A 1,153,433-nucleotide genomic window follows, 5' to 3' on the forward strand; every position below is an offset into this window, starting at 1 on the left:
CTTAAATTCAACCAAGGTATTGTAAAAAAAAAAAAAAAAAAAAAAAAAAAAAAAAAAAAAGCAAGGCAGGCCTGGTGCGGTGGCTCACGCCTATAATCCTAGCACTTTGGGAGGCCAAGGCAGGGCAGATCAAGAGGTCAGAGATTGAGACCATCCTGGCCAACAGGGCGAAATATCATCTCTACTAAAAAATACCAAAAATTGTTGGGCGTGGTGGCGCGTGCCTGTAGTCGCAGCTACTCGGGAGGCTGAGGCAGGGGAATTGCTTGAACCCAGGAGGCGGAGGTTGCAGTGAGCTGGCACCACTGCACTCCAGCCTGGGCGACAGAGCAAGACTCCGTCTCAAAAAAGAAAAAAAAAAAAAAAAAAAGCAAGACAAAACTCTCTCCCTTTTCTAGAAAAGAGCATGCCTGTGTGTGTGGCTGGCTGCGTGCCTACAGTTCATGTGCCTATTTCCGTTTTTGCTGCCCAAAGCAATGGACTGTTGTGTCATCAGGAAGTCAAGAGACACCTGCATTCTCTGCTTGGTGGTTCAGTGTCTGGGACGATACTGTTTCGTCGTTACTCTAGAGCAGGGGTCAACAAACTGCTTATGCAAAGAACCAAGCAGCAAACATTTTTGGCTTTGTGGGCTACATAGGCTCTGTTAACAACCAGTCAACTCTTACTGTAGCACAAAAGTAGCCACAGACACTATGTGAACAAATAGATGTGGATGTGTTTGAATAAAACTTTATTTACAAAAGCAGGCAGTGTGCTGGCTTGGGCCTGAAGGGCCCTGGTTGGTCAGCCCCTGTGCCACATGCTCTTTCATGCCTTTCAAAATGATTATTTATTAAAATGTGTTCATTATCCTATTCTTGTCCTTTTTCTTGTTTAATAAAAGTGTTAACTGATTTTAAAAAGACATTTTTCTAAAAGTCTGTTGTTTTTTGTTTTCAACACAAGGTCTTACTCTGTCACCCAGGCTGGAGTGCCGTGGTGCAATCTCGGCTCACTCCAACCTCTGCCTCCCGGGTTCAGGTGATTCTCCTGCCTCAGCCTCCTGAGTAACTGGGATTACAGGCGCTCGCCACCATACTCATTTTTGGTAGAGATGGGGTTTTTCACCATGTTGGCCAGGCTGGTCTCAAACTCCCAATCTCAGGTGATCTGCCGGCCTTAGCCTCCCAAAGTGTGGGGATTACAGGCATGAGCCACGGTGCCCAGCATAAATGTTATTTTCAAAGGCAAGTGTGGTCAGTGTAGGCGGGAAGTGAAACATGTATGCATAAACACAGCTACTTCAAAGAGCAGCGCGGTCCTTCCTCAGGCCCCTGTCAGCTCCACTGCATCCCCAGTCCCTTCCTGTGCCTGCCCAACCTGTCCTCCATAGCCAGGGCCTCCCCACCCGGCCCCCTCCAGGCACCACCTTCCTCCATCCCTCCCGCCTGGCTCTGGGGTGCGAGTGGCCAGCGGCCCTGAACTCTTCTCCCTCTTCTCTTTTCAGACTTGATGCAAAGAGTGGGCTAAGTCTGTGCTGACCGTTGCCCTGGAAACTCTTTTGAACCTGTCTCTTTCCGTCCAAAGATTCCGAGTTCCTCCTACAGTTTGCAGCCTTTAGTACCCTGCCCCTCCCTCCCCTGCCCTCCCTTACTTGGTTGTCTTTGTTCCACGTTAAATGATCGTCGTGGGTTTGGAAAGCTGCGGCTTTCTGTACACCATGTTTTACTCCCCAAAGGATGTCTTTTAGAGTCCGCAGAGGCCCGCGTGAAGGGCCCACCAGCAGCTCCACCGCTTCGCCTTCCACAAGGAGAGCTAAAATGCCGGTTGCTAAGCAACATACACGCGCTGCTTCTTTCCACAGTGTAGGCTTAAAAAAAATCGCCGTAAACATTTTGCCATATGATCGAGTCACGCGTGGGGAGTCGCGGAAATACACAGGACAGGCAGTTTGCTATCACCGTGTTCTCTCTCAGTTCTGTCTTTGGTCTGTCGTCCTGGGGAATGTCACACGGAGACCCAGGGGACGTGCCTTCAGCTGCCTGCAGTGGGTTAACAAGACCACAGGGAACTTCAGAGTGCAGGCAGTCCTCATCATTTGCAGATTCTGTATTTGCACATTCACCTACTCACTGAAATGTACTTGTAACCCCAAAGTCAAGACAGTGGTTTCACAGCCATTCTCGGACAGAGGCAGAGCGGTGAAGACACTGAGTCACCAGATGCATGCGTTCCCCGCCGAGATGGAGCGCGCGAAGGTCTGCCCTCACGTTCGGCTCTCATACCGTGCACACAGGTCCTTTTTGCAGTCTCCTTAGTGCTGGTTTTCATATTTTTGTGCTCTCTGGTGGTGATTTTGCTGTAAACAGCCCCCAAGAATGGTGCTGATGTCCTATTTAGGGTCCCTAAGCACAAGAAGGCTGTGATGTGCCTTATGGAGAAAATCTATGTGTTAGATATGCTTCTTTCAGGCAGGAGCTACAGTGCTCATGGGGGGTCTCGTGTTAACGAATCAAAAATATGCACACCCAGAAAAAGGAAGAAGAAGTGCACAGGGCAGCCAGCTTGATGTCACTACATTACATCCTTTTATCCGGTCTTTGGTATGTTTTCTTCCTTCCCTTCCTTCCTTCCCTTCCTTCCTTCCCTTCCTTCCTCCTTTCCTTCCTTCCTTCCTTCCCTTCCTTCCTCCTTTCCTTCCTTCCTTCCTTTCCTTTCCTTCCTTCCTTTCCTTTCCTCTCCCTCCCTCCCTCCCTCCCTCCCTCCCTCCCTCCCTTCCTTCCTTCCTTCCTTCCTTTCTTTTTTTTTGAGATGGAGTCTTGCTCTGTCACCCAGGCTGGAGTGCAGTGGCACAATCTTGACTCACTGCAAGCTCCACTTCACAGGTTCAGTCCATTCTCCTGCCTCAGCCTCCCAAGTAGCTGGAACTGTAGGCGCCCGCCAGCACGCCCGGCTAATTTTTTTGTATTTTTAGTAGAGATGGGGTTTCATTATGTTAGCCAGGATGGTCTCGATCTCCTGACCTCATGATCCACCCACCTTGGCCTCCCAAAGTGCTGAGATTACAGGCGTGAGCCACCGCGCCCGGCCAGTCTTTGGTATGTTTTCTTGGGGACTTACACAGGGTCACGTGGAGATAGGGGCATGTGCCTTTGGCCCATCTGTATGTGAGACCACTCTGGAAAGTGCTAAGGTAACACCTATAGTACATGAGGAAGCGATGGAAGAGATAAAAAGTGATTGAATGTGTGGATTTATCAGATGTTGAGAAAGTATAATGCAATAGATAGCATTGGTGTGAGGCTAGACTCCAAAGAAATTTAATCATGTTACCAAAGGGCAGGAAAGTATTAAACCCTTCTTGGCTAGTGTTTTATTTTAGAGAAATACTGAATATAATTCATTATTTTGAAGAAACATATTAAACAAAGCATCTTATTAACAAGGTTATGTATTGACCCATTGAAGAAACTTTTATCATCAGAGGTTCACAGAAACCTAAACCATATATTAGGTTGGTGCAAAAGTAATTGAAATGGGCCGGACGCAGTGGCTCATACCTGTAATCCCAGCACTTTGGGAGGCCAAGGCGGGCAGATCACCTGTGGTCAGGAGTTTGACACCAGCCTGGCCAACATGGGTGAAACTCCATCTCTACTAAAAATACAAAAAATTAGCTGGGCATGGTGGCACACACCTGTAGTCCCAGCTACTCCAGAGGCTGAGGCAGGAGAATCACCTGAACCTGGGAGGCGGAGGATGCAGTGAGCCGAGATCGTGCCGTTGCACTCCAGCCTGGGTGACAGAGCAAGAATCTGTCTTAGGAAAAAAAAGAAAAAAAAAAAGTAATTGAAATGACAAAAACCATAATTACTTTTACACCAAACTATATTTCCCCTAAGAACAATGGCCCAGTATTTACAAAATCAGTGTTCACAAATATTTTATAGAACACCGCTACCATGAATAACAAGACATGACTCTGTATGATCACAACCCAACCGAGCAGAACTCGCCCTCCACTACTCATGTAAGACCTGACTGTACGACCACAACCCAACCGAGCCGAACTCACCCTCCACTACTCATGTAAGATCTGACTGTATGAACACAACCCAACTGAGCAGAACTCGCCCTCTACTACTCATGTAAGACCTGACTGTATGAACACAACCCAACCGAGCAGAACTCGCCCTCTACTACTCATGTAAGACCTGACTGTATGATCACAACCCAACCGAGCAGAACTCGCCCTCCACTACTCATGTAAAGACCTGACTGTATGAACACAACCCAACTGAGCAGACCTCGCCCTCCACTACTCATGTAAGACCTGACTGTATGAACACAACCCAACCGAGCAGAACTCACCCTCTACTACTCATGTAAGACCTGACTGTATGAACACAACCCAAATGAGCAGAACTCGCCCTCTACTACTCATGTAAGACCTGACTGTATGATCACAACCCAACCGAGCAGAACTCGCCCTCCACTACTCATGTAAAGACCTGACTGTATGAACACAACCCAACTGAGCAGAACTCGCCCTCCACTACTCATGTAAGACCTGACTGTATGAACCAACCCAACCGAGCAGAACTCGCCCTCCACTACTCACTCACTGTATGAAACAACCCCTGCAGAACTGTACTCATGTAAGAACACAACCCAACCGAGCAGAACTCGCCCTCCACTACTCATGTAAGACCTGACTGTATGAACACAACCCAACCGAGCAGAACTCGCCCTCCACTACTCATGTAAGACCTGACTGTATGAACACAACCCAACTGAGCAGAACTCGCCCTCCACTACTCATGTAAGACCTGACTGTATGATCACAACCCAGCTGAGCAGAACTCGCCCTCCACTACTCATGTAAGACCTGACTGTATGATCACAACCCAACCGAGCAGAACTCGCCCTCCACTACTCATGTAAAGACCTGACTGTGTATGAACACAACCCAACTGAGCAGAACTCGCCCTCCACTACTCATGTAAGACCTGACTGTATGATCACAACCCAGCCGAGCAGAACTCACCCTCCACTGCCCATATGGAAGACAGAGCCCAAGATGCATCCAGGTGCAGTGTCTCTGCAAAAAATGTATTCCAGGAATGGGGTCTGGCTTCCTCGTTGAGTGTGCTGTCCATGAATTTCTGCTAGATAGACAACATTTTGAAGGGATTTAAACGTTCACAGCTCTTGCTCCTCCTCTATACCCCGTACCTCACCACTTTCATCACTGGTCATTTTGCTGGAAGGGAAGCCCTGGTATATTCTTACATTGCTCTGGAACTGAGCCTTAGTGAGCCCAGCGTCTCCAAACTCACACCTTAATTGGTCCCCGATGGGAAGGAAAAGCTATTGCTCTTACCCCACAGTCTTCCCTCCCTGAGGCCAGAAGCAGGTCACGTAAGATGGTCTGCTCTCTGCTGACAGTGGCCTGAGTCTCCCTCAGTGTCTGCTGAGCTGGATCGTCCCTCTCCAGGGAGCTTTGCAGGGGCTGGATGATGAGACATGGACGTGGGACAAATTCCTCTCATCTGGCATCGCAGACACAGCATAGATATATGAGCACGCGGCATGGGAAATAGGCTTCCTCATCCTTCAGGATCAGGGAACGTGCCAGAGATGCAATGACATTTGGCAGCAGTTGAGAGAACGAGTGCTGATGATGAAATAAGCAGAGGCCTTTAAAGGCAGGGCAGGAAAAATGTTGGGACGAGTATAGGAATAGAAAAACAACCATTTTTCCAGGTCAGTTCAAAGACTTAGCAACGCTCCCTGCAAACCCCAGGGCCTCATTATCACCACTCAGGGCAGTGGCCCCACACAGCACCTGCAGAGTCCCCAGAGGAAGCCTTTCCATAGGAAGTGCTGCTTTCTGTTGTGGATTGAGTGACTGGCTGGGCCTCTCTCTCTGTTTCTCCCCTGGTCTTCAGGAATAGGAATGCCTTTTCTTTCACTGCTCCTAGGTGCAAATATGCGAGTTAAGGGACAATGCCAATAAAGTGGCCGCAGCTTCCTGGCTAAAGGAACTGTGCAGGTGTTAAAAACCCATAGATCTTCAATCCAGGCCCCTGGTAGGGAGACTCCTTTTTGTGTGGGATTGTTTGTGTGTGGGAACCCTGGAGAAAGGCCACACGTGCAGTTAGCATGCCGAGTCACCAGTCACAGAGCTGTTTCTCCAGATCCCGTCCTCTCGTTTCTATTCCCAGGCCTCATTATGTGTAATGTCATAGACACACACGCACAGGAACACCCATCACAGCCAGGACAGAAGCGCCAAGGGAGGTGCTTTGCATGAATCCCGTCCTGGAGTTAGAAGCACTTGCTCAGTGCTTGCCAACTACAAATGGCCCCATGCTGGAAAACGATGCTAATTAGTATGCCATTAAAAAGGGGGGGACCACCACCCACAACAAAATGGCCATGTGCAGGCCTGAAGCCCTGCCCTGAGGACCACAGGGAAGCATGGCCGCTAATGCAGCCTAATTCACTTTGTTTGGCAGAGAGAGCAAGCTCGCCATGTTGCTGCGGGAGTCTCTGGGGAACATGAACTGCCGTACCACCATGATCGCACACATCTCGGCCGCGGCCGGGAGCTACGCAGAGACCCTGTCCACCATCCAGATTGCATCGAGAGTCTTGAGGATGAAGAAAAAGAAGACGAAGGTAAGGAGTCACAGCGGGGTGTGGTGGATGAGGGAGTCTTTGGAGCTGTGCCCTGGAACGGAGTCAGAAAAAGCCAAATCAATGTTGCCAATCCCTCAGCATCAGGAGATGCGACTTGGAGCTGACAGCACGTGGCTCAGGGTCCACTTTGGGGCAGGGAAACCTTGGGGCTGATACAAAGTCATGTCCCCTCCCCACACCTGGTGCTGGCCCCGGTCACCCAGCCTGGACCCCTGACCGGAAGCACTTGGTCCGCTTTTAGATTATAAATGGATTGCTACCTCAAGAGGAAAAACACTGGAGGGATGGAAAATACTGTGTTTCTCATGCACTGCCTTGGTCCTGTGTAGATGGAGACTGTGTCCCTCACGGGGTTGGCGCCAGAGTATTCTCAGCTCCCTGCTCTCAGGGCCTCTCCCCTGCTGCATGTCCAGGAGTCATTTCCTGGCTGCTGCTTTTGTCCTGGCAGTCAGTGGTTCCTGGATGATACCGAGTCTGCTAGAAATCACTGGGCTCATTTTCTCAGGCGGAGGCCAAGCCAGGACAGTGGCAGGGTGACCAGTATTTGAGGAAACTGTCGTGATCGCGGCCACTCAGTGGCAGGGGCAGCTGCTGATGTGGGGGCCTTTTTTTCTCCTTCTCCGTTTTGTACCTTTTTTTTCTTTAAATAGTGCTTCCTAACCAGTGTTCCATGGCACAGGGTGCCAAACACTGGTGACCCAGCAGCCCTTAGCTGGTGAGGCGGGGCCTGGATGGTCACCTCCTTTCCTGAGCAGCTTCTGCTTCCCCAGTGTGCCACACAGGGCTTCCCCTTCCCAAATGCAGCAGTGATGTGAGACTGGGCGCACTGGCATGGCACCCCCTGAGTGGCCCACATGTGGGAGGTCAACCAGGGTGGCCGTCAGTAGCCCGCGTCCAGTCAGGGGCCTCCACCACCTGCCACACACAGCTGGGCTCCCGGGGAAACTGCCATGACAGGGTCGCCACGTTAACTGCTCTCTCTCTCACAGTACACATCCAGCTCCTCCGGCGGGGAGAGCTCCTGTGAAGAAGGCCGCATGCGCAGGCCCACCCAGCTGAGACCCTTCCACACCAGGGCCACGGTGGACCCCGACTTCCCCATCGCTCACCTGTCCAGCGACCCCGACTACTCCTCCAGCAGCGAGCAGTCCTGCGACACCGTCATCTACATCGGGCCCAACGGCACGGCCCTCTCTGACAAGGAGCTCACCGACAACGAGGGCCCCCCAGACTTTGTCCCTATTGTGCCAGCCCTGCAGAAGACCCGGGGCGACAGCCGGCCTGCAGAGGGAGGAGAGCCTGCAGCCGGCAAGTCAGAAAGGGACTGCCTGAAGTGCAACACGTTCGCTGAGCTGCAGGAGAGGCTGGACTGCATCGACGGCAGCGAGGAGCCCAGCAGGTTTTCTTTTGAAGAAGTGCCTGCTCAGTGTGGGCCAGAGCAGGCAAGCAGAGGCCCCCCGTTAAGCCAAGCAGCTGGGGCAAGCCCACTGTCTGAGTCTGATAAGGAAGATAATGGGTCCGAAGGTCAGCGGACCGACAGAGAAGGCCCAGAAATCCCAGCCTCCAAGATGCAGAGGAGTCACTCACCTGTGCCCACCGCAGCACCCGCCCATAGCCCCAGCCCGGCCTCGCCCAGGAGCATCCCAGGCAGCAGCAGCCAGCAGAGCACCTCTCCACTCGTGCAGAGCCGCAGCCTCCAGAGCAGCCGGGAGAGCCTGAACTCCTGCGGCTTCGTGGAAGGCAAGCCCAGGCCCATGGGCTCCCCCAGGCTGGGCATCGCCAGCCTGTCCAAGACCTCGGAGTACAAGCCACCCGGCTCTCCTTCCCAGAGATGCAAAGTCTACACCCAGAAGGGGGTCCTACCATCTCCCGCCCCGCTGCCTTCCTCGGGCAAGGATTCTGGCGTGGCGTCTAGTGAGTCCTTGCTGCAGCCCGAGGTGCGTACGCCCCCGGTTGGAATGAGCCCCCAGGTTTTGAAAAAGTCCATGTCTGCTGGGAGCGAAGGGTTCCCGGAAACTCCTGTCGATGATGAGCAGCAGGCAGCTACTCCTCCAGAGTCCGAGAAGGAGATCCTGAGCACCACGATGGTGACGGTGCAGCAGCCGCTGGAGCTGAACGGTGAGGATGAGCTGGTGTTCACGCTGGTGGAGGAGCTGACCATCAGCGGGGTCCTGGACAGCGGCCGCCCCGCCAGCATCATCAGCTTCAACAGCGACTGCTCTGTGCAGGCCCTGGCCTCGGGCTCGCGGCCCGTCAGCATCATCAGCAGCATCAGCGAGGACCTAGAGTGCTACTCCGGCATGGCCCCCGTCTCCGAGGTCAGCATCACACAGTTCTTGCCTCTCCCGAAGATGAGCCTGGAGGAGAAGGCCCAGGAGGCAGGGAGCAGACGCTCTTCCATCAGCTCCTGGCTGAGCGAGATGAGTGCGGGCAGTGAGGGGGAGCAGTCGTGCCACAGTTTCATAGCCCAGACGTGTTTTGGGCACGGGGAGGCAATGGCAGAACCCGCGTCCTCGGAGTTCGTCAGCGGCATCCAGAACAGCGCTGTGGTGTGCAGAGAGAGGCCCAAGGCCAGCCCCGACAACTTGCTCATCCCGTCTGAGATGGGAGATGACTCTTTCAACAAAGCAACCCTCATCAAAGGCTGCAAAATATCCACCCTGGGCAAGGCCATGGTCACCATCTCCAACACGGCCAATCTGAGCAGCTGTGAGGGGTACATCCCCATGAAGACCAACATCACGGTTTACCCCTGCATTGCCGTGAGTCCCCGGAACGTCCAAGAGCCCGAGGCCCCCACTGCCACCCCCAAAGCAGGCCCCATATTAGCCCAGTCCCAGGAGAGTAAGGAAAACAGTAGCAAGAAAGAGATGACATTTGAGGACCCCTGGCTGAAAAGAGAAGAGGAAGTAAAAAAAGAGAATGCTCATCCCAGCGAAGAAGGGATTAGGTGTGAGACTGCCACGGGCGCCTCGAACGCGGAGACCAGAGCTGAGCAGGAGCAGGACAGAAAGCCCAGCCCGGCCGACAGGCTCAGCAGCAGCAGCGGGGAGGTGTCGGCCTCCGCCGTCACTGACAACTTCAGGAGGGTCGTGGACGGGTGTGAGATGGCCCTGCCTGGTTTGGCCACCCAGAGCCCCATGCATCCCAACAAAAGCGTCAAGTCCAGCAGCCTTCCCAGGGCGTTTCAGAAGGCCAGCCGGCAGGAGGAGCCGGACAGCCTCTTCTACTACTGCGCTGCCGAGACCAACGGGGTGGGTGCAGCCTCGGGCGCCCAGCCCTCCAAGGCTACCCTGGAGAGGAAGGTGGCTTCCCCCAAGCACTGTGTCCTGGCTCGGCCCAAAGGGACTCCCCCGTTGCCCCCTGTCCGAAAGTCCAGCCTGGACCAGAAGAACCGGGCCAGCCCTCAGCACAGTGCCAGCAGCAGCGGCACCAGCAGCCCCCTGAACCAACCAGCCTCCTTCCTGGCGGGCCTCCCAGATGAGCCTGGCGGCAAGGCGAAGGACGCCAGCAGCAGCAGCAAGCTCTTCAGTGCCAAGCTGGAGCAGCTGGCCAGCAGAACCAACTCCCTGGGCAGGGCGACGGTCAGCCACTACGAATGCCTCTCCCTGGAGCGGGCCGAGAGCCTGTCCTCCGTGAGTTCCCGGCTGCACGCAGGCAAGGACAGCACCATGCCCCGCGCAGGGAGGAGCCTGGGCCGCAGCGCCGGGACCTCGCCCCCCAGCTCTGGGGCCTCCCCCAAGGCCAGCCAGTCCAAGATCTCCGCCGTGAGCAAGCTCCTCCTGACCAGCCCCAAGGCGCGCAGCCTGTCCACCTCCACCACCAAAACCCTCAGCTTCTCCACCAAGTCCCTGCCGCAGGCGGTGGGCCAGAGCTCCAGCTTGCCCCCCGGCGGGAAGCACATGTCCTGGTCCACGCAGTCCCTCAGCAGGAACCGGAGCTCAGGCCTGGCCTCCAAGCTTCCTCTGCGGGCCGTCAATGGGCGCATCTCGGAGCTGCTACAGGGTAGCGCGGGCGCCCGGGGCTTGCAGCTGCGGGCCGGGGCCGGGCCCGAGGCCGAGGAGCGCGGGGCGGCCCTGGCTGAGGACAAGCCCGCGGCCGCGCACCTGCTCCCGTCGCCCTACAGCAAGATCACGCCCCCGCGGAGGCCCCACCGCTGCAGCAGCGGCCACGGCAGCGACAACAGCAGCGTGCTGAGCGGGGAGCTCCCGCCGGCCATGGGGAAGACGGCCCTGTTCTACCACAGCGGCGGCAGCAGCGGCTACGAGAGCATGATGCGGGACAGCGAGGCCACCGGCAGCGCGTCCTCGGCGCAGGACTCCACGAGCGAGAACAGCAGCTCCGTGGGCGGCAGGTGCCGGAGCCTCAAGGCTCCGAAGAAACGTTCCAATCCAGGTAGGCGGCTGGGCACAGGGACGCGGGTGAGGAAGGGGGCGGGTGGGCGAGCTGCCCGAACCCCACTGCCAGGCTGTCCCGTGCCCGTGGGGAGAGGGCGTCCAGGCCTGGCCTCTCCTTTCCCACGGCCCGGCACCCTGCAGGGCTCCACCAGGACATCACCGCGGAGGGTTCCTCTGTGAGAAACTGCCCGACTGAGTGCCGTCATCAGCCTTAGGACCGTGAATCCCTTGGTGCTCAGCAGGGTGGAAAGGCGGGGGCCCTGATGCACACGGCAGCGTGACCCACACCTGCTCGCTATGGGGGAAGCCTGGCTCTTCTGCCTTCCGTTCCCTCACCCCGTGCCCCTCTGCTCCACAACCAAGGATCCTGTGGACTGTTCAGCGCCTGTTGAGGGATCAGGTGAGGGTACCCACCCTCATGACCTAGTGGCTTCAGATGCCCCTTGTGTGAGGTTGGTGGCCTCCAAGACTCTGGCAGCCTCTCAGAGATGTGGATAAAGCACAGTTTGTCCCTTTGAAAGTGCAATGGTCGAGGCCCCTCCTCCACCTCCACCCCAAACATACTTGTGGACAGTCACGTTTGCACACCTGCCACAGGGGCTGCCGTGCCCCCCCTCCACACTGCACATACCATGGTACCTGAAATGCATGATTTTGGAGACAGTCTTTGCCATTTCTCTCTTTTTTTTTTTTTTTTTTTTTTTTTTTTTTTTTTTTTTTTTGAGAGAGAGAGACTCACTCTATCGCCCAGGCTGGAGTGCGATGGTGTGATCTTGCCTCACTGCAACCTCTGCTTCCCATGTTCAAGCGATTCTCCTGCTTCAGCCTCCTGAGTAGCTGGGATGACAGGCATGCACCACCATGTCTGGCTACTTTTTCTATCTTTAGTAGAGACGAGGTTTCACCATGTTGGCCAGGCTGGTCTCAAACTCTTGACCTCAAGTGATTCACCCGTCTCAGCCTCCCAAAGTCCTGGGATTACAGGCATGAGCCACTACACCCAGGCAGTCTTTGCCATTTTTAAGAATCTCCTATCAAAAGGCACATACTCCAGAAGAGCTAATATATAAAGCCCACTGACTTGTTAATTAGAGTTTTGGGTGGCACGTGACAGTCAGTTATGATGGGCAAGGAGAAGAGGGCCCAGGTCACAGCTGGTGGCCCTGGAGGTCTTGGGGTAGGTGAAATGAAAGGATGGTAAGGAGAGAAAAAGACAGAGGCAAAAGGTACCAAGAACAACTGAAGCTACTTGAGAATTTTGCCTGGAATCATCTCTGCTCTTAAGTGGCTTCCAAAGAAATTGCCCCTGCTCATTCTTTAGTCTAAGGGCTTAAAAAAACGAAATGAAACTTACGCAGAGCCCCACATGCAATTCTATGCCTTGGCTGAAGCCAGGGCGGCCCGGGTTCCTGCCCTCCTGGCCTGTCCTCTGCCCTCTCACTGCCCTTCTGTGCAACACTAGGCTCTTCACACGCTCTCAGAAGCCAGGTCCCTGCAGGGATCAGTGCCCGCAGCATCTTTGGAAGTAAAAGATGGGGTGAGTGACAGATGTAGGGTCTCCGCTTTCCTACTGCTCCAGCAACTGCCCCACAGGCTTGTTCTGTCAGTCATAGGGTGGCTTCTTCCTGTTCTCCCATCACAGGCGAGCACAAACTCTGGAATGTTCCAACCCAAATGTAAGGGCTGTGGTCAGTGAACATTATAAAACAGTCATCTTCCTAGAATCAAAGAAATCCACCTTAAGGGACCATGTAGGTATGCAGATGTAGTTTTATGATATGGACAGCCCCATCTGCTCACCTCATCACAGATGACAGAGCTTGGCCATGGGGATGTTAGGCTGTAAGCATGGTAGGGAATCATCGTGGCTGTCAGTACCTTGACGTCTATTATTTGCCAGGTGGGGTTCTTCAGTCTTTGATGCTCTTTGACTCTGCTTCACTTCACCCCTCCATCGCAGAGACAGCACTTGGAGCAGAACCCCATTTAAGACAAGTCGAAAAGGCAGAGCCATTCCATGTAACGTAGCGGCTGCTGTGTCTTATGGCCAGGGCCAAGGGCTTGAAACGTATTGATAGTAGTAAAAATAACAAGCAGGAAAGCAGCTGCCGGCCTTCCCAGTACCTGGTTAATGAACACTTGTTATTCTAATCCACGCAGGCTTGGTCTTCAAAGTCCAGACGATGTGTGGCCACATGGCCACGTATGTTTCAGTGTCCCACAGTGCTTTCATGGACTCAAATTTACTGTCTTGTTTCTACCAGTCCATTTCATTATTTCCGTGGCTTTCACAGGGTTTTTTTTTTTTTTTTTTTTTTTTTTCAAGACTTTTATTTTTTGGTTTGGCGGTTACACTGGAGTGAAGAGGAAGAAAAAAAAGCTGCTTGACGAGCAGGCAGCAGGCTCCGCGTATGCCCTTGCTCTGGGCTAAGTGCTTTCATAAATGCTGTCCTCTAGGAGTCTCTGGTTAGGTAAGGCTATTGGAGGAAAACGGTGTAAAATTAAAATGCCAGGGCAGGTGCTAGAAATGGGATTTCACGTGGAGTGCCAAGAGAAGACCTTTGTCATGAGCTGCTGTAGATCCAGGCTCCATGATGGATGTGGCAGTGGAGACGTGCTCGTTTCAGGTTAGGTGACCTTGTCTTGCTTATTTATGATTATTATTAAGAGAAACGGTGGCTGTCAGACGTGATCAGCATAAATCAAGAGCAACTTCTTTAAGAGAAGCTATAAAACTCCTCCAAGGAGATTCCTAACTAGATGGCTGGAGTTCACAATTATGAGAGGCGTTGGAACCAGAGAGGGACATCTTTTGTCTGAGACGGCTTATTTCCTTAGTAAAAACGAACTGGAATGATGGGGAGAATAACCTGGACCTCTCTGATTCCTTCGTAGGATGTGTAACAGCAGGAACGACCAGACATCACAATGGTTCGTTCTTGTCTTCTCATTCTTGGAGGTCCCTGTTGCTGCGTGTGCACGGGATTGGGCTTGTTCCATCGGCCACAGCAGGGTGCAGTGAATTCAGTTAGAAAGCAGGAGACTTAGGATCTTGAGCTGTGTGACCTTTGGGGAATCACTGTCCTCTTTGAGCTTCAGTTTCCTCATATGCAAGTCAAACGAGAGGATTGGTAGATAATACCGTGGTCTCTGAGCTGCCCACATCATAGGAGACTATGCAGATAAGTGAAATAATATTGATGGTCATGTGATGTCTTTTCCTTAGAGCAATCTGTAGTCGGTGGGATTTATTTTCAGTTGTTAAACGTTGACCAGGTGTCTTCTGTGCTCTTAGAGCGTGGTGATGTGGAAGTTTCTGGTGTGTGGGTGGAGGTGGAGGCAGCCGGCACAGGGGACAAGGCCACCGTAAGAAGTTTGTCATCTAATTGGAGAGAAAGGGTGAAAAGCATGGAATAGAGAACAGTGAACTGAGTGCACTGCCAGATGCTGAGAGGGGAAGTGAAGACCCAAGTGGAGAGAGCATTTAGACAAAGCAGGATCCTGCAAAAGGCAGAGGCTGCAGAGAAACGTTGGGATTGAGCTTGGTCCGGGAAGGTGCTTACAGCGGGATAGGCAGAGAGGGTGCAGGGCACTGAGGCTGAGGCAGGAATGGGACCACAAGCTCCCAGCAGCAAGAGCCTGGCCTGTGGGCAACACAGTAAAAATAACTCAAGCAAGGGATAGTCCCAACAAGTAGAGCAAGACACTGGGAAACATAAGCCCAGATCGAGTCACACCTGGAACATCTGGGAACTACAAGAAGAACAGTACCCATTATTCTATATTCTACATAGTTCTATAAGAAGATACAATATATGATTGTAGGTGGCAGTGGGGAGTCATTGCAGGCTCTTGACCAACGAAGTGATAAGGTGAGAGAAATGATGTTGCTTTGATTGATAGATTTTCATTGCTCCATCCACAGTTCCTTGCCAGCCCCTCTATGGTCAGCACCATGAAATTGCGTATAGCCCAGAGCCAAGAATGAGCCCAGGTGGGGAGGGAATGTGTGTCCTGGCCAGTGCGCATGGCAGCAGCTGAGGGTGTCAATCCGTGATACACAGTTGATGCCATAATTGCACCAGCCGAGCCCCCTACCCTGAGCCCCCAATCCTCGCATTCCCCGGTCCCCATCATCCATTATATGTTATGTCAATTCTCTCGTCTTCCTCCAGTCCCTGACATTGCACCCTCATCCTGGTGTGTTACTTCCTCGGACTCTTTCCCTTGCTTTCCTTTTCTTGGACTGGATGGGGAAGTCTGACCGGTAGATGAGCGCCTTGGCCTGAATTGAATTCATTCCCACTGCAGGGAGGCTCGGCACCAGAAAAGCCCTGCAGGGAGGGAGGGAGGGTCTGCCTGAAGAGAAGCTCCACAGGGAGGCATGGTGCTCTGGAATGCCCCAGACCTTGACCTGTCTGGACGTGAGCAAGGCCTGTTCTACACTTGACTCAGCCTGCTTGGTGCTGAGCACTGGGCTGGTGTCGGTTACCATTGGATATTATTGATTGATTCATTGATGGGCTGGCTGCTTGGTTGGCAGTATAGTCCTAGAAGTTTGCTCATATTTTTTTTCCTGTGTATTTCTCGTATCTTGTTCTGCTGGTGGTGCTTTAAGTGCTGAGTCTAATCTGCTACTTTGTCATTCTAAGCATCAGACACTGCCTTTCTGTTGGTGCTGAGTCAACATTACTGACTGATGGGCCTGTCTTGTGAGTTGTGACTTGCACCTGTAGTGAATTGAGCTACCAGCTTCAGTTCCCAGAGTGCTGCACAAAAACTTGTGACTAATTGCTCCTCACCAAGGCCCGAGGGCACCGTGGTTTGCTCTGCCAACCTCTCGTGTTCATTTGGTTCTCAGGCACATCCTGGTTTTAAAAAATTCTAGCAGCACAGTGGTCACCGGCGTAATGAAAATCAGAGGAAGGCAAGCTGCTTGCTGTCAGAGTTCAGATTTCCAGAATGTTTCCAAGAGAACCAGCCTAGAGCCAGTTGAGAGTAGGTTCAGAATGAGAGCCTTCTTGATTACACAGTTGGGGAAAAAGCAGGAAAGTCATTGATTCTCTCAGACACCAAGGAAGCTCTTCAGATGAGAACCCCAAGGAGAGTAGGTGGCAGTGATGCTGTGAGGTGGCACTGCGGTCCTGGGTGCAGGGTTCAGAATCTCGGAGAATATGGGAGGAAGCCCGCGCCCGGCATCGAGGAGAGTTTGTGGCGCTGGGGAACCTACCTCTTTCTCATCCCTGGCACGCGAGCCATTTGCCTTTTCAGCTACAACACGACAGCAGGCCACACAGCCAGCATCATTCTTCATCACGGAGCTGGCTCCTTGCTGGTCAATAAAATCACATGTATTGATTCATGTTCTCTTTCTCTCTGCTCTGATATCTACAGTTCCTTTCAATATTAGTGCTTCGTGCTTTTTTGACTCACGGTCTTCCTAGTGCCCACACTTTGAGTCGGAATGCAGACAGTGGGTGATGGAGCAGAAAGCTATGCTGGAGGGCTCTTGGGGGCAGAAGCATATTCCCCAGGGAGAGCTGAGAGGCCTCAGCACTCAGAACGCCCATGCTTCCCGACACTTAACCTCAGCAGCAGCATCTGCAGACTCGTGTGGGGGCTTCTGTCTGGACTCCGGGATGTTGAGAGTAGAAGACCCAGTGTCAGCTTCTCACGTGGGCTGTCAGCGCTGCAGGTGATCCAGGAAGATGGACTGGGATGGGTCCGCGACCCCTCTTACTGCACGCAGCTGTCGGCCAGGCCTGGAACGGGAGGGGCGAGGGGTGGGCTCAGCCTCTGCTAGTGGGAGAGGTCCTGGTTGGAAGTTTCCTTGAAGTATCAGTGTTGACTTTCTCAGGTCAAATCTGGACCATTTCATGCAGTAAATCTATGTTGGCAGGTATCAGCCTAAGTGCTTTGAACATACTGCACTTGTACATGCCTGGACCGGATGCCAGGCTGATGAGCAGGGAGGGGTCGAGAAGCAGGAGGGAGCCCAGCCCACCAGCAGCAGCAGGAGGCTGGCCCTGGCCGTGTGCTCCCCGATCAGACAGGTGGCATCCAGTGGGGCACCGCACGACTCTCGCCAGGGTGGGGCTCCCCCTACACCTTTCTTAGAGCTGATGGTGACCTGACCCCACTCACAGCCTGGAAGGAGGGGATCCCTGGCAGAGACTGGGCTTGGCAGAAAGCCGGGCATCTGATTGAAAGGTGGAGATGCTGGAGCATGCAGAAAATCTAAGAACACTTATTTATATGGGGCCCCAGACCAAGGTCCTCGGGTCGGTCTTTGCCCAGGGATGGCATATCAGTACCATCGCTTCCTGTGCCCTTTCCAGTAACGTGAGGGCACCACTCTGCCCCTGAACTGCCTTCAGGGCACTTCCCTCCATTTCCTCAGCCTGACCACATTACCCCTGCCCCAGTACTTGGCTTACCCTCATCATCACCTAAGTGAGGCTCACATGCACCTCTGGAGGGAGACAGGTGCGGGGAGAGGGAGCCTCAGCTGGAGGTGCAGGAACGGAATCTCAATCCATTCACGGGGCTGATGTTCTGGTACCTAAATTCAGAAGTTTACAAAAATCCAAGACACTTGTTCATTTGTGTGCAGGAAGAAGGCATTCCTAGCCCCCAAACCACACCTAACCTGACAGTGGGCACTCACTTCCCACCTTGGGAGGGATCGATGTGGTGAGGAAGTTCCAGGTTGCTGGATGGCATGGAAAGGAGGCATTGGGAATTAGATACCTGCCAGGATATTTTTATGAAGCTGTTGTAGCCCAGGGAAATGTCACTCTCCAGGTGTTTTTACTTTCTCTACTCCCATCTCACATGGTGCCCTGGCATGGGTATTGGCAGGAGATGGAGTGGTAGCCAGGCTCTAAGATGGCCCCCATGGTCTCTGCCTTCACACCCTCCTGCATTTCCCAGAGCTGGTCTCTGTGTCGAGTGGGATGTGGCAGCGTGACGGTATGTCACTTTCATAAGCAGGTTATACAAGACGCTGCAGCTTCTGTGCTGGGTGCCCCTCGTGCTCTCTTGGGTCACTCCCTCTGGGGGAAGCCAGCTGCCATGTCACAAACAGTCCCATGCAGGAGAGGCCTGCGTGGCAGTGAACTAAAGCCTCCCGCCGTGATGACATGAGCGAGCTTAGAAACGGAAGCTGCAGCCTCAGTCAAGCCTTCAGATGAGTGCAGCCCCAGCTGACTCCTGAGAGGCCCTGAGAACCTGAGAACCACCTGGCGAAAACTACTCCCAGATTCCCACCCACAGGAATATGTGAGATGAATATTTGCTGTTTTTGCCACAGGGTTTGGGGTTAATTTGTTACCCACCAGCCGTTTCACAGGTTCCTTCCATGGGACAGAAGCTAGAGTTGAGGCACAGAAAAGCTAAACAGTTTGCCAACAGTCAGCTAGCTTGATCAGACTGATTTAAAATAAAAAACCCAAAACTCTGCTCTGGTCACTTCCCAGGGTAAGTGTCTCAGACACTAAGGAGACAGACAGTTGCTTTATTCCAGTGGTCGATGTTGCTTAGTTTCGTTAGTTGGGGCCTGCACTTTGTTGGAAACTAAACGCGATTGTGTATGTGTATACATAAGATCAAATCTGGGCTCTAAAAAGTGAGGTTTTGGCCGGGTGCGGTGGCTCACGCCTGTAATCCCAACACTTTGGGAGGCTGAGGCAAGCGGATCACTTGAGACCAGGAGTTCGAGACCATCCTGGCCAACACGGTGAAACCCTGTCTCTACTAAAAATACAAAAAATTAGTTGGGCGTGGTGGCGGCGCCTGTAGTTCCAGGTACTCGGGAGGCAGAGGCAGGAGGACCCAGCAGGTGGAGGTTGCAGTGAGCTGAGATCAGGCCACTGCACTCCAGCCTGGGCGACAAAGTGAGACTCCCTGTCAAAAAAAGTGAGATTTAATATGAAGCAAAAGGAGCTCAGATCCCTGAGTTCACTTCATAGAGAAAATTAACACAGTAGTGAGCATTCCTTGTTGTCTTCTGGAGGAGACATGCTTCAACTGACATTTGTTCATCAACACTGCAGTCCCCTGTGCCATGCAAGAGTTTAGTCTCCATTCCAGGAGCCTTGTGTTTCACTAATACCCAGGGTCTCTTCTGCTGAGAAAGAAAGAGAATAGATACTGGGAGAGAGCACTGGCAGTGCTTGTCACAGTGTGTGAAGCATGTGAAATAGTGCCTGGCACGTAACCGGCGCATGTCAGTGCTGCTGCTGTTATAAGCAAATCGACAGTGTTTTCTGGAACTCCTGTAATGACATCAAACGCTCGGACCTTTTGACCCATCCATGCTGAGGATGTGCCAGTGTGGCTCACAGGTCTAAGCTGCATGTTTCACAGGTGGAACTAGGAGGCAGTTCTAAAGATTCCCCTGGGAGTTGGCTGAGCTAAAGCCCAAGTGTCGGCTTAGGGGAGGAGAGGTGGAGGTGGGTGGTGGGAAGTGGCAGTGTTTAGTCCTGCCTCAGATCCTGGGGTGCTTGTCATGACCTCATCTGTTACATCCACAAAATATTTAAAAGATTGAATTCAGGCTGGGTGTAGTGGCTCACACCGGTAATCCCAGCACTTTGGGAGACTAAGGTGGAGAGGATCACTTGAGGCCAGGAGTTCGAGACCAGCCTGGGCAATATGGCAAGATGTCATCTCCACCAAAAAAAAAAAAAAAAGCTGGGTGTGGTGGTGTCACCTGTGGTCCCAACTACTTAGGAGGCTGAGACAGGACAATTGCTTGAGTCCAGGAATTCAAGGCTGCAGTGAGCTATGATCGCACCACTGCACTCCAGCCTGGGCAACAGAGCAAGACCCTATCTCCAAAAAAAAAGAAAAAAAAATTGAAATTCAGAAAGACTAACTCTTTGAGCTTAATCCCCTCCTCAGGTTCTCAGAGACGGAGGCTTATCCCAGCACTATCCCTGGACACCTCTTCCCCTGTGAGAAAACCCACCAACAGCACAGGCATCCGCTGGGTGGACGGCCCCCTGCGGAGCAGCCAGAGGGGCCTTGGGGAGCCCTTTGAGATTAAAGTCTATGAAATCGATGACGTGGAGCGCCTGCAGCGGCGACGAGGGGGCGCCAGCAAGGTGAGGCAGCCTCCCCCACCACCCACACGGGGGCCCAGGCAGGGCCCTGGGGAAGACGGCCCAGACCCAGGCTTCCCAGCCGGCTTCTGGCTCGGGTGGTGGGAAGGGGGCTTCTGTCCCAGCAAAGGGCCTTTGGACAGAGGCTGTGGAGAGAGCCCCGTGTTTCTCTTGCTGAAATGTTGTAAAGGCTCCAAAGCCAGGGGTGGGGGCTGATGATCTTGGGGGCTTTTCTGGCTCCTTGAGGCTCCCCGTCTTAACCAGCCTTTGTCCATCATGAAACACCCACCACCTGCTTTCTCAATTTAAGAATGGCTTGTCATAGTCCAAGAATGGCCTGTCATAGTCCTACCTTGTGAGGTGTCTGAACTGACTGGCCTGTCGAGGCAGAAATGTGGCCGAGATCACCTGGGTCCCTCCCACACGTCTCCATCCCCAGCCTGTTTTCCGTCAACGATACTCACAGGTGCTCCCTGTGGCGTGGGCTGGGCGTGAGCAGAAGGGCCCTTTCTCCTCTCTGTCTGTGTGCTAGGAGGTCATGTGCTTCAACGCCAAGCTGAAAATTCTGGAACACCGCCAGCAGAGGATCGCCGAGGTCCGCGCCAAGTACGAGTGGCTGATGAAGGAGCTGGAGGCGACCAAACAGTACCTGATGCTGGATCCCAACAAGTGGCTCAATGAATGTAAGGCCGGGGTTCCTTCCCTCCCTCGCAACTACTGGGCTCCCCTGCTCACCAGGCCTGGCGCATAGCCCAGGGAGCCAGTGACAGAGGCTGCGTCCACCTCCTCGGTCCCAGGATGCCTACCACGTGGAGGAAGTTGCACCCAGCCAGCAGCCTACTCCCCGGGGGCAGGCGGGAGGGCCGGGGCAGCAAGAGGTGGTGAATATTGCTCTTGCAAGATTATTTCTCACGTGTCTCAGTCCAAAGCACCTGAAAATGAGATTTTTCCCCCTGCTTGTGGCGGAAGATCACCCAGACATGAAGACTGTTACAGATCTGCTCCTCGGCCCCAAATCACACTGCATATCTAGCCTGAAATAGACAAGAATTTATAGAGCCCTTAATAGGCTAGAGTGCACCGTCCTAGAAAAGCTGCGCAGAGGACCCAGAAAGCAAGGAAAACATTTTTGAGTGAAAAAAAAAAAAAAAAAAAAAAAAAAAAAAAAAAAAAAAAAAAACGACAGCCACAGGATTATTTCCATTTAATAGCCCAGGATGACCGTAACCATCTAATAACAATTCAGGACAATTTTGCTCTCTTTGAAAGATGGATTCAATTGTCTCTTACTTATTTGTTCCTGACCATTCCATTTAGCACAAAATAAAACTTCAATCTGGTCCCAGCTATTACACTGATATAGGAGCTAATGCTGGACGACTCAGTCTGTGGGGTCAAATACATTCCTGCCATTCAGGTTCCCTCTGCCTCCCCTTCCCATCCTGCCCTCAGCCTCTGGCAGGCCTCCTTTGTACTGCCCCTCCCCCGCACGGCCCCCACCCTCTTCCGGCCTTCCCTGGCCAGTGCGGAGGGCCTGCAGGCAGAGGCTGGAAGCTTAGGTTTATGTTCCAAAGCAGCTGGTTGAAAAGATATTGGGGTGAAACGGTCCTGGGTCAAGGTGCGGAAGAAAGTGGCAGGACTTGTCGGCCTCCCAGCCGTGCCGCCACGTGTAACCGCAGTCTCCCGGCAGCTGCCTCTCCCTAGGAAAAAGGTGCTAACATTTCCCTAAGGACTCACTGGATTCTTGGGACAGTCTATGGAGCATCCTGTAATAGTAAGTTGCAGCCTTTGCAGCTGTGGCCACAGGCATACAAACCTGCTTTGGCTGCTGGCTCTCTCACAGACTAGCTGTAGGACCTCGGGTAAGAAAGACACTTCACTCTGAGCCTTGACTTCCTTAGCTGTAAAATGGGAAAAATAATGGTGACTACACCACAGGGCAGTTGTGAGGTGTGGATCAGTACCTGTTGGTCCTCTTGGTGCTTATTACACTGCTTGGCCCAGGATGAGAGCTCAGGATCTGCTAGTAATTATTAGTATTATCCCAAAGTTCAACAACAGGAGACATTTCCTGGCCAGGTGTGGTGGCTCACGCCTGTAATCCCAGCACTTTGGGAGGCCAAGGTGGGCAGATGACTTGAGCCCAGGAGTTCAAGACCAGCCTTGACAACGTGGTGTGAAACCCCGTCTCTACCAAAAATACAAAAATTAGCTGGGTGTGGTGGCAGGCACCTGTAATCCCAGCTACTCAGGAGGCTGAGGTTGCAGTGAGCTGAGATTGCATCACTGCACTCCAGCCTGGGTGACGGAGTGAGACCCTGTCTCAAAAATACAAATAAAAAACAGGAGGCATTTCCTTCATGCCTGCTTGCCTGATGCACTGAGCTGGATCTTCGTTAGAAATGTGAGCAAAGACATGAACTTGTCCTGTGAGGGCATTTCATCGAGGGCACTAATGGGGAGGGCAGACGGGGCGAGGGCGTTGGTTACTGTCTGCCCGTGACATGCGCACAGGGCCCTGTGCTTATCCCCCCCGCTGTGCATACCCTTTTCCTTGCTTCAGGAATCCCTGGCCACTCCAAGATCCCAGGGGCCTCCTTTCAATCAGTTCCCTGTCAGTTCTCCTTCATTTTTGCTATTTTCATTAACATTTTATTTTTAAGAACTGTTTATGCCCAGGGCAGACTTGAAAATTATCTTCATCTTACAAAGTTGTGTTTTTTCCCAGGATGGGAACAAGCTGAAACATTAATACGTACGTGTTTAGCTGCTTCCAGGAAACAACCGCTTCCTTCTAGTCTTTGTACATATGTCAAAATCACTGTGTTTTTGATGCTGAGAAAGAAAATGAACAGAAAGCTACATGAAAGGGGAAACACAGATTGTTTCTTGAAGATGAATTGAAAACAGTAATGGAAAAAAGGATCAATGAGGCTGCCTGCTGACTGTTCCCTGTGGGCAAGAGGCAGGGGACTGGCATGGAAAGATCCATTTTTAGTTCTATTTCTTCGTTCTGATGCCACTTTCAAGGTTGTCTAGTAATGTAGTCTGATGTGGTCATAGAATGATGGCTCCTTTTGCTTTTTGTTTTGGTTTTTAAATATTACACTGGTATTCAGGGCCTTCGGTCTCCTTCCAGCTCTAGTCCTGGTTAACTGCATCAGCCTCAGTGAGTCATGTCACTGTCCAGCTCTCAGGGACCTCATCTGCAGAAAGAAGACACTCTGCAGACGTCAACTCTAATCCCCGATGTTTCCATAGTGTGGCATCATTTTCAAATCAAGTTCATGTTCATTGTCTCATTTTATCTTCACAGCAACTCAGGGCAGGCAGGGTAGGAATTACTACTCTCACATTCCTTTTAAGGACACTGGGTCAGCCAACGTGGAGGTCCCAGAGCTCGTCTCTTGCCTGGGGTTCCAGGTTTGGCTGCTGTCCATGCCTTTCCTCCTCGTACTGGGAGCCTGCTGGACCCCTGGAGCCTGGGCCAGGCAGCCCATCCCTCTGCCACCTCTAGACAAAGTAGGGGACTTGATGCCAGAAGGGGTTGATTCCAGATACTTGTTCTTCAGGCCTTGAAGGATACAGACTTTTTACTCTGTGCAGGCCTGAACATCAGGAAAGGTATCTGGGTTATAATCCAGAAACATCCTTTCATAAAAGGGGGCAGAAGTATAACTGTCACTCAACTGAGACCCCCAGAAGGGAGGGACTCTCCCCACCTCAGCTTGAAGTATTTACTTGATAGTGAATAGCGTGGTAGAGTCTCTCAAATCCTGCGATGGGGATGGCTGGAGGTAGGGGAAGCGAGAATGTCCCCGTGTTAGTCAGTAGAATCTCAAACACACGTTAAGGATCTAAACACTGGTAAAGAGTGTTCCGTTCCACCCAAAAGAGGCTGAGGATCGGGCAGGAGGGAACCCTGCGGTGGCCTAAGGCAGGCGAGTTAGACCTTTAGACCAAGGGGTAGATGTGGGGGTGGCAGCTCCAGGCTGAGCCATCGGGAGATGCTTCGCACTCTGTTTGCTCTGTGTCTCCATCAAGCTCTTCCTCTCTTGCAGTTGACTTGGAGCAGGTTTGGGAGCTGGATTCCCTGGAGTACCTGGAGGCCCTGGAGTGTGTGACGGAGCGCCTGGAGAGCCGTGTCAACTTCTGCAAGGCCCATCTCATGATGATCACCTGCTTCGACATCACCTCCAGGCGCCGGTAGAGGAGCCAGCCCCTTGTCCTAGCGGTTCCCCGCTCCCCAGGACTTCAGAGACGGTGCACGCCCCTAGGCCCTCTGTGCCGGGGCATCAAAGACAATGAATGAGGATGAAGGTTGGTGGCAAGTCTGGAGCGAGCGTTGAGCGAAGGCGAGTTTTCTTTTGTTTTCTGTAGGAAAGGCGCAAACGTCAAACACCCATGGAAGGAGAAAAGGATGGGAAGCCCGAGGGGTGTCAGCCCTGCGAGACTGAAAAAGCACTTTGAGGAACCTTACCTTGTTTGTACATAAGAACTGCTAGTGAACGAGACCTCACTCTTCTCTTACTTTCGTGAGAGAGGAGCGGGGCGGATGTAGGATTGCTGTGGAAAGTGAACACAACAACAAAAAGACCCAGAATGACTGATTAAGTGCCTTGCAAATCTTTATTATTATCCAAACATTTATGTTCATACTTTCTTGTGTACAGATGGTGCTAGTCAAGATGAAAACAACAAAACAAAAACATTTTGGAAATGTATTCACAGCTCGTTTTCTCTTGGTGTTTTATCCTATTTCTGACTTGCTGTTTCTAAGTAAGTTGTGTTTGTAGAGCTATTTCCTAATCGGTATTGCTTATGAATAAATGTTACCTGTCTTTTATGGTTATTCTGGTGAGGCCACTCAAACAGAACAAGAGGCTTCCTCGGCACGAGCCAGTGTGTGTGTTTCCAAAATAGGTTTGGAGCAGCAGGTGACCTCGATGCCACGTCCCAACAAGCAGCGTGGTCGGGGCAGACCCAGAAGGTTGATTGTGGGGCAGGTGCTTTAGAGAACGGGCGAGGAGCCGGGCGCTGCAGCATCGGGGAGGAGGAGTCCTTTGCGACCTGGGTCCTCCCTGCTCCTGGGAGGTGGGCTGTGTGTTCTGTAGACAGTTTGCCCCCCTCAAGTCCTCACACACATATGGTTCCTTGACCCACAAATCCACAGTTTGCCTGGCCCTCAAAATTCGTATTCATTTTTATTCCAAAGACTTGAAGGAAAGCTGGAACCAGTTCACCAGAGCTGTATTTTCTAGTGTTGTGAATTGACTAAAGTAGGATTTTCCCCAGCTGAGAGACCTCCTCAGGCTTGTTCAGAGACTTCACCTGTATTGGATTAGAACAAGGGTTCTTGAGACGGTACATCTTGTCTGTTGTCCAGAGTCCAAGGATTTCAGCTCTCCTACGTCCCAGAGCCTCTATGCCAAGAAGGGACGGGCTTGTCCTCTCAGTCTTTGCCCCTCTACCCAAAGGCAGAGCTTCCCTCCATAACTCCCACAACCCTGGATATCAGTCTTTGCCCCTACCCAAAGGCAGAGCTTCCCCTCCATAACTCCCACAACCCTGGAGAGGCAGAACATAGCTGAAGAGATGGATGTCCAGGTTTTGGCTCCCAATAACTCAGGACTTCAAATTTAGGTGTTCCTCCCTGTAACAATTCCCTTAGGAATTACACCCATTTTAGTGATTGATAGAATCCCCAGGTCCAGAGTGGTCAAGGGATTTGCCTGATCAAAGCTGTGGTGCTGATAGAACAGCCTGGAAGCCAGGAGTCCCTGCAGCCTTCACATCAAGGACAGTGCTTAGGCATTTGCAGAGTACGCTTCCCTTTTGCCCTCAAATGCAGCATATCTTCATGAGCCTGTTTCCAACTAGGCTGCCTTTATTAACCAACAACTCAGCCCCAGCCACTCCCCAAGGGGGGAAAAAAACGCTACATTTCTGGCTCAGTGTACCTCTGGACGCTGCAGCCCACACAGCTGGCTGAACTCGGTAAATGGGAACCAAAGTCTTGTGAGCTTCACGTGATCTGCTCCTTTGTTATCAGAACAGGGTTCAGGTGGCCCTGTTGGCGGAAGCCAGCTCCTGGGTCACGAGTCTGGCTTTGCACCTTTCCTAAGAGTCTGCTTCTGTACAAACAGGAGACATGCCCACATCTGCCAGCTGAACAGGCTCAACTGCAGGGAGAGGCTGCTCTGGCATGGCTCAGTCTCCCTTCTATGCATCTCCCAAGTCTGATAGGTTTGTTGCCCTAGGAAGCAGGACCTCCCTACGCTCCTGCGCCTTGACCCCATTCTGCAGGACAGTCACGTGCTCTGGGCTCACCTCTGGCCCTCACAGCACTTGTGTAAGTGAGTTTGCTTAACAGTAATATCTTTGGAAGCGTCTGGACCCAAAGGGAAGCCAATCCTTCGAGTTTTCCGTTGGGCAATCTCTTTTGGTGGCTGGTTTTAAACGTGTAGTTCATGAAAAGTCTTTAATTGGAGATTTTCAAAGGTGAATATTCTGTTTTTGTTGGAAACAAACTCATCTGATGGGTCATCGGTGAGCTTGGTTTTCGCCGCTGCCACGTCCTCCCCTGAGGTTCCTTCCATGCTGTGCCTCCTTTCTTTAGCCAGTGACAGAGCCTGGTGCCCTTGCTGGACTGAAACCGATGGACTCCTTCCGAGGCGTGTGGCACTCGGCTTGCCTCCTGCCTGAATTTATCCATTTGTAGCAACTTTATGCTATAACAGAAGCTTGAATAAAACCAAGAGTTCTCTTACCAAGTCAGACTGGCTTCCCAAGATGCCCATCACAGGACACCTCGCAGGATCCCGCAGGCCGCGGTGAAGGAGAATGCTTTATGTTGATGTTGATGTTGTCTATTCTCTCTCTCTTCTCTTTGCTTTTTTTTTTTTTTTTTTTGACCTAAATAAGCTGCAAACATGTTAATTTACCAATATTGATAAACCAGGTGAAGAAATCGGGCATTTTACATTATGATGTGCTTGTTCCTGTCTCTGCCGATAAACGGACGATGTTGATGATGAAGGAGGGAGTTCTGGCTGACCGTTCTGAAGCAGTCCGGGGCACGGAGTGACCAGACGTGAGATAGTTCCAGGTCGCCTCTCGGTTTTGGTGACACAGAACCCGAGGAGGCACGGGGAAAATGTCAAAATGTCAAAGAACCTATTTCTATTTCATTACCCACAAACGAAAGGACTAGAAAAAAATATTTGAAATTCACATTTAGATGCATAGGTCTTAATTCCTTGTCTAAAACCTGTCCTCCTCACCCCCTGCTCCAAATATAGGAGGCGGAAGCATTAGCAGCAGAGCAAAACTAAGATCTGAAAACAGGCAATGGTGCTATTGTTTCCCTGGGAGTCCCTCCGTGTCGCACTGCAGGATGGTGCTGCCTGCTGCGAGGGCGTGAGCGTTTGCTTCATCACGGGCTTTCAGTTCCCACCCGCGAGTGCAAACTTTGATCTTATTGTCCTTGAATTCCCCTCTGCATCATGGGGAAACTGTCTCTTTCATCTCTTCCGGGTTGGAAATCAGAGCACTCTGCCTGTTGTTTATTCGCCAGTTGCCGTTCTTAACATGGGGGAGCATTAGGATGCAAATGCAGAGACGTGTCCGTCTTGACGAAGGTGGGAATCCCTGAGCCGGAGAAGGGGCTCCCACATGAGAAGCTGCAATAAAAAGCCAGGCATCGCAGCGTGGGGAATTCGGCAGGCAGGAATCTGGCCTGGTTTGTCATAAATTAGCCTTAAACTTGAAGTCTACTATATTCTTAGAAGACGGCAGTGGCTTCAGTCCAGCCGCATCTACCATCCAGAGTGGAGGTTCAAAAAGTCTTATATGCACCTACAAGTCTCACGCTTGCTGCTCAGATTTCTGACAAAATCTCAGAGTTCTGTTTGTATTGACAAAAAATGCAGTTGTGCTCACTTGGGTGTGTATCTCATGTCCTTGTAAACCAGCCACCTTCTCTGGATCGAAGGCAAGGCTGGCAAGTCTGCGGATTTGTTCAGTGCAAACACAGCCGCCTATATCATTGGCCACTGCTGATTATATTGAGTGTTTCTAGGTTTTTTAGGTTTCTTATTCCAAAAAGGCTTTTAGACTGTAAAATGACTAAAGATGAGTTAATTTCCAGACTAAAAACGAAGGAGTCCTGCCTTTACTCATTGTTCTTTCCTGCTAGACTAGTAACCCGTTCTTGGAGCACACACAGAGTCCCTCGCTTCTAAAGACAATACGTCTTAAACCCTGAAACCTTGCCAGTGAGAAAGAGGTTGAAAGTCCTGTTGGCTATTAGCTGAGGCTAAGCCGTCTGCTGCCGCCGTCCCTGGGGCCTCCATGCTGCCACCGGGGTGTGTGGCCCAGCTGTGCCCCCACTGGAGGACACTCGTCAGTGCCACCACACGGGAGTCTGGGCGGGGAGGAAAGGCACACAGCCCACTTTTCTCTGCACCAAATGAAACCAAGCTGGGTGTTCAGTGCCCCTGATGCAAGTAAATGGGTCTCAGATTTTGGGGGGGCTGGGGGGCAGGCGGTAGACACAGTGTTTCTTTGGATTCTAATATCTCTTTTTCCACCTCCAGAAAGTATCTGGTGGGTAACAGCTCATAAAGTGCATCGCTTAGCAATCTTCCTGACAGAATGACACGTTTTAAAATTACGGGCTGTTCATTATCTCCATCACAATGCAAGCATGATTCTAATCCAGGAGAAGCTATTGTCATTTAAGCTCATCTTCTGAGAAAAATGTTTTTCTGAAAATTCCTAGAAACTAATTTATCCCTCTCTAAACAAACACATTGTGCTTTTGGGTGGCCGGAAGCTGCAGCAACGTCCTAACACCGGACACAGTGGGGCTTGGGGCAGTATCCAGCCTTCATTGCATACAATTCTTATTCTCTAAACACAGCTGCTCCCAAGGTCCACACGTGTGGAGGCGAGTACTGAAGCACCACACTCACACATCTATTCCATGCATACATAGAAATTACCTTCAACACTCAAGAAGCTTCCTTCTTTCATTCCCTATCCTGCTAACAGCCCACACTGTCATAGTTGATTTATGAAGAAGTTAAAATTTATTTGTGAACTCAGGATGTTGTTTTACAGCGTTGCGTGTGTTCTCTCATTTACGTATGCGTCGCCGTTGGAAATGTTATCCACGTGCCGTGCATCGAGGTGGAGGTTTGCTGGATCTGTCTGTGGCTATTTTTTTTCCATGTTTTTCTCACTCAAGCAAAGTCTGTTAGTGGAGACATGCGCTGGGGGATGGGGGGAGGACAGATAAATCAAGAGGATAGGGATTAGGATCCAATCCTCAATGCACAGGGCTTAGTTCAAAATCTAAGCTGTTTGTGTAGTAAGTAGCCAAATGGGAAAGACCCCTTCATTTTGAATTTGATGAGAATGGGCTTGGAAATCCACGTCCACCGGCTTGCATGGAAGAGGATCCAGCCTCTTCCCACTCGTTCCACATTAAATTTCTGAGGAAAGTTCTGACATTTTTAGTTCCCTACATTCCCTAAGACTCCCATCCAGCCCCTGGTGCTACCGAAGGGAGTTTGGGAAAGCAGCCAAGAGTTCCTTAGCTTGGATATGTATAGTACCTGTTTTTCTTTTGGTTTTTTGTTTTTCCTCTGGAAAAACCAAAGCACTTTAGTGAGTCTTACAACCTTAAGGCATTTTGTCCCCTCACTGGATCCCCAAGAGGCAGGGAGGGGCTGGGTCAGTAATCTCATTTGAGAGGTAGCTAAACCTAGGAGCAAAGGCCTTGAGCTAGGAGCAAGGACACTGGGCCGCCAGCTTGGTTGTGTTACTAGCTATGCAACCTTGGGCGAGCCTCTTCACTTTGCTGGGCCTCAGGTTCCCGAGTGGAAGACCAGGGGTGAGAACAGCTGCCCTTCTGGGAGAGCATAAAGAGAAAGTGGTATAAGTGATGGGAAGTGCTTCGAAGACTTTAAAGCTCTGTGTAGGAGCTGGGGGTAATCATTTACCGATGAAGAAACTGAAGTCTAGTCATTGATTGGCCCGAGTTCACAGAGTGGTTTTATAGCAAAACGGGGACTTGAGTCCAGCTTGTTGGATTCTTCCCATTAGATCATATTGCACCAGGCATACGTGGACATGAACAGATATCATTCCTCTAAGGTGTGTGTACATACATGGATGTGTGTGTACAGGAGATACCTGATGTGGTGAAAAGGCCATAGGACAGCAAACCTGAGTTCTCATCCAGCTTTGCCAGTCATCCTGTCCGGGATATACTTCCTAACTCCTCTGGAACTCAGTTTTCTAACCTGTAAAAGGAAGACATTGTGCTGGATGACCTTTGTGGTTCCTTCAAGCTCTGGATCTCGAATTCCATGATTAGTAATGTATGTATGTATATATAAATATGCTTATCTGTAGAAACGGGCCCGTTTGAAACGTGGAGGCGAGGCCTGCCCAGGTGCATTTATCGTGCCAGAAACAGCGAATTCCTAAATAAGTTCATAAAATCTTATTTTACAATTCAATGGTAGTGCTTAATGTTATTGTCTGAAATCCACTGTTTAACCGGATGGAAGACTGGTGCCATTTAAAACATTATTAGTTCACAAGTGTGTGCTGTTAAAATTCTTTAATAAAACTCATTTGTTATAGTCAGAAATTCAACTCTTCTGTACTTGGGCAGGTCCCAGCAGCCCCTTGGCAGGCTGGTTTTGTGCATGGGCCTTTGCAAGCTATATAAACGTTAGGTGTTGGCTTGATTATGATAAATATGAGCAGGCTCCCTGGAGAACAGTCCAGAAAAAAGAGTTATAGTTCTCACAAACTGGTGACATGAGTCCATTAAGCTGTGTGGCATTTTCCAGTGTAAAGACATTGTTTGCTGGCTACGATCTCTGACTTTCTGTGGCATATGAGGTGTAAAATGTTGTCAAAAAAGAATCTGGTGTTAAAATCAAACTATGGTGGCATTAAATGTTCACTTCTATTCTACCCAGAGTCGTGAATTCCTCTATCCAGTTTCTCCTTCTGTACCTCGGGGGAAAGCAATTCAAGAGTTAGGTGCTCCTCACTGCAGCACCACCTTGGCCCAAGTCTAGCCCCCAGGCCTCTCAGGACCTCATGGGATGAGGCCTGTCTAGTCGCCCTGTGGAGCTGGCCCCCAACAAGTTCAGCAGCTCAGCCAGGAGTGAGTGGAGGTGTCAGCTAAGTCCCAGAGTCCCTGGACTTGTGCTGCACGCCTGAGGGTCGGACGCTGGGAAAAGCGTGGAGAAGCTTGTGTTGACCATGGGATATTTTGTGTTGGCCTCCCTCAGTCCAGTGTTTCTGGAGCTCACATAAAATAAGGGAATTTGCAGTCATTGTAGATTGCTTGGGCCTGGATGCATGGGCCGCTGCTACACTGGTGCTTGGTCTCAGTTGTAACTGGGCACATTCAGGCAAGAAAGTAAAAACAGATCAGAACTAGAAAAAGGTCTCCTAGGGTAGCCCCTTCCCTTGAGGACAGTCTCCCTCCACTGCAGACATTTCCCTCCGAACAGCAATGAGGGACTTTCCCAGATGCTGGTGCCACATTCATCCAATCAACGGAGTGCTCCACAGCCCCAAGAGATAGGGCAGGGTGGCCACTCAGAGCAAGTACGTTTCACTCCTGGCGAGATCCGTCTCTGAGTCCCTGCCTCCTCCTGCGCCACGCTTGCCTGGACACACACATCTCCCAGGCTCCCTGTTTTTCTTCTCCCCAGATCCTAGACAAGACCTTCTTGGGCTCCCTTTGGGTCGACCGAGCAGAAGCCGCGAGGATTTTCTAAACACATAATAGCTTCAGCTAGAAGAGCAGGTGGAGGCGCTGCCAAACTGATCATCCCCTTGGAGAAGAGAACGGAAAGGCAGCATCTGTTACAGAATTGTTTCTAATGCCCTCACTCCTCCCAGTTGAAGACTCTCTCAGTGCTCTGCTGGCCTGTCACAGCCTATAATACATCTTGTCCCCAGTTCACATCAGAGCCTCTCATCTCTGGGAAGGATGTGCGTTGTGTGGTCATCAGAAGTAACTTCTCATTAGGGAAAAAACTATCCAAATATACAATTCTTAGGTATATCTGTCTCTCAAACCATTAAACTATCCAAATTGTTCTTTCTTTTATTCTTTCCATACTTTTTGATCCTGTTTCTGTCTCAGGGAGGACAGTGGCCATTCTGCCTACCTTGGCACCATGGTGCACTTGGTCAGACACCCCTGAGACTAGAAGGTCATAAAAAAACAAAACAAGGCAATGTCATTGTCCAGCAATGGCAGATCAGGCTATCCCTGCACCGGGCTGGAGAAAATGCCTCCGCATCGATGCAGAGCCTTTGCAGTGTCCGACGCTCCCACTTATTTTTCCAGCCGAAGGTGGTGTTTCTGGAAAACCCTTATAAATCTATAGGGCACTTGGAGTGTAAATGCATTGACCCGACAGTGGCTGCAGGGCTCCTAACACCCAGGAATGTTTCTTGTTCTATAACCCCAGCAGCTAGAACAGAACCTGGAACATAGTGGGTGCTCAACCAATACTAGCTGAATGAATGAATCGATCAATCACATTTGGGAGAAGAGACAACAACAAAAACCTGGGCAGGGGTCTGCAACATTTCAGACTCCCTGACAAGAGGACCAAAGGTCTGCATTTGCAAACGCCTGCTGGGATTAATCCCTAATTCCCAGTGGAGAAGGAGCACAAGGCCAGACCCATGCCCTGGGCCTATTACACACAACCGTGACCGCCACAGCCTTGGCTCAGCCTTGGTTTTCAGGCCTCCTAAAGCACGTTTCTAAGAGATGAAAAAGAGTCATGTTCGAGCTCGTGGATTCCTTCTCAACATGTACAAAACAATCGCTGAACAAACCTCACTGAACAGCACTCGCACTGCCCCAGACACTGTGCTGGCTGCAGTGAATGAAACCGTTTCCAGGCTTCCAGGACTCCGTGAGGTTGGGGAGCCGGGGCGGCACACAGAAACGCTGCTGCAAACACACAAACGTGCTCCCCTCCATGCAGGGCGAACCCTCCTCAGGGGCCCCTTTTCCTAGAATTTGGGCCCTTAGCGAGGCCTCGCCTCCAGAAGAGTCCCCGTAAGAAGGAGGCTGAGAGGGCAGTAAGTCAGGGAGGGAACGGGGACAGCCAGTGTTGCTTGCAAGTCACTTTATTTCTCCTGTGGAAGTCCAGCCCTTCCTCACTCCCCTACACCCCCGAGGCTTCCAGCTTCTTCCCGCAGCAGGCTGTTCCACACGTGCATTTGCCAAGAGCTCAGGAAGGGCGCACTGTGAGCATCCAGCCAGCTGAGGAGGCTGAGGAGGAGGGGACTGTCCCCTGGGCAGCCACCCCGCTGCTACCTGAGGAAGCTACTTTGGGGTCCACCTGCATGCAGGATAAGCAGCATGTCCTTTGTTTTTCATTTTAAAATTATTACATTGCCCCCGCTCAGCCCATCCTCTGTGCTCTCCGCTCTCCAGCAGGTTCTGGGGTGCAGATGTATATTACACACCTTTCGTGTGCTCAGAAGAAAAACTCAGAATAAAGGCCTTTATAGACCACGAAGATCTACAAACCCGCAAAGTCCCTGAAGGCCCAGTGGGAGAAAGTCTGCTGCTTTTTAAACTGCACTTTGAAAATATGGGAATTGAAAATAAAAAAACACCTTCATCTCACTCCAGAGAGAACCACTATTATTTAATAGACACACACATACGCACACAGACACACACACACACACACACACACACACACACAGGTGCATGCGCTTTTACAAATTTTGGATTATCCTGGATATGGTCCTTTTGGAACCCTTTTCCTCTTTAATAATCCTGCCATGTATATTTATTTCCCCAATTGGCACATGTGCTCTGACAACATGACTTTTAAGGTCTGCAGAATACTGCATCACGCAGACCGACCGACGCTCGTCTACGCACGGCTACTGTTCCCTGCTCTTGAACCAGTAAGACTGCTTCACTTTTTCACGATTATCAGTTACACTGTTGAACATAAATCAACACATATTGAATATAAATCTTTTTTTTTTTTTTAACCTCTCTGACAAGTCCGTAGGGATAAATTCCTGGAAGTAAAATAGCTATAACAAGAGGAATAAAAGATTACAAGGCATTTTACACACATGGAGAGTGGCTGTGCTTTAAACTGTCCAATCTCAATGATGATTAGAAGCCTGCCTGATGGCCCCAGATAGAGTCATCTCTTCCTCTCAACTTTTATTTCATTGATTCACTTATTTATTCATTCTACAAATATACATTAAGAAGCTCTGGCTGGGCGCGGTGGCTCATGCCTGTAATCCCAGCACTTTGGGAGGCCGAGGCGGGGATCACTTGAGGTCAGGAGTTCTAGACCAGCCTGGCCAACATGGCGAAACCCCGTCTCTACAAAAAATACAAAAATTAGCTAGGTGTGATGGAGCATGCCTGTAATCCCATCCACTTGGGAGGCTGAGGCACAAGAATTGCTTGAACCCAGGAGGTGGATGTTGCACTGAGCCCAGATTGCACCATTACACTCCAGCCTGGGCAACAGAGCAAGACTTCGTCTCAAAAAAAAAAAAAAAATTCTCCAACATGGGACAGTGTTCCTGTTGTAAGATGCACCAGGTTCTTAGTATATCCTTCATCATATTTTAATGTAGGATATGTTTATCTGTCCTTAAATATTAGGCACCAGGACTTGGCGCAGTGGCTCACACCTGTAATCCCAGCACTTTGGGAGGCCGAGGCAGGTGGATCATGAGGTCAGGAGATTGAGACCATCCTGGCTGACACGGTGAAACCCCGTCTCTACTAAAAATACAAAAAATTAACCCAGCGTGGTGGCGGGCGCCTGTAGTCCCAGCTACTCGGGAGGCTGAGGCAGGAGAATGGCGTGAACCTGGGAGGCAGAGCTTGCAGTGAGCCGAGATCGCGCCACTGCACTCCAGCCTGGGTGACAGAGCGAGACACTGTCTTTAAAAAAAAAAAAAAAAAAAATATATATATATATATATACACACACACACACACATCTGTATATACACACATCTATATATATACACACATCTGTATACACACACATCTGTATAAATATATATTAGGCATCAGGAGGGTAGGAGCTCTTTTTATGGCTCTCTGTGGTTAACACAATGCTGGGCACAAAATCAAGTTAAGATTCAGGTTTCGATGGCCAAAGCTATCAAAGGGAGTGGCATTTTACACACAGGATAGATATCCCATATGCTGGAAACACTTTTCTGGAGATTCTCACATGCATCTCAGCCCTTGCTGAGAACTCTTAGCTGAGGGGTCATGAAACCTGGGTGCTTGTTTGAAACTGCAACTTGTAGTTGACTTTGAGGGAGTCTCAGTGCATCTCCGGGCTCCAAATCCTCATCTGTGTAAGAGAAGTGAAGCCCAGTCTGTCTTGCCTAGTTTCCCCTGGGCTTGTTCTGAGGATGAAAGAAGATGCTGTGTGTAGAACCAGGTCATAATCCGGTAAGTGCTCAACAGACATAAGGTGCTGGGATAACATACACTTGTTCTGATAATTAGAACAAGAGTCCTCAGGCAGCCTTTACTTCTTTCCTAGGCTGTGCCTGCTGTACAGTTTCTTCATTCAGCACCTGCCTCATTCTCTCATGTTACTTTTTTTGGAGACAGGGACTTGCTCTGTTGCCCAGACTGGAGTGCAGTGGCACAATTATAGCTCACTGTAGTCTCAGACTCCTGGGCTCAAGCAATCCTCCTGCCTCAGCCTCCCAAGTAGCTGGGACTACAGGCATGAACCACCACACCTTGTTTTTTTTTTTTTTTGAGATGGAGTCTCGCTCTGTCGCCCAGGTTGGAGTGCAGTGGCATGATCTCAGCTCACTGCAAGCTCCGCCTCCCGGGTTCTCCCCATTCTCCTGCCTCAGCCTCCCGAGTAGCTGGGACTACAGGTGCCCACCACGGCCCGGCTAATTTTTTGTATTTTTAGTAGAGATGGGTTTCAGTGTGTTAGCCAGGATGGTCTCGATCTCCTAACCTCGTGATCCGCCCGCCTCGGCCTCCCAAAGTGCTGGAATTATAGGCATGAGCCACCGTGCCCGGCCTTTTGTTGTTGTTGTTAGATGGAGTCTTACTTTGCCACCCAGGCTGGAGTGCAGTGGCACAATCTCAGCTCACTGTAGCCTCTGCCTCCTGGATTCAAGAGATTCTTGTGCCTCAGCCTCCTGAGTAGCTGGGATTTCAGGCAACCACCACCATGCCCAGCTAATTTTTATATTTTTTGTAGAGATGGGGCTTCACAATGTTGGCCAGACTGGTCTTAAACTCCTGACCTCAGGTGATCCACCCACCTCCCAAAGTGCTGGGATACAGGTGTGAGCCACCATGCCTGGCCCCATTCTTTTAAAAATATCAGTGACTTCCATCTATTAGAAGTAGGTGGGGCTATACATCACACTATCCCTAAATCTTACTTTCATGTGGTTTAATAATTAATTCCCAATAAGTCTCAGCGGAGGGTTCTGCAATACGTATAAAACTATGGCAAGATGGCCGATTAGGAGCAGCTCCGGTCTGTAGCTCCCAGCGAGATCGACACAGAAGGCGGGTGATTTCTGCATTTCCGACAGAGGTACCCAGGTCATCACACTGGGACTGGTTGGACAGTGGGTGCAGCCCACGGAGGGCGACCAAAATCAGGGTGCGGCGTCACCTAACCTGGGAAGTGCAAGGGGTCAGGGAATTCTCTCCCCTAGCCAAAGGAAGCCATGAGGGGCTGTGCTGTGAGGAACGGTGCACTCTGGCCCAGACACTGCACTTCTCCCATAGTCTTTGCAACCTACAGACCAGGAGATTCCCTCCGGTACCTAGGCCAGCAGGGCCCTGGGTTTCAAGCACAAAACTGGGCGGCCATTTGGGCAGACACCGAGCTAGCTGCAGGAGTATTTTTTCCAGACCCCAGTGGCACCCGAAATGCTAGCAGGACAGAACTGTTCACTCCCCCAGAAAGGGGGCTGAAGTCAGGGAGCCCAGTGGTCCAGCTCAGCGGATCCCACCCCCACGGAGCCCAGCAAGCTCAGATCCACTGGCTTGAAATTCTCGCTGCCAGCACAGCAGTCTGAACTCGACCTGGGATGCTCGAGCTTGGTTGGAGGGGGAGTCCACCATTACTGAGGCTTGAGTAAGCAGTTTTCCCCTCGCAGTGTAAACAAAGCCGCCAGGAAGTTCAAACTGGGCAGAGCCCACCACAGCTCAGCAAGGCCGCTGTAGCCAGAATGCCTGTCCAGATTCCTCCTCTCTGGGCAGGGCATCTCTGAAAGAAAGGCAGCAGCCCCAGTCAGGGGCTGTTCCCCCACCTCCCTGGAACAGAGCACCTGGGGAAGGGGCAGCTGTGGGAGCAGCTTCAGCAGACTTAAACATGTCTGCCTGACAGCCCTCCCAGCATGGGGTTCGAGCTGTGCTAAGGGTAGAACTATCTCCTCAAGTGGGTCCCTGACCCCTGTGTATCCTGACTGGGAGACACCTCCTGGTAGGGGCCGTCAGACACCTCATACAGGAGAGCTCCAGCTGGCATCTGGCAGGTGCCCCTCCGGGACGAAGCTTCCAGAGGAAGGAACAGGCAGCAATCTTTGCTGTTCTGCAGCCTCCGCTGGTGATACCCAGGCAAACAGGGTCTGGAGTGGACTCCAGCAAACTCTAGCAGACCTGCAGCAGACGGGCCTGTTAGAAGGAAAACTAACAATCAGAAAGGGATAGCATCAACATCAACAAAAAGGACTTCCACACAAAATCCCCATCTGAAGGTCACCAACATCAAAAACCAAAGGTAGATAAATCAATGAATATGGGGAGAAACCAGTGCAAAAACGCTGAAAATTCCAAAAACCAGAACGCCTCTTCTTTTCCAAAGGATCACAACTCCTTGCGGCGAGGGAACAAAACTGGACAGAGAATGAGTTTGATAAATAGATAGAAGTAGGCTTCAGAGGGGAGTAATAACAAACTCCACTGAGTTAAAGGAGCATGTTCTAACCCAATGCAAGGAAACTAAGAACCTTGAAAAAAGGCTAGACGAATTGCTAACTTAAATAACCAGTTTACAGAAGAATATAAATGACCTGATGGAGCTTGAAAAACACAGCACGAGAACTTCGTGAAGGATAAACAAGTATCAACAGCTGAATCAATCAAGCAGAGGAAAGGATATCAGAGATTGAAGATCAACTTAATGAAATAAAGTGAGAAGACAAGATTAGAGAAAAAAGAATGAAAAGGAATGAAGAAAGCCTCCAAGAAATATGGGACGATGTGGAAAGATCAAACCTATGTTTGATTAGTGTACCTGAGTGACGGGGAGAATGGTGGAACCAAGTTGGAAAACACTCTTCAGGATATTATCCAGGAGAACTTCCCCAGTCTAGCAAGACAGGTCAACATTGCATTCAGAAAATACAGAGAACACCACAAAGCTACTCCTTGAGAAGAGCAACCCCAAGACACATAATCGTCAGATTGACCAAGGTCAAAATGAAGGAAAAAATGTTAAGTGCAGCCAGGGACTAAGGTCGGGTTACCCACAAAGGGAAGCCCATCAGACTAACAGTGGATCTCTCTGCAGAAACCCTACAAGCCACAAGAGAGTGGGGCCAACATTCAACATTCTTAAAGAAAAGAATTTTCAACCCAGAATTTCATATCCAGCCAAACTAAACTTCATAAGCGAAGGAGAAATAAAATCCTTTACAGACAAGCAAATGCTGAGAGATTTTGTAACCACCAGGCCTGCCTTACAAAAGCTCCTCAAGGAAGCACTAAATATGGAAAGGAACAACTGCTACCAGCCACTGCAAAAACATGCCAAATTGTAAAGACCACCGACACTATGAAGAAATTGTATCAACTAATGGGCAAAATAACGACCTAGCATCATAATGACAGAATCAAATTCACACATAACAATATTAACATTAAATGTAAATGGGCTAAATTCCCCAATTAAAAGACACAGACTGGCAAATTGGATAAAGAGTCAAGACCCCTCAGTGTGCTGTATTCAGGACACCCATCTCATGTGCAAAGACACACATAGTTTCAAAATAAAGGGATATTTACCAAGCAAAAGGAAAGCAAACAAAAACAAAAACAAAAAAACAGACTTTAAACCAACAAAGCTTAAAAGAGACAAAGAAGGGCATTACATAATGGTAAAGGGATCAATGCAACAAGAAGTGCTAACTATCCTAAATACATATGCACCCAATCCAGGAACACCCAGATTCATCAAGTAAGTTGTTAGAGACCTAAAAAGAGACTTAGACTCCACACAGGAATTGTGGGAGACTTTAACACCTCACTATCAACATCACACAGATCAAAGAGACAGAAAATTAGCAAGGATATTCAGGACTTGAACTCAGCTCTGGACCAAGTGGACCTAATAGATATCTACAGAACTCTCCACCCCAAATCAACATAATATACATTCTTCTCAGCACGACATCACACCTATTCTAAAACTGACCACATAATTGGAAGTAAAACACTCCTCAGAAAATGCAAAAGAATAGAAATCATAACAGTCTCTCAGACCACAGTGCAACCAAATTAGAACTCAGGATTAAGAAACTCACTCAAAACTTCACAACTACATGGAAGCTGAACAACCTGCTCCTGAATGACTACTGGGTAAGTAACAAAATTAACGCAGAAATAAAGATGTTCTTTGAAACCAATGAGAAAAAAGACACAATGTACAAGAATCTCTGGGGCACATTTAAAGCAGTGTGTAGAGGGAAATGTATAGCACTAAATGCCCACAAGAGAAAGTAGGAAGGATCTAAAATTGACACCCTAACATCACAGTTAAAAGAGCTAGAGAAGCAAGAGCAAATATATTCAAAAGCTACCAGAAGACACGAAATAACTAAGATCAGAGCAGAAGTGAAAGAGATAGAGAAACAAAAAACCCTTCAAAAAATCATTGAATCCAGGAGCAGGTTTTTTGAAAAGATTATCAAAATAGACCACTAGCCAGGCTAATAAAAGAAGAAAAGAGAGAAGAATCAAATAGACGCAATAAAAAATGATAAAGGGGACATCACCACTGACCCCACAGAAATACAAACTACTATCAGAGAATACTATAAACACCTCTACGCAAATAAACTAGAAAATCTGGAAGAAATGGATAAATTCCTGGACACATACACCCTCCCAAGTCTTAACCAGGAAGAAGTCAAATCCCTGAATAGACCAATAACAAATTCCAAAATTAAGGCAGTAATTAATAGCCTATCAACCAAAAATATCCAGGACCAGATGGATTCAGAGCTGAATTCTACCAGAGGTACAAAGAGGAGCTGGTACCATTCCTTCTGAAACTATTTCAAGCAATAGAAAAAGAGGGAATCCTCCCTAACTCATTTTATGAAGCCAGCACCATCCTGATACCAAAACAGACACAACAACAGCAAAAAAGAAAATTTCAGGCAAATATCCCTGATGAATATTGATGCAAAAATCCTCAATAAAATACTGGCAAACCGAATCCAGCAGCACATCAAAAAGCTTGTTCACCACAATCAAGTTGGCTTCATCCCTGGGATGCAAGGCTGGTTCAACATACACAAATCAATAAATGTAATCTAGCATATAAACAAAACCAAAGACAAAAGCCACATGATTATCTCAATAGATGCAGAAAAGGCCTTCAAGATAATTCAACACCCCTTCATGCTAAAAATTCTTGATAAACTAGGTATTGATGGAACATATCTCAAAATAATAAGAACTATTTATGACAAACCCACAGCCAATATCAAACTGAATGGGCAAAAACTGGAAGCATTCTCTTTGAATGCCAGCACAAGACAAGGATGCCCTCTCCCACCACTCCTATTCAACATAGTGTTGGAAGTTCTGGCCAGGGCAATCAGGCAAGAGAAAGAAATAAAGGGTATCCAAATAGGAAAAGAGGAAGTCAAATTGTCTCTGTTTGCAGATGACATGATTCTATATTTAGAAAACCCCATTGTCTCAGCCCAAAATCTCCCAAGCTGATAAGCAACTTTAGCAAAGTCTCAGGATACAAAATCAATGTGCAAAAATCACAAGCATCCCTACACACCAACAACAGACAAGCAGAGAGCCACATCATGAGTGAACTCCCATTCACAATTGCTACAAAGAGAATAAAATACCTAGGAATACAACATCCAAGGGATGTGAAGGACCTCTTCAAGGAGAACTACAAAACACTGCTCAAGGAAATAAGAGAGGATACAAATAAATGGAAAAACATTCCATGCTCATGGATAGGAAGAACCAATATCGTGAAAATGGCCATACTGCCCAAAGTAATTTATAGATTCAATGCTATCCCCATGAAGCTACCATTGACTTCCTTCACAGAATTGGGAAAAACTACTTTAAATTTCATATGGAACCAAAAAAGAGCCCACATAGCCAAGACAATCCTAAGCAAAAAGAACAAAGCTGGAGGCATCGTGCTACCTGACTTCAAACTATACTACAAGTCTACAATAATGAACACAGCATGGTTCTGATACCAAAACAGATATATAAACCAATGGAACACAATAGAGGCCTCAGAAATAATACCACACATCTACAACTATCTGATCTTTGACAAACCTGACAAAAACAAGCAATGGGGAAAGGATTCCCTATTTAATAAATGGTGTTGGGAAAACTGGGTCGCCATATGCAGAAAACTGAAACTGGACCCCTTCCCTACACCTTATACAAAAATTAACTCAAGATGAATTAAAGACTTAAACGTAAGACCTAAAACCATAAAACCCCCAGAAAACCTAGGCAATACTGTTCAGGACATAGGCATGGGCAAGGACTTCATGTCTAAAACACCAAAACCAATGGCAACAAAAGCCAAAATTGACAAATGGAATCTAATTAAACTAAAGAGCTTCTGCACAGCAAAAGAAACTATCATCAGAGTGAACACGCAACCTACAGAACGAGAGAAAAATTTTGCAATCTATCCACCTGACAAAGGGTTAGTATCAAGAATCTACAAAGAACTTAAACAAAATTACAGAAAAACAAACAACCCTATCAAAAAGTAGGCAAAGGATATGAACAGACACTTCTCAAAAGAAGACATTTATGTGGCCAAGAAACATATGATAAAAAGCTCATCATCACTGGTCATGAGAGAAATGGAAATCAAAACCACAATGAGATACCATCTCACACCAGTTAGAATGGCGATCATTAAAAAGTCTGGAAACAACAGATGCTGGAGAGGATGTGGAGAAATAGGAATGCTTTTACACTGTTGGTGGGAGTGTAAATTAGTTCAACCATTGTGGAAGATACTGTCGTGATTCCTCAAGGATCTAGAACCAGAAATACCATTTGATCCAGCAATCCCATTACTGGGTGTATAGCCAAAGGATTATAAATCATTCTACTATAAAGACATATACATATGTATGTTTATTGTGGCATTGTTCACAATAACAAAGACTTGGAACCAACCCAAATACCCATCAATGATAGACTGGATAAAGAAAATATGGCACATATACACCATGGAATACTATGCAGCCATAAAAAAGGATGAGTTCATGTCCTTTGCAGGGACATGAATGAAGCTGGAAACCATCATTCTCAGCAAACTAACACAGGAACAGAAAACCAAACACCGCATGTTCTCACTCATAAGTGGGAGTTGAACAATGAGAACACAAGGACACAGGGAGGGCAACATCACACACCAGGGTCTGTCAGGGAGTGGGGGACTAGAGGAGGGAAAGCATTAGGAGAAATATCTAATGTAGATGATGGGTTGATGGGTGCAGTAAACCACCACAGCATATGTATACCTATGTAACAAACCTGCACATTCTGCACATGTGCGCCAGAACTTAAAATATAATAAAAAATAAAAATAAAAAAATGAGGAGAGTTGATTTCAAATTGGTCTCAAAGAAAGATGGTGACACACAAATTAGCTTTGGTCATTTTAAATGGTATACGTGTATCAAAACACCACATTGTACCCCATAAATGTAAAACAATTGATTCCTCAGTTAAACTTATATTAATTAAAAAGATAGTGTGGTGTAAGCATGAGGATCAACATACAGAAATAGACTATAGACTCTCATCTTTAAGGCCCATTGATTTTTGGCAAGGATGCCGAGACAATTACATGGGGAAAGAAGAGTCTTTTTAAAACATGGTGCTGGGACAATTGACTATCCACATGCAAAAGAAGTCTGGACCCAAACATCATTCCATATACAAAAATTAACTCAAAGTTCATCATAAGCCTAAACGTAAGATTTACAGAAGGAAGTATAAATATTCATTTTCATGACATTAGGCAATGGTTTCTTAAATACGACGCCAAAGTGCAAGTGAGGAAGCCAAACCTAAACATTGAGCTTCATCAAAATTTACAAAATTTATATCAGAAGATGCTATTCAAAGAGGGGAAGACAATCTGTAGACTGGGAAAATATTGGCAAATCATATATCTGATAAAGTACCAGTATCCAGAATACCGAAGGAACCCTTACAGATCCACACAGACAGAATTAGATTAGCAGTAGGAAGCTGTTTTGGCGACTGGGAGGTAGGAATGGTCCATGCCTGCTAATGGGCCAGGGTTAGTTTTGGGGATGATGGAGATTTTTAAAATTAGATTGTCATGTTGTTTACACAACTCTGTGAATACATTTACAACTACTGAAGTGTTCATGTCAACTAGTTAATTATTAAGCAATCTAAAATTATGGTGGAAAGGGTTTGATCAGCAGGTCTGGTTTCCTCAAACCCAGCATACTCCTGAGAAAAAGGTTCTCTGCATGACTGACTTTTGCTTGATTGACGGTCCTTGAATATTCTGCTTGATGAGAAAGTTTGTCCATTCCTGAGTCTGTGGGCGACTCTGTACCAACTTGATGAGAAAATGTATGTTAATAATATGATTTATTATTATGTTAATAATATGATTTATTGTTATGGTGAACACCCTCCCCGCCCAAAATAAAAAAACAACTTTGTAAGCAAAGGAGCTCGAAGTGGTCCCACAGACAGTTCCCGTGTGCTGGGTGGAGGCCCCCTCTCCATCATCAGGCACTCACAGGAGCATCTGCATGAAGGGCTCTCCGGGACCAGCTCTGGTGGCAGGAGGAGCCAGGCCTGCAGCGTGCAGAGGGGACGCCTGGCCGAATGGAGCTCTAGACCTAGAACCTGGTTCCAAAAGGGACAGGTCCCTGGCATGCTGGATTCTTATACCCACCCATGAAAGGATGGTGGGCTTGTAAGATTTTTGAAGTCAACCACATATCCTTAACTCCACTTCTTTTACCAAAAAACTCCATTTCTAAATGGCCTATATGTTCATTCCTGAGCCTCCTGGTTAGATTTAGGTAATGATATTTAAAATGCTTACTACAGGGACCTCTGGAGTATCAATTCCTGAAAAGAGGCCCTCAGACGCTAACTAACCACTCCTGGATTGTGGATTCCAGATTATTACTGCAGAAGCTGACACACACAGACACACACACACGGTTTATACCAAGTCCTTTACTTTAAAATAAATTACTACTCAAATAATAGACCAGTATTCAGTATTCATTCTACAGCCACCACACCGGGGAGGGGCACCAGGCCCCATCAGCACACAGCTGTTCCTCATGCCCTGTGCGTCGGTGGGGGGTGGAAAAACCACAGAGGCCATTGCTCAGACCCTCTCCTGCAGCCACCATGTGGGTGTGGACCCAATTTGTCCATTTTCCACGCCAAAATGAAGCAGATAATAATACAGTTTTTGCCTAACACCGTGTCTCTGAGAAATTATGAATTATGGATTTAGGCAGCATTGTGCACTCACACATGCGTATCTGTCGGAAGTCAAGGCAGCCCTACCCTGGAGGGAAGTGCGGCTCTCTGGAGAGGAACATGCACATTGCACGCATGCCCAGCCTAGCCCTTCCGAGGCTGCTGAGGTGGGTGTCTCACAGGGCTTAGCTGTAGATGTTCCTGGGGTGAGCGAAGGTGAGGAGGGAGTGGGAGACATGATGAGAGCTCATGCCCCTGCTAGGAACCACTGCCCTACATCCAAACCAGCCACAAAAGGGGAGCACAGGCAGCCGGGTTACTGGAGCAGGTACACAGCTATAACGAGCAAGGTGTTCCTAAAGGCGGGCTCAGAATTCTCTGGAATGCTCCCCTGCTCCTGACACCAAGGTTAACCAGCTCCTCTGGGAGTGCGGACCCATCCGGGCAGAACCGTGGCCAGAGTGGTTTCAATGACGGGCTAAGGAGAAGTCGCCAGCCTAGAGGAGCTGCTGATTTATGTTTTACATGTATTTTTTTGAGAGTGGGTGTTTTAATTCTAGAGGAAAAAGGAAAAGAATATCTAGCTGTAGAAGCTAGACCTGCCTTGAGTGGGTAGTAGGCAAGCTGAGGTCTGGGTTTCTAAGTGGTCGAGAGGAGGCTGGAGGCCAGCAGGGGTCAGACGCTGAGAGGAGACAGATTTAACCCTCATCACAATTTTGCTCAAGCCCTGGGGTTCCTGCCCTACAAGTTTCCTTTTCAGAAGCCTGAAAACATAAACCAGGTTTACCAACATCCTCAATTCCCACCGGCCCCTTCTCTCCTGTGGATGTGTTTGGGAAGACAGGCATAGAGAATATTGCCATTCATCTCCTCCTGCTCCTTTCCTTCTCCCGCTTCATTAGCATCGCATGAATTTGACAGGTGTGCTGCCAAAGCCAGAATAAGCAGTTTAGACGGTGAGTGCAGCAGCAGCTCAGAGAAGGGAGCGGCTGAAAAACCTCAGAGCTCGTGCACCACCTCTTGAGGCCAGTCAGCCTTGCCCCGTCTCCAGGTAGCTGTGCTCCTCAACCATGACAAATGACTAAGAAGTTTCCTGCTCAGGGGAGTCCTGGGGGAAGGAAGGTGCTCTTTCCCTGCAGGTGCATTTGACACCACTCAGGTGCGGGAGGCGCCTCCCAGCAGCCTCCAGAAGCAGCCTCCAGAAGCAGCCTCCAGAGCCTGGGTCAGGGATAGCCCGTCTAGTATTCAAGCATGATTCAGCCGCCCTCCCTACTCCCGGGTAAATCTGTGGATGTGCAACGGAATCCAGCTTCCTCTTTCTGCACGGAATCCAGCTTCCTCTTTCTACACAACACACGTCCTTTTGGCTGTTCCTCTGGAGGACCCTAACACAGGCCACCGCCCCTCCATCGCTGCGGGCTTCCTTTTTCTCCAGTAAGCGCTCCCTTTGGAAGAGTCCAATAAGAACAAAGGAGAAAACCTCATTAGGCCCCTCCACATCAACACTGACTGCGTGAACCCTAATTACTGCACCTGAATTATTCTTTTCTAGTTGCAAAGAAGGAAATCTCTAAGGTCTTTATTAAAACCGACAAAACTTCTAAAGAATGGTGAAATGAGAAGGCTGGAGTCTTTTTTGCATTGGCAGGAGCATAAATAAGTCCTGAAGGCATCTGAACTCAACCAGGTCAGCCCAGCCCAGCCCAGCCCAGCCCAGCCCAGCTACCCCAACATCCGCCTTGCCAGGGAAGAGGAAGAGAATAGTAACTCAGGTTTACAGAGACTGTATTGTTGCCTTTGATCTTCAGCACCACCCCACTGAGGTAAGCATTAGCTCATACCTTTGGACAAGGGCAAGTCAGAATGTGAGAGGGAAAGTGAGACAGGCATTTGTAAAAAAACAGGGAGGAGGACTTGGTTGTTGTTTCATCCGTGTATTCATTGCACAAATATTTACTGGCTACCACAATGTGTCAGGTGTTGTGCTGGAAGTGGGGAGACAACAGCAAATGAGAGAGACAAGGTCCAAACCCTTACCTTATAGAGCGTATAGTCCAGCAAACATTTCTTGAAGGCCTGCACCTAGCAAGGCACTGCTGGCAAAGCCCAAGTGTACAGCAATCCAGCTTAAAGGAAGGTGATCCAACTTTGAAAGCTGCCCCTTCTGTGAGCGCCCTCAACCCCTCAAGCTTATTCTGCCTCACTCGTGATTGCTCTCCCTTCCATGGTCTATTGTATCGTCTTTCTCTCCCTATTGGCCTGAGAGCTCTTCCAGGGCAGGACCACTCTCCACCCAGCCCAACACAATGTCTGGCACCTGGTTCTTCAGGCACATTGATCCAAGGATGACCTGCAATGAGCCAAGCATGGTATCGGCAGCTCAGGCGACAGAGAGGGAAGAAACCCAGGCCCCTTCCTCCAGGGATGTGGAATCCAGTTGGGGGAGAAAGATAAAGAAAGAAGCAATGACTTTGATGTGATACGTTTCCTGGGGAATGACTAAGTGCCAAGCTGTGCAGAAGAAGAAATGCTGGCTGGGACTGGTGACTCACACTTGTAATCCCAGCACTTTGGGAAGCCAAGGTGGGAGGACTGATTGAGGCCAGGAGTTTGAGATCAGCCTGAGCAACAGAGCAAGACTCCATCTCTACAAAAAATGTTAAAAATTAGCCAGGTGTGGTGGCGCACAACTGTAGTCCCAGCAACTTGGGAGGCTGATGTGGGAGGATGCATGAGCCCAAGAGTTCCTGGCTGCAGACTGCACCACTGCCCTCCAGCCCGGGTGACACAGTGAGACCTTGTCTCAAAAAAATAAAAATAAAAAAGCAAAAACGGAGAGAGGAGAGAGGAGCGAGGAGGAGGAGGAGGGAGGAGGAAGGGGAGGTCGAGGAAGGAGGAGGAGGAACATAGCTGTAACGGGAAAACAGGGAGGAAAATGGAGGACGGAAGACATGCTCAGATACATCTTCATGGCTAGACGGTAAGTTCCGACTGGGCAGAGACAATGTCTATTTCCTTAGTACCTAGCAAAGGGTCTTGCATTGGGTAGACATTCAATATATTTTCAGTGGGGAATCAATTCCCATAATGGGGAATCTTAAGTCCTTAAAGAAAACCAGAATAGCAAAGAACCAAATAATGTTTAATGTTTTATATTGATTAGAAATGCATACTCCACATATAGCAAGTACAGACTCCCAGAGTGAAATCCCAGAGAATGGTTTTTACACTTATTTGCAATATGATCAGTCAATGCTCCTGAAACCTAATATGAATCCAATAACCATTTAATGTTAGATGTATGGAGAAGCTACTTAAATCCTAGGGTCATGTTGCTTGTCATTTGAGAGAACACCATTTTCTTGTCTTATTTTTATTCACAGTCGTGATCATACATGTATGTGCGGCCACACGAACACCAACATCAATATCTGGTTTTTGGAGTAGATTCTCAAAAGGTAGGAAATCTACCTGCCTTAAGAGCATCTTACAAAACTCAGCACATTACCACGCACAGATGCATTCAAATCATGAAATCTCTCAGAACGAAAAGTATTCTATGGGTGATGCTGTTCCCCCCCCCCGCCCACCAGGTTTTGCTTATTAATGACCCAGCCAGGCTTTCTCACACTGTCTTGTGCTAGAGGCATTGACTCCTCACATCTGAAATGTAAAATGCCTAGAAATGCCTAAAGGAGAAATAAAACAATCAAAGTGGTCGATGCTTAGAAAAAAAAGTCGTCCAATTCCCTCACAGTGGGTCACGCTTCTTAACTCAGCCACAAGGAAATCCCAGTTCATGCAAAAATAATTCTGTCTTCATTATTCCACAATCCGGTGGGTGTCTATGATAATTTGAGTACTCCTTTCTTGAAAAGAGAAGATCAGCACATGTGTCTTTAATAATACATTCCTCTTGGTCTTGCTGAAATGCTACATTAGTAACTGCATTTGATTGCGCTGGAACCTGGCTCAGGCCCCCTACTGATGCTCTTACAGGCCATTATTAATGCGTACCCCTTCAGGGGCTGTAATTTGGGACTCAATTTGCCATAAAATTGTCCTAAGTGTCACCTTAGTAATCGGAGATCACATGACCCATGAAACACATTGAAATGAAAGATGGCACCTCTTGGAAATGAATGTCAAATTTTCCCCCATAGTAAAAAGGCACTAGCCATTGTATCTGAAGTGGATTTCACTGTGCCTTGAGGTGGGGAGGGGTTACAATGTTCCCTATGCACATTCCGTGAGCGGGGCCTACCAGGCCTCGTAGCCTTCACCTATCACATATCCCGAAGACTCAACACACAGACTCTGGTAATTCAGCCATCCCTCAGGTGGATTTTGATGGTGCTTATCTTTTTAACCAAAAATCCATATGTGGTCTAGCAGGAGTTTTATCCTAATTCCAGATACAAAAAGGAGGTTAGATGTCAAGTCTGGCAAAACAAAAGGTAGTTTGATTCATCATTACGGAAATGCCAATCAAAACCACAATGAGACACCATTTTACACCTATCAGGATGGCTATTTCCAAAAATGCAGAAAATTGCAACGGTTGCCAAGAATGTGGAGAAACTGGAAGCCGTGCACGTTGCTAGTGGGAATGTAAAATGGTGCAGCTGGCATAGAAAACAGTGTGGTGGCTCCTCAAAAAAGCAAACACAGGATCACTATTAACAGGTGATCCAGCAGTTCCACCCCTGAGTACACAATCCAAAGAATTGAAGGCAGGGACTTGAATGGATGCCTGTGTATCAGTGTTCATAGCAACATTATTCATCATAGCCAAATGACAGTAAAAATGATCTACATGTCTACTGGCAGATGAATGGAAAAACAAAAGCGGATATAAGACATACGACAGAGTGGTACTGAGTCTTAGAAAGGAATGAAATTCTGACACATGCTGCACGTTTGCACATGGATGAACCCTGAAGACATGATGCTCAGTGAAATCAACCAGACAGAGAGAGACAAACAATGTGTGATTCCAGTTATACCAGATGCGTAGAGGAGTCAAATTCACAGAGACAGAAAGTGGAGCGGGGGTTGCCACAGCGGGGTGGGGGTCATTGTTTAACGGTATATAGCCTCAGTTTGGGAAGAGGAAAACATCGGAAAAATGGATGGTGGTGACGGCTGGAGAACAATGCGAATGTACCTAATGCCACCGAGCTTTCCATTTTAAAATGGTTAGAATGGTAAAGCAAACATTACGTACCTTTTACAACAAAATATTAGAATTTCACATGTAAATGGACGAAAGCCAAAGTGAATGCAATGTGGGAATACCCTGGACAACTCCAGGCATTTGGACGGCCACCTTGAAACTGTGCTGTGGATAAGGTAGGTCAAGACCAGGAAGCCTAGGGGAGAAGGTGGCAGGGATATTGAGCTGGAGAGAAGGGGAACTGTCTGCCTCTTCCTCTTCCCTTCAGAAAAGCCTGCAGTGGCAACTTGTTCACCTCCAGCCTCACTGCTCGGACTGCAGAGGACGCTGGCACTAGCACCTCTGTCTATCTCATGGGCTCTGTTGGAAACTGCAGTCAAATCAACTACCTTGCAGCCTTACTCTACAGTCGTTATTTTTGTTGTTCCTTCTGTTCCTGGTGAGTCTTGATTCTGAATTCAGTCTAGCAGAATGAGAGGGCCTGCACAGCGGCCCTGCTATAAGTTACCTTCACTCACAAAATGCAGGCATCCCCACCCTAGTTACAACACACGGGTAGCAACACGTCTTCAAATGTTCTAAAGCAGAGAAAAGAGCCGAGGGAACCTATAAGCTAGAGCACCTGCAGTACTCTTAGATGATTCTACCATTTTTAAAAAAAAAAATCTCATGATTTATCTGGTCATCTAGAGGGGCCAAAGTGTGATTATGATGCTCTTATGAACTTCAGAGCACTCCTAGAGGCCACTTTTAATGAAGTACAATCCTCCTGACTGGAGATTAAGTCAATATCCTTTATCGCACTGTTGAAAGCACTGAATATTTTGGTATCGATTCTCACTACTCTGTCTATTTCAAAAGAGGCTGAAGAAGCCGAAAAGCTGAGCAGCACTTCTCAGTTTCAAGAAACTAGGAGGCAAAAACTGGAGTCTAGGGCTCAACAATGAGTGCCTAATAATTCCCTCTACTTGGAGGCTGAGATCTGAAAGAACTCTGCCCTAGGAGTAAGGGTGACGGAAGTTGACTAAAACTCAGCACAAATTATCTCAATTCTTGAAGTGGAATTCTTGAAGTGATCAAGATTGCTAGGCTGAGGGAGGGGTGGAGCAGACTAGAAGGCTCCACTGATCGTCCCCTCAGCAGGAATGCCAAATTCAACAACTATCCACATAAAGAAAGCATCTTTATGAAACCAACAATCAGGTGAGCACTCACGGTCCTAGTTTTAACTGTGTATCACTGAAAGAGGCCCCGAAGAAGGTCTCAAGAAGACTCCTGAATTACCAGTGCCGCCCTTCCTCCATCGCCCAACAGTGGCCATGTGGTACAGAGTAAGAACCTGCACACTCAGGAGAGAGAACACAGAGATTAGGAGACTTCACACTGAACTCAGTACCGCCCTGTCACAGTAGAAAGCAAAACCAGACTGAACTCAACTGATGACCACCCAGGGAGGGAGCATTCAGATGAGTCTGGAGGGGAACTGCCATCCGGGGTGGGAACTTGAGTTCCAGCAAGCCTCGCCACCACGGGCTAAAGTGCTCTGGGGCCATAAATAAATCTGAAAAGCAGTCTATGCCACAAGGACTGTAACTCTTAGGCAAGTCCTAGTGCTGAGCTGGGCTCGGAGCCAGTGGGCTTGGGGAGCATGCGACCTACTGAGACACCAGCCAATGCAGCTAAGGGAGTGTTTGCGCCAGTCCTTCCCCAGCCCCAGGCAGCACAGCTCTTGGCTCCAAAGAGATCCCTCCATTCTGCTTGAGGAGAGGAGAGGGAAGAGTAAAGAGAACTTTGTCTTCCCTCTTGGGTACCAGCTCAGCCAAAGTTGGATAGGGCACTGGTCAGAGTTGTCAAGTCCCCATTTCAGGCCCTTCCTCCTGGATGACATTTCCAGACACACCCAGGGCCAGAAGGGAACCCACTGCTTTGAAAGGAAGGACCCAGTGCTGTCAGGATCCATCACCTGCTGGCTAAAGAGCTCCTGGGTCCTGAATAACCAACAGCGATATCCAGGTAATATCCAGGTGGTGGTAGCCATGGGCTGCCTGTGGAAAGGGGAGGAGAGAGTTGGAAGAGCTGTGACTCGTGGTTTGAGTGCCAGCTTAGCTGCAGTAGAAGAGACCACCAGGTATATTTCTAAGGTTTTTGGTTCCAGTACCTGGCTCCAGGACAGCACCTCTGGACCTGCCCAGGGCCTAGGGGAACCCAACGCCCTGAAGAGAACGACACAAGCCTGGCTGGCTTCACCATCTGCTTACTGTAGAGCCCCAGGGCCTTGACCAAATATAGGCCATAGTCAAGTAGTGGTTATAGCAGGCCTTGGGTGAAACTCACTACTGTGCTGGCTTCAGGTCTGACCAGTGCAGCCCCAGTGATAGCAGTCAGAGGGGAGCTTGTGTCACTTTACACCCAGCTCCAAGCAGCTCAGTACAGAGACAGAGAGACTGTTTGTTTGGGGGAAAGGAAGGGAAGAAAACAAGAATCTTTGCCTGGTATCCAGAGAATTCTTGCAGATCTTATCCAAGACCACCAAGGCAGTACCTCTATGAGTCTGCAAGAACCACAGTGTTACTGGCCTTGGGGTGCCTTGTAATACAAACATGACTTAGATAACACACCCAAGTCCTTTCAAATACCTCAAAAGCCTTCCCCAGAAGAACAGGCACAAAAAGCCCGGATTGCAAAGACTGTGACAAGTACCTAACACGTCAATGCCCAGACACCAAAGAACATCCACAAGCATCAAAACCATTCAGGAAAACGAGGCCTCGCCGAATGAACTAAATCGGCCATCGGGGAATGATCCTGGAGAAAAAGAGATGTGTGACCTTTCAGAGAATTCAAAACAGCCATTTTGAGGAAACTCTGAGAAATTCAAGATAACACAGAGATGGAATTCAGAATTCTATCACATAAACTGAACAAAGAGATTGAAATAATTAAAAAGAATCAAGCGGAAATTCTGGAGCTGAAATTGCAAATGACATACTGAAGGATGCATCCGTTATTGGCCTTAAAGAGGAGGTAGAGAAGGAGATAGGGATAGAAGGTTTATTCAAAGGGGAACAGAGAGCGCCTCAAACCCAGAAGAAGATATCAATATCTAAGTACAAGACGGCTACAGAACACCATGCAGATTTAACCCAAAGCAGACTACCTCAAAGCATTTAAAAAATCAAACTCCCAAAGGTCAACAATATAGAAAAGATCCTAAAAGCAGCAAAATAAAAGAAACAAATAACACGTTGGAGTTTCAATATAGCTAGTAGCCGACTTCTCAGTGGAGACCTGATAGTCCAAAAGAGCATATTTAAAGTGCTGAAGGAAAAAAACTTTTACCCTAGAATAGTGTATGTATCGAAAATATCCTTCATACATGAAGGAAGAATACATTCCCAGATAAACAAAGGCTGAGGGATTTCAACAAAGACTAGACCTGTCCTACAAGGAATGTTAAAGGAAGTATTTCAATCAGAAAGAAAGGGATTTTAATGAGCAATAAGAAATCATCTGAAAATACAAAACTCACTGGTAATAGTAAGTACACAGAAAAACACAGGATATTAAACATTGTAACTGTGGTGTGTAAACTACTCTTACCTTGAGTAGAAAGACTAAAAGATGAACTAATAAAAAAAACCCAAAACTACAACTATTCAAGACATAGACAATAAAACAATATATACATTTAAAAAGTTAAAAATATATAAATTTAATATAGAAATTTAAAAAGTTAAAAAACAGGGGATGAAATTAAAGTATAGCTAACCTAACCATTATTAGGTTTTTTGCTTCTTTGTTTATGTGAGCAGTCTTAAAATAATGGGTAATAAATATTATTTGTAAGCCTAATGGTAACCTCAAATCAAAAAGCATACAATGGATATGCAAAAAATAAAAAGCAAGAAATTAAATCCTACCACGAGAGAAAATCACCTTCACTAAAATACAGACAGGAAGGAAGGAAATAAGAAAGAGAAGATCACAAAATAACCATTGCATTGGGACTGCCTGGGTGGTCCATGCCCCCAGGAGAGTGAGGAAAGGCAGGGTGGGGCGACAGCTCACCTGTGAGTGGTGTGGAACCAGGTGAGCCTCACCCAAGCCAAGAAAGGCGGTGAGTGATCATATGACCCCACCCAGGAAACCATGCTTTTCCCATGGATCTTTGCAACCCGCAGATCAGGAGATCCCCTCATGTGCCCATCAAGGCCTTGGTGCCTAAACACAGAGCGGTGTGAACTCTTGCAGCTGCTTGGCCATGCACAAAGACCAAGGAGTTTCTTGCATACTCCACCCCGGGAATTCCGGTGAGACAGGAGATCTTCCATGCATTCCCCTAGGAAGGGGGCTAAAGCCAGGACACTAAGCAGCTTCATCCTGCAGGCCCCACTCCCACGGCACCTCATGAGTTGAGACCCACTGACTTGGAATTCTAGCCAGCCCATGACAGCAGACTGGAGCTTGCTGGAGGCGACCCAGTTCCCAGGTGGAGGGGCAGCTGCCATCTACGTGGCTCAAGTCAGACACTTTGGCCACCAGCTCTAGGAGTCTGTGAGGTCCAGACCAAAAGGAACTGGGCGCCATGACCCACAGTGAACTGCTGTGGGAGATCGTGGCCAGGCTGCTGCTTTGAGTGGGACCTTGATCCACCCCTCCTCACTGGGGAGCTCCCTGTGGGAGTTTCAGAAACTCCAGCCAAGGTTTTATGGACAGAACTCTTATCTCTCCCTGGGATGGAGCCACTGTAGGGAGGGGTGGCCACCGTATCTGTGGTTCAGCCTGCTGGCTCTGGAAAGTCCAGGTGATCTGGAAAAGAGGGGTTCCTCCCAGCGCAGCACACCTGCTCTGCCACGGGGCAGCCAGACTGCTTCTTTAAGTGGCTCCATGATCCCATTCCTCCTAACGGGATGAGACCTCCCGATAGGGGTCTCCAGACACCTCCTAGAGGAGCATTCAGGCCAGCATCAGGTCGGGGCCCCTGGGATGGAGCTCCCAGAGGAAGGAGCAGGCTGTCATATTTGCTGTTTTGCAGATTTCACTGGTGATATCTCTAGGTGCAGGAGGGTCCAAGACAACTAGGGTCTAGAGAGGACCTCCAGCAAACCACAGTAGCCCTACAAAAAGGGGCCCGTTAAAAGAAAAACAAAGAGAAAGCAAGAAAAACAACAACAACACAGACCCCATAAAAACCCCATTCAAAGGTCATTAAACTCAAAGATCAAAGGTAGATAAGTCCACAAAGATGAGTCATAATCAACACAAAGATGTTAAAAACTCAAAAGCCAGAGTGTTTCTTCTCCTTCAAATGATGGCAGCATCTGTCCCACAAGGACACAGAACTGGGCTGAGATTGAGATGGATAAACTGACAGAAGTCGGCTTCATAAGGTAGCTAATAATGAACTCTGAGCCAAAGGAGTATGTTCTAACCCAATACAAAAAAGAGAAGAATGATGACAAAACATGACAGGAGCTGATAACCAGAATAATCAGTTTAGAGGAGAACATAAATGACCTGATGGAGCTGAAAAACACAGCACAAGAACTTCACAATGCAATCACAAGTATCAACAGCCAAATAGACCATGCAGGGGGAAGAATCTCAGAGCTTGAAAACTATCTTGCTGAATTAAGATAAACAAACAAGAATAGAGAAAAAAAAAAAAAAAAAAGAAGGAACAAACAAAACCCCTGAGAAATAAGGGATTATGTAAAAAGACTGAACCTATGACTAATTGGGTACCTGAAAGAGATGAGGAAAATGAAACCAAGTTGGAAAACATACTTCAGGATATCATCCAGGAGAACTTCCCCATCCTAGCAAGACAGGCCAACATTCAAATTCAGTAAATGCAGAGAACCCCAGTAAGATACTCCATAAGAAAATCAACCCTAAGACACATAATCATCAGATTCTCCAAGGCTGAAATGAAAGACAAAATGTTAAGGGCAGCCAGAGAGAAAGGCCAGGTCACCTACAAATGGAAGCCCATCAGACTAATAGTTTCTTAGTGGAAACCCCACAAGCCATAGGAGATTTGGGGCCAATATTCAACATTCTTAAAGAATTTCCAACCCAGAATTTCATAACTGGCCAAACTAAGCTTCATAACCAACGGAGAAATAAGATCCTTTCCAGATAAGCAAATGCTGAGAGAATTCATCACCACCAGGGTGCCCTGCAAGAGTTCCTGAAGGAAGCACTAAATATGGAAAGAAAGACCATTATCAGCCACTACAAAAATACACTAAAGTACACAGACCAGTGACACTATGAAGCAGATACATACACAAGTCTGCCAAATAACCAACTAGCATCATGATGACAGGATCAAATTCACACATAACAGTATTAACCTTAAATGTAAATGGGCTAAATGCCCCGATTAAAAGACACAGAATGGCAAGCTGGATAAAGAGTCAAGACCCATTGGTGTGCTGTATTCAAGAGACCCATCTCATGTGCAAAGACACACGCAGGCTCAAAATAAAGGGATGGAGGAAATTTTACCAAGCAAATGAAAAGCAGGAAAAAGCAGGAATTGCAATTCTAGTTCTGGCAAAACAGACTTCAAACCAACAAAAAATCAAAAAGGACAAGGCTGGGCACAGTGGCTCACGTCTGTAATCCCAGCAGTTTGGGAGGCTGACGCCAGTGGGTCACTTGAGATCAGGAGTTTGAGACCAGCCTGGACAACATGGCAAACGCCCATCTGTACTAAAAATACAAAAATTAGCTGGGCGTGGCAGTGCACACCTGTAATCCCAGCTACTTGGGGGGCTAAGGCACAAGAATCACTTGAACCCGGGAGGTGGAGGTTGCAGTGAGATGAGATTGCACCACTGCCCTCCAGCCTGGGTGACAAAGACTCTGACACAAAAAAACAAAAACAAAACAAAACAAACAAACAAAAAAAAGGAAGTAGGGTATTACATTATGCTAAAGGGCTCAATTCACCAAGAAGAGCTAACTATCCTAAATACATACACACACACACACACACACACACATATATATGGTGCATATGTATATATATCTATATATCTATATACAGATATATATAGATAGACAGATAGATAGATAGATAGATAGATAGATAGATAGATAGATAGATATGCACCTAATACAAGGGCAACCAAATTCATAAAGCCAGTTCTTAGAGATCTCCCAAGAGACTTAGACTTCCACACAATAATAGTGGGAGACTTTAACACCCCACTGTCAATATTAGACAGATCAATGAGACAGAAAATTAACAAAGCTATTCAGGACCTGAACTCAGCTCTGGATCAAGTGGACCTGATAGATATCTACAGAACTCTCCACCCAAAAACAACAGAATATACATTCTTCTCATTGCCATGTGGCTCTCTGTCTAAAATCAATCACACAATTGGAAGTAAAACACTCCTTGGCAAATGCAAAATAAATGAAATCATAACAAACGGTCTCTCAGACCACAGGACAATCAAATTAGAACTCAAGATTAAGAAACTCACTCACAACCACACAAATACATGGAAATTGAACAACTTCCTCTTGAATGGCCCCTGGGTAAACAATGAAATTAAGGCAGAAATCAAGAAGTTCTTTGAAACTAATGAGAACAAAGAGACAACACACCAGAATATCTGAGATGCAGCTAAAGCAGTGCTAAGAGGGAAATTTATGGCACTAAATGCCCTCAAAAAGCTAGAAAGATTTCAAATACACAACCTAACATCACAACTAAAAGAACTTGAGAGCCAAGAGCAAACAAACCCCAAAGCAGGCAGAAGACAAGAAATAACAAAGATCAGAGGGGAACTGAAGGATATAGGGACACACACACACACAAAAAAATCAATGAATCTGAGTTGGTTTTTTGAAAAACTAAAATAGACCACTAGCTAGACTAATAAAGAAGAAAACAGAAATGAAGCAAATAGATACAGTCAGAAATTATAAGAGGGATATCACCACTGACCCCACAGAAATAAAAACAACCATCAGAGAATACTATAAATACCTCTATACACATAAACTAGAAAATCTAGAAGAAATGGATAAATTCCTGGACACATATACCCTCCGAAGACTGAACCAGAAAGAAATTGAATCCTTGAATAGACCAACAGTGAGTTCTCAAATTGAGGCAGTAATAAATAGCCTACCAACCAAAAATAGCCCAGGACCATATAGATTTACAGCTAAATTCTACCAGAGGTACAAAGAGGAGCTGGTACCATTTCTACTGAAGCTATTCCAAACAATTGAAAAGGAGGGACTCCTCCCTAACTCATTTTATGAGGCCAGCATCACCCTACTACCAAAACCTGGCGGAGGTACAACAAAAAAAAGAAAATTTTGGCCGGGTGCAGCGGCTCACGCCTGTAATCCCAGCACTTTGGGAGACTGAGGCAGGCGGATCACAAGGTCAGGAGATCGAGACCATCCTGGCTAACTCGGTGAAACCCTGTCTCTACTAAAAATACAAAAAATTAGCCGGGCGTGGTGGCGGGCGCCTGTAGTCCCAGCTACTCAGGAGGCTGAGGCAGGAGAATGGCGTGAATCCAAGAGGCGGAGCTTGCAGTTAGCTGAGATGGCGCCACTGCACTCCAACCTGGGCGACAAAGTGAGACTCCATTTCAAAAAAAAAAAAAAAAGAAAGAAAATTTCAGGCTGGGCATGGTGGCTCATGCCTGTAATCCCAGCACTTTTGGGAGGCCGGGGTGGGTGGATCACCTGAGGTCAAGAGCTCGAGATCAGCCTGGCCAACATAGTGAAATCCCATCTCTACTAAAAATACAGAAAATTAGCTGGGCGTGGAGGCAGGTGCCTGTAATCCCAGCTGCTGGGTAGGCTGAGGCAAGAGAATCACTTGAACCCACGAGGCAGAGGTTGAAGTGAGCTGAGATTGTGCCATTGTACTCCAGCCTGGGCAACAAGAGTGAAAATGTCTCAAAAAAAAAAAAAAAAAAAAGAAAAGAAAAGAAAAGAAAAAAGAAAACTTCAGGCCAATATCCCTGATGAACATCAATACAAAAATCCTCAATAAAATACTGGCAAACCAAATCCAGCAGCACATCAAAAAGTTTATCCACCACAATCAAGTAGGTTTCATCTCTGGAATGCAAGGTTGATTCAACACACACAAATCAATAAATGTAATTCATCACACAAACAGAACTAAAAACAAAAACCACATGGTTATCTCAATAGATGCAGACAAGGCCTTTGATAAAAGTAAACATCCCTTTGTGTTAAAAACTCTCAATAAACTAAGTATTGAAGGAACATACTTCAAAATAGTAAGAGCCATATATGACAAAACCACAGCCAATGTCATGCTGAATGGGCAAAAGCTGGAAGCATTCTCCTTGAAAACTGGCACAAGACAAGGATGCCCTCTCTCACTACTCCTATTCAACATAGTATTGGAAGTTCTGGCCAGGGCAATCAGACAAGAGAAAAAAAAAAAAAAGGTACTCAAGTAGGAAGAGAGGAAGTCAAATAGTCTTTGTTTGCAGATGGCATGATCCTATATCTAGAAAACCCCATTGTCTCAGCCTAAAAGCTTCTCAAGTTGATAAGCAACTTCAGCAAATTCTCAGGATACAAAATCAATGTGCTTAAATTACTAGCACTCCTATACACCAACAACAGGCATGCAGAGAGCCAAATCATGAATGAACTTCCATTCACAATTGCTACAAAAAGAATAAGATGCCCAGTAATACAGTTAACAAGGGGGAGTGAAGGACCTCTTTAAGGAGAACTACAAACCACGGCTCAGGGAAATCAGAAACTACACAAATGGAAAAACATTCCATGCTCATGGATAGGAAGAATTGATATCATGAAAATGGCCATACTGCCCAAAGTAATTTACAGGTTCAAGGCTATTCCCATTAAACTACCATTGACATTCTTCATAGAATTAGAAAACTATGTTAACATTCATATGGAACTAAAAATGAGCCTGTATAGCCAAGACAATCCTAAGCAAAAAGAACAAAGCTAGAGGCATCACACTACCCAACTTCAAACTATACTACAAGGCTACAATCATCAAAACAGCATGGTACTAGTACAAAAACAGACACATAGACCAATGAAACAGAATAGAGAATTCAGAAATAAGACTATATACCTACAACCATCTGATCTTTGATAAACCTGATAAAAATTAACTCAAGATGTATTGAAGACCTAAATGTAAAACCCCAAACAATAAAAATCCTAGAAGAATATCTAGGCAATATCATTCAGGAGATAGGCACAGGTAAAGATTTCATGACAAAAACACCAAAAGCAATTGCAACAAAAGCAAAAATTGACAAATGGGATCTAATTAAACTAAAGAGCTTCTGCACAGGGAAAGAAACTATCATCAGAGTGAATGGACAACTTACAGAATGGGAGAAAATTTTTGCAATCTAGCCATATGACAAAGATCTACAAGGAACTTAAGAGTCTAAAAGGTCTTAAACAAGTCTTAAGAGTCTACAAGGAACTTAAAAAATTTACAAGAAAAAACCAAACAACCCCATTAAAAAGTGGGCAAAGGGTATGAACAGACACTTCTCAAAAGAAGATATTCATGCAGCCAACAAATATATGAAAAAAAGCTCAGCATCAGTGATCATCAGAGAAATGAAAATCAAAACAACAATAACATACCATTTCATGTCAGTCAGAATGGCAAGTATTAAAAAGTCAAGACACAACAGATGCTGGTAAGCATGTGAAGAAAAAGGAACAGTTTTACACTGTTGGTGGCAATGTAAATTAGTTTAACCATTGTGGAAAACAGTGTGGCAACTCCTCAGAAATCTAGAAGCAGAAATACCATTTGACCCAGCAATCCCATTACTGGGTATATGTCCAAAGCAATAGAAACCATTCTATCATAAAGATATATACACACATATGTTCACTGCAGCACTGTTCACAATAGTAAAGACATGGAATCAACCCAAATGCCCATCAATGACAGAACAGACAAAGAAAATATGGTACATATGTGCCATGGATAAAAAAGAATGAGATCATGTCCTTTGCAGGGCCATGGGTGGAGCTGGAAGCCATTATCCCTCAGCAAACTAACACAGGAATAGAAAAGCAAACATTGCATATTCTTACTTATAAGTGGGAGCTGAACAAAGAGAACACATGGACACATGGTGGGGGAGAACAACACACACTGGAACCTGTTGGGGGGCATGGGGGAGGGAGAGCATCAGGAAGAATAGCTAATGAATGCTGAGCTTAATACCTAGGTGATGGGTTGATCTGTGCAGCAAACCACCATGGCACACGTTTACCTATGTAACAAACCTGCACATACTGCACATGTACCTCAGAACTTAAAAGTTGATTTTAAAAAAAAGGCAGAGTGGCTGAATAGATTTACAAAAAGACCCAATGTCCTGTTGCCTACCAGAAACACACTTCACCAATAAAGACACATACAGACTGAAAATACAGGGATGGATAAAGATATTCTGAGCCAATGGAAACCAAAAAGGGGCATGAGTAGCTATACTTACGTCAGACAAAACAGATTTCAAGTCAAAAACTATAAAGAGAAATAAAGAAGGTCACTATATAATGATTAAAGGATCAATTTGGCAAGAGAATGATTGTAAATATGACATGCACCCAACATTGGATAACACAGATATATAGACCAAATATCACTACAGCTACAGGGAGAGAGATAGACCCTAATACAATAATAGATGGAGACTTCAATTCCCCACTTTCAGCATTGGACAGATCTTCCTGACAGAAAATCAACAAAGAAATATGAGACTTAATCTGCACTATAGACCAAATGAACCTCATAGATATTTGAAGACTATTTCATCCAATGGCTGCAGGACACACATTCTTTTTCTCAGCACATGGATCATTCTTAAAGACAGACCATATGTTAGGTCACCAAGCCAGTCTTAAAACATTCAAAAAAGCTGAAATAATATGAAGTATCTTCTTTGACCACAATAGAATAAACTAGAAATCAATAATAAGAGGAATTTTGGAAACTACACAAACACATGGAAATAAAACGGTATGGTCCTGAATGATCAGTAGGTCAATGAAGAAACTAAGAAGGAAATTGAAAAATTTCTTGAAACAAATGAAAATGGAAACACAACATACTAAAACCTATGGAATACAGTGAAAGCAGTACTAAGAGGGAAATTTATAGCTGTAAGTGCTTATGTCAAAAAAGAAGAAAAACTTCAAATAAACAACATAACAATGTATCTTCAATAACTTGAAAAGCAAGAGCAAACTAAAGCCAAAATTAGTAGAAAAAAAAAGAAAGATTAGAGCAAAAATAAATGAAACTGAAATAAAGAAAACAATACAAAAGATCAGTGAAACAAAAAGCTGGGTTATTTGAAAAGATAAACAAAATGACAAACCTTTAGCCAGATTAAAGCAAAAAAGAAGACCCAAATAAATAAAATCAGACATGAAAATAGAGACATTACAACCAATACCACAGAAATTCAAAGGATAATTGGTGGCTACTATAAGCAACTATATGCAAATAAATTGGAAAATCTAGAAGAAATGAATGAATTCCTAGCCACATACAACCTACCAAGATTGAACTATGAAGAAATCTAAAACCTGAACAGACCAATAACAAGTAATGACATTGAAGCTGTAATAAAAAGTCTCCCGCAAAGAAAAGCCCAGGATCTAATGGCTGAATTGCTCAATTTTACCAAACATTTCAAGAACTAATATCAATCTTACTCAAGCTGATCTAAAAAAGCGGAGGAGAGAATACTTCCAAATTCATTCTACAAGGCCAATATTATCCTCATACTGAAACCAGACAAAGACACATCAAAAAAAGAAAACTACAGGCCAATATCACTGATGAATATTGATGTAAAAATCCTCAGCAAAATACTATCAAACCAAATTCAACAATACATTAAAAAGATCATTCATCATTAACAAGTGAGATTTATTCCCGGGATGCAAGGCTGGTTCAACACATGCAAATCAATCAATGTGATTCATCATATCAACAGAATGAAGCACCAAAACCATATGATTATTTCAATTGATAATCTGATAAAATTATCAATTGAAAAAGCATCTGATAAAATTCAATATCCCTTCATGATAAAAACCCTAAAAAATGGCTATAGAAGAAACATACCTTGACATAGTAAAAGCCATAAATGACAGACCCACAGCGAGTATCCTAACAAATGAGGAAAAACTGAAAGCCTTTCGTCTAAGATCTGGAACAAGACAAGGATGCCCACTTTCACCAGTGTTATTCAACATAGTACTGGAAGTCCTAGCTAGAGCAATCAGACAAGAGAAAGAAATAAAGGGCATCCAAATTGTAAAGGAAGAGGTCAATTTATCCTTGTTTGCAGATGACATGATCTTATTATATTCGGAAAAACCTAAAGACTCCACCAAAAAAACATTAGAACTGATAAATTCAGGAAAGTTTCAGGATACAAAATCAACATACAAAAATTAGTAGCATTTCTATATGCCAACAGTGAACAATCTGAAAAAGAAATCAAGAAAAAATTCCATTGACAAGAGCCATACACAAAATTAAATACCTAGAAATTAACTTAACTAAGGAAGTTAAAGATCTCCGCAATGAAATCTATAAAACGATGATGCAAGAAATTGAAGAGGAAACAAAAAGAGTGGAAAGATATTCCATATTCATGGATTGGAATAATCAATATTGTGAAAATGTCCATACTACTCAGGACAATCTGCAGATTTAATGCAATCCCTATCAAAATACCAATGACATTCTTCACAGAAATAGAAGAAACAACACTAAAATTTACAAGGAACTACAGAAGACCTAGAATTGCCAAAGTGATCCTAAGCAAAAAGAACAAAACTGGAGGAATCACGTTCACCTGACTTCAAATTATACTACAGAGCTACAGTAACCAAACAGCACAGCACTGGCATAAAAACAGACACACAGAACAGTAGACAAGAATAGAAAATATAGAAATAAATCCATACATTTGTAGTGAACTCATTTTGACAAAGGTGCCAAGAGCACATATTGGGGAAAGGACCATCTCTTCAATGAATAGTGCTGAGAAAACTGGATATCCATATGCAGAACAATGAAACTAGACCTCTTTCTCTTGCCATTTACAAAAATCAAATCAAAATGGATTAAACACTTAAACCTCAGACCTCAACCTATGAACTTCTACAAGAAAACATTGGGGAAACTCTCCAGGACATTGGACTGGACAAAGATTTCTTGAGGAACACTCTACCAGCATAGGCAACCAAAGCAAAACCGGACAAATGGGATGGCATCAAGTTAAAAGCTTTTGCACAGCAAAAGAAAAAATCAACTAAGGGAAGAGACAATGGGAGAAAATATTTGCAAATGATCCATCTGACAAAGGAATAATAACCAGAATATATAAGAAGCTCAAACAACTCTATAGGAAAAAAATTTAATAATCCAAGTAAAAAATGGGCAAAGAGATCTGAACAGACATTTCTCAAAGGAAGACATACAAATGGCAAATAGGTAAATGAAAAGGCACTCAACATTACTGATCTTCAGAGAAATGCAAATCAAAACCACAATGAGCTATCATTTTACCCCAGTTAAAACGGCTTTTATCCAAAAGACAGACAATAATAAATGCTGACAAGGATGTGGAGAAAAGGGTATTCTCATACAGTTGGTGGAAATATAAATTAATATAACCACTATGGAGAATAGTTTGAAGGTTCCTCAAGAAACTAAAAGTAGAGCTACCACATGATCCACCAATCCCTCTGCTGGGTATATATAGCCCCCCAAAATGAAATCACTCTATTGAAGAGATATATACACTCCCATGGTGATTGCAGCACTATTCACAATAGCCAAGCTTTGGAAGCAACCTAAGTGCCATCAACAGACAAATTGATAAAGAAAATGTGTTAAATATATATACACAATGGGGTACTATTCAGCCATAAAAAAGAATGAGATCCTGTCATTTGCAACAACACAGATGGAGCTGGAGGTCATTATGTTAAGTGCAATAGGCACAGAAAGACAAACTGCCTGTTCTCACTTATTTGTAGGAGCTAAAATTTAAAACAATTGAACTGATAGAGAATAAAATGATGGTTTCCAAGGACCAAGAAGGGCAGTCGGGCAGTGGTAGCAGGCAAGTAGAGATAGCTAATGGGTACAGAAAAAGAGAGAATAAGACCTAGTATTTGCTAGCACAACAGTGTGATTATAGTAAAAAAGAATTTAATTTTATATTTTAAAATAACTAAAAGAATATACTTGAATCGTTTGTAATACAAGGAGAAATGCTTGAGGTGACAGACACCCCCATTTAACCGGATATGATTATTATGTATTGCATGCCTCTATCAAAATATCTCATGTAACCCATAATTATATATACCTACTATGTACCCACAAATTTAAACATAAAATTTTGTTTAAAGCATTGCTACTTTGACTAGACCCATACCAGAAACAAATATAAATCTTATCTGGAAGATGATAACATTTTTCTGTCTTAATTATCTCAGTGATTTTTTATATACAATGTTTAATGCTCAATTAAAACATAATCAAAGATACAAAGAGACAAAAATAATATGAAGAAAACTTAAATGAAACACAATGTATGCTTGACACAGTTACACAGAGGCCTAGATAATGAAATTACCAAATAGAGACTTTAAAATGGATATGCTTAATATATTCAAAAAGAAGAAAGACAAAATTGAGAATTTTCACAGAAACTAGGCTGTTTAAAAAACAAAAATAATTTCCATAAATGAAAAATAAAATAGCTGAAATTAAGAACTAAATGGTTAGGCCTAACAGCAGCTTAGACTCAGCTGAAGATAACACTAATAAACTAGAAGAAAATTCAGAAGAAAATATCTAGAATGAAGTTTTAAAGTCAAAAGAAAGAAAAAATAGAAGAGGGTAAGAGACAAGGGGGCAGAGAAAGAAAGTCTAATATACATGGAATTGGAATCTTTGAAGAAGCAAGAGAAGGGGGTCAGAAGCATTATTTGAATAAATATTTGCTAAGAATTTTCCATTACAGATGAAATAAATGAAACCACCACTATTCAAGGACCCCTACAAACTCTAAGTAAAATAAATGAAAAGAAGTCTCAAATTAAACATCACAATAAAACTGCTGAAAGAGGAGAAAACAGATTACTATGTGGGGTAACAAAACAGATTACTATCAAAGGAGCAACAAGGCCGGGTGCTGGGGTTCAGGCCTGTAATCCCAGCACTTTGGAAGGCAAAGGCGGGTAGATAGCTTGAGTTGAGGAGTTCAAGACCAGACTGGGCAACATGTGAAATTCTGTCTCTACAAAAAAAAAAAAAAAATATTAGCTGGGTATGGTGGCACATGCCTGTGGTCCCAGCTACTGGGGAGGCTGAGGCACAAGAATCACTTGAGCCCGGGAGGCAGAGGTTGCAGAGAGCTGAGATTGCACCACTGAACTCCAGCCTGGGTGACAGAGTGAGACCCCGTTTCACACACACATACAAAAAAAAAAAAAAAAAAAAAAAAGAAAAAGAAAAAGAAAAAAGCAAAGAAAAAAAGAGGCAATAAAAGAATACCAATTGACTACTCAACCAAAACTATGAAAGTCAAAAAACAAAGGTTATGAGACTAGATTTTTTTTAAAAAAGTCACGCTATGCTGTTTACAAGAGACATATCTGAATGATAAAAATATCAAAAGTTTAAAAGTAAAAGACTGGAAAATATAACTTTAACTTGACTAGAGATTGACAAACTGCTTGTCAAAGTGGTTGTATAAATTTTACTTCCTTGTATAGGAGATCTTGTTACTCTACATTCTGTTCAACATTTGCACTGTCAGATTTTTTTAACTTCCAGTTTGATGAATGTATAGTAATATCTTATTGTGGTTTAGATTTGCATTTCTCTGATTACTAATGTAGTTGAACACATGCTCATGTTTTTTTGACCGTTTGGATTTCCTCTTTTGCCTGTTTAAATTTTCTGCCATTTGATATATTTACCTTTTTTCATCAAAGTGTAGTTTATTAAACATTCTAAATACTGGTCTTTTGTACCTTGATGGCTTGTATTTACATTTTTTAAAGTATGTTTTTTTCACTATCCTGTCTTCTATGAGAGAATCACATACTGGTCACTGATTCCAAGTCCAAACAATAGCTATGAGAGCACAAAACATCCTGGGCTGGTCTCCAAGTTTGTGTTGTAATTGAAACTTAATTAGACCATATCATATTCTGTCAGCCTGGTTACTTCTGCATGATGGGGTGTGCGCATCCATACATATGCATATATATATGACCAGTGAATTCCATGGACTTGGTGGTTCTGGCAGAAACAATGTGGGGATAGAAGACTAATCTCACACACACACACACACACACACACACACACACACAGGAATAGATATATTCTAATCTAGTAGAACAAATAATTTATCCTTTCAGAATGAAAACCATCCAACATAATTCACCTCAACCTGTTTCCAGATGGCAGCCTGGTTCCACTAGGGAATGGTGGACTTTTGGGGTTGGTCTCTGCTGTTGGCAAACTGGGTATTCTGCAGCGACAGCAGGTATATCACCCTTGGTAAGAGGAATCCACCTTATCAAATCCACAAATGGTCTCCATTCCTGTCTCCATGGTTACCTTATATATGACTTTATGGTGCTTATACATCATTACTATATATCATGTATATTAGATAGGAGTCTGTATGTATGTGTAACTTATATAAGTATATGGTACCTATATACTTTTTATATAAGTACATGCCTGGGAGGCTGCCATTCCCAAAATAAATAATCTTGTCCACCTGATGATTGAGAGACACCTCTGTATCTTTTACAGGAAAAATAAATGGGACACAGATATCTGCATATTTTGTCCATTTCAAGAGGCACACCCACATATCTCTTTCCTGTAACTCTTTGTTGCCAATCTTATAATATTTCTTTCTGGAGATTTTTTTTGAGACAGGGTCTTGCTCTGTCACCCAGGCTGGAGTGCAGTGGCGTGATCTCAGTTGACTGCAACCTCTGCCTCCTGGGTTGAAGTAATTCTCCTGCCTCAGCCTCCCAAGTAGCTGGGACTACAGGCACACACCACCATGCTCAGCTAATGTTTGTATTTTTAGTAGAGATGGAGTATGTCCATGTTAGCCGGGCTGGTCTCAAACAATCTTATAATATTTATGAAGTATCTGAACATATGGTCTAATCATTAGCCACTCCCATGTGTTAGTATGGATCTGTACCTCGAGTTTTTTATCCAGATGAGGCAGAAAACCAGATGTACATCTTGACCTTCTGCCCATTGGGAGGATTTACTTTTATGGTCTTTCAGTAACACTCTTGATAGTATAATACAACATTGGTCCACTTCTTGCTGAGGACAGCATATCATAAAGGACAATCTGTAAATGAGCCCATTATTTTTCTTTCTCTGTCAACTTATCATAAAGAATTTTCTATGAGGGCAAAAGTGTAAATTAAAGGAGAAACAGCAGTGCAGCAAGAACGAGTCACCTTCTCATGCAACTTACTCATGCCTTCATGACTGATTCAAACCTGATCTCTATATATACCATTTCCATTTGGTGATGGATTGTTCATATTCCAAATGTTGGGTCTTGATGAATCAGTTAATACCCACTCATGTTAGACAACTCTGTTGCAAACCAGGTGCTATTTCTCAAAAGAATTATCTGCAGAAGAGGGAGTGCCTTTGCTCCCAAATTCTAGGGATCTTCCTATTGATAAATGCCACTCAGTAAATGGGTCAGAGTAGCATAGTCAAATGGGGTCTCCAACACCGAAAAATCCAAAGTCCACAAGTGCTATGTCACTTTCTAATTGGTATATTCCAAAGGTGCAATAACTCATCTTTCACTTTGAAGTGAATAACCTTAAATTCTCTACAGTATTGTAATTTAGAAACTTTACTTCTGTGATGGGATTTTGGCACATATGGTCTTAGTAGATTGGTGAAGGAATTTACCATTTACTGTTCACCAGGCCAATTCAGCATAATGTCATCGATGCAGTGAACCAAAGTAACGTTCTGTGGGATGACAGAATGATTTAGATCTGGGAAGACTAGATTTTGGGAACACTGACATAGTCTGAAGGCAAAATTGTGAAGGTGTACTGCTGGTCCTACCATGTAAAAGCAAAGTGCTTCTTTTCATCCTTGCAAATTGATATAGAAAAAAATAATTGACTGAAGTCAAACTCTGATTTCCACTTTGCCTATACTAATTATAATGACTGTTCCCACCTTGTCTTTGGAGGTTAAGTTTGTCTCTCTGAGATCTTATCATTCTCAGCGAAACTAAAGAGCCCATTTCAAGACTGGCATCTCTCACCATCCTTCCTGGGTTCTGAGCCACCACAGAGTTTTTCAAGGATGAAATGCTCCTCTCATTAAAGCATTTTTTTTTTTCTTTTTTTGAGATGGAGTCTCGCTTTATACCCCAGGCTGGAGTGCAGTGGCGCGACCTCAGCTCACTGCAACCTATGCCTCCTGGGTCCCAGTTCAAGCAATTCTCCTGCCTCAGTCTCCTGAGTAGCTGGGATTACAGGCATGCGCCACCATGCCCAGCTAATTTTTGTATTTTTAGTAGAGACAAAGTTTCACCATGTTGACCAGGCTGGTCTTGAACTCCTGACCTCGTGATCCACCTGCCTTGGTCTCCCAAAGTGCTGGGATTACGGAGTGAGTCATCACACCCACCCACTAAAGTATTTTTTAATGCATTAGTAAATGGAGTGTCCTCTGGGGTATATGATTGAGTGCTACCTTGGAGTTGGGGTGGTTGTGGGGATTTGATAGCCATGATAAAACATTCCAACATTTTAATATCTTTAACTCTTTGTGTTGCCTCCTCTTCAACACACCAGGAAGTTGTGACATCTCAATCTCATTTAATGAGACAAGTTAGTCTAGGTTTCAGTCAAGCAAGCAAGCAAATTGTTAGAGTCAGTCTTAGCTGTCAGGCTACAACATTAAACCCACAATCTTTATTGATAAATTCAGTCTGATCCAGAATTATATTATATCTTCCTGGCTCTAATATCTTTAGACTTATTTCCTACACATATTCCCCAGGATAGACAAGCTATCTCTTCCTGAAGTAGTCTTCACATGGTATGAGAAATATGACTGTAGTTATTCATCTGGAGGCAATGAAGGGTGGTAGAGGTGGGTCTCGAGAAGAATAAGGGTATCCCTTGTGAAGTTAATTGCTTCTGGTGACATTACTACAGAATCTTCAGTCAAGGGAAAGAAAGCAAGTGTCTTCAGATAGGGGAGGTGGAACTGCTTTCTTTTGTAAGGAAGGCTTGAGGGTATCTGGGAATTCAAGGTGGTCAGTTTGTCCAATTTCACACAAATATTCCTCTTTTAAACTTGTTCTTTCCCTATCAATACCATATCGTTTATGTTAGAGACTTGATGGGGCTCTGGATTCAACTTTCATGGAATTCTAGCCACAACTACAAGAAATAATCCTTTTAGGGCTACTTTAAAAGTTTTCTGCTTCCTGATTGTTTTTTGAGCAGAGAACACTAAGTGTCTAGAACACTAAGTTTATAATGTTTTTCCTTTGATCTCTCCAGCATGCTCACAAACAGTGATTCCACTCCACAGTCTTTAAGTCATCCTGACTATAGTGCCAGTGAAATGCACTGCAACTTCTTTTCCTAAAACCTTTCTTCAGTAGGTACTTTATCCCAGGCGGGCAAAGGGGATAATAAGTATTCATGATGCCACTGCTCTCCATAGATTAACAGTAACTATTTTCACCAGCAATTAGGTCTTCACTACATTCAGGCTCAAAGAAGTCAACAACAGATCCCATAATCACGAGTCTGTTTCCTGGGACCCCCACTCAAGCTATCAGCTATGTATGCTGAAGTACATTTTGGAAAAAAGAGGGACTTGATACTGGAAACGACTTATAAAAGTGTTTGGAAGGTGGTAGTCCAAAATTTAGTAAGAGCAGAAAGCGGGTACCGTGCCTAAGCATGGAGGAACAAAATGTAGAAAGTAGTAATCGCCAGATCCCAGGAGCCTCTGCACAGCTTAGAATGCTAGTTGTCCATTTTCTTTCTTTTCCATTTCTTCTTGTAACACCAACCTTGTATCTGTGATCACTTTCCTTCCGCAAGATGTACAGACATTCTTAGCATTTTTTTTCCCAGTGTAGGTCTGTTAGTATTCAGCCTTCTCAGGTTTTGTTTTAAAATGTCTTCATTACAACCTCATTCTTGAAAGATACTATTTCAGAGTATACTATTCTATGGTAGAAGTTTTTTTTTTTTTTAATTTTTAATTTTGAAATAATTTCAGACATGAAAAACAGTTGCAAAAATAGTACAAAGATTTCCCATATGCCCTTCACCCAGTTTCTCCAAATGTGAACATTTTATATAATGATCAAAACCAAGACATTAACACTGATATGCAATACCATTAGGTAAACTACATATTTAGGTGAATTTTACCAATTGGCTCAGGATCCAATCTATAAATTCTCATGGCATATAGAGCTCATGTCTCCTTAGTCTTCTCCAGCACAGAGCAGTTCATCAGTCATTATTTTCTTTCACCAACTGAAAACACCATTCCATTGTTTCTGACACCCAGGGAGGCGAATGAGAAATCATCTGTGAATCTAACCGGCATTCTTTTGAAGGTAATCTGGTCTTTTACTCTGGTTGCTTTTTCTTCAGTTTTCTGTAAATTCACAATTGTATTTCTGTTATAGAATTTTTTTTTATCATGCTTAGGGGACACTGGACTTTAGAATCTATGAACTGGTGCTTTTATAAGTTTGGGGAAATTTTCAACAATGATATTCTCAAACCTGACCTCTGTTTATGATATTTTTCATATTTTTCTCTCTCTGTGCTGCATGATGGATAATCCCCTCTATCTGGAGTCTACTATTTTCCCTTCTCCTATGACTAATCTGCTGCCAAGGATATCCACTGCACTTTTTATTTCTATTATTGTATTTTTCATGTCTAGAATCTGTATGAGTCTTTTTCTAAGGTCACTTTTATTATTATTCTCTGTAGTTCAAAAAGCCTGTCATTTATTTAGTGAACTTAATTTTTTAACATACACATATATTATTTCCAGTTTTTGAAATGTGAGTAAGTTTGTTTCCATTGTCTGTTGCTTTCTTTGTACTCACTCATATTTTTTTTGTTCTTAAGTTTCTAATTATCATTGACCCATCATTTGCTGGTCTGGTAAAACGACTTGTGGGCTTTTCCAGAACCCAAGGTTAGGTATATTCTTCTCCGGTGAGGCTTTTCATTTGTTTCTTCCAGAGATGTGAAAACTTAACTAGTTGAGAAGCACCTTAAATCAGTTCAGAGACTGAGCTTCCTTGGTCAACCCAGGCTTTGCCTGTCTAGATTGCAAATTTACATAAGGTTTGGTCTTTAGGCATTAGTGTTATCGGGTCTTTTTTGGATCTCTCCTTTTATTAATAACTTATTGTACTTTTCAGCACCAAGATTTCCCTGAGCCATTTCTCCATACAGTGGGCGTTGAGTCATTTTGGGTCCCAGTTCAATATGGACAGGATCTCGTTTAAGTCTGACTACCTTATGGAGTTCATGAGTCTTAACTTCTGACCCTTTTTCCTCTAAAGTTTCTTAAGTTCAAGTACGTGGCACTGACAAATGCCTTTAGTGGACAAGCAGCTTTGGTGCTCTGCCATTGCATAGTTCACTAATCCCTCCGTTACAAGCTTTCATCCAAATATAAGCCTGAAATTTCTCTACTGGCTTTTAATCTCTCCAGTGTTTTACACATTATTTTGTATTTGTCAGCATTTTTCGTCATTTTTGATGGAGAGTTGTACTAAAAAACTCAGCATTCTATAATCCGAATCCACAGAGTCTCCAATCAGTTTTATGGAATCTTACTGTAAATTATGAACAGAGAGCCAATGGTCACCAGATATCTGAGGAAAAAATATATTTATATATATATATACACAAGAGATGAAGCCCAATGCAAACAAAATAGTGGCAATTTGATAGAAACAAGCTATGCAGTGAGGAAAAAAAAAATCAACCTTTACTCCACTATCATTAGTATCCTTAGAGAAAATATTGAATCCATAAAACAAGAACAAGATGGTAATCTTTTTTAAAATTGAAAGATAAAATCTCTTGAAAGTTAAAAATAATGCTAGTGAAGGTGAAAAAGTCCTATAAAAAGTTGAAAGGTAAAATGGAGGGAATCCTTCATAAAGTAAAGGAAAAATACAAACAGAAGAGACAAGAAAATTAGAGAACTAAAATCATCAAGTACCTTCATAAGAAATTATCCAGGGGAAGCAAAATTTGGGAGACTTACAGTCTTTATTCTACATTTACTTTCAAAATGCCAGGTTGGCATTTATCTTTACAATCATAGGGTTGTAAATAATTTTCTCTTAGAATTTTAAAGGTTTTTATCCATTATATTCTAAATTTCATGACTGTTTTTGAGAAATCTGACAGCCTTCTCCTTGATCTTTTGTAAGGAACTCCCCTTCATTTCCTCTGTGGAAACTTGCAAGACTTTTTTTGTTTACTGTGTTCTGAAACTTCGTGATTATGTGTCTTCATGTGGATTTCATTTTATTCATGGTACTGGACAATCAAGGTCCATTTCAATTTGAAAAAATTACATCCTTTAGTTCTGTGATTTTTGTCTTGCAATTATCTTTATTTCCTTTCCTCCATTTCTCTATTCTCTTTGAAACTCCTATTATTCATAGGATGCTAACAATAGTAGAGTTATATTTTGCTTTGTGAAGATTGTAAGAAAGCATGCTCATGTTTGAGTTCTGAATGGAGGGAAAATAGTAGATATAATCTACTAATTTTTTATTCTTGCATTTAAATTTGTACTAGCATGTGCTGGAAGGATAGAAAGGCAAGAAAGATTAACATATATTCATCCCAGGCTGCTGAGAAAACGAGTCACACAATAGGAGGAAATGAAAAACTCTTGACATGTTTCTCAACCCACGTGACATTTTATACACATGGACACAAAACCAAGCACACTGAAAATAAATTCACAATCAAAATTACAAAGTATGCAAGGAAGCTGTCTACTACAAGCGAAATACAACAAACACGATAAGCAAGAAGACTACAACACTCCCAAACTTTTTCACAGAAGAAAATTAAAAAGAATTTAAAGTATACAACTATATGTAAGGAAAAAACCATAAGACCTTATGAAAAGTCAAAAAGAATGTTTAGAAACAAAAATTATAGAGTTGAAGTGAAAGGTTCAGTGAATAGGACAAAAGCAAGTTCAACATACGAAAATCTCACTAGTAAAGTGGAAAACAGAGCTGAAGAAATTAACCATAATGAAAGATAGAGAGGTAGAGATGAAAATTTGAAAGAAACATGAAATGACAATATTTAAAATTGAGTTAATGAATTCTAGAATGAGAGAACAGAAAAAAAGTGAGGCAAGGCATATATTTGAAGAGATGATTTTTGAGAAATGTCTAGAATTGATGAAAGACTTGAAGCTTCCAATTCAGAAAAATAAAACAAACCCAGAGGAGGTTGTAGTATTGCTCACAATATAGCTTTGGAGCAAGAAACTAAGTTCACAGCAGAAATGTGGCCACAGAATGCACTGGTCCTACTGGTATTCCTTCATCCAGAGGCAGCTGACCTGAAAGAATCGTGGAATGATAGGACCCACTTATGTCATTAGCTGAGATTTGCTTATGCTTTGAATCATCAAGTGACATACAAGGCTGTTTCTCTTACAGGTAAAATACATGTTCTAGGAACCAGGAGGGGGAAGGGGTTGAGAGTGGCCTCTCACAGTTACAAATGTATTTGAAGAATTTTTGTTTCCTTTCCCTGTAACCTTTGGGTCTGTTGGTTTAAATGTCTTCGTTCTAAGAGAGGAATGACTCCTCCAAGGAATACAACAATGGTTCCGTTACTATGGAAGTTGAGACTGTCACTTAACTGACACTAGCCACTTTGGGCTCTTCCAGCTTCGGAATCAACAGATAAACAAATTACTGTTCCGGCTGGGTTGATTTTTCCTGCTATTGAATTGCTGCTCTGCAATGGGATGAAGGAGAATCATGCCCGAACCCAGGGGTTCTCAAAAGTACATCTTAGTAATTGTATTAACTAGTTCAATGGAAAATGGAAGCAATCCAAAAAGGTGAGGACATTAAGGACACAGACAGTTCAGTAAAGAAAACCGAATCGCTTCTCCAGGTAAAAAACCTTAACCAAGCAAGGGGCTGGCTGAAGACTAAAAGGTCAAAGAATTGGTAGAAGAAGAATTTTAAAATGTCAACTCAACTCATGAATATTTAAAAATCAAGGATCGTATGAGGAAAGTTGGTGATGGTTAACTTCACAACTGGATTTTTGTTTATCACACTTTTTTTTGAGACAGGGTCTGGCTCTGTGGCCCAAGTTGGAGTACAGTGGCATGATCTTGGCTCACTGCAACCTCTGCCTCCTGGGCTCAAGTGATCCTCCTGCCTCAGACTCCTGAGTAGCTGAGACTACGGGTGTGTGCCACCACACTTGGCTAATTTTTGTCTATTTTGTAGAGACAGAGTTTTCCCATGCTACCCAAGCTGGTCTTGAACTCCTGTGCTAAAGTGATCCTCCCAACGTGGCCTCCCAAAGGGCTGGGATTACAGGCATGAGGCACCATGCCTGGCCTAGAGTAGAGTTCTTAATGTTTTTGAAAATGCTATTCAAAGGAACTCAGGGCAAAAAATGAAAGCAAAGTCAAAAAATAAATGACAAACTGGGAGCCTAAATACCACAGATAAGGGAAATCTCCCTAATATACAAGAACTAAAGATCGAGGGGGGAAAAAAGAGCAAAAAACCCGAGAGAAAAATAGACAAAAGACATGTAAAGATTGTTCACAAAAATACAGACACAAGGAAAAGAAACTGTCAACAGCGTAAACAGACAACCTACAGAATGGGAGAAAATACTGGCAAACTATGCATCTGAAAAGGTCTACTATCCAGCATCAGTAAGGAACTTAAAGTTATAAGAAAAAGAACGCCAGTAAAAAGTGGACAAAGGACATGAATAAACACTTTTCTAAAGAAGACATACATGTGGCCAATCATAGGAAAAAAAACCCTCAACATCACTAATCATTAGAGAAATAGAAATCAAAACCACAATGAAATACATCTCTTACTTGTTAGAATGGCTATTACTAAAAAGTAAAAAAATAACAGATCCTGGAGAAGTTGTAGAGAAAAAGGAATACTTATACACTGTTGGTGGGAATGTAAATTAGTTCAACCATTGTGGAAGACAGCATGGTGATTCCTCAAAGACTTAAAAACAGAAATACGATTTGACCCAGCAAATGTACCCAGTATATACTCAAAGGAATATAAATTGTTCTACCATAAAGACACAGGCACGCACATGTTGACTGCAGCACTATTCACAATAGCGAGGACATGGAATCAACCTAACTGCCTATCAGTAGTAGACTGGATAAAGAAAATATGGTACATCTACAACATGGAATACTATGCAGCCATAAAAAAGAACGGGATCATATCCTTTGCAGGAACATGGATGGAGCTGGGGGCTATTATCTTTAGCAAACTCACGCAGGAACAGAAAACCAAATACCATATGTTCTCACTTATAAGTGGGAGCTAAATGATGAGAACACACAGACACATAGAGGGGAAAAACACACATTCGGACTTCTCAGAGGGTGGAGGGTGGGAGGAGGGAGAGGATCAGGATAAATAACTAATGGGTATTAGGCTTACTATTAATACCTAAGTGATGACATAATCTGTACAACAATCCCCCATGACGCAAATTTACCTATATAACAAACCTGCACAAGTACCCCTGAACTTAAAAATTAAATTTTATACAGATAGACAGACAGACACACAGACACACACTCAGCAAAGTATGGTAGCTCATGCCTGTAATCCTAGCACTTTGGGAGGTTGAGGTAGGAGGATAGCTTGAGGCCAGGAGTTCAAGACCAGCCTGGTCAACAGAGGGAGACCCTCCCATCTCTATTTAAAAAATAAAAAAGATTAAAAAGAAAAAGACACTCAACTTCACTAACTATAAAGTGCAAATTAAAATTACACTGAGGGGCCAGACACAGTGGCTCACACTTGTAATCCCAGAACTTTGAGAGTCCAAAGTAAGAGGATTGCTTGAGGCAAGGAGTCTGAGACCAACCTGGGCAACACAGTGAGACACTATTTCTACCAAGAAAAAAAAAAATTAGCTGGGCATGGTCGCATGCACCTGTAGTCCCAGCTACTCAGGAGGCTGAGGTAGGAGGATAATTTGAGCCCAGGAGTTTGAGGCTGCAGTGAGTTATGATCACACCACTGCACTCCATCCTGGGTGACAGAGCGAGACCCTGTCTCCAAAAACAAACAAACAAAAAACCCCCAATAGTGGGCCAGGCATGGTGGCTCATGCCTGTAATCCAAGCACTTTGGGAGGCTGAAGGCAGGTGGATCACTTGAGATCACTAGTTCGAGACCAGCCTGGCCAACATGGTAAAACCCTGTCTCTACTAAAAATACAAAAAAAAAAAAAAAAAAAGGAAAATTAGCCAGGTGTGGTGGCCCATGCCTGAAATCCCAGCTACTTGGGAGGCTGAGGTACTGGAATTGCTTGAGCCCCGGAGGTGGAGGTTGCAATGAGCTGAGATCATAGCGCTGCACTCCAGCCTGGGTGACAGAGCAAGACTGTCTCAACAAACAAACAAAATCAAAAAACTACCTTGAGATCCCATTTCTTACCCATTAGCTTAGCAAAAAATTCAGAAGCTGGACAACTCAATCTGTCAGTAAGGCTGAGAATAAACAGGCATGGTCACACGACTCCTCAGGAGGTGAATTTGACAATACCCTATGAAATGACATATGCATTTACCCTTTGACTCAGCAACTCTACTTGTAGCAAATTATCCTGAAGATGCATTTCCAGCAATGTGAAAAGACAGATGGCCGATATTATTCCTTATGGCATTATTTAAGATAACAAAATATATATCACACCTTTGTATTGACAGATATATGCCAATATAAATCAATAATGGGAAAACCCTAAAACTGAATTCAAAAAGAAACAAACTTAGATATTAAATTGAATATGTAATCATGCAGAAAGTAACAATTCAAGTAACTTTTAAACATAGTATTCTGATTATAAAAGTTTTTGTCTAAGGAAAAAAACACTGGAAAGGAATCTCGAATTTCACTCAGGCTTGTGTTGGTCATGGTTGTAGTATAATAATTTCAAAACTATTTTGTATGTATAAGGGAAGCACAAATATAGAAGGAGAAAGACGAGGAACCACCCCAGGTATTGGATTTTCATTGGTGGATTCATGATCTTAAAAAGGCCCAGGTTACGAGCAACCAGACTAGGGTTTCTAAATACCACTCCTTACCAAAAGAAATGAGATCAGTGAGGAGGTCTTTGCAGTGGCTGAGAAATGAGGTGCTGGGGCCTGCTCAGGGGCTGGGAAACAAGGCTGAAATCCAAAAGAGCACTTTGGGGGATGAACAGATAGAACGTTTCCCTCAGGAAAGAAGAGAGAATCAGTAACTGAGTGTCTGTGATGAAGAGTGGAAGGGCCACGATGGCACTGAGCTACATATGAAAGGCAGAGAACTGGTTTTTAACATGTTTTGAATCAATTTTGAATATGTTGACTTTGAGCCAATAGCTTTCAGATGTCAGATGTTTACGAACCTCCAAAAGTGAAGGAGGTGTCCCAATTTGGGGGTGGTGTTTCTGGTCCTTCTCCTCAACCAGTTTGATCTCTTACTTCAGGGACAGAGAGCGCTCCAGCGGCTTCCTGGTGCTTCTGCCAACGATTGCCTGTCATGGGGGTTACACGATGCCCCACAGACAACGCCCAGAATCTTCTCCCTGCAGGATCCCAGTGGGCTACTCTTGAGTGAGCGAACATCAATTCCCGCTTGGGGCAGAAAAGCATTTTCAAGACCTCACTCAGGGACGGGCCCCCATGCACGGAATTTCTCTTTCATCCCTGCAGCGAAGCCTGACTTGGGGCCTCTGTGGTTTGTGGCGTCTGGCTTCATCGGGCTCTGGCTGCCTCCCTGCCCGTCCAGCGCTCCTGCTCGGCTACAGCATGTCCTCAGCATCCATTCTGAGCAGGCTTCCCGGGCAGCCTTCCTCCCCCGCACTCCTGGCATTCATGTGGCATGGCTATAAATTATGCCCAGCGTGTTCATTTTTAGTTTAAATGGGTTCTCATCCCAGAGGAGCAACTAATGGCATCAAGTTACTGATGTGAAAAAGGCCTGCCGCTACAATGACTATGGATTAATGAAACAGCAGTCGTGGAGGCTGGGGTGGCCATAAATTGTCAGCCACTGGTGACATGAATTTTAAATTATGTTCTCCATCCCTTGCCCTTCTCCAAAATTATTTTGCTGCAAAGTTGTTTGGTAAATGTTTACCTTTGCTTAGATGTTTGCTTTCTATTAAAAGTTGCTGCAGACAGGGCCCCTAGCTCTTAGAAAACTGGAAGTGGAATGAGAGGGATTTAAAAGCCTATCATGCTTTCTCTAGGAGGCGTGAAGGCAAATCTCTTAATCCAGGATCATCACTGACTGATAAATTTCATTCAGAAAATTTGGCAAATACAAGGTTCTTTCAGTGAACGCTGCTCATCTGGCATGTAAGTTACTATTCCTACCTTCTGTTATGACTTTTTTCCTAATCAGTTTACAATGGGGAACCAGTACAATTCCCACCAGTGTTTTTGAAAGGTAGCAAGTCTATTTCTCATTTGATGAAGGGCCCCAGGGCATCTACTCATGGGCCATAGGGAGTCTCAGAATCTGACCCTAAAAGCAAATTGTTCATATGTACAGTTGGTCATCTGTATCTGCAGGTCCCGCATCTGTGGATTCAACTAATATCGGATTGAAAATATTCAGAAAAAAACTGCATTTGTATGGAACAGGTACAAACTTTTTTCTTGTCATTATTCCTTAAATACGGTATAGCAACTATTTACACGGCATTTACTTTTAGTAAGTATTACAAGCAATCTACAGATGGTTTAAAATACGCGAGGATGTGCAAGGGTGATATGCAAATACTAAGCCATTTTATATCGGGGACTTGAGCACCCGTGGATTTTGGTACCCAGGATGTCCTGCAGCCTATCTCCCATGGATACCAAGGGAAAATTATGTTTTTCTAGAAGGAAGGTCTGCAGATTCATCAAGTTCACTAAATGTTCTGTAACACCAAAAAAAAAAGTGAGGCTGACAATGGTGGAATGCACTGACGGCTCCAGTTTCTTCCCCTCCAAGTGTCCATGCCCTTGCAATGGTGCTCTGCAGCTCCTCTTGAAGAGCTTGTATCCATCCCTTGGTTCTTGGTTCTGGGGTGGCCTTGAGATTGGCTGTGGTCCACGGGATACTAGCAAATGTGATACAAGCAGAGTTGAAAAAGTGTTTGTACACTGGGGCTTGCCTACTTACAGTGCCCAGAACTGCACAGCCACTTGAACAGGGCTGGGCGAACTGATGAGCTACATGGTCCACTCACCTCCGCTTCCCAGCAGACCTACCTTCTAGCAACCACATACGGTGAGTGAGCCCACCAAGACCAGCATGCCTAGGCCAAACCAGAAGGACTGTCCGGTTCAAATTGCTGACTTACAATAACCTAAAAAAAGGTTATTTTAAGCCACTAAGTTCTGGGGTCTTTTCTTATGCAGTAAAGCTAACTGACTTGCTAGGTTGGGGAAGTTGTCCTGGATAATATCCTGAAGAGTGTTGTCCGACTTGGTTCCATTCTCCCTGTCACTTTCAGGTCCACCAATCAAACGTAGATGTGGTCTTTTCACATAGTCCCATATTTCTTGGAGGCTTTGTTCATTTCTTTTCATCATTCTTTTTTCTCTAATTTTGTCCTCTTACTTTATTTCATTAAGTTGATCTTCAATCTCTGATATCCTTTCTTCTGCTTAATCGATTTGGCTACTGATACTTGTGTACGCTTCATGAAGTTCTCATGAGTGTTTTTCAGCTCTGTCAGATCATTTGTTTTCCTCTAAACTGGTTATTCTAGTTAGCAATTCATCTAACCATTTTTCAATGTTCGTAGCTTCCTTGCATTGGGTTAGACATGCTCCTTTAGCTTGAAGGAGTTTGTTATTACCCACCTTCTGAAGCCTACTTCTGTCAATTTGTCAAACTCATTCTCCACCCAGTTTAGTTCCCTCGCTGGCAAGGAGTTGTGATCCTTTGGAGAAGAAGAGGCGTTCTGGTTTTTGGAATTTTCAGCCTTTTTTTTTTTTTGCTGGTTTCTCCCCATCTTTGTGGATTTATCTACCTTTGGTCTCTAATGTTGGTGACCTTTGGCTGGGGTCTCTGAGGGGATGTCCTTTTTGTTGATGTTGACGGTATTCCTTTCTGTTTGCTTGTTTTCCTTCTAACAGGCCCCTCTGCTGCAGGTCTGCTGGAGTTTGCTGGAGGTCCACCCCAGACCCTATTTGCCTGGGTATCACCAGCAGAGGCTGCAGAATAGCAAAGATTGCTGCCTGTTCCTTCCTCTGGAAGGTTCATCCCAGAAGGGCACCTGCCAGATGCCACCAAGAGTTCTCCTGTATGAGGTGTCTGTCAGCCCCTACTGGGAGGTGTCTCCCAGTCAGGATACACAGGGGTCAGGGGCCCACTTGAGGAGGTAGTCTGACCCTTATCAGAGCTCAAATAGGCAAAAATTTGAAGCATTCCCTTTGAAAACCGGCACAAGACAAGGATGCCCTCTCAGACCACTCCTACTCAACATAGTATTGGAAGTTCTGGCCAGGGCAATTGGGCAAGGGAGAGAAATAAAGCATATTCAAATAGGAAGAGAGGAAGTCAAATTGTCTGTTTGCAGATGACATGATTTTATATTTAGAAAACCCCATCATCTCAGCTCAAAATCTCCTTAAGCTGATAAGCATCTTCAGCAAAGTCTCAGGATATAAAATCAATGAGCAAAAATCACAAGCATTCCTATACACAAACAGAGAGCCAAATCATGAGTGAACTCCCATTCACAATTGCTACAAGAGAATAAAATACCTAGGAATACAACTTCCAAGGGATGTGAAGGACCTCTTCAAGGAGAACTACAAACCACTGCTCAAGGAAATAAGAGAGGACACACACAAATGGAAAAACATTCCATGCTCATGGATAGGAAGAATCAATATCGTGAAAATGGCCATACTGCCCAAAGTAATCTATAGATTCAGTGCTATCCCCATCAAGCTACCATCAACTTTCTTCACAGAATTGGAAAAAAGTACTTTAAATAGCCCACACAGCCAAGACAATCCTAAGCAGAAAGAACAAAGCTGGAGGCATCACGCTACCTGACTTCAAACTATACTATAAGGCTACAGTAACCAAAACAGCATGATACTGGTACCAAAACAGACATACAGACCAACAGAACAGAACAGAGGCCTCAGAAATAACACCACACATCTATAACCATTGTTTTGACAAATCTGGCAAAAACAAGCAATGGGGAAAGGAATACCTATTTAATAAACGGTGTTGGGAAAACTGGCTAGTCATATGCAGAAAACTGAAACTGGACCCCTCCCTTAAACCTTATACAAAAATTAATTCAAGTTGGATTAAAGACTTAAACATAAGACCTAAAATCATAAAAATCCTAGCAGAAAACATAGGCAATACCATTAAGGACATAAGCACGGGCAAAGACTTCATGACTAAAACACCAAAAGCAATGGCAACAAAAGCCAAAATTGACACGTGGAATCTAATTAAACTACAGAGCTTCAGCACAGCAAAAGAAGCTATCATCAGAGTGAACAGGCAAGCTACAGAATGAGAGAAAATTTTTGCAATCTATCCATCTGACACAAGGCTAATATCCAGAATCTACAAAGAACTTAAATTTACAAGAAAAAAACAAACAACCCCATCAAAAAGTGGGTGAAGTTTATGAACAGACACTTCTCAAAAGACGACATTTATGTGGCCAACAAACATATGAAAAATTGCTCATCCTCACTGGTCATTAGAGAAATGGAAATCAAAACCACGATGAGATACCATCTCACACCAGTTAGAATAGCCATCATTAAAAAGTCAGGAAACAACAGATGTTGGAGAGGATGTGGAGAAATAGGAATGCTTTTACACTGTTGGTGGGAGTGTAAATTAGTTCAACCATTGTGGAGGACAGTGTGGCGATTCCTCAAGGATCTAGAACCAGAAATACCATTGGGCCCAGCCATCCCATTACTGGGTATATACCCAAAGTATTATAAATCATGCTACTATGAAGACACATGCACACATATGTTTATTGAGGCACTATTCACAATAGCAAAGACTTGGAACCAGTCCAAATGTCCATAAATAATAGACTGGATTAAGAAAATGTGGCACATACATACCATGGAATACTATGCAGCTATAAAAAAGAATGAGTTCATGTTCTTTGCAGGGATATGGATGAAGCTGGAAACCATCATTCTCAGCAAACTAACACAGGAACACAAAACCCAACACCACATGTTCTCACTCACAAGTGGGAGTTGAACAACGAGAACACACAGACACAGGGAGGGGAACATCACACAATGGGGCCTGTCGAGGGGGTGGGGGACTAGGGGAGGGATAGCATTACGAGAAATACCTAATGTAGATGACGGGTTGATGGGTGCAGCAAACCACCATGGCATGTGTATACCTATGTAACAAACCTGCACGTTCTGCACACATACCCCAGAACTTAAAGTATAATAATAATAAACCTCGAATGAGAGAGAGAGAAAAAAAAAGCTAACTGATACAAGTACCAGACCAGACAGTGTCCATTTTGAAGATGGGGATGTGTCTTATTCAGTCTTTGTATCTCCTTTCCCTAAAAACACTGTAACCATTCAATATGTATATGTGGAACTGGGTAGAAATGGCCCCTTGAAAAGGCTGCAATTAAACCCCTTTTTCTCAAGGCTACTCAGTCAATCAGGAGGGATTCCAGTGCACCCAGGATTCCACTTCCACATTTTTATAAAATGGGCTTCAAAATACCTACCTTGTCATGCTCTTGTGGTTGTTAAAGATACTGTGTGCTTTAGAGATTCCCTGACACACAATAGATGGCAGCTCAAGCAGAAACAAGCTTATGGAAAGGCTTTAGAACTCATCAGCATGCAGGAGATTGTGCATTTTTTTTTATATCAAACTGGTCACTATGTGTTCAGCCTAAGAGGACTCCAGTTTCAAGTCTTCAGCTTTCTCTGTTGCAGAAGTAAGGTTGGTTCCTTCACGCTCCACCAGACATCCATGTGCCGTTCTAACAGTGCCTGGTCAGAGGACTCGCGGCGCCCTCCAGGAAAGATGGGGAGGGCTCCTGAGCGGGACTCAGGAATGTGGGTTTTGCTGCTCTGGATTCTGCCACCACCCATTTCCTTGCGTGTGAAATAAAGTGTGGATGACTGCATGCTCTGTAAGAATCCTTTCAGCTCTAGGAATCCAAGGGCTTCAGTTACCGCCAGAGTGTCACCTAAGCGTGAGGGGCTGCACTGCTCACAGGATCACTGAGCCATAAGAGAATTTACATGTCTAGGAGTGGAGAAAAAAAGGTTTTCTGTATTTGTCTAAAGCAGAAAGGCAGAAAAACAGGCCAAAGAATTAGGAAATAATAAAGAGGGAAAAGAAAGCAAGCAAGTCTGATTTGAGCTGGGATGCGAGAACCTTGCTTGCTGCAGGATAATGGAGCTTTACGCTCTGCAAACCACACTCACATGCTCACATGCTGAACCACACATTTGGGTAATTACAGACAAAATTTCAAGGAAAAAAAAGACATACACAAGGAGTTATAAAATGCTGTTGAGGAAGGTTTACACAAAGAGCTGTGAGACATTCGAAAAACTGGTTTTTGGCATTAAGACTTCCTATCCTTTTCTAATAATATCTAAAATGGCTTCCTCCTTTGTGTTGGAGATGCATTTGGAAGTAAATAACAAACACAAACATCATTTATCACAAAGAGCAAAAGACATCTCAAAATTCTGCTTCTTGCCAAAATGGACATGAAATTTTTGCTGGGAAGCAAATGTGAAAATAGTGACTTTTATCTAATTATCCCTACATGTATCCAAAAAGAAAGTTATAACTTATTTTGTCATGCTTGTAATAGGATTTTCTGTCTTGAATGTTGGTATTTTAAACATTAAAATCGCCAATGAGTAAGCAAATAAGACAATTACCAGATGGCATCCTCAACCAAATGTTTTGAATTTATTATAATCGTGCTTCACTACAACTAATGATTCTTGTGGTTTGCAAACAATGTCTGCCTTTATTTACCTGCACAAACACAGAAGAGAATTTCCAATAGGAGAGGTTTACACAGCAAACAAAGTATAGAGTGTGTGACCTCAATAAGGCATTCAACGAAGACACACGCCATCCTTCCCTCTGACTGGGTTCCCTTAGGATGCCCTGATGTTGGCGTCGCATTCTTCTAAAAGTAGAATCAAATCTTCAATCAGGCTGTGTTCTCTGCCATGTGTCACTCTCATAATATCAAAAGCCTAAAGAGAAAGGACGGAAGACAGATTAGACCCCAAAATAGGTGAGCTCAGGCCATTCCCCACCTTTACCCCATGATGCCAGGGGCCTGGTGAATCCCATAGGTTTACAGGGTGAACAGTCTTTAATGGGCCCACAGCACTGTGGTTCTCCCAGCTAGAAAGTCACATGACAAGGGTGATTTCTGAATGTGGTGTTTGGAAAGTAGACTATTTGAGTCATGCTTGGGCCCAGTGACCATCGATCTTCAAAGACTGTCAGTGCACAGGTTTGGTGGGTAGTTACAAGGGTAAGAAGAGTTACCAAAACGATTGAGTCATATGGAAGACCATGCTGCTACCATCTGAAAATTTTTCTTTACTGCATACTCCATTCATTTCTCATCTATATGCACCGGGATTATTATATACATGTATTCTTGCATTTTTTTCATATTATACTATAGCACTGGCATTTTGACAGTCCTCTCCTTCACTCCCCATATTTAGTCCATTACTACATCTTGTCAACTCTATCTCCAAAATATTGCTGAAATCTGTGTGGGCCTAAAACTACTTCAATAATAGAGTACAATAGAAGTAAAGTGACTGACTTGTGAGACTAGGTCAAAAAGGCCTCTGTGTTGTTCACTGGTCAGTATGTTTGCTCCCAGAGCCAAGAGACTCCATGCTGTAAGGAAGCCCAAGCCACACAGAGGGAGGCCGTGTACAGGCACTCTGGCTGGCAGTCTTCGCCGAGCTCATCTTTCAAGGCATTCTAGACAAGGCACCAGACATGTACACAAATAAACCTTCAGACGATTCCAGCACCCAGCTGAAGACTGCCAGATCTGTCTTCCCAGATGGAACACCAGACGTTGTAGAAAAGAAGAAAGCCATTCTTATGCTGTATGCAAATTCCTGACCCACAGAATTTGTGCGATAATTTTGCTGTCGTTCACTCCATTAAGTTTTGGGATGGTTATGGAACAACAAACAACCAGAGTATCCTCAAAAATACTTTTGAAGGACAGGGTTCCAAAATGGCCGAATAGGAATAGCTCCAGTCTACAGCTCCCCGAGTGAGCAACACAGAAGACGGGTGATTTCTGCATTTCCAACTGAGGTACCAGACTCATCTCACTGGGGCTTGTCGGACAGTGGGTGCAGCCCACTGAGCATGAGCCAAAGCAGGACGAGGCATCGCCTCACCTGGAAAGTGCAAAGGGTCAGGGAATTCCCTTTCCTAGCCAAGGGAAGCTGTGACAGACGGCATCTGGAAAATCGGGTCACTCCCACCCTAATACTGTGCTTTTCCAACAGTCTTAGCAAATGGCACACCAGGAGATTATATCCCGCACCTGGCTTGGAGGGTCCCATGCCCACGGACCCTCACTCATTGCTAGCACAGCAGTCTGAGATCGAACTGCAAGGCAGCAGCGAGACTGGGGGATGGGCGCTTGCCATTGCTGAGGCTTGAGTAGGTAAACAAAGTGGCTGGGAAGCTTGAACTGGGTGGAGCCCACCACAGCTCAAGGAGGCCTGCCTGCCTCTGTAGACTCCACCTCTGGGGGCAGGGCATAGCCAAACAAAAGGCAGCAGAAACCTCTGCAGACTTAAATGTCCCTGTCTGACAGCTTTGAAGAGAGTAGTGGTTCTCCCAGCATGGAGTTTGAGATCTGAGAACGGACGGACTACTTCCTCAAGTGGGAACCTGACCCCTGAGGAGCCTAACTGGGAGGCACTCCCCAGTAGGGGCAGACTGACACCTCACACGGCCGGGTACCCCTCTGAGACAAAGCTTCCAGAGGAACGATCAGGCAGCAAAATTTGCTGTTCAGCAATATTTGCTGTTCTGCAGCTTCCGTTGCTGATACCCAGGCAAACAGGGTCTGAAGTGGACCTTCAGCAAACTCCAACAGACCTGCAACTGACAGTCCTGACTGTTAGAAGGAAAACTAACAAACAGAAAGGACATCCACACCAAAACCCCATCTGTACCTTACCATCATCAAAGACCAAAGGTAGATAAAACCAAAAAGATAGGGAAAAAACAAAGCAGAAAAGCTGAAAATTCTAAAATCAGACCACCTCTCCCCCTCCAAAGGAACACAGCTCCTCGCCAGCAATGGAACAAAGCTGGATGGAGAATGACTGTGACGAGCTGAGAGAAGGTTTCAGACGATCACACTTCTCCAAGCTAAAGGAGGAAGTTCGAATCCATCACAAAGAAGCTAAAAACCTTGAAAAAAGATTTGATAAATGGCTAACCAGAATAACCAGTGTAGAGAAGTCCTTAAATTACCTCATGGAGCTGAAAACTATGGCACAAGAGAACGACGTAATGAATGCACAAACTTCAAAGGCCAATTCGATCAACTGGAAGAAAGGGTATCAGTAACTGAAAATCAAATGAATGAAATGAAGCAAGAAGAGAAGTTTAAAGAAAAAAGAGTAAAAAGAAAAGAACAAAGCCTCCAAGAAATATGGGACTATGTGAAAAGACCAAATCTACGTCTGATTGGTGTGCCTGAAAGTGACGGGGAGAATGGAACCAAGTTGGAAAACACTCTGCAGCATATTATCCAGGAGAACTTCACCAACCTAGCAAGGCACGCCAACATTCAAATTCAGGAAACAGAGAGAGCCCCACAAAGCTACTCCTTGAGAAGAGCAACTCCAAGACACGTAATTGTCAGATTACCAAAGTTGAAATGAAGGAAAAAATGTTAAGGGGACCAGACAGAAAGGCTGGGTTACTCACAAAGGGAAGCCCATCAGACTAACAGTGGATCTCTCGGCAGACCGATAAGCCAGAAGAAAGTGGGGGCCATTATTCAATATTCTTAAGGGAAAGAAGTTTCAACTCAGAATTTCAAATCCAGCCAAACTAAGTTTCGTAAGTGAAGGAGAAATAAAATCCTTTACAGACAAGCAAATGCTGACAGATTTTGTCACCACCAGGCCTGCCCTACAAGAGACCCTGAAGGAAGCACTAAACATGGAAAGGATCAACCGGTACCAGCCACTGAAAAACATGCCAAAACATAAAGACCATCAATGCTAGGAATAAACCACATCAACTAACGAGCAAAATAACCAGCTAACATCATAATGACAGAATCAAATTCACACATAACAATATTAACCTTAAATGTAAGTGGACTAAATGCTCCAATTGAAAGACACAGACTGGCAAATTGGATAAAGAGTCAAGTCCCATCAGTTTGCTGTATTCAGGAGACCCATCTCACACGCAGAGACACACAAAGGCTCAAAATAAAGGGATGAAAAAGATCTACCAAGCAAATGGAAAACAAAAAAAGGCAGGGGTTGCAATCCTAGTCTCTGATAAAACAGACTTTAAACCAACAAACATCAAAAGAGACAAAGAAGGCCGTTACATAATGGTAAAGAGATCAATTTAACAAGAAGAGCTAATTATACTAAATATATATGCACCCAATACAGGAGCACCCAGATTCATAAAGCAAGTCCTTAGAGATCTACAAAGAGACTTAGACTCTCACACAATAGTAATGGGAGACTTTAACACCCCACTGTCAACATTAGACAGATCAATGAGACAGAAAGTTAAGAAGGATATCCAGGAATTGAACTCAGCTCTGCACCAAGCGAACCTAATAGACATCTACAGAACTCTCTACCCCAAATCAACAGAATATACATTCTTCTCAGCACCATATCACACTTATTCCAAAATTGACCACATAGTTGGAAGTAAAGCACTCCTCAGCAAATGTACAAGAACAGAAATTATAACAAACTGTCTCTCAGACCACAGTGCAATCAAACTAGAACTCAGGATTAAGAAACTCACTCAAAACCGCTCAACTACATGGAAACTGAACAACCTGCTCCTGAATGACTACTGGGTACATAACGAAATGAAGGCAGAAATAAAGATGTTCTTTGAAACCAATGAGAACAAAGACACAACATACCAGAATCTCTGGGACACATTTAAAGCAGTCTGTAGGGGGAAAAGTATAGCACTAAATGCCCACAAGAAAAAGCAGGAAAGATCTAAAATTGACACCCTAATGTCACAATTAAAAGAACTAGAGAAGCAAGAGCAAACACATTCAAAATCTAGCAGAAGGCAAGAAATAACTAAGATCAGAGCAGAACTGAATGAGATAGAGATACAAAAAAACCCTTCAAAAAATCAGTGAATCCAGGAACTGGTTTTTTGAAAAGATCAACAAAACTGACAGACCGCTAGCAAGACTAATAAAGAAGAAAAGAGAGAAGAATCAAATAGACGCAACCAAAAAATGTGTAAAGGGGATATCACCACCAATCCCACAGAAATATAAACTAGAATCAGAGAATACTATAAATACCTCTATGCAAATAAACTAGAAAATCTAGAAGAAATGGGTAAATTCCTGGACACATACACCCTCCCAAGACTAAACCAGGAAGAAGCTGAATCCCTGAATAGACCAATAACAGGCTCCAAATTGAGGCAATAATTAATAGCACACCAGCCAAAAAAAGTCCAGGACCAGACAAATTCACAGCTGAATTCTACCAGGGGTACAAGGTGGAGCTGGTACCATTCCTTCTGAAACTACTCCAAACAATAGCAAAAGAGGGAATCCTCCCTAACTCATTTTTTGAGGCCAGCATCATCCTGATACCAAAGCCTGGCAGAGACACAACAAAAAAAGGGAATTTTAAACCAATATCCCTGATGAACATCGATGCAAAAATCCTCAATAAAATACTGGCAAACTGAATTCAGCAGCACATCAAAAAGCTTATCCACCATGATCAAGTGGGCTTCATCTCTGGGATGCAAGGCTGGTTCAACATATGCAAATCAATAAACGTAATCCAGCATATAAACAGAACCAAAGACAAAAGCCACATGATTATCTCAATAGATGCAGAAAAGGCCTTTGACAAAATTCAACAGCCCTTCATGCTAAAAACTCTCAATAAATTAGGTGTTGATGGAACATATCTCAAAATAATAAGAGCTATTTATGACAAACCCACAGCCAGTATTATAGTAAATGGACAAAAACTGGAAGCATTCCCTTTGAAAACTGGCACAAGACAGGGATGCCCTCTCTCACCACTCCTATTCAACATAGTGTTGGAAGTTCTGGCTAGGGCAATCAGGCAGGAGAAAGAAATCAAGGGTATTCACTTAGGAAAAGAGGAAGTCGAACTGTCCCTGTTTGCAGATGACATGATTGTATATTTAGAAAACCCCATTGTCTCAGCCCAAAATCTCCTTAAGCTGATAAGCAACTTCAGCAAAGTCTCAGGATACAAAATTAATGTGCAAAAATCACAAGCATTCTTATACACCAGTAACAGACAAACAGAGAGCCAAATCATGAATGAACTTCCATTCACAATTGCTTCAAAGAGAATAAAATACCTAGAAATACAACTTAAAAGGGACGTGAAGGACCTCTTCAAGAACTACAAACCACTACTCAATGAAATAAAAGAGGACACAAACAAATGGAAGAACATACCATGCTCATGGATAGGAAGAATCAACATTGTGAAAATGGCCATGCTGCCCAAGTTAATTTATACATTCAATGCTATTCCCATCAAGCTACCAATGAGTTTCTTCACAGAATTGGAAAAAACCATTTCAAAGTTCATATGGAACCAAAAAAGAGCCCACATTGCCAAGACAATCCTAAGCCAAAAGAATAAAGCTGGAGGCATCACGCTACCTGACTTCAAACTATACTACAAGGCTACAGTAACAAAAACAGCATGGTACTGGTACCAAAACAGAGATATAGACCAATGGAACAGAACAGAGCCGTCAGAAATAATACCACACATCTACAACCATCTGATCTCTGACAAACCTGACAAAAACAAGCAATGGGGAAAGGATTCCCTATTTAATAAATGGTGCTGGAAAACTGGGTAGCCATATGTAGAAGGCTGAAACTGGATCCCTTTCTTACACCTTATACAAAAATTAATTCAAGATAGATTAAAGACTTAAATGTTAGATGTAAAACCATAAAAACCCCAGAAGAAAACCTAGGCAATACCATTCAGGACATAGGCATGGGCAAGGACTTCATGTCTAAAACCCCAAAAGCAATGGCAGCAAAAGCCAAAATTGACAAATGGCATCTAATTAAACTAAAGAGCTTCTGCACAGCAAAAGAAACTACCATCAGAGTGAACAGGCAACCTACAGAATGGGAGAAAATTTTTGCAATCTACTCATCTGGCAAAGGGCTAATATCCAGAACCTACAAACAACTCAAACAAATTTACAAGAAAAAATCAAACAACCCCATCAAAAAGTGGGCAAAGGATATGAACAGACACTTCTCAAAACTTCTTTATGCAGCCAACAGACACATGAAAAAATGCTCATCATCACTAGCCATCAGAGAAATGCAAATCAAAACCACAATGAGATACCATCTCACACCAGTTAGAAAAGTCAGGAAACAACAGGTGCTGGAGAGGATGTGGACAAACAGGAACACTTTTACACTGTTGGTGGGACTGTAAACTAGTTCAACCATTTTGGAAGACAGTGTGGTGATTCCTCAAGGATCTAGAACTAGAAATACCATTAGACCCAGCCATCCCATTACTGGGTATATACCCAAAGGATTATAAATCATGCTGCTATAAAGACACATGCACATGTATGTTTATTGCGGCACTATTCACAATAGCAAAGACTTGGAACCAACCCAAATATCCATTAATGATAGACTGCATTAAGAAAATGTGGCACATATACACCATGGAATACTACGCAGCCATAAAAAAGGATGAGTTCATGTCCTTTGCAGGGACATGGATGCAGCTGGAAACCATCATTCTCAGCAAACTATCGCAAGGACTGAAAACCAAACACCACATGTTCTCACTCATAGGTGGGAATTGAACAATGAGAACACTTGGACACAGGAAGGGGAACATCACACACCGGGGCCTATTGTGGGGAGGGGGGTGGGGGGAGGGATAGCATTAGGAGATATACCTAATGTAAATGACAAGTTGATGGGTGCAGCACACCAACATGGCACATGTATACATATGTAACAAACCTGCACGTTGTGCACATGTACCCTAGAACTTAAAGTGTAATAAAAAAAAGAAAAAAAATTTTTTGTAATAAGTAAGAGATAAGCAATATGATCCTGCCCTGCCCAAATGGAGGGCGGGGTGGACTTGGGAGAAGGAAGGGACAACAGAACCACGGCATTTGATGTAAACGTGCCCAGGAAACTTGTAAAGATATGACGCTGGTGGCTGTTAATGCACCCAAAGTACCTGCAAGTGGCACTGAGGCTCTCAGCCTTAGCTACCCAGTAGGATCAGCCAGGGAGCTTCAAAAGAGACACCCAGGCCCAGACCCTCCACATCGACAGCTGAAGCCCGCTCTCCAGGAAGGAGGCCTGGGCCCCAGGAGATTCCAACATGTCCTCAAAGTTGAAACCAACTGATACAGCAAACTCTCAACAAGTAACAGCAACTACTCATTATTCAATGTTAATTTATAGCCAGCATAATTACCATTTTAATGGTTGTATATAATGAATTCCATCATGTTTATAGACCATTATTTACTAAGCTGCTTCTGGAAATTTAGATCACTTTCAATTGTTTATTATGATATGATGCAGATCTGCCAGAATATATTCTTTGCCTTTCTTGGGTATTTGCTGAAGAGCAATTCGTAGGAGGTGGAATTCTTGAGCATGAACATCTTGAAAACCACAGAGATTTTAGACCTTGGTGGTGATGTAGTGAGACACCTGCATTTTACTATTAGGCATGCAGTAAAACTTTCAATTCCATATTGGAAAAAAGCTGAAGCTTCAAGAAACAAAGCATTTCAGGTGGAGGGTACTTTCAACCTCTGTTTCTGGCTGTTTTCACCTCTTTAATCTTCCCTTTAGGCTCAAAAGAAAACAGGCAGAGAGAGGGGGGCTAGATTTCCTGCAGAGAGAGAGAAAAAAAGAGAGAGAGAGAGAAAGAAAGAGAAAGATGCTGGCGGTGGGAATTCACTTCCTACCCACGCGAGCAAGTCTGCTGGGTGGGTGCACAGCATCTGCCAGCAAATCCCCAGGCAGAGGGCTGTCCGGGAGTGCAGGGGAGGAGTTGGGACCAGCCCCCACCTTGCAAGCAGCCCAGCTCTAGGAGATTCCTCTGGGCAGAAGATTAAAAACAAATGTTTGATGCTATTCATGGAGCACATGCCTCATGTTTTATTCTCTTTTCTCCACACTGCCCTGGATCCTCCGCTGCTCTGGACATCTTAAGGTCTGAGGCAGAGACCTGTGTGACAGCACAATTGCGGAAAGAGAAGGTTTCTCCGATCAGAGAGGCTTCATGGGAAATTCTCTTTCTTGAAAGCACTCTTAGATGTCCTCTTCCCTTTTACTCAACAGAGAGCCAAAATGCTTGTGATCTGGCAAAGGAAGGTGAATGAGGCAGAATCACTGCCCAGAAAGATCTTTGCAGAGAGGGACATAACTCTCCATGCTGAAAAAGGCCAGGCCTAACCTGCTCAGCCTCACCTCCCTCCCTGCCCTCACAGACGCCCTCGGCTGTGTGAGGGCCTGGCCTTGTTGCTCAGAACTTCCAGACCAGCCTCTTTTTTGCCCCCTCCTGGTTACATTCCCCAGGTTGCCCATCTGAAGAATGATCTGTGCTTCTCTCTGACTTGACTCAGAGGCTGAATGACAAAGCCATCTTCTTACCACTTCGACAACGTAAGTTCATCGGCACGCTTCTGAACGTACTACAGACCCCAGTCTTCCTTCCTCGCTCTTTTCTTCCAGTTCCAGCGGTGAGTTTCACTTTCTCCTCTTTTGCAGCTTTAAGAATAAGGTCTACTCCTCAAGGGCCGAAGTTAACTGCCACTGATCCAGTATATTCCTGTTCATGGAAGGGGCAGACCTGCCCATCCCACAGTAGGGTAACTACTTCCAGTTCCTCAGTCATTCTGGAATTAGAGCCACAGCCAGGAAGTGGGAGTTGCCTGGCCTTCCCCCAGCTTCACATCCACTCGTCCCAGTCTGTTTCCTTGAGGAAAGATCAGAACGATCATCCAGTCCATAACAACACCCTCTTGTTATGGAAGGAAGTGCTTCCTGAGGTCACCTGACCCGAGAGTTAGGAGGAGGATGACCTCTGGGCTCTCAGGACTCAACCCAGTGCGTCCATTCCGTGACCACACAGGGGAGCCTCCCACTGTGAGCAGACTGCAGTGACCAGGGAGAGGCGCAGAGGCTGTCCTGGACACGGCTGCTGAGATGCTGCTGAGACACCCTGAGGGGACACAGGTGCCTTCCTCGTCAAGATGCTGCCGGTCGTGTTCTGCGTTCTCTTACTTAAAGGTGAATGCATCACCAGTAGCAAAGGGGAGCAGGGGCAACCCTGGGGAATGTGTGTGTAGTCTGAGATACTACGTTTAGAGGATCTTGTCCATACAGTGGCTAGAAACAGAGTGGGAATGGGTATGGGTAGGGGCAGAGAACTAGTCTGAAGCGACTGAAAACAAAAACAAAAACAAACTACTGAATATAGATTTAATTAACAAGCAAACATTGTACTTTGAGTGATGGGCAGATGTAGATGAGAAAGGGAGGGAAAAAAAGAGAAGAAGTAGGATTCAGTAATGAGCAAAATATGTTAGTGGCTGTGTGTGCGGGTGTGTGCGTGGATGAATGGCGTGACACAGGTCAGCAGGAAGCTGCAATTCAGACCTGGCGATGAGGACATCTGGTCCTTGTCTTGAACATCACCTGGGCCTATGGGTGAGCTGGGGCAGACAGTTCTCAGCGATGTAAGAAGAGGGCCCTGTGTGGCCCTAGGCACAGCCCTTCAGCACTGGGTGAGCTGGGGCAGACAGTCCTCAACCATGTACGAAGAGGGCCCTGTGTGGCCCGAGGCACAGCCCTTCAGAACAGCAGGAAGATGAGGAGGGCTTCCCCTCACATTACCATACCCCCAAAAAGTTACAATAAATTTCTGACAAACCAGAGCAATTGTTGCTAGTAGCTGTGTGTGTGTCTCCCTTCTCCTACCGCTCCCATCTGTCACACATGCGCATGTCAGAGAGGACAATTTTGGTTTAATTTCCTGCAGCAGCATATAAAACAGATTAAGGAAATATAAAATTGGAGCAGGCTGGTGTTGGGAAAAGCTTATCTCTTTCCATTAAATTTTATTTTTTTAATGGTAGCATTTAAAAAGAGCCTGCACATAATCTTCCACAGAGCACTCACTTGAAGCCTCCAAGGAGGGTGCCTGCTGCACCCACATCCAGACTCTAAATGTCACACGAGAAGAGCAGCATAGATTGTCTGCCACATGACAGGCATACAGTTAACTCAGTAATAGAGAAAGAGTCCCCAGACTTGATTTCAATTTCATCACATCTGCTTTTCTTTAAGTAATTTTAGAATTGTGGTCATATATTAAATAAAATGAATATCAAATCATAACATTGGAAACAATATACCTTTCCTATTAATTTTAATATGAATATATTAAGCTTATCAAGGATCTCAAACAGTTTCTACCGTGAGCTTGAGGAATCCAGTAAGTGACTTCCCAAGTATGATTTAAATATGGATATAAAATCAGAGAAAGAAATGTATGCATGATAAGAACCCCTAGAATCAAATCACAACAGGAAAAAATACAGCAGATTTCCTTATTCTGCCCATCTCAGAATGAAAGAAAAGCAGAGATGGCCAGATGCGGTGGCTCGCGCCTGTAATCCCAGCACTTTGGGAGGCCAAGACGGGCGGATCACGAGGTCAGGAGACTGAGACCATCCTGGTTAACACGGTGAAACCCTGTCTCTACTAAAAAAAAATACAAAAAACTAGCCAGGCGAGGTGACGGGCACCTGTAGTCCCAGCTACTTGGGAGGCTGAGGCTGGAGAATGGCATAAACCCGGGAGGTGGAGCTTGCAGTGAGCTGAGATCCGGCCACTGTACGCCAGCCTGGGCAACAGAGCGAGACTTCGTTTCAAAAAATAAAATAAAATAATAAAAATAATAATAATAAAAAGAAAAGCAGAAGGTGGGGCACAGGGAGGAGGAAGCTGGTCTGGGGCATTCAAAGGAGGAAATGCAAGAAGCAAGAGGTACAACACGTTAAGCAGCTCTGGAGGCACAAAAAGCCCTTTGCAAGGACAGCAGAGAATCCCAAAGACTTTGATGACCCACCTCAGCTCAGCAGCACCCCTGGAGACCCCACTCTACTCTACACCTTGGATAACCCTCCAAGTGTACATTCTGCTGGAGAAATCTGTCCTCTTGGGAGGCAGAATTTCCTTAGAGATAACATCTACCCATTCATTCACTCAATACTGTCTGAGCAGCTGTAATGAATAAAACGTGGCCCTTGCCCTGGGAGAAGCTCTGGCATAGTCAGAGGGACAGAAAGTAAATACCAGATCATTACAGTGGAACAGTGTGTGTTCAAGAGAGATGCAAAGTGCTGGGGCACCCAGAGGAGGGAGGAACCAGGTGGCCCACGGGACCCTCAGGAGGGGTTACAGATGTGGTGAGCTCAGGTCTGCGCTTTCCAGTGGTAGTAACCATTCAGAAGAAGCACTGCTGTTGTGCCACTGTTCAATCAATCAATTAATCAATCTTTATTAAGCCCTGAGAGACCCTGAAGAGGTTATGTTTCCTCAGCTAAATAATAAGACTGGACAAGATAAATTCTAAGAGCAACCCAAGTCCCAATGTGTTGTACAATGTGCTGTGCCATACACAGAGCTAGAAGGTGTGGATTTGGTTTTGTTTACAAATATTGCTACTGATTTCTAATTTAATTCCATTGTGGTCAGATAATTTACTATGTATTAACTTGAATGTTTTTATGTTTATTGAGATCTGTTTTATGGCATGAAAATGGTCTCTTTTTGTACTATAGTTACTTTAAAAATGTGCATTGTTATTGTTGGGTAAAGTGTTTTCTAAATGTCAGATCCCGCTGGTTGATGGTGTTACGGAATTATTTTGTATCCTTGCTGAATTTCTGTCTAGTCGTTCTACCAACTATTGACAGTGGAGGTTTGATGTTCCCAGCTGTGCTTATCTGTCCATTTCTCCTTTCAGTTCTATCAGTTTTTGTTTCTCATGTTTTGTAACTGTTATTTGGTGCATACATATTTAGTACTGCTATGTCTTTTGGTAGACTGGCCTTTTTTCCATTATACAATGTCCCTCTGTCTCTCATAACATTTTCTTTGCTCTGAAGTCTACTTTACTTAATATTGACATAGCTACTCCAGGTTTCTTGTGATTCTGTTTTTATAATATATTTTTTCCATCCTTTTGCTTTCAACCTATTTGTATAATTCTATTTAAAAAGAATTCTTACAGACAACATATGCTTGGGTCATGTGTTAAAAATCTTTTCTACTAATCTCTGTCTTTTAATTGGTGTATTTAGGCAATTTACACCTTTTACATAGACCACTTACATAATTTACAATGTTATTAATATAGTAGGGCTTAAATCTGCCATTTAATTTTTTGTTTTTCATTTGCTCTCTTTTTGTTTGTTTCTTTTTCCTGCATTCCTGTGGGTTAAACTTTTTTTAGAATTTCATTGCTTTTGAGTGTATTACTTTATATAGTTTTGTGGTTACTCCAGGTCTTATTATTTACATATATTATATATATATACACACACACTATATATACACATAACTTGTATATAATATACCTACGTATGTATATATGTATATATACACATATATATGTATATACCTTATCATAGTTTACTAGTGTCATTTTACCAGTTGAACTCAAGTGTACAAACCTTACTTTCCTTTACATTTTACCCTCCCCCACTCCCCCATTTGGAATACAATTGCCCTAAATATTTCTACTACATACATTTAGAATCATATCAGATAGTGTATAATTTTTGCTTCAACTATCAAACAATCTAGAAAACTCAAAGGGAGAAGGAAAGATCATTTTACTTACCCACATTTTTGCTGACCATGTTCTTTCTTCTTTCCTGACGTTCCAAGAGCCTTCTTTTATCATTTTCTTTCTGTTTAGAGAATTTCTTTAGCCATTCTTTTACAGTAAGTCTGCTAGTGATAAGTTCTTTTAGTTTTCCTTCATCTGAAAATGTCTTGATTTCTTCTTCATTCCTGAAGGGTATTTTTGCTGGACAAGATAAATTCTAAGGGCAACCCAAGTTTTGGGTTATCAGCTCTTTTCTTTCAGTAGTTGAAAAAAATATGCTACTTTCATCTGGTTTCTGTGGTTTCTGATGAGAAAAATCACTGTCATTCAAATTGTTTTTCCTGTACAGGTAAGTTGTCATTTTTCTTTTGCTGCTTTTAGGACTTATTTTGTGTGTGTGTGTGTGTGTTTAGTTTTCAGAAGTTTGAGTATGATCCACAGTCTTGGTGTGAACTGCTTTTGGTTTATACTGTTTGGGGTTCACTTAGCTTCTTGAATCTACAGGTTTATGTCTCCTGCCAAATTTGGAGAGTTTTCCACTATTAATTCTTTTCTTAAAAAACAATGTGGCAAAGTACACAAAACATTAATAGTTATCATTTTAACTATTTTTAACTCTTGAGTAGCATTAAGTACATTCACATTGTTGTGTAACCATTACTACTATCCATAACTTTTGCATCATGCTGTACCAAAACTGTGTACCCATTAAACAATAACTTCCCATCCCCTCCTCCCTTCGAACTCTGGTAACCACTGTTCTACTTCGGTCTCTAGGTATTTGACTGTTCTAGGTACCTCATATAAGTGGAATAATATGATATTTGTTCTTCTCTGTCAGGCTTATTTCACTTTGCATAATGCCTTCAAGGTTCATTTATGTGTAGCATGTGTCATAATTTTATTCCTTAAGGTTGAATAATATTCCATTGTATGTATATATCCCATTCTATGGGTTGCTTTTTATTCTGTTGATGGTATCCTTTGATGCCCAAAAGTTTTTAATTTTACCAGTTTGGTGAAGTCCAATTTGTTTATATTTTCTTTTGTAGACTGTACCTTTGGTGCCATATCCAAGAAATCATTACTATGTCCAATGTCATGAGGCTTTTTCCTTAATGTGTTCTTCTAAGAGTCTAGTAGAAGCTTTTGATCTTACGTTTAGGTCTTTGATCCTTTATATGGTGTTAGGTAAGGGCCTAACTTTACTCTTTTGCATGTGGATATACAGTTTCCCCAACACTATTTGTTTTACTTTATATGGTGTTAGGTAAGGGCCTAACTTTACTCTTTTGCATGTGGATATACAGTTTCCCCAACACTATTTGTTGAAGACACTGTACTTTTTCCATTGAGTGGTCTTGGCATCCATGTTGAAAATCACTTGACCATATATGCGAGGGTTTATTTCTGGGCTCTCTATTTTATTCCATTGATCTATATGTCCATCTACGCCAGTATCACTCTGTTTTGACTACTGTAGCTTTCTCATAAATTTTAAAATCAAGAACGGTGAGTTCTCCATGTTTGTTCTTCTTTTTCAAGACTGCTTTTGGCTATTTGGAATTCCTTGAGGTTCCATATATATTTCAAGATGTATTTTTCTATTTCTTCCCCAAAAAAGCCATTGGGATTTTGATAGAGATTGCATTGAATCTGAAGATCATTTTGGGTAATACTGACATCTTAATAATACTAAGTCTTCCAACCTATGAACATGAGATGTAATTCTCCTTATTTATGCCTTCTTCATGGAGAATAATTGAGTATGTTACTCAGTTTTGTGTTATTGCAAATGGCATTATTCTCTTAATTTTGTTTTCGAATTGTTGATTTTTCATGTTTAGAAATATAACTGATTTTTGTGAGCCAAGATTGCACCACTGCACTCCAGCCTGGGTGACAGAGCGAGATTCTGTCTCAAAAAAAAAAAAAAAAAAAGAAAAGAAAAGAAATACAACTGATTTTTGTGTGTTGATTTGTATCCTGCTACCTTGCTTAATTCACTTATTAGTTGTAACATTTTTGGGGGGTGTGTGTGTAATCTATAGAGCTTTCTCCATATGAGATCATATTATCTGTATATAGAGATAATTTTATTTCATCCTTTCCAATTTGGATGCCTCCACCGTTATTTCTTCAAGCACTTTTTCCACCTCACCCTCTTTTACTTCTCTTTCTGGGACTTCAATGTTAGATCTTTTTGTTATTGATCCTCTGAGGCACCGTTCAATTTTACTTTTTCTTCAGTATTTTTTTCTGTTTTTCAGGTTGGGCAGTTTCAATTGTCTTATCTTCACATTCACCAATTCATTCCTCTGTTTCCTCCATTCTGTTGTGGAGCTCCCTTCTGTTTATTTTGATTATTATATTTATCAGCTCTTAAATTTCTATTTGTGTCTTCTTTATGGCTTCTACCTAACTGAGGTTTTCTACTTTTTCCATTTATTTTGAGGGTGTTTGTAATTCCTTGATGAAGCATTTTTATCACGGCTGCTTTAAAATCTGTCAGATTATTCTAACATCTCTGTTATCTTGGAATTGGCGTCTACTAATTGCTTTGATTTTCATTAAGATTGAGGTCTTCCTGGTTCTTGTCACAGTGAGTGATTTTTAACCGAAGCACAGATGTTTTGAGTATTCCGTTATGAGACTCTGAATTTTACCTCAACCTGCTTTAGTGGCTTTCTCTGACATCGCTCCAGCAAGAGAATGAGGTGATGACACCCTATTACTGCCAGGTGGAGGTACAAGTTCATGTTCCCCATCTGACTCCTTGTTGCTACTGAACTTATACTTCCTGGTAGGTAAATTTCTGCTTATTGCCCATAATACGGCTTAATCACTGTGTTTGCATTTTAGCCGTTATTTTCTTTTCTCTTTTTTGGTTCAAAAACACACTCTTGGAACTATTATTCTCCATTTGGAGGTCAGTAGGAACCATTCATAAATATCAGAGCTAGGGGCTTCCAAACAACTCTTTGAAGGTGTTAGTGACAACTATGGAACATCGTCTCTGTGTGCCTTCTTATTCTACCTCTTTACCTCCCACCTCCCCACACGGTAAAGTATGATGTTAAGTATTTAGAGGAGGGCTTTTTAACCTAGACACCACGGACACTTAGTCCATGGAAGGGCTTCAGGGAGCCTCTGAAGCCGCCATCCACACCAAATATACAAAAGGTTGTGTATATTTAACCTTCTCTGGTTAGTCAGTGGCCCTCATCAGATTCCTAAATAGGGATACGACCAAAGAGGTTAAGAATCACTGTAGCAGATTAAGGCATGGGACCAACAGAAGTGCATGCTCTAAATCAGCCATTGCTGGGGCTGGAAATCAGGGTGGCTGATGCAAGAATAAAAGAAGCAATCTCTAGGACTTGCGGCCTTGTGCTCTCTATTTAGATGCAAAAAAAGCTAAAAAAATGCTCAAGATATAAAATACTTCAATAAAATTAAAAGAGAAGGGAAAAATTATGATACAAAAAGTTTAAATACAGATTTTAAAAAAATGGATACTGAGGGGAAAGAAGTCTAAGTTTTGGAGCCAGACTTGCTACAAAGCAACTCCACTAGGGCCGGGGTGCGGGAGCCTGCAGCATGCAGCGTTCACAGGAAAAAACCAGCTCTGATTAACAAGACAGCCCACATGGGCTGTCCTTGAGGTCCAAGAAGTCAAATTAGTAGTAAACAAAAGCCTTCTAAGAAATAAATGGAAAGAAATAAAAGTAGATTAGAGACAGGAGAGGGCAGGAGGGAAGCACTGGGAAGGGACCCCAGGACTGTCCCGTGGCAGCAATCAGAAGAATTTCAGCTGAGCCCAGTGGAAACGGAAGATGAAACCAAATCAGAGCTGGGCTAAGTGGATTCCTTTCCTGGAGGAGGCTGGAGCCTAACTGAATCTGTAATAAATCTCTGTGTCTGAAGCTCCTCTGATTTCTGTTCAAACTCAGTCTTCAAAAACCTTATTCAAGTGATTTCATTCCATTATTTCCAGGGTTTCTAAGACAAGAAAGAGCATCCCAGGGGTGCCTGTCTGAAGATGACATCAGTTTCAAAAGGCAAAGAGTATAGCCTCCCTTTTCCCTCTCCAGGTTACCCGAGTCCTGAGAAAGCTCAGGAAAGAAAGACTTTCTGCAGGAAGACACTGACCTGCTTCTAGACTCCCAGGTCATGTGAGTTTTCCTAGGGATGGATACATTCAGGCCATCCCTCCGCTAGCAAATGCTCAGCAAAGGTCATGAGAAGATCTGGTCCATTAACCATAAACAGCTAAACAGCAGGGTCGGGGGAGGCTTTTAAAGTCTTCCATCCATTACCAAAATCCATTCATTCAAGCATGTCTTTAACAGAGCTCGCTGTATTGGGGGCTTGTGTGTCTACGTTAGGTGGCACCAGAAGACACAAAAGGAATGTAAGGTCCCTTGAGGAATTCCCACTCACCTTGGGGAGCAGGCATAGAACATAACTGTTCACCAGAGGAACCACCGTGTACCCCAAACTACAAACACAAGTACTGAACAGACCCGCTAGTGGGAGAGTGATCAGAACAAGCGTTCCTGTAACAATACCCATCTTTAATCGTTTCAAAATGCTAGAGATTGGCCAGCACACTCTTGCGCATTGCCTCGTTTACTCCTCAAAACAACTCTGTGGGATAGCTATCAGCCTCCTTTTACAAATGAAATTATATTCAGAGATTAATGCAAATGGTAGGACTGGAACCTGGACGTACTGACTCTAAATCCTTGCACTCTTTCTACGACTCTGCCAGGAGTGCATGTTTGCTCCTTGGTTGATCATCAGACCTCGGCAAGAGACCCAATGACTTTTGTAGAGACACATAGCAAGTTTGGGTAAGGCCACCATTTAACCCCAGGCCTCATGACAGATAATCTGACGCTGCTCCCAGAATACCTTTCAACTGGCATCTATCGGGGTGCATGCCTGAGCTTCACCTTGGTACCAAGAGCAGGAAAAGCTAACATGATTACCAAGAGAAGCTTCTGAAAGAGGCGATGCAACCTCATCAGAAGAGTACGAGGGCAGCAGAACAGACCTGGGCATGAGGGATGGAAAGGGCAGTAAGAGGGTCATCAGAAGGGCTGGTGATGGTCAGTACCATCAGCCCAGGCCACATTATCCTGAAAACCCATAGCGAGATGTCTGTCTGGGTTGGTTCAGGCTTGTCCTCATAGCTGGGTGTTTTAGATGTCTCCTTCAAGAGTTCTGTACGCAATGGCAATGAACAAAGCTTCACGGAAAGAAAGAAAAGCAGCAATCTAAATCTTCTCTGATTTCTCTCCCTTATTTTCCCCAAGTTGGCAACAGGAGTTCGGCTAGAGCTTAAGGGATTTCTACACACTGATCTTACTAGACAGCCTCATCTATTTAACTGGACCAGTCTAGAGGGAAAGAACAGAGCCTTGGTTTCTGGCCTGGATTTAATGACTTGTACATGTTTATTTCCTCCATTAAATTGTACACACCATGCTGATTTTTTTTTTTTTTTTTTTTTTTTTTTTTTTTTTTTTTGAGACGGAGTCTCACACTGTAGCCCAGGCTGGAGTGCAATGGTGCAATCTCGGCTCACTGTAACCTCTGCCTCCTGGGTTCAAGTGATTCTCCCACCTCAGCCTCCGGAGCAGCTGGGATTTCAGGCACCCGTTATCATGCTTGGCTAGTTTTTGTATTTTTGTAGAGATAGGGTTTCATCATGTTGGCCAGACTGGTCTTGAACTCCTGACCTCAGGTGATCTGCCTGCCTCGGCCTCCCAAAGTGCTGGGATTATAGATGTGAGCCACTGCACCCAGCCTGGGTCTTATCCAAAGTAGCAGAGGTATTTGATCACCGTGTTGAATTAAATTGAACAAATACACCTGACTTTGGCTCGTGTGACTTCAGGGAGCTCTTGCATGTCTCCCAACCTGAGCGCCTTCATTTTCAAATAGGAAGGAATTCCTGTTTGTCCCGCTGACCTCATACAGCTGTCACCTGTCATGAGGACTAAGTATGATCACGTATCATGTATGTACGAGCAGTATTCATAGTTTCTAGTCCCATATAAACACAAAGGTCTAGTTTGATCACTTACAAACATTTGCTTGCAGGTGGCCCTGTGTTGGGTATATCATACATTAGCAAATTTCCTGTACATCATTTTTCTGTCAAGACTTTCACACAGTAAGCCCTTAATAAGGATCTTCTGTACCTCGCTGATTCGACTGGCTAAGTACCCCCAAGACCAGAAAAGGAAAGTTCTTCCTGAGGCTGCAACAGACAGTGTGCTGTTCTTCCCCCAGCCTGGGCAAACATGCCAGACATGATAAAAAGAACAGGAAGAGCTGAGTGCCTTCAGGAAATCTGAGTGTTACTCCTGTTGGCCACATGCTGACTTTATTTAAAGATCAAATAAAGGCACTCTGGCTAGCATTCGGCAAAAATGAGCACGGGGGAATCTTATTTTTAAGAATCCCTCAGGCATTTGTCATTTCTCTCAGGTCCATGTGGGCGGCTGCCAATGTTATGGGAGCAGCCAGCCCCTGGACACGCCCTGAGCAACCCTGATGCCCAATCCTTGCACCGCCACTCTTCCGCACACAAGGGCATGGCGGCCCAGAGGGTCCTGTTAAAGTGTCAAGTGCTTCCTATGATACCCACACGCCAGGTCTCCATATGACCCACCAGTGCCTGGCTAGGTGGGCATGTGAGCTCTCCTTTGGAAGGGTCACGGACTGGAGGAGAGGAAGTTCTGCTGAGGTGGGAAAGCCAGACAGCAGAGAGCCCTGGGCTCCTCTGGGCAGAGGAGACTCCCTAAGCAGGTGAAACTAACCATTGTGTTTTAACAAGGTATTCCAACCCTAAACCAGTTCTCCCGTTTAGTTTCTTGACACTTACTACTAGAACCATATTCACTGACCTCCTTCCCTTCCTCCTTCCTCCTTCCCCCAATAATGAATACTTCCTAAGTTCCAGATCCCTTGCATGGCACTGAGCTGGTTACCAAGACAACCACGAAGCCCTCACGCTCTCCTGGGGGCATGGGTAGGGGTGGCCATCAGGTATGCCTACTGCGATGTGAAAAGGGCTCTCCTGGCAAGGTGGGCAGAGAGCTGCAGGGGTAGGACGGCAAAGTAACACTGGAGTTAGGCCTTAAAGGATTACAGAGTTCTGTCAAGCCCAGGGGGTTGTGATGGGGAGGGCGTTTAAGGCAGAGGAAATAGCTGTGTGAAGATGGAGGAGTGAGAAGTTCAGGGTCACGCTGGGTCCTGGTGAGCAGCAGTGAGCACTGGGTGGGTGGAAAGGGAGACAGGAAGGGCGGGGAGAAGAGGCTGCAAAGCTGAACTGCCACAAAGATGGTCAAGGGCTTGCCGTGCAAGGGATATAGACTGTTCTGTGGGCAATGGGGAGGAGGCACAAACGAGTTGACCTTGTGGAGAGGGCACAGGAGCAGTGGTGTTCTGAGGCTGGTTTGCACCAGGGAGCAAGAGTAATTGTTAAGATTATTTTTACAAGAAGGTTGATTTCACATTTAAAATCAGCCATGGTTGGCATGCCTGCATCACAGAAATAGGCAAATGTCACAAAGCAGGTTTTTTTCCAGAGTGGTTGTTAAACATTTACCAGCACACATTGGGCATGCGTGTGTATGCATGCCCACATATGTAGAGCTGCTAACCAATAACAAAAGGGTTCAGCAACAGCAGAAAAAAAGGATGCCAGGCAGAACTACGTGAGATCTTGGCACACTCACCAGTCTGAGATTCTTCATTGCTTGGGGAAACATGCCTTGATGTAGCTGCAGTTTGCCAACTTTCATCACTTGAACCCCTCTGACGGGATGGCTTCCTGGGAAAAAAATCCTGGAAGAAACCACACAGCAAACAGTGTCAGCAGCTCTCACCTTTGCAGTCAGCATTTCATCAGGAGACTATGAAAGTAGGAGCAAACACCAGCTGTGAATGTCAATGAGGAAATTAGTTTTGCAATCCAGGAGAATGCAGTACTGAGGGGAATTAACACACAATCCACAATCGGTCTCCAGCTCCTCCACGTTTTGTGTTAGGGAAAAAAAATGATAGGACTAGAAGGTCCCCCTTATAAACACTAGAGAAGAGAAACAAAAGTTTGGAGCTCTGCGTTGATATTTGGGAGGGATGCGGCGGGGAGAACAGGTGCTAATCTTCTCCTCCAGGCTCCTCCATGAAGCGCTAGCACTAGCAGAGCCCTGGAACAGAAGATTGCCTCTCAATACATATTTGTTGAATAAATAAAGTTTTCATGATCCCCCAACTAGATACTACCACATCCCCCTTTTAACCGCAAAGCCCTTTGATTGAATCTCAGCTGTGGAGTCCATCATGGAACACCTTTCTTATAAGCACGTTTGTATTTATTTATCATCTCACTGGATTATAATGCTTTTTATCCAGGCACCCCATCTGCGTTCTCCATGACGTCTGACATGCAGGAGGAACTCCATCCATGCTGGACCCCTTTCACATAGAACAGAATAGAATACGGTGTTGTCGTGGACCAAAGAAAGGGCTGCACACACCTCCAGCTACCGGGTGTTTCAGACCCTGTGATGAGCTGTATTACTTCAATTCAACAAGAATTTACCACCTTGAATTTAACCAAATATGAGCAGTTTGGCCTGTTCTGGCACCAATACTCCCTACCCCTACTCTTAGAGAATACTGAGCCCCTGCTGTATACGCACAATTGTCTCTGGGGAAAATGCCTACACACACACACACACACACACACAACCACAGTTTAAATGAGCTTTTCAGGCCAGGTGTGATGGCTCCCACCTGTAATCCCAGCACTTTGGAGGCTGAGGCAGGAGGATTGCTTGAGCTTAGGAGTTTGAGACTAGCCTGGGTAACATGGCAAAACCCTGTCTCTATAAAAAATACAAAAATGAGCCAGGTGTAGTGGAGCAAGCCTGTAGTCCCAGCTACCTAGGACGCTGAGGTGGGAGGATCACTCGAGCCCAGGAGGCTGAGGCTGCAGTTTCACACCACTGCACTCCACCCTGGGTGACAGAGTGAGACCCTGTCTCAAAAAAAGAAGTTTTTTCCTTAAGGCTGAATCATCCCATTAGACACAAGACACATATTCCTGCAGGAGTTAAAACAAGGTTACATGATGGAGCATGAGTCAGCGCCCAAGCAAGGCATAACTTAATGTACACTAGATGCTCAAGTTTGTTGAACTGAACTGAGAAAATGATACAAGTATTGTGAAGACAAAGAGGTGACTGACGGCTGGACCGGGGAAGGCTTCCTGGAGCAGGGAAACTGGACTTACACTGGCTCCCAAGGATTTGGAGAGGCTTGGCTGGGTAGGAGAAGGGAAGTGTATCCCAACCGTCAGAGAGAACGAGCAAGGGCTCACTCTAAATGCGGCTTCTCCAGGGACAGAGGTGCCTGCCCACAGACATCAATAAGATAATACTAGAATCCATCAGTTATACAGGGCTTGCCATGTGCCAGGCACTGTTCCAACTGCTTTTCATCCATGAACCCAGAGAACCCCATCTAAGCTCCATGATGTAATAGTGATGAGGCAGATTTACCAGGAGAGACAGGTATGTTCTCTGACAAGTGCACACATATCTGCAAACCATTCCCTCTCGCTGAATCTTAACTCTTCCCCCACGAAATGTGATATGGAAACATTTGTTTTCATTCATGCTCTTAAAAAAGTAGAAAGCAGTACCTGGGAGGAAAGTATTTAAACCGACAGAAGATTGGGCATGCCTCTTAAAAAGCTGAAAAGGGCCTAGGCACAGTGGCTCACACCTGCAGTCCCAGCACTTTGGGAGGCCGAGGCGGGCAGATCACGAGGTCAGGAGTTTGAGACCAGCCTGGTCAATATGGTGAAACCCCGCGTCTACTAAAAATACAAAAATTAGCTGGGCATGGTGGCACGCGCCTGTAATCCCAGCTACTCGGGAGGCTGAGGCAGAACTGCTTGAACCTGGGAGGTGGAGGTGGAGGTTGCAGTGAGCTGAGATCGCGGCACTGCACTCCAGCCTGGGCAACAAGAGCAAGACTCCATCTTAAAAAAAAAAAAAAAAAAAGCTGAAAAGGGAGCAGAAGGGGGAACAACAAAGGAGACACCTGGGTCCTGGATTTTTCTTCATCACGTTACCTCTCACCCCTTACAAAATGAACATCATTATCTATTTGTGTAGAAATAACTTCAAGATTCCCAGACAAAGGGTGTAAGTGCAGGATGCCATTATCAGAGGGTAATTGCCCTGGTCACTTTCCTTGAAAAGCACACCTGGATTTGGGGTGTTATATTATTGCTATGAATGTGGCATCATTAAATTTAAAGGTCAAAAACTGATTTTACACTAATAATCACTCCACAAAGCGGATGTCTGTCATGTCAGTTAGAAGAAGCAAAGAAAATTTCAGTTCTACAACAGCAGAGAAAGCGGTGCGTCATTACGCCATGGCAGGTACCTGCCCCGGTCACTCGGATATTTCAAAATGAAGTAGAGCTTACTAAGGAGAGCATGAGGAAGCGCTTGTAACGGGGGACTTCCAAATAAATATTTACAGGGCAGTCTCACAGCTCTGTGGGGCTGCCGATTGCGGGCCTGGTTTTGTTTCTGGAGGCCTCCCAGCTGCAATACAGAATAAAACTCGTGATTTCTTGCTGGAGTATAGCTCCAAGGAGAACTGGTCAAGCTCACTCCTGCTGGGAGATTCTCCAAGGGTGTGGCCTTCCATCCACTTTATGGTGTTGAGCAGGGATGGGGAGAGAAGAGGGCCTGGAGGTAGTAGTCTTGACAGGACAAAAAGACAGTCATCTTTTTGATAGGACTGTCAAAAATAAAGACCAGGATTACAGTCCAAAATGAAGCAGCAATCAGGTGTGTCCAAGGACTGTGAGGACTAAAGCAGGAGTCGGAGTGAGAAGGTGAGGGGAAGGTGCACCTATGAGATGCTGGATTCCGGGTCCGGCCCCGTAAGCTATCTGCAGAAGTCCAAAGTGAGTCCCTGCCCTTGGTTAGCATGTAGTTTGCAGGTGAAGCAAATGAAATCATGATACAGAAAGGCGTGTGACAGCCACCTGACCAGGGCACAGACAATGTGTGCTCTGGGAGCAGCCGGGACCACAGTGATCAGTGGAGTGGCAGAGTCTCAGCGGGTTTCCACTGGAGATGATGATGGGATCCTGGGACAAGGGAAGAGATGGATGCTTGCTCTGGTGATGGGATGGGAGGCTGAATGCCAAGGGGCAGTGAGCATGCTGGTCCGGCCAGCAGAGGAGGGGAGTGGGAAAGGAGGTGCACTGGAAGCCAGGCTGTGCAGAGGCACACGCGCAAAGCTAGAACTCTGGACTTCCCTTGCCAGCAGTGAGGCACTACCAAAGCGGGCTGAGGATATTTCATCAGAATAGAAAACCAAGAACATTGGAAAACAGACCCTAGAGGAAAAAGACTTGAGGTAGGATGGTGGCAATATCAACAGAAAAGAAGGACTTGGTAAAAGAAAGGTTATGTGGGTGATTTAACAGAATATGGGGAACCAAGGGGGTGCAGTGGAGTCTGAGCTGACTCCGTGATTCAGAAATAGAAACACCTCCACAAAAACATACAAGCAAAGCATATAACGAAATCATTCAACAAGGCAGTTTGTTTGGGTGTTATAAATTTTCCTTTCATAGGTATAATGCTAGCAATCACATGTTCCAGAATGCTTGGCCTAGATTGGAAAAAAATGTTTTAGGTGTTTCTATGGTGAATAAGTGCATAAGAAGAAATGGGTTTAAACACGCAGAGAAAAGAAGGAAATGTGCACACCAGCTTTAACTCAGACCCATAAGCACCAAGATCTTACTGATATATTTCATAGGGAGGCTGAAGGTCAGGGAACTGGGATCTGAAGTCAAAAGGTCATGGAGAAGAAATATCTCAGAGATCCTGCCAGGCTGAGGTTGCTGATCTCTATTGGTTCTATGTGACGCAATTACCAATCGCATTATTCAGATAGCAGCTCTGGCATTTACAGGGTAGGAAAACGCCTTTGTTATTTAGGGCTACTGCTTTGGTTTGAATGTGTTCCCTCCAAAATGCAGATGCTGAAACTCAATGGCCACTGTGGCAGTGTTTGGAGGTTGGGCCTTTAAGAGGTGATTAGGTCACCAAGGCTCCTCCCCTTGCGAATGGGATCAAAGCCCTTATAAAACAGGTTTCACGCAGGGTTCAGCTTGTTTGCTTTCCACCGTGCAAGGACAGTGTCCTCCCCTCCAGACATCACCTTGGAAATGGAGAGCAGTCCTCACCAGACAACCTGCTGGCTTGGATTTTATGGCTTGAACTTCCCAACCTCCAGAACTGTGAGAAAAAAAAAAAAAATTCTGTTCTTTGTGAATTACCGTCTATGGTATTTTGGTATAGCAGCACAAAGTTAAGACAATTATTTTTAAAAAACTGATCCAAAATATATTACTGAACCTGAAAGGAGAACTTAATCTGCCTGTTTAGATTGTATTTTAGAGCCGCTAAATAGCTCCAGTTGTATGAATTTTAGCTGATAAATGTGGAATGAGGATGGAATTAGAAAAATCATTTTGCAACTCCTGGAGAATTATTTGGCCAAGGGGAGAAGATATCACTTGATGAAACCATTAGATAAAAGGATAGTAAAGAATTGTATAGTGGATGGATTAATTTGTTACCACCTGAATCCACTGATCAATCTTAGCATCACCAAAGTAGGATAACTAGACGCTGAGTGCCATCGGATGCAGAAGGAATTATTTTTGACTACCTATCAACTATCCTTGTGAAACAAAACAAAACCCCACACACTCAAGCTGAATCTAATCAAGCCTGCAAAGTTAAATCCCATTTCATGCGGAAAAACAAGGGACAGAGGAACAAGTAAAGCAGTCAGCTGAATCTGGGGTATGGGAAATTCTACAAGCCTGGACCCAGGATCTTCAACAAGTCAATCATAGCAAAAGAAAAAGATGGTAGCAGAAAAATACTATAGATTAAAAGAGATGTAGGAGATGTAACAATCACATACGAGGTGCAGACCTCGTGTATCCATACTCAGCCAAGACAACTGTAAAAAGGTATTTCTGAGATAATCCAGGAAATCTGAGCGTGAAACGGCATTGTGGATGGAAGAAAAAATGTCCACAATTTTTAGGAATACAAAACTGAGGTGCACATGAATTAAATGACCTAAAACCTAATATCTGAGATTTCACTTAAATCTAGTCACTCCTCTGTATGCACAAGATGCTAGTTCCAGGATCCCCACAAATACCAAAGTCTGTGGATGTTTAAGTCTCTTACGGTCAGCCCATGGTATCCCCAGGTTATAAATCCCCGGGTTATAAATCCCCAGGTTCAGCATCTGCAGGTTCAACCAACTGCAGATCAAAAGCACCGTTGGCCCAGCATATCCACATGTTCTGCATCCAGTTCAATCAAGCACAGACCACTCAATGCAGAAGGCATGAGTTTGGAGGGCCAACTGTATCTCCAGCAGATGCTCAGCTTCCAGCAATGGTGGCGCAGCTTATTTCAGACCAAGCAGCTTATCTGCTGCTGAAAACAGGAAAACATGGACCAAAAAGTATTTTTAAGAATCTGTTTGAAGGTATCAAGGAGGCACTAAGGCAGCAAGACCTTGAAAAGTCAGGATCACGGAAAGAATGGAAGCGGAACCTTGTATTCATTGGTGCTTTTCCCTTCGATGATCTTCTAGTAGACACAGGCTCACCAGCTGAGCAATGTTTTTGGCAGTCTCATAGAAAAGGAGACACAGAAACTGGAATTCAGGGATCAACAACGATAACAAGGAGCTCTAGTAAACATCCCTGGCTTTCGATTCTGACCACCAAAGGACTACAATCTATCTAGGCATAGTACAGTAACTCAGAAATAAAGCAGCCACTACAAAGAATGAATCGCTTCAAATCCTGATTGGATTAAGGTATGATCTCTTTCTCTCCTGATTCCCAGAAGCAAAAGTAAACATCTCTGAAGGAGACAACTTCATCCCCAGCCTCAACGTACCTCACATTTTCTGTATAGTGTTCTGCATTTGGTAACATTATAACCCGGCATACGAAAAGACAAGAACCCTCTGAAAACCAAGAGAAACAACATAGACAGTGAGACAGACCTGCAGGTACTGAAACAGTAAGGTTCTCATACACGGACTTTAACTCATAAATGTGTTTCAGAACTTAAATAATAGGTAAGAATTTTAGCAGAAAACCAGAAATTATGTAAAAAATAACCAGTGGAAGTTTTAGAACTGAAAAATATAAAACTAAAATTAAGAATTTAACCGCTTAGCATTAGATTAGTCAGAGCTGAGGAAAGAATTAGTGAACTTCAAGGTAGGTCAAATGAATATCTCCATGAAAAGACACAGAGACAATGGAATGGAAATAAACAGGGGCACAGGTCTCTTATGTGTCAACCGGAATCTCAAATGAGAGAAAGGAGAGAAGGGGCAGAAGCGATAGATAGATAGATAGCTGTAATGGTGGAACGTTTTCAAAACTAAAGACAGCAAGTCACAGATTCAAAAATGCTAAGAACTGCACAAAGACTAAAATAATTCAACAAAGGGAAAAAGAAGAAGGATGATGGATAAGGTAAGTGTGGCAAAATCTTGATAAGAATTACTGAAGCTGGATGATAGACATAAGAAAGGTCATATTACTCTATTTTTGTGAACAGTTGAAAATTTTCATAATCGGGGCACTGGATTTTACTTTTTCACTTTTAGAAATGATGGACTTTGGTAGATAGCCTCAAGTTTCAAAAGATTTGGAATTTTACTAAATTTTGAGCCTTCTGTAGAAATAAAATGATACATTCAATGAACAGTATACAACAGCCTTCCAATGTTGTTTCAAGACATTAGACATAGACCTGATAGCTAGAAAAATAGCAGAGGGAGCAACAGCCCACATTCAACATTAAAAGGCTTTGTTTTAGGTCTTAAAGTAAACGTAGAAACTCAGTGAGTGTTATGTGCCAGGAGTAAATGGGCAAAGAGGCAGGAGAGGCACATGGAGTCAGTCATCTGATGTTCCTTAGGCTCTGTTTAATTTAAAGCAGCAGTTTCATGGAAGTTATTTATGCCTTTGTGGTAGGATAACTTTATTTGTAATATGATACATTTTTGTTGCGGCCGGGGGGGGGAAGGTCCTAACATGAGGAAACAAAACCAAAGTGGGTGAAGGGGAAAGATGAGCCCTACTGTCAAGAAACCACCTCAGAACAAGGAGAACTATTTCTTACCATGACCTTAATTAACCCAGGCTGTTACTCTGGAGAGGTGCTGTTTCCCAAGTGGGTGATGATTCATTGCTTCTCCATCACCTCTACTGCTGTGCTCTGCTGGTGACAGGAGATCAGGGCCATGAATTCTTGTTTCCAAAAGAAAAAGAACTTGGGTTCCAGCCCAGACGGAACCCTCGGCTCTTATTTGGTCCATGATATGTGCTATTGGCTCCACCTCATTAAGAAAGATGGATCTGCACTCCCCCATCTCTACGTGAGTAACTCAAAGAAAATTCGCAGTGTCACACAGAATTGGACAATGTCACAGTGAGATTTTGTCTCACTGCAATGAAATTTTGATTGCATTTCTTTTACTCCATAAACTGAGATACATTCTACTTCTCTTAAAAACTTTCACCAAATAGGTCCTTCACTCAAAAGGTGGGGTTTAGGTCAGGCGCCATGGCTCACACCCTTAATCCCAGTGCTTTGGGAGGCCAAGGAGAGAAGACTGCTCCAGGCCAGGAGTTCAAGGGCAGCCTGGGTAACACAGTGAGATGCCATCTCTACAAAAGGAAAAAAAAATGTAATTAGTCAGCCATGCATGGTGTTGCATAGCTGTAGTCCCAGCTACTTGGGAGGCTGAAGTGGGAGGATCACTTGAGCTCAGGAGTTTGAGGCTGTAGTGAGCCATGACAGTGCTGCTACACTTCAGCCTCAGTGACAGACAAGACTATCTCTAAAAATAAATACATAATTTTTTAGAAGTAGGGTTTTCTTACTCTCATTATTTTGACAATTAAGAGTTACTTGCACATGATCCATTATTAGAATCTTTAATCAGATAATAAGAATAAAAGAGACTTTCAATTATCTGAAATGTCCATGTTATTCACACTTAGGAGCACAGAGGGTAGGAAAGCAGTAGATAAATTAGAATGAAGGAGATAACAAGATTTGGGCTGAAGACAGGGCTCTTCCAATTAGCTGAGTGACTATTCACAATTAATGTGATAAGAGATTGGAGAGCATCTGGAAATGTATACAATTCCATACAAACACAAACTAGTATTAAGTTTCCAGTGCTAGTAAATGTATGGTAATTAGTGGAATGCACTGTTACACCCACATGGAGATTACACGCTGGGGGAGGGGGGAATCACTAAAATAAAAAGCATGATAGCATCAAAATGGTTATTTTCCACAGCCAAAAACAAACAGACAAACAAAAAACCACTTGAACTACTTCTACATTTGCCTGTTTCTTTTAAAATACAAGTGGCATGGGCAGCAACACAGAGGAAAGCCTGGAGTAGTTGAGATGATTCTGGATGAGCATCCTCATTAAGGGAAAGACCTTGGTTCTTATGTTGAGATGATACTGGATGAGCGTCCTCATTAAGGGAAAGATTTATGTTGCAGATAGGGCTAAGCATCCAATAATGAACCAAACTTGGGTTTTGGTCTTTCCTTCTAGAAAACACACTGAGAAACTACTGCCTATATTTGTAACTTTTATGTTAAGCGTGTTCAATTATTTTCATTTCATTCTGGACTTAAAAGTTTCCTCACTCCCTTGCTCACAAGCAGGCTGGCTGGCAGAAGGGAAACCTCAGGGGCTGTGTGGCTGGCCCTCAGTGTGGCACAGGGGTGAGGACTGGCCAGCATCTTCCAGGCGGGCAGGACGGTCCTCCACTTCATGTAAACAGTTTCCTCTTGAAGACTCATAATAGTGATAATGGTGTCCTTTTGCCTGTCTCATATAAGACAGCACTATTTTTTTAGGGTATGAAACATTTGATGACATCTTGAAGGATTTCAGAAAGACTGGCTACCACGACTGAAGTATAAAATAACCATAATTTAGTTTAATACATCCTTGAGAAAAAAATGGTAATGAGATTTTCCCTACAGAAACTGCATTTATCCTGTAGTCTGTCCTTATTATGTGGGCAATAAAAGATAAGGTTCTGAATGTATACACTAAAGCCCTCAAAAGATGGTCATATCATTGAGGTCATCCCTCAAGAAGAAACTTACAGCAGAAATTTTACAATTTTCATAAAAGTTTAAATTTATTTGAATGTTGTAGTTCAAGTTTATAAAAGCTGGTTTACATTCTACTCCTAGAAATGCAGCAGGCATGGTAGCTATACCGATTCAATGGAAACATACTGAAAACAATGTAAAATGCTTGATGAAATATTCTAAAAAGCAGTAAGATGCTGGCAAAATAGTAAGGCACTGTCAGGCCAAAATGTGAGTGAAGAAGGACTCCTGACAAGTAAGCAGAATGGCCCAACTGCTGGTCTGCCTGGAGTCTCTGTCCTCCCCTGCTCTGCGGGGCTTGGGGGACCAAAGAGCAAGTCCACTGTCTCCCCAGCAGGATGGGGTCTAGCAGGAAATCCTTCCTTTTGGCCAACTTATTTGGAATGGTGAGTAAGACATGACTGCAGATAACAGAAGGAAACAGATTATATTCAAAAGAGTCACAGAGAGCTGACAGGCGGCTGCAAGAGTGGAAGCTGAAAGCCGGTGGAACGACATCTGCCATGTGCCGGAGGAAAACAAACTCCTCCACTAGAATTCTGCATCCCAAAAGACATCTTTCAAGAATAAGGTTGAAGAGCTGAAGGGTGCAGGCTTCTGATGATGATGAAAATGTTCTAAAATTGACTGTAGTCATGGTTGCACATATATTTAAATATATTGAAAATCACTGAAGTATACACTTTAAACGGAGAAATTGTAAGCTATATAAATTCTCTCAATAAATCTCTTAAAAAGGATAAAGACGAAATAAAAATATCTTTAGACAAAGAAAAATTGAAAATGTGTCACCAGATCTTCACAAAAGGAATTTCTAACATTCTAGGTAGAAGGAAAGTTATCCCAGATGGATGGTGTAAGATACAAGAAAAAACGGACAAAGAGAATGCTTAATATGGGCAAATCTATGAATACTGACAAAATAATTTTTGTGGGTTAACAATACGGTAAAAAATTAAAATACACAATAATTGTAGCATATACATCAGTTGGAAAAACGGTAAAAAATTAAAATACACAATAATCGTAGCATATACATCAGTTGGAGAAACAGATTCAAGCGTTCTAAAGCCTCTCCACATCCATAAAGCGCCTGAGAAAGTAACATACTTCCTTTACAATTCTTTAACAGTTCGTCTGTGACTTATATATCCTTCACAGTATATGATTTATTTAATAATTTTAAACATCTGAAAAACTGATTTAATGTTCTAATTTCTTAGTATAAAGCCACTTTGCCGAGAGCAGTCAGGTTAACAGGTAATCTAGGGATTTAATGATCTCAGAGATTGAGTGTTAAATCAATAAGAAAGTAACACTGTGGTTCAAAAATACCTACCTACCCTTCCCTTGCTTGGAAAGAAAAGATGAGAGTTACAAAAATTAAACATGAATAAAAATCTGCACAATTTACTTTAAAATAGAAGATGAAATATAGTTTGGCATCAGTGAGCTCACCAAGCAGTATGTATCTGTATCTACAATGTTGTTTAACACTATCCTTACGCGTTGTTGCTGACATATATAAATACAAACTTGTAACTAGTGTTACTGGAACTCTTATTGAAATCAATCACTACAGATGCCAAGTACTCAGAGCCCACAGACCTTGAAGAAGTCACAGGATGGGTTTTCCCAGCACAGGTGTTGGGAGGTTCTGGGAAGCAGAGATGTTCTCCTCTTTGAAGATTTTCGAAGAAAAAATACAGCCTGTTGTGGCAGAGTAGCTAGCACTGCTGAGAGGCAGAATCATGAGAAAGTGAGGCGATAGCAGAGGTTGGTAAACTTCACCTCAAAGCCAAATCCCAGGAGCAACATGCTTTTGTAAATAAGGTTTTGTGAGGACACAGCCGTGTCCATTCATTTATATGCTGTCCACAGTTGCTTTCAAGCCACAAGAGCACAATTAAGTAGGTGGATGTATGGCTTGCAAAGCTGGAAATCTTTACTACCTGGCTCTTCACAGAATAGTTGCTGACGCTTGCTCTACAACAAAGGAGCTACTAAAAATAAGAGGCGAGGAAGAGGATCCCTTACAAAAATTATCCTGTAAAGGACAACCATGGGTATGTCTTGGAAGTGGGGCTGCCTAGTTGTCTGTGTCACTAGCAACAATAATGGTAATTATAGTAACAGCAGTTCACGCAGTTAGTGCCTTTGCTTCATGTCAGGCACTGTCCTAAGGACTTTTAGTTCAATTTATTCTTTTTTTTTTTTTTTTGAGGCGGAGTCTCGCTCTGTCGCCCAGGCTGGAGTGCAGTGGCGCGATCTCGGCTCACTGCAAGCTCCGCCTCCCGGGTTCACGCCATTCTCCTGCCTCAGCCTCCCAAGTAGCTGAGACTACAGGCGCCGCCACCACGCCCGGCTAATTTTTTGTATTTTTAGTGGAGACGGGGTTTCATTGTGTTAGCCAGGATGGTCTCGATCTCCTGACCTCGTGATCCGCCCGTCTCGGCCTCCCAAAGTGCTGGGATTACAGGCTTGAGCCACCGCGCCCAGCCATTTATTCTTAAAAAAAAAAAAAAAAATCTTATTCAAGCAGACACTGGTAATGATGGTATAAAGTAATTAGTGATTCTTGTCCATAGAAAATGAGTACAAGACTAGTCAAAATTGCCAAAGGCAACCACTTCAGGGCATCAGAAATTGATCTAAGGTAGACAAAAAATTGAGAAGTGTTTGTTTTTTTAAAATAGCTATATTTTAGGGTAAGAAAATCAGGATTCTATGGTCTTCTTGCCTGAGGCTATTTCCATCTACCATTCACCCCCAAGTCAGCCTTAGAAGGAATGAGACCAGCTCTCCACATCACCTGGGTAACTGGGAAATTGCATGTACACAAGGGGGACCCAAAAGAACCTCGTCAAAAGTAAAAACCAGGGGAGATTTGAGGACCTTGGATGTATCTTCTCACGCACAAGTGACCAGCGGAGTGGAAGCCTTATAGGCTCAAGGTATTTCCTAGAGGTCCTCTGTGTCTTCTGCATAGCTTCGCGGTCTGCCCATATCACAAAAAAGAAGAAGAGTAAAACACTAAGCAAAGACAACACTGATGAGCTCCACTGCGCACTCCACACTCTGCAGCTGAAGTCCAAGCAAGTTACAAAACCATACACCACAAAATGCCCACCAACAACTCTCAGAACAAAACAGAATGCAGAGTTATAACACGTTATTTCAAATGTTCACTTCCCAACTCAAAACCAGGAGATATACTGTCTCTCCACCCTGCCCCCGCCCCGCAAAAAATTAAAGACAGAGGGCAGGATAATGATACAAAGTGTCAAAAGAAAGTATCAGCCAAGATATCCGTACCCAGAGAAACTGCCATTTAAAAATGAAGATGAATGTAGTAAAGATGAGTCTTTCTAAATTAACTTAGTGAAAGTGTAATAAAAATCCAAGCTTGATATTTGTAGATATAGACAAACTGGTTCCAAAATTTCTATGGAAACACAAAGGAATCAGAATAGTCTGAGCAGTTCTTAAAAAGAATAAAACTGAAAGGCTCACACAATCCAATTTTAAGACTTACTAGAAAGCCACAGCACTCAAGATGGTGTGGCGTTGGCAAAGAGATAGACACGAAATGAATGGAACGCAATAGAAATTCAAGAAATTGATTCACACAAACGTAGCCAATTATTATTTCTTCTTTTTTTTACAGCATAAGAACAACTCAATGGACTAACCATGGCATTTTTAACCATCCTCAACAACACCTGTTATCTACCTTTTCTATTATATCCATCCCAGTGGGTGTGCAGTGCTCTCTCACTGTGGTTTTGATTTGCATTTCCCTCATGGTTAATCATGCTGAGCATCTTTTCATGTGTTTATCAGCCATTTGGATATCTTCTTTGGAAAATGTATAGTCCAGTCTAGGAAGGAAAACGAACTTCAACCTGAACTTCATAACTTGTATCAAGGTCAACTATGAGGCCATGAACTCAAATAGATCATTGATCTAAATACAAACTTGTAAAAATGTTAGAAGACATAGGAGAAAATCTTCATGACCTTGAGTTAGGCAAGAGTTCTTATATATGACACCAAAAACATGATTCATAAAAGAAAAAAAATGGAAAAATTAGATTTCATCAAAATTAAAAGCATTTACTCTGTAAAAGATACATTTAAAAGATGGAGGCCTGGCTTGGTGGCTCACACCTGTAATCCCAGCACTTTGGGAGGCCGAGGCGGGTGGATCACCTGAGGTCAGGAGTTCGAGACCAGCCTGGCCAACATGGTGAAACCCCGTCTCTACTAAAAACACAAAAATTAGCTGAGCGTGGTGGCGGCGCCTGTAATCCCAGCTACTCAGAGGCTGAGGCAGAAGAATCACTTGAATCTGGGAGGCGGAGGTTACAGTGAGACAAGATTGTGCCACTGCACTCCAGACTGGGCGACAGAGTGAGACTATGCCTCGAAAAAAATTAATTAATTAAACTTTTTTAAAAAGAAACTATGTCTGATACCTATGTGTTCAGAGCTTTCTTTGCTCAGGCACCCTCTTCCTCTCACAGTCTCTGAAGGCCAGGTAAAAAGGCTAGTTCTTTACCCTCCCTCTAAACCAATTATGTGTCACTCCTTCTAGATTGTGGAAGTATATATGCATTTCCTTTACTTAATTATAGAACCAAATCCCTACTTAGAGGTCAAACCACTGTAGTTCCTTTAATCTTGTTCCCAGAGGAGACCCTGCAGCCATGAATAATCTTATTTCGTACTTATCAACTTGTAAGATTTTGACAGTTTTTGGTAATGCACAAACAGCCATAAATACTGCTCAAGCAGTATTTCTCCAAGGGAGGAAGAAAGGGAAAAAGATGAGGGAAGAGTAAACATTCATGAGAAGAAAGATTTCTCCCCTTTGGGAATCTGTTTATTTTGCCATCGTCAAAGTGAGTCAGGAATTCAAACACCTGACAGCACAGAAGTGGCAAAACCATTTGGGTTTGACTTGATGGTCCTGAGAAACTGCTGGCCATGCTTTTCAAATTCTACAAATATAATTAGTGGCTTGTTTGCTATTTTGGCAATTTAAAGCAGGGGGTAGGACTGCCTGTGACAAAATCAGTAACTGAATGATTAAACTAGATGCTCATAGTCAAAGTGGCATCTGGCAATGTACCTCTAATACAACATTCCCATTTTTAAAATACCTATTGAGATATAAAAACAGATTTAAATATAAAAAAATTAAATTCAACTTAAAACACTTTAAAACTAGGGCCAATGCCTGAGTCTAGAAAGAGACCACCTAATGCCAGAGTCTAAGAGGTCTTCTGAGCTACAATTTTGCTGAGGTCCATGCACAGTGAAATGCTATGAGGGTAAGACGGCCTGCTTGGAAAGAGTGACAAGGACCCTTCACACTGTCTGAATCATGGATCGGCAATCAAGTCTGCACCAAGCGAGAATCTGCACAACTGTCTGTGCACCATGTGGGGCTGGCTTCCACAGCCGACAGACTCACTCACTGTGGTCCCTCTCTCCTCAGCCAATTCAGACCTTTATTCCACAGACAGACTTTAACTCCTGGGAAAAAGCACGGTAGAGAGCAGAGAGAAGTGGTGGGAATGGCGTCACACTGAATACTGGCCTCAGCAGATCTCATACATAATGTGATAAGAGAAGGCTGAGATACGAGGAGCCTTGACAGAAGTACATTCTATAGTGTTTAGTTTTCAATGTACTTTGTTTCATGTGCCAGCAAAGCAAGATAAGAGAAGATGCCATTTCAGTCAACCAGTTCCCAATAGATAAAAACACCCTGGATTGTGAGAACGGGCTGTAGGCTGAGCATCTCCATCTGCTGTCCAGTTACAGATCTGATGAGGGAATCCAAAGAGCACTGAGTCAAGGGCAACGTGTGTACTATTTCCACCAGCAAACATTAATACTGAATGTTTTCACACTAAAATGGGGGAAAAGGCAAGGATGTCTGCCATCCATACTCATATTCAATGTAATACTAGAAGTACTGGCCAGTGTCATAAGGCAAGAAAAAAAATAACAGGATATAGAACAGAAAGGAAAAAATAAGCTGCCCCTATTTACAGGTAACATGATTGCCTACGTAGAAAATCCCAAGGAATTTTCAAAAATATTTTTAGATCTAATAAGTGAATTAAGTAAAGCAGCAGGACAAACTCAACACACGAAAATTAATCATGCATCTACAGACTAGCAAGATATACATGAAAACCAAAATAAACACAGTAATACAAAATTACTTAGGTATGAATTTAAAATTGAATACTTAGGTACACATCTAAAAATACCATGGACAGTATCTGTATACTAAAAGTACAAAACACAGATGAAAGATCTAAATAAATAAAGAGCTATACTGTGTTCGTGCATTGGAAGACCCAACATAGTGAAGGTGTCGATTCTCTCCAAATTGATATATAGGCCAATTTCTATCAAAACTCCAGCAAGAGTTTTTGTAGATATAGACAAGAGTATTGTAAAATTAGCATGCAAAGGGAAAGGAACTAGAGAAGCTAACACAATTTTGGAAAAGGAGTAAAATTGGAGATTCATGTGATCTGATTTCAAGTGTTTCTACAGAAGTACACTACTCAAGACCAGAAGTAGCAAGCACTAGTTCCCTTGCTAATTCTGGGATGTTCACTTACCACACTGCTCCCCTGTTCCCAGTTTTCCACTGTACTTTGGAAAAGCTAGTTTGGAAGCATTGCAGGAGAGGTATCTAAGCATCTGTGTATGTCAAATGGTTGTTCTCGTCATCTACTGCTATGTAAGAAACCACCCCAAAATGGAGTGGTATAAAATAATAACCATTTTCTTAAGGTCACATATTCTGTGGGTCAGAAACTCAGAAAGGGTACAGCAGGGATATCTCCCATCTGTTCTATTATATCTGGGCCTCAGTTAGGATGACTTAAATAGCCAAGGGTGTCTCAAAACAGCAGCAGCTCGAAGATCTATTTCCAAGATGACTTCTTCATTTTCACCTCTGGCCCCTGAGCTCAAGTGACCAAAAAATGAACTCAAGTAGGGATTATCGACAAGAGTACTTAAGTGGCCTCTCCTTTTAGGTTCTCAAAACATGGCAGCTTGGTTCTAAGAGGGAATGTCACAAGAAGGACCTTTCTGGAAAGCCGAGTTTTGCCAAGGACCAAGGCAGAAGCTGCAAGGGTTCATCTACCTTAGCCTTGGAAGTCACACTGATTCATTTCTGCTGCATTCTAGCAGTTACAAGAGCATCACTTAGGGAAAACGAGATTTAAGGGGAGAGAATTTAGACTGAATTTTTTTTTTTTTTTTGAGATGGAGTCTCACTCTTGTTGCCCAGGCTGGAGTATAGTGGCACAATTTTGGCTCACTGCAACCTCCACCTCCTGGGTTCAAGGGATCCTCTGGCCTCAGTTTCCTGAGTAGCTGGGATTACAGGCATGCACCATTGTGCCTGGCTAATTGTTTTGGGTTCTTAGTAAGGATGGAGTTTCACCATGTTGGCCAGGCTGACCTCAAGGTTGGATCAGGTGGATCGTTTGAGGCTCGAACTCCTGACCTCAAGTGATCCATCCTCCTCGGCCTCCCAAAGAGCTGGAATTACAGGCATGATCCATCACGCCAGGCCAGACTCAATGTTTGATGGGGAAACGATAATCTTACGTTACAGAGAGTGTGGAAGTGGAAGAAGAGATGTTGTAGTGGACATCTTTTGAAAATACAAATTGTCACAATGGTTACAGTAAAAAAATACAGAAGCATTTAAAAAAAATCCTCCACTAAAGTAATTTCCACTTTATCCAGGTATTATGTTATAACCTCAGAGCACCTCTAAGTCCTTTCAATCAACAGACTAAGTTTTTATCACTCACATGGAAGGTTCTATTATACTTGCAGACGCAATACTGTGCCTTTCACATGCTCCCTAACTAACAAAGTAGTATTAGTTTACACTCACTTCCCTGCTCCCACCTTTTGGGTGGGTGATTCCTCACCATGAGGATCCCTTTGCCCAACCGCTCCCCATCCCCTTGGTGTTTTCTTTCAAAGACAGGGCACCCCTCCCCCAGAGAGACAGCAAGCAAGTGAGAGAGACAGAGAGCGAGCGAGAGAGCGAGCCAGAGAGCAAGCCAGGGAGCGAGAGAGAGGGAGTGAGAGAGAGAGAGAGCAAGGGAGCGGGGGGGGAGGGAGTGAGAGACAGAGTGAGGGAGTGAGAGAGTGTGAGAGCGAGAGAGAGCGAGAGAGAAAGAGAGCGAGGGAGAGAGACAGTGAGAAAATGAGAGTGAGAAAGTGAGGGAGAGAGCAAGAGAGCGAGACAGCGAGAGCAAGAGAGAGAGTGAGAGCAAGAGAGACAGCGAGAGAGAGAAAGCAAGAGAGAGAAAGTGAGAGCGAGTGAGAGAGACAGCGAGAAAGAGAGCGAGAGTGAGAGAGCAAGTGAGAGCGAGTGAGAGACAGGCAGACAAGGTCTTGCTCTGCCACCAGCTGCAGTGCAGTGCTGTGACTATAGCTCGCTGTAACCTCAAAGTCCTTGGCTCAAGAGATCCTCCTGCCTCATCCTCCCAAGTAGCTAGGACTACAGGCGTATGCCACCATGCCTGGCTAATTTTATTATTTTTATTTTTTGTAGAAATGGGGTCTCGCTATATTGGCCAGGCTGGCCTCAAATTCCTGGCCTCAAGCAATCCTCCCATCTTGGGATTCCAAAGTACTGAGATTACAGGTATGAGCCATGATGCCCAGCCAGAATTTTCTAAAAGAGCCTTTTAGGATGCCGCTATACCACAGTTATATTTATTTTAACTTGTAGAAGTTTTTTTTTTTTTTTTTTAAATCACTGTTGGAGACACTAGATACTACATCTATTACCTAAAAACTTACCATGATAACTAGTTGAGAACAAAGCTTTGTAAGAATAAGCACTGAGCTGAGTTGGCATGTGGACAGGGGGATGGTGGCAACAGAATATTAAGAAGAGAAAGAAGGCTACAGAAACCTGGGTATGATATCAAAACAACAAAGATTATACCACCTAATAACTGTAAGTACAGTAAGTATGACACCTTTATACACCACAAGCCAAATTCACATCCACTGCTTCATTAATTAAAGCTGTACAGTATATTATTATGTTGCTAACGCAATGTAGAACCCAAGGTTCCAAGAGGCTCGGTGATTTGGCCAAGGCTGCACAGCCACGGAAGGGCTGAGACCAGAACTCAGCCTGTGCTTCCTGAACCCAGGCTCTCTCCAGTCCACGTCACTGCCTCCCTGAACCTCACCTAATGGTCGTGGACATGTTAACTTCTTATCATACAACTGAAATATTTCCAATCAATGCAAGAGCCCTGACACACTCTGAGACCACTGAGTATGAACATGCCAACAGCCCAGCATCACCCACCCCACAGCGCCCACCAGGTTCCACCTAATGGTCATGTACATGTTAACTTCTTATCATACAACTGAAATATTTCCAATCAATGCAAGAGCCCTGACATACTCTGAGACCACTGAGTATGAACATGCCAGCAGCCCAGCTTCACCCACCCCACAGCGCCCACCAGGTTCACACGTGAAGCCAAATTCATCCCTTCAAACAAACAAACAAACAAACAAAGTGTTAGAAAAATGTGAAACCAGTGAATCTGCCAGCATGGTTGTTTCACATAGAAAACCTGGAATCCAACATCCAAATAAACAGCAGAATACTGTTGCTACCAGCTGTGATTCCATTTAAGACACCATTTGTGGAAAATATTTATTACAGTCTTCCATTTTCTCAGCACAAAATCAAAGAAAACTGAGAAATGTGAAATGACGTTGTCTTCAAAACTCCGGTCATAGAGTAACTCAGCTCTCGTGGCTATTCTCCGAAGACGCTATTGATGTTCTACCAGGTCGATGGAGTAATCTAATTCGCCAGCAGGAAAAAATGCTGGCAAACAGAATTGTGTTCATTAGAGCAGTATCTTTACAACGCCTTCTTCCCCTTTCATTACTTTTCAAGATCACACATCGTGCCACAGGGCCGACCCACAACCTTGCTATGCCCTGGATATTTCAGTATTTTTTACAGTTGGAAGCAGATTTTTAATGCTTTTGCAAATTACAGCTCTTTTTGCTAAAATGGGCTCGTTTACGCGGCTGGGGAAAGGCGGTCTCTCTGCCTCCCTCTCTCTGAAGGCCTATGAGGCAGCTCTTCACACGCAGCTCCCATTACTTCAGGCTCATGAGTTCCTGCGGGGGCAGAGTCTCTTCCACAATCAGTTCATCAGACCAGGTGCTGGACCAGTTCACATCAACGTTGTGAAGTAAGCATCATTCGTCTTCACTCCCTTTCCATTCCTCTTAGTTCCTGACAATTTTTCTCTTTCCCTTGGGCTGAAGGACTCACCAACGGCCGTCTTAGTGTGGCCTCACAAACGCTGCCTTCGCCACAGCAGCTTCCCCCAGAAGTTCCCTCTTTACCCAGTCAAACTTCCAAGCCTCCTTTGGAAAATCTGATCTCATCAGGGTGTTTAAAAAAAAAAAAAAAAACACCTTATTAGATGAAATTACAGGTGTTAATGATTAATAATTTCACAGATGAGTTTAGATTTTGAGGGAGAAATTTTTACCAACTGAAAACAATTTTTAATGGGTAAAATTTGAGACAACACAACTACGTGCTGCATTTTCATCTGTGGGAAGGAAAAAGATTTTGGGGCACAAGCGACTCCCAGATTCTTCAAAAGCAAACCACAGAGAGTGGAGATTCATGTGTGTGGCAGAGGTCCAAGCACACTGTGGGGAGTCGACTTTCCAACTGGGCAATGTACTGGCCACGCACTCAACCTCGCTGCTGAGTGTCCTTTAAATCATTAGTCCTGTGAAGCAAATGCAAGATGCATGGATGGGCTTGAACCACCTGACCAGACTGGCACAGGGAACAGGGCGAGGAGAACGGTGAGCACAGGGAACAGGGCGAGGAGATCGGTGAGCACAGGGAACAGGGCGAGGAGATCGGTGGGCAGACTAGCACAGGGAACAGGGCGACGAGAACGGTGACCAGACTGGCACAGGGAGCAGGGCAAGGAGAACGGTGACCAGACTGGCACAGGGAGCAGGGCGAGGAGAACGGTGAGCACAGGGAACAGGGCGAGGAGAACGGTGACCAGACTGGCACAGGGAACAGGGCGAGGAGAACGGTGGGCACAGGGAGCAGGGCGAGGAGAACGGTGAGCACAGGGAGCAGGGCGAGGAGAATGGTGGGCACAGGGAACAGGGAGAGGAGAACGGTGTGCAGGGCACCTATGAAGCACTGCTTCTACTTTCTGAGCTGCTGGAATAGACCACAAGCTTTGTGGTCTGCATTCCTCTACTTCTACTCAGCATTCACATGACTCGGCAGGCCAGATGTTATTCCTGCCTCATGCCTACTAGGTTAAAGGAGGGGAGATGCTTTACTTCCAACTACTGAAATGAATCACAGATTGTTTAGAGCCAGAAGGAAGCAGAGATCACCTACTTCAACCCTGTTACCTTAAAGATGATGAAATAGCCTAAAACACCAAAAGCAATGGCAACAAAAGCCAAAATTGACAAATGGGACCTAATTAAACTAAAGAGCTTCTGCACAACAAAAGAAACTACCATCAGAGTGAACAGGCAACCTACAGAATGGAACCTACAGATTGCAGAAAATTTTTGCAATCTACTCATCTGACAAAGGGCTAATATCCAGAACCTACAAAGAACTCAAACTAATTTACAAGAAAAAAACAACCCCATCAAAAAGTGGGCAAAAGATATGAACAGACACTTCTCAAAAGAAGTTACAGACACATGAAAAAATGCTCATCATCACTGGCCATCAGAGAAATGCAAATCAGAACCACAATGAGATACCATCTCACACCAGTTAGAATGGCAATCATTAAAAAGTCAGGAAACAACAGGTGCTGGAGAGGATGTGGAGAAATAGGAACACTTTTACACTGTTGGTGAGACTGTAAACTAGTTCAACCATTGTGGAAGATAGTGTGCCTATTCCTCAAGGATCTAGAACTAGAAATACCATTTGACCCAGCCATCCCATTACTGGGGATATACCCAAAGGATTATAAATCATGCTGCTATAAAGACACATGCACACATATGTTTATTGCGGCACTGTTCATAATAGCAAAGACTTGGAACCAACCCGAATGCCCATCAATGATAGACTAGATTAAGAAAATGTGGCACATATACACCATGGAATACCATGCAGCCATAAAAAAGGATGAGTTCATGTCCTTTGTAGGGACATGGATACAGCTGGAAACCATCATTCTCAGCAAACTATCGCAAGAACAGAAAACCAAACACCGCATGTTCTCACTCATAGGTGGGAACTGAACAATAAGATCACTTGGACACAGGAAGGGGAACATCACACACTGGGGCCTGTTGTGGGGTGGGGGGAGGGATAGCATTAGGAGATACACCTAATGTAAATGACGAGTTAATGGGTGCAGCACACCAACATGGCACAAGTATACATATGTAACAAACCTGCACGTTGTGCACATGTACCCTAGAACTTAAAGTATAATAATAAATAAATAGCCTAGAAAAGTTGCCGTAGGCCCATTAAGGCCATGCAGCAAGCTCTAAGCCCCTCAGATCTATCAACTTTGGTACATAAAAGGTGCTTAATAAGTGTTTGCTAACCTAGTGGCCGGATTCCTGACATCTGCTTCCTGGTTTCATGCTCCTTTCACTGTAACTCCCTCCCACACCCACCATCCCCACTCCCACATTCTTCGTTCCAGTCTCTGGTGGAAAATAATCACAGACCATGCCAGAGTCCAGCATAAGACCCCAAAGTGAGTTAGGGGACAGTCCACTTAGTTATTTATGACTCTAATTACGTGCCAAGCAGTGTATCTTTTGTTCCTACCACAGGCTTCAGAAACTGGGCCAATTCTTTCTTCCTTCCAGGAGGAGGTATGGACCTAGGGGACTGAGGAGGTGGCTGTCAGGGAAGCATTCCTGAAGTTTCTCTATCACAGAGTGTCCTTTAAAGGTGATGTCAAGAACTCCTCTTGAAATACAGCACCAGGAGCTTTGGGAGTCCGGGATGCTTGCGGATGACGCCCCTTAATGAAATGTAGGCATGACAAGGTGTACCGTAGCACTAGATTCAGACCATGACAATGTGCCATCTTCAGGGACCTGAATTGCTATTATGATGTAAGTCCTTTCAGAGATATTTGTATAGGCAGCTCCCTAATGAGGCAAAGGTCTCCACCACTCCTCACGTATACATGTAAAATTGTTGCACAGAGGAACAGGGGCCTTTCTAACCAAACTAGCAGGGGCAGGAATGGCACCAGAACCCAGTATATTTTTGCACAGACTCAGGATTTTTAACAGTCTGCAATATTGCAAGCTATAAGCAAGGAAAGATTCCAATAAAAAAATATAGACCAAGAAGCAAGCCATAGTCAATATTTGATGATAGAATTCAATGAATGATTGGGGTAATACAAACAGGGACGACCCCAAATTCTTGATGTTGGCCTGAGCGTATCGTTTTTATTTATATTTAAGTACAATTGTGTGGTCTGCATTCTGGAAATTTCCTTGAAAGTAAATATTGGTGTCAGACAAATGAAGTCCAAAGAGAATTTTATAAGCCCTATATTTTACCTATTTCCACTATTTTCCAATTCGACTCAACGCAAATAGCTGACTTCTTTCACTGCTCCCACATTGTTGGCACAAAGATGGTCTATGGGTTAATGGATTTCCCTGCCCAGGGTTTGTACTTTCTAGCTGGCAATTATAACTCCTTACATACTATTGATTAAAGAAAAATCCCATCTCTGGTGTTGTATCCACCTTTGGAAAAGTGACACTAGAAATCATTGACCAGTTTATCCACGTATTTGTTCATTCATTCATTCACGCATTCACATTCCACATTCCACATTTACTGAGCACCCACTATGTGCCAGGCACTGCAGGGATACGCTGGGAAATCAGGGAGACCACGGTTCCTGTCCTCATGGATCTTACATCACTGTGGAAGGGCCAGACACTGGAAAGTATTAACAAGTCTGGTGAGTACTGGGCAGGCTTCAAAAGGGATCTATAGTAGTCAGAGCTACTCTAAACTACAGAGTCAGGAAAAACTTAGAAGAGACATTCTGTTTGGGGGCTGGTAGATGAGTCAAAATTAGACTGATGAAGAAATAGTAGGTGCAAAAATCCCTGAGGCACAAAAAAACTATACTGAGAATTCAATCAACTGATGGAAAGTCAAGAGTGTCCCAAGTATAGAAGGAGAGTTGCAGTGAAGAATGAATGAATGAATGAATGATCTACCCTATTTACCAGATTAGCGGAATCAATCCTGGTGATGAATGGGGCAACATGAGCAGGGCCCACTCTTACCTACCCACTGGGGCACTAGGGCCAAGTGAGGGGAGAGCCCCCAGAGTCAGGGTCAGCAAAGCTTTTCAAGGGCAGCGTCTGCATCTTGAGGGCAATTGTATTTTATACACTTGGCTCCAAACCAGGCACACAGTTAGCACCTAAAAAATGTGGATGCTTTTAGAAAAGACAGAGTCACAAGCACACAATTAGAGAAAGCCTCTTTTGGTCAGAGGGAGAGCCTCATTTCTGAAGGAGGAATTTTTGCCACAGATAAGCCACCATGGGGGATGAGCATACTCTTTGATTCTTTGGCTCAATCACTTACATGGACACTGCTAATTTTGCGAAAGATGACTGAACATCTTTACGGGTCAGTCCATATTTGAGACCTAGCTGTAAAGCCAAATTTGAATCCAAGACTGGATGACTCTGTTCCATCTACTCATCAGACTCATTCATTTCCACTATAAAATGATCTTTTTCTGCTTAATTTACTCTGCATTCCTTAGCAAACTGTACTTTTCAGTTGCAAAATATCACATCTACCTCAAAGCCCAGGGAGAATAAAGGTAGGTGATACAAACGACCTTTTTTTTGTGATTGTGGATATGAATTTGTTCTCTCTCCTAAGAAACGACGCGCAGGAACTGGGGAGAAAGGAGGCGGCCATGGTGAAGCTCCCCACGCAGGCTGCATGTCTTCAATAAGCCGCACCATGAAAAGGTACGTCCCTCCCAGACAAGCAGTTCTTCCCCGGTATCTAAGGGCTCAGTGATTTTGTCAAGCTGGCCACTCTCTTCTTCATCCACAGGGGACACCTTTACTAAACTACTCTGGGCATCTTGTGGGGAATAAAATCAGTGGGGAAAAACAGAGCCTGTTATGTCACCTCGGAAAAGACATCTGGTAGGTAGGAGATGCTTTCCAAATTCCTCTCGGGCACGAAAGTACTACTTACGACACTTATTAATGTCACGGATCAGTTTATCCTGCTAACGCCATGAGGATAAATAGCAAAACAGCACATGGAAACGGCAGAAGTCCCAAACTCAGGGCATGGTGACACTGTGTCTCTGTCAGTAATCGAGGTTTACGTGCTCACTGTCTGTGTTGTCCTTGAACAGAGCTGTGGAGCAGGGATGGCCAGACAGATGATCATTTTCTGTAGGTAACAAGTTTATCTGTCTCTTAGGAAAGGAATGGGGGGAGAGGACGGGTGAGAGAGAGGGAGCCTGTGCATGCTCATGCGTACATCGGCGGGTATTTGTTCTGTAGAAATTCAATTTGTTCAACAAAAATTCTGGTCTCTTTAGCTTTCAGCCAGATTGCTGCTGATACCCAGGGGTCACATGTGTTTGGAAGCCACTGCAAACCGCCTCCTCTTGCCTTCTCCGATTTCTGTCTCTAGAATTATCGCTGCCTTTTTCTCCGAGCTACTCCCTTCCCCATTATCAGCTCTCCTCTTATGCTTTCTGGTAGTTCTCACTGTCAGGCCAGGGACAGACCATCTGATTAGACTGTTTTAAACATTCTAATTTTAAACATCTGTGTGTGTGCGCGCGCGTGCACGTAAGCGGTATACGTATTCCCAAAAGGTTGTTCGATCAAATTTGATTATGTCCTCTTTCTGGGCTTACTCTCAAATATATATGAAAGAGTGCTGACTGTGTACCCAGGGAGTTTACAACTGAGCTGACTCATTCATTCATTCATTCATTCATTCATTCATTCATTCATTCATTCATTCTCTTCAAGGAGTATTTACTGAGAACCCACTATCAGCCTCTTCAAGGACTATTTATTGAGAACCCACTATCAGCCAAGCACTCTTCCAGGTGCTGGATACTGCTTGAGATGAGTGTTACCTCAATTAATCCTCACAGCAAGGTAAACATTATTACTCCCAACTTACAGATGACAAAATTGCATCTCACAGAACTTAAATATAATAATGGGCCTAAGCCACATTACTAGTACACTGCAAAACTGGTCTGTATCTAACGTGTGATCTTTTTAAGATGCTCTCAACTGCTAGCAGACAGGGATTCTCTTTGTAATCAGATTTTGTAAATTACCATGCCTAATTCTTCATGCCACAGTAGACTCCAAAGACAGACTTATTAATGATGACAGACTATGAGCAAGATCCTGATCACTTTGAGAACAAGCCAAAAAAAAAAGAGTTTTATTCCTCAACTTCTCAGTGAGCATGGAATTTTGACATTCTATTTGTTTATCCACTTTGGAGGTGCCAGGATAATGAGGAACGTTGTCTATCAACATATCTGTAAGCCAGGACTTCATTAATATTTGGTACATTGAACAGGTAAAATTGTCTATCGCTAACATACAGCTTCTTTACAAACAGTAGCTCTAATAAGAGGTAAGGGTGCAGGCATGATCTGCAGGGTTTGGGTGGAGGTAGGGAGAGGGTATGAGGGAAGAAGTCGAAGTTCAAAGACAATGAAGTCTTCTCGGGATTTCATGCTGGCTCAGCGGGGTCATCTCAGTGGCTGCTGCCATCCAGTACCATAATGATGACAAAACATGCTCTCCTAAGTTATAAAACACTGTGCTGAAAGTAAGAATTTCTGATAAAGCCTTGAGTTTCAGAAGAGTTGGCTCCTGTCCCTTACTGCATTTCTAGTTAGAAATATCTTCCATTTAGGCCAGGCGCGGTGGCTCATGCCTGTAATCCCAGCACTTTGGGGGGCCGAGGAGGGCGGCTCACAAAGTCAGGAGATCAAGACCATCCTGGCTAACACGGTGAAACCCCGTCTCCACTAAAAATACAAAAAATGAGCCGGGCGTGGTGGTGGGCACCTGTATTCCCAGCTACTCGGGAGGCCAAGGCAGGAGAATCGCTTGAACCCAGGAGGCGGAGGTTGCAGTGAGCTGAGATCGTGCCATTGTACTCCAACCTGGGCTAGACTCTGTCTCAAAAAAAAAAAAAAAAAAGAAAAGAAAAGAAATATCTTCCATTTGAAGTCTCACTTGCATGTTTTCCCCAGTGGCAGACGGTGCAACACTAATGTGACCATGCTTTCCAGAGCATGGCGGGGCAGGAATGAAAACAGTTGTAGGCACTTCCTCCCTACTGCCAAGGCTCCAGCTCCAGCTTGCTTCCTCCCTCAAATCTCCACCCTGTCACCCTGTAATGACTGCCGCCCAGAGGTCCACATCTCATTTTGCCCATGGGCAGCACATACTACAGTTTACCATCGCCTGCTTCAAAACAGGCCCTTCTTGGTCTCTCAATCTCTGTCCTCCCTTGCTCTGCCCAGTGCCCCCAACCTCTCACCTCTGTGCTGCCGGGTACCCGCCACACCTCTCAAACCCTGCCCTCCCATCCATATAGCTATCTTCTGCAGGGACTGCCCATCTAGCTTAGGCTCATATGCAACCCCCGACCATGGCCCACAGCCCCACATGACCTGGTTCATGCTTTCTTCTCTTTTATAAAGAGTTTTATCTCCACGAATGCTTTATCTGCCCTAAAGTCGACATTGTTTGATAATGATAGTTAACCCAGCTTTCCTCTGATTAATGTAGTCTTGATATATCTATTTCCATCCCATTATTTTTAACCCCTTGGTGCAGTTTTCTTCTTAAGCAGCATGCAACTGGGCTAAACAAAACAAAACAAACAAAAAAACCCAAAAACCGAAAAGCTGTCTCTTAATATTTAAATTTAATCTTAATCATTTACATGTATGGTGATATATGTGGATTCATACTCTCCTTATCATTTTTACCTAGTATTTTAGTTTCATCTTTCGGTCTCAACACGGGGAAAGTCGTTACTTTCACATTCATTAGTAAATTCTATTTTCTGACATTTCAGCAGTTTGTATACTCAACACTGTTCTACGTATTCTACAACTTCTGTCTGGGTTTACTTTTCTTGTTGTAATACACACTCTTAAAAAAGTATTTTAACAAGATTCTTTGTACCTCAAAAAAATGAAAATCTTTATTTCATTTTCACTTTTGAGAGAGAGTTTACAGACAGAATTCTTGACAATTCTTTGCTTCGGCACACCGAAGGCATTCCACGTGACCTGAGGCCACTGGCTGTTGAGATGTTCTCTCAGTCAAATTGAAATCAGGCTGTAAGATTCTCTGCCAGCGATGTTCTGAAGATTCGCCAGCGTGTGCATATTTACATTTCTTTATGTTGATACTACTCAGTACTTGGGGGTATGCTTTGAATTTGAGGGTTCATGCCTTTTAAAAACTCTGTCAAATTGAAAACTTGCTGGTCATTTGTTCTATTCTTTCTTAAATAATTTATTAAAAGCTTATTGGAGAGTCTCAAAATATCCCTCCTGCCTCAGCTGCTTTTGCATAATTTTTTTTTTTTATGTCTTTTTCCTCTGAACTGCATTCTGGGTAAATTCTTCACTACCATTTCTTAACCCAATATATCTTTGTGGGTTTTTTATTTCAATGACTAAGTTTTCATTTCTGAGATTTCTGGTTGGTTCTGCTCCTATTCTCCTATTCTTGTTTCATGTATGTTTGTCCCCAATCCCAGTGGATATTATCCATTGTTTTTTCTCTGTAAGGATTTGGAATATATTGAAAACTTTTATTCTATAATTTTATTTCCATATGGAGTGAATTTCTCTTCTGATTGTGAATCTCACTGGTTCTCTTTTTGATGCTGTATTTTTTATGTGTTTTGGAATTTAGGTGTGCATGTTCATTTCAGTGGCAGGTTCTCTCCATCTGTCTCTGTCCCTGTCTCCATTTGCACCTACCCCCACAAGTGTCTAGGCCCTCATTCTGAACATAATCTTAAATGCTAGCTGAAAGATCCTATCCCCAGTGATAGGGATATTGCAAATCCAGTCACTGAGCCAGCAGGTGGCTTGGCTCAGGCCCTGGTCAGGATCCTGTCTGGGGTCTTCTACCTCCATAGACTCATAAGCTTCATGTCAACCATCATTCCAGGCATAGGTCAGCAGTTACTTTTATCAGCTTCCTGTCGTAGTGAGGATGTCCTCTCTCATTTATAAACAGTCCTGGTTTTAAGTAGTGAGCCTGACTCCACTTCCCATTTCACAGAGTACATGTCTAGTCCCTGGTTACATTGCAGGAGCCAAATCCCCAGCCATTTTGCCTGCTTTATCCGAGAGCCAGGTAGCCAGTGGCTTCAGCTCCATCACTGCTTTGCATTCCTCTTCTTTTTCAGATTCACTTGCTTTGAGCCTAGCTGTATCTTTTTAATTTCCTGTTGTCATATTTTGTCTCTTGTGGTTTAAAGCACGATCTAACCATGCCAGCTCACCAAGAAGTTCCCTGACTTCCTCCATAACCTCATCTCATGCCTCGGGTCCATGCACTCCAGTCACCTCCTTTGCTATCTCTTCAGTTCTCTGGTCAATCGAGATTTCCCGCACCTCAGGACCAGACACATGCCTGAAGAGAAAGAGCCAAGCACTGAACCCTCTTATCCCCCTCTCTCCTTAAATACTATTCTCAGCCTTTTAATTTCAGCTTAAAATATAGTCTCAGAAGGCACTTTTCTGATGGCTCTATCTTAGTAACCCTATCTCCTAATTGTTTAATTGGATCCAGTTAATTGTCTTCAGAGCAAAGTTGCAAACAGTCATAAGATCACCCAAACCACAGCTTACAGGCCACACTTCTTTTTGGTAAAATTTACCTACACTACTGACACTGACAGTGGTGCTATCTACAAATATAAAGGTCAAGAACATGGACAGGTATGGCCCAATGTGAAAGACCGCAGACTTCTTGGGCTAGGAAGTCTGATTTTCTTTTCAAGACTCAGATGATGAAATTACCTGGAACTTACTTAAGGTATATGTCCAATAATCAAATAGTCTTGTTTCAATATTTTATCAAAAATAAAATATAATAAAACCTTATTGGGATGAATTGGGATGATGAAACATCCAAATTAATGGAGATTTGAAATTCTAGATTTTTAAAAATAAAATGGAGACTGATTTCTTGTAAACCTGTACAATAGCACAGAGTAATGGCTTATAAGACACTGCCAAATAGAGACCCTGCCAGGACCTACTTTAATGAACAGTAAAGAACGGTCTATGATTAACTATCTTTTTTGGGGGATAGCATGCTGTAAAGGCAGTATGAATGGGCTAGCATTTCCCCCATAATTTCCTGCATATTTATCATTTTCATAGGAAACAATTTTTTTTCCATCTACAGATGCTGGAAAACAGAATAACAGCTCTCTTTCTACACTACTATAAATTCAAAATCAGTAAGGCCAGATCAATGAAATTTGATATGCACAAAACTCTTGCATATTTTGACGGGAGTGTGGAAGAGGGCAGAATGTCGTCAAGACTCCACTCCACAGACATAGTCTCTGTATCTGCAGTTAGCTCTTTGACTACAACTAGATCATTGCTCCATTCTATTATCTCCAAACATGCTGCAACTACCTGTTGAAGCTGGGGAGGCTCCACATTTTTTTCTCTTTCTCCCACTGGCTCTGCAGAAGGCATCACTATTCCAATTAGTCTGTCAAAAACGAAAGGCCATGACTTAAGGTGCAAAACACCTATGAAATAATGATGAATTTGGAAGAACAGGAGGAGACGTATCTGTACGGGCTAGTGTACTCAAGAATTAGGCGACAGAGGAAATTGTTTCTTTGGTAGTATAAGTACAAAGTTTTCAAAAACAGTTACTACAAGGCACTTTCTATTCAAGTACCAAATTGTGAGATACAGAATATGAGGGGATTTGGTGAATGTTTTCCTTTGAACAAGGCTTTACTTCAGGTCCACATAGGAAATGGCCAACTCTAAAGAGGTTTCAGGGCAAACGCCCCCTACTGGCCAGTTTTCAAAGCTATGCCAAGACATTTCCTCTCAATTGCTTCCGGGTTCCAAAAACAGCTGGATCAAGACACCGGCGAGGCTCACCGCTCGTGGTCTGCTTCCCGTGTGTTCGAGGGAATTTTATTTTCAAAAGCTACAAAGCTTTTCACAATATGGGTTTAAGGATGCTCAGTACATGGGCATTTTGGGTTGAGGTACAGAAACCAGATAAAGCCTTGTTCATTTGCTCATTCGGCATCAAAGTGCAGCGTGTCCCAATGTAAATGAATCACAGTCTAGAAAGTAGAAACATTCCTTTTTTTAAAAAAAAAAAATGCAACTCTTGGCTGTTACTGGCTCTTTCAAATTCCAGGAAACCACAGAGGATTCTGCTGTGCGCTGCTGCAGGCCAGCTCACTCCTATCCAGCCCCTTAGCCTGGCCTGTGACATCACCCAGTAGTGCCTGTGTTGAACTTGTCTGCAGTCCCTGAGACCCCTCTCTGCCCTCAACCGAGGAAGCAATTTCCAGTGGGAGCCAGAGCGGCCTCAGCCCTTGGGGAAGGGTAGACTGAGAAGCCTTCTGAGTGAAGAATCTTGACCTTTCAACACACGCATGCATGCGCGCGCGCACACACACACACACACACACACACACACCCCTTGAGCCTTCCCCATGCTTAAGAGCCACCCAGCTTCTTAATCTGCCCACCCCAGAGCCAGGAAGAAAGAGGGAAATTTTAAGACCCTTGGACCCCGTTCTTTCTGATGCCCAGATGTGTTTTCTCGGGCTGGGCTTGTACTGGACGTGGCTGGACAGGAGCTGGGCAGCTACCCCTACGCTACCACTGTCATCTTTTCCTGTGCCTCCTGTTGCTCCCTTATTAGATGACCACTCAAAGCTTAATTCCTCTCTTATGTTGTTTGAATCTCTTCAGATCACCCTTCCGGCCTTCACTACCTGTTTTCTTCTTCCTCCCACTTTCTCTCATTCTTTTTCCCCTAGAACACCATCAGCCCCTCAGCCCAGCCTTGCTCAGGCCCCCAAGACCATGCCTTAGTGTTCCCAGCAGGCCCTGCTTCCAACTGGACTCACTGCAGCCTGATGATGTCCTTGTTACTTTTTCACAAGGCAAATATCCATCCAACAGGTACTCTTCTCTTTTCACCCCTGTCTGCATCCTCGATACTCTTCACAGAACAAGCCCCAGCTCTCTCCATAGCAGAGAACCTGCCTACTCCTCTGAGAGACGATAAATGTTCCCAAGGAGGAATCAGATCTATAGGTGACAGCTCCTTATTCCTATTAGGTGCAGAGAGGTTGAAGGGAGAGGGCTGGGCATCCAGCCTGCCCTGGTCCTCCTACACAGCTGTGCAAGGAGCACAGCGACAAAAGCCACGTCACAGAGAGAGAGGGGCAGAGGGGAGGAGTTGCAGCAGCTCAGCAGGAAGATCTGCCAAGTCCCACCATGTCTGATGCACTCAGTTCTCTAAGTTCTGATTCCTACACTCAGTCCTGCTCTCAACTGTGTAGGACCCCAAAAACTGGGTTCTCTAAAGGGTCTGAAAACAGCCAATCCACCACAATCACCAGCAAGTGCTGTTCTAGTCCCTCCTGCCTACCTTCTACTCTAAGAGTCCCTCTCCTCTCCTTTCCAATTAAATGAACACTAAATGGACTCCATTGCGTGAAGTCTGAGATATTATGACAAGAGGTAAACTTAGTTACTCTGAAGCAAACTAAATGATGAGTGAGTTTATGCAAACAAACATTTTTATGTTTTATTATAAAGTATAACGAATGTTAACCATTGAGTAAACTGGGCACAGCACATTGTTCTCTTTGTATTTTGGCTGCTGACGCTGGTAGAGGTGGCATCTGTCTGCCCTGGATTAACTTCTCTGTGGTATCTGCTAATGAACCAGTGAGGCAGAGAAGCTTCCTACAGGATCTCCCGATCTGGGCAGCACCTACCCCCTGCCCGCCTCATGCCGCAGCGCTGGAATTCACACCAATGTGCAAGCAGTCGGCATCACCTTGCAGCCACCCCAAGGTGGCATCTGCACTTAATAACAAACACCCTGCAAAAACCGCTGTGCAGCCGTGGGCCTAAAGGTACATGCCCACTTCATCGGCCTCATTCTGGGCCACTTGTCCCATCCCGCTTCCTTCACCTCCCCATGCCTGTCACCACCCTAGCTGTTGTGCAGGTTCTTGAGTGTGGCATTCTCCCACCTGCTACAGGGTCAGGCGAGCTCTTCTCTGAGGCTGGCCAGCCCCTCCACTAGTTCACTTTACTTTCGGAACTGGGCTCCCTTCCCATCACCACCTGTTTCTACCTAAGAGCAGGCCTTTCCATTGGAAGCTCTTCCAACAGTGTATCTTACCTTCCTAGCTCTTCATGCAGTTCATAACTATACACTGTATTTTGGTAATGATGTCATTATTGTCTCTCACACTAGAGTGTCAGCTGTCTAGTGATAGGGCTTATATATGCTGTTTTTTATTTTTAAAATAATGCTATATCTAATAGTGCTTGGCACACAGGAGGTACTCAATACATATTTAAATATCTGTGACATTAATGAGTGAATGGTAGTAAGGACACAGACCCAGAGACCTCAAGCAGAAAACAGACACGGCCCTATCATGCAGATGTCGCTATGTAAATAAGCCATTAACTTCTCTAGGTCAAACTGGCGGAGAGAAATGATATCTGTGGATAACAAATGATGAAAACTTTGTTCTTAAAGACTGTTTTGTACAAATGCACAAGAAAAGACTAAGATTTCTTTTTTCTAAAGCAAGTAGTGGACATCCCAACACCATCCGTGGGAAAATGAGAGGCATCCGTCACAGGGCCCCAGGAACTTGGGGAAGGATTCGGGCTGGCTGATAGTGACTCTTTTCTTGGCCAGTGTGGCTAAAGGGTAATACCACCTTCCCAATGAGAAAGAAACAGAAACTCCTAGCCGGGCATACTCCTGGTTAGCTGGACATGATTGTGTAGAATGAATTTTATGCAGTTTTCATTAAAGAATGTGGGGTGTAGTAATTCTCTACAAATGCTTTGTTCATTACATAAAATCCTGGGTTGAAAAAGCCCTCTAGATATTATGCAGGGATGCCAGAACTGACTGGGTCTTCTCTGACTTTTAAAGTCAAGTTTCTGGTGGACAAGCCAAATAAACAGCCCCACTTAAGAGAATTCGATCCTGAAGAAGTTTATTTTTGTCTGGGTGTGCTACATATTATACTAGAGCCAATTACAAATGTTTAAAATAGCTAAACTTTTAAAAATGTGTTTGATGCTTTTATATGTAAAGTGTTTTCAAAAACAATAATAGTGTCAATAAACAGAGTATCGGATTTGACAAGGTGGATTGCTAAGTGGTTGCAAACTGTTCCCACAAGACGCTGATGAGTGCATCCCTCTGGCCTGGAGGGCATGGAATCAGGCCATCATTTCTAGCCAGGGTAACTAAATTTACTTCTTGTCATAAATATCTCAGACTTCAGGCATTCAAGTCCAAGTCCATGATTTAGATGAAGATATTTAAGACATGTTTATCAAACCTGCAGCTGCTACGAAGCTCAGAGGAAGGGATAAGAGCCTTATAATCTTGGCCATGGTAGTTAATCCAGCAGACTCTCCATTTCCTCATCTATAAAGTGTGATAATGATTTCGATTTCATAGGGTTATTGTGAAGAATTAATGAGCCAAAGGTATATAAAGTGAACCAGTATAGTTCGTTAACTTCTTTTACACAAAGAAGAGCAGAATCAGGATTTGAAAAAAAATCACAAAAACTCAAGTTGGAAAAATGGGCTAAAGCTAATAATTCTATCAATAAAAAAGGGAAGTTCAGCATGTAGCTTTAAAACAAAACAAAACAAAACTCTACGGAAAGATCTACAAAAACAATGACACATGAATAAAACAAGTTGTTAAAAAAAAAAAAAAACACCACCAAAACACCAAAAAAAAAACCAAAACAAAAAAAAAAACTTTGAGTAATGTCACCAAATCATGTTCTTCCAAAATATAATAATGCCATTTGCAGAATCTTAAGACTTGTTATATATAATCAATCAGTCCTATTGATTAAAGGAAGGTTGCATGTTTTACAACTTTAGTACAGAGATTCCTGCTGAACTCACTTCAGGAATGTGTAAACAACATTGTTCCCAATGTATGCCACTGTGTTCTAGTTTATAATTACTTATTTAAAATAATTTGAGTTGCTCTCAGAGGAGACCTGCATTTAAGCAAAAAAATTACTGAACACCCACAGAATGGGGAGATTTGACTTGGCAGTGTTCCTGGCACGGAGTTCTAGAAGTTTTCAGTGGCCACAAGCTCAGCAGAAGACAATCGCTAGGAAGCCATTGAAGTCTTCACCTCAACTAGCACTAGTCCTAGGGCCAGAGAGCCAAACGCTGATCTCCCCTTCTCCCCCAGTCATAAGGCTACTCTTCTTCCTTTACTACAAAATTATGAAACTAGCTACTTGATATTAAGGTCACAACTATTTTTATTTACTTAATCTCTTGAAAAATGATTGGTTGTTTAAAAAGATACATTTTGCATCGCATACTTCCCCAAAGCAGGAGTACTGCAGTACTAAAGATGGAATCAACTATGCTTCAGCTACCCCTGCTTAGTGGCTTCAGGCTATAGCCTAGGGCCTGGCTTTGGGCTCCAAAGCTTTCTGGCTAACAAGGTGGTTCCAGTTTCCAGTGTTCCCTCATGGTGCCTGTTCGTGGCCTAAAATTCTGTGATTTCTTTTAAAACAACAAAAGTCAAGTATGAAGAGAGTCAGGGATGAATCTGCCGGAAGGCCAGCATTGCTCTTCAAGATAATGGAATAAAAGGAAGACAGAACCAGACTGGGAACCTTGGGCCTTGTCTTAAGCTCTTATCTTGGGCAAATCTCTTAAGTCATTGAGACTTGATATTCTCATCTGTAAACTGAGGAGCTGCTGGTTAGATCACTTTAAAGTCTTCTCTAGTCCTGAAATTCTATCATCTGTCAACTCCCTTAGCACACAGGCAACACTGGCCTTTATGAATTTGTGGACACCGCCTGCCTCTCAAAACTGCCAGAAATGAGTTAAAAAGCACCAATGTTCAGGACTCACAGGGCGGGCAGAGAAGCTCGACAGTTTCTAAAAGCATTTCCTCTCTTTCTTCATTATCTGATTCACAGGACCTAATTTAATGGTGAGATTCCGGAATGGTGTGCCGAAACCTCTGACTGTGACATGAAAGATGGTCATCTTGCACCTGGGATTCAGTTATGAATGGCTTGCCAGATGCGCAAGCACTCTGTCATTTGCCTCCAGCTGTTTATTCATCGTATTGGGGCACAGGAGAGGTGCTAGGAGCAAACCAACAACAAAATAAAAATATTAATTTATGCAAAGCTTTCTAGACACAACTGCTGTTGCTGAGAAACAATGACCACTACAAACCTGGTGTTTCAGGTTGAACCGTATGAACTGGCCAATTTCACAGGTCAAAAATGGTTGACTACCAACAGTTTCATATGGTTAAATACATACAAAGCGCCCCCCAGTGGCTGGGGAAAGTGGTACTCTGTAGGTCTTTCTCGGAGCACAACGATGGTCGGAAGAAGAAGGACGACAGCTCAAATGCAAAGCCTGGCCACGTGGAAGCTAAAAAGTTCTTATATAACAAAAGGACATGATAGAAATGCCTTCTAGAAGTACTAGAATTAGGTGGGAATTCTTAAGGAAAGGAAAATTATTTTTTCTAGAGTTAACAAAGGCTGGAAGGAAAATGACAAACACACAAACCTATCAGCTTAAGAAAATTTCTAAAATTTGATGTGCCTTATTTTGAAGCCAACAGAAGAGGGAACAGAGAGATGGAGAGAAACAATGTCCCACTGGATCCTTTGAGCACTGGATCTAACCATGCTTGAGGCCAGATATCCCTGGACTTTCCAATTACGTAAGTCAGTATCTTTTTTTTTTTTTTTTTTTTTTGAGATGGAGTATCATTCTGTCGCCAGGCTGGAGTGCAGTGGCACAATCTCAGCTCACTGCAACCTCCGCCTCCCGGGTTCAAGTGATTCTCCTGCCTCAGCCTCCCAAGTAGCTGGGACTACAGGTGCCTGCCACCACGCTCGGCTAATTTTTGTATTTTTAGTAGAGACGGGGTTTCACCATATTGGCCAGGCTGGTCTTGAACTCCTGTCCTTGTGATCTGCCCATCTCGGCCTCCCAAAGTGCTGGGATTACAGGCGTGAGCCACCGTGCTCAGCTAAGTCAGTATCTTTCTTATTAAAGCACATACTCATGCATACACACACAATAGTCCCCACTGCTGTGGTCTGAATGTCCCCCCAAATTAATGTGTTAAAACTTAATTCCCACTGTGGTGATAAGAGTGGGGCCTTTGGGAACTGATGAAGCCGTGAGGGCTCCACTCTTATAAATGAATTAGTACCTTATAAAAGAGCTCGAGGGAACTAACTTAGGCCCCTTTTCTGCCCTTCTGCCTTCTGCCATGTGAGGACACAGAGTTCATCCCCTCTGGAGGCCACAGCAACAAGGAACCGTCCTGTAGTTGGAGCGAGCAGCCCTCAGGAGGTGCTGAACCTGCCAGAGCCTCGATCTTGGTATCTCAGCCTCCACAGCTGTGATGAGTAAATTTCTGCTGTTTATAAATGACCCAGTCTGTGGTATTTTGTTGTGGCAGCACAAAGACACCCACCGCATACACAAAAGCTTATGATGCTGGACCAAAGCTTCTCAAAATGTTGAACTGAATCACAACAAGCGAGACCCATTTCATATCGAAAATTCCAAAAAGCTTTGGCTTCTAGTCTGATTCACAAATACATGGGGGGTCAAGGCCCAACCAGTTAAAACCCTGCACAGATAAATTGTAAGAGCCTGGCTAAAAGAAAAAAGAATTTTCTGGTATGTTAGAATGGAAAAAAAAAAAAAAAGTTTCTCACATGTGTAGATTTAACCAGTATGTTACTAATGCAGAGAAGGGAAGAATCAGGCTATTTTATAATCAAATGTTGAGAATGTAAGAGACAGGCAGGTTCATTATGTCCTCATCAGAAGCAAGAAGCTGGACGTCAGGTACACTGTGAAAAACTGCACAAGCCAAGACTCAAGACTGGATTAAAATTATCAAATTGTTATTAGATGAAAATTACTAGAATATCATCATCTTATCCTAACCATAGAGTATTAGAACAGTACTCAGTGTTTCTCATCAGTTTTGTCTATGTTCTGAGCTGGTTAAACATTTGCTGATGTGCAATTTGTGAAGTCACAGCCATCTGTTCATTTGTGTTCTTAAGTCTTCCTGCATAAATTCTGCTCTTTTACCTGTTTTGGGCAAATAAAAGTTTATTTTAATTTACCGCCAAAATCTGTGGCATAGGCAAGGGGTAAGTTGAAACCAAAAACTATTTTGCTTTTTTACCATCTATTAGTCATCCTTTGAAAATCAATATTCAATGCTCACCCCATTTGTGGCTCCAGGCAATCAAAAGAAAATTGTGTACGGTCCCCATTCGGATGATGATGCATTGTGCCATTATCCTGTGAGCTAATACGAGATTCGGTATCTGCTGTCTTATCTGACAAATAAGCCTTCAGAATCCAGACTTGGGCACATTATTTGAAGAATCTGCAGCTTTAATATAATTTATATTCCCAAGTTCCTTCTACTGCGTCAGTGTATGCAGCATATGACTTGAGATAGGAGGATAAAGAAACTAGAATGATTCTCTTCTTTCCTACCCCATCATCTGATCAATTCCAGACATTCCTTTCATCCCTGTGGCCATCTGTTACACGCTGTGTGCCTACTATGTGCCAGAGAACACGTTAGCTGCCGGGAAGACGGTTATGAAGGCGACAGGGTCTTTCTGGTTGTTCAACTTTTTTTGCCACTCATAAGGAAGATAAAAGAAAGAGAAAGAAGAGAAAGAATTCCAGTCTGGAGAGCTGTTAGGAAATATTCTAAAATTACTCCAAAGTGGGGATGCAGAATTAAAATATACCAGGAGAAAAAAAGAAAAACGCTGATGTTCTATTTCATGATCAATAACAAAAACAGTAACAGCTTGTATTTGTTGAAGGCTTATTTTGTGCCATCCATATTGCTAGGATTTGTCTTATTTAATCCTTATTACAATCCTGTGAGGTAGATACTACAAATCAATCCATTTTAGAAATGGGAAAACTGAGGTTCAGGGAAGTTAAATTCCACGTCTACAGTAAAAGATCTCACAGCGATGGAGATGCCGCAGAAAGCTACCTGCCTGCGACACACGAACCCTTCCTTGCTACGCCGTATTGCAGGAACTTGGGCCTGAACTGACACTTGCCAACTTGGGATATGTGTTATTTCTGAAGATGAACTTTCAAAATGGGTTAAAAGAGGGGGGGAAAGGGGGAGACATATCTTCCTAAAAGTTAGAAATGAACAGAGAAAGGAGTCAGGATTGAGGACAGCGTTGAAGGTGCTTTCTGTGGCCAGTCAAGAGTGGGGTGTGGTCAGCCTGCTGCTGCTCACACCTCCTCCCACGCAGCGCCCACGTGCTGCGTGATGCAACTGGGAGGCTTGCTGGGAAATGGCAAGTCCTGCTCAGGCAGACTGCAGTGGGCAGCCCTGACCTCCACTCCCGGCCGAACCGACCAGGACCACTCTCCTTACACAGAGGCCACGCTGCTGACCAGGTCTCTCTGGGGCCACCAGCCTCAGATCAGCAAAGGTCTTACAAAAGTGAAGAAACTGCTTATGATTATAGCTCTGCAATGCAAACGCGTTTTTACCAACAAAGAAAAAAAACGTTGGAGAACAAGAAAAAGAGGAAAAAAAAACATCTGGCCAAGGCCAGAAAGGGTCCACCCAAGTCAGCCTCCGAACTTCTGGGCCCAATGTTGACACCTTGTTCACTGGGCCCAATGTTGACACCTTGTTCACTGGTGACAACTCAGGAATGTACCCCAAATTGCACAATGCTACTTGAGGGAAGCAGGCCTGGCAGCAGAGAAGTAATTACTGGCACACATTAGTGAGAGCAATCACAGCCAACTCGAAACCGCACTCAAAAACGGCCTTGCATTCATGGACTGGTAGTTATTTCCTGGTTTCTAAGAAACCAAATAAAATTAAAACTCACCATTAATAACAAAACAATACTTTACAATCCCCCTTCCCTTTCAGAGACCCATCAGTGACTGCACCTGATCAAAGCCGAATTATTAAATGTCTATAGATTAATCCTGTAACTCTCAAGAGCCCAGAGTTTGTAATTTCCCTGGAAAAAAAAAAAAAAAAAACAGACGCACTCTACACCGTGAAAAATTTAATTGCACTTTAATTACCAGTGAAGCTGAATAGCATGAGATATGGGTGCCTTTAATTTTTAATAGTCATTATGATTCCAAGAGAATTTTGAAATAATTGAATCTCTTGGGAGTATTCTCCTCTTCTGCCAAAATCAAAATGAGAACAGAAAAAAACGTACAGGGTGATTCAAATTCTTCCAGATCATAACCCAGGACGGCCCCAGCAATAATAAACTGGCCGTTCCCAGGCAGCTGCAATGCACATTTTCATGATATGCTAATGCAGAAGTGGGTGTCCTGCAGTTGAGTTCTGGTACGTTAAGCAGATAAACGCTCTTGGCTGGGGTGTCACTTTTTTAAAATCAGATCTAAAGATGGCATACTTGTTTCTTTGTCTCTCAGAGCCTGGCATCAATATGGGCATGTATACCCCCACCTACGAAACACACACATGCACCTGGGCACCCGTACACACATACTCTTCCACACGCTGCCATGCTGCTTCAAAACATCCTTTCGAAAGGAAAAAGGGAAGAGGGTGACACAATCACATAAAGCTCCAACAAAAATGGAAATCAGCAGGTCTGAGAATTCGAAAGGAGGCAAGACACAGAAAACATCCTAGTGTGGGCACGATTGTGCCTGACCAGGACAAAAAGGGGACCATGAAAAGAGGATCCAGGCCAGGCCAGCACAGAGGCTGTTCCCAGGGCCACACTGCTCAGGGACAATTCCCCAGTGAGACGGAACTGCAGACTGTAGCCTTCACTTTCACTTCATCTGAGAACCAGCTGAGTCAGGCAGGAGCTGGCCTCTTGAGAGCTGGTGCAGGAGGGAGCCACTGGACTAGGTGAAGCTGGCCATGTCCCTTTCTCAAGCGCATGCTGGCCTTCTCAACTTGCTGAGGCTCTTGTGGTTTGTCTCTTGTGCAGTGTCTCTATTGAGGCTGCAGTGTGCCTCAGCCTCTTCTTGGGGATGCTGTCCCACCCCAGGACAGTACTTTTTATTTGGAAAGAAATTAGGTTGTGATTTTTTTTTTTTTTACATTTTTCTTTTGAGACAGAGTCTCATTTTGTTGCCCAGGCTGGAATGCAATGGCACGATCTCAGCTCACTGCACTCCTGGGTTCAAGCGATTCTCATGCCTCAGCCTCCCGAACAGCTGGGATTACAGGCGCGTACCACCACACCTGGCTATGTTTGTATTTTCAGTACAGATGGGGTTTCACTGTGTTGGCCAGGCTGGTCTTGAACTCCTGACCTCCGCCAGCCTCGGCCTCCCAAAGTGTTGGGATTACAGGCGTGAGCCACTGCGCCTGGCCGGTTGTGATTTTAAGAAGTCAGCCTGGGCTCAAAAGGCTTTTCATGAGGTCTCCAAATAACTCAGGGCTCTGTACTGCCTCTGGTCCCTGCTGCTCACTACTATCAAACACAAAGCAAGTATGGGCCTTGTTATTAGCGATCATTTGGTAAATCAATTACAATTTCATCTGTCAGGCAAATAAGAGAAGAAAAAACCTGCAGAACCATCTGCCGCTTTTCTCTTCTCCAACTGTGCACCCATTTCCTTTCTCCAACCCTCGGTCTGAAACCTGCACTGACAGACAGTGCTCCACCGGGATTTCGGGGATTAGCCTGTCTCTCTCAGGACCAGTAGCACCCGCCTCATTTGGGACCCACAGGGGAAGCAGCAGAAGTGCTTTCTTCCCAGCCCAGCGAGTTCACACGGAGGAAGGAGTAGAGTTCTTCTAACTTTGTGAACCAAAGAGGTGCCCCTCCCTGAGCACCCTGCTGCTGTTCCTGGGGATGGCAGTCTTAGTCACACACAGAAAAATACTCAGGGGGGAGAGAACGAGGAGAGCAACATCAGGAAGCCACTGTTTAGATTCCCAAGCAAAGACTGAAAGCTTGGCGTGGTTAGGAGGCAAGATGCAGACAACATCCTAGTGCGGGCACGACTGTGCCTGACCGGGACAAAAAGGGGACAATGAAAAGAGGGTCCAGGCTGCACAGAGGCTGTCCCCAGGGCCACACTGCTCAGGGACAATTCCCTAGTGAGACGGAACTGCAGACTGGTGGCGGAAGATTCTCTGTATTATCCTTGACAACTTCTTGTTGTAAAGATTTGGAATTAGCTGTACTGAGTCTTCAACACAGATGACAGGTTCTCTGTCATTGTCATTTTCACAAAGTCCCAGGATAAGGAGACCCTGCAGGTAGCTGAAATGCGGGTGCCCAATTTACCACTGGAGCCAAGATTCCGGTTTCAGAGGGGACAAGCAAGGTAAGTAACACTCGCTGGGTACTATCCATTTCACCACCAGAAACCAATTTCACCAAGTCTAACAGTTCTTCCTGCTGCCTGGCAGGAGGCGGCCTTGTCTCTTTCCACAATACTCTGGGAGTCCACCACAAGGCAGCAGAGCCTTCGAGTTAGAGCAGCTCTTTGGTACAGACGTCGCCTCTCTTGCTAGGTGAGGCCTCTCACCCAACTGGCTGGGAAAGGCAGTCACAGAACTCAGAACTGAGAGCCTGCAGCTCATCCTGGAGCTCCTCACGTATGAGATGGGCTCACTGTACAGCAATTTGCACTGGTGACCCCTCCCCTGGGGATGGTCCCCATGACTCTGGTGCCCTGAGGCAGGGCACCTGTTTCAGAATCCCCCACTAACCCTCCTTACTCCCTTCCCAGAACTCTAAGCATCCTTGTACAGATGGCATTGGTACTGGCAAGACTGTGATCTGTGAGTAGTCAGGAAGCCAGTCGACAGCACCTACTCTGTTATTCACCCAAAGCCTCTGTCTCCACTGCAGCCACTGAGTTGAAGGCTGGTGGGGGCAGGGTTGGGGGAGTGATTCAAGAACGGATCATCCCTCTGAACTGTGCTATGGACCTGAGCAGCAGTTTCAGGTGTGAAGAGCCTGGAAAAGGGAAAGCCTCTTAGAGCTTATGTGTCTAGCCTGGGTAAGTCCCAAGACCTGCATCAGAATTCTGTAATTTGAATGAGAGAACTGAGCTGAGAACTGCGGAGAAACACACACTTTTCAAAGCATTTCTCAACAGCAAATTGAAATATGGGAACGATGCTGCAAAGAGATGAGGCTCCAAAGCCACGTGGCCTAGGAGACGCAGGGAGTGCAGTCGCCACATTGAGGCTGACTGAAAACATAAATAACTAGGGAAGATTTTTTCAGTAGCTAGTGAGGTTATCAGATTCTCTGGCCAAAATCCCCAGTGCCATTACACTTCCGATATGATTTTCTCACCTCTCTCCAGGCTCACTGGCGCATCTTCCAATTCAACATGGCTTCTTGCCTCTGGAAGGAGAGCTAGTCCCTCCTGGAATTTGTAAGTGTGAAGGCTGCGTTTCAGCTGTCACGTCTGGCATATCACTGATGCCTACTCCTGTGGCCTTTCCAGTTTCCCAGTGTGATGCAAATGAACACTGTGCGGCAGGTAAACAGAGCGCTGAAGTGCAAAGTACAGCTCTTATTTATAGATCAAACACCTGCCATCAATTTAAACAGTAGTTATCTCTAACTTGAAAGTTTAGCTAGATACTGAATGCCCCCTTGAAGCAAATAATTTTGAAGCAGTTCAGGTATACAGATGTGTTTAGAGCCTACTTAAGAATGCTATAATTATCATCAAAAAGACAGATTCCATTAAGTATCTGTTATGCTTTCTGTATCTGTACTCCCAGACAGATTTGAAATGTTGAAAGTCTTGGGTTTCTTAGCACTATACTTTTAACGTTATTTCTTTAAAGTACTGGGCTCATATCTTCTGAATTTGGAAAAACATCTGATCAGAAGCTTTTAGAACAGTTAATGATATAATGTGGCCGTTCTTGTCATTTTGCCTTTACAACCACAGACCTATTTCCAGCCTCTCTCTACCAGACACATAAAAATTTCATATTTGGAGAAAGCTATTCTCCTAAACACAGATCAGTGAAGAGTGAACACATCCCTAATCACAAACGGCCAATAACCACTATTTCTTGAAAGTTAAAAATCAGGTGATGTGCTCTACAGGCGCTCTGTGGATACTGTTCCATTAATACTTTTGATGAACTCTTGAAAGTTGTCTTCATTTTACAGATGATGTAAACTGAGGCTCTGAAAGGCTAAGTATGCTGCCTGAAATCACCCACCTATAAATGGAAGAGTTTACATTTGAACATGGGTCTGTGTCCACTCCAAAGCCCGTTCTTCCTACTGCATAAAACACACTAGCTCAGTAGATGCTCCTCCTCCTTTGCTTAGATTGTTTCAGAACTGATTTTCCATTTTCAGGGATATAGGATGTCATTCTGGAAGGAGGTGATAATTATTTTCGGTGGCTTGAGATTGGCTTGATCTCTGGGATACGAGTCCCCTGGCCACATCGGCCAGTCACATGTGTGGGCAACTCACTTTACCTCGGTGGACCTTTTTTCTCATCCAGAAAATCATAAGGATGGATTGGAGGACTAAAGTCCAACAGTTGAAACTGTTAACTAGTTAAAACTGTTAACTAAGGATGGATTGGAGGACTCAAGTCCAAAGGTTAAAACTGTTCCTTTTAATTATACAATTCTGAGTGTACGAACTGCTTCACCTTCGCATTGAGGACAAGCTTGTGCTCAGGAGGGCCTGTATTATTTCAGATCCATGAATGTGCTGGCTCTCTTCGTGCTGGGGCTGCCCCCGGGGTTTGTAAACCTTCCCCCCACTACCAGGTACCACCAGCACTATCTGCTGGCCGCACAGAGGAATGAGTGGACACGGTCCGGAAGACACTGATCCTGGGCGTGCTCAACCACCACCGTCCTCTCAGCTTCCTCCACCGTGACCAACGCCACAACTGCTGCCCAACGCAACCCTAAGAGAGGGAGGGGTATTTCCTGGGAACACACACCTGGATGCAGGTCTAGGAAACCATCCCCTGGTCAGAGTAGCCCAAGAGAGAACAGGCCCGTGCCCAGTGCCTTGGTATGAATGAGAAACTCTTCCTTCTGGACAACAGTTCCAAAAAAAAAAAAAAAAAAAGAGAGAGAGAGAAACTCACTCAGCAGCAGGCACTGAGAAGAAGGGGGCACTGGCTCACTCAGATTGGGCTGGGAGGGAAGGCTGCATCATTTATCAGGATATAGTCCTGAATACCTCTTTTTCTTCTTTGGAAAAATACAGACTACTGTGGGTGAGTGAATCTCATCCAGTGGGCAAGTCAGCGTTTGGTTTGAGCAAAGAACGGAGGGGTAGTTGAGGTGAGGAGGAGAGGAAGCTGCGGAGGTGTGGTCATGAGACAGCTTTTTTTGTTGTTGTTGTTGAGATGGAGTCTCGCTCTGTCACCCAGGCTGGAGTGCAGTGGCATGATCTCAGCTCACTGTAACCTCCGCCACCCGGGTTCAAGTGATTCTCCTGCCTCAGCCTCCCGAGTAGCTGGGACTACAGGCGCCCGCCACCACGCTCAGCTAATTTTTATATTTTTAGGAGAGACAAGGTTTCACTATGTTGGCCAGGCTGGTCTCAAACTCCTGACCTTATGATTCACCCGCCTGGGCCTCTCCAAGTGCTGGGATTACAGGCGTGAGCCACCGTGCCCGACCAAGACAATTCTTTCATTTGAAAATGTTCTTTTAGATAAAACGTGTAAGGGTCAACATGCAACACACAGGCAAACCTCCTTCCCCCAGGTGCAAGCCCAGTAGCTGGCCTGAAGATAAGAGTTAAATGAATCCGGTCCCCTGAAAGGAAGGTTGTCTACTACAGAATCAGGCAAGAAAGGAAGCCATTCCCTCGCCTAAGGGCATTGGGAAAGGTACATGAATAGTAATTATCTGAAAAGAGATAACCAACAAGGAGTTAGAAGGGCAAGCCCCTATCTCACTAATCTACTTGACCTTTACAGCAAAAGGCTAAAGACTAGGTGGGCAACAGCGCTGCCTGTCAACGGGTTTACTGTGATTTCACAAAGCTCCACAGAAGGCCTCCAAATGAAGACTGGCAGGCTGGGAAAGTCTCTGAAACCATGAAGAAAATGGACTAGTGGAGGAGCCGCCCTCAAGAGAAAGGCAAGATGTAGAGTTCAGATGGCATCAGGATATTAAGCACCCAAACTGCTCTGTCTTTTAGGTGAATTCATGGAACCTTATCTGTACACAGATGAATCACTGGCATGAAATCAGCTAAAATATTCACTGTAGTTGCCTTTAGGTGATTGTAGATTTCTTCATTGTTTGGCCTTTTCCATGTATTTTTAAATGACAGCAAAATTTTATAATAAAGTTTTTATAATAAAGTTCTTTTTATAATAAAGAAAAATAAACAGAAGGCAAATTGCTATCCTCACGAATGTGGGAGCTACAAAAGGGATCCTCAGTCAAAGTGAGTGCCCTTCCTGTCTAGCCTGGGAGGAAAACATGACTATTAAATTAACTACTAAATATGATGGGAGCTGCAGTTCTGAGGACAAGGACCTGTATTTCTGGTATACTCCTGTTTTGAAGGTAAACAATTTAATAATTTCAGTGTATAGCTACCTCCAATTATCCAAACCACTGTCTTCATAGGAATATAAGAAAATTAAGGTAGATACCTGAAGCAGCACCAGGAATCAGGACAGATAGAGCTCAGCTTTTTAAAAGAAGATTCTTTCCTGGTCTTATTTAACTGGGGGCAAAAAAAAAAAAAAAAAAGCTATTGTTACACCACACACTTGTTTTAAAGTCTTGCCCTTCTAGTACTGACTACACACGGCCCCAGGGACCTGTGAAATGGATGCTACTGCAAGATTTTCTTTAAACAACATCTTGATCTTCTGTGCCGTGTGACTGGCATTGCAGAGAAGCTGCTCTTTCGAAAGGATTCAAGGTCACTTAAGCTTGAGCCGACTCTAAGAGCTCCGATGAGGAATCCACTTTAACATCTTCTACTAGACAGAATTTTGGAATTCCCAGCAGACACGTTTCCCTTGGCTTCCAGATCCTCTGAAATGACTTTATCCCTTATCCTACACCACACGCATGTGTGTGTGCACACACACACACTCTCTATCTTCACTGAAGGCTGCCAAGACATCTTCCTCACAAAACACACAAAACAAAGACAGCAGTCCATTGGCGCTCGAGATAAATGAAGGGTAAACTAAGCTCACAGACATCATGAGGTTAGGTGACATCAGAAAGCCAGAGCAGGACAGCGGTCTTGATCCATATGCTAAGTCTTTAGGTACAACCTCCAAGGAAAATGACTTTCAGTCAAGCCAAGCAACTATTGCTACCAACAATAAAACAGAAGATGCTTTTATACTCATGACCCCAGCATTGTTTCTCACAGCTACAAGAGGCCAAACATCCCAACCAGAAAAAACACCAACACAGGAAGCAACTGTTAACAAATGGGACATGAATGATAGTGGCAGAGCCAAGAAGAGCTGGTGGGTAACTAACGTGGAGGATTCCTGGCCTCTCGTTCAAGGGCACACACATAGACATGACCCTGCCATGCTCTCCTTCCACCTCAATCTCCATGGTCACCTAGTCCAAGCTGTATGCTCTAATTTTTCTCAAAGTGGAGCTTATGGGTAACCTCCATCAGAATAGCTGGGGAGCTAACTACACACGAATCCCAGACCAACCAAGGGGATTTTTAGAGACATGGGGCCTAGGGATCTGTATTTCTAGTCCCCAAGTGACTCTGATGCATATTAAGACTTGAGCATCACAGGTCAAGAAGTACACAGATCCCAGTTATCAACGGCAGCCAGAGAGGTGGTGCGAGAAGCAGCCCTGTCCCTGTAGCACCTCGCTGTGTCCTGCTCAGAAGCACGAAAACATCATTCTCAGATAAGAACAGAGACAAAGGATATGTCTTTAACACTTTACAGTCTACAAAGTTTCCACAGCCACTGTCTCACTGAATCAACCCCTACGAGACACAGGTGAAAAATCCCTATTTTTACACACTGAGAAATTATGGGCCTTCAGTGTTCCTTCACAGCCTGCTGCTAAGAAGCAGAGATCAGGCCTTGGACCTGGGTCTTGTGATCCCAAAGCCCATGATCCTTCCGATTCATCAAAGTTCCCCTCCAAGTGCCCACTGGGACTGCCTCGCAACACTCACCTTCTCTAGGTGAGCAGGTAAGTCGCGGCACGTCATTCCTTCAAAAGAACAGCGCACCTCTGTGAGAGAACACGGTATCTCAAGGATATTTTGGTCAAAGCCCTGGGGTGTGGGGCAGAAGTTAATGTATTCAATGAAGCTTATACAGAAAAGCATAATAAAGAAAGAAATTCTTTCCTGTAGTCAGCCTTCCTAAATATCCCAAGAAATCAAGAATTTTCTCCCAACGGATTACAACTGAGCATCTACTCAGAAGAGAAAATCAAGTGCGTTTCAGTTCAGACGGCAGCGGCAAACTCCCCACAGAGAGTACTCCTGGGGTGACTGCGGGGTGGACAGCACCCTTACTGTATCAATCAGGCCAAGGAGTGGGGCTCGCACGACCGTTTGCTAGAATGGAGCTCGGCTCTCAAACAGGATTCTCAGACACGTTTCAGAATAGCAAGACTGGAACAATGCGCTGCTCAGCTAAGCAACTGCAAAAGCCAGGTACAACCCATCTGCTCTGAGAGGTCCTCTTCATCTATGTAAAAATAACAAAAGCCACCACCAGCATGCCGCCAGCTGCTGCCTCAGTACGAGCTGCTCAGCTGTTTTACCACTGATACCATCTGGTGGTGTCCTCTGCACAGTGCTCACTTCCTCCACTGAGGATGACGCTTCACTTACCATTCTCTGCAGCGACCCCACCGACCTCCCATCCCGCGACTCTAGTGGGGCCCTTTCACTCGGCCCACGTTGTACTTGGCTCTCTCCATAGTTTCTCTACACTCTGTGATCAAAAGACATTTTTACACGTGTTATAAGCCTCTTCTAAAAAAATCTTCCTACAAAAGACTCTCTTCAAATCTCTACTAGAACAGGGCTGCATCCAAGTGACTCCTTAATAAATAGAATTGGATCATGGTAAGAAGACATGTCTCCTGCTCATGTTCTTGTCAGTTCAGAATGGGTGAGGCAAAGTGCTCAGACACTGTGCGAGCAAAGGGATTTTCAGTCTCTGCCTCCCTAATTATGACATTCTTTTTCTGCCATCCCACAGGCACAAGGGCCCTGACGGGGGAGTGCTCAGTTCTTTGGTGTGAAATATAGTGTGATAGAGGCCACTGGCTTCAGAGGAATAGAGTTGGACAAAAAAGTACAAAAGGAATGCAACCAGTAAAAGGAATGGCATTTAGGGAACCTGATTCATCTGTTCTACCTTGTTCAGGATGATTGCAAAATCCATTTCTCCTTCTCTGTCCCTGCTTCTCTGCCCTTCCCCTAAGCTTTCTTGCTCTCTCTCACAGGTGCGTGCTCGCTCTCGCTCTCTCGCTCTCTCTCTCTCTCTCTTTCTTAGGCTCTAGGCATCTGTCCCTGGAGAAGCACACCTTGGGAAGGCGATGAAACGAAAGAAGAGCACATCCTCCTTTAAACCCCAAACATCTAAAGTCAGTGCCGCACACTACTGCGATTTCCTGGGCCAACTGCTTTCTTCAGGCAAAGCTCCCATTCGTGTCAACAGTCTCAGCAGGATTTATCAAATTCAGCCATATGGACAATATTCACAGATACTCATTCAAGAAGCTCTCACAGTTCCAACTTCCACCTTGTTGACTCTCTCTCATCTGTTTTTCCCCCAAGTCGTTCAAATTCAGTTGTTGGGCAACCTTTCAGGGAAGCCTTTAAGATAGAGATTTCTCTTCTCTCATTGGGCAGAAGAGAGGACAGGCAAAATAGTGAGATTGCCAAATGAGGAAAGAAAGTTGGAAGCACCTCTCTGATTTAGTACCCAACTGATCCAGGATAAAACTGCACTATACCAAAAGCTCTGGCAGGGCACCAGGTACTATGGGGTGGGCAAAGTTCCCAGGTTTTACTTCCAGAGCTGACTGCACCAGGGAGAGCCACATGCTCCCGAAGGCACCGCATGCAGGGCATGGCATGGCTAGAATGACAGCAGACGTCAGCTCTGGACTCTTAAGGACCCAAAGGTCCAGGGTCACATTTGTTGTTTCATACCAGCTTCCTCCCCTACTCACGACTAGAGAGTTGTGGCTTCTGCCCCCTTCAATCACAGCCACTTGGGGGGTCTGAAAGCACGAGGGCCATGCCATCTAGCAATCTTCCCCAAAGTAGGGAAATGGCGGTACCCTGCACAAGCTTGGCATAGAGGTGTTCCCTCAAAATTATCTTTGCACAGAGTTGGAGGATGACCAAAATATAGGTTGCCATTTAGGCAAATGACATGAAAGAAGAGATGCTTCGTAGCTACGTATCTTTTCCATACTGGGTCCCCCTAAAGGTTAGCTGTACACATGAATGGATCGATGACTGGATGAAAGGACACATGAAAGGAAGGCACTGTTTTCTCAACCAAGCCAAGCACTAAGTAATCTTTGAAAATGAAAACTCAGGCCGGGCAGGGTGGCTCACGCCTTTAATCCCAGCACTTTGGGAGGCCGAGGCAGGCGGATCACTTGAGGTCCGGAGTTCGAGACCAGCCTGACCAACATGGAGAAACCCCATCTCTACTAAAAATACAAAAATTAGCCAGGTGTGGTGGTGCATGCCTATAATCCCAGCTACTCGGGCAGCTGAGGCAGGAGGATTGCTTGAACCCAGGAGATGGAGGGTACAGTGCGCCTAGATCACACCATTGCACTCTAGCCTGGGCAACAAGAGCAAAACTCCGTCTCCAAAAAAAAAAAAAAAAGAAAAATATTAGCCGGGTGTGGTGGCATGTGCCTGCAATCCCAGCTACTCAGGAGGCTGAGGCAGGAAAATTGCTTGAACCTGAGAGGCAGAGGTTGCAGTCAGCCGAGATCAGCCTGGGCAACAGAGCAAGACTCCGTCTCAAAAAAAAAAAAAAGGAAAATGTAAACTCGTCTTTAATTCAGCTTCACTCGCAGAAGAGCTTTAATACAATGACAGCCACCACTGCCACCTGTTGAGCACTCACACTGTGCTAACTGAGCCTCTCACACAGTTTTCACAGACCCCTTGAGGGTTATTACTGTGATGTGCAGATGAGAAAGTTGAGGCCCAGGGAGATGAAACAGCACGTTCAAGGCCACGCTGCTTCAAAGTGCAGCAATCTGGACCTCTGACCTTCCCCAGCTCCCTCTGACTCTACGGCCTGCTGTCAGTCATTAATCTTTACTGCCTTCCAGTGAGCCTTAGAGATGATCAACATAACAGAGAGCGACACTGAGGCCCAGACACATGAGGTGACACCCGTGGCTGCACTGCCCATTAGCTACAGAGCTGGGGTGAAGCCCTGAACTCATGATGCCTGGCCCAGGGCTCTCTGCTCCATCCCTCTTGCCTCGGGCCCACGTGACCTCTCCCCCATTCCAAATCCCATGGCTTCCTCAGGACCCAGCTCAAAGCTCTCTTCTAGACAGTAAAACCCTCCCAAACACGTTCCTGGTATTTCGCTCCTCCTCTGCTCTGCTGGCTGAATTCAGTTGGACACACGTTCTCATAGCAGCGTCATGTCCCACTCTGTGATCTTCCAAGGAGGGAAGTATGTTCCCCTTCCCATCCCGCCACCTAAGAGTGTCCTGGAATGTGGCAGGGTGCCTGATAAATGCTTTTTGAAGGGCTATGCCATCAATTTATGCAATCTAAGAGCTGGGTGGGGCCTGCCTTATCACTGTTATTTTCCAGGTGAGAAACTGAGACCCAGAGATGTGAGGTCACTCATCTGGTTACAGAGCTAATTAATGAGGAGCTGAGTCCAGAACCCAGTCTTCTAATCGGTCCTCTCCTGCTGCTGAGCCCATCTAACTAGGATTCTTTATCGTTTTGCAGCATCAGAGTTGTGCCCTAAGGCCTGAAGTGGGCAGACACAAAGAAAGAAAGGTTAAATTCTACATTTAGTAATTGTAAGGAGATATGAAAGTACTACCTTTTTATTTCCACAGGGAAAAAAAGATGAAAAGGAATACCGAACAGAAAGAAAGGAATACAAAGCAGTGCAGATTCCTAGTCTTTATCCACATATTAAATGGAGACTCTGTCCTTCTCCCTCTGTCCCCTCCCACCTCAATATTGCTTGCTCCTCAAGAAGGGCCAGGGAAAATGCAATTCTCTCCAGAGTGAAGTGTGGAAGACTGGAGAGGTGCATTAACATTTTATAACCTCAAAATTCTTCAATACATTAACATTATTAAAGGATTTCTGGTTCTTCGACATCTTGAAAATGAAATGACACCTTCTAGAAAATACAGATTCACCTCCATTTGCAGGTTTGCTGTATTGTTACAACCATCTACATATCTCTTTCCAATCAAAACAAAGGAAGTCACACACCTCTGAAACATTTTATAGTTCAAAAAACACGTGAACACATTATTTTTTTGATGATAGGTCATGATGTGCTTATTTTTTGACATTTTAAAAGTTTTCTTGTATGTTTAATAGACAAATAATAATTGTACAAATTTATAGGGTGTAGTATAACGTTTGGGTCCATGTATCCATTTTTATCACAGTAAGATGTAAATCTTTAGAGAAAACCTGATGCAGACAGAAGAGGTATCTCACACATATTAGGACATGGATGTTGGCTTTTCTGATTTATTTATTTATTTATTTTTTTGAGACAGGGTCTCGTGTCGCCCAGGCTGGAGTGCAGTGGCTCAATCTCGGCTCACTGCAACCTCCCTTCCCGGGTTCAAGCAATTCTTGTGCCTCAGCCTCCCAAGTAAGTGGGATTACAGGCATGTGCCCCCATGCCCAGCTAATCTTTGTATTTTTAGTAGAGACAGGGTTTCACCATATTGGCCAGGCTGGTCTTGAACTCCTGACCTCAGGTGATCTGCCTGCCTCGGCCTCCCAAAGTGCTGGGGTTAGAGGCGTGAGCCACCGCCCCGGCCAGTTTTTCTGATTCTACTCACTAGCTCACACTTACCCAAGAGTTAGTTGTCCTCTTCACCTTCTTAGCCTGTTTTTTTTTTTTTTTTTTTAACCTCTGCACTACCCTCCAGAAGGAAGACACTTTTTTTTTTTTTTTTTTTAAGATAGGTCCACAGATTTTAACATGAGATAGTATGAAAAGTTTACTTATATGGTTTCAGAACACATTATAACTAACCTGTAAGAAGCTAACTTAATCCTGGGGATTAAATAATGGAAGTATTGAATATTTAATCAATCAGCAAGTGTTTATTGGGAGCCTACTATATGCTGGGCACTATTCTAGGCCCTAGGGATATAAGATTAAACACAGCAGGGGGAGTTTCCATTCTCCTGAGGTTTACACCACACTAGGGCCCTTTCACAGATGAGACAACAGGCACAGAGGCAGAGCATAGTTAGGAAAGGTCATGAGAACAGGGACAGTTAACATTTGTAAAGCACCTAGTGTGCCAGGCTCCACTGCACCCTGTACTTTACCTCTACTGTCTCATCTACTCCTCACAACAACCTCCGAAGGTAGACCCTGTACTTTACCTCTACGGTCTCATCTACTCCTCACAACAACCTCCTAAGGTAGATATCATCATCCCCTTTTGATAAATGAGGAAACAGAGACTCAGAGAAGCTCAGCAGCTTACGAGGGTTCCTATATGCTAGGAAGTGGGAGTTCCAAGACTCATTCCCAGGTTTATCTGACTCCACACTGCCATGTCCTTTATGCCAGACCTGCCTGGGCACACTACATTGTGCTGAGTACTGAAAGATGGGTAGAATTTGGTGGCAAATAACTTGAAGAGGGGGCTGGCATCTCTAAGGGGTCAGCACTCAAACAGACCTGGGAGAATGGTTTGGAAGAATCACCAGTAGTGGACCGCTTAGCCTGACTGCTCAGGTGGGTAGGACAAGAGTATCTATGTTCTCCTAACACCTGTCCCTTAGTTGTCCCTTTTTAAAGGGAGCCTTTTCAACGCAGTCACTATGGGTGATGTTAGGAACCACCACATAAGGTATAGTTATCCCAATACTTCACTCCACACACACAAATTAACTCAAAGTGAATCAAGAACCTAAACATAACAGTTAAAACAATAAAACCCTTAGAAGACAGAAGAAAAATCTCCATGGCCTTGTATTAAGACAATGTTTTCTTAGATATAACAACAAAAGCATAAGCAACAATAACAAAATAAGGTGAACATCATTAAAATGAAAAACTTTTGTGCTTCAAGGAAAGTGAAAACATAACCCACAGAAAGGAAGAAAATATTTGCAAATCATACATGTGGTAAGAGACTTGTCATCAGAATATAAAAAGAACTACTACAACCCAATGATGTAAAGACAAGTAACCCAATTAAAATATGGATAAAGGATCGGAATAGACATTTCTCTAAAGAAATACTAATGGCCAATAAGCACATAGAAAGATGTTTGATATCATTAGCTAGCAGGGAAATTCAAACTGAAACCACAATGAGAAACTCCCACCCATCCACTAAAATGGCTAAAATCAGAAGACATATAATAACAAGTGGTAGCAAAGATATGGAGAGGTAGTCTCCATATTACTCTCATATATTACTGGTGGGAATGTAAAATTACACACCCACTTTGGAAAGCAGTTTGGCAGTTCCTCAAAATATTAAATGCACACTTACCATATGATCTGGTAATTCTACTCTAGATATACACTTGAAAAAATTTAAAATATATTTCTATATAAAAACTTGTGCACACATGTTCATCACAGCATAAATTCTTAATAGCTAAAAAGTAGAAAGAGCCCAAATGTCTATCACTTGATATATAAAATAAGTATGTAACATTCATAAAGTATTACTTGGCAAAAAAAGAAAGAAAATACTGATACATGCCACAACATGCATGAACCTTGAAAATATGCTAGATGAAATAAGTCAGCCACAAAAAAACAAACATTTTATTATTCTATTTACATAAACTGTCTAGAATAGGCAAATCTAGATAAATAGCAGATTAATGGTTGTCTAGGGATTCGGGGGCTGGGAAGATGGGGTGTGACTAATGAGTATGGGGTTTCTTTGGGGGTGATAAAAATGTTTTAAAATTGATTGTGGTAATGATTGCAGAACTCTGTAAATATGCTAAAAGTCACTGAGTGGCTTTAAATGAGTAATTATATGTTATATGAATTACATGTCAAAAAAGATTGTATATAACCTAGTATGAAGATATACTGAGAACTAGTGAAAGATGATCTCAGCAGTTTGTTCTCGTGCTGCTAATAAAGACATACCCGAGACTGGGTAATTTTTAAAGGAAAGAAGTTGAACGGACTCAGTTCTATACGGCTGGGGAGGCCTCACAATCATGGCAAAAGGCAAAGGAGAAGCAAAGGCACATCCTACATGGCGGCAGGCAAGAGAGCTTGCTCAGGTGAACTCCCACTTACAAAACCATCAGATCTCTTGAAACTTATTCACTACCAGGAGACCAGTATGGGGGAAACTGCCTCCATGATTCAGTCATCTCCACCTGGCCCTGCCCTTGACACGTGGGGATTATTACAATTCACTGTGAGATTTGGATAGGGACACAACCAAACCATATCAGTGATTGGGTAGGCAACCGGCCTGGGCATCATGTTGCTGTTTTTCTCCTGTAATTCCATAGAGAATACCCCTCTGGGGAAGTTTCTGGACCAAAAAATTGGTGACAGATAGTAATCAACAGATACTGCCCAGACTACTGTAGAAAGTAGAAAGCTTAGTGATAACAGATTTTCCTGGCAACACCCACCCACCAATAAGATTAACAGTTTGCCAGAGTGGCACAAGCTGTATGAAGATTCACTAAAATCTCACTTGAGATAGGCAACACCTATCTCTAAACTAGAAGAGACAGGTATTTCTTTCTTCTTCCTCTCCTAATGTCACCTCCTAGCTCCACAGTACCCATGTTGAGTTTTAGAATTGGCATTTAGAGCAAGACATAGATTCCTGGTGGGTGGCCTCTTATCAGCTGGTCCTGCCCCCCCTCCTCGCTACAGATCACAAGTGTTGGCCTGGTTTCAACAACCTCATCCAAATTTCACGTTTCTCTTTACCACACTAGAGCTAACCCCAAGTAAACAGCATTTGGACTTCAGAAATCTGGTTCCACGTTTGTGTGAACGACAGACTCCCCAATATTTTAGCAGAGGCTCACCCTCAGTTATTGTTTTCCATGATGACAGTTGTCTATCTTACTGAGACTAATAAATTACTGTCCTTCACAACAGAGGTACACAAAAGGCCTCAAATGATGAGCTGGCTAAAATAAAGCTGCTCTGTTCACAATGATGGAATGCTAGCCGTGACATATACACAGCAAGCAATTTTTCCTCATCTTCACCAGTGGGAAGGAGCTAGCATTTGGTGAAGACCTTTGATAAGTGCTATGGGTCCTCTCACACCCTTGGCCATGAATATTTCAGGGTAAACCAGGTGCCTGGGTAGCTTTCTCATGTGTTATTCTGCCACAGCAGGGGCAACGGCCCTTACAGTCTTGTCCCGGAAGAGCCATCAACAACTTGAAGTTTCCATCAGTGAGAAACGTACCTGCCTCCCAGACCACTTTCTAGCATCACGCACACAAAGGTTGTCGACGTTTGGACCAAGTTCGCCAGAGTATTTTTTCATGTGGTTGAAGTTGTTTTCAATGTTTTCCAGTGACTGGAGGTCAAGTCTGGAGCAGGGGCTTGTATTAATAGATCCTTTGTGAGGGGAGCTGCTGAAACGACACTTCAACTCGTCACTGACAAGGGAACAGAAAACACCGCCAGGCCAGGCTTTGTGGCCACCCCTCAAATTGGCCCTCAAAATGGCACTGATTCTGGAGATGGCCAGATGATTTAAGTGTGCGTGCATGTGTGTGAGGGAGAATCTTGGCTCCTAATTCGGGCGTTTTGAATTGGAAACTTTGCCAGACATTGCCCAAACCAACGGTCAAAGAGTACAGTTTGTTTTTTCCCTGAGTAACAGAAATCCGTTTCCTGAAGCTCACTGCCTTTCTTGGAGGAGGGAGGGGAGGCCTTTGCCAACTTTGTCTGCCTCCCTGATTTTTGGGTTTACTTGCTAATGAATGGGCAGGTCTGGGGCATCTTTTACCACATTCAGTCCGGGAAGGATCTGTCTGTCTCATCTAACCTAAATCCTGGCTCAATAATGCCTGGTCAAGAGGCTGGGTCTCACCCTTCAGGGCTTGTTTATATAATGAGTACCTCTGGGTTCAGATGGTCTCAATAAAACACGCCTGCCTAGCACAGTCCTTCTGAAACTTAACGGCTGCAACCCTGACAGCCTTCAGGCTGGGAATTTACCCTACATTGAATGGACAGGCAGCAAACAGGATGCAGCAGTCTTTCCCAAAGTGTGTTCCATGGAACTCCAGGATTCCGTGGGCAGCTAAGTTTGGGACAATGAATCTTACTTCTGCGATTCTAAGACATCATCAGTTTTAAGCTCCTCATCGATTTAATGGTTTTTCCGGAGAGTTGGGGAGAAGAAGACACCTGATTATAAGTAGTTTTGTTTTTAACTACACAATGAGAGTCTATATTTATCTAGATGAATACTCGGGCTTTCTTCTTTCGTATCTCAGTTACAGTTTGTATCTAATCACTCTTTGCCTTCCGAGTCTAAGGGTTCCCTGAGTCACTTTTGACCATTAGAAGTTATATGGAATCTTAAAGGGACAAGCTGCTTTTCATAAACTTATGATCTTGGTCTCTTTTGTATCCTTAGACTAAACAACATAATGTTGAATCCTGTAAAGAAATATTCAAGTTTCATGTTCCTTTTCTTTTTTATAAGCTTATAGTTTCGTATTTTCCTTAATTGAGTAACATGACTGAAAGGTACTGACTTTGTAAGCGTCAGCTGGAAGCGCCTGACAGATTCTTGGAGATGGAGTGATAGTTCTTCATAATGGGGGGATCAGCATTCCAAGAACTGTCAAACCACCTTCTTCTCACATTAAGCTTCCACTCGCCATTCCTAGAGATTTGGCAATCTCCGTTGCCTTTAATTACTGCCTGGAGTGTGGCAGAAAAAAAAAAAACCAACTTGCTTTTATAATGCTGATTCATAACAATGTTTTTAAAATGCACACTTTGGAATAACTTTAGATCTACAGAAAAGTTGCAAAGATAGTACAGAGTGTTCCTATACACCTTTTACCCAGTCCTCTGTTGCTAACATCTTACATTACCAAGGAATATTTGTCAAAACTAAGAAACAAATGTTGGTAAGTGACTATTAACTAAACCCCAGGCTTTACTTGGATTTCACCCGTGCATCTACCCAGGTCTCCTTTCTGTTCTGTCCTGATAACAATGCATTCAGCTGTCACGTAGCCTCAGTCTCCTCTGCTCTGTGGCAGTTTCTCAATCTTTCCTTGACAGTCTTGAAGCATCCTGGCCAAATATACTGTACAATGTACTCTGATCTGGGTTTCTCCCTTGCTTTTCTGAAGACTAAATGGAGGTATTTTTGTAAAAAACGCTGCAGAAGTGAAGTACCCTTCTCGTTACATCCTCTCACGGGCAGCCACACCGCATCATGTGTGATGCTAACCTGACCCCTTGGTTAAGGTAGTGTTTGCCAGGTTTTTCCATTGCAAGGTGCAGCAAGTGAAGGGATCTAAGTTAAAATTAGACTTTGGTGGACTCCCTATTTTAAGAACTCACTGGAGGTGCCCATCAAATGGGCAAGCATGTACAAGGACAAAGTTAAAATGTCCTTTAACTGCCAGGACTCATCTTGTGCCTGCATCTTGTACAGGCAGGGACAAGCTCAGCATCCTGGCCAGGGCCGAGAGCTCACTGGGGTGAGGAGGTGAAGAGCCAGACACACTCACTCTCGGGGTCTCACCCGCATGAATCCTGCACCCCATGCACCTCATTTAACTTGCTCTATGCCCATCCCTGCTTCTGACACTGATTCCAAAGTTTACTCTAATTTTAGAAACACTGAAATATAAAACTATGGGCTCTTTACTTTAGAATCAAGTGTACTGTAAAGGCTCCGGGACATCCTGCAGTAACCTTATCTAACCTACAGTTTCCCGAACTAATTTGATCACAGAGTCTGCTTTTCACTTAAGGTCCCTTCTTTACCTGAACCTATGAACAGAGGGGAAGGAACAGGGCTGAGCCAGCTGAATCTGCTCTGAGTCCCAGCTGCCTGACTGTGACAAGCTTCCTCATAAAGGAATGCCCTTTGGAGCCTCTGACATCCTCAGTCACAACTCTGATGCGTTTAAATGGATTTCTTTGACCTCTCATCCACCCCGGGAAGGCTGCGCCTGCATGCCTGAGAGCTGTGCACCGATACACTGACGGTCCTATGGAAGTGGCTGACCTTTGTCACGATATCCGGGAGTAAAAATGGTCCAGGCAGGCAGGCAAGCATGCAAACACTGAGGTCCCCCCATCCCCGAAATCGTATCAGAGCTGCTCACTGCACCACTGTGAAGGAGGGTGGGCTCACCACAGCCCCCAACTAACCTTCGTGTCCTTTAACTGCCAGGACTCATACATGACTCTAATAGAATGAACTTCTGTTCTCTGATACTGCATCTTAACGTCCGCTGAGGAACACAGTACTGGCAGGCGGGTAAGCTGAAAATTTAGGAAGCAAATGATGACAGACATCCTAGCCAACCTCATTGCACAGCTCCGAGCAGCCCCAGCGGGGCAGTCTTCCTGCTGGGAGGATCACGGCAAAACAGGGAGTAATCACCATTTCGGCCCATACGTGGGAAGCCAAAAAGGGAGATCCTAGTGTCATTTAGGCCTGGGCTCCACCTTTGCTATTGACAAGGTCTTTTAGGGTTTGGGGTTACATTTTTTTTCCTACTAAATGACAGCAGCATTTGGTGGGTAACATGCATACATGAGTGCATAGGGCCATCCATCAAATAAACAACTCATATAGTGAGTCTCCTGGGGAAGACATTCTCACATTATAGGAACATGGGCCTTTTCCATTATATGAGAAAGTGAACTTAGAGATACATAAGGGGAACTATTTCTTTTATTTTCAAAAATGTGTCACCTTTTACCAAAAGAAGAGTGGCACGGTAGAAAAGGCATGAGACTTGGAGTTGGATATGCTAGGGCTCAAATCCTGGATCCTGGCACAGGTTTTTTTGTTTTTTTGTTTTTGAGAAAGAGTCTTGCTCTGTTGCCAAGCTGGAGTGCAACAGTGCAATCTTGGCTCACTGCAACTTCCACCTCCCAGGTTCAAGTGATTCTCCTGCCTCAGCCTCCCAAGTAGCAGGGATTACAGGCGTGCACCACCATGCCCAGCTCATTTTTGTAATTTTAGTAGAGATGGAGTTTCACCATGTTAGCCAAGATGGTCTGGATCTCTTGACCTTGTGATCTGCCCACCTCAGCCTCCCAAAGTGCTGGGATTATAGGTGTGAGCCACCGCGCCCAGCCCCTGGGCCAGGTTTCTTAATTTCTCTGAGCTTCAGTTTTCTCATGGGTAAAATGGAGATAAAAATACGTACTTGTCAAGGATACTGTAGGGCTCAAATGAGATCATCTGCCTAACTATTTTTAGCCTCACACAGAAAATTAGTAACAAACATGGAATTTCCTTCCACTGCAAGCTCCCTTTACACTAGAGACTGTCTCCTGGTTGATACCAGATGGCCCGGTCTCGATTCTGCACGAGCTTGGTACTCCGACACCCCAGTTTTAGGAAGGCCTTGAGAACAATCCGCAGGGTCAGGGGACCTTTCTAACGATCCCATACACGCTCTGGATTGTATGGGATCATCAGGAAAACCAGGTATCAGTGCCCTGACGCAAGTCCTTCTGAACAATCCAGGATTTAGCAGGAGGCCAAGGTGTCTGATCCTCTCTGACATTATTCCTCCCGTCTGTTCTCTGTCCACGTGACTTGTTAGTGTTTACGGTGCCTGTGGGCAGGAATGAAGAGGACAGAGAAAACTTGCTTTGCTAGTTAATGCTCTCTCTTTTCTCAGAGAGGGTCGAGAGACAACAAAGGCTCATTCCTGCCAGAACCAAGAACCCCCACCTTAGCTCCCACCTCCTGCCAACCCTGAGCCACCATCTGACCCTCACAGACATCTCCAAGATCGAAAAATATCCTTTGGCAAAACAGTCATTGGCAATCTGGTTATTTTAACTACTTCTGTGGCCAGGAGAGAAGGATGAGAGTTTCGGCTGGATATAAACAGAAGCAGGAGCTTGAAGAGGATGAGAGAAAATGAAGCCAGTGCTATGATACAGTCCAGGACAGCCTGGTTTAAGTTTAGCTGAGGAGAAACTGAAGCTGATTTCCAACGAGGCTGAAGACCGGCATCCCTGTGCTCCCCTCCCATAGCCACTGGCCTCCCTATCCTCCGTATGGTCCAAAGCTGACCACGCACTCACTACAGCACCTTCAGGGCTGGCCACAGGGAGCCGTCGGCTTGCAAGACAAGTTCTTGAGAGAGGAGTCTGTGTTTATGAAGGTTAGTTCCAGGCTCAGCCAAAGGCCACCGAAGGCGCAAATGCTCCGAGTCGGCTGGGGTTTGTGAGTTCCATCTGCTGCTGGGTGCCTCTCTAGGGTGCGTATTTCTAGTCAGTGGACTGTCCTCAACACGGGAAGCCACTGACAGATGCAAGCTGGCCTTGCTTGTGGCATCCATTCTTCAGGGCTTGTACATGCCCTTATAAGGAAGTAGAACTCAGAGAGCACTCGCTGGCAGCGGGGGACGGGTCCTACACTCACAGCAATGTCCTCACTTGGTCTCAGGGATGGCTCCAATGTCTCATTTTGTGTCTTTACTGTCACCAGTGTTGATGAAACCTTGACAAGGCAAAGCACGTGTGAGCAGGGCCCCGGGAATTCAACCTCTAAGTGGATAACTTGGCTTCTGGTTTGCCAAGGAACCAGGGCATCAAACAGATGAAACAGCCTATTGTCCACTTCAACAGGCTTTTTTCAGGAGTGGGGATGATCTTTCAAATTATCCACAACTTAATTAATATTTTAATAGTCAATTAGCTAAGATATGGCATAGTCACTGACCAATCAGAAGAGATGTCAGCAGTTGGGCGTGGGGGGCTCACGCCTGTAATCCCAGCACTTTGGGAGGCTGAGGTGGGCAGATCACCTGAGGTCAGCAGTTTGAGATCAGCCTTGCCAACATGGTTAAACCCCATCTCTACTAAAAACAGAAAAATGAGCCAGGCGTGGTGGACACCTGTAATCCCAGCTACTTGACGGGCAGAGGCAGGGCAATCACTTGAACCTGGGAGGCAGAGGTTGCAGTGAGTCGAGATCGAGCTACTGTACCCCAGCCTGGATGACAGAGTGAGCCTCCATCTCAAAAAAAAAAAAAGAAAAAAAAAGAGGAAGAAGAAAGAAGGAAGAAGGAAGAAGAGATGGTAGCCACAGCTGAGAGAAGGGTCCTAGAAATTCTCTGTAGGGATTCTAGGGCATCCTCCCTGTTTGGTTCTTGGATTCTGGGAAAGTCCTCAGAGACAAGCCTGAGAGGCTGGGCAAAGGGGCTAGAGCAGTGGCTATTTACCACCAGGGAAGAGGCCTTCAATGGCCTGAACAAGCAGCAGTCAGCACCAGGTCTGGGTGATTCTCCATTCTGTAGGGGTGGGAGACGAGGGCAGGTACACGAGGGAAGCAGAACTGAAAAGCAGGCTCTGTAACCTTTGCATTTTTTATCACACCATGTTAATACCCAAGAGAGTTTAGTCTTCCCAAATCTCACTGGATCAATAACTTCAGGAAAAAGAATTTCCAGGAGCCAATTTCCACATTAGTTTAGGTGTTGGCAGGTCTTTGGAAACTCAGCCTGAGACACCCGGAGACTTCTAGTCTACCCCCGGGGAATTCAGTTCAATCCTCCGAAACACTCAGACTATCTCCTCTAGGCACCGCCAGCTCAGGTTTCCACTCAGAACACATACATTTGTGTCTGGGGAAAGGCAAGCATGAAATATACTTCACTGAAAGGCTGAAAAGCATAGAGGGTAAGTTAATTTTCAAAGAAGAAAGGAAGTCAACAGCCGAACACAATGGAATGTGTGATTCACCCCTGCAGGGCAGACATTGATTTTCCCACCAGGGAGTATCATCGAATTAGTTGGCAGTTGAAATATGATCTCTGACTTTTTTTTTCATTCCCCTTAGGTCCTACATTTTATTTTAAGACCATGAAGCAACGTGAGATTAAAAGTGTCATCCAGAAACAGAGGTGGAAAAGACGCAGTATTTCTTTTGTTCAAAGAAAATACTTTCAAAGTTATTTCATAACTAAAATTGCAGTGGCAGGTGGGTGGGCGCGTGGGTGGGGTGCACGGGCTTCCCTCGCTTGGTTCATGTTGGCCAGAGAGGAAGCCTGTGAGCTTAGGGGCACAGACGCCTCCCATGAAGAGTCAGCATCAGGGCTGCTCTGGGTGGAACCCCCATCCTGCACTGTTTCCAGTGGCTGGTGTCCTGGGAACAGGCATCAGTGGGCGGCCACACCTTCACCCTGCGGGTGATGAGGAGGGCTAACAGTGGGAGAAATCACTCAGGTAAGAAAAGTTCTCCCGCCTCCTAGATATGTGGCCTTGGGCGAGGCACTCAACTCTCTGAGCCACAGCTTTCAGAGCTCTCAATGGGGGCTGATAATTTCCGCTATATCTAGAAACACAGGTCTAGGTTTAGGTGTTCTGATGCCTAACATTTTGTAAACCTTAAGAATGCAAAGTTGACAAATGCGGAAATGGGAACAGGGTTTTCAAAGGGGCTCCTGCAAGTAGAAGGCCCACAGTTTAAGCCTCGTCAGTGTCACGGTGAGTCTAACTTTGCACACCTGCCTATCTCAAATAAGAGGTACGTCTATAAATGTACATCTCAAACTGTAATTCTATAAATACATGATGTTGAATTACTCTATACATATGTAATACTTAATACGTGCTATGCGAGGTGCAGGAAATAACGCTGTGCCCGAGACAGACAGTCCCACCCGTATGAAACCTATGATCCAGAGGTGCTGCATTGTCATCTATGGGAGGCAGAGCATCCCTGAATCCTGAACTTGGAAGTGAAGCCGATCACAGTGGAATGGCTCGACTGCTCATCTGCAGCACTAGCCCCTCTCAGGGCTCTCTGAGGTCCTGACGCCACACCTGGCTTTCTGGGAGGTGAGCTCTGCTTGACCTGGTTCTCTGCCATCTCCTTGCCAATCACTGTCTTCTCACTGACTCTCATTTTGAAATCCTCAGAGCACTAGGCCAGCCTTTCTAACCTTTACTTTCAAACAGGAGTGGACAGTGGTTGCCTGGGGAGGCGGGGGTGTAGTAAGAGAATGAGGGGGTGACAGCCAAGGAACACAGAGTTTTCTCGGGGGGGGAGGTCATTAAAATGTTCTGAAGTTGATTGTGATGATGGATACACAACCATGTGAACATACTAAAACCCAGTGATGTGTATACTTTCAATGGGTCAATTATGCAGTATATGAATGATAGCTCAATAAAGTTGTTAAAAATATGAATGGACAACCAAAAAGCATCTAAAATTCAGGAAAAGCTTGTAGCAAGAGAAAGCAGAATAAATAAACCAGGGGAAAAATGAAGAACACTCAGGTGATTCAGAAAAAAAAAATTTTGTAAACGATTAATTATCCTTTGAGAGACTCAAGAAGATGCTGCATCCACAAAATAAGAATAGGGAGCTATGAAAAAGGAACTATCCAAGAACAAGAAAGAGTTCTTGTGAATTTTAAAAACAGTAAGTTTCCTAAGATATAAAATTTTGCTTAAATATCTGCACAATGAAGTCAAGGATAATCCCTAGAGCATAAAGCAAAAGGCCCAGACACTAGAAAAAGAGAAATTTAACATATGACAACCAGCACTTTAAGAATGAAAGAACAGAAAAACAGAGGAAATGAAATTAAAAAGGAAAAAATAGAGAAAACTTTTCCCAGAGCTAAAGGAAGACAAGAATGTTTAAACTAAAAGGGTCTAGTCTGAATGAAAAAGATCCCCATGCCTAATACACCAGTGTGAACTCTCAGAACATCAAAGGGCAGAGCCTAAAACCGTACAGAAAAGATCAAACGGGTGACTGACAAAGGATCCAGAAACCACGTGGCATCAGAAACAGCAGATCTTACAAGACCGTGTAATAGGCTTTTAAAATTTTCATTGAAAATTATTTTGAATGGAGAATTTTATATTGTAATTCTCCACCAAGAACAAGAGTACTAAATCTCAATCTAATAGTGGGAAATCAAGAGATACTGCCTGAAGTTCTTGATGGAACAAGAAACAGAAATTTCAATATACCGTTTGAGGTGTCACAGGTTGCCAATAAAAGAATTAAAGTACTATTACCTTCATGGAAAACGACATGTAGAATAGAGAAAAGAATATAAGAAAAGCTAGATCTTTATTTTTCATACCTAGGAATGGACCACTTCTTCAGTTGTAAGAAACTGAAGTCTAAAAATAGTACAGGAGAGGTAACAAATGTAACTCTGAGAAGTATTGAAAACAGACATGGTTTAAAAATAAAAAAGTTGCTGCGAAGGAGCAAGTGTGAAAGGAAAACGGAGGGATCCCAGCAGGAGAAGGAACCCACTGCCTTTCTTTCTTTTTTCTTTTTTTGAGATGGAGTCTCGCTCTGTGGCCCACGCTGGAGTGCAGTGGCCAGATCTCAGCTCACTGCAAGCTCCGCCTCCCGGGTTCCCGCCATTCTCCTGCCTCAGCCTCCCGAGTAGTTGGGACTACAGGCACCTGCCACCACGCCCGGCTAATTTTTTGTATTTTTAGTAGAGACGGGGTTTCACCATGTTAGCCAGGATGGTCTCCATCTCCTGACCTCGTAATCCACCCGCCTTGGCCTCCCAAAGTGCTGGGATAACAGGCGTGAGCCACCGCGCCCGGCCTGCTTTTTATTTTAGAAATGAGATACAAGGCCATACTTGTTTTTTTTTTTTTTAACTAATTAATGGGACTTTTAAATACAGAGCCTAGAAGCACTGCAGAGAGCCAAGCCTTGGCATCTGGGTAGCTGTGCACTTCCAAAGTGTACTGCATCAAAGCGTTTCACAGATCGTGAGTTGTCCAATTACTTAAGTTTGGGAGATACTGTCATTCTTGATGTCACTTTTACAGATTCAAAACATATTTAGGTTATTAAAAGCTCTGAGAAGCTCTGTAGAAAAGAAACCATTTTGACTTCATTTAAATGCAGGTCAATTTGCTGAAAGACCAATTTGATGAACTGTTAATTTGCTGTTAGTAAATTTATCAACTTTTTTAAAATTAAGATTTAATACTTACAGTGGGATTGTTTTCAAAGTTTTGATAGGAATGTGCAAGTTGCAAAAGAAAATTAAATAGCCAAAAAGTGAGTAGAGCACACATTAATATAAACAGATAATTTTTTACAAATGAGATTCTTTAGGCTACTTCTGGTTTCTTTTGGACGTTTCTGGACATCATTTTTAACTTTGCTTAAAATTTTAAGCATTCTAAGGTTTATTTTCCCTCATTTCCTCCATGACCTACTAGCCTTTATTGCGTATTTCTAACAATTAAACATTTAAGTTAAATATAAATTCAAATGGATCTCAAGGACATCAGGATTTTAAATTAACTTAGATCTAATTCAAATTCTGAATGGACAAAAATACAAAATTAAGGTTCAACTATTTACAAATTGGTGAAAGAACATTAAAAATTCTTTACAAAATAGGATAACATTTTAAAGCATATAAAAGAAATAAAATGTAGTTGAAACAATCCTATCACATATGAAATGCCAAAACTTCAGGTAGAAAGGTTGTATTTCATATAGGAATTGCTCAAATGATGCCGAATTCTGTTGTCAGCCTTCCAGCATTTTAGAATTTTCTTTTCTACTGATGCCTCAGACAGGAAGCATCTTAATACTAGTTAATACACTCATGTGCCACATAACATTTCAATCTACCACGGACTGCATATGTGGTAATAGTGGTTCCACCAGATTATAATGGAGCTGCCCTGTACACCTATAACATTTTAAATTCTACGCCAAATTTTTGCCCTATCTTTTCTATGTTTAGATACACAAATACTTGCCACTATGCTACAACTGGCTACAGCATCCAGTACAATAATGTGCTGTACAGGTGTGTAGGCGAGGAGCAACATACAGTCTAGATGTGTAGGAGGCTTTCGTATCGGGGACAAACCCCACCCCGATATTTATCTTGGGTTCTTTTCTATTTCCTAAGCGTCTTTATTTGAGAAATAAAGGGAAAGAGCACGAGAGAGAGAAATTTTAAAGCTGGGTGTCCGGGGGAGACATCACATGTCAGCAGGTTCCGTGATGCTCCCCGAGCCGTAAAACCAGCAAGTTTTGGCCGGGCGCGGTGGCTCAAGCCTGTAATCCCAGCACTTTGGGAGGCCGAGACGGGCGGATCACGAGGTCAGGAGATCGAGACCATCCTGGCTAACACGGTGAAACCCCGTCTCTACTAAAAAAATACAAAAAACTAGCCGGGCGAGGTGGCGGGCGCCTGTAGTCCCAGCTACTCGGGAGGCTGAGGCAGGAGAATGGCGCAAACCTGGGAGGCGGAGCTTGCAGTGAGCTGAGATCCGGCCACTGCACTCCAGCCTGGGCGACAGAGCGAGACTCCATCTCAAAAAAAAAAAAAAAAAAAAAAAAAAAAACCAGCAAGTTTTTATTAGCAATTTTCACAAGGGGAGGGAGTGCACGAATAGGGTGTGGGTCACAGAGATCACATACTTCACAAGGTAATAAAATATCACAAAGCAAATGGAGGCAGGGGAGATCACAGGACCACTGGATGGGGCGAAATTAAAATTGCTAATGAAGTTTCGGGCATGCATTATCATTGATAACATCTTATCAGGAAACAGGGTTTGAGAGCAGACAACCTGTCTGACCAAAATTCATTAGGTGGGAATTTCCTTGTCCTAATAAGTCTGGGAGTGCTACAGGAGACCGGGGCTTATTTCATCCCTTCGGCTTCAAGCGTAAAAGGCGGCCACCTTAAGGGGCCCATCTACAGACCTACCCCTCAGGGCGCAATCTCTTTCTCAGGGATGTTCCTTGCTGAGAAAAATATTCAGCGATAGTTCTCCTATTTGCCTTCGGAAGAAGAGAAATAGGGCTCTGTTCTATCTGGCTCACCGACAGTCAGAAGTCTTATCTCTCTTGTTCCCTGAACATTGCTGTTATGTTTTTTCAAGGTGCCCAGATTTCATATTGTTCAAACACACATGCTCCACAAACAATTTGTGCAGTTAACGCAATCATTACAGGGTCCTGAGGCAACATATATCCTCCTTAGCTTACAAAGATGATGACGGGATTAAGAGATGAAAGACAGGCATAGGAAATCACAAGAATATTGACTGGAGAAGTGGTAAGTGTCCATGAAATCTTCACAATTTATATTCAGAGACTGCAGTAAAGATAGGCGTAAGAAATTATAAAAGTATTAATTTGGAGAACTAATAAATGTCCATGAAATCTTCACAATTTATGTTCTTCTGCTGCGGCTTCAGCCGGTCCCTCCGTTCGGGGTCCCTGACTTCCCACAACAGTTTCACGATCTAGGTTTGTGTAAATACATTTCATGATACTTGCGTGACAACGAAATCACCTAATGACACATTTCTCAGAATGTATCCCCATTATTAAGAAATGCATGACTATATTCAGAAAAGCATCTTTCATTGTCAGCAATACTGGATCAAACACTTAGGAGACAGAGCTACGAAATCGCCATGGGTAAACGTGCGTATCTGAAAACTGGGCTTTTTGTGGACTTGGTCTACAGTGAGCTGGCTTTTGATGAGTTGGCTTTCCGTAACTGATTTTCAGCAAACTGACCTGAAGCCATTTTATTTAACCTAGCTTTTTCCAAATTCATTTGACCAGGATTCTCCTTTCAAGTCAATGGAACAATTATCCTGACAGAACACACTCCGGAAACCACTACTCAAGAGGAAGGAAGTCATATGCGTGTACTACAGGCCCCAGCGAACAGCAAGCCGACTTCGATAATAATAATTAGAAACTGCTAACAGGGACTTAATGAGAAAAGAAACTTAACTTGTAACCAGATGCCATCCTTCTATAAATCGGCAGACCATATAGTCTATTCATTCATCTCCACTGGTGAAAAGTTCCACATTTTATGTTAATTTTTATTTTACTTTTTTAAGAGATGGGGTCTTGTTCTGTTGCCCAGGCTGGAGTGCGGTGGTACAATCACAGCCAACTACAACCTTGAACTCCTGGGGTCAAAAGTGATCCTTCCACCTCAGCTTCCCGAGGAGTTGGGACTAAAGGTGTACACTACCATGCCCAGCTAATTCTGTAATTTTTTTGTAGAGACAGGGTCTCTACAAAATGCCTATGTTGCCCAGGTTGATCTCAAACTTCTTGCCTCAAGGGATCCTCCCACTTTGGCCTCCCAAAGCACTGGGATTACAAGTGTGAGCCACCACACCCAGCTTATATTAATGTCTTTAAAATAAAAACATTTTCATAGAAAACTCATGGGTGGGAATGAAGTGTTTGCTTTTCTTCTCTCTCATCTTCTTTGGGTCTGAGAAGGCCTTACACAGCATGCTCCCATGTGGTAATACTCTCCCACTCATGATGGCTGCTGTGGGAAGTGCCAACAGAGAGGGCTGGTAGGGAAGAAAGCAACATAGGCCAGGGATCACACACTTACAAGCCCACTGGGGTAGACAGGATATGGATGAGTAAAGCTAGCCTGGTGGGGAAGTAGAGGAGACTCTGGCAAACTGATGGAGCATACACCAGGTTTAAGAAGGCAGGTGCCACCCAGCACAGCTACAGCTGCTTTGAGGATGTGGAACCAGTGTACCAATCTTCTGATTCCCCAGGCAAAACTAGAAATTTAGACCAAAAAAAAGAGAAAAAATCTTGCTTTTTAGAAGTTAGCAAATGTTTCATTTAAAAATCCACCATGTGGCTAATCAAAAATGTTTCATACATATGAACGTATATATATGTGTGTGTATGTATGTGCATATACACATATGTAAAACAAAGTGGCATCACTTACATTACCTCAAACCACCAAGTCACACAAAAAAATCCTAAGCAACCAAAGCTATACTAACTCATCAGGATGTTCTCTTGGAACCAGTCAAAGGAAGGAGACGGGTATGTGTGGTCCGTAATTTTATGGACCACGTAACTCATGACAAGAGAGGCAAGAGAATTGGAGCTGAGTTTGTTTTTGGACTTTATTTGTGTCTGAGACTACAGAAGTTTTGGAGGGTTTTGAAACTCAGAATCTCAAAGATAGAAGGGACATTAAAGCTCATGTGGGCAACCTCCTATTCAATAAAGGAATTATTTGGATACAATTTCAACAGGTGGTCAACTAGTTGGTACGTAAACACTTCCAACGATGGGAATCCAACATTCTTCAAATGCTCCATTATTGGGTACCTGAGTTGTTACAAACTGTTCTTCCGAATTTGCTGGCATTAAATGTGTCTTCCCCTAATTCCAAGTAACAGGTCCTAGTTCCTCCTCCTCTGGCCATGAGGAAAACGCTGCTTCCTTAAGACAGCCTTTTAAAATGTTTGGAAATTTACAGCAGGTATCCCTCTCCTTCACAGTCTTTCAACCTTGTGATGAAATACCTCCAGTTCTCGTCAGCCATTTCTCATCATATGGCTACAGAATTCTCCTCATCGTGGTCACCCTCAGCTAGAAGCTGTCTAGACGGAGTGATGGATGCATGTACCCAATCCTTTGATGTTGATACTATACTTAAAATAATGCAGCCTAAGGTTGGATTAGCTTTACGGCACTGCACTGTTCTCTCTGGACCCCCCCCCCCCAGATATATGTTATGATTTTTATGGTGTATGAACCAAGAAATCCAATCCAAATAGGCTGACAAAGTAAAAATAAAGTTCATCAGCCTAAGTGCTTATGCAACTCAACGGTACAGGAGTAAATGTGGTCTCAGGCAATGTTTAAACAATGTCATCAGGATCCCGTTTTTCTCTTTCCATCTCTCACCTCTACTTGATCAGTTTCTTTTTATTTTTCTTCTGATCTCTCTCTTTTAGTCCCAAGAAGCCTAACGGCCTGCAGCCCTAGGCCTCTGTGCTTCTTCAGTTGTGAGCAGTAGTTAAGGAGAAGTCTTCTTTCTTAATAGCTCAAATGAAAGGCCAAGAATGGATGACCATCACTGGCTGCAACATGAAGCCATCTGTCTAACATGGGTCACATGACCAAGGAAACATGATTTTTCTCACTTTAGCCAATCACAGACAGACTGCCTCTGGTCAATCACATACACACTACATGGCTAGGACCCATTTGAAGTCATAGTAAGAAAGAATGCAGAAATTAATGTTACTGGAACAACAAAAATATTCTACTACAAAACACTAGAAGAATTTCTCCAGCCTATTATTGAAGTTTATTTCCAAATGCAGACTTTTCCCTGTACCCCTACTCATTCTGTTGCCAAATGTTTCTGAGTAAGGAATTAATTTGAACTTTGGTTCAGCTCTCCAGAAGATTCTTCTCTACTTTGAATCCCTTCCGTATTTGATATCCATGACTTCCACGTATTCTTCTCACGAAGTCTTTGATGAAAATGCTGACTTAGGACCAAAAACCAACCTGAGCTTTGAGGCATATATCCCACTGCATATTTCCCCAAAGGGGTCTATCAATCTGTGAATGACTATGGTTCAGAAATAGCTATTTAAAAGGTTTAAATTAACCTCACTAGCTCATATGTTTCCATCTATAGGAAATGTACCAGGAGACACTATCGAATGCCTTGCTGATATCAAGGTGTACTCTTTTTGTAGCATTTCCAAAATCAACGCTACATTGTGTAGCATTCTGGCTGTATTACTTAATGCCTGTTGCCAGAAGGAGACAGCACACAGGGGAACTGGAGAACCTCCAGGGAGTATGTCACACACCGCCATCGGGTACATCAGGTCCTGACATAACTTCTCTGCTCCAGGTAGGACCTTAGCTGCCTTCTAGAGATCCATCTTTTCCTTTTCCAGCTCTCAGACTTCCTCCTAAACGGCTGGTTTGTGGTCTAGTTCAAGTGGGTCCTGGTGTTCCCTTGGAAATTCTAAGAACCTGCTCTTGCAAAGCTCCATCCGCATTATGTAACATAATGGCAGAGAGCTGCCGCTTCCTTCTTTCTCATGTATTAGAGTCTTTTTACTGGATTCTCTTTACCCTCTTTGAGTCTTTTTCTATCTGAAATTTTTATTAGACTATTTCTGAGTGGAACAGTACAGTGGACATCTATTCTTCTGGTTTGTCCAGAGCTCACCCACCCTCCTAGCTTTTCAAGAACGTCTGTCCCATTCCAAACCTGTCTTATTGGCAGGGCTGCCAGCACCTCATCTCCCCCGGTCCAGGCAGGGGTGGGCGTGAGACCTACTAAGGCCAAAGCCATCCATCCCAAATACATAGTCTTTAAATCTGCAGCTGGAGGGAACAGAACTTTTTCTTTTGTTACACGGCTAACAGAACATGAAAGGGGTGGGGGGAAGAAGCTGCTGGAAGCCATCTGTCTCACCACACTGTGGACAAGACTGTGAGGAAGAATGAGGACAGCATCTAGGAAGGGAAAGGAGGAGGGAGAGAAAAGACAGAATTCAAGAACAAGAAAGCAGACGAGCCGGACATCAGTCTGATGGCCCAGATTGCATCCCTGAATTCCGTCACGGTGATCTGCGGCTGGCTGTGCAGCTGTGTAGGCAGCAGATTCTACTCTGTGTGAAGTTACTCTCAGGTGAATTTCTGTTACTTGTATTAAAATGATCATCATAGAGTCACATGGTAGGAAAACAGAATGGGGTAGTGGAAAGACCACTGGAGCCCTCTGCAGTGTAGTCATAGTTTATACCTTTCTAACAAAGCCAATCTGGGTTCAGGCTGACTCAAATGCTTTTAAAAATTACAGCCAAAATAAAATAAACGAATCCATGGCCTGAGTTTGAACCTTGGCTCTGCCATGGAGTGGGCAAGTTACCAAGTCTCAGCCTCAGCCTCTGCCACAGAGGACAAGACAGGTTAACATCCTTCTTACTCTGGCTGTGAGGATTAGAAGGACAAGCAAGTTGATTGGTCCACAGTAGCCTCTTAATAACAGCAATTACTTTTCAGTTTAAAAAGTTGAAAGGTAGAGTCCTTAAAGTCCTTTCACCTACTCCCCTGGAAAGATGTTGCTAACCAACAGCTGGCAGATGCTTTTATGATTGTTGAATCCAGTTTATCTTACATTGGGAGGACATTATGGGGCCATTTCCAATTACAGGTGAGAGCAGATCTGTTCCTCTTTCATACTGAAGGGCAGCGTTAATGTGATTGGTGTCCTTCATGCGGCAAGAGCAATTTCCATTATCTGCTTCCCTCTTTGCAAAAGCAGGGCACTGTCTCCACTCCCCTCACTGCTCCCAAGCCCCTGCTCTCTCCCTGTTCAAAGGCTACGGCTGGCCACTCTTGCTACATCAGTTCCCCAGAACCTGGCTGGGCCATTTCATTTCCCTTAATACATCTAACAATAAGAATAGTACACATTTTTCCATTCTATCTCACGAGCTCAAGAGCTCTATACTAACCAGCCCAGAAGATACTTTCCTTGCTCTAAATAACTATAATTTTGGGGGTCATTTATACCCCACCTTCTTATTTCTTTCAAGGACCTCTTACTGCTCATTATAAATGACATCACCATTCTCTACAAGCAATCAAATATTATGAGGTTTGACAAATTAGTTTTATTTTTGCAATGGAACTGAAGTCCCATCCATCTATCCTTAGGGAATTTCTGAAAACTCCATATGAACTTTACTGAAAATACACAGATAGCATGTAAGTGTGCTGAGCATATTTTTATAACAAATTATGAAGTGTGTCCTTTATATAAAATTAAAATGGGTTTGAATGTGTTTGAGGCATTCAAAGTTTTATCCATCATTACCCATTTTTCAGGCCCACCTGATTTTCTTTTGGCTGCCTACAGGGGAAATGGGATTTTTTTTTTCCTACTTTCTCCTCCACGAAGTGAGAAAAAGACAAGACAGCAGCTTGGTAGCTGCAGGGGCAGCCAAGCAAGAGATTGATTCAACAGGAGAAATTCAATGCATCCCAAAAGATTCCCTAGGATTTGATATCCTGCTGCTTAGAGTACAATTTGTTGTAATAAGAAACTGAAGATTTTCTATCAGGAAAGTCAAAGTGCTCAGTGATGGCTTGTTCAAGTTTTTAAAAAAATTGAACTACAATGGAAAATGTTCTTATTCTGGAAATGCTTTCACAACGTAGGAAGCCTAAAGACAATTTCTCAGATCATACATATTGCTCATACACACTGGTGAACACAAACAAATGTTCTCCTGTTCAGGTGACCAAGCCCCAGGAGTACAGTGTGGCTTCCATCTTGTTCCAAAAGGAAGTTGTTTACACTGAAAGTCAGGCAAATGCAACAAAAAGTCTGTCTTTCTTTTTTTTTCTTTTTCTTTTTTTTTTTTTGGAGACAGGGTCTCACGCTGTTGCTCAGGCTGGAATACAGTGGTATGAACATGGTTCACTATAGCCTCGACCTCCATGGGCTCAAGCGATCCTTCCACCTCAGCCTCTCGGAGTAGCTGGAACTATAGGCTTGAGCCATCACGCCTGGGTATTTTTTCTGTGTGTGTGTGTGTGTGTGTGTGTGTGTGTATTTTTTTTTTGGTAGAGATGGGGTTTCATAATGTTGCCCAGGCTGGTCCCAGTCCTGGGCTCAAGTGATCTGCCCACCTTGGCCTCCCAAAGTGCTAAGCCTACAGGCATGAGCCACCGTGACTGGCTTTTTTGTTATTGTTAAGAGACAGAGACTGACTCGTAACCCAAGTTGGAGCATGTGGTGGTTCCCTGCAGCCTTGAACTCCTGGGCTCAAGGGATCCTCCTGCCTCAGCCTCTCAAACAGCTGGGACTACAGGTGCCTACCACCACCATACCCATCTACCTTTTTCATGTTTAGTAGAGATGAAGTCTCGCTGTGTCACCCAGGTCTGTCTTGAACACCTGCGCTCAAGTTATCCTCCTACCTTAGCCTCCCAAAGTGCTGGGATTACAGGTGTGAGCCGATGTGCCAGGCCCACAAAAGGTATTTCTTATGTCCTGGCCTGGGTTGGTGGCTCAAGAGCCAAGCAAGGTAGACTGGGAATAAGTGGGGTTGGTCCACAGGTGGGGGATTTTGGAATAAAGGCAAACAGGTATCCTTGTTGCAAGTAGGGAGCAGCAGCAGAGGAGAATGTAGAACGTAGACAGTGAGCAGAGAGAAAGTATATAAGCCAGAATGAAAGCTCTCCAAGGAGGATAGGCCGGACAGAAAAACAAATGGATTCTGAAGACAGACCCTGGAATTAGCACCTAAAACATTAGAGTTCAGGAAGCCTTTTAGGACCATGAGCATCTGTGGGCCGAGTGAAAGCTACAGCTAGGAACTTCTGTTTTCCTTGGATACTGCTGCCAAGGAGGCACAGGACTGGGGTCCCTCCAGGTTGGAGAAAAACTTTCACTCGGAAGTTATCCAAAGGTACAAAGTAGATTCTAGTGGCTCCTTCGTGGTCTGAACTTTTCCCAGTAGACTAAGTGCAAGCTAGAATGACTCATGCTGTCACAGGAAGTCCAGCAGCTCTCCTTAGCACATGGGAGCTTGAGTGTTAAAGGAGGGGATTGGATTATCAGAAAGAGCAGGATTTGGTGAAGGTCAAATGGAGGAAAGTGGCACTGGGAGGATATTTTACACAGTGCTTTAAAATAAAGGTTTGAAGACCTCCAGTTACCTTGAGGGGGTTTGAGGGGGCAGATCTTCCAGCTTCCAGCAGAGATGAGTTCTGTGTTGTATGGACCAAAAGGGGAGTCAGGTGGCACTTAGGAAACTTCTCTAGAACCCAGTGTTGATCATTGTACTTCTTACCAGAACTTGGGCCTCTCTAAGGTGACAATAGTGCAGGATTATCACTCCTGATTTGAAATTAGGAGCTCTGCTATTTACCTTTTTTTTTTTTTTTTTTGAGACAGGGTCTCACTCAGTCACCCAGGCTGGAGTGCAATGGTGTGATCATGGCTCACTGCAGCCTTGACCTCCCAGACTCAAGCGATCCTTTCACCTTATCCTCCCTGCTGGCTGGGACTACAGGTACATGCCACCACTCCCAGCTAATCTTCACATTTTTAGCAGAGATGGGATTTCACCGTGTTGCCCAGGCTGGTCTTGAACTCCTGGACTCAAGCAATCTGCCTTCCTTGGCCTCCCAAAGTGCTGGGATTACAAGGGTGAGCCACTGTGCCCGGCCTATTCGCTGTCTTGATGATGACAGAGAAAAGGTATGGGTTTCCTGGGTCCTGGCATAGCCTGAGGGCTCAAGAGCCAGGGAAGAATGTAAAAATGGGTGGGAATTATGTATAACTTGGGGTTTGGTGGGAAAAAAGGAACTGATATCCTTGTCCCAGGTAAGGATGGGAGGCAAAGGAGGAGCAGAGATGAGAAATGCGAGTGGAATCATGCTGTCACAGGTCACCCTGGCCAGATGTAAAGCCACCTAACTTCATATTACAGGCCTTCTTGGCACCACCCCAGACAGTCCTGGGGCTCTCAGAAATGCCACTACACAATTTTTGTTGATATTTAATCACTTGGTCAACGTACCTGGGTATAAAGAACCCGAGAGTGTTTTAGGCGGATCATCTCTCAGGGCAGAACCTCTATCTTACACATTATTTTACAATAAAGGTAGGTGAGAGTTGAAGTTTGATTCTAAAGCTATCCCAGGCTGGGTTCAGTGGCTCACACCTATAATCCCAGCACTTTGGGAGGCCAAGGTGGGAGGATCACTTGGGCCCAGGAGTTCAAGACTAGCCTGGGCAATGTCACAAGATCCTGCCTCTACAAAAAAAATAAAAATAAAAAATAAATTAAATTAGCTTGGTGTCAGGGTGTGTGCCTGTGGTTCCCCCCTCATCTACTCGAGAGGCTGGGGTGGGAGGAACGCTTGAGCCCAGGAGGTCAACACTGCAGTAAGCAGTGTTTGCACCACTACACTCCAGCCTGGACAACAGAGCAAGACCCTGTGTCTCAAAAAAATAAAATAAAAAGGAAATGAGGCTATCCTAAAATAGTGGCATAAACCAAATGATGATATTCCCCCGTCAGTGTCCCCTGGACTTCTGGCTTCTGGGAGAAGGCTTCCTCGGGTGGCCAACTAGCACCCACCAAGCTGGTCATGAGCACAGCCTCCAGCTTTACCCCAGTCACTCCAAAGCCTGAGCATGCTGGCCCTGGCTTCTGGGTACCCTTCCAGCTCAGAGGATGACAACGTGGAGCTAAAAGGGGGTTTCAGCTCCAAGAATGCATTAGGGAGGGCTTCGGGCTATCAGAGGAACCAACTTCTGTATATGAGGCTTTAAAGTAGTAGAATGATGAATGAAATCCTAAAAATCAATCAGGGACCCCCAAGAGAGATAAGTACTTGATCCACTGAAGGGCCTCCTACTCCAGCACTGTAAAAACCTTGTCTGTCACTGGCCAGGCCTGAGTTGGTCCAGCAATTCCTCCTCAGGGTCTCAAAGGCCTGGTTTTATGGAGCTGCTCACAGGTGCGCCTCAGCTGGCTGTTGAAGGCTCTCTGTAAGCTCCACCAAACGAGGACTTTGTATTGCCTGTTTTGTTTGCCACAGTGCATAGACGTAAGTAGGTCTCCATAAATATTTTTGTTGAAAAAAATGAGTAAGTGCCTGACCCAGGAACGTGAGATGTGCCCATTCAAATCCACCATGATCTATGCATCCAGGAGGCCATGCGGTAAGCTGAGAATCAGGTAGAGAAGATGGGCAGGCTTCTGTAGTCCAAATGATACCTCCTGCTCTGTCTCCTACCGGACAAGGCATATCTAAAGGTCACATTCGACTTCTTGCACACAAATAAGATTGAGGTTCCTACAGATATCTGATTTCCCAAAGCCCCACACCTGCTAGCATTGATGTGGAAAGACACACACAGACCTGGGGCAGGACGACGGCTGCACACTGGAGCTCATAACGGGGACAGGGGAAGGAACAAGCAGCTTCTCAGTTCTCTTGTCTGAAAGTGGATGTGGACTACATCCAGCATGCTTGCTACAGGAAGAGTTACCAGAATAAAGCTCAGGAGTGGATTCTGGCAATGCCATCCAGAGTGAAACAGAAGATGGGGTCCTCTGAAAGATGGTTGAGTAGTGGCCTCTAGTAGCCAGAGTGACAAACACTACAGAGATGTATGGCCAGGAGGTGACGGAAAGCACAGGCTGTGTGCATGTTCTGCCATGCACTGCAGCATGCTGGAAGCAACGAGCAGGCCACCTCCCCTTCCCCAGTAGGGGCTCCACATACATCAGCAGCACCCAATCATTTTGTTTCATCCTTAAGACAGATGGGAAATAGGCAAGCTAGACGAAGGCGTGCTATGTGAAGCTGCCAGATCACTTAAGCCTGTCTGCTGTCATCCAAAGCTCTGTCAGCACATGGAACACTTGTTCCAATGCCTGAGGTAACAGCGAGGGTCAGAAGAGCTGCTACATTCAGGAGTAGGAGAAGGCCCAAGGCATCCTGCCTCCTCTTTTCAGAGGTGTTGAAGGGCCAGAGCTGATGCCAGTTTCGTGCAGACTGTCCTAGATTTTTCTTCCAGAAGTAAGAGTACAAGGCTGGGCCATTCTCACACAACCAGGAGCCTCAGGGCTGGAACCACTCCACAAAGCTGGGCAATGAAGGTCTTTACCCAAATGTACAGGTGGCATCTCAGGCAAGGTGGTTAGGGTTAAAGGAAGTCAAGGTACTTTACAGGAGTAGATGGTTGAAGCAGAGATGGTCTCATCTCTCTTGTTCCAAGAAAAGAAGAGCCAGAGAAACTGGTCATAATGTTCTCCGTTATCCTCCTACCTAAACCCTCCTATTAGCTCTGGGTTATCCATAAAAGTAAAACACAAGTAATGAGGCCTAAGCGCAAGTCAGTGGTGTAATAAATATCTACTAGTCATTGTCACATCTTTTTTCCTTCTTCTTCATTTTCCCTCTTTCTCTATTTCCCTCTCCTTCACCTCCTTTCTCATTGTATTATTTTATGTCTAGATTCTGAATTAAGAAAGTCTTTCAGAATTAAATTTAAAAGGCTTATATTTAAAAGTTTTAAAAAATGCTTGGGTCTTGACGGCTCCTTCCCTCATTACTGTGCAGGTGATCACTGCCCCAGTGACCCAGTAAGAAATCAACCTTACAGAATGGACAGCAAACAGAAAGAGGCCCTGATTAGGCATGCCAGATAATTCAGTATTTCACACATATGAACACACACACATACAGAGCTCAAAATCGTGCATAGAGGGTCTTCCACTAAAGGTACTTTAACTGAAAACTAAAGCATGGAAAACACGATTAAGTGGCTAAAAGATCACTGTTTACATTAATAAGCAAAGAAGAAAACATTTATTCATTTATCAGGTGAAGTAATTCTATAAATCTCATCAGAGACAATGAAGGCAAACAACATCTGTGGAAAGAGTGTTGGATGAAGTTCAGATACTTATTTTCTCTTCCGGGGAGAGAACAGGCTCTGATTTGTTCTCTAGGTCCTACTCCATGAGCATGGTTTAGCAAAGTTCTAAACTAGATACAACAGCCAAGGACCCTGCCTGCGCTCTAGGAACGAGCTTTGTTGTCAGAGACAATGACACAAGCGTCCTCAGAGAGCAAGCTAACAACATCTGAGCAACACGGAGAGATACGGGATCCGGAGGGGCAGGCCCAAGCAAGGGCTGGGCACGTGACTGCACCGAACGCGCGCTCAGGTCCTCCCACGGTGACACGCACACGCTCGCTCAGGTCCTCCCACGGTGACACGCACCTGGGATGAGGGATCGTGAAGGGCAGGCCCAAGCAAGGGCTGGGCACATGACTGCACCGAAGGCGGGCTCAGGTCCTCCCCCTGTAACATGTACCCGGTAAGCTCTGCAGGCTTCTGTACCAGAATGTCACATTGACAAAAACCCTTGAAAGAACAACTGGGTTCTTCAGAAAAGCCTGCTTGAAAACAGCAGTAGAAGGTACTGTTATGAGGAGATCTTATAGTTTATCAACCTATCTTGCAAAGCTTCTCAAAAAAAGAAAAAAAAAAAATCCCCCGCAAAATTAAAAACTGATGGGGCTGCTATGTAATTAACTTGCAATTTCTCAGTTGCAAACCCCTGATTTGTAACCATGGCAGGTACACAAACTACCGGCTGCATTATACTTCCACTGTCTCCACCTGCCCCCATTTTTTCTGACAACACAGCACAGAAAACTATCTGAGCTGAAATCCCACTCTTATCAGCTTTCTTCTCCTTGGAGATTTCATAGCCCACCCCCCCTTGCCTCTTTCTCCGATCACAACTTAAGTCTCTTCATCATTCTTGTTCTTTTGCCTTTTTCCCCAGGTACATCACAAAAATGTCATTCCCACCAGCACAAAAATACAATTTATGGACAACAAAATTAATATCAACAAATCTCACCCTATAATGTGGGCTTTGATGAAGGAATTGATGAAGGCCCTAATAGGTTTTAAAATGGCTTTAGAACAGATACACTGGAAATCAGTGTCATCTCTTCTCATATTTTCTTGAGGAAAGACTGACATTTTGGTGTGTGTGGTGGGGGAGGTACAATTTGGAAATGGTTATCCAAATTTAAAATAAATATAACTTTTATTTTAAGTTCAGGGGGACCTAAATTTGATGTAGCAAGTTACCATTTAGGAATTTCTCCTACGGATTTACCCTATGGATTCAATTAATCATGGCATTGTTTGACATGGTACACATAAATGGAAACAAGAGAGACTGATCTAAACATTATGGTATATCCATGAGATGAAATACTATGTATCTGTTAAAAAGAATAAGGTGGAGCTGATCTAGGGAGGAGAGAAGAGAAGCAGAGAAGAAAACATTTATTCATTTATCGGGTGAAACAATTCTATAAATCTCATCAGAGACAATAAATGGCAAACAACATACGTGGAAAGAGTGTTGGATGAAGTTCAGATACTTATTTCTGGAGCTGATCTAGAGCTGATCTAGACAGATGTCTAAACTCTCTTGTAAAGTGAAAGAAGTGACAGAACATGGGCTAGGGAGTTATCCTTTTTTTTTTTTCTTCCTTCGTTTTCCCCCCACACTAAGGAGGACCTTTGGCTTGGCTTCCCTTCCCTTTTCTCTTTCTAATCTGCACTCCTCCATATGCCACCTTAACAGACATATTTTAAAAACCTATTGGAGATGAGTCTTTCCCCAAGCAAGACAAGCAAGAAAAAGGCAGAAGTGCAGGAGAAAGTGGAAGAGCCCACGTGAACAGTTCTGAAGGGAAGAGAGTCAAGAATAACTTGGAAAGCAGAAGAAAAGGAATGGGGTGGGGGGAGCGGGAGCTTTAAGAAAACATTCTGTGTATTATGATGGAGCCACTGTTCATGTTTTCTGAGAGACCCTGGCGAAGGTTAGGATTACTGTTGATTTTCAATCCTCTGACACCACGCTAAGACTGAGGTCTATGTGGCTCTGGAATATATTCACACTGGCCACTCTCACACAGAACATTTCCAGAAAGAAACTTTTAGCCATGCCTGTCTTTAAGGAGTGGGCCAACAGTTTGAAGATGAGGCTGATTTTTACCTTTCTGTCCTCTTAAATGGTCCTTCCCTACAAGCATATGCCAATCTCGCAAAAGAAATGAACACAACATGTGTGAACGTCCTGAGAGTCCTCTTCAAAGCCAGAAAAACCCTCTGTATCTCCTTATCACTCTCCAGTTCCGGAAGAAAAGTCAAATTGAATTTGTATTTGACAACATTTTAAAACAATGCGTTCAATTTTGTATTTTTCTCTCCTTTTTTGGGGGCTGGGTGGGGGCGGATTTACAGCCCATACACTGGTGCTACCAAAGGCCGAGTAGACTTTCACGGGTTAGTCTGGGGAACTCACCATAATCTGTCACCATCTTTAACAGGAAAATGCATGCCAAGTTCTGAACTGGCTAATTAACATTAGACTAAGTTAAACTTTTCAATAAAATTTATCAAATATTTTAAAATTATTTTCATTCTACTTAATGTTTGCAATGCTAAGGGACAGACGAGTTTGCATATACAGTCACATATATATGCCGATACTATCAGAAGACATGCTATGGGCTAATGCTAAATATTATACATTTCGTTGTATGTGATTTCTATCTTGTTTTATGAAACATGAAGGACCTAATGTTGAGCTGCATCATAAAAACTGAGTAAAATCTATTGAGTAAAAATAAATGACAGAGTAGCGAGAAGGGAGCTGAAGGCCATAATTTGGATAAAAATGGAATAGCAGCACTTTCTCCTCTAAGGTCAGCAATTAAAATTTAGCGAAGGTCAAGAGTGACAAAATCATCAAGAAAGACTTGACCTCCATCTAGTTGTTGCAAACAATATATTAACATTGTAAAACTGTTACAGCAGATGGCAATGCAATCATCCCTTGGTAACTCATGCCTAGCTAACCGTCTGTGACCTTGGCTAAAGGTCAGCAAAAGGCCCACCCCCAGCATCTGCAGGGAGCGGATGTGGAGGCCGAGAGCACCCAGTGTGAATTCCCTCGTGCACATGTGAGAGGTGAAAACCACCGCCAACTTCTTCATTCCTTCCTTTGTTCTAAAATTGCTAACGGCGTTGCAGGGTACCTGGCCTATTTGCATACATTCCTTATTTTTACCTCTGCCTGAGCTAAAGGGGAAAAAGGCAAAGTATGACAACATCTACCCTGCCCATTTCTCTTAACTTTGTTGGTTCAGGTTTATTTATAGCCTTTTCCTCAACTACAGCTTTAAAAGCAAATGATTCGTACCTCACTCATGTGAAGTGGATCAATGCAGATTGGATTTCTTGAAATACCACCAAAAAGCAGCTCCTCAACACACTCCAGGGAAGAGAAGCCAAGGGAGGCTTGGAAATTTGTCACCCAGTGTAAGAACAGAGCACACATTGACAGAGAGACTGTGACCTGCCAAACACCACGTAAATATAACCAAACATTTTCCAAACATAACGGACTGTATTCTGGTGGCGAGGACTTGGCCTCGCTTACAAGAAAGGCCTCTTTGTTTCTTTAAAGTCAGTCAAACTGCCAGTTACTTAAGGGGTAAGTTAGTGCCTCAAAGAGGCCCTGGTGGATGTGGGGAAGAGAAGGTTGCAAAATACATGCAGAACAGACACCTTGTAGGTGTGTGGTCTTCTTTATGGATGTGGTGGACCCATTTAAAGTTTCTGTGCTTCAGAGTGGCCTGGGCAGGGCAGGGCAGTCTGGGTGTCAAAAGGAAAGCGAAGATAAGGCAGAAGAGTCAGCGCAGCGCCAGCAGAGAGCCAGCGGCTGCTGATGGGGGCCTGGAGAAGAAAGGGTGTTTTTCAGTCTACGTCTTTTGGATGGAGTCTGTCCGTTCACCCAGAGGCTGTGGTTTGGCTTTCTCATAGCAAGCTGTGGAGTTCAGAGAGGTAACGCCAACCATCTGACCTGCCTCTTTTTGCAACACTAAGGCTCAGAGATGAAGCCTTATCTCTTTGAACGCAATCCATATTTTCTGAGAACCCACAAGATTGATCACACTCAGCAGGCATTTCACTGCTCATGGGAAAGTCTACAGTCTCAGCCCTCAAGCCAATCCCTTATACGTTTGATTAAAGCTGACTCACAGTCTGGATTCCAGAGCCGTTCACCCACAGGCAGTGGAGGAAACCACCTACAGAAGTCCAGGAAACATGCTCAGGGTCAGGCTGGTGCCACTGGCTGGCCAGGGACCTCTGCCATCCACCTGGCTGGTGGAGCCTCTGCCGCCTTCGGGCTCTGCACCAGGCTCCTGACTCATGCCTGGCTTCCTGACCAAGCACCTCATTTCTGGTTTCCTACCATTAGTCCGAACAAATATCCTAGACCTGGACTCACTTCTGTTCTTATGTTGACTCTGGGAACTTCCTCTCCCAGATGTCTCCTGAGAGTCTTCCTCTAGTGGGAACAGGAAGTACCCCGGGCTCTGACTTTTCCACCTGCCCCTCTTCACTTACAGCCTCTCCCTGCCCGTTGTCCTACGTTGCATAGGTCTGGTCCTGGATTCTCCCTCTGCTTCACCCCTTTGGACTGACACAGTATTTCCACAGTCTGCAAAGCTGGGAAATTAAAGATTTGCCCAGGATGGACCCCCTGTTCTCCAGGGACCATCTCCCTCTGCCATCGCTCCCAGTCACAGGTGCTTTCAAGGTACCTTCCCATCAGCAACCTTGCTCTGTGCTAGAGACTGAGCCATTCCAACCTCAGATTATGGTCCGCTGTCTCTGTGCCCTTCCCCTTGGGCTGCTCTCAGTCTCACCTTCTAGAAGGCAAATCAGGGTGCAACATCCACCAGCACCTAACTCTCAGCAGTTCAACACTACCCTCCTCAAAGCTTCTCTGAGATAAAAACATCTCAGGGCAAAACGCCTTCTGGTCTCAAGGAGCTGAGATCAGTCAAGAAGCAAAATCACCAATCGCTCCTTCACCTGACTCAAGGATAAGCTGAGGCAGGGCCATCTCCCTGCTGTCTTCCCTGGCTCACAAGGTAATTATGAAGACAAATGATTCAACTGAAAGCATAAATCCTGAGAAAGAGAAGGGACCAGGATTTACTGCCAGCCAAACCAAGGGCCCTGTATGGCCATCCTCCCCTGGACCAGCAGAGGCCAATGACACAGCCTCTCAAGCTAGGTCTGAGCCCGCGTTCCTCTCCAGCTCCCCCAGCACCCTGAGCCTGCCTTTGTCATTGCAAGCGCCACATCATATTGTAATCATCTGCTCCAGATCGAGACAGCATCTAATTAGTTTCTGTACACCCACGGTGCCTGACATGCAGAAGGAACTTTACAAATGATGAATGAATGCATAAGTGAATGAACAAGGGGGAATGAATAAAATAAGACTTGGTTTTACACAGTGGTTGAGAAGCAGCTGGAAATCCTCCATGCAAAGCAGTAATCGGAATGACTTCACGACACCGATCTTTGCCCAACGTGAAGACATCCCAGCCCTTGGGTTGCCCTCTCCCTGGGACTTGCCTGTACGGCTCCATGGTCCGAGTACCATAGAACAAGGCTTCCTCCAACAGGCCGAGGTTGATGCAGGCGTCCATGGCGCAGTCGAGCACCTTCAGCTGGTAGATGTTGATATCGGGAAGCCGCTCAGAATTGCTGCTGATGATCGCCTGGCACATGGCCAGAACCTGCTCCCACTCTGTTATTAACCTTAGTTAAGGATTCATTGTCTTCATCGAGAAAAAAACCAAAGTGAAATTAGATTCTCTAAAAGGCTGAAGAGCTCCCAAGCGCAGGAGGGAGGGAAGCACCCGTTACTTTTCACAGAGGAGCCGCCTGAAAACACACTTGAGAAACAAAAACACACAAGTGGCATCTCAGTGAAGTAAATTCTGTTTACATCAACAGACTAGAGTGTAACCAGGCCTGCGCTTTGGAGTTTTAAAACTTTCAGGCCAGGCGCGGTGGCTCACACCTGCAATCCCAGCATTTTGGGAGGTTGAGGCAGGAGGATCACGAGGTCAGGAGATCGAGACCATCCTGGCTAACACGGTGAAACCCTGTCTGTACTAAAAATACAAAAAATTAGCCGGGCGTGGTGGCGGCGCCTGTAGTCCCAGCTACTCCAGAGGCTGAGGCAGGAGAATGGCGTGAACCCAGGAGGCGAAGCTTGCAGTGAGCCGAGATCACGCCACTGCACTCCAGTCTAGGCGACAGAGCAAGACTCTGTCTCAAAAACGAACAAACAAAAAAACCCGAAAACAAACAAACAAAAACTTCTAAAGACCTGTTCTTTCTTCACACTCCTAGATGTGTTCTCTTTAAATCTAGTCATAAATAAATGCAGTCCTTTATTAAATTGGACTAAAGATTAAGTTAATTCGGTTTTAAATTATTTACTCTGTTAGCTTCTGTTTAAAAACTGATTTGAAATTAAAGATGCTTTAGAGAGATTCCTTTTTCAAAAGGAAGAGCTCATGTTTGCTTCTGTGTTATCTGAGTTCTGGGCATACATGAACCCAAATACACACACAACCCACAGGCACACACTAGGTGGAGCAATGTGAAGAAATAGATTTCCACGGGATCTCATCTTTTTCGATAATAAAGCAAAAGTGACCCAAGCCTATACTTAACCAAATAATTAAAATCTGTGTTATTTTAAACCCCCAAAATAAGAGACAATATTAGGAACGTGGCTTATCACATAAATTGCTGGCAAGGGAAACGATGCTTTAAAAAGGATGGGGAGAAGACTCAATATCCACTTCTCAGTAACACTGACTTTCTGATTAACTATGAGTCAATAACAATCTCATGTAGCCTTGGAGTGACTTCACTTTTTAAAACTGATATTCCCTGTCTTAGAGGGGCAGTCAGAGGACTGAGGACATGGTTTATGGAGCATGCTTTGAATCCCTCCCCAGTGAATTCTTTGGGAAACAGAGCGAAGGCGAGAGTGCAGGACCCTGGGACCTCATAGTTTCTTCACTGTGCACTGTTAGGCGAGTCGGAGACCAAGGAGGGTCCTGAGCTGGGACTTGCCCTACTCTCACTCCTGTCCCACCTTCACCCAGTGGAACTCCAAATTCATCTGCTTTGTATGTTGTCATTCCAGTGGGAGAAAAGGTTTTGAAGATCGGAAATGGCAGCCTAGCCTTCGACTGTAGAAAAGCTAGATTCAGATCTAATCTAGTCCTGTCATTTATCAGACTTGAGGTTCTGAGAAAGTCAGAGTGCTTAATGATACACCAGAAATAAAAATGACTAATGTCAATGTAAGAATGAGTAATATACTGTATGTAAAATGACGCAATTTGTCATGTGTCCTCTCATGAGCCTGGTGGAGTGCTGGGTGTCACAGACACAGTGGGGAACATTTCGTGGCATGCACAAGGCACACACGACACAAGCATTAGTGCCTTCCACCTTCCCTCTGTGACGTGACCTCTGAGCCTGACTGGGCTTAAAGAAAGTGGTTCAGTGGACTGACTTTAACTGAACTTCCCTTCATGCCCCCACACCCCTCCCACTCCCACATGACCTGGTCTCTTTACAATCCATGCTTTCTGTGCCATCCCCGGCCCCTAATTCAAAACCCTCTTCATGGAGGTCCTAACAGAGCATGCCCAGCCCTGAACAGCCAACCCACTGTGTATGCTCCCCTCTCTGTCCAGCAAAACCTTCGTCTTTGAGTGTCCATGCCCTTCTCAGAACATGGTTTTCCAAAACATTAGCAAATACTTCTAATAAACCAATCAAGCCATTCCTGACAGTGGAGACGAATACCTTTATGAACTTTCACAGGAAATATATTTTCTTTCCAGCAAAGGCTTCCCAGAGGCCCAATATCTTACTCCAAAAGATGAGTTCCTTGATGAGAATTTAAAGCACCACAATGCACAGCTGAGAGCATTTTCTGTCACACCCACTGCAATTTTAGGATGAGTCCTGTCTTGGAGGAATTGACCCTGATCCTAAAAAAGGTCCACTTCCTGAAGAAAAGTGAGTCCTTGATTTGCTTTGGCATTCATCTGACATGTATGTTCAAAGTTTGCTGAATGTATCCTCTAGAGGTTGGGGGAAGCAGTATCTTAGGCAATGCACTGATTTTGTAACAGATTGCTGGGCTAACCTCTGTGGCTTTTCATTCCAGGATTAGAGATTTGACGAATTATCAGGAGGAATGACTGTCTCTTACACAATGCTAGACATTTCTGTGGCAAGACTTGTACCTTATTTTAACATTGTGCTGTTTGACCTCCACGATTATTTGCCTGTTCATTTATGTATGTTCCCACTTATTCTAAAGAGGTTTGAGGTGACAGGCCTTAGAAGTAAAAGCCAGATGTGATGTTCTGCAGCCACTCATAGGAATGCATCTACTTTATCCCCCAGCAAGCTGGAAGGGACTACGTGCCAATTTTCCTTCGCAACACTGGCAACTGTCTCTTGGCAAACAAGGCAAAACCTTTCCTGCAAAGCACCCCAGTGAGCAAAAAAATGGAATAATTTTAACTAAGAGGCTTTTCCCCCAAGTTACTACTGACATGTATTTGCTCAAAGATTTAGTCCCTGGCATCTGTGTGGTGTTTATTACAAGTGACTCTGTTCCAGTAAGGAGCTGAGCTCTAGACCTAGCAGGGCTGGATAGCCTACCCAAAGAGAATAGATTCTTAATGGACAGAACAGATACCCTTTTTTCCTGAATACTTTTAAATGACCATAAGAGGATCAGGGGAAAAGAGAAAGAGAAGCACAGTAAATTCACTTGGGAATTACTCAACTTATTGAGATTCAGACTGTCAGTCCACAGAGTCTGTATCCACTTGATCATATTACTCTACTGCTTAAAAAATCATTGCACGGCCCCCTCTCACCTATGAAGTCTAATCTGTGCATGGCAGTTAAGGCCGTGCCACCTTCCCCTCCTCTCATACTGCACAGTCGGCAGCTTCTCAGCAGCAGTGCATGTTCTGTGCATCTGAACACGTCATCCCTTGTGTTGGACGCCTCTTCTCTTGGTTGGCCTGGTGAACTCCCACTAATCCTCCCAGACGCAGCTCACTGGTCACCTCCTCTGTGAAATCTTTTAACTTCCCAGAGTTGACTATTGTGTCTTTGACGCCGCTGTAAGTCTAGATCTTTACCAAAATATGTATTAATGGACATTTTACTACCCCGCTATGCAGGAGAGTAGTGAATGCAGGGCTGTGTTTTCTAACTTCTGTCTGAACCATCAGGTGAATGATGACCGGCAAGGTACTCAGCATACAGTCCGTTTTCAGTAAAACCTTGTACGGTTGAAACTGAACTCTGGCTGGGTTATCCGGGGGCCCCAATACCATGGCCAGGGCCCAAACAGAACGAGTGTACTCCTCTGCGCATAAAAAGCTCTTTGAGCCCATGAACAGGGGCCTCCTGTTCCAGAGTGGACTGTTTTCCCAGTATCTTCTATCTCATCATAGACAGGGCTTCAAATCCCTCCTTAATCTCAGTTCCACCCCTCAAAACCAGTTGTTTTAATACTTCCTACCTCAAACTGAATAGAAAATTCTAGAAATAATCGGACCAATACTATCACCTTCTAATCAATATTAATGCAGCCCAAGATCACAGTAGTAAGATGATATTATACTCTTAAGTGTTGTTAAATTTTGCTGTTTACTAAAGCCCTAATTTATTTTCACATGTTCTTATGCGTATTTACATATTTGAACTTTTTGATCCAAATAGAAATTGTATATATGTTCTTGTTATATTTCATCTCTTTAAAACTTGGACACCGTTTAAACATTTAGGGATCTTTTGAAGCCTTTTTTTCTTTTGAGATACAGATTCTATCATCCTCCCTCTATTATCCTCCCCATCTACGTCACTTTGGAGATTTCAGAAACCTGTCCTCAGTATCTTTGTTCAAGGTATGGAATTATGAATTAAAGAGGACCGAGATGGAACAACAACACTCCAGAATGACACTGAATCGTTTAACATCATTTTTTCAGTGTAGCTATTCAGTTAGTTTTGCTAACATCTAACATAAGTTTCTTGACTACTTTTCGTCAAATCCCTTTCTGAAGTCTCGATACAAACGTTACCACTCTCTCTGGATTCACTCGCTCTTGGAGAAACCCTGCAGCATCATGATGATCACTGCTTTCTTTTCCATTCCTTAGTAACCAGTCCGAGATTCTCTGCCAAGACTGCTAATCAGCTCAGAGGGCTATCAATTCAAAATTATGTCCTTCACCTTTACAACTGGAAGCCTCCCTCTACCTCCCTCTCTAGCTCTCTACAACTCTTTAAATAGCATTGTCAGCAAATTGGAAACGTTCTTAGTGCCTGGGATGTAATTTACCCCAAAGTCTCTGAATGACCTTTTGCAGTCTTTTCATCCACCTTGATCTCTTCCTTCGTGCCTGCTGTCTCCCTTCATCGCAGCTTTGCTCCAGTGAACTCCTCTACCAGCAGCGGCCTCCCTCTCAGCCTCGGCCTATCCAAATCCTGCCCCGACTCAGGCTATCTTTTGCACCGTAAAACATCCGTGGAGCCTTCCCCATTGACCTTTATCCTACGTGATCTCTCCTTACTCTGAACTTTGGCCCACCTGTGGTCATTACTATTCACGCCGAGAAAATGTGTCGTGCAGCAAATCCCCACTGCCACTGTAGTCATGCCTGGTTTAATACGAAGCTTCTGGGTCTGAGGGTCAATGGCACTGAATGACAAGGATTCTGAGCTATTCTTTCCTGGAGATGTCAGTGGTTATGGGAGAAGATAATTGAGGAATTTGTCACCTTTTACACGTAAAGAGACTAATACTTACTTTCCTACTACTATTGGGCCATGAGTGTTGATTATTACCTAAAGGTAGTGAGTTATTATTCATGCTGATCTTGCCACGATCTTCCTTGTCATTAGTCAAACCGCTGACCGGGGTTAGAGGTGCGGCCTGTGACCATGGAACAGAGTGAAAACCACTGGCTCATGGAGAGGTCAAACCCTGCCTTTGGCCTCATTACCACAGGGCTTCAAGGAAACAAGAAAACAAGAAAACAATCCCAACAGTCCAGCTCAACCCACAGGCGAAAGGATACTCCAGTGTGCCTTCAGTTCTTCAATTTTTTTCAGGGATTCTTGAACTTCCTTCCATACTTGCTCATCACCAGTTAGCATATCAGCATCCTGCTCAGGCCAGAAAAGGAAGACAAATAACCCAATTAGTAATAAGCAAAGGACCTGAATAGACCTTTCTCCCAGATATACAAAAGGCCTGCAAGGCCATGAAAAGATGCTTGACATCATTTATCATCAGGGAAATATAAAGCAAAGCCACAGTGAGATATTACTTGATACCCACTACCACAGCTATAGTCAAAAAGACAGGATAACGGCAAAGGCTGGTGAAGACGTGGAGAAACGGATACCCTCACACACTGCTCATGAGAATGCAAAATGGTAGCTTTGGAAAACACTCTGGAAGTTCCTCAAAGGGTTCAACATAGAGTTTTCATATTACCAATTAGAGTTACCATATTAACAATCCTACTCCTGGGTGTCTACCCAAGAGAAATGAACACATATGTTCAACAAAACTTGTTCACAAATATTCATAGCAGCGTTGTTTATAATAGGCAAAAAATGCAAACAACTCACAGGTCTATCAACATGGTATATATCCAGACAATGGAATATGATTCTACAATGAAGTACCGACACATGCTACAACATGGATGAACCTTGACTACGTTACGCTAAGTGAGAAGCCAATCACAAAGACCACACGTATGACTCCATGGATATGACATGTCCAGAAGAGGCAAATCCACACAGACAGACAGTCGATCAGTGGTTGTCTAGGGCTGAGAGGACTGGAGGGAACTGGAGAGTCACTGCTAATGGGTAGGGGTTTCTCCGGGGGTGATAAAAATGCTCTAAAATGGACACCATGCTAGCTGCACAACACTAAAGAGACTGAAAACCACTGAACTGTACACTTTAACTGGGCGAATTTCATCACGCGTCAATTATACCTCAATAAAGCTGATATTTTTAAAAAACAGAAGGGGAATAGGATAAATAGTTATTTGTTAGGAGACCTACAGCTAAAACCTTACTAAGAATAAAATACAACTACACCCATGTGAAGCAATTCTGACTCTTCCACCTAAACACAAAACCCCCAACACTGAAAAAATGCAGAAGAACATAAAATTATGAGCTACCACGTACGAAATGTCTGCCCTCCTATTTAGTAAGCAGGTCTTCTGTTTTCCGTTGGCCAGTGTACCTCTGGCATCTAGCACAGTGCCTGGCACATAATAGTTGCTTAATCAGCACTTGTTGAATGAATGACTGAAAACCACATGTGCACACAATGCTGAAGGCTTTACTGATATTGTCTTATCTTCACACAGTTCTTTTATGTAAGATCATATCCTATGGGGTAACACAGGCAGGGAGTGGGAGAAGTCTACCCTGGGTCAGGCAATGACTATTGTCTACAGAATACTGAAAAATAATAATAAAACCAACGAAAAGTACGTCTGATGTTTACTACGTGCAACAACTCAGAGGTGAAATATTCTTCCCCCCAGGTCAGAGGGTGCCTAACATCTTTCTCCCTAATATATCACTGATCCTACCCAGTTTATAGATGGCAAAACTGAGACTCAGTTCAGTGATTTTCCTGAAAATCACCAGCTTGGAACCAAAATTTCAACCCAGGTCTGTCTGATTCCAAAAGGCTATCTTCTTGGCAAATGTTACTCTGTTTACCACAGATGCTGCTATGGTCTTTTCAGCATGCTCAGCAAGTCCTGCTTCTTTAAAGTTTCACTAATAGGTAGCCACCAGCCAGGTGTGGCTATTTCAATTTCAATTAATTAAAACAATAAAAAACTCAGTTCCTCAGCTGCAGCAGCCACATTCCAAGAAGCTAACAGCCACATGTGGCTTTGGCTACCACACTGAACAATCGAGATACAGAACAGTTCACTATGTCACTGCAGAAAGTCCTGTGGGACGTGCTGCTTTCAGGTGGCTCGTCAGAGGGTAAGCACTCTTATAAGACACTATTCAAAACTAGGTGTTCAATATCCATGAGACTTTCAACAGGTGTCAGGGACAAGAACCATCCTAGGAGGTTATATGAAAGCAGGGCCAGCGTGGGGGTGACATAAGGGTGAGGAAGGAGGGACTTTTTCATACTCTAGACATCTCCCTGGAGACTCTTACGTGCCCGTTGAAGGAGGCTTATACAACGACCCCATGAGAGCCACTGCCAGAGTCAGCCTGTGTTTCTGGGAAGAAGAAACATCACTTAAGTGCGCGGGGGCAGAAAAAAAGGCTGGAGGGCACTACGAGCCACGGAAAACAGATCCTGAGACTCTCCTTCGCAGGCTGAGGCAGTGGGTGTGTGGATGAGGAGAGGGGAGCACTTCTGTCTGTGTAATTCGGCTTTGCGGGCCTCTGTGTGTACGTGCTGTGCCTGTGTGTGATATAGTAGAATGGTTTTGAAAAGGACACCATAGGTGCACTTTTTTTTTTTTTAAGGAAATTCTAAATACATCCCTAGGTTTCTGTACACAAACGACGGAGGAGATAAAATGCTCTTAAGACGGTAAACAACAGGCTGGGCGCGGTGGCTCATGCCTGTAATCCCAGCACTTTGGGAGGCTGAGACAGCAGGATCACCTGAGGTCAGGTGTTTGAGACCAGCCTGGCCAACATGACAAAACCTCGTCTCTACTAAAAATACAAAAACTAGCTGGGTCTGGTGGTACGTGCCTGTAATCCCAGCTACTTGGAAGGCTGAGGCAGGAGAATTGCTCAAACCTGGGAGGCGGAGGTTGCAGTGAGCCGAGACCATGCCACTGCACTCCAGCCTGGACAACAGAGCAAGACTCCGCCTCCAGAAAAAAAAAAGAAGAAGGTAAAACAACAGTCTCCCTCCGAATGCCTGCTCTAAGTCCATCGTCATCTCCTAAAAATCACCTCAGTCTCCTGTTCCAAAGCCTTCAGCAACTTCCCACAGCCTCCCAGATCAAGCTTACCCGTTAGATCTTGGCCGTCGTGGCCATTCCTGAGTGAATATTCCAGTTTTACATTTCACAACTGGCAGCTTAAACCCTAGACCTAAGCTTGCTAGTCTCTATGGTAAGCAGAATAATGGACCCCCAAAGATGTCCACGTCCTGCTCTCCAAAACCTGTGAATATGTTCGGTCACACTGCAAAGGGGAACTGAGTTGTAGACGGGATTAAGGTTGCTCATCAGCTGACCTTAAAATAGCTGAGAGTTCCCTGGACTTGCCCGGTGGGTCCAGTCTAATTACAAGGGTCCTTAGAAGTAGAAGAGGGAGGCAAACGAGGAGGTCGGGGGATGTGCTGTGTAACCAGAGGCTGGCAAAGGCAAGGAATCCAGTCCCCTGGAGCTTCCAGAAAGGACAACAGCTTTGCCCACACCTTGATTTTGGCCCACTGAGACTTGGGTCAGGCTTCCAGCCTACAGAACTCTAAAATAATCAATCGGAGCTGTTTTAAGATGCTGTATTTATGATCAATTGTTGCAGCAGCTATAGAAAATGTGGTCCCTGGCCGGGCGCGGTGGCTCAAGCCTGTAATCCCAGCACTTTGGGAGGCCGAGACGGGTGGATCACGAGGTCAGGAGATCGAGACCATCCTGGCTAACACGGTGAAACCCGGTCTCTACTAAAAATACAAAAAATTAGCCGGGCGAGGTGGCGGGCGCCTGTAGTCCCAGCTACTCAGGAGGCTGAGGCAGGAGAATGGCGTGAACCCGGGAGGCGGAGCTTGCAGTGAGCTGAGATCCGGCCACTGCACTGCAGCCTGGGTGACAGAGCAAGACTCTGTCTCAAAAAAAAAAAAGAAAAAAAGAAAATGTGGTCCCTAACATACCTTCCGCTCTTCTGGCCACTGGGGCTGTTTGTGCCTGGCCCTCTCTGTACCTGAAATTAGTCAGTCAGATCACTCATTTATTCCATTAACACTTACTGAGTACCTAACCAGGCAGTGTTCTAGGCAGTAGGGATAGAGCAGTACATAAATCAGATAATCATCATGTTCACACTGAAGAGGCAGGTGGAACACACAGTAAGAGAAGATACACACCTGCGCGCACACACACGCACACACACACATTTTGTTGGGGGAAAAACAGGGAAGAGGCATGGGGAATACTGGCACCAGGGAGTTCATTTTAAACAGGACGATTGGGGCAGGTCTCACTAAGATGGTATTTGAGTAAAGCTCTAAAGGAGGTGGAGGTGTAGGAGACAGGAGTTCCACGGAGCGGGGAGGGCAAGTGCAGAGGCAGAAGAATGCCTGAATATTCCAGGAACAATAGAGGCCAGTGTGGCCAGAGTTTGTGGACTGCAGTGTGTGTGCATGTCCTGTCTTCCCCACTTAATTGTCAACTCTTTAGAGCTGAATATAGGTCTTCTTCTTCTTTGATCCGGCCTCTCCCAAATATCCAGCACGTAACAAACGCTCTGCTGAATGTCTCTAGAATGGATCTGGAAGAAGTGAACTAACTTGGTAATGATTTGATGTCTCGGTGTTTATTTCAGTTATTCCTCACTACATCTTTGAAAGGCATCAATACCTGTAATTTACAAATGAGGTGCAAGATAGTCCTGAAGGTTACATAATTGGTCCAAATGTCCTTCTACCCCTGATTACCAGAGGTAGGATTCAAACCCAGGTCTGGCTGGCTCCAGTGCCCATTCTCTTTCTACTACCTTCATGCTTAAATTTTGTTTGTTTCTCTCCTGGACTTGCTTAAAAGGTGAAACTCATGTCTGAGTTAATACATTCAAAGTATCTTCACCCATGTTTCCTAAGCTCTTCCTAGTACTAGTACTTTAAAGAGGAGAGTAAAATCCTCCAACATAGAACCCACAACAGATCTCGTATTCTTCTATCAAGCAGGGTGAGACGGCAGCCCAGGGCAGAACAATTTCATATGGGAATTATAGTCACAACTACATTTGCCACCAGTGAACATAATCTGATTAGCTGTTCTTTCAGGTTAACCCTAAGCCTTTATTTGCTTAACAGAAGAGCAAGCAGGCTTTGAAACTGCTCCTAAACATTTAGAAACGATACCTCTGAGAGCATTTTACCCTGGAGCTAGACAAAGTCACATTCACGAACAGCTATTACCTCCCTGCAGTGTTCCACTACGGTGACTGCCTCTCAGGTTCCAGCTTCCCCTGACCCTACCCATCCACTGTGGCTGCTACTCACAATTACGTCTACACTGGGTCTGTCTCATCTCCCCTCTCTCCACCCCGGGCCGGAGGAAAACGTTCAGTTGCACAGGTGTATCAATAGGGCATGTGTACAGAAACAGAAAAACTACTTAGGGAAGCATAATTTAAATCTTCTACTTTTCTGATTTGCAAATAGGAGAGTAAATTACTATGTTTTTTATCACAGTCCCTGAGGTATAAAATTAGTAAATTTATATCCTTATTTTCATTATTTCATATCCAAACGCAAGGACACTTGATATAATTCAGGACAAAGTTATTCAGGAAAACAAAAATCTCTTTGAATTTTACTTTTACCACGTAAAAGGAGCTTGAATGGGTGAGTCCTGACATTTTTTTTTAGGGGATAGAAATACTCATTTTACATTCATTTAAACATCAAATATACTATTGCTGAATTTTCTACAAATGCTAAAAAGAATTCAGCCTAGAAGCAGAAGGATTCCTAAGAAAGTTGGCTTTCCTGGGAAATGACTGAGAGAATTAAGAACCTGCTGGTTCCAGCACTGGTGGCATCTCTGCCCTGACCCACTGCATGACCCTGGACAAGCCTTCCTTTTCCCGGCCCTCAGCTTCCTCGCCTGAGAAGGAGCAGCTGGTCTAGGTGGCCGCTACGGAACCACTCTAGTGATCGCAGCAGTGCAGAGCCAGTCTAGCTCCACCTCCGGCGACCACTCTTGCACAGCCCCAGAGAAGTCCTTCAATTTAAACAGTACGATCGTGGAGATAGTTCATTTCAGGCAGAACTGTGCTGCTGTTCTCAGGTAAGAACGAGTCTCATTTCTCCATTCTCTCTCTGACCGCACAAGACCCTTGACACTGCCCTCCCAATTCACTCACCCCATTCTTTCCCCTCACAGCTCCACCCCAAAATCCTACCCACGCCCGTCTCTGACTGCACTGCACCCACGCTTCCAGCTAAAATCGCCGTCCTGTGGCTTCTGTCAGGACTCGTAACGTGGTTTCCGCCGTTTCCTCGGCTCACCACTCCATTTAACTCTTTGGCTTTCTTCCCGTTTGTCCTTTGGGGACACAGCCCCTGAGGTCGTCTATCAGGAAACCTTCTCTGGTTCTGCCTTCTGGGTTAGCCTGGCCCTCCAGGCCCCTCTGCACACTCCCTAGCCCTGAGCTGACATGAATGATCTCCTGGGCTGCCTCCCAGGTATCCTGAGAAGGCCCTGAGGGGCCAGGACCTCATCATAGCTGTATTCCCAGTGCCCGCAAGGTAAATCACTCAGTAAATATTTGGTGATGGAGTGAATGAGAAGTGGTCTTCCACAACCCATGGGTGACAGTATCACAAGAATAAAATACCTCAACTCCACCACAACAAAGAGAATCCCAACCAAGACAACAGGTTGTTCTTTTCACAGCACGCGTCTACCTTGACTCTAATATTACCACACTAAGGTCAGATACGTTCCCACTGCAGCTGTGGGTATTTGTCAAATACTACAGCTGGCATTGGTCATCTTTTAGAGGCTAAGTGTGACACCCTCCCCCAGTGTAGGAAACCCCATGCTGACTCCGGACCCAGGCTTTCTGACAATCGCATCAAGGGTTATTTAGGGGAGTGGGCTCGGTTAACTCTCCTGGCTTCTACCTCAAACACCATCCTGAGTTTCTAACAGTGCTCTTGGCCCAGAGGTCCCTGGCTCCATCTATCCCTGGATGAATCAGTGAGGCCACCTACATTCCTTCATCCATAGCTGCTGAATCAATACCCTGGGATCATTTCCTTCACTGTAAAAATAGGTACCAGATGATATGAGATCATCTCACCACCACATAAAAGGGTATCACTCAACAAGGTTATATTCAATTGGCCAGACGCTTCCTTTGGGTTTCAGAGTAGGAAGTTTACGTGCCAGATACCAGTAGTCGCTGTCAATAACAAAGCTATGTTTCTTCCACAGGGAAAGTTTGAAGTCCAGCCAGTCTAGCTGAGTATAAACTCGGGAAAGTGGCCACTGGCTCTGTCGGGTTAAACATCACACAAATCCGCCCAGACCCACCTTGCAGCTCGAACACTCGAACAGATGTGTTCACTTAGCTTGCAAGCGTTTGATGTTGAAACTCTTATGCTGGGCCGATTTCAGATGGTTCTCATTTAAAAGAAGAGGAACAGGAGAAAGGTAATCTGCTTACCAGTACTTCCTGTTATCCAGGACTCATGCAAACTCTAATTAGGTTGAAAAGAGATGGCGTACAGGATGGAAAATAAAATTAATTAACACATAAACTTTTCCAGTAATTCAACAATTCGTGTCTTAAAAGGAAGCAAGGTTTTTAGTTTTTAAAGTAGAATGAGGTTCAAATACATTGTCTGCACTCAGGACGGAGATTGGAAAGTCCTGAAATTCAAAATTATGAGGTAATTTGCAGCGTCTTTGACTGAGGTAGTCTGATTGGGGCAATATACTTGGACTAGATTAATATCATTCAAAAACCTTTATGATTAACAGAAAACATCTTTGCTGGAACCAATTTCCACCTCCTTTGGCAAAAACAACTGCAAGCAGTTCAGATGTAACTCGAGGGCAAAAGTGTCTGTTTCATAAAGCGGAAAAATAGTGGCTAAAAATAGAGCATTCACTGTATCAACTACAGACCAGGCAGCGGGCATTATGGGCTGGGGAATAAGGAAAAGGAGGGAATGTTCTCAGGTGGAAGCACGATCAAATTGTAGTATGTTCTAATTAGCAATTAATCAGCAATGTACACAATGATTAACAGAACTTAGTGAAAAAGAATGCCAGGCTTGGAACCATAAGACGTGGAACGGAATCCCCGCTGCATATCCCTGCTGCGTGGCTGTGTAGTCTTGGCAAGTCCTTCAACTGTCTTGAGGCCGAATTTCTTCAGTGGCAACAATTTTCTAAGGAGATGCACCTTCTCATCCTTTCCTCTGCACCCTCTAGAGTTCCTTATATCCTAAATGTCACAGTGGCCCGAGTTTTCAATCCCCAGCCAACAGGAGGCTGACTAGAATCAGCTGCGTTTGGTGGGAAGGAAAAAAACGGTGGAGGAGGGAGCACATTACGACGTAATCAAGAACCAACTATGCTGTGGCCCCACATCTCTGCACATCCCAATCCCTTTGCCGGGAAGGCTCTTCCTCAGCATAGTCATCCAAGCAAACTTCTCTGATCCGACACAAACCACACCAGACAGCCTCTGACATCCACAGGCACAATCCCTGCGCACCTTCCACTGGCTTTCACGATGCGTGCTCTGCTGCCTTGCGGCAGTGAGTGTAACTGTGATGCAGACGAAAAGCATGTCCTCCAGATGCTGTCATCAGCCCACAGATGAAGTAAAATTGGCTTTGAAAGGTTATTTTTTCATCTGTTTCATGAAATTGTGGGATCTCAGTGCCTTTAACAGATGTCCACAAGCAGGACGTAGCAGGGCTTTGAATTCTGAGTCCAAGCAGCTGCTTGCATCCTCGCAAGAGCCCAAAGTTCCCGCCTCCTGCTGCTTCACCCACCTCCCTGAGCCGGCCGACCCCAGGGTGGATGTCCTCCTCTCAGATGAGAGAGCCATCTCCCTTCGGGCAGCCCTGTCACTCCCTTGGATCCAACTGAGGAGCACTTGGGCAATCAGGGGCTGTGAACCCAGTCCAAACACAAATGCTCGTGGCGAGGAGAGAAACTCATGCAACAGCTGAAGCCACTGGCAGCTCTGTTCCGTTCCACTTTACATTCCCACCGTCGCTGCCACCATTTGCCAAATGCCCATTTAGCTTTAGATCTCAGGCAGAAACAGGGCTCTCCTGCAACTACACATTTCTGCAAAGCCACACGTTCAAACCAACTGCAGTTTCAAGGTTCAGTCTCCAGCTACACAGAATTGCCAGAAGGAAGGGAATATTCCCTTTGTGGCTTCTGGGAAAGGGGCCACAGCCTTGAAAGCAGGAAGTCAGAACTTCTAGAACCACAAAAGGCCTTTTCCAGCTACAGCCTCAACACCTCCCCTCCCTCTGTGTGGGGTGTTCCCATCCCAGCGAATAAAACTGCTTCTCAGAGAAGTAAGCTCATGTGCTTACATAAAATCAAGTCAACCTGGAGAGAATAAAAACAGCATCTACACATTGAGGGCAGTTTGAAAGCCTACCTCTGTCAGTGGTGCTTGCTAAAAATGAGACTTTTGCAGAAAAGCCTTTTGTAGAAAACTAGCATGATGGGCTGATATACAAGGGCAGTTAAACACACATGAATACTTTTAGGAAGGAGACACTTGCTTGCACCCTCCCCCCATACTGGAAAGATATGTTCCTGATATGATAACATATAATGGGGATTCGATGATGCAGAGGGCTATGAGCTCCACTTGCAAGTGTATATTCGGACAAATTCTTTTCACATCTGTAGAGAGACTACCAAATGGACGGCTTAGGCTGCCGTAAGGCCATACTCACAACTCCTACCAAAGTTCTGCCAATACTGTTGTGTAAACACTACCAGGTGGGAGGTTTGAGATTCTAGGAAAAATGCAAAGATTTTGTGGGAAGACTGTTCTCCTGATAATAGCCATTAAGATAAAGTACATCTCCAAATTTCTGGGTGAGTTTTGTTGTAATGAAGACCAAAGCCGTAGCCCTCATCTCCTTTAATCTGCCAAATCTCCATCTTTTATATTTTCTTCTTTGGGGACAGATGCTCTCATTCTCCTCTGCAAACAGTTAAAAATGCTTTAAGCTGCAGCAGAACAGATTCAAGTGAGGTTTAAGGGGCAGGGTCCTGATGGCAAAGGTTAGGATAACCTAGATGTGGTCACTCCAGAGACATTCAAACATAGCATGAATGATAGCTTGATTTGGGTTCTGTGCTGCTGGCATGTAAGACTGTGTGACAGGCAGCACTATGAACGTGGAACTAAGGAGGCCGGACCTGGTCCCAGCTCTGCCACTGGCCAGCTGTGAGGCCTGGAGTCTAACAGTGCCCCCTGGCTCTGCTTGCCCAGGTGAGAACTTGGTCAGGGTTACCATCGAGATGCAAACGAATCCTTCCACTCCATTAGTTGCCTATGTCTAAAGTATATGTTGTCCATGAAAAGAGACCTGAAATTCCGATAGAGTTACTGGGGTTTGTGATTGTGCAACAATTGTAAACCCCTTTGTTCTGATTTGTACCTCCTTCCATTTTAAACTGAGTTTTCTCATATATAAACAACCCCAGCCACAGCACAGAGAGTCTACAGGACCGAAGACAACACTCAACATGGTGCTACCTTCTGCCAAACCAAGAATTTGACAATGGTTATTTAGCTCACATATTCCCTCTAACATTTGTATGTATAATGATTACAGGCAATATTCCAAGCTTGGGTAAACATGGTATTTGCTTATCTGCTAAAGCAAGCACATCAGATTATTTCATCTGTGGTTCTGAATTAAAGGAATAGTTTAGCTGGGATCCACAATGACAGCTTCACATAACAAGTCCCTGGGACACAAGTCTAGACATAGTTTTTTAGGAGGTAATCTTAGGGGTCATCTAAAGAAATGATTTAATTTGACATTAGAACCTCTCTCTTAACATCAGTTAATGGAAGGTTCCAGAGCTTCCCCAAGTCTTCAGAGTTGGGCTGCAGAAATTACACAGTTTTACAAACACTTCATAAGGCAGCGCTGAAATCCTCAGACCATGTGTCCAACAAGTCAGAAGTTCAAAAGAAACATGTCACTGAGGGAAAGAATTACTTGAATCTCTCAGCCTTTAAAAAAAAAAAAATCTAGAATTGTATTTTGTACCTCAGTGGAAAAAAAGCCAGTGTTCCTTCAATTATTCTAAAACAAACAAAAAATTCCGTAGTCTGTGAATTAATCCATACAGAGATCTGTCCCTGGAAGCTGAAGCGGGGGTCACCCCAGAGGGCAATCACTTGGCCTAAAGGCCTGGTGAGGAGAACACTACTTTTGAAAGTTTGGGAGGAGACGGGGGTGACCAAATTCCATGGTACAGCTCTTTTGTGCCCCCCCCACCCATCCCATATACATGAGAGAGACTACACAAAATCACCAGGACTCAGATGCTCTTGCAAGCAACTTTGCGGCCCGTGGAAGTGAAGTGCTGGCTGACGGCACGGTGAGCCTCTTCCTGGCACGCCACCAACAGAAAGCACATGTCTGCGTTTTCGATTCCAGTAAACTCCAGGCTGGCCCTCAGCCAGAGGACCTCTTTGTAATGTCAAAGATAAAAGCACTGGCCATGTTTGGCACCCTGCCTCCACCTCCATTCTCTTGTAACCCTCTCATAAACCAAGCATGCATTACTGTTAACAGAGTCTTCCAGACAAAGGTCTGATGGAGCTTCATAAACATTACCAGATGGCGATCAGACAGGTCCCTACTTCACAGGAAGAAAATGAGGGACAGGGAGGGGCGAGGGATTCCACTCAGGACATGCTGGATATTATGGGGAAAGCTGGACACAGATACTCAGATATACACTCAGAGTACTCTCGCTACCAGAGAACTGCTCACTGAGCCACCCGAGTCGTGCACATCCTCCATTAGAACCTGGCATGTGGACATCAAACCTCAAATCTGTCCCCAACAGTATAGGTATCATCTTTGTATTATTATCTGATGAAGTTTCTAAATTTTGGATGTTCAAAATGGCTTTTTGGGTATACGAGATGATATAATTCTTTCTTCTCATACCCCTAATATTCTTCCTCTTGCCCAAGGGCATGCGATGATGCCAGTCACAGAAGATTTAGGAAATGATTACCTTTTGATGAGTTTTTGTTTTCATTTTGTGTCACATTCACTGTGGGCCAAAATTACACAGCCCCAGCTGTTTGCCTTTACCATTTCTGTTTTATCCTCCATTTAACTTTTTAGACTTCTCTGAAAGTAAGATTTTTAAGGTTTGTAAATGCTTACCAACTCAAGGATTTCTTTCCTGGAGGTAAACAAAATTAAAAATCCCTCTTGCTCTGTGCAAGAACAAGGGGTACCCAGACTTTCATTCAGAGGACTTAACATGTGAAAGTCTCAGTTCTTCATTGCCAGTGGAAGCTGGATTGCTCAGGATGCGCTTTTTAAAATATATTTCAGAGGCTTTAATTCACTCCAGAGGGCTGCAGAGGGCTGACTTCCTCCCCTGTGCTACCAAGAGTGCACAAACACACAGATACCCACAGACATGCCCACATACACACACATCCCAGGCATATGCTTTAAGGGATACTGAGGGCTCCGACTTTCCCTCAAACTGCAGACCTGTTGTTCCTCCAGCTTTGGCTCTCCTCTTTGACATCAGGGCCTAGTATGGTGGGTATATACTTAGAATCACCTGAAGAGCTGTTAAGAATACAGACCGGGTTCCATTGAGGCAAATGACATCAGCATCTCTTGGGCCAAGGACCATCAGCGTGGCCTTTGCTGCCTCGGCTGTCGCTCGGAATCTCTGCCATCGTGCTGCCACTTCTCGTGCCGACGTGGGTAAGACTTGCTGCAAGTACTGATGGTTTTGCTTCTCTTTTTTCTTGTCTGCTCAATCTACAGTTCTGTCTCCCATGTTCTCTGCTTTTGCACAAATAGTTTATTTACAATAGCCACAAAAGTGACCAAGTCCGTGGCACTATGGGGAATAAATCTCGTACCCTTCAGGTGGTCTTTAGCTCAATATATGACAACATCTCCCCAGTGCACCCCGGGCCAGGTATTGGATCTGAGAAGACACAGCTGAGATGTGGCCTCAGCTTACATTCCAGTGGTTGAAACGGCCAGATAAAAGTGTCATTTCTAAATACCGCACGTGTTAACAGAGAGGTAAGCCCTGGGGCTATGGGAGCAGAGACAGAGCCCTTTGCCCAGCCAGGATTCAGGGAAAATGTCCTGGAGAAGAGGATGAGTGAGTCCAGGCTTGGAGACTATGGAAGTATTAGATGAGGAAAGAAGAGCAGGAAGGCCAGTCCAGAGAGAGAAAGCAGAGAAAGAGGTCCATGGGGAGGCCACGCTGGTGGGTGCTTCTGGTCCACTCACACACCGCAGGGCGGTGCTGCGGAGACGCGGCAGCACCCTGGCCCTCTGCTGCCCCACTGGGTCTGCAGTTACTTGCTGTTCAGAGGCTGCTTTTCCTGAGTTAGAGGCTCTTTTCCCCCCTAAGCTGAAGGCCTTCTTCAGAATAATCCCACAGACCCAAAAACAGAAAGCTGAATTAAACGGTTCATCGGGGGAAAGGGGTGGAGATCAAAGTTTAGACATGAGGTAGAGAGGTAGGGAAGGGGCCAGAGCAAAGAACGAATTTGATCTCGTGTGGGCAACACGGAGACGTGGGGAGATTTTTAAATATAATCACTGTGGTTTTCAAATATTTACCTGGAAAATACCCTGGCAGGTGGGAGGGACTGAAGGCGGAAGGCGTTAGGTAAATGTTTCAACAATCCAGAAAGAGATGACATGAATCTGAATAAGGCGGTGGCCTTAGCAAGAGAGAGAGGAAGAGAGAGACTGAAGAGAAAAGGAACAATTCAAGAGAGTGTAACAAGATGATAACCTGGAAGTAAGTCTGTGGAGAGTAAAGGAGGATTCCAGGACAACTGCCATGCATCTGGCTTCAGTGACTGAGCGCATGGCGAAGCCTTGCAGTGAGATGGGGAATGTAGAAAGTGTTTAGCAAAGGGACGGTCGCTGTTAGACATGCTAATATAAGATGTCTGCAGAGAACCCAGGTTGAGTTGCCCCACAGGGAACGGGAAATATGAAACTAGACCCAGAAGACAAGCGAAAGTGAGAAATGGCGATTTGGAAGTCAATGCCACGCAGGTGGAATCTGAAGATACAGGATAGAGGAAATCACCCGATCCAACAGGGCCCAAGCATTTCAGGGGCAAAGTGGGAGAAGGAAAGGAGGGCACAGAAAGGAAAGCAGAGTCTTCCTAGGAGGAAGAAGGAAGGGACAGGGAGTGTGGAACTCAGCAATGGCATCAATGGGGAACAGACTCAGAGGAGGCCACCGGATTTGAAATCAGGGGCTCACCGAGGACATCAGAGAGAGCGCGATTCAGGGAATGATGGTGAAAGCCCATCCCTGGGAGTTAAGAGAAAACAAACAGGGTCATTAAGTGTGCGGGCGACTCAAGGGGTTTCACAAATTAAAGAGGAAACAATGGTTAGACGCAAACGCTGAGCTGGGAAACGAGTTTGTTTTTTTTTTTTTTTTTTTTGAGACGGAGTCTCGCTCTGCCGCCCAGGCTGGAGTGCAGTGGCCGGATCTCAGCTCACTGCAGGCTCCGCCTCCCGGGTTCACGCCATTCTCCTGCCTCAGCCTCCCCAGTAGCTGGGACTACAGGCGCCCGCCACCTCGCCCGGCTAGTTTTTTGTATTTTTTAGTAGAGACGGGGTTTCACCGTGTCAGCCAGGATGGTCTCGATCTCCTGACCTGGTGATCCGCCCGCCTCGGCCTCCCAAAGTGCTGGGATTACAGGCTTGAGCCACCGCGCCCGGCCTGAGTTTGTTTCTTCTAACAGGAAAGTGTGGGGAGGTTTATGCCACAGGGAAGGAGTCAGTGGACACGGAGAGGCAGACCCCAACAGATGTGGCAGCGAGGGGGGCGAGGTCCACCAGGAGGCAGGGGGTGGGGTCAAGAGCACAGGTGGTGGAAGCGGGTGGTGGGGACATGGCTTTGGCAAGGAGGTCCCCATTTCCTCTAAGAGGAAGAGAGAGAGTGGGTGCAGATAAGTTGCGTCTGGAAGTCAGCAGGGTGGGAAGCTGAGATGGGCTTTATGCCCGATGGACCCTACTTTTTCCCTATCTAGTGAAATCAAGAGACAACAGAGGCTTAGGAGGACGGAGCAGTGGTGAGGGTCTGGGAGTGCTATAGAGAACGGGTAAAGGGGCCAGCTGAGGACAACTTGGCCAGGAGGAAGCTCAGCTGAGGGAAGGCCAGGAGCAGCCCCAGCACCCGTCTGCAGGACCCTGTGATCCTCACAGCAGCACCGCATTACAGGGGCCTGAACCGCAGGAACACGCTGTTGATGTCATCAGCGGCTGGAGACGGACAAGGCAGGGATGGCAGGAAGAGGGAGTTGAGCTTGGGAGTGGAAACAAACATGGATTCCGACAGAGAAAGAGGGGAAGCTGCCTAGGCTAAGATTTTCAAAAGAGTAATGCCCTTTTTCTCCAACTACACTTTAGCCTGTGAAACCAATTTGTGTTTGTTTGTTGTTTGACCTCCAGGAAGAGCAGTGTTATTTCTGTAATCTAGGTTTCGTGTTAACACATTTGAGAACTGCTTGCCCATCTCTCCATTTCCATTTTCAATGTAGCTGTAATCTTGATAACGAGGGCACAGTAGTCATTAAACTACTGGAAACTATGAGTCTGTCAAGTGCTTGACAGTTGCTTAGGTTCGCATTTGCTTTATTCATTTCTAGCCTGCACAAGGTTCACGTTCTAGAACAAAATCTGAGCACACTGCTGACAAACAGCTGTTATGCATTTCCCAATAGGACAAGATGACCTACCTCACAGGGTTGGCCTAAGGGCTAAATGAGATAATATGCACAGTGCTGTGCATAGCAACTGGCTCACAGTAACCGCTCAACTCACGTGAGCTGTCCTGTTACAGAAGAGACGGACAGCAGGCAGCAGAACAGTGCCCCGGAGATGAAGAGTGTAAGAGGACAACGCTGAGTAACTGAGGTGATGAAGAACGCTTCAGTGCTCCCTGAGCAAACGAGAAAGCATGGAAGAGACAGAGTGGCTGCTCCGAGCGTGCGGGAAACATCCAGAGATCACAGAAAGCTACTCAATTCTTAGGGTTTTTCCTTTCTCCCCAAAGAAACTATTCTTCATCGGGAGAAAGCAGAATAGGAATTTTAGAAAAGCTCACGTGTTTAATTCCAGATGAACTATATTCCAGGATAGTGAAAGAACTTGGTACATATGGTCATGAAACTATTCTTATTCCTCTCTGAAGAACTGAGAGAAAGGGAATGGCAGCAGAAGACCAGAGTGACAGCAAATATGGTCTCAAGAAAATAAAAACAAAACTCTGTAATGGAAGTCTTCAAGCAGGTAAGTCACTGTCTATCTCTGACCAACGCTTACTGAGAATTTTAAAACATGGTATTTCCTAGAGACAGCACAGGTGCGTTGCTGTTCACACTGGAGACAGCGCGGTTGCTGTATACACCTCTGCTCTCTCTAGTGAATGCCATTCTTGCGCCTGCAGCACCAAGAACAAATCCTGCCAATCTGAACTCATTTAATTCCATGGAGATTATATAAGTATATGGGGGGAATATTACCAACACCATATTGTTCAATCTCAACAAGGATTTGTTAATATCTTCATTATAATATTCTGGGGGTAAGATAATGCGATCTGGTTAGGATAAGAAAGTATATATACTCTTGTTCAGCCTGGCTGGCTGAACAACCAACCATATCTTAGGATTAACTGATGTCAGGCTTGAATCACTCCTTGGTAGGAATCATTTTCCTTATTTTATAGACATGGGTGAGTTTCAGAGATGGCTAACTGCAGGCCAGATAACAACATCATTTACTGAGGATTTATTGTGCTAATCACTTTAAACGCTGTTATCTTATTTAATCATTTCAACAAAGTATCAGGTAAAAACCAGTCCAGTCCTTACAGAAGACAAGACTCCAGCTGAGAAAGATAGGTTAGCCTCCACAAGTTCAAATAGCTAGAAAGTGGCAGAGAAGGACTTGAACTCCCAATTGTATAATTCAGAAACCTGACTGTTCTCTGCTACACCACACTGCCTCAAGTATTCAAGTACTTGAAGACGGGTAGGTGGGATAAGAAACCTATTTCCTCTTTATTGCTCCATGGGGCAGAACTAAGATCCTGATGTAAGTGGAAAGAGGTAGCTTTTAGTTCATGAAATGAATTAACTTTACAATCACAGTTGCCCAAGAGTGGAACAATCTGCTCAAAAAGAATGTGGTGCGATCTCCACTAAAAATGTTCACAATGAGAATGGACACCCACCCAGGACAGACGGAGCACGGAGACCCACCCAGGACAGACGTCACGGAGCACGGAGACCCACCCAGGACAGACGTCACGGAGCACGGAGACCCACCCAGGACAGATGGAGTACAGAGACCCACCCAGGACAGACGTCACGGAGCACGGAGACCCACCCAGGACAGACGGAGCACGGAGACCCACCCAGGACAGACGTCACGGAGTATGGAGACCCACCCAGGACAGACGTCACGGAGCACGGAGACCCACCCAGGACAGACGTCACGGAGCACGGACACCCACCCAGGACAGACGTCACGGAGCACGGAGACCCACCCAGGACAGACGTCACGGAGCACGGAGACCCACCCAGGACAGACGTCACGGAGCACGGAGACCCACCCAGGACAGACGTCACGGAGCACGGAGACACCCACCCAGGACAGACGTCGCGGAGCACGAGACCCACCCCACGTCCAGGCACAGACGACAGACGTCGCGGAGCACGGAGACCCACCCAGGACAGACGTCGCGGAGCACGGAGACCCACCCAGGACAGACGAGACCCACCCAGGACAGACGTCACGGAGCGGAGACCCACCCAGGACAGACGTCGCGGAGCACGGAGACCCACCCAGGACAGACGTCGCGGAGCACGGAGACCCACCCAGGACAGACGTCACGGAGCACGGAGACCCACCCAGGACAGACGTCGCGGAGCACGGAGACCCACCCAGGACAGACGTCGCGGAGCACGGAGACCCACCCAGGACAGACGTCGCGGAGCACGGAGACCCACCCAGGACAGACGTCGCGGAGCACGGAGACCCACCCAGGACAGACGTCGCGGAGCACGGAGACCCACCCAGGACAGACGTCGCGGAGCACGGAGACCCACCCAGGACAGACGTCGCGGAGCACGGAGACCCACCCAGGACAGACGTCGCGGAGCACGGAGACCCACCCAGGACAGACGTCGCGGAGCACGGAGACCCACCCAGGACAGACGTCGCGGAGCACGGAGACCCACCCAGGACAGACGTCGCGGAGTATGGAGACCCACCCAGGACAGACGTCGCGGAGCATGGAGACCCACCCAGGACAGACGGAGCACGGAGACCCACCCAGGACAGATGTCACGGAGTATGGAGACCCACCCAGGACAGACATCACGGAGCACGGAGACCCACCCAGGACAGACATCACGGAGCACGGAGACCCACCCAGGACAGACGTCACGGAGTATGGAGACCCACCCAGGACAGACGTCACGGAGTATGGAGACCCACCCAGGACAGACACTGTCAGGGAGATACTTGCCCTGGGTGGGTGGGGCCTTTAAGGGCCCTTCCAATCCTGGGCTTATAGACCCTTATGAAATGATTCTTCTAAGTTTGTTAATTATAAAAATATACAGATCTCCAACAGGATAATGGGGATATTCATGCGTTTGACCAGATTAGAAAACTCACATATATAAGTATACTACCAAACCAACACTGTGTTACTCAAGTCTGGTTTCATCAGCTCTGGAATGTGTGCGTTCTTGGAAGAGGAAAGAACACTGGGACACGAACTGCATGCAGAAAGGAATCGATCATGATGGTAATGAGAATATATATCCTGTCTTTCCAGGGGGTGGTTTGGTTTACATGTGAGTTTGCAGGTCTTGGTATGGGGAAATAAAATAGGCCCTAATCAGTATTACAAAGTGTTGGAGGAATAGAGGGCAAGAATATCCCTTCCTGACAGCCCATTGTTTAAACTACCATGAAACTGTTTTATGAGTAAAAAGTCATTTTGAAGCATCAAGTAATACAGATTTTTGGCATGTCCTATAGAGCTTAACTCAATGCTAGGCAAATAACAGTATTTATTCACATATTCACTCATGCAACACAAATGTTATTAGGTACTGTATTAGGCACTGAGGACAAAATACAGAACAAGATTGATAGGGTCATTATTACTTTCCTAACAAGTAAGCAAATACACAGCAAATAAAAAAATGATACGTAACATTTGCTAGTGCAATAATGGAAATAAAGACATTGCAGAAAATAACGAGGAGGGTAGCATCTGATTTTCACAGGGTAGTCAAGGATCTCTCCCCAAGGAGGTAAGGTTGAAGCCGCAAGCTGAAGAACGATGATGAGCCAGGCAAGCACAAAGCTACAGAAGATAATTTTGGACAGAGGGAAGCCAAGTGCAAAGGGCCCAGGACAAGAAAGAGCTCGGCATGTTCCAGCCGTGAGCCTGAGCTGAGACTGGGAAGGTGAACGGGAGCCGGGCCGCACAGGAGCCTGCTGGTCTGTTAGGGAGGCTGGATCTCCCCTCTTAAGAAAGTGGAAAGCTGCTCAAGAGCTACCTCCTGAAAACATTCTCTGGCTTTTGTGAGAAAACTAAATTCCAAGGCAACAGTGTGGAAACAGGCAGACCGCTTAGGGAGGCTCTTGCCGTAGTCCAGACCAGAGAGAACAGTGCTGAAGAAATACTCACAGGACTACACATGTTGCTGGAAGGGGAGAGAGGCAAGAAGTGACAACTGACCGCTGTCAATCATGAGGTCTTAACGTAGCCTCATTCTGGCTTGCTGCTTGGGAAACACTGGCTGGATTGATTAACCCAACTGTGGTTGCCACAAACAGCAGCTGCTAAACCTTCTTCTGGTTTTCAACAAAAGTCCCCCATATATCTTATGTATTCTCAGCTCCCTAAGTCATCAAACCTTCATCTCATCTGAAAAGAGAGCCTATCTGTGGCTTGAATCACTACAATGAGCCAAAAATCCATTTATAACGTCGGGTAACAGTTCTAAATCTATTTGTAATCATGTGGGGGTGAGGGGTGTTGAAAGGAAAAAGCGAATGAAGTCTGAGAAACTAGCAATGAAGTCTCTCAGTCAACAATTTAATGACTACAAAAGAAAGAGAGAAATGCACTAGTGGACCCTTGGGCCCCAGTTCTTATTCAGTCACACATCTGTTCTGCAGTAGAATGAGGGAGTTAATTACTTTTCTATGACATGTATGTATTTTGTGAGACACTACATTGCACCAGTTAATAATGATCTACCTTCTGTTGACACAAAACGTTTAAATTAATAATAAAAAAAAAAACCTAAATGATATATCACATAGCAAAGCACACTTCACTGAAAGCCTGGATGGCAGGAGTAGTAATTTTCCTGGGTAGAAATAATTGAGATGAGCTTATGGTAGCATGAAAAGCTCAATCAATAAAGAGACTTATATGGGCAAACTGTTTTCAAGAGTCACACTTTTTAGAAAGGGTGGGCTGTGCTTCGCTAATAGCTAATAGAGCAGCACTGTGATTGTTAGAGAAAGAAACTGAGACCAATGCCCAGTAATTGCCCATAATTGACAATATTAGTAATTTTCCATTTGAATCTGTCTGTTCAATCTTTAGGGTCAGAAAAGACAAATGTGAAAAGGGTATAAACAGTCCCTTGAAGCTCTATTAATACTAAAAACATCCTTGTGCTCTTCACTGAGTGTACCCTTGTCACTAGATACTAAACCAACTGCATTATGGAAACAATTTTTTCCAAACTGTGTAAGCAATATGAGATGACCTTGAAAAAATCAAGATAATATGTAAAGCAGGCTCCCAGCACAAAGATGGAAGACGTATTGTAAATAAACTTGACAAGAGTGTCTTGTTCAAGTCTCGAAACCGCCCAAAGAAAAGTCAAACCCACAACATCCGGTAATTATTTTGCTATTTTCCACTTATTTTGAGTTAAAGAACCAAAGTCTACCACTTTTCTTTCATTTTAAAATTTGTTCTCACTTCTTTCTTAAAAAACTAGGGGGAAAACCCCAAAACATCAGGACTGGAGTGAAGAAGTTTATTTCCTGTATAATAATTTGTTTCTTTTGGGGGTGCCAACACTAAAAGACTTTATTACTTCTTTCTGACCATTCAAGCCCCTGCTCTTCACTGTCCTTCATAGTTGAAAGCAGCCTTTACCCATGCAGGCCCACGGAGCATCATGAAAGGTCCATGGACCTGACACTGTAAGAATTGAAGTAGAACTCTAACAAGGTTAATCCTTTTCTAATTCTTGCCTGTTTTTGGCTTTTCAGGGAGCTTCAGATACTAGGGACTTCTTCTAGGTTATTGAGTACGTAGTAGATATTTAGTAAATGCTGGTTGATTGTCGTGGGAAGCAACAGATAAAGGTGAAAATGGCCAAAACTTAGAGTAGGTGATTTAAAAAAAAAAAGGCCAATTTTATAAAGTTTCATTATTTTTTTCCTTTGGTGGTAGGATGTCTAATATTTCTATTTAATCTCAAATATTAAATTTACACAGGGATATCCAGGTCAGAGGATTACAGAACTTGAGGACTAGGGAGCTTTTAAGGAACGCAGAGATCAGATGAAAAAGACTGTTCTTAGAAGACCCATACAAAACAAATGCCACTGTATCTTTGTACAAAAGCCCAGGTCAGTACATTGAATCCACATATCTACAGCTGAAGTCTATTTCCCCTAATCTTAGTGAAGACTGAAAACTATAGATCTTCCTGACCATGATGCAGTGTGGTTGTCTGGGGTAAATACCCGAAGTTCACTGTCTCATGCCAGGGTAAATGAGGGTGCAGATACACAAAGTGATTTTTAGAACAGAGGTCTAATGGGCAAAAGAAAGAGAAAAGAGAATAAGGTCTCTCTTCTGCAGGGACAGAGGGGCACTGGAGTGGTCCTTCCGGTTTTGTGGTGAAATGCACTGGGGTTTTTATAGACGACAAGCTTGAGGAGGCGGTATCTGATTTACATAGGGCCTGAGAGATTGGTTGGACTGGGTGTGATGTTTGCATAGCACCTGAAGAAGCTGGCCATCCCACCATAATATTTTATTATGCAGGTCTTTATGTAGGAGGTAGCCATGTTGTCTGTTTCTTACTGTACACGTGATTGACAAAAGGGCAGATGGTGCCGCCTGAGAGGTGAAGCCAGCACGACTTCCTGGGTTCAGTGGGGACTCGGGAGAACTTTTCTGTCTAGCTAGAGCATTATAAATGCATCAATCAGCAATCTGTAAAAACGCACCAATCAGTGTTCTGTGTCTAGCTAAAGGATTGTAAACACACCAATCAGCACTCTGTAAAAACGCACCAATGAGCGCTCTGTGTCTAGCTAAAGGATTGTAAACACACCAATCAGCACTCTGTGTCTAGCTAAAGGATTGTAAATGCACCAATCAGGACTCTGTAAAATGGACCAATCAGCAGGATATGGGTGGGGCCAAATAAGGGAATAAAAGCTGGCTACCTGAGCCAGCAGCGGCAACCCGCTTGAGTCCCCTTCCACACTGTGGAAGCTTTGTTCTTTCGCTCTTCATAATAAATCTTGCTGCTGCTCACTCTTTGGGTCCACACTACCTTTACGAGCTGTAACACTCAATGCGAAGGTCTGTGGCTTCACTCCTGAAATCAGCGCGACCAGGAACCCACTGGGAGGAACAAGTAACTCTGGACGTGCCACCTTTAAGAGCTGTAACACTCACTGCAGAGGTCTGCAGCTTAAGACCTTAAGTCAGCGAGACCACGAACCCACCGGGAGGAACAAACAACTCCAGACACGACACCTTTAAGAGCTGTAACACTCACTGCGAAGGTCTGCGGCTTCACTCCTTAAGTCAGCGAGACCACGAACCCACCAGAAGGAAGAAACTCTGGACACATCTGAACATCTGAAGGAACAAACTCTGGACACACCACCTTTAAGAACGGTAACACTCACTGCGAGGGTCCGTGCCTTCATTCTTGAAGTCAGCGAGATCAAGAACCCACCGGAAGGAACCAATTCTGGACACACCGCCATGTTGAACATACCTGGTGCCCAAGCAGCCTTTTCTTATTGGCACAGCTGCCGGCATTCATCCCTGCAGGCCTCCAGCTTGCTTGTCTAGGTCTGCAGCTCAATTTTACAGGCTGCTGTTTGTTAGAAAAGAAGTGATTTGGGGACTGCTTTTCATTAAAGGGAAAACCTTACCGAGGACTTCCTGACCCTCATTATAACTCCTATATCAACCAGATAAGGCCCTCCCTTTCTCCTGCAGGCTGAAGAGGTTGCACATCCTTTATCTTTCCTTAGAGTCTTATTTTTCTACAGTGTTTCTCTATTGAGGTTCTCTCTGTCCCTTTTTAAGTTATGGGGCCACTATATAGTTCTATGAGGCAGCTGCATAAAAAAGCTCATGGTCTTTTGTTGAGCTGAAAGGCAATGATATAAAATTAAGGAGGTTAGTATTCACAATTTTTACAGTGATTTTAACTGACCTTATTCATAACATGAAGTAGTTGTAAAAAGTAGATATTCATTTAATATGATGTCAAACTAAGGCAATTTTCCTCATCCTCTGAGGCGGCTTGTTACTCCCATTGGAGTATTCACCCATGCTAAATGCAACCTAATTGTTTAGAAATAATTAACATGTTTTCATTTCAGTTGTAGAAAACATAATTTATTAATTGGCTGCTACTTTATGTTTTCCATTTTAAAAAGCACAATAAATAAGAAATTAGCATAAGAAGGTATTGAAAAAATGCCAAGATCGACTAAATTCTGAGAAAAGCAAGATGATTCCAAATTAAGGATGAGTAAATTTATTACATAAAGGAGTTTAATGACAAATGTGGAGACAACTGTTTTATGGGCCGTTAGCTACAGCTTTCAAATTTTAAATGTTATAGACAGGAAAGCATTATCAATGCTTTAATAATTCCAGGATTCTAATTTACATATCAAAACAAGAGACAGAGAAAGCCCACATCTCTTCTTACTTGTTAGAGTTCTCAGGGTCTGAAAATGGCTTGTCAACAAAGGTTGAAAGAAGAGGAGGCAGAAGATATGCTGATGGCTGCAACTGAAGCAATACAGTATCCTAATTACCAGGAAGTACAGCTAGCTTAGAGACCATCACACCCTCGCCTCAGCAATTAATACCCAGTACAATTGGTAAACGTTCTAATCTTTAATTGAAGCACCCAGAAACAGCCTGTAAGCAGATGAGTGTTTGAAACAAACCATTTGCCATATCCCCGGGTATTAATCGAACCTAAAAGCATCTCATTCTTTGTGGGGGAGGAAGAACGCTGCCATCGCAGATATGCATAAGCAGTTCTCTACAAGTTCTTCTTCTGGGTGTAATGATGTGAGAACCACGCTAATTTCCTGGCCTGACATTTGAATTGTTTTTTTCTTCTTCATGCAACCATTTCTGACTTCTTGGTTCCACACACACTTACGTTTTTCTGGCTACTGCTGGTCGAAAGGCAGCCCTCACTGTTCTAACAATGGCTTCCCATCCCTCCATGATGAAAATACAAACCCTCTGCCCAGCATAGACCATCCCTCGCCCCCACTGCTGGCCTTTACCAGCCTTTATCCTCCAACAATACTAAACCATTAGCAGTTCCCTGATGCACTGTATTCTCTCAAGCCTCTGGGACATTTCACAGGGTGTGTCCCTGTCAGAAGCATGTGAACCAGAGCAACTCTGTCTCGAATAGCGGCCGGCTAAAATGAGGCTAAGACCTACTGGCGGCATTCCCAGACAGTTAAGGCATTCTAAGTAACGGGATGAGATAGGAAGTTACCACAAGTAACAGGTCATAAAGACCTTGCTGATAAAACAGCTTACAGAAAAGAAGCCGCCCAAATCTTACCAAAACCAAGATGGCGATGAGAGTGACCTCTGGTCGTCCTCACTGCTACACTCCCATCAGCACCATGACAGTTTACAAATGCCATGGCAACGTCAGGAAGTTACCCTACATGGTCTAAAAAGGGGAGGCATGAATAATCCACTGCTCGTTTAGCATATCATCAAGAAATAGCCATAAAAATGGGCAACCAGCAGCCCTCGGGCGGCTCTGTCTACGGAGTAGCCATTCTTTTATTCCTCTACTTTCCTAATAAATTAGCTTTCACTTTATGGACTCACCCTGAATTCTTTTTGTGTGAGATCCAAGAACCTTCTCTTGGGGTCTGGATTGGGACCCCTTTGCAGTAACATCCCCAGACTGAATCTCTTTGAAACTATCTCAATGAAAATTCCTACACAACCTTTACATCTCAAGTCAGTGTCTCCTGTGAAGTCTTTCCAGACTCACCAGGGGTTTTCTTCTCTTTCGTTGCCACTATGCTTCAAACAGGCTTCCAGTAAAATAACTGTGTGTCTGGGTATGTATTTCCACGTTCGAATGGAGCCACCTAGTTGGCCTATGATATGTCTCATGTCATGAAATATTTGAGGAAGGAAGAAAGGGACCAAAGAAGAGAAACAGAGGGAGGGAGAGATTCAAGCAGGTTTGCTGAAAGACTGGAGATGAAAATAATAATTGTGGGTGAGTAATAAGCAAAAAAAGGAGACTTAAGTCTATTTAAGCCCTAAGCAATATAAGAAGCATTATTTCCAGAGAATTAGTTTTCAAGCCATAAACAGAAAAGGCTTAATCCTAATTCTAGTCCTTGTTGGAGTGAGTCAGGGCTCCCTGGACTCTCCACAGTAGCTAATGCTTCAGTCTCTTCTTACGTGATGGACCTGTCACGGAGTCTCACCCAAGTGGGTTGTAAAAGCATTGGCCAATGTCAGTCTAGGGTCTTGAACGGACATTTAAATATAGTAAATTATTCAGTAGTAAAGCCAACACAAAGTATTTTTCCTGTTTACATTTCTAGAATTCTACCATCTAAAGGGCTTGAGAAATTGGATAAAGATAGTATGTTAAGTGTTTGAAAATGAGTAAATAAATGGAAGTGATTTCTCAAGAAAAACAAATAAGGGTAAATAAATAAATTGGTCTAAAAGTTCCCTCTGGACTTTATTTTACCTTTATTTACCTTTTAAACTTGCTTCCACAACCAAGGGCAGTACCCACAGTGCTCCATCAAAAGAGCACTGCCCCAGAATTATGACACTTGGATTTTCTGGGCCGAATTGTCCAGTGTCACTCAATTTGTGAGTGACACAAGTCATTTCTCCTCTCTGCAAAATGATGATATTGACCTAGATGCCTAATGTTTCTTCTAGCTATTCAAATTTAACTGACTCTTTCTGACAAACCACTTAGCTTCTGTGATATGTGATGGATCTAAGTACAAAGTATGCTCTCATGTCTACCTTTAAAGCTCTGAAGGTATGCAATCAATAACATGTAGAAAGAGCCCAATCTGAGTGTCATTTCCGCAGGTTTTGAAGAGAGAGTGAAGAAATGCATGTGTTCTCCATCAACCATGTTTATCTGAAGCCCAACAGCAACTTTTCAGAGCAAAGGAAGAGAAAGCGGAACCGCATTTGGTCACCTACCATTCCTAATACACGGAGCTGCATTACATACTCCCTGTAACTTACCAATGCCAATGCCACCAATTCCCCAGCTTCATTCTTCCAAGGATGCAATGTCACTAGAGGGCGCAGTTAATGACTATATAAATAGTGAGCCCCAAGATAGTTATTGTGAAATTCAGCCTCTTTCCATATTCCAACAGTGAGCTATTAGTGGAACTTTGTGTGGCAGAGACCTATAGAATTCCAAAGTTGGGTGATGTCAAGCATGTCATGTTTTTTAAAGGCTTTCAGTATGTACTATGGACCAAAAGTAAAAGCCTTCAAGTTATTTTTGCATGGCACCATGTTCTCTTAATTTCTACAGAGAGTGAGATAACAGAAGTGACTAGAATACCTTTTCCTCCTTCTAAGACATCCTTCCCATTGACACTGGAGGGGCCAACTACAGGTTTTAATGAGAGCCCACAGCTGCCCACACCCACTGCAGAATGGGATACTCTCCACCAGTCCTGCAGCCTTGAAGTTGTTGTGACCATTGAAGACGCCTGTTTTCAGACTTAAAGTCAAAGTGGGGTGACCTCCAACACCTACTGTAATGAAGGAATAAATGGCAATAGAAGCATTGCCTGGTCTCTGTCCCATGGCATTTTATTATTTGTTTCATTGTGAGATTCCAAGTATGGTCTCACTCAGCAAAGAACAGTAATTATTACATGGCAAATTCTGAAATAGACATCAATGCAATCCCTATCAAAATACCAATGACATTCTTCACAGAAACAGAAAAACTAATTCCCAAATTTATATGGAACCACAAAAGATCCAGAATAGCCAAAGCCATTCTGAGCAAAAAGAACAAAACTGAAGGAATCACATTACCTGACTTCAAATTATACTACAGAGCTATAGTAACCAAAACAGTATGGTACTGGCATAAAAACAGACACACAGACCAATGTAAAGGAATAGGGAATCCAGAATTAAATCCATACATCTGCAATGAACTCATTTTTGACAAAGGTGCCAAGAACATACACTGGGGAAAGGATAGTCTTCAATAAATGATGCTGGGAAAACTGGATGTGCAGAAGAATGAAACTAGATCTCTATCTCTCACTATGTACAACAATCAACCAAGATGGATTAATGACTTAAATTTAAGACCCTCAAGCTATGAAACTACTAAAAGAAACACTGGGGAAACTCTCCAGGACACTGGTGTGGGCAAAGATTTCTTGAGTAACATCCCCAAAGCACAGGCAACCAAAACGAAAATGGACAAATGGGATCACATCGAGTTAAAAGCTTTTACACAGCAAAGAAAACAAAGAAAGAGACAACCCACAGAATGGGTGAAAATATCTGCAAACTATCCATCTGACAAGGAATTAATAACTAGGATACGTATAAGGACTTCAAATAACTGAATAGGAAAAAAATCTAACAATCCAGACAAAAGATCTGAATAAACATTTCTCTTTTTTTTTTTTTTTTTTTGAGACGGAGTCTTGCTCTGTCCCCCAGGCTGGAGTGCAGTGGCCGGATCTCAGCTCACTGCAAGCTCCGCCTCCCGGGTTCAGGCCATTCTCCTGCCTCAGCCTCCCGAGTAGCTGGGACTACAGGCGCCCGCCACCTCACCCGGCTAGTTTTTTTTTTGTATTTTTTAGTAGAGACGGGGTTTCACCGTTTTAGCCAGGATGGTCTCGATCTCCTGACCTCGTGATCCGCCCATCTCGGCCTCCCAAAGTGCTAGGATTACAGGCTTGAGCCACCACGCCCGGCCTGAATAAACATTTCTCAAAAGACAACATACAAATGGCAAACGGGTATAAGAACATCCCGCATCATCAGAGAAATGCAAATCAAAATTACAATTAGATATCATCTCACCACAGTTAAAATGGCTTTGATCTAAAAGGTAGGGAGTAACATATGCTGACAAAGATGTGGAGAAAAGGGAACCCTCGTACACTATTGTTGGGAATGTAAATTAGTACATCTACTATGGGAAACAGTATGAAGGGTCCTCGAAAAACTAAAATAGAACTACCATTGGTCCAGTAATCTTACTGGTAGGAATATATGCAAATGAAAGGAAATCAGTATATCGAAGAGGTATCTGCACTCCCATGTTTATTGCACCACTATCCACAATAGTGAAGATTTGGAAGCAACCCAAGTGTCCATTGATAGATGAATAAAGAAAATGTGGTACATATACACAATGGAGTACTAATCAGCCATAAACAAGAATGAGATCCTACCACTTGCAACAGCAAGGATGGAATGGGAGGACATTGTGTTAAATTAAACTAGCCAGACACAGAAAGACCAACTTCACATGTTCTCATTCATTTGTAGGAGCTAAAAATTAAAATAATTTAAGTCATAGAGATAGAGAGTAGAATGATGGTTACTAGAAGCTGGGAAGGTAGTGGACAAGGGAGGGAATGGGGGATGGTTAAGGGGTACAAAAATATAGTTAGACAGAATGAATAACATCTACTATTTGATACAACAGGGTGACCAAAGTCTACAATAATTTACTGTACATTTAAAAATAAATGAAGAAATACAATTGGAATGTTTGTAACACAAAAGAAACGATAAATGTTTGAGGTAATGGATACCCCATTTATCCTGACGTGATTACTACACATTGTATGCCAGTATCAAAATACTTATCTCATGTACCCAGAAATATACATGCCTACTATGTAGTCATAAACATTCGAAATTTAAAAATACAAAAATAAATAATGTTTACAAAAGAGGTATTGGTCTCTTGGGAAATAAACTGCAGAGAGAGCCCAGGATGACATCCACTTTGTCCAGGAATCTGGGGGGAGGGGAGTGATGACCTGGATGTGACTCTGTGCAGTGCCACTCATGCTGTCTTCTTACTCAGCTGAACTTCCCTTCTTTCTACTATGCACACCCCCTCAGTGACAGCAATGTCAGGAACTGTAGGGGTGAGGAGGACAGCATGAGTAGTGACGAAGGACAGTGACATGTCCCCTAAGTCTGGACGAAGGTCAGCTTACTTCTCAGGAAGGAGAGCCCAGGTTAGGAAGTGCAGGGGAGCAAGCCAAGAAGAATACAAGAATGAAAAACGAGCTGAGCATGGTGGCTCACACCTGTAATCCCAGCACTCTGGGAGGCTGAGGCAGGAGGACTGCTTGGTCCCAGAAGCTGAAGACTAGCCCGAGGAATACAGTGAGACTCCATCTCTACAAAAAAAATTTAAAAATTAGCAGGGCATGGTGGCACACGCCTGTAGCCCCAGCTAGGAGAAGGCTAACATGGGAGGATCGCTTGAGCCCAGGAGTGAGCCATGAACACACCACTGCACTTCAGCCTGGTGAAAAAGTGACACCCTGTCTCAAAACAGAAAAAAGAAAGAAAAAGACCAACCACCCCAGCACAGTGACCACTGGAACCAAACCAAACCAGAGTCACTAGGCACAAAAAATGGGGGGGAAGAAAGTAGAGACAACTAAAAATTGGAACAGGAGGAGTTAAAAAGCTGTTAAGAAAAGTATGTGAATAATTCAGAGACTCTGATCAGCATATGATGGGAAGTGAGGATGCTGTATTTCTTGGAACCTCCCAAATAGACTATTTCCCCCAGATCATTCAGTAATAATTATGGCTACCATTACCAAGCATCTCCCAATCTATACACATGTTATCTAATTATCTAATTGAACCCTTAAAGTAGCTTTGCCAGGTTTAGTTGACAAAAGAGAAAATTAAGACCATCATAGGGAAGGTAACTCGCTGATGTCAAAGGGTTGGTAAACAGCAGACACCAGAACCATCTATCTGCCAAGCATATGCTCTTTCCACTGTATCAAGCTGTCCTCTCATCCACCATTTGGATTTCATCTCTCTGGCCAGCTGCTGATACTCCAGAACTAGAACCCAACTTCTGCTAAATCTAACTCTGTACTCTTTCTATAATATCCTATGGCTTTAAATAAGATATTGACTCAGCAAATGGTACTGGAATCACTGGCTATCCAGATACAAAAAAGAACACTATGCATACAAATAAATCAACTCAAAATGGATCAAATACCTAAATGTAAAACCTAAAACTATAAAATCTAATATGAAACACAGAAGAAATATCTTTCTCCTCTTGAATTAGGTAAAGATTTTCAGCTATGACTTCAGAAGACTGATCCATGAAGGAAAAATACTGATAAACTAAACTATTTCAAAATTTAAAACTTCTGCTCATCAAAACTTCTGCTTTTCATTCTGTGAAAAGAATGAAAAGACCAGCTGCAAACTGAGGAAAAAAATATGTATAAAACATATGTCCAATAAAAGACCTGTGTACAGGATAAGAACTCTCAAAACTCAAGAAAACACCCATTTTTAAAAATAGGCAAAGTACAGATATATCAACAATTAAGATGTACATATGACACACAAACACGTGAATAAATACAGTACTGCAAATTAAAACCACAATGCAATGTCACTAAACTAAATTTACTAGAATGATGAAAAACAAAAACAAAATCTGACAAAAACAAGTGCTGGCGAGGATTTGGAGTAACTGGAACTCTGATTCATTGCTGGTGGGAATTCAAAACAGTAGGGGCTACTTTGAAACACAGTGCAGCAATTTCTTATAAAGTTAAACATGTATTTACCATAGAGCCCAGAAATCCCACTCCTAGGTATTTCTCCAAATAAAATGAAAATTTATATTTGCACAATAACCTGTATGTGAATGCTCACAGTGGCTTTGCTGACAACCACTAAAACTAGAAAACAACTCAAATATCCTTCATTTAGAAAAACAAACTAGAAAATATCCACATAATGGAATACTACTTGGCAATAAATATGAACCAACTATTGAGATTATATATTATAAATGTGTGTACAAATAACATGGCTGAATATCAAATGCTAAGCAAAAGAAGCCACAATGAAATGGCTGGTTAATGTATATGATATTCTGGAAAAGGTAAAATGGTAGTGACAGAAGATTGGGGTTAGTAGGTGCAGGGAGTCAGGGATAGAGATGGATACAAAGCAGTATGAAGGAATTTGGGAGTGGTGGTGATAGAACTCTTCTGTATCTTGATGGTGGTGGTGTTGGTTGTGGTCACAGACTATATTTATCCAAGTTTGTAGAACTGTACACTAAGAAGGGTGAATTTTACTGAATGCAAATTACACTCTAATTCTTTAAAAAGATAGGGAAGGTCTATCTGTTACTCTTATCATTATAGAAACAGCATAGAGAAGACGTTAGGGCTATACCCTTGAAAGCTCCAGTTGCCTCATCTGTAAAATGGCAGTAAGAGTAACCCTAACTTTGATATGGTTGTAGAGATAAATGAGATGAAGCATACAGAGAACTCTGCAGAGCACCTAGTGAGAGATGAAGCCAGCTGGACTTCCTGGGTCCAGTGGGGACTTGGAGAACTTTTCTATCTTACAAAGGGATTGTAAAATGCACCAACTGGTGCTCTGTAGCTAGCTAGAGGTTTGTAAAATGCACCAATCAGTGCTCTGTAAAAATGCACCAATCAGTGCTCTGTAGCTAGCTAGAGGTTTGTAAAATGGACCAATCAGCACCCTGTAAAATGGACCAATCAGCACTCTGTAAAATGAACCCATCAGCACTCTGTAAAAGGAACTAATCAGCAGGACATGGGTGGGGACAAATAAGGGAATAAAAGCTGGCCACCCCAGCCAGCAGTGACAACCCGCTCGCTCGGGTCCCCTTCCACACTGTGGGAGCTTTGTTTTTTTGCTCTTCACAATAAATTGTGCTGCTGCTCACTCTTTGGGGCTATGCCATCTTTAAGAGCTCTAACACTCATGGCAAAGGTCCGCGGCTCCATTCTTGAAGTCAGCAAGACCACGAACCCACCGGAAGGAGCCAACTCCGGGCACACTAGCACACAGTAAGTGCCCCCGAAGCTTTAGCAGGTATTCTAATTTCCAGTAGTAGCTGAAGAAGAGTCACTTCATTGTACAACACTTCCTGAACACTACTGTGTACCTGTGTACCATGTGTTGGGCTAGGGACGATACTTGGTACACAAGAACACATACTCTGTATCACATTAGCTGCCATCCCTCAATCTATCCTCGGAGCTGGAGGCTTATGAAGCCCCAAAGACAGTAGAAAAGAATGTGTGTGCAAGAACTGGAAACGTGAGACAGAATTCAAGTCACCACAAACTGGAGAGACCGTCTTTTACCCGAGGTGGACTTCTGGACGTAACAGAGCCACATGAAGGAGCCTGGTGAGCACAGCTGCCTGTCCTCCGGGCGGAAGGCAGAGACGAAGCGCCACATCCTGTGATGTGGTGAACACCACAGTCCAAGGCAAACACAATAGCGACATTGTTTATTTCTCGGCCAGCTTTACAGCCCACTGTAGCATGCCCAGAAGCCGCTCCTGGTAGGTCAGAGCAACACTGCAGATGGGATTATGTGGTTATGAAGTCAGTAACTCCTTTCCTTGATGAAACATGAACTCAGACAGTCGTTCACTCTGGGGGAAACCCATTTTTCTCCTTGTCTGGAGAAGCAAGACACAGGTAACAGGTAGTAATGTTAGGTTTTGACTATTTAAAAATGGGAAAGAACACAGGCGCACACACTTCAATTCCCTGTCAAATCTTCCTGCAGACAACATAGTTTGGTTATGATGAAAACTTTAGAAACAGGAAACATTCTGCTTAGATTGTTAAAATTGAGAACAATGCAGAGCTGGTTGGGCTCATCATCCCACCAGGAGACAGTTCTGCTTACAATTAATCTAGCAAAATAGAGTCAGGCAGCAGCAAAAAAAAAAAAAAAAAAAAAAAAAAAAAAAAAAAAAAAAAAAAATTCTTGATTTACTAGTGACCTTTAAGTAAGAGCTCACATTTCAAATAGACTCAGTCCCATAAAAACCTTCTTGGGCTGAGAACTTTTGTTTCCTTTGAATATAGCTTTAACGCTAACATTCCTTCATCTCTTCTTCTTCAGACAGTCATTGTTTCTTCCCTTCACTCAAACCTGCCTCCGTTCCCCGGTTTTCACGGTTTACCAGGCATAGCCCAGGTGATGTACAGCACACACGGGAACCGAGGCAGTGCCCGCACAGCACCAGCACGAAGTGCTTTCTTCGTAGAAGCTGGGCTACCTCAGGGCTGCCTACCTCACAGGTGTGTGGAGGGTCTCAGAAGGACACGAGGGAAGGCAATTCTGTGTTGCAGAAAAAGAGTTTTTCTGAAAAGAAGCTGAAATAATTACCAGAGACAATAATTAGCATTGCTTTACATTTACAGAAGAAACTAAGAGGAAGTAGGCTTAGAATTGTAGCATCAGGGAAAGAGAAGTTTATTAAGGCTTCTCGCCACTACGGAACCATTTATTAAACTGTTTCCAGAATGGATACATTTTCACAACGATCCTACTCAATCTCTCTTCATAGAAGGCTCACGCTAAAAGAAGATATAGATCCCCTGCTCCACAGATGGCTGACACTGGGTAAAAGATGCACACATACTTGGAAGCCCTCGGGAAAATTAGATCATTATCTTCTCGTTTTTTCTTTGCCTCCAAAGACTTAGATTCTTACCTATGTACTCGAAAAGCCAACTGCAGACTTCCTATCAAGATGCTGTAAGTTCAAACCTTGAAGTGCTCCCTTCTACTCCAAACCCATAGTAATGACAGGTAAAATATAAAAACAGCAACCAAAAATAGCTTTGCCAAGTCAAAAAAAAAAAAAAAAAAAAAAGAGGCAATTATTTCCCTGGACCAAAAATAGAACAGAAATGCAAAGCAATAAACAAAGCTGAAGCTCCAGGGCCTGAGGTCTGGAAGTAGGTGGCAGTGGGTACGAGCTGAGTCCTGGTGGTTAACAGAGAATCCAAATGTTTCACATAAAAATGGTGAGTACAGTCAGCCTTGAAGCTTAAAGCCAGAGAATGGGGTGAGGCTACCCTGCTTCAAAAAAGAGGCCAGGAAAAACAAAACCAGGGCTGATGATCTGTTCACCTGTGCTAGATATTTACAGGAAGCTGTGGGCCTGAAGGGCCGAACAGAGCCACGCTCTCATATCTAGGTACAGAGCCATGATACCCACCATCTAGGCAACCACTTCGCACTAGCCCCAGCATCACCGGGGCGCGAGAGGTCCAAATGCCATTAAGTTCTGGTTTTGAATTGGAGGCTGAGGGGCTTGGGGGAGGCAAAACTACCAGACAGAAGGGAAGAGCACAGAAGGAGAGAAAAGAACAAAATGAAAAACCTGTCCACTAAAAATGAGCCTGCCATACAAAATTCCAAAACACCGGGTGAAATGCAATGCTAAGGAAGATAACCAGCTGAAAACCATCAGAACATAAATTCCCTCCAGCAAAATAAACTTCATGGAACTAACACTTAAAAGAAGTATGATTAGAATACCCAAAGAGATAAATAATGTAGTAGCATGAAATAAAAAAGAAGTTATAAAACCAAAATAGGCAGAAATAAAACACAAATAGAGACATGAAAAAGAACAAATTTGAAATCTTGGGAATAAAAATTGGTCTTTAAGCTGAACCAGTACGTACAAAGTATCCCTAGCACCTGACTTAAGGGAGCTCTACATTTAAAAACACGGACGAAATGCCAGAAGCTAAAATGGGTTCTCCCTGAGGAGTAGGTCGTGGGCAGGAGCAAGAGAGGAAAGGGGCCCCACTGTTTTTAACTGTGTTAGAGTACTTTAATTTTCCTATATATTACTATTATATTTTCCTACTGTATTACTATTAATAAAGTAACAGATACATGTATTACTTTAATAAAAAATCAAAATAAGAAATGTAAAAGCCCATTTGCAAGAAGTAACACTAGTGAAGGATTACCTGCAGGATCTGCATCATTGCTTTCCTCCATAGAGACTAAATTGTATTCTTGGAAAGAAACAAACCATCAGAGAAATATGACCTTAGATTACATAATTTTTCACCCTTCTAGTTACCTCTTTTATTAGGAAGTATTAATTTGGCTGGGCACAGTGGCTCACACCTGTAATCCCAGCACTTTGGGAGGCCAGGACGGGCGGATGACTTGAGGTCAGGAGTTCGAGACCAGCCTGGCCACCACGTTGAAACCCTAACGCTACCAAAAAAGTATAAAAAATTAGCCAGGTGTGGTGGTGTGCACCTGTAATCCCAGCTACTCAGGGGGCTGAGGCAGGAGAATCGTTTGAACCTGGGAGGCAGAGGGTGCAGTGAGCCAAGATCGTGCCACTGCACTCCAGCCTAGAAGACACAGTGAGACTGTCTCCAGAAAAAAAAAGAAAAAAAAGTATTGAGAGTATGTCATTCGGCTACATTGAAGAATATGATAAAAATCGGTTATTTCACTCATTGTGGAAGTCCAGTAAGAATGCTTTGCGAGGGCCTCAGGCCTCAGTGCAGGGAAAAACTGCTCTGGCTGTTTTCATTCTTAGGGCCACTGGGAATTTTGGAAGTAGTCCTTCAGGTTTGGCTGCTGATACATTAAGGGTAAATTCATCATTTATTTCTAGCTGTTATACATTGCTTCTTGGCCTTTTGGTTAAGCTCAAGTGTAGTACTTCTAGCTATTACTTAAAGGATCACATGGTATAAATTCTGGATACTAAACTGCTTTCATCTGATTCTTTGTCACTTTTATTTCTCAAATGAAAATAAAATGTATGGCTGTTGTATTACATATCCAAGTAGATACATATATACATGTGTATGTATTTCTGTGAATGTGTGTGTGTAAGCTACTTCAAAGTCTTTTGGGTGGAGGAAAGGGTATAATTAGATAAAGGAAACTGGTATTTTGCAACAGAAAAAGGCCACAAAAGTAGGTTGAATGTTAGGACCACAACTTTAGAAAGCAATGAATGGCGACTTATGACTATGAGGTTGATTCTGAGCAGTAAAGATAATGCTAAATGCTTGAGAATTTCTGAGCCAAGTAGAACAGTGGGCATAGTGGTATCTGAGAGAATTTACTTAAAACCGTGCGTGCCGTGGATGAAAAGAAAGACATTGAGAGCCAGGTGAATCATCAGAGGCTATTTCAATAATCTGACGGTGAGGCAACAGAGCTTTGGATAGATTGACAGACACGGTGTTTTAAAAGAATTAACTCTAACAGGACTTAGGAAAGAAAAATTGACATGGCAAGTAATTACAGCTTGTTTGTTTTTTGCAACAAGGCATGTGACATCCAAAGCAGCATGCTACGTTCTAGCCACAGACTTATGGAAACAATCAATTCCATTTGGTCTGTTCAGCTTCTATTGCCTTGGATTCTGACCTGGGCAAGCCATGAGAACCCAAATCATTTGAAAACCTCCCTTAGAAGGTAAGGTTTTTTTCCCCCCCAGAAATTAAGCTGCAGCTGATTACAAATGACAACTCTATATATGCAAATTATACTCGCTATTAAAAGGGTTCCTGCCTTCCTGAAACAAAATACTGTGCAAGTCCAATAATATGCAGATGTTGGCCCATAATAAATATTGCTTGATGCAGAAAATGGATGAGATGAATTTTCCAGGTTCCAAGAAAAGCAGAAAAATAAGCTTGGAAACTTCAAATCTACGAACTGAAAATTAATTTTGATTGAACTAATATTGAATTTATGATCTTTTGGGAACGCACTAAGCTGAATTTACCTCTGTATTATTTTTTCAAGGCAAATGGACAGTACAGATATCTCAGAGGAGTGTTTACATCACTATACAGAACAAAATTCTCAGATAAATAGAAACTTAAAAATACAACTGAAAAATTAGTTGCAAACGAAGTTTATATTCTCATCTAAGTACATAATCTATTCTCTTCCACTAGAAAACATTTCATGGAAACATGGGAAAACAGGAGTGAGGAGGGGCCCTAAGGCTGTCTGGTGTAATTCTTTCATGTTACAGAGGATGGAACGAATCCAAAGAGGTTCAATGACTTGCCCAGGACCATTCAGTTTGTTAGATACAGCATGGACTATAACCCAGCAGAGAAATCAAGTACTGTTTTCATGACACCATTTGATCCATCTCAATATTTTAATGGTCAATGTTATATGTTAACTTGAGTGGGCCACAGGGTGCCTAGATATTTGGTCAAACATTATTCGTCGAGTGTCTGTGAGAGTACTTCTGTATGAGCTTGCCATTGGAATCCACAGACTCAGTAAAGGAGACTGCTCTCTCTGATGTGGGTGGCCCTCACCTAACCAGCTGAAGGCCTGAGTAGAACCAAAAGGCCAAGGTTCCCTCAAGTAAAAGCAAAAGGGAATTCCCTCCTGGCTTACTGCTTGAGTTGGATTTATCAGTTCTTCTTGGAACGTGGGCCTGCCAGCTTTTGGAATGGAACTGACACCACTGGCTCTCCTGGTTCTCAGGGCTTCAGACTCGTCCTGAAACTATAGGCTCTTCTGGGTCTCCAGCTTGCCAGCTGCAGATCTTGAGCCTTCTCAACCTCCATAATCACATGAGACAATTCCTTAGAATAAATCTCTGTTTCCCCACCCCATCTTGTTGGTTCTGCCTCTCTGAAAAACCCTAACTTTAATATTAAATGAACCTTTAGCTCAATAGAGTAAAGAAAATGGTCTCAGTGGGTATGGTAGACATTGTGAACTAGCTACCCAAATCCATTTAACACGCCTCTTTTCTCTTGTCTTCCTCTTGTATAAAGGCTAAAAAGCTAAAATACAGTTCCTAGCCTCTTTTACAACTAAAGGTGGCCATATGACACCATTCTGAACAATAAAGTGAATGACATCATTTTGAGCAATAAAGTGTAGGTAGATATCCTTAGGAGGTGTTCCCTTTGCCTCTTATTACCCCATATTTTTTCTCCAGAGCTTAGACACACTGACTGGGATTTGGAGGCAGCAGTCATCTTCAGACCGTAAGGACAAAGCCACTTGCTAGGGATGACTAAGGAGGAAGACAGAAGGATTTCAGGTCCATGATGAGATCTATGAGTCACTGCTGTCATCTTGGATTACTTCTCCAAGAATTTTTAGAACATGCACCCCCCACCTACTAAAGCTCCTTTTAGTTGGGCTATCTGTTATTTATAGCCAAATCCTTTCCCAATATACTATTGCAGCCCAGATGTCACCTGTTACAATAAAACTAAAATGACTATGACCCCAATTTTAATAAAACAATCATTCATTCATTCAAGAATTTTCTGAAGATCCACCATACTCATGGCACCTACAAGGAACTAAATTCAGGAGCCTTCTCATTTCCAACCAAGGATGCTGGTGGAAAGCTAGCTTGCTAACATTCCAGATCACGGTCTGGGAAGAATCCCAGGCAGTTTCCCGTGATTTTTGGCATTCTTGCCTGCGGCAAAAGGCTAACAATAAAGTGGACTGAATCTTCAGGACCTATTAGATTCCACTTTTCCCACTTAATTCCCTTATTTCCAAAAGTTCTTCTTAAGGCAAAACGAATCATGTTCCCTGACTCCTGCAGCATTAGAATGAGCTCAAGGTCCTTTCTCATGCAGTGAGAGCAGCTACCTCTCTCGATTCATGTTGCCGCTGGGAGTGACAGTGAGTTGTGGTATACTGGCAGGAGCATTAGATTTACTCATGAGATCCGGGCGTCAGACTTGGTTTTGCCACTTTTTCCTTTAAGTCCCGGGGTAAGTCTTGGTTAGATAAGTCCCAGAGGCCTATCTCTGAACCTTTCTGAGTTTCATTTCCTCATTTACTTATAATTACTGAGACCAAGAAAGATAAGAATTACAAAAGAATTCTAACAATGTAAACATTCTTCAAAACTAAGATTTCTTTAGACAACCCGATTATGTGAAATATTTCATATATTGGACCTAAAAGTAAGTAGGTCCAACATGAAAAAAGTATATGAGTAACAGAAGAAAAGTCCATTCATTATCTTCATGGCATTTATTTTGCCTCTCCTTTCTCAGGGTAAAAGTTGTTAGACAAGTGATCTCAATCTCATAACGTGCTGCAGGGGAAAGCCTTGTGGGGCAAATGTTAAAGAAATAGAGACGTCATCAAGATGGCTGACTAGAGGCAGCTGGCACTCATCTCCTCCACCAAAAAAATCAAAACCAGTGAGCAGATAACCACAGGTTAAGCAAAGCATCTAAGAGGGAACAATGGAATTCAGCACAAAAGGGACAGCGACTCTCCAAGGCACAGAAAACGAGAGAAGGTAACCAGCAGTCTCAGCCAGGATTGGCTCAGAGCCAGGAAAGGCTCCCCCTCCCCATTGTAGAGAAAAGGTAAGCAAGAGTTCTCCAGCTGTCCACATTACCACCACAGATGCCCGCCATCCTAGCCACAGGAGAGCTGCTCATCTTCACAGGCCCTGAGCCTAGTATAGGGAGTTGGCTGGAGTCCATCGTGGAATTGTTCTCGAGGGCATTCATGCTGCATTCTAGTCACCCCTCAAGACCCAAGGTGCTATGACATGGTACCATTTTGAGAGCCCAGCAACCACCAGACTACATCCTTCCCTGGACCCCAGAAGCCCATTCCACATCCCTGGAATGCCACTGATATTCCCCCACATCCACTCAGAGGGCTGCAGTATCATGAGGCCAGCTGGACCAAGTGGTACGACCAAGTACATGTACGGTGTCCTGTACTCTAACCCACATTGTGTCCTATACCCTGGGGACCAGGGGAACCAGTGCACCAGGAGGCTGCCCCCAAGACAAATGGAGCTGAAGCACATATTTCTCAAAGCATGGGAACTGCCTGTCTGGGGTCACTGCCACCTACAGTGATGCCACCCTTCCAAGGACAAGGCCACCACACACCTGTGCATGCCTTCAGGGGGCCTGAGGACCAGCTCTCTGGGGCACAACGCCCAGAGGTCCCATCTGTACACTATCTGGGGGCTGGAAGATAGGCTAAGCCTGCACATGTCTGCACATGGCATCAAGGAAATTGAGGACAGGACTGGGTCAACCCATCTCCAGTTGTGCTATATGCACCATTACAATGCCTGTTGATAGACTCATGTCATTTAGACACCTAAGGACCAGAATGCCTGGCCCACTGCCACCATCACCAGTACCCACACGTGCCACCCAGGGGCCCAAGAACCAGCACACCTGGTGTCTCCATCCCCAGCAAAGGTTGCCTAAGCCTCCACTAACAACCACAGCCTAAGCCACTAAGGAACTTGTGATCACTGCTGACACTGATTATGGATAAAGAAATATGGAGACCACACTACTGTGCCCACCCAGAATCAGAGCAAAAGAACTCTACCCAACAAATACCGTAAATATATCTACATGAAAAAGTCATTCTCAATGAAAGCCAATCCAAAAACTTAGAAGAAGCAATTATGACACCAGATATACAAATGTAAGGACACAAGAAATGTCAAAAAGAAAACATGACACCTACAAAGGAACACAATTCTTCAGTAAAAGATATCAAACAAAAGGAAATCTATGATATGCTTGAAAAGAAATGTGAAATAATGATCTCAAGGAAACTCAGTGATATACAAGAGAACAGACAATATGAAAAACTCAGAAAAGCAGTTAATGATCTGAGTAAATTCAACAGAGATATCATAAAAAGAAGCAATAGAGAAATCCTAGAACTGAAGAATTCAATGAACAAAATTTAAAAATATAATCGAGAAGCTTCAACAATAGGCTAGATCACGAAGAAGGAATTTCTGAATTGAAGGCAGATCTTTTGAAATGACACAGTCAGTCCAAAAAAGGTGAAAATATAACAAGAAAGGACGAAGAAAGCCTAAGTGACATATGGGACATCATAAAGTAAAAAGTATTCAAATATTGAAATTTCCAACAGGAGAAGAAATTTTAAAAGTCAGAGAAAACAGAGGTGGAGCAAGATGCTGGAATAGAAAGCTCCACCGATTGCCCCCACCCCCACAAGGACACCAAGTTAACAACTATCCACACAGAAAAACCCCTTCATGAGAACCAAACGCCAGATGAGCCTTCACAGAACTGGGTTTTCACTTCATACTGCGAAAATGGGCACTGAAGAGAGAGAACAAGCTGTCCTGAATCGCCAATGTCACCTCTCCCTGACCCCCAGCAGTGGTGCGTGGTGATAAGAGTCTCTCTGGGTGCTAGGGAAGGGATGATAGAGTTTGGCTCTGTGTCCTTACCCAAATCTCAAATTGTAATTGGGACTTACATCCCCTGAAATAACAGCCTGAGCTGTACCTTGACCTCTTTTAGTCACAGCTGGAGCAGTTGGGATGCAGGGCCCCAAGTCTGCACACTGCAGGGGGGCTCTGGACCCTGCCCATAAAACCATTTTTTTTTCCTCCTAGGCCTCTGGGCCTGTGATGGGAGGGGCTGCTGTGAAAGTCTCTGAGATCCTCTAGAGACATTTTCCCCATTGTCTTGGTGATTAACATTAGGCTCCTTGTTACTTGTGCAAATTTCTATAGCCTGAATTTCTCCCCAGAATATGGGTTTTTCTTTTCTACCACATCATCAGGCTGCAAATATGACTCCATGTCTCACATCCAGGTCACATGGGGATTACGGGAATTACATCTTCAGTTTATCCCCATAATCCTCACAGGTCAAGGGAGGAACCTGGTGGGAAGTGACTGGATCATGGGGGCTGTTCTCGTGACAGTGAGTGAGTTCTCATGAGATTTGATGGTTTTATAAGGGGCTCTTCCCCTTCTGTTCTTCATTTTCTCTCTCATCTGCCACCACGTAAGACATGCCTCTTCCTCTTCACTATGATTATCAGATTCCTGAGGCCTCCCCAAGCATGTGGAACTGTGAGTCAATTAAAACTCTTTTCTTTGTAAATTACCCAGTCTCAGGTAACATCTTTATAGCAGTGTGAAAACAGACTCATCCGAGGAAGAATACAGCAATTGTGAGGCATTGAACTCAGTCCTGTCCTGTTAGAGGAGAAAGGAAAATCAAACCAAACTCATCTGATGTTGCCCACAGAGGGAGCACGTAAACTAGCCCTAGCCAGGGGGGAATCTCCTGTCCCAGAGGTCCGAACTTGAGTGCCCGCAAACCTCACCACCGAGGGCCAAAGTGCTCTTGGTCTCTAAGTAAACTTGAAAGGCAGTCTAGGCCACAACGACTGCAACTCGTAGGCAAGTCCTACAGCTGAACTAGGCCCAGGGACAGTGGACTTAGGGGGCATGCGACATACTGAGGCACCAGCTGGGGCAGCCAAGGGAGTGCTGGCATCACCCCTCCCCTAGCCCCAGGGTGCACAGCACCTGGCTCCAAGAGAGACCCCCTTCCTTCTGCTGGAGGAGAGGACGGGGAACAGTGGGGAGGACTTTGTCCTGCCTCTTGGATACCAGCTCAGCCACAGCCGGATAGGGCACCAGCAGAGTGATGAGGCCCCCATTCCAGGCCATAGCTCCCAGATGACATTTGCAGACATACCCTGGGCCGGAAGGGAAGCTGCTGCCTTGAAGGAAAGGACCCAGTCCTGCCAGCATTCATCACCTGCTAACCGCAGAGCCCTTGGGCCCTGAATAACCAGCAGTGACTCCCAGGTATTACATCGAGGGCCTTGGGTGAGTCTCCGGGACTTGCTGGCTTCAGGTGAGACTCAGCCAGCACATAACCGGCTGTAGCTACAGGGCAAAACTCCTTCTGTTTGAGAAAAGCAGACAGAAAAGTAAAAGGGACTCAGGTACCAACATCTTAGGTACCAAGAACCCCAAGAGTGGGTTCCTGGGGTCCCTGATTCCAAGACTTGAGTCTTAGCATTTCTGGGCCTGCCTTGGACCATAGGGGAGCCCTCTTCCCTGAAGAGAGAGTCCCAAATCCCTGCAGCGTTCACCACAAGCTGACTTAAGAGACCTTGGGCCTTAAGGGAATGTTGGGGGTAGTCTGGCAATACTCCATGTGGCCAGGAGTAAAGGTGGCTAGGGTGAGGTTCCTGTGCCTTTGGAAAAAGGAGGGAAGAGTGAGAAAGAGTGAGTCTTACAGTTTTCGTGCCAGCTCAGTCGTAATATAAAAGAATACCAGGTAGACGTCTAAGGTTTTTGACTGTAGTCCCTGATTCCCAGACAGCACTTCTGGACCCACCTAGGGCCTGGGGGACCTCATGGCCCTGAAGGGAAGGACATAGGCCTTGCTGGCTTTGCCACCTGCTGATTGTAGAGCCCCAGACCCTTGAGCAAACACAGTCAGTAGCCAGGGAGTGGCTACAGCAGGTCTTGGGCAAGACCCAGCACTGTGCTGGCTTCAGGTCTACATAAAAGCAGAAACACAGAACAATGGAACAGACTAGAAAACCCCGAAGCAAATCTACGCACCTATAGTGAACTCATTTTTGATAAAACTGCCAAGAACATAGAAAAGACAGTCTGTTCAATAAATGGTGCTGAGAAAACTGGATAGCCATGTGAAAAACAATGAAACTACACCACTATCTCTCGCCATATACAAAAATAAAATCGAACGGATTAAAGACTTCAATCTAAGACCTCAAACTATAAAACTACTACAAGAAAATATTAAGAAAAATCTCCAGGACACTGGTCTGGGCAAAGATATTCTGAGCAATACCCTATAAACACAGGCAACCAAAGAAAACATGGACAAATGGGATCACATCAGGTTAAGAAGCTTCTGAATAGCAGAGGAAACAATCAGCAAAGTGAAGAGACAACCGACAGAATGGGAGAGAATACTTGCAAGCTACCCATCTGACAAAGGGTTAATCACCAGAATATATAAAGAGCTCAAACAAATCTACAGAAAAAACAAATCTAATAATCTGTTCAAAAGATAGACAAAAGATTTGAATAGACATTGCTCAATAGACATACAAATGGCATACAGACATATGAAAAGGTGTTTAACATCACTGTCAGAGAAATGCAAATCAAAACCATAATGAGGTATCATCTCACCCAAGTTAAAAGGGCTTATAATAACAAAGACAAGCAATAACAAAAGCTGGTGAGGATGTGAAGAAAAGGGGACCCTTGTACACCGTTGATGGGAATGTAAATTAATACAACCACTATGGAGAACAGTTTGGAGGTTCCTCAGTAAACTAAAAATAGAACTACCATAGGATCCAGCAATCCTACTGCTGGGTATATACCCAAAACAAAGGAAATCAGTTTATTGAAGAGGTATCTGCACTCCTATGTTTGTTGCAGCACTGCTCACAATAGCTAAGATTTGGAAGCAAACTAAACGTCCATCAACAGATGAATGGATAAAGAAAATGTGGTACATATACACAATGGAGTACTATGCAGCCAGAAAAAAATGAGATCCAGTCATTTGTAACAACATGGATGGAAATGAAGGTTATTACATTAAGTGAGATGCCAGTCACAGAAAGACAAACATATGTTCTTACTTGTTTGTGGTATCTAAAAATCAAACCAATTGAACTCATGGACAGAGAGAGTAGAAGGAGGCTTCCCAGAGGCTGGGAATAGTAGATGGTTTACAGGGGAGGTGGGGATGGTTAATGCATACAACAGAAATAGAAAGAATGGGTAAGGCCTACTATTTGATAGCACAATAGGGTGACTATAGTCAATGATAACCTAGTTGTATGTTTTAAGATAACTTAAAAAATGTAATCGGATTGCTTGTAACTCAAAGGATAAATGCTTGAGGGGATGGATATCATATTTTCCTTAACATGCTTATTTCACATTGCATCCCTGTATCAAAACATCTCATGTACCCCATAAATATATGCCCCAACTATGTACCCACCAAATTTTTTTAAGTAAAAGAATATAAAGTCAGAGAAAACCTATTTAATTAAATAACAGCCAAAACCAAAGGAATTCATCCCCACTAGACTAGCTCTAAAAAAAATTCTTAGGAGAGTCCTATTTCCAGCAGCAAAAGGACAATATTTACCATCATGAAAACACAAAAGTAGAGAACTCACTGATAGAACAGATACACAAACGGGAAAAAGAAGGGAATCAAATGTTATCACTACAGAAAACTACCAAACTGTAAAGGCAAACAATACAAGAGGAAGAGGAGAACAAAGGATTTACAAAACAGAAAACAATTTTTTAAATGTCAGGAATAAGTCCTCTCATATAAATAACCATAAAAGTAAATGGTTTAAATTCCCCCAATTAAAAGATTGACTGGATGGGTAGGAACAACAACAAGAATCCAACTATATGCTGCCTGCAAAAAATCTCACTTCAACTGTAAAGACAGATTAAAAGTGAAGGGATGGCCAGGCATGGTGGCTCATGCCTGTAATCCCAGCACTTTGGGAGGCCAAGGCGGGCAGATCATGAGGTCAGGAGATCGAGACCATCCTGGTCAATATGGTGAAACCCTGTCTCTATTAAAAATGTAACAATTAGCTGGGCATGGTGGCACATGCCCGTAGTCCCAGCTACTCAGGAAGCCGAGGTCATAGAATCCCTTGACCCAGGGAGTCGGAGGTTGTGGTGAGCTGAGATTGTGCCACTGCACTCCAGCATGGTGACAGAGTGAGACTCCATCTCAAAAAAGAAGTGAAGGGATGAAAAACAATACTGCATGCAAACAGAAGCCAAAGCTGAGCAGGAGTAGCTGTAGTGTATCACACAAAATAGACATTAAGTCAAAAAACAGAAAGACAAAAAAGGTCATTATATAATGATGAAAATATCAATTCAGCAAGAGGATATAACCATTGTGAACATATGCACCCAAACTGGAGCACCCAGATATACAAGGCAAATATTATTAGGGCCAAATAGAGAGACCCCAGTACAGTAATAGTTGGGGACTTCAGCATTGGACAGATCATCTAGACAGAAAATCTACAGAAAAATATCACAATCTGCACCACAAAACAAAAGAACCCAGCAGATGTTTACAAAAAATATATCCAACAGCTGTAGAATATACTTTTATCTCATCAGTAAATGGAACATTCTCCAAGATAAATGATACATTAGTCCTCTAAACAAGGCTCAACAAATTTTTAGAAATTGAAATCATATCGGGTATCTTTTCAGACTACAGTGAAATTATTGGGGGAACCCCACCCCTGATATTCAACGTGGGTTCTTTTCTATTTCCCTAAGCGTCGGCTGGTCTGAGAAGTAAAGGGAAAGAGTACAAAAGAGAGAAATGTTAAAGCTGGGTGTCCGGGGGAGACATCACATGTCAGCAGGTTCTCTGATGCTCTCTGAGCCATAAAACCAACAAGTTTTTATTAGCAATTTTCAAAAGGGGAGGGAGTGTACGAATAGGGTGTGGGTCACAGAGATCACATACTTCACAAGGTAATAAAATACCACAAAGCAAATGGAGGCAGGGTGAGGTCACAGGATCACAGGACGAAATTAAAAATTAAAATTAGTGAAATTAAAATTACTAATGAAGTTTTGGACATGCAGTGTCATTGATAACATCTTATCAGGAGACAGGGTTTGAGAGCAGACAACCAGTCTCACCAAAATTTATTAGGCGGGAATTTCCTCGTCCTAATAAGCCTGGGAGCACTACCGGAGACTGGGGCTTATTTCATCCCTTCAGCTTCGACCATAAAAGACAGCCACCCCTAAAGTGGCCATTTCAGAGGCCTACCCTCAGGGCCCATTCTCTTTCTCAGGGATGTTCCTTGCTGAGAAAAAGAATTCAGTGATATTTCTCCTATTTGCTTTTGAAAGAAGAGAAATATGGCTCTGTTCCATCTGGCTCACCGGCAGTCAGAGTTTAAGGTTATCTCCCTTGTTCCCTGAACATCGCTGTCATCCTGTTCTTTTTTCAAGGTGCCCAGATTTCATATTGTTCAAACACACATGCTCTACAATGATCTGTGCAGTTAACACAATCATCACAGGGTCCTGGGGTGACATTTATCCTCCTCAGCTTACAAAGATGACAGGATTAAGAGATTAAAGACAGGCATAGGAAATCACAAGGGTATTGATTGGGGAAGTGATAAGTGTCCATGAAATCTTCACAATTTATGTTCAGAGAATGCAGTAAAGACAGGTGTAAGAAATTATAAAAGTATTAATTTGGGGAACTAATACATGTCCATGAAATCTTCACAATTTATGTTCTTCTGCCGTGGCTTCAGCAGGTCCCTCCGTTCAGGGTCCCTGACTTCCCGCAACAGAAAAAAAACTAGAAATCAATAAAAGAAACTTTGGCTGTACAAATACATGAAAATTAAACACGCTGCTGAATGACTACTGGGTCAATGAAGAAATTAAGAAGATGATCAAAATCTTTCTTCAAACAAATGAAAATGGAAATACAACATATCAAAATGTATGAGTTACAGCAAAAGTAGTGTTAAGATGGACGTTTATAGCAATAAACACCTACATAAAAGAGGTAGGAAGATTTCAAGTTAAAAAGTCTAACAATGTATCTCAAGGAACTAGAAAAACAAGAATAAACCAAAACCAAAATTAGTAGAAGGTAATAAATAAAGATCCAAACAGATCTAAAAATAGAGATTAAAGAACAATACAAAAGATCAATGAAACAAAAAGTTGGTTTTTTGAAAAGATAAACAAAATTAATAAAGAACTTGCTAGACTAACCAAGAAAGAGAGAAGACTCAAGTAAAATCAGTGAGGAAAAAGGGGATGTTATACCAGATCCCCCAGAAGTTCAAAGCATGATTAGAGACTGTCCGGAACAACTGTATGCCAATAAATTGGAAAACCTAGAAGAAATGGATAAATTCCCAATCATACACAAACTACCAAGATTAAACCATGAAGAAAACAGAAAACATTAACAGAACAATAGCAAGTAATGAGATAGAAACAGTCATAAAGTCTCCCACCAAAGAAAAGCCTAGGACCTGATGGCTTCACTGCTGAATTCTACCAAACATTTAAAAAAGAATAAATACCAATTCTACTCACACTATTCCAAAAAACTTAGGAGGAGGAAATACTTCCAAACTCATTATATAAAGCCAGCATTACCCTGATACTAAAACTAGACAAAGCCACAACAACAAAAGACTAAAGGCCCATATCACTGATTAGCATAGATGCACTTTTTTTTTCAACAAAATACTGGCAAATCAAATTCAACATTAAAAAGATCATTCATCATAATCAAGTGGGATTCATCTCAGGGATGGAAGGATGGTTGAACATATGTAAATCAATAAAGGTGATACATCACATTAACAGAACCAATGACAAAACCATATGATCATTTCAACAGATGCTGAAAAAAATCTTTCAATAAAATTCAATGTGCCTTCGTGATAAGAAATCTTAACCAACTGGGTATGAGGGAAACACGCTTCAGAAACTAAGGGCCACATATGACAAACCCCAAGCTAGCATCACACTGAATTGGGAAAAACTGAAATCCCCTCCTTTACCACATGGAACAAGACAAGGATGTCCACTTTCACCACTCTTACTCAACACAGTACTGGAATTCCTAGCCAGAGCGATTAGACAAGAGAAAAAGTTAAAGGGCATTCAAATTAGAAAGGACGAATTCAAGTTAGCCTTGTTCACAGACAACATGATCTTACATCTAGAACAACCAAAAGACTCCAACAAAAACAAACTGATAAATTCAGTCAAGTCACAGGATACAAAATCAACAGACAAAAACCAGTAGCACTTCTATACGCCAACAGCAAACATCTGAAAATAAATAAAGCAATCCCATTTGCAACAGCTACAATAAAATAGCATAAACACCTAGGACTAAACTTAATAAAAGTGAGATAGCTACAATAAAAACTATACAGTACTGATAAAAGTGAAGTTAACATAATTGGAAAGATAGCCCATGAGGATTGGAAGAATACTGTTAAAATGACTGTACTATCCAAAGCAATCAACATTTTCAATGTAATCCATATCAAAATATCAACGACATTCTGCACATGAAAAGAAAAAGGCAATCCTGAAATTTGTATGGAACAACAAAAGCAATCCTGAACAACAGGAACAAAGCTGGAGGCATCACATTATCTGACTTCAAAATGCTCTATAAAATTACAATAACCAAAACAAACATGGTACTAGCATAAAAATGGACACACAGATCAGTGGAACACATGAAAGAACATAGAATCCAATCCACACATTTAGTCAATGGAGTTTCAAGAAAGTCACCAAGAACATACATTGAGAAAGGAAAATCTGGATAGCCCATATGCAAAAGAATGAAACTAGACGCCTACCTCTCCCCATATACAAAAGTCGTATCAAAACAGCTTAAATATTTGAATATAAGACCTAAAACCATGAAACTACCGTAAGAAAACATTGGGGAAACACTTCAGGACATTGCGCTGGGCAACTATTTATTGAGCAAGACCTCAAAAGCACAGGCACCCAAAGCAAATATAGAAACATGAGATTATATCAATCTAGAAAGCTTCTGCACAGCAAAGAAAATAATCAATGAAGAAACAACCTATAGAATTGAAAAGAAATTTGCAAAGTATTCATCAGACAAGAGATTAATAACCACGATATATAGGAACTCAAACTCAATAGCAGGAAACAACCCAATTAAGAACAGGCAAAAGTCTGATGAATTCATACAAACGGCCAACAGATATATAAAAAAAAGTTCAACAATATTAATGGTCAGGGAAATGCAAATTAAAACCACAATGAGATCATCTGCCCAGTTAAAATGGCTACTATGAAAAAGTAAGAAAATAACAAATGCTGGCAAGGATGTGGAGAAAGGGGAAGGCTCACACATTGTTGGAGGAATGTAAATTAGTACAACTACTATGGAGAACAGTAAGGAGGTTCCTCAAGAAACTAAAAACGCAACTACCATATAACCAAACAATCCCAGCGTTGGATATAGATCCAAAAGAAAGGAAATCAGAATATCAAAGAGATATCTGCACTCCCATGTTTATTGCTGCACTATTCAAAATAGCCAAGGCATGGATCAACCTAAGTGTCTATCAATAAGTAAAAAAAAAATTCAATATGTATATATATATAAATATATACACACCCACAACTGAGTATTTTTCCTCTATAAAAAAGTAATAAAATCTTGTCATTTGCGGCAACATGGATGGAACTGAAAGACATTACATTATGTGAAATATGCCAGGCACACAAAGACATATCTCATGTTCTCACTCATACATGGGAACTAAAAATAAGCTGATTTCATAGAGAGAGTGAATCCAATAGTGGTTTTGAGGCTGGAAAGAGTAGTAGGTAGAGGGATGAAGAGGGGTTGGCTAATGCATAAGAGATTGCAGCTCAATAGAAGGAGTAAGATCTAGTGTTCAGCTGCACAATAGGGCAACTATAGTTAACAATAGTTTAAAATAGCTAGAAGAGAAAATTTAGAATGTTCCCAACATAAATTTTTGAGGAGATGGATCTCCCAGTTACCCAGATTTGATCATTACACATTGTATGCTGGTATCAAAATCACATATACCACACAAATATGTACAACTATCATATATCAATAAAGATGTTTAAAAAGCAATAAAGGGCATTTAACTTGGAAGAAATCCCATTGTCCTCCCTTTGCAGACAACATGACCTTATATATAGAGAAACTAAAAGACTCCACCCAAAATACTCTTAGAACTGATAAATTCAGTAAAGCTGCAAGACACAAAATCAACATGCAAAAATCAGCAGTGTTTCTATACACCAATAATGAACTACCTGAAACAGAAATCAAGAAAGTAATCCCATTTACAATATCTACCCACCCCCCAAAAAAAGATACCTAGGAATAAATTTAACCAAGGAGGTGAAAGGCCTCTGCAATGAGAACTATAAAACATTGATAAAAGAAACTGAAGAGAACACAAATGGAAAGGCATACCATGCTCATTAATTGGAAGAATCAACATTGCTAAATGATGATACTATCCAAAGCAATCTACAGATTCAATGCAATCCCTATTAAAATACCAATGATATTCTTCAAGAAATAGAACAAATGATTCCAAAATTAATATGAAAACAAAAAAGACCCCAAATAGCCAAGGCAATACTGAGCAAAAAGAACAAAGCTGGAGGCATCACACTACCTAACTTCAAAATATTCTACCAGGTTATACTAACAAAAAAAACATGGAATTGGTCTAAAAACAGACACACAGACCAATGCAACAGAACAGAAAACCCATCATTAAATCCACGTATTTATAGGCAACTGATTGTCAACAAAGGCACCAAGAACATACAGTGGGGAAAGGACACCTCTTTAATTATTTGTCATCAGAAAGATGGATATCCATGTGCAGAAGAATGAAACTAAACCCTTATCTGTCACCACACAGAAAAATCAACCAAAATTAATTAACTATTGTGAGCCTGGAAACTATAATACTAAAAGAAAACATAGCAGAAACACTTCAGGACATTGGTCTAGGCAAAAATTTTATGGCTAAGACCACAAAAGCACAGGCAACAAAAACAAAAATAGACAAATGAGACTGTATTAAACCAAAATGCTTCTGCAGAGCAAAGGAAACACTCAACAGAGTGAAGAGACAACCTATAAAATGGCAGAAAGTATTTGCAAATTATGCATTCAAAAAGGAACTAATATCCAGAATATACAAGGAACTCAACAGCAAAAATATCACAAATATTCCAATTCAAAAGAGGGCAAAGGATCTAAATAGACATGTATCTAACACATATACAAAAGGCCAATAAAAATGCTTATCACCAACCATCAGGAAAATGCAAATCAAAACCAAAATGAGGTGTCATCTCACCCCAATTAGGATGACTATTACCAAAAACACACACACACACACACACACAAAAAAAATTAACAAATGCTGGCAAGGATGTGGAGAAAACGTACTCTCATACTAGGCTGGTGCAAAAGTAGTTGTGGTTTTTGCCATTAAAAGTAATAGCTACCCGCTCCCCCAAAAAGACACCTAAGAATAAATTTAACTGAGGAAGTGAAAGGCCTCTACAATGAGGCCACTGCCATTACTTTTAATGGCAAAAACTACAATTACTTTTGCACCCACCTAATAGTACAGTCATTATGGAAAACAGCATGAGGGGTTCTCAAAAAACTAAAAATAGAACTACCATACAATCTAGTCATTACAGTACTGGGTATTTATCCAAAGGATAGAAAATCAATATATCAAAGGGATACCTGCAGCCCCATGTTTACTATAGCAGCACTATTCACAAAAACTAAGATAGGAAATCAGCCTATGTGTCCATCAATGGAAAAATGGATAAAGAAAATGTGGCATATATACACAATGGAATATTATTCAGCCATGAAAAAGAATGACATTCTGTCATTCATGGCAACATGGATGGGCCTAGAGGACACTATGTTAAGCAAAATGAGTCAGAAGCAGAAAGATAAAATGCTCCGTGTTCTCACTTATATGTGGGAACAAAATAAATTGATCCTATGGAAGTAGAGAGCAGAACTGTGGGTACTAGAGGCTAAGAAGGTGGGGAGAGGTTGGTTAATGAACACAAACTTAGGAGGAACGAATGTGCTCATCTGCAGCACTGCAGGGGAGATATGGTTCACTTTATTGTATATTCTCCAAATGCTAAAAGAGGATTTTGAATGTTCACAACACAAAGAAATGATAAATATATGAGGTGACAGATATGCTAATCACCCTGATACGATACTACACATAGTATACACATAATTATCACTCTGTATCCCACAAATATGTGCAAGCATTATGTGTCAACTAAAAACAAAAGGAAAAAACTATAGGGATAAAAAACAGATCAGTGGTTATCAGGGGTTGGGGTAGGGGTGGTAGGGTTGACTATAAAGGGACACGAGGGCACTTTTTTGGGAAATGAAACCATTCTGTATCTTGATTTTGATGGCAGTTTCATGACTGCATTTGTTGAAATCATAGAACTGTCTAATTAAGTAGGGTAAATTTTTCACATGTAAATTGTACCTCAACAAACCTCATTTTATTTTAAAAAAACATTTTTAAAGAAATAAACTAGGTAAAACTTGGTGTATGTTGTTTACTGAGCAATAACTTGTCAATCATAATGTAATTCAACCTGCTTACTACATATGTTCTACTAGCACTCTGTCCTTCACCCATCCTTTTAATTACATGTTTAATGCCTACATTCCCACGTGACTCTAAACTCCATAGATCCTTGCCTTTGGTTAAATCTCAGCTTGGTGGGTGACAAAAGTTCCAGGAAACAAAATATATGCAGTTTGATGAGTTACTTTATGTATCTGTTTCCTACCATGTACTGAGGGTCATTACTTTTGGGTTTATGAAACCAAGGTGGGGTTCTCTGAAGATCATTGAGATTTTGCCATGGAAGTGTTTCAATCTGGTTCCATACTACATACCTTGTCCTGGGTTTGGCAACGGAAACAGTCACATTCAAAGCAGTACTGGTCCCTCAGCTGCTTCCGGCGCTCCTCGCTGGTCATCAGCATATCCAGGTAGCAGATGGTGAGCTGTGCAGGCCAGAGAGAGGGAAGCGTTGACACATCTGCTGTGCTCATTTCTTTAACAAATGGTTACTATTATTGCTAATTATTGGAGTAAAACTTGTTTTTATTATAAATCAGAAATGTAAGAGAGAAGTTACCACTCATAGTTTCTCTACCCAAATAATCACATGTAAATTTTTAATCTACTTCAGTCTTTGTTATGTGGTAAGTACATATGGATCATATATTTAAAGAATGGGGCTTATGATCTCTACCCACTTTTGTATGTTACTTTTTTTTTTCACTACAGTAAAATATCAAAAGCTGCTGTATGTTTGGTATTACTAAGGTTTGCTAATAAATTCTATAACCATTAGCAATCAGAGAAGCCAAATTAATCCTGGCAACCAAAAGGGTGGCAGATGATACAGCCAGATTGCTCTTAAATTCTAACCAATTCTATAGCTGCCTCATGGAATTTAAGGTCATCCAAATTTGGTATCTTTGAAATGAGAAAACAGTTCTCTTACTTGTAACTAGGTTTAAAAAAAGGTAGAATAATTTCCAAATAGGGGAGAGTTTAACTTGAGAGTAGCACCGCTGATGGAAGCATTTAACTGACTGCCTTACTCCCTTTCGGAGAAGCATCCCCTGCCTCGGAGGGTGCGGGTTATGAATGAGAGGATGTATTTAAAGGACTCCTCAGACACGCTCTAACGCTGAGTCCCCTTTAAGTCACTGGTCTTTAGGCAACATTATAATGCTTAAAGCATTTTGCACTTGATTAGATCTCTTATGAAAGTCTAATTCAAAATCCGGAAGACAGAATGCTTGATCTTCCCGTCAACCTGTTCCATCTCGGCTGGAACATTCCCACTCTCAGTTGACAGTAACTCATCTTTTGTCTTATCCAAGTTGAAGCCTCAGAGTTATCCTTGACTTCGCTCTTTCCTTTACACCTACCATCCAATCCACCAGGAAATTCTGCGGCCTCTACCTTAAAAATCACCCAGAATCAACCACTTTTTACCTTTTTCAATGCTACCACCCTGGTCTGAGCCATCATTACCTCTTACCTGGAAAAGGTAACAGTCTCACAACTGTTCTCCCTGATTCTTTCTCTAGACACCTGCACTCCACCCCCTAGCCAGAGTGGTTCACTTAAAATATGTCAGATAACATGTTCTGTTCGAAATATCACAACGCTTCCCCACTTTGCCTGAGTAAAGGTCAGGTCCTTCTAACTCCCCAAGTGCAACTCAAGTATGGGCCCTGCATTGGTGCTAGTGCACACTGTGGGTTACCAGTCCATGATGAAATGAGTAAAGAAACCAAGTCAATATTGAGAAATGTTTTTTACTAATTTGGTAAGGGTAATTTTAGGTGACTAACAACAAAACACTGGGCTTTTTTCTTTTTTTTTTTTTAATACGACAGGGTCTCACTCTGCCACCAAGGCAGGTATGCAGTGGCATGATCACAACTCACTGCAGCCTCAACCTCCTGGACTCGGGTGATCGCCCCCCTCAGCTTCCCAGGTAGCTGGGACTACAGGTGTGCACCACCACACTGGCTAATTTTCTGTCTTTCTTGTAGAAATGGAAGTTTCGCCATGTTACCCAGGATGGTCTTGAACTCCTGGGCTCAAGCAATCCTCCCTCCTTGACTTCCCATGGGATTACAGGTATGAGCCACTGCACCCAGCCATTTTATTTTACGTTCTCTAAATTTTATTTTTCTAATATTTTCACTAGATTTTATAAAAACACTGGTCTGTAACAGACTAGGAAGGAAAAGAAACACTGGTCCTTCGTCGTAGGTGGTTAGAGAAGCAATGGCTTCACATAATCCCACCTGTTCCCTCTCATTTCCCACCTCCCTTGTTGCTGCTCCACCAGGCTGGCCTCCTGTCTGGCTCCACACACACTCCTACCTCAAGGCCCGTGCACTGGCTGTTCCCTCTGCCCTTCCACCCTGTCTACTGTGCCGACCTCATCGCCTTTGAGTTTCAGTCAAATCCCACTTTCTCATTCAGGTCTAACCTCAATGCTCTATTAAAGGTAACAACCCAATTCCCTTCCCTTCTCTAGTTTTTTCTTTTCCTGTATCATGTATCAGTTTGTACCATACTGTATAAATTACTTCTTTGCTTTGAAAAGTAGAAAGTAATCATGGGGGTATGTGTGGTGGGGGAAGAAGTGAAGACTTTAGGAGAGCAAGAAGGCAGGATTATCCACTGAAGGAGAAGCAAAAAACGCCCCAGAGCAAAAAACTCCATGTGGTTTTTCTTATACTTAAAGCATCTCATGTCTACAAAGCATGACCTTACTTGTTTGAAATCATGGTGGGGCAAAGGCGGCCATCCTCTTTGGCAGACAACGAAGCTTTGGGAAGGACTCTCTCAAGCTGTCGGGGTGATGGTGGATGGCTGGGCTGGCCAGCCAGATCTGTGAAATCCACCATGGCCATCACCAAGGGGACAGCAGCCACAGGCTGGCTCTCCATAGATTCTTCACATTAGGCAACCACAACACGCTGCTCCATAAACAGAAATGAGAGTATCTGCCCCGAAGAGATGCAGATGATGATGTTGCTGAGTATCTACTGTTCGTGGCGAGGCAGCATTGCACAGTAAAAACTAGCAAAGGTCTTGGGTTCAGGTACCACTGAAGGCTGCACCCAGATCTCTTGATTTCAGTCTGATGCTCTTTTTCCTTTAACATGGCTGCTTCTCATACTTGGCAGGGAGAGAGGGCTGTAGAAGAAGCTGGCGTCTCTTAAGGCATTTCCATAGCACCCTCAAACCTAAAATACTAACACCTGTGTTAGGGAATGTTCGGTGGCAACTGAGATCCTTCAGCTGAGACAACAGTCACTTTTTGATTTTCTCCATGTTTCTCTTGCTTCATGATCTGAAGCCAGGGTTGCCTCTGAGGCACAGAGGGTCACCACAGCGGGCAAGTTCCTCTCATTTCTAATGAATGCTATGTTCCAAATTCCAAATAACCTATTTCCAAGCACACTTTTTGAAACAGCCTATGAGTTAGTCTGGGACAGTAGATATATTCACCTTATCCTAGCAGGCTCTGTGGGTCCCAGTGTCCTTATAGGAGGTGAAGGAGCAAATGAGTCCATCCCTATGTCCCCTCTTGGGTTAACTCTAGGACGCTAATTCTGAACCCAGCCCAATGGCTCTTAGTCATCAACTCCCATTATCCAAGCAGGTAAATGGACAGTAGTTATTGGGTGATTACAGTATGTCCAGCATGAAGCCACTAACTCCAGGGCCTGTCACACCAGAAAAAAATGTGCTTGACTAACCTAAGACTTTATTACAAGGGCCAAAACTCATTAGTGATCTTTTCAGGCAGTGAATGGGCAACAGGAGACTAGTTAATTCATTTAACCCCAATAAACCGACTCTGAAAGCCTCCCTCGGCATACTGTAACTGCCTGAACTACTACCTGGACTATGCAATGGCTTTCTAACTGGCTTCCCCGCCGCCTTCAGTGTACCTTTCATGTTCTAAACTGCTTTGAGAGGGATCTTCCTAAAACCCACATGTGATCACGTCATTTCTCTACATGAAAACTTTCGACGGTTTCTCACTGCCTATGAATAAAGGCACACAAGGCTTTCCCTCAGCTAATTTTCTGTCTGCCTTTCTAGTCTCCATGTCTCTCCCTGAACCCCAGCCTGTCACAGTTATGTACATTGCTAGACCTCTGAACACCATGCCAACACGTGTCTGGGCATCACTGCCTAAGCGAGCCTCTCCTCCACACTCAGATGCCAACATCGTGTGTCTGGGCATCACTGCCTAAGCGAGCCTCTCCTCCACACTCAGCTTACTGAGAGCCTCTCATCCTCCAGGCTTGGTTCAAATACACCTCCTTCCTATGGCGACTGCCCCATTACTTCAGAGAAAGTGGCCCCTTTTTGTGCTTCTTATATGCCAATGAAGTCTGCAGAGTATCTGGTTATAAACTCTGAAGGGCTTAATGGCAAAAATATTTTATTCTTATTTTTGGGAAAAAACAGCCAGATTACTAACTGGTAATGACAGCTAAAAGCATGTTATTAGCCAAAGATAAAAACTTTTATTAAAGACTCATTGACTCACCAGTTGTAACGGAATATCTGCTCAGTAAATGCAGGGCTCATTTAGAGGGAATATATATATGAAACTTGGCCATTGATCAGTAGACACTTTAACGGCACTAAACAAAATTGTATTAAAATATTAATGCCACTGACCACTGCTTTGCCATTTTCGTGCAGCTCTTAGAGAAAATGCAGTAATTCATTTCTGTCATTAGAGTAATATAATGAAGGAGATTTTCTAGATCTTGAATACATAGTTTACATTAAAATCTCAAGAAAAAATGAACTCCTTTTCCATGAAACCATCTTTTCATTGACTACAACTGAGTGGATAAGATAAGCAAGTTAAGGCCCGGCGCCATGGCTCACGCCTGTAATCCCAGCACTTCGGGAGGCCAAGTTGGGGGCATCACGAGGTCAGGAGATGGAGACCATCCTGGCTACTATGGTGAAACCCCGTCTCTACTAAAAATACAAAAAATTAGCCAGGCATGGTGGCGGACGCCTGTAGTCCCAGCTACTCGGGAGGCTGGGGCAGGAGAATGGCGTGAACCCGGGAGGTGGAGCTTGCAGTGAGCCGAGATTGCGCCACTGCACTCCAGCCTGGGCGACAGAGCTAGACTCCCTCTCCAAAAAGAAGAAGAAAAAAAAGACCAAGTTACAATTAGACCTTGTTTCATTTCTAGAATTCCGTGATCACAGTTAACAAATGTTTCTGCTAATACTGGCTCTGAACTGGAAAAAAGCCTGAAAAATATAACTTCTTTTTAAAGTCAAACCAGAGTATCATTGTGTCTCTTCTTGTTTCGCACATCCTGCTAATTTTACCTTCTAAACATTATATTCTTCAGATACCCTGTCACAAGCCACCACTGAGCTCCCCCTGACTTCGGGCTACCAATGTTATCTCTTCCCTGGATTATTACATCACCCTGACCCTCATTCTCCCAACCTTGCCTACACATAGAAAAGTGGTCATACAAAAATAGGCAGTGGGGAAAGGACATCCTATTGAATAAATGGTGCTGGGACGGCCGGCTAGCTATATGCAGAACACACCTACCTTGCACCATATATAAAAAATTCAAAGATCAAAAATGTAAATTTAAGACCACAAACTTTATGAACCCTAGAAGAAAACCTAAGAAACACCATTCTGGACATCAGCTTTCGGAAAGAACGTATGACTAAGTCTTCAACAGCAATTGCAACAAAAACAAAAATTGACAAGTGGGACCTAAAGAGTTTCTGCACAGCAAGAGAAACTGTCAACACAGTAAACAAACAACCTACAGAATGGGAGAAAATACTCACAAACTGTGCATCTGACAAAGGTCTAATACCCAGAATCTATAAGGAACTTAAGCAATTCAACAAGCAAATAACCCGATTAAAAAGTGGGCCGAAGACATGAGCAGACACATTTCAGAAGACGACATACCAGCAGCCAACAAACATGTTTTTTAAATGCTCCACATCACCAATCAGGGAAATGCAAATCAAAACCACGCAATGAGATACCATCTTACACCAGTCAGAACGGCTATTACTAAAAAGTCCAAAAATAACAAGTGTTGGTGAGGCTGCGGAGAAAAGGGAACACTTACACACTACTGGCAGGAATGTAAATTAGTTAAGCCACTGTGGAAAGCAGTTTGGAGAGGAGCTTAGAACTACCATTTGAGCCAACAATCCCATTACTGGGTATATACCCAAAGAAAATAAGTCATTCTACCAAAAACATCCATGCACTCACGTATTCATCACAGTACTATTCACAATAGCAAAGAAAGAGAATCAACCTAAGTGCCCATCAACAGTGCACTAAAAAATGTGGTACATATTCACCATGGAATAGTATGCAGCCATGAAAAAGAATGACATCATGTCCTTTGTGGCAACATGAATGCAGGTAGAGGCCACTCTCCTAAGCCAATCAAGGCAGAAACAGAAAACCAAACACAGCAATTATAGATTTCTCATAAATTGTGGAAACAAATATTTAGAGAATCTATCAAACCACTCACCCAATGTTCTCACTTATAAGTGGGAACTAAACATTGGGTACTCATGGACATAAAGATGGCAGTGACAGACACTGGCACTACTAGAGAGGGAGGTAGGGTAAGGGGTGAAACACTGCTGGGTACTATGTTTACTACGGCGGTGAAGGATCCATCATACCCCAAAGCTCATGTCGTGCAATACACCCACACAGCACACCTGCACATGTGCCCCCAAATCTAAAATACAAGTTGAAATAATTTTTTAAAAAATCACAATTAGGTTACTAAAGCATTCTTTTGGTTTAATTCAAAAGGTAAATGAATAATTATATTTCTTTTACACTTATCCATTCTTAAGAATGGGACAGGGACTTTTATAATGAATTTAACAGTGAAATCACAATTCAGTAATTTATTGAATGTAATAAAACCCTGTTAAAAGTAATTTTATCATCTTAAGCCAAAAACAAAAATCAAACTTTTATGGATTTATATTCAACAGCCTAAACCTGAAAGCACCTGCTCATTGCACACTTCAAGGTACCTTTCTGTAAAGTGAAACTGGTCATAACACTTTCAGCTTCAATTTCAGAGGAGCATGTGTTAGAACAAAGACTGCTTATAGAAAATGTGAATTTAAGAATGGAAAGTCATCTGTGTGGATGTCATCATGGACCAACACTTCTACACACAAACCAAATGTTATTCAACAGATTTAGCGATCTTTCTTGCCAAGTCCAAACATCAGCCAGACCACCTCCGCCAAAGACCAATTCTTCTGCTTTGATACGTGAGATGAGATCTATTTACTATACTTTTGATAGATTCAGTAAATATTTGTTTCCACAATTTATGAGAAATCTATATTGTTATATAATTTTTTTGACACTCACCATCTGAGCTCTACTTTTCCCTTCAGGAAACTCTAATCATAAGTGGAAGAAGAAAATCACTATCTATTAAGTGTCATGTGCTGGGCACTGTCCTAGATAAATAATTTGTGACTTTGATCCTGAGAATGAAGCTTTAGTAACCCCCTGAACACTGCATAGTAGTAAGTGTAGCACTGAACAAGTAATTTCCCAGTTTAAACCTTACATTTTCTTCCATAAAATAAAAAAAAATATGTAACATTATCTGAGTTTTCTAAGATTCCAAAGATGGTACAGACTACTTAGGTCTTATTCAATTTTGTAGTCCTTGGGTTTTGTTTTTTGTTTTTACCTATTAGGCGTCATCTATTGCTTCCTAAATTGAATTGCCCTATAAACGTCCCCTATCATCATAGCCATGGTTGTATATACAAGAAGTGAATGAAAGGCAAAGGAAACATCACATTTCAATCATATAGGTTCAATGACTTGAGACAAACTCACACTACAGCAACAGTGACTGAGGTAAAATTGAATGTACACTGAGTAAAAGGTTTAATTTGTGATATCCCAAATCTAACTCAGCAATTAGCAGAATTGTGTGGGGTTTTAAAAATTTTCTTTAAATGTTCTATGTACAGTACGCACAATAAAAAACAGTAACATTTGTGAACATGCAGGAAAAAAAAAAAGAGTATCTGGCCACACAGTTCCCTTGCTGAAACCCTTCAATAATATCCCATTGCCCATCCTTCTTCCTTCCACAAATATTCACTGGGCGCCTCCTATAAACCAGACAATGTTATGAAACCTTCAGCTAAACCAAGGTCTGTAATGAGGCCCCCAGGGGGTTTGTCAATCTGATCCCTACATATTCCCTCAACTTCAGGTCACATCTAAATTCTTCAGTCTATTGATGAGAACTGCTTCTTGCTCCTTGAACTTACCATTCTGTCCCTGGCCTCTGTGTCTCTGTCTACAATGCCTTTTCCAGCCTCATCCAACTCTAACACCATGGATCCTTTCAGAGTCTAGGAGTCAGTCCTCTGGAAACATCCCTTAGCCACTCTCCACCCCTCCCCTTACTAATCACTTGGGTGCCCCGGCTCTGAGCTTCTATAAGCCCTGTGCCCATTTACACCACTGTGCATCTTAATTCTATTATTGTTTATTGTATCAGTTTCCTCAACTATACCTTGAACTCTAGAAGGCAGGGCTGGGTCTTAATAATCTTTGTATTAGAGAAGGTTTCTAAAACTGCTACCCAACTCCTGACATCGAGTAAACATGCAGTGAATTTGTTTAATGGTTTAGCAAATAAGATGACTAAGAGAAGAAACAGACTGTCTTAATGCCAAAAGACATCAGATTAAGACTGACATTAGGGACACTAATGAGTTCACCTTCTTTCAATCACAGTTCTCCCAGTTGATATGGCTCCAGAGAATGCTGGCGCCAATGGCATTATTCATAACAGCCACAAGTTATTTTAACCACAACTCCCATAAGACTGCTTTGGACTACCCAGCTTTCCTCCCTGATTCATGTTTTATAAAACTATCAGACCAAATGAATTTCATATTTAAGATAATTTTGAAAAGGTAGCCAACAGCAATCCAGTCAAGTGAGCCATGACTTAAATGATATTACACATCTCCCTCTAGGAGGTGGCTGAATGGGGAGACAAAAATCCAAACTCAAAAAAAAAAAAAAAAAAGGCCCAATAACTCCGCATTACAATGGAGAGCCTTAAACAGCAAAGTATTATAATTGTTGCTGGATGCAAGGAAACTGTACAAAGAGGGTCCAAAGGATGGATTTACATAGAGAGAAACAAGGGGTAAGAAATTTCCATGGCAACTTCTGTTATCATAGACCTTGGGCAATTTTCCAGCTCTCCTTGTGTGAGGTTTGAAATGCTCCCACCTTAAACTGGCAGTAGACTGGCTTTCATATTCCCCTCCTTTCAGGAGCCATGGGACACCCCTGAGGACTGCCAGTCATTTACAGATGTCTGAGATTCTATTCCAGCTTTTTTTTTTTTTCTGAGACGGAGTTTCACTCTTGTTGCCCAGGCTAGAGTGCAATGGCGTGATCTTGGCTCACTGCAACGTCCGCTTCCCAGGTTCAAGCGATTCTCCTGCCTCAGCCTCCTGAGTAGCTGGGATTACAAGCGTGTGCCACCATGCCTGGATAATTTTTTATATTTTTAGTAGAGACAGGGTTTCACCATGTTGTCCAGGCTGAATGCAAACTCCTGACCTCAAGTGATCCACTTGCCTTGGCCTCCCAGAGTGCTGGGATTACAGGCATGAGCCACGGTGCCCAGCCCTATTCCAGCTCTTATTTTATCTTTAAGAAGTCTTGTTAATTTACTCAACAAATGTAGATTGAGGAATTTCTGCCTCAGTTGCTGTTGAGTCTTCCATTGTGAAGCCTATATTCTGACACACAGATCCCAAATAGCTCATATTAAAATTATAGGTGCCCTAATGAACACTAAAACCAAATGCAAAGTTCATGATACGAAATTATCAACATGTCTAAATTTTTTTCCCAAGGAATTTTAACTTTAAAAAAATTAATACATAATATTTATACATATTTATGGGGTCCAGGTACCATTTTGTTACATGCATAGGATGTGTAATGATCAAGTCATGGTATTTGGGTTATCCATTACCTCACGTATTCACCATTTTTGTGTGTTGGGAACACAAAAATGTCTAGACTTACTCCTTCATTAATTTAAAGCTAATATTTGTACAATAAATAGGAATTACCCTCCTTAATCAATGCCTCAAAATGTCTCTTCTCATGGCTCTCCCTCCCCCTACCTCTGCCCAAGGGGTCAGTGTGAAAGGCATAGGACATATTTTAGTTGTTGGGGGATGGCTACAGGCATTAGTTAAGCACAGGCCAAGGATGCCAAGTCTTCTCCAATGATGCAACAATCCCACACAATGAAAAACTGTCCCATTCAAAATGGCAATAGCGTCCCCACAAGAAATACCGCTGGTCATGAGAGTAAGCTCAATATAATACAGAGTCAATTCAACAAAAAGTTTTCAAATGCCTCCTGGGTGCAAGGCAAAGTGCTAAGAGATACAGAAATAAGACACAATTGTCTATCCTCGTAAAGCTCATAAATAGAGAGGTCTCCAAAAGAGCCATAATAACGTGCCAAAGATGTATTAATAACCACTATAAGGGAGAACTTCCTTCTAACATGGGAAATCAGGGAAAGAGTCATAGACGAGACGGTGATTGAAAGGGTATCTTAGTCCATTTTCTGTTGTTTTAACAGAATACCACAGACTGGGTACTTTATAAATACATTTCTCAGTTCTGGAGGCCGGGAAGCATGATGCCAAGAGCATGGCACCGGCATCTGGGGAGGGCCTTCCTGCTGTCTGATCACATGAGGAGGTGGCAGGAGTGTTCTCTATCTTATAAAGCCACCAATCCCATCATGGGGTTCCCACCCTGATAACCTTATTTAATCCAAATTACTTCCCAAAGACTCCACCTCCACAAACCATTAACAAGAATTTGGGGATAAAGTTTTCAACAGATGGAATCTGGGGGACACATTTAAATCATAACAAAGGGTCTCAAAGGGTGCATAATAATAAGACAAATAGCTATAGTGGACAGAGAGGACGATGAATCAGGGGAAACATTGTTCGGCAAGACCTACAAAATGGAATGCAGAAATGTTTATTAACAAGCTGGTATATATGAAGGACTTGTGGGGAGAACCTTCTTTTTGTTGAGAAGATGTCTTGCTAAGTACCACAGGGGAAAATATCTGAGTCTGAAGGGCTTTACACTGAGTGGAAATGTCTTGTATTAGGCAAGAGGAAGGATTTGCTTGTTGCTCCAGAGATGGAAAGAGAAAGATGTGAAAACGTGAAAGCAGCACCAAAAGACAAAGTTTTATTCAACTAAGTGAAAAGCAACCATGGGAGAATGACTGGCAGCCGAGCCTAGGAAAATATAAGAAACTTTCTTTGTTGTTTCTGAAAATTCCAACCAGTTCTAACTGCTTTTGTCAGGTTACTTGGTTTTTTAAATTTGCAAAAACATCATCATCATCGACAACAGCAGCAGCCACTCTTCAGCCCCAAAATGAATATTGCTGAAAATAGTGGTTTCATCTCTTACCTGCCTTGAAGTCCTTTGTGGCCCCAGAAAAAAAAAAAAAAAAAGAAAAACCAAATTCTCCATCTCACTGACATATATCCCAGTATACTTCATTCACTGGTCCTAAAATCTAGAAATTTAGCAAGTAGTTGTGTAAGAAGTGGTTTATTCCACTGAAAATCAGTTTGGGGAGAATCTGGTCAAAGCCAAATCCCTGTCTACATAAAATATGGTACCTCTGAGTTTAAGTTTTATTGGCTGAGTGCTACATAAATGCAATAAAAGTTTTCGATACTGTTTTCCTTGCAATAAATATCCACTTTAGCAAATTGGAAAGGAGAAGGAAATGGGGTTCTGGAACGTGTAAATATCTGTAACTCAGAACTCAGCACGGGTAGTCATTGTGCAAACCCGTGCAGCCTTAGGTCACAGCCCTGGAGCAGGCCGTTGCAGCTGCCTTGTGAGAAGGTTCTTCACCAGAGGAGGCTGGCAGCACAGTCTATCCAACTGGAGGGTCAAGGCCAGTTCACTGCTGGAGGTCATCCTCCCTGTCCTCCATCCCCTTTGCACCTTTGCTGGAATGATCACCTAGAGATGCCGGTTTGAAAAGTCCCAGTGTCAGCCTGAGACAGTATAAGCTGTTTGCTTGTTAACACAAAGTGAACATGCAGAATTACCTTCAAAATGTAACTAGTGGCCTTTTGGGTAAAGAAGTCCTGGGGACCCCACTCACAAACTGGGATGCCCTCCCTGCCTACGGAAGGATATGAGAGGCTGCTCAGCTGTTGCCACTGAGGAGATTTAATGACTTCCCTGTGTGTGCATAAAACACACACCCTCTGTCACACACAGACACCTCTCTGTCACACACATAGGACAGGAACTGACTTCCCTGTGTGTGCATAAAACACACACCCTCTGTCACACACAGACACCTCTCTGTCACACACATAGGACAGGAACTGACTTCCCTGTGTGTGCATAAAACACACACCCTCTGTCACACACAGACACTTCTCTGTCACACACAGGACAGGAACTGACTTCCCTGTGTGTGCATAAAACACACACCCTCTGTCACACACAGACACCTCTCTGTCACACACACAGGACAGGAACTGACTTCTCTGTGTGTGCATAAAACACACACCCTCTGTCACACACAGACACCTCTCTGTCACACACACAGGACAGGAACTGACTTCCCTGTGTGTGCATAAAACACACACCCTCTGTCACACACAGACACCTCTCTGTCACACACAGGACAGGAACATTCATCATCCAGAAATACAGTGACTTCTCCCCTAAAAAGTTAGCCCATTTGTAATTTGGAGAAGAAAGGATAGGCTGCTGGGGAGAGCTGACTGTACTCTGAGTACCCTCAGTGGCAGAAGGACAATGGAAAGCTGTCCCCTCAGGCACAATCGGTTTTAGGGACGGGCCGAGCTGAGACGGTCTTTGATAGGAAAGAAGACCAGGGTGGGAAGCATGAGTTTCCTTACCTCCTCTCCCACCTCGATGTCCCGGACGGCTCGCAGTAAGAGGTGGGGCCCATTGAACACAATGGAACAGTTGGGGTCACAGCTGTGATTGAGCAAAGAGATACTGGAAGAAAAAGGGGGAGACGGTCACAGCTCAGCAGGTAGAGTCGAACAACTCAATCTAACAAATGCAGTGAGTAAAAGAGACCTTCCTTTGTGGGGCAGGAGCAGGTGGGGTTGACGGGACACCAGGGACTCAGTATTTGTGGGGCAGGAGCAGGTAGGGTTGACGGGACACCAGGGACTCAGTATTCAGGGTACATTCACAGAAATGTCACTCGCACACTTCCTAGGAAGTGCAATTCTCCCCAAGATGCAGGCTAATTAGGGAATTCTATCATTTAATAATTAAAAAATTTTCTGAGTCCTTTTTGGGGACTGGGGCATAGTTGATTGATTAGATAACAGTCAATAAAGCAGCCAAACATGGTCAGAAAAAACCTGACTCACAAAGAAATACTTAGAGGGCTGGGTGCGGTGGCTCACGTCTGTAATCCCAGCACTTTGGGAAGCCGAGGTGGGTGCATCATTTGAGGTCAGCAGTTTGAGACCAGCCTGATTAAACATGGTGAAACCTGTCCCTACTAAAAATACAAAAAATTAGCCAGGCGTGGTGGCACATGCCTGTAGTCCCAGTTACTCAGGAGGCTGAGGCAGGAGAATCACTTGAACCCGGGAGGTGGAGGTTGCAGTGAGCTGAGATGACACCATTGCACTCCAGCCTGGGTGACAGAGTGAGATTCCATGTCAAAAAAAAAAAAAAAAAAAAAAAAAAAAAAAAGAAAAAGAAAAAAAAAAAATACTCTCAGACATAATGGGATGCAACAGCCAAGATACCACTGACCTTTCCCATAGGATCTCATTTGTTGAGCTCCTTTGGAGAAATGATGGCCTTTGCTAGAACATCCACATTGAAGAATAATTAGGAGTATTTGCTCCTAAATAGAGAGCTGATGTTATTTTGTCAACTACATCCTGATGCATCCTGGGCCACGGTCCAGTCGTTTTGTTACCTTGGAGGTATATTTCTTACCGTCTGGGAAACACACTGGATTTAAACTGCTATGAGAAATTGACAATAACTAGAATGAGCACTTATATGTAGAAACACTTTCTTGCATTTGAGCATGTTCATCACATTTCATCCTCACAACGATCTTATGAGGATCATTTACCGGTAAAGAGGCTGCTGCACAGAAACTCAATGGCTTGCCCAAGGACATACAACTAGTAAGTGGCAATGGAATTTGGACCGGGGCCGGAACTCAGAGCCCACGCTTTGAATCATCCTATGCTACTGCCTTTTGAGAACCACCTACCAGTAGACCTGACCTACGGTTAATCACAATGGTGAGAAATAAGAAAAAAGGCTGAATTCTTAGGTTCACAATTATTAGAAAGTCTAAATTTGCATTTGGACTCTTATGGCATAAAAACAAAATGAAACTGGGCGTGACTATAGTGCTTGTGGGAAGACAGTTTCATAGCTCAGTGGGAAGGTTCAGCTCAGCAACGGCTGGAGAGCGCGTTCAGGGGCCAAAGCCTCAGAGTTTTCTTGCCCCCTTGAGTGAAGGGGCTCAGAGTACGCCAACGCGAAAGACAGAATGAACCCAACTGATGCGTACGGCAAATCCGGTGAAATAATCACGTGCTTCAGCTCAGGAAATCGGGGAATAACCAAAAATCAGCCTGATGGCTAATTAGCACTCACCGTCCTCAACTTCTTCACCCAAAGTCCCCCTGAGAATAAGAATTTAGTTCTGAGATCTGCCCCTTTGTTAATACCACAGCATATAATGTGGGATTATAAAATTGTTTTCCTTAAACTTAACATTTTCCATTTTATTTTTTGGTAATTTATTGCTAAGTTTTAAGCTTGGCTCTTGAACAAGCGCTGAAGCTGCCTTTGTAACTGCCTCTAAAGGGCTGGGGATTTGGTGGGAATGAAAGTGTGTCTTCCAGAAAATGAAGCACCATACACCATACCTAGGATACAGGCCAACACCAACTTCCTGCATCTCGGCATTACAGATGGTGAAAGAGTTGCAGATCACCTGTAAAAACAAGGGGGAAAACCATCAATATTACCAGAGTCACTTAAGAAACTTCGTAGCCAAGAGAATGAAACTTTTCAAAATCAAATGTAGGAGCATCTTAGTAGTTGTGTAAGAAAGATCCAAGCCAATCATGGATGCTCTTTGATTTACAACAGAATTTATCTGGGATATACTCCCCCTAACAACATGAGTTGGTTAAGTGCAGAAATACCAACTTCCTGGGGGGGGGGGGGGGAAACCAGACTTAAACCAACACGAAACCATTAATTTCAGTATCATTATCCACTACACCCAAAGTTACAGTTACATGAAATGTTCGAAATTCAGAATACAAATAAGCTATTTATTGAAAACCAGACTCCTACAGTATCATGATTTTTTCACTCAAACTGCATGCAGTTTCCAAATGCCACCGTGTATCTGTTGAGTAATGGCAACTTGTCTCTTACTCCCACAAAAAGCAAAGTATTGGCTGGGCGCGGTGTCTCACACCTGTAATCCCAACACTTTGGGAGGCCAAGGCGGGCGAATCACGAGGCCAGGAGATCAAGATCATCCTGGCTAACACGGTGAAACCCCGTCTCTACTAAAAATACAAAAAAGTAGCCGGGCGTGGTGGCGGGCGCCTGTGGTCCCAGCTACTCAGGAGACTGAGGCAGGAGAATGGCGTGAACCCAGGAGGCAGAGCTTGCAGTGAGCCAAGATCGTACCACTGCACTCCAGCCTGGGCGACAGAGTGAGACTCCATCTCCAAAAAAAAAAAAAAAAAAAAAAAAGGCAAAGTATCCCGAGTGAGCCTGTAATGCGATACACGTTGATGAAGACCACAGGGAGCACCGGAGGTCATTTAGTCAAGCCATGGCATTTACTAGGAGTCCCATCACTAGGTATACGGCACAGTCCTATGTCTTACGTGGGGATGGAGCGAAAGCAGTAAAAGACACAATCGCTGTGCTCAAGGAACTTAAAAACCTCGTTTGTGAAAGAAGGTTGATGTATGAGGTCACACAGAACCATGGAAAGAACACTGGACCAGAATCAGGGTATCTAGATCCTGGCTATAATCACCCCTTCAGACAGGTGCGAGGAAAAGAGCAGTGAAGAACAAAACCAAAGTCCCTGGCCCTGTGGAGCTCAAGTTCTAGTTGAATAGACAGATTTAAAAAAAAAAAAAACCCAACGATAGAAAAATGTCACTTGTAGATAAATGCCAAGGAGAGAAACAAGGTCCTTGCAGAGAACAAAAGTTGTCAAGAAAGCTCTTTAGGATTAGTTGTCATTTAAGCAGTGACCTGAAGGGACTGCTGAAATGAACGTGTGTATTTATAGGCGATAAAGGTTCATATCAGGAGAAAGACCAAGCGTAAAGGCCCTAAGCTAGGAATGCCCGTGGTTACAGGGCAACAGCAAAGAGGCTAGTGCGACCAGGGCAGAGTGGGTAAGTAGAGGGGCAAAATACGAGCTCAAAGAGGGAGTGAGGTCATTTAGGGCCCTACCGCCACGTTTGGGTTTTGCTCTGAAGGAGACAGAAAGCCACTGGATTTTGAGCCAAGGCGTGAAGGAGTCTGACTTCTGCTTTCAAAGGATCGTTCTGGCTGTTGTGTAGAGAATGGGCCATAAAAAGGTGAATGGAAGAGGAGAAAATGGTTAGGAAGTCACTGCTGGAGCCCAGGTGGTAGACAACGGTGGCTTAGAGGTCAGTGGTGGGAGAGGTGGGCGGCACAGCCAACACGACTCACTGCAGGACGGCATATGGGTAATGAAAGAAGTCAGGATAATGCTTGAGTTTTTGGCCTGAACAAGTGGAAGATCATAGCTACCATTTATTAAGATGAGAAAGAATTTAACAGGAACAAGTTCAGTTACAGGGAATTGAGGGGAAGTCCAACAGTTCTGTTTTGGTTAGGTTACATTTGAAATCCAAGCAAAGACTAAGAACGAACAATTGGAGTTCACGAGAGGCCTTGCGCCTAGAGATATAAATTTAGGATGAAACATGACAAAGGTCATCAAAAAACAGAAAAAGGAAAGAGGCTAAACATTTGAGATGAACCAGAGACTACAAATGGATGCTGACTTGTTATAAAATTTCTGTGGAGGAAAAAGTGATGACAAATTTCTCAAATCAGGTTTACATGATAGAACACGAAGCATGAAAACGCGTTGAGTCCTTTGAGACTCTTCCACTGCTCCAAACAGCTCTTACATGAAATCTGGTGCAACGTATCAAGATTTGGCTTTTTTTTCCTCTAAATATGTGATAAAATTGCAGTTTCAAATCAAGAGAAAAATTGTACATACATATTTGTAAACGAGTACTAAATTGCTTTAAGGACATCTATTTTGCATTAAGCAGCAACAGTATATTGTCTATATATACTTATGTATAAAAGAGATGGTAAAAATATAGGACAAAAACTCCCATGTTTAATTTTTGAAATTTTAAACATTTTCAAATGTGTATAATTTGGGGAGGGATATATGTTTTAACACATATTTTACAGTATAATGAGAACTTCAGTCGAAGTAATCCACCAACAACAAAGCCAGGTCAAACACATCTCATCTGTTAACTTCTGAATCAAACCAGCATGGTTTTTTCCTGAACTATGAAGCAAATTAATGTTTTTCAAAATAGGAAAAAATCTTTATCAGTTTTATTCCATTGGTTTATTCTGATGGATTCTGATGGAATGTTTAAGAAGGAAAAGCTAACAAAGGCAAATGTCAGCTTGTCTGTCTTCCACTGGGAAACTTTTCCTGATTTCCTAAGATGACTTTCCTCGTTAGCAGCATTTATCATACTGGATCATTATTTGCCCATTTACTTGCCATCATACACAACTAGATCATAAAATGCTTGCAGGGCAGACATAGTGTTTCATTCATCACTCTAGTCCTGTACCTGGCACAAAGCCTGGCAAACAGAAGACACTAAAGAATGTATTTCTCTTTTTTAGAGACAAGGTCTCACTCTGTCATCCAGGCTGGAGTGCAGTGGTGCGATCATGGCTCACTGCAGCCTCGAACTCCTGAGCTCAAGCAATCCGCCCTCATAGCCTCTGGGGTGTAACTGGGACCACAGGCCAGCACCACCACCCCTGACTAATTTTTTAAAACTTTTTGTAGAGAGAGGAGTCTTGCTGTATTGCCCAGGCTGACCTTGAACTCCTGGCCTCAAATGGTCCTCCCGTCTCAGCCTCCCAAAATGCTGGGATTACAGGAGTGAGCCACAGCTCCTGGATTTCATCTATACTAGTCTGAGTGTTATGTGTTAGTCTTTCTCAGCTAGTATACAGAAGGTTTAGTGTTTTGCCTACTCTCACTTTTATTTAAAATGCTGGTTCCATTCAGTACTATCTCAATTAATAACCTGACAGGAAATATTTTTGACACACACAACTGAGAGCAACAGTGGATATGCGGAAGCTCTCAGGTTTTTTTTTTTTTTTAAATGAAAGAGTAGGTAGATAATATGTCCATGTGTGCCCAGTAACTTGAAAGGAATTGCTCTTTATATCAATAATTAAAAGAATGGAAATAAAGCCCAGAAATAAAAGTTTAAACATTTTTCAAAGTATTCTCTTTGTGAAAACAGTTTTCTTAGGGAACTGCACAGGTTAAAACAGTAAATGAATGCATATGTCACAAAAAGATAATATTTAGAAAAGTATATTAATGGTACTATTTTAATAAAAATAAATGCAACTGGGTTAATGAATTCATTCTAAAAATTAAGCTTGAGTATTACTTTAGAAATTTTTACTGTTTCTTAAAACTGTAACACATATTTAAATTATTTTATTATTGCATGTAATGTTATATTTACTTTTCAGAATTTTTCCTTTAAACTAATTGAAAGCCTTCATATCCAACATTATAGTTTTTCTAGACAACAACTCTAGTGAGTTGTCATTGAGTCTCTGTGTTTTATAAAAACAACTACAGTGAAATTTAAAATGTTCTGTGAACCAAATTCTTATGTCATTTGGTTCAGAGTCTAGGTCCAGAATCTGACATTTGAGTTCTGAAGTTAACAATTCCCCTGCAGATTAGACACAAATAGCAAAATCAATACCAACACATAAAGTGAATACCTCAGAAACCTTATAAAATAAGTGTATTACCATGTATTCAAATTTCATATTTTTCTTGAAATTCTTAGGACTAAAGGCTTTGTATTGTAGCAGCAGTTAAACTGAGATATTTGCAACACAAGAGAAATCACTGGTATGCCACTATCTTGCAATGGTAAAAATCAGAACAGCCATAAGAAAACTCACCACCAGTCAGAGCTGAGTAATTCTACACCATAACTCAAGAACCCAGCCACTTCCCAGCCCCGTCCCCCAATTACTGAATTCTACACAGCCTACTTCAAATAATCCTTCCGATTTCCAAATATATGTATAAATTTTAAAGCATTTTAAAAAGAAGGGAATTCCGTTTCTGAACACAACTGTACAGTGGTTTCTTCCAAGACAATCTGCATCTCCTTTAAAACTTCTCTGTCTAAAATGTTCAGCATTTTTAAAGCATATTTAAAAAGAAGGGAATTCCGTTTCTGAACACAACCATACAGTGGTTTCTTCCAAGATAATCTGCATCTCCTTTAAAACTTCTCTGTCTAAAATGTTCAGCACAATGGTTGGCACACAAGACTTTAGGCACATCAAGTTTACTAATTAGAGGGACTAAATGTGAATTTTCAAAACGGAGTTTAATGCACTGAGTTTTATTAAACTCTGTGGACAGAAAGACTGGAAGGAGGAAGAGTTGACAGGTATGAAAACCAAAAGCAGAGGTTTTTACACGACATAATTGCCTCCGCTCCCCAGCCCCCCCACTCCTAGAACTAATATTTCTCTAACTTTAAAAGCATAATAAGTATTTTAATCAGGGTATATTTTTCTCTACCCATAGAATATGACAGGTTATTAAGTACAGATTTTTTCCAAAATCTTCTCATAAACCTTAAGAGATTAAAAATTTTACCTCCCAGTCCCTCCTATCTGTATGGCAAATATTTATCCATCTTTCAGGACTGAATTCAGGCCCTTGCCTGTCCCATTCCCTCTTTTGGTCACATAGTTATAATTTTTGCTCGCCCTAAGGCTAAAGGGTTTGAAATCTCCAAACCAGAACAACAGCGGGAGAACCAGGCTGGCGAGGGAGGTCAGCTCAGGAGAGAGAACCAGGCTGGCGACGGAGGTCAGCTCAGGAGAGAGAACCAGGCTGGCGAGGGAGGTCAGCTCAGGAGAGAGAACCAGGCTGGCGAGGGAGGTCAGCTCAGGAGAGAGAACCAGGCTGGCGAGGGAGGTCAGCTCAGGAGAGAGAACCAGGCTGGCGAGGGAGGTCAGCTCAGGAGAGAGAACCAGGCTGGCGAGGGAGGTCAGCTCAGGAGAGGAGAGGCTGTACTTCCCCAGTGATGATTTGCAAATCCCAGGATCCACAAAAGTGTTTCCAGAAGGTTTACGAGAGTGCAGGTGATTTCAGCAACGATTCCAATTTCAATTAAAAACAATCGATAATGGAAACGAGGACCACACTTACCAGGAAGTTGCTGGAGAGTCTCGTGTTTTACCAGTGAGTATGCTTTAAAGTTGTGGGGGCAAAGGCCCATGCTCACAGCTCAGTCACCAAGCTGCATCGTCACTACATTGCTCGTCTTGTCACAGTTTGACATTATAGAGTTTTCTATTGTTTCTTAGTCACGTTATTTCATTTGCAAACCCAATGGACCCCTGATTAAAGACAGAAGCAAGTAGGAGATATGACCCCAAAAGCATAACGTAGACAAATGGGGTTGCATCAAACGAAAAAGCTTCTGCATAGCACAGGAAATGGTCAAGAGAGAGACAACCCACAGAGTGGGAGAAAATATTTGTAAACCATATAATGGATAAGAGGTTAATATCTAAAATATATAAGGAACTCAAACAACACAGTATCAAGAAAACAAATCAACCAATTTTAAAATGGGCAAAGGATTTGTGTAGACATTTCTCAAAAGAAGACATACAAATGGTCAAAAGATTCATGAGAAAATGCTCAATATCACCAAATGCTCAATCATTAGGAAAATATAAATAAAATCATAATGAGGTATCACCTCATACCTGTTTCATCAAAAAGACAGAAGATAAATGTTGGTGAGGATGTGGTTGGTGCGGATGTGGAGAAAAGGAAACTCATGCACACTGGTGGAGTCTACGTTAGTCCAGCCATTAGGAAAAACTGTACCGAAGTTACTTGAAAACTTCAAAATAGAACTGCCATATAATCAAGCAACCCCATTTCTGAATATACATCAAAAATAAGTAAAATAAGAGATATCTGCGCTCCCACTCTCACGTACATTGTGGCATTTTTCACATTAGCCAAGATATGGAATTAACCTAAGTGTCCAACAAATGGATAAAGAAAATGTAGAATAGATACACAAATGGAGTAATCATCAGCCCTAAAAAAGAAGGAAATTTGTCATTTGCAACAAGACGGATGAACCTGGAGGACATTATGTTAAGTGAACTAAGCCAGGTACAAAAAGACAAATAATCCATGATCTCACTTATATGTGGAATATTAAAAAGTCAAACTCATAGTAATAGAGTATAATGGTGGTTACCAGAGGCATGGGCTGGGGAGAGAAATGGGGAGATGTTGGTCAAAGCGTACAAAGTTTCACCTTCTTCACAGGAGGAATAAGTTCTTGAGATGAGCACAGCATGGTGACTACAGTTAATAAACTGTATATATATTTCAAAGTTTGAGAAAAAATTTCAAATGCCTCACCATAAAAAATGACATGAGGTAAGGGATATGCTAAATTAGCTTGATGTAATCATTCCACCTTGTATACGTTTACCAAAAATTCACATTGTACTCTATAAATATATACAATTATTTGTCAATTAAAAATTTAAATAATTTAATAAGACAGAAAGCCAAGATGTTGAACAACAAGGGAAAATACCTAAAATGATAATTCCATAAATTTGTCTCAAGATGTTTTATATCATGACTTATCGGGTTGAAATTCTTATAGAACATCTCAAGACATCTCTAACATTTCAAAAAATGTTAGAAAAAGAACATACTTTGAATACATCATCTTACATTTTGCAGATGGCATGAAGACTACGAAAGTCCCCAGTGTATTGTTTGAAATGTGCTTGCACTTTGCTACCTAAAACCTTTCTTGTCTTATAATCTAGAAAAACGACATAGAAATCATGAAACATAATCTAGCTGATTTATTAAAGAGTAAATTATAAGAATGTTAAGCATCAGCTCATGAAAGCAATATGCAACCTAAGGTCCAAAGCAAAAGTACTTCATTTAAAAATTTCTGTTGATGAAGGTCAAGCGCAGTGGCTCACTCCTGTAATCCCAGTACTTTGGGAGGCCAAGGCAAGTGGATTGCTTGAGCCCAGAAGTTTGAGACCAGCTTGGGCAACACGGCAAAACCCCGTCTCTATAAAAAATACAAAAATTAGCTGGGCATGGTGCCATGCACCTGTAGGTCCAGCTACTCAGGAGGCCGAGGCTGCGGTGAGCCATGATCATGCCACTGTACTCCAATGAGGCTGTGTCTCCCTGCAGCAAAAAAAATTGTGTTAATAATGTTTTTACAAAACTAATTTACAGCAAGTTAAACCATGTAATCTCACGTGATAAATGAGAAAACTAAAAATTTGTCTTTATATACTATGATTATTATTAAAGATTTTACACATTTACTTTACAATACAAGCCAAGTAAAAAATATTACTTAAGATAAGTTCTTTATCCCATCACCTATGACAACATACTTGGGAATTTGTCTTTCTAGACTGTGGTACATTCAACTGTTTTCACAACTGCAATGGTGTCTGTCCCATTTCAGGTTCTGGCCACAAGTAAGTCTGCAGTTCACACGAGACATACAAAACACTCAACGATCACTTGTCAAGGCGAAAATCAATATCAAGACCAATATCACAAGGAATGGCAATCATAAAGTTGTGCTATTGTACGTCTCTCCCACAGTCAAACTGCCAAATGTTAGCAAATGAAGCCCCTTTAGATAACATGATTGCTTTCTAAAATCCACACAGATTTTCATTTTCTAAGAGCTTTACTCACAATAGAACTTATAAACAACTGTCCTTGATAAGAGAAAGCAAAATAGTCACAAATTTGTCCACTGCTCCTTCCCTGAGCTGTTACCTGGCATTTCACCTCCTTAAAGCCATCAGATGAAACAAGCACTTTCTACCGATGTCTGTCAAATACGTATAGAAGCATAAAGCTCTGCAACATCAATACGTAGAGAAGTACAAAGCTCAGTAACACCATTTTCACTGTTCTGTTTTCCTCCCACATCCTGAGGTTCAGAAATACTATGAAATTACATAATTTATTATAAGACATCGTTATAGATTTCTATAGCTCTGCAGTCACATTCTGTTCTGCTACCGATTTCATTTAGATGTGCTCCACTCCAAAAAGTTTCACAATGAACTGAACTTTCTCCCATGTATCACACTTAAAGATTCCTTTGTTCAGCTTAAATCTTCAAAACACTCTCTTATATGATCCTGTAGTTTCATTATTCTCTTTCCAAGTAAGTGGTGTGGAAATCCACCCCCAGCAGTACCAGGACGCTTCACTGTAATCTCAGTCCCAGTACTCAATTCCTAAATCAAGTATGCTACGTGCTGTAGAGCACCTGACTGAAGTTGAATTAGATATGGCAGCGTGTGGCTCAAATTATCTGTTTTTCCATCAAATTAATGGAGAAAAGAAAACTACAGAAAAATGTTACACGTGAAAGGTAAGACTGCACACTAATCAACTGCCTAATGTAATCCCCAAATGAAGGATACCGTGTGTGCTGAGGTTCCTTTCACTATGTAGAAATTAAGGTGAATATTCTCTCCAGGTGAACTTTTGGCAGGCAAGGGTTTGTCATACCGATGATGCCTGACATCTCAGGGAGTGAAACGCAGAAGCAGGTATTTCACATGACAGCAGGTGAAGCGTGCATGACTTGTGTACAAGCTGTGTGGGCTCACATGAAGGCATTTTGGGGACTAGTGCGTGGCTGTTTCTGGCAGCCAGTGGCAGCCTAGATGGGGAGCACCTCAGTGGGCCAGTGCTTCCTTGGTTGCCCAAGCACGCCTGATCCCTGGATACTGCCCAATAACCTAGTGGGCAGGGGCCAGAGAACAAAAAACATGGATCAGATGAGAGAAAGTCACAGCTTTAATGATGTGGTCCAGAGGCATCAAGAAATACGTCTCTGAGGTCAGACAGCCCCTCTTTTGATCTCTCCAGGTATGCTCCTTTATTTTTGGAAATAGAAGAAGACATAAAAGAGGAAATTCATCATGGCTTCATTCCAACCCTCCACTGTCCCTTTGTCTGGAGGTAGCTCATGATTCTTCCCTCTCCTCTTCCAGGCACTTTTATAGATGGCCAGACACACAAATCACACTGGTGGGAGTTCAACGCGAGGACATCATCTGATCATTTGTCTTCTCTCCTGGTACCATGTTCAACTAGTCACTATCATGAATATATCAATAGTACCGTTCCCAGCCTCTTTCCTGACCAGATTCCTGAGCTGGCAAGTAGCTAAAACACCAGCATCCTGCCCCTACACCGCTTCAGTGAGTCCCTGCAGCAATTTGCAAGGAAGGTTCCCCTTTCCTGACTCAAGAGTTCATCAGAATGTGAAGAAAAGAGAGGAGTTCAAGACCATCCTGGCCAACATGGTGAAACCCTGTCTCTACTAAAAATACAAAAATTAGCCAGGTGTGGTGGCCTGAGCCTATAGTCACAGCTACTCAGGAGGGTGAGGCAGAATCACCTGAACCCAGGAGGTGGAGGTTACAGTGAGCCGAGATCACACCACTGCACTCCAGCCTCAGGGACAGTGAGACTCCATCTCCAAAAAAAAAAAAAAAGAATGTGAACAAAAGAGGTAATTTAGAAAAGTAGATTAAACATTTTCTTTTGTGATGGACACTGCTGAAAATACAGTTTGACAAACTCTTCTTAGCTAGTTAGAGGGACCCTCTTGACTAAGAAAGCATTATAGAAGTATCAGTTTAAAAAAGATAAGACAGGCTGGGCATGGTGGCTCACACCTGTAACCCAACACTTTGGGAGGCCAAGGCAGGTGGATCACGAGACCAGCCAGGCCAATATGGTGAAACCTTGTCTCTACTAAAATACAAAAAATTAGCTAGGCATGGTGGTGGCGGGTGTCTGTAGTCCAAGCTACATGGGAAGCTGAGGCAGGGGAATCACCCGAACTCAGGAGGCAGAGGTTGCAGTGAGCCGAGATCGCGCCACTGCACTCCAGCCTGGTGACAGAGGAAGACTCCATCTCAGGAAAAAAAAAAAAAATAGCCAAACACTGGCCTAGAGGAGACGGGCTGACTGTTGGGTCCAGATCTAGTCCCCATCAACTTTTCTAGTCTCTTCCCTAGTGTCTGCCTTTTCATGTTTTCCTCTCAATTTTCCTGTCTTCACATCTTCATGTCTCCGCCAGGTGGAACAGTCCCACTGCTTAGAATGTTCTCCCTTCCTTCCTCTAACTACTGAAATACCACTGGTCCCTTAAGACCAGGTTCAAAAGTCTTCTCCTGTGGGAGGCCTTCATGTCACTGAAAAAGAAGGAGAGAGGGACAGCGCAATCACCGCGGCTCCAGTCGGTGCCGGGGAGAATGGGTGGTTGGACTGGGAGGGATTCTCCACAGTGGAGCATAGCAGCTATGGCAATTCATGGGCAGACTGTTTCTTTAGGTGGGTCGCAGATCCGTCCCTCTTCACCTTCCCCTCCAGGGATTTCAGCAATTCTAGCCATGGGTTTACAGACAGAACTCTGATCTCCCTGGGACAGAGCCCTGCGGGCAGGGGCAGCTATGGTCTCTCTGTTCAGCTGACTTAGTCTTTCCTGCCTGCTGGCTCTGAAGAGTCCATGCAGTCTGGACAAGGGGAACTCCCCCCAGCACAGTGTACCTGCTCTGCCAAGGGGCAGTCACACTGCTTCTTTAAACAGGTCCCTCATCCTGTGCCTCCTGACTGGGTGAGACCTCTGAACTGGGGTCACCAGATACCTCCTACAGGAGCATTCTAGCTGGCATTAGGTCAGTGCCTCTCTGGGAGCAAGCTCCCAGAGGAAGGGGCAGGCAGCAATCTTTGCTATTCCGCAGCTTCCACTGGTGATACCTCTAGGTACAGGAAGCACCCAGGTGAATACTGTCTGGAGTGGACCCCAGCAAACCACAGCAGCCCTATGGAAGAGGGTCTTGACTGTTAAACAAAAAACCAGAAAGCACCACTACCACCAACATCATCAACAAAAAAGACTCCACAAAAACCCCATCTAAAGGTCAGCAGCCTCAAAGACTGAAGGTAGATAAGCCCACAAAGATGAGAAATAATCAATGCAAAAATGCTGAAATCTCAAAAAGCCCGAGTGTCTCTTCTCCTTCAAATGACTGCAACATCTCTCCAGCAAGGGCACAAAACTAGGCAGAGTCTGAGTTTTGAAATGACAAAAATAGGTTTCAGAAGGTGGGCAAGTAATGAACTTCACTGAGTTAAAGGAGTTTGTTCTAACCCAATGCAAAGAAGCTAAGAACCATGATAAAACATTACAGGAGCTATTAAGCAGACTAACCAGTTGAGAGAGGAACATAAATGACCTGATGGAGCTGAAAAACATAACATGAGAACTTCACAATGCAACCACATGTAACAACAGCTGAGGAGACCAAGTGGAGGAAAGAATTCAGAGCTTGAAGACTATCTTGCTGAAATAAGGCAGACAAGATTAGAGAAAAAAAGAATGAAAAGGAATGAACGAAACCTCCAAGAACTATTGGTTTATATAAAAAGACCAAATCTACAACTAATTGTGGTACCGGAAAGGGCCGGGGAGAACAAAACCAAGTTGGAAAACATACCTCAGGGTATCATCCAGGAGAGCTTGCCCAACCTACCAAGACAGGCCAACATTCAAACTCAAAAAATCCAGGGAACCCCAGTAAGATACTCCATGAGAAGAACAACACCAAGACTCATAATCATCAGATTCTCCAAGGTCAAAATGAAAGAAAAAAATGTTAAGGGCAGCCAGAGAAAAAGGCCAGGTCACATACAAAGGGAAGCCCATCAGACTAACAGCAGACCTCTCAGTGGAAACCCTACAAGGCGGAAGAGATTAGTGGTCAATATTCAATGTTTCTGTTTGTTTCTTTGTTTTGAGACAGAGTCTCACTCTGTCGCCCAGGTTGGAGAGCAGTGGAACAATCTTGGCTCACTGCAACCTCTGCCTCCCAGGTACAAGTGATTCTCCTGCCTCAGCCTCCTGAATAGCTGAGATTATAGGTGCCGCCACCATGCCCAGCTCATTTTTTTTGTATTTTTAGTAGAGAGAGGTTTTCGCCATGTTGGCCAGGCTGGTCTCCAACTCCTGATCTCAAGTAATCTGCCTGCCTCAGCCTCCCAAAGCGCTGGGATTACAGGCATGAACCACTGCACCCTGCCTCAATATTCTTAAAGAAAATAATTTCCAACCCAGAATTCCATAACTGGCCATACTAGGCTCCATAAGTGAAGGAGAAATAAAATCCTTTTCACACAAGCTAATGGTGAGGAAATGTGTTACCACCACGCCTACCTTGCAAGAGCTCCTGAAGGAAGCACTAAATATGGAAAGGAAAAACTGTTACCAGCCACTACAAAACCACACTGAAGTACACAGACCGATGACACTATGAAGCAGCTATATCAACAAGTCTGCAAAATAACCAGCTAGCATCATGATGACAGGATCAAATTCAAACAAAACAGTATTATATTTAAATATAAACGGGCTAAATGCCCCAATTAAAAGACACAGAATGGCAAGCTGGATAAAGAGTCAAGACCCATCAGTGTGCTATATTCAAGAGACCCATCTCATGTGCAAAGACACACACAAGCTCAAAATAAAGGGATACAGAAAAATTTACTAAGCAAATGGAAAGCAGAAAAAAAGCAGGCATTGCAATCCTAGTTTTTAACAAAACAGACTTTAAACCAGCAAACATCAAAAAAGACAAAGAAGGTATCACATAATGGTAAAGGGTTCAATTAAACAAGAAGAGCTAACTATCCTAACTATATATGCACCCAATACAGGAGCACCCAGATTCATAAAACAAGTTCTTAGAGACCTACAAAGAGATTTAGACTCCCATACAATAATAATGGGAGACTTTAACACCCCACTGTCAGAATTAGCCAGATCATCGAGACAGAAAATTAACAAAGCTATTCAGGATCTGAACTCAGCTCTGGATCAAGTGGACCTGACATATCTATAAAAATCTCTAACCCCCAAAAACAGAATATACATTCTTCTCTGTGCCACATGGCACTTACTCTAAAAATTTATCACTTCTAATTGTTTTACTAATTGGAAGTAAAACACTCCTCAGCAAGTGCAAAATAACTAAAATCATAACCGTCTCTCAGACCACAGCACAATCAAATTAGAACTCAAGATTAAGAAACTCACTCAAAACTACACAACTACATGGAAATTGAACAATGTGCTCCTGAGTGACCCCTGGGTAAATAATGAAATTGAGGGAGAAATGAAGAAGTTCTTTGAAACTAATGAGAACAAAGAAACTATGTACCAGAATCTCTGGGATAGAGCTAAAGCAGTGTTAAGAGGGAAATTTATGGTACTAAAAGTCTATATCAAAAAGCTAGAAAGACCTCAAATTGACATCCTAACATCACAACTGAAAGAACTAGAGAACCACGAGCAAACCCCAAAGCTAGCAAGACAACAAATAACCAAGATCAGAGAGGAACTGAGGACGGACACACACACACACACACACACACACACACACTTAAAAAAAATCAATGAACACAGGGGCTGGGTTTTTTAGTTTTTTGGGTTTTTTTTGAAAAAATAAAATAGGCCACTGGCTAGACTTAAAAAGGGAGAAGAATCAAATAGACAATGAAAAATGATAAAGGGGATATCACCACTGACCCCACAGATATACAACCAATCATCAGAGACTACTATAAATACCTCTATGCACATAAACTAGAAAATCTAGAAGAAATGAATAAATTCCTGGACACATACACCCTCCCAAGACTCAAGCAGGAAGAAGTAGAATCCCTGAATAGATCAGTAACATGTTCCAAAGTTGAGGAAGTAATAAATAGCCTGCCTAGGACCAGACATATTGACAGCAGAATTCTACAAGAGGTACAAAGAGGAATTGGTACCATTTCTTCTGAAACTATTCCAAACAATTGAAAAGGAGGGACTCCTCGTTAACTCATTTTATGAGGCCAGCATCATCCTGACACGAAAACCTGGCAGAGATACAACAAAAAAAGAAAACTTCAGGCCAATACTCCTGATGAACATCAATGTGAAAATCCTCAATAAAATACTGGCAAACCAAATCCAGCAGCACATCAAAAAACTTATCCCCCATGATCAAGTAGGCGCCATCCCAGGGATGCAAAGCTGGTTCAATATTTGCACATTGGTAAACATAATTCATCACAGAAACAGAACCAGTGACAAAAACCACAAGATTATCTCAATAGATGCAGACGCCTTTGTTAAAATTCAACACCCGTCATGTTAAAAACCCTCAATAGGCCGGGCGCGGTGGCTCAAGCCTGTAATCCCAGCACTTTGGGAGGCCGAGACGGGCGGATCACGACGTCAGGAGATCGAGACCATCCTGGCTAACCCGGTGAAACCCTGTCTATACTAAAAAATACAAAAAAACTAGCAGAGCTAGGTGGCGGGCGCCTGTAGTCCCAGCTACTTGGGAGGCTGAGGCAGGAGAATGGTGTGAACCCGGGAGGAGGAGCTTGCAGTGAGCTGAGATCCGGCCACTGCACTCCAGCCTGGGCGGCAGAGTGAGACTCCGTCTCAAAAAACAACAACAACAACAACAACAACAACAAAAACCCCTCAATAAATTGGATACTGAAGGAACATAACTCAAAATAATAAGAGCCATATATGACAAACCGACAGCCAATGTCATACTGAGTGGACAAAAGCTGGAAGCATTCCTCTTGAAAACTGGCAAAAGACAAGGATGCCCTCTCTCACCACTCCTATTCACCACAGTATTGGAAGTTCTGACCAGGGCAATAAGGCAAGAGAAAGAAATAAAGGGTATTCAAATAGGAAGAGAGGAAGTCAAATTGTCTTTATTTGCAGACATGATCCTATACCTAGAAAACCCCATCGTCTAAGACCCAAAGCTTCTTAAGCTGATGAACAACTTCAGCAAAGTCTCAGGATTAAAAAAAAAATCAATGTGCAAAAATCACAAGCATTTCTATACACCAACAGACATGCAAAAAGCCAAATCATGAATGAACTCCCATTCATAATTGCTACAAAGAGAATAAAATACTTAGGAATACAACTAACAAGGAAAATGAAGAATCTCTTCAAGGAGAATGATAAACCACCATTCAAGGAAATCAGAGGACATAAATAAATGAAAAAATATTCCACGCTCATAGATAGAAGAAATCAATATTATGAAAATAGTCATACTGCCCAAAGTAATTTATAGATTCAATGCTATTCCCATTAAACTACCATTGACATTCTTCACAGAATTAGAAAAAACTTTTAAAATCCATACGGAACCAAAAGAGAGCCTGTAGAGCCAAGACAATCCTAAGCAAAAAGAACAAAGCTGGAGGCATCACGCTACCAAACTTAAAACTACACTACAAGGCTACCTTAACTAAAACAGCATGGTACTGGTACAAAAACAGACACATAGACTAATGGAACAGAATAGAGAACTCAGAAATAAGACTGCACATCTACCACCATCTAATCTTCAACGAACCTGACAAAAGCAATGGAGAAAGGATTCCCTATTTAAAAAATGGTGCTCGGGGAACTGGCAGCCATATGCAGAAAACTGAAACTGGACCCCTTCCTTACACCTTATACAAAAATTAACTCATGATGGATTAAAGACTTAAATGTAAAACCCAAAACTATATAAAAAAAAAAAACCCAGAAGAAAATCTCGGCAATACCATTCAGGACATAGGCATAGGCAAAGATTTCATGAAGAAAACATCAAAAGCAATTGCAACAAAAGCAAAAATGGACCCATGGGATCTAATTAAAGAACTTTTGCACAGCAAAAGAAACTGTCATCAGAGCAAACAGCCTACAGAATGGAAGAAAATTTTTGCAATCTATCCATCTAACAATGGTCTAATGTCCAGAGTCTACAAGGAACTTAAACAAATTTAAAAGAATAAAACAAAAAGCTCCATTAAAAAAATGGGCAAAGGACATGAACAGACACTTCTCAAAAGAAGACATTTATGTGGCCAACAAACATGAAAAAAAGCTCAACTTCACTGATCAGAGAAATGCAAATCAAAGCCACAATGAGCATCTCACCCACTCAGAATGGTGATTAAAAAGTCAAGAAACAACAGATGCTGGCAAGGCTGCAAAGAAATAGGAATGCTTTTATATGGTTGGTGGGAATGTAAATTTCTTCAATCATTGTGCAAGAGTGTGGCGATTCCTCAAAGGCCTAGAACCAGAAATACCATTTGACCCAGCAATCTCATTACTGGGTGTATATACCCAAAGGAATATAAATTATTACACTATAAAGATACGTGCATGTCTATTTTCATTGCAGCACTATTCACAATAGCAAAGACAAGGAATTAACTCAAATGTCCATCAATAATAAACTGGATTAAAAAATCATGGTACATATATACCATGGAATACTATGCAGTCATAAAAAGGAACAAGAGCATGTTCTTTGCAGGGACATGGATGGAGCGGGAAGTCAATATCCTCAGCAAACTAATGCAGGAACAGAAACCCAAACACCACATGTTCTCACTTATAAGGGGGAGCTGAACATTGAGAACACATGGACACAGGGAGGGGAGCAACACACACTGGGGCCTGTCAGCGGATTGTGGGGTGGAAGAACATCAGCATAAATAGCTAATGCATGCTGGGATTAGATTAATACCTAGGTGACAGGGTGATAGCTGCAGCAAACCACCACAGCACACATTTACCTATGTAACAAACCTGAACATCCTGCACATGTACCCCAGCAGTTAAATTTTAAAAAGGAAACAGCACAGCAATATTAAAGATAGTACTGCCTAAAATACCACAATTAGGTTTTTTTCTCTGAAGAGCCAGAAAGGAGATACAGGAAGAGCTGAATAGAAGCAACAGAGAATCTGAACAGGAGAGCAGAGATGGTCTCAGAGCTGTTCCAAACCTACTTGTCCTCAAAGCTCTCCTCCACCACATTCCTCCACCCCATGTGGAGGCCACCTGAAAAATCACTCAACACACTGTTTTCTATCAAACACAGGTCTTTACACTAAATCCCACATATGTTGTCCATGAGAGGAACATCTGACGTTCCCACGCCACTAACATCTCGAAGCACTTCACCTCACCTCTTCCAGTTCTCCAATCCCCTCACAAAGAAGATGTGAGTACAGTAACTTCATGAAAGAAAGGATAGGAGAACTCAACAGACTCTTTAAGGCTACATGGTCCTATGTTCTCACGCATCAACAAAATTTAGTTTGTCAAAACAACCTTAGCAGAAAACTCAGTTATGAAGGAAGTACGTACAGGCAGATTGGGGGAGGGGGTTAAGCTAAAGGTCAGGTCTGAAACACAGTGTTGGACCCTAGACCCTAGACCTAGATCTGTTCATTCATTAAGGGTCTACTATGTACCAAGCACAGCGCTAGGCACTAGGAAGAGGAAAAATTGTCCCTTTTAAATCATGTCGCTATTATTTCACTGCCCAAGTAAAACAAAAATGTAAAAAACTCCCCACTTCCCTCTAATTTTGACAAATTTTAGCCTTCCTCAGCCAAAGATTATTTTCCTGACTATTGGCCATATTTCTTTTTAAGTCACTCTGTCAAAACACAAGTTGCAATAATGCGGGGTAGCATCGAATCTGTCAGATCAATTTAGAAACAAATGAGTCTGCTGCTCTTCTGTGGCCCTGGGAGGAGGGCTGGTCTCCATGTACTCTCAGATCATCCACAGGAAGAATTGCTGGGGATTACTGAAGACCAGCGGGGAAGCGTAAAGTAAAATGGATGGCCTTTGAATTTTCCACTCTCCCATTGTCTAACTACAGCCAGCCGCCATTCCCAAATTAATGCCACAGAGAGAGGGATATTCTCTCCTAATGCAGCCCACAAAGGTAAATCAGCTACAAAAGAGCAAGTAGCTAAAGGAAGAAAGAGAAAATGAAGCCTTGGCAGTCTGTCATGTGAATGCCACAGTATTTGCAGGAATTCATACATGGTACAACCAGAGACAGAATAGAAAAGGAGGCTTCCCTCCCACCCCGTTCTCCTCCATATCCCCCAAAATGAACTCAATTGTTTCCTGTTTTGTGAATGCCTTCTGCCATCCCATGTCACCGTATTTTAAAACATCAGGGATTCAGTTGCTTTATGTGGGGTAAAATGTGTTAAATGTGCCATTTCTAAACCATTTACTAATAAGATTTTATTAGGAAGAGCCCAAAAATAAAGTGCTAGAATTTACCAGAAAGCTGTAAAATGGAGGGACTGTGAGGATTAAATGAGAAAATACGTGTGGGCCTTGGAATGACTCAGGGCATATAGGAAGCTTAGTAAATGGTAGCAAGATCATAATTATTACCACAGTTTGGTTAACTGTAAGACCCACTCAATAAACAGTCCACACCATTATGTTACGTACCACTAAGAAAAAACACTAACAATTAAACTCTATCAGCCTGTATATTATAAATCAGATATCTTAGAATTAATGAAATGCAGTATCAATACGTATACCTCTAGGTTTCTGGAAGAATGTAAGTCATAGTGTAGGTAACCAGTGACAAAGATTCTAGACTTGGTCAAACTTTATTCATGCTTCTGAATCTCCTACGTCCATCTGTGCAGTTCCTTGAAATTCAGTTTGGGCAAAAGAACCGTGCCTCGCCGGTTTAGCCAGAACCCTCGGTACTCAGCATCTTCAAGTTCCTCATTCTCCACCACCCTCGGCTGATGTCTGATCACCCTGGCCTGTCTTCAGCCAAGAATCCAGTTAGGTAAGAGGCGCCTCAAGATGACTGAGGAGACACATCTGGAACTTGCCTCCTCCACAAAAAAGAACCAAAACAGCAGGACAGAATCGTAACTGCAATAGATCATCTAAGAGAGAACAGTGGAATTCAACACAGAAGTGACAGGAGATGCCTAAGGCAAGAAAGGAGAGGGAAGCAAGGCAGCCTCTTTGGCTGGGACCCCGAAGAGGCCCCCGACTGTGTGGTCAGAGTAAGTGAGAGACGCCCAGCCGTCCACATTCCGACATGGACTCCTGCGATCTGAGCCACGGGAGAGCCCCTTATGGTCCCTGGACTAACAGAGTGCTGCCCGGAGACCACGCCGTGGCACGGCTCCAGGCATGGAGCTTGCGCTGGGCCCCACAAACTGCTCGCGTCCTCAGCAGCTACAGTACAGCACCATTCTGAGGGCCCAGCTTCCACAGGCAGTATCCTACCCTAGGCCCCAACAGCCCTTGAATGTCCACATTCCTGGAGCCCCCTTGATATCCTCCTCCAGTCACTGCCGGCTCCTGCTGCTCCCGGGACTGAAACACAAGCCACTGGCAGTGACCCTGTGGCCCCAGTAGCAAGGCCGCCATGCGTGTACAAGTATCCTAGGACAGGTTAACCCACCTGCAGCCACCACCTAGGACCAAAGCACACACTCCTCAGGACATCTGGCCCAGTTCTACCAACCCCAGTGCCCAAGCCATGCAAAGGCCTGGGGATCTCCCTACCCCATCCATCCACCACTGTGGGCAGCTGAGCAGTTCCCCTGCAAGCCTGAGGATGGGCCTACCCGACCTGCCACTACCACACCTAGCATCCATTGCATGTGCCAACTGCAGTCCTCGGCACTGGCCTGCCCAGCCCGGTGCAGCCAACACCAACACCGGCCACTTGGGAGCCAGAGGATCCTCCTGCCATTGCCTATGCCATGCCCACTGCCCAGACGCCCCAGGACCCTCCTACGCAGCACACTGATGCCACCACCAGCACCCAAGCAAGCCAGCCGGATGCCCAAGAACTGACCTGCCTAGACTTGCTAATGTGGGTGCCAGTGTCCACAGCTTCGAGGCCAAGGACAGGCACATCTGGCCCACCACTGCCACCATGGGGCCCAAGGACTGGTGCACCCGGGGTCCTTCTCCCCAGCAAAATTTCACTACAGCTTCTGCTAACAACCACATCACCCAGAGCCACTGAGGAAATTATAGACACCACGGATGCAATACAGCCAAAAAAAAAAAAAAAAAAAATACATGGCGACTACACTACTGCTTGCACCCAGAACCAAAGCCAAAGTACCCAACCCGGGCTGGGTGTGGTGGCTCACGTCTGTCATCCCAGCACTTTGGCAGGCCAAGGCGGTGGATCACTTGAGGTCAGGAGTTCAAGACCAGCCTGGCCAACATGGTGAAATCCTGTCTTCACTAAAAATAAAAAAATTAGCCGGGCATGGTGGTGCATGCCTGTAGTCCCAGACACTTGGGAGGCTGAGGTGGGAGAATCACTTGAACCCAGGAGGCGCAGGTTGCAGTGAGCCAAGATTGTGCCACTGGACTCCAGCCTGGGCAACAGAGTGAGACCCTGTCTCCAAAAACAGACACACACACGCACCCACACACCCAAGCAACAACAACAAATGAAAAAACACAGTGCCCAACCCAAACACCACCATAGATCTGTCTTCAGGAAAAGTCCTCCCCTCTGAATGCAAATTTAAAAAACTGGAAGGAGCACAAGTCACTGTCTGTGGAAGAGAAAATAAAAAATAAGTAAAACAAAAATTAAAAATGAATAATTGGAAGAAGCAATTGTTAGACCAGAAGTGCAGCCATCAATGTAAGGACACAAGAAACATGACAAAAGCAAGGACGTATGACTAAGAAATATATTAATTCTGCAGCAACAGATTCCAAAGAAAAAGATATTTAAAACTTTTTTTTTTTAAATTAAAAAAAGAATCGGCCGGGCGCAATGGCTCACACCTGTCAGCCCAGCACTTTGGGAGGCCGAGGCGGGCAGATCACGAGGTCAGGAGATCGAGACCATCCTGGCTGACATGGTGAAATCCCATCTCTACTAAAAAAATACAAAAAAATTAGCCGGGTGTGGTGGCGGCACCTGTAATCCCAGCTTCTCGGGAGGCTGAGGCAGGAGAAAGGCATGAACCTGGGAGGCAGAGGTGGTAGTGATCTGAGATCGCGCCACTGCACTCCAGCTTTGGTGACAGAGCGAGACTCCGTCTCAAAAAAATAAGAATCCTGACCTAATCCTGTTAGGTCAGGTTAGCCAGAATCCCCCTTACCCGGATATTTCCTCTTGGTAATTTTCCATCCACCGACCCTTACACTGCCCCTTGGCTGCCGATTCCCACGGGCCCACAATGTATTTGGAGCTGAGTCTAATCTTTCTACCCCAGTGCAAGACCTGGTTGCAGTGGTCCCTATACCTATTGCCATGGTCCTGAATAAAGTATCCCTTACTGTGCTTTCATAAATATGATTTTTTTTCTTTAACAGTAGGATCTGAATACAGGTTTTGTGTGTCACCACAGCCACACTAGGCCCTGAACGTCTGACCACCCCCTGTTCTTGGAACCTCACCCACTACACGGATCGGGGTGCTCTGGCCTTCTTGACTCTTAACATTGCCGGGAAGGATTCACCACCACTTTTAGCGTCATAGTTCTTTGCTTTCACCATTCCAAGTCAGTTATCATAGAAGAGGTGATCGTAAGTCACTCAAAATCCAAAATATGGCTGATACAAAGTTACATTGCTTCTGCCAAGTCAGTGGACTTGCCAAATGTAGCCATACTCTGGAGGTGACTTCGTGCAGGAATGTTCCCAGCACCTTCTATCCATGCTCAGTTAAGCAGTGCAATTTCCCTCGGCACAGAGTTTAGTTATTTTCAAACCTAAACTCCCATTTATTTTTCACCGATCACACCGTTCTCTCTAAATAACAGAGTAAAAACCCTTATGCAGATAGTTTGGGTAGGGAAACTGGGGATGGATTTCAGTCACTCATTAGCCTGACAAGTCTTTGAGCCAGGGATTGAATTCTCTGGAGTCGTAGTTGGCCGTTTGTTATTGAAAGCACCGGCTCTCAAGATCACTGGACATATAAGGTAAGTGATGAAGGATACACAACGGCATTTAGAGAAACTGCACCAGAACTGAAGAAAAACAAGGAGGCACATTGTTTCTGCATCACTCTTTATTACCTGCAAACCAGGGGGTGGGTAATCTAAAATACCAGCCGAGTCCGGCAGCCAGCGGTCTGTTGCATTCCTTGCTTACAGAAAGATGTGGGAGTGAATTATCCACTCGATGGTTGCTTCACCATGATGCACATTACACGTCAAATCTCTTTTAAAAATATTTTTCATGATATAGGCAGTTCCTGCCTACTCCAAGTCTGATCGTGCTGCTTGTGATCTGACTGTGAGAACTCTCCACTTTTCCTCTGTGTTGTCCTTTTTCATAGTCGCTGCTTAGTAATCACTTCTACCAAGAAACATCTCAACTTTCTGATGTGTGAGGTTCCACCAGTCACCCTACTCTTCATTATTACAAACAAAAGTTCTCCTTTTCTTGAGTTATAGACAGATTTAATTGGTTATTTTTAATAGAAACTAAAATTCCAATGATCCTTTCTTTCCCTCTGGCTTTATTTTGCCCTAATGCTCTGTTTCCCCCCTACATCTAAATGCAAAACAGAATATATTCACTAAAGGAATCAGGGTTTGAAAATTACAGCAAACATAACTGAATTTGCATATGTGAGGTTTCCAATTTTGAATTCAAAGACAATGAATAGCAAAATAATTTAAATTAGAATTAATCTGCTGTTTCTGGGGGAAAAAAAGTTACCAATGACAGGAAAAGAAATGTTGGTTTCAAAGAAAACAAAACAGAAATACCCCTAAATAAAGATTACTATATATCAATTATACCATGATAAAGCTGGGTGGGAGGGAGGTTATTACTGTAAAACCTATTTGAAGGGGGAAAAATTAATGAAAACATTATCAATAAACGACTAAAAAGCTGAAACGTAAGGATCACTTTGGGAAATGAAGCAAAACGGAACACCAGGAAACACGGCATGAAAAGAAAAGGATTAGGGGAACAAATGAGTTGATGACAAAAAAGTTACAAAGACCAGGAGGAAAAAGAAATATGAGAATTACCGATTGTAATAAAGAAAAAGACTGACAAGCACAGAAAAAAAAATGATGTTTTTATGGCTGCTTGATGATAGTTCAGTCCATTGTCAACCTAACTCGAATCAATCAGAAAGCCGATCCTCGGAAGCAAGTGAATGAAGAGGCCTCTAGGCAAAGGCTGAGAGTACTGGTTGATGGGCATCACTGTTCCCGTTGTTCTAATCTAACTTGAGAAGACTGTGATACTAGCTCCGCAAATGCTCCTGTTAATGGCATGCACCCTACTCTTAGCAGGTCTCACATTCTGTGCAAAAACGCGCAAAGTCAACATAGCATGTTTTATAGAGTAATGGAGACAGATCAGGTTTTTACTAAGCTAAAGGCAGTTACAGCACTGGCTACGCACTCCAGCAGAACGCTGCAAAAACGCTTTACTAAAATGATGAGCCTGAACTCCCCAAATGCCCTCAAGTGCACACAGAGTTGTGTCTCCGCAAAAGCCTCTAAACTACCCCGCAAGGTTTCCTTCTGCAGGGCATGGTGTGTATCTAGATGCTGTATCAAGGTGAAGACCAAATATCTTTAGTTTTCATCAAATACTAGATTCCAAACAGAAAGGTAATTATCAGACAGAGTAGGTGGCAATTAGAGGCTGAGCGGGAGGCTCTAAGAATCTAAAAGGAATTTGTTGAGCATGTAATCATGAAATCCCCAAAACATCCCCGAAAGTGATAAAAACAAACACCTTTGGGTAAAGTGTTATTTTCCCCAAGAGGAATTCAAGCTAGTTAGATCTCTTTGGTCATAATACATACTATCAGTGTATCTGGACAAAGAAACAAAGCATGATTGCCTTTTCCTCTTCTTCTTCTTCCATAGTTTAGATTTACTACAATGGGAAACTTCACTGCACATTCATACCAACTAGACCAAAATCTTTTAATTAACTAAAAACATTTTTTAGGATGTAACTCTGAAAAAAATAAAAAGGAGGTGAGAAAAAGCAAATACAAAGTAAACTGGCTTAAAAGTAGGGTTCAGTTTTTTTGTTTTGTTTTTGAGATGGAGTTTCAGTCTGTCGCCCAGGCTGGAGTGCAGTGGTATGATCTCGGTTCACTGCAACCTCCGCCTCCCAGGTTCAAGCAGTTCTCTGCCTCAGCGTCCCGAGTAGCTGGGATTACAGGCGCCCACCACCACACCTGGCTAATTTTTTGTATTTTTAGTACAGACAGGGTTTCACTATCTTGGCCAGGCTGATCTTGAACTCCTGCCCTCGTGATCCACCTGCCTCGGCCTCCCAGAGTGCTGGGATTATGGCATAAGTCACCGCGCCCGGCCAAGTAGGGTTCAGTTTTTAAAAATAAACAGCAGCAACAACAAAAACCCCACATGTACTTTCAAAATTATGTTCTGTGATTACTCTTGTGCCAGATTCTTCAAACACAGGACTTCTGACAAATGAAGCCTGTATGTTCAACGCTGAATAAGATTAAAATGTGTTTAGTTCATTGTACCTACAAAACACAACAGAACTTCAGCAAGATTTTCAACAATGATTATTGTAATTTTAAAAAGGATTTTCTGTGTAACTTTGTTTAAATCTGATAATCCTCTTTACTTCAAAAAATTAAAGAAAATGAAAGTAATACTTATAAGCGAAATGAAACTAACACGAAGTTTATCAGGCACTTTTACACATTAACTCACTGATGTAATTAAATTACAAATAAATGGTCAGCGTCCTAAGGGATCAACAGTGTAATTAGGACAAGTATATTGTCCTTATACCATTTGCCCTGGTATAAATGCTTGTAGTAGTCAAACATTGTTAATCTTTCTCAGACAAGTGTTTTAAAGATGCTAGTTAAAATGTAGTTGGTAGCTCCTTTCCTGAATCAATATGGCAATTACACAAATCAAAATTGCAGCTCAAGATGAGCCAGAGGAAACAGTGAGGAACAGGCCAAGGAAAAAAAGGAAGAAAAAGGGAAGATAAAGAAAGTGGTAGACCAGGTGCAGTGGCTCACACCGGTAATCTTAGTACTTTGGGAGACTGAGACAGGCAGATTACTTCAGCCCAGATGTTCTAGACCAGCCTGGGCAACATGGTGCAACCCTGTCTCTACGAAAAATGAGCGTGGTGGCGCGCACCAGCAGTCGCAGCTACTCAGGAAGCTGAGGTGGAAGGCTCGCTTGGGTCCCCAGGAAGCAGGGGTTGCAGCGAGCCAAGACAGCACCACTGCAGTCACTGTCCAGCCTTGGCGACACGCCAAGACTGCCGCAAATTAAATTTTTAAAAACTGGTAGTTTATTCCAAATTCATTTACTAATCAAATCGTATCTCTGTGTCACTCTCACATTCAGCCCTTTCTTCCCATTTCTGCTGCAGGTATTTGTCTCATATATTCATCATCTCTTACTTGCAAATTTCCAAGTCAGTCTCTCTGGTCCCTGTCTTTTTCCAAACCATTCTTTAAACTGTCATCAGATAAATCTTTCTTAAAAACAGATTTGATTTTACAGAAGAGAAACAGGAGCTCTACCTAGTAGTTGCAGAATAAAGACAAATTCTCTCGTGTGACATCAAAGGCCCTCTATAATCTGCTCCCATCCTACCTTTCCCTGTACCCACACGTATTTTCAGTTATCCTGGCTTCTCTGTCATTCCCGAGTCAGGTTGTGTGTCCATGTGATGCTTTGTTTTTGTTTTTGAGACGGTGTCTCGCCCTGTCACCCAGGCTGGAGTGCAGTGGCTCGATCTCGGCTCACTGCAAGCTCTGCCTCCCGGGTTCACGCCGTTCTCCTGCCTCGGCCTGCCAAGTAGCTGGGACTACAGGTGCCCACCACCACACCCTGCTAATTTTTGTATTTTCAGTAGAGTCAGGGTTTCACCGTGTTAGCCAGATGGTCTCCATCTCCTGACCTCGTGATCCGCCCGCCTCGGCCTCCCTAAGTGCTGGGATTACAGGCGTGAGCCACCGTGCCCCATCACCCGTGTGGTTTTATGTCTTTTTTTTTTTTTCTTTTTGGGGCATATGATCACCACTTTATTCATAGCTTCCTCTTTTAAAAATACCTTTTTCGCTACTGTTAGCGCTTGTAATTTTACTCATCCTTTAGGATCCAGCTTAAATGTCACCTCCTTCAAGAAACTTTCCTACATCCTATTAATTTTACCTGATACCTGAGTATTGATAGAACAGTACAACATTCTTTGTGCTCCATTCCATCTCATTCCTTTTCCACTTTCCAGAGGTCATCATTACCCTAATTGTACGTTCTGTACTCCTTGCTTTTATAATAGTCTCACCCATATGTATGTGTGGTTCTTATCCAGTTTCGCTTTCCACAGTTTCAGTAACCTGCAGTCAACCTCAGCCCAAAAATAGGTAAGTATGGTGCAGTAAGATATGTTAAGAGCCACCACATTCACTTAACTTTTATTACAGTGTATTGTTATAATTGTTCTATTTTAATATTATTGTTGTTAATCTACTGTGCCTAAGTCATAAATTAAACTTTATCATAGGTATGTATACAAAAGAAAAAACAGTATACATGAGGTTCAGCACTATCGATGGTGTCAGGCACCCTCTAGGGTATTGGAATGTATTCCCCATGGGTAAGGGGGGACTAAACAACATATTGTATGTTTAGCTTTGCACATTTTTAGCTACTTACAGATGGAATCATACCGCATTTATGATTTTACAACTTGTTTCAGGTTTTTTTTGGGGGGGCTCAACATTATAGTCCTAAGACTCATTTATGTTGATGCGTGTTGCTGTATTTCATAGCTGACAGACCTCTTGATGTGTGCTCCAAGAGGCGCTTATGAAAAGAATATACATAGTAACACTGTTTGTAAATGCAAAAAATTACAAATGACCCAATGTTCATTACTAGGTTATACACATAAATAACATTATTTTCTATTTTTTTTATTTTTCAGAGATGGGGTCTCATTTGTTGCCCAGGCTGGTCTCAAACTCCTGGGATCAAGAATCCTCCCGCCTGAGTCTCCGCAAGTACTGGGATTAGAGGCATGAGCCATTGTATTTAAACTCTTGGTATTTTCTATACTAGCACCTACTAAAGCATAGGGCACATAGTATACTCTCTACAATAAATGCTTTTTAAGATAAACAAATTTGAGAAGAAAGGTTATGTCTGATTGCTTGTGACTTCCTCACCCACAGAGGCCGGCACAGGCTCAGATGCTCAGTTAAGATCTCAGATATTCAACCACAAACCACATTAAGGTTTTGTGGTTTTGTAACTTAAGGCTAGCAGTGGACAGGCAGGAAATAATCTGAGCTGATACAAGTGAGGGAACAAAACAAGAAGTGTGATGTGTTGGGTGCCTACCCCAAGCTAGGCAGGCAGAGCATTATTTTTTATGAGGTTAATTCCACCTGCTTACTTTTGAGTCCTACAAACCACTGTAGTTCACAAGAATTCCTTTCTTCCCTTGTGACTCACTGTCTCCCTATCCTCAACTAATTCCCTCTCCCTGTCTTCATCTCCCTCCTTCTACTTCTCCTCCTCCTGTACTTCCCCTACTCCCCTGGGTATGAGCCTGCTACGGTACTCTGGGAAGGATTTAGTGATGGTGGTAAAAATTGACTTCTTGATTTCCTTCCCTGCCTTCCCATCTAAAGTTCTGACTTCCAGCGAAGTCATCTTCCAGCAACTTCTTCCATTCTGTTAGAGCAATGATTTGTCTCTCACTATGCCATCCTTTGGTTTGAATATTGCATGCCCATCTTACAGCAGTTGATCTACCCTGCTTATTGCCTTTTTGGCATATTTGATGCCAGCTCTTCAGCAGAACCAAACCCCTGGAAAACTGATCACCATCTCAACAAGTTATTAAACTAATTCTCATTTTGCTAAACTAGAAACTAATCCTCAGGCTAACACTGCCAGAGAAGACACAATGTAAGACAAATTACACCAAGCCACCAATAGGTGTGTATTTATCTGCAGCACCAGCCAACTACTCTCAAAATAACTGATACAGAAAATGATGAAAATATATTAAATCCAAAAGAAGATGACTGCCAACTAAAGTTTTCCCATGAAATTGAGTATTATTCACAGTTCATCTCACTCTATTTTATTATAGTTTAGACCTGACTAGCTAAAAAAAGACCATTGCTTTGACACACAATAGATGTAAGAATAAAGCTTACATGTCACCCTTTCCTTCATTCCTGTTTTCAATATTCAATCTTCCCCCTTTCCCTTTCGCATCACCCACTATACTCACTTCCTCTGTAGCATTTCTCTCTCCTCTCTTAGAAAAGATCCTCGGAGGAAATTAAAGTGTGGCCAGTCCTTACTCTTCAACCTCAACTTCTCTCAGCATGCATTTCTCTGAGCTATCGTTTCACTAAAATAACTCACCTCTTTCTGAATCTTTCCTAGCATTGCTGTATTTCTTACACCTGCTTGGATTAATGCCCACTTGCTGCTCAGGATATATTGGGTCTACACTTGAGTAGGCACAAAACCCTTTTTCAAACAAAAAGTATCTGTCATATCAATACTGTTTCCTCCATATATGTCAACGAAATCAAGTAGCATCCCTGACCTTTTGTCTACTTTCTTTCTCTTCGAGTATCCTTATCATCTAACTCTTAGCCTGGTAAAAGCAGGATATGTGAAAAAGTCGTAATTCCTCATTATTTTCTCTATCAAGCCTTAATAAGTAATAAGGGAAACCTTTACTTCGGGCTTACCTTCACTCCAAAATGTAGAATTGTGTGGTTAGGTTTAAAAAATGACAGAATTCTCAAAAGAAAATGTTAATCTAATGTTAGAACTCATAGCAGACAAGGCAGGGACACTGAATGTAATTATTACAGAGTCTTTGAGAGGAAAAAAAAAAAGGAGGGGGGGAAACAAGCAGGTTTTATATTTGCAGTGAGCCAGGCACGTTATGAGGTGCTTGTCTAGATTCTTTATTTTTTTTTAACCACAAAAGTTTGGAGAAGTTACTATCACCCTCATTTCGCAAACGAGGCTTCTCAGGCTCAAAGAGGCTTAAGTGGTGCCAGATATTGAATCCAGATTTTTCTGATCCTCATGTTCCAAAGCAGGACGAGTTAAATCTGAAAGCATCTTAAGAGGAAGGAGCTATAAAACAACATTCTGACAATACAATCATACATGATGCAGACCGCTTCTCAACGAAGGCCCTTCACAATCTGGCTTCTGCATCCTTTCCTCACCCTTCCTCTCATCACTGGCCACGGATCTCCCTTTTTCCAGCCCTACAGAACACCGCACGCCGTTCTCTGAAGTGCTGTGCTGATGAATGTACTTTCCACAGGCTATTCCGTTCAGGTGACTGGCCTCTCTCTCTTGCTTAATCTGTCTCCTACTCCAGAACTTAGCTCAAGGGTTGCCTCCTTCAGGAAGCTTTTCCTCAATCTCCAGTATGATTTAGGTTCTCCTCTTCCATAGCAAAGTACATACCCCTACAACACCACTTACCCCACTGAACCATCATTGCTGATTTACTTGTCTGTTTCTTTTACTACTAGGGTTATTCCTAGAAACAATGCGCAGTTAAGCCACGTGCATCAAGTCCCAAGGATGGCGGTTGATTCCACAGGAAAAGACTGATTCACGTGGCTTCGTTATTATTGCCTCTTTGTTATGAAAGCAGACAATTTAGTCAAGCGACAACAATCTATTTTTCTGCCTGAAAATGACCCTGATATGAAAAACAGCGAATAGTTCCAGTGATAGAAATGGACCAGTCTGAAGAATGGGCATAGGGCCGGGCGCAGTGGCTCACACCTGTCATCCCAGCACTTTGGGAGGCTGAGGCAGGCAGGTCACTTGAGCTCAGGAATTTGAGGCCAGCCTGGGCAACATGGGAAAACCCCCATCTCTACAAAAAGAAGACACAAAAATTAGTTGGGTGTGGTAGTGTGTGCCTACGGTCCCAGCTACTGAGGAGGCTGAGGTGGGAGGATCACTTGAGCCTGGAAGGTGGAGATTGCAGTGAGCTGAGACATGCCACTGCGTTCCAGCCTGAGCGACAGAAGCCAGACCCTGTCTCTAAATAAATAAATAAATGGCATAAGTTAGCTTTATAAATTACTTTAATCCTGAATTCATAGAATAATTACACATCTAGAGCAATTGCTTAACTTTTTCAGATAGACTTCACATTTTTCAGAGAGACAAAGAATTACATAGGCGTTTTCACATCTGGAAGTTCATTACTCCCATGGGACCTATTCCACAGGACGGCCGAAAGCTAAAGGTCTCTTGTGTATTATCTAGCTCCTTAAAATGGCAACATTAAAAAAAAATCTAACCTCCTTCTCCCCCAAATCAACTCAGTTTGTTGAAATTCTTCCATAGGCCTTAAAACTACTGAGCGAAGGCAGAGTTAGACAAGGTTTAAATGTTTGTAGGCATCTGAGAAAGAACTGAAAACAATCAGAAAGTAGAGGTGGTGGTCTACTCTGAATTCTCCCTCAGGCACCACCATGGGCACTCCTCTGTGCCCATCAGCAGAGCCGCACATGCCCTCCCTTCTCACAGAAACAGGGTCAACTCTCATTTCTAGGAACACAATTTTCAACCACACAGTTCTCTTCCATTTTCTACTTTCCGGACATGGGTCTGCTAAGAGAAGACATCTGGGTGAGAACTCCAGTTTTAAGGGGAAAGAATCTTTGGAGAATGCACTTCATCTTGTCAGCACCTTGAATCTAAATTTCCTTCTCACCCTTTCACCCTAAAGTATCAGCTTGCATCAGACGCAAAGGAAGACGCACAGCTGCACGTGCTCAAGATGACTAAGGAAGGAAAAACAGACAAGTCGCTAATCACTCTCCAAACTGGACGCCCAAACAGAAGAACCACCCTTCTCTTCTACCTGTTGTTTCTGGAATAGTTTATGTCAGGAACGGAAAATTTAAACACTGTCATATAGTTTCATTTTTTTTTCCACTCTAGTTCTTAAAAACATCCTAGATGTTAAGATGTGTAGCCTAGGACAGTGGTTTTCACACAATGCTCTAAGGGACCTTTGGAGCCAGAGACACAGAGGAGGTGTCAATAGGAGGGGTCTGACGCCTCTTCGACACATGTTACTATCATTAACATTTATTTTGAGAATGAGAATGTAAGCTCCATGAAAGCTGGGATTCCTGTTTCCTCACTGCCATCACCCTGTGCTTTCAACAGGGCCCAGAATACAGTCAGCTGCTATATAAAAGTTTTTTGACTGAATAAATTGCATGTTTATTACAGCTGGGAACTGATTTAGCTGATTTTCACAATAACCCTATGAGGCATGTACAGTAGTTATCCTCACTTTGCAGATGAGGAAACTCAGGCCCAGGGGACCCTGGCAGCCTGGCTTCCGAGTCCCTCTTCTAAACATCATACCACAGGACGCAGTCTCCCCCGTGAGCCAGCAGATTTCATCTGTTTTACATATGAGGTTTCCCACCATTTGAAGAAAGGGTTGATGTTGGGGGTCGGGGGGAACCACCAACATTTAAAAATCACCAGCTTTATGGTGAAATCCAAAGTCTGCAAGTAATAAATCTCATTTCTTGCTCTGTTTTTACCGCCACCCTTGGGACTTGATGCAAGTGGCTTAACTGCTCATTGTTCCAGGTTCCTCATCTTATTTTATCACTTATCTTGCAAGATCACTATACATGAAATGATTAGAGGATCCTGATGTTGTCCAAAGTGTAATTTTGCGGATGTTGATCTCAGAATTGTGAAACAAGGACATGGTTGAGATGATCACTAAACTCTGTCTAAAGTTCAACGCCTCTGTCATTAAAGACCTTGCACAGTGCTGTCCACATGGTTATTTTATTCCTCAATGTCCCTGCCAACTAAACAAGCCTTGTGATTTTAGGTTTGGTGGCCAGACAGCCTGGCTAAGCTCCTATCAACATGTCAGCCAGATGAGGTGAAGAGATGGAGAAACAAACGTGCACATGGGTTGTGTCGAACAATAATGAGAAAACAGAGACCAAAAATCTTGTGCCAAGGTTTGACCTCAACAATTGCAAAACCAATCATTGCTGTGTTTCACTATGTTTCTAGAAACATCCATAGAGGAAACACCATAGTCGGCCTGAATGCATGATAATAGCTTTCATGGGCTTACTTATGGCATTTTAAATAGAGAAAAAAAAGAAAAACCAAGTTTCGGATCTTGCCAGAAATTGGGGTTTTACTTAACTATAAAACAGTCAAGGGGATTTCATCAGGTAAGACGTGAAGTCTTTCTTTATAAGCTCTTACAAGACTAGAGACCGCTGGATTGCCACGCCGTCACTGCTGCTGGCATTGTGCTCAGAAAAATAAAAATGTTCAAAGTCCTGTTTGTAAAAACAGGATGAGACTTCTGGTTTCTGATCTGGTATGTAAGAAGCTTAGAAGTCACCATTCCATCCTAACAACAAGTAGAAAGCTAAACTAAAAAAAAAAATCAACCCTTCTTCTTACACATTTGAGGTGCTAGATATATTAGCTTAATTATTACATATCGTATTAAAAATTCACAATACCACTTGTATCTTACAAATATACATAACTATAATTTGTCAATATACAGTGTTGAAAAAAATTCTTAGTTCTGCCAAAGAAATAAGGTCACAGGACAAGCTGCTGCCCCCAAATCTAGAGAGACTGAGGGGCACATACAGAGAATTACAACTTCCTGGAACAGAAACCTCCGTGGTAATCAGTTCCGGGTGAAAACCCCAATTGTATCGACATACTGCTGGGGGTGTAGAATGAACAACTCTTCGTGAGTTTAAAACTCCAGAGGTGCCCATGATGGGGAGCAGGGAGGGATGTGCTTTTGGGAGTTCTTCTTCCAGGAGCTCTAGCAGGGCCTCACAGTGAGTATCAGAGAAAAATCCCCTTATGCTTCCAACAGAAAAAGGAGGAAAAGAACCATTTTGAAAAGACACCAGAGATCAGCACCATAGGAAAAGGAAAAAATAAAAATAAAAAAAGAAGGCCGGGTGCAGTGGCTCACACCTGTCATCCCAGCACTTTGGGAGGCTGAGGAGGGAGGATCACGAGGTCAGGAGATCGAGACCATCCTGGCTAACATGGTGAAACTCCGTCTCTACTAAAAATACAAAAATTAGCCAGGCGAGGTGGCGGCGCCTGTAGTCCCAGCTACTCGGGAGGCTGAGGCAAGAGAATGGTGTGAACCCGGGAGGCGGAGCTTGCAGTGAGCCAAGATTGTGCCACTCACTCCAGCCTGGGCGACAGAGCGAGACTCTGTCTTAAGAAAAAAAACAAAACAAAACAGAATTATGTTCTTAACAAGGTTTGCCCTCCGGAGACACTAACCAGACCCTAACTTGCTGGGGCTTTAGCAGAGCCTAACGTACCTGGGGAAGGAAAATACCCAACTCCAGCCCACTCCAGTTATCCTGTCCCACAAGAAAACAAACAGAGAAGCACTGAGTGAGGTTCACAGTCCAGGGCCACGGGCTCTCTAGAAGACTCAGACCCACTCACAGGACTCCAGCAGAACAACTCCGTTCTCTCTGAGCGAGTCCACTTGGCATTACTATAAAGACGTAACCAATGCTGGGTAATTTTCGAAGAAAAGAGGTTAATTTGGCTCACGGTTCTGCAGGACATACACGAAGCAAAGTGTGGGCATCTGCTTCTGACGAGGGCCTCAGGAAGTTTACCATCATGGCAGAAGGCAAAGAGGAGCCAGCATGTCACATGGTGATGGAGGGAGCAAGAAAAGGGAAGGACGTGCCAGACTCTGAACAACCGGCTCTTGTGTGAACTAACAGAGCAAGCACTCACTCATCACCAAGGGGAGGGCACCACGCCATGCATGAGGGATCCACCCCCATGACCCAAACCTCCCACCAGGTCCCACCTCCAACACCGGGGGTCCTATTTCAACATGAGCTGTGGAGAGGACAAAACGTCCCAACGTATCACTCCCCAGCCATTTAGCACGACGTCACTGAAGAGCCATTCACCACAGCTCTTTTCACCCAGAACATCCTGACATCCGTCTTTCAGCAAAAACTTAACTGACATGCTAAAAGGCAAAAAACACAGTGTGAAAAGATTGAACAAGCATCAGAATAAGAGTCAGATATGGCAGAAATATTGGAATTATTCGACAAGAGAATTTTTGAAAATGAATAAGCTAAAGGCTTTAATGAAAAAAGGACATGAAAGAATAGATAAATGTAAGCAGATGAAAATTCTAAGAAAGCAAAAGAAATGCTAGAGATCAAAAACATTATAACAGACTTGAATAGTCCTTTTGACCAACTTATTAGGAGAGTGAACACAACTGAGGAAAAATCTCAGCTTGAGGGTATGACAACAGAAACTTCTGAAATGAAAAAGCAAAGAACAAAGATTGAGAAAAAAAAAAAAGAATATCCAAGAACTATAGGACAACTATGAAAGGTACAACACACATATAATGGGAATATTAGAAAGAGAATCAAGAGGGAAAGGAACAGAAGAAATAGTAGTATTCAAAACAATAATGACTGAGAATTTCCCCAAATTAATGTCAAACACCAAACCACAGATCCATGAAGCTCAGAGAACACTAAGCAGGATGCCAGGAAAACTACCTCTGGGCATATCATATTTACACAATTAAGAAAATCAAAGATAAAGAAAAAAAATCTTTAAAAAAATACCCAGAGAGAGGAAAAAAAAAATACTTAAGCGGAGGTAAAAGAAAAACTTTTGTTTTCTTATTCTTAATTGATCAAACACACAATATCTTCTTCAAATTAATAGCAAACATGTACTCAATTACATATGCATATATATGCTTATGTATAAGTGAAATAAATGAAAGTGTTGATTCCAAAGATGGGAGGAAGAATTGGGAATATTTTGTTATCGTAAGATATTTGCACTACTGATAAAGCAGTTTAATGTTATTTGAAAATGGACTTGGATTAGTTGTAAGTGTATATTGCAAACTCTATGGCAACCTTTATTTTATTTTATTTTATTATTTATTTTGAGACAGAGTCTCACTCTGTCGCCCAGGCTGGAGTGCAGTGGCGCAATCTCGGCTCTGCCTCCCGGGTTCACGCCATTCTCCTGCCTCAGCCTCCCGAGTAGCTGGGACTACAGGCGCCGCCACCACACCTGGCTGATTTTTTGTATTTTTAGTAGAGACGGGGTTTCACCGTGTTAGCCAGGAAGGTCTCCATCTCCTGACCTCGTGATCCGCCCTATGGCAACCATTTTAAAAAGTAAAAAGAAGTATAATTGATATGCCAAGAAAGGAGAGAAAACAGTAGCATACAAAATCCAGCTTTATTCATAATTTCCAAAACTTGGAAGCAACCAAGATGTCCTTCAGTAGGTCAACAGGTAAACTGTGGTACATCCAGACAACAGATTATTATCCATCAGTAAATAGAAATTAGTTATCAAGCCATGAAAGGACATGCTGGAACCTTAAATGCATATTACTAAATGTAAGAAGCCAATGTGAAACACTTTATACGGTATGATTTCGACTGTATGACATTATGGAAAAGGTGAAAGTATGAAGACAGTAAAAAGATCAATGGTGGCCAGGGATTAGAAGGGAGGGGAGATGAACAGGTGGAACACAGATCAATGGTGGCCAGGGATTAGAAGGGAGGGGGAGATGAACAGGTGGAACACGGAAGGCTTTTGGGGCAGTGAAAAGTCTGTATGACGGTGTCACATTGAAGACATGCCACTCTACATTTGTGCAGACTCGCAGAATGTACAACACCAAGAGCAAACCCTAATGTCAACTTGGGAGTCTGAGAGATAATGTGTCAATGTAGGTTCATCAGCTTTAGCAAATGTACCAGTCTGGTTTGGGATGTTGATAATGGTGGGAGATATGGGTGGGGTGGGGAGTGGCCAAGGGTCATATGGGACATCTCTATGCCTAACTCTGCTGTGAACATAAAACGGCTCTCAAATAAAAAGTTTATTACTTTTTTTTAAAGGATTTTTACACAACTGAGCCTTGACATTTTCCTTCTTTCTTCTTCATAATTATTTTTCCACATTATTTTGCTATTTTCTTTTTAAATGTTTGTTTATTTCAGAGACAGGGTCTCACTCTGTTGCCCAGGCTGAAGTCCGGGGTGCTATCACAGCCAACCGTAACCTTGAACTCCTAGGCTCAAGCAATTCTCCTACCTCAGCCTTCCCACTAGCTAGAACTACAGATGCCTGCCATTATGCCTGGCTAATGTTTTAGTTTCTTTGTAGACATGCGGTCTTACTATGTTTCCCAGGCTGGTCTTGAACTCCTGGCCTCAAGAAATCCTCCCACCTTGGCCTCACAAAGGGTTGGGATTACAGGCACATGTCACTATGCCGGACCCAATTTTGCTATTTTCTAGCATAACATAATATGCACACTTTAAACATGAAAAACAAAGGCAAAAAGAAAAATAAATGAACAAAAGTTCTCCAATCATGACTAAAATCATGGACTATTTCCTTCTCATCTTTTTTACAGGCAGATTTTTAAAAATATTAATTAATGGAGACTATCCACCAGAGTGCTCAAGATCTGGCCCTTGGGAAGCTAGGCTTTCAGATCATCTCGAGTCCTTCTTTCCTTCTTACCCCCAACCCTCTGCTGTGCCTGGTGCTTAGAGCCTCTCTCCAGAAACTCACTCTGAAGATGAGGGGGCCACATTCAAGGCCGTAGGGAGTACAGGGGAGGATCTGATGCAGTCTTTCAAACCCTCCTTTTAAGGTCCCCATATGAACCTATCCCTCCTCAGGACCTCACTTCATTAATTTCTGAGATTTTCTGGGCAGGAAATATGCTTGCTTCTCATGGATACCCAGCACTTTAAGCACTTAGATCTCACCTAGCTCCCCCCGTTAATTCAGTCATCAGAACTCCAACTACTTTTTGTCTTCATTATTGGGGATCAATGTGTTATAATGACATTCGGTTCCATCAAAAGTAGACTTTGTTTTTCCATTCCTCATTCTCCTTGCCATTCTATGGTGATGGATGATTTCTGAGAGAATAAAGAGGCAGACATCTTTCTACTCCATCACAATTCTTATTCTTACATGGTATTGTAATACCATATTATCTTTAGTAATCTGGTTTATAATATATTTCACTGTCTGGTAGGAACATGGTTATTTCCAATTGACTGAATGTTTCTGAAAAAGTCTTTTCTATTTGTCTTTAAAGTTATGGGCAAGTTACCAGATAAGTTGCAAAGAGGTTCAATATCCTAAACACCAATTTTCACCTGTAGACCTTCCTATCAATTCAGGCAATGCTGGGCACATACCTGATGATCAGGACCTGTGGAGTGATTGTGAACAAGCCATCCGGGAAAAGCCAAAGGCACAGGGGCGTTTGTGGAAGTGTGGCGTTGGCCCTGAAAAGCTGTTGTACTGTGAACTTGTTTCAGTCTGAGAGGCAAGAAAGGTTGGCCTGTGATCACTTCCGCTGTCTACCCAGTGTGAAATGTGTTGAGAAGCATCTGGAACAGACTTAGTTCAACTGGAAGGTTCATGAGTGGGCTGCATCCTGGAACCCTCAGACCAGAGGGCAAACGTAACCCAACAATGCTTCTTAATTAAAGGAACAGAGACAAAAACCTACACAGGGATAATGGCAGAGCATTAAATCCAAATAATTCCATTTGTGACTAATTCACCCAAATAAAATAGCAGAAAGCAGCTTTCAGGGGAATGGTTAATTTAAGGCAACAGGCAGGAGAGTGGCACGAACTAATATTTTCCTATTTCCATTGCTCACTTATCACTTCCAGTGAATATTTAACTTCTGAGCATCCACTTTGTGGCCTAAGGATGTTCCTGAATTCCCCGAATTTCACATCCTTGACCAGTACACTACAGTATTTATTCACAACCCTGGGAAGGATCTGTGGGAAAGTGACTGTTCCCTGAATCAAACACATGAAAATCCAGATTTCTTTACTCCCTGACAGTTTATATAGATAATGCCACTTTCCCCTCAATTTATCTCTACTCTGTTTCAATCTACACGCTGCTGTCCGAACAGTATTAGACCACAGCTCCGAGCACCTTAAGCTCCCCGCTGAAAAATGGCCCCCCTCTGCTCACCAGCTCCATGCTGAGGCTTTCGCGTCCTTCTCATGATATAACCCCCATCTACTGAGACACTCAGTTACCCTCACATGAATCTACTCTCCACTCCATGACTAAGCTGCGGCGTTCTCACCTCAGTGCCTTTGCCTGGGCTGTGTCTTCCATCTGAGAGGCCCTTTACCAGACTACCAGAATGAGAACTCTCCTCCAAGGCCCAAGCGCCCCCATTTTACAACAATAATGGTTAGAACTTTTCATTTCAACAAAATGATGCAGAATTCACATTACATTGAAAAAAGGCAGGTAGTGAAGGAAATTCAATTTACAATGAACAATGCATCTCATCTAAACCACTGTGAGGTAAAGAAAATGTAAGGACTTTAAAGTCAGATATTCATGAATTTTGCTCCCTGGTCTGGCATCTTTTAATCTTATGACTCCGGACAAGTTATTCAAACCTTCTGGAACTGAGTTTTCTCCTCCATAAAATGGACATCATGGTACCTGTGTCACAAGTGTAGACTGTAGACAAACCACACGTTTCCCATATTCCATTTAATAATCCTGTGCTGCCCTCGTCTTTCCTGTGTTGTAAATTTGAGCCTTCTCAGGCCTGTGTCGTTCTCCTCTGCTGTTCACCAGTGGAGGCTTAGCTCCCAGTGCTGCTGGACGATGCCTCCGTACACTGTTGAGGAGGCAAGGCTTTCTCTTCCTATCACCGATAATATTCTGCATCACAGGACTGAGACCTGCAGGCTTCAGAGATTACCACTGTGTCCTGTGAAGGCAGCCTCTGAAAAGTATGTCATTCTGATTTCCTTAGTTAATAATGTGTCACTCTGGTAACACTATTAAATGGGTCTCTATTTTCTCAACACGTAAGTACTTGTGAGTTCTCTGTTAAGCCAGAAGGGGAGGCAAAAAAAAAAAATAATTTTGCTAGCTTTCTTATTTAAATTGAGAGCCTAGGATCAATTAAAATTAACATAGGTTCCCTGTGAGAATTAACCACAATAATTAATGACTATTCAGCGGCTAGAACATGCAAGATAGCCAGTGTTAATGAGAGCATCAACAATAATACAACTGCACAACTTCTAACGATAATGACGTGGATACTGCTCTGCCAGACCTTCCAGTCCACAGGCCTTTGAGGCTATAGCCAAGACTTTTCTGTACTGGAGGGGTAAAAACCACTAAGCAAAGCCTCGCTTGTCTGAGTCAGCTGAGGCTCATAGCCAGGGTATTTGTCTGACCCTGTTTTCAGTGCTGAATTTGCCGTCCTGTTGCAAATCAGTCAGCACAAACTCAGAAACATACCCGTTCGTTTACTTAACAGCTCACAATCCTTCAAAGGGCAAAGTGGTTTGAGGAAATCCAAACTAACCAAGGGGGAAAAAGGCCAGGAATACGGATTCCTCTGCTGAAGATAAATGGTATCTATCAAATCTGCACACAAATTCCTGAATAAATCCCAACAGCATTCCTTCATGCTGTTTTGAAATTCAAACCACTTTAAGAAAAGAGCAGGTGTCTTACTTTTTGACACACCAGTAAGTCTTCACTCCATCAGAATGCTATTAGCATTAGTGGGAGATTTTATTACCTCTCTCTAAGTGTGTGTAAAAACCAAATGTCTCTAAAAAGTATTATTTTTGTTGACATTTATCATAAAGACTATTAAAACAACATATAAAAATGTCAATGTTGACTTTCTTCATAGAAATAGAAAAAACTACTTTAAATTTCATATGGAACCCAAAAAAAGCCTGTATAGCCAAGACAATCCTAAGCAAAAAGAACAAAGCTGGAGGCATCACGCCACCTGACTTCAAACTATGCTACAAGGCTACACTAACCAAAACAGCATGGTACTGGTACCAAAACAGAGAGATAGACCAGTGGAAGAGAACAGTGCCCTCAGAAATACCACACATCTATAACCATCTGATCTTTGAAAAACCTGACAAAAACAAGCACTGGGGAGAGAATTCCATATTCAATAAATGATGTTGGGAAAACTGGCCAGCCATACGTAGAAGACTGAAACTGGACCCCTTCCCTACAACTTCCACAAAAATTAACTCAAGATAAATTAAAGACTTAAACATAAGACCTAAAACCATAAAAACCCTAGAAGAAACCCTAGGCAATACCATTCAGGACACAGGCATGGGCAAAGACTTCATGACTGAAACACCAAAAGCAATGGCAACAGAAGCCAAAATGGACAAATGGGATCTAATTAAACTAAAGGGCTCTGAACAGCAAAAGAAAAGTATCAGAGTAAACAGGCAACCTACAGAATGGGAGAAAAACTTTGCCATCTATCCATCTGACAAAGGGCTAATATCCAGAATCTACAAGGAACTTAAATTTACAATAAAAAAACACCCTATCAGAAAGTGGGTGAAGGATATGAACACACACTTCTCAAAAGATGACACTCTTGTGCTCAAAAAAATATGAAAAAAGCTCATCATCACTGGTCAAAGGAATGCAGATCAAAACCACAATGAGATACCATCTCACACCAGTTAGAATGGCGATCATTAAAAAGTCAGGAACAGATGCAGGAGAGGCTGTGGAGAAGTAGGAACACTTTTACACTGTTGGTGGGAGTATAAATTAGTTCAACCATTGTGGAAAACAATGTGGCAATCCCTCAAGGATCTAGAACTAGAATTACCATTTGACCGAGCAATCCCATTACTGGGTATATACCCAAAGGATTATAAATAAGTCTGCTATAAAGACACATGCACACATATGTTTATTGCAGCACTGTTTACAATAGCAAAGACTTGCAACCAACGCAAATGCCCATTAGTGATAGAGCAGATACAGAAACTGTGGCACATATACACCACGGAATACTATGCAGCCATAAAAAAGGATGAGTTCATGTCCTTTGCAGGAACATGGATGAAGCTGGAAACCATCATTCTCAGTAAACTAACACAACAGAAAACCAAACACCACATGTTCTCACTCATAAGTGGGAGGTGAACAATGAGAACACATGGACATAGGGAGGGGAACACCACACACCAAGGCCTGTTGGGAGGTGGGACAATGGGAGGGATAGCATTAGAAGAAATACCTAATGTAGATGACGGGTTGTTGGGTGCAGCAAACCACCATCACACGTGTATACCTATGTAACAAACCTGCACATTCTGCACACATATCCCAGAACTTTAAGTATATATTTTTTTAAAAAGTCAACATGTCATTTGAATAGCTCATTGCACCCAAACTAGCTATTGTACAATTTTAGTTTATACGATCTATTAACAGAACACACACTCTCTAGTCTGATTAGAATGCATTATTCTTCCTGAGGGAAAAACTGAGCTTAGGTTGTTCTTCTCTCTGGGACATCCCCTAACTAGATGTCCCTTGAAGGCCAGCAGGGACTCCACCTTTTACCTCTAAATCTCTGGAGCCTACCTTGGTGCCTGGTGCATAGCAGTCACTCAATTCATGGTTGCTGGGTTTACTTTTTTTTAAAATAGCAGCTATTATTTAACAGCACGCTGGTTTGTGGGAGCCCCTTTGCTTATGTGATCACTAATACTTAAAACAACTCTGTGAAGATTAATCCTGCCTTACAGACAAGGTATCTCAGATTTAGGAAGATTCAGAAACTTGTCCACAGCTACATACGTGGGAAGTGAGTAAAAGATTCAAACTCCACGAACACTATGCTGTACAGAGTCTAGTCACCCGTAGTCACTGTTGATCTGGCCATTTCTTGGGCACCACTGGCGCCTCCTACAACTGTACCAAGTATGAAGCAGGCACTGATCTGAATGTATGCTGACCACAGACCATGCCCTAGAATGTGAGTCCCTGGTACAAGACTGTTTTCATCTTTCAAACTCCTTTCTCCTAACAGCAGGCAAGAAAACCAGTTTTTGATTGATTAGAACTGCACTCTATTTTCATTCTGACACCACGTCCTGAGACACCTTAGCGGGCTAGTAAGTCTGGTGGTGGGAGGCCTGTTCCTGGAGCCGCAAGTTAACATACGTGAATTTCCTCTGTGAACCCACATGGCTCTATGACAACAGTGTTCAGTGGTATCACGCTGGTAGTTAACATACGTGAATTTCCTCTGTGAATCCACATGGCTCTATGACAACAGTGTTCGGTGGTATCACGCTGGTAGTTAACATACGTGAATTTCCTCTGTGAACCCACACGGCTCTATGACAACAGTGTTCGGTGGTATCACGCTGGTAGTTAACATACGTGAATTTCCTCTGCGAACCCCACACGGCTCTATGACAACAGTGTTCAGTGGTATCACGCTGGTGAAAAGAGCGCAGACTTTTTAATCAGATACAACAGAATTAGAATCCGCACCTCCCCCTTACAACCTGACCATCTAGGGCACGTTGAGTTCATCAACCTCCCAAACTTCTAATTCCTCATCTGGAAAGGGTACAGAATAATCCCCACACTGCGGGATGTGGTGAATGTTGCTAGGTGTTCACCAGCATCTGTTCTCCCTTGCTCCCAGGGCACAGGCCTGAACTACGTTTCCAGGTTCCTCCCTCAACCCCCGGAATCAGGCACAGCTGCATGACTAAGTTCTCTCCAACCGAGTGGAAGTCAAAGTGTTGGGAACTGCTTCTGGAGCTAAGCCTTGAGACTGGGCGGGCCCTGCTGGGCTTTTTCCACTTCTTGTGAAGGCCTGAGGGGCGGTGGAGCAACACCATGGAAGGAATCCGGGCCGTGAATAACAGCATGGAGTGGAGTCACCCACCCACCTGGTACACACATGACACTATCAGTGAAAAAGAAACAAATGTCTATCTCCTTTGAAGATACTCAATTATCACACGTCTCTTTGTCATGAGAACCTGGCCTTACCTTTGCCGACAGTGTATTTCCACCTATTATAATGCCTGGCACAAATGAGGTACTCAGTAAACAAGTGATATCATTGCTGCTGCCGTTCCACTACTGCCACACCGACCATGCAGAGCAGTTCCTTTCTCACACACAGTGAAGACTCCCTGACCACAGACACCAACTGCTGCCCTTAGCTACAGAGAGGAAAGTTAATGAAATGAGGATGGCTCTGGAGGAAAACAAAATCAAAACTTTCAACTCTAGAAGAAATAGCTTAAAGCACATGCCCTATTGAAGGACACATCACTTAGCTAAAGCAGCCATAATCGTTGTTGCTTTTGTTAGGTATTATGTTTCTGAGGTTATAGCAGGAAAGCTTATAGACACAGCATGAGAAGGGATTTTAGGAAGTCATATAATCAGGGTGTCCATGTTATACACAAGGCGTTCACCCAATCTGCAAATATTTATTACACTATTCACCAAATACTTGTGAAACCAACGAGGTACCAGGTATTTGCTAAATGATGGAGGTACAGATACTAGCCTCTCCCTCAGCTTTCACAAGAGTTTTATCCAAAAAAAATGAAATAAAAATAAGTAGCTCATTGCGTACATGCGAAAAGGGGAAAAGCAGAGGAACAGAAACTATCCATGTTGTGAGGGGGCGGTGAGAGAGACAGCAAACATACCAAAGAATCTTGCTTTATTTCTCAGTGAAAAGAATTCTAGTCCACCCGTCAGTTGCTCATGTAACCAGACGCTGTCCAAGGAGCATGGGACCGTCCCAACTCAAGGACAAATGTCCCCACTAGCCATGGCTAAAGGACACTTCCCTTAATAATGTCCTTTGATTGGCACAAGGAAATCTACTTATGTGAGTACTTTTCGGGGGGTTCAGTGAGTCACTCACAGACCTATTTCTCACCAAGTCATTCAGAAACATAAATGCACGGGAAAAATAAATTTTAAATATGATAGGACTTTCTGGATGTTAAATTAACTCAATTTCAGAATATTTTCTCACATGAGAGTAATTCTGTAAAGTAGACTTTTGCATCTTCACAAAATCATCATCAGTACCTGTGCTTCTAGGTGTAAACTGTTTCAGTCAAGTCACAAACTAAATCAGGGCCGTCCTCCAGACGCTGACTTTTGCTAACCGGCGCCACTGTCTGTTCAGGCTCCCTCCTCTCCTCTTCCCACGTCTCTCAAAGCCGCTCCCGCTGTGAGTGTCCCCACTCTGACACTCGTGTACTGGAAGACTAGTTTTCAATGAGCAAAAAGCTCTCTTTAAATAACATTTTTCAAATTTAGTATGACTAACTTCTGCCCCCAAACCTACTTGTTAGATGGGAAGATTCATTCGCATCTAATCAAACCCAATGCTCTGGCCAGAAACATGAGATTTTAAAACCTTCCCCCTTTTCTCTCTAATCCACGTCATCCAATCTATCAGTCATGACAATTCTGACCCCAGAATGTATCTTGAATCTATTTCATTCTTCCCATTTCCTATGCCAACGGCCTAGGGGAAGGCCCGCCGTCCCCGGCCCAGGGAAGGCCCACTGTCTCTATCCTATGTTATTGTGACACTCTTAACCTCATCTCATGCTTGACCCCTCGAATCCATTCTCTATATACTTCTCTAGAAAGAATGAGAATCACCTTTTCACAAACATGAAGGATTCAGTCACACCCACATTTCACACATTTCAGTGGTTTTCCACTGCTTCGGAATAAAATTAAAACTTTTTCAAATGGTCTAAGGCGGCTCTGCTTGATCCAGCCTCTACTACACAACAGCCATCCCCACTCTTATAGCTTTGCTCCCTCATGGCATGGCTTTAAATGCCACCACTGGATGAAACCCATCCTTGATTACAAAACCGAAAGTAGGGGCTTGGTGCAGCGGCTCACGCCTGTAATCCCAGCACTTTGGGAGGCCGAGGCGGGTGGATCACTTGAGGCCAGGAGCTTGAGACCAGCCTGGGCAACATGGCAAAACCTCGTCTCTACTAGAAATACAAAAATTAGCCAGGTGTGGTGGTACGTGCCTGTAATGCCAGATACTCTGGAGGCTGAGGCGGGAGAATTGCTTGAACCCAGGAGGTGGAAGTTGCAGTAAGCCGAGATCGTGCCACTGCATTCCAGCCTGGGCGACAGAGTTAGACTCTGTCTCAGAAAACAAAACAAAAAACCCCAAAACTTAAAGATTCTCCCTTGCATGAGAATCTTACTTGCCCTCCACTTACCACCATTTGTAGTAATTCCCCTGTTTCCTTCCTGCCCTGTTATGAACACCTCTGAAGGTAAGCCCCAGGCAGGGAACATACTACTATTATAGCGCACGCAGCTGGCAAGCACTCCTTCTCCCTTTCTCTGTTTGTGTACATGTATACACAGCGTGTCTGTGAGGGAGATACTAATAATATTCCCATTTTACAGATAAAGGAGATGGAAGCATATGTGAAGCTCTTCCCTCCCTCAGGTCACAGAGGCAGGTGCAAGCCCAGACAGTCTCACCCCAGCATCCTGGCTCCTGTCACCTGTCACTTACCATCACTATACACCAGCACGCCTGGCTGTTTGTAGGAGCTCAATCAACACTGGCAGAAGGAATCATGAAGTAAACTCTTCCAAGTCACAACATCCAGAGACATTTGGTTCCCGTCTAGGTGCTCTTACCCATTCCTGGCTCTACTATTTATGCTGGAATGTATCTTCTGCCCCTTACTAATTGTTAAGTTCGTCTACAGCAAGAATCATGATTTATCCATCTTCACGCCTCTCATGATACCCAATAGCAGGCGCTCAAAAAACTTTTCCTAGTGTGTGCAGGTATTGAAAACGCAGTAGAAATTAACCACAACGGCAATAAAGTAAAATTCAACTAAGAGTTCCCATAAAAACTGAGTACAACAGTCACCATTCCAGTCATTTCTAGAGCTGATGTGAATCCAGAGCTACTCTGTGTCTCCAGAATTAACAAGCTGCTTTACAGATTGTGTCTTTCCACTTCATGAGTGGGTAGAAATCATCTTTATTAGAAAAAAAATAAGTGAGGCAGGGCGAGAGGCAGAGAGAACTATTTCAAAAGCTTTTCCCTGTCTGTCCTAAATGCTCCAGAGCAGGCAGGTACGCGTCGAGTCCAGCGTTTCAGAGTCTGGCCGGTCCATCACAGGCCTTTGCAATGAAAGGCAGAGTGGCCTCATCCAAGCCTTGCCTCCTGTCAGCAATGCTACCTGTGCGGCCTGTCCCCCTTACTTCCCAACTCCTCTCCCATTTCTCATTTCTGCTCCCATTTCCCCTTGTTCCTTCCAACACTACGAAGGCAAATTACGGGGCTCAGTACTGAGAAGTCCTTTCCACCTTATTGATAATGAATTTCTTTCCTGGGAAACACCCGGGCTTTTCCCAGACTACAAATTCAGGACAGTACAGCCTAATTTGAGGTGTCCGTCCACTCTCGACAGGCATGCACTGTTAGAAGCACGTGACCACTGCCACACCTTGGAGAGCCCTCCTATGGAATGTGGCTCTCTGCTCCGTGAGTGGGAGGAAATCACGTTTAGTGAAAAGAGTCTCAGCATCTTCATGAAAGAAACCTAGATAGGCGATGAGTCATTGAAGCCCTCTCTCTCTCTCATTACCATCACCACACAGAAATATCTTGAAGAAAGGACGAGTCAACTCAAATGCCCAAGGAGGGCAATGGCAACAGAGATTTGGGAATACCTTCCAGGGTAAAAACAACTAGGATGGGCTGGGGGTGAATAAGGAAGTTCCATCCTGTCTAGAGGTGTCTGTTACCGGGTGAATTATGTTCCCTCCAATAAGATTACGCCAAAGTCCTAACCCCCAGTACCCTAAAATGTGCCTTCCTCAGAAATAAGGTCACTGTAGATAGAATGGGTTAGGAAGAGATCACACTAGAGAGTAAGTAGGCCCCAAATTCAGCATGACTGGCATCCCAATAAGGCGGCCGCCACGTGCAGACGGACACAAGGAGAGTTCCACACGAAGACGGGGGCAGAGACTAGCGTGACGCAGGTACAAGCAGGGAACACCAAGGACAGCCTGCTGCCGCCAGGAGCTATGGGAGAGGAACAGAACAGACTCTGCCTCAGAAGGAATTCACCCTGACAACAGGCCCTGACTTCAGACCTCCAGCCTCTAGAATTGTGGAAAAAAAAAAATTGTTTTAAGCCACCCTGTTTGTGGTATGTCACCATGGCAGTTTTAAGAAACAAATACAGCATCCCAATTCAGACTTAAACACAAGACGACCAAACCCAGGCCCTGGCAGCCAGATGGTCTCTAATCCCAACGCTCACTATTCAGTGGGCAGTCACATTTCTGTCAAAAGCTAAAATGCATTACAAAACTTTTTCTGGTTAAACAATGCATTCTCCTGGATCTCACACATCAGCAGAATTATCTTCCAGATCCCAGGGCTGAGGAGCGAGGCTTCTGCAGTCAGACACCGGTCTACTGGGCGTCGCATGCCAGCCCTGCCACTCGCCAGCTGTGGGGCTTTGGGAGCTCTGTGCCTCAGTTCCCTCCACCTGTAAGGGGGGCTGATGGTGAAGTCTGCATCAGAGGTAAGGATGCAGGGCACACTGGGAAGCCTGCTGAATTGCAACGAGGGGGAGAACTCAGCAACCCACGCAGCGTGGTCTCCATCACAGGCCGCAGCACTGGATTTTGCTTTATTGTGCATGATCTCTCATTTGCTTTAGTGTGAACTCATCTAGGACAGGGTCCAGGCCTTGGTCACTTTTGCTTTCCTTGCACATGTGTGGCATGTAGTCAGACACGCCTCAGGAATGAAGGCAGGAATGGACTTCATCGATTCCACTCCTGTGACTGTGAGATCCCTGAGGGCAGGACCCAAGGCCTACATCAACCCTAGAGCCCAGCACCAGGTAAGTGGCCACACAGAGGGCAACGGAAGTCACCGTGTTGGAAGGACGTCTGTAGATGTGTTGCTAACTCCACCAAGCTAGGATGGGAGCAGGAATTAAATGCTTCATTCCAATTTCAAGGTCTGAGTTTGTCTGCTTCCTTTCTGCTTATCACACACATGACATGTAGAACAAATTAGGGTGATGCTTCCTCACTGAGGACTTTTGGGAAACCTATTAAATCCAAGGTAGAAAAAATAATTCAAGAACATGACAAATGCAGCTGTCAGTAATTCTGCAACAGGCAGCAAACGCTGAGAAACTCGCTTATTCTCTATGGCTGCTGACGTTGACGGGAGAGCTGCTTTGCAGTCTGGGAAACAAATCCCTACTCCAGACTGTATGATATGGATTCTATCCCACTGTATTGGCATTGTCTAGACTAGCAGTCAACACAGTCCATGGTACCACGGCCACTGTTTTTGTAAATAAAGTTTTGCTGGTACTCGTCCCTGCCTTTCCAGTTATGTACTGCTTATGGCTGCTTTTGAGCTATAAGACAGAGTAAAGTAGTTTAAGGTGGTATCACCCAGAAAGCCTAAATCGTTCACTATCTGACCCTTTATAGGAAGGTCTGTTGATCCTAACTTGGAGCATCCCACTATGATTACACTTACAATTAAGCTTGAAGAGGACAGAAACCTTGTGGATCTGGGTCAGACCTAGCTAGACGACGACCTACCTGATTTACAGTAGGTGCTCAATACATCTGCAAAGAATAAACATGAGGCCAAATAAACATTGAGGTTTTATGACAGGTAGTGGCAACAGCACACAGTCCTAAGGGGATGCCCCCTGGGCTAGACCAGGGTCCTGAAGCTCTGGCCTTTTTGAGAGGATGAGGATGTGCCGCTACTGGGTGTCCCTTGGTTAACTAGCTACCCGAGAGCCCTCTGGGAGCAGCGGGCTGCACAGACAACCAGGACATCTTCATTCTAAGAATTCAATAGCATTGAGCTGTCAGGACAGACTAAACCTAACTCAGAAGCACCTTTCAGAATCCTTTTTCTATGTATATACGTTTACATTAGAACTGTTTTAAGGGAATAAACACTTTGCAAAGCAGTTTAAATGTAAAGGTTCCCTTATACAGCTGAACCCAAAACAGCTGTCAGAAACCAAACATTTATCAATACAAATGTCCAAGGTACCGAGTGAAAAAAACAGATTTTTAGATCTAAAAGAAAAAGTCCAATCTATCCTGCCATAACAAAAGCAAAGGAGGAGACAGAAAAGCCAGACGTTTGTGAGGATGATGCTTTCATGTTAATACTGAAAGCATGTGTAAGTTCTGGCTCCAACCAAGTTGTTTACGGTTAAAGTAAGAAGAGGTCCTTTAACTTGGGAAACGATCACACAGACCTTGTTGCAGAAAGAAAGAATTCCATACTATTTCTCTTTTTCTATTTTGTCCTCTCACAGAATTGTTGCTTCCATGCATCAGATCTTCAAACCAGGCTTGGGCAGGAAAGTCTCCCAGCCCTCCCTCCAGTCTGGCTCTGGCTGCAGACCCACGGTCACGGGGACCTTGAGCATGTGGGGTTTTCTTTTTGGAGGGTTTGTAGAACTGTAGCTCTTCACATAATCCAGAGATATTTTTCCTTTAAAATTTTTGGGTAATGCTGAATTCCATCTTTAAAGAGGTGGAAGTTTTAATAACACAGTTGTAATATAGTAACATTTCGATTTTTTGAGACAGGATCTTGTTCTGTCACCCAGGCTGGAGTGCGGTAGCACAACCACAGCTCATTGCAGCCTCCACCTCCTGGGCTTAAGTGATCCTCTGGTCTCAGCCTCTGGAGTAACTGGGACCAGAAGCATGTGCCACTGCAGCTGGCTAATCATTTTTTGTAGAGATGCAGTCTCCCTATGTTGCCCAGGCTGGTCTCAAACTCCTGGGTTCAAACAATTGTCCTACCTGGGCTTCCCAAAGTGCTGGGAATACAGATGTCAGTCACTACATCTGCCCCACATTTATATTTACATAGAAGTAGCATCCTATAGTCTCAATTTCTGATCAAATGTGAAACAATCAAAATGTCAGTCTGAGAGCTGATCTAATGTAATAGTAAAGACTCATTTACAGGTTAAATACTTCCATCAAAGAAATCTTAAAATAACATTTTCTAATTCAGGTTTTTTTTTTAACTAATCCCCTTCTAAACCCACTTAATTTGTATTTAATTCATATTCCCATTAATAAAATCAAGGTCAGAAACATTGCATCAACTACAGTTGTAGTTAATAAAATCAACTACAGAAACATTGCATATTCCACTAAACTGTGTTTACAATATCAACAAAATCTATTTACTCCATAGAATGAGCAAAAATTCAGACAAGAATTGACTCACTGGATTTGCTTTGAGAACTGTTATATTCCATTGAGAAGTAGGATTTCCTTATTTCTTTTGTAGCCACACCTTTGGAGATGTGGTCAAGCATTCTTTACACAAAACAAGAAGCACTTCCAAAGTGGTTCAAATTTAAAGGTTCCTGTATACAGTTGAACCCAAGACTGGTGTCCGAAACCAAACATTTATCTACACAAATGCTCAAGGTGCTGAGTGAAAAAAAGATTCTTGGATCTAAAAAGTCCGATCTACTCTTCCATAGCAAGGAGCCGGGGCTCTGCATGATGGTAGGTGACTTCCAGCATGATCCTTCCTCCCACGCTCCCAGCTGAGAACACCTCACACTGAAGGTCTTACAGACCCTGGCCTTCTTTTGTGGCAGCTTTCGGGACACTGTTTCCAGTTATAACTTTTCAGACTTTCACCCCTCGGGGGTTGTGTTCTCATATCAGAATATAAATGCATTTTCATCAAAAGGAAAGAAAATAGAAAAAGAAAATGACTAGTTACAGCAAATTCATTATTTCCTCTAAAAACTAGACACATCAAAATGCTGCTGCTTTATCCAAATTCTTTACTATATTGAAATCATGAAAATGAAACGACAACCAGCTTTCATGACCAGCTAAGAAACGCATCTGATGAGATCAAAAGTCCAGCAATGACCCATGACCAGATGCCCACAGCAGATTTTTAAATTGTTTGACTTTTCTTCTTAAAAATCTACGTCCTGCTTTTTCTCTTGTTCATTTCAAACCTCCTGTGTGGGAGTGTTAATAAAATCTAACATCTGCAAATTCTCATATTGGTTTGATGAATCCTTGCTCAAATATTCTCCTTTATTCTGGCTGTAAATGATGTGATCTCAGCAATCTCCTGAAAGTATCCAACGATTTAAAAGCCCCGTTGAGTTCACAAACAAACAAAAAGCCCCCTAACACATCAAGACTGAGTCTCCCAACATAGGCTATGATGGAATCATTTCAGTTTTAAGGAATCAGTAGCAAGAAGAACAGGTAGCTCCTGCTAAGAAAGGGTCAGGAGAAAGAGTGGAATGAGGGAAAGAATAAAGGTATGTTTCAGCTTAAAACTAATCATATTCTAGCTCAATTAGAATGCAGCATGTCCAAAACCTTAAATGGGTATTTCATTTGAGTAGACTCAATGAAGTCTAACCTTTTTTTTTTTTTAAGATGGAGTTTCATTCTTGTTGCCCAAGCTGGAGTGCAATGGCGCAGTCTCGGCTCACTGCAACTTCTGCCTCCTGGGTTCAAGCAATTCTCCTGCCTCAGCCTCCTGAGTAACTGGGATTACAGGCACATGCCACCACACCCGGGTAATTTTTGTATTTTTAGAAATGGGGTTTCACTATGTTGCCCAGGCTGGTCTCAAACTCCTGACGTCAAGTGATCCGTCCACCTTGGCCTGCCCATGTGCTGCGATTACAGGCGTGAGCTACTGCACCTGGCCCAACCCAACTCTTATCTCAGCATTCAGTGGACAAAACTGCTACCTAGTTCAAAAAGAAAAATTATGTCATCAGGAGCAAACTCCATCAACTTCACACCATGCACCACAAATCCATTTGTACCTGCGCCTGCAGAAGCACCTCCCTGCCGTGCAAGGGCGTGTGCACTCAGCTGGGCCCTGGATGCCACCTCTCCTCTTCATCTTGGACAGGAGCTCTCCAGCTTGAGTGTTCGTGAGAATCACCTGGGAGGCTCATTAAAACGCAGGCTGCCGAGCTACAAACCCAGAGTTTGTAATTGAGTAATCTGAAGTAAGGGCTGGTAATTTACTTTTCTAACAATTTCCAGGTGATGTTTATACGATCCCAGAACACACCGAGAACAACTAATCTAAGACCTGCTACACCGATCATCCTCTCCTCATCCCAGACTTTTGAGTCTCTCCTTTCATATTGCTTCTTTCCTTAAGCATATAAACATGTTCAAATTTGTCATTTTAAAACATAAACAAAAGTCTCCCTGACCTCACTGGGAATGTAGTGTATTTCCCTTTCCTTCTGTACACACATAGGTTCTTGAGAATGTTCTCCACACACCACTTCCTTCCAACTTCTCCTTGCTCTGTCATCTATTTGCCCTCTCAGCTCTGCTGAATGTGCACATCTCATGACCCCACATGAACTTAACAGTTTCCAGGCCAATGGATCCTTCTGAAGTCCCTGCCTTACCCTCTGCCCTATCTGCCATCGCTCACCTGCCCACACAGCATTCCCTCCTCCCTTGGATCTTAGAACCTCTCCCTATCCTGGATCTCCTACCACCTCCTTCACTGCCTTCCTTTTGGTCTCCTTTCCTGTAGTATCTGCTTTTCACCATCCCCATAAGTGCTGGGGATCCCTTGGGACCTGTCCTCGGCTCTCATCTTCTCATGCCATACATTTCGCCGGAGAGTTCTCATCCACGCCTTTCACCTATAATCTATATCCTAATGGCTCTCAAATCTAGACTTCTCTCCTAAACTTCAACTATATAGAATGATCATCAATTAGACAATTCTGTGTCCAACAGGCCTCTCAAAGTTATCAATGCTTAAAAGTGAACCCATTAATTTCTACCTCGTTCCCATTCCCCTTCCTTTATTTTTTTACCCAAAAAAATGGCTCCTCCAACTACCCAGTCATGCAAACCACCTTTACGTCATTAAGGAAAAACGTATCCTTATGTCTCAAGCACAATCATATCCCAAGTGCCATCCAATCCACCTCTTAACTCTATCTCAAATCTGCTCCCTTATTCCCATCTCCAAGACTGTTGCTCCAATTTGGGTCAACATCATCTCATCTGGACCAATGTAATGCACCCCATTCAGGCCTCTTAAGTTCTCTACTCTGCTGACGTAATCTTTCAGTCTTACAGGATAATCCTCTCTGCAGAATTCTTCAATGGCCCCCCATGGCCACTGAAATAGTGTCAGCTCTTCGGCATGCCATTCAGCTTTTAACACTTGGTTCTTCTCTTTCTTAACAGCATTTCTAGTCACCTCCTTCTCCTATTTTAAGCTCCAATAATATAAAAAACTAGTTAATGATATCTTTGAATGTGGCATGCTCTCTTACAATGAAAACTTCTATATATTTTATTCCCTCTGGTTGGAAAACTATTGATTAAAATCCCTGCACCAACATGTTCTTTCCAAAACCTTCCCCCAGTGTTCGTGACTTTGGACTCCTTTCTGGCTCTTATTCCACTTGAAACTCCACCTGTTTCCAAGCCTAACACTGCGCCATTCAAAGGTAAATCCTTGAATCCTTAGTGCTGATAATACCTATATCATCAAAATAGGAGCCCTGCTAAAAAGTACTTTTATATAACGTGTCAGTGATTCTGAACAAGGAAACACACTCCCCTGGCCGTGCAGTAAGCGAGTCTACCAAACAGTTTAGGATCATTTTTAGTGTTTCATTCTCCTCCTACAGAATTTTAGATGACCAACATCACATTTATTTCGTCTCAACTTTAACATGTTTAGTCTCTTGTTTACTTCATTTCTTCCAGGAAGAAATGGAGAGAGGACCCACTGAAATTCAGCTTGGGGATATGAGGAATCTGGTGAAAGATTTTCTGGAGTTTTCTCATTACAACAGTGTTTCTTTTCTAGTCATTAGAAGAATGAAGGGAGCCGAGGGAAGCTGATACTTGGGAGTTTTACATTTTCTGTACCTCAGTTTGTTTTCTGCCATTTCAACAAAAGACAGCTACTCCCAAATACATTTTTGCTATATGCAACTCTGCTGTTATTCCTGTAGCCGGTCCAAGTTTTTTAGATTACTCACACAGCCCCCTAGTGAGCCCAGCTGCTTTTATACTATTATGATACCATAAACAAAATTATATAAAATTTTAAGGCCAGTAGTAAATGCCTCCATTAGCTGACTGGAACATGTAGCATTTGGGCATTTTCATGGTCTTCAGTGAAGGTTTTACTGCCCTGAAAAGCCCACCCTGTACATTATCTAAGAACAGAAAGTCTCCACATCTCCACTCTCGGTTGTTCCAGCATAAAGGTGACCCCCCCACGCCCACATGCAAGGCTGGCAAGAACGGGTCACCATCAAAGAGAATATGCTAAGTGCATTGAAACAGGCTGTGTACGATCTTCATCAAGCTTCAGGTAGTTAAAGCCACGCCTTACAAGTATTTTTAAAGAGAACTGGTATAGGTAGATACAGCAAATGAACCTGTATTTCAGAATCAAGAGACAAATGTAAGTAGAACTTGATGAACATATTGGCATTTTATGTAAATGTCAAGGTACACATTGTGGAACAACTGGGCTCTCTGCTGGAGAGCTTACCTCGTTCCACATGAGTCATCACCTGTGGGTGAACAGGAAACGCTGACAGATCTACACGAGATAAAACGGATCATAGCAGTCTTGGAATCAACACACTTTCATGATGAAACCAACTCATATTCATGCCTCCAGATACAGCTTCGGCATGAAACCAAGTTGAAGAACGTCCAAATATTCTTTAAGAATCCAGATGTTCCCGTAATCAGCCACTGATCAATTTCCCAAGAGAAAAGAACTTAAACAAGGACGGGAAATTCCAAGATGTTTAATATCCAGAGGATATGTGCATCCAGATAAACGTCACACTCAGACCACAGGAAGCTATAGCTCTACTGTTCACTGATGTAGTCAGATGTCTAGAACTTTATGCCAGTATCTACCCCCCACATACCATTACTGTTTTAGAGATAAATTAGCAAACACCAAAAATTAGAGGGAAAAAAGATCTAGAAAACAAACAATTGAAAAGAACTAAAGAAGCCAGAGCCAGGGAAGTTTAACAATCATTAGTAACAGGTGATAGCCATTGAAACTTTCCTACGTTCCTTTGGCTTCACGCTAAAACTTCGTTTTCTTAACTTATTCCTCACGACGATTTTTAATTTAAATTGATTATTCCCACTTTATAAATATGAAAACTAAGGCTTAGCAATATTAAGAGATTTACCCAAGGCATACGACTTGTCAACAGTGGAGACGGAATTTGAACTCAGCCTTTCTGATTCCAAAGCCCCATCACTTAAGCACCACACGAGAGCCTGGAGCAAAGGCTCATGGGTGACCCCAGTCTTCAACATCTGAGGGTTTGTAATATGGAAGGCAGAAGAGATTGGTTGTATTCTAAAGCAGGAGTTCTCCAAACCTGTTTGTACTGGAGAATCATCTCTGACACTCAAAAAGAAAAAAGAAAATCACAGCTTCTAAGGTCCTACTCACAGATTCTGCTTCAGTTGATCTGGCACAGAGGTCAGAAAACTGTATTTTTATAATGCTCTGCTGGGTTTGAGAATCACTGCTCTATACCTCAGAACTAGAATAAATGCAGAGGAATTACTAGGGGGCAGGTTTGGCTTTACATTATTAAACAGACAGACAAACCAACCAAACACACCCACACACACCCCGCCACCCACACACCAGTCCTAACCACAGGGCTACACAGGCCTCCCGCGCCCAGTCATAACCAACAGAGCTTCCCAAATGGAGCCGTAGCTGCCTCCTCCAGCACCACGATGTAATGGAGAGAACCACAGGGCTACACAGGCCTCCCCCGCCCAGTCATAACCTACAGAGCGTCCCAAATGGAGCTGTAGCTGCCTCCTCCAGCGCCACGATGTAATGGAGAGAACCACAGGGCTACACAGGCCTCCCCGCCCAGTCATAACCTACAGAGCGTCCCAAATGGAGCTGTAGCTGCCTCCTCCAGCGCCACGATGTAATGGAGAGAACCCAGTCTCCGGAAACAGAGGCTGCCGCTTGCAGTTCCGATTCAGCCATTCTTAGAGCTTTGGTCAAGTTATTTTCTCTGAGTCTCGGTTTGCTCAACTGGAAATTATTGGAGAACACTTACCTCAAATAACTGTTAAGAATTAGAGACAATTAGGTAAAATTCAAAGAACCATGTCTGATGTGGCACCTGCCCACTTGAAATGTAACCATCTTCTTCTGTAGCTTCTGTAGCAAGCCTCCGTATGTGGACAGCGTGGGCCGCCTCTGCAGCACCCCTTCCCCTTATTCCCACCATTGTCCCACCCACTGACGTGGCCATGGCCTATTGGCTTCAAGCCCAGGTTTTAGCAATGGGCTCTGACTGGCCTAATCCAATCAGCCCACACCTGGCCCCCATGCTCTAGCCACAGGCTGTGACCAGAGCCCAGGCCAATCAGCAAATTGTGTTCCCCTGGCAGAGACCAGCTTGGGAGGAGGTGAGTGTGTGTCCAAAATCAGAATGAACTCAAAGACTTTTGTTTGACAGTAGGAGGAAAGGGAGTATGTCCTCTTCCAGAATGTAGGACATGTCAGCCTGAGGGCTGACACTCAGCAGCCATTCTGCCACCAAGAGCCTTTATCAAACTATGTCTGAAGCCCAGGCTATCTCCATATTTTTGAGATCTGTGAACCAATAAATTCCCCTTATCATATTATTTAAGCCTTGTGGTGGTTTTTCTATGGCCAAGGTTGAACACCCTGTAACTTATCCAGAATCCCTTGGCTGGGACTGGTGAGATGTAACCACTTAGACCATTTCTAACTTTATGATTCCATGACTTCTTAGACTTTATACAATTAATACCTGTCTTCACATTGACCACACTTCTGATGACTGGTTTCTGCAGCCTGGAACATCCTGTTCCCCCTTCTCTTCCTAGGAAATCCTGCTCACCTTTTAGGGCCCAGCTGAAATGGGTCCACTGCTGCAAGATCCTTGAAGAAGAATCAGTTAATCCATCTTGCTGGGCACTCCCCCAGCACTTGACTGTTTCCTCTCTTAGCCTTAATTTCACTGGGTACTTTTTTCACTCCTATCTTCACCTACATTTAGGCTGTGTGCACCTTGAAGACAACATCCCCGTCCCCAGGCATTACTTGCTAGCAGGTCACTGTGCAGCAAAGTAGCACAAATCCAGCTCGCTGCACATGTCCAACGCCTAAGACGAGGCTGGGCCTGCAGCAGGCTTGCAAGAAACAGCCACTCATTCATTCAGTGTCACACGAGCAGTTAGCTGGATACAAAGGAGATGCTGCACATGTCCAACGCCTAAGACGAGGCTGGGCCTGCAGCAGGCTTGCAAGAAACAGCCACTCATTCATTCAGTGTCACACAAGCAGTTAGCTGGATACAAAGGAGATGCTGCACATGTCCAACGCCTAAGACGAGGCTGGGCCTGCAGCAGGCTTCCAAGAAACAGCCACTCATTCATTCAGTGTCACACGAGCAGTTAACTGGATACAAAGGAGAAGCACAGCGAAGGCTTCTGCCTTAGCCTTCCAGGTGTCTGACCTTGTACCTTGAAGGGATTAGACAGTAATACGTTCTCCATCTTGCACTGCTGATTTCCAATGACAAGTGGGGTTCCCCCACTCCCACAGAGGATTACAGGTCAGCTTAGGTATGGTAGGGTTTGGGGACTGGAGGTGGTTTAGAGTTTTTTCCAACCTTATTAAACTTACTCAGAGCTTAGCATCTATTAATGAAATTATGTTTTCTATAATAAAAGTAGAGAACTCAAATCCTATAGATGCCCTGACCTTCAGATATCAAAATTCAATTTTAAAAAATATTACACATACCAAATACAATATATCTATTCTGTGACCTCTTCTCTGACACCAACAACTGTAAATTTAATATCATCCTATGTTACCTGAGGTAGTTGAAAGGTGTTTCTTCTACGTTTGTTGTATTTAGCTTTTTCCTCTTTAAATTTTATTATTTATTTTTGAGACAGGGCCTCAGTCTGTGGCCCAAGCTGCAGTGCAGTGGTGTGATCATGGCTCAATGCAACCTTGACCTCCTGGGCTAAAGGGATCCTCCCGCCTCATCCCCCCAAGTAGCTGGGACCACAGGGATGTGGCTGGGACTACAGGCGTGCACCACCACACCTGGACAATTTTTTTTATTTTTTGTAAAGACAGGGTCTCGCTATGTTGCCCAGGTTAGTCTCAAACTCCTGGGCTCAAGCAATCCTCCCACCTGGGTATCCCAAAGTGCTGGGATTATAGGCACGAGCCACCATGCCTGGGCAGCTTTTCCTTTAAATGAGAAAAGTGGTGAGAGAGAACTGTCTCCTAGTCCTAATTCCATTTGGTCACACAGCTATCTAGACCTTGAATAAAATTTCTGCATCTGACATGGTTTCAGTGGCTGCAATGAGAAAGGAAGTATACAGAACAAGGTAGGAGTAGATTTGTTATTCACACTCCAACACCTGATTACTTTCTCAAAAACTAGGATATTTCCTGCAACCCAGATTCCTCATTGACAGGAATCATCTCCGTATGAAGGAAGGGATCAGGAGCCAAGAAATAAGAGTGGCCTCTAGAAGCTGGAAAAGGTGAGGAAGCAGATTCTCCCTAGGGCGTCCCGAAGGAACCAGCCCTGCCAACAGTCTTGAATTTCAGTCCAGTGGGACTCATGTTGGACTTCTGACCTACAGCGCTGTAAGATAACACAAGTGTGGTTTTTAAAGCCACTGAGTTTGTGGTAATTTGTTATGACAGAAACAGAAAGGGAGTGCACTGACTTTCCTGCACCAGTGGCCACTAACTGGCATCTACACTAGTCCCTTTTCAAACAGCAGGGCTGTTTAAAAAAATTGTTATGTTTATCAGACATGAAGCATAAGCAGAAGTCACAATCATAAGTTGAAGTCAATTAGAAAAAAGAAAATATTAAAATTTACCAGAGATCCAAATGAGAAAAATTCAGTATCAAACATTCCTCTTATATTCACAAAACAGACCTGAATACATACATACTTTAACTAAAATGATTTCTTTTCTATATGTGGAAAAAATGCACTTATTCATTAATTCAACACATAATTTACAGAGCCTCTCCCACCTGCCAGGCACTGTGAGGAACCCTGCGTGTTTCCTGCCTTCAAGATGCTCGCCATCTAGCTGAGCCAGGGCAGGTGTGGAAAACATTTTCACATTAGTTCATTAATGCTAAAATAGGAAATAGGAAGAGAGCCACAGCTTAAAAGTTACGTCATTACAGACAGAGCTACCAGCAGAGAACTAAGCCATGTGCATTTGTTACTGTTTCTGAGCAGCTGAAAGCAACCAGCTAAATTACTTCACACAGTTCTGAGGGTCAGGAATCCGGGAGTGTCTTAGCTGCATGGTTCTCTCTCAGGGTGTTTCAGGAGGTTGCAGACAAACTGCCAGCTGGAGCCACAGTCAACTCAAAGACGGACAAAGGCTGGGGCATCTAAGCTCACTCCTGTGGTTGCTGGCAAACCTCAGTCACTGCCCGGCTGTTTGCCAGGGGCTTGGGTTACTTGCCAGGAGGGCTGCCCCTTAGAGCTGCTACAAGAAGGCAGGTGACTTCTTCCCCAGTGACCTGAGAGAGAGATTCTGACCAAAACAGAAGCCAATGTGTTTTACAACTGGATCTCAGAAATGGCCTGCCATCATTTCTATCACATTCTATTGGCCACACACACCAACTGTGATACAATGTGGGAGGGGAGTACCCAAGGGTGTGAACCTCAGGAGGCAGGAATCATTGGGATCAGGTTGAAGCCTGACTTCCACGCCATGCTATTCCAAAACATTTCAACAAAGGAGCCATGTAGTAAACCAAGCATGGTTCTAGAATGGCGGTCATGGGCTCTGGAGTAGTCGTGGATCGGCTACTCTCCAATGTATCAAGGCCTCAGTTTCCATAGCTGCAAAATGACAACGGAGTCCCAACTGTTAATAAAACACTGGGAGGCAGGAGGGCCGCTGCTTCCACACTCAACCTTTACTGGGTGGTCATCATGTTCCAGACACTGTTTGAAGGTTACACCCTTATTAACTCACTTCCTTCTCATTATAACCCTCTGAGGTGCTTACAATGTTCACCGCTGTGTAAGAGCTGAGAAGACTGAAGCAAAGAGGGTTCATCCATTTGCCAAAGCCTCACCATTAATAAGAGGTAGTCAGGATTTGAACCTAAATGGTTTGGCATCTAAATCCCCATTATAAGCCACTGTACTCTCTAACAGAGGGTATGGAAATAATGCAAGTCAGTAAACTATTTACAAAATCAGCAGCAATACTAAACTTTAAAAGAAGAAACCACATTTAAAAATTTGGTTAAAAAGTAGACAGGAGCCAAGCATGGCGGTGCTCACCTATAACTGCAGCTACTAGAGAGGCTGAGGTGGGAGGATCACTTGAGCCCACGCGTTCAAGACCAGGCTGGGCAACATAGCAAGACCTTGTCTCAAAAAAAAGATAGATAGATAGATAGATAGATAGATAGATAGATAGATAGATAGATAGATAGATAGATAGATAGATAGATGGATAGATAGATAGATAGATAGACAGACAGACAGACAGACAGACAGACATAGATTCCATTTACATGAGGGACCTAGAGTGGTCAAACTTGTAAAGACAGAGGGATGGATGCTCGGGCTGGGGGAATAGGGAATGGGGAGTTAATATTTAATGGGTACAGAATTTTAGTTTGAGATATTGAAAAAGTTCTGGGGATGGATGGTGGTGATGGTTTCACAACAGTGTGAATGTATTTAACGTCATTGAACTATATACTTATTTAATTGGTTATATAATTTGATTTAAATGGTCAATTTCATGTTATGTATGTTTTACCACCATCAGAAGAAGACATTAAACTACAATATCTGATATTCCATCCAGGGGCTTCCTCAAAATGGAAAATCCCCATGGCTAATCATTTCAGATGCTTAGAAAATCGTTTCGTTCTAAGGTGCAGAAAGGAATCCAAAAGGACTTGTCTTTTCTGGTTGGTCCATCATCTTTCTCTCAACTTCTTTTCAATAAAACAATAAAATAAAATATGAGAAGAGCTTCCGTTACTCTTCTCTCTCCCAAGTCACATAAGTAGCAATTTTTAAGTGTGTTCCATTCCTAAAGCCAGAAAAATCTGCCCACACAGGGTGCTTCACAGCATAAACATCAGGAATTACTCTGTGGTTCTCATTATTTCTACCCTTCTCTGATGTGCCCTGTGTGTTTCAAGAGTCAACAAAATGAAAGTGAAGGCATCAGCTGAGAGGGACACTGGGCTTTCGGCAAAGGGACACACGATGAGGTTACTGTTGTCCATGTGTCGGACGGCTGGAGACGCTGTGAGAGTTACTCTCTCCGGAGGTCAGCACCTTGGATCTATGTCCTGGTCTGTCCGTGTGTCGGACGGCTAGAGACACGGTGGGAGTTACTCTCTCTGGAGGTCAGCACCTTAGATCTACGTCCTGGTCTGTCCGTGTGTTGGACTGCTGGAGACACGGTGGGAGTTACTCTCTCTGGAGGTCAGCACCTTGGATCTACGTCCTGGTCCTGCCCTCACCCTCTGAAATAAGCATTTTCTCCCAGGACATCAAGGAGCTGTGGAGCTCCAAGCATTTTCCTCACCACCCTGGCCATCTCCCACGTTTAGGAGGAAACTTATACTTCCATGGGGCCTTTGCTTGCCTCATTTCAGAACTGCGGGAGGGCCTACTCATAAAATGACGTTTTATGCCCTTAATTAAGAGCATATGTTGAATTTACCACTCTTATTATCCATCTATATGCAGATCACAGTACTAGGTGGTATGAAGTGAGACTGAGAAAGTAAGAGATGAAGAAACTTAAAAAAAAAAAAAGAAAGAAAGAAAGCCGTAAAAAGGACACAGGTAAAATCTAACCTTCGGCTGGGCACCATGGCTCACGCCTGTAATCCCAGCACTTTCAGAAGCCGAGGCAGGCAGATCACAAGGTCAAGAGATTGAGACCATCCTGGCCAACATGGTAAAACCCTGTCTTTACTAAAAATACAAAAATTAGCTGGGGGTGGTAGCACATGCCTGTAGTCCAAGCTACTCGGGAGGCGGAGGTTGCAGTGAGCCGAGATCGCGCCACTGCACTCCAGCCTGGTGACAGAGCAAGACCCCGTCTCAAAAAAAAAAAAAGAAAAAGAAAATCTAACCTTTGAAAAATTGAATGATTAAGACGTGAATAAATAAAACATCACTCGCCTAGATGTTTCTAATGTCCACTAAACAAGTTGTCATGCTTGTTAAAGCTACAGACCACAGGTGGCTTCACAAACCTCAGGACAACCTGAGAAGCAGCCTGGTGCTACACGGAAGTCACTGGACTGGTGTAGAAACAAGAGGTCCAAACCCTGACTTTCGCATTAATTCATTTATTGTTTATGATGACGTCCACCCATATGACAAGTATTTAGCCTACGTCTGTTTATACACCTGAGAAATGGAGAACAGTAACAAATGCCTGAGGTTGCTCTGAGGATGAAACAGGTAATTTATGCCAACGTGTTTGGTAAATATTTACAGATGATACAATTATGAACTGTAGGGCTGGATGATATTTCAAGATACCAATTTGTGCTCTTCTCTTTGCATCGCCTCTTTCTTTTTCTCCCACAGATCAGACTCTGCTCGGTGCCTCGGGGAGGCATGTGGCAGTAGAGAAAGCAGAAACCATCTGCAAAATCTGGGATGCAGTAGCGGGTGGGCGAGAGAATAAAGCAGCCCGAAGGTCGACGGAGCGGGGGCCTAGGCCCCAATTCTAAGCAGGGCTGCCACCCAGAAGCCCAACTTCCCCAGGAGGGGGATTTGGATGGACAGAGACACAAGCAACTCCCGAGTCCTGTGTGTGGTAAGGATGCATCCGAGAGCCACCAGACCTGCGCGGGAGGGCGGGCTAAGAGAGCCACGCCGCTAACAGCGTGGTCCTGGGGATAAGCCCAGAACGCTGAGTGGGGAGATTAAGTTTTCCACCACAGCAGTAGAAAGAGAATCAGCGCCAGAAATTGGGCAGATTTATACAAAAAGAAACGAAACGTTATTTTTGGCACATTAGAGTGCGGGGACTGAGTTTTATACCCATTATAATACTTAACTTCCCAACACCTAAAATCTTTCTGGCAGTTAACACTGAATTCCCAATGTAAGAAATGGTTCTTGTTTAACTTTATAAATACATATATGTAAGCCATCTTCTCTGACTAAAAAGACCACAGATTGTGCTTCTCTAATGAAATTGTGAAATGATTTTCTATATGTCGCTAGCCACATAGAGGACGCTAAATGAAAAGCTGTTGGCCGATGGGTGACAAATTGTCCAGGGCAGCTCATAACTTCCCTAGACTCTTGCGATCAATGGCACACACCTGCCAACCAGTGGGCTGGGGTTAGGGGTATAGTGTGTTGTGATGAATGGAGCTTTTCTCCATGCAATGCTAATGGGTTTATATAGAACAGAATTCATGACACAGGTGTTATTTTAAACATTGTGCTCTAATAACCACTTGAAAATTGAACAAATACATACATACTCATTAGGCCAGGACCTTATCTATCAAGTTACCGTCTGCATTCCCAGAGCCTCGCAGAGTACTAGGCACAGAGTACAAATTCAGTAACTATCTGGTGAGTGTTAACTCACAGAAGACACAACACTGCCTCTCCCTTAACCTCTGAAATGCAAAGTAGAGGTGTAACTCCAACAAATAAAGCCAAGCCCAGTATTTAAAAGCCCAAAACAAATCAAGTGCACCACACAGAACAAGAGCTTTCCAGTGTCTGTCCAAACCGGGGACACCTACAGAAACTCAGAAAGTTCAAAGCCTATGGGAGGGGAATGCGGGAGAGGGAGAGGGACTGATGGACCAGCCCCGGCTTTACGCTTCCTCTAGCTCCTCCTCTTCTTTAGCAAGGTGCCTCTGTGCTTTCCGTGAAGAAGTTGGCCCCAGAACACGACGTGCCTCTCAGGGAAGTTCTGATTTATGAACTGGCACCGAGGCGACGTCGCTGGTGTGGAACACCACGGCGTCTGTGTCTAGGGTACGTGCATATGCTGCGTTTTTCCGCAGGTGCCTCGCAGTCTGCTCTGGCTCTTAGGGCTTCCGAACTCAGTTCAGGGCATGGATTTTAATTAACGAAATGAAACACTGGCCCTACACAATGAGACACTTAATGAATGTATTTAACGATGCCAAATACGGGGAGCCCCTTTAGGGAGAGAAGCAAAAGGAACAGGAGAAAAAGATCGATTTGTTAAAAGACACTCAAAGCGACTGCATGTTAATCTAAGACAGTGGGGACGTCATCTGGGGGGTGGTCCCCGGAAAATCAACTTCATTGTGAAATGAGAAGTATGAGCATCTTTCTTTTGACTGAAATTCATTGAGCGTCTATCGAGCTGCTACTTTAGCACGCTTGCTGCTGGGAGACACACAAGATCTCCTTCCTCCTCAAGACACATTTGATAGACATTATTTGATAGACCTCACTAAGAAAAACTGTTTTTTGGCTAGCAATGCACTTTCGCCTCACATGATTTCACTTCCTCTGAGCTGTGAATCCGCAGTGGCAGGGATTCTCTCCCCTGAGGAAAACCAGGATGCGGGCTGGCTGGCTGGGTGGGGTGGTGGGAGGCAGCAATGTGCAGGAAAGGACTTCCTCAGGCCAGCAGGCTATGCAGTAGCACACAGGAGCAAGCTCCGCACCCACCGTCACGATTCCCAACCCTTCCCAGACCTCAGCACCTCCACCACCACCAGGGAAACAAGACACAGTCACAGCAGCTGAGAGCACTTTAGGACAAAGGGGGAAGGACAAAGGCAGGCGGTGAGGATGGTCAGGGAGTGATCAGAACTGCTGGGAGAAAGACCAGCCATTGCCAGTGTGTCTTCAAGTCCTAAACTTCCCTGGAGAGATCACAGCTTCCTCTGGCAGATGCCCAGACAAGAGGTCACGGATAGGCACTATCCTGGCAATGCCCAGACAAACCAACCTCCCTCTGATTCCACTGAGAGGTCTGACAATAACACAGTTTTGTAGACAAGGAAACTCAATGCGTGGCGTTCCTCCAGGGAAAATGCTGTGCTGGACCAGGGCCAGGGCCTGCCAACACCTGCGAGCAGACGAATTCCAAAATGTACAGTCACAGGCTGGCTCCTCTGAGGCTGGGCTCACAGCGTTTCATCAAAAGAAATAAAGATAAGGAAGTATCTTCCTGCTAAGTAGCTTCCTTCTTCGGTGGCACCCCACTCGTCTCTCACCCACCCTTGGGAAGGGAATGGAGATCATTAACCCTGGGTAAAAAGTACAATGAGACTTCATTTTCTGAGCTCCCAGAGGTTTTGGAACCTACGGAGACATGATTCTTGCTGAATAAATAATTCTAAGTCAGTGACCTGACTAGGGACTCATGTCTGAAACACAGCTTGATCCTTCAATTTTCAAGCGTTCCTCCTTTTATTTACGAGCCAATATTTCCATGTGACAACCACATGCCCATCCCATTAGGAGGGCTATTACAAAAGAAATGAACAGTAAATCCTGGTGAGGACGCAGAGAAACTGCAATCCCCGGGCATTGCTGGTGGGGATGAAAGTCCTGCAGCTGCTGTGGAAAGCAGTCTGGAGGCTCCTGAAAAAGTTAAACTCCCAAACGATCCAGCAATTCTGCTTCTAGGTATATGCCCAAAGGAAACGCAAACAGCGGCTCAGCAGATACTCTGTTCACAGAACGTTACTCAATTTCCAAAACATGGAAACGACCCAAGCATCCACCATTGGATGAACAGAAAAAATGTGGTGTAGACACAAAACCTTATTTTGCCATAAAAAGGAAAGGAATTCTAATAATGCTACGGCTGGAGGAATCTTGAAGAGATTATGTTAAGGGAAAGGAGCTGGACACAAAAGGACAAATACTGTGTGATTCCACTTATGCGAGGTTCCTCGAGCGGCCAAATTCACAGAGACACAAAACAGATTGGTGGTGTCAAGGGCTGAGGTGAAAGGGGAGTGGATGAGGATTGCTTAATGGGGTAGGAATTTCTCTGAGGTGATGAAAAACTTAGAAATAGATATGGTGCACAACCCTGTGAATGTAATTAATAGAATGTAATTAATATCACTGAATCATAGACTTAGAGATCATTCAAATCACAAGTTTTATGTTAAATATATTTTACCACCAAAAGAAGCCCACAAAAACAACCAAACATGAAACCAAACTGTAGAGAAGAAAGTGAGGTGGAAATAAAAAAATCAAAATAAAATAGAAACAAAGAGCTTAAGAAATAAAAGGGGAAGATTGCAAAAAGCACACAGAATAATTACATTTAGCAATGCTGCTATATTAACTGCATGTATGTAGTATTTATTCTGTGCCAGGAATTGTTTGGGGTGCTATACATATAACAACTTGTATAACCTTCAATGGGAACCCCTTGATGTAGGTTTTTATTATTATCCTCATTTTAAAGTTAATAAATCTGAAAAACAGCAAGGTTAAGTATCTTGCCCAAGATCACAGAGCAAGACAGTGGTGAAGCCTAGATTTAAACACAGAAAATCTTGACCCAGAATCTATGTTTTTAAACAACTAAGCTGGTTGCCAGTATAAAAGACCTAAGAGTGAGTCAAAAAAAGAAAAAAAGAAAGAAAGAAAGAAAAAGGAGCTTAAGAATAGGGATGTATCAACAATTACGTGTTACCTAAAGCAAGAGACAGAGAAAGAGAGATAAAGACTAATGAAACGAACATACTGCATTCTTATTTCAAAAGTGAAATACTACTTGCTCAATAAATAGTACAGAGTACTACTGATCTTTTAGGCTCACCAAGTCTCTCCCAGAAAACAAACAATAAAGCAGAAAGAGCATGGAACTTGAGGTTATAAAATCTGGTTTTAAATCCTGGCTCAAAGACTTCCTTTGCTTACTTCTTCATTTAGCAAGTATGTAACGAGTACCAGCTAGGCACCAGGGAACGTGCTGGCTGGTTCACTCAAGGTTTTGAATCCTAGTTCCTCTTTTATAAAATTGGAATAATATGTCTACCTTACAGGGTTGTTAAGAAAGCTAAATGAGATAGGCTATGACTGTTTTGTCTCCTGGTTTACACTCAGTAATGGTTGACTGAAGATGTTTTCTCTTGCATAATTTCTCAGAATAAAAATTTGTGATGATGATAAGATACATAAATCATGCGGCTTGGGTTTTCAATGGAGGCATTGTGACTGCCAGGCTGTAGACAAATATACACAGCTATGTGGCTCCTTGTGCCCCACCCTCTTTCTTACCCTTAAGCTGGCGAGATGATGATACATGGCAGGACACCGATAACTGTCAGGTTTTTTCTGTTCTTCCCAGAAGGGGTGGGAAGGGACAACACAAAGGAGAAAGGAAAAGGAGAGAGGAGAAAAAAGGAACATGGAAGGAAAAAAACCAGAATGTGAAGATGGAGATAGGATACTACTTCCTTCCCTTCTCTCCCAGTGGGGTAGAAAGGGCTGTGGACTGTAGGGGGCTCCCACCTTCCATTTCTCTCTAGAATGTCCCATAGCATCAACCATGTCCCTAAATCAAAATGACACAAACCTTCACCAGACTCTAAAAAGCCCCTTTGGACCACACAGGACTTGTCTCTGCCTCCCCCTCCCCTGGACACCACCATTCAGAGTTCAAGGACGACCTTTTATCTTGCATCATGGCCAAAACAGTTATTAAGGAGTTTCATTTCTAGGGTGCTCAGTAATCAAGATAACAGAGACTAAAATACAAGGCCTACAAGCCTTACAGTCATCACTGGTGATTCGCTGAGTTCATCTTGTCAAGTAAACTGTAAGATGCTGGAAGACAGAGAACATATCTAACAATATATCTATCAGTGAGCATTTGCTAAAGCCACATCTTGACTGACGACACACACAGTGTTTGGAAACAACAAGATCACATTTCTACATTCCACATAGATCGAAATCTAGCTAACTTAGAGACTGCTTTACTTCATGCTAATAACGTTTTACTTATTTTCTAAAGTTCTGTGATGATAAGAAAAAGCTCAGGCCGGGCGTGGTGGCTCACGCCTGTAATCCCAGCACTTTGGGAGGCCGAGGTGGGCGGATCACAAGGTCAGGAGATCGAGACCATCCTGGCTAACACGGTGAAACCCCGTCTCTACTAAAAATACAAAAATTAGCCAGGCGAGGTGGCGGGTGCCTGTAGTCCCAGCTACTCAGGAGGCTGAGGCAGGAGAATGGCATGAACACGGGAGGCGGAGCTTGCAGTGAGCCGAGATCGCACCACTGTACTCCAGCCTGGACGACAGAGCGAGACTCCGTCTCAAAAAAACAGAAAAAAAAGAAAAAGCTCACCAATAAACAGCCCATTTACACTACTGCACTCAAGTCTGAGGAAATAAGGCTGGGGTCCTGCACCTCTGGTGAGGAGGGAAACTAGACTGATGCAAATGATGCTCTAAGGTCAACAGACAGAACCATATTTAGGATCCCATCAGGCTAGTTCCAAATGCTGCCTTCCCACCTATTCACCTGAAGTTCCTTGTAATTTGTTAGTGTGAATTAAATGACATCTCGGAAAGTGTTGCTTCTGACTAGTGAGAAAGTTTTATGTCAAGAGAAGATGAATTGCTCCAAGGAGAAAAATATGCCAGGCAAGTCCAAACACGTCTGCCTACCTACAAGTATGACTGCTACAGGCACCTCCTCCTCTTGCCAGCCCATCTTCAACCTTACAGGGTGCAGATGTTTGCAAAAGTTTCTCCTTGCGCCAGGTACTATGGAAGAGACAGTGTCTGGCTTCATCCTGGAAACCATGGGATATGTGGCATCCACCATGTTTTGGAGATGGGCCGTTTTTACATTAGCCACCCTTGCCAAAATCTAAGCAGCATGGCTGCTTCTCATCATGTGGTCGCTGGCTCTGCAAGCTGTGGTTTGAAGACGGAAACAATAATAATCCTATACATAAATGACTAACATTTTACGGGGAAGACAGAAAATAGTTTAAATGTTTTCCATGATCCTCTTTTTGAACTTCAAATGATAGTCAAACAGGGGTCATTTCCCTGGCTGATAATTTTCAGAATTGCAGACCCTACACTAAATAACATTCACAGATGGTTCCTGTCTTTAAATGTCAGTGCTCTCCCTCTTGGGAGCTGACAGCTACTCAGAAGAGAGCATTAAAGTGGCCAGAAAGAGATCCCGGGATCCTGTGGATCTCTCTTTCCTTTGTTCAAAATAAGAGATTTTGACGCATTCTCTGGCCGCTGTCTTCCAGCTCTGGTTTCCAGCTCTGGTTCTAGGCGATCCCCATGAGATCACAGATACTTTGTATACTTTCCACATCCACCACTGTAACTGCAGAGTCCCTATCTTCCTTATGATTGTATTTACTAGAACCAAACCCATCATTGTTGAGACATCGCCAAATTCACTGTAGGAACAAGTCATGAGTCCACTGAGAAGCGCATGCCAGCTGTGAGGAGACTCCAGCCTGACGGGCAAGATGACCACCTCCTTTTTTTTTTTTTCCTTTTTTTTGAGACGGAGTCTCTGTCACCCGGGCTGGAGTGCAGTGGCGCGATCTTGGCTCACTGCAACCTCCGCCTCCTGGGTTCACGCCATTCTCCTGCCTCAGCCTCCTGAGTAGCTGGGACAACAGGCATCCGCCACCTCACCCAGCTAATTTTTTTGTATTTTTAGTAGAGACAGGGTTTCACCATGTCAGCCAGGATGGTCTCGATCTCCTGACCTCGTGATCTGCCCGCCTCAGCCTCCCAAAGTGCTGGGATGACAGGCGTGAGCCACCGCGCCCGGCCTATTATTATTTTTTAGAGGCGGGGTCCTGCTCTGTCACCCGGCCTGGAGTGCAGTGGTGCAACCATGGCTCACTGCAGCCTCAACCTCCTGGGCTCAGTGATCCTTCCTCCTCCATCTCCCAGAGTGCTGGGATGACAGGTGTGAGCCACCGCGCCCGGCCGATGACCACCTCCTTTTGAAGTAGTTCCCAACCCATCATTCGGCCTCGCTGCATGGCTCACGTGGAAACATCTCAGTTTACCACCGCACGATGTAAGTGCGTCCTACACTCATCAAAGAGAAAAGAAGTCTGAAGGATAAGGCAGAGAAGAGAAAGGTTATAGGTAGGAGGACTGGTGGGCAGGTAAGAATAGGATGGAAGAGGTAGAGGGAAAGACGGTAAAGGGGCAAAGAAAAGCCAAGTGAAGATGTGCAGGCACACAGAAGAACTGAACCCAGAACGAGAAAGGTGAAAAACTCTATTATTCCATGGTGCTCCAATTCACACTTCATTAGGCTTTGGAGGATCCCAGCAGAAGGTTCTCATCTGCTGCTCAAACCTCTGGCGGGGCAGCAGGTGTATCTACGCGACCACAGCGCCATCTAGTGGACAGGGGGGACTTACCATGACCTAAGCGAACTCTCTTAGGACTAATTCCATATTGCAACAATTCCAGGCAATAAATACAGGTGACAGAATAGACTGAGGAATACGTACAACTGAAGTTCGCACATTTTTATGTCCTATGGATTATCTCCTCTCTGAACAAGTGTAGAGTAGCTTTACAGTCCACATACTGAAAGATTCCCTCCCCATTCCATTTTTTACTTCCCACCCTATTTTGAACAGCTCAGCTATCAAACAAATTTTCAATAAGAACTACATTGCCTTTAGGTGTACCTTTTTCAGCAATGAAAAACTACCTTACTTATTATTCTAATGACATCTATTTTCAGCATCTCTTTAAATTACATATAATCAAAGTCATGAAGCATTAAATTTATTATAATATGTAAGATAAATATCTCACACATCTAGTCATTAAACACTAATATGTATTTTTGTTGCCTTTCTTTCTCCACGGTTTTCCTATGTAATTCTCTTAAGAACAACTATAATACAGTCGTGTAAATCTCAGTGATTTATTACACAAGTGATTATCCTAGGAAATATTGGGACCCATGACATGGGCCCCACAATGTTACTCTGTTACGTAAGCTCAGGTATGAGTTCCGGGAAGCCACAGAGCGTGGGAGCAAAACCACGTGCTTTGGCTCAGACCTCGACTGGAATTCGGGCACCACCACTTACTAAGTGACCTTCTCCAGCCTGTCTCCTATCTGTAAAACGGGAATGAGCCTACCGACTTCATAGGATTGCTGTGAGGATTAAATGGAAATAGGTATGCAAAATGGCCAGCACAGTGCTAACATTTAGAAGGTGCTCAGTATGTATTAACTATCTTTCTACTGCCCAGTCCCTAAGAGATCTACCAGAGAAATAATTCTCATTTTTAGTCAAGCTACCAAATAAGACTCCTCATTTCTGATTTATTTTATAAAAATGCAAAAAAGAGACAGAAGAAAAGCCTTCCAAGATTCTGATACCATTCGCCCCAGTTTTCACTTGAAAGTCAACCCATTAATGAGCACCAGGGTGAAGATGGAATTCTGCCAGCCACAGTACCTGCAAGAGCCCACAACACACTTGACTTCCATTCATGTGCACTACAATCCTGTGGGTTAAAGGGCCATAAAAGTTGTCCTGGTTTTTCTTATACTTCAAAGGAAGCAATTTAATGGCCATGAATTACAGCCTCCCGATTACACTGTAACTATGAAACACGACTGTTGTGGTATGATTTCCAGCCTGGCTCCCTCACCAAAGGAACTTCAAGGTAAGAATTTAAACAAAATAACCTTTCCAGGCTTTCATCCAGCTTCCTCATGCAAGAGACTCTATCCTTGGGAACCCAGAGAATGTATGAGCACACAAAGGGTTACGTAGGGTTGAGGCCAGAAAGAGGGTGGTCTAGAGCGTTGTGTTGGGGCAGGGCAACCCAGAAAATGCAGGGCACTGTTCCCTGGGGAGGCCGATAAGCTACAGACACCATAAGAAATACAAGAATGGGGATAATATATATATATATATTTTTTTTGTAGACAGGATCTCACTCTGTCACCCAGGTTGGAGAGCAGCGGTGCGATCACAACTCACTGCAGCCTCGACCTCCTCGGACTCAGGTATCCTCCCACCTCAGCCTCCTGAGTAGCTGGGACTACAGGCATGCACCAACATGCCGGGCTAATTTTTTTGTATTTTTTTCTAGAGGTGGGGTTTCTCCATGTTTTCCAGGCTGGTCTCAAACTCCTGGGCTCAGACCATCTGCCCATCTCGGCCTCCGAAAGTGCTGGTATTATAGGCATGAGCCACTGGTACTGACCTAATTTTAACATTTTAAGGGAGAAACATCACATTAAGAATGTTGTTTAAAAAGAAAAACCTCAAAAATGTGGGTTCTGCCTCTCTGACTGCCATTGCTTAATTAGCCAAATACAACAGCCAAAACTATTTCCATTGCCCTATGACTCAGTAGACAAGTGTAAATCTTTCTCACAGCAGCAAAGCAAATGCTTACAGCCGGGAGGCAACCACGTATGGTGGAGGCAACACTGTACTTGGAACTGGATTTGACTTTCAGTCCTGGTTTCTCAATTAACTAGCTCTCTGACCTTGGGCAACTTCCCTGGACACTGGTTTGCTCATCTAAAATGGGGATAGTCACCTGTCTCTATAAAGGGCTACCATTAACTTAGACGATGTGAGGATAAGCAAATCAAAACTTTCGTGGTATGTTCTATTCGTCATCTCAGCCGGAATACAGCAGGACCTAGGACACAGGTCCGGTTTTCTGCAGAGTCATATAGGCACAGTGTAAGCATGTACAGGGACATCCTTACAGTGATGTTATAAAAGCAAAACACAAGCGCCTGCTTCCTGCAGAATCCTCTCACAATAGAGAATCCCATGAAAACTGCAAAGGAGATAAAGAATGGAAACTGCAAAGGGAAACCAGGTCCTTCAAACCTCCCGTCAGGAGTCCCTCTCAATCATGACCAGACGTCGTCACTGAATGCAGCGCCCCGTCAGAACCAGCACACACATGGAGCCGCCGTTAGACGCCAGAACATTTAAAGACGTTCCTCTTCAGCTGGCCTCCATATGAGATGTGGAGTTTGAGAACCTAATTGTTCCCAAGCTCTGTGAATGGGTTTTATAGACTCCAAAGACAGCTGGATATTGAAAGGGTGAAAGGAAGGAGAAAAGGCAGGATCTTGACATTTGGGAATCAATTCTACTATGCTGTTTTAAGATTGGTTTTAAAAATTAAAGACGGTGATTTGATGTTTGTGTTAAAACCACAACCATGTCCTGATGACTAAAAGAAATCTGACCTATATGTCATGGTCCCCCAAAGCCCCAAAGTGGATTTTAAAGTTGTTAAAGTAAAAATCTACTTTGTAGGAAGAGTCCACCTTTCTAGTCTATGTTAAAACTAATGAGCGAGTTGGAGGAGCTGGGGTGTCGGAGGGGCTGGGGTGTCAGAGGAGGGCTGGGGTGGAGGGGAGGGGTGGGAGAGGAGGGGCTGGGGTGTCAGAGGAGGGCTGGGGTGTTGGAGGGGCTGGGGTGTCGGAGGAACTGGGGTGTCGGAGGGGCTGGGGTGTCGGAGGAGGGCTGGGGTGTCGGAGGGCTGGGGTGTCGGAGGGGCTGGGGTGTCGGAGGGGCTGGGGTGTCGGAGGGGCTGGGGTGTCGGAGGAGCTGGGGTGTCGGAGGGGCTGGGGTGTCGGAGGGGCTGGGGTGTCGGAGGGGCTGGGATGTCGGAGGGGCTGGGGTGTCGGAGGGGCTGGGGTGTCGCAGGGGTGGGTGATGGAGGGGCTGGGGTGTGGAGGGGCTGGGGTGTTGGAGGGGCTGGGGTGTCGGTCGGAGGGGCTGGGGTGTCGGAGGTGTTGGGGTGTCGGAGGGGCTGGGGTGTCGGAGGGGCTGGGGTGTTGGAGGAACTGGGGTGTTGGAGGGGCTGGGGTGTTGGAGGGGCTGGGGTGTTGGAATGTCCGGGGTGGAACAGGGCAGACAGGGGTGATGAGGAACAGTCCAGGGATGTTCAGGCTGGACCCACCGAGGTTCCTCTTCCTACCAAAGGGAACTGGGATGTGCTCCCCGTTTCCCAGATGGAACTCCTGGGTGATAATGTGAGAAGCCCTTACCGCACATCTGTCTTTCCTCATATATTTATAAAGTTTGGGGGAAAACTGGAAAGTGATACACAGCCCCTGTATAATTCCAACTTACTCTCAAAAAAATTTTTTTTAAAACTAAAAAATAAAAGGAAATCAGCTGCAGCCTTCCCGATGTGTGAACAAAGAGACAATTTAAAAGCCATCAAGTGCCAAATACTGACCTGTCTCACATAAAAAAATGCCCTGTCTCTCAGCCCACTGAGAACAGACGGACACACACCACAGGGAGGAGAGCTGTCTCGGAAAGAGCCCTCAAGGCAGACCCCACAGCTATATTAACTGTACTTCACGGAATCGTGAACACACAATCGCAGGGCTATTGAAGACTCCATAACACACAAGATCAAGGAGCCCGGAGCCTCTAAAACATGAAAAACAATTAGCACTACGAAATCTAAGAGCGGACACAGCCAGAGCTTGAGAAAAGGCGTGGACAGGAGCTGGACTGCTCATTCCTGCTCATTCTCCCTTCCTTCCTGTTACACGGTGATGTTCTGAGGCGCTGCTGAGAGGGGCTTCCTCTCCTGGGCCAGAACTGACGCTAAGGCCCGAAGCTGAGGACAGAAAGTGATCAACTCCCCACATTCTAAAGAGGCTGTTGGAGAAGCGGCCACAACTAGGGCCTGACATCCTCCTCCAGGGATTATCAGGCAGCACTCTGCTGTCAATCCCACAGGACCGTAACTTGTCCTTCCCAGTCCATAGAGAGCAAGACTCTGAAGCAGGTGAGTTTGTCTTTGGCCTTGTGGGAGGTTTCCATTCAAGAGGAAAACTGATGCCATGCAGGATGGGATGAGGTGCTTTCTCTTCTCAGAAGGGAAAGATCTGGGTGCCTCACAAGAGAGAGTCCGACGTCAGCTCCCTGGTCGATGGTCTACTTGCAGAGCCAAATCTCTGATCTCACCTTAATAAATGAGATTCATTCATCTGGCGCTCTGGGTTTCATGTAGGTGGAGAGGTGGAAGAGTTAGGGGAATAAAAGGAGATGAAAGAACTGAAGAAAAGGCAGAAGGAGGCCACGCACGGCAGCTCACATCGGTAATCCCAGTATTTCGGGAGGTCTAGGTGGGCGGATCACTTGAGTCCAGGAGTTTGAGACCAACCTGGGCAACACGGTGAAACCCCATTCTACCAAAAATACAAAAAAACAAAATTAGCCAGGCATGGTGGCATATGTCTGTAGTCCCAGCTACTCCGGAGGCTGAGTTGGGAGGATCACGTGAGCCTGGGAGGTTGAGGCTGCAGTAAGCCCTGATCACACCCCTGCACTCCAGCCTGGGAAACAGAGCCAGACCCTGACCGAAAAAGAAAAGGCAGAAGGACACGACAAAAAATATACCGTGGGGCAACCTGTACTCAGACGTGGGACGCAGGATTAAATGCAATATACCGTGGGGCAACCTGTACTCAGACGTGGGACGCAGGATTAAATGCAATATACCGTGCGGCAACCTGTACTCAGACGTGGGACGCAGGATTAAATGCAATATACCGTGGGGCAACCTGTACTCAGACGTGGGACGCAGGATTAAATGCAATATACCGTGGGGCAACCTGTACTCAGACGTGGGACGCAGGATTAAATGCAATATACCGTGGGGCAACCTGTACTCAGACGTGGGACGCAGGATTAAATGCAATATACCGTGGGGCAACCTGTACTCAGACGTGGGACGCAGGATTAAATGCAATATACCGTGGGGCAACCTGTACTCAGACGTGGGACGCAGGATTAAATGCAATATACCGTGGGGCAACCTGTACTCAGACGGACGCAGGATTAAATGCAATATACCGTGGGGCAACCTGTACTCAGACGTGGGACGCAGGATTAAATGCAATATACCGTGGGGCAACCTGTACTCAGACGTGGGACGCAGGATTAAATGCAATATACCGTGGGGCAACCTGTACTCAGACGTGGGACGCAGGATTAAATGCAATATACCGTGGGGCAACCTGTACTCAGACGTGGGACGCAGGATTAAATGCAATATACCGTGGGGCAACCTGAACTCAGACGTGGGACGCAGGATTAAATGCAATATACCGTGGGGCAACCTGTACTCAGACGTGGGACGCAGGATTAAATGCAATATACCGTGGGGCAACCTGTACTCAGACGTGGGACGCAGGATTAAATGCAATATACCGTGGGGCAACCTGTACTCAGACGTGGGACGCAGGATTAAATGCAATATACCGTGGGGCAACCTGTACTCAGACGTGGGACGCAGGATTAAATGCAATATACCGTGGGGCAACCTGTACTCAGACGTGCGACGCAGGATTAAATGCAATATACCGTGGGGCAACCTGAACTCAGACGTGGGACGCAGGATTAAATGCAATATACCGTGGGGCAACCTGTACTCAGACGTGGGACGCAGGATTAAATGCAATATACCGTGGGGCAACCTGTACTCAGACGTGGGACGCAGGATTAAATGCAATATACCGTGGGGCAACCTGTACTCAGACGTGGGACGCAGGATTAAATGCAATATACCGTGGGGCAACCTGTACTCAGACGTGGGACGCAGGATTAAATGCAATATACCGTGGGGCAACCTGTACTCAGACGTGGGACGCAGGATTAAATGCAATATACCGTGGGGCAATCTGTACTCAGACGTGGGACGCAGGATTAAATGCAATATACTGTGGGGCAATCTGTATTCAGACGTGGGACACAGGATTAAATGCATTAGAAAAGAACCAGCCAGAAATACATAAAAATGACAGTAATCAGTCAGTTAACAATCCATTCCCCGTGGATAATAAGGCTGTGATTTTTACACGAAAAAAAAAAAAGTGTTTAAGTCATAGTCCCTACTACAGGAGCAACAGCGTGATGCCAAAGAAAGACTACTGTCCTAGGATGACGGCCATCTGGAGGAGGTCCTAATGGTGTCACAAGCTATGTGACAAAAATGAAGTCCCTTCATTTCTCTCAGCCTTTCCTCACCTGTAAACAGGCCAAGAATGGAAGGCTGAAATAGTCAGAGGTTCCAAACCTCAATGGTAATGAAGAAACGTGACCTGTGCATAGTATTCAGAAAGACCTTAGAGAAATCGTGCCCTTTATCCACAAACGCTCAGAGCCTGTGTTGGAGAAACAGCAGTTACCACTTGCCTATGATGTCTAAGGGCTCTTGATACATCTTATAACTCTATGTAAATAAGAAATAAAGGTGGGCCTCACTGAAAGCAGTCCTCTCAGCAGAGGACTGGCTTAGCCTGAGTTTCTGGGAGGGGAGCTGCCCTCTGGGCTTCCCCTCCCTCAGCCCATTAACATTTCTGTACTTAGAAGTCGGCTAGGATCCTGGAGGGCGTAAGGGCTGTAAGAATACCATGACTATTTTTAAAATTTTGAAAAACAAATACTAGAGGCTCTGGCAGCAACAGTGCTTGGGGAGTAGCCGTACCTCTGAAAGTTTTCCTTTCCTTTCTTGAGCAACCCTGGGAGGGAGCTGTTTAATGAGGAGCCGCAACACCGGAGAACAAAGCAGTAGTGTTTGCACACAAAGTGTGGTGCTGGCAATTTTCTCGGTTTCGTTTTTTCATGCTGCCAAAGTCATTTGTTTTGAAAATAAGAGCCTCTCCTTTGCCCTCAGCATCCCTGTTGAGACACTAAACCACAAGATTAATTCTGTTTAGGCCTGCAGAGTGCGGTAAATCCTCTGAGACACCTCAGCACCTTCCTCAGGTGAGACATTAGAGTTCGGGGATGAAGAATTCGGCTCCGGAGTGAGAGACTCAAGTTCAAGTGGCAGCCGTACCACTTGCTAGCAGTGTGGCCTTGGGTAAGTCACTTGGCTTCAGTTTCCTTCCCTTAGCTGCAAAATATGAAAAACAGGCCTGCTGCGAAATGCCTGGCCCATAGTCAACACTCAGTACATGATAACTACATAAAATAATGGTGGTAAAACCAGCAATCAACAGGTGTGCATCATTGGGCCATAATGTGAAACCACACTCAAAGCACGTGAATGTAGCATCCTTCAGGGTGCTCACAGTGCTGCAGACTGTAGGAGCAAGGTTAGCAATACAGGTTGGAATTCATGTATTGGGGGCTAGACGAACATACACAAAGCAGAGGTGATTTGTCTAGGTTGTTTTTGATGCAAAATAGCCTGAAGCTAGAGGACGTCACCTACTCTTATTTAAAGTGTCCCTTCTATTTCTAGGAAGAGTCTGCAATCCTAACTGTAATGCATTTTTGTCTAAACTAAGAGTCTTCACATTTTTTGAAGTCACAGAAATATTTGTGAATATATGTTTTTAACTGGAACATCATTACTCTGTAACATATATGTGTGTATATACACATACACACATGTACATAAGAGGGTAACAAAGCAAAAGATAATACTGGTTTGTGTATATATCATATAGTGGAAAGAATATTAGATTCCAAGTTAGATCACCTACTTCCAATACTGAAGATGGCCAGAGCCTTAAGGCAAGCCTCTCTAATTAGGTCTTAGTATTCTCATTATTTAAAAAAGGAGAAAGACACTAAAATACCTTCAAAATTATTGTTGTGACCACAGGCAGAATAACTGGAATGAAGTAGAAGAAGCTATCTGAATATGATGTCTCATGTAAGATCTTTTTTTTTTTTTTTTTTTTTTTTTTTGAGATGGAGTCTTGCTCTGTTGCCCAGGATGAAGTGCATTGGTGCGATCTCGGCTCACTGCAACCTCCACCTCGTGGGTTCAAGCAAGTCTCCTGCCTCAGCCTCCTGAGTAGCTAGGATCACAGGTGTGTGCTACCACGCCCAGTTAATTTTTGTATTTTTAGTAGAGACGGGGTTTCACCATGTTGGCCAGGCTGGTCTTGAACTCCTGACCTCATGATCCACCCACCTCGGACTCCCAAAGTGCTGGGATTATAGGCGTGAGCCACTGTGCCCTGCCAAGATTGTGTTTATTATAAAGTCTGTTATAAAGCTCTCTGGTATTATTCCCAATAACAAAAACGCTAACAAATAAAAATAAAAAACAGTATTTTTGGCTGGGCACAGTGGCTCATGCCAATAATCCCAGCACTTTGGGAGGCCAAGATGGGTGGATCATTTGAACTCAGGAGTTCAAGACCAGCCTAGGCAACATGGTGAAATCCATCTCTACTAAAAATACAAAAATTAGCATTTGAACTCAGGAGTTCAAGACCAGCCTAGGCAACATGGTGAAATCCATCTCTACTAAAAATACAAAAATTAGCCGGGCATGGTGGCACACGGCTGTAATCCCAGCTACTAGGGAGGCTGAGGCAGGAGAATCACTTGAACCCAGGGGGTGGAGGTTGCAGTGAGCCGAGATCACGCCACTGCACTCCAGCCTGTGAAACAGAGCAAGCCTCCATCTCAAAAAACAAACAAACAAACAAAAAACAAAAAAAAACCCCAATATTTTTAAAACTAACAGCGGAAATCGTGTTTGTGAATGTCATAAGAAGTTTCTTTCCTTCTTATAGTTCTCTGTTGAGAAACAATACAGAATCATATGTTCTGTCTATTGGGGCAACAATTCAATCACAGCAGGATAAAAATGGACTTTTAAAAAGTGACCCCTGCTCTTGTTTTCTCCTCCCCTTCATCAGTTCACTACCAGCCCTGAGCGGAGACGGAGCTTCTCCGCGCAGAGAAAGACCTAAAGCTCTAGCATGATGTACTCATCGATAAGAGTTGATCAACACGTATCCAGAGCCCAGTGATGCCAGGAAGAAAGCCTAAACACAATGTAATCAACTCCCTCTCTCTTTTCTTCATTTCCTACAACTTTGGTTTACCCACAAATGAGTGCTTGCAGGAGAAATCTGAGTGCATTTTTGGCAAGCAGCTCACTGAATTATCTTTGCTTATTCATCAAATGAACAGTGTGATGGAGAAAGTCCAAATAGGAAAGACAAGGGGAAGCGGGAAAAAGTTAATTTCCCATCCCAAAATATTTCTTGGATTAAAAGGCAAACTCATCCAATCTTAAGGTTTAGAGGGCTGAAATAATTGTTCCATGATGTAGCTGTTAGAAGGCATTAGATTTTGACTATGGCATGGTGTCTGTGGATATCTGTGTCATCCATTTAGATATTATGTGCTGAATATCAAAAACATTAAGCTAAAGAAGGTTAAGGAAAGATGGTGTTTCCTCAAGGAAAGCTGTGTTTATCCTAGTTTGTCTCTCCCAGGAAAATTTGGATACTTCCTTTCATAGGAAGGACATATAACACGCTTCCAGAGTCACGAGGCTTGAAGACGGCCAAAGACGTCATCTTGTCTCCACACGCGGCCCAGGAAGAGTAAATTCTAGCACCACGTTGGGACTAGAAATCTACGTTGTAAATCGTATTACCGATTTAGAGATCTAATGGCGTATTAGCAAGACAGGTTTCAAACGCATCGACAAAATAACAGGCAGAAGGAGCCTCAAAACTTTTCCAACCTGAATTCCCCATTTCACAGGTGGGGAAATCAAGGCCCTGAGAGCTGAAGAACTCGCCAAAGGTTGAAAAACACTCCTCAAACACCACCTTCCTCCTCTCTGGGACTTCATATTATTTCATTTTCTTTTACTATTCTGCCTGAGCTTTGACTTTCTTGAATTTTAAATACCAATATAGAAATCAACAGCTGGTGTCAATCCTCAATAAGATGACTGAAAGTTTATTCCTCATGGTTTAGCATGGTCAGAAAGTGAACACTACAGGTTTGGTCTATGTGCCTGTAAAATTTAGAAAAAGGATGTAAAAAGGAGGGAGAATTTAAAAACCACCTAGACCATTGCCGACGCTGTGAGTGGGAATTCCTCCTCACAAAGGGCCTGGTGCAAGCTCCCTCTTAGTTAGCTGCCTTCTGACCCTAGTTTTCAACAGAGTTCATTAACTCTGTTACAACCACTAAATTATGCCGTGGTAATTCACATAGGAGAAGGGCATAACTAATTAATATGGGTGGGGGGGCACAGGTTCTAGCATTAAAGTAGATTGATAACTCACTGAAATCCGCATGATCACACACAAACCCCTTATCTTGCTAAGTTTATGCTTGTTCCACTACACAAACTGAATACCAGTTCTTAGTACCCTCAATAGCTACCCTTTCCTCACTTCAGAAGAACTAAGCTTCTCATCCGACACCCAAATGAAACCGGTATTGGCTCTCAGTATCATTATCCACCGATATTGGCTACCAATTGCTTGCTCGGTGACTGAACATAAGCCACCGATGCTAGCCCCCAGTACTTTCCTACCTTTTCATCCATCATTAGCACAAGAAGAGAAATTCCTTTTTTGTCTTTTTGAAGGAAAAACTATACAAAATAGAAAGCCTTGGGCTCCATTATATAAAGCGTTGGAAACCACACACAATGACAATAAAGACCCAAGCACGTTTTCAATAAGTTATTTTCCTCTTATTTCACACTGTGAAAACCCACATTGGATAGACTATTTTATAGCAAACGTAGCGGGCTATATCAATAAATAAGGAGCTAGAGTTTCCATGTGAGGAGAGAGGAGAAATCTACTCCCAGCATTTGCCCCCTTCACGGGTGCAACAGAACTCGGAGCAGTTCTCCGGTTTAAACAACAGGTGGCAGTGTCATTTCTACATTTTCCCTGGCAAGAAACCTTTGCAGTTTTTGATTTCACCTTCCAGGAGGCATTAACAGTTTTGTAACCGCCTCTATGGATAGCGTGTGCATATGTTCCTATGTAGTAAATGCAAATGCATGCAGGAAAACATTGAGATTTGTGTAAATGCAGTTTTACCAAGTGCCACTCTCCCCATCCCCACGCCCCTCCCCACACAATAGTCGATGCACAGGCATCATTTCCCTGGAGGAAACAGCACAGCAGGGAAAAGGCAGAAGGAAAGTCGACTCCACCACATATGTTCTGATCCTCGAATATCATACACTTGTCTGTCACCCACCCGTTGCTGCCACACACACAACAGAAAGGATACGTTACAAGGTCCTGGGGCACACTTTAGGAAACTGACTGAGAACGCGAAGTTCTGAGAAACCTTAATTCACATCAGGAAAAAGCACTTTACTGACTATTTTTGGTAGGCGCTGCTTTCACTCTTCTGCTACAAAAGAGCCATGCTTAATAAGTGAAAGGAACCAACAGAAACGGGAAATACATTTCCACAAGGAAAACACAGAATTCAGGACCATTCTCACATGTGCTGAGAAAACAAGCCGCATTTCCTAGGGTTTTTGTGTGAGCTTCAAATAGGAGAAAAGTGCCATGTCAAGAATCCCTCGTTCAATACCTATAGCTCAGGTTTTAATGCACATGCATTATTTTATTTTAATATTATTTTTGAGATAGAGTCTCACTCTGTCATACCAGCTAGAGTGAAGTAGCACGATCTTGGCTCACTGCAACCTCCACCTCCTGGGTTCAAGTGATTCTAGTACCTCAGCCTCCCGAGTACCTGGGATTACAGGCACGCGTCACCATGTCCAGCTAATTTTTGTATTTTTAGTAGAGACCAGGCTTCACCATATTGTCCAGGCTGGTCTCAACCTCCCAACGTCAAGTGATCCATCTGCCTCAGCCTCCCAAAGTGCTGGGGCTACAGGCGTGAGCCACCGCGCCTGGCCACATAATTTTATTAGGTAGCAGCAGGTACTCTGTGATTTCTAGCCTATAATGCAACAGTTATTGGTTTGATATGTTACATTTATTTAATTTTGAATCTGTGGAGTTTTTTTTAAAAAGCAATTTAACGATGAAAATCTTGTCAATGCAGCAGGGATGAGATCAAACTGACTGATGGGTGAATCAGCAGCCTAAAGGGACATGCCAGGTATCAGATGGTCTGGCACGTGTAGCTGGAGAAGTACTCAACAATGTATTTTGTATAGAAGACGATGAGCAGATACGCAGAGAATTACACAGAAAATAATCAGCTGCACTAGAAAGAGGTGATGTGCGTTTTTTTGTCCTGTCCCTGTCACATAGCATCAAATGTCCACATTCCTGCTTTCTGAGAAGAGAGGGCTGGAAAAGTAGCTTCTGGTACAAGAAGAAGCAGCTTTCTGGTACATGGTACACAGAATCTTATTGTTTTATACATAGAAAAAGGAGATTACAGAGGAAAAACTTAAAACACATCACCTGGAGTTCGGAGGCATTGGAGGGATTTGGCTTTCATCAGCAATTTTGCATTAAAAGCAAGTATCTGTCAGCCGGGCGCGGTGGCTCAGGCCTGTAATCCCAGCACTTTGGGAGGCCAAGGCGGGTGGATCACGAGGTCGAGAGATTGAGACCATCCTGGCCAACATGGTGAAACCCCGTCTCTACTAAAAATACAAAACTTAGCTGGGTGTGGTGGCGCATGCCTGTAGTCCCAGCTACTCAGAAGGCTGAGACAGGAGAATCACTTGAGCCCAGGAGGTGGAGGTTGCAGTGAGCTGAGATCATGCTCAAAAAAAAAAAAAAAAAAAGCCAAGTTCCTGTCGTAAGCAACACATGGTCAAGTGCAGCCCACATGATTTCCTGGTGACCAGATAATGTTGCATTTGTGCTTTCTGTAGGAAGTGGGGTTTCATGAAATAGCATGAACTATGAACTATGAACTATGAACCAAGAGTCATGGACTTACCGCTGACTCTAGGACTTAGTAGTGTGGCTAATTAGAGTCGCAATATTAATCTCTCCAGGTCTCCGCAACATGGTGAATGATACCATAACAGATCTTTCTAAAGCTATTGTGGATATTTTTAAGGGATTATTTATTCATAGTAGGTGTCTGATAAGAGCTACTTTTAGACTTTTGGACTTACAGATAACTTCTTTTAATTTCCTATTAAAATACCCAGGAAAGTACAGAATCCAGTGTTGGGGCTCAGAAACCAATACCCTAAAATATGGCACTTTGACATCCTGAACTGAAGAAGCCTCCAGGTCTGTCTGACCTTCCCCTTTACCCATCGTCTCTCAATCTTCTCTCTCTCCCAAAGCAGAGGACGAACTTGTTGACTGGAGTTCCCTTATCTGCCCAAACTCCCAGACCTGCCACAGAAGAAAACAGTCACCTCTGGCTCTTTCCCTGAGTTTTCAGTAACTGAACTATCGCAGGAACACAATGAAACCTGTCAACACACCTGAACCGACTCCTGTCTGCTTTGCGGGCCCAATAGATGGCCCCAGGCCATGGTATGTTCTTCAAGCCCATTGAATTCCCTAAAAATCAGTTCCTACCCGGTTAAAATCATCCACCCATCCCCATCTCCCTTTCCCCTAAGAAGAAGGGTGTACATACCCTTCCCCCAGGGCGTGGTGTGACTCCTCAGTGTGACTCTCCCTCATGCACATTAACAAACCTGTATGCTTTTTTATGCCTTTAGCAGCTGATTTTCAGCAAAACTTCAGAGGAAAAAGGGGACATTTTCCCCTGGCCACTCCACTAGCCACAGTCCTATAAGCTAAAGATAACAGAAGATCCCCTATCCAACAGTCTCAGGAAAATTTCCTTTCAGTTCAGTATTAATCACCGAATGTTCTACCGTCTAACAACTGTATGGCATTTTAAAAAATGTTTAACTGAGGTTAAATATACATAACATAAAATTTGCCATTTTAAGTATTTACTTCAGTGGCTACAAAGTACATTTATATTGTTGCACAACCACCACGACCATCCATCTCCAGAACATTTTTCATCTTCCAAACCTGAAACTCTCGCCCATTAACAATAACTCTCCCTCAGGCCCCGGTGCCCACCATTCTGTCTCTATGAATGACACAACATTAGGTACCCCACAGACGTGGAATCATGCAGTATTTACCCTTCTGTAACTAACGTATTCCACTTAGCATGTCTTCAAGGTTCACTCATGTTATAGCATGTGTCAAAATTTCCTTTTTAAGGCTGAATTCCATTTTATATGTGTCACACATTTCGTACATCCGTACATCTGTTGACAGACATGTGGGTTGCTCCCACCAATTGTTTCAGTACCTGCTTCCAACTTTTTTTTTTGGTGAGGGGGCGGGTATATACCTAGAAAGAGAACTGCTGGATCATATAATTTATTTCTAACTTTCTAAGGAACTAGAGAGCATTTTGAAGTCTGAGATCGAGGCCTACACAGTCATTCTTGCTAATGGAATGCTGGAGTCCTGAGCTCGTCATGGCTAGGGTGATCCCGTCAGTGATGGATACAGACCAGAAACAGAAAAGCATTGACATGAGGTCTATAAAAAATATGTATAAGCCGGGCACTCTCGCTCACACCTGTAGTCCCAGCTACTTGGGAGGCTGAGGTGGGAGGATTGCTTGAGCCCAGGAGTTCAAGGCCAGCCTGGGCCACACAGTGAAACCCCATCTCTTAAAAAAAAAAAAAAATAGAATAGTAAAAGGGAAAGGAAACATCATGCTAAAGAAACAGAACTGGCCAGGCACAGGGGCTCACACCTGTAATCCCAGTACTTTGGGAGGCCGAGGCAGGTGGATCACCTGAGGTCAGGAGTTCGGGACCAGCCTGGTCAATGGTGATGAAATCCCATCTCTATTAAAATACAAAAATTAGCCTGGCATGGTGGTGGGCGCCTGTAATCCCAGCAACTCGGGAGGCTGAGGCAGGAGAATCACTTGAAGCCGGAACGTAGAAGTTGCAGGGAGCCGAGATCATGCCACTGCACTCCAGCCTGGGCAACAAGAGCAAAACTCAGTTTCAAAAGAGAAAAAGAAAAAAAAAGGAAAGAAAAAGAAACAGAACAACAGCACACCTGTGAAAATCTTTCAACAAAGCAAACACAAGAAATCTTGCCCTCGGTAGGACAAAGGAAGAGGGGCCAGGATGGGCTGAGATGAGGGCAGAATGAGGGAGCACAGCAAGCTAACTAAGGTCAAAGAAAAAGAAAATAAAGAAGCTGGAATTATGTTATTGAGAATAAAATAGACATTGGAAAGAAATAATGGAAAAACAGTTCAGCCAATGTGTGGCCATTCAGAACCATCCCGCCTTGTAGGTCTAACACTAAGATGATGGGAGAAGGGGCTTCCAATCTTTACTCTATGTTTTGTTTTTTTTTTTTTACCTAGTTAAGAACCCATTGCATTTACAGTTATCAACAAAACTGTTCGGCTTAATACCATAATACAAGTGTCTTTCCAACGTTTTTTGTTCCCTGAGGACAGAATAACAAATGTCAGAACATGAACATTTTTAGGGCTTCTGATACATATTGTTGCAGAGTATCAGCAAGGTACGAGGCCATCAGCACTGCCACCATTAATTTCTATTCTTTTTCTTATTTTGAAAGAATCTTAAACTGAGAGAACAGTGCAAGAATAGAATAGTACAACTTATTTTTTCTTAGCTATTTGAAAGTTAGTTGCCAATACAACGGCCCATCACTTCCAAATTGTGTATTTCTTAAACACAATGACATTGTCCTACACCTATGAAAATCAGGAAGTTAACATGGATACGTTACTACCATCCAGTCCTAGGTTCACCAGTCATTCCACTATGATCCTTTTTCACAGCAAAAGGTTCTAGTTCAGAATCAAGGCTTCTGTTTGCTTGACTTTCATGAGCTTGACACTTCTGAAGATTAGAGGCCAGTTATTTTGTTGTATAAGGTGTCTCAGTTTGGGTTGCTTGATGGTTTTTCGTGAATAGATTCAGGTTCTGCATCTTCGGCAGGAACATCACAGTCATGGTGCAGAGTTCTCATATCCGATCATGTGGTACATAACTTCGGTCTGATTACTGATGCTATTAATCTTGATCACTTGGTTAATGTGTTATCTGCCAGACTTCTCCACTGTCAAGTTTCTCATTTTCCCTTTGTAATTCATAAAAATTGGGGAGTGGGAAGAGTTACTATGAGACAATGTACGTATGACATTCCTCATCAAACTTAGGACTTTAGGCACTGATTTATTCAGATCAATATGAACTCACAAATTCCTATTTTATTCAGTGAGTTATAACCTATTACTATCATTATTTTGATACTCAAATTGCCACTCCTATGTCCTTCTGCTATATCCTCATCTTTGAGCATTGCCTTACTTTATGAAACAAGAAGACATGCCAGATTCGTCTTCTACCTTCCTCTGTCCCAGCCCTGGAATCAGCCATTCTTCCAAAGAGCACATTTAAGTAGAGAACAGTATTTAGAAGCCAAAGTCTCAGACTAGGTGTGCACTAGGTGTGACAGCTCCCAGCCCTCTCAGTGGACAGAGCCGGGAAATATATGTATGTGGAACACACAGACACAAAGATCTGCATCTATGTTTATTTTTACGCAGCTCGTGATCTCTGTGGAACACCAAGAGTTCACACCAATCTCGCTAATGAACGGAGTTTTATCCCAGTTCCTTCCCTTTCCGGAACAACAAGCCATGTCTCTGCTGCCCTCTCCTGCCAGGCGCCAGCGTTACCATGTGATACTCTCACGTCCCCTGAGTTCAGACACTCAGTTTCGGGCCAGTGTGGCTTCCCTCTCTGCCAGGACCCCACGCTCCACAATCAAGGCGCTCAACTTGCTCTGCCTCATCTCATGACTTTTGAACTGCGCTTTAGAGAAACAGTAAGAACAAGGCATTATCAATTGTATAGATGTGTCTGAATATTGCAAATGTTTGCCATCATATTTCTGTGTAAAAATTGTGCTTCATGTGCTTTGTCTATTTACCTATATAGACCTTACTGGTTTCGTTTTTCTTTCAACATTTTTTCTTTGTTTAGAGATAGGGTCTTGCTCTGTAATCTAGGCTGGACTACAGTGGCAAAATCGCAGCCGGCTGCAGCCTCAAATCCCAGGGCTCATGCAATCTCCCTGCCACAGCCTCCCAAGTAGCTGGGACTACAGGTGTGCACCACCACGCTGGCTTTTTTTTTTTTTTCCTGTAGAGACGGATTTTGCTATTTTTCTCAGACTAGTCTCAAACTGCTAGGCTCAAGCAATCTTCCTGCCTTGGCCTCCCAAAGCACTGAGATTACAGGCGTGAGCCACCATGCCCAGCAGATTTCTTCTTGATTAGTTTATGCTCTGTGTGTGTTAAAGGTAGCAATACTTTGGCTTAAATGTTGCAGATGATTTCTTGATATCTTCTTGGGTTCTTCTTTTTTCTTAATAGAAAATTGTATGTTGTTGATTTAGACAGCCTGAACCCCTTGCTACTTTTCTATTTCCTCTGAGCCCCATTTTTCTCTGAGTTTTTTGCATTCTGAATTTCTCCATTCCTCTACTCCAGTGATTCTCAGTCAGGGGTGATTTTGCTCCTCCCCCTGTAAGTCTGGCAATGTCTGGAGACATTTCTGATTCTGAAGACTGGGTAGGAAAGTATGACTAGCATCTGGTGGGCAGAGGCCTGGGACACTGCTACACACCCTGCAATGCACAAGACGGCCCCGCGACAAAAGGTTACCCAGCCCAAAGTGTCGCTAGTGCCAAACCCTGCTCTGGAGTCTCTCTAATGCTTCACAGTTATTCTTTTGATTTCTTCCAAAACAAGACATTGAAAAGAAAGGCTAAAATAGGAATATTTTTAACGTAGGCAATGACTTTTTCTAAATCCTAGGTCTGAGTTACAAATATCGGTCATAGAACCTTTTAGAATCCAAAAACGTTGTCAAAAAGACCAACCAAGAAAACTCTATTTTTGTTATTTCCACAAAAGAAGGTCGTAGCTGTGTTCTTGACATAAAGAGACTCACCTAATCCATAAAGTTTTAAATCTGTGTTGCCATATGGTCAAGAATTCATATCTAGATGACCTAGGTCCATCTGTGCTATCTTAAATGCCAATGAAAGAAAAATGCAATTAATAATTTAATTTTTTCAAATCCTATAAGGCGAGTACCAAGGTACTAAATGTAAATATATACATACATATATATAAATGTACATATATAAAATACATATTTTAAAAATAAAGAATGGTATTAAAAATAAAATCATTGCTTTCTTGGAATTCAGGCCTTTGAAAGAAAATACATATATAGCAGCATGACATGAAGCAACTTAACAAGACATGTAAGATATATCAGAAAGAAAGGAGATTTTTCTCTTCACAAACACAATATATATTTTCTTGGTTACAGACGTGTTACTCGCCTGCCAGAAGAGTTTGCTCTCATTTTCACAAGTATTCAATTCTCAGAACCACAGGATTTCACAGCCTCCTCTACCCAATCGAAGCAGTGTCTTACGGTGTCCGTCTGAACGTAATCCTATCCTACTGATGGATTTGACATCTATTTCTGCCACCATTGCACAAGAACACAGCAGACTGCTGAATGCAATAAGACTTATCTAGACACTAACAGCCAAGCAAAATCTATACTGACTTCCTTTTCTTCAGCACAATACCTTTTAAAAAGTACCATAAGTAAAACAGTGTTCTCTTGGACACAGGAAAGGGAACATCACACACTGGGGCCTGTTGTGGGGTGAGGGGAGGGGTGAGGGATATAGCATTAGGAGATATACCTAATGTAAATGACGAGTTAATGGGTGCAGCACACCAACATGGCACATGTATACATATGTAATAAACCTGCATGTTATGCACATGTACCCTAGAATGTAAAGTATAAAAAATAAATAAATAAACAAATAAATAAATAAATCAGTGTTCTCAAGACCTGTGATTTTCAATGAGAAATTGCTAAACACATTAGGGAGGCTTCTTGCGGTCTTGATTTCCTAATGAGCTATGGGAACTTACATAATGAAGAGAATTCTTCTTGCCTACTTAGGTTTCAAAAGCCTACAAAGTCTGTAAATTCTGTTTCCTTTCCAACAAACTAAACCTAATGTGGTATTCGAGACTTTAACCTCTCCATTTCAAATGTTTTAGTTTCAGTCCTGACTCATTACAAGAAAGGAGCCTGTTAGAATAGCAAAATAATAATGATGATGAAATTGTAGCAATAATGATAACAGTAGCTAACACTTACTGAACTAAGGCTTACTGTGTCTCAGATACTATTCTAAATGCTCTATCGGTGTAAACTCACATAATTCTATGATAAGCTACAGAGCAGATCCTCATCATAATAATCAATCCCATTTTATAGACAAGAAAACTGAAGCCCAGGACTGTGAATAGTTTTTTCTAGGTTAGAAGCAGAATTGAAATCAGAAAGCCTGATTGTAAAACTCACGGTCTTAACCACTTTTCTGCCTCTCTGATTACCATGCTCTCAGCTTTTAACGTGACTGAATCTGACACTCATCATTCATTACACCATCAGACCTACAGCTCCCTCTTCTTAAGGCCTATCTGCATGAGCATGTACCTGTTTATACAGCTCCCAGTACCAATGCGTAGAGGTTTGTCTAAGTAAACAGCAAATTTGACTGTAAAAATAAAAACGAAACAGAATATCATTTGCTTTGTAAAGGTAACGATTAATTATTCTCAACGCAATACCAGAAACGTGACAATCACAAGGTAGTCACCAATTTATCGGAGAGAAAGAAAGCACGAAGTAGATCTCTCCGTCTCTGACAGAAGTTCCTTTCTTCACCTCGGGTAAAGATCGGGAGTCCCCCTTCTACTGCCCTTGCTGCCACCAAACAGCAAAGTTCAAGGAAGACAGAGGAGATATGAAGCCTGGTGACGTGGGTGCAGAATTCTACTATGTCTTTTTGTTTCAGTACAAAATATAACTCTACCCTGAAGAAAGACTTAGAGCTAATCTGCCCGTGGTACAGACGGTATGTTCTGATTCCTGATCACCCACACTGCCCCACAGAGCCCCTGAAACAGACTGTCTGTAGTCAGGTAATGGGAGGTGACGCAGTGGCCTTACAGGACTAATGTCCATAGACTTGGGTTCGTACAGCCACAAAAATACCTGCCTGGCCAACGAGTCGCCCAGTCTAGTATAAAGATTGGTCGTGCAGATGTGTGGAAAGACAGAAGTCCAGGAAATGCTTCTTGGAAGGCAGGATATTTATTTATTCATCATTATATTCTTGATCAGCCTCCATACACCCTGATGTAATTATCACTCCATTGATGAAAAGCTATCTCAATTCAATTCTATTGCTTTCTCAGCAATACAGGCAAAAATTTTACATATCAAGATTTTTGTTTGTATATTTTTATTCATTTTTCAGCAAATCAAAACCCATTCAAATGGAAAATGGAAAGATGGAAAAACGAAACTGCGCATTTCAATATGATATCGAGCATAGGATATCAGCAGCTCACTTTGTGAGCCCTATGTTGCTTCGACGTTCTATCTGTGACCTCTTGGAAGGTTTGACTGGTAGGAGCACAGCACTTCAAATGGTGACATAATCAGGGTTTCCTCTCCTGGGTTTAGAGGGACACTGATAGCTGGAAACACGAACATCCACAGCAACTAAGCGTAAGCACTGCTGAACACAGCCACAGACTGTGGTCCTTGGTTAAAGAAATGGAAGTCTAAATCAAATGACAAGAGAATTCAAATTCATGATCATTATGAAGCAAACGCGTTGCTGTATTTAAGACATTAGTCCCTCTGAGAGGCTGTCACCTCTTTGCATACGTCAATATGGGCAAAAATTGTTTTCAAAAGCCAGGTTGGTTCTCAAACATAAAAATGCATCTATCAGAGAAAAATGCTTTCTCAAGCATCACTACACAAAGATGTTCATTACAGAAATATGTGTTATGGTGGAAAATGAGGGCCAATGTCTATCAATAGGAGATGGAGTATGAGAATTACAGTGCACAGTGAGGGGTAAGAACGTGGGTTCTGGAGCCACGCAGCCTTGCTTTAAATCCTGACTTTGACACACACTAACAGTGTGACCTGAGGCAACTGACATAACCTCTGTAAATCTTGGTTTCCTCGTCTGTATATAAAGAGTTCAGTAAAACACCTGACATATACGAGCTCAATAAATGTTAGCAATTATTATTATGCTACGTTATTACGCTATGTATATGGACATTTGGAAAAGATAGGGCGGTATCTACTAGAGTAGAAAGATGACCTGGGTCATTGTTGAGTAGGAAAATGTTACCAGCAAATTGTAGATGGGTATAACTGATATAACTCTACATGTGCACATGTTGTGTGGATACACATGGAAAGTATTCGGGGATACACACCAAATTGTTCCAATAAATCCCCTTCAAAAATTAGGAGTGGCTGGGGAGCGGGAGGGTTTCACTTCTGCACTTTCCAGGGTGCCAGAGTAATACCACCTCACAATAGTACACAGCAAAATAACAGCCTTCACTCTAGATTTTCTTATCTAAATTTGAATTCTGTGAAGAATTTTCCATTTCCCCTTTTCACATCAGGATAGAGAATGCAATTTAGAAAGAGTGAGATCACTTGTTAGACTGTACGATTTTTAAGCATCAATAAAGTATACCACTGAGCTTCTCTACCAACCCATTCTCTGAACTTCCCAACCAGTGTCCCTCTCCATTTAGGACACAGGCAGGTTTTCGTTCCAACTCACAGTGTAACTGCCCCGCTTTCAGTATCCACGGTGAATGAGAACCGCTGAGACACAAGTGCCGGGAATTAAAGAAGCATCTACTTAAAAAGCAGGCTCTTCTAATCAGTGAGAAGAGTCTCGAGAGATGATACGCGGAAGGCACTGGGGGAGAGCGGTGCTGGAATGTCGGCATAACTGTGGTCCTTCAACACCAGCAAGGAGAAAACAGAGATGAGATAATACAGCTAGCTCTAGCAGATGAATCAACTGTGTCTTGTTACTAGATTCGAGAATTTAAAGATATGATGGAGAATATTAAATGTCTGAAAAGGACCAAGTGAAGCTGCTTGAATCATTTTCCCTTCACAGTTTGCACTAGAAACGAGTTTTCTTTCCCGTTTTCCAAAATCATTACAATTTTAGCACTGTCAAGAAAAAAAAAAAAAAAAAAAAAACAGGACTTATGTTTTGTACTTTTCACAGTATAGAGGATGGTGGCGAGAATAAATTGTTTCACTTTGGGAGTTATATTTACTAGAAAAATGAAGCTATGGCTTTCCACTTTAAGACAAAGAGAGGGACATACCACAAAAAGGACGGCACGCTCAGGGGCTATAGGGGTGTGAGTTCAAATCCTGGATTTCCGCTTCCTAGCCAGGAATCTTTGGTGAGTCATTTAACCTCAGAACCCACTTCACAGGATTATTACAAAACTGTGTGTGCGTGTGTGTGTTGCTGAAAAATATTACCTGGTACTTAGTACACACCTAGTAGTTGTTACTACTATTTCAGAGAGTTCTGTGGATGGCATATACTAATGATTTGGTTAAAAAACATAAAGAATAAAGACAGTTAATTCCTTCAAAATTATTATATGACTATCACTGTTAGGTGGGAGGGGATAAAATGAGGAACTACAGAGATCACTGAATTTACAGCAAATGTCCTCGCCAGGTAACCTAGAGGTCAAACTGAGAGGAAAACCAGGTTGCTTCTATCATAGTACAATATTTTTTCATACTCCATCAGATTCTGCTTTTTGCAATATACTATGGAAGCGAGAAAATAAGAAATATTCCAGGATACAGTCACAGACGTACAATACAGCTTACATTTTATCTTTTCCCCAAAAAAGAAGAACCTCGTTCTGCCTGAACAACAAAAGGTTAAAGATATATTGGTGGACAGCATCTGGAAAGGAAAACACAGCCAATCTAATTCAGAAGAAACAGATTGCCCTGAACATGACAGTGCCCATCAGAAAGGGAGCTGTGCCCTCCAGCCAAACGTGTGCCAAACACAGACATCTCACATCCCTCTAAAAACCGAAAAGAGGCACCAGTACTGTGAGGGTCATTTTCTGGAATTCATTAATTGAATCATGAAGGGAATTAGGTCAAAATACTCATACCTCAGAAAAGGCTGGGTCCAATACACTAGGCTAGCCCACAGCAACCACGAAGAAAGTACGGACAGACATTCCCAGGACTTGGTGTCTTTGGAAAGAGAGAGACTCCAGCCATAAGCTTAGCAATGCACCATCCGGATGAAGGAAGTGAGCACGGTCTCTCCCTTTGCCATCTGAGTGATGTGTGATTAAGCTGAATAGAGACACAGAGTCAGTGATGTTACTGGGAGGAAGCAACGGAACGTTCAGTGACCTAAGGTACTATACGTGAGAGTCCCAAGTGTTCCAAAGAAAAACCTGGCCCAGGACAGTGGCTCACACCTGTAATCCCAGCACTTTGGGAGGCCGAGGCAGGTGGATCACCTGAGGTCAGGAGTTTAAGACCAGGCTGGCCAATATGGTAAAACACTGCCTCTACTAAAAGTACAAAACTTCGCCACACGTGGTGGCGGGAAGTCCCAGCTACTTGGGAGGCTGAGGCAAGAGAATCGCTTGCACCCGGGAGGCGGGCTGCGGTGAAGGCTGAGGGCGCAGTGAGCCCAGATGGTGCCGCTGCACTCCAGCCCGTGCGACACAGTGAGACTTCATCTCAAAAAAGAAAGAAAAGAAAAGAAAATGAAAACCCACAACAGAAAAAAAGTTTCTCTTTCTTCAAAACAGTCCCTCTTCTGACCTTCCCTAGGTCTTACAGAAGAGAGCATAAAGAAGTCTTAGATCAAATACTCATTTATATCACAGACTTCTAAGTAATTACCTGCATCTATAGGATATACAGAGTTTAATCACATACCCTTGAAAGACACACTCCACTAAACAAAATTATAAGCACACCTCATTGTATGTGCTGGGTTTCACTCTGCTGATTTTGCATTTACTACAAATTGAAGGTTTGTGAATCCTTTGTTGAGCAAGTCTATTAGCACCATTTGTCCAATAGCGTGTGTTCACTTCATGTGTCTGTTGTCGCATTTTGGTAATTATCATAATAATTCAAACTTTTTCACTGTTCTGTGTGGGATGGTTACCAGTGTTCTTTGACGTTACTGCTGTAATTGTTTGGGGGCACCATGAACGGTGCGCCTATGAGACAGTTAACTTCATCGATACATGTGTGCATTCTGACAGCTTCGCCAATTTCATTCCCGTCTCTCTCCCTCTCCTCAGGCCTCCATATCCCTGAGACACAGCAGCATTGAAATTAGCCCAGTCAGTAACCTCACAATGGCCCCTAAGTGTTCACGTGAAAGGAAGAGTTGCACGTCTCTCGCTGGGATCCAAGAGCTAGAAATGATGAAGCTCAGTGAGGAAGGCATGTCGAACACTAAGATCAACTGAAAGACACGCGTCCTGCACAAAACAGTCAGCCAAGTTGTGAATGCAAAAGAAACGTTCTTGAGGGAAATTAAAAGTGCTACTCCAGTGAACACACAAACAATAAGAAAGTGAGACAGACTTATCGCTGATACGGAGAAAGTTGGAGTGATCTGGACAGAAGATCAAATAAGCCACAACATTCCCTTAAGCCAAAGCCTAATCCAGAGGAAAGCCCTATTCTGCTTCAATTCTCTGAAGGCTGAGAGAGGTGAGAAAACGACAGAAGAAAAGGTGGAGAGTAGCAGGGGTTGGGTCATGAGGCTGAAGGAAAGAAGCCATCTCTGTAACATAAACTGCATGGTGAGGTGGCAGCAAGATATCGAGAAGATCTAGCTAAGACGACTGATGAGGGTGGCGACCCTGGAAAGCAGACTTTCAACGTAGATGAAACCGCCTTGTGCTAGGAAGAGATACCATCGAAGACTTCCGTAACTAGAGAAGAGGTCAATGCTTGGTTTCAAAACTTCAAAAGACAGAATGACTCTCTCGTCAGGGGCTAATGCCAGCTGGTGACTTTAAGTAGAAGCGAATGTTCATTTACCATTTAAAAAATCCTACAGCCCTTAAGAACTGTGGTAAATCTGTACTGCCCATGCTTGTCCATGGTAATAACAAAGCCCGGGTGACAGCATATCTGTTTATAAGCATAGCTCACTGAAGAGCTGAAGTCCACTCTTGTGACCTACTGCTCAGGAAAAAGATTTCTTTGAGAATGTTACTGTTGATTGACAATGCACCTGGTCATCCAAGAGCTCTGATGGAGACATATAAGAAGACGAATGCTGTTTTCTTGTCAACTAACACAAAATCCAGTCTGCAGCCCACGGGTCAAGGAGTAATTCAACTTTCAAGTCTTATTATTTAAGAAATACATTTTGTAAGACTATAGCTGCCATCAATATTGATTCTTCTGATGGATCTGGGGACAGTAAATTGAAACCCTCTTGGAAAGGATTCACTACTCCAGACACCATTAGGAACATTCATGCTTCATGGAAGGAGACCAAAATACCAACATTAACGAGAGGTTGGAAGGTCGATTCCAATGCTCATGGATGACTTTGAGGGGGTCAAGTCTGCAGTGAAGAAAGTAATCAGAAACGAAAAACAAGACATTACAACTGATACCACAGAAATACAAAGGATCATTAGAGACTGTTACGAACAACAATATTGACAATGCTGACAAACTGAAAAACCTAAAGGAAATAAATTCCTGGACATACATAACCTACCAAAATTGAATTAGGAAGAAGGAGAAAACCTGAAAAAATCAATAATGAGTACTGGAAGTCTTAGCCAGAGCAACCAGGCAAGAGAAAGAAATAAAGGGGATCCAAATAGGAAAAAAGGAAGTCAAATTGTCCCTCTTTGTGAATGACATGATCCTATATACAGAAAAACCTAAAGACTCCACCAAAAAAACTCTTTGAACTAATAAGTGAATTCAGTAAAGTTGAAAGATAAAAAATCAATATACAAAACTATACACCAATAACGAAGTAGTGAAAAAAGAAATTAAAAAAGCAATTCCACTTACAACAGCTACAAAAACCTAAATAAAATACCTACGAATAAATTCGTTGAAGGAGGAGCGAGAACTCTAGAAGGACAACTATGAAACACTGATGGTAGAAACTGAAGAGGATACAAATGGAGATGTCCCATGCTCATAAGTTGGAATAATTAATTTTGTTAAGATGACCATGTTACCCAAAGCAATCTACAGATTTAATATAATACCTGTCAAAATACCAAATCACACTCTTCACAGAAATATTCTTTTAAATCCTAAAATTTGTACGGAATTACAAAAGACCCTGAATAGCCAAAGCAATAATGAGCAAAAATAACGAAGCTGGAAGTATCACACTACACCTGACTTCAAAATATGCTACAAAGCTATAGTAGCCAAAACCACGTGTCACTGGTATAAAAACAAACACAGAGACCATTAGCACAGAACAGAGAACCTAGAAATAAACACACATATTTACAGCCAACCAATTGTAAAACATGTCAAGAAACCAGACTGAGGGAAGGACACCCTGCTCAATAAATGGTGTTGGGAAGATTGTACATCCAAAGCAGAAGAATGAAAGGAAACCATTATCACTATATACAAAAAAAAAACTCAAAATGAATTAAAGATTTGAACGTAAGACCCAAAACTATAAAACTACTAGAAGAAAACACTTCAGGACATTGGTCTAGGCAAATATTTTATGGCTAAGACCTCAAAAGTACAGCCAACAAAAATAGACAAATGGCACTATATTAAACTAAAAGGCTTTTGTACAGCAAAGAAAGCAATCAAGAGACTGAAGAGACAACCTGTAGAAGGAAATATTTGCAAATTATAAGTTCAGCAAGGAAATAATATCTGAAATATAATCCAATTAAAAAGTGGGCAAATGATACGAATAGAAATGTCTCAAAAGAAAATATACAGGCCGGGCACAGTGGCTCATGCCTGTAATCCCAGCACTTTGGGAGGCCAAGGCAGGTGGATTACCTGAGGTCAGGAGTTCGAGACCAACCTGGCCAACATGGTGAAACCCCATCTCTACTAAAAATACAAAAAATTAGCCAGGTGTGGTGACACACGCCTGTAATCCCAGCTACTTGGGAGGTTGAGGCAGGAGAATTGCTTGAGCCTGGGAGACGGAGGTTGCAGTGAGCTGAGATCACACCACTGCACTCCAGCCTGGCTGACAGAGTGAGACTCTGTCTCAAAAAAACAAACAAACAAAAAAACAAAAAAAAGAAAGAAAAAGAAAATATGCAAACGGCCAGCAAAAATATGAAAAAATGGGGTTCCAAGATGGCCAAATAGGAACAGCTCCAGACTACAGCTCCCAGCATGAGCGACACAGAAGACGGGTGATTTCTGCATTTCCAACTGAGGTCCTGGATTCTTCTCACTGGGGTATGTTGGACAGTGGGTGCAGCCCAGCAAGTGAGGGCCAAAGCAGGGTGAAGCATTGCCTCACCCAGGAAGTGCAAGGGGTCAGGGAATTCCCTTTTCTAGCCAAGGGAAACCGTGACACACAGCACCTGGAAAATCGGGTCACTCCCACCCTAATACTGCACTTTTCCAAGCATCTTAGCAAACGGCACACCAGGATATTATATCCCGCGCCAGGCTTGGAGGATCCCATGCCCACGAGGCCTCCCTCATTGCTAGCACAGCAGTCCGAGATCTAACTGCAAGGTGGCAGTGAGGTTGGGGGAGGGACATCCACCATTGCTGAGGCTTAAGTAGGTAAACAAAGCTGCTGGGAAGCTCGAACTGGGTGGAGCCCACTGCAGCTCACGGAGGCCTGCCTGCCTCTGCAGACTCCACCTCTGGGGACAGGGCATAGCCAAACAAAAGGCAGCAGAAACCTCTGCAGATTTAAATGTCCCTGTCTGACGGCTTTGAAGAGAGCAGTGGTTCTCTCAGCATGGAGTTTGAGATCTGAGAATGGACAGACTGCCTCCTCAAGTGGGTCCCTGACCCCCAAATAGCCTAACTGGGAGGCACCCCCTAGTAAGGGTAGACTGATACCTCACACAGCTGGGTACCCTCTGAGATGAAGCTTCCAGAGGAACAATCAGACAGCAACATTTGCTGTTCAGCAATATTCACTCTTCTGCAGCCTCCGCTGCTGACACCCAGGCAAATAGCGTCTGGAGTGGATCTCCAGCACAAACTCCAACAGACCTTCCGCTGAGGGTCCTGACTGTTAGAAGGAAAACTAACAAACAGAAAGGACATCCACACCAAAACCCCATCTGTACATCACCATCATCAAAGACCAAAGGTAGATAAAACCACAAAGATGGGGAAAAAACAGAGCAGAAAAGCTGAAAATTCTAAAATCAGACCACCTCTCCCCCTCCAAAGGAACACAGCTCCTCGCCAGCAACGGAACAAAGCTGGATGGAGAATGACTTTGATGAGTTGAGAGAAGAAGGTTTCAGATGATCAGACTTCTCCTGAACTAAAGGAGGAAGTTCGAACCCATCACAAAGAAGCTAAAAACCTTCAAAACAGAGTAGACAAATGGCTAACCAGAATAATCAGTGTAGAGAAGTCCTTAAATGACCTGATAGAACTGAAAAACATGGCACGAGAACCACGTGACAAATGCACAAGCTTCGGTAACCAATTTGATCAATTGGACGAAAGGGTATCAATGATTGAAGATCAAATGAATGAAATGAAGTGAGAGGAGAAGTTTAGAGAAAGAAGAGTAAAAAGAAACAAACAAAGTCTCCAACAAATATGGGACTATGTGAAAAGACCAAATCTACGTCTGATTGGTGTGCCTGAAAGTGACGGGGAGAATGGAACCATGCTGGAAAACACTCTGCAGGATATCATCCAGGAGAATTTCCCCAACCTAGTAGGGCAGGCCAACATTCAAATTTTGGAAATACAGAGAACACCACAAAGATACTCCTCAAGAAGAGCAACTCCAAGACACATAATTGTCAGAATCACTAAAGCTGAAATGAAGAACGAAATGTTAAGGGCAGCCAGAGAGAAAGGTCGAGCTACCCACAAAGGGAAGCCCATGAGACTAACAGCAGATCTCCCGGCAGAACCTCTACAAGCCAGAAGAGAGTGGGGGCCAATATTCAACATTCTTAAAGGAAAGAATTTTCAATCCAGAATTTCATATCCAGCCAAACTAAGTTTCACAAGTGAAGGAGAAATAAAATCCTTTACAGACAAGCAAATGCTGACAGATTTTGTTACCGCCAGGCCTGCCCTACGAGAGCACCTGAAGGAAGCACTAAACATGGAAAGGAACAACCTGTACCAGCCACTGCAAAAACATGCCAAAATGTAAAGACCATCGATGCTAGGAAGAAACCGCATCAACTAATGAGCAAAATTACCAGCTTACATCATAATGACAGGATCAAATTCACACATAACAATATTAACCTTAAATGTCAATGACTAAATGCTCCAGTTAAAACACACAGACTGGCAAATTGGATAAAGAGTCAAGACCCATCAGTGTGCTGTATTCAGGAGACCCATCTCACGTGCAGAGACACACATAGGCTCAAAATAGAGGGATGGAGGAAGATCTACCAAGCAAATGGAAAACAAAAAAAGGCAGGGGTTGCAATCCTAGTCTCTGATAAAACAGACTTTAAACCAACAAACATCAAAAGAGACAAAGAAGGCCATTACATAATGGTAAAGGGATCAATTCAACAAGAAGAGCTAACTATACTAAATATATATGCACCCAATACAGGAGCCCAATACAGGAGCACCCAGATTCATAAAGCAAGTCCTTAGAGACCTACAAAGAGACTTAGACTCCCACACAATAATAATGGGAGAATTTAACACCCCACTGTCAACATTAGACAGATCAACGAGACAGAAAGTTAAGAAGGATATCTAGGAATTGAACTCCGCTCTGCACCAAGCAGACCTAATAGACATCTACAGAAATCTCCACCCCAAATCAACAGAATATACATTCTTCTCAGCACCACATCACACTTATTCCAAAATTGACCACATAGTTGGAAGTAAAGCACTCCTCAGCAAATGTAAAAGAACAGAAATTATAACAAACTGTCTCTCAGACCACAGTGCAATCAAAGTAGAACTCAGGACTAAGAAACTCAATCAAAACCGCCCCATTACATGGAAACTGAACAACTTGCTCCTGAATGACTACTGGGTACATAATGAAATGAAGGCAGAAATAAAGATGTTCTTTGAAACCAATGAGAACAAAGATACAACATACCAGAATCTCTGGGACACATTTAAAGCAGTAAGTAGAGGGAAATGTATAGCATTAAATGCCCACAAGAGAAAGCAGGAAAGATCTAAAATTGACACCCTAACATCACAATGAAAAGAACTAGAGAAGCAAGAGCAAACACATTCAAAAGCTAGCAGAAGGCAAGAAATAACTAAGATCAGAGCAGAACTGAAGGAGATAGAGACACAAAAACCCTTCAAAAAATCAATGAATCCGGGAGCTGGTGTTTTGAAAAGATAAACAAAATTGATAGACCGCTAGCAAGACTAATAAAGAAGAAAGGAGAGAAGAATCAAATAGACGCAATAAAAAATGATAAAGGGGATATCACCACCGACTCCACAGAAATACAAACTACCAAACTACCATCAGAGAATACTATAAACACGTAAATTCCTGGACACATACATCCTCCCAAGACTAAACCAGGAAGAAGTTGAATCCCTGAACAGACCAATAACAGGCTCTAAATTGAGGCAATAATTAATAGCCTACCAACCAAAAAAAGTGCAGGACCAGACAGATTCACAGCCGAATTCTACCAGAGGTACAAGGAGGAGCTGGTATCATTCCTTCTGAAACTATTCTCATCAATAGAAAAAGAGGGAATGCTCCCTAACTTATTTTAGGAGGCCAACATCATCCTGATACCAAAGCCTGGCAGACACACAACAAAAAACGAGAATTTTAGACCAATATCCCTGATGAACATCAACGCAAAAATCCTCAATAAAATACTGGCAACCCGAATCTAGCAGCACATCAAAAAGCTTATCCACCATGCTCAAGTGGGCTTCATCCCTGGGATGCAAAGCTGGTTCAACATACACAAATCAATAAACAGAATGTAATCCAGCATATAAACAGAACCAAAGACAAAAGCCACATGATTATCTCAATAGATGCAGAAATGTCCTTCGATAAAATTCAACAGCGCTTCATGCTAAAAACTCTCAATAAATTCAGTATTGATGGAACGTATCTCAAAGTAGCAAGAGCTATTTATGACAAACCCACAGCCAATATCATACTGAATGGGCAAAAACTGGAAGCATTCCCTTTGAAAACTGGCACAAGACAGGGATGCCCTCTCTCACCACTCCTATTCAACACAGTGTGGGAAGTTCTGGCCAGGGCAATCAAGCAGGAGAAAGAAATAAAGGGTATTGAATTAGGAAAAGAGGAAGTCAAAGTGTCCCTATTTGCAGATGACATGATCGTATATTTAGAAAACCCCATCATCTCAGCCCAAAATCTCCTTAAGCTGATAAGCAACTTCAGCAAAGTCTCAGGATACAAAATCAATGTGCAAAAATCACAAGCATTCTTATACACCAGTAACAGACAAACAGAGCCAAATCATGAATGAACTCCCATTCACAATTGCTTCAAAGAGAGTAAAATACCTAGGAATCCAACGTACAAGGGATGTGAAGGACCTCTTCAAGGAGAACTACAAACCACTGCTCAACGAAATAAAAGAGGACACAAACAAATGGAGGAACATTCCATGCTCATGGATAGGAAGAATCAATATCATGAAAATGGCCATACTGCACAAGGTAATTTATAGATTCAATGTCATCCCCATCAAGCTACCAATGACTTTCTTCATAGAATTGGAAAAAACTACTTTAAAGTTCATATGGAACCAAAAAAGAGCCCACGTTGCCAAGACAATCCTAAGCCAAAAGAACAAAGCTGGAGGCATCACGCTACCTGACTTCAAACTATACTACAAGGCTACAGTAACCAAAACAGCATGGTACTGGTACCAAAACAGAGAGATAGACCAATGGAACAGAACAGAGCCCTCAGAAACAATACCACAAATCTACAACCATCTGATCTTTGACAAAAACAAGAAATGAGGAAAGGATTCCTTATTTAATAAATGATGCTGGGAAAACTGGCTAGCCATATGTAGAAAGCTGAAACTGGTTCCCTTACTTACACCTTATGCAAAAACTAATTAAAGATGGATTAGAGACTTAAATATTAGACCTAAAACCATAAAAACCCTAGAAGAAAACCTAGGCAATACCATTCAGGACATAGGCATGGGCAAGGACTTCATGTCTAAAACACCAAAAGCAATGGCAACAAAAACCAAAGTTGACAAATGTATCTAATTGAACTAAAGAGCTTCTGCACAGCAAAAGAAACTACCATCAGAGTGAACAGGCAACCTACACAATGGAACCTACAGATTGCAGAAAATTTTTGCAATCTACTCATCTGACAAAGGGCTAATATCCAGAATCTACAAAGAACTCAAACACATTTACAAGAAAAAAACAACCCCACCAAAAAGTGGGCAAAAGGTATGAACAGACACTTCTCAAAAGAAGACATTTATGCAGCCAACAGACACATGAAAAAATGTTCATCATCACCGGCCATCAGAGAAATGCAAATCAAAACCACAATGAGATACCATCTCAAACCAGTTAGAATGGCGATCATTAAAAAGTCAGGAAACCACAGGTGCTGGAGAGGATGTGGAGAAATAGGAACACTTTTACACTGTTGGTAGGACTGTAAACTAGTTCAACCATTGTGGAAGACAGTGTGGCGATTCCTCAAGGATCCAGAACTAGAAATACCATTTGACCCAGCTATCCCATTAATGGGTATATACACAAAGGATTATAAATCATGCTGCTATGAAGACACATGCACATATATGTTTATTGCGGCACTATTCACAATAGCAAAGACTTGGAACCAACCCAAACGTCCATCAGTGACAGACTGGATTAAGAAAATGTGGCACATATATACCATGGAATACTATGCAGCCATAAAAAAGGATGAATTCATGTCCTTTGTAGGGACATGGATGCAGCTGGAAACCATCATTCTCAGCAAACTATCGCAAGAACAGAAAACCAAACACCGCATGTTCTCACTCATAGCTGGAAATTCAACAATGAGATCACTTGGACACAGGAAGGGGAAGATCACACGCCTGTTGTGGGGTGGGGGGAGGGGGGAGGGATAGCATTAGGAGATACACTAATGTAAATGACGAGTTAATGGGTGCAGCACACCAACATGGCACATGTATACATATGTAACAAACCTGCACATTGTGCACATGTACCCTAGAACTTAAAGTATAATTTTAAAATATGAAAAAATGTTGGACATCACTAATCACCAGGGAAATACGAATCAAACTCATAATGAAATATCATCTTACCCAGTTCGGATGCTGGTGAAAATGCAGAGAAAAGGTGGGAACACTGTTGGTGGGAATGCAAACAGGTACAGCCACTATAGAAAACAGTATTGCATTTCCACAAGAAAACTAAAACAGAGCTACCATAGGATCCAGCAATCCCAGCACTGGGGTTTTTTTTTCCCCCCAAAAGAAAGGAAATCAAAGGGATACGTACACCCCAATGTGTATTGCAGCACTATTCACAATAGCTACGATACAGAATCAACCTAAATATCCATCAGTAGATATTTAACTCCATGAAACACATACAAGCAACACCACCTACTTCCAGGCATGAAATATTAACGGATAGAGCAAATACAGTATACAGACACGATGGAATACTACTCAGCCACAGAAAAGAATGGATCCTGTCATTTGCAGCAACAGGAATGAGCCTGAAGGACATTATGTTAAATGAAATATGTCAAGCACAGAAAAACAAATATCACATGTTCTGGCTCTTACGTGGGAGCAAAAAAGATGTTTTGCGTGCTCATCAGAGTAGAGCTTGTGGGTATTGGAGGCTGGGAAGTGGAAGAATGGGAGGGAGGTTGTTTGATGGATACAAAATTGCAGTTACATAGAGAGGACTGAGTTTGCCTGTTCTGCGGCATCGTATGGTGAATATGCTCAACCGTATTACATTTTCCAAAAAGTTGGAGAAGAGTATTTTTTCATGTTCACAACACAAATAAACGATAAATATTTGAGGTGATGGATATAGTAATCACTCTGATTTGATCATTACACATTATATACACATATGAAAATATCACTCTGCTTACCATAAATGTGTACAATTATTAGGTGTCAACTAAAAAGGAAAAGAGGAGTTGCACCATTGCCACACCTGTCACACAGAAGATCATAAATACACACCTGCACACAAACTATGGAATTTACCATGTATCATTGATGTCAGAGCCCTAAAAAGCCTTATTATGCCTCTTGACTACAGTTTTCAAACTTTTTTTGCAGTGGAACACTTACATCAAACAATGTTACGTAAATCCCAAAATAGAATCCCCCAATAATAGTGATCTCATGAAATCAAGGCCAGGCATATGGACGCGTTTAGTGGGGGTGCACGAGCATGCCTGTGCTTGTAGGCAGAGGACAGGGCTCCTTCCCCAAAACATTGTTTGAAAAATCACCGATATACTACAAGCTTCTTTTTCCCAGACAAACTTAATATGGAATCACCTGGCAGGCAAGGAAGTTGCTTATACAGAAAGTGAGGGCTATACACTAGACCTTTTATGTGTATGTTTCTAGCAATGTCTTATGACACCACTATATAGGGTTTTCATAGGAAATCACATAAAGAAAGGACCATTGATACGATAATCATTAAAATACATAATACTAAATGATCTTGGTAGCAAACTAGCTGTCAAGCAAAGAGGGATTATGGGCTTAACCAGACCAACTTCTGTAATCTTATTTACGTATTAAATATATATTAAATATCAAGATCAGAAACCAAATGAAGTATTAACTGGCAAATTCCATTATTACAATAGAAGTAACATTGATCCCTGGAATTAAAAATTATTTCAGATTAAAAAGAAGTTATGGGGCCGGGCACGGTGGCTCATGCCTGTAATCCCAGCACTTTGGGAGGCCGAGGCAGGTGGATCATGAGGTCAGGAGAGGAGACCATCCTGGCTAACACAGTGAAACCCCATCTCTACTAAAAATACAAAAATTAGCCGGGCATGGTGGCGGGCACCTGTAGTCCCAGCTACTTGGGAGGTGGAGGCAGGAGAATCACTTGAACCAGGGAGGTGGAGGATGCAGTGAGCAGAGATGGCACCACTGCACTCCAGCCTGGGCAACAGAACAAGACTCCATTTCAAAAAAAAAAAAGAAGTTACAGAAGAAGCTGACTTCAAAGGGTTTTACTGCTATGAAGATAAAATTAGGTTGGTTTCATTCTAGCTTTATTGTAGTCTACAGAGACTAAATTGAAATCAGCCATTTTAATTCAGAAACAATATTTAGGCTACAGAAAGCAGAGTGATACCCCCCCTGCCTTTGTTTAAAATCTCTGAAACAGAAGGGATATTTCCTGTAGCAGCATAAATTACACAGACTCTAAAGTTACGTTGAAAAGACCCTTACACCCTTGCAGCAATGTGCAATTTTGTGGTTGTAATTTTCTCAAACTGCTTAATAAAACCTTCTCCTTTTTATTAGAAAAAAAAAAAAAGGATACACAAAATACCAATAACTCCATAAAAGACAGACAAGTAAAATCACTCCACTTTCAGGTATGAAGTATTAATAATTAACTGTTGGTCAGGCAAACTGAGTTAGCACTCTTTTCCCACAGGACATCTTCCTGTCAAAATGTCACCCAGAAATAACCCTGCAGGTTACAGAAGGGGCTGCAATTCCCCACAGTGCATCTAATAACCATAAATGGCCTCAGAGTTTCAGTACCTGTCATGATCAGATCATCCAACACCTGGGAATCCCTCACTCTCCCCCGCCTCCATCCACATATTTGCCACTAACACACCAATAATTGATAGTATCTGCATTTCTGAGAATCGCCAGCCATGAGCAGCCAGCCCTAGCACTGAAGGAGAGACAGATGGCAACCAGACAGAACGGGATGGACAGCTCATATCAGAGTCCTGGATCTGCCCTTGATTCACTGCGCGACAACCTCCCATCAAAGATGGGATCATAAAGCTCAATGCCTTTGCATTCAAATGCAAGGAATCCTAATTTGATTATATCCACCATGAACTCCGGTGTCTCCTGTACTCATATTTTCTTTCTGCTCTTTTGAGGGAAAAAAATCATATACAATATTGTTACTATGAAATCATCTTCTCAGTTTTAGTGATTCAAGGTCAGGTGAAAACAGAACCTTCAGGTTCCATTCCAAACAGTGTTAACACGTAAAAGGTTATATACTTTGGCAGAGTCCTGATGGGAAAAGATGTAGTTTTGGAGAGCTCAGGCAGACATGGGATCAAGTGCTAGCTCCACTACTTAACTAGTTATGTAATTTTGGGCATGTGAACTACTCTGGGCTTTAATTTCCTCAAATGTATATAATAAGAAAGAAGAATGTTAAGTATGTATGCATTAGGGATCGCTGCAAGTTGCAGGCTAAACATGCTAAACACGCAACTACCATACAGTCGAGTAATTTGCCTTCCTGAGCATTCATCCCAAAGACATGAAAAACGTATGTTCCCATAAAACCTGTGCATGGATGTTTACAGCAACTTTATTTATAATAACAAAAAACTAGAAGCAACACAGATGTCCTTCAGAGGGTGAAAGGTTAAACTCTGGTCCAGCCACACCATGGAATACTACTTGGCAATTAAAAAACTAACTAGGGATGGGGCTGGGAGCAGTGGCTCACGCCTGTAATCCCAGCACTCCGGGAGGCCAAGATGGGCAGATCACAAGATCGAGACCATCCTGGCTAACACGATGAAACCTCGTCTCTACTAAAAATACAAAAATTAGCCGGGCGTGGCGGTGTCTGTAGTCCCAGCTACCGGGGAGGCTGAGGCAGGAGAATGGCGTGAACCCGGGAGGCGGAGGTTGCAGTGAGCCGAGATGGCACCACTGCACTGCAGCCTGGGGACAGAGCGAGACTCCATCTCAAAAAAAAAAAAAAAAAAAAAAAAAAAAAAAAAACTAACTAGGGATAAGGGCAATGACCTGGATAAATCTCTAAATGAAAAAAAAAAAAAACCAGAAAATACTGCATTTTCTATGTATATAACTTTCTTGAAATGGCAACATTAGAGAAAGGGAGTAGAGATCAGTGGCTCTACAGGTTAAAGAGCAGTTGGGATGGAAGGAAAGTGAGTGTATCTGGATGGAAGGAAAGTGAGTGCATCTGGATGGAAGGAAAGTGAATGTATCTGGATGGAAGGAAAGTGAATGTATCTGGATGGAAGGAAAGGGAGTGTATCTGGATATGAGGAAAGTGAATGAATCTGGATGGAAGGAAAGTGAGTGTATCTGGATGGAAGGAAAGTGAGTGTATCTGGATGGAAGGAAAGTGAATGTATCTGGATGTGAGGAAAGTGAATGTATCTGGATGGAAGGAAAGGAAGTGTATCTGGATGGAAGGAAAGTGAATGTATCTGGATGGAAGGAAAGGGAGTGTATCTGGATGGAAGGAAAGGGAGTGTATCTGGATGGAAGGAAAGTGAATGTATCTGGATGGAAGGAAAGGGAGTGTATCTGGATGGAAGGAAAGGGAGTGTATCTGGATGGAAGGAAAGTGAATGTATCTGGATGGAAGGAAAGGGAGTGTATCTGGATGGAAGGAAAGGGAGTGTATCCGGATGGAAGGAAAGGGAGTGTATCCGGATGGAAGGAAAGGGAGTGTATCTGGATGGAAGGAAAGGGAATGTATCTGGATGGAAGGAAAGGGAGTGTATCTGGATGGAAGGAAAGGGAGTGTATCTGGATGGAAGGAAAGGGAGTGTATCTGGATGGAAGGAAAGGGAGTGTATCTGGATGGAAGGAAAGGGAGTGTATCTGGATGGAAGGAAAGTGAGTGTATCTGGATGGAAGGAAAGTGAGTGTATCTGGATGTGAGGAAAGGGAGTGTATCTGGATGGAAGGAAAGGGAGTGTATCTGGATGGAAGGAAAGGGAGTGTATCTGGATGGAAGGAAAGGGAGTGTATTTGGATGGAAGGAAAGTGAGTGTATCTGGATGTGAGGAAAGTGAGTGTATCTGGATGGGAGGAAAGTGAGTGTATCTGGATGGGAGGAAAGGGAGTGTATCTGGATGGAAGGAAAGGGAGTGTATCTGGATGGAAGGAAAGTGAGTGTATCTGGATGGAAGGAAAGTGAGTGTATTTGGATGGAAGGAAAGTGAGTGTATCTGGATGGGAGGAAAGTGAGTGTATCTGGATGGGAGGAAAGTGAGTGTATCTGGATGGAAGGAAAGTGAGTGTATCTGGATGGAAGGAAAGTGAGTGTATCTGGAAGGAAGGAAAGTGAATGTATCTGGATGGAAGGAAAGTGAATGTGTCTGGATGGAAGGAAAGTGAGTGTATCTGGATGTGAGGAAAGTGAATGTATCTGGAGGTGAGGAACGGGAATGTATCTGGATGTGAGGAAAGGGAATGTATCTATAAAAGGGCAACAGGAGGAATTCTTGTGATGATGGAAATGCCCCGTTTCTTGACCATATCAAATGTCAAAATGTCAATGTTCTGGCCAGGCGCAGGGGCTCACACCTGTAATCCCAGGACTTTGGGAGGCTGAGGCAGGCGGATCACTTGAGGTCAGGAGTTCAAGATCAGCCTGGCCAACCATGGTGAAACCCCGTCTCTATTAAAAATACAAAAATGAGCTGGGCATGGTGGCGGGCACCTGTAATCCCACCTACTTGTGAGGCTGAGGCAGAAGAATCACTTGAACCCAGGAGGCGGAGCTTGCAGTGAGCCGAGATCGCACTACTGCACTCCAGTCTGCGTGACAGAGCAAGATTCTGCCTCAAAAAAAAAACTAATTAATTAATTTAAAAATAAATTTAAAAATTTTTAAATTTATTTTATGTTCTGGTTTTGATAGTTTTACAGTTTTGCAAGATGTTGCTATCTGAGGAAACTAGATAAAGATCGCAAAGTTCTCTCTGTATTCTATCTTACAACTGCATATGAATCTATATCTCAAAAATAAAAGGTTTACTTCAAAGAAATTAAAACAATCATATTTCAGAGTATCACTGCAAAGATTAAATATATGGAATGGAGCAATAATTTAAAAATTATTACATATATGAAAAATTGCCTAGCACAGACAGTTCTTGGCAATAACAGAATCTCATTAGATGTTCATTTCTTTCCTCTAAGAAGTTGTACATAGAATGCGTCCTAGTAGATTTTTATTCGTGGATCAAATGAAAACATAGCTCCATGAAAAGGGTCTGATCATAATAGACACACTTTTTAGTACATTTAGCCTTTTTTTCCCTATGAATCTAAACTTTGGAGAAGTATTATTTCACACTAAATAACATCCATATTCCTACAGCAAAACTGTACAACTCAGATACCAACTAATTTCTTCCACCAAAAAATCTGAGTAGTGGAGCAGGTAGTAGGAGATTATGATTCAGGTGGTTAAGAGTCACAGTCAGAAGAGATGAATCAAGGCCAAAAATTAATTGGCATATGCTCTTTTACAGACAATGAAGAAAGACATGAAAAGAATAAAGCTTGGTTTCACGTGCTCAAGAGTTCACACCTAGTTAAGACAGGAAAAGTCTCATATATGAAGACTCAGAGAACAAGTGGAGAACAGACCATCAGTGCAAAAAGTCTGCAGAAGAGGGAGGTGGGCAAGGCTGGGGGCAAATGAGTGCAGAAGAGGGAGGTGGGCAAGGCTGGGGGCAAATGAGTGCAGAAGAGGGAGGTGGGCAAGGCTGGGGGCAAATGAGTGCAGAAGAGGGAGGTGGGCAAGGCTGGGGGCAAATGAGTGCAGAAGAGGGAGGTGGGCAAGGCTGGAGGAAATGAGTGCAGAAGAGGGAGGTGGGCAAGGCTGGGGGCAAATGAGTGCAGAAGAGGGAGGTGGGCAAGGCTGGGGGCAAATGAGTGCAGAAGAGGGAGGTGGGCAAGGCTGGAGGAAATGAGTGCAGAAGAGGGAGGTGGGCAAGGCTGGGGGCAAATGAGTGCAGAAGAGGGAGGTGGGCAAGGCTGGGGGCAAATGAGTGCAGAAGAGGGAGGTGGGCAAGGCTGGAGGAAATGAGTGCAGAAGAGGGAGGTGGGCAAGGCTGGGGGCAAATGAGGGAATTGGGGGCTGCTGGCTCCACACAGTACCATCAGACTGTGTGAAGAACTGTTGGCAAATGCATGACCTTGGCCTTCTGAAAGGTTACGGCAAACCTTAGTACTTTGCCAGGGTTGCAATGTAATCCCACCTTTCCCAACCATCCCCTGCTGCCAGATCCCTGCCGCACAGATTTGCTTGTATCAAGCTCCTGGTTACTTTATAAGTGAGGGAAGACAAAATACAGACACACAGACACCTCCCTCCCCCAATATAGGCACACGGTATGAAGAATCATAGTGCTCTGGCCTCAAAAATAAAATTAGGAGCAAAGTCTGTGGCAGAACAAACGTCCCCCCAGCCTCCCACCCTCAGGAGACATAATCACCCGGGAGGCCCTGTTTAAACTCAATTCTAAGTTAAGGCCTGAAAGGATCCACACACTGTCCAACTCTTTTTCATGCCACAATGAATATAGTAAACATTTCTTTGTTTCAGCAATCAGAACCTGGCAATTTGCTATGTCAACCCCCATCCCACAGCCACATGTATGAAGAACATATGCTTTCAGAATGGCGTTTGTGATCTAAATGCCATCTTGTTACAAGCCTCCCAGCTAGGAGTGTTCCCTGTAAGCCGCTGTTTCTGCGTTGAAGTAAATGGAAAGGAAGGAGGGTCACAGCCCTGCAGCACATTTCCCAGGATGACTGCTGTGCCACTCACGAAATGAGCCTTTTGACGGACTCCCACAGCAGGACAGGACTGTTGTTTCACGAGGTGAGCTACCGGCAGACAGATGTATCCGAATGGCATTAATTGGAATGTCTTGTCACAGGATAGCAGAATTTCAATTTCTCTGTGGATACCTGCGCGCTACACATGGTATCTGGCAGGTGTAAGAACCTCATCTCTGATTGCCTATATTCCCAATCTCTTTTCTTTGCCTATTTTCATGCTGCAAAGCAATTATGGCTGAAAATCAGTCTGCAACATGCGCTCATCCATATTCAATTCTTTCCACTTCAGGCAAATCTTGCCCGGAAAAAAAATAATAATAATAAAAGAGACAGACTTAGAAATCCAGATTTGTCTTATATTTTGATCCTCTGATTGTCCAAATGTTTACTTGCTGACAATCCACAATTTTCTGCACATCAAAATAAATATTCAAAAGATGCAGCTCTAAACAACTAAAGCATGTACCTGTCTTAAGTGAAAAGGAGGGATGACACACCTACAAAACTTTCAATAAATCGAACCAACAGATGGGAGCAGCCAGAATTAGTTGAAAGTGCAAATGACAGAGCATTTAAAAAATATACAGTGTCATTGATTTTAAGTATGTTGAAGAAAAAAATTTAAGAAACAGTACCTGGGACTTATACCAACAGGCCACGGTTAAAACTGGGCTGAAGAGGAAACAGGGCTTCCTCATGGAAGCCATTCGAGTTACCACTTCACATGGGATTTGCCGATCAGCTTCGCAGATCTTATTCGATAGTTATTGAAAGCCACAGGCAGGGACTAGAATTTTGAGCTGTTTCTCAAATTTTCAGATGAAAGCTGTTTACCTGGCCCATAAGATGATTTTAAACTTATTTTAATCAGTATTCAAAAGACACAACAGGATGACCACGCCGCCATCCACCCCGGCAGTCTCCTTCCCCAGAGGCATCTGATTTCATCATTTCTTGGGATTTTATTTTACACATATACAAGAAAATGTTTTCTGTCTTCCTATTCTTCATTTTTACACAAATAACCATATACTATACATCCTATTTTATTTTCTCTGTACTCTTTTTTTTTTCTTTATCATCATTTAGTTATAAAAGTCAAAATGGAGACAAATTCTCTGTACTCTTAATGGCGTAACTTAGTGCTGATTTCCTGAGGGGACACAAAGAGCTTCTTCATCCTTTTTTATGGCTTCAGAGTATTCCCTTGAATGGATGGAGCATAATTTATGTAACCAGTTCCCTACAGATGGACATTTAGGTTCTCTCCATTCTATTCCTATTACAAATAAGGTTGCAATAAATAACCTTACACATAGGTAATTTCATGTATTAGCTAAAGTATCTGTGGGATAAATTCCTATAAATGTAATTGCTGAGTCAGAGATATATGCATTTATAATTTTGAAAGATATTACCTTCATATATACATTATCTGTATCTTTATAGTACCTGTTTCCCTATACCCTTGCCAATACAAGGTGTTAACATCCTGCTGTTTGCCAATCTGATAGGTTAAAAGTGACATTTCAGTATCATATTCATTTGCGCTGCTCTGATTATGAATGAGTTGAGGAGCTTTTCATCTGTGTCCTAGGAAGCTGACCCCTGAGGACAGCATTACCTGGACTTCCTCCTCTGATAACTTCTGGGAGGCACTAGCAGGAGGTTAGCAAGTGGAAGGAGAGAGATCTTTCCCATGTCCATCCTGCTTCAAGGACGTATTTCTCACAGCGGCCACATCCTCCATGACGACAGCCTTCTTCGGATGACCCATCTGCTCCGCTCCGGCAAGGCCGTTCTCTCTCTTTGTACCTGCCTTCATTCCCAGGGATAGTAATAGCTTTCCGCATCTGCTGGCCTCTGAGTGTCACACCATTCCTTGCTTGTCCCCAGAATCCTGCCCTCACCTCTGTACGTTGCCCCATTTGTGGAGAAATCTGTTTGTTATTGCTTTGTTTTCCTGAGACACTAAGAAGCATACCTCCTGCCATTTTTCTACCGGTTTGTTGGTCTTTTCATATTGATTTGTCATTGTAGCAACTCATTATTCACCAGAGCAAGAGTTGGCAAACTTTTCTGTGAAGTGCCAAATAATAAATATTGTTGGTTTTGTGGACCATAAGGTCCCTGTTGCAGCTACTCAATTCTGCCACCACAGGGTGAAAGCAGCCACAAACAATATGCAGAAATGAGTGTGGCTGTGTTCTAATAAAACTCGATTCATAAAAACAGGCAGCAGGCCAGATATGGGCCTTGGGCTGTAGTTTCCAACCCCAGCATTAGGGAAATTATCTTTTCTCTGAGATATAAGCTGCAACTATTTTTCTCCCAGCTTAGTTTTTTACTTGTCTCATAGTGGCTTTGCTATGCAGAGTCTTAAAGATCTTTTATTTAACATGGTGGAATTTATCTGTAATTTATGGCTTCTAGTTTTTATGTCAGATGGAAATCAAAGAGTTAGTAAAACCACAAGAAAGTCAAAGAAGAAAGACTGCACCTTAAGCTAGTCAGCCCGTGCTACCACCAAGAGTCTTCTCAATGAGACAACTACTCACCCTTCTAAGACAGAATTATCAAACACTCTTTCTTAAAAAGCAAATAAACAAATGAAAAGTTTCGACGGAAGGCTGAGACACAAAATGGAGCGAGCATCCTGGTAGAAGCCAGGAAGTACCGATCCACGAGGTGCCTCGGGTACCTCTCAGGCCACTGTATTCTAGACGTTATAAAACACTTCTCTACACAAATACGAATACTAGCCAAAGAAAATTAGAAAAGTGTTTTCTAGGTGATCGCCATATAAAAATTCAGCAAATCGTCCATTCTATCAGGCTTTGCCTAGCTCCAACATCTCTCCTATATCGGTGACACGGTGGCATCTGTTAGGGTTCTGATCACTGGGGCATCTCTCAGGGTTTCCACTTCATACCCGTACTTCTGTTCCTACATGGGTGTGCTCCAGGGTCTAAAGGGTCTTAGCCTTCGTTTGTAATGAATTTAGGTTTTACATTCTATAAATTAAAAAGAAATATCTTTATGGAATTTTTTTAAGTAGAAACAGGGAAAGTAAAATGTTGCCAATTAAAATACACATTATTTGCATAAACTAGGCAAGACTTTTAGGAAAAAACCACTGGGGAAAGGATGCGAAAAAGAACAAACAATAAACAAGAATTGGCCTTTCAAGTCTCTACCAGAGTTTAATATTTTAAAGTCACAATTGCCTTTCCTTGCTTTCTCCTACCATAGAGAAGCAGACACAGTTATAAGTGAAGCAACAAAACACAGACTGTGGCAATTTTGAGGTTTCAGCATGGATTTGCATCCTAAAAAATACAAATAGCCATGTGTAATAACAATTTAAAATCTCTCTTGTTGAATTATAAAAATTATCCTGGCAATTGTAGTTGGTTGATCTGTCCTGACCACAACAAAGTTATTCATCTGTATATGCTCTCATCCCCATATACGTGCATATTGAGACGTGTATTTTATTTATATGTTCATCCAGAAGTAAACATAGGTATATGCAGATATACACCCACCACACTTCACTATACTGTCTACAACATGCATATTAGAAAATGTGTATTTTCCGAAACCAACATATAAAACCAAAGTGGCAAAGGCTTTGGGGAATAAGAAAGACATAGCTCGGTAATAAGTCTAACATCTATGAATGATCTGTAGCAGCCTTTGAAATGTGCTGTATCCCTCAAACTGATACTACAGACTGAGATTTCATGTCTCCATTTACACGAATTGATTCAATAAATTCTACTAAGCGCCAATGTGTAAGACTTATAGCATGTGAGATTAAAAGAGGAGGAGTAATGGACAACAGTTTAGTTGAGCCACAAGATGACAAACATGAGTTACATGGTAGTAAGGAGGGGAGAACCATCCAGAGAAAAGCTGTGGAAAGGAGTTTTCTCGATTGATTAGGTCATGCTGTAATGGAGGCAAGGTCGCAGGTTCAGTCCTCTCTTTGCCAATTACCTTAATTGTATTTCAAAGACACAGACCAGGCCCAACAGTTCTCAACATCTTGCCACTAGATGGAAAGGGATATGAGAAGAAGAGCGGCTGAGCCCAAGTTGATTTCAAGTACTAGAAAAGTAACAACATTAATCCAGCATGGATTAGTACCATTGTCCTCGCATAAGTTACGGTTTACGTCCAACATGATCTTTAATCATAATTTGTATTCCTAGATGAAACTACCAATAAAAATTGCTACTTGCATATTTCCTGGGCCGTCATGAGGTACTCCGAAACACTTTTTCTAACAGTCTCCACCACCACATTGGTTTTATTGCGTTCACTTCATAGTTGAGAAAATGACAGATTCAAAAAGATTCAGCGATTTCTTCAAGGTCTTGTGACTGCTAAGTCACATGTTGAGGATGGGACCCCAAGTCCACTTGATTTGAATGCCCCAAATCCTCTAACTGCAGAAAGCTTCAAGTTATCTGCGTGTTCCGGAATGCACAGCTACAAAGAAAAGCTAGTATTTCCCTCTAAATTCTATCTTTAAATAGCTCATCATTTGAATGTGTAACACTCCCCAGCGGTACAAACACTTCTAAGATGTTTCTCTGGATTCACAGATATATACTAAATATTTTAAGAATGGAGAAGAACTTAGATTGGAAACAAATTAATAATGACAAGAAAAAACCTGTGGAGGAAAATCCATGGGAACGTATCAGAATAGAACTGTAAGTCAAAAGCCACATACTCGGGATTTGTAAAAATTCCTAACTGCAGATTAAGCAATGAGGAGCTCGGTACCTTCAACAGGTTCACACTCCACGCCACGGAGCAGTCCGTGGCAGTGTCTGCTCTTCGCGAATACTGTTCAATTATCTACCTCCACGTAAGGACTTCACATTATTCGTGAACCGATTCTAACACAGGAACCTCGTATGATGTCTTAAGTTCGGAATATTTCTCCCCGATCACCCCACAAGAAATCAGAGCTGCATTCATCAATCATTCTCTTTTATGGTTTTCTTTGTATAGAACCACTTTGCACCCTTTTTGGTAAGTTACCTCCTTCTTGATCTTCAAGACTAAACCCAACACACACTTCGAAGGCTTCCTGAACCCATTCTAGTATGGCTGCCCTGTTTTGTCTTCCCCCAACCCCAGGAACCCTGTATTTACCTTCAACAAAGCTTTGACCGCACATTCTCTGCTATGTTTTTTACTGGAGATTAATTTTTTTACTAATTTCGTGGAGGCTATTTCCAGGGACTCTGAATAGTGCCTACTCTTAGTAAATACTTAATATACAGTTAGGCATAAACGAAAACTGGAACGGTCCGAGTGGCCTAACACGATTTCCAGAAAACACTGGGAAATGTTTCTGTCTCTTTTCTTCAGCCATTGTCACTGCTTCTTTACCCCCACCTCCATCTACACATAAACAAACACATGCGAGCACCTGCACATAAGTATGCACGTGTACACACACACATATCGTCGATTATTCCCTGGATTAACTCTGCTTCATCTACTACCTTTCGTGTAAAAAAAAGACAAAGGAAGAAGTTTAAGAATTTGTGATATTCACAAAAAAATCACATAATCTGCCAAAGTCTCATCAAGCATTGCTTTTATTCAAACTAATATTTATTGAGCACATACTACTATGTAAAGCACTAGAAGCAAATCAATTCAAACGCTCATATATTCTGAACACAAAATGCTCGAACACCCACTACAGACGTTCAGAAAGATCCAAAAAAGCAAAATTAAGCGCTGCCCATATTTAAAATAGATCTTGAGATAGAACCAACACTACCAAAACAAGACGACTATTTTAAGATGAGGAAAAGCTGGGAACACAGGAAATAATCCCGTGGAATATGAGTGTGGCTCTCAGCCTTTGGACAGATCATGGGAAAAAAAAACAAACACACGTGGTCTCCTGCAGGGCACAGGTTCGTGGTGAAGAATCAGTGGTGACTTCGAGCGAGATACCAGATGATAATTTGATAAATGCAGTTTACCTTTAAAATCTGATTAAACAGCATTTATGATGAACATGCTTAGCCAGTGATGAATAATACGTGCAGTAAAGCACAATAGAAAGTAATTGTCTGAGGAGGTAGTTGTGCCCTGGCAGCTTCCCAAAGCTCTCACAGGGTGCCTTCCCCCTCCTCCCAAACACTGGAGTTAGAGGCAGAGCTCTGCCAGAGGCGAAAGCCTGGCTACAGACAGTGGACTGGATAATGATTCACACCAACACTTTCTGGGATCTCCAGGTAAAGGGAAGCCTGTGCGTACAATCACCTTTAGGAATATTCAGGACTAGCTCTAACTGCTGCAGAGTCCGCACGTGGTTCCTGGGGCAGTTTATTTTTCTCTCACACCTCAGTGAAGTTATTTCACAGCCTCTGTAGTCTAAGATTTCAATTTTTAAAATGGGGAGAAATCATTCCACAAAATATTATATATTCCAGTTTTCCTCTAATTCAACAGTTCTATAAATAAAGACCTAACCTGAACTGATGCACAGTGTATTTTTCTAAATTTAGAGGAGTTTTTTGTACCCAAAAAAAAAAAAAATTCATTACCTTGATTTAGTTCTCAGTGCAAATTACAGTGATGCCTGGTTCAATTTATAGAAAATAGTTTAAACAAGTCCATGTCCATACACACCAAAATAACATGTTCTGGGTAAGATCCACAGTTGTTCATACAGTAAACATGAGAACGCATGTAAAATGGAGATATTGTATGATGTCTATTTTACCTTCAGAGAAATGTGCACAGTGGTTAATAATGATGCCAGTATAAGAAATTGCACATAAATGGGTTGTTTGGGGAAGAAATTTTGTAGGTACATAAAACCAGAACTAATATACATCAGTCAGACTCTGTCTCATGCTTGGCAGAGATCCTAGAGGTCACTGGTCACTGAGAAAAAAATAGTTACAAACTGATTTCCAGCCCAGTTAGCAGTTTTACCAGAACTCTTTATTTTGATCAAGGCTGCAGAAGAGAGGTAATGAGGTCCCATATGTATAGGTGTACAACAAATTAGGTCAATAAATAAGTCTATTAAAAATATTTAAATAGGAAAGGTAAAAATGACTTAAACATGATAAGAACAATTTAGCAAAATTCAATAGCAAACTTAATGCTAAGTGGTGAAGTATTAAAGCCATTTTTTATTAAAATGACAAACTGGACTAGGATAACTATTATTGACTCTTTTTAAAATATTGCTTTAAGAGAATAAAATACCTAGGAATCAAACTTACAAGGGATGTGAAGGACCTCTTCAAGGAGAACTACAAACCACTGCTCAACGAAATAAAAGAGGACACGAACAAATGAAAGATCATTCCAGATCATGGATAGGAAGAATCAATATCATGAAAATGGCCATACTGCCCAAGGTAATTCATAGATTCAATGCCACCCCCATTAAGCTACCAATGACTTTCTTCACAGAATTGGAAAAAACTACTTTAAAGTTCATATGGAACCAAAAAAGAGCCCGCCTTGCCAAGACAATGCTAAGCCAAAAGAACAAAGCTGGAGGCATATGTTACCTGACTTCAAACTATACTACAAGGCTACAGTAACCAAAACAGCATGGTACTGGTACCAAAACAGAGAGATAGACCAATGGAACAGAACAGAACCCTCAGAAATAATGCCACACATCTACAACCATCTGATCTTTGACAAACCTGACAAAAACAAGAAATGTGGAAAGGATTCCCTATTTAATAAATGGTGCTGGGAAAACTGGCTAGCCATATGTAGAAAGCTGAAACTGGATCCCTTCCTTACACCTTATACAAAAATTAAGTCAAGATAGATTAAAGATTTAAATGTTAGACCTAAAACCATAAAAACCCTAGAAGAAAACCTAGGCAATACCATTCAGGACATAGGCATGGGCAAGGACTTCATGTCTAAAATACCAAAAGCAATGGCAACAAAAACCAAAGTTGACAAATGTGATATAATTAAACTAAAAGGCTTCTGCACAGCAAAAGAAACTACCATCAGAGTGAACAGGCAACCTACAGAATGGAAGAAAATTTTTGCAATCTATTCATCTGACAAAGGGCTAATATCCAGAATCTACAAGGAACTTAAACAAATTTACAAGAAAAAATCAAACAACCCCATCAAAAAGTGGGTGAAGGATATGAACAGACACTTCTCAAAAGAAGACATTTATGCAGCCAACAGACACATGAAAAAACGCTCATCATCACTGGCCATCAGAGAAATGCAAATCAAAACCACAATGAGATACCATCTCACACCAGTTAGAATGGTGATCATTAAAAAGTCAGGAAACAACAGGTGCTGGAGAGGACGTGGAGAAATAGGAACACTTTCACACTGTTGGTGGGACTGTAAATTAGTTCAACCATTGTGGAAAACAGTGTGGCGATTCCTCAAGGATCTAGAACTAGAAATACCATTTGACCTAGCCATCCCATTACTGGGTATATACCCAAAGGATTATAAACCATGCTGCTATAAAGACATAGGCACACGTATGTTTATTGCAGCACTGTTCACAATAGCAAAGACTTGGAATCAACCCAAATGTCCATCAATGAGACTGGATTAAGAAAATGTGGCACATATACAACATGGAATACTATGCAGCCATAAAAAAGGATGAGTTCATGTCCTTTGGAGGGACATGGATGAAGCTGGAAATCATCATTCTGAGCAAACTATCGCAAGGACAGAAAACCAAACACCACATGTTCTCACTCATAGGTGGGAATTGAACAATGAGAACACCTGGACACAGGGTGGGGAATGTCACACATGGGGGCCTGTCGTGGGGTGGGGGGAGGGGGTAGCGATAGCATTGACCTAATGTAAATGACGAGTTAGTGGGTGCAGCATATCAAACAAACTTGCACGTTGTGCACATGTACCCTAGAATTTAAAGTATAATAAAAATATGTATATCTATATATTGCTTTCAATATTTTGGCTGGTGTAAGAAGAAATTTTATATACATATACGTAGAAAGTCATCTTTACTTACAGATAAGATTACACAGTTTGAAAATCCAACTTTAATAAAAAATCCAACTCTAATAAGAGAATGTACTTAGATACAAAGATGTAAGACAAATATACAAAGAAATCATTAGTTTTATCTGTACCAGAGATAAGTAGCTATAAAATCAAATGAAAAATATTTTATTAAAAGTAGCAACTTATATCAAATGCAACATAGGATAAATTTAACAACAAAATATATATAAACTCTATATAACAAATAGAAAATATTACTGAAAGATATAAAATATCATATGAACAAAAAGATAAACATATGTTCCTGAAGAGGAGGCTACTCTCTTAAAATGCCATGCTTTCTAAACTTAATACATACATTTAATTCCATATATTCCAATTAGAAGCCAGTGGTATCTTTTCTTCTTGAACTTGGTAAAGTAAGTTTAAAGTTCATTTGCAATAACGTCCATACAGAACAGTAAAGAAAAGTCTGCAAAAGAATAGTGGGAGAGGAATTGTCTTGCCAGATACCAAACTTACTACACACTATAGGGAAAAAGAAAAGAAAAGAGAATGATTCTAGAACAGGGACAGAAAAGTTGAACAACTAACCAGATAGCACAGAAAAAAACCCAAGTGTATGACAACTTTAAACCAAGTGTTAAGTCATTCAATTGTGACTTCTCAATTGAGTGGGGAAAAGCATCATTTCTATAATAAAAAGGCATTGGCATAAGTGCATCTCCACCTGTGGAAGAAAGCAAGCTGGATTGTACTACTTCAAACCATACACAAAATAATTTCTAGATAGACTAAATGTTTCAATCTTAAAAATTATTCAACAGCCTGGGCACAGTGGCTCATGCCTGTAATCCCAGCACTTTGGGAGGCTGAGGTGAGTGGATCATTTGAGCCTATGAGTTCAAGATCAGCCTGGGCAACATGACAAAACTCCATCTCTACAAAAAACACAAAAAAATTAGCCAGGAATGGCAGTTTGAGCCTATAATTCTAACTACTCAGGAGCCTGAAATAGGAGGATTGCCTGAGTCCATGGAGGTCAAGGCTGCCGTAATCCATGGTCCTACCACTGTAGTCCAGCCTGGCAACAGAGTGAGACCCTGTCACGGAAGGAAAAAAAAATGTGAAAATAATGTACAGCTTTGATACAAGCAAAGATACCCAAGCCAGGAAACCCACATGGCATTTTTTTTAAAAGAACCTACAGAGTCATATTCCAGTGTAAAAAATGTAAAATGTGTTAGTAACTAAAGTCAAGAGACAAGTGACATCCTAGTGAAAATATCCATAAAATGTTGAACAAAGTGTTGATGTCACAAAGAACACCTATAAATCGATAAGGAAAAGACCAAAAATTCAATACGAAAATGAAAAAATGAGTAGTACACGTGAATCACAAAAAAGGAATTGCAAATAACCAGTCAGTATATAAAATGGTCTTCGACCTCAAGAAAATGCAAACTCACATTAGTTAACACTATTTACCCAGTAGATTGGAAAAACATTTCATTTCAAGCATTTCATTGATAAGATACATTGCGGGTGAAATTATAATCCATGACAAACAATATTTCTTGGGGAAATCTGGCAACACCTTCTAGAATATAAAATTCACATGGCCTTGAAGAAAAGAAAATTCTACTTTGAAGAGTCTTTTCAATCAAAATAAAAGGGCCATTGTGCAAAGCTGTATACACTAGAATGTCTACTGCAGCCATATTTTAGTGACAAAAAAGTAAAAATACTGGGTCCATTAAAGGGGGCATGACTGAATATATCACATTACAGCCATTCTACAGAACATAATGTATACATTATGCAAAAAAAACCCCATATTTTCCTGCAATGAGCTGTAATATAGTATACAGTATTAAGGGCTCTATGGCTGGGCGCGGTGGCTCACGCCTGTAATCCCAGCACTTTGGGAGGCCGAGGCGGGCAGATCACGAGGTCAGGAGATCGAGACCATCCTGGCTAACCCGGTGAAACCCCGTCTCTACTAAAAACTACAAAAAACTAGCCGGGCAAGGTGGCGGCGCCTGTAGTCCCAGCTACTCGGGAGGCTGAGGCAGGAGAATGGCGGGAACCCGGGAGGTGGAGCTTGTAGTGAGCTGAGATCCGGCCACTGCACTCCAGCCTGGGCGACAGAGCGAGACTCCGTCTCAAAAAAAAAAAAAAAAAAAAAAAAAGGGGCTCTAGAGGCTGGGAGCCAGACAGCCCATTCCAAGTGTAGGCTTCACCACTTCCCAACCTTGTGAGCTTCAGCAGCCTCCTTAAGTTCTCTGGACCCCAGTTTCCTCAATAGCCAACAGGGATAATGATATGGACTTCACAAGGTTACTGCAAGGCTCAAATGAGATGAAGTATTTAAAGCAAAAAAAAAAAATGTGTTCTTAAAATCAATTTCAGGAAAATTAAGTCACAAAGTAATGTCTGTTGTGGGATTCCTTTTTTGTCAAGATAACAGATCTTATCTCACTTACTATTGCCTGGACAAACCAAGACATTGCCCATCTGGGATGGTTTTTGTCCAAACGGGAGGCGATAGTTATTAATTAAGGAAGCGAGATTGGGTTTGGACTGTGGCAAACGATGAGGGGATTTGGCTAGTTCTTAGTAAAAGGAGACCATAGCAGGCATGCAGCACCATGTACAGATGCCCTAAGAGACTGAGAAACAAGGAAAATAGGGTTGGAGGTATTTTGAGGGGAGGAGCAAGTGTGAGCATGAGCCCGACCCTGAGATCCTTCAAGAGCCCAGTTCTAGGTGCAGGCCACAAGTATCCTGACAACAAGCGACTCTGTGCTTCTTGGACTCTGCAAGCGGAAGATTTATTGAAGCCACCTCACAAAAAACAGAGTCGTTAAATACATACTATGTGTTTTAAACACAAAAAACATAGTATGTATTTAACTTATGTCAACTGAGCTGTGCCAGTTCAGCTAGGCTAGGCTTCCGCCTGTAACTGAAAAACAAACTAGCATTTCAAGTAAAATGAGTGGAAAATATAAAAACACATTGTAAATTATCATTTTCTAATACTTCAGTCAGCTTATGAGATTCCTCCCACACCTACTCAGTGGTTCACAAGCCCTCGAAGGGAGTGCACACTGCATAACCCATCTGAATGTTTCAATCATTACTTACCACTTAAACAGCCCACTAAGAAACAGTGGTTTCCACCAAGATAAAATATACACATTTTTCGATAGAAGTAGTAAATACTGAACAAAGGCAAACAGAAGTTGACTATAATATCAAAAAGTAGTACCATTTAGTATTAGTCTGAAAGCAAGTAGTGAATGCATTAATGTAACCAATGAACAGCCTTTCACAAAATGCATAGAGATTAGAGCCATAAACTACAAGCTAATGTTCTTTTCACTTTGAAATGAAAGATCAGAGGTTCCATATAGACTTTCATTAAATTCACAGTCTAGAATTTTTCTTTCTTTCTCTAATTAGGAGGATCATGCAAAAACCCTGAAGTAGTAGTCCCAAGATGATTCCAGCCAGGTAGCCCAGTGCAATACACACAAAAATAGTTCACAGAGATAATTTTACCCAATTATGAATTCAGAGGGACTCAATGTACAACATATTTCTTAAGACACAGCTACAAGATAGAGTAGGGCATCATCCATGAAAGGATGAGCAAAAGATGAGGGTCTCAAAGTCAAGCCAAACTGGGTGGTTTTTCACCTGGAATAACATAAGGTAGTTTACTTAGAGGAACAGTCTCAATCACTGTTGTGGAAGAAAGCGAAGGTATATAAAGGAAGAAGAGGTTCTAAGTGTCAGGTCCAACATAAATGGTGAGGCCATAAAAAGTAAAAGGAATTTCTAGGCCAGACATGATGAAGATGAGAAACTAAGGGGTATGAAGATAACCAATTGGGTCTTTGTAAGCAGGTTAGAACTAAAATGGTGAACACTGAGACTGCCGGAAGATTTCTGTTGTGTTGTACCAGTTGTAGAGTGTGTTTGTCTGATTATGCAGGTGCACACACGTATGTAAACAAGCTGGGAGGTGGTGAAACAGGTGTCCGTTTCATGGCTTAAAGGAGTCAGGCAAAACCAATGTTCCAACTAAATATTAACTATCAAATTACATTTTAATATTGTCCCTTACTGAGTAACAATTCAGGATTGCTTGGGACCAATATTAAACTGATTGAAAACATTATCCAAGTGGGGATAAGCTGTGAATGTTATTAGGATCATATGATGAGAGGGAAAAGGATGGGCAAATTCAAGGCTACAGATACAACTTGATTCAGAAAATATGAAATTATGAAGATGAAGACACACCAAGTACTATTCTTTGGAAAGATGAGATGTTTGTTAAGCAGAGCTTAATATTAACTTCTTTTTTTTCTTTTTCCTTTTTTTTTTTTTTTTTGAGACAAGGTCTCACTCCGCCACCCAGGCTGGAGTATAATGGCGCAGTCACAGTTCACTGCAGCCTCGACCTCCCAGGCTCATCACCTCAACCTCCCAAGTAGCTGGGACCACAGGTGTCTATCACTATACCCAGTTAATTTTTGTATGTTTTGCAGAGACAGGGTTTCACCACATTGCACAGGACGGTCTCGAACTCCTGGGCTCAAGCAATCCACCAGCCTCGGCTTCTGAAAGTGCTGGGATTATAGACATGAGCCACCTCACCTGGCCAATACTAACTTATTTTTTAATATAACAGACTAGGGAGTAACACAGAAGTTGGTCCTCATATCTAAAACATAGTAAAAATACTCTTGAATATTTACATTCAAATAATGTAACTAAGACTAACACGAGTCACTTTCCCTTTTCCGATCAATTTCTAGCTTAAATGCTTATCCCTGATACCAGAAAAAATTGGCAATTAAACTGTAGGCCATAAAATTAATTTCTTCTGCAGTACAAAAAAAAAAAAAAAAAAAAACAAGAAAAATGTAATTTCATTTCTTTTTGACCTAGATTATGCCAATTGCATTAGATGTTTTATTTCCCATATGTATCAGAATGTTCAAATACTATCTAGGCTACTGAAAAGACTATGAATCATTCCCAAATGGTGCTCTCCCCAAACAACAAACTTCTCTTATTAATCATTCTGAAACTGTAGCTCACAAAAAAAAAAAAGTGAGCAAAATTGGAAGCAAGAGCCTTCCAAAATTAAATGACCAACTAAATCAGATGGGCAGATTTGAATTTTTTTTTCATCAGGCACTGCTGGCATGATCACAACATTTAAAATACCCAAATGATTCTGCATAAATCTAACTCATCATCTTTCTTACAAAAAGTCCAGCTCTAATGAAGTCCATAATGATCTGGATAAAATACACTTAATTAGATTATAAACTGCAACATAAAACAGCTGCATCATCCCTTTTAACATTTTTCTCTCTGAAGATCAGAGGATTGAAAGGGGGTTATAAAACAGCCCATTCATGTTTCCCATCTTTTAAAGGAAGGAAAAAACCATTAGGCAGAATTAAAGTTCCAGACAACTTTTAACAAGTGACATCCAAGTAGGCCACATTCTTAGACCTCCTCAGAGATGCAGGGAATGATGATGGAGTCAGGTGACCAACACATCAGTGGGATGGCATGCCATCAGACAACTCTGGGGAATGCTAATGATTTCCTGTGTGATGCTGATAGTACAAGATGTACTTTGTGCTTGATGGTAGGTATCTAGATGAGACAGACAAGAGGAAAAAAAAAAAAACAAACCAAGGCTAATTAAAATGCATTTCAAAGATAATCCTAACATGATTTTCTAACAATAAGCAAGTCCGCTGTGAGTTTGAGACGGTGAATTAAAGACGAATCCATTCATCCACAAATACAGCTATCCACTCATATAATTTATATGTTTATTTTTGGTTGACGGAGACAGGAGGTGAGAAACAGGCATGCAACAATTGCTAAAAAATGTCTTCAAATATTTATCTACAGAATTCCCAAATGTGTTATCCTGACTACTAGAGACTAAGAGCATGGCCTTTGGATTGAGCAGATCTCCTTTGAATCCCAGCTCTGTAACTCTCAGGTGCGGTTATGACATCCAAACACAGTGAGAACAATCCATATTCAGGAAGTAATTATGGGGGATTAAGTGTAAGGCACTTTGTACCTTGCCTGTCCTAGAATAGGTGTTCCATACATTAAATCACAATCAAAACAGACAAGCACATTCGGGATAAACTAAATAAGATCTCTAAATAAATGAAAGGGCCGGGCTCAGTGGCTCACACCTATAATCTCAGTACTTTGTGAGGCTGAGGCAGGAGGATCGCTGGAGCCCAGGAGTTGAAGACCAGTCTGGGCAACATGGCAAGATCCCATCTCTAAATAATAAAAATAATAATAATTAGCCGGGCACGGTGGTATGCACCTATAGTCCCAGCTACTGGGGAGGCTGAGATGGGAGGATTGCTTGAGTCCTAGAGGTCAAAGCGAAACCTCGTCTTAAAAACAAAAATTTAAAAAAAATAAAGGAATATACCATGTTCATGACTCAATATTAAGATGTCAAATCTCCCATAAGTGATCTACATTTCATACCATTTCAATCAAAATAGGAGGCTTTTTAAAAAGCTAACAAGCTGATTATAAAATGTTTATGAAAAGGCAAGTGAAAATAGCCAAATTAATTTTAAAAAGAGAAAAAAAAAGTTAGAGGGCATATACTACCTGATTTCAAGATTTACTAAAAAGCTATACTGATGAGAATGGTGTGGTACTGATGCAAGGATAGAATAGTGAGGCCAGAAACAGGCCTATACAAATATGGGCAATTGATCTCCAACAAAGATGAAAAGGCAATTTGATGGAGAAAGGAAAGTCTCTTCAAAAAAATGATGCAGGATCAACTGTACATTTGTGTGGAAAATCAAGTCAACTCTTATATCCTAACATATTCAAAAGTTAAATAAAAATGGATTATAGTTGGGCATGGTGGCATATGCCTGTGTTCCTGCTACTCGCGAGGCTGAGACAGGAGGATCGCTTTAGCCTGGGCGTTTGAATCCAGCCTCTATAATGTAGTGAGATTCTATCTCTATGGGGAAAAAAAAAAAAAAAAAAGATTATAAATTGAAATGTAAATGCTAAACTAGAAAACTCCTAGAGGAAAATGTTTGTGACTTTCCATAAGAAAAGATTTCTTAAACAAAAGAAGAAAACACAAACTATAAAAGTAAAACTTGATCAAATGAACTTTATTAAAATTAAAAACTTTGGCTCTTCAAAAGACGCCATTAAGAAAACAAAAAGACAAGTCACAAGTAAGGAGATAATATTTGCAATGCATATCTGACCAAGGACTTGTATCCATGTCATACAAAGAACTCTTACAACTCAACAACATGAAAACAACCCAAAATAATATAGGCAAAAGATTGAACAAATACTTCTCAAAAGAAAATATACAAATGGCAAAAAAAGCACATAAAAAGATGAGCAGTAGCATTAACTAATTAGAAATTGGAATTAAAAACACAATGAACTGCCACTGAGCTGAGCACGTATTAGAACGGCTGGAATTAAAAAGACTGACAATAGTAGGTTTTGGTGATGATGCTGAGCAACTGGAACTCACATATACATGGGAACATGAAATGTTACGACTACTTCAGAAAGCAGTCTTGTAGTTTTTTATATAGTTAGACATAATACTAACCGTATAACCTAGCCACTGTGACCATAGATATTTTCCTAAGAAAAACATATGTCATACCAAGATTTGTACATGAATGTTCACAGTAAATGTCCATCAGGAGGTTAATGGATAAATAAAATGCGGTATGTCTATACAACATAACACTATTCACCAACAAAAAGGAATGAGTTACTGATAGGTCCAATGATATGAATACATCTCAACACCATTATGTGAAGCAAAAACAGTTGGATGTAAGGGTACATATCGATTTCACTTTATGTAAAATGCAAGTTGATGTACAGTGACAAAAAGGAGATCACTAATCAGCTGGGGCTTGGGGGTGAAGGATAGACTGAAAAAGGGTCCAGGTACAAAGAAGATATATAGATGGCCATTTTTATGCACATAAAAAGATGCTTAACATTAGTAATCATTAGGAAAATGCAAATTCAAAACCATGACAAAATACCACTTTAACACTCATTAGGATGGGTATTATTAAAAAAAAAAGAACAAGCCGGGCGCGGTGGCTCACGCCTGTAATCCCAGCACTTTGGGAGGCCAAGACGGGTGGATCACAAGGTCAGGAGATCGAGACCATCCTGGCTGACACGGTGAAACCCCGTCTCTACTAAAAAATACAAAAAATTAGCCGGGCGTGGTGGCGGCGCCTGTAGTCCCAGCTACTCGGGAGGCTGAGGCAGGAGAATGGCGTGAACCCGGGAGGTGGAGTTTGCAGTGAGCCGAGATCACGCCACTGCAGTCCAGCCTGGGCGACAGAGCGAGACTCCGCACCCCCTCCAAAAAAGAAGTGTTGGCAAGGATGTAGAGAAATTGGAAGCCTTGTGCATTACTGGTAGGAATGTAAAATGGTGCAGCTTTGTGGAAAACAGTCTGGCAGCTCCTTAAAAAACTAAATATAAGCTGGGTGCAGTGGCACATCTACAGTCCCAGCTACTCCTACTCTGCAGGCTGAGGTCGGAGAATCATTTGAGCCCAGGAGTTCAAAGCCAGCCTAGGCAACATAGCAAGACCTAGTCTTTAAAAATAAAAGAAGACAAGAAGAAATTTTAAAAGATAATTACTATGTGATCCAGCAATTCCACTTCTGGGTATATAACCTGAAGAACTGAAAGCACAGATTCAAATAGGTATTGGCACACCTTTGCTTGCTACAGCACTGTTCGCAATGGCCAGAAGGTGGAAATAACCCAAATTTCCATCAACAGATGAATGGATAAATAAAATGTGGTATATACATACAATGCAGTATTATTCAGCCTTAAAAAGGAAGGGAATTCTGATCAATACTATAATACTGATGAACTTTGAAGACATTATGCTAAATTAAAGAAGTTAGACACAAAAGGACAAATATTGTATGATTCAACCTATAGAAGTACCTAGAACTGTCAAAATCAGAGAGACTGGAAGTAGAATGGTGGTTGCCAGAGGCTGGCGCAAAAGGGGAATGGGGAGTTATCATTCAATGGGTTCAAAGTTTCGGTTTAGGATGAAAAAGAAAGTTCTGGAGATGGACAGTGGTAATGGTGGCAGAACAACAAAAATGCACTTAATGCTACTGGATTGTACACCTAAAAGTGGTCATAATGGAAAATTTCATGATATATATATATTTTACTACAATAAGGAAATAGTAAAGAAAAAAGTGGCACAGAAATATTTTGGAAGTAATGGAAATGTTCTATATCTTGATTGTGACTGTGGTTTCATGGGTGTATAAAACTGTCAAAATTCATCCAATTAAATAGATTCATTTAACTGCATTAAATTATTGCTCAATAAAGTTGATGAGGGGAAAAAAGACACTAGCAAATTAGCAAGAATATATTTTATGTCTCTCCTCCCTGCCTTTCCTCATTTCATCCTGCAATGCTACCCGTTTTCTATTTCACAGGAAGCAGGAGAAAAACAAAAAGACGGGGGCGGGGAAAAAATTCATTCAACAAATACTTAGATAACATCTGTTTCATATGTTACTCCAATAAGCCTGAGTATTACAGGTTTATGGATGAGGAAACTAGGCTTGGTATGAAGCCGTTTATCTAGGTCACACAGAGATTAAGTGGCAAAGCTCAGTTTGTAACCCCTGAGTTTCTAAGCCTTCACAAATGTGCATTGTAAAAATGTTCTCCCTACGTGTGATGTCGCCAGACCTACATACATAAGGGGAAATAACAAGAGGCGAAGCCATGAAAATTGTGCACTATCAACAAGATAAAATGTGTGGCAAAAATGATAAATGTTCAAGGTGATGGATATGCTAATTACCCTGATGTGATCATTATGCATTATATACATATATTGAAATATCCCTCTGTAGCCCATAAATATACATAAACTAAAAAGAAAAAAGGACATAACATATATGGAAAAAGGTACTTCTGTTCACATTTAAGGACTGGTTGCAAAGAGTTCCTGAAACCTTTGTCTTTTGTAAGTTCTCCTTACTTAACTCAACAATTGAGCATACAGATTAAGAACACACACTCCACAGTCACACGTCCCAGGTCCTGTCCTACTGCTGTGACCTGACGTGATCTCCCTTGGCCTCAGTTTTCTCAACTGCAAAATGCAGATTGTAACTGTAACTATCCTGGGTGCAGTAGCACCTGCCTGTGGTCCCAGCTACTCTAGAAGCTGTGGTAGAAAGATCATTTGGCCCCGAGTTCAAGTCCATCCTGGGCAACACAGTGAGACACTGTCTATAAAACTAACAATAATAATAACTGCATCTACCTCAAAGGGCTTTCGTGATGATTAAACAATGGATGTGAAGGGCTTAACATAACGTTAGAGGCATACGAAATTCTCAACAAATAGTAGCCTCCTTCTTCCATATAGTCAACCTGTAACAGCTATGGTCTACCTGGAATAGCTAAGTACAGATAGAGTTACATGCAGAAATGAAAAAGAAAAAGCTAGTTTTACAGGTAGTGGTTTGAATTCATTAATGTCCTTCCTTCCTTCTTTCCTTCCTCACACTCTCTCTCCCTTAAAATGCATTACTGTTCCTCAAAGATAGTTTTTGCATTAAGAATGTATGATGGACACAGATGGCAAATACGCGTATGAAAAGATGCTCCACATCGCACGTCATCAGGGAAATGCGAATGAAAATAACAAGAAGATACCACTACACACGTATTAGAATGGCCAGATCCGGAACTCTGATAACACCGAATGCTGGCAAGGGTGTGGAATAACGGGAGCTCTCAGGCACCACTGACGGGAATGCAAAATGGTGCAGCCACTTCGGAAGACAGTTGGGCAATTTCTTACAGAACTAAACATACTCCTCACACAATCCAGAAATCTTGCTCCTTGTTATTTACCCAAAGGAGGTAAAAACTTACGTCCACACAAAAATCTGCATGTGGATACTGACAGCAGCTTTCCTCACAACTCCCCAAACTTGGAAGTAACCCAGATGGCCTTCAGAAGGTGAATGGATAATCAAATTGTTGCACATCCGGAATGGAATACTATTTAGCACTAAAAATAAGTGATGCTATCAAGCCATGAAAAGGCACAGAGGAATCTTAAATGCAAATGAAAGAAGTCAGTGTGAAAAGGCTGTATGATCCCAATTATACAGCATTCTGGAAAAGATAAAAATTATGGAAACAGTAAAAAGATCAGTGGTTGCCAGGGATCAGAGGAGAGAGAGAGAGATGAACAGGCGGGGCACAGAGCACCTCTGTATAATACCATAAAGGTAAATGCATATCAATATACATCTGTCCAAACACGAATGTACACCACCAAGACTGAACGCTGACATAAACTGAACTTCGGTGACAATGAAGTGTCCACCGAGGTTCATCAGCTGTCACAAATGTCCCACTCTGGTGAAGGATGCTGAGAATAAAGGAGGCTGTGTGTTGGAAGTTGGGGAGGAGGGCAGGAGGGATATGAGAAATCTCTGTACCTTCCTCTCAATTTTGCTGTGAACCTAAATTTGCTCTTTAAAAGTTATCTTTTTAAAAAACATGTATGGTAGAAAACCATGAATGATGAAAGAAAACCCCATTCAGTAACCTGAAGCAGCACATTATCTTATGAAATAATAAATGATTCATTTATCTTTGGCAGAATTGGGTCATTTTCCTGCCTTTCCCTTTCTAGGGAAATAAAATTTTTACACTTTCTCAAACATTTGGAAGATTGTCTTTCAAAAGCCAGTACAAGAAAGCTTGAAGAAAGCTTTTTATAGTCACGTATAACAGCTGGCAGTCTAAAAGCCATATACAACATTTTGCTGTTCTACAGAAATTATAGCAGCTCACAAAAGCAAAACCATTTTTATTGAGGAAACAATAAAAATTGTTGGAAACTTTCAAAATTAAATAGTATAGAAGGACTTTTATTGTAATAAAAGTAATCTATAGATAATGTTTCCCATAGTTAACAAAGGCGCCCATTTACCTCCTCAAATCCACATTTCTAATGGACTGCAAATTCACTAGCGGTAAAAGTAAATGAGGAAGGCAATAGATCCTTTGGGTCTGATATTATAGCCAAGTCAAGTGGCAGGCCTTTGCTAGATTTTCTAAGCCAGCAGAGGCAGGGATAATAAAACACATTTACCTAGAGAAAAAAATCATCAAATTAAGATGACTGTCTGTATTCTATACTAACAGAAGAATGTAAAGTAGTTAAATCCATTGTTCTGAAAAACTGAACAGAGATTTGACCAGCTGGAGGCGTTTTTGTCCCCCGCGACTCCACTGACATTAGGACCTTTTTCTCATATTTTATCATCAAGCATGTTGTGCCAGCCGTCGCCATGCCAGAGTGCGCGTATCTTGTGAGTCTAAACTGAAAACAATGTATCTCAGACGTTATCTTAGACTTGAGGCTGAGGAGTAGATGGATTTAAGAAAATAAACTATTCCTTTCCTTTCAAAGGGTCTTAAAAACTTTTGAGAAGCTTCAGGAAAAAGGCAAATAAGATACGATTATTTTGTGGCATAATAAGATTTCATTTTCTGAAACTCAATTAGGAGAACTAATGAAGAAGATATGTGCTCCTTGCTTGCAGAAGCCAGCTTAAACTGGTAAGAGCCTAATTACTCACAATATTTGTTAAGCGAAATCCATTTATGTTGGAACAGAAGGCATTTAAGCATTAATATAAAAGTTAAAATAGAGAAGACAGTACAGAATAGTTAAGTTACAATTTCAAATTTGACAGTGTTGACAGAGCTACTTCAGAGACCACTAAATATATTGCTTGAAAAAAAACAGGTTGCTGGGGCATAATGGCTCACACCTGTAATAATCCCAGCATATTGGGAGGCCGAGGTGGAAGGATCACTTGAGCTCAGGCTCAGGATAGACCAGCCTGGGCAATATTGCAAGACCTTGTGTCTACTTAAAAAAAAAAAAAAAAAAAAAAAAACACTTAGCCAGGCATGGTGGCACATATCTGTAGTCTCAGCTACTTGGGAGGCTGAGATGGCAGGATGGCTTGAGCTCAAGAAGTTGAGGCTACAGTGAGCCACGATTGTACCACTGCACTCCAGCCTGGGCAACAGAGCAAGACTGTCTCCAAAAATAAAAATAAAGGTTGCCTTTAAAAAAAAATTATATATCTGACAAGATCTCCATATATAAATATTTCATTTTAAACAGCTAATTGAAAAGTTCTATACATTTACATGTGAGAACATTTCATAAGGTTTTACCTTATCCTAATCATAACTCTAAATATTCCATTTAACGACAAAAATGGCATAACATTCCCAAAGCAGCAAAATGCCTTTCTTGATTTCTGAAGATAACAAAGGAAAAAAATAGAAAAAGCAGAAAAGCAATAAACTGTTATTCATTTTAATAAATTTTTTATGATCCCTCAGTCATTACTAAATTGGAGCATATGATGATTTCTCCTTCGGTTATCATTTTTATTGACAAGTTTTTAGCTGTTTTTTCTTCATTTGCAAAATGAGTCCTAGATCTTAAGTCTGGTGTAATCACTCAGCTCCCATAAAGAAAGACATCCAGGACCCACTTTATCTTCATGTTACTTTTCTAAGCCAGCCCATCAAAAGTCTGAGGAGACAGTCACTCTTACTGCTACTGAGAATACCAACTGGTTTAGTGTACACTACTGGCTGACTACACAGCATGTATTCCTTCTTTTTCATTCCTAACAGAATCCTCACTTTATTCAAATATTCATTCTCATTACAAATAAATGTTTTAGGCCGGGCACGGTGGCTCACATCTCTAATCCCAGCACTTTGGGAGGCCGAGGTGGGCGGATCACGAGGTCAGGAGTTCGAGACCAGCCTGGCCAACATGGTGAAACCCCATCTCTACTAAAAGTACTAAAACTAGGCGGACGTGGTGGCGGGCACCTGTAGTCCCAGCTACTCAGGAGGCTGAGGCAGGAGAATGGTGTGAACCCGGGAGGTGGAGCTTGCAGTGAGCTGAGATCGTGCCACTGCACTCCAGCCTGGGCGACAGAGCCAGACTCCGTCTCAGAAAAGAAAAGAAAGGAGAAGGGAGGGGAGGGGAGGGGAGGGGTGAAGAGAAGAAAAGAAAAGAAAAGAAAGAAAGAAAGACAGAAGGAAAGAGAGAGAGAGAGAGAGAAAGAAAGAAAGAAAAAGAAAGAAAGAAAGAAAGAAAGAAAGAAAGAAAGAAAGAAAGAAAGAAAGAAAAGAAAGAAAGAAAGAAAGAAAGAAAGAAAAGAAAGAAAAAGAAAGAAATGTTTCAAGCACTTAAATTCTTGATGGTAAGAACGGGGAAAAATAACTGCAGAAAGACATATGAGTAAGGATCGGTAGGTACCATATGACTATTTCAGCAAACACATATCAACTGGAAAAAATGTGCTGATGCAGGTTCTTTAGGATCAAATGCGTGGTAGGGAAATCCACATCAAGTCCAATAAAATGGTAAAAGAAAAAAAGAAAAAGCCAGGCACAGAGGCTCATGCCTATAATCTCAGCACTTTGGGAGGTTGAGGTGGGAGAATCACTTGAACACAATTCAAGACCAGCCTGGGCAACACAGCAAAACTCCCTCTCTACAAAAAAAAAAAAAAAGAAAGAAAGAAAGAAAGAAAGAAAGAAAGAAAAATTAGCTCGGCATGGTAGTGCATGCCTGTAGTCCCAGCTACTCAGGATGCTGAACTGGGAGAATCGCTTGAGCTAGGTTGAGGCTGCCCTGAGCCATGATCGCATTATTGCACCCAGCCTGGGCGACAGGGTGAGACCCTGTCTCAAAAATAATACTTTAAAAAGTTAAAGCTAATAAAACAGAAGCAAAAAGAACAAAACCCCAGAAAGCGTGATGTGAAAGAACCTTCTGATTCCTTTGTGACGAAAGGAGAGCTGACTTGAGAGACCCGTGCTGTTACAAAGACCTGCACTGCCTGAGCAAGACGTGGTGCTTCTCAGGGTTTCTAAGCCCAAGACTGAATCCTAATTTTTCTTCATGGAGGGAAAAAAGGCCACAACGTTACAATATAAAAATCTGAAAAAAGGGAAGTGAATTGATTTTTCATCTACTTAATAAAATGACTTATTTGGCTCATATTTCCTTAGGATCTCAACAACCTCAAGCCAAACTCTTCACAGATTTTCAGGGCAGCACAAATGAATCCCACAGGTTAAGTGAAGAGCTGCTCATGAGGACTAAAATCAGGAAAGAGCCTTAGTTCATCCCTGACTTAGTACAACATAAAGATCGTCACCATTCATTGTTCCTGAGTAGGGAGAAAAAATCCATAGAACATTTCCCTGAGATCATAAAGAGGTTAGTCACTGATTTGGGGATCTTTATAGTCTACCATTTGAGAATGACTTGGCCTTTCTGCAAGAAAAAATATCCATCAGGAGTACCACCGAAAATGTGCTGAACTTAAGGCACCTCTCCAAAGTGACTGCAATTACACAACTCCTAAGTCACTGAAAACACTCTGGGTTTTAAACATCTTGTGACACCAGAAGAAGACAAAAATTGCCCTAGTGATGATGAACCTAATAAGCGGTGTGTCTGTTTTGAATTACAATTTTCCCAATTACAAATGCTAGTCATTTTGACCACTAACCCAAGAATGCCTTGGTTAATTTCTCAAGGACAAAATGTTTACATATTGGTATATTTCAAACATTTCATTTTTGAAATGAATGCTGTTTTATTTTTCAAAGGCAGATGTCTTCCCTAGCCAGTGTATTTATAACCTCTTTGAACATTTGACCCATATTCCTAAGCATCCTTGTGGCATTTAAAATGCCTAACCAGTTCCAAGTGTTCAATAAGGTTTCAGCAAATGCTTGCTGAATGAATTAATTAATGAGTGAAGAAGGTATGTCGAAAACAACTAGATTTTCCTTGTAATTTTGAAATGGAAAACATATAGTAATCAATGCTAGCTCAAAATAACCCTAGTAAAGCCAACATAAGTGACTACCTTGGAAAACTTACAATAGAATGCATCACTGCTTCCACCCCCAAACCTGCTACCAGTTTTGCATTCTTTATCCAATGCGAGGTACCACTATTTCAACAGTTGACTGCATCAGAAAGAACCCAAGACTGCCTTCAATTTCAGTTATCTGCCAGGTGGACTGTCAGGGCTCGGCGCACAGTCGCACTCACAGCTGCAATTGATTACGGGGAAACAACGCCAAGCGGACTCAGCAAGCAGAAGGCCACGTGGGGAGAAGTCTGGGGAAACAGAGTGTGAGCTTCCAAAAGCCTTTCCCTAGTGAGTCACTGAGGGACTGAAGGGGCTGCTGTAGGTAGCCTCTGATTTTGGACTCCTGGAAGGAGAGCAGGTGATCAGCATAAACCATTATGTTTACACAAACAGTTTGGGCACTGTGGGCCACTCTTATCAGATCATGGGGAAACCCCTCCTGAAATCTGTTGCTAGATGTCAGCCAAGGGCCAAACTTGTGGGCCTTCCTTCCTTCCTTTCCTTCCTTCCCTCCCTCCACCACACCCCCCTCCCCTCCCCTCCCTTCCTTTTCCCTCCCCTTCTCTCTCTCTCTCTCTCTCTTTCTCTCTTTTTCAACACTGTCTTCCTCTGTTTCCCAGGCTGGAGTGCAGTGGTGCGGTATCAGCTCACCACAACCTCCGTCTCCCAGGTTCAAGCGATTCTCCTGCCTCAGCCTCCCGAGTAGCCGGGACTACAGGCACATGCCACCATGCCTGGCTAATTTTTGTATTTTTAGTACAGATGGAGTTTTGCCATGTTCCCTAGGCCAGTCTCAAACTCCTGACTTCAAGAGATCCACCCGCCTCAGCCTCCGAAAGTGGGGGATTAGAGGCATGAGCCACCACACCCAGCCCAGGTCTTTTCAAGGATAAGCAGTTTAGGCCTGCTACACTGACTCTTCTCTGCACAATGACTAGGCAAGAAACCAACGAATAATCCCATTTCCTACTTCTTCTTCACTGTCCCTCATCTCTTCTAGGCCAAATCCTGTCAATTTTGCCCCCGAGTAACTTCCCTGTATTCCCTTTTTCCCGTCCTCACTATCAGGCTTTAATCGAGGCCTCCGTTCTCTCTTGCTCGAATCACTGGAGTTCTGTCTTGTCTCCTGCCTATCCTTCCATCTATTCTCCACAGGCTCTTGGCTGGGAAGGCTTCCCACTGCCCTCAACCTCCCGAGCATTGTGGAACAGGGCCTCTTTCTGATGTGCCCAAGTTTTCTGTCTAATTTCTCAACACTTTCTCCCTTCTGTACTCTCTGTTCTAGTCAAACTGAACTATTACATGCAGTTCTCAGAAAGCATGGCACTTGCTTGCCCTTGCCACTTTGTTCAGGCTGCTTGTCCTCTACCCAGAATGCATTTCCACTTTGCCTGGGTTAAGAAGTACGCAGCCTTTAGAAGTCAGCTGAGGCATCAGCTCAAACCTTCCCCAGATATCCCCGTCTCCCAGTCTAATACCTCATGCCTACTCCCCTCCATGGAATTTATCCCACTGCACTGCAATTTTCAGTCTATTTTATTGATCTATCCCCTATACTAACAGTGTGTCCTTAAAGGTGGGATCTGTGCATCCCCAGTGTCTGGCATGGTCACTGACAAATTGTTCATGTTCAATAAATATTTCTTGATTGAATAAATGTCACAACTTCAGCAGAGTTCCCCTGAAGTCAGCTCCATTCCCCGGCCTTCTAGACCGGACTGAACTTAACACGATTTTGGCCCAGACACTGGGAACGGTGCATTGTTCACGTTATCCTCTTTGCATTGGCTTTGTTCAAAAGCTAACAGCCAAATATGGGGTGGTCTTCCTGTGAACGTGTAGGTCCACAGAGCCTGTCATTTGTATACTAATTACACTTTTGATTTCAGCTGACCTTCCCCAACCTCTTACTCTGATTACTTAACTTACACTTTATTTCTATCTTTGCATGTGTGCATGGTTTTTTCCAAAGCTTAAATTCCTTCTGGACTAAAGCAGGATATAAATAAATATGTATAGAGTCCCAAAGAGATGAAAACACTATCCCATTGTTTAAAGGAGGTGAAACCTCAGTTTTTCTCAATATCCCATTCCTGGCTAAATCCAAAGTCTCCTAAAGCACAACTTACAAAAAGAGCTATTTTCCTCCTAGTTCTTCAGCTAAACTTCATACAATTAAGTTACTAATTAAAGCAATGCACACGTGCACCCATATTTTCTTCACAAGACTTAGGAGCAAGACTCAAAGAAGTGAGGCCAGATGTGCACCTACTTTATCCAGTCAATGTGCTACTGAAAAACTGTGTAAAATGAGTTGTTTAAATAGAATCAAAATGTCAGTTTACTAGAGATGCTCACTATTTAAAGAAACACCATGGCAACTCCATGAAGTAATTATGGCGGAAGTAATCACCCTAAAACTTATCTGCCTTCCAATCCCAGATTTACATGCTGAGGCAATTTTCAAGTATGATTATTGGGAAACCCTCCTCAAGTTCTACTGTGTATAAACATGCTGTTCTCTTCATTTGTTTCTTCACCTATAAATGTAACTCAAGTTAATAACCAGCCAGAAAATTCAAATTAATATTAAATACTGAAACACTGTTATCACCAAATTCACACCAGAAATTATTAGCACTTCAAACATGAGAATGTTCTCAAAGCCCTATGAATTCTCCTTTCTACCCCCACTGGACAAACATGCCTTGACAACCTCCTAAGTAAAACATTCCTTCCCTACCTGTCAATGGATTCCACAAAAGTAAGGCAAAGTCCTTGCGGTCAAAGAACTTATAGCCACTTAGAGTTCACTCTTTTTGTTCGTCTTCCTGTTTCTCATTGTTATATCTGTTACTAACATTAAACTTTTTTCTTCTTTAATCCAAATTTTCATTTTGTTTTTTTCTCCATCTGTTTTTGTTTTATAAACTGCCACTCAGGAGTTAACTTTCATTAAATTTGCCTTATAAAATTTCTACCAAAACCAACTAAAAGGACAAGAGAACATAGGACAGTATACGCAGAGTTTAAAAAACCTTAAGGAAGATTAAAAGCTCATCACCATATAAATGCCTAGAGTTATGATTAGGCCCTACTAATTTGAACTTTGGGATGAAAACTCCTTATTAATTCATTACAGATTTGAATTTTTAAGGCAACTCAGTTCAACTCACCTCAAGTACAAATACAGTCATTCAAACTGAGCTAATAAAAGGCAGCTAAGTGGACATCCTAAAAGGTTTACTGCTAATGAATGAACAGATTGGCAACTAGCTTCTCAACAGTTCAGATGTAAACAAGACATTTACAAAGCCGCTGGAAACTGTTCCTTCATGTAGGTTAAGAACGAGTCTTCCAATATTTTTTACATTACTATTCTTATTTTTCAAATAATTTTTTTACAAACAGTGAAAAGGAGTGTCTAAAATTCTCAACACTGCTGAATAAGTACAGACTGAAACTATCTTATAAATGAATTTGACAATGACCTGTGACCTAGAGGCAAAAGCAGACAGCCCTGTTTAAGCTGCTCAATAAAATTTGAGCTAAACTCGAAATGTAGAAGCAAATACTTTCTAGACAATCTGATAGATCAATGTTTTAAAATCCTTGCTAATTGCTTAAAGTTTTCATCCTTTTGTAATCTGCTCCTCTTGTGTACTTAACCTACTCACAGGTATTGATGTTAATTCATTAGTTCCCTCGGGGTGGGCAGGGCAGACTAGTATCTGAAAGCATTGATGCGTAGCTTCCTGGGTCAGGGACACATAAATCTTTTCATATAATTGCATGTCGTTTTATGTGTTGCTGTCTTCCTGCTGGGAAAGATGTTAAAATATTTAAGGCTTACTATCTGGTGTGATTGTGACTGTATAATTAAAGTCTGGGATAGGAGGAGAGAACGGCAGAATTCAGTACTTTATCTCAGTAGGAACAGTCTTTCTTTGAAGTGGTAAACTTTTAGAGCGTCAATAAAAGCAAAAATTCTGGTGAATAAGAGCTGGTAGAGTCCTTTCGAAGTCGTGTGGCACCGTTTGGTGACAATCTAGTGTACTGACGACAGAGCTGAAAGAACAAGAAGGGCTGTGTGTGCCACAAAGAGCACGATTGTCTTCAGTGATAAAATCAAGTAAACATTCTCATCAAGCTAAAATATACCCAGCTCTAATACAGCAACTGTTTACCCATTTCCATATTTGTCTACATACCAGACAGCCAGTGGGGGAGAATGGTTTTATTTTGTTCTTAATTAGAACAGTATTTGGAGCTGGAACTATCTAATGGGCAAGTAAGCCAAACATTCTCTCATCCACTCACTCCCTTCAGCATTCTTCTCTTACCCCTATCTTCTGGACCAAAAAATAAAAAAATCTCGTCGGTGGGGAGTGGGGAGTTGCGGGACAAGGTATGAGTTGGGGAGAGCATCTGGATTTTATCACCGGGTGTGTCAGGATTTGCAGTGTCTTGAAATTCTAAATCTTCATGTTGCTGTGCAGACTTGTGCCTCCTGGTACAAATAATAGATGTGCCCCCACACACGAATGCCCTCCCACGGCCCACAGCCTTGGGGCACTCCAAGGAGAGTGAGTTCAATACCATAAGTAAGGGCGACTCGCTCCTGGACGTGAATCTAGCATGCAAGATCATTTTCAATAAACACATAATTGCACAGTGACTTGATTTAAATCTACTCTATTATTTTCTTTGAATGAGGAGCAGATGTGTAACAGCAACCTGGAACAGAAAGTGGAGCTTTCAGATGCATGCTGTTATACGTGCACCAAGCTCAGGAGAGGCTGACCTCCGTCAGCACCATGCGGCAGGAAAACCGCAAATACTCAGGAAGGCCACACTGTCCAGCATGGACTGAGCAGCTGCTGAGGGAAGGGGGGCAAATGGTCCTCAGCAAGGCCCTCCTCAGAAGGAACGAGAGACCGTGTGGAGGGTCCGTGAGAATGAATTTGTGGTTTGCAACTGGTTCGTCACGTCTCGCTCGAAATAAGGAAATCCAGTATGTGTGACTGTTTAGAAAAGCAATTAAGGACAGTTAAGTCTTTCTTGGTTAATTAAGTGATTTTCATCTGGAGGTATGTTTGGAGGAAGGAGCCTCCTGGAAAGTAGGATCAGAAAGAAGTGTTTAGTGTGAAAAAATCAGTTCCAGATGATTTTGTGTATATGCCTTGTGTTTAAACTCAGACTGTTAAGTCTAGACACTGGACATCAAACTACAGGTCAGCAAAAAAAGAACACCCAAGCAGCAAAAAGCTGTCATTTCACTGCCACCTTTATTAAAAGGGTACAAATATGCTTGCTTCAAATCTATGTTTTATAATTCTCTTCTTTATAACAAAAAGTCTTCTGACAACACAATCAAAAATGAACAGTCAGAAGTGATGATGATCTAAACCTAAACGGTTAAAGTCTTTGCTGATGGATACAGCTCGGGAGGAGGAGATGACCGGGAGGGAGCGGAACGGCTGAGGGAAGAACAAGAACGTAGAGACAAGCACAGGGTGCCCGCAACTTGCTTCCAAACCCCTACCACAGTTTCCTCATCTCTACAAAAAGTATAAACATGTACATGAGTTTATTGCTCATAATAATGAACTACAGGAGCATTTGTTATTGTTACACTAATGAAAACCACAATAAAAAATACTACTCCTATTAGTAACAAATCAAAGAATCTCCTTAATATGAAGTCAGTGTAAACAGCTCCTGGAGGGGGGCCAGTTCCGCAGGCTTAACAGCCATCCATGTGCAAAGTCATCAATCTGGAATTACCAGTCATACCTCCAACTTATGCCTTCCCTTATGCCTTATGTCTTACCTCACGCCTCTGCTGAAAATGCAAATGAAAAGATGGTCTCCCTTTTCAAAAATGAAACCATCAAAAACCAACACGGGAAGGAGAAGAATCACTGACTAGGTAGGATATGTCTGCTCAGAAAACAAGGTGGCTGTCATCTGAAAACATAACATAATAAAGGCGGCCAATGACACAGAACATCGTTCAGATTCTCTCCGACTTAGGCCGCAGCCGAAGCACAGACGTAACTCCCCCTCAGTCAGGCAGCTCATCTGCGTCTAGACTCCGTATTCTTAGTCATGACCTTGGAGCTGCCTCATCATGTTCTACCAGGAAAATGAAAATTGTGAAACAGAAAAATCTTGATCAAAGTGTTTTAATTTGTAATAAAAGAAAACAAACTGAGAATTTGCAAAAGGTGTGAAAATTTTCTTCTGTGTGAGGAAAGCTTCATGCCAGATATCTTAAACTCAACATTAATATCCAACACATTTCACATCAAACGAAACAATACTGCCATGGGAATTATGCTCCTCAGTCAGATAAAAACCTCAAGAGCAGGCCTGTCTGCCGATGTTCATCACTAACCTACAGTGTACCGTGTATTTGTTTTTGCCAATAAACTACGCTATTGCCAGAGATTAAACATAAGTTCCTAAATGCATGTATGATTGTAATTACTTAATATTAATAAGCCGAACTGATAAACACAATCCCAAATGAAGAAACAAAGTCAATATAAAACAGAAAGATGGCATTGTTAAATCCCAGAAGACGTCGCCTCGAGCTTTTCATCAGCCATTTGCAAGTTCATCCCTATCCAAACCCTTTGTGGCTTCCTCTGAAGAATCCCGAGGCCGAGGCCGCAGTCCGCTCACTCCTCCAGCTGCCTGCGAAGGCTGAATTTCATCTGGGGTTGGTGGTGGGCAGGACGAATGAGACTGTTCTCATTGTTCCCAGCAATGCTTAGACGGGCAGTGAGCTATTGCACCGCCTCAGATACCATAATCCCCCCAACATTCTCCCGTGTGGAGCCTTAGTTTGAGGGGAAAGTGAGTCTCAATGCCCGCTCCCCTCTCTCCATCAATGAGTCAGGCCTGTGGAGTGGGGGCCACTTCTTAGGCCTAAATCTGTGTTCAGAGGGTGGATCCATGCTTTCAGAGATGGTTGCCCCCCCCTTCCTAGACCATCTTTAAGGGGGAGAGGCGCAGGAACTTAGAGAGTCAAAGACTACCAAGAGACACACTGAAAACTAGTGAGGTGGGAGCTGGCGATTTCCAACCTTATGGCGACAGCACTCCCTGGTCCCCCTTCTTTTCATTTCCCAGGACCGCCATCCTGAGGGCTGAACTGGTAACATTCATCTCACCTTTACAGATGATCAGGAAAATGCCACAAGTGAGTTTAATTCTCAAAGGAGAAAGAGAAAGTAGTATCTGATATTGATTAGGTCCAAATATACTCTCTAGGTGTTTCAGCCAGAAATACATCTGGGCATTTCCGTAGCAATCTGTCAGAGACTTTATCCATGTATCCATTTCAAAATAATGGGCTTTTAGGTGTTAGTTTTTATTCATTTCCATTTTGTCTTTTTAAAGTGACATCCAAAATGACGAAAAGCTTCAGGGCACTACAACATCATAAGACAATCTTCCTATATTCCCTTCCCCAAAGTACCCGGAGATCAGTCCTCCTCACGAAGAGGTGAAGCACTGACCCGAGGATCTGTCACAACCCCAATCAAAAAGCAACAGATCAAAGTGAATGGCAAGATAAAGTGGAGAGGGAGCCATTGTGTCTACATTCACATAAGCAAAGTCGTAATTAGTGACAAATCCGATTGGAGGATGGTTTTAATGGGATGCACCTTTTATGGCTTTCGAATGCTTAGAGTCAGCAGAACAAGCCACTACTTTGTTAGATAAAGAAACACAGATAAAAATGTGTAATTGGTATGTTTTAAACTGGTACTTAAAAGCTATTTACCTCTTAGTTGGGACAAATATTCTTTTCAGTCATTAATTGGTAACCATAAATTTTCATTCTATTCTTGGCCTAATTATCACAGATTTCAACTAAGTAGGCTCCAAAACAATGAGGCTTTACTGGTTCAATCAGGAATACTTGTTGAAGGGTTTCCTAAGAAGACTACAATAGGATAAATTAACTCTATCAGTAGAAGCACTGGAATGTAGAATATCAAATAGAGTAAATCCATATGTAATAAACATAGATATCTAAGACATATAAGTAAAAATAAGAATGTTGCAGATATATATACAATATGGTGCTGCTTATCAAAACTACACAAAACAATTTTGTGTCTGTGTGTAAAAACGAAATTGTGGGAGTGGGTATGTGTAATGCTAAAGGTGACGTGCCAAAATGCTAGCCATGGCTACTTATGGGAAGGAGGGTAGGACAGGTGGGAGAAAACAGAGATTAAGGACAATGATCATAGGGGATTTTTGCCTTTGTTATAAAATGTTTTAAATTACTTAAAATAAAGTTATTGTGTTTATACATTATTTGTGCAATTAAAATGTTTTAAAATTTCAGATTTCTTTATCCCCGCTATAATCACAGTAGTGATTTCTGAGTACGGAAGAAGCCTAGTAGCTAGGGGTGGTGCCAGTTCTAATCCCAAAGGACACAATCCTGAATGCTATCATCCCTGAAAATATTGGTATACAGGTCTTTAAAACCAAAAAAAAGTCCTGAAAGTGAAAATTAGCCTAAAGTCTAAATCTCTGAAATCGAAAAATCCTGAAAATCATAATCCCCAAAAACTAAAACCCCAAGTGCTGCAATCCTGAAACCCAGGTTCTGGGGAGGGGATTCGAGGGTTTTCATCGTGCTCGCTGTGGCTGCATCTGGGGAGGGGATTCGAGGGTTTTCCGTTGTGCTCACTGTCGTTGCATCTGGGGAGGGGATTCGAGGGTTTTGCATTGTGCTCGCTGTCCTTGCATCGTGTTACTTCTGTCATGTTAGACAGGACTATTATCTTCTTGTTGTTGTCATCTGGAAATTAGGTATGGTTCACGGTGTGTACAGGTGCCAGATTCACAAGGGGTAGACTTGTAGACTTAATTTTCAGTGTCAGCTTGACTGGATTAAAGAGTATCTAGTAACTTGGTAAAGCATTATTCTGGATGTGTCTGTAAGGGTGTTTCCAGAGGAGATTCGTACATGACTCTGAACAGAGTAGGTGGAGATCTGCGCTAAATGTTGGCGGGCACCATGCAACCAGCCTTGGGCCCAGAGGAACACACACAGATGGTAAAAACCGCTTTCCCTCCGAGAGATGAGACAGACTCCTCTTCTGCCCTGGACGTAAGAAACATAACTCCAAGCACCCGCACTATCACAATGTTGCTTTGTGTGTAAGCATGGTGCTCGTACAAAAAAACACCGAAACTTCTTCAATAAATGAAGAAATGTCTTTTTTCCGTGTCTCCTTTTGTGAAAGATAAAATTTCTTGAGACCTTGGCTCTTTGAGTGACTGTATTTGTGGCAGTGACTGGAGGTTTTTGACCCATCTTAGCAAAACCTGTATGTCAGGATATTTTTGATGACTGCAGTTACAACGAGGGATGCATACAGTTTCCAACCACAGTAATAAGCTTTCACACATTTCACTTTTTGACCTATTTCTTTTTGAATACAGTTTGTCTGTTCATAACTGTAATAACTGAGTGGCTTCCATTAGTATATCTGCATTTATGGATGGTATTGCTGCCTATTTTACTGTGTAAAGTGGCCTATAATGTGTTCAGTCATGTATTTAGATCTCTCTAAAATCTTCTTTTAACATTGTAATAAATGTATTTTAAGTATTTTTAAAACTTTATTCCACAATTATACTTTTGAAATTTTGGTCTCTGAGGATTATGATTTGGGTATTTTAGAATTTAGGGATTTTAGGCTGGAGCTAGTGAATCACACCTATAACCTCAGCACTTTGGGAGGCCGAGGTGGGCGGATCGCCTGAGCCCAGGAGTTCAAGACCAGCCTGGGCAACATGGTCAAACCCGAACTCTACAAAAAACACAAAAATTAGCCAGGCATGGTGGCTCATGCCTGTAGTCCCAGCTACTTGGGAGGCTGAGGTGGAAAGATTGCTGGAGACTGGGAGGCAGAGGTTGCAACAAGCCAAGATCACGCCACTGCACTCCAGCCTGGGTGACAGGGCAAGACTCTGTCTCAAACTAAATAAATACAAAAAAAAACAAAAAAAAAACACTAGACTTTAGGGATTGTAATCTTTCGAAATTTCAACATTTGGAATTATGGCCTTAAAGACAGCGTCTCTCAAGACTATGGTCCAAACCTCCCTAGAGGTTCTGGAAAGTACCTTGCCAGATACTACAGAAGTGCCATGATTCCATTCTGGTGCAACCATATGTCCATGTGTCAGGCACAATTTCCTAAGAAGAAATCAAGCGTAAGAGACGGCAAATTGATCCTGGCCTAGGTCAAACTCGTCCAACCTGCAGCCCAGCATGGCTTTGAATGTGGCCAAACACAAATTTGCAAACTTTCTTAAAACATGAGTTTTTTGTGTGTGATTTTTGTTCTTTTAGCTCCTCAGCTATCATTCATGTTCGTGTACTTTATGTGTGGCTCAAGACAATTTGTCTCCTTCCTGTGTGGCCTAGGGAAGCCAAAAGATTAGACACCCCTGGCCTAGGTCAGTAGCACCAGAAGGATATCTAGATAAGATCAAACTAGATTAATAAGTGGTCTGCAGCTCCAAAGCATTGACTTTGACCAGAACTTTTGAGATCCTTAGACTAATTCCTAATAAAGCAAGTCTTACAAATAAAAAAAATTATCTCCCTTTTTCATTGGTTTACCAAAAAATATATAAATAAATAAATTTTTAAAAAACTGTGAACATACACACTAGAAGCAACAGCCATAATAAAGCTTCCGGTAATAATGAGGCAGCTCCTCCCATATATAACATACCAAATATAACAACTATAAACTCTGGATTACACATTTAAAAAAACTAACTCAAGGTACCAGACAGCGGCCAAAAGCAGACAGAAACTGGAAGGGAGTTAACACTTGAAAATAAATGAAAAATACTAGATGAGTTTCTTGTTTATAAAGCTTTTTTAATTGAAGCCAGAGCTTTTCTGCCTGTGCCAGCTGGGGCAACTATAAGCTGGACAGAAATCTGCAGCTTCTTAAAGAAACAGAAGGAAAGTGACACAAAAAAAATCCCAGTGAGGGCCACACAGTCTACTGCATAAATTGCCTGAATCTCTGGGTGACCCCTAATATCCACATGCGTTGAGAAGAGGCCGAGCAGTCCAGAAAACGCTAAAAGAACTGAAAAGTGATTTCAGTTGCTGCCCTTCACAGGAGTAACAAAGTTGGAGCATATGTCTGCCAACATAATAGCATGCTAAAGCTATATATATATCTACACACACACACACACACACACACACTCTCTCTCTCTCTCTCTCTCTCTCTCTCTCTTCAGAGGATTATCACAGAATCCAGAAATCTATAACATATTTAAAATGTTCTGAATAAAACCCAAAATTACTAGACATATCAGGAAAGAGGACAGGGTGACTCATTCTCAAGAAAAAAAAAATTTAATCAATAAAAACCAACCCAAAATAGCCCTACTGCCTCAACAACCAGATAAGAATGTTTACAGTCAGCTTTCATCACTATGCCCAAGGAAGGACAGGAAAATATCCTTGTAAGGAATAAACAAGAAGCATCAACAGAGAATCTTAAAATAGTGATATGAATAAAATGTGAAACGAAAAATAATCCAATAAAACCGGAAGAGGAAGAGCGAGATGCAAACAAAAGAACCAGAGAGACGGCAGTGGTAAGAACTCAGTCTTACATGATAAGAACTCAGCGTGACATTGCGGGCTGTGAAGACAGAAGGATGGAGCCGTGAGTTACAAAATGCAGGCAGCTTCTCTCCCAGGTCCTCCACAAGGACGCCTTGATTTGGCCTGGTGGGACTAATTTTGGACTTTTGACTTCCAGAAATTACGATTAAAATTTTCTATTTTCTTATGCCACTAAGTTTGTGGTACTTTCTTACAACAGCAATATGAAACAGCAATGTGCTGACAGAGGAGAAAAGAAACTGCCAATCTAGAATCTTCTATCCAGCAAAAAATAGTCTGCAAGAATAAAGGCAAAATAAAGACCTTTTCATATAAAAGAAAACTAAAATAACGTATTGCCAGCAGACCCGTACTACCGGAGGTGCTAGACGAAGTCCTTCAGGCCGCAGGACAATGAGACCAGACAGAAGCCTGAAATTTCATGGAAGAGTGAAGGGTGCTGGAAATGGTAAACACGTAAGGAAGTATAAAATAAGACGCTTTCTCTGAATTTCTTTAAAATATATACAGCTACTTAAACAAAGAAGTAAAATGTTGTATTGAGGGAGCTTTAAAATATGCAAATATATATGACATCTGTAAGATTGAAGAGTTCATATTTTACATGAAATGGGACAATGTTAAATTTAGACTGTGAAAATTGAATTATCTGTTTTATAATCCTAGAGAAACCATTGGAAAAGAACACAGGGACATATAGCAAGAAAAAAAAAAAAAGCCTAGCCAAAAGAACTTTGGCAAAATAACCAAAAGATAATATATAATAAATTTTTTTCATGGAAAATAGTTTTGGAAATGCTACTATGAAATCTCAGCCAGCAAATTCCATTTCTTGTCAATATATTCATCCGCATAAGAAATGGTATGGGATACATCTGTAGATTTAAACACGCACATAAACACACAAGTTCACAAAAATGGTCGGATTTTCTACTCCTCATTCAATTAAAAGAGAAACTATATGAAGAAAACACCAAAAGACAAAATAACAAATCCGTCTCTAGTTCAGTTCTCTGCTCCGTTCACAATTCTCACCAAGGAAAGAAAAATTCAAAGAAAAGACAGAGCTGGCACTTCATTTGCTATAGATAGTTAGCCAGCAATTCTTCAGTGTTATCCGCACATTCGCCCACATCCAAGTGTACTGCCAACGGACCAACGCAGAGAAGTGCTGAGTCAGGTTCCAGTGTGTTTCTAATATATCCCATGTTATTCAAGACAGAATCAAATTTTGTTTCAATGTGACTCTTCTGGGTTTAAAAAAAAGTTCAAAATCTTAGACTTAACTATATAGTCAATTAACCAGTACATAAACAAATGACTTTGGTACACTAATGCTGATAGCCAAAACAGTAAAAAATAAGTCAAAGGCATGTCACTTCCTTGCTCTTTCTGGCTCATTTATTTTAACTGCTCCCACTAGCATTCTGTCTGTTTTGTTTTATGTTTTTGTTGGTGGTGGTGGTGGTTTTTTTTTTTTTTTTTTTTTTTGCCAAAGTCAAGCTAGATTAATATAATTCTCTTCCCTTTGGAAGAGATAGAAAACAGAACAAAAAAAGAAAAAAATGCTTTGCTTCACAGTGAGTCAGTATTTATTGAATGTATTTATTGCAACACAGTGTTTATTGAAATACTATCATTTGCCAGGCACAGAAGAAAAGATACATAAGATGGCCCCTGATCCTCTAGCACTTAAGTAAAATACATAGGATATATATACATAATAGATAAAAAAACAAAGCTGACTGTTTCGTGAAAGCAGAAAGGAGAGAGACAATCTTTTTAGTTGGAGAATCAGAAGGAGTTTGTCCTTGCAGGATGAGCTTTTCAGGGGTAAGCTGGAGGTGGGGAACCACAAGCAGAAATCGGAGACCAGAGAAGTGTAGGACAATTCAGGGAAAGGTGATTGGCTGAGTGTGGCTGGAGCATACAGGCTAAACTGGTGGAAGCTGTGAGAGAAAACACGGCATGTGTAATTGTGGTGGCTCTTGAAGTCAAGCTAAAGGTCTTGAGCCTTGGTTGACAGGCAGTGAGGTTCACAGAAGATTTTTTTAAATTGTGGAGTAACATTTTTCATCATTTACCAATAAATAGCCTCTAGAGGCATTATGTGCCAAAACTATGCAAACAAGCAGGAGTACATCAATGAATCCCACAAAGCCCCACCTCAAGCAGACTGCAGTAGAGTAGGGAGTTAACTATGTAAAGAGAACAACAAGTTTCAAAGCCTTAGTGAGGATTATGTTATACTTCTGTCTAAGCAAACAGGGCAGGCCTGGGATTGCCTTACCAAATTCAAGCTCCCAGCCTACATATGATACATACATGAAGGAATAATTTAAACTTTAAAAAAAAAGAGAGAAGAGGAAACTTTTCTTTTTCTGTAATCAGAATACCTGTCCTCCAGGAAAAGGTCATAAAACGGTGCAAAAGAACACCACAGGACTAAAAAAAGATTTTTTTAATGTGGCAATACAGGATTTCCTTTGCAAATTCTCCAGGGTTTTTCCCGCTCTGGCAAAGACGCCACGACTCTATGTGCCTGTAATGTCCTGATTCTTCCTCTCTATAATGACAGTTCTCATCCCACGGGATTCAAGTTACCTGTTTATGTATCTGACACCTCTGCTATTTTATCAACTCTCTAAGGGAAGGAATTGTGTTTTATGAATGACATTCTCATTTTTAAAAAGAAAACAGCAGTTTGTCAAATAAAAACAAAATCTACTATCTTCCTTTCTTTAAATTTTCAAAATTAGCTCAAATAAAAATATATTATTGTTGACATTCAGTAAAGTACATGTTGGAAGCCTCTTTCAAAGTGACTTTCATAAAACAAGCAGAAGATATCACACAGATACACACATAACACCTTTTAAAATTTGAAATAATATAAGTGTTCTTACTGTAAAACGTGGGACAACTTTTATCTGAAGCACTCAAAAATTTCTCCCCTGCCCCAAACACTCCTTATTGGGCTACTGTTATCCCAATTTCACTCTTAGAAGACTTAAGCAGAAAAAGCATTAAATAAAATTTATGGGAGGTCATTGATTTGGACTAAGCTCCTACACTAGGCCCCAAGACACGAAGGCAAAATGGAGTTACTCAGACTCAAGTTCCAAACTGAAACCAACTTGTTTAACCTGAGAAAGTAGGGGAGAGAAAATAGTCGAATTCCCAACCAGGCCACTTTTAGGCACCATGATACAGAAGGCTTCTTCTGTTTTAATCTTCTATGAAAAAGTAACTTTGAAATGACCAATGTTCTTATTCCACTTCTGCTTCTTCAGCCGTTTTCTGCCTACATAGACCATCTCCTCCCGCGAGGATGTGAAGTCCATCCATCTTTCAAGGTCAAGAAGTTCAGACTTTATTAGGAGGCAATGGAGAGTCAAAGGAGAGTAGTTCAATTCACTTGCTAGAGAAGTGGCTGAAGGCGCTTCCACGACTGCAAGCACAGCAGCCATAAGAGGTTGATTCAGCGACCCATATAATGGTGGCCTGAATTAAGGGACTGGCAGTGGGGCTGAAGAAAAATGCCTAGTTAAAAGAGAATAGGAAGCAGAACTAACCAGATGTACTGACTGACTAAATGTAAAGATAAGGGAGAGGGAAAAGTCAACAATGACTTATAGGTTTCCTCTAAATAGTCATTAAACGATTATGTACTGAGCACCAAATATCTACCATGGTTCTAGGTACCAGAGATGCATCAATGGACAAAAGAATGTCTTGTTCTTATGAAGGTTATACTTTAGCAGAAGATAGACAGTAAACAAATAAGACCTCTACAAAACCTTCTCTGATCATTCTTTTTTTTTTTTTTTTAAGTGAAAAGAAAGCAACTTTATTAAGAAAGTAAAGGAATAAACAGCTTCTCCACAGGCAGAGCAGCCGATCTGATCATTCTGGCTGATACTGGCTTCTTTCGTCTTAGGTGTGCCAGACTACACCACACATTTTGGAACTGATGGCACAGAGTAGATTCACATCATATACACAGCTTCACTGGGAGTCCTTCATCCTAATGAAGCTGATAAAGTCTGAAATAGGACATCCATGTTAAAAGAATGTCTGAATGATTCTAAGGATTTTTCTGGCTTCTGGCAAAAAAGTAAAATATTGTTTGTACTTCTGAACAATTTAAAGAATTTTGAAAAGAACTCTGACTACTTTTTTCACATCATGTAATGAAGCTTGATGTATTTATTACTTGGTGGTGTGATTTAGAAATGTGATAAAGTTAAAGTCTAACTTATTTCCCATCCAAACTTCCCAAGTAGACTGCACTGTATTTTTTGTTATTTTTCTCTGATTGTTGTACATGAGTAAGTAAAACTCGTTGTGTAAGTTTCCACAGAGTTTACACTCATGGGAAACAAAACCTGTGCCTTGCGTATCACCATCCCCCGACTGTCTGTCTGTCTGTCACTCGCAGAGTTCAAGGCACATATGAAGTGCTCAATAAACAAGAGCTGACTGCAGATCAATGAGGCTTAGTGCACAGCCTTATTGCAAACTGTGGTCTCCAATGCAAAAACAAAATAAAACAAAAATCCCACAACTAAAAACAAAGTAGGGGATGTTAACAATAGACCAAGGATATGAAATCTGTCTCATGAAAGAATAAAGATTTCACACAGAAATCACAAATGTTGGTATTAATTTTAAATGACATTTGTCAGCCATAGAAAGTAATCTCTAATGACTCATGATAGAGCCGTTTAACGCCCAAATAATTAAAAAAAGAACTGGAGAGGTAACCTAAGGGCAGGTAAGATTAAGTAAGGAAAATTTCAATCTGTGTGAGGAAGAGAAGGCTTTAACTTTTGAACCTTTTGGGACAATTTGGAACATCAGTCCTCCAAACCAAAATTCAACTTTATTTATCCTACATATATCCTTTATTTAGGATTCCTAAATTTAGTTCTTTCTTCATGAACTCTTAAATCAATCTCCTAGGGCAGGGGTGCCCAGGGGTGCCCAGGGCTGCGGACTGGTACTGGTCCATGGCCTGTTAGGAACTGGGTCACACAGCAGGAGGCGAGTAGCGGGTGAGCAGGCATTACCACTGGAGCTCAGAGCAGTGGCAGCATTCGATTCTCACAGCAGATGGGCAGACGTGACCACTGGAGCTCAGATCAGTGGCAGCATTCGATTCTCATGGCGGGTGAGCAGGCATATCCACCAGAGCTCAGAGCAGTGGCAGCATTCGATTCTTACGGGTGCGTGAACCCTATTGTGAACTGGGCATGTGAGGGATCTAGGTTGTGTGCTCCTTATGAGAATCTAACTAATGCCTGATGATCTGAGGTGGAACAGTTTCATCCTAAAACCATCCATCCCTGTCTCATCGCCCCATCCATGAAAAACTGTCTTCCACGAAACTGGTTCCTGGTGCCAGAAAGGTTGGGGACCACTGTCCTAGGGCAACCTTGCTTGTGTGGGTAAGTTCTTTAAGAAAACAGGAGAATCTAGGAGAAAAAGAACTCTTATTATTGTAAAGAGAAAGACTACCAAGGACTCTTCTCTTACCGTACAGAGGAGGAAATCCTTACTACGCCTTAAACTTAGTGTCCAAGTTCAGTATACCTTTTTGATATAAAATATACAGAAAAGCTTAATATTTTATTGATCTTAGTGTATTATCTATCTCCTCCCTCTAGAATGTGAACTCTATAAAGGCAGAAATTTTTTATCTGTGTTGTTAACTGCTGTTTCCCCAATATCTACCACAACGGTTAACAACACTAGGTGGCCAACAGTAACTAAGAATGGACGAAAGAATCAAGGCTTGGATAACTAAACAGCTCGTTTATGGAATGCATGAATCCTTTCATAAGGATAATTAGTGTGTGTAATCAAAAGCAAAACCCTTCTGGAAGAAGTCCATCACCAACGTAGGTAAGTTACCACTTTGTGTGATTAGCATAAACTATCAAACAATGCAACCCACTGAAAGGAAAATGTGGGACAAATTGAACTCCTATGACCTTAGCTTTGATGAAGGAAAGATTTACAGAGCATCCATTGATTTCTCTCTGGGAGGAGTGTGGTTACCTTCAAACTCTAAATCCCTAAGTCAAAACCTAAAACCTAAGAGCTGAAAGACTTCTCTGTATTTAAGCAGGCATCCTGTTTTCACTCTGTGGGTATCTAAATAGAAGCTTCAAAAGGAGACTCTGTGCATGTGTTTACAAACAATAAGAATGCTCAAATATAGAAATAGAAGACGTTTTGTTGTTTGTTTCTAGTTTTTATTTTTTATTTTTATTATTTATTATTATTTTTTTTGAGACAGAGTCTCACTCTGTCACCCACACTGGAATGCAGTGGTGTGATCTCAGCTCATCGCAACCCCTGCCTCCCAAGCTCAAGTGATTCTCATGCCTCAGCCTCCCGAACAGCTGACACTACAGGCGTGCACCATGTCACCTGGCTAATTCGTTGCATTTTTAGTAGAGACAAGGTTTCGCCATGTTGGCCAGGCTGGTCTCGAACTCCTGTCCTCAAGTGACCTGCCTGCCTTGGCCTCTAAAAGTGCTGGGATTACAGGCATGAGCCACTGCACCCAGCCCCTAGCTTCTATTTTTTTTAATTACTAGTGTACCAGCACAGGATTGAATACACCTCTCCTTCTGCTAAAAAAATTTAAAATAACCTGAGCAGAGTAGCTCATACCTGTAATCCTGGCACTTTGGGATGCCAAAGGAGAATGATTGCTTGAGGCCAGGATTAACACTGCAAGACCTTATCTCTATATAAAAAAAAATTTTTTAAAGAAAGAATTTAAAATAGAAGTATTTATTTCTTTCAAGTTAGCCTAAAGGCCAAATTGACCTCCTGGATATTTGAGGAGTTCTGAAACCACCTTTGCCAAGATCATGACGGTGAGAGAAATCTGGCATGGCTAACTTTATCTTGCTTCTAGTCTCACAGGCTGGCTGCCCTTGCTCATTCCTAGGCACAGGCCAAGCTAACCATGGCAGGCAGCAAGGATGGTCCTAGTCCCTGCCTAAAACTAAACCCCTCTTTGCTCAGGGACCAGAGTCGATTCGTAAAACTAATGAAAGCCCATAAGATTAGCGTTATGGGAGAGACCTGAAATTTGTTAAAATGTAGGCATAGTTTCTATAATCCCTTACTACTCAGGAGTCATGTGGCCAGAGGTCAAAAGACTTGTGACTTCCTCAATTGCTCCTACAGATAACATTACTATTGCAGAACCTAAGACTGGTCTTTTGAGATGTTTCTCAGACATTAGCGAGCTGACAACCAACTGACCCGACCTGGACCTGTGACTTACGACTCAGTTGGTCCTGCGGCCCCCACCCAGAGGCACACTCAGCATAGCAGGACCGTTTCCTGCCCTCCTATGATTTTATCCACAACCAATCAGCAGCACACATTCCCTAGCCCCGTGCCTGCCAAACTGTCCATAAAAACCCTAGCCTCCGAGTCCTTGGTGAGACTGGTTTGAGTGATAGCTCCAGTCTTTCCACATGGCTAGCTCTGCATTAATTAAACTCTTTCTTTACTGCAATATCGTGGGCTTGGCGAATTGGTTTTGTCTGTGCAGCAGACAGGAAGAGCCAGTTGGGTGATTACAGTTCCCTTCACACAGGATAAAAGTTCCTAAACAATAACACAGCTAATCTCACCTACGTTTCCGGTAAGCTAAAACTATGAGGCCTTTCCCTTATTGAGACCCAAGTCCCACTCTCTGGTCCAAACAAATAAACAAAAACCCACACAATACACACATAAAGGTCATAATTTGTATTTTCTCAAGAATCATATAACTCACTATAAACCAAAGCCAAACAAAACCAACCAAATTAAAGCCTTTATTAGTAAAAATTATGGAAAATTTGAAAATACGTCAAAAGATTACCTTTATATTCTTTTAACATCATATTGGACCACAGTCTAAATAGGCCCACACAAGCATTTTTTTTAATACTGTAGTATTGTTTGACTTACTACTTATTATCAATCAGGATAAGGACTGCTAAATAACACATTAACTTGCAGATTTTTGTCCAAAAGGATGTAAATAATTTTTGTGTGATAGAAAGCTCCAAAGACAACAGTTGTATTGCCCTGGAAGACACTAACCAACTTACAATTCCTTTTTTTTTCCTCTTTTTTCTTTTCTGGAGACAGGATCTCACTCTGTCACCCAGTCTGAGGCTGGAGTACAGTGGCACAATCACAGCCCACTGCAGCCTCAACATTCCGGGTTCAAATGGTCCTTCCACCTCAGCCTCCCAAATAGCTCGGACTACAGGCATGCACCATCATGCCCAGCTATTTTTTGTATTTTTTGTAGAGATGGGGTTTTGACATGTTGCCCAGGCTGGTCTTGAACTCCTGGGCTCAAGTGATCCTCTTGCCTTGGCCTCTCAAACTGCTAGGGTTACAGGCATGAGCCACTGCACCCAGCCCAGTTTACTAATCTTACAATCTTATTCTAGCATTCTGTCAGTGTCTGTATATAATTTATCTGTGGAATTTTCTGGGAATCAGCATCACCATTATGTTGATTCCCTCATTCATCAGGCAAATAAATTTATGACATGCACTTACTATGTATTTATGAGGATCACTGTTTTACCTCTTTGAAAAACATATTTTGATATCTTTAAGTTTTGGTATATTGTCTTCTTAGATGCCTACAGAATATAGGAAAGGTAAGCTGTTATTGGTCTATCATTGGCAACAAAAGAATGTAAATTGATTGCATTATTCATTCTTCAGCAGGCTGATTACTGATCCTATAGTAATACCATTGAATTATTTAGTAACAAAAAAAATTTAGCAAATAATTACAAATTAGCAGTGACTACCATATTCTTTAGAGCACATTATTTCACCCCTAAAGATGCACATTAATATTTTATGATTAGAGTACCCAGAAGACTACATAAAAGAGCACAAATGATCACTAAATGCTGCCTCTATCTGTGTTTTACTCTTTTTTTTTCTTTTTTCTTTTTTTTTTTTTCTTGAGACGGAGTCTCGCTCTGTTGCCCAGGCTGGAGTACAGTGGCGCAATCTCGGCTCACTGCAAGCTCCGCCTCCCGGGTTCATGGCATTCTCCTGCCTCAGCCTCCTGAGTAGCTGGGATTACAGGCGCCCACCACCTCTCCCAGCTAATTTTTCTATTAGGGTTTCACCGTGTTAGCCAGGATGGTCTCGATCTCCTGACCTTGTGATCCGCCCGCCTTGGCCTCCCAAGGTGCTGGGATTACAGGTGTGAGCCACCGCGCCCAGCCCTGTGTTTTACTCTTAATGCCGCTTTAAACCTGTACATCCTAAAGAATATCGCATTTTCTCTTTTAACAATGTTAAATTTTATCTCCAGCAAAGAACGTGTTACACTATATATATAGTAAATTTTAAATACTTCAATATAGAAGTATTTACAGTGTGATTTATGTGTATTTGGGTTAGTTTCCATTCACACCCTAATGGTATTAGTTAATATCTGAAGTACCCTAATGAGGAATTAATCCAGGGGTGGATCCTCTGACACACTGCAACCATCTGCCACAATTGTAGAGGTAGCTACCGATGGAGTCCAAGACACCCTACCCCAAAATGTGGTACTTTGACATGTTCGATATGTTAAGCGGAAGGATTTGAGAAAACAGACCTTCCCCCCGCCTTCTCCCCTGAAAAAGGTTATAAAGTCTTTCCTAGGTTTTATGACCTTCCCCTGAAGCAGGTCAAAGGACCTTAATGTGTGAGGTGCCCTCCCTATACCCAGAAGAAAGGGGCGTCCTTATCTCCAAACACACAGTGACATAGAGACCGGAACAAATAGGTCTTGCTGAGCGTCCTCCAGTTTATAACATTCAGCTCATCCCCCTGCTTTGTCCTATCATATTTCTCCAAGACTCGCCACTCTTCATCAAACCTGCTATGAAACAAGCTCACGTTTAACTGCTTCTTCCGGTCTTCATTTCCTTATGAAGTCTCCCGTGTCACATAAAACTTAAATAAATGTATAGGCTTTTCTCTTGTTGGTCTTTTATTATAGGGGGTCTCAGCTACCCAAAATGAGTAGCAGGAAAGATATTTTTCCTCCCCTTTGCTACAAAAAAATTTCAAATATCCTTGTTTCTGATCAACCTTAAAGGGTTTGATAATTTACATTATAGATAAAAATTTTTTTCCTTGGTGAAACAAGGGGTGTTTAAGATATGTAGATAAAAATAGTAGGAAAAAAAATAATTAGTTCATTTCCTTTTGCCTTTGCTTGAACAATGTACAAGAATCTAGCATGCCCAATGGCCAGAATAGCAATAGGTTGCAATTTGCCTGTTACAGTCCCAGTTTACATTTCTTATCCCAACATAATTATTAAGAATGTCCTCTTTGGTTCTCAAAGCATTCTGCTTTGCACCACAAATAACACGGACACTCCACCACAGCATGGATGGAGCCGGAAGTCACCATCCTCAGCATACCTTTCTTAAAGGCCCCCTAGGCTTAACACTAGGATGGAACCTGCATGGATGTTTGTCAGAGAACTGCTGCTAGGTTAGCTGAATTCTGAAGCTAACGTACTGTTTCCCCTGCTTCATGTGAATCTTTCTATGATAAATTTACAGAACAAGTGGTGTGACAGTTTTTGCGCCTGCCCAGTAAATGTTTGTATCTGTGCATGAGTCATTCTGAGACTTGCTTTTATTATAACACACTGCCTGGGACTGTGCTTGCAGGTGAGAAGACCTTCAGTTTTCATTTGCTTCTATCTACTAGAGGCTACAGATACATTTTCTATTTTTTTTTTTTTTTACACATCACTCATTAGATTCATTTATAAGTACTTGATGCCTTTTATTTTTATTTTTAGATTTCACTAAAATAGTTTAATCAAGTCACCAAACAAGCAAAAAACAGGGGGAAAAAATTGTCAGAGAGAGAGAAGGGAAATCAATATCTAGTTGCTACAATATGTTACCTAAAATGCCCAATTTTCTTTTTTAATTTTTTAAATTTTTATTTGTAAGTTCTGGGATACATGTGTGAGATGCGCAGGTTTGTTATATAGGTAAAAGTGTGCCATGGTGGCTTGCTGTACCTATCAATCCATCACCTGGGTATGAAGTCCAACACACATTAGCAATTTTTCCTGATGCTCTCCCTCCCCTCGCCCTTCCGACAGGCCCAGTGTGTGTTGTTCCCTTCCTTGTGTCCATGTGTTCTCACTGTTCAGCTCCCACTTATGAGTGAGAACATGCGGTGTTTGGTTTTCTGTTTCTGCATTAGTTTGGTGAGGATGATGGTTTCCGGCTCCATCCATGTCCCTGCAAAGGGCATGATCCCATTCCTTTTTATGGCTGCATAGTATTCCATGGTGTATATGTGCCACTAAAGCTCCTCTATCTATCTTGCAGTTCCTTGCAGATGAAAGCCCTCCCATGATTCAGAACAATTACAGCTTTTGGCCAGAAGAGACCTCAAATTCTTGCCCTTACATCTACAAACCCATGAGCCTATTTCTAGATCCTTCCTGTTATTCTTATTATAGAGGGAATAAGCGTCTCTTGCTACTTTTTATCACTAGACCAACATCTTTCTTCCCTACTAGCTTATAAATTTCATGAAGCCAAGACCGTTGACTTCCTTAATCATCTCTAGAACCCTGGGTTCTAGCACATTTGGTACTCATCAGTTAGTCAATATCTGCTGAATGAGTAAATTTTAAAAAGTATTGATTTCTCCTCCAGACTTCATTAGTTGCTCTTCTCCTGTTCAAATAGTGGGAAAGCAAACGCAAGGAAAAAAAATCTCAGAGACTCGCACAAAAACAGCTACAAGGAAAAAAAAGTTGTTAGTTGTTTTCCATGGTATCTATGACACTTTTTTCTAAACAAATAACGTGTTCTGTCCAAAACACTTTAGTCTACCAACATAGCAACTCTATGTGCAATAATGGCAGGACTGCACCTGATACTGCATCTTGATTTTAACTTTCAACAAGTAAAACAAATGCAGTTTGCAAAGCAGAATTCCAACACTGCTGTCATTATGGCTTTAGAAAAAGTACCATTGACAAGGCTCACTCTAGATTCTACATGAAGACTTCAGTGGACTGAAACCCATTGCTCAGTACTCCAACTGTTAATCAAACCACCTCCCAATTCTAACCAACTACACTTATAGCAAGCAAATCTTTAAAAGTAAACATAGAAAAATATTATTTTTATCTAGTCCCACAACGACTTTCTAACTAAGCTTTTACTGAAAAAACATCTCACCAATAGGGAAAAAAAAGAACCATCACTGGTTTAGAATAAATGAGATGCTCTTCTTCCTCTATGAGCCTCTATTGACCCATGAATTGGTCTAATTTCTGAAACCTCCAGTGCAGACTGTCCCTACCTACAGCGAGCGCCCATGCACTTATGAGCAGGAAACACTCATCTGACAAAGCTCAGAACTGCCACGGAAAGGTAACCCAGGGAAAGCACATCAAAACACGGAAAGGTAACCCAGGGAAAGCACATCAAAACACGGAAAGGTAACCCAGGGAAAGCACATCAAAACAGGAACACACACACACACACACACACACACACACACTCTCTCTCTCTCTCTCTCTCTCTCTCCCCCTCTCCCCCCCCTTCCAAACCCCCCTTCCTTCTCTCTCTCTCTGTTCAGGAGTTCTCAATTTCCCATTTCTCCCAGCTTAAAATTTAAGAGTAATGAGGGAAATTCCATGAAGCAGTCCAACTAAAATTTTATTTTATCCTAGAGGTAAGTCTGAGGACACTATTTCTTATTTCTGTTTTCAGTACAATATCCCCAAAGTTTGAAACACTGGCTTTGTATAAGTCACAATACACTTCCTATATCACATCCCCTTCTGATAATTTCAGAAAGCTTATAACTTGTATGGGAGGATGGCAAATGTTTTTATTTTTGTGAAATATATGTGTGCACACACACATATATATTTTATATCCAAAAAAGTTTTAGCTACATTTTTAGTTGCAGAGGCTTTGAATTCATTGATTATTGTGTAGGTAATGACTTGAAATTATGTTTATTTAATTTGATCTTTATTTTTTTGAGGCAGGGTATTGCACTGTCATTCAGGCTGCAGTGCAGTGGCATAAACACGGCTCACTGCGGCCTCCTGGGTTTAAGAGATCCTCCTACCTCAGCCTCCCAAGTACCTGGGACCACAGGCATGCACTACCATGTCCAGCTAATTTTTGTACTTTTTTGTAGAGATGGGGTCTCACCATGTTGCCCAGGCTGGTCTCAAACTCCTGGGCTCAAGTAATCCTCCCGCCTCAGCCTCCCAAAGTGCTGGGATTCATGTGTGCGCCACCAAGCCAGCCAATTGACCCTACTTTTAGAAAATTCAACACATAAAGATTACATTTCCCTGGAACATTCTTTCTCCTATCACCAAAACATTAGGCATCAGTTACATTTCCCATGCGCATGAGTAGCACTTATGTTATTATATTTCCTAATAACTATTTTAACTATAAATTTTAGATCCAGTGAATTATTTTGGAAAAGATGCAGATCTAACTTCTCCCTATTTCTAGCCAGAATACCTTAGATTCCTGAAATCCCTTCAGTTGTGCCTTTAAGACGGTGAAAAAGGAACATTTGAATCTTCACAAACCTTCACAGAAGCTTGTTGAAGATTTTGGTTTCTAAAAATATTTCTATTTCACTTGATCCTGATTTTCATGTTATATTTCTTTTGCACACCCAAGAAAACAAGTTTTCAACTACTCAACCAAAAGTCTTTATCTCCTGGTGGGATGAACAGGAGATGAGTAGACAAACTTTTAGACCTTTACCGGCTGCTCCTACCCCAAATGCCAGCCACTCACGTATGAAAGTTTCCTCACCCTCCAAACTGCTCAGTTCCCATGATGCTGCTTTTAAAACCTATGTCTGAAATTGGTGTTTTGCTCTTTTTTTTTTTTTTTTTGCTGGGGGAGGGGTGTTTTTACAAGGGATATTTGGGGGAAATGTGGGTATGGAGAGATTTTCTTTCCATTTTCCACTGGCTGACACTGGAAGAATGCAGTCAGTTTTCCTCTGTTCTTTTTCTCCCTCTGTCCTCTTGGTACCAAAGCAGTCGCCATCACAAATTCCATTTTTCATTCTATTAGTGGATATGGAATTATCTAGCATTATTAAGAATAAGGTGCACCGGGCACGGTGGCTCACGCCTGTCATCCCAGCACTTTGGGAGGCCGAGGCAGGCGGATCACAAGGTCAGGAGATCAAGATCATCCTGGCTAACACGGTGAAACCCCGTCTGTACTAAAAATACAAAAATTAGCCGGGTGTGGTGGCGGGCGCCTGTGGTCCCAGCTACTCAGAAGGCTGAGGCAGGAGAATGGTGTGAACCTGGGAGGCGGAGCTTGCAGTGAGCCGAGATCTTGCCACTGCACTCCAGCCTGGGCGACAGAGCCAGACTCTGTCTCAAAAAAAAAAAAAAAAAAAAGAATAAGGTGAAACTGTCTCAAATGCAGGCTTAAATTGCAAAATGACAAAACATGTTAAAATACTAAAGTACAAAAGATACAGAAAACTTCTACAAAGGTGTATATGAACAAACTGTCCAACATACATAATTCTTGCATAAGCACTATGTCCTAACCATACTGAGAAAAAAACCAGTTCCAGAAAAATTAAATCAAAATAATCACATATAAGAGCTTCTCTCCTGTAGCACTTCAGTGACAGCTGAAAGTTGGTCATCAAATGGGCATGGAAGAAACAGAGAATGCCATCTTCTTTTTGAACGAAATCCTGATATCCACCAAGAACTGAAATTGGGTCTTTTCCACTTGGAAGACCGCTCTCTCTATAGAGAAAGAGACAGCTGTTTTTCTTTCTCTTTTCTTTTTCTTTTTTTTGGACAGAGTCTCGCTCTATCGCCCAGGCTGGAGTGCAGTGGCCGCTCTCTGTCCATCTCCTGTGCTGCAACCTCCATCTCCCAAATTCAAGTGATTCTCCTGCCTCAGCCTCCTGAGTTGCTGGGATGACAAGTGTGCACCACCACACACGGCTAATTTTTGTATTTTTAGTAGAGACGGGGTTCGCTATGTTGGCCAGGCTGGTCTTGAACTCCCGACCTCGGAATGTGCCCACCTCGGCCTCCCAAAGTGCTGGGATTACAGGCGTGAGCCACCGCGCCCGGCTCTTTCTCTTTTCTTTTGCCTCTTAACCCCGCTCCTAAACTCCTCATGTGTGTTCATGTCCTAAATATTCCTGACGTGAGATGACGAACCCTGGGCATGTACCCCAGACAACGCAGCCACTTCATACTGGGAACCTCGTCCGGGAAACCAAGGTACAGCATTCATCGAAATGGTGAGTAGAGGAACGGACTCCAACTCTGCCCTTTCATTTCAAGGCTCTCGGCCTCTGTGTTAGAACCAAATCAAGTCAATAATGGGCATCCGTCAGCCAGTTAGAAACGCAGTTAGCACAGCTGCTGTTCAAAGACTGGGATGCCAGGCGCACTGAGGAAAACATGCAGACTGTCCCAGCACCCACGGGTTGCTGGGCATGACGGCCATGTGTGAACAAGCTTCCTTTCACGAAGGACTTAGCCGTCGCGTGAAGCTGGAAGAGGTTCTGGAGCAACTGAGGGTTTCTGACTGGGGCTACAGCCCGGTATTATCCAAATCCTCCTGGACTGACCCCAGCCCTCGCACCGCTCGATGGGGTGTAGGCAACAGGATCCCAACTTTCCTATGTAGTTTCCGCCTTTCCCGTCTGCGGCCACCATATCTCCTATCTTTTCCACTCAGAAGACCCCTCTCTCTATAGAGAGAGCTGATTTTCTTTATTCTTCTGCCTATTAAACCTCAGCACAAAAGAAAAAAGAAAAAAAAAAGAACTGAAGTCGGTTCTGGACTCATCCATGGAAAATGTGCTTTAAATTTGGCTGTGGTGTTCTCCAATGGTCAAGGAGAATATGCTATTGATTTGTGCTCTGGCATTACCACTGCACACTGACGGGCAGTTCTTTTAAACACATACTTGAGTGGTTTAGACAATGTCTGTGTACGACTGAAGCTTCGCTTGAAATCCTAGTTCTTGGAAAAATATGAGCTCAATGAGCTAAATATAGTGCCGACAGGCATGAGTGATTAGCATGGTGCTAACTCTGCATCAGGAATATTAACTTTGTGTTTCAAATGCTACTTTCATCTTAAAACTCAAAGGTTTTTTATATAAACATTTAACAATACTTGTAGCCTTTCTATTGGGCATGAATTCAAAACAGACAAGAAAACGGGTGTCTTAACCACGTTGTCGCTGCTCATCACCAGCAAAACCATTAATAATCACAGACACAGAGATCTGGATATGTCCTCTAGTCATTTAACACAATTTTTTTTCATTTAAAGTATATGTAGCTTTTACTCATAAATATTATATAAGATTCTGTTATCCACTCAAATCTTACTTTAAGAAAAAGGTCAATTTAGACTAAAGGCCATGTATGTGGTATTATACATCGCTTTTGATAAAATCTGATTAATTATAAGGCGTAATCTTACTTTTTCAGGCTGAGGGTCATTTTAAGTGCTTATTTTTTCCAAGGAAGTGAAGAAAAAATGCTGAAATTATTTCAAAATTCTTACATGCACATTTAAACTGCTGTTCGAAATTCCCCAAGACCTATCGGAAAAGAGAAAACCACAGGAGAACTAGAAATAAACCTATTTCCATTCTTGGAAAAACCACCTCGTACATTAAACAATTTCATGCTTCTCATAAAAGCAGGCAAACAGGCCAGTGGAATAGAATCGAGAACCCAAAAACAAATCTGCATATTTACAGTCAACCCATTGTTGAAAAGGCACCAACAACATACACTGGGGTAAGGACACCCTCTTCAATAAATGGTGCTGAGAAAACTGGATATCCATATGTAGAAAAATGCAAGCAGACCTCACCTCTCACCATATACAAAAATCCAATCAAAATGGGTCAAGGATGAATGTACAAAGCTATGAAGCTACTAGAAGAAAATATTGGAGAAATGCTTCAGGACATTGGCCCGGCAAAGATGTTTTTTGGTAAGACCACAAAATCACAGGTAACAAAAACAAAAATAATTACATAAAGCTAAAAAGCTTCTGCATAGCAGACAAAACAATCAACCGAGTAAAGAGACAGAATGGGAGAAAATATTTGCAAACTCTCCATCTGCCAAGTGATTAATAATGAGACTATATAAGGAACTCAACTCAGTAGCAAAAACCCCACCAAAAGCAGGAAAAAAAATGGGCAAATTAACTGAATACACTGAACAGACATTTTTCAGAAGAAGACAAATGCCAAACACATACATGAAAAAATTCTCAACACCGTTAATCATTATGAAATGCAAATCAAAACCATAATGAGGTATCATCTCACCCCAGTTAAAACGGCCATTTTAAAAAAGACAAAAAAGAACAGATGCTTGCAAGGATGTAGAGAAAGGGGAACGCTCATATACTGTTGGTGAGAATGTAAATTAGTACAGCTGTTATGCAAAAGAAAACATTATGACTGTTCAGTGAAAAGCTAAAAATAGAACTACCATGTGACCCAGCAATCTCACAGGTGGGTGTGCATCCAAAACATCCAAAAGAAAGGAAATGAGTGCATCAAAGAGACACCTGCACTGTCATGTTTATCACAGCACTATTCACAACAGTCAAGATACATAACCAACCTGTGCCCGTCAATAGATAAATGCATAAAGAAAATAAAATGTGTGTATATGTGTGTGTGTGTGTATATATATGTGTGTATGTGTATATATATATATTCCATCATATATATATATGATGGAATATTACTCGGCCGTAAAAAAGAACAAAGTCCTGTCATTTGCAGCAACATGGGTAAGCCTGGAGGACATTATGTGAAGTGAAATAATCCAGGCACAGAAAGGCAAATGTCATACGCTCACTCACACGCGGGAGCTACAACAATTTGAGGTAGAGGAGAGTGGCGGTCATCAGCAGCTGGGAAGAGTAGGCGGGATGAAGAGAGCTTACTTAATGGGTTCAAAAATACAATTATTACTTACAATTATTATGTATCAATAAAACTAATAAATTGAAAATGATTTAAGTTCCTAAAACTTGATAACAACACCTCACAGTAATAGTTTTTCAGTTTATTTTTTAAACATTCCAACAGAAATTCTATTAGCATGAAGATAAAATTCTAAAATGGTATCAAAGGGTTCTGTGCATATTTGGATACATTTAATATATAAAAACAATCCCATTCATTGGCAGTCCCCTTCTTACCCACCAAATACTTTTTTAAAAACAGAACCACACAGTCTATACAAATTCCTGGTTTACTAAAATGGGTGTGGCGTGTGTGTCACTACCCGGCATGTATCCCCTATGCGGACAGGGGCAGAACTGTGTCAAACTCCCAAGACCCACTTGGCCATAAGGGAGGTGGGCCCAACATGTCCTAGGGGCAGAGCTGTATTCTCACCACAAGAACTACTCCAGCCGCTCTCATGGCGGAAGCTGACTGGGGGAGACCACCAAGATGATGCCGTGTTTGTGTTATTCATGTGACTTCCAATCAAAGGAAAAAACACTACCATGAGGGCTGGTGATAATGTTATGCTGAAACTAACAAAGACAGGGGAAGGTACCTCACGTGCCAGGTCCTGTGCCTGGGACTTTAATCCACACCAACTCCATGTGGGAAACGCAGCAGTCTACCCAGCAGTCTACCATCCTAGGTGGGCTCTGATAGGTTAAGTTCTACGTGGGAAACACAGCAGTCTGCCCTCGGTGGGCTTTGACAGGTTAAGTAACTTTCTTAAACTTACAAGGTAAGAAACAACACGGTAAGGACTGAACCATAAGCCCAGTCCTTGTATTTCCCCTGCTGTGCAAGACTATAGCATTTACTGTGGTATCATTATGACTTAGTGTATCGGGACACTTGGGGCTCTCTCAGGCTCATCTTCTAGAGACACGTCCCCCGCCTCGCCACCACCACCAACTGTCCATAACCTTGTAGGCGTTTAAAGCCCTCTGGGATGTAATAAGGTCAAAGAATCGCCATTCAATGCCCAGGCAGACAAAGAAAGGTCCAGAGTCATTGCTTTTTCTATAACACAACTTAAAGGATTGTATCTGGCTATCCCTCAGGACTTTAAAGTCACATATCACGCGAGCCATACTTCATTTCTTCAAGTCTAAATATCCCTCCAGAAATACCAGAAATCGGTATCATAACAAACCTAACACACATCACAGTTCCCATTTTTCATATCTAATCTGCATCTATACCTGCTGAGCATATCTCAGAGCCTCTCTCCAGTTTCCCTCCTCGCCATTCACCTCCCGGCCGTGGTGGACTTTCCCCTCCTGTGGCTCTGAGTGTTTGTCGCAAGTCCCGCGTTGGTATCTCTGTTAGACTCTCCGCCCCTCCCAGTGCCGTCTTGATCCTCTTCTGCTCAGGCGCCACCTTCTTCAAACAGCCTTCTCTGGTCCCCTCAGCCGAACTGCGTGCTCCTCCTCTGGGCTTCCAAAGGTGCCTGCACGTATCATCACATCCGTGATGCCCAGCATTGGAATGTGTTTGTCTGTCTCTTCCCACACCGTGGGCGTGTGGGTGGCTAGCACAAATACAACTTCATACATCTTTCCTTAACAGGAAGCAAAACAATTCGAAACAGGAGGTAGACTGTCCAGGAGAAACGGGAAGGAGCCTACAACCATTTAGCATCTCTTTATAGCTACTCAATCATTAATTTCACAAATACTTATTGAACTTAGACTATATGCCAGATAATCTGCTAGGCACCCCAAGTGCAGAAGTGAGTGGACACAGGGGGAAACGACACAGCAGAGGGGTCAGCACGCAAACATAACTAGGCAGCGACAAGGTGCATACGAGGTTCTTTGGGAGCACAGATTAGGAAGACAAAGCACGTCTAAAGGATTCAAAGAAGACCGCACAAAACCTGGACGCCTGAGCTTCGAACTGATGCATCAGTGGGAGTTAACCAGTAAAAGACACAAGGAAAAGGCAGACTATGACAGCAAAAACACCAGTCAAATCAATCAAGTCATTACCAGGCCTTAAACCCAGCTGCTTTCTTTTAAAGGAGAAAAGCAGCCTGAGCAACACAGTGAGACCCTGTTTGTACAACAAATCAAAACTAAGCCTAGCATGGTGGCACATGCCATAGTCCCAACTACTCAGGAAGCCAAGGCAGGAGAATCGCCTGAGCTCAGGAGCTTGAGGCTGCAGTGAGCCATGATTATGTCACTGCACCCCAGCCTAGGCAACAGGCAAGACCCTGTGTCAAAAAAATAAAAGTAAACAAATAAAGGAGAAATGGCCTGAAACATCAACTTCAATCCCATTTTTCATAGAGCAGGACCATTATTAAAACCCCCTTGAAATAGTCTTACAAACACACTTTCCATCAAGCCATGATTATAGTATTTTCTTCAATATTTATTGGAAATTATATAAAATATTTCCCCCATGAACAGTAGACATGCAATTCTGTGAGGATTGAGTAAATAAAACCAATATATATCAAACAGTACCTTTTCTGCAGTTGAGAGGTAAGCAAAAGCATCCTCTGTTTAATAAACAAGAAAAAAAATGTTAAGGAAGAATGTAGAATAGGTTGCCACCAAGTATGCAAATGCATTCATGCTTAATACCTATTCTTAGCTCAAGTTTCTAGAGGTTGCTTTGTTCCTCGGGCATGAAATCTCAGAGCATGCAGAATAGATTATCTGAAATATTAAATCCTAAACGGCTCTTGCCAGTGGACAACTGTGGGCTCAGCAGAACCTCTGTGTAGACAGTCTGATTACCTAGTTGTTCAGGCCTCTTTGCTGGCAAAAAGTATAACTGAATAAACAGAAAGATCTGCAATGCCTCAGCGCTCAGAGAATTATGACAATGGGAAGAATGAAGCTCTGAGGTCAAAATCTTTTAAACAGCAATAATCCTTGCACTACATCAGACACCTGGCAATCTCAGTCCATTGTACTTATGGGAATGCTTTTTAGATGCTCTGATTCATACAGGTACTTGGGAGCCTGACCAAAAAGACCTAACTAGAATACATTGCAATTCTGAGTCTCAGACAATGTATATGAAAAAGACACCAGAAGTAACTTTTGTTGAACAAAAGGATTCGTGGCTCTCGCAACTGTTTATCATTGTAACTCTATTTCCAGATATGTTTATCATGTAACTCTGTTTCCAGTTACATGACAACAAGTACAGTTTATGGGAAGAGACACGTGCAACAACCGCCAAATGACCTGTCCATCTTATCAAAGACAACGAAATGATGATTCCCTGCTAGTGTCTAGATATTATTTATCCAAGTCGTTGATTTGTAGGTGTTCATTCCATTTTCTCATACACAATCCAGTAATCCATAATCCAGTAAAAGACTCACAACATAGACATTCAATTTACAGTTGTTGCACAGGGTCTATTAAAAATTCTTTCATTACGAAGTATTTATTTCCTGGATTCTTAAATATTCGGAAAATGCATAAAACACATGAAAAACATAGTTGTTCAAACAAACAAACATCATTCTGATCTCATGTTTTCTTCCCAGGAACAGAATTCACAGCAATCCATTCCCTTTAAATTTATTGTTTTCTAAATTTGTGCCAAGCACTGAGGAGCTCAATGCTTGGCACCAATTAAGAAAACAGTAACTAGGGAGTGGGTTATAAACTATGTTGAGTCCCTGTTCTATGCCTCACTCTGGGTGAATTCAACCGTCTGAAGGGATAGCAAAGTCAGAAGTACGTGGCAAGCAGCAGGCTGCCTAGAGGGCTGCAGCTCAGACAAGGTTCCAGGAGAGACAGTCTCCCCATCTTTCCCAGGCCAAAATGTTTTCCATGTCATGAAGGTCACCAGTGGTTGCCAATATGCATATACAGACTGTATTGGCTTGGTCACAGTTAGCTGGAAGAGCTAACGCTCTGTAGTACTCCAGAGTTCTCAAATAGACCTGCCCAAAACCTCTCATTCCTCTGTTCCAACCTGTAATTCCAACCCCAAATCCCACCCCAGTTTCCAACCAGTGCTTCCACCGAGAGGGCTGTTCCACTCCCTGTGAAGTCCCACAACACCTTCTGCTTCGTGCCGAACTCAGACTCGGATATCTACCTCCTACCTATCACATCAATATGATGTAGAGGAATGTCTGGGGCCCTAGACCTAAATCACCTTGTCTGGCACCTGCATCAACCTTCCTTAGTGACAATCTTAAATCTAGTTGGTTTTCTTTGAGAATTTATTTCCTTCCCAAATATACTTCTGTGATTAAAATTATGTGGTGTCAGAAGTTTAGTTTCGATTGTATTTTACAGACACCCGTCTACGTTAAATTTACCTTCTTGCTTTTCCACCATCCTTAGTTTTGTTGTAGTGTTTTTGTTGCAACTCTGTGTTTCCTTCCTGTGTCTAGTTATTTATAAATTACCATTAAACTGATTTTTATATTTTATTTCCATCAAGATAAATAAGATACAAATACGTGCCCTCAAAAAAGTTAATGATCAATCGGAGAAAAGTGTATCTATACCCGCACCCAATAGACACCATAATCCAATGCACACATGCAAATTAAGAACAAGAAAGATGATGGAATTAGCTCCAAAACTGCTAACCTTCACATTAATCTGCCTCTTGAATGTCAACAGTTTATTTCAAATATTCAGTCACTGTCAGTCTAAGAAAGTCCTAAATCCAAAGCCCTGTGGGAATGACGTGAGTTTCCTGGTGTCCCGCACATGTTCGAAATCCTGCTGTGTTCAGAGGGTTCAGAGAGGCCAAAAGGCACCATCCATGGACTTTAGGAGAAAATATTTTGTATTTTGTGCATTTAGAAAAAGCCCACAATTTGAACGTTTCAGTATTTAAAGCCAATAAACAAGGAGCTATTATTTAATTTTAAAAATCTTTTTTCAAATTTCCCTGGAATATTTTATTTCATTTACAAAATAAATGTATGAAGATGACAAAATCTTAGAACTTTTTCAGGTTGAGTGACTTACTTTATACTGTTCTAAATTTTACATTAACAAAATTACGTTCATCACTTAGAATGTGACATTGTATTTAGAAAGTCAGCTTCCGTTGTCCTATTAAAATGGCATTTAGATTATAAGTATGACATTATACTCAACTTTTCCTTTTTTTTTTTTTTTTTTTTTTTTTTGAGATGGAGTCTGGCTCCGTCGCCCAGGCTGGAGTGCAGTGGCCGGATCTCAGCTCACTGCAAGCTCTGCCTCCCGGGTTCCCGCCATTCTCCTGCCTCAGCCTCCCGAGTAGCTGGGACTACAGGCGCTGCCACCTCGCCCGGCTAGTTTTTTGTAGTTTTAGTAGAGACGGGGTTTCACCGTGTTAGCCAGGATGGTCTCGATCTCCTGATCTTGTGATCCGCCCGTCTAGGCCTCCCAAAGTGCTGGGATTACAGGCTTGAGCCACCGTGCCCGGCCTCAACTTTTCAAAAACATAATTGTTATATAAAGATATATATATACACTCACACACACATTTGTAATCCTTTCAGGCTTATGCATAAATACATGTTAAAATACTGAAAAGCAGTTCCAAAAATAACTAAAATGTCATTTGCCAAACTACTTTTAGGCTATCTCTGGGAATAGTAGAATTTGTGGTCATTAAAGGAACAAAATGTTTCCTATTTTGCTTTTCTCCCACCCTTTTCCAGCCAACCTCTTCTAACCAGTCTCCATCTTTAAATAATGCTAGAGACCTACAATAGTTTTCAACTATCAGATTTAAACTCTTTGGTTGTATCAGACTGGTAAGTTGAAAATAAATGGTAATAGGCAGTTTGTGTTGGGCCTATCAGGCAAGTTGTTTCTTCAGAATAATATTCAATTTGATACACATTTTGAAACAAACAATTACTTTGTTTCAAGGCTTGCCATGAATAAACAGTTCTCTTAAGTTATTAGTGAAGGGACAGCAACAGTCGACCATTTTATCTACCCATCTGCTTCTCTGCGGCAACAAACTGATTTCCATGGGACACTTGAATAAAGCAAGGCTGTCTGTCCAAAAGAAGTAGAACTATGTCCTCAATAGGCAATGGAACAATGACTGACACTGAGTCCTAGTGCTATCACCAATATCCCGAACAATCCGGCTTTAATCCCAAAAAAGGTACAAATACAATTTAAGACTAGTTTGGGTTTGGTCCCAATGGGGCTAAGAGAAACGACTGATTGTTGAACACTGGATTCCCTGACAACTGGAGAGAAAAAATTAAAATTCCAACATGATGATGTTAATAATAATTTCATCTGCAGCACCATTCAGGAAGCTGATTAGATGATCCTAACGGGTGATTTAAAGTGAAAGAGAAAAACACCCTTGGCATAATTTAATAAGATCTTCAGACTGAAGCATATTCAAGGGTTTCACGAAAGACCTTCTCATGGCCTTTTAATAGCTCTTTCCAATTGCAATTAACTTGTTAAATGCCAATTCTCATTACCTCCTCAGAAATCCAAAGGCAGTCCTTTCTGATTAAATCATTAAATAACTGTTAACAGCACAATGACTAGTAGGTATTTATGGACAGCCCGGCACTGATATGCAGCTTTCAGTTCTCCATGCCAAGAGAAAAACTGGAGTGGGTGATTTCAAATCATAGTAAATTCTATTCATCTTCGGAATGTGCTAGGTTATATTTACCTAACATATTCACCCTTCTTAATTGTTTTACTGGCACTAGTATTTAGATTAGGAAGACAGGCATGGTGGCTCATGCTGCTAGTCCCAGCTACTTTACAGGCTGAGGTAAGAGGATCCCTTGAGCCCAGGAGTTCAAGGCTGCGGTGAGCTATGGCGGCACCATTGCACTCTAGCCTGGTGACACAGCAAGACCTCAACTCATTTAAAAAAAAAAAAAAAAAAAAAGTTTATTTTAGATTAGTATAACCTTTTCATACTCTCAATAGACTGCAGAAATGACGATTAGAAGGGAATTCATTTTTGTGGAAAAGCCAGGTAGGTACTGGAGAAATGGGAACACATGTCAACTGTGACCTCCACTGCCTGGCAGCATGACGAGTCCGATGGCCCCACTCAGGAGTCACTCAAAGGCCTGTGGACGTCTCCACCGGGCCATTACCACACCAACAGGCAATGGCTACGTTAACCCATACCAAAGCTCACTTTTTCCACAGATCTACCTGCAACCTTTGCTTCCCCTCCTCCCTGACTGCTTGCTGACCCCCAGGACTGGACAAACCTGGCTCAAGAGACCAGGGTTCTGGTTCAAAGTTCAAGCTTGTCACCATCCTCCCAAGACAGAAGACGTTCACCAAAGAGTTGGAAAAGGTCAGCTCTGCCACGTCCTCTTTCCTGTTGCACTTTTATTTCTTGTATTCCTGAGCATCCTGGGACAGTGCTCCTCTGAGAAAATGAATACAACTCTCAGAGGACGATCCACAGCAAACCCAAAGCCTCCTTTGCTTACAAGTTATAGAAAGATCCCATGAATACTCTATTCTCTATGCAACTTCTTGTCCATGCAGTCTTACCGTGGAGGAGGGTATTATCATGGAGAAAAATAGACTTTGACTATTAAAAAAATAATAATAATAAAATAAAGCATAATCAACTAAAACTACCATTGAACTTATGCTGTAGGTCACTACAGCAAAGAAATGATCAAGTTTCAGTATCTTCCAGAAACTAGATAAGTTGTTATAGCTTGTTTAAATGAATATATCACTAATAATATGCATTTTGAGGGGTTTTTTTTTTTAACAGATTAAGAAGCTTGTAATATGTGAAGTTCTGTCCACAGTTACCTGAGATGTTAGGGTTGATTGAGCTTAAAATACTTACTTCCAATTAGAAGCAGCCAAATACAATTTTTTATGTGAGAAAATAATTGCAATGCTACCATGACCCTTTATTTTCCCAGGGCTAACGTCAGAAAACAGAAACAAACATAAAAGTATCACATTCATGTCAATGGCTTAGTGAAGACAGGACGTTATTCTTTAAATGCTGCTTAAAATGCGCCCAGACTCTGCCCATTTATCTGCACCTCTTCCAGCAGAGCGTCTGGCACAAAGTGAGTGTTCCTTCAATCTCTGCCATCCCCATCCACACCTTTCACCTGGCAGGAACTTCCCTAACTAAATGCTACCTGCAGTATTTTTACTATACTCTCAATCATCATGGTACTGAAAAGCTTAGTTCATAACTGTCTTTTTATACCTTAAAAAATATGGCTTATGTAAATTTTATAAATATCATTTAATTACACACTGAAAATGGTATTTTATGGCATGTAAATTATGTTCATATGTGGTTAGGTTCTTGTTCTCAAGTTACTTCATTTTGCTTCTTTTTCCTTAAAATTTATTCAACACAACAGTTCAAGGATGAAAAGATTCCCTCTTTTTCTTTAACATCTTTTCACTCTTCCCGCTAGGGAAGCACAAGATAAACATTAAGTGACACAGAAATGCCTTATTCTGTCTTTTGAGCTCAATGCCCTGAAAACAGCCCAACCTTCCACCTTTTATGTGTGTTGGTAAATTTGAACTGAGGAATTAAACAGGCTGCAGGTGTCTGAAATTCTCTTTGTTCGGCCTATGTAAATACCTCCATTATCCGTTTTAACAATCTATTCTGAAATGATGACTCCCAACGTTCCATGCGGCTTTGATTTCGCCACAGACCTTTGCGTCTGAGTACGTAACTGCCTGCTGAGGACCTCCAGGCACCTCGTATGGTTTCTAGAGCTGAACTCACCATCCTTCTTCCCAGCACACACAGGCTCTCAGCGATGCTTCCAGTATGTACGGAGCTCAAGCTTGAACCTGCGTCACCTCGAACTCCTTGCCTCTCTCCTACTTTCTGGCTTGAATCCACCTCGATGTCCTACCAATCTTACCTTCTAACTATTTATTAACTCTTTAGTCTGTCCCCACTATTACTGCCCTAGTTCAGATTCCAAATACTTCTCACCCGGACCACTGCACCGCCTCTCAGGTGTCTCCCTCATTCTCTACATCTCAGATCCCCTTCTCCATAATGGCCAGTACAATCCCACTAAGCCTCCATTTGGTCGGTTAACTCCTGCACTTAAACCCTTCAGTGGCTCTTCCTCTCTTTCTCACTCAACCACAAATTCTCACATGTCATATAGAACCCAGCCTCTGGGAATCTGGCCTCACCCATCTCTTCCTCTAAACCCTACAATCCCTTCTTGGAATGTCTCTCTTGTTTTCACAGGCTAGCACCTTCTCATCTCTTAACAGTATTCTAGGCCAGGCATGGTGACTCACACCTGTAATCCCAGTGCTTTGGGAGGCTGAGGCGGGAGGATTGCTTGAGGCCATGAGTTGCAGACTGGCTTGGCCAACAAAGTGAGACCTCATCTCTCAAAAAAAAAAAAAAAAAAAAAAATTAATCCTACTTCGGAGCCTGAGGTGGTATTAAACCCAAGTGTTTAAAGCTGCAGTGAGCTATGATCATACAAGTACACCCCAGCCTGGGTAACAGAAGGGGACCCTGGGTAACAGAACAAAACTATTCTCCTCCAGTGGCTTTCATGGCCTCACACTCTTAGCAAGATTTGCTAATTTTGCTACAGCTCCTGTAAGCCTACCTACCCTGACCACATTTCTGTATTTAAGTGCCCGGCCTCCACTTTAGCACGTGAGCTACCTGACGGCAGGATTTTCTATCCCCAGCTGATAATACAATGATTCACACACGGTAAGCTGTCAATAAATATTGAAGAATGAACAAATGAATATAGAGAGTTCAAACATGAGGACTAAAGGTCTGTATCAGAAAATTGTATCAAGATTCTAGCTGCTAAAATATAGAAGACTCTATCACATTCCCCAAGACCAATTTATATTTTTCCACTGTCCTTAACTGTAATTCTTACTCTCTCATTCCTGACATCATGTTGATTATTTTGAGAATATTAAGGCTATCGAGAGTGATGCTTCTCTCTCCTCTTGTATGCAAACATTATCTGTATCTTCATCCACAAGAAATATGTCCCTCCCTGTGATTCAGTTTGTCCATGTAAAAAAAAAAAAAAAAAAAAAAAAGCTCATGCTCGTCACCTGGCCTCTCTCTCTTCCCAAACCCCACCTATCTACTTTCACCTCTGAGACAGCCCTTAGATTTACTCCCTCCTCTAAATTCCCAGAGCCACTGCTATAGTTGAGGTCGTTATCGTCTCTCATTTAGACTATTTTGACAACCTCTTAACTAACCTCGCCTCCTCTAGTCCCTCCCTATAAGTAACCCACTTTTTATGCACCTGGGCTCTAACCAACACTGATCATGCCTTAAAATCTTCTCATGTGAGTAAGAAAAAGCTCAAAATTATTAGTGTGAAAATCAAAGCCTTATACTGTCTTGCTTCATTCTACCTTTCTAACCTCACCTCCCGGGGTGCATTCTAGAACCCGCCACTCTGCTGATCGCTTCTCCGCAGGCCGCCGTGTGCCATCTCTCTTCACTGGTGCTCATGCTTTTTTCCTTTGACTTCATCCCTCTTTCACCCCGAAAACTCCCTACTCATCCTTCAAAAAAACCTCGTTCAAGGCCGGGCGCGGTGGCTCAAGCCTGTCATCCCAGCACTTTGGGAGGCCGAGGCGGGCGGATCACGAGGTCAGGAGATCGAGACCATCCTGGCTAACACGGTGAAACCCCGTCTCTACTAAATATACAAAAAACTTAGCCGGGTGAGGTGGCGGGCGCCTGTAGTCCCAGCTACTCGGGAGGCTGAGGCAGGAGAATGGCGGGAACCCGGGAGGCAGAGCTTGCAGTGAGCTGAGATCCGGCCACTGCACTCCAGCCTGGGCGACAGAGCGAGACTCCGTCTCAAAAAAAAAAAAAAAAAAAAAAAAAAGCAAAGCGAGTAAAATAAGAAACTCCAGTGTACCAGAACCAATTTCCTCCTATCTACCTTCCATATTTGCTTGAGACCTTTCCTCTCCATAATAAAAAAAAAAAAAAAAAAATTTATAGATTCAGTTGAAACCACCTCTATGTCCTTCCCCAGCCCTTGTGTTCCCCCTCCCGCTCCTGTATCATTTTTAAAAGAGGCTACGGTCAAAGGAAACGCACAGCTGGATAGTAAAGCGATAAAAATAGTTTTTAATCAGGACTTCAGCAACAGGGGGAAGAGATCTCCGTCAAGACCCCAGGCTGAATTCCAAATCCAGCATGGGCAGGTGGGAATTTATAACCGAAGGGCAGGGTGGCAGTCGGTGCATAAAACATTACTAAGAGGCCAAATCACAGGCAAGGGGAGACGCCGGCTACACCACCCTAACGGGATTCTTGCGAAGACAGACCAAGAGGACCAGACATCTCCCGAGGGAGGATGAGGAACCCGGCCAGACGCTGAGAGTGATCAGATATGAAGGACCGGGGTCCCGGCTGAACTGACTCAGCAGGGTTCTTGCTGAAATGAGATTCTCCAAGGAAGCACACAGACGGGCCCTGGTGGGGACAGAGTTCAGGAACCTGACTAAAGTTTAGAAAAGCAGAGAATCTTTGTCAGCACCAAATCCTGTTTAGGAGTATGAAATTTTCCTGTGGAGGATTAGGGTAATGTTTTCTTTCGCGAAAAAACACTAAAACTGAACAATGATCAATGCTATTGTGCAGACTCTAGTCTGCTAAATATTAAGTAAAAAGGTGCTGTGCCCCCTTGTCTTTGACCCTTTCAGCCATAAGTCATACAACTCAACCCCTGAGCTCCAAGTGAAAGGCCCTCTGCTGCCCCACGCTGTGGAGGGAGAAACACCGTTACTGAAACGTCTGCAGGTTGGAAAGAAAGGCTAAAGAGCATGCTGCATGGCTGTAGAAAGAATAACACAGACAACGGATCTATTACTGATAAAACAGACTAAGAACAATGGGCTGATGAGACTTAACTAAAAAGATGCTTATTCCAATGTTAGAGGTTACCTCGGCGAAGACACACAGAGAAAAGAAATGCCCGAAACGTCAGGTGGCAAGTAATGGGCTTTCCATGGTTAATCAAACGGGCACTGCAATGCCAACACGCCTCCTGAAACTCAAACCCTCCATTTTTGCATTGCTGCCAACTCGTCTCCAAAACATCCACTGCTAATCAAACTTGTTTGGCTGCCTCCTTATCGAAACTTTACAAAACTTTCATTTCAGCCTCATGAGCCCTGCAGCTGTAAATTAATTGAATAAAATTTACAAACATTACGCAGTGAGATAAAGCACTTTCAAAGTCTTCGCCCTGTTCAGTTGACTTAGCTGCCTCGCACGCCAGTTTTGCTTGACATGAGTTCAGAGTCCCTGGAAACCTTCCTAATCCTACTCTTCAGGCCTTGTGCCTATTCATGGAACCATGTTAACCCATAGCCGGAAAATTAATAAACCTCAGATGGGTTTAAGCACTCAAAATACTCCTGATACTTCTTGCCATTCATCATATTGCAGACATCCTTTGCCGTAGGAGAATCCTCCTCAAAAGACCACAACAGCAGCAGATAAAATCCCTGAGGTTATAAGCATACAACAAAATGTCTCATTTAAGATTACCGCAGTCGGAGCCCAGGAATTAAATTTGCTGAAGGTGCAATCGCTTATGCCTTAGTTTATTTTTTTAGTTTTTTATTTTATTTATTTATTTATTTATTTATTTATTTATTTACTTATTTTTGAGACGGAGTCTCACTCTGTCGCCCAGGCTGGAGCGCAGTGGTGTGATCTCGGCTCACTACAAGCTCCGCCTCCCGGGTTCACGCCATTCTCCTGCCTCAGCCTCCTCAGTAGCTGGGACTACAGGCGCCCGCCACCGCGCCCGGATAATTTTTTGTATTTTTAGTAGAGATGCGGTTTCACCATGTTAGCCAGGATGGTCTCGATCTCCTGACCTCATGATCCGCCTGCCTCAGCCTCAAAACTGATTTCTGAACTTACCTATTTCTCAAAGACGGTGCAAAATTATCACGATTTTTAAACAGCAAGGTGAGTAAAACTGATTGCCTCTGTATCTGCCAACTGTACAGATGAGTCAGCTAATCAGTGGTTACATACACTGACAGAAAAGACAGAAAAGACCATTCACTTTCTGAAATGAGAAGTCCTAATATACCGAGGTGCATTACGTCACTTAGGATTTCCGTGGTTACGAAAGAAGAATTGAAACGTCTTCCCTCTGGTGGGTTTTCACAGCACAACTGCCACCGCTTCCAGCTGAGGTCTAGTCTCTTACCTTCCCTTCGCATCCATTTTATCAGCATCTGGAAGCCCTCTGGCCTCTGTGGAGCCATGGGGGCAATGGAGGCAGTTTCAAAGCTTCTGTCTTGTGTCAGAAAACCTGGGTCTAAAACCACCTCTGATATAAACTACTAAGGGACTTGTACAGATTCCTTAAACTCTGCAAAATACAGTTCTCAACAGCAAAGTGAGGGGAAAAACAGTTCTCAAGTGGGGTTGGTATGAATTGAAATAAGAGAAAGTAATACAAGGGTTGGGCACACAATAGGCTCTGAAAAAGAATTGTGAAATGGAAATGTATCTATTTTTCCTTTCTTTACAAAACAAACAGAAAATGGAACCAACATATCTCACTGCAGATTGCTCTTTAAATATGTGACCTTATACCAAAAGCATACAAGGTCACAAACAGATTATTTTTATAATTTAATCACAGAAAAGACTAGAATATCAGGTAGTTGGTGGCTACAGAAGGGACTGCTCCCCACTCAAGCCAGGAATGTATAGAATAAGTCCTTGAAATAAATGCTCAGGTCTTCCCTTAGTAATTCTGCACAGTGGGGAAATTAGCTCATTCAAACAAAGTTTATTAAATAAATAAAATCCCAGCACTTGCCTCTTTAGACAAACACCAGATGGAGACAATACAAAAGATTGCTAATGCTTTGGCAAATGAATCACTCTTCCAAATACCATTTACAAAAGCCCACCAGACCTCCAGCCGTGATGATGCCATCGGAACCCCTATGGTAATTATTAGTGTATTTAACTCAAGACCAGAAACATGAGTAATTCTTAAAGACCCCAAAACTTCCATATAAATAAATCTAGAAAGGAATTACTGTTTACACCACAGAGCCACAGGTTCAAATAGCCAAACTTAAAGAAGAAAAAACATACATGTACGTATCTACTTCATCGTGTAATCTCTGAACAGTAAGAACTTTATTGAGTTGTCACCAAGGAAAGAACAAAATCTAAGATGGGTAGTTTCTGGAAAATGAGAGCCCAGAGAAACTTGACCATAAAATGAAAATTATAACGGACTTACAGAGCTGGTCTTCTTTGGGTTAAGAAACTAACGTCTTCTTGTGCAAAAGAAGAATTCAAAAGAGGAATTCTTATGTAGATGACGGATGTATCCATGTCTAAACATCTAACATCTACCAAGCACCTACTACATAACCAAGCCCCGTGTCAGGTGCTGTGGAATCAGAAGAACCATTAAAACTTATCTCCAACCTCAAGAAGTTTCTAGTTCAGGGAAGTGACTGACAATCATAATACCGAGGCATAAGTGCTATGCCAAAGAGGGTCACGGGTTACGCTAAGAATACAGGTATCACATCAGAAAATTACCGTACTTACAATCTCAGCAAAGAGATTATACCCTCATACAGTTAATGTCATCAACATCCATCCAGTCTCTCAAGCTCACCCTCTTCAACAATCTTCGCTTTACTGAGTTCTGGGTGGACCACTTACATATCATATGACTTACATATCACACCAGTGGATTCTGACATCACAACCACTGCCTGCTCCCTAAAACTCGCCCTCCACCGTCTATTCTAAATGCTTCCCAATCAGTGTCCCCATTCTTCATTCTACTCACCGCTTAGTTACTAGAAAATTTTTCTCAACCATGAATCTGACTTCACTCCCTTTGTTGAAAACCTCCTGCAGTTCCTGTTGGGTACAGGATAAAGATCAGACAACTTAGTATAGCCCAGCTCAGTCCAGCTAGCAAAGCAAATACCGGCTTTATTCCCTGCAAGCAACCTAAGACAAAGACAACCACACTAAACTCAGTATTAGCAGACCACTGTCCTCCCTGAGGCCTCCACTGCTTTGCACACACTCTTTCTCAGAAGGTCCTTTCCCCTCCTCCTGTTGGTGCAGCCAATTCTTCCTATTCCTTCTAATGCACCATCTTCTGTGTAGTCTTCTTTGACCCTAGGTAGGGTTACATCTTTGCACAAGCAAGCTGAGCTGTGTCCTGGCTCCCCGCTGCAAGACAGACAGATCTGGTGCTCTCTCTCTTTCTTTGGGCACAAGCACGCCTGTACAGTGTCACCAGGGCAATTATACCTTTTATAGACAATAGTGGTGAAGAGCCAAGTGATGGCACTCCCATGTTATGGCTACATAGCTGTGTTTACTTTGTACATGGAGTTGTGCACCTGCGCTACAGATTCGCTGAGTCACCCGGGATGTTCACCGCAGCCTATCCTGTCTGGCTGCAGTACAGCCATGTTCCTTACACCTACTAATTCAAAAGTACTGTAATTCCATTTTAAGGGTTCTAAACCATGAACATTAATATAATTTAGGATTTTAGATATTTCTCATTTAAACTTAGGAGCAAACTCTGCATTAGGACATTTCTCCTTTCATTGTCCATAAGATAAATCACCAAATCCTTGCACAAAGAGAAACAGATATAAACTGTGTCAGAAATAACAGGTGAGCCTTACTAAGGACGCTGACCCATGCCTAACATGTTAGTATAGCATATGCATATATATCAGAAACATGCCATGGGCTTTCATACCCTTACGATAACTCATTGTAAGTTTCATCCCCCAAAGAAGGCAACTTACATACTTAGGTTTTTCTACATAGAATCCAGGTGTTTTCACCAGTGATGCTCTCCAAGGGATGCCATCATAGTAATCAGTCTTGCCAGTGCCAACTTCAGTTCTACTAAATTTAATGCCCCCTTATTTTGACTCAGGAATAAATTATCTCAATGGCTACTTACATGGTCCACTATAGCAGAAAAAGAAGGCCACACTGAGCAAGCAGTGGTCCCTTCCATGCTATACAAGCAAGAAATGCCTATGATGACAGACTTGAGTGCAGTCTAAAGAATCTTTTGCTTTGCCTTAACACTCTACTTTGGAATATCCTTGCTCAAAAAGAAGTCTACCCAAGGTGTGTATCTTTCCTTTTAATAAGCCCTTTGGCCTCAGGAGGACTGGTTTCATTCATGTGGTGACGTTTTTGCACAGCTTAAGACTCAACTGTATGATCCTTCCTTCTGGGATCCTAGAAGGGCACGCCAAAGTCCCCTCAAATCACCAACACAGCGCACATCCCCCTTGCATTCCACAGCGTTCTGCTAGTGTGTGTAACACCACAGTGACAGCTCTCTGGAGTGGAACAGTGAGAGTGCTTTTTCCCAGACTACTCCACCTGTGAGGTAAACGGTATCGGCAGCACTAGGTCCGCTCAGTCTACGGCTCGTACAAGACCTTGCTTATGACAGACTTCAAGAGCTGCTTATGAGCCAGCTGTTAATTCATACAAAGTGCACAGAAATTCTTTCTGGAGCGATATTAGTTGTTTTACATTATCCTTAACCTTGAAAAGGTTAGTTTTTCAATGGGGGATGATTATCCTGGATAGACGCACACCCCCTACAAACGTGAAACTGGCAAATTCACTAAATATTTCTCAAGAGCCACCAAGCTAGCAAAAGTAGCAACTAAATAATATTATATACTCTGCCCTTCAGAGCAACCTTCTTAACGCTGAAGTGTTTAATTCATAGAATGACTGACTTATTTTCAATAGAGTGAGGCTGTATTGCATATTGTAACTCTCTCCAAATCTATACTTATCAGCTAATTCTTCAACAGGTAAGATCAATGACCACACAGAAAGAGAAGCATCCATTTTTCTTGACGCTGTCAAAGTTTGAGCTGTCTCCCCCAAGGTTTCCACTAACAGTTACGAAAAATTCAGTATCTGTCAATTTTGGAAGAAATTTAAAAGTAGTAACATGTTCTTATACATCTATATTAAATTTTCAGTATAATTATTGTATATTTGGATTACTTTATTTGCTTTCCTCCAAATCATTTATTTACTAAATTCTCCTAAATTAGCTTAATAATTAGGTTTCCTTCAGGAGAAATCCGTTGGTTATACACATAAATTGCTAACAAAAAAGGGATCAGAGCTAAATGGATCCACTTTTTCCTCTTTCATATACTATAATACAAGGCTACTAAAGAATTTACAGTGTGAATAATGTGTATTTTGAAATCCAAGCTTAGAATAGTAGTATTTTGTTTCACTATCAAAAGACAAAGCAAAAAAATAAAAAATAGGTTACACTAATGTACTTTTAAAAATATACCTGGAAAAGAAAGGAAACCATTTCATTTAATGCTGTCTTACAGAACAGAAATGCCAATGTATTTTTACAGAAATAATTCAGCATCTTGAAGTATAAGTAAAAACACTAATGAAGACGAGACTTTGTAGAGTTATTTTATACAAATAGAATAAATTTAGGTGGGGCACAGTGGTTCACGCCTGTAATCCTAGCACTTTGGGAGGCCATGGCAGGCGGATCATGAGGCCAGGAGTTCGAGATCAGTCTGACCAACATGGTAAAACCCCGTCTCTACTAAAAATACAAAAAAATTAGCCGGGTATGGTGGTGGGCGCCTGTAATCCCAGCTACTAAGGAGGCTGAGGCAGGAGAATCACTTGAACCCAGGAGGCGGAGGTTGCAGTGAGCCAAGATGGTGCCACGCACTCTAGCCTAGACAACAGAGTGAGACTCCATCTCAAAAAAAAAAAGAATAAATTTAATAAAAAGAGACTACCCCATTGTTTCCACTAAAATTGCTGCCAAGGGAAATATACATCTTAAGGATCAAGGCTTAGAATTGCTTTTCACCTGTTAGAATAAAATCTGTCAGTAATCTGAAGAAACACAAACAATCAGCGAATTCTAGTTAGATGACCACAAACTAGGTAAATCACTAAAACGTGTCACATGAGGATAAAGTTAGTCTTGGTAAGAAGAAATGTTTAAAATAATTTTTTCTCTTAGATGTTTGCTGACAGATAAAATGGAGAACTTCATTTTCACCAAGTAATCCAAAGTATAAAGAGGCATCAGTATAGTGCTGTATTGCTTTCGTTAAAATGGTACAGGGAGGAAAAGAGAATATCTTCTAAAATTCCTTAAATGGGAAAGTCATAGTTTATCACATCATATTATCACTTTCTAGTTACACAGTACTTGTTTCTCCCACAGACAATGAAGTTCCTGTGGACAGAAACGTCTGCTTCCTGCTTATCCTGCATCTCAGCATCTGAATGGCCATGACTGGAACACAGGCCGACTCTATAAGCATGGCAGTTTACAATCTCACACTCGAATCTTTTAGAAGAAGAGTCTGGATGACAATAAAAGTATCTGCTGAGAAACGACCACCTCACTCTACTCTTTTCAGGCTTCCCATTCTGCGCTGAGTCACCTCAGTAGGCCTAAGTGTGGCCATCCTCTTAGCACTCCCTGGAAACCTATTTAAGAATCCACAAAAGAAGGAGAACACCACCAGGCAGATTGGTGATGATATTTCTTGGGGAGGCTGTGCAGTTTTTCATAGTGAAGCCTACAACTTAGATTTTCAGCACTAACAGAACTCCATTATCAGGAGGAGAGAAAAGTACTAATTTCAGATGGGGTCTGACCGGGGACAGTTGGAAGAATCTATACAGAGACATTTCAGTGACCAGCCAGGATGTAATAATGGAAATTGGATTTACCCCTCCATGCGTTAACACCAACATCCAGTTCATGATACTGAACAAGAACAGCAATCACTAAGAGACTGGGAAATAAACACAAGGACCGCTCCAATTTATTAAGAAAGTTTCCAGAACACAGTGAAGGTAGGTAGTGTGGAGTCCTGACAAGGTCTGTTAGCAACAACAAGGAAGAGGCCAGCCCCAGATCGGGGAGAACAACTGTTCTGAGAGACAGCTAATCACAAACAACCTGCTTGTATAACATCCTGTTCCCAAATACCTTGCTCTGCATATACCCCAGCAGTATAACCCTCTCTGCACATAACCCCTCCACATGGCCCTAGAAAACTTCCTTTCAGTCCCTGCCTCTGGGCAGACAGCCTCTTCTCTGCTGTGCTGGCCATTGCTTCCTTGCAACCTACTTTCCTGCTAATAAATTTGTTTCTGTTGTTGTTGTTGTTGTTGTTGTTGTTGAGATGGAGTCTCACTCTGTCGCCAGGCTGGAGTGCAGTGGTGTGATCTCGGCTCACTGCAACCTCGGCCTACCAGGTTCAAGCGATTCTTGTGCCTCAGCTTCCCGAGTAGCTGGGATTACAGGTGTGTGCTACCATGCCCGGCTACCTGTTGTATTTTTAGTAGAGACAGGGTTTCACCGTGTTGGCCAGGCTGGTCTGGAACTCCTGACCTCATGATCTGCCCACCTTGGCCTCCCAAAGTGCTGGGATTACAGGCGTGAGCCACCGCACCTGGCCTAAACTTGGTTTTAACTCACATCTGTTTCAGTAAATTATTTTACTACCCGTGAAGCCAGCCTTAGCCGGTCACACTCACAACAGGCAGAAGCCAGGTGGAACCTGAAGGAGCCCCTGAGTTAAGGTGACAAAGTTGAGAGTATAGGGAGACCAAAAAAGGCTAGAGTTTACAGGTCAGAATACCAGAGAGGAAAGAACTGCACAGGGAGAGAAATCAACAAATCTGCAGAAGGTTAACCTTAAATATTCCACAGAGTACTCATCAGCACATGCACAGGAAGACACTGCCTAAAGCTGGGACAGGACCAACTGAAACAGTTAGAGGTAACAGTAGCAGGTGCCAGGTATGGCCAAGAATAGTGCCCGCTCCTATCAACCAGAGTAGAAAACCTCAAGGTTCAAGGGGTATTGAATAGAAGACCCAAAGAGCCTTGCCACAGTGACTACACTAAATATTGCTCCAGTCCCACCTAAGAAAGGTTAAAAGCATGATCCCTTCCCCTACACACACTAAATAAAACTGTTTCCAAGTAACTTCACTGTGTTACAGGGGGAAAAAAAAGCTCAAGAATAATTGCAGGGATAGAAAAATAGCTAGTACCCAAAAAGATAAAATAACAACATCTGGCATTCAGTCAAAAGTTACAGCTTCAAGAGGGCAAATACATGTGCAGGGAAACAGCAGTATGGTTTCACCAGGCAGCAGTGCATTTTCACTGGACAGTTGTCCCTAGTATCATAGATGAGGTCACAGATGACAGGAAAAAAAATTGTTTCTTGAAGAAATCAGACCGATTACTTTTATACAACTGGCACTCATCCAATAACAACCACCATACAGAGAGAGAATGAGATGACTAGTATTGATTGGAAAGAGATAATAATAGATAAGCCACTAAGTACTTTCAGTAAGAATTAACTGTAATCCTGGCCACGTGTGGTGGCTCACACCTGTAATCCCAGCACTTTGGGAGGCCGAGGCAGGCAGATCACCTGAGGTCAGGAGTTCGAGACCAGCCTGGCCAACATGGTGAAACCCTGTCTCTACTAAAAATACAAAAATTAGCTGGGTGTGGTAGCACGTGCCTGTAATCCCAGCTACTCAGGAGGCTGAGGTACAAGAATCACTTGAGCCTGGGAGGCAGAGGTTGCAGTGAGCCGAGATCACGCCACTGCATTCCAGCCTGGGTGACAAGAGCGAAACTCTGTCTAAAAAAGAAAAAAGAAAAAAAGAATTAAGTGTAATCCTATACCTCAAGCACCCTGAGATGGACACACACACACACACACACACACACACACACACACACACATTTTCTGCTAATACTATGCCATGCTATAAATCCTTACCAGTAGAGTTAACGCTTCACTTCTCACTTTGTAAATCACATTGAGGAGGTTTCTTCCACAGCTCATCTTATAAAATGGGGCTATACCAAGTCAAAAGATTAAATTTATCAAAACATAAAACCCACATAATGGATTTGGAACAGAACTGCAGCTGTATCTTCACTGGCTGTCCTGCAGAGGAAGACACCATATAACTCAATGACTCCTTTTTTTACTTGTAAGTCAGTGGAAAGAGGCACTAGTTTCCTGTTAACCACTAAACATTGTCCATTATCTTAAACATCGAATACATCAAAATACCAGATGGGCTTTCAGTGAGAAGCCCTCAGTTATGCTATCTTACTATCCTTTTTTTTTTTTTTTTTTTTTTACTAGTCTCGCTCTTCGCCCAGGCACAGTGGCCGGAAAAGCAAATACAGCATATTAATGAGTTTTTTTTGAAATAGAACAGCCAGGATGGTTTCGATTCATACCTCGTGATAGCCTCCCAAAGTGCTGGGATACAGGCTAGCTAGCCAGGCCCCCATCAAAAGAAATGCATATTAATGAGAAATAGGCAAATTACTAGCTAGCCAGGCCCATCAACATGAGTTGGCCATCGTTTATAGAAAAATAGTACTGCTTTAATTAATCACCACATTTTCAAAGGTTAAGGGCATGAAACCAGTCAGTCAGCTTAGACCTTGTTCCTTTCAACAAATGGGAAAATAGTCGCAGGCAATACTTTAAAAATAAAACAAACAAAAAAAATTAGACCAGTAACTGACTCCAAAACCAAAATTCAGTCAAAAGGCATTAACTTCCCTTAATTCTAACAAGAAATGAAATGATTTTCCTTCAAAACTCTTACTCCAGTGGATAAACATATTAGAATGAACTGCAAAAACCCACTAGAGCATCTGCTTTTCTATAAACACATAGAATGTCTACTGGAAAACAAGCCCCACTGAAAGCTGTAGTGAATTACGAATAATCCACTCTACACTTGCTTGTCAGATCTTAGAACAAAACATACAAATATATCCACTTCGCAATATCTGTACAAGTGAACGAGTAGAAATCCGAATCGTGTTATCCGAAAATGTTTTACAATCATTTTTAGAATTTAATAAATAAAAGATATAACTTTCCACTTTCATTTCCTTGTAGTATATTACATTGCACAGCACCTTCCATGAGAAGGAACCAACACTGATGTGCGCTTTCTAGTTGGATTCTCTGCTGCCCCCTTCTGCTTCAACAAAACACAGCAGGCAGGCTACCCAGATGCCAAAACACCCCTCAGAGCCAGGTTTCACAGCAGAAACACATCCAGGATGCCTGACGATCTCATTTTTTAAAAGCATTTTCATATTACAATTGAAATTATTTCATGTGCTTTCTGAAATCTGACCCACGTATCTAGTTATGCAAACTCGGTAATGACAAGGCAAGGCTTCCCTCCCACTCCTGATCCCCAATGCTCGCATTCTCTCTCTCTCTCTCTCTCTCTCTCAATCTCTCTCTCTCTCTCTCAAAGTTAGAAACCCACTATGTCTTGCAGGTAGTCAGAAACTTCAAGAATCTTTTATTTTAAGTTCCGGGGTACATGTGCAGATGTGCAGGTTTGTCACACAGGAAAAAGTGTACCTAAAAATTTGGTTCTTTCATTTCTGAAAAACAGTAGAATAACATTATTTCTTTGCACTGGTCAAATTACATATTCCGTCCATGACATAATTTTTTTTTTTTTTTTTTTTTTTTTTTTTTTGAGACGGAGTCTCGCTCTGCCGCCCAGGCTGGAGTGCAGTGGCCAGATCTCAGCTCACTGCAAGCTCCACATCCCGGGTTCACGCCATTCTCCTGCCTCAGCCTCCCGAGTATCTGGGACTACAGGCGCCCGCCACCTCGCCCGGCTAGTTTTTTGTATTTTTTAGTAGAGACGGGGTTTCACCGTGTCAGCCAGGATGGTCTCGATCTCCTGACCTCATGATCCGCCCGTCTCGGCCTCCCAAAGTGCTGGGATTACAGGCTTGAGCCACCGCGCCCGGCCGACATAATTTCTTTCTGCTAGGAACATAAGAACTAATAGTTACAATATCATGATCATCACACATAGTACAAACAGTATAGGTCCTAGGAGGCGAAGACGAATAACTGTGTAATGCTGACAGTGAACTTTTAAAGGTAAGGGACTACACGAACAATACTGAGTCTGAAAATTCTCAGCAACGAGGTATATAAACCTGAAATGCTAAATAATTTCACAAATAATTATTTTAAATACACAACAAAGGATAAATTCAAGGTAAAAATAGTAGCTTTTAGTTTATTTTTCCAGAACTCAAATGTGAGGCCGAAAAAAGTCAAAGCAGAAAACATCATAAATGATAACTTTAAGGTTATTCAAAGGGTGGGAAATATTTTTAAAGCAGGTGAGATTTTTCCAAGCAGAAAGTGTACCAAATACTGAAATCACAGAAGATAGAACTCAACTCCATTCCTCATCTCAAATGCACTGAAGACCCATAGAGACTCCCGAGAAGCCTACATTAAATCCCATCAGGAAGTTACATGTGCAGGTACCATGTGCAATATGGGGCACCTGCACCCCAATGATCCAAATGAATCAAGCTACAACCTTCACTTACCCTTACTCAAGAATGTCAGCGATGGGAAACATTAAGCACACAGACTGTGAAGTGCTCGTTTCTGCTGGTTTCATAGCCTTTCCAACAAATCCTCCATCCTCTGCCAGGGAAATCTTTATAAATCAACATCGAGGAGACACCTCTATGCGATGGAAAATGCCAGCTAGCCTGAAATACCCATTCTCCCTTCTTCCTTCAGACTCTCCATTTTTTTTAATGTGTGCTAAAGAGAAGTGTTGTGTGAAACTTCATCGGAACTTAAACTTAAAAGGTATGAGGCATGTGCTCTTTTTGGCTCTTGCCTTTCTTTCTCAGTGCAGAGGTAACGGCTGGTGCTCCAGCAGCCACTTTGAACCATGCAGGACCTTAAGGGTGAAAGTCAGGTGCAGCACAAGCGAAAGCATGATTGACATCTGAGGACCTTTTAAAGATCCTACTCCAGACCTGGAATATTTCCCTCTAGATGTCATTTATTTTTATTTTTAATTTTATTATTTTATTTTTCTAGAGACAAGGTCTCACTCTGTTGCCCAGGCTGGAGTGCAGTAGCACAATCATAGCTCACTGCAGCCTCAAAATCCTGGGCCAAAGCCATCCTCTCACCTCAGCTTTCCAAGGAGCTAAGACTACAAACGCATGCCACCACGCTTGGCTGAATTTTTTTTTAAATTTTTGGTAGAGACAGGGTCTCGCCATGTTGTTCAAGTTGGTCTCAAACTCCTGGCCTCAAGCTCTCCTTCCACCTTCGCCTCCTAAAGTGCTGTGATTACAAGCGTGAGCCACCATACCCAGCCTAGACATCTCTTGTATAAGAGCATAAACTGTTGTATCTTTCCGCCCCTGTAGTTGGGTCTCTGTCTTACAGCTAAGTCCAAGCTATAACTAAAACACTAATTTTTTTTTTTTTTTTTTTTTTTGAGATGGAATCTCACTCTGTCGCCCAGGCTGGAGTGTAGTAGCATGATCTCGGCTCACTGCAACCTCCACCTCCTGGGTTCAAGCGATTCTCCTGCCTCAGCCCCCTGAGTAGCTGGGATTACATGCATGCGCCATCACGCCTGGCTAATTTTTGTATTTTTAGTAGAAACAGGGTTTCACCATGTTGGCCAGGCTGATCTCGAACTCCTGTCCTCAGGTGGTCCATCCACCTCGGCCTCCCAAAGTGCTGGCCTTACAGGCGTTGAGTCACCACAGCTGGCCTAAAACACTCACTCTTGAACAACTCTCTATCACCCATCAGAAGTTCTAAGCCCTGCTTCCTTGCCAGTTTCCTCTCCTGCCATGCACAACATACACTATTTTTCTTAAGAATTCTATTATCTGTGTAGGAGAGGAAAATGTTTCTCTTCTTACCCATCAGTTCATGGCTGAGATCCCTATAACAAAAGACAGACTGACAAGAGAAAAGCATATACATTTATTTTAATGTAGGTTTTAAGTGATCCAGGAGCCTTTAGACATGAAGACCCAAAGAAGCAGGGAAACTGGTGTATTTTTATGCTTAGGTTTCGTGAAGACCAGACAGTTATGGGGAAGTGTGATTGGACAATGGGAATATGATCTAACGGTAATAAATTGGGGGAAACTTAGCAACGCCTGTTTGTTCACATTCTTCTTGGTATCTCTCTGTCTTTGAGGATAAGGATGTTCCCTTCTCCACGTATAGAGAGTGCCTCTGGAATGAAAGATTTACAACTTGCTTCAGGAGATAAGGAGGAAGAGAAGATAAGAGCGACCTTCTTGCTTCTGCTGTTTGTTCTAATGCCGTATTTTGGGGTAGCATGTCCTGAACCCCATCACTTATCATGCTCCAAATTTTCATAGATGAGGGGTTTCACTGCCTGAGACCAGACCTTAATCCACCCTCTGCTGACCTACTAAATTCCTAGTCCCCCTTCCTCAATGCAGGGGTCCCTTCCTGTATAGTCTTTGCCGGGCCTCCCTCCCCAGCCCTCCTATGGCCCTCCTCTTCAGTCTTCCTCCTCCCTTCACAGCATCCCATTCACAGCTTCTACCTGTTGGATTCCTAAACATCTGTATATGTGTCTGTCTTCTACAAATCAATGGGCTCTTGAGTTTAGGGAGTATGCTGTGTCCAGTTCTAGATCTTCGGCCCTTGGCATACTGCGATGCTCAGAACGACACTGGCTACATGGCCAACATTTAGGGAGTACGCTGTGTCCAGTTCTGTATCTTTAGCCCTTGGCATACTGCGAGGCTCAGAACGACACTGGCTACATGGCCAATATTTAGGGAGTATGCTGTGTCCAGTTCTAGATCTTTAGCCCTTGGCATACTGCAAGGCTCAGAACGACACTGGCTACATGGCCAATATTTAGGGAGTATGCTGTGTCCAGTTCTACATCTTCAGCCCTTGGCATACTGCGAGGCTCAGAACGACACTGGCGGCCGGGCGCGGTGGCTCAAGCCTGTAATCCCAGCACTTTGGGAGGCCGAGACGGGCGGATCACGAGGTCAGGAGATCGAGACCATCCTGGCTAACACCGTGAAACCCCGTCTCTACTAAAAAATACAAAAAACTAGCCGGGCGAGGTGGCGGGCGCCTGTAGTCCCAGCTACTCGGGAGGCTGAGGCAGGAGAATGGCGTAAACCTGGGAGGCGGAGCTTGCAGTGAGCTGAGATCCGGCCACTGCACTCCAGCCCGGGCGACAGAGCGAGACTCCGTCTCAAAAAAAAAAAAAAAAAAAAAAAAAAAAGAACGACACTGGCTACATAGCCAATATTTAGGGAGCATGCTGTGTCCAGTTCTACATCTTCAGCCCTTGGCATACTGCGAGGCTCAGAACGACACTGGCTACATGGCCAATATTTAGGGAGTATGCTGTGTCCAGTTCTAGATCTTCAGCCCTTGGCATACTGCGAAGCTCATAATGACATTGGCTACATAGCCAATATTTTGATTTACAAATAATGGGCCACAGGCCAGCCAAACTTGAATGTGATTTATTCTGTGAAATCATCTCCAACCCAACCATCCCTCCTGTGTGCTTCCAGACACTCTGTACAGACCACCGAATAATGTATTTGGGGTTAATTATGTACACATCTGTCTCTCCTGCTAGGCTGTGAGATCCAGAAGGGCAGGGACCACCTATCACAAGAGCTGGTACCCTCACCTCTGAGCACCGTGCCCGGCTTACACCACCTGCTCAGTCAGTATTTTCTCGGTGTTGACAAAAATGACTACATGAAGGATGGCTTTCTTTAATCTCATGTTCATTCCACATTTCTACAGTGGGGATACAAAAACGAATAAAACACAGTTCTTGCTTTGAGAAAGATACATTCTAAGAATATTAGAAAACATGAATACAGCTTTTAAGACAGAACATCATGTAGTGTCTGCAATCTCTAGCCCCTATTATATACTACACTTTAAATATTTTGTGATATAAAGACAAAACAAAAGTAATATTTTACTAGGACATTAGTCTAATACATAATTTCTCTTGCTCTATGAGTATTTTTTAAAGCCACCTAGTAAATGTGTTGCAACAAAGAACCATTTGGAAATTATTCACGCTCTAGAAAACTGAGTCAGATCATGGCTAACTGATGGTCCTCTCTCGTGTTTCTTGGTCTGTCTTGCATTTAGGGTTATTTCTTTTTCTTTACTTTTCACCATTACTATGAATTTTGAAATTCCTTCCATTTTGGAGGGAAAAAAAAAAGTTTTCCTAATTATTGTTCATTATAACTGTAATCTTTTAAAAATGAAAGAGTCCAAAATTCAAATAAATGTCTGTTAAAATGAACAGAAGTTGACTTAAGATACAGTGTAGTTTTTAGTCTACCTATTTAATTTCAGTGTATTCTCAAAGAAGTAACAGTGTTGATTATCTCTCTTTCATGTCCTAAACTTAATAGCAGCTCATACCGAACCCATCTAATGGAAGGATAAAGACTTGCCCCTCAGGGGAGTAACTACAAAATTACTGTTGCAGGAAGTAGGAAGAATACATGCTGGAAACTGGTTCTAAAATGAGTAATCAGTGATGTCATTACAGGGAAGAGAGTACAGTGTTAATGACAGACTGGGAATGTCATCCATGACAGGAGCATCACAATACAGCACAGAGATTACTACAGAGTTCTCATCACATAAAATATCACAAGATAATTAAACTTTCCATGTTCAGAATGAAGCTTCAGTTAATACCACACCTACATCCTCTTTGATGATAACATATTCCATCTCCAAAGACCTGGAGTGGTATTCAAAAATAGTTCAATTTTAAAGGGAAAACTCTCATTCTCCAAAATCTCAAAAATATACATCCCTTGCAGAATGAATGGGAAGAAAAGACTAATTAAAAAGAAAAGAATTTCTAAGATTATTTTGAGATAAGTAGACACACTTATAAAGAATGTAGGGCCAGGAATGGTAGCTCCTGCCTGTAATCCTGGCACTTTGGGAGGCAGAGACAGGAGGATCTCTTGAGACCAGGAGTTCGAGACCAGCCTGAGCAACATGGCAGGATCCCATCTCTATGAAAAATTTAAAAAATTAGCCAGGAATGGTGATGAACACTTGCAGTCCCAGCTATTTGGGAGGCGGAGGCAGGAGGATCACCTGAGCCCAGGTGTTTGAGGCTGTAGTGTGCCAAGAGCCGAGATCACACCACTGCACTCCAGCCTAAGCAACAAAGTGAGTGCTGTTTCTCAAACACACAGAGTCACACACCCTTATGAAGGTGTATTCCTATATGACAAAACTAAGAATTCTGAAAACTACTGCTTGCTACCATATGACAAATTACCAAGACTCCAAACATCTGTCATGTATTTCAAAAATGATTCACTAAATATTAATCCTATTACATGTTAATGAAATATCCCTAGTTGCCAAGTAATTTTCAAAAGTGCACCAACTAATTAAAGACCAAATCACATACTTGACTAAAGGACACGTTTCATTTAACTCTTAGCTGAACCCTTTCATTGAACTCTGGATTGCTCAGTAACCAAATATAAGACGGCATTGTGTATGGTGACCGGGCCAAACTCAGCTGATGTCCTAACCAAACAAACATGCCCCTGCTCTCCAGGACTAAGTTCACATCTGCACTGAAAAACACAGTGGCAGGTACAGCCATTATTAACTTCAGGCAAATCGCACGGCTCCCAAAAGAGGTCCATTTTAAATCAATGGTCACAGAACTTCTTCATAGGAAGTTTCTGTCAAGGGAAAACATACTTTGAGGTTTTTGGTTTTGCTTTGATTTCCATGAAACACTATCTCTATAATACCCAGTGGAGTGCAGTTAAAGGGAAAAATTAAGAGGCGATAACAGACTGTCCTTTACAATGAATTATCCTCTTTTACCCTGTTCTCTCACTGAAAATTGAATAACAATTACAAAGTTCAAAATCACAGAAATCTGAAATTTTAAAGTATCAGAACACCTTTCAGATAACTGGAGCTGAGTATGTTCAAAACAATCCAAAATTAAAGAGAACTTCAAGGTGCAAGTAGTTGATCATCTAAACACAAGAGCCATCTGAGGCAACAGCCTACATCATTCTGCATTGGCCCTGCATGGTGGCTCACACCTGTAATGCCAGCACTCTGGGAGGCCGAGGCAGGAAGATCATGAGGTCAAGAGATCGAGACCATCCTGACCAACATGGTGAAACTCCATCTCTACTAAAAATACAAAAATTAGCCAGGCAACGTGGCCTGCGCCTGTAATGCCAGCTACTCGGGAGACTGAGGCAGGAGAACTGCTTGAACCTGGGAGGCGGAGGTTGCAGTGAGCTGAGATCACACCACTGCACTCCAGCCTGGGCAACAGAGTGAGACTCTGTCTCAAAAACAAACAAACAAACAAAATACACAAATCATTCTGCATTGACTTTCCTAATGGTGGCAGTCCTTGGGTTGCATCTTTATATTTTTGTCCCTAATAAAATTGAAGCTATTAAAATTGTATTACATGCTTGTATTGTTTTACATAAGGTAGTATGCTAAGTCCAAAATACCTAATTAAGACATTACAAAGGGATGCATGCACACTGTCCCTTTTTTTGTTGTTGTTGTTTTGTTTTTTCCTGAGAAATGAGCAGTTTTACAAAGGAACTATCAACGAAATGGCAGCCCTAGCACCAAAAGATGGGACTAGTTCTGCATCAGCTGCCATCAGCCTTTCTTCCTGTCAGCGCCTCCTACAGGTCATTTCTGTCATCCTTGTCACTGTATCTACGAATATACCACATTTTCTTTATTTTAAAATCTCTCCATTTAAGGTTCTTTCCACAAAAAAAAAAAAGTTGTGTTTGTATTTACCTCACTGCCAATACTTAAACCATATTTTGTGTATAACAAAGTCTGTAAGTGTTGAATTAATGAATTATCCTATCACTATTATTGCAAAAGCAACAGTTTTAATAAGTGATAAACAGTCTCTTTAAAAAGTACCTTTAGCCTGTGTTCTAGTCTCAATATTGTCACTAATTGGCTGTGGATTTAAGGCAAGTCACTTAACCTCTCTAGTTTGTTTCCCCGTCTGTAAAATGTGGAGTTGGTCAAAGTGACTATTTAAAAAGTTCCAAATGAATGAATGAATGAATGAATGAATGCATAAATAAATAAGTAAATAGAAAGAAAGAAAGAAAAAATGAAAAGTTACTCCAGTAATAAAGACTACAGTTCTATGAGGTTTTTTAAAGGTTTTATCAATCAAATCACTAAGTCTTTGAAGGTAATTAAATTGCATAAAATCCAAAGATGCTGTCCACAAATAAGGTGAAGTTTGAATAGAGCCAATTTCCTGACTTGTATCCATCACCTATTAAGTGCAAAACACTGAGCCAGGCAATGTAAGTGCAAAAAAATGCATTAGACTATCCCTTGGTTTTTCCAACCTAATGAGGTAGATGAATGAGTAAAAGAGTAATTACAATGAAAGGCAGATGACATAGGGCTGGAGAGGGACACAAGCAGCATAATTTAAGACAGAAAACAACCGGTGTGATGTCTTCAGCTAGAATATATCCTGGTTGAGACTGTATCTGATGATCACACACAGAGACCTGGACGGGCCTCCCCCCAGGCCACCCATGACACTGTAATAGAGTGATCTACTTAAAACAAAATCTGGAATTTCCCTTATGGATTTATGATGTCTTAGTGATTATGGAACTTTGCTATAGTTAGTAAAGATGTTGATGGCAGCATATTTAAAACTTTGAATAATCTTCCTTTAGTACTTCAGTAGAATCTGCATCCAATGCTCTTCAAAAACCCCTGCATAATGAATACTATTTAAGTCAGTAGACTATAACTCTCATCATTTTTATTTTATCCGAAGAATATGCACTGGCTCTTTGTTGCCTGTTACGCCAAATTCAAATTCCTCAGACAAAATCCCACTGTAGCTATGTGGTAAATGGGGTAACCATACTATGTATGACAAGTTTCTATGACAAAAAAACTTGAGATTTCTAGAAACCAGGTCTTTCCGATACCTCTTCACTTTGATATAGATAGACCAAAGAGGAATGAACAAATAAAATTTAAATTTTTTAACCTATTTAATATTTTTAAAGTAATCTACTGAGTATAGAACAATTTTTAAAGTTCAGCCGAGGACCATGATTTGTGAGCTGGAAGGAAAGACATACTTTGATGGAATGGTAACATACAATAAAAGCCACTTTGGTAAAGCTAAGAAGAATAAAAGAAAGCATGGCAATGGCAAAACAACAGTGATGTGATCAGGATCAGAAGTGGTGACAGGGATCCTGAATAACAGACAAATGTAGGTGATAGGGCTATGAACCTTAGATGATGACAGAAAGGAAAACAGCCAATCAAGCAATCAGCCCATCAACAAAATACCACCACCAACAAAACATAATCTGCAATTAGAGGAGCAGTAAAAAGGAGTGGCAACTACCTATCCACTGTATCCGTTTTACACACAATAACCTTGGAGGAATCTATAAGATTTATTGGAAGGAAGAGACTGGGGGGTTAGAAACCATCGGAATAGCATTTCAGTATCCCCAGAAGCTATCAGCCAGCCATCTGGAAAGTGCTTCAAGCAGAATAATACCAGAGCGCTAAGAAGCGTTACTTATACGTGGCGCAGAGCCGTGCCAAGCTAAATCATGGAGCGCCAGGGCACTGCAGCTTGGATGGGATCCCCATTTAGGCATGAGCACTGCAAAGGAGCTTTAGATCAGTGGTTCTCAGTGGGGGTACTAGGGCCATTTTCAGTATTTTTCACGGTCACAATGGCACGTGGCACACTATAGCCAGGCCTCCTAGACAGGACAGTCTCGGATAACAAATAATTACCCAGTATCCTGCAAGTCTTTCAAATGTTCCACCAGATTTGCTGGTAGGTGAGAAAATCCTGTTAATTCTTTGAATATAAAGCCTAACTGTATTTTACTTCCAGACACCAGTGTTTCTTGCACTGTTTAATAATCACTGAATTATCAAGGAATGCAACATCCTTAAATGTGAATTGAAGAGGAATTATACTTTGCGTTGTTTGCAATTGTACTAAGAGTTGTTCATCATTATGAAAAACCATGTCAACAATTCATGGCATTTAAATTACCAACACAATACCCAGGCATCAATCTACATACATAGATGTTACATTTGTAGGACTCTATGTATGTTTATGTATATACTTATTTAGTTCTTATTTCAAAGCTTCCAACAGAAAGAAAAGGTTTTGCCAATACTCGGTTGAATGTTGTTTTACTCCTCTTTAATCCAAATATATTCATTGCAAGTAGGTCCAAATACCTGATGACATCATTTTATCTCAAGGAATAGTCAACAAGTAAGCATTTACATAATAAAATGCACTGAAAGCTTTCTCTTTTCTTTATATTAAAATTGTAACACTATTTTAATACTTACATTTATGTGCAGAGGTGGTTATATTATTAATACATTTCATTTCAGAAATAAAGGGGATATTCCAAAACATCTTACAAAGATGCAGCATTGAATCTAACAGGGTTAGACTGAATCTAACAGGGTTAGTAACCACTGCTTTGGATGCACAGAGAAACCCTAGAGAGTGGATTCCAATGGATCTACACAGGAAAGTAAAGCGCAAAAGTACCAAAAGGTGATGCTAGCTCTGAAAAGGAAAATATCATTTGCTCATGATTAGAAGACAGAAATACAGATTAATGCCATCTAGAACTCTGAAAGGGCAGCTTTTCCTGTTCTTTGAGGATGCTTGGTTATTGTAAGAGGTAACAGGGCACCAGTTCCCATGCCACCCTGAGTCAACTACAGCATCAAACCACAGACTGCACAAACACCTCAATGTTTCTCATTCACAGAAAAGGCGGGAGCTTTTTTTGTCAATAACTTCGACAAAGGGGAGTCCAAGTATTTTCAGAAATACTGGCGTTTCAGTGTGATGATACTGCATTGGAAAGTTGGATAAAGTAGACAAGATAGTTGAGAAGTCCTGAATCTGTAGAAGAATTCTGTATTTTGCTTTAGTATTTTCTTTTTAAGGAGCTTATTTCTTTTTTTTTTTGAGACGGAGTCTCGCTCTGTGGCCCAGGCTGGAGTGCAGTGGCCGGATCTCAGCTCACTGCAAGCTCCGCCTCCCAGGTTTACGCCATTCTCCTGCCTCAGCCTCCGAGTAGCTGGGACTACAGGCGCCGCCACCTCGCCCGGCTAGTTTTTTGTATTTTTTAGTAGAGACGGGGTTTCACCGGGTTAGCCAGGATGGTCTCGATCTCCTGACCTTGTGATCTGCCCGTCTCGGCCTCCCAAAGTGCTGGGATGACAGGCTTGAGCCACCGCGCCCAGCCTTAAGGAGCTAATTTCTAGTTTGTTTTCTTCAATTTCTGTTGTCTGTAAACAAAAAGAACTAATTTCCTTACTGGTCTGATCCCTAAACTCAGTGCAGTGGAATTGAGTGAAATATGGAAAGGAGGCCGGGTGTGGTGACTCACACCTGTAATCCCAGCACTTTTGGGGGCTGAGGTGGGCGGATTACCTGAAGTCAGGAATTCAAGACCAGCCTGGCCAACATGGCGAAACCCCACCTCTACTAAAAATACAAAAAATAGCTGGGCATGATAGGGCATGCCTGTAATCTCAGCTACTCAGGAAGCTGAGGCAGGAGAATCACTTGAACCTGGGAGGCGGGGGTTGCAGTGAGCCAAGATCGCACCAGTGCATTCTAGCCTGGGCAACAGAGCAAGACTCTGTCTCAAAAAAAAAAAAAAAAAAAGAAATACGAAAAGGAGATGAGATTATATAGCTAAAATGAGTGTAAACATAGATTATACTTTCTAGTATTAGTATTTTAATTATTAATATTAAGTATGCATTTATTATTATTGTCAAGTTTTACAACATGCAGTAAGGGTAGAAATGTAAGCATAAAGCAAAGTCCTATTTGGTAGAACAAAGTCCTGTTTGGTAGTAACAATAACAATCAAATACCTCCAAGTCACTGTTGAAATGTTGTCTTCTCCATGAGGCCTAATGTGACTTTCTATGTAAAATTGCAAGTTGCCCCAATTCCTGCACTCCTCCTCCCAATCTCTATTATGACGTTCAGTTTTATTTCACAGCTGTTACCAATTTCTAGCATACAATGTAATTGGCTCCTTTATTAGGGTTATTGTTGTCTCCTACCTCTAGAATACATTCCTGTGAGGGGAGGAACTATTCACTATATAGTCCAGCATGCTGCAAAGTGTCTGGAACAGGGTAAGTTAACCAGTATGTATTTGTGGAAAGAATGAACAATAGCACATACCATTTACTGAGTGCTTTCTATGGGCCAGGCACCTTGATTAGTGCTTTACATAGAAATCTTATTTAATTTTTATTATAAAAGCCTGCAAGGTAAATATTATTAATCCCCACTTTATAGATGAACAAACTGGGATTTAGAGAGAGTGAGGCAGTCGTTCTACATGGTACAGCTAGTGAGCAGTGGGGCCGGCCCTTGAGCCCGGGCAGTCTGACTTGAAAGCCCATTCCATATTCGCCACAACAGAAACTCAGTACAGCTGAGATACTGTTTTTCTCCCTTTAGGGGGTGAAAGGAGTATCTGGATTAGTCAGCTCCATTGTGCGTGTGTGTGTGTGTGTGTGCATACGTGTGTTGTGTTTTCTTGGTTTTGTTTTGATTTGTTTTGTTTTGAGATGGGGTCTCACTCTGCTGCCCAGGCTGGAGTGCAATGCTGCAATCACAGCTCACAGCAGCCTCAACCTTCCCCGGCTCAGGTGATCCTCCTACCTCAGCCTCCCAAGTAGCTGGAACTACAGGCGCACGCCACCACACCCTGCTGATTTTTTTGTATTTTTCGGGGTTTTGCCACATTGCTCAGGCTAGCTTCGAGCTCCAGGGCTCCAGCAATCTGCGCCCCTCAGCCTCCCAGTGTGCTGGGATTACAAGTGTGTGACCCGCCCCACTGCTGATCCCATTCTTGTTCATTGCGATCCTTCAAAAACCATGTGAGATGGAAGTCAATGTGCAGGCAGGGGATGGTGGGAAATCTTTGTGTTTTCAAAATCTTTCCATTTTGCTATGAAACTAAAACTGCTCTAACAAAATTAAGCCTTTAAAAATAATATCTTCATGCACTTGTATTTCTGAATAGTTCAATTTGGGGGTCATGAAAGCTTTAACAGGTAATGTTGACTTCACACCTTTACAAACATGAAAGATTTACACCTAAACATTACATGAGGTAAAAGGAAATTTATTCATCAAATACAGTAAAAGTAAAAAAAAAAAAAAAAGGGGGGGGGAATTAAGGATAGAGCAAAGCATGGTTGACCTCAGCTTTTTTGTGAGAGTTTCTATTTTCTTATTTGGTGAAACTATCTTTGAGGGACTGACTTTTCGACATTCAGCGCCGTTTCCTTTCGACTCCCGGCATCTTTGCTGCACATTCACTACCCAAAGTAGCCCAAAGGGAACCAAGACAGTCCACAGCTATTGTTCTGCCATTTAATCAAACCTGAATAAAGAGCCTGTACACATAAGGAAAGTAAAATGAGTCAAGGGACTCACTAGAGTTTACATGCAAGAGGCTGCCATGGAGAGGACTCATCTGTTCACGTAACATGAATCATTTCCCCATCAAGTTGAGAAAGTTCTGAACACATTTCTTTCTCTTTTTTTTAAAGACTGAAAAATGGACATAAGCCCATAGTACTTGTTAGCTAGTCAAGAAAAGAGTGTACGCACTAAATTTGTGCATAGAAACAATTATGATCCCACAGCAAAAAATACTTCCTTACCATGCTCTTCAGAGTAGGCATTTTGAAAACTGAAAATTCTGGCAAGTCAAACATATAACTGTAGCTATGTCTGCTTCTATTTAAAGGCAGAGAGAAGAGGAAACTAAGAATACTGATTCCATAATTTCAGAATGAGGTGCAAGTGCAATATTGGAAAGAATATCCTCAGAAAACAGGTTCCCCAGAGGCAGGTGACCACAGCAAGTCATCAGGAGAAAAATTTTTTATGTTCAATTTTTCTATCATCATAGAATTCATCCTATCATAAGTGGAGGGAACTCTTCACCTTGAGAGGCTACAATTTAGGATGAAAGCTTTAACGTTTAATATGTAGACAAAATTATCACTAAAAACATTTAGGCTTGTCCAACTTTTCATGAAGTTTCCAGGCCTCCATATTTTCAGTGTTATAAACAGTGTTATGAGTAATTTCTTAATTGAGCTCCCACTTACAAGCACTGAATCCATTTTATGTCTCCTGAAAACCAAAATATTTACATTAAAATACAGGCAGGTCAGATTGACTGCCTCCCACAGGAAGACCATTTATGCTAAAAAGTGCTGATTCTTATGGAGTGACTACCCTTTTAAAATTAAAAACTGCATCAGTGAAAGAAAATTACAACCCATATTTATGCAAAAAGAAGATAGAAACCTTAAGTAAAAACAGGGTATTTTTGTTTTCAAAAATCCAATTTTTATTCTCGTTACATAACAAAGAATTTTAATGTCTCCCTAATCACAAAAAGGAAATGCTGTTTGGATGAAAAGCAGCAGTTATATGCCACTCATTCCACTCCAGATAGTTCTGACCTTTCTGTAAGAGACCAGTTCTGTATTTTTCCATTTCTCCTGCCTGAACTATCGCACTGGCTTGAGAGTTGGGCTCCTTCCTTCCAGTCTTGACTCTCTAATCTATATTTCATGCCATTAACAAGAATTATCTTTCTAGATCGTCATAATCATTTCATTCTCCTGCTTGGAAACTTTAAACAGCTCTTTACTTAACAGAGAATAAGGTCCAACCTTCATTCTAGAGCACGGAAGAAATCCCATAATCAAACCTCATCTTTTTTTTTTTTTTTTTTTTTTTTTTGAGACGGAGTCTCGCTCTGTCGCCCAGGCTGGAGTGCAGTGGCCGGATCTCAGCTCACTGCAAGCTCCACCTCCCGGGTTCCCGCCATTCTCCTGCCTCAGCCTCCCGAGTAGCTGGGACTACAGGCGCCTGCCACCACGCCCGGCTAATTTTTTGTATTTTTAGTAGAGACAGGGTTTCACCGGGTTAGCCAGGATGGTCTCGATCTCCTGACCTCGTGATCCACCCGTCTCGTCCTCCCAAAGTGCTGGGATGACAGGCTTGAGCCACCGCGCCCGGCCTCAAACCTCATCTTAACACTGCTAGTCCTGTACATTACACACGCTCTATGCTCCAAGGACTAGAAGCAGATAAAGTCCTTTCCATGGGCTCAGGAACCTTCCTTGTGTGGCTTCCTCATTCCCCCCACTTGGCTGCCACTGAAATTTGAAACCAGCACACGTTCTACTTTTCCCATGAAGACAGTTCCAGTCCTCACAGTCATAATGACTTATGTCTTCCGTTGCATTCCCAACACACATACATTTTATCTTTAAAACGACGTTTATTTTATCATGATTAGTAGTATCATAGGGTTTGCCTCCACTGCCCTATTTCCCTCTATCGTATGAGATCAAAGGTCTTAGCGTGTTTAATTCCAGATTATTATAACAAAACACTATGTACATGATGGTGGCTCAGGAAATGTTTGCTAAATGAAAGAATGAATGAATCATGTAAACATCCAATCAGTCAATCAGTAAGAAGGAATAAGGGTGAAACACTGAGTCAAAGACAGGACTTTGAGTGCCTGCACTTTCACTTAGAAGGACCTTAGGTTCTTATTCATAAGGCTGACCATGCCTGCTCTACCATGAGAATAACAATGAAAGTGAAGGGGTGGCCTGCCCCTCCACACCTGTGGGTATTTCTCGTCAGGTGGGACGAGAGACTGAACTGAGAAAAGAAATAAGACACAGAGACAAAGTACAGAGAAAGAACATTGGGCCCAGGGGACCGGCACTCAGCATACGGAGGACCTGCACCGGCACTGGTCTCTGAGTTCCCTCAGTATTTATTTACTGTTTTCACCATCTCAGCAAGAGGAATGCGTCAGGAGAGCAGGGTGGTAGCGGGAAGAAGGTCAGCAAGAAAACATGCGAGCAAAGGAAGCTGTGTCACAAATAAGTTCAAGGGAAGGTACTATGCCTGGATGGGGACATAGGCCAGATTTCTGCTTCTCTCCACCCAAACATCTCAGTGGAGTAAAGAATAACAAAGCAGCATTGCTGCCAACATGTCTCACCTCCCGCCATAGGGCGGTTTTTCTCCTATCTCCGCCCTATGGGAGGAACAAATGTACAATCGGGTTTTGAACCGAGACATTCAGTTCCCAGGGGCAGGCAGGAGACAGTGGCCTTCCTCTATCTCAGCTGCAAGAGGCTTTCCTCTTTTACTAATCCTCCTCAGCACAGACTCTTCATGGGTGTCGGGCTGGGGGACAGTCAGGTGTTTCCCACCCCATGAGGCCATATCTCAGACTATCACATGGGGAGAAATCTTGGACAACACCCGGCTTTCCAGGGCAGAGGTCCCCGAGGCTTTCCGCAGTGCAGTGTGCCCCTGGTTTATCGAGAATGGAGAATGGCGATGACTTTTACCAAGCATACTGCCTGTAAACATTTTGTTAACAAGTCACATCCTGCACAGCACTAGATCCCTTAAACCTTGATTCCATACAACACATGTTTTTCTGAGCTCAAGGTTGGGGCAAAGTTACATTAATTAACAGCATCTCAGGGCAAAGCAATTGCTCAGGGTACAGGTGAGAATGGAGTTTCTTATGTCTTCCCTTTCTACATAGACACAGTAACAGTCTGATCTCTCTTTCTTTTCCCTGCATGAAAGAATATATACTTCCGTTATTTCATAGTCAACCCAAAATGATCTGAGATGTATCATATATTCCCAACCCTGTGCTAAGCACTTTGAGAGACAGAACATAAATTTCAGCTATAACTCTTACTGATTGTTTTTTATCTATTGAAATATTCCCTTCCTGACTACACAAATTATTTCTTTAAAAAGGTAAGTTTGAACTACAATTTTATGATTTATGCAAGGATAATGATTAAGTCTAACATAAATAGAAGTCTAGAACTGGTTATTAAACAATGATGAACACATGTGAAGACAAGGACCAATTAAAAACAGAACATTTTCATTAAAACACTTTATATGAAACTAAATATTTTCCCTTTTTTTATATGGTTGTAAGGCTGAAGGTCAGAAAAAGACTATAATGTTTAAATGAGAAATTCTTCATGTCCTTCTGAGCACAATGAAGAACCACAGGGGCATGATATCAGTTATATTTCCAACATACCCAAAGAATATACACCAAAAAATGAATGTTGAAATTCAATTTTTAGCACTATCTCTAACGGGTTGTTATTAAGTCCTGGAGTTGGGACAATCCTACTGAACATGCCCATCAGCAACTTGGCTGAGATCAGGAAAGGTATGCCTACCACATATAGAGATGACATAAAATTGGGAGACATAGTGAATATATTAAATTTATATATTTTAAAAAGCTTTACAAGAAACTCATCAGATTAGAAGACAGGCCTAACCAAACAAGATTACATTCCCCCAGATTAAATTCCAGGTTCTGAATTTATGTTTTTAAAAAATTAATTGGGTTATGAAAAAACAATCCATGTACATGGATTAGAAAACTATATGGTTAAATAATTTTTAACAAGAGTCCTAAGACCATTCAATGGAGGAAAGGACAGTCTTTTTAACAAACGGTGTTGTTAAAACTGGATATCTACATGCAAAAGAATGAAGTTGGACACTTTCCTTACACCATATACAAAAATTAAAACACCTAAACAAAAGACCTAAAACTATAAAACTCTCAGGAGAAACATAAAGGAAGGATTCATGGCATTAGCTTGGGCAATGATTCCTCAGGTATGATACAAAACACAGGCAACAAAAGTAAAAGCAGATAAAGTGGGCTACGTCAAACTCAAAACTTACATGTATCAAAGAATACAATGAACATTGTGAAAAAGCAATCTACAAAATGGGAGAAAATACTGGCAAATCATTTATCTGGTCAGGGTATAATATCCAGAATATATGGAAAATTCCACAACTCAACAACAAAAAAGGAAAAAGCCAATTTTTAAAATGGGGAAAGGACTCAAACAGATATTTCCCCAAAGAAGAATTACAAATTGCCAACAATCACGTGAAATGATGTTCACCATCGTTAGTCATTAGGGAAATGCATACTGAAACCATAATGAGGTTGCCACTTCACATTCACTAGGATGGCTACTATTGAACAAACAGAAAGGAAGAAATGGCAGCAAGGATGTAGAGACACTGAACCCCTAGGGTACTGTTGGTAGAGATAGAAAGGTGCTATAAGAACTACAAAAAAACAGTATGGCATTTCTTAAAAAAAAAAAAAAAAAACTAAAAATAATTACCATATTATCCAGTAATCCCATTTATGGGTATACATCCAAAAGAATTGAATAGTATCTAGGATAGTACCTAGAATATATAAAGAACTCTCAAAACTCAAGTTCGAACAACTGAACATTTGATTTAATGCAGAAAAGATGACTTTCCCAAAGCTTGTCATTTAAATCAACCCATGGCATGACTGAGGGAAAAGCAGAAATTTTTATGAGCATGTTATAGTTTTAAATAATGTGATCTTCTTGAACTGTAATATTGATGTAATTCTAAGTGACAGGAGCTGTTTTGAATTTCCAGCTCTTACTGCCTACTTCAGCACTAACCAAGGTACCAAACAGCAGCCCCTGCAGCATACATGCTAAGTTTATACATGCTAATCTTACATATCGTAAGATTCCATTCCCAGGCTCTTGGAGTTACTGAAAACATCTGTTGGTCCAATTCCCACCAAGTAGGGAAAGGATGAGAATGTTTCCCATAACAAATCTCCATACTTTACTAAATGAAAAACCCGAAAAAGTAAATAGATACTTCTAAAGACCTGAGCGTTGTTAAACTTATTATCTAATGATAATATCTCATTGTTCCTTCAGTTTTTAATGTAGTTTTCCTTAGTTGAGAATTTACATGAAAAGAAGGGCCAAAGGGGCCTGTCACAACCGCTTACCTCACCAGCAACTACCTTCTTGGTCCATGTCATCATGACTGGCTGATACTAATGGAACAAGGCTTTACTAAAGGGCATCAGGAGAAACATCTTCTTAAGGAAATTTCAGCTTTTACATTATTTTATAAAAAGAAGGAGAAAGAGGGAGAGCACATGTGTGAGCAAGCTGAATGAACACGCTCAATGAACTCAACTACTACTAAAAAAAAAGCTTGAAAACATTTCACTATTTTATAATAGCCACGGCTGAGCCAGCAAATGACACTGCTGTAGCTATTATTTATATAATTAAAATTATACCCTAACATTTCATTTTAAAACTCCATATTAAACCATTGCCATATTTACACTAAAAGCACTTCAAAAGAAATGTATTCTTGTTATGGTCAACTAATTAAAAGTGCATTATATTTGGACCAGAAGAACCTATTTCCATGCACAGGCTAAAGACAGCCCAGGGAAATGACTAGTGAACCTTCAGATAAGATGACATTTTAATTTTCCTTTATATATCACATCTCCTACACCTAGCTTCATAAGCATGTCAGCTCACTTTGTCGCCTGCAGTATTACATTAAGAAAATGTTTTTATTTTCCCACCTTTTCTTCTAGAAGTGGCATATGACTGACATTTCAGGAGGAATAGCCTTTACTTGGAAATATTCTCTTTTAGAAATAGTACTCCAAAAGTATACTCCAACCTAAGCTCCACTTAAACATAATTTAAAATGCAGCTTTTTATATAAGGCATTTATACATGTTTATTAAATGCTTTATAATAAACACTTATGTATTCAATTCAGCTAGATCATGTAGACAATTCGTAATCTAGATAATTTATAAATTTTATACACAAAATTTAAATTATATACCTGTGATTTTCATAACATAAATTAACACATACTATTTATATGCCCATAGCAGGTCCACTAATATGCTTCAGAACCCAGGAATCCATTGAGATAATACGCAAATTTTTTATCTGTACATATATGTGCACAGTTTCGCAAAAGAATCTGTGAATCAAAAGAAGTTAAGAACCACTGGTTTATTCCCCAATGGCCATAATATTATTTAAATATAAGCAGCATCTCTGAACAGGAGACATAGGACCCTCTGACTTATAGAGGGTTCAATAACCATGCAGCTTTCCATTTGCATCTACACCCATATGCAACTGAAATCCATGGACCACATTTTCTTCCCCCACCTTTTAATGACCCATTTTTAATTTCCACTTAAATGCTAAAAAATAGCTACTTTTAAAGGGTGCTTGTTTGCACAACACACCAACCTAAAAATTACGCTCCCAAGAAAACATTCCCAGTCAAGCTAAAAAAAAAAAAAAAAAAACTTAGCATATATGCTACAGGGGCCACTGTTCGGTACCTTGGTTAGTGCTGAAGTAGGCAGTAAGAACTGGAAATGCAAAACAGCTTCTCTCACTCAGAATTACATCAATATTACAGTTCAAGAAAATCACATTATTTAAAACTATAACATGCTCATAAAAATTCAAAAACTGGCTCTTTTTTCTGTCATAATATACTGAAGAGCTACAATGATTCAGTCATCTACCTGAAAGCTTTTGTTTCACATCTTTTTTAATGGGTCTCGCTACTCCTCTGTAAATGGTTTAGAGTAGGAACTTTGGTCTCATTCATCCTTCTATATGGAGCATCAGACCCATTACCTGCGAACACAAATGGCAATTCAAAAAGTTTTTTATTAATTAATATTGTATGACCTAATTAAATCCTAAAAATTTAAACTTTTGGAAGCCATCCCAATGTGCACAGCTTAAGTATGTTCTAAAATGACACAGGGTCAAAAGTAAGCCATCTTAGGGACATGTGTCAAATTATTCCACACAACTATTGCTTCCAGTAACATTCTTTGAGTCATCTCAAGACAAGTCCATGCTAGCAAATATAGAAGTCATTAGGCAAAGAATGTAAATTTGCTTAAGATGCAGAGGCAAACGTGATCCCAGTATCAATCACCTTAAAGTTTCATAATTAAAATGAGTTTGGCGATTGTCTCAGGCACACACATACACACACACACGCGTATATATATATAATGTATACATATATGTATAATGTATACATATTATATAAGAACAGAGAAGACATATACAGCTAAAATTATTTTCATACACAAACCAAAATGAAATTTTAAATAAAAGAGAAGTATATAAGATCATACAAGTAGAAGGAACTGCTAAGAGTTATCTAGTTCTTTTTTTTTTTTTTTTTTTTTTTTTTTTGAGACGGAGTCTCGCTCTGTCGCCCAGGCTGGTGTGCAGTGGCCAGATCTCAGCTCACTGCAAGCTCCGCCTCCCGGGTTTACGCCATTCTCCTGCCTCAGCCTCCCGAGTAGCTGGGACTACAGGCGCCCGCCACCTCGCCCGGCTAGTTTTTTTTGTATTTTTAGTAGAGACGGGGTTTCACTGTGTTAGCCAGGATGGTCTCGATCTCCTGACCTCGTGATCCGCCTGTCTCAGCCTCCCAAAGTGCTGGGATTACAGGCTTGAGCCACCGCGCCCGGCGAGTTATCTAGTTCAAACTCTGGCCCATTACCTTTCAAGCATTCAAGTAAGTTTTCTGTGTTTTTTAAAGGCCTCTAGGATTATATAATGTATATCAAGTATAAGGCTTTCCAAAATCATCCTTTATTCACTTATGCAAAATAAGAAAGAAAACAATGTGAGAAAAGCTGAGTATTCCCAAATCTGGCAGTGCCTGCTGATAACTTCTCACTGTTAGATCAGAGAGTTATTGGTACTGTTTGTCATTCATGTCCTGAAACCTTCAAGTACACCATGAACTGCACATGTTTCCAAACCAGCATTTCAACTTAGCACCAACAGACTGGAGTCAATAGCATATATAACACCTTCTGCAGAATGTAAAGCTCTCAGGCCAGCTCGAATAAAAAGGTAGCTGTGCCTTGATTTGTGGTTATCATCCTACAATAACATAAAAATGAGCTATCCAGGTGAAGAGTAGCTGTCCAGTTTTTAGTTGGCTACCCAGCCCCAGTTCCAAAAGCATAGGTCCGTCACAGTCAGATTTTAAAGTTGAAAGAAAGGCAGACACCTCAGACACCTCATGGAGGAGCCCGGAGACAGTCCTGAATAACGCTGCCCATCTGAGATGGAACATTCTTTTGTCATGTATGGGGGACTTAAAGGAAAAAACGACTAATTCTGCAATGGCAAAAGAACAGTGCAAAAATAATGCAGGATAGAAGCAGGGCCTTGGGAATATATCCAGGAGTTGGAGGAAGAAGGTGGGAAGAAGGTTGAGACAATGTACAGCACAGGCTCTGCGGACTGGGCAGGGAGAACGTAACAACCAGTAGGCAACTTTAAGATAAGGAATACAGTTAAATGAATGAATGAGTGAGTAAATGAATGAACGAACCAACATAGGAACCAAGGAACATACAAATAAAATGAATGAATGAATAAGTGAATGAGTGGGCATATAAATGAATGAAGTTGATGAATGGTAGGGTGGAACTAAGATGCAGACAGTCCTAAATGTCAGGTAAGGAGTCTGAATTCATCTGAACAAGCAGGATGAGAAAGACATTTCTCAGACTTCTGCAGAGCACAGCCTGCCCAACCGTATGCACAGACCTAACTAAAAGCAATGAGAGTTCACGGAAAGTTTTTACCTCCATGAAATAAGTCACTGTGGAAGATCATTCAGGGAACACTAGGCAAAGTATAAGAAACAGAAGTCTTAAAACAGGTACAAGGACTACGAGCTAAGCCACTGGGTTGTTGATTTTCTGATCATGCATATACTGAAATTTTGGATTTGGGTTTTTTTAATTGAAATATGTCATGTGCTGTAATATTCATGCTTTTAAAGTATACAATTCAGTTGTTTCTCATATAGTTGCAAAATTGTACACTCATCACCACTATGTAATTCCAGAATATTTCACCACTCCATAAGGAAACTCTGGACCTATTAGCGGTCACTCCCCATTTATCCTCCCCTGAGCCCATGGGATTAACATGTTTTAATCTTAATATGAATTTCTCCTTTATATATCTCCCCATAGTGCATATAAGGACAATATAAGGATATTTGCACAAAGCAGACTCTCAGTAAAAGGTACATGAGTATCTGCCAAAGAAATACTGTCAGAATTCAGGAATCATCAAGACAATTTTCTTTGCTACCCACCTGATGTGGCATTTTTACTCTCACAAGGTGGCAATTTTCAAGGTTCATTAAGTTTTTTAAAGTATCACTTGGTTTCCCAATTGCAAAAGTTTACATTGTTTTTCTCCCCATTGGATACCATAACAACCTAAATATAGTGGCCAGATCAAAAGACGGTAAAAGTAGATGGTGCACAACGAATAGCCCAATTCAGCAACCACAGCCTTAGATCACGATCGATTTTTTTCCTCCAACCAGCAGAGTGAAACAAGTTCTAAGAATGCACAGGTGTTTCTCTGCAAGTCCCTAGGTGGAAGTAGTGGGTTATAGGCTTAGCTGATTTTTTTTTCCTATTTTAAAGTCATTTAAGAAGGTATTTCCATCACATTTGGTATAGAATTCTATTGAATTTTGGAACGGCTCTTTGGTTTGGCAGCACATTTAAAGAAAAGGAAATCTCCAAATTCCTCTCAGAGATTATTACCCTGAATTTTAGAAGAAATCTCATTTAGGCTTTGTATGTCATCCCCCATTACACACGTAAACACATATTTTTTTTTATCTTATTTCTGTTAAAAATGTAAAATACCTTTAACTATAAAAAGATATTCCTTAAGATAACTAAATCCAGCTGAATAAAAATATAATATGTGTGTCTTACTCGTTTTCCTCATTCTGCGAATAGGGCCAAGGGACTAAATTCACACACACCACTGATGTTGCACACAGTCCTCCTCTGTCCCATCCTCACTCCGCCCGAGTGCAGCACTATGAGAATAATACATTCTCTTCATATATATTCGCTCGCTACTTATGAAAGATATTTGCATTAAAACAACTGTTTTCATAATACTAAGCTTCCAGGATTAAAAAAAAAATAAAGTTCCCCTCGCAAAAAAAAAACAAACAAAAAAAAACCAAACCTGACTGCATTTTGGTCAGTTCACCTCTTCCTATAAAGTATTTCAAAACTTTATCTTTCTTTTTTTTTTTTTTTTTTTTTGAGGCGGAGTCTCGCTCTGTCGCCCAGGCTGGAGTGCAGTGGCCGGATCTCAGCTCACTGCAAGCTCCGCCTCCCGGGTTCCCACCATTCTCCTGCCTCAGCCTCCCGAGTAGCTGGGACCACAGGCGCCCCCAACACACCCGGCTAGTTTTTTTTGTATTTTTTTAGTAGAGACGGGGTTTCACCGGTTAGCCAGGATGGTCTCGATCTGCTGACCTCGTGATGCGCCCGTCTCGGCCTCCCAAAGTGCTGGGATTACAGGCGTGAGCCACCGCGCCTGGCCAACAATTTATTTTTAAAAAGAGTTTAAATACTTTGTACAGTACCTAAATGTCTTTGTATTGCTCTCTACAGACAAATCATGTGGAAAATATTTTCTAAATGCTCAGGTGTGTCAAGTTTGCTAGACACAATCTAATCCCTTTTGTATCTTCTCTCAGTAACTCAAGGCTCTGTGAAGCTGCGGACAGTTAAGACAACAGGGACCCAAGGGACGCAGCCTTCGCCATCAGTCACAGCAGCCACCAAACCCCCGGCCTGAGCTACACAGAGGAAGGGGCTTTTATCTTCTTCCTACAGAATGCCTGAATACGCTCAAGGGATCCTCCATAAATAATTTATTAGCAGCAAAAAGAATATGGTCTAATCAATAAGGAGTAATGGCGAAACTCACAGCAGGTTCAGGGGACTGACTGGGTGTTACATTAATGTCTGATTAAGCTTCCTGGGAAATTTTAATTGTTCATAGACCAAAGACCTAAAATTAACCTTTTAACCTTCTGTTACAAAGGGTCTTTCTCAATGGACCAAAAAATGTTTATAAAATATATCTAACGAAAACAGGAGGCTAACATGAGTATTTCAACACATAGATTTTCTCAAGATCACACAGGAAAACAGAGTTAGAACTTAGTTGACTTCATTCTACCCAAACCTTCCTAATTCAATCATATTGTCTAATAGTTAATGATTATTTTCCGGTGGGTGTTATAAGGGCTTTATAACACACTTTCATTTCTCGATGATCAATTCCCTATTTTCCAGGAAAGGAATTTGGAAAACTGTACTCTTTCTCTCTTTTTCTAGTAATTACCTTCATCAGTTCATAGCAAAACAAACTGCATGCCATAAGCATTCAAGAAGCTGAGTTTGAAACACATGTCTTCAACAAAAATGATAAATTCTGATTTTATAATTATACATGCAGAATTTTAAATTAAAAATTGTTGATATGTGCTAATATTACACAGAAAATCCAAGATGGTTAACAATGGTGGGTTACAGAAGGCCTTAATGATAGACTTATTTCTCTAATTTTGCTTTGTTCAAGCTAATGTTAAAAGAATTGAATATTTCATCACACTCTGAGAAGACAGCAAAGAATCCTGCTGGCAAGTAAAGAGTAGCTGACCTAAGCTTTTCAATATGCCATGGACAATACTCACAAAGATAGGAATTACCTGTATTTCACTCTGCAGTGATGTAGCTCTCCCTTTCATTAAGATATTCTTTTCATCATGTATTGGTTGATCGAAGACAAAACATAAGAAAGGACAAATCATTCTTTAGTTACATAAGAATCTTATCTAAAGCCAAGATCTCTTTCAAAGGATGAATGAAGAATGCACATATGTACAAAATGAGAAGACTTGCCAGCAATGGCCAACGAGGTACAAATGCCAGGTTTCTGCTGAAATGCTCGGTGAAACAGGTAAAAGGATGATGGGTTCTGGGCCTCAGGACCTTTCGCTTCAAATTCCAGCTCCACTGCTTTGGATGTGTATGATTTTGGCCCAGAAACTTTTCTCTAAGCCTATTTGCCCCTCTGGAAAATTATTAATAATATAAAATTATTAATTTTATATTAATATTAAAATATTAATATAAAATAATATTGTACAAGTATTCATCTTGTACAGTATTCTTTGGGACTAAGAAAAAATAAAAGACTTACATTTTCTAGCAAACAATATAAGCTCAACAAATGTTAGCTTTATTACTAGAACTAGTACCAGTAGTATTAGTACTACTAGCAGTTATTGCAACTGTGCAACAGAGAACTGAGAAGTGGTAACAGTAATGCTTCATGTATCCACCATCTTCATAGAATGAACTGCTCCACAGTGGATTATTTTCCTATTAAAGTTCATACTTTAAAGCATCAAACCTTTTTATCCCATGCATTTGGAAGGAAATGCTATTTATTTATTTATTTATTATTTTTTAGAGACAGGGGTCTCACTCTGTCACCCTAGCTGGGGTGCAGTGGCACAATCACAGCTTACTGCAGCCTCAAACTCTTGTGTTAAAGTCATTCTCCTGCCTCAGCCTCCCAAGGAGTTGGGACTATAAGCACATGGCCATCATGCCCCGTTAGAGATGGAGTCTCACTATGTTGCCCAGGCTGCTCTTGAACTCCTGGCCTTAAGCCATCCTCCCCTCTCAGCCTCCTGAGTCGTTGGGATCATAGAATTGAGTCACCAAGCCCAGCTGGAAGGAAATGTATTTTAAATGCATATCATGGTCACTGGCTTAGCAGAGAGGAGTGTATCTTCCTTGGTAATTCAGGACCACCTTTAGGATCAACACTCACTGTCTTATGTAACTTATGACAGTAGAGGTATTGTCAGGGGCTACCCAAGTGGGCAGGCTTCATTCAGGTGACCTATCCATTCAACTGCTATGTTATTCTTGAAGCTGGTGACTCTGTCAGGAAAACTCACAACAATTCTCAGAAAGGTTCATAGGACACTAAATGTCTTAGGGTCACATGGAGCTAATACATAAGGGAGCAGTCACTTGAACCCAAAAGTATCTGGCCTGGAAATCAACTCTCTCTAGCAACCCATACTGAACTCAGCAGTCACTGTATACACGCAGCAGAACCGGAAACTCCGCAAAAGATCTAGCAGGATTTGAATTCCACATGATATGAGCAAATGTTGAACAGGATGACAGGATACAGCTATCAAAAAGCCTAATGGTAAAACAAAGACAAACAATTATTTCTCAAATTTTATAGTTTGTGTGGATATTCAAAGGAATTTTAACGTCTTAAGCACACCTTGACAGAGTGGTGCATTCCTATGATTACTTACTTTCATTTTACTGTCCTAAATTCTCTCCTTCAGAGTTATGGTAGCTAACAAAAGCAACAGTAGCATAATGTCTATTAAACACGTACGGTGTGCTAGAAACTGTGGCAAGTCCTCTACAGAACCACAGCCTCCTGAATGTACTCAGAATTCTGAAGTAAATGACTAACATGCCAACGTAAACACATTTTTTGAAAAGTCTTCACTTAAATTTATTAAACAGTCCAGAATCCATAAACCAATGTAAAAACATTCAAGATTTTCACTAGTAAATACATCCCCTGGACTACAGCACTAGTTCCTGGTGAAACCCTGGTGATTGAGTTCTGCGTTCAGTGGCGAACGCAGAGTCGAGCTGGAAGCAATGAAAGACTTACTTTGAAACAAAGTTAAGTTTCCGATAAAGAAGAAAAATTATGCTTAGGTTCATTCTTTCTCTTTTTCAAAGTTTTCCTCTTCCTTATGCTCGCATTTAAGAAATTACCTTTCAGCAAAACGAACTTGCTCAGAAGATGATAGTCACTAACAACCAGGCGTCCCCAGCCTCGAACCTAAGTATACCACATTCTTTTTCCTTTCCTTCAGTACCAGAAGGATAGCTCTCTTCTCGATTCAGTAGTCCCCCTTATCCTGAGGAGACGCGTTTCAAGACCCTCAGTGGGTGCCTGAAACCACAGACAGTACTGCGCCCTCTATACTCCATGCTTTTTCTTACATATAGCCTGAAACCACAGACAGTACTGCACCCTCTACACTCTGCTTTTTCTTATATATACATACCTATCATAAAGCTTGCTTTATAAATCAGGCACACAGAGTAACAAAAATAACTAATAATAAAACAATTATAATAACAGACTCTTTACAACCTCACAGATAGACTCTTTCTTCCGGTAGATCTTAGCAACCTCAGCATGTGCTTTTTTTCTTTTCTTATTAAATCGGGAACTTTCACCTTTTCATTTAAGGAAGCGCTTTACAGCTTCTCTTTGGCATAGCCACATTGACAGCACTACCCTTGCACTTTCCCTTACTACGTCAAATAAGGGTTCCTTGAGCACAAGCACTGTGGGCTGTGAGACTGCAATACTCCATCTGATAACTGAGGGTGACTGCTAGGTGGCTAATGGGTAGGTCGTGTGTACGCGTGGAGATGCTTGATAACGGAATGATTCACGTCCCGGGGGATACGGGATTCCACCATGCTTCTCCGAACAGTGCATGACTGTAAACCTATGAACTGTTTATTTCTGGAATTTTCCATTTAATATTTTTAGACTGTAGTTGACCACAGGTAACTAAAAGCACAGAAAAAGTGAAACCTCAGATAAGGAGGGGACTGCTATACTTTCAGTAGAGAGTTCTTGTAAGTATATCGCTCTTTTCTGGACACCTACAAACACAAATTGGCCAGAATATCATGAAGAATGTTTAGTGTGAAGACAAGTAAGAAGGGCTTGGTGATCTTAGTTCCAACCTTTGGCAGTTTCTTCGTGGAGATAAACACGAGGTAGGAAGTTCTGTGCAAGTCTGGTTGTGCAACCGGCCTCTCTTAATTGTGTAAGATCCATATGGAATGGTAAGAAATAACTGCCACCACAATGGACAACAAAATTTCACTAATGTGAATTAACAGGCAAAAAAGCTAACCTGGATTACATTACCCTTTTTAATGGAAATACAGTTGTAGTATATTTAATACACACACACACACACACACACACACGCATCCTCCAATTAGACTAACAGTGTAGAGGGTCTTGGGACCTGCTTAAAGGATAGGGACTCTTAGTGAATCATGCATTACTGCATGAAACACATTCTTCCCAAAGGCTTTATAACAGGTGCCTTTCTTTGTAAGTTCAAACAGTTTCCTTGCAGTCTTGGGTATACAATAGGATTCTAAGTCAGTTCTCTCCATAACACATTTTGAAAGAAAAAAAGTCAAAGCAGGACAGGCATGGTGGCTCACACCTGTAATCTCAGCACTTTGGGAGGCCAAGGTAGGTGGATAGCTTGTTCAAGACCAGCCTGGGCAACGTGGCAAAACCCCATCTCTACCAAAAATACAAAATAATCGGCTGGCTGTAGAGGCATGTGGCTATGGTCCCAGCTACTTAGGAGGCTGAGGTGGGAAGATCACTTGAGCCCAGGAGGTCAAGGCTGCAGTGATCCACGATGGTGCCACTGCATTCCAGCCTGGGCTACAGAGCAAGACCCTGTCTCCAGTCAATCAATCAACCAACCAATTAATCAAGCAATCAAAGCAGCACTATGTGAATCATCATAAATGTCAAATTAGTAAGGTCTAAATTCCAGATTCTGCTTATTCATGCTTTGGGACCCCATAAGACATTCTCCCAGCCTCTATGCTTCTGGACCCTCCCATCTGTCAACACCATTGATCTACATGTCTAGATGAACGCTCTACTACATCACCCCACAGAAGGGCACAGGATCAAGATATAGAACATTTGATTTAATGCAGAAAAAGTAACTTTCCCAAAGCCTTGTGCTTTCCAGTCAGGCATTCGTTTCCTCACAGAACAGCAGCATGGTTAACAAACAGCTTCTAGAAGCGCCTGTAAAGACTGATAAATTTAGCTGGAGGAAAAGCTGGAGATTTTCTTCTCCATTCCCTGACTGTACTTATAAGCTACTTACTGCAGCCCAGCAAGGCTCTCCTCGCCTGGATGGCCAGCCTCCCGGTAGAGCTGACAAAAGCTGACGGATCCACCTGCCAGAGGATTACTAAAGATCGGGATGCTGCTACCGCCATGTCCCTGGCACTCTTCAGGGAAAGCCCGGGTACCAATGTCTTCTCTTATTCATGGCAAACTCTGATGTGGAACCAGCCTAAAAATTCTAACACAGCCCCTTCTCAGTTAAATTTATTGAATGTGTTTTTGGTATTTGAAGCTCATTTTTATGTTTCCAATAATGTCAGTATGACTGATCCATTATTATTAAACTACAGTTTTTAATGAAACTCCATTTCACCATAACATCTAAAATACTGCAGCCGAATTTGATTAATTATACCCTAGAAGAAAGTAATAACAGATTCCCTATTTCAAATACAAAATGGGAAGCTCCTGTTTCATTCTTCTAATTATATGAGAATGGGCAAAGTAATATACCCTCCCTGTCAACAAATTTCAGAAACTTGCTTTTATCTTTTTATTTTTCCTCCAGTCAGAGTCCTTGTTAATGACAGGAGCATATCATAATTTAATTAGCTGACACTGACTGGCAGTCTACCCACTTCTTTTTAATTGGAATCATTTCATAGAACTATCCATAAAGGCCCGTTTTGCATAACTAATAACCTTCATAAACAAGACCTCTGGAAAACTGCTGACTTTAATGGAAAGAGATAAAACATTTGGACACAGGCACAGGTTCCTACTTCACGGAAGACTAGGGACACAGAATTTACTCTGCAATGCATATGACAGAGCTAATTCAGGAAGCGTGAATCAGGTTTCCCGGATCTGGATAGCAAAAAAAATTCCAGAAAGTCAACTTCCCCATCGCCTCACAAAAGCATCCTAATAGTTGTGTATAGTGGAAAGAACACAGGCTTGAAAATCTGAGTTTTTCTTTCTTTTTTCTTTAGACAGGGTCTCACTGTGTTGCTCAGGCTGGAGTACAGTGGCTATTCACAGACTCAATCATAGTGAACTATAGCCTTGACCTCCGGGGTTCATGGGATCCTTCTGCTTTAGCCTCCTGAGTTGCTGAGACTACACATGCCTGGCTCAGATCCAGATTTTAATCTGAGCTACAATGTGACCTTGATCAAGTTCAGAAACTTCTCTGGTTCTTATTTGCAAAATGAAAGCGATATAACATCTAACTCAAAAGGCTGTCAGGAATATTAGTTATAACGTATGTAGTGTCAACAGGGAGTAGTTCAATAAATAGCAGCTTTTATTCTCACAATTATTACATATTAAATTTGGCTAATAATACTGAATTGTTGGGATCATATTAGATAACTTTGTGCAAGTGCTTAGACAATTAAAAGGCAATATAGGCATCTGAGTTTCACTGGATTAAAGACAAGTTTTAAAGTGCTGTTCTTACATTTTACTTGTTTTGATTCTTGATTAACTGCTATATACTCACCAAATGTTGCTGCCTTCAAGGAACCTGAGATCTTTAGAGCACAGGCTTGGGAATCAGGTGACCGAGTGTGAACTCAGCCCACTTTCTAGCTGTGTAACATTCTGTCAGTAGGTAAGCTGCTTAAATTGACTTTCTGACCTGAGAAAAGCAGCTAATGAAAACAGCATTCATCTCACAGACATCCTGAAGGTTAAATGAAACCATCCATGTAGACTGCTAAGCACAACGCCTGGCACAAACTAAGTGGTCAGTATGCACTAGCAATTACTATTGAATTAGTGACAATCCAAGGTCAAGTCTGATACAGATTTGATTGTAAGATCCACATGGAATGGTAAGAAATAAATGCCACCACAATGGACAACAAAATTTCACTAATGTGAATTAACAGGCAAAAAAGCTAACCTGGATTACATTATCCTTTTTAATGGAAATACAGTTGTAGTATATTTAATACACACACACACACACACGCATCCTCCAATTAGACTAACAGTGTAGAGGGTCTTGGGACCTGCTTAAAGGATAGGGACTCTTAGTGAATCATGCATTACTGCATGAAACACATTCTTCCCAAAGGCTTTATAACAGGTGCCTTTCTTTGTAAGTTCAAACAGTTTCCTTGCAGTCTTGGGTATACAATAGGATTCTAAGTCAGTTCTCTCCATAACACATTTTGAAAGAAAAAAAGTCATAGCAGGACAGGCATGGTGGCTCACACCTGTAATCCCAGCACTTTGGGAGGCCAAGGCAGGTGGATAGCTTGTTCAAGACCAGCCTGGGCAGTGTGGCAAAACCCCATCTCTACCAAAAATACAAAAAATCAGCCCGGTGTAGAGGAGAGATGAGGAAGTGAGGCTCAGAAAGGTCAAAGAGCCCTCTCTACCAATATTAAGGAGTAGAGGAAGGAATTTTATTCCAGGTCTGTCTGACTTCAAAACTCATATTCAACTCTAATGCTTTTAAATCACTCTTAAACCAGGCTCAGTCATTATTTTCTAATATACAGTTAATGAGTATTTACATGCTGATCAAAGTGCCAGTTGTTGAGGATATAATCGCAAGAAGGTAGACGGTATCCCTGCCCTCAGGAAGCTTACCTATCTGGGAGAAATAGATAAAGGGCAAGACAAGAAAGCATGCCATGTTCTCTGGTAAGGACAATACACCACCCTAAACGTGCACCATGCAGGGAGAACAGGGAAGTGTATAAACATGAGCAGTTTAGAAGAATCCAGGTAATAAAACAGCTTATGTTACCTTACACTTTGACCTTTTCTTGAAACTAAAATTTCTAGGGATTCCCAGCAACCCAGGACATTTGTATACCAAAGAATCAAGCTAAAGAACTGTAAATGGACCAAAAAGAAGAAAATGCTTATGGCCTGACCTCAGTAGAGCACGTAACTGCACACGTGAGTTAATGGCAAGAGTCTGGGAAAGAGACCTCTGTCCAAACAAACCTCCTTCTCCGCCAAGTGCCAATACCCATCCTTCCTGCAGCAGTTAAAGAAGAGACAGTGAACACAAATGGCTTTTCTCAGAACGGACGGTATGCAGACCCGGTGCATGGTAAGGCATAAAAGACTAACAGAAGACCGTCCTGGGGGTGAGTTCTGAGGAAGACAGAACAAACTAGAAGTGAAGCGGAGCGTGGAGAACCAGTCTAGGAAGCAGAGAATAGAAAGGAGGCAAACTGCCCAAGAATCGAAATAATGGAACCTACACACCCATGCTAGCCAGAGCCACATACTCTAATTCACCTAGAATTGGCACAACAGCACCAATTCTGAGGAGGAAGGGGATGAATGGGGGAAGAGAAGAAAGAAAGCAGCAGCTGAAAATTTCAAGAATTCTCTAAGCTGTTCCTCCCTTGGTGAAGGTGGACGGTGTTGTCCGTCTAATCACTGCAGCAAACTGACACAGGGGCCTGCAGACGGCTCGGTGTGGCTTTTGGAGTTGGAGACAGGCCGTTTTCTTGTTAATCGGCAGGCAGGCGTGATAGTGCTTGGCAGAACACAATCTGCTCGAGAATAATTAGATTCCCCCTCACTTCTTGCATCGGTGGCGGAAGCACCCGGAGTATTTACAATACACCATTTTGCTTCCATCCGAGTCCGTATGTTCGCAGGTCAGGATAAAACTGAGGCTGCACAGCACGTTTTTCACCGTAAACAAACGCTGCCTCGGCAAACCCTAAGGGAAGGGCGGGGATCTTGCTCTCTTAATTTCCCAGTCCAAGGAAAGGCTCGCCTTCAGGAACAGCAGCCGCTTCCATGATTTATTGCTGAGAAAGGCCACACCTCTGAGGATTCATGTCAGGAGCCACAGGTACAGCCAACGGAGCAGCCCTCATTTGGTATGAGACAGGGACAGAAGCTAGAAAACAGCCTCCATGAAGAATATGCCTTTATAACATGTTGAAAGTCACGTGAATCAGGACGTGCTCTGTGGTCATAATTCCATCTACCGATGGCAGCTGCTGCTGCTGCAACAGGGAGGCCGTCTGGGGCTGCACACGCCATGGAGGCGGTGGGAGCCTCGCCCCTTCTAAGCTGGGGAGGGGCTCCGGGGGTGCCACTGCAGCTGCCCAACCGTGGCTGCAGACCAGGCCTCCTGCTCTATGCAGGAGGCAGGAGTCCTGCCCTCCTGGGTGAGGCTACAGCTGCCCGAACTGCGGCTGGAAATCCGAGCTTCCCTGAGCTCCTGCTGGGGGCCGGGAGCAGACAGGACCTGCCGTCCCGGGTGGAGCTGCAGCCTCCCTGCTGCGGCTGCAGACCTGGGCTCCAGGCTCGGTGGAGCAGGCAGGAGCCAGGGACAAGCAGGAGCCCCGCCTTTTCTGAGCTGGTGGAGCATGAACTCCCCAGGGGCAGACGAGACATCTCTGCAGCCTGCACCCCGGAGGGCCCGGGAAGACCCGCCCTCCCTCATCCCTGCAGGCTCGGGGGTGTCTGTTCGCGCTGCCTGGTCCCCTCTCCTCTCCAGGTGCCTGCTCTGATCTCCGACCGGGGTTGGGGCCGAGCCTGGGGCAGCCGGAGGCAGACAGATTCTGGGTGGAAGGGGGTAGTCCCCGTAGGCCCCTCCTTCAGACCAGGGAGGGCCTGAAGGCTGCCGGCCAGGTGGCCAGTCCAGGACCGGAGTGGGGACTTGCGGTGCCTCCTCTGGGCGCCCATGGAGGACCACGGGCCAATCGGCAGGAATTTCCTCCCCTCTGAGGTCCATAAAAGCCTCAGGTTCAGCCAGAGCAGGGCACCTAGAGACAATGGGCGAACCACCTACATGAGAGGAGCCACCCTGTCTGCTGAGAGCCTCAGAGGCCTGCAGAGATGTCTGAACGACCTGCTTGTGGAGAGAAGCCACCATCTCCAGGGCCTCCTCTCTGCTGACAGCTCAACACTCCACTGGATGACCTGCCTACAGAGAGGAGCTACCCACTGTGGGCTTCCTCTGAGCTGTTCCAACACTCAATAAAGCTCCTCTTCATCTTGTTCACCTTCCACTTCTCTGAGTACCTCGTTCTTCCTGGACACAGGACAAAAACTCAGGCAAAGGTGCCACCAGCCACAGAGGTTTCCGGCCAGAAAAGCAACACCCAGAAGATAACACAACACTACGATTTGGCAGCAAAGAATGGAGGAAAATGGAGGGAGGAAGAGAAGATGGAGAAAAATCTCTTAGGCATACATGCCTGCTGTTCACCAAGCACTGTGCAAGGCGAAGTACGCAGGCCATCCCCAAGAAAAGGTGACAAAGTGACTTCTGGAATGAAAAGCACAACTGCCATCCTAACCCCTGCCCCACGTTTTCCAGGAAGCAACCCTTTACTTGTTAATAAGCAAGGAGACAATGCATCTGTTACAGCTGTGCCATCAGAGGACACCAGGGCAGAGTTCCCGCAGCACTTAACCAGCCTAGGGCACTTGAGGGCTTAGCCTGGTGTTCTCAGGTGAGTGGCAGGAAAACCCCACAACTCAGGGCGGGTCCCAGGACAAATGCGGCTGATGTCAGAAGACTGTGTTTGGCAATGCAATTAGAGACAAGGAGTAGATGCCTCATTTGAGAATCATTTCTCTAAAGAAAATTCTAGAAATGTGAGGGCAGCTGGAGGAAGATGTGGGGTCAGTAGAGGTGAAAAATACTCAAGGCCTGATTTTGAAAATACCTCTTGTTGCATTTGATTAAATGATTAAAAATTAGCACTAAAAAGAGCCATGGAGATGTATATCAAAGCCCTTCTTTGCTCTGTGAAGAAACTGAGATGCAGAAAAGTTGAGTGACTTCTTGTCTGAGACACCCAGCTAATGAAGAGCCGGGCTGGGCTTAGAATTTAGGAGTCACATCCCCATCACGGGCCTCTGCTCCATCCACCACAATGACATGTTTCTCACTCTGCTGTCACTGATCTTCAGTTTTAGTTTTAGTTTGGTCTTTACTAATACGTTTCAAAATACCCTAAAGAGAAAGGTATCAGATTAACTAGAAGAAGTGATAATTTTTTTTTCCTTTCAAAAGGAAAATTTTAACCACCTTCACCAACAAAGGGATTAAGTCTGCTCTGTGATGGAATTGCATTAAAAATAATGAGGCAGATAAAAAAAACTTTTATTATTTTAATGAATTCAAAAGCTGGAAGCATCGTTGAGATGAGCAGTGTGTTCACTGCCCTGATCCAATGTTACCATGTTTTAAAAATTATTCTGGGTAGAAACTTTTCTGCTACATCAGACAAAAACCCCAAAATATGCCAAGTAGACAGAATATTAAATTAACATCAAATCCTCATCCCTTTCAAAATAGAGATAACTGTTCTAAGGACCATTCTTGAAAGCCCTACCTGTAAGACACAAAACTTGCTCATATGCAAAGATCATCCCTCTCTCTACAATGTAACCCAAAGATTCCTCTGCCTACCATTTAACCCATGTCCTAAGACATTTATGATTCTATACATTCTTTATCTGAATCAACCATTTACTTCTATAGGTATAAGCAAGTTCATTTAATCTCTCTGTTCTTTTGCATCCACAGCTATAGAAAAAGAAATTCCATTTTTTAACTTACCTTACTGGGAGTGATTCTATAGAAGAAAACATCACAGTAACATTTAGCATAAACACAAATCTGACACTTTAATGTGATACTCTCTTAAGTCTCAGAAGAAAATAACATAATCTTCTTTCCCAATTTCAATTCAATGTTCATAGAAATGTTACTCAAAGAGGCCGGGCGCGGTGGCGCAAGCCTGTAATCCCAGCACTTTGGGAGGCCGAGACGGGCGGATCATGAGGTCAGGAGATCGAGACCATCCTGGCTAACCCGGTGAAACCCCGTCTCTACTAAAAAAAATACAAAAAAACTAGCCGGGCAAGGTGGCGGCGCCTGTAGTTCCAGCTACTCGGGAGGCTGAGGCAGGAGAATGGCGTGAACCCGGGGGGCGGAGCTTGCAGTGAGCTGAGATCCGGCCACTGCACTCCAGCCTGGGAGACAGAGCGAGACTTCGTCTCAAAAAAAAAAAAAAAAAAAAAAAAAAAAAAAGAAATGTTACTCAAAGAAAGTACACTACAAACTACAATATTCCATTCTTTTTTTTTTTGAGACAGAGTCTCACTCTGTCACCCAGGTTGGAGTGCAGTGGTGCAATCTCGGCTCACTGCATGCTCTGCCTCCCAGGTTCAAGCGATTCTCCTGCCTCAGCCTCCCAAGTAGCTGGGACTACAGGCGCCCACCTCCACGCTCAGCTAATTTTTGTATTTTTAGTAGAGACGGGGTTTCACCATGTTGGTCAGGATGGTCTCAATCTCTTGACCTTGTGATCCACCCACCTCGACCTCCCAAAGTGTTGGGATTACAGGCTGAACCAAGTAACTTTAATTTCTTTGACCTTCAGTTTTACATCTGTGAAATAAGGATAACAAACCTATATTGAAAGACTACTGTAAGAAAGAAAAAATAAAATACTACTTGAAAAGGACCTAACCTATAGTCTCACATTCAGTATCTACTCAAGAAACAGTCCTCACTCCACCAGTAGACAGATTCAAACATTACTTGATTAGATGAACAAATAATTTTCCTTAACTACCCAAGTATCGTTAAGGCCCGTTTCAACGCCAAAAGTAGACTCAATACCACACAGAGGTATTTTCAGAGCCTAGTTGTGCATTCCCAAGGACTGAGGCGTATCTAGGCCTGTGTGGCATTCTAGTAGACTTGCTCTCCAGTGACCTTCCTGTGGCAGAAGCCAAGATCTTCTGGAGAAAGTAATGGGAAGAAGTAAATGCTTACAGACTCGGTCAAAAGAAAATGGAGAAATAGAAGAAGGAAATTTCAAGTGGACAACTCCAACCCCCGGGTCAGAGGTCAGCACTGTGGGATGTAGGGGCCAAAACAACAACAAATGAAGAACTGCTTCACTGAGAACGCGGTTTCTGGGAGTTTGAGGCGGAACTACTTCCTCTGGAGTCTGTGAAGCAAAATGGGATCCCCGGAAGTGAAGGGTTCAGCCCAACGGCTGCTGGAACAGAACACAAACAGGAAAGTGCCTGGGTGACAAAATCAGAGAGGATCCCGGCAGGCAGCCCACATCCAGAAGAGAGAAAAGGCACCTGGGACACCTGGCATCTGGAGGGCAGGGATGGCAACGTAGAGAAGCGGAGGGAAGAGAGTGTGTGTTAACACATCCTGGGGACAAAGGTGTAGTCCACAGATGGGCCGCACGGACCCTCAGAACTGACTTGGAGGAGCTGCCATTGGCTGTGTGAAGACAGAGCATGGAAGTACTGTGTTGGTGCTATTTTCATCCTAAACTATTATAAGTTGGTAAAGCACGTTATGTGCCTTGAGACTAATGCCACCTCAGTCTAGCTGCTCATTCAGAACAACGTGGAGAGGAAAGCAAGGGAACCAATATTCTCCATGCACTTACTGTGTTTTAGGCACTGAGTGAAGATTGTTCTCATTGAATTCCGTAGTATTTCATTCTAAAGAGCAGACAAACAATTTCATTTGATTAGATACACTTCCTCAATAAAGGCTTTTGAACGAAAGCAAATTTCATTTTGCTGACCAGGCTATACTACGTGAGTGTGTCCTTATAGAAATCAATTAACCTGGAATTAACATTACGTATTTTTGTTGTTGTTTTCAAAGACAGAGTCTCATCCTGTCATCCAGATTTAACCTTTCTCAGTCACATCTGCAAAATGGGGATGGTAAAAATAGGTAATGATAGGAGCTATTTCACACTGTTTTGAGGACTGTGTTACTACACAGTAAGGTGCCTGGCACAAAGTAAGCACTCAATAAATGTTAGCTGTTTTTATGTTTTATAACACCAGGCTGCTAAGCTCTGATGGAGGAAATCATGAAACAAATTCTGGGGAGTGTTTCGTCTACATATCTGATGTCCAATTTTCTCTCGTAGCTGCATGGGGCCCTGGAACCGTATCACATGGTCCGGAAGTTCTCTCAAACTTCCAATTCTACTCAAGCACCAAGCCTCTGCGTGTGTGCATCTCCCTCAGATGATCTTGCTTCCAAATTCACGGAGAAAACGGAAGCCACAGCCCTGTTACCAACTTCCTACCCAACCCCCATAAAGAGCATTATCCTTCTCCTTTAAACTCTCCCCACTTTTGAGAGGAACAGTCCTCCTACACAGACCATCCATTCTCCTGTGTTCCACATCCTCTCTGTCTCCTACAATCATAACCTGGACTTCCTTATCTGCAGTCTCATTTACTTCCCATTCACCACTTCCCCTCAGCCTAAAACCCTGCTGGAGATAGGGAGGGAGGGAGAGAGGGAGGGAGGAAAATATATTTCATTCATATTTTGATTGACTGACTGACTTTCAGGGTTTCACTCTGTCACTCAGGCTGGAGTGCAGTGGTATGATCATAGCTCACTACAGCCTTGAACTCCTGTGTTCAACAAATCCTCCTGCCTTAGCCTCCCCAGGAGCTGCACCACCATGCCTGGCTAATTTCTTTTTTGTTTTGTTTTGTTTGTTTTTTAATAGAGACAGGGTCTCAGTATGTTTCCCAAGCTGGTCTCAAACTCCTAGCCTCAAGCGATCCTCCTGCCTTGGGCTCCCAAAGCCTGGGATTACAAGTGTGAGCCACCTCTCCTGGCCTAAGTCTTATATTTTAACCAATCCCTCCTTTAACCTCATTCACCTCTAGCTACAACACTTTATTTATCCCTTAATAGCCAGGTTGCTAGAAAAAAAACATTTTACACTTGCTATCATCTCCATTTCCCCAAATTTCCAACCTCCCATAATATGTACTGTGACACCATTAAGCACTAAATCTACCCTGGCTTTGAGTTCCAGTGACCTCTTAAATACAAAGTGCACAAGACTTTAATCCTTTCTGCTTACTGCCCCATACATGAATGACTCCCACTTCTACATTACTGTGGCTTCATTACACTGCAGGTTTACTAAAGGCAATCCATCCATCAATCTGGCATAGCTCTGACTATATCCAAGCATATGGTATTGCACCCAGCCTACATTCACTGAATGCATCAATGGAAATAATGAGGGCCTTGAAGACTCCAACGGCTTCAGTGTGCTATCCACTCTGGTTCTATCTCTACTAACCACGGAAAAAGTTAACATTTCTCTTACTAAGTGAATGATACCTTTGGCAACGTAAGATATAAAAGGTGTAAGGTTCTAGCTGATCCTACTCCATACAGCTCCAGGTAAGTAATCTGCCCCAGTGAGAAACGTGTTTATACCGGCAAAGTGCTTCAGGGCTTAAGTCTTCCGAGTTTGACCCCTGCTCACGGCACAGAAGGAGGATGCCCAGGAAACACCATAAGGCTATTCGAAATTGAAACCAATAGCCCTCCTAGTTTCTTTTAATAGACTTTCAGATGCAGTGTTTTCTGCTTTCCTTTAAAAACAGTAGAAGAGTAATTAACATTTTGTAATTTTCAAAGCAGTTGTGTAGGAAGATTTCCTGATCTATGAAAGCCCATAAATTTGACAACAAGAAGCATCACACCAGAGAAATAGATCTTGGTTTATTGTTCCCCACACTTAATTAATGTATTACAATGACAACGTAGGAAATAAATGAATTTACCATCAAAACGAACAGAGTGTGTGTGTGTGTGTGTGTGTGTGTGTGTGTGTATACATTTTTTTTGGGGGGGGGGGCGGAGTCTCGCTCTGTCGCCCAGGCTGGAGTGCGGTGGCGTGATCTCGGTTCACTGCAAGCTCCGCCTCCCGGGTTCATGCAATTCTCCTGCCTCAGTCTCATAAGCAGCTGGGATTACAGGCGCCCGCCACCAGGCCTGGCTAATTTTTTGTATTTTTAGTGGAGATGGGGTTCACCGTGTTATCCAGGATGGTCTCGATCTCTTGACCTCATGATCCACCCGCCTCGGCCTCCCAAAGTGCTGGGATTACAGGCGTGAGCCACCGTGCTGGGCATAAAACAAACAGTATATTAAACAAGAAAAATGAATTTAGGAATTGGCTTTCTTCCCTCCCAAACTCCCTTACTCTGCACAAGTCATTTCTGATGAAGAGATTGAAAGAAAACGAGAAATTTAATAATGAAAAACAGTAGTACTACTAATAACAATTCCAGCAATTATTCCGGTATTATTTTGAAAAGAAAAAAAGTATTGCTTAATCTTTAGCTTTTGCTTCACAGCAAATTCCAATCCTTTCAGGACACAACCAATAGTAAGCAGATAATGTTCGTCCCTTATTTCCAGACATTTCTTGTTTCAAAATAGCAACCCAAAAGGAAGACTCCACTGATTGTTTGTAGATATTCTGATTGAAGAAAAATATAAAATTTCAAGCCCATCAACCCGTTCTGCTCTATAATAATCAAAAACTGGCTTTACAATAAAAGGTTATCAAACCAAATAGTCTGATCATCACATAATTTCTCATGAAAGCTGAAAAGGAAATACAATCATTCTCTTATTGGTTCATCTTTCACCAAACACTTATTGTACTAAATGCTGGCGATACAGAAGCGAAGATTACTTCACGCCCTACAGATGCTCACAGTCACCACCAAAAACTACACATCTGGTCAGGTACGGTGGCTCACGCCTGTAATCCCCGCACTCTGGGAGGCCAAGGCAGGTGGATCACCTGAGATCAGGAGTTCGAGACCAGCCCGGCCAATATGGGAAAACCCCCTCTCTACTAAAAATAGAAAATAAAAGAATTAGCCTAGTGTGGCGGCGGCACCTGTGGTCCTGGCTACTCTGAGGCCGAGGCAGCAGAATCGTGTGAACCCGGGACGCTGAGGTCGCAGTGAGCCAAGATCGTGCCACTGTACTCCAGCCTGGGTGACAAAGCCAGACTATGTCTTCAAAAAAAAATCCACATCTAAGAATCATGTTTATCTTGAGCTACGGAATTCGAAGGACAGAATTTTTTTCAATTAATGTTAAGGTCTGGAAGTTTTCCTTTGTCTCTTAACCTTTGGCTCACATACCTAATTTGGTTACTATGTGTTTACTACATGCAAAAAGACTTTCTTGGGTCTATGAATCATTTCTAGTAAACGAAGCTAATAATAACTTTTCATCAGAAGGCTCTTTGTCCCATTTTTGCATCAGAAACGGGCAAGAAAAAAGTGAAACAAAATAAAACAACAACGTGAAGATTTTTTAAAATCCTGCCCCTGGGATGTTGATGAGGGCAGAGACAAGCAATTTACCTGCATGCAAAATTAAGTTTTATAAATAATTTAGATTCTAAAGAAAGGAACTTTTAGAATGACATCTGCTGATACTCTAAAGCTTATAACTTTGAGTTATTGGGAAGGTAAGAACATATTTTCCCCATAAAAATAAGTTCTGTATCATGGTTATGATCCAAGATGAACTCACAAAAACCTACATTTTGGGTTCCTTCGATAAACATTAAAAGCCTGCTATTTGTGAGGCACCAACTGTTAGGGATATAAAACCACATAAGACCCAACCTCTGCCCACAGGAGCTTAACAGTCGAGTGGAGGAAACTAAATCAACGTTTGCAAGAAATGCTGTGTTTCCTAAAATAGCCACAAGGTGTTTTGGGGAGCAAAGACAAGGCGCACCTTGATCAGACTATGAAAGGGAAAGTCACAGAATGCTTTCTCTTAAGAGGTCATGTGTGAGCTGAATTTGAAGGCTGATTAGGAATTACCCACACTAAAAAGGAAATCACAGGTAAAAAGGTCAAACAAACCGTATTTAGTGATTTGCTGAATCGTGGAGGTGGGTGACACAAAGGGGTCTAGAATGAGTCTCGAATGACTCAGGTGTCTGGTTTGGATGAACAGTTCAACGTAGGCACCATTCACAAAGAAAGGGATGCTAGGAGATACGAGGGCGAAGATGAAAAGGTCGTATGCAGACCGCAAAGCTTAAACCTTCACCTCACATCTGTTTGAAGAGCAGGGGCATTTTACTTAGTGCTTACCTCAGCGAACCCAATGAGTAGCGAAGCCTGGGGCGAGGGACAAGAGCTGCCCCTGGCATCACTGCCTGTTACCTGTCCCTTCGGGTGCCCCCCGCCTCCGCTGTTTGGCCTCTGTTTGTAGCTCGTGTTTTGGCCTTGCCAGCAAGTGTCCTTCAGGGAGGTCTGGCTACTCACAGTTTACAGACGAGAACACTGAGGCAGAGCGATCACTAACTCGACAAGAGAAAACAACCAGCAAATGGCCCTCTTGTCCCAGAGCCCACGTTCTTCCCCAGAACGCTGCCTGGCTTAAGAAACAGCAGCAATTCTGTTTCTTATGAACTCATGAGCTTCCCAAAGACAGACTCTCATCTGGTCAGCATTGTGGGTGGATCATAAGCAAACGGATGCCAGCAGACATCCCTCTCAAGCTATTCCTTTTAATTCTGTTCTTTGTCAGATGCAAAAGGCCTAATTCAATATTAGAATTCCTCTATATCCAGTATCAGGTCACCTGGATCGCTTGTCCTAAAGGAATATAGTTCCTCCTCGCCACAACAATAAGCTTTGTCTTCCCCCCGCCATTGGTCAGCTTCCTTCCTTTACATTCTGCTACAATCTGTTGTTGTGGTTAATTACACAAGAGACTAGCACAGTCGTATCAATCCCTAGTGGAAGTGCTTTGAGAATCTGCAAACCAGACCATATATTATGGGGCTTCCACATTTTCAAGTGTCACAGGATCGCAAGCGTCTGATCACGGCATTAAGGATCCAGACCTGTGGTTCACATGAAAGATGAGCTTCCTAAAGAAATACGTTGCCAGTGAGACCCCAATAGGTTGAAGATTGCGGGAAGCTGAGATGCTTAAATTATTCTAGTTAATGGGCTTATTCCCCACTGGTTGTGCAGACTGAACGGACAGTTGCAGGTGCAAACGGAGAGGTAGACAGACCTTTAAATAAGTAAAGAGCCAGGGAGCACTAGCTGTGGAAGCACAGGTTTCAGAATGAATTATTAAAGCCTGCACAGCTCCGCAGCTGAGGGTGTGACTGATTTCTAAGTGAAGACATCTTATCCTGAATGCGGCTACTTTCAGGCAAAAACAGACTCCTTCTTCCCCGGACTCTCTTTCTCCATCGTTGGTGAAAAATGAAACAGCTCTGTTGGTTTGTAATTGATGTGTCTGACACCAAAATTCCATTCTATGTACTTCCATCCTCTGAGATACACAGTACGGGAAGAAGATCGTCTTGACAGGCAGAATAGCAGGTTTTGACACAAAGTCATTGAGATACATGTGATGGAGAATTTTCTACTGAGACAAAACGCAGTTCTATTTGAAAGTTTACCACACATTTCAACTTTCACTTTGAAGAAACACTTTAAGATAAATAAATAAATAAATACACAATGGTTAAAAGAGGAAATTGGCTTTGTTTTTTTTAAGAACTACCCAGTAGAGTAGAGCATGCCTTTTTATATTTACTCTTTTTATAAAGCTATTTACTGAAAAATATGGAAAGGTAGAAGGTGCTTAGAATGTCTAGCGTATAATAAGTGCTCAATTTATTGATGTGAATCATATTTACACATAAATATACAGACAAACCAGAATATGTAAATGTGAAGGGATATAATCACCCCAACACCATGAATTCCACCTTAATTTTCCTCTCCCTGACAAACTACTGATTAAATTGTAAAAATTGCTCTTTAATCTAGATAGCATGTTTCGTACGCATTTAAGAAACGTTTACTGAGCTCCTGCTTTATACCAGCCTAGTTCTCAGTACAGGTAGAGCAATGAACAAGATACATGAGGTCCTTATTCCAACGGAGCTTAATTCTACCCAGAGTGAGATACACAGTACCGAGAAGTAAATAAATAGGAAGATATTTTCAGATAATGTTCATGATGTGGTGATAAAAAAACAGAATACCACAAGCGTGTGGAAGGCAGAACTACTTCAGAGGGAATGACCAAGGAAGGCGTCTTTGAGGCAGTCACATTGAACGGAGTCCTGAAGACGGAGAGAGCCAAGCATTAAAAAAGGTTTTCTAAAGTGCTGGGGGGAAAGCATGTGTATTAGCCAGAATTAAATTCCCTGCTTTCAACAGAACACCAAATAAAATGATTTACCCACAGAAAGGGTTCTTTTTCTCACTGGAGCCCCACGACGCCATTAGGCAGCCAAGCTCCTTATACCTTTGTCTTTGCCACCCCTGGTGTGCAGCTCACCAGAGGGCCGCTGTGCTGAGCAGTGACTCAGCCTTCCAGTGATGAAGAATGGGGAGGGCTGAAGGGCAGGTGCCCAGCCAGCCTGGTCAGTCCTTCCTATCAGCAAACAGTAGCTTCCCCAGAAGCCCGGCCCATAAATGTTTCACTTAATCGCCCTAAACTGTCCCACAGATACAGTGAAGCCAAGTAAGTGTCTTGCTTTCAACTGGCACGGATGGGCCTTTTTTTTTTTTTTTTTTTTTTTTTTTTTTTTGAGACGGAGTCTCACGCTGTTGCCCAGGCTGGAGTGCAGTGGCGCGATCTCGGCTCACTGCAAGCTCCGCCTCCCGGGTTCACGCCATTCTCCTGCCTCAGCCTCCTGAGTAGCTGGGACTACAGGCGCCCGCCACCGCGCCCGGCTAATTTTTTGTATTTTTTAGTAGAGACGGGGTTTCACTGTGGTCTCGATCTCCTGACCCTGTGATCCGCCCGCCTCGGCCTCCCAAAGTGCTGGGATTACAGGCTTGAGCCACCGCGCCCGGCCTGGGCCTTTTGTAACTCAGAAAAAACAACAACAACAACAAGAAAAAATTGAAACTCTGTTAGCAGGAAGAAAGCAAGAATGGGCACTGGCCTGCGATAAGCCATGTCTGCTGAAGCATCCTAGGCGGGGCCATGGCAAGTGCAAAGTCCACTGTAGGATAATAGGTCCAGCTTGTAAAACAGAAGACCAGGGTGTAGGAGTGCAGGGAGCACGACTGGAGCACAGCCCAGGAAGACTGTGAGTGACATGGAGGGAACACGACTGGAGCACAGCCCAGGAAGACTGTGAGTGACATGGAGGGAGCACGACTGGAGCACAGCCCAGGAAGACTGTGAGTGACATGGAGGGAGCACGACTGGAGCACAGCCCAGGAAGACTGTGAGTGACATGGAGGGAGCACGACTGGAGCACAGCCCAGGAAGACTGTGAGTGACATGGAGGGAGCACGACTGGAGCACAGCCCAGGAAGACTGTGAGTGACATGGAGGGAGCACGACTGGAGCACAGCCCAGGAAGACTGTGAGTGACATGGGAGCCAACGGCACTGAGGGCTTGCCAGGTCCTAGAGCGGGGGGAGTATGTTTTTTTTCTCCGCACCCCCTCCCCGCCCCGCCTCGCCTCCCAGATGTGGTCTTGCTATGCTGCCCAGGCTGCTCTCAAACTACTAAGCCAACAGATCTTCCTGCTTCAGCCTCCTGAGGAGCCGGGATTACAGGAATACACCACTCTACCTGGTGGTGTTACCTTGATTTTACAAATAATGAAGTAAACGCAGTAGGTTAAGTTGACTCAGCTAAATTCACAGATTAGGAATGAGAGGAGACACAATTATAACCCAGCGTGATCCGACTCCTCAATTCATGCCTGTAACCCCTGTACTCTGCCGCTGTCTTCGTATCCCTGCTTTAACAATATGCCTCTGAGTATGAGCTGACAGAATTCTTTCTTCCAAATCCATTCCGGTTATTACCTACTGTCCTATTCACTCACATTTATGAGAAGTGTTTATTTGTTCTAATATTTTCATTTATTTCAAAGTTTTAGACAGAACTCTGTTTTTCTCCCCCTACCTAATATGCATAGAAGAAAAAAATATTAAAACGGAAAATGACTACCTTCATCTGATGCTAAGCATTAGGGGTGAAAATTCTTATTAGTGGGAAAGGAAATCTCTATACTGCTCCTTCTCACTCTGAGATACCTGGGGAGGGAGAGAAGACAAGACTGAACTTTCAAAGCTCCTGCCAGTTCTTCAGTGCTGAAACATTAATGAGCCTCTGAATGCGCAAAGGTGGGCCCAGAGCCGAAGGATGTTTGAGAGTTAAATTGCTCTGCATAACGAAGGAAAGGTAATTGAGTTTCCTGAGGAATTAGAGAATCAAGAGGTCGAGGAGAAGTGAGAAAGGCAGGGAGCTATGAAGGTGGCCGCTCTCTGACCTCACAGGAAGTCTCTCACGATTTCCACATTACCAGCAACACTATTCCCAAATTCCTGCTACAGAACTGATACCAGCTCTCCCATGGGGGACAGCACTGAGTGAGGATTCTGTGGGTGGCTCCTGTCGGTAAGCATTGGGGAAATACTTTCAGATCACATCCAAGATAAACCATTACTTTCAAATCTGGGATGATTAAATAGAGATGGTGAATGTAAAAGAACCCCGTGAAGCCTGGCAGAGCTCCTCTGATATTCTCCAGAGCAGTAGCAGACAGAAGCTGGGGCTGCTTGCGTACTCCTCTCCCCCTGAACATTATTACTAGCATGTGTGCTGGGACTGTGAGACGATGCCATCGGACAAGCGAGACGATGCCATCGGACAAGCCAGGTGTTCCAGCGACTGCTCTAGGTAAGCCTCATTCTCTTTGTTCACTGGCAGCTCCACCCTGCGCCTCAAAGCAGAGTCCTCTACCAATGAACACGCAGCTTGCCTGGCACACCTGGCAGAGCTCACCTGCATGCCGCCAAGCATGACGGACTGCCTTCACTGTGGTTACAAAGGCCTATTTACCCAAGAGGTTTCTTCTCTGGGGCCTTGTGGCTTTCAGTGGGAATTTCAAACTCACCGAAGACTGAGTGACTTACAGTTTTTTCTGTGTGCTAGGCTGTTAGATTGCTTCCATGTCTACATAGGCTGCCCTCCATTTCGGGTGTCCTCTCTTCCAGGCTGAACCCGTTTTCACCAGACTATCTTTTATGAGTTCTTCAGAAATTCAGGCGTCATTTCTCCAGGAAGCTTCCTCTGGCCTCCCCTTTTGATTTCGATGGCCTCCTTCATGTTCCCCAGTCCCCTGTCTATGCCTCCACCTTGGTATATCGTGCTCTAATGTAATCATTGATTTACTTTTCTATCTCCGCGAATAGATGGACCCACAGAGCCTAGCAGTAAACCTGCAACAAAGTGGTTGTTTGATCATTCTTATCAAATGTATGGCTTAAAAGTATTTTACTTCTAAAATGCAAAAAGAGAATCAAATACAGGTCTGGCCAATGAGAGTATATTTCAAATGACAGGCAGGAATACGTCTTCCCAAATCCTGATTTTTCCTTTAATGCATAGCTCTGACTTACCTGGCCTCTATCCAGACCTTCATATTACTCTTCTCTAGTTAAGCCAATAGCAGTCTTCAAGCCAAAGCCTCCTAGAAGTAGGAGTTTGCCAGGCAGTAGTGCACGTGTATTGGTTGCAGGAGGGTGAAAAAAGTATTACAAAGATAACAGCCTGGGTGCAAGCTTGGAGAGTTTCAGGAACAGAAGAGGACAACGTGGCAGAGCTGTGGGTAGAGTAAGTGAGGTCAAAGCATGTTGATGTGTACCTGGCTGGCTAAGTGACAGTCATTTCTTGGTGAATCTATCAGAGGACTACTATACAACCTGAATCGCTGGGAGCAAGGTATCTAATGTGAGAAAGAGTGAAGTAATGCTACACCGCAATGACCACTGACTGAAACGCCAACAACTCCAAGTTGGCTAGGTGAAGAGAGAGTCTTACCTTAATTACCCTAAAAGAACATTCTAGAACTAGGTTAAGCTAACAAGAATAATCATATGTGGGGGGTGTTTCTGGGAAAAGAAGTCTGTCAGAGACAGGCAGAAGTGTCAAATGGAATGTGTCTCAAAGACAACCTAAGTTGACACCATATAAAGTATTTCTGAAGATTGCAGCCAACTGATCTGAACTTCACGGCCACGTAAGGCATATTCATTATTTTTAAACTAACAGAATTGGTGTGCATGTTCTTGAATCACTTAAAATTCTTATCTCCTCTTTTTAAGAATCTGGAATTTCACAATGCTGAGGAGTCCATGGTTTTCAGGCATCATTACAAAATAACCAGCACTTCCTAACAGCTGATGGCAGCAAAATCTGAAGCTTATGATCATACTTCTCAGTTACAATGCCTACTTAGGTATCACCGCAAACCTTTCAGCACAATACAATGTAAGGGTTATTCAGAGGTACAGAGATGAGTGGTAGGGTCAGGATTTCAACCATACCATATACCTGCATAACAAACAACTCAGACTTACCTCACTTGTTACTAAATACTTGCTTTATGGAAGGGAAAAGTACTTTCAGCTGAAATGGTAGAGCACAACCAGCTTAATATATATCCTAAGTGGCTTAGAGGTTAAGTACATAATCCCTTCAGCAGTAGCCTCAACTACATTTCTCTTATTGTAGCTAGCTCTTGCACATTTAATCACCTTCATCTGTGTTGTTAACTTGAAGTTTTAAATATGCATATTCCCAGAACACATCAACTAATTTTCATAATTCTTTCATTTGAAAATATCCTTGGAACATTAATGGTTGAAGAGATAAAGGATGCCATGTTCCTAACAGAATGTATTGTGACTCTTACACTCAGTGACTGGCTGTAACTGGGAAACTCAAAACCACAACTATATATGGCCATAAAATGACAACGAAAATAGTTCATTCTATAGTTGTAGGCTGCTTGACATTTTCCAGCTTGCCTTGATTTTATAAAAAGAAATGACCTTGAAAATAATTAAGCATATCAAAGGGTAAGGCTGTAGCTCACTGAAACACAACAATATGTTCATGTCTTTATAACACTGCTAAGCATTCATGAAACAGAAAGAAGTTTTATTACTCTTTAACCAATTTCTACTTTAATTTTATAGGCTTATGCATATTCACTACGAGGCCATTCAAATCTTCATCTACCTGCATTCTTCTGAACGTGGAAATAAAGGCAATCAGGAATCTGCCTGCTAGACTCGGAACACATCAGATTTTGCAAGAGGCATCAGGGTCTGGTTGATTCTTTTTCTTTCCAGCCTGTGTTTAATGAGAGTGCTCTCAATAAAAACACAAATTCAGATTAGATTTCTGCACTCAATATTTATTAATTTAGATGCTCTTTAAAAGAGCATGTAAGCATCTTGATAAATAAATTTAGCTGCTGTCACTTTCTAAAAGGAACAAGTGCAATTAAAAAAGAAACAGGAAATCGGACATGAGATGGAAGGAAAATGCTTCTAAGACCTGAATGCTATCAGCCCCACTGCATACAACTGAGTGTGCTCCCTGCAGTGTTGCAGAGGGCTCAGAGAAGTCACAGCTGGCCACACGTTAGGACCTTGGGCAGAGGAATACTAATAGAGGAAAGTCAGAATGTCCAAGAATGGAAGACCAAATGCTCGGAGATCTGGAGACATCCTAATAAAAGGCATATTCAGGAGGGAAGGCGCCATTTTGAGTTAGTTCAAGTTCTCTGCTGGGTTTCCTCCTCTACCCCCACCCTAGCGGAGTCAACTCGGGCCACAACATTTAAATTAAAACACAAAATGTTTAGCTGGTTTCTCCCCACTTGAAAAAGGGCTGACCTGTGATCCCAGGTGAGAGAAAAAGAGGTGTATAAAAATAAGGCTTCTCAGGAGGCCAAGGCAGGTGGATTGCCTGAGGCCAGGAGTTCGAGGCCACCCTGGCCAATATGGTGAAACCCTGTCTCTACTAAAAATACAAAAAAATTAGCCAGGCGTGGTGGCGGGTGCCTGTAATCCCAGCTACTTGGGAGGCTGAGGCAGGAGAATCACTTGAACCCAGGAGGCGGAGGTTGCAACAAGCTGAGATCATGCCACTGCACTCCAGCCTGGGCAACAGAGTGAGACTCCATCTCAAAAAAAAAAAAACATAAATAGATAAAAATAAAAAATAAGGCTTCTCTCATGAGGTAATGGAATGCCTTCGAGATCTGCTATTTCCAAACCACCAGGACCAGCCCCAGTGAGCCAGATCCTTAATGTTTAAATCCTTCCTCTTCCTACAACACATGGATGGTGGGAATGTAAGTAACCAAGGAAGCCAGGCCCAAAGAGAAACTTCCTGGTGCCAGGATCTTTCAGGTAAGCCATTCGTTTTTTGTTCGTACTGGATATGTGTGCCATGTGCCAGGCGCACAGTCCTGAACAAGACTGATAATGTGTCTGCTCTCATGGAGTTTATATTCTTGTGATGGGTGACAAGTAGTAATAATAAAGGATTTGGGGAAGAGTATCAGTCCTCGAAAACATCTATTTATCAGTCCATTCCTTTACTTAACATAGGCTACTGTTGTGCAACAGGTTCCATGCTGGCTGCTAGAAGTACACAAAGGTCATTAAAATACAAGCTAACTTTGGGAGTCAGCCACACAGAGATGGTGAATGAAGCTACAGGAATCAGTAAGGTAACCTACAGAAAGTGTGTAGAGAACAAAGAAGGTGGGGAAAGAACTCCACTGACAGGGAAGACAGTAGTGCAGGAAGAAAACTAGGAGAGTGTGGAGTCACTGAAGGCCAGGGAAACGTGCTTCCGAACGGGAGTGGTCCACAGGACACATGGCAGTTAGAGTCTCCAGAGGACTGAGCAACATGGAGATTGCTGCTGATCGCAACTACAGCAGTTTCAGTTGAGTTAAGGACCTGAACGCCAGACTACAGTGGAGGCGACAAGAAGTAAAAAAGGAAGACTAAAAATGGAAATAATTTCAGCAGTGATTGTGAAAGGAGAGATGATTCAAAGATAAGTAGAGACAGAGGTGGAGCAAAGGCATTATTTCTTTTTTTTCCCCTCCCTCCTTTTCATCCTTCCTGAGACAGAAGACATTTAGCCACATTTAAAGGCTAAAAAAAGTGAAAATAATTGAGACTAGATGACTAGTAGAGTGAGGTCCATCAAATAATAACAGAGTGAGCTCTAGAAAACAGGAAGAGGCATCCTTTCCTTTGGGGATTTCGGCCAGAAAAAGAGAGGTTTGCTGATGCTTTGAGGGGTGAGGAGAGGTGAACGGTTAAAAGTTGAAAGAATCTTCCACCTTATAGCCTTAGGCCAGGAAAATTCCCAGGCAAGATTGTGTGCAAGTGAAGAGGCCACCATGTGTCAGTCACAGGTTTCCAAGGTGAGCTTAGTTGATGAATGGTAAAAGTGAATACAGGTCGGGGAGTGGAGAAGGTGGCTTGATTATTAAAGTTACTTACAGATATACATATATATATATATATATATATGAAATTTTTACAATGAGACAATAAAGTAATATTTGAGTAACCATAATTCAGACATTTTTAAGTAAAAATGTCCACTTCTTACTGTAAGGTGGGGGAGAGGAGGCCCTGGCAATGCAGACATTGCTGAATCAGTAACTTCAATAACCTAAGAGGGCTGTCTAGAAGTAAATGCATCTACATGTGCACATCTGAATGGGAGAGATCAGGAATGTAGGTCAACAAGGGTCATCCGCAGTGACCCACACCCCCATCACCTACACCAGGCAAACTGCTATGCAGCACTGTGGCCTACGTTCCCCCCCAATCCCCGCTTTTTTTCTTTCTTTTTTTTTTAAGAAAAGTACTATCTGTTTTCTTGCAACTCCTCAAGGATTTAGTGCAGTGTATACGTAATGCTTCTGGGCAACTTGGAAAATAACCTGAGAACATCAAAAGTCTATATTGAATGTGAAAAATTCTTTGAGCACAGGCTGCACAAGGCCACACACTGCCACGTTCCCTTCACAGTCCTAAAGAAAAAAAAGGTACATATTTGTACAGGGTTCTTTCAGATGCATTTCTCTCACCGGAATCATTTCTCCAGTGTACGTGACTGAAACCTACCCTAATGAGGAGGATAAGATCACATGTAAGTCTGGTAACACCCTACTCACCGTGTGAAAAAGCATTTTATCTGTTGGTGTCACCAAAACGTAAGCCCTGTATTTGCTGAGTATCCTAAATCAACATACAGCTTTCATATTTTGTCTGTTCTCCTGTTAATTCTTAAAGGTTGTTGGTTCCTGGAGTCTGGGAACCAAGTCAGTCATTGTCCTTGCACACACGTAAAGTGCTCAAGATAATGTTTGCCTATGACGGTGTCTGTTTAACTTGCTGTTGGCCCAATAACATGCAAATATGTGCTCCATAAAAGCTGCAAACGACGGTAATACCTGAGAGCTAGGGGCCGCGGGATAACTTCGTCACTATAGTTTTTGTTTTTTGAGGTGAAACATAAAATTAACTATTTTAAAAAGAACAATTCAGTAACATTTAGTGCATTCACAGTGATAAACGACCACCAACCTATCCAGCTCCAAAACATCTGGATCACTCCAGAGAAAAACTCGGTACCCACTGAAGGCAGCTGCTCTCGGATGCCCCTTCCCACAAGCCTTGGCAACCACCCATCTGCACTCCGTCTCTATGGGTTTGTCTACTCTGAACATGTCGTACACATGGGATCATGGAGCACGTGACCTCTTGTGTCTGGCTCCCTTCATTAAGTATCATGTGTTCTGGGTCCATCCACGCTGGAGCACGTATGGGTACTTCGTTCATTTGACAGCTGAATGATATTCGACTGTGTGCATAGATCGCAACTGGTTTATTCAATCACCCAACAACGAACATTTTGGCTGTTGCTACCTTTTCACTATTGTAAATACTAACACTATGTACAATATATATATGTGAATTTGTTGAAGTACCAGTTTTCCATCCTTTTGCGTGTGTACACGGCAGTGGAATTCCTGGGTCGTCATCAACTTTTTAAGGAAGTGGATTCCACAGTGGCTACAACACTGTAATTCCTATCAGCAATGCATAGAGTTCCAATGTCTTCACATCCTTACCATTTTCCATTTTACTGATCATGGCCATCCTACTACATTTCATCCTATCACATTTAATAGTAAATGTGAAGTGGCACCTCATTCGGTTTTTTTCTAATTTTTTTTGGAGACGGAGTTTCACTCTGCTGCCCAGGCTAGAGTGCAGTGGCATGATCTCAGCTCACTGCAACCTCCACCTCTTGGGTTCAAGTGATTCTCCTGCCTCAATCTCCTGAGTAGCTGGGAATACAAGTGCACCCCACCACGCCCAGTTAATTTTTGTATTTTTAGTAGAGACAGGGTTTCGCTGCGTTGGCCGGACTGGTCTCAAACTCCTGACCTCAGGTGATCCTTCCACCTCAGCCTCCCAAAGTGCCTGGCCTCATTGTGCTTTTGATTTGCATTTCCTTAGTGACTAATGATGTGGAACATTTTTTCATGTGCTTCTTGGCCATTCGTATGTCTTCTTTAGAGAAATGTCTATTCAACTCCTTTGCTCTTTCATAAACTGGGTTATCTGTCCTTTGGTCATTTTTAAGCAAGCCACTCCAATATTCTTCTCTAAGCATACTCCTTTAAGCAGACAAAATGCAAAACAGTGCAGTTGTTATGAAGCTATGCTATGAAACCAGACTGCTTGTGTTTGTCCTGCAACTTAGTCACTGTGGGGCCCTGACAAAATTATCTCTCTGAGCCAAAAAATCTTAAGAGTAAACCTCATGGATGTGTGGTAAATATTAATCAATGTAACACACATACCATGGCATGTGACACATAGAAAAGCTATAAAATGTTTCAACAGCCAATAAAAGTATGTGCAGATACCACCTTCCTGTAATTACCTGTGTACTTCCATAAGGATGGGAAAAGTGCATGAGCCTCTACCAGATTCAGCCATGTAAGGGTAGAAGGAACTTCAGGGAGGAAGTCACAGTTTTTTGCCTCCATGTTAAGACAAAAACAGCTCCCAAATAATGAAAAGCACTGTGCAAAATATTAATTTTTAAATATATTTTTAACAACATACGAAAGGCATTCTTCCACTTTTGCAAAGGAGGCAGAACCAAAATCTGTGATGAAAATTTGGCTACACAGACACTCAACAGGAACCAAACCTTCTGCCATGTCACACATTCCTGGGAATTAAAAAGAATGGAGAATGTTTACAAGCTGCTGTACTTTATAACTGTTATTTCTTTGGAATGATTCTTACACTGTGAGAGGAAAATAAGCCACAGTATATTGCTGAGAAGTATTAAGACCCATTCCTTTCTGTACACACAAAACGATTCATTGCGCCCGGAGGAACCACGCCACGCAGTCCACCCGCTTGGGTCTAAAAGTCCTGTGTATTGCTCTGACAAGTCTACCTTGCTGCCATTACGCTTTTGCCATCATTAGAAAGGAGTGTTCAGTAAAACAAATGACGCCTATACAATGTCAATGTACAAAGGCCCCTGTGTTCCAATTCTATCCTACCCTTGACAAACAAAGGCTCTTTCAGGGTAGAGGGTTCAGTATCACCTGCCATATACTCTGGTCCAATTAAATTTCCAATTTGTAATATACAATTTTAGACCTAGAATTCTTTCTGTCCTTTGACATTGCTTTAATACGAAAAGAAGTCTCCGCTTCACTTGAATTCCTTAGAGAACTTGGCTTTTCTAAAAGCTTGTGTGTCTGTCCCTATATCCCTTCCAGCTACACCAAATTTAAACCTCGACAGACTAATTACATCGGATAGCAATCCAAGCACTCTGCCAAAGACAGATGCCAAGGCCCAGAAGTCACGGATAAGTTCATGTTTATTTTCCATAGTGCAAGGAACAGATAGGACGGAAGAGGTGGTCAGAAATCAGTAAACTAAGACGAAAAACGCCAGAGTTAATTTAACAAATAAGGAGAAGGAAAATTAGCAAAAGTCAGTTACAGGGCAAAAGACTTTCTTTCAAAAAAAAACAAAAAACAAAAAAAAACCTCTAACAATATTGTGAAAAGGGCAAGCTTAACAGCTGGACTATCTAAAAAACAAAATAACGTTCCTGGAGCAGCAAACAGAAGTCCTAGATTTGTCACTAAAATGCTCTTGCTTGTCCCAGATCACAGGTTAAAAAAAAAAAGATACTTCAGGGGCAGAATAACAATGGACAGCACTGCGAGTTTCAAGTTTGAGTTCCAGCTCTAAAGATACAGCAAGGCCGGGGGCGGTGGCTCAGGCCCGTAATCCCAGCACTTGGCCAAGGCAGGCTGATCACCTGAGGTCAGGACTTTGAGATCAGCCTGGCCAACATGGTGAAATCCCATCTCTACTAAAACTACAAAAATTAGCAGGCATTGTGGCACAAGCCTATAATCCCAACTACTCGAGAAGCTGAGGCAGGAGAATCACTTGAACCCAGGAGGTGAAGGTTGCAGAGAGCCAAGATTGTGCCACTGCACTCCAGCTTAGGCAACAGAGCAAGACTGCCAAAAAAAAAAAAAAAAAAAGATACAGCGAGAAATCTTTGGTCTAAAATGTACCTATAAACTAATTCTTCACAGATTATGGAAATATTTTTGATTTTCAAGTTTTGATAACAAAACTAGAATGTGTTACAGTTTAATTCTGAGTCTGTATTGTTCTTGGTTTTTGATCATTATAGAAAATATAGAAACCACAGAATAAAAGAAAAGAGAATGTGATATAGTACAACTTAAGAAAAAATAATTTCAATGTTTGTCCTCACTATCAAAAACAATAACTAAATAATATATTTTTCATTAACCTAAAATGAAAAAACATCAGAATAGTGTGATATATTATGTATGTTATACAATCCAACTAATACTACAGCATGGTTAGTTTCCATATTACTAAATATGCCACATGGTTGCATTTAACTTCTCTTTACATTTATTTATAATTCATTTAACCACTCCCACACTGATTTTTTTTTTTTTTTTTTTTTTTTTTTTTGCTATTAAAAAAAGTACAATTACTAGTTTCACCAAACAAGGATCACTATGGATAATTTTTTCTTAATTTTAACTTTTCTTTTTTTATTGGCCTACTTAGGAATTATACTATGAGTAATTTTTGGCTCGATAAATATTTCTAAATTTGCTTGTCTCAAAATATAAATCAATTTACACAAAAACGGAAGTAATACGAGACTGCCTGTTTTAAACTCTCCCTGAGATTTGGGCATTAACATTTCTTGTTAGTTTTTGTCAAATGGCATTTCACTATTTACCTTTCATTCTTCCAAAGGAACACTAAAAAATTACCTGGAAAAGTGCTTTCGAAAAACGTAGTTGAGAAAGACTGACATGTCATGATGTTCAGTCTTATCATCTGCAAACATACTGTGTTTTTCCAAGTAATCTTCTATATTTCTCACATTTCTTAAAGTTCGTAGACTTCTTTGTATTTTCCTGCAGTCCTTGTGGCCTCTAAATACTGTATTGCAAAACTTTTCAGTTTTTTTATATGCAAAATTCATGTTATTTTCCAAACGACCCTCTGATCTTTTTTTAAAAAACAACAGAAGATTATTTTCTATGGTTTCATAGTCTACAAATGACTATTTTCAGATTATCAATTTCTGAGTATACTTTGTTTCTTTCTGTACATGTTATGGTTCTCTGTTCTAGTTTTTTAAGTGGTTTTGATCTCTACTTTGGTCTACTAAAGTTTCTTTGTTCCCAAGCATTGACTGAGGTAGAACCAATGTTGTCTGTATACAATCAAGAATCAATTTTGGTAAACGTTTCAAAGATAATTGAAAAAAAGGTATATTTCTTTTATAAAAGATGTCAAGTTTATCCTATCAATTGTTTTTTATTTTACATTATTGTTATATGACATTAATATAATCCCTCCTTTCTTTCCATTTTAATTTCTCTGACTCACGTTGGCATATCCTTTTGCTTTAAATCATAACATTTTAGACCACTCTTTTTTTCAGGGGGATGGAGGTAGGGGGTGCAGGTGTCATCATCGGTAAAGAGCTTACACCTGAGAGTACTGGAGTCACGTGTTGTTAACAACAGAGACACCTGCCAAGAAATTCATTGTCAGGTGCTTTTGTCCTTGTGTCAGCATCACAGGGCACACTAATGCAAACCTAGATGTATGGACTACCACACATCTGGGCGATATGATATGGCCTATTGCTGCTAGGCTACAAACCTGAACAGTATGTTCTTGTACTGAAGACTGTAGGCAGCTGTAATACAATGGTAGGTATTTATGTATCTAAACGTATCTAAACATAGAAGAGGTACAATGAAAACACAGTGTAAGGTTGGGCATGGTGCCTCATGCCTGTAATTCCAGTGCTTTGGGAGGCCAAGGTGGGCGAGTTTCTTGAGGCCGGGAGTTTGAGACCAGACTGGACAACACACCAAAACCCCGACTCTAGAAAAACTTTAAAAATTATCCCAGCATGTTGGCACACATCTGTAATCATAGCTACTCAGCAGGCTGAGGCAAGAGAATTGTTTGAGCCCAGGAGTTCGAGGCCGCAGTGAGCCATGATCACATCACTGCATTCCAGCCTGGGTGACAGAGTATGACCTTATCTCTTGAAGAAAAAAAGGTATAAAAGATAAAAATGGTACACCTATGTAGGGCACTGACCATGAATGGAGCTTGCAGGACTAGAAGTTGCTCTCGGTGAATAAGCGAGTGGCAGGTGAATGTGAAGGCCTAGAACACTTGCTGTTCTCTCCTGTAGACATTATCAGCGCTGTACACTCAGGCTACACAGGCCTAGAACACTCACTGTGCTCTACTGTAGGCTTTATCAACACCACACACTCAGGCTACACAGGCCTAGAACACTCACTGTGCTCTACTGTAGACTTTATCAACACTGTACACTCAGGCTACACAGGCCTAGAACACTCACTGTGCTCTACTGTAGACTTTATCAACACTGTACACTCAGGATACACAGGCCTAGAACATTCACTGTGCTCTACTGTAGACTTTATCAACACTGTACACTCAGGCTACACAGGCCTAGAACACTCACTGTGCTCTACTGTAGACTTTATCAACACCACACACTCAGGCTACGCAGGCCTAGAACACTCACTGTGCTCTACTGTAGGCTTTATCAACACTGTACACTCAGGCTACGCAGGCCTAGAACACTCACTGTGCTCCACTGTAGGCTTTATCAACACCACACACTCAGGCTACGCAGGCCTAGAACACTCACTGTGCTCTACTGTAGACTTTATCAACACCACACACTCAGGTACGCGGGCTAGAACATTCACTGTGCTCTACTGTAGGCTTTATCAACACCACACACTCAGGCTACGCAGGCCTAGAACACTCACTGTGCTCTACTGTAGACTTTATCAACACTGCACACTCAGGCTACGCAGGCCTAGAACACTCACTGTGCTCTACTGTAGACTTTATCAACACCACACACTCAGGCTACACAGGCCTAGAACACTCACTGTGCTCTACTGTAGACTTTATCAACACTGTACACTCAGGCTACACAGGCCTAGAACATTCACTGTGCTCTACTGTAGACTTTATCAACACTGTACACTCAGGCTACGCAGGCCTAGAACACTCACTGTGCTCTACTGTAGACTTTATCAACACTGTACACTCAGGCTACGCAGGCCTAGAACACTCACTGTGCTCTACTGTAGACTTTATCAACACTGTACACTCAGGCTACGCAGGCCTAGAACACTCACTGTGCTCTACTGTAGACTTTATCAACACTGTACACTCAGGCTACGCAGGCCTAGAACACTCACTGTGCTCTACTGTAGACTTTATCAACACCACACACTCAGGCTACGCAGGCCTAGAACATTCACTGTGCTCTACTGTAGACTTTATCAACACTGTACACTCAGGCTACACAGGCCTAGAACACTCACTGTGCTCTACTGTAGACTTTATCAACACCACACACTCAGGCTACGCAGGCCTAGAACATTCACTGTACTCTACTGTAGGCTTTATCAACACCACACACTCAGGCTACGCAGGCCTAGAACACTCACTGTGCTCTACTGTAGACTTTATCAACACTGTACACTCAGGCTACACAGGCCTAGAACACTCACTGTGCTCTACTGTAGACTTTATCAACACCACACACTCAGGCTACACAGGCCTAGAACATTCACTGTGCTCTACTGTAGGCTTTATCAACACCACACACTCAGACTACACAGGCCTAGAACACTCACTGTGCTCTACTGTAGACTTTATCAACACCACACACTCAGGCTACACAGGCCTAGAACACTCACTGTGCTCTACTGTAGACTTTATCAACACCACACACTCAGGCTACGCAGGCCTAGAACACTCACTGTGCTCTACTGTAGACTTTATCAACACTGTACACTCAGGCTACGCAGGCCTAGAACACTCACTGTGCTCTACTGTAGACTTTATCAACACTGTACACTCAGGCTACACAGGCCTAGAACACTCACTGTGCTCTACTGTAGACTTTATCAACACCACACACTCAGGCTACACAGGCCTAGAACACTCACTGTGCTCTACTGTAGACTTTATCAACACCACACACTCAGGCTACGCAGGCCTAGAACACTCACTGTGCTCTACTGTAGACTTTATCAACACTGTACACTCAGGCTACGCAGGCCTAGAACACTCACTGTGCTCTACTGTAGACTTTATCAACACTGTACACTCAGACTACACAGGCCTAGAACATTCACTGTGCTCTACTGTAGACTTTATCAACACTGTACACTCAGGCTACGCACAGAACATTCACTGCCTACTGTAGAACACTGTCACTCAGGTACACAGGCCTAGCTCACTGTGCTCTACTGTAGACTTTATCAACACCACACACTCAGGCACGCAGGCCTAGAACTCAGGCTCTACGCACTGTACACTCAGACTACACACTCATTCACTGTGCTCTACTGTAGGCTTTATCAACACACACACTCACTCAGGCTAGAACACTCACTGTGCCTATCAACACTGTCACTCAGGTACGCAGGCCTAGAACACTCACTGTGCTCTACTGTAGGCTTTATCAACACCACACACTCAGACTACACAGGCCTAGAACACTCACTGTGCTCTACTGTAGGCTTTATCAACACCACACACTCAGGCTACGCAGGCCTAGAACACTCACTGTGCTCTACTGTAGGCTTTATCAACACCACACACTCAGGCTACGCAGGCCTAGAACACTCACTGTGCTCTACTGTCGGCTTTATCAATGCTGTACACTTAGGCTACACTACATTGACTAAAAATCATTTTCTTTCTTCAGTAATAAATTCATCTTAGCTTACTGTAACTTTTTACTTTATAAACTTTTTTTAACCTTTTGACTCCTGTAATAATACTTACCTTAAGACACAAACACATTACACACATTGTTCAGCTGTACAAAAACATTTCCTTTTTTTATAACCTTATTCTACAAGCTTTGAACTATTTTTAAATTTTACTTTTTAAACTTATTGTTAAAAACGACGACACAAACACACACACGTCGATGCCTACACAGGGTGGGGATCACGAATAGCACTGTCTTTCACCCCATATCTGATCTCACTGGAAAGTATTCAGGGTGAATAAAGGGCATGGGGCCGTCAGCTCTTATGACAACAACGCCTTCTCCGGAGTACCTCATAAAGGACCTACCTAGGCTGTTTACAGCTAATTTTTTAATTTTTTTTTTTTTTTTTTTTTTTTTTTTTGATACAAGGTCTTGCTTTGTTGCCCTGGCTGAAGTGCAGTAGAGGGATCATAGCTCATATAAGCCTCAAACTCCTGGGTTCAAGCTATCCTCCCACCTCGGCCTCCTGAGTGGCCAGGACTACAGGTGCGTATCGCCACACCCGGCTATTTTTTGTTTTTATTTTTTGCAGAGACAGGGTCTCATTATGCTACTCAGATTGGTCTCGAACTCCGTGTGCCAAGTAATCCTCTCATCTCAGGCTCCCAAAGTGCTGGGGCTCCAGGCATGAGCCACTGCACCTGGCCAACTTTGTTTTTTTCAGTAAGTAGAAGTAGTGTGCTCTAAGGATAAAAGTATAATATCACATAATAAATACATAAACGAGCAACACGGTCACTTCTTATCACTATCAAGTATTATATACGGCACAGAATGACATGTGCTACACTTTTATAGACCTGGCAGTTCCGTGGGGTTTTTTAATACCAGCTTCACCACAAACACATGAGGAACGTGTGTTCGTGTTGTGCTGCGAAGTGATGACAGGCGGTGGAAATTTTTCCGCTCCAATATAATACTATGGGACCACCACTGTATACACAGCCCATCCTTAACCAAAACATCATTATGCTACCATGACAACATTTGTTTGGTTTCCTTGTTTGTTTGTTTTTAAGACAGTGTCTGGCCCTGTCGCCCAGATTGGAGTGCAGTGGCGCAATTACAGCCCACAGCAGCCTCTGCCTCCCCGGCTCAAGAAATTCTCCTACCTCAGCCTCTCAGGTAGCTAGGACTACGGGCACGTGTCACCATGCCTGACTACTTTTTGTATTTTTAGTAGAGATGAGGTTTCATCATGTTGGCCAGGCTGGTCTCAAACTCCTGAGTTCAGGTGATCCTCCCGCCTTGGCCTCCCAAAGTGCTGGGATTACAGGTATGCACCGCTGCACACCTACATTTGTTTCTTAACAGTGGATCTATTCCAGGAGAGTGGAGTCTCAACAATTACTAATTATTCGTTATAATATATCTGCCTTTCTTCTTCACACTTTCATCTGGTAAGCACCTGATAAATTGAAATAAGGTTTTCTCTGATCACCAGTCAATGAATCTCTGCTACTTTTAGAATTAGAAATACCTAAAATATTACAATACTTTCTAAGGTCATGAAAATCTGTTAGGTATTAATGAGAGTGTGGGTTACATGAATATGCATTTATCTATACTCAAATATAAAATTATATCCTTAAATATACACATTTTATCATTTATACAATATACCTCAAAGTTCAGAAAGTATTAGGGGGAAAAACTAAGTATAGCTCAGGAGTAACTGCGCCCGTGCCCTCTGCAGACAGCACACTGGCGATACAGACAAACATTAATCCATGTATAAAATCATATTTGAGTACAAAATATTGTGTCATCATATTTTGTAACATGGTAAATATCCCTTTATATTGCACCAAAAATTAGAGTTAGGCTTCAAGATTTTTACATACCTTATTATAATAAACTTAGTATTATCCAACTGATAGGAGATAAAACAAAAAGCACCCCGGGAGAAGTTTACCATTCACGTAAAATAAATGCTTTGGTTTTTGAGATCTAGAGTAATAATTATCTGCTTATTAAACAAAAAGGTTATCTTTTCCTATAACCTTTACAGTATAGAAGTACTCCAGACTTGAAAATCCCTCTACCAGCTGAGGATTAGAACACTTTAAATATTCAAATCTAACTACTTAAGTTTGAACTACACTTTCCATCGCAGATCTGGAAGCAGTCTATGAACTATCAAGGAAGACGGGTATTCACAGGGTGGTCATTCACTTAATTTGTGGAAACAGAATCTCTTCTAATCTCTTACGATTTTGCTGAATGACATTTGCTAGGGGAAAGTTTCAAACATTTATTGGAGATACTCCAGGAAAATAGAGGGCAATTTACCAGTATGTGTGATTGTCAAGTGGGAGAATATGTCAATCACCTAATTACCATTATTCATTAAGGAGGGCTTTCAAATACATTGTAAATGACATGTGCGTAAAGTAGCCATGAATTTCAAGTATATTATACTGTGCACAACAGAGAATAAAAACTTTTTTCAAAATACGTAATTTACTTAAAGGAGTTTCCTTTTGAAACGCAATTTGTACTGACCCAAGTTACCACATCTTCCATGGTCCTTTGAGAAGAGATATTTATTCAAAAGCAGCACGATAATGGAAACCAAGTGTTTTACTCTAAGCTAATGTTACACAAAATCACTAAGATAATTTTTATTTCGTTCCAGCACTCTACTTTCCTTTCCACTGAGTCCTCCAGGCCTCAACCCAAACCCCCTCACCAGTAACCATAAAACAATAATTCTTTTTTATGTGATACTTAGTCTCAGAAACAAACTATGGAGTCCCAAAATCAGAGGTCAGCTGACAAAATTAGCCTTCCTCAACTACGCCCATAAGTACCAGTGGATCCAGGCCATTCCCACATCCATTCACCACTGTCCAGTTCTTAAGGACTATAGTTGGCTCTTCAGCGCCCTTGGCAGAAACGGATAAACATTAAAACGCAAAACAATATTTCGAACTGAACTGATACTGTAACAAAAAAGTAACATTTGATGCTTGAAAACATTGGAAAACACATGGTCTGACCCTCAGCAACAGGAAAACATATTCAAAGCAATGAGATTAGTGCTGATATAGGCTTTTGTTTGTTTGTTTTGAGACAAGGTCTTGCTGTCACCCAGACTGGAACGTAGTGGCACAAGACCACAGCTCACTGCGGCCTTGACCTCCCGGGCTCAGGCAAGTCTCCTACCACAGCCTCCTGAGCAGCTGGGCCTACAGGTGCGTGCCACCATGCCTGGCAAATTACTGTATTTTTTGCAGAGACAGGCTTTTGCCATGTTGTCCAGGCTGGTCTGAAACTCCTGAGCTCAAGCAACCTGCTCACCTTGGCCTCCCAAAGTGTTTGGATTACAGATGTGAGCCACCAACCACACCAGCCTGTATTGGCCTTTTGTTAATGGCACTGGTAATATTGGCTCTTCCCCTCAGAGGGTGAGGTTAGCCACTCCTGAGCTAAAAGAATGCATACATAACATACAAACATAATGTATGAATCCCCAAACTATAGACTTTAACCCAAATTGGTGAAATATAAAGCAAAAGGAAAAGAAACTTTAAATTTTTTTTTAGGCCTGCTATTTGGATATTACAGGAACCACTGTGATTTATATTTGGCCTTGAGGGTATAAAGATCTATGATTTTATTCACGACTTGGTTAAATCTTTTCAAAACACAAGAGTCATCTATTCATAATATTAAGAAATGAGGTGATGAAAACCTTAATACACTCTGCTAATACACTGTTCTCTTCCGTGGAAACATGTAGGCGGATGTTAGGGACAATCTCGCGATTATGAGCAAATTTACAACTTCAATGCTGTCTTCTTAAATTACATGCCATCAATTACAATCCAAACATCATTTAAGAATTTGTAAGTTTAAAAGGAGAACAAAACCGGCCGGGCGCAGTGGCTCACGCCTGTAATCCCAGCACTTTGGGAGGCCGAGGCAGGCGCATCACGAGGTCAGGAGATCAAGACCATCCTGGCTAACATGGCAAAACCCCGTTTCTACTAAAAATACAAAAAATTAGCCGGGCGTGGTGGCATGTGCCTGTAGTCCCAGCTACTCAGGAGGCTGAGGCTGGAGAATGGCATGAACCTGGGAGGTGGAGCTTGCAGTGAGCTGAGATCGCGCCACTGCACTCCAGCCTGGGGGACAGAGTGAGATTCCGTGTCGAAGGAAAAAAAAAAAAAAAAAAAAGGAGAACAAAACAAAACCCCCAACAACTCATTATTATTTAAGCCAGAGTTGCACAGAGTTACCCTTTCAATTGTCTGAATAAATTCTAGACATGGCAGAGTCTACTGAATAAATAAAAACTATTGATAATCCCACTCCACTCTACAGAAAAACAAAAAAGCACAAACATGAAATCAAGAGACCACACCGAAGTAACATCATGGAGAAGAATAAACATTTTCAGGACAGAAAATGTTGAAGAAGAGCAAAGAAGAACAAAGGTAGGTACATTGAATGAACAAGGAATGAGCATGGAACCGTTGAAACGTGGGGTCTAAAAAGGCTGTGGGCTGCTTTCTAAGTAAAGCCTAGTCCAAAAATGTACGTCTTGTGACCAGATCAATTTCCATTCCTTCTAGAAAGATGGAAGAGATAAGCAAAATACGTAGAGCTACGAGGACAGAGTGGTTAATGATTAGTACACAGAAAAGTTGCTACTTCGAAGGATTTAGGTATTACGTAGAGCAATTAAAGAATTTCTCCAATGACATCAATCTCAACCAGACAGACGTTCTCAACATTTCGCCCAGCAACTCTCCCAGACCATCCTCACAGCAGGCTTAGGAAGGGGTACTCTCCTGCTTCCTGCTTTCAAAAAGGGTGCTGCCTCCATTTAGTGATGTTTATAAAAATGGCAGCGGTTTCCTATTTGAATGTTAATTATTGTTGTGACACACAAGGTAATTTAACTTGCTTCGGTAATTTATTCATCCTTCTAATTAGATGTAGTTATTGGAAAATCTTCCAGAGTGTAACAACAGTTCCAAAGGTGAAATGGCAGGAGGAGGGAGCTTTCCCATAGGATCGCAGCTGTAAACCTGGGCTGGGTGTTCCACTGCCAGTCACTTGAATGAACAATGCCAGGGATCAGAGATGGTCCTTCCGGAATCAAGCAGGTGGCACCCGTCACCTTCAAGAATTGGACAATTCAAGAGGAAGGTAAAGTCCCAAAAGATGGTTGGAGCTACTCTGAAAAGAAGATGAAAGACTGAACTTGAATGAACCGAGGAACAATACCACACAACACCATTGTAAATCTCCTAGACCGGGAGTCATTTACATACAGTTAAGAAATGCTGTAGACAGAGTATAAGCCAAAAATACCACTGAAGTGGGAGAGGCTCCACTGCAGTTACTTGCTTTGTGGAAGTATTTTCGCGCTTGCCACATCATACCTGCCCAATCAGTATTTACAGAAATAAGCAAATGAATGAATGGACAAGTGCATGCATGGCTACAGAATATTAATAGGCAGATCCACTCCATCTCTCTCATTACAGCCTCCTCAGCAAGCAGACCTTTTTTTCTTAATTTGAAGATCCCAAAAGTGAGCGAGTTCCAATAAACAGAAATTTCTTTGTCTTTAATAAAACTGAGCTGCCACTGCTGCTTCTGTGAGGTCTAAGTGCCGGCCTGTAACCATGTTCTACTGCTAGCCAGAAGGCAAAGACTGAATCATATCTGTAACCAAAAAAAAACCCATTAGACTCCAATCAATGCAGAGCTGGTGGCTGATGACTGCAGGATCCCTGTGAGGAGCACGGATTGATACTGCCAAATGGATACATTAACTGAAACTACTCAGGCCTTAGGGGAATGGCCAGAGGCCCCTGTAGGGAACAGTTCAAGTCAACCTTTTCCTGCTTCCATTGTAGGATGGAGGATTCAAGGGCTTAGACTATATAAACCAGTTCAAGGCCATGCAGGAACCTATGCAGAAATACTCAAACCTCTATTCCCAAGAGGAAGAGGAGGAGGAGAAGCAGCCCGCAGAACAAGTAGAAGAAACAGCTTGAGAGGTCAAGTGAACGAAAGCCACAAGGCACTAGGCTCCAGTCCTTCCACTCCAGAGTGATATGAACCTTCGCAAAAGGCCTTTCACTTGCCCTCCAAGAAACTGTCTTTCCTTCTGTTGTCCTCTTCACTGTAATGCACAAAATAACTTATTTTGGTGATGAGGGGTCTTGATCTCTTGACAAATCCACTGAAAAAATGGGGGTTGTATGTATGCGTGTCCTACATATAAATCTGTCAGCAAATGTTGCCACCACTGAATTCTATATTCTCAGATTGCCCTCAATTTTGCCACTCGGAAGTAACGTGCTGAATAATCTCAGCAACCAAAAATCATCATCCAGGAATGTTTCTTATGAGACAGCTGATTTATTCTGATTCATCAGATCTCTTTTAGTAGCTTTAATACCCCTTTGGGAAATGCAATAGAAAGAAAAACATCTTTTAAAAGTGCTGGAGTGAGGCCACTTCTCCTAGAAGATGGTCAGATACGCATCTCTCAAAACACATCTTAACCCTGAGAATATGAGGGGTTATACTACCTTTCATTCCTGATAAATTCTGGTTTCCATGTTGGCATTGAGCTCCGTGCTTTCCATGTGTGGAGAGTGGAGGTTTGGACCCTCCCATCCACAGTCTCTTTCTAAGTGAAGGGAAATATTAGTTTTTGCTGTTCCTTGTTATTCCAAAAGCTCTGGTCTGGGGCCCATGTTCACACTGGCCCTCCGTCTGGTCAGATGCAATGTTCTTCAAAGGTGGGGACCTACTTGGTATCAGAGTAGCAGCCAAAAGAGGAAAAGGCGTGAATTAAGTACTCAGTTAAAAGGAAACATGAGGCCAAGCATGGTGGCTCATGCCAATAACCCCAGTACTTTGGGAGGTCAAGGCGGGAGGATCACTTGAGCCAAAGAGTTCAAGACCAGCCTGGGCAACATAGCAAGATCCCATCTCCAAAAAAAAAAAAAAATTAGCTGGGTGTGGTGGTGCATGCCTGTAGTCCTAGGTAGTCTGGAGGCTTAGGTGGGAGGATCACTTGATCCCTGGAGGTTGAGGTTGCAGTGAGTCGTGATTGTGCCACTGCACCCAGCCTGGGTGACCCTGTCTGAAAAAAACAAAAAAGAAAAAACAAAGAAAACAGATTTCTAATATAGATATATTAGAAAATATGTATCTACATATAGTAGAAAAAATATATATGCACATATATTAGAAAACATATATACATATATGTATATTAGAAAACAATCTCTATATGTGTGTGTGTGTATATATATACGTACCCATACATACATGTATAAACTACTTATTCTATCTTATACCTTCCACTCGAGGTCATGAAGATTTGATTTTGGAGACTGATGCAAATGTTTGCCACCTGATTTTAAAACTCAGGACGGTTAGGCCAGGTGTGGTGGCTCATGCCTGTAATCCCAGCACTTTAGAGGCCGAGGCAGGTGGATCACGAGGTCAAGAGATCAAGACCATCCTGGCTAACATGGTGAAACCCCGTCTCTACTAAAAATACGAAAAAAAATTAGCCGGGCGAGGTGGCGGGCACCTGTAGTCCCAGCTACTCGAGAGGCTAAGGCAGGAGAATTGCTTGAACCTGGTAGGCAGAGCTTGCAGTGAGCCGAGATCGCGCCACCACACTCCAGCCTGGGCCACAGAGCGAGACTCCATCTCAAAAAAAAAAAAAAAAAAAAAAAAAAAAAAAACCCACAAAAACTCAGGCGGGCAGAAGAGAATGGGTAATCACTATAACTAGTTTCCAGCAAGAGATGCCTCGCTTTATAAACATTCCCCAGAACTGACATTAACAGAGAATGAGACGTAACGAGCCATAAAGAGATGTGATGTGTTTTAAAAGCAACAAAATATCAGGCAAGGAATATATTCTGCTATAATATGTACATCATATGGGTTCTATTTGTTTCCTAGAGATAAAGTGATCACTTAACTACGAAAATTACTATCATCCATCTCGCCACATGCATTCCCATCCTTGGGAAGCGGTAGGAACCACGGGCCTCCATGATGTCTAAACAAGTGCTCTTGTGAACAGAGGTTTCATTCCACTGAGAGAAATGGCTATGCAAAGCAGTGTCTCAAGAGAGCAAGGCAAATCAATGTCTCACCTAGAGTATATTTTAAAAATTTGTAATACAAATGATTGCACTGAGGGACAAAGGTTTTCCTGTACTCTCCCTCCATCCGACCTTCAAACAGATGCGCTAGTGTCAGCTCCAGTAGAAATAAGAGGTATCCTTGACATTATCCTCGGCTGTGATGTAAGGAATCTGTGTGCTTACAAAATTAACGCCAAGTATTTCAGGCTGTCAGCTGACATCCTCTCCACTCCCCAGAGCTGAGACTATTCAGTAATGGCAGTACATCTGACATCCTGTCTGACATCTACAGGACTCGAGAAATTCCAAGAAAATATTATAAATTCTATCATTTCATGATTCACACTTTGTGCAACTGAAGATCTCCTCTACACAAAAACACAGGACATGTCAGAACACCCCATAGGTATGTGATTTTTCTTAACTTGTATGGTTTCATTTATAAGAAAATTCAGTTACTGAATTATGAAACAGACACATGGGGTCTGCTTTGGGGATCTTGTCCTTAAGATGAGTTCAAGAGGATGAATGATGTCCATCTCTGAGACATATTAGTGCTTCTACAACCCGTGTGCCAAGCACCAGTGGGCTAACAGATCCTCCAGATACACAGACACAACTTAAAGCAGAGAAGCCAAGTAGAGAGATTTGAAAAATGAATTCTAACACCAGCATACTAGATTCCCAAATAAATTGTTTAACCACACTGTGCCTTCATTTCCCCAATGATGAGGTAGAGATAATTACCTTTGCTTATTTCACAAGGGGGGCATTTTTAATAATAAAAAGAATTATTTGAAATCTTCAAAGAAAGAGCACTATTTTAACCTACTTACATAAGAAACAGAAAGAGAAAATTGAGTTAACCATCTTATAGTCTGCCAAATTAATCTAATTTTTAAAAAGAGAGACTGAGTGAAAACTTATCGCTGTTGTTCTCATCACAACTGAAATCCAACACATTAAAGACAGAGTGAAAGAGATCAACTTTTAAAACTTTTAAAACTCCATTCCTGGTAGCCACAAACACTCTTATCAATTCCCCACCAAAAAACCCTCCTCACCGTCTCCCTTCCTTCCCCTTTCTCCTATTACCTCAGCCTTCACTCCACTTATTCTTCACATCTCTCGGCTTGTCTCTCACCTCTTCCTCCCTGATAATTATAACCTCACTCCCACTGTCACACATAGAACTGATCCAGAGGGGACTTGAGAATTATTCTGACCAATCTCCCACACAGTAAAAAGGGAGAACTGAAGACTGAAGTGATACCGTAATAGGCTCAGGGTCAGGTAGCCACTTACATGCAAAGCTGGGTTCTCACCTAGACATATGACTCCCAGTCCAGTGCTCTTTCCAGTACCCCACATGACAGTCTACCTGGGCCTGTTCACCAGCCTGAGTCAAGAAATACATTTATGAAACAGTTACATGCACTTTGTTGTTCTCCCACCATATAAAGCGTGTTGAGTCACAATTAGAAAAATAAAACTGATGACAGCAATCAGAGGAGAATCCTGTATCTGGAAGACACCTTAAAACTTTCACCTTCATTACCCATAATCCATCTTATCTAGGAAGTGAGACTCAAGAGGTCATTCCCACAATGCCTTTCCTCCCCAGACACTCATTCCAGGGTTCAACATCTCTTCCATTGGTCAAGCCTAAATCCTTCCTAATGATGATACTGAAGCAAAATCACAACACCAGGTTTTCCAGATCTGGCTGAGAAGACACTAAGTGAGCCCCTAAGTACAAATGAGCACATACTTAATACAGAGAAGACACAGTTAGCACATTGCTAAATTTCTCTACACCCTTATGTTTAGCAGATTAAATAATTGTAGCTCCTTTAACTTTATCTTCTAAATATATTTTTGGCTTTTATCTAAGGCCCCTTTAAATTGTCTATGTTGCTTTTTGAAAGCTAGAGTCCAGAACCAAGGACAGGTAGCTAAAGTGTTTCATATAAGAGAAACTCCATCAACAAAAGGATTGCAAAGTCTGTACAAGCCAACCCAGGGCAATCAATGACATCTGCATGTAAACGAGCCAGTTTTCCAGACAATACTTTTCAATTAGACTAACTTACAAACTTGAGGAATAAACAGTTTTCCAGACAATACTTTTCAATTAGACTAACTCACAAACTTGAGGAATAACTTGAGAAAACATCAACTGAGTCTTCAAAGCATTTTCAAGCACAAGCCCTAACACAGTTTACTGGATGCCATTTAATTGGGCAGCTCTAACCATGTAGCTAAATATAAGAAGGTTGGCATAAGAGATACAAAAACCCAACAATGTCCAAGCTAAATCCCTTAAACATTGTCAGAACGAGGCTAAGAAGAAGCAAGGTGAGAAATCGGGGAAAATGCAAATAGGAATTCCATTTCCTACAAGATGAAGAAAGATAATTAAATAAAAATCCTGACTAGCTAGGGGAGTATGTCCAGCAGCCAAAAAAAAAAAAAAAAAAGTAATTATTTCATGTGTGCTCCTGGTATAAAGTCTTGAAAATAATAAGGCTGCTAAATTGTATACATCAGGGAAGTGAAGTAGTAGCTCAAAAGATTATGAAAATTGAGATTTCCAAACTGAATTTGAAGAGGAAACAGGTAAAATGAGGTCAGGACATCACAGATGAGAAAGAAGCTTCTACTATGTGGCTGGCTGTTTTAAATTAATAACCTGGAACATTAGCAGGTTTAAAGTCCCATAAAAATGACATGGAGGGAGAAGTACATGCGGTAGAAACAGTGGTGTTTACACCTTCATCATAGAAAGGTATTATTAAAAGGATTTACAAGGTGCTAACGTGATACATATCAAAGTCAAAGCACTTTAATAAATGATGAGAAAAGGCATTAGGCATGGAAGTAAAGCCGAAGGACTTAAAATAACTCCACCTTTCCACGCACTAGATTATATTAAACCAAGTAAGCCACTCCAAGATCCACAAAAGATCAGGTTTTATTTTTCCCTAAGAGGCAGTATTCCCAAGAGCACCAAACCAGTAAAGGCGGTTAGGCAGAAAAACCAAGAGTTAAAAGAACATAAAACACTAGTCCTTTCTGGGATATTGCTACACATGCTGACAGAATCTAAATATATATATCATGACCCAAAGAGGTCCCAGGCTTAAAATCCAAAAAGAAAGAAAAGCAGGTATATTGCCCTTTTTTCCTACTGGGAAAACCTTGTAACCACTGAAAGATTAGAACAGATAAATAGTAATGGGTCAGTATAATTAGTATCTTCTAATTACAGAAGCACCCAGATTGGCACCAAACTCACCCACTCTTGGCTGTCTTCAACAACGACCAGGCCTCCTCTGGGGAGATTACCTCTTGCCATCCTCAATCTGTACCTCAGATATGTGGCTTCTTGCTTCTAACAGTATCACAGATTATGGACTAAATGTTTGTGTCCTCCCAAAATTCTTATGTTGCAGCCCTAACCCTCCGGATCTATTTGGAGAAGGGGCTTCTCAGACAGTAATTAAGGTTAAACGAGGCCATAAGGGTGGGGACCTGATACAACAGGATTAGTGTCCTGAGAGGTAGAGACCAGAGAGCTCACTGACTTGCTCCCTTCCTCCCTGTGTGCTTGCATGAGGAAGGGCCACGTGAGGACTCAGCAAGGAGGCACCATCTGCCGGCCGGGAAGAAAGTCCTCACCAGAAACCTAGTGGGCCAGAACCTTGTCTTAGGTTTCTAGTCTCGAGAACTGTGAGAAAATAAATTTCTGTTTTTTAAGCCACCCAGTCTCCCAGTCTGCAGTGTTTTCTTATGGTAGCCTGGGGTCACTCAGACATACTACCATATTAATGCTTACTAGTGACTACCCAAACAACAGGGATAAAAGTTTCAATTTGTTTCTTACATTTCCTAATGCAATGCTCTGTAAGGCTGGATGTTTTAGAAATGCTTTTTGAACTTAATAATGGTTTTAAAAAGTCACAGACTTCAATAACAGCCATCATTTTCTATAAGCACTAATGGTGTTATATGCCAAGAATTTTTAAAGGCAAATAAATTTTTCTTCTTATCTAAAAAGTTGCCTGGAGAATGCTCACCCTTCTTTTACTTACTACTGAAAACCGTCAATAGCAATGCAAGCAATATAATTCTTTTTTTTTTTTTTTTTTTTGGAGACAGAGTCTCGCCCTATCCCCCAGGCTGGAGTGCAGTGGCGCGATCTTGGCTCACTGCGATCTCCGCCTCTCGGGTTTAAGCGGTGCTCCTGCCTCATCTTCCTGAGTAGCTGGGATTACAGGCGCCTGTCACCAGGCCCAGCTAACTTTTGTACTTTCAGTAGAGACAGGGTTTTGCCACATTGGTAATTCCTTTTTAAGAATTACAAACACCAAAGTATCTTGTATAATAGTAATCTATGTGCACACGTGTGCTACATATACCAAAAAGAACTTATGCAATTTTTACATACATAAGATACTTTAGTTCCTTGATTTTATGCCATTTCACCTAAATATTAACAAACATAGGACCGTGGACCTTGGGCTTAGAGAATATTAAATTGTAGAATCATAGAATCATAAAACCATAGAATCACAGACTAGAGGTTTGTCTCGGTCAAACCTCACTATTTTTTATTTTATTATTATTATTTTTTTTTTCTGAGACAGAGTCTCACTCTGTCACCCAGGCTGGAGTGCAGTGGTGCGATCTCAGCTCACTGCAACCTCCGCCTCCCGGGTTCAAGTGATTCTCCTGCCTCAGCCTCCTGAGTAGCTAGGATTACAGGAGTGTGCTACCACGCCCAGCTTATTTTTGTAATTTTTTTTTAGTAGAGACGGGGTTTCACCATGTTGGCCAGGATGGTCTCAATCTCTTGAACTCATGATCCACCCACCTCGGCCTCCCAAAGTGCTGGGATTACCGGCATGAACCACTGCGCCCAGCCAAACCTCACTATTTTTTTTTAAATGAGGAAAACCAGAGCTCAGTACTTTGCTCAAAGTAACACAAATAATTCCCAGAATTCCCAGGATTGTGGGGTTTTTTTTACTGTATTGTTAAGAAATAATTTTCTGTAAAGTAAAATAATGATTCTCAAAATTAATAAACACATATGAAAGATTTAACTCACTAATTAGGGAACCAGTAAGATGCTAAGTCTGATTTTGAAAAGAATTCAAAGAAGAAACAAATAGATAAGCTTCAGAAATGCCAGCAAGATGTAAAATTTGCAAAACTAGTCAATACGCATAGGACCATAATCTATTGCATTCTCCAAACACAACTGGCATTGTACGGACCAGAACCAGGTGCTTTACGGTCTATTTTTTATAGCATGCACAATTCTAGTACAGCTCAGAGACAGTGAGAGGCAGAGCTAATGTGATGGTTGAGCTAGAGAGACAGAGTTTTTGTTTCGTGGTTTTTTTTTTTTTAAATCATTTCAAAGTCTCTCACAACCTGTCCTCACAGTCTCTTGCCACGTACAAGTACTCTGAAACTAGAGAACAGCATGGTGGGTGAGTTTAAAAAACAGAATTTAAAATTCTTAATTGCTAACTTTCTGAAAGCCTTCAGAAGAAGACCCAAGTTCATTTCATACCAGCCCCAAAACCAAGAGACAATGAAAACTCGGCCTGTGAGAGTCCAGCACCGTCCGTGTGGACAGCGCTTCTCCTCTCCAAACGACCCCTCTGAATACATACCATAATCCCAGCAGGGCAGGAGGTTCGCAACAGCGGCTCCTCAGCTGAGTGGTGGGAAAGGTCGTATGAAATTCCGGTCTTCTGCTTCCCAGTCTCACCCTCTCTCCACATCACAGGCATGGTTGCCTCACAGGAGAACGTTTCTAAAGCCCCTTAGAGTCATTATGCAAGAGGTCTCACGGAACTTCTCATTGTGACTGAAGAAACGTAAAATGAGGAAACACAGGAGAAGAAACGTCTGCTACACAAACATACAAAGTAGGTGTGACGCGCTAAATAGGTGGGTGATCGAGCTCAACTCCGACCCCAGTTCCACAGCTCCGGTCAAAAGATCTGCGTTGAAGAAAGGAGACACAAGGTGGCTCACGCCTGTCATCCCAGCACTTTGGGAGGCCGAGACGGGCGGATCACGAGGTCAGGAGATCGAGACCATCCTGGCTAACACGGTGAAACCCCGTCTCTACCAAAAATACAAAAAATTAGCCGGACATGGTGGCAGGCACCTGTAGTCCCAGCTACTCGGGAGATTGAAGCAGGAGAATGACATGAACATGGGAGGTGGAGCTTGCAGTGAGCTGAGATCGTGCCACTGCACTCCCGCCTGGGCGACAGAGCAAGACTCCATCTCGAACAAAAAAAAAAAAGGAGAAACAAATGGGAATGAAGAGTGGAAAAGGTATCAAATGAGGACTCAAAAGCACTCTGAGAAAACTGTGAGGTTCTTATGTACTGTGTTCAGGTAAAGAAACACAAGACATAGACATGAAGAGAACAGAACACAAGGAATAATTTTTAAAACTAATTTGGCACAAATTTTTTTCTTTTAAAATGCTCGAGAGGATCATTGCAGAAAACACAATGGTAAAGCAAAGTAGCTGAGGGATTTTTCAGTAGCTCCACTGTGAAAAAACAAGCACATCTTAAAACTACAAGCTTTGAAACTTTTACATTTCTTAATTAAAATATTTCCGGATTCAGTTCATTTCTAAGCAAGACTGAAGCCCTAAAGAGACCAGTAAATTTTTATTCATCATTTTTGAAACGAATGTGATTGACAAGTCATTGTTTGAATAGGAAACTATGAATTAAACAAACAAGCAAACAACCAGCCCCACAGTAATGGAACCCATTCCTTGGAGATAATGACGACGCGAAGTACAAGAAACCCATTTCGAAGCACTCGTTTCATGTGAGCACTTGTTGATGGAAATATTACTAGCAAGTCCCCCTGAGAACAGCTCTCTTCATTGTGGTCTCAGGAGCCTTGGTGGTTCACATTCCTCACATGCACTGAGGGCGGTCTTGATAAAAAGTATCTAGTAGACCTCTTGGTGTCAAGTTGTAAGGCTTGAACTTGTTTGGGGATTTTTAAGAATGTATAATAAATATTGATTTATTAATTTACAATAAAAAAACGAATGGGTGAAAGGACCGGACACTGAGCCTCTGACCTTCATGTTTTCTCCCTGCATAGGAAGTCAAACTATAATCAGAATATTGTTGTGTCTGGCACCACAGCAAGAGCAACAAGTTGCATAAACCGTGAAGCACAACAGACTATTCATTCATCCAGCACGTCCTGGCCTAGAGCTAGAAATACAGCAGTGAACGTGAGCAATCAGAATCCAGACTGGCCTCTGAAAAGAGGATCTCCTCGCCACAGGATCTGTGCAGTATGGTCCTAGTTCTAGCTTTCTCTGGCCTAAATAATGCCTCATGGAGCCCTGTGAATATTCACTTTACTGACTTTTAAAAAAAAATTCATATAACATAAAATTTTCACTTTAACCATTCTAAGTGTACACTTCAATGGCATTAAATTCAAAACGTTGTGTAACCACTACCACTATTTCCAAAAGATTTTTGTCATCCCAAACAGAAGCTTTGTAATAAGTTTGCTTTTTAGAAGTGCTACAAGTTACTAACATTTGTGGTTGACATTTTTTTTTTCAAATATCTATGTTAAGCGCTCGACGATAAGCCTGCCCATAATGTGTTTCTTTAAGAGGTCTGTGGCCAGGCGTGGTGGCTCATGCTTGTAATCCCAACACTTTGGGAGGCCGAGGTGGGTGGATGGCTTGAACTCAGGAGTTTGAGACCAGCCTGGGCAACATGCTGAGATCCCATCTCTACTAAAAACACAGAAAAGAGCCAGGCATGGTCGTGCACATTTGTGGTCCCAGCTACTCGGGAGGCTAGTGAGGAGGATCACTGGAGCCTGTGGGGCAAAAGCTGCAGTGAGCCAAGATTGCGCCACTGCACTCCAGCCTGGGTGACAGAGCGCGACCCTGTCTCAAGAAAAAAAAAAAAGGTCTGTATGCTTCTTTAGCCATTTATGTTAAAAATATGAAGTGTTTCACAAATTTGCATGTCACCCTTGTACAGGAGCCATACTAATCTTCTCTGTCTCATTCTAATTTTTTAGTATACGTGCTGCTGAAGCACGAACTGGCCATGGGGTTTCGATTTTATAACCCCATGTTTTCCAGAAGGCAAACTTCTAAGTTCTTAAAGAGAAAGGCACCTCACTGCCACGTCCTCGCTCCCACCCCACTATGGTGCGGTTTCCTCTACAATGCACACCATTTCACAACTCATACAAATACCTAAAGAGACGCTATCATCAGCTGTTTAGAGATAAGGAAGCTGAGACTCACAGAAATGACATTTCTCAAAGCTACTCGGGGAGCAAGGGAGCAACGCAAGCGTGGGTAACGGCTATTCCACATTGGAGCATGACTGACTGGATGAACGTATGTGTGTTTTTGCTATACAGCTAACATTAACTGGTTCTAAGACTGAATACTGTATTAAATTTGTTATTAAAATACATACTCCTGTAACAAGAAGGGACATGTAAGACAAAACAGGAAAGATGAAAAGCTTTTAAAGACACAGGAGAGGCTAAAGAAGTGATTTTTAATGGATATACTCTGGGAGAAATTCTCAACTATCTCCCTCTAAATGGGTGATATTAGTCACTTAGGTGGCTGCCTTTTTTTCTGAAAGCTGTCAGACATCTCCATGGGCAAAATAAAGAAAGAGACACTCTACAGTTTATTGATGTACGTATCATGGTAGCACTCTGTGGTTTTAAGACAAATTGAAACTCCATCATATGCTGCTTTTAAAGCCCAAATAACTAAAATAAAAACTTCCAAGCACAGCAAAGGCAAAATACTGTCAGTTGTATGTGCTTAGGAGACACATGCGTCTTTTTCAAGCACATGTTTAAGGGAACTGGCACAGTAACAAACAAGGGGAAATACGGAGCCCAGTTTTAAAGTCAGGATTCTGTTTTTGTGGAGTCTAATTTATTTCAAGAAATCCAAATTATTAAATTCACCTCCTACCTGAGGAAGGATCTCAAAGGAAAGGTAATACAGGCTAGTCATCCCTAAATGCCAAAGTCCAAAAGACTAGTATTTAAGACCCAAGTCTATCACTTACTAAGTGTCAGATCTTGGCCATGTTACATAATCGCTCTCAATCTGTTTCCTCAAAATAATACCGCTTAACAAAGGATTAAGTAAAATAGTGCATATAAAGCACCACACACAGACCGTAGCGTATACTGAGAGTTTTATTTCAGCATTAGAAAGCATAGGAGGCCAGGTGCAGTGGCTCACACCTGTAATCCCAACATTCTGGGAGCCCAAGGAGGGCGGACCACAAGGTGAGGAGTTCAAGACCAATCTGGCCAATATGGTGAAACCCCATCTCTATTAAGAATACAAAAATTAGCCAGGCATGGTGGCAGGCACCTGTAGTCCCAGCTACTCGGGAGGCTGAGGCAGGAGAATCACTTGAACCCGGTAGGTGGAGGTTGCAGTGGGCTGAGATAATACCACTGTACTCCAGCCTGGTGACAGAGTGAGACTCTGTCTCAAAAAAAAAAAAAGAAAGAAAGGAAGCATAGGAAGTGGGGGAGTCGCTGAAGCACACTGATTTAAATTACTACTCAATTAGACTAAATTTTTTAAAAATCATGATTTTCTTTGTCCCCCTCCCCAGCTCACACACAAAAAGCCAACACTACTAAATAAGAGAAGATAGTCGAGGTCAAGACTTTTAACTTGTTCTCCAGCTATTATTTTTCCCTCCCTATTTCTATTTTGGATTAAGGTATTTTAGGAGCCCCAAAATCAAAGTAGAACAGAAGAAAGAAAGCAAGAGAAAATAAGAAGCAGGAACTAGAAAAGCCAGTATCAGAAAAGCATACAGCATTTCCTCACTATACTAGCAAAGCTTACCACGCAATATTCAACAGGTAAATCCTGATGGCTGGCTGACACTGGGTTCAAGACACTAGTCCACACGCTCCACATACTGAATACCCGAAGGTAATTCAGAGAGAAACTGAGGGGGGAGATGGAGAAAACGAACCTCGCGGTTCATTCTGTGTGTCACTGTCTTACACGCAGGAGTTTCAATGCTTTGGTACCAACTAAAAACCAACTATCAGTTCTCCATGGAAGCAGCAAAATATAAAAACATCCTTGAAATCAGTACAGGGCCCTTCTGCTAGGGTCTGGTGATGTGGTTTTGAGATTCTTTGTCTTGGATCATTCCTCATTTGTTGGACCCACAAATAATGGTCCTGCCTAGAACCATCACCACAAGCTAGAGTGAAAAATGCCAGAAGACTAGGCTAGTGGGTAAAAAACTCAACATTTTTCCTCATGATTAACCTTGGGTGGCCTTAACAAGTTATGTAAGGGTTTGTTTCTACAGAAAGACACTGCATTTTTAGAACATCTCTAGGCACAAAAATTAGTCACATAACTGAAAGACAAGAAAATTTTAAGCATATATTATAAATAAATGCGAATATTAGGGGTGTGTATCCAAACATATGAATAGCTCTGAAAAGAATAAGACAAAAAGATCAAACATACTTGAAATCAGAGAGATGTCGTTTGGGAACTGAACTCTCGCCATGAACAGGAGAAAACCAGAAAGGTCTTCATGAGTTCTGCTATCTGTTCAACCATTCATTCATGATGTGCTGCTGGAAAAAATCACGAATGTCTTCAAGCCTCATTTTCCTTATCTGTATCTGCCCAAGATCTCACTGGGTTCTTGTAAGAATCAAATATGACAACACAGTCATTCCTGAAGTGCGACCGCAGACGAGCAGCATCAGAAAGCCGGGAACTTGTTCAAATGCAGTTGAGTCCCACCCAGCCTTAATAAATGAGTTATTCCGATGCACCCTGAAGTTTGAGAACCACCGCACAAAACAGATACAATCTGAAACATCTTAAAACACTGGAGTGTTGTTACTATGGAAAAAATTTAAAATAATACATTGAAGATTTTAAGAACTTTCACTTACAATTGGATACAGAAGAGGCTATGTGTGGCTTTTGTTATTGTTTTTGTTGTTGTTGAAACAAGGTGTCACTCTGTCACCCAGGCTGGAGTGCAGTGGTATTATTATAGCTCACTGTAGCCTTGAATTCCTGAGCTCAAACGATCCTCCTTCCTCAGCCTCCCAAGCAGGTGGAACCACAGGCATGTGCTATCATGCTCAGCTAATTTTTATTTTATTTATTTACTTTATTAATTTATAAGAAAAGAGGTTTAATTGAAGAAATTGGCAAAAAGAAAGGGGCTACAGAACTCACGCAACTTTGGAACCCAGCAGGGCAGCCATTAAATCTTACAGCTCCAAAATAACCTGGCTCATTTTTTATCTTTCTTTTGTAATGATGAAGTCTTGCTATGTTGCCCAGGCTGGTGTTGAACTCCTCGGCCTCCCAAAGTGCTGGAATTACAGGCATGAGCCTAACCTATGTGTGGCTTTTTTTAAAGCTAAGATTTGCAGTTAATATAAATGCTACAATAAAATAAAATCCAAAATTATGGTATCTCTCAATGTTAAAATGCACTATTATTTCCTTGTAACTTTAAAAGGATTGAGGGAAAATAAATAAAATTAGTAATGATGGTAATGATTACATATTCTTTAAAAGAGTAAATATGAGACTAAATGTATTTCAATCCAATTATTAATAAACAAAGAGTAAACTTGAGATTAGCTCTCTCCAGGGAAAAAGGAGAGCAATAAGTCCTCCTGGGATCTTCCCATCTTCTTGGCAAGAGTAATGCATTCATTGCTTTTAAAAAGGTAAAAGGTAAAGTCAAAAAATAATAATAAATGTAGTTACAAAAGATGCATTTCAATTGATAAACAAGGCTTTTAATGTAATGATTATAGGAAATCTTGGAGGAGTTCTAATAAGTAGAGCCAAATTAAGAACAAAATATGCTAAGAAAACAGAGAAGTCATATTAAGATTGTTTTTCATTCTATATTCTAGTTAAATCCAATAAAACAGGTTAAGACAAACAAAAGTATTCCTCATGAGAAATATCCTTAGGTCCCATTTATCGTCGTATCTCGTTTATTACATCCAGTTAAGAAAATACAGTACTACAGCCTCTGACACATTAGAGACAACCTGAGAGTCACACTGGTAGAAATATACACATCTGAAAACATTCTGGGGTGAAAGTAAGGAAGAAGACATTTGAAGAATAAATTAACATTTAAAACACAGTAATAGAAATAGAAATAGTTCAATGAAAAGACTTGTCCATAAAAAGCAAAATTACCAACTCTCTGGAGATTTAAATTAGACTGTACTGATGAATATATTCTTCAGAACATGTTTATTTGTATGATTTTTTTATGTACCCTTCAATAAAACTCTGGACTACGCAGGATACTAGACTAAGTACCTGTGGCAAAAGAGGCAGCCCCAGCCGTGGCCTTGTGGTTTGGCCTGATGTACAGAGACAGCAAGGCCCCTCACTCAGCCACCACTATCACACTGGCACCCCACGTTTCTCTCCAGGCTTCTTCCCCACAGTACAAATCCGATCCAAATTAGCTGCTAGTCATAATCAGCAGAAGGGACGGAGAGGCCTTAGCGTTACATTAGACACAGCCCTAGTGGTCTTCTCTTACTTCCTCAGAGACGGCCTCCACCAGCAGCACGTTTCCTGCAAATCTACAATCAGGTCTTCCGAGCTGCAATCGGCTACTACGGTACTCGCAGCTCTCCAGGTACTCACGCTTCTTTTCCTCCCTCTTTAATTCTAGGCCTTCTTTTCTTTCTTCCCTGACTTTGTGTCCCCTTTCAAACTTTCCCTTTTATTCAAACATACACCGAAATGGCAAAAGCAGCAAAACATCCTAAATCATGCTCACTTAAGCCACCGCTGGGGAACAAAATGGACACAAACTGATCATTATGTTCTCTCTCACGTGGGGGTGGCACACAATTAAGAGCGGTGTGCTGTTTTTATGTACCTCTCTATAACTGCAGCTCTAAAGGTTCCTCATTCCATTATGAAACGTAAGAGGTACATGAGCAATGGCACTGTATTGGGAAAGTTAAAACAAAAGATTTATTAACCTCTGGGTGGTTGTTTTAAAAACGTATCATGTGGGTCTACACACTTCCTCAAGGGAAAAGTGAACATTTTTTTTGAACATTTTATATGTTACAGTTTTTGTGGGTTTTTGTTTGTTTGTTTTTTGAGATGGAGTCTCGCCCAGTCACCCAGGCTGGAATGCAGTGGTGTGATCTCGCCTCATCACAACCTCCACCTCCCGGGTTCAAGTGATTCTCCTGCCTCAGCCTCCCGAGTAGCTGGGACTACGGGCACACACCATCATGCCTGGCTAATTTTTGTATTTTTAGTAGAGACGGGGGTTTCATTATGTTGGCCAGGCTGGTCTCGAACTCCTGACCTCGTGATCCGCCCGCTTCGGCCTCCCCAAGTGCTGGGATTACAGGCGTGAGCCACCGCGCCCAGCCGCATGCCACAGTTTTTCACAGACGTTATCTCACAAGTAGACATGCCAAACATAGCCATGCACAGCTGTGCTATCCAAAAGGTCGTCACTAACCACATGTAGCTATTTAAATTTAAAACATAATTAAAATTAAATTTGAAATCCAATTCCTCAGTCACATTCAAAGCATTTCAAGTCTCTGATACATGAAAACGGCTACTGACTGCCACACTGCACAACAAAGAGAGAACATTTCCACTATCACAGAAATTCTATGGCACAACAGCGATCTATGTCTTTCTCCTGCAGGAAGAGTTTCCACAGAAGTATCTGAAGAATTACACTGGGTCCCTCGGGTACAATGAAGATTAATTCTCTCACACTAACACCGTAACTACAATCCGTATACTGTGCTCTCTTGTACCTGCAGGCAGCTTTTCACCACTGCCAGTTGCTACGCTACACTTGGCCTGCAGAGAGCTCCAGTCTGTCACAAACTCTCACTACATCCTAACCTCTCTTGAATGTCTGGCAAAGGTTTGGATCAAAAAAGACATCACATTTTTGCACATGTGACATAATACTTATAGTTTCCTGGAAATTTATTGGCCCATATGAAATGTGATCCCCGGGACAGTGACAAAACTAAGTTTATGCTACTGAGGTTTTACTTGCCTGGGAAATATAAAAAACTTTTGTGACTGTGAAGTCACTAAATAACCTAACAGTTTAATAATGAGGGCAAAAAATATTTTAATGGGTATAATGTCATGATGAAACCACAGAAAAAGCTATACCTGAAATACAGTTCAATTTTGGTTAGATTTCCTTTACAGTCTCATAGGATTCATGTGGCACGGGGCCTCTGTGACAATAGGTAAATTTTCATAAATGCTTACGCACATCTGGACTCTATTCCAGTGACCTACAAGGTAATACATCATTCTGTCAGTTTCAGAGGTACGTTCACATCCTCTTCTCCCAAACCAGAAATCGCCCAGGAATTCCTAGACCATATGACATGTTGCTGGAGGAAAATATATATACAGACACACAAATGCACACACACACACATACACACACACACACACATGCACTGAAATAATATTATAACCATTCACCTTTCTTCTAAATTTTATCTTCTGTGGTAAGTTTCCCTGTGTTGACAACGAATGCCTCTCACTAGACCGTGCAGGTCACTGTAACACAACATCACATACCTGGATTATTATGATGGGTGAAGGGTTCCTACATATACCTCAACAGGAGGTTAGGAAGCCCTATGAAAACTCAGATTTTTGCTTCATTTTTAACCAAAAGCGTTCAGAGCCTCTGTCAATACCAGCTGTTACAGTGGTCGGCTGCCTGTGATAACAGGCTGCCTCTCACCTGAAAGGATGAAGAGGTGTTTCTTAGAGTTATATCTTACCATACAGAGGAGGATACTGTCTTTAAAGCTAGTGAAAATCAATTTTACTGTCATTTCTTTATTTAAAAACACCTCCCTTTGCAGAAATATCACTGAGATGTCATGTTTAAATTTTTTTCTACTTCATATTATTTATAAGCCAATATTTTAAAGATTTGTGGCAGTTCTCTAGGCCAGGGCAGGGGTGACATCTGCTCTGAATACATCTGATATAGTCTCCTGGTTGTCTCTAAATATCCTGTTTTGACTGATCAATGCTTGTACAGTGCTTGTTATTAACTACTCCTGGGTACAGACACTGCTGCTTCTCTTTTTCCTTTGTGTAATTAAGATAGTAAGTGTCCAGCAAGAAGCAAGATTCCTAGGGGTAAATTCAATTACTGTCCCATTTGTATTTCTAATTCTAATCCAAATTAAATAAATGAAATATCCACTGTAAAAGAGAAGCACAAAAGGCAAAATCTTCACAATCATCATCCAGGGAATCACTGCTTTGTATAAAATCATTAAAAATTATTTTGAAAAAATAATAAAAGCAAGTTGACTGAGACAATTATACAATTCTAAGAAATGTTTTTAGAAATGTTCTTCTAAGTATTGTTCTTTTTAAATTTTATTTTTGGCAATTCTCGACTGTAACTACAATACAACATTCTTTCCCCAAAGAAAAACAAATTTAAAACAATTTATTTAATACCTTTGGTCACCAACATTTAACAGAAATAGTTGCTTAGTAGCAGCTTAAGCAGCTTAAAAAATTTAAAAGTTAAAACTTTTACATAGGGCCTAGAAGCAAAGAAAACTCATTAGCAATAAGCATAAGTAGTGCCTAAATCTTGTTTTCTAAAACTATTCTCCAGTAAAAGAAAACAGGGCACACTGAAGAAATGGCTGCTTCTAGGATATGAGCAGGAAACATAAAAAATAAGCCTGAAGCATCTTGTGGTGCCAGAAAGTGAGAAGGTGCTAAAGGAAAAAAAAAAAAAAAAAAAACTCCACAATGATAAGGATATGTCAAATGCACACAGAAATCAACCGAGAAAGTTCCCTGCAGCCAAAAGTTAGAATATTTTGGGCAAGAACATAAAGTAGTGTTGGCTTATAACTAGAGGTATAAAATAAATTTTGTATGAATACATACTAATATAAATAAAACACAAACCTCCCGTTCAGAGGAATTCCAAATAATTTCCATATTAAATACTCCTCCCTCAAGGAGGTGGAACGTGGCTCCCCACTCCTTAAGTGCGGGCGGAGCACGGTGACTTCCCTGTGAAGAGGACAGTGTGGAGGGAAAAAGAGCAGCTCTGCAGTGGCGAAGCCTGACAAACGCGAGCTCAGCCAGGTGATCGAGGCCAAAATCAACAAGTCAGGTTGACAGAGCATATTCCAGGTAGGATGTAAGGAAAATGACACTTTATCTCTGAGGTCTTCCTCCCCAAAATCCAGAACTCCACTCTAACCATGAAAAAAATTTCAGAGATTACCTGCTTTCCACGTGAGGTACGTTCTACAAAATACCCGACCAATATTCCTCAAAACGGTCAAGGATCATCAAAAACAAAGAACAAAACAAAAAACAAAAACAGAACAAAAAACAAAAACAAATGAAAAATTGTAACAGCCAAGAGAAGTCTAAAGCAACATGAGGAACAAAAATCATGTGGTATCCTGTGTGGCATACGGATACAGACGCTGGGTAAAAACCAAGGGAATCTGAATAAAGTATGGACTTTGGTTAGTAACAGTATATCAGTATTGGTTCATTAATTGTAAAAATGCACCATACTAATATAAGGTGTCAATAGGGAAAACTGGGTACAGGATATATAGGGGAACACTTTGTACTATTTGCAATTTTGCTGTAAACCTATACTTTCTAAAATTTAAAGCCTATTTAAAAATTTAAACAATCTTTCCAACACTAAATCATACTGCATACACTTAAAAATATTTGTTTGTTTGCCATTGTAATTGTGGCTAAGAGTGTGAGCTAGGATGGAACTGCTTGGATCTGAATCCAGTTCTCCTTTCTAAGTTGATTTTTACTATTAAGAGTTATGTGCTTGACCTGTACATAGTATATAGCTAACACGGGCCCATTCTGACATCAGTTACGTTCAGCAGTCTTTGCTTTCCCAGGAAGAGAAAACAAGACAAATAAGGCCCAATCAGCCGAAAGCTTCTTATCACAGGGTAGCCATATTCAGTAAAGAACCAGGTAACATCTGCTGAGTATCACAGGCACTAAACTTGGGGCAAACTGGACCCCCATTCACAGTCAAGGCAGGTTCTCTTTCCCAAGAACAGATGTAACCAGCAATGTGATTAATGCCTCCGGGCAAAGTGCAGGACTGATTTTAAGAGCTGTCAGCAATTTCACGATATGAACTCTGTTTATTTCTAATATTCAAATGAGCTCAACTAATGAAATACTATTTTATGTTTACAAGCAAAAAGAGCAGTAAAATGAATTTGATGAAAATATCTGAAGACACATTCAATAAGAATGACCAGGGTATATAGTATGTTATTCATCTTTTTGGAAGTTTACATGTTAAAAGATTTACAACTTCTTTCCTACCATTGAATGCTTCTTAAATGAATATTCATACAGCAATTGCAGTGGCTTTTTTACTGTCTAAGATAGTCATTAAAGGCTTGTCATCCTGCCCCAAAAATGCCTCTGGTGCTTCTAAATTATTAGATCTTCGTCTACTGCTTTGAATGTTGTAATTGCAACATAAAAATGAGAAATAAATTACCAGTATGAACAATCAAAGGTCACGGTTTTCAGCAAAAGCTTAGAATGTTATAGTGGCACCTACTTTTTCATACAAACTGTTGAGAGTATTTTTCTTGACCAGACTGAGTCAATAAAAAGATGCGATTAATGAAACAAATGAAAAGTCTGGGAGCAACCAGCTATTCTTTAAACAGACTGTAAGTAACTAACGGGCATTAAAGGGCTTTTTAATTTAAATTTGTGCTCATTATTCGACATTTATTTTAGATTCAGGGGGCACATATACAGGCTCAAACACGGGTATATAGTGTAACGCTGAGGTTTGGGGTAGACATGACCCCATCATCCAGGGGGTGAGCCTAGCACCCAACAGGTAGTTTTTCAGCCCTTGCCCCCGTACCCCCTTCCCCCTCTAGCAGTCCCAGTACCTACTGTTCCCATCTTTACATCCATAATTAACACTTTTAGAGTTAGATTAACTGTCACTATACCTAATACCAAATTTACTGTGGGATTGTGTCTCAGGCTATGCTCCACGTCTGCTACTACGCTCCCATCACATGTACTCTGAAGTCACTGAGCTGAGCACACCCCGAGATCAGGGAACCTGATATTTCTCTTCCACGAATGCACTCCAGCACCTCGCACTGGATACACAAAGAATAAAGGAATCACTAAATAGTTCCTGTCTTAAACAAAAGAATGAATCTGCTTGTGGAATTATTTCCAATTCAGTGTACCAAACAGGGAACTTTGGTATACAGCCAACCAGGTATTTTAAGTTTTGTTTTGTTTTGAAAACAGTATTTACTGCGAGGGGTTAGAGCAGTTACAGGCCTCTAAACAGAGATTACTGGATACTCCCTCCCTTCAGGACAATGTTTGACACATTTGCAGTATCTTGTCAGATACAAAATTAAGAAGTGCACACCCGACTTGCTGGCTTCAGCAGGGGTGGATGCTCAGCAGGAGATCCTGACTGACAATGACACCAAGTCTTTATCCAAAGGTGGATGTTACACACAGCAAACACAGAGATGCTGTTCCCAAAGGAGAACCGCATAGACACTGACAAGAATGTACACGAACGCCCGCTGTGATAGAGAAGATAGAGGAGAACAGCGTAGACGCTGAGTCAGAATGTGCACAGACCAATGTGATAGAGAAGATAGAGGAGAACAGCGTAGACACTGAGCAGGAATGTGCACAGACCAATGTGATAGAGAAGATAGAGGAGAACAGCATAGACACTGAGTCAGAATGTACACAGACCGCTGTGATAGAGAAGATAGAGGAGAACAGCGTAGACACTGAGCAGGAATGTGCACAGACGCCCGCTGTGATAGAGAAGATAGAGGAGAACAGCGTAGACGTTGAGCAGGAATGTACACAGACCGCTGTGATAGAGAAGATAGAGGAGAACAGCATAGACACTGAGTCAGAATGTACACAGACGCCCGCTGTGATAGAGAAGATAGAGGAGAACAGCATAGACACTGAGCAGGAATGTGAACAGATGTCCACTGTGATAGGGAAGATAGAGGAGAACAGCGTAGACGCTGAGCAGGAATGTACACAGACCGCTGTGATAGAGAAGATAGAGGAGAACAGCGTAGACACTGAGCAGGAATGTACACAGACCGCTGTGATAGAGAAGATAGAGGAGAACAGCGTAGACACTGAGCAGGAATGTACACAGACGCCCGCTGTGATAGAGAAGATAGAGGAGAACAGCGTAGACACTGAGCAGGAATGTACACAGACCACTGTGATAGAGAAGATAGAGGAGAACAGCGTAGACACTGAGCAGGAATGTACACAGACCATTGTGATAGAGAAGATAGAGGAGAACAGCGTAGACACTGAGTCAGAATGTACACAGACCGCTGTGATAGAGAAGATAGAGGAGAACAGCGTAGACACTGAGCAGGAATGTGCACAGACGCCCGCTGTGATAGAGAAGATAGAGGAGAACAGCGTAGACACTGAGCAGGAACGTACACAGACGCCCGCTGTGATAGAGAAGATAGAGGAGAACAGCATAGACACTGAGCAGGAACGTACACAGAGGCCCGCTGTGATAGAGAAGATAGAGGAGAACAGCATAGACACTGAGCAGGAATGTACACAGACCGCTGTGATAGAGAAGATAGAGGAGAACAGCGTAGACACTGAGCAGGAATGTACACAGACGCCCGCTGTGATAGAGAAGATAGAGGAGAACAGCGTAGACACTGAGCAGGAATGTGCACAGATGTCCACTGTGATAGAGAAGATAGAGGAGAACAGCGTAGACACTGAGCAGGAATGTACACAGACCATTGTGATAGAGAAGATAGAGGAGAACAGCGTAGACGCTGAGCAGGAATGTACACAGACGCCCGCTGTGATAGAGAAGATAGAGGAGAACAGCGTAGACACTGAGCAGGAATTTGCACAGATGTCCACTGTGATAGAGAAGATAGAGGAGAACAGTGTAGACGTTGAGCAGGAATGTACACAGACCGCTGTGATAGAGAAGATAGAGGAGAACAGCGTAGACACTGAGCAGGAATATACACAGACCATTGTGATAGAGAAGATAGAGGAGAACAGCATAGACACTGAGCAGGAATGTGCACAGATGTCCACTGTGATAGAGAAGATAGAGGAGAACAGCGTAGACACTGAGCAGGAATGTGCACAGATGTCCACTGTGATAGAGAAGATAGAGGAGAACAGCGTAGACACTGAGCAGGAATGTACACAGACGCTCGCTGTGATAGAGAAGATAGAGGAGAACAGCGTAGACACTGAGCAGGAATGTACACAGACGCCCGCTGTGATAGAGAAGAGAGAGGAGAACAGCGTAGACACTGAGCAGGAATGTGCACAGATGTCCACTGTGATAGAGAAGATAGAGGAGAACAGCGTAGACGCTGAGCAGGAATGTACACAGACCGCTGTGATAGAGAAGATAGAGGAGAACAGCGTAGACACTGAGCAGGAATGTACACAGACCGCTGTGATAGAGAAGATAGAGGAGAACAGCGTAGACACTGAGCAGGAATGTACACAGACCATTGTGATAGAGAAGATAGAGGAGAACAGCGTAGACACTGAGCAGGAATGTACACAGACCGCTGTGATAGAGAAGATAGAGGAGAACAGCGTAGACGCTGAGTCAGAATGTACACAGACCGCTGTGATAGAGAAGATAGAGGAGAACAGCGTAGACAATGAGCAGGAATGTACACAGACCATTGTGATAGAGAAGACAGAGGAGAACAGCATAGACGCTGAGTCAGAATGTGCACAGACGCCCGCTGTGATAGAGAAGAGAGAGGAGAACAGCGTAGACGCTGAGTCAGAATGTGCACAGACGCCCGCTGTGATAGAGAAGATAGAGGAGAACAGCGTAGACGCTGAGCAGGAATGTACACAGACGCCCGCTGTGATAGAGAAGATAGAGGAGAACAGCATAGACACTGAGCAGGAATGTGCACAGATGTCCACTGTGATAGAGAAGATAGAGGAGAACAGCGTAGACACTGAGCAGGAATGTACACAGACCAATGTGATAGAGAAGATAGAGGAGAACAGCGTAGACGCTGAGCAGGAATGTACACAGACGCCCGCTGTGATAGAGAAGATAGAGGAGAACAGCATAGACACTGAGCAGGAATGTGCACAGATGTCCACTGTGATAGAGAAGATAGAGGAGAACAGCGTAGACACTGAGCAGGAATGTACACAGACCAATGTGATAGAGAAGATAGAGGAGAACAGTGTAGACACTGAGCAGGAATGTGCACAGACCAATGTGATAGAGAAGATAGAGGAGAACAGCGTAGACACTGAGCAGGAATGTGCACAGACCAATGTGATAGAGAAGATAGAGGAGAACAGCGTAGACGCTGAGCAGGAATGTACACAGACGCCCGCTGTGATAGAGAAGATAGAGGAGAACAGCGTAGACGTTGAGCAGGAATGTACACAGACGCCCGCTGTGATAGAGAAGATAGAGGAGAACAGCGTAGACGTTGAGCAGGAATGTACACAGACGCCCGCTGTGATAGAGAAGATAGAGGAGAACAGCGTAGACGTTGAGCAGGAATGTACACAGACGCCCGCTGTGATAGAGAAGATAGAGGAGAACAGCATAGACGTTGAGCAGGAATGTACACAGACCACTGTGATAGAGAAGATAGAGGAGAACAGCGTAGACGTTGAGCAGGAATGTACACAGACCATTGTGATAGAGAAGATAGAGGAGAACAGCGTAGACACTGAGTCAGAATGTACACAGACCGCTGTGATAGAGAAGATAGAGGAGAACAGCGTAGACACTGAGCAGGAATGTGCACAGACCATTGTGATAGAGAAGATAGAGGAGAACAGCGTGGACGCTGAGTCAGAATGTGCACAGATGTCCACTGTGATAGAGAAGATAGAGGAGAACAGCGTAGACGTTGAGCAGGAATGTACACAGACGCCTGCTGTGATAGAGAAGATGCACGGGATGGGAATAACCAATGACTCCCCAGGAACTGCAGTAGGCATTCTGCTTTTCATATATATGATTTGATTCTCCAAACAACCCTATGAGGTGGGTATTATCAACCCCATCTTACTAGAGCTGAAAATGAAGTTCACCAAATTTAAGTTACTTAGCTGAAGTCATGAAATCAAACCTAGGTCTCTCTATTCTCTTCTACCTCCCAACCGAAAAAAAAGTTCCAAGTTTCATATCAAAGCATCACGTGAAACGTTAAATCCATGAAGTCTCAGAAATGCAAGCATCTTTGAAAACAATGTTTCTTGACAACAAGGACTTCTTGCCCTCATATTATCAAGGTTTTCTCACCACATATATAGCAAATATTTTTCATTCAATCAAAACATGTTGTTTGCTTTTATATAAACCTCAGTCTCCATGGCTATGGACAGAAAATGGTGATACCAACGTGACAAGTACAATTCTTAAAGACAAATTAATAAATCTGTTCATCTCTACAAGCTCAAGAATCCCCTCTAAGTAAGTCTATCTGTCCTTATATATGGCAGTGGTAACAAGAGATACCAGGTGAGAATACGGACACGTACACAAAAATCGCTAATCTCTAACGGCAGTCAACCTTATTAATAGGGGGTTAAAGTAGGAGCATTTTTTTATACCAGTGCAAGCCCAGCTCTTTTCTACCATGCAGAAAATGTGTGTTCATCTCTCTAGATCAGCTTACGCACACGAATGCTATTTTGTTTATTATTTGGGTCACTATATCTATAACCTAAGCAGATGGTATATGCATTTTATATGAATTATTTAATTAGGCCATCAAAAATGTGGCAGTACCAGCTGTTACTGCCTGCTGACCTTGGTAAAGGAGGAAAAAGAGGATGACAGTGTTCAGATGAAACCCAGAAATGAAATGTTTATGAAAATCTCAGTTGCTCTAACTTACCACACTTCAAACCAAGAAATGTCAGTTGAAGTCTAGTAATCCAGCTCACATCAATCACCTACAGGTCCACTGGCTTTATTAAAAACTATTTTTAGGCCGGGCGCAGGGGCTCACATCGGTAATCCCAGCACTTTGGGAGGTCGAGGCAAGTGGATCACTTGAAGTCAAGAGTTTCAGACCAGCCTGGGCAATTTGGAGAAACCCTGTCTCTATTAAAAATATAAAAATTAGCTGGGTGTGGTGACTTGTGCCTGTAATCCCAGCTACTCAGGAGACTGAGGCAGGAGAATCACTTGAACCCAGGAGGTGGAGGTTGCAGTGAGCTGAGATCGCGCCACTGCACTCCATCCTGAGTGACAGAGTGAGATTCTGTCTCAATTAAAAAACAAAACAAAACTATTTTTAAATGATTTATACTGATATATACATAGAAAAACTGGAAATATGTACTGCAAAATAGTAATTGTTATCTCTAGATGGTAAGCTAGTGGGTGATTTTTATTTAATACTTTTACTTAAAGATATTTTCTATAATGTAATTTTATGATTGGAAATATTTTTAATTTTTAAAAAAGTGACATATACATATCAGTCCTTTCATTTAGTACTGTAGTTCCTGAAACACTGTCTTAAAAATCCATTTTCCTCATAAACTTGATTCCTTCTCATTTATATATGACCATTTTTTTCATTTTTCATATCTCACCTCCCTATCATTGGCCTATGAAGCTTTCTAATCTTTTAGTGCCTAGTTCTTTTTCCAACCCAGTCAGAGGACTCCTGCTACTGCAAACTCCAGGCTGGGCCTCGACCCTGCCTGCAAGAGTTCAGCTGGAACCAAGTCACCTCCTTCCCCCTTTCCTCAGAGGCTTTTCCAGAGATTTCTCCCTTTCCTCAGTTCCCCTAACCCACCACCATCTCCCTCAAATCATCAAAATTTGATGTATTAAATCCACGCACAGTCTCAGAAATGCAATTCTTCCTTGAAAACAACAGTTCTTGACAACAAGGACTTCCTGGTATCACGCTAGCTAACAAAATATACTCCAAATCCTTTTCCATTCAATACATGCATGATACTTGCTTATGTATAAACCTAAAGCCTCCATGGCTAGTGAGGCAATATGGTGATACCACAGTAACAAACCCAACCCAATCACTCCTCAACCTCCTCACACAGAAAACACATGGCTAGTGAGAGAATATGGTGATACCACAGTAACAAACCCAACCCAATCACTCCTCAACCTCTTCACACAGAAAACACATGGGTAGTGAGAGAATATGGTGATACCACAGTAACAAATGCAACCCAATCACTCCTCAACCGCTTCACACAGAAAATAAAGGCTGGAGGCCGGGTGCAGTGGCTCACGCTTGTAATCCCACCACTTTGGGAGGCCAAAGCAAGCGGACTACCTGAGGTCAAGAGTTCGAGACCAGCCTGGCCAAGATGGCGAAACCCACCTCCTACTAAAAATACAAAAATTAGCCGGGTGTGGTGGTGGCGCATGCCTATAATCCCAGCTACTCGGGAGGCTGAGACAGGAGAATCACTTGAACCTGGGAGGCAGAGGTTGCACTGAGCTGAGATTGCTGAGATCGCTGAGATCGCACCACTGCACTCCAGCCTGGGCGACGGAGCAAGACTCTGTCTCAAAAAAAAAAAAGTAAAGAAAAAGAAAATAAAGGCTGGAGACTTAAGAACTTTCTCCAGTTTGCTTCCCTGGTCCACAGCAAATACCTCTGACCCCAGGCCTTTGTTTCCCTCTCACTGGTCCTTCAGTGAAACTAACTCAATAAATATCCATAAAGCTTTAATCCAGATGTGTGCAAGATACTGGGGGTTTGTTCAGCCACCATCAGACACAGTCTCTGCTCCATCAGTTCTCTCCCCGTTGTGGCCTCCAGCAGCTCCGCACGTTTGTTCGCTAGAGCTGCCATAACAGAATACTACAGACTGGTGGCTGAAACAACGGCAATTGATCTTCACAGTTCTGGAGGCTGGAAGTTCAAGATCAAAGTATCTGTAGGTCTGGTTTCCTCCGAGGCCTCTCTGTCTGGAGGGGCCGCTCTCCTGCTGCCTGCTGACACAGCAGTCCCTCTGTGCACATTGCCACTGGTGTCTCCTCTTCCTACAAGGACACCAGTCATACTGGACGAGGGTCGACCCTAAAGGCCTCATGTTAAATCACCTCTTCAAAGACCTTCTCTCTAAATATGGTCACATTCTGAAGTACCGGTGGTTAGAACATAACATAGGAATTTGTGGGGACACAGTTCGGCCCAGAACACACTCTCCTTCTCCTGGGTTTCTCACTGGCTCCTGGCTCTTCTATCTCAGTCAATAACATCCTCAAATCTTTTTCATATTTAACACACCAACAACCCACTCCTAGTCCCGATCTTCCCCCTGTTCTATCTGGCTGCTTCCCATCACTGCCAGAATGTGAAAATACCCTAAACTAGAAGTCTCATACTCAAATAGAGAGGAGCCAGGAGAATCCTAAACGGACGGGACGGAGAACAAGAGAGTACTCGTGCTGCTAAAGGTGGAGGTCACTGTCCATTGCCAGCTAACTGCAGTCAGCTGTGAAAACAGAGCCCACGGTACCTACTGTGTTTTGTAAGAGAATCCAGCAATATATGTATATGTAATTTTCCAAGTTTTATATGCTGATAACAAAAACAGAAACTCCCCCCAAAAACTGTGGGCGGGCCAAATAAAATAGGTTTATAATCTATTTTTCCCCTATTATTTCCCTATAATCTCTTAAATTCACTTTCCCCATTTCCTGACCTGTCATTCATCCTCACATTAATGAAAACAGGCTTCTTTGCACCAATTCTTTTTCCCAGACCCCACTTAAACAGCGACTACTGAAGCCGCCGTATCTTACCTGCCATGCTTCCCGTCTCAAGTGTGGGCTCCTTGAGAGCAGATCCTATGTCCCTATGCTTCCAGTGCTGAGCACTGTGTCCGGCACAGAATGTGGGCTCAGTGAACGATTACTAAATAAACTGGCTTATCTCTTTCTCTAGAACAACCCAGTGCAATGGAGGAACGATAAATCAAAGAATCCTACCTTCAGTAATTTTGTCAAAGCTCACGACTTAATTTACCTATTTGCTTCACTGGTTCAGCAAGATTCTGGACCATCATGTCATATATATACTCTTACATGGCACGACAGCTTAAAATCTCCACTTGTCCTTCAAATGGCAAAATTTGGCTTCCAAAGAGACAAATGCTGATATTCTCTTGTTTACCCAAAAGGTCCATTTATCTGCATGCTTAACATTTTAGAACACAGTCAATCATCAGAAGGTAAGAAAAAAATTCTATGAATTGTCAGAATAGGTGATTAATGCTCATTCATTAATTTCACTCATAAGCAAACTCTTCAGGCCTTGACTCAGAATCTCCTGGCTTTTAATTTTTCAACTATTCTAACATAACTTCATTTCCAGGAGAAATATATCAGGGCAGAACTATCTTTTCAATCTGTTAGCCTGACAGCCAGACCTAATTCCTGAGATACCAGTTTGCTGCTTTGCGGAGGGAGTTCTTTTGAACCCACTGTGAACTACACTGAATTTGGCCTGTTCTCATCAATCACTTTATTCATGAATGGTCAAAATTACTCCAGAAGGGTGGAGTCTATGAAGATGACGATAAAAGAAGTTTTTGTACTTAAAAGGAGGCAGTGATTAAAATCATGGAATTTAGACATAAGAAGACAGAAACCTTGAGTGGTCCTTACAAGGAGATATAGTTCAGCTATCACAATTAGCTCAACAAAATACTTGGGTGTCGTCTTTCTAACAAGGTTATTTTCTTGACCAGGAAGCTTCCAGTGTTCCAATGCAGTGCTCCAGACCCTCTTTTCTTTCACTATAAATGTGGGCACAGTCTCCCTCCTGGAGTCCTTTCCCATGACATATCCAGTACAGTCATGCCCAGCATAGCCACATCTCTCCAGAGGAAAAGCAGAATGTGAGGGATACTGTTCACTCTCATACATCTCTGTGTTTGTTCAATCCAGGCATAACAGGAATTAGACAGGACTAGATTAAAAGTTCCCAGTTCTGGCCGGGCGCGGTGGCTCACGCCAGCACTTTGGGAGGCCGAGGTGGGTAGATCATGAGGTCAGGAGTTCGAGACCGGCCTGGCCAAGATGGTGAAACCCCGTCTCTACTAAAAATACAAAAATTAGCTGGGTGTGGTGGTGAGCGTCTGTAGTCCCAGCTGCTCGGGAGGCTGAGGCAGGAGAATTGCTTGAACCCAGGAGGCGGAGGGTGCATTGAGCCGAGATCATGCCACTGCACTCCAGCCTGGGTGACAGAGCGAGATGTCATCATTTCCTCATCTGTAAAGTGGGGATCATAATATTAAAACCTACAAAAGGTTGAAAACATACTAAATTCAGTAGTATGATGAATTACCCATCATGCCATCTTCAGTTTCCACATCTCAGCTGAGGTTTTCCCTGATGTTGCACATGTGGCAAGGATCAGGCTTTCTATAGAAAATCTTGAATGAAGTAATATTCCTCTGCTATTTTTAGGACAACTTCAATTAGATGTGGAAATACTAGGGAAAAAAGGGTAGTCTGAAAATGTATTTCATAAAAATCTAGATACAATTTAAGCCTAAAATAAATTTAAAAAAAAAAGAAAAACAAATTAGGGAGGCTGAGGCAGGAGAATGGCGTGAACCCAGGAGGCGGAGCTTGCAGTGAGCCGAGATCACGCCACTGCACTCCAGCCTGGGCTACAGAGCAAAATTCCGTCTCAAAAAAGAAAAAAAAAGAAAAATTAATCCAGATGATATATAACTAAACATCAAAATGGGGAAGGAAAGAAGGAAGGAAGGGAAACCTACATTGAAATCTATTCTACCATAAACCAACATGAACATTTCTTAGAAGCGCCTAAGAGGAGTTCTGGGCTCTCTTAAGTAAAAGCAACACGAATCCCATGGGTAAAGAAACCTGTAGTAAAGAGGCATTTAGACTCAGTGAATCTCACAGAGATATGAGAAATACAGTTAGGGTCATATGGAATGTTCTAGTGGTACCAAAAGCCACACACAAATGACAGAAAAATTCTGCATAGAACTTGTATGCTTGAAAAAAAAAGCTACAATATTATTCTTCTCTTGCTACAAATGCAAAACAAACAAAGTCAATAACCAATTCTATTTCTAGATTTTTATCCACTGTGCTGCATAAAGGCAATTTGGGGACCGTCTGAACAGAACTCCTAACTCAGCACCTTCTCAGACAAGTAAATTTGTCATTCTAACCAATACGTAACTAGTCATACTATGGCTAAGAGAGCACTTTATATTTAATGCTTTAATAAAACTCTGAAAAGGTTGGGGAAACTTTAAAACCCTGGCCACTTTAGAGTAATTATGTGAAATTTTAATATAGTTCTATAAACTGCATAACAGCTGATTAACAACTATAAAAAGTTAAATTCACAGAAAAATAATTCATATTAATTATTGAATCCACTTTTCAGAAGCAGTGATTCACCAAAAGTGCTGTCGGACTCAGAAGCTTTCTGAAGGAACACAGTTGAGTTCCCTCAACATTTCATTACTGGGCATTAGCAGGGAACGCAATTCCATGCCAAACATATAAGGCAGGTTTTAGGACTTCACCTTAAACGCACATAATAATGAGTAGTCACTTCTATAAAGATACTGGATATTGGATATAAAAACTAAATATGTGTTATTTGACACACCTAGTCTCTATGAATAGGCTGTACCACATACAAAACATCTGAATTCTTGTGTGTAGGTCATTCACATTTACTCCTCTCTTTTAAATTCGTCTTTATCACCGTGAGATCCTCATGACTTATCGTCTGGATGCATGTTTCTCTTTTATTTACACTGGCTCTTCTTCCGTGTTCTCATCGTTATCAGCGGCCCATGTTAGCAGGTTAATCTCACTTTGTGAGCCTGAAGATCTCTTAGTGCTCCAAGATGGAACTAGTAAGGATGTGTCTTCTTATTTCCATCTACATACAGCATAAGCAGTGAAAAAGGTCAATGGACTGGGAGTTACTAAATAAAGGTGACGTGGAAAACAAATCATAACATAGGAGTATAAGCTAAAGGAAAGGGCCATGATGGTGATATCTATCAAGGACACTTACAAACAGGAAAAGACAAAAGGACATACAAAGAAACGTTGTAGAACTTAGCTAAAGCAGAAAAGAAAAAAGGAAAGCTCCAAAGTCTACAAAATTATAACAACAATGGGATATGAATCATGTTTTTTCAATTCTAAGTGGAAGGAAGAACAATAAATGACATGTGCCTGCTAGGGGAGAATTTGCTTGAGAAAGTTTTCTCATTTTAGATTCACTTTTGGGGTAGATGAGACTTTTTCCCTATATCTATTCCTCAATCTCCAGTCTTCACAGGAATCGCATTAAGAAGAGACAGGGGCTGGACAATAAAGAACCTGGGGAGCAGTAAATTTGGGGGTTATTCTTTTGCATTAATTGGTCTAGTTAACCAAGATGTGCAAACTGCCAGAGCAGAAGTAAATCTACATTCTCAAAGTTTTTTAAAAAATGAAGAGTGACAGGGAAGTATATGCCTCATTCTAGCAAAGTCATATCTGAAGAGAGAGTTGGGAAAAAGGGTGAGATATGAAATTTGTGTCTATATGATGTAAGATAATTTTAGAATGATGGTTATTATCTCATAGGCTAAATGAAAGCACAGCTGTCTCTCTGCAGGCACATTTTGATTCTGCAACGGAGCTCCTACAAGAGCCATCATAATGCCAGCAAATTAAACAAGGAGACTTTGAAAGGCCCAGTCGCTGTGAACAAGACTGAGGCTATTTCACTCACTTCACATGGTGAAGTGCATTACTAAGAGCCGATATGACTGTAAAACGTACCAAGACACTATTAAGCTGAAATGAATCTGAACATGTGGATAGTTCCCTCCTCACTAATACTTCATTGATAATAGAGTTAAATATTCTGAATAGTTCATTTCTAAGGGATTACTACACTTCCCTAGTACTCAAAATCATTTATGCCTTTCAACTTATTTGAAAGGTTCAGTAATAACGCCTCAAATATTCATGGCTTGTCATATTCTAAATACTGAATTCTTAGATGCAAATACCCAGCCCCTATTAGGGCTAATGGAAGCGACACGCTTGTACCAAGGGAAAAACATACCCATCTAGAAACCTGTTCTCTGCTGCTCATAGGCAGTCATGTTGCATTTCCTCCCGTGGATGATATAAAAATGCATTACTATTTATGCAGAACCATTCAGGTGTTACAGGCACTTCTATAGCATCCAAGAATGCATTAGCCAAAACCAACTGAAGTCGTTTTTTGGCTCATGGTCATTCAAGCTGAATCAATAATATTAAACAGCATGTGGGATGAGGGAAAACCAAGTGTAAAGCAACATTAAAACCCCTTTCTACTCAAGCATAATTCATTTTGATCTTTACTACTGGATTCAGCTAAAGGTCAAACCACATATGATGGTTTAGATTCAGAAAATATATTATTTCGCTGTTGACTATCGTCTGAAATGAGGGCAACTGATTTAAAAATGGAAGCAATTTTAAAAATTTAAATGGAATAAAAATGTCTCCATCACAGAATATACAAATTAAGTCCCACTATTGATTACTGCCAACATTTTAAGCCTCCCTATCATATTGGTAATGTCTTCAGTGCAACTTAATTTTCTTCATATTGTGTCATATACATTCAGTGAACATCATTCCAGTGAGGGACCAAGAAAGAGGTCAGAAATGGTTGTGATGATAAATTACGGACCTTAATAACTTCTGAACAATTTTAAATGTAAAAGTCATCTATAAGTCATTTAGCTTGATAGATGGATGGTTAATTAATTATACAGACTAATAAGAACCATTAATTATTAATCTGTACTACAATATGGCATAAGGCCAAGATCTTAAACATGGTCTGTATTAAGACCAAAACTCGGATTCAGAGTATATATAACAAGAGGGGGGAAAAAAGAGCTCTATTAGAAGACCGTATAAGCAAAAATCACTTAAGCTTTATAAGCATAGAAGGTTTTATTAGAAGATTGGTCAGATTCATAATTGACAGGTCACTGAAATATTATCAGCATTGGGGTGAAAAAAAAAAAGGTAACTGGTTGATTTGGATGTTTACTTGTTCTTTTGTTTTTTGTTTTCAATGAAAGGCAGTTTGAAATTTCAGTCTTAGTGGTTTGTACTGCAGAACACTGAGATCAAGACTTGGGTACTTTTGTATACTTGCATTTCTTGCTCTTGTGTGAGTCCCAAGCAGTGATGGGGGGCTATGCTTCCCCACTAAGGAATAATCACAGCCCAGTTTCTGGAAAGAACCCAAACTAGTCTAACTCCAGTGAATCAAGAGCAAGTCCAAAATGGAAACAGGAGAACCAACCTGGGAGGGAACACACTGAACCGGTAAAACCAGTCAGTGGTCTCCCTGTTCATGAATTACAACTGACGAATGACATCTAACCTGGTAACTCTGTCAAAATCTTCACTAATCCTTCGACTTCAGTATTTCTCAAGAATGACTCTTCTACTACCAATATCAGAATCACCTAGTGAGCTTGCTTAAAATGCATATTCCTAAGTTACTTTTCAGACCTCTAGTAACAGGACATATTCCAGAGGTCTGGAAATAGGTAACAGACCTCACCAAGTGTGGGGCTGAGAAATCTTTGAACAATCTGCCCAGGATATTCCAATGGGCCCTAAAGTTTGAGAGTCACAATCCTAAGAGGATGCTCTTCATTACACCACACTGCAGCAATGGTTCCTACCATCACACCTACAGTGCACATGTCAGCCGCGTAAGAGATGCCAAACTCTTAAGTGTAACAGGGTGCCTTGAATATTCCCTAAATATGTGAGGACATAGGCATGACTGGATGGATAAATGCATGAAAGAGAAAACTAATAGCACTTCTGATATAAAATAGGAATTCTGATTCCTTTAGAATTGGCTCTACAGCACTTTGGGAGGCCGAGGGGGTGGTTCACCTGAGGTCAGGAGTTCAAGACCAGCGTGGCAAACATGGCGAAACCCCATCTCTACTAAAAATACAAAAATTAGCTGGGCATGGTTACGGGCACCTGTAATCCCAGCTACTCGGGAGGCTGAGGCAGGAGAATCGCTTGAACCCGGGAAGTGGAGGTTACAGTGAGCCGACATTGTGCCACTGCACTCCAGCCTGGTTGACAAGGGCGAAACTGAAAAAAAAAAAAAAAAAAAGGATTGGCTCTACAAATCCCTTCGCAGCTCTCCAAAAATCCCCAAAGAGATCCAAATTTCTCACAGTCTACATATCTGACCGTGTGATCTTAACTTCTTAGGTCTTGACCAGAGAAAATTGAGAGGAAGGAGGAAGTGCAGGGCTTCAATTCTGATTTCCAGAAGCATGAGTGCAGCACTGGTTTCTACCCCGCACGGTGCGCTGGCAGACACCACCACTGTCCCAGGCTCATCTGCTGTGAAAATCGTTGCCTAGCAACAGCAATCAATGCTGTATTTCCTCTTCACCATTTTCCTGAAGATTGAGACACTGCTCCAAGGTATTATTTTCAAATACCTTCTGTTTCACGGACCAAACATGTTTGTTAATTTTTCTATTATAGGGGAAAAAAAATCATGAACCAAATGGGTCTAAGAATCCAGGAAAGAGGAGTGAGGGAAGGTCAGTATAACACCAGTGCTTTGGGACTTGTTTGATGAAGAAAAATTCTTTGACAGCTCATTGACTTTATTTGCTACACCCTTTCACTCTGCCATTTTAGAACTGATTTCTGCTACCTCATGGGATATGAAAGTCATTAGCATGAATTATCATTCTAAATGCAGATCCACAAGGTACTGCCATAAAACACAAAAAGCAAATGATTTTCAGAGACTGGTTGAATACACATCTCACATCTCTGTTAAAGCTCATGTCTTGGTCGTACTCTTATTAACCAATAACAAAAAAATGTTAAAAATTTTAACATCTCTACACCGATACCACAATATATAATTCTTTCAGATGGGCAATGTTCCTGCTAAATTAATTGGTACCTGTGATGAAAGCATACAGACAATACCAATATTTACTTTAGGAAAAAGGTAGAAAAAGTACAGAAGAGGGAGTCAAAAGGGGGAAGAGGTAGTAATTTTTATCAATATGTCTTACCAAAAATGAGACTTAGGAACTTTACATGACATTTTCCAATAAAGAAACTTGATATTTGCTTGAAGTATATATGTGCAGATGTGTTAGTAAGTGGTGGAATCCAACAAGGTGGATATTGTGTGATATTTATTTTTCATGTTTATTGAACATCTACCATGTAAAAATTCTATGGGTAGCATAAAGATGAGTAAAATGTAATCCCTGTACTATCTTGTGGTAGAAAAAGTCACATAAATACAGAAGAATAGACATTACTTCAGATAACCACTCAAGTATTTAGTAACAACAAATGTTCCACTTAAGGTGGATTATATCTACCACAGACAAAATGAGTAAATTAGAATCAAAAGCTTTTATTTTTTTAAAACATTCAATACTGGTAAGGATGTAGTGACATAAAAATGTCATCATCTGCTACAGAAGACACTGGGCTGGTAAACTAAATCAACTTTTTTGAAGACAGCTAGTGATATGCAACAAAACTTTTAAATATGCAAATTTAAAATGCTGACACTGTAACTGTATATCTAGTAAAATATTTTAAGGAAATAAAGGTGCCAACAAAAGATATTTATTTCTGCTACATTTAGATAATAAATACTAAAATGCTGAATATGAGAAGAATGATTAAATGCATAATGGTAATAATTATATGATAAATGAGTACCATTAGGGTATTCAAGAATATTTTATGAAAGGAAAGAATTCCTATAATGTTAACAGGGAAAACAAAAAAGCAGCCATACATAAATGCATAGAAAAAATAGTGGAATAAATGAAAATGCTAATGATTGTTGGTGATTTTTACTTTCCTCTCTTTATTTTTTTCTATGCCTTTCTAGGTTTTTTGTATTGACTATCTATGCATATTTGGTCACCAGAAAAATGTCTCAATAAATAAAATCTATCAGTCTCATTTGACTTCCTATTAACTGATCTGTTTTATTTCAACTCAGAACTTCAACTCTCACTGGTATCAAGTACTGCCAAGTTGAATGATAGTACTCCTAAGTTTCCCAAGCATTTTCAGACCAGCAGTTTTTCATTTCCATAAAGATCTAATAAATTTGGTTAATATTTTCCACAGAGAACAACTGTAATAAAAGCATAAAATTTAAGTTAATCTAAAAAACAAGTATGTACCAAGCACAAGGCACATGAATACAGACAGGACGTTCTTGGGTTATGAGGAATGGATTTCAGTAACTTGCTCTCCCTTCAGTATCCTTCCAGAAGATACGGGGCCTCCAGGTACAGCATTTCTCTGGTGTCAGAATGTACAATCTGTCTACAAAAGGAGCTCTAGTATCATCCAGGGCAGGGGATGACACTGTCTACAACTGCTAACCATCTACCATCAGATAAACTAAAGAGTGGAGGATGCAGAGAAATGAATAAAATTAAAAGAATTCTGTCAAGGGAAATTAGTATTCTTTCAACCTTCCTCTAAATCTCATATGATGTAGACACAGATACACATGACATTACATGCTCTTTTTGTCAGTTACCTGTGACTATGGATGCTGACAGAAGCACTTTTCTAAACCCAAGCACCGAGGGCCAGACTTTCCAGTGCTTACACAGCAGCATATATGTTAATACCTGCATTATCAAAGGAGCAAACTGAAGATTTGGAATGGTGAAGTACGTTGGCCAGGGTCACCCAGCTCATCCGCAAGAAGACAAAACTCAAGTGAGTTTTGAGTCAGTTTATCTCCTAAGTCCATGTTTCTACCATTATAGCACAAGTGACATTTGAGAAAATGGATAGGAGAAAGGCACCCACTGCAAAGGAATCACATGAGCAAAACAGGGAAGCAGAAATCAACAGGAAATTCTCAGGCCCTGCACTCAAAGTCTGCTAGAACAAGGGCAGGGGAACACTCAGCTTCCTGGTTTGTTCACCCAACCTGCCCTGTCTACTGCACTTCCATGCCAGGATAGTGGCCCTGCTGGAAGGTCAAACCAGTCCCACTCTGACGCTCCCCTCCCTGGCTCCACTCACTCCAGCATGATGATCATCTCATGATCCCTGAGAAGATCTTAGCATCTGTAATGGCCACTGGCCAGTGAGTAAACCCCAGATTTAAACCTGTCTACAAATAAAGAACTAGTGTGCTTTTCCGTTGCTTTCTCTCGTTGAATACAGTTCTTTCTCTTCCTTCAAGAAGAACCTTTCTGGAGCCCCCTGAATTTCCCAGTTCATCGTCTCTGTGAACTCCGGCTATCAAGAGCTCTGCAGAGCTGGTTTCCATAAACTGTCCTGTTTGGTGACTCTCCTATAACACCGAAAGCTCCCTTCTAACACCGAGAGGCAAAAGATGGTCATGGTGTAATCTTTTAGGTACTGTTCCAGAAGTAGTCAAACTGTGGTTCTTAATGTTTGTGTGTGTTTGTTTATAGAAATGGTGGTATTGGTCTAATGGAACACTGGAACTTGGTCTTTACAATGGCAAGTTGCGGATGATAAGGTTGAAAAAAACAAGAGAGGAGTCTAGAAATCCAGTCACAGATTAGATTTCACATCCTAGGTCACAAAACAGTTGGGAGATATTATATTTGTAAAAGCTTTATCTGGTAAAAGAATGCAAGATAACCAAAGAGGAGAGGAGACAAATGTCATAGCAATCTAGCTATGAGTTGTGTACTCTGTGCGAGAATGGTAAACCAAGCATGGCAAGATATCTCAAAGGAAAAATGAACAGAATTGTCAATTAACTGTATATGAGGTAAAACAAAGGAAAAAAAACAGAGATGAGTTTCGAAACCAATACATTGAAGTTCATAATATCAGCTCATTTACTTAAGTGAAATATATGAAGGAATTGTTTAAAATAAAAAGTAAGGAATTTTAAAATTAGCATGCCAAAGTAAGTAAATATGGAATCAATATGCCCCCAAGAAGTAAGGCTAAGAGAGAAACTGCTTTAGATCAGTTGTCTCTTTCAGGAAGAGAGAAGGTTCTGCCCTATCCAACATTTTCTATAAGGACAAGAGAAAACACTTTTTCAATCTTCCAAAGACAGCTACCAGAATATTTAGGAACAGTCCTAAAAATCAAGAAACAGAATCTTCTGAATATGGAGGAATGATCATTAAAACAAAGAGGAATGGAGAATAGTGAAGCCATTTTGCAGCTAAACTTGCTGAGCCCCCAAATTATCTGCTCATGTGTATGTTAGCAGTACCAGAAAAGCATATATATATATATGTTCTATTATCAAATACATTTTTTCACTTTCTAGTAAGTAAAATTCAAGGAAAGACTTACTTTTCTTTATTGATATAGATTTTTACCTCCCCAGAAAATGCTGCCACTGAGCTTTCTATTTTTGTTCATTCCAATTAAAATGCAGTGATTCATCAGTTATTATCACAATAGCCATACACATGTTGAAGAGAAGCTCATGATTATAATCTGCACAATTACTGACTGCTAGATAGTATGCCTAAAGAGTGTTTGAAAGAGCAGCTTCATTTCCGACGGAGATCAGGACAGTAATAAAACAGTTTTGCAATCTTTTCACTAAATACATCTTTGTTTGCATGGTCTATGTATATTGTCATGGGGCAGGTGCAGGAAAATATAAAATATAAATACTTAAAATCCTACTGAGCTGCTGTGAAGTCAGTGACAAAGAAAAACACACACACAGGGGCTTTATACATGTAGTTAAATACATAAATAACTTTGAGATCATCAGAAAGAGTCAGCACACCCATGTTTCTTACTTGGCGCTCATTATTATTCAAAGACACCATATTTTTTTTACTGCTGAGCCATCTTAAAACTTTATCAGGCAACATTAAATTCATCAAGTCTTAAGCCCTAAAGAAAGTTACCAGGAATGAGCAGTAACATTAAGTTAGCTTTGCATTTAAGAAAAAATATTTATCCATCTGTCTTCTCCCACAAAGTCATTTGGATCACTCTTAATCACCATCATTCTCTGTCCTATCTTCATGCAGCTGGGTTGAGCAGCAGCAGACCACAAAAAGGGGTCAGCGGAATTCAACTGTCCAAAGAAATGTCCAAACTGGTTCTGTTATGTAAAGCCAATGTCACTTTCTTTTTTTAAAGGAAGTCCTGGGGTGTAATCTTGCCTGAGATGAGTCCATTGACATGACAAAAATCTAAAATGTGTAACTATTTGGATGAAAGTCAGTGTGTATCTTCCACTTGAGAGGTACGATTCCTTAAAAGGGACATAAAAATATTTTTTCTATTGTATACCCTAACGGTCAATAACTCACAAGGAAATCGAAGAGAGAGCAAAAGATGGAGCACTCTGGACTAATATGAAAAACAAACTCAAGGCCGGGCACGGTGGCTCACACTTGTAATCCCAGCACTTTGGGAGGCCAACGGGGGCAGATCATGAGGTCAGGAATTCAAGACCAGCCCAGCCAACATGGTGAAACCCCCGTCTCTACTAAAAATACAAAAATTAGCCAGGTGTGATGGTGCGCACCTGCAATCCCAGCTACTCAGGAGGCTGAGGCAGGAGAATCACCTGAACCCAGGAGGCACAGGTTGCAGTGAGCCGAGATTGCACCACGGCACTCCTGCCTGGGCAATAGAGTGAGACTCCATCTCAAAATTTAAAAAAAAGTCAAAAGTACACTTCAGAAAACACCAAACAATAAAGTACATTTCCATATCGGACAATATGGTGACCCAAACGACCCAAATAGACACACTGACAAATATCCTTTAAATGCATCACTACATTGTTTGTATCCTCATTTGGGGAAAAATATGCACAACATATTTAGGAACAAGTGGAAAAATCTAAATATGGATTAGATATTACAGAAAATATAAGCGAATTGTTATTAATTGTCTAAGATGTGCTAGGGCACTGTTAGAAAGGAGAATGTCTTTGTTTTGAGAATGCTAACAATTAATGAATCTAGGTGCTACATTTCTGGTTGTATTCCTTCACCTTTTCTGCATGATTAAAAATATTTATAATAAAAATACGAAGAAAAATAAAGGCATATAAGAAGTTGTATTTAAAAAGAGAAAATTAAAATAAAATTCATTATTTAAGTGATAAGAAAGAAATGTCTTTAGAGTATTAAAGTCAAGTAACAAGATGCCAGGCCGGAAAGTAAACTCTGAAGCTAGCGTTCTAACTGGAAACATTGAGCTAACCTGAGGTCTGAGGTTTACTCTTGACAGAGACATGGGCACAAAGCACTTGAGGCTGTGTGTGGGCCTCACACAGACTGGAAAGTCTAAACCTAAACTGGTGAATAGACCCAGGATTTTCCAAGGACTATATTCTGTGAGTTAGAATAATTGTAAAGTAGAATAAATTTATTCCATAGGAGGGAGAGCAAAGAAGTTGTCAATCTAGACCCTAAACACTGGATAGAGGGGGATAATTATTTTCCAGAGTCATAAACAGAAGTTGGCATCTAACCAAGCTTATAGCCTAAAGTTATATTATCTTTCTGGGAAAAGAAACCTCAAGCTCAGAAATTAACCTTAGAAGGATCCAAGGTTGTTAATGCCTTAGTTATCCATCAGAACAAAAGGCAAATTCACTCAGGGTGAATGTATCTTCAATCCAGGCCTCAAAGAATTTCTAAAGAGCACGAACTTACAGCTTAAAAAAAAAAAAAAATCACAAGCCAGGGTAACATAAGAGACCCCATCTCTATGAAAAATTAACTGGGCGTGGTGACGTGTGCCTATGCTCCCAGCCACTTGGGAGGCTGAGATGGGAGGATCGCTTGGGCGCGGGAGGCAGAGGTTGCAGTGAGCCAAGATTGTATCACTGCGCTCCAGCCTGGGCAACAGAGCAAGACCCTGCCTCAAAATATAAATAAATAAACTAACAAACACTCACAAAGAAAACAAAGAAACAAAGACCACTGAACGAGACTCAGCAGAAGTATTACATTGCTGAATCAACTCACAAAGAGCTTATAATTTGGCATTATCAGAATTTAAAGTAAATATGTTTCAGATATTTAAAGGAATAAGAGATTGAAAATATGAGGAAGGATAAAGAAATTTTTTTAATGTCGAGCTAGGAAAAAAATACCATCTAGAAATCATAAATATAATCGTAATTAAAAGTGCTAATATAAAAATTGGCAACAGTTTTTAAATCCCACAACGTCAAATGCTGGTGAAGATTTGGAACAATGGGAACTCTGATCACAGACGGTTCAGTACAAATGAAGTCAACTTTCAAAAACAATTTGACATTATCTAGTGAATACTGCAATAAGCATACTCATGGCCCAAAAATTCCATTACAAGTTATATAGCCGAGAAAAACTCCTGTACATGTTCAACGAAGATAAATACATGAATGCTCATGGCAATGATGTGTGCAACAGTTAAAAACAGAAAATAAATAAACTATGGTCCATTCATAAAATAGATAATGATACAGCGATGAAGCTGAATGAGCCGCAGTTGCAAGCGCCATCACGAATAAATCTCAGAACACTGGGTCAAAAAAAGAAAGTAGACAAGAATACGCACACTCCGACATGAGTAAAATTAAAAACATATCGAATTGTAACACATAAAAAATTGCTTTCAATACATACAAGAAAACCTGTAAAGAAAAACCAGTGAAAGAAACATAAGATTCAAGACAGTGATTATTTCGTGGGGTGGAGAAGGAGACAAGAGAGAGGAGGAGTTGTGCAGCTTTAAAAGTAGTGGCAACAGGCCGGGCGCGGGGGCTGACGCCTGTCATCCCAGCACTTCGGGAGGCTCAGGAGATCGAGACCATCCTGGCTAACCCAGTAAAACCCCATCTCTACTAAAAAATACAAAAAATTAGCCGGGCGAGGTGGCGGCGCCTGTGGTCCCAGCTACTCGGGAGGCTGAGGCAGGAGAATGGCGTGAACCCGGGAGGCAGAGCTTGCAGTGAGCTGAGATCCGGCCAGTGCACTCCAGCCTGGGCGACAGAGCGAGACTCCTCCATCTCCAAAAAAAAAGTAGTGGCAACATTGTCTTTCTCAGACTGGTTGACTGCTATGCAAGTTGTTTGTTTACTGTTACTTGTACCTTATATTTAAGATACTTTGCGTTCAATAAAAATTATTTAACAAAACAAAAAAGCAGTAATACTCATGGGTATCTCAGCCAAAAGCCTGAAGCTATACTAGTTCTGCACACAACAAACATGCTTTAGAGAAAGAGGAAACTAGTGACATTCAGGAAGATCAGAGCAAAACAATCACGTGCTTCTGGAAAACACAGGATACTGCGGGAAGGAAATGACCAACGTTCTCAATCCTACCCCGTTTCCAGGGATGTAGATCGCCATTTCACAGAGCACCAATAGCCTTATCTGTATGCCTAGGAGTTGTCAAGCCTCTCTTTTACATAGGTTGGGCTTAAGTTAACTAAAACTCCGGATTTTTCCCTCCAACTATTGATAGGGGCAGGGGGCAGATAAATTCCAGGCAGAAAATGGTGGTCGCCAACAAAACCCCACCTTCAAGCCTGAAACCACGGCCCAAAGTAGAACCTACAACCCTGTTTCCCCGCTTGAATGTTGCCTTTTCCAAAACCACCCATGGGCACATCCCACCCACCCGTGTGCCTATAAAAACCCCAGAACCAGCCAACAGAGAGAGGAGAAGCACCTGGACATCAAAGACTGAAGCTGGATGTCGGAGAGAAGCAGCCTGACTTCAGATGGAGCCTAACGGGGTAACCCTGGAGAAGAATCTGGCCAGAGATGACCGGACTTCGCGGGCAGAGTACCCTCCTGCCCCATCCCCTTTCCAGCTCACCTTGCCACTGAGAGCCGCCTCCACCGGCGATAAACCTCCCCGCATTTACCATCCTTCACTTCATTCGTGTGACTTCACTTCTCCCACATGCCAGACAAGAGTTCGGGAACCACGAGTGTGAATACAAAAAAAGCTGTCACCGTGACCCTTTGCCCTCGTTAGCGGAAGGCATTGGCCTCACACGAAAAGGCAGAGGGTCCACTGAGCTGTGAACACACAAGCCGCCCACGGAGAGCAGAGTAACACTCCCCGTGCCGCCCACGGAGAGCAGAGTAACACGCCCCGTGCCGCCCACGGAGGGCAGAGTAACACGCCCCGTGCCGCCCACGGAGGGCAGAGTAACACGCCCCGTGCCGCCCACGGAGGGCAGAGTAACACGCCCCGTGCCGCCCACGGAGGGCAGAGTAACACGCCCCGTGCCGCCCACGGAGGGCAGAGTAACACGCCCCGTGCCGCCCACGGAGAGCAGAGTAACACGCCCCGTGCCGCCCACGGAGGGCAGAGTAACACGCCCCGTGCCGCCCACGGAGGGCAGAGTAACACGCCCCGTGCCGCCCACGGAGGGCAGAGTAACACGCCCCGTGCCGCCCACGGAGGGCAGAGTAACACGCCCCGTGCCGCCCACGGAGGGCAGAGTAACACGCCCCGTGCCGCCCACGGAGAGCAGAGTAACACGCCCCGTGCCGCCCACGGAGAGCAGAGTAACACGCCCCGTGCCGCCCACGGAGGGCAGAGTAACACGCCCCGTGCCGCCCACGGAGGGCAGAGTAACACGCCCCGTGCCGCCCACGGAGAGCAGAGTAACACGCCCCGTGCCGCCCACGGAGAGCAGAGTAACACGCCCCGTGCCGCCCACGGAGAGCAGAGTAACACGCCCTGTGCCGCCCACGGAGGGCAGAGTAACACGCCCTGTGCCACCCACGGTCCCGGTGCCGCCCACGGAGGGCAGAGTAACACGCCCCGTGCCGCCCACGGAGGGCAGAGTAACACGCCCCGTGCCACCCACGGTCCCGGTGCCGCCCACGGAGGGCAGAGTAACACTCCCTGTGGGGCTTCTGGGGGCGCAGGCACTCCCAGCCCCCAGATGTAGCTGCGGGGCCAGCACAGAGTTGGCTCCTGCCAGCGCCCAAAAACCACTCACCCAGGCTGCTACCCTCACTCACCTGCACGCCCCGTTTCGTGAGGGGTGGAAGGCGGCAGATTGGAGCGAGGGGGGTTCACTGCCGGTGCCGGAGCGGCGGGCGGACTCCACTTCCCACGCGGTTCACTCCCTCCTGTGAGGAGCTGAGAGCTGCGGGTCAGGAAACAGAACCCCCGGTGGCAGGTCCCACGCGGGTGTCAGGGAAATATACTGCTTCACCATTGCTGCTCATTCGATTCCAAACATAATGACATCTAAATGCAATCTTCTGGCATTTATGTTCCTCTAAGCCCAGCCTTAAATTTAGATGATGAAAATCTTAAATTGCCCCAAACGGATGCTACCTCCTTCCACATCTGTTGACCAGGATACTGATGGTAGTGGCCATTCCAGACGACCCACTGCTACCATCACACCAGCTTCAGCCAGGAGGACTGGCTGGGCCTCCACACTCCACAGAGCAGGGAGAAGACCCGCCCCTCGCACCGACCCACCTCCCCGACCCACCGGGCACCTGCAGCCTCCCAAACCACCGCTGCAGACCCGGGCACCTGCAGCCTCCCAAACCACCGCTGCAGACCCGGGCCTCCCACTCCACGGAGCGGGTGGGAGCCCCACCTGCCTGGGCACGGCTGCGGCCGACCAAACCACAACTGTGGCCCCAGACATCCCTGCACTTTGGGACGCCCAGGAAGGCCCCCACTGCCCTCGCAGTCTCAGAAATGCCTGCTCCCCCTGCCTGGCTCCTCTCTGCTGTCGGTGCCCACTCCGACCTCAGAGCAAAGTCAGGGCTGAGTCCGGGCACCAGGAACAGCAGCAGGAGGCGGACGGCTTCCCGGGCGGACGGGGCCGGGGCCACGGTGCGGGGACGGACGGCTTCCCGGGCGGACGGGGCCGGGCCACCAGTGAGGCCCCATTGTCAGGTCAGGAAGGGCCTGAAGGCTGGGGGCCGGGCTGCCAGTTCTGGGGAATGGAGTGGGAACCTGTGGTGCCTTTTCTGAGCTCGCCCATGGCCGCCCATGGACCAATCAGTGTGAACTTGCTCCCCTCTGAGGCCCGTAAAGGCCCCAGGCTCAGTCAGAGCTGAGCAGACGTTGGGATGACCAGCTGCAGCGAGGACCTACCGGCTGCAGAAAGGATCTACCCACTCCAGGGTCTCCTCTCCAGACTGAGAGCTGCGGAGATGGGACTCCCGGCTGCAGAGGGGGGCAATCCACTCCAGGGCCTCCTCTGCTGAGAGGACAGAGAGAGGATGGGATGACCAGCTGCAGAGAGGAGCTATCCTCTCCGCCTAGAACTGCAGATGACGGGACAACCTGCCTGCAGAGAACAGCGTCTTACTCTAGGGCCTCCTCTCCACCGAGGGCTGCAGACAAGGGAACAACTAGCCAAAGAGACAAGCCACCCTCTCTGCTGAGAACTGAACAGTTGTTGGGATGACTACCAGCAGAGGGGGCAACCCTGTCTGCCAAGGAGCCGAACACTCGTCGGGACATCCTGGCTACGGAGAGGAGCTGCCCACTGCGGGTTTTCTCTGAGCTGTTCTATTGCTCAATAAAGCTCCTCTTCATCTTACTCACCCTCCACATTGCAAACCTCATTCTTCCTGGTCACAGGACAAGAACTCAGGACTCACCAAATGGTGAGGCTAAAAGAGCTGCTGTAACACAAACAGGGCTAAAGCATGCCCCTTGCTGGCCACACTGCAGGTGAAGAGAAGGAGAGAAGAGCTGCAACCCTTCAGGTAGCCCAGACCTGGCGCTCCCTGAGCCAGGGCTCTGAGCCCCTCTTTGGGGCCCTGTGGTTCCTGACATCTCCAAGTTTCCAGGATGTCACCACATTCCCCGGTGCCAGACAGGAAAGCTGCTTGCAGTGCACCTGGTCCAGCCACAGAGAGCTGGTGCTCATGAAGCACCTGGAGCTGCCCACACCACAGCAGCAGCTGCTGTGTCTGACTGCACAATGGGCGGACCCCACATTTGCTCACACACACCCCTCACCACTCCGGCCTGACTTCAGACTCCCTCAGAAGCATGGGATCCAGGCTGGTAGCATGAGCTGAGCGCAGCCTGCCAGGGAGAGTGGGTGGAGCAAGCCCAGCAGGTCCCAGCAAAGTCAGGCAAGGGCATCGCCAGCCCCAGGTTTCCGACCGGAAAAGTGGCACCCCAAAGACCCCATGATAACATGACTTATGTCCTGTTATATTGCCTCATCACAATTCACGTAGGGTTGAATCTGCTATTTTGACTGTTTGTGATGTTTTGGCTAGCAGCTGAACAGATGGGCAGTTTTTCTTCAGTATGAATATTTGCCAACAATTGGAAGGGTGTAAAACTCGTTCTCAAAGAAACCCAAACATAACTACAAGGAATCTATCAAACAAAATATCCACCCACTGCTGTATTCAGAAATCCTGTATAAAGTGACAGCGAATTAAAAGAACACTTTGGTAATGTGGCCAAATTAATGCTACTAATAATCATAAAAGAACCTGACATTTGTATAGGTATTGTGTTCATATTCATCTGATTCTCATAGCTCTAAGAAATAGATATGATAGGCATCATTACTGACTTTATTACAGATAAGGAATAAAGCACAGAGAGATCCATATTACAGAAAATAGACTGAATTCAGAAATGAGAACAGGATTTCAGCCAATCTGTGCCTCATTAGCTGTGTAATCTAAACAAGTAACTTAATTTCTCACAGCCTCCATCTCCTCATTTGAATACAAGCACAATAAGACCTAATTCACAAGGTCCTTCTGAGAATTATATAAAATATATAAAAGTTACCAGCAAGAGCACCTGTCATAGAGTAAGTTCTTAATGAATATATCCTTCCTTAATTTATGAAATCCCCCTTGACAAGAAGAAGTCAAAACTTTTATCATTACTCCTTTCACAAAGGAGTCAAAGGTGACTTCAATTGAGGGAAAAAGAAAAGTTTAGACCTAAAACATTAATATAAACTGAAGGATGCAAAGAACTCCATGTTCTACAGTCACACTTCAGTGGCCTCTCATTGTCTCCTGAAGAAATCTACAGAATATAACGAGTGGGTCACCACGCAGCTTAGAAGGGGCAGAGTTATCCTACAGTAATAACCATGGTACATTTGATGCTAAATCGTATATGCGCTAATATTGTAATTTCACATCTAATACATGGATATCTTTCCAATGAAGTTAGTTTATTCCCCATAGCATGAAGACAGACGAAGTTAGTTTCCTATAGCATACAGAGAGCCCTTGACAGGCATTGTCACAGATTTCCTGTTTCTGATATCAGTAATTTGTAGATTCCTTTCGGAAGCTTCCAGCAAAGAGCTTTTACCCATCTGCCCAATCCTTTGATTCACGGCAGGGAGGGGAACAGAGGTCTCTTCAGGCAAGAGTCTCCTGTACCCAGGGCTGAGGAGAAAAGTGACCGTAAGGAAGACGTGGGGCTCCAGATGTATTACCACTCACAACTGTTTCCGTGAGCCAAGAAGACAGCAGTGTTGCCAGATAGTGAGGGTGTTCTCAGAATGCTAACAGGACTTGCTGATGAAGGGGATGGTGGTGGGGGATGATAGAAAGAATTAATCAAGGGTGATGCCTTGATTTTGGTCCTGAGCACCTGACTGGGGGTAACTATTGAACTGGAAGAGACAGAAGCAGCCTGAGTCTCCTGTAAAATTCAGACACCTTCCAAACTCCATAATTTTAGCTTCTTGTTCCTGGATCTCTTGCTTTGGGGAGGCATATAGCACCTTACAAAGTATTTACTCATTTTGTCATCTTATGTATAGACTGAAAATGGAGTCAGTGTCACCAGAAAGGTGACACTCGTTGCTTTTCTTATGGACCTACGACTACACTGTAGGTATTGAAGGTACACAAAGATTTGACCAAACCTTAGAGTCACTTTGTAGGACTATTACCCCTTCTCTGTTTTCCTCCTTCTTCATTAATTTTTCCCTTACCTGACAAGCACAGCTGACTGGAATTTTGTACACTAAATGGTCCTTTCCAATATGGAATACTTCAGTAATTACAATATGCTGGAATCGCTAAATTCTATAATTTCATTTGGATGAACTTAATCACATCATAGCACTCAGTCTGGCTTATTTTCATAATCAGCTTCAATTATAAACTAAAAAGAACTGAAGGATTCTTTTCATTTTAAAGACTTCTCATTGTAAGAGGATTCAGATTCTTTTATTTACAAGCATGCTTCCGAGCATCTTTCATTCGACACATTTTCTCTGGGGGTTCTGTTTTTTCTTTCTTTGTACACTGCCTACCAGAGGGAACAAGACTGGCAAAAGGACCCTCTCCTCATAAAGCTGAGAGACAATGAACAGGTAAACAAATAAGTGAACAAAAATACTTCAGATAATGCTAAATCCTCCAAGGAGAATATGATCTAGTAGATGTAAGGGGAAGCTCCTTTAGACTGAGTGGTCAAAGAGGACCTTTCTGGGGTGGGGGTGACATTTGAACTGTGACCTGCAGACCAAAGCAGTACAAGCACAGGAACTGGCAACTGCATGGGTTCTGTCTGAAAATGAACTTGATAGGTTAAAGGGACAGAAAGAAGGCCAGTGTGGCTGAGGTGTGGTGAAGGGGATGTATCCAAAGTATAACAATACATCAGAGAGGAAACCCAGGGGCAGATATATTAGTACTGAAACTGGAAACCCAGGGGCAGATACATTAGTACTGAAATAGCATAAGGGATTCACACAGTATTCTAGGTGTAATGGAAGTCGATGGAAGGTTTTAAGGGAAGGTGCAGGGATTATCTAATTTATATTTTAAAAGGTCATTGTGAGCACTACTGAGAAAGATTATAGACAAGCAGGAAAGGAAGAAGAAGGAGGAAGGACAGAAAGAAGACCACTATGATTGCTCAGGCAAGATACGATGTTACGTTAGACTATACTGGTGGCAAAGAAAGCAGGGGAAACAGACTTTAGACACATTTTAAAGAAAATGTTAATAGGACTTGCTAATGAATTCAATGGTGATGGGGGTGACAGAAAAAAAATTAATCAAGAATAATGACTAGATTTTTGTACTGAGCGCTTGACTGGGGGTAATTATTGAGGTGGGAAAAAAAAGCAGCAGGAAAAGGAAGATGGCAGAGGGAGCTGAGGAATCAAGAGTTCTGCTCTGGCTATGTTGAGTCTGAGATGCTTCTCAAATATCCAAGTGAGGATGGCCAGTAGACAGCTGGACATACGAATTAGAGCTCAGTATAGCAATCAGGGCAGCAGATACAATTTTTTTTAGTATATTGGCATCAAAGAGGGTATTTAAAGTCATAGAAATAAATTAGAATCCTTTAAGGAGAGCGTTTCTTTAATGAGAAAGAAAGGAGAAGAAAGCTCAGGACTGAGCCTTTCATAATCCCAGTATTTAAAGGTTAAACAGAGCATCAACAGCCATCAAAAGATGTTGAAAAGAAATGGCTAAACAGAGGGAAAAACGAGAAGAGTGTGGAGTAGTAGGAGCCACGATAGGGGTCAGTTATGTGGAAGACTGCTGAAAAGTTAAAAAAAAAAAAAAAAAAAAAAAAAAAACCACCAGAAACAAAAAAACAGAAAAGACACCAGATTTGGCAAGACTAAAGGTCTTTGGTAAACCTTATTAGAACCATTTTAATGAAGCGTCAGAAAAGAAAGTCCCATTAGAATGGGCTGAAAAAAGAATGGAAGGTGAGGAAGAGGGGAGAAGGAAGAGACAATAACTATACAGCAGTCTTTTCAGAAGTTTTGCACATGTGTGTGAGAGAGCTAGAGCACATGAGAGTGAGCCTGCACCCGCACGCACTTAAGACAGGTGACAACAGAAGTTACTGAAAGACACTGTCTCTGGAGCATCTTTCATCATCTCCCTTCTTTGTTTTCCTCTTCGAGTCATTCTGCTGAAGTTCCTGAATAAACCATATGGATCTACAACACACATACATCTCAGGCCCAGTATCTCTTTTGTTCAATCTCTCCATCATATTTTTCTGTCAAATCTACCCAGAGGTTTTGGGGAGGGATTCGTATCAACTATATTCTTCATTTTTATAAATGTGTGCAAAATAGTAGCATTCGATAAATATTACAAGATTCCAAGCTAGACGTATCTCAAGGGACACAACACAAAAGACGTAAGATGCTCCTCTACCCGGAAATGGTAGAAACTTCATTATGAATTCAATTTCCAAACTATTTCCCATAATGAAGGCCAATGTAAGATCTAGTCACCTTTGACAAGATCTGTTTCCATAACATGTTTATTTGCTCTTTTTCACGCTGTCTCCCAAACTGTTCTCGGAATTTTCTTCTTGCCTAGAATAAACTTCCATACACCCGCCCTATAAACCCGAACTGAAAGTGTAGCAGTTTTATCTTCATAAATGTTTTGGACACTATGCTGACAGAAAAAGAAGAGGAACTAAATGACCTGTGAAAGCACCTGTTAGTTGCTTCATACTGATCCTGAATTTCTAAATGTATTATAAATGCATTTCACAGCATTCCATTAACTTGTCAGAGGACTTTCTTTTCCACTAAGCACACTTTGCATGAATTAAATATCATTCTTTTAAATTTACATAAAGACAAGTTAAAGACAAGGCTATGTACTACAGACTTATTTAATCTACATGAGACCTAAGATATATTTTCATCAATGAATGGCTGTGATAGAATAATTATAAATTACAGAAAATAAAACATTCAGTTAATGGTATAGTTTGCCTAGAATTGATTTTTTGATGCTGATTATATGACTCATTAACCTACTAAAACTTTTTCACTCAAGTCACTGTAGCATCTGCCACCCTTTGTGTTAATGTTTACACATAAAGATCACACATTTTTGATGTGTCCACTTTCCTTCAAATATGGGTTAGAGTGGAACTGGGAAACAGAATCATTTCCAGTCTTTTTACACCTTTGTTATTTTGATTTTTAAATCTACATTTGGAATAAAGAGCAACTCTGCTCCAAGAATATCATACTAACCTCTGAATAAAGTGGAGATGTGCAAGTACTCCAAAAAGGCAACAGAATTAAATGTATTTTCTATGAAAGACATTAAAACCAAAAGTATTTAATAATTTTCATTATGAACTTTAAAGCTCAAGAAGACCTTATAAATCATCTAGTTCATCTTCCTTGGTTTCAAAATCTGCTCTTAAATTTATTTAGCATTATTAGAGTATTAGATGAAGTTATTTATTCTCCCTAATTTTAATATTGATAATTAATCTTTAGTAAATGCTTGTGATTTTTGACACATTAAACTCTATACCTCAATAATTCAAACAGTCTTCGATCATGAAGAATATTAACCTAGTCCAACTTCCCATATATTTCATAGTCAAATGGTAGACCCTGAGGTGAAGCGGGGAATAATTTCACGAGAACACATCACAATACATGGTTGGATGTAGTTTTCACTTTTTCTTCTACTAGAAAACTAAGTTTCTGTTTTGGGAAGTGCTGGCTGTGTGATCTACCTGTCTATGCTTTAATTTCAGCTCATGAACTGGGGGGCCCTCAGGAGGATTAAAGAAGACAACTTTGGCCAGGCGCGGTGGCTCACGCCTGTAATCCCAGCACTTTGGGAGGCCGAGGTAGGTGAATCAAGAGGTCAAGAGATCAAGACCATCCTGGAAAACATGGTGAAACCCTGTCTCTATTAAAAATACAAAAAATTAGCTGGGTGTAGTGGCGGGCGCCTGTAGTCCCAGCACTCAGCAGGCTGAGGCAGGAGAATCACTTGAACCCGGAAGGCGGAGCTTGCAGTGAGCTGAGATTGCACTCCAGCCTGGGCGACACAGCAAGACTCTGTCTCAAAAAAAAAAAAAAAAAAAGACGAAGAAGAAGACCGCTTTGAGTGGTGGATGAAACTCCATCCTAAGATTCTGGGTGGAGAACTGGGTCCCATTAGCATCTTATTAACAGTTTGAACTTGATCGGGATCACTAACCTCTCCAGCTACTCATACCTATATGCATAACATGAAAATAATACTAGTTTCTACATAATTATTCAAATAATTTCCTAAGGTGTCATCGAGCTCTAAAAATCTGTGATAAATATTTTCATAAACTAGATTTGGCATCACAAGCTATGTTATTTACATGTACCTAACACCACATTTCCCTATTTTATTTTTATTCTTTATTTTTCTGAGACAAAGTATCACTCCATCACCCAGGCTGGAGTACAGTGGCAGATCTCGGCTCACTGCAACCTCTATCTCCCGGGTTTAGGCAATTCTCCAGCCTCAGCCTCCCAAGTACCTGGGATTACAGACACAAGCCACTATGCCTGGTTAATTTTTGTATTTTTAGTAGAAATGGGGTTTCACCATGTTGACCAGGCTGGTCTCAAACTCCTGACCTTGAGTGATCCGCCCGCCTCAGCCTCCCAAAGTGCTGGGATTGCAGGCATGAGTCACCGCGCCCGGCCTCACATTTCCTTATTTTAACATTTACTTCAGAAGGCTCTAAAGCAGGGCAATTTAACTGGCTTCCATGTTTAATTATCATTAAAAGTTTATCTTGTAGGACTCTCGGGATTGTGTCCTTTTTAAGACAACACAAAGTTTATAGAATAATGGACTGTGTGGTACTCCTACGCGAGGCTCCAACATTTTGAGGCATAAGAAAATCAAGTAACTGGTTCTGATTTCCACTCTCCTTTGTTGCCTTTTTTAGCAATAGTTGGTGGCACTGGCCCTGATCTCTTTCCTGGTCCATTGCCTATAGACCAAGCTGACAGCAGCATAAAACCCGAAACAGCCATAACTTTTTAATATCTATTAATAGATACATTTCATGGTAGCTGAAGTGACAATCTAGGATCCTTTGATTAAGAAGTTCAAACTCTTTATTCTACTGCTACTCCCTTCTGTAGCAGTTTCTCAGAGACAACAAGCTGCTGCCAGCAGCACCATCACTTTATTACAAAAAACCAAACCTCCATCATCTAAATACAATGTTTTTTCTAAAAAAAAAAAAGCCTTCTTTTTTTTTTTTAGTAGGTATGTTATTTTTAGATACTTCCATTGCTTTAAGAAGTTCCCATCATCCTTGGGACAAAAATCAGAACATCTTTGGGATGACAAAACTAAAAATGAATAAATAGATAAAGTGGAATTTTTGAACCAACTTTTTTTACATTTTCATATAAATTTTGAAGCTACACTTCACTTCATTTAGACCATGAATAACAATGTAATGGGCTGTAACAATTTCTACAAATAAAGCTACACTACTTGTTTCACCATTCACTAAGGATGACTATTACTCTAAATGTTCGATTAGTTCTTCATTTATTTTAAAATTAAATTCATTATAAAAACAATGTTAGAATATCACCTAATAAATTTTCTTTGCTCACCTTCAAAAATTCTACACTATCGTTCTCTTGAGAAACTCTCCATTTGGTTTTTGTTCCTCATCTTATCATCCTGCAGTAATTCTTTGAAATCCACTTGTCTTACTAATTTAAAAAAAAAAAGAGATTAGTGTCTATTTAAGTCAAATAATTAGTAATAACCTGTAGAATAAGTTTGTGATAGAAGGTGTTACAATGTTTCAGTCTACCTGCCACTGAACAAAATAATACCAATAATTTACTTAATCCTATTGAAATTAAAATTTTGAAACTCTCTTTATAGAAGGATAATGTTTACAATTGCCCTTTATTCATCTTATAGAGAAGATGCAAAGTTAAATAACACACTATCATAGTCTGTTTTTGCTGTTATAATAAAATACCTCAGACTGGGAAATTTATGATAAACAAATTGGCTCACAGTTCTGGAGGCTGGGAAGGTGCTGGTATCCAGCAAAGGGCTTCTGACTGTGTCATCTCGTGACAGAAGACAAGGGTCGAGATACAACAAGGGGGGCTGAATTCACCTTTTATATTGACACCAATCCCACCCATGAGGATGGAACTCTCACAGCCTCATCACTTCTTAAAGGTTCCACCTGTTAATGCTGATACAGTGGCAATTACATTTCAACATGCATTTTGGAGGGACAAACATTCAAATCACAGCACATGCCTTTCAAGTATTTTGAGGTGTTCAGAAAATGGCAAGATACTAGAAGTATTTTAACGTCTTCCTAAAACATTAAACCTAAAACAGACTTGTATCTACCTTCAGCTCTAAAAATCTGGGCCTTAAAGATTTTTCCAAGTGTTAAGCAGGTGGACCCCAAAAGTGAGGCACAAACTTCACATTATCCAATTACATGACAACTTTTAATATCACAGTATTTAAACGCTAATCTGATAAATGTGTGAAGATTTTCTAATCTGGTAATTCACCAAACTTTTAGGAACCATGACTTTTCCTAAAGCCGTGACCTGGTTTTCTTCTGAACTATGTGCTATTCTGTATATAATGCTCGACATTTTTACAATTGCTCCAAGTGATCAATTCATTAATTCTCAAACGACATCAATCTTTTTTTCACATGTAGGGAAACAAAGGCAGAAAGAGAAAGAATAGGCCATTTCCCTTTAATACGCACTTGCCCACCAGAAAGATTTAGTTTGCATAAACACATTCAAGAAAATAAAAATTCTTTTAATCAAGAATAATGACTAGATTTTTGTACTGAGCACTTGACTGGGGGTAATTATTGAGGTGGGAAAAAAAAGAAGCAGGAAAAGGAAGATGGCAGAGGGAGCTGAGGAATCAAGAGTTCCTCAGCTTAAAAGAAGTACATAGGAAATGACAACCTAAGGAAAATGGAAAAGTGAAGAGAGAACCAGGAGTTAGGCTAGAATGCTGCCCTATCTTGTGCACTGCTAAATTTGGAGAGATCCAGTAGTCAGTCCAAGGTACCACACAGGCTAGACTTGAACTTCTGGGCTCAAGCTATCCTGCTGCCTAAGCCTCCAAGTAACTAGGACTACAGTCGCACACCATCAGAACCTGCTTGTTGGACTTATTTTTATCAAAGAATAGTATCATAATCCTTGTGCCTCTCTTGATTGAGAAGAAATTCTCCCAGAGCAGAACTGTTCTATAGAACTTTCTGCAATAATAGAATCTTTTTTATCAGCACCATTTAATATGGTAGCCACTGGCCACACATGGCTGTTGAGCAGCTGAAATGTGTTTAGTGCAAGAGAAGGACTTAATTTTTAATTTGATTTTAATTATTTAAGCAGTCAAATGTGGCCACGGGTTATCGTATTTGATAGTGCAGTTCTAATACATACGTAGAGCAAATCAATTTCTCTCACGGTAGTATCTGTCTCCGTTACTCAGCTTCCTAACTTTGATAGAACTATTTATCATATGATGTACATTTTCAACTAAATACTTCCATTTAGATAAGTCTCCAATATATTCTATCCCAGAGAATTTTTCCAATTCCAGACTTAGTATACTTTTGGCCAGTGAGTTCTGTGGGTTTCTGCTAAGCATGGTATTTGATGTGCTCAGATTCTTGTCTTCATTCACTCCTGAGAGCAGTCTTTTATTCTCTAAAACTATCAATCATTCTTACTCTTCTCTCTCATCCCAGCCGACATGCCACTTTCAAAGAGGTACGTTTTCTCTTGTTTCCTGCTTTTTTGATTTAGCTGTGGACACATGGAGAGCGTAATAAACAGGTTGTCCAGAAAGGAGCTTCTGTAGTCACTGGGCAGTAGATATCAGCATCAGCAATAGATCCATATAATAAAATAAGGAAATAGATATCCCTACTATATGGAAGAGTGTAATACATAAAAGCATTTAATATAACAGATTTTATGCACCAATAATTTTTTACAGTATTCAGACAAGTTTCTACATAGTAACTATAAACGACATGTTAAAAATTATTTTCTGGTCATTGCTATAATGTACACACACATTCCAATGGATACACAGAAAAAAGAAATTTCTTTAAACTGCAAGGGAAAAATCAAAATAACATCACGAAATACTTCATAATATCCTAGAGATAACATCTCTTACATTTCAAAACTGCCTTAAGTCATCTGAGGCTCCAGTTGTTCACCAGAAACAGCACTTGACACAAAAAGCCATGGCGTGAATGCTAATCACTGCTTTGGGTACAAATCTGTACAGATTACATGCATGATCCAATATGAGCCAACTTCTCACAGCAAATCAATGTTTCAAAAGGAAGGGCACAACCAGTGTTGATTTTATGTTAAGGAGAGGAAATCAAACAAAAGGGGGAAAAGTGACATGAAAATCCTTATGCTCCAGTTTAGTTTTTCCTTGGGGGCACTGAAGAGATTTTAGGAAATGGAGCCTAATTTTGCTATGGTGACGGCTGGAACACTTGAGATCACAGTCCAGGAGAAGCACAGCATTCATTCTCTCATTGCAGCACTTTGATCCTTTCAGAGTCTAACTTAAAAGCCATAGTTTTTAATGCAAATGAGACTACATACATTGCAATTCGGGAATAATTAGAACATCTATATTTATAATAAATCCAATGCCTGATTCTTCCTTTGGAAGCTCTTTTGTGACATGAAGCTTACTCAGTGGTTAGGGGGTTAATGAATGAAATGGATCACTGGACTGAAAATAAAAATCACTATTTAAAAAGAAGGCGACACCAGGAGAATTAGGCACTACATAATACTGTAACCACTGAGAATTCTCAATAGTAAAATAAAGCCCTGTAGTCCCAGCATTTTCATTAGTTTTCCAGTAGTGCTGGATGCAGTGTGAATTTCAATGAGGTGGGAAGCAGTGGCTGCTCCCTTTAAAGAACATATACCACACACAGGAAAGAACATATACCATATACCACACCAAGGAAATAACATATACCATATACCTCACAGAAGAAAGAACATATACCATATACCACACCCAGGAAAGAACATATACCATATACCACACACAGGAAAGAACATATACCACATACGTCACAGAGGAAAGAACATATACCATATACCACGCAGAGGAAAGAACATATACCATATACCACACAGAGGAAAGAACATATACCATATACCACACAGAGGAAAGAACATATACCATATACCTCACAGAGGAAAGAACATATACCATATACCTCACAGAGGAAAGAACATATACCATATACCTCACAGAGGAAAGAACATATACCGTATACCTCACAGAGGAAAGAACATATACCACATACCTCACAGAGGAAAGAACATATACCATATACCTCACAGAGGAAAGAACATATACCGTATACCACGCAGAGGAAAGAACATATACCATATACCACGCAGAGGAAAGAACATATACCATATACCTCACAGAGGAAAGAACATATACCGCATACCACGCAGAGGAGAAGCACTCCTTCAGTTCACACTGTGATGGCTATTGGCCTATCCATGCCATTATGTATTTTACATTTGAGTATCTTAAAATATTTCATATAATAGAATATTGCATTTTACTTGCAAGAAACGCTAATCACCTAGCATAATAAACCATGCTACACTGTAAATGTTAATTTAAAAATAATATATGCAAATCAGTTAAAGCTAGACAATAAACCTCTGTAACTACACAATTTGGAACTAGAATTATATATTGTATTTAAATATATCTATTTAAACCAATTCAAAAGCAACATAAGGAGTGACTAAAACCTGTACAAAGGAAGGAAAATCAGGTTATTACCCATGAGATTGCTTCAGTTCAAAAGGAGAAAGCAGGAGTGGGTGTGAAAATGCACAGATTACTGAAAAGTGGAATGTGGCGTTAAACCAAATCTTACAAAATGGACTCACGTTTTACTTTGCACTAGGTTCCTATTCTCCTAGTATCAAAACTAGTAGGTCTTTTGAGCTACTAACTTAGTAAAACTAAAAGTCAAACATTTCACTAATAGACCTGCCTCTAAGTATAAGGTTGAGGCAGAAGGCATACAATCATAGAAGAAAAAACATGAGTTAACAGAGCTTTCCCCATTGTAATTGGAAAGTGTCATAAATCCTATATTAGTTTCTGACCTAACCACCCTATATTTAGTCACTCCAGTTCCCCAAAATTGAAGAATTATTCTCAATTTCTACTGGAATATAAATAATACATCACCTTCTAGCCAGATAACTATATCCTTCCTAAATACATTGCAAAAGTGTTATCCATTGTGGAGAATGTAGAATTATAAAATACAACCCCACTCTCTTACTTATAATCCGGTTAGGAATACATAACTATAAATATAAACACAGTTGTGGGTCTCAGCTGGGCAACAGTAAGGCTCTGCAGGATGACTAGATAGACAGGTAGGTAGACAGACAGAAAGACATCCGGGTGAGCCATCTTCAGCTCGCAGGCAGTCTCAGACTCACAGCAGTACCACTTCAAAACAGAGCTTCCCTCCCCAGCATTCCATACGCCCCACGTTATGCTAGAACCTCTGTTTGAATTTTTCTTCTAGAGCAAATTCCTAACCTCTCCTCTAGGAAGGGGAGGGCTGGGGAAACAGCCCGTGGGGTCTTTTCAAGGGGTTCACAGACCCTTACAAGCTCTCAGCTCTCTCTACAGCTGTGCTGTCTGTGGAAATCATGAGCCACTGAGTGGCTACTGGGCACCTGAAATATGGCTAGTGCAACTGAGAAACTGAATTTTTTATTTAATTTAATGAACTTAAACAGCCACATATGGCTAATGACTACAATACTAGAAACAAGATATAAAACATTTCCATCATCACAGAAAGCACTACTCCACAGAGGAAAGACTTATAATAATTGGATATACACATCCCTGAAAAACATGGTATATAAAATTTTAGAACATGAGGGCTCATAAGGCAGAACACTGAGACCCCATACAATATTATAACCAAATCCCTAAAAAAGTAATAATTTTTAAAACTAACACCATTTTTAAAAGACATTTAATTCTTAATAAAGAAATATTACGATAAATAACTATACATTTAATTATTTATTTATGGATAAATGAATGAATGAATGAATGAATGACAGGGTCTCACACTATCGTCCAGGCTGGCGTGCCCTGGGGCAGTAATAGCTCACTGCAGCCTCAACCTCCTGGGCTCAGGCAATCCTCCTGCCTCAGCCTCCCAGTAGCTGGGATTATAGGCACATCCCACCACACCTGGCTAATTTTTTAATGTTTTTATAGAGACGGCGTCTCCCTATGTTACCCAGGCTGGTCTCGAATTCCGGGTCTAGCGCAATCCACCCACCTCAGCCTCCTAAAGTGCTGGGATTACAGGTATGAGTCGCTATGCTCAGCCAACTATACGTTTAAAAGTTAAAGTAGCTTGAAAGAAGGCTGTAAGAAAGGCAACTAAATTCTGAAAACGCACAAAGACTGGGAATAACTATGACCAAACCAAACGAGAGATAAGGGGTCTCGGGCTCACTGTGTTCCTCCGTGCCTCCACCTTGCTGGGCTGTGCTGGTGTTGACTGCACTTTGGATTTAGCTGCTACTACTTGATAAAGAAAACCATTAATACATCAAGAAAAATCACTCAATAAATCAAAGAGATGGTCACCTTAATAGCATCCCCCTATTTGTCAATTCTATATGAATTAATTCTTGTGACAGAAACATGAGTAGGAGCAGAAAAGACTTCATTTGGCATACATGTTCTCTATGTGTGTTCCCTCATACTCCCTGATATAGCTGGTCACAGCTCCACTCCCATCTCAGTCTATCAAAAAACTATGCCTGTTGCTCAAGGCTTTTCTCAGTAGATACCTTCCCCTTATTAAGCCTTTCTGGATCATCGCCCCCAAGCAAGATATGAGGAAGACAGACTTTTTTCCCCAAAGATATTTTTACTCATACTTCACATTTAAATTTAAATTTAAATTTAACATACTTATCATTACTGTTTTATTAGTTATTATTAGAGGTGGCTTAGGAGGGCTGCTGGAAATTCAAGGGGGAAAACTAAAACTTCCCAAGGCTTTGTAACATCTCTTCCGGCTGGATTTTAGTCCTAACTCTGCCATGAGCTTCCTGGTTAATCTCAGGTGAGTCACTCCCTCCCCGATTCTGGGCTTCAGTCTCATTTTACAAAACATATTTATTATTGTAACTTTTAAATGACTTTTTAAAAGCCCCTGTAAACCTCCAGTACGTATAGAACTTTAAAAAGTTGAAGTAAGAATAGACTTCTAGACTTTTTGCCACATGAATATATACAAAAGCATTTTAAACTGAAATAGATCATGCCATCCATACTATACTGTGACTTAGTTTACTGTATTCACTTAAAACTTGATTTCAGTACACAAAGAAATCTCCTGCAGTTGTTTTACCTGCTGCAGTATTAGAAAAAAAAGTAATTTAACAATCCCCTACTGATTAAAGCACTATTTAAAAGTTTAAGCTTTTCTTAAAACTGGGAAAGTAATACATGCATTTTTTTTAAGTATTGAAAATTTTCCTTTTCCTAATACACTCTTTCCTGGGTGATAAAATTTTCTAAGAGTATCTTCTGTTTTTTCATTCTTCTGATAGACACCACTGGGGTTTCCTTCTCTGTTTTTAAGACAAGGTCTTGCTCTGTTGACCAGGATGAAGTGCAGTGGCATGATCTTGGCTCACTGCAGCCTCAACCTCCCAGGCTCAAGCAATCCTCACACCTCAGCCTCCTCAGTAGTTGTTTTTGTTGCTGTTGTTGAGATGGGTATCGTCGTGTTACCCAGGCTGGACGCAAACTCCTGAGCTCAAGCAATCTGCCCGCCTCAACCTCCAAAAGTGCTGCGATTATAGGAGTGTGCCACCACACCTGGCCAGGTTTCAACGATGCATTCCTATATTTATTTCTTGATTTTTGTTATAGCATTATTTTACACTGTCAGTGCTTATTTTTAAGCCATTAAATTCTATTCCATAACTAGATCCCAGTCCTCTGTGCTTTCTCAGCTGATTTTTGGAGACTGAGAATCAACAGGCAGCATTTACAATATTATAATTATATATCTATTACTCACTGCAGAACTAAGTATTGTGGAACAGCTCCACAGAGGAGGAAATGCAATCCTATGCCATTCAACTTCTCCTGTTTGAAAGAAAATATCCCAAGAGTCAAAGTCAAGTAGATTTCATTTTAATTTTTTTGCTTTTCTTCACTTTACCTGCAATTCTTACACCTCAGATTATCTTCTTTCTTGGATTCCTCTACCATTTCATTGGAGAAACTCCTCATATATATTTTTTCATATAAGAAGCCTAGATAATTATATAATAAATAGCTTATATTCATGCATATTTGAGTATCATTGCCTTCTTACTTAGCAAATAGCTTTGGCTACATGAGATTTTTGGTTCAAAGTTATTTTCTTTCAGAACTCTAAAAGTTCTGTTCCATGATCTTCTGGAATTAAATGCTGCTTATGAGAAATTTGATTTCAGTCCAGTTCCTGGATGTTTTGTCACTTATTTTTTTCCCTCTAGGGGAATATGTAGGCATATATATTTTTTTATTCCGTGGAGTCCTAAAATTTTACTAGGAATAATTGAGTTTTTTACTTTTTTAAATCATGTGATCCAATACATAGCGAGCCCTTTCAATCTGAAAAATTACAAGGTTTTTTTCAGCTTTGTGAAGAATGCTTTTATCATTTCATTGATTATTTCCATCCCTCTATCTTAACTATCACCTGCCTCTGGAAATCCTATTAGAAAGACATTGGTCTTCACAGATCTTAATCCCCAAATCTCTTATTTCCCAAATTATCCATTAATCAGTTATACTGTATATTCTACATATGAATATTTTGGGAGGTTCCCTGAAGTTTCCTTTCAAAAATCAGTCTTTGGCTAAATCTATTTTATTTGTTGGCCCATATATCAAATGTTTTATTATGCAATTGTTGTAATTCTTGGGAAGAGTTTTAATGATTTCAATATTGTTTTGAATCTCACTTTGAAAGGTTGATGTAGAAAGAATTGTTACTTGATGGACAAAGAACACAAGAGATTGAGAGTTAAAATCAGAAAGAAATTACATTCTAGAGGTTTTGTAAAAGCTGGGGTTTTCTTTCTTATTTTTAAAAAAATGAATAAAAGCCAACCAATCTTTGTTGGGCATGGTGGCAAATGTCTATAGTCCCAGCTACTTGGGAGGCTGAAGCAGGAGGATCGCCTGAGGCCAGGTGATTATATACACATACACACACACACACACACACACACACACACACGAGTCCCATGTAAAAAATATTTTATTTCATGAATATCTCTTGCACATGGGAAACTGTCACAAAGCACTTTCTTCACCTTTTACTGCACTCTAAAAATAGACTATACATAAAAGAGGTTAGTTACAGTTCCCGAGTCCACTACTCATCACTCATTTCCTGTACCTAAAGGAATCCAAGGACAGTTACATGCAAATTCATTGTACTTTTCACCTTTTTGAGGGACCCCATTTTATAGGTATCTTGGGTCTATTTGCACATCAGAAATTTCCACTCTGAAATGCTGACATCTCACTAGAGAGAAGGATTCTACTTGTGAATGGGAAAAAAAAAAATCCTGACTTTTTAGATCATTTTCCCTATCCACTCTGGATAATACCACTGTATAAACAGAATTTGATGCATGCAAAGCAGCAATCTGAAAGGATTGGTAGTACACACTAGAAGTACTTATTATAGTGTTTGTAAATGCCTTATTAACGGCAAAATAGCATTGAAACCATCATGGTATGTACCCCAGCTAACTCAGTTTGACAGCGAAAGATGCTACGTCAGTCTGTTATGGCAGATATAAAACACATACCATAAGAGTAGATCCTTGGCATATGTAATCAAAGTTACTTTTGCTTTGCATTTTCTAGTTGTATAAAAAGGGGACAAGAAGCACTCCTAACATTGTTTTCACTGGACTTTTTCACAGTGCCTTCTGTTGCCTACTATAAACAGTTAAATATATCCTCTTTTACTATCTAGCTACAACAGTTTTCTGTATATAAAAATTTTTCCACTCTATCATGAATTGGGTTTATATGGACTCCATCTAAACATTATTCATGAACTATTCTGAACACATACAAAATGATACCCCAATGATCTTCAAAATGCTGAAGTTTCAATTTTCGTTAATTCTGCTATCAGGCCAGGCAAAGCATTCATCTCAGTGAGGCAGCCTGCCTCTTAGGCATCATTAATGTTTTAGACTTTCATAAATTCCGCTACGGCTAAATAGACCAGGAACCTGAACTCCATAGAGTTCCTAAAAGAATTCAGCAGCTACTGCCTTTTTTTTTTTTAAGTTTTATTTCCAAGATGAAGTTTAAAAATAAGAATAAAAACTGGAAACAGGCCAGGCCTGGTGGCTGAGGCCAGCCGGTCACTTGAGCCCAGGAGTTGCAGACCAGCCTGGACAACATGGCAAAACCCTGTCTCTACTAAAAATACAAACATTAGCTGGGTGTGGTGGCACATGCCTGTAATCCCAGCTACTCGGGAGGCTGAGGCACAAGAATCTCTTGAACCTGAGAGGGAGGGGCTGCAGTCAGCCAAGATCGCACCACTGCACTCCAGCCTGGGTGACAGAACGAGACTCTGACTCCAAAAACAAAAAATAAAACAAAACAGAAATACTGGGAATAAAAGTATTTTTGAAATACATAGATCCTCTTTTATTAAGAGGCGGATATCACACACTTAGGAAATCTCAACCCTAAAAGAGAGAAATGAAATAGAAATTTTACACATCAAAACAAAAGTTAAAATACTTCAAAAATAAGAGATTTTTATCTAAGAAATTAAAATTTCAGATTTAACATGGAAAATATCTGAAAAATATTGTGATTATGAATAAGCCTTATGACATTTCTGCATCACTCTTGACTTATAGACCTATTTCCCTAAATTAATATTCATTCTACACCAATGAACCACTAAAGGCCTTGTTCATCAAGATTCCAGAGGGGATTTCTATTCATATTTTGCTATGAATACACCAAACTGTACGAAAAGTTAGTTTTTTTCCATTTCTGTAAACACAAGTTTAATAAAACACAACCACAGATAACACACGAGGCCAATGTCTCAGTCAATTACCAACTTAGCCATGCTTTCCTATCCAAGAAATTAATTTGGTTTTGGTGACAGTCGTGATGAAATAATTTATTTACTTATTTTTCAATTGGTTTTCATGAAATATTTGCTCCAGCTTGTTCCATGTAAGTTTTGAAAAAGATTACAGTATTTTGTTGTTCTTATAAACTAAGACATTGAGTTCTATCAGACAACTATCTTACTTTTATTCTAGCTGCCAGAAAAGTCGCAGCTAAAGTTTACATTCAATTATGGTGGCTTTCTTTAGTTAAAAAAATTAATAAAACTTTCTTCTCTTCTCTTTTACTACCTAACTTTTGCCTTTGTTCTAACGGTATGATCCTTGCTCTTACTGTATCTGTAGTTTTATTTTAAGTAAGAAGTGAGGACTCTGGACATTGCTCTAGTTATTCAAATGAGATTCTATGTGGAGCATAAAAACATATTTTTCTACTAGAAAGTGAGTCTATTTGAATAGTTAGGGCTTCTGTTGTAACAGAAAGGGTACCAGTCCCAAGTAATGAATTTCCGAAATGAAGTCATTATCAGAAGTGGAGTATATTATTTCAAGTGAGTAAAACTTATGAAGAGTGAATTGTTCATATTCTGCATTATGTAGGTATCTGTTATGGTCAAGGAAGCTTGAAGCTTCAAATTCATAAATAAATTACATCAAATGCAATAGGAATACCACCTACTGGACACGTTACAATATGCATTAATAGTGTATTTATGATTTTATTTAATTTCTAAAACGGCCCTATGAAGTTATTTTTAGCATTTTCATTTTACCTATGTGGAAACTGAGCCACAGAGAAGATGCCCAAATAACAGTATTTCTGCAAAAATCAAAACCCAATTTGCCTGACTCCAACATGTACACTGTTTAATGTAATTCTAGTCTCACAAAGGGATGAATTCAATTATTCAGATAATTAAAATGTTTTTTAAAAGAAAATAATATTTAGCACATTTCTTGGTTAGGTATATGTCAAAATACCAAGATACACATCAAACTACTAAATAAACAAAGACTCAATGCTCGTTTGTAAACAACTCCCTTATTAGATCTGAATGTTACAGAATTGGAAACTTCCTTTGGCACCTGATCTGAAGCCAGGTCACTGCTCTGTAGTCAGCTGTGTTGTATGGCTTTGCACTGAGCCCCACAGGAACCACAATGAAAAATTAGCTGCTCAGCATAACAAATTGCCAGATGCTGGACTCGAGGAGGTAATGACATTTCAAAGTATGTGTGCAAGCGTAGAAGGAAATTCTGAGGTCCCAGATCTCAAACTTCATGTGTTATAAGCAAAACGCTAAAATCTCAAGTTCCCTTTTTAAAAATTAATTAAATATATAACATAACTTTTTGTTTGGCAAAATGCTTCCTAAAGTAAATAGAAACGACAGTTAACACTTTTTATTTTCTAGCTAAGAGTCACCTATTGCCTTCAAAAAAATAAATTCTCTTAGTAGATTACAAAATTTGCTTCGAAAAATTTTGGAAGACTTCTATCCTTAAAAAATCCAGGTGGTAAGAGAACCTGGATAAGTATGGCCTGGATTAGCGAGCTGTTATGAGAAAACACTATCTCAGCAGTAAGTTTTCATGAGTGACGAGAACATACCCTTTCCTGCTTCACTCTCCCCTACCACCAGAATCCCTCTTACCACCTTGCTGAAGCCAGCGGTTGCAGAGATTCATTCTGTTGATGCAAGGCTGGGTCTCAACTGAAATAGTTAACAGGGAGAGAGCATATCTCTTTTGAAATTGTATTTGGAGTAAAAGGTTCAGATACTGAGTCACTGATGAAGTGTTTGGGGGAAATTGTTTCATAAAACTGAAAAACAACCATAAGAAAATAAGGTTGGAGCCAATATGACAAGAACTGATGATTTAACGATTCTGCCCAGACTGTTCTGACCACGTAATCAAATCATGCCCTCTAACCAACACAAGACACACAAGGAAAGTCTGGTCACAAAACAGATGCTGGCCTCTAACACACTCATTTTTGAATTTTGAAGGGATTTCACAAGATTTCAAATCTGCCCAGATCATCTCAAAATTGTTTACTTCTAAACTTGAAATGTCTCCAAACAGAGACTTTTTGGAAAGTAATTTGGGCAGGTCGTTTGTTCCCATTATCAATTACTGGTCAGTATTTACGTAGTTCTCTTCCAATGTCAAAGCTGCCCCTGGCCTTCCTCTTGCTGATGCTCTAATTGTGTTATTAGTCAGGCTCCAAAGCCTGAGTGCAGCTCCATCTACCACATCCTCTGGGCCAGTTATGCAAGCTCTCTTTTTTATTCATTTATTTATTTATTTTATTTTTTTATTTATTGAGACGGAGTCTCGCTCTGTCGCCCAGGCTGGAGTGCAGTGGCCGGATCTCCACTCAATGCAAGCTCCGCCTCCCGGGTTCCCGCCATTCTCCTGCCTCAGCCTCCCGAGTAGCTGGGACTACAGGCGCCCGCCACCTCGCCCGGCTAATTTTTTGCATTTTTAGTAGAGATGGGGTTTCACCGTGTTAGCCAGGCTGGTCTCGATCTTCTGATCTCATGATCCGCCCGCCTCAGCCTCCCAAAGTGCTGGGATGACAGGCGTGAGCCACCACTCCTGGCCGCTCTCTGACTTCTTTTACGCAATTCACAGTGTTTCTTGGAGGGTCAAATAAGATCAAGAACAAGATGAGAAAACTACAAAGTGCATTAAAAAATAGGTGACTATTGGGATTTGTTTTTAGTATTTGATTTTTTTACAGTATGATAATTGCTTTTGGTTTGTTCGTTTTTGAGACACAGTCTCACTGTCACACAGGCTGGAGTAAAGTGGTGCGATCTCAGCTCATCGCCTCCCATGTTTAAGTGATTCTCCTGCCTCAGCCTTCCAAGTAGCTGGGATTACAGGCACGCTAATTACATGCCCGGCTAATTTTTGTATTTTTAGTAGAGACAAGGTTTCACCATGTTGGCCAGGCTGGTCTTGAACTCCTGACCTTAAGTGATCTGCCCGCCTCAGCCTCCCAAAGTGCTGGGATTACAGACATGAGCCACCACACCCAGCCTGATTATTGTTTGATACCCCACATAAAACACCAAAAATACAACATAAATATGGAAACTATTAAACAATTATTTCAGGTTTTAATTCACAAAAAAGTGCCCAGTATGGATCCTAGGTTTTGTTTTGTTTTGTTTTGTTTTTGTAATTTCCTAAATGTACTGGAATAAAATATTTCTGAAAAAAAGCTCTATAAAAACTTTCAATTAAGGTCATATTTGATCATCATAGTAGTACAGCCAGACAAAACACTTTTACCTAAAGTAACATGAAAAATATAATTTCTCTTTCACCCTTAAAAAATGTGTGTTTGTATTTATGTACTTCTAAAACTTGTTTCTTATCAACTAATAAGATCAGGTCACATTAAGTCTATTGATCTCAACTTTCACTGTAATATCTGCTTTGGCAACTGTTCCTTAGGTACAATGTTCTCCGAACTCAAAAGTTATTTCCCCATTGGATAAGTAATTTCGTACTGTTTATATTAAACTTTATCTCTTTGCTTCTAAGAGCAGTTCCCCGAGGTAGTCAAGTCTGATCCATGTTAGCTTACTTTCAAATTAAGTCACCTTCTGGCCTGACACAATTATAGAGCACATTAATAACTGCAGGCACCTGCAGAATACATTCAAACGCATTCCTTTCCCTCCCTCTCTCTTGATATATACCTGCAAAACTGTCTAAAAATCCTATAAAATCTAAAATTCAAAAATGGTCTTCTCTATATTCCTATGTTCCTCCTTACTGATGTCAGGTTCTAACACTCTGTCTTCTAAAATCTGGCAACACTATCTAAGCCCTTCTCACCCTGTGATTACTGTGACTCTGCTGAAACCTCATTTTCATAGCCCAACATTCAAGTCTTCAACTGTTGCTTGACAAACTCAGTTGTCATGGGATATCCACCTAAAGCAAACAACTAAATTCAGTACACTATTTTCAGTGACTGCAAAACTGTAATACACAATACAGACATTTTTCACATAAACTAGGTGTAAAGATACAATGCTCACACTTCATATGAGAATATTTTATTTCTAGAAATAAATCTTCACCAGTCCAAACACGTAAGTTTACAGAAAGCCAGTAAGACATCATTACATTTATATAGCACCTTGAACACTACAAAAGCTGCTCACTGATAACATAAGAAATAATCAATAGGCTTATAACACTGCCAAAATGGTAGCAGAGTATTATGTGTCTATTGAGTCTGAAATTAAATTGCAATTTAAGGTCCATCTCTTAAAGCTATACTCATGTATTTAGAACTCTATCAAACAAAACCAGAAAAAAATTACTTTGACGTACAGCTTTTAAAGATGACTATGAAACTTTGGACAATAAATACAACTCTCCCAAATCAAACTTGTAAAGGGCAACCATCTTTTAATGATAGTTAATTGCTTTAAGAGAGCAATAAACTAAAATGTAAACCAAAAGCCCACTATCCTACGTTCTTTTAAAAATTACATACACCAGCAACATTTTGAGACTCAAAATTAATTTATTTCACTCAATCTTAGGTATAAGTTTGGCAATTTGTTTCAGATTATATTTTTTTCTTTAATTTTTTTGGGGTACATAGTAGGTGTATATATTTATGGGCTATAAAAGATGTTTTGATGCAGGCATGCAATGTGAAATAAGGATATCAACAAGAATGGGGTATCCATCCCCTAAAACATTTGTCCTTTGGGCTAAATATCATTTCTTAATGTCAAGAAAATGGACAGACAGAACCAACATCGATTTGATGAATTAGGTGAAAAAAGTCCATCTGAGTTGGGAGCAGGGGTTGTGCTCCTGGATTTGGGTTGTTGGAGCAGCATCAAAAGGCTTCACAGGGGAACATTCTTTTCTGATCAAGGAAAGTAGCGGGGGTGACTTCAAATGGCAGTGACTTTACTTGGAATATTTACAAGTAAGTTGCAAATATAAAACATCTTCCACAGAGTGTTACTTTGTAATCGGGGCTCATCTCAAGTGCAAGAACCTCCAGCCTACAGCTTTGGTAGATGCCTCAAACACTGTGCCCAGCCACTCTGAATGGCTTATATACAATGATAATAAAAGAGAACGTACTGTTTGTTAAGTGCCAGGCACAACGACAGGCATAGTACCAGATAGAAACTATTATTATAACCATTTGACAGATAAAAACACTAAAGCACAGGGAGATTAGTAAATGTGCCCAAGGTCACATAGACAGTAAGCAGTATGGAGAAAACATATGTATGATTGCATTGACTCTAAAATATTATAAATGTATTCTGTTAAAGGTTTCTGCTTAAAAAAAATCCATGCGTTTATTAAAAATAGCTTTTTTCTCAGATTCACTTACAGCAAGACTTTATTACATATTAACTTATCACTGGGTACAAACCACCCAGTTCTCAGGAGGTCTGTCCTGATTACTGTAAGGACTGTTGTATATGAGGTAGAGGCATCTCTTCATTATTATTATTTCCCAGAACTTACAGGATTTGTGTATAGCAGTTGTAGACTATGCCTGAAATAGTTATATTCACATAACACTTAATAATGACATTTAAGTATTCACTAACAGAACAAAGCCTGTTACTATGGTAAATAAATACACACTGTTCTGTTACAGAGCATAGAAGTCATCAAGTGGATAATGACACTAAACTTGTGACCTGCCAACAGCATAAAATAATGTTTAATATTTAATGCCATGTGATGACAATATTCAACCAAACACGTATTTCAAATTACATGTTATTTGACATTTCAATTTCAGCACAAAAGTACTTCTAAAACGGCTGAAAATATGTGCCTGAAAGTGGTGGTTTAAATTTAATAAATTTTTCTGGGATTGTTTTGTTTTGAACTTTAATTTTAGAATCAAGGGGATACATGCACAGGTTTGTTACTGGGGTATATTGCATGATGCCATGGTTTGGAGTACAAATGAGCCCGTCACCCAGGTAGTGAACACAGTACCCACCAGTTAGGTTTTCAACCCTTGCTCCCTCCCTCCAACCTCTAGTAGTCCCCAGTTTCTGCTGTTACCATCTTTATGTCCATGAGTACCCAATGTTTAGCTCCCACTTCTAAGTGAGAACATGCGGTATTGGTTTTTTGTTCCTGTGTTAATTCACTTAGAATAATGACCTCCAGCTGCATCCATGTTGCTGCAAAGGACATGATTTTGTCCTTTCTTAAGGCCACATTGTATTCTGCGGTGTATATGTACCACATTTTCTTTATCCAGTCTACCGTTGCTAGGCACCTAGGATGATTCCACGTGTCTGCTATTGTGAATAGCGCAGTGATGATTCTTCCAATTCATGAGCACGGCATGTCTTTCCACTTGTTTGTGTCGTTTCTCATTTCTTTCAGCAGTGTTTTCTAGTTCTTGTAAAAATGTTTTACTTCCTTGGCTGGATGTATTCCTAGGTGTTGTACGTGCGTATCTCTACTGCAAATGAGACTGGATTCATTATTTGGCTCTCAGTTTGAACATTATTGGTGTATAGAAACGCTACTGATTTCTGCACACAGCAATGAACATGCGAGTATTTGTCTTTTTGGTAAAATTATTTGTTTTTTATCTTTTGTTTTTTTTTTTTTTGAGATGGAGTCTCGCTCTGTCGCCCAGGCTGGAGCACAGTGGCGTGATCTCAGCTCACTGCAAGCTCCACCTCCCGGGTTCACGCCATTCTCCTGCCTCAGCCTCCTGAGTAGCTGGGACTACAGGCGCCCGCCACCTCGCCCGGCTAGTTTTGTTTGTTTGTTTGTTTGTTTTTGTTTTTGTTTTTGTTTTTAGTAGAGATGGGGTTTCACCGCGTTAGCCAGGATGGTCTCAATCTCCTGACCTCGTGATCTGCCCGCCTCGGCCTCCCAATAATTACTTGTTTCCTTTTGGATATGTATCCATTAATGGGATTGCTGGATCGAATGGTAGTTCTGCTTTAAGCTCTTTGAGAAACCTCCAACGACTTTCCACAGTGGCTGAACGAGGTTACATTCCCACCCACAACGTATAAGTATTCCCTTTTCTCTTTTTCTCTGCTGCCTCACCAAAATCTGTTGTTTTTTACTTCTTAATAATAGCCATTCTATTAAAAAAAAACTTTTTCAGATGTGTAGTTTGCCAATATTTTCTCTCATTCTGTAGATTGTACACTCTGTTGATAGTTTCTTTTGATGTGCAGAAGTTCTTTCATTTAATTAGGTCCCACTAGTCAATTTTTATTTTTGTTGCAACTGCTTTTGAGGACTTAGCCATAAATTTCCCAAAGTCAATGTCCAGAATGGTGTTTCCTAGCTTCTTATAGTTTCAGGTCTTAAATTTAAATCTTTTACCCATCTTGAGTTAATTTTTCTATAAGATGAAAGGTAAGGGTCCAGTTCCGTTCTTCTGCCTATGGCTGATAAGCTGTCCCAGCACCATTCATTCAACAGGGAGTCCTTTCCTCATTGCTTATTTTTGTCTGCTTTGTCAAAGATCAGATGGCTGTAGGTGTATGGCTTTATTTGGGGGTTCTCCACACTGTTCCACTGGTCAACGTGTCTGATTTTGTACCAGTACCATGCTGTTTTGGTTACTGTACCCTTATAGTATAGTTTGAAGTCAGGTAATGTGATGCCTCTGACTTTGGTCTTTTTGCTTAGGATTGCTTTGGCTACTTGGACTCTTGTTTGGTTCTATGTTAATTTTAGCATACTTCCAATTCTGTGAAAAATGACAGTGGTAGTTTCATAGGAATAGTGTTGGATCTCTAGACTGCTATGGGCAGTATGGCCATTTTAGTGATACTGATTCTTCCAATCCATGAGCATGGAATGTCTTTCCACTTGTTTGTGTCATTTCTGATTTCTTTCAGTAGTGTTTACTAATTCTTGTGAAAACGTTTACTTCCTTGGTTAGATGTATTCCTAGGTGTTGTATGTGTGTATCTCTACTGCAAATGAGACTGGATTCATTATTTTGTTCTCAGTTTGAACGTTATTGGTGTATAAAAACGCTACTGATTTCTGCACACTTATTTTGCATCTAAAACTTTACTGAAGTCATTGATCAGTTTCAGGAGCCTTTTGGCGGAGTCTTTGGGACTTTATAAGGTATATAATCATATCATCTGCAAAGAGAAATGCCTTCACTTCTTCTTTTCCTAACTGGATGTCTTTTCTTTTTTTCTCTTGACTGACTGCTCTGGCTAGCGCTTCCAGGACTACGTTGAACAGGAGTGGTAAGAGTGGGCTTCCTTGCCTTGTTCCAGTTCTCAAGGACAATGCTTCCAGTTTTTGTCCATTCAGGATGATGTTGGCTATGGGTTTGTCATAGATGGATCGTATTATTTTGAGATACGTTCCTTCAATGCCTCGTTTCTTGAAGGTTTTTATCATGAGGGGATTTCGAGTTTTGTCAAAAGCTTTCCCCGCATCCACTGGGGATGATCATATGATCTTTATTTTTAATACTGTTTATGTGGTGAATCACACTTTTTGATTGGCATATATTGAACCATCTTTCCTCCCAGGAACGAAGCCTACTTGATCGTGGTGAATAAAGTTTTTGATGTGCTGTTGTACTTGGTTTACTAGTGTGTTGTTATAGATTTTTGTGTTTATGTTCATCAGGGATATGGCTTGTCATTTTCTTTTTTTGTTGTGTCTTTGCCAGGTTTGGTATGACGGTAACACTGGCTTGGTATAGTTTCAAAATTGGTAGCAGCTCCTATTTGTATAATACATCTGGCAGAATCTGGCAGGGAATCCATTTGTCTGGGGCTTTTTTTTTTTTTTTTTTTTTTTGGTTGGTAGGTTTTTAATTACTGATTCAATGTCAGAACTCAATAATGTTCTCTTCAGGGTTTCAGTTTCTTCCTGACTCAATCTTAGGAGATGGTGTGTGTATTAGTCAGGGTTCTCTTAGAGGGACAGAACTAATAGGATGGATGGATGGATGGAGATAGGTAGGTAGGTAGATAGATAGATAGATAGATAGATAGATAGATAGATAGATAGATAGATAGAAAGGGGAGTTTATTAAGTATTAAGTTACACGATTACAAGGTCCCACAATAGGCTGCAAGCTGAGGAGCAAGGAGAGCCAGTCCAAGTGCCAAAACTGAAGAACTTGGAGTCTGATGTTTGAGGGCAGGAAGCATCCAGCACAGGAGAAAGATATAGGCTGGGAGGCTAGGCCCATCTCTCTTTTTCACGTTTTTCTGCCTGCTTTATATTCCCTGACAGCTGAATAGATGGTGCCCACCACCAGGTGCAGATGAGAAGAATGTATGTTCTGTGGTTGATGAGTGAAGTGTTCTGTAGATGTCTATTAAGTCCAATTGGTCAAGTGTTGGTTAAGTCCAGAATTTCTTTGTTCGTTTTCTGCCTCAGTGATCTAATACTGACAGTGAGGTGTTGAATTTCCCCACTATTACTGTGTGGCTGTCTAAGACTTTTCCTAGGTCTTGTTTTATGAATGTGGATACTCCAATATTGGGTACATATATATTTAGGACAATTAAATCTTCCTGTTGAATTGGATCCTCTGTCATTACGTAATGCGCTGCTTTTTTCTTTTTTACTGTTGTTGGTTTAAAGTTTGTTTTATCTGATGTAAGAATAGTAAGCCCTGCTCTTTTTTGTTATTCATTACTTTGAGCATATAGGTGTTGTTACCTGTGAGATGGGTAACTTGAAGACAGCAGATGACTGGGTCTTGTTGTTTTATCAAACTTGCCACTCTGTGCCCTTTAAGGAGACTGTTTAGACCATTTACAATCAAGATTAATATTCATATGTAAGGTTTTGACCCTATCATGAAATGGTTAGCTGGTGGCTTTGTAGTTTCTATTATGCGGTGGCTTTATAGGGTCTGTGGGCTATATGCTTAAGGGTGCTTTTGTGGCAGCAGCTGTTTCCATATTTAGAACTTGATACAGTTTGAATCTCTGTCCCCACAAAATCTCATTCCTGTTTTTCTAGTTTCTTTAGGTGTGGTATTAGATCATTAAATTGAGATCTTTCTAACTTTCTGCAGTAGGTATTTAACACTATAAAATTTGCTCTTAACACTACTTTTGCTGCATCCCAGAGATTTTGGTACCTGACCTCATGTTAAATTGTAATCTCCAGTGTTGGAGGTGGGACTGGGTGGGAGGGAGGTGTCACACCACTCCTCCCTCTCCTGCTTCTGCCTTGTAAGACGGCTGCCCCTCCTTTACCTCCTGCCATAAGTAAAAGTTCCTTGAGGCCTCCCCAAAAGTAGATGCTGCCATGCTTCCTGTACAGCTTGCAGAACCATGAGCCAACTGAACTTTTCTTATAAATTACCCAGTCTCGGGTATTTCTTTTTCTTTTCTTTTTTTAAGACAGAGTCTCACTTTGTCACCCAGGCTAGAGTGCAGTGGCGCGACCTTGGCCCACTGCAACCTCCACCTCCTGGGTTCAAGCGATTCTCCTGCCTCAGCCTCCTTAGTAGCTGGGATTATAGGTGTGCACCACCATGCCCGGCTAATTTTTGTATTTTTAGTAGAGATGGGGTTTCACCATGTTGGTCAGGCTGGTCTCAAACTCTTGACCTCATGATCTGCCCACCTTGGCCTCCCAAAGTGCTGGGATTACAGGTGTGAGCCACTGTGCCCAGCCTCAGGTATTTCTTTACAGCAACGCAAGAACACACTAATATAGAACGCCTTTAAGGAACTCAAGTGAGGCTGGTCTAGCGGTAACAAATTCCCTTAGTGCTTGCTTGTCTGGAAAAAAGGTTTTATTTCTTCTTCATTTATGAAGTTTCATTTGACAGGACATGAAACTCTTGGTTGTAACTTCTTTACTTTAAAAATGCTGAAAATAGGCCCCTCAACTCTCTTTGCTTGTAAAGTTTCTGCTGAGAAGTCTGCTGTTGGCCTGGTAGGGTTCCCATTGTACAAAATCTGACCCTCTTCTCTAGCTGCCTTTAAGAGATTTTTCTTTAACACTGACCTTAAACAGTTTGATGACTATATGACTTAGTGATGTTCATTTTGCATAGTATCTCACAGGTGTTCTCTGGATTTCTTCTGACTGGATGTCTACCTCTCTAGCAAGCTTAGGGAAATTTTCTTGAATTCCTCAAATTAGTTTCCCAGGTTGCTTATTTTTTTTCCTTCTCTCTCAGTAATGCCAATAATTTGTAGTTTTGGTCACTTTATACAATCCCATATTTCTCAAAGACTGTTTATTTTATTAAATTATTTTTTCTTCCTTTTTGTCTGACTGATCTTCAAGTTCTGAAATTCTTCCTTCTACTTGGTCCAAACGATTAATAAAGCTATTAATTGTATTTTTAATTTAATAAATTTTTAATTTTAATTTAATAAATTTTAGTAAAGATTTAATTGTATTTTAAAGCTTTCAATTGTATTTTTAAATTTCTTAAGTGAGTTTTTCAATTCCAGAACTAGTTGATTTCTTTTTAAGATATTTATCTCTTCCTTCATTCCCTGGATAGCTTTAGAAGCTTCTTTGTGATGATTTTCAATCTTGTCTTGGATCTCATTGAGCTTCCTTGCAGTTCATGCTTTGAATTCTTTATCTGTCATGTCTGAGTTTCCATTTTGGTTAGGAACCATTTTTAGAAAGCTTGTAGAATCCTTTGGTGATGTTACTACATTCAGATTTTCATTGGTGCCAGTAATCTTGCGCTGGTTCCTTCTCAGCTGAAGGTGCTAGCACTTCTAATTTTTGTAATTATTTTCACGTAGGTAGGATTTTTCTTTCTCCTTTCTTCCTCTATAATATTACTGGGGTTTTTTTTCTTTCTCTTTCCCTTTCCTCCACTTCCTGCGGGTATGACTATAGATTATTTTGGATAGGATCTTTTGGTTTTACTTCTATCTTTGCTCTGTCTTTGGTTTTATTTCTACCACTTCTTTTGGTAGGTTTTGTATCAGTCTGTGCAGTTCAAATCTACATGCCAGTAGATGATGCTTATAGGTAAGAGCCAGTTGCAGCCAATGTAGCTGAATATACACTTGATCCCTGTTTACTGGCAGAAGTTCTCTGTTGCCTCAGACAATGGGCTGATTCATGGAATGCATAGTGGTCTGACTCCCTGCTCAGCGCCAAGGGCATGGGGCCAGACTGGTCAGGTCCACCTAAAGGTCCCCTGATACAGGCACAAGCACCAGGACTGACAGAGAATCCAGTGGGTGGCTACCAAGTACCCAGAGGTATGCCTAGGGATGGAGCTCCTCAGTACCTGCACAGGAATGGGAAACCTCTTCAGCATCAACTTCTCTACACAGGAATGGGGGATACTCTAAACTCCAAATTCAGAAGAGCTCTGCCTGGGTATGGAGTATAGTGGGCTCCCCCTAAACCAAGATCTCTGCATAGAAGGGGTAGGGTGACTCGAGCTGCTGAACCAGGCAAGCAGGTGTTCTGAATACCCAGAGATCTGTCTGGGCATGAAGCAGAGAGAGTCCCCCTACATGAGGATCTCTGCACAGGAAGAATGGAGCAGCTTGGGCTGCTGATCCAAGTAAGCTTGTGCTCCAAATGCCTGAAGACCTGCCTGGGCATACAGCAGAGAGGGTCCCACTGTACCACAAGAAGAGGTGCGTGGCTCAGGCTGCTGAACCAGAGAAGCAGGTGCTCCAAACGCCTGGAGATCTGCCTAGGTGTAAAGCAGAAAGGGCCTCCCTACACCAGAATCTTCTTTTTATCAACCAGACACTGTCACAGAGGCTGTTTGCCAGTGCTCTGCTCACCAGGATCTGGGTGTCCTTCGTGATTCCAGTGGATTCCCATTTTCCTTCTTTTTTTGTTTTTTGTTTTTTATTATTTGTTGGTTTGTTTTGTTTGTTTGTTTTTTGAGACACAGTCTTGCTCTGTCACCAGGCTGGAGTGCAACGGCACGATCTTGGCTCACTGCCACCTCTGCCTCCCGGGTTCAAGCGATTATCCTGCCTCAGCCTCCTGAGTAGCTGGGACTACAGAGCTAATTTTTGTATTTTTAGTAGAGATGGGGTTTCACCATGCTGGCCAGGATGGTCTCAATCTTTTGACCTCATGATCCACCTGCCTCAGCTTCCCAAAGTGCTGGGATTACAGGCGTAAGCCACCGCGCCCAGCCCTATTTTCCTTCTTGAAAAAAAGCTCATACAGTTTATCTTTATGCACTGTTTAGCTATTTCCAAGTGGCTGAGGCATGCTACAAGCCTCTTATCTGCCATCTTAGAGAAACAACCTGCACTTTATAAACGGACAGGTAAATCTTCGTTGAGAGAGAAAAATAAAGGAAGCAGCTTGTAGAGTGACCCAAGTACCGTCCTGAAGTTGCTCTCAAGGAAAGTAAGAAAAGTAGCAGCCCAAAGCCTCCCCTTAGAAAGGCGACTTTTCCCACAGAGTCTTGCCTTCTGGCTGGAGGTCGTCTCTTTCTGGTTTTTTTAATGTTACCTTATAGTCACAGCATTTTATGCTTTAATGGTAATTCACATTTAATTTTAGAAAACTTTTATTTTCTTAAAGATATAATCGTTTATTATATTTACATATTGAATGTCTTCAATGACAATAAATATAGGAAGGTCATCAACATGACCCATAGAATTTAAACAATTACACATAAAATAATTGGTGTAGAAGTCAAAATTTTTTAAATGGTTAGCTCAGAAAATACAGAAAGTTCAAGACACATGAACTGACCTTAACAAAGAAAAACACTGCTTTGCTTCTATTATACTTCAAAAAAAAAAAAAAAACAGTAATAAGAACAACAACAAAAAAAAATCAGTTCTCTGTTGCATGGAAGGAAAAATATATCATTTTCTCTTTCTGTGAGGAAAAGAGGAAAATCATATTTAAAGCGAATGACATTCTGTACAGATGGGCATAAACAGTACCCTCTGTCTCATGTACACCACATCCTTTTCTTATCACTCAGCTTTATTTCTGGCAATTCTCAAATAGGAGAAAAAAGTTACAATAAATCTGTTTGTAAGACCCATATTGTGTATAGGATTAAGTGAAAAATAAGCTGTTGAAATTCCAATACCTACTGATCTCTTTCTGTGGCCAAAGTTTCTCTAACAACATTCTGCTGCTTTTGTTTATTCTTCCACGTTCTCTTATTGTTAGAGAGGGCAACTGATTTTAAAAAGTATTTGATAGTATTAAAGCAATAACTTTATGCCGATTTTCTTTGTCACAGAACAGAATTAAATTTGAGGGCAGACGTGAGTAGATATAGAAGAGTGTATGATTTTTTTAATGTGTGTTTTCTTTGTAGAGTCCAAAAGCCCTGTGGATTGTTGGTGAAGTTCAGGCAGAATAAAGCAAATACAGGAACGACGACATGGTGGATAAGAATCCGATTTTAAATCTTGACATTGCTGGCGAATGAGAATAATGTGTTACTTATTTTTCACTCTATGACTAACAATTATTAAATATCTAATATGTACCAAACACAGTTCTGGACATATTCCCATATTCTAACTCGTTTAGTCTTGACAACAGTCCTTCTGAGGTAGGTTTTATTCCCCTTCATTTCAGATGACGAAATAAACTCGCAGACATTACTAATTTGGCTGATTTAGACAGACACAGTTTCAATTTTGTTCTTCCTTTCAATTAACATATATTTCTTATGTACTTTCTGCTTGTTCCAGGCACTATGCTTGGCACAGCGTTTACCATTTCTCTTTCTACTAAACCATATAACCAGTCTCTGACACCCAGCATGGTACCTTGGTCATAATAGGTTCTCAATGAAGGTTCACTGAATTATTTGGTTAATTTACTTGTCTCTATAAAATAAACATTTACATAGACATTTGGGTCCAGGTTTATATTATCTTAAAACATCTTGTAATTCAACACTAAAACATATATTTTAAAAATAATTTTAAAAAAGAGAAAATATTTCATTGATTATAGACATCTAGGAAACCCAAGTCAGGTGGCAAATACCGGCACTGAAAACTAACAGAACTATGGAAAGGAAGTGTGGCACAGCATGATGCACATACTCTCAACTTAGTATGTAAATAAATCATACATTCTTTAATTGTTTCAAGAATGTGTGATTTGAATACCTAATTCTATTACAGATACCACATGGGCATGGTCTTCCAATGTTTGTGCATGTACTCAAGGCATAGTGCATAGGGTTGACCAAAAAGCAAAACTTAACATAAAAAAGGTAAGTAATGCATGGATTACTTTGTAGTCAAACATGGAAAAGGGTGAATGTCAGCTCTGCCATTTACTGGCTACCTTATTTTGAGGGTAGTTATTTCACTTTTCTGAGCCTGTTTCTGTACTATAAAATACAGATAATTCTAACAGCATCTACTGTGCACTCAGAGATTACGGTGACGACTAAATGACAGGACGTATGTGAAATATTTGGCACATACCCAGGTCAGAGTTAGGGCTCATTAACAGTTAGCTGTATATTAAAACAGAAAAGTTAGGGAGGCTGGGAAATAAATTTTCTGGTAGGCATGAGGTGGAGCAGACTACATAATGATCGCCTTTGTTTTACTCTCTAACCTTTAAAGCTCCTTAGTATGCAGGAAAATGCCTGCTTCTGAGTGAGCTGATCTTCATACCATCTTATTTATCTTTCATAATTCAAAAATGCCCTCCTTAAAACACAAATACTTTTTCATACTGTCATTCAAAATAACTGCTTATGATATAACTTAATTGTAAAAATGGAAAAAGTATTGATTTCTTTTTGTATAATTCTATATACCTTCAACAAATTATGCCTTTTCATTTTCAAAGGATAATACCAATTCCTTCCAAAGGCACGATCAGACCTAAATAGTGGTTACTTTGAACATTTCTTTTAAGTCCCAGAAGAAGAAATTGTGTTAACCACTTCTTCATGTCTTAAGTGAAAAGTGTGTAAGACAGTAACTGTCTTAAATAATTGCATTTCTGCTTATTAGGTATAATTAATATTTTATCCCCAAAATACTTTAAGCCAAAAGAATTCTTTAGATATAAGATGCCTACACAACCAACAAATCAAGCTTTTAATTTCTGAGTTCTAGCCAAAAGACCATATTGCCTAAGAAGAGCAGAAATAAATGTTTTTTGTTGCCTTTTTTAAAACTGTATAACCTATATACAGATAGAAGGAAACTCAGATTTCGAATACAGGCTTCTGAGGGAAATCAAATGAATACAAAATTTATTGTATGCTAAGCAGTAACTCTTGTTTATTCTACACTTGAGACTGTATATTCTTTTTAAATTCGTATATCCATTGTTCTGAATATAATCATTCAATACCCTCATCTTCCTAGGGGTCCAGTTTAAGCAGCATTCGAAGCAAGTAGTAGTAGAAAGGAACAAAGCATAAGCCACAGCAGTGCTAAAAATGTTGCAACTGATTTAAAAAAAAAAAAAAAAAAAAAAAAAAACAATTAGTTGGGTGCAATGGCTCATACCTATAATCCCAGCATTTTGGGAAGCCAAGGTAGGAGGATGGCTTCAGCCCAGAAGTTCAAAACCAGCCTGGGCAAGATGGTGAAACCCTGCATCTTGGGGCTGATGAAAGATGGTAACTTTTCTATATTTTTTCAATATGATTTTATTCTCACATACCAACAACATTCTAAGATGTCTTACAAAGAATAGCTTTCATAATCCCATGGCCTCTAAAGCAATACAGTGTTTTATAAACATTCTATGGGAATTGCAGGTACTGTCTCCATAGCCCAAGAGTATGCAGTCTGAACCAAATCCTTTTCTGTCCACACCTTGAAGTGCTTCTTAAATTCCTAAGATCTAACTGGTTGCTTCTCTATTACCTGTTAGTGGCTCTGCTATAAAAGAAAAAGTGAAAGTAAATATCTACAAAGAAAGACAGTGGGGATAGGGACAATAATAATAATCACTATTTACTAAGTGCTATGTTCTAAACACTACATGGACTTTGTTACTTAGTTTTTGCAATTCTCTGATGCGTACAGAATCAGTCTTATTATGAGATGAACAAATTTAGTTTCCAACTGATAATTGTGAAGAAATAAAAAACTACAGGAGAGTTATTTTTAAATCAAAGGTGCATATGAAGAGAAGTATGCTAATGAAATAATCCTGCTAGTCTTTCTTTTTTGATTTTGTAAAATATTAATTGCTCTTGCACTGTTCTTTATTGACAATGGATTAGACTGAAGCTTCTGGTCAGTGTATCTTTGTTAGTTTTTGAGACAGGGTCTTTCTCTGTTGACCAAGCTGGAGTACCAGGATGCAAGCATAGTTCACTGTAACCTTGAACAGCTGGGTTCAATTGATGCCACCTCAGCCTCCCAAGTAGCTAGGATGCGGGAGTATGCCAACATACCCAGCTAATTTTTGTATTTTTTGTAATAGACAGGGGTCTCACTTTGTTGCCCAGGCTGGTCTTGAACTCCTGACCTCAAGCAAACCTCCTTCCTTGGCCTCTCAAAGTGCTAGGATTACAGGCATGAGCCACTATAGCCAGTTCTATTTTGGTTTTTGGTTTCTTTTCAAAGAAAAAATTCTCATTTTGTGAAGTGTGAGCCAGCAGAGAGAGACAAGAGGCTGACTCCAGAGAATCTGCAGTCTTCATTCTTGAAAAGCACATCTTTCAGGGATGATAGCTATTGGGATATTCACATGTCAGCGGCTCTCAATATAAATATAAAACAACAATAAAAAGTCAGCAAATCAGCAAGAGGAATAAACATGTCAGAAATATTGTGGGATCCAGTGACCATCACATATCTTAATAATGAGCTCATCATCCAGCCTGTATGAGCCTTCTCCTGTGGGAGCATCTTGATGAACCAAAGGATCAAGAGAAAATACTCCCTCAGTGCTTGCTTTTTAAAGTAGGATTATATGAAAGTAACTGAGAATTACTCCCATCCCCTTACATTGACAATCTTCCAGTTAATGAGAAGATGGATTTTCTCCCCAAGCTATTGGGTTTGAGAATCTTCTGTTCTGTGTTAGCTAATCTCTCATGAATGTTTTTAACACTGAAGGTCCTTGTATTTGCTATTACAAAAAAGCAGGTGCAACTGACTTACTTCCTTAGAATTTTGAGCTTGCAATAATCTGTTCAAGATTCCACTAATCTTTTTAGTTCTTGTTTGCTGAACACCTGATTTTAAAAAGGAATCACACAAATCCCCTTTAACCACTCTTCCATTTGAGTCCATTCTTCATAGTCATCTACTAAACTTTGTGTTTACAATGTATCAAAGGTTATGATTCCTAGGAAGTTCAACTTTCTTTTTTCTGGAAAAAACAGGGAAAGAACTCTATTTGGAATGTCATGCCCTGTCCATCCATCCCACCTTTTTTTAATCGGGCAACTTTATATTCCTCCTACCAGGACCAACTCTAATGTCCAAACCACCTAACAGAATTAATAGTTTCTTCCTCTGTATTCCTAAAGTATTTTGTTCACATTACTATGAGAGTATTAATATATTGAGTATAGAAATGTTTTTGTATGCAGATAATGAAGTCTTATTCATCTTTATATGTTCAAACTGTACCTGGTACTCAGTGAAAGTTTGTTGAATTATTTTATTAATGTGATTCCAAATCCCTAAGTGATAATCTTATTTAAGGAAAATACTATAACACTGAATAGTCTTTGAAACGGTAATGAGAAATACAAAAATTAGCTGGGCATGGTGGCGCACGCCTATAATCCCAGCTACTAGGGAGGCTGAGGCAGGAGAATTGCTTTAACTGGGACCCAGGAGGTGGAGGCTGCAGTGAGCTGAGATCGCACCAGTGCACTCCAGCCGAAAGAAAGAGAGAAAGAGAGAGAAAGAAAGACAGTAATGACAGAGAAAATACTTTTTCGATTAAAACCTCAGAAGACAGTATGATCCCAAGTTTTAAAAAAAAGTAAACTGCAGAAAATAATATTTGTTTTCCTTTTCTTATTCACTTTCCACAGCTTCTTAATTCTCTCCCATTAAATCTTATTGAGGTAATTTTATTTATGGATAGTTATATCTAGTTTTATGAGCCTAGTAAATACCCTGCCCCAAAGTTACAGAATATTTATCTAGTACTGGATAATGCAAAATTCACTTTGAAACTTTTTATTAGAATATTTGCTTGCCTGATTAAAGATGGAATAGAGCAATATTATAATAAATTTGCACAGCCTCAATACAAAGGAGCTAAGAGAGAACTGAATACATATATACTTGGCCAAAGAAGACAGACCATAATTATAAACATAGCCTAGATACATACAAAGCAAATAGTCATGTGTTAACGTATTGATTGAAGGTGATGAACTGAAGTTTTATCAATTAACAAAACACTGCAAGCCATATTCTGGGCCCAAGTCTAAAAATAGAAAAAAAGGTATTATTTTATGGTTTATTTTATTTATGGTTATTTTATGTTATTTGATTATTCCCAGTCCATAGGCACATCCTTAAAATTTCATATGAACACTTTGGGGAAACATTTTAAAATTTTCATTTAATCTTACTCCTTGCCCTCAAATGCCAGCAAACTGTTCCTGGTATATGGAAAACAGACCTTACCAAAGAATTCACCGTTTACATGTGAAAGCCTTTGCTTGGAATTCCTCCCCCTCTCCTGTCTCCCTGTTGAAATCCTGTCATTCTTTAAGGGTCGGACATTGTGCTTATATATTGTCGACCACATCTTCTGAGCCTGTCTTGCAGCCCCTTCCTGGATTATAACTCTAAGGCAGAGACTGCACCTTAGGTACCTGAGCATACTGTTGCACGCTCAACAATATTTGATGAATTGAAAGTAGGCTTTTATCAATTCATAAACATAATCAATTATTTTATCAATTCCAGCTCATTTCAACAGATTTCTATGCCCAAGGTCTAGGGTCCTTTGTCTTTGTTCTGTCAATCCCTAAAGAAGCAAGATAATTTCTGCCTTTTTCTATGAGCCTGAGAGAGGACAGGCCTCACTCATTCACCATTCCCAGGTATGCAGTAGTGTAAAATAACACACACTGAGTCCAAGGTATCACTTATCACCTGGGGACTGTATTGTCAGAGGTGAGTGAACCAGAACAGCTCCATCTTGAATAGGAGCTGGGTAAAATGAGGCTGAGGCCTACTGGGCTGCATTCCCAGACAGTTAAGGCATTCTAAGTCACAGGATGAGATAAGAGGTCGGCACAAGATACAGGTCATAAAGATCTTACTGATAAAACAGGTTGCAGTCAAGAAGCCGGACAAATCAGACCAAAAGATGGCCACGAAAGTGACCTCTGGTCGTCCTCACTGCTACACTCCCACCAGCGCCATGACAGTTTACAAATGCCATGGCAACATCAGGAAGTTACTCTATATGGTCTAAAAAGGGAGGCATGAATAATCCACCCCTTGTTAAGCATATTATCAAGAAATAACCAGCCGGGCGCAGTGGCTGACGCCTGTAATCCCAGCACTCTGGGAGGCCGAGGCAGGCAGATCACAAGTTCAGGAGATCAAGACCATCGTGGCCAACATGGTGAAACCCTGTCTCTACTAAAATACAAAACAAAATTAGCTGGGCATGATGGTGCGCACCTGTAGTCCCAGCTACTTGGGAGGCTGAGGCAGGCGAATAGCTTGAACCCAGGAGGCAGAGGTTTCAATCAGCCAAGACTACTGTACTCTAGCCTGGTGACAGAGTGTGATACAGAGAGAGAGAGAGAAAGAAAGAAAGAGAAGAGAGAGAGAGAGAGAGAGAGAGAGAGAAAGAAAGAAAGAAAGAAAGAAAGAAAGAAAGAAAGAAAGAAAGAAAGAAAGAAAGAGAGAGAGAGAGAGAGAGAGAGAGAGAGAAAAGAGAGAAAGAAAGAGAAAGAGAAAGAGAGAGAGAAAGAAAGAGAAAGAAAGAACGAGAGAGAGAGAAAGAAAAAGAGAGAGAAAGCAAGAAAGAAAGAGAGAGAAAGAAAGAAAGAGAGAGAGAGAAAGAAAGAAAGAAAGAAAGAGAGAGAGAGAGAGGGAGGGAGGAAGGAAGGAAGGAAGGAAGGACCCAAAAAAAGGGGCAACCAGCAGACCCTAGGGCTGCTCTGTCTATGGAGTAGCCAATTCTTTTATTCCCTTACTTTCATAATAAACTTGCTTTCACTTTGCGCTCTGGACTCGCCCTGAATTCTTTCTTGCGCCAGATCCAAGAACCCTCTCTTGGGGTCTGGGTCGGGACCCCTTTCCTGTAACATATTTCTCTGTCCTGTAACAATGTCACTGTTAATAAAATGATCCAAACTTCATCACCACGAACCCAATTAACCTGAAGTAGCTGAAGAGTAAAAAGTTACAGGTTCTCATTACTAAATTAGAATCAGTAAAGAATAATAAGCATGTAACTAAATCTAATTAATAAAATCTCCCCCTTTTCCATCCCACTAAATGCCAGTAATCCCACTGTAATCCCACCATACCATCTAAAATATATGCTTCAAGGCCCAGGGTTAAGGCCCAACTTCATGAAGCCTCCCAGTTTCCTTTGTTTTCTCTGAAACTGACTGATACCACCCTTTCCAGATCTCCCACTTTAGTCAGTAGATCTACTAACAACATAGCAAGAGCCTGTGTTAGTAACTCAATAAATACTGAATTGAATGACTTCTATGTTATCACTTTATAAGAATGAATATAAAGATTAGCTGCTGGTGATAGAACCACAATTAGAATCCTTATCTGTCCAATTTATACTTTCATACTCTTTCCCCCACATTCCAGTATGACCCTGGAATTTATTCCGTCAAATATTATTGTTTTCTGTTTTTTTTTTTTTTTTTTTCTTTTTCTTCTTGTCTTGAGACAAGGTCTTGCTCTGTTGCCCAGGGTAGAGTGCAGTGGTGCAATCACAGCTCACTGCAACCTCACCCTCTCGAGCCCGAGCCATCCTCCCACCTCAGCCGTAAGTAGCCAGGACTACAGGCATATGCCATCATGCCTAGCTAATTCTTTTTTAATCTATTTTGTAGAGAAGGTGTCTTCAAATGCTGCCCAGGCTGGTCTCAAACTCCGGACTCAAGTGATATTCCTGCCTCAGCCTCCCCAAGTGCTGGGATTCCAGGCGTGAGCCACCACACCCAGCTGTCAAGTATTATTCTTGAGTGACTTTGTACATGAGGTTTACCTTCCCAAGAACCATGCAGGTTCCTGGAGAATGACCTCCAACACCAGAGACAGATTTTTCAAACTGAAATGGTACTCAAGTTGGTTAATTTCAACAGATTGTCTCTTTTGCTAGGTCATTCTCAATAAATCTTGGTTGAATACATTAATAACATTATGACAAACAAAGATTAACTTCAGACCCTGCCCTCTTAATCCCTGAAAGAACTGGACATTAGCCCTACCCACAGGAAGACAGTGATAGAATTTTCTTTAAAAATATATATAGCATATTATATGAATTAACATAATTATTTATTCTTGATGCCATGCATTTATATCAAACCATTCCTTTCTCAAGGCCTAGATGCATCCAAAATCCTCCTAGATTGAAACTCTGTTTTCATTTTTTATTGCAATAAAATATGCATTAAAAACTTACTATCTTAACCATAGTTAAGTATACACTTTAGTGTTACTAAATCCATTCATAATGTTGTACACCATCACTACCAACCATCTCTATAACTCTCTTCAACTTGCAAAACTGAAACTCTAAATTCATCATGCAGTAACTCCAGTTCCCACCTTCTTTCTAGCCTTTGGCAATCACCATTCTACTTTCTGACTCTAAGATTTTGACTACTCTAAGTATCTCATGTAGGTGGAATCATATAGTATTTGTCTTTAATGTGGCTGGTCTATTTCACTTAGCTCAATGTCTTCAAGGTTCGACCACGTTGTAGCCTATGTCTTAATTCCCCTCCCTCTTCATGCTGAATGATATTTTATGATATGTATGTATGTACCACATTTTGTTTTTAGATAAATGACATGAGGGTCGTGTCTACATTTCAGTCACTGTAAATAATGCTGCTATGAACACTGGCATACAAACATCTCTTTGAGATCATGCTTTCAATTATTTTGGGTACATACACATAAATGGAATTGCTGGATCATATGGTAATTCTATTGTTAAATTTTTGAGTTCCCGCCATACTGTTTGCCACAGCGGCTATACAGTTATACACGCCCACGCAGTGCGCAAGGCTTCCAATTTCTCCACATCCTCTCCAACACTTATTTTCTGGGGTTTTTTAAATAGCAGTCATCCTAATTTGAGTGAAGTGGTATCTCACTGTAGTTTTGATTTGCATTTCCATCTTGATTGGTGATGCTGAGCAACTTTTCATGCGCTTATTGGCGTATCTTCTTTGGAAAAATATCTACTCAAGTCCTTTGCCCATTTTTGAATCGAGTTGCTTTTCCATTGTTGAGTTCTTAATTATATATTTTGATATTGATCCATTACCAGATATAAGGTTTGCAAATATCTTCTCCCATACTGTGGGTTACCTTTTAACTGCTGACATTGCCTTGTGATGCACCAAATTTTTTAAATTTTCATAAAGAACAATTTGTGTATTTTTTTCTTTAGTTGCCTGTTCCTTTGGTGTCATTCCCAAGATACCACTGACAAATCCAATGTCATAAAGCTTCTGCTCTATGTTTCCTAAGAGTTTTATAGTTTGGGGTCTTACATTTAGGTCTTTGATCCATTTTGAGTTGATTTTTGTTTAAAAAGTGACATAAAGGTCCAACTTCATTTTTTTGCCTACGGATTCTGGGTTGTCCTGGCACCATTTGTTGAAATGACTGTGTTTTCTCCATTGAAAGGTCTTGGCACCCTCATCGAAAATCGTCCGACCATATAGGTGAGGTTTTACGTCTGGACTCTCCAGTCAATTCCATTGGTTTCCATGTCTGTCTTTATGCCAGTAACACACTGTTTTGGTCACAGTAGCTTAGTAAATTTTGAAATCAGCACATTGAGTCATCCAGTTTTGTTCTTTTTCAAGATAACTTTAGCTATTTGGAGTCCCTCAAGATTCCATATAAATTTAAGATTTTTTTTTCTTTTTCTGCAAAAAAAAACATCATTCAGATTTTGATAGGGAAAGCATTGAATCTGTAGATGCCTTTGGATAGGTAATGACATCTTAACAATATTAAATCTTCCGATTCATGAACATGGAATATGTTTCCACTTATTTATGTTGTCTTTAATTTCTTTCAGCAATGTTTTTCTGATTCTCATTGTATAAGTTTTTAACCTCTTTGTTAATTCCTAAGTATTTTATTCTTTTGGATGGAATTGTTTTTGTAATTTCCTTTTCAGATTGTTCACTGTTTGCATACAAAAAAGCAACTGATTTTTGGGTATTGACTTTGTATCCCACTACTTCGTTTAATTCAATTATTAGCATTGATAGTTTTTTGTGGAATCTTTAGGATTTTCTATGTACAAGATCATACCATCTATGAACAGAGATAATTTTACCTCTTCCTTTCCAATTGGTATGCCTTTTATTTCTTTTTCTTGCCTAATTGGTCTAGCTAGAACTTCAGTAGTATGTTGAATAGAAGTGGTGAAAAGCAGGCATCCTTATCTCATCCTCAATCTTAAAGGAAAAGCTTTCAGTCTTTCGCCACGAAGATGTTAGCCATGGGTTTTTCATATATGGCTTTTATTATGCTGAAGTAGTTTCTTTTTATTCCTTATGTGTTCAGTGATTTTATCATGAAAGGGTATTGAATTTTGTCAAATGATTTTTCTGCATCAATTCAGATGATCATGTGGGGTTTTTTCCCCCTACAATCTGCTTATATGATATATTACACTGATTGATTTTCACATTTTGAACCATTCTTGCAGTCTGGGAATAAATGCCATTTGGTCATGGGGTATAATCCTTTTAATATGCTGCTAAATTTGGTTTGCTAGTATTCTGGTGAAAATTTTTACATCAGTGTTCATAAGGGATACTGGTTTGTAGTTTTCTTTTCTCATACTATCTTTGTCTGGCTTTGGTAACAGGGTAATGTTGGCCTCGTAATAAAAGCATTAGGAAGTATTTCTTCCTCTTCAATACTTTGGAAAAGTTTGAGAAAGTTAGTATCAGCTTTTCTATAAATGTTTGGTAGAATTTACCTGTGAAGCCCTCCAACTCAGGGCCTTTTCTCTGTTGGGAGATTACTGATTACTGATTCAATCTCCTAACTAGGTATAGGTCTATTCAGATTTTCATAATTTTGTCTTTGATGATTTTTTATTTCCAGATATGTGTCCCTTTCATCCAGGGTGTTCCATTTGTTGTTACACAACTGTTCCTAGTGCCCTCCTATAATCCTTTTTCTTTCTGTACAATAGATAATAATGTCTCTGCTTTTTTTTTTTTTTTTTTTTGAGACAGAGTCTTGCTCTGTCTCCCAGGCTGGCGTGCAGAGGCACAATCTCAGCTCACTGCAGTCTCCGCCTCCTGGGTTCAAGTGATTTTCCTGCCTCAGCCTCCCAAGCAGCTGGGATGTACCACTACGCCCAGCTAATTTTTGTATTTTTAGTAGAGATGGGGTTTCACCATGTTGGTTGGCCAGGATGGTCTCGATCTCTTTACCTCGTGATCCGCCTGCCTCGGCCTTCCCAAATGCTGGGATTACACACGTGAGCCACTGCACCTGGCCATCTTTTTTTTTTTTTTTTTTTTTTTGAGACAGAGTCTTGCCCTTGTTGCCCAGGCTGGAGTGCAATGGTGCGATCTCAGCTCACTGCAACCTCCGCCTCCTGGGTTCAAGCAGTTCTCCTGCCTCAGTCTCCCGAGTAGCTGGAATTAACAGCACCCACTACCACACCCAGCTAATTTTTGTATTTTTAGTAGAGACAGGGTTTCACCATGTTGGCCAGACTGGTCTCGAACTCCTGGCCTCGTGATGCACCCGCCTCCTTAAGTGCTGGGAATACAGGCGTGAGCCACTGCGCCTGACCACTAATCTTTCCTATTGTTTTTCTATTCTCTATTTCAGTTAGCTCTGTTCTAATGTTTACTATTTCCTTCCTTCTGCTAGCTTTGCATTTAGTTCTTCTTTATCTAGTTCTTTCACTTTAAAGTTAGGAAACTCACTACTTTTGGCATTAACTTCTTTATCAGATGTTTTAGAATTAAACCTATCAATCATGTCATACTTTCCTCAGATTCGTAATTGCATGATGTAATAATCCTGTGTATTCAAGTCAAAAGACACAGGGACTCTAAAGCAACTTCTTCATGCTCAGAAAGCGTATTATTCTTTCCTTTTGTCTCTATGTATCCTATAAGTCATTAGATACAAAACAGGGAGTTTCAAGGTTACTGTTAGAGAGCATATCGTGAGTCTAATGGTTAATTACTTCCATATTATCTACGTTTTACAAACCTCTGATGTAGTCTTCCTTTGGTTTTATTGTTCTAAGCTTCACATCTGGGCTTCTTACAATGCCTGATTTTTATAGAAAGAACGCAGTCATATAATAAAAAACAGTGATGTGAGCACACAGACATTCAACCCAGTGTTTTATCTGGGGCTCTGCTCCAGGCCACTGCTGCTGAATGCTGTGGACTCCGTTCTCCAAGTGTGCATATTTGTTTTGTGCGTTAAAATAGCTAAATTATTACATATAATTAAAACACAGAACTTTTAAAAATTCTGTAACTCGGGATTTTCACTAATTCAGGTTGAGTCCCTCTATCCAGTCCAAACTGATCCAAATTTTCCTGACTAGCCCTTAAGAACCTGTGAAATAAAATGCCTCCTAACAGACACAGGCCGTCTGAAGGTCAGTCAAATCCCATGGGAATACGACATAAAGCATCTTTCTCTGACAACAGAGAGCCAGTAGCTAAGGTCTCAGCCTTGTTCTCCTCATCTCTGCTTGGATCAGAATTCGGTTTTTCAAATAATGTAAACGTTAAGCCAAAAACACAGGCAACGCTCTACGGGGTCAGTCCTGGGACGAAGAATACCACATTTTATGGAATCTGCCTTGACGATCGTATTTGTACGCAAAAACTCAACGACTGCTGTGGCTGGGACACCTCAGAGTTGTTCCTGCTACATTCATGTTCATCCTTTTGATTTTTGCATGAAGATTTGTTTGAGAATTTTTAAAAATTGTATATAAAGACATTTTTAGGAAATGTGAGCTGGTGTCCTCCTCTCATTCCTTAGAACCAGACAAGAAGGTAGCAACAGTGAAGACAAAACACAAAGGGCAAGAGCAGGGATGGGCAATTGTTTTCTACAAAGGGCAGGATTCACAGGCCAAACCATCTTTACCACAACTACTCAGCTCTGCTGCTGTAACGAGAGACAAGACGTGATACATACATGAATGGCATGGCTCATTCTGGCACCCAGGCTTGTCGCTTGCCTGCTCCTGGCCAACAACAAAGATACTGAGTCTGATGCCCAAGTTCGAATACTAACTGTTTTTTACTAGCTGTGTTAACATCGGCAAGTTATTTAATGTCTCTAGTGTAGTCTGATGCCCATGTTTGAATACTAAGTCTGTTTTTTCACTAGCCGTATTAACATTGGCAAGTTAGTTAATGTCTCTAGGTCTCAGTTTCCCAGCAAAATGGGGTTAATGAAAGTACTAATCTCATATGTCTAATACGGAGATTTGCATATAAGCCAATGTGTGTAAAGTGATTGGCACATGGTAAATATGTTTACTACATTAATATGTGATTAAATATACATTAAACAGGTGTCATTTTGTGAACTTGTAAACAGTTGAAATAACGCATTCAGCTCAGGCAACTTTGTTTCAAAAAACAAAGTGCAAGGTTTCAGAAAAGAAGATATACAAATGACCAATAAGCCTATATAGAAAACACTCAACATCATTTATCAAGGAAATGCCAACTAAAACCACAGTATAATGTCCATGCACACGATTACAATGGCTAAAATTAAAAAGAGACCACATCCAATGTTGGTGAAGATGTGGAACAACTGTTGACTGGAATGCATAATCATTTTGGAAAATAGTTTGGCTGTATCTTATTTTAACATGGAAAAACAAACAAACATCACCAACAACAACGACGACAACAAAAACGCTCTTACATGACCCAGCAATTTCACTCCTGGTATTTATCCATGGGAAATCAACCATATGTCCACCCAAAGACTCATATGTGAATATTCACAGCAGCTTTATTCATAATACCTCATCAGTGGAGACAACACAGATGTTCATCAGCAGGTGAATGGATAAACAAATTGTGTTATCCCAATACAGACTACTTCTCAGTAATAAAGAGGAGCAAACTACCGACACAAACAACATGGATGAACCTCAGAATCATTATGATAAGTGAAAAAAGTCAGACCAGAGTCTATAATGTACAGTTCCGTTTCTACGAAATTCAGAAACAGACAAAAGTCATCTATGATACAAAGCAGATCAGTGGTTGCTGCGGTCAGAAGTGTAGGAGGATTGACACCAAAGGGACATATGGCAACTTTTGGGATGATGGAAAGTTCTGCATCTTGATTGCCATGATAATGATCGTATATTATATTCATGGTATACACATTTGTTAATACCCAAAGTATATACTTAAAGTTTATTTAAATAAAAAGGTATAAGGAAAACAGAAATGAGAAATGGAGTACAACTGCAAGCAGCCAACTTTAAATGTGAGTAAGGAGCTCAGCACAGACCAAACCAACAACTGGGATTTTCAAGGCCTCAGGTCGGCCTGGAGGCCCACAAATGCTGTGAATGTGAAACCCAGGAACAAATCTCCTGGGCTACTCTCATGTGTGTTGACTTCCCTTTCCATTTCACCTCTGTGTAAGAGAAAAAAAAAAAAAAAAGCTGGGAAGACAAACTTTAAGTTGGCCCCTCCCCAAGACACCCGCTACCCCCTTGGGCTGTTCATGCTTTTGTACCGTCCCCTCCCCACGCCCCTTCTGTATGGGCAGGATCTGTGACTTGCTTCTTTCTAACAGAATACGGCAAAGGTATGTGTCACTCCTGCCAGTTACATTTTATAAAACTCCATCTTGCCAGCAGATCTGCACTAGAACCTCTTCTTGCTGCCTTAATAAAGTACATGGTCATGTGGGGAAAGCCTACACGGCAAGGAACTGTGAGTGGTCTCTAGGGACCGTGGGTGGTCTCTAGGAACTGTGGGTAGACTTCAGCCAAAAGCAAGCAAGAAGCCAGGGCCCTGAGTTCTACTGATGCAAGGAGATAAATTCTTTCAATGGCCCAAGTGGGCTGGGAAGTGGCTTCTTCCCCAGATTTCCATATGAGAACACAGCCCAGATGAAACCTTGACTAGAGTTTTATGAGACCCTACATGGAGGACCCAGCTGCGTGTGGACACTTGACCCACAGAAATCATAAGATTAAAAATTATATGCTGCTTGAGGTTACAACGTATGTGATAATTCATTATACAAAATAAAAAATATAGACAGAGGAGAAGATACCTAAATGGTTAAAAATAAAAAACAATACAGCCAATAAAGTCGGCATTTTCAGAACACAACTGCTAGGCAGAGCTGCCCGACTGTTGTCAGGATCATGCAGCAACTTCTTTAACAAGTAATGCTGCCCTGTGCTCCTTCCTGACACCGTGACAGGAGCAGCCACTCCAGTCCAGCATCCTCTAGGCCCGGACGTGCTACTACCCATGAATCACAGACTTCACCACAGTTCTAAGAGCACCGGAGAACAACACCTACGGTCCTTTAAAGCCAGTGCCTTATTCCCTTCTGTGGAGACACACACCCCTTGGCTCTAAGTGGCCCCAGTGGACATGACACAACAATCCCAAAGAGCCACGTAAGCTACAATGTAAGACCGTTGAGACCAGCTGGGCACGATGGCTCACACCTGTAATCCCAGCACTCTGGGAGGCTGAGGCGAGTGGATCACCTGAGGTCAGGAGTTCAAGACCAGCCTGGTCAACATAGCGAAATCCCAACTCTACTAAAAATATAAAAATTAGCCAGGTGTGGTGGCATGCACCTGTAATCCCAGCTACTTGGGAGGCTGAGGCAGGAGAGTCACTTGAACCCAGGAGGCAGAGGTTGCAGTGGGCTGAGATGGCATCACCTCACTCCAGCCTGGGTGACAGAGCGAGACTCCATTTGAATAAAAAAATTAAAAATTCGCTGGGCATGGTGGCTCACACCTGTAATCCCAGCACTTTGGGAAGCTGGGGGGGGGGTGGCTCATCTGAGGTCAGGAGTTCGAGACCAGCCTGGTCAATATGGCGAAACCCCGTCTCTACTAAAAGTACAAAAATAAGCCGGGCATGGTAGCACGCTCCTGTAAGCTACTCAGGAGGCTGAGGCAGGAGAATGGCTTAAACCCGGGAGGCGGAGGTTGCAGTGAGTCGAGATCACGTCATCATCATTGCACTCTAGCCTGGCGACAGAGTGAGACTCCTTCTTAAAAAAAAAAAAAAAAAGAGAGAGAGAGAGATTGTTCAGACCAACGGTTACATGCATGGGGTTCTACTCTACAGCTAAAGAGGAAGTGGGATGCAAGACAAAGGCAGTTATTTAACCTCTATAACATATTTAGCAGGAAGCCCAAATACACAGGGAATGTTGAACAGGGAAGCACAGAGTAGGGAGAGAAAGGATGACAGTGTAGTACCATGGGGAAGAACAATCCAAGAAGTGTGAATTGCTCTGCCAAGGACAGCCCTGCCTGGGATGCATCACACAACTTCTCCATAAAACCAGGGTTTATGATCCTTAAGGCGTCTTCCAGGTCTAACAGTCTATCATTCCACATTATATAAAAATCTTTAGTTGAACAATTATAGTACCTTGGGGGGAAAAGTGTACTAAGGCACCAAGAAAACGATTTTATCTGCTAAGAGTACTTATTGGTGGTAAGGAAGATTAGCATGCAGAATTCTGAGTTTAGCACACAATATATTCTTAGGATTTGGGAGCCTAGTCTTATAAATGTGAACGCCATACATTAGATTGCAAAGAAAAGGCCATTCATATCCACTAAGGTAACAAAGGAATATATATAGTAGCATGAGGTGATTTAACTTGAAGTTTAATGTCTGCAAGTAATCATTTCATGTTGTTTCTTATACCTATAACTTGGAAAAATTGACATTTCATATGCAAGCTATAACTAAAACTAACTTTTCTTTATAACCAGCTAGGAAAAACATAGGCACAAAGCGTTGTTTTATAAAGCCTACCAAGTAACTAAGATCAAAGAAATGCACATGATGCAGTCAGGCTTTTTCTAGCGCTTGTCAGTACAAACCAGTTAGTGGAGTAAATCAGTTTGGCTGAAAGTCCTATGCTGCCATGTGCCAGACAAGAGAGCTAAACTATCCACGGTCCATAGTTTATCTTGTCATTAATAATCTTCATCATCTACTTAAAAATCTTAGAGAAGCTGGGCACAGTAGCTGCTTGGGAAGCTGAAGCCGGAGGACTGCTTGAGCCCAGCAGTTCAAGTCCAGCCAGTGCAACACAGTGAAACCTCCACCTCTTTAAAAGAATGTTAAACATACCTACCTAAATTTTTGGCAATCTCCTACTGTAGCTTGAAATTTTAAAACTTACATTGAGACTGTACATTTCTGTTTCTATTATCATTCCACTTTACAGAGAATTAAAAAAATACTGTGCTTGCAACTTAAACTGGTATTAAACTGACCCCTGCTGGCCTCATCTTTTCTGTTTCTGCATTTATCAGATGCTGCAAGACCTAACTGCATTCTACAGTGAAACCTGTATTTGATCAGGCTGCCACCTCACAAAAAAATCGTGGGACAAAGATGGATTGTTGCACCAAATTCCAAATGGAAGGATGCCTTCCTCAGACCTTTGTCTATTTGCAAAAACCTAGCAATTAAAATCATACTAATATTCCAAACAAGTCTCTCCTACAGCCTATGAATTTATTCTAAAACCGAATGCACTCAATAGACATATACAGATTTCTCAAAGACTGCGGGTAAGCAAAGATTCTTCTAATCACAGCACCTGCCCTCCAGGTACTTACAGGCATTTACGAGTCATTGAAAAGATACATTTGAGAATTCAATTCTAGCATAAGTTTGGACACCACACAGGTGAGAAGGAAGTGGGGTCCCCATTGAGCCCGTAGTAGAGCCTGCCTCACTGGCACCAGGTCACTTGAGATTCATTATGAAATGGCCCAGGAAAATGTGTTCTCTTCCGTCTTTGTGAACTCACTGTGCTGTATGAATTATAATGGCTGCCATTTACTGGCAACCTACTATGTGCCAGAGACTACGGTAGGTGCTTTCCATACACTGTCACATTTACCCTACTCAGGAACTCTGTGAGATAGCTGCTTTTATGCTCAAGCTTGTTTCATGGGTGAGAAAAGCTCTGTTAGAGCTTTTTCTTTTAAAGAGATGTTTCTCCTCTAAAAACCAGCAAACACCTTGAGCACAGGAAATTATGTTATTGTCATCTCTGTATCCTCAGAACCTTGTATAGCTCAGTAAAGGCACATAGTAGGTACTCAAAACACGTCTGCAAAACATACGAATGAAAATATTATTGAATGAATACAGCTACTAAATACATACTATGGGCATCATCTATGCTTAGGCACTGAGAAAACAGTGGAGGAAAAGAAAGAAGAGGGAAAGGCTTTGATTCCTGAGCACAAACACCCTTACGTGACTATGGAAAGAAAAGAAGAAGCTCCAAGACGTAAGTGAACAGAATGCTATGTAAATACAGCTCACACTACTAGTCAATTCAAAATCAAACAGAAAAAGGACTTCTAAATCAGAGGACAATGACACACTGGTGCTGGGCTATTGGAAATGAAACCTATTAAAGAGGAAGAAAGAGAGAGGAGGTAGAATGTCGTTAAATTCCATTCTGTTTTCATAACGTACCTACAAAACCAAATGATGTGAAAAGTACTTCTGCAAGACGGGGACTATGTGAATCCAGTTTTAAAGGTCCAGGTATGTATACTTCATTTATGTAGATCATGGCACAGTAGGAAAGACAGATGATAAAAACAAATATAATGTAGAGGTCTAAAAATTCTGTTTCCTGGTCAGGTGCAATGGCTCATGCCTGTAATCCTAGCACTCCGGGAGGCCAAGGTAGCAGGACTACTTGAACCCAGGAGTTTGAGACCAGCCTGGGCAACATGGCAAGACCCTCATCTCTACATAAAAAAGAAAAGAAATAAACGAGCTGGGCCTGGTGGTGCCCACCTGTAGTCCCAGGTACTGGGAAGGCTGAGATGGGAGGACTGCTTCATCCCAGGAGGTCAAGACTGTGGTGACCTACGGACCAAGGTGGCATGGCTGTGCTCCAGCCTGGGCAATAGGGCAAGACCCCGTCTCAAAAAAAATTTTTCAAAAAATAAAAGCTGCATGCATTTTTCTTTTGTTTTGCTTACCTATCATTATTTTTCAACATCTCTTTTCTTGGTACTTCAGACAGATGACGATAAATGAAGTACAGCAGTTAACTTCTTTGTTTGGATACAAAAAATCTTCTGCATCAACAATATTGTTACGTAAGCACTTTCAATGTTGCTTCTAGCAGATGAGACTTCTGCGTCAACATATGTTATGGGGAAAAATGATAAAAATTTATTCATGACTAGAATAACTGAACAGTCAACAAAATCTGGCTAGAAAATGTAATAAATCAACCTGGTTTGTTGCAGTTGTTAATTATCTAAAGTAAACCGAAGATCCAATCTCCCACTCCAAACAAGAATAAATAATCCCAGATTCTCAGCATTGTCAATACTTTCTATATCATCCTACCACTGCTACAAACTTATTCCTTAAGAGTGATCAGAATTTAACTTCCTCTGCCTGCACCTTCCCTGAGACAGTAAAAGCTACATAAGAAATAAGGAGCTCTAAAGGCTCTTCTGCTCAACAATGGCACCTCAAAAATCTAAAATTTACTGAAGGAGCATGTAACCCCCCTAGAAAATAAAACAGTGGTCAAGCTTTTGGGATCTAGATTCAGGATTGCTTGGGTTCACACCACAGTTCTACAGATATAATCTTGGGCAAGTCATCTACTTTCCTAAACCAGAGATAATAAGATTACCAAGAGTGTAAAAGTGAGTGATCATATGTACAGAGCTTAGCATTTTACCTGGAACCTAAGTGTTTGATAAGCATGAGCTGTTACCATTACTATATCCCCTATGCTACATCCCTCCCAAAGTCCTACCATTGACTTGCAATCTGAACAAAGAGAAAGGACCTCAAAATCCTTACTCTAGCTAAACTGGGCTTTAAATGTGTTACATGTGTCCATCTTACTTTCCTTCTTCACCACGGCTGCCTGCCAATAATCACAGCCATGGGAAAGCTTCCCTTGCTCGTGCATAAATAAAGTTCTCATTCATATATACCTGTGTATGTTTAATTACGGTAACTAGAGGTCTCAGATTAACTGATATGGTTCTAATTCCAAGTATTTGAAACTCTTAATGACACTTGCTTCTGTGAGACTAGAAAAAATATAATTGCCACAGCGATAACATCTAAAGCCCAAGATCATTTCTACCAGAACTTACAGCACTCACAGAAATGGACCAGGATCTGCTTGCAGTATCTTTTAGAATTTATATCTCCCACTGACACAGCCCAGTCATAAACAAAAACTGCAGCACATTCCAGGTTTCACACCCCATGACAATTGTGACTTATACACACAACCTTCAGGTACACCATTCATCCCAATCATTGATTTCAAAATAACAAAAGGAAGTCAAGCATTTAAATGTAGCACATTAATATTTGACTAAAATAGCAAATCAACCAGTAGAAAAATCAAACAAGGGTAAATTACTCATGAAAAAACAACTACATGAATTTCTCAGAAACGAAATCTTGCTGGAGAGGTACATGCCGTGTCACCTGCAACCGTAAGTGCTTCCTCAGAGCCAGTATCAAAAGCACTGGTGAATGTGCTGCAAAACAGCATAGCAGCCTGTCAGATGCTGCATTTCAGCTACTTGAGCAGTTAGATTAAGCTTTCCCAACAGGCAAGTGCTGCAGTACTTCTGCGTCTAGCATCTGGTAACGGTGCAAACGCAGAACAAAGAAAGCAGCAGGCTCCGAAATCTTTCAGCTGTCCTTTGACCGTCTGCAGCACTTAAACACTTCAGGGTTACCAGGTCAGCAACGTGATTTCTCTCAATACCATGAAACATGAGCAAAATCTCCATTCTCTGAGGTTTCTAAATCTTTTTTTTTTTTTTTTTTTTTTTTTTTTTTTTTTTTTTTTTTTTTTTTTTTTTTTTACTTTTTCTGATTGTATTGAGATAATCAGATGATTTTTCTCCTTAAGGGAGTATAGTAAATTGTATTAATAGGTTTCTAATGTGAAACCAACCTGACATTATTGGGAGAAAACACACTCTGGTCATGTTGTGCTGGCTTTTAAATTTAGTTGCTGGATTCAGATTGCTAATATTTTATTTAGGATTTTAAAAATTCATTTTTATTAGTGATATTGACTAGTCACTGCCTTTCCTTTTTTTTTTTTACACAGGTTTTGGGGGAATGGGTGGTATTTGGTTCCATGAGTAAGTTCTTTAGTGGTGATTTGGGAGATTTTGGTGCACCCATCACCCGAGCTGTATACACTGAACCGAATTTGTAGTCTTTTATCCCTCACCCGCCTCCCACCCTGTCCCCCAGGTCCCCAAAGTCCACGGTATCATTCTTCCGCCTTTGCATCCTCAGAGCTTAGCTCTCACCTATGAGTGAGAACACACAATGTTTGGTTTTCCATTCCTCAGTTACTTCACTTAGAACAACAGTCTCCAGTTCCATCCAGATTGCTGTGAATGCCATTAATTCATTCCTTTTTATGGCTGAGTAATATTCCATCGTGTATACATACCACAATTTATCCACTGGTTGACTGATGGGCATTTGGGCTGGTTCCATATTTTTGCAATTGCAAACTGTGCTGGTACAAACATGCGATTGCAAGTCACGTGGAGGACAATGAACTGGATCTTCATCTCTCACCTTACACAAAAATCAACTCAAGATGGATTAAGGACTTAAATCTAAGACCTGAAACTATAAACATGCTAGAAAAAATAAATAAACATTGGAAAAACTCTTCTAGACACTGACTTAGGCAAAGACTTCATGACCAAGAACCCAAAAGTAAATGCAACAAAACAAAGATAAACAGATGGCACTTAATTAAACTAAAGAGTTTTGGAGCGGCAAAAGGAACAATCAGCAGAGTAAACAGACAACCCACAGAATGGGAGAAAATCTTCACAATCCATACATCCGACAAAGGACTAATATCCAGAATCTATAAGAAACTCAAACAAATTAGCAAGAAAAAAACAATCTCACCAAACATTGGGCTAAAGATACAAATAGACAATTCTCGAAAGACGATACAAATGGCCAGCAAACATATGAAAAAATGCACAACCTCATTAATGATCAGGGAAATGAAAATCAAAAGCACAACACAATATCACCTTTCTCCCACAAGAATGGCCATAATCAAAAAAAAACTTTTTAAATAGAAGTTGGCGTGGATGCTGTGAAAAGGGAACGTTCTGCGCTGCCGGTGGGAATGTAAACTAGCACAACCACTATGGAAAACAGTATGGAGACTCCTTAAAGAACTAAAAGTAGAACCACCATCCAGCTATCCCACTACTGGGTATCTACCCAGAGGAAAAGAAGTCATTATATGAAAAAGACACTTAAGGTTTCTGATTCTAAAGTAAAGCCTCCATCCCACAAAAAGCTTAATAAAGAATAATAACAAAACCTTGCTTTGGCAGCACTTTTGTTCAAATTTTTGTTTTTACGTTCCAGGATACAGGTGCAGGATGTACTGATTCGTTACACAGGCAAACACAATACGTTTTTTCTTTTTAATCTGACAATCACAAATCACCACACAGCTCCCATCAATGCCTCTTAAAAACAAATATTTTCCACTGTCTTAGGGAACTCCAAATTTCTTTAAAATTCATCATACAAATTATTTCCTCAAGTTTTCACTCAATGAAAACTCCTGAGTGTAACACAAGACTGACATTAATTCTGTACTCAAACCCTCAGAAAACTAGTGCTTGTTTTCTACAGACTCCCTGAAGGTCTTTTAAAAATTTTTAGAAATGTGTATGTGGTAATGACTTGCCAATATAAATGTGAATACAGAGACACTGATTTTGTTCATCTCTGTATATCCACCTAGTATAGGGCATGGCACATACCAGACACTCAATATTTATTAACGAAAGAGTAGGTAGATCTGCTGCCTCTCAAACGTTTGATAATCAGACTTTTGAATTCCAAATTTCAAGTGGAGAAATTTTCTCCATTGACCATCATTATAAAACTGTAGTGGTATATCTTGGGAAAATATATGACCTCAAGACATAATAAAATCTTTTTTTTTTTTTTGAGACAGAGTCTTGCTGGAGTGCAGTGATGGAATCTCAGCTACTGCAACCTCCGTCTCCCAGGTTCAAGCAATTCTCATGCCTGAGCCTCCCGAGTAGCTGGGATTACAGGTGTGCGCCACCATGACTGGCTAATTTTTTGTATTTTTAGTAAAGACCAGAGTTTCACCATGTTGGTCAGGCTGGTCTTGATCCCCTGGTGTCAAATGATCCACCTGCTTCGGCCTCTCAAAGTGCAAGGATTATAGGCATGAGCCACTGTGCCCGGCCAAAAATAACATTTTAAAAAGCAACAATCATTTTAGAATTTCATGAATATCAATTGATGAGAAAACATTAGTGAAAGTCCAAAGTTGTTTTAAACTTGGAAAATATTTTCTAATATATACAGTTTTTGGAATAATAATTAGTTCGATAAGCTAAAGATATCATTTTACAGTTTCATTACAAGTTTAAAAAGCTTTTGTATTAAAACCCATGAATATAATCACTATTTAATGGTTTATATTTTCTAAAAATGTGTTTGGCATTCCATCTGTTAAGTTAGGACTCCAGAAGAACTGACCGCTATGTCCAAACAGGGTTGGAGAGAGACAAGCTGGGTTTAAATTGTGTTTCTTTCACTTGCTAGGTGACCTTGGGCCAGTCATACTAAACCTCTCTTTGCCTATTACCACATCTCTAAGATGGAGATAAAAATACTAAGTTTTGAGAATACCATTCTTGAAGTATATTAATTACATTTGGGGAGTTTTCGTGTGGTTCCTTACACCTGACCCTGTCTCTATTTGGCCAGGGGCATCCATCTGCCTATGGGATATTCAGGTTTATGGAAACAGGAATACAAAGAGAAAGATTCAATGTCCAATTATGACACCTGTAAATCAATATTTTCAGTCAACAAGCAAAATTTTTGACAGTCAAGCCTTGTCAAGAGAAAATGTGCTTCCTAAATTCCTAAAACACTACATTTTAAAATTAAGACTGAAAAGGGCATGAGAAGCTCACCTTGCTTCCGTGAGCACAGCTGCAGGGTAGAACCACCTAGGAACGCCTTTGAACATTACAAGGCCTGGGCCCCCTGCTCCCCAGACATTTAGATTGGTCCGGGCTCAGGAACTCAAGCATTGATAAGTTTTTGAAATGCCATCAGGTAATTCTTTTTTTTTTTTTTTTTTTGAGACAGAGTCTCACTCTTTCACCCAGGCTGGAGTGCAGTGGTGCAATCTCGGCTCACTGCAACCTCCACCTCCCGAGTTCAAGTGATTCTCCTGCCTCCGCCTCCTAAGAGTTAGAATTACAGGTGTGCACCACCACGCCCGGCTAATTTTTGTATTTTCAGTAGAGATGCGGTTTCACCATGTTGGTCAGGCTGGTCTCGAACTCCACCATCAGGTCATTCAAATGTGCAGCCTGGATTTAGAACTGCAGCTCCACAGAGAAGCTTCCAGTTTGGTTCAAAACTACGATCCATACACAACAGGAGGGAAAACCCAGACTAAGACTCCCCAGAGTGGAGAGACAGCAAGAATACAGGCTAAGGCTAGTGCAGGCACAAGACTACATAACCAACCACCTGGGGCAGAAGTGAATCAGGACCGTCTGCAGCCTTGCTCCCATTGTCATGGAAGGACAAGGAAGGGAAAAGGCAGAGTCGAGCATTTACCTGAAAAAAGACAAGCTACCCAAGAACTTTAAACTAGAAGAAGCAGAAGCACCATTAAGGGATAAGTCTGTCCTGGTCATGTACATTCCTTATGTAACCACTTCCCCAGTTGGGCTGAGGTAGAGAAAATGTACTTCAATTATAAAATATTAAAAAGCCTGGCCAGGAGCGGTAGCTCACGCCTGTAATCCCAGCACTTTGGCAGGCTGAGGCGTGTGGATTACCTGAAGGTCAGGAGCTTGAGACCAGCTTGGCCAACAAGGTGAAACTCTGTTTCTACTAAAAATATAAAAAAATTAGCCGGGTGTGGTGGCGCATGCCTGTAATCCCAGCTACTAGGGAGGCTGAGGCAGGAGAATCGCTTGAACCCAGGAGGCAGAGGTTGCAGCAAGCCAAGATTGCGCCATTGCATTCCAGCCTGGGCAACAAAAGCAAAACTTCATCTCAAAAGAAAATAATAATCTTAAAAAGCAATTGTTAATTAAAATTATCCAAAACGTGAAAAAAGAAAAAGACGAGGGAGCTGCGTGCCCTTCTCGTATTACTCTGGAGCACTGTTTAACAGCTTCACCCGAGGATTATTTAATTCCCCAGAAGAATGCCAAAGCATTTGACTTTGTTACTTGCTGTCAGAGCACAGACACTGTGAAACTACAATGTTAGCTTATAGATTTCTGTCCAGTAGCAAGGAAAACTCTAAAAACTGTGGTTTTATTGCTTGCAGAACATCACCAGTTCTGTCTCCAATCTAGCAATCCTATTCTAATGCCTAAAGATCAGTTCCTTCAATACTCTGGACCCACATTAACTCTACCTGGTTTCCTCATTAATAAGTTAATAAATCTTTGGCATTTTGTTTTATATTTCTATGAGAGTCAGGTTTTAACTTTTCAAAAAATGTACTTTGATACTATATTTTCTTTGCATGACTGGTAGGTAAATCTAGCACTCGCTGACTCTGATCTCAGGGGACATTTTATCAGATAACTCGAGGGCTTGCTGCAGGACACGGCACTTGGTAAATGCTCAGTAAACGTTACTGTTGCTAGTGGCTAGAGGAGATTTTACCTGCCTCTAACAGTCACCATGAACTCACCAACAGGGGTCCACAACCATAACCCAGGGCAACCCCAGGTAAGTGGACACACAGACTTCCTCAGTAGGAACCATTCCCATATGTCACAAATATAGGGAGCCACTCTGTTCAAAATAATTCCCAAACTGTCAACACAGATAGTAAGACTCACTTGTATATATGTATCACAATGAGTGTGTGGGCCTATGAGGAAAGAACTATCATAACTTAGCAAAATCTAAAAGTACACAGATCTAAAAGAAGCCACCTCCTTAGTGACCAAACGTATGCTCCTCCATACTTAAAGGAATATTCAAACGATGTTAAATTATATGATGACAGGAGAAACAGCAACACAGCAAAATAACTACATTAGCATATGAAGAGAGGAAATTGGATGGGGAAAGACCTGAGAATTTTCCAGCAAAAGCTGGAGAAAAGGGAACTAAACCATCTACATTCCATAGTTCACCTTCAATCACTAATAGTCATTATTACCCATTAAACGATCTAAACTTTTGGCAAATTTCTACTGTCGTTTGAAATTTTAAAAGCTTCTTTTTGGACTGTGCATTTCAATTACTGTTCTCATTTCACTAGACAAGAGAAGATCTGAAAACCCTAGTAAAGTTATCAGGGAAGAGATATATGGTTAATTTCTTAAATTATGAACTCCTTAAGTATGACTTTTGTACAAAAAGTTTCTTCATCAATGAGGTGCACCTGTAAAAACAATTACTTGTCTAACCTCGGAATTGGCCTCTAGCTTCAAGGCTTAACTTTAGAGCGTGAGAGTTTCAGACACGTCAACGCACTTTCGAGGCCATAAACACTGGGTAATTTTTCATGACGCTGCTTTTCTTTCAAGTGTCTGGAGTTTCGTTTTCCTAATATCAATAAGCAATATCACAACTAGCAAGGCAAAAGGAATAAAAGCACCTCAACCTCACACAATGAACTGAAAACTTTATATTCTCTCTTTTTTTTTTTTTTTCCTTCACATCCCATCTCTTTTACCTTGCCCAGCTGGGGGAAAAAAATCTAGCTTCCTTCTGAACTAAACACACATAATTAGATACACACAATCTTAATTTACCACACTGAGGTCTTCATCATCAACTACCCTAGCATCATTTTCAAAGCAGCTGAAAGAAAAGTAATGATTTATAAGCCAGCTCCTGAGGTTATATCTATTTTAAAACACGCCAGTTTCAACAATATAAAATGCTTTCCCATGTTTAAAAAACAAGACTATTTGTTACCTTGTGACGGGACAATTAAACAAGCTTTTAAGCATGATAAAAAAAAATGTAGGTTAATAAAGTGGTCTTAACAAAAACAAAACCAGGATTTGAAAACATTGGTATTTCCATATTCTACAGAATACTGATGACTAGATGGGCAGGATGAGCATCAGTTACAAATTATGTATACAGCTTGCTAACAAATGAGGGAAATGTTTCCCTTTGGTTTCTTTCCCGACTATTTGTAAAATAATATTCACATACAAATTTGCAATTCAAATTTGATGTCTTATGAGTACATTTTGCAGATCATGCTCTGAGAGGAAGACAGTGAGCTAAGAGTTGCATGGAAAGTGTAATTTGCTGCTGGCTTTTAGCCAGAAACACTAGACCAAATGTTTAGAGACCACCAGGCACCTAAGCAAGCCCAGTGCATCTGGACTTCTCAATACTAGTTATTGCTGTTTATTTATATGTTAACCTCCAAATAAAAGACCAAATAGAGTAATATCTACATTACACATTCATACATCTTAAAATGTATTTATTTTATTTACAGAGTACAGAAAAGGAAGTGATTTGCCGTCACTTTGAGAACACTTGCAACAGTAACAACAAGAAAAACCAGTAATTTAAGCAACACTAATAACTGTGTGTCTGGACCTATGTTCAACTGTCATTGACACATTAAGTATAAGCTTTTATTTTCATACTTGAGAAAACATGCCAAGTATTCAGTATTTATAATCATACTTAACTTGCAGAATGAGGAAGCTAATTACAGTAGAAAGAAGAAAATATTAGCCTTGGGAAAAAAACGAATGTGATTATCACACAGGTAGGTAGTAAAGGAGCCACTGCTACCTCCCATGACCAATCCAATACACCTGTATCTTAAACTCACTATAACTGTCACGTATTAAAGCAGATATGATCACTGTGTGGATAACTATCTTGCTAATAAAAAGCCACTCCAACACAGCCGTCACTCCAGCACAGCACAACATAAATTTTGTAGGGGTATGCTGCAGTAAACCCTGTGGCACAGTAAAAGGAACGACATGTTACAAGCTTCCCTTAGACAAAAGACCACGAACACGTATTGCCAACCTATTACTTGAGAGCATTCGGGGGCAAAAGAGTCATGCTGAAATAGAAGCCTCTACACAAGAAAGGAACACAAAGGGCTGAGCAAACAACAGGAGGCTTAGGCAGGGAGCATGGGAGACGCTGACAAAACATAAGGAAAGGGTCAACATATAGCCATGTTCAAGAACGTAATTTTAGTTAATGCTAAGTATTACGACTGAAAACTGAAACATGGGCTGGGAAAATCTGCGGATGAAATCCAGGAAGATCACAAAGAGCCATTCCAAACCACCGTATTTGGTGGCTAAATGTATCTCTACTGTATAAACACGGTACCATAAAAAACAACAACTAGATCATGTATGATGCTATTCCATACATGCTGGTAATTATGGGGCCAATTTGCATCTCCTCACCAAGAAAGCACTGTGAATCCCCAAACTACATCATATCACCCCCTGAAATAAGGTACGGGTCCTTGACCTAGTGGATGATCTCTCCAGGAGGCCCCAGCACTGACAGATATCTGCTGAACTGTGCTTGGTCATGTAGTCCGAACGACAAATCATTCACTTCTGTTACCTCGTCTACATGTAGTATGTACTTGAATGTTTTGCCGGCACCCTAGAGATCTGGAGCTTTTAGAAAGCTGCTTTACCATAGGGGTGGTAAGTGTGCTCAACATACACCTTTGATTAAACTGTAACTTATTTTAAGCCAGTATCAGAAGGCAAGCTAAAAAATTAGAGGACTGTAACTTCTAAGTAATATAACACACACATTAGCATTCACCCACGTGCTTCCACTTTGGCAGACATGGAGCAAAAGCAGCCTTCCTACTAGTGAGACTACTCCAAGAAACCCCCACCCCACACAGTGGAAAAACCCACCAGAGTCTCCGAGGAAGAGTGTCTACCCAGGATTCAAGGTTAATTCCTTTGCTCTCACCTTCTCAGAAATATCACTTCATCATTAATAACCTTTTGCCCACTTACCTTTAAATCTTCATCTGTGCTGGCTCACACCTTCAAATCTCTGCAAAACAAGCAGAACCAAAAACTCCACACGCCTATTCAGTGCCCTATTCTTTTCTTCTATTCATCGTCAGTGTCTCAAAACGATCAAGCACTCATTACTCTAAGGTTCTCTAGCAAAGCTCACCGACGGATTCCCCATTATTGAATTCAATGAACCTTTTCAGTCCTCACGTTAACTGACGTCTCTGCAGCACGTGAAACTGTTGACCTCCATGAAGTGCTTTTTCTACCTTGGTGTCTACGATATCTTTCTCTCCAGGTTTTCCTCCCACTTTACTCCCTCTCAATCGCCTTTGCTGGCTTCTCCTTTCCAGCTTGCTTCTTAAATGTTCCTGTTCCAAAGTGTTCCATCCACACTGCTGCTATCTTCTTTACTACCTACCCTCTTCCTACATTCCTTCTACCTCCACGGCATTAGCCATCATCTATATACTCTAGAGAATGTCCTCCTCATTGCTAAATACCAGCGTCCCCAGCACAGAGCACTCACTCAGTAAGGTCAGATGAAAGCCTGATGAACGATAGACAATTACAGAAGCAACCAGGGCCTACCGTGTTTCAGAGTTAGCTTTAGCAATTTCTAATTCCATGACCAGATTAAATCTATCTACAAATGGTCAGTCTTAATGAGGGCCGACTACCATTGCCTGTAACTGTTCAGCTAACTGTTCATTTAGTCAACAAACATGCAGTGCCTACTATGTGCCGGCACAGTGCCTACTATGTGCCAGCTACATGATAGGCAAAAGAATTCGTGGAGAAAGCCCTGAAAATAGAAACAGACAACTCTTTCTGAGTCCATGTATACATCTGTGTGTGATCTGGGCAAACCAATTAAGCTTTTTATTTTTTTTTAAGACAGAGTCTCACTCTGTCATCCACGCTGGAGTGCAGAGGTGCGATCTCGGCTCACTGCAACCACCACCTCCCAGGTTCACATGACTCTCCTGCCTCAGCCTCCCAAGTAGCTGGAATTACAGGCACCCACCACCACGCCTGGCTAATTTTTGTATTTTTAGTAGAGACATGGTTTCACCTTGTTGGCCAAGTTGTTCTGGAACTCCTGACCTCAAGTGATCCGCCCACCTCAGCCTCCCAAAGTGTTGGGATTACAGGCATGAGCCATCGTGCCCGGCCCAATTAGCCTTTCTGCCTACAAATGTCTTCATACATAAGGTGAGAATAATATATCTATTTTACAGGGTTACTGTGGAGATTAAATGAGATAATACATAAATCCAATATGTTGCATATTACTTATTTGTTATTCACTGTGAATAATATGCAATAATAAATATTTTATATACTACTTTGTTAAAACAAGCTTATCAGACAAGTTAAGACAGGAAATTAGTATTCCTACTTAGAATATGCATTCTATTAGTATTCTAATAGCAGCACCGGAACCTAAGCAATCTCCCCAAGACCACTCATGCAGTCCATAGGTGGTAACCTTCTTTGGTGTCAGCTGGGATTCTCTTTACTGAGCATCTCTTACAGATCTCACTGCTGCCCAGCAGCGTAAAAGATCCTGCCCAGAAAAGGGTCTACAGTTGAGAAACCAAAGGTCCTAAGATAGTAGCTGAGGAGTTGATGAGCAAACCAAGTGTTTATTTTCTTAATAAAGAATAACAGTTTTCTGCTTGGACACAGTCTAATTCCAACTATAAGAGACAGCATAATGTTTTCAGTCAGGGAAAGGTCTCCAATGTCATAAGTTTTGCTTTAACAAGAAAATTCTAATATTAAAAACTGTCAGGTTGCCATGGTAACAATCTATTTGCGATCAAGATGCTGGTGGTATTCTGTTATATTTCTCTCAAGGAAAAAGTAAACTAGATGTAGCCAAGGAATTTAATAAAAGTATCTGTTGGACCAAAACCAAGATATGACTGTTTTTAGGCAATATGACAGGATTTAAATATACAGCAGGAGACCCTCAGGTTACAATACCAGTTCCATCAATAAAATTAAAAGATTTTGACCTTGACACCAGTACAAGATATAGCCATATGATCTGGAAAACTCAATCCTCTGAGCAAGAAAAATAAATCGTTAAACAACCGAGATGACAGGCATGGAACAAGAAAGTCAAAATTCATCAAAAGGAGAACAAAATCAATCCTCAAAGGAGGTATGAATTATAAAGACTAAATTTCTCACAGAAAACTCAAAGGTTTGGTTTGGGTGTTTTGTTCTGCTGTTGTATGTATGCATGTATGTATGGAGAGGTAGGTTTTGCACTCTAGGACATTCTTGGATGTTTTTCACCTTCTACTTTCATCTAGAAAATGTTAGAAGGACATATTCAAAATGAACTGATTCTAAACAAGAGAGGAAGGAAGTTACCGTTATTAATTAGGCCGTTCTGAAGTCTGGACATGCAGGCTATTTATGCAAACAGAGAAATTTTCTACACAACCACCAAAGCCTCAGTCACGCCTATGAAAATCACACGGATATTCTCTCCAGTTAGACTTTTCAAGCACTTGTTTCTACAACTATTCAAGAAATGGTCACATTTGCCCCCACAACTTTAGCCATGAACAACTCATTTCGATTTGTTAATAATTTTACAGAACAGTATATGTATGCTGAATGTCTAGAATGACAACCAGAATAAAAATTGCAACTCCTCTGGCTTCAACAATAAATTGGCTTTACAAGAAAATACCTACATTCATGACAGAAGAAACTGGCTAACTCTTTCCTTAACCTATACAGTTAATGCAGATTTATATATAAATAACATTATATGCTTTTTATAACCTATATTTTTATAAATGTATATTTATATATAAAATAACAAATGATTTTCTGAAACAGCCTTGAACATTGTGTGTAATCTCATTTTCTCTAAGTCATTTTCCTTCTGCTTTCTCTATAAAATCGGGGCACTGTCCTCCAGCCCTCTGAAGAGACATCTGTTAAAATCACAGTGAAGATTCAGCATACCTTATTTTAAATTTTATGAAGTTCAGATAAAATTTTAATACAATATATTCCTATTTATTTAAATAAATTCCTATTTAAGTGGTTAATAAATCATTTATGTATTATGTATCTGTACTGTACAGAGTACAGATAACATATTTTTGTCGAGATATTGTTCTTAAGGATCACAGAGACGCTGGAAATGTTTCTAGGTTGAGGAACTTAGGTAGAGGAAGATAACATTAGATAAATACAATAAAAGAAACTCATGAGTGATACAGATTTGAAGAAAAGTGCTAGATAATCATCCAGACTTTAAATAGTTTGGGTAATGATTCAGGGACATAAATGGCCAGCAGTCAGAAATGGAGTTGGAACTCAGGAGGGTGGTCTGACACTCAGGAGGGTGGTCTGACACTCAGGAGGGTGGTCTGACGCTCAGGAGGGTGGTCTGACACTCAGGAGGGTGGTCTGATGCAGAGACAAAAATTCACTCATTCACAATTAAGTAACAGGTGAATCTATCTAGGAAAACAATGTGAAAGAGAAAGTAAGAAAGAGAAACGGGGACTATCTTTGAGGGACGCCAACATTTCAAGATCCATGGAGACGAAACAAACCCAGTGACAGAGGTATCTTCAAAGTCATAAAAGACGAGTTTATAAAGGAAACAGCCAAAAATACACGCCTCAGATAAGTCAAATAGGACACAGGAAGAGAACAAAATACTATATTCAACATTTAGGATGTAACTAGTTACCTGAGTGAACTCACTTCAACACAGTAGTAGAGACGGCAGCTAACCTTCAAAAGGTTAATGAGTTAGCAGGGAAACAATGCATCCAAGAATTTGTCTTACGTTCTAAAATCAAGAACCCTCAACAAACAAAGGTAAGTGATTCAGGCTTACATAATAACCCTTCCTAAGTTAAAAGGACAACAGTATTTGTTCAATAAGGCCAGAACTTGAAAGTACTGGCTTTTAATGAAAATGTTTTTAACCCTAAACAAGAATAAATTTATTGACTAGAATATTTTCTGATGCATCAAATGTCAAATATTCAATTATTCTGATGTATAAGTACCAGAGATTCACTGTATTGACCAGAGAATGCTGCGAATCTACCCAAGATTCACAATGCTTTTTAATTAAATTAAGCAATTTTTCCTTCTAAGACTTCCATCTCGGTTCTAAATATGTGTTATCTCCATTCATCCTTGTCTCACAGGACAATGATCTCCATATTTTAGAGGTAGACAGCTTTACTTTTTGGTTCCTGTTAACAGGACATCTTGGATTTAATTGCCAATGTTATTTATGAATTATAACTGTAAGAGTGCTTTTCAGGATGATGAATATTCCGTCATCTTTAATTTTTACGAGATGCTGAAAATGAAGGGGGATGGGACAGTCTAGCTGCTCTTTTCCTCTCTTGCTACACCCTCTTCTGGAAAGACAACAAACAACATAAGCTTTTTCCTTTGTCTACATAAACCTGCAGGTTCAGACAGTGCCACCTGCCAATGGCTATAGAGACATAAGAAAAGAACTTCAGAGGGGGAAACCTTCATAAAGAGCAAGAACACACTTACTGAGGTAAAAAATAATAATAATAAACAGAAGCTATTACAGCAGGAAAAAAAGAATAAAACCTAAGTGCGTACTAATATCAAGAACTACAGAGGTGGCAAATTGAAACAATCTAAATACTGAATATTAATTTTGTTTCTATGACCAAAGTCATATTGAAGCTTACAAACCCAACCTAATGCCTAATGAATTCATTTAAGTTCAAAGTACGTGAATGTAAAATAAAGCCGTATATAAGAGGCTACCTTGTGTTTTCAATACAATTTAAATGTCCTTGCAGGAGCTGCCGCATTTGTTCCCAAGTATTCCTTCATAAAATACCAGACACAAGATGGAGGTTTTGTACTAATAAAGTAAAAGGTATACTTCCACCAGGTAAAAACTTTGTAGACCTAATGACTTTAAAAATAAGATTGTACCAAAAGCTATCTTTATATAATGATGATGACTAGACCACCAAGAATATGTGACATTCCCTGTATATTATACTCCATCATATAAAAAGGAACACCTCTACTTTTAAAAGCCACAGAAAATGTCTAGGTCTGCCTAGAACTGTCATGGCCTTAAAAATTTCACAGGAAAAAAAAAAAGAGTCAAAGTCTCATGGTTTTATTATGCAAAACTTCATGATTTAAAACCCACCAGAATCAAATAACTAAAAAATGAAAATGAAAATTACAAAGAGTCATTACTTACATCACTTTTAAGATTGGCAAGGATAAAAAAGAGGAACAGTATCCCATACTAGCAAAGTTGTGAGCAAGCAGTGCTCTTGCACAGGGTTGGTGGAGTGTAAATACAATATATATTAGAGCACAATTTGGCAACATATATAAAAATGTAAAATCTGTTCCTATAACTTCATTTCTACTAATTTATCCTATGTAAAAAACAGTTTCATATGCAAAGATATATGTATACTGATGTTCCCTACAGTGGAAAAAAATGGAAATACTTCAGTAGCGTACTGGTTAATTAAATTTTAACATGTTACATGCAGCCAACAAGTGTATGAAGAAAAGCTCAACATCGCTGATCATTAGAGAAATGTAAAGCAAAACCACAAGGACATACCATCTCACACCAGTCAGAATGGCTACTGTTAAAAACTCAAAAAATAACAGAGGTTGGTGAGGTTGTAGAGAAAAAGGAACAGTTATACACTGTAGGTTGGTTAGTTCAACCATTGGGGAAAACAGTGTGGCGATTCGTCAAAGACCTACAAACAACCACTATTTGACCCAGCAATCCCATTACTGACACATACCCAAAGGAATATAAATCATTTAGTATGAGGACACATGCACATCTATGTTCATCGCAGCACTGTTCACAATAAAAAAAGCATGGACACCCTGAACGCCCATCAACGGTAGACTGGATTTATAAAATGTGGTACATATGCACCAGGGAATACTATGCAGCCATAAAAAAGAAGGAGATTGTGTCCTTTGCAAGAACATGGATGGAACTGGAGGCCATCATCCTTAGCAAACTAACATAGGGCAGAAAACCAAATACCGCATGTTCTCACTTGTAAGGGAGAGCTAAATAATGAGAACACGTGGACACATAGAGAGGAACAACAGACACTAGGGCCTACTTGAGGGTGGAGGGTGGGAGGAGGGAGAGGATCAGGAAAAATGACTACTGGATACTAGGCTGAAAAATGACTACTAGGGACTAGGCTTAATACCTGGTGACAAGATAATCTGTACAACAAACCCTCATGATACGAGTTTACCTATAAAACAATCCTGCACATGTACCCCTGAACTTAAAGTTTAAAAAAAACAAAAGTTAAAAAACTTAACATGTTCATACAGTGGAATAGTATACAACCATTAAAAAATTACATGTGGTACGATTGTAGCTGTGTATATACTAAACAAAGACATAAATCCGGACCCAACTGCTAACAGTGCTGCTCTCTGAGAAGTAAGGTTTCTAGGGTACTTGGATTTCTGATGTGTGCTTTTACTTACTTTAACTTTTCACGATGCACATAGTTTTTTTAGAGACCTCAATAAACATTTCAAATAAGGGATAAAATGTATTAGCACAGTTGAAAATTAGACAGTGGCTTTTGTTTGTGTTGAAGGATCAAGGGGATTTAGATGTATTAAAGGTAATGTGATGGCTGTTTATAGTCTGCTGTTGTTATTACCAAAGAGATTTCCAGAATACCCAAAATTGCCTTCTCAGGTGTATGGGTAAGGAGAGCGGCCAGCAGTGTTTAAAGTGGTACCTGAACAAGAATGCTATCGATCTTTGTGGTGGTGTGGGATGCCAAGGTATGAATCTGGAATTTTCAAATGCCTCTGTGCTTTCCAGGTACTAAAAGCAGGAACTCTAAAATTACAGACACCTAGGTTAAGGACCAGTTCTACCACTGACTAGCTATGTGGCTCTGGGCCACTTCCTTCATCTTCCTAAGCCTCAGTCCTGTCTCCTGGAATAGAGGGATAATAATAGTACATACCCCCATAGAACTGCTGTGAAGATTTAAAATATAATATATGCAAGCCACAGTGCCTGGAATACAGCCAGTATTCAATGTTGGCTCTTATCCTTCTCAAAGCACATCAAGTTTGCTTTTTCATTACTGATTACAAAGACCTCAGGAAATCAAAGTCTGGATTTTATTGCAAACAAAATAGAAACAAGGGATATTAACCTCAGATTGGATAACAGAAAACACCCGGCCTGTCAGTGAAGTTCATTTTCTTTCTAGAATAATGATACTCATCCTAAGGGTAGTTCGGCTTTGTAGAGATGGAAGTCCTCACTGACTATCAATACCAACCCTGACTGTGTGACAAGTATTAAAATACTACCAGTACCAAATGTGCACATGGAAGACTAATGGAGAGCAAAACCCAAATCTGCCTGTTAAGCATCAATGAGAACTTAAGGGAAAATCTGAACAAAGTCTTATGAACCAGTAAAATATAAATAGACAATGAAAAAAAAATTGAAACTACTCCCTAGGATCAAAACACTAACACTTCCACCCTTCGACAGATTCAAATCAGCAAACATTTATTAAGCATTTCACGGCTCTCAAGAATGTTCAATTCTCGTGCAGGAGCCAAGATGAACCAACAAGTAACTGTGACAGAAGACAGGATGAGATGGGTGCTGGGAAAATTCCATAGGTGCCTGAAATGGAGGTAGTACACTTCCTGCAGGGACAAGGGAAGACAACAGAGCCACCGTGGGAATGGTGTTCAGGTATGAGTACAAACGAGACGGCCACGAATTGAGATTCATTCACCTAGCAAGTCTGAAGTAATGAGAAGATGTTTGAATAAGCTGCACGCACACATTTTATACTGCCTATTGAGAGTCTGTGTTATGAGAAATACTATGTCAGGTGCTCTAAGGGAACACAGTAACACTTCTGACATCTCCTACGCTTTACAATCCAGCAGGGGAGCGAATTGTGCGTATTGTATTGTGAATTCCCCAAGGCAACTGATGTGTCTTTTTTACCTTTCTATTCCCATCCTCTTGCACAGTTCCTGCAACATCACTGGCACTAAATAAATGTCTGGCAAATGAGTAAATAAATAAGTGACTATAATACAAAGCGGAGCATTATATGTGTCACTGATCATCCGTATTAGAGAAGTTTAAGAGAGGGACAGAAAGTAAGCAAGGAAGCTGCACGATTTCTGTCATCTCGCACTCACTCCCCATATTCCTCTGAAAATCATCCCTTCCTCATTATCTGTCTCTGTGTTCCCTGGGAATGAACTCCCAGGGAGGGCATGCAAGCTAAGGCAAGCACATAGACATTCTCCTGATTACAGCAATTGGTTCAAGAGTGCATACCCGACCCAAGCCCCGCCAGTGAAATACAATCACTGCCAATCTTGGGGATTATGCTTAAGCAACAAAAAAATAAGTTACTTTTCCTGTTGAATTTGGAGCTGAGAGGATAAAAACCTAGAACTTTGGGCCGCTGTCTTGCCACCATAAGAAGAAAGGCTGTCAGAGAATTGAGGCAACTCACAGAACGAAAGCCTAGCAATGGGGGAGACCAGACCCTAATAACATCGTTTGAGCCCCTGGCCTTAGCAACGCTGAAAGGAGGCATTTTTCAGTCATAGCCAACAAACTCCTTTTGTGCTTCATTCAGTGTGGGCTGGATTTTTCTGTCTTGTGAAACTGTTTTCATGAAAAGACTGAATTAGATTTCATCAGTGAAAACCACGGTGGGTTTTTAAATAGAGAAGGAATTCAGGTGAAAAAAACTGTATAAACAATAAGTGAAGGAAGAAAACAGAAGACTACTTCTGTTATAATGTTATAATGATATATATAATATATATTATATATTATATCTGTACTATATATTATATATATATATGTAATATATAATATACATTATACATATACAAATATATGTAATACATATTACATGTAATATATATTTGATATATTATATTACATATATGTTATATATTGCATATATGATATATTACATATATAATATGTTATATATTATATATCTCAATTTTAAGTTCAGATTAAGACTGAATAGAACGGGTTAGGATTAGCGAAGTAGGCTGAGTATAGCAATTGGACTGTTCACGCCTCACTAGAAGGAGTGGATGCTACCTAGCTCAAGCAAATTATTGCGATGTGGAAACTGACCCAGTACAGCCACAACTCCCAGTTTTCCAACAAGTGGAAATGGACCCAGTATAGCCACAACTCCCAGTTTTCCAACAAAAAGCTAAATCTAGACTTTACAAGTACCGGCAGGAGTTAACAGCAAAAGAATGAATTTATAGCAACATACAGAACAAATAAGCAAGTCTATGAGGCAGGATCCAGCAGTTAGATTTGTGACTCAGAGGTTACTTAAATGGCCAAGAAAGTAAAATCAAATCCATATAAAAGGTACGTGGACCCAAGTAAAGGTTTCCCAAACAACACAAACATGTGGGTCTTCTAAGGAACACTATATGACAAGAGAAAGAAAAGAGAATTGCAGATATACAGAAAAAGCGATGGAATGAGTAGCTACAACGCTGAGCTCCTACCACAAAAATAGCTGAAGAGTAGACAGAGTCTATGCTCTCAAGTCAGGCTGCCTGAGTTCCGAGCCACGCTCTCCTACTTTGTTGTTCTGCGACTCCTTTGACCACGTGTCCTCAAGTATAAAATTCTGCTAACAATAGTGCCTGCTTCATAGAGTTGCTGTGAGGAGCACATGAGATGATACTTACTGTGGCTGGCAGAATTTTAAGATGGCCCCAAGATTCCTGTACCCCTGGAGTAGACACTCTGTATAATAAATGAGTGCTGTTTCAAGCCACTAAGATCATACATTCACCCCTCAGTATTGACTCGAGCACCCCTGTGGAGACCAAAATCCACAGGTGCTCAAGTCCCTTAGATTACGTGACATACTATGGGCATATAGCCTGTGCCTATCCTCCTGTATACTTTATAGATTTATAATACCTAATATAATGTAAACACTATATAAATTAGTTATGTTCTTTTTTAAATTTTCTATTATTCTTATTGTACTGTTATTTTTATTTCAAACATATTTTATTTGTGGTGATTCAACCTATGAAGAACGCAAAGATACAGATGGCCGACTATAGTAATTTATTATGTGGCAATAGAAAAATGTGTACAGTGATAAAGTACTTAGAACACAGCTTGACACACAGGAAGACCTCAATAAATATCAGCTCTTATTACTGGATTCCATTTAAGTCTATATTCTCGTACATTTAAGATAGCATTCTAATTACAAAAATTCAGTTTGTCCATATCATGTTTGCTGGCACAGAAGATGCACAAGCAGGCAGACACATCCCAATGATACAAAGAACTAGGGCAAGCAATTCACTAAAAATACTTTCTATAACATGTGTATTGAGAGTGCTTTTAAAGTGATTTTGTAGAAAGAAACTAATTATTGTGTTCTTCTACTTTAGACTGGAATCCAGTTGGAAATAAGTTCAGGATATTCAGTGATATTCTATTAACCTAAAAACAAAATATAACATCACAAAGTTATTTGTAATGCATACACTGTCAACAAATACTTAGCTGAGAACAAAGCATAATAATTTCACTGGTAAATGAAATTATAGTTTTATGTATGTGATAGTATTAAATAAAGGTACTATGTATTTCAGATGCTAGTAACTAAGAAAACACGTCATAATACAAAATACATTTGGATGAACTCCTAAATAGCACATGCACAAAACAAATATTAGAAATCTACATAAAGCAGGCAGCAAAATATAATGAATTTGAAGACATTCCTATGGACATAGCCATAATACATATAGAAATTTATTTCAGTTCAAAAAACTAGTTCAAAGCACATAGCAAAAATAACAAACGTGAAAGACTTTCAATATAATGTGTACATAGGCCATAAAAGTACATATTTCTCTGAACATTAGTAAATGGCCAACTGAAAATATGATAAAAATAGACTTCAATGAATACATAAGCACGAAAAAAAAAATAGAGAGGAAAAAAATATCAAAAAGATTTTTATGTTTACCCTCAAAGCCAAGTAGAGCACAGCCCAGAGCCTGAAAACCCACCTACTAGCACTGCTAGAGTTGAGAGTTTTCTCCTTATCCCAAGCATTTATCCTATTAGCCACACAGTCACCATTATCTTTAAAACACCCCCCTGCAGCCTAATCGCTGTAGAAACCTTGACATTAAGTTTGAACTTAATGTTCTGTCACTGTCTCTGCTGCTTTTTGAGCCACCGGCTACAAATTAATAACTTTATATGTAAAGAGGAAAAGCCCCGTGATAAATCTCTGTGGGCTGCGGCTTGTTTGTTTTTAAAAACTGCCAATGAGACATGAGACTTTCATCTTTGTTGAGCTTTACGTTCCTGGACTCCATCGTTAAGAGCAGCCTTGATTGCTACAGTCCACCAGGAACAACTGACATACACCTGCGTGTCTTACCTCCTACAACAGGCACAGAAGATGGAAGCTACTCCTCATACATTATTTGGAATAAGGAGCATGTGTTACTGTACAAAACAGTATGTATTGCCTAACGTAAGTCCCTTTTCCTGAGGTTGCCATAAGCTTCCGTGAGAAGGTGTCCTAAAACTCTCACAGTCATTGCTGAATCCAAAAGGGTTCAGAGCACTCGTTTTGATCGGCACAGACCTCATTCAGTGAAACAATGATTAACGATTCTGTTACACATTTTATTCTAAAATCTTACAAGACGATACAGAATCGCCTCCAGAAAAATGTTGAACTCCAACAACAATTTAATAGAATTATAGAAAATCTCATTTCAACACAAGCCTAAGCAGAAGAGCTTCCTTGTTATCTTCAATGTAACACAAATCATCTTTTTAACATAAAATATTAGGACTCATGCTAATTTCACAGCTTTGTTACATTAGAAAGAAATGTTAATGGTCACTTCAGGCTGCATCCATTTTATAATATACAGATAAGGGATATTTTCTCGTAAGTATGCTTAAAAATGAACATTAAAGAGGGATAATGTGAGACCGTGTCAAATAAATAAATAAACAAGGATGATAAAGGAAATAGAGCTATTTGAAGAAGATTATTTGAAATAACACATGGGCTTCCATAGTCATATTTACAGAAACATTCTAACTAAAGTCAGACTTTGTATTAATCACCACAGAATTCTTAATTACAAAATCTAACATGAAGGAATAAAAAACATGTTAAGGTTCCTTTCTTTAAAAAGTATACAAAGTTAGCTTGTCCTACAATTTTCAGTCGTTATCTTATCTTGATAAGTGAGTATGACTTTTACCCCTGTTTAATTTGCTCTCGATGTCTCATGGCAGCGTTTAACCATGACATCGCGAAATTACTGAAGTTCTCACCTCGAAGCTTAGGAAGAGCTACTGCTGGTAGGTGAGCCAGGAACTCACACAACTTACAGCCGATGTGCGGAAGCCTCTTGGTGGCACCACAAAAGGTATTTCCGCTCCTGTCTTCGTTACAAATCAAAACTGAAGGTTTATACACAAAATATATTTCCGCTCCTGTCTTCGTTACAAATTAAAACTGAAGGTTTATACACAAAATATATTTCCGCTCCTGTCTTCGTTACAAATTAAAATTGAAGGCTTATACAAATTGAAGCTAAATTTAAAATATTCAGCAGGATTCCAGCACTTTGGGAGGTGGATCACTCGAGGTCAGGAGTTCAAGACCAGCCAGGACAACATGCAGAAATCCTGTCTCTACTGAAAATACAAAAATTAGCTGGGCGTGGTGGCGCCTGCCTGTAGTCCCGGCTACTTGGGAGGCTGAGGCAAGAGAATCATTGGAACCAGGAGGCGGAGGGTGCGTGGGGCCAAGATTGCGCCACCGCACTCCAGCATGGGTGACAGAGCAAGACTCCGTCTCAAAAAAAAATTAAACAGAGTGCATCTTCAAACTTTGTGCCATTTTTTCCCCTTGAAATTAAAAAAAATTAGAAACTGGGACAGATACATTTTTCCTATTTGAGTGCTCATGAATAAAACTATATTTTATACTCTAAAATTAAAATACTTTAACAGCATGGTGGAACCACTAACAGATATGGCTTTCCAATAGACAGTCACTTTAGTGCTTTAGTGTAATACTTAAGAGATCACACAACATTCATAAAAATAAACCTATATCTCCAATTTATTATGGTATAAGTATTACCATACTTATTAAATTTGTACACCACTTTTAAGGTGTAATACTGTAAAACTCTGCACTACAAAGGATTAACTGAAGCAAACTCACTCAGATGAGATCATTTTGACCACTGTTCTTCTTCACGCTAGACATTTTCATTACAGAACAAAACAGTCACAAGTTTGCTAATCCTAAATGACTTGGCAAAGCCAATCCTAATGACAAGGATTTTGCCAAGTCATTTAGGATTTAGGTGACTTTGTAGTTCCTTGTGAGATACAATACTTCAAAACATACTGGCGGATCCTCAGACCAATGACCGGACATCAATTCAGATGGAAGGATCTTTGAGATTCAAACATAGGGGAGATGGATTTTTCTTAAGAATGAAAAAAACAATAATAATAACTCAGCTTTTCATTCAGAGCAATACATTCTGAGAAACAACTTATCATTTTGGTAAAAACAGCAAAAGCCTAATCACTCAGTTCTATTCTGGAGTATAAAACAGTTTTCACACTTTTAGTCCACATGAAAAATAGCTCCACTGAATTTCTAATTGCTAAATTTAGTGCTGAATTTGTCCTTTTATATATTGGCCACCTCCTTTTTGAAACTCTCTTCTTTCACGGATCTCAAACCACCAGAGACCCCGACCCCTGAGTCACCTCAGGCGGCTCCTTCTCTTCATTTCTTTCTAAAAATCCCTCTCGGTTTATTTTGAAAAACAGAAAACAAAAAGCAAAATGAAGAAAGGCCTACAGCCGCGTTTCCCATGTGAGGAACACTGCTCTCATACATTCGGGGACTCGTATCAGGGAGAGAAAGCGGCATGAGGAGGGCTCACAGGGGGAAGTGAGCCTCACTAGAGCAGCCCCAGGCGTAAACTGCGGGGGAAACCTGAAATCAACTGCTTCTAACCCAAAACAGGCGCATCCACCAAGCATGAACCAGCAGCAAGAAGCTCTTGGCATCCGGAGTCGCAGTGATCTCATCCTCAGCTCTAGGTACCGTGATAGCCTATTTGCAATGGTGGCTGTTAAATTCTAGGAAGTCAGCACTGACTCTTCCACCTAGAATATCTGCCATTAAAGGCCAAAATCAAGCGCTCTCCCCACCCCAAACCTCCACCTTAGGTCTACCTACCACCATTATTGCAGTCTGCTGGCGAATACTGTGAGCACCTCCAGCGTACGGAACACGGCAAGCAAGATTTATAAAACGAAGGCAACACAGTTTTGCTTTCAAAGAACCTTCAATGTAACTATTTATATATTTCTTTCATTTATCCTACCAGACAGGGCAGAAATGAAGTATTCATTATCCTTATTTTTCCACGTGGTGCTGTGAATAGAATCAAAACAAACTTGTTGAACTGAAATTTATTAAGCTGGTTCTTTCTGACCTAAAAGAGCCAAGTAAGAATCCCACTGCTTTGTTTTGGCCCTATTTGTCCACTTTTTCAATATGCCACAGAAATAAAAGGAATGACAAGTCAAACCATTTTTCCTCCACTTCTTTACTGCGAACAAATAATACTAAATATTATAATAATATAATACTAAGTATCACAGTGATATAAAGAACGAGAGAGAGTTTCGTCCCAGAAGAAGGCCCTCCTAGCCGACTGCAACAGCAATCTCTAGAAAACCCCCTACCAAACTGACAAATTCAAAACAGCAATACCATATGATACTTAAGAGGAAGAATGGTTCACATTTAAAATTTATGATAGCACAAAGGCACTCCAGAATTTTATGTTCAGTGTACTGAATAGAAAGCAGCTGTTAGGCAAAGAATGATTAAATGACTTCAATATGGGAGAATTAATCACATTTTCTTACACTCGGGATTCTGCTGTCACTTAAAAACAAAGATGGAAAGGACTGTAATGTCAGTATTTTTAAAAACAACATCTAAATTAGCATCTAAACTAGTATCCATCTAAAAAATATAAAATTACTTACGTGCCTAAGATAATAAGATTTTATTATCAATCTAAAAAATATAAAATTACTTATGTGCCTAAGATAAGATTTTAAAAGCTTATTTACACTAAAAATTTTTAAGAAGCATCCATTCTATATTAATATAATTAGCAGAACATCAAAGGTGCCTCCAAAACCAATATATATTTTTTAATTGTTAAAGAAAAGTTTAATACTAGCAAGCATAAAGTCTTCTCATGGGCTTTTCATTTCACAGAATAGGCTAAAATTCTAGCAAAACAATGCATTTATCAAAATACATTATCACATTATGCCACAGATGGGAAAACAGAAATATAAAATACATGCAGACAAGAAAATAAAAGCAGACACTTGGATTATTATGCTCCTCCAGCCAAATGAAGGTATAGTGAACTGGAGAGTTTGCCACAAACGGGAATAGAATAAGCAAAAACTCCAATACGTCAAACACATCAGAAGTGAATAGCTGCCTGAAAATGAATGACCCTGAAAATACTACCCTTACTTCCTCTGTTTACCAGGTAGAAAGTTTCAGGATTCTATTTTGTTTCTCATACTCTGTGTCTACTGTGGTCAATCAAAAAAATCTACTGAAGTTACTGGGCTTTGAAATTACATTCAGAAAAAAGCAAGCTGGACTGTGGGATAGGTACTTATCAATGAAATGCTCCCAAGGACACTAACAAGGTTTTGGAAAAGAGGAAGCCACTTGCTGAGACATTGCCTTCATGGCCAAGAGTCTTTAACAGCCAATTCCATAGCACTCTTTCTGTGAATTATAATTTAGAAAGGCAGATCCCACCCCATTCTAGAAGTATAAGTGCAAAAAGGCCCTAAGAATCTGGTGAAAGCCATTAAAGAAGTGATTTGTCTCTGCAAAAGAAAAAAGAAAAAGATTGAACTGACTACGAATGTGCCTTACTTTATGGAATACCAGACACTACGTGAGGAAATCTAGGTTTTCAAGACAGAGCAATGAGCTTGCCAAAATAAATCTTCTTCCACAAAAAGATTCATAATAGAACCCTATTAAACTCTAAATTTTCCCAGTTCATATAACCTGGTATATTATTTATAAACATTATAAGCAATGTTTTCAGGAAAAAAATCTGCTGTACAATACCACACTTAATTCTATGTTTATCACTGTGCTATAAAGATAATTAGAAGTAATTAGTAACTTGGCAGCTCCAATGCACAAGATCTGCTTTTTTCAGAAACCATTAATCCTTTGATTCTTCATAGAGGACAAGAGCAATCAGAGGCAAGTCCACCCGAGAAGAGAGAATGACATGAATGGACTGGAAGAAAAGAGCTCCAAAATGTCTGGACGTGAGACACTGACATTCATTTTCAGCAGCCATTCAATCCTGATGGACTGGAGCTTTTAGTTCTTCCCATTAGTGATGAAACGGCCGGCTTAAGATACTAGCACCTAACTGGAGGAGCAAAATAATGGAAATTCCTGCCCTTTCTCTTACCCGCTTATATTTTACACTTCTGCTTTCCCATTCCCGTCATCATGGGGCATGTCTAAGAGAGCTGTGAAAGGTTTCCTAGAAAAGGCATCATGTTTAAATGAAATTTGCCAGGCAGAACTGAAGAAACTGTATGAGCAAAGCTTGGAAGAAGAAAAGGAATCCTGAGTTTTAGGAGAAAGGACAAAGAGTAAGATTTTGTTTGTTTTGTTTTGTTTTGTTTCTGAGAGGGAGTCTCCCTCTGTCATCCAGGCTGGAGTGCAGTGGTGTGATCTCGGCTCACTGCAACCTCCGCCTCCAAGGTTCAAGCAATTCTCCTGCCTTGGTCTCCTGAGTAGCTGGGATTACAGGCGTGTGCCACCACGCCTGGCTGACTTTTGTATTTTTAGTAGAGACAGGGTTTCACCATGTTGGCCAGGTTAGTCTCGAACTCCTGACCTCGTGATCTGCCTGCCTCGGCCTCCCAAAGTGCTGGGATTACAGGCGTGAGCCACCGCACCTGGTCTAACTGTGAGGCTTTAAAGAGTCTACTCAATGGATACTGAAGACTGTGAGTAAATATGTGACCTACGGAATGATCACACTCACTGAGAGCTCTGTATTATTTTGTAATTGAAAACACAAGTTGTTTTCAAAAGAACTTTTAAATACCAAGATGATGGAAGTTAAACATTCCTTGTCATGGAGAAAATACCCTTCCACTCCAATAAACTAAAACATAACTTTTAACTACACAGAACATAATGTCTTGTTTCCACAAAATGCTACATACTTTGCAAGATTCTCCTTGCTGACTCTGAGGTGGCAGAAAGTGACAAATATCATCCCAACCTTACCGATATGAGGAAAATATTTTTAGCACCAAAAAAAATCTTTGTAGCATCATCATTGCTCTAAAGAAAAGCTAGAAGCCTACCATAATGATTAGCAAACTCATATACGTATCTAAAGGAAAGGATTTCCAAAATGTGATCACATCCTTGTAATCATCTAATTATCAAACTCAGCAGTGTCAACAAAGCAGAAGCCCATCAGCTACTGCTAATGATTCTTCTCCAAAGCTACATTTCTACCAAATCAGAACAACTTACAGGTAGAAGCTCATTAGCCTTAGGAACCAAAGGAACACAATGATTTCCACCCTTCTTTGCACACACACACACACACACGCACACACACGTACACACACATGCACACGCACACTCCAGCCATAACTAGGCCTTACTGAATTGTCATTAGCTTTCATGGCCTCTCCTTCATGTATATGAGCAGCTTTACGAACTGATTCAAAAATACGCAGCCTTTCAAACATAATTCCCTATCTAGAGAAACACCCTACCGACATCTATATCTAGAGAAATACCCTGTGGACATTTATTTGCTAATGTCATAGCAACAGTGCTGCAGATATCGTCAAGCTCTGGTGGCTTGAAGAAACACACTGACAGTGCAGCAAAGGGAAGGAGCTAAAGCACAATGTCAGTGACAATACAACGTGAAGGAATGGGGGCATAAAGGCAATGCAACAACGGGAGGACCAAAAGCATAACACAAGCCATGGGGGGAAAGCAAACACTGACTGAATCTCTGCAATCTACTGGTCACTACGCCAGGTGCTAGGAAAACGGTGAGGACCCCAAGCTGCTTACAGTCTATGCCAGCAGTCAGCCGGTGAGGACCCCCAAGCTGCTTACAGTCTATGCCAGCAGTCAGCCGGTGAGGACCCCAAGCTGCTTACAGTCTATGCCAGCAGTCAGCCGGTGAGGACCCCCAAGCTGCTTACAGTCTATGCCAGCAGTCAGCCGGTGAGGACCCCCAAGCTGCTTACAGTCTATGCCAGCAGTCAGCCGGTGAGGACCCCCAAGCTGCTTACAGTCTATGCCAGCAGTCAGCCGGTGAGGACCCCCAAGCTGCTTATAGTCTATGCCAGCAGTCAGCCGGTGAGGACCCCCAAGCTGCTTACAGTCTATGCCAGCAGTCAGCCGGTGAGGACCCCCAAGCTGCTTACGGTCTATGCCAGCAGTCAGCCGGTGAGGACCTCAAGCTGCTTACGGTCTCTGCCAGCAGTCAGCCGGTGAGGACCCCCAAGCTGCTTACAGTCTATGCCAGCAGTCAGCCGGTGAGGACCCCAAGCTGCTTACAGTCTATGCCAGCAGTCAGCCGGTGAGGACCTCAAGCTGCTTACAGTCTATGCCAGCAGTCAGCCAGCTCCAGGAATGCGGCAGGAAATGAAGGTTGCAGGGTCCTCAAAGAATCAACAGACATCTTTTCACAAGAGATTAAATGATCAAATCTGGGGTTTTTTTTAATTATCTCTAATGGCAGAATATAAAAATGAATTGAGATTCAGGGAAAGAGTGACAGGCAAGGACATGACTTAGAGGCCATGTAGGTGAGATCAGAAGGATCTTATTAATAACTGGGACAGTGACAAAACAATATAAAAATAAAATAATAGAGTCAAGAGATATTTAAAAGCAGCATAAGCAGGGCATACAGAAGGAGGGCAGGGAAGAATCAGACGCTCCTGGCAGGCTGGCTCAGGAGATTGCAATGTCGAGAGAAAAGACGGAAAAGGTGGAGAAGCAGTATGCTGTGCTGAAGCAAAGGCAGAGTTTAGGCATTGTACACGATGAATCTAAAGTTAAAACAGGTCACGTAGATGAAGATTTTTATTAATATATAGAAAATATGGAATGAGCTCAGAAACACAGGCAGGCAAGTAAAGCCAAGGCAGTAGAATATTGTCCTTCAACAGGTAACGAGAGACAAACCAGCAAATAACTTTTAAAACAAATTGGTGAGACAGGCAGAAGGAGAATGATGAGCAGGTTAAAAGATTTCCAAAGGTTAAGCAATATCACACCTCAAATCTGCATACCTTGAGATTTAAGTGGGTATTGTGGGTTTTGGTTTGTTTTTTGTTTTTTTGAGACTGAATCTCGCATTTTACCCAGGCTGCAGCGCAGTGGCACAATCTCGGCTCACTGCAACCTCCACCTCCCAGGCTCAAGCGATCCTCCCACCTCAGCCTCCCAAGTAGCTGGAACTACAGGAATAAGCCCACGCAGTTTTTGTATTTTTTTGTAGACATGGGTTTCGTCATGTTGCCCAGGCTGGTCTCCAACTCCTGAGCTCAAGCGATCCGCCCACCTCAGCCTCCCAAAGGGCTGGGATTACATGCGTGAGCCACTGCACCTGAGCAAAGTGGGTATTGTTCTATAAAATCTTGGCCAAATGGGAAACAAGAAAACCCACAGTATAGTCACCTCTTATTACAAAAGACTTCTGAGGCCCCCAGACAATATATCTTACCAACTTCTGCTCTAATCTGAAAGACCGACAGCCACTGAATGGATGTGAAGGAAGAAAAACAGACCCTAGGACACGAACCAGCAAGTCACACCCACCTCTGCAGATGCCGTATTGGCTGAAGAAAACGCTGCCACCCGTCGGGGGAGGAAAGGGAATTCTATTAAGGATATTTTTAATTCTGATCCTAATTCAGGTGATCCTAATTCAGGTGATCCTAATTAAACAGCTCTGCATAAACAGTGTCTTGATAAATTTTTCCTGTAAGCATCAAAACGAAAACCAAATGTCGATTCAAGGTTGAAATAGCACCCACGACTGCCAAGTCTGGTCACATGCAGCTCCAATGCTTTTCTTTTACTTGACAAGTATTTCTTCCAAAATGACATTTTTAAATTATTTGCCTATGTCATTAATATCAAGGGTAAATGTTAAGGTCAAATAAACATCCCTAAAAGAAAAAGAGGCGTTAATAAGGCCGAAGAGTATTTTCTTATACACTGCATATATAGCTCATTGCATAGAAAATGTTTAAATCTATAAATACATGTATCTATAGAATCATAGGGAAAAACACACCCAATAATGGCTTGAAAACGATACAGACTCAAGCTGGAGGGCTCCTGAATAATTAATGTTTTAATATGCAGTACTACAAGATTGTAGAATGCAGATTTCAAAAGGTACCTTAACCCCATGCAAACTCCATGTCAATTATCTTTATTTTCACATCCAGTTGTGGCAACATCAGCACAGACTCATTTGATATGAATAATCCACCCTCCTCCCACTCAAACCACCAGCATTTATTTAGATTTTATTATATGAAGGACAGTGGTATGTAAGACATGATGTACTACCTGTATAAAAATAGCAGAAATCTTGATTAAATAATTTACAGCTTTGCCTAGAACAATACTTTAGTATAACAGAATATTATCAAATATTTTTTCTGTCACTCTGGATTTTGCTAAGGCTTGTAATAGTCCATAATGAGGGCTCTAACAGAGAATTAATACAACACAGAATGCAGCATGGTGGAATGCAGAAAATAAGAAATCTGGAATAAAGAGAGCCATGTTAAACATGTTAAAGCTCTGTCTCTTTTACTTAAAAGTAGTGTGACCTTACACACCTTCTCATCTGGAAAGGCACAATACCCGTAACTCAGAGGGCTGTTACAGGAGATAACGTGAATATATACATTAAAGTACTTGGTAGAATAAAAAATTAAAACAAAGGAGTGCAGCACTAGGAAACCTGTGATCAATCCGTCAATCATCCCTTGATCTGTTGATGTAAGACGTGTACCAGTGTCTGATACTCATTTGCTTCCTGGCAAGTATGGGCCAAAAAATGGGAAATACAAGACAAACCCACATACTCAAATATGTAATACAGCAGTTCTGTTTATAACTGAGTTACCTGAAGGGAAGGCAGACAGCTGGTTTGGGAAGCCACCATCATTTAAACACGGACATACAGAATCTCTGAGTTGAAACTCATCATTAGACAAGCTAATCTAGTTTCAAATGTCGAATAATACTATTCCGTAACTTACTTTTAATTTTCTGCCTTTACACAGATAGCCTTCAATATAAGAAACAGAAATTGCTGAAAGGTTGTCTGTAATTTAACTTGTTTGCTGTATCACGTTTTCACTTCAATTCAGCAGCTAAGTTCTGGAGCACTTGGGCATCAACTGACAGCAACGGCATCAGACTGAACGCAGAAGACCTCGGTTCCAGGTTTCTTCCTGTGCCTGGGTGACTACTTACCCTGCTCGAAGTCACAACTGATGTATTCTGTCCTGTGGCTGGGTGACTACCTACCCTGCCCGAAGTCACACCTGATGTATTCTGTCCTGTGCCTGGGTGACTACCTACCCTGCTCGAAGTCACACCTGATGTATTCTGGAGAAAGGGGGAGGAGAAAACGTGGGAGGGCTACGGAGTCAGAGAGATTCTGTGATCTCTTCAGCCCTAAAGTGGTATGATTTTATTTTGCTTAAGAAAGAAAATGGGGACACGTGACCTATTTTCACGAAATGTATAATCTAAGTGGGAACCTAGGAAAAAAAGACAGACAACTTAAAAAGTAGGGGATATTCACAGTTGCCAAATGGTTGGCATAGAAAATAACAGTGACGACCGATTCTACAAAAGGGAAAGCTCAATCCGAGCCAAACAGATTTCACCAAAGACCGGAGTGGAAACCTTCAGAATAAGCAGGACCTCCACAGAGAGGGTGAGGGAAGGTAAACCACACCCTCCCATGATGCACCAGAAGTATCACAAACTCACAAATTCAAAGAGCGCCTTCCATATCATCTAGGCCTACCTTCTAGAGATAACCCATCCTGATACGTAATTCCAATCCTCAGTGACACACTTCTAGGAAGAAGTAGCTGCCAATTGTACCACCGGGGCACCTTGATACCTTGTCGGAGCACTCTGATTAGAAAGCTCTTCCGGGCAATTAAACAGTGTTTCTGTCCTTTCTTCATCATGCTGTGTATACAAACATTTATTTGAATATGTCTCTTTAAACATGTAACATTAGGTACTAAACACAGAAACTGTAATGAAAGTCAACTTTTGAAGATAGAAGGAAGACTCTTTTCCCCTTTGATTAAGACGCTTTGAAAAAATCTGGTCTGGCGAAGCCATCCCCAAACTCACCTGCTTGCCCTTATAATATACCAAGTCACCTTATTTTCCACACCAAATGGCAATGTCTGATTTCGGCCCCTAAAAAAATCACTGTTTCTGCCTATTACAAAATTTAATAGAGTAGTTTATCACACTTTTTCATCACTATTAGTATCATATCTCTAACATGTTTGTTTTTTCCTCCCATGAAAGGTCCTTCTTATTTGTAATAGAAACGGCGAAATCACAATTTAAAGTTTGAGGGCAATAATCCACAATCTAAGAAAAATCAAACAAAAACTTTGAACCTGAGTTACATAACCAAAATATTTCTATTAGCAAATTTTATCTTTATGTTTCATTTCAAAACAAAATATAACACCTTTAATTAAAAACCAAAAACAAGTTGGGCATGATAGCACATGTCTGCAGTCTAGGCTACTCAGGAGACTGAGGCAGGAAGATTGCTTGAGCACAGGAGTTTTAGGTCAGCCTGGGCAACATAGCAAGACCCTGTCTTCTTTTTTTTTTTTTTTTTTTTGAGCTGGAGATTCACTCTTGTTGCCCAGGCTGGAGTGCAGTGGTGCAATCTCAGCTCGCTGCAACCTCCCCATCCCAGGTTCAAGAGATTCTCCTGCCTCAGCCTCCCAAGTAGCTGGGATTACAGGTGCCACCACCACACCAGGCTAATTTGTTTTTTGTATTTTTAGTAGAGACGGGGTTTCACCATGTTAGTCAGGCTGGTCTTGAACTCCTGACCTCAGATGATCCACCCACCTTGGCCTCCCAAAGTGCTGGGATTACAGGCATGAGCCACCACGTCTGTCCAAGACCTGGTCTTTTAAAAAATTTAAAATTGAAAAAAAAAAAAAAGAAACAGCCAAGAATGACAGTTTAAAGTATTAAGACAATAAAGTCCCCACAAAACAACCGGAGTGTCCTTACTGTACCATTGAGTTAAAACATTTTCAAAGTTATTGAATTAAATTGGCTTAGAGTAAAACAAAAATTAACTCAAAAAACAATTATTGTATACGTACTGTGCTCAGAAATGTGACTGGCAATGTAAACTGACAGAACCGATGGCTTTTTAGAAAAAAACAAAGTATTTCCGAACCTTTGTTAACTAGAGAATTTTCTCCCAGCACATCCTATTTCCGAGTGTGTGCGGAAAAATCTTCTGGCTTACAAATGGTAATTCAGGGGTTAGCAAAGAAAGCCCAGAGGCCAAAACGGGCCCACCACCTGCTTAGTCTGCAAGCTAACGATGTTTTCTTACATTTTTAATTGGTTGGAGGGAAATAGAGTATTTTTGAATACGTGAAAATTACATGAAAATCAAAGTTCAGTGTCAATGTTTCTTTGGTATACAGCACACCCATTCATTTATGTATTGTACAAGGGGCCTTTCAGGCTACAGTGGCAGAGCTGTTACCACGATAAGCACGTGAGGTAATGCATATGTTAATTTGCTCCGTTTAGCCACTCCACAATATATACGTATTTCAAAACATCACAGTGTACATGATAAATATATAATTTTTATTTGCCAATTTAAAATAATTTTTTTAAAGAAGCAGCTACCACAGAAACCATAAGTAGCATTCTACTACAAATTGTCATGAGGCCGTTGTAACTCACTTTTGTCTCCTGTCTGGAAAGCCTAAATATTCATCATGTGAGTTTTTAAAGAAAAATTTTCTTAAAACCTGGAATAATTCATATAGCTATTCATCATTCCTTGAAGAACTTGAAGAACTTAGTATAATGGCAGTCGCTATGAGTCAGAGCTATCAAGTAACTTACTAGATTTCTTGAATTCTATCATGATATTAGTGTTTCTTTTTGTCAAGTCTCATATATTTATATAATGTATTAATTTTAAAAAATATATATCTGGGCCAGCTGTAGTGGCTTTAGTCTGTCATCCTAGCCCTCTAGGAGGCCAAGGTAGGATCACTTGAGCCCAGGACTTCAAGACCAGCCTGGGCAACACAGCAAGACCCTGTCTCTACAAAAGAAAACAAAATATTAGCAAGGCATGGTGGTATGTACCTGTAGTCCGTCCCAGCTGGGCAGGAGAATCACTTAAGCCTAGGAGTTCAAGGCTACAGTGAGCTATGATCACACGACTGTACTCTAGCCTGGGTGACAGAGCAAGATCCTGTCTTTAAAAATAATTTTTTAATGAAATGAAATAAATAAAACATAAAAACATTTATCAAAGTGTGCTCCACAAAACGGAAAAGGGATACTGTTTTCTCACATTCCTTCAATCAGTCAAAAATCAGAGACCTACTGCATGCGATGAAGGTTGCGAGGAATTCAAAATAAATAAGATGTAACTCCTAGCTCCATGTAATCGCATTCTAGTAGAGAGACACAGTACTCTAGTAGAGATTATTGCCACTAAAGGAAAAGCCAAAGCAATGACGGTAACCTTTGCTATTTCATAATGTCATACAGACACTTAAAAATATCACCTCTGTCTGCATTAACGGCAAGTTATACACTCAAATACATAAAGCAACAAGGCTTGACAAACACATTTATCCATCAATACTTTCAAGCAAAGCATCAGCCTTACATAGGCAATTAACCTCCATCAACACAGGTATAAATAAAAATGCTGATTAAGAACTTACTAATTATCCTTCCCAACGGCAGAAGTTTAGCTGGCATCTGGTTTTTAACTATGATAAATATACACCAACTCATCATAGGTTATTAACATATAAGTGAAAATAAATATTTAACCAAATGGCTATAAATGAAGAATAGGATAAATAAATATCATCATTAAAAATCCAAACAATGAGTTGCTTTGTTTGAAAGCCCGAGTGTCCTACAAACATCACTTTCTTTGAAGGTAAAGAAATATTTCTGAGAATAATTGTCTCCTTAATCAACTTCGAGATCAATCTGTTGTAATAAAGACAAAATATATAAATCATAGATGCATGACACCATTTCATAATTAAAATGCCAGGATCTGCCTGCAGTTAAGCATCTTAGCTGTTTGCCTGCTTCACTTAACACCAGAAGAGAAGTATAATCCCAACAGCTAAGTATTCTAGCAGCTGTTGTGAGCAAAGCAGAGAGACGTGGCATGTAGCAGTTACTGCCACACGTATAGACACGAGCACCCCGGTGATTGGAGGTTAGCAATCCTGGTGTGTCTGCTCGCTTTTAGTGTTAAATAATTTAATGGCATATTTTTCCTTAATGGAACCCAGGCACATCTGATCAGTCACTGGGATCATTTAGTAATGCAGTCAAAGTTATCATACCGCCATTTCACATCAACTTTGTAATTAGATAATCCATCACTTTATTAATTCAAAAGATTGCTTTCTTTACTACTTTATAGCAGGCTACAGTAGTGAAACCCAACAGAGCTCATCAACAAAAAAGGCTCTAAAATCGGGTCCTACGTGAACTTGAAACCCTCCAGTGACAAACATACACACACTCCTGACCTTTCAAAACAACAGAGGTGATACGCTTCCCACAAATTAGCCCACCAACAACAGTGAAGTAATAGAGCACCAGTGTATCCAGAATGGGATGGTTAACAGGACTGAAAATTTAAGATTAAAAACTGAATATAATATGATCAACTTTGTTCTCGCTTTTTATTGAGGTACACTGTTCACCAGAGGATGAAAAAGATACACGAAAAAGTTATTTAGTAATTTTTCCTCCATGCTGATTTATATACTTCACTAAAATTATGAGGGAGGTTACAGCAGAATATCACATCCATTATTTATGATCACTCTAAATGTAAAGGCACATACCGGCCAAACGCAAGCATGTAATCTGGAATATAATATCATGATTTTCTCTTGCCTTATTCCTAACATACCACAAAATATTAAATCACGATTTCTCATCATATTATGAATTAGTAAGATTCTTGTTTTAACACCTTCTCCACCGCTTCCCCAATTAAAAAAAAGATTCTCCAATGAAAAAGAATTTACTCAGAATGAAACTGTAAAATTTAAATATCATAGTACCAAAAATACCCTCTAAAATACTCACTTTCCAATCTATGTAACCAATGCATATTGCAAAACCAGCTACAGCTAATATAATTAAAAATTAGATTTTGGAAAAGCAAGCTCTGGAGGTCACATACGTGCCCTAAAGAACAAAAATAACATGCTACCAGGAGAATTATTAATTTGTTTGAAAAGAAAGACGGAGGGAACCTCTTCTCAAACAGATGTGGAATTTCTAATAAAAAAATTCTGTGGCCGTTGCACAACATTATAAAGTTCAACAGTACTTTGCAGAGCTCCAGAAACACTAACAATGACATATGTTTTGTGGTCAGGAAGGTCACTTTTATTCTTGTTGCTGCCAATCTAATGTCTGTTTTTGAAACATTCTATGCAACTAGTCTATTTTCTATGTACCACATTTCTAATCAGCCTGTCAAATACATTTTTAGAAAAGAAAGTTATAAACCCAGAAAAAAATATGTATATATTTTTCTAGAACCCGGTACAATAACCCCTAAAGTCTTTTATGTGCATAAAACATAATCTCAAAACAAATTCTACTGAAATTGAGACTATCAATAACCATTGCCAATAATTATCAATGGGCATTTTAAGGGATAGAATAGAGAAATACAATACATTCCATGTCATTTCAATTAATTAAAACATGACAACTAAAGCACCCTTAACTCCATCCTTTTAAGACGCATGTGTGAGAAAGATTTTGGTCATCAAGGGAAGCCTACGTTTACCTTTCCTACATGAAATCCCAAGAAACTACTTCGATATTATGGAGTTGCTATGAACGTTGGCAACAGTAAACGATTTCTGTCCACAATGGCTATGACTGAAACCAAGCCAGTTACTCGGGAAAAGACATCACTGCCTGTTTGCAAAATTTCTTCTCAACAAAACAGGTAATTCTCAGTATCTCAAGAGGCACCAGCACTGGGCACAACTGTGTACAACCATCTGAGACTCTGGTTTACAATCAGTTGCAGACTGTACTCTTGGCTAGATGACAGCACAGGGAGACATAAAACACTGAAGTTCTATAATCCAATAAACATAAAGCCGGGAGGTGGGAGCAACAGTAGTAGAAATGAATAATATGTGTCAGACACTACTAAGTACCTTATAGTTGATCCTCATTGAGATCTATGAAGTAGATATTAGTATTTCCATTTACAGAAAAGAAAATTGAGATGGAGAGCATTTCATTTACCTGACTGAGGAAAACGACCTAACCATCATATTATTCAGCCTCCCATTTAAATTTGGCCTCTCTCTAACTGTAATTTTTGTTTGTTTTGAGTTGGGGTCTCACTCTGTCACCCAAGCTGGAGTGCAGTAGAGCAATCATGGTTCTCTGCAGTCTCAAACTCCTGGGCTCAAGCAATCCTCCCATCTCAGCACACCGAGCAGCTGTCTAATTGTAATTTTCTGACTTTTAAAGCATATTATTTATGCTTAAGAGTATATACATTTTCTATATTCATAGCAAATGTTTAGGACCCAATCAGTACACTGAATCACAGCATTTGTCAGGCCATGACTAATCTTTTTGAGACAGGGTCTCACTTCGTAGTCCAGGCTGGAATGCAGTGGTGAGATCACAGCTCACCGCAGCCTCGACTTCCTAGGCTCAAGCAATCCTCCCACCTCAGCCTCCCAAGTAGCAGGAACTACGGTGTGTACCACCATGCGCTCAGCTAATTTGATGGCATCTCGCTATGTTGCCCAGGCTGGTCTCCAACTCCTGGGCTCAAATGATCCTCCCACCTCAGCATACCAAAGTGCTAGGATTATAGGAATGAGCCACTGCACCTGAACAATAAATCCATTTCAAAACCTAACAGGTGCTGGGTGGGGTGGCTCACACCAGTAATCCCAGCACTTTCAGAGGCCGAGGTGGGCAGATCACTTGAGGTCAGGAGTTTGAGATCAGCCTGGCCAACATGGCAAAATCCCCATCTCTGTTAAAAATACAAAAATTAGCCAGGCGTGGTGGTGCGCGCCTGTAATCCCAACTACTCAGGAGGCTGAGGCACAAGAATCACTTGACAGCCAGGAGGCAGAGGTGCAGTGAGCCGAGATCACGCCACTACACTCCAGCCCAAGCAACAGGGTGAGACCCTATTCTCAAAAGGGGAAAAAAAAAAAAAAAAACTCAAAGGAAATTTTGTTTGAAAATGGAAGTGGGGATTAAAAAAAAAAAAACGTGTGCAGTAGAGAGAAGAAACGGCTCATAGAGATGGAGACATACATCTTCTCATCTCTAAACAATGTGAAAAAGAGTCAGCAGAAATGAAATTGGCCTTTATTTTTTATGAGCATATAAATAATCACATCTCCTGTGTTCATCTGTATAGCCTCGGTGCAATTCCTACCCTTTGAACACCTTCATTTACTGTGTGTGGAAATTATCACCACCATTCAGTCACACACCCCCCAGCCACACACCCCCAGCCACACACCCCCCCACACCCCGCAGCCACAACCCCCAGCCACACTGCCCCCCCCAGCCACACCCCCAAACACACACCCCAGCCACACACCCCCCAGCCACACCCCCAACCACATACCCCAGCCACACCCCCAACCACACAATCCCTGGACACATCCCCCAGCCACACACCCCCAGCCACACCCCCCAGGGAACATACAATCTAAGTTTAAAAAAAAAAACTATGCAAATAAAGCTGCAAGTAATTTGCTCTAGCCTCTCCATCCACCAGATTATCACTCAGCATCCCCTCCTCTAGATAAACTCTGGGAGTATCCCTACCCTCACTTTCTATGACATTTAGTACAAAACAAACATTTTAAACATCAAGCTCTTATTCTAACTCTACTATAATTACTAAATATAACTGAAATCTGTATTCCACAGGTAACAACTTCCTTTGAAAACCTTCTCCAGAGGAGGTTAATATATTTCCCTCAGGAGGTTGGAGGAATCAACACCCCTCACTCCCCAGTGGCCTTTCTAGACGGCTGTATGTCACTGTTTCCCAACACCATCCTCGCTTTTGAAATGCATGTCAGTTTCTACTTCTGATATGAGGTTCCCCTTGATACCCACCCCTAGAAAAATTCCTCCTTCCTATGGCTCATGTGACTCAGTTTTTACAGCCAGGAAATGAATTCATAAGTGGACAGGATATATTTATACAGAAAACTCCACAATCAAACCCCAATTGCTATTAGGGTGCGTGTGTATTAACACTGGTGCTAAGAGTCAGAGTCAGACTAACACTGGTGCTAAGAAGTGCGGTGAAAAGGACGAATATCTGGGAAATGACCGGGAAAATGACTACAAAAGGTCTCGAGTAACAGAACAAATTTTCCAAGTAAAATTAAGGCTTACGCAACAGATGCAGGTTCGGCATTGAGAACCTGGTCTGACAGGAAAGACACACCATTTTTCCGCCAGAAACTCCAGTGTTCAAAATGCGAGCTGCCAACTTTTCAGGCATTAATCATGAGTTTCCATTAGAAAAAGCCATCAGCTCACCAGACAATGAAATACACTCTCAGGATTAAGAACGGTCTCATCCTCCCCGACTCCTTACCTTTCGGGGAAAGTGCAAGTTTGATAAAGATATGCATGTTCTTCAAGTAAGACTTTTGACCTGATGAAGTTTTCTGCCTTGACAGACAATTTTGAGATTTAGAATTAGCCACATACTTCTACAACCCTGTATCAAGAGGACTTTGTACACACTAGACCTGCAAATAAACAAATAAAAGTCTGCTGAGTTTGCTAAGCAAATTCAAATCCAACTAACAAACACCTCTCAGCGGGGCAAGAGACTTGATAAGAAAAGACTAATTCTAATGAAGGTGTAAAACTCCAAACAAAGAGAAAGAACATCTGCGTGAACTGTAAGTATTTAAAATGACAGATATAGAATGAGTCTGAAAATTAGGGAAACCAGCTGATAGAAACATGAAGATTCGGCCGGGCGCGGTGGCTCACGCCTGTAATCCCAGCACTTTGGGAGGCCGAGACGGGCGGATCACGAGGTCAGGAGATCGAGACCATCCTGGCTAACACGGTGAAACTCCGTCTCTACTAAACAAAATACAAAAAATTAGCTGGGAGTGGTGGTGGCGCCTGTAGTCCCAGCTACTCGGGAGGCTGAGGCAGGAGAATGGTGTGAACCCTGGAGGCGGAGCTTGCAGTGAGCTGAGATCCGGCCACTGCACTCCAGCCTGGGCCACAGAGCGAGACAACGTCTCAAACAAAAAGAAAAAAGAAAAAGAAACATGAAGATTCATTCCACTAGTCCTTCTATTTGTGTGTGTGTTTGAAAACGTCCGTAATTTAAAAGTCAAAAAAATTAAGACATAAGCAAGTTTAGAAAAGCTCTCAGAGTTCCATATGCCTTCAATGACAATCAGAAGGGCTAAAACTGGCCGGGCGCAGCGGCTCATGCCTGTAAACCCAGCACATTGGGAGGCTGAGTTGGGCAGATCATCTGAGGTCAGGAGATAAATTTTGTATTTTGTAAAAATACAAAAAAAAATTTTTTTTTACAAAATACAAAAATTAGCCGGCGTGGTGGCAGGCGCCTGTAATCCCAGCTCCTCGGGAAGCTGAGGCAGGAGAATCACTTGAACCCGGGAGGCGGAGGTTGCAGTGAGCCGATGTGCCATTGCACTCCAGCCTGGGCAACAAGAGTGAAAACTCCGTCTCAAAAAAAAAAAAAAAAAGATGGGCTAAAACATAAGCTTAGTACGTCTATTATCTGCACAGAACCTGAATGAATGTAAATGAGAGGAACCAAAAGAAAACCGTAAAACAAGATCTTGTTTATTGAGGCCAGGTAAAGCCAGGCTTGTTGACGGCATAAATTCAGAAGTCAGCAGCTTCCTCTGTATGTACAAACTGCCAGTCAGGGATAGCTGCAGGTTGACCCGCTTTCCACAGCCTGATGAACTGACTTTTGAATTGACGCTGTGAAGGCGGCTGACTTTACCTGGCCTCAATAAAGGAAACCCTGTTTGATCTTGTTTTTCTGTGGTGCCCATTTCTTCTGATTAATTAATTTTCTATCAAAGTGAAATGAGGAGAGGAGCAGTAGACTGGGAGAAAAATCTCTGCCCAGGGATCTTGACCCAGTTCCCATGTGCTTGATGTGATTTGTACCATCACACACCGTCAACATTCTCATCTCAGTGACTCATCCCTGAAAGCTGCAGGATCCATTTAGGTTAATTTAGGATCTTTCATGAACAAGGAAGGAGAAGGAGTCAGGGGGCGGGAAGGAGGGAGAAGGAGTTGCGAGGCGAGAAGGAAGGAGGAGTCAGGGGACGGGAAGGAGGGAGAAGGAGTGGGGGGGGGAAGGAGGGAGGAGGAGTCGGGGGGCTGGAAGGAGGGAGAAGGAGTCGGGGGGGGGAAGGAGGGAGAAGGAGTCAGGGGAGGGGGGGAAGGAGGGAGAAGGAGTCGGGGTCGGGAAGGAGGGAGAAGGAGTCGGGGGGCGGGAAGGAGGGAGAAGGAGTTGGGGGGGGGGGAAGGAGGGAGAAGGAGTCGGGGGGGAAGGAGGGAGAAGGAGTGGGGCGGGAAGGAGGGAGAAGGAGTCGGGGGGGGCGGGAAGGAGGGAGAAGGAGTCGGGGGGCGGGAAGGAGGGAGAAGGAGTCGGGGGGGTGGGAAGGAGGGAGAAGGAGTCGGGGGGCGGGAAGGAGGGAGAAGGAGTCGGGGGGGAAGGAGGGAGAAGGAGTCGGGGGGTGGGAAGGAGGGAGGAGTCGGGGGGTGGGACGGAGGGAGAAGGAGTCGGGGGGTGGGAAGGAAGGAGAAGGAGTCGGGGGGCGGGAAGGAGAGAGAAGGAGTGGGGGGGAAGGAAGGAGAAGGAGTCGGGGGGGGAAGGGGGGAGAAGGAGTCGGGGGGTGGGAAGGAAGGAGAAGGAGTCGGGGGCGGGCAGGAGGGAGAAGGAGTCGGGGGGCGGGCAGGAGGGAGAAGGAGTGAGGGGGGAAGGAAGGAGAAGGAGTCGGGGGGGGAAGGAGGGAGAAGGAGTCGGGGGGTGGGAAGGAAGGAGAAGGAGTCAGGGGAGAGGGGAAGGAGGGAGAAGGAGTGGGGGGGGGAAGGAGGGAGAAGGAGGGGGGGGGAAGGAGGGGAAGGAGTCAGGGGGCGGGAAGGAGGGAGAAGGAGTCGGGAGGTGGGAAGGAGGGAGAAGGACTCGGGGGGTGGGAAGGAAGGAGAAGGAGTCAGGGGAGAGGGGAAGGAGGTAGAAGGAGTCGGGGGGGAAGGAGGGAGAAGGAGTGGGGGGGGAAGGAGGGGAAGGAGTCGGGGGGCGGGAAGGAGGGAGAAGGAGTCGGGGGGGTGGGAAGGAAGGAGAAGGAGTCAGGGGAGAGGGGAAGGAAGGAGAAGGAGTCAGGGGAGAGGGGAAGGAGGGAGAAGGAGTCGGGGGGCGGGAAGGAGGGAGAAGGAGTTGGGGGCGGGAAGGAGGGAGAAGGAGTGGGGGGGAAGGAGGGAGAAGGAGTCGGGGGGTGGGAAGGAGGGAGAAGGAGTCGGGGGGTGGGAAGGAGGGAGAAGGAGTCGGGGGGTGGGAAGGAAGGAGAAGGAGTCAGGGGGCGGGAAGGAGGGAGAAGGAGTCAGGGGGCGGGAAGGAGAAAGAAGGAGTCGGGGGGGGGTGGGCAGGAGGGAGAAGGAGTGGGGGGGGGAAGGAAGGAGAAGGAGTCGGGGGGTGGGCAGGAGGGAGAAGGAGTCGGGGGGGGCGGGCAGGAGGGAGAAGGAGTGGGAGGGGAAGGAAGGAGAAGGAGTCGGGGGGGGAAGGAGGGAGAAGGAGTTGGGGGGGGGGGCAGGAGGGAGAAGGAGTCAGGGGGGGGAAGGAAGGAGAAGGAGAGTCGGGGGGGGGAAGGAGGGAGAAGGAGTCGGGGGGGCGGGCAGGAGGGAGAAGGAGTCGGGGGGCGGGAAGGAGGGAGAAGGAGTCGGGGGGCGGGAAGGAAGGAGAAGGAGTCAGGGGAGGGGGGAAGGAGGGAGAAGGAGTCGGGGGGCGGGAAGGAGGGAGAAGGTCGGGGGGGTGGGAAGGAGGGAGAAGGAGTCGGGGGTGGGAAGGAGGGAGAAGGAGTCGGGGGGTGGGACGGAGGGAGAAGGAGTCGGGGGGGTGGGAAGGAAGGAGAAGGAGTCGGGGGGTGGGAAGGAGGGAGAAGGAGTCGGGGGGGGTGGGAAGGAGAGAGAAGGAGTGGGGGGGAAGGAAGGAGAAGGAGTCGGGGGGGGAAGGGGGGAGAAGGAGTCAGGGGGTGGGAAGGAAGGAGAAGGAGTCGGGGGGCGGGCAGGAGGGAGAAGGAGTCGGGGGGCGGACAGGAGGGAGAAGGAGTGGGGGGGAAGGAAGGAGAAGGAATGGGGGGGGAAGGAAGGAGAAGGAGTTGGGGGGGGAAGGAGGGAGAAGGAGTTGGGGGGGTGGGCAGGAGGGAGAAGGAGTCGGGGGGGAAGGAGGGAGAAGGAGTTGCAGGGCGAGAAGGAAGGAGAAGGAGTGGGGGGGGAAGGAGGGAGAAGGAGTTGGGGGGGGTGGGCAGGAGGGAGAAGGAGTTGGGGGGGGCGGGCAGGAGGGAGAAGGAGTTGGGGGGCGGGAAGGAGAGGAGTGATTTCTTCTAAGGACAAATTTATAAGCAGAAAAATACAAATTAAAAACATTAACAAAACTTTCACCAGGAAGTACAGAAGCCATAGGCTATTGGCTGCTTTCCTCTGATTACTAACCCATATTTTAATGCAGAAATCACACATCTAAGGCCAATGATGCCCCAAAATCTCAAAACTGCATATGTTTTACTTTTCTAGCAATAACAAATACTATGTGAGAAGGGTAAGCACAGTATTAAAAACTGGTCCACTTAATCACAGCAACAGAATTTCCCCCATACAACATGGAAAAAATTTCATTATAAAATACATGAGACTAAAATCTTTAGAAAGAAGAACTGGGATAGTAATTCACATTTTATATGTAGCAATAGAAAGTATTTTAAAATATTTCTCATGGATATTAATAACATCAGTAATTATCACTAGAACATTTTCCAACAATAGAAATAATTACCACAGAATAACCACAAACTTAACACTAGCAATGAGGTAATAATCATCACAAGGTATATTTTTGTCTTTCAGTAGGTGATCATGTTTGTAGTGTTTAACAAGAAAAGAGCCTTGTGCACTGTACACGATACTCCTATAGGTTATAATTTTCAGAAGCATATGAAATACATGAGGAAGTTTTCAGATGCACTGTAAGTAACCAATAAATTTTGAAATCAATTTTAAATTATAGATAAACCAGAATATAATGCTAAGATGATATTAATCAGAAAATCATAAAAATGTACCATACAGAATAAAAATACGTTTGAGAAAACCTAGAATCAATCTCCAGCAATCAAACCAATTACATTTAATTTTTCAGAAAACAGTAAATTTTAAAACATGCCTTAAAATATTAATGGCATAAATCTATCTTTAAATGTGTGCTTACAAATTACAAAATAAGTGGCAAAATTGTCAAAAGTAAAGTTTTACTTGTTATTAAATTGTGATCAACATTAAAACAAATGCAAACACACGATATGAGAAAGCGAGGACAGCAGATCCATAGCAGTGAGGGGAGTGTTTCTGTCTTCCCTATCCCAGGGTAAACATCAAGAATCAATCATTTCATACCTACGGGCTCGTGAAGAAAAGAAAAAAAAAAAAGAATCAATCATCGCGCTCTTCCTCCGTAGGCCAAGATAAACCCTCGGAATCATTTTTTTAAAAAAACTTCAGGAGGCCGGGCATGGTAGTTCACCCCTGTAATCCCAGGACTTTGGGAGGCCAAGGTGGGTGGATCACCTGAGGTCAGGAGTTCAAGACCAGCCTAGGCAACATGGTGAAACCTCGTCTCTCCAAACAGAAAAAAAAATTAGCTGGGCGCGGTGGCTCACGCCTGTAATCCCGGCTACTCGGAATGCTGAGGCATGAGACTCGCTTGATTCTGGGAAGCGGAGATTGCAGTGAGCCGAGATCGTGCCACTACACTCAAGCCTGGGCGACAGAGCGAAACTCTGTCTTAAAACAAAAAAGAAAAGAAAAGCAATGGATTTCAATAAATTTTTCTTTTCAAAGACAGGCTCTATGCTTAAACCACCACCGTAAAGCTCAATGAATGCAATGCAATGGCAAACAAGTCCATTCACAAAAAATAATGGGATATGCTCTTCTGAGAAAAGAAAGCATGCTCTTTCTTCCAAGGGTACACTTTGAGAACTGACAATGAACATACTCAGGCAATAACAAGAATATTAATAAAACAGAAAACTTCATACCCTTTTCAATGCACACAATACATTCTCTCATTCTCTACTCACTATGATAAGGGAGTAATACAAGGCATTAAGGGTCTTGAACTTCCTGTCAAGATTCTCGACATTTTTGTAACCAACGACAAAATCAGGAGCGAATGGCTGATGTATGGAATTAGCAAAGAGAGCAAACTTAACACTTACTTTTGCAAAGGCTTCAAAAAGGTCAAAGGCAGGTGGCAGCTGAGAGGCATCCTGTATTTCTTCTCTCATGAAATGTTGAAATGTCATTACAAGTTGCCTGAGGCCCTCTTTCTTATCTTCAGTCAGTTTGTTAATATCTTTTTTAAAGAGAAAATAAATAGCACAATCTGAAAGTAAACTTTTAAAGGATAATTTTCAAGTGTTCAATGCTGGCTGTTAAACCAGATATTTCCTACCTTACATTGCATTCTGACAAAGGGCAAATACATATTGTTTTATCTTTTGCCAACTAAAAATGATGCATATGTTATCAATTAAATTCTGCCAAATTTTGTCTGCAGCGTAAGATCAAACACCTATCAAAACATAAGTGTGCATATATATGAAAAAGCATTAAAACCAAAATCAGTAAGCTTGTGTGTTACCAGATTTTCAATATCATTCTGTACACACATACAAACAATTATAAGTTCATATTAAGTCAGTAAAGTTAAGCAGACTTTTCTATGAAATAATTTACAACTAGGTCATGACTAAACTAATAAATAGCACCACCTCTAAGGTAAAAAGACAGAAAATGAGAACTAAGAAGTTCAGATAAAGTTCAAATAGGTTAAATTTGTCATGTGGTTAGTACAGCATGAATAGAACAGGGATCAAGCAAAGCAATTTCAACTTCAAGTTATCTGAGCTGAATAAACAAGATAAAGGAGCCCGGCACAGTGGCTCATGCCTGTAACCCCAGCACTTTGGGAGGCTGAGGCAGGCAGATCACTTGAGATCAGGAGTTCAAGACCAGTCTGACCAACGTGGTGAAACCCCATCTCTACCAAAAATACAAAAATTAGCCGGGCGTGGTGGTACGTGCCTATAATCCCAACTACTCAGGAGGCTGAGGCAGGAGAATCACTTGAACCCAGGAGGTGGAGGTTGCCGTGAGCCAACATTACACCACTGCACTCCAGCCTGGACAAAAAGAGAGACTCCATGTCAAAAAAAAAAAGAAAACAAAGACAAAAAACAAGATATGGTGTGGCATCACTCCAAACAGAAGGAGATGGTTCTAAAACAAAAGAAGAAAAAAAAAGTTCTAAAGCCAATACTACCCCCTTTAAATATCATTTTCAATTATACCACAAATGGGGTGTTAAGGCTAAAAGTATATAACAGGTCAATCACTAACGTTTGAGAGTATTTCACTTAAGGTCATGTGTATGACACTATTACTGAGAAGGGCTAATGTGAAGAGCAAAACCCACGGTAACAGATGTTAATTATCTAGCAGTAAAATATAACAGGAAAATTTGAATACTTTGCTGTCTTTTAAAACTTGAAAAGATACATCAAGTTGAACTATAGCATAACTCTGTTGCTTATGCCTATGCATATTCATTAGATTACTTATTTGACAGAATAATTAACCCAATGATTTCTTAAATAATAATTTATTATCATGGGAACTTAGGATCCCACAACCTTATATAAGTCTGTACTAGTTCATCTTCTTGTCTCCATCCAGAAGAATTGAACTGTGCAGCAAATTTACTCTATGTGCCCTGGCTAGTTTTGAGTTGAAATCACTTACAACCTCAATGAAAAGGATCTGTACCAATACAAAAGCAAAATGAAGCCTGCCTTTGCTTAACACTCAGATATGGGAAGCTTTTTAAGTCCTCCCAAGAAGGTGGATAGCTACATGGTAGTTTCGGAGAAGAACGATGCTCAACACTGCCCTGGAGACTGAATCATCTGTACATTTTACCTTCCTTAATATCTAAAAGATCAGTAACCCTAAAAGCTCCATGGAATCCCCCTGTTCACTAAATCACTCTTCTCTGACATCAAAAAGAAACCAGAACAGGAAATTAAGAGAGAGAAGAAGGGAAACAGGAAGGAAAAAAAAAACAAGAAAAATTATTTTGTTGGCCGGGTGTGGTGGCTCACGCCTGTAATCCCAGCACTTTGGGAGGCTGAGACGGGCGGATCACAAAGTCAGGAGATCAAGACCATCCTGGCTAACACGGTGAAACCCCGTCTCTACTAAAAATGCAAAAAAATTAGCCAGGTGTGGTGGTGGGCGCCTGTAGTCCCAGCTACTCAGGAGGCTGACGCAGGAGAATGGCGTGAACCCGGGAGGCAGAGCTTGCAGTGAGCTGAGATCACACCACCGCACTCCAGCCTGGGCTGGAGTCTCAAAAAAAAAAAAAAAAAAAAAGATTTCGTCAACTGGACTAACAGTTACACTACCCTATCTAACCTGAACATCTTTATGGCGCTTTACTAACCCCTATCAGGACAGAGCTACTCCATGATAAGTGGAATAAACCAGCATGACAGTTGTATATAAAAATAAATCTTGTCAGGTTTGCATCACATTATAAAGAAACAGAAAAACAAAGTTAAAAATAAATCCGTTCACCAAGTCAGCAAACAAATCATAGAAATTTTTTTTAAGATGCTGACAGATAATCACTTACTTGACTCCAGATCATAAAATGAGTAAAGCTTCTCTGATTCTGAAGGCGTTCCATCCATCTGTGAAGGAAAGGGGAAAAACGCCAATGACAATTTCAACTGTTCCAATATAAAATAAAAATCTAACTTGTATCTTCACTCAACAGTTTAATCTCCAAATGCAAAACTGTTGTACAAGAAGTTCCCATATTTTTATATTCATAAAACTCTCTATAAAATTGTATACTGGCCAAGAGTCAGTAAACAATAGGAAAAGGTGGGGCATGGGAGCTCACACCTATAATTTTCCCCAGTACTTTGGGAGGCCAAGGCAGGCAGATTGCTTTAACCCAGAAGTCCAAGGCCAGCCTGGGCAACATGGCAAACCTATGCCTACAAAACATACAGAAATTATCCAGGCATGGTGGCATGCACCTGTAGTCCCAGCCACTCAGCAGGCTGAGGAGGGAGGATCACTTGAGCCCAGCAGTTCAAGCTTGCAATGAGCTGTGATTATGCTACTATACTCCAGCCTGGGTAACAGACCAAGTCCCTGTCTCAAAAAAGAAAAAAAAGGGAAGAACAAATTGGGAGCCTACAATAATTTGAGAAAGATATTCACGCTAAAGATGGGTAAAAAAATCTGAAAGGCTTCACCACAGCAGGATTTCACAGAGTTTACTATTTTGCCACTTATGAAAAAGGGCCGAAGAAATCACTTCAATGAATTCTAGGAAAAAAAAAGGTAAGTACTCTTCCAGTTCATACTAATTATCTATGCATGTCTTTCTTGAAGAGGCAAGTAGAAAATGACATACTTGCCCTGTGCATTAGTTCACAATAGACAAGTTATAATGGCAATGTAACAGAGATTACTGCCATCTCATATCACAAATACAGAACCTCCTCCATCTTTATTCCCACAAGACAGCAGGGCCTTCAGAGAGGCTGTGCATTTCTTCACTGCTACGGATTCCGTTATTAACAGGAAAAGAACAAATTTTTTTGTCTTAAGACATTCCCTGGAATAATCTACCTTCTACCTTAACATGGGGTTAATTTCAGACTTAAATAGGAATAACACAGGCATACCTCATTTTCTCATACTTCACTTTATCGTGCTTTTCAGACATTACACTGAAGATTTACATCATCGAGCAAGTCTATCGATGCCATTTTTCTAACATGTGCTCACTTTCTGTCTATGTGTGACATTTTGGAATTCTCACAGTATTTCAAACTTTTTCTTATTATTATATCTGTTACTGTGACCTGTGATCAGAGATCTTTGATGTTACTACTGTAATTGTTTTGGGGCACCACAAAACATCCCCATATAAGACCACAAACTTAATCAGTAAACGTTGTATGTGTTCTCACTGCTCTGCCGACCGGCTCTTCCCACTGTCTGGCTATTCCCCTATCTCTTCCCTCTCCTCAGGCCTCTGTATTCTCTGACACAACAATATTGAAATTAGGCCAGTTAATAACTTTACAATGACCTGTAAGTGAAAGGATGAGTCGCACATTTCTCATTTGAAATCAAAAGCTAGAAATGAGTAAGCTTAGTGAGAAAGAAATACTGAAAGCTGATAATAGACCGTAAGTCAGGCCTCTTGCACCAAACAGCCAAGTTGTCAATACAAGGGAGGGTTCTGAAAGAAAATGAAAAGAGCTACTCCCATGAACACATGAGTGATAGGAACCCACGACAGTCTTATTGCTGATCTAGAGAAAGTCTGAGTGGCCTGGATGGAAGATCAAAACAGCCACAATATTCCCATGAGCCAAAGCCTAATCCAGGGGAAAGCCCTAACTTGCTTCAATTCTAGGAAGGCTCAGAGAGGGGAGAAAATTGCAGAAGAAATTCTGGAAATTAGCAGAGGTTGGTTCATAAGGTTTAAGGAAAGAAGCCATCTCCATAACATAAAAGCACAAGGTGGCCAGGTGCGGTGGCTCACGCCCATAATCTCAGCACTTTGGGAGGCCAAGGCGGGCAGATCACCTGAGGTTAGGAGCTCGAGACCAGCCTGGCCAACATGGTAAAACCCTGTCTCTACTAAAAGTGCAAAAAAATTAGCCTGGCATGGTGGTGGGTGCCTTTAGTCCCAGCTACTCAGGAGGCTGAGGCAGAAGAATCACTTGAGCCTAAGAGGCAGAGGTTGCAGTGAGCCAAGATCACGCCACTGCACCCCAGCCTGGGTGACAGAGCAAGACTCCATCTCAAAACATACATACATACATGCATACATGCGTAATCTAAAAAATTGCAAGGTGAAGCAGCAAGTGCTATATAGAAGCTGCAGCAAATGATCCAGGAGACCTGACAAAAATAACTGAATTTGGCTACACTAAACAACAGATTTTTAATGTAGATGAAACAGTCTTATATTGGAGGATGTCATTTAGGACTTTCATAGCTAGAGAGAATTCGATGCCTGGCTTCAAAGAACAAGTGGACTCTTTTTTATTGTTATCATACTTTAAGGTACATGTGCACAACTTATAGGTTTGTTACATATGTATACATGTGCCATGCTGGTATGCTGCACCCATTAACTCATCATTTACATTAGGTATATCTCCTAATGCTATTCCTCCCCCTCCCCCCCCAAAATAGGCCCTGCTGTGTGATGTTCCCCTTCCTGTGTCCAAGTGATCTCATTGTTCAATTCCCACCTATGAGTGAGAACATGCGGTGTTTGGTTTTCTGTTCTTGTGATAGTTTGCTGACAATGATGGTTTCCAGCTGCATCCATGTCCCTATGAAGGACATGAACTCATCTTTTTTATGGCTGCGTAGTATTCCATGGTGTATATGTGCCACATTTTCTTAATCCAGTCTGTCATTGATGGACATTTGGGTTGGTTCCAAGCTTTTGCTATTGTGGACAGTGCCACAATAAACATACGTGTGCATGTGTCTTTATAGCAGCATGATTTATAATCCTTTGGGTATATACCCAGTAATGGCAAGTGGACTTTTTTTAGGGACTAATGCAGCTGGGGACTTTAGGTTGAAGCCAGGGCTCATTTACCATTCCTAAAATGCAAGGGCCCTTACTATTTGTGGTAAATCTACTTCGCTGTGCTCTACCAATGGAACAACAAAGCGTAGATGACAGCACATCTGTTACAGCGTGGTTTACTGAATATTTTAAGTCCACTGTTGAGACTTACTGCTCAGTAAAAAAGATTCCCTTTAAAATGTTACTGCTCATTGACAATGTATCTGGTCACCCAATAGCTCTAACAGAGATATTTAAAAACTCAAATGTCGTTTTCATGCCTGCTAACACGACCGTCATGCTGCAGCCCATGAATCAAGGAATCATTTTGACTTTCAAGTCTTATTTTAAAACTGTATTCCATTAGGCTATAGCTGCCACAAATATTGATTCCTCTCATGGATCTGGACAAAGTAAATTTTAAAACCTTCTGTAAATGATTCACAATTCTAAATGCCATTAAGAATATTTGTAAATCATGGGACGTCAAACATCAACATGAACCAGAGTTCAGAAGAACTTGATTTCAACCTTCGTGGATAACACTGAGGGGTCAAGACTTCAGTAGAGGAAGTATTTGTAGATGTGATGGAAAGAAAAAAGGAACTGAAACAGAGAAAGAAACTGTAGATGTGATGGAAAGAACAAAGGAACTGGAATCAAGATGAAAACCTAAGAAATACCTTTCTATACATGAGTCCTGGGAAAGAATTTATGACTTAAGTCCTCAAAAGCAATTGCAACAAAAACAAAATTGACAAGTGGGACCTAATTAAACTAAAGAGCTCCCACACAGCAAAAAAAACTTGCAACAGATAAACAGACAACTTATAGAATCAAAGAAAATATTCACAAACTATGCAGCCAACAGAGGTCTAATATCCAGCATCTATAAGGAACTTAAGCAATTCACCAAGTAAAAAACAAACAACCTCATTAAAAAGTGGACAAAGGGCCACGACAGTGGCTCACACCTATATAATCCCAGCACTTTGGGAGGCCAAGGTGGGAGAATTTCTTGAGCCCAGGAGTTTAAGACTGGTCTGGGAAACATGATGAAATTTCGTCTTTCCAAAAAAAAAAAAAAAGGAAAAAACACAAAAACTAGTTGGGCGTGGTGGGAACCTGTGGTCCCAGCTACTCGGAAAGCTGAGGTAGGAGGATTGCTTCAGCCCCAGAGGTTGAGGCTGTAGTGAGCCATGATCACGCCACTGCACTCCAGCCTGGGGCAACAGAGTGAGACCCTGTCTCAAAAAGTAAAAATAAAAAGTGGGCAAAGGACAAGAACAGACACTTCTCAAAAGACGACATACGAGTGGCCAAAAAACATAGGAAATGTGCTCTCCGTTACTAATCATCAGAGAAGTGTAAATCAAAACCACAACGAGACACCATCTCATACCAGTTAGAGTGGCAATTAATGAATCAAAAAATAACACAGGGCCAGGTGCAGTGGTTCACGCCTGTAATCCCAGCGCTTTGGGAGGCCGAGACGGGTGGATCACAAGGTCAGGAGATCGAGACCATCCTGGCTCACACTGTGAAACCCCGTCTCTACTAAAAATACAAAAAACTAGCCGGGCGAGGTGCCGGGCGCCTGTAGTCCCAGCTACACGGGAGGCTGAGGCAGGAGAATGGTGTGAACCTGGGAGGCGAAGCTTGCAGTGAGTGGAGATCGCGCCACCGCACTCCAGCCTGGGTGACAGAGCAAGACTCCATCTCAAAAAATAAATAAATAAATAAATAACACAGGCTGGCGAGGCTGCAGAGAAAAGGGAACACTTGTCAACTGTCCGTGGGAATGTCATCTAATTCAGCTGCTGTGGAAAGCAGTTTGGAGATTTCTCAGAGAGTTACCATTCAACTCAGCAATCCCATTACTGGGTATATATCCAAAGGAAAATACGTCACTCTACCAAAAAGATGCATGTACTCATACGTTCATCACAGTGCTTTTCACAATAGCAAAGGCATGGAATCAATCTAGGTGCCCATTAACAGTAAAATGGATAAAGAAAATGTGATACATAAACACTATGAAATATTATGCAACCATTAAAAAGAGTGAAGTCATGTCTTTTGGAGCAACATGAATGCAGTTGGAGGGCATTATCCTAAGTGAATTAACATAGAAATAGAAAACCAAATACCACAGGTTTTCACTTATAACTGAGAGCTAAATATTGGGTGGACATGGACACAAAGATGGGAATAACAGACACTGGGGGATGCAAGGGGCAGGTAAGGAGCAGGAAGTGGGCAAGGGATGAAAAGCTAGCTACTGGGTACCATGCTCACTACCTCAGTGATGGCATCCATCATACCCCAAACCTCAGCATCATGCAATACACCCATGCAACAAATCTGCACATGTACCCCTGAATCTAAAACAGAAGCTAAAACGTTTTGTAAAACAGAGAGAAGTAGAACCTGAAGAAGTAACTGATTTTCTGCAACCTCATGATAAAACTTGAAAAGATGAGGAGTTGCTTCTTATGAATGAACAAAGAAAGTGGTTTCTTGAGATGGAACCTACTCCGGGTGATGCTGCTGTGAGGCATCATATGTTACAGTCAAATCATTTGCAAAAGGAAGAGGCAATCAAGGCGGCAAATTCGACTGTTGTCTTATTTTAAGAAATTGCCACAGCCACCCCAAACTTCAGCAACCACCACCTGATCAGTCAGCAGCCATCAACATCCACCAGCGAAAAGATGATGCACTGAAGGCTTTAACGATCCTTAGCACTTTTAGAAATGTATTTTTTAATTAAGGTATGTACACTGTTTCTGTTGGCATAATGCTATTGCACACTTAATAGACTACAGTGTAATGTCCACATAACTTTTATATTTACTGGGAAGCCAAAAAATTTGTGAGACTCATTTTATTGCAATATTTGCTTTATTGTGGTGGTCTGAAACTGAACCTGCAACATCTCTGAGGTATACCTGAAAATGCAACTGCATATGCTCATTTAATCAAAACCCAGCTATGTTTCAAGAGTTTTATACTCACAAGTTTGAAGACAACTCTGCCAAGAAGCCGAACGGAGTCTGGAGGGTATCTGGGTTTGCAGCTTTTAAGGCATTTGCATTCCCGTTTGTGGTCCGGCCAAGCTTTTTTCTATTAAGACAAGAGTGGGGAGAACATAGGTGACCTAAAATTTAACTTTCATTTATACTGCTTTTGAACATCGAGAGTCATGAACATTAAATTTTAATAGTCAAAATGTAACTGCACAATAGAAAATAAAAGCAATATTCTAAATCTGAAAATAATCCAGGATGAGTCTTTGCCAAGTATGCAATTACTATGCAAGGACATTAAAAGCTTCAGCTTCACCTCTGTGCTTTCATTTGTCCCCTGGTTATAACCTGGCTAGTGGAGCCCAAAGAAAGAGCCATTCTAGCTTACTTAATAATGTATAAGATGGTCTTTGAACTGATTACACAGGATTCAACAATAATCATTTTGAATACAAAAAGAAAATGTCACTCCAAATTAGAAAATAAAATACATGGTTCAGAAGACTCAAAACAGGGATGACAGCCTTCTGAATTTCTGTGCCGCTACAAAAATATCAGGAGGGCTAACATACCCCCAAATATAAAACCTCTTTGTTTTAAAAGCAACATAAAAAGAGCTGTTCGCTAAAATCATGACATGTCCAGTTTGTCCTGGATGTGTCTAGGTTTGTATCTATGTCCTGGCTTAAATATTAATAGTGCCCCTTTTCACTCTGAAAAGTTCTGGTTTTGATGACAAACGATAGGGTCACCTAAGCCATGATCCTAGCCGTGTGCTGGTCTGGCTAAAGAGACCACTGAGTCAGTTGCCAGTGTACGGATGAACGGACTGATATCCCTGAGCTTTGGATCAGAAAGGCCATGGCTGTTTTCACACAGAATCACTTTCATATGGAAATAAAATCCAGGTCCTCTAATATGTAGCCCTGGTGAGAAGCAGCCTCAATCAAATGTCTCTCACGTTATATTCTGAAAACTGGAATTTCCATTACTGAAATGCCTGATACCCCTACTCATTCTTATTTCAAAAATTAGAAATCTGCTCCCCAATTTCTGGGTCTATAAAATCCTCCTTAAAGGGACTGCTGTCACTTCCACCTGCAGTAGAAACATACAGCACAACCAAAAGTTTCAAGAGCTGCAGCTACTTCAAAACTGTGACTCAGGTTCAATGTCAAGCCAGTATTTTGCTCAGAACGACTATCCATGTCAACTTGCTGGGTGACAGCTTGGTCTGTCTTCTATTTCTTAGCAACCCAAATGGTGGAGACGTTGTTTCTAACAGGTGTGTCACTCCTTCCATCAATGCTACTCACGGTTGCCTCACTTCCTCTGTGACAACGCTCTCAATGTGCTGTTCGTAACTTTTGTTTTGGTATTTACACTTCACTCACTTCTAAACAAGACCGAGCTGAATCAAAGTGAAGATGTGTTATGAACTAAGACTGCAAAACCAGAAACAGAAAATATTAAAATTATGGAAGGAGGAAAAAGGAAAGCACGCTAGCATCTACTTAGCATTCTACAAGGTACTAGACACATGACTAAGCAAGTAACAAAGCACGTTTCATTTGATTTTCATAATAATCTAAATGGTAGGTATTATCCCTCTATTAGAGATAAAGAAAGGCTCAAAAGCTGATATCTAACTATCAGACTGTCTAAATATAAAGAGAGTAAAAATTCTTAGCATGCTAAACATGAGAGCTGAATAATTTGTGCATTACATTTGAGTGTTTGTACATTTATTTGAGTTGCCTCACAAGCAAGGCAAAAAAGAAGGCATGATGGTTTATGTAATTCTCAACTGACAGAAAGTAAAAACAAATAGTTTCACCAAGATTCAATCACAGGAGGGATTTATTCCAAGAATGGTAATCAACACACTGAACAATGTCCTTAACAACAGTTCACAACTATAATGGCCTTTCATATGACTCTTAATATCAGTACTCACTGAAAAGCATAATATTAAAAGACAACTCAGTGAAACAACAAGCTTCTGTTGATCAGGGGGCTAGTCCCGGACTAGCAATTAGCAACTACCAATATGTGTTAAGAGGCCTAAAATATATATGGTACAATTGTCAAGTAAGTTTTAAAAACACAATATCATGTTGACCCTATTTAGAGATTCAAAATATACTTAGCATCCTAAAAGTTCTAAATGCACTAAAGAAACGTGTATAAATTATTTAACACAGTTTCCCATGCTTGTTATTGTCACTCTTTAGGAAGTTAGGTTGGTATTCACTGACTCAGATATACATATATATATATATATATATATACATATTTTTTTTTTCACCCGGTCTTTGCATGTGAGTGGGTTAAGCTAACAAATTTACATTCATTTGCACTCACAAGAAACAAGAGTGTGGACTTTTTTGGTTTTTCACTGATAGAAGGGAGAATCATAAGTTTGGCGGAAGTTTTCCTTTGATTCTAGAAGCTGAGAAACCTGTCAGATGCTCTCCTGGACACAGTGTGTAGGCAGGAACAGATAACACAGTACCAATGGGTCTATCAGAAAGTACCTTAGGCTCTGTTCAAATGCCTCTGTCCAGCTGAACAGGGCTCGCACTCAGCAAAACAAGGCAGAGATAATTTGAGGCAAAAGAGCTTAAGAGCAGATTTTAATCAATGCTCATTTTAGCTACAAGAGATTAGCCATAACCCCTCTGTTAAAACCTAATTGAGCAGCTCAGCCTCCTGACAGCTTACCAGGGTGAAATAACTACAAAATGTACACCAGATAAAAAACAACTCATCAGTTAGATGACAACATTTGGAATTAAACATCCAAATTTTGGGAAATTCCTGTTAAAACAACTTTAGGTCCTTAACATAATTGATATTGAGCTCTTATTTCTCAACAATAACTAGAAACTAGACAAAATGTTTCTTAAACTTATTCCTAGATCATTGCCTGAAAATATACTCATTTTCTCATTTGCTTCAGCAAAAATATGTTCATTATTTCCATCTAAAAGCCAAATCAGATCATTTAGGTATAAATAGAGAAAGCAATCATACCACTTAAAATTGGTCTGTAATATGGTACCACGTATCAGCCCATTCCTTTTCTTTTTATAACATTAACTGCTAAAATTTATCATTCAGCTTCACCTATCATATCTCACCATAAGGGCTACAAATAGAAGCATTCCACAGAAAAGGCTTACAGAGAACTCTTTGTATGCAGCCCCTTTCGACATTGAAGCAAAACGTGACAATCATACAAAAATAAAAGGCATTATCTTCACTCAACAAACTAACCTTGGTCAAGACCTCAATGGCACATTTGTCATATATATTTGCCAATTTCTCAAAAGACAACCATCGTGATTGACATTTTTTCCTATTTTCTTACACTACTTCCAATACAGGATATAATTAAGATTTTGCTGATAACATTGGCTGTTGTATTTTCTGTTATCATAACTGAAAATTAACAATGATGTACAATAAGCATAAACTGGCTTGAGAGACAAAGGAAATTAAAATATTGCATTAAGAAGCAAAAACAAAAGGAGACAAGAGTTTTATGATAAAAAAAAGGAAATGACATCTATAACACAATTCTTTCAGTGCATGCATGACTCAAAAAACAACTTCAGAATGTATACATTTTCATAATGTATTTTATAGTATTTATAACAGTTCACAACATAAACTAATTAACCACATCAATAGTTCTCAATGGGAGTGACGCCTATCTTGAGGGTTGTTTGAGAAATTTATGGTGGTATTTTTATTTGTCACAATGTTTACGGAAAATTACAGGCACTTAATGAGCAGGAACCAAAGGAGCCAGACGTTCTGTGTAGGACAGTCCTACAAAATTAAGAATTATCCAAATCCAATGCAACTTTTTTTTTTTAATTTTTATTTTTTTGAGACGGAGTCTCGCTCTGTCGCCCAGGCTGGAGTGCAGTGGCCGGATCTCAGCTCACTGCAAGCTTCACCTCCTGGGTTCTTGCCATTCTCCTGCCTCAGTCTCCCGAGAAGCTGGGACTACAGGTGCCCGCCACTGCCCCCGGCTAGTTTTTTTGGATTTTTAGTGGAGACAGGGTTTCACCGTGTTAGCCGGGATGGTCTCGATCTCCTGACCTGGTGATCCACCCGCCTCGGCCTCCCAAAGTGCTGGGATGACAGGCGTGAGCCACCGCGCCCAGCTCCAATGCAACTTTTAAGTGTCCTACCAAATTCTATGAAGGTGGAACACTCGTTTATAATTGTCTTAGCCTAGAACTAAATCTCCTTTTACATTTAAAAACAAAGAGCTTGTTTTTACATAATCCTAACAGCACTGAATTTTCTAGGTAAATCAAAGACTGTATTTTAAGAATTTTACCTAAATTACTCAATTAAAGTCATATCACTGAAGGCAACACCACTTAGAATATGTGAATTACCAATACAGCACGCCTTCTGACCCGCATCTCTACTTCCCTTCTCACAGTGACTCTATGTATAGGTGCAAATATGTGACTAATGATGTCTTCCAGTCTAATCATACCTCAGCATTTACATACTAAAATACATATTATTTTATCATAGGTTTTAATTTTCTTTTTCCTTATATTCCAATTTTGGCACTATATTAATGCTTTGAAAATATGTAACTAGATACATTGCATTACCTGTATAATTTCAAGACAGTAGAGAGGGCAATAAAAGTATTTCTCATACAAACGGGAGTTGGGTCTGAAAAGAGCCGAGAAGCCCAGATCTGGAACAATGCTACAGTTATACATGGCGCACACATACACAAGAACGTATTTTTAAATACAGAGCCTAAGACCCACCCTAGGGATTCTGACAGTACCCATGAGAGAGAATCAAGCGTCCCACTGCAGGGCTGCTATGGTTTCAACGTGTACCTCAAAGTTCATGTGCTGGAAACGTAATTCCCAGTGCAACATGTTGAGAGGTGGGGTCTTTCAGAACCTCAGCGCTCATGAACAGATTTAATGTCACTATTGCAACAGTGGGTTTGTTATAAAAGCCAGTCCGGCCCTTTCTTGTTCCCTCTCGGGAGCCTGCTCCTGTCACGTGATACCTTCCGCCATGTTAGGATGCCGCAAGAAGGTCCTTACAGATGTAATCCTTCCATCTTGGACTTCCCAGCCTCCAGAAACACTAGCCAAATAAACTTCTATTGTTTATAAATTACCCAGTCTTGGGGACTCTGTTAACAGCAGCACAAAAACAGATCAAGACAAGGGCATTCCATGAGTAGCTAAAGTTGAAAAACCACTGAGCTAAACTAAATCACAAAGGAGGTCATATATACTAAATAGATGAAACAAAATACAATTCTGTAATTATCATTGAACTATTGCTCTACAGAAACAAATATTTTATAATATTAAGGTGGAAAAAGTGTTTCTAAACAGAACACAAAGTGTAAAAACCATAAAGGAAAAGAAATATATATTAAATTACATAACAATAAAGAATTTTTGTATAACGGGGGAAGAAAACCAGAAACAAGGTTTAAAGGTAATAAACCATGAAAAAAATCTAAAAAATATGTATATAGACATAGTGTTAAATGTCTCCAGTATACAAAAAGGTCTTACAAATAACTTTTGAATATTTCAAAAAATATAAATAAAGGTAAAGGAAATGAATAGGAAATTCATGACTGAAAAAAAGAAACCAATAGACAAGTAATACAAACCACACCAGTGCTCAAAGAAGTGATAATAAAAATTAGATAACATAGGTGTCCCAGTAACTGGGCAAAAAACAATATAGCTGGCAGTATTTAGAAACATCTGGGATTTGGGGAAATAGGCATTTTCCAGCCTTGTTAGTAGAGTTGTGGGTTGCTCTGATCTTTCTGATGGGTATTTAGTAATGAATATCAAAATTTTAATGTGCATATTGTTAATACAGAAATATTATTCATAAAGTAATTTATTTTAAAAAAATTTAAATAGTATAAATAAATAAATTTAAGAATGTTCCAGCAGAAGCAACATAGGGAAATCCAGTCTCTACAAAAAAAAAATTTTTTTTTAGTTAGACAGACATGATGGCATGCACCTGTATTAACGGCTACACCACAGGCTAAGATGGGAGGATCACTCCCAGCTACGCCAGAGGCTAAGATGGGAGGATCACTCCCAGCTATGCTGCAGGCTAAGATGGGAGGTCGAGACTACAGTGAGCCATGGTCACACCATTGCATTCCAGTCTGTGTGACAGAGCGAGACCCCAGGTCTCAGAGGAAAAAAAAGAATGCTCACAATAAAAGATGATTAAAATACTGAAAGTTAATTTTTCCAGCTTTTCCTAAAAGAAATTGCTATTTTTGTCTTTCTCTTTATAGCTTTCCATTACGATTTAAATTTTCTCCAAAGACCATGGAGTTTATGAATAAAAACAAATATAATTTTATGTCTAGTAACTGAGAATCAGGGAGAAGTACTTTTATATGAAAGGGACAGCAAAATTATGGTTTAATAGCTTAACTTTTTAATGTTTATTTTGGAAATCTGGTTGCAACTCAAAGCATGATTGAATGGGTTAATTTTTAAATGTTAAAAAAAAGCTTCAATGAATTGTTCTGTAATGCTGACGCAATCTTTTTTAATTCAGAGACTCAGTAAATTGTTTTATCAGTTTAGCTATATTCATGTCTGTTTTTCTTAAATGAGTATAGTACCAATTAAGTACACCTTACATGAAACAGGTGTTCAATACATATTTTATGATTTATTCTAAAGCCAGTACCATTAAGGAGGTAACATTTACTATATATTATCATTATTTGAAATTAAGGCCATACAAAGAGAAATGAAAGCAGACTCTTACAATTCTTTCTTTGACCAGTAAGAGATGGTCTTGATTACATGATTACAAAAGGAGTGTACTGATGAGATGCTACACTAATAAGAGAAAATCAATTTATTTCTTCTTTCTTACGCAAAATAACATTTGCACTATTATCATAATATTTCCCTCTCCTCTTTAGATACAAAGTCCCTATTGCTCACTCAAGAACCCATTTAAATGCTGTTAAACACTGAGCTTTGGTTGGAGTGGATATCCATTTCAGGGTAGGTCATTAGTGTTTGGGATAGAATGTAAGAAGGGTCATCCGTATTGAACCTTGGATTGGGTAAAATATATCCAATTCATGACATCAGCTCACCAGGTATTTATTCTATAAGAAGATTAGATTCCAAGATTTGTAAGGCAGTCTTCCAATGATAAAATTCTATGAGTCTGTGATATCCATTCCTAACAAACATCTGAATTATGTCAAAACAGGTTTGAAGCCTGCTCGAGTTAGGCTTACAATCATCGAAAATCTGCAACAGTATTTTCCTCAGATATTTGGTCATTAAAGATGAAGAAGCTGTCTTTAAAAATATTTTAAAAAAGAATTTTTTGAGCCCACTTATTCAACAGTTTCATATAACATTAACTAAACATCTTCTACGTGAAATATCACAATGATTTTTTTCCTACATATTCAGGACTCCCTCCATTCACAATCATCTACAGAGGTTTCCTATGGGCAAAACTTAGGATAGCTGAGCTGCCATGCAACTTGCAGGAAATAAAAGATACTCAACAGTTTTCCATTCACATCCAGTTTGCTTGATAGCAACTTGCAGGAAATAAAAGGTACTCAACAGTTTTCCATTCACATCCAGTTTGCTAGATAGCAAATAAATAATGCCTCCTTCTTTTCCTTGAAATGTAGTCCAATATTGAATTACAAATTGTCAGATGCAAGCAGATCTGAAAAGCTAGAATCTGGGAAAAGAAAAGCAGGTTGTCTCACAGCCACAGTTGACTGACAGGTATTGATGAAGATCTTGCAAAAAATCTCCTTAGAGCACACTAGAGATTAGTGATAGATATGAGACTTATCACTCTGAAAGTTTACTGAATGCTGTATCAAATGTAGAGCAAGAGCATCTTCTCACTAGTCTTAATCAAATTAGATAAACAGGGCCAAATATAAAGAAGGAATGTGGCATGAAAATGGTCTTAGGGCATAAGATTGACAAGAGGAAAAAAAAGAACAAGAATCAATGATTACTTCTTAGGCAAATGGGAATTACGGTCAATCATCATCTAGAGCAGGGTTCCGAAAATACATGGCCTACAGGTAAAATTCATTCTACATTCTTACATTTATGTAAAATTCAAATTCATGTACATTCTAATTCGTGCTACGTTTTCAATAAAAACAGGGATATAGCCACACTCATTAGTTACATTCATTCATTTCATGCTACATCAGGGTTGAACACGTATGACAAAAATCATATGGCCACAAAGCCTAAAATATTTACTATATAGTTCTTTACAGACAAAGTTAGCCAATGCTTGATCTAATGAGGGATCATATGAAGATGAAATGACTTAATGGATAGTTTGGCTGGAGAACAAAATAAATCATGCACTTCCACAGACTTCCAAACTTATTTGGAAAAAATATCTATCCTAGATTAATCAAAATATCAACACCAGCTTCTAACTGAATACGGTAGGTGGCGCACATGTATTTTACTTCCACAGTACAAGTAATTATCAAATTTTTTACTCCCAAAGTGAACTGAAGCAGCCATCAATGGATGAGTGGCGGGGAGGGATGTGGTTAGCCTCATCTGAGAGTGAAAAAATGGTGGTAAGAGGACAGGCTGCAGAAGCAGGGTCAAAGAGGCTACCCATAGGGACAGTCCCATCTGAGAGGGAAGGTCAGCCTGACAAGCAGATTCTAAAAAGGATCGAGAATCAAAGACTGTATACTGGGAGAATGGAATTGAAAAATAGATAAGAAAGAGAAAATTAACCACAAGTCTGTATACCAAAGAGTCTCAAAACACCTCTTCTCTACTTTTGGCTTGATTGAGTAAGCAACGGAAGGTTAATGTACAGAATCTTGTTGAATTTGATGCTAAGATTATCTCTGATCCAGATTATTGCTATAGCCTCCTATTTGCTCTTCCTGCCCTGACTCTTACCCTTCTAGAATGGCTTCTTCAAACAATAGTCTAATTCTTTGAGTGGCTTAAAAATTGTGATCACTGTATTACAGAAAAAGAAATAAAATCAATGCACATTTAATGACTCTGTGGTGACCAATATGTTTCAAACTACTTACTTGAAATATAATTTACATTATTAAATTATATTTAGGTTGGTGCAAAAGTAATTACTTTTAATGGCAAAAACCATCATTATGTATAATAAAATGTATCCATTTTAACAGTATAGTTTGATAAGTTTTTGTTTTTTTGAGATGGGGTCTTGCTATCTTGTCCAGGCTGGTCTCTAACTCATGAGTTCAAACAATGGAACTTAGCCTCCCAAAGTGCTGGGATTACATGCACATGCCACTACACCCAGCTTTGATAAGTTATGACATATATATATCTCTCTCTCCATATAACCAACACCAAAATTAAGCTATAGATGTTAGTACTCCCCAAAAGTTCCCCTGTGCCCCTTACCTTCAAGTCCTCCATCCCAGGCAACTCAGTGGTTTCGTCTCTATAATTATAAGATTAGTTTTGTCTAGTCTAGAACACTATTACTTCTTTTCATCTGGCTTCATTCACTCAACAGAATGTTTTGAGATTCACTAATGTTGTGGCATGCATCAGTAGTTTGTTGCTCTTAATGGACAAGTAATAGTACAGTATGCATCTCTTTATTCATTTACCTGTGGATGAATATTTCACTTGTTTCCAGGTTTGGAACATTGAACAATTATGTACAAGCTGTTTTTGTAGACATAAGTTTTCATAACTCTTAGGTAAATAACTAGGAGTAGAACTGCTGGGTCACATGGTAATTACAAACCACTAAACTTTCCCAAAACGATGATAACGCTTTACATTCCCACCACCAGTGAACAAGAGTTCCAGTTGCTCCATCACCTTGCCAACACTTGACAAGGTCAGTCCTTTTAATTTTAGTCTTTCTAGTGGATGTGTAGTAATATCTCATTACGGTTTTAATTTTCATTTATCTGATGACCAGTGACAATGATTATCTTTTAATGTATATCTTCTTAAAGTGTCTCTTCAAATCTTTTACCTGTTTTACTGGGTTTTCTTACTACCAAATTATAAGTATTCTTTATACATTCTAGATACAACTTCTTGGTTGGAGGGAGAGAGAGAGAAGGAGAGAGAGAAAGAGAAAAGGAGGGAAAGAGGGGGAGAGAGATGTCTCAAATATTTTCTCCAAGTCTATAGTTTGTCTTTTCATTTTCTTAATGAAGTCAAGGAGCTGAAGGGTTTAATTTTTATGAAAATCAATTTATCAATTTTTCTTGGAGGCTTAGTGCTTTCTGTATTCTACATAGGAAATTTTATGTACCCCATATCCAAAGAGTTTCTCCTATGTTTTCTTGATTTTATAGTTTTAGCCGTTAAGTTTAACCTTATTAAACCTAAATCTTATTCAATCTAGTGAAGAATTGTTGTTACTTTTATCATTTATTTTCCATGTGCACATCAGCACAATTTGTTGAAAAGATCATCCTTTCATTATTGAATTATGTTGGCACCTTTGTTGAAAATCAACTGTGTGTAAGGCTATATTCTTTATATTTTTATTTCTGAATACAGGTTAAGTATCCATTCTTCGAAATGCTTGGGACCAGAAGGGCTTCAGATTTTGGATTTCCTTGGATTTTGAAATGTTTGCATTATACTTACTGGCTGAACCATCCCAAATCTAAAAATCCAAAATCCAAAATACTCCCATGAGCATTTCCTTTGGGTGTCATGCTGGTGCTTAAAATATTTGGGATTTTGGAGCACTGCAGATTTTTTTATTTGGGATGCTCTACTTGTATTATGATGTGTTGACATTTTAAACACCTTTCTGACTACAGAGAAGACTGCTCCTGCTCCTCCCAGGGACAGCCAATTCTAAGAAATAACAAAGAGGGAGCCAAGGTGGGCGGATCATGAGGTCAGGAGATCCAGACCATCCTGGCTAACACGGTGAAACCCCATCTCTACTAAAAATACAAAAAATTAGCCGGGCGTGGTGGCGGCGCCTGTAGTCCCAGCTACTCAGGAGACTGAGGCAGGAGAATGGCGTGAACCCGGGAGGCGGAGCTTGCAGTGAGCCGAGATCACGCCACTGCACTCCAGCCCAGGCAACAGAGCCAGACTCCATCTCAAAAAAAAAAAAAAAAAGAACGATAGAATAAGACCTCTCCTCTTACATCTTGCCATCACACTACTAAAGGCCTATTTACAGTGGTTCCTTTTACATCATGTGTAGCTATAAAGAAAAAAGTATAAGACACACTGTATTAGTACATTCTCATGCTGCTATGAAAAAATACTCGAGACTGGGTAATTTATAAAGGAAAGATGTTTAATTGACTCACAGTTCCACAGGGCTGTGGAGGAAACTTATAATCGTAGTGGAATGGGAAGCAAACACATCCTTCTTCATATGGCAGCAGGAAGGAGAAGTGCCCAGCAAAGCAGGAAGCCCCTTACAAAACCATCCCATCTTGTAAGAACTCACTCACTATCAAGAGAACAGGATGGGGGATACGGTCCCCATGGTCCTGGTCCCCACCGGGACACATGGGGATTATGGGAACTACGATTCAAGAGGAGATCTGGGTGGGGACACACCCAAACTACGTCACATACTAAAGGGCAAAAAACATAGTTTGAAGAGACAGAGCAAGCATTAGTACCAGACTCAGATATGGCAAGGATGTTGGAATTATCAGACTAGGAATTTCTGAGAACTATAATTAATATGCAAAGGACTCCAGTGGAAAAGGAGACAGCATGCAGGAACAGACAGGAGATACAGGCATAGAAACAGAAATTCTAAGAACCAAGAACTGCTAAATCGAAAACACCAACAGAAAGAGAGAATGCCTCTGGTGTCTTATTGGTAACTGGACAGAGCTGGAGAGAAAAATCTCTGAGCTGAAACTATCTCAATACAGTAACCACCAACATTAAGAAGCAAAGAGAAAAAAGACTTTATAAAAAAACAGAACATCCGAGAACTGGAAGGATTTTACAAAAAGGTACAAGATAGGTGTAATCGGTATGTCAGAAGAAGAATAAAGAGAGAATGGAACAGAAGAAATACGTGAAGTAACAATGACTGAGAAGTTCTCCCAGATTAACGCCAGGCACCAAACCACAGATCCAGGAAACTCACAGAAGACCAAGCAGGATAAAAGTCCAAAAATCTATACCAAGGCATGTCATTTTCAAACTACAGAAAATCAAAGGTTTTTTAAAACACTGAGAAGCCAGATTTTTATAGCTAAAGATAAGTATATGTCTGTTTCAGATATTCATAGATACTGAAATGGTTTCAGTAACATGTCATTTTCTAAAAATATCAAAATACTTGAAAGGTGTGTGCTATGGTTTGAAGGTCTGTACCCTCCAAAACTCATGTTGAAATTTAACTACCATTATATCAGTGTTAAGAGATGGGACCATTAAGAGGTGATTTGGCCATGAAGGCTCTGTCCTCATAGGCAGGATTAATTCCATTATTTGATGCCTTCTTGTCTCTTGGCCCCTCCACCTTATGATGCCTTCCACCATGTGTTGTCACAGCAAGAAGGCCCTCGCCATATGTAGCCATCTTAATATAGAACTTCTAAGCCTCCAGAAATGTGAGTCAACAAATTTCTGCTCTTCACTTATACGCTGACGGTAGGAATGTAAATTAGTTCAGCCACTGTGGAGATAGTCTGGAGACTTCCCAAAGAACTGAGACTTGAACTACCATGTGACCCAGCAATTCCATTACTGGGTATATACCCAAAGGAAGATAAGTCATTCTACCAGAAAGACACGTGTACCTGTATGTCTATCCCTGCACTGTTCACAATAGCAAAGACAAGGAATCAATCTAGGTGCCCATGATTAGTGGACTGAATAAAGAAATGTAATATATATATACCATGGAATACTATGAAGCCATAAAAAAGAATAAAATCATGTCCTTGGGCCGGGCACAGTGGCTCATGCCTGTAATCCCAGCACTTTGGGAGGCTGAGGCAGGTGGACTGCCTGAGGTCAGGAGTTCAAGACCAACCTGGCCAACATGGTGAAACCCTGTATCTACTAAAAATACAAAAATTAGCCAGACATGGTGGCAGGCGCCTTAATCCCAGCTACTCAGGAGGCTGAGGCACGAGAATTACTTGAGCATGGGAGGCAGAGGTTGTAGTGAGCCTAGATTGCACCACTGCACTCCAGCCTGGGAGCCAGAGTGAGACTCTGTCTCAGGAAAAAAAAAAAAAAAATTATGTCTTTTGCAACAACATGGATGCAGCTGGAGGCCATTATCCTAAGCAAAGTAGCACAGAAACAGAAAATCAAATACAGTATGTTCTCACTTATAAGTGGGAGCTAAAACTGGGTATACAAGTATATAAATACGAGAACAATATACATTGGAGAATATAAGGAAGGGGAAGGAGGGGGTGGTGCAAGGGTTGAAAAACTACCTTCTGAGTACTATGCTCACTTCTTGGGTGACAGGTTCAACATACTCCAAACCTCAGCATCACACAGTAGACCTCTGTAGAAAACCCACACATACACCCCCAGAATCTAAAATAAATGTTGAAAACAAATTAAATAAATTTGAAGAAATAAAAAGAAATTTGTGTTCTTTATAAATTACCCACTTTCAGTTATTCTGTTATAGCAGCACAAAACAGACTAAAATAAACACCTTACATATAGTGGAACAAAGAATCACAGCCAACTTCTCAGAAGCCATGTACAAGAGAGTGGAATGAAATAAAGTACTGAGAGGAAAAAAAAACCTACTAATCTGGAATTCTGTACCCTGTGAAATTACCCATCAAAGGTGAAGAAAAAATAAAGACTTTTTCAGGAAAACAAAAATTGAGGAACTGTATTGCCAGTAGACCTGCCCACATGAAATGTTAAAAGAAATTCTGTAGAGAGAAGGAAATGATAAAGGTTAGAAACTTAGATCTACATAAAGAATGAAAATCAAAGAAGGAATAGATGAAGGTAAAATAAAAACTTTCATTTTTCTTATTCTTAATTGATCTAACAGATAATAGTTTGTTCAAAAGACTACTAATAGTATCAATATATTTAATTATGTATGTTTATGTATAAGCTAAATAAATGACATAAGAGAGGGAGCAGGGGCCGGGCGCAGTGGCTCAGGCCTGTAATCCCAGCACTTTGGGAGGCCGAGGCAGGTGGACTGCCTGAGCTTAGGAGTTCAAGACCAGCCGGGGCAACATAGCGAAATCCCATCTCCACACAAAATACGAAAAGTAGCCAGGCATGGTGGTGCATGCCTGTAGTCCCAGCTATTTGAGGGGTGCTGAGGAAGGAGGATGACTTGAGCTGAGGAAGTCGACGCTGCAGTGAGGGGCGTTCAGGCCACTGCGCTCCAGCCTGGGTGACAGAGTGAGATCTCATTTCTAAAACAATTTTCTTTTTAAAGAGAGGGAGCAGGAATTAAAAGTATTTTGTTATTCTAAGTTACTTACTCTACCTGTAAAGCAGCAGTGTTGAGAGTAAACTTGGGTTCGTTTTAAACGTATACTGTAAACTCTGGGACAGTCATTAAAAAAGGAACCTAGGTTCATTTTAAATGTATATTGCAAACTCTGGGGCAATCACTAAAAAAGGAGATTATATATATCATATATACATCTGATATGCTAATGAAGAGAAATGAAATCATACAAAATGCTCAATTAAAACCACAAAAGGCAGAAAAATAGTGGAAGACAACAATGGGAACAAAGAACAAGGGCAACAAATAGAAAACTGATATGATAAACATTAACCCAACTATATCAATAATCACTCTGAATGTCAATGATCTAAATGCATCAATTAAAAGACAGGGATGGTCACAGTGGATCAAGACACAAAACCCAACCATAAGTCATCCACAAGAAACCCATTTTACATATAAATAGATTAAATAAACACGGATAGAGAAAGATATACCGTGCTAACACTAATTAAACGAAAAGCAGAAAGAGCTACATTAATTCTAGATTTCAGGCTAAATGTCACCTCTACAGGAAACCCTTCTGTATCCACCTACACACAGGTGAGTCTGTGCTCAGCCCAACCACAGTCAATCATATAATCATGGGCATCTGTCACTGTCTCTCTACTCCATAACAGAAGCTTTACCAAAGTCAGGATCTTATTTACTGGCTCACTGCCTATTATTTATCATACCAACCCCCAGGACTTAGAGCATAACAATCACTCTAACTCCTGTGTAGAAACTAAATTAGAAGTGGGAAAGAATCGTAGTAACCCAGAAAAGAGACCATGGTAACAGGTAGTACTAGAGAAGGAGACCATGGTAACAGGTAGCACTAGAGAAGGAGACCATGGTAACAGGTAGCACTAGAGAAGGAGACCATGGTAACAGGTAGCACTAGAGAAGGAGACCATGGTAACAGGTAGTACCAGAGAAGCTGGCGAGAAGGGAACCACTTCAGATCTTTAGGTAGTGAGATAGTAAAATCAGCACAACGTGATGATTAAACGGATGTGTGGCCAGGAAAGGATGAGAATCGGAGATGACACCTGGCAACTCAGACTGCTGGGTGGCTGGAAAACATGAAGGGAAGGGGGTCTAGGGGAAGATAATGTACTCAGACTTAGACATGTTACCCCAGAGACACCTGTGCAACAGCCAAGTGGAAATCAGGAGAAAGGAGGCTGGAGACGGAGTCCTGAGAAGGAATAATATACAGATGCCCCTTGAAGTCATGGGAGTAGATAAGATCACGCAGCAGGCAAAGGTAAAGGGAGAAAAGAAAAACTTCCGGCTCCAGACACCTGTGGAGGTCAAACACTGAAATACGACCAAATCGACCAAATCGTTTTAAACTTTATGTAGCATTTCCTTTGTGTTTACAGGTAGATACAAAGCTGACTTATCTACAGTACATTCCATGCAAAGCCTATCAGTTTGAGGCCGAGCACAGAACATTTATGAAGTAAACAAAGCTTGACTTCCTTCCTTATCATGGCCTTGGGTATGGCAGTCTAGAAACCAACTTATTAAATCACTCTGCTAAGTGCTTACTAATGCGGGATTAATTTTCTACCCATCAAATAGGAATCAAATCAGTCTACAACTAAGCGTAAAATGTAAACCCAAAAATACGATTCACATTTTTAAAGAGGTCTGTAATTATCCATATAAAATAGAGCTTGTATCTGCTAAAACAGTGCTTTTGAAAAGTATATAAATTACCACTTCATGTAGTGCCTAACTGCTTATTTTGCTCAGCAATTAATTCATTCAACTAGAAATGTATATATTATAAATCAAATTAAATCCTGAAAAGGTAAAATAATACTTGGTGAATTACTTGAAATTGACTTACTTGCTATCACCATTGCTGCCATTTTTTGTTTGGAAAATGCTTTTTTATAAGAAAATTTAGCCTGCTCCTCCTCTCCGATCTTGGAATCATGTGTGATGTTCTGTTTATGCCAATAGAGAAAAAAGACTGGACCTCCTTCTATTAAATTATATGATAGACACCTCATAACAAGGTAGAGACAGGAATATAAAGCCACTGATGACAAAAACCTTTTGACCAGTAACAGAAACAGTACTGTACACAGGAGTAAATACATATGTCGATGTGTACACTATATATGATGCACAGACCAATAGTTTGGTATATATCCTCCATCCATAAAATAGACACATTTGGATTATCTCTGAAAAACAGAAGTAGAAGTGCGGGAAGGAAGCTGGAGACTTTTATGTTTTACTCTGTATGAGTCTATACGATGTTTTTATAGGAAAACATATCCTTGTATTGCTTATGTTTGAAAATGAAATGTGCACCGGATGTGGTGGGCTCATGCCTCTAATCCCAGCACTTTGGGAGGCCAAGGCTGGTAGATTGCCTGAGCTCAGGAGCTCGAGACCAGCCTGGTCAACATGGTGAAATCCCATCTCTACTAAAATACAAAAAAATTAGCTGGGCGTGGTGGCACACGCCTGTAGTCCCAGCTACTTGGGGAGGCTGAAGCACCAGAATTGCTTGAACCTGGGAGGTGGAGGTTGCAGGGAGTTTAGACGGCGCCACTGCACTCCAGCCTGGGCAAGAGTAAGACTCCGTCTCAAAAAAAAAAAAAAAAAAAGAAAAACGAAAAAGAAAAAGAAAAAAGAAAGAAATGTGAATACCAATAGCACTGACACCATCCTGTGGGCACAAGGCACATGTTACACCCTGCAGTACCCCAATAGCCTCTCTCAGACAACTTGATGGCATGGTCCCACACATCAAATGCTAAGCTAGTGAACCAAAATCACGTCCCCCTGGGGAATACATATTATGGATTTTATACTACAGATTTACATCCTCTGTATCAATTTCCACTCCAAGTGCTTTTGCGTTCTGTTCATTACTGTTCACAGTTCAGTCTGTCATTTAATTTTGCGCAGCTTTGTGGGTATCCACAATAATTACAATGTTTAATGCTGTATTTCAAGGTTGGGATAAACACAGCAGTTTAAATGCATATGTTCTGTCCAATCTTTAACTCCCCCTCCACACACATACAAATATATACTCTAGCTGTTATTATATATATCCTTCATCTTACTAGCTGTTTTCCCGTTACCTTCCACAGTATATCTGACAGTGACATTATTATTGATGCTCCAGTAAACAGCTAATATATGTAGTAAAAACACATGCACTACAATACATCAAAATGACATACCCACCCACCAAACTCCTGCTACTCATTCTAATCAGATAATGGCTTTTCTCCTCCTTGAGTGTACTACAAAAGGATGAAGTAGTACTAGAGGAAAAATACTCATAAAACAGGGGAAAAAATGTTTTATTAAGTAAACTGTTTATTAAATGTTTTATTAATAAACTGCTTAGGTCATTGAGATTAGAAAGCAAGTTTGCCTAGATTTGTGTCAAATAATAGGATAATTTGTCGCTTCTCTATGTACTCTGTTTAATCTGAAGTTCCTAGAAACAAATAGCTGAGCTTCACATGAATAAAACAACCAGAACATCACCATAAAACAACTTTTCTGGAACGAACACTGTATAAAAAGCAGTATTAATGTTTCACTTTTTGCTTTTAGTTACTTCTTGTTGGTAACAATCTTACATAAATCAGGGATCTTTCTAGCTTTGACAAAACTTTTGTATAAAAAATTAGGTGGAAATAATACAGTCATTTTGAAATTTCTTATCCTATTTTAATTAGAAAGTATTATACTGGCTGGGCATGGTGGCCGACACCTGTAATCCCAGCACTGTGGGAGGCCAAAGCAGGAGGATCACTAGAGCTCAGGAGTTTAACATCAGCCTGGGCAAATAGTGAGATCTCGTCCCCATTAAAAAACATTTTTTAATTAGCTGGCCATGGTGGCATGTACCTGTAGTCCCAGTTGCTCAGGAGACAGAGGCAGGGAGATCGCTTGAACCCAGGATTTCAAGACTGCAGTGAACTTGATAACACCACTGCACTCCAGTCCAAGAGACAAAGCAAGACTGTCTCCAAAAAAAAAAAAAAAAACCCAAAAGCCAAGAAACAAAAGAATAATACAATATATAACGAAAAACTAGACCTAATCATAATGTTGGAGCAAGAACAGAATTTAGGTTTAAAAGAGCAGTTAAAAGTCTGAATACCTGAGTTTCATTTCTGAAACTTCAGAGCCTACTAGTTATAGAATATTTGGCAAGTTGGCTGCCTCTTTGTCCTCATTTTCCTTATTAATAAAATGAGCATAATAATAGTACCTAATTCTCACAAGAGTCTTGGAAAACCAAATGGAATAATACAGTGCCTGGCACATAGTAGATGCCTAATAAATATTAACTGTTATTGTCAGTACAGATTCAGAAACTGAGGCCCACACAGTTTGTATTTTCCCTGAGATAATTTAACCAGCAAATGCCAGAATTAGCATGAGAACCTGGAACCCCTGATATTTTTGTACATTTGATTTCTTTTCCATTAAGACCACTTTTTGTGTAGTCTCAAGAAATTACTTTCAAAGGAGAAAATGAGAGAGAAGAAAATCCCTGAGACAAGCATGGCCTCAATTTAAAAGAAGGAAAGAAGAAATTCTGGAGGTGTGCATATACAAAACACAAGAAACAAAAAGGATGAGTGGAGAGTGGCGGGGAGGAGGCAAGTGACACAGACATAAAACCTCTAATTAGACTTTTTAATAAGATGTAACTCATTAGGACATAATTACATTTCTTATTAAATGATTAATCATAAGGTTAGAAGAAAAGGTCATGTTGAATGTTAATTATACATCCTTTCAAGAATTTCAAAGATGTTAACAACAGTACTCGTGAATTAACTCAAACTCTTGGCAGGAAATTTGGCATTATCTTTAAAAATTCAAAAGGCATATATCCTTTCAACAATTGATACAATAAGAAGAATTTATCCTACTGTTAATTTGGGGAAGTGTGCAAAAATGTGCAAGACAGGATGTGAAGTGCATTACTGGCAATACCAAATATTATAAAAGTTCTAAGTATTCATCAGCAAAGAAATTGTTATTATGGTCAATTCATACAATGAAACATATGGGATACAAAATGTTCCTCAAAGTAGATTGATAAATGAAAAAAAAAAAAAATCAAAGTACACAAGAATACGTGTACTTTATATATACAAACGTATATTTGTTTTTTTAAACATAGGATATAGATATACAAACATGTCTGCACAAGCAAATGCTACAAAGACATATGAGAAACTTAACAGTGGAAATGAGAATTGAAGTCAGGGGGCAATAAGATGGGGAGGAATAGACATTTACTTTCACATAGTAGACATATACACACACACCCAATTTTTCATCATATATATTTAATATTAGTTTTAACATTTTAATGTCCCTGGCGACCTGTGTGACTCAGTAGGTGAATAACAAGTAAAAGTAAGTTAAAGGCTGTAAAGAAGTAGACATAGGCAACAGGTATAGTGAAGGACAAATTTAAGAGTAAATAATTTGAAAGCCTCACTTATATATGGCTGAAAAGTCTTACCTGACACTTAGCACTACAGTATTTGGCGACGCGGCACTGAGAGCATCGCATCAGCTTTTCCTTCCTGTGGGGAAAAAAAAAATTCTGCGTTAAGAAATGAGTGGGAAACATACTAGCTAGTTGAAGAAAGAAAACATAAGCCAACATACGGACACCAGCATGTTCTGTTTACTCCACTATGCTCAGTCCCTTAAGATTTGGATTTTCACACTGATGAGCCGGCCTCCTCTTGAACCTTCCATGTGAGACACTGACAGAAAACTAAGTCCTTTGGTCTCACAGAAGATGGCAGGGAAGAGGCAGGACTAGCTTGCGGCTCCCGATCACAGACTGAGCAGCGTGTGGGGACTCACACTGTGAATTTCTGATCCAAGAACCACCACAGCAACATACCAGGGAAACTAAGAGAATCCACAGACCCTTTGACGGAACTGTATCGCCACCGCAGGCTCCCTGAGACTCTGAAAAGATGTGAGCCGCTTGCTTGCTCAGCAGGGAGGCTGGTGGTCTGGGGCAAGTTCCCAGTCACAGTCACCAGCTGCCTGGAAACAGACTCCGTGCTGCTGTGGGGACACGGTGGGAGTGAGACCAGCCTTCAGGACTGCGGGCTGCATGGAAGCTGGATGAGGCCTGTGACTGCTGGCTTTCCCCCACTTTCCTGGCGGCCTGTGTGACCCAGCAGAAGCAGCCATAATCCCCCAGGGAACATAACTCCGTTAGACTGAAAACCACATCGCCGTCCCAACAGCAGCCGCAGCAATCCCGGCCCAGGGAGAATCTGAGCTCAGACACCCTACCCCTGCCCCCGGTGGTCTTTCTCTACCAGCCCTGGCTGCCAAAGACAAAGGCCATGATCTCTTGGGAGCTCTATGGCCCTGCCCACCACCTAAGAAACCTGAATACATAACCGGGCAACCTTAGGGCAAGTTTGCTTCCTCCCTACAGGACCACAGCTGATGTGTTCCTGAAGGCACCAACCCCCGGCTGGAGGCCAACCAACACAAAACCAGCCCACTGAACAAAAACACAACCAAGGACCCTGTAGAGTCCACTTCTCACCCCTGCGCCCTCCATTACATCCCAGGACTCTCAGCAGTCACTTCTCACCCCTGCGCCCTCCATTACATCCCAGGACTCTCAGCAGTCACTTCTCGCCCCTGCGCCCTCCATTAGATCCCAGGACTCTCAGCAGTCACTTCTCGCCCCTGCGCCCTCCATTACATCCCAGGACTCTCAGCAGTCACTCCCCAGCACCAGCCCAGAGCCCAGCAGCTCCACTGGGTGGCTGGACCCAGAAGAGAAAAACAATCACTGCAGTTCGGCTCTCGGGAAGCTCCATCCCTAGGGGAGGAGGGAGAACACCACATCAAGGGAGAACCCCTTGAAACAAAGGTATCTGAACAGCAGCCCTTGAGTCCCAGATCTCTCCTCTGACATAGTCCACCCAAATGAAAAGGAACCAGAAAAACGATCTGGTAATATGACAAAACAAGGCTCTTTAACAACCCCCCAAAAGATCACACCAGCTCACCAGCAACGAATCCAAACCAAGATAAAATATCTGGATTGCCAGAAAAAGAATTCAGAAGGTTAATTATTAAGCTAATAAAGGAGGCACCAGAGAAAGGTGAACTCCAACTTAAAGAAATCAAAAACTTATACAGAATATGAAAGGAAAATTCTTCAGTGAAATAGCATAAATAAAAAACGATCACAACTTCTATAAACCAAAGAAACACTTACAGAAATGCAAAATGCACTGCAAAGTCTCAGCAATAGAATTGAAAAAGCAGAAGAAAGAACTTCAGAGCTTGAAGACTGGCTTTCGAGTGAACCCAATCCATCAAAGACAAAGAAAAAAGAATTTTTAAAAATGAGCAAAGCAAGAAGTTTGGGATGATGTTAAGCAAGCAAATCTAAGAATAATGGGTGTTCCCAAGGAAAAAAAAGAAACCTAAAAGTTTGGAAACACTATTTGAGGAAATAATCAAGGAAAACTTGTCTGGCCTTGCTAGAGCTCTAGACATCCAAATACAAGAAGCTCAAATACCTGAGAAACTCATCACTTAGGCACACAGTCAAGAGGTTATCCAAAGCAAAGACAAAGGAAAGAATCTTAAGAGCTGTGAGGCAAAAGCATCAGGTAACCTATAACAGAAAACCTATCAGAGCAACAGCAGATTTCTGAGCAGAAACTGTCAGAGGCATGTGAACCAGGGCAACTCCATCTTGAAGTTCAAAAGGCATATGGTGGCACACAGTGAGTAAAATGAGGCTGAGACTTACTGGGCTGCATTCCCAGACCGTTAAGGCATTCTAAGTCACAGGATGAGACTCAAGTTGGCACACGATACAGGTCATAAACACCTTGCTGATCAAACAGGTTGCAGTAAAGAAGCCAGCTAAAACTCACCAAAACCCAAAGTGACCAGAGGTCACTGGTCGTCCTCACTGCTATGCTCCCATGAGTGCCATGACAGTCTACAAATGCCATGGCAACATCAGGAAGTTACCCTATATGGTCTAAAAAGGGGAGGCATGAATAATACACCCCTTGTTTAGCATATCATCAAGAAATAACCATAAAAATGAGCAACCAGCAGTCCTCGGGGCTGCTCTGTCTATGGAGTAGCCATTCTTTTGTTCCTTTACTTTCCTAATAAACTTGCTTTCACTTTACTCTGTGGACTCACCCAGAATTATTTCTTGTGTGAGGTCTATGAACCCCCTCTGTAACAGAACCCTATAAGCTAGAAGGGATTGGGGTCCTATTTTTCACCTCCGTAAACAAAAAAATTATCAGCCAAGAATTTTGTGTCCAGCCAAACTAAGCTTCATAAATGAAGCAAGATACAGTCTTTTAAGACAAATACTGAGAGAATTCGCCACTACCAAGCCAGCACTACAAGAACTGTCAAAAGGAGCTCTAAATCTTGAAACCAATCCTCGAAATACACCAAAATAGAACCTCCTTAAAGCAGAAATTTCACAGGACCTATATAACAATAACACAATAAAAAAAAAACATACAAGGTAGTCAGACAACAGACAGCACAATGAATAGAATAGTACCTCACATCTCAGTACTAACGAACAGCACCATGAATAGAATAGTACCTCATGTCTTAGTACTAACGCTGAATGTAAATGACCTAAATACTCCACTTAAAAGATATGGAATGGCAGAATGGATAAGAATTCACCAACTAAATTTCTGCTGTCTTCAGGAGACTCACCTAACACATAAAGACTCACACATAAACTTAAAGTAAAGGGGTGGAAAATGACATTCCATGCAAATGGACACCAAAAGTGAGCAGGAGTAGCTATTCTTACAGACAAAACAGACTTTAAAGCAAGAGCAGTTAAACAAAACAAAGAGGGACATTATATAACAATAAAAGGACTAGTCCAACAGTAAAATATCACAATCCAAAATATATATACACCTAACACTGGAGCTCCCAAATTTATAAAACAATCACTAATAGACCTAAGAAATGAGATACATGGCAACACAATAATAGTGGGGAACTTCAATACTCCACTGACAGCACTAGACAGGTCATCAAGACAGAAAGTCAACAAAGAAACAATGGACTTAAACTATACCCTACGACAAATGGACTTCACAGATATTTACAGAACATTCTACTCAACAACTGTAGAATATACATTCTATTCATCAGCACATGGAAAATTCTCCAAGATGGAACATATGATAGGGCACAAAACAAGTCTCAGTAAATTTAAGAAAATCAAAATTATATCAAGTACTCTCTCAGACCACAGTGGAATAAAATTGGAAATTAAGTCCAAAAGGAACCCTCAAAATCATGCAAATATATGGAAATTAAATAACCTGCTCCTGGATGATTGTTGGGTCAACAATTAAATCAAGATAGAAATTTAAAAAGTCTTTGAACTGAACAATAACAGTGACACAACTTATCAAAACCTCCAGGATACAGCAAAAGCTGTGCTAAGAGGAAAGTTCAGAACATTAAATGCCTACATTGAAAAGTCTGAAAAAGCACAAACAGACAATCTAAAGCCACACCTCACAAAACTGGAGAAACAAGAACAATCTAAACCCAAATGCAGCAGAAGAAAAGAAATAACAAAGATCAGAACAGAACTAAATGAAATTGACACAGACAAAAAAAAAATGCAAAAGATAAATGAAACAAAAGGCTGGTTTTGAAAAGATAAATAAAACTGATAGACCATTAGCAAGATTAACCAAGAAAAGAAGAGAGAAGATCCAAATAAGCTCAATTAGAAATGAAATGGGAAATATTACTACTGATACCACAGAAATACAAAAGTTTATTCAAGGCTACTATGAACACCTTTACACGCCTAAACTAGAAAACCTAGAGGGGATGGATAAATTCCTGGAAATACACAACCCTCCTAAATTAAACCAGGAAGACATAGAAACTCCGAACAGACCAATAACAAGCAGCAAGACTGAAATGGTAATTATTTTTAAATTGCCCGTAAGTAAAAGTCTAGGACCGTAAGGATTCACAGCTGAATTCTGTCAGACATTCAAAGAGGAACCAGCACCAATCCTATTGACACTATTGCAGAGGACAGAGAAAAAGGGAATCCTCCTTAAATCATTCTATGACGCTAGTATCACCCTAGTACAAAAACCAGGAAAGGACCTAACAAAAAATTAAAACTACAGACCAATATTCCTGATGACACAGATGCAAAATTCCTCAACAAAATACTAGCTAACTGAATCCAGCATCACATCAAAAAGATAATTCATCATGATCAAGTGGGTTTCATACCAGGGATGCATGGATGGTTTAACATCCACAACTCAATAAATGTGATACGCCACATAAACAGAATTAAAACCAAGAATCACGTGATCATCTCAACAGATGCAGAAAAAGCATTTGACAAAATCCAGCATCGCTTTATGGTTAAAACCCTCAGCAAAATGGGCATAGAAGGGACACACCTTAAGGTAATGAAAGCTATCTATGACAAACCCACAGCCAACATTATACTGAACAGGGAAAAGCTGAAATCATTCCCCCTGAGAAATGAAATCAGACAAGGATGTCCACTTTCACCACTTCTATTCAACACAGTACTGGAAGTCCTAGCTAGAGCAATCAGACAAGAGAAAGAAATCAGAGGTATCCAAATCAGTAGAGGAAGTCGAACTGTGGCTGTTTGCTGATGATATGACTGTATACCTAGAAAACCCTAAAGACTCATCCAAAAAGCTCCTCGAACTGGCACATGAATTCAGCAAAGTTTCAGGATACAAAATGAATGTACACAAATCAGTAGCTCTGCTATACAGCAACAGCAACCAAGTAGAGAATCAAATCAAGAACCCAACCCCTTTTACAATAGCTGCAAAAAAATAAAGTAAAACAAAATACTTAGGAATACACCTAACTAGGGAGGCGAAGACCTCTTCAAGGAAAACTACAAAACACAGATGACACAAACAAATGGAAACATGTCCCATGCTCATGGATGGGAAGAATCAATATTGTGAAAATGACCATATTGCCAAAAGCAATCTACAAATTCCATACAATCCCCATCTAAACACCACCATCATTCTTCACAAAACTAGAAAAAAAAAATCCTAAAATTCATATGGAACAAAAAAAGAGACCACATAGCCAAAGCAAGACTATGCAAAAAGAACAAATCTGGAGGCTTCACATTATCCAACTCCAAACTATACTACAAGGCCGCAGACACCAAAACAGCATAGTACTGGTATAAAGATAGGCACAGTGAAACAGAATAGAGAACCCAGAAATAAACCCAAATACTTACAGCCAACTGATCTTCAACAAAGCAAACAAAAACATAAAGTGGGGAAAGGATACCCTATTCAACAAATAGTGCTGGGACAACTGGCAAGCCACATATAGAAGAATGAAACTGGATCCTCACCTCTCACCTTACACAAAAATCAACTCAAGATGAATCAAAAACTTAAATCTAAGACCTGAAACCATAAAAATTCTAGAACATCGGAAAAACCCTTCTAGACATTGGCTTAGGCAAAGACTTCATGACCAAGAACCCAAAAGCAAATGCAACAAAAGCAAAGATAAATAGACGGGGCTTAATTAAACTAAAAAGTTTCTGCACAGCAAAAGAAATAATCAGCAGAGTTAACAGACAAACCACAGAGTGGGAGAAAATCTTCACAATCTATACATCCGACAAAGGACTGATATCCAGAATCTACAAAGAACTCAAATCGGCAAGAACAAAACAATTCCATCAAAAAGTGGGCTAAAGACATGGACAGACAATTCGCAAAAGAAGATATACAAATGGCCAAGAAGCATACGGTAAAATGCTCAACATCACTAATTATCAGGGAAATGCAAATCAAAACCACAATGTGATACCACCTCACTCCTGCAAGAATGGCCATAATCAAAAAATCAAAAACATCGATTATTGATATAGATGTAGTGAAAAGGGAACACTTTTACACTGTTGGTGGGAATGTAAACCAGTACAACCACTATGGAAAACAGTGTGGAGATTCCTTAAAGAGCTAAAAGTAAATCTACCATTTGATTCAGCAATCCCACTACTGGGTATACCAAGTCATTATACAAAAAAGATACTTATACTTGCATGCATTTATAGCAGCACAATTTGCAATTGCAAAAATATGGAACCAGCCCAAATGCCCATCAATCAACAAAGAAAGAAAATGTGGTATACATATACCATGGAATACCACTCAGCCAAAATAAGGAACAAAATAATGGCACTTGCAGTCACCTAGATGGAATTGGAGACCATCAATCTAAGTAAAGTAACTCAGGAATGGAAAACCAAACATCGTATGTTCTCACTCAGATGTGGGAGCTAAGCTATGAGGATGCAAAGGCATAGGAATGATACACTGGACTTTGGAGACTCAGGAGAAAGGTTGGGAGGGGAGTGAGGGATAAAAGACTATACAGTGGGTACAGTGTACACTGCTTGGGAGATGGATGCACCAAAAGCTCAAAAATCACCACTAAAGAACTTATTCATGCAACCAAACACCACCTGTTCCCCGCAAAAACCTATTGAAATTAAAAAAGAAAAAGAATCTCAAAGAAAAAATAATAAGGCACGGCCCTGGACCCATAGATCTCCATGTACTAAAGGAGAATGATATTGTACACACCCCCAGCCCCCGACAAAAAAAAAAAAAAAAAGTCCTTTTTTAAAACTTTGGTAGAATATACATAACATAAAATTCACTATTTTAACCACTTTAAGTGCACAGTTCAGTAGCACTAACCATATTCAGATTGTTGTGCAACTATCACCACCATTAATGTTCTTTTTAACATAAATTTAATTAAAATTTAGAGACATTTCCAATTAGATTAAAACACTTCATAAAGATACTGACTGATCTCTCCATATCAAATTCAAATCTAGTCCATAAACTGGTGAAAAGTATTCTATATCCTTCCAATAAAAAAATGTTGTCTTAAATTATCATACAGTTTAATTATGAATATACTCCTCCTGAGAAATGGTTTTAAAATTCCATTTAATTCAATTACTACTTTAGACATACTGAATTGAGATGCTTTAACGTTATCTCCCCCAAATCACCTGGGTAACAGAAAAGCAGATATTTTTAAAAATCTGTATTATAAAATAAAAATAATAAATCAGATGGTAAAATTAGCAGTGACAAGGATCAGACAGGACTGTGTCCAGTTTCAAGGTGGTCAAGGGCACTAAAAGTCAACCTGTAATACTAACATCAATGACAAAACAGAACAGCTCTTTCTAAGCACTTCTGATATGACAGGCACAGTATGAAGCTCTTTATATCTATTAACTCACACTAAATTTGAAACAGTTCTGTATAAGCTAAGCAGTCTTATTATGCCAACTTTAGAGATATTTCAATACATTTTCAAAAGATAAAAAATAGATGGAGTAGTACACACTGCTAAGGCATCATACCATAAAGTGAAAGTGGCAGATGATACTGAAAGGATAAAAACAGAATCCTGCAGAGAAGCAGAACTTGAATACATCAGGTACCTCACCCCTGAAAGAACAGAAGTGAGTTATGGGGCATAAAACAAGGGAAGTGGTTAAAAGTCTAAATAAAGCAACATCAAAAAATTCCATCCACCCCCAAGTGCAGAACTCTAGCTTCTAGATATCAATACTCCAGGCAACAAACCAAACCCAAGCAATGGGCCCTAAAGTTCTTGCTTGTAACCACACACTATACTACCATTCTTAAATAAAACTGGATCAAATCACATCAACATTTAACTGTTCATGAGACACACTTCAAACCAAAGGACATGCAGTGGTGGCATGAAAAGGATATGTCAGGCAAATATTAACTGCAAAAAAGCCTGTGTAACTACATAAGTTTCGGAAAAAAAGAGACTTGAAGGTTAAATGCATTAATAGAGATAAAGCCAACACACGATGACAAAAGACTTCCATCACCAACTGTTACATACAAAGTAACCAATCTACCCAGTCTCACAATGTATAAAGTATACGTCACAGATCTCCAAGGAAAAACTGACCAATACACAGTAAGTTAAAGCAGGGCCTGGAATATAGCAGGTACCATATAAGAGTTAGATTATCGAGAGAAGCCGCTCCCGATGTTTAACGTGGGTTCTCTTCTATTTCCTAGGTATCTCGGATGGTTTGAGAAATAAAGGGAAAGAGCACAAGAGAGAGAAATTTAAAGCTGGGTGTCCAGGGGAGACATCACATGTCAGCAGGATCCCTGATGTTCCCTGAGCCGTAAAACCAGCAAGTTTTTATTAACGATTTTCAAAAGGGGAGGGAGTGCACGAATAGGGTGTGGGTCACAGAGATCACATCCTTCACAAGGTAATAAAATATCACAAGGCAAATGGAGGCAGGGCGAGATCACAGGACCACCGGATGAGGCGAAATTAAAATTGCTAATGAAGTTTCGGGCACGCATTGTCATTGATAACACCTTATCAGGAAACAGGGTTTGAGAGCAGACAACCTTTCTGACCAAAATTCATTAGGTGGGAATTTCCTCATCCTAATAAGCCTGGGAGCACAACAGGAGACCGGGGCTTATTTCATCCCTTGGCTTTGACCATAAAAGACTGTACACCTTAAAGGGGCCGTCTATAAGCCTACCTTCAGGGACCATTCTCTTTCTCAGGGATGTTCCTTGCTGAGAAAAAGAATTCAGCGATATTTCTCCTATTTGCTTTTGAAAGAGGAGAAAAATAACTCTGTTCCATCTGGCTCACCAGCGGCCAGTTCAAAGTTACCTCTCTTGTTCCCTGCACATCGCTGTTAATCCTGTACTTTTTTAAGATGCCCACATTTCATATTGTTCATACACACATGCTCTACAAACAATTTGTGCAGCTGACACAATCATCACAGGGTCCTGAGGCGACATTCATCCTCCTCAGTTTACGAAGAAGATGACGGGATTAAGAGATTAAAGACAGGCATAGGAAATCACAAGGATATTGATTGGGGAAGTGATAAGTGTCCATGAAATCTTCACAATTTATGTTCAGAGATTGCAATAAAGACAGGCGCAAGAAATTATAAAAGTATTAATTGGCCGGGCGTGGTGGCTCAAGCCTGTAATCCCAGCACTCTGAGAGGCCGAGACGGGCGGATCACGAGGTTAGGAGATTGAGACCATCCTGGCTAACATGGTGAAACCCCGTCTCTACTAAAAATACAAAAAACTAGCCGGGCGAGGTGGTGGGCGCCTGTAGTCCCAGCTACTGGGGAGGCTGAGGCAGGAGAATGGCGTGAACCCGGGAGGCGGACCTTGCAGTGAGCTGAGATCCGGCCACTGCACTCCAGCCTGGGTAACAGAGAGAGACTCCATCTCAAAAAAAAAAAAAAAAAAAATTATTAATTTGGGGAACTAATAAATGTCCATGAAATCTTCACAATTTATGTTCTTCTGCCGCAGCTTCAGCCAGTCCCTCCATTTGGGGTCCCTGACTTCCTGCAATATTAGATATTATAAATTCTCTTTCAGAAATTCATAGATCAAGAAGATAAAGAATAAGTAGATAAAGAAGATAAAGAATAACACCAGTCTAGGCAACATAGTGAGCCCTCATTTCTACAAAAAAAAAAAAAAAATTAAAACATTAGCCGGGCATGGTGGCACAAGCCCGTGGTCCCAGCTGCTTGAGAGGCTGAGGTGGGAGGATCGCTTGAGCCCAAGAGATTGAGGCTACAGTGAGCTGTGATCACACCACTGCACTCCAGCCTGAGCAACAGAGTGAGACCCTGTCTCAAAAAAAAAAAAAAAAAAAAAAATTAGGAATCTAAGAATATTACTCAAGATTCAGTCAAGATTTGAAAACAAGAGAATTCTGGGGAAATGATGGCAGTGATGTAATTTTTTAATCTCCTTGACTCTCCCCATAAAAAAAACAGAGCAAATAGGACAGCAAAACCTAATCACTACTCCCCACCCTGGAAAACATCAATAACAAAACTCAAAATATGAGTGGGTGGAAAAAACTATGAGTGCTTCTGAGAGCAGAATTAAATCAGTATCTTTATTGTAGGAAACAAGGCAACTTAGCTTCCAACAGACATGTAAACAACAGGCCCCACATTGCCAAAAGATGTCCAGCACAGAATGCCGGGCCAATCTGAGAACTGCAGCCAAAACCGGGAGAGGGTTTTCTTTAGGAAACCTCTTTAAGACGAAATCCCCCGGCTGCCCTGAACCCTGCCTTCCTTAGACCTGGCTCCTCAGATTTTTTCACTTCCCTCTCTCTTGCTAAGTTAATCAGAGGCTATGTCTGATGGCGAAAAATAACAATCCACGAATACATACAAAATGTTTGTTCCTGGTTTTAAAAAATAATGAGCAGAATCAAGATACCTGAGAGGCTTAGGCGATGAACAGCTAGCAAATATCAATCCTTCATTTCCTCCTCCCCCCCATAGCTACCAAACAAAGGCTATAATAAATGTTGACATAGAAGTTTGGTAAACTAACAAGATAATTCAGAGTACTTGAATAATTTATCTGACATTTAATGTGTGATGATGAAAGGAATGAAAGAAATCAGGCACATTCCTCAGCCCCGGGCTCAACTTCCCGAGCCCAGTACAAACACATCCCCCCATATATCTCTCAACTTCCCGAGCCCAGTACAAACACATCCCCCCATATATCTCTCAACTTCCCGAGCCCAGTACAAACACATCCCCCCATGTATCACTCAACTTCCCGAGCCCAGTACAAACACCACCTGAAAAGTCTCCGATAAGGACACAGCCGTTCGTGGATTTACTGAAAGTGCGGGAACCAATAGAAAACTGCTAAATGTATAACTTAAAATGTTAACCAATTGTAGTGCTGTAACCAAAAGAATTCCTTTGTTCCTCTGTAACTTGACGTATCCTATTTACCTCGGGCTATAAAAGGCAAGCACTTGCATTGTTCGGGGCCCTCCTGTATGCGGTGGAACGGAGGGACCAAGTTCGAACTTGTAGTAAAAGATCCTTGCCGCTTGGCTTTGACTCTGGACTCTGGTGGTCTTCTTTGGGGAACAAACGGTCTGGGCATAACAATGGCAATTCCTTAACATGAGTTATTTAAATGTTTGGGATTGTTTTTACATATTAAATGACTAAACAAACAAATCTAAATTCTTAGTTTCAAAAAAAAAGGCAAGTTGAGTCCAAGAAAAAAGTTATGCGTGCTTGACTAAACCAACTACTGAAACTTTGATGCGTTACTGCTTTTCTCTTTGGGGCATGGTTCAGAGCAACAGCACCCTGGCAAGGCTCCCCTGCAGAGAAAAACTTGGGCAGCAGTGACAGGGAACAGGAAGTTGGCAGAAACACGGCCACCAGATCGTACAAGAAAACCTTCTTTTTCTCTTTTAAAAAAAAAAAAAAAGCAAGATGGTCACAACTGTAATTTCAACCTCAGTGACACGCCTGGGGAATACAGAATCGTCTCAAAAAACAAAACAAAAAATCGGCCAGGCACGGTAGCTTACTACGCCTGTAATCCCAGCACTTTGGGAAGCAGGCGGATCACGAGATCAGGAGTTTCAGCCCAGCCTGACCAACATGGTGAAACCCCGTCTCTATTAAAAATACAAAAATTAGCAAGGCGTGGTGGTGTGCGCCTGTTATCCCAGCTACTCAGGAGGCTGGGGCAGGAGAATCACTTGAACCCAGGAAGTGGAGGTTGCAGTGAGCCAAGATCGTGCCATTGCACTCCAGCCTGGGTGATAGAGCGAGACTCCATCTCAAAAAAATAAAAAATAAAAAATAAATCACCACACGTCATTTCAAATTGAACAACAAAGCCGTATTTTGTGGGGGGGGGGGGGAAGAGAAATGCACATGTCAAATCAAAAACATAATTAATTAGCAGTTTATAGAAAAAGGACCACTTATTTTAGGGAGCTTCAGAGGCTAAAACAAGAAACAGTGAATGGAAGTTAGAGGAGAGCAGATTTTACCCAAATTATAATGATTTTTCTGGCAACAGCACCTGTTCAGAAGTTTAATGCAATGCCTTGAGAAGCGTGGGGTGCCCAGTGACTTGACATGTTTAAGGAGAATCTAGTAGTAAGTATTTTGCTAGACATGAGGTGAGGGAATTTCCAATACTGAAAAAGAGGAGTTAGAGAAGTTTTCTTCCAGCTCCAAAATTGTTTGGCTCTGTTTCTCTTGTGCAACCAATAAATATAAACTAAATTTGAAGATGACATAAGTTGTGCATTTTTTTTAATACTTTAAGTTCTAGGGTACATGTGCACAACGTGCGGGTTTGTTATGTATGTATACATGTGCCATGTTGGTGTGCTGCACCCATTAACTTGTCATTTACATTACGTATATGTCCTAATGCTATCCCTCCCCTCTATCCCCTCTCCACAATAGGACCCAGTGTGTGATGATCCCCTTCCTGTGTCCAAGTGATCTCATTGTTCAATTCCCACCTATGAGTGAGAACACGAGGTATTTGGTTTTCTGTTATTGCGATAGTTTGCTGAGAATGATGGTTTACGGCTTCATCCATGTTCCTACAAAGGACACAAACTCATCCTTTTTTATGGCTGCATAGTATTCCATGGTGTATATGTGCCACATTTTCTTAATCATTCAGTCTGTCACTGATGGACATTTGGGTTGGTTTCAAGTCTTTGCTATTGTGAATACTGCTGCAATAAACATACATGTGAATGTGTCTTTATAGCAGCATGACTTATAATCCTTTGGGTATATACCCAGTAATGAGATGGCAGGGTCAAATGGTATTTCTAGTTCCAGATCCTTGAGGAATCGCCACACTGTTTTCCACAATGGTTGAACTAGTTTACAGTCCCACCAACAGTGTAAAACTGTTCCTATTTCTCCACATCCTCTCCAGCACCTGTTGTTCCCTGACTTTTTAATGACTGCCATTCTAACTGGTGTGAGATGGTATCTCATTGTGGTTTTGATTTGCATTTCTCTGATGGCGAGTGATGATGAGCATTTTTTCATGTGTCTGTTGGCTGTATGAACATCTTCTTTTGAGAAGTGTCTGTTCATATCCTTTGCCCACTTTTTGATGGGGTTGTTTTTTTCTTGTAAATTTGATTGAGTTCTTTATAGGTTCTGGATATTAGCCCGTTGTCAGATGAGTAGATTGCAAAAATTTTTTAGCAAAGTATAGTAGTCTCAGAAGAGTAGAGAACATGCTGTTTGCAAAGTGTTTGTCTAAAAAGTCCATCCAGAACTGAAGTTTCTGAATGAAAAACTGCAACCTCTGCCTCCCGGGTTGAAGCAATTCTTATGCCTCAGCCTCCTGAGTAGCTGGGATTACAGGTACACACAACCACGCCCAGCTAATCTTTGTATTTTTAGTAGAGATGGGGTTTCACCATGTTGGCCAGGCTGCTCTCAAACTCCTGACCTTAAGTATCTGCCCGCCTCAGCCTCCCAAAGTGCTGAGATTACAGGCGTGAGCCACCGTGCCTGGCCAAAAAATAATCTTAAAAAAGTAAGTTAGGAATGTATCCGTCACAGAAAAGTGATTTTTACCTTTTTCCTCTTCATTTCAAAGATGAATATTAGTATTGTACCTCCAAATAAGAGAAGATATTTATATTATTTTTTACCAAAATAAATGGGATCGTTAGCAACCCACCCTCTTCAAAAAAAAGCAAAAAGGAATCCCCTATCACTTGATCATACAAACCCTGACTCTAGAGAATGGAGTGTCATATCAAAGACAATTCTTAGGTAACGCAGTGCCTCAGACACAGTGGTTCATGGAGCACAAGTTATGTCCTCTCTTCTGGGTACAGGCTGGGCCATAATTAGTTTCTCCAACAGCTTAAGCTACTGAAATGTAAAAAGAAAAATAAAAACTGGGCAAAATTAATTGTTCTTCCAGTCTTCCAGTATACAAATTAAAAACTTAGATACGAGTATAGCAGGAACAACCATCTCTAAGAAATTTTTTTAAAGTGGGGAAGGAAATTAATTGGATCCTCAGATCTCAACTATAGGGATACTATTTTAGGGACCATCTCTCTATCCTTCTTGGGTGTCAAAGGCAAAGAGTCTCTCCGTATTTAGAAACTCTGCCCTAAAATAATAAAACCAGTGACCAGACAGAAGGAAGGAAGTTTCCTGGAATGGATATAGAAAACAGAAAAGTCCTAGTGACTCCCAAACTCCCCCCAGCCCTGGGACGTGCAGAATCCACTTTAAACTTCTCATGGAGAAAAAAATTCATTGACAACACATTCCTATATAATAAACGCCTTATTCAGCGCTCCTTCCTAGTAACGTGTTTCCCTAAAAGTCTCTGGGATGGTTAATTACTGAGTGTCAATTTGATTGCATTGAAGGATGCAACATACTGTTCCTGGGTATGTCTGTGAGGGTGTTGCCAAAGGAGATAAACGTTTGAGTCGGTGGGCGGGGAAAGGCTGACCCACCCTCAACCTGCGTGGGCACCACCTAATCCGCTGCCAGCGCAGCTAGAATAAAAGAATAAAAGCAAGCAGAAGATCGTGAAAAGGCTAGACTGGGTTAGTCGTCCCACCTACACCTTTCCCCCGTGCTGGATGCTTCCTGCCCTCAAACACTGGACTCCAAGTTCTTCAGTTTTGGGACTCAGACTGGCTTCCTTGCTTCTCAGCCTGCAGAGGACCTATTGTGGGACCTTGTGATCATGTGAGTTAATACTTAATAAACTCATATATATAGATAGATAGATATTCCATTAGTTCTGTCCCTCTACAGAACCCTGACTAATACAACCATTTAGCAGTTGTGTAATACTAAGCAGTTTAACCTCTGGAAACCATTGAACTAAAATGAGAATCAATAATACTAATAACATTACATGGGTGCAATGAGATTTAAATAAAACTTAAAAACTTAATATCATGCTTGGTTCACAGAAGTGCAGTAACTATTACTCATTATCATCACAGTTTTATTATTATCATTTTAAGATTTTTAAATCGCCAACTTTCAAGATGTTTCTAGATGTCACCTGAAATATCTTAGTACTAACAGATTAAACAATATTAATATATTAACTAGTTTAGCCACTGTACAAATTCAGAATTTTATAAACCTTTGAATGTTTACAATCCTTGGAATATTTTTCCTAGTTATTTTTGGGAAAATTTCAGAATTTTTAAAAATTAAAGTGATTACACCCACCATCCACCTATCAAATGGCTGTTAATACACACCGGTAGATGTGGTCAAAATTGTACAGACTCATAGGAAAACAGAATTGATTTGGATTCATTTTTCTTTCTTTTTTATTTTTGAGGCGGGGTCTCGCTCTGTTACCCAGGCTGGAGCACAGGGGCGCAAACACAGCTCACGGAAGCCTCTACCTCCCAGTCTCAGGAGATCCTCCTCCCTCAGCCTCCCGAGTACCTGGGACCACAGGTGCATGTCACTACACTTGGCTAATTTTTAAATTATTTGTAGAGACAGGGTCTCCCTATGTTGCCCAGTCTAGTCTCAAACTTCTGGACTCAAGCAATTGTCCCACCTCAGCCTCCCAGAGTGCTAAGATTAGAGGAGTGATTAGATTAGAGCCACTGCACCCAGCCTTGGATTCCTTTGTCTACATTCCATTTCGTTTCACATTTCTAACACAAAGTATAAAACAAAAAAATGTAATGGTGAGTATTTCTAGGAAAATTAATCTATATTCACTGGCACCATATACCTTCCTGGGAGACACACAAGCACCTTAAATCCAGCACTTTGGGAAAAGCACAGCAAAAGATGTGGACCCAATTAGAATCAGAGAGGCAGACCAGCTACTTGAGTACTCCCCTTCCACTGTCGTCAACCCTCTAAATTAAAGCTAATGTCCTCGTGGAGCCTGTGCCATCTGATAAACATAAACCCCAGGTATGAATTCAACAAGTGCTCAGCAACCGGCCACCGTGGGCATCACCGCGTAACGTCCCGGGTGGATGACAGCAGAGAGGGTAATGCAGTCACTGCTTCTTGGAGATGGCAATCAAGAAAGACAGATCAACACACATCACTTGCAGAATGAACCATAATACAAAACCACATCTTGAGAAATGACACAGACTATACAGGACCCCAGTTCAGGTGAAGGAAAAGTCATAACTTTTTTATTCATAACTTTCATAACTTTCATAACTTTCTGATGAATAAAGAGTGAGCGGCAGAGAATGGTGGGACTATTTTGGGGGACAAGGAAAGAAAATGTTTTAGCAGTTTCGGGTTCAAAACATGCAGTACTTACTAAGGGCGTACCCTTGTAACGTCTCGTAGCCTCAATTTCCTCCTCTGCAAAGTGGGAATAAGTGACTCACGGGACTGCAAGGCAAACTATGAGACGATCTACATGGAGCGCCTGCTAACACAGCACCGAGCAAAGCATTTAGTGCAGAGTTAAAATGGAGGCTGCTGGGTGTATTCTGAAATTGCTCAGGATAATTTTTCCATCTCTATGCCCTATCAGAAAAGCTTCTTCTCTATCTCTTCCACGGTTGCCAAAAACCAAAGAAAGCTACATCTACCTGTGCCACAAATGCGGTCATCTCCACCCAGGTACACAGACCATTTATTAATACCACTTTCTGAAACCCACATGTACCCAGACTACTTGGCTCTAATTTCAAATTGTGACGAGTATCCTAAGTATTTGATAACTCAATCTACATTCACTGAAGTCATAATTTTTAATGTGATCAGAATAACTGACTTCAAACTGGTCTAATTCAAGAAGCTCTAACTTTAAAGTTGTAAAAATGCTTTTTGAAGGTGGCATTTGTACAAAAAAATCTGAGAAGACTGTTAAATATTCAATAATATTAAAAGGCAATTGCGACTCCTAACGTTCTGTTTGCTCTAGGCAAGGAAATGTCCGTCACAAGGAACAAATTAAAACACCACGGTCCCTGTGTTTTAAAACAACATGGTTTTAAACTCTCCTCATCATACTAACAGTATTTAAAAGATTATACACTGCACGTGTTAAGTCACTCGGACAGCTAATAATTAGAAATAAGTGAATTAAGAATCAGTATTAAAGTACACTGGCTTGTTTTTCAGGTAGAGCACACCAAGTAGACTGGAGAAAGCTGTGACCAAGATGAACTGCAGAAAAGGAATTTTTTTCCTAGTAACAACACCCATCCCTATATAGGCAACCTCTTCAGTCTAGTCTAGTAACACAACCCTGATCATCTAAGAGATGTGTTCAATTTCCCTAAGTCTTCTTGAAATCTAAAATAATAAAAAAAAAAGAGTAAGAAAAAAGTCTGATTTTTCCCAAAGATTGAAATCAAACACCCTTTAAGTATATAACTATTGCTACTACAAATATCACAGTAAATACATTTTTTAAAAGTACCATGGATAAAATTTCAAATAAGGTATAAGAACATTTGATCAATATTTTCATAAATATACTATGACCTAAGCCTTCAAAATGGCAAAAGATGCCCACCTTGAGTTCAGTTCCAGAAAATATTTTGTCACTCTAGAAAAATTATCTCTTCTACTTCCTCCAATCAGAAAACAACACATCAGCACCATTCTTCTCCTTCAGCTTTGGTGGTGGGAAAATTAAAAACCAAATTCACTAATTAGAGTTGTTTGTTCATTTCAGAGGCCTGAAGGCATCTTCTCCTTCTGCCTGCTTTAAATATTTGCTCTTCTATTTTACAATTAAGTATAATACTTTGTTTAACTTTTAACTATAAATTGCCTCAAGTCTCCTTGGAAGTAAGCAATGACAAAAATCTCAATTAATTCTCTCTTTTGGAAAATAAAATGATACTTTAAGCTTATAAAGAAAGACTAGCATGCTACCTAGTTCCTAAGTAAAGAAACCTTCAAAGAAGAGGCCTTAAGAGACGTGGAATTAAATGTTACAGCTGCAAGTGCACTATAATTACAAATTCTCATCGATTTTTATTAAGAGGTCAATCATCTGCTGATAGCCATGGAATGAGAGTTAACAGGGGTTGGTGCAAGGGTTTTGATGCCTGCTGGTCCTCCGCTAGTGAGCATGTTGTATGCCCAAGAGAAGGCTCTCCATGGCCCTAAAATACCACTCAGATATTTTTCTTATCAAACACCCATCTGAGTTTGAGAATATCTTTTTTATTCTATTTTTTTGGCACACATCGGTGGTAGCAGCCAGAGAGTTTAAGAATACCTTGAGATGAAGTGCAGACATCCCTCTAAAAGGCTATGACTCTACATCATTTGCAGCTTAGTATGAATCACTTTATTCACATAATCTTATGTCCTTTTTCCACTTAGCGGAGATTTTAGGAATACAAATTTTGCATAGAGTAGGTAGAGAAAGGGGAGTTAACAGTGATGAACATTTTAAAAGTCTAGAAAGAAGAGAGGAGAAAATGCAGTATAACAGAAAGGGAGTTAGAATGTATGAGAATGTTTCATTCCATAAAGTTTTGATTCAGGCCCAACATGCTCTCAAGTATGAAATACAGAAAGTACAGCGAGGAGGAAAATCTCCAAGAGAACTGAAGAGAACTGTACCTTAAGCCTGGCTGCTTCATTTATTGCTCTCCATCTACAGGCAATGAATAAATTTATCTACCCTAAAGGTATTCTAATCGTAATAATAAAAGCTACCTAGTATGTTGAATTTTCATATTACATGTACGTTGTAAAATTAAGTTTCTCCAATGTATAAAAAAGACTGAAAAGAAATAGACCAAAATATTGCATTTTTTCTTTAAGTGATATGAATTGGGGTGATTTCCCCCTCCTTTTATTTTTTCCCTTTTTCAGTTTTATATAACAAGATTATTTTACCTCCATGATCAAATAAACATAAACATTAATGAAAAGGAAATATATATTATTTAACAGCCTTAAATTGTGTCTGGTCTAACCCAGGGCATAGAGAAAAAGACAGACAGACAGACAGATAGGCATGTCAACTTTAATTACAATTTATTCCAATGTTTAGAATAGTAAACAGAAATATATACTTTATTCAAACATAATTTAAACTAAATATTCTCTATTAATTGAATTTATTTCTAACTGGCATTAGCTACAAAGGATGTTATCAAATGAAATATTTCTTAGCTTTTGATAACATGAGAAGCTGACAACTTACAATAATAAAATCAGTATCATATGTTAAATACAAAAATCTAACAGTTCTGGATTTAATATATTCCATAATATAAAAAGCAATCATTTCAGAAAAGAAACTGTTATTAAAAAGAAGAAAAGCTTTTGCCATATGGAACTTGGGTTACTCTGCCTTTTTCTGAAAAGATGTCTCAGCTTCATCTGATGGTTCATATTTTATCCTTTTCTTTGACTTACATGAACTTGAAGGTCACCCAGATAAAGTAAAACTTTATTCTTTTATGTTAACTTTTATTTGATTTGGAGTTAGTCAATCAAAACATTACTTGTTTGAAAATACAGACATGGAGAAATCTTTAACAAGAGATACGACAGAAATCAAAGGCTATTCCACAAAACAACCCTGCCGTTCATTCGCTGATTCATTCTTTCAACAAAAATATACTGACCGCCTTCCAAATGCCAAGCACTTAATTCGAAACACGGCGGGCGCGGTCCACAGTTTACCCAGAAACCACCCCGCTCTTTCCTACCATGAGGAAATACTGTGATTTGCTGAGGTAGCAAACACAGAGCTCTCGATTTCAGGGAGAGGAGATTGCCAGAGCCAGGGGAATAAATCATGATTAATCTAAACTTTAAAAAAAAATGTACGCCTCATGGCCACTGGCCACTCTAAGAATAAGCCGTGTGGCCCGGTTTTGGCTAATGACCTGTAAACAGGTGCACGCACTTCTCATTATTCATACATTCCATATTTGCAAATTCACTTATTCACTCACATTTATCTGTAACCCCGAAATCAACAGTCACAGCACGTCTGCAGTCAGTTGTGGACAGGAGAGCAAAGGCCAAAACTTTGTGTCGCCCAGTGTGTATGTTCCCGGCTCTCAGTCAGACCAGGCACTGCCTTCCCGGCTCTCGGTCAGACCAGGCACTGCCTTCCCGGCTCTCGGCCAGACCAGGCACTGCCTTCCCGGCTCTCACAGTGTAAACGTCCTTTTCACAGTCACTTAGTGCTCTGTTTTTCTCATTTTTCTCGATTTGACTGTCTAATATGGCCCCTAAGCACAGTACCACAGTGCTGTCTCGCGTCCCTAAGCACAAGAAGGTTGTAACATGCCTCAGAGAGAAAATACATGTGTCAGATAAGCTTCACTGAGGCATAAGTTGTGGTGCTGCTGACCCTGAGTTCAACGCTAATGAACCAACGATATATATTACATAAGGTGGCCGGGCATAGTGGGTCACGCCTATAATCCCAGCGGGAGTGGGAGGCCAAGGCTGGTGGATCACTGGAGGTCAGGAGTTCGAGACTAGCCTGGCCAACAGGGCGAAACCCCATCTCTACTGGCCGGACGCAGTGGCTCAGGCTCATGTCTGTTATCCCAGCAGTTTGGGGGGCCGAGGCGGGCGGATCACCTGAGGTCAGGAGTTCGATACCAGCCTGGCCAACATGGTGAAACCTCATCTCTACTAAAAATACAAAAATCAGCTGGGCGTGGTGCCTCGTGCCTGTAATTTCAGCTACTCGGGAGGCTGAGGCAAAAGAATTGCTTGAACCTAGAGGTGGAGCTTGCAGTGAGCCGAGATCACGTAGTTGCACTCCAGCCTAGGCGACAGAGCAAGACTCCATCTCGAAAATTAAAAAAAATAAAAGAAGGTGTCTTTTAAAAGAAACACATAATAAAACAAGGTTATGTACTGATCAGGTGACAAATATGTTGTGACTAGAGGCGTTCAGGAACCTAATCCTGTATAGCTGCTAGAAGCAAAGAATGGCTCAGTATTGGCTAAGTCAGTTTTCACAGTGACTTTATAAAACATAACTACTGGAAATAATAAAAATGAACTGCACGTCTAATGAGAGACTTTTTACCAATTCTCAACCTTCTCAGCACAAGACACACCATGAGAATAAATGCCACCACTCTGTTACATCAAACAGCCAACTTTCAATTTTTGGATGAGAAAAATAAGTTAACTATTTGCTTAAGCCACCACAGCGGAAGTGTATTCACAAAGATATAGCAAAATGGTGCTTCCTCCTTTTCAATAAATAGTACAGTGGTCCTGAAAGACCACAGCAAAGACGTTCTACATTCTAGAATACCAAGTCTTACGTATGCTGCTTATTTTCTAGTCAAATAGAATAGCGCCTGTTAACACTTATATTTCTGCCCTTGAAGATTAAGGTCAAAAGATCGGCAATAATGTGAATTAAAATCTAATTTTATTTTCTTTTTTTTTTGAGACAGAGTCTTGCTCTGTCACTCAGGCTGGAGTGCAGTGGCATGATCTCGGCTCACTGCAACCTCCGCCCCCTGGGTTCAGGCAATTCTCCTGTCTCAGTGTCCTGAGTAGCTGGGATTATAGGCGCCCGCCACCACGTCTGGCTAATTTTTGTATTTTTAGTGGAAACAGGGTTTCACCATGTTGGCCAGGCTGGTCTCAAGCTCCTGACCTCAAGTGATCCACCAGCCTCAGCCTCCCAAAGTGCTGGGATTACAGGCGTCAGCCATCACACTCGGCCTTAAAATCTAATTCTTAATAAAGTTTTGCACTTTATTATTAACTTAGAAATATGCCTAGCTTCTCAAAAAATTCTATTTTATTTGACACATGATAAAGGAATGTCTGGAAAATAGATACGGTCTGATTAAAATATAAATATGATGGTATAAATATTACAATATTACATATATACACACACACAGAGCTCACAATGTGTCTTACCATTCCATATTGATAGAACTTACCTTTTTTTCTTTTTTTTTTTGAGACGGAGTCTCGCTCTGTCGCCCAGGCTGGAGTGCAGTGGCCGGATCTCAGCTCACTGCAAGCTCCGCCTCCCGGGTTCCCGCCATTCTCCTGCCTCAGCCTCCCGAGTAGCTGGGACTACAGGCGCCCGCCACCGCGCCCGGCTAGTTTTTTGTATTTTTTAGTAGAGACGGGGTTTCACCAGGTTAGTCAGGATGGTCTCGATCTCCTGACCTCGTGATCCACCCGTCTCGGCCTCCCAAAGTGCTGGGATTACAGGCTTGAGCCACCGCGCCCGGCCGATAGAACTGATCTTATATTCATATTAATGGACATTAGTGTTGATAACAATGTTTTAAGCTATTATAAACAGAGAGGGTGCAGTAGCTTTGGGAGGCCAAATCCCAGCACTTTGGGAGGCCGAGATGAGCAGATCACTTGAGGTCAGGAGTTCGAGACCAGCCTGGCCGACATGGTGAAACCCCATATGTACTAAAAATACAAAAATTAGCCAGGCATGGTGACACACGCCTGTAATCCCAACTACTTGGGAGGCTGAGGCATGAAAATCACTTGAACCAAGGAGGGGAGGTTGCAGCGAGCCAAGATCACGCCACTACACTCCAGCCTGGGTGACAATGCGAGACTCTGTCTCAAAAAAAAAAAAAAAAAAAAAACTAAAAATAAATAAACTATTATAAACAACATTACAATGAACACATACTTGAACTGTGCACTTACATAATTCTTTCCAAAACTTTTTGGTCTCAGTCCTGACTTAAAAATTACTTAAGGATCTTAAAGAGGCTTTACTTAGTTCGACTGTTTCGATCAATATTTAATGTATTACAGATTAAAATTAAGATGTTAAAAAAAAATAATGTATTGGCTTGGAGTGGTGGCTTACGCCTGTAATCCCAGCACTTTGGGAGGCTGAGGCTGGTGGATCACCTGAGGTCAGGAGTTCGAGGCCAGCCTGATCAACATGGTGAAACCCCATTTCTACTAAAAATACAAAAATTAGCCAGGCATGGTGGCGTGCATCTGCAATCCCAGCTACTCAGGACGTTGGGGCAGGAGAATCACTTGAATCTGAGAGGTGGAGGTTGCAGTGAGCCGAGACCGCGCCATTGCACTCCAGCCTAGGCAACAGAGGCTTGATCTCAAAATAATAATAATAATAATGTATTAATTCATTTAAAAATAAGAATCCTATTACATATCAACATATTTTAATTAAAGATAACTATATTTTTCAAAACAAAAATAAGTTAGTGAGGAGAATGGTAATGTTTTACTTTTTTGATAATCCTTTTAATGTCTGGCTTAATAGAAAGCAGCTAGTTTTTTTTATGTTTCTTCATTCAATCTACTGCAGTGTAGCTTCTGGAAAATCCACAGTATACTCATGAGGTAATGAGAATTAAAAAGGGAAATAATTCTTTTTTTTTTTTTTTTTTTTTTTTGAGATGGAGTTTCACTCTTGTTGCCCAGGCTGGAGTGCAGTGGCGCGATCTCAGCTCACCGCAAACTCCACCTCCTGGGCTCAAGCAACTCTCCTGCCTCAGCCTCCGGAGTAGCTGGGAGTACAGGCACCCGCCACCACACCTGGCTAATTTTGTATTTTTAGTGGAGATGGGGTTTCTCCATGTTGGTCAGGCTAGTCTTGAACTCCCGACCTCAGGTGATCCACCTGTCTTGGCCTCCCAAAGTGCTGAGATTACAGGCATGAGCCACCACGCCCAGCCATAATTCTGAATTATCATGAAAATAGTTTTCACATAAATCCCTGAAAGGCCCACGGCTACTTCCAGAGGTCTCCGGACTCCACTCTCATTCCATTTCTTTAAAGTATGTATTCCTAGAAGTAAAACTGCTGAGTTGTAAGAAAGCACAACTTGAACAGTTTTGCATATTGACAAACAGGCCTCCAAGGCAGTTGGAGGAACTGACACTCCCACAGCCGCATAATGAGATCTACCTTAAATCTGTATCTTATCACGTCTTGACATTCTGCCGGTCTGATGGGTGTAAAATGTTATCTCAATGTGCTTTCCCTTGTTATTCACCACCCATGATTTCTCTTTTATCAACTGCCTGTTCATAGCATTTGCACACTTTTTACTGAGTTTTCTTAGTGAATTTAATCCTTTGCTGAGTACATGTTTTACAAACTCATTTCTCACAGACTGTGTCTGTATTTCACAACTAGGCACTATGAAAGAATATAATACTGTAATTAAATAACTTACACTAGTGCCACATGGCCCGGAATTAAAATTTAGTTGACCATTATGATAGTTAATAATGAATGTCAACTTGATTGGATTGAAGGACTGATCCTGGGTGTGTCTGTGAGGGTGTTGCCAAAGGAGATGAGCATTTGAGTCAGCGGGCTGGGAAAGGCAGACCCCCCTCAATCTGGGTGGGCACAATCTAATCAGCTGCCAGCGCAGCTACAATATAAGCAGGCAGAAAAATGGAAAAAGAGAGACTGGCCGAGCCTCCAGCCTACATCTTTCTCCCATGCAATGTGTCCTGCCCTTGAACATCAGACTCCAAGTTCTTCAGTTTTGCCACTCAGACTGGCTCTCTTTGTTCCTCAGCCTGCAGACGGCCTATTGTGGGACCTTGTGATTGTGAGTTAATACTTAATAGACTCCCCTTCATATATATATATAATATATATAATATATACACTTAATAAACTCCCCTTTATATATATTATATATATAAACTCTCCTTTATATATATTATATATATACTTAAACTCCTCTTTATATATATTGTATATAATATATAATATATATACTTAATAAACTCCCCTTTTTATTTTTTTTATATATATATATATATATTCCATTACTTCTGTCCCTCTAGAGAACCCTAACACAACCATTTAGCAACTGTGTAATACTAAGCAATTTAATCTCTTGAAATCACTGAACTAAAATGATAATAAATAATAATACTAACATTACATGGGTGTAATAAGAACAAAACTTTTAAAAGCTTAGTATCGGCCGGGCGCGGTGGCTCAAGCCTGTAATCCCAGCACTTTGGGAGGCCGAGACGGGCGGATCACAAGGTCAGGAGATCGAGACCATCCTGGCTAACTCGGTGAAACTCCGTCTCTACTAAAAGTACAAAAAACTAGCCGGGCGAGGTGGTGGCGCCTGTAGTCCCAGCTACTCGGGAGGCTGAGGCAGGAGAATGGCGTAAACCCAGGAGGCGGAGCTTGTAGTGAGCTGAGTTAGCACCACTGCACTCCAGCCTGGGTGACAGAGCAAAGACTCCGTCTCAAAAAAAAAAAAAAAAAAAAAAAAAAAAAAGCTTAGTATGGTTCTTGGCTCAAAGGAGTGCTCAGTAACTATTACTCATTATCATCACAGTTTTATTATTAAGATTTTTACACTGCAAACTTTCAAAAGATGTTTCTAGATATCATTTGAAATATCTTAGTACTAACAGATTAAACAATATTTATATATTAAACAGTTTAGCCATTCTAGAAATTCAAAATTTTATAAAGCTTTGAATGTTTATAACCACTGGGATATTTTTCCTAGTTATTTTCAGGTCCTTCATATATCTAACAATGAAAAATTACTGAATCAAAGTAAAGTAACAGTTGAAGTAAAAGTTATTCACTGAAATAATCATGGGTATAGCAAATGGTAACTACTTCTTAGCCTGAAAGTAACCAAATATGAATATAACAACAATGAACCTAATGTTTCTGGAAAAATCATTAATCAACCTGACTTTTAAAAGTTTTGAAAAGGCCGGGTGTGGTGGCTCACGCCTGTAATCCCAGCACTGTGGGGGGCCAAGGCAGGCGGATCACTTAAGGCCAGGGGTTCAAGACCAGCCTGGACGACATGGTGAAACCTCATCTCTGCTGAAAATACAAAAATCAGTCAGGCATGGTGACACACACCTGTAATCCCAGCTACTCAAGAGGCTGAGGCAGAAGAATCGCTTGAACCTGGGAGGTAGAGGTTGCAGTGAGTCAAGACCACACGACTGCACTCCAGCCTGGGCGACGGAGCAAGATTCTGTCGAAGAAAGAAAAAAGAAGAAAGGAAGAAAGGGAAGAAAGGAAGAAAGAAAGAAAGAAGAAAGAGAGAGAGAGAGAGAGAGAGAGAGAAGAGAAAAGAAAGAAAGAAAGAAAGAAAGAAAGAAAGAAAAGAAAGAAAGAAAGAAAGAAAGAAAGAAAGAAAGAAAAAAGAAAGAAAAGAAAGAAAGAAGAAAGAAAGAAAGAGAAAAGAAAGAAAGAAAGAAAGAGAGGGAGGGAGGGAGGGAGGGAAGAGAGGAGGGAGGGAGGGAGGAAAGAAAGAAAGAAAGAAAGAAAGAAAGAAAGAAAGAAAGAAAGAAAGAAAGAAAGAAAGAAAGAAGAAAGGAAAGAAAGAAAGGAAAGAAAGAAAGGAAAGAAAGAAAGAAAGAAAGAAAGAAAGAAAGAAAGAAAGAAAGAAAGAAAGAGAGAAAATGAAAAGTTCTGAAAAGTCAACATCCATACCCAAATAGATGGAAAACTTCTATACATTTTTCTCTTATCTCAGAAAAAGATTCAGAGATAAAACAGTGCATTAAATACTTTTATTTTTCTATCTGGATGATAAGGAAGGCTGAGAAAATCTTACTGCATCAACTTCCTCCTCTCCTATACACATTAGGCTAATATTAAGAGTTTTCAATACAGGAGAAAAAACATAATTAACTCTTTTCAGGTAAAGTAACCCATTTCACTAAAAAGCAATCTCCCTGTTTATAGCTCATTTATAATAATCCTCAGACATGGAAATTTGTAACTGATCAACCTTGACTAAACTAAAATATTCCCAATGGCAATAAACTATAACATCTATTTCCCCCTAGAGAAAATGAGAACGAAAACAATTTTTGAAATGTCATTACTTGAATGCTTTTTAAAAATTGTGATATTTTAAATGGAAAATGTTAATTATCTTTTAAAGGCCTTCTTTTGAATGCCATATCCTTTCTATTGTTGCTGTTCTTTCATTACTGGTCCCATAAACACACTAAGAGTCTTCTTGTATCATGGCTCTGGTAGGTTCTGGATATACAAGGATCAATAAGACAGTTCCTGTTTTCAAAGACTGTTGATGCTACAACAGAAGCGGAATAGCAGGAGCAGCAATAACGCTGACCAAGCACCTATGATGTGATGTCAGGTTCTGTGTAGATACCTGTAACATGGTAGTTGTTGAGAAGTAGGAATCTTGAAATTGAGATATCTGAAGTAACAGTTACTGTCCTGGGGGATGGCTACGGGTCTAGCCATGGGTTCTTGTCCTAGGCTATGGCCGTGAGAAGAGGTAGCTAGGGTAAGGTAAAAGCAAAGAGAACTGGAAGTGGGGACAAGGAGCCCAGGTGTCAGGTGGATGCTCAATTCACTAAGAATGATGCTGTCACTAACGATAAAGAAAGAAAAAGTGGGCCATGAATGTTACGGAATAACTGGAAGGTGAGGTAATGGGAAGTAGAATGACAAATGCTTCAGAGGAGCTGGTAATTTTGAGGAAGAGGAAAAATGGTGTAAAAGGATGAAGAGGAGCAAAACAGACACTCCCTGACTCTCCAGGCCTCTAGTCGTAAAGGACTTACATCTCACTGGCCAGAACTCAGTCACATGGCCCCGTCTAGAAAGTTGGAACATTCAATTCTTTAGCTGGGCTTACTGCCACCTCAAATAAAACTGAAGTTCTTTTATTAAAGAAGAAGCGCCCAGCAAATACTTGCCAGATAACCAGCAGTTTCCCCATAAAAAAAGAAAACAGAACCTATTATTATACCTGACATTATTTTAACAGGTATAAATGATAACCTTGGGACGGCACTGAAGTGATTAAAGGCACTACCTGGTGAGAAACACAGGGGAACACAGACCAAGTTTATTAATGCTTTTGTGTAAAGTTGCATACATAACCTGCAATCTGAAGATGTTCTCATACCATGAAGGAAGACCAATGAACTCAGGCTGACTGGTAAATGTACTGGAGGCAACAAGGACTTCCTCAGAGGAGTGAGCACCTCCAGTACCTCTTTATATCCCCATCCGTGTCTCCCACAGTGCCCTGCATGTTTTATACAGTGAATAAATATTTGCAAAAGGAACAAATGTGTTTACATATGGATGTACTTTCAACCAGGCCTTCAAGACCAACAATTGTTGACACCTTCAGAAGAAAATCAAAGCAGCCCCTGCAGCCTCAGACCCCTCCAGCTGTCACCTATGGGATCCAGCCTCCAGGCCAACCACAGGTTCCAGGCCAGCTCCTGTGGCCCCAGACCCCTCCAGCTGGCACCTATGGGATCCAGCCTCCAGGCCCACCACAGGTTCCAGGCCAGCTCCTGTAGCCCTAAGATTCAGATTGGAACCCACAGATTCCGCCTCCAGGCCCAGTCCAGCACCATGTCAGCCCCTACAACTCCAGGTTCCAGGCTCACTAGAATGCCAGGTCAGCCCTCACAGCCCTAGAGTCCAGGCCAGCACCCATGGACCCATGCTCCAGCAAACCCAGGACCCATGCCCACTCCACAGACTCAGAGTCCAGGCCTGCCTCAGTAAACTCAGCACCCACAGGCTTAGGCACCAGGCTAGCATCTGTGAACCCAGGCTCCAGACCAAGCCCCGTGGACCCAGGCTCACCGCAGCACCAGGCCAATCCTAGGCTCTAGGCTGGTCCCTGTGACCCCAGACTCTAAAAGACCCAGGATCCAAGCCCATTCCAGCAGACCCAGGGTCCAAGACCACCCTGGTCGACCCTAGTGCCAGGTTGCCCCACAGATCCCGGCCCTAGGATTGCCCCTATGGACCCAAGATCCAGACAGCTCCCCACAGGTCCAAGGCCCAGGTCTCTTCCTGCATACTCAAGCTCCAGGCTCACCCCAGCACCAGGCTAACCCCCATGGACTCAAACTCAAGGCCCATCCACACGGACCCAGGCACCCAGACAATCCTAGTGCCAGGCTGGCCCCCACAGACTCAGGCTCAAGGCCCACTCCAGGGCCAGGCTGGCCAGACTTCAGGCCAGCCCCTACAGACACCTGCTCCAGGCTCGCACCCATGAGTTCAGTCAACAGACTCACCCAGTGGACCTCACCACCAGGCTTCCCTCATGGACCTAGAGTCTAGTCCTTCCCCAGCAAACCCAAGATCCAGACCTGTCCCATTGGGCCCAGGATCCAGACCCACCCCCATGGACCCAGGTCCCAGGCCCACCCACCTATTCACCCAGGCACAAGGCTAGCCTGCTCAAGAAGGTGAGTTGGTCCTCCTCCCCTCAGGAGGCAGAAAGAAGGCAAATTACCTTACAGGCATGAGAGACACCAAAGGAATCATCAACTTGGCCTGTTTACACAGCAAGATCTACCAGCCGGGAGAGCATTTGAATGACTGTTGGGGATGGGTAGATCAGAGATCTCAATATTCACTAAAAAGAATCTTTCTGAGAACATTCTCCTCCCAAAAGGGCAGAAGGCCACAACTACTGAAACAAGAAGCCTGACTTCATTTCAGAGACTGACTCCACCCCAGACCAATGAATCAGAATCTACATCTTAATCAAATGTCTAGGTGATTCATATTGCACTAAAGGTAGAAAAGCACTGGTCTAATATATAACAACAACAACAAAAAGCCATATCTGAAATGGAAGTATAGACAATTATTTTGGATAGGAAACCTCTTTGGTTTAAAAATATATTATCCTTTAAACTGTAGGCAGCAAGAGGTAATACATAAAAGTTGTTATGATGCTTTTTGGAAGATGATCAAAATATCAAGATGGGGTCAGGCACAGTGGCTCACGCCTGTAATCCCAGCACTTTGAGAGGCCAAGGTGGGTTGATCACTTGAGGTCAGGAGTTTGAGACCAGCCTGGCCAATATCGCAAAATCCCATCTCTACTAAAAATACAAAAATTAGCCAGGCATGGTGGCTTGCGCCTGCAGTCCCAGTCATTTGGGAGGCTGAGGCAGGAGAATCACTTGAACCTACAAGGCGGAGGTTGCAGTGAGCCAAGATCGCGCCACTACACTCCAGCCTGGGTGACAGAGTGAGACTCTGTCTCAAAAAAAAAAAAAAATCAAGATGGTTTACCCCTGCTCTATACACTCAGACACACACTCAGAATACACTCAGACACACACATACACACCCACATATATAATATTACGTTTCATCAAACTGGGACAAAGAGAAACTAATCAAGAGAAGTACAGCATTGTAATCAGTCTAATTACTTAACAAGTTGAAAATTAAACATTGGTACTCATTTTTTTACATAAATTTTTTAAACCTGGAAAAAGAATGTCTAATTTATGTCACCAACATGAAACTTCAAATGTGAAATATCTAAGGTTTTAGTAAATCATGCAATATAGAGTAATAATTATTGGTAAAGGATAGGAATATAGCCAAAGAATAGTAGGTATTAAAAGTACTCAGACTAAAAGAGAAGTACGAACGTACTACCAGGTACGCAAGACAGATTCATGATCAGGGGAAAAGCAGGCAAGAATAAAGGCCAAAGTGAGTCACCAAGTTCTGAAAGTAGTACACAGTGCTCTCAGGACCACAGACAGCATATGCCAAACACTTATTATTTTCCTAATAACCTGTTACTCCTAAAAACTTTAAACTGGTTTTTAAGGTCACGTTTCCCCTCAGTGGAGCAATTTTGAAAGAAAGTGAGAAGTAAAAATAGTAAACGCTTTTAAAACATGTTTCAAAGCGGATTTTCCAAAATACATCTGTCTTTCCCAAAAGACAGCTGCCAATACAGTCTGGCATCCCTGAATGTTTAAACTTACAGATAAACTATGTAAGTCACAATGGAGTCCTCCACTCACTAGGTGACTATTTCACCGTTCTATTTAGCGGTTTCCTCATGTGTTCTTTACGTAGCCCCCTTCAACTAAGGATGGGTCCATGTCTCTATCAGTACCTGGTACAGGAGCAAGCACATAACACGTGCTCTACAAGTACGTAGTGGATGAATGAGGGATTCAGATAGCTCAATTTAATGGCAAGATTTATAAGAAAGACCACATAGGTTCATACAAAAACTGCCATCCCCACAGCCAACGCTCATTTCACACTGAGTACTTTGCAAATGTTTTATCACTGATCATAGGAGAAAACGACTAAGAATAGTAGCAAAAACTTGAAGCTTAATATTATCATCTGAATATACAAAACAGCACTACTAAAAGGCATTTCGGGCTCATCAAAGGACAAACCATTCAACCGAATGGGTACAAAACAGATGACCTTTCAGTACAACCCCAGAAGGATCTCTGGACACACACCCCAGCTGTTGGTCCACAACTGCCAAGCGTAAGCATCTCGTTGTGCTTATCTTTCCTCTTGCCCTTTTGCCCATGCATTTGCTTGGTTAATCTACCAAAGTTAACAAATACCTACTTTCAGCAAAACGCTGCTCCTTTTTCTTAGGCCAGAATAAATGCCAACATGTTGGTTTCTCCTGCCATGTTACATACATTACAAGCTTGCTAGCTTTCACTCTATTATTGACAGCTTCAATACATGAAGAGGAAGTGCAAGATAAAGCAGAAACATTTATAGTCAAGGGAAACACAAAGGCATTACATCAAATTAAAAGAGATGGAATGGTGAGTCTGATTAGAGTCAGAGAGTAGACACCTGTGGGGGCTACAGACATTTAATAGGATAACCTGATAAAGAAGGTGGTGTCAAAAGATACAGGTTGTCGTAGACAAGACAAATATTTAAAAAAAAAAAAAAAAAAAAAAAAAAAGAGGACGGAAAATGGAATGACTCACTTTCACTATATATGTATCTCAAATGAAGTATTTTCTTCTGGGTAAAGTAGAAAATAAAATGTATCTATTTTGGAGCAATATTATAATATGGAAGCTGAGAGATCATTATCCTTCAGATATCTTTTTCTGTCAGGCTAAATAATGTGTTTCTTCATCTTTCTCTAAAATCAGGTCTCATAAACCTTCAAAGTTTCCATTTCATGTATAGTTTGAGACTAAATTTAGAAAAATCAGGTCCCATAATGTTCTAAACAGAGACGGACACACACAAAAAAAGAAAATGTAACCATTGAACAAAATAAGATTATATTTAGAAACAGAATTTTTTTTTTTTTTTTTTTTTTTAGACAGAGTCTCACTCTGTCGCCCAGGCTGGAGTGCAGTAGCACGATCTCGGCTCACTGCAAGCTCCACCTCCCGGGTTCAAGCGATTTTCCTGCCTCAGCCTCCCGAGAAGCTGGATTACAGGTGCGTGCCACCATGCCCAACTAACTTTTGTATTCTTAGTAGAAACTAGGTTTCACCATGTTGGCCAGGCTGGTCATACCTGCTGTGTGGTATGACCTGCCTCAAGTGATCTGCCCACCTCGGCCACCTAAAGTGCTGAGATTACAGGTGTGAGTCACTGCACCTGACCTAAAAATAGAAATTTTATGTATATATGTCAATAAAAGTATCACAACTACTGTCCTTAAAAAGCCTAGGTTTGGAATAGAAATTATAATGGAAAACATACTGTAACAGCTCAGTAAAAGATAACTAAGGTAGTTCATTGATTCTCCTATTTACTATCTGTCAAAAGACATTATTTGTAGTAGCTGAATTGAGCTGATTTTCTTCATACCTCAGAAATATTTCACCCATGGGACATTACATAATATTCTCTAGGACTTACACAGTGATAAATACCTGACAAAATTTATAATAAAGAAATCTTTCATTCATACATAAATAAAAAATGAAACAAATTAAAATCATGCAGGATAAAGCTTAGGTACTTTCTGCCTGAGAATTTTACTGGATAAAATCTTATAAAACTGGGTTTCTCTTATGTGCTCAAATGTTGAAAATTTATCTTTTGTCTCCAGGATGTCCTTCACACTGAATTTAATTGGTAAATTATTTAAACTATGTGCATAACACAATACTTACTTGAAAATAGATCTGAGTTAATGATGGGCATGTAACATTTGAGACACAGAACTACATGTGAATTTTAAGTATTAGGAATAAATTGAAATACTTAGGATATGCCCATTTCCTAAGTATACTTAGGATACACACATTTCCTAAGTATTTCCATTTATTCCTAATACTTAAAATTCACATGGCACTAGGGGCTTTTAAAGTATTTTATAAACATTAAGAACTTAAAGACTTACTGCATTTCTGCTTCCACCTCAAATCTCTGTATAGTGCATTAAGTCATATTGCAAGGAGAGAAAGGACCCACCTTCTGTAACTTAAAATTAACACTAGAAACGTTTCCAGTAAAGGAAATAAAAAGAATTATCTGAGTGAAAGAATTCAGTGAAGAACCCTGTATAAATAGTACTGCCCTCCAAACTGTGCATCATATTGTCTATGAACTAGAAATAAAATGGACATGGACCATCAAAAGTGGGAATTGTGTAGAGCAGTGCTTTTCAAACAAATCACTTTGTGTAAAACAGACACAATCACTAAAAGTGCAGATTCTCACTCAGTAGGTCTGAAAGTGGGGCTTTTCCGCACTTGTAACAAGCTTCCAGGTGGTGCTGATGCCTCCTGTCCATGGGCCGTACTTTGAGTAGGAAAGCAGTAGAATACATCCATCTGTTTTCTTTTTTTCCCCCACTCTGTCGCCCAGGCTGGAGTGAGTGGCGCGATCTCGGCTCACTGCAAACTACGCCTCTCGGGTTCACACCATTCTCCTGCCTCAGCCTCCCGAGTAGCTGGGACTACAGGCGCCCGCCACCATGCCCGGCTAATTTTTTGTATTTTTAGTAGAGACGGGGTTTCACCGTGTTAGCCAGGATGGTCTCGATCTCCTGACCTTGTGATCCACCCGTCTCGGCCTCCCAAAGTGCTGGGACTACAGGCGCCCGCCACCGCGCCCGGCTAATTTTTTGTATTTTTAGTATAGATGGGGTTTCACCATGTTAGCCAGGATGGTCTCGATCTCCTGACCTTGTGATCCGCCTGCCTCGACCTCCCTACGTGCTGGGATTACAGGCGTGAGCCCCCGCGCCCAGCCTAGAACACATACATCTTATCTGGAGGTGCGACAGCCCAGTGCCAAAAGACCACCAGTTAGGTTTATTGGCTTGCTACAGCAAAAGGAGAATGCGTACTCTAGGAAACTGGGCATTTTTGAAAAGGGGAGTTAAAATGAACTTGTTACAGAGTTTGTGTTTTCTGCTGGGTGATATGGGAGAAGGTAAAGAAAACAGAAGTCTGTTCTGAATTCAATGTTGTCAGGAACCAAAGATTACTAGTAGACTAAACATTTTAATAATTTTTATCCAGGGAGCAGGAGGAACAAAGAGAGGCTAGAGTTGATTAAAAAAAAAAAAGCAATTGTCAGCCAGGTGCAGTGGCTCATGCCTGTAATCCCAGCACTTTTGGGAGGCTGTGGCAGGAAGATTGCTTGAGGCCAGATGTTCCAGACCATCCTGGCCAATACAGTGAGATTTCACCTCTGTTATTTTTCAATTGTTAAAAAAAAAAAAGCAATTGTCAGTCACTCATGTTACTGAGGAGCCGATATAAGAACTGAGACTGACCCAGGAACAGCAGACTATGTTTTACCTCTTGCTCTGTACGGGCAATATGACGATGAAAGAAAGGGTGGGAGAAACGGACCACTCATTACGTAGTTTACCCCTCCCGCCGTGTATGATGTGAATCCGTGTATGATGTGAATCCTATGTTATACATTATAGGATTGGTATACAATCCTGTTATACAATGTTATACTTCCTGATATCAAAAAAAAAAACCTTTTTGTGCACAAAATATGAAAAAGGGACTACACAATAAACAAGAGTCTTCGAGGTATAGGCCAGTACATTAATATACTTTGGGGAACTACCTATGTTATATGACTCATGAAAAACCCACAAGAAAAGCAGATAAGAGAGAATACAGCAAGCAGACTGCTTTGCACAGCGGTAAAGGGCAGTGCTCAGAAATACTATTAAGAAATAATATTACCATTTAGAAGCTTCCTTTAAATGAAAACAACTGTGAATAAATATCCCTTCTAACCACTGCATGAGGCAACGTACTTAGCATATGGTATACAGTATGGGCTTTAGACATGGACTGAGAATCTTGGCTTCACACTTAATATTTATAGGGCTGAGGACAACTTAGTTAACTTTTCTAGCTTCAGACTTCTCATCTCTAACATGGAGGTAACACTGTTAACTTTGTTTTAAGGAGTAAATAAAATAAAATATGCAAAGCATTTAATGTATTAAGTACCTCACAGTTGGCCCTCAATAGCATTTAAAGGGAACACGGTACCAAACCAGATTCAAAATGCCAGTTTAACATTTATTCATTCCACAGATATTTGTTACCATGTGCCAGGCATTGTGTTTAGAAAGAAATGTAATATTTTAAAAGCACCTGGCTTCCTGGAGTTTACAGTCTAGCATAAAGACAGTTAATCTGACAATAGAAAGCACAGGATGTCACCAGAACACAGAGCAGAGAGACCTAAAGCAGAGCAGCAGTGTGAGGCAGGGAAGGCTCCTTGGAGGAAGAGAACCTGAAGGAAAAGAGTTCTGAAGGACTTCTAGTTACAGCTATGTGGAGAAGTCAGTAATTCGTTGCTATATAAAACAACTATAAAATTGGGAAAAAATTATATTAAAAATAACATTTCAGAGCACCGAAAATAGACCAAAGTGAGAACAAATTAAAAAGCATTCATTCTCGAAAATCACCTAGAGGTTGAAGTTAGTTTCTAGGGGACCTCCTTGCCTCAGGCTGCTTCTATCCTACACTCAGCTGTGGTGGTGAAAACTATAGTTTGACAAACTTGGGGCTGTCTGCAAAAGCCAGTATCTTTGCTACCAGAAGAGGCAGATCTGATGTAGGATGGGGGGCAAACTCCAGGTATTTACCAGCTAAAGTAGCATATGTGGTGGGAGACAAAAAGGGAAAACCATACCTTTGCTCCCTAATGCGATAGTCCAAGCTGGGGGCAAGCGGCAGGAGGAGCCCTTGAGCCCAGGAGTTCACAGCTGCAGTGAGCTATGATCATGTCACTGCACTCCAGCCTGGGTGACAGAGCAAGATTCTGTCTCCAAAAAACAACAACAACAAAAAAACCAAGCAAACTCTCTAAGAAGGAATACTGGAAATTGTTGATATGTAGGTAAATATAAAAGCCTGTACACTATATACTGTATTTTTAATTTCCTTATAAATCCTAAGATTGGCCTAAGATAAAAACCATTGTTCAGTGTATAACATATATAGATGGACAGTACGTGACAAAAATAGCACAGTGTAGGGTGCAGGGGGCAATGAAGCTATATGGGAACAAAGTTCCCATACTTCACTAGATCAAGTAACTGTAAAACTTTCAGATTATGATATGTTCAAGATTCATCCTGTAATCCTTAAAGCAATGCTATCCAACAGAAATATGAGAACCATAAATATAAGTCACATATATAATTTTTAATTTTCTAGTAATATTTTATAGGTTTTTTAAACATGAAACTTTAATAATATATTTTATTTAATCCAATATATCCAAAGTATTATGACAACATATAATCAATATGAAGATTATGAATACTTTACATTCCCTATTAAGTCACTGAAATCTGATTTATATTTCACTTTAGTACACATAAATTCAGACTAGCCACATTTCAAGCGCACAACAGCCACATGTAGCTAGTGGCTACTGCAGTGGGCAGTACAGGACTACAGCAAACACTAAAAAAAAAAAAAAAAAAGAAAAAGGATGACTTTTTAAAAAATCAACAGATGAATTAAAATGGTACACTCCAAAAATATTTAACACAAATGTAATAGACGAACAGAGGAAAACAAAAAAGACATGAAATCTACAGAAAGCAAAAGTCAAAATGGCAGACATAAACCCAACCATATCAAAAATTATATTAAACATGAATGTACCAAACATTCACATCAAAAGGAAGAGACCATCAGACTGGAGTTTTAAAAGCAAGATTCAGCTGGGTGCAATGGCTCATGTCTATAATTTCAACACTTTGGGAGGTCAAAGTGAGAGGATCACTTGAGGCCAGGAGTTCAAGACCAGCCTGGGCAACTAAGCAAGACTCTAACTCTGAGAAGAAAAAAAAAAAAAGGGCACAGTGGCATGCACCTGGAGTCCTAGTTACATGGGAGGCTTAAGTAGGAGAACTGCTTGAGTCCAGGAGATAGGGGTTACAGTGAGCTCTGATTGCACCACTGCACTCCAACCTAAGAAACAAAGCAAGACCTTATCTTGAAGGAGGGGAAGGGAAGGGGAAGGGAGGGGAGGGGAGGAGAGGGGGAGAGAAGGAAGGAAGGAAGGAAGGAAGGAAGGAAGGAAGGAAGGAAGGAAGGAAGGAAGGAGAGAGAAGAAAAAAGAAAGAGCGAGAGAGGAAGAAAGAAGGAGAGGAGAGGAGAGGAAGAAAGGAGAGAGGGCGAGACAGAGGAAGGGAGAGAGGGAAAGAGGAGGGGGAAGGAAAAGAGAACAAAAAATGCAAGACTCGACTATATTCTGTCTATAGGAGATATATACTAAATTCAAAGATACAAACAAATTCAAAACAAAACAAACCAGTAACCATAAGAATGCTGCAGTGACAATATTAATATCAAACAAAAAATGCTTTAAGTCACAAATATTACTAGAGACAAGGAGGGACATTTGATAATGGAAAGTAACACATTTCATAGTGAAAAGCTAAATATGTAAAAAGGAGAAGAATTTTCTGAGCATTAAAGGCCCAGAAGTAAGAGAGGTGCTTTCCTATTTGGTACCGCCCTCTCCAGCTGTTCATATCATATTCCCAGCTCCTATCAGCACTAGGCATGGCAGCAGTCCTATAATTCTCATCTTACCCTGAACATTCAATGTCTTCAAATTCCTATGCCTTTGAACATACCCTTGCACTATCCATAACACTGACCTCAATATTTGCATCAGAAACTCCCACTCATCCTTCAGGTTTCAGCTTATCAACCAACCCTTCTCTGAATACTTCACCAAAGCCTGCAAATACCTACAATAAAGCACCCATTGCTCTCCAACTATCACTTGAATTTCCCTCCAGACTTTCATCCCTTTTTTTTTCCAGTTTGCAGTATCAGGTTCTATCACAAAACATGACACATAATAGGCATTCAGTAAATGCTTGCTAAATGAAGGATAAATGAACAAACGAACAATTGAACACATGTAGGATGGACCAAGGTTAGTGAAAATGGGAGCTGAAGATTTTTTTCACAACTCACATCAGAGGAATTAAAATAGAGTGACCAGGAAGCACTAAACACATGAAAGAATTACTTTAAGCGGTAATAACGATAATAATAACCAACATTAGAGGAATATTTACTGTGTGTCAGGTACTGTGCTAAGCTAAATATTTCACATATATTAATTATTTCAACCCCCATAATAACTCCATTATGAAGAGACTACTTTTGAGGGGTTTTTTAGACACAAGGTCTCACCCTCTTGCCCAGGCTGGAGTGTGGTAGTTCACTGCAGTCTCAATCTCCTATGCTCAAGCCATCCTCCCAGCTTCACCTCTCGAGCAGCTGGGACTACAAGAACACACCACCACATCCAGCTAATTTTTTACTTTCTGTAGAGATGCGGTCTCACTGTGTTGCCCAGGTTGGCCTCGAACTCCAGGCCTCAAGTCATCCTCCCACCTTCACCTTCAAAAGCGCTGGGATTATAGGTGTGAGCCCACCACGTCTGGCCTTAAAGGCACCAGTATTTAGAGATGGGTCAACAGCAAAAGAAAAAAAAAAAGTCAATTAGAATAAAGAAACATTTCACTCAAAGAAGATATACAAATAGTCAATAAGCATATAAAACGATGTTCAATGTCATTAATCATTATGGAAATACAAATCAAAACCACAAAGATAGGCGACTTCAAACACACTAGAAAGCTATAGTTAAAAAAAAAACAGAAAAACGAGTATTGGCAAAAATGAGAAGAAAGAACCCTCATACTTGCTGGTGGGAATGTAAAATGGTGTAGGAAACATTTTACATGGTTGTCCTACTAGTATCATTACTAGATGATGTAGTATCCTACATCATCGTGTAGGAAACATTTCACATAGAAAACAATTTGGTAGTTCCTTAAATACTGAGTAATTATATAATCCATATAATGAGAACAAGTTTTCTTTTAGGAAGAAGGAAAATGTTCTAAAATAGGTGATGGCTAAACAACTCTGAGACTACGTTAAAAAAAAAAAAACACAGAGCTATACAATTTAAATGAGTGAAGTATATGAGATGTGAATTATATCTCAATGAAGTTCTTTTTTAAAAAAGCTAACTTAAAAAATTTTAAGCTTGACCATTATAATATAGTTACTCAGTGGCAAAACCAGAATTTGAACCAAGGCTGCCTGCTCCTGTGCTCAGGATTCCTACATACATCACAAAATTACTAAGAGAAGTATCATAATTAGCTCATCTTCAAAAGAGACTTCATCTATTTATCTCAACCAAAGCAATACATTTTAATATAAGCATTTTGTCTACTGACATAATATTTTTCAAAAAGTTAAACAGCATGATAAATTTATAATATTAACTAAAATTACAGGCTAGGCATAGAATTGCCTAGTGGCTCATACCTATAATCTTGGCACTTTGAGAGACCAAAGTAGGAGGTCTGTTTGAACCCAGGAGTTTGGGACCAGCCTGAGCAACATAGTGTGACCCCCATCTCTTAAAAAAAAAAAAAATTTAATTAGCTAGGCATGGTGGCAGGCACCTGTTATCCCAGGCACTTGGGAGGCTGAGGTAGGAGGATTGCTTGACCCTGGGAGGTGAGGCTGCAGTGTGCCGAGATTGCACCACTGCACTCCAGCCTGTGCAAGAGAGCAAGACCCTGGCTTTAGGAAAAAATCTAAAAACAATTGTCTTATTTCTAGTTCTGAACTACTTTCTATGCTTTGGTGACATCTATGGTTAAAATTGAAAACTACTATGGCTAGAAAGAAGCAAAGGATTTTTCCATATGGATTCCATCTTTCTTAGCTTTGCTTTTATTTCACAGAAACATAAAGTAAGGAAAATCTAGTCAGTTAAATTACTCCTCTCTGGTGTCACATCCTAATAAATAACTGTTATCCTTATGTCCTTCAAGGAAGAAATGATACTAGTAGGACAACCATGTATGTTTTTTGATTACTCTTATCAGTACTTAAAATATTAGGCAAACTAACTCATATATAGCACAGCTATGTAGTATGTATAACTGATAAAACCCAAGATCTCTAACATGTTTGAATGTAAGTATCAATTTCCTTTAAGAATATAATTCAAACAGCTGTTTCTGACGAATATACACTGTGAGAGAACTCCTATGTACCTCCTTGCCATAATGAAAGGAAGTTTAACCCCACAGTACACAAACCTCACTGCACAGACAAGATCCTGACGTCAGAACACCAATACTGAGGGGCGTACAATGTAAACGTGCAGCAGTAATCTATGGCAGAGGCCAAACTTTAATCATTTCCACCAACCTTTAGAATTCTGCTTTGGATTTCACTGGAACACAGGCTTTTGACAGAGAAACCAGAATATTCCAAAACAACAAGTTACCAGTATCAGGCTCTTAAGAGTAATTCCTATTGTTGTAAAGAGACTGAACAACGAACATCGCAGCAGTCAACTCCCAAACTTAGCTACGCTTTATTATATAAGAGGCTCCCGAACTCAGCTATGCTTTATTATGTAAGAGAGGCTCCCGCCGGGCGCGGTGGCTCAGGCCTGTCATCCCAGCACTTTGGGGGGCCAAGGCGGGCGGATCACGAGGTCAGGAGATCGAGACCATCCTGGCTAACACGGCGAAATCCCGTCTCTACTAAAAACACACACACAAAAAAAATTAGCCGGGCGAGGTGGCGGCGCCTGTGGTCCCAGCTACTCGGGAGGCTGAGGCAGGAGAATGGCGGGAACCCGGGGGGCGGAGCTTGCAGTGAGCCAAGATGGTACCACTCACTCCAGCCTGGAGGACAGAGCGAGACTCCGTCTCAAAAAAAATAAAAATAAAAATAAATAAAAAATAAAAAATAAATAAAAAAATAAATAAATAAAAAATAAAAATAAAAAAAGAGGCTCCCGAATTTAACTATGCTTTACTATATAAGAGAGGCTCCCGAACTCAGCAATGCTTTAAGAGAGGCAATTCGGTCACTTGTTGGGCAGAACCTCCTGGGACAAGCAGTCAACACCAAGAAAGCAATTCCTGCTCCCTCCATTTTAAAACAGAAGGCTGTATTTTTACCACTATCCCCAAGCAACCAATCCAGAACCAAATAGCATGGATCTTTTGGAATGAGGAAAGTTCTAAATATATTAATAATCGAATCCACGAATATAGCCAAAGTCCAAGAGTAGAAATATATCTTATCATTTTGCTCCATCCTTCAGATGTTTCCATGAAATGTTTCAATGCTGTCTCAAGAGCAACCTCAATACCAACATCACTCATGCAGTCCAAGTGGAAATGTTCTGTTTCTTCTATTTTCCTTCAGCCTGAGACAAACTGATTCTTTTCAAAGAGTCATTTCAATCATCCTCAGGGGTTCTCTTAAAGTAGACAAGGCAAAACCACTGGCTGTCATAGGAACCCCCCGCGGCGGGACAGGGGAGAGGAACCCCCCGCGGTTGGACGGGAGGAAGGAACCCCCCGCAGTGGGACAGGGGAGAGGAATCCCCCGCGGTGGGACAGGGGGAGGAAGGAACCCCCCGCGGTGGGACAGGGGGAGGAACCCCCCGCAGTGGGACAGGGGGAGGAAGGAACCCCCCGCAGTGGGACAGGGGAGAGGAACCCCCCGCAGTGGGACAGGGGGAGGAACCCCCCGCGGTGGGACAGGGGGAGGAAGGAACCCCCCGCAGTGGGACAGGGGAGAGGAACCCCCCGCAGTGGGACAGGGGGAGGGGGAGGAACCCCCCGCGGTTGGACGGGAGGAAGGAACCCCCCGCGGTGAGACAGGGGAGAGGAACCCCCCGCAGTGGGACAGGTGGAGGAACCCCCCGCGGTTGGACAGGGGAGAGGAACCCCCCGCGGTGGGACAGGGGAGAGGAACCCCCCGCGGTGGGACAGGTGGAGGAACCCCCCGCGGTTGGACAGGGGAGAGGAACCCCCCGCGGTGGGACAGGGGAGAGGAACCCCCCGCGGTGGGACAGGTGGAGGAACCCCCCGCAGTGGGACAGGGGAGAGGAACCCCCCGCGGTGGGACAGGGGGAGGAACCCCCCGCGGTGGGACAGGGGAGAGGAACCCCCCGCAGTGGGACAGGGGAGAGGAACCCCCCGCGGTGGGACAGGGGAGAGGAACCCCCCGCAGTGAGACAGGGGAGAGGAACCCCCCGCAGTGAGACAGGGGGAGGAAGGAACCCCCCGCGGTGGGACAGGTGGAGGAACCCCCCGCAGTGAGACAGGGGGAGGAAGGAACCCCCCGCGGTTGGACGGGAGGAAGGAACCCCCCGCGGTTGGACAGGGGAGAGGAACCCCCCGCGGTGGGACAGGGGAGAGGAACCCCCCGCGGTGGGACAGGGGGAGGAAGGAACCCCCCGCGGCGGGACAGGTGGAGGAACCCCCCGCGGTGGGACAGGTGGAGGAACCCCCCGCGGTGGGACAGGGGAGAGGAACCCCCCGCGGTGGGACAGGGGAGAGGAACCCCCCGCGGTGAGACAGGGGAGAGGAACCCCCCGCGGTGGGACAGGGGAGAGCAACCCCCCGCGGTGGGACAGGGGAGAGGAACCCCCCGCGGTGGGACAGGGGAGAGGAACCCCCGCGCAGTGGGACAGGGGAGAGGAACCCCCCGCGGTTGGACAGGGGAGAGGAACCCCCCGCAGTGGGACAGGGGAGAGGAACCCCCCGCAGTGGGACAGGGGAGAGGAACCCCCCGCGGTGGGACAGGGGAGAGGAATAGGGTGGGACAGGGGAGAAACCCCCCGCAGTGGGATTTTAAACCCCCCGCAGTGAGACAGGGGAGAGGAACCCCCCGCGGTGGGACAGGGGAGAGGAACCCCCCGCAGTGGGACAGGGGAGAGGAACCCCCCGCGGTGGGACAGGGGAGAGGAACCCCCCGCGGTGGGACAGGGGAGCCTGTAACCCCCCGCAGTGGGACAGGGGAGAGGAACCCCCCGCAGTGAGACAGGGGAGAGGAACCCCCCGCGGTGGGACAGGGGAGAGGAACCCCCCGCGGTTGGACAGGGGAGAGCAACCCCCCGCGGTGGGACAGGGGGAGGAAGGAACCCCCCGCGGTGGGACAGGGGAGAGGAACCCCCCGCGGCGGGACAGGGGAGAGGAACCCCCCGCGGTGGGACAGGGGGGAGGAACCCCCCGCTCCGGACAGAGAAGAGGAACCCCCCGCAGTGGGACAGGGGGAGGAAGGAACCCCCCGCGGTGGGACAGGGGGAGGAACCCCCCGCGGCGGGACAGGGGAGAGGAACCCAATCACTGCCTCTATGCTCTGCCACCACCTGGTGGATAAGAGAAAGAAAATCACATAGCAAGAGCCTGCAGACATCGTAACACCTATGTTAGGCACCTAAGAGGATAGGGTGGCTTTTAAAACCTGATTTTAAAATTACAAGGTTAAATATCTGAGGTAGACAACCAGAAAAAAGAAAAATGTTTAGAGGAAGAGCTTGGTCAAAAGCCTTTATGAGAGTGAAGGTTACTGTATCTCATCATGTAAGGGGCCTTAGGAACACACCCCAAATTATTGGGCAGTCTAGAAAAATACTATTTACTTTAAGATTGGGATGGAAGTATGAGTTGCTCATATATAAACGATAGAAATAAATTAGGTTTTGCAAATTGGGCTTTATAGGTATACTTACATCAATATCCTACTGGTACATGTCTCTATTTTCCTTGATCCTATACTGTTTGGGAATTTTAGTGTTAACTTCTTAGCTAGCTGGTTATTCATTATTCAAAGTTTTTTTGTTCCCAGTGTCTCATTTACTAATTATATATCAAACCACAAAGCTCTTGAAGTTTCTGCTCCCTCCTTAGCACCCTATCTGGACCATCAGCTAGCTTCTGGATCAGAACTGGATATACATCATCAACCCACACTACACTAATTCAGGATAACTTTGATAAGACCAAAGAACAAACTATCATGCAACATCAGTTTATTTTGATACTTCAGATAACCAGTGCTTTCATATACTCAATGATATGGTTTGGCTCTGCGTCCACACCCAAATTTCAAGTTGAATTATAACCCCCAGTGTTGAAGGAGGGGCCTGGTGGGGCATGCCTGAATCACGGGGCACACTTCCCCCCTTGCTGTTCCTGCGATAGTAAGTTCTCATGAGATCTGGTTGTTCTCCTGCCAGCCGTGTGGAGATGTGCTTACTTTCCCTTTACCTTTCACTATGACTGTATGTTTCCCGAGGAAGCAGAAGCCTGAACGGCCTACAGAACCATTAGCTGATGAAACCTCTTTTCTTTGTAAATTACCCAGTCTCCCAGGTGTCTTTATAGCAGTGTGAGAACTAATAACAAGTACAAACACTATGGCTTAACCACAGCAACAATATTTCTTTACCAAGTCTGGTTGAAGATACTAAAGGAGTGTGTCACTGTGATCTAAAATTTCTAGAGATTAGGAATCCTTAGAATGGATATGCTCTTCGGAGAACTGTACCATCTATTTGCCTGTTCATGGATCACTACCAGTCTGTGGCCCATTAGAAACCTGGCTGCATGACAGGAGGTGAGTAGCGGGCAAGCAAGCATTAGTGCCTGAGCTCCACCTCCTGCCTCCCAGGTTCAAGCGATTCTCCTGCCTCGGCCTCACAAGTGGCTGGGGCTACAGGCATGTGCCACCAAGCCCAGCTAATTTTTTTGCATTTTTAGTACAGCTAGGGTTTCACCATGTTGGCCAGGCTGGTCTTGAACTCCTGGACTCAAAATGATCCACCTGCCTTGGCCTCCCAAAGTGCTGGCATTACAGGTGTGAGTCACCATGCCCAGCCCCATATTTTATTTTTATTTATTTATTTTTGAGGCACAATCTCACTCTGTCACCTGGGCTGGAGTGCAGTGGCATGATCACTGTTCACTGCAGCCTCCACCTCCTGGGCTCAAGCAATTCTCCCACCTCAGCCTCCCAAGTAGCTGGGACTACAGACGTGTGCCACTATACCTAGCTAATTTTTGTATTTTTTTTATTTCTTTGTACTTTTGGGTTTTTCCACGTTGCCCAAACTGGTCTCAAACTCCTGGGCTCAAGCGATCTGTCCGCCTCAGTTTTCCAAAAGTGCTGGGACTACAGGCATGAGCTGCCACGCCCAGCCTCTCATTTTTTACAGATACTACTGAAAAAAACTACTGTGAAAAAGAAACAAAAGTGAAAAAGACACAGGCCTATCCTTAATGACCTTATGTCCTACCAAACTATAAGTAAGCCATACCATCTATGGATTTGTAGCAATGTGTCATCCTGTCAACTTTATTCCTGAGGCAATAAGATGTATTAACATTGGCTTTCAAACTATTTGTATGAACAAACATAAAACTCAAGCACAGAAATTGAGTCTGATCTAAAAATCAGCAAATTATAATTATGAATTTGCTACATTCTCACTGTATCCACATCCTCAAAACTCTGACATTAGCAAGCCATTAAACAAGACCGCTAAGATCACATTAATCTTATACTAAAGTTTTGTGCTAAACTTTTCATCTTTCTCTGTTTCATCTTTCTCCTTGTTTTCCCAAAAGAAAAAAAAGATCAAAAGTTATATATTTCAGATATATAATCCTAAAAACTGCTCAATTGCTAGGTGACTAATTTTAAGACACTGTCATCAGTTTAAGAGGTCACTCGTTCATTTATTTATTCATCTAACGTTTATTTACCCACATACTGTGATAGGCAGTGAGGAATAAGCACAGAACAGAAACAGCGCCTGCCTTCACAAACCTTAGTCTAGCAGGATAGTAATTTAAGAAACTGAAACAGTATATTAAGTGCCTTTTACAAATATTCTTTGCAGCTACACCAGCTACCACTTGCATTTCAACATTTTATTTCAAAGCCATTATTTATTTGTTTGTATATTTGATATGGTATCTTGTTAGGTTGCCCAGACTGGTCTCAAACTCCTGGGCTCAAGCAGTCCTCCTGCCCCAGCCTCCCACGTAACTGCGATTACCAGCACATGCCACTGTGTCTGGCTCCAAAACCATTTTTTAAAATTACTTCAGTGTTAAGACAACTTTAAGAAACAATATCATGGTTGGTATCAGTCATTAATTGTGCCATTTTATGACTTCAATCTTTTGATGCAGTAGAGTTTCCTTGCCATTTCCAATAGAAAAATCCTTGCCCCTTTCAGGCTACTGCAGTTGAGATACAAGACTTGAGATATTTTTCTAAAAGAAAACAAAACAAACAAAGCAGCCAAGAGAAACAATAACAGCCATGTAATAAAAGACCCAATGTACTTTATTCCATTGTCCCAGGCAAACAAAAAAAAACTATGAATTATACAGTATACAAATGTGTTTTCTTTGGAAAACACTGAAAAATAGGAAGATTCATGTGGAAAGAAATTACTTTATTCCTACCACTCTTTTTCAGACACACTCAAAATTCATAAAATTCACAAAATCTGAAGCTTATAAATCAAAAGAAACTGGTCATACATCATGAACACAATATTAACTTTTTAAAAAGTATTTGAGGCAGCTGAACATCATCACAGGATCTGAAGGCTCATTTCCTTAGATTAATTCAGTGATCATTTTCAAAGCAACGCTTTTTATGAAAGCTAAAATAAAATTTCTAGGTAACCAAGGAGAATCTTTCAAATGGAAAAAAGTTGACGATATTAAACTCTAACAAATAAGGTATGTAGGCGCAGGCATGGTGGCTCACACCTATAAATCTCAGCACTTTGGGAGGCCAAGGCAGGAGTATCTCTTGGGCCCATGAGTTCAAGACCAGCCTGGGCAACATAGTAAGACCTCATCTCTATTTAAACTCTTTTTTATTAAAAAAAAAAAAAAAAAAAAACAGAGTCTTGCTCTGTGGCCCAGGCTGGAGTAGAGTGGTGCAATCTCGGCTCACTGCAACCTCCGCCTCCCAGATTTAAGATATTCTCCAGCCTCAGCTTCCCAAGTAGCTGGATTACAGGCATGTTGCACCACACCTGGCTGATTTTTGTATTGTTAGTAGAGATGGGGTTTCACCATGTTGGCAAGGCTAGTGTTGAACTCCTGACCTCATGTGATCTGCCTACCTCAGCCTCCCAAAGTGCTAGGATTACAGGCATGAGCCACCACACCCAGACTTAAATTTTTAAAAATAAAAAATAGGGTATGTAATAATCATATAAAGTTCTAAAACATCCAGTAGCAATGTTTTTAAATCCCAGTAATTCCGGGGTTTTTTTTTTTTTTTTTTTTTTTTGGAGACAGTTTCTCTCTTGTTGCCCAGGCTGGAATGCAGTGGGCACGATCTCGGCTCACCACAACCTCCACCTCCCGGGTTCAAGTGATTCTCCTGCCTCAGCCTCCCGAGTAGCTGGGATTACAGGCATGTGCCACTATGCCCGGCTAATTTTGTATTTTTAGTAGACACGGGGTTTCTCCATGTTGGTCAGGCTGGTCTTGAACTCCTGACCTCAGGTGATCCACCTGTCCCAGCCTCCAAAGTGCTGGGATTACAGGCGTGAGCCACCATGCCTGGCCTCAAATACTATTTTAAGATTATTCATTCATAATACATTGTAGTCTGAAATAAGAATAACCTCTCTAAACAGTCCATATGACCTTCATCCTCTCTTTTTCCAATATAATGGCAAAAGACAGAGTTGTGATATTTTTACTGTAATCATAGAAACATCAATTCAACATATATAGGATTAGCATATCAAACATTTCAGCAAATATCAAAATACAGATGTTTCTTCATCCTGATGAACAAATTCATTATTAAACTTGCCAACTAGTTTCCAAATTTATAAAAAACCATAATAAAATGTGAGGCAAAACTGCTGAAACCAGTTAAAATGAGTCTCGATCGGCTAAAATGATTAACAACGCCATCTTAAAGATGATCCCATATCTGACCACATGATACCTCTGTGATTTCGGGGCACAAATCCCTCTATCCATCAAACTAAATAGAAGGGTCAGAGAGGTTAATGGAGACAGAGTGTCTGTAATAGACTTCTGCATTTCATTCTCCACTCAATATGCTCCAATCATCATTGAACTATTTGTTATGTTCTTATGAATCAATGCTCCCTTCACAGTCAAGATAGAGGCTAGAAGCCACTGTGTGAAGTAATAAAGCTTCCCTTTGCAAATCCTCATCAAGCTGATCTGATGATTAAGTCTATGTGAGGCTTCATAAACAACTGAAGTGCAATCACAACTTTAATTAGAAGCTCAAATGGCACGGCTAAACACCTCAATAAAACGTGAGCAAGGACAACAGCCACCTGCAAGGAGCAATGCCAACTTCCAGCCTCCATTTACTATAAAGAGATTTTTCTCTATTCAGCTGCAATCACTTGGGCTATATGAGCTCTGGCCTAGCAACAGCAGTCAAACATTTAAAATCATGAAAATAAATTTTAAATCTATACTTAAGTTATATGATGCACTCACTGGTGGCAGTTAAAAATGTCACAGACTGAATAAAAATGAAGCTCACTCATTTGCTAGGCTGGTGCCCCATTCTACCCTAATTCTCCATTAAGATTCACCATTAAAAACAAACAAAACTCATATGGCAAACTGCTGATAAACCAGTTTACTCTATTTGTGGCTGATTAAGGGTGATCCCGGACTACATGGCTTTTTTAGTTCTTCCCTGACTAATAGAAAATTACTAGAAGAGCAAGGACTGGCCAGGCGCGGTGGCTCAAGCCTGTAATCCCAGCACTTTGGGAGGCAGAGGCGGGCGGATCACGAGGTCAGGAGATGGAGACCATCCTGGCTAACACGGTAAAACCCCGTCTCTACTAAAAAATACAAAAACCTAGTCGCACGAGGTGGCGGGCGCCTGTAGTCCCAGCTACTTGGGAGGCTGAGGCAGGAGAATGGCGTAAACCCAGGAGGCAGAGCTTGCAGGGAGCTGAGATCTGGCCACTGCACTCCAGCCTGGGCGACACAGTGAGACTCCGTCTCAAAAAAAAAAAAAACGAGTAAGGACTACACAGAGCTACCTGCATAAATTACAGTTGGCCAGGTGCAGTGGCTCAGCCTGTTATCCCAGCACTTCGGGAGGCTTTGGTAGGAGGACTGCTTTAGGTCAGGAGTTTGAGACCAGCCTGGGCAACATAGCAAGGCCCTGTGTCTTGTAAAAAAAAAAAAAAAAATTTAATTAGCCAGGCATGATGGCACATGCCTATAGCCCCAAGCACTCGGGAAGCTCAGGCAGGAGGATTGCTTGAGCCCAGGAATTAAATGAGATGGCATTAGTGATGGTTGCATATACCAAGAAAAATACATCCCAGTTTCCTTCTTTACTCCCTCTTTTAAACATATATCCTGTCTTCCTAGTTCATCTCCTCTGGTCTCTCCTTCTATGAGATATGGATAATTTATTCCCTATCCTTGCTGCCTTCTAACAGTAATACAAGAGAAGGTATAATCAGTGGTAAGAACATTTAACTAGGAAATAACCCAGAAGTCCACTGACAGAAAAACTGATAAAGTGTGGTCTGTGCTATACCATAGAATATCATAAAGTGGTAAAAATTAATAACTAATGCTATGTGCAATAACACAGATACAAGCTGAAAATGTAATGCTGAGGATTTTTAAATTTCCTAAGACTACATTCGGCAATGACACCATGTATAGGGCTCAAAAACCAAGAAATATATAGCTGTGTTCAAGCACACGTACATGTGTGACAAGCACAGAAAACATCTCAGATACCCTGAATCGAAGTCAAGGGTCTCACAGAGATTTATGCAGGTTTGGACGCACACCTGACTTGGAATGCATGCTGCTCTGCACATGGACACATCCAACACAACCAACCTAGTGTCGCTCTAATGCTGTTAACTTTTAAAATGAAGCCAGCCAGCCAGCGTGTCACCCTCCATTTACCTATCTGAAATTCAAGTCACGACGATAGCTGTAAGTGGACATTTTTTGCTTTTTGTTCTAAAAGCTCTAGCCATACCCTGGTGGCCACCGCTGCTGAGGCCACAGCACCACATGGGGCAGCTGTGAGAGGCCAGCAGTTTCGTTTTCGTGTGTCGAGGCCTTGGCTCAGGATCCCATCTGTGCTGACTTCAGACTGAAGGGAATGCATTTCCTCCAGCCTGAAAACTGAAACATATGCTGCAATAATGAGAGGTTCCTTGAGTCAGTTCAGCTGCACCCAGGATGGTGAGACTGTGCTGTGAGGACACTAGAAGACTTCACATGCGGCACCCACTTGCTAGACAAAGACAGACACGAAGACACGGCCACAAGGCCTCTATATCCAAAAAGACAGAAGTCGGTCCCATCATCTGTACGTATTATGTCTATATCTGCTTGCAGACTCTTGCTCCTGCTAAAAAGTAGAGTGAGGAGTTTGCGAGTTAAAGAGACAGAACTAAGTCAACAAAACTGCAGCATTTAGAAAGCCCCTGCAAGCATCTGACCTCTGCGTCCTCTTTGCTCGATGTCGACTCGGACTCTCCAGTACTGGCCACATTTGGCTATTTAATGTAAATTCAATAGAACTGAAAACCATCGTCCTCGGTCACACTAGCCACATTTCAAGTGATCGAGAACCACATATGACTACTGGCCGATTACCGTTTCGGACAGAGCAAGCATCAAACCTTTCTATCATCACAGAAAGTACTTTGGGCAGTGCTGACTTACACGCGAATCCACTTTTTTACTTTTATTATTTTGATTGACATATAATAATTGTAAACATTTATGAGGTACAGCATGACTTTTTTTTTCCAGACAGGGTCTTACTCTGTCACTCAGGCTGAAGTGCAATACTGCAATCGTGGCTCACTACGACCTCAACCTCCCAGACTCAAGTCTTCCTCCCACCTCCGCCTCCCAAGTAGCTGGGACTACAGCCTCCCAAGTAGCTGCACCACCACACCTGGCTAATTTTTATATTTTTTGCAGAGACGGGGTTTCAACATGTTGCCCAGGCTGGTCTCAAACTCCTGACTCCAGTGATCTGCTCACTTCAGCCTCCCAAAGTTCTGGGATTACAGGCATGAGCCACCATGCCTGGCCATACAGTATGATGTTTTTATACATATACACAATGTGTAATGATCAAATCAGAGTAAATTAGCATATCCACCACCTCAAACATTTATCATTTATTTGTGTTGGTAACACTCAAAATCTGCCTTTCTAGCTACTGGAAAATATACAATAAGCTGTGGTTAACAGACACTAATCCACTTTTAAAACAAAACTAAAACCTCCACCAGCATGCTGAACATCAAAATCCCAGAGTTAGCCAGAAAATGTCAAGGATTAGTCACCCAGCACAATTAATCTGAGATGGTTCACAGGCTTGGATGGTTGAGGCTTCTTGTCTTTATTTCATTGTTTACTGTCGCACAGTGATTAAAAGAATGGACTCTGAGGCCGGGCGCGGTGGCTCAGGCCTGTAATCCCAGCACTTTGGGAGGCCGAGGCAGGCGGATCATGAGGTCAGGAGATCGAGACAATCCTGGCTAACATGATGAAATCCCATCTCTACTAAAAATACAACCGGGCGTGGTGGCGGGCGCCCGTAGTCCCAGCTACTCAGGAGGCTGAGGCAGGAGAATGGCGTGAACCTGGGAGGCGGAGCTTGCAGGGAGCTGAGATCGTGCCACCGCACTCCAGCCTGGGCAACAGAGCAAGACTCCATCTCAAAAAAAAAAAAGAAAAAAGAATGGACTCTGAAATTAGATGGTTTGAGCCCGAATCTCTGCAATAGTCTATTAATTATTCAAATTCTCTCATTCTCTTATGTTAAAATGGGTTTGTTCTTTTTTTTTAATAGAGACAGGGTTTTGCCATATTTCCCAGGAGCTCAAACTCCCAGGCTCAAGCAATCCATCTGCCTCAGTTTCCCAAAGCAGTAGGACTACAGGTGTGAGCCACCGTGCCCAGCCAAAATGGGGATACTAATAGTATCTACCTCATAGATTTGTTTAAAAATTAAATGATACAATGTTTGTAAATCTATTAGTACCATGCTTGGCATAGAGTAAGAGCTCTATAATTGTTAGCTACTAACTATTATCCTTGCCAAAAGGAAGGAGAAGGAACACATGAGGCTGAATTTCTGAATTTTGTCCATTAAAAAATTTTGGGGCTCTGGTAACAATGTACTATAAGAGAAAATCAACACACATAATCTTTTTCATCTTCAGTCTCGTAGTTTAATAATTTCCTTTCTCACCTTTAAAAAGCCTGTCCTTGCCTTTTCACTCGTCTCGTCTCCCTCCAGTGCACCATGTCCATAGTGCTGCGTGGTAGACGCTATTCAAAGCACGTGACGTGTACCAGCTTAATAAATTCTCACAACAATCCTACGACATAGATACTCAATGTGCCTATTTATTTTCAAGTGAAAAAACGGAGACACTTAGAGGGTAGGTAACTCGTGCACGATCACATAGCTAGTAAGTGGCAGTGCCACTGGATCCAAATGCAGGCAGTCTGGATGGAGAACCTCTGCTCCATCACAGCCATCGTGCAAAATTGCTTCGATACGCAGCAGTCCTCCCTTCAAAACAAACAAGCAAAACCTTTCCCAAGCTATCGACCTGGTAATGTTATTATAGTTTATTCAATTAGATTGGCATGACAGGCAAGGAGAAGTCTCTTGGGACTTGGATGTGACAGCAGCTTTCACTGTCCTGTCTTCTGACTAAATCCCCTGGGGGATGTGGATGGAATAAAATTCTGCTATTCGGAAGGATTGGCATTGCCCCCTGGGAGGTCTGGAAATTGGTGAGGATAGTTTGGTTTTCACAATAATTGTGGGGCACCGTCAGGATTCACTCTGAAGGAGACAAAGGTGCTTATGTCCCACAATATCTGTCACAATCACATACAACTTCCAAATGTCCAGTTCAGACATTTAGGTCTAGAATCTAACTGTTGATTACATATAAGAAGTAATTCTTGTATTGTTTTGGTATATTTCATATATGCTGAATTTTTCTAAGATTGCAACCATCAGGTAAAATGAAAGAAAGTGGTACTTTTGTCTTCAAAACCTTACCAGGAGTTGTTCACCATTTGAGACTGTAAGGTCATGCTATTGGAATCCCAAAGACAACAAAGCTGTATCAGTCTCCAATTAGAGCCGCACATTCACAGCACTGCTGTGCCCCCTAGTGCCTAAACATTTATATATGATGATGTCCTAGGCAGCTGAGGTTGCTATAACCGAATACCACAAATTGGGTGGCTTATATGCAACAAAAATCTATTTTTCGGCCAGACATGGTGGCTCGTGCCTGTAATCCCAGCACTTTGGGAGACTGAGGCAGGCGGATCACCTGAGGTCAGGAGTTCAAGACCAGCCTGGCCAACATGGTGAAACCTCGTCGCTACTAAAAATACAAAAATTAGCCAGGTGTGGTGGTGAGTGCCTGTAATCCCAACTACTCGGGAGGCTGAGGCAGGAGAATCACTTGAACCTGGGAGGCAGAGGTTGCAGTGAGCCAAGATCACGCCACTGCACTCCAGCCTGGGCGACTGAGTAAGACTTGGTCTCAAATATATATACACACACACACACATAAAAATTTGAGTATATATATATATTCACTATATAATATATATTATATATTCACTATATAATATATATTCACTATATATTACATATCTACTATATATTATATATTATATATCCACTGTATAATATATATTATATATCCACTATATAATATATATTCACTATATATGTATATTTGAGAATATATATATATATTCACTGTTGTGGAGGCTGGGAAATCCAAAAATCGAGGTGTCTGCATATTCAGTGTCTGGCGAGGGCAGGTTTCCTCATTTACAGATGGTGTTGCTGTGTCCTCACATGGCAGAAGGGGAAGTCAGCTCCCTTGGGCCTCTTTTATAAGGGCACTAATCCCATTCATGAGGACTCTGCCCTCCTGAGCTAATTACCTCCCTGAAGCACCACCTCTTAATATTATCACCTTAGGGGTTAAGAACACACAGCATATAAATTTTGGAAGGACACAAACACTCTGACCATAACAGGTAACAGACACCATTTCATGATAAATAACTTTCCATTTATTTATTCTTTATATTTCCATTAGGGCATTATATTGCTATTTTGAAATTGTGTATATAAGTAGTTATATATTATCTAAGATTCTCTCTTCAGGATAGCATTTGTGTGTGTGTGTGTGTGTGTGCATGTGTGTGTTTTAAAATACATGTTTATAAAAAGGGGTTTTGTGCTTAATAGGGGTGATGTACTGTGCTCGGCATCTCTGGGAAAAAACTGGTCGTCTGCAGAATAAGCTGTTGCTGTTTCCTATCAATACTTTACTATACAGGAAAATCAGAGCTACATGTCCTTAACACCAGCTTTCTGACTGCCCAGAAGTACTGATAAAGAGAGAGAAAAATGAAATGTATGAGTTCTCCATAAAGTTCTGGCCTCTCCCCATCCTAATCCCTATCTCAGAAGCAAGTCTTTTTTTTTTAATTTTTTATTTTTTTTGAGACGGAGTCTCGCTCTCTCACCCAGGCTGGAGCATAGTGGTGCTATCTCAGCTCACTGCAAACTCTGCCTCCCGGGTTCATGCGATTCTCCTGTCTTGGCCTCCTGAATAGCTGGGATTACAAGTGCCTACCACCATGCCTGGCTAATTTTTGTATTTTTAGTAGAGACGGGGTTTCACCATGTTGGCCAGGTTGGTCTTGAACTCTGGACCTCAAATGATCCGCCCGCTTTGGTCTCCCAAAGTGTTGGGATTACAGGCGTGAGCCACCGCGCCCAGCCAAGTCTTTAAAGTATAAAACCTTAAGGTACAGAAGCCACTATCCTTATCTCTTCCCCCTTATCACCTCTCCCTGGCTGAGCCAACTTGCTTTGCATTAACTACCTTTCTCACACATCCCCAAGAGCCTACAGAAAAGGTCTATGATCTTGGCTTGTTACTATCAAATCATCTCAAACCTTTCAGCATCTTTACCTACTCAGTAAGTAAGGAAACTCACAATTCCTTAAGTAGTTCCTGTAGCCCTCTCCCAGCTTGAATGGCTCTTCCTAGTGTTGCTGATGCTAATCAAAGACTAAACACAGGACTGCTGTCTCTCTCATTTCTCTGACCTAGCTGGCCTATCTTTACTTTCTTCCCTCTTGGCTTCTAATGAAGACAAAACTGCATTGCCTAATTATCCTTTAGAAACAAAACCTTAACATTCTTTAATACTTGATCTCTTTTCAATGCCTTCTATTTGTTTCCTGTAATTCAGCTAAACATAGTTCAGCCATTGAAAAAAATTGATTCCAATAAAACATATTGAATGACAACTACTTAATGTGTTAAAAAGAATACTACCTGATTTTTTTAAAAATAAAAGGTTTCCTGAATTTGCAGCATTCTTAAATTGAATTAAGAAGTGTAAAGACACTTTGGGAGGCCAAGGCAGGTGGATCACCTGAGGTCAGGAGTTCAAGACCATCCTGGCCAACATGGTGAAACTCCATCTCTACTAAAAATACAAAAAATTTGCTGGGTGTAGTGGCCAGCGCCTGTAATCCCAGCTACTCAGGAGGCCGAGGCAGGAGAATCGCTTGAACCCAGGAGGCGGAGGTTGCAGTGAGCCGAGATCGCACCATTGCACTCCAGCCTGAGCAACAAGAGTGAGGCTCCTTCTCAAAAAAAAAAAAAAAAAAGAAGTGGGAAGAAAGGGAGAAGAGATTAATATAGTAGCCATTTTAAAATTTTGGTATGTATCAGATCTTCCTAATTACCTGATAAGGAAGGTTACCCATAATTTATAGGTTGAAGAAATCAATGCAGAGAGGTTAAACAGTTTGCTCAAGGTCGTATACAGACACCTCCACCCTCACCCTCAACCAGTGCTAGGATTACAACCCACGTTTGTCTAATTCTATTACATCATGCTACCACTCTACAGTAATTACAATTAGTGCTAACTTCGTACCAAGAACTGTGCTAAGTATCTCATTGAGTCTTTATAATAACCCTATGACGCAGGTACCAAATTGAGCTTCATGTTACAAATGAGAAAACTGGGCACGGAAAGAAAGTTAGGTTGCCCAGAGTCACACAGTAAATAGTCCAACATATTCAAATCCAGGTACCTGACTCCAGAACCTATGCCTTTAATCATGAGGCTATACTCGCTGATAGAATTAAAATTCACTAGGCAAAAAAATGAGTAAAAGCTAATTTTTATCTGTAAAGATTACTGAGGAAATTACAACAGCTCTATTGCCAACAGAATGATTTAACAATAGCTATCTTCATGAGGATGCACGATATAGTTTGAACATACGTTCCCACCAAATCTCATGTTGAATTGTAATCCCTAGTGTTGGAGGTGGGGCCTGGAGGGAGGTGTCTGGGTCGTGGGGGAGGATCTCTCATGGCCCCGTGCTGTGCTCATGATAAGATATGCTCATTTCAGAGTGTGTGATGCTCCACCACCACACACTAGCTCCTGCTTCCTCCATGTGACATGCCAGCTCCGCTTTGCCTTCTACCATGATTGTAAGCTTCCTGAGGCCTCATCGGAAACCAGGCAGATGCCAGGTGCCACACATGCTTCTTATACAGGCTGCAGAACTGTAAGCCAAGGAAAACTCTTATCTGTATAAATTGCCCAGCCTCAGGTACTTCTTTATAGCAACACAACCACAGCCTAATACAATGCACTAGCAAATCAAAGTGGGATTTTTGTTTAGTCCACAAGTGATTAAAACTCTTAAAAAGCAAAACCATTAACCTTACAAATTAAATACCTTCTTTTGATGTGCTAATGTAATATTCAACATGAAATGATTAGAAAGTAATTCCCCAAAATTCCTGTCTGTGGGTGGAAAGAGGGGTGGTATATAACAGCACCACACAGAAATGTATCCCTACATGTGCCTGGTTGAAAATTCATTTTCTCTTTGGAATCCAGGCTCCTCCTACCCCTAGAGCAGTCAGAGAAACAGCTACCAAATGCAAAACAGAATGCAGTCTTTAGAGAGAGACCACCAGCACATGGTTACTTACAAATAAAACCAGCAGTGAGAAATGGGACAGACATATTAGAGGAAATCAAGAGAGTCATTTTTCAATGTTAAAGATTTTTCTTGGAAAATATGAAAGGAAAAACTAAGAGCATTATCTGGTAAGTTAGCAAAGCCCTGAAGCCAGCATCAGACATCCCAAATCAGCGACGTGGCACACAGAGGAAGGTCCACATAGAACCAAAGCCTTTCTCTTCGCCACAAGGTTAGGGTTTGAGTTTCCTAGAGGAAGAAACAAGAGATTTAGAATGCATGGTGTCATGGAAATAGCTCTCGCTGTCATTATTTTTAAGGCTTTTATGTATATATTTTAACTGCATACTATATGTGTAAAATATATATTCATATACAAATAAATGTGCACACACACACACAAATATATGTAAAAATAAATGTACAACTGATTCAGGTAAATCATACCAGGAAGCTGAAGCCAGTTTTGTTTTTTTTGTTGGTTGTTTTTTTTTAGATGGAGTCTTGCTCTGTCACCCACGCTAGAGTGCAGTGGCGTGCTACTGGCTCACAGCAACCTCTGCCTCCTGGGTTCAAGTGATTCTCCTGCCTCAGCCTCTAAGTAGCTAGAATTACAGGCACACACCATCAGGCCCAGCTAAGTTTTGCATTTTTAGTAGAGACGAAGTTTCACCATGTTGGCCAGGCTGGTCTCGAATTCCTGACCTCAGGTGATCCACCCGCCTCGGCCTCACCAAGTCCTGGGATTACAGGTGTGAGCCACCACACCTGGCTGGAGCCAGGTTTTTGACGTCCGCATTGGGTCTGGTAAGCAGAACAGCGCCCATCACAAAATGCTGCCTTAATTTAAAGCGATTTCAGCTTAGGTCTGTTTCATATGACTGTAATGAAGATAATAGCCAAAAGATGATAATAAAACTAACAAACCCCTGGGACTGTTAACACAGATACACTGTCAACAATTTTTCTACAAAAACTGCCATGTCAGCTTGAGTGACTTCTTCCCGGAACTGGGATAGCATTTACCTTCTCCAGGCTTAGGACCTGCAGATGTAAAGGGAAAGGAAAGTGTTGTGGGCTCACCCCCCACTTCTAATATAACAGCAATAATAACAGATACAATGTGTACAGTACTTACCATGTCCCAGACTGTTTTCAAAGGCTTCAACTACTCCATTATTTTTAATCCTCACAACAATCCCATTAGTAGTCCATGTACTAATAAGGAAATTGACCCAGAGTTGAGGTAAATAGCCCCAGGTGATAAAGAACTAGATCTAGAACCCTGGCCTCCAGCACTAAAAATTAAATAAATAAATAATTTTTTCTCACTTCTTTTTTTAAAGATAGGAATCTCATTATGTTCAGCCCAGGCTAGACTCGAACTATTGGGCTCAAGTGATCCTCCTGCCTCAGCCTCCCAAATAGCCAGGACTATAGGCACACACCATCACGCCCGGCTTTCACCAGTTTTTCATACTTTGGGTTCAGTTTAAGATTTCATTTAGAGAAAAAAGGTTTTATACCTTTTAAAATAAAAACACTGAGCACCACTAGTCTATATAGTTTGTTTATCTACTATCACTCAAACTCTGATATCATTTTTATGGTGTCCGGTGCACTGTGTAATTCTGTTAGTTAACCTTCTGTATGTTATGTGGAGCTGCATGCGTGTACATATAAAGTCCCAAAGATAAGCACACGAGACTGGAAGTTCTTAGAGAACTTATATTTCTTTGTATTAGGTTGGTACAAAAGGAACTGTGGGTTTTGCCTTTAAAAGTAACTAATATCTCCTATGTTGCATATAGCGCAATGCATTCTCATACAAATTTTTTGAGAAATAAACTTGATTTAACTGTTCAAATACATTTTTATCCTGGGGAAAATAATTTTAGTTTAGTTTAAACTATGCTACTGATAATAATAAACAATCCTTAGGAACATCATATAGAAAGCAGTTCTGCCCAACCCACTCCCAATTTCTTATCCATGCGGTGTCACTAATCAATTTATAGGTTGGAACAAGAAAAAAGTTTTACGTTACAGAACTAATGAAGCATACTTTCCCTGCAGAGGGACCACCACTGTGACTTACAGGTTCTAATTAAGTTTTTTTCTTTGAAGCTTAGTATTCAAATCTGCATTCTTACTTGATTAGTATTCACCACCATTATTTTTATGCAGATCACATGAAAAATGAACCCTATGTGCCCGAATAACTTGCAAGAAATTACTATTCATCAGCATGAATCAACAAGCCCACAATTATAACAGTGTCCACTGGGAAAATTTAAAAAATTAAAATAAATTTTAAAAACCTTTCACTAAGGTCATATAAAATGAAAGTAAATGGGGAAGATGAAGAACTCATTTTTGCATTGAAAATCATACAAATGTTTTCTGCAGAAAATTACTATGACTATTATTGGGGCTCAGAAAATGATACCCCAAAGTATGGTGCTTTCATATGCTGGGCACTGTTGAATTTTAAAAAAACAGAAGAACTTAGAAGCTGCCTCAGAACCAAGGACTCTGTAACCTTCTCTTGTTTCTCTCCAACCCCCAAAGCCCAGAGAGGGGCTCTCTCTGGAATTTCCTTATCAGACTAAGGAAACTTTTTCCTTAAGAAATGCAATTCTCTTAAACCTCCTCCCTAGAAATCTCATTAAATTACCAGGAAAGATCAACCTGAGAAGGGAAGAAACTATAATAAGTCACTGCCAGGACCAGACAGACTTTTCATCTATTCTTCAGACGGCGGCTTTGAGACATTACCCGCGAGACTTTAACTGCATAATAGAACCTCCGTTCACCTGCAGTTCCTCCCTCAAATTCCCATAACTTGTGGGCCCCATTCAATTTCCAAAGAGAACCATTTACAAACTACTGTCTGCTCCTTGGATCCATTAAACTCTCCTAAAAGTCACTATCCCCCCAAATTGCCTACATTCTCCCTCTCCTTGTCCCCTAGAAACAGGGTGCCATTTCAGCTGTGGCTATCTGTCCTTTCTGTTACAGCCCGACAGGTTCTTCTTACCCGCTGCCCAGAAAAGCCAATACACGGAGAACAGTAGAGGTGTTGCGGCAGAGAAGGAGTTTAATTACTGCAAGGCAGCTGAGCGGAAGGAGGGGAGGTATCTCTCCAATCCACCTCCTCGACAGCTTGAAGCCAGGGTTTTTAAGGATAATCTGGCAAGCTGAGGGCTAGGGAATGTATGCTACTGATTGGTTGGAGATGAAATCACTGGAATGTTGGAACTGTCTTCACGTGCTGAGTCAGTTTCTAGGTGGCGGTCACAGGACGAGTTGAGTCACTTCCTTGGGATGAGTCATGGTCCAGATGGCATCAGTTTAACCAGAATGCAAAGGTCTGAAAAATATCTCAAAAACCAATCTTAGGGTTTACAATGGTGATGTTATCTATAGGAACAACTAGGGAAGTTACAAATCTTGTGACCTCCAGCAGCAACCAAGCTGGGGAACAATGGCTAGTTCTCTCTTCTTCACTGTGCTTATAGCTTAGCAGAATTCAGGCCCTTATAATAATTCTAATCTTGTTGGCTTTCATTAGTTTTACAAAGGCAGTTTCAGTTTCCAAGCAAGGAGGGGACCAGTTTCAGGACGGGACTATTATTCTTGCTTTAAAGTTAAACTGTGAACTAAACTCCTTTTTAGTTAGCTTGACCTACACCCAGGAATGAGCAGTTAGCTTGTGGGGTCAGAACCAAGATAAGGTCAGTTGTGCGGGATTTCTCTCACCGTCATAACCTTTGCAAGGTGGCTTCAGTTCTCTGAGTCTCACATATTGTATGGCTCGGGTGCTTATGCACATTAATACATTTATATGCCTTTTCCCCTGTTCATCAGTCTAATGTCAGGTCATTTCAGCACATTCAAATCTTTAGAGGCACAGGGGCAGGAAAAATTATCTTCACCCCTATACTCTCCAAGACCAAAAACCAATAGATGGTCTGCCACATGCTACAAGAGGGATAAACCGACAAATATTACATGGTTCCACTGATATGAAATATAGAGAAAGGAGATTAAAGGTTCCCTTGTCCCCTCTGCAACAGGGGGAGTGGCTCGCTTCAGTGCCCGGCTGCTCAAAACTCTAGGGGGAGCACACAGATGGGCAGGTTGTGGGGCTCGGACCCCATGGCAGTGTCTAGAGGTGAATGTTTACAGCTCCTGAAGCCCCAGTGGGTGTGAGTTACTGGGTGCTCTTTTAATTTAGCAGTCTGTAGGCAGCTTGTGTTAGTCAGCTCAATTAGACCCCCTTCCTTATCAAAGGACAAGGGATATCTGTATCCTGGGGTTTCTTGCCTTGGTGTACTGCAAGAATCAGATCACACGTGGGCTTGGAGAATAAGTGCAAGGTTTTATTGAGTAAAGTAGCTCTCGGCAGATGGGGGAGCCAGAAAGGAGAGGGTTTTCTCCTGGAGTCGGGCACTCAGTGACCCGGACTCTTCTCCGACTGTCCCAGCCAAACTCTGCGTCATTCTGCTGGTCGATGGCCTCCCAGCATGCTGGCGTCTGCTGGTGTGCTCTTCTGCCTGTGTGCTCCCCTCTGTCAGGCCTCTGAGCCCAAGCTAAGCCATCATATCCCCTGTGACCTGCACATATACATCCGGATGGCCTGAAGCAACTGAAGAACCACCAAAGAAGTGAAAATAGCCAGTTCCTGCCTTAACGGATGACATTCCACCATTGTGACTCGTTCCTGCCCCACCCTAACTGATCAATTGACCTATGACAATACACCCTCCCCGCCCTCGTGATTATGGACTTTGTGATATTCCCCTGCCCTTGATAATGTACTTTGTAATATCCTCCCCACACCTGAGAATGTACTTTGTAAGATCCACCCCCTGCCCATGAAAATTGCTCCTAACTCCATCACCTATCCCAAACCTATAAGAACTGATGATAATCGCACCACCCTTTGCTGACTCCTTTTCAGACTCAGCCCGCCTGCACCCAGGTGATTAAAAAGCTTTATTGCTCACACAAAGCCTGTTTGGTGGTCTCTTCACACGGACACGTGTGACACCCTCCACGTCCTCTTGATGTCCAGTCACTTGCCTTCTTCCACCAATGTGTTCCTCTCACCCTCCAGCTGCTTCTGTCTGTGCCTTGCTAGGGTCTCAGGTTTTTATAGACCCAGGATGGGGACGTGGCAGACCAGGGAGGTCTTGGAAAATGCAACATTTGGGCGCAAAGGCAGAAGTGCCTGTCCTCACCTAAGTCTGTGGGGGTAGCACCCTAGCCAGGGAACATGCCCTCCTCTACCCAGCACTTCCCTTACCCACTTCCTTATCATTTAAAGGGACCACACTCTTCCCTTCCCAGCACTCCCATATCACAGTCAGTGGTAGCAGTGGATTCCCATAGGAGCACTAACCCTATTGTGAATTACACATGGCAGGGATCTAAGTTGCATGCTCCTTATGAGAATCTAATGCCTGATGATCCAAGGTGGAATAGTTTCATCCAGAAACCATCCACCCCTGACGCTACTTCCCTGGAAGAACCATCTTCCACAAAACCAGTCCCAGGTGCCAAAAAGGTGGGAGACCACTATTTTAAGCTAAAAAATTTGTCATGACTTGAGCGGTGGCTCATGCCTGTAATCCCAGAATTTTAGGAGGCTGAGGCAGGAGGATCACGAGGTCAGGAGATCAAGACTTCTCCATCCTGGCTAACACGGTGAAACCCCATCTCTACTAAAAATACAAAAATTAGCTGGGTGTGGTCGCACATGCCTGTAGTCCCAGCTACTTGGGAGGGTGAGGCAGGAGAATCATTTGAACCCAGGAGGTGGAGGTTGCAGTGAGCTGAGATGGTGCCACTGCACCCCAGCCTGGGTGACAGAGCAAGACTCTGTCTCAAAAAAAATTAAAATTAAAAAGTAAAAAGTCTGTCATGACTTGATACAGCATCAATAAGAAGCTAATACATAAACAACTTGATAAGAAGTTTAGAAGATGAAGTTGAACTGAAAGTACAGCAAAAAGAAACTGACTCCATCATGCAAGAGACTGCTCCTACAGCTTGGGGTTGGAAGTAAATAAAATCATTAAAGGCATGGTGACTTCACAGCCATGCAATAAACATGTATGAAGCACCTACTTCCTAAAGCCCACTGCAGTCAATGATAATTCAGTCAACCTGAAATCATCATCATCCAAGGTTCACGTGTAAATAATTTAACAGGCTGGAGAGAATATGTGAAGAACACTAGTTTTATTTCCAAGAATTCCTGACCTTATCTAGAGAAAGTTTTATGAATGGACAGAGAAGATAGTCTCATACTTGGCATGATTTCCTATGCAGGTGAAAGATTTGGCTGCCCAAAAATATCTGATCTTTGGCTTCTTCTAATATAGCAAATGCCCACTAACAAAAAGCTTTCAGGATAAATATTCAAAAAACTATTAAAATGAAAATGTTAACAAGAAAGGTAGTGCCCACTAAAATTACAGCATAGGTTAGGGAAGAGAAATTGCCGTGGAGCACGGCAAAACATCATTAGCTGGAAAGATGACCAACCCGTTTGGAGGGATTGATGCAGTAATTGAGGAACTTTACCATTTTCTTTGTCTGGGTTCTGAAGTGTGACTATTTTTATAAGACATCTTTCCAGGCAGTCCAGTTACTATATGTCAACACATAGCCTCGTAAAAGTATAATATCCTACAAAGAAATAAACTCCAAACTCCTCAAACAGCCATTCTTCTCCAGTGTTTACACTGCATATTTATATCTGATAGGTAAGGGTCAACACTGTTTGCATCATTAACTGGCAAGGAAGACTCTAAATTGCTAATTACATGTAGCATGTCTCATATTGATGAAACAATAGATGTTTAAGGAAGAAGCTTCTTTAATATCTACTAACATTATATTATGTTTCACTGTGTTACACAAAACTACCAATGAGGCTAAAGCAGGTGTACCATTTTTATTTACCTTACAACAAAGAATAAATGGCTTGACAAGTTCCATTAAAAAAAAATAATAAAGTGCCATTACTAATTCTGTAAACTAGTAAAAGTTACCAAAATAATTTTAATAGAAAGATCTCAAGACCCCCTGCTGTATTTTTTAAAATACTAAAGGCAGTAAAATGCAACAAAATAATAAAATAGAAGAGGTGACCTTCAAATCCATGAAAGAAATAAGGGAAAAAACAAGATGACCTTAAAATGAAAGTTCTAATGTAATTTCATTATTTTATTGTAAGTCAGAGAGCCCCAGGGTCTATATTAAAGGCAATATTATAAGATTTAAAATACTTAAAAAAGAAAAAGACTAAAAACCATCTAAAATAATTTAGAGGTATTTGAAAATAATGCAAGGCAATTAAAAACAGTAAAATAGAAGAGATTTTTAAGTCTAAAAGGAGCTCAGAAAGGCCTACAGCTGAGCTGCTGTGCAGGGAGAGGGAAGCTGAGTGCAAAGCCCCAAACATCAAGGGCAGTGTGAGAACAGAACATTCCAAAAGCTGGGAGACTGAATCTGAGTCAGAAAGCCCCTGAGCCAAGAGTGCCAAGAGTAGAAGATGGACGTGCCATCTCAAAAGGGAGAGAGCAAATTCACCTTTCCTCTGCCTTTTTGGTCTATTCGCACCCTCAACAGACTGATGAGGGTGATCTTTACTAGTCTGCAGATTCCAATGCTCATCTCTTCCCGGACCACTCTCACAGATACATCCAGAAGTAATATTTTCCCAGCTATCTAGACATCCCTTAGCCCAGTTAACCATCACAAGTAAGGAATGGTGACATGGAATAACGGAGACAGAATGGCATGACACTGTGAAGGCCCTTCGATAAGCCACAGATCAAAGAATACCAGGGAAAAGATTTTAGCATAGGAAAATGACGTAATCTCTCTACTACATATTTAACCTGATTAAAATGGACTTTTGCACAGACAACTAAGGAAGAGGCCTTGTTAGGACCTTGTTTAGAATAAATAGATAAATGTATGTATTATAGTTGGATAGGACTTTAAACATTGCCTGATCCCATTCCTTCATTTATCAGACTCAGAAAGTATAATCTCCTCATGGTCAGCTGGAAAATTAGTAACAAAGACAACAGTGTTTGCCTCTTTTTTTCTTTTTCTTTTTTTTTTTTTTTTTTTTTTTTGAGACAGACTCTTATTCTGTCACCCAGGCTGGAGTGCGGTGGCACAATCTCAGTTCACTGCAACTTCCGCCTCCCTGGGTTCAAGGGATTCTCCCGCCTCAGCCTCCTGAGTAGCTGGGACTACCGGCGCCCACCACACCTGGCTAATTTTTGTATTTTTAGTAGAGATGGGGTTTCGCCACATTAGCCAGGCTGGTCTCGAACTCCTGACCTTAAGTGATCTGCCCGCCTGAGCCTCCCAAAATGCTGGGATTACAGGCATGAGCCACTGCATCTGGTTTACAATGTTTTCAAACAATGAACTCATAAGTACTCTTATATTTATTATGATTTTTTTTAAAGGTAGCTCTTTCTATCTCCCAGAATTTCTACAACCACCTCCTTAATGAACTGAAGTCTTTCTTTCTTTCTTTCTGGTCACAAATATTTACTGAACCCCTACTACGTGCCAGGCACTGTTCTAGAGGATAATAACAAAATTAATTCCCTCTCTAGTTGGATCTAAAATTCCAAAGAAGGAAAAAAAACAATAAACAGATAAACACATACATCACACAGTGGTAAGTGTTAGGAAGAAAAATAGAGTCAGACGGCCCAGCGCAGTGGCTCAGGCCTGTAATCCCAATCACTTTGGGAGGTCGAGGCAGGCAGATCACAAGGTCAGGAGTTCGAGACCACTCTGACCAACATGGTCAAACCCTGTCTCTTCTAAAAATACAAAAATTAGCCAGGCGTGGTGGCACACGCCTATGATCCTAGCTACTCAGGAGGCTGAGGCAGGAGAATCGCTTGAACCCGGGAAGCAGAGGTTGCAATGAGCCGAGATCATGCCACTGCACTCCAGCCTGGGCAATAGAGTGAGACTCCAACTCAAAAAAAGAAAAGAAAAGAAAAATAGAGTCCGAATGAAAACAAATGCAGAACAGAAGGTATCAGAAGTACACAGAGAGTAGCCACAGAATGTTTTCTCATAAGATGGTCTGCAATGAATCAGAAGCAGTGGCTTGTGCCTGTAATCCCACCTCCTAGAGGGGATGAGGTGGTAGGATCACTTGAGTCCAGGAGTTCAAGACAAGCCTGGGAAGCATAACAAGACCCTACCTCTAAAAAAATGTTTTAAAGTAGTCAGATGTGGAGGCGCACACCTGTAGCCCCAGCTACCCAGGAGCCTGAGGCAGGAGGATGGCTGGAGGCCAGGAGTTTAAAACTAAGCTGGGCAATATATTTTATCTCAAAAAAAAAAAAAAATGATAGCCTGAACTATAAGAAATCCAGTAGAAGAGTGGTCCCCAAAGACTAGACAATAAATGAGAAAATAGGGAGCATTTCTTGAGCAGAGAAATGACATTATCAGAGAGGTTGGAGAAGAATCCCTAATGAGTTGTTTGCAGACACTGGGCTTACGGGGCTTGTGGGACATCTAGGGAGTTTTCACTGAAACTGCCAAGAAGCCACCCAGATATAAGTATGGAATCCACAGAAAGATCTAAGCTAAGAGTTTTTATCTGGGGGTCATCAAGATTAGATGATCACTGAAGTTATGAAATAAATGACATTTTCCTGGGAGGATCTGACATGCCAGAAAAACAAAGGAGCCCAGAGAAATTACCTGAGGAACATCAACATTAGTGGAATGAGCAGAAGAGAAGGAGCTTACAAAGAAAGAAAAAGCAGCAGAAACTACACAACAAGAGGAAGGAAAACCAGGAAAGTGGGAAAAGAGTATGTAAGAAAAGAGAGAAGTTAATACTGACCAGTTTCACAGCAAGATAGAATAAGAACTGAAACATAACCCCTGAGGTTTAGATTATTGATGAGCTGGCTGAAAGCAGTACACATGGAATAGCAAGGATGGGGTAGTACACACAGGGAGGTCAGAAAAGGATGCTTAGAAAAGATTGCTTTTGAGCTAAGAAATTAACCAGATAAACAGGAAAAATCACCAAGTGTAAGGAAAAAAAAAATGGTATCTACAAAGAATAGGCCGGATCCAATACAAAGATATGTATCCTAAACAAACAAACAAAAAAACTATAAACATGCACATAAGATTTTTAAATTCAACAAGCATAACTAATTTGTCGCCTCACACAAATTGATCTTTTGCTTTGATTACAACGCTAACTTTTTAAGAAAAAGAACCTGGTTAAAAATCTGGCAAATACACTGCTCAGCAAAATTTGATGAAAAGGGAAATAAGCCACACCTTTTGTGTGACGTCTTGCTAAAAGGAGCAACTTTAGCCCAGGCACGGTGGCTCACACCTGTAGTCCCAGCACTTTGGGAGGCCAAGGAGGGCGGATGGCTTGAAGCCAGGAGTTCGAGACCAGCCTGACCAACATGGCGAAACCCTATCTCTACTAAAAATACAAAACCCAGCCAGGCATGGTGGTGTGTGCCTGTAGTCCCAGGTAGCGGGAGAGGCTGAGGCGGGAGAATCGCTTGAACCCGGAAGGCAGAAGTTGCAGTGAGCCGAGATGCCACCAATGCACTCCAGCCTGGGCAACAGAGTGAGATCCCATTTCAAAAAACAAATAAATAAAAGGAGCAACTTTACATATATCTGTTACATAAATTACTCTCCATTTCTGCAACAATCTGTTTAAAGTAACTCTAGGCAACAAGTTCAATCTCAAATTCCATTTTGATTCAATTCTTTTCTTAAAAAGGATTCCATATTTTATAATAGAAAGAGCCATGAAAAAACTCAAAATTTTATTTATCTTAAGAATTGGGAAAATCATTCCATTCCTAAAATCCCACATCTCTAACTATATTCTGGGAGAAAGTATATAGTCTGGCAGCTCAATAGACATGCATTTTTTTAAAATCTCACTGAATAATTGCAGATAAGACAAACAAAAGTAATCTAACAATGATGCCAAGCTTAGACTGGACTATGTATATGAAAGTACTACCTCCTCTAGCACCTTCTCCAAGGAAACTATCAGAACCATTTATTTTCAACTGCATAACAGGAGAACTATGAGTTATGTGACATCCTATAAAAAGAGAGACACAATTTCTAATTATATCCATTCTTTCACTTTAATTACTCTAGAGAGTGATTACGTATTTAACTTGGCTATCTCTAAAACATTAAGTTGCTTTAATGAAAGTATCTCAGATAGCTATACCACCATACATCAATTAGAAAGTTAATCATTCTGCTTGTTCTCACAAAAAGATTTTAAAGGTGGAGAGGTGGTGTTTGGTGGTTTATAAAAAGTTAATTAGAGGGCACCCAGAAAGAGAGATCATCCAGGAAATAAAGTTTATCAAAAATCCAAAATATGTAATCTGCGCAGTGTCAAGAAACAGCAGGAGATTCTCTTTAATGAGTTTACTCATGTTCACTTTAAAAGAAAATCTTCAGTTCACTACGTGAGGCTGTTTCAAATATACTGTAAGACTTCACCGTGTAACAGACTGTAAGACTCCACTTGCTCGCTTGGTCCTGACTGCCTAACTGATGGCAGACTATTATCTAAATCATATTCCTACTCTAAAGGCAGCCTTCTATTTTACAGTGATCTTGCTGTATACTTCACAGTCACAGTTATCATTACAAAACATTCTGAAATCTAAGTTTTCAGTGTTTGAATTATCATGATCACCCCCCAAATTAATTACTAATATGATAAGAAATAATCAAGCAAGGTTAAGTTGATACTTAATTTTTGGCCAAAACAGATTCAATGTATCTATCCTAGATCAATAGATAAGCTTAAGAATGCATTTCTGGAAGTCCTAGCCAGAGCAATCAGGCAAGAGGAAAAAATAAAAGGTATCCAAATAGGAAAAAAAGTCAAACTCTCTCTCTTTGCAGACAATATGATTCTATACCTATAAAACCCTAAATACTCTGCCAAAAGACTCCTGAAACTGATAAATGACTTCAGTAAAGTTTCAGGATACAAAATCAGTATATAAAAATCAGCAGCATTTATATTCCCCTATAATGTTCAAGCTGAGGGTCAAATTAAGATCACAATCTGGGCCGGGCGCGGTGGCTCAAGCCTGTAATCCCAGCACTTTGGGAGGCCGAGACGGGCGGATCACAAGGTCAGCAGATCGAGACCAGCCTGGCTAAATACGGTGAAACCCCGTCTCTACTAAAAAATACAAAAAACTAGCCGGGTGAGGTGGCGGGTGCCTGTAGTCCCAGCTACTCGGGAGGCTGAGGCAGGAGAATGGCATAGACCCGGGAGGCGGAGCTTGCAGTGAGCTGAGATGCGGCCACTGCACTCCAGCCTGGGCGACAGAGCGAGACTCCGTCTCAAAAAAAAAAAAAAAAAAAAAAAAAAAAAAAAAAAAAAAGATCACAATCTCACTTACAACAGACACATACCAATATCTAGGAATACATCTAATCAAAGAGGTGAAAGATCTCTACAAGGAAAACTACAAACACTGCTGAAAGAAATCAGAGACGTCACAAACAAGTGGAAAAACATTCCATGCTCATGAATTGGAAGAATTGATATCACTAAAATGGCCACACTCATGGTGTCTCACAAATGCAATCCCAGCACTTTGGGAGGCCAAGGTGGACGGATCACTTGAGGTCAGGAGTTTGAGACCAGCCTGGCCAACATGGTAAAACCCCATCTCTACTAAAAATACAAAAAGTAGCCAGGTATGCTGGCACGTGCCTGTAATCCCAGCTACTCAGGAGGTGGAGGCGGGAGAATTGCTTGAATTCAGGAGGCAGAGACGGCAGTGAGCCAAGATCGTGCCACTGCACTCCAGCCTGGGTGACAGAGCAAGACTCTGTTTCAAAAATAAAATAAAATAAAATAAAATAAATAGCCATACTGCCCAAAGCAATCTAGATTCAACACTATGCCTATCAAACTACTAATGTCATTTTTCACAGAATTAGAAAAAAACTATTCTAAAATATGGAACCCCAAAAGAGCCCAAAGGATTGCCAAAGCAAAAGGAACAAAGCCAGAGGCATCACATTGCCCAACTTCAAAGGATACTATAAGGCCAAGCAGTAACCAAAACAGCACAGTACTGGTACAAAACCAAACACATATACCAATGGAGTACAGAGAACCCAGAACTAAAGCTGCACACCTACAGGCATCCGATCTTTAACAAAGTCACCAAAAATAAGCAAGGGGAAAGGACCCCTTTACACAACAAACAGTGCTGGAATAGGCTACCTATAATGCCGAAGAATATACCCAGGCCTCTACCTTTCAAAAATTAAGTCAAGATGGAAGATTTAAATGTAAGACCACATTCCGTAAGAATCCCAGAACCACTCTTCTAAAGGATTGGTTGAGGAAACACCATGCTGGACATCAGCTTTGGAAAAGAATGTGTGACTAAGTCTTCAAAAGCCATTGCAACAAAAACAAAAATTGACAAGTGGGACCTAATTAAACTAAAGAGCATCTGCATAGCAAAAGAAACTATCAACAGAGTAAACAGACAACCTACAAAATGGGAGAAAATATTCACAAATTGTGAATTTGTCTATTTGTCATCTGACAAAGGTCTAATATCCAAAATCTATAATGAACTTAATTCAACAAGCAAAAAACAAATGACCCCAAGAAAAAGTGGGCAAATATATGAACCAGACACTTCTCAAAGGAAGGCACACTGGCGGCAGACAAACATATGAAAAAATGTTCCACATCACTAATCATCAGAGAAATGCAAATCAAACCACAATGAGATACCATCTCACACCGGTCAGAAAGGCTTTTGTTAAAAAGTCAAAAAAGAACAGATGCCAGCGAGGCTGCAGAGAAAAGGGAACGTTTACCCAGTTAGTGGGAATGTAACCTAGCTCGGCCACTGTGGAAAGCAGTTTGGAGATTTCTCGAAGAACTTGAAACAGAGCTACCATTTGACCCAGCAACGCCAGTAGTAGGTATAGATCCAAAAGAAAAGAAATTGTTCTACCAAAGAGATGCATGCACCTGTATGTTTGCTGCAGCACTAGTCACAATAGCAAAAAACATGGAACTAACCTATGTGTCCAGCAACGGCAGACTGGATAAAGAAAACACGGGGTGTGTGTGGAATAGTATTCTGCTCCCCGTGGAATAGTTAACCATAAAAAAACAACAAAATCATGTCCTTTGCGGCAACATAGAAACATCTGGAGGCTATTCCCCGAAGCAAATTAACGTAAAAAAATAAAATCAAATAACATGTAGTTCACACTTATAAGTGGCAGCTAAACACTGGGTACCCCTGGACATAAAGACGGCAACAGTAGACACTGGTGACTATAAAAGGAGGGGAGGACAGGAGGGGGCAAGGATTGAAAAATTATTGGGTACTATGCTCACTGCCTGGGTGACAGGATCATCCCTATCTGAAATGTCAGCATGACACAATATACCCACACCACAAACTTGCACATGTATTCCTTGAATCTACAATAAAAGTTGAAATTTTTTTAAAAGAATGTATTTCTGATTATCTGAAATTGCAAAATGTGTGTATATACATTTTTTTCCAAAGAGGTTTCACAAATTTCATAAGTTAACGGTTTTATTCTATGAAGAGACCATGGCATAAACAAAACAAAGCAGCAAAATTTTACGTGAAAACTTTATATTCAGACTCCAAAGCTTCTTTGGTAAGGGTAGTGTGTTGAGCTAAGAGGTATTCTGAGTAACTGTAATACTAGATAAGGAACAGTCAGGACAAAGCCACTGCTCTTCTCTATGTTAGGAAAACATCAGGAACTACTGAGAATTCCAAAACAGCTTGAATGAGGAAGACAGAATAAGGGAAGAGTAGTAGCACTGAGGTTCTAAATGATAGAAGAATTCCAAGCAGAAGATACAAGGAAACTGGACAAAACATGCTAAATGAAGCTACATTAATTAGAATGTCCCACATGACATTGAACTTCCCTCTATTACAGTTTTTGCTACACTGCCCTGCAAGTTTATCAAGGGCAGACACTGATCTTAATAGTCTTTGTAACACAGGTGCTAGCACAGTACTTGTCACACAGTTGTTACTCAACATTTCCTGGGTTAATAATGAAAACATGGGTTGGAAATAGGTGGCAGAAGGTCTTTTTAACTAATAAACCAGAAACTTTCAGTGGGTAGTAGTTACATGTTCAAATTTCCTTCACCCACTTGAGAGAGAAAACATAAAGGCCCTGAAATGTTTCAGGAGAAAAACTATTTATGAATGATTCTTCCTTATTTAAAAAAAAAAAAAAAAAAAAAAAAAAAACTATATAACAATAGAAGAAAGTTGAAAAAGAACCGAATCTTCCTTCATGGAAACATGGACTTAAAAACAAAAAAAGAACCTAATTTTCCTAAAGTGAACTAAACATTACGAATTTCAGTCCCCAATAATCGAAGGCAAGAACTTTGTTCCTACAGACTATCTCAGGCAGCAGTTTAAAAGGGGGGACTACAATGTCTTCCCTTTTAACTTTCGATTTTAAAATAATTTTACACTTTCATAAAAGTTGCAGTAATAGTATAGAGGATTCCCATCTACCCTTCACTCAGCTTCCCTTAATAATGATATGACCACAGTACTACATAGAAAGCATCTGGGTTCCTGCCTCCCTAGTCTCCTCCAATCTGTGATAATTCCTAAGTCTTTCCTTGTCTTTGACACTTGATACTTTTGAAGAGTAATGATCAGTTATTTAGGCAGGTGTCTTGCCTAATAATGTTCTTTATCTGTTCCACAAGGTAAAGAATGTATTTAGATGCACTGCTTCCTTCGTCTCCTCCAATCCGCCCCCACGGGCTGGTTTACGTCTCTCTTTCCCCAGGTGTAAAGGGTTTTCACCAGAGCCCTAAAGGTAATGGTCCTTGTTTTGTCTTTTCCCTGCTTTCATAGAAGGGAAAAGGACGATAGGGCAGAAAGGTCCTGCCAGAGTTTCTTGTTTTGGGGTGTGTGTGTGTGTTTGTGTTTTTTGTTTGTTTTTGTTTTTTTTGAGACAGAGTTTTTGCTGTTGTTACCCAGACTGGAGTGCAATGGCACAATCTCGGCTCACTGCAACCTCCGCCTCCCGGGTTCAAGTGATTCTCCTGCCTCAGCTTCCCAAGTAGCTGGGATTACAGGCGCCTGCCACCACGCCCGGCTAATTTTTTGTATTTAGTAAAGACAGGGTTTCACCACGTTGGTCAGATTGGTCTCGAACTCCTGACCTCGGGTGATCACTCGCCTCAGCCTCCCAAAGTACTGGGATTACAGAGTTTCTTACTGTATCTGCAGCTCTTCTCCTAGAGACAAAGAATGCTTTCTCAGGAATCTCACCTGTCTTTTTGGGGAGCACCTGGTAGAGTTTTTGGAGAAAAAGCCTGCAGGTGGGTATGCACTCCCCTCATCCACAGTTCCCAGGGTCTTCACACTTTCTTGCCAGCCCACACGCAGCATCCATCAATTCGGCTAACGATTCTAGCTGAAGGCTTACCAGTGTCCAGCTGTGGGTGCCCCAGGTAAGCAAGTGCTCATGTTTTTCCCTGCATCTGTCTCTTCTTAGATGCCAAGCTAGCCGGTTGCCCTATATAACCTCAGCAATCTGACGGGTTGAAAAACAAAAGTCGTGAACTTGCTGTTGTCCAGATGTTTCTGTTTGTGTAGTCTTGCTTTTAAGATTAGAAGCCATGCTCTTTCTGTACATAATTTTGTTTTTATTAATGCCTGAATTTGTTTGCTAAAAGATAACACTATGAAACAAATTTAAAGTTTATTGAAAAATCAACTTAAAAGCAGCATTCCAGATTCAAAATTAAAATATTCTAATACAATTTTTAATCTTAGAATCTAATTAGAGTTTTCACTGGTGATCAATGTGACTTTTTCCAACTGTTGTTATATCATCAAGAAAACTCTCGTTATTTCCATAACAATAAAATTCAAAACTGAAATGCAATAATGCATGTGGACATAAATTATACTGAGAATTCAACCTAATAAAAAACACATAACAGCTGACAATGATTTCTTAAAAGCATTTGCTTCAAGTTTGTCAGAATGCTGGGAGAATACCAATAATGTATTCATAGTCCTCGTAATTTTGTTTTACAAAATATTTTCTCAAATCTCTTGGGAGATTACTCTAGGGTTAAAAGCTGTTTTAAGATCAAAAATCAAAAGGAGGGGAAAAAAACCCTGCAATGCTCTACAGCAGGTCACTGATCTTTCCCATCCGCTATGCAAAAAAGGAGATGTATGTTAAGTTTGAAAAAAGAAAATCTTTGTGACTAGGAATGACAGCACACTGATTCTGGCAAACATTCAGAGGGAATTTTTATATACGAGATCCAACTCTCTTTTGCCAAAACATAAATGATGTCAACAACAGGAAAATAAAATCTAGTCAGTAGTCTCTTATTTATATATTTCTTCCTGCAAATATATCATATGATTGGATTTCTAATATAAAACACAAATAGTTAAATACATTTTCAATCATCAAGAGGACTCTATATGCACAGGCTTAGGGGTGAATGATAAGAGATAACTGGAGTAAGATACTGAAAAATGAAGTCAACTCAGGCCCGGGGAACTACTTTCCTGGTACTCATCCCTCCCTTGCATCCTCAAGGGACTGATTCCAGGACACCAACCCCCTCCCTGCCCACCAGCATGGACACCAAAATCCACGGATGCTCAAGTCCCTTTTATAAAATGGCACAGTATTTGCATGTAACCAATGAATATCCTCTTGTATACTTCTTATCATCCCTAGAATACGTATAACAGCCGTCCCCAACCTTTTTAGCACCAGGGACCAGTTTGGTGGAAGACAACTTTTCCACAGATGCCGGGGCGGGGGCCAGAGCAGGGATGGTTTGGGGATGAAACCATCAGATCATCCGATCATCAGGCATTACTTTGATTCTCATACTGTGAGATCTAGTGTGCAACCTAGATCCCTCACAGGCGTACTTCACGACAGGATTCGCGCTCCTGTGGGAATCTAACGCCGCCGCTGATCTCACAGGAGACGGGGCTCAGGCAATAATGCTCGTTCGCCGGCCACTCACTTCCTGCTGTGCGGCCTGGTTACTAACAGGCCGCTGAGTGGTACTGGTCCTCGGCTCGGGCACTGGGGACCCCAGCTATGCTATGTAAATAGTTGTTATAATGTATTGGTTTTATTTGTATTATTTTTCTTGCCACATTGTTATTTTCAGGGGGGTTTTCCCCAAATTTTTTATTATAATTTATTTTTTTTAGAGACAAGGTCTTGCTATGTTGCTCTGGCTAGCCCCAAACTCCTGGGCTCAAGCAATCCTCCCATTTGAACCTCCCTAGGAGCTGGGACTACAGGCGAACACCACCATACCCAGTCAGTCCAAGCCTGGCTGCATCCAGACATGAAACCATGGATTCAAAGGACTGACTGTGGAGTCCAACAGTTCAAGTTTCCCTGGACTTTATGGAAAAGCCTAGAAGCCTTCTCATGTATCTTCACCTTGGAAACAATAAAAAAGCTTCCCAGGAGGCAAATGACATGCCCCATTTTTCAGAACAGAAGCAGCACATTTTGTCCCCTGAGACAAATGCTCACAGGCACACCAACAATTATCATCTTGGGTAACCCTCAAAGTATTTGAGCATGGGGCCTGTTTCTTTCCTTAGTGTGCCTTTAGCTTCTCTCTCCTCTCATAATCACTGAATTCTACACTTAAAATGGGTGAGACTGACTCTTAAGAAAAAAAAAGATGGTTGTATATTCTCACACTAGAAGCGTAACAAATGTGCTAGAAGTACTAAGTACTTTGGTAGGCGGAGGTGGGCGGATCACTTGAGCCCAGGAGATCAAGACCAGCCTGTGCAACATAGCGAGACCACATCTCTACTAAAAAATAGAAAAATTAGCTGGGAGTGGTGGCGTGCCCCTACAGTCCCAGCTACCAGGAAGGATGAGATGGGAGGATCACTTGGCTTGGGAGGTCAAGGCCGCAGTGAGCCATGATCACACCACTGCACTCCAGCCTGGGTAACAGAGTGAGACCTTGTCTCAAAACAAAAAGTGTTTTAGTTCTTTATAAGTTTGATATTTCTGTGATCAGAAATATGTCATAGGAACTTAACTCTTGTTTATATCCCTTGGCCTACGGTAAAATTGGTTTCATTAGAAGTCATTTTGCTTACAGTTGAAGTCTTCAACAATCATTGATGATGGAAGTGAGGACTTAACTCTACATGAGAAATAAAAATAAGAAGAAAATAATCCCATCACCTAGAAAGACAACCACTATTAAACCAATAGACACACAAAATATATAGATATAGACAATTTTATTTTTCAAGACCTCAGACGCCATTTTGAAATCTATTTTTACCAATGTGATTATTTGCCCCATGTCACTGAATATCATAAAAAATTAACATTAGTGAAAGATACCCCCCACAAATGGAGAACTTATTATTTGCCAACCACTACATCAGCCCTTTGCAGAAGTTACTTCATCCTCACAAAAAGCCTGTCAGGAAGATACTATCACGTCCATTATACTGATAAGCAAACTACATATCAATATCTCATGATATTTAGGATCACAAACTAATCATGATAACATATATTCTTTAAATTATGAAGTCAAATTTACAGAAGTCTTTTCAGGCAGAAACTAGTGATGTAGGAACTCTCTCTCCAAATCTGTAGGTATATATCTATGAAAAAATATTTGGGGACACAAAAACTAAGTTAAAATAAATGTAGCAACATGCTGAAGATCTTTGATGTGACTACAAAGGAAAGCCTCATTTTTGACTATTAAATGGGAGTAGAAAAGGGTAATTAAAACACCAGCAGCAGCACCGTGAGCTTTCACAGAAAGATAAAACTTCACAAAATCCCTTTCATAATGACCAAGCGCCAAGGACTGGGGCTTTCTCATCTGTGACCATCTTTCTGAATGTACTGGTGTACCCCGTCTTTTGTATTTTCCTAAGAGAAAGAAATCCCTTCGTGAATGGAACAATAACCTCAGTGCCGTGTGTAAGACTCTGTCTGCCTACTGCTTGGTTTAAGGCCACAGGGAATTACACACACCTGGTAGTGGGGAGAAACATGGTCCTCCAATCTGGTCACACTATGCAGAAGTAAATTATAGCTGACCCTCAATCTCTGTTTTGTGCCTCTCCACTTGCCCTGCCATTCATAAGTACACACACATTCCAGACACATGAAGAGGAGCTTTTCACCCAAGACTTTGAAAGAACTGACTAGGAGGTTTACAGGAAGATCTCTAATGAGTAATACTGGCAGGTAAAATTCACGCCAAGCCAGTTCTTTCTTGGTTGCCATTTGTGTAAGTTTCCTTACTAAAGTACCAAAATAACTTTGTTTCAAAGTCATTTCACCTATGGAGTAAATGCGTAATTTGTAACAACATTGCAAAATTTGTGCTTGCACTGGCTCCAAGTTGTCTTATTTCATACTGAAAAGAACCCTGAAAGGAAAGTGCCATCATTCACTATATTGAGGAGGTAAATTTAAAACCAGGAAACTGATACTACCTATTACTGCCAGGTGACTCCTTTTCGGATTATCACTCGAGCTTTCAAATCTTCAAGAAACCAGAAAGCATTTTAGTGGCTCAACAAAGGCACTGAAACAAGGACCAAAAAAAAAAAAAGCCTCACTGACATTTTAGGGGCTAATGCCCGTATTTATTTTTCTTTTTCTTTTTCTTTTTCTTTTTCTTTTTCTTGAGATGGAGTCTCACTCTGTCGTCCAGCCTGGAGTGCAGGGGCGCCATCTCAGCTCACTGCAACCTCCGCCTCCCGGGTTCAGGCGGTTCTCCTGCCTCAGCCTCCCAGGTAGCCGGGACTACAGGCATATGCCAGCAAGTCTGGCTAATTTTTGTATTTTTAGTAGAGACGAGGTGTCGCCATGTTGGCCAGGCTGGTCTGCAACTCCTGGCCTCAAGTGATCCTCCCGGCTCGGGCCCCCAGGGTGCTGGGACTACAGGTGTGAGCTTCCACTATCTTTGATGTTCACGTATCTATTCATCCAGTCAACAAGCATAAAATGCCTACCATGTGCAGGGCACTATGGAAGGCTCTGAAGAACCACACATAATAGAGACACTCTCAAGGCTTTTATAACTTAGCTGAGGAACGCAATGTATTCACCACCATGAACTATATCATATAATAAGTGCTACAATGTGTAAGTACTATGGGAGCACCATGGAGATAACTTAGCTGATGAACCCAATTTATTCACCACCTTGAACTACATCATATAATAAGTGCTACAATGTGTAAGTACTATGGGAACACCATGGAGGTATTACTTGAGTCATCCCATGAAGTACCTTTTCTTCAGGGAAGGAAGGGATGATGTGATAATCCATTAGAGGTATAGCACAGGCACAAAAATAATAAACCCTTATGGAAAAGTCTTCATTAAAAGACTATTGAGGCCAGGCATGGTGGCTCACGCCTGTAATCCCAGCACTTTGGGAGGCCGAGGCAGGCTGAGGTCAGGACCAGCCTGGCCAACCTGGTGAAATCCCGTCTCTACTAAAAATACAAACATTAGCTGGGCGTGGTGACACACACCTGTAATCCCAGCTACTTGGGAGGCTGAGGCAGGAGAACTGCTTGAACCCGGGAGGCAGAGGTTGCAGTGAGCCAAGATCCCACCCCACTGCACTCCAGCCTGGGCTACAAGAGCGAAACTCCTTCTCCAAAAAAAAAAAGACTACTGAAAAGAGAAAACAAAGTAAAAGTAGTCACACAGAAAATAAGAACATGAAAGAATCTAATGATAAAGAAATACACTGATGTGAAATTGGAGACCAGTTGGAGGTTAAGTTTAAATATATATATTTGAACAGGATATTGAAATAGGCCAGAGGTTTATGAATAAGTGAAGCAGACCCATTAAGGCAAACACTGGTACTACTTCCCCAAAGCTTTTGTGAAATGAAGGAAGGCAAAAAGGGAATGGATGGATGATCTTGGGAGCCAGACTCTGGTAGGAATCCATGCCCTGGGAAGGATGGTTAGTTTTTCCACACTGTGCACTAAACCTCAGGGTATCCTATCTACCTTCCAGAATTCTTGCCCACCAACTTCCCATACAATGCACCAGGCTCCCAACGTCAGATTTTAAGCTCTACTGCATTTAAATTCTTCTTATTTAAATTGTAAAATGTACGGTAGCTCTTCCTATTTTGGCTTTTGTATATTCCTTCCAGTTGTTTTTGTTCTGTTTTTCTCTCTTATGTATTTGCATTAAGTAACATTTTGGTTCATATATATACATGCATAAGAAATTCTGCTCAACCTTCTCTTACCAATCAGTGACACTGGTTTCACCAAGAAGTAAGATTCTAATGTGTTAAACCCTTTTTAACAGCTTTCAGTTTGATCCTCAAACTGAACATTTGTCCATCTCCAAGTACAGCTTTACATTCACCAACTTACCTAATGGAATTTGATACATAGTTGGACATTAATGTAAATTAGCTGGATCTCAATTTATTTAGGAAGCGCTACAATGTAACTCCTCAAAAGGCAAGAGTCTCCTATGGAATCAGTACACATGTAACATCATTAAGAGGCAGCCTCTCAGAAAAGCGATTCAGCAATTGAGATTAATGTAATTACAGTGATTCAGGTAGATAACAATCTAATTTTAAAACACTTGAAAGAAGTAAATCCTAACTCCTTTCCCATACAAACAGAGATGCTAGCCAGTCTGGGACAAGGGAGGGTTGGGCTGGTGTGGTGACAGGGAAGATGGACACAGAACCTAACACCAATTGTTTCACTTGCACACTTCCTAAAAATTTTGAAAAACCTTGTGCTCTTCTGACATTTTAAGTTGACATGTCAATTTAATGATAGCATGGCTATAGTTTCCAGTATGTATATACAACCTTAAACATTATTGTTGCAACCCTGGCAGCTGTAGATTTCATTCTTTTACTTAATGAAATATGTCCACCAAACAAGCTAATTGTTAAGCCTGTTCTTACTGTCAAATCAATAAATCAAATAAAACTTACTTTCTGTCAAAAAAAATTCATATTTCAATTCAAATAAAAGTGCTAATCTGCCTTCCCTATAAATCCTCCCTCACCACCCATCACCACCACAGACAGACAACAATCAACTTGATTCTAAAAGAAAGAAATAAGGTATGGAGTCCTGCCATGGGTTTGTTACCTGGAGGAAACATCTATGATTTTGACCAAAGCAGTCATCACTTTGCTATCTTCAAATTCACACCCGGAACCTGAGATTTCTTTTTATTTATTTATTTTTGAGACAGAGTCTCGTTCTGTCACCCAGGCTAGAGTGCAGTGGCGTGATCTCAGCTCACTGAAACCTCTGCCTTCCAGGTTCAAGCAATGTTCTGCCTCAGCCTCCCAAGTACTTGGGATTACAGGCGTGTGCCACCACGCCTGGCTAATTTTTGTATTTTTAGTAGAGACGGGGTTTCACCATGTAGGCCAGACTGGCGAACTCCTGACCTCGTGATCCACCTGCCTCGGCCTCCCAAAGTGCTGGGATTACAGGCGTCAGCCACCGTGCCTGGCCCCAGAACCTAAGAATTCTTTTTTTTTTTTTTTTTTTTTTTTTTGAGACGGAGTCTAGCTCTGCTGCCCAGGCTGCAGTGCAGTGGCATGATCTCGGCTCACTGCAAGCTCCGCCTCCCGGGTTCCCGCCATTCTCCTGCCTCAGCCTCCCGAGTAGCTGGGACTACAGGCGCCGCCACCACACCCGGCTAGTTTTTTTGTATTTTTAGTAGAGACGGGGTTTCACCGTGTTAGCCAGGATGGTCTCGATCTCCTGACCTCGTGATCCACCCGCCTCGGCCTCCCAAAGTGCTGGGATTACAGGCGTGAGCCACCGCACCCGGCCAGAGCCTAAGAATTCTTAAATGGTCCCTTTAGTGGGTGAACCAGAGGATTTATACTCCCTGAAGCAATCAAATATTGTAAGGCTCGTGCTGGGTCAGAAGCATGAGTGACTGCCTTTGTCAAGTGGGAAAAAAGCAATTTGCAAATGGAGAGGTAGGAAGGAAGATGCACTGTGCCACAGGTGCTCTCAGGCAACCATATTAGAAATAGCAAATGCAGACACTGAGCATCTAAATACCATTAAAATTGTCTTTGCATGCAAAATTCCTGAAAAGCCTCCATGAATCCCCAAATATATATATATATACACACCCACTTTAAAGATAACTAATCTAAAAAACAACTCCAGAGTGCGTAACTCAACACTGAAAGCCAGGCACACAAAACGCAAAAGCTGTCAGGCATAATGTTCTAAGAATAAAAGCACAATAAAGATAACAAGGCAATGTGGTGAAAGTTTTAGGATATGCAAATTCGACACAGGGGTGCAGAGCTTGGATTCTGGAATCAGAAAGTCTGGGGGTTGGATTCCAGCTCTACTACTTACTAGCCATGTGACTTTAAATACATGTCTTTATCTCCTTGGGGCTTATTCCCTCCTCTTTAAGACAGAAGCACTACTGATGTTAATGATGGCCGTGATAATGTTTTAGGTATATCTGTACTTCACTGAATTGTTGTGAGGATTAGATGAAATAACACAAGGCACTTAGCACAAAACATAGCATGTAGTAAACATTCAATAAATACTAACACAACATTAGAAGGGAGAGTTTCTTTTACTTAATGAAATACGTCCACCAAACAATCTAATTGCTAAGCCTGTCCTTACTGTCAAATTAATAAATCAAATAAAACAAATACAACTCTCTCCTCAGGGTAAATCACTGACCATTTTTTGCCAGCAGTTTAGACTATGAGTGAAAAGAAGGTTTTTATGAACACCAAACCAACTCAGACAAAATGGAGACATATTTTCAACTACAGGCCTGTCCTATGTCCCTAAAATTGCCTTCCATGAATGTAACCCCAATCAGAGTATAGTTTAAGGTAGAACGTAAGAATTTGTCCTTCTTACTATTGACCCAAGGGATAAACAGCACTAATAAAATCCTGCTTTTTTATAGCTACTCTCAAATCTGTATGTGAATTTCTAAATGCATTTAAGATGCCCAGAGTCTAAAAACATACAACACAGCTACCAACAAGAAAACGAACTTATGAGGGCTGAGTTAGAACACCCCTACGGCTGTGAAGACATAGTCTTTTGCAGACCAAGAGATTAGGAATTTCATTTGTGCAAGTATGGAGGGGACTTCCAGCCACTTGTCTGGCAGAGCTTAGTACAGATAAGAAATGAATGTGCCTAAATGACCTAGACTTAATTCTTATAAACACTCTCACTTCTGAAATGGGCCTGGAGCTTTGCCTTTGAGTGGACATCCAAAAAAAAAAACCACCTGGGAATAAGAGAATTAACTTAAAAACTCATAAAAAGCAAGGCATTACTATACATCTGATAAGACTGAAAACCATATGAATGCATAACTAATGAATTTCCCACACATCAAGTTCATGCAAAATCGCACAGTTAATTCCATTTCATACTTTTAAAACTTCACTAGAAATGGTTGTTTTTTTAATCTTTACTTTCCCATCTACTAAGGTAAGTCAGAAGACCCCGGATGTAAACATATCAATGCCTCTAAAATAAAGACCAAGCACTGAAATAGTGAAGAGGATACTGCATTGTCTCCTAGTGCTTTTGAGGGAGCAGAGCCTAAAATCATGGCTCATTTGACTACTGGCCAAACTATGAGGCAGAATATGTCACTACGTGTAGCAAATAACAAGTGAGCAGACAATCGAGGACATCACAATGATACATCCATAAAAAGTGTTACCATATTTGTCCTAAACACAACTCTAGAAATAACTCTATTTATCTAGTAAGAAGAGGCATGACCACTGAGTATATATACACAACATAATCTTTCAAGTAATGTCAAAAATGAAAACACTTCATTATCCAATAAATTCTGTGACCTGGGAGAGAAAACCTACTAATCTCTAATAAATGGAACCTCCACATGAGAGACATTAGAGGTGCTGTTGCTCTAAACCCATTTAATGGAGCTCTTTGAGCTTGCAACAGGATCTCCGTGAGAGGTTTCATTTCTAAAATTCAATTAAAACTTGTCTACGATGTAGATAGGTACTATATGGGGATCAATGTTAGGAACCTCTGTAACTTGAGGCATCTGATGACACTGTTAAAAGGAGTTGTCTCTTAGTACAGGAACATGGTAATGTAGAAATGGCATCCTAGGCCTGGTGCAGTGGCTCATACCTGTAATCCCAGCACTTTGGGAGGCCGAGGGGGGCAGATCACAAGGTCAGGAGATCGAGACCATCCTGGCTAACACGGTGAAACCCCATCTCTACTAAAGATACAAACATTAGCCGGTTGTGCTGGCACATGCCTGTAATCCCAGCTACTCGGGAGGCTGAGGCAGGAGAATGGCTTGAACCTGGGAGGCAGAGGTTGCAGTGAGCTGAGATGGCGCCACTGCACTCCAGCCTGGGCGACAGAGCAAGTCTCCATCTCAAAAAAAAAAAAAAACGAATGTCATCCTATCTAATTTCATCACACCGTAACTTAGAGCAAGTTTTATATTTTAAACTATAGAGCTTTCAAGTAGCACTCCCAAATCCTATAAATGAAGACTGTACTAAAATGTTAAATGTATTATTATAACATTTCCTTTGGAAACCAGATTTAATTATAGGATCATCTATAATGTCTTGCCTTTATCAGAGAAATTGGGGAGGTAATTAAGGAAGTAGAGTGTGTCACTTTACATTTCTGGTCTCATTAACTTTCTTAACATTGAGTAACAAAATGCACTATGAGAAAAGAATACTTGTAAAATTATTACTGTAATACAAATAATCAACTTCTTCAAGACGGAAAAATTCTTGGCTATAAAATTCAGAGGAAAATTCCAAACTTATGATAGGATGAAAATACTGAAATATATTTGATATTTGAAAACAAAATTTCCAGAAGTTTCTCTCACAAATACACGAGACAGAAACTGTGTGACTCAGAGACCACCACCTGAAGTTGCCTCACCAGGTCTTAAAAGATTATCTGAATACAAGAAATGATTGTCTTTCCAATATTTCTTTTTCAATCTTATAGTCTACAGAAGTATCCACATAAGGAGAGCTAGCAGGACACACACACCATAAATCACAGTGGACAGGTCAGCTCCATGCTTAGTCAGTTCTTCATTCTCCACCTTCTTCCAGTTAGAAGCATTCCCATCTCCTCTGGGGAGTTAATTGCCACGTATCATCACTTAGATTACTGAGCTCTACTGTTTCACTTTCAGCTTTTTAAGAGAACTGTTTTCGTCCCACTTTTTTTTTTTTTTTTTTTTTTTTTTTTTTTTTTTTTTTGAGACGGAGTCTCGCTCTGTCGCCCAGGCTGGAGTGCAGTGGCTGGATCTCAGCTCACTGCAAGCTCCGCTTCCCGGGTTTACGCCATTCTCCTGCCTCAGCCTCCCGAGTAGCTGGGACTACAGGCACCCGCCACCTCGCCCGGCTAGTTTTTTGTATTTTTAGTAGAGACGGGGTTTCACCATGTTAGCCAGGATGGTCTCGATCTCCTGACCTTGTGATCCGCCCATCTCGGCCTCCCAAAGTGCTGGGATTACAGGCTTGAGCCACCGCGCCCGGCCTCGTCCCACTTTTTTTGAACAGAAGAGGTGAGAAGAAAAACATACAACAAGCACTAATATACCCTTTCCCAGATTCAACATTTGTTAACAATTTTCCATGTCTGCTTCCTCTCTACATGCATAGATCTGTAGGTTCTTTTGCTCATCCATTTGAAAATAAGTTGCCTACATTTTAACTCATCCCTAAGAACTCTGGCATGTGATTCCTAATAAGAATAACATAATCAAATTAGCCAGGCGTGGTGGCGTGCACCTGTAATGCCAACTACTCGGGAGGCTGAGGCAGGAGAATTGCTTGAACCCGGAAGGCAGAGGTGGCACTGAGCCAAGATCGCACCACTGCACTCCGGCCTGGGCAACAGAGCGAGACTCCGTCTCAGAAAAAATAATAACCTAATCTCTTACATGATCACAATACATAATATTATCTAATAAGCCGTCTATACTCAAATTTTCCAAACTAAAGGACTCACACTACCTCATGTCAAGACTTGCAATAAAGCTAATCAAGATAGTGTAATAATGGCATAAAGAAAGACATATATAGTAGATTAATGGTACAGAATAGGGTGTCCAGAAACAGACTCTTATATATTGCCAACTGATTTTCTACAAAGGTGCTGCAGTGGACTGATACTGTCCCTGAAAATTCATGTCCACCTGGAACCTCAGAATGTAACTCTTCAGAGAGTGCCCGTAGATGTAATTAGTTACCATAAGGTCATACTGGACAAAGGTGGACCCTAAATCCAATGACTAATGATCTTTTTAGAAGAGGAGAGGTCACACAGAAAGAAAGTCATGTGACAACTGAGGCCGAGATTGCAGTCATGTAGATCATGTAGCTACAAGGCAAGGAACTCCAAGGACTGCTAGGAGCCACTTGAAGCTTAGGACAGGCAAGGAAGGATTCTCCTCTAGATCCGGTAGACGGAGTGCAACCAACACCTTGATTTCAAACTTTTGGCCTACAGAATTATGAGTGAATACATTTCTGTTGCTTTAAGCCACCAGACTTGTGAAGCCACCACTAGGAAACTAATGGCATTTTTTGTGTTGTTTGGTTGGTTGGTTTTTATTGAGGTAAAATTCACGTAACAGAAAATTCACCTGAGCATGGGTTTGTAGTCAGACTAGCCTGGGTTCCAATACTGCATCTATCCCTTCCTGCACCTACCAGGGCAAAACGCCAAACCGAACCTCACTTTTCTTACCTATAAAATGGGGATATGGTCTAGCCTGAGTTGTGGTTATTAGGATTCCTCGATATAATGCAATGGCTCTCTACTTTTGCATGCACCAGAGTCACCTGCAAAGGCTTCTTACAACATTAATTGCTAAGTCCCACTTACAGTTTCTGATTCAGTGGTTCTGGGGTCAGGCCTGACAGTTTGCATTGGTCACAAGTTCCACATGATGCTGAAGCTGCTATTCTGGAGACCACGCTTTGAGAACCAATGCACGGAGACTAAGATAAAACCACTGTTCAATAAATGCTCTTCTCCCCATCCTCTACTCTTCCCTTTCCAAGAGTCAACTGTCATCATCCTATGAAAAGAGAACTTTGAATATATGTTATACAATCCATTTGTTGGCAGAGAATACCCATCCCCAACATATCTACTGAGAGACTGAATAAACAAATGGTCAAAGGCCAGATCATAGGTAACCACGACCCACGGCCTGCAGCTACAAGCCCAGGCAACCAACATATTATCTACAATAACCAGTCTAGGAAGTCAGACTGGTTACTGTCTAGCAACTAGCCCAGGAAGCCAAACAATAATGCCCTTAAGAATCTGTACAAAGCCACACTATCTGTGATCGTGCCTGGGGAACACAGCAAGATCCCATCTCTTTAAAAAAAAAAAAAAAAAAAATCAGCACAAAATGGCCAGGAAATGATTTGTAAGTAACAGCTTCCCTAAATTCTGCTCCTGCTTCCAATGTAGGACCAACCAGAGAAAGCCAACAATGCACCCTTAACTAATCACACAGGTTGCTATGCTCTTAGTTGGCTCACCTACAGCTTCCCCACAGGAACAGCCTCCAATCAGGGCATACCTGAAGCCTTCCCTTTTTTCCACTCTAAAGTTTACCCTGCTGGGAACGGTGGCTCACACCTGGAATGCCAACACTTTGGGAGGACGAGGCAGATCACTTGAGGCCAGGACTTCGAGATGAGCCTGGGCAACATAGTGAGACCCAGTGTCTACAAAAAATGAAATTAAATTAGCTGGACATGGTAGCACATGCCTGTGGTCCCAGCTACTCAGTGGGACTGAGGTGGGAGAGTCGCTTGAGCCTGGCAGGTTAAGACTGCAGTGAGCCATGATCATGCCCCTGCACTCCACGTGGGCCACAGAGTAAGATCCTATCTCCAGGAAAAAAAATAAAATTAAAAAAAGTGTTCCCATTCCTCTGTCTTCCTTGAATCTCCACCAAATCCAAGTGATGGTGGCAGATTCCCTTACTATATAAAGCAAGCTCTGAAGAAGTAACCATTGGTTGTACTCATTTGAGTAGTCCTCATTTATTTCCACAACCAGAATAAAATCAATTAGTTATTTTTCTGATGTGTTTGCTCTTTAACGTAGAATTCCTTCTTCTGAGACAGCATGGTATGGGGCAGGAGGGACCTGCTTTGGAGCCAGAAAGACCTGGGTTTCAAAATCTGACCTCCCCAGCTAATACATTAAGCAAGTTCTATAATCTCTTCGAACGTCCATTTCCTCATTGATGTTCTCCATGAAGGGAACAACAGGCACCTACTGCTTAGGGCTGCCCTAAGAAGAGAAAATAAACACAAAGGGACACGGTGCCTCACACAGAGCAAGCGTCAATGCAGTCAGGTGCTCTGACTGGGCTGTTTTTCCGCTCTGAAACATCCAATCCTGTGAATAGGAGCCTGTTGCTGTTAGGTTTGGAAGGGTTTGTTTGTTTGTTTGTAAGCAATGTTATTGGGAGTACAGAGCCGAGTTCCACACTTCGGAAAGTGAGAGACGAGTGCTGCAGCTTCGGCATATTCTGTTTTGACGACTGTGACAGAAAATGACCCAAACCAGTTCATGTAAAATCTCATCAACAGGCCAGGCGTGGTGGCTCACACCTGTTACTGCAGCACTTTGGGAGGCTGAGGCAGGTGGATCACCTGAGGTCGGGAGTTCGAGACCAGCCTGACCAACATGGAGAAATCCCGTCTCTACTAAAAATACAAAATTGGCCAGGCGTTGTGGCGCATGCCTGTAATCTCAGCTACTCAGGAGGCTGAAGCAGGAGAATCGCTTGAACCCGGGAGGCGGAGGTTGCAGTGAGCCAAGACTGCACCATTGCACTCCAGCCTAGGCAACAAGAGCGAAACTCCATCTCAAAAAAAAAAAAAAAAAAAAAAAATCTCATCAACAGAACTAAAGGACAACTAAGACTCCCAAAGGCTGACTTTCAACTAATAACTCAATAAATCAGGCTGCTCTCTCAGAAAATGCTTGATTTGATTACCTCCGTTCTCTCAACCTGGTTCTTTTGCTTACTTAGCCTGCACATGGCCCTTAAAAATGCCCACCCCAAGATGGTAGTGATCTATAACTTCATAAGGATGTGGGTTACACAGGTGTATGCATTTGTTGGAATTCGTCGAATGGTACACTTAAGACATAGGCATTCCACTGCACTTAATGGATCTGTTCTCATTTCCATCTCCCTCACTAAACTGTGACATCTCAAGGACAAAAAAGGAATCATATTTGACACTGAACCCTCCACACTAGCACAATGCCCAGCATGTAGCTGAATCTCAGTAAATGTGTGATTATTAAACAAAGGAAGGAAACTGAAGAATTTGAGAAAGTCTACTGATTGGGATTTATTCTGAAAGATGTACTAAAAGTTCACATTTTAATTAATGATTACATTCCAGTGAATTAATATAAACATATTTAAATTTTAATCATTATAAAGTGAACTATATTTATAACCAAACAATTAGTGACTTAATTAAGGTGCCAACTGTTCAGTGTACATGACTCTACCACCACCTAGTGTAAATAAATGCATATTACTACATTTGGAAAGTCCCCAAAGACAAAGAATCTCCCAATGAGTTGGTGGGTCACAGGCTAACATGCTTCAACCACATTCAGCAGGTGCCTGCCGGTCCTGGAAATTATGCCAGGCTCCAGAAGGACACACATAGCTCTTGTCTGTGTTGATCACTGCTGTCTCCTCAGGGTTTAGGAGAGTGGCAAAGCACTTGGCTGTCCTGTAATAAATATTTGTTAGCTGACTGACAAGATTCTGGGATTAAAAGGTGACTAAGTTATCTTCAGGAAAGACATTCAGTCATTCAAAATCAACAGCATTTTATAGACAATGAAATATTATTCCGCACTAAAAATAAATGAGCTATCAAGCTCTGAAAAGACATGGAGGAAACTGAAGTGAATATCACTAAGTGAAAGAATCCAACGGGAAAAGGCTCCACACACTGTAGGATTCCAACTGCATGACATTTAGGAAAAGGCCAAACCATAGAGACAGTAAAAGGATCAGTGATGACCAGGAGCTGGGGAGGGAAAGGATGAATATGTAGGGCACAGAGGATTCGGGGAGCAGGGAAATTACTCTGTATGACACAATGATGGTGGATCCATGTCATTATACATATGTTCAAACCCATAGGATTTACAACACCAAGGGTGAACGCTAATGTAAACTATTCACTTTGGGTGATAATGACGTTAGTGGAAGCTGATCAGTTGCAACAAACGTGCCACTCTGGTGGGGGATGTCCATTGCAGAGGAGGCTGTGCATGTGTACAGGAAGACGGTCAATGGGAACTCTGTACTTTGCACTCAATTTTGCTATGTAGTGAAAACTACTCTAAAAAGTAGGGTTTTTTAAAGTCAATAAAACTGTTTTACTCTAACTTTAGATATCAAACAAGCAAAACCCAAATCTAATAAGTACATCAAAAATATGATACTGTTTTTTAAATGCCTACATTAATGCTCAACAAATGTTATTTCCTCACCTCCATAGCACACCCACAACTCCTTACCCCTAAGTAGCTGACGTGAAGTGGCTGTACAGAAGCCACTGTTTCTTCATCTGTGAATTAAGACAGCATGACTAAACCTCTCTTCCTTTTCTAATTTAATCTAAACTTTTCTAAAATATAGAACAAGGAGGGAAACTGTCAAATATTTACAGCATCACAGTGACACCAAAACCTGACAACAAACACATTAAAAATTACTGTCAAATCTCACTTGCGGGCCAGGGGCGGTGGCTCACACCTGTAATCCCAGCACTTTGGGAGGCCAAGGTGGGTGGATCACTTGAGGCTAGGAGTTCGAGACCAGCTTGGACAACATGGCAGAACCTTGTCTCTACTAGAAATACAAAAATTATGGGTGATGTTGTGCACCTGTAATTCCAGCTACCAGGGAGGCTGAGGCACAAGAATCGTTGGAACTCGTTTGGGAGGTGGAAGTTTCAGTGGACAGAGATCGCACCTCCAGCCTGGGACACAAACCAAGACTCTGTTTCAAAAAAGAAAAGGAAAAAAAAAACTCATTTATAAATATTAGTGCAAAAACTTTAAAAGTAATAGCAATGAGAACTCATAAATGCGCTAAATGAAGGACAGGCTACAGGCACAACTGTTTACTCCAGTGATTCCAGGATAGTTCAACTTAGGAGCTCTACTCATTCAAGCAACCATATAAATAGGTCAAAAAAGAAAAGTTATATGACCATCTAAGTAGATGCCAAATAGACATGATGAAATGTTTAAGCCATTCCTGATTTTAACGCTTAGCAAAACAGCAATAGACGACTGTTTCCTTAACACAATGGAAAAAAACATTTCATATCAGTCTATAACTTTCTAATGTTTTATTGGAAACATTACTGAAACACTAAAACAATGACACAAAGAAGCATTTCTGTTGAAGTCTGGGAGTGATAAAGAAAGCCCACCATTGGGCTTCTAGATTAATATTCATCTAAAAGTACCATACTAGCCAATGCAAGGGAAAAAAATCTTATGTGAGTTTTATGTATTTATCACACATTTTTACAGTACTTACTATGTATCAGATACTGTCCTGAACACTTTACAAATACCAAATCATTTAATTCATATAATCCTCATAATAATACTATAAGGCAATAACTATTATTATCTCATTTTACAGAGGGAGAGAGCGAGGCACAGAGAACATCAATAGCTTGCCCAAAGTCACACAGCTAGCAAGTTAGTCGAAACCGGTTTAACACACAAGCAGTCACAGTTCCAGAGCCCAGGCTTCTCACCACTATGCTATACGAAACACGATATTGGACTGAAGGAGGCAGAAGCATCCAGATATGCAGATGATATGACTACATTTGCAAAACTCAAGGAAAAAAAAGTTGAAACGTTGTTATAAGTGAGAATTTAGTACAGTGGTGGATTACAAAATCATGTAAAACTACAGTGTTTCTATATGTAAACAATAAAAACTTAGAAAATATACTATGAAAAGATGCTATTTACACTACTGACCAAAAAAAGGTAAAATAATTAGAAATAAAAATAAGTAGACAGTTTCTATTTGAATAAAAAATTACAACTCTGCTAGTTTATCCGTGAACATAAACTCCAAATTTACCAAAAGCGAGGTCTTCAAAAGGTATGAACTGACTTAAAACACTCCTCAGGCACCTAAGTAAAAGCCACAGGGCTGAAAGCAAACCAACCTTAAAATGGCCCACCGTTTCGCCACCTACCTGGATCGGTGAACGCAATACACTTGAGCTCTGTCAGCTAACCCAATTATGCCCGATCTTTTAGGCCAACCCTTAACCAATTTAATATCTTATGTTACCAGCCCAAGAGCACCGTCATGATACAGAATCACTTTCCCACAAACTCTTAGTAAATCTCTACTACACCTTACAACAGTCCGCATTTTAACTACCAATAAACCACTGAAGTTGGGTGAGGATCTGATGAAACAAGTGGATCTTCTAGTGGGCTCCTATTCCACTTTAAGAGCTAAGGTTGGGCAGTTAATGCCCAGTCAAATCAGATTAGGTAACACATGAAGAAATTGTTCACAATGCAAAAGAAGAGAAATCCTGAATAAACATTCAGAGAAAGGTCCCCTAAAAAGTAAGGATCATTCAACTATAAAATGAGTTAACATGGGAAACCGAGACTCTCTGTAGGAAATACTTTTATGGGATAGATGTGCATCCATAAAGAAACTGCTATGCATTGAGATGGGGAAAAATGCTTTAACCATCACCATTAGCACCATAATCAGTCAGTCAAGCAACCAGGCAACCATTATTTATGGAGTTGCTACTATGGGCACAACTCTGCAGCAGCTAAAATAAAATGCAAGGTATGATTCCATCAAGAGAAATATTTATTATACGCTTGGAGAAACAAACATGAAGAGAATACAAAGCAATACACGAAAAGAAATACATAAGGCAAACTAATAAGGGATGAATTTCTCTCTGAGTTCCTGTATTACAGGAATAAAAATCTAAGGAGCAATCAATCAGGATAGAATTTTATTTCTTTCAACTTTTAGAAGCTGAAAAGATTTGGAGGCCAGTAAAATGTACACAGGTAAATAATCCACGGCAGTGGTAATAACTGATCAGAGATTATTCAAAACACACTAAAGCCTCAGATCTCAGCAATGTGTATCATCCTATTTCATTAAAACATATTCACTAATTAATTTCATTAACCACAGTTAATTTAACAAGTCACTGTGCTAGGCTCTTACTGAATGAGTCAAAAGGAAACACATAAAAATACTCAAAGAATTCTTACATAAAGCAACAGGACTGGATGCAAGCTCTAAAGGCAGCTCTTTAACAATGAAAGAACTGGGACTGAAATCAAGTTTGTGACTGAAAATAGGCACATTGAGCTCTGCAGTCACCTCTATTTATAGTACTGTAATAAAAGCCACATATTGGGTTAAATCAACGTTCTCCCATCCCTTAGATAACCCACTTTACAATACAACAAATTTATAACTGAAGATGTGGGGTGATAATTCACCTTAATTCAACAAGTATTTACTGAGTTATGATACTGTGCTCCGTGCCTGAAATGCTAAATTTAATAAAACATAGACCCAGAACGTTTTTTTTTTTTTTTTAAATACAGACACAGTCAAGTCCAAGTCCCTGATCTGAAAGAGCTCATGTTATAGAGAAAGCATTCCTTTAAGATTCCTTGAAACAATCCTGTTTTCCAAACATTAACTACCTAACCAAGAGGATAGAGAACTGGAAAACCACCACATTTGCTTGTAAGAACTGAATGAAATATGAATTGGAAATAAAAATTAAGTATCTCTAAAACTGTCATGCTATACTGGGTTGAAGGTACATCAAGAAATTGTACTTCCAGTCCTACATTGAGAAATTTTATTTACATAAAATCTATTACACAAAGCAAGACATAACCAGCTAATATTTCATTGAGCCATTACCAAATGTTAAGAGGTTTCCTAGAAAGAAATGAGTTCTATTAAAAGCTTTAGGGACACTGAGCCTCCAAATGCTATAGAAAAGCCAGATACTATAGAAAAGCCAGAAACTGCCTTGAGGCAAAAATCCTCGAAAGTGATAGAATGCTTTCTTTACAATTTGCAGCTAGGTTATTACCCATGATAAACTGATAACCATTCATTAACTTTGAGAGCAATAGACAACTGGCAGGCTATTTCATGCCTCAAAGAATTTATGGCAAAAATGACAGGTGACTTTGAATTCTGAAAAGGAGTCTTGGAAATTGTTGCTTTCATGCCTTCTTTTAAATAAATTTGGAGGCAGATATAGGTATTTCCCGCTGATATGAGTTAAAGGTCATGATTTTCTACATCAATGATAAAAGGATTAATGCTTATCATTGCATCAGTCTGTCAATCAACAACAGGTATGTGAATCAGGCCCTTAAAGTCTATCCCAATAGCTGACGTCCACTCTGAGTCACAGAAGGAAAAAACTATGCAAAAATACATCAATAACCTATACTAAAACAGTACAATGAAGAGTTAGGAATTAAGTTTGCAGGTTCTTTGCTGGCCACCTCCTTGGTACCTACCACAATGTTGGTAATCCCAAAGGAATTTGTCTCTAGCCCAATTTTCTTCTCATTCTCCCTGTTTCTAAGCTGATCTGTATCTAAGCCTTCAGCTATCACCGATCTCTCCCTTCTCCAAGAATCTCTCTCTTGAGTTACACCGACTGTCAACCCTGCTTCACATTAGCATTACCTCAGTCGATTCTAAGCCACACCGAACTGTGTCTCTGTGCCACATAAATTAAACCGGTGCCTCTATGAACAGGACCAAGGCATGAATTTGTTGTTTAGTTTCCTATTAAATCGGTGCCTCTATGAACAGGACCAAGGCATGAATTTGTTGTTTAGTTTCCTATTAAACCGGTGCCTCTATGAATAGGACCAAGGCATGAATTTGTTGTTTAGTTTCCCTAATAGGCACGCGAGGTCGAGACCCACTGCTTTTCAGGATTCACCACTCCGGCCGCCTCCTGGTCTGGTCAGCTCCACCTGAGTATCTCACAGGCACCTCAGATTTCCCATGTAACATACCTACTCATCCACCAACACCAAGCTAAAGCATTTTCTCCTCTGCCCTAGCTGACCCCAGGAGCATGAGGCAGTCCTTCCACCTAGCTTCCATAGTATTCTACGTCTCTGTGGAAACATTTAGCACCATGTACTGTAACTTCTATTTTCCCCATGCGACTGTTTCTTTGTCCTGCTTTGTTTGAGTATGCAAAGAAACCACAAATGAGTGGGACCAGAAGGTGAGTGATAGCCAAAATTCAAAAAAAGAAATCAAATATCTATAATCAGGTCTAAGGAGTCACTGCAAGGTTGGAAAACTGGAGACATGGCTAAAGTATCATTAAGCAGGCAGACACAAGATCAGAGTTATGAAGGACGACACAAGGGGATGGGAATGTCATACCCAGGGCTTTGCTTTATTAACTTCCAGCTAGTACACTGAATGAACCAGACTAATCCAAACCTGGCTCTAGGTTAAAGCAAATGGTCCTGTAAAGTCTACTTCCCCAAAGAACATCAAATTTAAGTTCTCCTTTGAGCTCTCACTTCTACAGCCTCATATGGAGCCTTCCATCTCTTGCGTAGACTTTTTTTTCCTTTTCTTGCATAGACTTTTATTTTTTTTTTCAATTTTTTTCTTATACTTTAAGTTCTAGGGTACATGTGCACAACGCACAGGTTTGTTACATATGTATACATGTGCCATGTTGGTGTTGGTGTGCTGCACCCATTAACTTGTCATTTACATTAGGTATATCTCCTAATGCTATCCCTCCCCACTCCTCTCACCCTACGACAGGCCCCGGTGTGGGATGTTCCTCGCCCTGTGTCCAAGTGTTCTCATTGTTCAATTCCCATCTGTGAGTGAGAATATACACTGTTTGGTTTTTTTGTCCTTAGGATAGTTTGCTGAGAATGATGGTTTCCAGCTTCATCTATGTCCCTACAAAGGACATGAACTCATCCTTTTTTATGGCTGCAGAGTATTCCATGGTGTATATGTGCCACATTTTCTTTATCCAGTCTATCACTGATGGACATTTGGGTTGGTTCCAAGTCTTTGCTATTGTGAATAGAGCCACAATAAACATACATGTGCATGTGTCTTTGTAGCAGCATGATTTATAATCCTTTGGGTATATACCCAGTAATGGGATGGCTGGGTCAAATGGTATTTCTAGTTCTAGATCCTTGAGGAATCGCCACACTGTCCTCCACAATGGTTGAACTAGTTTACAGTCCCACCAACAGAGTAAAAGTGTTCCTATTTCTCCACATCCTCTCCAGCACCTGTTGTTTCCTGACTTCTTAATGATCGCCATTCTAACTGGTGTGAGATGGTATCTCATTGTGGTTTCGATTTGCATTTCTCTGATGGCCAGTGATGATAAGCATATTTTCATGTGTCTGCTGGCTGCATAAATGTCTTCTTTTGAGAAGTGTCTGTTCTTATCCTTCACCCACTTTTTCATGGGGTTGTTTTTTTCTTGTAAATTTGTTTAAGTTCTTTGTAGATTCTGGATATTAGCCCTTTGTCAGATGAGTAGATTGCAAAAATTTTCTCCCATTTTGTAGGCTGCCTGTTCACTCTGATGGTAGTTTCTTTTGCTGTGCAGAAGCTCTTTAGTTTAATTAGATCCCATTTGTCAATTTTGGATTTTGTTGCCATTGCTTTTGGTGTTTTAGACATGAAGTCTTTGCCCATGCCTATGTCCTGAATGGTATTGCTTAGGTTTTCTTCTAGGGTTTTTATGGTTTTAGATCTCACATTTAAGTCTTTAATCCATCTTGAATTAATTTTTGCATAAGGTGTAAGGAAGGGATCCAGTTTCATCTTTGTACATATGGCTACCCAGTTTTCCCAGCACCATTTGTTAATAGGGAATCCCTTCCCCATTTCTTGTTTTTGTCAGGTTTTTCAAAGATCAGATAGTTGTAGACGTGTGGTATTATTTCTGAGGACTCTGTTCTGTTCCATTGGTCTATATCTGTTTTGGTACCAGTACCATGCTTTTTTTGTTACTGTAGCCTTGTAGTATAGTTTGAAGTCAGGTAGTGTGAGGCCTCCAGCTTTGTTCTTTTGGCTTAGGATGGTCTTGGCAATGCAGGCTCTTTTTTGGTTCCATATGAACTTTAAAGTAGTTTTTTACAATTTTGTGAAGAAATTCATTGGTAGCTTGATGGGGATGGCATTGAATCTATAAATTACCTTGGGCAGTATGGCCATTTTCACGATATTGATTCTTCCTATCCATGAGCATGGAATGTTCCTCCATTTGTTTGTGTCCTCTTTTATTTCACTGAGCAGTGGTTTGTAGTTCTCCTTGAAGAGGTCCTTCACATCCCTTGTAAGTTGGATTCCTAGGTATTTTATTCTCTTTGAAGCAATTGTGAATGAGAGTTCACTCATCATTTGGCTCTCTGTTTGTCTGTCATTGGTGTATAGGAATGCTTGTGATTTTTGCACATTTATTTTGTATCCTGAGACTTTGCTGAAGTTGCTTATCAGCTTAAGGAGATTTGCGGCTGAGATGATGGGGTTTTCTAAATATACAATCATGTCATCTGCAAACAGGGACAATTTGACTTCTTCTTTTCCTAATTGAATACCCTTTATTTCTTTCTCTTGCCTGATTGCCCTAGCCAGAACTTCCCACACTATGTTGAATAGGAGTGGTGAGAGAGAGCATCCCTGACTTGTGCCAGTTTTCAAAGGGAATACTTCCACTTTTTGCCCATTCAGTATGATATTGGCTGTGGGTTTGTCATAAATAGCTCTTATTATTTTGAGATACGTCCCATCAATACCTAATTTATTGAGAGTTTTTAGCACGAAGGGCTGCTGAATTTTGTCAAAGGCCTTTTCTGCATCTATTGAGATTATCCTGTAGTTTTTGTCTTAGGTTCTGTTTATATGCTGGATTACATTTATTAATTTACATTTGTTGAACCAGCCTTGTATCCCAGGGATGAAGCCCACTTGATCATGCTGGATAAGCTTTTTGATGTGCTGCTGGATTCAGTTTGCCAGTATTTTATTGAGGATTTTTGCATCGATGTTCATCAGGGATATTGGTCTAAAATTCTCTTTTTTTGTTGTGTCTCTGCCACGCTTTGGTATCAAGATGATACTGGTCTCATAAAATGAGTTAGGGAGGATTCCCTCTTTTTCTATTGACTGGAATAGTTTCAGAAGGAATGGTACCAGCTCCTCCTCGTACCTCTGGTAGAATTCGGCTGTGAATCTGGTCCTGGACTTGTTTACAGTATTCTCTGATGGTAGTTCAGATCTCTCGGCAGAAACTCTACAAGCCAGAAGAGAGTGGGGGCCAATATTCATCATTCTTAAAGAAAAGAATTTTCAACGCAGAATTTCATATCCAGCCAAACTAAGGTTCATAAGTGAAGGAGAAATAAAATCCTTTACAGACAAGCAAATGCTGACAGATTTTGTTACCACCAGGCCTGCCCTAAGACAGCTCCTGAAGGAAACACTAAACATGGAAAGGAACAACCGGTACCAGCCACTGCAAAAACATGCCAAATTGTAAAGACCATCAATGCTAGGAAGAAACTGTATCAACTAACGAGCAAAATAACCAGCTAACATCATAATGACAGGATCAAATTCACACATAACAATATTAACCTTAAATGTAAATGGGCTAAATGCTCCAATTAAAAGACACAGACTGGCAAATTAGATAAAGAGTCAAGACCCATCAGTGTGCTGTATTCAGGAGACCCATCTCACATGCAGAGACACACACAGGCTCAAAATAAAGGGATGGAGGAAGATCTACCAAGCAAATGGAAAACAAAAAAAAAAGCAGGGGTTGCAATCCTAGTCTCTGATAAAACAGATTTTAAACCAACAAAGATGAAAAGAGACAAAGAAGGCCATTACGTAATGGTAAAGGGGTCAATTCAACAAGAAGAGCTAACTATCCTAAATATATATGCACCCAATACAGAAGCACCCAGATTCATAAAATAAGTCCTTAGAGACCTACAAAGAGACGTAGACTCCCATACAATAATAATGGGAGACTTTAACACCCCACTGTCAACATTAGACAGATCAACGAGACAGAAGTTAACAAGGATATCCAGGAATTTAACTCAGCTCTGCACCAAGCGAACCTAATAGACATCTACAGAAATCTCCACCCCAAATCCACAGAATATACATTCTTATCAGCACCACATCGCGCTTATTCCAAAATTGACCACATAGTTGGAAGTAAAGCACTCCTCAGCAAATGTAAAGGAACAGAAATTATAACAAACTGTCTCTCAGACCACAGTGCAATCAAACTAGAACTCAGGACTAAGAAACTCAATCAAAACCGCTCAACTACATGGAAACTGAACAACCTGCTCCTGAATGACTACTGGGTACATAACGAAATGAAGGCAGAAATAAAGATGTTCTTTGAAACCAATGAGAACAAAGACACAACATACCAGAATCTCTGGGACACATTTAAAGCAGTGTGTAGAGGGAAATGTATAGCACTAAATGCCCACAAGAGAAAGCAGGAAAGATCTAAAATTGACACCCTAACATCAAAATTAAAAGAACTAGAGAAGCAAGAGCAAACACATTCAAAAGCTAGCAGAAGGCAAGAAATAACTAAGATCAGAGCAGAACTGAAGGAGATAGAGACACAAAAAACTCCAAAAAATCAGTGAATCCAGGAGGTGGTTTTTTGAAAAGATCAACAAAATTGACAGACTGCTAGCAAGACTAATAAAGAAGAAAAGAGAGAAGAATCAAATAGATGCAATAAAAAATGATAAAGGGGTATCACCACCAATCCCACAGAAATACAAACTATCATCAGAGCATAGACTTTTAAAACAGCATCTTAATTCATTTCCATACTGATCATCTCTGGTCACTTCAGGCTAACACTGACCACAGAGTTATATTTTAAAAGAATAAAACTTTGGATAGGTGAATGTTCAAGGGCAAGAATAGAGAAAAAATAATAACATAAAATAAAAAAATAAATCTTCTCCCTCATCACTCCTCTATTGGAAACTCTCAGTTGACTCTTAGAAAATAAAGTCTATGAGGTCATGAGTTTGAGACCAGCCTGGCCAACATGGTGAAACCCCATTTCTACCAAAACTACAAAAATTAGCCAGCCATGATTGTAGGCACCTGTAATCCCAGCTACTCCGGAGGCTGAGGCAGGAGAATCGCTTGAACCTGGGATGCAGAGGTTGCAGTGAGCCAAGATCATGCCACTGCACTCCAGCCTGGGCAACAGAGCGAGGCTCTGCCTCAAAAAAAAAAAAAAAAAAAAAAAAAAAAAAAAAAAAAAGAAAGAAAAAGAAAAAGAAAAGAAGGTCCAAATTCTCTACCATGGCCTATACAGCCTTTCTCAACTTGGATGCAACCAATACCTCCAACCATTCTCCCACATAATCAATACTACATTCACAATCAATGTTCTCCATCTGTTCACAACTTAGTGCTTTTATACAAGCTGTGCATACAGCAAAAGCACCCAATCCACTGCCTACCTACTATCCAAAATGTACAGGTCCTGCAGAAATCAGCTCAAATGCTACCTCTTTAGTAAGGCTGTTTGTAACTACACCAGAATAAATGGACATCCCCATTCACTACTGACTCTTCCCAAAACTTTTCTGGAGGCCCTACTATGTGACAGTCACTGGCATAAACATTCCTATAGTATTTTGTTCAAACTAGAGTTATGACAGTTATAATGTTATATTAGAAACACAGGTGATTTTACCACCTGCATCTGTCTGTTCATTTCCTGAAGATAGCAAGCTTTATTTTCTGATTCAGCTTTCCTGTTTTTCTGATTTGGGTCCAAGAGGGGCTCAGGACTCCATGTTATGCCTAATAAAGACTTCCCTGATGGCAGGTCACAGCTGTGGGCACCCAGGGTCAAGCTACAAGGACAGATATTAAAATAATGACTGAGCCCAGATGTAAAATATAAATAGCCAAGAAAGTGAAGAAAGGTCAAAACGCAAAGTATTCAGGTCTTCCATCTCAGATGAGAAAAACAGAGGTAAAAGTGAGAAACAAAACAAGCAGAGTTGGAAAAACTAATATTGAACTAATATAATCAACATAGCTCATCCATGCATGGGAACAAGGCCATAACCTTCAAGTAGAAAAGTCATTCTTTTTTTTTTTTTTTTTTTTTTTTGAGACAGAGTCTCGCTCTGTTGCCCAGGCTGGAGTGCAGTGGCGTGATCTCGGCTCACTGCAGGCTCCGACTCCCGGGTTCACACCATTCTCCTGCCTCAGCCTCCCGAGTAGCTGGGACTACAGGCGCCCGCCACCACGCCTGCCTAATTTTTTTTCTTTTTTCTTTTCTTTTTTTTTTTTTTTTTTTTGTATTTTTAGTAGAGACGGGGTTTCACTCTTAGCCAGGATGGTCTCAATCTCCTGACCTTGTGATCTGCCCGCCTCAGCCTCCCAAAGTGCTGGGATTACAGGCATGAGCCACCACGCTCGCCAGAAAAAATCATTCTAAATATAGTGCAATTAGCCGGGCGAGTTCGCGGGCGCCTGTAGTCCCAGCTGCTCGGGAGGCTGAGGCAGGAGAATAGCGTGAACCCAGGAGACGGAGCTTGCAGTGAGCCAAGATCGCGCCACCGCACTCCAGCCTGGGCAACAGAGCGAGACCCTGTCTCCAAAAAAAAAAAAAAAAAAAAAAAAAAAAAAAAAAATATATATATATATATATATATACACACACACATATATATATAAAATGCATTATATCAATCTTTGTAACTATTCTGAAGCCTAACCTAGTGCCAGGAACACGTGAAAGTGTGCTGAATTAACACTTTCGCAAGTAATGATTATAACATACACGCCTACATTATATGTGTGTTCATCTGACCCAGTAGGCAAAACAAAGCCACTGGAAATACTGAATAGGACGTTGATATGGTTTAGTTCTGTGTCCCCACCCAAATCTCACATCCAATTGTAATCCCTGTGTGTTGAAAGAGGGGCCTGATTGGGGGTGACTAAATCATGGCGGCGACTGAATCATGGGGGCAGACTTCCCCCTTCCTGCTCTCCTGATAGAGTTCTCGCAAGATCTTGTTGTTTGAAAGCGGGTAGGCCATTCCCCTTCACCCTCTCCTACTCTGCTGTTCTCTCGTAGTAAGAGTTCTCACAGATTTTGTTATTTGAAACTGTGTAGGACATTTCCCTTCACTCTCTCCTCTCTGTTGTCCTGTATAGTTCTCGCGAGATCTTGTTATTTGAAAGTGTTTGGCACGTCCCCCTTCACTCTCTCCTACTCTGCTGTTCTCGTGATAGGAGTTCTCGCGAGATTTTATTATTTGAAACTGTGTAGTACGTTCCCCTTCACTCTCTCCTGCTCTGTTGTCCTGTAGAGTTCTCGCGAGATCGTGTTATTTGAAAGTGTTCGGCATGTCCCCCTTCACTCTCTCCTGCTCTGCTGGTCTCATGATAGAGTTCTCGCGAGATCACTTCCCCCTTAAGACTTTCCCTTCTCCTTCGCTTCCAGTTTCCTGAGACCTCCCAGCCATGCTTCCTGTACAGCCTGCAGAACTGTGAGTAAATTAAACTTCTTTTCTTCATAAATTACCCAGTCTCGGGTAGTTTTTTACAGCAGTATGAGAACAAACTAATACAGATATCTCATCTAAAACCAGTGACTTGAAACTACTAACTCATGGCATACAGTAAATATCAAAAGACTAATTTATTCTCCCACCTATAAGTCACATACAGTATTAAAGCCTGGAATCAAAATGTAAAACAATCAGGAGCTTTGGAAATAAACTGTCACGTGGACTGAAGATTCTTCTGTCATTTGGCTGCAGAGGAAACCATTCTGCAGCCAAAAATAAAAAAGCCACAAAGAGAAAAGCAGGGATGAAAAACCACAACACGCTTAAGCTCCTCAAAGCGTTCCAGTTTCTAGTTTCATTCCCTTCCCAAATCAGAAGACACACCCCTACCCTCGATTTCTGTGAGACACCCTGAATCCTTTTAATATATTCTTCTTTGCTTCAGCTAACACTGGTTTCTATTTCCTGCAAACAAAAAAATTTCATACCAAGCATAAGTACCAGAGTGCTTTACCTCCACTGCCTTTATTATATCCAAGAACTTCATTGTCAAAAACATCTATTCCTTTTACAACTCTGATTTCACTTCTTACTCCTCTTCTTAATTACCAATTTATTCAATTAATATCTACTGAGCATCTGCTCTAGCACAGTAACAGAAAGATGAATATGTCATGGTCTCTGCACTCAAGCACAGTCTAGTGCAGTTTTTTCAAACTATGGATGTTGATCGATGAGTAAAATCAATTTAGTGGTCCTGAGAGGAACTTTTTAATATTTGAAATATAAGAAAATTAAAATACTGCATCACAAGAAATTAAATATTATTTTCTACAGCTTTTGTTTCAGTAACGTGTGTTTTTACTGAATAGCAATATAGTATGTATATCTCACTGTGGGTCATGAAGAAATAATTTGAAAAATACCAATAGGTCCCTATTTCCTAATAATGTGAACAAATGCCAAGGAAGCAATCAGTCAAAAGCTGTGCCTTAGAAAATCCTTTAGTGCTTTAATAAAAAATAATTTCAAGTGGTGTATTCCTAGTTTACGGTGATTTTATAAGTACTTGAAAACAGTTGTTGGTTTGCCTCAAGTAGATTAAACATTCCATCTTGTTTATAGTTTTAATTAGCGAAACAAATCCTTTTCTCTTTGCTTTGAACATTACAAAGAAACTTCAAATCAGCATGTCAGAATTCTTATAAACTCCTAATTAGCTAAGTACAAATTTATTACATTCCTACCACACTTACAATGAATGCTGTCTGGGCTAAAATAAACCCCAATCATCATAAGAGCATCTATCAGCTACAAGGCTACAAACCATGACAAGTTAACCTAAGAAAAGACCATGAGGCAGAAGACAGCTGTGCTCAAATATTGTTAAAGGCATACAATGACTCTAAATTGTTTAGGGTAACTTCTGAAAAAGGTAAGTTAAAGAGAATGTAGGAATACATCAAATAAGCATTGGGCATCTTCTAGGGTTTCTTGTATTAAGAATCTGATTTTGTTTCTTGGAAAATTAATTCAAGCATGTTTATTTTCTAGTTTAAAGGCTGTCCATCTTTATCAGATAGTGGAAATTATCTGAAATTAGTGGAAATTAGTGGAGAAAAAAGTGGAAATTAGTCAACAAGAATATTTCCTAAACACCTAGTACATGTAGCTCCAGGTATTATGCAGAACACTACATATAATATGGAAAGCCATAAAATACTTCCAAATTATATACATGTTAAATATATTAAAATCCATAGTAAAAACTTAGAACAATTTTAGTATCAAAAATAATCACACCATAAACATGTTTCTGTAGACAAAAAGAAATCATGTAAATCACAACAATCTATTTCCATGTGTTTTCAAAAGCATACACTTGCTACCTATCTATTTGTTCTGCTAGACAGAATTAGGTAACTAAAGGCTAAGAAAAAATATGAAAAAAATTAAAATTGAGGGGGCTGAGGCAGAAGAATGGCATGAACCCGGGAGGCAGAGCTTGCAGTGAGCTGAGATCGCGCCACTGCACTCCAGCCTGGGCAACAGAATGAGACTCCGTCTCAAAAAAAAAAAAAAATTGAAATTGAGAAAATGTATTCGCAAACTTTTTTTTCTCAGACACAGGAAAAGTACCACTATTAGTTGGTTTTCGCAGCGCCACACACTTCTGGCATACCTGTGTTCACGTATTCATTCTCATTTATTCTAAATTAATTGATTGTCTGCCTAATTCTAGAGACATAAAGATGAAGGCACTCACAGTTTAGAAAAGGAACAAACATATAAACCTAAATGTAATTTAATTTTCAAAGTGCAACACAGAGTAGGGTACCTAATCCAGTCTGGTGTGGTAGGGACGGCAAGGAAGGCTTCCACAAAAGAGGTGAAATCTAAAACTAAGGGTAGGAGGTATCCAGGTAAAGGTTTGGTTTCTGAACACCTTTACCTGAGTGGAGATGTGGAAAGCCTAGCATTGTGAGTACAGGTATGGCAAGAAGAATTCGCCTGCCGGGTACAGCGCCTCCTCCCGCAGAGCCTGGTGGGTACAGCACCTCCTCCCGCGGAGCCTGGTGGGTACAGCGCCTCCTCCCGCGGAGCCTGGTGGGTACAGCGCCTCCTCCCGCGGAGCCTGGTGGGTACAGCGCCTCCTCCCGCGGAGCCTGGTGGGTACAGCGCCTCCTCCCGCGGAGCCTGGTGGGTACAGCGCCTCCTCCCGCGGAGCCTGGTGGGTACAGCGCCTCCTCCCGCGGAGCCTGGTGGGTACAGCGCCTCCTCCCGCGGAGCCTGCGGAGCCTGCCGGGTTCAGCGCCTCCTCCCGCGGAGCCTGCCGGGTACAGCGCCTCCTCCTGCGGAGCCTGCTGGGTATAGTGAATTCTCCCGCAGATGCTGCAGGACCCCATGCCTAGAGGCCTAGAGAACTGTGCTCCACAGTGATGAGTGGTACCCCCATCCTTGGACCTGCGTCTCCCACAACCCCATGGGGGCCTGGCCTCAAGTCATAGGACCCGTCTGTGCTACCGTGTCCACTGGGAATTGTACACCTGAGCAATGGAAGCAATGGGAATTGTACACAGACCCCACCACCCACAAAACTACATCTCAGACCACCCCATCTTTGGGCGCGTCCCTTGACCCAGAGGCTTGGAGGGCAGGAGAATCATCTTCAGGCCATCTGGTATAGCTGAAACAAACTCAGCCTGGAGCTGAGAGAAGGGTCAGAACTGGAGAGCTACACAAACACACTAAGGATTTTGGATTTTATGTTGCAAGAAATCCGGGTTCAGAGAAATCTTTGGTAGCTCACTCTATGAGCTAACAAAAAACAGAGTAGTAAATAAGAAATGAGCATTAAGAAACATTTTAGGTCAAAATGAGATACATGCTATACAATTTGCTGGTAAACAAAGCAACAAAATACATTTTAATTGAGTAGAAAAAAAGAAAGAAAAAAACGGTAGGGGATAGCAAAATCACATTTAAGAGGCTGTGGCAGGGATGACATCCAAGTGAGAAACGGGGGGCCTGAACTGTGTAGTAGGCATGGAAAGGAGAATGCAAGAAAAACTTGGTAATATAGGAAGGAAAATGAAATGAACTTGCTGAATGACTGCAATGAGAGTTGAGAAAAGGAAAAAGTCAAGGAGTGGTTCAAGATGAGGCAGGGAGGGACACATAGGCACGGTAACAATCTGAAGCCCTGAACCGAGAACAGTAGCTAGGAGGGTAGGAGGGGAACAAGAATGAATATCAAGTGATGATGAATCAGGAGACTAACATAGAAATTTAGGCAAGAGATTATGATATGATGGTTTCAACTAGGATGATGACAGCAGAGATACAGGGATATACGTATATTTGAGAAACATTCTACTGCTGAAATCAACAGGATTGCAATTATCTCCCTAACAGGTCAGAGAAACAGTGGTACCAATTACTGAAATAAGGAAGGTGGGAGAGAAGCAAATTTAAGAATGAAGATTGAGAATACTGTTTTAAACATGTTGAATTTCCAGCTCCTTTGAGATATCCAAATTGAAATATCAACCAGACAGTTAAATACAAGAGTGTGGGGCCGGGCGCGGTGGCTTACGCCTATAATCCCAGTACTTTGGGAGGCCAAGGCTGGCAGATCACGAGGTCAGGAGATCAAGACCATCCTGGCTAACACAGTGAAACCCCGTCTCTACTAAAAATTAAAAAAATAAAAAAATAAAAATTTGCCAGTTGTTGTGGCAGGCGCCTGTAGACCCAGCTACTTGGGAGGCTGAAGCAGGAGAATGGCATGAACCCGGGAGGCATAGTTGGCAGTGAGCCGAGATTGTGGCCACTGCACTCCAGCCTGGGAGATAGAGCAAGACCCCATCTCAAAAAAAAAGGAAAAAAAATAAAAATAAAAAGAGTGTAGAATTAAAGGTCTGTTTAGACTGAAATATAACTTCAAGAATAACAATTATATAAGTAACTGCAACTCTGTATGACAACAGAGAAGGCACATGGACCGAAATGATGGCCCAGAAAGAGGCCTAAAATCTAAACTTTGGATGCCAGGAGAGGATGAGCCTGCAAAGGAAGCTGGAGTCTTTGATTATAAACAAAGCTTTTGAGAAAGTTGGTTATGAAGAAGAGATGGTACAGTAGCCTTAAGAAGTGTAACGAAAACAGAGAGGGTGCTCTTTGTTTTCTTTTTGAGGAAAGACAATATAGCATGTTTAAGAGCTGATGGGAATGTGTCCGAAGAGGGAGAAAAAGGTTTAAAGATACACAAGAAAAGGCCTGGTGCAGTGGCTCACTCCTGTAGACCCAGCACTTTGGGAGGCCAAGGTGGGCGAATCACTTGAGCTCAGGAGTTCAAGACCAACCTAGGGAACATGGCAAAACCACATCTCTACTAAAAATTTAAAAAATTAGCCAGGAGTGGTGGCATGTGCCTGTGATCTCAGCTACTCAGGAGGCTGAGGTGGGAGGCTCACTTCAGTCCAGGAGGCAGAGGTTGCAGTGAGCCATGACCGCTCCACTGCACTCCAGCCTGGGTGACAGAGACAGACCCTGTCTCCAAAAAAAGGTATACAAGAAAGAGAGAAAATATTCAATAGCATAAGTTTCCAAGAAGGCCAAAATATACAGGATGCAGGACCCATGTGAAGGGTTTAGCCCCTCCTCTCCAAGATGATGTCTACGTAAACTTGTGTGTCTGCAGGACAGTGGTTGAGGAAGCAGTCTTGGAGCCACACAGCATCCTCGAAATTCTCAGTTTTCTGGCTCACTGTGTTAAGATTAGTCTGGACTTATCATTAAATTGTTAGCCACTAAAGTACAACTGGTCCTGTGTAGTCTTTTTTCCCCCCATGGATCTGTTAATGTTTATTTATTAGTACTAGCATCTTCCTTTGTTCTCTATGTTAAAGCAAAGAAAGAAGAGGGTTTTGTCATATAATCTGATTTTAACTTAACTTGGGAAACTTGAGATTGTCATGTAATATAACTTCTTGCTTTAAGAAATAAATTCCTTGTGTTTACAATTAATTGATCACAACCAGCTATGGATTTATTTGTTTCTTTGCCACTCCCACTGCTTCACTTGACAAGAAAAAAAGAAACAAAGAAATTCCTTGAAAATGAGGAATACAAACTGCAGGGATAAAATATAAATCAAACAAAAGCATCTCAGCTAAACCTCTTTTTTTGTTTTCCAGATGCTACTATCCTTCAAGATGGTAATTAAGAAAAGACAGAAAAATGCCTAAACACTAACTGATGTTTTGTCAAAATCTGTTTCATCAGACCCAATGGATATGGCAAGAGATAGTATTCTACAAAATAATTCGGATTCTCTTTCAAAAGACTTGAATTGTTTCAGGAAAAATAAACTAATTCACAAATCAGTAATAATGCACTTGTAGGAGTAACTATGAGCCGCCATCACTCTGTAAATGAACAAAACATAGCAGCATCTACTTCTAAAACTGTGCCAAATACACCACTAATAACTCCTGGATGATGCAGGAATCAATGCTGGTAATTAACATAAATTAATAAAGGAAGTTCAGAAGTTCAGAAGAAGTATTAAAGAACACCTATCAGGGCTGGGCACGATGGCTCATGCCTGTAATCCCAACGCTTTGGGAGGCTGAGGCAGGAACTGCTTGTGCCCGGGAATACCAGACCAGCACCAGCCTGGGGAACATAGTGAGACCTTATGTCTACAAAAAAATTAAAAATCATCTGGATTATTAAAAAGATAAAAAATAAAAAACAGATGCTGGCAAGGTTGTGGAGAGAAGACTGAAACACTTGTTTTTTGTTTTTCATTTTTTTGAGACACAGTCTCACTCTGTTGCCCAAGCTGGAGTGCAGTGGCACGATCTCAGCTCACTGCAACCTTGCCTTCTGGATTCAGGCAATTCTCATGCCTCTGCCTACTGAGTAGCTGGGATTACAGGCAAGCACTACAACACCCAGCTAATTTTTGTATTTTTATTAGAGATGGGGTTTTGCCACGTTAGCCAGGTTGGTCTCAAATTCCTGGCCTCATGTGATCCACCTGCCTTGGCCTCCCAAAGTGCTGGGATTAGAGGCGTGAGCCACTGCTCCCAGCCACTTATACACTGTTGGTGGGAATGTTCAACCATTGTGGAAAACAGTGTGGTGATTCCTCAAAGACCTAAAAACATAACTACCATTCGACCCAGCAATCCCATTACTTGGTATATGCCCAAGAGAATATAAATCATTCTAACCTAAAGATGCACATGTATGTTCACTGCAGCACTATTCACAATAGCAAAGACCTAAATGCCCATCAATGGTAGAATGCATAAAGAAAATGTGGGACATACACACCATGGAATACTATGCAGACATAAAAAGAACAAAATCATGTCCTCTGCAGGAACATGGATGGAGTTGGAGGCCATCCTTAGCAAACTAACACAGGAACAGAAAACCAAATACTGCAGGTTCTTGCTTAAAAGGGGAAAAAAATGATGAGAATGCATGGACACAAAGAGGAACAAGAGACATTGGGGCCTCCTTGAGGGTGGAAGTTGGGAGAAGGGAGAGGATCAGAAAAAATAACTATTGGATACTAGACTTAATATGTGGGTGACAAAATAATCTATACAACAAACCCACATGACATGAGTTTACCTATATAAAAAACCTGCACACGTACCCCTGAACCTAAAATAAAAATTTTTTAAATAAAAATTAGCTGGGCATGGTGGCACATGCCTATAGCCCCAGCTACTCAGGAGGCTGATAGGGGAGAATCACTTGAGCCCGGGAAATCAAGGCTCCAATGAGCCATGATCATGCCACTGCACTCCAGCGTGGGCAAGAGAGTGAGGCCCTGTCTCAAAAATAATAATCATTTTTTAAAAATGAAAACAAAAGGCTGGGCGCAGTGGCTCACGCCTGTAATCCCAGCACTTTGGGAAGCCGAGGTGGGTGGATCACTTGAGGTCAGGAGTTCGAGATCAGTCTGACCATCATGGCAAAACCTCATCTCTAGCAAAAATACAAAAAATTAGCCAGGTATGGGGGCATGTGCCTGTAATCCCAGCTACTTAGGAGGCTGAGGTAGGAGAATCACTTGAACCTAGGAGGTGGAGGTTGGAGTGAGCTGAGATCACATCACTGCACTCCAGCCTTGGCGACAGAGTGAGACTCCATCTCAAAATAAATAAATAAATAAAATTTAAAAATAAAATAAAGACACTTATCAGTAAAACAATGGCAAGTTGCTGTCACTCTATTACTTAGGACAGGAGAGACACATCATTTGACAGAATTAGATTTCACATACTTTAGGATGCTACCTGTTTTGCTTGAACTACCCAACATAAATATAAGGGAAATAATAAAAATATAAGAGCAGAAATAAATGAAATGGAGGCTAGAAAAAAAAAACAATACAAAAGATCAATGAAACAGAGCTGGTTTTTTAAAAAACATAAAATTGACAAACCTTTAGCTAGACTAAGAAAAAAAGAGGGAAGACTCGAATAAATAAAATCAGAGATGAAAAAGATATTACAATGGAAATACAAAGGATCGTAATGTTATGAACAACTATAGGTCAACGAACTCAATAACCTAGAAAAACGAGATAAATTCCTAGCACATACAATCCAAGATAAAAGTCTCCCCCTCAAAGCAAAGCCCAGGACCTGACAGCTTCACTGCTGAACTCTAAAAAACAATTAAAGAACTAGTACTAATTCTTGTCGATCTATTCCAAAAAATGGAAGAAGAAGGAATACTTCCAAACTCATTCAACAAAGCCAGCATCACTCTGATAGCAAAACCAGACAGACACAACAAAAGAAGAAAATTACAGACCAATATCCCTGAATAACATAGAGGCAAAAATCCTCAACAGAATATTTGTAAACCAAATTCAACAGTGCATCAAAAAGATCATTCACCAGTATTTGCAGAGGCTAAGGTGGGCAGATCGCTTGAGTTCACGACCAGCCTGGGCAACATGGTGAAACCCCATCTCTACTAAAATTACAAAAATTAGGCGGGCATGGTGGCACATGCCTGTGGTCCCAACTACTCAGCAGGCTGGGTTGGGAGGATCACTTCAGCCCAGGAGGTGGAAGTTGCAGTGAGCCATGATTCCACCACTGCACTCCAGCCTGGGCAACAGAGCAAGACTCTGTCTAAAAAAAAAAAGAAAAACAAGAAAAAAAGAAAAAAGATCATTCACCATGATGGAGTAGGATTCATCTCAGGGATGCAAAGATGATTTAACATAAGTAAATCAATAAACATGATACATCACATTAACAGAATGAAAGACAAAAAATATATGATAATTTCTATAGATGCAGAAAAAGGCATTTGACAAAATTCAATATGCCTTTTTAAAAAAATTTACAGTTCAGACACAGTGGCTCACGTCTGTAATCCCAGCACTTTGGGAGATTGAGGCGGGCAAATCACTTGGGCCCAGGAGTTCAAGACCAGCCTGGGCAACATGGTGAAACCCCATCTCTACAAAATATACAAAAATTAGCCAGGCATGGTGGCACATGCCTGTAATCCCAGCTACTCGAGAGGCTGAGGCAGGAGAATCACTTGAACCCAGGAGACAGAGGTTGCAGTGAGCCAAGATCACACCACTACACTCCAGCCTGGGTAACACAGTAAGACTCTGTCTCCAAAAAAAGGAAAAAGATTAATAACAATAATAATAATTTTTAAAAATTAACAGGGCTGGGTGTGGTGGCCATGTCTGTAAATCAACATTTTGGGAGGCTGAGGTGGAAGGGTTGCTTGGGGTCAGGAGTTTGAGACCAGATTGGACAATAGAGTAAGACATTACCTCTGGAAAAACTTTAAAAATTAGCCGGGCATGGTGGTACATGGGAGGCTAAGGCAGAAGGATCACCTAAGTCGAGGAGTTGGAGGCTGCAGTGAACTATGATCAAACCACTATACTCCAGCCTGGCCAACAAGGCTATCCCTTCAGTCATTAAGCCTCTGTACATGGTAGGATTTTCACACTAACCCCAGGCTACTGCCTACCCACTGGCCCATTCAGTACCTCCACACTCCATCACTAGAGCAAAAGAGAACTTCTGGATCCCCAGCATGACACGCACATGTCATGAAGAACTAAGAGTTGCCGTATTTGGCCAATCTCCTTGGCCACTCACTGGAGAGGCCTCTCTGCTGTTAGCAACCTGCTTTCCACGATCACCCTCATCTATCTAACACACCTCCCAAACAGGGGAGGTCTCACCAACTACTTCTTCAATCTAGGTCTTCTTCCATTCCACAATTTTCCTTGGCCGAAAAACGCCCAAAATTGTTACAAATCTTACTACCTAGTAGTAAGGCATGGTGTTAATATGTCAACCGAAGCTAAAGCGATTTTTTAAATGGCTGAAACCAGGCTGAGAAGGCAAAGTACAACATAAGCCTGGAACGTTTTTGTCGGACTGGAACATTTTGTCATTCCAGAGAATAAGAAAGTGTTCCAAAAAATTATGGAGGTAGATCAAATACAGGAGCCAGCTTACAGGGGCTCCCATGAGTCAAAGCAGTGACAATTTCAGCATAAAAAATGTAGAGGACTACGCGCTTACAAACGAGATGTTCCGGATAAGTCCTGCTCTTGCAAACAAAGCAGGGCGTTGGGGGCTTGTTTATGTGTAAACATCTTGAAAATCCAGAAAGTCAGGGAAAGGTCAGAAAAACAACAAGGTGTCTTGTGACTTGGCAACATTCCACAAATGACTGTATAAAATAAAGCTGAGCGCGCCATTCGAGGCAGGCGCCATGTTTGTCTTGTCTTGTGTTGTCTTGTGTGTTCATTCCTTTGGAAACACGCGAACCCCAACAAAAATAAATAAGAACAATAATAAATTGTAACCAATGGAACAAATAGGAACCCATTAGTCCATACTAACAATAAATAGATACCTAAATAAATAGAGGAGAAGGTAAGGCTCCTCCTTAGAAGAAAATAAAGACATAAATGTGGAGGGAACCATAAATAATGATTCAGGTGAGAACCAATCAAGAATAGATGTTAACTCTATGAAGGAAAAAAAAATGATGAGGAATAGACATTTTCATGGTCTCAAAGTGCCTCCCCACAGACTGGCTCATTAGTTACAAGTGGAAAAATAGTAACTACCCACCCCCCAGGCTGTATCTTAACCAGGTGATTAAAACTTCACCAACCCGGAGCAGATGGACATTGTGTGCTTCCTGGTGTGATATCCTGAGGACGACACAATAGCACACCTACACTACATAAATAATGTCTTACATAATACTCTCACTGGGGTTGAAAAATTCAAGTCTAATCATGAGGAAACATCAGACAAACCTAATTTTGGTTTTTTTATTCTATAAAATAACTGGCTTGCATTCTTCAAAAATATTAATATCATAGAAGATGAGAAAAGACTGAGGAACTACTCCAGATTAATAGAGACTAAAGAGACATGACAACTACATGTATTAACAATATATAATCCAGCCGGGCACGGTGGCTTACACCTGTAATCCTGGCACTTTGGGAGGTCGAGGAGTGAGGATCACCTGAGGTCAGGAGTTCGGGACTAGCCTGGCCATCATGGCAAAACCCTGTCTCTACTAAAAATACAAAAAATAATTAGCTAGGCGTGGTGGCGCACACGTATAATCCCAGCTACTCAGGAGACAGAGGCAGGAGAATCGCTTGAACACGGAAGGTGGAGGGTGCAGTGAGCCGAGATCACATCACTGCATTCCAGCTTAGGAGACAGAGCAAGAATCAGTCTCAAAAAAAATAATAATTTTATATATATATACTGTGTATGTGTACACATACAGTGCACATGTGTATATATACATAGTGCATATGTATGTGCACATACATACATACACACACACACAATATCCTACACTGGATCTTAGGCTAAAGTAAAAAAATGCAACTAAGGACATTATTGCAACATTGACAAAATTGGAAAAAATGAACTAGAGATCAAAAGTATTGTGTGAATGTTAAATATTTTGGATTTGACTAAATGTAGAATGGTTATATAAGAGAATATCCTTGTTCTTAGGAAATGCACACTAAAATGGTAAAGAGACATTAGGTATACAGCCTACTCTCAAACAGTTGCGAAAAATAAATAATACTTATGTATGTGTGCTGTGTGTCGGGGGTGGGTGGTGTGTATAGAGCGGAAATAAATAAATGTGATAAAGCCAATAGAGCAAATGTTAAAATCCATTGTACTTAGATAAAAGGCACGTAAGAGTTCTCTGTACTATTCTTCCAACTTTTCTGTAATTTTAAAATTATTCCAAAATAGAGCTTTTTAAAAGCAGTTTGACCAATTTTAAAAGATGTTTTAATTTTTTTAATTTTAATTTTTTTTTTTTTTTTTAGAGATGGGGTCCTGCTGTCACCCAGGCTGAAGTGCGGTTGTGTGATCATGGTTCACTGCAGCCTCAAACTCCTGGGCTCCAGTGATCCTCCTGCCTAAGCCTCCTAAGTAGCTGGGACTACAGGCACATGCCACTACTCCCAGCTATTTCTGTTTTTTTGTAGAGACAGGGTCTTGCCATGTTGCCCAGCCTGGTCTCAAAATCCTGGCCTCAACTGATTCCCCATCCTTGGCCTCCCAAAGTGCTGGGATTACAGGCGTGAGCCACCATGCCTGACCCCATATTTTAAAATAAGGCTGCATGTACCTGTCACCTTTAATTTCAACCATGTAAGCAAGGTAACAAACTTTCCAATGAAGAAGCTCTAAAAATTAATGTGATATAAAGCATAGATAAATACTTTATGAGAGGATTAAAACTTCAACTAGCATAGCAATTATGCACTGGTGCTCTGCTTACTGTTCCACTTGGATTTCATTTTGGGCTCATCAGGGATCCCCTGAGTAAGATTAAAACACTTTATATCTTATCTATAAATAGATCATTACATTTGCATAGAAAGAAGTTTTATAAAAATGTAGAAAGACTACTTCTTAAGTTAACTAGGCTAAAAACTATGCAGGTACCAAATCTGGCTCCTAATCTCAGTGGCTTTTAAAAGCTAATTAGCAGGAAGCACAACTCAAATATAGAAAGTGAAGGACAATCAGTCCAATCTTGGGGAACAAAAACCTAAAGCAGGTGTTACTTGTGATGTATTATGCTCTGAATAAGTCTATTAAAAGCATGTAAGCATTCAACCAAAATATTTGATTTTAATTTTTCAGTGATTCCAGATGTTCTTTACGTTGAAAAAAAACAAAAAGGAAGAATAAAAACCAAAGGTTAAATAGGCAACACTCTAGCACAAGCCACAAGGGTCCTCAGAAAAACATCCACACCACACTCGTACAAATCCACCTATCTAGTCCCCATACAGAAAGTGTCCTATGTAATCATGATAATCAGAGGCTTCTGATCTTGTGAGAGGAAAAAAAAACAGAAAAGTGACAGGCAGCCCTTTTTGCAATTTAATGAGTGGAATATGCCTCTACAATAGCTGGAAGCACCTTTTATTATGTTGTTTTTTGTTGTCATTGTTTTTCGCTATACCTGCTAGATCAGAATTTTATTTTGTTTTTAAATTTTTAATAAAAGTAATATATACCATATGGTTAAAATGTCAAATAGGCTGGGCATAGTGGCTCATGACTGTAGTCCCAGCATTTTGGGAGGCCAAGACAGGCAGATCACTTGAGCCCAGGAGTTTGAGACCAGCCCAGGCAACAGAGTGAGGCTCTGTCTCTACAGAAAACAGAAAGACTTAGCTGGGCATGCCAGCATGCGCCTGTAGTCCCAGCTACTGGAGAGGCTGATATGAGAGGGTCGCTTAAGCTCGGGAGGTCAAGGCTACAGTGAGTCGTGATCACACTACTGCACTCCAGCCTGGGTGACAGAGCAAGGCAATCATAACTAACCATTTCATTTCAGGGAGTCTCTGGCAGTTATTCTCAATTTTTTTTTTTTTTTTTTGTGAGAGAGTCTCACTTTGTCACCAAGGCTGGAGTGCAGTGGGGCATTCTCGGCTCACTGAAACCTCTGCCTCCTGGGTTCAAGTGATTCTCCTGCCTCAGCCTCCTAAGTAGCTGGGATTACAGGCACGTGCTACCACACCCAGTTGATTTTTGTATTTTTAGTAGAGACCGGGTTTCACCATGTTGGCCAGGCTAGTCTTGAACTCCCGACCTCACATGATCCACCTGCCTCGATCTCCCAAAGTGCTGGGATTACAGGCGTGAGTCACTGCGCCCGGCCTGATGAATCTTTTTCATTCCCTCATTTGGTAGGTATTTTAATGTTTTAGTTTATCTTTTTACATGTTTTAGGTTCTGGCAATACGAGAAACTATTAAACTAAGTTAACTGGTTCTACATCTTGGAGATAAACAGTACTTCAGTTTGAGTCCAGAATATATTTAGAGTAAACCTGATTTATTATGTTATTATTTATTTTATGTTATATATTTTAAAATTCAAAAAAATGCCTTGGTTCCTTATTTTGCTAAGTATTCTGCTCATCTCAGAGAAGAAAGTCTTTTTGGACTAGCTCTGTAAATTACCACTCTAGGCTTGTTTCAGAACCATTTTTCTAAAAACATTATTTTATAAGGTCAGTTGCTTCTAGCTAGGAATATTACTGATTTTCTAATAGGCCTTGCTGGATTTCAAAAATACTTTCTAATGTGCTAAACTTGCCCCCGACCACCATAGCAGACAGACAACTGTCCCAACCATGCACTGGTGATCTAAAAGACTGTTATTATTAAGACTGACTGTTACTAGAGTATAAGAGAAGAGGCGGAACACATATGCCTCAATCCCTTCAGAGTTTTTTGAGGGAGGTGGGTACAACTCCTCCATGACTTAAGTTTGAAAGAGGTACACTCTGCCCCTCGGGGAAAGCCTGCAGGTGTACTTATCCAGCATTCCCACGAGACTGAATGAGGTTTGTATTTGTTGCCAAATTCTGCGGCAGCCGATTGTTGCCGTACACCCAAGCCACCTTTCAAATGCTCCATCACTAATAAAGCTGAAATTGTAATTTTCAAAAGATAATAAAAAACTCTGTTGGGCCATTTAAATTCACCATACATAATACCTACCAAAAGTTATTAACAATTTATTTTTAATCTAATCCTATAACATGCTTACTAATAGTTAACATCTAAATAAATTAGTTGGAACAGAATTCAAAATGTTCTAATTCTACATCAGAGTGTTTTCAGCTTTTACCTAAACTTTGAAGTCTGTAGTCCTATCCCTTACAGATAAGACATGCATTCAGTCTTCAACAGTTCTTACAGAAATTCAGAAGTGGGCCAGGCGCTGTGGCTCATGCCTGTAATGCCAGCACTTTGGGAGGCCAAGGCGGGTGGATCACGAGGTCAGGAGATGGAGACCATCCTGGCTAACACAGTGAAACCCTGTCTCTACTAAAAATATAAAAAATTAGCCAGGCGTGGTGGCGGCACCTATAGTCCCAGCTACTCGGGAGGCTGAGGCAGGAGAATCGCTTGAACCCGGGAGGCAGAAGTTGCAGTGAGCCAAGATCACACCACTGCACTCCAGCCTGGTGACAGGGCAAGACTCCCTCTCAAAAAAAAAAAAAAAGAAATTCAGGAGTAATGAGGTTTGACTACTTGTTTTTAAGCTGACACTAAACAATTATTATATCAAATAAATTATACGTATAGAAATACAAAATATAAGGATTGAGTTTTTAATCTCTACTATATATAAAGGACTCTAACAATTACTGCAGAGGTCAGCAACTCCAAGGTTTATGGAAGGAAAAGGGGAGACAGGAGACAGAGGGCGTGGTATTGTCTGCGGGTCATTCTCCAGCTTTCTTTCCACTATCTCCCTTTCCCCTTTCCTCGCACTTTCCAAGAAGTTGCTGCTGTATGAGGAAATTCTGTCAAGTAGCAGGAAGGGGAAGGCTTTGAGCCTTTCAGCCAGGACTGGTAAGAACTAAGAAAATTGGTGCTATCTGTGCTATCAGATTAATGACGGTGTCGCCTCTGGTACTTCTGGCAAAGATGGTCAAATCCCCAACTAGAACTTCACGGTGATTTGTGGTGCATTAAAAAGTTTGTGCTTGATCGGGCTCAGTGGCTCACATCTGTAATCCCAGCACTTTGAGACGCCGAGGCGGATGAATCACCTGTGGCCGGGAGTTTGCGAACACCCTGACCAACATGACAAAACCCCGTCTCTATTAAACCCCCGTCTCTACTAAAATACAAAAAATTAGCCAGGCATGGTGGCAGGCGCCTGTAATCCCAGCTACTTGGGAGGCTGAGGGAGAACTGCTTGAATCCAGAAGGGGAGGTTGCACTGAGCCGAGATCCCGCCATTGCATTCCAGCCTGGGCGACACAGCCAGACTCTGTCTCCAAAAAAAAAAAAAAAGTTTGTACTTTTTAGCCCGCAACTGTGGCTCACACCTGTAATCCCAGCACTTTGGGAGGCTGAGGTAGGTGGATCATTTGAGGTCAGGAGTTCGAGACCAGCCTGGCCAACATGGTGAAACACCACCTCTACTAAAATTACAAAAAAATTAGCCAGGCGTGGTGGCGGGTGCCTGTAGTCCCAGCTACTCAGGAAACTGAGGCAGGAGGATCGCTTCAACCAGGAAGGCAGAGGTTGCACTGAGTCGAGATCACACCACTGTACTCCAGCCTGAGTGACAGAGCAAGACTCATCCATTGTACTGCCCAGAGTGGAGACCAGTGGCACGATCTCGGCTCATTGCAACCTCTACCTCCTAGGCTCAAGCAATCCTCCTGCCTCAGCCTCCCGAGTAGCTGAGACTACAGGCATGCACCAGCACGCCAGGTTAATTTTCCATATTTTTGGTAGAGACAGAGTTTCACCATTAGCTCAGGCTGATCTCAAACTCCTGAGCTCAAGCAATTCGCCCACCCTGGCCACCAAAAGTGCTGGTATTACAGGCGTGAGCCACCACGCCCAGCCAAGTTTTTACTTTGAAGCAATAGCTAAAATAGATTTTATTCACACTCAAAACAAAGGTTATAAGCTATCTAGGTTTTGTTATTCTATGACAGGTAATACAGAAATATGGTTCAGAAAGATAATGGCAGTATATGATCCTAAAGCTATTTTTCTTTCATTTTACCAACAAATTGTAATATTCATTCTAATGAATATGGACATTTTATTTTATAATTACACATCAAAGTATACAGTGTACCCTATACTTTAAAAATATCTCGGCAGTTCTAATGGAGTACTTCCTACGAACTCCTCTGAACATTGCAAATGTACCATCATCATCCCTGTTTTACAGTTAAGGAAACTGAGATGCGGAGGTTAAATTACTTGCCCAATGTCACAAAGTTATTAAGTCTCAGATTCAGGATTTAAACTGGGCTCCACAGGCCATGTCTAATCCATGCCTCTCGGACTTTAATATGCATGCAAACCACCTGGAGATCTTGTTAAAATGTAGATTCTGATTAAGTTGGTCTAAGACTGGGCCTGAGATTTTACATTTCCAAAATCATTTAGTTACACTGATGCTGCTCGTCCACAGACTGTATTTTAAGTAACAAGACTGTAAACCACTTTATTCTGCTACCCAACTAAGCCTCAAGAAAGGGGTGATATTTAACTCAGATCCTAACAACCTAAGCAAAGAGGCAATTATATCTGCAATTCAAATACTGAACCAAGGGGCTGCTTTCAACCCACATGAAGACTTTCAATTTACAATAAAATTCAAGACCCACCTAAAAAGAACTTGATTTGTTCAATGTCCTTATTTTTCTAGTCTAAGGACAAAAGCCTATTTCTTCCTGTCCCCATACAAATACACAGAAGAAAACAACTTTTTCTTTTTTGCAGACAAGCTTTTCAAGTTGGCATTTGACTAAAAATTACATGTAAAAACAATTACATCAAGTAAGACACAACACTCTTGACTATTCAATTATCAAATACGCCACAAAAACCTGTAAAAGACAGCTTGTCTCTGGAACACACTAGCTCAGCAACTTTTTAAAGGAGGGATTACAGAAAGAAATTGTTCCAACTAGTCATGCTTCTCTATTGAAAACAACATGATTCAGATCTTACATTTAAAGACACCTCTGATGTGAATTGAAACCAATTTTCTTCTTTGAATCTAGACCAAAATTAAAATATGTCTAATTTCTATTAAACTTAAACCTCATTTCTCTTTCTCAAATTCAAGCCATTTCTAAAAATTTTCTTGCACACTCCCTTTTAAGGACTATTCAGAGTTTTCTTTGGGTATGTATCCTATTTTCCCACCTTATATGATACTTAGATGAATATAGAATATAGACGAATATACTTAGATCAGTAAGGAATTGGTTAGGTTTTAAAATTAACATTTAGTCTTATTGATACCTAATTACTATAATAGCTTTCTCCAACAGGTACCATGATGTTAGAAAAAAACACACATACATACTAAAATCATCTCTTAACACGACTATATTCTAACGCTATTTTTGAAAACCTAGAGAAACTACCTGAAGACAAGTTTAGAAGGGAAACATCATTCATGGCACACCTACCCGAAAGTAGGCGCAGGCTATGCAGTTAGGCAGACCTGGGTTTACATTCACCTTTAGTGACTGTGTGACCTATGGGGAGATTTATCTAAACTTACTATGTCATAGTCCTTTGTTTCACATGTAGTAAACTCAATTACATAGTTACAGTGATAGATATTATAGAACCATTTTTATAAAGGGGAAAATTAAAGCTCATGGAATGTATACAACTTATTGAAGATCACCTAGTAACTGGAAAAATCAGAATGTGAGTCCAGCTCTATCAGACTCCAATGCCCAGGACTTCTCCTGGGAGCCACATGCGGCCTGTGGAGTTACTGACGGCTTAACTGAGGTAACAAGTATTTCCCACACTCTCAGAATGAATCTGTAACTTAAAGAAGCCTATAACTCTACCACAGCACAAAAGCCACCTGCATCTACACTGCTGGTACTAAGACAACCAACTATTAATATCAACCAGCTAGGAAGTAAACACAAAAGTCAGTCTCAGCTAACCCAAGAAATACTAATACACATGTAGATAAGGACAAAGATGACTGAGAAAATTTGCTTCTAAGGTCCTCCCAGTTTTCATATTAACAAACATCTGCTGAAGACCTACTGAGAACATATGTGGCTACGTACCCAGTTATATTTTACCAAACATTATGACACGATCAAGACTAAAGACCAGAACAATTTTACAAAATTAATTAACCTAACCTAAACCACAATAAGGGTTTCTACAACTGATGCTTTAAATGATAGGAGATTTCACTGCATCTTTGGACAGTCACCTAAAAGTAGAAGTAAATACTAAGCATACTCTGTGTAACAGAGTCAGGAGGTGAGAAAGTACTGGTCTATGCATACGTAAGTGCTCATATATGCACACCTGTCCTCTGTCCTGGAGCTGGTATAAGATCATGGTTCATACTCCAGGAATGAGGGCTGGAAGACCTGGTTCCAGATCCAGCTCTGTCACTCACAGTTGTGTGACCTGGGTCAAGTAACCTCTTTAAGCCTCAGTCATCCTAATTGTCAAATGAGTATAAAAATAGCACTTAATTTACGAGGTTGTTCATTTAATACACTTTTGTTGAGATTACATCTTACCACTGGCATCGTGCTAGGCATTGTGGATTAGGTGTTAAAATGCACGTGATGTGCTTGGCATGTGTCAAAAAGAGGGTTTTGTTTTGTTTTGTTTTTTGAGACAGGGTCTCGCTCTGCCACCCAGGCTGGAGTGCAGTGGCGCAATCTCAGCTCATTGCAACCTCTGCCTCCCAGACTCAAGTGATCCTCCCACCTCAGCCTCCTAAGTAGCTAGAACTGCAGGTGTGTGCCACCACACTGCTAGTTTTTAAAATTTTTGTAAAGCCAAGGTCTCAATATATTGCCCAGGCTGGTCGTGAACTCATGGGCTCAAGCAATCCTCCCACCTCAGCCTCCCAAAGTGCTAGGATTACAGGCTTGAGTCATAGCACCCAGCCCAGAGCAGGGATTTTTGTCTGTTCTGGTTCTCTGCTGTATCTTCCGTAGCAACAACAGTGGCTGGCATGTGAAGTTTCACATTAAATATCACAACAAATATTGAAAAAATGGTTTAGCGTCAGGTGGGTCAGAAACTACTTCCCTTGACCCTTGTTTGGATTCAGCCTGTGTATTTTTAGGTATACACAGAAGTATACCTAAAAAAAAGTTCAAGGATCTTTTTTTAATTTCTTTTTAGTTTTTATAGCAGTTTCATAGAGCTATAATTTGCAAACAATAAAAGTAACCCACTTAAAGTGTACAATGCAACGATTTTACATTCACAGAGTTGTGTCTGCCTTTTTTGTAAAGACAGGGTCTCACCATGTTGACCATGCTGGCCTCAAGTGATCCTCCTGCCTTGGCCTCCCAAAGTGTTGGGATTACAGGAGTGAGCCATCACACCCAGGCTCTTTCATTTTAAAAGGAGAAGTCGGGCTCCTGAGAATCCATGCATGAGTTTCTGTCACACGTATTTAAAGTACTTTTAATTGAACATTTTCTATAACAAAACACTGAAACATACAAAGAAGTAAAGCATAATGCACTCTCATGTACTCATCAACCAATTTCCATAATTATCAACACTTTTTTTACTATATTAAAATGTTTCAAATACCTTAGAAGGTGAGACTAACAAACACCTCTCTATTCAGACACATCTAGTTCCTATTCCAAGAGAAAGGGAAGAGATATAACTACATTATCTGATAGAACTGTGACTCCTACATCCACTCCCTTACAAGATGTCACTACACAGCAAAAATAATTTTTACCAGCAGTGAGTATCCATAGAAAACATCAATCCCCCATTCCCTTCCACTATGCTATTTTGGGTCCTTCTGACAAAATGAAAGTAAATCTCAATGCAATTATCCAAGTTACCTTTTTTCAAAAGATCTTTTTTTTTTTTTTTTTTTTTTTTGGAGACAGAGTCTTGCTCTGTCGCCCAGGCTGAATGGAGTACAGTGGTGCAATCTCAGCTCACTGCAATCTCAGCCTCCCAAGTTCAAGTGATTCTCCTGCCTCAGCCTCTCAGGTAGCTGGGATTGCAGGTATACGCCACCCTGCCTAGCTAATTTTTTGTATGTTTAGTAGAGACAGAGTTCCACAATATTGGCCAGGCTGATCTCAAACTCCTGGCCTCAAGTGATCCGTCCACCTTGGCCTCCCAAAGTGCTGAAATTACAGCCACTGTGCCCGGCCAAAAGATCACTTTAGATCTCAAGTTTTAAAATAACTAACAGAGAAAGAGCAATACACATAGATTACAAATGTAATTAACCTGTTCCAAATACCTTCAAAATGCCATCTTCCTTTTGCAGATCTGTAACGGTTAATTTTACACGTAAGCATGACTGGACCACAAGATGCCCAGATATGTAGTTAAATATTATTTTTTGGCGTGTCTATGAGGGTTTTACTGGAAAAAAACAGCATTTGAATTGGTGAACTGAGGAAAGCAGATTGCCCTTTTAAATGTTAGCAGATATCATCCAACCTGTGAGGGCCCAATTAGAACAAAAGAATGGAGAAAGGGTGAATTCTCTCTCTCTCTCTGATTACCTGAGCTGAGACATCAGTCTTCTCTTGCTCTTGGACTGAGACTGAAACCATCGATCCTCCTGGTTCTCAGGCCATTGGAATCTACTTTCCTGGGTCTCTAACTTGCAGAGAACAGATCACAGGGCTTCTCAGGCTCCATGTAGATACACATAATCATACATGATCATATATATAATTATATACATAAACTAATATATATGAGTATATATGAGATCATATACGATTATGTGTATATATCTGATACATCTACATAGAAGATATATATAGAGAGAGATTGATCGATCAGTCGATCAATACTCTACTGGTTTCTCTGGAGAACCTTAATACAGAAGTTCAAAAAAAATTCCATAACTTCTGGCTGGGTGTAATGGCTCACATTTGTAATCCCAGCACTTTTGGGAGGCCGAGGCAGGAGGATCACTTGAGTCCGGGAGTTCAAGACCAGCCTGAGCAACATAATGAGACCCTTTCTCTACTAAAAATAAACAAAAGTAGCCAGGAAGGTGCTGTACATCTGTAGTCCCAGCTACTTGGAAGGCTAAGGGAGGAGGATCATTTGAGCCCAGGAGGTCGAGGCTGCAGTGAGCCGAGATCACGCCACTGTACACCAGCCTGGGTGACAGAGCAAGACCCTGTCTCAAAAGAAAAAAAAAATTCCGTAACTTCTAACATCAAAGTGATCCTCAGTTCGCCATGAGAGGTAAAATGGTGGGTCAGCCCGAGGCATATAATCTTCATACTAACGGTTATCACCTAAGGGCAACATGCAGAAAGCCACAGCAGTGCTCCTTAGTGATAGGATCCTCAATGTTGCAGATGGTGGGTACTTCTTACCCCACCCCCCGCCCCGCATAAATTGATTTATCATGTGTCTGTATCTATCACTTACATAAGCATCATGTGGTACAAAGTGGTATTACCCCAGATTTCTTTTTTCCACAGTTACAATGGTTGACAAAAGCCACTCTGTCCCCTTTCCTGGCCTACGTCAAGGCCAAGTTCAAACCCTCTCCCTAACTGCAGATTAGAAGTCATGGTGGGCTCTCGACAGCTCTCACTCAGAGGTGCCAGTACACATCCCTGCACATACAGAGGGATAAGCAGCTATACAATCTCAGTAAAGTGCTTTCTTCCAAAGAAGGGCCAGCCCCTGAACTAACTGACATATAATTTTGGCCAATAAAATTAAGGTAACAAGTTCCATAAGTTTTATAAACATAAGACACAATGAAAAACACAAAATGATCCAGTTTCAGATACAGGGAAATCAAGGCCATATACTTCTCAGTAGGGGAAACATCCAGCAAGATCCTGGGAAAACCAGCAGTCAGGGATAGAAAGGGGAACAGTGCTCCACAGACAAGGGCAGACCAAGGAGCCTCTGATTCCCCAGAGTCTATAGTTATACGCAGATCTCTCAAGGGGATGAAACTAGTTAACCCAAATGTCAGGTTTCTTCTGACTTAGACCGTATGTCCTTACAGCACCAGGTTGAGCTCACTGCCCCTCTCTTGAACCTAAACAAAGCCCAGCTGCAGACTTAGAAAGGATTTACTGTTCACAACAACAAAACTAATTTTCTACTGCACCCAATCTTCTCTAAAAATGTTCCTTAAGTGACCAAGTTAAAGGTAATCAAAGGATGATTTCCCCTTTGATGATATGTATATTTCAATTGATGTGCCTGAACATTAAACTAAGAGTTAAGCTGTTGATAAGTCCTTGAAATCAGGCATTCTCATAAAACATTCACATCAATTCAAGCAAAACATTAAAGAGCATTACATAATGAGTCATACTAAAATGGCAATGAAAAGAACAACCATTAAGACACCCAGAGTATCAGTTTATCTCCAGTTATCATTTATAGCACGAAAACATGTCTTGAGACTAACATCAAAACATTTACCTCAGCCCCCAGAAGTATCCTGTTCTTCCCCTTAAGTACACAATATTTACCAAAAGCACTGTTTTATGCAAATACAAAAGGCTTCTCTAAAAATGAAACTAAAAAAAAACTTATTTGGAAGAACATCCACTAACCTATCTCTATTGCTGATGTAAAGGCTTAAAGGACTATTTCAGGGAAAGGGAAGGCTGTGTAATTGTGTGCTAACGTTCTCTGATACAACTGTGGCTCTCACATCAGCCTTCTTACAAGAGAAGAGCTATGAACAATTAAGATGGCATAGCACGGAAAAAAAATGACCAGCAAAGAACATTCACATTCCCTCTCCTCTCTCATCCTCTCTGCTTTTTGGGACCTTTCCGATAAAAGGAAAGCAAATCTAAATACAATCCAAGTCATTTTGTGGTTAATTCCAAATAATTTTCCATATTTTAATAAATCCACCATTACATTTTCAGTTTTAACAGATGCCACTCCCAACAACTCCTTCGATGTGAAACATAAAAACACACAACTGCAACCAAAAATCTAAATTATTGTCCTCTTTACCCATTACCAGAGAGTGTTATCAATAAAATCTTGTCTGTACATTTTTCCAATTTCCAAGATAAATATGATCTTATTATGAACGTACAGCATCACAGAATGTATAATTACTGTTGACATCTGACAAGTTTCCAACAGGAATGAAAAGCCTAATTAATAATAAAGATCTAGCCAGATGCGGCGGCTCACGCTTATAGTCCCAACACTTTGGGAGGCTGATGCAAGAGGATCACTTGAGGCCAGGTGTTCAAGCCCAGCCTAGACAATACAGTGAGACCCCCATCTCTACAAAAAAAATTTGTAAATAACTAGGTGTGGTGGCTCGTGCCTGTAGTCCCAGCTACTTGGGCTGAGGTGGGAAGATTGCTTGAGCCCAGGAGTCCAAGGCTGAGTGAGCTAGGATCACACCACTGCACTCCAGCCTGGGCAACAGAGCAAGACTCTGTCCCAAAATAATAATAATAATAAAGTCATTTGCTCTTCACTAAAATCCTATGAGACAGATAGGAATTATAACCCTCATTTTGTAGATGAAGAAAATGAAAATCAAAGAGATTAAGTGATTTGCCCAAGGTCACAAATCTAGCAAATGGAAGCAGCGCTCAAACCGAAGACTTACTTCTCCAAGAACAGTCCTATTTTTCAGTATACCATGTAGACAAACAGATGAATAATACTAATTAAAAAGTGATCTTCAAAAAAAGTAATCTCACCACCCCCAAAAAAACTAATTCACTCATCTAACTCATTCTCATTGATGATCAAAGCAATGGTATAGTTCTCTAAAATACATTTAAAGAAAGGAGATAAGACTTAGAGGAGCATAACACTGTACAAAAAGGTAGGCCCATGGACATATAAGGAAAGCAAAAGATCCACTGGTCTCCAAGACAACAAAATAAATAAAATTACCCACCTATACTAATAGAAAATACAGTCTAGAACTATACTGAAGAATTTTGTTTAAATAAAAACAGTCAGAATGGGTAGATATTGATGGTACAAGACACAATACTTGCATCCAAGAGCTTCCAGAGGAGGTTAAAAAAAGTATTTAACAATTATTGGTTCAAATAGTTAAAATATGATTGGGCACGGTAGCTCACGCCTGTAATCCCAGCACGCTGGGAGGCCAAGGCAGGTGGATCACTTGAAGCCAGGAGTTTGAAACCAGCCTGGCCAATATAGCAAAATCCCATCTCTACTTAAAATACAAAAATTAGCCAGGCGTGGTGGTGCGCACCTGTAATCCCAGCTACTCGTCCCAGCTAGTCAGGAAGCTAAGGCATGAGAATCACTTGAACCCAGGAGGCAGTGGTTGCAGTGAGCCGAGATCGCACCACTGCACTCCAGCCTGGGCAACAGAGCAAGACTCTGTCTGGGAAAAAAAAAAAAAAAAAAGTTAAAATACAAGGCGGTAAATGTGATAAAAGATACAATGCTCTGAATACATGAAAGAGTGAGTACCACCCTAAACAACCAGGAGATAATCAAAGAATCTGTTCATCTAGAGAAAGAAAATGGAAAAAAGGAAAAAACAGAAGTCTCAAAATACAAGAAAAATAGCTACAAGTGACGTCACCCTGCTGCAGAAAACCGGGCCCGGTGTCTAACTCAGGCTCCACTTACCTCTTTTTTTTTTTTTAAGACAGAGTTTTGCTCTTGTTGCCCAGGCCAGAGTGCAATGGCGCGATCTCGGCTCACCACAACCTCTGCCTCCCGGGTTCAGTGATTCTCCTGCCTCAGCCTCCTGAATAGCTGGGATTACAGGCATGCACCACCACACCGGGCTAATTTTGTATTTATAGTAGAGACGGGGTTTCTCCACGTTTGTCAGGCTGGTCTCGAACTCTCGACCTCAGGTGATCTGCATGCCTTGGCCTCCCAAAGTACTGGGATTACAGGTGTGAGCCACCATGCCCAGCCCTCTCTTTTAGCATTTCCTGTGCATAGTGGCCACATGAATCATTTGACCTCATAATAAATCGATGTTCCACAAGTGCCTCATTCATTAAATCTGCTCATTACAAGTTGGGCTCCAAACTACAATTAAATCCATGTATTTGATCTGTGACTGACAAATTATTATATTAAAGGTAGTTATTACATATGTAATTTCATTTAAAAGAAGTCCGGGCATTTTAAAATAGACTTCTAGAATCATCTGCCAGCTTGACTTGTATATCTTGACCGAAACTAACAGAAGAAAGATATTACTATAGATCTCTGATATAGAGGCCGGGCGCGGTGGCTCAAGCCTGTAATCCCAGCACTTTGGGAGGCCGAGACGGGCGGATCACGAGGTCAGGAGATCGAGACCATCCTGGCTAACACGGTGAAACCCCGTCTCTACTAAAAAAATACAAAAAACTAGCCAGGCGCGGTGGCGGGCGCCTGTAGTCCCAACTACTCGGGAGGCTGAGGCAGGAGAATGGCGTGAACCCGGGAGGCGGAGCTTGCAGTGAGCTGAGATCCGGCCACTGCACTCCAGCCTGGGCGGCAGAGCGAGACTCCGTCTCAAAAAAAAAAAAAAAAAAAAAAAAAAAAAGATCTCTGATATAGAAAGGTCAAGTTCAAGAAATTCAGTTAAAAAGCGAAAACAGAAGAAAGTGAAGGGTGCTCAGAAAAAGTCCAAGCTAAGCACAGACAAAAATAACAGAGATTTAGGCTGGGCATGGTGGCTCATGCCTGTAATCCCACTTTGGGAGGCCGAGGCAGGCAGATCACCTGAGGTCAGGAGTTCAAGACCAGCCTGGACAACCTGGTGAAACCCCATCTCCACTAAAAATACAAAATTAGCCGGGCGTGGTGGCGCACACCTGTAGTCTCAGGTACTCGGGAGACTGAGGCAGGAGAATCGCTTGAACCCGGGAGGCGGAGGTTACAGTGCGCTGAGATCGCACCACTGCACTGCAGCTTCAGTGACACAGTGAGACTCCGTCTCAAAAGAAAAAAAAAATACAGATTTTAAGCAGGCTGTTACTTACAACGGCTGCAAATATTCATATAAAACTACTATTGATTTAGCCCTAGTGTTCTCAAACTGTAGTGCCAACAAGACCAATAAAGTAGACAGAAGACAGATTGCAAAAGGAATGCATCTCTATCCTGTAGGTAAACAGGCATCAAAATTTTACGAGTGCCAGCATCACCCAGGGAGCTTGGCAAGAATGTACATTCTGTGCCTTAAAATACTAGATATTCTCAGGAGAGGCACTGGGAGCCAGATTTTTCATAAGTCCCCTCTCTCCTTCTCCACCTCCCACTCCCCAGTAATTCTGAGGGAGGTGAATGGTAGATCACACTTTAAGAAGCAGTGCAGGCCGGGCGGCGGCTCACCCCTGTCATCCCAGCACTGTGGGAGGCAGAGGCAGGCCGGGCGCGGCGGCTCACCCCTGTCATCCCAGCACTGTGGGAGGCTGAGGCAGGGCCGGGCGCGGCGGCTCACACCTGTCATCACAGCACTGTGGGAGGCAGAGGCAGGGCCGGGCGGCGGCTCACCCCTGTCATCCCAGCACTGTGGGAGGCTGAGGCAGGCCGGGCGGCGGCTCACCCCTGTCATCCCAGCACTGTGGGAGGCTGAGGCAGGCCGGGCGGCGGCTCACCCCTGTCATCCCAGCACTGTGGGAGGCTGAGGCAGGCCGGGCGCGGCGGCTCACACCTGTCATCCCAGCACTTTGGGAGGCAGAGGCAGGGCCGGGCGCGGCGGCTCACACCTGTCATCCCAGCACTGTGGGAGGCTGAGGCAGGGCCGGGCGGCGGCTCACCCCTGTCATCCCAGCACTTTGGGAGGCTGAGGCAGGCAGATCACGAAGTCAGGAGATCGACACCATCCTGGCTAACACAGTGAAACCCCGTCTCTACTAAAAATACAGAAAATTAGCCGGGTGTGGTGGCGGCGCCTGTGGTCCCAGCTACTGGGGAGCCTGAGGAGAATGGTGAGAACCTGGGAGGCAGAGGCGGAGGTTGCAGTGAGCCAAGGTTGCACCACTGCACTCCAGCCTGGGTGACAGGGCAAGACTCCATCTCAAAAAATAATAATAAAAGAAAAAGAAGCAATGCAGTATTTCAGGTACTATCCTAGTACTCTTGTGTGTGTTGTCTCATTTACTCCTCATGAAGATCACATGAGGTAGATATTTCCCTGTTTCATGAATGAGAAAACAGAAGCCCAGGGTTTAAGAGGCAGAAGGTTAAACAACTAAGGAGAAAGAAAAAGGACAGAAAGGAAATTTGCTCCATTGGACAGCAATTTCAAAGTATTGTAAATAAAGAAGCTGACATTCTAAAAAATCATTAAAAACAAAAGTATCAATAGATCAGAGAGTTTCAATATCTTGTGTCATTCAGAGAGATGTGGAAGGCCAATATTGAAAGTTATAAATAACTGTCCAAATATTTAAAATGCAACTCATCTCTGTTTGTAGTAGGCTGTACATAAGCCAAGGTAGAGGCCAAAAGTACACTGTATGAAGATATTTATGCTTAAAATTTGCATTATTTGAGCTTTAAGTCTTTTTTTTTTTTTTTTTTTTTTTGAGACAGTCTGGCTGTGTCACCCAGTGGAGTGACAAAATCACAGCTCACAGCAGCCTCAACCCCCGAGGCTCAAGTGATCCTCCTGCCTCAGCCTCCCAACTACCTGGGACTAGAAGCATGCACCACTGCACCTTGCTAATTTTTTCCTTTTTTTTTTTTTTTTGTTTTTGTCAGGACAGGATCTTGCTGTGTTGCCTGAGCTGGTCTGGAGCTTCTGGACTCAAGTGATCTTCTCACCTTGGCCTCCCAAACTGCTGGGAGGAAAGGCGCGAGCCACTGTGCCTGACTTAATTCATTTTCATAGGTGAATTAAATAATCACCTATAAACATTCACTTTGATATACCATTTCTGATGACTATACAGAATTATAGATTTGATACTAATAATTCAGCCGGTGATCCTAATCTTACTAGCTTCCCTAATCAGTAGTACCAATTGACTAAGAGTGGTAACAATAATGAAGAGAAGGAGACAGTTTCAAAAAATATTCAAAAAATGTCTCAGATGTTATCTGCAGACAGAGTGCTCTGATAATCCTGCAAATTTCAGTTATTGAGACATTTATTGAACATCCTTGTGTACTTAGCAATGAACTAGGCTCTTGGGATACACAGAAAAATAAGACAAGGTCTCTGTCCTCAAGAAGGCGAAGACCACAGGGCAAATAACTAATAAAACCTAATAATAACCAAATTAAGACTTCAATTATAATAATACCTAAATTCCACCAATCAATCACTGAGGACTGGAGGCAATGGCTCACACCTGTAATCCCAGCACTTTGGGAGGCCAAGGGGAGAGGACTGCTTGAGCCCAGGAGATCAGCCTGGGCAACACAGTGAGACTCTGTTTCTACAAATAATTAAAAAATTAGCCAGGTATAGTGGCAGGCACCTGTGGTCCCAGCTATTCCGGAGGCTGAGGTGGGAGGATTGTTTGAGTCTGGGAAGTGAAGGCTGCAGTGAGTCATGATCATGCCACTGCACCCCAGCCTCAACAGAGTGAGACCCTGTCTCAAATTAAATAAATAAATGGCTTTTTAAAAAGATCAATCAATGAAAACTAAGTAGAGCAAGGAAAGAACACGTATTCAGTATAAGGACCTAATATACACAAAATACTTCCACATGTTTTATGTCTTTTAATTCTGAGAATAATCTGAAGAGGCAGGGTTCGAGATTAAGAAAACAAAGTTCAGAGCTGTTAAGTAGTTTGCCCCAACTCACATAACTCATAAAGAGGATAAGACAAGGGAAAGCGCCAAAGTGAGAGGAAGTATGACTGGTTCACAAGGCACTGAGACCAGTCAGACTAAAACACAGGATACACTGGGAAATAAAGCTGGCCAGAGTTGGGTCAGATTAGAAAGGACCACTAGTTATACTTGATGAAATAAGAATCTGTCAGCCGGGCATGGTGGCTCATGCCTGTAATCCCAGCCCTTTGGGATGCCGAGGCAGGCGTATTACCTAAGATCAGGAGTTCAAGACCAGCCTGGCCAACATGGCAAAACTCCGTCTCTACTAAAAATACAAAAAAAATTAGCGGGGCATGGTGGCAGGCGTCGGTAATCCCAGCTACCGGGGAGGCTGAGACAGGAGAATTGCTTGAACCCGGGAGGTGGAGGTTGCAGTCAGTCAAGATAGCACCATTGCACTCCAGCCTGGGCAACAAGAGCGAAACTTTGTCTCAAAAAACAAATAAAAATAAAAATAAGAATCAGTCATTAAAGGCACATTTAAGGAAGACTACTAATATGGCAACACTTCATAGAACAGATTGCAGTGGGGAGGATCTGTAAATAGATACAATCAACTAAGACACAGCTCTAGAGAGGAGCTGCCGCTGACATGCAGGAACTAACCGATACTATCAGGTAGGCAGGTGCTGCTCCAAGCTGGCCAGGCCCTCACAGGGAGGCAGTGGTGTCCTTCTGTTGAACATAAACAATTTCACAGAACATGGACCTCAGACAAGGCCACTCTGAGACCGTAATGGATCAAAACAAAAACAAGACCACTCTGCAATCGTGTCTGAACGCAACTCTGGTCAACTACAGATGTGCTCCTTGGCTGGAGGGCAGGAACCACAACTGCAGCCTATTCTAGGATGGTGGCAGTGGGAATAGGAGAAAGAAAGCAATATAAGTGACATTTCCAAGTAAGAATAAAAAGAACTGTTAATAGGCAATTCAAGAGAAAAAGTTGAGACTCGTACATCGCTTGAGAGAGTGGGTAGCATCCAACTGATATATTATAAATTTAAATTTTATCTATAATATTTTAAATCCATATTTTTATTTAATCTAGTTAAATTAGTCCATGTTTCTTAGATTGGATAAAAGATGATGACGGAAAAATATTTAGTACGTAATTAGAGATTAAAAAATAATGGCCGGGGCCGGGCGCGGTGGCTCAAGCCTGTAATCCCAGCACTTTGGGAGGCCGAGACGGGCGGATCACGAGGCCAGGAGATCGAGAGACGATCCCCCGGCTAACACGGTGAAACCCCGTCTCTACTAAAAAATACAAAAAAACTAGCCGGGCGAGGTGGCGGCGCCTGTAGTCCCAGGCTGAGGCAGGAGAATGGCGTAAACCCGGGAGGCGGAGCTTGCGGTGAGCTGAGATCCGGCCACTGCACTCCAGCCTGGGCGACAGAGCGAGACTCCGTCTCAAAAAATAAAAATAAAAAAAAAAAATAATGGCCGAGTGCGGTGGCTCACACCTGTAATCCCAGCACTTTGGGAGGCTGAGGTGGGTGGATCACGAGGTCAGCAGATTGAGACCATCCTGACTAACACGGTGAAACCCCGTCTCCACTGAAAATACGGAAAAAAAAAAAAAAAAATAGCCGGACGCGGTGGTGGCGCCTGTAGTCCCAGCTACTCAGAAGGCTGAGACAGGAGAATGGAGTGAACCTGGGAGGCGGAGCTTGCAAAGTGAGCTGAGATCGCGCCACCGCACTCCAGCCTGGGCGACAAAGCGAGCCTCTGTCTCAAAAGATAATAATAATAATAATAATAATAATAATGCCTGCGTCCCACCTCCAAAGGCTCTGATTCGATGAGTATTGAGTGTAGCCCAGGCATCAGGATTTTTCAAAGCTCCCCAGGTGATTCCAGTGTGCAGCCAAGATAAGAACCGGTATCTTGGAGAATGCCGATGGCTCCTGACTAGGAGGAAAAAGGACAAACAATGGATAGGGTAGAAAGGGACCCAGGAAAGTACTGGGGCAAAAAGGTAAATAGAAAAAAATGGCTGAAAGACTAGACAGACGATTCCCAGACACAGCAAGAGTCATTTAAATGATGAAAGAGTCACTATGTAACAAAAGATAGAAACCAGACAAGAAGGCTAACGTAGGTTTAGATGACTAGGAAACATGACCAACAAGTAAGGACAATACTCTGCATTAGCAAAATCTTCAGCTAGGAGACTTTCAATCTATGATCCTCTGAGGATGCCTGGATAACAGCTACATGTGCTACTACAAACAGATGTAACTGTACAGCCTGTTTCTAAATACAGGGGGGATTCCTCCAGCCCTCTTCCTTCCTAGTGTTCCCACACTGCCACCTGGTGGGTCAGCATTGCAAGGAGCCGGTTTGAAGTGGAAGGGAGTTCTAACTGGCCCTGCAAATTCACAAGGCAGGTACGTAGTAGAGCCTCAATTCAAGGGTTTAATCCTAATGTTTTCCTCTGTTTAATTACAGTGGAAGACAGCCTTAAGGTACATTGTTTCTTTTGTAGGTGATAAGAATTTTCTAAAGTTGATTATGGTGATGTTAGTATGTACTTAATGCCACTGAATGGTACACTTAAATAAATAAAAGGGTAAAGTTAATGTTACTTTATATCACTTTAAATAGGTGAATGGTATGGCATATGGTTATATCTCAATAAAGCTGTTACAAAAAAAGTAGGAGGTGGCCAGGCACGTTGGCCTGTAGTCCCAGCTACTGCGGGGGAGGAGAGGGGGGCTGAGGCAGGAGGATCACTTGAGGCCAGGAGTTTGAGGCCAGCCTGGGCAACATAGTGAGACCTTGTCTCTTTGAAAAAACAAATAAAAAGAAATGGAGTAGGAGGCAGCTGTAGCAAATACATAAATGGTTTCCTAAAACTGCAGAAAACTTTAAAAGGATGTCAGAAATCACTCAATACCTTCATTTCAAAAAGGTAAAAACTGAGACTCAGATTAAATCGCTTACCCTACTTACCCAGGTAGTAAAAACTAGGCCAAAAAGGGGCACTATTAACCCATTTACGGAGGTCTTCCACCTCCCAGTCCTGAGAAGCTTTTCTCTTAAGCTTGATCCTCGGCAATGCTATCTTTTGCTGCCTAACTTATTACCGGGAGATCACCCTCACACCAATGACTTCACATAGCAGTAGTATCACCACTATTCCAACAGTTCTAGCTCAAAACCCAGCACTCGCCCTTCGCTTACGCCCTGCCCTTTAATCGGTCAACAAAGTGGGTCAACTCCTCACCATGTTTGGTTCCAGGCCCTCTACCACTCCCCTAGCTCAGGCCCTCATCACTTCCCACTGAGAATAATGCACATTTTCTCCTAACTGGAGTCCTCATCTCCAGTCTTTCCACTTCTCTCCCTCATCACACAATTCACCCAAATCAAGATTCCCACACAAATCTTCCATGTGCACTTCACACCGCAGCCCAAAAATCTTTATGGGTTCCTCAACAGTCGTACCTAGAAAATAAAGTTCAAAATCTCTTAGCCTCATCAAGGCCTTCTGTGTTACAGACTCTATCCCAACCTATAATCTATAATCTATACAAACGGCACGTCGCTGCAGTCATAATGGTCTACTATACAATGTCTGTGCATTTCCCAACTGGTTATTCCTCCAGAGTTGTTATCTATACCACTTATTTGACTGTATCATGACATTTTTTTTTTTCCCCTTTCTCAAAGGTTCTCACCTCCGGCTATGCATTACCATTACCTGTGAAGCTTTACACAATTACAGGATCCTTAAGGATGTTGCTCAGACATCTGGATATTTTTTAAATCCCACAGGCAAATTTGTAAAATACCAATGATTCATACATTTTAAGTAAGTCTTTTTGTAAGATGCTTAAGTTTTCACCACCAAAACCGAACATCCAATATTAGAGTCAAAAACTCAAAAATTAAACTGCCCAGAGAAACGCTTACCTCATATCCAAGGTTTCTAGATCACTGGTACCACATAAATCTTTCCAATTAACTCTACTTTCTAACAAGAGGTAAACACAGCAGCTAAAAAAAGCTAACAAGGATGAAATTTTTATACACTCAAATTCATTTGTGAGAAACATCAACCACAACCATGCCAATTAAATATTCGACAGAATTCCTGTTTGTCCTACCTATGACAATTATTTACGTGGAAACAGAACATGCTAATGTCAATGTCCAGTTTAAAATTGAACATGCAGAATTATTTATAGATATTATAAGCAGTTGGACTAATCCCAGCTGTGGCAACTTCACCTTAGCCCTCGAATATAAAGACACAGAGAAGCAGGGAGTCAGTGAAGATGGAAAAGAAAGATGGCAGCTGTCAACCCAGACTGCTCCACAGTAACCTGGGGAGAATTAAAAATGTCGATGCTCAAGCCACACTCTAGACAAATTAAATCAGAATCTCTGAGGGCAGGACCCATGCATCAGCATTTTTTAAAGATCCCCAGGTGCTTTAAATGTGTAGCCAATGTTGAGAACCAAAGAGTCACAAGGGAATTTCTCAAAGGAAATCTGAAGATTAGAGCTATTCAAAGACAGACACAAAGAGGGAAAAAAGTCCCAAGAATCAGTTAGTACACTTCAGAAGTAAGTTGCTTTCTCATATCAATTTATGAACAATTTTTATATATTACGAACATATACCTTTTGGCCATGCCAGCACTTTGGGAGGCCGAGGCAGGCGGATCACTTGAGCTCAGGAGTTCGAGACCAGCCTGGGTACTTGGCAAAACCCCATCTCTACCAAAAATACCAAAAAAAAAAAAAAAAAATTAGCCAGGGGTGGTGGCACGCATCTGTAGTCCCAGCTACTCAGGGGGCTGAGGTATGCGGCTTAGGTGGGAGAATCGCTTGAACCCAGGAGGCGGAGGCTATAGTGAGTTCAGATCATGCCACCACACTCCAGCCTGGGTGACAGAGTGAGACTCCACCTCAAAAAAAAAAAGAATAATATTCCTTTTTATGTTGAAATATTTTCCTCAATTTCTTGATTTATTGTTTATTGTTATTGTTATTGTTTTGAGACAGAGTCTTGCTCTGTCACCAGGCTGGAGTGCAGTGGCATGATCTCAGCTCCCTGCAACCTCCACCTCCCAGGTTCACGCGATTCTCCTGCCTCAGCCTCCCAGGTAGCTGGGACTACAGGCATGCACCACCATGCCCAGCTTAGTTTTTGTATTTTCAGTAGAGACGGGATTTCACCACGTTGGCCAGGATGGTCTCAATCTCTTGACCTCGTGATCTGCCTGCCTCGGCCTCCCAAAGTGCTGGGATTACAGGCGTGAGTCACCGTGCCTGGCCAGTTTCTTGATTTTTTTCCTTATAAGATGGTTCTTTAACATAAGGATGTTTTTAACTTGTATATATTCAAATCTGCCCAGTCTATCGATCTATCTTATCCCCTTGTGGTAAGTCTTATTTATTTTTGCTGCAAAGGCAATAAGAACAACAACAAAAAGAGGACTTCCTTACATTATAATTCTCAACCCAAGTAATGAATTTTAAAAATCAATATTGGCCAGATGCAGGTATCTCACACCTGTAGTCCCAGCACTTTGGGAGGCCGATGCAGGTGAACTGCTGGAGCCCAGGAGTTCAAGACCAGGCTGGGCAACATGGTGAAAGCCCATCTCTACAAAAAATATAAAAATTAGCCAGGCATGGTGGTGCATGCCTGTGTTCCCAGCTACTCAAGGCTGAGGTAGGAGGATGACTTCAGCCCAGGAGGTTGAGGCTGCAGTGAGCCGGGATCACACCACTGCATTCCAGCCTGGGTGACACAGTGAGACTCGGTCTCAAACAAACAAAAAGATCAATATTAGCCTACTGTTATAAATGCTTTTAAATGTTTAAAACTAAACATGAATAGGCCACGTGTAAAACAGTAAACTGACAACAAGTGAACTTTAAAAAAGAAACATTCTTGATTGTACTGTATTTAAACAACTAGTAATGGCTCTGTCCATTTTCACTTTTCAAATAGTAGAATGAGATATCAAGGTTATCCCATAAGTGGCCTTTATTTTTTCTACTAACAAGTAATTATTATGTCAAAAACTAGGGGAAAAACTCATTTACAGAGAATCTTCTTGCAGTAATAAACTATAAGGAGATCACCAAGCACAATTTTCCCTCCAGATCATACCAACTCCAAGTAAAACTACTAGTTTCAAACACAGGTTTCAACTCTTATTGTGAAAAACATGGTCATCATTAATAAGCCACTAAACCATGTAAATCTGACCAGTGCTATTTCGTTAGTGAGTTTTATATAGATATTCATGACAAAATTTAACTTGTTTGCCCTTTTTTGGTCTAATTCAAAATAAGAGTTAATGGCAAATGTTAGAGGCTAAGAACAGTTTGGAAGGGGGGTTCATGAAGGAGACCACTCAGAGATAGTGTTTTAGTGGCTAAAAAATAAGTTGCCTTATTGAAAAAAGTTTGTATGCTTTTTACTCCGTTGTCCACCAGAGGGAGCATCACATCTGATTAAGAGATAATGGGGAACTCCCAGATAGAAATGGAAAATCATCTGCAACTTGATCTACAAGGTGCTACAGATGGTAGCATATACAGAGTTAAATGTAAAATCAAATCAGACAATCCCCAAAAGAATCTCAAAGTAAGTGGGAGGACAGCCTCCTAGGGAGATCTCATCTCTAAAAAAAAAATTTTTTTAATTAGCTCGGCATGATGTTGCACACCTGTGGTCTCAGCTGCTCAGAAAATTCTGGAGGTGGAGGAGGGAGGATCACTGGAGCCCAGGAATTCGAGGCTGCAGTGAGCTATGATCATACCACTGCACTACAGCCTGGGTAACACAGGGAGACCCCAGTCTCTAGAGAAAAAAAAAAAAAAGAAAAAGGAAAAAACAAGAAAAATGAGCAAAAGATAAATACGGACAAATCCCAAAAAGATATAAATATGGCCTTTAAACACATGAAAAGATGTTTAGCTTCATCCATAATGCAATTTAAATGCAAATTAAAACTGTACTAAGATCCCACTTCTCACCCATCAGCTTAGCAAAACTTCAAAAGCTCAGGCTGCAAAGCTAAGGGAAACAAGAACTCACATACATCATTAATGGGAATGCAAAATGGTACAACCCTACATAGGTTTTACCCCTTGACCGAGAAATTCCACTTTGAGGAATCTACCGAGGATACACCAGCAACAATACAAAAACACACACATGCAAGGTTATTCATTAGAGCAATATGCACAACTGCAAAATACTGGAAATTGCCTAAATATCCACACATAGGAAATTAGAAAGAAGTGGCTACATAAAATTGAGTATTATGGAGCTATAAAGAATAAGAAAGATCTCCATGAACTGATAATACAGTGATTTCCAATAGACACTAAGTTAAAAAAGCAAGTGCAAAAATAAGAATGGAAAATAAGAACACACATATATACTTGCTTATCTTAAAAAGAAAAAAAAATAAGATGAACCAGATGCTATGGTCTGAATGCGTATGCCCCCCAAGCTGGAGTCCAGTGGCATGATCATGGCTTATTGCAGCCTTGACCTCCTAGGCTCAAGTGATCCTTCCACCTCAGCCCCCTAAGTAGCTGTGATTACAAGGGTGCACATCATCCCACCCAGATAATTTTTGTGTTTTTTTTTTTAACAAGATGAAGTTTCCCCATGTTGCCCAAGCTGATCGTGAGCTCCTGGCCTCAAAAGATCCTTCCACCTTGTCCTAACAAAGCACTGGGATTACAGGTGTAAGCCACCACACCCAGACCTAAGGGTCTTTGATTAAGCCAGATTTTAGAGAGACATGAAAAAAATGCAAAGCAATGCAATCCTCATTAAATTTTCGTTGTTTTTAAAAATACACACGGGCCTATAGTCCCAGCTACTCGGGGGGCTGAGGCAGGAGAATCGCTTGAACCTGGGAGGCAGAGGTTGCAGTGAGCTGAGATTGCACCATTGCACTCCAGCCTGGGCAACAAAGCGAGACTCTATCTCAATAAAAGAAAATATAGTTTGATTTCTCTAAAAATTGTTACAATGTAAAAATTTACATATATGTAACAATTTTTTAAGGAATCAAACAATCAAATGTATACACACACACATATATTTTGTCATTGTTGTTGTTGTTGGGTTTTTATTGGAGACAGGGTCTCACTGTGTTGCCCAGGCTGCAGCGCAGTGGCGCAATCTCAGCTCACTGCAACCTCCACCTCCCAGATGCAAGCCATTCTCCTGCCTCAGCCTCCGAAGTAGCTGGATTACAGGCATGCACCACCACATCTGGCTAATTTTTGTATTTTTAGTAGAGACAGGGTTTTGCTCTGTTGGCCAGGATGGTCTCAAACTCCTGGGTTCATGTGATCTGCCTGCCTCGGCCTCCCAAAGTACTGGAATTACAGGCATGAGCCACCACACCCAGCCTTCAATTTATGTTTAAATAGGTATTTTCAAAACTTAGTTTTAATTTTTATGCAGTAAATATAAATAGATAAAACCCGCATAAACAAAACATCATCAGCACTCTCAATAATGTTTTTTAAATCCCTATCAAATCCATTTTGATAATTTGGAAAAGCATAAAGGGGTCCTGAGACTAAAAGATCTGAGAACCACTGGTCTGTAACACCAGCTGCCTGAAATGCCAGAGTATTAAGAGCAGGGGGTGGGGCTGGGGACTGTATCACTTCTGTTGCCTGATAATGCTGGATTCCACAGTACGTACCACCAGCACTACAGACACTGGGCCCTGCTGCTGCTGCTGCTCCTTGGGAAAATGGTTGTCGCTGGAGAGTTATTCTCTCAACCATTCTTCTTTGTGATACTTTTGTGAGGCTTTTATTCAAAGTCCTCAGAGAGTGTCTCAGATTGAACGAACTTAGGTCACTGCTGCACCCTAGCTGCAAGGGAGGTTGAGAAGGTATTTAGCCTTTTTGCCTTTTTTGATAGAAGGCAGACTTGCTCTACATCCCACCACTTAGTCATCCAATGAGGAAATCGGCAAACATAAACAGTCAAAACCACAAGCATTAGAGCCCATTGCTCCAATTCTTTCTGTGAAGGTCAGAGGCAACCTGTGGGGAATATTACAGCTCTATCGAAGATTCTCAGTGGATCTTAGAGATGGTATTACACGCAGGGAAGACAAATCCAAGTGCAGGAAAAAAACTGATATTCCAACTGACCCCCCCATGACAAAAAGTTCTACCATAAAAACCTGACACAAGGTGGCTGGCTGGTCCTGAAGACCATTTGGGGACCAGTGTTGCCATTTGGGGAATCAGGACCAGTTAGTACTGGCAGCAAACTGGGCACTCTGTACCAGCAGAAGCCACATGGCTATCATGAGGGGAAGGCTGCATTGCTGAGTTCCAGGCACCAGCCTCTATCCCTGTCCCCATGGCTGCCCTGTTCCTGAGCCCTTTGAGCAAGCTCCAGGCTGTCTGAAGAACAACTTACTGCTCTCCACAAAGCAGGTCATCCTGTCTGATGAAGAACGCCCTCTGCTGTGGCATTCACATGGACCAAATGTCTTCACCAGGGCTCTGTCATAAAGCCCTTTCCCAAACCTCCTTGCAGAAGAAAAGGAAGCAGCAGAAGCAGCAGGAATTATGACTCCCACTTAAAAAGAAAAACGTAGTCACATCCATAAAGTCCTTTCCCAAACCACATTATTATCAATTCTTTCATCTTCTTTTATTCCAAGTCCGAGACCCATTAGCCACTGCCCAGGAAGTTGCAAATCCTACTTCAAGCCATTGTTCAAGGTTCTGCTCTTTGAAATGATTTTGCTGGTCGCGTGACCTTCAGGGCCTCCAAGGAAGAGTCTGTAACACTGCAGCAATTCACTTACGCCTGGTGCTAACCGTATTTCACAAAATCAGCTGTAAACCCAGTAATGTCTTTTTACATTATTTTCACAGAGGTAAGCGCTTCCCTGTCTCCACTAGCCTCTTCTACTCTACTGACCCTTAAACCTTGGGTTACTGTAGCAAATGTGAGAATTGTGCCTTTGCTGAAACTATTCATTCCAATGTCTAACATTCTTAGTAACTTCGTGTATTTAGATAATTCAACTAACACCTCAGCCTTTGGGATTCCTGACCAAAAATCTTTTCTTACTCCCTACCTTGGCCACGTTCTGCCACACCCCGAAACTTGTTGTATCAAGACGCACACTACTTCTAAGCATGGATATATCAAGTCAACCCATTATCTGATCACCATTTCTCTGACCACATGAGGACCTCTAATCCATTGATTCGGCCACATTTCACTGGCCATCACCTTCCTTATGACCCCATTCCCTACCTGAGAAACCATGATCCACAATTACACCCTCCCTTGCCTACAACTTCAACTTCCTGTCCCTTCTCTCCGTCCATCATACTAACCTAGTAATCCTGGGTAAATTCAGTTCTCGTAGCCAAGCAGCTGGCAATTGGGAGAGGAAGGAAACATGACCCAACTAACTGTTCCCACTTTAAATAAATGAACACAAGTTTTAAGTAGACCCTCAGCACTTTTCAACAATCCTACATTTCACAAGGCAATTTATGCTTCTCTCCTAGAAGACTATTTCCAATCTCTCCTAAGGCTGAGTCACTTAGCAACCACTTCCCTAGGTGTCCTTAAACTTTTCAATCACCACTGCTGTTGCCTTTTCCGGCACCTCTTCTTCTTACCCTCATATATGAAGACGCTCCCTCCCGTCTCCACCCCAGGTTCAGTCCTTGGCCAAGAGAGATTCCATCATCTCACCAAACGCAGTGAGTTACTACCCTTTACTGCCTGGTCACATTTACTCACACTGCAACTCAAATGCAGCTGCCTTTTTTTTTTCTTTTTTGAGACAGGGTCTCACTCTGTCACCCAGGCTGGAGTGCAGTGGCATGATCTCCACTCACGGCAACCTCCACTTCCTGGGCTCAACTGATTCTCCCACCTCAGCCTTCTCAGTAGCTGGGACTACGGGCATGCACCCGGGTAATTACTTGTATTTTTAGTAGAGACAGGGTTTTGCCATGTTGCACAGGCTTATCTTGAACTTATGGGCTCAAGAGATTCACCTGCCTCAATCTCCCAAAGTGCTGGGACTACAGGCATGAGCCACCATGCCCAGCCTGCTTTATTTTCTATAACTGATCTAATCTGTCTCCTGAACATGTGCCGTTTTTTCTATAATTAATCTAGTATTACTCATGAATATCTACTCTAATAAATGTCCAGGAAATTTAAAACTTGTCAAACAGTATCTCAGTCTCTTCCAGTTAATACTCAGACTTGGTTGAACTCCTTACCTGGGCTGGTTTAAAACGGTATCTGAATCTCTTCCAGTTAATGCTCAGGCTGTGTTGAACTCCTTACCCGGGCTGGTTTAAAACAGTATCTCAATCTCTTCCAGTTAATACTCAGGCTCTGTTGAACTCCTTACCCGGGCTGGTTTAAAACAGTATCTCAATCTCTTCCAGTTAATACTCAGGCTCTGTTGAACTCCTTACCCGGGCTGGTTTAAAACAGTATCTCAATCTCTTCCAGTTAATACTCAGGCTCTGTTGAACTCCTTACCCGGGCTGGTTTAAAACAGTATCTCAATCTCTTCCAGTTAATACTCAGGCTGTGTTGAACTCCTTACCCGGGCTGGTTTAAAACGGTATCTGAATCTCTTCCAGTTAATACTCAGACTGGGTTGAACTCCTTACCCGGGCTGGTTTAAATGGTTGCTTTTGGGTAGGTTTCCCTCCAAGGTCTTATAGGACATCCTAGAAGAAATAGTGGCAAGAAGACCTTGGATGTGGGTTGTTTCTCTGGATCCTCACTGGTCTCTGCTGCAAGGAGGTAATCAGGTCCTATGGCTGAACTGGTCCCATCTCATCTTTTAGGATGTCATGCTGGCTCTCATCCCTGGAGTCTGTGATCCTGACCTCCAGTCTATAGTCACACAGTTTTTTGTCATGATGCCAGCAGTTCCACCATGCCAATAAGCTCCTCCACCTCCTTCAAAGTGGTATGAGAGCATTTCAGAATCCCCTGCTACCACAAACTCAACTATCTAGCCACTTCCTTCCACCACTGCTGTGCTATAGGCCCGTGTCGGCCTATCACTAACCTGCATAACATCTCCTCTCAAGATTCCACATAAGGAGCAGAGCAAAAGGCCTTCCACTGTTGACTGTCCCCTCAACCCATTTAACATCCCCACCCTAACCCTAGAACTTTAGCCAGCCAAGAAAGATCAGAACACATATTTCTCACAATCTGTTTTCCCTACCTCTGTCCCCCTGCTTCCCACAATCCACCAGGACTGAAAGGGATGACACGTCTACTTCGAAGTCATCCTCCTTCCTCCTGGGAGGCACTAAGCCTCATCTCAGCCTTAATGCAGGATGAGCTATTCTCTTTACCCTACTGGAGAAACTATCATTAGAGTTTGCCAGAAGTAACTCTTGATATGGAAGCTGCAGGCAACTTGGAACTTGAGAAAAACAAAAACAAACATACAGCTACTTAAAGTTCCCCAAAATATTAACCCTTGAATGATTAACATCTCCCATGTGCTAGGCCCTGGGGATATAAAGAAGATTAGACTTAGAGCACTACACTAGGGAGTGAGAAGGTTTACAAATAAAACCATAACAATGGAATTTTATGTGCTACACTGACCAAAGCAAACAGGAAATACACATAACCCATACTCAGTTGTCAATCAACCTCTTCTATCTCCATCAAATTAAAAATGCATGCAATGGCAGAAGGACAATATAAGTGATTTCAGGCCAGGGACAGTGGCTCACGCGTGTAATCCCAGCACTTTGGGAGGCTGAGGCGGGTAGATCACTTGAGGTCAGGAGTTTGAGACCAGCCTGACTAATGTGGTGAAACCCCATCTCTACTAAAAATACAAAAACTTAGCCTGGCGTGGTGACACATGCCTGTAATCCCAGCTATTCAGGAGGCTGAGGCAGGAGAATCGCTTGAACCCAGGAAGCGGAGGTTGCAGTGAGCCAAGATCGCACCACTGCACTCCAGTCAGGGCAACAAGAGCAAAACTCCATCTTAAAAAAAAAGTGATTTTAGGTTATAATTTCATTGCCATTTACTCTTTCTACAACTTACATACTTCATTTTCTTTTCCAGGCACAACATGAAAAACCAGAAGCCATTCCTTAATGAGAGGAAAAAGGTAAGATAAGCCTTGAAGCAGGTTCACCTTTCTCCATTAAGAAAAACAAGTATACAGAACTAAAGCTACTAATCAAAACAGCTCTAGACCAAAGGAACTCATGTAAAACTTGGTAACCATTATTTCTGGAGCCTAAGGAGTAGAGTTGTACATCCCTTAAGGACATCATTAGGTGATTTCATTGTTGTGGGAACATCATGGCGTATCCTTGCATAAACCCAGAGTGTACAGCCTGCTACACACCTAGGCTAGCAGGTATTGTCTGTACTGCCTACTGCGCAGAGGCTATAAACATGCACTGCATGTTACTGTACTGAATACTGTAGGTAACTGTAAGACAATGATAAGTATTTGTGTATCTAAACGTATCCAAACACAGAAAAGGTACAGTTAAAAAATGATATAATTGGCCGGGCGCGGTGGCTCAAGCCTATAATCCCAGCACTTTGGGAGGCCGAGACGGGCGGATCACGAGGTCAGGAGATCGAGACCATTCTGGCTAACACGGTGAAACCCCGTCTCTACTAAAAAAAAAAAAAGCAAAAAACTAGCCGGGCGAGGTGGCGGGCACCTATAGTCCCAGCTACTTGGGAGGCTGAGGCAGGAGAATGGCGTGAACCCAGGAGGCGGAGCTTGCAGTGAGCTGAGATCCGGCCACTGCACTCCAGCCTGGGTGACAGAGTGAGACTCCGTCTCAAAAAAAAAAAAAAAAAAAAAATGATATAACCATACAGGGCCGCTGTCATGTATGTGGTCTTTCGTTGACCAAAATGTCATTATGCAGTGCATGACTGTAGTTATCAATATCTGTCTTTTTAATTCTATTATGATTTTTCCTTTCCCATGTAACTGTTAATTGCTACAAACTAACATTTTCATTCCATACTTAATTCAGATGGAAGGTGGCAGAAGGACAGGGACAGTTAGGAGGAAAATTCTGCCACACATTCATACTAAAACTAAGGGCTTACTATGTTAGACACTGGAGCTACACAAATTGAAAGACACACTATTCTCAAAGACTTCACAATGGACAGTGAATAAAGAGAAACAAATTTTACTTACAAGATGATAAGTAATACAGAAACTTATCCCTTAAGGACAGGCATGCAACAGTGGCAGAAAACTACATCAAACAATGCACCAACATTTCCCTAACAGTATTTTCAGGTTGTAGTGATTCCCAACCAGGCTCTTCGGGACACTATAACCACTAAAATGGGAGTGTTCAAACAGAGCAACTAACTACCACAACACAAGTGAACTGTGTGTCCTGGCAATCCAAAATAAGTGCAAATATTTTGTGTCTGTGTAAAATACTAATAAGTATTTGTTAGTCATTATGAAGAATCTGTTTAGCTTGTTTTGTTTAGATGCTTAGCATTTACTTATATCCTTTTTTCTATGTTTATGTGTGCTGATTTCCCCACTGGATAACTATGGGTGGGAAGTAGAGCGAGCCTGCCTTCTATCTTAAAAGCCAAAAAGGCTAACTACCTTCTCAACCTCCCTTGCAGCTAGGGTGCAGGCAGTGACCTAAGTTTAGTCAATCCAAAACACTCACTGAGGACTTTGAATAAAAGCTAGTACCAGGCCGGGCGCGGTGGTCACGCCTGTAATCCCAACTTTCGGACGAGACGGGCGGATCACGAGGTGAGGACTCTTAAAAAATACAAAAAAAAAAAAGGTGGTGGGCGCTGTAGTCCCAGCTACTCGGGAGGCAGGCAGGAGAAGTAAACCCGGGAGGCGGAGCTTGCAGTTGAGAGAATCCGGCCACAACTCCAGCCTGGGCGACAGAGCAGACTCCGTCAAAAAAAAAAAAAAAAAAAAAAAAAAAAAAAAAGCTAGTACCACAAAGAAGAATGGTTGAGAGAATAACTCTCCAGCAACAGCCAGATTCCCAAGGAGCAGCAGCAGCAGCAGCACCAGGGTTCAGTGTCCATGGTGTTCGCGGTGCATACTGCAGAATCCAATATTATCAGGCGACAGAAGTGATATACTCCCCAGACCCCAGTCCCAACTACTTTTGCAGTGCAATCCTGACTTGGTTCCGGCCCATGTCCAGTCAACTCTCGGCAGACTTTAAAGCAACACTGAGAACTCCCCCAGTACTCTTTCATGAAATTCCTTTTTTGCTTAAATCCCCACAGTTACTGCAAACAGGAAAAATTAATGAGACTAATGAAATAGTATAGTAAATTAACAAGCATCCCGCCCACAAAGGGTTTGTGTAGTTTATTTTGGAAATGCACAATTCCGTGTGTCACAGGACTCAAGTGCAGCTCTAATGATTGAATTGCCAATTTGTCACCATTTATTCATTCCAAAACTTTTCTGTTCCAAGAACTATCTTGAAAGGAATGAATTGTTTTCAACCACACAGTTTACAAAAACTTCAAGGTGCTGCTCTCTCTCCCAAACAGATGTTTTCGCTGTTATCATTACTTCAGAAAGCAACAGACAAAATTATTATTTGGTAGCTTTAAAATGCAAAGTCATATTCCTGAATTATGAATCAATAAGAACAAAGTAAGAACAACGGTCAAATTACAGATATGAGTTTTGCACTTACCGTCCCACCTCCACCCACCTAAATCTCAGACTGGCAGGTCTGAAAAGCGGCCATGCACAAAATCATTGTACTCGTCTCAAAACAGAACTCTTCTTCCTCGCACACAGAAGCTCAATAGTATTTGTTGACTGAATGCAATTCCCATGACTATGTATGTATGTTACACATTTCCATAAATTGCTTTCACATAGCACTTTACACCGGCACAGTGCGTCCAGGCTTCCAAAACACTTTCACGTGAATCCCTGCATCTAGAAAGGTGGTTAAGAGTTAGACACGCCTGCACAGCCATTAAACGGCACAGCACACGGGGGACCCGTGTCTGATGCTCCCACCGCACATTAATTGCCCCTCTATTTCAGCCCTTCTGGTACACTGCAATTATCTCTGTCACTTCATCTGCTCCTTAAGGAGGTCCCGTTCATCTTCGTATCCCCAGGCCTCCCAGAACCCAGACCACAGAGGTGCACGGTAAACATCAAGACTCTTCCACCTCCTGCAAGCCTGACGCTTCACCGGCGGGGCCTCTGCAGGGGAGCCTGATGTATACACATCCCGGCTCCCACCCACCCCACGCCCGCCACTTGTGATTTCCACAGCCGCACCAAGGACGCTTGTCGCACAGGACGCCGACTTTTGGTTTCCCAGCAAAATTACCGGGCACAACGCTTCCCCCTTAAGTCTGCCCAACGGCTTTCCCATTTCCACCGCAGCCCAGGCTGGGGGGCAGTGGCTGAGCCCGGGCCCCCTCCCCAGCCCCGCTGCGGCAACCGAGGGGGGTGTCCGGGCGGGGCCTGTCAGCCGCGACCCGCCCCCGGGCACACGCGCGTCAGGGGCAGCCCCGCCAAGCTGCCGGTGCAGCCCCATCCAGCAGGAGTCCCGCGGCCGCCGCCCGCCCGACGCCCCCAGCAGCCCACACAGCACGCGACTCAGGTGGGCGAGGGCGCCCCATACGCACCCCAAGAGGCAGCGGTCGCAGACAACGCCACGACTCCCCTTGCACACCGTGTACGCCAAGGGATCCGAGCGGAAGAGCAGCTCTCCGGGGCGCAGCGCGGTCACGGCGCGCAGCCCGTTTCCCCTGTTGGCGGTGGCGAACTTTTCCACCTTCAGCGGCTCCATCCTCCCGCAGCTCCGGCACCTCAGACGGCTACCCGCGTCCAGCAGCTGGCGTCTCACGGGCTGCCGGGACCCGCGCGCCTGCGCCCTGCGCGCCCACGTACGCCCGAGGGGCGGGGCGGGCGCGATGGGGCATGAGCATGCGCAGATGGAGTCTGGAGGGACGGCTGGAGCGGCGTGTGTGGGACCGCAAGGGAGTCGTAAGGCTCCGCGTGCGGCTCGTGCCCACGGCGCCTGCGCAGAAGAAAGGCGGGTTTTTCCCCCTCTAACATTGGATTATGATAATTTTAACGCATACGGAACAGTTGAAAACAGTGCAATGAACACCTGTATTCCTCCGCCTCAATCAGACAACCCAGCACTGTGCCATTTCTGCTGGTTGCTCTCTCCCCACCTGTAGCTATGTATGCATGTATTGTCGTTAAACTATTTCAAAGTTGCAGGCATCGTGACATCACAACTAGTACTTTACATCGTAACTTTTTTTGGTTCTGGGACGGAGCCTTGCTCTGTCGCTCAGGCTGGAGTGCAGTGGCGAGATCTCGACTCACTGCAACCTCCGACCTCCGGGTTCAAGCAATTCTGCTGCCTCAGCCTCCCTAGTAGCTGGGACAACAGGCATGTGTGTGCAATCCTCCCGCCTCGGCCTCCTGACTAGATGGGACTATAGGCACACGCCACCATGCCTGGCTAATTTTTTTTACTTTCCTCCAGAGACAGGGTCTATCTGTGTTGCCCAGGCGAATCACAATCTCCTGGCCTCAAGTGAACCTGAACCTCCTGCCTCGACCTCTCGAATTGCTGGGATTACAGGTGTGAGGCACCACACCCAGCCTAAATTTCTTTTTTGTTTTGTGGGTTGTGTTTTGTTTTGTTTTGTTTTTTGAGACGGAGTCTCTGTCACCCAGGCTGGAGTGCAGTGGCATAATCTTGGCTCACTGCAACCTCTGCCTCCCGGGTTCAAGTGATTCTCCTGCCTCAGCCTCCCGAGTAGCTGGGACTACAGGCGCCCGCCACCACACCGGCTAATTTTTGTATTTTCAGTAGAGACGAGCCTTCACCGTGTTAACCAGGATGGTCTCGATCTATCCTCGTGATCCGCCCGCCTCGGCCTCCCAAAGTGCTGGGATTACAGGCGTGAGCCACCGTGCGTGGCCCACCCAACCTAAATTTCTTAATTTGGACAAATGTGCCATGGTAATGCAAAATCTCGTTATTAAGGGCAGCTGGATGGAAAGTGTAGGAGTAACTATAGTACCTTTCAATTTTTCTGTGTATCTAAAATTATTTCAAAAGTAAACATTTATTTTAAAACATGAAGGTGGTTATGCTTCCATGAATGTAAAGTACAAAAGGAAGGCTCATGGTGCGGTCAGAAGTCAGAACACTGGTTTCAGGGCTGGGGGTGCTGGGAGGGGCTGGGCGTGGTTGGCTTTGTGATCTAGGGGCTGGTGTGTGAATATCTTTTGAGCAGTGCACTTACCAGGGATGTAAGTCATATCTTAATTTTCATAAGTTTGACAAAAAGTAAAATGAGGATGGGAAGCTTGTTTGGGTTGTGGGGCCTCGGGTGCTTATCCAACCATGAGCTCTGGCCCAGATGCTTCTAGAAGCCTGGAAGGAACTGAGAACATTCCAAGTAGAGGTGGCAGAGTTAAGGCCCCGAGGTGGGAACGCAGTGCTGCACATCCCCAGCTGGGAATGGGGTGTCCATAGCAAGTCCATGTCCACGTTGTGGCTCGGTGCAGTGAAAGCCAATCTCAGCCCCCTCCGCAGTGTGATTAACCTGCCAGCAGGTGGCCAGCTGGTCCTCTTGGGAAATGGTGCCAACCCCGGGATTGGCATGAGACCAAGTGTCTCGTTCACAGACGAGCGATGTTGTCAGCCTGGTGACCTCGGTAAGGGCACGTGCAGGATGCTGAGCCTCTTCCATTCCCATGCCTGTCTCAAGGCCACTTGCTCCGTGGGCCCATCCAGCAAGCATGGTGGCCGGTAAAGACGCCAGCTGCATCCACACAGCGTGCCGTTTTGCTCACCTCAGGACAAGAGCATCCTGCGTAGTAATTCTCTTTGGTGGGAGCACTGGAAACATGAACCACGGATACCTTCAGCGTCTGAGCCACCGAGGAGAGGGCTGCAGGGCACCCTGCTGTCAGGAAACCCTGCACTGGCAGCTGGAAGGCACATGGTGGTGGCGCCTGCTGTGGCTGCCACAGTTGCTGCGAGGCTTCGGGATCTCGCCGGCCTCTGCAAGGTGAATTGTGACAGTGCAGAGCTCCGCAGTGCCAGGGTCCCCTGCATGGCCATGCTGACTGCAGCTGGGAGCCCGCCACATCCCTGGTTACCCAGTCTTTCCAGGGCTGGGGTCTAGACCAGGCCCCTCTTGGCCTAGAAATTGTGCCCTGGGAGGGGGACACTGTCCCACAGGTTGGGATCGAGGATCCAGGGCATGGTGCTGGCTGGCTGGGCTGCGGGGATGCCATGCTCACCTTTTTCTCTCATGGCCTTGACGGGACCAGCTTCCTCATTGAACAGCATTTTCCAAGGTGTCTGGGGCTGCAGGGCAGCTGTTGCGGTGCCACCCTGGTTCCTTCTAGGCAAGCCAGTCACTCGCCACCAAGGGGGCCAGATGCAGGTGCCCATGCTGCAGTGGGGGCATCTCCCAACTTCCCTCTTAGTCCTGATGGGCCTGGGCAGGGCCTGATATCGGGGTCCCCATGAGCTTCCCGGGCTAAGCCTGCCCCATGGTCCCGGGGCTGTCCAGGACACATTCAGAAAGGACATGAGCCCAGCAGCTCAGTTTGAAATTATAAAGGAACCAAGGGCCCCCCACATCCAAGTCCACTGGGAGTCGGAGCATGGAGTTCCGCTGCAGGTACCTCCAGGAACCCTGAGGTCCTCCCTGAGCCGAGGCCAGGCTGGGCACACCATAAATCCTGGGTGCCCCCAGAGAGTAGCCTGCTGCCCTGGGCTCCCCAGAAGCCCCCTCATGCCCCTGGGCCACATGGAAGCCCCACCAGGACAGGGTGTGACAGGACGAGGAACCCATGGCGGGAAAGTGGACCAAATGGGCCGCTGGAACCAGGCTGGTGGGCAGGGAGGGGCCTGCCCATCCCCCTTGCACAGGGCTTTCCCCTCATATGAAACCAGCACAGGCCTGGGTGCCGAGAACACTTGCTTGGGTTTGGCTGAAAGAAAAACATGTGGTCAGACAGCACCCGCTGTGGGCCCAAAGAGTCCTTTCTGGGCCGGGCCCCACCTGCCTGGGTCTCTGGAGTCCGCAGGGTCTCTGTGCGGCCCCTGGGGTCTGACACTGAGGACACACCTGCAGGCTGCTGATTCCGGAGGGAGGGGTGTGTGTCGCCTGTGGTGGGGAAGCTGTCGGGACACAGCAGGTGGCTCCTGGGACCGCCCCCCAGGCTTCAGGCTGGCTGGGGGCTTCCTGCCCGATGCCCTCATCCCAGGGCTGTTGGGCCTGGGATACGATCCCCTGTCAGAACTCAGGTGGGAGGGGCCTTGGCTGTCACCCAGCCCCCTTGCCACCTCACGTGGGGACATGTCTCCACAGTGGGTAAGAGGGCCCAGATACGGGGCCCCCTCTGCCCTCCTGGGCTGCCCGGTCCATGCCAGGACAGACCATTCCCACACCTGAATGAACTCTTGGCTCTAGCTCTGGCCAGGGGTCCCACCTGTGCCCTTGCCCTGAATGCTCTGGGGGTCAGGGACACTGATTCCCTTGTCTCCCTGGCTCAAGGCTTGTTGTCCTGGCACCCTGGGAGGCGTGTTCAGGAGTGAGGGACCTATGCTGCTCTCTGAGGCTGTCAGTGCTTGCAGGGAGGGGCAGGGGGGTCCCACAAATGGGTCTGGCTCCTCCAGTGCCATTAAGGGCCCCGTGGGGGGTGGGGTGGGACACCGTGAAAAGTGGGAGGGGGCTTGTTGGAGAGGTCTTGCCCACATCCCCCTCCTGCCTGCACAGCATGTCCAGTGCACACGCACTGAGCTCCTGCCCTGAGGACCGGGGGGCCTACTGTACGTCCTTAGAGTCCAGGAGGAAGAGGAGGAAGAAAAGGCGCACGAGGAAGACCCAGGTAGTGGGCTTGGGGGTCCGGGGCACTCCCCCACTATTGACTCCCCAGAGGGTGACTCAGGAGGGGACCTGGTATGGAAGCCCACCTGGGGGTGGCAGGTCCCCATGCTTCCTTGTTAGTTTCCTCGTAGAGGCCCGATGGTGCCTGAGAACTGCATCTTCACCCAGGGCCTAGGTATGGGAGAACCGGCCCCGAAAATGTGCCCATGGGCCAAACCTGGATGTCTTCATGAGGCCCTCTAGGGACAGGGTGGGTATCAGGCCAGGAGAGTTCCCTGGGAGGGGTCAGAGCCCATACCTCATTGCCACCTCAACCATCTCCCACTGGGCGGTGCCGGATCCTTTTATGGCCACCCCAGGGGTCCAGATGTGCATAGGAGGCTGTGGCTGGGGTTTGGCCTGGGCAGGGAAGTGCTCACCACACTCCCGACTTTCATCTGGAACATGTAGGAGGTGGGCTTGGTGTCACTGTGCCCTGCCCAGCCCACCTGGCCAGACGTCCCCCTGGGCCAGAGCAGAGGATCATGGGGACAGTGTGAGGAAGCTGCCTGCAGGCCAGTGAGAGTCTGACCACAGCACTCCCCAGGTCCCACTGGACACACGTGGACTTACTCCTCTGAACCTTAAAGGCAGTGCATGCCATCGGCGTCAACACCTGTTCCCCTTCTAGCAAATACACGTCCCACAGGTGCAGGTTGAGCCTGAGAGAGATCTATGGGGACAGCAGGCACGGGAGGACCCGGCCCTTCAAGGCTGGGGGCTGGTGGCTTGAGCTGGGCCCACTGGGACTTCAATCCCCAGAGTCAGTGACGCTCCCCATGAGGGCCATCTGACCCCTCCAGGAGGCTTGGTCAGACAAGGTCTTGCAGCTCCTCATGGGCGGCACTCATTTCAGTGGGATGTGGCTTCTGGAGAGAGGGGCCTCCCCAGGGCTTGAGGCTTCCAAGCTCTCCCAGGCTGGGTGCTGCCCCAGCCTTCCCATGAGGCGGGGCCTGAGCCCCAGCCTCTGCCGTGGGATGACCCCTCTTGGGCAGGGGGCCTTGCTTGTGTGTCCTACAGGACCCCGTCTGTGCCCCCTGTGGGCTGGGGGTAAGCCGGACCCCTGGACTAGGGGAGTAGGGCACTGCAGGGCAAGGAAGTTCCCTGAACCAGGGTCTCCCCGGGCCTCCTTACCCCATCCATGAAGCTCTGGAGAAGCCAACCTACTGAGGAACCCTGCGCACATGGCCCTTCCTTGTCGCGATGGGAGGAACAGAAGTGCTCAGGGCCCCCTGGGCTAACCTAAAAACCAAACTTCCCTCTTCCAGGGTCCTCTGAAGACCCTTCCCCAAGTGCAGAACACAGGATGGTGTCCAGGGCTCCCCACAACACCTTCCCCTTTCCACACCCCCGGTGGACATACTGCCCTTGGCCTCGCTCTGCAGGAGCTGGGCCCCAGTGCCTGTGCGTCTGTGTCCTCCAGGGCAGGGGAGGAAACCCAACTCCAAACGCATGGAGAACCCCCACATCCCAGGTCAGGGCCTGGCTGGGACTCAGCCTCTCATCAGCCCCACAGGGGTCTCCAGCCCCGCACTCTGCCAGCCCTATGGGATGCAGGGCCTCTGGGAAAGAGCCGAGGGGACCATAAACTCACAGGGTGCCTAGTGGTCTTGGGGTATGACTAGGGTACCACATGGTCCTGGTGGTCTTGGAGCCCCTGGGGCCTCGTGCTATTTGGGCTGTAGAATTTGAGAAGACCCCAGCCCATCATGAAATCAGAGCCTGCTCCCAAGATGTGGAGCTGTCGGCTGGAAGAACTGGGCAGCTGCAGAGGCCCCTGAGCCCCAAGGCCTCCCACCCTCCCATCTGGTGACCCCACCATGTGGCCTTGGCCCTGGGGAGGAGGGGTGGGAACATCCCCTGGAGCCTGGCTGGAGGTGCTCCAGGAGGCCTCCTGGGCCAGGATGCCGGGAGGGCAAGCCTGACTTTGAGGCCACGACAGAGAGCAGAAAGAAAGAACAGGGTGGGTGCTGGGCTTCCTGGTTGTCTCCTGGAAGTGGGGTCAGACCAGGGGACATGGGATGGGGAGATGCTGCCATCTGGGCTTTGTCGGCCCACCTGTGGAGACCAAGGGCAGCTGGAGCCCGGCCAGCTGGAGGGCAGGAGGACTCTCAGGGAGGGGAGAGTCAGCTGCATGGAATTAGAGCTGGAGAGTGTGGCTCCAGGACACAGAGATCAGCTACGGTGAAGATGAGATGCCCTCTGCTGACGGGGATGAAAGGCATCTGACTCAGGGTCTGGGGGTCCCTGTTCATCCCTGGGCTCCTGTGGGACCCTCAGCAGAGACATCCTAAATGCTCCCAACAAGCTGGCGACACAAGGAAGGTACCTTTGCTGAAAGTCGAGATAATCTGGCTAGGGTGGCCGTCCCCGGGTTTGGCTGCGTGTTCGGGGGGCAGCTGTTCACCTACCCTGCGGGGAGTGCCTCTCATCAGCCAACAGCTGGGCCGGTGCCCAGAATGCATCCTCCTCAGGCTGATAGAGGAGAAACAAGGCAGCAGCGTGGCTCAGGTCCCTGCAGTAGTCCACCTCCTGCAAGATCCAGAGTCACCATGGAAGGACATCTCCTGGAGGGCTGAGGTCACCTGGGAGGACTCATGTCATTGGAGAGGGCAGAGGTGACTGGGGAAGCTTCCTCTGAAGAAGAGGCTTCCTCCGGATGCAAATTTATTTCCTAACAAGAGCCATGTCCATCAGGCACTTCAGCAACTTGTCCAAAATGTTTCCTGAGAGCACCGTCCTGCATGTAACACTGCCAAGCTCCTGGGCTTCAGGACAGCCCCAGGAGGAGGGTGTCATTTCTTGTTATGAGAAGTGGTTGTCAGGCCCAGGTGACACTAGTAGTTGGGGCCCTGACTCCTCTGTCTCAGTTTGACCCCTTGAGACCACCTCCCTTGCTTGGAGATTTAAGCCAGCAGTGAGCTGGAGTCCTATCTACTATATCCTGGTGGGTCACAAATACTGACTTTGAAAGAAGCAACGATGCCCTTACCAGACACCCATGCCCATGAATATGGGAATATGGCCCAGAAATGTCACTGCCTGGGAATACTCATAGGGTTATTTGCCAAATATGCCAGGAGGGTGTAGAATAATTCCTGTTGCCTAGGAAAGAGATAAGAGGGGCTTTCATTTGTTTTGTGCAGACGCTTTTAGTTTCACTTTGTCTACAAACCCTAACAACAAATCCAATTTCAGGTTCAGATGATTCACCAGATAGGCTGTAAGCTCTTCAGGGCCTTGGTTGTTTAAGAAATGTTTCAGCAAAATCCATATCTGTGATATGCAAATATCCCAGTTGTACAGTGAGTTGACTGATCACACTCTGATTTTTATTTTTTCAGTTTGCACACCCTCCAGTTCAGTCTTTGGGGTGTACAGTTCCTGCATGGTTCTAAACCAATGTGCAGAGTCTCCTGGCCACCACTCCAGCCCCTCCTGGAGCAATTCCTTCATCCTCCAAGTCTCCAGGGTATCCCCTATGTCGCCAACCTCTTCCCAGTCCATCAGCCTTTGGCCATCCCAACCTGTTCTCCGTCCCTATGATTTGGCCTTTTCCAGAATGGCCTATGAATTGGAACCCTACAGCAGTAGCTTGTTGGGTCTGGTTTCTTTCCCTTAGCAAAATGCAACTAAGATCCACTGACGTTCATGTGGGCATCACTGGCTTGTTCACTTTTCTCACTGAGTCTTTTTCCCTTTGAAGGGAGGGCCACCCATCCTCTCCCCATCCCCGTGTTGAAGGTTGTCCCCATGGCCTCTCTGTGTGAGTGATGATGAATCAAGCAGTGAATGTGGCATGCAGGTTTCATGTATGTTATAAGCAAAATGTTTATTTAGAAACAGAATGCTTGTTCCTCAGTACCACAAAGAAACATCAGCATTTAGACAAAAAGTTTTCTCAGCAAGGCAATTTTACCTTCTGCAGAAAGGGCGCTCCTCGCAGATGGAACAATGGCAAGAGCACACCTGAATAAAGGAGGGAAGCAATTTTTATCCTTTATGCAACTTGTCCCTGCTACTGTGTCCTGTCTCCATTGGCTGGAGCCGGACCACACAATCTAAACTAAAGCTGACTGACTAATAATTTAAAATGTTTCTAAATAGGCAAAAGCAATGGAGAACAAAGGAAAAGAGGAAGTTGCTTATGAAAAGACTTAGAAAAGTAATCACATTCCCAAATAAGGAAGGGGCATAGGCTTCGAGCCGGGACCTGCCTGTGAGCATGTCCAGCACAGATAACCTTGATTAAAGCACAAAGACATATAATGTACTTATTCCTTTATATCTAACAGCTACATAGGATAGGGCTTTACAAAGAGTTATTAGCACAAAGCAAGGAGGCTTGAAGGAAGTTAGTCTTTAAAGAAAACTGTTATTTCAACACTTATGATCTATTATTTAACAAGAAGGGAAACTTTGAAGAGGAACTTTTTACTTTCTACAATGTGGATGTCCGTTTTCAAATCAGTTGGTTCAATGTCTGTGACATTTTGGGGACATGTGGTTCGAGTCCACTGAGCTTTGCGAGTGACTGTCCAGCTGGCTTCCAAAGTGGCTGTGTCATGTCACGTTTCCACCAGCTGTGGATGAGAGTTTCTGGGGCCCCGAATCCCCCTGCCCCCAGCATTTGGTACTGTCGGTGTTGCCAGGGGAGGCTCAGCAGCCCTCCATCCTGCTGCCCCCCACCATGGGTCCCTACCATGGCTCCCCGTGGGTCAGGAAGAGCACCTTTCACCATTGTGCATGATTTTGCTTGCTGCCTTCTGTCTCCTCAGGATCGTCCTGGGTTCTGGCCCCACATATTTTAGCCTGGCCCAGGGCTTGGAACCTGGGAGGTGCTCAGTGCATGGTGCCGGCTGCTCCCTGGGCCAGGGGAGCCCTTGGCAGCTCTGTCATCCCTCCTGGGTGAACCTGGTTTTTGCTCCGGAGATGTCTCCATCCGTGTGGTTCACTTCATCTCCACTGGGACCCTGTGGCCCCCATAGGCTTACCTGATGCCATATCATTTCCTAAATATTATGTGATTCCTCAGTGTCCGGCTCACGTCCAGGTCGATCTGGTGGATGTGTTCAGAGGACCTCTTGCCCTTTTCCTTCATGTCCTGTAGGACAGGGCCAGGAGGAGGAAGCAGCCTCAGAACAGACGGAAGGCCCCCTGCCCCAGATGGCAGTCAGCCCATAGTCAGCACTTCCGGAAGGAGGGAAAGAAGGAAGGTTTCCTTCTGCAGAAAGCTGCTTTTGGGCTTCTTTCTGAAGCCAGGGAGGGTCACCAGAGCTGAGCTCATCTGTGGTGCCTGTGTCACCGTCTGTGCCCAGGATGTGCCTCTGACCACCCCAGCCCTCCCCATAAGCTGGGCTCGATGTTCCCTCCAGCTGAAGACCTGGGCTCCTGACAGAGCCTGGCCGGTTTGTTGTTCTCTGGCTGAGTATACCTCGTATTTCCCAGGTTCTCAGGCTTGGCTTCCTCAATGTTTAGCAGGACTGACCACACCCAGCCCCGGACCTTTGGTAGAATTCCTTTGTACACTCTGGCAGAGAACTGATCTGGTGACACAGGCCAAGGGGTGACCCCAGCAAGGATCAGGGCCCAAGGATTCTGGAAGTCTCTGGTTTTGGCCCCATGATTCCTCGATAGAGGTGAGGTGAAGCTGGGACAGGGCCTCTCCTCCCAGGGCTGAAAGAGTGGGTGAGCACTCAGAGTCTGAACTCTGATCTGCACCTGTTCCTTCACCAGGAGGCTTCCCTAGCCCTGATCTAGGGTGGCCCCAGCCCTGGCATCAGATTCCCTCCCAGCAAGGTGACGCTTGCACAAATGGGCAGCAAAGCTGGTGACCAGGCCTGCTGTCCTCTGAGTGAGGAGAGGGTGCTACCCGCTCTCTGAGACGCAGATGGTGCCAGGCCACAGCCATGGGTGCCCATCCCCCTGACTCTGCAGACAGTGGTTCTGGAGGCCTCTTCCTCCCCACGTTACCTTCTTGCTCTTCCTGTATTTCTGCCATTCTCCCAGCATCTTCAGCCACTTTTCCACGTGTCTCCTGTCCTGCCATGTTTGCTGTCAAATGAGGAATGTTGGAGTTAGTGGACCGCCACACTTCCCAGAGTGGCCTGTGGATGCCGGGTCCTGGGCTCTGGAGCCCTAGTGGGACCCAGCTGGAAGGAGCCAGGGAAGGGCAGACCCTGGGGGCTGAGACCCTCTGAGCAAATGGGCACCAGTGGGCTGGCCTTATGACCCTGGGACATGCCATCCTCAGGCCACAGACACACCAGTCTTAGGTTGGGTCCCAGGCTCTAGGTGGGGTCCCGACACGAGCGGGCAGCCACCCAAAGCCACAACTGTTGTTCTCACTTTGAAATTTCGGCAAATTGCCAGAGAAACAGAGACTTGGGGTCAGGTCCAGCAGGGACAGCTGCCTCTCCCAGTGATAGCACGCTGCTCCCACCCACCACCACCCAGGCCCGCTGCCTTCCTCTGCCTCACAGACCACCCGCTGAGTCCCCTGTCCCTGGACCAGCTCCCCAAGCATCAGGGACATGCTCTTACCTTCACCTCCAGGGCATTGACAGGGGGCAGCTCTGTCTCACTATAAGGCACCCCAGACAGAGCTGAGGACCTGCACAGGGCCTGGAGCCACCGGTCCGGGAGTCCACCCCCAGAAAGGACTGACTGTCCCCATCCACCCCAGGTCTCAGCTCGGGAGAAGCCACAAGGAAGGGAGGACAAGGGCCTTGTGGGACTGACTCCCAGGAGGGTCCATGACCTGGGAGAAGACAGAGTTCAGGGCCAGCCTGGCCGGGGCCACTAGGGGCCCTGGTGTGGGGGATGGTCAGGCTGCACAATGGGGCTGTCCCTCCTGGACTGGAGATGGTGCTTTCTGCTGGAGCTGAGAAATGTCAGCTCTGAGATGGGACGGTTTCTGCCCAGGGTGGGTGGCCGCGCCCGGACAGGAGTCCCTCAGGGAGTGACCACATCACCCTGCTGGGGTCTAGGGTGCCTGGCCTGAGACCTGCCCGGTGCACCCGGGGCCCATCCCACCCAACACTCCCAAGGTTCTCACAGGGTCTGACCTCCTGGCGTCCACCTGCCTCTCCCTGCACCTGAGCCACACACCCTGCTTGTTCCCCGATTTCCGCCATCCTGTCCAACCCGAAGACTGTGAACGTCTCTCCAGCCGCCCAGGGCCTACTTGGACCCTGGTCCTGTCAGAACCCCTGAGCGAGACTCCCCAGATCTATTATCATGTCTGCCTTGCCTGCTCTCTCACTGGGCTGCCGACAGCTGCTCGAGAGACGCCAGGGGCGGCGTGGGTGACCGAGGGCCCCACGGGCTGCCAGGACGGCCTCCTGGACCCACCTCCAGCCTCACTTGGCTATCGGAGCCGTTGGCTGTCAGCCCTCAGCCTCCTCCCAGACACGGCAGCAGCTGGAACTCGGACACCTGGCCGTCCTCCCCCACTGTCTTGCCTGCCCCAGGTCAGTCCCCCGATCACTGTCTGCCCACTGCGCTGTCCAAGCCGACTGGAAGCAGAGTCTCCGGAAAGCCACGCAGAGCCGTGGGCACGGACTGACTCCCTCTGCTGAGCAGTCCCGGGTGAGCTGGTGTTTTCGGCCCCACCCCATCTCTTGTCCTCCCCAGACCATCGGTTCCACTGGGGAGCATTTCCGAGGTGGCACAGCCCATGGGCTTACTCCCGCCCCACCTCCCCCGGGGCCCATCCTGTGACCCCGGAGGGATGGGCTCCAGGCTGGGCTCCTCTTATCTGGCCCCAGATGCCATCCCAGCACCAGAACCAGGGCCTTTAGTCACAAGCTCTGCTGCCCCCCGGCCAGAATGCCTAGAATGGGGGACGCTGCCCATCTTCTCCCCCATTCCCGTAGGCCCACAGCCCTCACTGTCCCCATGGGGAAGGACATGGTCCATGAGGGAACCATGGCATGGTCTATGGGGAAGGGCATGGGGACAGTGAGGGCTGTGGCACTAGGGGAATGGGGAGAAGAAGGGCAGGTGGGCCCTCAGCGATCTGCTGGACAGCTGCCCCAAGGCTGGACCAGGTGCCCCCTGACCCTGTGGCCACAACCCTTGGATCTCACTAGGATAGTGTACAAGTGGACAGGGCCAGACCCTCAAGCTATCCACCTCCTCTTGTGCTGACTTGGAGACAGAACTGCTGAGAGCCCAGGGCCCTGACCTAGCCCCCTCTCTATTGCCACCCGCTCCCTAGATGCATTCCCTGGATGCGCCGTACTCCCTAGATGGCCGTACTCCCTAGATGGCTCCACCCCCTAGATGCGCCGCACTCCCTAGATGGCCACACTCCCCAGATGGGCCGCCCTCCCTAGATGGGCTGCACTCCCCAGATGGCCACACTGCCCAGATGACCGCACCCCCTAGATGGCCGCACTCCCCAGATGGCCACACTCCCTAGATGGCCGCACCCCCTAGATGGCCACACTCCCCAGATGGCCACACTCCCTAGATGGCCGCACCCCCTAGATGGCTGCACTCCCCAGATGGCCGCACCCCCCAGATGGGCTGCACCCCCTAGATGGCCGCACCCCCTAGATGGCCACACTCCCCAGATGGGCCGCCCTCCCTAGATGGGCTGCACTCCCCAGATGGCCACACTGCCCAGATGACCGCACCCCCTAGATGGGCCGCACTCCCTAGATGGGCCAGGCACCTCTGGCCTAACAACAATCATGGACTGAACCTGCAGGGGAGCCCGGGAGGAGCTCTACCCTGGAAAAGAGGTAGGCCCAAGCCGAGGAGACACATCCCGCCTCCGAAAGACCTTTCTAAAAGCAAAACCCATCCCTGAGCTGACATTTGTACTTTAGTGGTGAGAGAAGCACAGGAGACTCACTGCAGAATCCCGAGGCCATCCGTGATCTTGTACATGTTACCATGCCCAGGCTCTATGTCCGCTGGCGCCCAGTTCCACATCCCTGAAACCCAGAGGGAGCCAGGGTGAGGCATCCAAGGTAAAAGGTGCAAGGGCCTGGGGGTGTTGTCAACGTGTCGCCACCCTGTGCTCCTGGGAAGCCCAGGACGCTTTGACCAGGGAGCACTGGGAGGGGCCTCCATCCAGGGAGACCGACTGTACCTGCTCATGCTTGGTAATGACGTGCCCTCGCTCCTGTACCAGCAGGTGTCGCGTTCTCTCCCATGTCCATCCTGCGAGACAAAATCGTCCAAAGGTTACACTGTACCCGAGAGCTTCAGAGAACACCTGAGCCATTCCTGCCAGGCTCCCAGATGCTGGCAGCGCGTGGCCCCCATTCCACACCGCCTCCAGGTGAAAAGGAGCCAGACCCAGTGGCCCACACCTGCACGGGTCTCCGGAGTCTCAGGCCCAAGCAGGAGTGGGCTCCTCCTTCCCAATGACTTGAGAACAGTGGGACCTGGTCAGAGAATCCCGTTGTCCCCAAATGCCATGAAATGGGAACATATCCGCCCCAACAGGTTGAAAAGTGTCCACCTGCCGAGGGCAAAGGGCCTGTGATTCCAGGGATGTGGAGGCAGACTGGGGTCCAGGACCAGAGGTCTCCATATGATCAGCCTCCTGGCATCGCCCAGAAACCACAAAGTTGCCCAGTTTTCTATGCAGTACAAGGTATCTCCTGAGGTCTCCACTCTACTCCACTCACCACTTGGGCTGCCATGGCCCTTCAGTCTGCCCAGTGAAGCCGCTTTAGGAATAACGCCAGTTGAGCAGGAGGGTGTTTGGTTTAGGGGAAGAAAATGATCTATTGTCTCCAAAGCAGCCTCTGTGCTGGTGGAAACCATGACTCTGGGGGAGGGACGGTGGACTCCACAATTCTGAGCTATCCATGCGGGGCGTGGGGGCTTCATTTTCCCAGGTCACTGAGAAAGAACAGGAGAACTCTGGGTCCTTGGTCCTGGAGAACACCTGGATGAACAATTCCTCCTGGGATCACCTGGGGCAAAAGGGAGGAGAGGCCTCCAGAGGACCAGACCGAGAAAGAAATACTTGGAGAGAACCCCAGTGCCTGTACCCCTCTGAACAGGAGGGAAAATAGTCTCCATCCAGGCAGCCCTCCAGGGCTCCCTCATTTTCGACAAGTGCCCAAAGGCAGAAGGCTCCCCATCCTCTCCCGGACACGGAACTGTGTGTGTCCAGTGGGTCCCAGCTTAGGGCACAGACGTATTCTGAGGACCCTCCCCTCCACCCCACCCACAGTGGATCCATCCCAGGAGCTCTGCCAGGGCCAGGCTCTGCCCCACTGGGATCTGGAGCCCTGGATACATTTGGGATCTAGGGCAGGGAGGCCACAGGGTTCAGGCCTTAAGTCCAGCACGGCACAGGGCAGCGGTGACAGCGCAACCCAGGGTCACATCTGGATTCTTGGGGTTACCCAGTCACCACGTCTCTGACCCCAGATGTCTCACCTGTCGAATGGGCACATTTGGGAACAGCACCCAGCCTATGGAGCCACCATAGGACCAAGGAGGTGATCGTCTGCCTGGGCAGCACAGAACGGGCACCTGGTGAGTGCGCAGGGTTGACCCTCCTTGGCAGCTGCCCAGAGGCCAGCACTGCCCACCCCAGAGCCACTGTCCCCAAGTCAGCATGAAGGGAAGAGAGAATGTCCCACTCACCTGATTCTGATGAACCAGGGTTATACCTCTCCCATAGCAAACCCTCACGAACACAGAACGGCTCGCAGACAGCACTGTGTGTGTGCGGTTGCTGTGGAACACAGAAGCAGGCTGGAGGGCGAGCGGGTACTCAGCACCAGTGACATTCTGAGGTCACGGCACGCATCACAGTGGGGCCTTGCCCGGGTCATCAGGGCCCAGAGTCAGCGTCCTCCACTGCCTGAGGCGTCAACAAGCCTGCATGCAATGTGTGCACGTGTGCGCACACGTGTATGTGGTAAACGTGTCTGTGCACTTGTGTGTTGCTTCTCTGGCCAGGCCAGGCTGCCCCACTCGTGTCCGCACCCAGTTCCTCATCACTGTTACCCCCGAGGCCCAGGGCCAGCATCAGAGCATCCATGGGTGCTCCCTAACCTCAGCCCTCCCCAACCGGGGTGGTCTTGGGATACACATAGGGGTGCAGGGAAGTGACTGCTGCTGTTGAATATCAGAATAAAAATATTAATACTATTACCTAATGACCTTTTCAGTATCTGTAGGAACTCTTAATGGTATCCCTTCTTGTATTTCTGATATTTTAATGATATGTTTCTCGCCATGACCCTGGGTTATTCTAGCTGGAGGATCCTGTGGGGAAAGGGCCTGGCACACTGTAGGGAATCACTCTTCCAGACATGTTATCTGAAATCCGGCTCACCTGTCCTTCCTGGAGCCTAGGGTATGCTGAGCTCCAGGGACCAGAAAGAGCTTGGGATAAAAAGAAGGTTCGAGGGTAGGGCTTTGACCTGGGCTGAGCCTGCCCGCACCATCCAAACCTGCAGGCTGGAGTTCTGAGACACAGGCGGTCCAGATGCCCCAGTGCAGGGCCCTCCTGATTAACACCTGCTCCCCTGTACTCGTTAGTAACCTCACCCATCCTACTCTCAAAGCACAGCTGGCCCTGGTATCCGTGGGCTCTGCATGTGTGGATTCAGCCAACAGTGGGTAGAAAAGGGAGTGGATGGCTATGTCTCCGCTGAACATGTACAGACGTTTTTCCTGTCACCATTCTCTAAACAATACAGTATGACAGCCATTTACATAGCATCTGCATTGTATTACATTTCATAAATCATCTAGAGATGGTCTAAGGTGTACGGGGGATGTGCATCGGTTCTATGTGAATGCTAGGCCATTTTATATCAGAGACTTGAGCATCCCTGGATTTTGGTATCCACAGTGGGGTGGGGCCCTAGAACAAATCTTCCATGGATACCAGGGAATGACTGGATATACTCACTCAGGAAGGCTTCTCCTTGGAGAAAGGCCCCAGTTCAGGACAGACAGGGACATCCTCTTTGGACTACTATCCATTCATCCATCCATCCATTCGCCCACTGGCCCACCTCTGGTACTGTCCCAATGACAGCCCTAGCAAGTGGAGACAATGAAAAAGACTGGCTCACGTTGTCCAGCTTTGAAACCTTGGAAGAAGTTGCCACCAGTATAGGGGTAGGGGGTCAATCTCCTCTAGGATCCAGGGAGCATCTCGGCCAGCCTCAGGGTCGGGAAAGGAGCCCTGCATCTCTACCAGCCAGACGGGGCTGCAGTAGGATGGGCTGGGGCTGGCCATGCGGATCACTTGGGCCTAATGAGGGGAAAGAAAGACCGTGAGGCAGAGGGAGCATGGGGGCGGCTGGTGGCCTAAGCAGAAGGAACTTCAGAGAAGGGGTTGGGGAGGGCTGCGCTAGTTCATTCTCACACCGCTGTAAAGACATGCCAGAGACTGGGTAATGTATAAAGGAAAGCGGTTGAATTGACTCGCAGTTCAGGAAACTTACAGTCACGGCAGAAGGCGAAGGGGAAGCGGGCACCTTCTTCACAAGGCGGCAGGAGGGAGTGAGTGGAGAACGAGGACGCACCACACTTTAAAACCATCAGCTCTCCTGAGAACTCACTCACTATCAGGAGAATAGCATGGGAGAAACTGCCCCCAAATCCAATCCCCTCCCACCAGGTTCCTCCCTGGACACATGAGGATTACAACTCAGGATGAGATTTGGGTGGGGACACAGAGTCAAACCCATCAGAGGCTCACTCGGTCTTGCGGCTCCCCCAGGGCTCGGCCTGCGTGCAGATCTGATCTGCAGGCCCGCTCTCCAGCACGCTGGGGCTCCCTCCGCCTGTGCATCCCCGTCTGCTGCCTCCTGGCGTGGTTCCTCAAAAGGAGGGTGGATCTGCTCTCCTGGCCACGTCCTCCCAGGGTGAGGGCATGAAACTGGGCTCTTTGTCCTTCTTGCTGTTGGGTGACAAGCCTTGGTCATGCTAGGTCCTGTCACTGTCACTGCTTCTAAATGGAGAGCGTTTTGCCAAATCTTCCCGGGAGAGGCCGGGGGTCCGTCCTTGTTATTTGTTCTATCTTGGTTAGAACAAATTAAGGTTAAGTTATCTGGGCAGACAATAGAGTGGCACCGAGGAAGGGTGGGCGTGGGGTGCTGGCCTTTGGGTTGCCTGGACCGTGCTGGGAGGGGTGAAGGTTACCAGGAAGCAGGGCTGTCAGGGCTAAAGCCAGGAGGAGGTGGTTATGCTGACGGGGAGGTGTGTGGCTGGCTTGGGGCAGGACGTAAGTAAGAGCCAAGGTCTGTCAGCTCGCAGAGGGGGCCGCTGGCACCTGAGGTAGAGGCTGCGAAGCCCAGGGCTTGTCCTTAGTTCCTGGATCCAGGCAGACTTCTGGAGCCTGTGCCTGTGACTTTCTAGGGGTGGAGCTGGTGAGAGCATCAGGAAGGGTGAGAGAGGAGGCCTTGCATGCAGGGTGCAGGACAGGAAGCTGGCCAGGGACCGGTTTGCAGTGGCTGTTCCCGTCCCCACCCCCACCCCCAGGCACACCCCTACCCCCACCCTGGTGCAGGGCTGGGCCTGGGCATGTGTCCTCTGCTTTGGTCTCAGCAGATCACAAGATGGAAGCTGGCAGCCCAGTGGGCGTGCCACTCAAGCCAGTGGTGACCTGTGGCTTCTTCTTCCTGGATTGTGGGGTGCCCACCCAGGAGAGCACAGGCATGCCCCACACCCCTGACCTTGAGGGCGCTGGGAGGTGGGGGACCAAGGTGCTCTAGCCCTGTGTGTATGCCCTGAAAGGTGGCCTAGGAGTCCTGTGTGAGCCCTCCATGTGAGGTCCCAGAAGCTTCCACAGTGGCAGGGAGGGAGATGAGGAGGGAGAAAGACGTGCAGAAGAAGGAGAGAGAAAGAGAGTTGGGGAGAAGAGAGTGAGATAGAAAGAGAGGAAGAGAGACGGGGGAAGAAACAGAGAAAGAGAGATGGGGAGAGAGACAGAGGAGGCTGAGAGGAAGAGGAGGGAGAGAGCGAGGGAGAGAGACATAAAAAGCAAAGAGAGAGACAGGGAGAGAGGCACATGAGCAGGAGGTTGGGTCATTCTTGATCCCAGTTCCAGGGCAAACTGTAAGTTGCCATCACCTACCCACACATGCAGTAAAGCCTTCTGCCTGCTGCTGATACCCTCAAGGACGCCTTCTCCTGGAGCCTAAAACCTCTGACGGCTGCCCTTCTGCACTGGATGTTCACTGTGTCTTCTGACGAACTGCAACGTCTCTTTGCAGGAGTGGTATCAATAAAGAGCCCGATTGAGGAGGAGAGTAGCGTGAGGCGTTCCAAACCATTTTCAGCTGAAAGGTCTTTAATTAAGGTTTCAAACTCGGCCGGGCACGGTGGCTCAAGCCTGTAATCCCAGCACTTTGGGAGGCCGAGATGGGCGGATCACGAGGTCAGGAGATCGAGACCATCCTGGCTAACATGGTGAAACCCTGTCTCTACTAAAAAATTAAAAAAAAAAAAAAAAACTAGCCGGGCGAGGTGGCGGGCGCCTGTAGTCCCAGGTACTCGGGAGGCGGAGGCAGGAGAATGGTGTAAACTCGGGAGGCGGAGCTTGCAGTGAGCTGAGATCCGGCCACTGCACTCCAGCCTGGGCAACAGAGCGAGACTGTCTCAAAAAAAAAAAAAAAAAAAAAAAAAAAGGTTTCAAACTCTTCAGTAGGTGGATTGCTGGCATCATCAGTGCTGGTGTCCCCCTTTTCTTTCTTTGATTCATTGTTTGAATCTGTTGAGGACTGAACAAGTGCGAAGTTGACCTGAACGGCACCTTCACGCCTGACACACATTCTTGGTAACTGGATTATGCCTATCATAAAGGAGGCAGGTCAGAACCACAGTCCTTCAGCTGCAGTACCCCAGCCCTGGGAAAACAGGTGTGCAGAGAACGTGTGAATCCTTGGGATAAATGTGGTGCATCTTCCTCAAGAGACAACATTTTCATGTTGAGTAATTTATTATTTTTAATACATTAATTAACAAATAAAACTCAGGGGACAGGCTTGCCTGAGAGGACTTAGCGAGTCTCACAGTGTCCTCAGGGTGCCGGGAATGTTTGCTTTGTTTCAAACCTGTTTCCTCTCACAGAGAACCTATGGCCATCACTTGGGGCTGGAAGAGGTCCTGGGGTAACTGAGGGTTCCTGGCCAGGGCCACACCCTGGTGTTATCTGAAAGCTTCTGAACTAACCCCAGCCTCCAACAGCCCGATGGGTGATGGCAACTGGGCCTCCAAGCTTTTTCTATCGCAATTTTCCTCCTCTCCTGTCCGTGACCACCATGCCTCCTATCCACTCTCTGTATGCATTGCTGCGGGAATTTTTACAGTTCGGGGAAGTAATTCTGTCAGGCGAGGTCAGGAAAACGGATTGCTGTTTTCTTGATTTTCTAGAAACAGAGGGCCTCCCCAAGTGCCCCCAAAGCCCCACCCCACTGCAGTGAGCATCTCTTTACCCTTGGTCTGGAGAGCACATGGTATTTCCAGGTCGAAATCACCACCTGGTGGAGTGGGAATCCTCTCCGTGAGGCACATTGTCGGCCCTTTGCGGAAACTCTCTAGCTTCCCAATTCTCCCTTTTTGCACCCCTCTACCAGACACCAGGCTTTCTGCCTCTTCTGTAAATGGGAAAACTCAGTGGTGAGAAGGAAAATGTCCTCCGAAACCAAATTTTAGTCTTGATACTGTCCCATCAGCAGGAAAAACACCATTCAGTCCCATGTTGTTTTAAGGCACCTATTCGGCCTCCAATTAAAATGGTGCTTAAACTGGGCGCGTTGGCTCACGCCTGGAATCCCAGCACTTCGGGAGGCCAAAGCAGGCGGATCACCTGAGGTCAGGAGTTCAAGATCAGCCTGGCCAACGTCGTGGAACCCAATCTCTACTAAAACTACGAAAAATTAGCCGGGCATGGTGGTGTGTGCCTGTGCTCAGGAAGCTGAGACAGGAAATTTTTTTTTTTTTTTTTTGAGACGGAGTCTCACTGCGTTGCCCAGGCTGGAGTGCAGTGGCACGATATTGGCTCACTGCAACCTCTGACTCCCTGGTTCAAGCGATTCTCCTGCCTCAGTCTCCAGAGTAGCTGGGATTACAGGCATGCACCACCATGTCCAGCTATTTTTATTTTTTTTATTTTTTTGGTATTTTTAGTAGAGAGAGGATTTTACCATGTTGCCCAGAATGGTCTCGAACTCCTGACCTCATGATCCACCCACCTCAGCTTCTCAAAGTGCTGAGATTACAGGCGTGAGCCACCACGCCCAGTGAGGCAGGAAAATTTCTTGAGCCTGGGAGGCAGAGGTTGCAGTGAGCCAAGCTGGCACCACTGCACTCCAGCCTGGGCAACAGAATGACTCCATCTCAAAAAAAAAAAAAAAAAATTAATAAGGAGATTTTATGCCCGGAAGTTAACGAGAGCCACTACCTAAGAATAAATACTTTAGTACAGGCCATAATAACAAACTGCAGAGCTCAAACCAGCACACTCCCTCCATTAAGGGGCCTTGCCCAAATGCAACCGTTACATAGTCCTCCCCAAGATCTACTGGGGAACCACACAGATCACACAAGTCTAAGAAGCCAAAGGGAAATCACCAGCAGAGGACTAGAGTCACAGGGATGAATGTGACTAATCCCAATGGCTTAGTTCCTCTGGTTCCATGGCTGAAGGTCACATCTGCATTCCTGGGCAGCACCTTTAACAGATGCCAGGGCTCAGGGAACCAAGGAAGGAAAAACAGCTGGGGGGATGACCCCACTGTCTTCCCCTCCACCCTGGGCCATGAAAGGAGACTGAAGAGATGCCTTTTTCTTGCTTCTCTTTCTAGATGGGCAAAGACCAACTTCAGCCTGTACTCCTCTGGAATGCATTGTGAATCACCGGGACTCCTTTGACCCCAAGACTTTGAAGGAAAAGCAGCTCATTTTCTTTTGCACAAGGGCATGGCCTTCTTCTCATCTTGAACCAGCCTGGCCTGTGGAGGGGAGCCTTGATTTTAATACTGTCCAACAATTTGACCCTTTCTGCAGACAGGAGGCAAATGGTCCAAGGTTGCCTATGTACACACTCTCTTTGCTCTGCAAGACAACCCAGACCTTTGTAATTGCTGCACAATTGACTCAGCTTTTTTAGCAGAGTCATATCAGACGGTCCCAAAGGGAATGATTCCCCAAAACTAGAGAAGCAACTTCCAGGGCAACAATCTGAGGCAGCTATTGAGTGTCCAGGCCCTTGTTGTCCCCCTTATCTGGGGCCCCCTCCAACCATGCCATCAGCTCCTTCAGCCCCACCACCTCTGAAACTCCCCACTTCGCCCTACAGGAAATGCCCAGTGGAGGAGATGCCACTAGGGTTCCAGTGCCCTTCTAATTGCAGAATCTTAGGCAAATAAAGGGAGACTTAGGTCAATTTTCTGACGACCCTTATAGGTATATAGAAGCGTTCCACAATTTAACTCAGGTGTTTAGCGTCTCATGGAGGAATGTTATGCTGCTCCTAAACCAAACACTAACTACAGCTGAAAAACAGGCAGCTCTGAAGGCAGCAGAGAAATTCAGAGATAAGCAATATGTCTCCTACAGTAGGCCAAAAAAGAAAAGAGAAAATAGGGAAAGTGAAGAAAGGAAGAATGGAGAACCATCATTCCCAATAGGAAGAGAGGCAGTACCCCGTGACAACCCTGATTGGAACCCCAATGACGCCACAGAAGAATGGAAAAGGAAAACTTTTTAATGTGCATATTGGAGGGCCTACAAAGAACTAGGGCCAAACACCTTAATTACTCTAAATTGTCCATGATGGGCCAAAAGCCAGATGAGAATCCTGCAGCCTTTACGGAAAGGCTTAGAGAGGCACTAATAAAACACACCTCCTTATCCCCTGATTCGGTCAAGGGACAGCTCATCCTAGAGGAGAAGTTTATTACACAAGCAGCTCCTGATATTAGAAGGAAACTGCAGAAGAAGGTACCAGATAGCACCTTGGAGAACCTGTTGAGGGTGGCCACCTTCGTTTTTTATAATAGGGATCAGGAGGAGGCACAAGAGAAAGGGAGGAGGCACAAGAGAAGGACAGAGGCTCTAGTAGCTGCTTTGCAGGCCTGCAAAGTCCAGGATCCCCAAGGTGCATATGCTAGTTGCTACTGATATGACAAGTCGGGGCACTTTAAGAAGGAGCACCCAAGCAGCTAGAGAAAAACATCTTGTCCCTGTCCAGCCTGTGGCAGGGACCTCTGGAGAATGGACTGCCCCCAGAGACAGAGGTCACCAGGTTCAGAACCAGTCTCATAGATGGTCCAACAGGACTGATGGGTCTTGGGGTTCAAACCCCCAGATCCAGTGGCTCAAACTGCCATTACAGCACAGGAACCCTGAGTGATTCTGGAAATTGAAGGAAGGAAGGAAGGTGGACCTCCTTCTCTGATCCAGGCTTCCCCTCTTCCCATAGCATAACTGTGAGGGAAGTCTCAGGAAAGGCTCTGACCTGATATTTTTCTCAACCCCTTAGTTGTAGTTGGGGGGATCTATTATTTATGCATGCCTTCTTAATCATACCTGAAAGTCCCACTTCTTTACTAGGCGGAGACATTCTAGCTCACATGGGGACCAGCATCCTTGTAGCCCCGGGACAAACTCTTTGTCTCCCCCTGGTGGAAGGTAATATTAATCCAGAATTGTGGGCAACTCAAGGAAGAATGGGTTGAGCTGTAACTGCTAGGCCAGTTCAGTTCCACCTTAAGGATCCCACTTCTTTTCCTAACCAGAGACAATATCCCCTAAAGCCAGAGTCTGGGAAAGGGCTAGAAGCCATTGTTAATAACCTGAAGATGAATGGCTTCCTCAAGCCCTCTAACAGCCCTTGCAATACCCCAATATTAGGATTGCAAAAACCCAATGGGGAATGGAGACTGGTTCTAGACCTCTGCTAATGAGGCCATAGTCCCAATTCAGCCAGTGGTCCCTAATCCCTATATCCTGCTGCCTCAAATACCTGAAGGAACTAAATGGTTCTCAGTCCCACATTTAAAGGATGTCTTTTTCTGTATACCATTACATCCTGACTCGCGATACCTGTTTACCTTCAAAGATCCCTCCAGCCAAACTGCCCAGTTAACATGGATGGTGCTTCCTCAGGGATTTCGAGACAGTCCTCACTTGTTTGGACAGGCATTGTCAAAGGACCTTTCTGAGTTTTCCCATTCTCAGGTTAGGGTCTTGCAATATGTAGATGACATATTGCTCTGTACCTCAATTGAGGAAGCTTCTCAGGAAGGCGCTGAAGCTCTTCTGAATTTCGCAACCAAGAGAGGGCATAAGGTTTCAAAACCCAAGGCCCAGCTTTGCCAAACCTCAGTGAAGTACCTGGGTTTGGTGTTGTCTGAAGGGACCAGAGCATTAGGGGAAGAAAGGATTAATCCCATTTCCTCCTCCCCAACCATCAGGCAACTAAGAGGATTTGGGGACATTAGAGTATTTTGCAGACTATGGATACCTGGGTACAGTGAGATAGCTCGCCCTTTATTTCACCTCATAAAAGAAACTCAAGTGGCTAAAGCTCATCTCCTAACCTGGGAACCTGAAGCTCAAAAGGCATTTAGCCAGCTAAATCAAGCCTTACTTAAGGCACCTGCCCTCAACCTTCCCACAGGGAGGGCCTTCAATCTTTATGTATCAGAAAGGAGGGGAATGGCGCTGGGAGTTTTAACGCAAGCCTAAGGACCAGCTCAATAGCTAGTGGACTACCTGAGTAAGGAACTTGATATCGTGGCTAAAGGATGGCCAGCATGCCTCTGAGGAGTTGCTGCCATGGCCCTACTAGTACCAGATGCCACCAAATTAACCCTGGGAAATGACTTAACTGTTTATACCCCCACATAATGTAGCAGGATTGCTGTCTTCTAGGGGAAGCCTTTGACTAACAGACAGCTGGCTCCTTAAATATCAGGCACTGCTGTTAGAAGGGTCTACAATCCGATTGAACACTTGTCCTCGCCTAAACCCAACCACTTTCCTCCCCGAGGAAACTGGACCCTGAACATGACTGTGAGCAAGTTGCGGTGCAGACCTGTGCAGCCAAGGAGGATCTCAGGGACACTCCCCTACGAAATCCAGGCTGGACCCTTTTCATGGACGGAAGTTCCTTTGCAGAGCGAGGAGTCCATAAGGCAGGATATGCAGCCATCACTCGGAATGCTGTTATTAAAGTGCATCCCCTTCTCCAGGCACAAGCACTCAACTAGCTGAAGTAATAGCTTTTAAAAGAGCAATTGAATTAAGGAAGGGAATGGCAGCTAATCTTTTTCTCGCTCTGTGGCCCAGGCTGGAGTGCAGTGGCGCGATCTCAGCTCACTGCAAGCTCCGCCTCCCGGGTTCACGCCATTCTCCTGCCTCAGCCTCCCGAGCAGCTGGGACTACAGGCGCTGCCACCTCGCCCGGCTAGTTTTTTGTATTTTTTAGTAGAGACGGGGTTTCACCGTGTTAGCCAGGATGGTCTCGATCTCCTGACCTCATGATCCGCCCGTCTCGGCCTCCCAAAGTGCTGGGATGACAGGCTTGAGCCACCGCGCCCGGCCATGGCAGCTAATCTTTATACTGTCTCCAAGAATGCTTTCTTAGTTCTCCATGCTTATGCTGCCATTTGGAAGGAAAAACACTTTCTTACTGGTAATGGATCTCCTATAAAATACCATCAGGAAATTAACAGGTTATTATCATCAGTTTTCCTTCCACAAGGGGTAGCAGGGATGCATTGTAAGGGACATCAGAAGGGAACAGATGAAGTAGCTGAAGGAAACATGTTAGCTGATCAGGCAGCCAAGTCAGTGGCAAGGAAGCCTCAGGGCACAACACACTTGAAGCCCCTTGAATCTGGGAAGGCTCCGTAAGAGAAATTAAGCCTCAGGACTCTATTGCAGGGATAGAAAGGGCCGCCTCTTGAGGGTGCAATTTCCAGCCCTCAGGATGGTTGAAGTCAGAGGATGGCAAACTCCATTTGCCAGCCTTCAGCCAGTGGAAAGTCCTTAAAACCCTTCACCAAGCTGTTCACGTGGGAAAGGGTATAACTGATCAGTGCGCCCAGAGATTGTTTTCAGGAGCGAGCTTACTAAAAACAGTCACACAGGTTGTTAATGCTTGTGAAGTCTGTCTTAAAAATAATCTCCTTGGCCGGGCGCGGTGGCTCAAGCCTGTCATCCCAGCACTTCGGGAGGCCGAGACGGGCGGATCACAAGGTCAGGAGATCGAGACCATCCTGGCTAACATGGTGAAACCCCATCTCTACTGAAAATACAAAAAATTAGCCGGGCGCAGTGGTGGGTGCCTGTAGTCCCAGCTACTCGGGAGGCTGAGACGGGAGAATGGCGGGAACCCGGGAGACGGAGCTTGCAGTGAACTGAGATCGCACCACTGCACTCCAGCCTGGGCCACAGAGCGAGACTCGTCTCAAAAAAAGAAAATAATCTCCTCAACAGGCAGCTCCTTCCTTCTCAAACCCAAAGGATGAGAAGCTATCAAGGGGAGGCCTGGCAGATGGACCTCACCCATACACCAAAGATGAAGGGCATCCAATGCCTCCTAGTATGGGGAGAAACTGTCACTAACTGGGTGGAGGCGTTTCCATGCCACACAGAAAAGGCTTCTGAGGTAATAAAAGTGTGAGTTAACGAAGTAACTCCTCACGCTGGTGTACTTGAGCACCTCTAAAGCGACAACGGCCCCTCATTTAAGGCAGCCATCACACAGGGGTTCTCAAAGGCACTAGGCAGACGGTATCATCTCCATTGTGCTTGGAGACCCCCGTCCTCAGGAAAGGTAGAGATGACCAACGATGTTATCGAGACACCTCAGAAAACCGTCCCAAGAAACTCAGCTTCCTTGGGTCACTCTTCTTCCCATGGCTTTACCGCGGGTAGGAAATACCCCTTCAAAATTAGGTCTGAGCCCTTTTGAAATGCTGTGTGAATGGCCCTTCCTTACCAGTGATTTCTTATTAGACCTGGAGACCTCTGAATCGGGTAAGGATGTAACCTCTCTAGCTCACTTTCAACAGCAATGACTGCAACTAGCAGAAGCCCAACCCTCAAACACAGGACCACGTTTATTTAACCAGGGGATTTGGTATTGGTGAAAGCTCTCTCTCCGCTCTCTCCTCTCCAAGCCCAAGCTGGGAAGGGCCCCACACTGCTCTTCTTATTTTTATTTTTATTTTTGAGACGGAGTTTCTCTTTTGTTGCCCAGGCTGGAGTGCAATGGTGCAATCTCGGCTCACCACAACCTCCGCCTCCCAGGTTCAAGCGATTCTCCTGCCTCCGTGTCTTGAGTAGCTGGGATTACAGGCGTGTGCCACCACACCTGGCCAATTTTTGTATTTTTAGTAGAGACAGGATTTCTCCATGTTGATCAGGCCAGTCTCGAACTCCTGACCTCAGGTGATCCGCCTGCCTTAGCCTCCCAAAGTGCTGGGATTATAGGCATGAGCCACCGCACCTGGCCTCTACACTGTTCTTCTTTTAACCCCCTCAGCGGTAAAAGTTACAGGTATCGACTCCTGGATACATGACACTCAAGTCAAAGCCTGGAAAGCTAAGAGGGTAACCCCTGACAGCCCAGAGGAATGTCCTGAATATAAATGTGAAGAAATAGAAGATGTTAAGCTGAAAATCATAAAAGATAAGTAAATGAGTGATGGTTTCTCTTCCTACTCAGTCACACCCCTAACTTACCATATACCTTCAGTCATTTCACTTTTTCTCTCGAGATTTGCCATCAAATATTGAAACTTCTTTTTGACGTGTACTTTCAGAGAGATTTTGATTATCCATGGGATTACATTTGTAACTTCATAGACCCCCAAAGGGAAATTCTGTATCTTGGTGAGTAAAATTTTAGATGGAAATTATCTACTACACCACCCTTGCGGGAATTGTTATACTCACTCTATTCTCAGTAGGACTGTATGCTGTCACACCCCCAGAATGGAGTATCGGATGAAGAATCTCAATCACTGTCGTATTTTGCTTAATTATTCTCCTGATAGCAGGGATAACAGTTACTGACAACAGGTAAACATGAAGGTTTTACTATCACTGAGTCAGCTAGGACTTTTTCTTTTTCTTTCTTTCTTTCTTTCTTTTTTTTTTGAGATGGAGTCACACTCTGTCACCAGGCTGGAGTGCAGTGGTACGATCTCAGCTCACTGCAACCTCCACCTCCCGGGTTCAAGCAATTCTCCTGCCTCGGCCTCCCAAGTAGCTAGGACTACAGGCATGCACCACCACACCTGGCTAATTTTTGTATTTTTAGTAGATACGGGGTTTCACCATGTTGGCCAGGATGAGTCTCGATCTCTTGACCTTGTGATCTGCCCACTTCAGCCTCCCAAAGTGCTGGGATTATGGGTGTGAGCCACCGCGCCTGGCCTCAGCTAGGACTTTTATTGGATTTAGTAATACATCACACCCTCTTGCTTCTACAATATCAGTCATAGGCCCATTTGTACAAAACTAATTGGCCGGGCGCGGTGGCTCACGCCTGTAATCCCAGCACTTTGGGAGGCCGAGGCGGGCGGATCACAAGGTCAGGAGATCGAGACCACGGTGAAACCCCGTCTCTACTAAAAATACAAAAAAAATGAGCCGGGCGCGGTGGCGGGCGCCTGTAGTCCCAGCTACTCGGGAGGCTGGGGCAGGAGAATGGCGTGAACCCAGGAGGCGGAGCTTGCAGTGAGCCAGGATCGCGCCACTGCACTCCAGCCTGGGCGACAGAGCAAGACTCCGTCTCAAAAAAAAAAAAAAAAACTAATTGCTGGGTCTGTCCTGAGTGGTGTGTTGAGTTCAGCAACATGGAGGAATCGCTCAATGACCCAGAACTTACAGTCTTAGGATTCCCTTTGTTAGCTTTATCTTTAACCCTTGAAGACTTAGCAGGCATAAATGCACATGGTATGGGAGCACCTTCAACTGGGTAACTAACTCTTCCCAGGAAAACATTCCCCCCGGCGCAGTGCCAGGAAACACTCCCCCCAAAGATAGGCTTCATACCCTCAATTAGGAAAAGATGACTGGGTAATAGCAAATGCCTCCCTCTGCTTTAAAAGCAGGGGAAGGGGCCATATCTGGGAGATGTCAAACATTGTAACACCACACTTGTGACTGCCGAAAGCTCAGAAGTTTGGAAAAGAAAGAGCTACAGAGCTGATCTAAGAAAATTAGCAGCCCTACGCAGGGGTGGCTTTTAGAATCTGGCCTCTCCCTCTGGTTGGAAGTTCTGATGGGAACGGCAGGCTCTAGGTAACCGCCTTGCCACACGGTACTATGATGTGAAAAACAACAGGGGGCATTCCCAGACAGGCCTCCTCATGGAATTCCAGACCCCCGTATGAGGCTGGCTAACAGGGGTGGCCTGCAAATCTGTGGGTGAACAGGGGTTGTCTGGACCGACAGCCCCTGCCATAAGTATTGTCTAAGATATTGGCCAGGACACACTGTGTCCCTGACCTTTTGAAACTCCATTTGTCAGGTGGACCCTTCTCATTTAGCACGTAAAATTCCAAACGGCATCGTGAATGACTATCCTGAGTATGAATATCCCTATCCCAAAGATGCTCCTATTATAGGTAAAAAGGGAAAGCTTCTAAGATATGAGAAAGATCTTCTTGTGTCTCTCTCACAAGCGACAACTTAGAACCATCCCTTCGAGGGACAGGACTATATTTCCTTGGTGGCTCCTGGACACAGGTAATCCTCCCTAGGCATCGGAAGGCATCCTGCACTATAGCAGCGATGGTCCCTGACCTGTTATTTTAAAATTTCCCTGACACGGCAGCATCATCTGTGGACATCCCTAACCTAGGCTCTTTTCTAGAGAGTGCACTATCTCAGATACGCCGAATGAAGAGATCTATCATTTCCATGCCCTCCTATGGAGACTTAACCAAAACAGAAGATTGGGGAGGACATGCACATGACAATCCCATCTTAGAAACTCCACGGATGGGGGATTCTACAGTCGAGGCATATTCTGGTTTGCGGGTGTACTCCTCTTCTTGAAAGATCAGTGTTGAATATTTCCATTATGATGCAATGAGGATGGAAGGCAACAGTAGGGGCCATAGAGGCACAACAACAATCCATAGAGTCTTTAGCCCCAGGAATAGCACAAAATACACAGGACTTAGATGTCCTTATGGCTGAAGTAGGGGGTACCTGTGCACTTTTTTTTTTTTTTGAGTTGCAGTCTCGCTTTGTCGCCAGGCTGGAGTGCAGTGGCACGATCTTGGCTCACTGCAAGCTCTGCCTCCCGGATTCAAGCGATTCTTGTACCTCAGCCTCCTGAGTAGCTGGGACTACATGTGCCCGCCACCACGCTCAGCTAATTTTTGTATTTTTAGTAGAGATGGGGTTTCACCGTATTAGCCAGGCTGGCCTCAAACTCCTGACCTTGTGATCCGCCCGCTTCCCAAAGTGCTGGGATTACAGGTGTGAGCCACCATGCCCGGCCTACCCATGCACTTTTAAATGAAACATGCTGCTTCTGGATCGGCATCTCTAGTCAAGTAGAAGCGAACCTACAGGTGCTTAAAGATCAAGTGAGAGTTGGCCGGGCGCGGTGGCTCAAGCCTGTAATCCCAGCACTTTGGGAGGCCGAGACGGGCGGATCACGAGGTCAGGAGATCGAGACCATCCTGGCTAACACGGTGAAACCCCGTCTCTACTAAAAATACAAAAAACTAGCTGGGCGAGGTGGCGGGCGCCTGTAGTCCCAGCTACTCGGGAGGCTGAGGCAGGAGAATGGCGCAAACCCGGGAGGCGGAGCTTGCAGTGAGCTGAGATCCGGCCACTGCACTCCAGCCTGGGTGACAAAGCGAGACTCCGTCTCAAAAAAAAAAAAAAAAAAAAAAAAATCAAGTGAGAGTCGTTGACGAGTTCAGAGAAAACGTGGATTCCAGTCTTCTTTCCGGAATCGATTAGTTCCTTTCTTAAGCCCCCTTGCTCGTGGGTTTTGTACTAATATTTGGACCTTGTATACGCAATATGGTAACTTGAATTATTTCCTCTCCCCTAGAAGCTATTAAACCCCAAATGGCACTGCAGATGGAACCTCGCATGGACATGCCACTCTTCCGAGGACTCTTAGATCGACTCCAGGAGGAGCTCTAGCTGCTGTCCCCCACTCAATGCCCCGCTCTTCGGCAGGAAGTAACCAGGAAGGGTCATCGCCCAATACCCCTCACCAGCAGTGAGGGTTACCACTCCTGAGAGGGGAAATGTGATACAGGAGCCAGAAGACTTATTTGGCGGATAGTGAGGGTGAAGGAGTCCTCAGCAAGGCTTCCCTTTTAAGAAAAAGCAGCCCCCACATCATTTCTTTTCTAACGAAGAGCAGCCTGAAAAATTGAGCTGCAGACATAGGTAAGCCAGTTGGAAGCTTGCACGGGGATGCCGGCACCTGCGCCAACAGAAAAAAGCTACTGAGGGCCAGATATGTTCAACATGGAGCCTCCATCCTCCCTTTTGTCACCACATGTACAGTAAAAAAGCAGGCAACACGGCACCGGCCAGGTAGAGAATCCATCTGCGTCATAAAAGATTAGGGTGCGGCGGCCAGCTTCTTTGTGCACGAACAGCACACCTAGTCCTAACCAGTTCTTTGCATGCTATGCAAATAGCACACCTGGTCCAACCAATCTTTCGCTCCGTATGCAAATCAGACAACACCTCCTCAAGCTCATCTATCAAACCTCCTGCACTCCACTGCAGACCGGAAGACCCGCTCGGGACCTCCTCTCTCTTCAGGAGAGAGCTTTTTCTTTCACCTAGTAAACCTCCATTTTTAACCTCACTCCTTGTGTGTCTCTGTCCTTGATTTCCTTGGCGTGGGACAAGGAACCTTGGGTTTTACCCCCAGTAGATGGTGCCACTTCACCACTATGTTGCCCAGGCTGGTCTCCAACTCTTGGGCTCAAGCAATGCTCCCACCTCGGCCTCCTCAAGTGTTGGGATTACAGGCCTGAACCGCTGTACCCAGTCTGAAAACTTTTCTTTGGAGATAACAGGCTTTGTCCGTGGTCTACTTGAACAATACACTAAATTCGTCAGGTTTGTGGATTCAAAGGAACTCTCCATTATCCTCAGCCATCAGCAAAAACAAAAGACCTTTTGGTAAATTATTTTTGTGCCCTTAGGTAAATTATTTTGTAAGTGCTTAATCTTCAATTACTTGTTGCTGGGCCTTGTAATCACCAGGAATCATTCCCCGCCTGGTGTCCTTAATGCCAGCATTCACGATTTAAACCTTAGCTTTCTAGCACTTGCTTCATTGTTTCAACCACTCTCTTCCTGGGACTTTCAAATTCTTTGACCCCTGTTTTAGTTCAAGTCTACAGAGAAGCAGATGTCAAGGGCTGCATGTGAAAGAGGTTTATTAGAGAAGGGAACAGAAGGCAAGACAAACCTTCAGACTGATTGCAGGTCTGACTATGGAAGGAGAGAGGGAAGGAAGGAGGACTGGGTAGGACTGGACTGTAGCAAAATTCAGCCAGGCCACAGGGAGTCTTTGAGCCAAAACTGCCTGTTGGAGGTCTGTATGTCAACACAATGGGCCTGCGTTAGTGCCTCTACCATGCTGAGTCGCTGGCTCAGGGCTCCATGCAGGAAGCAGAGCCTTTGCAGAAGCGTGGTGGTGGATTCAGAGGGGCAGTAGCTGCAGACATCTGTCAACGACGCTCCTCAAAACTGGAGATCTGGCAACACCTCCACTGTTCTTAGGCTGTGTCTATCCCCTGTGAAAGACACCGAATGTCAGATTAACTTCTCACTCTACAATTAGTGGAGATCATTCAAATGCAGGCAAAGGCATCCCTTTAACACACTGCTTTATTAGTCTAATCATCCGTGGCCCACATTGTTCTAGTCCTACTGTTGAAAATCAAACGATAGTAGAGAAGCAGCCACCGTTAGAAGGCCCTCCATAGTATCCCTTCTTAATTTCCTGATTGCCCACAGCAGTTACTACAACTCTTTGTCCTTCTCAGCTTCTCTTCTCTTCTGTCTGAAGTAACACTGCTTGCGTTTGCTCGGGGACTATGGCACCTGTAGGTCATTAATGTATCTAACAAGAACACTTGTAGTCAATTTCTTTTATCTAAGCTAAGAGCAAAATGTGCTTTACCAGTCTTAGGACCCCCATCCCTTTTCCTAAAACCATGTTGATCCCTCGGAGCTTTATTTAAAATACTCCTCAGCTTACTTCATTCTTACGCTCTAGTTCCTTTTTTTTTTTTTTTTTTGAGACAGTTTCACTCTGTTGCCCAGACTGGAGTGTAGTGGCACGATCACTGCTCACTGCAACCTCCAGCTCCTGGCTTCAAGAGACCCTCCTGCCTCAACCTTCCGAGTAGCTGGGATTACAGGCGCGCACCACTGTGCCTGGGTACTTTTCTGTATTTTTAGTTGAGATGGGGTTTAGCCACGTTGGCCAGGCTGGTCTCGAACTTCTGACCTCAGGTGATCTGCCGGTCTCGGCCTCCCAGAATGCTGGGGTTACAGGTGTCAGCCACCATGCCTGGCCCACCCTATTAACTGTTTTTTGTTTAAGTGATGAGTCTTGCTACGTTACCCAGGCTGCAATGCAGGGGTTCTTCACAGGTACAATAAATAATAGCTCACTGTAGCCTCGAACTCTTGGGCTGAAGTGATCCTCTCACCTCAGCCTCCCAAGTTGCTGGGACTACAGGAACCTGCCACCATGCCCAGCTGTTTTATAAAGTATTTTTAGAAATGGGGGTTTCACCATGTTGCCCCCAGACTAGACCCGTGGGCTCAGATGTCCTCCCTCCTCCACCTCCTGAGTAGCTGGGACTATTAGGTGCATACCACCATTCCTGGCAAGAAAACATTTTTTTTTTCCCCCCCACCGAGAGTCTTGCTCTGTCACCCAGGCTGGAGTGCAGTGGTACAATCTTGGCTGACTGCAACCTCTGCCTCCCAGGTCCAAGTGATTCTCCTGCCTCAGCCTCCTGAGTAGCTGGGATTACAGGCACCCGCCACCATGCTGGGCTAATTTTTGTACTTTTAGTAGAGACGGGGTTTCACCATGTTGGCCAGGCTGGTCTTGAACTCCTGACCTCGTGATCCACCCGCCTTGGCCTCCCAGTGCTGGGATTACAGGCGTGAGCCTCTGCACCCGGCCAAGAAAACATTCTTAATTCCATTTACGTTCACATAAATTCCATTTAGGTTCACATAATCAACTTCAGATGAATTTTCTTGATAGAACAAATGTGCAGAAGACTTTTTTTTAATACACACTGAATTATTCACCAAAACTATAAACTCTACATGACAGAACTAAAATGCAGTAAATTGTCAGTTTAATGTTTCATTAAGTATTTAGAGACCAAAAGAAACCACAAAATCTTATTTAAAATATTTTAATTTCTAAAAAAGTTTAAATCATATTACAATTTAAACAATTTCATTGTACAGTATTTGACAATACATTTCAACAAACTGAAAGGCAAATCAGTGTATCAGTTTTGTTTACTTTCTAAGCTTAATAATGTACAGACTCTTGCTCTTCAAGAAGATGCAAACGTCAGCAACAGTAAAAGTGAAATATTTAAAGAGGAATCTGAAAGAAAATGAATTCAATCTGATCAAATCCATAATTAATTGAAGTTTTCATTTTATTCAATTGTGAATAAAATAGCAGCCACTGTTTCATCCAATATGCCAATGGTAACTTAGGAGAAATGATCTGCCTGGCTTGTGCAAAACAAGAACAGTTATCTTCTGCTGAAAGCATGGGAGTTTTCAAGTTTGGTTTTCATGTCATAGTTTCCAAGTAAATAAACTGCTCCACCAAAAATGACAGTCCAGGTGCTACATATCTTCCAGGGTGTCATCATACAGCCATTTATAAGTACAATCTTCGGAAGACTCTATAGTTTCAAAAAGTCTTTTGAAGTCTTCAGGGTACATGTTAACTACTTTCTCATCTTCCTTTTTTCCTATTTGCATCAATATATCCGCTGCATCAAGTGGAGTCAATGAACTGCAAAAGAAATATAAAGTAAACGTGCTGAATTCTTTCTCATGCATCTATCCCTTACTGGTGACAGAAATGGCTTCTAAGTCGAAATTAAAATGTCAAACTTAGGCATACAGAGTGCTGTAATGGACACGGGAGAATCAGCAGGGAAGAGGAGAGGAGGAGGGTGAGGGATAAAGCACAACCTACTGCGTACAATGTACACCATTTGGGTGACGGGTACACTAAAAGCCCAGACTTCAACAATCCATCCATGAAACAAAAAAATCACTTGTATTCCTAAGGCTATTGAAATAAGAAGAAAAAAAAAAAGAACCATAACTTACATATGAGCAATCTTATTTAGTTTAAGAACTTCCAATAACTTTATGTTTATTTCTAAAGTTTCATAGCTAACCTATAATGAAAATATTAATAGCAGGTTTAGGCTTTCACATACTCTAATCAATTTTTACACAAAATTCTAGTTTAATCATTACCCTTTCAAAAATTATTATGCCTACCTCTTTCATCCTTTTCCTTTCTGCAAAAAATATTCTTAACTTCTTTTGGTTCATGTCAAAGCTCAGTACTACGAACAGCAGAAGTTGCTGTTTGGCAGTTTACCAAGAGGGAGTCGTTTTTCACATTTTGATGTAACCATCACTGGTAAATAAATTATAAAGCAGCGAACTTCCTTATACAGTCATGCATTGCTTAATGATGGAGGAATGTCCCGAGAAATGCCCTGTTAGGTGACTTCTTTGTTGCTTGAACATCTTACAGAGTACTTAACCCAAACCTATGTGATACAGCCCATTACATACTTAGGATATATGGCATAGCCTAGTTGCTCCAAGGTTACAAACCTGCACAGCATGTTACTGTACTGAACACTGTAGGCAACTGTAACACAATGATGAGTGATAGAAAAGATACAGTAAAAGATACAGCATCATTATAACCTTATGGGACCACTATTGTACATTTGGTCTGCCACTGACTGAAACCAGGTGTGAGGAATCTACCTCATTACGAGGTATTATATATATGAGGTATATTATATAATATATATACAATATAGAATCAATGAGGTGTATCATATACCATAATATGAGGTATATAACTGTATATTAGCTTAGCAAGAAACCATCGATAAGCCTCTCACAGCAACAACTGTAAAAAAATATTTTGGGCTGGGTGTGGTGGCTCATACCTGTTATTCCAGCACTTTGGGAGGCGAGGTGGGAGGATCATTTGAGCCCAAGAGTTCAAGACTCTCCTGAGCAACAGAGAGACCCCATCTCTACAAAAAATGTAGAAGGTTAGCTGGGCATAGTGGTGGGCGTAACAGGCCCAGCTACTCAGGGAAGAGGCTGAGGCAGGATCACTTGAGCCCAGAGGTTTGTGGTTGCAGTGAGCTATGATTGTGCCATTGTACTCCAGCCTGGGCAACAGAGTGAGACTTTTTTTTTTTTTTTTTTTTTTTTTTTGAGACGGAGTCTCGCTCTGTCGCCCAGGCTGGAGTGCAGCAGCGGCGCGATCTCAGCTCACTGCAAGCTCCGCCTCCCGGGTTCATGCCATTCTCCTGCCTCAGCCTCCCGAGTAGCTGGGACTACAGGCGCCCACAACCGCGCCCGGCTAATTTTTTGTATTTTTAGTAGAGACGGGGTTTCACCGTGGTCTCGATCTCCTGACCTTGTGATCTGCCCGCCTCGTCCTCCCAAAGCGCTGGGATTACAGGCGTGAGCCACCGCGCCCGGCCCAGAGTGAGACTCTTGTCTGTTCAATTCCAAATTTTGATATTGAATAGAATCTCAGTAACATGTTTCTAGTCCATTGAGATTACCAGGAGCATTTTTAATATTTTGCACCATGATTTACAACATTTATTCCTTATTTCCCTATTTTCTTGGTATTTTTATTGAAAATAGCCACCACAAGGTGGCAAGATGAAAAAATAAGAGATTGCCTTTTATTAGTCTATTGCCTTTTACTAGTCTATTACCCCGCCCCCCCACCCTTTTTTTTTTAGAGATAGAGTCTTGTTCTGTCACCCAGGCTCGTCTCAAACTCTTGTTGGCGCTCTCTGCCTCCAATTTTCTTTCTTTCTTTTTTTAAAGGGACAAGGCCAGCTTCCTGTGTGTCCCACACTGGAGTGCAGCGGTGAGTTTATGGCTCACTACAGCCTCCAACCACCGGCCTCCTCAAGTGATCCTTCCACCTTGGCCTCACAAAAAGTGCTCGGATTACAGGCATGAGCCACTGCACCCAGGCTATTGCCACTTTTAACATTTATTTTTAGATAAATATTGTCTGGTCAACAGCTCAAGAGTTATATGTTAAATGATCAAATTAGTTAAAATAATTATTTTAACATTTTACCCATCCTCTGGCAAGACTGAATGACTATGGGCTGCTGATGACAAGGCACAATGCACAACTTACAGGGACGTATGCATCAGCCCTACATACAAATTACATGGATCTACATACAAATTACACAGATGGCTGGGCACGGTGGCTCCCGCCTGTGACCCCAGCACTACTGACAGAGATGTGTGCGTCAGCCCTACATGCAAATTACACGGATGGCCAGGCACGGTGGCTCATGCCTGTGACCCCAGCACTTTGGGAGGCCAAGCCAGGTGGATTGCTTGAGGCCAGGATTTTGAGACCAGCCTGGGCAACATGGCAAAACCGGCATCTCTACAAAAAATGGCATACAATTTTTTTTTTTTTTTTTTTTTTTTTTTTTGAGATGGAGTCTTGCTCTGTCGCCGGGGCTGGAGTGCAGTGGCCGGATCTTGGCTCACTGCAAGCTCCGCCTTCCGGGTTCACACCATTCTCCTGCCTCAGCCTCCCGAGTAGCTGGGACCACAGGCGCCCGCCACCTCGCCCAGCTAGTTTTTTTTTTTTGGATTTTTTAGTAGAGACGGGGTTTCACCGTGTTAGCCAGGATGGTCTCGATCTCCTGACCTCGTGATCCACCCGTCTCGGCCTCCCAAAGTGCTGGGATTACAGGCTTGAGCCACCGCGCCCGGCCAAAAAATGGCATACAATTTATAAACACAAAATATAAATAAAAAATGTTATATTTTTACAAATATAAAAATTAGCCAGGCGTGGTGGTGCATGCTCGTAGTCCCAGCTACTCAGGAGTCTGAGGTGGGAGGATCACTTGAGCCTGGGAAGACAAGGCCGCAGTGAGCTGAGACTGTGCCACTGCACTTCGGCCTGGACAACACAGCGAGACCCTGTCTCTAACAACAACAGCAAACATGTTTTTCACTTTTACACCACTGAAGACAGGCAATGAGGGGTGACCGTGGGCATGCCTCCAGCAACGCTGATTTTTCTCCACCCCACTAGTGGTAAGCTGCTAGTGCTTCCCGTAAGATAAAGCTAGGCCTATACTCTCCAAAAGACAAAACAGCCTGTAGGCATCCCTGGGCATTTTTTCAAAGAAGGAAAAATAAATGAAACTCACTGAGAGATTATGAGAAAAATATATTTTCCTCAAAATGTACACTAGGGAGAACAAATTATCTTGAAGAAATATGAGGGAAAACATGGTACCTCACTCTGTCAATCAAGATATAAAAAATAGACCTCTAAGATGAAAGAAGAATACGTACATCAAATTGCTACTTTCATACTTACTTTTATTCTTTTCACTTACCGTAAGTGATCTATCACAGTAGCACTGCGCTTCCCAAAACAGTGCTTTAACAAGTGAAAAAATATATTATAGTTCATAGGTGTTAAGCTATTGGTAAATAAATTTCGACGAGGAGTCATTTGAATAAGATACAGATTTTGTTGTAATAGTTCTAATACTTCCTGGAGAGAAGAAAAAATGAATTGCATTAGTCACAAAATATTGCCAGAGTAAGACATCGCTCGCTTCTTCCTTCAAGCTACCTGCTGAAAGACACAATCACCACAGGCCGAGTGTCTTCACATTCTCTTTTTCTTTTCCTTTTTTTTTTTGAGATGAAGTCTCGCTCTGTCGCCCAGGCTGCAGTACAGTGGCCGGATCTCAGCTCACTGCAAGCTCCGCCTCCTGGGTTTACACCATCCTCCTGCCTCAGCCTCCCGAGTAGCTGGGACTACAGGCGCCCGCCACCGTGCCCGGCTAGTTTTTTGTACTTTTTTTTAGTAAAGACGGGGTTTCACCGTGTTAGCCAGGATGGTCTCGATCTCTTGACCTCGTGATCCGCCCGTCTCGGCCTCCCAAAGTGCTCGGATTACAGGCTTGAGCCACTGCCTTTTTTTTTCTTTTTTTGAGACGGAGTCTTGCTCTGTCACCCAGGCTGGAGTGCAGTGGCGTGATCTCAGCTCACTGAAAGCTCTGCGTCCCGGGTTCACGCCATTCTCCTGCCTCAACCTCCCGAGTAGCTGGAACTACAGGCGCCCGCCACCCTGCCTGGCTAATTTTTTTTTATTTTTTATTTTTTAGTAGAGATGGGGTTTCACCGTGTTAGCCAGGATGGTCTTGATCTCCTAACCTCATGATCTGCCCACCTCGGCCTCCCAAAGTGCTGGGATTACAGGCGTGAGCCACCGCACCTGGCCCACATTTTCTAACTGTGTACACCAAGCACACAAAGCCCTAATTGGTCTTTACCTGGGCCATTTCTCAGAGTTGTTTGCAATGAGTAACCTTGAGGGAGGAGATAGTGTCTCTCTCCAGGACAAAGAGCAGGCTTATGGCTGGGCGCAGGGCTCATGCCCATAATCCCAGCACTTTGGGAGTCCAAGGCATGGATCACTTCAGGTCAGGAGTTCAAGATCAGCCTGGGCAACATGGCAAAACCCCATCTCTATAAAAAATAAAAAATTAGGTGGGTGTGGCAGTGTGTGCCTGTAGTCCCAGCTACTTGGAAGGCTGAGGTGGGAGGATGGCTTGAACCCAGGAGGTGGAGGCTGAGAGCATGCTACTGCACTCAAGGCTGGTCGACAGAGCCAGGCTCTATCTTAAAAAAACAAAAGGGCAGGTTTGCTTAATGTTTGCTATGAAAGACGGATTCATTGGGAGGCTGAGGTGGGCAGATAGCTTGAGCCCAGGAGTTCAAGACCAGCCTGGGCAACATGGTAAAACCCTGTCTCTACAAACAGTACAAAAATTGGCATGGCATGGTGTTGCATGCCCGTAGCCCCAGCTACTTAGGAGGCTCAGAGGGGAGGATGCTTGAGACCGCCAAGTGGAGTTTACAGTGAGCCGAGATTACACCACTGCACTCCAGCCTAGGTGACAGAGCCAGACCCTAACTCAAAAAAAAAAAAAAGACCTGGATCCCCCAGCTCTGTACTTCTCAGCTGTAAAGCAAATCCACTAAATGCAAGTCATCCAACTGAGCCATATCAAATCACTCCACAGGAAGAGAGGCACAGAACATCCTTTGTCTGATCCAGGAGTCTTAGGCCAACGTCCGAGAAACAGTAACATCTACTAACATCTAAGTAGGGTAAAATCAAATCCCAGACACGAGGCCGGGTTGCTCACGCCTGCAATCCAACGCTTTGGGAGGCTGAGGCAGGAGGATTGCTGGAGCTCAAGAGTTAGCGACCAGCCTGGGCAACATAGGGAGACACCTTCTTTACAAACAAACAAACAACTAGCTGGGCAAGGTGGTGCACGCCTGTGGTCCCAGCTATTTGGGAGGTTGAAGTGGGAGGATCACTTGAGTGCCGGGAGTTTGAGGCTGCAGTAAGCCATGATCGTGCCACTGCACTCCAGTCTGGGAGAAGAGTGAGTCACTGTCTTTAACAACAACAACAAAAGGCTAGGTGTGGTGGCTCATGCCTGTAATCCCAGCACTTTGGGAGGCCGAGGCAGGCGGATCACCTGAGGTCAGGAGTTCGAAACCAGCCTGGCCAACATGGTTGAAACCCCATCTTTACTAAAAATACAAAAATTAGCCCCACGTGGTGAAGCATGCCTGTAATCCCAGCATTCGGGAGGGTGAGGCAGGAGAAACTCTTGAACTTGGGAGGTGGAGGTGCAGTGAGCCAAGATTGTGCCATCACACTCCAACCTGGGCGACAGAATGAGACTTTGCCTCGAAAAAATAAAAAAATTTAAAAAAATAAAAATAAAAATTAATAGTAAAAAAAATTCCCAAACATGGCATTAACATATATTGAGTCTTTGCTATATTCGAGATAAAACATCACCATTGGATGCAAAGGATAAAAAAAAGTTATTGACTAACATTTTTAATTTGATATTTAAAAAGTAGAAGTCTCAAACAAAACTTGGATAGAAATGATAGGCTCTAAAAACCCGTTAAATGTCTCAAACTGCTTTTATAACAATATGAGCACCATGACATCAAAGATAGATGTGAAATATCTAAAATAAATTCCGTCATAAAATATGACATTTGCTTATTTCATCTTCAACCCTAAAAGTTTATATATGTATATATATACACAAACACATTTTTTTTTTTGAGACAGAGTCTTGCTCTGTCACCCAGGCTGGAGTGCGATGGCATGGTCTCAGCTCACTGCAAACTCTGCCTCCCAGGTTTAAGTGATTCTCCCACCTTAGCCTCCTGAGTAGCTGGGACTACAGGTGCACGCCACCACACCCAGCTAATTTTTGTATTTTCAGTAGAGACAGCGTTTCAGTATGTTGGCCAGGCTGGTCTCAAACTCTTGACCTTGTGATCCACCCGCCTTGGCCTCCCAAAGTGCTGGGATTACAGGAGTGAGCCACCATGCCAGGCCAAGTTTGTATTTTTAAGCTTGGCCAAAAAACTTAAGCTTTTCATCTTCTTGCTGAAAAACTGAGAAACTTTGTTATACACAGGATTGCGCATTTGTGGAATATTTGGATAAGTCCCCAATAGCATACAAATGTACTCTATTAGACAAAAATGTATTTTTCCTATTGTGTTTTTTGAGACCACATAAATATGCTGTATAAATAGTCAAACAGAACTAAAAGCACAATGATGACTGAGCACTCTGAAATCACATCAGTGAAAGAAAACTGATAACTTTCTTTTTCCTTTAGTGGCAAGTGTGAGAAAAAAACATAAGCAAGCAAGCCAACAGGGTCTTCAGACTAAGCTGTTATGCTGAGATTAGGCCATCGTTAGCATTTAATTCTTTTTTTTTTTACGCTCCAAACCTTAAAGACAGGTATCTAATTCTAAAGTAAAACTTCTGAATTGAGTCAAAAAATTTTGTGAAACTTTAGCTATTTTATTAGAATTTCAAAACTAGCACTGAGATAAACTAAATGGAGAACTATAACGTTGTCCCTTTGGTTCTTACATACAAAGATTTAAAAATGAACAAAAATAAAGGCCTAACTCCTGGGTAAAAATCAAGAAGTACCTATCAGTGAATTCAACCATGTAATAAAAGTAGTAATATCACAATTTTTTTTTTTTTTTTAAGAGGGAGTCTCACTCTGTCGTCAGGCTAGAGTGCAGTGGCACGATCTTGGCTCACTGCAACCTCTGTCTGCCAGGTTCAAGTGATTCTCCTGCTTCAGCCGCCTGAGTAGCTGGGACTACAGGCGTGCGCCACCACACCGGGCTAATTTTTGTATTTCTAATAGAGGTGGGGTTTCACTATGTTGGCGAGGATGGTCTCAATCTCTTGACCTCGAATATCACAAATTTCTAATCGATTAATAAGTCATAAAATTTTGATTTTAATTAATCAAATTAGATGAATATTAAAATGATTTTATTTTCCAAATTTGAGATGTACCTTCATTTCAAAAGAGATAAGAAGAGAACTTAAATTCTGTTTTTAAGCCTACTACTATGCTAGCATCCATTGTATAACAGCTGATAAAACTCCTCTAAAACACTTCCGATTCATTAAAAGTAGTAAGATATGTTTAAAGAATGTTTCTAGATATTTCAAAATTAGAAAGTTAAATACAGACTACCAAATAGTCCTAAAAAATAAAATAAAAAATATGTCGCGTAGGGAGAAAAAGGAAAAGGCATTATTTTCGTCTTACCTTACGCTTTGTGTTTTCCAGACGCCCACTTCGGGTGTATACATCAAATGATGACCAAGGCTCCTAGGGAAGAAAACCAAAGCAAAACAACATCTTTTATTTCTCCTTGGTCAAAGTGCCCCAAATTATTTCTTCCTTAAAAAACACCTTGCCTAAATAAGAGAATAGTCAGTTTAATTGGATTTAAGAAAAACATGTTATAGTTAAATAATACACATATCTCTCCTTAATTTTTTGAAAGAGGAGGAGGATCAAAAGTCTACCCAAATACTAGTACTTCTTTTCCTTATTAAACATGACTCGCCCTTTATGCAATTATGCAAATAAGTGTTTGTTACAATTTTTACCACTGAACATTTCCATATCATAGTCAGAATCAGCAGTTTAAGGCATATTAGATTAATGCTAAGGATTTCTTTTTGCCCTATTTTAGTGGAAAAGCCTATTAATCAAACTATTTGAATATGTTAGGACATACATGGAAATACACAAATAAAGACGCTAGTGTTGACCGGGTGCTATGGTTCATGCCTATAATCCCAGCCCTTTGGGAGGCCAAAGTGCTTGAGCCTGGGAGCTCGAGTTTGCAGTAAGCCAAGAGTGCGCCACTGTACTCCAGCCTGGCAACAGAGTGAGACCCTATCCAAAAACAACAACAAAAACCTAGTGTCAATTTTAAAATGGATCACTATTTTTCGGTATCTATCTTTTGTAATAGAATGTTGTGCATAAGGCAATTAATTTTATTTTATTTTATTTTATTTTATTTTTTTTGAGACTGAGTCTGGCTCTGTCGCCCAGGCTGGAGTGCAGTGGCCGGATCTCAGCTCACTGCAAGCTCCGCCTCCCGGGTTTACGCCATTCTCCTGCCTCAGCCTCCCGAGTAGCTGGGACCACAGGCGCCCGCCACCTCGCCCGGCTAGTTTTTTTGTATTTTTTAGTAGAGACGGGGTTTCACCGTGTTAGCCAGGATGGTCTCGATCTCCTGACCTTGTGATCCGCCCGTCTCAGCCTCCCAAAGTGCTGGGATTACAGGCTTGAGCCACCGCGCCCGGCTAAGGCAATTAATTTTAAAAGATGATCTGGTTAGGCACAGTGGCTCATGCCTATAATCCCAGCACTTTAGGAGGCTGAGGTAGGAGAACCGCTTGAGCTCGGGAGTTTGAGACCAGCCTGGGCAACAAGGTGAAACCCTGTCTCTTCAAAAAATACAAAAATTAGCCGGGTGTGGTGGCACATGCCTGTAGTTCCAGCCATTTGGGAGGCTGAGGCGGGAGGATTGCTTAAGCCTGGGAGGCAGAGGTTGCCGTGAGCTGGGATTGTGCCGGTGCACTCCAGCCTGGGTTGACAGAATGAGATCATGTCTCAAAATAAAAAACCGATCCACCCGAAAAAGTATTCTCTGTTAAAAAAAACTATACATACCCATACCCATATTAAATTCCAAATAAGAGTGGGTTAAAATAGATCTGACATAGGCTTAAAAAACTAAACAATATTGAACACAAGGTCTGAAAGGCTACTGTCGAAACAGTAATTTATTATTAACTATAGGGGCAATGAGAGTGGAATAAAACATATAATTGGGGCCAAACTGTGAAATTCCTAGCAGTTCCGGGAACGTCACTTTAAGTGGGGGAAGAAAAGCACCATCAGCCGTGCACAATGGGTATGGCCACTTCCCACACGCCGGGTCGAGCCTCAGCAGCTTTCCCCTCGTCCAGGACGGTGGAAGAAAACCCGCAAGACACTGGGAATGGACTTCAATGACCTCCTCTACAGCTGCAGATACGCAGTGGAGCAAGCGCTGAGAAATGTCAGGGCCAGAGCTGCAGATACGCAGTGGAGCAAGCGCTGAGAAATGTCAGGGCCAGAGCTGCAGATACGCAGTGGAGCAAGCGCTGAGAAACGTTAGGGCCAGAAAGACCTTTCCTCGCTGGAGTTTAGCAAATGGCGAAACCTAACACAGGACCTTTGAAAACAGTATTAAGTATTAAGTATTAAGGGAACAAAAAGACAAAAACATTATTCTGCAAGCTAAAGTCCTCAGAGGGCCTCTCTGAAGAAACCAGCTGAAAGCTACCAGGACAGAAGGCTTGAGATGAAAGTCAACAGAATGAGACAAGATCAGTGGGTGAGGAAGAATTTTAGAGAAACCAAGAACTATAGTACTGAGAGTACAATATACGGTGCGGGCAGAAAGCGGAATCAGTGACGTGAAGACTAAGTGTGAAGAGATTCTGGGAATGGAGAAAAATGACGAGAGCGTCACAGACACTACAGACAAGGATCAGAGATCCCACCCAAGAACCTCCAGTGTTTTTGAGGGAAAAAAAAAGAATTGGAACAAAAGCTAAAAATCAAATGAGGTAACATTCCTGAGCTTAAAAAAAAACAGCAAGGAGCACGGACTGAAGACCTCGGAATATTCTCAGGCAAAAGCAGTGAAGAGAATACGCTAAGATCCACATTGCAACAATCTAAAAATTAGAGCCATGGCCAGACACAGTGGCTCATGCCTGTAATCCCAGCGCTTTAGGAGGTCAAGGTGGGTAGAGCACCTGAGGTCAGGAGTTCAAGGCCAGCCTGGCCAATGTGGTGAAACCCGTCTCCACTAAAAATACAAAAAATTAGGCAGGTATGGTGGCACACGCCTGTAGTCTCAGCTACTCGGGAGGCCGAGGCAGGGGAATCGCTTAAACACAGGATGTAGAGCTTGCAGTGAGCCGAGATCGAACCACTGCACCCCAGCCTGGGTGACTGAGACTCATCTCAAAAAAATAAAAAATTATAAAAAAATAAAAATTAGAGCTACGTGCAGTGGGTCATGCTATAATCCCAGTGATCTGGGAGGCTAAGGCAGAAGGATCACTTGAGGCCAGGAGTTCAAGACCAGGCTGGGCAATATTTAAAACAATTTTAAAACTTAGCCAGGCATGGTGGCGCATGGCTGTAGTCCCAGCTACTCCAGAGGCTAAGGTGAGAGGATCACTTGAGGCCAGTAGTTCAAGGCTGCAGCAAGCTATGATAGCACCACTGCACTCCAATCTGAGCAACAGAATGAGACCCTGTCTCTAAAGAAAAATGTTTTTAAATAGAAAGATTTTACTCACCATGTGCAGAACTTTAATCTCACAAGCTACCTGCCAGACAACACTTAATACATAATACAAGCCTCGATTTCGGGGATCTGCCATTAGTTTCTAGTAAAAGGAAAATAAAAATTGCATGTTATATACATCTTTAATCAATCAAAAACAAATGTTGAATCTTAATAGGACTATCTTGGCCGGGCGCGGTGGCTCACGCCTGTTATCCAGCACTTTGGGAGGCCGAGGTGGGCGGATCATGAGGTCAAGAGATGGAGACCATTGTGGCTAATAAGGTGAAACCCCATCCCTACTAAAAATACAAAAAAAAGTTTAGCCAGGCGTGGTGGCGGGCGCCTGTAGTCCTAGCTACTTGGGAGACTGAGGCAGGAGAATGGCGTGAACCCAGGAGGCGGAGCTTGCAGTGAGCCGAGATCGCGCCACTGCACTCCAGCCTGGATGACACAGTGAGACTCTGTCTCAAAAAAAAAAAAAAAAATAGGACTATCTTAATGGCATCTAGACATTTAAGAAAATAAAACTAGAATTAGATGCAAAAAACCGGGTACAGCTACTGGAAAGGCTGAGGCAAGGGGACTGGTTGAGCCCAGGAGTTTGGGCGTTCGGTGTGCGGTGACTGTGCCTGTGAGAGCCACAGCACTCCAGCAGGGGCAACAGTAGGGCATAAGGGGTCTCACTCGTAATTCCAGCACTTTGGGAGGCCAAGGCAGGAGGCCTGCTTGAGCCTAGAAGTTCAAGACCAGCAACACAGTGAGACCCCATCTCTTAAAAAACAACACGAGTGTTAAGGCTGATCCGAAAGGACGAGGTTACCTCAATGAATGGGAAGGCACTCCGGAGAGAAGAAACCACGTGTGAAAAGGTCCATGGCAGAAGAAGCATGGGCCACTGGAATATAATCCTAGCAGCAGGAATCTAACATTTTTCTCCTTGCCATTCCTTTGTTTAATATTGTATGCTATGCACAGCCTCAAGGTCCTGAGGCCCCCGCTGTCTTTCCATGGCTAGTAAATATGTATTTACTAAATGGGTCTGGGGGAGCCAATCGTCCCTTCATTTTTTGCCCCACTATCTTAATCCATAGCAATACAAATATGCATTATACAAATCTTACTCTTATCAGATCTTAATAGTACTATCTTAATAGCATCTAGAAATTTAAGCAGAGAAAACTAGAATTAGATACAAAAAGCTGGGTGCAGTGGTGTGCACCTGTAGTCCCAGCTACTCAAAAGGCCGAGGCAAGGGGACTGCTTGAGTCTAGGAGTTCGGGGGTTCGGTGTGAGAAGACTGTGCCTGTGAAAGCCATCGACAGCACACTCCAGCATGGGCAACAAGAGAGACAAATAAGCATTTCCGTTAAACCGGATTAACAGATTAATAACATGAAACATTCTGGGCAGAAAAGAAAGATGACACTCAGCAATATCAAGGTTGTCAGGAAGACCTTCCATGACAGAGAATTAAAACCAGAGTCTCAAATCTGAGGTTTGGTGTGATGGCTCACAACTGGAATCCTAGCACTTGCCTCCCCTAGGCAGCAGAATCACGTGAAGACAGGAGTTCAAGACCACCCTGAACAACACAGCATGACCCTATCACTACAAGAACCAACAACTACCTGGGTGTGGTGGTGCGCACAGGTGGTCGCAGCTACAGGGGAGGCTGAGGCAGGAGGACCACTTGAGCCCAGAAGTTTGAGGCTGCAGTGAGCTATGAACATACCGCTACATTCAAGCCTGGGCAACAGAGCAAGACCCTGTCTCTAAAAAAATTTTTTTAAATGTTTTAAAGTTAAAAAAATTAATTTAAAAAACCCTTAAATATTAAAAAAATCCTGTTAAAAGTAATAAATTCAGCTGAGTGTGATAGCTCACACCTGCAATCCCAGCATTTTGGGAAGCCGAGGCAGGAGGATCACTTGAGCCCAGGAGTTCGAGACCAGCCTGGGCAACAAAGTGAGACACTGTCTCTTTAAAAACAAAGGAAAAAAAAAAAAAACCTGGCCAGGTGCTGTGGCTCACACCTGTAATCCCAGCACTTTGGGAGGCCACAGCAGGCGGATCATGAGGTCAGGAGTTTGAGACTAGCCTGACCAACATGGTGAAACCCCATCTCTACTAAAAATATAAAAAAAGTAGCTGGGCATGGTGGTGCGTGCCTGTAATCCCAGCTATTCAGGAGGCTGAGGCAGGAGAAACACTTGAACTGTGAGGCAGAGGTTGCAGTCAGCCGGGATTGTGCCACTGCACTCCAGCCTGGGCCACAGAGCAAGACTCAGTCTAAAACAAACAAACAAACAAACAAAAAAACCTAACAGATTCAGCAAAGCTGCAGGATACAAAAACACACAAGTCAGTTGCATTTTTTTGCACTAGCAACGGACAATTAGAAAAACACTTCCATTTACAATAGCACCAAAAGTAACTTAAAAGCTAGTAATTAAAAACACAAATAAATGGAGGCCAGGCACAGTGGCTCACACCTGCAATCCTAGCACCTCGGGAGACCGAGGCTGAAGGACCACTTGAACCCATAAGTTCAAGACCAGCCTGAGCAACGTGGTAAAACCATCTCTACAAAAACCACAATAATCAGGCAGGCACGGGGGTCCATGCCTGTAGTCCCACCTGCTGGGGAGGTTGAGGTGGGAGCATCACCTGAGCCTGGGAGGTCAAGGCTTCAGTGAGCTGTGATCCTACCACTGCACTCCAGCCCAGGCGACAGAGTGAGACCCTGTGTCAAACAAAAACGAAAACAACAACAACAACAACAAAAGCCACAAATAAACGGAAAGACATTTCATGTTTGCGGATTGGAAGATTTAATATTGAATACTGTTAAGATGCCATTACCACACAAAGCAATCTCAAGATTCAATGCAATCCCTATGAAAATCCTAACATGTTTTGGAGAAACAGAAAAATCCATCCTAAAATCCATATAGAATCTCAAGGAAACTCAAATAGCCTAAACAATCATTAAAAATCATAAATTTGGATGAATCACCCTCTGATTTCAAAACTTACCAAGGCAACAGTGGTAAGACAGTGTTGTACTGGCCTAAGGACAAATATTGAGATCAATGGAATACAATAGAGCCCAGAAATAAACTCTTACACATATGGTCAAATCACTTCTGACACCAACGCCAAAACCATTTGATGGGGGTAAAGAATAGTCTTTTCAACAAATGGCACTGGGAAAACTAGATCAAAGAATGAAGCTGGACGCCGAAACCATAAACAAAATTAACTCAAAATGGATCAAAGACCTAAACAAGAGCCAAAACTGTAAAACTCTCAGAAGGAAACGCAAGGAAACCTTCACAACACAGGATTTGGCAATGATCTACTAGCTACGACACAGGTCCCCAGTCCCTGGGCCACGAACTGATACCAGTCCACATCCTGTTAGAAACTGGGCCACACAGCAGGAAGTGAGCGGCAGGTGGCCAGGCGAGGTGTCATCCGTATTGACAGCCGCTCCCTACTGTTCACATCACCGCCTGGGCTCCACCTCCTGTCAGATTAGCAGCCGCCTTAGATTCTCAGGAACGCAATCCCTATTGCGCATGTGAGGGATCTGGGTTGCGAAGGCCTTATGAGAATCTAATGCCTGATGATCTGTCACTATCTCCTATCAGCCCCAAGAAGCACCATCTAGTTTCAGGAAAACTAGCCCAGTGTTCCCACTGATTCTACATTATGGTGTGTTGTATAATTATTTCATTACATATTAGATGTAATAATAATAGAAATAAAGTGCACAATAAATGTGATGCACTTGAATCATCCCGAAACCATCCCCACCACCGTCCATGCAAAAACCGTCTTCCACAAAACCGGTCCCTGGTGCCAAAGATGTTGGGGACCGCTGAGCTACGTATGACACCAAAGGCACAGGCAACAAAAGAAGAAAGAGACAAAGTTGACTTCATCAAAATTAAAAACTTTCGGCATCAAAGGACACAATTAACAGGGTTAAAAGGCAACCCATAGAACGGGAGAAAATATTTGCAAATCAGGTATGATAAGAGATTAATATCCAGAATATATAAAGGACTCTTAAAACTCAGCAACAAACAAAATAACCCATTAAAAATGGGCAAACGTCTTGAACAGACATTTCTTAAAAGACATACAGTCAGTAAGTACATAAAAATATATTCAACATCACTAATCATTAGGAAAATGCAAATCAAAAGCACAATGAAATACCACTTCACACCATTAGGAGAGGTACTACCAAGGACCCAGAAAACGACTCTCAGTAATGCTGTGGAGAAATCGGAACCCTTGCACACTGCTGGTAGCAATGTCAGATGGTGCATCCACGATGGAACAAACAGTATGATGGTTCCTCAAAAAACTAAAAACAGACTGGGCACAGTAGCTCATGCCTGTAGTCTCAACACTTTGGAAGGCTGAGGCAGGAGGACTGCTTGAGTCCCTGAGTTGGAGGCCAGCCTGAGCAACATGGCAAGACCCTATTGCTACAAAAAGCCAGGCCTGGTGGTATGTGGCTGCAGTCACAGCTCGGGGGCTGAGGTGGGAAGATCGCTTGAACCCAGAAGGTCCAGGCTGCAGAGAGCTGTGATCATGTCACTGCACTCCAGCCTGGGCAATAGGGAAAGACTCTATCTCAAACAAACAAACAAACAAACAAACAAACAAAAAACCACAAAAAACTAAAAATAGAATTACTATCTGATCCAGCAATTCTACTTCTAGCTGTACACTCAAAGGACTTGAAGAGATATTTGTAAACTCATGTTCATTGCAGCATTATTCCCAACAGCCAAAAGGTAAAAGCAATTAAACGTCATTGATACATGAACACACAAACTGTGGTATACACATACAATGGATTTTTTTTTTTTTTTGAGACAAAGTCTTGCTCTGTTGCCTAGGCTGGAGTGCAGCGGCATAATCTCGGCTTACTGCAACCTCGTCCTCCCAGGTTCAAGTGATTCTCTTGCTTTAGCCTCCCAAGTAGCTGGGATTACAAGCATGCACTACCACACCTGGCTAATTTTCGTATTTTTAGTAAAGATGGGGTTTTGCCATGTTGGCCAACCTGGTCTCGAACTCCTGACCTCAAATGATCAGCATGCCTCGGCCTCCAAAGTGCTGGGATTACAGGAGTGAGCCACCGTGCCTGGCCAGAATGGAATATTATTCAGCCTTAAAGAGGAATGAAATTCTGACACATGCTGTAACATGGATGAACCCTGAAAACATTATGCTAAGTGAAATATGCCAGACACAAAGAAATATTGTAAACTTACATGAGGTAAAGAGAACAGTTAAATTCACAGAGACAGGAAGTAGAATAACGATAACTAGTGGATGCAGGAAGAGGGAAGCACAGAGTTTGTGTTTAATGAGTACAGAGTTTTGGTATGGGATGATGAAAAGTTTTGGAGACGGATGATGGTATTGGTTGTACAATGGGAATGCACTTAAAACCACTCAACTGTACACTGAAAAAGTAACCTGAGTCTAAAGACTACTCTGCAGAATTTAAAAACAATCTTAGACCCTCAAATGTCATGACCCCTAAATTAAAATTGCACAGATTAAGAATACTCAGAGAAAAATCACAGAACTCTTTCAAAACAAAAAACAGGTGTTTGTTAATAACATACCTGGAATTCTTTTTCACCAATAAACATATTTATTTCTATTCGTCCAAATTTATAGATAGAAGAACAGGAATACAAGTCATATGCGAGTTTCCAAAGTGCCCTTTTTTCACCTCTACTTGGGAACATTCCAAATACTTTTAAAGGGACGCCTGTTAGAAATATAAGCAAAAAGATCTGAATAAAGTTCTTAGCATTTTGTCCTATGCCCATATTTTATTGAGACAAACTAAGTTAACAAACTATATCAATTTCAAGTTTATTTCAATAAAAACTAAGCCTCAATATCTTTCCTTGGCATGGAACTTGACTTTTGGGGAAATAAACTGGTTGTCTGTGTCCAGGTGAGGTAAATGCCATATTCAGAGTTAGAGCATCTGCTCATAAATTGTATTAATACAATATAAATTATACACAAATTTGGCCAGGCACAGTGGCTCACACCTGTAATCCCAGCACTTCGGGAAGTCGAGGCAGGGAGATCACTTGAGAGCAGGAGTTGACCAGCCTGGCCAACATGGTGAAACCCCATCTCTACCAAAAATACAAAAAGTTAACAAGGTGTGGTGACACACACTTGTAATCCCAGCTACTCGGGAGGCCGAGGCAGGAGAATCGCATGAACCAGGAGGCAGAGGGTCAGTGAACCAGGATCGCACCAATGCACTCCAGCCTGGGTGACAGAGCGAGACTCCATCTCAGACAATAAACAAGTAAAACACAAATTTCATCAACAAATCAGCTATACTGCACAGAAACATGGCAAACTCCAGGTATTTGCTTTAGTAGATTCCAAAAATGACCTGCTGTCCAAGGAACTTCTTCTACTCCCAAATTCTTAAAGAGCCCTTCAGAAGATATAGCCGGTGGCTTTATTGCTCCACCACTTCTAGGATCTATTCTAAAGAAGTCACAGTGAATCACTCGTAGTTTTCCATCCAGATTTTTTCCTAAGGACTAAAGAGAGACAAAGATAACATGTTAAAAAATTTCAGCTTTAAGCATACTTTGCAACAACTCAAAAAACTCTACTTCAAAAACCCAATGATAAAATGTAAAGATAAAAATAAATCAATTACCTTTTTTTTTTTTTTTTTGGGAGACAGAGTCTCGCTCTGTTGCCAGGCTGGAGTGCTGTGGCACCATCTCGGCTCTCTGCAACCTCTGCCTCCCGGGTTCAAGTGATCCTGTGCCAGCCTCCTGACTAGCTGGGACTACAGGTGCACACCACCACACCCAGCCAATTTTTTGTATTTTTAGTAGAGACAGGTTTCACCATGTTGGCCAGGATGGTCTCAATCTCTTGACCTCATGACATGCCTGCCTTGGCCCCACAAAGTGCTGGGATTACAACCACCACACCCAGCTGAATTATCTTTTTACAAAAAATATTTCTACCTCCATGAAGATGTAAAGAAAATATTACTAACACACCCAAAATTTAACAGAGGAAGTAAAAATCAATACCTGAAAAGTGGCAAAAGTACAATAATATTACCAAGAAAAAGCCCCCCAAACAGAAATAACCTATCACAAATTTTTATTTATCCGTTCACTTTATTTTTCTTTGAGACAAGCTGTCAACCAGGCAGGAGTGCAGTGGCGCAATCTCAGCTGACTGCAGCCTTGATCTCCTGGGCTTAAGTGATCCTTCCACCTCAGTCCCACAGGTAGCTAGGACTACAGGTGTATACCATCACGCCCACCAATTTTTGGATTTTTTGTAGCAACAGGGTTTCGCCATGTTGCCCAGGTTGGTCTCAAACTACTGAGCTCGAGAGATCTGCTCACCTTGACCTCCCAAAGTGCTGGGATTACAGGTATGAGCCACTGCACCTGGCCCCACTTACTTTATCATAATGGCTTCAGCTATTCAAAAGCTTTTCATGCCACTCTCTGACTGCTTAGTAGTGGCTACCTGAAGCACTGGGCAAAGATTCTGACAGCATGGTTGGCCTCATATAGAGAACTGTGAGCCATCTGCTTTGGTCATGGGAAGAAAAAATGAAAGATGTTTCACAGTAAAGAAAAACAATTAAAATATGAAAGTGAAAGGCAGATGGATTCAAGAGAATATCTTTCTTCTAAGGGAATCTAGTCAGCTATCCACCAAACAAGTGAACTTAGCTCATCTCCATAATTTTCATTTACTTTTTCTAAAGACAGAAGCAACTATATACCTTGTTTGCTAGAAGAGGTCTAATATACCTCAGTCTTCTCACTGCTGTGATTTGCTCACCTTGCAGTAGTACTAGAGACCTTCGTAGTTAGGGCAAGAATCAGTTATAGACTCCATAAACTTAAATTGAAGTTACAAAAAAAAAACAAAACAAAACAATAAGGCATTATGTTTTTAATGCGTACATTGATGTTTCTGTGCACAGAAAATTCTATTAATATTTATTAAGGTTTAAAATGATGTAACTTAAAGTTATTAATTCAAACACCTAGTTTTTCTTAAGCATTTGCATACAACCTATGAATATTATCCTATTTCTAAATCTAGTAAAATATTTTTTCCTCTTATTTTTTATTGAGATGAGTCTCACTATGTCCGCAGGCTGGTCTCAAACTCGTGGCCTTAAGTGATACTCCTGTCTCAGCCTCCTAAGTGTCTGGGATTACAGGCGTGTGATACCATGCCCAGCTCAAAATCTGGTAAATTTTGGCCAGGTGCGGTGGCTCACATCTGTAATCCCAGCACTTTGGGAGGCCAGAGGGCGGATCACCCAAGGTCAAGAGTTTGAGATGAGCATGACCAACATGGTGAAACCCTGTCTCTACTAAAAATAAAAAAGTAAGCCGGGGTGATGGCGCACCCCTGTAATTCCAGCTACTGGGAAGGCTGAAGTGGGAGAAATCGCTTGAACCCAGGAGGCAGAGGTTGCAGTGAGCTGAGATTGCGCCACTGCACTCTAGCCAGGGTGACAGAGTGAGACTCCATCTCCAAAGTAAATAAACAAATAAAATAAAAAAAAATTTTTAAATCTAGTAAATTTTAACAATCCCTTTCAAGGGGAAGTTTTAAAAAGACTAGAGGAAGGGAAAGACTGGGGGTGGAAATCATATATATTTGGTCCCAATAATTTCGAGATGCCTACTATGTGATCCAGGTAGAGGTGTCAGGTAGGAAGCTGCAGCCCTGAATAAGCTGTCAGTGGAGTGGTCCAGGCTGACGATATAAATGTGTGGGAATTTGGCTTGTTGAAGGTAATTTAAGTCAGGGGTCCACACTAGGGAGAAACAGAGGACCAGCCCTGAAGTAGACTATGTCCAAAGTCTAATGACGGCCGGGCGCGGTGGCTCAAGCCTGTAATCCCAGCACTTTGGGAGGCCGAGACGGGCGGATCACAAGGTCAGCAGATCGAGACCATCCTGGCTAACATGGTGAAACCCCGTCTCTACTAAAAATACAAAAAACTAGCCGGGCGAGGTGGCGGGCGCCTGTAGTCCCAGCTACTCCGGAGGCTGAGGCAGGAGAATGGCGTGAACCTGGGAGGCGGAGCTTGCAGTGAGCTGAGACCCGGCCACTGCACTCCAGCCTGGGCGACAGAGCGAGACTCCGTCTCAAAAAAAAAAAAAAAAAAAAAAAAAAAAAAAAAAAACAAAGTCTAATGACAAGACACTGAGAATACGAGTAAGGAGGAAACCCAGAAGAGGGCGGTGTCATGGAAGCTAAAAGAAAGAGTACCCATCCAATGCATATGATTATCAGTCGACATGCACAGCAAGGCTGTCCAACCTGTGGCCTGGGGGCCGCGTACAGCCCATGACGGCTTTGAATGCGCCCAACACAAATTCGTCATCTTTCTTAAAACATTATGAGATGTATGCATGGACCTTCTGGGTGATAGGAGTGAGACCCTGTCTCAAAAGAGAAAACGAAAATGTATAAACGATGAACACTTTATGGCTTCAACACACTTGTATGTTCTGAGAGGACACCATACATTCTTACTTCAGTACCCGTCAGTTAACACTCAACAATTCAAACATGGTAACAATCAAAGCTCCAGGATAAATAGTTCAATTCATACAACAGAGAGATCACATCTGAAAATTCAACTGGATTGCACTAGGTTTCAAAAACAGGACCGGAAAATAACAGAAAAGGCAAGTAACCCTTGAGGTTCTACTAGTCATTAAGTTAGGTACGTCCCATTAAGTTTGTCTCATTTACCAGGCGCGGTGGGTCAAGCCTGTAATCCTAGCACTTTGGAGGCTGAGGTGGGCGGATCACCTGACGTCAGGAGTTGCAGACTAATCTGGCCAACATGGTGAAACCGTGTCTCTACTAAAAATACAAAGAAATCAGTCGGTCATGGTGGCGGGTGCCTGTAATCCCAGCTATCACCAATGAAACTCCTTTCAGTTTTCAGGAACAAACTTTAGTTGGCCAGAAGCATTATCCTATCTGCTAAGAGCACGACTTTAAGCCCCTGACTTAGAGCCACAAGAGTTCCGTTTACCTATTGTTACTTCTCTTTTCATTCTGGCAAACAGATTCATTCCACAAAATTTTATTTGAATAGCTTTTCAATTTATCATAACAACAGTTACTAAAAAGTGAGAGAATATGTACTAAGGGTTGAGTACAAGTTAGTGCTAGTAGAAAATAAAAGCCTTAAAAGAGAAAAAACTAGTTCTAATCAAAGACTGGATTTAAGCAATGATGTTTATATCTTGAGCTTACATTTATAGCTTCAGAAACATTTTGTTATTGATATTCCTACCACAATTATTGTTTCAAAAATTCTCCTTTTTTCAGTAAAACAACTGTTTTAAAATTAAACTCTTATCTTGAAGACATTTTTTTTCTTTTGAGACTGAGTTTTGTTCTTGTAGCCCAGACTGGAGTGCAATGGCACGATCTCAGCTCATTGCAACCTCCACCTCCCGGGTTCAAGTGATTCTCCTGCCTCAGCCTCCCAAGTAACTAGGATTACAGGCATGAACCACCACGCCCAGCTAATTTTTTGTATTTTTAGTAGAGGTGGGGTATCACCACATTGGCCAGGCTGGTCTTGAACTCCTGACCTCAAGTGATCTGCCCACCTCAGCCTCCCAAAATGCTGGGATTACAGGCATGAGCCTCGGTTGCTCAGTCTTGAGGATCTTACAGAAAACAGCAACTACTGTGTTACAGAATAACAAACTTTAAATAGAAACAAAGACATTTTAATACAATCTTAATTACTTTGTGAACATGTAGATTAACCTTTCAATATAGGCTTTTTTTTTTTTTCCTCAAAACAGGATAAAAGTTATCTTCTTGTTTTTATTTTTTTATTTTTATTTATTTATTTTTTTTTTTGAGACGGAGTCTCGCTCTGTTGCCCAAGCTGGAGTGCAGTGGCCCGATCTCAGCTCACTGCAAGCTCCGCCGCCCGGGTTCACGCCATTCTCCTGCCTCAGCCTCCCGAGTAGCTGGGACTACAGGCGCCCGCCACCTCGCCCGGCTAGTTTTTTGTATTTTTTAGTAGAGACGGGGTTTCACCGTGTTAGCCAGGATGGTCTTGATCTCCTGACCTCGTGATCCGCCTGTCTCGGCCTCCCAAAGTGCTGGGATTACAGGCTTGAGCCACCGCGCCCGGCCTTATCTTCTTGTTTTTAATTTCCAAGTTGAAACTACAGATGACTGTTTACTGAATCACATTTCAGGATGTTAAATCTTTGGACAATTATGTGTTCTTTTTTTCTTCACATTTTTGGAACTCCTTCAGATTTAAATCAATTAAATAACGTAGCTAAAACTTGAACTCTTTTCAAAACAGTAAGTTGTAGAATAACAATAATACTCATAGTTTTAAAAGAATTAAACAACTGGATCTGACAGACATTTTCACAATTTTTTGTTGTCATGCAATTTTGGATACAGGCATTCTGCATGGTTTCACAAAGTTGGCATAGAGAAGTACAAGTTTCGTAAATTGAAGCTGAAGATTATAAAAGAGGGAAGGAGAATGAGAATAAGAGGCTGGCTAAAGATGCAAAGGATTTCCACTTCTTCATTGTTATGTAAATGTGTCTGCTTTTTAAGAAGCACAATCACTGAAAAATCTATTTGGAAAATGCCTTCACTCTATGTAACTGTATCTGATGACACGCTGAGCATCCCTAATTCAAAAATTCTGAAATACTCCAAAATGTGAAACTTTTTGAGTGCCAACATGATGCCAAAAGTGGAAAATTCCACACCCGACCTGTGACAGGTTTGCGGTGAAACCCCGTCTCTACTAAAAATACAAAAATCAGCTGGGCATAGTGGCAGGCGCCTGTAATCCCACCTACTTGGGAGGCTGAGGCAGGAGAATCGCTTAAACCTGGAAGGCAGTGGTTGCAGTGAGCGCCGAGATCACACCATTGCACTCCAGCCCTGGGTGACAAGAGGGAAACTCTATCTTAAAAAAAAGAAAAAAAAGTTAGGGATGATGACGATGTCAAACAACCAGATTGTTCACATGGGTGGCTGACACAGTGACACCTTTGCTTTCTGATGGCCCAATGTATACAAATTTTGTTTAATGCACAAAATTATTTAAAATATTATACAGAATTGCCTTTAGGCCTTATGAATAAGATGTGTAAGAAACAAAAAAGGAATTTTTAGACTCAGGTCCCATCCCCAAGATATCTCATTAGGTATATGCAAATATTGCAAAATATGAAAAAATTTGAAATCCAAAACACTTGTGTTCCCAAGCATTTCAGATAAAAGATACTTAATTTGCATGCCAACCTTTCTGGCCTTTGAAACCCTAAATCTAGAGGTTACATAGACCCATTAACCTAACATTAGCACTTACTCCAGTTAGATTCCAAGCTCACAGAAGGAGCACAGCGCAGCTTAGCAGAAATGGGGAAACAAACCTAGGGATGCCAGTTATACACTTTGTTCAAAGTCAGCCAACCAGGCTGCAGCCGACCTAGAACTAGCAAACAAGTCTCAGAACCCCTCATGTTTCAGCCACTCAACAGCACCGAATATTAACTGTGTTCTAGTCACTGGGAATAAACAAGATATTTCAGAGACGGCTCCCTAAAAGATATTCTACTTAAAAACCTGTGTGCTTAATTTTATTTCCTTAAACCACTTACAGGTAGTTAACCAAACAATAACATATGTTTAGAAACTAAAAATATACCTCCAAATGTGGAATAAACGTTTTGTCACTTTCGAGGGCAACCACTGTGGCACCAGCTTCAAGTAATGCCTCAGTCAGGATTCCAGGACCTGGCGCATTAACAGAATGAAAAGTTTATTTGCACAAGAAACAACATAATCTCTTTCAATACCCAACTTTAGATGTTCCACGTTATTATCTGATTTTAAATCTGACAGCATCCCCCAAGTAGATGTCACTCTCCTTTTTACATTTCAGGAAACAGGAGATTATATTATTTGACTCCAGCATCACAAGCGCTGCAGCTTGGCTTCGACATCATTGTCAGTGACTGCAAAACTTTTTTTTTTTTGAGACGAAGTCTCACTCTGTCGTCAGGCTGGAGTGCAGTGGGACTATCTCAGCTCACTGCAACCTCTGCCTGCTGGGTTCAAGCGATTCTCTTGTCTCAGCCTCCCGAGTAGCTGAGATTACAGGCGCCCGCCACCACGCCCGGCTAATTTTGTATTTTAAGCAGAGACGGGCTTTCACCATGTTGGCTCCAGGCTGGTCTGGAACTCCTGACCTCAAGGGATCCACTCGCTTCGGCCTCTGAAAGAGCTGGATTACAGGCGTGAGCCACCGCACCCGGCCAAACCTTGCACACTTCATCACTATGATTCACTACCTCTTAGAAGAAGCATACCACAATAAAATAGACTGCCTCTAGCCTCTCACTTACTCATGGACTACACGGATGCTTTAACTATCAAAGAGATTGTCAAGCCTAAACAGAACTGCCTGTGATACGAAATGGTGCTTTAAAATATTATTATTCAAAAAGCCTATAAATCTTGTGTTCTTAGCATCCTGCTACTGTCTATAGGGAATGCGCGGAAAAATAAGATAACATCATTTTTTCAGCTGGCAGAGGTTTGCAACCCTTTTGGAGAGATGATAAGATCCAAGAGCATGTTTTATCAAAACATTGTGTAAAGTGCAAACTGCTACAGAAATATTTTGTGGTGTCATTAATGATATAGACTCTACGCTTATGTTGTGGGCAATCTCTCCAACTAAGGAACTTCAAAAAAAAGACCCGTATCTGGCCAGGCGCGGTGGCTCACGCCTGTAATTCCAGCACTTTGGGAGGCCTAGGCGGGCGGATCACAAGGTCAAGAGATCACCAGGTCAAGAGATCACAAGGTCACAAGGTCAAGAGACCATCCTGGCCAACATGGCGAAACCCCGTCTCTAATAAAAATAAGAAAATTAGCTGCGCGTGGTGGCGGGCGCCTGTACTTCTTGCTACTCGGGAGGCTGAGGCAGGAGAATCGCTTGAACCCGGGACGCGGAAGTTGCAGTGAGCCGAGATCGCCCCATTGCACTCCAGCCTGGCGACACAGTGAGACTCCGTCTCAAAACAAAACAACAAAAAAACCTAGTATCTTAAATAGCACCCCGACGAGGGTCAATACGTTTGAATAAATGATGAACATCCAAGAAAATGCAATCCAGCTGGACTCACCTGGATTGCACTCCAGCAGTAAGTGTGGAGGTCTATTTGGTTTTCCGCATACGATTTGCGCCAGGGTCGTAGCCAATCTCCGATCGGTTACGTAACGCTTAAAGTCTAAGCTGGACCTAGACGCCTTCCTTGGCGGATTCCTGAAATCCGGTTCGGGCAACAGCTGCGGAGAGGAGTCAGCCAGGCCACGGCGGTTCCTCGCCGGCAAGTGCTTTCGCATCGCCGCTCCAGACCCTAAAATGCAAAAGCGACCAGTGCCCGCCAAGGCAGAGAGCCTCAGCCGCAGAGGAAGCCCGGCTACTGGGATCCACATGTCCTTGTCTCTCAGGCCCGCTCCAAAGACTACCAAGTGTCGCTACTTCAGTGAACCCCAGGCACGGTATCCCACGTGGAACGTTTCCTGGCATCCGGGCCAGGTCAAGCGGAAGTAAACACTACAGCCCGCGCATGCGAACAGCGGAGACCTCGGCTTTTCTCCCTCACTTCCGCTTCCGCCTCGGCTCAGCCGCCCAAGGATTGTGAGTGGACCGTTGAGGAGAGCGACAGACCATCCGGTTGGTGTCCGGACTCGCACTCTATGGTTGTCCGCGCTCTGCGCTTCCTCTCTAGCCGCCAGTGCTCTATGCTCCGCGGTCGCGGGCGGCCAGCCTCCAGCCGGCCAGCCGCGAGGGGTGCGCAGAGGGAGGCGGGGCGGAAAGGCGAGAGGTGTCTCCTCCACCGGAGCCACGGGAGACCCGAGCAAGCTCCGTGACAGCACGTCGGCCGCCATGTCGCCGAGTGGGGCTGGAAACAGACCCGGCGCCCAGCGGTAGCCCTCCTTGCGCCTCCGATTCCCAGGTGAGGAGAGGAGGAGCGGGATGCAGGGGCACCCGCCGGCTCCTGGCCGGGATGGAGAGGCTTTCGGAAGCTCCTCGCTGCTCCCCCTGCGCTGTCCTCCTCCAGCCGCGCTGCCTCTGCCCTCCCGGTGAGGTGTAGCCCGGTCCCCTCACCTCCTCCGCCTCTCAGGTCGCCTGTTTTCCTCTCCTTTCTCAGCTGCTGTGGGTCTCCTATTGCTGCGCGTCGCGCCAATTTCTCTCTCCCTGGGGGACTAGCGCCAGAAGTCGTTCCTCGCCCGGCTCCTGGAGGAGCCTGCGGCTTCCAGGGTCTCCATTCCTGTCTGTTCCGTGGCCCACAGCCCGCTCTCCCCACCCTGGTGGATGGTTTTCATTCCCTCCCCACACCTGGTCCCCCCCATCACCACCACTTTGGTTGTCGAGAACCGCCTGGTGTCTCCCTTCCTTTCCTCTCTCTGGGCCAATATTTTCCTTAATTTTTTCAGTTTGTGTGTTTGAAAGACTTAGATTAAAAATGAAGAATTAAAAGCTTACAGTTCCTTTCTCAGCTTAACAAGATTAACACTTTAGGATGCTTATTTTATTCCTTATGTAAACTTAGTCAAACACATCCTACTGTGGAATGCGATTTAAAAGACCCAATTTTGAAGACTAAAAATAGCATGCTGTAATGGAAATTTTGGCAGTCTTTTTTTTTTTTTTTTTTTTTTAACCTATTGGGCAATGTTAGAAGACACGGTTCTTTGAGAGTGTTTTCTGTGTTTCAGGATCAAACTTAGAAAGAGCTTTTACCCATTATCCTTACCACCAAGGCAAGAAACGGCAGCCAATCAACTCCGTGTCTCAAAATACGTACAATCCTTTCTGCTTACTCTACTGAGAGCGTAATTGAGTTTGGCATTTAACTGCACAAGGAAAAGGTTCCTAAGGAATGTATCACCTAGCAAATAGTCTGAAGATTATACTCATGAAGCTCAAACGGATAAGGAATTGACAACCAAGTATGACCTTTTGTGGATTATAAATTCGTTAGGACATCGTAGAAAATATCTCATCAACTGTTTGTTGAACAAACTCTGGGGACTCACTCATTGGTCTTAATTTCCTTACATTCTTTTTTCGTATAGTTTTCTCACTGACAATTTTCTAGAAATGACTTTGCATCCCCTGAACCTGTCCCTATTACTGAGCTGCCTCCCCCTCTCCCCTTAAAAAACATTTTCACAGATTCAGAAATACACTTTTTTTTCCCCCTCCAGGACCTGGAGTCCTAGATATTTTTAAATCAGATGAAATAGAGTTATGTCTCTATGGTTCACTCATGGAAATGTGTCGTTGAATTTCTTACTTTTTAAATATACTTTTAAAAAAAATTATGGTGGCTGGGTATGGTAGTTCATGCCTGTAATCCCAGCATTTTGGGAGGCCAAGGTGGGAGGATCACTTGCAGCCGGGAGTTCGAAGCCAGACTGGGCAACATAGACTCTGTCTCTTTAAAAAAAAAAAAAAAGAAAAAAAAAGAGAAAAAGAAAAAATAAACACATTGTGGTTTTTTAAAAAAACCGTATGTTAAAATGCACTGTCTTATTTCATAATGTTTGTGAATCAAAGTTGGCCTACTGAGTCCTAGAAAAACTGATGTCATTTTTAATTTTGCTTTTGGGTGTTATTATATTCTTTTGGTTTTGGGAAGGAGAATTACATTGTAATATTTCCTTTTTACAGTGTTGATGGTTCATTTGTTTGTAATTGAAGGTACTTAAATAATAAAAAGACAGATTTTTGTACATCTTATTTTTTTCTGAGGTCCCAGGTGCTGAGAATGTTGATTTCACCTTAAAGATGAACTTTACGATCAGGATTTAGACATACTTTATTAGAAAAACTCAATTGGTATGCAGTATTTCCCATCTTTTTTCTTAAGAAGTGTGGTTTTCTATCCCATGCTGTTTGTACCTTTTTGAAGTAATTTTTTTTTTTTTTTTTTTTTTTTTTTTTTTGAGATGGAGTCTACTCTGTCGCCCAGGCTGGAGTGTAGTGGTGCAATCTCGGCTCACTATATAACCTCCACCTTTCAGGTTCAAGCAGTTTCTCCGGCCTCAGCCTCCCGAGTAGCTGGGATTACAGGCACCTGCCACTATGCCCAGCTAATTTTTGAGTTTTTAGTAGAGATGGGGTTTCACCATGTTGGCCAGGCTGGCCTTGAACTACTGACCTCAGGTGATCCCCCGACCTCGGCCTCCCAAAGTGCTGGGATTACAGGCATGAGCCACCACACCTTTAAAATGGTGCCAAGACAAAGTGATTCTGCTGATGATTTTTATAATCTCCAAAATTATCTTGTTCTCTCAATCAAGTTGGTAGCAAAGAGAAAATACTTTTGTTCCTGCTCTTTACATTTAAATATATTTATTTATTTGTAAAGGTGGAGTTTCGCTATGTTGCCCAGGCTAGTCTCAAATTCCTGGCCTCAAGCAATCGTCCCGAACCTCAGCCTCCCAAAGCACTGGCATTACAGGCATGAGCCATCACACCCAGCCTCTTTTGACTTTTAAATGACAGCCGGAATTGGGAAATGCCAAGCGATAGTCCTTGCTTGCTGTCAGAACTGAGGTTGTAGGTCTGTAGCAGCAGTGTTCCATAGAAATACAATGCAAGCCGTATAAGTAATTTGAAATTTTCTAGTAGTGATATTAAGAAAATAAAAAGAAACGGTAAAATTTTAGTAGTATATTTTGTTTAATCTTATGTATGCTATTTTAGCATGAAATCAATTTTAAAAGTTAATGAGCTATTTTACATTATTTCATACTGAATGTTACGTTTCTGAGCAGCACATATGATAGATCCTCACGTGATTTTTAAGCTGTCTTCCTACACGGAGAGTCTGATACTGTGGGGTAAATTAAAAACTCCTCTTCCTGAAGTGCTGTGGTATTCAATTTGAGAAGTTTCTATGCAGGAAGAGAGTTCTAAGTCTCTTCCTCTTAGTGTTTTTGTTTTGTTTTGTTTTGTTTTGTTTGTTTTGAGACCGATTCTCACTCTGTTGCTCAGACTGGAGTGCAGTGGCAGTCCCTGAGCCCTAAACTCCTGGGCTCAAATGATCCTTCCACCTCAACCTCCCAAAGTGTGGAGATTACAGGCGTAGCCACCATGCCCAGCCTCTTTCTCTTAGCGTTGACTGTGTTAACGCTGAGCCCCATGCTTGTTTCGTGAGGCTCATAAGATGAATAGTGTTCAGTCATTTCCTGGCGTGTCATTGTTATTAGTTATTTACATCTACACGTCAACAGTGTGTGAGGCACAGTGTGAGTTTCTGTCTACTAAATTGTAGGGAGAACTTGAGGACCTACAAGAAGATAGAACTTTATTGTGAACAGATAGAGTACCTGTTGTTGCAGAGTTATTTTCTGAATCAGTTTCAGGTAAGGCTAAGAGTTTTATAAATGTGCTTCTTTTTATCCTGGTGTTTCTTATCAAGGGAAAGATCAAATCTTTGAGCAAAATTTAGAAAGGAAGAGAGTAAGTTTTATGGCTGTAGAATGCTGGGAGCCTGAGTAAAGTAAAAGATTAACTTGCTTATGGTGGTTTAGGGAAATTTAAAAGAAAAGATGGCAGTTTTTGTATAAAGCAACTGACATACTGTCTCCATACATGCCTTAAGTTGTTTTTGCAACAAGGGTGGTGATTTACATAGAACCGTCTCTGGTTCAGAGCTGCTGTAACAAAGGTAGCTCTAAAGCCAGTTAACCTCCATGGGGATCAGTCAGACCCATCGTTGTTCCTGTCTTGACCTCTGTGCTCTGATAAACTTCCCTAAATACTACTTTAGCTGCAGTGTGTTACGTCGACATCAATAGCAAAATTAGCCTGAAGGCCTAATTAATATTCCGTGTAGTTTAATACAGGAAACATGCCCTCTTCTCAACCTTTATGGTATAAAGAAATTTTAAATTACCTGCTCAGTGAACAAACTCCCTCTGTCAAATATAGTCATGATAGACCTGGCACAATGTAGGGACTGTGGGGAGTGTTAGAGGATCAAAGACAGAATTGGGGAAGGGGTGTAGTTATTGGATGTTGCTTGTTTTGTGAGCCATGTGTGGATGTTCTATAAGAAAATAATAATGTTTTCTTTTAAATTTAAAACTAGATAGCCGTTTATTGGCACCCTTTTAGTTGGATAAAAGAGAAAATACATTGCTTGGTTTCTACAAGTGAGTCTTAGCAAATTTATTGTAGTTATTTTAGGAAGAGTAATTGGTAGTGCAGTAATCTTCAGTTTTTAAAAAACCCTGATAAGGTTTAAATGGGCTTTAAAAGCATTATATGCTTATTGAGAAATTGTAACTTAATATATGTGTGTCTTGATACTATTATGTAACCTTTCCAGTTTAGGGCCTTCCAGATTCACGTGAATACAGGCTTTCCTTTATGTAGCAGTCATTCTCATGGGGGAAATTATATATCCTTTCAGGGAATAATTTTGTTTTTTAAGCATTTGAAATAATTATTTGTAATATTCTTTAAAGAACACATCATTAGCAGAATTCTGAAGTCTTATAATAGCTTGAGATTTCTTAAATTGTTTTTATCGTTTTTGAGACAGCGTCTTGCTCCATCGCCTAGGCTGGAGTGCAGTGGTGCGAGATCTCGACTCACTGCAACCTCCAGCTCCGGGGTTCAAGTGATTCTCCTGCCTCAGCCTCCCGAGTAGCTGGGATTACAGGCGTGTGCCACCACACCCAGCTAATTTTTTGTATTTTTAGTAGAGGCAGAGTTTCACCATGTTGGCCAGCCAGGCTGGTTTCAAACTCCTGACCTCAAGTGATCCACCCATCTCGGCCTCCCAAAGTGCTGGGATTAAAGGCATGAGTGAACAAACTCCCTCTGTCAAATATAGTCATGATAGACCTGGCACAATGTAGGGACTGTGGGGAGTGTTAGAGGATCAAAGACAGAATTGGGGAAGCGGTATAGTTATTGGATGTTGCTTGTTTTGTGAGCGATGTGTGGATGTTCTATAAGAAAATAATAATGTTTTCTTTTAAATTTTATTTAAAATTTATCTAAGACTAGATAAACGGCTATCTAGTTTTTATCTTAGTTTTGAGATCCTGCTCTTTAACATTTTGGAGATGGAAACTTTTTGCCATATACCCTCCACCCTTCCATCTCTTAGGACTTCCTGTTTTTCATCATCATTAGCCATGTGGAAAGGAAAGACAGTTTGTGCCTATCAAAATACTGACAAATCAGTATCTTGTCAGTATTTTGTCAAATCTCAAACTAAAATTCCTTTTAGACAGAGAAAAATTCTGAAACAGTAAATGGTAAATTTTGTCACATTTATTTACTTATTTTAGAGATGAGGTCTCACTATGTTGCCCAGATTAGCCTTAAACTCCTGGGCTCAAGTGATCCTCCTGCTGTAGCTTCCTGAGCCGGGACTACAGGCATGTGCCACACTGTCTGGTTAGTCACCCTTCATCGACATTTGGGCATTTGATATTTAAATTGACAGTATCTAGGCAATTATAGAAGTTAACATTATTTTGCAATTGGCATACGTATTAAATTTTCTTATGAGAATAGTTGCCCTGTTTTTTTCCTGGAGAGCCACTGCCTGATTAAATAATTACATATTTTTTTCTATCTTAGCTGCATTTTGAAAACTCAGTGAATTAGGTAACTGTGGTTTTCTAATTTGAATGAAGGTAAAGTAACCTTTAAAAAGACTTTTTGGCCAGTCTCAGCCATGCCTGGGACTCGCGCCTGTAGTCCTGGCTACTCTGGAGGCTGAGGTGGGAGGATCACCTAAGCACAGGAGGCCAAGGCCGCAGTGAAGCATGACTGCACCACTGTGCTCTGCACTCCAGCCTGGGTGACAGAGTAAGACCCTGTCTCAAAAATGCACAAATACATGAATTAAATAAAGTACTTTTTATGTTACAGAGTTTGAAATAAGTTATTAAAAAATTTGGGAATTTTATAAGATCAAATGCTGCTGTCCTTGAGTATTGGGTAACATACTGCTTATATTTTGATTTTTTGTAAGCATTGTCTTTGTTCATTATTTTTCTCTTTTGCAGCTGTTAGTATACAACTGAATCTTAAAAATAATTTTTAGATGAACTGAAAAACATTACCTAAGATTTTTCAATGAGGATTTATTTTTGTGAAAATTTGTGTGGTTTATTATTTAAATAGAGATGAGATCTCACTATTTTGCCCAGGCTAGTCCTGAACTCCTCAGCTCAAGTGATCCTCCTGCTTTGGCCTCCCAAGGTACTGGGATTATAGACATGAGCCACCGCTCCCAGCCAAAAATGTATTTTATTTGTTGAATAATAGATAGGGGAGTTACTTAGTTTTGTGTCAGGTATGTGGTTTTTCTAATTATTAATTTTTTAGAAAAATAGAAGCAGGGTTTCGCCATGTTGCCCAAGGTGGTCTTGAACTCCTGAGCTCAAGCAGACTGCCTACTTCAGCCTCTCAAAGTGCTGGGATTACAGGTGTGAGTCACCGCGCCAGGCCTGAGTTAATTGTTTTTACCTCATGAAGCAACGAAGAACATTTTAGATTTTTTTTTCCACTTGTGAAGCATGAAAAAGTTTACTTAGATTGGGTCTTTTAAGAATTCATGTAACCAACATGATTTCCTCCCTCAGAGTCAACTCAGATGAAAAGAGGGGTGGACATTTGTGCAAATTATACTGGTTATAATTATTGTGAAATTTAGTTTCCTGGAAAAGTCATTATTGATACCCATTTGTGGCATCTTAATTCAAATTCAGCCATCAGGCTTTATTTTAAATAATTTACACAGTAATCTCTAGATTATTTTTGCTACAAGTATTTTTCTAATTTTGTTGTTCTTTGCCATGCCAGTTAGAGTTATATCTGTAGCATTGGATAAGCATTGTAAAGAGCCAAAATTAGAAGTAATGCCCTTTGTCTTCCGTATTTTAATCATGTAATATATGTTTTGTGACTCGGAAGAGAGAAGATAGTCTGTCTTTTAGTATTACATTTGAGGCCGGGCGCGGTGGCTCAAGCCTGTAATCCCAGCACTTTGGGAGGCCGAGACGGGCGGATCACGAGGTCAGGAGATCGAGACCATCCTGGCGAACACGGTGAAACCCCGTCTCTATTAAAAAGTACAAAAAAAGTAGCTGGGCGAGGTGGCGGGCGCCTGTAGTCCCAGCTACTCGGGAGCCTGAGGCAGGAGAATGGCGTGAACCCGGGAGGCGGAGCTTGCAGTGAGCTGAGATCCGGCCACTGCACTCCAGCCTGGGTGACAGAGTGAGACTCCGTCTCAAAAAAAAAAAAAAAAAAAAAAAAAAAAAAAAAAAAAAAAGTATTACATTTGAACTCTCTCTTTTTTTTTTTTTTTTTTTATTATACTTTAAGTTCTAGGGTACATGTGCACAACGTGCAGGTTTGTTACATATGTATACATGTGCCATGTTGGTGTGCAGGACCCGTTAACTCGTCATTTACATTAAGTATATCTCCTAATGCTATCCCCCACCGAACTCTTGTTTTAAAATTAGTATAATAGATCATATATTCACCAAAGCTCATCTTTTCTCTAGCCAGAGAAAGATGTATTTCAAAATAACCTAAAGTAAAATAGTATTTAATTCAAGAAGTTAGTTTTTATTATATCAGGTGACCTCTTGGTTGGTTATAGTTTCATGCATTCTGATGCCTATGGGCTTTTTATCCTTCCTTTCTCACTGTATAGCTGGGGAAAACCTAGGGATTGCCCAGTTTCAAATGCCAACAGAGCTTTAACCTATGTGTCCTTGGCTTGCCTTCCCTGAAGCCTCAAAGAGTATAGCTGTGAGTGCAAAAACCTTATGAGCAGAAATTCTGCTCCAGGAACACGTATCTAGGCTGAGGAAACATATTCTAAGAATATCTGTTTTGTAACTGAAGCTTCCATGTACTTGTGTAATGCTTTGTGTAAAACCATGTACTTTGTATAGCCTTTGCCGGAGAGTTTCCATTTTCCTCCAACTCTTCAGTGTAAGTGAAAAACTGGGTCCAGAATGTCTCTATAGATTATTCTGCCTTCCCTCACCTTTTAGTTTTTTCCATGGAAAGCTGACAGGTCAGAATAGGTCATATTTTATTAGAAACTTGAAAGTGGCAGGGGATAGAAGTGCAAATCTTATTCTTTGCCTCTTTTTTCCTTCTTGATTACAAAGTAATGATGCTCCAAATATTTTTTTAAAAGGTTGTAAATTTTAACTTGAGGAAGACATGGTTATTCAAAAATTAGTGTTTTTTCTTTTCCTTTAAAAAAATTTTTTTTAGAGACAGTGTGTTGCACTATCGCCCAGGTTGCCATCCAGTGGCATGATTGTAGCTCCGTGCAGCCTCAAACTCCTGGACTCAAGCAGTCTTCTCACTTCAACCTCCCTAGTAGCTGGGACTGCAGGTGTGCACCACCATGCCCAGCTAACTTTTTTTTTTAAAGCTTTTTGTAGAGATAGGTCCTCCCTGTGTTGCCCCAGCTGGTCTAGAACTCATGGCTTCCTCCAGGAGCGATCCTCCTGCCTTGGCCTCCCAAAGCACAATACGTGTATTTTTCAGAGGGAATTCTCAGGTTTCATCAGATTTTTCAAGGAGTATGTTACTCAATAAAAGGACAAGAGCCACAGCATCAATTTGACTTAGTTGGTTATTGTATGTCTTTCCTAAATTTATCTTATAAGCAGCTATGGTTTTATAAGGATTCCTATGTAAAAGCATCATTTTTAGTAGTATTTTATTTAAAACAAAAATAATTTAATAGATTATGGGCCAGACCCGGTGGCTCACACCTGTAATCCCAGCACTTTGGGAGGCCGAGGCGGGCGGATCACGAGGTCAGGAGACTGAGACCATCCTGGCTAACATGGTGAAACCCTGTCTCTACTAAAAATACAAAAAAATTAGCCGGGCATGGTGGTGGGCGCCTGTGGTCCCAGCTACTTGGGAGGCTGAGGCAGGAGAATGGTTTGAACCTGGGAGGTGGAGCTTGCAGTGAGCCGAGATCGCGCCACTGCACTCGAACCTGGGTAACGGAGGGAGACTCCATCTCAAAAAAAAAAAAAAAGATTATGAAGAAAGTCATGGTGAGTCAAAGAACAAATCTGAACAAATCTTCCTCAAGTATTTTATTTATTTATCTATCTATTTATTTATTTTTGAGATGGAGTCTTGCTCTGTTGCCCAGGCTGGAGTGCAATGGCATGATCTTGGCTCACTGCAGCCTCCGCCTCCTGGGTTCAAGTGATTCTCACCTCAGCCTCCCAAGTAGCTGGGATTACAGGTGCCCGCCACCAAGCCTGGCTAATTTTTGTGCTTTCAGTAGAGATGGGGTTTCAGCATGTTGGCCAGTCTGGTCTTGAACTCCTGACCTCAAGTGATCCCCCTGGCTCGGCCTCCCAAAGTGCTGGGATTACAGGTGTGAGCCACCGCGTCTGGCTCCTCAAGTATTTTTTGCCTTGTATCTTTTATACCTTTAGGAATTACTCTTTATATTTTTCTAGTACCTTGTGGGGTATTTTTTTTTTTAAATCATTTGTTCTCTGTGCATTTTCTAGAAAAGTGAATAATTATTGTGGTTGAGTTTTTGCTGCAAGTCCAAAGACTTATTCACAGACCTGGGATTAGGGTAAAGGCAACTGCTGTTTTGTGATGAGAAGAATGGGTCCATAGAGAGCTTGATTGTACAGACATGTTCCCTGATGAATAAGGAGTGGGTGAGAAACTGGGTACAGGTAGAAAAATTATCCTTGAAGAGTGGATAGAAACATTCTTCTACTGAGATGGAGGTGGAGCTTCTATTTACTTTTCCAGCTGAGACTCTGTTGAGCCAGGAATGGGTAGGCAGGGGACTGGAGACTGGTGATGAAGGCTGAGAATAGCTCTGGAGGAAGGTCGTCTGTCCAGCATTAAGGTTCCAGCTGAGGTTTCATGGGTACTGCTTTGAGAGAGTTATTCATTTGTGTAGTTGTGATGCTCTTTAGCAATAGATTGCAGATTGACGATAGGAGCAGAAAACGTAGTTAGATTGATCAGGGCTGGTGGTTTATAGGGTGAGTGCAGTAGAAGTGTAAGAAGACTAAGGAGTAGCAAGAGATGATACGTGGATTCGATACTAGATAGGAAAGGAAGTCGTGCCAGGATGGGGCTGACTAACGTGACCAAAACATTGGCAGGAGTTCGGCACTCTTGTGGTTGAACAGCTGGGGTGAGGGCTTGAGAGTAATCAAGGAATAGGAGTTTAGAGCCAGATAAAAGGATATGGATAGTGGGATGTTGTTGAGACTCATCTGAATTGAACAGATTTGTTCTGTTTATTTTGATATTCAGTAACAACATAAGACTGGAGTAACGTTGGCTAAATGACCAGACCATAGGATATTATTATAGATTTTTGAGACACAAAAAATTATTCATTCCACAAGTATGTGAGGTCATTGCTTTTATTATGCAAAACAGAAAGATAGTATTTTCTGAAGATTAATCTGCCTCTGATATGCAGGATGGATTGAAAGGGATATGTGAGAAAATGAAAGCCTTAATTAAAAGTAAACATCAGCCTAAACTCTTTGAAATTTTATAACCTCTGAAATGATAGAATTAATGAGTTTTTGCTTTGTGTTCATAAGAAGAGAAGAAATAAGCTAGTGAACTCCTGGCTTAGGTTTTGTAATTTTTAAAATTGTGTTTGCCATATAGATTTTATGTTCTTTATCCTACTCAAATTGATAAATTAATTTTAATTTATTGAAAATCCATTTAACCTATACACTATGATATACATATGCAAGAAAATATGTCATGTTAGTGTATAATTTTGAAATATGGTAGATTTTGAATGACTGTTGAAACCCAACATTCCTGTTAGCTTAATGACTAATGTCATGAATGACTTTATATAGATTTAATTTTTTTAAGAAAGAAACAGGAAATATACATGAAAAGTCTTTTGGTTAGTATAATTTATAATTCATTTGGTATATATTGTATAGAATTTTATTTCTTCATTTTACTAGAATTTTAAATGTCACCTCTTTTGACTTAGGGTTCAGTAAACCTATTGTGAAAAGTTGTGAAACAGTTTGGATGAGTTGTTTTTTGAGATCTATACAGTTCCACCATAGAGGTCTCCACTTTGTGCCCTGGAAAACTGGTTTTGTAGGAATTCCTGTTTCTGTAGGTTATTGGCAATTACAGCAAGAGTCTCGGTGGTGCACTAAAATAAGGTCCTAAGCAGTGGATATCTACTGAAACAGTTGATAAATACACTTTCTAAAAGAAAAAAACCCACACATTTATTACATAACACATGTCAAAGTGACTTTCCACAGTGTGTGGCACACAGACAGCACTTAGTAAATGGGGTGTTTGTTTTTAATTTGCTAAACTTTTGTTATTACTTTGTATTTATTTGGGTTATTTTCTTTCTAAAGAGGGGAATAATATTAATATTTAAATGACCTGCGTAATATTCTTAGTGATTAAAAATAAACTTTTATGTCCTTGGTTCAATGATTTAAAAAACATGTTTGAGTTTAAAATCTTACATTTAAATGTGCAAAATACAGAAAAGTACAAAAATAAAAACTCGTAAGACCTGATTGTTTAAACGTGTGTAGCACATAGTTGAATTCCCATCAACTAAGAGGAAAAAGTGTTAACATTTTGGTATATTTATTTTCAGTCTCTTTGGAGTGTGTGTTTTTACATAGTTGAGGTCATATTTACAATTTGTTTTAGATTCTTCTTCTCTCATTATGGACACATAATGTATATTTTTTGTGGTTTTGTAACAGGATAAACATTTCCCTATTATTGAACATTTGTTTTCAGTTTTTTCCTCACTGCCACAGTAGTCTTATGTATTCTCATGTTGCTATTTAATAATAAAGAAATACCTGAGACTGGGCAATTTTAAAGGAAAGAGGTTTATTTGGCTCACACTCCTGCAGGCTGTATGGGCATGACATCATTCAGCTTCCGGGGAGGCCTTAGGGAGCTTTTACTCATGGTGGAGGGTGAAATGAGAGCGGGCACATCACATGGCAAGAGCAGGAGCAAGCGCAAGCAGGATGTGCTACACACGTTTAAACAGTCAGGTCTCAGGAGAACTCACTATCATGAGGACAACAGCCAAAGAGATGGTGCTAAACCATTCATGAGAAATCCACCCCTACGGTCCAATCAACAATCAGGTCTCACGAGAACTCACTCACTATCACGAGAACTCACTCGCTATCGCGAGGACAGCAGCCAAAGAGATGGTGCTAAACCATTCATGAGAAATCCACCCCTACAGTCTAATCAACAATCAGGTCTCACGAGAACTCACTCCCTATTGCAAGGACGACAGCCAAAGAGATGGTGCTAAACCATTCATGAGAAATCCACCCCCACGGTCCAGTCACCTGCCACCAGGCCCCACCTCCAATACTGAGGATTACAATTCCATATGAGATTTGGGTGGGGACAAATATATAAACTATATCACCTTGGATAAGCTATTTAGCTTCCTTTCCGCTTAGTTTTCACGTTTATAAATGTGGGAAATAATACTTCCTAAGAGTTAATGAGGATTAACTGACATAATGTGTATAGGACATGTAGAGCAGTCCTTGAAATAAGCCTGTAAAATATTGCCCCTGTGTTCATCTTTGTGCACAGAGGATCTCCTCTTTTTTCCTTTTTATGGCTACTGAAAAAATTTTTAGCATAAATCCCGCAATAATAAAAGGACTTAATTGCTTTAATCTTACTACATATTGTGAAATCATTTTCTGATAAGTTATGGCAGTTTACATTCCTCTTGAGCAGCATGAGACTGTGAATATTTAATCGAACCCTCACCAGTATTACATATTCTCATTTATTTATTCATTTATTGTAGAATTAGGGTCTTGCTTTGTTATATAGACTAGAGTATAGTGATGTGATCATAGGTCATTGTAGCCTCAAACTCCTGGGCTTAAGCAATCCTCTAGCCTCATCTTCCAGAGTAGCTGGGACTATAGGTATAGGCCACCACACCCAGCTAATTTTTTTTTTTTTTTTTTTGAGACATGGCCTTGCTCTGTTGCCCTGGCTGGGGTGTAGAGACCACTGCTCACTGCAGCCTCGACCTCTTGGGCTCAAGTGATCCTCTTACTTCAGCCTCACAAGTAGCTGGACCACATGCATGTGCCACGAACGTCTGGTTAATTTTTTATTTTTTTGTAGACACAGGGTCTCACCTTGTTGCTCAGGCTGGTCTCAAACTCCTGGGCTCAAGTGATCCTGCCACTTCAACCCCCAAAGTGCAGGTATTACAGGCCTGAGCCACTGTGCCTGGCTCATGTTCTCGTTTTTTAAAATCCTTGTTTGAGAGGCAAATGAATTGCCCATTTTAGTTAGAGAAGGAGATTTATAGAAGACTAGTAGAGGATAAAGTTAGAGAGCTGGTTTGCTGAGATACTGGAGATACTTAAGAGTTGGGACTGTGTTGGGTGTCGTGACCCTCATAGTTCTCCACAAGGACTTGAACTGGATTAAGGGCACCATGAGTCTAGAGGCAGGTCCAGTAGGCTCCACCTTCCCCATCCAGCCAAACCGGTGGCCTCAGTTTCCTGTAAAAATTTCTTTTTTTTTTTTTTTTTGAAACGGAGTCTCGCTCTGTCATCCGGGTTGGAGTGCAGTGGCCGGATCTCAGCTCACTGCAAGCTCCGCCTCCCGGGTTTACGCCATTCTCCTGCCTCAGCTTCCCGAGTAGCTGGGACTACAGGCGACCGCCACCTCGCCCGGCTAGTTTTTTTTTTTTGTATTTTTTTAGTAGAGACGGGGTTTCACCGTGTTAGCCAGGATGGTCTTGATCTCCTGACCTCGTGATCCACCCGTCTCGGCCTCCCAAAGTGCTGGGATCCTGTAAAAATTTCTTGTCTTTGTATCTGAAATACCGTTACATCCCACTTCTTCTTTTTCATCTATCTAATCTTTCTTATCGTGATTCACTTTCATTTCCTCTATGTCTTCACAGAAGGCTGGCCAGCTAACACGGCATGGCAAAGTAGTGTCGCCTCTGCTGACAGACTCCCTCTAGGGAGAAAGAAGGTGGCCGAGCCAGTAAAGCTTAGGCATTACCAAATTTGCCAATAAGAGAAATAATTCTACCTTGCCAGAAGTGGGTGATGAGTAAAGGAGTGTGGGAAAGTTTCTACACTAACACAGCCCTCAATATTTATATTAATTTTACTTTTAAACCATATTAGCATATGTCCACTGTTTTTTAAAAAGTCGTTTTCCTGAGTTTAAAAATCTGCAACTTACAACTCAGTAGGTTGTGCATAGACATTTTGCAACAGAAGATACACAAATGGCCAAAAACACGTGAAAAGATGCCCAGCATCATTAGCCGTCAGGGAAATACAAATCAAACACAGTGAAATATACCACTTCACACCTGGAGATAGAGAAATCCAAGCCCGACCTTGTACATCTGATGGAAAGAGAATTGGTTGAACCCGGGAGGTGGAACTTGCAGTGAGCCGAGATGGCACCATTGCACTCCAGCCTGGGCAACAAGAGCGAGACTCCATCTCAAAAACAAAAGAGATTTCAGTGCTCAGGGTTGTATTTCTGTTTACAACTGTGGGGGTAAAATTAATAAATTTTGCCTTTGGGACAACATCACATCACGTTTTAGAAACAAAGATTTCTTGGTAGTCGATGGTGGGAGAGTTGGATCCTCATGTGTGTATGATAAATAAGAGTGTGAACTTGAAAGAACTGGTGCCGTCACAGTTTATACCGTATTCCATTAGTGAACAAAACTTTAATTTTTACAGAGCAGCATTATGTTAAATGACTATTATTTTAACCTTATTGATATTTTTTGCATGTACTAATTTGTAAATTTGTTTTGGTTTAATTGTGTTAGAGTTAGAAGCACATAAAAATTATGTTTTTACATGTTTTTTTTATTTTTTATTTTTGAGATGGAGCCTCACTCTTATCACCCAGGCTGGAGTGCAGTGATGTGATCTCGGCTCACTGCAATCTCTGCCTCCCAGGTTCAAGTGATTCTCTTGCCTCAGCCCATTTAGTAGCTGGAACCGCAGGCATGCACCACCACGCCCGGCTAATTTTTGTATTTTTATAGAGACGGGGTTTTTCCATGTTGGCCGGGTTGGTCTCTAACTCCTGACCTCAGGTGATCCACCCACCTCGGCCTTCCAAAGTGCTGGGATTACAGGCATGAGCCACCGCACCCAGCCACAAATTATATTTCTTAATTCTTTTTATCCTATTACCCCTTCCCCTGGCTACCATCCCCTACCCTCCACCCACATCCACAGTTAAAGATAAAGGAGATTAATTTTGCCTGTAGGAATCCATGGAAACTTGGCCTTCAAACTTCAGGCAAGCACCAGAGTGGGAACGTTTGGAAGTCTTGTTCTAACATGTTTTTACTTTAAAATGTTTTAAAAATTGAATTAGGTTTTTATGTTTTTAGAACCATCTTGCCCTGCCTTTTCTAGCTTTTGATGGGACATTGCCAAATTAATAGACTGTTTTAAAGATTACTAAGATGGGCAGCTTTCATTTCAGTAAAGAAAAGAACCTGTACTAAAGGAATTAGTCAGGTGAAAATGCTTTTGTGATTAAAAATGATCTTCAGAAACTGATACTTCTCATGAAGTAAATTTCAGCAGTACAAGCAAACCCTGTTTTTCTGCAGTTATGACTTTGTTGTTCTTACCTCTCCTCCACACCTGCCCACCACAGCGCCACTCCCTTCACAGCCTCTTCCTACTGGCACCTCCTTATCCAGTTCTCTGTCTAGACCCTCTGCTATCCTCTGCGTTTGTTTTTGAACTGCACTTTGGATTAAAGTACTACCTTTTTGTGGCTGTTACCCAAAGTTTGTCTTCACTTTCGCTTGGAATTTGAGGTTACTCTACTGTTGTTCAGACTTTACCTTTAAAATTCCAGGAACATCCTATTAGTAAAACAATGAGTTTTTAAATTTTTGGTAAAGGTGGTCATAATTCTTACAGGAACCAGTTTTATTCCATTTCGTTCATAGATTTTCATTTTGCCTTTTTAATGGGCATAGAATTATCTTTCATGTTTTTCTGTAGTGGAGAAACCTAGTTGTGAGAAGGTGAACCTTTCAAATAAAATTGTAGTTGAAGAAACAAAAGTGGAAAGACTAGGTTAAAATAAATTTGACCCTGGCCTAATTCCATTTATCTCATATCCACTTTAGAAAAGAACTAAAACAGGCTGTGCATGGTGGCTCACACCTATCGTTTCTTTGTGTTTTTACTAATTCATGCTTCTTGTTTGGACTTTGCTGACTTGTCTCTATATGAACTCTGTCACTGACAAAAATATCCTCTGTTCTCAAGTTTCCCTCTTCTGTTTCCTACCAGATAATACTTGTGGTTTTTTTTGTTGTTAAGTACATTTTAAACATCATCTTTAGAGATATAACCATTTTTTTTCTAAATCTGTATCCTTGGGTAAGAGGTAGTGTGAGACTTTAGTATTGTAGTTCAATTGAACAAACATTAATTAAACACCGTTTATATGCCTGGGCTGTGTTTTGGTAAGGATTGTAAAAGAAGTAATGGGCACATTCTCATGCTGCAAACATTCAAGCACTTGAATTCCAGATGGGAAATAATATATATGCATGAAATAACTTGAGAAAAATTCTGAAGCAATAAATAAGCAAATTCAAGACAGTGTCTAGTAAATACCAGAAAAGTTACAGTGTTTTAAAATAAGCTCTAAAATTATTGTGCTTTAAAAAATGGGTCTCTGAAAATGTTTCAGTATGGATTCTGTATTAACCATTGCCTTTGGCTGGGTGCGGTGGCTCACGCCTGTAATCCCAGCACTTTGGAAGGCTGAGGTGGGCAGATCACGAGGTCAGGAGATCAAGACCATCCTGGCTAACACGGTGAAATTCCGTCTCTACTAAACATACAAAAAATTAGCTGGGCGTGGTGGCGTGTGCCTGTGGGCCCAGTGGGAGACTGAGGCAGAATTGCTTGAACCCAGGAGGCGGAGGTTGCAGTGAGCCGATATTGTGCCACTGCACTCCAGCCTGGGGACAGAGAGAGACTCCGTTTCAAAAAAAAAAAAAAAAAAAAAAACTGGCCTCTTCTAAGGCTAAATAGTATTATTACAATTTCTCTTCCTCCTCCTCCTCCTCCTCCTAACTTATCAAACTCTTCAACCCCCAGCTCAAATTCCATCTTGCTTATGGAATCTGCCCTGTGCACCGCAAGCAGCACAGCATCTGGAGCCGGTCTGCCCAGGTTGAGTCCTAATTCTAAGACGGTTTGACTTTGGATGAGTTGCTTTACCTATTAGTGCCTCAGTTTGCTTGCTATAAAATGGTAGTGCTGATAATAACTACCTCATAGGACTGTTGTGAGGAATTGTTACTATATGAGTGGCAAAGAGTAAGCACATATATAAATGTGTCTTGTTATTCTCATACTCTGTTATTATGGTCACTTCTTTTTTTTTTTTTTTTTTTTTTTTTTTTTGAGACGGAGTCTCGCTCTGTCGCCCAGGCTGGAGTGAGTGGCGCGATCTCGGCTCACTGCAAGCTCCGCCTCCCGGGTTCACGCCATTCTCCTGCCTCAGCCTCCCGAGTAGCTGGGACTACAGGCGCCCACAACTGCGCCCGGCTAATTTTTTGTATTTTTAGTAGAGACGGGGTTTCACCGTGGTCTCGATCTCCTGACCTTGTGATCCGCCCGCCTCGGCCTCCCAAAGTGCTGGGATTACAGGCGTGAGCCACCGCGCCCGGCCTATGGTCACTTCTCACAATACACTTAAACATTTCTATAAAGTGATTTATCTGAGCTTAAATATTTTTTGGAATTATATATTTTGTATATTCTGCTCTATAATAGCTGTTTGTGTTAACATAAAATTAGCATCTCTCTTCCATCCTCACCTTTAGAAGTGAATCGATGTTACCAGAGAATGTGCATTTATCATCCTGTGGCTTTGCAGATCCCTGGTCCGCTTTTTCTCTTTCCTGTTTCTGTTCAGTATTTATTCATTCTGCCTTGTTGCCTATTAGGTTCTGCATATGTGCTCTTCACTAGCTTATTATAAGTTCTTCTTCCCAAGGAGCAATTCTATTTCAGGGATGACAACAAACATGACTATTGAACTCTTAGTGCCGTGCATCTTGTTATCACTAGAAAATTCATGATTCACAAATAGCCAATAGCTGGGCTTGGTGGCTCACACCTGTAATCCCAACACTTTGGGAGGCCAAAACAGGCGGATCACTTGAGCCCAGGAGTTCAAGACCAGCCCAGGTAACACGGTAAAACCCCATCTCTACTAAAAATGCAAAAATGATGAGTGCCTGTAATTCCAGCTACTTGGGAGACTGAGGCAGGAGAATCACTAGAACCTGGGAGGCAGAGGTTGCAGTGAGCCGAGATTGCCCCTCTGCAGTCCAGCCTGGATGACAGAGTGAGACTCTGTCTCAAATAAAAAAATAAAAATAAAAATCACACAGAGTCCTCAGCAGAGTAAATAAAACAAAATTGCTAGCGATTGACATCTAGAGACTGTTTACAAGGATGTTCTTAATGTACCTTTATGGATGACTTTAGCTGTTTCCCATGGATTATCTTTTTACTCTTACAGCAAAGAAACAAAGGCTCATAAAGTTGAACTAATTTGACTAAGATTACACAGCTGGCAAGTATCAGAAAACTATATTTGCACTGAGAAGGGAATGACTCCAAAATTAGAGCTTCCTTTCTTACTGCTCTGTCTTATCTCTAGTCTTAGTTCTTGTTTGGAAAGGGAACTTCTGGTGCTTACGAATGGTGAGGCTTATCTTCTTGAAAGTGGTAATCAACTGTACTGAATTTCTAAGGTTAAAAAATTAAGATGTACAAGGCCTATTATGGGGAGGGGGGAGGGGGGAGGGATTAGGGATTGCATTGGGAGTTATACCTGATGTAAATGACGAGTTAATGGGTGCAGCACACCAATATGGCACAAGTATACATATGTAACAAACCTGCACATTATGCACATGTACCCTAGAACTTAAAGTATTAAAAAAAAAAAAATTAAGGTGTAACATTACCAGTTTTCTCTTTTATTGATGCTTTCCTTAGATTTTTTTTTTAAATAAATAATCTGTTACCTTTTTGTGAGAACTGTATGTAGATTTCATTCTGGACATATAAATATTAAGGCTTAGGTAGCATTTAAAGTATTTGTGATCCCAGCACTTTGGGAGGCCGAGACGGGCGGATCATGAGGTCAGGAGATCGAGACCATCCTGGCTAACACGGTGAAACCCCGTCTCTACTAAAAAATACAAAAAAAACTAGCCGGGCGAGGTGGCGGCGCCTGTAGTCCCAGCTACTCGGGAGGCTGAGGCAGGAGAATGGCGGGAACCCGGGAGGCGGAGCTTGCAGTGAGCTGAGATCCGGCCACTGCACTCCAGCCTGGGCGGCAGAGCGAGACTCCGTCTCAAAAAAAAAAAAAAAAAAAAAAGTATTTGTGGTCAGAAATTAAATGAATGCATGAAATACTGTACTCTTTTTTGAGTAAATTCTAAAAATAATCCCTAATCATTTTGTTACAATCAGTTGTAGATTACTTTGCCATTTACCCATATACTTTTTTAATATACCTTAAAGACCAGAGAGAAAGGTAGGAACAGTTGCGAAGTTGCTCTTCTCTGATTATGAAGACTTATTCAGGAGGACTGGAAGCAGAATTTTCAGATATGTTTCTGTCTTTCTAAATGGATTCTGTTAACTTCCATAGTACTTTGTTCATAGCAGACTTTCAAATGTTTGGTTGGCTTCATGCAAAAAGGAGCTGTCTCCTTACTCCCTTCTGTATTGCTGATGCTAATTGAATTATCTTTTAAAGATTCAGCATATTTTATGGGGATTTAATTTTGAGAACATTGGTGTCTTTGTGAAGGTTTCTTTTTTCTTTTTTTTTTGAGACGGAGTCGCTCTGTCGCCCAGGCTGGAGTGCAGTGGCCGGATCTCAGCTCACTGCAAGCTCCGCCTCCCGGGTTTACGCCATTCTCCCGCCTCAGCCTCCCGAGTAGCTGGGACTACAGGCGCCGCCACCTCGCCCAGCTATTTTTTTGTATTTTTTAGTAGAGACGGGGTTTCACCGTGTTAGCCGGGATCGTCTCTCGATCTCCTGCCCTCGTGATCCGCCCGTCTCGGCCTGAAGATTTCTTTTTTCTTTTTTTTTTTTTTTTTTTTTTTTTTTGAGACGGAGTCTTGCTCTGTGGCCCAGGCTGGAGTGCAGTGGCCGGATCTCAGCTCACTGCAAGCTCCGCCTCCCGGGTTCGGGCCATTCTCCTGTCTCAGCCTCCGGAGTAGCTGGGACTACAGGCGCCGCCACCTCGCCCGGCTAGTTTTTTGTATTTTTAGTAGAGACGGGGTTTCACCGTGTTAGCCAGGATGGTCTCGATCTCCTGACTTCGTGATCCACCCGCCTCGGCCTCCCAAAGTACTGGGATTACAGGCTTGAGCCACCGCGCCCGGCCTGGTTTCTTTTTTCTTTTGAGACAAAGTCTCACTCCGTTCGTTGCCCAGGCTAGAGTGCAGTATAGTGATCTTAGTTCACTGCAACCTCTGCCCACAGGGTTCAAGCAATTGTCCCGCCTCAGCCTCCTGAGTAGCTGGGATTACAGGTGCATACCACCACACCTGGCTAATTTTTGCATTTTCAGTAGAGATGGGGTTTCACCATGTTGGCCAGGCTGGTCTTGAACTCCTGACCTCAAGTGATCCCCCCACCTCGGCCTCCCAAAGTGCTGGGATTACAGGCATGAGCCACCGCGCCCAGCCTGAAGGTTTCTTTTGTAGCACGTAAAAAAGATTTAATTCATCAAAATATCCACTCACATTCTGATACTTCCTAGAGTAATAATCTTCTGTCTTTAGCTGCTATTTCTGTCCTGTATTTTCATTGCAATTGTATGCTTTTCTTCTTGAATCATTCCCATACATGGATATGGTAACAGCCACATTGGGTGAAGCTTCATTAGTGTCTCCACACTGTATTTTTTCTACCCATCCTAATCTTTTTTTTTTTGAGATGGAGTTTTGCTTTTGTTGCCCAGGCTGGAGTGCAATGGCACAATCTTGGCTCACCACAACCTCCGTCTCCTGGGTTGAAGCAATTCTCCTGCCTCAGCCTCCGGAGTAGCTGGGATTACAGGCATGTGCCTCCACGCTGGGCTAATTTTGTATTTTTAGTAGAGACCGGGTTTCTCCATGTTGGTCTGGCTGGTCTCAAACTCCTGAGCTCAGGTGATCTGCCCGCCTTGGCCTCCCAAAGTGCTGGGATTCCAGGCGTGAGCCACCGCGCCCGGCCCATCCCAATCTTTTGGAAACGTAGTCTGGGTCCTCGTAAAGCACATGGTTGCTTAAAAACATTCCATTACAGCCGCAAACTCCTAATGTGTTCAAGAGGACATTGCATTTTACATTTTCAATTTCTTACAAACTTTCACAAAAACAATATAAGTAAATAGCTGATGAAGTGTTCTTTGTGGCTTTGAAGAAACGTTAGTACCTTAGGAGACACCCTTTACCAGCAGCCCGTTAATACTTGGTTTATTTTATTTATTCATACGTCTGAGCTGGATTCTATAGGGAGAAATGAAAAATGTTTTATAGGCAAAATGTTATGAGATATCTGCTAATATCATAGGCAAAAGTATTTTTGCAATATGTATTATATATCATTAATTTAATGGTATCCAGTAGAATATAATATCCTTTTACTGGAGGGTTTTAAATAAAAATGTCTTTTCATTACAGTTTAAAAGATGATTGTAAAGTTTCATATAAGTCAAGCACGCAGTTGTTAATATCTTATATGTATGTACTCCTTATGTTTAGCAAGATGAAACTTGTCAGACCCACATGCTAAGAGTGACCAGATTTACTGGCCCTTCACACAAATCAAACACGACTTTGCTGTTGCTGTTTTTCATTCCTCTGCCTTCTTCCGCCGTATTCTATCTCTCTCCATCTGTTACTGTGAAGCGGTGGCCTGCCCCTCCATACCTGTGGGCGTTTCTCATTAGGTAGAACGAGAGACTTGAGAAAAGAAATTAGACACAGAGACAAAGTATAGAGAAAGAAAAAGTGGGCCCAGGGGACCGGCGCTCAGCTTACAGAGGACCCATGCTGGCACCGGTCTCTGAGTTCCCTTAGTATTTATTGATAATTATCTTTACCATCTTAAAGATAAGGGAGTGGCAGGACAACAGGATCATTTTAGGGAGAAAATCAGCAGTGAGACTTACGGATAAAGATCTCTGTGACATGGGTAAGTTTAAAGGAAAATGCTGTGCCTTGATATGCATATGCAAACATCTCCATAAACCTCTTAGCAGCATTGCTCCAGCACGTCCCACCTTATGCCGTAAGGCGGTTTTCTCCTATCTCAGTAAACAGAGCAGACAATCGGGTCTCACACCGAGATGTTCCATTGCCCAGGGACCGGCAGGACTTTTAACCAGCAAGCTGCCTTCAGGCACTTGTTTAACAAAGACACACCCTGCACAGCCCAAAATCCATTAAACCTTGAGTCACCACAGCACATGTCTCTTGCAAGGACAAGGTTGGGGGTAGGGTCACAGATTAACAGCCTCTCAAATACAGAACAAAATGGAGTCTCTTATGTCTACTTCTTTCTATACAGACACAGTCAGAGGCTGATCGCTCTCTCTTTTCCCCACAAACTGACAGTTATAAGCATAGAGGAGCCTGTACCTGGAGGTGGATTCGTAACTGTCCTTTACCTTCCACATCTACTCGGGCCTGCAAACCGCGAGCCCCACCTCCATGCTCTTTTTTTTTTTTTTTTTTTTTTTTGAGACGGAGTCCCTGTCTCCCAGCCTGGAGTGCGGTGGCTTGATCTCGGCTCACTGCAACCTCCTCCTCCCAGGTTCAAGTGATTTTCCTGCCTCAGCCTCCCTAGTAGCTAGAATTACATGCATGAGCCACTTATGTTTTGTATCCTCCTCCCCTTTACCCCCTAGTAATTGGTTCATGGCCCACTAGGGGAAAAAAAGATGGTCTTTCACAACAGATAGTCTGAAAAGCGCTGGTCTGAATTTCCTGTATTAGGCCCTGGCCCTGCCTCCGTTTATCAGGCTCGTCACTCAGTACTTTCCTTCAGCACTCTTATTCCAAAGTCTACTCGCTCTTCATTCTGTTCTTCCTCACCTTTTCATTTGGTCCTGTTTATTTCTTCTCTTGAGATTGCCGCTCCATGCACCTCAGGTGTGGGTAGAATGGAGGGAACACACCATCTCAGAGCTGGGTTACAGCGTTCCCTTCTCCAGGGTTCTCTGCTATAGCGACATTTCCTCCAGACCATGGCTGAAGATGAACACGGCAGCTCAGCAGAGTGAAGACGCCTGAGGCCAGCACTCATTTACCCTATCCGAGAAACAAGGGACCTGCCGGACCCTGTTGTCCGCCCGTTAGTGTGATGAGCAGCTGTGGATTTCATCTGTGTTTCCTGGGCAGGGGGCATGTAGGTGTGGAAATGGATACTACCAATTGGATTGGCTGGTTTAATATCTCATGAATATCAGTACCTTCATGAGTATTTTGTGTCTCCTCTGATCTCGTGAATGTTTGGTGGTTCTAAGTGCTTTCATTCGTTCCTGTGTTTACCACACAGATGCCCTGTTTGGCTTCTCTGTGTCTAACTTCTCAAGCTGTTTGCTCTGCACTTATTTTCATCTCTCTTATTTGTATCTTTGATTTTCTGTAATGGAATTGGATATTCTTAAATATTCATGCATTACACCTCTCCACAATAAAAGTAACCTTCATTCCTCTGACTCTCAAAGAAATTGCCTGTCACTGATCACATTCTTCTTTGTAGCAAAGTTTTTCTGAGAGAAGAGGAATGTTAGTTAGGGCAGGGTTTATAGACACGTCGTATAATTCATTACCTGCTAGAGTATCAGCTCTTGTATTTTTATTTTCCACTTTTAGAATACATAGTCCTTAGGGCATGTTGTGTCTCATCTGTCTCTCTCTTGCCCCATTGTATTTAGTATATGGATTTTTGTTGTAGACACTCAAAGTTGATTACCCTGAAGGCTGGTTAAGTTTAGTTAAAGTGCTCAACCTCTGAGGTCAGAGTTCAGTGTCATGTGGAGACTTATTTGCTTTGTTTCATGTCCTCATGGTAACCTTGAATGCTGGCCAAATGGCTCTTGGTTGCAAAGAGCGTGGTAAGACAAAGCATTAGCACTTGTATCGCATAAGCAGTTTGAAACCAGTGTTCCTCTGAATGTGGGGCAGGAGCATCTTGTTCCCATTCAGAGGGCAACATTATATCGTAATTTTTCATGATAAGAAAAAGTGGACAGTGAGGATGGCAGAAGAAAATATATGTGAATTTGCCTGTAACTATACTTTTTTCTTTTTTTTTTTTTTTGACACTGAGTCTGGCTCTGTCGCCCAGGCTGGAGTGCAGTGGCCGGACCTCAGCTCACTGCAAGCTCCGCCTCCCGGGTTTACGCCATTCTCCTGCCTCAGCCTCCCAAGTAGCTGGGACTACAGGCGCCGCCACCTCTCCCGGCTAGTTTTTTGTATTTTTTAGTAGAGACGGGGTTTCACCATGTTCACCAGGATGGTCTCGATCTCCTGACCTCGTGATCCACCCGTCTCGGCCTCCCAAAGTGCTGGGATTACAGGCTTGAGCCACGGCGCCCAGCCAACTTTTTTCTTCTTTTTAAGAGGCAAGGTGTTGCTCTGTTTCCCAGACTGGAGTGAAGGGAGAGTCATAGCTCACTGCTGCCTTGAACTCCTGGCCTCAAGCAGTCCTCCCACTGCAGCTTCCAGAGTAGCTAGGACCACGGGCACATGCCATCGGAGTAGCTGGGACCACGGGCACACGCCACCGGAGTAGCTAGGACCACGGGCACATGCCACCGGAGTAGCTAGGACCACGGGCACACGCCACCATGCTCAGCTAATATTTTAGATTGTCTGTAGAGATGGGGTCTCGCTTTAAGGCCCAGGCTGGTCTTAAATCCCTGGTCTCAAGTGATCCTCGCAGAGTGCTGAGCCACCATGCCCAGCCACATATGTTGGCTTTCTTGTATAGGTTTAAGAATTCAAGGCCGGGCGCGGTGGCTCACGCCTGTAATCCCAGCACTTTGGGAGGCCGAGACGGGTGGATCACGAGGTCAGGAGATCGAGACCATCCTGGCTAACCCGGTGAAACCCCGTCTCTAATAAAAATACAAAAAAACTAGCCGGGTGAGGTGGCGGCGCCTGTAGTCCCAGCTACTCGGGAGGCTGAGGCAGGAGAATGGCGTGAACCCGGGAGGCGGAGCTTGCAGTGAGCCGGGATCGCGCCACTGCACTCCAGCCTGGGCGACAGAGTGAGACTCCGCCTCAAAAAAAAAAAAAAAAAAAAAAAAAAAAAAAAAAAAAAGCAGTCATGTATCTATGTTAGAAGAATCTGAAATTGCTAAGAAATAATGTGAAATTTCAAATTAACTTATATAAGTCAACTTTTTTTTTTTTTTTTTGAGACGGAGTCTCGCTCTGTCGCCCAGGCTGGAGTGCAGTGGCCGGATCTCAGCTCACTGCAAGCTCCGCCTCCCGGGTTCACGCCATTCTCCTGCCTCAGCCTCCCGAGTAGCTGGGACTACAGGCACCGCCACCTCGCCCGGCTAATTTTTTGTATTTTTTTAGTAGAGACGGGGTTTCACCGTGTTAGCCAGGATGGTCTCGATCTCCTGACCTCATGATCCGCCCGTCTCGGCCTCCCAAAGTGCTGGGATTACAGGCGTGAGCCATCACGCCCAGCCAAGTCCACATTTTAAGAATTAATTTTCTTTAAGTGAAGTAAACCAGAGGCAAGGGTTTTAAAAACTGCTTTCACATGTCCACATAAAGTGGGAAGAAGAATGGTGGTGCAGTCAAGAATAAAGAAGGAGCACAAATGAAAATTGGTGTTGAGTCTTTCCATTATGATGAAAAAAATTCCAGCATAGGTATCGGTCTTAATGATATTTTGTACTCAAGTAGAAGATTAAGGTATAGGATTCTTTGAGCTAGATTGTGGATGATTTTCATGATGAGATTGATTTGAAGACAGTGTATGAAACCAAGTCGAATGGAATGGAATGTGTAGTGGAACTCATCTCAGTAGACCTTCCCGGCAGCCCTGCCGTCCTCCACAGTTGCCAGGTCAGTTACTGTTCCAGTTTCCCACACTGACTTTTTTAAACCTTCTATATGCTCCCAACTCCTTGCTCCCAACATACCTCTCCCTCCCTGCCTCCGGTATGTGGGTCTCCTTTGCGTCTGTTTCTGCTGTTTTTTCCCCTAGTTTTCTTTTTTAAATCAAGGTGTGATCTCTTGCGTGCCTGGTTGTTTTGGATTCTATACTGAATATTACATATGAAAAGTTGTGGAAATAATTTGAACCTTTGTTGGATTTTTCTTGCAGCGAGGATTGACTTTAGTTTCTGGCAGGCAACCAGGTTAGAACAGATCACCTTAATTCAAACAGAGATGAGATGATGGATTTTTCTGGGTTAGTCCCTGCGAGCGCTGATCTGTTCCAGCCGTGCCTTTTCTTCTGGAGAGTATCGCTTGTAGGTCCCACCAGAAGGCCTGTGGTCCCCTCTTCTTGGAAGACCTCGAACTCTGGTTTTTCCTCCAGCTCTGTGAACCTACTCAGCACTCTGCTCAGCTTTTTCGGCTTCCCAGCTAAGCTTTCTGCCGCCTTTTCTGGTTATCAGCAGGAGTCTGCCCTTGCCAGAAGTACATTCTTTCTTCATGTTTGTTTTTGCATTTGTTTAAAATGGCCGGGTGCTGGCTCAAGTCTGTAATCCCAGCACTTTGGGAGGCCCAGGCGGGTAGATCACTTGAGGTCAGGAGTTCGAGATCAGCCTGGCCGACGTGGCGAAACCCTACCTCTACTAAAAATACAAAACTTAGCTGGGCATGGTAGTGCGTGCCTGTAATCCCAGCTACTCAGGTGGCTGAAGTGGGAGAATCACTTGAACCGAGAGGCAGAGGTTGCAGTGAGCCAAGATCACACCACTGCATTCCAGCCTGGGCAACTGAGACTCTGTCTCAAAAAAACCCACGAAGAATATATACATATATATGTATACAGCATATGTACATATGGTTTATGAACAGATATACCTACAGTGGGTATACGCATGATCAGTTTCGTTGCCTAGGCTGGGTGTGGTGGCTCACATCTGTAATCGTGGCACTTTGGGAGGCTGAGGTGGCGGGATCACTTGTGGCCAAGAGTTTGAGACCAGAGTGGACAGCATAGTGAGACTCTGTTTCTACAAAAAATTTAAAAATTAGCTGGATGTGATGGCACGCACCTGTAGTCCCAGCTATTTGGGAGGCTAAGGTGGAAGGATTGCTTGAGCCCAGGAGTTCAAGGCTGCCGTGAGCTATGACCTTGCCACTGCACTCCAGCCTGGGGGACAAAGTTAGACCATGTCTCTCGGGGGGAAAAAAAATATGTGTGTGTGTGTGTGTGTGTGTATGTATATGTATATATATTACTGATAGTGTGCTCATAATAAGCAAAGATATATGGTATATCTTTGATATGTATCTTCATTATATAGTATATATAATATATGCCTTTTATTATATATTTGATATTTATTATATATAAAGCTGTATATCTTTGACATATCTGTATATGATACATATATAAGCTCTATCTTATGTATCTCATCTATATCAACCATATATGAGATATATAAATAAGATATATAGATATATAAATGATATATCAAATATATAACATCTTTTATCTGTATCTATATATGATATATATGCAAGCTATATCTTATGTATCTCACATATATTTTAGCTATATCTGAGATACAGAGATAATATATAAATATTATAAGTACACCACCAAAGTTTGGAGACTCTTGCATGTTAGTCCCTCTTCTTTAACGTGATATTGGTTCGGTAAGTACCTGTGGCCTGCCTGGTAAAAATTTTTCTAAATGCACAAAGATGAATGTCAGATATCTTATGAATGTCAGATAATTTATAATGGGGTGGTTATATAGCCCAACATATAAGCCTGAAGAAATGAACTCATAATATTAAAGGAATGCAGCAAATCAAGAGTCTTATTGGTGGGTTCTATGTATTTGCTGTGTAACCTATTTTGCTACATTTGACATATTTGAAAAACATCTCAAGATATTGGAAGTGTTCATTTTGTGGCCTCCTTAAAGTAGCAATTTGGTATTTACAACATATCTGAAAACAGCTGGTTTTTAAAAGTAATATAAAAATGATTATAGTGGTTAAGGGTACAGGCTCTGGAATCAGATTCTAAATTGAATCCTGACTTTGCCACGTAATAGCAGTGTGACCGAGGCCTATGTGTTTCATCTTTCTATTGTTGTTTACTTCTGTAAAAAATGGAAATAATTTTAGAACTACTATATGGGACTTATAAGGATTAAATTATATATATGTAACAAACTTTAAACACTGACACTTACTAAATCTTCAATAATTGTTAAAGAGATGGAGTCTTGCTGTGTTGCCCAGGCTGGTCTCAAACTCCCCGGCTGAAGCAAGCTTCTCACCCCAGCCTCTTGAGTAGCTGACACTACAGGCACACTACTGTGCCCGACTAGTCTGAGCATTTTATTCAGATAATGCAAGCTATTTTGTCAGACATCTTAAAAGGTTCTAATAATTTGCTTTTGCCATTGTATTTTCAAAAATTGACATTTTAAAACAATGTATAGTTTTATGTGTCTATTTAATGAGTCAAGTGTAAGACAGTTTCCGTGAGGATATATAGTTGATACAGGCAGTAAACATGATTTTTGTTTTAAAAGAGTTGGCTATAATCTGAACCAAAGTATTTTCAAGTCTTAGATTCTGTTGGTTGCGGCTTAAAAGTATGATTGCAGTACATTTTTACAACAAAGAGGTATTTAAAACCGAATAAGCACAATTTGGATGTGCTGACTTCTCTTTTGTTTACTTACGTAGAACTTGTATATATCTGTGCATAAGAGAGGGGCAAGGGAAGAGAGATGACTATCTTCGTACTGCTTGGGTACACCCCCCCACAGTGAGGCTTTGGACCTGTCATTCCCATTTATGTAATGGATTTTGAACTCAAAAGCCCTGTAAATACATAAGCTATCTTGAACCAAGCCCCATTGTGAAAGGCAGGATTGAGGAATATGAAACAAATTATGCTTCCTTTCATTCACTTTATCTGCCCCAAGGTTTTTTGGGGAATGTGAGTCACATAATTTCATTTAATTTCTTCATATTTTTAACAGTGCTCTCTCTTCATAACTGAAAATCTGTATTTGATGTTGTTTTTCCCTTAGAATCATTACCTTCACATTTATTCTTGTTTTTCCTTTTGTGTCTTGTACCTTTGTCACATTTTTATCCTTCCTGCATACCTCATAGCATACATTTTCTCTTCTATGGCCTTTCTTTTTGCTAAATGAAGAACTAAATCTTTATGAAATTATATTTTGTATTCTTATTAAAGAAATATTAAAACAATGTGATTTACTTTTGTACTGTACTATTATGTAGAAATTTAGGTATTTAGAGTGATTACTGAAAGGCTGTTTTACTAATTTTAATTACAATACTATTTAACTTTTATGAAGTACCAGGGATATTTTGAATATGGGGAAGTACGAAAAAAAGGAACAGCATGATCTAGTGATTTACATTGTGAATATGGGAAATGAGGAGGTAAAAATTAATTTTAAATAATATCTATTTCCTTCAACAAGTATTTGCATTTGTTTAATTACAGTAATAATAATATCTATATCCAGGAAATACCTGTAGCACAACTTGTGTTAGCAAAGGAAGAATCTAAAGTGGAGTGATTCACCATGAGCCATATTTGGCTGCTGTGGCACTGCCAAGGCAATGTCATAGACAGCAGCGTTGTCCAATAGAAATATGTGAGACATATATATAATTTTGTTGTCTAGTAACCACATTAAAAATTTTCAAAGGGAGAAATTAATTTTAGTAATAGTTTATTCAGTATATCTAAAGTATTATTTCAACATGTAATCAATATATAGAATTAATGAATTCTTTTATATTGATTTTATTCATACTAAGTCATTGAAATATGGTATGTATTTTATAAATATAGCACATCTTAATTTGGACACAATTTTCATTGGAAATGCTTGAACTACATTTCAATTTCACAAAGTGTACAGGTGAAAAACATTCACATACCCAAGTTATTCCAAACATACTTAAGTTTTTCAGTAACTGAATTCATGTCCATTTAAAAATTTAAATTTGGCCGGGCCCAGTGACTCACGCCTGTTAATCCCAGCACTTTGGGAGGCCGAGGTGGGCGGATCATGAGGTCAGGAGATCGAGACCATCTTGGCTAACACGGTGAAACCCCATCTCTACTAAAAATACAAAAAATTAGCCGGGCGTGGTGGTGGCACCTGTAGTCCCAGCTACTCGGGAGGCTGAGGCAGGAGAATGGCGTGAACCCGGGAGGCGGAGCTTGCAGTGAGCCGAGATGGCGCCACTCACTCCAGCCTGGGCGACAGAGCGAGACTCCGTCTCAAAAAAATACATAAATGTATTAAAATTTATAAAAATGAAAAATTGAGTCCCTCAGTGTGTGTTCATGTTTCAGATACTCAGTAGCCATGTGTGGTTAGTGGCTACCATTTTGAATAGCATAGGTGTAGAATAGAGCTAACAGTTGAAGATGTCAGCTAAGGAGCCCTGAGTCATTATTACTCTATTTGGAGACACAGTCTTGCTCTGTTGCCCAGGTTAGAGTGCAGTGGTGAGATCATAGCTTGCTACATCCCAGGCTCAAGTGATCTTCCCCCTTCAGCCACGTAGCCGGGACTGTAGGCATGCACCACCACACCTGGCTAATTTTTATTTTTAGTGGAGACGTGGGGGTCTCACTGTGTTGCCCAGGCTGGTCTTGAACAACTGAGCTCAGACGATCCACCTGCCTCAGCCTCCCAAAGTGCTAGAATTACAGATGAGCCACCGTGCCTGGCCTAGCATACATTATTACATTGAAATTATGAGAACGACATTTTAAATGAAGTTTGTATCTAAATTCCAAATGATCTGCATTATTTTCAGAAAACAGTTTGGAGATCATCGCTACCCTCTGTGGTCCTCACTCGGGGGTCCTCAGGCTGAGATACTATTAATTCCTAGAAACTGCCTTCTGGCATACTGCTGTGGTCGACACTCATCAGCGGGATATGAAATCCACCTAGTGGATCTTGAACAGCATTTTTTAAACATATGAAATCGTATTGAATGGGATAAAGAGCGTATCAGTGATTCACCTGTGTTAAGTTTTAGCTGCATAAGTGTGTGTATTTTGTGGGTTCAGGAGCTCAGTGAAAAATGAATTTTTTATTGTGTGTCACAACGGTTTTCACCGCCATCCCTCTGAGGCATACTTTTGATTGCTGTTGTACTGAATATTGCCTCAGGGTATGTTTGTTTAAACAAAGAGTGTTAATCAGAGAAGAAAAGTATAGATTTAGCAATGAGATGTAAGTGGTATTGGAACCTATCTAATGAGTAAAGAGGTAAAAATAAATGTAAAGTGGTATGGAATGTCAGTGATAAACAGAATCATATGGATGTGGTCACTTTGTTTTTTGAGACAGGGTCTTGCTGTGTCACCCAGGCTGGAGTGCAGTGGTGAGATCTTGGCTCATTGCAACCTCTGCCTCCCAGGTTCAAGCTAGTCTCCTGCCTCAGCCTCCCAAGTACCCAGGATTACAGATGCCCACCACCATGCCCAGCTAATTTTTGTATTTTTTTAAGTAGAGACGAGGTTTCACCATGTTGGCCAGGCTGGTCTCCAACTCCTGACCTCAAGCAATGAGCTTGCCTCGGCCTCCCAAATCACCAGGATTACAGGCATGAGCCATCACACATGGCCTTGGACGTGGTCACTTTCTTCCTCAGTTCTGAATTGGCTGGGAATAGACAAATTTGAACTTGGTGTTAATAAACTGCGTTATTAGTTTGGTGATTATATTCCTCTAAATGTTGGTTTGGCTATAAATCAAATTTAAATTTGGGCTTGAATCTTTATTCTTCAGAAGGATCTTGGCTTCAAAAGTAAAAGTATAGTATTTATCTGATTTGTATGAAATACAGAAAAATGGCACCCATAGTCTTAAAGCATTTCAATGAAATACTACATATTTCACTGTGTATTCCCATAAATTATTTTTAAAAATTTTAGTAACACCTAATGTTTAATCTCTTTGGACATCCATTAAGATGTGTAAAAAATGAAGTCAAATCCTATCCAGAATTGAGATATGATTTTGGTAAAATGGAGATTTTTTTTTTTCTTAGCCTGTTACTTTAAATTGTTCGTTTATTTAATGTTCTTCCTTAAAGTTTGGGGGTTCTCGTGTTTTGTATAAGCCTCACTTTAATATGGTTGTTTGAAATTCTTAAGCTGTAAAGAGGCAATGCATCAAATGATTTTTATACAGTGTACATGTTTGGAATGCTTTCTTGCCACAAGAGTCTGGAAACTTGGGCAGCACTCGCTGTTGTGCTTTTAAAAGACAAAATATGCCACAATCAGTGCTGTAGCAGTGATTGTAGCATATCACTGTTTCTTTTGTGAGAATTTGTATAGACTTAGGGATTACTACAAAATAGCTTTACTGTTTAGATACAGCAGATAAGTTTGAATGCAGTCTCAACTAATAATCCTCAGGTCCCACGCACTATTAGCACACATTTTAAAATACTGTGTATTAACTGGGCGTCTTTCTTCTTGTAAATTTTCTCTTGCCCAAGTGCTTTGTAGTGAGATACTAGGTATACCAGAAGATCAGCCTGTTGAAATGCTATTCCTGTAGCATTAAGGGAGAGGAAAGAGGAAGAGACAAAAATAAACGTTTAATTTATAACTGTTTCTAAAAACAGTAAGACTATACGGATTATAAACCCCATTAGGAAGTTTATCCTATTGCTTAAGTTAAGGCATTTGTATTGAAATGTGTTAGGGATGCAGACAGAAGCCAAATATTGTGCAGTAGGTCCCATTGCCTCTCAGAATAGGGGCAGGAATGCAGATGGGATTCCATGTGTCTGACTTACCCCCGTTCAGAGAGAAACAGTAGAAAATTGTTTCCTTACTCTTTCATGAATCTAGTAAGTACAAGGCCCAGGGCTAAACATTGCAAAGAATGAAAATTATCTATGCCTGGGTTCTAAGTATTCAAATGGCTTAAATCTAGTGTGACATATATGCAAAAATACAAAGTGCAGAGCCATATTTGGGAAGGACTGAATGACAACAGTGCTGTTGTACATTATGTGTTGGTCTTTGTGATGGAGAAATCAGGGAAGGCAAACTAGGGTAAGTGACTTTTGAGCCAGACCTTGATGCATTGCTAGGAATCCCTTTCCTTTCCCTTTCCTTTCCCTTCCCTTCCCTTCCCTTCCCTTCCCTTCCCTCCTCTCCCTTCCCCTCCCCTCCCCTCCCCTCCCCTCCCTTCCCCTCCCCCTTCCTTCCTTCCTTCCTTCCTTCCTTCCTTCCTTCCTTCCTTCCTTCCTTTTCCTTTCCTTTCATTTCCTTTCCTTTCCCTTTCTCTCTCTCCTTCCTTTCCTTTCCTCTTTTCTTTCTTCCTTTCTTTTCTTCTTTTCTTTTCTTTCACAGTCTCCCTCTGTCACCCAGGCTGGCATGCAATGGTGCAGTCTCAGCTCACTGCAACCTCCACCCCTCAGGTTCAAGCGATTCTTCTGATTCAGCCTCCCTAGTAGCTGGGACTACAGGCATGCGCCACCACGCCTGGGTAATTTTTGTATTTTTAGTAGAAATGGAGTTTCACCATGTTGGCCAGGGCTGGTCTCGAACTCCTGACCCTCAAGTGATCCACCTGCCTCACATCTCAAAGTGCTCAGGTTACAGGCATGAGCCACTGTGCCTGGCCAGGTATCTTTATTTCTTAAACTACAGCATATTCACACCTTAGAAAGAGCATGAAAATCAATCTTAGAAAATATTTTATAAAATTATCTTATGAGTTAAATTATGTCATCACAAGAGTTGCAGACAAAATGTCTTGAGGCCCACAGAAATGGATATGTACTGTACTGGTAATAGCGACTTTACTTAAATGGTATATCCCCCCTGCACCCACCCGCTTAAGAAAGTTTCCGACGGAAGTTGAGCTACGTAGGAAGTGAGGTACTGTGTGGTAATGGCGACTTTACTTAAATGGTATATCCTCCCTGCAGCCACCCGCTTAAGAAAGTTTCCGACGGAAGTTGAGCTACGTAGGAAGTGAGGTACTGTGTGGATCTAGTACTTCACAGGGAAAGAGAAGCCCTTCCAGGAACGTGAACTTGTTGGTCGTTAGATTTGTGTCCTCTGCTGTAGGGTAGATCCCTAATTGGGGCATACCATAGCTGGAATGAAATATAAGTTATTGTCTCCCTATTGTCCATATCAGGATTATAACTGGTCTAAATTCCATTTCTAAACTTACTAGCTGAGGGACTCGATGAGATACAAGTCTTGGCTTCTTATCAGTAAAATGGCACTAAAATTACCTATCTGCTAGGGTCATTGCAAGAATTGAATAGGAGTGTTAGGCTAAATAGTTTAAGTCAGGGGTTGGCACATGACACTCAACAAAGCTGTAAATATGCTCTGTAACTTCATACTTCCCAAAGAGTCTTTCGATTTTTTTGGTTTTTAGTTTTTCTTAAAGAGACAGGGTCTTGCTATGTTACCCAGGCTGATCTTGAACTCCTGGCCTCAGGCAGTCCTCTGGCCTCAGTCTCCCAAAGTGCTGGAATAACAGACATGAGCCACCAAGTCCAGCCACAGCAAGAAGTCTTAATGACTAATTTCTAAGTTTCTTAGTCGTCTGAAACAGAGTGCTCAGAATGGATATTAAACACTCCAGGAACTGAATGAGATATCACTGTCATAAATTCATCCTTCAGCCTTCTGCAGTGATGCTGCTTAGCATCAGTCTGTTGTTAGGAACCTCATCATTTCTGGGATGTCTGGAAAAGCTGTTACTGAAGCTGCGGTAAGGCTAAGGCCTCAGTCGAGTAAACCTATCAGTGCTTTCTATCAACCTGTGAGATTTGGGAAGTAATAACTTTTATTGAGCTTTTACTGTGGGCCAAATACTCCACTAAATGCTTTACCAGCAGCGTTAACTAAGCTTCAAAAATGACTCCTTGAGGTAGGTGTTACAGTTCTTCAGTTTTACAGATGAGAAAATTGAGGCTTGTGGATGCTAAGTAACTTTACTAAAGTTGCAAAAACAGCTTGTTAAATGGCAGAGTCAAACTTGAACCCAGGTCTGCCTGCACTCTTACCCATGATGCTGTACCTCCTGGGATCCGATGTCAGGAGGAACTAGTTTCAGGTCCAGTTCCACTTCTTGCCAGGAATATGATCTTAAGTTATTTTGCCTCTTTGAGTTTCAGATTTTTCATCTAAAACCCTGTGAATACCCATGATGTAGGCTTGCTTTGAGTACTAGAAAGAAGGTATAAGGTATGAGGTTCCTGGCATAGTTTCTGTTTTGTTTTGTCTTTTGAGACAGGGTCTGGCTCTGTTGTCCAGGCTGGAGTGCAGTGGCACAATCATGGCTCACTGCACCCTCTACCTCCTGAGCTCAATTGATCCTGCCACCTCAGCCTTCTGAGTAGCTGGGACTGCGGGTGCACATTACCACATCCGACTAATTTATAAAAATGTATATATAGAGAGACAGGGTCTCACACTGTTGCCCACGCTGGTCCCAAACTTCTGGACTCAAATTATCCTCCAACCTTGGCCTCCCAAAGTGTTGGAATTATAGGTGTAAACCACTGTACCTGGTCCCTGGCACAGTTTCTGTTTCATGATAGAGCCTCAGCAAGACGTGACTGTTACCGTTTTGGGCTCTCTATACAATGCTTTCTAGTTCCACCATCCCCCGTGGCCTGTGACCTCCAGGTCTCTTGAAGGTAAAAGTAAAAGCTTATGCTTTCAATTGCAAATATGTGTTAGAATACCTCTTAATTACATAAATGGGAAAACAGCTGAGGATGTTACCAGTTTCACAGATCAGTAGAGATATGTAGTATATATTTTGAGGAAAATAATACCAGCCAGATTTAGATATTTTAGTGTCCGAGTTGCAAAATATGCTGAAAATATATGATGGTGTAACAGGACGAGCTGCAGACAAAACTCCTCCGACACCAGATTAAAGAAGGGAGAGGCTTCATTTGGCCGGGAGCGTCAGCAGACTCGCGTCTTAAGAGCCGAGCTCCCTGAAAAAGAAATTCTTGGCCCATTTAAGGGCTTACAGCTCTAAGGGGTCCATGTGAAAGGGTCGTGATGGATCGAGCAAGCGTGGGGAACGTGACTGGGGGGGCTACATGCATCAGCTAACAGAACAGAAAGTTTTGCAGGGCTTCCTCGTACAATGTCTGGAATTTACAGATAACACAAGTAGTTTAGGTCAGGGGTTAATATTATTTTTTTAGCCACCAGGGTCGAGTGGGGGTGCCAAGGCCGTCTGGCTATTTATCATCTGTTTCTTTCTAACTTTTTGCTTTCTCTCTTTTCTCCTGTCTTCTAAACTAGGCAAAAGTGGGGGAGAGGAGGGTAGCAGGAGAAGCGGTAGTCTCCTTCCTTAATGATATAGGGAGAATATTTTATTTTGTACTTCTCATGTTTTTAAAGACTGTACTTTATATACATGTTTCTAAAGATTAAGCGTTTCTACTCATTAAGTTGAAGAATCTTTAGAAGTCCTCTCACTGAGGTTTTTTTCCAGAATTACTGGAATATTTCTTTCATACCTATCATTTTTCTTAAAATGTAATATACTTTTAGATAATAAGAGGAGATAAAAGATGACTGATAAAGGGCTTGCAGTCTGTTTTGTTAATTTTAAAAATATTATTGGTATTCTTCAAGCAGATTTAGCTTTTCTTCTAGTTCTCCACTAAGAGTAGCCTAGAGTTAACCATGGCCTTTTTTTTTTTTTTTTGTAAGTGTTCAAAAGGATTTTGATGACAACTCTAAGGTACCTTCCAGGGCTTATTTTTAGGAAATAAAAGAGATAATGATAGTATAAATATATGCTACCCAAACTTCCCCTCACATACTTTTTTCTAGGTTTTTTTTTAGAAAAAAATCTGTAAACATTTTCATTTCCAAATATTGCTGCTGTATAGCCAGGGAAGAACTTATAGAAGTAGCTTTCAGTTGTCTGCTAAGTGTCCAGAGATCAACATAAGAGACCAGTTTCAGCACGTAACCTATTTAACTAGTCATTTCATTAAGGCAGCGGTCCCAACCTGATGCACATTAGACTCACCTAGAGGACTTCAAAAATAGCGGTGCCTAGGTTCCATCCTCAGCGATTCCAATGGAATGGTGTAGAACAGAATTTGGGCATCCTCTCAGGTGATTATCTTGAGGAGCCAGGGTTGACTCCTATGGTATTCACGTGAGAACCAGCTGAGTTTGGGGTTGGGTTGGATATGTTGAAAGGGAATGAACTTAAGTCATTTCCTTCTCTTCCCTATTTACAGTGAAACAACCTAAGAGGAGGGGAAAATCAGAGATCACTGAGAATCTGCAAAGGTTAGAAAATGAAGTAGCTCTTTTCTTTTTGTCATTGTAGACATGGAAGGTCTTTAATATAACTTTAAATGGTTCAGCAAAGGATGCTCTAATGGATGACAGCGATACTCCTACATATAATCTGCAAATAGAACCACAAGATGGATGTCATCCTGGTGACAGCGTGGAAAGGAGTGTGACCTGCCTGCCTTCTGCATCAGATGAAAATGAAAATCAGCTTGATGGGGACGGGCCTGAGCATCTGACCAGCAGCGACAGTGCAATGGGAAAGCCCCAAGTGTCTGAGCAGGACAGTCTCAATAATAATGAAAGCTGCATATTGAGCTGCCAGGTGGCCGCAGGTGAGGACTCAGAAAACACCCATTGTGAAGGCTCCAGAGATGAACAGGCCTTCTTGGGAAAGGACAAAAAAATACCTGGAAAAAGAAGTCCAAGAAGCAAAAAAGGGACTGCTAAGAAGATACCACCAGGTATTTTTTAAAATAGTATTTATTCTCTTCTTTAATTAATTAAAAATGAACCTCCTTCCCCTCCCATACCGTCTTTACTGTCCTGCATCTTGCTTCTTTCTTAAGCTATTCTGGAGCTAGTTCCTCCATAGCACAAGTAGATCCAACTGAGTGATATTCCGTGCGTGTGATACGTCTCCACACTGTTCCACTGTATGGGTGTAACACAATTTTTTAAATCACTTCCTTATGGCCCTTCCCAATCTTTTACTATCATAAACAGTGCTAAGGCCGGGTGCGGTGGCTCACACCTGTAATTAGCACTTTGGGAGGCTGAGGTGGGCGGATTACCTGAGGTTGGGGGTTCAAGACCAGCCTGGCTGACATGGTGAAACCCCATCTCTACTAAAAATACAAAAAATTAGCTGGATGCAGTGGCGGGCGCCTGTAATCCCAGCTACTCTGGAGGCTGAGGCAGAAGAATCGCTTGAACCTGGGAGGCAGAGGTTGCGGTGAGCCGAGATCGTGCCACTGCACTCCAGCCTGGCTACAGAGTGAGACTTCGTCTCAAAAAAAAAAAAAAAAAAAGTGCTGAAATTGACATCCTTTGTATATGTTTTCACATTAGGTACTTTAAATATATGCAGTCTCCTCCTTTATAAGTTAGACCATTTTCTACCAATATCAACTTTAAAAATTGCCTTCTGTCATTCCTGTGGCTTTGACCTCTAACCTGTGAGTTTAGATGCTAGTATGACCTCTTCATAGATCTTTCCATCTCATTCAGCAGGTAAATAAAGTACATGAACATATATTAATATACAATTTAATATGTAGTGTTGAATAAGACATCTGTTCTAATTATCTGTATCACTTTGGTTAAAAAGTAATTCAGAGTATTTCTCATTTGTGTATGCAGTTTGGCAGTTGAAGTTTAGAGCTATGGAATTTTTGGCCTGAATCACAGGGCCCCCTTGGGAAAAGGCAGCCTCTGGTTATTTTTGATCAGAAACACGTGAGCCTAGAAAGTTTTGGTATGCCCTAGACTGGATTCCTTAGTGTAGTATCACTTTACGCAAGCCAACAGATTTTACATCAGACTCTAGTGAACTAAGTGGAATGTCTCTTCATCTTCTGTTCTCTTCTTTGGTTAATTAGAAATATATCTGTCTATATCATATTTTTTATTTGTATTTTTAAAATTTGAAGTAAAATACAAAACTTTTCAGTTTCTTTTTTTTTTTTTTTTGAGACGGAGTCTCGCTCTGTAGCCCAGGCTGGAGTGCAGTGGCCAGATCTCAGCTCACTGCAAGCTCCGCCTCCCGGGTTCACGCCATTCTCCGGCCTCAGCCTCCCGAGTAGCTGGGACTACAGGCGCCCGCCACCTCGCCCGGCTATTTTTTTTGTATTTCTTAGTAGAGACGGGGTTTCACTGGGTTAGCCAGGATGGTCTCGATCTCCTGACCTCGTGATCCGCCCATCTCGGCCTCCCAAAGTGCTGGGATTACAGGCTTGAGCCACCGCGCCCGGCCAAAACTTTTCAGTTTCTACAAATTAATCCATATTTATTCTATAAGGTAATTTGAAAACTTTTTAATATAATTCATAATCTGGCTTTCTGGTTAATGTAACTGATAATTTGGCTTTTCATGTCCCTGTATCCTTTTCTTAGGAGACTTAAAATAATTTGTAACCAGGGATATGAAAGCTTTTTTTTTTTTTTGAGGCGAGCCACGCTCTCACCCAGTATGGAGTGCAGTGGCGTGATCTCGGCTCACTGCAACCTCCGCCTCCCGGATTCAAGCAATTATCCTGCCTCAGATGATTATCCTGCCTCAACCTCTTGAGTAGCTGGGATTGCAGGCGTGCACCACCACACCCCGCTTATTTTTTTTGTATTTTTAATAGAGACAGGGTTTCACCATGTTGGCCAGGCTGGTCTCAAACTCCTGACCTAGTGATCTGCCCACCTCTGCCTCCTAAAGTGCTGGGATTAAAGGCGTGAGCCACCACGCCCCGCGAAAGCATTTCTTAAAAGATCTAATAAGCAGAGGATATTTATAGTACTATGTATATATAAATCATTCTATAACTATCATTCAAGGGCAAATTCACCAGGCCTCTCAATCCGATTTTGTGGTTTTCTTTTTTTTTTTTTTTTTTTTTTTTTGAGACGGAGTCTCGCTCTGTCGCCCAGGCTGGAGTGCAGTGGCGCGATCTCGGCTCACTGCAAGCTCCGCCTCCCGGGTTCACGCCATTCTCCTGCCTCAGCCTCCCGAGTAGCTGGGACTACAGGCGCCCACAACCGCGCCCGGCTAATTTTTTGTATTTTTAGTAGAGACGGGGTTTCACCGTGGTCTCGATCTCCTGACCTTGTGATCCGCCCGCCTCGGCCTCCCAAAGTGCTGGGATTACAGGCGTGAGCCACCGCGCCCGGCTGTGGTTTTATTTTCAAGACAGTGTTTCATTCTGTCACCCAAGCTGAAGTACAGTGGCATGACCGTGGCTCTCTGCAGCCTTGACCTCCCAGGCACAAGAGAGTCTCCCACTGCAGCCTCTGGTAGCTGGGACAACAGGCGTGTGCCACCATGCCTGATGAATTTTTCTTTTATTTTTATTTCTGTAGATAAAGGATTTCTCACTGTTGCCCAAGCTGATCTTAAATTCCTGGCCTCAAGCAATCCTCCTGCCTAGGCCTCCCAAAGTGTTGGGATTATAGGCATCTTATGATGTAAGAACTGATGCTTAGTTGCATATCTATGAGTCAGTCATAGCTTTAAGATTATGAGTCCTTTTACTCCTCCCTTCCATGACCTTTATTCCACTTTCCTTAGGTGTGATTATATTATTATTATTTTTATTTTAGAGACAGGATCATGCTACCTTGCCCAGGTTAGTTTCAAACTCCTGGGCTCAAGTGATCCTTTAATCTCAGCTTCTTGAATACCTGGGACTACAGGTGTACACCACTGGGCCTAGCTTATAATTTAAAGTTATTTAGTATTTAGAATACTGTGACTCACTATCCGCTAATGCATTTGAAACATATGATTTATAAAATCTAAGGATAGTCTTTATACAGCTTGCTTTAAACATCATTTTCTATATCTTATATAAAGTGAGTTTAAGAGAGTGAGAAAGGCCAGACCTGGCGGATCACTTGCAGGAGTGACCAGCCTGGCCAACATGGCGAAACCCCATCTCTAAAAAAATACAAAAATTAGCTGGGCCTGGTGGCATGCACCTGTAGTCCCAGCTACTCAGCAGGCTGAGGTGAGAGAATGGTTTGAGCCTGAGAGGCGGAGGTTGCAGTGAGCCAAGATCCTGCCACTGCACTCCAGTCTAGGCGACAGCACCAGACCTTGTCTCAAAGGAGTAAGAAGACAGAATCAGGAGTTATAAAACCCACGTACAAATCTTACGGTTTTAGGTCACTTGGTGAGACTGAAGCAGTCTCTACTTCATTGTTTTCATCTGTATAATGATGATGTTCATCTACCTAAATCTATGATGAGTTTCTTAGATTTCATAGTAGAGGTGGTATACTCTATACTTGAATAAAATTTGGTGATTCGCCTCTAGTGCATCTATAGGATTTTTATGTTTTAGAGATACATTTTTGTTTGTCTTTTAAGTTTTGTTGATAAATTAAAAGAAAGGAGACTGCTGTCTGCCCGGGCTGGCCGTGGACGAGGCAGGACTGAGTGTCCTGGGGTGAGTTAGCAGGGCATAGGTGTTTGAGATGGGGGGCCCTTAATTTGAAACTGAATAGGATTATTTTGGGTGTGGAATTAATCCTTTCTAGATGTGGAAGAGACCTAGAATGGGAAGAAGCTTTAGTATTGCCTGGAAAGCTTCCCTCAGAGTTTAGTTGCTGGGACCCCATCCTGAGAACTCGCTTCAGCCTGTCCTCTCTCAGTACGTATCCGTCACCCGGTCGAAGTAGTGTTGTCTCCCTGTGACTTCTCTAGTCAGTCTATTTCTCTCCATCTTCACTGCCACAGTTCAGCATCATCTTCAGCCAGAGTACTGCAAAAGCCCCTAAATTTGTTTCCCATCTTGCTTCCATCCTCCATGTCAAAAATAAAGCAAAGAGTTTACACATAGGAGTTTAGACAAGGACATGTTTACTCTGTTTTTTCGGTTAAATTCTTAGATCCTAAGTAAATAAAGTTTCAAAATTTTCAGACGAGTACTTTTCTAATAATTGAATAGCTTCTCAAATGTGAAATGACATGTAAAACATGACATTCAGTTGCAAACCGGAAATGCAGTTTTTTGTAGGTAGGTGCTCTTGTAACACTTTTTAGACAATATAAAATATAAAAATAAAGAAAAGACAAAAAAATAGAAAATGTAAAATAAAGTAAATTTATTCACTCTTATGCTCCCTTACCTGGTTTAATTTGTAGTAATTTTTCAGTTACTACTGTCCAAAGGCTAGTACTGGAAAAAAAATGATAGCGCAGGAGTCTTGTTACTGAAAGTCGTGTTACTATTAGGAGACATGTCACTATTTATGGGTTTGCTGGAGGCAGTATTTGTGTCAGTGGCGAAAACCTTGATCTTAGCCTCGGGGAAGTCCACTTGTCATTATATAATGAGCTTTTTTTTTTTCCTTAAGAGAATTGAATCCCCTTGATATGGTTAATGAAGCACGATTTCAAGCTGTGTTACAACAAGTTTTCACTGTCGGGCGGTCGCGTTGGCTCATGCCTGTAATCGTAGCACTTTCAGAAGCCACTGCGGGAGGACTGCTTGAGCCAAGGAGTTTGCGACCAGCCTGGGCAACACAGGGAGCCCTCATCTCTACAAAAAGTAAAATAATTAGCTAGGCATGGAGGCACGCACCTGTAGTCCCAGCTACTTGGGAGGCTGAGGTGGGAGGATCACAGCAACACTGCACCCCAGCTTGGGAGACAGAGAGAGATCCTGTCTCAAAAAAGAAAAAAAAAATTTTTTCACTGTAGTTAAAATGGCAAAGCTTTAGGTAAATATTATCCTAAAAACTAATGGCCATTATTTATTTATTACTATTTTTCACATTACTTCTTACCTGGGGGAGAAAAACAATGGAACTTAATGTTTGTTTTTTTTTTTAACAGCTTTATTAAGATGTAATTCATTTACATACAATTCAGCTACTTAAAATATGCAATTCACTGATTTTTGGTCTACTCACAGGGATGTGTAACCATCAGTAGTCAATTTTCGCATGTGTTTTTCACCACACAAAGGAGCCCTTACATATTAGCACCCACTTCTTACTTCCACTTAGACATCACAACCCGAGGCAACCATTAATCTACTTCCTTTTTCTATAGATTTGTCTACTCTGAACATTGCATATCGGTGGAATCATGCAATAGATGGCCTTTGACTGGCTTCTTTCACTTAACATGTTTTCATGGTTGACCCATTTTGTAGCATGTATCAGGACTTTGTTCCTTCTTGTGGCCAAGGAACATTCTGTTGCATGGACAGACCGTATTTCATTTAGACATCAGCTGAGGGATGTTGGGGTTGTTTCCGTTTTTGACTGTTCTCCTGTGAACGCTGGCATACGAGTTTTCATAGAGACATATGTTTCCATTTCCCTTCGTTATATATTCTAGGAGGAGAATTGCTGGATCATATGGTCACTTTATGCCAAACAGTTTTCCAAAGCAACTGCACCATTTTACGGTCCTGCCAGCACTGTATGAGGGTTACAGTTTCTCTACATCTTCACCAACACTTGTTAATATCTATTTGATTGTCTCCATGTAGTTTTAAAAAAATTGTAATTCATATACCATAAACTTCACCTTTTTAAAGGGTAAATTTAATGGTTTTAATATATTCACAAAGTTGTACAATCTAATTCCAGAACATTTGATCCTCCAGGAAGAAATCATGTACCCATTAGCAGTCACTCCTCATTCTTCCCTTCCCCAACCCCTGGCAACCACTGTCCCGTAAATGTTATATATTTGCATGAGACAAGTTTAGATGATGTGTTTTATGGTTGTCATAACAACGTTAGATGTTTACTCAGTACCAGTCACCATAGTATCGAAGCATTTGACAAAACAGTTCAGCAAATGGCGGGAAGCCAGAAATAGGCAGCACATGGAAACTAGGAAGGGAAGACCTTTCTCAGTTGACCTGACACTGTCAGTGCCCTGACTTGTTTCTCGGGAGGCCCTCACAGTGTGGCCAGCTGAAGGATGACAGGGAGGCCAGAACCTTAGGAAGGATCTTAGAGCCTTAGAAAGCCTGCAGTCAGGCTGGTGTAGTGAGAACAAAGACTTTGGATTTGAATCTTGGTTACTTGAGTCTTGGTTCTGCCTGTTTTTACCTGTGTGATCTTAGAAAAGGAACTCATTTCCCTGAACCTCTTTTTCTCGTCTGTAAGGAAGGCTGATCCTACATGTCTTGCAGGATTGTCCTTAGAATGAACCGCTCTGTATGTAAAGCTCTTTATAAAGCACCCAGCATAAAATAGGTTCTTCTATGTGGTGGCAGTTGTGTTTATGTGTGTCACAAGATGATATTTATTTACTTATTTATTTAAGACAGGGTTTTATTCTGTTACCTAGGCTGGAGTACAGTGGCGTAATCATGGCTCAAAAACATCCTCGAGGCCGGGTGCGGTGGCTCACGCCTGTAATCCCAGCACTTTGGGAGGCCGAGACGGGTGGATCACGAGGTCAGGAGATCGAGACCATCCTGGCTGACACGGTGAAACCCCGTCTCTACTAAAAATACAAAAAATTAGCCGGACGAGGTGGCGGCGCCTGTAGTCCCAGCTACTTGGAGGCTGAGGCAGGAGAATGGCGGGAACCCGGGAGGCGGAGCTTGCAGTGAGCTGAGATCTGGCCACTGCACTCCAGCCTGGGCGACAGAGCGAGACTCCGTCTCAAAAAAAAAAAAAAAAAAAAAAACCAAAAAAAAAACGTCCTCGAGTTCCCAGGCTCAGGTGATTCTCCCACCTCAGCCTCCCCGGTAGCTGAGACTACAAGCGCCGCCACTACGCTCAGCTAATCTTTTTTTTTTTTCTTTTCTTTTCTGTTTTTTGTTTGTTTGTTTGTTTGTTTGTTTGTTTTTGTAGAGACGGGCTTTCGCCATGTTGCCCAGGCTGGTCCTGAATTCCTAGGCTCAAGCCACCCACCAGCTGTGGCCTCCTGAAGTGCTAGGATTAGAGGCATGAGCCACTACACCAGCCACACAAGATGATTTTTGAGTGGCATGAGTGGGAGCACCATTAACCAAAATTAAGAAATTAATTTGATTTGACTTTAAGTCCATTTGCCTCTTTTGTCAGTACTTTTTTTATTTCCTAGGAGCTTTTTAATACTGTCTCTTCAGGCGTACCTATCCCTGCCCCACTCCCCTAATGTACATTCCTAAAAATATATTTTCAGTTCCATACTGGTTTAATGTCAGATGCAACAGGCTTTTTGGGATGTTAACTGATATCTAAAGTAATAACTAGTAATGCCATAAAATAGGAATCCCCAAAGGCCTATTTGCATTTTTATGTATTGACTTCAGCTATAGTAGAACATTGATAACTGGCCTGTAAGTCAGCTTTATGGAGTCAGTTGGGTAATATCTGTACTGGCCAGAGCTGAGATCCCTGGGATTGGTGGAGACTGTGGTGAACAGGAGTCTACATCATGCCCTACCTAAGTGCATTCAAATTTTTAAAATATAAGTGCCTGACTAAGCCCCTGTAAGAGGAACCGTAGGGGCTAGGGTTGATGTTTTGTGATTGTAACCCATTCTACTCAGTAGGTAGATAAATGGACAGTTTAACTCCCTTACAGACTACACACCATACTTTCAGAATTCAGGAGTCCTGGTTCACCTTATTTCTGCTCCCAGTAGATGTTCCACCTCTTTTAAATTAACGTTTCTTTGGACAGTGACATGCAGAAACAGCCTCTCATTTTACTCTCCCTTCATTAAGGGACTGATCGATGAAGGCAGGTCCTGTCTTTTCTGAAGCTCAGCGAGTAAGAATAGAATAAAGAGTTCCTGATTTATACGGAGTCAAATAATTTCACAATCAGGTGAGACTTCAAGGTCGCTAGCCAAAACTGTCTTAGGAAAAAAAAAAAAAAGGCCCAATATTAAAAGTGTATTCGTTTTCTATTGCTACCGGACCAAGTTACCACAAATTTAGTGGCTTTAAACACACACGACACAAATGTATTATCTTATAGTTCTGTAGATCAAGAATCTGACATGGTTCTTACTGGGCTCACATGAAGTTGTTAGCAGGACTGCGTGTCCCTCTCGGGACGTTCCCTGGGAGAGTCTGTTTCCTTGCCTTTTCCGGATTCTAGAGGCTTCCCACATTCCCCAGCTTCTGTTACCCTTCCTCCGTCTTCAAGGCCAGCAGTGGCTTTGAAGTGAGCCCAAGTCCTCACATTGCATCACTTTGACCAGGTGACGCTTCAGCCTCTCTCTTCCACGTTTAAGGTCCCTTGTGATTACACCGGGTCCTCCCAGATATTGCAGGATAATCTCCCCTTTTCAAGATCAGCTAGGCTGGGCACAGTGGCTCACACCTTTGACCTTTGGGAGGTCAAAGCGGGGAATATATTTATAAGTTCTGGGTATGGGGGCAGGGACATCTTTGGGAGCTGTTATTCTGCCTACCACAAAAAGATTTTAATTAATATAGACTGGATGATAACATTACATAACAGAATAATTCTTCTGACATTGCTTTGTAGACCCGTATAGGATTACTTAGTCAGCAGCTATTTATTGAGCATTATATGCTGGGCACTATAAAACTGCAGGTGCACCTCCCCTTCAGTTTTGTGTGCTCAAGTGAGGGAGCCACGTAACTAACATGCGCAGTCTAGCAAGATGGGAGTCATAAGTAAGCACATGGTCGTGGAGGTAACCTGTCCTGGAGAGTTAGAGAAGGTTGTCAGGAGGAGTTGGTATCTAAGCTGAGTTAGGACAAATAGGTGCTAGTGAAGTAAAAGCAATGGGGACGAAGAGGAGAGGAAGGACGTCAGAGATGGCAGGCGCACCGTGGACTAGAGCTCACAAGACAAGAAGAGAGTATCCTACGTTTCAGCACCTGCCAATATTCCTGCTTGAGCAGAATAAAAGGAAAGAGTGGATCAAGGGGAAAGAGTAGAGAGTAGAGCGATAAGCCGGGCGCGGTGGCTGAAGCCTGTAATCCCAGCACTTTGGGAGGCCGAGACGGGCGGATCACGAGGTCAGGAGATTGAGACCATCCTGGCTAATACGGTGAAACCCCGTCTCTACTAAAAAATACAAAAAAAAAAAAAAAAAAAAACTAGCCGGGCGAGGTGGCGGGCGCCTGTAGTCCCAGCTACTCTGGAGGCTGAGGCAGGAGAATGGCATAAACCCGGAGGCGGAGCTTGCAGTGAGCTGAGATCCGGCCACTGCACTCCAGCCTGGGTGACAGAGCAAGACTCCGTCTCAAAAAAAAAAAAAAAAAAAAAAAGAGAGTAGAGCGATAAAGAGATGGAGGCTTAGAAGATTAGCAAAGTCCAGCTTATAAATGGTTTTTAACATTACCAGTTTGGGCCTTAACAACAGGTTTGAATAAGGGAATGACATGCTATGAATTGTATTTTTTAGAAGATTCCTCGGTCTGCAGTGTGGAGAATTGGTTGGAGCAGTGCGAGATTAGAAACAATACACAGTTAAGGGGCTTTTACAATAATCTCTGCAAGAGATGCTGGTGATCTCTAATGAGTAGCTCTACAGCTGGAGAGAAGTCAGTGAATTCAGAGTTACTAAGGAGGTGGAATTAACAGGACTGGATCATTAATTAGATATGAAAAAAAGAGTCCAGGATAATCTAATTCCCAGTTATCTGGTTTAAGCACCAGGATGCTTGATGATGCCATTTATTGATTTATTGAGCATAGGAATACAGGGAGAGAAAGAGCAAGTTTGGAGAGAAGAGAGTAGAAGACAGTGTTGTGCTTTTGGATCAGGTGTCTGGGGTCTCCTCGACGTCTAAGTAGATATGTTAAACAAGCTTCTGGCCTAGAGTCAGGCCCGTGATGTTGGCTAGAGATGTAGACTTGGGAGAGCTGCTAGAGAGGGCCTCAAAAGTGACCTCCTCTAACCTCTTAGATTCTATGGATGAGGAAGTTAAAGGTTTAACTGAGAGAATACGTTGTTCATTTTTGCAGGAGAGAGAATTCGAATTAGGATGTGAATCTCAGGCTCCTAATAAGCTAGTGTGTGTGTGTGTGTGTGTGTGTGTGTGTGTGTGTGTGTGCGCGCGCAGGACTCTGTGTTTTCAGCTGAGTCCTACTTCTCCCACTAAACAATGAGACACCAGCCACGGTGGCTCACACCTGTAATCCCAGCACTTTGGGAGGCCGAGGCAGGAGGACTGCTTGAGTCAAGGAGTTCAAGACCAGCCTGGGCAACACAGTGGGACCTGGTCTTTACAAAAAATAAAAAAATTAGCCGGCATGGTGGCATACATCTGTAGTCCCAGCTACTCAGGAGACTGAGGCAGGAGAATCACTTGAGCCTGGGAGGTCAAGGCCGTAGTGAGCCGTGATCACGCCATTACACTCCACCCTGTGACAGAATGAGACTCTGTCTCAAAAAATTAAAAAACATACAAAACAATGAGGTTCTGTTGGTGGGGTAAAAATGATAATGAGCCACCAACTGTTACTGATTTTTTCTATTGTGGAAATATTTGCCAAGCATTAGGAATACAGTAAGGACAAAGCAGATCTGCGCTTCCCCTCCCAGACCCCTGGTGGAGTCCAGTGGGAAGGCAGGTATTAAATTAACGACCTGGCACAGTGGCTCACGCCTGGAATCCTAGCACTTTGGGAGGCTGAGGTGGGTAAATCACCTGAGGTCAGGAGTTCGAGACCAGCCTGACCAACATAGAGAAACCCCGTCTCTACTAAAAATACAAAATTAGCCGGGCGTGGTGGCGCATGCCTGTAATCCCAGCTACTCAGGAGGCTGAGGCGGGAGAATCACTTCAACCTGGGAGACGGAGGTTGCAGTGAGCCGAGATCATGCCATTGCACTCCAGCCTGAGCAAGAGCGAAACTCCATCTCAAAAACAAAATAAAATAATAAATTTAATACAATTATTGCAAGGGTGTATAGTCTGCTTGCTTCTAGAACTGACGCATGTTCACTGTGTGTGGAATGGAATGGAGAGAGCAGTTTGGAAGATGGTAGGAGATGGGTTTTGAAGTATTACCTCTTGGGTATTCTGAATGCTAATGAGAGAAAACCCTTTAGTGGAAAGCCTAGTTAAGGGTTGAGAGTTGGGAGTAACATACCACCTACTTATAAGAGGACCCTAAACTGATGGTTAGAAGGATAGAAATGCATTCCCAGCTGTTATGTAGCTCTTTCCGATAGACTGCACCGTTTCCAGGAGTGTTGGGAAAGTACAAACGTCAGAGAAGGGAACAACAGAATATACTAAAAAAGCAGAAAATCAAAGAATTATGCATGGTCCGCATATTAGCTTTCTCTTGCAGCATAACAAAACTCAGCAGCTGAAAGCAGCAAACATGTATCATCTCATGGTTTTTGTAGGTCGGAATCTGTGTGGCTTAGCTTGGCGCTTCTCACTTAAATCTCTTATGAGGTTGTAGTCAAGGGTTGGCCAGGGCTATAGTCATCTCAAGGTTTGATAGAGGTTGGATAATCTGCTTCCAAGGTCACATGGTTCTTGGCAGGCCTCAGACCCCTGCCATGTGGCCTACTCCACAGGGCTGCCTTACACCATGACAGCTGGCTTCCTCCAGGGCTAGCAGTCAGAGAGAGAGAGAGAGCACTCAACCTGGGAGTCATACCTTTTTAATGACCTAATTTTGGAAGTGATATTCCATCACTTCTGCATATTCCTTTCATTAAAAGCAGGTTACTGGGTCCAACTTGTGCTTACAGTAGGGGGTTGTATAAGGGCACGAATACCAAGAGGCAGGGATCACAGGGGCCCATCTTAAAGGAGGTCTGCTGCAGTCTGCCAGGAGAAAGTCGATGCCTCAGATTGTGGCAAGAGCCCCGTGAGAATATGTAATGGCAATTCTATTCACAGTTCCTTTTTTCCTCTGAACACCTTTCCTGAGATTGCGGGTGGAACCCAGGATATATGATGGTACAGACAGCCCAGTTAGATAGTTTTCTTTTTGTCTATTTTTTTAAATCATTTTAGTCATGCTGTTAAAATGCAACATCTCTGCAGAGAAAAGGTGAAAAAGAAGAGAATTACAGTCAATCAGACCTTTCAAATTCTGTCCAAAAAAACAGCATTCTCTAAGTCTCAGTAATGAGTTAGGTATTTTTTAAGTAATGTGATATTTTATGTGCAGAAAAATTAAGAAATTAAAATTAAGAAATTTACCTCCAGATGCATGTATTTATGCAGTGACATACATATTAACCTAGACAAATGAAGACTTTGTAAAAGTTTTTAGATATAAGAATGTTTTATAGGCTATATTTTAAAATATGGTTTTTTAAATTGATTTTATAGGACTCAGATTAGTGGAAGCTTAATGGAAACGTAACCTTAGGTGGGAGTTTACTGACTCTTGGCTTCTCAGTTCTTTACTGTGAAAGTCAAACTTCCCAATGTTTAATAGTTTTTTAAATAGTCACCTTTTGTTTTTCTATTTACTCCTTTTGTTTTTAGTGGATCACGATCCCTACAAAGAGTGACTGTTTTATCTTCATTTGTTTAAAATAATAGTTTCTAGGCATCACTGATAGGGTCAGAACTACAATTGATTAAGAGATTTTTTGTTGACTTGTTTTTTAAACGAAGTTGTATGCACCTGCCTCTTAATTTGTAAAAGGCACACAAGTGAACATTTGAAAATGTCACACAAGTGAAAAGCAGGCAGAGGTTATATGCATGCAATAGAGCACTATTTGGCAATGAAAATGAATGAAATCCTAATACATGCTATAACACAGATGAATGTTGAAAAGGTGCTACGTGAAAGAAGCTGTACATGTGAAATGTCCAGAACCGTCAAATCTACACGGACAGGAAGTAGATTAGTTGGCTGCATAGAGCTAGGGAGGCGGTAGGGGGCGGGGTGACAGCTGAAGAATGTGAGATTTCTCTTTCGGGTAATAAACGTTCCAAAATGTAACAATGGTGATGGTCGTGCAACACAACATATTAAAGTAAAGCCCCTGAATTATGTATTATGAGAATTATATCTCAGTAAAGCTGTTAAAAGAAAAAAAGGCCGGGCGCGGTGGCTCACACTGTAATCCCAGCACTTTGGGAGGCCTAGGCAGGTGGATCACTTGAGGTTAGGAGTTCAAGACCAGCCTGGAAACGTGGTGAAACCCCATGTCTACTGAAAACACAAAAATTAGCTGAGGATGGTGGCGCGTGCCTGTACCATTATAGGCGTGAGCCACCCCGCCCGGCTACTGGAGAGGCTGAGGCAGGAGAATTGCTTGAACCTGGGAGGCAGAGGTTGCAGTGAGCTGAGATCACACCATTGCACTCCAGCCTGGGCCAAGAAGCAAGACTCCATCTCAAAAAAAAATAAAAAATAAAGGCAAGGCTTGGTGGTAGTTGGTTTGGTGATATGCAGAAATGGTATAGTTATTTGTCTCCACAAAATTTAAAAATTACTAGTGTAATGGAAATTGATGTAACAATTTTCTATAAACTATAATAAAATGCCATTAAATGTGTTTCTCTGTGCCTTTCTTTTGACCTGTTGAAAGTTCAGAGTTAACCCCTGGGCTTCTAATGCTTCCGTTCTTACATGATTTCATTAATTGCAAAGAGAATCTCTGATGTCAGTAGCTTTTAGAGAATTACAGAATATTAAAGGAGGGGGCTTTTAAGGAAAATTTCACTGTTTGGTTTACTTTGGCTATTTGACTTTCCCCCTTCTCCCACAAACATATATTTTTTATTATTATTATTATTATTATTATTATTTTGAGATGGACTCTTGCTCTGTTGCCCAGACTGGAGTGCAATGACACGATCTCCGCTCACTGCAACCTCCGCCTCCTGGGTTCAAGTGATTCTCTTGCCTCAGCCTCCTGAGTAGCTGGGATTACGGGCATACACCACCATGCCTGGCTAATTTTTTGTATTTTTAGTAGAGACGGGGTTTTACCATATTGGCCAGGTTGGTCTCGGACTCCTGACCTCGTGATCCGCCCGCCTCGGCCTTCCAAAGTGCTGGGATTACAGGTGTGAGCCACCGCGCCCGGACCATTATTTTTGTTTTGAATTTAAATACGTGCCTTTATGTTTGTTAGAGAAACAAAATATGTGTATTTTCAGGCATACAGGAAAATCATATACTTCTAGTAAGAAAATCATGTGCTCTCTTATAAGGTCATGTAAATTTTTAGAATTTTTTTTATTATAGAGAACCAAGGAATATTTTCTATTTGATAGTTGATGAATTCAGTGTGCTTGGAATGAACAGGGAAAATACGGTAAAATTTAACCATTTTGATGTTAGCAAAAGTCAGTGTACTTCCAATGGATAAACAATGTATTTAATCGGATTTGAAAAATCCAAATATGGTGCTTGAGTTGTTTGTGGACCTGGATAAGTAGTTTTGAGGATTTGGCTAGGCATGGTGACTCACACCAGCATTTTGGGAGGCCAAAATAAAGAGTGGCTTGAGTCCATGAGTTAAAGAACAGCCTGGGCCGGGCGCGGTGGCTCATGCCTGCAAGGCTCTAACATGGGCTGGAACCCCGGAGCGCACTAGAAGACAGCCCAAGGCCGTGTGGAGCAACACGGCTGTTTTAATGAGCACGTGGGTGCAGACGGGCTGAGGCCTAAAATGGCGTCAGCCCCACGTGAGGATGGGGCCGGAGTTTTACGGTCTCCTGTAAACAGGAAGTGTCCCTGTCTGATGTAACTGCTACGTGGTACCCGGATGGCTTCTCTCCATCCTCTGGGATAGGTGTCTTCCGGCCAGCCCTCTTCCTGCTTCCGCTGTCTCACTGAGGCACGCTGCTGGCGGAAGTGGCCTTGCGCCTCGGGACGGGGCCTGAGAAGGGAGGAGTTACTCATCCCCCCAAGCTTTCAGGCCCCGCGGAGAATCGTTCATTCCTGTCTGTCTTCTGTAGAAGAGGGAAGAGGGACGACTTTCTCAATAACTACTTCAGGCATAACATAGGGGGTGGCATGGGCACCTCGGAAACAAAAGAGAAAACTTAATTTTGGGGATTCTTGAGAGACAAGTTGGCATCCACTGTGCCGTTGTAGCAGGAGCATCGTCTGGATTGTCTGGTGGTTTACTGTGGTTTCAACAAGAGCTTTAATGGCTTTATCACTGGGATAACACAGGGGAGAAACAGGAGGACCCCAGTGGTGAAGATGTCCGTCCCTACCAGCATTTTACATTCTCCTAAATTAGAGAACCACCCCCTAGAAGGTTTGCCGGGTCCCATCCCTTCCAGGTTGGGACTGGTCCATGGGCTACTTTTCCGGTGTTTGAGGCGATTTCTAGAACCACTTTTCCGTTATCGTCTATGTTAAGACAGCAATTGGAGATACTAAACTCACCACAGACCCCACCCTCTTCTGCTAGTAAGTGTCTAGTACCAGCCTGTGTTGATAAATTGCCGTGTGCATTTGGTTTTGTTGTTGCGTGAGCATTTCCAGGGCTGAGGCGGTTTGGTTGGTGATGGTCTCTAGAGCAGCCTGTGGTCTGATTATTCTATTTAGCATGTATATGGGATGACCTTGTGAACCATCCTCCGCCCAGGTGGCAGGACTGTAATATTCGATGATCCGTTGCGGAGGCCACTCATCCTCTTGCCACCTTTGGCTTCCTCCTACCTTTAAGGACTGTTTTTCTCCGGTTATCATACACAGGGACTCTGAGGGTGTTGCCCGCCTGCTTTGGAAGTAAAAGGAATCCGGGTTTAATTGTGGCTAGGCAGCAAGTACCTTGCCAGTGATAAGGTAGCCATGAGTAAGCCTGGGTTCCACATAGCCACAGAATCCATCAGGGGCAGTCCATCGTAGGCTGGTGTTCATGGTATTGTCGCATAGTGCACTGAGTTGGGGGTGTGCGGCCGAAGGGTTAGTGGTGTTTGTACAGTTCCAGGCCTTTGTCGACGAGACGCAATTGAGGTAGCTTAAGTTAGAAGGAGACCAGGCTCCGGGGGGTAACCTTGGCCACCACTCAGCTGTGGAGGTGCTGACTGTTAGGGTTTGGTGACAGGGGTTTCGCCTAGGGCGCGGTGGGTTTTCTCAGTCCACTTGTGGGATGTTCTTGCCCTCCCTCTTACTGGGTTGGTAGGTGTCCAGGACTGCGGGCGTTCCTGAGGAGTGAAAGTGAGGCTGGGGTTTTGAAATACTAGTAATTAAGGGGGATGTCTGTGCCGTGCCACGGCCACTGTTCACTCGTACGAGCTCCCCCGCACACCCAGCGATTGGACACATTCGTGGTGAGCCAGATGTGCTTTCCTACACCTACAGACAGGTTTTTTCCTGGCTTGGGAAGGGATACGTCTGCTTGTAGTTTTTATATAGAGGGATGGATGTACCACGGGTGATTTTCTGATTTTCTGGGGAGTTAACCCCGGGAGGGCGCCAACAGACAACACAAGGCCATGTGGAGCAACACGCTGTTTTAATGAGCCCCTGGGTGCAGGCGGGCTGAGGCCTAAAATGGCGTCAGCCCTACGGGAGGACGGGCCAGGGGTTTTACAGTCTCCTGTAAACAGGAAGTGTCCCTGTGTGATGTAACTGCTATGTGGTACCCGGATGGCCTCTCTCTCCATCCTCAGTGGTAGGTGTCTTCCGGCCAGCCCTCCTCCTACTTCTGCTGTCTCACTGTCGCACGCTGCTGGTGCAAGTGGCCTTGTACCTTGGGCCTGGGCCTGAGAAGGGAGGAGTTATTCATCCCCCCACGCTTTCAGGCCCCGGGGAGAATCTTTCAAAGCTCATAATCCCAGCACTTTGGGAGGCAGAGGAGGGGGATCATGAGGTCAAGAGATTGAGACCATCCTGGCCAAGATGGTGAAACCCCGTCTCTACTAAAAATACAAAACTTAGCTGGATGTGGTGGCGGGCGCCTGTAATCCCAGCTACCCAGGAGGCTGAGGCAGGAGAATCCCCTGAACCGGGGAGGCGGAGGTTGCAGTGAGCTGAGATTGCGCCACTGCACTCCAGCCTGGCAACAGAGCAAGACTCTGTCTCAGAAAACAAAACAACAACAAACAGAACAGAACAAAACAAAACAAATAAAACCCAGCCTGGACAACATGGAGAACCTGTCTCTACAGAAAAAGAATTTTTTTTTTTTATTAGTTGGGCATGGTGGAGGTCCCAGTTACTCAAGAGGCTGAGGTAGCAGCAGCATCACTAGACCCAAGGAGTTGGAGTTTGTATGATCCTGCCACTCTGCTGTAACTTGGGCAACAGAGACTCTGTCTTTAACATTTTTTAAGAAAAGAAGAGGTTTAAGAATTAGCATAACAAATTGCATGCTTGGGCTAATGTCTTACATATTTTTCGTTTTTCATAAAAACATAAAATGTCTAATCAAAGTTCTGAGAGGAAAAATAGAGAATCCAAACATTGGTGCTAATTGACATGTTCTACATAATTCAGATTCTAAATCCCAGAAATATTTATGTGTACTAATTGTGCCTTGATTAGAAAGCCTGAAGCAAGCTCTAGGAAGTGGTGGCATCACTGTAAATGCTGTGATAGACAGAGCCCATGGGTTTTCCCTGCTGTTACAACCTAAGCACTAAGGGATGGGGAGCCTTGGGCCTTAACAGCCTCTTGTTGGCATGCATTTGTCAAATTCCACTGGAGTTTCTTGAAGTTCATTTTAAGACTGCCACCTGAAGTCAAGTCCAGTGGCTGTTCCTGTCTTCCCATCCCTGTATTGACATTGAAACCACCTACCCAACACTGAGGTGCGAGAATAGTGCTGCCACGTTGTGTGCCTGGTAAATTCTGGCTGTACTTTGTGTGTCACCTTATTTAATCCTTTCCATTAGTTTACGAGAAGACAGGTTGAGTGAGTCAGGTCGTCGCTTACTTTAGGTTAACAGGGCGGCTGGACTCCAGCCTAAGCTCTTAACCGAAGTCCTGCCTCACTCCCTCTGAAGGCAGAGGATGCAGCCCAGGGGCGTGGGAGGGAACGTGGCACATGGAGCACGTGGTAATTATGTCATAAGTACATAATACATTCTTTTGGCCCGAGGTCAGGTCAGAAGGAAGTTGACTAATTCCAGATTTATTGCAGTCATAATACCTGTGTCTGGTGTTGAGAAAAAGGAAGGGATGTTTCCTGTTTGCTGCTTCGGTATGGTTAGCCAGTGAGTGGAAGTATTTAAAAGGTGAGCACTGGCCGGGAATAGTGGCTCACGCCTTTAATGCCAGCACTTTGGGAGGCCGAGGCAGGCGGATCACGTGAGGCCGGGGGTTTGAGACCAGCCTGACCAACATGGCGAAACCCTGTCTCTACTAAAACTACAAAAAATTATATGGGCATGGTGGCGGGCACCTGTAATCCCAGCTACTTGGTAGGCTGAAGCAGGAGAATCACTTGAACCTGGGAGGCAGAGGCTGCAGTGAGCCGAGATCATGCCATTGCACTCCAGCCTGGGCAACAGAAACGAAACTCTGTCCCCCGCCCTGCCAAAAAAAAGGTGAGCATTGTCCTTCACTCTCCTTTCCATTTTCATGGCATTGATCCTAACCTTAGAGGATGAAACATGTCAGAAAAAGGGAGCGGGGCAGAGAGATTCTCGCACAGGAACTACATCAATTGTGTGTTAAAATTTATTTCTGGGCCGGACGCGGTGGCTCAAGCCTGTAATCCCAGCACTTTGGGAGGCCGAGACGGGTGGATCACGAGGTCAGGAGATCGAGACCATCCTGGCTAACACCGTGAAACCCCGTCTCTACTAAAAAATACAAAAAACTAGCCGGGCGAGGTGGCGGGTGCCTGTAGTCCCAGCTACTCAGGAGGCTGAGGCAGGAGAATGGCGTAAACCCGGGAGGCGGAGCTTGCAGTGAGCTGAGATCCGGCCACTGCACTCCAGCCTGGGCAACAGAGTGAGACTCCATCTCAAAAAAAAAAAATTTATTTCTGATCTGCCTTCCAAAATTATGCCCAAGATATGCATCAGCATTAATGGGTAAGGCGGTTTGAGGAATTCGGTTGTACAATGACTCAAAGACTTATAACGTGAAATCACAGAACTGAAGGCATTTTTTTCTGTACATAAATTTGCCATTTTAACCATTTCACTCTGTAGTTCAGTGGCATTAATTACATTCATAATGTTATACAACCATCATTTGTATCTATTTCTAAAACTTTTATCTCCCCAAACAGAATCTGTGTGCCGTTAAACAATAACTCCCAGCCGGGTGCAGTGGCTCAGGCCTGTAAGCCCAGCACTTTGGGAGGCCGAGGCGGGTGGATCATGAGGTCAGGAGTTCAAGACTGGCCTGGTCAAGGTGGTAAAACCCCGTCTCTACTAAAAATACAAAAAATTAGGCAGGCGTGGTAGCAAGCACCCATAATCCCAGCTACTTGGGAGGCTGAGGCAAAGAATTGCTTGAACCCGGGAGGTGGAGGTTGCAGTGAGCTGAGATCGTGCCACTGCACTCCAGCCTGGGCGACAGAGTGAGATTCCATCTCAAAAAAAAAAAAACTCCCCATTCTTTTTTTTTATTTTCTGTTTCTTTATTAATATTCTCATTTTTTCCTACATTGTCTTCCTGATTTCCTTTAGTTCTTCATCTATGGTTTCTTTTAAGACAGTTAATTTAAATCCTTTGCCCAGGAAATTCAATGTCTGTGCTTCTTCCGGAATGTTTTCTGTCCATGTATTGCTAAACTGGACATTGATGTATTATAATGTGGTAACTCTGGAAATCAGGGTCTCCCCTTTGCTCAGGGTTGGCAGTTCTTGATTGCTGAAGCCTTAGCTTGTGTTTCTTTTCCAGTCTCTCAGATCGGCTCTGTGCTCGGGTACTCCTTTAACACCTCGCCAGGTCGTTTATAACTCTGCCCCAGCCCTCACTTCTGCTCGCACGAAGTTTATGGGTCTTCTCTGGCTCTTTCTAAGCACGTGTCATGTCCTGAGCTGTCGCGTGTAGCTTTCTGAATTCTACAGTATACACAAACATTTTTGAATGCCCTGATTTCCCAAGGAAGCAATCTTCCTGACTTTTGTCCCTGGCTTTAGATTGTCTAGTTTATGTCTCAACCATAATTTTTTTGCCCCCACCTTGGCTGTGGGTTTTTGATCACCTGACAGTATTTTCCAGCAACACCTGCTGCTTTTGTGCTCTGAATGTGTTCTGAGTTTTGCAACAGAGAGGTGAGTGCCTTGTTTCAGTCTTTAGGTAGCCCCAGGCAGATTAGAGCAAACATAGTGATTTGCAAGTAAGATCTACTCTGCTCCCTTCAAAAGCAAGTACGGGAGTTCCACACTGGGAATGAGGGCTGCTGTTGAGCTGGGGAAAGGGGTGAGGTAAGGGCAAGTACAAACACCCAAAGCTTTGCTACTCTTTTGACGTTGCCTTTCTCTTGATTCGGTGGTCACTGTCTTGTTCAGGTATACCTTTGTTTTCCAGAGTTCTAAGAAAGTTACTTCTTACAGTTCTGGATGTTGTTGTTGGGTTTTTTTTATTTAATATTTCTGTGAAGGCCTCAGAGTTTGAAACTGCCCGTTCTGCCGTTTTACTTATGACACTCAAGCCCTTTTCATTTTAGGGCTTCCAGTAGCAAGAACTATGTCCAGAGGGATGGAATTAGATCAGACTGCTCTGAAAGAGTACTGTTATTTCATATTTTTATACAAAAGCATATTTTAGATAAGGATGTCATTGATTTAGAAACTTGAACCAGTTAATCTTTGGGAAGTAGTATTATCTCTGTTTTAGAGATGGAAAAAAACAGCACAGATATTAAAGTCTCAAGACAGTGGTTGAGATAGAGTTAAAATAATAGAGCTGTAGGAAAACAGTTAAACATAGAATTACCATTTAATCCAGCCATTAACTTCTAGGTATGTACCCAAAAGAATAGAGAGCAAGGACCCAAGCAGATACTTGTACACTAAGGTTCATAGCAGCGTTATTCACAGTAGCAAAAAAGGTAGAAACAATCCAGGTGTTCGTCAACCGATGAATGGATAAACAAGATGTAGTATGTACATATTAATAAATTTCAGATTTTAGAAGGAATGCTAATCTGATACATGCTACATATGGATGGATGGATGCCACAGCACAGATAAACCTGGAAGACACTGTGCTAAGTGAAAGAAACCAGACACAAAAGGACAAATATTTTATGATTTTACTTACATAAGGTACGTAGACTAGGCAAATTCATAGAGACAGGAGGTAGAATAGAGGTTTCCAGAGCTGGAGTGAAGGGGAATGAAGAATTAGTATTTTATGGGCACTGACTTTCTCTTGGGGATGATGAAAATTTTGGAAATGGACAGTGGTGATGATTGAACAACGTCGTGAATGTATTTTATTTATTTATTTATTTATTTATTTATTTATGTATTTATTTATTTGAGACAGAGTTTTGCCCTTGTTGCCCAGGCTAGAGTGCAGTGGCGCGATCTCGACTCAGTGCAACCTGCGCCTCCCGGGTTCAAGCGATTCTTCTGCCTCAGCCTCCCAAGTAGCTGGGATTACAGGTGCACACCACCACGCCCAGCTAATTTTTTGTATTTTTAGTAGAGACAGGGTTTCGCCACATTAAGCAGGCTGGTCTTGAACTCCTGACCTCAGGTGATCCACCCGTCTCAGCCTCTCAAAGTGCTGGGATTACAGGCATGAGCCACCGCGGCTGGCCGTGAATGTGTTTAATGCCACTGAATTGTGTACCTTAAAATGATTAAAATGTTAAATTTTGTTAGGTTTTTAAAAAAAATAGCCCCCCAAATCATAACAGGTCAGGCACAGTGGTTCAAGCCAATAACCTAGCACTTTGGGAGGCCAAGGTGGGCAGATTGCTTAAGCCCAGGAATTGGACACCAGCCTGAGCAACATGGCGAAACCCCATCTCTACAAAAAATACATACGAAAATTAGCCAGGGGGTGTGCACTTGTCCCAGCTACTTCATAGGCTGAGGTGGGAGGATCACTTGAACTGGGGAGGTCGAGGCTGCAGTGAGCCATGATTGCACCACTGTACTCCAGCCTGGGTGACAGAGCGAGACCCTGTCTCCAAAAATATATATGTAACACTCCAAACTCAGTGTTAGTGACATACAGAGCTTAACTGATTGAAACTTGCTGAGTTTGAAAACATAGGTCCCGAGCATTTTTTATTTAGTATATGCCAGCCACTGTGTGGTACATGCTTGATGTGGAGTATCTCATTTACTCCGTACCACAGTCTTATTGAGCGTAATACAGTCGGCTCCGATTTATGGATGGGATCTGAAGCACAGAGAGATTAAGTAACTTGCCCAATGTCATTGCTAAGAAGTATATCACTGGGATAAAGTACATCCCAGGCCTTCATTCCGGGTAGTCTGACTTCAGACTTCGTGTCTAATGGTTAAACTGTACTATCTCACTTTTGCTGAACTTTAAAAGTGTACTTAAAGCAATACATGACTTTCCACAATTTGCCACAGAACAATTATTGCACATTCCTTTCCTCTGGGTGTGTTGGTGGCTGTGATTCCTGCCTGCCAGCCTCAGCAAGACAAAACATGATCAGAGAAAAGGTGGATGGTTCACTCTTAGGGGAAGTCGTGGATTTGGGTTTGTTTCAGTAATTGTCTCTGAATAATGGCGTAACCTTCTCTCAGAGTTTTAATTTGATCTAGTTTCATTGCAGTGAAAGGAAGCTTTAACACTTGGATCAAAGAAAGTATTTTTATAAAAGCAGCAAAGGTAATTTTGAATGATACGGTACTTGTACTCTGAATAGTAGTATACAGTATTTGATCTGTATGAGGCATTTTTTTAAATTCTTTCTTTCTTTCTTTCTTTCTCTCCCTCTCCCTCTCCCCCTCCTCTTCCCCCGTCCCTCTCCTCCTCTCCCTCTCTCCCTCTCCCCTGTCTGTCCTTCTTCTCCTCTCCCCCTCTCCCCTTCTCCCTCTGCTGAGTCTAGCTTTGTCTCCCAGGCTGGAGTGCAGTGGCCTGATCTCGGCTCCCTGCAACCTCCACCTCCCAGGTTCAAGCAATTCTCCTGCCTCAGCCTCCCAAGTAGCTGGAACTACAGGTGCGCACCACCATGCCCAGCTAATTTTTTGTATTTTTAGTACAAATAGGTTTTACCATGTTGGCCAGGCTGGTCTCGAACTCCTGACCTCAGGTGATCCACCCACCTCGGCCTCCCAAAGTGCTGGGCTTACAGACATGAGCCACCGTACCTGGCAGGTATGAGGCCTTTAAATAACCCTTCCCTATCCTCAAAAATGCCCGTCAGCTTAGTTTATGTCATCAGTAACACTGCAGGTTGAATATCCCTTATCCAAAATGCTTGAGATTGGAAGTGTTTCAGATTGCAGAATTTTTCTTTGGATTATGGAATATTTGCATGTATATAATGAGATATTTTGAGGATATGACCCAAGTCTAAACACAACTTTATTTATGTTTCATATACCCACCCTGTATATAGAGACTAAAGGTAGTTTTATGCAATATTTTAAAATAATTTTATGCATGAAATCATGCCTTGACTGTAACCTCTCATGTGAAGTTAGGTATAGAATTTTCTCCACATGACATCTTGTCAGCACTAAAGAAGTTTTAGGTTTTGGAGCATGTCGGATTTCAGATTTACAGATAAGGGATGCTTAATCTGTATCATCATAAATATAATAATTGCCACTCTTTACCTAGGCCTTGGTGTTTTCTGTGTGACATCTTTCCAGTCCCCGTTTTGACTGCAATAATTTTTTCAGTCAAATTGAATAAGACCTAATTTAAGACCTGTCAACTTCATTAAGCTCTAACATGGAGATGACAGTTTACGTGTACCTACTGAGGTTTTCAGAGGTGGGGTTTCTTTTTTTTTTTTTTTTGAGACAGAGTTTCTGCTCTTGTTGCCCAGTCTGGAGTGCAGTGGCACGAGCTCGGCTCACCGCAATCTCCACCTCCCGGGTTCAAGCTATTCTGCCTCAGCCTTCCAAGTAGCTGGGATTACAGGCATGGGCCACCGTGACAGGCTAATTTTGTATTTTTAGTAGAGACGGGAGTCTCTCTCTCTCTCTGCAACCTCCACTTCCTGGATTCTAGCGATTCTCCTGCCTCAGCCTTCTTAGTAGCTGGGATTACAGGCATGCGCCACCACGCCCAGCTAATTTTTGTATTTTTAGTAGAGACGGGATTTCACCATGTTGGTCACACTGGTCTCGAACTCCTGACCTCGTGATCCGCCCACCTCGACCTCCCGAAGTGCTGGGATTGCAGGTGTGAGCCACCATGCCCAGCTGACTGCAATAATTTTTTATTCTCTTAATTGCTTACTAACTAGAGTACCAGCTGTGAGATTTTGCCCTTCAGCATCCAGTCACATCATATTCCCTGTAATGCAGAGAAATGGTTATATCCCTTAGTTATGTTCACAGATGGCAGATCAGTGCTAGATTATTAAAAGGAACATGAATGTCAGGGTGCATTCCTAGTGTTTTAAGGTAAAAGTCATTAAAAGATACTACTGTATTGTTTCACAAAATGCCTCTTGACCACTATCAGAGATAGATTCTAAGCTAAGTGGAGCAGTTACATGTTAGAACTGACACAGAATTTGGGTGGTGTGATCAATTGAATAAAATTTCTCAAGGTAATTTCCCCAGTCTTTGGCCCATGGTTATTATAAATAATTTTTAAAAACAAATAAAACCTCTTCACAGCTACTCGGGAGGCTAGGCAGGAGAACAGCTTGAACCCGGGAGGTGGAGGTTGCGGTGAGCTGAGATCGTGCCATTGCACTCCAGACTGGGCAACAAGAGCAGAAACTCTGTCTCAAAAAAAAAGAAACCCCACCTCTGAAAACCTCAGTAGGTACACGTAAACTGTCATCTCCATGTTAGAGCTTAATGAAGTCGACAGGCCTTAAATTAGGTCTTATAAATGTGCCTGTTACTGTCTTTAAATATTTATAAAATAGCATCATCAAGTTATTTAATGGGTAGTTTTAACTATAAGTCACTTGGCTTCCACAGATGACAATAAATAGAATTTTTTGTTCTTGTTAGCCGTATGGATTCATATGTGGCAACAGAAAGCTTCATTTATATTGAGTGAGATTTTGTAGGGAATTACATGGAGGCGGTATGTTTTCATTTGGTTCTTCTCCTTAACTGTAAATATATCTTGAAAACTTTTTGTGTATTAGAAGGAATTTTAGGTCAGACATGGTGGCTGGCGCCTGTAATCCCAGCATTTTGAGAGGCCAAGATGGGAGGACCAATTGAGGCCAGAAGTTGAAGACAAGCCTGGGCAACATAACAAGACACGGCCCTCGCCCCCCAGAAAATTTAAAAATCATCCGGGCTTGGTGGTGTGTGCCTGAGGTTCCAGCTACTCGGGAGGCTGAGGTGGGAGGGTCAATCTGAAAAGACCACATATTGTATGATAAAGTATGAAAAAATATATACAAGCTCAATGATGTTCAAACCTACAGTATTGGTGAATAATAACCTAAGCAACTTAATACTCCAACCTAGTTCTTATAACTCAATTATTCACTGTGACATGAGTAATGTAAACTTTATTCGCTTTAACTACCCTTTCCTCTGAATCTTTGTCCTCAAATTGGACTTGTCTCAGAACTGCTTTACCCATCTTGTGACCTTTTTCATTTAAGTGACAATAAAGCTGTTTTTCAGGCTGAGACTTAGGAGCGCTCCTGCTTTTTGCATGCACTGTCTCATTTAATCCTCACAATACTATTATAAGGTAGATGCAATAGCCCCATGTTACAGAGGAAAAAATAGAGGATCAAAGAGATTAACTTGCCAAAAGTACAGCTAATAAGTAGGTGGAGCAAGCTGGGAACTTAGGGCTGCCTTAATATCCATGTCCTTCTTCCAACTCTGGGCAACAGTTTTCTAATATGAGTTCTTTACCCCATTAATGTTGTGAAACTAAAAACACCATAATTTAAGTGGCTTAAAATTGCTAGTAACCAGAATATGGCTAAATGTTACTTTCCTATTTTGTATGTGCCTAAAGTAAAGTATATCCTTGGTCATTTCATAACATGTATAACAATTCGTGTGATTATTTGAGTCACGATGGAATTCTAAAAGCTTGGCAGAACTAGAAACAAGAACCTACTCGTTGGTAGGGAGTATTGCAGCATGCTCCTTGCAAGGACGTTCAGTTTTCTTGCCTGAAAAGCAAACACGCCACTATTTATATAGTCTACAGTCTAGGCAAGGGAGGAACAGTGGTTTTAAAAATATATCGAGAAAGGAATTAGAGGATACTTGTATTAGGTGGGTAACCTTACCTTCCATTGTCGTAAATAGGTGCTCAAGCTTCTTCACAGTAATGGTCTGCATTTCTCATATAGCAACATCTCTGGAGATTCTGAATGCTTTTGATGGTCAGAACTAGGAGGGATGGACCTGAGAACTTCTCTATGCAATCTCTTTGTTTTAGATAAGGAAACTACATAGGTCAGTGAGTAAAATGTCTAATCCAAGGTCTCTTGGAAAAATAATAGCAGAAAAGAGCTAGTCTCTTGCTCCTTTTCCAATGCTCTCTGATTTTATATTACTGTGTCCCAGCAAGGAATGTCATCTCGAGGTAAGATGGTTTTGTCTAGTAACAGTTATCTCTGAAGCTCATGTTGTTTAAGGCCTGACAGATAATCCTTTTGTAGTATGAGTCTTGTAAGTTTTGCTAATGTCTTCAATGATTTAGTGTGACCCATCTGAGCCTAGATCATATTTTCCTTCCCCTCCGTACACTTGGTGATTAAAGGACGATATTCTTTCTAATTGCCCGTTAGTCCCCTGCTGCTCTTGGAATCCTTAGACTTCTGTGGGCTTTTGGAACTTCTGCTGTTATGTTTCATGAATAATAGTCCCCCTTCTGTTAAAGTTTCTCTGGTTACATCATTTTATTTACCAATATATTGCTTTTTAATAAACTGTACATATCGGTAACATTGAATATTAAAGTAAGTGATCAAATGGATCAAGCAGGAAACTTGACCATTACAAACTGATGCTAACTAAATAACTGAGATAATCACAATGCAGGTTACCATTTTCATTATCCAGGACCCTTTTTTGATCTCCTTTAGGAAAGGGAGTCATCAATTCTGTCCTTTTTCCTTACCTTTGAAAGTTCATCCTTCTTTGGCAATAGTCCTCAAGGGTTTTATTTAGCTCCCTTTTACTAAAAACAAGCATTACAATATCTCATCTGTTTTTTACAAAGAAGCCTGGAGTAATACCCTGATAACTATAGGGGAATAATGTCATCAACAAAAGAATAGAATTTGGGAAGCTGACCTTATCACAGTCTGTATGAGATTAAATGTCTTGGGCATAGTAGTGTGGCTGGAGAAAAGGGAAAGAAAACACTAATTCTCTTAGTTTCTTTGTAGTTCTCCGTGGAAAACTCCTTTACCCACATTGGCACCCTTTTAGTCTTGCTGCTATGGTGGTTAGAAAATTAGAAAGCAGAAGAATCACCTATGTTTTTAGAAATACCCTAAAAAATGGCAGGCCATCACTGGGCCTTGTACTTCTAATGGCCAAAATGTATAGCGACATAAAGTATCTAGAAGACAATTCTCTAAAATCCAAGTAATCACTGTAGGTGATTTTTTAAAGAAGCACAGCACGTGGAATTGTAGTGTTGAAGACACCATGCTGGATGTCACTGGAATAACCCCTGTACTGCCAGAGTTGATCTGAAGTAGAAGATGACATCTTATACCAATTACTGTCCTGCAACCTAGCATAATACGAGGCCGAATATCAGGTTCAGAGGAAAGTAACTTGACTTCAAGCTCATGTTATAGGGAAAGATATGGATTTTATTAGAGTAGGATGGGCTCTGGGCACGCTCTGCGGGGAGGACGGCTTCAGTCGTGGTGTATACACACAATGGACTCTGGGCACACTCTACAGGGAGGACGGCTTGAGTCATGGTATATACACATGATGGACTCTGGGCACACTCTGCAGGGAGGGCGGCTTCAGTCATGGTCATACACATGGTATTTCTGAAGAAGATCCTTTCCAAGGCAAACTAGCTAAAGGTACGCACATAGGCAGATAGTCTGTTAAATTTGAACATGAAAATTTAAACTGACACAGATTTCAGTGAAGGGTGAGGTTATAGTTTATAACAATGTTTAAGATTTGGTGTATTTCAGTAACTGTTAAGTATTTATTTATTAGTGATTTTTGAGAAGTTTGTGTTACTTCTTTTTATTAGGAAAAACATTTCACTAGCCATTAGGTCTGGCGTCTGAATTCCTGCTACTCTCCTAGCATCTAGAAGTATTTCTGATGTTATCAGAGTTTAATCAGAAAGGCTCAACTTCTTTAGCAGTTCCATGTGATTAACACATTTACCTTCCTGTTCAGGTCTCTTTTAGTTTGGGCAAGCCAGGGCATCAAACTATATGTAATCGTTTTAATGTGTTACACCATCATGGGAATTGATCCTAACGTAGGCATTTTCTTTACTTCTTAAAGGACTGTTTTCAGGAGATATTGCACCTTTAATGCAAGAAAAAATACTAAGTGCAGTCACACATGCTGTTGGTGTTGAAGAAGCTGCTGAAGTCAATGCTAATGAGCAGCCAGAGGCTCCGAAGCTTGTTCTGCAGTCTCTGTTTTCACTTATACGAGGTGAAGTTGAGCAGTTGGATTCAAGAGCACTTCCCCTTTGCCTTCATCAGGTACTCTGGTAAAGCCTTCACTTTCAGCCTCACAAAAATTCTCCTAGCAGCGTTTGGAATGATCTAAAATGCTGTCTTGGCTGGGCACGGTGGCTCACACCTGTAATCCCGAGGTGGGTGGATGGCTTGAGCTCGGGAGTTCGAGACCAGCCTGAGCAACATGGCGAAACCCCGTCTCTACAAAATATGCAAAAATTAGCCAGACATGGTGGTGCACACCTCTAGTCCCAGCTACTTGGGAGGCCGAGGTGGGTGGATGGCTTGAGCTCGGGAGTTTGAGACCAGCCTGAGCAACATGGCGAAACCCCATCTCTACAAAATATACAAAAATTAGCCGGACATGGTGGTGTGCACCTGTAGTCCCAGCTACTTGGGAGGCCAAGGTGGGACGATCGCTCAAGCCTGGGAGACAGAGGTTGCATTGAGCTGACATTGCACCACTGCTCTCAGCCTGGGAGACAGAGTGAGAGAACCTGTCTCTAAATAAATAAATAAATATAAAAATAAAAAATAAAATGCAATCTCTGTAATTGATTGTGTCCCACTCATCACTGGTGAGCCCAGGGGAAGGTGACCCTAGTGGGATATTTGGCATATTGCTAATTGATGGCCATCCCTTGGCCTTGGATAATCCATAGTTTAAACAATGGCTCACTTTTTAAGTCAGTAATTAAGCTGTGTACAGATAAATGTCAACATAGCAAGAGTTTGATAAGCATCTACCAGGTGCCAAAGACCCTGCTAGACACTGGGTGGACAAAGATTACTTAGCAGAATATGCCCTTCAGAGAGCCCCTGCGGACCAGGAGCAACAGTTATATAGATAAGTAGTTGTGGAATTTTGTATTCAGTGTTAGAGTAAACATAGTTAAAGATTCAGCAGCACAAAATGAGTGATTAATTCTGCCCTGTGGACACTTGGGAACAGAAGGTGACTCTTGAGCTGGGTTTTCCAGGCTTATTAGGTACTCAGTGGATTAACAGAATGAGCTGGTCCAGGAAGAGATCAGCCTGTGAGAGCTGTAGCTGGGATATTATTGGAGATGAAGATGGAAAATGAGGAGGTGAGATTGAAGAGCTGGTTTGACATTAAGGCTTTATTTTTAGGGACTGGGAACTTTTAATTATAAGAGTTCCTGAATCAAATTTGAATTTTAGAGAAAGAACTCTTCTGAGGATTAGGAGGGTACATATGTTAGAGGATGGAGAGCCTGGAGACTGGGGAACCTTTAGGCTAGTGATGAGGAAACTTTTTTTTTTTTACATAAGAGCTAATTCAGAAGAAATTAAGATATTTGAGCTGCATTTTATTTTATTTTTTATTGTATTTATTTATTTATTTTTGAGACAGAGTCTCACTCTGTTGCCCAGGCTGGAGTGCAGTGGCATGATCTCAGCTCACTGCAGTTTCCACCTCCCGGGTTCAAGCCATTCTCCTGCCTCAGCCTCCTGAGTAGCTGAGATTACAGGTGCCCACCACCATGACTGGCTAATTTTTGTATTTTAATAGAGATGGGATTTCACCACGTTGGCCAGGCTGGTCTCAAACTCCTGACCTCAGGTCATCCACCTGCCTCAGCCTTCCAAAGTGCTAGGATTACTGGCGCAAGCCACTGCACCCAGCCTGCATTTTATTTTTACATAAAATGAAAATAACTGGTACATGGGAATGGCGAAAGTGATTGACTTTTATAATGAGAAATGAATACTTTTTAATTTTTAACCCATTTCCCATTTAGAAAAACAAAAGTGCAGCTGGCTGCAAGTGCCCAGTTTCACATAAACATGTTCTTCCAGGCTGAAGCAAATCTGACTCATTGTCAATGTGAAAGTAAAATAGAAAGACTGTTATTGGAGTTATTTCTAAACAGAATTTGTGTCTAATACTAATGTAACAAAAATGGATATGATGTTACATTAGGATTGGAGACAAGAGTATTCTCAGGGCAAACAGAAAATGGGATAAAAAGTAAAGTAGGCTGGGCACGGGGGCTCATGCCTATAATCCCAGCACTTTGGGAGGCCAAGGTGGGTGGATCACGTGAGATCAGGAGTTCGAGACCAGCCTGGCCAACGCAGTGAAACCTCATCTCTTTAAAAATACACACACACACACACACACACACACACACACACACAAATTAGCCAGTCATGGTGGCACGTGCCTGTGGTCCCAGCTACTCAAGAGGCTGAGGCAGGAGAATCACTTGAACCCAGGAGGTGGAGGTTGGAGTGAGCCGAGATTGCACCACTGCACTCCAGCCTGGGTGACACTGTCTCACAAAAATAAAAAGGAAAATAGGACCAGGCACAGTGGCTCATACCTGTAATGCAGCACTCTGGGAGGCCAAGGCAGGCAGATTGCTTGAGCCCAGGAGTTCAAGACTAGCCTAGGCAACATGGAAACCTTGTCTCTACAAAAAAATAAAAAAAATTTAGCCAGGCACGGTGGTGTGCACCTGTAATCCCAGCTACTGAGGAGGCTAAGGTGGGAGGATTGCATGAGCCCAGGAGTTTGAGGCTGCAATGAGCCGTGATTCCACCACTGCACTCCAGCCTGGGTAACAGAGTAAGATCCTGTCTAAAAACAAACAACAACAACAAAGTAAAATGGGTTTTGTCCCAATTCAGGAAAATGTATACTCTTACAAATTTGTATTACCTCCTTTATGAACGTGAAGAATGCCTTTGAGGAGATGTATACTCCTTCTGGCCTCTAAGCTGTCACGAACTCACCATTGTTGGGCAGCACCAACAGCAAGGCAGCTTTCTAATCACTCAGCTTTTTTTTTTTTTTTTTGAGACGGAGTCTGGCTCTGTCGCCCAGGCTGGAGTGCAGTGGCCGGATCTCAGCTCACTGCAAGCTCCCCCTCCCGGGTTTACGCCATTCTCCTGCCTCAGCCTCCCGAGTAGCTGGGACTACAGGCGCCGCCACCTCGCCCGGCTAGTTTTTTTGTATTTTTTAGTAGAGACGGGGTTTCACGGTGTTAGCCAGGATGGTCTCGATCTCCTGACCTCGTGATCCGCCCGTCTCGGCCTCCCAAAGTGCTGGGATTACAGGCTTGAGCCACCGCGCCCGGCCTAATCACTCAGCTTTCATTGCATTTGAACAGTGGATTGCACGGCGATCTTTTCTCTCCTGAGAAAGATGAGAGAATACAGTGGTGGTTTAAAAGTATGGGCTTTGGCCCTACCACAAGCTAAGTGGCTTTTGGTTTCCTTTTGTAAAGTAATAAAGGATTAAATGAGATGATGCATGTAAAAGCACTTAACATATGTGTGACGTACAGTAAAAGCCAAAGAAATATTAAACATTTAAACTCTATTCTTACTGTCACTAATTCAGAGATTGCTCATTGGAAATCAAGGCTGGGGATCAGCAAAGAAATACTGATGCCATTAGAAAGCTGAGGCATCAGGGTGACAAGGTTCGGTTGATGGTTGCCTCCTCAGCCCAAGAAGACAGAATACCCTGTCACCTCCCAAGGGACACACACATCAGGGAGGGATGGAGGCATACTTCATTCATTTTAGTAATTCCCAGCACATCACACGATAGATTTCACCTAGATTTGCCAGTTGTTAACATTTTTATCAAATTTTTGCTGTTTTTTTCACCTGAGACTATAGGCACTCACCACTGTGCCCAGGTAATTTTTGTATTTTTAGTAGAGACGGGGTTTCTTCATGTTGGCCAGGCTGGTCTTGAACTCCTGACCTCAGGTGATCCACCCGCCTCGGCCTCCCGAAGTGCTGGGATTACAGGCGTGAGCCACCGCGCCCAGCCTTTTTGCCCTTGCCCTTTCTCTTGTGCACTTACACGTATTTTTTCCATTGAAACACTTGAAAGTAATTTGCATTATGACATTTCGCCCCTAAGTATTTGTACATAAATCTCCCAAGAAGAAGGATACTCTCCTATATAATATACAAGGCCATTATCAACCCCAAGAAATGAGTCACTGATGCAGTAAAATTATTTAATATACAATCCCCAAGTAGTTCCACAAATGTTCTGTGTAACTGTTTTCCCCCAATGCAGGATTCAGTGTGGGATGACATATTGCATTCAACTGTCAGTATTCATTAGTCTCCTGTAATCCAGAATGCTCCCTGCTTTTCTATCTGTATCAGTCTTTCTTTCTTTCACAATGACATTTATGAACAGTCTTAAGAATTCATGTAGAATGTCCCATAATCAGGATTTGTCTAATTATTTCTTTTTTTTTTTTTTTTTTTTTTTTTGACATGGAGTCTTGCTCTGTCCGCAGGCTGGAGTGCAGTGGCGTGATCTTGGCCCACTGCAACCTCCACCTCCTGGGTTCAAGCAATTCTTCTGCCTCAGCCTCCTGAGTAGCTGGGACTACAGGCCTGCGCCACCACGCCCAGCTGATTTTTGTATTTTTAGTAGAGATGGGGTTTCACCATGGTAGCCAGGATGGTCTCAATCTCTTGACCTCATGATCCACCAGCCTCGGCCTCCCAAAGTGCTGGGATTACAGGTGTGAGCCACGGCACCCAGCCTAATTATTTCTTTAAGATTTGATTGAGGTTAAACATTCTGGGCAAGAATTTACTTAGGTAACATTCCATACCCAATTCTCTCTTGAAGTGATTCTAATCTGGCTTTTGTTCCCACCACTCCCCCAAAATTGCATTGTAAAAGTCACCAGTGATCTCCATGTTGTTAAATCCAGTGGTCAGACCTCAGTTTTCATCTTACTGGAGCTATTGGAAACATCGAGTTGATCACATACTCTGTTTTGAAGCGTTTTGCTTATTTGCCTTTTGGGAGCTCTTTTCTTGGCTTTTACCTGTTACATCACTGGCCATGCCTTCTGTGGCTCATTTGCTGAGTTCCCATATTTTCCTTTTTTTTTTTTCCCACTCTGTCACGGCTCACTGCAGCCTCCATCTCACGGGTTCAAGCAGTCTTCCTGCCTCCGCTTCCCAAGTGGTGGGGACTGCAGGCACACGCCACCATGCCCAGCTAATTTTTTTGTAGAGACAGGAGACAGGGTTTCACCGTGTTGTCCAGGCTGGTCTCGAATTTCTGGCCTCACGTGATCCTCCCACCTTGGCCTCCCAAAGTGCTGGAATTTCAGGCATGAGCCACAGCGCCCAGCCCTAATTTTTAAACACTGGGATGCATCAGAGTTCAGTTCTTGACTCTCTTCTCATTCTGAGTTTACTTGCTGGGTGTTTTCATCCAACCCTGTAGGTTTGTCTTTTTTTTTTTTTTTTTTTTTTTTTAAGACGGTGTCTCACTGTGTCGCCCAGGCTGGAGTGGTACAATTTTGGCTCCCTACAACCTCCGCCTCCCGAGTTCAAGTGATTCTCCTGTCTCAGCCCCCCAGCTAGCTGGGATTACAGGCACGTGCCACCACACCTGGCTAATTTTTGTATTTTTAGCAGAGATGGGGTTTCACAGTGTTGGCCAGGCTGGTCTCAAACTCCTGACCTCAGGTGATCTGCCCGCCTCGGCCTCCCAAAGTGCTGGGATTACAGGTGTGAGCCACTGTGCCCGACCTGTCCTATTTCTTTTCTGAACTCCAGACTTAACTACCAGCTACCCAAGATGTCGCATGGGCATTTCAAACTTAAGATTTACAAAATCAAACTTTGATTTTCTCCCATATCTACTGCTTTCCTGGTCTTACCTCTCTTGTTAAATGCCAACTTCATCCCTCTAGTTGCAGAGACCAGATGCCTTGAAGTCGTACTTTATTTACTTTTCCCTGCATCCAAATCCAATCCAACAGCAAATCCTGCAGATCTACTTCAAAATATACCCAGAACTACTTCTTCCCTCTTTCACTACTACCATTTCAGTACAGGACACCATTAAATCTCATCCAGATTCTTGCAGTAAATTTCTCACTCTAGAGACCTTTCTGCCTTCACTCTCCCTTCCACTTAGTGCTTTCCCTCTCCATGACAGTCACTGTGATGCAGATGAAACATAAGTCAGATCTTGTCACTCCACTGTTGAAAGCCCTCCAATGGCTTCCCTTCTCATTTAGAATAAAAACCAAAATCCTTACCATGGCCTACAAGGCCCTACATGATCTGGTCCTGTTAGCCTCCTCGATCTTCATTACTAAGATTCTCCTTAACTCACTCCTTTCCGGGTTCACTGGCCTTCTGACAGCTCCTCAGATATACCAAGGATTTCCTACGTCAGGTCCTCTGGTATCTCCTATCTACTCTTTCTCAGGAAGCCACTAGATGATGTGCTCCAGCAAAACAAGGGAGTAAACCAAGAAACAGGAAGGTGTGAGATACAGGAAACTGGGAATCCTACTCAGGAAGGAGGTGAAGGGAATCTAAGTGAAGGGAGATTTTAAGATGACAGCTGTATGCCAGGAAGGAGAGGGTCACCGGTCCTGTTTAGAGTGGATCACAAGAGTCTGGGGAGAGGCTTTTCTGTCATTTTCCTGTTTGTAGAACTGTTGGACTCCTTAAAGCATAGACATGTAAAATTTGGATGAAAATAAGAACTAAAAGAAGACATAATTCCGGCATAAGGTAATAAAAGCATCTAGGCTAAAGTGGTGACAGTGGAAATGGAGAGGGATGGATTTGAGATCTTTGGAAGGAAAGATAACTGGGACTTAGTGTAGATTGTTGTATTAGGGTTCTCTTAGAGGGACAGAGCTCATAGGATATTTATATATGTCCTATATATATTTATATATATAAATGGGAGTTTATTAAGTATTAACTGGCATGATCACAAAGTCCCACAATAGGCTGTCTGCAAGCTGAGGAGGACAGAGAGAGCCGGTCTAAGTCCCAAAACTGAAGAACTTGGAGTCCGATGGTCGAGGGCAGGAAGCATCCAGTACGGGAGAAAGATATAGGCTGGGAGGCCAGGCCCGTCTCTCTTTTTCACCTTTTTCTGCCTGCTTTATATTCCCTGGCAGCTGATTAGATTGTGCCCACCAGATTAAGGGGGATCTGCTTTTCCCAGCCCACTGACTCAAATGTTCGTCTCTTTTGGCAGCACCCTCACAGACACACCCAGGATCAATACTTGGTATCCTTCAATCCAATCACGTTGACACTCAGTATTAACCATCACAATTGTAAAACAGGAATAAAGGAGAAATCAGAGATGACTGTAGGATATCCAGTTTGGGGAGAATAGTAGTACCATTAACAGAAATAAGGTATTCGAGTGTGAGAACTAATTTTAGGAAAATTGTGGTTTAAAAAGTGGTATATAATATATAGAATAATATGTGCTAAAGGCCAATGGAAATACGACGACATATACTTATATTTTGAGCTCGTGGAACTCTTAAAAATTCTGTTTTAAAGTTCTTGTTCTTAGGTATGAGTGGTCTTTTTTACACTGACTTAGTTAATATGACTACAGATTAGCTTTAAATGTTTAACTGAAGTCATATGCTTGGGAGATGTTCGTATAGAAACGCAGGCCCTCCCTTGAGCCTCTTTTGTAAGTGAACGTGGGCAGAGCCCCCATGACCTAATCACCTCCCGGAGACCCCCTTCTTCACACTATCCCCTGGGAACTTGGTTTCAAAATATGAATTTGTGAGGGGGACACAAACATTGAGGCTATGGCCCTTCACAGTGTCTTTTTTTAGCGGGTTCCTGATTGGTAAAAGAAGGAAAACCAGGATCACCTTACAACTGTTGCCTTCCCAGCAGTTTTCAACTTTGTCACATGATTATACTCTGCACCTTGCAATTGATTCCGAATCAGACTCAAAAACCATTTTAAGCACTTACTGCAGTGTGCTGGGCATTATGCTAGATATACATTCTCTCTTTCTTTCTTTTTTTTTTTTTAATTTGTATTTAGTTATTTATTTTAATTTGCTTCCTGTACCTGGGCAGCAAACACAATCTCTGTTTCAATCCTTATGGCAGCCTTGTTTTATACACCTCTGCAGCTGTAAAAACTGCATTACTGTCCCTGTTTTGAGATAAGAAAGTTGAGGCTTGAGATGCAAAATGACATGTCCGGGATCACACAGCTGGTAAGTGACAGGGCTTGGACTAAAACACAGGCCATTCACCTCCAACCCCATGTTCTTTCTGCTCTACTGGGCTAGCTTTCAGATTTAGAAATATGCTTCAAAAAAAGTACATCTTCTCTTCCTGCTAGACTTGCAAGGGGGAGATTTTTAAAGGGGAAATACTTTGTGTATTTATTTCTCAGGATGACTTTTTACCTGGAAATGTCTTTTACTTTTACTTTTTTACTTTTGAGGCACTGGTTTCATAACCTTCTCTGCAGTTACTTTATGGTATTAGAACTGCTACAGAAGCCTGCAAGCTAATTGAACATTGTATCTCTGCAGCGCCAAGAAATCTGGTTACATAATAGTTATGGACCCCATCAAAACTCCTCAAATAAGAGCTATTGATAAATAACCATGTGCCAATTGTGTGCAGATGCAAAAAGACAAGAAAAATGGCTTTGAAGGGCCAGACATTTTATTTTAATGGGCAACCTGAAACTATATCTCATACCATGTATAGAAAGGAAACTGTGTAATACCATAGATGTTTTCATTGGGAGTTTGTACTTGAAATGTTTTTTTCTTTGTTTTTTTGAGACAGAGTTTCACAGTGTCACCCAGGCTGGAGTGCAGTGGCGCAATTTTGCCTCACTGCAACCTCTACCTCCCAGGTTCAAGTGATTCTTCTGCCTCAATCTCCCAAGTAGCTGGGAATACAGGTGCACGCCACCACACCCAGCTAATTTTCATGTTTTTAGAAGAGACAGGGTTTCACTATGTCGGCCAAGTTGATGTCAAACTTCTGACCTCAAGTGATCTGCCTGCTTCAGCCTCAAAGTGCTGGGATTATAGGCATGAGCCGCCATGCCCGGCTCTGTAATTGCAGTGTCATCATTGATTTCAGTTAGGTGTAACGCACTGGTATGCTGGAACCTGCTAGTACTGACATATGAGAACCATGTTTAGTGACGCCCATCACATTGGTAGCTTGACATCGGCCATGGTGGGAGTATTGACACCACTGAGATGAGCAAACACTGCAAGCCGGGGCTCTCCCCAGCACTCTGGAGACTGTTAAACATTAGCACACTGCTGGTTACACCATTATATGAAATTCTCATTTTGTAAGCTAAAGGAATGATTGAAGATTGGCAGTTTGACTTGGTTCATACTACTTTTAAAATGTATTATTAAAAAAATAAGCTGGTAAAAGATAACCAGGTTCTTAAAAATCAGTTTGTCCCTTTCAAAATCCTTAATATAACATAAATATGGAATCAAACTTTGTATTAACTGAAAACTAAACATTTATAGAGATGATTGAGTCAGTCATCTACATTGCTGATGGAAAAAATGTCACATTTGTAGGATTTAAACTAGGCAAATATTTTCCTTTAAAAGTGTGCTGTTTCCCCTGGGGGATTTGGGAAAAACCATTCCTTTTTATTGCTAGCTTATAGCTTTGACAAGTACTTTATTACTCTTTGCCTTGGCAGTTTACCTAGAAAATGGAGATCGTGATGTATAAAGGTTATACCTTTTTTTTACTAGAGACAATCTGTGGAAACTGTTTTTTGGTTGTTTTGGTTTTTTTTGGGGGGGGGGTTTTTTCTTTTTTTGAGATGGAGTTTTGCTCTTGTTGCTCAGGCTGGAGTGCAATGGCACGATATCAGCTCACTGCAACCTCCGCCTCCCGGGTTCAAGCAATTCTTCCGCCTTAGCCTCCAGACTAACTGGGATTATAGGCATGAGCCACCACGCCTGGCTAATTTTTGTATTTTTAGTAGAGATGGGGTTTTACTGTGTTGGTCAGGCTGGTCTTGAACCCTTGACCTCAGATGATCCACCCGCCTCGGCCTCCCAACGTGCTGGGATTACAGGCATGAGCCACCGTGCCCGGCTAGAAACTGTTTTAAAAATACAGAGTTTATGCAATATTTCAGTGAATATTTTTAGTTTTAGTGATCTGTTCATAAATGTCATATCTAAATAAAGATCTAAAAATATCCCTAAGTTTTTAGAATCAAAGAATCTTTAAGTGTAAAGATATCTTAGAATGAATCTGGTAACTGACAAGCCTGAACTGAGACCAGCTCCTGAGTCTCGGAACTCTTTATCTAGTGTTCTTTACCATGTGCAGCACTGTTAGCGCTTGGCCTGGCCTTTTCTTAAATATCAGACCAGACCAAAAAGTCAGTGTCCTGTGACATCCTCAGCCAGTAGTTTGTGAAATAGGAATGAAATAAATAGGATGTTGAGGTCTCACGTGACTTGACATATTTCTACTTTTTATTTATTTATTTGCTTCACAGCATTTGAAAGGAATATTTCTCCTTTTATTTACAATAAACAATCGTTTTTTCATTTGTGTTATATTTTTGTAAGTCTGTAACATTTTTCTCATTCTTTAGAGTTCTAAACACTAATGAATCAGGGAAATTTGCTTTGACTTGAAGTAGAGTAGGAAGAATGATATGTAAACACCAAAGAACGTCTCTGCTTTGCGTGAGATGAGTAACTTAAGAATTGCATCCTGTGCCTACAGTCAGATTTCTTCTGAACTGGTGAATGTAGTTTAAAAAAAGAGTTTTCTTAGTTTGATATCAAAAACATTTAGAATTTCAAGATCTTAATTTGTTTCAAATTTGTCTTCTCATCCAAGTGTTCATTTAATTTTCTCTGTTTTTTTCTTTGTTTTTAACAGATAGCAGAGTCCTATTTCCAGGAGGAGGACTGTATCCTTTTCTTAATTACATGAAGAAATTTTTAGAACTCTTAGAGAACCATTCATTTTTTTTCATTGAAGTATATTTTACATGTAATAGAATATACAGATCATATGGTTTCAGTGGTTTTGACGGTTGTATGTGCCCACATAACCACCTCAGAAAGCAACGTGTAGGAAATTTCTGTCACTCCACAAAATTTCCTAGAACCATCCAAAGTTTACCTTCATAAATGGGCCTTAATTTTACTAAAGTAAGTATTTGTATTTATTTTTCGAAAGAAAAGTTGTATTATTTTAATTATTTTTATGTACAGAACACTCAACAGTGTACATTTAACCCAGTTTAGTGGCAAGTTCTTTAGCCTTTGCCTTTTCGAGCTTGGCGATGCAAGCCACAGACTTGGGACCGGGGACATTGCCGCCCCAGTGACGGCAGATCTCATAGTATCTGTCGTTGTCATTGGTTCTGATAGCTTCCACCAGCTCAGCCACAGCGCCTTTGCCTTCCGAGTTCACCTGTGTGACGGCGACAGTGGTACAGGTCTTCCTGTGGCCTAGACAGCCCAGTCTTGCCTTCTCCCTGATAGTGCTGTAAGGGACCCCCATTTTACAACACAGAGCAGGCAAGAAGACAGCCAGCTGGAAGAAGGCATTAGCTGAAGAGTGTATTTTGACCAAAAGCAGTAGATTTCAAAGCTAGCTTGGTAGCAAGCGAGAGAGAGAGGACTTCTGAGTGATCATGAAGACAAAAAGCGAAACAGTGAGTTTTTCTCTTCCTTTTTTCTGGGTCGGCATTTAGAGCATTGCCCAGGGGAAGGTAGGCAGTTGGACAGCGTATCCTGACCTGACAAGAGGCAGATCTGTGTGACACAAATGCGAAGGCGAAAGCTCACAGGATCATTTACAAAGAAGTAGAATCACATGATGATGAGGGAAATCACTGTGGCAAGTTAATTCAGTGTTTACAAAAGACCATGTAAGTTTTTGCTCTGTCATTGTTTAGGCCTGTGGTCCTTTGGTCTTGCGGGAGAAAAGCATTCAGTGGGAAATAATAAGGATCAAGGTGACTTGGAACAGAAACACTGGACCAGAGAGTCACATAGGTGCTTGACAGAAAGTAAGGAGAGAAATAAAAAAGGAAACATGTAGATTCCAGGATTCCATGTGGTCCTGTTTCCTTAAATTACTTTTGGTTGACTCTGCAAGCAGACCTTCCTTGAGCATTAAAACCTTCTTTTAGTTTCTGTTTGCTGATAGTGTGGAATCCAAGTAGCTATTGCATAATATGCCACATTAAAATTTACCTGCTTCAAAACCGAGAAACATTACTAGGCTGGGCGAGGTGGCTCATACCTGTAATCCCAGCACTTTGGGAGGCTGAGGCAGGCGGATTGCTTGAGGTCAGGAGTTCAAAACCAGCCTGACCAGCATGGTGAAACCCCATCTTGACTAAAAATACAAAAATTAGCTGGGCATGATGGTGCACGCCTGTAATCCCAGCTATTCTGGAGGCTGAGGCAGGAGAATCACTTGAATCCAGGAGGGGGAGGTTGCAGTACACCAAGATCGCACCACTGCACTCCAGCCTGGGTGACAGAGGGAGACTCTGTCTCAAAAAAAAAAAAAAGCTGGACGCAGTGGCTCATGCCTGTAATCGCAGCACTTTGGGAGGCTGAGGCAGGCAGATCAGGAGGTCAGGAGTTCGAGACTAGCCTGGCGAATATGGTGAAACCCTGTCTCTACTAAAAATACAAACAAATTAGCCAGGCGCCATGGTGAGCACCTGTAGTTTCAGTTACCCGGGAGGTGGAGGCAGGAGAATCACTTGAACCTGGGAGGTGGAGGTTGTAGTGAACTGAGATTGCGCCACTGCACTCTAGCCTGGGCGACAGAGCAAGACTCCATCTTGAGAAAAAAAAAAAGAGAAACATTATTATAGACATGTTTAAATTTAAAAGTATTTAGAGTCCTCTCATGTTTTAGTAAGCTGCAAATTTCTCAACATCTCTAGGACATTGTTCTTCAAATAGGGGAATAATGTAAATAGTCTGGATTTCTCTTTTCCTTAAATGTTCTATTCAGATGAGAAAGCAATGAAATTCATTCAGCTAGAACGATTGTATCATGAGCAATTGCTTGCAAATCTTTCTGCCATTCAAGAACAGTGGGGTAAGTACAGACCAACATGGCATGTGGAATTAGCAGTAATCCAACAAGTCACTGTCTACAGAATTAACATATTTGACCTGATTTTATAAATCAGAAAATAGATGTTTCCATAGACAAGTTAATGTTGCAAAGAAAATAGCTTTTTTTTTTTTCTTTTTTTGAGATGGAGTCTCCCTCTGTCCCCCAGGCTGGAGTACAGTGGCGCGATCTCAGCTCACTGCAAGCTCTGCTTCCCGGGTTTACACCATTCTCCTGCCTCAGCCTCCCGAGTAGCTGGGACTACAGGTGCCCACGACTGCGCCTGGTTAATTTTTTGTATTTTTAGTAGAAACAGGGTTTCACACATGGTCTCGATCTCCTGACCTCGTGATCCGCCCGCCTCGGCCCCCCAAAGTCCTGGGATTACAGGCGTGAGCCACCGTGCCCGGCCAAGAAAATAGCATTTTTACCACAAGTCTGTTCTATTGTGAGAAGACTTTTTTCTTTGTATTTTGCTCTTCATATCAATGCCAAGAAAAGAAGACTTGCAACTATTTGCATTTTTCCTAATCACATTTCATGCCCTACTGGCTCATTTCGTCTCTAGGATGATATTTACTTATACTGAAAAGTAATAAGTTAGCTATTTCTAACTGTTGGGTTGTTAGAGAAGATAATTTTGCAGGCAAATCTTTATGAGTGGTGCTAGTTAACTGTTTTTGTTTTTTTTGCTCCTAAATATGTTTTGTAAGAGCCAGTGACTAACAAATACTTTAAATTTAGAAACAAAATGGAAAACTGTGCAACCACAGACAGTCACGCCTCTAAGGAATTCAGAAAAGGGATTTAATGGTGAAGATTTTGAACGGCTTACTAAAATTTGTGCAACACATCAAGAGTAAGTATATCAGAATTTCGTTAGAGTGAGTTGGAGTAGAATATTGAAGAAGCATTATAGCATTGAGTATCCATTTCTTTAATGTTTTCAACTGGAGACATTAAGATGGGCATAATATAATTATTGCAAAGCTCTGGTATTGGTTCAAACCCGGGGAACGCGTCAACAGACGACACAAGGCCATGTGGAGCAACACGCTGTTTTAATGAGCACGTGGGTGCAGACGGGCTGAGGCCTAAGATGGCGTCAGCACCACGTGAGGATGGGGCCGGAGTTTTACGGTCTCCTGTAAACAGGAAGTGTCCCTGTCTGATGTAACTGCTACGTGGTACCCGGATGGCCTCTCTCCATCCTCAGGGATACGTGTCTTCCCGCCAGCCCTCTTCCTGCTTCTGCTGTCTCACTAACGCACACTGCTGGCGCAAGTGGCCTTGTGCCTTGGGACTGGGCCTAACTACTAAAGGCATAACATAGGGGGTGGCGTGGGCACCTCAGAAACAAAAGAGAAAACTTAATTTTGGGGATTCTTGAGAGACGGGTTGGCATCCACCGTCCCGTTGTAGCAGGAGCATCGTCTGGATCGTCTGGTGGTTTACTGTGGTTTCAACAAGAGCTTTAATGGCTTTATCACTGGGATAACACAGGGGAGAAACAGGAGGACCCCAGTGGTGAAGATGTCCGTCCCTACCAGCGTTTTACATCCTCCTAAATTAGAGAACCACCCCCTAGAAGGTTTGCCGGGTCCCATCCCTTCCAGGTTGGGACTGGTCCATGGGCTACTTTTCCGATGTTTGAGGCGATTTCTAGAACCACTTTTCCGTTATCGTCTATGTTAAGACAGCAATTGGAGATACTAAACTCACCACAGACCCCACCCTCTTCTGCTAGTAAGTGTCTAGTACCAGCCTGTGTTGATAAATTGCCGTGTGCATTTGGTTTTGTTGTTGCGTGAGCATTTCCAGGGCTGAGGCGGTTTGGTTGGTGATGGTCTCTAGAGCAGCCTGTGGTCTGATTATTCTATTTAGCATGTATATGGGATGACCCTGTGAACCATCCTCAGCCCAGGTGACAGGACTGTAATATTCAGCAATCTGTTTCGGAAGCCACTCATCCTCTTGCCACCTTTGGCTTCCTCCTACCTTTAAGGACTGTTTTTCTCCGGTTATCATACACAGGGACTCTGAGGGTATTGCCCGCCTGCTTTGGAAGTAAAAGGAATCCGGGTTTAATTGTGGCTAGGCAGCAAGTACCTTGCCAGTGATAAGGTAGCCATGAGTAAGCCTGGGTTCCACATAGCCACAGAATCCATCAGGGGCAGTCCATCGTAGGCTGGTGTTCATGGTATTGTCGCATAGTGCACTTAGGCGGGGGTGTGCGGCCGAAGGGTTAGTGGTGTTTGTACAGTTCCAGGCCTTTGTCGACGAGACGCAGTTGAGGTAGCTTAAGTTAGAAGGAGACCAGGCTCCGGGGGGTAACCTTGGCCACCACTCAGCTGTGGAGGTGTTGACTGTTAGGGTTTGGTGACAGGGGTTTCGCCTAGGGCGCGGTGGGTTTTCTCAGTCCACTTGTGGGATGTTCTCGCCATCCCTTTTTTTTTTTTTTTTTTTTTTTGGCACGGAGTCTTGCTCTGTTGCCCAGGCTGGAGTGCAGTGTCACGATCTCGGCTCACTGCAAGCTCCGCCCCCGGGTTCATGCCATTCTCTTGCCTCAGCCTCCCGAATAGCTGGGACTACAGGTGCCCGCCACCATGCCCGGCTAATTTTTTTTGTATTTTTAGTAGAGACGGGGTTTCACCGTGTTAGCCAAGATGGTCTTGATCTTCTGACCTCGTGATCCACCCGTCTCAGCCTCCCAAAGTGCTGAGATTACAGGCGCAAGCCACTGCGCCCGGCCCTCGCCATCCTTCTTACTGGGTTGGTAGGTGTCCAGGACTGCGGGCGTTCCTGAGGAGTGAAAGTGAGGCTGGGGTTTTGAAATGCTAGTAATTAAGGGGGAATGTCTGTGCCGTGCCACAGCCACTGTTCACTCGTACGAGCTCCCCCACACACCCAGCGATTGGACACATTCGTGATGAGCCAGATGCGCTTTCCTAGATCTACAGACAGGTTTTTTTCTGGCTTGAGAAGGGATACGTCTGCTTGTAGTTTTTATATAGAGGGATGGAAGTACCACGGGTGATTTTCAGGGGTAGTTGTTGGTTTTGAGGCTTTTGCTTTGGCTGTAGTCTGTTCTCTCTTTATGTCCTCGAGCACTTGAGTGTTTATTCCCCATTGTCCAATTTTGGTGAAACAAAGCCAGTGCTTCCCTTTTGGACATATAGCCCCATTACAACTGCGAGATACTCCTAGATTTTTTACTTTATAATAACTCTTTCCTGATTCAACACATTCCTCGACTAAGGTTCCCCAACAGGATCTTTCTGTATGAGTATGGTGATGAAGGACTGTTGACGTGAGTATGCTGAGTGAAGAGTGTGGTGATGAAGGACTGTTGACATGAGTATGCTGAGTGAAGAGTGTGGTGATGAAGGACTGTTGACGTGAGTATGCTGAGTGAAGAGTGTGGTGATGAAGGACTGTTGACATGAGTGTGGTGATGAAGGACTGTTGACATGAGTGTGGTGATGAAGGACTGTTGACATGAGTATGGTGATGAAGGACTTGACGTGAGTATGCTGAGTGAAGAGTGTGGTGATGAAGGACTGTTGACATGAGTGTGGTGATGAAGGACTTGACATGAGTATGGTGATGAAGGACTGTTGACGTGAGTATGCTGAGTGAAGAGTGTGGTGATGAAGGACTGTTGACATGAGTATGGTGATGAAGGACTGTTGACATGAGTATGCTGAGTGAAGAGTGTGGTGATGAAGGACTGTTGATGTGAGTATGCTGAGTGAAGAGTGTGGTGATGAAGGACTGTTGATGTGAGTATGCTGAGTGAAGAGTGTGGTGATGAAGGACTGTTGACGTGAGTATGCTGAGTGAACAGTGTGGTGATGAAGGACTGTTGACATGAGTGTGGTGATGAAGGACTGTTGACATGAGTATGCTGAGTGAAGAGTGTGGTGATGAAGGACTGTTGACATGAGTATGCTGAGTGAAGAGTGTGGTGATGAAGGACTGTTGACGTGAGTATGCTGAGTGAAGAGTGTGGTGATGAAGGACTGTTGACGTGAGTATGCTGAGTGAAGAGTGTGGTGATGAAGGACTGTTGACATGAGTATGCTGAGTGAAGAGTGTGGTGATGAAGGACTGTTGACATGAGTATGGTGATGAAGGACTGTTGACATGAGTATGCTGAGTGAAGAGTGTGGTGATGAAGGACTGTTGACGTGAGTATGCTGAGTGAAGAGTGTGGTGATGAAGGACTGTTGACGTGAGTATGCTGAGTGAAGAGTGTGGTGATGAAGGACTGTTGACGTGAGTATGCTGAGTGAAGGATTGTCGCATCTTTCCTCCGTGGTGGAAAGACTGATAGCGCCCACAGCAGCTCTGAAGGGCTGTTGTGGACAGCAGGGCGGCTGCTGATGGTGTAAGGATCATGGTGAGGGATATTCCTGAATGAAGACTTCTGGTTGGAAGTGAGGCACAGCATCCGGTTGGGTAGATATAGGCCATATCTGGAAGCAGGTGTTTAGTCTTCCTTGTGTTTTGGTTTTAAGAAGAAGAAAATGTTTTGGTTAATTTCAGCTTGGTAGGAGAAATTGGCCTGGACAACCACTTATCTGTTAATGTTTTGGAGGAAGAAGTAGCCTTGGGGGTGAATTTGACCCTGGTACGATGGACTCAGTCGGGGAGTCCTTGGACTCTCACTGCTGTTGGCGTGCTGAGTATTACCGTGTAGGGGCCTGTCCACTTCGGTTGTAGCTTTTTGTGAGGGTCGGGTTGGCTGATAAACACGTCGGTGCCTGCAAGACAGTTATGCTGAGAGGACAAGAGGTGTCGGCAGGGAGAGGCGTGGCCTCGTTGGCTGCTTCATGAATGAAAGTCTGTCTGGATTAAGGAGGGGAGGTAATTCCCGAGTGGCTCAGAGTCTGGTAAGGGTGGAGGCCCTGAGACAAAAGCTCGTCCATACATGATTCCAAAGGAACTATAAAAAGAGGGTGCTTTTGGTGTTGCACGAAGTCTCATGAGGGCGAAAGGGAGATTTCTCGGCCACGACTGGCGGGTTTCTAGAGCCAGCTTGGTGAGTTGGGCTTTAAGGACAGAGCTGACCTTTTCAACTTTGCCTGAAGATTGAGGCCTGTAAGGGGTATGGAGAACCCGTTTCATTCCTAAGGATGTAGAGACGCCTTGGGTAATTTGGCTGATGAAGGCAGGCCCATCATCCGACTCGATGGATATTGGGAGTCTGAAACAGGGAATTATATGCACCATGAGAGTTTGTATGACGACATTTGCAGCTTCTGAAGTTGTTGGGAACGCTTCTACCCACCCGGAGAAAGTACAGACAAAGACTAGAAGGTAGCGGAGCCGTTTATCAGGTGGCATGTGAGTGCATCTACCTGCCAGTCTTGCCCAGGTTCTTCACCCTGGGCTTGGTGGTTAGAGAAAGGCGGCGGCCAGAGGGAGCCCTGGGGTGACACTGAGTGGCAGATAGAGCAGGACTGGGTGATCTCTCAAACACGGCTGGGAAGGTGAGGACAAGTGAGAATAGGGCGGAGACGTTGCAAGAGAGATTTGTAGCTGACCTGGAAAGAGTTGTGGAGGCTTTGGAGGATCGGCGTTGTTGGAGCGTGAGGAAGAATGAAGCCCCCTCCTTGATGTACCACGATCCTTGCTGTTGGAGGTTCTGGGCCGGGAAGTACTCCTTTTCTTCTGAGGAGTAAGAGGAAAGAACAAGGACAGGCACAGAAACTGGCCTTGCACGGTTGTGGGGCTCCTTGTTTGGCCACCGGATCTGCTAGCGCATTTCCAGCCGATACAGGATCGCCTGGGGTTTGGGGGCCTCTGCAGCGAATGATGGCAGCTTTCTGCGGGCACCTGGCAGCCCGAAGGAGCTTGCTGATGGGAGAGCCGTGTATGACAGGAGTGTTGTTTGCAGTTAGGAAACCTCTTTCTTTCCAGATGGACCAGTGTGAGTGCGCTGTGTGGAACACATAACGAGAATCTGAATATACATTGATCTGTTGCCCGGCTGCTAGAGTGAGAGCTCGAGTGAGGACGATGAGTTCAGCCTTTTGGGAGGTGGTGCCTAGGGGAGCGGATTGGCTTCACTAGTGTGGGCGGGTGACACTATAGCGTAGCCGCCATGTCGGCGTCCTTGGTGTAGGAAGGAGCTGCCAAGCTGCAAACCAAGTAAAGGAGGCGTCTGGAAGGGGTTGATCTGTGAGGTTTGGAAAAGGTGTAAGAAAGGTTTGAACAGTGTCCACAGAAGTGTGCAGGGTCTTGGGAGGTAGTGGCTTCAGGTAAGAGCATGGCCGGGTTTAGATGGGAGCTGGTTAGCCCGATGATTTGGGGGTTTCTATGAATAGAGCGTACAGTCGGAGGAGCCGTGGGGCAGACATGAGACAGTACACTGCGGTGAGCTAGCACATCTTGATGTTATGGGTTGAATAAACTGTTAGGTTGGCATGAAGGATAGTTTTAGACTTTCACAGGTGAGGACAGCAGCTGCCACCAGTGCTTGGAGACAGGCAAGCCATCCGAGAACTGTGGTTTCGAGCTGTTTAGAGAGGTAGGCAGCAATCGGAGGGCGAGTCCCTTAGACTGGGTTAGAGCACGTAGTGTAACTCCACGCCGTTCATTGAGATAGAGGGAGAAAGGTTTGGTGAGGTCTGAGAGAGTGAGGACGGGGGCTGAGGTGAGAGCCTTCTGGAGTAGATGGAAGGGTTGGGTAGTAGGCTGTGCAGGGTTTAAAGGCTCATGGAGAGGGCCTTTAGCAGCTTAGTGTAACAGTTTGGCAAGTAGAGCGAAGGAGGGAACCCAGAGCCTAAAATACCCCACTAGTCCTAGAAAAGAGAATTTCTTGCTTAGTTTGCGGAGGTAGGAGGGACTGGAGGAGGGATATGCGGTCGGTGTGAGCCCTCAGGTTTGCAGGGTAAGAGCTAGGCCAAAGGAGGTGACTGAGGGGTGCATATTTGTGCTTTCTTAGGGGAGACCCAATACCCCCACTCTGCCAGGAAATTGAAAAGAGAGATAGTATGGCCGTTGCAGTCTTTTTGAGAGAGGCTACACAGGAGCGTATCATCAACATATTGAAGGAAAGTGGACAGTTCTAGGAATAAGGTACAGAGGTTGTGAGCAAGGGCCCGGGTTTCAGCATCAGGTGCAAGGCTCTAGTATTGGTTCGAATCCCGAGACTGCACCAACAAACAGCACAAGGCCGTGTGGAGCAACACGCTGTTTTGATGAGCCCCTGGGTGCAGACGGGCTGAGGCCTAAAATGGCATCAGCCCCATGTGAGGAAGGGGCCAGGGTTTTATGGTCTCCTGTAAACAGGAAGTGTCCCTGTCTGATGTAACTGCTACGTGGTACCCGGATGGCCTCTCTCCGTCCTCTGGGATAGGTGTCTTCCGGCCAGCCCTCTCCCTGCTTCTGTTATCTTGCCGACGCTGACGAGCACTTGTCACACAAGTGGCCTTGGCCTTGGGACTGGGCCTGAGAAGGGAGGAGTTATTCATCCCCCCCCAGGCTTTCAGGCCCCGGGGAGAATCTTTCATTTATAGGTTCCTTTCTCAGTTTTTGTTGAGTTTCTTACCCTGAACTCAATAAAAGGTCAACTTTATGTAGGTTCAAAAGATTCTTCTGATTAGATATTTTAAAATATAACTTCTGATTTTGATCTGTTTTTGATTAAGAGATGAGCAGTTCAGATGGACAGAACTGTGTATTAGGGCTTTTGATTCTACTCGCTAATGTTTCTGTGTTGCAGTAAAAACATGACATTTTTAAGAGTAGTCTGATGCTGGAAAGCTAATAGAATATAGTATCTAACCAAAATCTTGCGAAAGGAAAACTGCGTTTACCAGGTAATTTTCAGTTGCTTGAATTGTATCAAGGAGCTGGATTTTTTAAACTAAAGAATAATAATAATAAGGCACTTACTTTTTAAAAAAACATCCTTATTCAGAGATCCAGATTTCTGAGGACAAAGGGACACAGTAGTGTTTAAACTAGTGCAAATTTCTGGAATTTAGAACATGAATTCTCCATACAAAGGCTAAAAGACTTTCCATTCTATGGATAACTTTTTCTCCTCTTCTCTCAGAATCAATGAGAGTAAACTAAAGCTCTGTTTGTTAATAGTGAGGCAGTGCCAGGTAATTGTCACGTAGTTCATGCAGCAGGTAAAGAACTCACAAATATTTATTGAACATGACATCAGCATGGTGTCTTTATGCTTCAAAATTTAGATAATTCCCCCCATATCATTACTCTTAAATTTTTGAATATTTAAAAATATTTTCAAGTTATACATCAAGTGTACAAGCTTGATGAGTTTTTGCATAAACATATGTCTATGTGGCTACCAGTCTGAGCAAGGTACAAGATACGGAACATTCCAGCCCCTCAGAAGGCTCCCTCATGCACCTGCCAACTTCGTACCCACCCCCAATAGTAACCACTGTCTGGACTCTATATAACAATATATTTGCCTGTCCTGTAATTGTATATAAATGGGATCATGCAGAATATAGATTTTTATGTCTAGATTCTTGCACCCATCAGTATGTCTTGTTCCATGTTGTTGCATGTAACAGTGGTTTGCTCTGTTTTATTGCAGTACAGATTTCTTGGATGACTATGCAGCAATTTATTCATTCTATCATTAGTAGACGTTTGGGATGTTTCTTGTTTTGTGAATATTATGAATAAAGTGGCGATGAGCATTTTTGTGTGTGCCTTTAATGGATATGTACATTCTGTTATCTTGGGTATTCCCTAACGTTTAATATTTATACTTTTTATCTGTTTCCATGGAGAATTCCAACAAAATTATCTTCAACCATAATCTATTTTAGACTAAAATGACATAAACTGAAATTTTTTAAATATGTGTATGTGAAATCGTCTTTATTAGCAAAAGGTTAGCATTCTTTTTTTTTTTTTTTTCTTTTGGAGTGCAGCGTTGGTAGCTTCTTTGGGGGTTTCCAGTTTAATTGGCCATCTAAGGAGATTAACACATGATATAGCTGCACTTTGAACTATGTGAGCCAGTGGTAATGTTTCAGCCGTGGAAATGTTCTGTGCTAATATTAGAATCCAGAGAAGCTGTATTTTTTTATAGCCATTTCAGTGACATTTGTTTGGAAGCGTATTGCTGCTGTAATTTTTTTTTTTAATTCTTTTTTCTTTCTTTTTTTCTACAGTCCTCTTTTATCCAAACATAAGGTAAGAAATTGTTTCTTTTGAAAATATTTCTAGGAAAAATGTTTGTGTCATATGTCTGTTGTATGGACTGTTTTGGAAAATAAAGAAACCTTTCCCAAGTTATTTTCAGCTTCCTAGTTTAACACAACAGTTTTCCCAAAAGTTGGGTTTTCTCGTTTTAAACTTTTTAGATAGCAGCTGTGGAGAAGTCCCAGGAAGGGAAATGCTCTACGCAGTTACGAGTGTCTGAAGATCCAAAGGAAAGAGGAGCTGCCACCAAAGAGTCAGGTATGTTTTAACTTAAGCTAGGGAGCAACGGGAAAGATACCTGCCTCCTCTGATATTTTACAAGTGTTACCTCTGATTTGCTGTGAAGGATCTTTTCTTTTTTTTTTTTTTTGCACTTACATTTTTGTACCTATACCTCTCCTAGAAAAATAGCAAAACAAGAATTTTTATATTGTTTAGCTCCACATTTTAGACTTCTGGTAGTAGATACCATAAAATCTAAGTTCTTATAAAAACATAAAATTCTTATGTTTTCAGTAGGTGGTTTTATATATATATCTAACAGAATAAGCAAAGATGGTACAAAATGCTCTGAAATAGAACTGGCATTGGTACATACATACATTGTTTTCTGTTTAAAAACCAACAGTTATTGTATGCACTTTACCAGAAATTTGTTCTGTCAATTTAGATATTTAAAACTCTGTATCTTGATAATTCATAGCAATTTAATTTCTCCCCTTTTCTGTTTACTAACATATGATATACTTTAGTTTGTGTATGTATTTCTAAAGCATTGATGATGATTTCCTACCACCTTGTGCCCTTATATCAGAAGATTTTAAGAGGCTTTCTTCTAAATGTTTGGCATGTTGCTCATTATAAAAGCTTTAGAAAATAAAAATAAATGAATATGTTTTAGGGTTTTTTCCCCTTGACATCTAATTTTACTATTAATGTATATTTCCAGGTTTTATGTTACTGGGCCTGAGAGCCCTGATACTGAAGAGGAAGTGTCAGGTGTTTTGGACGAGTTGCCCTGAAGTGATGTGATGATGATGATGATGATGATGATGTCATGATTAGCCTTTTGCCCTCCCCCCCTTTTTTTTGAGACAGGGTCTCACACTGTTGCCCAGGCTGGAGTGCAGTGGCACCATCACGGCTTACTGCAGCGAGCTCCTGGGCTCAAGTAATCCTCCTGCCTCAGCCTCCCCAGTACCTGAGAGGCAGGCACACACCACGGCATCCAGTTAATTTTTAAACATTTTTGTGGATATGGAGGTCTCACTGTGTTACTCAGGCTGGTCTGGAAGTCCTGAGCTCAAGCGGTCCTCTCGCCGCGGTCCCACAAAGTCCTGGAATTACAGGCATGAGCCACCATGCCCGGCCAGCCTTTTACTCTTTACAAAGTATGTTTTTATTCTTTCAAATCTTACTTCACCTCCTTTTCACTTCTGAGACAAGCTAGGGATGTTGCCTTGGGTCAGTCCTGCTAGACTCTGTTCTTCCTGTCTTTCCTTTTCTAGTCATTTTTATATCAGAAATCACCATAAAATGAGCTTCATAACAATCTTAAAGGAGGAAAAATACCACAAAGCTGCCCAGTGCGGGTGTGAGCGTGTGTCTGTGTTGAGCACATTGAGAAAAGTGCTGTTACAGGCTGTGCATTGAGAAAAGTGCTATTACAGGCTGTGCATTTGAGCTCGAGACTGACTTAGCATGGTTGCTGCCCAGCACCTCCTTCAACTTGGCCTCTGCTTTGATTCATGTGGCACAGATGGGGAAACTGAGGTACCAAGTTTAGTCACTTGCTTGGTGCTTTGATTCACAGCTAGAACCTGGGTCTTCCCATTTCTTTTTTTTTTTTTTTTTTTTTTTTTTTGAGACGGAGTCTTGCTCTGTCGCCCAGGCTGGAGTGCAGTGGGGCAATCTCGGCTCACTGCAAGCTCCGCCTCCCGGGTTCACGTCATTCTCCTGCCTCAGCCTCCCGAGTAGCTGGGACTACAGGCGCCGCCACCACGCCCGGCTAATTTTTTGTATTTTTAGTAGAGATGGGGTTTCACCGTGTTAGCCAGGATGGTCTCGATCTCCTGACCTCATGATCCACCCACCTCAGCCTCCCAAAGTGCTGGGATTACAGGCGTGAGCCACCACGCCTGGCCAGGTCTTCCCATTTCTAATTGAATGCAGCCTGCTTCTGCTAAGTGCATTGTATGGCTTATCAAAGGCTTCAACAATCCAGATGTCCCAGGAATAACCCTGTGAGGGAGTATGGACTGAATTCTCGGGAAAGAAATGTTGCCCAAGTTTCACCAAACAATGTTTTAAAGAGAAATGTCGACAATGTGGGTGACTCTCCGAATGTAGTTTGGAAATCTTGGCTTTTCCAAAATTATGGTGGAGTTTTTTTCCCCATATTTTCTGTAGTATTTCTAAATAATGGGATGAAGCAACCATTTTCAGGTTATTTTGTAAATAAAACATTGTACCCATAGATTGTCTTTATTGCTTATCACTTAAGTGATATCTCAGTTCATTAGATACGATACTTTAAGCGGTTGTACTTCGTGACATAGCGGCCGTCCACCACCTCACCTCCAACTCATAAAATGGCACCTCAGACTGATTCTGTACCTTTTCAGTCACTTACTAATAAGCTATTAAATAGTCTCATTTTGATTATTTAGAGCTTAGCCCTATTCAATCCTGAACTTGATTTTCACACTTAAATCTCATTGTACTCAAAGCTCTTCTCCGCCCTCCAGTTGCCAGGGCTGGGAACACAGTCTGCTCCTGGTTGGAGTTCACTGGATTGGTGTTTATGACTGAACCCAGGTCGTGTGGTGGCTCCAGCAGGAGCAGCTACGGAGGAGGTTACCCCCAAGCTGCTCCCCTAGATATTTGCAGCCTTTAGGTAACTGACCCTCAGCTGGAAGCAACGCACCCCATTCCTCTGATGTGGGGGTTCTCTCTGCCCTGTGCTTTCACAGTGCCTGTGGGACTGTGGTTCCCAGTCTCATTTAGTCTCTGAATCCTGTGGACATGTTTCGAGGGACATCTTCTGAACCTTTGGGTACCTGGAATCATGGAGGAGCGGCTTGGCCCCCTTTCCCCTTGGCTGTGGCCCTCACTGCTCTAACCTTCCCCCATTTAACAGAGGGAGGGGCAGACCAGCAAGCCCAGTGGCAAAGCAGACAACCAAAGGAAAGTGAAATGTGCCTGTGTTTTCTTGCAGCCTCACAAACTTAGAGTGATTCTTTGGGGTGGGGAGAGAGAAGGAAGGCTGTGTTCTCCCAAAGGTGACCACTTCTTCCTTCTGCTGATCCGCATCTGATAATTTGAGTCAGGTTGTCAGGGGAGGTGCTATGAACTCTACTGAATAGCTGCCTCTCAGCAACCTGGAGTTGAGGTGGCAGCCTCAGCACCAGATGCTCTGAAATCTGAAGCCGACGTTTCAGGAATGCCTTTTGCTTGACATGGTGTGGGCCTCAATTGTCAGTTGGTAATTAGTAGTAAAGTATCAATATGTTTTTGGAGTCCAGGGTGAAAAGGAAAGAAAAAAAAAAAGAAAAAGTATCAGTAAATAAACAAATGGAATAAAATTATCATCATGTTTTCTCTTTTATTTTCACATTTGGATCATTTATTTAAGTTAAACAGCATATTAGTATTAAAAGGTTAAAACTTCTAAAATAGTTACGAATGCTAAGTGTACCAATAAAGCGAGAATGAGCAAGCTTCTCTGTTTTCTACCCATCCATGCACTGCTCCTTCATTATTCACACGGAGGTTTTTAACTGTTTCATTTTAAAGTGAAAGAAAAATAAGTTGGTTTTACTTAAAGTAGAAATTGAAAGAGATGTCAAAATTCAAACCCATTTCTACTTGTTGCAAAAACGTATCCTTTTTATTGCTACCCTTTGCTACCTCCCTTTAAGAAGTTGCAAGTAGGCCGGGCGCGATGGCTCAGGCCTGTAATCCCAGCACTTTGGGAGGCCGAGGCGGGTGGATCAGGAGGTCAGGAGGTTGAAACCATCCTGGCCAACACGGTGAAACCCCATCTCTACTAAAAATACCAAAAATTAGCCAGGCGTAGTGGCGGGCGCCTGTGGTCCCAGCTACTGGGGAGGCTGAGGCAGGAGAATGGCGTGAACCCGGGAGGCGGAGCTTGCAGTGAGCCGAGATCGCGCCACTGCACTCCAGCCTGGGAGAGTGAGACTCTGTCTCAAACAAACAAACAAAAAAAAGTTGCAAGTAATTTGCAAACACATTTATTAGTGGTATTATGGTCAAATTGTAAATTTTAACAGAACTGAGTTTTGTTCCTTTTATCTTAGTAAACCAGACCAATACTACTTTTCTTTGTTTGGTTGTTTTTTAAGACAGTTTTGCTCTTGTTGCCCAGGCTGGAGTGCAATGGCGCGATCTCGGCTCACCGCAACCTCCGCCTCCCGGATTCAAGCAATTTTCCTGCCTCAGCCTCCTGAGTAGCTGGGATTACAGGCATATGCCGCCACGCCCAGCTAATTTTGTATTTTTAGTAGAGACGGGGTTTCTCCATGTTGGTCAGTCTGGTTTCAAACTCCCGACCTCAGGTGATCCGCCCACCTCAGCCTCCCAAAGTGCTGGGATTACAGGCGTGAACCACAGCACCCGGCCCAATACACCATGTCTTAAATGTGCTGAAAATAATTTTTCTAATTTCATTTTAATGTAAAAGGCTAATAAAGTTCAGAATAGCTTTTAAACCTTTGAAAATGACTTTTTTGATTATAATGAGGACTAAATGATTTAGTCATATTCACATGCTTTTGAATAATCCCTGTTCTGTATAAGGATTATTTACTAAATATTTTAGGTATTTCCTCTACCTAAAGACACTATAATGCAACAGATAGAATTTCCATTTGAAAGGGTTAGAATATTGTTGTATTACACATATTCATAAGTCCCTTCTTTTCCTTCCCATACAAAGTGGTTTTTGAATTTTTAACAATTTATTTTTCTTCATCTTTAGAGAGTAAAACTTGTCTTGGCACAGAGCCAGATAAAGACAGCCAACGTAAAGAGGAGCCCGTGGGGAGCAGTCCCTGCTGTCGTCAGATGGACCAGCAGGCGGATGCCCCAAGCCTTTCGGTAACTGCAGGAAAGGACCACACGGAGGAGCTGCTCTGCCGCACTGAAGCCACGTTACCGCTCCACACCCAGTCCTCCGAGACAGCAGGGAGCCCGTCTGGGCCAGACTCTTCTGAGGATGCTTGTGAGGATGACAGTGGCTTGCAGCTGGCTCAGACGGAGGCCTGCCAGGATGTGGCCAGAATAGAGGGCATTGCTGAAGACCCTAAAGTGTTGCCTTCCAGCGAGTCAGCGACGGAGACATTGATTTTACCAGGCTGTGACCGTATACCTCCTGCATTGATTTCTGAGGGTAAATATTCACAGGCTCAGAGAAAAGAACTCCGTTTGCCACTTCGGGATGCTTCTGAGGCGTTGCCCACAGACCAACTTGCGAACAATGAATTAAATGAGCTGCAGCAGCCTGATCTTACGGACAGTGATGGAAAATCACCACAGGCGCTGGCTGACTCACACGGCTCTGAGAATGTGCTCTGTGGAAATAATCAAATATCTGACCTAGGCACACTGCTTCCAGAGGTGTGTATGGCCCCAGAGGAAAAGGGAGAGAAAGATGAGCAACTCAACAGAGAAACAGAAGACTATTTGAACAGCCTTTTAGAAGGATGTTTAAAAGATACTGAAGATTCCCTTTCCTACGAAGATAACCAAGACGACGACTCTGATCTCCTTCAAGATCTCTCTCCTGAAGAAGCATCCTATAGTTTGCAGGAGAATCTGCCTCCTGATGAGAGCTGTCTTTCTCTTGATGATCTTGCCAAAAGGATAGAGATTGCAGAGGTAAATCAGAGATGAAGTACAATTAAAAGTAAAATGGCATTTAAAAAACATATATGTATTAAATATTGCCTTGTTTTTGTAAGTTTTCTCTTGTCTCAAACATGAGGGAAAATTCTGGTTCACATAGGCTTTTAATTATTAGTAGTTTTTACATTTGTGTGTATTGAATAAAATGACTTTTAATCATTATAATGTTCATACTACAAGATGTTCTATTGCATGCTTCCAGCTAGAGTGAGCCTTATCGTATATATCCATTTTTTATAGTCCTGACTGATACGTGGCAGTTCCAGAAATTGGAATCAAGACAAGAATAGTCACATTCTAATAAGGAAGTCTCATTTTTCTTCTCATACATCTAGCAGATAAAATATGATATGTACTTACTGTTTCCTCCTCTTGTTAATATATTTTTAAAATCTTTTAAAACAGTCTAAAGAATGGACGGAACGTTTTAAAATGGAAGAGATACTGGATTAATTTTTAACCTTATATTAAGTTGAAAAAAAAGATTAAGGAAAAATGACCATTTTTCAAAGTTTGGAAAAAGAAAAGATAAAAGCCATATCCAAACTATAGCACCCTCACCAAGGTGGCCTGGATGGTAGAGCAGAATTTGATTGCCTTAGTTCCAGTACAATCCCACCAGTTAGTTAACAGCTTCTTGGAGTTACTTTTTACCTCTGTAAGCCTGTTTTCTTCTCTGAAAATTTGAATACGAGCTGCCTTTCCTTTTCTTCACCATTTTTACCCCCAAGTTCACTTTTAAGTCCCATTTCTACTCATTGTATTCTGAATCAGCATTATCATTGGAAAAAAAAAATAAGGGGGAAAATGAAAAAGTAACAAAGCCAAAGTAGACAATAAAATATATGTGAAAATAGAAGACTGTGAAAAGCTTTCTAAGGTAATTATAACTGTTATATTACTAGCTCCCTTTATTGCCATTTATAGTCAATTCTCTATAAACAATGACTTTTCTTTTTAATTTTTTTCTTGCTAAAATTAGATAGAATAGTAAAGCACTTGGCTTACTGTTCATTCTCTTATTTTAACCAGACAGCTTGGTTGCCATTTGCGGTTAATTCTCTACAGACTATTGGTTTTTTTTTTTTTATTTTTTGCTTAACGAAATTATTTAATATTGCTTAATGGGCACAGAGTTTCCATTTGGGGCGATGAAAAATGTTGGCAATAGATGGTGGTGATGGTGCACGTTTTGATTGTAATGAATGCTGCTGAATTGTATACTCACCAAGAGTTAAGGGCAGTTTCATGTGATATATATTTTTCCACAATGTTAAAAATAGTTTTTTAAAAAATTAGGGCTAATGGTAAAGCACTTAATCCGGTATTCATTCTCCTGTATATTTTAACTAAATCTCTGGTACAGGAAGTTAACAACACAAAGCTTATACCCATATTCAGATCTTAGCTGTAATGCCAAAAAAGTTACCATTATCTGCCTTTTTTCATGCCAATAATCAAGTCGACCGTAAAGGGAGAACCCCTGTGGTCTAATTTTACCTTTTTAGGTCTAAATTGTGAAGAAGGAGCAGAGTGCTCCTGTTGTCTTGCCCACCTTATAAAACGTTTTCCTCCATTTTAACATTTGACTAGTTACACACTGATAATCACGTGGCCTTTTTAGAACTGTCTTTCCCCAGTAACTCGTATTTGAGGGGATAATAGGAACTTTTGGAATTTCAGTTTTTGCTTCTGCCTGAAAGCTGTTCGGCTGGATAAATTCCTGTTGTCTAGTTTGCCAGATGTCTCCTGCAGAGCAGCTCTTTGAGTTTTGGTAAAACCTTTATCTTCAGCCTCCTCCCTACTCAGCTGTGTTGAAGATGCACAAGGGTCTTGTCAGGGTGTGTCAAAGGTCTGTAGCATTTCTCCTGTATATTTCAGTCATCTATTGACAAGTATTTCCAAAGCCTACAATTGATCAACATCCTTTTCCCAAATTATTTTTCCCCACATCACTAAATTTAAAATTGTACTCAACTGAGTCATCCTATTTCTAAGAAATAAAAGAATTGTTTATATTGGGAAAAAAATATTTTAAGGTGGCAGATTGTTAAATTAATGTTGTGTATTACAACTAAATGGAATATTCCCTCCTCAGACTCAAAACACAATGTCACTTCTACTGGGTAACAGCTAACAGTGGAAATTATATGTGTTTAACGTTGTATTTTCTATTAAGTTAATATATAATGGTCTCCTTTCCTAAGATTATATTGATCTATTAAGTTAAGCCATTTTAAGGACCCCAAAAGCTACATATGCATGACTTACAAAGCTAATTTACTTTCCTATGACAATGCTAAGCAGATTGTTAAACATTTGCTTTCCGAATACTTACTACCCTCTCTATTCTGAGAAGCATAGTTTAACAAAGTCTGCCTAATTCCTTAAGAATGAGGTTTTGGACTAAGTAAAATATCCAGGCAATTGTGGGTTTGCTTATAAGTGTAAACTTAGGATTTTTATTTTAAAATTTTCTTTTAATTTTAGATTTGAACCTACAACATTTTAATTCAAACTTTTTTTTTTTTTTTTTTTTTTTTTGATACAAAGTCTCACTCTGTCGCCCAGGCTGGAGTACAGCAGCATGATCTCAGCTCACTGCAACCTCCATCTCCAGGGTTCAAGCAATTCTCGTGCCTCAGTCTGTTGAGTAGCTGGGACTACAGGCATGCACCACCATGCCCCGCTAATTTTTGTATTTTTAGTAGAGACGGGGTTTCGCCATGTTGGCCAGGTTGGTCTTCAACTCCTGGCCTCCAGTAATCCACCTGCCTCGGCCTCCCAAAGTGCTGGGATTACAGGCGTCAGCTACCACACCTGGCCATCAAACACTGTCTGTTTGTGCTTTCAGTCGGATTTTATTAAGAGTCTTCCCTGTGTTTGGTGCTGAGGATACAATGAAAAATCAGATGATGTTCTTGGCCTTTTGGGGGCTCTCTGCTGTCACACTTGGCTAATTTTACTGGAATTGTTTTTGAAATTTTTTTTATGCTTCCTTCCTTTTGTGATTAGAGGATATAGAACATGATCTCTTAATAACCAAGTAATTTTGAACAGCATTTTTCATGCACTTAGGAACCCCGAGACAATGAGCCTGTCCCCTCCACCCCTGACGCTGCTGTGCAGGTGGTCCTAGGTGGTCCTTCTCTGTTCGCTTTCCCGGATCTCCCTGTGACCTCTCCCGCCTCAGGTTCTCTTACTTCCCTCTTTCTACCATTGTGTTTGTGGTAGAACATGCTGGTTTGTTCTTTCTTTGGCAGCTTTCCCCTTTTCTTTTGTCTGCCTGCTTTCGTTTTCTTGCCACTTTTGCATTGCCCAGCCTTGGCTCCAGTGGACCTTGGTTTTGATCATCATTGCCAGCCCAGTGCAAGCACTTGTTTTGCTGTGTTACTTTGAACAATTGGATTCATCACATCAAATGAAATAATTTATAGAGAACTAAAATGTCTATGCGATTTATATAGTGACATGTATAAAGGGAACTTGTCTAGGTTTGGAAAGCTTTTTAAAACCCAGTAATTTGCTGTGTAAAGTGATAGCTTAATATCTGAAGTATTGCTATTCTTTCTTACGTAAAAAATAGCATGACACATTATCAAAAGTATAGTTTATACTGTATACTGTTTTTAAAAGGCATCAAAAATTTTATCCTCCTTTCATAGATTTTTAAGAAAAAAAAGTATCACATGTGCAGTGTCAGACAACACATTGGAAAGATTTACTCGTTTATTCTCATTCAGTAATTTTTATTGTGACTTCTCTGTGAGGGCCGCATTACAGATGCAGTGACCAAAGTACAGGTAAGGATTTTTATGCAGATGAAGCCTGCAACCTAACAGCCATCTGGCACCAAGTGTGTTGTCTTTTTGCTGCATTTGATTATCCCACAGTTTTTGGCAAGGGATGAAATTGCATTGTAATACCCGTAATACACCAACGTGGTGGTTTTAATGTCAGAACCCAAACCCCTCTACTCCGGAGCCTGATCCTGCAAATAAATCTGTGTTTGCTTGGTTCTGGAACCTGGAAGAGTGGCATTATCTTCTCTTCAAACTCTTCAGCTGTTCCTCCTGTAGCCTGAGACTCAGAGGGAGCTCCTAGCATCAAAACTTGAACGAAATGTGCCATACGAACTCAAAGTGGCGGGATGACCCACCGGGCGCACTATACGAACTCAAAGTGGCGGGATGACCCACCGGGCGCACTATACGAACTCAAAGTGGCGGGATGACCCACCGGGCGCACTATAGGAACTCAGAGTGGCGGATGACCCACCGGGCGCACTCAGCCTCTGTAGACTGTTAGACGCGTAGAGATGAGGTAGCTGTTTTCTGAACAAGTGAGGTTGAAATTAAAGTTAACCTATTTTTGAACATAATGAAACCTATTTTTTAACATAATGAAAGTTAACCTATTTTTGAACATTGAAAATAATCTTAGTATGTAATTCAGAGGTCCCCTTGTGAGCAGATTTTAGCAACATAATATGCCGTGTGGAGACTAACCATTCCTTTTTCTTCGTTAACATCTACATTTATAATCTGCTTGCAGAGATGTCATATGTTCAGAAAACTATATTAAGTGTTTCAGATTCCAGTGATTTTTGTTTTTAGAAATAATTTCATTATTTTTAAAATCTGAGGAAGAGGCCCTGTGTTACTGCTTGGGTCTTTAGAAAGCTTTTACCCTGGGAGAGAGCAACTCATGTTCCTTTTCCTCTGTCTAGATTAGCAACATTCACTTAAATGTTTTCAGACGGCCGGGCGCGGTGGCTCAAGCCTGTAATCCCAGCACTTTGGGAGGCGGAGATGGGTGGATCACGAGGTCAGGAGATCGAGACCATCCTGGCTAACACGGTGAAACCCCGTCTCTACTAAGAAATACAAAAAACTAGCCGGGCGCGGTGGCGGCGCCTGTAGTCCCAGCTACTCGGGAGGCAGGAGAATGGCGGGAACCCGGGAGGCGGAGCTTGCAGTGAGCTGAGATCTGGCCACTGCACTCCAGCCTGGGCGACAGAGCGAGACTCCGTCTCAAAAAAAAAAAAAAAAAAAAAAAAAAAAAAAAAGTTTTCAGACCTGCTTGTATCACACAAAGCAAAACACAGGGGAGGACATAAGGTCACACTGTCTAGTGGGGACAAAAATGACAACCCAGATGGCTCCTGGGTTTGCCTTTAGAGAAGCTGTCTAATCGAAGCTGTGAGTTTTCTTCCCCGTTGCCTATTAAGGGAGGTAGTTACTTCTTGGCTAGATCACTGGGATCAGGGAAGTTTCTTTACGACTAGCTGCTGTGGGATTCTCTTGCCAAGTGAAGATGGGAGGCTAGCACTAAGCAGTAGTTGTTTATGAAATCACATTGGTGGCTGCTCTATGGATCCAGAACAAAAGAGGGTCTTAGAAACAGCAGTCATGGTTGTTCTGCCCAGAATGGCTCTTTTGAGAGGAGCAGGGGAAGTCCAGCCTCCTTACAACAGAAGAAATGCAGTCTTCCAATAATGTAAGAGGTTTTAGGAACAATGGTTGGCCCAGAATTTATGTAGATATCTAAAGAGCCCCCAAAGGAAAACCCAGGAATTACCTGTTTTCCAAATGGTCTCGTCCTTGCCTTTTGTTTTTATCATGACCTCTACATTTTCTAATTTAATGCTTCTCTTGATTGCCGTGTCTCTTGCACAAAGCTCTTTTTCTTTTCCATTTTAATCACTCTTTTAATTATATTTGTACGGCCTCTTCCTGGATTTTTGCAGTAGTTACTTAATAAGTTTCCCTGTTCCTTGTTTCATCTTCTCCCCTCCAAATGGCTCTTAACGTTAGCCCTCTGTAAACTTGGGGTCTCAAACTGGTACCCAAGGAGCCAGTCAGGTATTAGAGTCAATGAAATGACTTAGCTGTAGTGATAGGAAGAAGGTTTCCACACCTTTTCCAGAAGCATTCAGCTTTTTTAAACTCTACGGATTAAAACCAACCTCAGCTGAGGGTTCTTGATCGAACACCCAGACTGTGAGTTTAAACTCCTCCTGCTGTGAAACCCTTTCTACACCGTCATTCCTTTCCCACAGCTCTCTTTAGCTGCAGGATAAAGGCTGTACTACTCGACATTCAGGACTCCCGTCATCCGGCCCACCTGCCTCTCCAACATCATCTTCTGTGCTGGGGTATCAGATGGTGCTGTAGTCAGACTGGCCGCCTCACCACCTCCCAGCTACACCCTGCACGTTGTCACCTTTGCTCTTTTCCCTCTGCGTATGTCAGCTCCACCCTGAGGCGAGCAACCTTCTTTCCACATAACCTTTTCTTCCCAGCCCTCAACATCTAGGTCATGGCTTTTTAGCATGGAGAGTACCAAGCAGTGCCTAGCTCATGGCCAGTACTCAGTAAGTGCTAGCTGATGCCATGATTCCCTGATCACTGGAGTCCAGAAGTTTGTTTCTTTCAAACAATTCCTCAGAACTTCAAATGAGGGCGAGGCTGGAACATCACTCTTCCCAAAGTCCGGCCTAAATGTAATCTCCCTCTGTTATCATAAGATGCACACATGCTGTCTTCTACACCAAACTGCAAACTCCTTAAAGATAGGGATTCTGTTAAGTATATCTTTATATTCTCTGCAAAGCTAATACAGGCTGTTGTAAATAACAGCCACTATACACAGTAAGGCTTTTTTTTTCTTAGTTCACTTATAAAAATAAATATCCTTTAATAATAGATTTGGTTTTGATTATTTTCAATGAAAAAGCTACAGTATGTTTAAGTATTTCCTAGGTGCTATCTATGTGTAAATTGCTTATCCGTATATTTTTTCTTCTTTGGCATATTTAGTGAGCACCTACTTTATTATAGAAACTAGGAAGACAGCACTGAACACAGAGCAAGTCCCTGCTCTCATAAAGCTTCCTTTCTAGAGGGAGAGACACATAATAAATTAACATAAAAACAAAAATATAGTTTTGGATACTGGAAGAACTATTAAAGAATTTCAACAAGGTGAGGGGATTTAAAGTAACTGAACTGGCAGCTATTTAAACAATTTTCTGGGACTTAAAAATGGGATCATATCTTGACATTCTCTTTTCTTTTTCTATTTTCAACTTATTAAATTGTCCCTTTAAGCAAGCAAAACAAATTACAAAAACATGAGGTAATGCCTAACCTAGAAACTTAGACACGTGATAAAACTCCTGTTATTTTTTAAAGGCTTTTTCCTTTTTAAGTGAATCTTTTAAAGAGTCGACATTGATGTACTTCATCATAGTCCGTTTTTTCCCTTGTTTGCTTTCTCCCCGTATTGCAGTGTTCTAAGAAGCAGTGCTGTGGGTCTGAGGTGACCGCCATGTTCTTTCTGGAAAATGGCTGCGCTTACAGCTGGCACTCCCTGGCCCAGCTGTGACGTGTTTTTATCAATTGGCCATGGAAGGAGCCATGACATTAGTCTACTTCCAGATTAATCAAATGACACAAAGATCTTTCATCTAATCTCCTCTCCCCTTATGTCTCTAGATGGACAACTTTGGCCATTAGTTTAAGTATCTCATAAATGAGGTGATGTGTAAGATAAGAATTTTTGCTTGAGTCTTATTTGAAAGTTCTATTAATCTCATTTTAATTATAATATATAGTATAGCATATGGCATAAAGCAGCATTTTAGTAGTCATAGAAAATAAGATATTTCACATTAAGGAACTGGCAAGAGGTTTGGTATCGAGTTTGTTTTCAAACTCTACCAGCTTCGGGCACTGCGAGCTGAAGCAAGTTACTCAGGCTCTTGAAGCTTGGCTTCTTCATCTGCAAAGTGGGGCTAAGGCTTCTAAAAGAGAGTTGTGAAAATTAAATATGATGTATTATGTAAATGTCTTTACATAAAATGTACACATTTACTAAATTACAGTTGTTATTATGGAACCCAACACTGAAGAAGCAGGCAGAGAATATCACTTGTTTCTGTCGTTAGGAATAGTAGTGGTAAATTTGACATGTGCCACAATAGTGAAATTGCTGGCGTTTAAGGTATTTATGATATACTCTAATAGTATGATTTATGAATGTTAATTCTCAAATCAGTTGGAAGCCAACTGTGTGTTCTTGTTCAGAACTGACCAGCCTAGAGCTTCTGAATGGAGTAAAACCTGTATCATTAAAAGAATGTGACTTGGTATCTATTTTCTTCTTCAATTTAGTGAGGAGGCACTTCCAACAGCAGTGTGTCCCTGAATGTTTTCCTTGTCACATCAGGATTTGCTGTTCCGGAAGAGTTGCAGAATAATTTTGTTTTCACAACTAGTTCATTCTGAAAATGCTATTTAAGATGGTCACTGATATCTGAGGGGAAGTGTGGGAAGAACTATTTATTTGCAAATACAGAAGCCTGGCCAGATGGAATATTTTTTAATTCCGTATTTATTCATAGAGCATCACCAGTAGCAATTACATTAATTATAGCTCAGACATTCTTTTTGGTCTCAATAGAAGGGCTTGGCATATTTGGGTAACAATTTGGCAATTGAAGTGGGAAACTAAATTTAGTTTTAAGGCTTTATTTTTTGAGATTTAAAAATTCTCCACCTTTTAATACTGACACTATAGTTAAAAAAAAAAAAAAAACATGGAAATATTTTTAAGAATAGTTTGGGGCCGGGCACAGTGGCACATACCTATAATCCTGGCACTTTGGGAGGCCAGGCACTTTGGATTGCTTGAGCCCAGGAGTCCGAGACCAGCCTGGGCAACATAGCAAAACCCTGTCTCCACAAAAGAATGCAAAAAAAATTAGCCAGGCATGGTGGCGTGTGACTGTCGTCCCACCTACAGGAGGCTAAGGTGGGAGGATTGCTTGAGCCTAGGAGGTTGAGGCTACAGCAAGCTGTCAGCATGCCACTGCGCTCCAGCCTGGGCAACAGAGTGCGACCCTCTCTCAAAAAAAACAGACAAAAACAAAACAAAATAATGGTTTGGAGGGAACACACTGCTCTCTGCCCTAAGTCGGCAGCCCGATCTGTTTTAGAAACACTTGCCAGTCTTTTGAGTGAGGCCCTGAACCAAGACCATGACTTTGTTTTGTCTTACTTGCCCTTCAAGCATGAAATTAAGGCAAACCCCACCAAACTTGTTTCTTAAGATATTTTAGTTGGACTGCCCTGATGTGGTAAGAAAAACTTCTGTTACAGGTAAGCCTGAATGTACCCAAAACTCTTGCAAAAATAGAAAGGCTAGATGCTGTCTGCCACTCCCACCTGAGAGTTCCTCCTTGGCCTGCATCTCTTACGCCTAAGCTTGGCCCACCATCCCTTGTTCTCCATCTGTAGGCTGTAGAACCAGAAGACAGTCACAACAGAAAGACCTAGAGAAGATCACTGAGCAAGCCTGAAAGGAAGTAACGGAAAAGAGCAGACTGCTTCACTTCAGACTCTGGGGCAGGCCCTGCTGAAACAAAAGGGTTTTGGTGGCAGAAAAAAAAGGCGTGGTTCGATTTTTAGCAAGAATTAAGGTATTGTGAGGGAGGGGGTGTCAAAATGTTAGCCCATCCCACACAATTGTAATTTCTCTTACTCTGTTTCTCCCATCTTTGGAAAGAGTTTGGAAAAGGTTGCCAGAGTTTGTTGCCACCCATAGTAAATAAGGTGGGACCACCTGACAAGGCGTATATCCCTTAGCAGAGTGACTTCAGAGCCAAACACCACCCTGGATGAGGCCGAGCAGGAGCTGAGGTGGGGACCTCACAGCCGCTGCACGAGGACCAGCTGTAGGTTCAGTTGGCACATTCTGTGCCTTCCCAGATGATTTCAGGAGCTTCTCTTCCTCTGTCAACATGTTTGTTCATATTTGCAGTGTCTTTTAATTTATGGCTTTATTGTTTCTTGAATTTATAGATGCAGAATTTATATCATAAATATATACAATTAACAGTAACACAACTCTGGGGCTCATCTTTAAAACTATTCTGAATAGGATTTTTTTTCTAAGTAGTTAAAACGGCACCTTGAAAATCCCCATGGCAGGTGAATTCACCATTGGTAAGTGTATGACAGTATTTTATGGAGAAAATAGATAGTGAAGGAATCAATAAACTTCCTCCCCCCTTTTAAAATTTTTGAAAACATTTTAGAACAGCCAGATTCAAGATCCTCTCCTTTGTTTACATGTACTAAAAATTAAAAGAATATCAGTGATACATCCTTAGTAGTAATGTATTCATGAAAATTAATTTTCGTTTTCCATCTTTTGCTCTTTACAAACGTATTAAGACTGTTTCCCTCTCAGTTTCAGCAAGGTGCTTGTAAAACCTATTTTCTTTGTTGTTTGAAGGAGTTCTTTAATGGTGATGTTGCTTTCTTTACATATTTGTACTTACCATTTCAAGGCTGCTAAAGTACTTTTGTTTTCTCAGAACACGGACTTCTGAAATACATATTTCCTATAAAAAGAAAAGAATGTATTGTTGGCTTATTGATTTTTTTTTTTTTTGAGATAATGGTTTCGATAGACCCACATTCAGGGAAGCGTAGTCAAAGACCATCTTGAGCTATTTGGCCCTAAAAGCCCTAAGATATAAAAAGAACTAATCGAATCTGTAATATTTATGCATAGCGCATTATCAAAGATTGCTGGCTGGACCTGCAAGTCATACTTAGTGTTTTATGCTATTGATTACATAAATGACATTACAGGCAGTCCTCAGCTTAGAGTTACCTGATGCCAGCAAGTCACTGACATCTTCAGGGTTAGGCCCACGATGCCTGCCTGTGTCATCACCTGCAGCTTGTAGCAATCAGGCAACTAACAAGTTAACTTCTGTGACTGGCCCTGCTGTTCAGGGGCCTTTGGTAAGGCCTCCTGCTTCCCAGCCTGGCTCTTCCACCTGATCCTGTTCCTTCTCCCTGCACCTTGGAGTCTTTTAGCTTCTAAATGGCGAGGGTTTTTGGTTTTATTTCTAAGTAGGGGGTGGAACATAGGCAGGAGAGAGGCAGCCCAAATGAAAGCTAGAAGGCAGCATATAAAGGGGTAGGAGTGGGTGTCTGAAGAGATATTAGACAGCAGACTTTTTCTAGGAAAGGCCAAATTATTAATATTTTAGGCTTTATGATCTCTTAGAACCACACAGTGCCATTGTAACCCAAAAGCAGCCATGTACAATATTTAAATGAATCGGCTTGGCTGTGTTCCAATTAAATTATATTCACAAAATTAGGCAGCAGAGGCCTTTGGCCTGCGGGCCATAGTTTGCCAACCTCTGCATACTAGAAAGTAATTATGTCCCAGGCCGAGTGCAGTGGCTCATGCCTGTAATCCCAGCACTTTGGGAGGCCAAGGCGGGTGGATCACGAGGTCAGGAGATCAAGACCATCCTGGCTAACTTGGTGAAACCCCATCTCTACTAAAAATACAAAAAAAAATTAGCCGGGCTTGCTGGCAGCGCCTGTAGTCCCAGCTGAGGGACTGAGGCTGAGGCAGGAGAATGGCGTGAACTCGGGAGGTGGAGCTTGCAGTGAGCCGAGATCGCGCCACTGCACTCCAGCTGGGCAACAGAGCAAGACTCTGTCCCCCCCAAAAAAAAAAGTCCCTAGTAAATTGGCTCTGAGAGAAATTCTAGAAGTCCTTAAACTATTTTGAGCAGTAGAGCATTATTTAGTAAATGCACAGTTTCTCAGAGAAACTGAGGACAACACTTTGATGTTAAAAGCTTGGTATCCAAATGAAGATTTTAAGTTCCATATGTTCATTTGTTTAAAATTGCTGTTGAATGAAAAAAGCAGTGGAGGATTATAAGCTTCCATTATAAAGCAAAACCCAGTGCTAGTGACGAAGCAAAGAGGGGACTGTGAGTGATCATTTTACCGGTAACAGGGAAGTCAAGCTACAAAGCAAGGTGCTCTGATTCCCAGTCGACTGAACACTTCACACTGCCTGTCCCTGGAATCAGTTCAAGGGCTAACAAAGGAAACCAGGGTTTTAGACTTTTGTGTTTCTCAGTCATCTGCAGAGAAGTGAAAGTTTTATTCTGTTAGACTTTGATGATTGATACTTTTTTCTGTAGGAATTGGATACCCCTGTAATAAAAATTCAAATATCTGTTGAATTAGCCTTTTTATAGATACATGTAGAGATGTCCCGCCTTAATAAAACTGATAGGTTCTTATAATTTCTGACAGGTTGTTCCTACTGAAGGACTGGTCTCAATATTAAAGAAGAGGAATGATACTGTAGGAGATCATCCTGCCCAAATGCAACACAAACCATCTAAGCGAAGAGTGAGATTCCAAGAAATAGACGATAACTTGGATCAAGGTAAACTGCTTGGCACTGTGGCTAGCAGCATAGATGGTCAGTGTTTGCTGAAAGAATGAGTTCGTGTAGCATGTGATGTTTACTAACAGGGTTTGTAAAAGACTGTCCGCTGGGCACAGTGACTCACCGCTGTAATCCCAGCATTTTAGGAGGCTCCGGCGGGCAGATCACTTGAAGTCAGGAGTTTGAGACAAGCCTGACCAACATGACAAAACCCTGTCTCCACTAAAAATAGAAAAATCAGCGAGTGTGGGGGTACGCGGCTGTAATCCCAGCTGCTCGGGAGACTGAAGCAGGAGAATCGCTTGAACCCGGGAGACAGGTTACAGTGAGCCGAGATCGCGCCACTGCACTCCAGCCTAAGCAACAGAGCGAGACTCCATCTCAAAAAATAAATATAAATAAATAAATAAAAGAATATGTCAATCTAGTTGCTTTATCTTCTAAGGGAAAAACATATAAAATCAAACTATCATCTTAAATCATTTCTAAATCTTTACTTGCTTAAATAAGTGAGCAAGTTGCAAATGCAACCTCTGTCCTTCCTGTTCCATAGTCAATGTTGAGAGCTTATTTCAGTTTCCTTCTTTAGCACTTTTTGTGTGAGTCTGCTGTGTTTGTCTTTTTTTTTTTTTTTTAAGACAGTCTTGCTCTGTCACCCAGGCTGGAGTGCAGTGGCACAATCTTGGCTCAGTGAAACCTCTGCCTCCCAGGTTCAAGCAATTCTAGTGCCTTAGCCTCCTGAGTAGCTGGGATTACAGGTGAGCACCACTATGCCCAGCTAGTTTTTTGTTTGTGTTTGTGTTTGTGTTTTTTTTTAGACGGAGTGTCTCTCTGTCACCCAGGCTGGAGTGCAGTGGTGCAAATCACTGCAACCTCAACCTCCACCTCCCAGGTTCAAGCAGTTCTCCTGCCTCAGCCTCCTGAATAGCTGGGCTTACAGGCGCGTGCCACCACGCCCAGCTAATTTTTATATTTTTAGTAGAGACGGGGTTTCACTGTGTTGGTCAGGCTGGTCTCAAACTCCTAACCTCATGATCTGCCTGCCTCAGCCTCCCAGAGTGCTGGGATTACAGGCGTGAGCCACTGCACCCGGCCCCAGCTAGTTTTTTGTATTTTTATTAAGATGAGGTTTTGCCATGGTGGCCAGGCTAGTCTCGAACTCCTGGCTTCAAGTGATCCACCCACCTTGGCCTCCCAAAGTACTGGGATTGCAGGCATGAGCCACCATGCCTGGCTTGTCTTCTTTTCAGTGGACAATTAAATTACTCCTCCTTTATTGTGGAAAATATTTATGAATATTCTCTCCAGTGAGTTCCTCTTCATTGATAGAAAAGAGTGTCTCTCAGGAGCAACAATTTAATACCATTGCTGCTGTTTGGCTTTTTCTCCTGGGCCTGTTATACTTAAGGCCCTGACTTGGTCTAACATGAGGTGGTGAGTTTTGTAGCAAACAGTGCTGCCTTTTGTGGTTGCAGATATATTTATCTAAGGTGTAAGTAAATAAGAGTAAATGGAAAGGTAACCCAGAACCTGTCAGTAGGCTTCTCATGTTTATAAAACAACTGCGTTGTTAAAATAACAGTGTAAGTATTTAGGTGTGCTTTCTAGGTGTGACGTGAGTGATAACAGTAGAAGTTTCTGCATTTTTACAATTATAAAGCTGCTTAGGGGGCCTTAGAAATAATGTCCTAACCCCTGATTTTACTTCTGCACCCTGCTTGTAACTCTCACAGTCTTCTGCAGATAAGGTGCTCACTTCCATTTGCACTAATTTGACCAAATCATTGCTTAATAGGAGGAACCTGGATTTGGAACTCACAGTCTGCATTTCACTTTGTAGCCACCTCATCTTAAACTGAGTCACTTACTTGGAGGAGACTCAGTTCCATCATCTTTAAAATAAGGAGAATAACATCTGCCTGTCCCTATTGAAAAGCGTGTCAGATAATGTGTATAAATTGATTTTGAGGATTATAAAATGAAATGTAAATGTTGATTGTGTTGGTTGGTTCCTAAGCTCTGTGACTTACACAGTGTTTTCATGAACCTCACCTTCTGCCAGAATCTTCCTAAAAGGGCCGATTCTTCCTCCTCTAAACCAAGGCATCCACTGGAAATATAATGTGAGGCACATACATGATTTTCAATTTTGTAGTAGCCATGTCAAAGTGAAAAGAAACAGGTGAGGTGAATTTTATTTTTCATTTGATTTTTTTTTTTTTTTTTTTTTTTTTTTTGAGACGGAGTCTCGCTCTGCCGCCCAGGCTGGAGTGAGTGGCGCGATCTCAGCTCACTGCAAGCTCCGCCTCCCGGGTTCACGCCATTCTCCTGCCTCAGCCTCCCGAGTAGCTGGGACTACAGGCACCCGCCACCTCGCCCAGCTAGTTTTTTTGTATTTTTAGTAGAGACGGGGTTTCGCCATGTGAGCCAGGATGGTCTCGATCTCCTGACCTCGTGATCCGCCCATCTCGGCCTCCCAAAGTGCTGGGATTACAGGCTTGAGCCACCGCGCCCGGCCGATTTCTTTTTTTTTTTTTTTTTTGAGATGGAGTCTCACTCCGTCACCCAGGCTGGAGTGCAGTGGTGCGATCTCGCTGCAACCTCTGCCTCCCGGGTTAAAATGGCAAATTTTATGTTACCTATATTTTAACACACACAGACTGACACTACCAAGTGTTGGTGAGGATATGAAATAATCAAATTTTCATAGACAGCTAGTGGGAATATGAAATGATTCGCCCACTTTGGAAAACAGTTGGGCAGTTTCTTTTCTGCAGGGTGAGGGGTTGGGGGTGGCGGAGTCTCACTCTCTTGCCAGGCTGTGATCTCAGCTCACTGCAACCTCTGCCTCCCAGGTTCAAGCGATTCTTGTGCCTTAGCCTCCCAAGTAGCTGGGATTACAGGCATGCGCCACCACACCCAGCTAATTTTTGTACTTTTAGTAGAGACGGCGGTGGGGGGGGTTCACCATGTTGGCCAGGCTGGTCTCGAACTCCTGACCTCAGGTGATCTGCCTGCCTCGGCCTCCCAAAGTGCTGGGATTACAGGCGTGAGCCACCGCAGCTGGCCAGAATTTTAAGAATGTATTTTATTTAACCCAGTACATCAAAAATATCATTTCAAAATGTGATCTATATGAAAAAATTACTAGTGAGATATTTTACATCCTTTTTTTCACACTAAGTATTCAAAGTCTATGTTTATCGCCACTCAGTTTGGACCAGCTGCATGTCAAGTGCCCAACAGCCACCCGTGACTCACGTCGGACCGTGGAGCTCCAACGGTTCTGGGACATACAAATAAAACACACAGCATATGTGTTTTTACATATTTAAGCTACATTTAAATGCTTGGATTTGAACATATGATAATGAAGAAAAATACTTTAGGTTGTTAACATAGATAAGGTGAGGGAAGGAATCATGTTAAGAAAAGCAGGTAAGGCTGGGGGCAGCGGCTCACACCTGTAATCCCAGCACTTGGGGGAGCCTCCTCCCAAGTCTTCCTCCTGGATCACTTGAGGCCAGGAGTTGGAGACCAGCCTGGGCAACATGGCAAGACCCCATCTCTACAAAAAATACAGAAATTAGCGGGGCATAGTGGTGTGTGCACCTGTGGTCCCAGCTACTTGGGAGGCTGAGATGGGAGGATTGCTTGAGCCTGGGAGGTTGAGGCTGCAGTGAGTGTGGCCTGGTGACAGAGCACAACCCTATCTTTGAAAAAAAAAAGAAAAGGAGGCGAAAAGACTGAACTGTCCAAAAACGACAAATACAATGTGATTAGTATGATCCTATTTCTTCATTTATATAAAAGACACATTTTCATACATAGGTATAAACTATATACTATTTTATATGCTATTATAAAATAGTATGAACTATTTTAGACTGGGCATGGTGGCTCACGCCTGTAATCCCAGCACTTTGGGAAGCCAAGGCGGGCAGATCACCTGAGTTCAGGAGTTCAAGACCAGCCTGGCCAATATGGGGAAACCCCATCTGTACGCCAATACAAAAATTAGCTGGGCATGATAGCAGGTGACTGTAATCTCAGCTACTCAGGAGGCTGAGGCAGGAGAATTGCTTGAACCCAGGAGGTAGAGGTTGCAGTAAGCCAAGATCACACCATTGCACTCCAGCCTGGGCAACAAGAGCAAGACTCTGTCTCAAAAAAAAAAAGCTATTTTAAAATGTAAATTTCAGAGCAAACGATTGTTTAATCCTATTTTCATGTAAGTCCTGAAATCTACATATTTGATCTGAAAGGACACACACCAAATTGAACAGCGTTTACCTCTGGGATGGGAAGGGAATGTGATTGGGCAGGAGAAAAATGGGTAGTCCCTTAGACTCTAAGATGCTTTTGGGTTTGCATTTTTACAGGGAGCATATATTCATATATTACTGTACAATGTTCTAAATAAAGTCTATTTGGTATGCATTAGGTTTTATAAAATTTGTTTCTTGTAAAAATATATGGTAATTATGAAAAAAATCACAGTTTAATAAAGTAAAAATTAAATCATGAGTCTTAGACATCCTTCAATGAAAGAATATATTAAATTTACTTCATCGTATTAAATACTTACATCCTGTTTCATTATATAAATGTCTCATAATGGTTTAACTGTTCCATTGTAACCAGAACAACTAAGTTACTCCCAACCTTTTGTTATAACAAACTCTGCAGCAGCCAACAAGCTTGTATATATGATGTTTGTTGTGCACATCTGTGGCCAAATTCTTAAAGGTGGATTTGCTGGGATATGTTGAAACTCTGTGTCCCAGGTGGCCTGAGGCTGTCCTGGAATTGCATTCGGTTAACACTGTCTTTTTTTATTTTTTATTTTTGAGACGGAGTCTCGCTCTGTCACCCAGGCTCAAGTGCAGTGGCCGGACCTCAGCTCACTGCAAGCTCCGCCTCCCGGGTTCACGCCATTCTCCTGCCTCAGCCTCCCGAGTAGCTGGAACTACAGGCACCTGCCACCATGCGCAGCTAATTTTTTATATTTTTAGTAGAGACGGGGTTTCACCGTGTTAAACCAGGATGGTCTCGATCTCCTGACCTCGTGATCCGCCCGCCTCGGCCTCCCAAAGTGCTGGGATGACAGGCATGAGCCACCGCGCCTGGCCTTAATACTGTCTTTTACTCTCAAAATTGTCCAGTCTGGAGGATAAATTAATTTTAAATTTTAATAGATACTGCCAAATTACTTCCAGAAACGCATCCCTGCACCTTAATCATGCTGCACATCAGAAGACTTTTTGGTCTTTTTGAAATTTTTTTTAAAAATTTTTAATTATGAATAATTAAGATTTTTTCAACCAAAGAATAATCATTTTCTTCAATATAGAAAGATGCAAAAGAGATCCCACCCAAAGACATTTTTGTTGTTTAATGTTAAGTGGACTTTGCTCTAAGGTAGTCCCATAGTGTGAACTCCAAGGGTATTCGAACAGCAAGGCTGTAATGTGTATTGTCAAATGCTGCTGTTAGGGTGGGCATGCTGGCTCACACCTGTAATCCCAGGACTTGGAGAGGCTGTGACACGAAGATTACTTGAGGCCCGGAGTTCAAGATCAGCCTCTGCAGCATGGTGAGACTCCATCTCTACCAAAAAATAAAAAATAGCCAGGCACGGTGGCACAGGCCTGTCGTCCTAGCTGCGCAGGAGGCTGAAGCAGGAGGACTACTTGAGCCCGGTGTCGAGGCTGCAGTGAGCCAAGATTTTGCCACTGCACTTCAGCCAGGGTGACAAAGTGAGACCCTGTCTCTAGAAAACAAACAAAATTTAATTAATCCTTGCTATGAGCACAGCAGCTGTTTTTCTTCTTCTCATGGAGTGATTCTATCCATTGTATAAATGAGCACGTTTTAATTTTAGCATGTACAAGCTCCACAAGTCGGAATCTTCTTGGTAATTAACAGGTAGGTCTTTGTAGAGTCATTAGGAGCATGAGTTTTCTGTCAATACTTCCTATCCATAGAGGACCAACAGTAGAAATGTCCAGTTACCTTAATTAATGAAAAGACAGCAGATGCTAAGATTTCCATTTTGGTGACAATGTAACCTCACTCTTTCTCATGTTTGCAGATGAAGTTGGAGGTGGCTCCTGTATTTTGCTGATCTTGCTGTGCATAGCAACGGTTTTCCTTAGTGTTGGAGGAACTGCATTATACTGCACTTTTGGTGACATGGAGTCACCTGTTTGTACAGACTTTGCAGACAACATGGACTTCTATTACACTAAGTTACTGCAGGGAATGGCGGAACTGAAGCACTGGATCTACCTCTCCTAGCAGCATTCCAGAGACAGACATGCTGGCAGTGAGAATGAAAGGCGTGAAACTTTCTAAACAGTTTTTATTTCAGGAATTGTATAACATTCCCCTTTCCCCTCTGTTAGGAACCAAGGACATCAGAAATAGCAACTTCAAGTGGCAATCCGGAGGAACTCTGTTAGAATAACCCACACAGTGAGGCAAATATCGATCTAAGCATTGTGGATGGAAGGCGTGATCTTTGAGGAACACACCCATCTCCTCCTCACTGCCTCCTAATGCAGTGAGTTACACTGAGCAGAATCAAACAGGGTAGTCTCGGAACACACTCTTTTTAGCTACTTCTCAAGCTCATGGTTAAAGAACACTTTTGGCTTACACTTGTTGGTCCATAGAAATTGCTTTCAGCCATCATGCAATAAGTTTGTGTGTAACCAAAAGGAGTTACCTTATGGTTTCAGTGTCGTTTTTTAGTTAACCTTGGGAGCTGTGTAATTTAGGCTTTGCGCATTATTTCTGATCTGTTCTCCACTTATGAAATGATTGGGTGTGTGTGCGTGCGTGTGCATGTGCTTCCGGCAGTTACCATAAGCAAATACCCAGCACCGCAAAGACGATCTTTCTTCTTTTCACTTGATGAGGTGCAGGCACAGATCTTTGGAGAAGGCTTCACTGTGGAATAGATGAATTTGAGACCTCTTGACCCTGAAACAAACTGTGACAGATCTGTGTCAATTAACTTGATTAGCCAGAAATTCATCACAGGCCTAGAGACAAAAGGAGAAGCGCCCCTGAGTCTCAGTCAACAGTTCTGTCACGGATGCAAAGCTTCCTGAAATCACGAATGCTGGACTCAGTTCGGCAAATGCTTACCCCTATTGTGTTCTGAGATTCTGAGAACGAGAATGCAAACTTAAGTAAGATACAGTTCCTGTTGTAGATGTTTTAATCCTGGTCGTATGTAAAATAAACCAGTACTTTGGTGAGTGAAATCACCACATAGAATTCAGTACTAACAGATCATGCGTTCAGATGCGTGAATGTGCATTCTTCTTGTGGGCTTGATTTAGATCCTACTGTGGGGTCATTACGCGAAAATTCAATCATACCTTCCATAGACAGATGTCTGATTTTTGTTTAAATCTGTCCGTTAGGTGGCCTTTCCTTATCTAAGGTATAGTGGTCTAACATTTAGGAAGCCTTGCTTTGACTTTATCAGGCAGCATTTAAGAAAAAACAAAAACAAAAAAAAACCAAACCAAACATGAATTATAGTTTTTTAGCAAGTGATCATTATTTCCTGTTTTCTGTTAGGATCATTTGAAAGAAAAAGGGAGCACTTCCTTTCTAGTTGTTACTGGCTGGCACAGTACCTCCCTTTGTGTTTCCGCTTGTTTATTTAGATTATGTGAATCTTAAAGGGCTTTTTATGTAAGTTGAAAGTGTGTTACTGCGCATGCATTTGGTTATTCCAATGCTAGATATTTAATTACAGTGTACTTAGTGTTTTGATTTTCTATAATTTCAGTTCAGCGTGTTTTAACACTTGTATTTTAAATTGATGTTTCATTTTCACTTATAATACTGTTTGACTTGTCTCTATCATGTCACCATAAACTGTAATATTTTCAAGGGTTATAGATCAAAGCTATTTATTTAGAAATGTACAAGATAATGAAATTTAGATTCCTTACACTTAAGGCTGATTTTATTAGAAGATTATTTTAATGTTCTATTATAAATTTTAAGAATTTGTATTCAAATTGTATGTAAAATATGTAAAATGTTGATGGTACTATATTAAGTGGTTCTATAAAAGCTATTCACAAGTTCTACTGTGCGGACATCCTCATCATAGACAAAGCTCTTCTGTTTTATCCTCAATTTCTAGTTACAGAAATTTGGTGATGCTTATTTTTGCCAATTTTATGTCAAAATAAGTTAAAACTTCCCTCCTGTTCACCTCTTAGGTTGCTGTCCTCTGTGACCTCTGGTGTAATATTTGCCCGTCGGCAGCCAGAGCCACTTCCTCTGAAACCCGAGATCTCCTGGGGACCTTCTCACCAAGAGGAAAGCATTGAGACAGTACCTTGCCAATCAGGGAGCCAGGGGTGTCTCAGAGAAGCCATGGGTGTCCTCACCCCTTCCCAGGGAGGGTGAGGTGAGCTCAGGAGCATAGCGATGTTTTGACTTAAAATAGGCATGAAATCGCAACTAGAAAAATTAGGGCACTTCTTACAAATGTGATAGTCAAAGTATTGCATGACCTGGAGTAGCTTCACCTGGTGGTGAAACGATTGTTATTTCGCACAAGAAACATTCATCCAGTTTTACTAAAATGTAATTTTTTCTGTCATTTGAAAGTACTGACAACTATTTGTAACTAATCTTCCTTAAGAACTGTATTTGAGGGTATCAAATCAAGCTTGTAATTTAAAATCTATACCCACAAAGTGTCTCAGAGAGTTTATTGGAACCCTTGGGTGCTGAGGAAAAACTGCTTTAAGGTGAAAATGCGATTTCAGAAGTCGGTCTGGCCCTACAGGTAGGTAGTCAGTCATCTGTTCTGGGAAGACTAATAGGTCCTTCAGTACAGGCTCTCTCCTGCTTTCAAATACCTCCCCCATCTGCCTGACGGTAACTGAAAATTGTTCCAAAAATTCATTCTTTTAGATTTAAAAATAAAAATCTTCTGGAGGATTTAAGATTTGAAGGGGGCCTTATTTTGTTTTTTGTTTTGTTTTGTGTTTTGTTTTTTCGCCCTGTCGCCCAGGCTGGAGTGCAGTGATGCAGTCTGACGTCCGCCTCGCAGGTTCAAGCAATTCTCGTTCCTCAACCTCCCAAGTAGCCAGGATGACAGACATGCGCCGCCACCACACCCGGCTAATTTTTGTATTTTTAGTAGAGACGGGGGTTTCACCATGTTGGCCAGGCTGGTCTCAACTCCCAACCTCGGGTGATCCGACCGCCTCAGCCTCCCAAAGTGCTGGGATTGCAGGCGTGAGCCACCACACGGCCCAGAGGCCTTATTTTGAAGGACTTCTGTGAATTGGGTTTTGCTGGAGTGCCGGGAGGATATGGGGTGGGAGTGGCAGGGATGGAGACAGGTGGGAAAGGACATCCTTTAGCTCTTCCCCTGCTTTGCTGAAGGTGGCCTTGTGGCGTTTACTCCCACTGCAAAGAGAGGCCGCATTGTTCCCTTTCTGCTGACATGACCTGCATGACTGTCCATTTCTTCGGGCTCGCTGTTGTGTACAGTTTTGTGCAGTGTGTGTAGTGTTTTCACAGTTTTTTCATTTGATGCTGAGATTAGTAAATACACATTCCTCAAATCCAGATCTTAAACTCCCAAATCCATTTTAGTTTCTATGCTGCCATGTTGCCTCTATCTTCAAAAAGAGGAAGAGTGGTTTGAGGATTTATGGCACAAATTCTAGTGCCATCTGCTGTTTTAACAACCCCGAAGGTAAACATTCATTGAGCCTCATGTCCTAACTCTATACAGCTACAATTAGTTAAAATGTTCCTTCAGGAATTTTTGTACTATTTAAATCTCCCTGGGTTTAGGCTACTGAGAGGAAAGCTACGGTAACCTACAGGCACCTCTTCTCTTCTCCCTGGTGAAAGAAGAGTTGCTCCCAGACTCGCCTTTTTGTCTGTTCCCCTGAGATCAGTGCAGAACCACGAGCAACAGTGTTTCTCACTGTCTGTACCTTGGCAAACATCTGAATGCCTGCAGTGTGCACTGAGCTGGCTGCTGGGGCTCCAGTACAAGAAATGGTACCAGCTTCAGGAATTAGCATCTGCTGAGGGATACATTTGTGCAGAGGGAATAAAAATGGTGAACCTGGGAACATGCCACTTGCGGGGGTGGAAACCAGAGCTTCCCTAGTGTGTCACACACTATTAGATGTTACAGGGGTGGAAACCAGAGCTTCCCTGGTGTGTCACACACTATTAGATGTTACAGGGGTGGAAACCAGAGCTTCCCTAGTGTGTCACACGCTATTAGATGTTACAGGGGTGGAAACCAGAGGTTCCCTAGTGTGTCACACACTATTAGATGTTACGGGGGTGGAAACCAGAGCTTCCCTGGTGTGTCACACACTATTAGATGTTACGGGGGTGGAAACCAGAGCTTCCCTAGTGTGTCACACACTATTAGATGTTACGGGGGTGGAAACCAGAGCTTCCCTGGTGTGTCACACACTATTAGATGTTACGGGGGTGGAAACCAGAGCTTCCCTAGTGTGTCACACACTATTAGATGTTACAGGGGTGGAAACCAGAGCTCCCCTGGTGTGTCACACACTATTAGATGTTACGGGGGTGGAAACCAGAGCTTCCCTGGTGTGTCACACACTATTAGATGTTACAGGGGTGGGGACCAGAGCTTCCCTAGTGTGTCACACACTATTAGATGTTACGGGGGTGGAAACCAGAGCTTCCCTGGTGTGTCACACACTATTAGATGTTACGGGGGTGGAAACCAGAGCTTCCCTGGTGTGTCACACACTATTAGATGTTACAGGGGTGGGGACCAGAGCTTCCCTAGTGTGTCACACACTATTAGATGTTACAGGGGTGGGGACCAGAGCTTCCCTAGTGTGTCACACACTATTAGATGTTACGGGGGTGGAAACCAGAGGTTCCCTAGTGTGTCACACGCTATTAGATGTTACAGGGGTGGAAACCAGAGCTTCCCTGGTGTGTCACACACTATTAGATGTTACAGGGGTGGAAACCAGAGCTTCCCTAGTGTGTCACACACTATTAGATGTTACGGGGATGGAAACCAGAGCTTCCCTAGTGTGTCACACACTATTAGATGTTACAGGGGTGGAAACCAGAGGTTCCCTAGTGTGTCACACGCTATTAGATGTTACAGGGGTGGGGACCAGAGCTTCCCTAGTGTGTCACACACTATTAGAAATCCAAGTAAAATTCGATCTGGGCCACCTGCATCGCAACTTGATAGGAATCTTGATGGATCTTTTCTCACAGCCAAGGTCAAGTAATTATTATCTAGTAATGATTGCTTTTCATGTCTAGTTAGCACATGTGACATGAATGGCTGGCAGGTTTTCCAACAGTGGAAAGCTTCTCTGCAAGAGAATTCCTCAAAATTGAAAAGCTCAATTTCCCTGAATTGAAAACTTTCTCGCAAAGAAAACTCCGGTCCCAGATGGCGTCACCCGTAAATTCTGTCTGTCATTTGAGTAAGAAATAATACCCATCCTACAAAATACTCTTTTAGAAAGAGAGAGAGAATATTTGCAAATTCACTTTGTGAGGCCAGAATTACGCTGATACCAAAATCAGATGAAGACAGTAAGAAAAAAGCCTAACACCAGTGTGACTCATGAATTTAAACACAAAAGTCCTTACCAAAATAGTCCGTCATATCTAAAGGTATATAAAAAGGGTAATGCACTGTCATGGCCAAGTGAGATTTAACCCAGGAATACGGTGTTGGTTTAATATTCAAAAATCACCCTATGTCATTCATTCACCATTTTAACCACCTAAAAAAAACCATATGATCATATCAAAAAGCACATTAAATCCATACACCATCTATGATGAAAAACTCAGCAAACTAGAACTCTACATGAACTTCCTCCACTTGATGAAGTGTATTTAGAAAACTCACAGCTAATACGAAATATTTAATGGAGAAAGACCACACACTTTTCTTCCCATGATCGGGAACAAGGAAAGGGCACTTTTTTTTTTTTTTTTTTTTTTTTTTGAGATTCAATCTCACTCTGTCGCCCAGGCTGGAGTGCAGTGGTGCGATCTCGGCTCACTGCAAGCTCCGCCTCCCAGGTTCAAGCAATTCTCCTGCCTCAGCCTCCCGAGTAACTGGGACTACAGACACCCGCCACCACGCCCGGCTAATTTTTGTGTTTTTAGTAGAGATGGGGTTTCACCGTGTTGGCCAAGCTGGTCTCGAAGTCCTCACCTTGTGATCTACCTGCCTCGGCCTCCCAAAGTGAGCCACTGTGCCCAGCCAGAAAGGGCACTATATTCACCTTTGTACTGGAGGTCCTATAGCAAGAAAAAGAAATAAAAGTCATTCCAATTAGAAAAAAAAAAAAAAAAAAGTTTTGCAAATTGACTTGTTTATAAATAAAGAGAATCCGAAGGAATCTACCAAATGCTACTAGAACTAGTGAGTTTAGCAAGGTCACAGGATACAAGATCAGTATACAAAAAACAGCATTTGTGAATACTAGCAATGGATAATTGGAAAATGAAATTTCAAATTCATGAATAAATGAAATTTATTTCACTTACAATAGCTTATAAATTGGAATGCTTATACATTTAACAAAATATGTGCAAACCTGTACACTGAAATCTATAAAATATTACTGAAATAATGGAGAACTAAATAACTGAGAGATATATCTGTTCATGGATTGGAAGATGGAATATTGTTAAGATGTTAGTTCTCCCCAAATTGATCCATAGATCTAACACAATTCCAATTGTAATTTTAGTACTTTTTTAAAGAAGTTAACAGGTTCTGTTCCCAGCTACTCTGGAGGCTAAGGCAAGAGGATCCCTTGAGCCCAGGAGTTCAAGGCTGGCCTATACTACATAGCAAGATCCTGTCTAAGAAACGCAGAGATAAATAAATTGACAGGTTAAAAATTTTAAATTTGTGGCTGGGTGCGGTAGCTCACGTCTGTAATCCCAGCACTTTGGGAGGCCAAGGAAGGCAGATCATGAGGTCAGGAGACCGAGACCATCCTGGCTAACATGGTGAAACCCCGTCTCTACTAAAAAAACAAAAAATTAGCCGGGTGTGGTGGCAGCACGCACCTGTAGTCCCAGCTACTCGGGAGGCTGAGGCAGGAGAATGGCGTGAACCTGGGAGGTGGAGCTTGCAGTGAGCCAAGATCATGACACTGCACTCCAGCCTGGGTGACAGAGTGAGACTCTGTCTCAAAAAAAAAATTAAATTAAAATTTAAAATGTAAAATTTGTATGGAGATGCAAGTGCCCGAGAAGAAAGCCAATGAAATTGTTAGAAAGAACAAAACTGGAGGACTTACACTTCCTGATTTTAAGACTGAATTAATGCCACAGGCCAAGTATGGTGGATTATGCCTATAATCCAAGCACTTCGGGAGGCTGTGGCAGGAGGATCACTGGAGCCCAGGAGTACAAGGTTATAGTGAGCTATGATTGTGCCACTGCACTCCAGCCTGGGTGACAGAGAGAGACCTTGTCTCAAACAAAAAGAGACATTGAATTACCAATAATTAGTTGAGACACTGAAATTTTTCTAAATTTTCAATGATAAAATACACATTTGAGTCAACCATGTTAGGGGAATTATCTTTTCATTATCCCAATAGAAAGTGATATTGTATAATCATTGTCTTATGAAACAGTGATCAAAGTATGCAGCTGAAACAATGTATCATTGAGCTCTCAGTATGGATACTAGTAAGTAATTTTTCTGGATTTTGGGATATTTATGGGTTTTATTTTTCAGCTTTTAAAAAATTGTAATTTGAGGCTGGGTGCGATGGCTCACGCTTGTAATTCCAGCACTTTGGGAGGTTGAGGCAGAAGGATCACTTGAGCTCGCGAGTTCCAGACTGCCGTGAGCTATGGTCACACCCCTACACTCCAGCCTGTGTAACAGCGAGGCCCTGTCTCAAAGGAAAAGGAAAGAAAAAAGGGAAGAAATAACATGATTATCTCAATAGACACAGAAAAGGCCTTTAGCATTCTTTCATGGATAAAAGCAAAACTCGCAGTAAACTAGGAATAGAAGGACTTCCTCCACATAATAAAAGGCATTGATGACAAAGCTGCAGCTAACGTCATAGTGGTAAAAAGACTAAAAGCTTCACCCTTAAATCAGCAACAAGACAAGGATGCTTACCTTCCCACTGCTATTCAACACAGTACTGGAAGTTCTAACCAGAGAAATTAGACAAGAAAAACATAAAAGGCATCTGCTGTCGTTTTAATGTGTCCCCCAAAAAGCTTGTGTTAGAAATTTCATCTCCAATGTGGTCGTGTTGGGAGATGTTTAGGTCTTAAGGGCCCCAACTCCATGAATGAATTCAGGCCAGTTATAAAAGGTCTTGAGTCTGCAAAATCGAACTCGCTCTTGCTCACCTTTTCTTTGCCCTTCCACCGTGGGATGATGCAGCAAGAAGCCAGATGCCAGCCCCCAAGTCGCGGACTTACCAGGCTCCAACACTATGAGCCAATAAATTTCTGTTCATTATAAAACACCCAGTTTGTGGTATACGTTACAGCAGCACAAAACAGACTAAGACGGCATCCAAACTGGAGAGAAAGAAGTAACACGATTCACAGATGACATGTTCCTATATCTAGAAAGACCCAAAAGTTCACAAGAAAGCTACTCTAGCTGGTAAATGAATTCAGCAAAGTTGCAGGGTACAAGGTACAAGATAAATACACAAAAAAACAGTTGTTTCTATATACCAGCAATTAACAATCCAAAAAGGATATTAAGAAGTCAATTCCAATTACCATCATATCTAAAGTAATAAAATACCTAGGAATAGATGTAGCCAAGGAGGTGAAAGACTTGTACATTAAAAACTACAAGGCCGAGTGTGGTGGCTCACACTTGTAATCCCAGCACTTTGTGAGGCCAAGGTGGGCGGATCACGTGAGGTTGGGAGTTCAAGACCAGCCTGGCCAACATGGAGAAACCCCATGTCTACTAAAAAAAAAAAAAAGAATACAAAATTAGCTGGGTGTGGTGGCGCACGCCTGTAATCCCAGCTACTCAGGTGACTGAGGCAGGAGAATCGCTTGAACCTGGGAGGCAGAGGTTGCAGTGAGCCAAGATCGTGCTGTTGCACTCCAGCCTGGACAACAAGAGCAAAACTCTGTCTCAAAACAAAAACAAAACTACAAAACTTTTGTTGACGACTGATGTGATACCTTGGTTCTTGTCTTCTTGGTTTAAAAGAATTTAAACAGACACACAACAAAAGAGGTGCAGTGTAATGTATTGCAAAAAAGAAAAAAGAATATTTTGGAAGTTAGGTGCAGAATAGACAGTGCACCCTGAGAGAGAGAGAAAATTCAGGGCGGGCTGCTCCTAAGGGCGAGACAGCAAAGACTGGCACTAGGGAGGCTCCTTGATGGGTCTTCCTGGATTATTCCTAAGGAGATGGGAAGAGGTGTTGCTAGGAAGCGTGTTCCGGGTGGTCCTCTGGGTGCACAGCAGCTGCACACGCTTGTTCGTACGTCGCATGTCTCATTAGCATCTCAATCTCCACTCAGGAGTGTGTGTTTTACTATTATAATGGCCAAAGGGTCGGTTTGCGGACAGGTAACATCAAAACGCACCTGCCCTCTAGAAGGGAAAGCCCCACTGAAGAGAGCTCTGCTCGAATGAGCTCAATTGCAGCGCCAATGCTGAGGCTTCTTGGATTGACTGTGTGGTCACCAGGGCTGCTGCGCCCGAAGAACGTGGCCACTTCCTTGACTACCTGCCTCTCCTGCCTCACTTAGATGGAAGGAGACTTGAATCAGTGGAAAGCTAACCCACGTTTATGCACAGAATGACAGTATTGTACCATCCAAATTACAGGTTCAATGTGATCCCATCAAAATTTCAACAGCCTTTCAGCGCAAGAATGGAAAAGTCAGTTTTCAAATTTATATGGCATTACAAGAGGACCCGAATAGCCAAAACCACCTTGAAAAAGTTGGAGGACTCACACTTCCCAATTTCAAAACTTTCTGCAGAGATGCAGTAGCCAAATCAGTGTGGTACCGCTATAAGGATAGACATATAGACCAGTGGAATATAATTAACACTCCGGAAATAAACCCACACATCTTTGGCTAGTTTATTTTTTGCGGGTATGTCAAGTCTGATCAACGACCTAAATACCGGCTAAATCCATAAAACTCTGAAGAAAACATAAAAATAAATCTCCGTAAATGTGGATTTGGCAATGGATTCTTAGATATGACATCAAAAGCATAAATAATAATACATAGGTAAATTGCATGTCATCCAGGTTTTTTAACTGTGCATTAAAGAACATTATCAAGAAAATGAAAAAACCCAAAGAATGGGAAGGAGTATTTGCAAATTGCATAATAATAAGGGTTGTGAAGAGCTTACTCAACAAAAAGGTAGACATATACAGAGTCATGAAGAGTATATGAAGAGCTTACTCAACAAAAAGCCAAACAAATAATGGGCAAAGGACTTAAATACACGTTTATTCCAAGAAGATACACAAACGGCCAATAACACATGAAAAGATGCTCACCATCATTGGTCATGAGGAAAATACAAACCCAAACCACAATGAGAATAATGACATGAGGCCGGGCGCGGTGGCTCAAGCCTGTAATCCCAGCACTTTGGGAGGCCGAGACGGGCGGATCACGAGGTCAGGAGATCGAGACCATCCTGGCTAACACGGTGAAACCCCGTCTCTACTAAAAAAAATACAAAAACTAGCCGGGCGAGGTGGCGGGCGCCTGTAGTCCCAACTACTCGGGAGGCTGAGGCAGGAGAATGGCGTGAACCCAGGAGGCGGAGCTTGCAGTGAGCTGAGATTGTGCCACTGCACTCCAGCCTGGGCGGCAGAGCGAGACTCCGTCTCAAAAAAAAAAAAAAAGAGAATAATGACATGATACATGCTACTCTGCATGAGTGAATCTTGAAACGATGTTATGCTAACTGAAACAAGCCAGATACAAATATTGTATGATTTCACTTACAGGAAATATCTATAATAGGCAAAATCAAAGAAACAAAATGTAAATTAGAAGTTACCAGAGGCTGGAGGAACAAGGAAATGGGGAGTTACCACTCGCTAGAGTGTTTCTGTTTGGGATGATAAAAAATTTTAGAAAACAGATGGTGGTGACGGAGAGTTGCATGACGTTGAATGTACTTAATGCCACTGAGTTGTACACTTAAAAATGGTTAAAATGGCAAATTTTATGTTACCTATATTTTAACACACACACAGACTGGCACTACCAAGTGTTGGTGAGGATATGAAACACTCAAATTATCATAGACAACTAGTGGGAATATGAAATGATTTGCCCACTTTGGAAAACAGTTGGTGGGGAGATGGGGATGGCAGAGTCTCACTCTGTTGCCAGGCTGGAGTGAGTGGCATGATCTCAGCTCACTGCAACCTCTGCCTCCCGGGTTCAAGCGATTCTCGTGCCTCAGACTCCCGAGTAGCTGGAATTATAGGCACCCACGACGCCCAGCTAATTTTTGTATTTTTAGTAGAGACAGGGTTTCACCATGTTGGTCAGGCTGGTCTCGAACTCCTGACCTCAGATGATTCGCCAGCCTTAGCCTCCCAGAGTGCTGGGATTACAGGCGTGAGCCACCGTTCCCAGATGACTTCCTTCCTCCCTCCCTCCCTCCCTCCCTTCCTTCCTTCCTTCTTGAGCCGGAGTCTCGCTGTGTCGCCCAGGCTGCAGTGCAGTGGCCGGATCTCAGCTCACTGCAAGCTCCGCCTCCCGGGTTCCCGCCATTCTCCTGCCTCAGCCTCCCGAGTAGCTGGGACTACAGGCGCTGCCACCTCACCCGGCTAGTTTTTTGTATTTTTTTAGTAGAGACGGGGTTTCACCGTGTTAGGCAGGATGGTCTCGATCTCCTGACCTCGTGATCCGCCCGCCTCGGCCTCCCAAAGTGCTGGGATGACAGGCGTGAGCCACCTCGCCCGGCCAGTTTCTTTCTTTTCTTTTTTCTTTTTTTTTTTTTTTGAGACAGAGTCCTGCTCTGTCGCCCAGGCTGGAGTTAAGTGGTGCAATCTCGGTTCACTGCAACCTCCGTCTCCCAGGTTCAAGTGATTCTCCTGCCTCAACCTCCTGAGTAGCTGCGACTACAGGTGCACACCACCACGCCCAGCTAATTTTTGTGTTTTTAGTAGAGACAGGGTTTCACCATGTTGGTCAGGCTGATCTCGAACTCCTGACCTTGTGATCCGCCCGCCTCGGCCTCCCAAAGTGCTGGGATTACAGGCTTGAGCCACCGGGCCCAGCTGACAGTTTCTTATAAAGCTAAATATGCATCTATTGCATGACCCAGCAATTCCACAGCTGGGTTTTTACCTAAGAGAGACGACAACGTGTCCACACAAATGTTCATAGCAGCTTTATCCATAACGGCCAAAAACTGGAAACACTCCAACATCCATCACCGATACAAGAGACTACTTACTATCCAGCAATAAAAAAGAACAATCTATGGATACATAAGCGACATAGATGGACCTCGAAGTAATTATCCTGGGTGAAAGAAGCCAGAAGCAACAGAGTGCACATCACCATCACATGTTTCCGTTTATCTAAAGTTTTAGGAAATGCAAGATAATCCGTAGCAACAGAAACAAATCGGTGTTTCTCTGAGGGGCGAAGGATGGAGGGAGGATGAATATACATCGTTCAAAACTCATTGAGTTACATACTTTATTTTTTATTTTTCTTTCTTTCAGAGTCACTTGGAGAGTTGCATACTTTAAATGAATGCAGTTATGTACATAAGTCATACCTCAATAAAGTTGTTAAAAATATGTTCAGGCCAGGCGCAGTGGCTCATGCCTGTAATCCCAGCACTTTGGGAGGCTGAGCCAGGTGGCTTATCTGAGGTCAGGAGTTCCAGACCAGCCTGACCAACAAAATGAAGCCCCGTCTCTACTAAAAATACAAAAAAAGTTAGCCAGGTGTGGTGGTGCATGCCGGTAATCCCAGCTACTCGGGAGGCTGAGGCAGGAGAATCGTATGAACCCGGAAGGGGGAGGTTGCAGTGAGTCGAGATCACACCATTGCACTCCAGCCTGGGCTACAAGAGCAAAACTCAGTCTCCAAAAAAAAAAAAACATATATATATATACACACACACACACACACTTGGAATATATGCATATATACTTGAAATATATATATATTTGGAATTTTATATATGTGGAATATATATATGTTCAGTTTGTAGCCTTATGGGATCTCAAAATAATATGATGGCCAAGGGAACCCCTACTATATGACAGAATACCTTATTTCCTTTCACTGTTTTTGCTTACTTGGGTCAGAAAAAAAATTCTGGCGACCTCCAAGTACCAGCCCTCACTTGTGGAAGACCTAACTCCTCAACTAGCTACTTACACAGTGTTGCAATCATCTTATTTTTCTTTATTTCAGTCTGAATTCTCTCCACTGCTTTCAGAACCCTCTAGTTTCTTCCGAAATGTTGAGATGGCGATTTAAAACCATGCTTGTTTTCTACTTGATGTGGCAGTCCAAATTCCAAATCCAATCTAATTATAGATATTCTGTAAGGACAACCTGATCTCCTTCTGGCCGGAATGCATTGATCAAAAGTGAGGTTTCATGATTTTATTGCTTTTCTTAATTGCCTTGGATCAAGGGTCAGGAAGAAGAAAGGCACTTAGGGAGTGGAGGCAGCCGACAGCATCCATCAGAATGACGGCAGCCTGTAAATGGCTGGTTCTTATTTTCCAAGTACAAGGTTGGGGGTTGACAAAATCTCTACTAAACAAAGAGGAAAAAAACCTTTGCCTAAGCTTCCAATCTGCATAGGGACTTGGTCCTAAAGGGACTGTAAATGTAAACAACCTTTTCCCCACCTCTCCTCCCCACCCCACCCCCAACCATTTCTTTTTCTTTTTTTCTTTCTCTTAAGTGGGAAAACCTAAATTATGGGGATAGGAATAGTAGTTGAGTCAACTCTGGAAGGGAGACTTCTGTCATATAGGATGGTTTTGTGGTACATAAGGGCCGGACAGGGAAGCAGTCCTAGGGTTGGAACCTTGATGATTCCACATTAACTAGGTGTGTAGTCTCCACTCTGGACTTCAGTTTCCTCATCTGTGCAATTTCTTTTTTTCTTTTTTTTGAGACGGAGTCTCACTCTGTTGCCCAGGCTGGCATGCAGTGGCGTGATCTCGGCTCACTGCAACCTCCACCTCCTGGGTTCAAGCAATTCTCCTGCCTCAGCCTCCTGAGTAGCTGGGACTACAGGCACCTGCCACCACACCTGGCTAATTTTTGTATTTTTAGTAGAGACGGGGTTTCACCGTCTTGGTCAGGCTGGTGTCAAACTCCTGACCTTGTGATCTACCCGCCTCGGCCTCCCAAAGTGCTGGGATTACAGGCATGAGCCACTGCGCCCGGCCCCTCAGCTGTACAATTTCTAAGATAACTCTGAACTTTCAAATCCTGTTATTCTTTGACTCTGCAGCAGTGTTTGACTTTCCACCATTGAGAAAAGACAGCTTGGATGTCTGTACTTGGTGGGTGAGTGTAATCACTGGGTTGGGTAGGATGGGAGTTCTTTGAAGCTGTACGTGGAGGTCAGAGGTGGAATAAATGAAACGATCTGTAGTGTTTGAAGCACTCACTGTGCCCGTAGCCCCCTTGTAAAGAAGAGCCTGCCACAGATCGCTCCTTCTCAAGAAGGTTTGATGCTTTTCATTACATTATCCTACAAAGCTGGTCACAGCTGATTAGATTGGGGCACTGGTGCCTTAGCCTGACGCAGGCCTTGAAGCTTGAACCTGAAGAAGGCTAGTGACTTGGATGAGAATGGGTTCTCTGGGGGCAGTTTTTGTGTCCAGAACAACATAGAATCAGGAACTTGTGTGGAGAGTATCTTCCCAGGCAGGTCACATCTCAGATGATTTCAGTTTGGAGCACAGAGTGTGTATCCAGCCCCGGCAGTCGGAGGGAGCAGACGCTGGGGCCGCTGTCAGGGAAACAGCATGAGGCTGGAGTCCAGAAGCAGCAGAACCACTGGACAGGCAGAAAGGCTTTCCCTTGAGAGTCGTCAAGAGCTAGAACGCAACCCACGTTCCAGTTGTGGAAGACTTGAGCCTGGGAGAATAATACCCCTTATTATATGTGCTCCTTACACAAGGGACCTGGGAAAGAGTCTATTCGCTGCACACTGAGGCCGGCTGCACGCAGAGGTCGTATGTAAGCCTTGTCTGCCTCTTTAAAGTTGTGTTATTTGGGAGCTGCTAGGCAGTGTTAATTTGCTCTGTTGTATCAGAGATGAAGCTGGGCTTCCAGGAGTTTCAGTGACTTCCTCGAGACCAAGAGCAGCACAGCTAACGGAGGATCTTCCACTTCTAATTTGAGAAGCTGAAAATACCTATAGGGCATTTCTCCTGGGATTACCACTGCATCCTTCTCCTCCTGCTCTTCTGTGACCCAGAACGTGGTGATCACTGTTACTCTGGGTCTTACACATGGAAAAAGACAACAGAGGCGGTTACTCTGTATCTGCAGGCCACGGGCAGTGAGGCAGTTGGCATGGAGCTGTCCTGTCTTTGTGTGAGTTTCTCTGGGGGGGTCCTAGTAAGAAGGCGAGGGTTTCCCTGGCAGACCTGCGTCTGTTCTGTGCCTCGGGCCGCCAGATGAAATACGGGATGCTCAGTGATTGCACGAGACATTCTTGGACTAAAAATCACGTATTTATCTTAAACTCAAACTTAATTGGGCATCCTATATTTTTTGTCTGCTAAATCTGGCAATTCTGTCAGTGCCACAATGTGTTATAGACGCCGAAGACCACAGGAGACAGGGTCATCAGGGCCAGAGAAGCAGAGGGGATCAGTCTCCAGAAGCAGCCTGCAGCCCCCGTCGTATTTCCTAAGCATCCCAGGGTCTTGGGTCTGCAAACAGAAGGCACGGCATCGGCACAGCTGTGACAGCAGCATGTCTGCAAAGGGCAGGATGCGATCACAATGTGTTGGTATTTGTAGAATTCAAAACTCTGAGTCTGCAGAATTTAAACTGTTTTTAATCTTTCACAAAGGTGGCAATGTAATCATAGCTTAGAATATGATGAAAAAAGGGCCGGGTGCGGTGGCTCAAGCCTGTAATCCCAGCACTTTGGGAGGCCGAGACGGGCGGATCACGAGGTCAGGAGATCGAGACCATCCTGGCTAACACGGTGAAACCCCATCTCTACTAAAAAATACAAAACACTAGCCGGGTGAGGTGGCAGGCGCCTGTAGTCCCAGCTGCGCGGGGGGCTGAGGCAGGAGAATGGCGTAGACCCAGGAGGCGGAGCTTGCAGTGAGCTGAGATCCGGCCATAGCACTCCAGCCTGGGCGACAGAGCGAGACTCCGTCTCCAAAAAAAAAAAAAAAAATATGATGGAAAAAAAAATGAGTACTCTAACTGAAGTGAAAAACCTTCCGAATGTGACTGTGTGTGCTGTTTGTCCTATGGTGGCATCACAGTGGCCCAAATTCACAGAATTGTGTGTGTCACTCCTGGTCTGCAGATAGCACCAGCTAAAGACACGGTTATGAAATATGGCCTATCATTGCCATTTTGTTTTGGCTCTTAGGTCATCTTATTTTTATTCTGGTCTTGTTCCAGAGATGAGATTGCTGGCTTCGCCTAGCTGACAGTCAATGATTCACTGTGAAAAAAGATGGCATTTTCGCTTGCCGTGTTCCTAGGCTTAGCTTCCATTGCCTCTGCTTTTCACCAACAGCTGCTGGCCCCTCTGCCCTTGTGCGACCAGCTCCTCTGGATGAGTGGGTGTTAAACATCGTTATTCATAAATAGAAGAGCATTCGGATTAGCTGTGGCCAAGGTCCATCTGGTCTCTTCCCTTCTGCATAGAGTGATGAATTGGCTAAAGGACAAGAAGGGAAGGGCAGGGCAGCTGGCCAGGCGGTCAGTGCAGAACCACAGCCTTGTGTGTGAGCGATGCATGGTTCCTTGTGCAGAATGAGCTTGAGTGACCTCGGGGGCACCCTCCCGTACAGCCCCTTGGCCACTGTGGGAGGGAAAAGCAGATTCTAATACAGGGCACAGCAAACATCATGTTTGCCTTCATGTCTCCAAAGCACGCTGGATTTACCCAAGGAAAAAGCAAGTAAGAATAGAGAAAAAGAAAATGAGGACTCATTTCAGAATTTTTTTTTTTTTTTTTAGACAAGGTCTCTCTCTGTTGCCAAGGTCTGACTGCAGTAGTGTGACCACGGCTCACTGCTCTCTCCACCTCCCACTGCACCCAGAGAGACAATGGCTTTTTTTTTTTTTTTTTTTTTTTTTTTTTTTTTTTTTGAGACGGTCTCACTCTGTCGCTCAGGCTGGAGTGCACTGGCGTGATCTTGGCTCACTGCAACCTCCACCTCCTGGGTTCAAGCGATTCTCCTGCCTCAGCCTCCCGAGTAGCTGGGATTACAGGCATGTGCCACCACGCCCAGCTAATATTTGTATTTTTAGTAAAGACGGGGTTTCACCATGTTGGCCAGGCTGGTCTCAAACTCCTGACCTCAAGTGATCTGCCCCCCTGGACTTTCCAAAGTGCTGGGATTCCAGGTGTGAGACGCTGCGCCCGGCCGGGATAATGCATATTGATGAGTATGTACATGTGTGTGCATTTTTTCTTTTAGCTAGTGACTAGTCTGGCAGGCCATAAACACTTAAGGGATCAATAATTTAATAATAAACACAAATGGAAATGTTGCAAGCATAAAAGAACAAAAATCCGCAAATGGAGGCCTGGGAGAGGGCGGGGTCTGGGGGAGATGGGAGCTAGCTGTCAGTAAAAGCCTTCACCAACAGGCCTTTGCTCTGTGGCTGCAGTTTCCCTCCCCAGCAGCCCGAGGCGGATCTCCAGGAACCCTCCCCAGCAGCCCTTCTGCGACCTCACGCGCTGGTCGGCGTCTCAGCTGCCGGAGTGGAAGGCACAGCCAGCAGCCGGGATTTCTGCGATGCCTATGGGCTGGGGTCCCTCCTGTCCTTCTCTCCTACACGGTCCCCGGTCTGATTTCTAAGGGTGTGGTATTTTCTCCCTAAATGATGTTTCAATAGTATTTTTTATTCTTCTGTGGGATACAGAAGAATTTTTTTTTTCTTATTCCAATAAGGACAAGTAAACAAGTCAGAAACCTCAGAAGACCTCAAGGGAGAAACCTCAGCCTTCGATTCCCGGTCCCTTTCTGTGACCTCAGCTCTTGATTTACTAACGTTCAGGGAAGATTGTTTTATGACTACACCAAGCTGACCCGAAGACCCGTGGGAAGCACGGGGCCTGCCAGAGGGAAGGGCTGGGCCCTGGGGCTGCAAAGGGCGCAGAGCCTGTTTTCAACAATTACGTCTAGTCTACGTTTTCCAAGAGATTAAACCGATTGGAAGCCAGGCGTTGCAGAAGAGAGCTTTTGTCTTGCTTGGCAACATTCCTGAAATCTACAGACAGTGACGAGGAAGTGAGGCACATTTTTCATCTGTTTCAACAAATTGCCAATAGAGCGTATGTCACCTCTCCTGTGTTCCCTGAGCTGCCTGGGGCGGGCTGCAGCTAATCACTGAGGGTCAGCTGGGCCCTGTCCCTGAATACGGCACAGGGCTGGCGTCACGGAACCGGCCTTCCTTACGCTAATGAACCCCAGGAGCCTCCCCTTGTCCCGTGCCTGGGGGGATCTAATGGCATTGCAGGCAAAGGCTCAGCAGGGACCCTGTAAGACAGAGGATAGACTGGCACCCAGGCGTCTTACAGGGTGGACCCCATGCTGGGGGCAGCCAGAGAAAAGAGGCTTGGAAGAAGCAAAGGGAACCCTCAAGGGGGTGCAGAGATGAACCTGGCTTGCACCTGGAGAATTCCCAACCAGTCTGAGCTCGACTCCCCTCTCCTGTCCCCCAATCAGATTGCACTACCATCTCCTTCTAATTCCCTACCAGTCAGAACCAGGTTTCCTTACCCTATCCACCAATCAGGGCTGTGGACAAAGAAGAATCTCATCAAAGCCCCCATGGATTCGCACACATCTGGTAGCTTGGTGGTTGGTAAGTCTCTGCATGGCAAGCTGGGTATCCAAGTCTTTATTGTTACGCTTCTATTGTTGCAGGCAGAAGGGGAGATGGGAGAGCTAAAAGCCCAAGCTCCTTTCTTCCCTGAAAACCCTGAAAAAAGCTTCTGCATATGTGAAAAAGAAGGGGTTCAGTGGACAGTCATCACAAGCCAATGGTGATATGTGGTCGACATGCCAATGACATGGCTTAGGCTGCACTGATACCCATTTATCAAACCCATACATTGCCAACGGAAGGGCTGACATGCCATTTTAATGTATGTCATCTCTGTATTCAGTGAGCACAGTGATGTCCTTCAAGGAAGGCCGTGTTGCCTCGGCTGCTGGGGTGCCAGGGGCGCTGCTCTGACTGTAGTGAGATTAGCTGGTGACCTAGCACCAGTTGGACCAGTTGGGCTGTAATGATTGCCAGAGACAATCGCTCGAGATCGCTCTGTGTATTTGTTCCATAAATAAGCTCCATGGCAAATTCTCGTTTTCTTCCCCAAATAAGCAATTCCGAAGGCTGGGCCTTCACTGAGGGCTTGCATCTCTGCATAAACTGCCTCTAGGCTTTGGGAACTGCTTTAGCTTCCAGGAGCTGCTCTTCAAGACCACATTCCGCCCCAGAGCAGCCCTGTCAACATCCAGGGACAGATGAAAGCCGGGTATGACGACCTGGCCATCTCGGCCCAAATCAGGAAACTCTGAAGAGCACTCTAGCTCCAAAGACTCCTGTGGATTGCCTGGGGCTGTCCTTGGGCCTGTAGCGCAGCCCAACTCCTCCCACTGCCCGCACCCCCTCCTGCCTCCTCTCTGTCACAGGTGTCGGTCTGAGGGCACTCCTGTACGCTAAACTCCATTGGAGTCTGCTTTCCAGTTAAACCAGCCTGCAGGGAAACCGTGCCAGCTCTCTGTGGCACCTGTATCTCCCTTGCAGAGCTGCCTTCAGAATCTGGGCAAAGATTTGGGTCAATTTAGAAAGTTTACTTTATTTATTTATGTATTTTTTGAAATGGAATCTCACTCTGTCGTCCAGGCTGGAGTACCGTGACGCGATCTTGGCTTTCTGTAGCCTGCGCCTCCTGAGTTCAGGTGATTCTCGTGCCTCAGCCTCCCCAGTAGCTGGGACTACAGGCATGTGCCACCACACCCAGCTAATTTTTTTTCTTTTTGTATTTTTAGTAGGGATGGGGTTTCACCATGTTGGCCAGGCTGGTCTCTAACTCCTGACCTCAAGTGACCCGCCCGCTTTGGTCTCCCAAAGTGCTGGGATTACAGGCGTGAGCCACGGTGCCCGGCCTAATTTATAAAGTTTCTGTTTGTGAAAGCTGGCTGAAATGTGATAGACATCCTCCGAAGGTGAGGTCATCTTCTAAGGAAGATGTTCAAAGGAAAACTGACCATTGGAAAGATAAGGGATGGGTGAAGGGGTGAAATCAGGAATCGTATGGGCAGATGGACCGCATGCCTTCTGTCAGGCCTCTGAGCCCAAGCTAAGCCGTCACATCCCCTGGAGGCCTCACTATCCATCCAGATGGCCTGAAGCAACTGAAGATCCACCAAAGAAGTGTAAATAGCCAATTCCTGCCTTAACTGATGACGTCCCACCATTGTGATTTGTTCCTGCCCCACACTAACTGATCCATTGACCTTGTGACATTCCTTTTCCTGGACAACGAATCTCAGGAGCTCCCCACCGAGCAGCTATGACCCCCGCCCCTGCCCGCAAGAGGAAACCCCCTTTAACTGTAATTTTCCACCACCTTCCCCAATCCTATAAAACTGCCTCTGAAAGGACATAAAGATAGATGTGTACCCGCCCCCCACCCGCTACACCCTTGTTCTGCTCTCTAATCTTTGCACATACCAGAGATTTCGTAAGTTCTGTGAGTACCTGGTTTTCTGCACGTACCAGAGATTTTGTTTTGCACATACCAGAGATTTTGTAAGTTCTGAGGCAAGGTCACAAGACGTGTTTAAGTAAGATAAACTCTTGCTGCCATAAACCTGCTCTCCCGCCTCAAAGTTTGAACCAAAATATCAGAAATGGCAGGAACCAATCATAGTTAGCCAAATCGCCTTGTTCAAACACTAGCCAATCATATATCTGATTTGTATAATAACTCTATGCCCACTTTTCTTAGACTATATAACATTGTTCGGAGCTGAGTGGGGGAGCTCTCCTGCCCGTCTCGTTTCACGAGCGAGGGAGAGTTCCAGGTTCGAACCTGTAATAAAGATCCTTGCTGCTTAGCTTTGACTCTGGACTCTGGTGGTCTTCTTCGGGGAATAAACGGTCTGGGCATAACACCTCACCCCCATCTCCCTTTGCTGACTCCTTTTACAGATTCAGTCCGCCTGTACCCAGGTGATTAAAAAGCTTTATTGCTCACATAAAACCTGTTTGGTGGTCTCTTCTCAAGGAAGCACGTGACACCCTCCAGGGTCCAATCCTACATCAAGATCTTAATATCCCAAGATTAACTGTACCCCAGATATCTACTACCCTTCAGCATACATCCAGCCGAATGTTCTAAAATATCACATTTATAATTTAACTACATAAGACAGGGTTGGCCAAGATATTTTTGTTTTTGTTTTTTGTTTTTTGTTTTATTTATTTTTTTGAGACAGGGCCTCACTCTGTCACCCAGGCTGGAGTTCGGTGCTGCCATCATGGCTCACTGCAGCCTCAACCTCCTGAGTTCCAGCAATCCTCCCGCCTCAGCCTCCTGAGTAGCTGTTATTACACACATGCAACACCATGCCTAATTTTTATATTTTTTGTAGAGACAGAGTTTCACCATGTTGCCCAGGCTAGTCTCAAATGCCTGGGCTCAAGTGATCCAGCCACCTCAGCCTCCCAAAATAAATAAATTTAAAAAAAAGAAAAAGAAAAGGAACAATCATACAGTTATAGAATTGTAACTGCTAAAGAGGCAAGCTAGTCGCCTGTTAAAATAACGCTGCCTTCCTAAATCTAACAACTATGAATATATAAATTCTATTGTATTCACTCTACTTAATCTAGGTAACCTTAACATTGGCCAGAAGTAGACAGAGCACACACATGTGTATGTTCACACATAATGTATGTTCACATACCCAAGAGGCCTCACTATCCATCCAGATGGCCTGAAGCAACTGAAGATCCACCAAAGAAGTGTAAATAGCCAATCCTGCCTTAACTGATGACGTCCCACCATTTGTCAAGAGACAAAGAGAGTCACTAGAATTAATAGGATAACTGTATTTTCTGGGGATAGTGTCAGGCCTCTGAGCCCAAGCCAAGCCATGGCATCCCCTGTGATTTGCACGTATAGGCCCAGATGGCCTGAAGTAACTTAAGAATCACAAAAGAAGTGCAAATGCCCTGCCTCCCCTTAACTGATGACATTCCACCACAAAAAAAGTGAAAATGGCCGGTCCTTGCCTTAAGCGATGATATTATCTTGTGAAATTCCTTTTCCTGGCTCATCCTGGCTCCAAAAGCTCCCTCACTGAGCACCTTGTGACCCCCCCCACCCCCCCACCCCCCTCACCCACTCCTGCACACCAGAGAACACCCCTCTTTGACTGTAATGTTCCTTTACCTTCCCAAATCCTATAAAACGGCCCCACCCTTCTCTCCCTTCGCTGACTCTCTTTTCAGACTCAGCCCGCCTGCACCCAGGTGATTAAAAAGCTTTATTGCTCACACAAAGCCTGTTTGGTGGTCTCTTCACACGGACGCGCATGACAGATAGTATTTAAGTATCCCCAGAAAATACATTTTTTTTAAAGACTACTGTGATGGCTTTGCCTCTTTTATTTACTTGATGTTCATTTATTCATCCATTCAAACAATATTCACTGGTTTCTAATTACATGAGAAGTGTTAGGTGTTGTGCTCCTTGGTCTGGGAAGAATGTGTCCTTGTCCAAGTCACAGCCCCACCTCCTAAAGAGGAAGCATTTCGGGAAGACATGTAAGCTGTTCTGCAGCAATGCTGATGCCGCAAAGCACAGGCTCCATCATCCCAAGGGCTAAGCTCATGCCCAGCTCCATCTTGGGCCAGCTGTGTGACCTTGGACAAGTCACTCAACCTCTCTAAGCTCCATTTCCTCATGTATTGTCAGGCCTCTGAGCCCAAGCTAAGCCATCGTACCCCCTGTAACCTGCACCGCACGTATCCATCCAGATGGCCCAAAGCAACTGAAGATCCACAAAAGAAGCGAAAATAGCCTTAACTGATGACATTCCACCATTGTGATTTGTTCCCGCCCCACCAGAACTAATGCGATATATTCTCCCCCGCCCTTCAGAAAGCACTTTGTACAGCCGTCCCAAACCTATAAGAACTAATGATAACCCCACCATCCTTTGCTGACTCCTTTTTCGGACTCAGCCTGCCTGCACCCAGGTGACATAAACAGCCTTGTTGCTCACACAACGCCTGTTTGGTGGTACGAAATGCGGAAGATAGTCATGACATTTACCTTATTTGGCTGGTATCACCATGTATTGGCTTGTGGAAGCTTTTGCCCCTATCTTCATAACTGTCACCGGCACTCTCCAAAGCCGCCTGGAATAAATATGCCATCTAAGTAAAAGCACCGTGTTTTCCTGGCACTTGCATCGCCCCCGTCCAATTCGACTGCAGCCCTTGAGCCCGCTGTGTACAGAACCCTGACTGCTGAGTCCTCAGAGCCAGGCTGAGGCTCTGCACATGTGCACTCCAGAGGCCTCACCGTCCCCGACGGACAGTTCCCTGCAGGAAACGAACCCTCGCGGTCAGAAGCACCGTTGCCCCTCAGAGTCCCTGACACTTCCCGCCAGTGGGATCGCGGCTCGGTGTTTGCAGCCTGACCTCTCACTCACGGGAGTAGAAGACCCCTTAGAAGGAGAGTGAGCGGTCGGGCGCGGGGCTCACGCCCGTAATTCCAGCACTTTGGGAAGCTGAGGTGGGCGAATCCTGAGGTCAGGAGTTCGAGACCAGCCTGGCCAATATGGTGAGACCCTATCTTTAGTAAAAATACGAAAATTAGCCGAGCGTGGTGGCGGGCGCCTGTAGTCCCAGCTGCTGGGGAAACTGAGCCAGAAGAATCGCTTGAACCCGGGAGGCAGAGGCTACAGTGAGCCCAGATCACGCCACTGCCCTCCATCCTGGGAGACAGAGCAGGATCCATCTCAAAAAAAGAAAAAAAAGTAGAGTGAGCCCATTGAGGGCTGTGTGGTGAGGGAACAGCTTAGGCCTACTACAAAAAAGTAGGACAGAGACTGCAGAATCAAACTTTTAACTGAAAACTTCAGATTTAAACAACTTTGGAAGAATACATAAGCAACACATCTCCTTCCTTTACCACAGAAATGTTTACTTGTCCCCGAGGCCTCACGTAGTCTTTTTTTTTTTTTTTTTTTTTTTTTTTTACATTTGAGATATAATTCATATACCATAAAATTCAAACACCTAGTGTACAATTCTGTGGTTTTTAGTATATTCATGTAACCTGTGTATAAAGTTTCTTCCCCATAGTTATAATCATAGTATGTAAACTTTCTTTTTTTTTTCTTTTTTGGTGCTATTTTCTTCACTTTGCCTAATTTCATCCTCATATTCCTTTTTTCTTTTTTTAAGAGAGCATCTCACTCTGTGGCCCGGGCTGAAGAGCAGTGATGATTTCATGGCTTACTGCAGCCTCGACCTCCTGGGCTGAGGCCATCCCCCCACCTCAGCCTCTTGAGTAGCTGGGACTATAGGCGCCTGTCACTATGCCTGGCTCATTTTTGTAGTTTTTGTAAAGACAGGGTTTCTCCCTGTTTCCCAGACTGGTCTCAAACTCCTAGGCTCAAGCCATTCGCCTGCCTCAGCCTCCCAAAGCGCTGGGATTCTGGGATTACAAATGTGAGCCACTGAGCCTGGCTGTAACCTTTCTTTATTCATTAGACATTTGGGTTTTCTACCTTTCTTTCTATAATAAATTAATACTACTATTGTTATGCCCAGACCGTTTGTTCCCCAAAGAAGACCACCAGAGTCCAGAGTCAAAGCCAAGCGGCAAGGATCTTTTACTGCAAGTTCGAACTTGGTCCCTCCATTCCACAGCATACAAGAGGGCCTCGAACAATGCGAGTGCTTGCTTTTTATAGCCCGATGTAAACAGGATATGTAAAGTTACAGGGGAACAAGGGAATTCTTTTGGTTACAACATTACAATTGGTTAACATTATACATTTAGCATTTTTTATTGGTTCCTGCTGTGCCTTTATCGGAGATTTCCCAGGTGTTGTTTTCCTAAAGTTGAGAGACATATGGAGGAATGTGTTTGTGCTGGGCTCAGGGAGTTGGGAGATATATGGAGGAATGTGCCTGGTTTCTTTCATTCCCCCCTTTTCTTAGGTACCTCTAGAGCCAATCTTGGGTCTTATAAGTCTGATGCTGTTTCAGTGTTTACAGGTTGGTATTGGGCTCTGAGGACCATGAGCTGTACGGTGTCAAATCTTTCCCTGACAAATTGTAAAATTCTGTTAACAACACAAGGTCTTACGGTAAACAGAAATAGTAGACTTAGCAGGGGTCCAAGGAAGGGGGCTAACAGGGAAAACACAGAGGAATTCCACCATTGGTCTGCAGCTGAAGCAAACTGCCTTTTTTTTACTTCTATGCTTAGCTTGCGTAACTGTTGGACCCAGTCCTCTACAAGCCCTGATTCATTTATGTAGAAACAACAGTCTTCTTTTAGAAACATACATGTACCACCTTTTTCAGCAGTGAGTAGGTCTAGGGCCCTCCGGTTCTGCAAGGTTACCTGAGATAGGGACGTGAGCTGCCGCTGAAGGGAGGCAAGGGACTCAGCTGACTCCTCTATAGCAACGGCAAATTGTTGGTACAACTTGTTGCTTTCTATGAGGGTGTGACCTAGGGCTCTCCCCGCCAGTCCAGCCGCAATGAGGGACGAGGTGAGGGAGATTCCCGCAATGAGGGGGAGAAATATGGCTCGTGCAGGTCTCGGTCTAGGGACTGGGTGAATAGCAGTACTAGTCCAGTTACCGGTGTACCCTAGGAACTCGCCGGCAGTTAGTAGAGTCAACCGGGGAACTAGTGTGACAGGAAGACACAGTAGGTTGGTAACAGAGGGACTAGATAGGTTCTTAGATAATGTTCCATTACACCAGAAGAATATGCCTGGCGGAGCCCTTAGGGTGATATTAGGGGGCATTGCAGTGATGCTGCAGAGGCTGGAATTGGTTCCTGAGAAACAGTAGGGAAACTTCTCCTGACTGGGGTTTAGGTATAGGGGCACGTTAAGGATAGGGGCATATGAGAGGTTTCGGAGGTTGTTAGCTTGGGCAGAGGTAGAGGATCCCCATGGCAGAGGGACAGCGGTTAGCGGTGGACGCCCTAGGGTGGCACACAGAAAGCAGCCAGACAGGCTGTGAAGTCCTGTAAGGTTAGCAAGTTCTAGTCCTTCTTGTAATAATTTTAACCAGGAGAAAGGACATAAGTCTTGTGTTAGTCTGTTTTCTTGTCGTTGGATATTTCCATGGACCAGAGGCAGTACCTGCACTAGACCTCGCCACAGATAGAGGTGACTGCTAGGCCATGTGGAGGAGGGGGAGTAGTATACAGCCCCATGTTGAGGCGTGGTCCAGCGGGAGTTCCAGGGGTCTCTAACTATCCATGTATATGAAAAGTCTCCGTCCCGTCTACGATGGAAGGCCCACTTAGGGTCTAACTGTTCTTCCTCTCCCCAATAACGGAATCTATGGATGTTACAATAGTTATAAGGACAGCCGGCATTTTGGTGCCACCAATAGTGCTTACAATTGTATTTAGTCTGATCAAACTCAAAGCATATTATTGGTGCCATAGGTTTGGCTATTTGAAAACTAGTAAAATTTAGTAGAATTGGGCTATTGCACCCTGAGGAGGGGCAATCAGCACTGGCCAATAATTTCCCGGGCTTATGAGGTTGCCCAGGGTGGGTTCAGTTTTCATAAAGCCAGAATCTCCGGACAAAGGGATTAAGAGCTGGTTTTGTGATTTCCCCAGCGGCCACTAGGGTGACTAGCATTAGGGCTAGACTACCTAACTGCATGTGTGCAGTGAGCTATGCTGCTGGCGCAGGGTGAGTTTTAAGGGGTTGTTCTTAGCTTTGTCCACAATCCACGTGGCCAGTGCTTCAGCTGCCGCCGTGATTGGTCCCAGAAGGTCAGAGGTTGGGTCCACTGGCTTGACGTGGTTGTAGTGGATCCACGATGCGATGCCTTCTACCTTCAGGGCGGTGGGTGTGGTTAGGAGTACCTGGAGCGGTCCTTTCCACCGGGGTTTTAGGGTCTCTTGTCAGTGTCGCTTAACCAGGACCCAGTCTCTTGGCTGGTATGGATGGGGTGTCGGCGGGGGACCAGTCTCATATAGTTCCTTCAGCTTGGGCCAGATTTCTTGATGAATTTTCTGCAAGGCTTGTAAGGAAAATAAGAGTTCAGAGACATTTTCTGTTTCAGACTTGAGCAGATCATCTTTTAGGCTGGGGACCAGGAGTGGGGGTCTGCCATACATGATTTCATAAGGGGTAAGGCCCAGTCTGTAAGGGGTATTACGGGCCCGGAACAGAGCGTAGGGGAGAAGGACCACCCAATTAGCGCCAGTCTCCATAGTCAATTTAGTTAAGGTCTCCTTTAAGGTCCGATTCATCCTTTCTACCTGTCCTGAACTCTGGGGCCTGTAAGCGCAATGTAGTTTCCAATTTGCCCCAAGGTTGGAAGCCAAATCCTGACTTACCTTAGCAACGAAGGCCGGCCCATTATCTGACCCTATCTGGACGGGGAAGCCATACCTGGGGAGGATATCTTCCAGGATTTTCTTTGCTACAACCTGAGCAGTTTCCCTTTTGGTTGGGAATGCTTCAGTCCACCCTGAAAAAGTATCTACAAAGACAAGTAAGTACTGATACCCGTATTTTCCTGGCTTTATCTCAGTAAAATCTATTTCCCAGTAGATACCGGGCCTGGTTCCCCTGAGCCTTGTTCCCGTTGCAGCCTGGGATTGGGGGTAGGCGTTGTTAAGCTGGCAGACTTTGCAACTTGTCACGATGCTGCTGGCCATCTCGGCTATATGTCTGATTTTGAGCTTGGAGCATCTGATTAGGTCTATCATCCGCTGGACACCCAGGTGGGTGGTTCGGTGGATGTGTTCTAACACTTGTTGTCCTAATTTTTCTGGTAGGATGGTTTGGTCATTAGTATCAGTCCACCACCCATTCTGGATCTGTTTCAGGGGAAGTTTGTCGATCCACTGGAGATCTTGTTCTGAATAATCAGGGAGATATAGCAAGTCCCAGGGGCCCGGATCAGGGAGCTGGAGTGCAAGGAGTTGGCTGGGAGCCTTTGCCACACTCCTTGCAGTTTGGTCTGCCAGAAAGTTGCCTTGAGCAATTGGAGTGGTTGATTTCTGATGCCCTGGGCAATGTACAATAGCCAATTTTTCTGGTCTCCACAGGGCTGTTAACAGGGCTAGGATCTCTTGCTTGTTCTTTATTTCTTTTCCTTCAGCCGTTAGTAACCCTCGCTCCCTGTAAATGACCCCATGTATGTGCGCCATAGCAAAAGCATATCGGCTGTCTGTGTATACTGTCAGTTTCTTCCCTGCCCCTAAGGTAAGAGCTTGGGTGAGCGCTATCAGTTTGGCCTTCTGGGCCGATGTTCCCGGGGGCAGGGGTTCCGCCCAGATTACCTCAGTCTCTGAAGTCACTGCCACTCCAGCGTACCTCTGGCCTTGGTATATGAAGCTGCTCCCATCAGTGAACCAGACGAGGTCGGCATCAGGAAGTGGGCGGTCCTGCAGGTCCTCTCGAACTCCGTGCACCTGAGCTAGTATCTCGGTGCAATCATGGAGCAGGGCGTCCAGGTCCGGGTTGGGCAGCAGCAAGGCAGGGTTTAAGGTTGTTGGGGGCAGGAAAGTTATCCTGAGAGGATTCAGTAGTAGTCCTTGGTAGTGGGTGAGCCGGGCGTTACTTATCCATCGATTAGGTGGCTGTTTGAGTACACCCTCGATGGCATGTGGGGTAACGACCCGTAATTCTTGACCCATGACAAGTTTATCAGCATCTTGTACCATCAGGGCCGTGGCCGCAATCATTCGGAGACAAGGGGGCCACCCGGCAGCCACTGGGTCTAATTTCTTTGACAGGTAGGCAACCGGCCTCCACCAGGGGCCTAAGTTCTGAGTTATTACCGCCTTGGCGACACCCTTGCTCTCGTCCACGTATAAGTGGAAGGGCTTGGTGACATCAGGTAGTCTCAATGCAGGCGCAGAGAGTAGGGCAGTTTTGATCTGTTGGAAAGCTGACTCGGCTTCCTCTGTCCAATTAAATGGCTGCTGCCCCCGTGTTGCCTGATATAAGGGTTTAGCCAGTTCTGCGAACCCAGGTATCCAAAATCCTGCCGACCCCAGGAATTCCCTTACTTCTTGGGTGGATTGTGGCCTGGGGATCTGCAGGACAGTTTGCTTCCTGGCGTCTGTTAACCAGCGCTGCCTCCTTTTAGCAGGTACCCCAGATATGTTACTTCTGATTTACAGATTTGAGCTTTCTTTGCCGAGGCTCGGTAGCCTAGGTTCCCTAGAGTTTGTAAGAGACTCTTGGTCCCTTGAATACAAGCTTCCTGGGTCTCAGCAGCAATCAGGAGATCATCAACATACTGTAGTAAGGTTATTTCAGGGTGTTTGCATCAGTACTCACCCAGGTCTTCATGGAGGGCCTCGTCAAACAGGGTAGGAGAGTTTTTGAATCCCTGCAGCAGTCTGGTCCATATCAGTTGGCCACTTATGCCCCTCCCAGGGTCAGTCCACTCGAAGGCGAGGAGCTTTTGGCTCTGAGGGGCTAAAGGCAAACTGAAGAGAGCATCTTTCAAATCTAAAACAGTGTACCATTGATGTTTAGGGTTTAGGGTACTCAGGAGGGTGTACAGGTTAGGCACAGTTGGATGTATGTCCATAACCCTCTTATTGACTTCTCTGAAGTCTTATACAGGTCTGTATTCTCCGCTATTAGGTTTTCATACCGGCAACAATGGAGTGTTCCAGGGCGAGTGACATGGGCGAAGGACCCCTTGGTCAAGGAGCCGGCGGATATGCAGGGCAATTCCTTCTTTGGCCTCTAGGGACATTGGGTATTGGCGTACCCGCATGGGGTCTGTCCCAGGCTTAAGTTCAACAAACAAGGCAGGACGGTGTTTTGCTAGTCCTAAGCCCCCCGTTTCCGCCCAAGCTCCTGGATATTGCTGGAGCCAGGTTGCTATGTCCTGGTCAGGGGCCGCTCGCTCCTGGTGGAGCCGGTACTCATCTTCAAGGGTTATAGTCAGGACGGACACGGGCTGATTTTAGGAGTTGGTCACGACAGGCCCCTCGGGCAGGAAATGGATCTGTGCTCCCATTTTAGTTAGCAGGTCCCTCCCTAATAGGGGACAGGGGCTCTCAGGGATGACCAGGAAGGAATGGGTTACATTCCTGGCTCCGAGGTTTACTGTTCTTTGTGTTGTCCAGGGGTATTTCTTAATTCCTGTGGCCCCTTGTACCCACGAGGACTTGGAGGATAATTTTCCCTTAGTTTTAACTAGGACTGAGTGCTGTGCTCCTGTATCGACCAAGAACTGGACTGGGGACCCCTCCACTTGCAAAGTTACCCTAGGTTCGGGGAGGGGGTCCGAACCCCGTCTTGCCTAGTCTTCGTCTTGAGTGACTAGTATGGGTGTAGACCTAGGGGGTCCATGTCCTCGTTGTTTCTTTTTGGGGCAGTCTCTTACCCAGTGGCCAGCTTCCTTACAGTATGCGCATTGGTCTTTGCTCAGATTATCGTGTCTGGGGGACCGCCTAGGTTGGGTGTTCTCTGGCCGTAGATGCTCTTTCTGTACTACTGCTGCCAGGACCTTGGTCATTTTTTCAGTGGCCTTAAATTGCCTTTCTTCTGGAGTATCTCTGTTATTGTAAACCCCCTGAGCTATCTGAAGGAGGTCCTGAATCTGCTTTCCCTCTAAGTCTTCTAATTTCTGGAGTTTCCTTTTAATGTCTAGGGCTGCCTGATTTACAAAAGACATTACGACAGCTGCCTGACTTCCTGGAGCCTCTGGGTCTATGGGGGTGTACTGTCTAAAAGCTTCCATTAATCTTTCTAAGTAGGTGGCTGGGCTTTCTGTCTTTCCCTGCAGAATAGAGTATACTTTAGCCAAATTAGTGGGCTTGTGAGCAGCTGCCTGGAGACCCGCCATTAGAGTCTGGCAATAAAGGTGTAGCCGTCCCCTACCTTCTGCCGTGTTGTAGTCCCACGCCAGCCTGGTCAAAGGAAAAGTCACATTTATGAGGTCGGGGTTGGCAGTCGGTTGACCGTCATCCCCCGGGACCAGCTTTCTAGCTTTTACCTGTATTCTCTCTTGCTCCTCCGTTGTGAACAAGGTTCGGAGGAGCTGCTGGCAATCATCCCAAGTGGGCTGGTGGGTGAACATGACACTATCCAGTAAAGCCATTAAATCTTTGGTGTTGTCTGAGAACCGAGCACTCTGGGTCTTCCAGTTATACAGATCACTGGTGGAGAATGGCCAATACTGGAGCCTGGGGATTCCCGTGTCATCTGGGGGTCCTGTTTCCCGAAGGGGTAGAGCCACTGTGGAGTCAGGCGGCTGGGGGGGGCTAGCCCGCAAAGTGCACCCTCGCGTCCGCCCCGCCGGCCCTTCAAAGTTACTTTCACTTTCAGCGGGTCCGGGTGCGTCGGCCGCCTCCCGTCCGCCTGCTCCTTCCCGCGGCTCAGCCCGGGGGGCTGGGGCCTGGGGCCCGGGGCCTGGAGGGGTATGGAGAGGGTTCTGTGGACAGTGGGTCCCTGCTATCAGGTAGAACAGGATGGGGGGGCAGTCGGTTGCTTGGGTTTTAGCGGCTGAGCAACCAGCGCCTTACAGGGTTCAGGGGGGGCTAATTGGAAAGGGGACAGCCAAGGAGGCGGGTTCTCAACAAGGTCCTGCCATATGAGGATATATGGAATTTGATTCAAGTGGCCCGCACGCCCAGGTAGGAAAATCTTGGACTTTACTCTAGTGATGACAGGAAGTCCGTCGTCCCTTCGGGTGGCCACCCCACATCAAAGGCAGGCCATTTGGAGTGACACAGAGTAATTAGCTTTCCCTTCCTGATTTCCATACTAAGATCATGGCCCCTTGCTCTAACATCCTTGAAATTACTTATAAGGAGAGATAGGGGAGTGCTCTGGGTATTACCCATCCTGTAATAATCTGTAGTCTCTCCCTGTAAAAGAATATGGGTTAGAATTCCTGTAAAGGAAATCTGGCGTATTAATAATTTCTAGCCACAAGTGCGCTCCGGGAGCCCGGGTCAGAATCAGTTCAGATAAAAATCTAAATCAGACGAGAGCCAGGGGACGTCTCCCACCGGTCTCCACTGGTTGTCCTATAGCACGTCCGCCAGGACTGCGTCAGCTTCAGTTTCAGACCTCGCGAGTTACAGACACAGGTTCAGAACAGACACAGACAGACAAACAGAGATGAGCCGGCTCACCTATCAGCAGATCGATCCTGGTAGATCCGTTGACCAGGGGTCTGGTGGGCTTGGGGAATCCCGGACGAGCCCCCAGATTGTCCGGAGCTGCACGCCCCAGCCATAGCGAATAATAATTAAGGATTAAACACCTGAGCTATATTCATTTCCACCCCACACCTTCTCCCTATCTTTGCCTTTTTTCCCCTGTACTAATACCTCATTAAAGATGGCGCTCTTCCTGCTTCTTCTTCACTCACTTTTCCCGCGCGCGGGAAAATTGTTACTTAATAGCGCAAGTGCAACATGACGTCCGACCGGAGAAACCGAAACTAACCTGGCCACGCCCTCGGCAATGAGATCATTTCCGCCTTAGCCCAACCCCTTCCCTTCCAAGTGTATATAAGGCAGTGCATTACCGCCATTAAACGAGACTTGATCAGAGCACTGTCTTGTCTCCATTTCTCGTGTCTCTTGTTCCCCAAATTCCCACCCCCTCCTCCAGGGCCTGCTCTGACTATCTCGTGGGCCGGGATACGTGGCGCCCGAACAGGGACCTGGAAACGAGGGACTCCGTGAGGAAGAGGACGCCAAAGGACGGTCGACCGCTAACGAAGACAAAAGGAGTCAAACTCTTCCGATCACCGTGGGAACCTGCCGCGTCAGAATCGAAGGTAAGTGACGCGTCCGAAATGGGACAAGAATTAAGCCAACATCAAATATATGTAGGCCAATTAAAAGAGGCTTTAAAGATACGAGGAGTAAAGATTAAAGGTAATGATTTGTTTAAATTTTTTGATTTTGTAAAAGACACTTGCCCTTGGTTCCCACAGGAAGGAACTATTGATATTAAAAGATGGCGTAGAGTAGGGGATTGTCTTCAGGACTATTATAATACTTTTGGGCCAGAAAAAATTCCTGTAACCGCCTTCTCTTATTGGAACCTCATTAGAGATTTAATAGATAAGAAGGAGGCCAATCCGCAAGTCATGGCTGCGGTCGCTCAGACAGAGCATATTTTAAAGGTTAGCTCCCACTCTAACCTCGCAAAGCCTCCGCAAGATACGGAGGAAGATCTCATTTCCCTCGAAAGTGATCATGAGGAAATCAAGTCTCCTTCTGTAACAGATAAAGAAATACCACACGAAAACAAACAAAAAAAATACCCAGTTTTACAGATGCTTCAAAAGGAGGAGGAAATTAATAAGCCTAATCAATCGGATATAAATTGGGATGATTTAGAGGAAGAGGCGGCTAAATATCACAACCCTGATTTGCCTCCCTTTACTTCATACCCACCCCCATATAATAAGACACATAATGAGGCTTCTGCGCCCATTGTTATGGCAGCAATAGATCCCAAAGAAGAATTAAAGCAAAAAATTGCTCAACTAGAAGAACAGATTAAACTTGAAGAGTTACATCAATCATTGATAATTAGGCTCCAAAAGCTAAAAACAGGAAATGAAAAAATACCTAACTCAGACGCTATGGAGGGTTCCTTGCGCTCACTTCAGCGGCCTGGACAACATGTTCCAAGAGGGGGGTTAGTTGCCAGCCGACATAGAGAAGACTCCTCCCCTAAAGACGTTTTTCCGGTCACTGAAACCATAGATGAACAGGGACAGGCTTGGAGGCATCATACTGGATTTGATTTTACTATTATAAAAGAGTTAAAGACTGCTGCCTCTCAGTATGGGGCTACTGCTCCATATACTCTTGCTATAGTGGAATATGTAGCTGAGAATTGGCTCACTCCTACAGACTGGAATACCTTAGTCAGGGCAGTTCTTTCTGGGGGAGACCACTTAATTTGGAAGTCAGAGTTCTTTGAAAATTGTAGAGATACAGCTAAAAGAAATCAACAGGCAGGAAACGGTTGGGATTTTGATATGTTAACTGGTTCAGGTAATTATGCAGACACTCAGGCCCAAATGCAATATGACCCTGGACTGTTCTCACAAATCCAGGCTGCTGCTACAAAAGCCTGGAGAAAACTTCCCATTAAAGGAGATCCAGGGACCTCGCTCACAGCGGTTAAACAAGGACCCAATGAGCCATTTTCAGACTTTGTGCATAGGCTTATGACCACGGCAGGTAGAATCTTTGGAAATGCAGAAACGGGTGTAGATAATGTTAAACAGTTAGCTTATGAAAATGCTAACCCCGCCTGCCAAGCGGCAATCAGACCTTATCGAAAGAAAACAGATTTAACAGGATACATTCGCCTTTGTTCAGATATTGGGCCCTCATATCAACAAGGCCTAGCAATGGCCGCCGCTTTTAGCGGCCAAACAGTAAGAGATTTCCTCATTCACAAAGGTAAAGATAAAGGGGGATGTTTTAGATGCGGAAAAAGGGGACACTTTGCAAAAGATTGCTGTGAAAACCAAAATAAGAGTCCAGAAGCAAAAATCCCAGGCCTTTGCCCAAGGTGTAAAAGAGGAAGGCACTGGGCAAACGAATGTAAATCTAAAACTGACAGTCAAGGAAATCCTTTACCCCCCAGGCAGGGAAACGGGATGAGGGGCCAGCCTCAGGCCCCGAAACAAGCATATGGGGCAGTCAGCTTTGTTCCAGCCAGCAACAGCAATCCATTTCAAAACTTAGTAGAGCAACCCCAGGAAGTGCAGGATTGGACCTCAGTTCCACCTCCCACACAATACTAACACTTGAAATGGGACCGCAAACCTTAAATACCGGAATATATGGACCCTTACCACCTAACACTTTTGGGCTACTTTTAGGAAGAAGTAGTGTCACCATGAGAGGCTTACAAGTCCTCCCTGGAGTTATCGATAATGATTATGAAGGAGAAATTAAAATTATGGCCAGAGCTATTGATAGCATTATTACTGTCCCTCAAGGAGTTAGAATAGCTCAGTTACTCCTGCTACCTTTGGTTAAAACAGATAATAATATCCAATACTCTAATAGAAATATAAAAGGTTTCGGATCATCAGATATATATTGGGTGCAACCAATTACAAATCAAAAACCCTCTCTAACCTTATGGTTAGACGGGAAGGCATTCACTGGACTAATAGACACAGGGGCTGATGTAACTATCATTAAACAGGAAGATTGGCCCTCTCATTGGTCTACTACAGAAACTTTAACTCACTTGAGAGGAATTGGACAAAGCAGTAATCCTAAACAAGGTTCTAAATACCTAACATGGACAGATAAAGAAAACAATTCAGGCCTCATTAAGCCATTTGTCATCCCTTACCTACCTGTTAACCTTTGGGGGTGAGATCTGCTCTCTCAAATGAAAATTATAATGTGTAGTCCAAATGATATAGTTACTGCACAAATGTTAACTCAAGGATACACCCCTGGTAAAGGTCTTGGAAAAGGAGAGAACGGTATCTCACAGCCTATACTGGTTTCAGGACAACTTGATAAAAAGGGGTTTGGAAATTTTTAGCTCAGGCCACTGACATACCTGCACCCCAAAGGTGCATTGACCCCATTACTTGGAAGTCAGATGAGCCCGTTTGGGTTGATCAGTGGCCTTTACTCAATGATAAACTAAGTGCTGCCCAACAGTTAGTGCAGGAACAACTAGCAGCAGGACATATTGAGGAAAGTAATTCCCCTTGGAATACACCTATTTTTGTTATTAAAAAGAAGTCTGGTAAATGGAGACTCTTACAAGATTTAAGAGCAGTAATATCACTATGATCCTTATGGGTGCCTTACAACCAGGATTGCCTTCACCGGTTGTGATTCCTCAAAAATATTTTAAAATCATTATTGACCTTAAAGATTGCTTTTTTACAATTCCCCTTCACCCTACTGACCAGAAAAGATTTGCCTTTAGTCTTCCATCTACAAATTTTAAACAACCAATGAAGCGCTATCAATGGAAAGTCTTACCTCAGGGTATGGCCAATAGTCCTACCTTGTGTCAAAAATATGTAGCTGCCGCTATAGAGCCAGTCAGAAAAACATGGGCACAAATGTATATTATACATTATATGGATGATATTTTAATAGCAGGAGAAATTGGCGAACAAGTCTTACAGTGCTTCGCCCAACTCAAACAAGAGTTAACAGCAGCCGGACTACAAATAGCCCCAGAAAAAGTACAATTACAAGATCCATACACTTATCTTGGTTTCCAAATTAATGGACCCAAAATCATTAATCAAAAAGCCGTTATACGTCGTGATCATTTAAAAACTTTAAATGATTTCCAAAAATTACTGGGAGACATAAATTGGCTTCGACCGTACTTAAAGCTCACCACAGGAGAGTTAAAACCTCTTTTCGATATATTAAAAGGAGACTCTAATCCAAAATCCCCCAGGTCCATTACTAAAGAAGCATTAATAACACTCCAACAGGTAGAACATGCAATTGCAACACAATTTGTTACCGGTATTGATTATTCTCAGCCATTAATATTCCTTATTTTTAACACAACAATTACCCCTACTGGCCTATTTTGGCAGAACAATCCCATTATGTGGGTACACCTGCCCTCCTCCCCTAAAAAGGTTTTGTTACCCTATTATGATGCCATAGCTGATCTAATTATCTTGGGAAGAGAAAACAGTAGAAAATACTTTGGAATAGAACCCTCTACCATTATACAGCCCTACACTCAATCACGCATCCATTGGCTGTTACAGAATACGGAAGCTTGGCCAATTGCTTGCGCTTCTTACACTGGCGTGATTGACAACCATTATCCACCTAACAAACTTATTCAATTTTGTAAACTTCATGCGTTTGTATTTCCCCATATTACCAGTAAAGAACCTCTCAATGACGCATTACTAATTTTCACTGATGGATCTTCCACAGGACTTGCCGCTTACACTTACAATAATGTAGTCGTTAAATTCCAGACCACTTATACATCAGCTCAGCTGGTCGAATTGCAAGCTATAATTGCAGCACTATCAGCTTTTCCTTGTCAGCCACTTAACATTTATACAGACAGCGCCTACGTGGCTCATTCAATACCCCTCTTAGAGACCGTGTCTCAAATTAAACATATTTCAGACACAGCTAACCTATTTTTACAATGTCAACAACTTATCCGAAAAAGGACTACTCCCTTTTTTCTTGGGCATATTAGAGCACATTCAGGATTACCGGGACCTTTAACACAAGGTAACGCAACAGCTGACACGGCAACAAAAACCATAGCCACAGTCACTACAGACAATTTGCAACAAGCACAAAAAGCACATGCCTTACATCATTTAAACTCCCAAACCTTGAGACTTATGTTTAAACTTACCAGAGAACAAGCTCGACAAATAGTTAAACAATGCGCCAACTGCATAACATATTTACCTGTTCCCCATCTAGGAGTTAACCCCCGAGGACTCATCCCCAACGAAATTTGGCAAATGGACGTTACTCACCACTTAGAATTCGGTCAACTAAAATATATCCATGTATGCATAGACACCTATAGTGGATTCATCAGTGCAACTCTCCAAACAGGAGAGGCCACCAAACATGTCATAGTTCATTTATTACACTGCTTTTCTATTTTAGGAATACCCAAACAAATCAAAACAGATAATGGCCCCGGTTATATAGCCAAAACCTTCTTACAATTTTGTAATACCCTACAAATTAAACATACCACAGGCATTCCCTATAATCCCCAAGGACAAGGTATAGTAGAAAGAGCTCATCTGTCATTAAAAACTATTATCACAAAATTAAAAGGGGGGAGCTGGTACCCCGGGAAGGGTACCCCCAGAAACATACTCAATCATGCCCTGTTTATCCTTAATTTTTTAAATTTGGACAGTCATGGAAAATCGGCTGCCGATCGTTTCTGGCATCCTGAATCTCAAAAACAGTTTGCAATGGTAAAATGGAAAGATCCACTTGATAGTTCATGGCATGGCCCCGATCCAGTTTTAATTTGGGGAAGAGGCTCAGTATGCATCTTCTCACAAAAAAATGATGCAGCCAGATGGCTGCCTGAAAGATTGGTAAGACAAATAAATCATAACCATTGTCAGTCCAGGGAAGATAAATCTCCCTGAGAAGTTCTTTCCTTCTTGTTTTTCAGAAAATGAAGCCTAACATGAAATTCCTTTGGAGAATAATCGCTCTATATAACATAGTGACAGTCTATGCAGGTTTTGGTGACCCTCGTAAGGCAAAAGAATTATTACGAAAACAATATGGCCAGACTTGTGACTGCAGAGGGGGACAAATATCTGAACCTCCGTCAGATAGAATCACCCAGGTGACCTGCACGGGCAAGACAGCTTACCTAATGCCAAACCAGTTATGGAAATGTAAGTCTACCCCAAGAGATACCTCACCTAGCGGGCCGCTCCTAGAATGCCCTTGTAGTTCTTTCCAATCTTCTGTACATAGTTCCTGTTATACCTCCTATCAACAATGCAAATCAGGCAATAGAACATATTATACGGCCACGTTTCTAAAAACACAAACTGGAGGCATCAATGACGTACAAGTATTAGGATCCACTAATAAACTTGTACAATCTCCTTGTAACGGCCAAAAAGGAAAGCCTGTTTGTTGGAGCACTACCGCCCCCATTCACATTTCTGATGGAGGAGGCCCATTAGATATTGCAAGAATTAAAACCGTCCAGAAAAAATTAGAAGAAATTCATAAAGCTTCATATCCTGAACTTCAATATCACCCTTTAGCCCTGCCTGAGCTTAGAGATATTTTAGGCTCGATGCCCAAACCTTTGATATCCTCAATGCTACTTACAATTTACTTCAAGCCGGGCGCGGTGGCTCACGCCTGTAATCCCAGCACTTTGGGAGGCCGAGGCGGGCGGATCACAAGGTCAGGAGATCGAGACCATGGTGAAACCCCGTCTCTACTAAAAATACAAAAAATTAGCCGGGCGCGGTTGTGGGCGCCTGTAGTCCCAGCTACTCGGGAGGCTGAGGCAGGAGAATGGCGTGAACCCGGGAGGCGGAGCTTGCAGTGAGCCGAGATCGCGCCACTGCACTCCAGCCTGGGCGACAGAGCGAGACTCCATCTAAAAAAAAAAAAAAAACAAAACAAAACAATTTACTTCAAATGTCCAATACAAGCCTGGCCCACGATTGTTGGCTTTGTCTTAAAATGGGCCCCCCTATTCCTCTAGCCATACCTAACCTTTCATTGTCCTATGTCAATTACTCAAATGAATCCTTAGTAAATAATTCCCCCTTAGTTCAACCGATGACGTTTTCTAATTCCTCTTGCCTCTATTCACCGTCATATAATAATACTAAAGAAATTGATTTAGGCTATGTTGTGTTTGACAACTGTACCTCCATAATCAATACCACCAATCCTTTGTGTGCTATAAATGGCTCGGTTTTCGTTTGTGGAAACAACATGGCATATACTTATCTACCTACAAATTGGACAGGGCTTTGTGTTCTGGCCACTCTTCTCCCCGACATTGATATCATCCCTGGAGATGAACCTATCCCCATCCCCGCTATTGAACATTTTATTTATAGACCGAAACGAGCCATACAATTTATTCCCTTGTTGGCTGGACTAGGAATCACCACTGCTTTTACTACAGGAGCCACAGGCCTAGGAGTCTCACTAACCCAATATACTAAATTATCCAATCAATTAATTTCAGATGTACAGACCTTATCTAGTACTATACAAGATTTACAAGACCAAGTAGACTCGTTAGCTGAAGTAGTTCTCCAGAATAGAAGAGGTCTAGATTTGTTAACGGCAGAACAGGGAGGGATATGTTTGGCTTTACAGGAAAAGTGCTGTTTTTACGCCAACAAATCCGGAATCGTCAGAGATAAGATAAAAACTTTGCAAGAAGAACTAGAAAAGTGCAGAAAAGGCCTGGCCGCCAATCCACTATGGACTGGCCTTGATGGACTTCTCCCCTATCTCCTGCCATTTCTTGGTCCTTTACTCACTCTTCTACTCTTCCTCACTCTCGGGCCTATAATCCTTAATAAGCTTATGGCATTTGTCAGACAACAAATCAAGGCCTTCCAGGCCAAACCTATACAGGTTCATTATCATCGCCTTGAGATGACTGAAAATGGTGAGTCTTATTTACCTTAATAAGACCACCTCCCCTGTGTGCTGAACTGGACAGTCAAAGACGGGTAAGAGGACACTATCTCCATCGGAGCCTAAGGCAGGAGGGCCGCCCTTGCTGCTGCCTTATCCCATGACGGGCCTAGAAGGTGGGGGTGAGTTGACCCAACCTAAGACAGGCGCAGTTCCCGAGGGGTTTTCTTATCATAAAAATATAAAAAGGGGGACCTGTCCGGAGCTGCACGCCCTGGCCATAGCGAATAATAATTAAGGATTAAACGCCTGAGCTATATTCATTTCCACCCCACACCTTCTCCCTATCTTTGCCTTTTTTCCCCTGTACTAATACCTCTTTAAAGATGGCGCTCTTGGCCGGGCGCGGTGGCTCAAGCCTGTAATCCCAGCACTTTGGGAGGCCGAGATGGGCGGATCACGAGGTCAGGAGATCGAGACCATCCTGGCTAACATGGTGAAACCCCATCTCTACTAAAAAATACAAAAAACTAGCCGGGCGAAGTGGCGGGCGCCTGTGGTCCCAGCTACTCGGGAGGCTGAGGCAGGAGAATGGCGTAAACCCGGGAGGCGGAGCTTGCAGTGAGCTGAGGTCCGGCCACTGCACTCCAGCCTGGGCGACAGAGCCAGACTCAGTCTCAAAAAAAAAAAAAAAAAAAGATGGCGCTCTTCCTGCTTCTTCTTCACTCACTTTTCCCGCGCCTGGGAAAATTGTTACTTAATAGCGCAAGCGCAACATGACGTCCGACCGGAGAAACCGAAACTAACCTGGCCACGCCCTCGGCAATGAGATCATTTCCGCCTTAGCCCAACCCCTTCCCTTCCAAGTGTATATAAGGCAGTGCATTACCGCCATTAAACGAGACTTGATCAGAGCACTGTCTTGTCTCCATTTCTCGTGTCTCTTGTTCCCCAGATTTCCACCCCCTCCTCCAGGGCCTGTTCTGACTATCCCGCGGGCCGGGATACCAGATGTTATGCCCAGACTGTTTGCTTCCCAGAGAAGACCACCAGAGTCCAGAGTCAAAGCCAAGAGGCAAGGATCTTTTACTGCAAGTTCGAACTTGGTCCCTCCATTCCACAGCATACAAGAGGGCCTTGAACAATGCGAGTGCTTGCTTTTTATAGCCCGATGTAAACAGGATATGTAAAGTGACAGGGGAACAAGGGAATTCTTTTGGTTACAACATTACAATTGGTTAACATTATACATTTAGCATTTTTTATTGGTTCCCGCTGTGCCCTTATTGGAGATTTCCCAGGTGTTGTTTTTCTAAAGTTGAGAGACATATGGAGGAATGTGTTTGTGCTGGGCTCAGGGAGTTGGGAGATATATGGAGGAATGTGCCTGGTTTCTTTCACTATAAATATTATTGTACAGATAGACCTTTATTTTGAACTAGTATTATCATTTTAGACACAAAGTCTTGTTCTGTTGCCCAGGTTGGAGGGCAGTGGTGTGATCATAGCTCACCGCAGCCTCAAACCACACTGAAGTGAGTCTCCCACCTCAGCCTACCAAGTAGCTGGGACCTTAGCTGCACGCCCCCACACCTGGCTAATTTTTTTTTTTTTTTTTGAGACGGAGTCTCGCTCTGTCGCCCAGGCTGGAGTGCAGTGGCCGGATCTCAGCTCACTGCAAGCTCCGCCTCCCGGGTTCACGCCATTCTCCTGCCTCAGCCTCCCGAGTAGCTGGGACTACAGGCGCCCGCCACCTCGCCTGGCTAGTTTTTTGTATTTTTTAGTAGAGACGGAGTTTCACCGGGTTAGCCAGGATGGTCTCAATCTCCTGACCTCATGATCCGCCCGTCTCGGCCTCCCAAAGTGCTGGGATTATAGGCTTGAGCCACCGCGCCCGGCCCACCTGGCTAATTTTTAAAAATTATTGTAGAGACAGGATCTCCCTATGTTACTCAGGCTGATCTCAAACTCCTGGGCTCAAGTGATCCTTCCACCTCTGCCTCCCAAAGTGCTGGGATTTACAGGCATGAGTCACTGCATCTGGCCTTGAACTTTTAACTTAGAAATACATTCAGAGGGCCGGGCGTGGCAGCTCACGCCTGTAATCCCAGCACTTTGGGAGGCGGAGGCAGGCGGATCATGATGTCAGGAGATCGAGACCATCCTGGCTAACGCGGTAAAACCCCATCTCTACTAAAAATACAAAAAAATTAGCCGGGCATGGTGGCGGGCACCTGTAGTCCCAGCTACTCGGGAGGCTGAGACAGGAGAATGGTGTGAACCCTGGGAGTCGGCACTTGCAGTGAGCCGAGATTGCACCACTGCACTCTGGCCTGGGCGACAGAGTGAGACTCTGTCTCAAAAAAAAAAAAAAAAAAAAAGCAATACATTCAGAGGTTTTTGATTACTGAGTAAGAGTAATATTATTTTAAGGCTCCTGCTTTATTATTTTCCTTCAAAAAGACTGAACCCCTGTAATAAACTGGTGACACCAGTGATGTTTACACATGTCTGTATCCAGTACTTGACCAGCACTGCGTTCATTATCATCTTTATTTATGCCAGTAGGTATAAAATGATACATTGATATAATTTTAAATTTAATTTCTTTAGTAACTGGAGAGGAAGCAAGCCTTCCCACCCTGTGATTTGAAGTATCCACAAGGAGGCTTCATGTGGTAGACTCGCTCTCATCATATCAGGCTGCTAAACAATGATCTATAGTGCCTAATTTCTGTTAGATTCAAATCTAAATGGAACACATAGTTGATGCTAAATATCTACTTCATTGCTTTATGGCTTCTAAAATCTGGATATTTCCCCGACAGAGAGTAATTATCTTCGGTATTATGCATTATATATATATAATTGTTTTGCAACAGGGTCTTGCTCTGTTGCCCAGGTGCTGGCATGCAATGGTGCTACCACAGCTCACTGCAGCCCCCAACCCCTAGGCCGAAGCTATTCTCTTGCCTCAGCCTCTTAAGTAGCTGAGACTGCAGGCATGTACCACCAGGACTGGCAATTTTCTTAATTTTTATCTTTTGTAGAGACATCTCACTATATTGTCCAGGCTGGTCTCTAACTCTGGGTGCAAGTGATTCTCCTGCCTTGGCCTCCCAAACTGCTGGGATTACAGGCATAAGCCGCCACTCCCAGCCCAGTTTATGCATTTTGGACTCTCAGCTCCAAATTCCCCCTTTTGGACTACTCTGTGAAATGGATCTGGACCTTTAACTATTTTTTCCTGGGCTAGCTAGCACTGAAATCTTGCCAGTAGAGGGTGTTAGACACTGGAGAAGGAAAAGAGGTTGACTTGCCTCTGGGTTCCAGGGTGCTCACTGGGTGGTTCCTCCAGTGCCCAGCTCCTACAGTGACTGCAGCCAGCAGCACCCAGGAGACTGAACCTCCCCGCCCAGCCCGGCGCCCGCCAGCCCTGGCGCCATTTTATAGCAGCATGCCTCTAGCAGTCAAGACACCTGGCACCTCAGAGGGCAGACTTCCAGAAGGATTTGCCACAGGGCACCACAACAACTTCTCTGCCATTCAGAGTCACAGCTGCACAGGTCTGGATCTCCACCTGGGGCGCGGGTGGAGGCTCTCTCAGTCCTGGGGCTGGTTCACTAGAGTCTCCTTTCTTCGTTACTAGCCAACCCCTCATTGCTGTAATCCCTCGCTATGTAAATAATTCTTTATATTGAATTTTCTCTGTTCAAATTACTATGTGATTTATCTCTCCGGATTGGACTCAGACTGATACAAGTATGGACCCCCTAGAAGGAACAACAAATGTAGCTGCCGTCTGTATACAGACGTGAGACGGAATTCGTGTTTTACAGCCTTTCCAACACCTGGCTATCTCAGAGGGCGGAGGACTTGAGTGAGCAGGGCACGGCCCTTCCCCAGTCCCCTCGCATGGCTGCTGTGGGCTGCTGGCTCCCACCTCAGGACTCCAGTCCCACCTCACACGTGGCAGCTGGCCCAGGCACGAGCACCTGTTCCCAGCTGAGGCAATCAGAACCCACCTGGGATTTTTTTCATCCTCGAAGCCAACTTCTCTCCCTTAAACTAAAGCGGAAAGAGCGTGAGGATGTGACTTCAGAGCTGCCTGCTCCATCCCTTGCCAAGGGGGAGCCCCAGAGTCTGATGGGGCTGGGCACCGTGGCTCATGCCTGTACTCCTATCACGTTGGAAGGCTGAGGCAGGCAGATTGTTTGAGTCCAGGTGTTTGGGACCACCCTGGGCAACATGGTGAAGTCCTATCTCTACAAAATATATGAAAAATTGGCCAAGCGTGGTAGTGCGTGCCTGTAGTCCCAGCTACTCAGGAGGTTGAGGTGGACCGATGACCTGAGCCCGAGAGGTGGAGGTTGCAGTGAGCATGGCACAGCACTCCACCTGGGCGACAGAGCAAGAGTGTGATGGACTCGAAGATGAGAGATGGCAAAACAGAGAGAGACGGATTCGGTCCAGCTGTCCCCGGCGGGATGGTGCCACTGTGCCAGGCTGAAGTATTGTATTTTGCAAAAAGTGCTGAAATAACAGGAGTTCGTTCAGAGACCATTTCTGTGCCACAAGAAATAAAAGCACTGCAGCCGTGGAAGGAGATAGAAACTCGACATCCTGGATTGGCTGATGTTAGAAATCAGATACTATTTGCTGTTCATCAAGAATATGACAAGCTTGGAGATCAGCTCCTCCGCTTCAACCAGGAGACGAAATTGCTGTTATTCCCCATTAGTGGAGGATAGTGCTTTTGAGCCATCTAGGAAAGACATGGATGAAGGTGAAGAGAAATCTAAAGAGGTTATAAACGTTACTACCGAGAAACTTCCAGTAGATGAAGTCCCACAGTTGGTGATTTCTCCGCTCTGTGGTGCAGTATCCCTATTTGTAGGGACTACAAGAAATAACTTTGAAGGGAAAAAAGTCATTAGCTTAGAATATGAAGCGTATCTACCCATGGCGGAAAATGAAGTCAAAAAGATTTGTAGTGACATCAGGCAGAAATGGCCAGTCAAACACATAGCAGTGTTCCATGGACTTGGCCTGGTTCCAGGGTCAGAAGCAAGCATAATCAGTGCTGTGTCCTCAGCCCACAGAGCTGCATCTCTTGAAGCTGTGAGCTATGCCACTGATACTTTAAAAGCCAAGATGCCCATATGCCAAAGGAAATATACGAAGAGTCATCATCTTGGAAAGGAAACATAGAGTGCTTTGGGGCATTCAACAATGAATCACTTAGTTTTTAGAGCCTGCAATCTTAACTTTGTTCAACTATTATCATTGATCACATTTTGATTTTTTTTCTCCCCACATGAGGATAGTTTACTGAAGCACAATCTCTTATGTTATACTAGTGGGACAAAAGGGAGAAAAAGGAAGCAAGATAAATGGGTATGTAGGATGAAGGGTTATTTAAAATGGAACTAAAGATAGAAGGAGGACTGTAGGAAAGAAATGGAATAATTTAAATGTGAGGAAAGATGTCCGTGGTAGACATGTCCTTCCATGACTAATTTCTAATTGTAACTCAAACTCACATCGAGGTATGGGCCCTCCTCAGTGACTTTAACTGACTCAGAAAGATACTCCGCCAGCAACCCCACCTCACCACCCCCGTCCCGGTTCAGGGATAGCATTGTTATCAAGGATGCATGACAGCAATGTTGGCGGAACTGGAAAGTATTAAAAAATCATTGTCAGACCATCTTGATATTATATATTTTCAGAAATATATTAAAAATAATAAACTAAAACCCATGATTTCAAAAGTTAAAAAAAAAAACAAAAAACAGAGAGAGACTCCTAATGTCATCTCCCACCCTTTTATTGAGACAGGGTCTGCCTTTGTCACCCAGGCTGGAGTGCAGTGGCACAATCACAGCTCACTGCAGCCTCGACCTCCTGGGCCGAGTCATCCTCCTGCCTCAGCCTCCCAAGTAGCTGGGACTACAGGCAAATGCCACCATGCCCAGCTAATTTAAAAAATTTTTTAGAGATGGGTCTCACTCTGTCACTCAGACTGGAGTGTCGTGGCGTGATCATAGTTTACTGCAACCTCAACTTCCTGGACTCAAGTGATCCTCCCACCTCAGCCTCCTGAGTAGCTGGGACTATAGGTGTGAGCCACGGCACCTGGCTTATTTTTTAATTTTTGGTGGAGAAGGAGTCTCCCTTTGTTACCCAGGCTGGTGTCCAACTCCTGGGCTCAAGTGATCCTCCTGCCTCAGCCTCCCAAAGTGCTGGGATTACAGGCATGAGCCACCACGCCCAGCCCAAGGCCATCTTTGGGTTTCCAAATATTTTAAGGCCAGTTTCGGTCGTTCCACCTACATTGTGGGAAAAAATAAATAAATAAAATGAAAAAATAAATTTTAAAATTAGAATTAAATAAAAACTTTAAAAAGTAAAAAAAAGGTATTCAATATCACTTTGATAATTTACTCAATAATGAATCTTTTTTTTTTTCTCACCTAACTTAGGTCGATTTAGGTCTCCGTCTGTGGTAACTGAAAAGAGACCGAACGAAAGGTCTTACAGAGCACCAGGGCCAATTCCTGATGCGGCGTTAGATTCTGTGTAGCCAGAAAACGGAAACAGAAACATATCCAAGCCGGGCGGAGGAAGAACTTTGGGGCCTGTTTATCCAGGTTCAAGACAGTTTCTATTTAAAAAAAAAGAAAAGAAAAGAAAAAGAAAAAGAGAAAGAAAAAACAGTTCATAACAGAGTAAGTTCAGATTCTCCTGTGACTGTCAGAGCTCAGATCTGACACCTCTGCTGGTTTCCATGACAACCACCAGCAGCTACAATCCTACCGAACCCAGAACCAGAGGATTCGGTGACTTTACCTTGATTCTGTGGCCGGATTATTGCCAATTTTAAAAGGAAATGCATAGCGAGCCCCTGTCTCTGTTGTGTCTTCAGCTGTCCTTTGAAACGTGGATGTCTTGACAAGCGGCCAGGGCAGGGCTCCTCTCTCGTCTCCCCGCGCTGGTGGCCTTCCCAGATGAATTTCTTCTGGTGCCGGTGAGATGACTTGGTGACCTAGTTCCAGCTGCACAAGTTATGCTGTCGTGATTGCTGGAGGTGATTGCTCAAAATAGCTCTTTGATTTGTTTCAAAAACAGGCTCTGTGGCAGGTTCATGTCATTTTGTCCCCAAAGAAGGGATTCCAGAGACCAGGACTTCACGGAGAGCTTGCTCCTCTACCTCTGGGTCAAAGGCTGCGGGTTTCAGGGCTGGGACGGGGGACCAGAGAATCTGTCTCTCGGGAATGCCAAGTCGAGATCCAAGACTGGCTAGGGACTCTTGCATTCCCCTTGCCAAGCTGTAGCCCCCCCTGGAAACAGATCTTCCAGGAGTGTCGCACTGAGTGATGACACCTTTGCCTGAGGCTCTGCAGTGCTTGGACACGGAACTGCACTGCAGCCTTCCAGATGCTCAGCTGGAAACCCCCCGAGAACCTGAGGCTTTTCTACAGCACATTAGAGCTTGTGACTGGAGAGTGTCTACCGCCTGAGGGCAGGGATGAGGTTTTTACCCACCCTATTCACCTGTTTAGGTGCCCACTTCATCCTAGACTCCCTTCTTTTCCCTCCCTCCCTCCCTCCCTTCATTCCTTCCTTCCATCCTTCCTTCCTTCCTTCCTTCCATCCTTCCTTCCTTCCTTCCTTCCTTCCATCCTTCCTTCCTTCCTTCCTTCCTTCCTTCCTTCCTTCCTTCCTTCCTTCCTTCCTTCCTTCCTTCCTTCCTTCCTTCCTTCCTTCCTTCCTTCCATCCTTCCTTCCTTCCTTCCTTCCTTCCTTCCTTCCTTCCTTCCTTCCTTCTCTTTCTTGCTTGTCTACTTGCTTGCTTGCTCACTTGCTTGCTTGGGGGTCTCACTCTGTCACTCAGGCTGGAGTACAGTGGTGCAAACACAGCTCACTGCAACCTCCACCTCCTGGGCTCAGGTGATCCTCCTACCTCAGCCTCCCAAGTAGCTAGGACTACAGGTGTGTGCCACCAACACTTGGCTAATTTTTTCTATGTTTTGTAGAGATGGCATCTCACTATATTGTCCAGCTGTTTTCAGACTTCTGGGCTCAAACAATCCTTCCTCCTTGGCCTTCCAAAGTGTTAGGATTACAGGTGTGAGCCACCGTGCCCAGCCTTTGATACACTTCTTGATTGAAGGAAGAGAGCCAACTTTTACTGAGTACCTATGATGTGCCCGGTGCTTGCATGCATGCCATTATTTTGGAGGCAGTATAGCAGAGTGCTCACGGACAAGAACTCCAGTATCAGAAAGACCTGGACTTAAATCTCAGTTCTCCCACTTACAGTACTAGCTGTGGAAAGTTCACTTGTTACTTAACTTTCCTCAGCCTCAGTTTTCTCATCTGTAAAGTGGAAATAATAATAAATTACCTCATCAGGTTGTTATGAAGATTAAATGAAGTGATGTAGATAAAGCACACAGTAAACATTCAATAAAGTTAGCTATTATTATTCTAGTTATTAGTAGCCACAAGATACAGGACATTGTTATACAGGAAGTTTAAATCATGAAAAGGAAAAGTTCCAGAACATATAAGCCTGAATATAGCACCTCCTCAAATTGTGTTTAAATCATTGAAAATGCTATTGCCCATGGTGGCTCACACCTGTAATCCCAGCACTTTGGGAGGCCGAGGCGAAAGGATCACTTGAGGCCAGGAATTGGAGACTAGTCTGGGCAATATAGTGAGACCCTGCCTCTACCAAAAATGAAAAAATTAGCCAGGTGCCATGGTGCACATCTGTAGTCCTAGCTACTTGGGAGGCTGAGGTGGAAAGATCGCTTGAGCCTGGGAAGCCAAGGCTTCAGGGAGCCGTGATCATACCACTGCACTCCAGCCTGAGAGACAGAGCAAGACCCTGTCTCTAAAAGAAAACTAGGAAGTGCCACAGTCTGAGTTGTTGTGGGAAGTCAGGGACCCTGAACGGAGGGACTGGCTGGAGCCACAGAGGAACATGAATTGTGAAGATTTCATGGACATTTATCAGTTCCCAAATAATTTTTTTTTTTTTTTTTGAGACGGAGTCTCGCTCTGTCACCTGGGCTGGAGTGCAGTGGCCGGATCTCAGCTCACTGCAAGCTCCGCCTCCCGGGTTTATGCCATTCTCCTGCCTCAGCCTCCTGTGTAGCTGGGACTACAGGTGCCGCCACCTCGCCCGGCTAGTTTTTTTTGTATTTTTTAGTAGATACGGGGTTTCACCGTGTTAACCAGGATGGTCTTGATCTGCTGACCTCGTGATCCACCCGTCTCGGCCTCCCAAAGTGCTGGGATTACAGACTTGAGCCACCGCGCCCGGCCCCAAATAATATTTTTATCATTTCTTATGCCTGTCTTTACTTTAATCTCTTAATCCTATTATCTTCATAAGCTGAGGATGTATGTCACCTCAGGACCACTGTGATAATTGTGTTAACTGTACAAATTGATTGTAAAATGTGTGTTTGAACAATATGAGATCAGTGCACCCTGAAAAAGAACAAAATAACAGCAATTTTTAGGGAACAAGGGACGACAACCCTAAGGTCTGACTGCCTTCGGGGTTGGGAAAAAGAGCCATATTTTCCTTCTTGCGGAGCCTATAAATGGACTTGCAAGTAGGAGAGATGTCGCTAAATTCTTTTCCTAGCAAGGAATATTAATATTAATACCCTGGGAAAGGAACGCATTCCTGGGGAGAGGTCTATAAACGACCGCTCTGGGAATGTCTGTCTTGTGCAGTTGAGATAAGGACTGAGATACGCCCTGGTCTCCTGCAGAGCCCTCAGGCTTACTAGGGTGGGGAAACTCCGCCCTGGTACATTTGTGGTCAGACCGGTTCTCTGCTCTCGAACCCTGTTTTCTGTTGTTTAAGAAGTTTATCAAGACAATACGTGCACCACTGAACATAGACCCTTATCAGTGGTTCTGCTTTTACCCTTTGTCTTGGGATCTTTGTTGGACGCTTATCAGTAGTTCTGCTTTGCCTTTTGCCCTGTGTCCTCAGAAGCATGTGATCTTTGTTCTGCTTTTTGCCCTTCGAAGCATGTGATCTTTGTACCTACTCTCTGTTTTTACACCCCTCCCCCTTTTGAAACCCTTAATTAAAAACTTGCTGGTTTGAGGCTCAGGTGGGCATCACAGTCCTACCAATATATGATGTCACCCCCAGCGGCCCAGCCGTAAATTTCCTCTCTTTGTACTCTTTCTCTTTATTTCTCAGCCGGCCGACACTTATGGAAAACAGAACCTACATTGAAATATTGGGGGTGGGTTCCCCTGATACCAGTGAATCGCCCTTGGTGCTTGGCATGGAGACTATATTCCATGCTTACAGTGTGCGGGGCACAGCGCGCGGCCTGGAGACTGTTTACTCCATGCTTACCGTGTGCGGGGCATGGTGCTCGGCAACATGGCCCATGATCTTATGAAGTCTAAAATCTTGTTGCGGAGACATGGCCAACAAACATAACATTAATCAGCAAATCAAGGCAGGACGCGTTGCTGAACTCTACTTCTGGTAGCAAGTGCTACGTGAGTTAAGAGGGAAAAGTAGTAACTCAGCACCCATTATGCTCTAGCTCCTGGATTGAAAACACCACCTTATTTAAGCTTTCATTAATTCTATAAGGTAGGCTGGGGGTACTCATGTAAGGCATGAAGAAACTCTGACTCAGCGAGGCTCAGTGACTTCCCAAGGACACACAATTACTAAGTGGCTGAGCCGGAACTTGAGCACAGCCTCCTGGCTCTGAAACTCTGCCAGAATACGTTCTCCCAAATCAAGCAAGTATCATCAATTCTGTTTTGTTTTCTTTCTTGTTTTTGTTTTGTTTTGTTTTGTTTTGTGTTTTGTTTTTTTTGAGACAGGGTCTTTCTCTGTTGCCCAGACTGGAGTGCAGTGGTGCAATCATAGCTCACTGCAGCCTTGAACTCCTGGGCTTAAGCAATCCTCCCACCTCAGCCTCCTGAGTACTTGGGACCACAGGTGTGCACCACCACGGCTGGCTATTTTTCAAAATTTTTTCGTAGAGATGGGGTCTCACTGTGTTGCCCAAGCTGGTCTCAGACTCCTGGCATCCAGGGATTCTCCTGCCTCAGTGTCTCAAAGTGCTGGGATGACAGGCAAAAGCCACCACGCCCATCCCATCAATCTCATTTTCTACAAGAGGAAGCAGGAGGTCAGTGAGGTAAGGGACTTGTCGGAGGCATGGAAATAGCAGCGGGCGGAGCTGGGGTTGGGCGCAGGCCTGTCTATCTCGTGATCTCATGATTGAGGATGCCTCTTAGAGCCTGTCGTGGGTACCTTTCCTTCTACCAGGCGAGGGACCTGGTGGAGCTGCATTGGGCCTCTGGAGCTCATTTGACAAATAAAGAAACTGAGGCCTCCAGAGAGGCTTTTTCTAGTCCAGCCTCCTCACTGTCAGTCACACCCATTTGCCTTGGCTTGGCCGCCCCACACCTGCCAGGCTCCCACTGCATCCCCGCCCCCTATATTCAAGCTCACCTAAAAGACCCCCCTGTTCCTCAAGACCCGGGCCGTGGGAGCCTCTCCAGCTCCACTTGGAGGCCTGGGAGCTACTGAGAGCGTGTTTTCTTGGTTTCGTTTTTGTCTTATTTTGTTTGCTTTGAGACAGAGTCTCGCTCTGTCGCCCAGGCTGGAGTGCGGTGGCGCGATCTCGGCTCAATGCAGCCTCCACCCCCGGGTTCAAGCGATTCTTCTGCCTCAGCCTCCGGAGTCGCTGGGACTACAGGCACCTGCACCACGCCCGGGAGTGTGTTTTTAAGTGTTCAGGTACTACAGCAATGAACATGGATCATTTTCCATTGCTTGGCTCCTGGTAGCACTCAGTCAATGTTTGTTGAAGCGAAGGGAAAATCCATGAAGAAGCCACAGCGCCGGCAGCCAGAACAGGATCCAGCTGAGGACTCAGCCCGGGGCGTCACCTGTCGCTCACAGCGTGGGGGAACCCGCCTCGCCTTTGCCTTGGCTCGCCAGCGCCACCTCGTGGTTTCCACGAGGAATAGCATCATGCGGGGCGCAGGGGCCCTACCCCGGGGTGACTGACAGGCGTGTGTGCGATGGCCAGGGCCCTGCACCTTGCCTGTCAGCTTTTGGAGGTGCACAAGCTCGCTGGAGGAAAAGGATGCTGACCCGTGGCCCCAAAGGATTTTCCGCATCCACTGGAAATGGGAAGGATCCTGTCAAAAATCCAAAGGGAAATGATACAACCAGGAAGCCTTGGTGCCCTTCCAGAAACATGAGCCCCTTTCCCACGCTGTCATCTGGCAGGAGGACACTCTGACAACCACGGTCACTCACCCGGAGCCCTGCGTGGCCTCACCTGCCCGACCTCCCTCGGGAGTCAGAGCAGAGGCGCAGGGGAGGGCTCCGGCCTCCAGAGCGTGGCGCTGCAGCCGCAGGGGAAGGGGAAGAAATCAGCCACCTTCTCTGCAGAAGGCTGAGCAGCCCAGGAAGCCTCCCGGGAAAGCAGCTTCTGATCCAGCCCCGAAGTCAGTGCCTTCTTCTGCCCCTGCTGAGTCAGGGTTTTCTCAGCCGCACCCTCATCCGATCGGTATTCACAATCCAACTATCACATGTTTATTAGGGGTTTTTTGTTGTTGGTTTTAAGGTTTCTTTCTTGTTGTTGTTGTTGTTTAAGAGATGAGGTCGGCCGAGCGCGGTGGCTCACGCCTGTAATCCCTGCACTTTGGGAGGCTGAGGTGGGCAGATCACGAGGTCAGGAGTTGGAGACCAGCCTGGCCAACATGGTGAAACCCCGTCTCTACTAAAAATTCAAAAATTAGCCGGGCGTGGTGGCGCACGCCTGTAGTCCCAGCTACTCAGGAGGCTGAGGCAGAATTGCTTGAACCCAGGAGGCAGAGGTTGCAGTGAGTCGAGATCGTGCCACTGCACTCCAGCCTGGGGGACAAAGAGACTCTGTCTAAAAAACAAAACAAAAACAAAAGAGAGAGAGAGAGAGATGAGGTCTCGCTCTGTCCCCCAGGCTGCAGTGCAGTGGTACAATCAATTACAAGCGTGTGCCACCACGCCCAGCTAAGTTTTGTATTTTTGGTAGAGATGGGGTTTCACCATGTTGGCCAGGCTGGTCTCAAACTCCTTGCCTCAAGTGATCCCCCTGCCTCGGCCTCCCAATGTGCTGCTATTACAGGCGTGAGCCACCGTGTCGGCCACAAATATTTCTTTACTGATTTCTTAGGTAACCCTTCATCTGTGCTTAGACCACCAAGGGTGGGCACCAGGAAGCCCCATCTTCCTTTCCTACTAATTCAGCCTCCACTCTCCCAGCTTCCCTCCCCAGCCTTCTGCGTTCCATTTGCTTTGGACCCGCAGATACCTCAGGGAGGAGCACCACGAAGGCAAACCCACCTCTTTCATATCAACGTCCATTGCTACCTGCCAGTAAGTGTCACACGATGTTCTGCCTGCTGGAGACCCCTTCCCACGGGGTGCCTGTGCGCCCCCTGCTACAGCACACAAAATTCTGTATGGCCCATCCAGGGAGAAGCAACTGAAGCAAAAACAGCAACTGTGGTTCTCCGAGCCACACTGGGCCACAATATGGGAACTACTGGATTAGGTCTCATAGATGTCCCTTACGGCTTCTAATGAGGGAATGGCTAGTGGGGCTCATATTTGCTAAATGTTTCTGCTGAGCTAAAAACTGCTTAGGTGCCCAGGGGCTGTGGCTCACACCTGTAATCTCAGCACTTTGGGAGCCGAAGTGGGAGGATTACTTGAGTCTAGGAGTTTGAGACCAGCCTGGGCAACACAGTGAGACCCCATCTCTATAAAATAAATAAGTAGAGTTTAAATTAAAAAAAGAAAAAGAAACACGCTTAGTCTACTTCTGAGAATGATCTCAGGAAGAGAGTGAAACAGATGGGCTCGGTCTCCTGAGGGAGACAAGCAGGGCTGAGGCTGGGGACGCTGTGTGGAGCAGAGTCACTGGCTATTCATAGCCCAAACAGTAGAAAGAGTTATTATGAAAATGCCCAGAGGCGCTTTGATCTGGGAAGTACACAAGCCAATCAAAATACGCCGCCTTCGGGCAAGAGGAACGAAGAGTGCTGTCTAGTGACCCACAAGTTCTCTTCCTGAAGGAAGTGTTCGGTCAGGAGAAACCAAGAGCCACCTCACAGTGAGGACCAGAAAAACACCTCAGGCAGAGGCCCTGGAAACGAAACCCAAAGCGAGGAAGGAGAGTGCACGGGCCTCAGACGTGAAAAACAGGGGTCGGAGTGCCCATCCTATAGGTCGTTTGATGATTAAATGAGATATTTCCTTTTTATATGAAATGTTTTATGTTCATAAACAAAGATGACAACTAAATATCTTCATTAACTTAGGAATCCAGCCGTTATTATGTGACACATTGTGTGCCAATATATTTATCACTTTGTTTTATAAGTTTTTTTTTTTTTTTTGAGACAGGGTCTCACTTTGTCCCCCAGGCTGGAGTGCAGTGACACGATCTCGGCTCACTGCAACCTCTACTTCCCAGGCTCAAGTGATTCTCCTGCCTCAGCCTCCTGAGTAGCTGAGACTACAAGCGCATGCCACCACGCCCAGTTGATTTTTTGTATTTGTTTTGTTTTAGTAGATATGGGGTTTCACCATGTTGGTCAGGCTGGTCTCGAACTCCTGAGCTCAAGTGATCTGCCTGCCTCGGCCTCTGTGGGGAAAAGGAAGAGAGATCAGCCTGTTACTGTGTCTATATAGAAAGAAGTAGACATAAGAGACTCCATTTTGTTCTGTATTTGTGATGCTGTTAATCTGTGACCCTACCCCCAACCTTGTCCTTTGCAAGAGACATGTGTTGCGGTGACTCAAGGTTTAATGGATTTTGGGCTGTGCAGGATGTGTCTTTGTTAAACAAATGCCTGAAGGTAGCTTGCTGGTTAAAAGTTATCACCATTCTCTTAATTTCAACTACCCAGAGACACGTACACGGCCAAAGGTCGCAGGGACCTCTGCCTAGGAAAGCTAGATATTGTCTAAGGTTTCTCCCCATGTGATAGACTGAAAGTATGCTGCTAAAAGGTTTATGGAGATGTTTGCATATGCATCTCAAGGCACAGCTTCAGAAGTGTACGAAAGTACAATGATTTTACATTGTTTAGGACCAGATAATCAAGAAAGTACTGTTCAGCCAATGATTACTTCAATTCCTGTTAATCTATGGGGTCAAGATTTATTACAGCAATGGGGTGCGGAAATCATTATGGCCACCCCTTCATCTGGTGCCCAACGTGGGGCTGTATAATGGAGCGGGCATAATGATTTCCGCACCCCATTGCTGTAATAAATCTTGACCCCATAGATTAACAGGAATTGAAGTAATCATTGGCTGAACAGTACTTTCTTGATTATCTGGTCCTAAACAATGTAAAATCATTGTACTTTCGTACACTTCTGAAGCTGTGCCTTGAGATGCATATGCAAACATCTCCATAAACCTTTTAGCAGCATACTATACTTTGTCTCTGTGTCTTATTTCTTTTCTCAAGTCTCTCGTTCCACCTTACGAGAAACACCCACAGGTGTGGAGGGGCAGGCCACCCCTTCAGGCCTCCCAAAGTGCTGGGATTACAGATGTGAGCCACCGCACCCGGCCAACTTGTATCATTTTTGTTATTATAGAATATTTATTTGGAATGTTCTAGTTTGCAGTAATTTGTGGGAGTTTTGTTCTTGCTAGGATTTAGGAAAGATATTGTATAAACCACTGCTATTGGGTTCACAGAAAATATACGAAAAAAAGACTAAGAACTAGTTTGGGGTTTTTTTGGTGGTGGGTGGTTTGAGACAGGGTCTCACCATCACCCAGGCTGGAGTGCCGTGGCGCCATCACGGCACTCAAACTCCTGGGCTCAATCAATCTTCCCACCTCAGCCTCCCAAGTAGCCGGGAACCACAGGTTCATGCCACCACGTCCAGCTAATTTATTTATTTTTGTAGAGATGGGGTTTCACCATGTTGCCCAGGCTGGTCTCAAACTCCAGGGCTCAAGTAATTCTCCCACCTTGGCCTCTCAAAGTGCTGGGATTACAGGCATAAGCCACTGCACCTGAATCAATAAGAACTATTTTGGAAATGACGTTTACATTTGTGTATGTGCAAGATGTGTATGAAATAGGATGAAGAAAGGCCCAAACCCAGCATAACACACCATTTCCTGGAATATTAATACACTCTAGGCAGCCTAAAGGTATGTCTCATGGCAAGCCTGGGTCTGGATGAAACCGAACCTGGATTCCTCACAGCTCTGCATAGATTGTTGGAAGGCAGAGATGAGAGTCAGTATCGGGCAACCAAAATATCGTTTCTCTTATGACTCTGAGTCACCTCACATACGGAATTTGGAAACTTACATATGCAGGTGACAGTTGGCAACAGCGGAGTGTGTCTCACAGCTGGATGTGGGTGTGTACTTAGCTGGAGGCAATACATCATTAAATCAGTATGTTTCATTAGATGTCACGTATTAATCCCCCTTACTCGTCTTGAGAATATTTTAATTTTCATAACGAAATTATTCAGATTATAATTAGGTTGGTGCAAAAATAATTGCAGTTTTCACCATTGAAAATAATTGTGAAAGCTGTAATTACTTTTGCACCAATATATAGAAATGTTATATTTGTAATGCAAAGAAATTTTAATTTTTTGAAGTTCTTTTGAAGTAATCTTAGACATTACATCATTTCATCTTTTAAAAAATTCACTACATATCTCTAAAAGAAAATAATTTTTAAAATTTTACCTAATAAAATTACCACACCTAAAAAAATAACATTGATACTTTAATAGCATCAATATTCAGTGTTCAAATTTTTCTATTTGGCCCATCAATTTTTTTCAGATGTCACATTTTTATAAATTAAAAAAGATCTATGTGTTTCAATAAATGGTATTAGAATAATTGAATATTTGTATGGGGAAAATGAATCTTGACACCTTACCTCACACCATAAAAAAATTTCAAGAGGAATCATGGACCTAAATTTTGGAAGGTAAATCAATAAACTTTTTAGAAGAACACAGATTTGTGTTCTTCCAAATTCAGCTACTTGGGAGGTTGATGTGGGAGGTCGAGTAAGCCCCGGAGTTTGAGGCTGCAGTGAACTACGTTGGTGCCATGGCACTCACTCCAGCCTGGGTGACAGTGAGACCCTGTCTCAAACCACCTACCCCCCAAAAAAAACCCAAAATAGTTTTTATTATTTCTTCCTATATTTTATCTGAACCCAGCAGCAGTTGAACAGATTTGGGTAGGCAAATGTTAAGCAGAAAACAAAAAGCACAAACCTTAAAAATAAAATAAGTTGAGCTTCATTAATTAAGAAAGTTGTTTCAATAAAAGATAGCATTAAGATATTAATACTTAAAACAGGGCCAGGCATGGTGACTCATGCCTGTATTCCCAGCACTTTGGGAGACTGAGGCAGGTGGATCCCTTGAGCCCAGGAGTCTGAGACCAGCTTGGGCAAAGTGGTAAGACCCCCATCTCTACTAAAAATATAAAAATTAGCCAGGTGTAGTTATGCATACCTGTGGTCCCAGCTACTCAGGAGGCCGAGATGGGAGGATCACCTCAGCCCGGGAGGTTGAGGCTGCAGTGAACAAGATTGTGCCATGGTACTCCAGCCTGAGTGACAGCAGGACCCTGTCTCAAAAAAAAAAAAAAAAGAAAAAGAAAAAGAAAAAAAAAGAAAGAAAAGAAAAGAAAAAGGAAGAAAAAAAAAATAGTGAAAACAGAAGTCACAGACCAGAAGACTTTTGGTGTCCGTATCTCTGACAAATGACTCAATGACTCATATCAAGAATATATGAAGAACTACAGCAAGTCACTAAGAAAAAGACAAACAACTCAATTAAAAATTGGCAAAAATGGGGTCAGGCGTGGTGGCTCATGCCCGTAATCCAAGCACTTTGGAAGGACAAGGCAGGAAGATGGCTTGAGCCCAGGAGTTTGAGACCAGCCTGGGCAACATAGGGAGACCCTGTCTCCACAAAAAAAGAAGAGAAAAAAAATTAGCCAGGTGTGGTGGCATGTACCTGTGTCCTAGCTACTCAAGGAGGCTGATTGGTTTGGCTGTGCCCCAACCCAAATCTCATCCTGAATTCCCACATGTTGTGAGAGGAACCTGGTGGGAGGTAATTGAATCATGGGGGCAGGTCTTTCCCTGCTGTTCTTGTGACAGTGAATGAGTCTCATGATTTCTGATGGCTTTAAAAAGGGGAGTTTCCCTGCACAAGCTCCCTTCTCTTGTCTGCCACCATGTGAGACGTGCCTTTCACCTTCCGCCATGATTGCAAGGCCTCGTCAACCATGTGGATGTAAGTCCATTAAACCTCTTTATTTTGTAAATTGCCCAGTGTTGGGCATGTCTTTATCAGCAGCATGAAAACAGACTAATGCAGTAAATTGGTACCAGTAGAGTGGGGCACTGCTGAAAAGATACCCCAAAATGTGGAAGCAACTTTGAAACTGGGTAACAGGCAGATGTTGGAACAGTTTGGCAGGCTCAGAAGAAGACAGGAAAATGTGGGAAAGTTTGGAACTCCCTAGACACTTGTTGAACAGCTTTGACCAAAATGCTGAGAGTGATATGGACAATGAAATCCAGGCTGAGGTGGTCTCAGATAAAGATGAGGAACTTGCTGGGAACTGGAGCAAAGGTGACTCTTGTTATGTTTTAGCAGAGACTGGTGGCATTTTGCCCCTTCCCTAGAGATTTGTGGAACTTTGAACTTGAGAGAGATGATTTAAGGTATCTGGTGGAAGAAATTTCTGAGTAGCAAAGCATTCAAGAGGTGACTTGGGTGCTGTTAAAGACATTCAGTTTTAAAAGGGAAACAGAGCATAAAAGTTGGGAAAACTTGCAGCCTGACAATGCAATAGAAAAGCAAATCCAATTTTCTGAGGAGAAATTCAAGCTGGCTGCAGAAATTTGCATAAGTAAGGAGAAGCTGAATGTTAATCACCAAGACAATGGGGAAAATGTCTCCAGGGCATGTCAGAGACCTTTGTGGCAGCCCCTCCCATCACCGGCCTGGAGGTTTAGAAGGAAAAGATGGTTTTGTGGGCCAGGCCCAGGGCTCCTCTGCTGTGTGCAGTCTAGGGACTTGGTGCCCTGCATCCCAGCTGCTCCAGCCATGACTAAAATGGGCCAAAGTACAGTTTGGGCTGTTGCTTGAGAGGGTGAAAACCCCAAGCCTTGGCAGCTTCCACATGGTATTGAGCCTGCTGGTACACAGAAGTCAAGAATTGGGGTTTGGGAACATCTGCCTAGATTTCTGAGGATGTATGGAAATGCCTGGATGCCCAGACAGAAGTTTGCTGCAGGGGTGGGGCCCTCATGGAGAACCTCTGCTAGGGTAAGGCAGAAAAGAAATGTGGGGTTGGAGCCCCCACACAGAGTCCCTAATGGGGGCACTGCCTAATGGAGCTGTGAAAAGAGGGCCATCGTCCTCCAGACCCCACATGGTAGATCCACCAACAGCTTACACCATGTGCCTGGAAAAGCCGCAGACACTCAGTGCCAGCCTGTGAAAGCAGCTGGGAGTGAGGCTGTACCCTACAAAGCTACAGGGGCAGAGCTGCCCAAGACCATGGGAGCCCACCTCTTGCATCAGCATGACCTGAATGTGAGACATGGAGTCAAAGGAGATTATTTTGGAGCTTTAAAATTTGACTGCCCTGGGCTGGGCACGGTGGCTCAAGCCTGTAATCCCAGCACTTTGGGAGGCTGAGATGGGCGGATCACGAGGTCAGGAGATTGAGACCATCCTGGCTAACAAGATGAAACCCTGTCTCTACTAAAAAATACAAAAAACTAGCCAGGCGAGGTGGCGGGCGCCTGTAGTCCCAGCTACTCAGGAGGCTGAGGCAGGAGAATGTTGTAAACCTGGGAGGCGGAGCTTGCAGTAAGCTGAGATCCAGCCACTGCACTCCAGCCTGGGTGACAGAGTGAGACTCTGTCTCAAAAATACATATATATTTTGACTGCCCTGCTGGATTTTGGACTTGCATGGGGCCTGTAGCTTCTTCGTATGGGCCAATTTCTCCCATTTAGAACGGCTGTATTTATGCAACATCTGTATTTACCCAGTGCCCGTACCCCCATTGTATCTAGAAAGTAACTAACTTGCTTTTGATTTTACAGGCTCATAGGCAGAAGGGACTTGCTTTGTCTCAGATGAGACTTTGGACTGTGGACTTTTGCGTTAATGCTGAAATGAGTTAAGACTTTGGGGGACTGTTGGGAAGGCATGATTGGTTTTGAAATGTAAGGACATGAGATTTGGAAGGGGCCAGGGGATAAATGATATGGTTTGGCTGTGTCCCCACCCAAATCTCACCTTGAATCCCCACATATTGTGGGAGAGACCTGGTGGGAGTAACTGAATCATGGGGACAGGCCTTTCCCAGCCATTCTTGTGATAGTGAATGAGTCTCATGAGATCTGATGGTTTTAAAAAGGGGAGTTTCCCAGCACAAGCTCTCTTCTCTTGTCTGCCACCATATGAGATGTGCCTTTCACCTTCCACCATGATTGTGAGGCCTCCTTAGCCATGTGGACTGTAAGTCCATTAAAACTTTTTCTTTTTTTTTTTTTTTTTTTTTTTTTGTAAACTGCCCAGTCTCAGGTATGTCTTTATTGGCAGTGTGAAAACAGACTAATACAGAGGCTGAGGTAGGAGGATCACTTGAGTGCAGGAAGTTGAGGCTGCAGTGAGCTATGATTGCACCGTTACACTCCAGCCTAGGTGACAGACTGAGACCTCATCTCAAAAAAAAAAAAAAAGGCAAAAACACTAAAATTACTTGGAGGCCTTTAAAAGATATTGATGCCCATTGTACAGCCACTGTTATAATTTGTCTAGGCAAAGATCATCAATGGATGCTAAAACCATTGAACCAGATATTCAAACAGCCTCCAAGTATCTCCCCACAGATCACTTATCCATTACAAAGGAAAAAAGAACCTTCGAGGTGGATAAATATAGCAGACATCACCTTAATCAAATGATTACATTTAACATCACCAATAAAACCAAAAAAGCTAAGGGGAAAGAGAAGACTTGAACAGGTACCTCACAAAAGAGTATACCCAGGCCGGGCGCGGTGGCTCATGCCTGTAATCCCAGCACTTTGGGAGGCCAAGGCAGGTGGATCACGAGGTCAGGAGATCAAGACCATCCTGGTTAACATGGTGAAACACTGTCTCTACTAAAAATACAAAAAATAAGCTGGGCGTGGTGGCAGGCACCTGTAGTCCCAGCTACTTGGGAGGCTGAGGCAGGAGAATGGTGTGAACCTGGGAGGCAGAGTTTGCAGTGAGCCAAGATCACACCACTGCACTCCAGCCTGGGAGACAGAGCGAGACTCCATCTCAAAAAAAAAAACAGGATATCCAAATGACCAAAAGACTTAAGAAAATGCGATCTGTATCATTAATTACCAGGTAAACACAAATTAAAAGTGCAATGAAATATCATTACCTAACAACCTAGAACAACTCAAAAATTAAAAGGATGGGGAATACGAAGGGTTGCTGATGTTAGGGAGCAACTGGAACTTTCTCTCATCAGTTACTAGTTGAAGTGTTAACTGAAGCAGCCACTTTTGAAAACTGCTTAGCAGGATCTACTAGAGCTAAACATACACCTACCTTTTACTCTGGCAATTTCACTCCTAGGTGTAAATCCAAGAGTAGGAAGCCTTGTATGTGAGAAAGCTGAGAGCAGCCTTATTCATAAAAGTAAAACTAGAAGTGTCCCAAATAGTTATCAGCAGCATAATAAAAACTAAACTGCTCACGCCTGTAATCCCAGCACTTTGGGAGGCTGAGGTGGGCGCATCAGAGGTCAGGAGATCGAGACCAGCCTGGCTAACATGGTGGAACCCCGTCTCTACTAAAAATACAAAAAATTAGCCAGGCATGGCAGTGTACACCTGTAATCCCAGCTACATGGGAGGCTGAGGCAGGAGGATGGCATTAACCCAGGAGGTGGAGCTTGCAGTGAGCCGAGATTGTGCCACTGCACTCCAGCCTGGGTGACAGAGCGAGACTCTTTCTCAAAAAAAAAAAAAAAAGAAAAAGAAAAACTAAACTGGCCAGGCACAGTGGCTCACGCCTATAATCCCAGCATTTTGGGATACCAAAGTGTGTTGATCACTTGAGGTCAGGAGTTCGAGACCCACCTGGCCATCATGGTGAAACCCCATCCCTACCAAAAATACAAAAATTAGTTGGGTGTGGTGGCGCATGCCTGTAATCCCAGCTACTCAGGAGGCTGAGGCAGGAAAATCGCTTGAACCTGGGAGGTGGAGGTTGCAGTGAGCTAAGATTGTGCCACTGCACTCCAGCCTGGGAGACAGAGTAAGACTCTGTCTCACAAAGAAAAAAAGAAAAAAGTAAAAAAGAATAAAAATTAAACTAAAAACTATAGTTTATTCATATGGCATAGTGTTATACAGCAATAAAAATAAGGAATTACTGATATATGTGCAATATGGATGAATCTTTTTTTTTTTTTTTTTTTTTGAGACAGAGTCTCGCTCTGTCGCCCAGGCTGGAGTGCAGTGGCCGGATCTCAGCTCACTGCAAGCTCCGCCTCCCGGGTTCACGCCATTCTCCTGCCTCAGCCTCCCGAGTAGCTGGGACTACAGGCGCCGCCACCTCGCCCGGCTAGTTTTTTTTGTATTTTTTTAGTAGAGACGGGGTTTCACCGTGTTAGCCAGGATGGTCTCGATCTCCCGACCTCGTGATCCGCCCGTCTCGGCCTCCCAAAGTGCTGGGATTACAGGCTTGAGCCACCGCGCCCGGCCGGATGAATCTTATAGACATTATGCTGAATGAAAGAAACCAGATACAAAAGAGTGCATACTGAATGATTCCTTTCTTTTTCTGAGACAGAGTCTCACTCTGTCACCCAGGATGGAGTGCAGTGGCGTGATCTCGGCTCACTGCAATCTCCACCTCCCGGGTTCAAGTGATTCTCCTGCCTCAGCCTCCCGAGTAGCTGGGATTACAGGAATGTGCCACCTTACCTGGCTAATTTTTGTATATTTAGTAGAGACGGGGTTTCACCACGTTGGCCAGGCTGATCTCAAACTCTCAACTTTTGGTGATCCACCCACCTCGGCCTCCCAAAGTGCTGGGATTACAGGTGTGAGCCTCTGCGCCTGGCTGAATAATTCCTTTTATATGAAGTTCAATAAATCAGAACAGTGGTTACCCCTGGAGAGGATGGTGCTGAATGAAAAGGAGTACAGGGAAATCCTCTGAGGTGCTAACATCCTGTATCTTGATCTGAGCGGTGGTTACAGGGTGCGTATATATATTAAAATTAAATAATATCTACATTTCAGGGTAATGTATTTTAAAACTTTATTATATTTATTTTATACCTCAATAAAGAAGAAAAAAAGAATACAGATGGTAACTTGAAGGGAATACTAGTGGCCAAAGATGGGACAATTTGAATATCAAGAAAAATTTTGACTGTGATGTATTGAAACATATTAAACAAATAAAAGCCCATTAGTTTGTAATAATTCTAAAAATAATACTTTATCTGTTATTATCTTGAAAATTGGTAAAAAGAAAAAAATCAGATATTTTTCCCGTTTTTCCTTAGCGGTAATATTTCAGAGTAAACAAATAGTTGATGAGGAAATTATTTTTCCTATATGAAACTTCCAGCTGATAAATACAGAAGGAACAATAGAATTAGAAAACTGCTGGCCAGGTGCAGTAGCTCACACCTATAATCCCAGCACTTTGGGAGGCTGAGGCGGGTGGATCACCTGAGGTCAGGCATTCGAGACCAGCCTGGTCAACATGGTGAAACCCTATCTCTACTGAAAATACAAAAATTAGCCGGGCATGGTGGCATGTGCCTGTAATCCCAGCTACTCGGGAGGCTGAGGCAGGAGAATTGTTTGAACCCGGGAGGCATAGGTTGTAGTGAGCTGAGATCATGCCACTGCACTCCAGCCTGGGCAACAGAGCAAGTCTCCTTCTCTAAATAAATAAATAAAAAAGAAGCCTGGCACAGCACGTCTGGGCTGAAATCAAGGTGCAGACCAGGCTGAGTTCCCATCTGGAGACTCTGGGCAAAATCTGCTTTAAAACTCATTCTTGTCGTTGGCAGAATTCAGTTCCTTGTGGTTGCAGGACCCAGGTTTCCCGGTTTCCTCGCTGGCTGTCAGCCAGGAGCTGCTTTCAGCTCCTAGAGGCTCCCTGTCCTCCCGGCCCTGGGTTCCTGTATCTTTAAGCCATCAAAGACACACTGAGCCCTTCTTGAAATTCAAATTTCCGGCTTCCTCTGTCTTGACCTCTAGACCAGGATTTAAATGCCTAGGCCCATTTAAGTAATCTCTGAAATGTAAGATAAATTTATTTGAGACCTTAACTACACCTGCGAAATTCCTCTTGTCATTGAAGGTCACACAGCCACAGGAGTGGCAGCTCTTCATATTCACAGGCTCTGCCTACATTCAAGGGAAGGAAGTGACACAAGGACAAGGGTCATTTGGGGATCACCTTAGAATAGCTCCTACTAAAATCACCAATGTAGGCCGGGTGCGGTGTCTCACACCTGTGATCCCAGCACTTTGGGAGGCCAAGGTGGGCGGATTGCTTGAGGTCAGGAGTTTGAGGTCAGCCTGGCTAACATGGCGAAACCCCATCTCTGCTAAAAATACAAAAATTAGCCAGGCATGGTGGCGCACACCTGTAGTCCCAGCTACACGGGAGGTTGAGGCAGGAGAATCGCTTGAACCCGGGAGACGGAGGTTGCAGTGAGCCAAGATTACACCACTGCTCGAGCCTGGGCGACAAGAGCAAGACTGTTAAAAAAAAAAAAAAAATCACCAATGTAGTATTCTTGCCAAATTTTTAAAACCTGGATCCAATTCTGAGGATACAATCAGACAAATCCAGTTGACATGACATTCTGCATGTCAACTGGCCTGAACACTTCAAAAATGTCAGTCATAAAAGATTTTTTTTTAAAGAGGTGACTCTTCCAGATTCGAGGAGGTTAAAGAGAAATGACAACCAAATGTATAATCCTCGATTGAAGCCTGGATTTAAAAAAATATTATGAGACATTTTCAAGACAATTTGAAAAGTGAATATATTCCAGCTATTAGCTCACATTATTGTAACAATGTTAAATTTCTTCGGTATGATAATGGTGCCATGATTATGTAGGAGAATGTCTTTGTTCTCAAGAAATAAGTGAATGCTAGAAAATTTTAGGGGTGAAGTTCAGTATATTTGCAACTTTTAAATGGTTCAGAAAAAAATATATATGGAGATAGAGAAAAACGGTGGCAAAATGTTAACAACTAGTGAATTAAGAAGAGTATATGGGTATTTATTGTATTATTATCAGTCTTTAATCTTTCTGTGGACTTGAAGATTTTTTTTGTTTTGTTTTGTTTTTTTTGAGATGGGGTCTTGCTCTGTCACCCAGGCTGGAGTGCAGTGGCATGATCATAGCTTACTGCAGCCTTGAACTCCTGGGCTCAAGTGATCCTCCCCTGTCAGTCTTCTGAGTAGCTGGGACTACAGGTGTGCACCACCACTCCTGGCTAATTTTCCTATTTTTCTGTAGAATCAGGATCTCATTATGTTGCCCAGGCTGGTTTCAAATTCCTTGGCTCAGGTGATCCTCCCACCTCAGCCTCCCAAAGTGTTGAGATTACAGGCGTGAGTGTGCCTGACCCGACTCGAAGATTTTTAAAAAATAAACCTCAGAAAGAAAAAGAATGTGGTGTAAAACCATCTTAATGGTAAACCTATTTTCCCTTTCTCTGGTTTTTTCTATAGTGAGGCAGTACTGAAATAATGTGATGTAAAACCATCTTGGTGGTAAACTTATTTTCCCTTTCTCTGGTTTTTCTATAGGGAAGCAGTACTGAAAGAATGTAGCAAGTGAGTTGAGCAATTTCAGACATTCAGACAACGCCCGAATATCTTGTGGGAAATCTTTTCTGCCCATAAACATAAGTCAGAATCTGTTTTCTGGAAGGCTAAATAACCAATTACTTATTGCTGTGATTCGTAAGTAAAGAAAGACACTAATTTCCCTCCCCCATTATCAAAACATGATCCAGTAAGAAAGTTTGGACCATGTTTTGTTCACTGAGATTTTGCTTCGGCAGACCTTTATGTTTGCAATGGCCATAAAAGTAGTTCAGATTTGTGTACTGATATGTATAGACAAGCCCAAGCCATACCTCAATAAAGGTACCATAGATATGAAATATAGAATAGATATCAAGAGCTTTTGACATGGTAGTCTCAGATTTGGAAATTTACTCTAATATGATTATTAAGAAGGAAAAGTTATATAAGAATGTGCATAGTAGGCCAGGCGCGGTGGCTCACACCTCTAATCCCAGCACTTTGGGAGGCCGAGGCGGGCAGATCACAAGGTCAGGAGATCGAGACCGTTCTGTTCAACATGGTGAAACCCCGTCTCTACTAAAATACAAGAGATTAGCCAGGCATGGTGGCACGCACCTGTAATCCCTGCTACTCGAGAGGCTAAGGCAGGAGAATCACTTGAACCTGGGAGGCAGAGATTATAGGAGGTTGCAGTGAGACGAGATCACATCACTGCACTCCAGCCTGGCGACAGAGCAAGAGTCTGTCTCCAAAAAAAACAAAAAAGTGACAAATTGGAAAAGCTCTAAATGTACATCTGTAGGGAAGTACTTAAATTATGTCTACAAGTACTATGTGGATTTTTTTTCATAAATTTGAATATAATGTGAAATCAGAAAAAAAATGGTCATCAAATAATGTTAAGGACATTTATTAAGTGCACCAAAACATTATGTTATAAACCTTAAACATACACAATTTAAACATGTTAAGGGCCTAGCCAGAGCAATTGGCAAGAGAAAGAAATAAAGAGTATCGAGCCGGGCGCTGTGGCTCAAGCCTGTAATCCCAGCACTTTGGGAGGCCGAGGCGGGCGGATCACAAGGTCAGGAGATCGAGACCACAGTGAAACCCCGTCTCTACTAAAAATACAAAAAATTAGCCGGGCGCGGTGGCGGGCGCCTGTAGTCCCAGCTACTCAGGAGGCTGAGCCAGGAGAATGGCGGGAACCCGGGAGGCGGAGCTTGCAGTGAGCCGAGATCGCGCCACTGCACTCCAGCCTGGGCAACAGCCTGAGACTCCGTCTCAAAAAAAAAAAAAAAAAAGAGTATCGAGATTGGGAATGAGGATCAAATGGCCTATTTGCAGACAATATGATCTTAGCAGTTGACCCTTAAACAACACAGGTTTGAACTTCACAGATTACTTATATGTAAATTTTCTTCCATCTCCATCTCTGCTACCCTTGAGCCAGCAAGACCAACCCCTGCTGTTCCTCCTCAGCCTGCTCAGTGTGAAGATAAGTGTGACTTCATGATGATCCACTTCCACTTAATGAGTAGTAAATATATTTTCTCTTCCTTATGGTTATAAATAACATTTCCTTTTCTCTAGTTTATTTTAAGAAGAGAGTATATGATACATATAATGTATAAAATATGTGTTAATTGATTGTTTATGTTATTGGTAATGGTTCTGGTCAACAGTAGGTTATTAGTAGCTGTGTTTTAGGAGAGTCAAAAGTTATACATGGGCTGGGCACGGTAGCTCACGCCTGTAATCCCAGCACTTTGGGAGGCCGAGGCGGGCAGATGGCTTGTGTTCAGGAGTTCAAGACCAGCCTGGGCAACATGACAAAACTCTGTCTCTACCATACAAAAAATTAATTGGGTGTGGTGGTGCGCCTGTGGTCCCAGGTACTTGGGAGGTTGAGGTGGGAGGATCACTTGAGCTTGGGGAGGTGGAGGTTAAAGTGAGCTGAGTTTGCACCACCATTTAAAATAGCTATAAAAATAAAAATACCTAGAAATAAATTTAACCAAGTCAGTGAAAGATATCTACCAGGAGAACTATAACACAGAGATGAAAGAAATTGAAGGAGACACACACACACACACACACACACACACACACACACACACACACAAAGAAAGAAAAGAAGAAAAGGGAAAGAAATAGAAATGGAAAAAAAAAATTCTAAAATTCATATGGAATCACAAAAGACTCCAAATAGACAAAGTGATCCTGAGCAAAAAGAACAAAATTAAACACTACTTGACTTCAAAATATACTAAAAAACTATTGTAACCAAAACAGCATGGTACTGACATAAAAATAGAAACTCAGACCAATGGAACAGAATTGAAAACCCAGAAATAAATCCACATTTGCAGTCAACTGATTTTTGAGAAAGGCACAAGAGGAAAGAAAAATCTTTCCAGCAAACGGTGCTGGAAAACTGGATATCCATATGCAGAAGAATGAAACTAGTCATCAGGGAAAGGCAAATCAAAACTACAATGAAATTTCATTTCACCCCAGTTAGAATGGCTATTATCAAAAAACACAAAAAATAATAAACACCACCAGGTGCGGTGGCTCACACCTGTAATCCCAGCACTTTGGGAGGCCGAGCAGGTGGGTCACAAGGTCAGGAGATCGAGACCATGCTGGTTAACATGGTGAAACCCTGTCTCTACTAAAAATACAAAAAATTAGCTGGGCTTGGTGGCGGGCACCTGTAGTCCCAGCTACTCAGGACGCTGAGGCAGGAGAATGGCATGAACCCGGGAGGCGGAGGTTGCAGTGAGCCAAGATGGTGCCACTGCACTCCATCCAGCCTGGGTGACAGAGCGAGACTCTGTCTCAAAAAATAAAATTAAATAAATAAATAAACACCAGCAAGGGTACAGAGAAAATGGAACTCTTATGCACTGTTGGTGGAAATGTAAATTAGTACAGCCATTATAGAGAATAGTATGGAGGTCTCTCAAAAAACTACAAATAGAACTGCCATTTGATCCAGCAATCTTGCTACTAGGTGTATATTCAAACGAAAGGAAATCAGTATATTGAAGTGATAGCTGCACCCCCATGTTTATTGCAGCAGTATTCACAATAGCCAAGATATGGAATCAACCTAAGTGTCCATCAACAAATGAATGTATAGATAAAGAAAATGTGGTACATATACATAACAAAATACTATTTAGTTGTTAAAAAAGAATGAAATTCAGTCATTCCCAGCAACATGAATGAGTCTGGAGGACACTATGTTAAGTGAAATAAGCCAGGCACAGGATGGTAAATACTACATGTTCTCATTCAGATGAGAAAGTTAAATAAGTTGATCTCATAGAAGCAGAATAGTGGTCACTAGAGGATGAGAAGGGTAGGGGGGAGGAAGAGATTGGGAGAGGTTAATTAAAGAATACAACCAGGCCGGGCGCGGTGGCTCAAGCCTGTAATCCCAGCACTTTGGGAGGCCGAGACGGGCGGATCACGAGGTCAGGAGATCGAGACCATCCTGGCTAACACGGTGAAACCCCGTCTCTACTAAAAAATACAAAAAACTAGCCGGGCGAGGTGGCGGGCGCCTGTAGTCCCAGCTACTCGGGAGGCTGAGGCAGGAGAACGGGCGTGAACCCGGGAGGCGGAGCTTGCAGTGAGCTGAGATCTGGCCACTGCACTCCAGCCTGGGCGACAGAGCGGGACTCCGTCTCAAAAAAAAAAAAAAAAAAAAAAAAAAAAAGAATACAACCAGCTTGATAGGAACAAGTTGAGGTGTTCTATAGTGCTCTAAGCTGACTATCGTGAACGATACTTTATTATATATTTTCAAGTAGTTGGAAAAGAGGATTTTGAATATTCCCAACACAAAGAAATGATAAACGTTTGAGGTGACAGATATGCTAATTATCCTGATTTGCTACTGCACATTGAATGTATCAAAATACCACTATGTAGCCCATAAATATGTACAATTTTTGTGTGTCAATTTTTAAAACTTAAAAAAAGCTTTCCTAGTCCAAGGCCAGCATTTCCTAAGTGAGCCTTTCCTGTTTAGCTGCAGTCAGAAGGTAGCAGAGTCACCTAGCAGCAGCTTGCAAATGTGCAAATTGCCCTCAGGGATGTGGTAGACACTAGTCCTCCTCCCGCTGCATGCAGAATGTACAGGGATGGGGCGGGTTAGGGAGGATTTCATTCCAGGGCTTTAACCCTCCACTTCTCCAGTCTTTCTCCCTCCACCCAAAAAAGATTTAAAAAGCTAAGAATAAAAGGTAGAACACCAAATTGTGTTCACACTATACTTTTAAATATGTATAAACGATGAGCACGTGTGAATAAAGATCAGAAAGACCCAAAAATAATTGTTGTAAATCTTTGGTGGGATTGTGGACATAAATCTTTCGATAATTACGAGTTTTACTATTACCGTTTCCTCCGCCACACTAAAAATCCACGAGATCACGAACTATCTTGTTCATCTTTGGAATACCAGGGCCTGCTTCAGGCTAGAGACATTTATTTAAGAAACGAATGGAGAAATGAACAAATGCATAAATAAAATGTTTTAAAGTTAAATAACATTTTTAAAGGGGGATTCTCTTTTCTTTTCTTTCTTTTTTTTTTTTTTTTTTTTTGAGATGGAGTCTTGCTCTGTCACCCAGGCTGGAGTGCAGTGGTGTGATCTCAGCTCACTGCAACCTCTGCCTCCTGGGGTCAAGCGATTCTCCTGTCTCAGCCTCCCAAGTAGATGGGATTACTGTGAGTCCCTCGGAAATGCAGAATGAGTGTTGTGTCTAACTGCCCATCCTACCAGGACACTGGTAGTGTGGTGTGGTTTAGAATTTTCTAATAGCAAATGTTTCAAAATTTGATCTTTGTAACACAGGCCCAAAGGTTGATTGAAGAGCTTGCTTTCACTGTAGCTTAATAAAATGAATCCTCTACCTCTGTGCAAAACAGCAGTGTCCAAAGTGGATTTGCTTCCTAACATAGTAGGCACTGAGTTTCACACAAGGTTAATTTTTGTGTGTGTGTTTCAAAACTATCATGCTCATTGAAAATTAAAGAAAGCAGCATAAAAACATCAATACAATACTCTGTGGATGTGTGCTGGCCTCCCTTGGGCCTTGGCAGGAAGGTCACATTGCTTGGTGAAGACAAAGTCTTTTGAGATATTTCTGGTAAATTTTTGTGCATATTGGAAGACTAAATTAAATCTTGCTTCACAGGATCATGTCCTTACATTTTTTTTAAATTTAGAAAGAAGTAAATTGGGAAAGATGATTTATGATTCTTCAGGTCATTATTTGAAGATGGTATTGCCTGACCAAATTATACCACTTATATCATGATGTACGTTAATTTCACAAGTGAATATTATTACTGCTTAAGTATACACATGCTTTGTTAGATTTTTATAAAACAGGCTCTTGTCATCAGGCCCTATTATCTTTTTACTCACAAGGAAACCAAGAAACCAGAAGCTGAGTAACTTAGCTGTACCAAAATTAATCACTGATAGGGGGGAATCAGGAAGAATAGATTCCCTACTCTATTAAATCAATTTTTAATTTTTTAAAAGAGATTTTTTGGAGGGAATGGTGGCTCACGCCTGAAATCCCAGCACTTTGGGAGGCCAAGGCAGGTGGATCACTTGAGGTCAGGCGTTCAAGACCAGCCTGGCCAACATGGTGAAACCCCGTCTCTATTAAAAATACAAAACTTAGCCATGCGTCATGGTGTGCACCTGTAATCCCAGCTATTTGGGCAGCTGAAACATGAAAATTGCTTGAACCCGGGAGGCAGAGGTTGCAGTGAGCTGAAATTGCACTACTGCACTCAAGCCTGGGCACCAGAGCAAGACTCCATACCAAAAAATAAAAATAAAAAATAAAAGAGATTTTTGCAAGTTTCTGATTTCTACAAAGTCCTTGATTTCTCTCTTTCCTTCTCCCTCCCTCCCTCCTTCCCTCCTTCCCTCCTTCCTCTAGTTTGCTGATAAGTATTTAACAATCCACTCTCTGTGGGGAGAAACACGATTTGTAGAGCATGCCAGAGCCCTGGTGTAAATCTAGCCATGGCTGTAAACCATGTCTGATTTCCAACGGTGCTGAAAATTTCACAGTTGGCTTTCATAAAGGTGGTATGAGTGATCTTCACCATTGGATGCCTCCTTTATTAAAAATAAAAACATTAAAAATAATAAAGCCCTAGACTTCTGAGGATTTGCATAAAGAACTTTTAATGACAAATAGATTTTTAGTTTAATAGTAGAAAAAAGGAAAAAATGATACCTAGAAGGGAAAAGAAGGAAAAAAAAAATAGAAGTAGCTGCCTTAATTGACAATAAAAGCACTTAGTTTATGTTGCATACCTAAAAGGTCAGCCTGGACTAACTCCTTTTCACTGCATCATTCCAGCATGATGTGCAGAGGTTGGTAGAAGGACCAGGTATTGGGAGGTAGGGCTGTGTTGTACTACTGTACAACTTTCAGTATGCTGAGACCACAACATGTTCCAAAATGTGGCAGCTGGTTGAGCATGGTAGCTCACACCTGTAATCCCAGCAGTTTGGGAGCCTGAGGTAGGCAGATTATTTGAGGCCAAGAGGTCGAGACCAGCCTGGCAACACAGTGAGGCTTCGTCTTTACAAATAATTTGAAAATTAGCCGGGCATGATGGTGAGCACCTAAGGTTTCAGCTACTCAGGAGGCTGAGGTGGAGGATCGCTTGAGCCCTGATGTTGAGGCTGCAGTGAGCTGTGACAGTGCCACTGCACTCCAGTTTGGGTGACAGAGTGAGACCCTGTCTCAAAAAATAATGGTAATAATAAAATAAAATGTGGCAATATATGATGGAATTTCTGAATTGGGTTAGTTACTTTCCTTGCCTTTTGTTTCTTTTTATTATCCACTAGAGATCAGCAAATAATGCAGGTAATCAAAAGTTGCAAACAAACAAACAAACAAAAAAAAACATGAGTTTTCATAGATGACTCCCCATGACTTCTTCCCTTCACATTTAGCCACAGCTGCCAAACCGCTTCCTAAGCGTGGCAAGTTCAGCTTCCTTCTCACTTTCAGCTTCAAATGGACTTTTGGACTACCTGGGTGTTCCTTTATTTGTCTTCTTCTGATTTCCTATGTCAAAGATAAACAAGGTGGAAGGACAGATAATCAGTTATACACTAATGCAATGTGAAAAGAGTCTAGCATGAACTGAACTCAACTTCTGAACCCAATTGGAGGTGACTAGGCATTTTAAAGGAAGAATGAGGGAAGAGGCAAGGGTAAGTGAGGGCTCAGGAGAGTCAGGGAAACAAAAAAATTACAAAAAGCAGAAGTGGGGGGGCGGTAAATTAGCCCATTCTATGTTGCTATAAAGGAATACCTGAGACCAGGTAATTTATCAAGAAAAGAGGTTTATTTGACTCATGGTTCTGCAGGCTGTATGAGAAGCATGGTGCCGCATCTGGTGAGGACCTCAGGAAGCTTACCATCATGGCAGAAGGTGAAGAGGGGGCAGGCACGTCACATGGAGAGAGTGGGGGCAAGACAGAGAGGAGGCAATGCCTGGCTGTCTTAAACAAGTAGCTCTTGCATGAACTAATAGAGTGAGAACTCACTTATTACTATGGGGATGGCACCAGGCCATTCACGAAGGATTTGCTTCCGTGACCCAACTGAGAGGTGAAGCCGGCTGGGCCTCTGGGTCAGGTGGGGACTTGGAGAACTTTTCTCTCCAGCTAAAGGATTGTAAACGCACCAATCAGTGCTCTGGATCTAGCTAAATGTTTGTAAATGCACCAATCAGCACTCTAAAAATGCACCAATCCGGGCTCCGTGTCTAGCTAAAGGTTTGTAAATGCACCAATCAGCACTCTGTAAGAACAGACCAATCAGCAGGATGTGGGCGGGGCCAAATAAGGGAATAAAAGCTGGCCACCCAAGCCAGCAGTGGCAACCCGCTAGGGTCCCCTTCCATGCGCTGTGGAAGCTTTGTTCTTTTGCTCTTCACAATAAATCTTGCTGCTGCTCACTCTTTGGGTTCACACTACCTTTTTGAGTGGTAACACCCACTGCAAAGGTCTGCAGCCTCACTCGTGAAGTCAGCGAGACCATGAACCTACCAGAAGGAACAAACAACTCTGGACGTGCCACCTTTAAGAGCTGTAACATTCACTGCGAAGGTCTGTGACTTTACTCCTGAAGTCAGCAAGACCACGAACCCACCAGAAGGAAGAAACTCTGGACACATCTGAACATCTGAAGGAACAAACTCCAGACACACTATCTCTAAGAACTGTAACACTCACCACAAGCATCTGCGGCTTCATTCTTGAAGTCAGCGAGACAAAGAACCCACCAGAAGGAACCAATTCTGGACACACAACCGCCTCCCACTAGGCCCCACCTCCAACACTGGGGATCACATTTCAACATGAGATTTGGAGGGGACAGGCATTCAAACTACACTGGGGGACTCGATCCACGTGAAACTTCTCTGGGTTTGCTAACTCACTGGTGCTTTTGGAAGCTAGGCACCTAGCCCCCCAAAGAGGCTGGGTGACAGCGGCTCTGTCTTCAGGTGTTGGCTAGAACAAGCAGCAAATTCTTGGGGCAGGCTTGAGCTTTCTCTCAGGCAGCTATGTGAAGAATAGGGGTAGGGTCATGCCGGCAAAGGGGCCTTGAGCTGTTAGAAACTGCATTACTGTTTGTTCAAGTCTTTACAGGCCAAGGATGAGACTCGTGCATAACCGGGCTCAGAGGAGCCTGGCTAGAGCTTGGTTGTGGAGAGGATCTTTGTCACCTGACTAGAGCTTGGTTGAGGAGAGTGACAGGTGAAGCCGACTGGGCTTCTGGGTAGGGTGGGGACTTGGAGAATTTTTCTGTTTAGCTAAAAGATTGTAAATGCACCAATCAGTGCTCTGTGTCTAGATAAGGTTTGTAAATGCACCAATCAGCACTCTGTGTCTAACTAATTGGTTGGGGACTTGGAGGACTTTTCTCTCTAGCTAAAGGATTGTAAATGTACCAATCAGTGCTCTGTGTCTAGCTAAAGGTTTGTAAACACACCAATAAGCACTCTGTAAAAATGCACCAATCAGCACTCTGTGTCTAGCTAAAGGTTTGTAAATGCACCAATCAGCACTCTGTAAAAACGGACCAATCAGTGCTCTGTAAAATGGAACAATCAGCACTCTGTAAAATGGACTAATCAGAGCTCTGTGAAATGGACCAATCAGCAGGATGTGGGCGGGGCCAAATAAGGGAATAAAAGCTGGCCACCCAAGCCAGCCCCAGCAACCTGCTTGGGTCATCTTCCGTGCTGTGGAATCTTTGTTCTTTTGATCTTCACAGTGAATCTTGCTGCTGCTCACTCATTGGGTGTGCACTACCTTTATGAGCTGTAACACTCACCATGAAGGTCTGCAACTTCACACCTGAAGCCAGCGAGACCACGAACCCACCAGGAGGAGCGAACAACTCTGGAGGCGCCACCTTTAAGAGGTGCAACACTCACTGTGAAGGTCTGCGGCTTCACTCCTGAAGTCAGCAAGACCACGAACCCACTAGAAGGAATAAACTCCAGACACATCTGAACATCTGAAGGAACAAACTCTGGACACACCATCTGTAAGAACTTTCTCACCGCGAGGGTCTGCAGCTTCATTCTTGAAGTCAGTGAGACCAAGAACCTGCTGGAAGGAACCAATTCCAGACACAAGAGGATTTTTGTCACCTGGCTAGAGCTTGGTCGAGGAGATGATCTTTGTCACCTGGCTAGAGTTTGTTGGAGGAGAGGATCTTTGTCACCTGGTTAGAGCTTGGTTGAGGAGAGGATCTTTGTCACCTAGGAAACAGTCACAGCTGATGTTGCAGGTATTATTCTCTCTTCTCCTGCCCCTAGTTCTACCCTTCATTCTCGAGCTTCAGAAGACCCGGCTTCTGGCTTTGTGACGGTGATGGTTAACAGCCTGTCCCCAAGCCAACCTTGTCTTCTTTTGGAGGAGGAGGGGGTCTTCCCTTTTTCTTGGCACTAACCTTGGTGCAGAAATTAAGCTGTCTCCTGGCCCCTGGAGCAAATGAATTCCTTCGAACTCCTTTAGATGAAGAATTACTTCAAGAAGGGCCAGACCTGGGACTGCTCTACACAAAAGCAAATTGTTCCAAGATTCTTGTCACAGTAAGTTGGTTTTGCCTGCTTTTGAGCTTTAGATGAAAGAAATGACATAGACGTTCTGTTTGGCTTTCTGCTCAGATTAGTGTTTGTGGGATTCATTCATATTGTTGCGTGTTATGATGGACAAAAAAATTAAGTTCCCTGGAAGCAACAGGAACAGGCCTCAGTGTCAGAACTGCAGATGGTGGGGTGCGATTCCCACAGCCGCCCCTCGGGCCCTTCTGAAAATCAGCCCCTGCTCCTTTAAAAAACTTACGATTACAAATTTTCAAATAATTATCATATAAATTGTTTAAAAATTTTGAACAATATAGAAAGGTAAAAAGTATGAACCCCTTTCTCTTGCATAATTTATACAAACCCACTTCCCAGTAATAATCACTGTTACTGTTAACAATGGCTAACATTTATTGAGTAGTTACCATGTGTAAGACATGTTTCTAAGCATTTTACAGTTATTAAGATTTATAATGTATTCTTAACATTCTGTGTGCATATACATACATCTTTTTTGTCTTAAATATACTCTTGTAATGTTAGGAGATATGGACAATTTTCCATGTCACTATACACAGTTTTTTTTTTAGGGACATAGTCTTGCTCTGTTGCCCAGGCTGCAGTGCAGTAGTGTGATCATGATTTACTATAACCTGGAACTCTTGGGCTCAAGGAATCTTCCCACCTCAACCTCCCAAGTAGCTAGGACTACAGAGGCACATCACCACACCCAGCTAGTTAAAATAAAATAAAATAAAAAACTTTTTTTTAAGAGATGGGGTCTTGCTACATTGCCTAGGCTGCTCTCAAACTTCTGGACTCGTGATCTTCCTGCCTTGGGCTCCCAAAGCGCTGGGATTACAGGCATTGAGTCTCTGTGCCCAGCCAACTTCATTCTTTTTTGTTGTTGTTGTGTGTTTTTTACCTAGAACCACCTGAATAGTCATACTTCGTTCTTTATAGCTGTACAGTTCCTATGGAATGAATAGGACACAATGATTTATTTCATAATTCCTCTGATAAAGGACATTGCATTTGTTTCTACTTTTTGTTATTACAAAGCAATGCTGCAATGACCATTATGTTAGTCCATTTTTGCGTTGCTATAAAGGAATGCCTGAGGCTGGTTAATTTATTAAGAAAAAAGGTTTTATTTTGGCTCATGGTTCTGCAGGAAGTACATAAAGCATAGTGTCAGCATGTGCTTCTGGTGAGGCCTCAGGAAGCTTCCAGTGGTGGCAGAAGGTGAAGTGGAGCTAATGTACCACATGGTGAGAGAGGGAGCGAGAGAGAGAAGGATGAGTTAGGCTCTTTCAACCACCAGCTCTTGTATGAACTCATACAGAGAGAACTCACTCATTATCCTGGCGATGGCACCAAGCCATTCATGAGGGATCCACCCCCGTGACCCAAACATCTCCCACCAGGCCCCATCTCCAGCGCTGGGGATGACATTTCAACATGTGATTTGGGGGAGCCAAACATCCAAACCATGGCAAGCATTGTTGCCAAAATACACACACACACACACACACACACACACACACACAGTTTTTAGTTTTAGGGTTTCTTTTCTTTTCTTTTCGATGAAGTCTGGCACTGTCGCCCAGGCTGGAGTGCAGTGGTCAGATCTCAGCTCACTGCAAGCTCCGCCTCCCGGGTTTGCGCCATTCTCCTGCCTCAGCCTCCCGAGTAGCTGGGACTACAGGCGCCCGCCACCTCGCCCGGCTAGTTTTTTGTATTTTTTAGTAGAGACCCGGTTTCACCAGGTTAGCCAGGATGGTCTCGATCTCCTGACCTCATGATCCGCCCGTCTCAGCCTCCCAAAGTGCTGGGATTACAGGCTTGAGCCACTGCACCTGGCCTTTTTTTTTTTTCTTTTAAGAGACAATGTCTCACTTTGTCACCCAGGCTGGAGTGTAGCTCACTATAACCTCCAACAACCAGGTTGGGACCAAAGGTGCGTGTCACTGTACCCGGCTCTGTAAGATTATTTTGTAGCGACTGTTTACTCCACTAGAATGTAAACTTCTTGAGGGCAGGGGCTTTATTTGTTGCCATATCCCCAGTACTTTATTCTTAGTGCCTAGTATATAGTTAAGTGTGTAAAATACTTGAATGCTTACTACTTTATACCCACCAGATGGACATGAATGAAGCTTGAGAATACCAAGTGCTGACAAGGATGTAAAGCAAGAGGATTCTAGTATCCTGCTGAGAGTGAAAATTAGTGCGTGTGCTTTAAAGAGCAATGAGATAACTCAAATGTGAATATTCTAGCACCAACCATTTTCATTCCTGACATATATTCGATATACTTTCACACAGGTGCTTCAGGAGAAATGCACAAGAATTTTATTGTAGCATTCTTTGTATTGTACAAAAGCACTATACAAAATTGTTCAAAAGCATTGTAGAATTTGGTGTATTTCTCTCTCTCTCCACACACGTATCACAGACATTTTTTAAAATTCTGAATCATTTGGGAATAAGTTCATGACATCATGACCAAATAAGAAAGTTGCAGGATTAACATTTACAAAATATGCAAAATATGCAAAACAGTACTATATTTATAAATACATATATAACAAGCAGAAAGATAGGAATAGGAATAATAAACACTGAATTCAGGCAAGTGGCCACCTCGGGGACAGGAAAGGAAATGTATTCAGGAATGAATACCTGGAAACCTCGCTATCTGGAATATTTTTCTTAAGCTGTGTTAAGGGCACATATTTGTTATTGGCTGTACCTTTTTTGCAAGACTAATATATTTCATAATTTTTTTAAGCATCCATTTATTCCTATTTTAATGAGAGTTTTTAAAAATCAGAGGCCGGGCGCGGTGGCTCAAGCCTGTAATCCCAGCACTTTGGGAGGCCGAGACGGGCGGATCACGAGGTCAGGAGATCGAGACCATCCTGGCTGACACGGTGAAACCCCGTCTCTACTAAAAAAATACAAAAAACTAGCCGGGCGAGGTGGCAGGCGCCTGTAATCCCAGCTACTCGGGAGGCTGAGGCAGGAGAATGGCGTGAACCCGGGAGGCGGAGCTTGCAGTGAGCTGAGATCCGGCCACTGCACTCCAGCCTGGGTGGCAGAGCGAGACTCCGTCTCAAAAAAAAAAAAAAAAATAAAAAAAAAATAAAAATCAGGAATGGGCTGGGTGCAGTGGCTCATGCCTGTAATCCCAGCACTTTGGGAGGTCGAGGTGGCTGGATCACCTGAGGTCAGGAGTTTGAGACCAGCCTGGTCAACAAGGTGAAACCCCATCTCTACTAAAAACACAAAAATTAGCCAGGCCTGGGGGCGCGAACCTGTAATCCCAGCTACTCAGGAGCCTGAGGCAGGAGAATTGCTTGAACCCGGCAGGCGGAAGTTGCAGTGAGCCGAGATCGCGCCACCGCAGTGCAGCCTGGGCGACAGAGGGAGACTCCGTCTCAAAAAAAGAAAAGAAAAAAGAAAGGGAAAAAAAGGAAGAAAAGCAAGCAAGTAAAGAAGCTCAAAGGTTCTTGGCGTGGGCCACCGGCAGGTTTTCTCGCACTCTTTGCGCCACGCCCACGTGCAACAAGAAGAAACGGCTGCCGCCTCCAGCTTCCAGCAGGGCGGGAAGATGCGCTGCGCGGGGCGGCCAGAGCCGTGCAGGAAAAACGGCAGGAGGGAACTATGGGCCGCGGTGGGCGCCTGCCAGGCTTGGAAGCGGACTGGCAGCCAGAGCCACCGCCCAAGGAAGCCTCGCGTCCGAGGCCTCCCGGGCAAGCAGCGGCTCTGCGGCTCCGGCGCCAGACGGCGTGGGCCTGGGCGCGGCCCTGGCGCGGCGGCGCGCGCGGGGTGAAGAGAGCGCGGCGCTGGCGGCGGCGACGCGGCGGTTGCTGCGCCGGGTACTGGGGTCGCTGCCGGAGGCGCAGGCGCCGTGGACTCAGCGCGCCCCGGGCCTGGGCTCGCAGTGGACTCGTCATGGCGACCGAGCAGAGGCCTTTCCACCTGGTGGTGTTCGGCGCCTCTGGCTTCACCGGCCAGTTCGTGACCGAGGAGGTGGCCCGGGAGCAGGTGGACCCGGAGCGGAGCTCCCGCCTGCCCTGGGCGGTGGCGGGCCGCTCCCGGGAGAAGCTGCAGCGGGTGCTGGAGAAGGCGGCCCTGAAGCTGGGTAAAGGGGCGGGCGGGACGGGGCTGCGCGGTGGCTGGGCCGGGGACCCCGCGTCGCCCCAAACCAGCGTTTCTCCGCAGGGGTGCGTGTCCCCGAGCCCTGCGTGAGGACAGGAAGAGGAGAGGGAGGGATGTTTCAAGTATTGCCACAGCTTTGTTCCACCTCCTTAACTATATACGTGTGTGTGTATATACACCAGGGATACACTGAACACACACACACACACACACACACACACACACACACACACACACACACACATTTCCTCCTGTTTCCCGCATTTGCATTTCTGCCTCAGTTTGGGGAGTTCCCCTGGCGAAATGGCCAAGAACTTGAGTTGCCCTCTCTCTGCTTCATCCTGCCCCGCAGCAGGGGCACCTGTTGCGTCTGCGGGTTTCTTAATATTTGGTCGGAGAGGAGGGGAGGGCTTTGGTCTCTTGGAGATCGTAGTCTCCCTTTGCCTCGTGTTTTGAGGACGGGAGAGCAAACTTAAGAGTTGTATTGACAGTGTCTTTGTGGCTATTCTGTTTTAGTTTCTTTTCTGTGTGTAAGAATACTCCAGCAGCCTTCCTCTTCAGAGAATAAAAAGTGTGTATTTCTGGTTTAGACGCTTACTTATTCTAAGCATTCAGGTAGCATATATTCATTGATTCTGTAAGCATTCGGGTAGCGTCTATTTATTGAGTGACCTTGTCCTTGCTGAGACCTGTCCCGAGTCTGGGGTGCAGGATGGGACAGAGAGGAGACAGACGCAGGGATCCTGCTGCCTTCATGGCTGGGGAGACATCTGACTTACGACTCCGTAGCCTTTAAATTTGGCTATTAACTCCCCACCGTAGATTTCCCTTACACAGACACCCGTTAGAGTTCTGGAAATACTACATTCTTTCTGTTTAATCTACTTTCGTACAATGCCCTGCTCGGAGTGCTTTTTGTTCGTGGTTATGTACAGAAGACACCACGTAGGCTGGACTCTCCCACAGCTTTTGATGCTGATACTACCAACACGTAATTCTGACCAAAGAGCTTTTTGGTCGTTATTTTTCCAAGAGAAGTAATTTCACTATTAAAATATATGCTTCCATTTCTTTTTCCGGCTCGGCAAGATCGTACCGGTACAGCCTAGTCACTTACCATATATAATGCCCAAATCCAGTTTTATTGTGGGGGATATACCTTCACCTATTGAAACCTGCATCACTTAGTTGAGCCAGTTAATTCCAATTATTTTCTTATGAGCCTGTGTGTTTATGTAGCGTGTGCTTTTCACCTCAGAGTTCTAATTTTTTTTGTTTGTTTGTTTTTTGTTTTTTTGCCATTCTCCTGCCTCAGCCTGCCGAGTAGCTGGGACTACAGGCGCCCGCCACCACGCCCGGATAATTTTTTGTATTTTTAGTAGAGACGGGGTTTCACCGTGTTAGCCAGGATGGTCTCGATCTGCTGACCTCCTGATTCGCCCGTCTCAGCCTGCCAAAGTGCTGGGATTACAGGCGTGAGCCACCACACCTGGCCCTAATGGTTTTCATGTTAACAGTCTGAGACTCTCCATCACCTACAACTAAATCATGCATAGTGATTGTTTAGTAGTTGATGAGGAACTTTATTTTTTTAAAGACAAGGTGTCATTCTGCTACCCAGGCTGGAGTGCAGTGGCGTGATCACAGCTCGCTGCAGCCTCGACCTCTGTGTCTGAGTGATTCTGCCACCTTAGCCTCCTGAGTAGCTGGGACTACAGGCGTATGCCACCATGTCAGATAATTTTTTTTTTTTTTTTTTTTTTTTTTAGTAGAGACAAGGTCTTGCTATGTTGCCCAAGCTGGTCTGGAATTCCTGAGCTCGAGAAGTCCTTGGCCTCCCAAAGTGCTGAGCCGCTGCCCCTGGCCAAGAAACTATTTTTATGACATAAATTTCTTGTTGGAGAGGAAGTCTGGATAGTTATCTGGTCAGCATTTAAACTTGATCGTTAAATTGTCGTGTTACACAGGGTTGTTATTTACACAACGCTTTTATTAGATTTTTTTTTTAAAGATCAGGTTTTTAGTAACGCTTAGTGTTAACTCAGTTTTCCTCATAACCTTTTCCTTTTTTATTACCTGATTAAAAACAGTTTTATCTTTTGTCTAAACGGGAGAGCTAGCTTTCAGTATATCAGTGTATTTAGTAATTTGCTGGTCACTGATTACTATAAAAAGAAGACAAGCAAGATGTAATCCTCTACCGGAATTTTCTTTACTTCATTTGTTTCTTATTTTAGGAAGACCAACACTGTCGTCTGAAGTTGGAATCATCATTTGTGATATCGCTAATCCAGCCTCGCTTGATGAAATGGCTAAACAGGCAACAGTTGTCCTCAATTGCGTAGGACCAGTAAGTAATCAACCCTTCTTTGTATCAGAACAAACAATCCATTCATTTCTAGCAAAATATTCCAGAGGAACATAAGGGCAGAGGACAGAATTGTTGGTTGAAGGCCTTAACCCCGTATGGGGAGATTTTCCTTCTTGCGAGGAGCAAATGGAGATTACCAAAGTCTCCTGAGAGAGATTGACAGGCTCTCTATGACCCTATCCTTAGGGCATGTGCACTGGCTTGTTGATTGGTTACATCTGTGATTATCAGAATTTTCTTTCCTTTTTACTGTCTGCCCCTTCAGTGTGTATCCCTGGTATATTTTTTATTTATAAATTATATTCTTATATTACTGGGTAAACATATTTTTTAAATGCACAAAAAGAATAAAAAGGACTCATTTATTGAATGAATATTTATTGATACTTACCGTATGTAAAATGCATTATTGCAGGCACGTGGGACACAATGGTGACCGAAACAGAAAATCCCTCATGGAGATTACATTCTTGTGGGGAAGACAGAAAAATAGGATTGTAATAGGAGGTAATGAAAAGTGCTTTGAAGAAGAGTGAAGCCGAGAAAGGAGAAAAGGTGTTGGCATGTCGGTGTTTTTAGATAGATGGTCAGGGAAGGTTTCTGTGAGGAATTGACATATGAACCAAGATCTGAATGAAATGAGAGCAAATTGCATGAACTTTTGAGGAGAGACTTTTCCAGGGAGAGCAGGCACAAAGGTCCTGAGACGCAAGTGTGCTTGGCAAGACGGAAGAGTGTGACAGAGGCCAGTGTGGCTGGGCAGGGCAGGAGGTGGAGAGTGGATCAGAGGGAAACCCAGGAGCTGGGTTGTGTAGGATCTTACCGGCCGTGGTCAGGACGTGGGTTTTTCTTCCAAGTGTGACCAAGAGGCGTTGAATGGTTGAAAGGAAGGGCTTCATCTGATTTAAATTTGAAGTTCTTTGGCTTCTGATTGAAAAAATAGATAACAAGGGATGAGCAATGGAAAGGTCCAAGCACAAGCCCTGGGGTAGTAGTGGTAGAGGTGCTGAGAAGTAGTTAGGTTCAGAGTATATTTTCAAAGGAGAACAGCTTTTTTTTTTTTTTTTTTTTTTTTTTTTTGAGACGGAGTCTGGCTCTGTCATCCAGGCGGGAGTGCAGTGGCCGGATCTCAGCTCACTGCAAGCTCCGCCTCCCGGGTTTACGCCATTCTCCTGCCTCAGCCTCCCGAGTAGCTGGGACTACAGGCGCCCGCCACCTCACCTGGCTAGTTTTTTGTATTTTTTTAGTAGAGACGGGGTTTCACCATGTTAGCCAGGATGGTCTCGATCTCCTGACCTCGTGATTCGCCCGTCTCGGCCTCCCAAAGTGCTGGGATTACAGGCTTGAGCCACCGCGCCCGGCCAGGAGAACAGCTTTTGCTGTTGTACTGAGTATGAAAAAGTCAAGTCACAGGCCATCAGACTTTTGGCCTGTGTAACAAGGTGAGTGTTGGTGACATTTAGTGATCTGAAGAAGCCATCACAGTTGGCAAGATGTTTAAAAATTAAACTTCTAAAATATTAATACTTTTTAATTGAGAGCAAAAGGGTTTGTGAATTGCTATTAAATAAAAATGTTGTGGATTTAGATTCATCTCATTCTTAACTAGCTTAGATTCCATCCATGAGGTCCACTGCTCCACTCTGTAATGGAGGCCCTCATCCATCTCCCTTGCCGTTTTCTCCTCAGTACTCTGGAAAAATCCCAGCCCTGGTTATTCTGTTTACCTTCTCTTCACCTGAACGTGAGTAACCCAATGTGGCTGGAGAAAAGTATATCCCCATGCTAACTGATCACCCTTCAAATATGTGTTTACAAACCACGAGTGGTGCTCAGCACCTCCAGCAGCTCTGCTCAGGAATTCTCAGGAATTCTCTCTCCTGCTCTCTGAAGTAGCTCACAACCTTGTTTTCCTTGCACTTTTAGTATCCCATCTCTCTTTCCTTGTTCTTATCTGATTTTTTTTTTTTAACTATGAAAATAGAAGCTGGTTAATAACAGAATTTCTTTCTTCATCTTCCTACCACCAGATCTATCTACCTACCTACCTGTCGGCCAATCCGCATCGTACCCTGTAGTCTGCCGTATCTCTTGTTCCAAGGAAAAACTGGTCCTCTTCCTATTGGACACAGTTTTCAAAGACTTTATTATCGGGGGAACCAGCCCCCAATATTTCAACATAGGTTCTTTTCTATTTTCTGTAAGTGTCGGCTGGTCTGAGAAATAAAGAGAAAGAGTACAAAGAGAAATTTCACAGCTGGGCCCCAGAGGCATTCCAGTCACACTGCGTTTGCATGCGGTGTTCGAGACTCACTGCCTGATCTCCAAGCCACGTAACAGACTGTCTTAAATCATTAATTTGATTAGCCAGTTTTTGATCAGTGCCTTGTTGAGGATTCTACATTTGGGTGGAATTGGCTTGCCAGTCATTAACAAAATGAGCTGTTTGAATAGATTGACGTAACGCCATTCAAGCAGTGGTGGCCAGTGCAGTGACTGTAATTAGGTCCATGATCACAGTAATTAAAGTGAAAACAAACCTCTTAGATCTTTTTAGAATTTGCTGTAACACTTCATTAATTGAACGTATCGAGGAGGAAGATTCCCAAGGTCTGGGCAAAGTTACTGGAATCCAGATTCCTTCTCGAGCTCGAACCAACATTACACTTTTCCTGGAGTCAAAACGGGAGTTAATGCAAGTGTATAAATGACAATTAATGCATTGGACGGTTTGTTTGTCCAAATTCTGATATTTCCCACTCACAGCATGTAAGGAGGCTTAACACAGCTCTGTATGGGAACAGTCAGGTTGGAGGTAAGCAAAGCAGAATGTCTGAATCCACATTGATACGGAGGGAGGGGGACGATAGCGGGGACAACAGACAGAAGAGTTTCCCCTTCCCGTAGTCGCAGTCCAGACATGGCAATAGCCAATTTCCAAAGTTCGGGCTCAGAATGGGGAATATCATATGAAGCCTGGGGTGATAATGCCTTTATCTTCCCATTTTAAGGGAAAGAATGAGCTGAATCTCCTATGCAAAGTAGAAGGATGATTCTCGTTCTCCCATAAGAAATAAAATAAGTAGCCTCCAGGCATTCTTTTCTACCAGAGGAGCAATGGTTTTTTAAATAGCCCTTTGGTGCCCAGTCTATTTCTAAACCATATGAGTCATTTTTAAATACTACTGCATGTGAGTTAACATAGTCTTTCCAAATTAAAGTTTTAGATGGGCCCTCAACATTTTTAGGACATGGTTTTCCTGCAGGTTTATATTGAAAGTATGGGGTATCTTCCCTTACTCCCCCTTTCATTTGTCTTAAAGGAGAAAGGGAGAGGCCAGAGACCGAATGTCCCAGTTCCTCTGTAGCTGATTTCTCCGGAAGATAAGCAGCCCAGACTTGGGTTTCTAGATGGATACAACCAGGTGCATGTCCGAGGCACTGAGGGGGTATTTGTAACCCCTGGTAACATTAAATTCAGTGCCTTCTCCTGGTTGAGTGGGGCAACTGTCGTCTGTAGCTCCAGGCATCCATGCACTATCGTTAGTGTAGATTTCTGCAGGAGCATCCATCCAGGTGAGAGGTTGAATAAGTGGAGGGAAAGGCACATAAGCCCAGTAAGAATAATTTTGTGTAGCAGGTAAATCAGTGTGAGAGGAAACTGGTGAGACACAAAGTCTAAGGAGGAGAATCATTAAATAAAACCTATTGTAAGCAAGATTGAGTGCTGAAGGAGGAAGAGCAGAGCAGAGGGGTGTTCTTTTCAGGCTAATAGAAATGGTGAGATTTTTAGGTTTGTAAGTAGAAAAAGAAAGGTAATTAGGAGAAGTGGGATGAGTTAGATGGGTCTCCGTTGCCATGAGGGAGGATTGAACCAGACCCATTTTGATTTGGTGTGCCTGCTTCTGAGGACTTGGCACAGATCTCGCCACGTCTGAGGGCGGTCTCTGACACGGACGTCTTTTCCCTGTGGTTTCATTCACATGAAGTTTAAGTCTTTTAGTGGGCACCCAGGAAGGGGACTGATGATCTCCTGGTGAAACAAAGCATGTCCTCTTTCCCACGTTAAGCAGAATCAGAGACAATATTTAAAGGTTTGGGGAAATCCTGTAAGGCAGTGATTATAGGAATTAACTCTGCCTTTTGAGCAGAGGTATAAGGGGTAGAAATAAGCTTGTCTGTAGGACCCACATAACCAGCATTTCTGTTACTGGAGCCCTCAGTGAACAGTGTAACAGCCTCAGGAATGGCTGATCTTTGGTCAATCAAGGGACCACCCAAGATGTCATTTTTATAAAATCAATTTGTTTTTGGATAATGATTGTCAATAACGCCAATAAAATCAGTCAAGTGAATTTGCCACAATATGGAATGTTGAAAAACGGCTTGGGCCGGGCGCGGTGGCTCAAGCCTGTAATCCCAGCACTTTGGGAGGCCGAGACGGGTGGATCACGAGGTCAGGAGATCGAGACCATCCTGGCTGACACAGTGAAACTCTGTCTCTACTAAAAATACAAGAAAATTAGCCGGGCGAGGTGGCGGGCGCCTGTAGTCCCAGCTACTCGGGAGGCTGAGGCAGGAGAATGGCGTGAACCCGGGAGGCGGAGCTTGCAGTGAGCCGAGATCACGCCACTGCACTCCAGCCTGGGGCACAGAGCAAGACTCCGTCTCAAAAAAAAAAAAAAGAAAAAGAAAAACGGCTTGAACTTTGAGCCGATTTAAAGGAACTATAATTAAATTCAGATCACATCTGGAAATTTTAAGTATTCTACACCGAGCTTGTCCAATTAGACTGGCCATTTGGTCCAGATAAACAGACAAAGTTTTTGACACAGAATGAGGAAGAAAACACCACTCCACTAAATCATTATGTTGAACTATTAGCCCAGTAGGGGAGTGTAAGGAAGCGAAAACCAGAAGCTGAAAAGGCGAGACGGCTGTACTCTAGATAACTGGGCGGTCTGGATTCTTTCCTCTACGAATTCCAGTTCTAGTGAAGCCTCAGGTCAAAGTGCTGGGACTGCGGAGATTGGAATCTCCACACAGCACAGAAAACAAGTTAGCGCATATGTTGGAATGCCTGAAGTAGGTCTTAAATAATGTTACCCCGAAGTTTTTGGAAGTCATTTAAAGTTTTCAAAGAATTCCTCCTAATTTGAACTTTCTGAGGTTGAATACATTGTTTATCAACCACCATTCCTAAATGTTGAACAAGAGTGGTCTGTTGAATTTTATCCTGAGCGATGTGTAATCCGGCCTCTGTAACACAGCGGCTTAAAATTCCATAACAGTCTATTAATTCTTCATCAGTGGGGGCAGCAATTAAGATATCATCCATATAATGAAGAATATAGGCCTGGGGAAATTGAGCTCACACTGGTGAAAGCACCTGTCCAACAGAAAGCTGGCAGATGGTGGGCTATTCGGCATTCCCTGAGGAAGTACTTCCCATTGGCAATGACCTGCAGGCTCCTGACTCTTGAGAGACGGTGCAGTAAAGGCAAATTCTTCACAATCTGATTTATGTAAAGTAATAGTAAAAAAATCTTCAAGATCAATAACTATGGGAGGCCAATGTTTAGGTATTAAAGTAGGGGCAGGCATGCTGGGTTGGATGGCCCCCATAGGTTTAATGACAACGTTAATGGCCCTTAAATTGGTTACCATCTGCCACTTGCCTGATTTTTTTTTTCTTTTTTAGTAGAAACACAGGAGCATTCCAGGGGGAAAGAGAAGGTTCCACATTTCCAAGTTGTAACTGTTAAGAAACCAATTGAGTCAAAGCCTCCAGTTTTTCTTTAGAGAGTGGCCACTTCTCAATCCAAACAGTTGTGTCAGATTTAAGCTTTAATATATGCAGGCAACACGTTGTGATCAGGTAAATTTTGTTATTGGCCAGAACGCATGGCCGTTTTACACTCATGGTTCGCATTCTCAAAAGCTAACATATGAAGGAGAGTACCTTGAGTGTGCTCATCAGAGACAAGTTTTTCAACAGCGTCTTGTAATGTAGCTAAAACATCAGGGTATAATTCATTGTGACCTTGTTTAACCCTAGTAAAAGAAACAGGAGCTTGGCCTGGGGGCTCATAATTTGTCCCAAGCTCTCATTCACACCTTTGGTACGTGTTTTGTGGTGAGAGCATCAAAGACTAATTGGGCGTAAGTATCAGAGAGGCTGTCGGAGCCTGTGGGCTGAGCCTGAGTAACTAGAATGCCATTAGTCCGATGTAGCGGAGCCTGCAGACGGGCCTCCTCTGCTCACCATGCACAGCATTGTAAATGCCGAGATGGGGTCAGAACAGCTTTTGCCAAAAGGTCCCTGTGTAAAGGAAGCAAAGTGACCTCAGTACAAAAAGCTTGTAATACCATTTTAACATAAGGAGAAGTAAGACCATGCGGAGTACAAACATCCTTAAATTCTTTTAAAAAGGTAAGACTGAGAGGTACATAATGACACATTTGTACCCCTTGGGTGTCAGGAGGTTCTAGTGTGACCAGATAAGCCCACACATCTATCCACTTTTGTTTTGTTTTGTTTTGGCATAATAAGCGTTGCATTGAAGTTTTAAGAGTAGGTATCCGAGATGGAGTTAGCATAGAAGTGACATTAAAAGCATGTGTAGGTAAGGGAAACTGAGGGTGAGGGGGTCAGACCAGTATGAGAGTGTGAGGAAAGGGCATTGGGGGAGCAGAAGGAGCAGAAGTATACTGGTGATTACTGGTGTCCATGTGTGGAAAAGGGTATAGAGAAGCTGGCTGAGTGGATGGCAAAGTGACTGGTTGAGAAACTGAAACGACTGGAGGGTGAGGGGCTACAATGGATGTGGGAGGGCCTGCAGAATTATAGGTAAATTGTAGTTTGGTCCTGGAGCTATTAGCTGACTCCAGAGGTTTGAAAAGAGAAGAATCAGCATGTATGTGGTCCTGGGCTGTCTGAGTCGGAGCCGTGGGAGCTAAAAGTACCGGCTCTTTGTGAAAAGAAATGAGATCATCAAGGGGTGACATTAAACCAAAGTCACTGGAATTAGATAATGAATTCTCAGTATCGTTAGGTGGGGGAGGAGTAGGCGAAGGGAGAGGCTGGTCAGATAACAAAGGCCGTGTGGGAGAGGAAGGTTGAGGAAGAGGTGGAGGGTCATCAGATTCAGAAAACTGTGGTAACTGCAGGGGGTCACAGAATTGGTATGTCATTAGGACAGCACGTACCAAGGCCCAATCACCCCAGACAGTGATGGGAACAAAATTCCCTGTCAAGACCAGTTCCTGGAATGTTGCACCAACACGATCCCATAGTTCTACATCTAAGGTTCCTTTTTCAGGAAAATATTTTCCATGGTTACTCGGACACCACCGTTTTAACAGGTGTTCATCTGAGTTTCCTTTTTCAGGAAACCAAAGACAGTATGTTTCTACTGCCCTGAATAGAGTGGCCATATTTTCCATGGGCATTCGAACCCTTTTCTGTTTTAACTGGAGCTTAATATAGAAGAGATAAGTATAATGTTTAGACTCCATGTGACCCATAGTTAACCCGGACAATACACAGACAGACTCACCACTCGTCAGGGAACAGAACAAGCGTTTCTGTGGACCGAACTGATGATGTTTCTCTGCACCTACCAAAGGGAATCAGGTTCCCACATGCGCTTGGGAAAAAGAAAAAAACACGCTGAGTGCCAGATATCGGGGGAACCAGCCCACAGTATTTCAACATAGATTCTTTTCTATTTTTCCTAAGTGTCGGCCAGTCTGAGAAATAAAGAGAAAGAATACAAAGTGAGAAATTTTACAGCTGGGCCTCTGGGGGTGACATAACGTGTCAGCAGGTTCCGTGATGCCCTTTGAGCTGCAAAACCAGCAAGTTTTCATTAGGGATTTCAAAAGGGGAGGGAGTGTACGAATAGGGAGTGGGTCATAGAGATCACGTGTTTCAAAAGGCAATAGAATATCACAAGGCAAATGGCAGAGCAAGATCACAAGGCCAGGGCAAAATTAGAATTACTGATGAGGTTCCATGTCCCTCTGGGCACGCATTATCATTGATAAACATCTTAACAGGAAACGGTTCGAGAGCAGACAACCGGTCTGACTAGAATTTACCAGACTGGAATTTCCTAATCCTAGCAAGCCTGAGACCAGGGCATATTTCATCCCTTTCTTTAGCCGCATAAGACAGACACTCCCAGAGCGGCCATTTCAGAGACCTCCCCCTGGGAATGCATTCCCTTCCCAGGGTTATTCCTTGCTGGGAAAATAAGTCAGTGATATTTCTCCTATTCGCTTTCTGCAAGAAGAGAAATATGACTATGTTCTGCCCGGCCCCACAGGCATCAGACCTTATGGTTATCTCCCTTGTTCCCTGAAAATCGCTGTTATCCTGTTCCTTTTTTAGGATGCCCAGATTTCATATTGTTCAAACACACATGTTTTACAAACAGTTTATACAGATAACACAATCATCACAGGGCCCTGAGGCGACATTCATCCTCAGCTTAGGAAGATGACGGGATTAAGAGATTAAAGACGGGCATAGGAAATCACAAGAATATTGATACGGGAAGTGATAAATGTCCATGAAATCTTCACAATTTATGTTCAGAGATGACAGTAAAGACAGGCATAAGAAATTATAAAAGTGTTAATTTGGGGAACTAATAAATGTCCATGAAATCTTCACAGTTTATGTTCTTCTGCCACGGCTTCAGCGGGTCCCTCCGTTCGGGGTTCCTGACTTCCCTCAACACTTCATGTTTACAGTTACACATTATCTTTTTCTCGGATTTCTCCTGTTTACTGGATTATTTCCATCAGCATTTAAATATGTGATATCTCCCATCTTTAAAGAAAAGCTGCTTGATTCCACATACCTTCCAACTACTCTTGTTTGTTGTGCCCCCCTTTAGCAACCTCCTTGAAAGAATTCTCATGACTCACTATCTCTGCTGCTTCACCTCCTCCTCAAACGACTCCTGTTGGGCTTTTGTTTTCCTCCCTCCTCCCTCCTCCTCCCTCCTCCAGTGAAAGTACTCTGCTAAAGTCCCATCCTGTCAAATCCAGTCCTCATCTGAAAGCTTTCGGCATTGATCCAGCTGACCACTTTCTCCTTTCTTTACTTGGCTTCTGCATTGTCATCTTCTCGTAGTTTTCCTCCTGTCCACCAGCTTCACCCTGGAAGTCCTAGTCTCCTCCATTGCGTCTTTATCCTCCCCACTCTAAATGCCTGAGGCCTCAGTGTTCAAGCTTTAGAACCTCAGTATCCTCATTCAGGCATTAGGTTGCAGTACAGTGAAAATGACCAAATGCAGAGTGGTGCTGCGGCCCCCTTTGTGTGATGGAAACTCTCCCACAACCCCCTCAGGATACCTGCTGTGTCCTGCCTTCAACACATGAGCACTTAACGTGGCCCAGGGAATGTCTCGTAGTCAGTCCATATGGTAACTGTTAATAGAACGTCATGTTTTTCTTTGTGTTTTCTGTAAACATTAACGTGAAATATAAAAGTTCTAATATTTACTTCCACCCTCAGTGGATCATTCTGTGCTTCCCTTGGGGGAAGACTACTTGGGAGACCACTGGGTTAGAAGATGGAGCTTTGAGGGCCGGGCGCAGTGGCTCACGCCTGGAATCCCAGCACTTTGGAAGGCCCAGGTGGGCAGATCACTTGAGGTCAGGAGTTCGAGACCAGCCTGGCCAACATAGTGAAACCCTGCCTCTACTAAAAATACAAAAAATTAGCTGGACATGGTGGTGTGTGCCTATAATCCCGGCTACTCGGGAGGCTGAGGCAAGAGAATCGCTTGAACCCGGGAGGCGGAAGTTATAGTGAGCCGAGATTACGCCATTGTACTCCAGCCTGGGCAACAGGAATGAAACTCCGGCTCAAAAAAAAAAAAACAGAAGAAGATGGAGCATGGAGAGCGGGATTGCAGTTCTGACCTCTAAGCTAATTGGCCTCACAGGAGAAGGATCTCCCCGAGATGAAGGATTGCTGCTCTGACTGTGTTCACCTATCTCAGACAAGCACAGGGTACGAAGTGGAGAAAAATCTAGCAAGTTCATAAAATAGGAATAAGTGAGAAGGCTCAACTCCAGATTACTCAAAGAAGTGGGCCAGATGTGACAAAATGCAGTGAAAGTAAGGAATGGGCAGACTGAGAGCGAGCCTGTGGCTGTGAGGCAGAGCCTGGAGGAGCTGGGAGTTGGCAGAATGGAGGGAGGATGCTCCAGGCAGTGGAAGCAAGCATACTGGGTGTGGAGCAGCAGCAGCATGCTTGGGGAGTTACATGGAATTTAGAACTGCTGGAAGATGAGAATTAAGGGACTGTGGTATGATACGATGCTAAAGACTTTCTGTGACATGCTAAGAAGTTTGGACTTTGTACTATATATTGTAGAGGTTGTTTTTGTTATTTTTATTATACTTTAAGTTCTAGGGTACATGTGTACAACATGCAGGCTCATTACATAGGTATACATGTGCCATGCTGGCCTGCTGCACCCATCAGCCTGTCACTTACATTAGGTATTTCCTCCAGTGCTATCTCTATCCCCACCCCCAACCCCATGACAGGCCCTGGTGTGTGATGTTCCCCACCCCGTGTCCATGTGTTCTCATTGTTCAATTCCCACCTATGAGTGAGAACATGCAGTGTTTGGTTTTCTGTCCTCGTGATAGTTTGCTCAGAATGATGGTTTCCAGCTTCATCCATGTCCCTGCAAAGGATGTCAACTCATCCTTTTTTATGGCTGTATAGTATTCCATGGTGTTTATGTGCCACATTTTCTTAATCCAGTCTATCAGGTTTTAAGAGTGGATATGTTACAGGAGTGAGGCAGGAGGAAAGGTGACATCAGATTTTTATTTTAGAATAACAGTTTGTTATGTATTTGGAGATGGGGCTAGCTGGCTGCAGTGTAACCAGTTAGGGCCTATTTGTCGTAAATTAGATGAGTGTTGATGGGGTCTGAACTAAGATATAATTGTGTAGGGGAGAGGAGACTGATTTGAGATATTTTGAGGAGACTGAATCGATAAAACTTGGTGACTTCCAGGATAGGTAGCATGAGAAACTTCTTCCAGATTTCTTTTTTTTTGACGGGTCTTGCTTTGTCACCCAGGCGGGAGTGCAGTGGCGCAATCTCGGCTCACTGCAACCTCCACCTCCCGGGTTCAAGCAATTCTCCCGTCTCAGCCTTCTGAGTAGCTGGAACTACAGGCTCACGCCACCACACCCAACTAATTTTTGTATTTTTAGTAGAGACGGGGTTTCACCAAATTGGCCAGGCTGGTCTTGAACTCCTGTGCTCAGGTGATCCACCTGCCTCGGCCTCCCAAAGTGCTGGGATTACAGGCATGACCCAGCCTGCTTCCAGGTTTTAACCTGAGAATTATGTGGGGAGTAATGCCATTGATAATAACAAAAAAGAAGACATCTGAGTGCCATGTGCCTAGCCCTGCGCCAGGCTCTTTGTATTCTCTTATTTCATCCTCACAACTCCCAGGGAAGTGGGTGGTGGTATTCATCACCATTCTTTGATTGAAGAGGTTGGTGCTTAGGTAAAGTGACTTGCCCAAGGTCACACAGCTAGTGGCTGCAGAGCCTGGATGTAAGTCTGGCCTGACTTTAAAGCCCACATTCTAGGCCACTCTGCTGTTCAGCCATTTGCACAGTTTTGTCTCAGAGTCTTTCCTCATTTGAGCACATCAGAAAGACGTTAGAAGTGGGACCCAGGCAGGCTGAACTAGAGGCTATACTTTGTTTTGTATTTTTATTTTTTTGAGATGGGGGTCTCACTTTGTTGCCCAGGCTGGAGTACAGTGGCACGAACACAGCTCACTGCTGTGTCAACCTCCTGGGCTCAAGTGATCTTCCCGCCTCAGCCCTGCAAGTAGCTGGGACTATAGGCTTGGGCCATCACATCTGTCTACTTTTTGTATTTTTTGTAGAGACAGGGTTTTGCCCTGTGGCCCAGGCTGGTCTCTAGCTCCTGAGCTCAAGTGATTGACTCGCCTTGGCCTCCCAAAGTGTTGGGATTACAGACGTGAGCCACTGTGCCTGGCCATGTGTTTATACATATATGCCATATATATATAGTCCTTGTATGTATTATATATCTATATTACATGTAGATATAATGCATATTATAGATATTTATAGATATATAATATATGTATTATATATTTATAGATATATATATAATATATAAATGGCATATATATAGTCCTCAGCATCGTATTTTTTTTATATATATATACACACACACACACACACACACACACACACACATATTTTTTTTCTTAGAGAGACAGAGTCTCAAAGCGATCCTGCTGCCTCAGCCTCCCAAAGTGCTGAGATACAGGTTTGAGCCACCACACCCGGCCTAGAGGCTACACACTGAAGCATGTGCTAGAAGGTGGAGGAGGAGAAATAGGTTTAGAGAGAGAGATGATGAATTCAGTTTTAGACTTGTTGAAATTGAGGTGTCTGCTAGATACCTTGCATCAAGACGGAAAATACAAATAATATATTGTTTGCATATGATGTTTTATAAGTAAGTGAGAAAGTCAGGGTGAAGAGAAAATAAAAGGAAAATGTAGGCAAAGTGAAGTGAGGCTTATTTAAAATGCAAGTTACTGGAGTCTACCTCAGAAAGCCTGATTCTGGGGGTCTGGAGTGGGACTGTGACCAGCACGCGACCCAGGTGATTCTAAAGCAGGTGGACTCATGGCCAACTTGAGAAATTTGGGAGTGAAATATCCAGAGACAGGCCGAGAAAGCTCCAAATGAGTTTTAAAATGGATGTGTGCAAACCCTAAGGATTAACCAGGATAATCCACTGGGTGCAGAAAGAATATAGAGCTTCAACTTATGTTTTAATCTCAACTTTAGTTCTATTTAAATATGTTTAAAGTGTGTATTTTATTCATTTGGTAGACAATTTAAGTGATTTATAAATAAATTCACATAGTTAGTAGGTGATGGATTCCAGGTGTGAACTTGGGTCCACTGCCTTGAAATCCTTTGTTCCATGACACCATACTGCCTGTGAAGTAAAGTTCTTCATTCATTTCATGTGGTTAATGGAAGGCTAGGAACTCGAATTTCACGTACTTCTCCCAGTCCTGTAATTCCAGTGTTATCCGCCATTCTTAGTAAGAGGCATGAGGTCTTGGAGTTAGGTGAGAGGACAGCCCATCTGACCTATTTGTAAAGGTCAGTTGTTGCATTGCCCTGTCTTTTAAGTGTCCCTTGTTTCTCGAAGGCTGGAAGAAAGAAACGATTTCCTTCCTGCATCTTTTGCTGCCAGGAATGAATAAAGCAGAGGAGTTTGTGCTTCTAATCTACTTCTTCACAAAGAAAGATTTGTCGTGCTTCTTTGGAAATGGGACTGAATTCTGATGTATTAGCTTTTACATATGAAAATTTTATTTTAATTCCTTGAGTTTGAGTAACAGATAATACGAGAAATCTAGTGTCATATAGGCTCAGAATATCTGCTCTGTTCAGTATCAAACTTATCCTTTGCATACTCTCTTCTTCCTGTTTGTTTTTAATTTTGGCCAGTGGTACCACGGGTTCTTGGCCCCCATGTCCAGCCCAGCTAGTCTGGAAATCCAGTCATTTCCGCCTTTTTAGTATTGTATGTCTATCTTTAGTATATCATCTGTGCTGTAAGTCTTATACCACAATCCTGTTTAAAATTCTCCAGGAAGGCCAAGTAAACTAGAAAGGATAAAGTTGAAACCTGTTAGCATAGCACATGTTGTCCTTCCTGATGTGGCCGTAGGCTGCCTTTCCAGACTAATCTCTTTCCACTTCCTACTCCAGTGTATTTGATTCCTGCTTCAAGTAACAGGAAAAGCTCCTCTTTCTTCACCTCTGCATTTACTTTTTCCTGTATCCAGATTTTTCTTTTTCCTGGAAAATTTTTATTTTTTCTTTAGGGTTCAACTCAAGGGAATCACTTGTATGAAACTTTCCCTTTTGTCTTCAGGTAGAGGTAAGCGTACATTCCTCTGTAATTCCATCATGCCTTTATGTATTCACACTGTGCGAGGTATTTTTGTGCAGTTATCTTATTTTCTCAATTTATCTTTTTGTTTTTGAGACAGTCTCACTCTGTCGCCCAGGCTGGAGTGCAGTGGCGTGATCTTGGCTCACTGTAATCTCCACCTCCGAGGTTCAAACCGTTCTCCTGCCTCAGCCTCCCAAGTAGCTGGGATTACAGGTGTGCGCCATCATGCCCGGCTAATTTTTGTATTTTTAGCCGAGATGGGATTTCACCATGTTGGCCAGGCTGGTCTCAAACTCCTGACCTCAAGTGATCCGCCTGCCTCGGCCTCCCAAAGTTCTGGGATTACAGGTGTGAGCCACCGTGCCTGGCCACTTTTTCAATTTATCTTTAGGCTATTTTATTAGCAGATGATTTCTTGATAACTAGGACCATTTACTTCCAGGATTAGATGGCATTTTATTCAGTTAAACTTGTCAAGCAAGAATAAACCTCTTTCTTCTTATTTCCCTAGTATCGATTTTATGGAGAACCTGTAATAAAAGCGTGTATTGAAAATGGAGCCAGTTGTATCGACATCAGTGGAGAACCTCAGGTATATAAAATGAAAAGGAAACAACGTAGAATTAACACATACATTTCTGTTTCATGAAGTGGAAATATTTAGTGCAAGTTTGCAGACATACTGAGAAGCCGACAGCTCCTCTCTAGCGTTCAGAGATGGTATGCGTATGGTATTCCATTGATAGCTCAAAGGAGAGCACTGATGGTAAGGTCTTAGCTTCAGTTTTCTTGAATTTTTTTCCTCTCTACAACATCATTTCTTTTAGGTCTGTGCTTATGATAACTACTTCATGCTTTAAACTGAATCAATTAAAATAGTGAACTGTGCATAACTCTTAGAATCTCACTTCTGTAAGGTTTTAATTTTGAATTCCCTTTTAAAAACCAGGTACCTTTAGGCCAGGCACGGCGGCTCACGCCTGCAATCCCAGCACTTTGGGAGGCCGAGGCGGGCGGATCATGAGGTCAGGAAATCGAGACCATCCTGGCTAACACGGTGAAACCCCGTCTCTACTAAAAATACAAAAAATTAGCCGGGCGGGGTGGCAGGCGCCTGTAGTCCCAGCTACTTGGGAGGCTGAGGCAGGAGAATGGCGTGAACCTGGGAGGCGGAGCTTGCAGTGAACCGAGATCACGCCACTGCACTCCAGCCTGGACGACAGAGCGAGACTCTGTCTCAAAAAAAAAAAAAAAATCAGTTACCTTTATAACATTACATAAAAATAAAGGTAAAATTCACTAGTGTAAAATCAACCTAAAGATTTTAAATGTTCACATTTATTGAATGCTTACCATATGCCCAACATTGTGCTAAGTGTTTTATGTAACTTTTTAAAAAATACGTATAGAGTAGTTATCTTCCTCCATTTTTTATAGATGAGGAAATTAAAGCTGAGGAAGCTTAAGTAACTGGCTCAGTAATGCATCTAGTAAGTAGAAGAACTAGGTCTTCAATTGAGGTTTGCCTGACCACAGGAAGTTATGTGTTAACAGGCATTAAGCTCTTCTTCAGCCTTTAAAATGGTAACATCATGTGTCTCTGTAGTAACTACTGGTTATCATCATCAGTGTGCCAATATGATACTAATATGTATTTGCAGTTTATCAATTGGTAAAATACTGGAAAATACTGAGAAAGTGTAAATTACCAAAATTGATTCAAGAAGGAGGAGGAAACAAATTAAAAAAAAAAAAAGCCAGGTGAGGGGGCGCACACCTGTTATCCCAGCACTTTGAAAAAGGCCAGGTGAGGGGGCGCACGCCTGTTATCCCAGCACTTTGGGAGCACTTTGGGAGGATGACTTGAGCCCATGAGTTAAAAAATTAGCCAGGAGTTGGTGGCACACACCTGTGGTCCCACCTACTCAGGAGACTGAGACAGGAAGATCACTGGAGCCTGGGAGGTCAAGACTGCAGTGAGCTATGATCACGCCACTCTACTCCAGCCTGGGCAACGTAGTGAGACCCTGTCTTCAAAAACACAAAACAAAAACAAAAAACAATTCCCGTGTTATTTAAAATAACCCAGAGCATGGTGAAAACCTTTTAAGTCATCTATAAACTATCATAAAAGTAATATCAAATCTCTTGGGTTTTTTTTTTTTTTTTGATACAGGTCTCTCTCTGTCGCCCAGGCTGGAGTGCAGTAGTACGATCTTGGCTTACTGTAACCTCTGCCACCTGGGTTCAAGCGATTCTCCCGCCTCACCCTCCTGAGTAGCTGGGGGTACAGGTGCACACCACTACACCTGACTAATTTTTGTATTTTTAGTAGACAGGGTTTTACCTTGTTGGCCAGGCTGGTCTCGAATTCCTGGCCTCAAGTGATCCAACCACATCGGCCTCCTAGAATGCTGGGATTACAGGTGTGAGCCACTGTGCCCAGCCATAATATCAAAACCTAATAAGGGGTTGGGCACGTTGGCTCATGCCTGTAATCCCAGCACTCTGGGAAGCCAAAGTGGGTGGATCACTTGAGGCCAAGAGTTTGAGGCCAGCCTGGCCACATGGCGAAACCCCTTCTCTACTAAAAGTACAAAACTCAGCCAGGTGTGGTGGTGCATGTCTGCAATCCCAGCTACTCAGAAGGCTGAGGCATGAGAATCACTTGAACCCGGGAGGTGGAGGCTGCAGTGAGCCAAGATTGAGCCACTGCACTCCAGCCTGGGCAACGGAGTGAGATCCTGTCTCAAAACAACAACAAGAAACCTAATAAAGAACCAGAGGGCCGGACTAGGTGGCTCACGCCTGTAATCCCAGTGCTTTGGGAGGCCGAGGCGGGCAGATCACGAGGTCAAGAGATCGAGACCATCCTGGCCAGCATGGTGAAACCCCATCTCTACTAAAAATACAAAAATTATCTGGGCATGGTGACGCACGCTTGTAGTCCCAGCTACTCGGGAGGCTGAGGCAAGAGAATCACTTCAACCTGGGAGGCAGAGGTTGCAGCGAGCCAAGATCATGCCACTGCACTCCAGCCTGGCAACAGAGTGGGACTCCATCTCAAACAAAAAAACAAAAAAAAACCAGAATATATAAAGAATTTTTACAAGTCAATAATAAAGACAATTTATTTTTAAAATGGGCAGGGGATGTAATCTCAGCACTTTGGGAGGCCGAAGCAGGTGGATCACCTGAGGTCAGGAGTTTGAGACCAGCCTGACCAACACGGAGAAACCCTGTCTCCACTAAAAATACAAAATTAGCAGGGTGTGGTGGCAGATGCCTATAATCCCAGCTACTCGGGAAGCTGAGGCAGCAGAATCGCTTGAACCTGGGAGGTGGAGGTTGCAGTGAGCCGAGATCGCGCCACTGCACTCCAGCCCAGGCAACAGTGCGAGACTCCGTCTCAAAACAAAACAAAACAAAAAGGGCAGGGGATGAGAAGAGACAAATCTTCTGTGTGGAAGAATTCCACATAATTTATGTAACTTCTCCACATTGATGTGCAAGCAGCTGTGTGTGTGACTGTGTTAATGTGTTTGTGTGTATGTGTGAGTGTAACTGTGTTAGTGTGACTGTTAACGTGTGTTTGTGTGTGCATGAGCAAATGTGTGTGTGATTGTGTTCGTGTTTGTGTATGTGCATGAATGAGTGTGTGTGTATGTGGTGTGTGTTTGTGTCTGTGTATGTGCCTGAACAGGTGTGATTGTGTATGTGTGTCACCCTCTGGAAGAGGGAGCATAAATTGACAGTGGAGAAACCTGACGAACCCTGGTAAATCATGTTGACAGTGCGTAGTCCTGATAGGATATGATATGATATATGATATGATATGATATGAAATGAATAGCACTTTACTCCTGTGGTCTCTTTCCAAAACCCATAACCCCAGTTTAATAATGAGAAAAACATGAGACAAATTCCAGTAGAGGGGAACTCTACAAAATGCCTGACCAGTACTCCTCAAAACCATCAAGGTTATCAGAGACAAGGAAAGTGTGAGAAACTGTCGCAGCCAAAAGAAGCCGAAGGAGACATAACAACCGACTGTAATCCTGGATGGGATCCTGGAGCAGAAAAAGGGGTTCAGTAAAAACTGAGGGAATCAGAATGAACTGTGAACTTTAGCGAATTAAATCATATGTCAGTATTTGTTCATTAATTGTAACAACCGTTCATGTAAAAGATGTTAAAAATAGAGAAAACTGGGCTGCAGGGTACTTGGGAACTCTCTCCTATTCCATTTTTCTGTAAATCTTACATTGTTTTTAAAAAGTAATTTCTAAAAACAGGCGGAAGAGCAGAGCGGACGTTATTCCCCTGTGCCCTCTGCCGTCATCTCCTTTCCCGCTCTCTGTCTGTGCGTGGGCAGAGCTCTGTGTCTGTGACAGTGTTCATCTGGGTAATGCCGTTTGGGGTAATTTTTTTTTACTTTCTATTTTTTATGTTTTATTTAGTTTTTTATAATAGGCATTACTTTTATATTTAAAAGTCATTCTAAAAATACTAAGTGTCATAAAGTCAGGTGAGCATATCTTCCATGCCATCTGGTACACAGTAGGTGCTGTATTTGCTGAATAAGTGAAAAAATATTTTGACAGTTAATATTTTGCTGCAGAGCCACACTGGTTAGCATTTTCAAAGTTTGATTGCTTTGTTTTTAAAGATAAATTTTTTAATACTGGTCTATGTCTTTCTGCATAACTCTAATTAAAATTCTTATCCTGGATTTTTTAGTTTCTGGAACTAATGCAATTGAAGTATCATGAGAAAGCTGCAGACAAAGGGGTTTATATCATTGGAAGCAGTGGCTTTGACTCCATTCCGGCAGATCTGGGAGTGATATATACCAGAAATAAAATGAATGGTAATTATTGATCAATAAGCAATCATGGAACTTAACAGTACGGTGCAAGGGCTTCATGTTTGTAACTGTGGTGAACTAAAATCTAGTTGAAAAAAGAAACATAGCCATAAATGGGTAATATTAAAACACGCGTTTTGTTTTTAATATAGCTGCACTTTTAATAAAATGCTATTGAGACTATTGTTGAGACATGGATAACACTGTATTTTACAGTGATATATTATTGTCTTAGTATAGTTTGGTTTGAGCCGTCAAATTTCTGGAAAACACCTTTGGCGACCATTATAAATTCAAGCTTGCTTTGTTTAGGAATCAGCACATTTTAAAGCATAATTTGCATATTATAGTTTAAAAAGGTTTTAAATTTTTAACCATCAAAGCTAGAAAGTATTGAACACAGAATTGGAGACAGTTATTTAATAATGGATAAAATAATGAATATTACAATAAAACATTTGAAGTTACTAATGTTTTACATATTTAAGAGTGTCTGGTTTAGAAAATTCCCTGAGCAGGCTGTGGTGGCTTGCTCCCAAGTCTTAGCTACTCGGGAGGTTGAGGCAGCAGGATCTCTCGAGGCGAAGAGTTCAGGACCAGCCTGGGCAACATAGCAAGACTCATCTCTAAAAAATAAAATAAAAAATTAGCCAGATGTGGTGGTACACACCCGTAGTCAGTCCTAGCTCCTCAGGAGGCTAAGGTAGGAGGATCACTTGAGCCCAGGAGTTTGAGGCTATAGTAAGCTGTGATTGCACCACTGCACTCTAGCCTGGGTTACAGAGTGACACCTTGTCTCTTAGAAAAAAAGCAAAAAACAAAACAAAACAACAACAAAACAAAAAACAAACCTGAAACAGGTAACTTCAGTGCCATATAAAGTGTTCTAGACTTAAAAAATTGGAAAATGTTCCAGCGTATATTAAAAAGCATAACTGTGAAACCAAAGTCCAACAAAGATAGCACACACACACACAAACTACAGATCTTGCTTGCTTGTGAAATTAGAAGTAAAAAGAAAATACTATATAAAATTTTAATAAATCCAGTGTCATTTAAAAAGTTTTTTAAGAGACAGGATCTTGCTGTGCCATAGCTCACTGTAACAAACGCCTGGACTCAGGCAGTGCTCCCTCCACAACCTCCTAAGTAGCTAGGACTGCAGGCTTATGCCACCATACCCAACTAATTTTATAAAATTTTTGTAGAGATGGGGTCTCACTATGTTGCCCAAGCTAGTCTTGAACTCCTGGCCTCAGGTGATCCTCCCACCTTGGCCTGGCAGAGTGCTGGGATTTACAGACGTGAGGCACCATGCCCAGCTCATCCAGTGGCATTTTAGAAGAACAATATATTGAGACCAAGGTTTAGCATTAGGAAGTTATATAATCATATCAGAGGTGAGCAGCTATGTGCCCATCTCAAAAAATGATTTGAAAATTGAGAATTCACACCATTTAGTGATTTTACATTTTTAGGAATAGAATAGTTTCTTACATAATAAATTTCAGGGCTGGGCATGGTGGCTCACGCCTGTAATCCCAGCACTTTGGGAGGCCAAGGCGGTTGGATCACCAGCCTGGACAACATGGTGAAATACTGTCTCTACTAAAAATGCAAAAAAAAAAAAAAAATTAGCAGGACGTGGTGGCAGGCACCTGTAGTCCCAGCTACTCGGGAGGCTGAGGCAGGAGAATCGCTTGAACCCAGGAGACGGAGGTTGCAGTGAGCCGAGATGACCCCACTGCGCTCCAACCTGGGCGACAGAGCAAGACTCCGTCTCAAATAAACGAATGAATGAATGAATGTCAGAAGGCAGTAGCCTGTATCATACGTAATGAATAGTTAAACACTAGAACCATTCCAATTAAAAAGGGAAATCTGAATTGAACGTCTTCAAAATATTCAGTGTTCCAATCCTTAGACCTAATATGTCTCCATTTATTAAAATAATTCTTTAAAGTCTGTGAAGTTTAGTTTTCTTCACGATAATCCTGTTTCTTGAGGTTGTTCTCTGCTTTTATTTGAATAAGACTTTTTCCTTCGTAAGGGAGAAATATTAGTTTAAGGTTTGTGTAAACATTTTTTTCGGATACTGAACGCTAGAAGTCAGTCAGCTGATCGTTGATGCAGGTGGTCCACTTTTATTAGATTACGCTTTAGGTGTTCTGTGGATGGGGTTAGATCACAGAGCCACATACCCAGGCCACATTCTTTTAGTAACCATTGGAATCGCCTCTAGTGAGTTATATTTGAATGATCTGTTTTTTATTTTTGTCTGTGGCCAGACTAATAACGTTTACCTGGCTATAGTTCTCTTCTGCTGTAACAGCTTTGTTGATTATGTGGTTATTTATTATTTTGCTTGGTGTCAACTTTGTAAGGCCCCATGTTTTAATTTTCTCTTAGAATTAAAAGCAGGAACATTGTCACTTAAGGAATGAATATATTTCATTTATCAGATTTTGAGAATTAGCCAGCCATTATATTTTTCTTTTGCCTCATTGTTCTTGAGAAACTCAATAATTAATTAAATGCTTAACCACTATGCCTGCATATTAGTCTTCATGGTTAATATACTTGATGTCTGCTTTTTCCTGGCTTGGTTTCCAATTTTTATTTTATACTTATTTTTGTTTCATTTTAGTAGTCTTAGTGTTTTATAAGCTATCACAAAGGGTGTTTTGATAGTTTTTGTGTACATTCATTGTAACCCATTGTTAATAAGCCTCTTGAAAGCTGTCATATTTTAAAGCAGAATAATTCCCATGGATCTAACTTCTTTCTTCTTCTTTCTTTTTTTTTTTGACAAGCTCTTGTTCTGTTGCCTAGGCTAGGCTGGAGTGCAGTGGCGCGATCATAGCTCACTGCAGCCTTGAACTCCTGGGCTCAAGCAGTCCTCTTACCCCAGCCTCCCTAGTACGGTAGTAGTGGTCCCTAGGACTACAGATACATGCCACTGCAGCTGGCTAATTTTTCTAAAAAAGATGGGGGCCAGAAATCCCAGCACTTTGGGAGGCCGAGGTGGGCAGATCACAAGGTCCGGAAATCGAGACCAGCCTGGCCAATATGGTGAAACCCTGTCTCTACTAAAAATGTAATCCCAGCTACTCAGGGGGCTGAGGCAGGAGAATCGCTTGAACCCAGGAGGCAGAGTTTGCAGTGAGCCGAGATCGCGCCACTGCACTGCACTTCAGCCTGGGTGACAGACTCCGTCTCAAAAAAAAAAAAAAGAGAAAGAAAGAAAGTGACCTCCTGCCTTGACCTCCCAAAATGCTGGGATTATAGGCCTGTGCCACCAGCATTCGAGCCGAAACGCTGGGATTATAGGCCTGTGCCACCAGGATTCGAGTGAGCTCAATTGTTGCCTTATTGGGGGTGATTCTTACTGTCATCAGTTTTTAAATACTAGAAAAGATTTTGTCGGTACTAGCGAATAGAGTTTATGCTAGTCTAGTCTTTCTGATGGTTTACCTGGCCATAACTACTTCTTAAGTCTGTGTACAAAAACATAATAAAACTGTTATCTGTACAGATTTTCTATGTCAGCTGTAGGCTTAGAAAAGCTAGTCTCTAAGTGAATAGGCATTGTTTATTATTACTTGTCCTAAATAATTTAGATTTTATTTTGCTTTTTACCATTCTCCTGCTCTTTTAGGTACTTTGACTGCTGTGGAAAGTTTCCTGACTATACATTCAGGCCCTGAGGTTGGTTTTCTGTTTGTCTTGTGTTGTTTCAAGTTAATATTAAAAATATTTTGGAAATGACACATGTGTCTTAAAACATATTTAGACTAACTTTTTATGTATGTGTAATATTTAATGTGTGAAAGTCACCATGTTTAATTTTTTAAAAGATACCAAGATTACTTTGACTTGAAATATACATTATTTTCTTTTTATTTTATTTTATTTATTTATTTTTGAGATGGAGTTATGCTCTTGTCGCCCAGGCTGGAGTGCAATGGCGCAATCTCAGCTCACCGCAACCTCTGCCTCCTGGGTTCAAGTGATTCTCCTGCGTCAGCCTTATAGGCGCACACCACCATGCCTGGCTAATTTTTTTGTATTTTTGGTAGAGACGGGTTTTGGTCAGGCTGGTCTGGAACTCTTGACCTTAGGTGATCCGCCTACCTCAGCCTCCCAAAGTGCTGGGATTACAGGCGTGAGCCACCGTGCCCTGCTATTTTATTTTTTTGAGACAGAGTCTCACTCTGTTGCCCAGACTGGAGTGCAGTGGTGTGATCTTGGCTTATTCAATCTCGGCCTCCCAGATTTAAGTGATTTTCCTGCCTCAGCCACCTGAGTACCTGGGATTACAGGCATGTGCCGCCACACCTGGCTAATTTTTGTTTTTTTTCTTTTTCATGAGAGTTGGTATTTTGCTGTGTTGGCCAGGCTGGTCTAGAACTCCTGGCCTCAAGTGATCTGTCCACCCTGGCCTCCCAAAGTGCTGGGATTACAGGCATGAACCACTGCGCCGGGCCCCTAAAATATAATTTCTTCTAAAAACAACTGCAGTGTTCATTGTATTAGAATGAATTATCATGATCTCAACACTAAAGCCTTTATCATTGGTGCACAGTAAATGTTGTTGGCTAGGAAAATTTTCACCTTAGTGCAAGTCAGCATAGTTTTTATCCTGAGCATAACTTAGGTACTGTCATGACCAAAAAGAGGTATATGAGGTAAATCTAGTCTCACTGAATTTACAGTGTATTTGGTAACAGAAGACATTGATGTCGGGAACATAAGACAGTTGCATTTCTGGGAAAGGACCATGTTTTATGACAAGACTTTTATTGCCGATAGTGCCTAACCCAGTTCTAGGTCTGCACTGTGGCTTCCAAAGTATTTGTTCTAAATTATATTCATTCAACAAATATTGTATAGTAGTGCAAATGCATACAGTAACTGTGCAGGAGAAAATGGCATGTAATTGAATAAGATACAAACTCTACCTTTAAAGTGTAATAATTTAGTTTGGCAGGAAAGAAAAAAATGTTTGTTATTGAAGAGATCAGATGAAATACTGTGGGATTCTGAGTATGGTGAATATATCTAACTAAGAGTCCAGAGATCAAGAACTTTCTGGAGAAGCTGGGATATAGACTGAATTTCAAGGGCTGGTGCTGTGGAGATGTGAAGGAAGAGGAAATAGTGAATCAAAGACAAAGGTGGAGTGGTGCGGAATGTGTTTAATAAGAGGAATGACTGTCTTCGTCTAGATTGTGGGTTCAGATTAACATAAAGAGCTATGTAAAATATGCTACCACTTGTGGTTACACAGACTCTTTAGTAGAGTATAAGTGTAGCAGGACAAGCCGCAGAAAAAACCCCTCAGACACCGAGTTAAAGAAGGAAGGGCTGGCTGGGCATGCTGGCTCACAACTATAATCCCAGGACTTTGTGAGGCTGAGGCGGGTGGATCATAAGGTCAGGAGGTCGAGACCATCCTGGCTAACACGGTGAAATCCCGTCTCTACTAAAAATACAAAAAACTAGCTGGGTGTGTGGTGGGTGTCTGTAATCCCAGCTGCTGGGGAGGCTGAGGCGGGAGAATGGCGTGAACCCAGGAGGCAGAGCTTGCAGTGAACGGAGATCGCACCACTGCACTCCAACCTGGGTGACAGAGCAAGACTCCATCTCAAAAAAAGAAAAAAAAAAAAAAAAAAAAAGAAGGAAGGGCTTTATTTGGCCAGGAGCTTTGGCAAGACTCACACTCACATCTCCAACAACCGAGCTCCCCGAGTGAGCAATTCCTGTCCCTTTTAAGGGTTCACAACTCTAAGGGGGTCCGCGTGAGAGGGTCGTGATTGATTGAGCAAGCAGGGGGTACGTGACTGGGGGCTGCATGCACCGGTAATCAGAACAGAATAGAACAGAACAGGACAGGGACTTTCACAACGCTTGTCCATACAATGTCTGGAATCTGTAGATAACATAACCGGTTAGGTCAGGGGTCGATCTTTAACCAGGCCCAGGGCGCCGGCCGGGCTGTCTGCCTGTGGATTTCATTTCTGCCTTTTAGTTTTTACTCCTTCTTTCTTTAGAGGCAGAAATTTGGCATAAGACAATATTAGGGGTGTTCTCCTCCCTTATAAGAATAAAAATAAATGGCTAGGCGCAGTGGCTCACGCCTGTAATCCCAGCACTTTGGGAGGCCGAGGCAGGTGGATCACTTGAGGTCAGGAGTTTGAGACCAGCCTGGCCAATATGGTGAAACCCCGTCTCTACTAAAAATAGAAAAATTAGCCAGGCCTGGTGGCGTATGCTTGTAATTCCAGCTACTCAGGTTATGGAGACAGGAGAATTGCTTGAACCTGGGAGGCAGAGGTTGCAGTGAGCCAAGATGACGCCACTGCACCCTTGCCTGGGCAGCAGAGCAAGAGGCTGTGTCAAAAATAAAAATAAGTGATAGTGAGAGTAATTTGGGAATGCTCCATAGAGGCCTTATTGAAACTAGCTTTGAAAAGTGAATAGCATTTGGCAGGTGAAAGGCAGCAACTGGAACAAAGGCTCAGAAACAGGAATGAGAAGTGCATCCTTGGGGCCCTTGGTAGCATATGTTAGAAACCCAGCTTAAACCAACAAAACAAAAAAGAATCTATTGATTCATGTAACCAAATGCCTGAAGGTAAATCATATGGCTGGATCTAGATGTTCAAATGATACTGTCCGAACTCTTTTTTTCCCCTCTTGTTTCTCCTTTTTTGTCTCTTTCGTTTCTGCTACTTTTCTTTGTGTAGGCTCTGGATGGAGCAGGGAAGTACTGGCATCCTCAGGTATACTTTGTCATAAAGGTTCATGATTTCTTGGGAAGAGCTGCCCAGTTTATATGTCAAACAATAGAGAAGATTAGTCATTTTGCTTGTTCTTAAGCCAGTCAATGTGACCTGGGGTAATAGAGTGTGAACCCAGAAAATCTGGAGACAGGTTTCAGTTAATTAAGAAAGTTAGGCTGGACCTGGTGGCTCACACCTGTAATCCCAGCACTTTGAGAGACCGAGCCGAGGCAGGTGGGTCACCTGAGGTCAGGAGTTCGAGACCAGCCTGGCTGTTAGAAATAAATATTTGGTGCTGCAAAAGAAATAAATTTTCTTTTGCTCGAACATAAATTTTCTCAGCAAGGCAACTTTTCTTCTATAGAAGGGTGCATCTTGCGGATGGAGCAATGGTGAGAGCACACCTAAACAGGGGAGGGGAAGGGGTTCTTATCCCTGACACAGGTAGCCCCTACTGCTGTGTCATTCCAATATTGGCTAGGGTTGGGCTGCACAGTCTAAGCTAATTCTGATTGGCTCTTTTAAAGAGAGCAGGGGTACGAGCAGTTATGGAACAGGTGGCTCAGGATGACTAAGAACAGAGCAGGTGACCAAGGGTGACTAAGGTCAGAGCAGGTGATAGAGGCTAGGAGGAGGTTGTTTACTGAAACTAAGGACAAGGAGACGTAAAGAACAAGAAAGTTAAACTTTAAAGAATAAAGAACGGGAGTGGAACATACGGATTCATTGGTTCTTGGAGAGGATCTCAGAACTCATTGTACTTAACAATTTACAGGCTGAAACCTTTGAAGAGGAATTTATTCTATCCTACAATTTCCCTCCTTTCAATTTTCATATTATTTCCTCTTCAAACTTTTTAAACGTGTCTTGGCTTTGCTGCTCGACTCTGTGCTTTAAAAGAAAAGGCTGATCTGAATAAGATGGAGGAGAGCTATGGGAGGTTTTAGTAAGTGCTGCATCTATAAGTCTTTGTACCAGCCCATGGATGCACGGTATGACACAGCACCCAACAAGAATGAGTATACCTATTACAGCTGCAAGAGAAGTGAGAATTGAGGCTGTGAGTTCTTTCCATTTACCAAACCACCTTTCTAACCACCCTGATAAAGGGTTATCGACTCCAGCATTTTAGCTAGTTCATTGGATAAAGCGGTGAGTCTTCGTAAGGCCCTCGTTATGCTCCCAGTGGGGGCAGTGTTGTTTGGGATAAAGGTACAACACTGAGTTTTATCGTAACACAAACACCGCCTTTTTCGGCTACTATCATATCTAGGGCCATTCTGTTTTCCCAGGCCATCTGGCCAGTGGGCCCCAAGTGTTCTGCTGTCCCTTTGACAGTATCCCTGGTGTAATTAATAAACCACTGCTGATTATCATAGATGTAATTTATCCAGTCTTCGTTTTTATTAATTGTCACCCATGAAAATATTGACTTAAATCCTGCAGCTATTTGAGCTCGGGCTTTAAATTCATCTGGTTCTCCTCATGGAACTCCAATAGCATTTATATAAAACATGAGGGTCAAAGGACCCATGTGGGGCACTTCTTTCATGATTTCTTTTTGATCGTGTTGACGGAATGCTAGGGTGAAAGGGATGGCCAGCTGGACTAGAGCACAAGTGCTGCTCTAATGACTTGCAGAGTACCCAGCAGTATCCCCCGCGGTACTGCCATACACCTGCTCGGGGATGAACAAGGGCAGACTGGTTGGCAAGCTCTTGAAGAGTCTTGGTTTCGCTGCACCCCCTAAAGTCTCCAGGGAATGCTAACTTTTCCCTCTGCTGTGAAAGGCACGAGGTGAAGTTAATATCAGGGGCTGGAGGCCAGATGGCTCTCGGGGGCTGCCCACAGGGCTCTTGACCTCAGGGAACAGCAATGAAAGAGTCTTGCATGACTCACCGCCTCGGGCTGTGGGGTTCTGGAAGAGAGCTACTGTACAGCTCACGCCCGGTTGTGAGAGGACCACCCAAGTGGAAAGGGGACAATTTGGGTATCTAGCCTGACTGTTGCACAAGCATAACAGTTGCTTTTGTTTAGCTTGCCAACAGAATATTTAATCCACTCCAGCCAAGCATTTGCGTCCAGATACCCTGTTTCAATTGCTATAGTTTGTTTTAAATCTTTAACCTCTACAACATCTACTTAGGTTTTATCATTGGGTATATAACGAGAGAAGGTTTGGTTAGCAGAGAATTTAGGAGAGGGAGAAGGAGGTGCAGGATGTGAGGAGGCAATGAAGCGCATTTCAAAAGATCCTATGGGGTCCTTCCCTGAGACTTCTCCTACACCATAGAAACGGCCAATGAAGGGGAAGAACTCTGGGGCGCAGAGGTGGTAATCTGTGCTGGATTACATTGGCTCAGCTAACAATGGGGAGGGGAGACTCCTTCAGTAAAATGAATATATGGTTTTAAGAAACATCAAGTACTAGTTGGGGCCGTCCATCCTTGCTCTTTGGTCTTTTATAGCACGTTGGACGCATTTCGGCAGAGAAGCTCTGCTCTAGGAGGACAAGATTCCCAGTTCATACTGGACTCTTCGTCAACGCCCGCCCAAACTAACTGATCTCAGTTAACAGATTTCCAGTCTGAGGAGTGCTAGGAAGAAGGATAAAGATGCTTTTCTGAAGTGGAGAGTTGCCTCTGGTTTGACACATCTTCACAGGGCATCAGAAGGCAAGCATCAAAAGTAGTGGTTTGGGGTGAACTTGACCTGGTCACACTAATAACGAGAGGACTAGCAGTAGAAGGGGAGAAGAAAGAGATGCAAGGTAAGAGGTTCAAACCCGTTTTCGCTTTCGCTTTCGCTTGGTTGGAGTTGGCCCTGGAATAGCTGTCCATGATTCGGGAGCAGTGGTGCTCCTCTGACCCAGGTGTGATGAGTTCTCTTTCTGCTGTTTGAACTGCGGTCTCCGTGGTGAGAAGCACTAGGTAGGGTCCTTCCCAAGCTGGTTCGAGTTTTCCTTCCGTTCAGCTTTTGACGAGGACATGGTCCTCATACTGATGTTGGTGTACTGGAAGCTCTAGGGGTGGTACCTGTGCTAAAAGACCTGTAGTTCTGAGGGAAGAGAAAGTGGAAGATAAACCCAATGTGTAATTTCTGAGGAACTGATCTTTTGTTTTGACTGTGGGCATGTCAGCAGTGGAGGGCAAACAGGGCAACCTATACAGCACTTCATAAGGGGATAAGCCAACATCTTTCCCAGGGGCAGTTCGGATTCTCAGCAGGGCAGTGGGAAGGCAGCTAGTCCATGGCACCCGAGTCTCTAAGACTAATTTGGTTAGGTGGCTTTTTTTAGAGTTTGGTTTTTTTCTTTCCACTCTTCCTGATGAAGATGGGTGCCAGGGAGTATGATATTCCCACGAAATTACTCCAGTACCTGGGCTAATTTCTTCATGACATGTACAGTGAAATGAGTCCTATTATCTGAATCAATGCTTTCTGTTAGTCTAAACCTGGGTATAAGATTTTCAACTAATGCCTTGACTACATTTCTAGCAGTTGTACTTGAAAAGGGAGTAGTTTCTACCCAATGAGTAAGGTGATCTGCTATTACTAATAGATACTTTAGACCACCAATTGGAGGCATCTCTGTGTAATGAATCTGGATACTTTGGAATGGCCTTAAGCCTGGACTGCTTCCCCCAAGGGGTAGTCCTTTTATAGTTTGTTGATTGGTTTTCTTACATACTGAGCAATTGTCTGTAACCCGTTTGGCCAGGGTGTAAATTCCTATGCACCCATAAACTCCGAGGACTGCGCCACACAGGGCTTGGGGCCCCCAGTGGTCCCTCGGTACAGCTGGAGCAAGATTTCTCTCATAAGGGGTTTGGATAACATTTCTCTCTGGTCTGGCAATATCCAATTTCCTTCTCAATTCTCTTTAGCACCTATTTTCATTAGTTTTTAGACCACAGAAAGCCAAACACCATTTTATATTTGACAGTGCTTCCTGTATGATTTTATACCAGATCAGCTACCTTTCACCTTTTTATTAGTGTGCTATTAATGTTAAACTCAATTTTAATAAAACCTTTTAGACATATTTATCCAATTGTAATGTCTGGCCATAAGTTAAGATTTTTATAGACTCTTTTTAACCCTTTATAATTTTTTTTTTTTTTTTGAGACGGAGTCTTGCTCTGTTGCCCAGGCTGGGGTGCGGTGGCCGGATCTCAGCTCACTGCAAGCTCCGCCTCCCGGGTTTACGCCATTCTCCTGCCTCAGCCTCCCGAGTAGCTGGGACTACAGGCGCCCGCCACCTCGCCCGGCTAGTTTTTTGTATTTTTTAGTAGAAATGGGGTTTCACCGTGTTAGCCAGGATGGTCTCGATCTCCTGACCTCGTGATCCGCCCCTCTCGGCCTCCCAAAGTGCTGGGATTATAGGCTTGAGCCACCGCGCCCAGCCAACCCTTTATAATTTTTGTTAAAGAACAGGTTAGTACTTTAAGAAAAAACCATTGTGCTTTTATTTTAATGTCCAGTTTACAGAAACTTTAGCCAACATGTTGACACACAGAATTTCCTTTACAATTAACGTTTCAAAACTTGCTTAAACCTTCAAAACAATTTTTTAACGTTTTAATTTAGGTAAAAATTCACATTCTTATGCCTCCTTGTAATCCTTTTACCAAAAGTGTATTTTACTTTCCTTACACACCTTGCACATAAACTGTTTCTTCAATAGTTTTACATTCAGGAGGCCTAATTACTTTTAAATTATACAACATTTCTTGCATAAATTCCCTTTTATAACATTTTTCATGACTTTCACAGACAATCTGTGACATGCCTTAACTTTCTGACTTGTCGTAAATATTCCTTTCTTTAAACAACCAGTTAATTTACTTTAGAACAAGAATTTACCATGTAAGATTCTTTTTACATAAATTCTCCTTTTTTTTTTTTTAGACAGAGTCTCGCTCTGTCACCCAGGCTGGAGTGCAGTGGCGTGATCGCGGCTCACTGCAAACTTCGCCTCCTGGGTTCACACCATTCTCCTGCCTCAGCCTCTCAAGTAGCTGGACTACAGGCGCCCGCCACCACGCCTAGCTAATTTTTTTGTATGTTTTTTGTATGTTTAGTAGAGACCGTATCAGCGAGGATGGTCTCGATCTCCTGACCTCGTGATCTGCCCGCCTCGGCCTCCCAAAGTGCTGGGATTATAGGCATGAGCCACTGTGCCTGGCTAATTCTCCTTTTTTTTTTTTTTTTTTTTTTTTTTTTTTTAATGTCAAACATAATAACCATTCTTTTCCAAAGCAAACTTCCTTCATGTCTGTGGACTAGACTACCTAAGGCCACAAGATTAGAAGTTAGGATAGTACATGTTACACTGTTAACTTTTAGCAAACTTTACTTTTGTTGAAAACCTTGTAAGTTTGGGATTTTAATTAGTGCCAGGTGTAGAGCCTAGAACCTAGACAGACGTGCAGATAAGGTTTGACTTTTTCTAGCATTTAACTCCATACGTCCTAGGTTTTACCTAGCTGCAAAGCAGGCCAGTTGTAGAGCTAAGAAACGGTAGCCCGTTTGGCTGATTAATAGCTCTAAGTTCTTGCACTAACCAGTATGACCCATCTGGCTTCTTTACAGGCAGAATTGGAGTGTTACAGGGAGACATACAGGGTTGGAGAAGCCCATCACGGAGAAGACCTTCAATTATCAATGATAGGTTTTAAATCTACCCTTGCTTTTAAAGGAATAGGGTATTGCTTTCTCTTTTCTACTTCCCCAGAGGTTTTTAATTTTTTAAGTTTAATACGAATCGGAGGAATCTGTAACTCCCCTCCATTCCCGTCTTTTGACCATACTTTGGGATGAATGTGTTCTTTGTCTGCAGTGGGGAGCAAGTATAGGGAGGGGAGGAATTTTCCCTGATCGATATAGAGGCCTAAGCCAAATTTTAGCATTAAATCTCTCTCTGATAGGTTTGTTCCTGCCTCTGGAATTAACAGAAATTTAGTATGAGCTGATTTGCTTTTATATATGACTTTTGTTCTTTTTCCCATTTGGGACATTCTCTTTTGAAGTGACCTATTTTTAATTTGAAACATTTGTCCTCTTTCTCTCCCTTTGCCGCTCCCTCTCTGTCTCTCTGTCTCTGTGACTCTCTGTCTCTCTGTCTCTGTGACTCTCTGTCTCTCTTTGACTCCCTCTTTGCCTGTCTCTTTCTCTCTCTTTCTCTCTGCTTTTCTCTCTCTCTCTTTCTGACTCTCTCTCTGTTTCTCTCTTTGATTCCTTCTGTTCCCTCTGTCAGTCTTTCTCTCTCCTCTAAGATTTTTTTTCTCTACCTTTGAGTCTCCTGGCTTTACTCTTCCGTACTCTTTATATTGCCTGGAGAGTGGGAGTCTAGGTTCTTTACAGGTTCTGGCCCCCTGGGTACTTTGTTGTATGGTAGACAGCAGAATTTTTGCTTTCTGCTTTTTTCTTCATTTCTTCTTACATATACTTTTTGGGCTTCTCTTAGAAGCTCTTCTATAGGTTTATCTTTCCAGTTCTCTATCTTTTGTAATTTCTCATTAATATCTGGCCAATGTTGGTGACAAAATGAAGTTTTAACATTCTCTGCCCAAGAGGATCCTCAAGACCTAGACTAGCATATTTTCTCATTTGTTCCTTTAATCTAAAAAATGTTACAGGCTCTTCCTCTTTCCCTTGCTGTATATAAAATGTCCGGGTACGATTCTGGGATACTGATTCTTTGATCCCCTTTATTATCGATTCCCTAAGGTCCTGCATATTTTCTTGATGGGCTGCGTTGTCATTGTCCCACCTGAGGTTTTGGGCGGGAAAGTTTTGATCTGCTGTAGGAACGTTTTGGCCAGGAGGGTGTTCATGTTCCAAGGCTCCCATAGCAGCTCTATGGATCATGGCTCTTTCTTCCCCTGGGAAGAGGGGAAAGGGAAGTTCTGAAGAACCTTTTTGCATTGCTCCATCTCCTGCTGAAGCCCTTTCAGGAAAGAGCACTGTAGTGAGTGGCGCTTGGGACGTTCCCAAGAGGCAGGGTTATAAGGAGGGGACAGTGGGGACAGGAGAAGGGTCTGGGACAGCAGCTGCATTTTCTTGTTTTTGGTCTTCCCATTATCCTTCTAGTATTTTAACACGAGACCTGGGGGCTGTCAAGGGGAATATGCTTGTTACCATCTTTATCCTTCTTGCTCCCTGCCTCGCTCGGGGTATTTCCCACACTGGGTCCTGGTTCCGCGCGATCTCGCGTATTAGAGATGTCTCGCCTGTCCTTTAGCGCCGCCTGCTGGAGGCTCCGTGCATTCACACACACTCCCGACACCCCCAGAATACCCCAGCCACCAAGGAAGTAATTTGCCGCTCCCGTGACGTTTCTTCCCGTGGTCTGTGCACAGTTACCTTGTCGCTGCGGTGTGTGAGGATCCCTTTCCCCAGGTCGCCGGCCAGCTCCTTTCCGCGTTGCTGAGAGTCCGGGTTTATTTGTCACACCCGGTGGGTGTTGATTCCTTACCCCTGAGGCCACTGCAACAAGGCAGCGGGGCGCGCCTCCTCACTGGGGAGGACCAGACCCTTCCCCAGAGGAGAATGGGAATCCCGGGCGGGCTCCCAGGTTTGTTAGAAATAAATTTTTGGGGCCGCAAAAGAAATAGCACTCGAACATAAATTTTTTTTTTTTTTTTTTTTTTTTTTTTTTTTTTTTTTTTTTTTGAGACGGAGTCTCGCTCTGTCGCCCAGGCTGGAGTGAGTGGCGCGATCTCGGCTCACTGCAAGCTCCGCCTCCCGGGTTCACGCCATTCTCCTGCCTCAGCCTCCCGAGTAGCTGGGACTACAGGCGCCCACAACCACGCCCGGCTAATTTTTTGTATTTTTAGTAGAGACGGGGTTTCACTGTGGTCTCGATCTCCTGACCTTGTGATCCGCCCGCCTCGGCCTCCCAAAGCGCTGGGATTACAGGCGTGAGCCACCGCGCCCGGCCTGAACATAAATTTTCTTAGCAAGGCCGTAGCGGGACAAGGTGCAGACAAAACCCCTCAGACACCGAGTTAAAGAAGGAAGGGCTTTATTCCGCCGGGAACTTCAGCAGGACTCACGTCTCCAACACCCGAGCTCCCCGAGTGAGCAATTCCTGTCCCTTTTAAGGGCTCACAACTCTGAGGGGGTCCGTGTGAGAGGGTCGAGATCAATTGACCAAGCAGGGGGTACGTGACTGGGGGCTGCATGTACCAGTTATTAGAACAGAACAGAACAGGACAGGGATCTTCCCAGTGCTTTTTTTATGCAAATAACCAATTAGGTCGGGGTCGATCTTTAACTACCAGGCCAGGGCGCGGCGCCGGGCCGTCTGCTTGTGGATTTCATTTCTGCCTTTTAGTTTTTACTTCTTTCTTTGGAGGCAGTAATTGGGCATAAGACAGACTGAGGGGTGGTCTCCTCCCTTGAGGCAACTTTACTTCTGTAGAAGGGTGTGTCTCGTGGATGCAGCAATGGTGAGAGCACAACTGAACAAGGGAGAAGGGGTTCTTATCCCTGACACAGGGCCCCTACCCCTGTTGGCTAGGGTTGGACCACACAGTCTAAGCTAAATCCGGTTGACTATTTTAAAGAGAGCAGGGGTACAAGCCAGAGTGATGGGGTGAGTAGCTTGGCAGGAAGAATGGTTACAGAACACGTGACTCGGATGACTAAGAGCAGGTGACCAAGGATGACTAAAGTCAGGGCAGGTGACCAAGGGTGACTAAGGTCAAAGCAGGTGACCAGGAGTGACTAAGGTCCCAGCAGGTGCTAGAGGCTAAGTGGGGGTTGTTTACTGAAACTAGGGGCAAGGAGACATAAAGAACGAGGAAGTTAAACTTTTAAAATAAAGAACAAAGAACGGGAGTGGAACATAGTGATACACTGGTTCTTGGAGAGGATCTCAGAACTCATTGTACTTAACAATTTACAGGCTGAAACCTTTGAAGAGGAATTTATTCTATCCTACATGGCTAACATGGTGGAACCCCATCTCTACTAAAAATACAAAAAATTGGCCGGGCGCGGTGGCTCAAGCCTGTAATCCCAGCACTTTGGGAGGCCGAGACGGGCGGATCACGAGGTCAGGAGTTCGAGACCATCCTGGCTAACACGGTGAAACCCCGTCTCTACTAAAAAATACAAAAAACTAGCCGGGCGAGGTGGTGGGCGCCTGTAGTCCCGGCTACTCGGGAGGCTGAGGCAGGAGAATGGCGTAAAAACCCGGGAGGCGGAGCTTGCAGTGAGCTGAGATCCGGCCACTGCACTCCACCCTGGGCGACATAGCGAGACTCCGTCTCAAAAAAAAAAAAAAATACAAAAAATTAGCTGGGTGTGGTGGCAGGTGCCTGTAATCGCAGCTAGTCTGGAGGCTGAGGCAGGAGAATCACTTGAACCCAGGAGGCGGAGGCTGCAGTGAGCTGAGATCACACCACTGCACTCCAGCCTGGGTGGCAGAGCAAGACTCCATCTCAAAAAAAAAAAAGTTGATTTTGCCAAGGTTGAGGACACACCCATCCCGTGACACAGCCTCAGGAAGTCGGGACGACGTGTGCCCAAGGTGGTCAGGACACAGCTTGGTTTTCTGTATTTTAGGGAGACATGAGACATTAGTCTCTACATGTAAGAAGTACATTGGTTCGGTCTGGAAAGGCGGGACAGCTTGAAGCAAAGGCAGGAAGCCTGGGAGTGGGGACGGAGCTTCCAGGTCACAGACAGGTGGGACACAGCCGTTACATTCTTCCCAGTTTCTGATTAGCCTTTCCAAAGGAGGCAGTCAGATATGCATCTATCTCAGTGAGCCGTTGAATAGAATGAGAGGCAGGTTTGCCCTAAGCAGTTTTCAGCTAGAGTTTTCCTTAGTGATTTTGGGGGCCCAAGATACTTGCCTTTGACAAGAGCAATCAGAATCAATCTATGATTCAATTTTTTTCTTTTCTTTTTTTTTTTTTTTTTTTTTTTGAGATGGGATCTCACTCTGTTGCCCAGGCTGGAGTGCAGTAGCACGATCTCAGCTCACTGCAACCTCTGCCTCCCCGGTTCAGGTGATTCTCCTGCCTCAGCCTCCTGAATAGCTAAGATTACAGGTGTGTGCCACCACTCCCAGCTACAAGTTTTTATGTATAAATAAAAAGCTTAAGAGAAGAAGGATAAGGAGTAGCTGCAGAACAGCAGTCTAGTGCCAGACCTGGCAACCTGTCAGGAAATTTGTTGACTCTACCTTAAGACATGTCAGAATCCAACCCCTTTTTTCTTTTTTTTTTTTTTAACTACTTCCCTTGCTACCACCTATTCTACAGTCTATGCTCAACATAACGGCCACTGTGATCCTTTTCAGACATAACCTAGACCGTGTCACTCCTCAGCTCAGAATTGCTGCATTCAGAAAGAAAGCCTGGTCCTTACAGTAGTTTGAATGGTTGTGAACGATCTGGCCCCAGTGACCTCTCCAGCCTTCTCCCCCACACTTTGCCCGTTTGTTCTCCATTGACACTGATTTCTGCTGTGCTCGTTGAACACACCTGCACACTCCTGCCTTAGGGCTTTTTTACTGGCGGTTTCCTTTGCCTGCAAACAGTTCTCCCAGATATTTGCATGCCTAGCTCCCTCACCTCCATCACGTCTTTTCTGAAATGTCACTTTTCTAACTGAAGCCTGCCCTGACCATCCTATTTAAAATTGCAAACCACCTCCCTTGCCTAGCACTAGCAGTTCATGTTATCTGCTGTCCTTTTTCTCTTCTGCTGTGGTGCTCCCCACCTTCTAAATTCTAGATATGACCTTTTCTGTTAGCTTTATCACTGTCTCTAAATGCAAGTGCCGCATAAGGAGGGATCGTCCTCATTTAATTCACTGAACACCTAAAACAGTACTGGTCACATAATAGCATCTCAATAGTTGTTTGTTGAATGAATTCAGTGGACAAGGCTAGCGTAACTTTGATTTCAAAACCCTGCAAGAGCAATTCCATAATGGAAAAGTTCGGTCTAGTCTCATGGGAACATAGATGTAAAAATCCTAAACAAAATTTAGTAAATTAAAAATAGCGATATATACACAGAATAATATATTTTGACCAAACTGGTTTTAGAGCAGGAACGCAAGGTTTGGCACTGTATAATCTATAATTTACCTCATTACAGGCTAAAGTTAGAAAATCATATGATCATGTCAGTAGAGAAAAGTAGATAGATAAAATGTAATATCCATGATTAAATTTACAGCACATAAAAAAGGATGAGTTTGTGTCCTTTGTAGGGACATGAATGCAGGTGGAAACCATCATTCTCAGCAAACTATCGCAAGAACAGAAAACCAAATACCACATGTTCTCACTCATAGGTGGGAATTGAACAATGAGATCACTTGGACACAGGAAGGGGAACATCACACACCAGGGCCTGTTGTGAGGAGGGGACCGGGGGGAAGGATTGCATTAGGAGATATACCTAATGTAAATGACGAGTTAACGGGTGCAGCACACCAACATGGCACATGTATACATATGTAACAAACCTGCACGTTGTGCACATGTACCCTAGAACTTAAAGTATAATAATAAAAAAAATTTTTTTTTAAATTTTTACAGCAAACTAACAATAGCAGGGAAGATTTTTTTTAAAAAGCTGTAACAACCTGGGTGTGGTGGTGTGCACCAGTAGTCTCAGCTACTTGGAGGGTGAGGCGGGGATAGCTTGAGCCCAGGAGTTCAAGGCCGCAGTAAGCTATGATCACACCACTGTATTCCACCCTGAATGTCCGAGCAAGAGACCCCATCTCTTTAAAACAAACAAAAATTGTAAGAAGTGTGATGCCCAGTGTTTAACATTAAAAACTTTTGCTCTGACATCAGGAATAAGACACAGATGCCCATTATCATTACTTCAGCCAGATCCTAGCCGGGGGAGTAAGGTGGGAAAACAGAAATGAACTGCAAATAGATTAGAAAGGAAGAAACAAAACTATTTTCGATGGCTGATATAACTGTGAATGTAGAAAATTAAAAAGAACTTACAGATAACATTAGCATTAATAGAAGAGTTTTGTGAACTGCTGGTAAAACTCTTTTCCAAATAAGGTCACATTCTGAGGTGCTGGGGGTTAGGTCTTCAACATCTCAATTTCTGATTCTGGGTGGGGATGCAATTCAGCCCATAACAGTGTCTTCCCAGGAATGCGTCCGTTTCACCTAGGTTATCTAATTTGTTGGCATACACTTATTCATAGTATTCCTTTATACTCCTTTTTATTTCGATAATGTTGGTAATAATGTTCCCTCTTTTATTCCTGATTTTAGTAGTTTGGGTTTTCTTTCTCTCTCTTTTTTTTTTTTTTTTGGTCTGTCTAGCTAAAATATATCAGTTTTGTTGACCTCTTCAAATAACCAACTTTTGGTTTTGTTGGTTTTTCTATTCTGTTTCATTTATTTCCACAGTAGTTTTTATTGTTCCTGGATATGAAATTAATATAAAAATCAGCGGTATTTCTGTATGTCAGCTATGGTTAGAAGGTGATTATTTTTGTAAAAAAGACCATTTATGATAGCATTAAATAAATCAAGTGCCTAAGAGTAAGTAATAGAAAGTGTACAAGATTTCTGTGAAGAAAACTGTAAACGTTTATTGAGGGGCCATAAAGAAGACATAAATTGAAGGATCCAGCGTATTCATGGATTAAAATATGAATCCATTTTGTAGTTGTTAATTTTCTTCAAGTTTGTTTATAGTCTCATACAGTTCCCATCAAAATCACAAACGGATTTTTTGGTTTGTTTTGTTTTGATGTGCATCTTGACAAGCTGTTTCTAAAATGTGTGTGGAAACTCAAAGGGCTGAGAACAGGCAAGATATTCTTGAGAGAGAGTAAGGCAGAAAGACACTCCTGGGTATGAAGACCTGGTGTTAAGTCAGGGTAAACCCTTGATATATGATAGAGAGGCTTTTCCTATCATTTTTCTTTTCTTTTTACAAATCCACTTTTATTTGTATTTATTTACTTTTCATTCGATCAGATCCTCGAGGAGTACAGCATCACAGAGCTGCTATGTCTAGTGGCCTCAGCAGGAAGCTGCTTTGGAATTAGGCACACTGTGCCACTGTGCCTGTGGGCACACGTCACCTTTCTCCATGTTACTGTGGTTTTGCCTGGTTTGCTGCCAGGAGTCAGTATTATTCTTTGTACACATAAGCGCATCTCCTGCCCAAATCACATCTCATTTTATCTCAGCCATAAATACCTTCAGTTTTAAGAAGAGCTGTGTCCTCCCTTTGGTTCTGGAGATCCCGCTCATAGCAAAAATGGCCTTGGACCACAGCTTTCCAGACATGCTTGTCGTTTAGAATTCCTCCTCCCAGCAGGCCTCCAGGCTTCAAGATGGCAGGAACAGGAAGGAGGCTTTTCAGGAGATGATGCTGGGACAATTGAGTATCTGCTTGGAGAAAACATGGAATTGGATTCATACTTTTGCACCCTATACAAAAATCAAGTTTAGATGGATTATGGAAGCCCTCACGGTTGGGAATGGCTTCTACAAAAAGACAAAGAGGCATTAAATGTAATGAAAAAGTGATGTACTTGTGTACTTTTAAAATTGAGAATGTTTCCCAAAACACACGGGTAGGAAAGTCAAAAGGCTGGCTGCAGTGTAGGAGTTACTTACAACCTGTGATAAATCCTGACATCATAATTTCAAACATAAAAAGCCAAATGCTAAGTAATAAATCATGCTTGATTGCATTTCTGTAAAGCTTAGAAACAGGCAAAACTAATTGTAATGCTTAGGGATGAATTCTTAGGTGATTAAACTCTAAAGAAAAGAATTTTTCTTGATTACTGTAAAGGCAGGATGGAAGGAAGGCCTTCTTAGTTGCTGGCCACCTGTAGTTCTTGGCCTGGATGTTTACATGTACGTTGGCTTCATAACATATATCAATATACAATTTAATAAAATTGTAGTAGGTACATCTCTATATTTTTCTGTGAAAGGCAATTTTTTTTTAATTGAATGTAATTTTTGATGGCTTAGTCGTATAAGAAAATATTTTTAGATTTTTAAAAAGCTATTTTCTCCTGGTGCTTGGAATCTTCACATTTGTAGAGATTCACATAGGCCCTTTTGGCTAGGCTCAGACTGAGTAGACAACAAATCAAACCTTTAAGACTTTAGTTCTGTTGTAGTTTTAATAAAACAGAAGACATAAATCTGTACCAGAATGAAAGTTAGATTTGGTATCTCTGCTTTTCAGTATCATCAAAGCTGAGATAGGAAAACCTGAATCTTTTGATGGTTTTATTGTTGCTCTTCGTTTGTTTATTAACAATGAAAGGTACCACCATATCTGCCTCACGGATATCCCTCTTTGAAAATCTTGTGACAGAATTGGTTTTGAATCTTTCTGAATTACTCTGTTCACCTAAACAATGTAAACAACATGGAAGGAAGGACATAATACAGTGATGTACAATCAATATAATAAATGAAGTTTATTCATGTAATAGAGAATTAAAAGGCCCACCTAGAGGTTGGGAAAGAAAGGTCAGCGCTAGGCCAGGTGCAGTGGCTCACGCCTGCAATCCCAGCACTTTGGGAGGCCGAGGCGGGTGGCTTGCCTGAGGTCAGGAGTTCAAGACCAGCCTGGCCAACATGGTGAAACCCTGTCTTTACTAAAAATACAAAAATTAGCCGGGCGTGGTGGCACGCGCCTGTAATCCCAGCTACTCAGGAGGCTGAGACAGGAGAATTGCTTGAACCCAGCAGGTGGAGGTTGCAGTGAGCTGAGATCGTGCCATTGGCACTCCCGCCTGGGCGATAAGAGCGAGACTCTGTCTCAAAAAAAAGGCCAGCGCTGTGATATTAAGTTCAGAGGTCATGTCCTCTCCTAGGGTCTCATCTCAGCCACTTGTTTCTCGGTGGTGCTGGGGGTAAGGGTTGCGGAAGGTGTAAAGAGTATTGGTAGAATGGAAGGCACTGACAGCCCAAAGTCTCATGAAAGGATGAAAAATCAGTGAATAAATGAGAGTCTGAGTAAGATCAAGCAAATACTAAGGACTCTGCACTGGCTATGATACCAAAAAGAAATCAAGGGACTGAGGAAAGCAATTAAAATACAAATCATATTAGTGAACTTTAAATGTTTTAAAAGATTATTTTACCAAGACTTCTGTAGGAAGACAGATCTATAACTTGGGGCTGGAGTAAGAGGTGTTGGAGGTAGATAGGGATCCAGGTGTAGCAGGATGGAGAGATGCACAGTACGCAGTGTATGTATGCATAAATGTGCACACGGACATATCCGGAAATGTCGAGGAGTTTGTGTAGGATCGAGAGAGGATTAGAGTGGCTATTCTGCAGATCATATGGGGCAGAAAAAAAAGGATTAGAGTGGCTGATCTTAAAGGAATATGGTCAATTAGTTGAGTAAAATCGGTGAAGTAAAACTAAGTAACTTATTACAGAATATAAAGAATGATAGGAGGGGGAAAGAAAGGGCTTCTCTTGGTGTAAATATTGAGTATGATCAAGCTAATGAATGTGACTGCTCCCTAGCTGGTCATGAAAATTCACCTCAAGATTATTAAATAAGGGATTATGTCTTGTCCAAATGTAAGTGAAATATTGTTTTTAACTATCCCTTAAGACACGTTTCTTTAACTCTTGAAATATTTTATTAGGGGTTGAGCATTCATGATGGTACCTGGAAGTCAGCAATTTATGGTTTTGGAGATCAGAGTAATTTGAGAAAACTACGAAATGCGTCGAATCTGAAACCTGTCCCACTCATTGGTCCAAAATTGAAGAGAAGGTATATTTACTTAAAATCCATTTTTTACATATGTAGTCTAAGTATATTGTTGTTGGGTTGGCTATTAATAAAGTATGTTACTAAGAAAAGCTTGGGGACTATTTTGTAGTAAGTTCAGAATTGTTTTCACAGATAAATAAGTTATAATTAATACATTACCATAAGCTTAAGTACTTCATATATAATAAAACATTTGAATCCTAGGAAATAAGTGAATTTTATGACTTTTGCCTATCAATGTAGAAATTAACTGTCAACTAAATTTTATGTGAGAACTTTTTTTCTTTTTTAAAAATGTACTTTAGTTTTGTACTGCAGGACATATGTGAGGAGTTCAGAGATAAGAATTTAGGGTTGGGCTGTTGAAAGGAGCATTCTGGCTTTTTTTTTTTTTTTTTTCCTTTTGAGACAGAGTCTCTCTTTGTTGCCCAGGCTGGTCTCAAACTCCTGGCCTTAAGTCATCCTCCTGCCTTCGCCTCCCAAAGTGCTGGGATTCCAGGCATGAGCCACCGCGCCCGGCCACTGATCTGCTTATTCAGACATTTACCAGCCAAAGCTGTAACTGCAGGAAATGCAAAATATTCATAGGCCTGTCTTGCAGGTGGCCAATTTCTTATTGTCGGGAACTCAAAGGTTATTCCATTCCTTTTATGGGATCTGATGTGTCTGTTGTAAAGAGGACTCAACGTTACTTGTATGAAAATTTAGAGGAATCACCAGTAAGTATATATGGTTTATTTATCAATAAAGAATATTCTGTGTGTGTTACAGTTCCCCTATCTATTCAGTGTGGGATATTTTTGTTTATAAGGCAGAAAAAGGAAGAGCTAAATAATACGTTTCAGCCTCTGGAAAAATACAGAATCATTAGGGTAGAACATTTTGTGTTTTACAGCCTTGTCTTTTGCTTCAGATCTGGCTGCTGAATATCTTTTTAATGTAACACAATAGCAGCAAATTCAGTATGGGAAATCCTGCTGTCATAAGCACCCCAGAATCCCTGTTTAGCGTTTCAGTTGCTAGAAACTCTTTTGCTTGTGGAAATGTCTGGAACTCTTTCTGTCCTTCTCTCCTTGCCACACCTGGAGTGCCGTCCTGCTGCTTTTGGTGAGGAAAGTAATTGCTTTCATTGCTGAGACTTCAGGAGGAAACTATATTTCAAGTTAAAAGGTGGAGGGCATTTTCTCCTAGGAAATTCTCTGCATTCTGTAATGTATGATTGCTAAGCTCAGATACATTAGGGATTATGTAGATTTTTGTGTCCAAGTAGGGGAAGCTAATTACTATTTATAAACAATTTTCTTTAAAAAGTAGACTATCACACTTCCTGTTCACCAGGTCTGACAAACAAGACAGAAAATAGGCTCCCAGTGTCTGGTTTCTGAACAAGGTTTCAGAACATAATGCATTTGTAAAGTGGAAACTGCTTTTGTTCCACATTTGTGATGGAAGAGAAAGGTACAGGTAGCTAACATTGTTGTATTACTTGGTCTAAAATGCAGGGAGTACTGTTCTAACTTTGTATTCTCCATCATCCAGGTTCAGTATGCTGCTTACGTAACTGTGGGAGGAATCACCTCTGTTATTAAGCTGATGTTTGCAGGACTTTTCTTTTTATTCTTTGTGAGGTTTGGAATTGGAAGGCAACTTCTCATAAAAGTAAGTAAGATTTTATGAAATTAGATTATTTGTATTAGAAGTATTTTCCATGGGTTTTAAAAAAATATCACTGAGGTGTTTTTTTGTTTTTTGTTTTTTCCTTTAGTTCCCATGGTTCTTCTCCTTTGGCTATTTTTCAAAACAAGGCCCAACACAAAAACAGGTAATCCTTTCTTTTGTATTCAGACACTAAAATAATATTTTTCTTTGTTTTTACTTATCCTCAGTGCAATGACAGTATCATCTAGCACTTGACAGGGCACTGTGTTTCAGACACTCTTTTAAGTGCTTTATGTAAATTAGATAATTGAATCTTTTCAAACACCCTTGAATGCAGGTATTATTATTATCTCCATTTCACGGATTTGAGAACTGAGGCACACAGAGGCTAAGAAACCTGCCCAAGTTTCTCCAGCTAGTACATGCCCCAGCTAGGATGAGAACCAGCCATTTAGCTCCAGAAATTGTGTTCTCTTTACTTCTAGAAATCTCAAATATTTTTCCTCCTCGTTTCTCTCCTCTGTTATCTTTTCCTCTGTGCCGCCTCTGCCCCAGTTTCACTTCCTCTTCCACACCCCCTGGATTCCGATGGTGGATCAAGTGAATTTCTGTGTGTCCAGCATCCCTAACAATAGGACTGCCTCATTTTCTACCATTTGGCTCACAGATCCCAGCCCTGGCTCAGGCCTTGGGTCATCAGCTTTCATCTCCTTGACACCAGGCACCCCGGGGGAAATCCCACTGCTGAACAGATGGTAGCAGCAGGTTCCCATTTCCCCCTCTGTGGAATGTTAGCATCACTTGCTGATTCTTTTCCTTTTCGTTAGTCCTGCCTCTTATTTCCTCTCAGTGGCTTTTTTCAAAATCTACCCAACTGCAGCTGTCTTCCCTATCTGCAAATTATCCCAACTCCTACCTCACTAAAATAACTGAGAGCACCATTTTGGATCCCCTCAAATTCCTACCTTCAGACCTATCATCACTGTTCCCATCTTGACTTCTTTCCTCCTCTCTGGATGATATATTCCCTTGTACAAGGCTAATTCCCCCTCCTGTGCACTTAAGGTAAGCACTGTGCAGGAATGCGCCACCACGCCCGGCTAATTTTTTGTATTTTTAGTAGAGACACGGTTTCACCATGTTGGCCAGGATGGTCTTGAACTCCTGACCTCGTGATCCACCTGACTCAGCCTCCCAGAGTGCTGGGATTACAGGCGTGAGCCACCGCGCCCAGCCTCTTTTTCCTTCTTATTGTGGTAAAATACACAAAACATAAAATTTACCATCTTAACCATTTTAAAATGTTGAGTGGTATTAAGTACATTCACATTTTTGTGCAGCCATCACCACCATCCATGTCCAGAACACTTTTCATCTTGCAAAACTGAAACTCTACACCCATTAAACAGTAACTCCTCATTTCCCCCTTCCCCCAGCCCCTGGCAGCCACATTCCACTTTCTGTCTCTCTGAATTTGATGACTCCAAGTGCCTCATGTAAGTGGAATCAGTCTTTGTCTTTTTGTGACTGGCTTATTTCACTTAGCATAAGGTCTTCCAGGTTCATCCACATTGTAGCATATGGTGGAATTTCTTTCCTCTTTAAGGGTGAATGATTGTCTGTTGCCTGTTGGGATCACATTTTGTGCATCCATTCATTCATCAGTGAACACGTGGGTTGCCTCCAGCTTTTGGCTATTGCCAGTTATGCTGCTGCGAACGTGGGTGTACCGACAACCTCTTCAAGATTCTGCTTTAAATTCTTTTGGGCGTATACTCAGAAATGGAATGCTAGACCATACGTAAATTATATATTTAACTTCTCGAGGAACCACTAAATTGTTCTGCAGAGCTGCTGCACCGTTTTACCTTCCCACCAGCAGTATACAAGAGTTCCAGTTTCTCCGCCTCCTCACCGACATGTTATTTTCTGTAATGGCCGTGAGGAGGCATCTCACTGTAGTTTTGACTTGCATTTACCTGATGATTATTAGTGTTGAACATCTTTTCATTTGTAATTATTGGCCATTTGTATGTCTTCTTTGGAGAAAATATTTTCAAATCATATATTTGACAGAAGATTCATAGCCAGAAGATAAAGAGAACTCCTAGAACTCAACAACAAAAAACAAACAACCCAATTCAAAAATGAACAAAAGGACTAGAAAATATTTTCTGTTATTCTTTGGGTTGCTGTTTTACTTTGTGGATAGTGCAGGCTTCCGGCTCGTGGCTGGTAGTGCAGGCTTCCGTCTCTTGCTTCAACTTTTCATAGCCTTCCTATGCTTTCTTTCTTCCCACTGCTGTCCAAGAGATCTTTCTAAGACAGAAAATCTGACCTTGTCATTGCCTTCTTTATAAAATGTTCCTGACCCACTGCTTTATCAGTGATTCTCAACTGAGACTTCATGTATCAGAACCATGGCCGTCCTGACCACTGCTTTGGCAGTGATTCTTAACTGAGATTTCATGTATCAGAATCATGGCCGTCCTGACCCACTGCTGTATCAGTGATTCTCAACTGAGACTTCATGTATCAGAACCATGGCCGTCCTGACCCACTGCTGTATCAGTGATTCTCAACTGAGACTTCATGTATCAGAATCATGGCCGTCCTGACCCACTGCTTTGGCAGTGATTCTTAACTGAGATTTCATATATCAGAACCATGGCCGTCCTGACCTACTGCTTTATCAGTGATTCTCAACTGAGATTTCATGTATCAGAATCATGGCCATCCTGACCCACTGCTTTGGCAGTGATTCTTAACTGAGATTTCATATATCAGAATCATGGCCGGGCACAGGGGCTCACACCTGTGATCCGGGTACTTTGGGAGGCTGAGAAGGGCGGATCACTTGAGGTCAGGAGTTCGAGACCAGCCTGGCCAACATGGTGAAACCTCGTCTCTACTAAAAATACAAAAATTAGCTGGACGTGGTGGTGCACACCTGTAGTCCCAGCTACTCAGGAGGCTGAGGCAGGAGAATTGCTTGAACTCAGGAGGTAGAGCTTGCAGTGAGCCGAGATCATGCCACTGCACTCCAGCCTGGGTGACAAAGTGAAATTCCGTCTCCAAAATAATAATAATAATAAAAAGAATCACCTAGGGAGCTTTTTTCACCTACACATGCCCTCATCCTGCTTCTGGACATTCTGATTCAGTGGGTCTGGAGTGGGGCCTGAAAGCATAGAGCATTGGTTCCCAACTGTGGAAGAGAAGCCAAAACAGATGACCAGAGACTCTGGTTCAGTTGGTCTGGAATGCAGCCTGGGCACTGGGGCTTTCTAAACCTGCCCAGTGATGCTGATGTGCTGCCAGGGTTGAGAATCACTGCTGTGGAGGAAGGAAGAAGGTTCCAGATCTGAGTGGTTTTGGTACCCATCCCTGGAGCACAACTGGCCGGAAGTCCATCTTCAGAGATGTGAGGCCGTCCTAGACCCTTCATGATCTAGTTCTGGGTAGCACATCGGTTTCATGTTTCATCCAACTTTGAGATTGATTGGTAGGAGCCACCCAGAGACTATGCTGGGTTGGATAGTGTGTGTAGCCTGAGGGAGGATTAGAACCCATGAGTGTGGGTGCCATAGCAGGAGAGGGGACAAGTGTGGCCTGTGTATCTGACCTCGTCTGTACCTCTTGAATTGTATGTTCTGGAAAGGCTATGCGATTGCATCGCTTCTTCCCTTTAAATAATGGGTTCTCCTTTCTGGAATCCATCTACTTTTTGGGTTTTAAAAAAAGATATTAAAATGTGTTTGTGTGTGTGTGTGTGTGTGTGTGTGTACACTTCAGAACCATTGCCCTCTGCCTGGTAGATTAGTAACACCCTCCTCTGAGCTATTCCTGTGTGTTTTAGTTCGTGTCTCATATTGTCATTTAATCTGGTTCTCTCTCTCTCCCCCTTCCCTCCTATTAAACTGTAAGCTCCAGGAAAGGCAGTGATCATATATTTATGTCTCAGGGCCTAACATGGTCTCTGACCCTTAGTTAATACTTAATAAAAATGTGTTGCTCATGATTGAATTCTTTATCACCTCATTCCTAAATTTAGTGATTGTGAAACATGCTAGGATAAGTCCTCTATAATTTAATTTTCTGAGTCGAATTTTTACATCTTTAAGTGGAACAATTATGGAACAATTATATACCTGTACTCCAGGCCCATATTTCCATTACTTGCTGGTTATTTTTGTCTTATCACCTCAAATAGGTATCTAAAACCAGATTTCTATATTCTGTCCCCCAATAAAAACTATTTCCAGTTCATCTTTATTTCTTCCCTATTTCTTACCACTCCCCTTCCCCCCAGCATCACATCAGTCTTCAAAACTTACAGCTTCAAAGAATTAATTTTCACTCCATGCTTAAATGATGACAGGATATTCTGGCAGATAAAATAATGTTTGCATCTGTTGAAAATGTCTCCCTTGAAATAGAATAGTCGGTTTTACTATGTTCCAGGAGGAAATGACGTATTTATGAAATGCACCCTTTGCTTTCTCTTCCACAGATCGATGCTGCCTCATTCACGTTGACGTTCTTTGGTCAAGGATACAGCCAAGGCCTTGGTACTGATAAGAACAAACCAAATATCAAAATCTGTACGCAGGTGAAAGGACCAGGTATTTCATATATCACTTAAGAATGCTTGGGAATCTTGTACCCTTAGCTGTAAAGTAGAATGCCATTACAATATGTTCTTTTTAAAGCTTGTTTTAGAAATACATTTGTACAAATTAAGTAATTTAAAATTATTCTGTCAAAAGAAGATTGAAATTATTGATATAATCCAATTTTATTAGTGCATCCTTCCCTCTGGCTTTTTTTGGAGTATGATTCAATAATTCCGAATGGCAAGTTTTAATTAGTATTAATAGGAAAAGGGATTGTTTGGTATTTACCTGTTTGAGTCTCATATGCAAGCAATGTAATTATAACATCAGTCAAATATGTGGTCTAGGATTTCTTTAGTCTCCGAACACCCTGACATTGTTTGTAAAATGTGTATGCACACGTGCACTTTTCAAGGGAAGGGAATGGCTTCTGATAGGTTGTTAAAAGAATGTTGCCCAAAAACATTCAAGAACTTTTGCTATACATTTTAGAGAACTATGCAGAGACAGACAGGTCCACTTGTGAACTGTGGTATAATTACTGTCAGCCCTGATAGGTCGCAGGCTATTATTTTTTATTGAGACGGGGTCTCACTATGTTGCCTAGGCTGGGCTCGAGCAATCCTCCTGCCTCAGCCTTCAATCCTCAGTGTTGGGATTACAGGCATGAACTGCCATGCCTGGCCCGCGGGGATTTTAATCAAGCCAGATGATAGTATGTTTCCATCTTGCCCTTTTCTCAAATTCCCACCTGACTTTTTAAGGTAAGTTGACTGTATTTTCATTATTTGACAGGATTATAAATGCTAACGTTCCATTTGTTTATAAACATTTTTTTAACTTACTCGTGTTTAGTCATTTTTCTTTAAGAAAAAAATTGAGAGGGTTTTTGTTGTTGTTGTTTTTAAGTGAAGTGTGTGAATACAGATAGGGATCGGCCAGGATCATTGGCTTCAGTGATTGTCAAGAAGCAGTGCGGTGCAGTAGGTGGGAGTGTGGCCTCTGGAACCAGCTGCCTGGGTGCAATTCTGGCTCAGTCACTACCTGTTAGTTTGGGCAAGTCACTTAACCTCTCTCTCCATGGGATAAAAATAATATTGACCTTAAATACTTGTTATGAAAATTAAATGAGTTTAATAGATTTAAAACAGTACAGTTCCTAACACTTAATAAATACTATAGAAATGTTATTTTTGTTAAGTGACTAGAGTATCTATTGAAAAGAAATCTGCACACCTAGAGTTAGATATAAAATCTACCATTTGATTTTTGATGTCGCTGCATGGATACTTTATGAATGCTTTCTTTTTCCTTGATCAAATGTTTTCTGCAGAGGCTGGCTATGTGGCTACCCCCATAGCTATGGTCCAGGCAGCCATGACTCTTCTAAATGATGCTTCTGATCTGCCTAAGGCGTAAGTTTGGTTTTCTTCCAATTAGAAGATATCTTTTTTATCTGTGTTATATTTTAGCTTATTTTGATTTGATTTTCAGGCTTTGGGTTTGCACATAAGCATTTATAGTTCAGTTCCTTTGCTCCAAAAATATAGGTAAATTAAAACTTTGAGAAGGACAGCTTCTTACCAGCCCAGAGCTGGTCCCAGAGGAACAACTGTGGAGGTAAATGAGAGGAGACAGAAAAGTCAGAGAGCCATAAGTTAACTTCAGCTCTTTATAAAAATAGCTCAAGTCCAGAGTCAGCCACACAAAACAGGTCCCTGTTGTTAAGTAGTATTACTAGGAGCCTCCAGTCAGTGCTGAACTACACCCAGCTGGCAGTGCTAACCCTGCCTGACACCAGCAAAAGCGGACCCATGGGATCCTGGCTAGATGGTGATCAGACGTACTGTCTTACTGGAGCATTTAGCTCTCACCTGAAACGAGGCCGGCTTTTCAAATGAGCAGAGTCCTGCTGCTGAGAAGTAAATCGGGCATGACCCAAAACAGGATTAATAAAAGTAAAATTTGTACATAGTAAAACCTATATACAATTGTTTCAAATACTTGGGTCCCCCTTGAAAATATTTAGCATTTATGAATGTTAGCTATCACATTTTTAAAAACTTCTTTTTCATCCAGTTTAAGTTCTGTTTACACTTTAATAATAATTGATTACCTAAATTTATTCCATTCGGGTCTTTCTTTAATCCCCCCGAGTCTGAGGACTGTCCTTATAAACAACAGCGGTTCTTCAGGGTGATGGCGCAGAGTGTGCGCCTTGGACACAGGCATAGAATGGAATAGAATGGCATAGAATGGAAACAGGATCACCAGGAACGGAGCCAGTCTAGATAGGGTTGGCTGTGGTGCAGGTTTCTCCTGACTAATAGCTACTTGCTCATTTGGCTGGTTTTAGGAAGGAATCAAAGGTAGCCGTGATGAGCAAGAAGACTCGGGTTTTCCTGGGTTCTGTAGCAATTTGATAGTGAGGCCTGTGAAACAGGAGACTGGAGAGGAGCTGAGTGCACTGTTTCTTGTTGTTGTTTTCTAGGGGCGGGGTCTTCACACCTGGAGCAGCTTTTTCCAAAACAAAGTTGATTGACAGACTCAACAAACACGGTATTGAGTTTAGTGTTATTAGCAGCTCTGAAGTCTGAACACTAGAAGAATTAACTGAAGTCATAACATGCGCGAATTAACAGCTTCTCTATTTGATATTTGAAACTCTTCTGTAAGCCTGAGTATATGTGGAAACGATTGTCAAATCTAAAATATCTATATATTAAAAAGCAGGAAATTGTCCTAGCTTACCCTAAATTTCAAATCTCAGCTGATTTTGTGATTTTATTGCTTATAAGAGAGAACTCATATTTGACGTATTTTTCACTGATGTGTTCCTGGTAGGTGTTCATGAATGAGCTGGCAGGTCTAAGGGGAGGCGGTGCCGGCCGTGTGCTGCAGCAGCATTGCTCCGGAGGGCGCGCAGCAGCGTTAGTGTCCGACAGGAGCTGCCGCTTGCCTTACTGCAGCGGGAAGGGAATCTCACCTTCCAGTGAGTGTCTCCACGTGCTGTCTTGAGCCTTTGCTAAATGAAACTGCACTCTTTGCTATTTTTGCCTAGTTTTTCACCCATCTACACTGATTTTGGACTGTTACCTAAGTTGAAAAATAAAGGGTTGTCAATTGAATGGTGGTTTAATGTTTGGACCTGCCTGCGTATTTGTATAGTGGTAGAAACGTGCTGCTTAAGTGGCCTAACCTGTTTCTTGCCAATAAGTGGGCTTATCATTTTATCTTTACCTAATTCTATGTCTGTGACTAGGTTTAAGGATACAGCTTATAAGTTGCTGTCAATTTCCACTGCCTAAGCAGAATTTTTCTCTAATTTACTTTTTGTATTTTAACTAGGTTTTACATGGAAGCCCTAAAATAAGGCAAAAGACTTTTCCTTTTGTAATAAGCATATAATAAACACATATATACAGAGCGATCATGTTGTTCGTTAACTAAACAAGACAGCCACTCCTTTATGGAATTTCTACTAAACAGTGAGGAACATGAAATATTTAGGACTATGATTCGTGTTGGGAGACCCTTCTGCTCTGCCTGTAAGAAGAAGGGGGCATCTAACTCGACGACGGGGATTCTTGGTGGCAGTACTGCCCAGCCTACCTCTGCTTCCTCTGTCCTGGCCTGGTCGTCACAAGATACAGATCCTCAGCTGTGCCCTAACTTGTGGGACCTTAGGAAAGGTTTTACCAGCTCTAAAATTAGAAAGTGGTGCCGGAGCAATCGAGCCCGCGACGAGCTGCACATCCGAGTCACAGAACAGCAGTGGGTTCCTCAGTGCCTCCAGGTTCCTCGGTGCCTCCAGGTTCCTCGGTGCCTCCCGGTTCCTCAGTGCCTCCCGGTTCCTCAGTGCCTCCCGGTTCCTCAGTGCCTCCCGGTTCCTCAGTGCCTCCAGGTTCCTCAGTGCCTCCAGGAGTTTGCATTCAGGAGGTCAGGAGGTCGGAGCCTCTGTGTTTTTGATACGCATTTGGGAACCGCTAGGTGAAGCTATCCTGTCCCTGTTTCTAGCTTTTGCAATGTATGCTCGAGCGTTGACCCTGATTCTGAAGGTAGCAGTGTGACCCCATCCTCTGGCTTGAGGTACGTGTGTGTCTCGTCCTGATTTTCCTTTTAATCCCCCAAGGTTCTGCCTGCTCCCATTTGCTGAAAGTATATGACTCACCTCAGGTGAGTAAACTGCTAATTGTCAAAAACGTTGAGGCTCAGTTCAAAAGACCTCCCTCGGCCTGGCCACTGGGAGTAGGAACGGCTTTCGTCTTTTGAACTGAGTCTGCCCGGCCTCTACTGTTGCTGCGTCTCACTAACAGAGTCTTACCAGGGTTCTGTGAGGCCTTTGCTGGCCCTGTCCTGGCTGTCACCACGAGGTGCTCCACATGTGGGCTCCACGGTTA

At 42.7% G+C, this 1,153,433-nt stretch overlaps 7 protein-coding genes, 4 long non-coding RNA genes and 1 other non-coding gene across 36 annotated transcripts in view; 5 read left to right on the forward strand and 7 right to left on the reverse strand.

Moving 5' to 3' along the window:
- Nucleotides 1-31,183, forward strand: part of KIF26B (kinesin family member 26B) — a 561,163-nt gene extending 529,980 nt beyond the window's left edge. The window contains 5 exon segments of the mRNA XM_050772633.1: nt 6,504-6,666; nt 7,677-11,082; nt 19,989-20,191; nt 20,721-20,871; nt 24,250-31,183. Coding sequence (XP_050628590.1) covers nt 6,504-6,666; nt 7,677-11,082; nt 19,989-20,191; nt 20,721-20,871; nt 24,250-24,398 — 4,072 coding nt within the window. The 3' untranslated portion in view covers nt 24,399-31,183.
- Nucleotides 2,970-4,369, reverse strand: LOC126943740 (uncharacterized). The gene is made up of 3 exons (XR_007721839.1): nt 4,290-4,369; nt 4,138-4,229; nt 2,970-4,019 (listed from the first exon to the last, which is right to left on the reverse strand). It is a non-coding gene; the product is annotated as an uncharacterized LOC126943740 (long non-coding RNA).
- A 54,423-nt stretch (nt 31,184-85,606) lies between the features above and the next one.
- SMYD3 (SET and MYND domain containing 3) lies at nt 85,607-844,354 on the reverse strand. 10 transcript variants are annotated; one of them, XM_050771870.1, is made up of 12 exons: nt 844,077-844,354; nt 695,303-695,366; nt 675,212-675,319; nt 669,209-669,266; nt 666,732-666,868; nt 266,134-266,201; nt 264,109-264,211; nt 251,388-251,498; nt 197,593-197,680; nt 192,020-192,194; nt 106,648-106,756; nt 85,607-85,924 (listed from the first exon to the last, which is right to left on the reverse strand). In XM_050771870.1, exons 1-12 carry the CDS (start codon nt 844,238-844,240, stop codon nt 85,823-85,825), a joined length of 1,287 nt encoding a protein of 428 aa, XP_050627827.1. In that variant the 5' UTR covers nt 844,241-844,354; the 3' UTR covers nt 85,607-85,822. The 10 variants fall into 10 exon arrangements, with proteins under 10 accessions (XP_050627827.1, XP_050627832.1, XP_050627836.1 ...); XM_050771875.1 differs by lacking the exon at nt 844,077-844,354 and adding an exon at nt 769,435-773,944; XM_050771879.1 differs by lacking the exon at nt 844,077-844,354 and adding an exon at nt 756,045-757,768.
- Nucleotides 340,561-345,953, reverse strand: LOC126943246 (uncharacterized). 4 transcript variants are annotated; one of them, XM_050771816.1, is made up of 4 exons: nt 343,173-345,953; nt 342,867-343,070; nt 342,612-342,815; nt 340,561-342,563 (listed from the first exon to the last, which is right to left on the reverse strand). In XM_050771816.1, the coding sequence occupies exons 1-4, from the start codon at nt 343,511-343,513 to the stop codon at nt 341,867-341,869; spliced, it is 1,446 nt and encodes a 481-aa protein (XP_050627773.1). In that variant the 5' UTR covers nt 343,514-345,953; the 3' UTR covers nt 340,561-341,866. The 4 variants fall into 4 exon arrangements, with proteins under 4 accessions (XP_050627773.1, XP_050627782.1, XP_050627793.1 ...); XM_050771825.1 differs by lacking the exon at nt 342,867-343,070; XM_050771836.1 differs by lacking the exon at nt 342,612-342,815.
- LOC126943734 (uncharacterized) lies at nt 377,445-377,877 on the forward strand. The gene is made up of 4 exons (XR_007721834.1): nt 377,445-377,521; nt 377,560-377,637; nt 377,676-377,753; nt 377,792-377,877. It is a non-coding gene; the product is annotated as an uncharacterized LOC126943734 (long non-coding RNA).
- LOC126944610 (U6 spliceosomal RNA) lies at nt 532,775-532,881 on the reverse strand. The gene has a single exon (XR_007722131.1). It is a non-coding gene; the product is annotated as a U6 spliceosomal RNA (small nuclear RNA).
- LOC126943710 (uncharacterized) lies at nt 577,747-580,321 on the reverse strand. 2 transcript variants are annotated; one of them, XR_007721824.1, is made up of 3 exons: nt 580,261-580,321; nt 580,141-580,200; nt 577,747-580,110 (listed from the first exon to the last, which is right to left on the reverse strand). It is a non-coding gene; the product is annotated as an uncharacterized LOC126943710 (long non-coding RNA). The 2 variants fall into 2 exon arrangements; XR_007721825.1 differs by having other exon boundaries at nt 580,231-580,321.
- Nucleotides 844,355-852,128: 7,774 nt separating the features above from the next.
- Nucleotides 852,129-859,104, reverse strand: LOC126943715 (uncharacterized). 4 transcript variants are annotated; one of them, XR_007721828.1, is made up of 8 exons: nt 858,984-859,104; nt 858,774-858,847; nt 858,011-858,301; nt 857,467-857,537; nt 857,227-857,308; nt 854,337-854,417; nt 852,802-853,467; nt 852,129-852,332 (listed from the first exon to the last, which is right to left on the reverse strand). It is a non-coding gene; the product is annotated as an uncharacterized LOC126943715 (long non-coding RNA). The 4 variants fall into 4 exon arrangements; XR_007721827.1 differs by having other exon boundaries at nt 858,774-858,869; XR_007721829.1 differs by lacking the exon at nt 858,774-858,847 and having other exon boundaries at nt 852,130-852,332; nt 858,011-858,227.
- An 18,647-nt stretch (nt 859,105-877,751) lies between these two features.
- Nucleotides 877,752-904,240, reverse strand: TFB2M (transcription factor B2, mitochondrial). Its single transcript, XM_050771967.1, has 8 exons — nt 903,748-904,240; nt 902,262-902,350; nt 895,920-896,073; nt 895,120-895,268; nt 889,473-889,562; nt 886,360-886,422; nt 882,049-882,209; nt 877,752-878,390 (listed from the first exon to the last, which is right to left on the reverse strand). Exons 1-8 carry the CDS (start codon nt 904,058-904,060, stop codon nt 878,219-878,221), a joined length of 1,191 nt encoding a protein of 396 aa, XP_050627924.1. The 5' UTR covers nt 904,061-904,240; the 3' UTR covers nt 877,752-878,218.
- A 25-nt stretch (nt 904,241-904,265) lies between these two features.
- Nucleotides 904,266-1,020,714, forward strand: CNST (consortin, connexin sorting protein). 8 transcript variants are annotated; one of them, XM_050771636.1, is made up of 12 exons: nt 904,498-904,584; nt 918,631-918,778; nt 942,370-942,799; nt 971,454-971,659; nt 982,358-982,388; nt 984,464-984,550; nt 985,313-985,427; nt 993,739-993,760; nt 993,931-994,027; nt 998,769-999,667; nt 1,011,841-1,011,976; nt 1,018,074-1,020,714. In XM_050771636.1, the coding sequence occupies exons 3-12, from the start codon at nt 942,421-942,423 to the stop codon at nt 1,018,277-1,018,279; spliced, it is 2,178 nt and encodes a 725-aa protein (XP_050627593.1). In that variant the 5' UTR covers nt 904,498-904,584; nt 918,631-918,778; nt 942,370-942,420; the 3' UTR covers nt 1,018,280-1,020,714. The 8 variants fall into 8 exon arrangements, 7 of the variants coding, with proteins under 7 accessions (XP_050627575.1, XP_050627593.1, XP_050627584.1 ...); XM_050771627.1 differs by lacking the exon at nt 904,498-904,584 and adding an exon at nt 907,348-908,005; XR_007721716.1 differs by lacking the exons at nt 918,631-918,778; nt 1,018,074-1,020,714 and adding an exon at nt 1,008,997-1,009,178 and having other exon boundaries at nt 904,266-904,584; nt 1,011,841-1,011,936.
- Nucleotides 1,020,715-1,063,087: 42,373 nt separating this feature from the next.
- LOC126943597 (molybdopterin synthase catalytic subunit-like) lies at nt 1,063,088-1,064,087 on the forward strand. Its single transcript, XM_050772527.1, has one exon. The coding sequence runs from the start codon at nt 1,063,262-1,063,264 to the stop codon at nt 1,063,835-1,063,837; it is 576 nt and encodes a 191-aa protein (XP_050628484.1). The 5' UTR covers nt 1,063,088-1,063,261; the 3' UTR covers nt 1,063,838-1,064,087.
- Nucleotides 1,064,088-1,098,134: 34,047 nt separating this feature from the next.
- On the forward strand, nt 1,098,135-1,152,157 carry SCCPDH (saccharopine dehydrogenase (putative)). 2 transcript variants are annotated; one of them, XM_050771758.1, is made up of 12 exons: nt 1,098,136-1,098,917; nt 1,101,172-1,101,284; nt 1,115,836-1,115,916; nt 1,120,065-1,120,194; nt 1,123,850-1,123,899; nt 1,142,628-1,142,758; nt 1,143,360-1,143,477; nt 1,144,298-1,144,417; nt 1,144,524-1,144,580; nt 1,148,931-1,149,042; nt 1,150,367-1,150,448; nt 1,151,525-1,152,157. In XM_050771758.1, exons 1-12 carry the CDS (start codon nt 1,098,437-1,098,439, stop codon nt 1,151,628-1,151,630), a joined length of 1,581 nt encoding a protein of 526 aa, XP_050627715.1. In that variant the 5' UTR covers nt 1,098,136-1,098,436; the 3' UTR covers nt 1,151,631-1,152,157. The 2 variants fall into 2 exon arrangements, with proteins under 2 accessions (XP_050627722.1, XP_050627715.1); XM_050771765.1 differs by lacking the exon at nt 1,115,836-1,115,916 and having other exon boundaries at nt 1,098,135-1,098,917.
- The last annotated feature ends 1,276 nt before the right edge of the window (nt 1,152,158-1,153,433 follow it).

The sequence above is a fragment of the Macaca thibetana genome, chromosome 1 (genome assembly GCF_024542745.1).
Source record: "Macaca thibetana thibetana isolate TM-01 chromosome 1, ASM2454274v1, whole genome shotgun sequence".
Classification (NCBI taxonomy): domain Eukaryota; kingdom Metazoa; phylum Chordata; class Mammalia; order Primates; family Cercopithecidae; genus Macaca; species Macaca thibetana.

Bases quoted from the DNA above. Each gene is read 5' to 3' on its own strand.
- SMYD3 (XM_050771870.1), bottom strand. From the start codon at position 844,240: ATGGAGCCGCTGAAGGTGGAAAAGTTCGCCACCGCCAACAGGGGAAAC. The intron at 264,212-266,133 runs GTATGGTGTATG...TTTTTCTTCCAG, and splicing joins GGTGTTGGCCTGTATCCTAG to TATCTCTTTGCTCAATCACA. The intron at 85,925-106,647 runs GTGAGTGTGCCA...CTTTCTCTTTAG, and splicing joins CAATGAAGAATCTCAGACTG to GCTTTTGATATTATGAGAGT.
- LOC126943597 (XM_050772527.1), top strand. From the start codon at position 1,063,262: ATGTTAGAAATCAGATACTATTTGCTGTTCATCAAGAATATGACAAGC.
- TFB2M (XM_050771967.1), bottom strand. From the start codon at position 904,060: ATGTGGATCCCAGTAGCCGGGCTTCCTCTGCGGCTGAGGCTCTCTGCC. The intron at 902,351-903,747 runs GTGAGTCCAGCT...TTAATGCGCCAG, and splicing joins ACTGCTGGAGTGCAATCCAG to GTCCTGGAATCCTGACTGAG. The intron at 896,074-902,261 runs GTATATTTTTAG...GTCTCTCTTTAG, and splicing joins CGTTTATTCCACATTTGGAG to TCCTTAGGAAAAAATCTGGA.
- CNST (XM_050771618.1), top strand. From the start codon at position 942,421: ATGGATGACAGCGATACTCCTACATATAATCTGCAAATAGAACCACAA. The intron at 971,660-982,357 runs GTACTCTGGTAA...TGTTTTTAACAG, and splicing joins TTCCCCTTTGCCTTCATCAG to ATAGCAGAGTCCTATTTCCA. The intron at 994,028-998,768 runs GTATGTTTTAAC...CTTCATCTTTAG, and splicing joins AGCTGCCACCAAAGAGTCAG to AGAGTAAAACTTGTCTTGGC.
- LOC126943246 (XM_050771816.1), bottom strand. From the start codon at position 343,513: ATGCATTTAATCCTGTGTCCCACGTCTGAATACAGATTGCCCCACAGT. The intron at 342,816-342,866 runs GTTGCCCCACGG...GTCTGAGTTCAG, and splicing joins CGTCCCACGTCTGAGTACAG to GTTGCCCCACGGTATATTGC. The intron at 342,564-342,611 runs GTTGCCCCACGG...GTCTGAGTACAG, and splicing joins CGTCCCACGTCTGAGTACAG to GTTGCCCCACGGTATATTGC.
- SCCPDH (XM_050771758.1), top strand. From the start codon at position 1,098,437: ATGGGCCGCGGTGGGCGCCTGCCAGGCTTGGAAGCGGACTGGCAGCCA. The intron at 1,120,195-1,123,849 runs GTAATTATTGAT...CTGCTCTTTTAG, and splicing joins TACCAGAAATAAAATGAATG to GTACTTTGACTGCTGTGGAA. The intron at 1,144,581-1,148,930 runs GTAATCCTTTCT...TCTCTTCCACAG, and splicing joins AAGGCCCAACACAAAAACAG to ATCGATGCTGCCTCATTCAC.